This window comes from Sus scrofa, chromosome 12 (assembly GCF_000003025.6).
Source record: "Sus scrofa isolate TJ Tabasco breed Duroc chromosome 12, Sscrofa11.1, whole genome shotgun sequence".
NCBI lineage: Eukaryota > Metazoa > Chordata > Mammalia > Artiodactyla > Suidae > Sus > Sus scrofa.
The window spans coordinates 47,903,391-49,047,772 of NC_010454.4; the positions used below are offsets into that span (position 1 = coordinate 47,903,391).

The following is a 1,144,382-nucleotide window of genomic DNA, read 5'->3' on the forward strand; positions in this document are numbered from 1 at the left end:
AGCTGGACAAATTTGGATTTAACATGCAACAAAGTTTTAATAGCTCAGTTAGGGAGATTTCTATTTAATTTTCTTGTTAACTCAAGATTAATTTAGCCACGAGATTCTTTTGGTTTCAACTCTTGGCATTTAAGAATCATTCTTAAGTGTCTGAATCCATTCTTTTGCTCTAAGCTCATTCTACTGAATACATTTGGTTTGCTTTTTCATAGCAGAGGATCTTAAAACACTTTAAGGCTTTGTAGGTCAAAAAGTCAGTGCTGGAGTTCCCGTTGTGGCGCAGTGGTTAACGAATCCAACTAGAAACCATGAGGTTGTGGGTTCGATCCCTGCCCTTGCTCAGTGGGTTAACGATCCGGCATTGCCGTGAGCTGTGGTGTAGGCTGCAGACTTGGCTCAGATCCTGCGTTGCTGGGGGTCTGGCGTAGGCTGGCAGCTACAGCTCCGATTCGACCCCTAGCCTGGGAACCTCCATATGCCGCGGGAGCAGCCCAAGAAATGGCAAAAAGACAAAAAAAAAAAAAAAAAAAAAAAGTCAGTGCTGTGATGTTCCCTAGTGGCCTGGCAATTGAGGGATCCAGCATTGTTGCTGTTGTGGCAGGGGTTTGATTCCTGGCCTGGGAAATTTCACATGCTCCAGGCACGGCCATAAAAAAAAAAAATTAGTGCCAAGAGATCTTCCCGCAGCAAAGCTTCTACAATCCAGCACTGCATCATAAATCAGGAGCCAAGAAAAGTGACTCAAAGTAACCACACTCATAAAAGACTGATGCTATTATTTGCATAGCAGTTTATTAATTTTTTTGATAACGATAGAGTTCTGAGATCATAAAATATCCCCCATCCAGGAAAGCCCTTCCCTTATGCCAAGAGACGAAGAATTCATCAGCCAGTAGCTCGGCTGGCACGGAGTCTGGAGGACCCCTTCACTGGGCCATGATGAAATCTGACAGAGCACTGCCATGGCGACCAACTCAATATACCAATTATAGCATCTGCCAACCTCTGCATTTTTTTTTCTGAGGCACACCTGTGGCCTATGGGGGTTCCTGGGCTAGGGGTCTCATCAAACTCAGCCACAGCAATGCTGGAACCGAGCCACAACTGTGATCTGCACTGACCGAGGCCAGGGATCCAATCCACAGCCTAACAGACACGATGTCGGGTTCTTAATCCACCAAGGCACCACTGAAACACCAACCTCCCCAACCTCTGCATTTTTCCAAGCTCTCAAGTGACCGCACGTTGATTCCTATCGTCTATATCTGGTCCGGTTGGTGTGGTGTCCATTTGCGCAAATATAATCACAGTCCAGCCCTGCCTTCCTGAGGTTTCCCTGGGGCACCGTGATGAAAAGCTGGATGTGATCACAAATTCTTCAGGCGTCCACTCATGTCCTACCCTACAGGTAGCTAATCATTTCCTGTATGGGGTTTACTAGTTAACCTGTGGAAAGAGCCGTATTTTCCTAATGGTCAAGTTCTTGGAGACCCTCCATAGTTACTACCACACTTTCCCAAGAGAGGAACTCACTGGGGAACTCACTTGAATTCATGGCAGTGGCAAAAGAAAAGGTCTAGGGCTTGCAATGAATCAACCCTGACATCAACACATAACCTCAGAACAGATTCCTCCCATGGGTTTGTCACATTGCTTTTTCTGTTTTTCTTTTCTGTTCTGCTGTTTTGTTTTGTTTTGTTTGTTTTGCTTTTTTTAGGGCGGCACTCTCAGCCTATGGAGGTTCCCAGGCTAGGGGTCAAATCGGAGATACAGCTGCCAGTCTACACCACAGCCACCGCAACACAGGATCCTAGCCGCGTCTGCGACCTACACCACAGCTCATGGCAACACCAGATCCTTAACCCACTGAGCGAGGCCAGGGATCGAACCCGCCACCCCATGGTTCCTAGTTGGATTCGTTTCTGCTGCGCCACAAGGGGACCTCCTCACATTGCTGCTTCTTTGAAAATTCCAGACAGTGTTCTTATTCCTCAAGGCATTTGGTTAAAACAGCAAATTGAGGTTTGGAGATACCATGACTATTAAGGACAGAATTCTGCCTGGTTTCTCTATCTTAACTTCTAGACCTTTGCATCTCTGGTTTTAGTCTGATTACATTTAAACCCGCTGCTCTTATTATTCTGCCTGTGTTTACTTCCACCTGTCACAGGTTTCCCTTGGTCTCTGCCGTTTTTCCGCCTCTGCACCTTGGTTCTCTGACGGGTCTGTCTCACATCCCTTTCCTGTCTCTAGACGGCTTTTCCTCTCCCCATCTCTGCGTTCCCTCCTTTTCCTTGTACTTCCTTTTGGATGTTTAGTTCCTTGTACTGCCCCCCCCCTTTTTTTCTCCCTGTGATTCTCTTCAGTCCTTTTGCTTATTCTGTGTGGATTCACATTGCCGATCCATTCTTACTTCTCACCGTCCTACCAGTCTCTGCCTCTCAGTTCCTGTCAGCCCCTGTCTCTGCATTTTGCACTGAGGCTGTTTGTCCTTTGTCTTTCTGTCTCCAGCTCAACATACTGCCTGCTTTTCCTGTCTATGAATCTCTCCATGGACTGCCTCCTCCACCTTCTGCTCCCCTGCTTCTCAGCTCCCCTGACTAATCCCCCTCGTCTCATTTCCCCTCTCTCTCTCCACTCATCTATCAGCCACTATCCCCTCTGTCTCTCCAGAGCCGGGTGGTTTCCCTGGTCACTCACTCTCCCCGTTTCACTGTCCAGACTATCTGTACCTGCCACCTCCGAGGTCCCTTCCTGCCAGCCTTTATTTCTCTTTGCTGATGACCATTTAACCCATTCTGTGATTCTGGATCTTCTCAGCATCTATAAAAAGCTTTCCTGATATTTCTCCCAAGGATTCTGTCTTGCCCTCCCTCTCTCTCTCTTCTACACAACAACAAACCTTTTTCTTTCTATCTCTCCTTCAATCTGTCTGTGTCTGTTTCTATCATCCCCTTTGTCTTTCTCCAGCTCAGCTTTTTGACAAGACGCTTTCAGCTTCCTGTCTCTTGCTTTTGGCTCCTGTATCTTTTCTGTGGATGATTAAAGGTTATCTATTTCTGTCCATTGTTTAGTAGAATCTGCTTACACGTCCCATAACCTGGACACTCTGCCTGAAGAAGAGAGTGGTCTTGGGGAACAAGAAAAAAAAAATGCACCAGAAGCAGCAGGGGAGAAAGTAGAGCTTGCAGATGAATCCCAGAAGAGAGTCAGATATTCCTTAATTCCTCCGCAGCCAAATGGAAGCCTTCCCTCATCCGCATCTGCCTCTGCCCTCATTCCTGCAGAAAAGCCTACATTGGGCACCCAGAATGGGTGGTTGAGTTCCTGCTGTGGCTCTGGACACCCCACAGTCCTGAGAAGACAGACCCAGCCCCGTGCTGATTCCTCTGTCTCTGCATTTTCTTTGAAAAGGTCCGAAGGCACTAAAAAAACTTAAAAGGAAGATGCTGGATGCATCAGGATGAGGGTTAATTACAAGCAGAATAGGGCGGCTCTGAGAACCGGAAGTATCACCAGCAATTGTTGTGGTCCAGTAGCTTCTGTCTCTTGGCAACTGATAGGTCCATCCCCACCGGCTACACATAGCACCTATATGCCCTCCTCCCACTACCATAATTTGGTCATAGGTGAGGTCTCTCTTCTCTCTGATCCCAACCCTTCCACACCAGATCTCTCTGATCCTCCTAGGACCTCACCTGCCATGATGCATTGCGTGCTAAAGCAAAGGGTTTCTGTTCCCACTGGCAGTTTCCCAACTTCATGCCTCCTGCCACATTTTTCTGGTAGCACAGGCTGTAGTTAGTTTGCTGGGAAGGGTGGTCATCTGAAGATGGGATTCAGTGAACAAAACCCCAGGTTCCCACCCATTCGTGAATATTAGCATTTCTTCTCAAATCCTAGGAATGGAGGAGGGGTTGAGTTAGGGGGCAGAGAAATGGAGATACTGAAAATCCAGTCCAGTCCTCACCCCTGGGGGACTGTGCATTGAAGAACACCTTCTCCTCATCCTGGTCTCACGTCTCCCAGACCTGGCAGAGAAAGAGCCCGAGGCTCCTCTTCAGTCTTTCAGGCTGCGAGTGGAACCACCCCTGGTGACAAGCTCACCATCACAGCATGTCCTGGAGCCCCTGGTTTCCTTTTGCCCAGGGATGGATGGGCGGGGCCGAGACCGCAGGACGTCACTGACCAAAATGCGGACACCCAGTGTGATGCTCATGGCACCCACGGTGACCAGTCCAGTTCCACCAAGAATGACCAGAGCAAGAGGCACCTGATGGTGTTGCCGGATCAGCCACAGACTCATCCACCCCAGTGGCACCAGACGGAAGAGGGCCAAGGTAGCCAAGGTGGCCCAGCTGGTCAGGCTGAAGGCCAGGGATGGAGCCTGGCGAGAAAGCAGCAGCAGCTTTCGTAAGTGCAGGCAGGTGGAGTTCAGCTCCAGGAGCAGAGACACCACAGAGAAACCCACATAGTGACCAGACAGAATGGCGGTGCTGAGGCAGCTCACTACCTGGGGAGTCAAGGTCTGAGGTCAGAGGACCTTCCCTGACCTACCACCCGTCACATCCCAATACCCCAGTCCTTAAGAAGAGCTCCCAAGCATTTTGCGGTACCCCCCACTCCAAACCCAACCTTTACGCTCACTCTTACGTTAGGGGCCTGCATGGCCTTGAAACAACCCTTCCTGGAACTGAAGCAGTTTGGCCTTGAGGCTGTCTCCCTGGAGCTGCAGTATCTGCACAGAACCCCCCTAATTTCCATTCCTGTGCCTTCCCACCCCATCCCCACGCCCTGTACTGGGGCTCCACCTTCTCAGAAGAGTTCCACGTTCAGTGTGTCTGCCATCCACAGGGCATCTGTGGGAATCGGGTCTCCTTAGGCAGTGCTCGGACTCCCAGCTGTGGCCAGCAGTCAGTCCCCTTCCCCCAACTCAGCCCAAGGGTTGGCAGGGGTCAGAGACTCTCTGGGAAGCCACAGGACAGAAAGCGGATGAGAGAATGGGACCCCCAAGGCTGGGCATGCCTCCTCTCCTGTCTTGCCTCCCCCAAGTCTCACCACCAAATGGTGACAGAGGAGTTCCCAGGCCTGGCCCAAGGTCTGGTTCCACAGCATGTCAGCTCCATCCGCCAGGAAATAACCTGTGAGTGGGGGAGGAGAGGGGGTGTTAGGCTTCCCCCAAGCCAGAGTGCAGGCTGGAGAGGAATCTCCCTCCCTTCCTTCTCCCAGCTCAGCAAAGCAGCCAGAAACATTTAACCTCTTCGAGGGAAGAGAAGGGGAAGGAGACCTGGAATTACTGTTGGAAAGTTGTCCCCCACCCCAAACTGATCCAGCCTTTGCTGCGGACTCACCCACAGACACAGCTACCAGTACCAGGGCCCAGGGCGGGTGGCCATGAATCGGGTCGGCCGCCATCTGAGGGTACAGCGACAGCCTGGAGGAGACGGGGGAGCCATGGTCAGCGTCTGTGCAGACTCAGATCCCATTCTCCCGCTGTGGACGGCGCCCCACCGCCCACCCATCCCCCTCTCAGCCTCAGTTCTGAAGGTCTCATATTGATTCTAAAGGTGCCTCCGGGTCTTCTAATCTCAGCCTTCCCCCTCTCTCCCGCACCCCCAACACCATGCTTCCCAAACCCCTAAGCCCGCACCCGAGCAGCGCCCCTGCACCCGTAAGCAGGCTGTGCACCAGGGAGACACAGATGTTCCGCCACTTCCAACGGTCCTGGGCAGCAGATCCCGGCGTGGGCAGCAGCTGCAGCCCCCAGTGCAGCCCCCGGAAGGCGGCGAAGGAGGCGCCGGTCACGAGGAGTCCAAAGGGCGCCATGGCCTGGCGGGCGGGTTAGGTCCGGATCTGTTTCTAGGGCGCCGGAGTTCTTAGCCCCGACCCGACGATCCCAACGCCCCCCGCGGGGCCTGTGAGCCGGCTTCCAGGCTTCCAGGCGAGGCTGGGTCCCTGAGCTTCCCCGCCGCCGGGCCTTCAGAATCGGCTTTAACTTCTCCGAGGTTCGTCCACGCCCCCAAGCCTGGGCTGGGCGGTGATTGGAGCAGCGGTGGGGCCACCGCCCCTGGAGCCGAAGCAACCGATCGCGTCCCGCCCTAGCAGGGGACAGCGGGTTAGGGGGCTCTCAGGGCCCGGCCAGGCAGCCGAGCTCAGGGGGGCATTCCGGGATGTCGATCTGGGACTTTCTCAACCGACGTGTCCCCAAACGCCTCGCAAATCCAGAAATGGGTCGCTAATCTCACTTTACACACCTAGAGACCCAGGCCCGTTACCTTTCACCTCCTTCCCCTGCTCTAACCTCACCTGCTGGTCCTCCTGCTCCCCCCACTCTCGCAGCCCTGAAGTTAGAGGCTAGAGCAAACCCACTCACACTTGCTTAAATCTCACCATCGCTCTGCCCCGCACCCCACCCTCCTCTCAGTTGCGCGGGTGGGGGGCACCTCGCTTCCTCGGAGCCACCCCTTCCAGGGTGTCCAGACCCAGCAACTCTAGGACTCCAGGAGTTCTGCGCCCTTCCACAGTACCTCTCAGAGGGATCAACAGCTCCTACTCTGGCGAAGCGACCCACCGGGGACTCCTCCCCTCATCTCTTTTGGGGGCCCTGAGGAGAAGACTTACTGTTAGCAGGAGGAGCAAGACGGAACCACGCAGCTCTGAGTCTAAAACACACCCCTCCCCCAGGGTCTGGTACCTCTTAGAGGGATGAGAGAGTATCTCTTCCAATCTAAGGGGGCAAGGAGAGGTCACACAGGGTCACCTCAAGATTGAGACAGAATCAGAGAGAAAAACAAAGACCCATCTTGCCTTCAATAATGGGACTCTTAGGATCCTAGAAACTTTCAGCCTCGGGGGTGAGGTGGGGCTGCTCGCCTGAAGTGAGAGGTTTTCACTCTTTTCCTTGTCTTACTCCGCTCCCTAGCTCTTTAGGTGGCCAACTGTCACCAATTCAGAGAGCTGGTTCCCGTACAGGAGAGGGTGGAGTTCGGCTGCCCAAAGAATGAAATTCGTAAACCAAGAGGTGCGCCCCCAAACTTCCCCGACAATCCCCTTCTGCCACCAAAAGTCCATTAAGTGTATAAGGCCGGGGGCCTCCCTTCATTCTTCCACACCCACATCTCCAAAAGTTTTAAAAATCACGCTGATTCTTTTAATCTGTATTTATTATAGGAAAGCCACACACAATTAATGTTGAAAATTTGGCAATTACAGAAAAGCCAGAGAGTAAAATTACAATCACTTTATTCCACCATCCAAAGAGAACCACTATTAGTAACAATTTGGAGTATGTCCTCGGTCTTTTAACTCTTTTACACATTCAGGGGTACACTCATATTAAAAAAAAAAAGAAACTGAAATCACGTAATACACCTTTCCATTTTCCAAAGAGCACTTTTCTTTGATTCAAGCTGCATCTGCAAGCTGCACCACAGCTCATGTCAACACTGGATCCTTAACCCAGTAGCGAGGCCAGGGAAACTGAAATCACGTAATACACCTTTTCATTTTCCAAAGAGCACTTTTCTTTGATTCAAGCTGCATCTGCAAGCTGCACCACAGCTCATGTCAACACTGGATCCTTAACCCAGTAGCAAGGCCAGGGATTGAACCTGCATCCTCATGGTTGCTAGTCAGATTTCTTTCTGTTGAGCCACGACGGGAACTCCTCAAAGAGCATTTTTCTTTCCAGTCAAATGTTCTTCTACGTGATTTTAATGGCTGCGTGGTACTCCATCTGGATGGATATACAATTACTTAAGCAACCCTCTCTTGCCAATTTTCATTACAGTGGAAAAGAAACAAATTCCCAGTCAGAGTTGCTTCCCATTTTTCTCTACTGCAATGAAGGGAAGAATATCTTATAACTAACCTGTAATTATTTTCATGGTATAAATTCCCAAATATAGAATTACTAGGTCAGAGGCCATGGAAACTTTTAGGATGTTTGATACATATTACCAAACTGCCATCCGTAAGGCTGTACCAATTTGTACACCCATATGCAATGTATGGGAGTGTTATTTTAACTGGGTCTTAAACTTTTTCTGACATAGTTTTGCTATGGGAAAAATGCTTTCAGCTTTATCGGCCATTCTTTAATTACTAACAAAGCACACTTTTTTTCCTTTTTTTTTTTTTTTTTTTGGCTTTTTAGGGCCTCACATGCGGCATTCCATGGTTTTATCTGTTTGAATTTCTTTTAAGAATCTTCTGTGTATGTCCTTTCATAGCTGGCTCCTGATCCTTGAGGGTGCTGATATAAAAATTACAGGGTGGGGGAGAGGTGGAAGCAGGAGGACGAAGCCGAGGATGCTTTAATAGGGCCCCACGTCTCTGGGGGGAGGCAGAAAGACCGGAGAGAAATGGAGAATGAAGGAGATGGCTGGCCGCTTGTCCTCGATGGAGACTGGCTGTCCTCCCTCCTGGGGTGCTCTTTGGGGACCCTTTCTGCAGGGTGCTCAGACAGAGCCCTGTGCGCTCCGGGCCTGGTCCTGGTCTTCTGCCTGTCTCTGTGTTCCCAGGCTGCAACTCCTCACTTCTGCTCCATCATGAGTGAGGATGGCAGAGCCACATACATACTCAAGGCGGGAGGGAGACACTGTGGCCAGCGAAGCAAGGAGGGGAAGATAGGATGGACGCAATGTCCAGGGACAGAGCAACCTTTGTTGCAGCCTATGAGTAGACTCAGTCTGCTCCACACCACCCCCTCTACCACAATCCCACACACACATCCAGCTTAGGCCGAAGACGGGTGGCTTCAATGATCTACTCTCCCCAAATCTGTTTCTCATAAATGGAGACTAGGACCCAGCTCCCTGCCCAACTCCAAACAGAACAAACAGCTTCCTATAACCCCTGTACCTGGGCTCCTTCAGCCAGGGAGACTGGGCCCAGGCTGAACCACACCAGAGTGGGATTAGATCGTGAGCTGAGAGTGGCAGGTTTATACTGCCTGATGCCCCAAAGGGATCCCATCCCATAACCCAGCCCTTCTGGTTGTTGAGGGGTGGTGGGGGTGAGGGTGCAGAATTCCCTGCCTGCACAGGCCCAGCCTGAGTCTCGAACACTACCCTGGAAAGTAAAGTGGGGGAAGAGAGCAGCAGCAGCTGGAACCACCCCCCCAGGGGCTGCAGTCTGGCTTTGGGATGCAGGGGAAGCCCGAGCCACCTCTGCATGGTGGGAGGTCAATGTGGAGACTGAGCTCCCAGCAGCACCTCACATTAGTCTAACTCTAGTCCCTCCCCTCAACCTCCTCCCCGAGCTCCTGGTCATCGGTGTGGGCAGGGCAATAGCTTATGTGAAAAGCTGTTTCGTTCTCGCCCTCGGTGGGAGGAGAGTCCAAGCTCTGAGTCTGCACAAGTGGGCTTCTGATTCCCTCATGCTTTACGCCCCCTCAACCAGATGACTCACCATCTCACAGGTGGAGAAACCGAGACAGGAGGCTCTGAGGGGCCCCCTGAGAGGTGAGTATCCCTGAATCTAGAGCCTGCGCCAGACTTAGGCAATACAGGGGGAAATGAGGGCAGGGGGGTGACTACTCAGTCGGAGTCTCAGTATAACCTTCTCCCTGAAGAGGGAACGGACTTTGGAGCTCACCTGGAAAGGCCAGCAGGAAAGAGTGGGGGACAAGGAAGGAAGGGTCAGGAAAGACATCAGGATAAAGGGGTGGGCGGGGTTTTCTCCGCTCCACTTCTCATTGTCGCACGAGGACCAACTAACCTTGGGCACACAGAGCCATCATTCTCCACTGCATCCAGGGTCTCTACTCTGAAATTTCCTCTCTGGCCAGGTCAATGTGAGCGAAACTCCTCAACTGAATAGGGTTCCCTTTCCCGAAAGGGATCATGACTTTTGCTGTTCAGACCGTCCCAGCCCCAGTTCTGTCACCTTCCAGATGAAGAGGAAAGCAGCTCCATCTCCTCTTCCTCCTCGAAGCCAGGGGCAGAGGGCAACAGTTCTTCAACTGGCAGCTTTAGCTGGGTCAGGACATAAAGCTTGCCACTGAAGAACTACTGCGGCTCAGCCAGGAGAGGATATGTGAGGTACAGCTTCCTAAAGGGAAAGGAAGGAAAAATTGGAAAGACCTGACCAGGGCCATGTCACAGGGACACTGTCCCACTAGCCATCAAAGTCCAGCCCCAGCAGATGTTCAATCTTCTAATGAGAGCTCTTGACTCTGACCTGGGCCTTCAGTGAGAGAAAAGAGGTAGCTCTAAACCTACTTCCTTGCTTCTCTTTCCAGAACTGCAGGCTGTAGAAAGCTCAACCTCTTGCCCCGGCTACCTATAGGGGACGCAAGCCTCCTCAGCCCTCAGAGAAGGCAGGACCTGGGAGCCTGGACACACCCCACCCAGTATGGGCCCCAGGTATTAGGTGAGCATGTGGACCTAGGTCCAGAAATGTGAGTTCAGGGATCAGCCGAACTGACTTGGTCCCAGGAAGAGGAGTTTTGGGGGTCTCTGGGGAAAAGTGAGCAAAAGAAGAAGTCTAGAGTTTGGAAGAAGGTCAGCAGAGACTCCTAGGACTGAGGAGAGGATGGGGGACCAGAGGCTGGAGGGGAGGGAGGTATGGGCAGGGTGGCTGGGCAGCTTCCCCAGGACTCTCAAATGCCAGGCATTCCGCTTGCGCATTCCGGGTACATCTGGTATGAATTCCAGGCTGTCTGCCGGCCCCTCCATGTCTGAACTTTGTTCCAAGTTCCAAGCCCCGCCCCCACAGTTTCAACGCATGAATCAGCAGGAAAAGCCGGGCCCTGCAGCATGGCCCAGGGAGGGGGCTGGGGGCGTGGCAGGCTAAAGGGCTGTGAGTTGGGGAGGGTGGGTCTCTGCTGACCCTCAGTCCAAGGTCATGGCCCATGCCAGTGTCAGGGGCCAAGGCAGTCTCATCTTGAGATTTCTATACTCAGAGGGTAAGAAAGATTAGGATGGGAGGTTTTCAAATTACAAAACCCTCTTGGGAGGCATGAACTTTGTGGTATCTTCCTTCTCCCAGGTGACCAGGCCAACTCCTTCCCACTCCTCTCTGAGCAGGCTCTGCTCAGCCCATAGCATTCAGCTGCTGCTGAAGAGTCTGTGCCAAGCAGGTGCCCTTGGCTGCAGGGCGGGGTGGGCCCAGGGCACTGACCCTCTGACCAGCTGCTCCATCAACCCTTTGGCACTCTGACAGCTCCTAGCCCAGTCTGACAGCCAGGATGACAGGCCAAATGAGTTGGAGGCTGGAACTAGGGCCGGAGGGAGGTGGGGGTGATAGCCTAGCCAGAGGCCACGGGGAGGGGCCAAGAGTTGGCCGAGAGGTGGGGAGAGAGGGAGCCCAGTGATGACTAACCCAGGCGCCCCACCCAGCCAGCCGGCTTCCCAGGCAGTCAGGGCCAGGCCTGGGCTAGGGGCCCCACAACCGGACAGGCTGGGGGGAGGTGCAGAGGTGACCTTCTCTCAGCCCAAGACAGCCAGTTAGGCTGGGGAGGGGGGGTTAGAGTTTCCAGGCTCTCCTCCTGCCTGCTTCCCCCACCAACCCGCGGTGAAACCCTAACCTTTGGGTTGCATAAGGCCCCCGCACCGCCGCCCCCTACTCCCCTCCCCTCCCCCCTTACATAACATCCCCTGGAGGGAACGAGAGGAGGGGCCGGCCCGCCCAGAGACCCCTTCCCTGCCAGGGCGCTCAACTGGCCCTGACCCAATGAGTGCCGGTCAGAGGCAAAGCACCTCCCCGCTACCCGCCCCGTCCAAATCCTCTCAAGCTGGGAGGCCGGCTCTCATATCCTCGGACGAGAGGGCTCCGAGGTTAGCCACCCCCAGCCCTCTAGCCCCTCGTCCTCCTCCCAGCTACTCCACAAAACCTTCTGCAACGACTACTGTTCTGGACTCCTTCCTTAAACCTCCTGACACACTATTCCAACCGGTACAGGCCCCACTCCCCCAGAGCTCCCCAGCCCCCGCCACCCCCTCTCTCCTCTCCCGGAAGGGCAGGGTGTGGCCGTCAGGACCCTACTTTCCCCCATTACCCCGTTAGCACGGTTCCCTCCTGTGCGTCCGGGACCCCAGCTCACACCCACCTGGTGCTGGGTGGAGGGGGTGCTGAGAGCAGGGGAGCGAATCAGTGCGTCCGATCCCCACGGCCGGCGGCGCTGTCTCTTCCCAGCGCCCAGCACACACCGGCTCCAGTCTCCGATCAGCTGGCGGCGTCGTGACGCACAAGCTGCGATCGCACCGCCCAGGGCCAATCACCGCCCACTGCTGGGCAGCGTGACCACACCCACTCGGGGGCGCCTGCACTTCCCCTCGTTCCCGCCTCCCCTGCCGTTTTAGCACTGATTGGCATGGAGGCCACCCCCTTGCCTAGCGGAGTTGCGCTAAGCCACGCCCACAGACTGGCAAGCTGGCCAATAGGTGAAAAGGTGTGGCTCAGTCCTCCTCCTAGGCTGCTCGCTTAGAGGAGCACTACGTCAAACCCGACTCCCGAAGAGCAGAAGGAAGTAAAGGCGTGTGTGTTTGCAGTGCATACTGGTCAATGTAGTTCTCGGTCTGACGCTTCGCTCCCAGAATCCAGCGCGCTCTGTGAGTTGGCATTTTTAAACTCAACTCGGAATCCATCCCGGCGAAGTCCTTAAAGGGCACAGCCCCTCCTTTTTGGAGCCGTGAGTGATCCTTTTAGACAGCCTCTCAAAACGGATTCGCTGACCTCTTGCGGGAAGCGACAGCTCTCAAAGGAAAGGTGGAGCAGGAGAGTTAGCAGGAGTGAGCCGAACTGAAGGTGGAAATCAGCCCCATGGCAGCCAGGCTCTTCCTTTGGGATACAAATTCCTGTGGGCGTTTGGGGGGAGGGAGGACTGCCCACCTCGCCTGGCCCCAGCTTTCAGGGGAGAGGTCTAGTACACCCCTCCTGGAGGGCGCTTCTGAGGAGACTTCTTGTAGAAGATGTCTCGCCCCAGTCGCAGAGACAGGGCCTCTCAAGCAGCAGCTTCCTAACGAAGGATTCAGAGCACAGGGTTCACCTGAGGGTCGAAGTTAGATTTGTGGTCAGGGGACAGGCCGGGGCAAAGTGCAACTGGCCAGCAATCCCATCCCCTGCCTAACACCCCCATTCTGTCCCGCCCTCTAGAAGCTTTTCCCTGACTCAGGCCTACTTAAGGAAGAGATTTCAAAGGTGGAGACCAATGAGGAGGCAGCTCCTTTCCCAGAGGCCAATCAGAGCATAGAGGGGCGGGAGATAGGGGAAAAAAAAAAAAACCCACCAAAAAAAAAAAAAAAAAGGAAAGGAAAGGAACCCAATGACTTGGCAAAAGCTGCGGAACCACTGATTTAAAGGGGCAAGTCTGAGACCCACCCCACCTCATCACTCGCGCCTCTCCACCACCACCACCAAAAAGGAACGTGTGGACAGGGATACAAGACTTTTCTGTAAGCTCCCAATGGAGGATGACAACAAGGGCTCTGCCACGGGACCGCTATGGTTCCTAGGAGCTCCAGAATTCTGAACCTGTGTTCAGAACATTGTGCCTTTAAGGAAACTTCCTGCCTTCCACCCCAGTAACAGCTGATTGTTGGAAAGTCTGACCTCCGGGGACGAATCAGCTGTTACCACATCCTCCTCCAGTTCTGCCCTCCTCTATCCCCTTATCCCCACCCCCTCATGGGGTGAGGGAAGAAAAGAGATGGAACCCCAAATATGGAGGACCTGCTTGTACGTTCTTCCCTCTTCCCTCTCCAAGACTGTCTTCCTCCTCCGCCCTCTCCTTCCTCCCTCCCCCAAGCTGCTGGTTAGTTCTTCAGAGGCTCTGAGCTTGGAAGGAGAGGTATTTCCTGTCAGCAAAGTCAGCTCAGACCCGTCCTCCCCAGTCTCATAGGGAGGCCACTACTGGGGAGGCCCAGAATGGTGGCTGGCGGGGTATGTAGGTGCTCCAGGAAGAGGTACTGGGGAAGGTTCAGTGAAGCTGAGGACCAAGCCTAGAGATGAATGGTTATGGAAACAAGCCTCCTCAGGGTCAAGCTGTCTCCTCCTCCCTGCTCCATTTCCTCTCCAGACAGGGTTTTGCTACGGGATCCTCCTGGCTTTACCTGTTACTCCACTTCTAACTCCTTAGACACGGCCTGGCCCTGCTCCATTTTTAACACTTTCACCCCTTCATTGCAAAGGTGTTAATGTGTAGCTGCCCAAGGGCTGCAGGTGGCACGCAATGGCCCCAGGGATCAGGGGCTTTGGCTGGGAAGTCCTGCCCGAAGACCCAGGTCAATATTTTGCCCCAGCCTGGAGCTGGGAGTCAGGGTCACTCCAGGACAAGCTTAGTGTGAAGTCCCAGGACTGAATTGGCAAGGTTGGGAGAAGCTGAGCAGGGTCTTGGCCAAGCCTGGAAGAAAGAAATCTCACCAGCTGGCCCTGTTCTCCACTATCCTTAGCATAGAAGCCCCATTCCCTTTTCACCCCTTGGAGGAGGCCCTTTCCCATCTCGTTCTAACTTTTCATGCCCCCACCCTCCCTCCCTATAGGGCAAAAGCACAGGCTTCAAGTCCAGGATTTCTCAGTCACAGCACTATTGACATTGGGACTGGATAGTTTCTTGCGGAAGCTGTCCTGTACATAGCAGCTTTTTTGCCAGCATCCCCAGCCAAATTAGATGCTATCAGCACACACACACACACACACCTTACTTATGACAATCAAAACTGTCTGCAGACATTACCAAATGTCCCCTGGAGGCCAAAAGCGCCCCCAGTTGAGAATCATTGAGTTAGACAAACTTGTATTCAAATGCAAGCTCTTACCAGATGTGAGGTTTTTGATTTTTTTTTTTAGGGCCACATCTGTGACATATGAAAGTTCCTAGGCTAGGCGTCAAATCTGAGCTGCAGCTGGGGCCACAGCCACAGCAACCCCAGATTTGGGCCCCATCTGCAACCTACACTGCAGCTTGCAGCAGTGCTGGATCCTTAACCCACCGAGCGAGGCCTGGGATCGAATCCACATCCTCATGGATACTAGTTGGGTTCTTAACCTGCTAAGTCACAATGGGAACTCCCTTACTAGCTCTGAGTTTGATGAAGATGCTTAACATCTTTAAGCCTCATTTTTTTCATTTACAAAATAGAATGTAGGAGTTCCCGTTGTGGCACAGCAAAAACAAATCTGACTAGGAACCAAGAGGTTGTGAGTTCAATCCCTGGCCTTGATCAATGGGTGAAGGATTAGGCATTGCCATGACCTGTGGTGTAGGTCGCAGACGCGGCTCGGATCTGGCATTGCTGTGGCTCTGGTGTAGGCTGGCAGCTGTAGCTCTGACTAGACCACTAGCCCGGGAACCTCCATGTGCCATGGGTGCGGCCCTAAAAAGACAAAAAAAAATTTTTTTTAAAAGACCCCCCAAAAATATAGAATGTATAATAAGTGCATGGCTTATTGTAGGGATTTAAAAAGGAATATGTTTGGAGTTCCCTGGTGGCCTAGTAGTTAAGGATTCAGCATTATCCCTGCTGTGGCTCAGGTCACTGCTTTGGTCAGGTTTGATTCCAGGCTGGGGAACTTCTGCATGCCATGGGCATTGCCATAAATAAATAAATAGAAGTATGTTTGCTTTTTTTTTTTTTTTTTAGGGCCGAACTTGCTGCTTATGGAAGTACTTAACCCGCTGATCAAGGCCAGGGATTGAACCCACAACCTCATGGTTACTAGTCATATTCTTTTCCACTGGGCCACAAGGGGAACTCCAAAAGAAGTATGTTTGAAAACACTTACTACAATACCTGGCCCACAGTTGGTGCACTAATGTTTAGCCACATCTGCGACCTACACCACAGCTTATGGCAACACCAGATCCTTAACCCACTGAGCGAGACCCGGGATCAACCCCCTGTCTGGATACTAGGAGGATTCGTTTCCTCTGCAGCAGGAGGGAATTCCAGCCTCCTTCACTTTTCTTCCAGATCAGCAGCAAGAGCTAACATTCAACACAGGCTGACTGCTGGGGCTCTGCAGCCTCGCTCCCTGACCATCCAAGCCATGAACTCCAAGAAACTCAATACTGAGATTGGCAAAGGGGAGTGGCTAATTTGGTACCAGATTCCCCAAAACCTAAGGGTAGTGGGTTGGGATTCAGGAAGCATTTGAGAATAGAGCTGCACAGAGCATTCTATTGCAAGATGCAGCTTGGAAATTACCTGCTTAATTCTGTTGCTTGTTAAAAATTCAGATTCCAGGGTCTCAATCAGAAGTACATCATACATTTGGAAAACCATGGTTTTAGGGCTCAGATTGAGGAAGGTGTCAGTGCCTCAGAAATCTTAGTACACCAGTGCCCAGTATTGCCAGGACATCCCTATTTAAGAGAAGGAAAGAACTGTCTTGAGAGGTAAGGTTAATTACACTCAAGGTCATTGTTGCATTGCAAGCCAGAACCACTAGAGGGCAGGGCACACACAAACTTGAAGAAAAAGTAATGCCTGCTTGGTCTAGCTAGGTAAACTGAGACCAGAGCAAAGACTACAAGGACCCAATTTTATTGGTACTAAGAGGCAGGCCGTACCACCTGTCCAAATTATCCATCCTCTGGTCTCTGGTTCTCAGACCAATGTCGGGAATACAAGATTGTCAAGGGACACCTCATTTCCCAGGTGAAAAAATAGTAGTGCATGGCCAAGGAGTATGAAGAACATTGCTTATAGAGTGAGATGGGCCTGAGTTTGAATCATGGCTCTACGACTTCTTAGCTATGTGACCTTGGGCAAGTTACCTAAGGTAGTCAGCTTCTTCATCCTAAAATGGATATAAAACTATCTTCAGGAGTTCCCGTCGTGCTGCAGCAGAAATGAATCCGACTAGGAACCATGCAGTTGCAGGTTTGATCCCTGGCCTCGCTCAGTGGGTTGAGGATCTGGTGTTGCTGTGGCTGTGGTATAGGCCAGCAGTTGTAGCTCTGATCAGACCCCTAGCCTGGGAACCTCTATATGCCATGGATGAGGTCCTAAAAAACAAACAACCCAAAAAACTCTTCTTAAAAAGGGCTGAGGGGAGTTCCCTGGTGGCTCAGTAGGTTAAGGATCCAGCATTGTCAGCTCTGTGGTTTGGGTCAGTGCTGTGGTTTGGGTCACTGCTATAGCGCAGATTTGATCCCTGGTCCAGGATCTTCTGCATGCCTTGGGTGTGGCTTAAAAAAAAAAGTGTTGCAGGAGTTCCCATCGAGGTGCAGTGGTTAATGAATTCGACTAGGAACCATGAGGTTGCGGGTTCGGTCCCTGGCCCTGCTCAGTGGGTTAAGGATCTGGCGTTGCCGTGAGCTGTGGTGTAGGTCGCAGATGCAGCTCGGATCGCGCGTTGCTGTGGCTCTGGCATAGGCCGGTGGCTACAGCTCCGATTCGACTCCTAGCCTGGGAACCTCCATATGACGCAGGAGCAGCCCTAGAAACGGCAAAAAGACAGAAAAAAAAAAAAAAGTGTTGCAGTAAGAATTAAACAAATCAAAGTATGCAAAGTGCTTGGTGAGATGCCTGATTCCTAATCAGTTCTCATAAATGGTGGTTTTAAGTTATTACTGCCCAAGATCATGTGACCAAGCAGGGGCTCTGGTTGCCCTTTCAAGAAAGAAAATACGATGGCATCGGATCATGGCTGAGCCATTCCTGTTTCCTCTCCAATTAGGACTTTAGTTTTTCTTAAGTACCTTTATGGAACTCCCACATCTCCACACCAGACTCCCTGTGTGAGGTAAACTCTCCTTCCAGGAGTGGGACTCAAAAAAACAGAGAGTGGGTTCTGGGAAGACAATGGCCTATCCTGCAAATGAATCATAACTGAGACCCTGAAAGAACTCCTGTAGCTTTGGTGCCAGCTCTCTGGTTTCTGCTCTCTGTCCTGTGCTGCACCCTCCTCCCAGCCACCGTGGCATCTGCAAGGCCCTGACCACAGCAGGCAGGCTCTGTGGCACAGCAGAGGCAGATCTTCAACAGGAAGTCTTGGGGGAACATTTCCTCCCAAGAACTCCAGGCCTTTGAGCCTGGGCTACTTCTCTCCCCCAGACTGCCCTGAAGCACACACACAAAAGGCCTCCCGGGACAGACCGTCTGTGCTCCAGATTCTAAGTCTCCATTCTGCCAAATGGATGAGCCTCTTTGGAGGTTCTTGGTTTTCACCTGTGAAACATAATAATAACCATCCTTCCTACCTCACTGAGTGTCCTGAGGGCCAAGTGGAGTGTTACTGACGAAATATTTTGGAAAATTAACGCTCTTTCTTTTGGAAGGCAGCATGGAGGCAGTGAAGGGACTCGATGTCAAAAGTCCCAACTCCCGCTTCGGTGTCTTAGCTGTAAAACCAGAGCGAGGTGGTGGCGGTGGTGGCGGGGATATTCAGCCGGTTAAAGGCTGTGATCTCTAGACAAAACCTCCTTAGTCCGCGACCCGGTGCCAGGAGGAGGACGAGCAGGGAGGGGAAAGCTTTTGGGCCGCTCAGTGTCCCCCTCCCTTGCCGCTTTCAGCCCAGGAGGAAGCGAAGTCGCCACCAGACCAAGCAAAAGCGCTGAGCCGAGGCGGGGCGAGCGGTGGTGCGAGCGAGAGGCGGGGTCCCCCCCAGCTTAGTCGAGCCACGTGCGGTTGTTTCCGTGTCGGGGCGATCACGTGAGCAGCATCAGCTGACCCGTCACGGTGGCGCCCCGCGCTGGCGCCCTGCAGCCCCCGCCCCGCCGCGCCGGGAGCGCCAGACCCTACGGAGGGGTAAGAGCGCCCCCGCCCCCCTCTGTCCCCGGCCCACCCCCGCTGCCTCCCCCCCAGCCCCTGTCCCTCGCCCATCCTCACCTACCCGCCCGGCCTGCCACCCCGGAAGCTGTGGCGAGGAGGGCCTTGGCCAGGCTCAGCCCCGCGCTGCCCCCAGGCGGCCAAGAGGGGATGGCCCTGGGGAACAGGGGGCGGGAAGTCGCTCTTACCACCGAAGCCGAGGGCTGGTCACCGGCCCTGAGCCCCGACATGGAGGAACTGCTCCGGAGCGTGGAGAGGGACCTGAACATCGATGCCCGGCAACTGGCTCCAGCCCCAGGGGGCACCCACGTGGTGGCCCTAGTGCCCGCGCGCTGGCTGGCCAGCCTCCGCGAGCGCCGGCTGCCCCTGGGACCCTGTCCCCGCGCAGAAGGCCTGGGCGAAGCGGAAGTGAGGACTCTTCTGCAGCGCTCCGTGCAGAGGCTGCCCCCCGGCTGGACCCGAGTGGAGGTGCATGGGCTGCGGAAACGGAGGCTCTCCTACCCGCTGGGCGGCCTGCCTTTTGAGGAGGGGTCCTGCAGCCCAGAGACCCTCACTCGCTTCATGCAGGATGTGGCTGCCCAGAATTATCGCAACCTGTGGCGCCACGCATATCACACTTATGGGCAGCCCTATAGTCATATTCCTGCCCCCTCAGCTGTCCCTGCCCTGGACTCAGTACGACAAGCTCTGCAGAGGGTCTATGGTTGCCCCTTCCTGCCAGTGGGTGAAACTACCCAATGCCCATCATATGCCAGAGATGGCTCCTGTCCCCCACGGGGCTGTCCGGCCTCTCCCAGTCTTCTGAGAGCTGAGGCTCTGCTGGAGTCCCCAGGGATGCTCTACGTGGTGCACCCTTATGTGCAGTTCTCCCTGCATGATGTGGTCACCTTCAGCCCTGCCAAGCTGACCAACAGCCAAGCCAAGGTGCTCTTCATTCTCTTCCGTGTACTGAGGGCCATGGATGCTTGTCATCGCCAGGGACTGTCCTGCGGGCCCCTGTCTTTGCACCACATCGCTGTGGATGAGAAGCTCTGCAGTGAGCTCCGGCTGGACCTGCGTGCTTATGAGAGGCCCAAGGAGGATGAAAATGAGGAGAGCCCTGCGGCAAGGAACGGGGTGGGCGCGGAGCCTGGAGAGGAGGGAGGACGGGGACCTGGGTGTCCCACCTGCCAGGAGGAACTTAGGGGCCTTGTGCTAGACTGGGTGCACGGCCGCATCAGCAACTTCCACTACCTCATGCAGCTGAATCGGTTGGCAGGTCGGCGGCAGGGGGATCCCAATTACCACCCAGTGCTGCCCTGGGTGGTGGACTTCACCACGCCCCACGGGCGCTTCAGAGACCTGCGCAAGTCTAAGTTCCGCCTCAACAAGGGGGATAAGCAGCTGGACTTCACGTATGAGATGACGCGGCAGGCGTTTGTGGCCGGCGGGGCGGGCGGCGGGGAGCCCCCTCACGTTCCTCACCACATCTCCGACGTGCTCTCGGACATCACGTACTACGTGTACAAGGCTCGGCGCACACCCCGGTCGGTGCTCTGTGGACATGTGCGGGCGCAGTGGGAGCCCCATGAATATCCTGCCAGCATGGAGCGGATGCAGAGCTGGACCCCGGATGAGTGCATCCCCGAGTTCTACACCGATCCCTCCATCTTCTGCTCCATCCACCCCGACATGCCTGACCTGGACGTGCCAGCCTGGTGCAGCTCCAGCCAGGAGTTCGTGGCTGCCCACCGGGCGCTGCTGGAGAGCCGAGAGGTGTCCCAGGACCTGCACCACTGGATCGACCTCACCTTTGGCTACAAGCTGCAGGGCAAGGAAGCCGTGAAGGAAAAGAACGTGTGTCTGCACCTGGTGGACGCCCACACGCACCTGACCAACTACGGCGTGGTACAGCTCTTCGATCAGCCCCACCCCCAGCGCCTGGCCGGGGCCCCTGCCCTGGCCCCTGAACCTCCACTCATCCCCAGGCTGTTGTTCCAGACCATCCAGGAGAGCACAGGCCGGGAGGACCTCCCCGGACAGCTTGCGAATGGAATGGGCAGGCCAGTCTTGGAGGCCACTCCCTGTGAGGCTGGCTGGGCCCGGGACAGGCCCGCGGTGGGGGAGGATGACTTGGAGCAGGCCACAGAAGCTCTGGATTCCATCGCCCTCGCTGGGAAAGCAGGTGACCAGCTGGGCCCCTCTTCCAGCCCGTCCTCCTCCTCCAGTCAAGCCCCCGCCGGCCTCCTGTCTTTCTCAGGGGCATCAGCCTCTCGACCAGGCCGCAGGAACAAAGCTGCTGGGGCAGACCCTGGGGAGGGTGAGGAGGGCAGGGTTTTTCTTCCAGAGGGCTTCAATCCTGTGCAGGCTCTGGAAGAGCTGGAGAAACTAGGCAACTTCCTGACCAAGGGCCTAGGGGGCCGCTTGGAGGTGCCAGAGCAGCCCCAGGTCCGGCCCACGGCGCAGCTGCGGGACCTCTTTCATCGGGATATGCAGGCGCTGGGTGTCCTGTTGGCTGAGATGGTGTTTGCCACCAGGGTCCGGACACTGCAGCCAGACGCGCCTTTGTGGGTACGCTTCAAGGCGGTTCGAGGGCTCTGCAGGCGCTATCTCAAGGAGGTCCCTGTGTCTCTGCAGCCCGTGCTGGACACGCTCCTGCAGCTGAGTGGCCCTGAAAGCCCCGTGGTTGCAGGGAGGGGCAGGCTGGACCCGCTGTTTGAGTACAGGCCCATCTCCCAGGGATTGCCCCCACCGTGCCCGGCCCAGCTCCTCAGCCCCTTGAGCTCCGTGGTTCCCTTCCCTCCGTACTTCCCGGCGCTGCACAAGTTCATCCTCCTGTACCAGGCAAAGCGCGTGGAGGATGAGGCCCAGGGGCGGGAACTGGTCTTTGCTCTGTGGCAGCAACTGGGTGCCGTTCTGAGTGACATCACCCCCGAGGGCCTGGAGATCCTGCTGCCTTTCGTGCTGTCACTCATGTCTGAGGAGCACACGGCCGTGTATACGGCCTGGTACCTATTTGAACCTGTTGCCAAGGCCCTAGGCCCCAAAAATGCTAATAAGTACCTACTGAAGCCTCTCATTGGTGCCTACGAGAGCCCCTGCCGGCTCCATGGCCGCTTCTACCTGTACACCGACTGCTTCGTGGCCCAGCTGATCGTGCGGCTGGGCCTGCAGGCCTTTCTGGTCCACCTGCTGCCCCACATCCTGCAGGTGCTGGCTGGTGTGGAGGCCTCCCAGGAGGAAAGCAAGGGGCTGGTGGGGGCTGCTGAGGATGAGGAGAGCGGGCTCCCGGGGGCCGGGCCCAGTTCCTGCGCCTTTGGGGAGGAGATGCAGATGGATGGGGAGCCCACTGCCTCCTCGGGCCTGGGGCTCCCGGACTACACGTCTGGTGTCAGCTTCCATGACCAGGCCGACCTCCCTGAGACAGAGGACTTCCAGGCCGGGCTCTACGTGGCTGAGTCTCCTCAGCCCCAGGAGGCCGAGGCTGTGAGCCTGGGCCGGCTGAGCGACAAGAGCAGCACCAGTGAGACGTCCCTGGGTGAGGAGCGGGTGGCCGACGAAGGCGGCGCCCCAGTGGACAAGAGCAGCCTCAGGTCAGGCGACAGCAGCCAGGACTTGAAGCAAAGCGAGGGCTCCGAGGAGGAAGAGGAGGAGGAGGATGGCTGTGTGGTTTTGGAGGAGGGGGAGGAGGAGCAAGACGAGGTCCCCGAGGCGTCTGAGCTCACGCTCTCGGACACGGTGCTGTCCATGGATACGGTTGTGGCCGGTGGCGGCGGGGCCGACGACGGGGAGGAAGAAGAGGAGCCACTGACGGAGCAATCGGAGGGCAAAGAACAGAAGATCCTTCTTGGTGAGTCCTCAGGCCTGGAGGCCTTGGTCAGACGGTTATCATCTGCTGGGGCCCTGCCCCGCGCCAGGCAGTGGATTGAACGGATCCACACGCAGCAGAGACGGGGCCTGCCCTCCTGGAGCTCGCCTCCAGCGGAGGAGATGCCACATCGTGGGCAGTCTGCCGGAAGTGCAGGTTACTGCAGTGCTCTGGAGAGCGTGGCCGGGTACCGCGAGGGAATGAGTTTGAGTCTCATTTTCAGGGGTTAGAGAAAGCTTCCTTTAAAGAAAGAACCTTCCTCAACCTTCCAGTTGAGGTTCAATGCGGGGGAGGTAGCTGGGCGAAACTGGCGGGGTCCGCGGTGGGAAGCGCATGCATTCCAGGCAGAGGGAACAGCATGTGCGAGGCTCTGAGGCTGTTGACGTTCCATTAAAGAATTGGCGAAAGACCAGTGTAGTTAGGCTGAGAGCGCGAAGAGAAGAGGAGGGGCACAGGCCAGAGGGGAGGTAGCCAGGATCTCTCTGAGGAGCTGGGGGAGATTCACAGAAAGGACAACCTCCCTGCAAGTCATGCCCGAGGAGAGGAGCCCGGAGCAGGCTGATTCCCACAGGCCACCTCCGCCGCTGTTGGAGGGAGGGCTGTGGTGTGGGGCGACCAGGCTCCCTGGCAGGGTTGGAGCCAGCGTTGGCCGGGCGGGGTGCCTGGGGCTGGGGTGGGGAGCAGCGAGCTGCGTATCTGACGAGCTCAGGGCCTGCTCCTGCCCTGCAGATACAGCCTGCAAGATGGTCCGCTGGCTGTCCGCCAAGCTTGGTCCAACAGTGGCCTCTCGCCATGTGGCCCGGAACCTGCTCCGCCTGCTGACGTCGTGTTATGTTGGTGAGGCCGGGGATGGGGCTTCCTCCAGCCGTTTGCCCGTTTTCAGCCCCCTGTAGTGGATCCTTCCCGCTCTCATCTCAGGCCACCTCCCGGCCAGGTCCTGGGTCGCAGTCTGTAAGCCCCTTCCTTCCTCCGGTAGGGCTCAGGGCAGACCCTCGGCCAGAGTGAGCAGCAGCGGCTGGCGCCGTCCCCGGAAGGCCCACATCCCTGCTGCTCCCTGCTAGCTACTCAGGGCTGCTGGTCCTTCCTTGGCAGGGCCCACCCGGCAGCAGTTCACGGCGAGCAATGGCGAGAGCCCCCCGCTGAGTGCTGGCAACATCTACCAGAAGAGACCCGTCCTGGGGGATATAGTGTCGGGACCCGTGCTCAGCTGCCTCCTCCACGTCGCCCACCTGTACGGGGAGCCCGTCCTCACCTACCAGTACCTGCCCTACATCAGCTACCTGGTCCGTCACCATTTGGCAGCTGGGGTCTGGGAGGCTGAGGAGCCTGAGGGCCGAGGCAGGACCTCCAAGGGGTCCACGGGCCAACCTGGCCCTCATGTGCTCTGTGATCCTAGGTGGCCCCGGGCAGCACCTCAGGCCCCAGTCGACTGAACAGCCGCAAGGAGGCGGGGCTGCTGGCCGCGGTAACACTGACCCAGAGGATCATCGTGTACCTGTCAGATACGACGCTCATGGACATCCTGCCCCGGATCAGCCACGAGGTCCTGCTGCCCGTGCTCAGCTTCCTCACGTCCCTCGTCACGGGGTAAGCCCGCCCCACCCCGCCGGGGAGCAGTCCACTGAGGGGGCTACCGGGGTGGGGGCATCAGGAGTCCTGGTTCCCACCCCAGCTGGGTGACGCCGAGCCCAGCCCCACGTTTCTGTGCCGCGGTCCCTCACCTGGTTTGGACCCTTTTTTTTGTTTTTTTGTTTCTTTTTTTTTGGCACATGGTTTTCCTCGATCAGGAATCAGATCCGGGCCGCAGTTGCGACCTAAGTTGTGGCGATGCCGATCCTTAACCCACTATGCTGGTCGGGGGATTGAACCTGCGTCCCAGCACTCCCAAGATGCCACCAATCCTGTTGTGCCACAGCGGGAACTCCTGGACCAGTTGGTTTTATAGCTCCTTTCATTTACAGCTTCTTTTTTTTTTTTTTTTTTTTTTTTTGCATTCTCCTGAGCCACTCCTGCGGCATATGGAGGTTCCCAAGCTTAGGGGTCTAATAGGAGCTGTAGCCACCGGCCTACACCAGAACCACAGCAACACGGAATCCGAGCCGCATCCGCAACCCACACCACAGCTCACGGCAACGCCAGATCCTTAACCCACTGAGCAAGGCCAGGGATCGAACCTGCAACTTCATGGTTCCTAGTCGGATTCGTTAACCACTGTGCCACGATGGGAACTCCTCATTGATAGCTTTTGATAGATTCTGGGAGGCTGCCAGAGTTGAGGGCTCTGGAGCTTACAGTCAGGGGGTCTGGAGCTTTTAAGTTCTGTTTCCAGGTTCCCAAGCGGAGCCCAGGCCCGGACTGTCCTGTGTGTGAAAACCATCAGCCTCATCGCCCTCATCTGCCTGCGCATCGGCCAGGAAATGGTCCAGCAGCACCTGAGTGAGCCTGTGGCCACCTTCTTTCAAGTCTTCTCTCGTCTGCATGATCTTCAGCACCAGGTGGGCAGACCTACCTGGCTGGGGGAGTTGGGGGGCTGGCCAGGGGCTGTGGCCTCAGCTGACTCCCTGGGCTTCCTGCCCGCAGGATTGGAAGCTGGAGTCCATGGGCCGCAGTGAGGGCCAGCTGCCGGAGGTGGCCTTCTCTGACGGGCAGCTGCGGCTGGTGGACCCCACCGTGCTGGACGAGCTGCAGAAGGTGTTCACCTTGGAGATGGCATACACAATCTACGTGCCCTTCTCCTGCCTGTTGGGTACTGCCCCATCACGTTCCCTCACAGCCTCTGCGGCCCCATGCTTCCCCTGCCCCCAGAGTCAATAGTGGCTGTTAAGCAGTTTTCTGGGTCAGAGCACAGGGGTTTCGCCTTAGATCCCTGAGTTCCCAGGTGACACTTACAGGGACTGATCATTAGCCAGCAAGGAGGCACAGGTGGCCTAGCCTGTCCCTGGGAGGGCACGGGAGTCAGGCTGATGTCCTGACGTCTTTTGAGAGGAATGGTCAGCCCACTGTTGACGCAGCTTCCTGTACAAACCAGGCCCCCCGTGCGGACTGTCTGTATGTGTCTCCCTGAATCAGGTGAACAGCCCTGGTCAGAAATGTCATTTTCCCTCCACTGCAATCTAAGCTGTGGGAGGGAGAACACAACCTGTCTTTTTAGGGCTGCACCTGCGGCATATGGAGGTTCCCAGGCTAGGGGTCAAATGGGAGCTGCAGCTGCTGGTCTACGCCAGAGCCACAGCAACGCTAGATCCAAGCCACGTCTGTGACCTACACCACAGCTCACGGCAACACCGGATCCTTAACCTACTGAGTGGGGCCGGGGATCGAACACACATCCTCATGGATCCTAGTCAGATTCTTTACCGCTGAGCCATGACAGGAACTCCCTTGTTCACCATTCTGATTCTGATGTCCATCGAGTCCCTCAGCACATATGGAAGGTGCTCACGTGTGCACAGTGAAGGAATGAATCCACATTTTCCCTGGGGAGGAAACCGAGGCTCAGAGATGAAGAGCTACTTGCTTAGAGTTGCACAGCCAGGGCCTGGCCTGTCTTCTGTGCTTCCCAAGCCCTTGGGTGGGTGGTGGCAGTGACTTGCCATCTCCCCTAACCTCAGGCCCTCTCCCGCTCCCATCCAGGTGACATCATCCGGAAAATCATCCCCAATCACGAGCTGGTGGGGCAGCTGGCAGGGCTGTACCTGGAGAGCATCAGCCCAAGCAGTCGCAGCCCTGCCAGCCTGGAGCCCACTGCGCCCAGCACCAGCCCTGAGTGGGACCCCCAGGGAGGGAGCTGCCCCCAGGATGACGGCCACTCAGGGACCTTTGGGAGTGTCCTGGTCGGGAACCGAATCCAGATCCCCGGCGACTCCCAGCCTGAGAGCCCTGGCCCGCTGGGCCCCATCTCCGGGGTGGGTGGTGGGGGCGTCGGCAGCCTGAGCGAGGACAACGCGCTGAAGCGGGAGCTGCCGCGGAGCGCCCACGGGCTGAGCGGGAACTGGCTGGCCTACTGGCAGTACGAGATTGGCGTCAGCCAGCAGGATGCCCACTTCCGCTTCCACCAGATCCGCCTGCAGAGCTTCCCGGGCCACTCAGGGGCCATCAAGTGCGTGGTGCCCCTGAGCAGCGAGGACTTTTTCCTTAGTGGCAGCAAAGATCGCACTGTGCGCCTCTGGCCGCTCTACAACTCCGGGGATGGCACCCGGGAGACAGCCCCGCGCCTCGTCTACACCCAGCACCGCAAGAGCGTCTTCTTCGTGGGCCAGCTCGAGGCCCCGCAGTGTGTGGTGAGCTGTGACGGGGCTGTGCACATCTGGGACCCCTTCACAGGTGAGCGGGCCCAGGTGAGGCCTGTTCTGTTGCTGCCATCCTATACTCCACCCAGGCTGGCGGGGTCGGGGTGTAATGGTATGTGGTGTGGGGGTGACCCAGTGAGGTCACAGAGAGGAGCAGTCAGAACTTAGACTCGATCATACCTGAGTTTGAATCAGCTCTGCCATTTTGCTGCCGGAAGCATCAGTTTTCCCGTCTGTAAAATGGGAATCAGAACAACTGCTTTAGAAGATAGCGCATAGGCGATTGGCTTATCAGATAGCACGTAGTACCTGTGTGGTAAGCAGTCGCTCGCTTGTTTTTGGTCATCCTCGGAGGGAGAAGGAAGGTTAAAAAGCCGATGGAGATACACATGTAATGACATCACTTCGTCACACGGCGGAAATGATCACAGAATTCCGAATCCACTGTACTTCAATAAAACTTTAAAAAATGGAGAAAAAAAGCAGGGAGTTGGGGGCTGAGGTAGCACTGAGGTAGACAGGAAGGTAGCTTTTGGTCAGGGGCTGCTGTGAGAAGAGGGGAGCCTGGCTTGGCTGTGGGAGCAGGAAGGCGGGAGGGTCAAGAAACACCTTAAGCGTTTATGGAGCTCTCCCGGGACGCGGGAGGCAGCAGTGGGGGAGGTGGGAGGGACAGGAGGAGGCAGGGCTCGCCATCAGTTGCTGGGACCCCAGACCCACCTGCGCCTTTCCTTCCTAGGGAAGACCCTTCGCACGGTGGAGCCGTCGGACAGCCGGGTGCCCCTGACTGCCGTGGCTGTCATGCCCGCCCCCTACACCAGCATCACCATGGCCAGCTCTGACTCGACCCTGCGCTTTGTGGACTGCAGGAAGCCTGGCCTGCAGGTCAGGAGCGGCCGGGTCCCTGAGCCCTGGCACGGGTGCCGGGCAGGAAGGAGAAACCCCAAAGAGAGGAGGCCAGGGTGGTTTCTCTTGGGAGACAGATCCCCACAGCAGCAAACCCTGGGGGCTGGGACTCTGGCCTGGGATGCAGGGAGCCCTCCCCTCGAGGGGAGACGAGAAGACTCAGGCCTTCCGGCTGTGGGTTGAAGGGGAACTGGGCCTTGGGGTGCCGAGGGGTGGAGCGGGCGGTGGCACCTCAGCTGTCTTCCTCTGCCCGCAGCATGAGTTCCGCCTGAGCGGCGGGCTGAACCCTGGTCTGGTTCGCTCCCTGGCTGTCAGCCCCAGCGGCCGGAGTGTCGTGGCCGGCTTCTCCTCGGGCTTCATGGTGCTCCTGGACACCCGTACAGGCCTGGTTCTGCGGGGCTGGCCTGCCCATGAAGGAGACATCCTGCAGATCAAGGTGACAGCCCAGGTCCCCTTCCCCTCCTCGCTGCTTCGGGCCCACCCAGGACAGGCTCAAGCTGACCTCCCTGTCCCTGCCCAAGGACTGATGGGCAGGGCGGGTCAGGAGCCATGGGGGTGGGGTGCCAGGAAGCAGGCCCCCCCCGCCCCGGTCCGGGGGCGGGAACCAGGGAGCGGAGCTGACCCTGCTGCTTCCTGGAGATGCTCTAATGAGTAACCCTTGTCCATATTTGCCTTGTTTGGAGGATCAGGGGTCGGGCCCTGTCCGTGACCCAGTTCAGGTTAAATAAAGCTCAGCTGGGAGGCTGTTTACTGCCTCCAGACCACTGAGCAGAGTCCGTGCCCCCTGCCGGGCTGTCCTGGGGAAGGCCGGAGCGGATCAAGTTTGGGAATCCTGCCCCCACCTCCACCCCTGCCCCAGTTTTGGTCCCAGACCTCGGGGAACAGCTCACAGAGGGACAGGAGGGGAGGAACAGGCTACCTGTGGGAGGATCTTCCCAGGCACCTGGGACTCCCTCCCCGTCCTCAGTGGCAGCCAGGGGACATGCACGGCCCACTGCTGGGGGCAGGCCGCCTCTGGCTTCCTCCAGGGCCCCTCAGGGGACCCTGGCTTCTGGGTGCTTCTAAATTCTGATTTTCCAAGAAAACATCAGGAAGTCTCTGGGGTCGGCCTGGGTGTTAATCTTGGCTCTGCCACTTATTGGCTCTGTGACCTTGTATGATTACTTGACTCTTCTGAGCCTTAGTTTTGGCCTCTGCAAAATGGAAACAATGACAGCATCTGTCTTAGAGAGATGTTAGGAAGAGGAACTGTAGTAAGACGTTTAACGTGTCTGACATTATACCTGACTGCCCAAATTGTAATGATGACTAGGCCGATGACTCTTAAATACATTCATATTAACGAACATTAATGTAACGTGGGAGGGGGGCAGCCTGTCCCCAGCTCAGGACGCCCTGTCTTCCTGGGGGACCGTGTGGGAGGGAACAGGAAGCCCCTGGGCACCACTGAGGCTCTCCTCTCCCCGGGCAGGCGGTGGAGGGCAGCCTCCTGGTCAGCTCCTCCTCCGACCATTCCTTGACCGTCTGGAAGGAGCTGGAGCCGAAGCCCACGCATCACTACAAGTCCGCCTCTGATCCCATCCACACCTTCGACTTGTATGGCAGCGAGGTGGTGACGGGCACCGTGGCCAACAAGATCGGCGTCTGCTCCTTGCTTGAGCCGCCTTCCCAGGCCACCACCAAGCTCAGCTCCGAGAACTTCCGCGGCACGCTCACCAGCCTGGCCTTGCTGCCCACCAAACGCCACCTCCTGCTGGGCTCAGACAACGGGGTCATCCGCCTCCTGGCGTAGCCAAGGCGGGAGCTGGCCCGGTGGAGGAGGGCGCACGACCTCGGGGAGTCCATCCCCTCGCCCTTGTCTCCCCAGCAGCTCCTCCGGGCAAGCCTTAGGCCCACGTGGCCTGCCAGTTAGGGTGGCGTGGGGAGGTCTGGGCTCCTGAACCCCCAGAGCCACCAAGGCTGCCAGAACGGATCATGCCCCTAGCTTGGGGCGATGTTGCTCCGGGCCAGCAGGAAGCAGGAGGGAGATCTGGGGGAAAGCATCGCTGCCCCCACTTCTCCCCAGCTCTGCCCTCATTTTCCATATGGGGACAGGACGCTCCGGGAAGGGGACAGGAGACCCCCTGCCTGGCCAGTCCCCAGCCACGGTCCCCCCTTGCCGGGCTCGCTGTGCCCCTATGCCGTGAGGACAGGGAAGCCACCCCAGTCCAGGACACTGATGGTGCTTGGACTCCAGCCTCTAAGGAGGACTGGCCGTGGTCCAGGAGTTAAGGGGCTTGGGCTGGGGTGTAAGTGTCCCCCCAGCCAGTCCCTGCCCAGTGTGGGACCATGAGGGGACGTGGGCAAGACCAAAGGCGGGAAGATGCACAGGGCCAGGGGGTGCCTGCCCACCCGTCACCACAGTGTTTGTGCCTTGAGCTGATGAGGCAGCCTCTGGGGTCCAGAATCCCTGGGGGAGCGGGTCCAACACCCTGAAAGAAGGAGCAAGAAGAGTCATCTCTGCACCTCAGGTCTCCCTCCGCCAGGGGACAGGAAGACCCGGGCACTCAGAGATGATGTCTGAGGCCGGGCCCCTGCTGCCTTCTCGCTATTTGCAATAGATGTAAATATGATCAATAAACCTTTGGAAGAGCCAGGGAGCGGGGCGAGGCTTTTCTTGATGGCGGGGTTGGGGTGGGGAGAAGTTGAGACCCTGCAGCTTCCAGGACAGCGAGGGAGGGGAAAGTAGGGCCCGAGCTGGGGAGACAGCCTGATTGCTGCTCCTCAGGTGGTGCAGGGTTCAGGGCTTCTGGTTCGCGCAGCCCAGGCCAGTTTCCAGAACCCTCACCCTTGGGAAGGGTAAGGAGGCATTGCTCTGATGAGGTGGGGTCCTGGGAGGTTGGGTGCTTCTCTTCCCACCCAGGCAGAAGGCAGCCAACCAGGATCCTGGGCCTGGGGAGGGGGGGAATGGGCGCCCTATCCTGGGTTCCCTGCCGAGTGAGTCTCTTGAAGCTTCTCCTTCCCTCCTCTGGTGGCGTGGGGGGTGGGGTGGGGGGCAGGGGTGTGGGAGAGGAAAGGGGGAAAGGAAAGGACCTTGGAAGTAGGAAGCTGAATGTCACTCTGAGCCTAGCTGTGTGTCCGTGGGCAGGTCACACATCTCCGAGCCTGACCAAAGCGCGGATAACCTCCCACTTCATGGGGTCACCGGCAGGCCCCCGTGCTTCCTGCTCTGCCCTCCACCTGAGGACAGCCTCCTCGACTGTCTCCTGAACCCCCTTTCTCACGGCTCAGGTGGGACCCAGATCCACAGGGGTTCCAGGTGACCCAGTATTAGATGCCTTGGTGGGAAAGGGGCTTCTGGCCCCAGCACCAATGTTTAACCGGATGTGCAGGTCAATGTTTACCAGAAGAGAAAGCACTCGGAACTGGGTTGGCTGAGAGCAAAGGTCCTGGTGGGAGGGGAGGGCTCGGCTGGGCGGCTGGAGCCCGGGCAGAGCGTGGGGAGCACCCAAGTGGGGCCAGAGGGACATCGTGTGCAGCAGCGAGGAGCCCGCAGAGGTACAGGGGTGGGAAGGCTCGGCCTGGAGCTGCCCACCTGCCGAGGGGGTCTGGGCTGAGTTTATTCAGGGGGGCCTGTCACTTCCCAGCCTCCTGGGGAGAGGAGGAGCCAAGGTGGGGGTTCTGGTGGGGGGAGTCTCTCTGGGACGTGAAAATCTGAGGCCTTTTCTTGCCAGGAAGATTCAAAAGCCTGGGTTGGAGATCAGGGCCCCCGGCCCAGGGATCACTGTGTGGGCTGGGCTGGGGGGAGAGGATGCTCCAGAACAGGCCCGGAGCTGGGTGTGGGGTGGGCGTGTGTGAGACCTGCTCTGAGGCCAGACAGAGACCTGCCCATCCCCACCCGCCAGCCTGGCTTCCCGGAGCCAGCCTGGGGCAGAGTTGGGGGGCGAGGCCCATGTTTTCCCTTAAGTCCAAAGGTGGCTCTGGCCAGTCATTCATTGGGCTCTGCTGTTGGGTCAACAAGGCCAGTCTCTGGCCCAGCCCACCACCCCTGCTGAGAGCACCGTCTCGTCCACCCCTGTGGGCAAGACCAGACTCACCAGAAAAGGTGGGCTGATGGGCAGCTGGTTGGATAGGAGCTCCACGGAGGGAGCCCCAGTACAGAGGAGGCTTCGGGCCAGGCCTCCCGGAAGAGAAGCCTTGAACTAGGCTGACTGTACCCACTACTGAGTGCCAGGCCATGCGGTCAGGGCTCACAAAGACTGATGATGTTGGTTCCTGTAAGACATGTGGCTGGAGGCAGGGACTTTCGCCACCATTTACCAGATAAGGCAGAGCCCAGAGGGGTTGAGGAAGACGTCCTTGGTCCTCTGCCAAGAGGCACAGCCTGGATTCAAACCCAGGTCTGTGGGAGTTCCCGTCGTGGCTCAGCAGAAGCGGAATCCAACTAGTATGCACAAGGATGCGGCTTCGATCCCTGGCCTCGATCAGTGGGTTGGGGATCCCGCGTAGCTGTGGCTGTGGCTGTGGCCGACAGCTGTAGCTCGGATTAGGCCCCTAGCCTGGGAAATTCCATTTGCCGAGGGTACAGCTCTAAAAAAAAAAAGCAAAACAACAACAAAACACCCCGGTCTGACTCATGACACCAAGCCTTGAAGGATGACTTTCTGGTTTGGGTGGTGTTTTCCCCTATCAACCAAAACATTTTCAGTGGATGAAATATGAAAAACCAGGAAGTGCAAAGGGGAAAAAGCAGTTCTGGGGGAGGGGTTCCAGGCAATTCACCTCGGAGCGGAGAATCTCTGCTTGTGCCCCGGTCGTGTGCGCAGCAGCTGCCGCTGTTCCCTCCGTGCACGTGTGCGTGGGATGCCCAGTGGGTGGGGGCGTGGCATGAACAGAGGCTTCCTGTCCTGCTCAGGAACATGGCACTGCTCTCGGGGCTCCTGGTGCTCAGCTTGTTCTGCCTGCACGTGGTGAGCCTGGGCCGAGGTCTGGGGGAGGCAGGGAGGCGGCTGGGGAAGAGGCCAGGGGTCTGGGGGAAAGGGGAGGGGGTGTGGGGAGGAGAGAGGGCTTGGCTCGAGGGGGGTCCCCCTCCTTTCCTCATCCCCTTCTCCACAGCTCCCTCCTGTGAGCGCCATGGACCCCTTGGGCCTGCAGGTACTGGGGGTGAGAGGTGTGATGGGGGAAGGCCCAAGGGGCCTCGCCTGTGGCTTGTGCGGGGTGGGGCGAGTCCTGTGCGTTGCTCTTCATCCGCTCCCTCCTTTCTTCAGCTGATGATCGGGCAGGGCCAGGAGAAGCTGTCCCCTCTTTCCCTCCTCGAGTTGGACAACCAGGTACAAGCAGGTGGGGCTGGGGAAGAGTGGGGGGGCCTGGGGGAGGAGGGCCGATCGTCAAGGGCCAGGAACCGGGTGAGGGGTGTGGCGCTGAGGCCTGAGCGAGGGGTGGGAGCGACCAGGGAAGGGGACCTAGTGCCTAGAATGCCACTGCCCCTGCGACTCTCCCTCTTGAGTCTGGACTGGGACGAGGCCCTGCTCTTCCTGGCACAGGGGGTTTGGGGGAGATCAATGCAAAACCCGGGTCAGCCCCTTGACTCCACTGACCCCCAACCTGTCCCTGCAGGAGCATGGTGGCCACACTGCCCTGAACGAGGCCCCAGGAGAATGCAAGGGGACCCCAACCCCGGAGCAGACCCGCAGGTTGGCCCAGGCCATGATGGCCTTCACCAGGGACCTCTTCTCCCTGGTGGCCCGAAGCTCCACCAGGCCCAACCTCGTCCTGTCGCCTCTGAGTGTGGCCCTGGCACTGTCTCACCTGGCACTAGGTACTGTGGCAGCACCTGTCCAAACCAGCAGGGCCGGGAGCCAGGGGAACTCGCTACCCCAGAGTGTACTAGGGGGCACTTCCTCCATCAGGGTCACGTGGATATTTGGTAAAAATGCAGACCCCGGTTTCTGAATCAGGGCCCTGGGGCTGGGGGCTGGGATGAGCTTCTGGTGATTTTATGCAAGAGCTTGCTAGCCCCAGTGTGTCCTTTGGGCTGGAGGGTTTCCCTGTGGGACACTGACATCCAGAGAGGGAAGGTAACGAGATGCGCTTGCCCAGATGGGCGGCAGCAGAGATGGAGGTAAAACTCGGGGGTCCTGGCCCTCCAACCTGTTCAGGATTTGGGAGGAGAAAGTGTGGTCTCATGAGTCAGCTCACCGTAGATATTCTAGAGAGGCTGGAGAGGGCAGAGGGGATGGGAGGGAACCCCCAGCCTGAGCCACAGCTGCCGTGTGCCCTCCAGGTGCTCAGAACCAAACGCTGCAGAGGCTGCAGCAGGTGCTGCATGCAGACTCAGGGCCCTGCCTCCCCTACCTGCTCAGCCGCCTCTGCCAGGATCTGGGCCCTGGGGCTTTCCGACTGGCTGCCAGAATGTACCTGCAGAAAGGTAGGTGCTGGGGGCAGGACGTTCCCGTGGTGCTCCGGGGTGGGCAGGGGTGAGGGAGCCAGGCATGACCTCGGGCAGCCGGTCACAGCACTGGTGGCTCTGGAGCCCAAGTCCTGGCAACAGCCTGTGGGCCCTTCTGTGTAGGATTTCCCATCAAAGAAGACTTCCTGGAACAATCAGAAGAGCTCTTTGGTGCAAAGCCCATGAGCCTGACCGGAAGGAAGGGGGATGACCTGGCGAACATCAACCAGTGGGTGAAGGAGGCCACGGAGGGCAAGATTGAGGATTTCCTCTCAGACCTGCCGGAGGACACAGTGCTGCTTCTCCTCAATGCCATCCATTTCCAGGGTGCGCCCCTCCCCTTCTGGGATTCTGCCCGCAGCCCTCACCCCTGCCCAGGAGACGGAGCTGGGCCGCGCCCGTCTTGCTCTGAAGGGCCTTGCAGCCCTTCTTCCCCAGGGCTGGGCCGGGCCGGGGGCCGAGGGGCGGGAAGGAGACAGGGAACCGTGTGGTGCAGAGGCCGTCCAGGAACTGGATGGGGCTGCTGTTGAGGGAGTTCCCTAAGAGGAATCTGAGTCTAAAAAGATCCAGGGGGAGGTTCCTGGGAGCAGGGGAGGGCAGGGGAGAATGCAAGCCCAGGTTCTGCAATCGCTCCAGGGACGAGACCTCAGATAAGCTGGGCATCAACCAGTGCAGCACCTTCTGGAGTCTCAGCCTCCACCCTTCATCCCTTGAATGGGTTCTGGGTGGGGTGGGGAAGAGGCCGGTGGCGTAGACACTACCTTGGTCTCAGTCTATATAGACCCTCCCCTCTGCTGGATGCAGGCTTCTGGAGGAGCAAGTTCGACCCGAATCTCACCCAGAGGGACACTTTCCACCTGGACGAGCAGTTCACGGTGCCGGTGGACATGATGCAAGCCCGCATGTACCCGCTGCGCTGGTTCCTGCTGGAGCAGCCCGAGATCCAGGTCACCCTTGACTGCCCAGGCTGGGCCTGGGTGCTGGGAGGTGGGGAAGGGAGTGAGCAGCTGTGGAGCTGGCCCAGGGGCCAGGGGTGTGCCCTACCTTCCTTGCAGGCATGTTGCTGGGGCAGGTGGCTCTGAAAGGTCTCGCCGGGGAGACTGAGGCTCCAGACTCCTTGAGGTTCATTCCTTGGGCATTTGCTGTGTGTCAGATACCGTTGCACTTCAGGTTTGATGGAGTACGAGGAAGGCCAGATCTCTGCTCTTGGGAGGGAAGACACGCAGTGCACGAGCAAACAGATCAACAGGAGAATTTCAGATAGCGGGGGGTGAGGAGTGAAAGTGATCTCTTGGTGACCAGGAAAGGTGTCATAGCCAGTGTGGTCAGGGAGCGTTCTTTGAGGAAGGGGCACTGAGTTGAGACCCAGATGATCTTTGGTCATGGGGGGTTTATTACAAGGACCCATGGGTTGTGGGGCAGCACAGGGCCTCAGCACCTGGAAGCCTGGGAGACACGAGAGCTCACACCGTGCTCCTCAGAAAGAAGGATCTGATTGAGTTGGATGTGTCCACAATGTGCTGGAACATTCTGATTAGAAAGAGTGCTGCACCAAGCGATCTCGGTGTAGCTTCCCTTGCTTTTAGCCTGAACACGGTCCCCTCGGCTTGAGTGCTGGTCCCCGGGCCAGTCGGCGGTGGCTGAGAGGGCAGCGCTGGTTAGTTTCACAAGGCCAATGTGGCGTTCCTGTTGTGGCACAGCGGAAATGAACCCAAGTGGTATCCATGAAGATGTGGCTTTGATCCCTGGCCTCGCTCAGTGGGTGGGTTAAGGATCCAGTGCTGCCGTGAGCTGTGGTGTAGGTCACAGATGTGGCTCCAATCCTGCATTGCTGTGGCTGTGGTGTAGGTTGGCAGCTGCAGCTCTGATTTGACCTCTAGCCTGGGAGCTTCCATATGCTGTGGGTGCAGCCGTAAAATAAATAAATAAATAAATAAATAAATAAATAAATAAATAAATAAAAAGGCCAGCGTGTCACGGACCGCAGCCACTTCTGCAGTCCTGAGGGGGCTGTGGGCGAGGCAGGCTGTGTGCCCATGTCTCTCCAGGTGCCCCTGACTGCTCCTTCCCACCAGCCTGCATGTTGCCCCTACTTCCCTCACCCTTTTGTCTCCATCCTTTGCTCTCGATGGCTTCCCTCCTCCCCGTGCCTTCTGCGGGCCAGCCCTCCCACTGCAGGGGTCCTGCCGCCTGGGTGCTCTACCTGGAGCCCAAGGAGTCAGAGCCGCCAGGACCCACTGAGCCCAGGGGTGTTCATACTTCTTTAGCTACAGAAACCCTGCTGACATGAAATTTTACCCCTGGTCGCAGTATAAATTCACAGCCAGGCAAAGTCGCTGTCGGAGGAGAGGAGTGGAGAGAGTACCCCCCTGGGTGGCGGTTCCTCCGCTGTGCACAGTCCATCGCACACAGGGAGGAAGTGAGAGGCGACACTCAGGGACGCCTCACCCAAGTCCGGGGCTAGCGGTAGCAGATGAGGAAGAGAAAACCACTATTTATCGAGTGAGCGCTGCCTATGTGCAGACGCCCTGGAAGAAGCTTTAAAAGCCTATCTCTTTCCGTCACGTGTCAGCAGCCTGCAGTGTCGACGGGTAGCGTTACTCCACGGGTGAGGAAGTGGAGGCTCAGGGAGGAGCCCCCACACCTGAAAAGGATGGACTGTCTCCTAAGGGATGCTGGCCCAGCCCCCACCTAGGACTGGGCGCCTTCTGTCCTCATGCTGTCTCCTTCCCTTGTCTGTCTGTAGGTGGCTTATTTCCCCTTTAAGAACAACATGAGCTTCGTGGTCATGGTGCCCATCCACTTCGAGTGGAACGTGTCCCAGGTGCTGGCCAACCTGAGCTGGGACATCCTGCACCAGCCCTTGCTGCGGGAGAGGCCCACCAAGGTCCAGCTGCCTAAGCTGCATCTGAAATACCAGCTGGACCTGGTGGCCACTCTCAGCCAGCTGGGTAAGGAAGTTGGGCACGGGACAGCCCCCCAGCTCAGTCTGGGCAGGGTGGGTGAGGGGGAAGCCCCCAGCCGGCAGGTCTGCGGCAGAGCTAGCCTTGAGTCCTGCCCCCCCGCCACACTTCCAGCTTAGGAGGTGAGAGGGTTTGATAGGCATCCTTGGACCTGTGTCCTGGGTGGTGGTGGGGGGTAGGGCAGAGAACAAGGACCTGCTCTGCCTTTGCAAAGACTGCGCATTGCAAAAAATCCTGGGTGGAGAGTCTGGCTGGCATGTGAGCCTTGGTGGCTCTTCTGCAAGAGGCACTGGACTAGGCACAGGGAGCCCAGCACGTAGAAAGAGCTCAGGCCCATGGAACAGGCAGCTGAGGAATCATGTGCTCACGATTCAGTGTAAGCGGTAAGACTGATTAGAGGGCTTCTCTCTAATTCACCCAGGAGAACAATGAAAAGGTACCTGTGGAAGCTTTGGGCCAGGGGATCAGGGAAGGCTTCCTGGAGGAAGTGACCTTTAAGCCGGTTAAATAGGAGTTAACCAGCAATCTGTGGGTTCAAGGCGTTCCCTGGCAGGGATGCCAGACACCCTCCCAGGCAGGTCCAGGTAACCTGTGGGCAGAAGGCAGCTCTGACCAGCCATCTCCCGCTCCGGGCAGGCCTGCAGGGGCTGTTCCAGGCCCCGGATCTGCGTGGGATCTCGGACGAGAGCCTGGTGGTGTCCAGCGTACAGCATCAGTCCACGCTGGAGCTCAGTGAGGCCGGCGTGGAGGCGGCCGCGGCAACCAGCACGGCCATGTCCCGCATGTCCCTCTCCTTCAGCGTGAACCGTCCCTTCCTCTTCTTCATCCTTGAGGACACCACGAGCCTGCCCCTCTTCGTGGGCAGTGTGAGGAACCCCAACCCTGGTGCACAGCCAGAGCGCAAGGAGCAGCAAGATTCCCCTGACAGCAGGTACCCCTTCTGGAACCAGAAAGCCTTCCCCCGTGGAGACAAGCCCTTCTACCCGGACTTGAAACTCGCGCCCCCCTCTGAGGAGGAGGATTACCCCCAACCTAGCGGCCCCAAGTGAGGGGCTGTGGCCGCGAGCATCCTGAGTCCCTGCTTGGACCAGCCTCTCAACTCGTGTGACTCTTTCCAAACAGCTTTGTGGGATTAGGGGCAGGGCCTGGGTGGACAGCCTGGGAGAGAGTGGAGGGGAGCCGTCCTCTCCTCTCCTTTTTGGGGGAGTCTGGGGTGGGGTGGTGCCAGGGAACCCTGAGCTTGATCCTGCATCCTCTCTTCCAAAGGGGCTCAGAGGATGTCCTAATTTGGGGTTTGGGTGGAGGGGCAGCTATGGTTCCTTTTGTGGGGAAGGTAGGTATGCCATTCCCTCAATTGGCTGCGACGCCTGCGTGTGTTTACCAGAGAGGGAGGGACCAGCTGGGGAGAGCAGAGATAGGCCCAGGGGCAGCCCGGGGTGCCCAGCACTGCCGGGGGGTGGGGGGTGGTCAGCCAATGTGGATGGAGGTTGAGCACCCCCTACGGCTGCCCCTGCCCTGAGCTGCCTCAGGCCCACCAGGCTCCAGCCGGCCCTGTCACCTCAGTCTCCCTGCTGGTCCTTGGAGGTACCAACACTGCCAGAACTCCCCTTCCTTCCTTTCCCCGCTGCCCCTCTGCCCGGGGGGTGTCTCAGGGACTGAGGGGGTGGGGGGGACATGAGTTCCCAAAGGCTCTTTTGTAAAGTTTTTGTAGTGATTTTTATGCCACCTGAATAAAGAATGAATGGGCCTGTCTGCTTTGATGTCGCTGTTCTGGGCGCCGCGGGAGCAGGGGGCGGGGAGATGGTGGGGAGGAGGCCACCGAGCAGACGCACCGCGCCAGGGCTGGGCCTCTGTGCCACGTTTGGTCTCTGGCCCTTCGCCAGCCCTTCTCCACTGTGTAGTCCCCTCTGACCTGGGAAGCCCTCTCCAGGGCCACCCCCTCGCCAGCCTGGCTTTGTTCTCCGCCTGTTTCTTTGTGGGCTTTAGGCAGCCGGCAACACAGGCGGCTCAGAATAGCGCCAGCCGCCTGGTTTGGGAGAAGAACTGGCAATTAGGGAGCTTGAGGGGTTTCTAATTACATGCCTCCGGCCGGGGGGGTGCAAACTGCCGGGAGCACCTGGCTCCAGCTGGACATTGTCAGCGCCTGAGGATTTGGGAGAAGCAACTGGGGACACAGGGCTGGGGGCAGCATGGGTGTGTCCCTGTGGGCGGGCCCTTGTCTGTGAGCACAGGGCGCCCGTGCAGCGGCAGACACCCGCGCCCCGGGGTGCAATGATTAAGAGCGTGTGCCTGGGATGGGATCGCGCTTCTTACAAACCAGCAGTGTGGGGAGGTGAGAAATATGTCCACAAGTGCAGTACCTGGTGTGTCAGGGGGTAATGAGGGCCCTGGTGATGGAGGGCTCCCTGGAGGTGACGCTGGAACAGAGACTAGAAGGAAGTGAGGGCGGCACCATGAGGACATCTTGGGAGGGGCTCCTGAGCAGAGGAGCCGGAGCTGCTGGCAAAGTTCAGGATGAGCAGGAGATCCGAGGGGCTGGAGGCGGGGGAGGGGCAGGAAGGAGTCAGAGGAACTGAAGCCAGACCACCAAGGCCTTTAGGGTCACGGCGGAGACTGACATTATCTTAGGAGAGGTAAGAGCTCACTGGAAAGCTAAATCAGCAAGCCCCGCAGCTTAATTTTACCTCCTGAGTTTTCCTCAGCTCTCTCCTCCTCTCCATTTGGGCCCCAGCAGTTTGGATCTAGTCTTCGTTCCCCAGGATCACTGCTGTCACCTCCCAGGCTCTCCCTGCTGCTGGTCTGGCTGCCTTAACTGCATCCTCTGCCCTGTAAATACTTATCAAGGGCCTCCTGGGTGCCAGGAACGCCCCAGGCTCTGAGGCGGCAGCAACGAGCAAGCCGACTAGATCCTACCCCCAGGGCCTCCATCTGGCGGCAGAGCGGTCTACAGGATAGGCAGGGTAACAATGGGGTTGATGTACAGTGTGCCAAGGACACGAGTCCTCACTGTACCTAAGCGTGACGAATTTTTTTTCGTGAACCAAGAAGCCCCGTGCAACCAGCACCCAGATCATGAGGCAGTACTCACTCCCCCGACTTCCGGTAACAGGCTAGTTTTTCCCAGCTTTGACCTTTAACTAAAGGAGTCAGCCCGTGCTCTCCTGTGCCTGGCTTCTTTGATGCAGCCTCCTGTGTGAGGGATTCATCTGTGTCGCCGGGGATGGCAATTATTCACTCCCTGTGGAAGGCTTTAATTGAGAGGCGCCACGGTCTGAGGTAAGCCCTGAAGGCTCATGTGGCTGCTTGTGTGGAGGACAGGCTTAGAGGGACAAACGCGGGAAGAGGGAGGATGGTTGGTTAGCAGGCAAGAGACGTAGGTGGCCTGGCCCAGGATGCGGGCGGTACAGATGGAGGGAAGTGGGCCAATTTCAGGAGTATCTGGGAGGCGGGCGTTACGGAATGGGCGCTTAGATGGCATGGGAGGTGAGGGGACACTCGAGGGTGCTGGGGTTCTCCATTCAAACCCCTGCGTCTCTGTCTTGAGAAAATGGGTTCTACTGAGATGGGAAGCCATGTGAGAGACAGATTTTAGGATTGATTGGAGAGATTTCCATTTTGAACATGTTATGACCGAAATGCCACACTAACATAGGGTGACCATATGTCCCAGTCCTCCCGGGACAGTTTGAGTTATGTCTGTGGTTCCAGCGTAATTCACAGCACCCACTTTTGTGCTTTAGAAGCGTTGGGATGATAAGTTCTATGCTCCTCTTACCTGCTGGGGCGTCCTTGCGACCGTGTCACATTTGCTGTCTTGGTCAAGACTGGAAGCGTACATTTGGGAGCACACAGATGCATTTAAAGTCGCGGAACTGTCGGAAATCACCTAAGAGGAGATGAAGAAGGAAACAGAATAAAAGGAGTTCTAGGATCAAGCCAGCAAGGAAGATGGAAACGATGCATCTTGTGAGGTGGGAGAAAAATGGGAAGGTGTGGCACGTCGGGGTTTCAAGGAGGAGGAACAGTTTGGCAGAGATGTCCATTTGGCCGTCAAGGTAGAGGTCACCTGGGAACTTGGCCACAGCAGTTTCTAAGGAGAGGTGGGCACAGGAGCAAGTTTGAGGTCGAGGTGGGAAAGGCACTAAGACAATGCAGATGCAAGAGTTAACAGCTCTTGCCCACATGGAGCCAAGTCCTTGAAGGGCACTTGTGGGGAGTGGGACACACCACTTTCACACTAATTGGAGGAAAGAGAAACCTTCTTTAAGTTACTATAAAATAATTAGGACATACAAAAAGGTATCATAAATCACACTGTCCAGCTTAAAAAATACTCAGTATAGGAGTTCCTGTCGTGGCGCAGTGGTTAACAAATCTGACTAGGAACCATGAGGTTGCGGGTTCGATCCCTGGCCTTGCTCAGTGGGTTAAGGATCCAGTGTTGTCGTGAGCTGTGGTGTAGGTTGCAGACTCGGCTTGGATCCCGCGTTGCTGTGGCTGTGGTGTAGGCTGGTGGCTACAGCTCCAATTAGGCCCCTAGCCTGGGAACCTCCATATGCTGCCGGAGTGGCCCTAGAAAAAGGCAAAAAGACAAAAAAAACCCAAAACAATATAGTGACAGTCCTGCATTCCCTTTCCCTGCCCCCTAAAACTATCATCCTGCATTAGTTTTTTTTTTTTTTTATGATTTTCATGCATTTTGGGGGGGGTATGCAGAAGCTCCCTGGTCAGGGATTGAACTTGCACCACAGCAACAACCTGAGCCACAGCAGTGACAACACAGATCCTTAACCTGATGCACTACCAGGGAACTCCTTCATGCATTTCTTTTACCATATGAGTTTGTATCCCTGAGTAGTATATGGTATCATTCTCTGTGTGTGTGTGTGTGTGTGTGTTTTGGCTTGCCCACAGCATGTGGAAGTTCCCCAGCCAGGGACTGAACTAGTGCCACATCATTCTGCGGGGCATAAGCCTTCCATAAATGTGTCATCCTGCAACTTGTATCATTCCACATTGTGAGAGGAATCTGTGGTGGTGTAAGTGGTTTCCCTTCAGCATTTCTCACGGATGCAGGCTTTGCTTTTTCATCCTTTATCTAGACTCCTGTTGATGGACATGCAGTGTTCTTTTTTTTCCCACTACACAGTGCTGCTGTAACATTCTTTTTAGTTTTTATTTTTATTTATTTTTTGATTTTTAGGGCTGCACCTGTGGCATATGAAGTTTCCCAGGCTAGGGGATCGAATCAGAGCTACAGCTGCTGGCCTACACCACAGCCATAGCAACGCCCAATCTGAGCCGATTCTGCAACTTATTCCACAGCTCATGGCAACACTGGATCCTTAACCCACTGAGCAAGGCCAGGGATTGAACCTGCATCTTGGTGGATACCAGTTGGGTGCATTTCCTCTGAGCCACACTGGGAACTCCTGTTAACATTCTTGTTACATCCTTGTGCACATATGCAGAGTTTTTTCAGTTCACACACTTAAAAGTGGAATTGCTGAGCTGTGGGTTTGGGTTTTGCCACTTTCACTGCCAGGGCCACCACATACCATTATACACAATTTTGCCTTTTGTTGCCAGATGGTTCTTCAAAGGGGTTGTATCAATTTATGTTCTCAGCAGCGGGAGGGGAGGCCTAAGAGATCCTGGTTGTCCACCCGTTCACCAACACTTGGTATTATCAGATGTTTCGATTTTGCCCATCAGATGAGTGCGAATTAAATTATGGTTTTAATTTGCATTCCCCTGATTACCAGTGAAAAACATCTTTTCTTAAGTTTATTGGCCACTCAGGAGTCTTCATCTGTGACTTACCTGGGCCTATTTTTCTGTTGAATTTTTTTATTTATTTTTTATTGATTTGTAGGTCTTTCTATATTACAGCTAGTAATCTTTTTTGTCAGTTATCTGTGTTACAAATATTTTCTCTTAGTGTGACGCTTGTCTCAATTTTGTTTTTATGGTATCTGTTCATGAAAACAAGTTTTTAATTTTAGTGCCAAATGTATTGACGTTTTATAATTTGTGCTTCTTTTGGGATCTTGTCTAAAAAAAATAATCTCTCCTATTCAGAGATCACAGAGGAATCCATCTATACATTTTTCTAAAAACAATTTTTCTTGTGGGATATATATGTTTGTGTTTGCTTTTTATGCCATTACGATTATCTCTGAAAAGATACATCTGGAAAAGATTAACATCGGCTGTCTCCAGGGGCTGTGAGCAGGCGATTGGAGATCAGAGCAAGGAAGACTTTCACTGTGTATCTTTAGTTGCTTTTGAACTTTGGACCATGGGAACAAAATAGCTATTCAAAAATAAGTGAAGAGGAAGCTGCTGCTGTGGCACAGCAGAAACGAATCCGACTAGGATCCATGAGGATTTGGGTTCGATTCCTGGCCCCGCTCAGTGGGTTAAGGATCTGGCATTGCTGTGAGCTGTGGTGTAGGTCACAGATGTGGCTCAGATTTGGCGTTGCTGTGGCTGTGGCTGTGGCCAGCAGCCACAGCTCTGATTTGACCCCTAGCCTGGAAACTTTCATATGCCACAGGTGAGGCCCTAAAAAAAAAAAAAAAAGACAGCTTAGATTCATATATTCCAGCTGTGCTGCCATGATATCGTATAGAGAAGTGCTGGCCAATAGAAACGATGCAAACTGCATATGTAATTTTTTTTTTTTTTTTTGTCTTTTGCTATTTCTTTGGGCCGCTCCCTCGGCATATGGAGGTTCCCAGGCTAGGGGTCGAATCGGAGCTGTAGCCACCGGCCTACGCCAGAGCCACAGCAACGCTGGATCCGAGCCGCGTCTGCAACCTACACCACAGCTCACGGCAACGCCGGATCATTAACCCACTGAGCAAGGGCAGGGACCGAACCCGCAACCTCATGGTTCCTAGTCGGATTCGTTAACCACTGCGCCACGACGGGAACTCCTGCATATGTAATTTAAGATTGTCTAGCAGCCACATTAAAAGAGAAACAGGTAAAATTAATTATTATTAGTAGTATTATTTTGCCTTTTAGGGCCACGTGTGTGGCATATGGAGGATCCCGGGCTAGGGGTCAAATCGGGGCTACAGCTGCCGGCCACAGTCACAGCCACAGCCACAGCCACGCCAGATCCGAGCCATGTCTGCAACCTACACCACAGCTCATGGCAACGCCAGATCCTTAACCCATTGAGCGAGGCCAGGGATCAAACCTGCAACCTCATGGTTCCTAATCGGATTTGTTTCCCCTGCGCCACGAAGGGAACTCTGGTAAAATTAATTTTAATAATAGATATATGTAGCCCAATATATATAATCAGAGTCAAAATTATTGAGATAGTTTACATTATTTTTCATACTAAATATTCAAAATCTGGTGTGTGTTTCATATTTACAGCAGATCACAACTTTGGCCACATTTCAAGTGCTCTGTGGCCGCATGCGGCTGGTGGCTATTGTACTGGATGGCGTGGCTGTAGAGAAAGCAATCTCAGAAGGTGCCGTGTTATGCTGGAAGGATCTGCTCTGGTTTCAGCCTCTGTTATTAGCCAGTGAGCTTCTGGAGGGGGGACTCTGAGTCTTAATCATCTATGGACTCCTTCTCCATGTACCTAGTGGGTGATCTGAGTGGGGTCCTCAATTTTTGGTTGAAGGCATTGAACTCGATTGATACACTCTTCCTCCTGTAAAGCTGAACCTGGCTCACCGGAACGTTCTACCCAAGGGCCCTAGCTCTGCACCCTGGAGCCTCACATGACATCCCTCCTTCTCTGAATGACCTCTGGGCTTCTGACCAGGACTCACATGTGCCTAGAAAAGGTTCTAGTACATTCTCCAATTATCTCCCATGTCAGTGTTTTGGCCTCATGACTGCACTGTAAGTTCTTAAACGCCACCAGGTGAGCAGGGCCCGGGTGTGCCCCTCCCAGGTGACCTCTGCGGTGCCGAGGTCAGTGCCGGGCACACGCTTGGCCTCCTCTCAAGGCGCATGCATACGGTACAGCTCCTTGCTTCCTTCCTCTGGTCAGTCACTTTCCCCCCCCCCGCCCTTTCTGATCTTCAGAAGTCAGAGCATTTCAGGGCTGAAGAAGCACACAGACATCCTAGTTCCACCCCTCATTTTTCAGCCCAAGAAAGGGAGGAGCCATGAGTGATGTCTTGTCCCCATCCCCAGGAATGGTGCCAAGGACCGGGAAAAACTCAAGAGCCCCAGTTCTGGGCCAGCCTCTTCTCTGCTCCAGCCTCCTCCTGGGCCTCCCCCTGTCAGACTCTTCCTTGGTCCCCGCTCCCAACCAGGCTGGCCAGGCTGCCCGCTCCGGTGGGAAGGCCAGGCCCCAAAGCTCGGTCTGGTGGAGCAGCTGGGTGTGTGTGGGGGGCTGTCTGGGGAGCTGTGCTGGAAGGGCAGTAGCGGGTTAAAGTTAACATGGGACCATGATGCAATCACAGACTCCAAATTGAGTGCAGGTCGCTTTAAGAAAGGAGTAGCTGTAATCTGAAGCCTGCTGGACGCTGGATTAGGAGGCAGCAGAAAAAGCCCTGGTGCTCGCAGGAGCCCCTCAGTGCACGGACCTAGGCTGGGCGTGGAGCTGCAGCGCACCCACAGGTAAAGCAGCTCCCTGCCTGCTCTGTGTGTCATGGCAAGACGGGAGGCTCCCCTGGGCTGGTGGAACGGGGGTGAGGCAGGGGTGCTCCAGGGAACAGAAAAGAGGGGTGCAAGGGAAGGGAGGTGGGGAGACAGTGGTTCTTGCAGTTTATGATCCATGGTGAGTAGGTGAGGGCAGAGGGAGTTGGGGGCCAGAAGGCCTGAACCCCACTGCACCACTAGGAGAAGAGGCTGGAAAGACTCTTGAATGAAGCAGGTGGGAAACAGCGGAGAGGGGCGGTGGTGGGGAAGAAGCAGAGAGCGTGGCTGCTGGTCCGGTCTGAGCAGCACCTCAGGGGGGCTCTGGGCGCCCTGAGGGGAGGAGGCTGTAGGAAGCTGGGGCTGCCAGGGAGGGAGCTCAGCTTGGGCTCAGCTCTCTGCTGCCTTTTCAGAATCAACTGGTGCTGATTTCAAAGGTAACTTCCTGTGGCCTGTGGGGAGCCCTCCCGGAAGGCTGGGGTGGAGGACAGCTGGGTCCTTCTAGCCAGTGCCCACCCTCTCTCTCTGGCCAAATTAGCTGCCAGTAAACGCTGGGAGACCAATGGGGTTTTGGCCTTGTGCAAACAATGACCGCTATTTAGCCCAGCTAGTGTATGGGATTTGGGGGCTCAGCTGCCAGTGCTGGAGAGGATGGCTGCCCGCACCCTTGGTGTCCCCTGGGGCAAGCCAGCAAACCACAGCAAGGAGTGGGACTGGGCCAAAGAAAAGCTTCAGGCTTCCCAGAAACCCCATCATTGTCTGGTCCATGCTGGTCCACCAGGAGCTCAGGCCCTAGGCCGGTGCGGGGCAGGGTGGGAGAAGAGAAGTGGGCCAGGGAATTCGGCTCCGAAGGCTGGTCCTTCTGGGGTGTAGGGAGGTGAACCTCGCCCACGCCCTGGCCTGACTCATTTAGGGTCCAAGGCTTCAGGAAAACAGTTGCCTGGGGACTGGCGGAGTCCTGACAGTGTGGGCCTAGAGGGGACCCCTCAGAATTCCTCCCAGAGCCAGGGGAGAGGGCAGCGCCTTTCCCGGCACTGCCCATGAGGTCCACTGCCATGTGGCTTGAAGGCTGTGTGGTTCTGGGAGGAGGGGGAGGGATGGTGTTTGTCTCACAACCGGGTTTAATCTGAAACACATGTACTGGCTCAAGTTTATCCTCCGGCTTGAGGGCAAGATCACAAAATCCCAGTTCCTGTGTCTTCTGATTCAGGCCATGTGGCAGAGAGGCGGCCCTGAGCTTGAACCAACGGGGAGGATATCTCCCTCCTCTCCGTGCCCTCCCCCACCTGGCAGGACAGGAGTCTGGCTCAGACACTGCCCTTTGGACAGGATGGCATTGCCCTGGCATCCCTGTGCCCTGGCTAGGTGATGGCTGCCTGGACCGGCCCATGGAACAGTCACCTTGGACAGGGCACTCAGTGTGCTCAGAGTGCCCCCCGCCCCAGACCCTCACTCTCCCCCGTCACTGCCCTTGCAGGGGGCTTTGCATTAGCTCTCCACTTCCCTCATCCCCGGACTGGAGATGGAGGATTCAGAGAAATGCCATTTAATACCAGGAATGCGGAGGCTGGTTCTGGGCCAGCGGAGGACCCATGTGCCTTTTCCCGCCAGGGTCCCTCATCTCACCTTCAATTCTCAGCCCACCTACATAGTGACAGCAATCACATGACCTGAGGTTTGGGCTCAGACTCTGCAGGGACTCACACAGGGAAGGTCCCACCTTCACCTGCATTTGAACTTGGTTTCCTTAAACCCTGTGCCAGGATGCCAACTCCCCACATCCTCCCTCCCACCTCAATGCCCTACCCCGGCCTGAGGGACTGGAGCCAAGAGCTTTTCCTCTAGCCTCGCCGCCCATGCCTCTCGCTGAATTTCCAGTCTCCACGAAACCAGACTGCCGAGGCTCCCGCCAGCTCTGGGCGGGGCTGGCCAGGGAGAGAGAGAGCAGCTGTGAGCCTGGAGGGCCTTAAGGTCTCTATCCTACACTGCAGAAAGCTTTCCCTCTTTCTCCGTGGCCGCACGGAAGAGCAGCTGGCTGAGAACAGGGGGGTGGGTGGAACTCCCTGGGAGACAGGAACTTAGACAGAAAGCTGGGCTGGTGCCTACTGGCCGTCCAGCCTTAAGCGAGCAAACTCAGAGCAAACTTCTGTTGCCGTTCATGCTCTACAATGTTGTCCAGTGGATTATCAGACCGAATTTTAAGGACTTGGGCCAAAAATCACATACTGTACTCTTAACTCTCCTATTTGCTCTGAGAAGTCAGAAAAGATGGGGTGTGTGTGTGTGTGTGTGTACGGGTATGTGAAAGGATAATGAAAGAGCTTGAGACCCTTGGCCTGGTGTTTGGGTGTGTGCACGTGTGTATGTGTGCTGCAGGGGAGCTGAGTGGCAGTGAAGACAGATTATAAGTTCTCGACTTGGCAATATGGACGGAGAGAGGACAAGGACGAGCCAGAAGTCCTGTTTGCTGCCACTTTGTCCCACTCTCTAACCAGAAGGCCTCTCAGAAGGTCTTATCTGTGAAGCCCCAGCTGCCTTCATCCTTTCCCACCCTGACATCCTGACCCCAGGGGGTGAGCTCATAGAGACAATGACTGCAAGAAGGCGAGGGAGGGGGGACCCTGGACCCCAAGTTCCCTTCCCCCCCTTATGGTCCAGGGGTCAGAAGAGGCCACTGCTTGGGAGATGAAGGGACCTGGGTGGTCTTACTAAGAAGTGGGACTATTTAACCCAAAGGAAAGAATTCTTTGGAGCGTAAGAGCTATTTCCATGCGGACATCAGGAAGGGGACCTGGCTTCCCAGGGTAGAAGGGGGGCCCTGGGATTCCAGGAGTAACATTTTGGCTCAGGGATCACCGGAGAGCTTACTCTGGCACCGCCAAGTGCGATTAAGGCATCATCTAATTTAACCCTCATTACAGTAGATAAGAACTATTTGATTTCCATTTTACAGGAGATGACATTTTGATTTAGAGCTATCAAGACAGAGAATTGAGATTTTAGTCCAGGCTGACTGACCCTTGACCCAGCACTTCTAGCTGTGTAAGAGCGTTTGACACAGAACTGCCGAGAAGGGACGAGTCCCTGATGAGGCCATAGGTTCCAGGGCAGGGGAACTCAAGGAGAGAGTCTGAGAACATTGTGGGCTGCAGGGGCTGGACCTCCATTCTCTGTATTCTGTGATTCTACATCTGAGTAGGTTCTGACCTTGTGCTGTTACTAGACACTGCCCCCAATCCTGCATGAAGAGCTGGTCAGGTGCCCGCATCTGCGTGTGCATCTGTGCTGGACCATGCCCACATGGAGGAGCCTGCTGCTGGGTCTTCACGGGCCTGGGGTGTTAGGCTCAAAGGTAGGCCTCCTGGCCCAGACAATGGACGAAAGCAGGAGCTCACGGTAGGGCTGTGGACTGTGAGGCAGGGCTTGGGGTGGGGAGGAGGTGAGAGGGAGGGACCGGCGAGCTGAGAGTCCACTTCCAGCCTGGGGAGGCTGGAGGAAGGTGCCTCGTCCTGCCAAGGCCCTGCTCCCTGTCCAGGGTGGCCGGCAGGTGGTGCAGGGTTGGTGAGTGAGGGAAGCAGCCTGCTTTCTCATGCTTTCTTGCAGGCCCCGGGATGCAGGCCCTCGTGCTACTCCTCTGGACTGGAGCCCTCCTCGGGTCTGGCAGCTGCCAGAACGCTGGCCCGGAGGAGGTCAGTGGTGGGGGGGTGGGAGGGTGGGGGTGAGCGTGGAAGCTCAGCAGCCCCTCCTCAGCAGGCAGCATGGGAGACAGGACAGCACCCAAGGTGCAGATGGGGCGTCGTTTGTTTTTCCATTAGCAAAACAGAAAGTGTCTCACCCCACCTTTCAGAGCACAGAGTGGGAATGAAAATAAGCCCCAAGGAGGGGAAAGGCAAAAGTGCTCTAACAAGCCCAGGGCTGCCCCTCCAGTGAAGATCGCTTCTCACTACCATGCATTACTTGTGGGTCTCACTGGGGGGGGGGGGGTAGCTATTTGTCCCCCTCCTGGCCAGGGTGCAGCAGAGATGTAAGAGGGTGGAAAGGCCTCTTTCCTGTCCAGAGAGGGCAGTCGGGTTGCAAAGGCAGATGTTGAGACACCTAGGCGATGTGACAGTGTATGTGTGTGTCGGGGGGGTGACTGTCACATGAGGGGCCGGGGCAGGTGGGGTACGCTGGCTGGAGCTCTGGACTTTGAGTTCTGAGTTTGAATTCTGGCTCAGTCTCTCACTAGCTTTGTTACTGCAGACAAGTCACTGTTACCCGAATCTGTTTTCTTATCTATAAAATGGGATTAAAAATAACTATCCTTATAGGACCACTGTGGACAGTGACTTATAGCTTATGTACTGAACATGGACTCTGTAGGTGCTGGGGATGAGTGGAAATAGAAAAGACTCAGATCTGGCCTTCAAGGAACTCAGTCTTTTGATATATTAGTCTTTTGGGGTATTAACCACATTACCTAGTATGAAATGAAGTAACTCCAACGAAAAGAACTAGCCCAGAGCCTACACATGGCAGGTAGTTAATACGTGAGAGGTAGTTGACTCTGAAAAAATGGTCAGAAAAGCAAAAGTGCCTTCAGATTAGGGCCAATGGGGAAAGTCTATGGTGGAGGAAGTGGTATCTGATCAGAGCCGTGAAAGACCAGGAGGGTTTGACAGGAGGGTTCATGGAGCAATAAAGGAGGAGAGCGGACGGACAGGCTGTTTTGTCTGAGAACACAGTTTCTTGGGCAGGAAGACACTTTTATTTTATTTTTTTTTAATGTGTCACAGGCCTGAGGCTTGCAGGTCACTGGTGTTGAAGGCTGCTCAGCTAGTCTTCCTGGGCTGCCTCTCCCCAGCAGCCCTATGTCAGCAGGAAGCACAGACTTGTGAGGCTAAACATAGCATCCTCAGGCAGGACGGCCCTCGGGGCCCGGAAGAAGAGTCCCACACACAGCGATGAGACACTGGTCCTTGTACCCAAACGCAGGGCTCCCCGGCCCCTGACACGGTGGGGGCGCCAGTGGAGGAGGAGGATCCCTTCTTCAAGGTCCCTGTGAACAAGCTGGCGGCGGCCGTCTCCAACTTTGGTTACGACCTGTACCGAGTGAGATCCAGCGAGAGCCCCACCGCCAACGTGCTCCTGTCTCCCCTCAGCGTGGCCACGGCGCTCTCTGCCCTGTCTCTGGGTGAGTTCCCCGATGCAGAAAGCCCTGGGTCCTAGCCTTCTGGCCTCTGCACCTCTCTGCCTCTAAGCCCTGGAGGGTGAGGAGGGGCTGGCCCCGGGTGGCTGCTTGTTGACATTCCTTAAAGGAGCCTCTACTACGAGCCTCGAGGTGCGGGTGGCTTCTGGGATATAAGGGCCCACAAGCAGGCATGGTCTCCGCCCTCCTCGGGTCGCCCAGGGGAAACTGCAGGATGGTCTGAGAAGTGCTGTGGCGGGAGAAGCACGGGGACTTGTACCTGTCACTCCCTCCCGTGTGGCTCGCTCAGCCAGATGCCCTGAGCCTCCTGCAGGGAAATCTATTTTTCTTCCATTGCCTCAGATTCCTTCCCATCTAGAAGGTCTCCAGTACCAGCAGACACAAGGACAGGGTACAGTGTCCCTGCCCCACGTTGGGCCTGGCCTGATCTGGGCCCCGGCGGGCGGTTCTGTAGGCTCATATGCTCGTCCCTCTGGCAGGAGCCGAACAGCGGACAGAATCCAGCCTCCACCGGGCTCTCTACTATGACCTGATCAGCAACCCGGACCTCCACGGCACCTACAAGGAGCTCCTTGCTGCCGTCACTGCCCCCCAGAAGAACCTCAAGAGTGCTTCCCGGATCATCTTTGAGAAGAGTGAGCCGCCCTGCTGGCCCAGGCTGCCTGAGGCTGCCTGTGGCTCAGGGCTGCACGCAGGGGTTTTCTTTTAAACACCACGGCACGTCTGCCCGGGCCGGGCCTGGCGCTGGTGGCAGGAAGGCGCCTGTAGGCCCAAAGTGCATCGGAAAGAGGAAGTGGGCTGAGGGAGCCAGTGGGAGGGCCGGGGGAGGGCAGTAACGTGAGGAGAAACAGCAATGAGTGAAATCTGCCGTCCCCCATCCGGTGCCCAGGGAGGCTGGCAGGGCATCCCAGCGTGTCCCGGGAAGATGCCAGGCAGGAAGCTGGGGCCTGCTGAGGGTCAGCCCGAACCTAAGCCCACAGGCGCTAACCTCTGCTTGATCTCTTTCCAGAGCTGCGGATAAAAGCCAGCTTTGTTGCACCCCTGGAAAAGTCATACGGGACCAGGCCCAGAATTCTGACCGGCAACTCCCGCTTGGACCTTCAGGAGGTTAACAACTGGGTGCAGGCTCAGACGAAAGGGAAAGTCGCCAGGTCCACGCGGGAACTGCCCGGCGAAATCAGCATCCTCCTTCTTGGTGTGGCTTACTTCAAGGGTGAGGGCTTCACTTCGCTTTTGGCCCAGCGTGGCCGGTGGGTGTCTGATGGGGCCAGGCAAGAGGGCCAGTCAAGGAAGGCAGGGGAGGACCCAGGAGGGGCTCCTGCCTGAGTGAGGGCTGCCTGCTTGTCCTCGAACCCAAGCAAACACTGGGTGAGCGCCTGCAAAGGGAGAGACTGTGGCCCAAGACTGGCAGTGGGGAGGGCACTCCCGCTCTAGTGTCTGTGCGGGCTGGCTACTGGTAGGGAGGAGTCTGGCTGGAGTCAGACAAGGGTCCAGGCCCGGCTCTGCCTGCACTGGCTGGAGAGTCCTGCGCAAGTGTCACAGCCTTCCTGGGCCTGTTTTCTCGTCTCTAATGCGGGGACAACACGCTGGCTTCAGGGGCATCTTTCCGTGTTTCTCCTGTCTTCACATGGACCCTGACGCTGTGTCTAGGACAGGGCAGGCATGCGAGAAACCGCTCTTCGTTCTCGAGCAGCATACTCCTCGGCTAGTCTCTGGGCCCCCTGCGAGGCCGGCCCTATTCAGACAGGCCTGGTGTGGGATTCTGGGCAACCTCCCCTTAAAATGGTTTATAACCATCAGGCAGTGCTGAGAATGGACCCCTAAACTCCTAGAGAAAAGCTCCCCCTGAACCACTGATCTCCAGGAAGTGAAAGAAGCTGTTACCAACCAGAGTCAAAGGCCACATTAAATTGTCAGCTGGCCATGTGAGCGCTGGCAAGTCACTTTTCCTCTCTGGGCTTCCGTGCTTTTCCAGCGGTGAGAGCCTGATGACGCGACATGGAGGGCCCTTCCAGCTCTGGCCTCCCTGCGGTCTGTCTCCGGACACGTCCGTGCAGAAGCAGACGCCAGTTTTCCCTTCTCCCAGGCTAGCCCAGGCCCTGGATAAACTCGGCAGTCAAATCAATAACATCAAGCTGTTTCCTTCTGAGTTTCCTTCTGCTTCCAACCCTAGAAATAGTGTGGTCCTGACTGCACACTGAGCTACCCCTATTCCCCGGGGTGTGAGGGCCTCTATGGTTCTTTCAGCCAGGGAATTGTCAACAGCATGCTTTGGCCTCAGGGCGGTTCCAATGGCTTTCTGGTCTCCCGGGGCTCAGGGCACTCCACTTGTTTCATTCCAGGGCAGTGGGTAACCAAGTTTGACTCCAGGAAGACGTCGCTGGAGGATTTCCACTTGGATGAGGAGAGAACCGTGAAGGTGCCCATGATGTCAGACCCTAAGGCCGTTTTACGCTACGGCTTGGATTCTGATCTCAACTGCAAGGTCTGTGGGGGCAGCGTGAGTGGTGGGTGGGGGGACAGGCAGGACAGTGCAGTGGAAATGGAATGACCTGTGAGATCGGACAGGCTTCTACATTTTGCCCGCTGTGTGACTTTCATCGAGTTAATAGCATCTCTGAGCCTTTCTTCTCCTTTTTGGCCACCCTGTGGCATATGAAGTTCCCGGGCCAGGGGTCAGATCCGAGCTGTAGTGGCGACCTAGGCCTCAGCTATGGCGATGCTGGATCCTTAGCCCAATGTGCCAGGCTAGGGAATGAACCTGTCCTAGCTCTCCCAAGACACCACTGAGCCTGTTGTGCCACAGTGGGAATGCCTCTGAGCCTTTCTTCTTAAAATGAAAGGGTATAGCTATTGAAACTTACATTCTCACTCAGGGTTTGTTGTAAGGGTTAATAAGGTAATGTGAAATGAGCCCCCAAGATTGAGCACTCAAATACCGCTGTTTTCTTGTCTTTTCTTTCCTTCTTTTTCTTTTTTTTGGGGGGGCAGGCGAGTGGATCTTGTATATTTAGAATTCAACACCAAAACAGTCACAGACGCCGTACTGTGGGCATTCTAAGTCTTTTACATAAACCTGACTTTTGAAAATTCTAAGTCAGTCATTATTTTTATTTATTTATTTATTTATTTACTTGTTTTTTGTCTTTTTAGGGCTGCACCCAGGGCATATGGAGGTTCCCAGGCTAGGGGTCTAATCGGAGCTGTAGCTGCCAGCCTACACCACAGCCACAGACACGCCAGATCTGAGCCGCATCTGCGACCTACACCACAGCTCACGGCAATGCTGGATCCTTAACCCACTGTGCGAGGCCAGGGATCGAACCCACAACCTCATGGTTCCTAGTCGGATTTGTTTCCGCTGTGCCACGACTGGAACTCCTATTACTTTTTTAAAAATGAGAGTTGCAACATTTATTTCAGATTCTTCCTTTTTTTTTTTTTTTAATTTTTTGCCACACCTGAGGCATGGGATCAAACCTGTGCCACATAGCAGCAACTGGAGCCACAGAGGTGCAAACACAGGCACCTTAACCCTCCAGGCCATCAGAGAACTCCCTAAGTCAGTCGTTCTTAGCCTGAAGCACTGGAGAGAAACGCCATGTTTCTGTAAATGATTCAGGGGCTGCTGGGACTCCGAAGCCATTTGTCCCATGGATTGAAGAACCTCTGCTCAAAGGACCATTGTATTGCTGCTTCTATGTTGCAGTGCCTAATGCCCCCATTTCTAGTCCAGGGCTCTGTACTTAAGAGATAATCAGTAACTGCTGGCAGACAAACTTTGGGAGAAAACAGACCTGGATTCAATTCTAGCTCTAGAACCACAGGAGAAAATTCTTTCCGCAGATACCCTCAGTTGGTATCAGGCTGATTTTGAAGAAACCTTAGTAGACATCTTGCTGCGGGAAAGCAATAGCTTAGAGGGACAAGTGTTGTTCGGATGAGGGGCTGGGAGGCGTGGCGGGGCCTGGTCACAGGAGAGGAGAAGGCGGCTCAGGGTGTGTGTCTATCCCTAGGCTCCTGGGCTCCAACGTACTAACCCATGTGCTTCCTTCCTGTGGCTGCAGATCGCCCAGCTGCCCTTGACCGGAAGCATGAGTATCATCTTCTTCCTGCCTCTGAAAGTGACCCAGAACCTGACCATGATAGAAGAGAGCCTCACCTCTGAGTTCATTCACGACATAGACCGAGAACTGAAGACGGTTCAAGCGGTCCTGACCGTCCCCAAGCTGAAACTGAGTTACGAAGGCGAACTCACGAAGTCTGTGCAGGAACTGAGTAAGTCTGCAAGTTCTCTTTGCTCTTGGGGTGGCTGGGGTGGTGGCTTTGGACCTTCGACCTTGCTGAGCAGAAGTCGAGGGCTCCATGGCCCTGTAGGAAGGCCAGGGATTCCTTAATTCTAACAGTGCTGGCGGGCAAGACTGAACTGCCTCCCTTATCACACTCATTCCTCAGCCCTGAGCACACTCCCTGTAACAGGAACTCAGAGCAGCAGCGCCTCTCAAGATAGGTCTCTTGACCTGATTTCTAATCTTAACCCCACCTGCCATGTGCTCTTGGGCAAGTCTCTTAACCCTTAACCAGCCCAGAGCTACATACCTCCCAGAAGGACAAAAGAAGTGTTCCCCTCCCAGCTTGCGTGCCTTCTTGAGAATCAGGATTTAAGGATCAGGACAGTATTCTTCCTTGGAGTGCTGACGAGGCCAGGTTTCTCTAACGGAAGGAAATCTCTCTCAATCTCTGCAGAGCTGCAATCCTTGTTTGATTCACCAGACTTTAGCAAGATCACGGGCAAACCTATCAAACTTACTCAAGTGGAACATCGCATTGGCTTTGAGTGGAACGAGGATGGGGGAAGCGCCACCTCCAGCCCAGGGCCCCGCCTCACCTTCCCCCTGGACTATCACCTTAACCAGCCTTTCATCTTTGTACTGAGGGACACAGACACAGGAGCCCTTCTCTTCATAGGCAAGATTCTGGACCCCAGGAGCACTTAATGCTCTAGTTTAATGTTCAAATATCCCAGAAGAAGAAAACTCTAGACAGATGGCAGATTATATATTACACGAAAGCTGCACATATGTTTCAATGTATACTTTGCAATAAAAGTGCTTTATCCTTAACTTTCATTACCCTGTTTCTCCTATTTTGAGATATGTTAAGTTTACTATGAGGCTAAATAACCCTTTAGGAATTTGGTCTATCTAAACCCTGCAGAAAGTTACCATGTGAGATAAGAATTTTAGTTATCTGCACTGCATAATATCAGGACTGATTCTCTGCTCTGTGGGTGTTTTCATATTAGGACCACTAATCCCCCTGGGAAGGGATTTCCTGTCCTCACAATCAGTGACACACGCTCCTAAATGCACTGGACTTTAGCTTTTAATGAAAAAGCACAGATATCCCTCAGTCAAGCTAGTGTCACCTGACAACACAGGAGAACATGTGGACAGATAAGGGAAGAAATCTGTAACTTTAGGAAATAATTCTTTGTTTTATAGATTTTTTTTTTTTTTTGGTGTTTTTTTAGGGCTGCACCTGCAGCATATGGAAGTTGCCAGGCTAGGGGTCGAATCAGAGCTACAGCCGCCGGCCTGCACCACAGCAACCCCAGGATCTGAGCCACATCTGTGACCTACACCACAGCCCATGGCAATGCCAGATCCTTAACCCACTGAGCGAGGCCAGGGAGCGAACCCAAGTCCTTGTGGATACTAATCAGGTTCGTTACTGCTGAGCCATGTAACGAACACCATAGGAACACAGACACAGGAGCCCTTAGGGCACCATAGGGCATTTAAAGAAAGCTCTCAAGTTCCCATAAAATGAGGACTGACACGTAAAATTAACTATAATCTTCTTAAGGATGTGGGGCTATTTTACAAAGAACAACGGAGCCTTTTTCAGGAACATAAAACACGCCAAGTGTTTGGAACAGGATAACTAAGGAACTGGCCATGGGACTGAATTCTTCTTCTTGACTTAGCTCTGCCAAAACATCTTGCTGGCCACTGCCCTTGCCACAGGGAGTTAGTAGAAAAGCATAAATGAGCTTCCGCCTGCCCTTCATTCAAATGTTTGAGTGCGAACCGTGTTCTAAACACGCAGCTTCCTGAAAGGCTACTGCCAGGCACCTTCCGGGCTGTTCGGTTCCTGATTGTCATGCCGCGGCAACCACCGGGCACTTCTTGGGCATGGCTAGGGTGGCGAGCTCTCAAAGCAGTGTGGATCCGATATTTTTCCCCACTACCTCATCTGAACGACTTGGGCCCCCGTGGTGAGAGGGCAACCAGGGTTCAGACCCAGAATCTCCCAGCTTTCTGACCGGGATGGGGTCTAGACTATGACTCTACTTCCAGGTAGACAACGGCTATCATTCCTACTTTTTGTCACTTAACATTGAAACCACAGCAACAATGCCCATACCCTCAGCATCTCCTGAAGTTATCTTTTTTTTTTTTTTTTGGCCCCCCTTCTCAGTACTTATGCAATCTGTATTTCTTTCGTCTGCTTGGGGAGGTCGGGAAGAAAAAAAGCAATCTCTTTTCGGGCTTGCTAATAAACAGAACTCAGGAAGGATGCGTGATAACGTTCTCACCACAACCTTGACTTTATTAGTGTTTGGTCAGTGAGTCTGCTGAAGGTATAGAAGGACAGCCAAATAATAAGGACTGGGAGACTGGTAGCAAACAAATTTAGCGTTGCCGTCCTAGGAAGAAATTGCTGACAATGCAATGGCCCCGTATTTATTTCTCTGTTCACAATTTATACTCCGCCGGTTTTAACAGAGGATTTGAGGAAGCTAGAGACCGTAAATGAACCTGTGTCTCCAGAGGTAAGGAGCCGCGCTCATGCCTTGCTTTATAATTATTTTTCAATTACAGAACAACTACTCAGAGTCTGAGTTCCCACTGGCGTGGTACAAACATTTCATTACTACGAGAAACCGTAGGAATGTCCCAGGGAAGCAAACTACCATCATTTAGTGAGGTGGCATCCAGCCAACACCCCAGGCGAACATCCAGATGCCTGCAGATCAGCTAAAATGCTTTTAAAGGGCTTAGGCTCTCCAGATACCCGTTTGAAGTCTTTTCTGGGAACTGGGAGTTTTTACTGGCGGGCAGTTAACTATTTCAAGAAACATTCATCGGCACAGGTGAGCATCGCTCCAACGGCAACACTTCTCCGGTCCTCCCCTCCCCTCGTGCACTGGGCGCGTGACTGCGGGCAAGTCCTCTATTTCCTGGCAACGGCTCAGCAGCAACAGACCCTCTTTAACTCATCCCACATGTGGTCCTTTCCCGTGGGTCAAGGTCCCCTCGGGAGCCTATTCACTGGGTCCCATGGGGATGGGCAGCAAGTCCATTAAACAGGATTTCATCTTTTGGAGCTCCTGGATCTCATCATTCCAAGGGCCATAGTGCACCAACAGAACCTTTTCTGCTCTTTGGATTGTGTTCAGAGCTTCGGGGATTGCCAACCTGAACCAAAGGAGGTAAGAGGAGTGAATCCATGCGTTCAATCAGGCAAACATGAATTGAGGGCCTATTCACACCCTGCGAAGAACGCAAAGTAGATCGCTTTTGTCTTCAAGGATCTTACGATCTAGAAGGGCAGATGAGACACAAACACATTGCAAGGCAGAGCTGGAGAAGAAACGTTATGAAAAAAAAAAGTATAAAGATGCCAGGATACTGAGAAACAAACAACTCTCAAGCACTCATCTGGTATTTACCCCAAGGTTCACTCAAGAGTCCTCATCTCAGACTCACCAAGTCCGCCTATGGCCTCGCTCGGCAGCCCCGTTCTCTCCCCTGACCACATGGACTGCCTCTATGTCTTGGGTATCAGCTCCACGCACCACTCAGAACCCTAGGATGGAGCTTCAAACACTTTATCACACCAATGGCAGCTTCGTCAAGGCTGGACGTATTCCATCTAGAAAGCCTGGCATGAGGGTCTCCTGATGATCCCAGTTACAAAAGAGGATGTGCCATCAACTCACCAACCCTACCGTTCTTTCCTTTCAACCTTTAAAGCAGGGTTTAGGGTTTTTCTTTTCTTTCCTTTTTTTTAGGGGCACACCTATGGCATATGGAGGTTCCCAAGCTAGAGGTCCAAGCAGAGCTGTAGTCGCTGGCCTACACCACAGCCACAGCCACACCACATCAGTGCCTCGTCTACGACCTACACCACAGCTCATGGCAACGCCGGATCCTTAACCCACTGAGTGAGGCCAGGGATCAAACCTGTGTCCTTGTGGTTACTAGTCAGATTCGTTACCATTGAGCCACGACGGGAACTTCTAAAGCAGAGTTTTTCGACCTTGACACTATTGATATCTGGGGCTGGAGAATTCTTAGCTGGGGGGAAGGGAGGCACTGGCTCGTGCATTGCAGGATGTTTAGCAGCATCTCTGGCAGCTACCCTGAGTTGTGACAATCAAAAATGTCTCCGGCCATCGCCAGATGTCCTCTGGGGAGCAAAAGGACTCCTGGTTGATTACAGCTGCTTTAGAAGAAAGAGGACCAGGGAGAAGGACGAGGCCCTGGAGTTGAGGGTGCTGAGACTGGGCAGAGCGCCAAGGGAGGGAGGTGTGAGTGAGTGTGTAGAACTGAAAAGAACTGAGGTGATGGCGGGGGGCGGGGCTGCTGGGCAAGTTCTCCCCGGAAACTCCCCTCAGAGCTAAGAGCTTCCCCGGGTCTCTCGGGAGGCAGTTCTAAAGCTCCAAGTTTGTCAGCAGAACAGAAAGAAGGGATCCCTCCTAAAGGGAAAATACGGCCATTTCGACTTGCTTAACAGCACCATAGGGAAAAAGGGATACTCAGAAGAGCCTGCTATGAGAACAGCATGTGGCCTGGTGAAGTGCTGGGGAAGCAACACAAAGACTCACCCATTGAAGAAGATTTGGGCCAGTTTGAAGAGCTCATGGCCCATCTCAACACTGGACGGCCCGTGGCGAACCTCAACTACCCGAAGACTCTTCTGTAGGTGGCTCGCTGACTTCTTCCAGTCCCCTGCAGAGAAGGGAAAATCTAGTTCCAGAAGAAGTACCATGGTCAACCGTGGATGAACACTTCCAGGATACGGCGAGCAAAATGGAAGTGAAGAGCAGTCTCGGTTGAAAGACTAAGAGAGAACCAACCAGACAAGGCCAAGGTCATGACCAAACACACAAGGTGGGCTCGTTCCTGGGGGGCGGAAGGTGAAGACACACGCCATACCTAAGGCAGCATAGGCCTGGGCCAGGTCATCCGCGATTTCTCCCACCACACTGTGTTCTGCTGACAGGAAGCTCTCAGCATCGTGTTGGCACCCCAACAACAGCTGAATGGCTCGTTCTATCAATTCAAAGGAAAGCAGCCTCATTACAGACACAAACCCCGTCTTAGAAATCAGACTTAAATTCGCCACGGGCTGGGCTGACTGCGGAAACCCCACACTGTCTCCTTGGGTTGTGATCAACTTCTGACGTTTGCTCCAATAAAGCTGTTCTCTTAAGTTTTCTCTTTCAATAGAAAAAAGTGCTGGTTGTCTGAAGTGGAATGAATAGGTCCCTTTTATGGTCATTATTTGTCTTGACTCAGAAATCTAAGCTGAAGGGCAACTTTCATAAAGCGGGGTAAATAACTTCCGACAACGTCAAGCTCTAGGGCCGAGTTTTTTGGGGTAATGAGGGCGCCACGACCCCCTTTCTGGAAAGAGCAGGAAACTTAGACCCACTGGGCATACACCCCACTGCGCTTCAGAAGAGAGATGAGCCTCTGCCGAGGGCAGAACAGTCCCTCCGGGAAATTAGTTCATGAGGCCCTGGAACCAAAATAAATGACACTGAACTTCTGGATACACACAAAGATCAAGGATGTCAGAAACTACCTGTTAGTCTTTAACTAATTCTCCAATGCCTCAGAGAACAACAGCTTCAGTCAGCTGGCCCTTTTTCAAGGACACCAGGCAAACGGAGCTGGGAAGGGCCTACATAGCCATCTTGTGGCTGGCCTGGGGATAATTAAATTCAAATTGTCCGGGAGTATCCTTGAGTTCAAGGTGAGCTCAGAATGAATGAAAGGGAAGGGGCTGGAGGTCCAAGGCAGGGAGCCAGTCTCACCTGCTTTACAGTTTCGGAGAAGCTTCCGGGCCAGCCCCACCTGCTGCTGAAGGTCTTGCAGCCGAGAGTCTAGGTGATGCCTACGGACCGATGCCGGACAAGATGTGCTGCCACAGCTCAGAACATCATCTCCCTGTGGAAGTCAGTTTGGTCTTTATTCCTGTACCAGAGTCAGCGCGTGACACTGCGTGTGCTTACATTATAAGATGGCTCCAGAGCGTCTGGCCCTATCGGGGAAAGAGACTCCTGCAGTAATCCACCCACCAAGCGTGGCCTGAATTTGGTTTTGATGGCAGCAATTCTAAGGCAGCAAATTAAGCTGGTACAAAGATCAAGGATGTCAGAGACGACCTGCTAGTCTTCTACTAACTCCCTGATGCCTAAAAGAACCACCGCTTCCGTCAGCTGGCCCTTTCCATCTGAGAGCCCCCCTCTTATTTCTCTTCGGGGCTGGGTCTTTGGATGACACACCCACTTCTAGATTTATGAAAAAGTCACAAACAAACCAACAGGAAGGTACAGGGTGAAGCTTCCCCATATTTGACCTTGGGCTTGTGACTTGAGCTTCCCAACACAACCAGCTCTACGTTCCATGTACGGTTCCCCTAAGTGGAAAACGGTTTGCTGTTTTTCAGATGCCAGACTCTGTGGCCTCATTTGGCGACAGCAAGCTGATCGCTCCTGAGGGTCCTTTCCCTCCCTGCTGAAGGCAGTGCCTGGGAGCTGAGGGGGAAGCATGTGGCTCCGATCTGGCCCCTCCCTCTGGCCCACACGGCTGGAGGGAGACTCAGTGACTCTGATTTTCCTCCAGCCACAGATACTGGGTTGATGTAATACAAGAAGATTTTGTCCAGGCCTCTTTAGAGGAGCGTATGTTTCTATCCTCTGAACGGGGAGGTGCTGCGGCTGCAGCTGTGGGCAGCCAGCTGGCCACCACAAGAGGGAAGTCTGTCTCAGTTTGTGCTAAGAGAGAAAAGGGAGCTGAGGGAGGCAGGAAGAAAAACTGCGTCCTGGGTCATGCTGCATTTGCAATGCTCCCATCCTGGGATCTTTTAGTGATTTACTTGAGCAAATAAATTCCCAGACTCGGAGTTCCCGTCGTGGCACAGTGGTTAACGAATCCGACTAGGAACCATGAGGTTGCGGGTTCGGTCCCTGCCCTTGCTCAGGGGGTTAACGATCCGGCGTTGCCGTGAGCTGTGGTGTAGGTTGCAGCTCGGATCCCGCGTTGCTGTGGCTCTGGCATAGGCCGGTGGCTACAGCTCCGATTCAACCCCTAGCCTGGGAACCTCCATATGCCGCGGGAGCGGCCCAAGAAATAGCAAAAAAAAATCCCAGACTCCCCCCATCTCAAGACGAGTGTGGGTGGGATTTTCTGCTCTGTGCAAGAGAAAGATCACTAAGTCCAACCTTTCCCTGGGTTCCTGCAGGCGGGTAATCCAGGTGTGGGGAAGGTGGGCGAAAGGCAAGAGAGAGTGCTGCTCTCGGCACCTCTGAGTCCCAGTGGCTTCCTGCTAAACATTCAAGGCCCTCAGGCTGAAAAACTGACCTCCAGGGAAAGCAAAGAGCAGGGAAGGGAGGGAGAGATTCACCTGCAGGAGAGCTCTGCAACGGTGACAGCAGAAGGCTTCCCTCCTCGGTTCCAACGCCGAGGGTCTCTGCTTCTCTCGTTCGCAAGGCGGGCAGTTGCAGTCAAAGAAATACTGAGACCTCAGCTTCTGGTGCCTCTCAGCAACACCCATCCTACTCTCGTGAGGCCCTGCAGAGAGACCACGGTTGGCCAATATCTAAAGCAAGAGAGCATCAAGCGCTGCTTAAAACACTTCAGCTTAGGAGTTCCCACTGTGGCACAATGGGATGGGTGGCGTCTCTGCAGCACCAGGACGCAGGTTCGATGCCTGGCACAGTGGGTTCAAGGACCTGGCTTTGCCGAAACTGTGACTCAGATCTTCTTCCTGGCCGGGGAACTCCAAGACCTGATCTCTGTCCAGGGAACTCCATATGCCAAGGGAATGTCCAGAAAAGAAAAGCAGAAACAAGGAGTTTCCGTTATGGTGCAGTGGTTAACAAATCCGACTAGGAACCATGAGGTTGTAGGTTCGATCCCTGGCCTTGCTCAGTGGGTTAAGGATCTGGCGTTGCCGTGAGCTGTGGTGTAGGTCGCAGACGAGGCTCAAATCCCGAGTTACTGTGGCTCTGGCGTAGGCCCATGGCTACAGCTCCGATTGGACCCCTAGCCTGGGAACCTCCATAAGCAGCGGGAGTGGCCCTAGAAAAGGCAAAAAAAAAAAAAAAAAAGAAAAGCAGAAACAAAAACTTCAGCTTAGTGGAGGGCCTGGTCAATTATTTATCATGTTACAGGTTATCTTTAACTCAAACATTTGTGGAAGTAGATCTAGAAACAGGCTTCCACGCTGTGGGGACAGGGAGAAAAAGAAGCCAAGAGGCTGCTCCTGGCCCATTTTGAGAATAGGACGTTTATGGGAACTGAGCAGTGAGAGGCACGGTCGTATAGACGAGGCCTAGTGAGGAGGCCTCTATCCCCTCACCCTCCCAAGTAGGTCCTGCCTCTGCCAGGAAACAGACACTGGACAGGTGAGGGCACCTGCCCAGGGGCTTGCTCAGGTGACGTCCCCCCTGGCCTTTCGTGCTGGAGAAGAGGGCACAGGCGTGAGGACGGAGGGCTCACCATAGCAGTGGAGAACCTCTTGCCCCTTCCGAATGGGCTGTGATGCCCGCACGGTGGCGACGGTGCTGATGAAGGACACGCTGGCGTTGGGGCTGCAGGAATGGTTCAGGAGGCTGACGACGGGGAAGAGGCCGGTGGCAAGGCGTACCTGCCTGTGCTCAGTAATGAGGCTCCCTTTAGATCCTGAAAGCGTGAGAGGAAAAAGGCAAAAATGTGTCAGGACGTTAGTCTCGGCCTCCCCCTCCGTTTCTCAGAAGAGGAGCTGGGCACTCGCGCCTGAGGCCCGGCTGAGTCACAGCTCCACAGCCGGATCGGATACAAATCAGATGGAACATGACTCAGAGCAAACTCTGGTCGGCAGGAAGCACAGCGGATGAGGACATGAAAAGTCCACCAGAATCTTGGAACCTAACCACTGTGTCTCAATAACACAGAAAAACCCAAAGATTAGAATTTGTAGAAAATAATAAAAAAGGAATTATCAGCAGGGCATCTTCGAGAGAGACAGTTTCATAATGTTCATGAGGACGTGGACACCGAAGCACTTGCTGAGGTCACTTCGCAGAGACACTTACAGTCCCAGCGCTTTTGTTTAACTGGCCTTTGGTTGGTTAATTGAGCAAGCAGCCTATTTAGTATCCTAAACGGAACAGGCTTATTATATATTTTTAAAAATAAATATTTCTTTGGCTCACTTCTTCATGCTGCTGTTTGTCCCAACTTGATGGGAAATCAGTCAGCAGGAGTTCTCACTGAAAAAACTTTCTGGACCCGTTCTAATTCAAGACAGTCTCATGTCCCAAACAATCTCCTCCTTGAAACACAATTAAACCAGCGATTTGGAGTTCCTGTTGTGGCTCAGCAGTAACAAACCTGGCTAGTACCCATGAGGATGCCGGTTTGATCCCTGGCCCGATCAGTGGGTTAAGGATCTGGCGTCGCTGTGAGCTGTGGTGTAGGTTGCAGACGTGGCTTGTGGCTGTGGCTATGGTGTAGGCCGGAGGCTACGGTTCTGATTCGACCCCTAGCCTGGGAACCTTCATATGCTGTGGGTGCGGCCCCACCCCCACCCCTCAGCAATTTTAAGTATATGATTGAAAATTAGGAAAGAAGAAAAAGTTCTCTAAGTAGTGAGGCGATTTCTGCACCAAGGCTCAGGCACTTATATTCATAAGTGAATGTGAATTCGCGGTAGTCTCCGGCAGGCCCACCTGCTCTTATTTTAGCCACAGCGCTACCTGGCGTGGTTAGTCAGCTTCTCAGCTCACAGACACAGAGCAATGAAAGGCAGGTATTCTGACGATGGCGAAGGAGATGGTGACAGACTGGAGGAGGAGGCAGAAAACTTACACAAGATCAACAACCTAAAGGCAAACAAAAACACCAGCACCACTCAAGTTGATTACAACTTGACATTTCACTTAACCAGAGATTCCTGGGCTTGAGCGAGTACTTGCACAGGTTTTTGTAACAACCGTACAAATCTCAGGAGGATGCACGGTATAGATAACCTTGGGCTTGCAGAAAGCCTTAAACTGTGGTCAGTAGCCTTGGTATAAGCATGAGGAGATCATATTTCCAACAAAGCTGGTGGGGAGTTCCCGTCATGGCGTGGTGGATATGAATCCGACTAGGAACCATGTGGTTTCGAGTTCGATCCCTGACCTCGCTCAGTGGGTTAAGGATCTGGCATTGCTGTGAGCTGTGGTGTAGGTCGCAGACGCGGCTCAGATCCTGTGTTGCTGTAGCTGTGGCGTAGGATGGCAGCTGTAGCTCCGGTTAGACCCCTAGCCTGGGAACCTCCATGTGCCACCAGTGCAGCCCTAAAAAGCAAAACAAACAAACAAAACAAAACTAGTTGACGAGTGAAAGATCCTGGTACTTAGAGGGAAACTCAGTTTTCTGGAAAATTAATAAGTCATCAGATAATTGCAGTGTCACTGTATATGCGAGGCATCTCAACATACCAATCACCAAATAATGTGATTGATGAAATCACATTATGAATTTCATCAAGTCATAGATGAAATGAATAAAGACAAAACGAACCATCATGGGAAAATGTTTTAGAAAGGAAAACATTAACTATAGGAAAAATACTGTCTCCTTGCAGACAATTTTATTACCTGCTGCTGCGGAGGACAAGAATAGGACAAGTAAATACAATTTGCAGGGAATCCAAATGACTCCATTTTAGTCGACAATTCCACACACTGTATGGAAATCTTTCATTAGAGCTTCTCCTGAATGCTTAACTGACTTTAGTGTCCCCTCCTCTCTCCCCCCTGGTCCAATGCCTTCCTTCTGGTGCTCATGCTAATGAGCGGTGGAAATGCTAAAAGGTAAGGAGGCAGCAGGAAGGAGCATAGGGCGCAAACAGTTTGTAGTCTGGATAATCAGCCTCTGCATAATTACAATTTGACTTGCATTCCCAACTACTGATAACTGGCAATCTCTATTGGAACAGCTGCTAAAATTTTCTCAGAAAAAAAAAAAAAGATCACAATGTGGTGAGTAATGTCAGCTTCGTGGATTATTTATGGATTATCCTCTCACAGAAGTAGGTCCAGGAACTGAGTGGGGGTGAGTATTTATGTCAGAGTTGAATGTCTCCTAATTATTTCTAAAAAAATAAGTATTGATTAAAAAATTATTCAATATTTTGCATTAGTCATCCATTAGCTGAGATCATAGAAAGTGAGAGTGTGTAGGTGCCTTATCAACTGAATTTAATATGTAACATTTTGTGCATAAAACAAAACAACAAAAAAAGAGGGACTGATTATTTTACCAAAAGTTCATCTTGCTAGTTTTTTTTTTTTTTTTTTGCTTTTTAAGGCCACACCTGCAGCATATGGAAGTTCCCAGGCTAGGGGTCGAATCGGAGCTATAGTTGCCGGCCTACACCACAGCCACAGCACCTCGGGATCCCTGACCCACTGAGCAAGGCCAGGGCTTGAACCTGCATCCTCGTGGATACCAGCCTGATTCATTTCTTTCTTTCTTTTTTTTTTTTTTTTTTGTCTTTTTGCCATTTTTTTGGGCCGCTCTCGCGGCATATGGAAGTTCCCAGGCTAGGGGTTGAATCGGAGCTGTAGCCACGGGCCTACACCACAGCCACAGCAACGCGGGATCTGAGCCGCGTCTTCGACCTACACCACAGCTCACGACAACACCGGATCATTAACCCACTGAGCAAGGGCAGGGATCGAACCCACAACCTCACCGTTCCTAGTCGGATTCATTAACCACTGCGCCACGACGGGAACTCCCCAGCCTGATTCATTTCGGCCATACCACATGGAAACGCCTCTTGTTAATATTGTTAGTATGTTTTAAATGAGATTCAAGTAAAGAAAAAAGATTCATTCATAATACTTCCAGAATATACCTATTTTAGTAGATGCTTTACTAAACAAGAGATTTTTATATAAATCAAGTAATCAAAGATCCAGCGTGAAGGGAAATTCCTCAGTTGCTGCAAAGTGAAAGCAAAGGGCAGTGAACTGATCTGAATCTGAGTAGAACCTCGTTAAGCCTTGTTACAACATGAATCCAGATACACCATGAATATGCCACTCTGCCTGGGGTAGAGCCACATATGCTAAGGTCTAAGAATATCATCCGTGGCCAGTTCTCTCCCTTAAAATAAGTACCAAAGAGAGGTTTCTGAGGAACTTTGATTAAACAGGATTCATGCAAATAACATACATTTTCATAGGTTTTTGTCAAGGTCTATCCAAGTTAACACTTTAATCCTTCTTCTGTGCTACTAATGAAACAGCTGCTAATGAAATTCAATGAGAACACTAAATCGGGAGGTGTTGCAACCCCAAAGAAATAATAAAAAGGGATAAAACAAGATTAGAAATTTAGCAGACTGAACAAAATTAGATTGAATTCAAAAATGAAAGTGAACATTGCTGGTGGGTGTTCAATTGGTACGACTTTCCTGGAGGGCAATTTTGCAATATGTATTAAGTGTTTTAAAAATGTTCATGTAAAAAAAATACTCAAGAGTTCTCATTATGGCTCAGTGGTAATGAACCTGACTAGTATTCATGAGGATGCGGGTTCGATCCCTGGCCTTGCTCAGTGGGTTAAGGATCCGGCATTGCCATGAGCTGCAGTGTAGGTCACAGACACGGCTCAGATCCCTGAGTTGCTGTGGCTTGGTGTAGGCCAGCAGCTGTAGCTCTGATTCAGCACCTAGCCTGGGAGCTTTCATAGGCCAACAATGTGGCCCTAAAAAGACAAAAAACAAACAAAAAACCAAAACCCCCAAACTCATAGCATTTGAATTACTTTTTGGGGGGCCATGCCTGTGGCATGTGGAATTTCTCAGGCCAGGACTGAACCCATTTCATAGCAGCAAACCCAGTCGCTTCAGGGGCAATGCTGGATCCATAACCTGCTGTGCCAAAAGAAAATTTCTGAGCTATTTTTATTATTTAAAAAAACTAATTACAAAATAAATACAGGGTAGAAAAAATTAAACTGGAAATTATACAGAAAATAAGTCACTTATAATTCTGTCAGTCAGGGATCAGGTTCGTTACTGCTGAGCCACAATGGGAACTCCATATTTCGATGATTTTTAAGGGAATTTACATAAGTTGTACAATCATTACCACAATCCAGTTTTAGAACATTTTCATCACTATGCATGTTCTTTAATTTTTTTTTCTTTGCTTTTTAGGGCCGCACTTGTGGCATATGGAGGTTCCCAGGATAGGGGTCGAATACTCCTCGACTTCGACTTCGTTTCCGACGCGCCACGACGGGAATTCCCACTACGCGAGTTCTTTAAAATTGATTTTAAGAGTCGCGTGGAAGAAGTTCCTGTTGTGGAGCAGTGGTTAACGAACCTGACTAGGAACCATGAGGTTGTGGGTTTGATCCCTGGCCTCACTCAGGGGGTTAAGGATTCAGCATTGCCCTGAGCTGTGGTGTAGGTCGCAGACACAGCTCGGATCCCGAGTTGCTGTGGCTCCGGCGGAGGCTGGCAGCTACAGCTCTGATTGGACCCCTAGCCTGGGAACCTCCATATGCCATGGGTGCAGCCCTAAAAGGACAAAAAAAAAAAAAAAAAAAATTGCATAGTTGCTAGAGATTTTCCCTCATTTTGTCGCTCATATTTTAATTTTTGTTTATGGGGTTTTTGGGGTGGGAAGTGTTAAAACAACAGTTATTTCATTTGTGTACAATGCTGTGTGCCAGCAACTTTGCTTGAGCTCAGCTGAACATTTTTTCTGCTAGTCTGGCCTGGGCTCACTCACGGGATCTGTCAGCTACTATGATTGCAACCATTTGGTGTGTGGTCTTTTGTTCTCAGGGAGGTTAGTCCAGGCTTGTTCGCAGGCCACAGCACCATTTTAAAAAGGTGACAGTGGAAGGTGCAAGGTCTCTTCAGGCTTTCACTCCTAAGTCACATAACATCGCTTCTCCAGCATTCCACTGCTGAAAGCAAGGCTCAGGGCTGGCCCAGATTCAGGGGCCCGGGAAACAGACCCCACTTCCTGATGGGAGAAAAAGCGATGTCAAGGTGCAAAGGGGCAGATGTGGAGATGAAAGAACTGCTGTGGTCACTTCTGCAAATAATCTTCCCTAGAGGCCAGGAGGTTCACCTGGTCCTCCCCTCCGTATGAGAGCGTGTGGAACCACAGAGGTTCAGCAAGCGGACCAAGTTCATACCGAGAGTTAGTGGTGAGCGTGAGTGGAGCAGGAGGTCAGTCCAATATTTCATTCCTTCGGGCATCCCTTTCACCTCACCTACATTATCTTCTCTACTGATGATAGTGTTCTTGAAATTTGGTCTTTAAGTTAAATCTGGCTGTCTTCTAATTACCTACATTTGGTATCCTAGGCTTTAGAAAGCTTTTCTTACAAGCTTAAGACTACGTACACGTTCGTTTATCTTTTTCTAGATACTTTATAGTTTTATTATTATTATTATCATCATCATTATTATTTTGCTTTTTAGGGCCACACTCACAGCACATGGAGGTTCCCAGGCTAGGGGTTGAATTGGAGCCACAGCTGCTGGCCTACACCACAGCCACAGCAAAGTCAGATCCGAGCCTTTTTTGCGACCTACACCACAGCTCATGGCAATGCCGGATCCTTAACCCACTGAGCAATGCCAAGGATCGAACCCGAGTCCTCATGGATACTAGTCAGATTCGTTACCACTGAGCCACAACCGGGAACTCCTAAATATTTAACTTTTTTTTTTTGCCTTTTTTTTTTTTTTTTTTTTTGCTATTTCTTTGGGCCGCTTCTGCGGCATATGGAGGTTCCCAGGCTAGGGGTCGCCAGGGATTGAACCTGCAACCTCATGGTTCCTAGTCGGATTCGTTAACCACTGCGCCACGACGAGAACTCCCCTAAATATTTAACTTTTTAATGAGAATAAAGAATCTGATACTTCTGGGGGCTATCACATCAGTACCATACCATTTTTAATTATTGTAGCTTAATGCTAATATGAAATCTGATAGTACCAAGCCCCGCTTTAAAACTCAAACACTTATTCTGGAGTTCCCGTCGTGGCTCAGTGGTTAACGAATCCGACTAGGAAGCATGAGGTTGCAGGTTCAATCCCTGGCCTTGCTCAGTGGGTTAAGGATCCCGTGTTGCCGTGAGCTGTGGTGTAGGTTGCAGATGCGGCTCAGATCCTGTGTTGCTGTGCCTCTGGTGTAGGCCGGTGGCTACAGCTCCGATTCAACCTCTAGCCTGGGAACCTCCATATGCCGTGGGAGCGGCCCAAGCAAAGGCAAAAAGACAAAACAAACAAACACCCCAAAAACTTATTCTTACACACTTATTCAAGATGAACTTTAGCATCGCTGTTAATTTTAAGAAAAATCCAATTGTGATTTTGTTAGAAATGGCATTAGACTGATTCAGTTAATGTGCAGAAACTGTCATTTTTACAGTTTTCAATCTTTCAAGAATACGGCATGTCTCTGTATTTATCCATGTTTCTGTATTTAGCCTTCTTTAATATCCTCCAAATTAAAATATCCTTGCATTTCTGGAAAAAATCCTACTTGGTTATATATTATTGTCCCTTTTAATAAACTGCTGGATGTAATAGAGCACTGACTTTCCCCCCCAGGGTTTCTACATCTATATTCACAAGTGAGGCTGGTCTATAGCTTTTATTCCGGGCTTTGCAAAATGAGTGGGAAAGGCTGCCAGGTTCCCCCTTGCCTTGGAGCAGTTTATATTTATAAAAACAGCCTGTTCATGGAAAGATATTTTTTCCTTTTCTTTATTTTTTAAAATTTTGGCTAAATATATTCCTTAAAAGTTTTGGCTAACTCATATGGAAAAGACTGGGTCTGGTTTGTTTTTATGGAAATGTTTTAATAACTTTTTCAATTTCTTCCAATTGCTGGATTTTTGAGGTATTTTCCTCCCTCTGGAATTTTTTTTTTTTTTCTTTTTAGGGCCACACCTGCAGTATATGGAAATTCCCAGGCTAAGGGTTGAATAGGAGTTGCAGCCGCCAGCCAACGCCACAGCCACAGCAACACCAGATCCAGGTCACATGGGGCAGCTTGTCAGGGCACTGGATCCTTGACCCACTGAGGGAGGCCAGGGATGGAACCAGCAGCCTCACAGAGACAATGTCAGTTAAGGACAACATCCTTAACTCGCTGAGCCACAATGGGAATTCCTCCCCCGGATTTCTTAGATCTGCCAAATCTTTATCTCTATCAGGACTCTGGGAACTGTAGCCTGTGGGCCAAATCCTGCCTGCTGCCCCTTTCTGTACATATATGCTCTAAGAATGGTTTTCACATTTTTAATTGGTTGACAAAAAAATGGAAAGAATTATAAAATATTCAAATTTCAGTGTCCATAATCAAGTTTTATTGAAGCCCAGCCAGGCGCATTCATTTGTATACCGTCTGCGGCTGCTTTCAGGTTACAAAGGCAGTTGAGTAGCTGCAAAAGAGACCATATGACCTGCAAAGGCCCAAATATTTACTATTTGGCCCTTTACAAAAAAAAAGTTGGCCAAACGCTGGTCTATAGGACACAAGCTTTGATGGACATAGCCCTGTGTCCCCTACCTTAAATTATGTTATCTTGGTTTCCACATACTTATTTTTTAATATATTTGCTCAAAGTCAGAGTGGTATATTAAAGTTTCTTACATCTATGGAGTTTTTGCCAGTTTCTTCTTGTAAACTTAACCACTTTCGTTTTATAGACAGAATCTCTATGTTGCTGAGAGCTGAGGTTGATGATCTATTTCAGGACAGTCTCCTTTACAAAAATAAAATGCCTTGTTTTACTAGATTTCTTACCTTGAGTTCTACCGTTTCACATTAATATTAATAACCTGATTTGCTTGTGATTCCTGACATGTCTTGCCCAAACACTCTATGTTAAGCGTCACCTTTGTAAACAGAATATGGTTGGATTTTAATTTTTCTTTCTTTTTTTTTTTTTTTTTGGCTTTTGTTGTTGTTGTTGTTGCTATCTCTTGGGCCGCTCCCACGGCATATGGAGGTTCCCAGGCTAGGGGTTGAATCGGAGCTGTAGCCACCAGCCTACGCCAGAGCCACAGCAACTCGGGATCCGAGCCGCGTCTGCAACCTACACCACAGCTCACGGCAACGCCGGATCGTTAACCCACTGAGCAAGGGCAGGGACCGAACCCGCGACCTCATGGTTCCTAGTCGGATTCGTTAACCACTGCGCCACGACGGGAACGCCTCTTTTTTTTTTTTTTAAGGGCTACACCTGTGGCATATGGAAGTTCCCAGGCTAGGGGTCCAACTGGAGCTACAGCTGCCGGCCTACACCACAGCAATGCCAGATCTGAGCTGCATCTGTGACCTACACCATGGCTCACGGCAACACTGGATTCTTAACCCACTGAGGGAGGCCAGGGATCAAACCTGCATCCTCATGGATACTAATCAGGCTCATTATCACTGAACCACAACAGGAACTTCCAGATTTTAATCTTTTTGACCCATTCTGGAAGATTCATTTAATGGAGTTTAGCTTATTTACACTATTATAGACTCATTTTTATCATTTTCTTATCTTTTTCTCTGCAAACTTTTTTTTTTTTTAATTTATGGCTACACCTGTATCATACGGAAGTTGCTGGGCCAGGGACTGAGTCCAAGCTGCAGCTGCAACCTATACCACAGAGGCAGCAATGCTAGATCCTTAACCCACTGCACCACAGCAGTAACTCCTGCAAATTTTTCTTTTTCTTTCTTTCTTTTTTTTTTTTTGTGTGTCTTTTTGTCTTTTCTAGGAGGCTCCCAGGCTAGGGGTCTAATCAGAGCTGTTGCTGCTGGCCTACGCCAGAGCCACAGCAATGCAGGATCTGAGCTGCATCTGTGACCTACACCACAGCTCACGGCAATGCCGGATCCTTAACCCACTGAGCAAGGCCAGGGTTCGAACCCACAACCTCATGGTTCCTAGTTGGATTCGTTAACCACTGCGCCATGATGTGAACTCCTGCAAACTTTTCTTAAAAATGGTTTTTCTCTAGACTGAAGGGAAAGGTATGGAACACATTTAAACTTTAATAGAATAATGTTACCACTGTGTAAGTATTTTTAATTTTAAAAATATAGAAAAGTTCAAAGGAATTCTCTTTGTGGCTCAGCAGTTAACGAACCCGACTGAGATCTATAAGGATGTGGGTTCAATCCCTGGCCTCACTCAGTGGGTAAGGATCTGGCGTTGCTGTGGCTGTGATGTAGGACCCCTAGCCTGGGAACTTCCATATGCCACGGGTGCCTCCCTAAAAAGCAAAAAAAAAAAAAAAAAAAAAAAAAAAAGTTCAAAGAAGAAAGTACCAATCACCCATATTTCCAACTTCAGACTTCATTACTGTTACTTAAGATTTTGGTTTTTTTTTCAAGGTTTCCGTTGTGGCTCAGTGGGTTCAGAACCTGACATAGTGTCTGTTGAGGATGTGGGTTTGATCCCTGGTCTTACTTAGTGGGTTAAGGATCTGGTGTTGCCGAAAGCTGTGGTACAGGTTGCAGATATGCCTCAGATTCTGTGTTGCTGAGGCTGTGGTGTAGGCCAGGAACTTCCATATGCCTCAGGTGTGGCCCTAAAAAGAAAAAAAAAAAGATACTGGTATTTTTTTGTTCAGAGTGGCACTACTTACAACAGCCAAGACATGGAAGCAAACTAAGTGTCCATCAATAGACTAATAGATAAAGAAGATGTAGTACTGGAGTTCCCTGGTGGCCTAGCAGGTTAAGGATCTGGCATTATCACTGCTGTGGCAGGCGTTCAATCTCTAGCCCAGGGACTTTTGCACGCTGTGGGTGCAGCAAAAAAAAAAAAAAAAAAAAAAAAAAAAAAAAAAAAGGTGTGGTATATATGTATACAATAAAATATTACTTGTTGTAAAAAAAGAATGAAATATGAGGAGTTCCCAAGATGGCTCCGTGGTTTAAGAACCCAACTAGTATTCATGAAGATATGGGTTTGGTCCCTGCCCTTGCTCAGTAGGATCCCAAGTTACCGTGAGCTGTGTTGTAGGTCACAGATGCAGTTTGGATTTGGCGTTGCTGTGGCTGTGGTGTAGGCCAGCAGCTGCAGCTCCAATCTGATCCCTAGCTTGGGAACTCCCATATGCCTCAGGTTTGGCCCTATGGAAAAAAAAAAAAAAAAAAGAATGAAATAATGGCATTTGCAGCAACATGGATAAACCCAGAGATTATTATATTGAATGAAGTCAGAACAAATTGAATATACATCACTTAGACATGGAACCTAAAAACTAGTACAGGAGTTCCCATTGTGGTGCAGCGGAAATGAATCTGACTAGAAACCATGAGGTTGTAGGTTCGGTCCCTGGCCTCACTCAGTGGGTTAAGGAGCTGGTGTTGTCGTGAGCTGTGGTGTAGGTCACAGATGCGGCTTGGATCTGATGTTTGCTGTGGCTGTGGTGTAGGCCAGCAGCAGTAGCTCCAATTGGACCCCTAGCCTGGGAACCTCTATATGCCACATGTGCGGCTCCAAAAAGCAATAGAATAAAATTAAATAAAAACTAGTACAAATGAACGTGTTTACAAAACAGAAACAGACTCACAGACATAGAAAACAAACCTGTGGTTACCAAAGAGGGAGGGATAAGTTGGGAGTAGGAGATTAACAGAGGCACACTACCGTACATAAGACAGATAAGCAGCAAGGATTTACTGCATCGCCCAGGGAACTATGCTCGACACCTTGTAATAAACTGTATGTAAAAGAGTAATATATATATGTCCAAGTCACTGTGCTGTGTACCTGAAACTAATGCAATATTATAAATCAACTATACTTTAATAAAAAATAAAGAAAGATTTTTGGTATTTTTACTTCTAGTGTTATTTTTTTCTATGTCTATACTTAAAACATCATATAAGGAAGAATAAACCATGCATCGAATATTAGAAACTCAAAGACGAAGACAGAGGGGTTCCCGTTGTGGCTCATCATAAATGAACCCAACTAGTATCCATGAGGACACAGGTTCAATCCTTGGCCTCGAGCACTGGGTTAAGGATCTGGTGTTGCCGAGAGCTGTGGTGCAGGTCACAGATGCAGCTTGGATCCCGCGTTGCTGTGGCTGTGGTTGTGTCTGGCAGCTACAGCTCTGATGCCACCCCTAGCCCGGGAACTTCCATATACTGTGGGTGCGGCCCTAAAAAGAAAAAAAAAAAAAAAATGAAGACAGTCCTCTTCCCATCACTCCAGGTAGCAAATATTATGCTACGAACCTATTTCTCTAATCCTCTTGAGCCATAGAAAATACAGGTATTCCTAGGTATATATATTCTTCCTATCCAAAAATTCACTCTTAACAGCTTGTGAAAAATTTTACAGAGAACTCACCATACAAATGAAAAACTGGCTGTAATGCAATGTCATGCAAAGGAGCAAAAGCCTTTCGGCTAAGATTTTCTCACTGTAAGGAGGAGGCCGATAGAGGAAAGTGGATACAGAACAGTTTCGTTCCTCCCTATGGCTGTTATCCTGCCTCAGGGATTCAGCCGGACTGGAGTTAGTGGTCACTACTATTGTTTACCAGACAATAGTTGCCATAGTTTTTGGAACTCCTGACATTTATATCTCTTTTGTATGTTCTCCTAAGTATTTAAGAGGCAAGACATAAGCGTTGGTAGCTTTTCCACCATATAATCTGGAAGCTCCATATAGTATTTCTATATTCAGAAAAACAAAATGAAAACAGTATTTTTTTAAATGCCAGTGAACATACCCAAGGGAAAACATAATTCTGGAAAAACACTCAATGGATATATTTTAGAAGGTAGCAATGACTCAAAGCAGCAAAAGGGAGAGAGAGAAAAAAAGGTTAACCTGCACTGTGAGTTTGTTGTACTGTGGGATGTGGCCAGTGCTAATTTTGCTGGTCCATGTGCTTCAGGATGGGGAAGAGAGTCCTGCCCCAAGACACCTCTACTGAAATACCTATAGCACTATATACCCTGGCAGCCGAATTAAAATTAAAGATAAAAATATACAACAGAAGGTTGACAGGATTCTAGATTACCCCATGCGAGACAATCAATAGAGCTAAGCATGTACAGTTTAGTGAAGCCACATTTAATACTAATCTGCCCACAAAACCTAGGTGTAGGTACTACCCGATTCTTCCCCTCCACAAAATTAATTAGTGAAGCCACATTTAATACTAGTCTGCCCACAAAACCTAGGTGTAGGTACTACCCAATTCTCCCCCTCAAAACTGAAAAAAGTATAGTGAACTGATTGAACTGACACACATTATCTGCTAAAATAGAGACCACACAACAGAAATACTTGGAAACAGTTTCCTTTCTTATAATAGTATCTGTTGTCAGTAGAGTCTTATTAGAGATGGCACTCAGAGATGGTGAACCTAAAAAGCAAAAAAATTAGTATATATATATATTTTTTTTTTTGGTCTTTTTGCTATTTCTTGGGCTGCTCCCGTGGCATATGGAGGTTCCCAGGCTAGGGGTCGAATCGGAGCTGAAGCTGCCGGCCTACGCCAGAGCCACAGCAACATGGGATCCGAGCCGCATCTGTGACCTACACCACAGCTCACGGCAACGCCCGATCGTTAACCCACTGAGCAAGGGCAGGGATTGAACCCGCAACCTCATGGCTCCTAGTCGGATTCGTTAACCACTGCACCACGACGGGAACTCCAGTAGGATTTTTATCTTTAAAGTATTTTTACAAATGCATCACCTTCACAACTCTGTAAAAGTAGGTAGAATTAAGGTACTCATTTTACAGGTGAGAAAACCAGGGCAGAGTGGGATCAAGTAATTTAAGGTCATCTAACTTCTCAGCATAATCATGATAAGACAGCTGGTATTTCCCATTAGGCCACTGTTTTTTTTGTTTTTTTTTTTTTTTTGTCTTTTTAGGGCTGCACCCGCAACATATGGAGGTTCCCAGGCTAGGAGTCCAATTGGAGCTGTAGCCACCAGCCTACGCCACAGCCACAGCCACAGCCACAGCCACAGCAACTCGGGATCCGAGCCTCCTCTGTGACCTACACCACAGCTCACAGCAACGTCGGATCCTTAACCCACTGAGCGAGGTCAGGGATCAAACGTGCATCCTCATGGATGCTAGTTGGGTTCGTTAACTGCTGAGCCACGATGGGAACTCCAGGCCACTGTTTTCCTTTACAGTTCTTTCCTCCTAAAAACTTTAGCTACGTCAAGAATAATTATTTTAAGGCAGAAAAAAAGAGTTTTCCCCTTACCTGTCTGCTGAATGGCCGTGATTGCCTGAGCATTACACTGCAGCTGTAACATGTGTCTCAGCATGGCCACTCCCCAAATATTCCACTCGGGATACAACACAGGGGCCTCGGCTGCTTCCAGCTTCGATGACTTCAGACCTGCTGTGAAGGGCTGTGAACCGGCTGCTTGGAGCTGCCTGCCCAGTGCAGAAACACTTAGTGCACAGAGGAATTTGTGCTCTGGACTATGGTTTTCAGTATGGGGTAAAAGGTGGAAGACAGCGTTATAATTATTTTCATACTTTCCATCGATACCACATCCAGGAACTGAGGTCTCAACTGTTTTGCCTCTTTGCTCTCTCTCTCCTCCCAGGTCATAACTGAGTGCTTGTGCCAGATTCTTGCCTTCAGGGGAAGAGACGTCTCTGTTACACGTCTCACCACAAAGCGTCATTCTGACTTTGCCAACATCCTCAAATCTAGCTAAAAGTGTAGACCTCAGGGCAACATGGCAAAAGACACCCAGGGTGAGAAGCAGCCCCCCAAGAGAACACTCCACACTGTGGTAGAGGTCCCAGGCCTGCTGCAGACACTCTTGGCTGCAATACTTGGCATAGCTGCACCCATCACAGGGAACTGTGGCCAATGTGGGCTTCAAACACCGGTGACAGTAAAGGTCCCCATTGGTAACTCTGGTGTCCCACTTGCTCTCCAGGCCTTCGTGTCGTGGTGGCATTTCTCCTGGGTTAAGGACACTCACAAAAGCATCCTCTTTCACCAGAAGCTCGCCTGGGAGGATATCTTTTGTGGCGACCAGAGAGCGGCCTTTTAAAGGGTCCACGCGTAAGCTGACGGACGATGAGGCACCGCGCACGTGCACGTTCTCTTCCCTCAGCTCCATATCCTCCAAGGCCTTGGTGAGAAGGGCTGGGAAGGTTTCCGTGAGAGTCTCCTTTTCTTGTACCTTCCTTTTCAGACGACAGAGGGTTCTCTGCAGAATCTGAAATTGGGAAGCTGCTAGGGTTGGTGTGGCAGCAAAGTTACTCTCAAGGTCACTGATGGTCTGGCTCGCCTCCTGTAGTCTCCCCAGGGTCACCAGACACTCTGCCTTACGCAGCAGCATCTTGGGTTGAAGATTTTCTGGATATCCATGCGACTGCGCCCTGACGATGTCTTTAAGGCATGTCTGAAAACAGAAAGGAAATCCCCAAGTGACCCTTGGTCCCTAGTCTACAACGTCCACTTGAAAGTTTCAACAAAGATCGACAGTAAGTGAAGGGTAATTTTTTTCCATTTTTTAAATTTTACTGACGTATAGTTGACTAGTAAGGTTGTGATCATTTCTGCTGTACAACAAAGTGATTCAGTCAGACGTGTACACACATCTATTCTCTTTCCATTCGGGTATATCCATTTTGGAATTCTCCAAGAATTTAAATTAAACCCCAGAGTAAAGAATTTTTTGAGTAATCGTAAGTTCACATTTAGGCCCTTTGGACTAAGAGAAAAGAGTAAGAATCTTAACTCTAAGAGAGTTCCCGTTGTGGCTCAGTGGGTTACGAACCTGACTAGTATCCATGAGGATGCGTGTTTGATCCCTGGCCTCGCTCAGTGGGTTAAGGATCTGGCATTGCTGTGGCTGTGGTGTAGGCCACAGCTGCAGCTCCAATTTGACCCTTAGCCCAGGATCTTCCATATGCTGCAGGTGTATAAAGAAAACAAAAAAGAAAAAATAATAAAATTAAAAAAAAAGAATCTTTTTAACATTTTTTTTGCTTTTTTTTAAGGGCCGCATTCACGGCATATGGAATTTCCCAGGCTAGGGGTCAAATCGGAGCTATAGCTGCCAGCCTATACCACAGCCACAGCAAGGCGGGATCCAAGCTGTGTCTGTGACCTACACTGCAGCTCAGGGCAACCCTGGATCCCTGACCCACGGATCGAACCTGCATCCTCATGGATCCTAGTCGGATTCGTTACTGCTGAGCCATGACACAAACTCCCTGTTATGCTTCTTCTTTCTGTAAGACTTGTCCTTAGACCTCAATTCAGGGATGAGGAGAAAGCCACTCATCTAAAGCCTACCCCCTCATAGGCAGTTCCACTTTCCCGTTCAAATGCATATCGAGAATGAGAAGTAACACTGCAGGGGTATTCCTGAATATGCTCATCCGCTTCGTTAAAAAAAGAAACGCAAACAAGTAAACAGTCTGCAAACACTTGAAACCTGAAGTATTATTAGCAACATATCTCACAGCTGATCTTGACCCTGAGCACGGCTGACCCGCTGGATAGAGTCCACGGCTCAGTGGAACGTGGATGCTCTCTTGTCAACCCACAGAGTCACCTGGGGCGGGGGAAATGAATCAGGAGAAAGAACAAGTTGGGGAGGATATCAACTTGCTTCCCATTCAGCCAGCTGCAGCGGGGCCCCATTTCAGTGCTCTAAGGCCAACAACACAGGGGTGAAGGTCCCGTCCCCAAGGGAACCCTGCAGAGCCTCTCCAATCACACCAGGCATCCTGATACTCACTTCATACTGACCCAGGTGGAAGAGGGCTGCAGAGCGGTTGGCATAACACAGCGAAATGTCCTCAGTGCTGGGCCTTGAATGGGCTACTCCCTGCCGAACAAACGAACAGGTTAAAGGTATACATGGAAACAAGCATCTTCAGAGCTTTTTTTTTTTTTTTTTTTCTAATAGGGGCTCTGCTACTAAAGACTGTATGCAGTTGGGAAAGTTATGGATCTCTTTGTCCTTCACCTGCTTCATTTTTTTTTTTTTTTTTTTTTTTTTTTGTCTTTTTGCCATTTCTTGGGCTGCTCCCGCGGCATATGGAGTTTCCCAGGCTAGGGGTCGAATCGGAGCTGTAGCTGCCAGCCTATGCCAGAGCCATAGCAACTCGGGATCCGAGCCGCGTCTGCAACCTACACCACAGCTCACGGCAACGCCGGATTGTTAACCCACTGAGCAAGGGCAGGGATCGAACCTGCAACCTCATGGTCCCTAGTCGGATTCGTTAACCACTGCGCCACGACGGGAACTCCTGCTTCATTTTTAACTACCTTAGAGCTGAACTATGATGATCAAGTGAGGAAATAAATGTGCAAAGCACTCTGGAGACAAACTTCAGACACGGCTTCAGCCGCAAACAATACTAAAGGAAAATGAAAATCAAGGAGCATAGCCCTGCATATAACAAATTCACAAAACACGAAAGAAACACTGATGGTATGAGGGAAACAGTTAATTTGTATATAGATAGTCAAATGCATGAAAATGAAAGCAGAAAAGGGTACTTTTCCCCGGCATCAAATTGGTAAGGATTAATAATAATCCTAAAGGTGGCATCCCAAATCACTGGAGGAAAGACAGGGATTATTCAATAAAAGTATTGTGACAAATAGCCACTAAGGAAAAATAAAGTTGGTTATTGATATACGATAAACCCTTCATTAGGATAAATTCCAAATAGATTAAAATTTTAATGTGAAAAAAGAAACTATAAGAGGAGTTCCCGTTGTGGTGCAATGGTTAATGAATCCAACTAAGAACAATGAGGTTGCAGGTTCGAACCCTGGCCTCGCTCAGTGGGTTAAGGATCTGGCGTTGCTGTGAGCTGTGGTGTAGGTTGCAGACGCGGCTCCGATCCCACATTGCTGTGGCTGTGGCGTTAGGCCAGAGGCTACAGCTCCCATTCATTCGACCCCTAGCTTGGGAACCTCCATATGCCGCGGGAGCGGCTCAAGAAAAGGCAAAAAGACCAAAAAAAAAAAAAAAAAAAAAAAAAAAAAAGGAATTATAAGAGCACCAGAAGAAACTACAGGAATACTCTAATGTGATACTGGAGTGAGAAATACCTCTGTAATTATGATATGAAACCCAGAAGTCATGAAAGGTTAATAAATTTGACCACATAATAAAAAATTTCTTCGCAGCAAAACCCAACAAAAGTAACATCAAAGACAAATATTGAACTGGAAAAAATATTTGCAACTCCTATTACAGGCAAAGGGGTCATTTCTTTACTTTATGGACAGTTCCTGCAGATCAATAAGCAGACAACCAGTAACTCGTTAGGAAAATAAGCAAATGATATGAACAATTCTAGTGGGAAATATAAATGGCTCTTAAACAAATAAAAAAATGCTGAACCTCATTCATAATCAGCAAGTTACAAATTAAATTTTTTTTTTTTTTTGCTTCTTAGGGTCGCACCCACAGCATATGGAGGTTCCCAGACCAAGGGTCGAATCAGAGCTGTAGCCGCCGGCCTACACCACAGCCACAGAAACTCAGGATCTGAGCCGCATCTGGGACCCACACCACAGCTCACGGCAACACCAGATCCTTAACCCACTGAGTGAGACCAGGGATCGAACTCACAACCTCATGGTTCCTAGTCGGAGTCGTTAACCACTGAGCCACATGGGAACTGGGAACACCCGCCGAGAAAAGTAAACTCGATAGCAGATTGGGCTAGCGTAGGAGTGGGATAATGGGCATTCTCATACATTGCTAGTGGGAGTGTAAACTGGTCTCATGATTATGCAGGCAATTGAGCAATACACCTATCTCTTAATATATATATATGTTTATCTCCACTGACCCAGCAATTCCTCTTTTAGGAATTTATCCCACAAATAGAATCTTTCTACTACAGATATACGGAAAATAACATATTTGCAAAGTTTCTTATCACACAACTGTTTGAAATAGCAAAAGATGGGGAACAAATATTGATCTAGAGGATACTAATTATTATTTCCATATAATGGAACATAAATGGAAAAAGTGCAGTGCTGAACAATGTGTATGGAACGTTATTTATGTAAAAAAGTGTGTGTTTGTGTGTGTGTGTGCAGGAGTGGGAGATTATTCGTATTTATTTATATATGCCGAAGTACCTCTGGAAAGATACCTCTAACAATGATAGCGAGGTGGCTGGGGAACAGAGGAAGCTGACTGCACTGTATATTCTTGCACCTTTTTTTTTCTTTCTTTCTATGGCCACACCCATGGCACATGGACGTTCCCAGGCTAGGGACTGAATGGGAGTTTCGGCTGCTGGCCTTGTCACAGCCACAGGAATGCCAATCTGAGCCGTGTCTGCAACCTACAACACAGCTCAAGGCACTGCTGGATCCTTAACTCACTGAGCAGAGCCAGGGGATTGAACCCATACCTTCATGGATTCAGGTTCATTACCACTGAGCCACAATGGGAACTCCCCTCCAGCACCTTTTAAATTCTAGTTATGCAAACACATTTCTTATTCAAAAATAAATAGCTACAATGATGATGATAATGATAACACTGTAACAACCAGTATTACTTAGGATATAGCGGAATGAACATTCCCATACTCTGCTAGAAGGGATACAACTAGTTTTTTTCCTGGAGAACATTCAGCATCCAGTGCCAAAGGCTTTAAAACACATTCAATTGACCCGGCAATTGCCCTTCAAGGAATTTATCCTCAGGAAATAATCAGGTGTGTACAAATATTTACATAGAAAGATGCTCCTTGCAGCTTTATGATACTCAACAATCTGCCAGCATTAGGAGATGCTAAATCAAGCACAGTTCTCTGCAATGGAGCGCTAAGCCAGCCGTAAAAAATCATGTTCTAGTGGAAAATTTAATAACATGAGAAAATAGTCACAATAAATTGTCGAGGGGGAAAAAAGCAGGTTACAAAACAGTAAGTACAGCATTATCGCAATTTTGTAAAAGAACAACATATTTTCAGAGGAAAAAGCGGCTGGCTGGATGTAAGCAAAAATGTTAACAGTGCTTATCCGTGGTTATAGGATTTTTTTTCTCACTTTTTATGCGTCTCTATATTTTCCAAGTAAACATATATTACATTTACAATCAGACAAAAAAAAACACAACAAGTATTATTTTTAAAAAGAAAGAAAACAGCAGCTCTATAAAAAACTGCAAAGTACCATAATCACCAAAATACAAGCTTCATGGAATAGCAAGGCTCATCTGCCTCCACATTCTGAGCAAACCTTAATTTTTTGCCTGATATAGGTTATTTTACTTATTTTCCTTGAACAACGTCCCCTGTGATCACAATTATGATGCACATGCATAAAGCTGAAGAGATTAGCTCTGAAAAAGAAGCATTAAGCCATTTATCAGTGATCACTACAGCTAATGGATTTTAATTCTGCAGCAATCACTGATGCTTACATTATTCAGCTAAGCACTTTGTTGTAGCATTACAAAGCAGGACTTTGATCAATTTTAGAAGCTGCTGTGGTAGGTCTTACAGTTTTTAGAAAACGAATTCCAAACTTTAAGCATCATCCGCTAAAGATGCAGAGTAGGGGTACACTCTTCAAAGTCACACTCGTTCTTTTTTTTTTTTTTTTTTTTTTTTTTTTTGTCTTTTTGCTATTTCTTGGGCCGCTCCCGAGGCATATGGAGGTTCCCAGGCTAGGGGTCGAATCAAAGCTGTAGCTGCCAGCCTACGCCAGAGCCACAGCAATGCAGGATCCAAGCCGCGTCTGCAACCTACACCACAGCTCACGGCAACGCCGGATCCTTAACCCACTGAGCAAGGGCAGGGATCAAACCTGCAACCTCATGGTTCCTAGTCGGATTCGTTAACCACTGCGCCACGATGGGAACTCCCCTGGTTCTTTTTTAAAAAAAATTTTTATTATAGTTGATTTACAATGTTCCTCAATTCCTGCTGTATAGCAAAGTGACCCCCACACTCATCCTTTTAGTATATAAGGTTCACTGACGGTGCAGGGGGTCCATATATTCTTGCTTTTTTTTTTTTTTTTTGGCTGTATGGTAGCATGCAGAAGTTCCCTGGCTAGGGATTGAACCTATGCCACAGCAGTGACAAAGCTGGATCCTTAACCCACTGAGCCACCAGGGAATTCCTATGTTCTTGCTTTAAATCCATATTTATCTCTTAAAAAATTATGGAAGGAAGTCTCTTAGGGATTTTGTTCCAGTTCCTACTCTAAAAGCAAGACAGAAGGTTGTTAAAAACCACTATTCCTCCTCAAAACCTAGCTTACTGACGGTTAGTGTAATCATTTTTTCTTTTTTGTGTCTTTTTAGTGCCACACCCATGGTATGTGGAAGTTCCCAGGCTAGGGGTAGAATCATTGCTGCGGCTGCTGGCCCACGCCACAGCCATAGCAATGCCGGATCCGAGCCGTGTCCATGATCAATGCTGCAACTTGTGGCAACGCCAGATCTTTAACCCACCAAGCAAGACCAGGGATCAAACCTTCTCCTCATGGATACCAGCTGGTTTCATTAACACTGAGCCACAATGGGAACTCCAAGTTTTCTTTCTTAAATCCAACCCAAAATTAACAGACAAGGCTACCAGTAGCTACACAATAACTCTCTTTTGAAGAGATATGCATTGTTAAATTGTTGAGTGTCCCTCCTGCTGAGCTGGGGGTGTCTTACCTTGGAGTAGAGTAGTGTGGCTCCCATATAATCCTTCTCATGGAATTTTTTGTTTCCTTCTTCTCTGTAGAAAAGGGGAGCACCTGGGTCTTTTCCTACAAGGTAACCTCCAGAAAGCCTTTTTAAAAACATCTCATCCTCAGGCCTTCATGAAGAAAGAAAGAACAACAACAAAAAGCACAAATTTATATCAAGGAAAACGCCGAACCACTGCATGTGCAACAGGAGTGAGCGCCTTCAAAACACTGGGACACAAGAGGTCATGTGACCGGCAGAATACCTTGTGGCCTCAGAGATACAGGGTCTAGAATTTCTATTTAGGGAAATAGAATGTAATTTTTAAAATGATCGATCTCACAATTACTGGCCAATAAACCATTTCTTGGATAATGCATGATACAGAAGTGTGGATGTGGAGAAGGACATAATAATGGAGTCCTTGCACCAAGGCAAACTCTCCATCTAAACTCTGCTGAAAATACCTGAGGGAATGGCTGACAGAGGAGAGGGGGAAAGCGAGGGAAGAAGGGGGGGGAGGAAGAGAGAGGGAAGAGGAGGGAGAAGAGGACCAAAGAATGAATGAAAGTAAAGGAAGTAAAATGTTAACATTTGTGGAATCTGAAAGGGTATTGAACAGCAATTCTTTTTTTTTTTTTTTTTTTTTTTGTCTTTTTGCCTTTTCTAGGGCCACTCCCACGGCATATGGAGGTTCCCAGGCTAGGGGTTGAATCGGAGCTGTAGCCACCAGCCTACGCCAGAGCCACAGCAACGCGGGATCTGAGCCGCGTCTGCAACCTACTCCACAGCTCACGGCAACACCGGATCCTTAACCCACTGAGCAAGGCCAGGGATTGAACCCGCAACCTCATGGTTCCTAGTCAGATTCGTTAACCACTGCGCCACGACGGGAACTCCTGAACAGCAATTCTTTATCTTATTTTTACAAGTAAATCTGAAATTATTTCAACCTGCAAGTTTTTCAAGATAGGTATATGAATTCTCTAGTATATAAATAAACATACACATATAAATACATAAACATACACACACAGGCAACAGAGAATACATCTTTTTTCTAATACGGTGAAACAGTATAAAATAACCTAGACTACGCTCTTTGACTATACAATGTAGTGATGCAAATATGAATAACATGGAAACTAAAAACTTTCTTATAGCAGCTCTTGGGTCAAAGGGGAAATCACAGTCAAAACTTCAGAATGTTTAGAAAAGTGGTTTTCAAATTTTTGCTTACGAAGACCCACAATAAGAAATACCTTTCACATTGTGATTCAGTATGATGTATCTGTGTGTGTATATATGGAAATTTCACAAAACATTATTTATCTTTAGGTTATATCAAATATGATTTATTAACATTTAAACACAATATAGAAAAATCTCAAATAACGAAAAGAAAAATAAGGAGGGAAGTTCCTATCATAGCTCGGTGTAACAAGCCCGACTAGTATCCATGAGGATGCGGGTTTGATCCCTGGCCTTGCTCAGTGGGTTAAGGATCTGGCATTGCTATGAGCTGTGATGTAGGTTGCAAACTCTGCTCAGATCCTGTGTTGCTGTGGCTGTGGTGTAGGCTGGCAGCTACAGCTCCTATTCAATTCCTGGCCTGGCCCTAAAAAAAAAAAAAGGAGGATTTCTCTTGCCGTGCAGTGGTTAAGGATCAGGTGTTGTCACTGCAGCGGCTTGTGTCACTGCTGTGGCATGGGTTTAATCCCTGGCCTGGGAACTTCCACATGCCACAGACATGTCCAAAAAGAAAAAAGAAAAAAAAAAAAAAAAAAAGAGATTTTATTTCAATCAGAAGGTATGCTTGCATATTCTAAATTTATTCCAGTCCAGAAAATATGAGGATAATACCCCATGAATATCTGGTGCACCAGAGAGCCTATTCTTTGTTTGTTTTTGGGCTGCTTTAAATTAGGTTAAACCTGAAAATCCTATTCAAACAAAAAAGCAGTGGTAAACAGTAATAATAGCAAAACTCTTCTTGCCTAATGACAGATTATTTTTTAATCTTAATCCAAAACGATGATAAACTCAATGTTTTTGTAATTGTTCTTCAGTGTAATTAAGAACTAAGCTGCAATAATTCATTCTTCCGGCACCAAGTTTAACTCAGTAATTAATTCAAACTTTTGAAAAGCAAATAGATGTTTCAAGTTGTTTTTTAAATATTTCATATTTTCTTCTAGAATGTTATGACAAAAAATTTGAGGAAGTGAGATGGAAAAATTTTCTATGTAGTTTTCTTTTTTTCCCAGCCACATCTGTGGCATACAGAAGTTCCTGGGCCAGGGATCCAATTTGAGCTGCAGCTGTGGCCTATACCACAGGTATGGCAATGCCAGATCCTTAACCCACTGCACTGGGCCAGGGACTGAACTCATGCTGGCGGAGACAATGCTGGATGATTAACTCACTGCGCCACAGCAGGAAGTCCCTAATTAATTTTTTTACTATGGTAAAATATTTTAAAAATTGTCATTTTAAACCATTTTAAGTATATAGTTCAGTGGCATTAAGCACACTTCACAATGGTGTGCAACTGTCACCACCACCCATTTCCAGAACTTTTTCACCATCCAAAACTAGAACTCTGCATTCTTTTTCTTTTTCTTTTTTTCTTTTTAGTTCCACACCCACGCCATATGGGGTTTGGAGGTTCCCAGACTAGGGGTTGAACTGGAGCTACAGCTGCCAGCCTATGGCCTACAGCACAGCCACATCAATACAGGATCTGAGCCATGTCTTCAACCTACATCACAGCTCACGACAATGCCAGGTCCTTAACCCACTGACGAGGCCAGGGAATGAAACTGCAACCTCATGGTTCCTAGTCGGATTGCTTCTGCTGTGCCACGATGGGAACTTCGAACTCTGCATTCTTTAAACAGTAACTCTCCATTCCTCCCTTTCCCCAACCCCAGGTAACCACTATTTTACTTTGTGTCTATGAATTTTTCTATTCTAGGTACTTCATATAAGCGGAATCACAAAGTATTTGTCCTTTATGTCTGGCTTATTTCACTTGGCATAATGTTTTTCAAGACTCGTTCATGTAATGTGTACTAGAATTTCATTCCTTTCTTTCTTTCTTTTTTTTTTTTTTTTGGCTGCACCCATGGCATGTAAAAGTTTGCAGGCCAGGGATCAAACAGCAGCAACCAGAGTCACTGCAGTGACATCACTGGGTCCTTAACCCAGTGTGCCACAAGGGAACTCTTCGTTCCTTTTTATAGCTGCATGTATACACCACAGTTTGTTTATCTTTCATCTATTAATGGACATTTGGGCTGTCTTCAGGCTTAGCTATTGTGAATAATACTGCTCCAAACATTGGTGTGCAAACATCTGTTCAAGTCTCATTTTCAATTCTTTTGGGTATAAACCCAGAAGTAGAGTTGTTGGATTATACAGTGGTTCCATTCTTAATTTTCTGAGGAACTGCCATTCTGTTTTCTTTCTTTCTTTTTTTTTTTTTTTTTTTTGGCTTTTTGTCTTTTAGGGCTGTACCCACAGCATATGGAAGTTCCCAGGCTAAGGGTCAAATCAGAGCTGTAGCCGATGGCCTATACCAGAGCCACAGCAACTCGGGGCTCTGAGCCTCGTCTTCAACCTACACCACAGCTCACAGCAATGCCAGATCCTTAACCCGCTGAGCGGGGCCAGGGGTCGAACTGGAGTCCCAGTGGATGCTAGTCGAGTTCGTTAACCACTGAGCCACGACGGGAACTCCACCATTCTGTTTTCCACAGTGGCTGTATCATTTTACATTCCCACCAACAGTGCACGAGTTGCTATTTTCTGACTGTTAGGTTTTTCCAATAGAAAGATAATTTTCCCTTTGTTACAAGTAATATTAATTAGCAATCTATGGGGCCATATTTTGAGACCATGTGATTAACCTGTTTCCCAGTTGTCTTTCTTACATGATTTGAGCATCCATTAACGATCATTGCCAGAAACATTTATGACACTGGGGGGTGACAAAATGGCGATTTTCTAATTCTATCATTATTTCTAAACTTATTATAATCTTCTGTAAAGACAAATGTTTCCCCCTTTCTTTTACTTATTTCTGTATTTATATGCGTATCATCATGGACTTAAAAAATTTCATTGTGGAGTTCCTGTTGTGGCGCAGCAGAAATGTATCCAACGAGTATTTATGAGATGTGGATTCGATCCCTGGCCTCACTCAGTGGGTTGAGGATCTGGCGTTGCCCTGAGCTGTTGTGGAGGTCACAGGCTTGGCTCAGATCCCAAGTTGCTGTGGCTGTGGCATGGGCAGATGTAGCTCCGATTTGACGCCTTAGCCTGGGAACCTCCATAATGCCATGGGTGTGGCCCTAAAAAGACAAAAACAAAAAAGAAAAAAAGTTTCACACCACTACCATCATTATACTTTTTGATGCCAAAATTGGCCTAAGTTTGGCCAGTCTTCAGACTGGCTCCTATGTTTTTTTACATAAATCCATTAGTCTTTCAGCATTTCCTTCATTTCTGGCAAAACAAAGTATTCTAGTTGAATCAGTAAAAAGCAAAACAAACAGTAAGGCAGTGAGTGTGGATAATGAGTCTGCTAAGGATTCCCTAGGATGCTGTAGATTATCAATGGGGGGGGGTTGCTTCATCTGTCTTAGAAGGTCTTCAATATTTTTTATTTTTTTAATTTTTGCTGTCTTTTTGTCTTTTTAGGGCCGCTTCTGTGGCATATGGAGGTTCCCAGGCTAGGGGTCTAATAGGAGCTGTAGCCGTCGGCCTACGCCAGAGCCACAGCAACGCAGGATCTGAGCTGCATCTGCAACCTACACCACAGCTCATGGCAACTCTGGATCCTTAACTCACTGAGCAAGGACAGGGATCAAACCCTCAACCTCATGGTTCCAAGTTGGATTCGTTAACTACTGAGCCACAACGGGAACCCCAGAAGGTCTTCAATATTGATGAAAGGCATCTAACTTGGGAAAACATTCCTCTAGGACTGTAAATGGCAAAAAAGAAAAATGTGTGCCTGGCTTTAAGCTTTAAAGGCCCAATTCACATTTTTATTTAATGGACATGCATCCAGAGATTAGAAGTTTAAATCTTTTTTGGTTATTTTATTTATTTTTGTTGCCCTGAGTGGGCCAGGGATCAGATTCAAGCCGCAGTTGTGACCTATGCCACAGCTGTGGTAACTATGGATCCTTAATCAAATGTGCTGGGCCAGGGATCAAACCTGTGTCTTGGTGCTCCAGACAGAGATGCCACTGATCGTGTTCTGCCACAGTGGGAACTCCTTTTTGGTCATTTTAGATTATGACTAAACAGTTTCACAAAAAGCTCTTCAGAACTAACTTAGCAGTTTCACAAACAGCTCTTCAGAACTAACTTGTTACACAGAGGGACGGGAATGAAGTAGTGAGAGATACACAAGACAAATAAAAATAGAGGCAATTATTAACTCCAGGGAAAATAAGAGTTGTAGAAGAATGGACATGTAGGAGTTCCCGTCATGGCACAGTGGTTAATGAATCAGACTAGGAACCATGAAGTTGTGGGTTTGATCCCCGGCCTTGCTCAGTGGGTTAAGGATCCGGCATTGCTGTGAGCTGTGGTGTTGGTTGCAGATCCCGCGTTGCTGTGGCTCTGGTGTAGGCCGGTGGCTACAGCTCTGATTAGACCCCTAGCCTGGGAACCTCCATATGCCATGGGAGCAGCCCTAGAAAAGGCAAAAAGACAAAAAAAAAAAAAAAAAAAAAAAAAAAAAAAAGAATGGAAGTGTAATTCAAAGCATATTTACATAGACATAGTAATATATACATCGAAATCTGGTTTAACCAGTATCATATTCTATTGGTTATAGATTATAAATTATAATATAGTTTTGACAATAGAATGAGGGAACAACAAAGTATTATACGTGTGAGTTGAGGGTAAGAGAGCTAGATTTGACATCTAAAATTAAAAATTCAGGAGCTCCCTTCGTGGCTCAGTGGTAACAAACCCGACTAGGATCCATGAGGAGGCGGGTTCGATCCCTCGCCTGGCTCAGTGGATTAGGATCTGGCATTGCCTTGAGCTGTGGTGTAGGTCGAAGATGCAGCTCGAATCCTATGTTGCTGTGGCAGTGGTGTAGCTCCAATGTGACCCCTAGCCTGGAAGCTTTCATATGCCGTGGGTGCAGTCCTAAGGAGCAAAAAAAAAATTAAAAAAAAATTAATTAAAATAAAAATTAAAAAAATAGCAGTACTAGCATACTGTTTAGTAATTTGAAATTAAATGCTAGAAGAAACAGTTAAAATAATTTAACGTAACCGTCTCTGGAGGACAGAAGTAGGGAAGAGTAAGACAGCGTTGTTTTTCTCTGAAACACTCTGAAACACTATATGCATATTACTCTGATTAAAAATTAAACTAAAAAAGAAAATACTAATAAGGTACCGGGTCTGGAGTTCCTGTTGTGGCTCAGTGGTTAACAAATCTGACTAGCATCCATGAGGACACAGGTTGATCCCTGGCCTTGTTCAGCGGGTTAAGTATCTGGCGTGGCCATGAGCTGTGGTGTAGGTCACAGATGCGGCTTGGATCCTGCGTTGCTGTGGTGTAGGCCAGAAGCTACAGTTCTGATTGGACCCATAGCCTGGGAACGTCCATATGCCATGGATACGGCCCTAAAAATCAAGAAAAAAGTAAAATAAAATAAGGTACCAGGTCTACATAATTTTACAGGATTTTTCTACCAGTTTTTTTTTTTTTTTTTTTTTTTGCCATGCCTGCAGCATGCAAAAGTTCCCAGGCCAGGGACCAAACCCATGCCATAGCACTGACAATGCCAGATCCTTTAACCACTAGGCCACCAAGGAACTCCTCTACCAGTTTTAAAGAATCAAATAATTCCTACATTACATAAACTATCTCAGAACATAGACAAAGATGGGAAGCTCTCCAATTCACACTGTGGGGCTATCATAACCCTGACACCAAGAATTGACAAATAGAACACAGAAAAAAAAAAAACCATGCAGGGTAGTACCATTTATGAACACAGGTATAAAAATCCTAAAAATAACATCAACAAACTGAATCTAGCTGTGTGTTAAAAGAAAGACAAATAATAACCAGAGTTTATCTCCAAAGCAGTTCAACTTTGGTAAATGTACTGACGTAAATCCTGCATTAACAGGTTAAAGGAGAAAAAGAAAATGATCATTCCTCCCAAAATACATAAAAAAAAAAAAAACCGATAAACTTAAACACTTATTTATGAAAGAATATACGGCAATTTCCTTAAACTGGGAAAGGGTAATACTATAAACCTAGTGCAGTGTCCTAAACGGCTGCTACTATTCAGCACTGCACTAGAGGTCTAACTAATGGTATAATTAAAAAGTAGAAGAAGAGGTATAAATATGGAAAGGAGGAATACTGTCTGCAGATATACTTACTAAAAATTCTAAGTGGACTGGCATAAAAATGATGAAATAATGTGAAAGTACAGTTATGTGGCCTATTATAAGATGATTCCTGTATTAACATACCAATCACCAGACAGAGAATGTAATTGAGGGGAAAAGTCTTATTCACAAGAATAACAAAAATCCTAACAAGTAAGGATAAATCTAAGAGGAAATGTGCAAGACCTATATAAAGAAAATGATAAAACTTTACTTAAGGACATAAAAGAAGCCCTGAACAAGGGGTAAGACATACCCTTAACTTAGATGAGGAAATTTAAAATTGTAAAGATGTCAAGTCTCCCTAAATGAATCTATAAATCCAACACAATCCCAATCAAAAACCCAACGACACTTTTTTTTTTTTTTTTTTTTTGTCTTTTTGTCTTTTCTAGGGCCGCTCCCACGGCATATGGAGGTTCCCTGGCTAGGGGTCTAATCGGAGCTGTAGCTGCTGGCCTACACCAGAGCCACAGCAACGCGGGATCTGCGACCTACACCACAGCTCACGGCAATGCTGGATCCTTAACCCGCTGACCAAGGCCAGGGATCGAACCCTCAACCTCATGGTTCCTAGTCTGATTCGTTAACCACTGCGCCATGACAGGAACTCCCCGACACTTTTTTTTAATCGAACTTGACAGTCAGTTCTAAAGTTCACATGGGGGAGAATAGCCAAAGATATTCTTGAAAAAGAATAATGACTCTGTGTGTATATGTGTGTGAACTTGGCTTAACAGATAGCAAAGCCACATTTGTACCAGATGTCCCTGCTTTCAAGTGCTCCTTCTCACTACATCTGGTAATTAAATCTCAGGGGGAAACCATTCTTTGTGGCTGAAGTAGGATCGACCCCAATTCCACAACAGGATTGGGTATGTGATATGGGCCTAGCCAGCGAGAGGAACCCACACCTTTGGTTGAATGGTATGCATATGCACGCGATCAAAGTTAGGCTGAACAGAGTCCAACCTAGACTTTTTCTGCCGAAACTTTTGGGAAAGGTGGCCTCTTTTCTTGTGGTTACTAAGCTATCAGGCTGTGCTCACAGCTACCAACAGTTATAACGCCTACCAGGTGGAGAGGGTCTGTCTGACAGACGAGGAGATAAAGAGTCTGATGAGAGCATCTGAGCTCCTGGATACAACCCTGCCTGAAAACAGATCTGCCTTTGCATATTCTCGTTTCATAGCCTATAGATAACCTAATTAGAGCTGGGTTACTGTCACCTAAAACTGAAAGAATTCTGATACTATAAAGTCACAGTAATTAAAACTCTTTGGTTTTGAACAAAAATTTATGGATAAGCGGGAATTTAATTCATAATAAATATGGTATTCTGAAGCACTGGGGAAAGGATGGACTATTCAATAAATGATGTGGGAAATTATCTGGAGAAAAACATAATATTCCCTCACATCATACACAAGAATAAATTCCAGGTGGATTAGAGGGCTAAAACACAAAACTACAAAACATAGGAGAAAATAAGGAATATTTTTATAATTCTGGTGAAGCATAGACTACCCTAAGACATATAACCCATGACAACTATGGCTGTATAAAAGTTAAAACACATGCACACAATCTATATACAGTAGGAGACACCATAAGTAAAATAAGAAAATGATAGACTATGAGAAAAATTAGTAACACACAGAGCAAAGAATTATATAGCCAGATTTATTTATTTATGCATGTATATATGTATGTATGTATTTTTTGTCTTTTGTCTTTTTAGGGCCTCACCCTCAGCATATGGAGGTTCCCAGGCTAGGGGTCTAATTGGAGCTGTAGCTGCCACAGCAACACCAGATCTGAGCCGTGTCTGTGACCTACACCACAGCTCATGGCAATGCCAGATCCTTAACCCACTGAGCAAGGGATCGAACCTGCAACCTCATAGTTCCTAGTCTGATTCGTTTCTGCCACGCCACAATGGGAACTCCTACACAGCCAGATTTATGAAGACCTCTCATAAATTCAAAAGAAAAAGACACCTACTTGAGAAATGGGCAAAGGACACGAATAATTCATAGAATAAATATAAATGGGTTGTAACATCAGAAACGGTGTTTTACTTCACTAGTAATCAGAAAAATGCAAATTAAAACAAGATTGTTTTGTCCTTATAGTTCCCAAAATTAAAGACTGTTGCTTTCTAATGTTTTTTTTTTTTTTTTTTTTTTTTTGTATTATTTTCCCACTGTACAGCAAGGGGGTCAGGTCATCCTTAGATGTATACATTGCAGTTACAATTTTTTCCCCCACCCTTTCTTCTCTTGTGACATGAGTATCTAGACATAGTTCTCAATGCTATTCAGCAGGATCTCCTTATAAATCTATTCTAGGTTGTGTCTGATAAGCCCAAGCTCCCGATCCCTCCCACTCCCTCCCCCTCCCATCAGGCAGCCACAAGTCTCTTCTCCAAGTCCATGATTTTCTTTTCTGAGGAGATGTTCATTTGTGCTGGATATTAGATTCCAGTTATAAGTGATATCATATGGTATTTGTCTTTGTCTTTCTGGCTCATTTCACTCAGTATGAGATTCTCTAGTTCCATCCATGTTGCTGCAAATGGCATTATGTCATCCTTTTTTATGGCTGAGTAGTATTCCATTGTGTATATATACCACATCTTCCGAATCCAATCATCTGTCGATGGACATTTGGATTGTTTCCAGCTTTCTAATGTTAATGAGGATATGTTTATGTTAAACTGGCAAAGCCTTTTTGGAAAACAATTTGGCAGTGTTTTTATTTTTTTTAATTATTATTTTTAAATTTTATGGCTGCACCCATGGCATATGGAAGTTCCTGGACCAGGGACTGAATATGAGCGACAGTTGTGACCTATGCCACACCTATGGCAATACTGGATCTTTTATCCCACGGCGCTGGGCTGGCGATCAAACCAGCATCTCTGCAGCAACCTGAGCCACTGCAGTGGGATTCCTAACCCATTTTCCCATGGCAGGAACGCCAATATTTTTATTTATTTATTTATTTATTTACTGTGGCATACGGAGTTCCCAGGCCAGGGAATTGTATTTATTGTATTTATCTACAAATGTATGAGAATACATAAAAAAGAACTAGAAGGCTCTAATAACTTGTAATTATCTGTGCGAAAGAGAGTGAGAAGGCTGAAGGGGAAACTTTCATGTTTTAATTTATTAAATAGTGTGTTAATCCTTTGAGATGAGAATGTATTTGTATCTTACTAACATTTATAACAAAGAAAAACAACAAGCCAAAGGGGAAAAAAAAAAAGTTTAACCCTAATTGTGCCTAGTATCTGAACCAGCAAAGCTCAATGCCAAATTTGTTATTTCATTCAATCAAAATCTAAGGGCCTCTATGTGCCAGACACCATAATAGTTGTTGGCACAAGGATAAATATGAAAACCTTGAACTTGAAAAGTGTGTGTTTATGTGTACATATAATACTCACGTGTCATACTGAGTACAACCATGTGCCAGTCACTGAACTAAGAGCTTTACCAAACTGTCATTCAATCAATATTTATTGATTACCCATTTTTGGGGGTTTTTTTGGAGGTGCCCATGGCACACAGAAGTTTCTGGGCCAGGAACCCACACCATAGCAGTGACCTGAGCCAGATCTTTTAACCTGCTGCACCAGCAAGGAACTCCATGATTACCTGCTTTTGTTTGTTTGTTTGTTTTGTCTTTTCTTTTTCAGCTGTACCCGTGCCATATGAAAGTTCCTGGGCCAGGAATCAAATTCAAATCCGAAGGCACAGCTGCGACCTATGCTGCAGATGTGGCAACACTGGATCCTTAACTGCTGTGCTGGGCTGGGAATCGAACTGGCAACACCACAGAGACAAGCTGGATCATTAGCCCACTGTGCCACAATGGAACACTTCAGTATCTGTTTTGTTTTTTTTTTTTTGACATTACACTACTCTTGTCTGCAGAAAGACAAACAAATACAGACATGGCCCTTGCCTTCATGGCGTTCATAGTCTAGTAATAAAGCAGACATTAATCAAATGATTACACAAATATAAAAAGGAAAGGTATGCAGAGCTGTTAATGCAAAAAAAAAAAAAAAGATTCCGCTAGGACTCAGGGAAGGCTTTCCCAAGGAAGATATGGCTCATCCTTCAGAATGAGCAGAAGTTAATTAGTTCTCAGGGCATGGGTAGTGTGCATACGAAGAGCATTTCAGGCAAAAGAAATACCCCAAGAAAAGGCCACATGACAAGCAGCAAGCAGCATAACTGTACCAAGAACTAAAAGAAGGCTAATGTCTGAAAGGGGAGTGTGGTGGAAGAGAAGGCCAGAGACAGGCAATGGTCAGACTGCAACGTCTTACTGCCAATATTAAGAATTATAGGAATTCCCTTCGTGGCTCAGCGGTTAACGAACCTGACTAGGATCCATGAGGATGCTGGTTTGATCCCTGAACTTGCTCAGTGGGTTAAGGATCTGGTGTTGCCGTGAGTTGTGGTGTAGGCTGGCAGCTACAGTTCCGACTGGACCCCTAGCCTGGGAACCTCCACATGTGGTGGTTGCAGCCCAAAAAAAAAAAAAGGAGAATTTTAGTCTTTATCGTAAGAGCAAAAGAAACTTCTGAAAGGTTTTAAGTGAGAGCAATATAATCTGATTTGCGTTTTGAAAGATGATTCCTGCTGTGATATAAAAAATAGTTTGGAGGGAGGCAAGGATGGATACGGGAAACAGGAAGCTACTGTAATGGTCCAGCTACCACATGAATCTGGATTAGGGAGATACAGGGAGTGTATTAGTCTTTTGCTGCTACTGTAACAAATTACCACAAAATCAGTGGCTTAAAACAAACAAAAATCTAGTTCCCGTCGTGGTGCAGTGGTTAACGAATCCGACTAGGAACCATGAGGTTGCAGGTTCGGTCCCTGCCCTTGCTCAGTGAGTTAATGATCCGGCGTTGCCATAAGCTGTGGTGTAGGTTGCAGACGCGGCTCGGATCCCGAGTTGCTGTGGCTCTGGCCTAGGCCGGTGGCTATAGCTCCGATTCAACCCCTACCCTGGGAACCTCCATATGCCGCGGGAGCGGCCCAAGAAATAGCAAAAAGACAAAAAACAAAACAAACAAACAAACAAAAAAAAACACAAAAATCTATCATCTTACAGTTTTGAAGGGCAGAAGTCTGGCATGGGTCTCAATGGGCTAAAATCAAGGTGTTGGTAGGGATGAATTGTTTTCTGGAGGCTCCTGGGGAGAATCTATTTCCTTGCCTTTCCCAGTTTCTAGAGGCTGCCTATATTCCTTGGCTTGTGTCTCCCTTTCTCTGTCTTGAAAGCCAGTAATGTTTCATTCCTGACCATTCTTTCATAGTCACATTGATAGGGATGGAGTAGGCACAGGTGGTTGTAGAAGTCCCACGAGGGGATCACAGATAAAGAGGGAAACCTCGGGGATGTCGGGAGACCACTATAAATTCAACAAAGCCATTATAAAGGAGACCACTATAAATTCAACAAAGCCATCAGAACAAGGCAGGCTTGCTTAACTAGTGGAGGTGTGAGAATTGCCTCAGGTGATTGGGTGGGGATGGGATGAGGCCTACATTCAGATTCGGACCAAGGGCAAGAGTGTGAAGACTGCCCTTCAGCTGATTTGAATACACACCTTACCGGATACTAAGGAGGAGTTACTATTCCCAGAAAGGAAGAGGCAGGCCTTTCCAACTCCCACGCCTGTTGGACGGTAAAACCGTGGCCCACCAGGTCCTTAGGGCAGAGGTTCCTTGCTTGTCTGCCTGCATCTCTCCTAGCATCCTATCTTAAGAAATCTGTTTCTTGCCTATCACTGTTTCTCGCTGAATTTCTGCTGCACGGAGGCATAAAGAACCTGAACCTCAGTGAGTCCAGACACAGGGTAATTCTAATTTAAAACCATGGGTTCAAGTTCCAATCTGGGTTCTGGCTGGGTTCAGGCCGTTAGTGCTGTCAGCTTCAACATCTCCTTCTGACTCCTCTCTTCTGTCTCCTTTTTTTTTTTTTTTTTGTCTTTTTGCTATTTCTTTGGGCCACTCCCTCGGCATATGGAGGTTCCCAGGCTAGGGGTCCAATCGGAGCTGTAGCCACCGGCCTACGCTAGAGCCACAGCAACTCGGGATCTGAGCCGAGTCTGCAACCTACACCACAGCTCACGGCAACGCCGGATGGTTAACCCACTGAGCAGGGGCAGGGATCGAACCCACAACCTCATGGTTCCTAGTCGGATTCTTTAACCGCTGCGCTACGATGGGAACTCCTGTCTTTTTTTTCTACACCCCCCCCCCCCATTTTTCTGGCTGAGCCTGCAGCACGTGGAAGTGCCCAGGCCAGGGATTGAACCCAAACACTAGCATCGACAACGCCAATACCAACCTGCTGAGCCACAAGGGAACTCCATCCTTTTTTTCTACTTTTAAGGACACTTGTGATTAATCTGGGGTCACCTGGATAATCCAGGCTACTCTCCCTATCTTAAATTGGCTTATTACCTGCAACCTTAATTTCCCTGTTACCTCATGTTACCTAACATATCCACAAATCTGAAGATTAGGACGTAGCCATGTTTGGGGTATATTTTTCTATCTGTCACATGGGGAAATGCAGGAGTCTGACCTTGACTTGATTATCCATTTCTGTTTTTTTTCTATAGTTATCTTGGAGATTACAAAATGAATCCCAATTCACAATCTATCTTCAGGGAGTATTTTCACCATTTCACAAACACAAGAACCTTACAACAATTTAACTCCATTTACCTATCTTGCCCTTTGAACTACCGTCTTTCTTCTAAATTTTTTTTTCTTTTTCTTTTTATGGCCACAACTGCAGCATTTGGAAGTTCCCAGGCTAGGGATGGAACTGTAGCTATAGCTGCCGGCCTACACCACAGCCACACTGGATCCCAGCTGCATCTGTAACCTACGCCACAGCGTGCAGCAATGCCAGATCCTTAACCCACTGAGGGGAGGCCAGGGATCAAACTCAAATCCTCATGGACACTATGTTAGGTTCTAAACCTACTAAGCCACAACAGGAACGCCTTACTTCTAAACATTTTAAACCCCATAAGACATGATTAATATCATTGTTTCAAACAATTAATTTAAAAATATTGACCCACATATGTACATTTTCTGGTATTTTTCATTCCTTCCTGCAATTACATTCTTTCATTTGGGATGATTTTTCTTTAACCTGAAGAACTTACTTCAGGATTTCTTACAGCTCTGATGTGCTCAGATTTTATTTTTGTCTGAGGATACCTTTATTTTTGTATACCGCTAGGCCACCAGGGAACTCCCCAAAAGGGCTCTTTATTTCCTTCCATCTTGCTCTTCCTAAAGTCTACCCTCAACACCATGGTCAAAGCAATTCTTTAAAACAGTAATCAGCAGGAGTTCCCATAGTGGTGCAGCAGAAACAAATCTGACTAGAAACCATGAGGTTGTGGGTTTGACCCCTGGCACAACTCAGTGGGTTAAGGATCCAGGTTGCTGTGAGCTGTGGTGTAGGCAGCAGACTTGGCTCATATCTGGTGTTGCTGTGGTGTAGGCTGGCAGCTGTAGCTCTGATTGGACCCCTAGCCTGGGAACTTCCACATACGGCCCTAAAAAGCAAAAAAGAAAAAACCAAAAAACCCTCAGTAATCAGCAAACTTTCCACAGAAAGCCCAAGAGTAAATATTTAGCCTATGTGAGCCAAGAGGTAAAGTTGAGGCTATTACGTAGGTACTTAACAAAAAAAAGATGCCTGTGAAAACGTCTTATTGGAATTCCTACTGTGGCTCGGTGGGTTAACAATCTGACTGCAGCAGCTCAGGTTGCTGTGGAGGTGCAGGCTTGATCCCTGGCCAAGTGCAGTGAGTTAAAGGATCTGGTGTCGCCGAAGCTGCAGCTCATATTCAGTCCCTGGCCCGGGAACTTCCATATGCCATGGGTGTGGCCATAAAAAGAGAAGAGAAAAAAAAAAAAAAAAAAAAAAAACCAAACCCACTTTTACTGACAACATTCAAAATATAGTAATAACAATTGAGCATAATTTTTTTGTGCTAATGAGAAAAATGAATTTTCAAAAAATGGATATAGTTTTGCTTAATTGGAGTTCAAAGCCAATGTTTCCTATCATCAAATCTACTGCAAATGCTTATCTGTAAAAACCATTCTTAGCTGATGGCCACACAAAACAGGCAATGGGTGGATTTACCCAGGAGGTTGCTGTTTGCTGACACCTGCTTTAAGATACCATCAGATCACATCACTCTAATCTCAAAACCCTATAAATTAATTTTCTGTTGATGTGTAACAATGACCACAAATCCAGCAGGTTGAAACACTATCCATTTATTAGCCCCACAGTTCTGTAGATCAGAAGTCTAGGTGGGCCTGCCTGGGCTCTCTGCTTAGGGTCTCTGACACGGAGGATCTGGGAAAGAATCTGCACCTAAACTCATTCAGGATGTTGGCAGAAGGCAGTTCCTTGCAATTGAAGGTCTGAGGTCTCTGTTTCCTTGCTGACTGTCAGCCAGGAAGCACTCTCAGCTTCTAGCGGCTGCCGGCATCCCTTGTCATGTGTCACGTGGCTCCATCTTCAAAGTCAGCCAAAGTGCATTCAAATCTCACGCTTTTGAATCTCTCTGATTTCCCTTTCTGCTACCAGCTGGGAAAAACTCTACGCTTTTAAAGGTCTCTATGCTTTTAAAGGTTACGCCCACCCAGTAATCCTATCCCAAAGTCAGCTGGCTTGGAACCTGCATTACAGAAGTCAAATCCCGCCCCAGCAGTGCTTAGGTTAATGTTAGGTTAAATAACCAGGGAACAAGAATGCTGGGGGGCATCTTTAGAATTCTGCCTACCAGACCCCGCAATAACTTCCCACTCAGAGTAAAAAGATAAGGCGCTAAAAAAGGGTCAACTGTGATCTGTGCCACCTGCTTCTCCCCAGTTCCCAGGCACGTCCCATCGCTTCTCTGATGTTATTTCCTACTACTTTTCCTGTGGCTTACGCTGTTCATCCACCACTAGCTGTTCATCCAACCTGCTGTTATTTAAACATGCCAAACACTCCCCTCATCTAGCATCTCTGCCCAGAACACTCTTCTCTCGGATATCTACTTTAACTCCGCTATCTCCAAGATTTTGCTCCACTTTCACCCTCTCCATGAGGCCTGACTATTTAATACTACAACCTGACATATGGATGGCCAGTAGGCACATGAAAAAAATGCTCAACATCGGAGTTCCCGTCGTGGCGCAGTGGTTAACGAATCCGACTAGGAACCATGAAGCTGCGGGTTCAATCCCTGGCCTTGCTCAGTGGGTTAAGGATCCAGCGTTTGCCATGAGCTGTGGTGTAGGTCACAGATGCGGCTTGGATCTGGCGTGGCTGTGGCTGTGGCATAGGCTGGCAGCTACAGCTCTGATTTGACCCCTAGCCTGGGAACCTCCATATGCCTCGGGAGCGGCCCTAGAAAAGGCAAAAAGCCAAAAAAAAAAAAAAAAAAAGCTCAACATCACTAATTATTAGAGACATGCAACTCAACACTACAATGAGGTACCACCTCACACCAGTCAGAACAGCCAAATGCTGGAGAAGGTGTGGAGAAAAGGGAACCCTCCTTCACTGTTGGAACGTAAATTGGTACAACCATTATGGAAAACAGTATGGAGGTTTCTCAGAAAACTAAATATAGAACTACCATATGATCCAGTAATCCCACTTCTGGGCATATAACCAGACAAAACTACAATTCAAAAAGATACATGCGCCCCTATGTGCATAGCAGCACTACTCACAATAGCCAAGACATAAAAGCAACCTAAATGTCCATCAACAGATAATGGATTAAGAAGATGTGGAACTGGGAGTTCCCGTTGTGGCACAGTGGTTAACGAATCCGACTAGGAACCATGAGGTTGCGGGTTCGGTCCCTGCCCTTGCTCAGTGGGTTAACAGTCCGGCGTTGCCGTGAGCTGTGGTGTAGGTTGCAGACATGGCTCAGATCCCGTGTTGCTGTGGCTCTGGTGTAGGCCAGTGGCTACAGCTCCGATTCGACCCCTAGCCTGGGAAATTCCATATGCCATAAGAAAGAACAAAATAATGCAATCTGCATGAACATGGATGCAACTACAGAGTCTCATCCTAAGTGAAGTCAGAAAGAGAAAGACAAACACCACATATCACCTACATGTGTTATCTGAAATAGGGTGTTGGGAGTTCCTGTCGTGGCACAGTGGTTAACGAATCCAACTAAGAACCACGAGGTTTCGGGTTCGATCCCTGGCCTTGCTCAGTGGGTTAAGGATCCGGCACTGCCGTGACGTGTGGTGCAGGTTGCAGGCGTGGCTCAGATCCCACGTTGCTGTGGCTCTGGTGTAGGCTGGCGGCTGTAGCTCTGATTAGACCCCTAGCCTGGGAACCTCCATATGCCCTGGGTGTGGCCCTAAAAAGTTGAAAAAAAAATAAAAAGGTGCAAATGAACCAATCTACAAAACAGAAACAGACTCATGAACATACAGAACAGACTTGTGGTTGCCAAGGAGGGGGCAGGAGGGGGATGGACTGGGAGTTTGGAGTTAGATGAAACCTATTACATTTAGAATAAGCAATGAGATCCTACTGTATACCACAGGGAACTATATCCAGTCTCTTGGGATAGACCACGATGGAAGATAATATAAGAAAGGGAATGTATATACATGTATGACTGGGTTACTTCGCTATACAGCAGAAATTGGCACAACATTGTAAATCAACTATGCTTTAATACAAAACTTTTAAAAGTAAAAAAAAGAATATATTACTCTATCAAGAAGACCCATAATTGGTAAAATAATAAATCATGAGAATATACAAAAAAATACAACCTGCACTCTTGCTCCTAGCTCTATTTTCCCCCACCCTGTTCAGTTTTTCCTTTTTTGTCTATTGTACTTATCACCTTTAATACGATATATACTTATGTTTATTGTCTGTCCCTCCTTGCTAGAATTAAGCTCTTCGAAAGTAAGGGCCTTTATCTATTTTCTTTTTAGCAATGTACTTTTTGTTTACTAAGTACCTAGGACAGTGGCTGGCACAAAATAAGTGTTCAGTAAAAATTCACTGAAGTTTTGGGAAGCTCCTGTTTCAGGTTTTTTGTTTTTTTTTTTTTTTTTTTTTAATATATACACATATGTACTAGGTTGTAATGTAAAACATATTCCTTACTGAAAGTGCGATCACGAGGTTTTGAAAACTGGGTGTTCCCATTGTGGCTCAGCAGGTTAAGAACCCAACATAGTGTCCATAAGGATGTGGGTTTGATCCCTGGCCTCTCGCTAGGTTAAGGATCTGGCATTGCCACAAGCTGCAGTGTAGGTCGCAGATGTGGCTTGGATCTGGCAGCTGCAGCTCTGATTTGACCTCTAGCCTGGGAATTTCCATGTGCCACAGATGCAGCCCTAAAAAGACAAAAAATGAAATAAAAAATTTAAAAAAGGTGTTTGAAAACTACTGTGGTTCGACTATATGGCCTCTAAGATTCTTTCCACACATGGGCACTTATGAATTCTATGTGCAGTTGTAATTCTCCACTATATCCTTTGAGATATGGCACAGTTGAAAGCCTAGAGAGGACAGCAAGGCACTGATTACTGAAATAGTATTGACACTGAAAAACCTAAATAGCATCCCTATCTGTTCTATACTAGAAGATTAGAAAAAAAAAAAAAAAAAAAACTGTGGAAATAGCACAAACTGTTGAATGCCCCAAAATATAAAAATCTGAACTTAATCCTTCCATCAAAAAGAGATATAACTTGAGAGCAAATGACAAAAGAGAACATTTTCCAGATCAAAATTTCCCTGGTTAAGGCTTCCATTTACTTACTGAAGAAGCAAAGATGAGTGGAGAAAGATATCGCTCAGGGCCTCTGCTGTAGAAATTGTGACCTGAATGGACTTGGGGAGCAAAGACCACTTCTGAAGTATGTATGATTTCCACTCATCCACCGGCAGATCCATGCTACTTAAGATCTATAAACTAAACAAGAAAATAAGAAACTCAGGTTTCTACAAATGTACAACTCTAGAAAATCAAGATTCCATTCAAGTAAGTGTGAAGCTACAAAATCAATTCTTGTGGTCTTTCCCTATCGTTGTTTACATGCCAAGAAAGGATCTATAGACTCTTGAACCAATTCACTCCACATTCCTTCATTCAAAAATGTTTATCGAAAGCTGACTCTGGGAGCTCTCGTCACGGCTCAGTGGTAACGAACCTGACTAGTATCCATGAGGATGCAGGTTCGATCCCTGGCCTTATTCAGTGGATTAAGGATCCAGTGTTGCTGTGGCTGTGGTGTAGGCTGGCGCTACAGCTCTGATTTGACCCCTGGCCTGGGAACGTCCATATGCCTCTGGTGCAGCTGTGAAGAAGAAAAAAAAAAAAAGGTCCTGGGTAAAGTGAGAAAAAAAATCTGCCATGTCTCAGTTTTCTGACTTGACCATCAAGGGTAGATGGAGGTCTAAGAGGTCAGGGATGGTGACTACTACGATTAATCATTGTATAACCATCGCCTAGCCTGATGCCTGGAACAAAGTCAGCTTTCTTTTTCTTTTCTTTTTGTTTTGTAGGGCTGCGCCTGAGGCACATGGAAGTTTCCAGGTTAAGGCTCCAACTGGAGCTGTAACTGCTGGCCTACACCACAGCCACAGCAACGGAGTCTGCAACCTACACTGCAGCTGAGTGGGCCAGGGATCAAACCCCTTTCCTCATGGATACTAGTTGGGTCGTTACCACTGAGCCATCACGGGAACTCCTCCCCAGCAGCTATTAAGTTAGCAAATAACTTATCTTTTACACAGTTCGGTTTTTCCTTTTCAGTCTCCAGGTCACTCATTTAGTTCAAGCCCTCACCATTTCCTGCCTGGCATTCTTTCCAGAGTGTCATAACCAATCTCCATGCCCTTAGAACGCCCATTCCCCATTCCAAATTCAACCCATCGTCCACAATGAGACAGATAACAGTCCTCCACCTTAAATGCATCAAAACTTTCTTAGGAGACCCCAGTATAAACCCTTCATTACCTGACGCTAGGCTTCCTTCATAATGCTCAAGTCTCACTTCCTCTGTACCCTACTGTCCTAGCTACTCAAAGCTGCCCCCAGCTTATCACGCTGTTCATCTCGCTAATTTTTGCCAAGGCTATATTTATTCTTCCAGGAGCATCCCTAACCACACTTGAAGTCCACCTGGCAAGTTTCCACACACCCTTCAAAACCCAGTTCAAATGGTGCCTCCTTTGGGAAGCTCTCCCTGATTTTCCCACCTGTGCTAGCAGCCTACTCTGTCTCTCCTGGGGCTCAAACCACTCTACCTTGAGGTAGGGCTACTCACAGCAGAAAGTTCCTCGAAAGACTGCGCTCTCCTCTGAGGATAGGGACCAGGTCTTATTTACCCGGAGAAACCTCCACTGTGCCAAGCCCAGGGTCTGGCGCCTGCGGGAGCTGAGCGGGAGCTGAGCGCTGGGTTGCTGAAGGAGTCAGGTCATTGCTTTAACTACTAACAGCAGAGGTATTTGGGAAGAGCGCTACCACTGCCCTGGGCTACCAGTCTTTGTCCGCCGGGTAAGGGCCGTGTGGGGTACGCTTCCGAGAGCCCACTGGGAAAGCTCCTGAAACGCGTCTCTCTCGCGCCTTTCGCTCGCTACTCCTGCGTCACGCTTCGCGCGCCCGGAGGCTCCGCGGCCCGCGCCAAGGCCCCACCATCCAGCGACTAGGCCCGGGACCCGGGCTCTGGTGGGTCACGTGGGCTGCCCGCCGCGCCTCAGCCAATGCGGTGGCTGCTCGGCCCTTAGACCCGCCCCCGTGCCGTGCGCATGTTAGGAGGCGGAAGCAGTGCTAGCAGCAACTCAGGCCAATCGCTTTGGAGCGCGCGGGGCCGGGAGTGAAGCCAGGGCTGCGGGAGAACCGGAGCGCGGGAGTTGGCGTGGCGGAACCATGGTGGGCCACCTGAGCGAGGGGGCCATTGCGGTGAGAAGATGCTGGCGGGCCGGGGTGGCTGTGGGCCCTGGGGCTGTGCGGGGTAGAGAAGCGGGAGAGAACCCGGGAGGAGGAGGTAGCGGGGGGCCGGGGAGGAACCGCCGGGGGACCCCCAGTAATCATCACGCTGCAAAGGATTTTCTCCATCGTCGTCTTTTAAACACGCTCATATGTTTCCTGCTTAAGGAAGCAAAACAAAATAAACTCTTGATTTTCACCCATCTCCTCCCTGGCCACTCTGTCTCCTCCCCTCCCCCTATCCGCAGCCAAACTTTTCCAGAGTTGTCTGTTTTCAGTTATTTCATTTCCTTGCCTTCCATTAACTCTTTAACGGACGCCTGTCTCTCCTTTGATCACTATAGAAGTAACCCTGGCTGAAGTTAGCAGTGCCTCCAGGACGTTAAATGCAACAGACAATTTTGAGATTTTAATTTACTCAGGGTTCTCAGCAGCGTTTGTCCACTGAGGGTTGCTTTCTTCTGGTAATACCTTCTTTTGGTTTCTGTGGTTCAGCTTGGCTGGTCTTTCCCTGTCTTATTTCTAGGTCTCAGTAAATTTTGTTGACTTAAGGCTCTGCACAAGGCCCTCTTCTCCCAAGACAATCCAATTACTTTCTGTGTGTCAATTGTTCACAGATTTCTTTGTCCGGAGCCCCCTTTACTCTGAAAGACAAGCCTCTATAATCTGCCTTTGTACCCAATATCGCAAAAACATTTTAAATTCTACTGTGCCAAAGCGAATCCATTATCTCTCTAAATTTGGACCTCTACTGTTTGTTGTCTGAGTGAATGGAACCACTATTCACTAAATTATTTGAGCCAGAAATTGTGGAGTCATTCTTCTGGCAAACTCCATCACCCTGGATGTGCCATCTCTCTCCACACACAAAGTTTGGTGTGTTTTACCTCCATATATATCTGTGTGTGTGTGTGTGTGTGTGTCTGTGTGTTTCTGTCTGTCTTTTTAGGGCTGCACCTGCAGCACATGGAAGTTCCCAGGCTAGGGGTTGCCCCTACCACAGCCACAGCAGTGCAGGATCTGAGCCACGTCTGTGACCTACACCACAGCTAACAGCAACATTGGAGCCTTAACTCACTGAGTGGGGCCGGGGATGGAACCTGAGTCCTTATGGATACTAGTCAGGTTCATTACCACTGAGCTACAATGGGAACTCTGCTCCATGTGTATCTCTTAAATCCATCTACTTTTCTCCATCCACACTGGAACCGTTGTTTCTGGCCTGGCCTGCTCACTTCTCCCCAGCATAACTCTCCATTCCTACCTGTTCTTTCCTACTTTCCAGAGGTTTTTTTTTTGTTTTTTTTTAATTAAAAAATTTTTGTAAAAATTTAAATTCCTGGTATATTTCATACTCTTGCTTTCCACAGGGCCTTTGAACATTTTTTAACCAGTATCTACTGTCTGGGTGGTTCTTCATTCTCCTCTTGCTGGCTAACGTGATCTTCAAGTCTTGGCTCAGTTACTTTCTCAGTGAATCCCTCTTTTTTTTTTTTCTCTCTCTTTTTGCTTTTCCCCGCACCCGTGGCATATGGAGGTTCCCATGCTAGGGGTTCCATGGGAGCTGCAGCCGCCAGCCTATACCATAGCTACAGCAATGCAGGATCCTTAACCCACTGAGCAAGGCCAGGGATTGAACCCGCAACTTCATGGTTCCTAGTCGGATTCATTTCTGCCACGGCATGATGGGAACTCCTTTGGGGTTTTTTTTTTGGCTGTACTGGCAGCATATGGAAGTTCCCAGGCCAAACCAGAGCCACAGTAGTGACAACACCAAATCCTTAACCACTAGGCCACCAGGGAACTCCAAGGAAGAGTATTTTAAGAGCCCTTTTAGGCTTCTCTTTTGATCTTTGTGATACTGTAATATAATAAGAAACATTTGGTCTTTGTCCAGTTTCTGGTACACAGAACTCCTAAAACCCTTGGAATTTCCTGAGTGTTGGGGTAGGAGGAACTTAAGCCCCTTTCAGCCATACCTGAGTTTACCTTAATGAGGTAACTCTTGGTGAACCCCAGGATAGCTTCAGGATGGTGACTGATTGCCAGGAGAACCAACTATGTGATTGAAGGGTTGGAACTTTTTGTTCTACTCCTCATCCCACGGGAGAAAGGCTGGAGATTGAGCCAGCCACCCTTGGCCAGTGTTTCAATCAATCACGCCTACGAAATGGGACCTTCAGAATAATCCCTCAACAGCAAAGTTCAAAGAGCTTCCAGGTTGTTGGACACATCTACCTGCTGGGGGGTGACACACCCTAAACTCCACAGGGACGGGGTCTTCTATCTTGTACCTGTGTATTATTGGTAATGAGTGTGTCTGTCATTTGGAAAATATTGGTTCGTTGCCTTATACAGATCTTCCAGATAGTGACCTGTTTAATTATATCACAAAAATTTGTGCTTATTAACCTCATTACGGATTTGCTCAGAAAAGTCTGTTGGTGTTGGGAAGTTGGTGAATACAAGTTTTCAAAGTCCTGCTTTTCATTAGAAAACTGTTTGTTCGTCAGTCACAAGTATGGTTAATTGTCCCAGTTTGTTTTATTTTTGAGAAAATACCTACTAAATTCTCAAGGCTGAATGACCATATGTTATCACTTGCCCTTTCAAGTAAAAAATGATGTTCCATGAAAAAAAAGGGGGGGGCCAGTTCCACATGCAACTCGAACGTTTGCTCAAGTGCCTTACCTCGTGGCCAGAGCCACACTTAAGTATGCAGCAGAAGTATTTTTTGCATGCTTTCCGCATTGTTAAAGAAAATATTTTAAAAAATTTGTTTTCAAGGATTAAGATAGATTTATTTATTTATTTATTTATTTAGGCCACGCCCATGGCATGTGGCACTTCCCAGGCCCAGGATCAAACCCACACCATAGCAGCGACCCATGCCCCTGCAGTGACAATGCTGGATCCTTTAAGGCACTGCACCACAATAAAACTCCTCAAGGAGTAAGATTTAACATGATAAATAATTTTACTTCGTCATCAAGCTTCATTTTTTTTCATTGAACCGCACCTTCCAGTGCATTCAGGGCAGTGAGCAATAATACAGTGACTACTAATATAGTAACTCTGCTCGGGCACCAGTAGTTTTACCTCCCACTGCTTTGCACCATCCGTGCAAATGTCAACACAGCTGTCCCAGGATGAAGCAGGAGTTTTGAAAGTAATTCAACCCTTTGACTAGTTCAGCATAATCTGTTTGTTGTCAAGCATTCCCATGAAAGAAGGAAAATCTTACCAGATGACCAGTTGGTGCTGTTACCAGATGAATACAAGCAAAGCAGCAAGTCCAGCCACATCTATAGATGCATCCATGTGTAAGACAAAAGAATTTTTCAGGAGAGATAGTAGCTCAAGCACGATGTAGCTTGTTCTTTAATTCAGCAAGCTGCTGTATCATTAGAAAGTAGCACTGCTGTGATTTCTTTTACTGATTTTTTTCATCCAGTAGACAGTCATCAGTGGTAACAATATAAAGTTTTATTAGGAGTTCCCGTTGTGGCGCAGCAGAAACGAACCCGACTAGGAACCATGAGGTGGGTTCGATCCCTGGCCTTGCTCAGTGGGTTAAGGATCTGCCATTGCCATGAGCTGTGGTGTAGGTCACAGACGCGGCTCGGATCTGGCGTTGCTGTGGCTGTGGCGTAGGCAGGCGACTATAGCTCTGATTGGACCCCTAGCCTGGGAACCTCCATAGGTGGCCCTAAAAAGACCAAAAAAATAAATAAAGTTTTATTACTCTTTCAACCAATTTTTCTTTGTATTGAATGAATGAGAGTGACAAGGGCAAAATCTTGTTTATCATAATGAAAATAGTTCTGAGTTTACGTACCTCTGAGAAGGTCTTGGGACCCCAGAGTGCAGTTTGAGAATGGCCTCAAGGTTGTAGCATACACCTCTAACTTATGTCCACCTTCAAATAATTTGGTGATTTTTGACTAGATACTGGACATTACGAGTAATACGTTACTCGGTGCCTAAATGATGTGTATAAAGAACATGAGTTGTTCTGGCAGGCGGTTAGCTGACTTGCAGATCACCTCATCCCTTTGAGACTGTAGTGGGCCTAGAGTAGCTTTTGCTTTGGGGCTGGTTTATTCCCGTTTCTAAATCATGGCCTTTCTGGGATTTCTACTGAATGCACCGGGTGTTGACTGAGTTCTCTCCACTCTGTCTAATTGGAACTCGAACGCATCGTACCCTGGGTGAGCTCCAGTAATTTTTCGGCTTTAGCTGGCCCGTGGCGCCTCTTTCTGTGTATGCATAACTTAGAATTCAGGGAGAAACTCAAGGTAGCCCCTGCGTAGGTTATTGAAGCTCTTTCTTTGTGTAGCTGCCTCCTGTTGGGTACTCTGCATTCAGAAAATCCAGCTACCTCACCTCCCTGAACCCTGACCAGTGCTCAGCAGAACTGCCATGTTTTTCTTGGATTCTGCTACTTGCGCTGTGGTCCAAAAGTGCCTCAGAGCAGAACCCCAGGGTGATTGTAGGACTCGCCTCATTTGTTCTTTCAGGGATCACCGTCTTCTTCTACCTGTTGAAAACAAAGGAGGTCTCTTTGTTTTTGTCCAGTTTTTAGTTTATGGTTGCAAAAACTAGTCTGGTCCCACTTACCTCAACATGGGCAAAAGCAGAGGTCAGATCGCCAGCTAGCTATTTTTTCTGTTGATTACCTTTAAATGATGGCTTTTAAAAAAACAAACCTGATCAATAGTTTTGTCTTTTTTTTTAGAAATTATTTTTATAATTGCTAATAGAGTCGTGGGATTTAAAATTTAAAAAGTATAGAAGAGTACAAGGTCTGCCTCTCTCACACTTCCTTCACTCAGTTCCTGTCACAAAAGGCAGCCAGTGTTACATAAACTTTTCTTTTTTTTTTTTCCCTCGGCCTGTGCTTGTGGAATGTGGAAGTTCCTGGATCAAGGATCAGACCTACGCCACAGCAGCAACCCGGGCAGCTGCAGAGACAATGTCAGATCCTTAACTCACTGCGCCGCAAGAGAACTCCTTTTAAGGCTGCATAATGTTCTGTTTTAAAGATTTGCATATTTATTTGTATAGTTCCCTATTAATGGGCACTATAGGGAAATAAATGAAAATATGAATATGAATAATGGGTCCTTATCTGATGCCAGTATTTTAGATGTGCTAAGTGTATCCTTGTTGGAAAGTATGTGTCCCACTTTTAGGATTTTATGATGTCAAATGTTTATCATGCTTTGAGTACGTATCTCACAAGAATCTGTTTTGACTTTTTCAGGCCATAATGCAACAGGGAGATACATCCATAAAACCCATCCTCCAAGTCATTGTGAGTACCTACGTATTTTTCACATCAAACTTTTCTATTTCGGTCTTTTTAGGGCCACACCTGGGGCATATGAAAGTTCCTAGGCTAAGGGTCGAACTGGAGCTGCAGCCAACAGCCTATGCCACAGCCACAGCAACTCAGGATCCAAGCTGCATCTGTGACTTACACCACAGCTCACGGCAACGCCGGATTCGTAACCCACTGAGTGAGGCCAGGGACTGAACCTGCATCCTCATGGATACTAGTTGGGTTCATTACTGCTGAGCCGCAGTGGGAACTCCCACATCAAATGTTTTTCAAACTTGTATATAACTATAAATGACATTTGAGAGAGGTCATACAGATCTGTCCACTTTGGGAAATTCTCTCCATCATCACAAAAACATCCAGTCCATGTTGTAAACTCAGAGAGGACCCAGACTTTCTTTTTAATGTTAGTTAGCCAGAGTTTGACCTTTGGAGGTTCAGACTGGAGGGCTTTGCCTGTTGTTTCCACCACCGATGGGTGCTGTGGGGCTCCCCATCATTTCTACTGCCTCCTTGGGTGTCCTTCTGCCCTGGGGTTTCTCTGGCTCAAGTCTGCCTTACATGCAACCTCCGGAGAGATCCACCCACAAGGAACTCGTCTGCTTAAAATTGTTCATTTATGCTGTCATTCATTTAAGGAGCTCTCAAATTTTAGTGAGAATTTGAAAAATCAGTAGAAGCAGAATCCAGGATCATACTTGCAGGTTCCGAGTCAGCAGGGCCGATGGTCTGTCTCCCTGTTATTCCCCAAGTCACTGCCAGTCATCTGAAGGCTCTGTTTTCATATTTCATCTCCTTCAGGAAGCTGCCTCTGATTTCCTTCAAGTTAGGCTATGTGTCTTGGCTCTGCCTGTGTAGCATTATTAGGTACACAGCTCTGCCTCCCTAGAGCACTGCGATTACAAGCCTCTTCAGGGCAAGTGTTTCCCCCCCCCATTCTGTATTTTTGGCGTGTTCCCTCCACGTTCCTTGCATACATTATGTGCCTTGTGTGTTTTTTAAAAATTGATTTTCAGTCAGATTTGTGTCAGGGGAGAGAGAATACAACAATATTGGCAACTTATTCTCGTCTCTGCTGCGTTTAACAGTGTTCTTGGAGAAGAGGTTGGTGGGAGAATCATCACGTCCAATTTTCTTTCCCTTGGATTTAGGTGTCAAGAGAATGGGCAAGCAGTTCAGTTTTTGTTGCGCTAATGGCAAACCCACTCTCCTGCCGCTTAGGTTTACTCGTCCCTGGGGACTGGGCAGGCAGCCTGGCTAATGCGTGTTTTCTCTCCTAGAACATCCGTCCCATTACCACAGGGAACAATCCACCCCGTTATCGACTGCTTATGAGTGATGGATTGAATACGCTGTCCTGTACGTATAATGCGTAAATCTGGGAATTTGTATGTAAATAATATAAGCACACCCAACACTTAGATTGCCGTAATTAGAGCATTCCAGAAGTCTGCACTTGCTTGGCTCTGCCTTCACACAGGCAGAATTGCGGCTGGCAGAGAGCGTTCGAGCAATAGACTGGGTCCAGTGGAAAGCTGCCACTTGGCTTAATTAATTTTCTCTAACTGGTGCTCTGTGTTTTCTTTGATTAATTTCCCTCAGGACGATATTGACATTTAGTGAATATGATGGGTTAGCTGTCCTATACTTGTCTTTCTGGGGTTTTATTTGTATGTTGGAAGCTTTACAGGGAGAAAGAAAATTTGCAGAATATATGCTTGCTCTCTCTAGTCACAAGGTGAAGAACCTAGAAAAAAGATGAGGCTTCGTCATGCAACCTGAATGCTGGAAAAGGTGATTTGGGGCACTTTAGGAAATAACTGAATTTCAGAGTAGTAGCAGATGTTTAATGCGCAGGAAATGGATGCCCTTTTTCATGTGCAGAATCTGGGGGTTTAATTTCAGGAACATGTTTCAGGCATTGTTTTTCTTTGCTGGTACAGGTGTCACCAGCTTTTGTCACAACGGAAATGTTTTCGCGACTAAAGTAATCTCTGTGCTTTGCAGCTTTCATGTTGGCGACACAGCTGAATCCTCTTGTTGAGGAAGAACGATTGTCTAGCAACTGTATTTGCCAGATTAACCGATTTATTGTGAACACCTTGAAAGATGGAAGGTATGTGGTAGGTTTTTTTCCTGCCGCGTTGTTAAAATGGGGACCAATTTGTGAACAGAGAGGTTCATTCAATGCCCAAATTCGATTAGGAATCAAAAAGGCAGTGGTGGGCTTTAGCTAAGAATTTTTAGCTATTGAATTAGGAACTCAGGCTACCAACAACCAGGCACGCCTCAAGAGGAAAGAAATGGAACCAACCTGGGCAGAAAACTAAAGCCGAATGCGGAACTCTTATTTCTAGTCTCTTCAGCAGCACTGGTTTTAGATTCTCTCTTAAAGTACCTTTTGATAAAAAGAGGTCACTTATTAGAGCAAAAAGAGATAATGATGTAACACTGCCCCTTTTTTGCAGTCCTGAATCTTTCATAGCAAAGGCTTTCTTCGGCCAGTAGAGAGTATGCTGAGTACCTACAAGAGGCTACATGTTAGAGATACAGGGGTGACGAGAACTGTTAATCACACCTGAGCAGCCACTGCTGAAATATGACATTCTTTGTTGGGGAGAGGCTTTACTTTTCACTTTTTCCCCTCGAGCTTTTGATTGAGTTATGAAACACAACCCAAACAGGTGAGCAGCCAGTGCGGCCAGCACGCCCATCTTCATGAGGGTATCGATGTATGTTACGTTAGATGTACATTCACTTTTTCTGCTTGTATTTGTTTGATGTATCATTGTTCTTTTGAAACTTTTAACCTCGCTGTTGTTCATCTTGGATGTTTTTTATAAACAGCGTTGAGTTTTAGAACTCCATCTGAGATTTAGTGGGTGAGTTTATTCTGCTTTATTTATTACGGATCTCCCCCACCCCACCCCCCGCCCCAATTTTTTGGTCTTGCCATAGTCTCGCTATACTTTCATTGTCTTTTCCTCCTTTGATTGATTGCATTGCCTTAATTCTTTTTTCCTCTACTCTTTTAAAAGTTGCATGTTCTATGTGTTTTCTTTGTGATTACTCTCAACATTTAAAAAAAAAAAATCCATATTGGAATTAACAAAATTACAAAAATAGTATTTTTACCATCCTCCCAAATAAAGCAAAGGCCTTAACAGGGTCTGTGCTCAGTATTTTCCTTCAGTTTTGTTTTTACTCCCCCCAATTAGCACCTTCTCTTATATAGTCTGTGCTCATTTAGATTTACTCATTGTTTATTCGCTCACTTTTGCCTCTTTGATCACCGGCCTTCCTTTTCAGTTCATTTTCTTTCACGTGAGTTCCAGTTTCTGCTTATGTGGTGGATACCTTTGCTCTTCATAGATGTCTTCGGTTTGCTCTCTTTTCTAGTGTATGCGCTGGATTAATTTAAGATTGTCCAACATATTGTATTGTTCGGTTTTTAGCTTCCTCTGTTCTGTTCCTTGGGTTTTTATTTATTTATTTATTTATTTTGTCTTTTTGTCTTTTTTTGTTGTTGTTGTTGCTGCTATTTCTTGGGCCGCTCCCTCGGCATATGGAGGTTCCCAGGCTAGGGGTTGAATCGGAGCTGTAGCCACCAGCCTACGCCAGAGCCACAGCAACGCGGGATCTGAGCCGCGTCTGCAACCTACACCACAGCTCACTGCGACGCCGGATCCTTAACCCACTGAGCAAGGGCAGGGACTGAACCCGCAACCTCATGGTTCCTAGTCGGATTCGTTAACCACTGCGCCACGACGGGAACTCCCTGTTCCTTGGGTTTTTATAGTTTAAGGATTAGATGTGTAATGATACTGCTTTTCTTCTCTTTTTTCCTTAATGTCTCAAGCTCCCTTTTCTTCTCAATCTCATTTCATTTCATCTTTTGACTTTTATTGAATTCTTAGTCTTATTTGGCAAGCTGTGATTGGGACGTATTCCCTTTCTTGGCTAATGCTTTCTTCTAGATTGGATTCTTAATTGTCTCTGCCTTTTATTTTTATACACTGTGGTGTGCTGGCATTGTTGCTGCGTCATTTCTTTTTATCGTGTTCTTGTTTAATGTGGGCAGTTCCAGCTAGACTTCATATTTGCTCTGACATCGTCTAGGCTGGGTATGTCTCCTTGCCAACCTCCCCACTTGGGACCTGTTATCTTCCACTCCAGGATGCCTTGGAGAGCTCAAGTGGTGCTTTCTATCCTCTTTTCTGTCCTCTAGGGCATGGTTATGGGAGAGGAAAGCTTTGCTGGAGTTGAGTGCAGAAACTCGGGCCCCTTTCTCTCTAGTCATGGGTGGAATTCCCCTCTCGTAGGCTTTGCCTTCTTCCACCACCTCTGCACGCTGATGTGCTGTGTTCCTTCCTACCCCTGCTGAGAACCTGCCTGTGAACAACCAGGTTTCTTCCAAATAGGGCTTTAGCCATCATCCTTGGATCTTTAATGTTTTAGACGTTTTCTTGGGCTGCACCCAAGGCATGTGGACGTTCTCGGGCTAGAGATTGAACTTGCCTCGCCGCGGGGGGGGGACGTCCTCATCCTTGGACGTTTATCTTTACATGCTCATGCTATTACTTCTGCAGAGCAGATTACTAGAGTTAGAATTGTAGGGGTCAGACAAACTCTGTGGTGAAAGTTTGATGAGGAACTAGTTATTTATAGGGTTAAAGTCCCTCCCCGCAGCATAATGAATTCATTGTAAGAGGAAAAGCAGCAAGCTCCCAGTGGAGAAAGCTGACAGACAGGACCTTATCCAGTGATTGACATTGACCTGACCAGCAGTGGAACAAAGAGACACTGAACAGTTGGTTAGGAGTTCCCACTGTGGCCCGGCAGGATCGGCGGCATCTCCGTAGCACCAGGTTGCAGGCTTGATCCCTGGCTGGGCACAGCGGCCTAAAGGATCCAGCGTTGCCGCAGCTGTGACATAGATCACAGGTTCGGCTCAGACCTGATCCCTGGCCTGGGAACTCCATATGCCACGGGGCAGCCAAAAATGGGGGGGGAAAACATCCATTAAGGAATAACAACAGGAAAATTTCATCAAGAAGAAAGACCTGACTGCAGACTGAAAGGATGTACCCCACGTACCAGAAAAGGGAAAAGCAAAACAACTGACACTGAGTCATAGCCTGGTTAAGTTATTGAATTCGAAACCTCAGAATTCTTCCATCCAATCCACAGAGTCCATTCAGGTTTCATAAATTGTCTTATGTCCTTAATAGCAGTAGGATCCAGTCCAGGATCACTTGTTATATTAATTATCATATCTCTTTAGACTCCTTCAATCTAGAGGGATTCTTTTACTTTCCTGCTTGCAATTTGAAAATCAGTTATTTTATAGAATGCTCCTCAATTTGCCAGAGGCTTCCTCCTGATTGGAAACAGATTACGCATCTTTGGCAAGAGTGTAACAGTAGTGAAGCTGTGTGCTTCTCATTGGTGTAGGTCCTGCCGTCTAGCTTCAGATTATCACCAACACCCAGTCTTATTGTATCGCTACCCCTTCCACATTTACCCTCCTCTATAATTTTTTAAAATTATAGTTGATTTACAGTGTTCTGCTAATTTTTTACACCTAAAATATCAAGTATCCTATTACTGTTCCACATTTAACTATTTGTGTGTGAGTGTGTGTGTGTGTGTAAATAATTTCTCTGTATCAGGATCCAAAGTAGAGTTCCCAGTGAAGTAGGTTGATAGTTCTTTTAAGTCTCTATAAATCTGGGTTCCTCCTCCATGTCTTTTTTCCTCCGTTAGTGTTTATTTGTTGAAGACACACGGTCTTTGTCCTTGATCCTTTTGCACAATTTCCCACAGTCTGGATTTTGTTGATTGTATCTTTATAAAGTTGTAATGTGTCTTTGTCATCTCTGTTTTCTGTACGTTGATGTTGGTGTGTTCTTTGACTGTCCTGCTGGATTCATCTTGCTAATATTTTATTTAGGATGTATGTAATGTTACAAAATAAAATTAATTAATTATTTTTTTAGGGTCGCATCCGTGGCATATAAAATTAATTTTTTTTAGTGTATTTTTTCTTAGGCTTTGGTATTAGGGTGATGCTAAATGATTGATAAGCCTTCCATTTTTCTGTGGTCTGGAGTAATTTGGATAATTTTGAAAGGTAGTTAAATACCCATCACTAAATATCTATCAGAAGAGTTTTTCTAGGGAATCTGTATCCGTGGACCCATTGCTGCCTAAAACACTGGAGGCTACTTGCCATCACGGAAAGTGCAGTCTAATAGGGGAAATAAATAAATAACAAGTGTAGGACTGAAATATAAAGTGTATGTGAATAAATGAACAATGCACACAGAATTAACCTAAATATTAATCATTATTTGTTAACATAAACTTGCGAGGTGGTCTGAAGGAAAGAAATGGCAGTTGTAGAAAGGAGCATATTGGAAAACTGATCTCAACCAAAGTTTAAGGAAGTGTCTCTTGAGGACGTGATGCTTGAAATGTGTATCCGATGAGGCCGAGCGAGAGACCCTCGCGGTCAGAGGGTGGCTTGCACAGAGGCCGCTGGGCAGGAGGGGGCGGAAGGTACACCAGGAGCTGAATGGAAACCCTGGACGGAGCTCGGGGCCGAGGCGGGGTTGAGCTGGAGAGGTTAGCGAGGCCAGACCTCACGGAGCCTCGGAGGCCATCTGAAAAGGTTTTTTCCTTTTGGCCGAAGGTCCTTGGAACGTTATGGAGAGGTTTTATTCGGAATTAAAGGTGCAAAGAACCAGAAGTTCTTAGACAATTGCAGTCACATTCTAAAAGTAGCTATAACCATATTGGTTTTCACTGGGAAAAGGCAATTGTTTAGATAAGTATATGTTTCTGAAAAACAGATCATTTCTTGTTAGGCGACATCTTCTCATGTTTAATAATCGAAATTCTTACCATGTCATTTGCTCCTTGAAGATACAGTGTGTAGTGAGGACACCGCATTCTAATTAAGGTGCTAGATGGGAAATGAACACCCTGCAATCATAAAAGGCCTCGGTAATGATGCGGTGAGAGATGAAGGGAAGTATTTCTGTAGGAATTGATACCATGTATTTCTCAAGTTATTCGGTAAGGAAGAGCAGTTGACAAAGGGAAATAGGTTTATCACTGGGAGTATTGGGGGAAAGCTTTTTAAGTAGCTTGTCATTGGAAGGGCTTCTGCATTTATTTTTCTCCATCATGCTTCTACTTCTTTGCCTTTGTAGGAGAGTAGTTATTTTAATGGATTTAGAAGTTTTGAAATCAGCCGAAGCGGTTGGAGTAAAGATCGGCAATCCAGTGCCTTATAACGAAGGTAAAATGTTTTTTAAAAATTGTTACACTCAGTTGACTACCTCTTTATAGATTTGGGATTTTATCTCTTGGATATCGTTTGATTGGTTAATCTTCCTAAAACTGGTGAGTTGGGGCAGGGGGCGGTGGGGGGGGCGCGCTAGGAACCAGGTTGATGTTTTAGGTTTTTCTTTCCACGCTGAAGAAATGATAGAAGGACCCTGTAAAGGAAAAACCTCCCTCTTTGTTCCTCTGCACACATAGCAGTCACACTTCTGGCTCCTCCGTGACCAGATATGTGGAGTTTTGTCCCTGTGCAAAGCCGTGCTCGAGTTCTCTGTGGACACCCACTGGGTGTCCTGCAATTCAGTTTGGTGCTGGCACTCGCTGCCTGGAGTTAGCATCAGATCCAACGGGGTGAGAGCGCAAGACCTCCTGCACCCCCTCCATCCCGCCCCTTCAGATGCCAGTCGAAAGTCCAGGTTGTGGTCTGAGTGGCCAACTGGCTATGAATCATAGGTTCCTACAAGTTCTTCCTCCGGTCCTATTAGGTTAACTTGCTGGTGTGGCTCACAGAACTCAGAGAAACAGGTTACTTACCGGAATACCGGTTTATTACAAAGGCTGTAACTCAGGAACGGCGAGATAGAAGGGCAGGCATGGGGCATGGTGTGGGGAAGGGGTGCAGCTTCCATGCCCTCAGGGTGTGCGATCTTCCCAGCACCTCCTTGTGTTCACCAGCAGAAGCTCCCCAAACCCCACCCTTTGGGGGTTTATGGAGGCTTCCTTACTTAGGCATGATTCATCAAATCACCGGCCATTGGCAATTAGTTCAACCTCCAGCCCTTCTAGCGGTTTTCTTTTTAATGTTTTAGTCTTTAATGTCTGGATCCCAAAAGAGCGGGAAAAGTGAAGTGGGGAGAAGGGTGCCAGCCCTTTAAATCCCTGAAGAGCACTTCAGCAGAGGGCGAGGGGCTTGCAGCCATGGAGGAAGTGCCACAGCAGTGGTCACTGCCTCTTTGCACCTCTGTGATCAAAAGCAGCATTCAGAGCACAAGCCCCCCAATATTTCCTTTCTGCCCACCTCAGTTCTAAAACTGCAGGCTGCTCTAGGAACAGAGCCACTGCTGCCTGCCACAAGGCTGAGGGTGAGGAATGGGTGGTGGTACTGTGCCAAGGGCTGGCATTGGTGGACATTTGCCAACCAAGCCTTCCGCTGGAAGTTGCAAGCCTTTTAGAGACTCCTGAATTTCAAAGCAGTTCTAACAGGATTCTGCCAGTGCAGCTGCTGTCTGGGTTGGGAGACAGATTCCCATGCCTCCTACTCTGCTGTCTTCCCAGAATCCTTTCAACAGTGATTATCTCTTGATAATAGTTTTTTATTTTCTTGTGAAAGTATATAGAGAAGCCCAATGGCATCAGAAAAACTTACTTTAAACAAGAGAGACAGTGATAGCTCTGGGAAAAATAAAAGCAAAGAATCATCCCATCACTGACTTAAGGCTCGTCTGCCCCCATCAAGTCAAAGAAAGGGAAATTAGAGCCTCACCGTTCACCAAAATAAATTCCAGATTTGTCTAAAAAGTTCAAAAAAACAAAACCATCAAGAATAGTAAAAATAGGAGTTCCCGTCATGGCTCAACAATGGTTAACAAACCCGACTAGCATTCATGAGGACGCAGGTTCAATCCTCGGCCTAGCTCAGGGGGTTAAGGATTCGGCGTTGCCATGAGTTGTGGTGTAGGTTGCAGATGTGGCTCAGCTCCCACGCGTTGCCGTGGCTGTGGCGTAGGCCGGCGGCTACAGCTCCAGTGGGACCCCTAGCCCCGGGAACCTCCATGTGCCGCGGGTGCGGCCCTAAAAAGACAAAAGACCAAAAAAAAAAAAGATGTAGCGATATTTTCATTTACGTACTTGGAGATCTTCCTCATGTTTACTTTTGCAGTGGTATGGAGAGTTCTGTTGTGTGGCTGTTCCATAATTTAACCAGCCCTTTACCGATGGGCACTTTGGGGTTTCCGTGCTGCAACAGATAGCTTCATACATATGCAGGTATATGGGCAGAAGGGGTTTGATTGCCAGAGGTGAGATCGTTGGATCCATGGATAAATGCCTTTGTGGTCGGTGGATATGCTTGGATTCCCTCCATGGGATAGTATCATTTTGCATTCCCACCAGCCATATGTGAAAACACTGGTTGCTTCATAGCTATGGCAACAGAGTATTTTTTAGGGCCTTGGCATATGGAAGTTCCGAGGCTATGGATCGACTCGGAGCTGTAGCTGCTAGCCACAGCCACAGCACTGCAGAATCTGAGCTGCGTCTGCAACCCACACTGCAGCTCACGGCAATGTCAGATCCTTAAGCCACTGAGCTAGGCCAGCAATCAAACCTGCATCCTCAAGGATACTGGTTGGGTTCATTTCCACTGAGCCAACCCAGGAACTCCCAGAAGTATGTTGTTAATCTTAGGATCGTTTTAAACAATCTGATGAGTGAAAATTCACATCTTGATGTAGTGTCTAATTTGTATTCTGAGCAAGACCAGCGTCCTTTTAAGTGTTTAAGGGCTTTTTTATTCTCTGAGAACTGTTGTGTTGTCCATTTTTCTTTTGGGTTATTTGTCTTTTTCTTCTCAATTTTTAAAGGTTCTTTAAAAAGTAGAGGAATTAGTCCTTTGTCTCTGATATGAGTTACAAAGTCTTTCTGACTTTGGCTTTTTTGTTGTTGTACAGCAGTTCTCTTTTGTTTCTCTGGAGTTGAATTTTCCTTTTTTTTGATGACTTTGGGGGTTTTGAGCCATAGTTAGAAAGGTCTTCCTCACCGTAAAGTTATAAAGGCATTCACCCATGTTTTATTCCAGCACGTGCCCTGTTTCATTGTTTGCATTTGAATCATCTATGCTGCTTCTGTCTTATGGTTACGGTGTCTTGATCCGTGGTGTTTGGGCCTTCACTTTCCCATAATTTGCAATGTGTGGGTTTTCTCTTTGCCCCAGTTTCACTAAAGAGGCAATCCCTGTGTGTGCTGTTTGTTTGTGGGATGGGTATTCATTCATTTTATTTCTCTGTACGATTTTTGGGAGAAATGGGAAAGTTTGGGCTTCGGTCATCCCCATGCTTCTTCCAGAAATGGAAACCTTCTAGATGTTTCGTTTTACCTACACCACATGTAATAATTTGTTGCTTTAAATTGGAGAGGAGCCTATTCAGGTAGAGTTCCAAAATAGTAATTTGGAGCATCCCATTTGCTTTGCACGAGTGAACCTTTGTTAAAATGAGCACGTTGGTCAACTTATTCTCAGCTCTTAGGAAGGAGAGCCAGGTCAAAGCCACACTTAGCATTTCTGTGAAACCTCCTGAGACAGGAGGGGTGAGAGGGAGACGATGGCGCCCAGCTTTATCACCTTTGGCCAAGTTTCTTATGCTTTTTATGTTGTATTTAATTGAATGATTGCTTTGGACATGTTGCCTTTCAGGGGCAAAAGTATTTGAGATCAAGAAAAAGATGAAAGGGTTGACAGGCGGTTACCACTTGGGGTCAGAACTATGGCAAACACTCCTCTGTCTCAATATCCGCTTCCACTGGCTCTTCCCTTTCTTCGGAGTCTGTTGAAAGGCAAAGGGATGAGAGGAGGTTTTGGCTGTTCAGGGTTATTTGCTATTGAATTTCATTGTAACTGGATCAATAACACATTGTTCCTCGGGCCATCATGAAAATAGCTCTGTTACAGTGATTACTCGACTACTGCCTTATGGGTGTATTTCCCAGAAATGGTTTCCTCTTGTCTGTTGGAAAGCAAGGAAACTGTTAGTAGTGGGTAGAGAACTAAAGTTAGGTTTGTATCCTCCTAGCACATCACCCAGACCTGAACGTAAGTGACCAGTAAAATTAACTCACTCGACGCAGCCTATAAACTGGCAGAGGAATTGCAAAATGTGCATTCAAATTGTCTCTTGGTACTCATACCATATCGAGTAAAGATACTTACAGAATTTTCAAAATGTGAGAAATAACATTTCAAACACAGTTCATGTTTCACACAAAATTAGATTGGATGGCTTTAAATTTCCCTTATTTGCCGTTATATATATACTTTAATCAGTACGTACCTACACTATTTCTTTTTTGTGGCCCCACCATGGCATGTGGAAGTCCCCAGCGCAGGGACTAAATCCAAGCTGCAGCTACAACCTCATGTTCTGTGTACTCCGTAGCCTGTTGGCCAATTTTTCTCAGCTGGTGGCTCACTTACCATTATAATGATAATAAAAATGATAGCTGTGGATGCAAGTAACTTGAGGGGCTAAAGTCCGCTTTTAAATACCCTCTATCCCACCTGGGTCACAGATAAGCAAGATCCTGTGACCATGTCCTGTTTAGCAAGGTACTTGGAGAAACAGGCATGTTAACAAGGAAAGGGACCTTATTTTATTTATTTATTTATTTTTTTGTTTTTGGCTGCGGCGTGCAGCAGCTTGGTGTGGGATCTCTGTCCCCAGACCAGGGATTGAATCCTGGCTGCAGTGGAGGAAGTTCTAAGCTCTAGAGCACCAGGGAAGCTCCCAGGAGGGGACTTCAGAGTAGACATGTTTGAGGGGGCAGGAGAGAGGGGGAGGGACTGGGAGGGGCGGGAGCAGAGATTTGTGTATATTTTTGTCTCCGTCTTTGAATGTTTAAATCTCAGTTCTTTTGAATAAAATTTCATGAAACAGGTAAAAATTCAGATTAATTTTTTTTCCCCAAACACTTGGCCCCAGTATTTACCGAGCAACTCATCTTTTCCCTACTGATTTAAAAAAAGGTTAACGGTGGGCTTTTGGAAAGTTCCTTAGACACAGTGTGTCATAAGACACATTGGCAGAGAAGAACAGTTCTCCTGTGCAGTGTCTTACGACGCTGAAAATTCAGAGGTAGTGGAAGAGCTAAAAAGTAAACACAAACATTCATTGTCAATAATCTTGGCTCTTCTTTCTTTCTCTCTCTTTCCTTCTTTCTTTTCTGTCTCTTTAGGTCCACACCCATGGCATATGGAGGTTCCCAGGCTAGGGGTCGAATCTATACCACAGCTCCCGGCAACCCCAGATCCTTAACCCACTGAGCGAGGCCAGGGATCACACCTGCATCCTCATGGATACTAATCGGGTTCATTACTGCTGAGCCACGACAGGAACTCCTTGGCTCTTTTTTCTGTGTAAAGAAGGCCTCTCACTTTTTCTCTCTGTAGGAAGAACTAAGGAATAAACAGTGCTGTTTAACCCTTTTAATTTGGTGCTGAATTTATTTTACTCCAGTGGCAGAGTTAATGTTCCTTTGGTTGTACCGGTTAAGGGTAATGTTAGCAGAAGGAAAGGAAATCAGCGTGTCACGGGCCCCTTTGGGTTAGGGCCCTGGGAGACCCAGCAGGAGTAAACCCCAGGATGGAAGAAGTGGAGGCAGGCAGGGAGCTTCTCCAGCGTGCTCTCCAAGTCCATTCTCTGGGCTCCAGGGGAGGTTTCGAGCTGCGCTTTGTGTACCACAGGCACTCTTGGTGAGCAGCCCCGATTAGGCTGGCTTTCTGCTTCCTGTGCCAATCACAAAGGCACCATCAAATTCCATAAATCTATTATTTAAAAAAAAAAAAATTAAGTGTGTCTTTACAGTTTTTTTAAACATTCTTCAGCTTCATAAACATTTGTCGAAAGGGTCAGGGGCAAATAAATGCTCTGATTGTGCGGCCTTTCTTATTTTCTGCTTGAGAGACACGTTCGGTTCTCCTCCTTTCCTTTTAATCTTCCCGTCTCCCCGCCACACCTGCTTCTGAACTCCATTCTCATCTCTCCTGCTGTGACAGTTCACTCGCACTTCACGGTACCCAAGGCGCTTTCAACTCTTATTTTCCACCCACTGTCAGTTGCAAAATAAGGTTGCTTTGTTTGGGAGGGGAAGGGTGGAATCCTTTCTGAATGTCTCCTTTTCCTTTGAAGCAGGAGCACTTCAGAGACAATTGAACTGCTTTTAGATTTTTGTTACCACCCAGCTTTCTCCTCTGGTAGATCCTGCCGCGAACACAGCCCCGTGGATAACATCGATTTGTTGCTATGGAAATAGTGGTAATGTCACAGATTCGGCCCAGTGACTTGACTTCAGGTTCACGCAGGAGAAACGGGCAAGGCTTTAGGGGAGACCCTCATTAAAACCCAAAGCTATCAATTATAAGCAGGCATAAGGGAAAGGGAGCTGGCCTTTTAGGGAATGAAAACAAAAGTGAACCCCTGGCACATGCGCCGCGTGCAGTTGAGCGCCCCAGCGTGAATTCTATGAATTCTGACCTGCTCAAGTCTTTGACACAATCACTGATTTGTACGTCCTCAGAGTATTTCTTCGACTTAAGTTTAAATCTTTTGACCCAAATTAGTGGCACTAAAATGGTCTCTCTCCTCTTGATCATCAGGACACGGACAGCAGCCAGTTGTTCCTCCTCCCGTCTCAGCAGCCAGCCCACCAACCAGCAACCCCCAGCAACAGAACGGGAGCTCGGGAGTGGGTAAGGCTGCCGCACGAGGACGCGTGCCCATTACGTGTGGCAGGCGTTTGAATGTTGCTTTGAAATCTAATCTGGTATTAAAGGGAGTTTTCCAAATGCCATTCATGACAGTTGCTTCTTGCAAAGAATAATTCTAATTCTCATCGCAAAGCGCGTGATTGAAAAAAATGGCTGGTCTTTTCATGATACTTAATATGCTTTTTTTTTTTTTTTTTTTAAATCAGAATGATACACTGTTCTCTGTTACTAGTGTATCTGGTACTTTCTCACTCACATCCTCTAGACTCTGTGAATTTACATACCTTTTTAATTCTCCCCTTTTAACTCTCTAGGACCCGCTTATTAAATCTGGCTCGTCTCTTCTGAGTTTTGTATTTGGAGCTCTTGGGGGTATTTATCTTAGCTTGAAGACAGCATCATTTATGTTGGTCCTAGGTCCTGCTTCTCAGTCTCACAGATGAGAAATAGTTTCTTCCTCCTTAACTTTCTCTCCAGCAGGTGCTGAGAGGCTGTGATGGCATCCTTTGGTTTATTTTCCGGCCGTTGCTTTAGGGTCCTCTTCCTGTGGGATGCCACCAGTGAGAATTATGATCTCTAAAATTTGGTTGGAATTTTTATTTTTAGAGTTCCTTCTTCTGTCACAGCTTTACATACACCCCTCTCTCCCCTCCCCTCCGCTATTAATTTCTGTGTACTCAAACTATGTACTGTTGAAGCGGGGGTGGGGTGGAATGGATTATCTAAAATAGTAGATATTCTAAAAGTCACTTCTTGGGAGGAAATACAAATAGTATGTTATTCTCCCCACTACCACCCCCGTCCCTGATTTGTATTTCCACTGGTCTGTCTTTGGCTTATATTGAGATTTATTTTAAAAATTAGTGTTCCCTAAACACATAACTGGGTGGTGAAAGAAAAAGGACCAGAAGGAGTTCCTGTTGTGGCTCAGCGGGTTAAGAACCCAGCTAGTATCCATGAGGTTGAGGGTTCAATCCCTGGCCTCGCTCAGTGGGTTAGGGATCTGGTGTTGCCACAAGCTGTGGTGTAGGTGGCAGACGCAGCTCGGATCCCATATAACTGTGGCTGTGGTGTAGGCTGGCAGCAGCAGCTCCAGTTCAAACCCTAGTCTGGGAACTTCCATATGCCACAGATGCAGCCTGAAAAAAGAAGAAAGAAAAGGAACTGGAAGTAAGTTGAGGAGAAGCTGCCAGCATGAAAACTGGATGTGTGTGTGTGTGTGTGTGTGTTACATAATTGTATATTGTGTACTAGATATAGATACGCACATACATAGGTGTTCAAGAGAGTATGTGTGCTTCCTTGCGTCATCTTGAGGTAGTTGTTACTGTTGTGAGTGTAGACATTGCTTGATGCCCCAGTTTGAAGAGAAAATTTTAAGATCTGGGGCAGTCTGTGTATATTTTTTACTAAGTGCTACAAATACCTAGAAGAGTGTGGTACGTGCTGCGAAAACGCAATAAATAAATGCTGAATAATAGTAGATTTACATTTCTAGCCAGATGCCGTTCTGAAGAAATGTTTTGTTATAGAAGATATGAAAAATCATTGGACTAAATCATCTTTTCCGAATTTGGAGGTGGAAGCCTCGGAAACAGCATGCACGTAGGGGACGTCGTCTGCTCCCAGGCTTTACGTGATTACCTGTTCTTCCCGAGTGCCAGGCAGCTGCTTAGGCTTAGATAAAGGAGGCAAGAAGGGGCCACGGCAGCCAGCCACCTACTTGTCATGAACGGAAAACTGATTCTTGCTCTTTGCTCCCAACTAAACCCATCCCATAGACTGCATTCTAGACCTTCTGTTCTTGTCAGACCAGTTGAGAACTGGGAATTTTCTAGGGATGTTGGGAGGCGACATATTTGTGATGGATGTCCTTCACCTCAGGCGGCTCATCCACTGTGTCCGTTAATTCCTAGGCTTTCCTTTAGCTTTTTCTCTTAGGCAACTAGTGACTTGTCAGATTTACCAGTCAGGAGGGTCGATTTTTTTCTCTGAACCCATCACCTTGCCTGTTGCCACAGGGGCAGCTGGAAGAGGGTTGAGCTCCCAAAACAGCAGTGTCTGGATTCCTTACTGTTGTTATCGTGACCTTAGGGCCTCAGTCAGCAGTAGAGTCGCGAACATCTGTGTGCCCAGCCTTCATTCTGGATCTGTCTCCAGCCTCCTGTTTCAGTCTGTTTGATCTCCAGATCCCTTGATTATGTATTTACTTATTTAAAAAAAAAATATATATATATATATATATATATGTATAGTCTTTTTAGGGCCACGCCCATGACATATGGAGGTTCCCAGGCTAGGGGTCGAATTGGAGCTACAGTTGCCAGCCTACACCAGAGCCACAGCCACGCAGGATCCAAGCCACGTCTGTGACTACACCACAGCTCACGGCAATGCCTGATCCTTAACCCACTAAGGGAGGCCAGGAATCGAATCTGCGTCCTCGTGGATACTAGCCAGAGTCATTTCCGCTGAGCCAGAACGGACACTCTCTCTTGATTATTTAAAAGGAAAAGGCTTGGAGTTTCCTGGTAGCTCAGCAGGTTAAGGTTCCTGTGTTGTCTTTGCTGTGGTGTGGGTTCGATCCCTGGCCCAGGAACTTTTGCATGCCTTGGGTGTGGCCAAAAAAAACTGTAATAAAATAAAAGGAAAAACTGCCTCTCATTTTGTATGATGTCACCAGTGACACCTCAGTAATTGAGAGTTATTAGGAAACTTACTATAAAATTTCAATAGAATAATGATTGTTCCTCTTTGTGTTTGTTTTTAAAGGTTCCACTGTATCTAAGGCTTATGGTGCCTCAAAGATATTTGGAAAAGCTGGAGCTACCAGTGTAGTGAACAGCTCTGGGGGAACACAGGCCAAAGTGGTCCCCATTGCCAGCCTCACCCCTTACCAGTCCAAGTGAGTTATTTCATGGAATAAGTTTAGAAGGTACTTACAAAAGAGTATATAGTAAGTTATTATGGGCTCTTGAATTACTTTTGTGTGAACTTCAGGGTTGCCACACATAGAATAGGTTTCCTCTTTTTTTTCCAAATGGGAAGAAATTACAAATTGTGGCAACCATGATTTCTCTTATAATAAAGAACAGCAGAAAGAGCAGTCTGGGGAGTTCCCGTCATGGCTCAGTGGTAATGAACCCAACTAGTATCCATGAGGAAACAGGTTCAATCCCTGGCTTTGCTCAGTGGGTTAAGGATCTGGTGTTGCTGTGAGCTGTGGTGTAGGTCGCAGACTCAGCTCGGATCCCAAGTTGCTGTGGCTGTGGCGTAGGCCGGTAGCAGCAGCTGCAATTGGACCCCTAGCCTGGGAACTTCCATGTGCTGTGGGTGCAGCCCGAAAAAGACAACCCCCCCCCAAAAAAAGAGCAATCTGCCATAGCCCATGGAGTTTCATTCATTTTAAAAAAGAATTTGAGGAGTTCCCATCGTGGCGCAGTGGTTAACGAATCTGACTAGGCACCATGAGGTTGCGGGTTCTGTCCCTGCCCTTGCTCTGTGGGTTGACCATCCGGCGTTGCCGTGAGCTGTGGTGTAAGTTGTAGATGCGGCTCGGATCCCGCGTTGCTGTGGCTCTGGCGTAGGCCGGTGGCTACAGCTGCAATTTGACCCCTGTCCTGGGAACCTCCATATGCCTCGAGAGTGGCCCGAGAAATGGCAAAAAGACAAAAATAAATAAAATAAAAAAAATAAAAAAGAATTTGAAATTTAAAAGATTTAATGCTTGAAGAATCAGTTGATAGTCTCATGAGTAAAAATAAATATTCTAAATCTGAAGGTATTTTATTTTCTCATCGTATAAACAGGTGACTTGTAGTCTTAAAAGTATTACTGGGGTGTAGGTGGCTAAAAGAATCTGTACTATTTGTATCAATATTTCTTTTATATGACTTCTTACCATTAAACATTAATTTTTGCACTTTAAATTTAGGGAGTACTCTTTTCAGAATTCTTTCAGCTATGTTTTTATTTATTCTTCAATGCTTGGTAAGATCGGGGTAACCTGCTCCCCTGTGAGATAATGAGTGAGGTGCCTCGTGTCCTCAGTGCCTCTGCTCAGGATGGACGCCGGGTCCGGGTGTCAGAGCTCGTGCCTCCTTTTTTAGGGGCCTCTGTCTGAGGCCCTGTTGCTTGCGGGTGTTTTCTGCTGGTGGCTGAACCAACACCGTGTTCCACACCCTTGTATTTACTCAGTGTGTCGGAAACGAGGCAGAAGCCCGACATCAGGTGTATCAGTTCCCATAATCGAAAGCGGTGGCAAAATATAATTGCTGGTATGACTGCCTTTTCTCGCTTAGAACCTTTTATCAAGGGGATATTGTTGCCTTGGTGATGCTTTTTGGAGAAGGGAGAGCGTTTATAAATTTACTTATTTGACAGGAGAATGAGTCAGTGTTAAATCACCTTGCATGTTTTACTCTTTGCTTATTCTATAAACTGTCAAACCTGGATGTCATCGTGGGGTTTTAATTAGCTGCGTTAAAATACAGCTTCCACTGGAGAGTGGAATATGCATAAAGGAAGAAGGGCTACCGGAAGATGGTGGGGAACCTTTCAGATCTTTCGCAAGTGAGACTCCGAACACTAATATTGTCTACTTGGTTTTCAGGTGGACCATTTGTGCTCGTGTTACCAACAAAAGTCAGATCCGTACCTGGAGCAATTCCCGAGGGGAAGGGAAGCTTTTCTCTATAGAACTAGTTGATGAAAGCGTGAGTATTTGTCGCATGGGAAAGAGGATTTGACTCTGTGAGAAACAGAAGGCTCATCTCTGTGCAGGCCTGTGAGGTGGGAAACCACAGTAGGCCAAGAGGAAACGTGATGCTTCTTGTTAGTTTTCCTCTCTCGCAGTCTTTTGATGCTGCCTGGGGGCAGAGGGTTAAAGTCCTAAATAAAATCCTTGGTCTCAAACGAAAGCATTTATAAAAGCAGAAGGTAGTTTTCCAAATGTAAGTAGCCTCATGGGCAGTAGAAAGCAGAGACAGTCTGACTCGCTGGCAGGCTTAGTTGAAACCCTAGGAGGTGTTGTCTGCTTAAGAGCCAAGTGGGGTGTTGGGCCGCAGCAGCGTGATAAGTGATTGGTTTTGTGGGGATGGATTCTGGCTCTGCAGACTCTTAGCTGCTTTACCTAAAACCAAACCGTGATGAAAAAAAGAAAATCCAAGGTGTAGAATCTTGACAAAGTCTTGTCATGCTATTTCCCTGTCCATTAGTTTTATCTATAATTCCTAATATATATTTCATGCAGTCTTTTCAAAACTGCTGCAAATTGCTGCATATTTCAAACTGCAATATCCTATTGGTTCAGACCTCCAAGAGGGCCAAAAAAAAAAAAGTTTATTTTCATTTTTGAAAGACAGGATGACATCCCAAATGTATTGACTGTGATGGCAGAATCAGTGTCAGTACTTAATTTTTTTTTTCTTTCTTTTTTCTTTTTGACTAAATTATTGATCTAATCTGTCTGTCAGTTGGCTAAAAATCCCGACGTTTATTTAAGTTTCTTCTCCATCTGTGGCATTTTGACTGATGGGAAAGTAAAAGTGAAAATCAAATCAAAAGCAACTTGAAAATACGACTTGTTTTAGCATTTCTGGCAACGGCTCTTGACTATGAAGTAATTCCTCGCTTAGTGCAAACTTGAAGGAAGCCCGTGAATCACTTTGCTTCAGCACGCCTCCCTGGGGCCTTCAGCCCGTCACTCCACGTTCAAAATCGTTTTATGTTTGTGGTCAGAGTGTTAAACTCACAATCGGGTTGGCTGGTTTTGGTTTTTTGTTTTTCCCGTTGCAGGTTTCAGACTCGCGGTTAATGAAGCTCAGGCACAGAATCGGCTAGTTAAGCTTAGGTTGTTTTTCACTGGGGTGAATAACTCGAATATCTGACTATAAAATGTGTGCTTCTGGGGTGACTGTGCTGCTGCTTTAAAGACGTCATAGGGAGGCCGAGGCATCCAGTTTTTCGCTGGTAAACTGGAACTGCCCAAGGCTCACCGCCCTCTCTTGCTCCTGCAGGGCGAAATCAGAGCCACTGCGTTCAACGAGCAAGTGGACAAGTTCTTTCCCCTTATTGACGTGAACAAGGTACCGGCGCGTCGGGTCCAGAACGGAGCCGGTTGGGTGGCGGGGCCGGGGCGAGGGGAGTCCGGTCCATTGGCGAGCTGCCTGAGGGTCCCGGGTTTTTATTTCTGATTTGATGGACGATGGTGGCTTGGCCTCTTGCAGGTCTATTACTTCTCTAAAGGCACCCTGAAGATTGCCAACAAACAATTTACGGCTGTCAAAAACGACTACGAGATGACCTTCAGTAATGAGACTTCTGTCATGCCCTGTGAGGACGGCCATCATTTACCCACAGTTCAGTTTGATTTCACAGGGATCGCCGACCTGGAGAACAAGTCGAAAGACTCCCTCGTAGGTAAGTCTGGGCCTGAGAAGCGAAGGTGGCGGCGCGGGCGCAGGGTGGGACTTGCGGGCCTGTTCTTCACCCTCTGGTCCCGCCAGAGGGGGAGGCTTGACAGTGTCTTGCTGAAACGTCGTGCCTGTGTTTTAGACATAATTGGGATCTGCAAGAACTACGAAGATGTCACCAAAATCACAGTGAAGTCTACCAACCGAGAAGTTTCCAAGAGAAATATCTATTTGATGGACATGTCGGGGAAGGTGGTGAATGCGACTCTGTGGGGAGAAGACGTAAGTACTGCCTTGGAGCTCCGGGGCCGTGCGGAAAGGTGGAGACACACGAGCCCCAGGAGCTGTGGGGCTTTGGCCGTGTCAGCCGGTGTAGACCCTCCCTAGTGAAGGATCGGGCTGTCTGGGGAGTGTCTGAAACATTTATTTGATTTACTTGTGTGAGATGTGCTCTGATTTATGGAATTTGCATTGTGGCTCAGTGGGTTAAGAACCTGACATAGCGTCTGTGAGGACGTGGGTTCAATCCCTGGCCTCAAATAGGTTGAAGATGGGGCTAGGATCCCACATGGCTGTGGCTGTGGTGTAGGCCGCCAGCTGCAGCTCCAATTCGACCCCTAGCTTGGGAACTTCCATATGCCCCAGGCGCGGCCCTAAAAAGGAAAAAGAGAGAAGAGATTTGCTCTGATTTGGGTTTTACATACTGAAATGCTCTTTTCCCCAACTTTAGGCGAGATTCGCCGTATCTCTGAGCAGATGCTAGGTTACCTAGCGTAGACTGCGTGAATCATGCGTTGCACTTGCTCTTCCGGGGCCCTCCTCTTGTTTCCTTTTGTTCTTCCTGCCAGTGACACTTGTTTGTGTTTGTTGCTCTGCAGGCTGATAAATTTGATGGTTCTAGGCAGCCCGTGATGGCTATCAAAGGAGCCAGAGTCTCTGATTTTGGTGGACGGAGCCTCTCCATACTGTCTTCCAGCACAGTCATTGTGAATCCTGACATCCCAGAGGCCTATAAGCTTCGTGGATGGTAGGTTTTATGGGGCTAAACGCAGGGGTTACTTGAGCCTGCGCTTGGAGAAGGGCCGGTCCTCTTGGTTCCCACGGTCAGTATGTGAGCCGTCTGCTGAGCAGAGGGCCTCGGTACTAAGTGGAGCTGTTCCCGTGTTTCTGGGAGGCGTCAGGCCTTCTGAGAGGATGGCGTTAAAGCCCCTATACTGACACACCTGTAATCCCGTGACGAACCTGGAGAATCGCAGGGAGCAATGAGAATGGGAGCGCCGCCCGCCAACCTGGATCCTGCCGAAGCAGATAAGGCCAGGCAGGCAGGAGCAGTTGTGTGCCAGAGCTCTGTGAGCAGAAGGCCTCCCTCTTTCCAGGGTTCAAAGCTACGGGCTTCTGTGTTGGGGGGTGGGGAGAAAGTGCTGTCTTGCTGCGTGTGGTCTCTGGTGCCGGTCGCACCTTCTAGTGTGTATTCACTGGACCTTGATGCAGCGCGGCGGGCACAATGGGCTTTTGTTGCCGTAATGCTGTTCACAAAGCACTCGGGGAATGAGGAGCGCCTACTAAAATCTCCTCGCTCTGTCTTGCTTCTTCGGGTGTTAAAAGGAGCCCTTCAAACTGAAACATGGAATGCGAGCCCTGGCGTGTTCTGGGAAAGCCCTTGAACTAGCTTGAGCTTAAATCATTTGTGTAGCTGCCGTCAGTGGGGCAGTGTGTGTTGTTTCCATCCATGTCTTAGGGTTTGAGTGACTAAAGAGACACATGCTCCCCACTTTTGCTTGGGTCTAATGGGAACCAGCAGCACTAGTATTTGAACAGTCTCATGAAACATCTGCTGGAGTGATCATGTCACTTAAGCCAGCCTCAGAAATGCGGTCCACATGGATCTGTGTTGAATTATCCTGGTAGCTGGCATTGCGTTCGGAGGCGGGGCCCATTAATTAAATCTGACCAGAAGCAACCACTGCTTTGTTTGTCCTTGGTGCCTGATTTTCCTTCGGGCTCAGGGGCTCGACCCAAGGTTAATCGCCTGCCCACATGAAGGTCTTCTTCCCTCGCTCGTCGGCAACTGCGACCCCGGTCAATGGAGAGCGACATGGCTGTCCCCAGAGTAGAACCACGTGGCATGGATCAGAGAGAAGCTTCAGTGAACACGCTCCACCTGGGCGCGGACTGGAGGCGTTTGGATCTCGGTGGTAGCCGGGCCGCGCTTTTCCTGAGAGCAGAGCTCCGTCTCTCCCTGCTCTGTTGACTCCTGATGAGCTGTCTTTGGTGGCAAATGTCTCCTTGGAGTTTTCGAAACCATCAGCGTGTGTAACCGGTCGTGGTGAAACAGATTTATGGACCTTGCCGTCCTCTGTGACGGATGGAGCCGCTCCCCGGACAGAACAAGAAGGCAGTTGTCTGCGGCTCAGGGCAGCGTCCTCGCTGTCCCGTGGTCTCTTTTTAAGCAGCCTGTTCTGTGTGTGGTTAGCTTCCAGTTATCCTCCTGGGTGACACTGGCATGTTTTTAATCTCAGACGGAGTCTTCCCTGCGCAAGGATGTTTCTGAGACCACTTCCTCTCGGGCCCCCCCTTCCTTCACCTCAGCTGAGACATGATCAAGACATGTAAACAATTTTAATAAGAATTTCAATTAATTTTAGCTTTAATATTGGCATAAGTAAAATCTCACTAAGAAGGTAAATCGGTGAGGCAACAGATAAATATCCTCTATTACTCTGAGTTATATAATCCTTTGAAATTCTGTCTGGCTCAAAAGATCTTTCACCGTGGGAACATGTCTCGCTACCCTGTTAAAAATGTCAGCTTCCCCTTTCTATCCTGATACATTTCAGGGGTGATAAGAATGCAGCTGTTGACCAAGAATGAGCGTCAGCAGCCCAAAGAACGATACCAGAGCTCTCCATCACTGGTTTTTTGTTGTTGACTTTTCCAGGTTGCGGTTTTTTAGACCCTGGGCCCTCTGGCCAGGGTTGATATGCAAGGCTTATTCAAGAAGAGGTTCTGTGGTCTTTGGCACTGTCTTTCTTGACCACTGGGGGGCATCAAAGCAGTTGAGATAAAAAGAGGTCATTCCCTTTCTTCAGCAGACTTAAGGTACAAGGAGGAAGATACCAACTTCAGCCCACGTGGCTGGCTGTGACCTAGAGAAACGGGGCGGGTTGTGGACAGCCTGCATCTGGCACCCAGAAACAAGTATCATATTCAGTACGTGTAAGTGCCTGTTACTCTCTATTTATTTTTCAGGTTTGACTCAGAAGGACAAGCCTTAGATGGCGTTTCCATCTCTGATCTGAAGAGTGGAGGCATAGGAGGGAGCAACACCAACTGGAAAACTTTATATGAGGTTAAATCGGAGAACCTGGGCCAAGGTGACAAGGTACCTGCATCCCTAACTTTCTTCACGAAAGCACGTAAAGTGTGCAAGAGGATGGGTCCTTAAAGCTGATTTTGGGTACCAGCTGGTAGTCCTTCACTCAGAGCCTCTGCATCTTACCTGGAGCTCTGACCAGAGCGTGGCTGTGATGGTTGAGGGTGGCGGCCAGAGTGAGGGAGCCGTGCCCTCCAGGAGGAGTACGTTTCTGCATCTCTTAGGTAGGTTGGGGCAGAGAGGTCGGTTAAGAGCTCTGACTTAGGAAGTTCCCTAAGTTGTGGCTCAGCGGTAATGAACCCAGCTATTATCCATGAGGATGTGGGTTCGATCTATGGCCTCACTCAGTGGGTAGAGCATCCGCGTTGCCATGAGCTATGGTGTAGGTCACAGGCGTGGCTTGGATCCTACGTGGCTGTGGCTGTGGTGTAGGCCGGCAGCTACAGCTCTGATTCAGCCTCTAGCCTGGGAACCTCCATATGCTGTAGGTGCGGCCCTAAAAAAAGCAAAAAAAATAAATAAATAAATAAAAAGCTCTGACTTAGAGGGTTGTGTAGTTTTTAGAGATATCTTAATGAAACAGCAGTAACCAAGTTGCGTATTATAATATGAACTGCCTTCCTGTCTGTATTCTTTTCTGTGATGGTTCCTGCAAATTGAAATGCCCACTTACCAAGACGGTGGTTTTTTGAGGTTAGCATCAGACACTGGGGCGGTTCACGTGTACTCTTCCTGGCCATAGAATATTAACCTCTCCTGGGCTGAGCGTTGCCTATATTCTCAGACAAGAATTGGCTCTGGAAAAAAAAAAAAAAAAAAAAGAATTGGCTCTGGCATTGGACTTCGTTGCAGACTTCCCTTTCAATGTTTGTATTTAATGACCCACCTCCCATCTTGATCTAAACCTGTAATCTGTCAGCAGTTAAATATTTAAATCACTTATTTCTCCTTTATGCTCCCAAACCAGTAATACCTGCTTCATTATTTTCATATTATACAATATAGTTTTTATTCCTTATTGTCTCATTTCGCTGTACTCTCTTATCCATCGTTGTCACTGACTGCAACTTATGCTGCTATTAAACAGCCTCCTGAGAATCAAACACAGGATATCTTTTAGGGTTCTGTTGTCAACCAATTTCTCTCTCAGATCTAAAGGTAGATAATTAATATGTAATAAGAGATTAGGCCTAGAGAGTACTTATTTGCACCCAAACTTTGAAGTCACATTTTGAATCTGTACCTTCCATGACCTAGAAATACAGAAAAACCCATCAGGCATTCTCCTAAGAGACTCCCCTTCTCTAGAGTCTTTTTCTTTTCTTTTCTTTTCTTTCTTTATGAACCCACAGCATGTGGAAATTCCTGGGCCAGGGATTGAACCCTCATTGCAGCAATGATCACACCGGCTCCTTAGCCCACTGGGCCACCAGGGAACTCCTAGAGTCTTTGAGACTGAGGCTTTCTTTGTCCAAGCTCTTTAAACGTGCACCTTATTGTTTGGCCTCTTTTGGTCTGAAACATCAGGAAGACCCAGGGGCTGCTGACCTGGCCCTGAACTCAGAGTGCACCCAGACGAACTGCTCAAAAAGTATTCATCCCATATCCTTTCCGTGAGAGTTCGAAAGCAAAGCACATAGCAGCAGCAGAAAGCCCACGCCTGTGACTTAGTCCATGCTGCATTTACCTATCAGTGACGCCACCACTTTGGAGCCACTTGGTCACTTTTTTTGCATTCTTCCTACCGAATTCGATGGCTTGGGCCATGTTCACAAACAAGCCCACGTGCCACATCCCCCTGTTGTGAACGAAAGTGTGTTGAAACCCAGCAGCCCGTCTCATCTCCATACTTTCTGGTGACAGTCTCGCATCACAGCAGCAGAGTGAGTAGCTGCAACAGAGACGGTGACCACATGGCTTGTAAAGCCTACAAATAGTTACCGTCTGGCTTTTTACAGAGTACGTTTGCTGACCTCTGGCAAAACAGAGGTAAAGGTGAATCTGGGCCCTAGGAATCCCTGCCATTGTTTTTAATGTGGGAGGAATGTGGTTGAACAGAGTTATGTTAGATTTTCCTGCGCTGCTCTGTATTTCCTGGTTCTACTACCTTTGGAAGGTCAGGGGAACAGGAGGGACTTCTCTGGAAGTCCTTGTCTTTCATATGGTCAGTTTCAGCTTTCATTAATTAATTTAGGGTAATCTAGAATACACTCTTTCATCGCAAGGGAACATGCTTTGCAACTTGGTTTATTACTTGTGGAGTCAGCACAAGCGATTTGCTGATTTGCATTGTTCCCGGTAATGACGTTGTGACGGTGAGTTTGGAGACGTGAACACCGATGTGTGAGGCGCGCAGGCCTGTGCCCGGCTCTCACGGCCCTCTTCTCTCTTGAAGCCCGACTATTTCAGTGCTGTGGCCACCGTGGTGTATCTTCGCAAAGAGAACTGTATGTACCAGGCCTGCCCAACGCAGGACTGCAACAAGAAGGTGATCGATCAGCAGAATGGGTTGTACCGCTGCGAGAAGTGTGACAGCGAATTCCCCAACTTCAAGTACCGCATGATCCTGTCGGTAAGTAGATCAGGTCGATGGGGACCCCTGGGGTCTTTCCTGTGTCCCTCCCGACTGCCAGGCACCAAAAGGGGCACCTGCAAAAACAAGATCAGCGAGTTTGCAGGTGAGGAAGCTCGAGGGCTCATTATTGTTCTGTGAATACAGAGGGAGGGGCCTTTCACTCCACTGCAGAGCAGTCCCCGTTCTCCTGCTAAAAGCTTTTTTTCATACTTGAAAGTTGCATTTAGCTGCCTGGCTGGTTTCAGCCTGCTGTGCGTGTGCATACGCGTCTTCCTCCGCTTAGAGTCGAGTCACGTCCACAAAACCCTCCGAGGTTGAAAATGCACTTAGAGCACCTTACCCACTGGACCTCATAGCTGAGCCCCGCCTCCCTGCAACGTGCTCAGAACACTTAGGCTAGCCTGCGGCGGGGCAGAGCCATCTAACACAAAGCCTGTTTTTAAATAAAGTGTCCAATAGCTCATGCAGTGTATCGTGTACTGTGCCGAGAGGGAGAAACAGAATGGTTGTAAGTGTGTAAGTGAGCAACCCCCCCACCCAGTGTCGTGAGAGAGTAGCATCCAGCACGCCCCCAAGCCGGAGAGGAGATCGGAATTCAAAGTGTGGTTCCTACCGAATGTGCATCGCTTTCACACCATCGCGAAGCTGAAAGATCTTCTTCAGCTGGGGACGGGCACTGGTGGATACTTGCCTGCTAACTGTTATAAAGATACATTTTTATAAAGCCCAGCATACGATACATTCCCTTATAAATGTGTGTGCTTTTAACCTTTTCTTGTTACCTAATTTTTCATCATAACTTTGTGCGTGTGGCCATGCGTGTGGCGTGTGAAAGTTCCCAGGCCAGGGATCAGATCAACCTCGAGCCACCGCAGTGACAATGCTGAGTCCTTAACTGCTACAACCACCAGGAAACTCCTTATCATAACTTTTGATATTAAAGTTCCATATATACACAAAGTGAATATGTTGGGAATTGAAAAAAATGATGCATTTTTTTAAAAAAAACTTTGGCGTTCCCTGGAGGGGCTAGCAGGTTAAGGATCTGGCATTGTCACTGCTGTGGCATGGGTTTGATCCTGGCTCAGGAAATTCTGCATGCCGTGGGCATAGCCAAAAAAAAAGCCTTTGTTCTCTATGTTCTCTAATTCTCTTTTTTTTTTTTTTTTTTCTTTTCTTTCTCTCTTTTTTTTTTACTGCTACACCTGAGGCATGTGGAAGTTCCCAGGCTAGGGGTCAAGTTGGAGCCACAGCTGAAACCTACCCCACAGCCACAGCAACACCAGATCCTTAACCCACAGAGCAAGGCCAGGGATCAAACTTGCATCCTCAGAGAGACAATGTCAGGTCCTTAACCTGCTGAGCTATAGTGGGAACTCCTATTCGCTATTTCTCCTGAGCCTTTTACTTTAGGAAAATGGATTCTTTGTGATCCACTTTCTTTTTGACGCTCCCCTATTTAATTTTACATTAAAATTACATTAACAGATTGCTCACTTCTGTTGCTGTGTAAGTTTGGTGGCTAGATGGCTCTTAGTTCAGGCTTTCAAATTGTCTGGGATCCTTAGCAGTGACTGAGAGCTGTGTTGCGGAGCACCTCCCGGTGCCTGAAAGATGTACGGTGTAAAATGCAGGTTCTTTCAAAACCTTTGGCCAAAGGCCATTGCAGCTGGAGGGGCATTAAGTCCATGGTGCTCGGATTCTGCATCTCAAGGAGGTTGGCCAAGCTGTGTCTCCACTGAGATCTGAAGTCACACATCCACGTCACATCGTGTTTCTGCCTGTGATCCAGACTGTATTACGTGTTAAACTCTTCTCTCGGGTACTTTCCACATTCTTTGGAAAGAATATAGCATAGCATATATAGTAGAAATGGCTTTTTTCCCTAGAAATTATTTTACTGAGTAGAAACAATCGCCCAGTCTCCTTAGGTTGTCTTCCTTTTATTATTTCTCTGCTGAAATAATGCAGAGTTTGTTTTTTAGGTAAATATTGCCGATTTTCAAGAGAATCAATGGGTCACATGTTTCCAGGAGTCTGCAGAAGCCATCCTTGGGCAAAGCACTGCTTATCTTGGGGAGCTAAAGGAGAAGGTGGGCCATGTCTTTGATCATTCTTGTAAGAGTTCCCATTGCTGGAACACCTGTTTTGTTTTTTCTCTTTAATGTTTTTTGGTTTGTTGCTTTCGAGTGTTGTATAATTTCTCACTGATGATTGAGAGCTCGTCCGATTCTCATTGTTCATCTTGGATGTGCTAACCATGAAGTTATGACGTAATATATATATATAATGCTTTAAAAGCAGCACTTTCCAAGTATAAACCACTTTTCTCTCCTGTTGCTGTTAGCACGCCAAGAGGTGTTATGCCTGCAGTCATTTGAGATCTGGGAGGTGTCTTCTGAAATAACCCGCAATACAGATGGGCCCTTTTAATGTAATGAACACCTTCCTGAAAAGCTGAGTCAAATCCTGGTTTAAGTTCACGTATAGGCTCTGTGCTATTTCAAGTCCTCAGATGTAATTCTTAATGAATGGACTTTCTTTCATAAGGTAACTTTGTCTATTTCATTTTTATAAATTAGTATTTTCACATATTAGTTTTAGTTCATTCAGGGAATAGATTGCTAATTATCCTAACCATAGGAAAGATGTTTTTTCAGATAAACTGTGCAGAGACCAATAAATTAGCGTCTATCTATAGATTCCCCCCCAGTTCCTCCAAATCAGAGTACTTATAAAAATCACTAAGAGAAAAGGATTTATCATTTGTTTTGATGTGTGTGTGTTTTCATTCCTTTCTCCTGTTTTATTTGCCTCTTTTTTTTTTTTTTTTTTTTCCCTATTTTGGGGCCACACCCGAGGCATAGAAAAGTTCCCAGGCTAGGGGTTGAATCAGAGCTACAGCTGCCAGCCTACACCACAGCCACACCACCACCAGATCCAAGCCGTGTCTGCGACCTATACCCCAGCTCACGGCAACGCTGGATCCTTAACCCACTGAGCGAGGCCAGGCATCGAACCTGTATCCTCATGGGTCCTGGTTGGGTTCGTTACCGCTGTGCCGCAGCAGGAACTCCCTCTATGTCTTTTTGAAATTGTCCGCGAGCTCTGAAAATAATCCCAACAAGTCCTTTTACAGAAATAACTGGAATTGACTTGAAAGTATGATGGTATCTTTTATCTGTTTTGCCTGCTCCTCTATTTTCATATCAGATTTTAAGGCTCGAGGCAGCCTTTCAGGATTTTTTATGAGCTTATTACATTTGACTAGTTTTACTGCCGGTGAATGAGGACGTATAGAAACTCTTCCCTCAGGAACTGTGATATTCTTGGAGTGTGCGCTCCGCGCTCTGACTAAGCCTGAAAGAATGATAGCAGCTGGTATGACTTTCTGACGGTTTAACACATTGTTTTATTTACATACCCGAAAGCCTAAGGACTGTGTGTGTGTGTGAAGTAACCTTTATACAAAAGAGTTCTCTCTGTAACAGAGCTATTTTCATGTTCCACGTGGCTCGCAGAGATAATACTTGACGGATATGCACTATTAATTTTATATATAAGTTCTTGTACATTTACTTTATGCCTATTTATATAAAATGCTTTCTCTAATCCCTCTCTGTTTTCCAGACTTGTTCAGGGGGTGGGGAGTAACTCAGTAAATGTTGTTACAGTTGTACAACTTTTTTTTTTTTAATGCAAAAGCTTAATCAAACAGTATTGGAGGGGTGAGCGGAAGAGGGCGCGAGGACTTTGGTGTTTAAACTTTCCCTAAAACCTTCCCACGTTTCCCGTCTTCCCCACTTGCCCACCAAATCAGAGCTGTAAAGACGGAGGCTGAAATAACGTCTGCGACCACTGGAACGTTTTTCTGAGTGTTTTAATCTGCGATGAAGATGCTGAGCCTCAGCTCCATCCCATGACAGACTTTGAAAGTTCAGAAACATGTTTCCTGAGAGTGTCGCCCTTTTTTCTTCCCTTGCAGTAAAACAGCAGTTTGAAGCATTTTTTCGGTATAAGTTGAGCGGCTTTAACACCTTCACACTGTTGTGCAACCACCACCCTCGTCCTCCTCTAGAACTTTCCCTCCTCCTCCGCCGGAACTGTATTCCCATTAAATACCAGCTCTCCACTGCCCCTGGCGACCATCTTTCTACTTTCTCTCACTATGAATTTGACTTCTCTAGGTAGAGGATTTTATGTGTGTTTTTTTTTGGTCTTTTCTAGGGCCGCTCCCGAAGCATATGGAGGTTCCCGGGCTAGGGGTCCAATTGGATCTGTAGCTGCCGGCCTACACCCACAGCCACAGCAACACCAGATCCGTACTGGGTCTGTGACCTACACCACAGCAACGCCGGATCCTTAACCCACGGAGCGAGGCCAGGGATCGAACCTGCAACCTCACAGTTCCTAGTCGGATTCGTTTCCGCCGCGCCATGGCGGGGAACTCCGGATTTTGATTTTTAGTAAAACTCTACCTAAACAGTTTTGCGTGATGAAATGTTGCCTCTAGGTTAGTCATTCCTAAGCAAGTTCAAACCCCGGGGGCGGGGGGGGATCATTTTCTCAGAAGATTTTCCTCCAGGTCTTTTCAAACATCTTACAGGTATTTTCAGGTGGCCTGGTAGTTTCCATGCCTACAGCTTTACATTTGTTTTTGCAGAACGAGCAAGCCTTTGAGGAAGTTTTCCAGAACGCCAACTTCCGGTCTTTCACCTTCAGGATCAGAGTCAAACTGGAGACCTACAACGTGAGTCACCTCGCCCGCGGGACCCGAGGGTCAGCAGCGGGAAGCCGCCGCTCGGGACCCTCAGCACCGACAGGGCGGGAGCTGTCAGGGCATTGCTTGCGGGGTCCCGGCCCCGGCGCTCAGAACCCCGCGTCGGTTCCTCGTGGAATCTTCCCGCCACAGAGGTGCCATGATCGTCCCCGTTTTCAGATGAGGAAACAGCCTTCAGGAAGCCTGAAGGGCTTGTCTAGTGTCACGCGCCTGGGGAAACGTGCTGTGTGGCCTCTTCCGTTCAAACTTGGAGGTTTTTGGTTTGGGTCCTGACAAAATGGACACCAGTCTTCCACAAGTCAGTATGTGGGAGTTCCCATCGTGGCTCAGTGATAACGAACCCAACTAGGATCCATGAGGACCCGGGTTCCATCCCTGGCCTCGCTCAGCGGGTTAAGGATCCGGCGTTGCTGTCAGTGGTGTAGGCCGCAGCTGCAGCTCCGAACCTCCCTATGCCGCAGGCTCGGCTCTAAAAAAAAAAATAAAGTCAAGATGTGAAACGAAGACCACATGTAGTTAAAACCACCTTGAGGCATTCCTTAAGTTGCTCTGAACGTCATGTGGTTGTAAAGTCGTGGGGAAAAGCCTTTCTGGAAGACTTGCTCCCGTCAGACCCTGTTCTGCACATTTCCTTTACTCACCTGAGCTCGCTTGATGGGGGGTGTCGTGACCCTGTAGGTGGGAACTGCTGTTACCCCGTTTTACCGGTGAGAAAGCGCAGGCATACAGGGAATAGATAACTTGCCTGAATTCACATGCTGGCAAGTGGCAGACCGGGTCACGGCGCCCAGGCAGTCCAGCCTCAGGGCTTTGCCCTCAACCGTGTGTAGGGGTGAGACCGTGTTCAGCACTCAGGCAGCACGCTGGGGCGTGCGAGCCCCCGAGCCAGCCTCACCCCCTTCTGCCTCGAGGCACCTTCCAACCTAGTGAACGGGCGAGGAGGGAGGATTTGGAAAATGTTCTCTGCTTGTTTCAGCATTTGCTCCTCCTGTTTTCTTGTCCTTACTACCTCCTGATAGATAGGCTTGGTTTTGTGAGCATTAAATGAGACAAGGACTCAGATGTCAGTGGCATGACGTCCGAGTGGGATGGGATCAGAACAAGCAAGGGTCACGAGGGCCCTGCGTGGTGCGGACAGGGAAGGTGAGGGCAGCCTCTCGGGGGCTGAGACGGGCCCAGGGTGGGTCTCCCTCGTGTCCCCACACCCGCTTTCAGAGCCAGCTGAGTGGCTTAGGAAGGCTCTGTCTTCTCTGGGCTCCTGTTTCTCCTGCGTAAAGAAACTAGATTGATGTAAACCAGCTATAATGGAAAAAAATAAAAAATTATATAAAAGAAAAAAAAAACTAGATTGAACTTGATGAGCCCTCTGAGGTCATCGAACTTGGAGACTAGGCTTCTGAGTGTTTGGGAGCAGGAGGAAAGGGGGGAAGGGGCCTGTGTCGACGGGAGACCTCTGTCCCCTCCCCCCCGCCCCCGAGCTCCCACCACCGTCGTGCCTTTATTGGAATGACTGGACTCTGAATCGTGTCTCGGATTTCTCTCTCTGGCTCTCCGTCCACAAACTGCTTTTCTCTTTTCAAAGGATGAGTCTCGAATTAAGGGCACTGTGATGGACGTGAAGCCCGTGGACTACAAAGAATATGGCAGAAGGCTGATCATGAGCATCCGCAAAAACGCAGCCATGTGAGACGCGACAGAAGCGTGAAGACACAGAGCTGAAGCAGCTCGATACCCCCGATCCCGCGTGGCAGGTCCCCGTTGGCTGCACGGACCTGAGAGCCTCTGTGGTGGACTCGGCCGTCGCCTCTCTTGTGCACAGCCGGAAGCCACTGGCAGCCAAGGGAAATTCGCTCGGTGGTGTGCGGTGTCAACCGTGTCAGACCCCGGGGTCGGCCGGCGGGTCGTGTAGTAACAGTCACTCCTTCTGTCTTCAGGCTTTTGTCAGTTTTATTAAGATTTCATTATCTTCAACGAGGAATTATGTCACGAGTAATTGACCCTGAATCTGCAGGCAGTGAAATAAATTATGTAAGTAGCGTTTCCGCTTCTCCCGTGGTGACACGCTCACAACGTGGGTCCCTTCTCGGGAGGGAGAGCCGAGACGTGGCCGTGCGGAGGATCCTGGGACTTCCAGTGAGGGTGTCTTCCTAGAATTCAAAGGCTCTCTTTCTAGAGGTGCCACATAGTCGTTAATGCTTGGAATGGCAACGGGGTAGAATTATTAATCAAAGTCGTATCTTTTATATCTGAAGAAGATCCTTCCTTCAGGGTTTAATAGGCTGAGTCAGATGGGTCTGATATTAATCAAAATCGTCTCCTCTGAGGAAGGCTGATGAGCATTGACTTGCATCCCCAAGGGACATCCAGACAACTACAAAGCATTGCTTTCGTTTTCCCTGCCATTAATATTGCATTTTGGTTGGTGGATTCACGCCTCTCCTACCTGTATGTATTTCTTGCATGTGGATGTTTCTTTTCTTGATTAGAGCCATGTTAAATAGTAGGGATTAGGAAGGGAGAAGCCCTCTGTTCCCTTGCTTTGTTTAATAATAAACAGTATATTCTCTGCTCCCGAATCCTCCTTTCTTTGAATGCAAAGGGTTCTTATAACTGGAAAGCAATTAATTAGCCTTCATAATAAATGTTCACTTGGGGGAGATGTGAACTCACTACAAACTCGAAGATGAGTCCAAAGCATGGCGATCCTTCTTCCTAATGTTTGCAACCCTGAAATGCATCTTTAAAAGAATGAAAACACCCCAAACAAAAAGCCATTGTGCCCGGGAATGCTGATGATCTGGCACTTTGGGATTTTATTGATGTTTACACAGCCGTCTTAATACCAACCAGGCTTTGAAATGTGAACAGACAGTGAGCTGGTGAGAAAACAGTAATTATGCTATGGGGCCTTTCAGTCAGCCGGAGCGTGCTTGCTCTGGGTCGTCCTAATCATATTAATTATCTCCGGTTGCTGCAGCCCACCGCTCGCGTGTGCCGCACACCTCTCTCCAAGCAGCCGGGCGGCGTCTCGGTCGGCCTGCGGCGCCAGGACCTGGTTTTCAAGGTGGGCACGTGCGGCACGTGGAGGCCCCTGGTGGAGCCGAGGAGTGTGGACGTCCTGTCGTGTCGCCCTTAGCCGTCCTCCTCCAGGAGGAACCAGCTGGCCCTGGGCAGGCGGACTCCCCGTCCTCGGGACACAGAGCGCCTTTTTTCAGGCCCGCTCATTGTCTGGGGACCTTCCCGCCTCAGAAGACGGTCACCGGGCTGCTCTGGATTCTCTGGCCGAAGCCTCAAGGATTTTTGCAGAAGCTCTTTTCTGTCTGACCTTGCTTGTAAAGCGCTGACTAGAAAATTATAGTCTTCAGCACTATGGTAGATTGACAAATTGTGGGTTGGACATGGTAATCTAGCTCTCAGTCTGGTAACCAGTCTTTTATATCCACTGCTCCCAGCATTCCCTCGTCTCCCCAGTACGGCTGCCCCCCTGCCAAGAGCCCTGACCGGTGGTGCCACCCCGACGCGTCCCCAGAACCTTGTACCGGCCAGCGCGCATTCCCAGTGACCACGCGCTGAAACCAGCACATCTACGCGGATGTGATTAGAAAGCCACGAGGGACGTTCCGAGATAGGGCGCCCCCCCCCCGGAGGGAGGATGTTTAGCAGCTTTCCCTGCTCAAAACCAGATCGCCGGTAGAAGAGCATCAGAAATTGGCTCCACTGTTATGCTTTTAAGAGATTTAGGTCCCTGAGGATTGCCTAAATAGATTCTGGCCCACGGTTCTTCGAATTCTCAGGGAGATACTTTACCCCGAAAGGCCGTGCATGTTCTATTTCTCATCTTTCACGTAGAGATCAATGTTTTATTTTGCGTGCATCATGACATCAGCATTAGGCAATTAGGAAAAAATCTTATCATTTCGCCTTTATTTTAAATGGTTCTTGGATTCCCTCCAGTCTCATTGTGAAGGAGGTGGGGGGGCAGGGGGAGGGCATAATCTGATTTCTGTCCATATTTTCGGTGTTTTATGCTTTCCATTAAAGCCTTGCTAATCTCTTGTGTGCTGGTTCTGACTTTCTGAACTGCAGGGTCAAAAACTTCCCCCTCCCCCGCTTTTTTTCCGAGTGGCCCATCTTCAAAAAGTATAAATAATATTGATCGTGGTGTTTAATACACTAATGAAACCCGTGGCTATTGACTACATAATTAATATACTGTCTAAAAGTGAAGTTTGGAAGCCCAGCCTATAAAGGTTTATATATTGACTTGTGTTTCTTTGGCAATATGCCTCCTAAGGTTTCATTTATAGAAAATGAAACTGGTTGTTCGGTCTCCCTTCCCTGTCGCTTGTTAGAAAGCCGCTACTCCCCCCGGTCAATGGATTGTTTCCTTCTCTCAAAGGGAGGATTTCTCCCCTCATGCCCCCCTCCCACCCCCCTTTTCGTGTGTATGTGTTTGTGGTTCAGTTTGGTTTGGTTGGACACGCCCATGGCATGCAGAAGTTCCCAGGCCAGGGATTGAACCTGTGCCACAGCCGTGACAGTGGATCCTTAATCTACTAGGCCACCAGGGAACTCCTGCCCTTCTCCCCTTTTTATGTGGTTTGTGAGCTCTTAATATTATAATCCACTCTGCTGGTAGAGTTCTGGCTTTTAGAAACACTTGGGAATAATCTTTTTTTCTTCAAAAAAAGAGACTAGATGTTTAATTTGCATTGGTCAGAAAAAAACCTTAACTGGGTATGCTTCATGTTTTATTGTTAAGCAGTTAAGTGTTATCCGTGTTGGGAGTTTCTGTTGTTGTTCAGGACGTTAGGAACTCAGCGTTGTCTCTGAGGATGCAGGTTCGATCCCTAGCCTCACGTGGTGGGTTAAGGATCCAGCATTACCATAGACTGCAGTGTAGGTTGCAAATGTGGCCAGATCTGCGTTTCCAGGGCTGCGGCACAGGCCTGCAGCTGCTGCTGCAATTCGACCCTTAGCCTGGGAACTTCATATGCTATAGGTGCGGCCATTAAAAAAAAAAAGAAAAGTATTGTTGATATCAAGAAAGGGAAAAGAACAGGTCCCATTTGGACCACCGGTTATTTCTTCACATAAGTAGTCCATGTGCATTGTAGAAAAATAACCTGTCGATGAGGAAAAGCAAAATTGTGCTTAATCCCACCCATCAGCAATAACTGCTTATATAGCTGACTATTCTCTAAGCTTGCGTATGTATAAAGAGAGTTTCGACTTAAAAATGGGGTTACACCATGCATCCTCTTCTGTAACCCTCTGCGCCAGCACTACAGGATGGACATCTTTCCTCCTTCCAATAAAAATAGAATTGCATAATTTTTTTTTTTTTTTTTAGATCCCCATATACTTTCTAATTGTACAAGCTCAGCTTTCGGCCAGCAGGAACATTATCCATTGTTGTGCTGTGAAAATGTTTGCCTTCTATTCTTGTTCCGTACGTTTCTCTGACTGTTCTTTCTTTGTCTTAGTGCAGTGATAGAGCCTCTGACCCTGTATGCCGTCTCGGGCTGGCCGGGGATTTGAGCAGCCTCAAGGGTGCTCTGGAGCAAAAGCAGGTAGACACCTGGGGAGGGAGAGGGGCAAGGGAGGCCCAGAGCCACCGGGGGCGGGGAGGGGGCGGTCATCCTACCTTCCCCATGGACGAGTGTGGCTGGGAAGAGGCCTGAATCCTCTTGGCTTCTGCTGGAAATGCTCTCTTGAGAACACATCAGACTTGCTTTATAAATCAACCTGATTCTGGAGTTCCCTGATGGCCTGGCAACTTCTGCATGCCGTGGGCATGGCCAAAACAAAATCAACCTGATTCTTATCTAAAACTATTAATGAGTGATTGTTAAAATATATACATTTTTGGCTGCAGCATGTGGACGTTCCTGGCATTGAACCCGTGCCACAGCAGCAACCCAAGCCAGATCCTGAACCCACTGCACCACAAGAGAACTATTAAAATCTTTTGTGTTTGCGTTTGCAATGATGGTTTTAAGTTGTTGAGAGAAGTATGTGGCTTAGCACCTGCCCTCATTGATCCACTGTTCCACCCTCTCTCTAGGTGACTTTAAATCAAGATACCCTGGGAATTCTCTTTTGGCGCCAGTGGGTTAAGGATGCTGCACTGTCTCTGAGGCAGCTCGGGTCGCTGCTGCGGTGCAAGTTCAATCCCTTGCCCTGCACATTGAGTTAAAGATCTGGCATTGCTGCAGCTGTGGTGTAGGTCTTCAACTGTAGCTCAATTCAATCCCTGGCTTGGGAGCTTCCATATGCAGCAAGTGCAGGAAAAAAACAACAACAACAACAACCAAGATACCGTGTCCCTGGGAACTACAGGCTACTAGGAGCAAAGCTTGGGACTAAGGAGTAACACCACAACTCAAATTAAAATTCAGTAAATGGAAAAAAAATTCAGTAAGTTGAGAGATCACTGGAGACGAGTCATCAGAAAAGATTTCCTAAAGGATTGGATGATTTGAGGTTCACACACATTGTAGCCATCATTTGGGTCAGGGGCCATCCGATCTGCATGGAAAACTCAGGCAGCCCCTCTACCAGCCTTTCCTTCCACATTCACCACTGGCAGATGAAGCTGTGATGAGTCCGGTACCAAGGATACTGGGTTCTTGTAGTGTTTGACCATGGGTGGGGTAGGAGGCCTTGTTTTATCTATTGCCAGACTCTTGCATCGGGCTTGTCATAAGACTTTGTGACTCAACATTGAATTTGTGGGCGTACTTGAGACTGAACCCACCACCTGGCCATTTTTACAGCCTTCCAGCTTTGCCAGGCTCCTGATGGCTGTCACCTGGCATCCCCTACTCCTTAGATGTTGATCAATCTCAAAACGTACACTTTTCGAGAAAACAGAATTTCTTTTTTGGCCTTGAATGTGGACCACGTGAAAAACCATCCCACCTGCTTCGTGAGAAATATTTAGATCCCATTCAAAAGTGATGGTGTAAACTTTTCATAATTGTGAGCTATTCTTATTAAAAAAAAAAAAATCGTACCTGCTCCCTAGGGTATTACCCAGTTGGTAATTGGAAGTTTGTGCTGTCATTAAAAATGACAGCTTCCTCAGATAACATTCTTGGTGCTTATAAAATGCAGATAACTCAGCCTATATTTAACTTGTGTGTGGTGCAGCTTCCTCTCCACGGTTAGGTAACCAGGGGCTGGTGTCCCGGCAAGGCAGGGGGTGGGGGTGCAGTCACTGCAGGGAGCGGCAGCTTTGTGCCTCACATGCCCTCCCCCGAAACGGAGTCAGAACAACCAGGACTTTTTAAAAATAAGCTCCGATTGGGCTCTCATCTCTCCCCTCACAGTTGACACCGCTGTTCATGTTGAAGTTTATTTATATCTTCAGTCAGCCATGGTACAGAGGTCATTCCTATTGGCCTCAAATTTTAGAGGCTTATGTTTGCCTCGGAAAGCTGATCTCCCCAGCACTTAGGCTTGGAATGCAAAGCTGGTCTTTGCAGAAGCTTGTCTGCCTCCGCAGCATCCCCCACTCCCACCACCACCGCTAGCACCACCACCAATTTCCTTCTCCACCATTTATTTAAAATTTCAATAGCTTTCGAAGGTGCATCCCTGTAAATGAGCTCTCCTCTAACGGGCTCTCTCCAGGCAGCAAACCTTCCATAAAGGAACCACTAATTAAGCAGCAAACGGTTTGTCTTGCTTAGCCACGTTCCATGACTCTAGCAGTCAATTTAGGCAATGGCAACATCCTTCTTTATGGCCATGATTTTAATAATATTCTTTTGTCTTTCCACCAGCGGTTAGGGTGTGTGAGAGTGTATGTGTGTGTGTGCACGCCTGTCTTCCTCTCCATCTTGAAGCGGAAGATTTGTTTCCATGGACTTTTGTGTTTATGAAAATCCTTATTAAAGTTACTCTTGAAGGATCAAACCCACGCCAAGCCTTCCTGGCTGGAGAGTGGGGCTGTGGGAGAGCAGATCGATCTGCAGTGGAGGCACGCACAGGCTTTCAGGGAAGATGCCTGTCAGTCAAATGGCTCTCTTGTTGTGAGAGGCACGAACAGCTCTCTCGCCTTCTCCATCTGAGGGAGAATTGAAGGTGTTAGCAGGCTTACCCCGGCAGCATCCCTCCCCGGGCAGATGTGCACACCTCCGCCAAGCTGCACATGCCTCCTAATAGAACCTTTAGCTCCTGGAGCCAAGTCTTATTGTGCGTGTGTGTGTGTGTGTTATTAAAGTGCGGGAGGCTAGGAAGAAGCAGAGCCCTCTTAATTAGAGAGCGACATTCTTGCATAGTAGTGGTGTTCCGTTCGTGGCATAATTGTCACAGCAAATTACCAGTTAGGTTAAATATTGAGCTGGTAGTTCTCGGAGCTTCAATTATTTGCTCCACCCCGTCCTCCCCACCCGCCCCTCCCCTCCCCTCTCCTTCACCTGCGATCCTGCACTTCTAACTTGATCTTCTGCCAAGTGGTAGCTTTTAAGTGAGGCTTAGAGAAGATACACTTTACAGCGGGAGCAATAAATCTGGCTTTGGGCAAGTTAGAGGATGCCAGGAACATCTGAACGAGGGGTGCAATTTTTTTCTGGGCGTGTGGGGGTAGGCTGGGTCGTCTTTCCCGACTTCTAACTCCAGCTATAAAACTGCTGGGTCAGTCGGTGTATCTCCCGTGGCTGTCTCCTGATGTGAAAACCCTACTGGAGATGCCACAAGAAATGCAAAGGAAATATAAGGCTCGGTTCCTTCTCTCTAAATTTCAGTCTGAGAGGGGGAAAGCCCCCCCCCCCGCCAATATGGAAGAATGCTTTTTCTAAACAAGCAAACAGCAGATTGAGTGTGTTGGTGTGGGAAAGGAGCCGATGGAGAGGAGGGAAGAGACTGGTGGAGGCAGTCCCAAAAGGTGTGAGTTGTTGTAAGGGCGAGAAAAATGGATTGGCAGGGAGAAAAAAGGGGTCTGCTTCCAGCTGAAGGAAGTGGAGCAGGAGAGAAAGGAAAGCAGGTGCAGGTGATACCAAGGAAATCAGCTTGGTTCAAGGGGTAGATCTTTGCAGAGAAATCCTAAGTGAGAACATCAGGAGAGCAGCCTGGACCTTGATTTTTCTTGGAGCTTAATACTTAAGCCCCTTGGAATGCAGGTCCCAGGGAGGATCCTTTGTCTTTAATTGACCAATTATCCGTTGCTCCTGGAGCTGAGGTTCTGGCCAGCCAGGTACCCGGGAAGATTGCTCCAGTGCAGCCTCTCTGCTTAGCCAACTAAATAGCTGAAGAAATCCTGCGGGGGATGTTATTGGAGTCTTGTACACTCAATTCCTCACAAGCTTCATGCTGGGCGGCTCATTTTCTTTGGACAAAGATAGACTGGCTCCCTCTCTTGTTGATGGAATGAAAATTCTCTCTTGCATTATGGCTCATGTGATAGCTTTGGTGGCGGGGCTGTGGGGATAATGAAGAGTCTCTTAATGGCCCTAGTTAAACCCGGTAATATCACTCTATCAACCTTCAGCTGGTGGTGGGACTCTAACCCAGTTTCGCATTTCTTAACGTCTGCAACCCACCCCTGGGTTTGAGCTGCTTCTAAGCGCTAAGAAGACTTTGACCATCACTGCTCTGTTTCGTGGAGCATATTTATAAAGCGGTGCTCATTTCCCGACTCTAGAATTGTGCCTCCTCTTCCCATTCCAGCTCCTCAGCTGAGATCAGTCTCCTTGAATAAACTGGGGAAGTCAAAGTTATTTCAGCCACAGCATCACCCTTCTCAGTCTCTGAGCTACTGGCCTGCTGGTTTAGTGCCCCCAAAGGAAGAGAACTCATTTTATTCTGGAAAACGGGGAACTGAATTTGCTTCAGGACCTGCCTGGGTCTAATGAGCCCAGTCTGTTAGCAAGGTTTGCCCCCGTGTGGGAGGTGCATTTTGAGGTGCATGTGCGCGCATGCCCTTGGCTAGAGTAACCTGTGCCCAGCAATGGCTGCTGCTCCCTGGGGAGGGAGGGGGCACGTGCAGTCCTGTTCTCAAGAGGGCTGGTGGAGGAGGCCACCTTACAACCCTTTGGCCTTCGTGAAAATGTCCAATATTCACCCCCCAAACGGTGGGTCGTCGAGGCAACTTTCTGATGCCCCAGAGTGAACCCGGAAATGGGTCCTCGTGCAGAAGCAGGGGAGGGGGATGGGAAGGGAGCCTGGGAAAGGCTTCGGTGGGGAGAGAGGTCATCTTAACCTAAATTAAATAATGGAAATGACAATTATGAACAGCTCTGAGAGCAATGACTCGGCAGCCAGAACTACCTGACCATGACAAATGGCTCTCCTGGGGAAGCGGGCGCCGCCTCCTTTCCTGGATGTGGGGGGAAGGGGTCTCTCCACCAACCAGGGCGGGAGGCAGGGCCCGGGCTGCCTGATTTAGCCTGGAACTTAAAATCGCTGGAGCAGTTTATAGAAACACCAGAATGAGCTGTGGCACACAATCAGCAGGCAGGATCCAGAGATGATGGCATGAATGTTTCAAATGTGCTCAGGGTAATTAGTTTTGAATTACCATGTGCATATTTTAAACATTTAAATGATCATCCCAGGTTTTCGAAAACAGTTTCACACGGCTTCATGTCGCTCCCCCTCCCGGCGCGGCCTCCCCGCGGAAAAGCAGAAGGCGCTGGGCTCGAGAAGGAGCCAGGTGGATGGGGCCGAGCGGTTCCGCGGCTTCCGCGGAGGGGGAGAAGCGGCGGGAGCCGCGCTAAACCCTCGGATCAAGGCGGATTAGGCCGCAGCGCCGGGTCCTGGCGCGGCCGGCTCGCCCAGGACTTCCCTTCCTTCAAGCCAGCGTCGTCTGTGCCAGTTTTTCAAAACGATTTGTTCAGCTTTTAAGTTTTCCATTGTGCATGAAAATGCAATTCCATGTGGGTAGCTTTTTTTTCTTTTTCTTTTTCTTTTTCCATTTTATTTTATGAAGACCTGGACAGCTGGGAAACTTGAAGGTTGATTAGCCAGGTAGGAATGACATGTGGGGTTTTACACCGGCGACCATGTCCACCAGTCAGCTTCCAGCAACTGCAGTGCCTCCATATTTGGGCCGGGATGCAAATAGCAGTTTCTAAAACCCCTAACTCGGTCAACAGTGGAAAGGGCGAACAACCCCCCACCCCCAGCCTCTTTTCTCCTATAGGTAGTGCTAAAGGAGGTGCACCCCTGTCTTACTGAGGACATTTCTAGGTCTTTCTGCTTGGGGGGGGGCAGGGAATGAATAAAGTCCGGTCTCTAACTTTATAAAGGATCTGAATTTAGAGCAGTGGCTTAGAAAGCAGCCCTCCATCCCTTCCTCCCTGTTACACGCTCTTCCTCCAGCAGGGGGAGCTGGGAGAATTAAAAACTATGAGCCAGTGTCTAGGACCTTTTGAGTGGGAGCTATCTATGCTGAGATCCTGATTGAATGAAAATTGTTCATTATGCAAACTGTGTGGTTCGATCCACAGAGGCGGCCCCCAGGCACAAACCCCAAGTCGTTGCTTTTTCTCTCTCCAGATTAAAACATATGAATTGCTTTGATGTAATCTTATAACAAAGCCTAATAGAAATTTTATTTCTACTGAAGTTGCCTGTCATTTCTTATTGCCCCCCTTCTTCTGTCCTATTAATACCCTTACAGTCAGGGATATGCAGCTGAGCTTAGACTGTATTCGAGGATGGGAACAGTGTCTCTTCCTTGGCGATGGCCAGGGTTATTTGAATACACTGCTTGTGATATATTTAATATCTTGTTTGCCCCCCCCACCGCTATTTATCATCTTAATGGAATGCTACAGAATATCACATTATGCAATGTGTTTAAATTGATAAATTATATTAGAAAAATATTGGATCGGATTTTTAATGGTAAGTGGGTTTTTGCAGAAATATTTTCTCATTAGGAGATCAGTGCTTGCAGGGCAGACATTGTAAGGATTTGGGAATAAGCTATATTTATGACCTATTTGGCTAATTAAAATTAAAGCATAATTTTAGCGTGAAGTTCCTGCAAGACTTTGCAGAGAGGGTGGAGGAAGAAACTTGCCCAAATCCAGTTACTTTTAAATGTCAGTTGCCATAACAACTTCACATGAGCCATATTTTTACTTGAAAATTCCTTTTAGGATTCGGTTGCTATAATAATTTGCCTCAGCTCTTTTTAGGAGGCATATTTTCCTCTTTTCCTTTTGTGATCATTTCAAGGCTTTCAATACTGTAACAAAAATGACCATGTAAATAGCTTAAGTCTTCCTTCTAGAGGAGCAGAGTGCCCCCCCCAAAAAAATAGAAGTGTGGGCTGTGGGGGGGTCTTCTGCGGGGAGAGCTCTCCCAGGCCACTGGGGAAGAAGGCTAGATTCTGCAGGTTCATTGCTGCAGGAGCTGGTGTCCTTGTGGGTGGGAATCGTTTAGCCAACAGAATTTTCTGAAGCGAGCCTCTTTGGCTTTTCTGTGTCCTGAGGGTTTTGCACAAGGCAGAGACTGGTCTGACCCTCGGAAGGGAGCAGGGGTCCGCTCATGTATTTTGGAGGCCCATCGGCTGCCGCCAACTTGTCGTTCAGAGGAACTCCTGGCATTTGATGACTGAGTGAGGCAATCCCCAAAGTATTGACTTAGAAGCAGAGTGGCAGCAAAGTAAAGTTCATTGCCCTTTCTTTCGCTGTGTAGCTGTTAACCTTAATTCATTAGACCATGTGACCTCCGAGAAGCTCTTGCATCTAAGATCTCTTCTGGCCACAGGCACACCAGAGGGGACAAGTGGCTGCCAGTCTTCCAGATCTCTCTGGGGCCGACACTGTCATTGCTGAGGGCAAGCTCGGGGTCCCAAGGAAAAGGTTTTGCAAGTAGGAAGAATATTTAATTTTACTTTTTGGTTTTTTTTTTTGTTTTGGCTTTTTAGGGCCACACCTGCAGTATATGGAGGTTCCCAGGTTAGGGGTCTCATCAGAGCTACAGCTGCCGGCCTACACCACAGCCACAGCCACGCCAGATCCGAGCTGCGTCCACGGCCTACACCACAGCTCATGGCAAGGCTGGATCCTTAAACCACTGAGTGAAGCCAGGGATCGAACCTGAAACCTCATGGTTCCTAGTCGGATTCGTTTCCATTGAGCCACAACGGGAACTCCAAGAATATTTAATTTCAAAAGACTTATGGTCCCATCTCTTTGAAGGCGCTCGGCTGTTCCTGCTCCCTTCCTGTGTCCCCTCCTGGGTGGAAGCTGCAGTTGTCTCTGAAATGACCACAGCATGGCCTTAGTGACCACAGCCCCTCTTCCTGGGTCTTTCCCGTGGTCCTTCCTCCCTCCCCCATCTTTTCTCTTCCCATCCCAGCTCTTCGGTGGGATCTGAATTATCATTACCTTTCCTGGGACTCGGAGGCTTGCAAAGGGACAGTGGGACTCCTGCAAGGAGGAGAGTAAAGAAAAGAGGGGACCTGGTGGCTATCCTGGCCGTCCCCCTCGGGACTCCACATTGGGAAGCCCATTTTGCCTGCCGCCTGGTGTCCTTACCTTGCAGTGATGGTGGTGCCTGTCCCCACCCCCCGCCTCCTAGGGTGGCAGTGAGCATCAAACGCAAGGATTTATGAGAACGAGAAAGCATAAAACCCTCTATAAATGTGCCAGGGATAATAAGTATTATATTTTCTCCTCTGGGTGAACCAGACGTTGGAAGCACAGAGCTTATGCTCTAGAAAAATCAACCAGGCTGGAAACAGAAGCTGCTCTTTCCAGACCTAGGCGGTGTGCCTCCGAAAGAGACTTTGGTGAAGGTCTGCATCTGCTTGGGGATGTTCAACATTTTGATTGTTCTGTACACGTTCGCTGAAATGCAATAGTTGACATTTCTCAAGCACCGAGTGTGCTTTTTTGTTTTTTTTCAAGCCGAGTGTGAACTGAACTATATCTTCAGAGAAATGTACATAAAACATGATGGCTTGGTTTCCATGTAAAGCTGGAGCTTCTGCTTCCTCCTCATCCTCCTTTGAGGACTTTCAAAGGGTGTTTTCCCAAAAGCTATAGTCTCACGGAACCTGTGAGTGTGATTTTATTTGGCAAGAAGGTCTTTGCAGATGCTCTTATGTTAAGGACTTCCAGATGAGGTCATCCTCAATCAGGGTGGACCCGAACTCCAACGCCCATTGTCCTTAGAAGAGAAGGATTGAGGACACACCGAGGAGGTGACACGAAGACAGAAGCAGAGATTGGAGTCGTGCTTCAAGCCAAGGACATCGAGGATTGCTGGCAGCGACCAGAATCTAAGAGGCGTGGAACAGCTTGTCTCTCAGAGCCTCCAGGAGGAAACAGCCCTATCGACCTCTTGTTTTCAGATGTCTGGCCTCCAGACCTGGAGAGAATAAATTTCTGTTGTTTTTTGCCACCGTGTGTGTGTGGGCATTTCAGCAGCCCTGGGAAACTACAGCTGCTGCCTCCATCCTGGATTCTGTCATGCTTTTTTTGGTTTGTTTTTGTTTTTGCTTTTTAGGGCCTCACCCACGGCATATGGAGGTTCCCAGGTTAGGGGTCGAATCGGAGCTACAGCTGCTGACCTACGCCACAGCCACAGCAATGCAGGATCCAAGCCACGTCTATGACCAACACCACAGTTCATGGCAATGCTGGATCCTTAACCCACTGCTCGAGGCCAGGGATCGAACCCCCAACCTCTTGGTTCCTAGTCGGATTCATTTCTGCTGAACCACGATGCGAACTCCCCTGTCATGCTCTTCTTGCTGGGCAATGAGGGGCATGGGCACACTCAAGTGTCCATCACATTCCATGAACAACTGGCTCCCTCCCTCCTGGGGCTGTTCTGCTTGGCTCCTCGGCTCAGGACTCACCCTCCTCTATCTGCTCCCCTCCACCTCAGGTACAACTGTGTTGTACCCTTAGTGGCCGATGCTTGATTGCTTGATGACATCTGAGCCACAGCAGGGAGGAACACAGGGCCACCAGCACAAGGCCCAGGCCCCATGCAAAAAAAAGGCACATCGCCGACGGAAAGAACATTTTTGAAAATCACCTAAAAAAAAAAAAAATAAGGCAGCAAGCATGCAATAAACAGCTTCCAGCCCTCGTCCGCCAGCCATAAATTTAATCTGTTTGGACCTGGACACAGCTGTTTTCCTCTCCTTTCTTCAGCATCTTATTCTGAATTGGCAGCGGCCAAGTGCCCATTGTCACTGGCAGTGAGTTTTCATGTGGAAAGACACTTTAATGAGAGAGTTGGCACCACCTCCTGCACCTCGGTGGGTATGGTTCCCTCGGCAAAGTTTGTAGTTAACGAGTGTGGGGTTTTGATCTCGAAAGCACTAGGGAGATAAGCTGGAAGGGCCGGCAATGACATTCCTTTGGAGACAGACAGGCGCCAGCGCTGTTTTCCAGGAGCTGCAGATCAGCCTGCTCGGGGTCTGGAAGCAGACCCCGCAGCGGGGGGTGGGAACGGCCGGTTATTTCATCCCACTCACCGCCGCGCCCACCCTCATCCCCAGCACCTCCTGGGACAACACACGAAATCTCTGGGTTCACTTCTTGGGGCTGTGATGGCCCCTCCTGCTTCCCAGAAAGACGGCTTTCTTCCCGGTGCAGCCCAGCATTAGCATGGAAATAGAGACATCATTCTTGAGGGGACCTCTCTTGACATCTTCCTCGCACGTCGGAGCTGGGGAATCAGTCCCTGGGCTGTGCTCTGAGCAGAGAGGATGCATTTATCCTGTCTCCTGGCAGGTGGGACCCACGGAGCCTTTGCATTGGACCCTGTCGCCACAGAATGTCAAACATCCTGCCATCCCGGATTCTCCAAGCCCGGCTTGGATTATCTCAGGAGCAGCGGCCTTGCTCATTCCCGGGACTAATAGGAACCTTTCAAAGCTTTTGCTCTCTTTCTTTCTTCTCCTTTTTTTTCCCCTTTGAATATTCTTTTCTGTCGGTGTGAAAGCACCAAGCCCTGAGCGCTGCTGAGAATGAAAGGCGTTGTCAAACATGAAAAAGGAAAGGACCACTCGACTGTTACCCCAAACGCCACGGCTGAAGGTGCATGATGACTGCCCCTCACAGGGTGTCCGTGCCAGCCAGACTGCCACCCGTCTGCAGCCCGGGGTGGTAACAATGAACTGGAGCCCCAGGGTGCATTTGAAACGACACAGCATTTAAACCGCATCCATCATGGAGTTTGCGGCTCAGAAGGTTAAGGACCCACCATAATTCTGTGAGGATATGGGTTCAGTCCCTGCCCTCCCTTGGCACGTTAAGGATCCCCTGTTGCTGCAGATCCTGCTCAGACCCTGCGTTGCTATGGCTGTGGTGTAGGCCTGCAGCTCCAGCTCCAATTCAAGCCTTAGCCTGGGAACTTCCATATGCAACTGGTGTGGCTGTAAAAAGAAAATACATAAATAAATAAATACCACATCCGTCTACCTTCCAGGCACCTCTGCTTGGCCTTTTTTTTTTTTTTTTTTTTTTTTTGGCTGTACTCCCGAGGCATGTGTTCTGGAGCCAAGGTTCCAACCTGTGTCACAGAAGTGACCCTGAGCCACTGCAGCGACAATGCCAGATCCTTAAGCTGCTGCACCCCAAGAGAACTTCCTTGGCTTCTTTTTTTGTTTTGTTTTGTTTTGTTTTGTTTTATTGACGTATCGTGGATTTACAATGTTGTGATAATTTCTGCTGCACCACAAAGGGATTCAGCTACACGCATATCCAAATTTATGTCAGATTCCTTTCCTAGGTAACCCTTGGCTTCTTACTTAGCACTTGACTTCCGAGGAAGCCTCTTTTGCTGGTAGAATCCATTTCCTCATCCTGGTGTGGACATGTGCTGACCTCACGTGTACAGCGGGGGCGGTGGGTTCTGTGGCCCTGGCTCATGATCTGGGGGGGGAGGTTGTGACCTGTGAGGCCAGAGAGAGAGAGGCTGGGAGAGAGGAGATCCCTCGGGCAGAAAGGCAGCTTGTCTTTAGTGGAGTCCTCAGGGGGAGCCGCGGGAGGGGCGGTGGCGGCGGGAAGTGTACATATGATCATTGCCTCTTTCCCGGGAAGTAAATAAATCAGCCCGATGGAGATGCGCGAGCGGGCTGGAGACGCTGTGGACTTACACAGCCTCCTGAACCGGGCCTCTTCGGAGTGCTCCTGACATTGATTCATTCCGCCTTCCCCAGCCCACCGAGGGCGGGAGGTGGAGAGAATTATTATCCCTTCTCTCAACCCAGAGACTGCGAGAGGTTAAGAGGCAGTAAGTTGGGAGTCAAGGCAGCAGCCCCAGCAGCCCAGCCAGCGCTTCCTTCACTAGATCATGCTCCACTTAGAAGCAAGTAATTGTCAGGTAACCTATTTTTCGGGGGCTAATTTCAGCATATGAGGGCTTTGTCTCCTCTGTATATTTCTTTTGGCCTGAAAAATGCATGAGCTTATAGAGCAGGAAAGAAGGACTTGAATCCTGTGCCCCGGCTCATCTGGGGGCCCAAAGTCCAAGGCGGGGAGAGCAGAGGGATGGGACCCCCCCCAGCACCCCCCCAGTGTAGCCTCTTCTGCACGTGGAAGGGGAGAGGCATCCATAGGAGTCATGAGCTTAGGGCCTTGGGTTTCCTGAAAATGTGGCTCCAAAATGGTTTTCTCATTAAGAATCTGTCGACCAAGTGTCTTGAGGGAGGGCTCAGCCCGGGAGGAGTCAGAGGCTTCTGTGTGGCTTTTCTCACAGCTGAGGCAGCGGAGCAGCAGCTGAGTTTGCAAATAGGTGGTAAGGGCATCAGCCTTTGTCAGCCCCGGCCTGGAGTTCAACCCTGCCTGTGGGATGGAAAAGCCAGGCAGTGAGGAAGGGATGCGACTCAGAGTCTGGAGTGGGCGCCTGTTGGAATAATTTTCCCCGGACTGTTTGGTGCTCTCTTCACCCTAAACCCAGCAGCTCGCCCCGCGCGCCTGAGAATGGAGATGAGAGCAGGCTCACTGCCAGGGGAGCTCTGTCATGTGTGTTACCAAGCAGCAGGTGAGCAGAGGAAACTGCCTTCTCTGTCCCCAAAGGCCAATTTCCTCCTGCACCAGCCAGGGTGCCCGGGCTCCACCGAGTCCCACATGTCAGGATGGCCGCGGCTGGTGTCTCACCTGTGGCACCTGCCCAGGCATCTCCTCCGCCCTGTGCCTGTCCACGATGAGGGGAGGAAGCTGCAGGAAGCGCCGGCCCTGTCTACTTCTCCTGAAGCCGCAGGGCCCTGACTGATCCCAGCTATATCGGGCAGGCCCTGCAGGGTCGTAATGGTGTATGTTTAGCACATTGCAGGTAGTGGCCACCGTTATAGCTGCCTGACGCAGCCTCGATCCCCCCCTAGCCCCCGCTTTTTCCATCCCTCCCCTTCATTCTCTCCCTTCTTCTGCTCCCCACCCCCCCTTCTCTGCCTCTTTTTTTCTCACTCAGCCTCTGCTGAATTCTGCATTGACATCAGCACTTCCAAAAACAACAAAGAAAGTAGGTCACTGGCAGTTCCGGGTCGGTGCTGGGCCCTGGTGCCAGCTGAGTTAGGGGGTGCAGCCCATCTCAAGGAGAGCAGAGGGACACCCCGAACTCTGTACTCACCACCACCTTGCACGTAGAGCTCGGTTCCCCACCCTCACCCCCGAGTCTTGGGGGAAGAGTCGGTCCAGGGTTGCACACTGGCTTGTGGACAAAGCCAGGGTTCCTGCACTGAGAGCAGCACCCCATATACTTGCTCTGGTAGAGTGTCGGGGTTCAGGGACCTGGGCTGCACGCACCTGGTCTTGTGAGTGCAGGGACGCAGCCTGCAAATACACATGTTTATTCACACGCATGTGCACACAGGCCCATCAGCTCTGCCTCCTCTGCCCTGTTCCTCGGGGGCTTCACACATTCTATTTCCTCTGCTCTCTGTGGTCATGGAACTCCCAGTTCTACTTGAAAGATTACCCAACACGCTAATTGGGACTCCTGCTATGATTAAAAAGAAATTTCAGATTAGAGCCACCATACCATAGAGCTCAGGAAGAAAACAGCTCTTTATAAACCCAGCAGGAGCAGACTTTAGGACTTTAGGGTTGGTTTTGTTTTTTTTTTTTTTGGTTTTTTTTTTTTCCTTTTTTTCTTCTAACTTTGAAAAAAATTGCTAGTGTTTTGCCCATGACAAGTCAAGTACAAATAGCCATGAGGTAGGGCCCACACCACAAAGAGAGGGGCTCTTGTGAGGAGGTAAAGTTATAGCTCCTCCAAACCCCGCCTCTTTTTTTTTTTTTTTTTTCCATTTTAGAGCCACACCCGCAGTATATGGAGGTTCCCAGGCTAGGGGTTGAATCAGAGCTACAACTGCCAGCCTACACCACAGCCACAGCAACAAAGGATCCGAGCCACGTCTGCGACCTACACCATAGCTCTCGGCAACGCCGGATCCTTAACTCACCAAGGGAGGTCAGGAATCGAACCCGCAACCTCACGGTTCCTAGTCGGACTTGTTTCTGCTGGGCTACAACAGGAACTCCATCCCCCGCCTCTTTTTAATATAACAGCCCTAATGGAGTTCTCTCTGTGAGCTGAATCCCGCCTCAGCCGGCACCTCAGGCTTCCTGACTTGGGCAATGCCTCCATCCATTCCGGGTCAGCCTTTGCCGAAGATCAAGCTTTTATGAGCAGCTGAGGGTGAAGAGCACATTTCAATCAAGCTTCCTGCAGCGATTAGCCCTGGAGGTCCCCAGAGATGGCTGGGGGCAGATTTAAGCTGTGGTCAGTGACCGGCCGGCACAGTGATAAGGGCAGGGCTTCTGAAAGATTTTCCTTGCAGGGCTGAGCAGGTGCACACGGTACCAGGTCCCCTGGGCACCTTACCTTTTCAAGCAGCTCCTCTTGTTTCAGGAGGGAAAAAAATCCTCCCCACTCCTTTCTACCCCGACCGTCAGCCCCAAGCCTCCAGCCCCCTGTTACGATTTTTAAAATTTAATGTTGAGCCCAAACCCTCCTCAAAGGGAACCCTTTGACTCTATGTAAATAAAGTGTCTTCTTAATATCAGCTTCATTAAAAGACCCAAGAAAAGAACATCGATGTTTGCTGATGGAAGAGTATAATTGTCTTTAAGGGTAATTGGCTAATTATTGCAGATAATTGTCGGCAAATAAAAGAGAAGCAGGTAATAAGGAGGAAGGAGGCTGCCTGACGGGGCTGGCGCAGGTAAGCAGACCCCTCGGCCTGCGTGGGGTGGGGTTGAGGCAGGAGAACGTGAACCAAGGACTGCACTGCCCGAATCTCCAAAACCACCATCCCCAGAGTTTCAAAATTCCCCAGAGCAGGAAAATGCCAGAAAGAATTTGGCGGGCCTCCCTGGGGTGGCCAACTAGAAATACTGAGACACAACAGCTCCCATGTCCAGATGCCATCAGCTCCTAAGAGGAGGGTCCTTTCGGGATACCCCCTCCCTCTCCCAACCACAACCAGGGACTCAATTTCAAAACAAAGCATTATCTTTAGATTGAATAAAGTTGGCTTAATGAAAAGCTCACTACATTAATGTTTCACTGCAGATCAGCAAAATCGCAATCGCAAGCTCTTCTTGTCTTCAAGCTGGCGTTTGGAAATCCCTCTTCCTGGGGAGCAGTTGCTGCAGATTTTGGAACGAAGAGGAAGCAGAGAACCTGGGTTTAAAAGGCTGTTGTTGCCAGAATTCCCACAGTGATGCAGTGGGTTAAGAATCTGGCTATAGCAGCTCCGGTTGCTGTGGAGGCGTGGGTTCAATCCCAGCGGGGGCCGCGGGTTAAGGATCTGGATTTGCCGCAGCTGTGGCATAGGTCTCAGCTGCAGCTCAGATTCAATCCCTGGCCCAGGAACTTGTATATGCGGCGGGCGGTTGCCATAGTCTTCTGGTAGTCTCTCAATCCTTTCTCCTTTCCTGCCCCCCACTGCATTTTCCTTGTGTGAGGCAGACGATTCAGTCACAAAGCCAAAGCCAGATTAGTCAAGAATGACTATTCCCACCACCACCTGGGCGGCAAGGGTGTCATCCTGAAGGCAGAGCGCCACCTATGGGTCAGGGTGGGGACTGCAGCACCCTGAAGGTTTAATTAGCCAGTCTAGACCAGCAATACTTTCTTTCCTTTTCTTTTTCTTTTCTTTTCTTTTCTTTTTTTTTTTTTTTTTTTTTTTGTATTTTTACGGCCACACCCGTGCCATATGGGAGTCTAATCAGAGCTATAGCTGCCGGCCTACGCCATAGCCACAGCAACATCATAGCCAAGCGGCGTCTGCGACCTACACCACGGCTCACAGCACCACCAGATCCTTAACCCACTGAATGAGGCCGGGAATCGAACCCTCAACCTCATGGTTCCCAGTCAGATTCGTTTCCGCTGTGCCACGACGGGAACTCCAAATTTTCTGACTTTTGATTGATTCTACTTCTTATTCGCCTTCGCCTTCTCCTCCTTCTCCCCCCGCCCCCCTTCTTCTTTTTTCACTATCCCTTGGCACATGGAGTTCCTGGGCCAGGGATCGAACCAGAGCTGGAGTTGCAACCGACTTCACAGCTGTGGCACCACCGGATGCTTAACCCACTGGACTGGGCTGGGGATAGACTTTGCGTTCCTGTTGCTACAGAGACACTGTAGATCTCTTTGCACCACAGTGGGAACTCCTGCAAATCAAGTCTTCTGAGCGTAAAATTCCTGGGGGTGGGAAAGAAGCGTTGGCCCCCAGGGTGTCCCACTCTTAGCCACAGGTCTTGTTGGATGGGAGCCCTCCACTCCAGGAAACTGAGGCCTGTGCTGGTGAAGAGCCGGATCTTGGGCTCAAAAGCATGGGTTTGAGTAACCAGGAGGCCCATTTCTCTTCGTGTATAAAATCTCCTCAGAGGGGACATTTCCCAGTTTACTGTGAGGTCATGTCTGCGAGGAGACTTTTAAAACCTGAAATGCTACCCAAATCTAAGTTGCTTTTTCATATTTACTCGTCACTGGTCTGAGGAGAAACATTCCGAAGAAGACAGGGCCATGGCCTGGCTGGAGTCTCAGGGGCTGCAGCGGGTCAACGACCCTGAGAGAGGAAGCCGTCTCTGAGCGAGAAGGCCAAGGGGGAGTGGGCCAGAGCAGGCTGCTTCTAGGCGGCCGTGGCTGCTGAGGAGCCGAGGCCAGTGAGAGCCCAGCATAGGGTCAGTGGGGGAGGAGAGAGCGTTCCTTAGGCAGGGAGGGACGGCTGCCCCTGGCGGCATCCCTGCGAGGCTGGGGCTGGGTGGGGGTCATTGGTCTGGTCTGCAGGGTCGGCGAGGGGAAGTGGAAGGGCCGCGGCAGGATAGGTCCAGGATTGGGGCGGCTTGGAGCCGTGGATTTCACAGCAGAGCGCCCACAGTATCTTCCAGCCAGAATACCTGGGCTCTGCCATGTCTGCCTGTGGGCATCAAGCTGAGAGCCAAGTGGGGGTGCTCTGAGTCTCCTTCCCGATGAACTTGGGTGACAGCCGGCAGAGACACAGGCGGGAGGTGAGGCTGCGGTGGTGTCTGGAAAGGAAGCTGGTGTGGAAATTCAGAAGAGCCTGTACCTTAGACTTGGAAAGTGCCAGACACTCAGTGGCACTTTAAATGCCACAGATAAAACAGTGAGAGACTCACCGGGTGGCAGGTGAGACCAGGGGCCAGAGACCGTGGAGCCTCTGCAATAAAAGTCCTTGGAGCCACCGGAATAAAGGCGACCTCAGTGACCACGAGCATGGGGGGACAATGCCTGTGTCCCCGCTAGGGCAAAGAGGCACCCGCCCACAGGCCCAAGGGCATGCGTCCAGGGCGATCAAGGGCCCCTGGAGCCTCCACAGCACTGGGAATTGTCAGAGTCCTTCAGGGTCAAAGCTCAGTGGGAAAATGCTGCTGCCCAGGGTTCAGACCAGATTCTGCCCCTCATCACACACCTGCCAGTGTCCCTGAAGGCTGGTCACCCGCGTGTGGGGAGGGTGCGACTCGCCCCCCCCCCCACTCTCCCTGGGCAGTGCCTTCGTGACAGACCCCTCTGCCCTGCTCCAGACTGTCCCCTTTGTAATCAGATAAAAGTAACTCTTCTCGGCCAGAAGGTGAATTCCTCATGGATGGGCATTGGCCTGTCCAGGGCCACGCATATGGTGGGCAATCAAACTGGTGGACTGGGAGTTCCCTTGTGGCTCAGTGGAGATGAATCTGACTAGTATCCATGAGGATGCAGGTTGGACCCCTGGCCTTGCTCAGTGGGTTAAGGATCCGGCGTTGCTGTGAGCTGTGGTGTAAGTTGCAGATGAGGCTTGGATCTGGCACGGCTGTGGCTGTGGCTGTGGCGTAAGCCAGCAGCTACAGCTCCGATTGAACCCCTAGCCTGGGAACCTCCATATGGCATGGGTGTGGCCCTAAAAAGACAAAAAAAAAAAAAAAAAAAAAAAGAAGGACCACACTGGGTTGTATAAGGGACAGTGATAGGACACAGTGCCTGAGAGATGTGTGTGTGAGTGCAAAATGATTTTCTCCATGTCGTGGCTGTCTGTCTGCATCACGCCCTGCCGCTGGCTCTTTGGCTCCCCGACTACCCAGTAGGGTTGTACTTTCTCCAAAGGACGTTGTGTGTGTGCGCTCTTTGGCATCTCGCTCAGACTGCACCAGCCCATGCCTGACCCCAGCTGCCACATGGTTCCCTCTGTGGCTTTGTCCTGCCTCTGTGCACCCTCATTCCTGAGAAAGTCTGATCTGGTGCTTATCCCTCGCCTCTCTCTCTGGCTGGAGCACTGAGTGGCCGCCTGGTTGCTGCCCATCTCCAGTGAGCTGTCCCTCGGAGGACATCCTTGTCTTGCCCATGACTGGCCCTGAAGCTGGAGGGCTGGGTGCTATGGAGCCAGTTGCCTCGGAGGTCCCCCACCCTGGTCAGGTCCTCAGCATTTGTGTTTTCTTCTTCTTTAGAGTCTGTCTCCTGGGAAATGGTACTTACAGAGATTGACGAGTTTAATACACCTTTTGCGTCTTCCCTTTTCTGAGAGGGAGCAGCAGATGCTGTGGCTGGCAGGGGCTCCCCAAGATGCCAGGGTGAAGGAGGTGGGGGTGGCATGGAGCCTCAGCCAATTTGGAAAGTCCCGTGACTCAAGCCGGTTTTGCAGCAGCAGTGTCAAATCCTGCCGTTTGGGCCTGCCATGAGTGTGCAGGCTGCCACCCAGGAATCGGTGGCACAAGAGACACAGCCTTCCCCACCCTCCTGGTGCTTAGCAATGAGCAGCTCTAATGCGAAATAAGAGCTGAACGGAGAGAGATGGAGGCAGGCCACATTCATTCAGGCTGGCAGTGGATCGTGGAGGAGCCCGACCCACTTCTCTTGGAGGCACGGGGCCTTGTGGACTGGCTCCCCGAAATCCCACTTAAATTAGCCACTGCTGCCTGCACAAGGGTTCCCTTTATCTGCCCCCCCCCCCCCCCGTTGTTCTCGGAGCCACATGGCCTGTCAACAGGGCCTCGAAGCTACTCTCTTTCTCCCCTGGGACATCCTCAGTTCCTTCACCCAGGGGACCTTTTTTTTTTTTTTTTCGGTCTTTTTAGGGCCATACCCTCGGCATATGGAGGTTCCCAGTCTAGGGGCTGAATCAGGCTGCAGCTTCCGGCTTACACCACAGCCATAGCAATGCAGGATTGGAGCCTCAGCTGTGAGCTACACCACAGCTCAGGGCAAGGCTGGATCCTTAACTCACTAAGCAAAGCCAGGGATTAAACTCCCATCCTCATGGATACTAGCTAGGTTCTTAATCCACTGAGCTGCAACAGGAACTCCCGGTGGCCCTCTTAAAAGAGAAAGGCAGGGGAGCTCCTGCTGTGTGGCGCAACAGGAGCGTCAGCGTCTTGGGTGTGCTGGGACGCGGGTTCGATCCCCAGCCTGGCACAGTGGGTGGAGGACCCAGTGTTGCTGCAGCTGTGGCTTAGGTCTTGACAGCTGCTAGGATCTGATCCCCGGCCCAGGAACTCCATATGCCGCCAGGAGGCCAAAAATGATTTAAAAAAAAAAGAGAGAGAGAGGTAGGGACAGTCTGATGGAGAGAACACAGGTAGTCATGTTCCATGCTTAGCCTCCCTTTCTTCTTGGCTTTTTGGTTGTTATTATTAGCCAACAATAGATGTTTACGTATATTTTTTTCAGAGCTTGTATTTATTAACAGCCTGTAAAGGGGGAGACCAGGAGATTTATACTGAAAGCACAGTGAGTTAAAAGGGACAATTAGAGGAGCCGAAAGAGATATCGAGTAGAGAGTTGTTAAGAATATTTTAATGCACAAAAGTTCTTGAGATATTTTCCAAGTAGACAGAAGGTAAAAGAAAATTGGCTCATTACAAGCGAGTGGTGGGGGTTTGGTGACCTGGGATGGAGTCATAGCTGATGGGCTAACCCCCTGCTTAGGCCAGAGAGCCAGGCTGGGAGGAGGTGAACTAGAAGGCGGCCACGGCCAGGTCGGGAGGCTGTACAGTAAATGTTGGCCGGGACCCCATCCAAAGCCCCAGCTCAGCCAAAGTAGCTACCCAAAGAAAAGCTGGCATCCTCCAGGTCAATATTGAGTAGGGCCCTGAGGATTGAGGTCCCAGAGGCGGAGTCCAGCCAGGGGCTGGTGGGGACAGCCTGGGTGTCAAAAATACAAGGGAGGATTTGCTGGGTGCTGCTGGCACCCTGGGGCTCCCAGCAGGCTCCAGGGAGCCCCTCCCAGCAAATCTGTTCTCTCTGACCCCAGGCCCTGCAGCTTGTCCTCCAAAAAGTCTTCCTGGCTTCCCCCCGGCCCCCTCAAACCTGCCAACGGGCCTTCTGGAGCCCCCATTTGCCATGGTGGCAGAGTGCTGAATGATTACTTAGGTGACGAGCAAACACTTGCTAAATGGGATTCTCGGCTCTCTGGTAACGAACAGCCCCAGCAGGAGAGAAAAAAGATGTAGTCTGGGGGAGTCCCAGGGATCCCTGAAGGTCTGCCAGAGTGGGCACATGTGGTGGCGCCCGAGGGCGTGTCCGGGCAGCCCCTTGGAAGCAAGGAGAGGGATCAATGGTTGAGCCCTTCACGAATGAGAAAAGCCCGAGTGCGGGAGACAAAACGGCTACGGGATGTGTTCTGAGCTTGGAAGCAGCAGGTGTCTGGGAACGGGACTCTGGCCCAGGCAGATTTCCAGGGAGCGCTCCAGCTTGCTGGCCAGGCACCAGGGAAGGATCTGGCTGAGCAGAACAGGCAAGTTTCAGTGATGAAATCCACTGTTGAGGAACAGGGGCGAGCACGCCATGAAGGGGTGGGGGTGCGGGGGCGGGGGAGACCACGTGCTTGGAGACGGGCTGGGGGATTGGGGTGGCGCTCACACCTCCACTTCTAGAGTCCAAGTTCCTGAGTGGGATCCCTGCGCCTGCCCGTAGCCAGGCTCGCCTCCTGCTCCTCCGCAAACAGCATGCCCCATCCCCAGCGCACAGTTGTTTGCAGAGACCCCAAGCGTGGTGATATTGCAGGTCTCCAGCCCCCTGCCTGGAATACTTCCCACACTCTTCTCTGGCTGCCTCTGAGACCCATCCAGAGTGTCACCTTCTCCTGGAAGCCCTCCCCGACTGCCCCGCTCACCCCAGCAGTTTCTCATTGGATGGGGGCGCCGTGTGCCAACAGGGACACCAATCCCACCCTGGTTTTTACCAATCCCATACTTGTTGCCACATCTAGGCTCTGAGTTCCTTTTGGGAGAACCACCTCTTCTCACTTTTAGGTCCCCAGAGCCTGGGGCAATGGCTGGCACATGTACACCCTTGCTCAGCCCTTGTAAAGTGAAGGGTGGGGAGCCAGCCAAGCTCTAGGATCTGGGGAGGAACTTGAGGAGAGAGATTCTGAGACCACTTGTGGCCACCCAGCCCCTCCCAAAGGCCCCCAAAGTGGAGGGCCGTGTGGCTGGAGGTGAGAGAGGAAGATGGGGAGACGGTTCCCCCTCACCCCTACCCCCAGCCCTGGGGCCTAGAGAAAGTGCGGAAAGAGATGGCCGAGGGGCCGGCCCCAGGCAGGGATGGCCTCAGCCTCTGGGAGGAGACAAGGGCTCCTCAAGCGGGAACCCACGCCTCCCTGCCCTGAACCATCTGGGACGGACACTGGGTCTGGTGAATCGAGAGGCCGTGGCTTAGCCCCTGACCAGTCAACTTGCTCTGATGTTTCCGACAAGGGTGTCATCTCGCCTGCGTGGCATGTGCGCTGCTGAGTGACCAGTGATGTCACCCACAATAGAGCTGCTTTTATTCCCTCTGCCTCTTAGAGGAGCAAGCTGCTAAAAATACACCTGACGTCCTGGGCCCCTCTGCCTTGCCTCCAATAACAGTCGGCAACCAGAGACTGTGCTGCGCTTGACAGAAGTGGATCATTTATAAAACATTAGCATTTCTTGTACTGACATTTCACTTCCATATTATAGGACTTACTAAGTCTTTTTAAAAAAAAATTTAATAAAGCGCTTGGACTCTTGATTTTCCCATGGAGGGCTGTGCTGTCTAAAGTTGGAAATGAAATCAACAACATAACAACATCCTCGGGTCTAAGGGACAGCTAGGCCTTGGCACGGGCCTGGGTAAGAGCAGGCAGACCAGCGGGGAGCCAACACAGGCCAAAGGCGATTTGTTCTGCTTTCACCAGACTCCCTTTAGTGCACATCTCCAGGCTCGCACGGAAGTGGATTTGTCCAGGCCTGAAAACGCAGCCTCCTTTCTATCTGGAGAGCTCGCGCCTTTCTCTGAAGCCACGGGGCAGGTGCAGCCTCCAGACCGCATCCACGTCCACGGTTGCATGGGTCAGTCCCTGGCTTCCTGGAATCCCCTCTGGGCCCCTAGGAACTGGCAGTTCCCTTCCAGCTTCCCCCAAGCCCCCTTAAGGATCAACAGCTTAGCTGCTGCTGGAGAAGCTTTTGGGAACAGGTCCTGGATGATCCAGGGCCAGCCTGCTCCGGGGACAACCACAGAGAGGGTTGGTGCTGTCCCAGTGCAGCCAGAACGTGGGAAGTGAGTCATGTTCTGTGCTGGTGAGGGACGATCCACGGAACAGAGAGAGAGAGAGAGAGTGAGTGTGTGTGTGTGTGTGTGTGTGTGTATGCACTCACATCCCAGTGAGTCAGCGTGCCCCTGCCCCAAACAGCTCCTCCCTTCAACAAATGTGCTTGTGTTCTCAGAGCTGCACCCGGCCAGGCTCACACACCCACTGCAAAAGCCCCAGCTCTGCCACTCCTTCAGCAATCTGGGGTTAGGAAATGAGAAACAGGGTTCTTATCCAAGAGAATTTTTTTATTATTATTTTTCTCTCTTAATTGGATTCAATATTTCTTGCTCCTCACACACATCCTCTCTGGTGGGGCATTTGGATTTGGGCGAAGCCAAAAAAAGATTGTGTCCGCCCAGACCCCAGCCAGCAGCATGGCTGACCTTGACCTGAGCCCCTTTCCTCTGTCTGAACTTGCCGCTCCATTCCCTGCACGGCCCCGCTCCTGACCCCTGAGTCTGGGCATCTCCCCCGACCTCTGCCCATCCCTGGCATCTTCAGAGGGTTCAGGAAGGGCGGGGCCTCCGTAATGCAGAAGTGCCTGAGATGGTTCTTGAAATGCCCTCTTTGTCCCCCTTCTGCTAAGGCCACCTGATGCTTTCCCTCCTGCTACCCGCCACAGGACCCTTGCTGGGATGCCCATCAAAGAGCCTCAAGGAAAAATTCAGCAGCTGAGCCAAGCTGGAGGCCTGGGCTCAGGCCCAGAGCCTCCCTGGCCCTTCCAGACCGTTGCTGGCAAAACACGAGGCTGACAACACTGCCCAGCTTGTTGGACTAACACTGTGGATGCTGCCTCGCCCACCGGCCTCAGAAACCCAAAGTCCCTTCCTTCCCCTTTTCCATCCAGCCCTTCCCTAGGGCCTGACTCCCTGATGGCCAAGAAGCTGCTTCTTGCTTCTCACCCTGATGCCAACAGCTACTATATTGGGGGCGATTGAGTGCTCCAGGGCAGCAGACGGGATTGTGTTGCATATAAAAACATGGTGATGCTCTAAATATCTAAGAATATTGGTCCCCTGAAGTGATTCTTGCTGCCTCCCCTTCTCCCTGACCCTCCCCCACTGTCCCTTCGCCCCAGGCCCTGGCAAGATCAGGTTACGTGGGAACTACTGTTGCCACGTTGGGATTCTAGACAACAATCCTAGGATTCCTTTCCTGCTAGAAATCACCAATACAATCCTTAGTTCAGCAGATATAGGTTTCTGTATAGTTTATAAACATGATAAGACATACAGTTTGGTAAGGGAGTAGGGCGAGGGCCTGTGCATTTGTGTGTGTGTGTGTGTATATATATATATATATATGTAGAGAGTGTGTAGATATATAAGTGGACGTAGTTATAAAACTGCACCTCCTGTGAGAACCTCATTGCACAAGATGAAGCTCTAAATTTCAGCCTCTGATGATCTTTCCTTTGGTAAGTGGTTCTTGGAGCCCAGCAGGTGGGCCTGGGTCTTCCAGGCTTGCCTGAGACATCAGGAGTGAGAGGCGTTACCCTCAAGGAAGGGGCTGAAGGTGGCACGTGGTTGGATTTAGGGCAGGGTGACTCAGTGGCCTCAGGCACGAGCCAAAAATGCCACCTGCTCATGTGCTCCCAGATAGCTGGTGTCGGACCAGCCTCTTGGGTGCATCTTGGCTGTTCTTCTCTGAGTCCTGCATCCTTGGGGGATGGCGGGGCCCTTCAGACCTCTCCAAATGACCAGGATTCCACAGAGCCCAGCTCCCGTGGGGGCACGGTCCCGTTGTTGCCAATGCAGGATTCACTTTGCAGCTTTAACTGCCGTGCTGGGTGGATGCGGTCCGTGGGTGCTCGGCGGGGCGCTGGCTGGGACAGCTGGGTGAGATGCGCCAATCCCCTCCCCCTTGGGGCTGTACACTTTGTATTTATAATCCAGCAGCCAGGAGCCCAGACGGCAGCTGAAACCTCTAGCAGCCTTTGCCTGAAACCCAGCAGAACCTCCACTTGTAAAAAAAGAAAAGAAATCCTGTTCCTTGGTGGACGTGTGGCAGTGCTGGGTGCTGGTGTCCAGCGCCCTCAGCGGAGAGTGACCACCAGCCCCAGGATCCAGGCCAGGAGGGAGGCCCGCAGGGAACTGCCTGAGGAAGCTTGCTGCACCCCGCTGGGGGCACGGATGGGGGTCCTGCGGGCACACTTGCCCTTCCTCTTGGGCCGTGCCGTGGGCATGATGTCAAAGCTGAACTTGTGCTGGTAGTCAGGGGCGTAGTCCTGCAGCTCATGGGCCTGCTTCCCGGTGCCCGCCTTGGAGACCTGGTTGCGATTCCTGTGGCTGGTGCAGTTCTTGCCCGGCTTCTTGTAGCCCGACCGGGAGCCGGGCAGATGGCCATGCGGGTGGCCCTTGTCCCTGGCAGGGCCGTGGGGTGGGTGGTGCTCCTTGCGGGAGGCCCTGTCGGTGGTGGTGAGCGTGTGTGACTTGATCTGGTGTGGGGACACCGGCCCCGTGCAGTTCCGGAAGTCCTCGGCCCTCAGCAGCTTCAGGTCCTGGCCGTGCAGAGACGCGGGGGACACACAGGGGACAGCGGAGCTGGAGCCACGGAACCTCTGCAGCCATTCCCACAGGGAGCGCGCCCTGCAGCCACAGTCCCAGGCGTTCCCGTTGAGGCGGAGGAACTCCAGGGCTGCCAGCGGTGCCAGGCAGTCTCCCTGCAGCTCGGAGAGACTGTTGTTGAAGAGGAAGAGGGTGGTCAGCCTGCGGAGGTCGTGGAAAGCCTTGTGGTGGACCCACTGCAGCTGGTTCTCGTGCAGCAGCAGCCGGTCCAGGTTCACCAGGCCGCGGAAGGTGTCCTGGCCCAGGCTCCACAGCTTGTTGCCGTGGAGAAACAGGTGGCTGAGGTTGACCAGGTCCACAAAGATGTCATCCTGGAGGTACTCGATGTGGTTGTCCTGCAGGTAGAGGTACTGCAGACTGTGCAGGCCGCTAAAGATGCCCGCTGGCAGGGCGCTGAGCCCACACTTATAGAGGTAGAGGGCGTGGAGCTTTACCAGGCCCTGGAAGGTCTCGGGCGCCAGCGTCCGCAGCTGCCGGTTGTCGCCGAGGTCCAGCTCCTCCAGGTGCACGAAGCCCTGGAAGGTGTTGGGGTCGATGAAGGTGAGGTTGTTGGAGTAGATCCACAGAGTGACCATGGCAGGGCTGAAGTGGCCCTGCTGGAGGAGGGCGATGCGGTTGTTCTGCAGGAAGATGCGCTCGCTGTCCTCCGGGATGCCCTCGGGGATGGCGGCGAAGTTGTGCGCCTGGCAGCTGACCGTCATGGGAGAGGGGTAGCACACGCAGTCCCGTGGGCAGCCGCTGCCCAGGGGCAGCTCCCCGGCCAGCAGCAGCAGCAGCAGTTCCACACAGCACCCTGGCGGGGGGAGAGAGAGAGAGCACAGCCAGGTCAGGGGCTGCCGGGCAGCGGGGAGACGCTCAGGGTGCCGGGCGGGATGGGCTTGTGACCCTCCTTAGCCGAGGGGCTCTGTCCCCGCCTTTGCTGCGCTCTGCGGTCCGAGGTGGTAGCCTCCTGAGGGCCTGGCTTCTGATGGCGCCCCACGCTCTTGTGCCCCACCTCTACTGGGGTTCCATCCCCAGCGTGGGCTGTGAGGTTCTGATCCCCCACCTTCATCCTACCTACTTCCTTAGCTCCACCCCCTGAAACCCCAGCCCCGCCCCTACCTGCTGAGCCCCACCCCCTCAGGCTCTGCCTTTTCCCCCTGGGAGCGGAGGTCACAGCTACAGACACAGTCGCCAGCCTCTAGTTACTGTCCCAGCTCTGCCACTTACTTGCCCTTATCTGCATGCACAGATAGTGGTGCAGGCTCTTGTTTCAACAGAGTAAATATCTCATATGGAGTTCTGAGCAATCTTTTTAAATTATTCCCAATAACAAGCAAAGCATGCATGAGGCCAAAGTTTATCTTGAAAGATGTCTCATTTACATTGCCTGCGTCCCCAAATACGCAATATGCGACACTACACCCCCTCTGCCTCCGTTTCCTCATTTCTTTTTTCTCTTCTTTTTTTTTAGGGCCAGGTGGAAGTTCCCAGGCTATGGGTCAAATCCGAGCTATGGCTGCTGGGCTATGCCACAGTCACGCTGGATCCCAGCGATATCTGCAACCCACACTACAGTTCATGCACCATCCTTTAACCCACTGAGCGGGCGCAGGGATCAAACCCACGACTTCATGGATGCTAGTCGGGTTTGTTTCCACTGAGCCACAAAGGAAACTCCAATTTCCTCATTTCTTAATAGCAATAGTTGTCCCTTACAGAAGACGTATGTATGTGTGTGAAGGACCGGGGAGGGGGCACCAGGGCTGATGGTTCCGGGGTCCAAGGAGCAGCCAGAGTGAGGCTTCCCCCAACTGGGGTCCATCTTTTGGCCCCTCCCCTCTCCCCGCCTTGCTGGAGATTCCAGCCCGTGGCTGCAAATCAGGCTTCGCCTCGTGACTGTCCGGAGCATTTCCTCTGTAGCTTCCCTCTAATTGGGCATTAATTAGGCATTCGTTAATGGATCCTTAAAATAATTTATTTTCGGATGTGTCCAGCCTGTGGTCGGATAATAGCCCCGCGCTCATTATCGGAGCAGCCTCATTATGGACGATCATCATTACCTGCCTTTTTCCAGGGTCACAGCTGCCCCGGGCAGCCTGGCAGGCGCGCCAGGGTTGGGGGGACAGGCTCCAGGCCTGGAGACCCCCACCCTGCAGGACCAGGCAGCCATCCCACCCGGGCTGGCCTCCTGCTCCTGCGCCTCCGGCTTGGCCAGCAGGCCTCTGGGGAGAGCGGGGGCCTGAGGCAGCTCCGCCGATCCTTCCTGCTGCCAGCTGCGCCAGAGCGCAGGAACGAGAGAACCAGCCCTTCCAGCCACTCTTGGGCTGGCCACAACCCCAGCCGCCTGCCCAGGCTCAGGTGGGCCTCGCCACCCCTGCCATCCCCTCTTTCCTCCCAGGAATGGCATTGTAAATAAGTGACAGCACCCAGCTGTTGGGAGTTATGGGCTCCCAGAGAGTGGCAGCTGCTTCCCATCCCGCTGTAATCACCCGGCTTCCACCAAACGTTTCCAACACATAAAAATCATCACACATAATTTGTTTTTTGCATAATTGTGTTCAGTTGCGATTTTCAGAGCAATTATGACCTCGGTGGTGGTGGTGGTGGTGGTGACAGTGCAGCTGTGAGGACCCTTCTGGGAGGGGCCGTGCTCTGCAGCCCTGGCCCTGCCTTCAGTTTGCAGGCCAAGCCTCTGGTAGGGGTCTCCTCGGCCTCATTTCCCCTCATTTCCCCAGAGTAATGGGAACAGGAAGTGATGGTTAAGCCAGCGCTCCCCACGTGGAGTCTGACCTCCAACCGGCCACTGCCCAGGAGGGCCCCAGCCCCACAGGGGGTGACGGGAAGGGTGAGGCTTGAGCCTCCAGCCCCCGGGGGGGTTGGGAGGAGGGCCCTTTTATAGAGCCCGCCACTCCCTCAGCACTGCGCTTCACCCAGGCCCAGGCTGCCCCAGGGAGGTAGCCCCACTCTGCCACTCTGAGGGAGCCCAGGGTGCCCACCAGCTCAAGGGCGTTCAGAGCGCTCAGTGTGCTGAAGGGGCCAGGGTCATGGCCATGAGGCTGTGCTGGTGGGAACCGCAGGGCCACAGCAGAACCCCCCACCCGCTGGGGTCCTGCAGGGATGGGGCATCCCTGCCCTTTAGTCAGGCAGGGAGAGCAGCTCGAGGTGGGAGCTGGAGGGGCTGGAGCAGGCTCAGCGCTAATACTGCCGACATTTGTGCAGCTTCTGGAGTTTACAAAGCTCTTCTGCTTGCACTTCCCTGATCCTCAGAACTACTCTGTGTGCTGGGGGGTGGGGGAGGTTTCCTGCCCCCTGACCTGGGCTGGGGCAGACAGGCCATCTGCCTGCTGCTGTGGCTCTGCCTCTTTAAGGACCCAGGAGGGGATTCTCTGACATGGTCTCCAGAGAAGGCAGGGGGTGTTCCACAAAGAACCATACCCCTTCCTCAGGCAGGGGTCCCCAGGGGATGTTGGGGTACGGGGGAAAACCAGGTGAAGACCACAGTTCGGATAAAAGAGCCAACTGTACAAAAATCTAGGTGTGGGCTTAGCAGCTGGCATGTGAACACACTTGGCAGGTGGGGGGGGTCAGATAAAAGGGAGGGACCTGGGGCAGGAGCCACCGTGCTGTTCCCCTGGGAGGGGTCCAGGAGGAGGCAGGGACCCCGGGTGACGCTGAGAGCTGCTCTCCATCCTTCAGAACCATCCAGATCCCAGGGGACCCTGGCCAGGGAAGCTGCCCTTGTAATTACCCCTGCCCCTCCCACTGGCATTGGGGTGTCTCAGGTGAGTCTGCTGCACCCTGGAAGCTGGTCTCATTTCCAGGGCCCTGGACCAGCTCTCCCAGCCAACCCCAGCTGCCTCTGGCACCCCTACCCCTGCCAGCGGGGGGGTGCCCTGGCCATGGATCATCACCTTGCTGGTTTCCTCTCATGGAGGCTGGCACTGTGTCACCAAGGCTCTTCCTGTGCCCCCGGTGCCCCTTCTGTGTGGCCCATGGGAGCCCCGACCCTCTGATGGCTGATTCATGTACTAACAGTGACTTTTGCATTTTAAGACTGCGAATTAAGTGCTCCTGGGGCAGGGGGACCAGTGCGAGTTTGCCCAAGTCTCAGGGTTTTCCTGGGACACAGGAAACTTTCAGGGCTAAAACCTGAAAGTCCCAAACAAACAAGGACATCAGTCACCCTACCTGCTGGTGACTGGGCCCTGGCGACCCTCACCCCCAATCTCTGGCCACAGGTGGGGAGGGGATAAACAGGCAGGTGTGAAGAATGAGTGTTTTCCAGACACCCTCCCACACCTGAGCCCTGTGCCTGCAGCCCGGGGCCAGGACAGAGCCTGCGTGTGTGCATGTGTACATGTGTGCACGTAGATCCATGTGCATCTGTGGGTATGTGTGCTTATCTATGTATGTGTACCTGGCTACATGCACGTGTGTGCGGGTACACGCATATGCATATGTAAGCACACGTTTGTGTCTGAGACCATCGAGGAGCTGGCTGCCCAGCCCTTTCATCCTGAGCATCTGGACTCCAGCCTGAGAGGGGGCAGGGCCCTCCTCCAAGGAGAGGCACACCGCCTGTGACATCCCCGTCTTATCTCAGTGTTCACTCTGGCTTTGCCTATAGCTCCCGCTCTCCTGACACGCTGAATTATGTACCCACTTCAAGCCCCTCCAGCGCACCAGGATCACTCTGAGCTGGGAAGTGGGCGGCTTCTTATTGGAATAACCTTTCAGCTTTCATCTGCTGCAGCTGGTCCCCCGAGCAGGCCTGGCCAGGAATGCCGTGCTAATTGGGCTGCCAAGCTCTCAGGGGGCCTTGTTGGAGCAACCTTGGGCTCCCCTACCCTCCGCCTACCCGTGTCTACCAACTCCTCGCTGCAGGAGTCCCTGCATGGGCAGGGCAGGTGGGGCAACTTTGGAGGCTGGCACAGGCAGCTCTGTGCCCATGTACTGCCTGGGTCTGACACCAGCCCAAGTGGCAGCACATTTCAGCTGGACAAGCTTGGGCAGGTCACTAAACCCCCACGGCCTCAGTTTCTTAGTGTGGAAACTGGGAGTCAGAGCATCTGCCTTCTTGGGTGTTGGCAGCACTCAGTGAGGCTGTGCCCCCAGAACGGCTACCAGGGTGGGCTGCAGGCGAGGCGGTCCCAAGGCTGGTGATTACGTTACAGCTATTGCATCAAAGAGGGGTGTTGACCATGCCCTCACAGGATCCTGGCGTTCACCCCACCATCCTGGCGCTCCCAGACCCCAGAGGCCTGGCAGAAGGAGCTGAATGTTCTGATGTCAAATCAAGGTTCAACCCCAAGTTCAAGTTTGTGGAGCAAGAAGGGAGGCAGGGAGGCCTGGGGATGTCATCCATGAGTGATACGGGGGGTCCAGAGGAGGTAGGGGCCATGGAGACAGAGGGAAGTGGACAGATTGAGAAAATCTGGGAAGTAGAATCGACAGGACTCGTAGAGGGGCCAGAGTGAGGGAGAGGGGCGGGTACCGAGGAAGTGGGTACAGTAGGGGGAGGAGCCTAGGAAAACAGGCATCGGGGGCCAACAAAAGCTCTGTTTTAGGACATGCAAAGTCCTGAACCTTAAAGGGGTGAATAGTTGGAAGCTGGATCTACCAAACTGGAGCCCAGAGTTAAGACGGACACGTGGGAAGCCTTGACCGAGAGATGGTACTTAGATCCATGGAATGGATGAGGTCATCTCTGAGAGTCAAGAAAGAAGACAGAGGATTGAGGCCTCTGGCAACACAGCAAGTCTGAGGGCAAAAAAAGAAGAAACAACGGGCAGCGAGGTCAAGGGAAAGCCAGGAACTGTGGTGTGACCAAAGCCAAGAGTCTCTCCAGAAGGAAGGTGGAATCAGCTGCAATGAGGGTGGCTGACAGTTTACCTGAGGATGGAGGAGTGTCCAGTTGATTTTGGCAATGTGAAGGTAATTGGTGATGCTGGAAAGTTCTTTTTTTATTTGAAAAAAATTTTTAAAAGGGCCACACTCGCAGCTTATGGAAGTTCCCAGGGTAGGGGCCAAGTTGGAGCTGTTAGCTGCCAGCCTACAGCACAGCCACAGCCACGCAGGATCCGAGCCACATCTTTGACCTACACCGCAGCTCACGGCAACGCCGGATCCTTAACCTACCAAACAAGGCCAGGGATTGAACCTGCAACCTCATGGTTCCTAGTCAGATTCGTTTCCCCTGTGCCACAACGGGAACTCCCAGAAAGTTCATTTCTGGTAGAAAGTTGGGGGCAGAGGTGTGCTGGAGTGGGATAAAGGGTGAATGCAAACAATTCCATTTAGAATAGATAAGCGACGAGGTCCTGCTGTACAGCACAGGGAAACTATGCCCAGTCTCCTGGGATAGACCGGATGCAAGATAATATAAGAAAAGGAATGTGTATACATATATATACGTATGTATGTATGACTGGGTCACTTTGCTGTACAGCAGAAATTAGCACAATATTGTAAATCAATTATATTTTAATTTAAAAAAATTTTTTAAAGTGAAAAGCTGAGGCTCTGCTCATCCTCTGCCCACAGTATTGCCAGGTCTCGTGGCAGAGGGGGCAGAGGACATGGCCAACGACTGGCTTTCGTTTCCAGGGACACACGTCACTCCTGCTCATGCTCCACTGGTCAAAGTCACCCACAGGACCCAGCCTGTCATTGTGGGGACGGGGAAGAATACTCCCGGGGGACCCAGGGAGCAGCATTTGTGAGCACCCAGAGGTCACTCATTAGGGAAGCTTGGCTGGGAAGGGAGCAGAGAGACTGGGCAGGACCCAGAGGGGCGTGGGGTTCAGGGAGCTTGTTTGTTTTTTCAGATGGAAGAAAGTAGAGCCTGTTCGCATGCTCGTGGGTATGATCCAGGAGGAGAGAGAGAGAGAAAAGAAAATTGATGCCTTAGGAGTCAGGGAGCCAAAGACACCAAGACCCAGCGCTCCAAAGGAGCTGCCAACACGGAGAAGACGGCAGGTTAGGCTCCGAGGCTTCTGTTTTCCTCCAGGAAGTAAGTGGGCTCATCAGCTGAGAGCAAAGGTAGGGAAGAAGGTGGGAGTTTGAGGCGGAGGAAGACAATGACGCAGGCCCCTCTGTGTGGTGGGAAATCAAGCCACCCCCGTCACGTGAGAGGTTTGCTGGGGACGAGGAAACAGAAAGTGTTTGCAAACCTTGGTTCCCATGTCCACGGTCCCAGCCTCTGCCCAAGCGAGTTCCCCTGACCACTCGCTGGAAGGTTGGGGCTCTCTGGCTCCTGCAATGCAGCCCTCCCGTGTCACTCCTGCCGACAGCGCATGAGCTCAGCCAATACTCACTCCCTCCTGTCCTCTGACCAGGCCTTGCGCTGGGAGGGCTCTGGGGACGAAAGACCCAGTTCCTGGCCTCCACAAGCTGACAGTCCTCCCCAGAGGCCTCCAGGACAGTATGCTGTGGACACGTGTCACTCTTTTTGGCCACCCAGACACTAAACCCTCTTCCTGTACTCGGGGGGATCTCCCAGTTTATGTAAACGAGCCCTTCCCTCCTCCTGGAAGCTGAGCCGGTCAAGCCCCCACTTTCCCAGCCTCCCTTGCTGCTCAGGCAAGGCCCAGGGCCTGGGCTCTGTCACTCAACACACCTACCCCAGATTCTGAACTAGGACTTACTGAGGCAGATAAGCTAGGAGCCGAGCAGGATCCATGCTTGCTAGGATAGCAGCAGGGTCAGTGGCCGTGACAGGAACATTTAGAGGTGCCTGCTGGGAGTGTCTTTGCCTTCAGCTGGGTCATTGTTCCTGCCTGTGGAGCCCCCACCCCTCTGGAAGATTCCGTGAAAGACCCAATATCCTTTATTATTTATTTATCTGACCATGCCTGCGGCATTGGGCCAGGGATGGAACCTGAGACAGAGCAGAAACCTGAGCCACAGCAATGACAATACCAAATCCTTAACTGCTAGGCCACCAGGAAACTCTCCCCATATACTTTAAATAAATCTGCCTTTTATGGAAGTTAGTCAATCCAGGTGTCTCTTACTTGAAAATAAGAATGCTCACAGATGTAGGGTCCCTCCAGCTGATCACGGCTCCCAAGCACATCTACGGTCTGGCCCTAAGCCCCCAATTCCCCATCCCTGAGTCACTCCCCTCTCTCCTGTGGGAGAAGCACCCTAAGTTCCCTGGGGTGAGGGAGAACCCCTCCCTCACTGCAGGTGATTCGGGAGGCAGGGCTATCAACCAGTGGCCAGGCTCACCCTCAGGAATTTGAACCTGCACCTGACACAGAGCAACTCTGCTGTTTAACCTTGGAGGGGACGTCTCACCTCCCTGCCGGTGGGGCCCACGTCTGGCCAGCCATCCGCAGAGGCCAGCCTCTGCCCCCAATCCAGAGAGCTTTAGCCCAGGTAGCACTCAGCCCTGGCCTCCCAGTATCCCCAAGCCCTATTTCCTCCCACAAGTTTTTTCTTTAAAGTCACTCTCCATCATTTGTTTTAATGTTTAAAATAATACTTGCCAACTGTGGAAAATATGAAAAGCATAGAACTAAAAAGAAAGGAAAAATCAACCCAATCCCATTACCCTTGACAACCATCAATGTGCCTTGCTATACCTTCTTCTGAGACTTTCTTCATTTAGGTAGGGATATAGAAAATTTAAATAAAAATTTTATTTAAAGCAATAAAATTGGGATCATGCTATAAATGCAGCGCTGTATCCTGCATTTTCTGCTTAACTTATTCATTCATTCAGCAGCTCTCCACGTGCCGCCATCTGTGAAGCTCTGCTCCAAGGCAGCCACGGGGAGCCCAGCAGGCAGAGTGACCCCACCCTCCAGGAGAATACAGTCTGATGGGGAAACAGACACTCATCAAATGGCCACATCCAGGAGTTCCCGCTGTGGCACAATGGGATCGGCAGCACCTCTGCAGTGCTGGGAAGGAGGTTTGATTCCCGGCCCCTCGGAGTGGGTTAAGGATCCAGTGTTGCCATAGCTGCATCGTAGGTCGCAACTGGGGCTTGGATCTGATCCTTAGCCCAGGAACTCCATAGGGGGCAGGGAGGCCAAAGAAGAAAGAGAAAAAAAAAAGGTCATACGATATATATATAATCACACCCTATAAGGAGGAGTATAGGAAAAGAGATCTAGGTACAGCTGGGAGAACTGAGAGGGTTCCACTGGTCGGGGGGTGGGAGGGCCGGGAGTTCCGAAGGTCAAGAGGGACTCCACCAGGGTGGGTGGAGAGTCCAGGCAGAGGGAACAGCATGTGCTGAGGGCCTGAGGCCAGAGGCAGCATACAGTTAAGTAACAAAAAAGCAGTGGGGTAACAGGTGTGCAAAATATCCTACTGTGTGGACAGACCATAATTTTTTTTTAATCTGTGAAATTTAGATAGTTTCTCATTTTTCACTATTATAAATAATCATGGAGGGGCTCCCGCTGTGGCCCAATGGGATTAGCAGTGTTTTGAGAACACTGGACACAGGTTCAATCCCCAGCCCGGCACAGTGGGTTAAGGATCTGGTGCTGCCACAGCTGCCACTTAGGTCTTGACTGTGGTTTGGATCTGATCACTGTCCTGGGAGCTCCATAGCCCTTGGGGCAGCCAAAAAAATGGAAAAAAAAATTATGGCAAACCTGGTACTATCACTTTCCTCCTGGGAGATTCTCGGGGACTCAGGTGAGGGGAAATTTACTGTACACCTGTCAGGAGCTTCCGATTTATGACTGTGTGAGTGTACCTATAGATTCTTTTCAGAGTCAGTTAAATTTAAGTACTGTTGGAAGGAACATCTTTATGTATTACGCTTTCTCCAAACTTCTCATTCTTTCCCTAAATCAGAGGCTCCTTGTCAAAGTCCTCCTGACAGGATGACAAGTCACCTTCCAGAAAGGTGAGCCCTCAGAGCCTTAAGTTCAGCACCCAGAAGATCACCAACCATGGGGGCTTGCAGAGACCCCACCCTTTCCCTTGTTTGCCTTCCCAACTAGGCTGTGAGCTACTCAGGAGACAAGAACCTCACATGAAAAGGTTTCTGGGGGGGTGGGGTGGGGAAAGCAAAGGACATCATCATGGGAGTTCCCTTTGTGGCGCAGCAGAAACGAATCTGACCATGAGGACGCAGGTTCAATCCCTGGCCCTGCTGAGTGGGTTAAGGATCCTGCATTGCCCTGAGCTGTGGCGTAGGCCGGCAGCTGCATCTCCAATTGGACCCCTAGCCTGGGAACCTCCCTATGCTGTAGATGTGGCCCTCAAAAGACAAAAAAAAAAAAGTACATTATCATGTATTGAATCCCTCCTATGGGACACACATCCCGTCCTGGGGGCAACCACATACAATCGTTGACTATTCCCCCCAAATTACTGCAAAGGTATGCAGACCCCTACTTTACAACTGAGAAAAATAAGGCTCAACAAAGCAGTGATTTACCCAACATAGTGGAGCCAGGGTTCAGACAAGATGGATCCAGGTCCAACCTCCAATGAGGTTCCCCTCGGGAACCCTCTTCCCCCGACAAAGGCAGCTCCCCACCTCCCATGAACTATGTCCTTGTTCCCTAGACAAAAACGTCACTCTTCCCCCCCCTGCCCTCCACCCATCTTCATTACATATTTCCTCTCCTTGTGCTTCACACTCATGAAGCTGGGGAAGCGGACAAGGCAGATGGGGAAGGAAGTGGAAATTCTGTATAATACTGTCTTCCGTATCACAAAACTTGTCTTAAGTGCCAGCCCTGGGGATTTGCTGGAGTTGGTGCAACAGAGGTGGGGCTGAAGGTCAGATTAAATTGGACTGGTAACCCCAGGGGGATGCTTGCAAGGGGTAACTACAGAAAGCATTTCCGGCAGGAACTCGGGCAGGCAGCAGGCAGCAGGCAGCAGACCCGGCTGGCCGGCCAGGTCAAACCTGCTTAGCGGGGCTTAGTGGTGACAGGCCTGGGTTCACACGTCCTCCCCTGGAAACCTGAAATCTTGCCTTTTTCCCCCAATAATGAGTTGGCATAAAAATGGATCCTGAATAAAACTGTCTGCAGTTTTCAAATTTCAAACTGCATTAGTCAAAATATATCAAATTTCCATGTACCGACTTACCACCTGCTCAAAATCTGATCCTTTTTCAGCTGGAATATATTGAAATATGAATCACCTCCCAAGAGAAAAGGGGAGAAGAAGCAGAGGGAAGGCCCTCTCAAAGTGTCCAGTGGACGAACTGGAATCCTATGTTTCTTGGGCTCCCCGGCCTCCCCCAGCCTCCTTGCCTCCCCAGCCTCCCTACAACCATGGCTCCCTCATGGCCCACGCGCCTCAGCCACTTCTCCTTGATACCTGATTTCTAGCTCAAACCCCTATGCTCCAGGCAGTCTCTGCTACACAGTGCAGGACCTGCTCATTTCAAGCCCTCCAACCTTTATATAAGCACCTACTATGTGCTGAATGCTTAGACTCAAGGGAGGCTGACCTCTAAGTACACCACTAAATCCATAGGGACTCCTTTGTCCTCATCTACTCATCCTCTTAGCACTGGACAGGGGTGGCCCTCCCTTCTGGAAACACTTCCTTCCCTTCAGAAATAGGGCTCTGCTGTTTTTCTCTCCAGCCTTGCTGGCTGCTATTGGTCAGCGCTGCTCGGGGCTTTTCCCGGCTTGGTCTCTACATAGCCTCGTTCTCCAGGCACAGCCCTGGGACCATCTTCTTCCATAACAACAACTATCCTCAGGGGAGCTCACCCGGATCCAGGTTTTATTTTTATTTATTTCTTTTATGGTTGCACCCACAGCATATGGAACTTCCTGGGCCAGTTGCAAACTTTGCTGCATCAGTGGCAACGCTGGACCCTTTAACCTACTGCGCCAGGCCAGGGATCAAACCCAAGCCTCTGCAGAGCTACTGCAGTTGGATTCTTCTTTTGTGTATTTTTTTTTTTTTTTTTTAAGGCTGCTCCCTAGGCATATGGAGGTTCCCAGGTAGGGGTCAGATCAGAGCTGTAGCCACTGGCCTATGCTGCAGCCACAGCCACACAGGATCTGAGCAGTATCTGCAAACTACACCACAGCTCAGAGCAATGCCGGATCCTTAACCCACTGAGCAAGGCCAGGGATCGAACCTGCATCCTCATGGAGGCTAGTCAGATTCGTTTCCGCTGAGCCAGGGTGGGAACTCCTGCAGGTGGATTATTAACACACTGTGCCACAGCGGGAACTCCCAGGCCCAGGTTTTAAATGCCACCTCCAGGAGTTCCTGCTGTGGCACAATAGGATTGGCAGTGCCTCTGGAGCACTAGGATGCAGGTTCAATCCCTGGCCCAGACAGGGTTAAGGATCCAGCATTGCTGCAGCTGAGGCTTGGATCTGATCCCTGGCCTGGGAACTCTGTATGCCGCTGGGCAGCCAAAAAAGAAAAGAAAAGAAAAAAGAAATGCCACCTCCACAGGGATGAAGATCAGACCTATGTCTCAGTCCTGAACTCCAGACCAGCCCACCCAAGGGTGCACCTGACACTGCCATGTGGTGTCTAATAAGCTGCTCCAACGCCGCGTGCTGGAGGGTGTTCCCCACGCAGGCTTCCGCATCTCAGTCAACGCCAGCTCCACACTTTTAGTTGCTCAAGTCAACAGCCTTCTGCCTTCCTCCCTTTCTCTCACTTTCTTGACCTTTAACCCCTCAAGTCCTGCTGAAATTACCTTCAAAATAAATCCTAAATCTACCGGCATTACTCCATCCCTAACACCCGCACCCTGTCCCAGGCCATCATCGTCTCTCCCTTGGATCCCCTGAAGTGGCCTCCCCATCTGGTCTCTCTGCTTTTATTTCAGACCCCATACCACCCCCCACGGCCCACACCCCAGCCACAAGGATGGTCAAAAGCGGTAAGTGCTATCACGTTCCTTTCCTGCTTGAAACCTTCCAGTGACTTCCCCATTGCACCAGAACAAAATGCCAACTTCTTACCGCCCCCCAGCATCCTCATGACCAGCCCCCATCCCCTCTCCAGCCCTCTCCTCTGCCAGTTCCCCCACACCGGCCTTTCTGTTCCCAGACCACAGCAAGATCATTCTTGCTTTGGCTGTTTGGTTTGATTTTATGGGACAATACACATAACGTAAGATTTTCTTTCTTTCTTTCTTTCTTTCTTTCTTTCTTTCTTTCTTTCTTTCTTTCTTTCTTTCTTTCTTTCTCTTTCTTTCTTTCTTTCTTTCTTTCTTTCTTTCTTTCTCTCTCTCTTTCTTTCCTTCCTCTTTTATTTTTTTAGGGCCACACCTGAGGCATATGGAGGTTCCCAGGCTAGGGGTCTAATCAGATCAACAGCTGCTGGCCTACGCCAGAGCCACAGCAATGCCAGGTCTGAGCCATGTCTGCAACCTACACCACAGCAACACCAGATCCTAAACCCACTGAGTGAGGCCAGGGATCAAACCCGCAACCTCATGGTTCCTAGTCAGATTCCTTTCCACTGCACCACGACGGAACTCCCATTTGAACCATCTTAAGGTGAACAATCCAGTGGCATTTAGTACCTTCAAAATATTGTGCAACCATCACTCCTATCTAGTTCTAGAATATTTTCATCATCCCAAAGGGAAACCCCATACCCATTAGCAGTCACACCCATTCTGCCTCCCCCCACCCAGCCTCTGGCAACCATTAATCTGCTATCTGTCCCTGTGGACTGGCCTATCCTGGATGTTTCATACAAATGGAAGGATACAATATGTTTGCCTTCGAGTTTAATGCTGGCTATTCCTGCATGAACCACTCTGCCACAGGCCCTTGTGGGACCACCTCCTTCTCAGCATTCAGGCCTCGGCTCCAGCATCGCCTCCTTGCCTAAAGCAGAGCCCCCACCCTAGTCACTCTCGATTGTGGAATTACGCTGCTCTATTTCCCTCTTAGCACTCAACACTCTTGTTTCATTATTTGTTTACATGTGGGTTGTCTTTGCCTTTGTCAGCTTGTTCCCGGTGATGTCCCAACTCCCAGGACAGTGGCAGGCACCAGGGAGGCACTCACCAATGCTTTGTGGGTTGGGTTAACAAGTGCACCATCAGCAGGGTGATGGAGCCTCAAAGATGCTATAGAGTCAAGGATGAGGGTGGCAGCCCGCGGCGTTGGTGGGGAGTGGAGAGGTTCCAGGGAGAAGGTAGCCTCAAAGTGGGCGTAGAAACTTCCTTGGCTTTGGAGGGGAAAGGGGGGGTGCATTCAAGTGGAAGGGGAGGCATGGTCAAAGGCCTGGTGGCGGGAGACAGCATGTCCCATTTGGCATCCTGTGACATCTTCTCTGGTTTACGATTTGTTCCCTAACTATTCCTCTAGCCTCCCCCAGTGAGGCGACACAATATATGTCTGGGAGCTGGGCTTGACACAAGATGCAGTGTACCGAGAGGAGAGAAAGGATGGAGTCTTTTTCCTATTTCTTTTTTGGCCGCCCTGCGGTACATGGAGTTCCCAGGCCAGGGATCAGATCTAAGCCGCAGGTGCGACCTATGCCGGGATCCTTAACCCACTGTGCCTGGGAATCAAACCTGCATCCCAGGACTCTCAAGACGCCACTGATCCCCTTGCACCACAGCGGGAACTCCTGGAGTCCTTTTCCTTCGTTTCTTCTCTCCCCACCCTGGTCCTAGCATGTGCTGGACACCCGTACAGACGCAGACAGAAACAGACTGGCTTCACGTTTTCTGAGTCATCCTAAGCCACCTTTCAGAGACCTGGGAAGGTGGGAGGGGATGATAATGTGCATTACAGACGCCTGTCAACTGCGCTTTGAGGATGGCAGCTCCCAGGAGGAAGGCAGAGCTTGGATGGACTGGGGCCCCCTCAGGGCCCTCCCTGTCCTTATCTTTCTGGGCTGAGCCAATGCCCCCTCTGGGCGCTGACTGTCTGTGAGCCCTGCGTCCTTCATTTCTCCTGATCGAATCAGGCTTGGCTGACCTGGGCCCTGTGGCTCTGGGAGTCCAGCTGAGCTCCCAGAAGGAGAAGCCCTTCCCCAAAGCCAGGAGGCGCAGGAGGACAAATTCAATTGTGTGCAAGGCAGGAGCCATTAACCTGTCTGTGGACTGCAGTGCCCACCCCACTGCCCCCACCAGCCGGGCCTGTCCAAGCTGCCTCTGCCAGATCCCAGCCTCCTGCCCTCGACCCCGAAGGCCCCCCACTGCCCCTGGGCTGTGCCCAGCCTCCTCTGTCCCTTGGTGCCTCAGAGCTCCCATCATCCCATCAGAGGAGATTTTTGAACTAAGAAGAAAAACCAATCCATATGGAACTCACCCCCTTCTCAGAGGCAAACTTGTGTCTTGGTCCTTCCAGCCGCTCAAATTTCTGGGTGAAATTTGCCCTTAGATGTCCTTACAGGGAAGAGACCCTGGAAGCAGGCTGGGGCCATTTGGGCTGAGAATTCTGAGGCCTCAAATACCTAGATTGTGGTCCAGAGCTGTGTAGCCACTACCCACATGTTGCTACCAAACCCTTGAAATGTGCCTGTTTCAGAGACTTAGTACGCAAAAGGATGCTTGCTATACTGATTACATGGTGAAACAGTAATATCTTTAAGATAATGAGTTAAAACACTTTAAAATGAATTTCACCTGTTGCTTTTTACTTTTTAATGCGACTGCAAGAAATTTTCTTTTTTTTCCTAGGGCCGCATCCATGGCACATGGAAGTTCCCAGGCTCGGGTTCAAATCGGAGCTGCAGCTGCCAGCCTATGCCACAGCCACAACAATGCAAGATCTGAGCTGCATCTGAGACCTACACCACTGCTTGTGGCAACGCTGGATCCTTAACCCACTAAGCAAGGCCAGGGATCAAACCCACATCCTCATGGATACTAGTCGGGTTCCTAACCCACTGAGCCACAGTAGGAACTCCAAGAAACTTTAAACTACGTGTAGCCCACACTTCTACTGGACAGAATCAGCCTCGAGTGATGGGCACAGGCTCCATGTGGGCACATCTCCTGGACTCCACAGACTCTTGCCTTCTGGGGAGGGAAGCAATAGGAAGAGGGCCAGAGCAGGGCCATTGAGAAGGTGCTGCTGCTTGAAGGAAACCAGTCCTGACACCTGCCCTAAATTAGCAGGTGGAAGACCAATGACTCCTCCAGAAAAGGATGTGCCTAGAAGAGTCTTGGAGATGCCCCCTGGGTGTGGCCTGGGGCAGAAAGCAGGGGAAGGGCTTTGCTGTCATCCACTCCTTCCTCCAGCAGAGGTTGGGCCTCTGCCTGGTATCATGTAGATGCAACTGCAGGCAGGACAGACCCAGTGGCTGTGTTAGGGTGGCCCAGGCTCTCATAGGGCATCAGGCCCACAGAGAGCTCCCTGTAGCCAGGGGTGGGGGTGGCGGTCGTAGCAAGGGTGTACCCAGGAACAGGAGGCAGCTGTGAGTAGAGAGCAAAGAGAGCCCTCTGGAAAGTTGGCGAAGCCAATCCCCGCCTGGAATGTTGTGGACCCGGGAAAGTGAAGAGGAGACTAGGAAAGAGAGAGAGAGGAAGGAGAAATAAAGGAAGATGGAAGAAAGGAGTGAGGAGAGAGAAAGCAAAGGAAGCAAGGTGCCTCCAGGGTGCATGGGCTCTGGTGCCAAGAACCAGAGTTTCCACCAGGAGAAGGGCCTGGGCCATTGGTGAAGGGAGGCCTGGACTGGGGCTGAAGAAGCTGATTGGAGTTTGCTGCTGGGGAGAGGGGGTGTAGCCCAGGGTGAAACCCTCACTGCAATGGGGAGGCGTGGGTAGCACCATCTGGGGACAAGCCAGAGCCTGATGGAGAAGCGGGAGCTGGAGGGGGACTGCTGGGCAGACGGGGCCACAACAGTCTCACTGTTGTCTTCTCCGATGCGGATGCTCCGCAGGAGCCCTCTGCAGGGATCCCAGCCCATTTCCATGGAGGAGGAGGGTGGGCTGGGAGCACTCTGAGGGGGTCTGGCTGACCCTCAAGGGGTGGAAGGATCAGCTCAGGGCAGAGCTGGCCTGCGGCCTCTCCCAGTTGGCTCTGCTGGTGAAGAGCCCGGGCCCTTGTCTGCCCAGCCCCGGGCCATGGCAGGCCCTCCCGGCCTCAGCCCCGCCAGCCACACGCCCAGCCCACTCTCCAGAATGCCTGGCTCCTTTGCCCCAGGATTCTCCACCCTCGGCTGGACTCGGTCTCTCCAGTGGCCACTTGCCACAGTAGGGGACATGGCCTCCATCCCTGCCCCCACCCCACCCCCCAGAAGGGATGACTTGCTTGCTTCCCTGCTTCAAAGCCCAGAGCACCCTTTCAGGCTCTCGGCTAAAGCTCCCGCTTCTGGCTCCGGCTCGGCCCGCTGGTTCGTGCAGCCGGGATGAGGGACAAATCAGGAGCACCTCCGGAGCTAATGAATGATCCGAGCCTCCGGCTCAGGTCAGCAGCCCCTCACCAGCCTCCTCGGCGCTCTGTGATGGCTCATTATTCCAGTATTCCCAGGAGACAGACGGAATTTTCCCCAACATCGCCTAATTACATTCCGGCTCTACATGATACAGTGACATGTGTGCCAGCGCGCACCGTTCCCGGTAAGCCTCAGACGAGCGCATTCCCGCAGAGGGCGCGGACGGCAGGTTTTAATCTTGAGGGGAGCGCTGAGAGCTGTTACCTGGGGAGGCTCCGGGATAAGACCCCCCCTTCTCCTCTCAAGAGCAAGCCCCTCCCTGGGTGACTGAGAGAACCAGCTCTGAGGCCACAGAAGCGCAGACAGAAGCGACTTCAAAGGGAGGACAGCTGCAGGGAGGGAAGGTGTGTTTGCCGAGGGCCTGCCACGGAGGACAGGAGACGGTTCTGATGGCACGTCTCAGGAGCATTGCAGCTTCTCTACTCGGGGCTCTCCTGGTCTTGAGCCCCTCTGGGGGCCAAGGGGCGCTTCCCAGCCTGCTCCCAGCCTGGGAGAGTCCCTGGAACCGAGAGGGTAGGCTCTGTCTTCGGGGGCCCTGTCTGTGTGGCCCCAAGCCCTGGGGTTGCCCAGACCCAGTAACAGAGCCAAAGGACACCTTCCCCTCCATCCAGCCCCTACGCCATCACCCAGGGGTGTAAAGTGGACCCGCAGGTTCCCAGCTCACAGTCTTAGCTGATCCCAGCACTGCAGCTGCCCCAGCGTCACTCCACGTGGCCTTCCCAGCTTCCTCTTCCTCTTCCCTCCCCGCAGTGGCCGTTCCAAACCTTCCCCTCCATCCCTACTGTCGGCCTCCACACCTGACGCTCACCTGCTCAGCATCCTCCCGCATCTCCCGCATCAGGCCCCCTGCCAGACACTGGCTCTGGCCCCTCACTGGCTCAGCTCTCCTCACCCCAAGGTTTCAATTCAAATGCCTACAGGGGCCCAAAGAGAAACACAAACATTGAGATGGGAGACAGGATGAGTGGGTGGCAACCTGGAAGCCAGGCCCATCGGACAGGCCCGGGCTCTAGCCCCTGCTGCCCAGTGGGAAGGGGGGCCTTTAGGTGATCCCGGCTTTTGATTTTTCCAGAGGTTGGAAGTCAGGATAGGTACATGCAATTGTTTGGCAGCCAATTCAACCCAAAGCAATGCTGCGTGGGCCAAGGCAACCCCACCTGCTGCCTGAATTTGCCCGAGGCCATGGTTTCTGACAGCTGCCTCCCTGTCTGGGGTGCCCCCTCTCTCCGAGTATTCAGTTCCCCGCCCCCACTATTGACGGCTCCCTCTCTGCCTATAGACCCTCTCAAGTCTCTCCCATTGAACAACAAACCCTGCCAAACCCAATCGCCCTGCAGCAACCGCCTCTCCTCGTCAGAGTCAAACCGCTTGAAAGGTCTGTCTCCCGCGCAGTAGGCCCACTTCCTCTCCCCCTTTCCTCTCTTCTCTCCCCCCCTTTCTCTCTCTCCCCCTCTTTTTCCCTCTCTCCCCCTCTTTCTCTCTCTCCTCCCTCTTTCTCTCTCTCTCCCCTTCTTTCTCTCTCTCTCCCCCTCTTTTTCTCTCTCTCTCTCCCTTCCAGCCCCTGCACCTGGCATCCTGCCCACTTCTCATGCACCAGTTCCCTGCTTAGGCCCAAACCCAGTGGCTTCCCTGCTCTGGCCTCCAACTGTCCCTGGGGGCAAAGTGCCCCTTGAAATCTCCTCCCCTGAGGTCTGGGACACAGCTCTCTCTGGGGTCAACTCCAATTCAGGTCTACTCTGGACATTCTTTCTCTCTGTCACAGGCACCCCTTCCTCTTCCCCATCCACCTGCAGACCTTGGGGGGGGCCACCGGGGCCCAGGCAAATGCATTCTCCTCCCAGCTTGCTCTGAGCTCCAAATCGAATGGCCAATGGCTCCAGGCACACCTCCTGGGATGGCCAGATGCCCCCTACTCAGCCCTCCCCAGACGAACACCGCCTCCTCCACACCTTCTCAGGGGCCACCTTGGTCTGCAAAAACCCTGCATTCTCTCTGCCCTTGAGTCCCATTCACCAAGTCCTGCAGCCTCCACCTCAGAAACTCCCTCCCAACCAAGTGAAAGGATGAAAATGCAGCCTAACCCTCCAAGACCCCAAGAAGGTAGTAAAGAGCCCTAACTCCAGCTTCCTAAAAAGCCCTAGATGCCCCGAATTCCAGACCCTGCCAGTAAATAGGTAGAAGGTCACACTTCTTGCGGTTCCAGGGCCTGCTATCCTGGCCTAAGTAAGATAACAGGAAATGAGTTGACTAATCACTTATCTGGATTCTGTAAAACTGACTGGCACCATAGAAGAATTGATTACACATTAAAAGCCCTAGTGACCTATCTCAACTGCAATCTGTCACTCTGCCCAGGAGCCCACGCAAATGCGGACCTCCGGAACTGTAGAAAAAATGATTGGTCCAAGGAGCGCGGGCTCTCGATGTTTTAAAATGATTGGTCCACGGAGCGCGGGCTCTCGATGTTTTAAAATGATTGGTCCACGGAGCGCGGGCTCTCGATGTTTTAAAATGATTGGTCCACGGAGCGCGGGCTCTCGATGTTTTAAAATGATTGGTCCACGGAGCGCGGGCTCTCGATGTTTTAAAATGATTGGTTTGCGGAGTTCCTGTCGTGGCGCAGTGGTTAACGAATCCGACTAGGAACCATGAGGTTGCGGGTTCGGTCCCTGCCCTTGCTCAGTGGGTTGGGGATCCGGCGTTGCCGTGAGCTGTGGTGTAGGTTGCAGACGCGGCTTGGATCCCGCGTTGCTGTGGCTCTGGCGTAGGCCGGTGGCCACAGCTCCGATTCAACCCCTAGCCTGGGAACCTCCATATGCCTCGGGAGTGGCCCAAGAAATAGCAACAACAACAACAATAACAACAACAACAAAAGACAAAAAAAAAAAAAAAAAAAAAGATTGGTTTGCGAAGCGCGGGCTTTGTTGTGAACCCCATAAAAGCTGTCCCGATTCCGCACTCGCCGCCGCAGTCCTCTACCCCTGCGTGGCGTGCGACTGTGGGCCCCAGCGCGCTTGGAATAAAAATCCTCTTGCTGTTTGCATCAAGACCGCTTCTCATGAGTGATTTGGGGTGTCGCCTCTTCCGAGTCCGGATGAGGGGGATTTTCCTTCTACTGGCCTTTCACAAGCAGCTGCCTCCTTCCTAATCTCCTGCCTTCGCCCTTTCTCTCCTCCAGCTTCTCCATCTGACTCTCTCACCCTCAATGGCTGGGACCCTTCTTTGCCCAGTGTCGATGGTCCAAAGCCAACATTCACCTCCCATCACCCCAAGCCCAACCACAGCTGCCTGCCCCAGTGTCTCATCCATTTAGATGCCTTGGGTTATGTTGTCCCCTCTGCTCGGGGTTGTCCCTCCTGCCCTCATCTGCAGGTGACTTCTCATCTGTTCTTCAAACTTGGCACAAGCTAAGGGGGATTTGGGCTCCAACCCCTGCTTCGGGCTCCCCTATCATGTGCTCTGTTAATTCCACCTGGCCTCCTCCTCCTCAGTCAGCAGGTAGGACTCTATTGTTATGTAAGAGACTGAATATACAAACAGGCAAAGCCAAACCCCAGAGCAAAAGAGAACTCTGACCCCCAGGCTACAGTAACCAGCCCTGGAAAACATCCCATCACCTACAGTAACCAGCTCAAGAAGCCCACCTGCAAGTCAGACTTGTGGGAAATCAGACTCCAGCTCTAGCAAACAGTCCAGGAAGCCAAGCAGTGTCCCCTGTGACAATCAGCCCCAAATGGCCAGAACTTGGTTAGCTTCCCTGATTTTTGCCTCCACTTGCAACTTAGGGCCAAGCAGAGAAAATCAAACACACTCCCTCATCAATCAGAGAGGGTGTCCTATGTCTAATAAGCCTGCCCTCAGCTTCCCCAGGCCCATCAGGGCACAGCTGAAGCCTACCCTCTTTTCCACCATAAAATTTCGACGTCTCTGCCTGCCTCTGTCTCTCTGCCAAAACCCAAATGATGGTGGTTGGCTCCCTTTGGAGTAGCAAGCTCTGAATAAACTGCCTTTACATGTTCTCATTCAGTTGGTCCATATGTGTGATATTTCCACATGTATAATAAACAACTCCAAACTTGAGCCCTCACAACAAAACCCTTTCTTTCTTTCCTTCTTTCTTTCTTTTTCTTTTTTAGGGCCACACCTGTGGCATATGGAAGTTCCCAGGCTAGGGGTCAAATCAGAGCTACAGCTGCCGACCTATCCCACAGCTCATGGCAAAGGCGGATCCCTGACCGACTGAGTGAGACCAGGGATAGACGCCACATCCTCATGGATACTAGTCAGGTTTGTTTCTGCTGCACCAGGGAACTCCCACAACAAAACTATTTCTTTCATGACTTTGTGGCTCCATGGGCTGGATGGGCTCATGGGATCGTTCTTCTGTCCTTCTCACTCGGCATTTCTCATGTGCTTGAAGACAGATGGCGGAGGCTGCTGGGGTCATCTGGGCACTGAACTAAGATGCTGGGACACCAGAGTACCCCTCTCCCTCTCCTTATGGTCTCGGGGCATCTCCTCTAAGTGCAGTCACTGCCTGTGATCTCCCTAAAAGGGTAGCCAGGCTTCTTACATGGTGGCTCAGATCTCCCCAGATCCTCCTTAGGCTTAGGAAAGTGAGGCTGCTGGCCTTCTTAAAGAGTGTGGGGGTGTTCCCATCATGGCTCAGCAGTAATGAACCTGACTAGGATCCATGAGGATGCAGGTTCGATCCCTGGCCTTACACAGTAGGTTAAGGATCCAGCGTTGCCCTGAGCTGTGGTGTAGGTCACAGACACAGCTCAGATCCAGCATTGCTGTGGCTGTGGCATAGGCTGGCAGCTATAGCTCTGATTCGACCCCTAGCCTGGGAACTTCCATATGCCATGGGTATGCCCCCCCCCAAAAAAATAATAAGAGTGTGGGACTGGAACTGGCATAGCCTCACTTCCTCTGCATCACACTGGTTAAATCAAGCTGCACAGCGGGAGTTTCCACTGTGGCTCACCACTAACAAATCTGACTTGTGTCCATGAGGACACCAGTTCGATCTCTGGCCCTGCTCAATGGGTTGAGGATCTGGCATTGCTGTGAGCTGCGGTGTAAGTCATAGACGTGGCTTGGATCTGACATTGTTGTGGCTGTGGCTGTGGCTGGCAGCTGCAGCTCCAATTCAAGCCTTAGCCTGGGAACTCCCATATGCTGCAGGTGCGGCCCTGAAAAGCAAAAAACAAAACAAAACAAAACACAGCTGCCCAGCAGTCCGATTCCATGTGGGAAGGAACCCTCCTGGGACATGGTAGCAGGAGGCATGGGGGCCACTTTGGAAACTGGCTGCCACACATCTTCCTTTTCATCGACATTGTTCCTGTCTCTGGGCCTTGCTCGGCATCTAGCAGGGGTTTGACTGAGTCAGGGCTCAGCAAGACTTGAAGGCCAGATATGAGTGGATGGAGGGATGGTGCGTCCAGCAGAGGAAGAGAAAAGCTCCAACACGGGCAGCCCTGCCCCCAGGCCCACACCACCATTTGTCATTCACATAAACACTGCTCTTGGCTGCTTGGCACGCCGCTATTTTTAAACCTCTCAAGCAGTGAGTGGTGCTTAACATTTTTTGAATCAGGGACCCCTTAGGGAATCTCATGAAAGCTGTAGGAGACCCTCTCCTTAGAGAAGCGTGCCTCTGAAAAATCACTCACAATTCTGGGGCATGTTAATGAGAGCTGCCCTTTGCTGAAAGCTTTACCGCGTGCCGGTGACGGTGTGTGGGGCAGCGTGTCCTTATCTGGACTTATTACCCTCAACATACTGCAAGGTAAATACTACCATTTAGCTCCATTTTATGGATGAGAAAGCTGAGGCTCAAAAAGGTTAAGGAGTGACTAGAAAGTGGTAATGGGACTCACAGCAGAAAAGTCTGATGCCGAAGCCCAGACATTCCCAACCACTGCACCATACAGCTTCAGGAGGTTTAGGGATGCTCTTAACCCCAGGGGAAGAATTCTTTCCCTAAGGAGTTCCCGTTGTGGCTCAGTGGGTTAAGGACCCCACTAGTATCCGCAAGAAAGCAGGTTCGATCCCTGGCCTCGCTCAGTGGGTTAAGGACCAGGCCTTGCCACGAGCTGTGGTGTAGGTCACAGATGAGGCTTGGATCTGGCGTGGCCGTGGCTGTGGTGTAGGCCAGCAGCTGGAGCTCCGATTGGACCCCTAGCCTGGGAACCTCCATATGCCGCAGGTGTGGCCCTAGAAAGAAAAAAAAAAAAAAAAGAATTGCTTCTCTAGGGCTCCCAAAGTCCTACTTCGTCCTCTAAGTACCCTGTGTGGTTTTAAGACTGAATACGCCAGACCCCTCCCATACTCCCCGACTCTGGATTTCTGGCTACTCCCAGGCCACACCTATTGCTGCCCGGCGTGGCACTCCTGACGCTGACCCGGCCTCCCCTGAAATGTCCTTTGTACCCTCTGTCCTTTCTCCAAGATCAAGACTCCTTCTCCCTGGAGCTTCCCCTGACAGTCTGCCCCGGACTAGTGCCTGCTTGTCCCTCTCCCACTTGGGGCTCCCATCATTTCCTGAGTAAGTGCTAGTTTCCCATCTTGGCTGTGAGCCCCAGGAGAGCAGGGACCTGTCCTCGGTGTCTTTCTCACCTTCCTAGACAGACACTCACATAAACACTAACAGTCCTCTGACTCCTCCCAGGCCCATTTCCTCCGCTCTCCTTTTGATTCCTGGATCCTCAACCCCAAAGACTGGATGAGATTCCAGACGGGACCAGGTCAGAGCGGGGCTGCCTGGAAATGGACGCGTCTCCTGTGTGCAGAGAAACAGCTACTGAAATACAGTTTGCCAACCCAGCTGAGGGTCCACCCTGACCTGGCTGCTCCAGCAGGAATAGCTGAGGTCTTCTGTTTCTTTCTTTTAAGTTCTCAGGGGACACCAAGTTGCATGAAATCTGTGGCTGCTTTGTTTCCCTCTAACAGTAAACAAAGACTAAAAAGGATGTGCCTTATTGGTCTGATGGAGAGCTTCTGTGGGAGCCAGCAGGACAGAAGAAACACCAGCTTCTCGAGTGCCATGAGCTTCTGCTCCCCTGGGGCCCTCCACCCAAACCAGGCCACTGGTCAGCAATCCCAGCTTGTGGACGGGAAGCTGAGAGCAGGGTGCAAGCCTGCCATAGGCCCAGGAACAGAGAGGACTCACCAGTCCCGTACCCGCCCCCCCCACCTTTTCTGTCCCTGAGGGCTAAGGTCACGGGGTTGAGGCCTTGGGTTGAGCACTTTGCACCCACTACAACCACACAAGCAAACGGCCGAATAATAAAATTCATTTGACAGGCAAGGGAACCCCACCTCTGAGAGGGAAACGACTTGCTCAGAACCACTGTATCCATTGGATGTCATTAGGGTTTTGGTTGTTGTTTTCTTTTCACGGCTGCAACTGAGGCATATGGAAATTCCCTGGGTCGCATTGGCGCTGTGGCTGCCAGTCTACACCACAGCCACTGGCCTACGCCACAGCCACAGCAACTCCAGACCTGAGCCGCGTCTGTGACCTACGCCACAGCTCAGAGCAACACCAGATCCTTAACCCACTGAGCGAGGCCAGGGATAGAACCTGCATCCTCAAGGATGCCTGTTGGGTTCTTAACCTGCTGAGCCACAGTGGGGACTCCAGATATCATTAGGCATTTTGAGGACAGTGTAAGAAAGGGACAACTAACAAAGGTGTGGGTAGGGCCTTGGAAATCCTCAGGGATGACAAGTAATAGGCAAGGGGACACCAGTGTCACCACCCCTAGGCTTGAAGAGGGGTGGGAAGAGGTTCTGGAAATCAGAACCTGGAATGGAGAAGCTGTGTGGGAAGGGCCCCTTGACAAGAGCTGAGACACTCGCTCAGGGAGGGAGCCGGCTTGTAGGCAGGGGAGTCAACACCAGAAAGGACTCTCCTCCTGCCCCTAGTCACCTGCCAGTGCCTCCTGTCAGCTGGGCAGGGGGCCACAGCTGTGGACACACACAGGTCAGACTCCGGGCAGGGGGTAGGGTGGGGGGTGTGCCACCAGCACCTTCATCTTCTGGAAAGTGGCAGAGCCTGCACTCCAACCCAGTTTGCCTGCCCCTGGTCAAGCACTTAACCCTTCACCTGCCACATTTCCATGGGGTGGAAGCCAAAGAGGTCCAGAGGGGTTGATGCACAAGCCTGGGGTCCAACATTGCCCTGGGTGTTGGCACTCTCGTCAACTCAACCCCAAGCACGTGCGGTCTCACCCCCAACTGGCTCCCACATGGTTCTGAGCCTAAAGTGGACCTTCTAGTTCTTTGAGGTTTGAGGGAGTCCCCCGCAGAGGGGAGCTGTAGTTCTCCAATTAACATACACGCCACTTATTAGTCTCTTGGCCTGAAAGTCCCCAAACACCCACACAGAAATGGGGTGTCTCCCACAGCACCTGGCTTTCAGCTTGGGGTAGAGACAGGGTTTCAGCAAAGATGTGGGCTGAGACTCTGTAGTTCAGAGCGTCCGCAGACAGCGCAGCCCCCTTGCGGGGTGGGATTGGGCTGCATCCCTGTGACAGGAGGCTTGGGGCGAGCTAACACCACATCATCTCACCGAGCCCTGCTTCATTTGCAGATTTATTAAATCGAGAGCCAATTCTGACACAGTTTCTTTCAAGCCGTTCTACCTTGCAGGTGTGCGAAATTTATTTGAGATAAAACCATTCCAGAGAGAGCACAATCTTCAAAGCCCACCTCTGAGACCAGAAAGAAATAAAAAACAGTAGCCCATACAAATGTGCAATTAAGTTTCCAAATACTTGGGAGCTGAGAGAAACACCATCCCTGCGGAGAGTACATTTTTGAGGCAATTTGCTTGAACTCTATTCAGCACTCACTCAGAATGCTTTTTAAAAATAACATATGATTTTCTTCCCTCTCCAAAGGCTCCCTTGTTCTTTCTCTTCCAGGTAAGAATGAGCCAGCTCTGGAGTGAGAAATGCAGTTGCTCCTTTTGATAGGGGATGATGGACTATGTTGTAAGGAAAGCAGATAAGAAAGCCAAGCAAGGATCCCTGGCCATGGAGAAGGACTCTTGCTGAGGTGGGGGGTGGGGGTAGGGAGGGCCAGAGGCTAGGGGTTGGCCCTGGGGGTCTTCACCTACCAATAGGCCACAGTTTCAGAGATTAGAGTCAGCTTGGAGGAGGTGTCTATCCGCAGCCTAGACTGGGCTTGACAAATGCCCACTTTCCCCAGGTAGAGATCTGATCCCTGGTGCGAGAGAGAAGGCATAGTTCTGCTGTAAGGTTTGCAAAAATTAGATTCTTCTTTCTACATGAGGTTGAGTGAGCTACAAAGAGGGGGAAGATGGAATCAGTGCTGCCAAGGGAGACAGGACTTCCGTACCATTAAATATTTTTGAGAATGTTAAAAAAAAAAAAAAAAAATCCCGGTCCTATGCCACTTGGCAACAGCATGACTCTGGACAGGTGGCTTGGCCTCCCGAGCCTCAGTTCCCTGAGCTGTAAAATGAGACACTTCATAGAGCTGTTGGGTGAATGTGCAGTTTAACTGTAAGGGCACCTCGTAGGTTATATTCCCTGGGGCCAGGCAAAAACCATGGCAGCTGAGACTCAAATCATTGATCGATCCTGAAAAGGACCACCACCCAGTCACAAGGGCCAGGAGCCAGATGTGTCATCATGCAGAGACATCACGGGCTATGGATAAAAGTCCAGCTTTTGGACGGGGCTCAGCTTTGAATCTTAGTTCATAATTTAGTGTCTGTTTGTCCCTTGGCCGAAGCCCTTAGCTGCCCTGAACCTCAGTTTCCCCATCGGTGAAATGGGAACATTAATATTACATGATCAAATGAGCTAATCCATGTAAGGTGTTAGCTAGCGCCTGGCACAGAGTAAGTACTTAATAAGCAGTTGTTTGTTATCATTATGGCTCTCCCAGATCAGACTTTATGTGCTAAAATTTAATAACATTTTGTTTCTTTGTGTTTATTTCTGCAGTTACTTTCTATTTATGGCAAGTGATACTGAGTCTCCATTTACAGAGGTGTTATCAAGTTTCCTTTCTGAATACATTTATTTAAGCTAAAGTGGGTCAATATACAGAAGGAAAAAGAAATCCAAAAGAAAAAAGAAAAAAATAGTGCAGGTGGCCCACAGATGGGTGAGATGTTGGGAAGGTGCGAGGCAGAAACTGAAGTTTGGGAAACACCCAGATAATAAATTGTGTAAAGCCAGAAGCAGATCCAAGCTGTGACCCACACCCACCTCAAGGCCATCTCAAGGTTGTTCAGAGGCCAGCGACCTTGGAGCCTGCTCTTCTCTGCCTCCGGGTCCTCCCTGGATCAACCATTTTGTCTCATGCGGAAGTCCCCAACTCCCCTGGGGGTAACCTTCCCCAAATGAGCGCGCTGTGAAGAGCCCCCAAGGCCCCTTGCCTGCCTGCCTCCCCGAGGGCCCTGGGGCCCTAGAGTGAACCATGGCTCCAGGATCTTGGGCCAAGTCCGCCCGAGACCGCTGGGCTGGGGCCTGGGGGCCGGAGGCTGGAAACTGGGAGGGTGGGGTGTGCGCGCCCTTTGAGGAGGTAAATTGAGTGCCATCTTTCTACAACTTCTAAGGAGAGACTTGGAGCAGCCAGAAAAATAAAAACACCATCCTGGCTCTCGCCGCCGCTGAGGTGTTACAACTCAGTCCTAGTTGCCTGGCAACGGTGCAGGTATGTGATTGGGCGAGCGGCGCTCCCAGGGAGCCAACCAGCGCCCGTCGGGCCGGCCCAGGTGGGAGCCGGTGGCGGCGCAGGCCAGCAGCCGCAACCGCATCCCGCATCCGCTCGCGCCTGACGCCACCCTCCTCCCGCCCCTCCGACTGTCCCCTCCGAGAGAGAGAGGAACCTCCATGGCCTCTGGGGGGGGGGGGGGGAAGGGGTCCGAGGTTTGGGCGGCTGCCAGGCCCTGGCAGCCGTGCTCAGGACTCCACTGATGCCTCTAGCCCAGGTTGGGTCACCAGCTTAGGAATCAGTGGTCAAGAGCCGTAACCCGCTGCAAGCCGGCCTCCCACCCAACTCTGTCCCAAACCCCACATTTCACAACAACCCAAGAATGCGAATGGGTGGAACCTCCCATTCTGGGATCTAGGCTTTCCTTTGGCACATAAATACACTCTGTCTGTCCCCAGAGAAGATGTTAAGGGAGCAGAAGCCTTTAGAGGAGGGATTTCGTGACTCCTGCGGTAGCTACTGGGGGAAGCATCCAGGTGGGTTCTGTGCAGCTGACCTCCCAGCACCCAGAGCCAGCAGGAATAGTGGCTAAAAGGGCTGGCTCAAAGTAGCCCTCCATTTGAATTCCTGCTGATGATTAACTGGCTGTGTAACCCTGAGCAATTCATGTAACCTCTCAGTGTGCTCATCTGTAAAATGGGGGGAAAAGCAGGACTCACTTTACGGGGCTGCTGTGAAGATTAAGTAATACCCACAGAACATTTAGCATGCTGCTTGGCAAATTCTTAGTCCTCAATCTCAGAAAAATAAATAGTTCCATTAGGGCCTGGAAGCTGCTGTGCCGCCAGGCATAAGTCACAGATTTGCTGGAGGAGGCTCCCACTAGAGCACATGATGTTCCAACGCCCCCTTCCAGTAGCCCATGCAGGTGGCCTCTCAGAGGTGGGTCCCTCTGATGGATGGTGGGCTTCCATCCATCACTTCCCACGTGGTGGCCTCTACCAGCCAGCAGCCCTGCATCTCCTGCCTCCTGGCTCCATTAACAACTCTCCTAAAGAAATACTGAGTGAGGGGGCAGGTGGGGGAGGCAGTCCAGGTGTCTGCCTGCCTCACGCCACCCCCTCCCGGCCCTCCCTCTAAGTAGCATTCTCCATGGGGTCCTCCTCAGCCTGCACTAAGGACTCACATTCCCAGGGCAGGTGTTGCTCATGAGCAATTCAGCAGGGCTGGGCACTCCCCCTCCACACACACACACACCACCATCAGGAAAGAGAAAAGGGAAGCAGGCCAGCTGACTGCAGCCCTTCGCCAGGCACCAGGCAGGTAGCCCTTCTCCGTGGAGAGAGCGTCTCCTCTGCCCCTTTCTTCCAGCCTCTCCCCTTCATTGCTGTCCACACACCCCAGGTGGGCAGGCAGGCAGGCAGGCAGGCCAAGTGTGGATGCACTCACGTGCTCCTGCGGGGGGAGTGTGAGGAGAGGGAACTCTCTGTGACTGAGGCAAACCCCATCTAGCCTTGGGGAAGGGGGCGCGTGCTCCTGGGAAACCTTTCTGAACCCCAGGGGCTGAAGACCCAGACTTGGTCCACACTCCCCAGCCTCCAAATCCCTACACTCCAAATCTACTTGGCTCAGATGTGTTTTCTTAAAAAGATTAATTCCATCCCAGCCCAGGCAGCCTTTGACATTGATGTTTACGTGGGGTTTTTTAAGAGCTTCTGCTTTTCAGCCAACATATTAACATGTTAACAGTTGTGCTGGACTCTGTTTTGGTGTCTGGGCTTTTTCTCCTGTTTCTTTCGAGTTTTCTGTACTTTTCAAGTTTTCCACAGATGGCATGTATTACTTTCACAGCAAAAAATAAAAAATAAAAATAAACAAAAACAAAAGAGTAATTAGTGAGCTGGCTCAGCAACCTGTTTAAATCCTTATCGGAAGGGTACCAGGTTTTCCCAAAGGGACCAGAAGCAGCCCCTGGGAGTTCCCATTGTGGCTCAGCAGTAATGAAACTGACTGGCATCCATGAGGATGTGGGTTTGATCCCTGGCTTTGCTCAGTGGGTTAAGGATCTGGCATGGCAGTGAGCTGTGGTGTAGGTCGAAGATGAGGCTTGGAATCTGGCATTGCTGTGGCTGTGGTGCTGTGGTGTAGGCCGGCAGCTGCAGCTCTGATTCATCCCTCCCCTAGCCTGGGAACTTCCATAGGCCACAGGTGTGGTCCTAAAAAAAAAAAAAAAAAAAAAAAAAAAAAAAAAAAAAAAAAAAAAAAAGCAACTCCTGTTTCTGGATCCGTGCGGCTTCCTGGAGCCACATTGAGCAGGAAAGGCAGGGAGACACTGGTGGGACAAAGTGCCCCAAATGAGCCTCTTGTGACCCTCTAGAGAGTGGCTATGTTTTTTTTTTTTTTTTTTTGTCTTTTGTCTTTTTGTTGTTGTTGTTGCTATTTCTTGGGCCGCTTCCTCGGCATATGGAGGTTCCCAGGCTAGGGGCTGAATCGGAGCTGTAGCCACCGGCCTATGCCAGAGCCACAGCAATGCGGGATCCGAGCCGCGTCTGCAACCTACACCACAGCTCACGGCAACGCCGGATCGTTAACCCACTGAGCAAGGGCAGGGACCGAACCCGCAACCTCATGGTTCCTAGTCGGATTCGTTAACCACTGCGCCACGACGGGAACTCCCCAAGAGTGGCTATGTTTATAGTGGGCAGCAAGTACCCCACTTGTTGGGAGTCACCTGCCCAGGGTACCAGCTAGAAACTTCCCTCTTAGGAGGCCTAGAAATGAAAATCCTGCTATTTCCTCTTTTCTCAGCTCTGCCTTTCCAAAGACATTAGGAAAATGGGCTGGAGGGGTGGGGCAGGGAGAAGGGTTGTCCCTCCGTCATCCCTGCAGCTGCCTCATCTGCCCATCCTGACCCAGCCCCGCACAAGTCACTGTCCCCTTCCAGCCTGATCTGCTCCAGTGGCATGCTGCTGACACTGCCCAAGCACTGCCCTGGGAGATCTGTCCATGTCTCGGCCTTGACCAGTCTTCTCCCAGGAAGCTCTACGACCCAGCAGAAAAGGAAACTTGCCAGGATGCTAGAGATAAAAAGGTGTAAACTCCAAGGGGTAAGAGATAGCTCTTCTAAACTAAGAATGGTAAGTGAGAATTTACAGCCACTGACCCCCAGGCCTGCCCTGTGCTCATGTGAAATCCCTAACCTTCTCAACACTCTGGCAAGGCAGGTGTTATTATCCATTTTTCAGATGACAAACTGGAAGCTCAAAAATGCTCAGAGACCTCCACAACCCCCACAAGTACAAAGCGGCCAAGCAAGAGCCAAATTCAAGTCCTCTGTGGCCAGCCTCTTGCTCGAGACAACATCTTTCTCACCATCATCTCCTCAGTGTGATGCAAATACTAGGCGAATCCATACGGGGAAGATGGAGGGAGCCCACAGCTTCTAGGTCCCCAACCCTCCATCTTTCAATGGACCTGTCCCAAACCTGGGCCTGGACAAAGAGTCGCACTCTGCTCAACTCAACAGAAACTATGGGAAGAAGCAGTGCCCCAAACACCCAGATCCCTCCTGGGATGCCCTGCGCAGGAGTGGATGGCCGGGACAGCCTATATCTCCAGCCTGCCGGGTAATCCTGGAGGTGGCGGGAGAGAGGCCTCACAACGCGCTGAGCTGGGGGAGAGAGGAAGGCGATGGCTCAGCAGGCAGCAAAGGAAAAAACAAGGGTGCAGCAATGACAGGTGGGTCACTGTTTATCCATCAACTGGGTCTCCACTTGCTGGGAGCTCCTTGAGGGCAGGCTGGGCTTTTCACAGATCCGTCTCAAGCTCCCAGCAGAGCAGCATCCAGAAAACTGGGCAAATGTCTCTGGGAGCTCCCGACTGGTACATGTAAGCTGGTTTTCTAGGGGAGGAACAGCAAGCAAGAACCAGGCTAGGATGAGACGGGCTGACAGGGGCTTTGAGGCCAAGGAACCACCCTCCCCCACCACCAGATCACACTCGGATTAAGATCACGATCAAGGCTGTGTATCCATCAGATGCAGGCGGGAGGGGTGGGCAGTACCCCTACCTTCACCCCCATATAGTCATGATGTCACAGAGCCCGGGAAAGTCCTTCATCTTTTTGTACAGAGAGACCTTTTGAGAATCTGATGAAAGCTCTGGAGGTACTAAAATGCACCCACAACAGAACACTGTAAACCAACTATAATGGAAAAAATAAAAAGCATTTTTAAAAAATGGAATGTAGGGGGGGTATGGCCCCTGAGGCCCACTGGTTGGCCCTATGGGAGTCGGGGAGGTCCAGATAGAGGCCCCTGCAGTGGAGGCAGCACGATGTGATAAGGACAATGGTGACCGACAGGAGACTGGGTTCCATCCCACTTCTAAGTCTTTTCACTTCCCCAAACCTCTACTGGACTTTGCATTAGGTGTTCTCTAAATTCCTTCAAACTCTAGAATTCTGATTATTTCTGTGACTTTCATCTTCTGGAGGACTGAGCACTGCCCCAGGCCTTCAGGGAAGGAAAAAAAAAAAACCAACCCCCCCATTCCACATATGTTGCTCATTTAATTCTCTCCATTACCTATATTCTTGCTCATTTTTTTTTTTTTTTTTATTTTTTTCTTGTCTTTTTGCCTTTTCTAGGGCTGCTCCCATGGCATATGGAGGTTCCCAGGCTAGGGGTCGAATCAGAGCTACAGCTGCTGGCCTACGCCACAGCCATAGCAATGCAGGATCCAAGCTGCGTCTGTGACCTACACCACAGCTCACGGCAACGCCAGATCCTTAACCCACTGAGCGAGGCCAGGGATTGAACCCACATCCTCAAGTTTCCTAGTCGGATTCGTTAACCACTGAGCCACGACGGGAACTCCTCTTGCTCATTTTAAATTAAGAAACCCCTCTGTCAGGACTTGTGGCTGCCTGATGGGAGGGGGAGGGAGTGGGAGGGGTCGGGAGCTTGGGCTTATCAGACACAACTTAGAATAGATTTACAAGGAGATCCTGCTAAATAGCATTGAGAACTTTGTCTAGATACTCATGTTGCAACAGAACAAAGGGTGGGGGAAAAATGTAATTGTAATATATACATGTAAGGATAACCTGACCCCCTTGCTGTACAGTGGGAAAATAAAAAAAAATTATAAAAAAAAAAAAAAAGAAACCCCTCTGTCAGGATAAAGGGTAAAGGAATGCCCCAAAGGTGATGGTAGGGGGTGGGGCTCAGATCTGAACCTGGATCTGATGGACCACACAAGCCTGTGCCTTTGCCATGGCTGTACTGATGCCCTCGGCGCCCTCCTTCTTCTCACACTCACTGTCAACTTGGCTTTGAAATATGGGTCTTTCCCTCCACCTCTTGCCCCACCTTGGCCTCTAGCTACCTGCTTCCCACTCTCTGTTCCTGGGGTCTGCTCGCCACCTGGCAGATGGCAAATGAGGGCCATTTTCACCCCTTCCCCATCCAGCTAGATCGAATCCGCCTGAGTCTGACCCCTCCTGGGGCCACTGCTTCATTGGGGGCCAATTAATGGTCATGGTTGATTTCTGGACGCTCAGGCACAGGGCTGCATCACCCAGGTTTGCTTCCCAGCTTAAAAGCCCAGATTAATCGCCCTGGGCTGGTTCTGTCACACACAGGGATATATTTTCCTCTTGGAATTTACAAGTAGTTCCATCTGAGAAATAAACAGCCAGAGATAAAAATTACATTGTCACAGTGCAGGTGTGATAGATGTAGGAAGCAAGCCGTCGTCGTGGTCGCGGCAGAGGTGTTCTGCCGACAGAATCCACCAAATGAGACCCGGAGGAGCCCCAGGGAAGGGGAATGAGATGCTGATGGGATCTCAGCTGAATGGGAAGCGTGGAATCTCTGCAATTTACATTCCATCACTCTAAATCATAGGGTTCCATGCCGGCCTCCCAGAGCAGAGGTGAGAGTTTGATTGACAGGAGACCTCCTCAGGCCACCCGCCTCTCAGCTGCAGCTCCAGGAACCGGCCGCCTGGGCAATAGAATAAGCCCCTGCTGAGAAGCCAGCAGGGAGACACTTGGCTTCATCTTGGCCACGGTGTCTCCACCAAGACACCATCTACCTGTCTTGTCTCTACTGCTACCAGCTGAGGGGAGCTAAGCCCGCCTGTGAAGAAAGCCACTTTGGAGAACACCATAGGAAGATCAGGCTGGACCTGTGATGAGAATAATAATAACTGGGGAGGTCCTTTGTGGTGCAGTGGGTCAAGGATCTAGCATCATCACTGCTGCGGCTTGGGTCATTGCTATGGCTAGGGTTTGATCCCTGACCTCGTAATTTCCACACGCCATGGGCACAGTCAAAAATAAAAAAAGACTAATAATAACTAACACTGGAGTTCCCACTGTGGCACAAAGGGATCAGTGGTGTCTTGGGAGCACCGGGATGCACGTTCGATCCCCGGCCTGGAACAGTGGGTTAAGGGTCTGGAATTGCTGCAGCTGCAACATAGGTGGAAGCTATGGTTTAGATCTGATCCCTGGCCCAGAAACTCCACATGCTGAGGGGCAGCCCAAAAAGAAAAGAAGAACAAACAAACAAACAAAAACTAGCAATTACTAAGCACCACCTGCTTGGCCCTCTGTGAAGGACCCAACAAAGATTATCTCACATTAATCCTCATGACAACCCTACAAAGGGGTACTATTATTCCCACTTTACAGAGGACAAACTGAGGCTTGAAGAGGTTAGGGGAACTTGCCCAAGGTCCCTGGAATGGATTAAACCATGGCCCCAAAATATATGTCCATGTCCAAATCCCTGGAACTTATAAGTGTGACTTTATTTGGAAAAAGAGTCTTTGCAGATGTAATTAAGGATCTTGAGATGAGATCATGCTGGATTACCCAGATGGGCCCTAAATTTAACGACAAATGTCCTTATAAGACAGAAGAGGAGACGACAGGGAAGAGAGAAGCCTCGTGAAGGCAGAGACAGAGATCGGAGTAGCCACGAGCCATGCCAGCCACTGCTGGGAGCTGGCAAGGAACAGAGTGTCCCCTGGAGCCTTGGGATGGAGCATGGTCCTGCCAACACCTTCATTTCAGATTTCTGGCCTCCAGAACTGTGAGAATAAATTTCTGCTCTTTTAAGCCACTCAACTTGTAGCCATTTATTACGACAGCCCTAGGAAAAGAGGGCCCCAGCTAATAAATGACAGAGCCAGGATTCAAATCTGGCAGGCAGACCCCAGACTCAGGGCTGCCCACCAGGCGATGCCTGGATGCCAATCCTGGCTCCATTGCAATTGAGCTGTGTGACCTTGAGAAAGTCACTAAGCCTCAGCCTACTCACCTGCAAAATGAGGAGGTTGCACAAGACAAGTGGGGTGCCTCGGGGGCTGCCATGGTGACAAGAGGGACAAATGGGGTTCTGAGTACACGGTCAGGTGCAAAAAAGAAAAGAGCCTTAGCAAACTGCCTGTAGACGACAACTTGTGTGGGTTTTGGGCCACCCACGATATGCTCCCCTCCTTCTGGACACCGCACCCTGGTTTTCCTTTGGGAAAACTCATCCTCCTCAACTCCCCCCGCCCCCCCACCACATGCTTTGATGGAGCAGATCCCAGCCCCATCTTTGGGGGGAATTGTACCCAACCAGCATATACACCTAGGTCTCAGTGACTGGTTCAGGGCCAAATCCAGGCTGATGACATCAGGCCCAGAAAAATGAGCTCTCTTTGGAGTCGGGGGGAGGTGGGGAGGGCGGTATGGGGCATGAACTTGGAGCTGCTGGGCCTTCTGAGCATGATGCCGAGATAAGAGAAGCCACGCCAAGAAGATGAGAAGAAACCAAGTCCTGGCGACCCTGGGTGATCAAGTTACACCCGAAGATGACTCAGTTTTATGAGCCTGTGAGAGTCTTTTTTTGTTCCAACAGTTTGGGGTTCTGTCACTTCTATCCAGAGGGTCCCAACCCTCAAGTCACCAGTCACCACCATTTCTGAGGGTCCTTCTAGCTCTGAAGCAGTGTGATTGCACGGCCAGAAAATCCACAGTGTGTGCCTCTGCCTGCAATGCATATGCTATCCCCCTTCAGACACGCCCGCCCACTTTCCACGCAGCATCTATGACAGAAGACTATTATGCCTCCATAGCTTGACACTTTCCTCTGGAGGCTGCTGGTCCATTGTGGATCCAGGCCAAGCCTCACCAAACTCTTCCTGGAAGCCTCTGAATCTAACCCCTTTTTTTGTTTGTTTTTTTGGCCATGCCTGCAGTGTGTGGAAGTTCCGAGGCCAGGGATCGAACCCTTGTCACAGCAGTGACCCGAACCACTGCAGTGAGACACCAGATCCTTAACCTGTTGCCTCTGAGCCGCATGGGAACTCCTGAGTCTAATTCCTTGATGCATCAGAACATAGTCCCCCCAAACCTCCTCTTCATGGTTCCATCTGGAGTTCCAACTTCACCCAGTTTTTCGGCATCTTCACAGCCTCACAGTCTGCAACTAGTCCACGGGTATTTGCTGAGTGCTAACATGTGCCGGGCACAGGTCAGAGCTGGGGATACAATGTCAGTGAGTGGACGTCTTCCCTGTCCTCATGCAGCAAACCGTTCAGAGACGTGCATGACTGACCACAACCCTAAAAAATTCATCGGCAGCCATTCAGCTTCTAGACACCACCCTAGTCCTAGGAGCCACTCTTCTCCAGGGCCCTGTAATGTTTCCCACCTCCTCTTCCACTCTTCACCCCCAAGTCTCTTCCCTGCATGGCCGTCAAGGTGACCTCCCTAAATACGAATCTTCTAAAAATGTAAACCAGGAGTTCCCGTTGTGGCTCAGAGGCAACGAACCAGACTAGTATCCATGAGGACTCGGGTTCGATCCCTGGCCTCGGTTAGTGAGTTAAGGATCTGGTGCTGCCATGAGAAGCCATGTATATCGCAGACGCAGCTCGGATATGACATGGCTGTAGCTGTGTCATAGGCTGGCAGCTGTAGCTCCAATTCGAACCCTAGCCTGGGAACCTCTATATGCCATGGGTGCAGCTCTAAAAAGAAAAAATATTTGTAAACCAGTTCGCTGTATGGCTCTCCAGCACACTGAGGATAAAATTCAGTGACCAGGAGTTCCCATCGTGGTGCAGTGGTTAACGAATCCGACTAGGAACCATGAGGTTGCGGGTTCGATCCCTGCCCTTGCTCAGTGGGTTAACGATCTGGCGTTGCCGTGAGCTGTGCGTTGCCGTGAGCCGTGGTGTATGTCGCAGACATGGCTTCGATCCTACGTTGCTGTGGCTCTGGTGTAGGCTGGCAGCTACAGCTCCGATTAGACCCCTAGGCTGGGAATCTCCCATATGCCATGGGAGCGGCCCAAGAAATGGCAAAAAGACAAAAAAAAAAAAAAAAAAAAAAAAAAAAAAAATTCAGTGACCTCAGGAGTTCCCTGGTAACTCAGTGGGTTAAGGACCCAATGTTGTCACTGCTGTGGGTTTGGGTCACTGCTGTGGCACAGGTTCGATCCCTGGCCCAAAAACTTCCACATGCCATGGGAAGGGCCCCTCCCAAAAAATTAAATCACCTTCCATGGCCCGCCCACAAGGTCCTGTGCCATCTGACCACTCTGCCACCCCCTATCCCTGTGCCCCCACCCACAGGGGCTATCTTTCTCTTTCTTGCACACTCCTTCTCAGGGACTTTGTATTGGTTTTTCCTTCATCCCAACCCCTCTCTTGCCCCAGCATCCACGTACCCGCTCTGTCATCCATCTAGGTCTTTGGTCAATGTCAATTCCTCCAGAGGCTTCCATGAGTTTTATCCCACACTGCCACCTCCCACTTTCTGTGCTGTCACTTCCCCAGTCCTCATCAGCCCTGGCATGGCTTTCACATCCCTGGACCTCCTGGAGGGTGAGCTCCATGACAGTCAGGCTGTGCCTGTCTCACCCACTACTATGTCCTCAGCACCAGGTGCGTGGCACCTCGCTGGTGTCATTACATGTCTGTTCAATGAATGAATGAATGAGTGAGTGCTGGATGCTGTCGGCGTCTATAACTGGGGTACCTGCTGTTGTCTGGGGGGCTCAGACTACTTCCCGAGCAAGTGCGATCCGAGCTGAGCTCTAAAGGAAGAAGAGGGGTGGGGGGAGCAACACTGCAGGCAGCATAATCTGCTTGCGGGAGGACCCTGACCAGGAGGGAGATGGGCACATGTGGGGAGCAGGATTCAGTCAGCATGAGGGACAAGTTGCATGAGAGGGCCGAGGTATAGGCAGGGGGCCAGCTTATGTGAGGCCCTGAAAGCCCCATAAAAATCGAGGCCTCTATTCACAGAGCTGTGGGAAACCACTGAGGGGTTTTAAACAAAGTGATATGATCAGATCATTTCCACCCCGATATCATCTGCCTGCAGTGTGGAGCCTGGAAACAAGAGAAGCTAGAACACCAATCAGGAGACTACTGCAATGGTCCGAGCATGGGATGTGAGCCCCTGGTTTAAGATGGCAGAAGCAGGGGAAATGGAGAGAAGGGGATACATTTAAGCAGTGGGGACGGGCTGGATTGGCGGAAGATGACAAGGGAGCGGATGACTCAGTGGGTGCTCAGCAGACGGCAAAGCAGGTCCCTCAGCGTCCTAGATTTGGACACTTCTATTCATGTGGCCAAAGATTATAGATGCTTATTTTTTTGGAAGGCACATCAAACTTTCTGACTCACTGCGCTTGCAGGCAAACGCTTCCTCATCAGAATAACCCTTATGGGGACAAGAAATCTCTACTGCAAGCGAGGGGGAGCCCGCGGCAAGCTGCTGGATCACAGCCTGGAGAGAGGGGCTGAGTCTAGGGAACAGCTGGAGCGGACTTCATTTCAACAAAGCAAAAGTGGTCCTGGGTAGGGGATACACATTCTCTCCTTCCTCGAGGCCAGTGAAGTTTTGAGACAAGAAAAAAGAAATAGTAGGAGAAATGTCATCATACTACAGTACCCACGTCTCTATTTCTAGAGACCTCCGTGACCACCCCCGACACACACACACCCTCGTGTTCTACTGGACTGCCAGTGACTGTGGGCGCTTTCAGAGACCAGAGAAGGAATCAACCTTGATGGTAGCTCCAGAAACTGGTATCTGGAAGAGATACATGGAACACAGGGCAAGTCTGAGCAAGAATGTGCTCCCTAAGCAGAAATCAAGTGGCCATGAAAAGGTGTTCTCTGGCTTTCTCTACTTTTTAACAACTGTGCCCCACTAAAAATGATCGTTGTGGGTTGCACACCATTGTGTATGTACTTAATGTTACAAAGCAGCACACTTTATTATTATTTTTTTAAGGGCCGCACCCGCGAAATATGGAGGGTCCCAGGCTAGGGAGTGAATTGGAGCTACAGCTGCTGGCCTAAACCACAGCCACAGCAACGCCAGATCTGAACTGCTTCTTCAACCTACACCATAGCTCATGGCAACGCCGGATCCTTAACCCACTAAGAGAGGCCAGGGATCAAACCCATAAGCTCATGGTTCCTAGTCGGATTCGTTAACCACTGCGCCACGAGAACTCCGGCACGCTTTAAAAATGGTTAAAATGCAGGTTCACTCCCTGGCCTGGGAATTTCCACATGCCATGGGTGTGGCCAAAATAACAATAATAATAATAACAGTCAAAATGGCACATTTTATGTTATGTATACCATAAAATAAATAATAAAAAAGAAACCTTAAAGTCCACTGAAACAACCAACTCTTGGCCCTTTCATTTCTCCTACAAACACCTGCTAAATGGTTGTCACCCCACCTAAGTTTGAACATGTACAGCAACAGGGGATTCACTGCCACAGTCACAGAGAACTCCACCTTTTCTACCTCTATGACAACGTTCTTGACAAAAATCAAACCAGCTGACACTTAAAAAAAAAAGTCCTCATGGAGTTTTAGGGCCCACGACCCATGCTCCTTACAGTCAGAATCTTTTGAGAGCTGGACGTTCTCATTGATCACACCGTTGTTGTGTCCTGTATCCTCGTCTGTCTGAGTTGTGTGTCCAGGAGACAAAATGGTGCACACGTGACCTCCAGGCACATGGGAGCAAGTGTTCGGACTGCATGCAGGGAAAGAATCCCTCTCTGCACTTGGAGCCACCCTGTGTGGGATTTGGATGGCTGACCTTGGCCAATTAGTGCCTTGCTCAGTGTAACCAACCAAGTCACAGATTCAATTCAATTCAGCAAACATTTATCGAGCATCTCAGAGCCAGCTGATGTCTCTCTGTTCTGTAAGTGCACTGAAGCTCAACCTTCTCTCTAGATTAGTTATTTGTATTTCAAGGCAAAAACGTAGGTTTTAAGTACCTATGAGAGGTGGTAGTGGATGCCCTGGGGAGGGGTGGGCATGGGCTTGGGGCTGAGAGAGAGGAGCTGAGAAATGGCCTGTGAGTCAGGCGGCAGGACCTGGCTGCAGACAGGGAAGAAAAAGTAGCCTGAGAAGTCAGATAAAGCCTGGGGATTTGTTTTTTTGTAAACCCTCCCCCCCAACACTTCCTTTTTAATCGAAAAGATAATACAGGTACATAGCACCAAAATTTTTTTTCAAAAGACACAAAAAGGAATACAATGAAAAATAAGTCTTCTTTCCTTTCCCAGACCTCCAGTCCCCAGCATCTTTCTTCAGAGGCATCCCACTGTTAACAGTTTCTTTTGTGTTTTTCCAGCAAATTTCTATCTCATACCCGCATATCTTTCTTTTTAAGATCCAAATGGTAGTGCAATACTTTACCACTGCTTTTTTCACTTAGCAATGCATCTTGGCATCCATCCCACATCAGCGCTACAGAGTCACCCATTCCTTGGAGCACAGAATCCCATTGTGTGGGGCTATTGTAATCTACCCAATCGATCCCCTACTGATGGACATTTAGGTTGTCTCCCATTTCCGCTGTTACAAGCAATGATAACATACGCGTTCCTTTATGTGCCTCTCTGCCCACAGGTGCAAGGGGATCAGTAATAAATTCCTGGAAGTGGAATTGCTATATTTAGGTGGATGTGATTGACAGGGGCTGAGAAGTCCAGTTGGAGCTGTGTCTCCAGGAGAGGAGATGGCATGCACTGGCCTCCACCACCTGCCCTCCCTCCCAGTACACATGGGCCCCCAGGTCCCTCACTGACCCGTGGCCACAGCAGAAGAAGGGTTCGGACTGCATGTAGGGAAAGAGCTCCTGTCTGGATGCAGAGGAGCCAACTTGTGTGGTTGAGGACCCAGTTCAGAGCTAAGACGATACAGAGCCCCTTCCTCGGGGCTAGGAATATGCAGAGGGATCAAAGCTCCAAGGCGAGGCATCAGCACAATGCCAGGCACGCAAGGAGCCCTCCATCAGCACGAGCTGTCATAGGTATAACAAGAAGAATGAGGAAGAGGAGACGACAATGACCAGAGGGAGCCCTGTCTTGCTAGTGGTCGAGAAAGCTCCCAGAATCAGTCTATCCCAGGATCCAGTTGATTCCAAGGCAGCAAACTGGGAGACTGCTCAGTGTTTGCAGCTGGGCAAGAGCCGATACAGGCAGTTTCCACTTATCACTGCTTGGCCTCTGGAACGCCCTGGCCTTTGCCCATGCCTAATAAACACCATACTCCACGCCGTGCCATTGTCACCCACGCATCCCCTGACGCCTGCTGACGACATCTGCCACCGCACATAGTCAGCATTTCGGCCTGGCACGTGACTCCTTTATGACCTGCTTTCCTTTTTAAGGGAGAATGCAGCCCAAATGGTATCACCGTGACGTAAGGAGACTAAATCTGTGTGTTATTCGGGAAAGGAGGGGGAGGTACACTAGAACTGACAAAGGAATTAGCCTTGAGTTTGGGGCCAATCAGACCTGGGTTGAAACCCTGACCCTGATGCTTACAAGCTCCGTGGCCTCCGGACGTCAATTTAACTTCCTTGAGCCTTCGTTTCCTCACCTGTGAAATGGGCTAAGGGCTCGTTCTAATAGGATTACTGTGAGGAGTAAGCAAGCTAATGGATTATTTATGAATTATTTATAGACCGGCCTTATTCCAAAAATGATTTCAGGCAGCTGAGATAATGTATGTAAAGTGTCTGGCACATGGAGTGGCTCCAGAAAGCATCAAGTCCCTTCCCCTGCCCTTCTTCAAAGTGGTCCCCCAGACGCCCCCACAACTCCTCCCCACCCCCACCCCCCACCCCCGCTCCATTTTAAGGTACTGCCATCACTTGAAGCACTTCTGGATATTTCTTGTGAGAAAAGTGGCTCAATTCCCGAGTCCCATCTTGTTTTCCACCTAAAAAAAATATGTAGTCCCAACAACAAAACAAACCCCATTCTGCAAATTTCTCATCCATTTATTCATCATACACAGCTTCAAATTACCCTTGGCCTTTCCCAAAAAATTGAACCCACCCTCCGTGGCCAAGGACTCACCACCTCCGAGGCTACTAAGAGGAAAATGCTGTGTGATCTGAAGCAAGTTCCCAAGAACCACTGTGTGCCAACACAGCAGAACTGCGGAACAAGGGCAAAACCAGCCCAGCCCCCAGCCCCACCCCTACGACTCCTGCGACCCGGTCCATTCCTGGGACCACTTGTAGCAAAGTCCACCTTACTGCTCCCTGGCCCCACTTGTGAATCAGTTTTCTGTGCGGTCTCTGGGGACTTCGTGCGGGGATGGAATTCACTGACGATGCTGGGTCTGAAGATAAGCCTTGAGAGGAAAGGATACGGGAGCGAGAGCCTGAGAGGATGGAGCAGCCTTCCTTCCATCTTTTATGGGGAAACGGAGAAAGGAGCCAGGGATTCTAGGTCGGAGACAGGATGCCACAGGAGACAGAGAGCAGGGTCCCCCCTGTGCCCCTGTCCTCTTTGTTTCAATGCACCCACCAACACTCCCAGCCAGAGACCCGCTTGGCCCCTCCTGAGACAAAACAAACACTGCCTGAAGTCTGCATTTCCTCAGCCTTGTCCCCAGATGTCCTCAGGCCAAAAAATGCCAAGGGGCCCACTCCATCCTCTCCCTGCCAACCAGTCAGTTTGTTCCCCTTAAATGCACGATTCTGAAGATGCCCGTCTCTACTAAGCTGTGAAAAGACTGTAGGCAGTGAAGCCCAGTGGAAAGACCCTAGCCTCCAAGAGTCAGCCAGGCCCGGGTTCAAGTCTCTCAGACAGCACAAGCAGGCCGGCTGCATCCCGCCTCATCACAGGCTCAGTGCCCCCTCCACCTCCCCAAGGAATCTATCTATATGAGTGTTACGGCCACCTCCCTGCCTAATGGGATCCCACGTCTTTTATCTGAAGGGTGTGGCTCTCCTGCTCTCACAGAAAGCCTCTGACTCTGTCCTGAGCCCACAGTGACAGAACTCAGCCCACTGGGTCTGTGCATCTCTGAAAGGAGGGCGGGGGAGGGGAGCCTCCACAAGCAGGAAGGCCTAGAACGGGCCCTGTGAGGATGAGACCTTGATCCTCCCTCTAGCTCCTCCTTGGAGGCAGAGTCTGTATCCGAATCAGCCCTCTTCAATGGCTTGCTGCAGTATCTACAGCGTTAAAGATAAGCAAGTCCTTATCCTCTTGCTAATTGATTCAAATCGATTGACTTTAAAGTGGGCCTAGCGTGCAACTGGTAAGAGACGGCCTGTATGCCAAGCAACTCAGGCACTTAACTAGCTGTCGTTCAAGCAACTGAACAAGGCACATTAACCCAAATTTTTCAGAACACCTTCTCCTGATAGGCTGCAGAGCCAGGGTTTCCCCCACTGGGCTGAAACACTTGCTGGCTCAACAGGCCTGCTTAAAGGCACCGGATCCTGGAGCTCCTCGGTGGCTCACTGGGTTAAGGATCTGGCATTGTCACTGATGCGGCTTTGGTTACAGCTGTGCCTTGGGTTTGATCCCTGGCCCAGGAAACCTCCACATGCAGTGGCATGGCCAAAAAAACCAAAACCAAAACCAAAAAAACATCAGATCCTATTAGGCAGGTGGTGATAACGCTAGTGTAGATTCCTTGGGAGGGAGCACCGAGCCTGTGTTGAGAGTCCCTGGGCCCCCACTGCCCTGGCTCAGGCTGCCGGGCAGGAGATGGGGCTGCATCCCAAGTGTTGGCAGTGGAGGAGGAGGGTGATTTTCCTGGCACTCTCGTGATCTGGCTCCCATTTGCCTTTTGATCTGTTTGTTTGCTCGGCCTTTTCCCAGGAAAGCTTGGGTCTGTCTCACTGAACCCATCTCGGAGGTTAGGTCACCGCTGCTTTCCAAGTGGGAGCTGATGTTTAGTCTTTTATTGTTGCCAGTGTCTGAAACGGTCTGGAAACCGGTAAAGACACCAGACACCAGGAGATGGCCTAGAAATCTTGGCAGCTCTCCCCACCTCCCCTTACCCTCTCTGTGCCCCTCTGCGGAGAGCTAGCTGTTGGTCAGGAGTGTCTCTCAGCCTGCCAGTGGAGGCCAGCCACCCCTAACTTTCCTCAGCTCTATTTATAAACCTTTGCTGAGCTCCTTCGGAGCCCCCTCCTCAGGGTTTGAGCCTCTCTGCTTTCCCTTATCGGCCTTGCTTTTCACAAGCACTTAAATTCATGAGAAAAGGGAAAAAGTGAAATCAGATAGAAATGCAGGTCTGTTTGCTGTTTTCTCCAATGAAATGGTTCTGGGTAAACAGCAGACGCCTTTGATGAAATCCCAGCAGGCTTAAACAATAAAGCTGGTTACAAACTCAATCTGGCGGAGATATCAGATCTGAAATTGTTTCAAAAAACATGTCAACATTTTCTAATGCTCCTTAAAAAACTTCCTGGGCTGCCCTCTGTGGAGTCTGGGTCGAGGAGATAGGATAGGGGCAACTCGGGGACTTGGCCTCTGCACAGGCTCCATGGGATTTGGCCAGCCAGGAGGCCGGGAACTGGCTGCTCCAGCTGCCAGTGGCCCTGCCAGCTGCCCAAGCCTAAACGGCCACTTCCCAGTCCTTGCCCAAACCAGACAGGGCACCAGCCCCTCTCCTGCACACTGCCCGCCCCTCCCCAGTCTGGCCTCCCAGCCTTCCACCCTTAACTCCCTACCTTCTATTCTCCATACTGCAGCCAGTGGAAGCTTTTAAAAATGTAAATCAGATCATGCCGTTCCTTTGCTTAAAACCTCTAATGCCTTTGCGCTGCACTTAGAATAAAATCCAAACTCCTCCCGTGGCCTACAAAAAACCCTATGGGATCTGCCACTGCCTGCTTCTCCCCCACTCACCACACTCCAGCCTTCCCGCTTCTTCCCAGTGCTAGAAAACGCCAGTCTCTGTCCTACCTCTGGGCCTTTGCACGTGCTGTAAACTGCCTGGGACGCTTTTGCCCTCACCCATCATCACCCATCAGCTCCCTGACCACTGCAGCTAGAGCTGGTCCTCTCCCAGCCAAGCACAATATCACATGGCAGTTTATTCTCTACATTCAATTCAACCACTATCAAGAGTTCCCATTGTTACTCAGAGGAAATGAATCTGACCAGGATCTATGAGGATGCAGGTTCGATCCCTGGCCTTGCCCTGTGGGTTAAAGGATCCAGCACTGCCAGGAGCTGTGGTGTAGGTCGAAGACCTGGGTCGGATCTGGTGTTGCTGTGACTGTGGTGTAGGCCAGCAGCTACAGCTCTGATTCAGCCCCTAGCCTGGGACCCTCCATATGCTGCAGATGCAGCCTTAAAAAGCCACCCCCCCAAAAAAAATTCAGCTACTATCTGAAATCACCTTAGGTATTTACTTATTAACTGTTTCCTCCTTTGGAATGTAATCTCTCTGCAGGCCCCTGACTTGTGTGTCCCTTACTGGCAGCCTATGACTAGCCCATAGTAGATGCTGAATAATTAACTGCTGCATGAATGAATGAGCAGCAGGGATGTCATCACCCCTCTAGATATCCTCCAGGGCAATGCCCACAAAGCCCTGGAGCACAGCATCTTAGAAATATCTCACCAGCCTCTCTCAACTGGCCACCCTGCCTGTCCCTGCCCCACCCAGGCCTCACCCACGGTCCCTACAAGGCTTTGGGCCACCAGGCCTTGGTGGAGACTGGCAGAAGGACCTCAGGCCCCAGCGGGATTGCGCTGTTCCCCTCCTCTCACTGTCCCCTCCCCTGGTCTGTTTCCCTCCTCTTCCCACCCCTCATCCCCCAGTGAAGGGACAGGGGCGAGGCCGAAGGTTCCTCCCTGACCTTCTTGGACAAGCTCAGGCTCCGGTCAGCTCGGGCCGCCTGGGTCTAGGGTCACGGAGGAGGCTCAGGCCCCCCACCCCCACCCCCACCCAACAGACCGCGATCGATCCCTGCCGCTCAGGCCTCATTACCTAAGATACAGACGGGGCTGGCAGAGGAGCCAGACGGCTACGGAGGGGGTGGGGAGGCCTCCTCGGCTCCTTGGCCCGGATTAAATATTTACTATGTTGTGTTTGGCCTTTGGGGGAGGGGTGGGAGGGCTGTCGCATCGATCCGGAGCTGCTGGCGAGGCGGGGCCCGCCCGGGGCCCACGCGCCCCCATCTCGAACCTCCCCCAGCGGGCGGGACCGAGTACCCATGCCCGACCCCTCCCGGGGCGGGGATGCTGCCGCTGGGCCCAGCTGACAGATCTGGGTTACCACGCTGCTGTTGCCGCGGGAGCCGCAGGCCGCCCTGGAAACGCTTCCCACCCCTCGGGCGCCTAGGCCGGCGGGCCGGGAGGAGCCCTGCGCTTGGGAACCCGCTCCCTCGAACGCGTCGGTCTGGCCGGCAGACCCGGGAGCCCGACCCGGCTCAACGCGACCCCAACCCCGATCGGCCTCTGCCCGAGCGCCCGAGCTGCTCTAAACCGCATCTCTAGTCCGCCCTGGTCTGATTCCTGACCCGGCACCTTCTCGCCCTTGCGCAGAAGTGAAATCGAGGCAGAAGACGCCCAGATGGATAGATGGACACCCAGGACGGCCCCCCCAAAGCCCCGGCGCTTCCTCACCGGGCTCACCCAGCATCTGGTCGCACTTTCCTACTATTCTACCCAAGGCGGCCAGGTGCCAGTGCCCTGGCACACTCTGCCCACCTGCCAGGTGGGCTTCCAAGAGGGAGAGAGGGTAGTCTGGGCCCCAGGGGGACCGAGACCAGCTCTGGGAGTGCTCTAGAACCTGCTGGATGGGCGGGCCTGCCAAGCCCCTCTGCAGCCAGGGAGCACCCTGGAGACGCTTTACACGCCACACGCACAACTCCTAGTCGTGCATTTACTGTTCCACACCTGTACAGGTGCTGGCGGGGGCAGAGTGCTGGATCGACAGGGCCCCCATGAAGTCTACAGTCTGGTGTACACTCGATTAGAGCTGCCATCCCTTTCCACCTCTCTACTGCAGTGTTCACCATGACACACACTCACACACACACACACACACACACACACACACCCCCCAGGTGACCACTCCCCAACAATCCTGTTACAATGTCCACAGACCCACCCTAAAGGGCTGCTCACAATCACATTCTACACGTGCAATGACACACACACCCCGCCCTCATCTCGACATAGATATGTATGCACAGGCCCACAAACACACAGTGACTAAGGAGTGGCTGCCTCATCCCTGTCATGTATATATGTGTCCCACTAACAGACACATGCAGCTGCCCCATCCTTATGCATGCATGAACATATGCTAGCACACACAGTCACACACAAAGAACACCCATCCCCACCTCCATACGTGTTGGAGTGCACACCCACAGAGCTGACTGTCCCCTCGTCCCATCCCTGTACAAACATGCACTGAAGTGACCACTGCCACCCCACCCCATGCATGTGTCCCCTACACACACACACATACACACACACACACACAGGCACACACAGGCACACACGCATGCGCACTGACTACAGGCAGCTGGGGAAGAGCTGCAGCCTCCAGCCCTGCTCCTATTTAAAGAGAAGCCTTGCTGGAAAAGGAACAAAAGCAAAGCCAGCTATAAATAGCCACCTCCCTCCCTGCTTTTCCTGCCCTCCGGCCTCTCAGCCTTGCCTCTCCTCTCCGGCCTCAGGCCCAGAGCAGCCAGGGCCAGACCGTCCCCAGGGGAGGGTGGTGGGGCCCTAGAGGCCCAGTGGCCAAGCACGGAGCACTGGGGCAGACCAGGGGCTCTGGGCCTGGGTGCGGGCAAGGGCAGGCAGCCCACCACCTGCAGCCAGCCCTGTGTGCATGTGCCCAGCACAGAGGGAGGGAGGCCCACTTGGGCCAGGCAGGGCTGCTGCCTCAGCAGAAATGCAAAGGCTGGCAGCTGCAGGGGGAGGAAGGAGGGTCTGCCAAACAGCAGCCACAGTTGCCCCTGCCCAGGTGCTCCCTCTCCAGCCTGGCCAGGCCCTTCCTGGGTTGATTCCTGGCTTGGTTCCTGGGCCCAGAGACAGGGATATTGGGTGCCCTGTCAGAAGGCACATAGGGTGGAGGAAAGGGTGGCAAGACCAGAGTTGGGGGAGGGGATCCAAGTCCTACTTTGAGTTCCAGCTCCATCAGCTACTGATCCACCAGCCTCAGGCAAGGCTCCTAACCGCACCACTCAGCCTCGGTTTCAACGCCCTCTTCCTGGGGTGCTGGGAATGCTGCCTGGCAGGCCCTTGGGAGCTGTGGAAAGCCATGGGGTGGGGGAGATTACAGACTTCTCTCTGTGTCTAAGAAGAACTGGATTAAAATAGAAATTAATTTTATTTTGTATTTATCATGGCTAGGCTCTGGACCATCTTTATTTGATTCTGTGGGAGGTAGGTACTATTTCTATTCCCATTTTATAGATGGAGAAACTGAGGTTCCGAGGCTGGCTCTAGGGTCACACAGACCCTTAAAGCACAAAGCCAGGTTGCAAAGCCAGGCTAGAACTGAGACCAAAGTCCTCCTTCCCTTGTCTTGTACTGTGCAAACTGGGGGACCTGGTTCTCAGGTTAGTCCTTCCTCAGGGACCACTGGAGGCCCAGGCTGGGCTGGGCTGGCTGGGCCACCTCTCCCAGGTGGGCCTGGGACTGGAACTGAATGGGGCCCAGGGAGGCCCTCTGCTCCTGCGGGTCTGCTCCAGCAGGGTCGGGCTGCATCAGCCCACCTCCCACCCACCCCTGTCCCTAGCTCCCCTGAGGGGCCTTTCTCCTCTAACCCTGGGGGAGAGGGAGGGAGAGGATGGGGAGAGCTCAGGCAGACCTACTTTCAAGGCTTTAATCCTTTTTGCTTAAAGGATTTTTTTTTTTTTTTGCTTGGGGAAGACTTGGTCTGATCAGAGGAGAGACACAGGGAGCTGACAAGCTGCGGAGGATGGGGGGGGTGAGGAGAAAGAAATACATATTTATTACCCTCAATTATTAAAAAATAGATAGTACCAGATCTTAGGTCCTGGCAGACACTGCAGCGGCATTTGTGTAAGGACTATTTTCTTTCCCTTTTCTTTCTCTCCCTCTCTAGCTCTCTTTTTGGTTAATTCTGTTGAAATTGTAATGTTTGTAATGTGGCTAGCTTGTTAGTAAAAACACCCTGGCCAGTTTCCAGCGGGTTGGGCAAGGTAAACTGGGCCTGCCACCAAGGAGCCTGTACCCCAGGTACCAGGAGGAGCCAGATCTCATCTCAGGGTTGGAGAGGGCGTGGGCGGGAAGGGTGTGTGACCCCCTTTTGGGCAGCATCGCGGGGCCCGGGCAGGCATGTAGCCCCAGCTGTTTCTCTCCCCGCTGTTCTCTCGGGACAAGCCCTCCACTGATAACAGCTTCCACCCCCTTCTCGTGCTGCTGCTCTTTTCAAGGGAGTGGAGGAGAGAGAAAAATCGATTCCTGCTTCCTCTGTGAGGGAGGTGACAGCTCTTGCCCCAGGCTTCTGAGGGCTTCGCCCAGGGGCACTGCCAGCTCCCCAGACACACCCTTCTTGCCCTAAGACTGTAACAGCCTGTTGAAAAGGGGGCAAGTCACCAGCTTGGTGCAAAGACACCAGGGCATCCTGCAGGATGCTGAGGCCCGTGGGGCCTGATCCCCCAGGCAGTATACACCCCCAGCCTCTTCTTTTGGGGATCCTACAACAGGACAATAAGCAATCTTCGGCAAAAACAAAAAAAGAGGGCTCTCGAATGAGGCAAAAGACCCAGAAGCGAAGCCACTGAGAAGCAGCCTGTGGCATTCATTTTGCTACTTGAAACCCCCACAGAGCCTGGCACAGGATACAGGGCTGTTGGGTAACAGATCAGGATGCTGAAGACAGAAGAGCGGCAACCTCTCACCGAGGCCTCGCTACCCACCGGGAGGGCACTTTACGGGCACTTTACACCTACTTTGGTCACAAATTCACCGAAGCCCAAGAGGCAAGTGGTACTAGCTCCACTTTTCAGATGAAGAAACTGAGGCCCAAAGGATGAACAGCATCTGCCCAGTCAGGCAGCTGGTAACTGGCCGAACAGGGCCCTGATTGCCATCTGTCTGGCTCCATAGCCTTTGCTCTCACCCACTCAGCTCGACACAGAGGCAGCCGGGAAACCCGAGCAGACCAAGAAGATGCTTGAAAAGAGTCAGGCAAAGGGCAGTGTCTGTTTCTCAGGCCAAGAGACAGGGGCACTGGGCTGGGGCTGGGTTTTCCTTTCTGATCAAGGATACGGTTTTAGAGGGAAGGAAGCAGCCGCTGGGTAGAAGTCTGGGCTGTGGGCTGGCGGTTGGTGGATAATGCACCAGTTTTCTGGAGAGGCTTTCAACCTTCTTCTTCCTTTCCAATGAAAAGCACTTGAGGATGCCTTCCAAACCCCCCCTGCACAGGCTTATGGGACATCTCCTGACTGTGGGCAGAGGGGGCAGGGGGTTCAGGGCAGAGCCAGTGCCCCCCAAACAAAGTGGGCCCCTCCCCTGAAGGTGACCCATTCTTGCTGGTCCTGAGACTCCTCCCTCTAGGCGGGGCTGGCCTGTGTCAGTCTGTCCGCTAACGTGGACTCAGCCCTCGACACAGAGAAGCAAACCTTCAAAGGGCAGTCAGGCCTGGCCCACAAGGATGACACAGGAGGTTACGACGACTGCTACTAATACCGAAGCTGCATGGGTTGAGCTCCTATTCGGCGTCGCAGTAAAGCGCCAAGAACGTCATCAGCACCATCTCATTTAAGCCTCACAACCCTACCAAACAGATACTCTATTTTTTTTTTTTTCTTCTCTTTGTTGGCTACCCTGCAGCATATGGAGCTCCCAGGCCAGGGATTGGATCTGAGCTGTAGTTGCGACCAACCCTGCAGGTGCAGCCATGCCAGATCCTGTGCCAGGCCGGGGATTGAACCTGTACCCTGGCACTGCAGAGATGCTGCCAATCCTGTTGTGCCACGGCGGGAACTCCAAGATGGGTACTCTTATTGGCCCCATTTTACAGATGGAGTAAGTCAAGTTCAGAGAAGTAAGGTCATGCCCAAGACTTGAACCTGGGTCTGGCCAGATCCCCACTTGGGAGGTAAAGGGCTCGGCCGCTGACTCCTGGAATGAGATCTCCCTCCCTACCAGCTTCTCTCCTCTTGGGGGAGAAACGCTCCACCGAGCAAGGACAGCCACTAGCACAGCCAGAAAAGCCACCAGTGAGGGCCCACTGGAGCAGAGGTACAGGGAGGGGTGGGGGATGGGGGTCCTGGACAGATAAGGAGCATATTCCCAAAGGTAAGCCAGCAAGTGTGCTTCAGCCTTTCTGCCCAGTGCTGTGTGATGTTAGCTAAGCCACCATGGCACTCTGGGCTTCGATTTCCTCACCTGAGTTATAAGGTCCCTTCTAGCACCAGAGAGCCTCCAAATCTGTCGAAATCACACAAATCCCCTGGTCCAGATCGAAAGCCAAGGAGGGACATGATCTTCGTTTGTTTGTTTTTAGGGCCGCACCTGCAGCATATGGATGTTCCCAGGCTAGGGGTTGAATCAGAGCTGTAGCTGTCAGTCTACACCGCAGCCACAGCCATGCCAGATCTGAGCCGCGTCTGTGACCTACACCACAGTTCATGGCAATGTCGGATCCTTAACCCACTGAGCAAGGCCAGGGATCAAACTCGCAACCTCATGGTTCCTAGACGGATTCATTTCCACTGCACCACGACGGGACCTCCAGGAGGGGCGTGCTCTTCTTCCTCGTACTCCACCCTCTGGAGATTTTGGTGCCACAAGCCACCCCGGCTCCAAGGAAAACTAATGCCTCTGTATGTCTCCCTGCTCTGGTATGCCCACAGCCCCGTTCACTGGAGACCTAGGCCGTGTCCATGACCCCAACACACACACCCCCACACACACCCACACACCCACCCCTCTCCCTCTCCAAATAGCCACAAGGTTTTGGGTTTGGCTGGCTGTTTGGGGGTAGTGCCAAGCCTGCCTACCTAAGGGGCAACACTGAACTCCCGCGACGGTTTCCATCCACTCAGCTCCTTGTGAAGGCCGTGACCTCTCACCCTTCTCTCCCTCTCCTACCCAGAAGCCCACACATGGGCCAAGGTGTACACACACGTGTGGGCTGCAGCATGGTCTCTAACAGCAAAAAACAGGAAACAGCCTCGGCGCAGAACCCAGAGGGCTGGCCTTTCAGCAGCCATGAAAACAGGCTTAGAATGACCAACGTAGGGAGTTCCCTGGTGGTCTAATGGTTAGGACTCAGTGCTTTCACCACTGCGGCCCAAGTTTGATCCCTGATCTGGAAACTGAGATCCTATACCACAGCCAGGAAATAAATAAAAATTAGAATGACCAACCCAGGAAGGCATTTGAGACCTACTGTAATTTATCAAGGGGGGGGGGCACAAGGAAAGATGCACCAAACGCCCTGGGAGGGATGGGCGTTCCCACTCTTCGGCTGTGGGATTAGAGTGATTTTCTTTTTGCCAATCTGTGGTTTTCCAAAATTATCTGTCCATGTGTATGCATTATTTGAGAAGTTCAAAATTTTCACTCCAAGGAGAAAAGGCTGATGTATATATGAGGCAGCGGGTAAAAAAAAAAAACAAGACCTTTCGCAGGACTCAGGTCTGTGTTTCATGCTTTGGAGAAAAGGCAAGGGCTTATGGGAACTGACCTTTGCCCTTATGCCCAGGCTGTAGCCTGGACCACATTAACAGCCAAGGAGAAGAGTCTGACCCCAATGGGAATGGAGATTCCCAAGACCCACCACCATAGCTGTTATTCGGTCTGTGTTTGGGCTCCCCCTGCCCCTTGACCAAGTGGCTGGTGGACTTGGGGCTGACCCCAAGCTCTGGTCCTCTCCAAAGGAACTTGAAACGATTCCATGGGCTCAGAACGCCTGCCCCACTCAGAGCTCCAGTCCCCCAGGCAGCCAGGTATTGTATCAAGCATACTCCTGCCTCCAGGCCTTGGCCATTGCTGTTCCCTCTGTCTAGAAAACGCTTCCCTGGTAGCTGCAAAGAGCCCTCCTTGACTTCCCTTAGGCCTCTGTTCAAATGTTACCTTATCAGAAAGACTTCCCAGCCTCTCTTTCTAAAATAACAGCTCCGGAGTTCCCACTGTGGGGCAACAAGATCGGCGGTGTCTCTGCAGCGCCAGGACGCAGGTTGGATCCCTGGCCCAGCACAGTGGGTTAAAGGATCCAGCGTTGCTGCAGGCAGCTGCGGCATAGGTCGTAACTGTGACTCGGATCTGATCCCTGGCCCGGGAACTCCATGTGCCTTGGGGCAGCCAAAAAAAATACAAAACAAAACAACAGCTCTCTGGTCACCTTCTGTTCCTTAATGAACTCTGTTAATTTTCTGCTAAGCACCTACCAGCCCTCGACAAAACAGAGCTGGAATACACAATAGCATTGTCTAACCTCCTCTCTGGAACGTAAGCTCTGTAAGAACAGAGGACTAGGGTTTTGTTCATTGCTGCATCCTCGGTGCCAGGCCAGCCAAAGGCAGGCACTCAACTGCTGTTCAGTGTTTGTCAGTGGAGAGAGCCCTCCCCAGGACCTCTAAAAGGCGGCCAGCTCATCTCCTCCGTGGATAGATAATCCCCAGGTGATCGAGATCTAGACATGGTCTGACGTGGGAAAACACAGCTGGCTCAAATGGGGTTTTCCTTCTGGGAAATAAAGCTGAGAACCCCAAGTATGTGGGGCAATTCGAGGTGGGAAGAGAGGGTGAAAGACTGTCTTGAGGAGTAAGCAGCGGAAACGAATCCAACTGGGAACCATAAGGTTGCAGGTTTGATTCCTGGCCTCGCTCAGTGGGTTAAGGATCCAGCGTTGTCATGAGCTGTGGTGTAGGCTGCAGACGAGGCTCGGATCCTGCGTTGCTGTGGCTGTGACTGTGGCCAGGAGCTATAGCTCCGATTTAACCCCTAGCCTGGGAACCTTCATATCCACGGGTGCAGCCCTAAAAAGAAAAAAAAAGAAAAAAAAAAAGAGTAAGCAGCCCTAGGTGGCCATATGGAGCCTTGTGCAAGGTGAAAAGTCATGGGTGCAGAGAGTGGGGCAGGAGAAAGAGCAGCTGGCGGGGATGGAAGGAGAGGCCATGAGAGGGCCACAGAGTGGCTGCCACTTCCTAGAGCTGCCTCTCCTCCCCTGGAGGCTTCTGGAGCCCAGGTCATGCATCTCTTTGCAATAATCCCCCATTTCCAATGGGCCACCTTGAGTCGCTGAGATCACATCTCTTTATCAAAGGCAGAAATACCAGCCCACCAGGGGCAGTGGGCCAATCACAGGAAGGTGATAACCATTGCTACTTGACAGCAGCCCCGGGAGAGAGCGCAGAACAGGCAGAGTTTTCTCATCCCAGGTACCACCTGAGCTCAGCTTCGCCTGGCAATTTTGTCTCCTCAGGTTCAGTCCAGCCTCGTTTAAACATTTCAGATCTCTGAAGCCCAGAATGTCCACGAGAGGTTTTTCATTTGCCACAGAATCAATAGTGCAAATTTTGTTCCATAAAAAAATCTGCCAAGTACAACCGTAAACTTTCCTGAGTGCTGTCTCTTTCCCAACACAAATCCTGCCCTGCTGGCCGTCCCCTGCCGCCCCACTGGCCACTCTTTCTGCACCTGTTAGTGTCCTCTGCTAACGGAGGAACAGAGCTGGGGTGGGGTGAGGCAGCAGCCCGGGGCCCTAGATGAGCTCTCCAGCCCCTCTGAGCCTCAGTGTTCTCATCTGTAACTTGGGGCTAAGACAACTTGCTGTTTCTGCTCTTAACAAGGTGTGTTCAGGGAAAACAATGAGATGCTTTTCTCCATCCCCCTCACTAAAAAACAAAGAACGAAAAATAAAACCTGTTCCCTCCTGCTTCCTGATAGGAAGTTTTTTTTTTTTTCCTTCAAGCCCTAGGTTACTGTGTTTTTGTTTGTTTGTTTGGTTGGTTGGTTTTTTTTTTGCTATTTCTTGGGCCGCTCCTGCGGCATATGGAGGTTCCCAGGCTAGGGGTCCAATTGGAGCTGTAGCCACCGGCCTACACCAGAGCCACAGCAACTCGGGATCCGAGCCGCGTCTGCAACCTACACCACAGCTCACGGCAGCGCCGGATTGTTAACCCACTGAGCAAGGGCAGGGACCAAACCCGCAACCTCATGGTTCCTAGTCGGATTCGTTAACCACTGCGCCACGACGACGGGAACTCCCCCTAGGTTATTGTGATGTAATTTTTTTTTATAGTTTTGGAGGTTTGGGTAAAATTAGGTTTGGGTACTAAGTGCCTTGTGTTCTAGCTTATATGGACAGTCATTCAATCAACCTTTCCAGTCAACTCGTAAAGACATGACACTAGTTACTGATTCAATACTATTTACACAATGTCACACTGGAGCTGCATTTTATTTTGTGAAGGATGCTGTTATTAGTCAGGTCTTGGTAGGAAAAGCAGAGCACTGTCCAACTGAGTAATTTATGAGTACATAATAAAGATGAGAAGAGTGGGTAAGGAAACCCTAAGAGATAATGGGTTTTATAGCCCTCTCCCCCCAGGGCCGAGTTAGGGGAGGGAGCTCTTGCGAGTTCAGCACATACCAGACTGACTTCCAACAGCCAGAAGCTGCAGGCCTTTGCCCAAGGGCCTTCTCTGGCAAGTGAAACTGTCTTTGCTCCTTCCAGGGGAACAATGCTCGGCCAGTGAGGGATGGGAGCTGTGTATAAATACCCCAGCTCCCTCCCCTTGGGGTGAGACAATGTTGAGGTGCATGGTCTAGACTGCATCTGAAGTTTCCCAGTGGGATGAAGTTCTTGGTGGCCCACGACAACGTGCCTCTTACTGGCTTCTCCCCTTCTCTGTCTCATTCCCTGCTTGCCTCCTGGCGTGTCTTAGGATCCCTCCCAAATAAAGACTTTCATCTGGGGAGTTCCCGGGTGGCTCAGGGGGTAGTGGGGGCGGGGGTGGAGGGAGTCACAAGAAAATAGTACTATGACCAGAAGTACAGGGTGTTGTGGGACATCAAGGACCACTCCCCTGGAAGCTTCCCCAGAGGAAGTGATGGACTCAGCTGAGTCCTGAAGGATGAGCATGACGGGGAAGAGGACAGCAGCGGGTTCTAGGCGGCAGCAGCTGCTTGTGGAAATCCCTAGAGCACAGTTCAGCGGAGGTTTTGAAAAAGTTCCTTAGACCCAGACTTCAAAGTTCAAGGTGGGGAGTGGGGTGAGGGGAGGGTGAGGCTGCAGGTGGGGCAAGGGAGGAGGACTTGACAGCCAAGCTGTCAAGGCAAAGGAATCACTGAGGGTTTTGAAACAAGGGAGACAGGAGCTGGTGCGGCCTTGTAGAATCTGGTTGCCGTGTGAAGGCTGGATTGGGTGACGACCAGAGGAGCAGGGAGGCTGCTGTGGTCGGGAGAAGTGGGTGGCCTGGCCTAGGCTGGAGGCAGGGAGCAGGCTGGAAGGATGCCGAGGGAGAATGGGGAGGGTGGGGAGAGGGGGTCATCCGCGGGTCCAGTTCTTGGGCTGAGGGTACCTGGGAGGAGGGTGGTGCCAGATGCAGAAAGGAGTTTGCTGGAGCTCAGGAGAGAAGGCAGAGAGCATCGTTTCACACATGCCGGGTGTGAGGGGCCTGCGTGGCTGCCAGCGGAGACATCTGGGGGGTGAGCAGGAGGGAGGGCTCATCTGGGCTGGAGATGGGACGCAGGGGCCCAGTAAATGGGCGCTGCAGTTGCGGACGAGTTGACACCCCCAGAGGGGAGCTGACGGCCCCAGAGGGAGGGCCCAGGGCAATGGCCCAGGAGGCACCGCATGTGAAGGATGGCAGGAGGTGGTGAAGCTGGCAATGAAGGTTGAGAAGGAGCAGGCGCAGGAGGAAGAGAAAGACCAGGGGAGCTGGCATCAGGCAAACCGTGGCCGACAGAGTCCAAGGCCACCAGGTCAGGTGAGACAAAGGAAATGGCTGGGTCAGTGTGAAGCCAGAGCCATGACAGTGGAGTTCTGGCCGCATGTCTCCTCTTTGAGAGGTGAGAGAGAGGTGAGAGCAGAGCGACTTGAGTGTAGACAGCACCTTCCAGAGAGCTAAGGAGTCATGAAGGGTCCAAACCCCACTGCACAAGAGCGAGCTCAAACCCAGGCCTGAGGACAATGCAGCCCTCTTCGAACACAGCCCGTGACCTTTCTGCCTGCGCTGCTTGCTGGGCGAGGGGGGGGCCACAGGGACCTCCCCAGCCTCCAAACTAGGGGGTGGCTGTGAGGTCAGGGGAAGAGGCCCCTGGGCCAGCTCTGCTCGGAGCCACCTGCACTATCTGCTTAATATTCTGGGCTCATGACACCGGATATCATTTGTAGAAACTCTTCTACTGCGGAAAAACATTGCCAAACCATCAATCTAATCATGTTACAGATGAGGAAACGGAGGCCCGGTGGGCAAGGTCCTAGCAAGTCAGCCACAGGGATGGAACCAAACCCAGCCCCGAACTCCAATGCTGGGGTCATTTCCACAGCCCCAGAACCCCAGGGAGAAAAAGGCTGTGGTTAGGCCAAAGCCATGGTGGCACAGGGCTGCTGCCACAGGTAGAGCCTGGTGGCCAGTAAAGACAGAGACAGCGGACGAGTGAACACCTCGCTGTGTGTTGCAGGGGCCGAGAAGGTGGCCGGCATGCTGGCCAGGGGGCTGCCAGTGCAGAAGCACAGCCCTTGCCCCACACCCGGCCTGCCCATGCTGTCCCCACACTGGCCACTGAGTGACCTACGCATGCCTGCCTTTCCCGAAGCCCTTCACACCACTTGCTCCTTGCTCCCCCCAGCCTGCTCAGACGAGCCCATGAATAGAACATTAAAGGTAAAACCTTCTAAAAGAAAAAGCAGCTCCCTGGTAGGAGTCGCCCCACGAAATGTCAAATGCAGAGCAAGGCTTCCTGCCTTGTGTGCTTCTCACTAATGGAGGCAGCTTAGCCTCCATATCCCCGTCATCCAATCGCCCTCTAAATAAATCATCATGTAAGAAGAAGGCCAATTTTCCCCCTAGGGCCTCATGAATCTCTCTCTATAAGCATCTGTAAAAGCCCCCTCTTCTATGCATTGCCTCAGGTGCCAGGACAGAGAGATGGTAAACTCTGCTAGGACAATTTTAGAGACTCGAGCAAACTCTCACACCACCTCTGTGGGCTGAGAGTTGGGAACTTGGCTTTTCTCTTGACTTGGGAAGGTATTTTTTGCTCCATTTCCTGCAAATCCACAGGACCAACAGTGCCACTTGCCCTCTAGAATCAGCCCAGGGAGCTACCAAGAGGCCTCAGCTCTCAGGGCTGTAGTGATTTGTCCCCTGGCAGACATGTGATGTGTCATGCCCCACCCCACCCCCCGGAGGCAGCTGAGCCACATACTGGCTTGAGTTTGTTCCCGGCATGTGGCAGGCATGGTGCTGGCCCACCCACTCCTGAGGCCCCCACTGAGTGGCTCACCAGCCGCTGTGGTGCCAACGCCACACTAGTGGCCCCCCCGGGTGGGGGGATGCTGACCTAGACGCCAGGGCCGCAGGCATTCAGGATGCTCGGCCCTGTGACATCAGCCCCCTGGCGCTCCAGGAGCCTGTTGCACACTCACCAGGTGTGTTTCTGCACACACAAACACACACATAGTATTGTGCCAGCACGGAGGCCTCCAGAGCGCCTCTTATGAATCACATAGCAGGGGCTGTTTGCAGTTTGGGATCCCAACTTCACCGACTGACTAGACAGTGATCACAGGCTCAGAAGCACTGAGCAAATTCATTAGATCTGACATCCCGCCCTGCCGGCGTGGAGGGGAGCTAATTGCTCGGAGGTGGGTATCTGCACCCTGAGACCCAGACCAGCTAGGCTCTCTGCCTTACTTGTCTTTTTCTTTTCCAAACTATCGGAAAAACCAGCCTCTCAAGTCCTCAACCATGGCTGGAAGGGGGCAGGAGAAATGCTTTGTGAAGGACAGCTCTGATTTCTGCAGTTCCCACCCCGCTACCAGGCTGGGCCGGGCCGTGGGAACAGCCCCCCAGGAGTGAAGGAATACTCCAGAGGAGAAGGCCAGGTGCAGGCAGAGGGACCTCCCCGGGGCAGCCTGCCCACTGCCCCCACCTGGGGCTGTTGTTCCCCAGTCACCGACCAGTCTAAGGGGTGGCTGTGCTAGTCAGTCCACCAGGCCAGCCTGGAAGGGGAGCCAGGGGGAGCAACCTATGTGCAGAGCCCAGTCCCTGCATAAACCATGGCCCTGCTTTTCTCAAGGGCATGAAAGCAGGCAGGGCAGTGCTGGTCCATTGTCCCATTTCTGCCTGCAGTGAAGAAACCAGAGCAGGAGACAGTAGGGGAGGGGTGTGTCTCCCCAGACAGAAAGGAGGGTGAAAATGCACCCATGAGAGAGGGGTTCAGGGTCTCAGAGCCCCAAGTCCCAGCCAGAGATGTTCCCAGGGGAACACCAGGAGGGGAGTGCGTGGGAACTAGCAGGGAACTCTGCAATGAGACGCAAGTGATTCAGCAGTGCCCAGCACCTCCCCAAACAAATGCCACAAAAATCAAGGCAGATGGGCATGTGAGACAGTGGAGCTTAGAGGTTAAGGGAACGAGGACAAGAGCCTGGTGGCGGTCAGACCTGGGATTGCATTCTGACTCAATGTGCCAACTGGATGACCCAGAGCAAGGGGCTTCCTTCGTCTGTGCCTCAGTTTCCTTATCTATATAACAGGGACAAGCACAGACCGATCTCGAAGGGTGGTTGTGGAGACTGCATGAGATGAGGCATGGAGTACGCTTAGCCTTGGAGCAGGCTAATTATAAGCAGCTATTGTCAGCATGGGGATGGGGATTGGCATAATCGGATTCAAGGTGGGTTGTGATGAACAGTCCATCCCCTGCTGCCAGTTTCCAGCTCGCCTCCAGACCTCCTCCCAGCAGGCTCAGCCATGCAGGCTCTGAGACCCGCAGGGGCCTCCCCGTGATGGACTCCAGGTCAGCCATGTCTCCTCTCCCCCATTCAATGACATCCCAGGAGGTCCCTGCTCCTGGGTCCCCTCACCTTGGAACCAATGTCTCCCTAGGTCATCTCCCAAGCCTTGAGGAAGCCCTCACTCTGGGGTGCCTGCCTCACTCCCCTCTCGGATTCACTTCTACCCAGGGTGGCCTGGCCAGCGCCCCCACCCCGTCCCCCATCCCTGGAGGAAAGGGCTGCTTCCGGCACTTTGCACGGAGGTCCTGCCTTCTGTCGTCCCTGGAGGCTCTGTTCCCGTTTCACCAGCTATTTTGCTTCCTTGGCCATCTGTTCCCTCCCTGTCATCTCCTCTCTGCTTTAACCTTAACCACTACTTCGCTGCAGATGGTACCAAACAGATCCGTTCTTGACATCCTTTGCGACGCCTGCCCCCTCCTTCTCATCTCCAGCCAGTGAACTTCTGCTCTGTCCTTTCTCAGGCCCTGACTCCAAAGCCTGGCATTGGGATTCACCACCTCCAAGCCCCCCGCCTTGGTCCCATCTGCTGTCAACTTTGCCACAGGTCAGGGGGCACACCTACCCTTTCCCGCTTGCCTTTTCCTTTCCCGAATGAGACTGCCGCTTTTCAAACTTGGCCAGGAACCTCTCTAGGTGTCAGATTCACTGTTTGCTCTAGTTATCCACCTGATCTCCATAAACAGAACCATTTAACCTTCCGGCGGGGGGGGGTCACGGTTGGCCACCTGCCTCTGAGACCAGAAACTCAGATTCATTTCTGCAGGAGAAGAACCAGTGTGTCCAAGTTGGGAGTTTGGGTCCTGAACAGTTTCTCTGCAGAAAATGGACCTGGAGGAGTTTCCGTCGTGGTGCAGCAGAAACGAATCCGACTAGGAATCATGAGGTTGAGGGTTCGATCCCTGGCCTCACTCAGTGGGTTAAAGATCTGGCGTTGCCATGAGCTGTGGTGTAGGTCCCAGATGTGGCTGGGGTCCTGCGATGGCTGTGGCCGTGGTGTAGGCTGGCAGCTATAGCTCTGATTAGACCCCTAGCCTGGGAACCTCCATATGCCTCAGGTGCGGCCCTAAAAAAAAAAAGAAAAGAAAAGAAAAGAAATGGACCTGGGAATTGCTGTGAGGAGTTGGCCCATGTTGGCACGACAGGAACCAAACTGAAACACATTTTCTACATTGTCTGAGCTCACAAAAGGGGAGCATTGCACTGCTTTCCTTGCTTTTTATCTGGCTACTGGTGAGAAAATGCGTGCATGCGCTTTATTTAGCAACTCTGCCTCTACTCTCTGTTGAGCTGACCTGGTGCTCCCCTAAAATTCCTCCTCTTGCCTTCTCTTTGCCGACAGAAGGACCAGGAGCTTGGAGGAACGCAGCAGCCCGGAAGCTCCCGATTAAGGGAGCTGTCTTGGTGTCTTTGGTTTCACCAGGCTGCTGCGTTCTTTGAATGGAACAGAATTGGGCTGGGAGACTGAACTTCCACTTCTGCATCTGGATTTGGGCTAAAAAGCCTCATATCTCAACCTTCTAGGCAGGACTTTTGTAGGTCCCCTCTACACTTCCTCTAACAGAAAGAAGGGTGTCTTGGCTGTCCATGGAACTCTCCCCCTTTCCCCTCTCCACTGGGGACAAGGAGGGTCATGTCACCAGTAACTCCAAGAGCAATCTGCTCATACCTGGCCACATGGGGACTCTGATCCAGACTTTGAAACCTCCGGAAACATCTGGCAACCCTGTGGTCCCCTTCTCCCCCTACCTTCTCTTCTTCCCACAAAGGAGACCCAATCCAGCCAACAGGCTGGCCCATCTGGCTATGGAAACCAAAAGAACAAAATACATCTTATTGGGTTGCAGGCCTTAATCTAGCTCTTGCTGAATTATTAAGGGATGGCATTAACTTATAAATGAGTGTGTTTGACTGATTTTGTGGTTGATGTACAGATAAATTCTAATGAAAGACAGCTATAAGATTTTGAATTATTAATTAGACTGCCACTTAACAAAGCCTATTTGGCACTCTATTTCCTTGCTTAACAAGACAAAAACTTTAAGGAAAGGTTCTGTATTTGCCCAGAGGCTGTTGATTTGCATTCTGTTTTTATAGCTCTAAAAAACGAAAACCATAGAACCTGACCTTAAGCAGGTCACTTCTGGCAAAGCAAAACCCCCAGCAGGCTGCCCTTCCTTCCTGGATGGTGCTGGGTGGCTCAGGGCTTCGCTTGCCCTGCCTGCTTCTCATCTCTGACCAGAGATTTGCTTTTTATATCTCTAGTGCTGCTAGGGTAGGCCAGGAGATGGAAAAGCCAGCGGGGCCGCTGCTGAAGCCTTCAGCTACCCAGCGCTGTCAGCAGCAAGATCTACTGAGGTCTCCGGGCTGTTCTGGTTCACAGAGGTGGGGCTGTGGCCAGTAGAGTCTGTTCATTATAAGATGCAAGGCAGCGCCCACCCCCAGTCCCTGAACTGTCCTGCCTGGGGACAGCACCCTGTTAACTGTAATAGGACAACCAGAAATCAGAGCAATGACCCTGGTGGTCTAATGCCTATGCTTGCCTTCTTCCTCCTCTGGGGCTTCTTTGCAGGAAGGGGAGGGCTCGTGGTCCCCCCTCCCCCCAGGATCCAAGGGGGGCTGCTCTTTCTTCACCTTTCAAACCTTTTTCCAAATCATAATTAAACTGTGAAACTCCCTCAGGGCCAGGACCTCATGCAGGGTTCTGATCTGATAGGCAGGAAAACTGCAACAGCTCTCTGAACCCATCCTATAACATTTTGCTGGCAGCCTTTGGAAACAATTTGAGAAGCAGAAACTTCAATGGCCACCTCTCTTGGCACTAGCCTCAGGCATATCTTTTTCTCTGGGCACACCTAGAATCCACACAGAGAATCGAAGTATCCTGTGCATGTGTGTGTGTGTGTGCAAAAGAGACCAGTCCTGGGGACCAGGATCAAGGGCCGCGGTAGAAAATTGCCCAGGAAAGGACCAAAATAAAAGTCCTTTGCCCACACAATGTCCCAGCAGCAGGCTCCAGGCCACCGGAGCCAAGCCTAGCCCAGCAAGGGGCTTCTCTGCTCTGCTTCCCTCAGGCCAATCCGGGTGGAAACCTCTTTATTGGTAGAACCTCTGCTGCCAACCAAGCACTGCAAGAAGGGAAAAAGAGCCCAAGTGGCAAACACACGTGACTGCCAAGCCTCCCGTGGCCACCTCTTGGGCAGGGTAAGGAACCTTCCCCTGGGAAGCGGCCCCCAGAATGCACTGGGCTCATCCCAAGCTGGGCCTCTGGCTAGCCAGGATGGGAGAAGAAGGCTCCTGGAGGCTGCTCAAGTCTCCCTGGGCACTTACACCATATAAATAAAGTGCGTGGGCTGCTTCGTGGCTCATTTTTAACTGTAAACTGCCAAAAGACAAAAGACCAAAAGGGAAAGGAGATGTCAGTTCCTCTCTATTATCTCCATCACAGACCGGCAGCCCAGACATGGCGGCCTTTAAAACTGCCTGGGAGGCCTTCCCCACTGGGGCAAGTCTGCACACTGCAGGCCCCAGCTGCCCAGCCCTGGGCCTGTGCTGAGCTCTGTAAAAGAGCACGCTCTCTATGCAGAGACACTCCGGCCAGCACTGCCAGTTGCTGAAAGGACTCATAGCCCCTATCTGCTGGGAAAAGAAACTGGTATGTATCGGTAGAGTGGTTTCTCCAGCGAGCGAGCCAGTGAGCGGCATACTTTCCCCACCCCACAGTGAAAGGCAGCCCCCAGTCGCCCCCCTGCACAGCATCGGCCCACGTGGAGGGCACAAGTCACACACAAGTTTTGGACTATTGACAGAGTGGGGCAACAAAAGCTCCACACCTGAGCTAGCCAGGACTACCACACAGTTTTTACTGCTTCCAGCGCAGGCATGGTTTCTTCACCCACCTGTCCGACCTGCTTATGGGGTCTCTCTCATCACCCCCACATCTGCTCCTCTCCGCCCATCTCCGGGCTTCGCTTCAAGCTCCACCACCTCCCCCTGCCCGCTTTCTCCTTCCCCATCCTACTGTGAGGTCAGAATCCTGTGCTTACGACACCTCGGTCTGTTGCCATGGAAACAGGGGCGGATTAAGGCTGGAGCTCGGAGCGCAGGGATCAGGCCCCTCAGCTACCTGAGCTCCCGCCTCAGCCGGCTCCCGCAGGGCTCGTGCAGCCAGCCGCAGGCGCCCTGGCTAGTCAGCCTCCCCGCCCGGGCCAGGGACAGGGTGAGGGGTAGGGGGTCCCGACCGTGTGCCGCAACCCTCCCGGACCTGGGAGGGGAGAGAGGTAGACGCAGAGGCCGGGGAGCAGGTGGCGGGGCCTGCGGGCTCACGCGTGGTCACCTGCCCTCCCGGAGCCCTGGGGGCAGTTCCCCGCGCGGCAGCCACGTGGGGGCGCGGCGGGACTTCCCCAGCGCCCGCGCCAACTTTGCAGCGCTCTGCTATGAGGCCGGCAGCCCGAGGGTCGTAGTGAGGGGGTCCCCGGACGAGCTCTCCTCAGGTTGAACCCCGAACCGGCCGCGCACGCTGCCGGCATGGCCTCCGCTTTCACCGCCCTCGGCTTCAGGCAGAAGGAAAGTTTGAGGGACCGGACATCAGGCGCTAGCCACCAACCCTTGGCCTCTGGGTGACCAGAGCCCGTCTCTGGGGACCACCAAAACTGGGCTGCAGGGAAGACGCTCGCGTCCGGGCCTCACCTGGGAGGCCAGGACGCTCAGTGAGGGAGCGACCGGCCTGCGCGGTGCTGACCGCCGGCTGCACCCGAGCGCGGCTTGGACGCGGCCCTACCAAAGCGGCAGAAGCTGGCGGAGTGTGCCTGCGCAGGGGATGAAGCCTGCAAGTGCAAAACTTTATACTGGCAAAGCTAAGGTCCCAGGAGACCGGCGCCCCTTCCATCACCAGCAGTTCACTATGGTCTCGAAATGACCTCGCCGAGCCAAGATCCCTAGGCCTGGCCGCCTGATCCAGGAAACAAATCCCGTGTCTCGCTACCGGCCCCCGTCGGGGGCTGAGGCTCAGCAGCATTCCTTCGGCGGGTGCGTCCCCGCAAAGCCCGCCAGCCTGCCAGAGGCTGCTTCCCCGGCCAGAAGCCTCGGCGCCGGGCAGCTCTCGGGCGGCTCCCGGGCTCTCGGCTCTGCCTCGTGCGCACCCAACTCCAACTTGCCCCTGCGGCTCCAACTCACCTTTGCGAAGCATGTTGGCCGCGGGGCCGCCACTCCGAGGTGGGCCTAGGCACGCTCCCTCACGGGGTCCGGATTCAAATCCTTGGGCGCCGGCTGCAGCTAATCCGAGCGCGTCGAGGCGGGGGCAAGCCTGGGATCCACTTGTGCCCCGCAGCCCGGCCCCGCAGGGGCATGGTGAGCCCGAGCCCCGCGCCGAGGGCACAGGCACCCACCAGCAACCGCGGCACTCCCCGGCAGCCCCGGGGCGAGCTGCTTGCTCCGCGGAGCCGGCGGCCTTCTTCTGCAGCCCCGAGCACTTTGGAGGCGATTTTGAGGGGGGACGCCGCCCCCTGGCCGCCAGACCGCGGCCCCCTCCTCTCCGCCCCCTCGGGCCGCCGCCGCCGCGGCTGCTGCAAAAGGGCGCTCGCACGCACCGCCGAGCTCCAGGGAAAGCGCCCAGCGCGCGTTTGCAGGACCGAGAGATCCGCGGAGCGGGGCGCCTCCCTTCCTCCCCCCGGCTTCCCCCACCTCTCCTCCTCCCTCCCTCCCCCGCTCGCTAGCTCCCTCCCTCTCTCTCTCCGCTCCCCGCCCCCGCTCACGGAGCGCCTCCCATACAAAATTTATGAAAGTGCTCTCAGCTCGCGGTGCTGAGCGCCGTCCTATTCCCAGGGCAGCGGCGCTCAGCCGCGCGGCGCCGCCTCCCAAGGTGTTTTCGCTGCGCCCGCCCCCGGGGACGATCCTCCGCCCGCGTCCGTCCAAGTATCTGCCCCAGTCCCCGGGCCGGTCGTCGGGCCTTTTGAAAGCCCCTCTCGGGCAGCGTGGGCTTCCCGGAGCTCGCACCCGCAGCCCCACCCTCTCCCGCTCGCCCTTCGCGGCTGGAGGTCATCGAGAGAGGCGGCTGGAAGCGTTCGCTCTGCCCACCCGCTGGGATGCGAGGACCGCCGCCCAGAGCCCCCATTGCAAATCCGCACCCCTGCCCATCGCCTCTCTGGCCGGCTCCGTTTCCTCCTCGGAGGCTCGACGGCTCCTCCTTACCCAGGACCACCCTGGCTGACCCAGCTGCTTGGCATCCCGAGCCCCAGGACGCTGTTCTTTTATGGGGAAGGTGTAGTGTACTACCCGACTGGTCTAGACCTCGCAGCAAGCACTGGAGAGGCCCAGTTGCATATCCTAGAGAGGACTGGTGTGGGTCTAAGGCGGCCCATCTCTGCCTAGGGGGCCTCTGACGTCCCTCAGTCCACACAGACCTTTCCCCCCCCCACCCCAAAGTCCTGCGGAGCGGGGGCAGGCGGGGGTGGGGGGAGGCGGTTCGTGGAAAATGGAAGAGGCACCGCCTAGAAAGCAAGTCCCGGCAGGGGACCAGTTGAGCACAGCTCTGAGAAGGTTCGGGCCAAATGAGTCCTGGGTGGAGGCCGGCACCCCCTGCTGGCCGGGAATAAGAGGGGTTCTGGAAGGGGAAAAGAGTGGGCTAAGTCACCCATTCAAGGCACATTTTTTGAGGGTCTTTCAATGTGGGGCACTACTATTCCCGAGGAGTCAGCCACTGAAAGAGGTGAGGTCCCTACCTTTGTGGAGTTTAGAGTTAATAGGGACCAAGAGAGCTAAGTCCAGGTGAAATGGTGCTTGGAATAAAAAAAGCCAGGTATTGTTCTGGAACTGATATGAGGGAATCCAGGAATGCCAGGAAGAAAGAGTCATGTGACTCCTTCGAGAAAATTTTTTGGAGAAAAACTTGGCATGATAGGAAGGTCAAAAAAAAAAAAAAAAAAGGCCAATATCATTATCATTCATTCATTCCATCATCCATGCATTCAACCACACTGAGGCTTCGGCTTTGAGCTGACTACATAGGCTTGGACTTCCAGAACCTTATGATGCAGCAGAGAAAGAAAACCCCGCAAGCTATCTTCAAAAGTGATAGGAAGAGGTACACAGTATGGGAGGGGACTCTGCTAGCTGTGTAAAGGGATGAAAGACCACCCAGGAAGGCTTCACAGAAGAGGTGCCTTGAGGGCGGAGTTCGTGAGGCTGAAATGGGGAAAGGCCATTCCTGGCCAGAGAGAACGTTCAAGTGCTTGAGGGTGAAAAAGTAACCTTGTTCTGAAGATTAAGATTGGTCCATCTCGGGGTGAGAACAGAAGTGGAGGAGGCATTTTTTCAACCTCTACCAACTGCAGGGCTGGACTGAGCCACCCTTTCTGAGCTCTGCCAGGAAGACACTAGCTGAACTCGATGAGAGCTGCAGAGGCCCTCCACCAGTAAACCCATGCCAGGGAGGTTGAACACCTTGCCCAATGTCACACAGCAGATCAGTGCAAAGTGTGGGCCCGAATCAGGGTATGTTAATCCTCCTTCCACCTCCTCAAGCCGCCTCCCCATGACCCCCTGCCCCACAGTCTCCACTATCTTAGGCAAAGTTGGATGGGGCTGGGCGTGAGTGCGAGAAGCAGAGTTATTTCAGGCCTCAGGAGGGCTGGGTGCTGTTTTGGAGTCCAGCCAGGGGGTGGGGGTGACTGGAGGCGGGTGTTGTAGTGTAATGTGGGGGTGCACTGTGCTCGCCTTCTTGTCAGGCAGTAATTACTCAGACTGCTGAGTAACTCCGGCAGGGAGACCCCCACAGACAGATGGAGGTGTTCTTGGCAACCCCCATGTCCTGCACTGCAAGGTCTTGAGGGCACATGCTTATTTCCTAATGGGGGTCAGGGCAACTCATTCAGAACAGAGGCTGTGGGGCAATGTTATGAGGATGGGGGCCTTCTATCATTAACAGGCTCCACCTCTGCCTAGGGAAAGGCCCTAAGGGGTTCGGGGCCTGCTAAGGAGAAGCCGCTACTCTGCTGGAGCCAATCTTTCCCTCTTGGAACACACAGCTGCAGCCAGAGCGACAACTGTCCACAGGCTGGGCCTTAGGGTCCTGAATGGGGAGAGACTCGACTCAGATTGTTCCTGGAATTGAGATCCTGCACCCTGGTCCAGAGAACCTGGAGGAAATGGGAAAGTCCAGGCTGGACTCTTGTCAAGGTGACAGGGTGTTCCTTGGACCCATGTTGGCTACATTCCTGTCCAAAGCTGTGATTGTCCTAAGAGCATCAGTTGGTGGTCTGAGAGGCAGAGCACTGACCCCTTCTGGTCCTCCCCTTGGCTGCTCATTCCCAGCCTGCTCAGCCAGCCCTCCTCTCTGGGCAGCCTCCCAGGCAGGGCCTGTCCCTGGCTGCTTGTTTTTCACTTCTCCCTGCACCTTAATTAGGAGTTTCCAAGCAGGGAGGGCCTCCAGGGGAGCCTGAGGCCAGAGAGCTGCCTTAAAGGGCCAGATGTGCTCACACAGAGCAGAGAAAAAGATGGTGTGCCAGAGGGCTGGGTGGGCAAACAGCCCTGGGGGAACCTTGCTCTAGGGGGCAGACCTTGCTGCAAGCCAGTCCTGCAGGTACCCTGCTCCTCCAAAGGCCAAGTCTGTCTCGCTGGCTGTTCTGACTTCTCTTTGGGATCCCAGGAGCTCAGGCCCCTGATCAGGAGAAAGGCTACCAAGGCCTGAGAGGCAGCCTAGGCAGGGCAAACACTGGCCAGAATCTGGAAGGTTTAGGCAGTTGAGACCTTGGACTTCTGAACCCTCCCGGGAAAGCACCCTCAGGCCGGGGCGGGGGGTCTTACCCTGGTAGCAGTTTTTCACACGTGAACCTTTCACTCTGTGGGTTCTAAGGTGTAAGGAGCACCCCGGCGCTCCGGAAATCGGCACCAAGCTTCAACTTGGAACTGGCCCGGTGGCCGGTGAGTTCTGTCCTGTCCAGTCAGTGGGGTCCTCAGAGGCTGGGAATGCGCCCCTACCCACCGCCACCAGGGCCCATAACCGAGGAGACACGGAGGAGAGCTGAAGGAAGACCTGGTGGTATCCCCATTCACAAGACTCTGTCCGCAGAACTGGGCCAAAAAGTTGGCAAATAGAGGGGCACCATTCCGGGAGAGCCAGTTTCGGGCTGCCGGGAAGGAAGGGGAGGTGGGACAGAGTCGCCGAGAGCACGCAACAGCGGTGGTCGGGGACCACTAGGGGCTCCGGAGAGTCACGACCTTCGGAGCTGAGGCAGGGGCCCACTCTAGCCACGCCCCTATCTTTCTCCTTCACGGTCCCCGCCTCCCAAATCCCCGCCCGTCGCTGGCCGATCGGCGATCGATCGCGCTTGTCTGCGCTCTCAGCGTTCTTCTAGTGCTGTCTTTCTGGTCCCAACGTGGGCCAGGTGATGATGGCGGCGCTAGTTGCGGCCGAGGCCACAGAGCCCCGCGGCCGAAACGGCCCGGGCAGAGGTGGGTACTACACGGGTGCGGCCTCTGGACCTCGCATCTTGGCATAGGGTCCCCAAGTCAGGGACAGGACCAGCCCCCTTTAACGGCAGCGGCGCCTTTCTGCGCCAGACTCAGAAGGCCTCGCGGTCACTTCCTTCGGGCTGCTGTCGCTGGAGCCCAGGGGGACCGGCCCTTCTTTTGTAGCCGTAAGGCATGGTCAGGAGCAGCCCCTCCTAGGAGCTCGTAGTCCTCAAGCCGTAAACGCTGCCTCCCTGCCTTGGCGGGCAGACAGACGCTTGTAGACTCACGGATAGGACGGACCTGACAGGGAGGGAGGGAGCCAGGCATTCCCCTAGCGTGCCCTCGGAGAATGCTTCAGGGAAGAGGCGCAAGGTTTCATTCACCCGACCCTTGCAGCTGGCCTGTGCTAGGTGTATGGACTTGACTGCAGCCCTACCCTCAGGGATCTCTCGCAGTCTACGGAAGAATACTAACGTAAGCAGAAGGTTACAGCCAAGTGATAAAGGAGGAGGCGCCTACTGGCCCTTGGGACGAATTGAGCTGCTAGAATTAGCAGCTCCCACACCCCAGCAACACAAGGGACTTGAGCCTGTCAGAGGAGCTTCTGTGAGGGGCAGGAGTAGAGACACCGGCCCTTTGAGACAACTGAACAAAAATCATAGCAGTGGTAACCTTTAAATCTGGACTTAGAGTTCTAGCCTGCCATTCTAGTTCTCCACTGAACCATCACTACCACCACCCTTGCACCCACCCACCCCAGCCCCGGGCTGAAGTGTCAGGTCTGGCAGAATCCCTGGCAGAAGTTTAGGCATATAGTGCAGGCTCAATAAATAATTCGCTGAGGAGTTCCGTCGTGGTGCAGTGGTTAACGAATCCGACTAGGAACCATGAGGTTGCGGGTTCGAGCCCTGCCCTTGTTCAGTGGGTTAAGGATCCGGCGTTGCCGTGAGCTGTGGTGTAGTTCGAAGACAGGGCTTGGAGCCCGCGTTGCTGTGGCTGTGGCGTAGGACGGCGGCTGTAGTTCCGATTAGACCTCTAGCCTGGGAACCTCTATATGCCGCGGTTGCGGCCCTAGAAAAGGCAAAAAGACAAAATAAATAAATAAATAATAATAATAATAATAATAATTCGCTGAATAAATTCATTTCTCGCCTTGTCACATTCTAGAGCTGTCTGGTGCCTAAAGAGAGAACTGGGGATTGGGCTAAACTGAATTATGGGTAGTAGGATGCTGATTGAGGGCTGCAGCCTTGCTAAAGGTCTACAGTGTTTTTTTCTTTAATCAACGGATTGTCATTGTTTGGGTACCTGCATTTGTTCCCACTAGACTACTAGCCACTAATGGGCTGTCCTTTCCTGTTTGCCCATAGTTCTGACTAGCGTATATTCTCTCCATCTTTACTGGGGTGGGAGGTGGAGTAGAACCTTGGGACTTGGGGACTTATGTCAGTTAATTGTATAGTGTTTACTTCCCTTTTAAATGAGAGGGAACTATGTCTAGTCACTTAGGATGGAGCATGAGAATGTGAGAAAATAGAATGTGTACATGTATGTGTACATGTAACTGGGTCACCATGCTGTACAGTAGAAAAAAAAATTGTAAAAAAAAAGTGGAAGTATAAAAAGTTTTTTTTTGTCTTTTTGTCTGACTGACTGAGCTGTTGCATCACCATCCAAGTTTAAGGCCCAGATCCCCGATGTCAAAGGGACTGGTCAGGCCTTCTTTCCCACTGAGATTTCATCCTGAAGTTGGAAAGACAGGCATGCACCCATGCCATACAGAGGTTCCCAGGCTAGTGGTCCAATTGGAGCTGTAGCCGCCAACCTACGCCACAGCCACAGCAATTTGGGATCCGAGCCGCGTCTGCAACCTACACCACAGCTCACAGCAACACCGGATCCTTAACCCACTGAGCAAGGCCAGGGATCGAACTCGCAACCTCCTGGTTCTTAGTCAGATTCGTTAACCACTGAGCCACAATGGGAAGTCCTAAATAGTTAATAAATATATTAGAAAGCAAATAAATAAATAAATGAGAGGGAATTAAGCAGTGTAGACATGGTCAATTGGACTCAAGTCAGGAAGGCAGCCTTTTTTTTTTCCTTTTTTTGGCTGCCCCATGGCACATGAAGTTCCTGAGCCAGGGATCAAATCTGAGCTGCAGTTGCAACCTATGCTGCAGCTCCATGTGCAGCAACACTGTATCCTTTAACCTACTGTGTCAGGCCTGGCATCAAACCTGCATCCTTGGCACTGCATAGACAACGCCAATCGCATTGCACCACAGCGGAAACTCCAGGAAAGCAGACTTTTAAGTTAGTACTTGTAATAGTTTGCTGATAGATCTCATATCCAGGATCTCAGAACTTCAAGGCATTCTCAGGGGCCAGGGCAAAGGGACATTTTCACAGACTGGTTGGGCTAGCTGGGCTCTTGGGTTTTCCTCAGGATTGCTCTTTATCAAGGAGCAGTTGTATGGACTTTTCTTCCTGTTTGTCCTTCAGTTGAGTCAGCTCTACTCTCCTGAGGTAAGGGATGAGGCACACCCCATTCATGGACTTGAGTCCTTAATTCCCAATAATCTCATAATAGGGAAATTAGTTATGTAGATTTCCTCCTTCATGGGTTGCCTTTCCAACTTCAGGATGAACTCAGTGGGGAAGAAGCGTGACCAGTCAATCCCTTTGACATCTGGGATCTGGGCCTTAAACTTGGGTGGTGATATAACAGCTCAGTCAGATCTGGCTGTGGTTTAGGCCAGGCGCTGACTCAGGCCTTGCATTCATCCTAGGTCGAGCCCCTCGGAGCCGCCTGGCCAATCAGATCCCTTCCGAGATCCTGAACAACCCCCAGCTGCAGGCAGCCATCCAAGTCCTGCCTTCCAACTATAACTTTGAGATTCCCAAGACCATCTGGAGGATCCAGCAGGCCCAGGCCAAGAAAGGTGAGCCCTAAGCTTTGAGCTGGGTTTGTGGGCGGGGTGGGGGGAGGCCCAGCCAGGGGCAGCATCCCCATCCCTCTGCTCTCATATCTCTGCTCTGTCTTGCAGTGGCCTTACAAATGCCTGAAGGCCTCCTCCTCTTCGCCTGTACCATTGTGGATATCTTGGAAGGTGAGGCTTGGGCCTGAACCAAGACCTTCCCCACGTCCAGTACAGCTCTGCCCGTTGGCATCATTTTTTCCTGCTGAACCTCCGCCTTGCCATGTCCCTTCCCAAGGGACACACATCAAGGGAAAAACCCAAACTAAACTAGCCTGCTGGGATCCCTGCTTGCCTCTATAATATGCCCTCCACCAAAAAAAAAAAAAAAAAAATTGGGAGGATTGAGTCAATTCTAGTATCTTCCAAGTTGGGCCCAGAGCAGGTGGCGGGGCCTGAGGAAAAAGCTCAGAGTTGACCCTGGAGTGGGCTGGGTGGTCCGCTTGGGGTCTGGCTGGGGGAAACTTTTTCTCTGGCACATTTGGGGGAGGAGGGCAAGGAAGGACTTGGCAGAGGGAGAAGCACATAAGAGATGGTATTCAGTTCCTCTACCTCCCTCGTTGAAGTTTCTTCAATACAATGAGCCATCCTTGGGAGGGGGGTGAGTGCGCAGCCATCTGGAACCAGCACAGGCCTGGGAGGGAGGGCGAAGGAAGAAAGGGGAGGTCATCTCGTGATGGGAACCTCCCACTTCCCTGCTGCTGCCCTACCCCCACCCCCTCCTCAGCCCGCTGCCACAGACTCACTTCCCTGCTCCCACCCTCTTGCCCCTTGGGGATGCTCTCTGGGGCTCGGGCCAATTTGCATACATTTTAATCTATAAAAAATTAAGTGCTCTGGCTGACTCAGACGCCTGGGCTGCATTCTAAGGAGGTGAATAATCTGCTTCTGTGCACAGCCTGATTTGGGGATGGGGTGAGGGGACTGCCTGGCAGCAGCTCAGCTTTCCTGCCGCACCCCCAGGAGAGGAATGGGGAGGACCCCCCCCAGTCACTGAGCCAGACTCTATGCCCCAGGAGTGGGTCTCAGGGAAGAGCTGGTCCTCTGGCCCCATTCCTGTGGTGAGTTCAGGGGGTGTGGGGTCTTCCCACCCACTCCCATCCCCCAGTGATTCAGGCCTGGCAGCAGATCCCATGGCAATGTGCTGGCCAGAGCCCACTCTTCCTGATGCATGAGGCGTGTGGGTGAGCCATGTGCTGTGGGGGAGCTGTTCATGGGTCCTCCCCATCCTGGTCACAGAGGGCCCTGACTAAGGGTGGGGAGGTAGCAGGGGGTCTGGGCGACAGGGAGGCTGTGAGTGTCCACGCGTGCATGCCCGCACACTGCAGAACTAGGGCGGGAGCGGGGGCCTTTGCCTGTGTGTGTCTGTGTGCTCATTGCTCTGGGTGGCATGAGTCAGGGCATCGGCCATCGGTGTTTGACCCGTATATGCCAGGCTGAGGGTTGGGGGTCCTTCTTGCACTCTGAGCCTGGGCAGAGGGAACAGGGTGCTGCAGAGACCGTCCTTATACAGCTACAGTTCCAGGAGCGACTGCCAGGCCTGGGGGAGGTAGCAGCTGGGCCACTCCTACTCTGTTGGCAGAAGTGGCAGCTGCCAACCCAAGGAATTGGGAGAGCTAGGGAGAGTGGAGCTGGGCCCTGAGATCCCTCCACACAGTTAGGTCTCCCTGCCACCTCAGTCCTTGTGTCACTGTCCTATTATTCCCACCCCCACAGGTTCACAGAAGCCGAAGTGATGGTGATGGGTGATGTGACCTACGGGGCTTGCTGTGTGGATGACTTTACCGCAAGGGCCCTGGGAGCTGACTTCCTGGTGCACTATGGCCACAGCTGCCTGGGTAGGGTGGGCCCGGACACCAGGGGCTGGCAGGGCTTGGCAGGGAGGCAGGACTGGACCATAATCTCCATCACAGCGCCTTGTCCTACTTGCAGACACGAGGTCTCTTCTGGTTTCTGGGATGGCCTTGGCCTTCCTGCTCTGCAGGTGGATCTTTCCTTTGGATCTGGTTGCCTTGGAAACCATGCCGCTGTCCCAGATGCTAGTGTTTGACAGGCTGCTGTAGAGCAGGCTGGGTACCCAGCCAAGTGACAGAAAAGAAGCTTCAAAGGGACCTATGACCTCCACCCCCACCCCCAATCTCCCCTAACCCCTCCTTCCACCCTCAGGCTGAAGCAAGCTACTGGTCCTGGCTGCTCAGAGACCTGGGCTGCCCCTCCTGCCTTCCCAAACAGCATCTCCTGAACTCTTTCCTCCTCCCAGTTCCCATGGACACCTCCACCCAAGACTTCCGGGTGCTGTACGTCTTTGTGGACATCCGGATAGACACCACGCACCTACTGGACTCTATCCGCCTCACCTTTCCCCCAGCCAGTGCCCTTGCTCTGGTCAGCACCATTCAGTTTGTGTCCACCTTGCAGGTGAGTGGACAGATAGCAACCAGGTTCTTCCTGGATCCCAGGTCAAGTGCTCCCGGCCGGTCTTCTGGACTTGGCTCTCCCTCCTCATCCACTTCCCTTTCCTCATTATCCCTACAGGCGGTTGCCCAAGAGCTGAAAGCTGAGTATCGTGTGAGTGTCCCACAGTGCAAGCCCCTGTCCCCTGGGGAGATTCTGGGCTGCACATCCCCCCGCCTACCCAAGGAGGTGGAGGCTGTTGTGTAAGTGAAAAATGGGGGACCAATCGTAGAGACATAGGAGGTATCCCCTTAGAGGGGCCTGAAGTTCCTCATCCAGAAAAGGAAACCCAGTGTGAAGCTTCTTAGCCATTTGCTCAAGGTCACCCTGCACAATAGGGACCACATAGGGTTTCAGGGTTCCTGTATCCCTCTCCAGTGCTCTGTCCAACATCTAGAAGGCTATGCCCAGGGTGGGGCGGGAATCCGGGCTGTTGGGGGGAATGAGGGTGGGTTAGACATGGTGGGAATATAATTGGAGAAGATGGATGGGCACGCCCAGGCTGCAGCCCCATTAATTTAGCATCCGGACAGCTAACAAGCAGGAGCAGCGTGTCTCCTGCCGCCTAATTATTTTAGGTAATGGAAATGCTTAATGTTGTGTGAATGCAGCCAGCCTCAGAGCCGACAGCTCCCCCGGCTGAGACTGGGGAGGGGAGCCCCATTCCCCGCTAATGGCAGGGAAGGAGGGAGGGCCACTCCCCTGACTCAGCCCCACCTCCGAGCCTGCGGATGTTGGTCCCACAGGCCTTGCTGCATCCACACAGGACACCCCGTGCCCCTAGACAGGCTCACCTGAGAGCCCTCCCCAGCCCAGACTGGCAGCTCTGCTCCCTGTGGGGCATTCCCCCGTGCCTGTGCCTGCATAACTCTTGAGCTCATCGATGCCTACCCTTGGGGGCTTTTAAGTGTGTGTTGGAGGGAGGGACACCTTGAGTGTTGGCCATTCATCAAAGATCAGAGTGGTCTGCAAGAGAGAAGGAGCTGCTATGCAGATTGATTGTCTTTTATGCTCTGGCCCCTCCGGGGTCTGGGAAGGTCCAGTTAGGGATTACGTCTCCCAGGGCCTGTTTAGTACAGCTGGTGGTTAAGCCTATGGTCAAGTCCCAGATAGACGGCTTAACAGCTGTGTGACTTTGGGCAAATTTCTTTTTTTTTTCTTTTTGCCTTTTCTAGGACCGCTCCTGTGGCATATTTAGGTTCCCAGGCTAGGGGTCTCATTGGAGCTATAACCACCGACCTTCGCTACAGCCACTGCAGCGAGGGATCCAAGCCACTTCTGCGATCTCCACCACAGCTCATGGCAACGCCAGATCCTTAACCCACTGAGCAAGGCCAGGGATCGAACCCGCAACCTCCTGGTTCCTAGTCAGATTCGTTAACCACCAAGCCACGATGGGAATTCCTGGGCAAATTTCTTAACACCCCTGAACCTCACTTGTATCTTTTGTGAAAAGGGGATACGATGGGTTGCTTGGAGGATTACCTGATAGGACTGAGTGAAACACCTACATGTCAGGTGTTTAGCCCAGGCTGGGGACACAGAAGGCACAGGCCCAGTAAACAGTGGCTATTATTACAACTCAGTAACCAGACCCAAGAGCTTGTTGGGGCAGAGAGTAGCCAGTGTGTACCCTGAAAGCTCATTTACGGCTAGATGACACCCTCAACACTACTTCCCACATTATATTGAGCCAGGTGAGGGAGGATCTGTCCCCCCACCTCCAAGTTAGGATCTCTAGAGCCTTTCTGTGGCCTTGGCTGTCCCGTTACTCTTCTCTCAGAAGGTTGGAGTGGGAGGGGCACAGTCCCTAGATTCTCTGTCACGTAACAGAAGGGCCTTAAAGGTCTAATTCAAGCTCTTTATTTTACTCGTGAGAAAACCTAGGCCTGGGGTGGGGGTTGGGGGGCGGTGAGAATGATGACTCGTCCCAGTTCACATTCAGCAGCACAGCCAGCTGAGAATTCAGTCCTCCGGTGCCCCACCCCACACTGACTGCCCCCTTTCTACCCCCTGCAGGTACCTCGGAGACGGCCGCTTCCATCTGGAATCTGTCATGATTGCCAACCCCAGTGTCCCTGCTTATCGGTATGGGCTAAGCTGGGCTGACCAGCTGGGAAGGGCGTGGGATTTCCTGCCACTGAGGCCCTCAGTCAGCTGAAACTTGCTCATTCCTTGGCTGCTTTATAGCCCTTAGCCCTAAGGATCTGAGGCACTTGGGTCCCATATCTGAGTATCAGACCCAGGGCTGCCGCTGCACAGCACCTGCCCATCCTCTGGATTCACACAGAGATCCCAGAACCTCTCCCAGTCTTTTTTTTTTTTTTTTCCCTTCGTTGTTATGGCCGCACCTGTGGCAGACAAGGGGTCGAATTGGAGCTGCAGCTGCCAGCCTACACCACAGCCACAGCAACACCAGATCTGAGCTTCACCTAGCAACGCTGGATTCTTAACCCACTGAGCAAGGCCAGGGATCAGACCCACATCCTCACAGACACTATGTCAAGTTCCTAACCTACTGAGCCACAGTGGGAACTCCCCCCTCTCCCACTCTTGCCTGCTCCAGCTGTGGGCCTGATCTTCCCAATGACAGTCCTGCTCTTGCTTCTGTTCCTAATTGTCTGCATAGAGCCTAAAGGGCCAAGAGACCAAGGGGCCGACTCAGGGAGCTGTGTGAGTGGCTGTCACTGTGACCCTGACAGCTTCTTCTTTTCCAGATATGACCCATACAGCAAAATCCTGTCCAGAGAGCACTATGACCACCAGCGCATGCAGGCCAACCGCCAAGAAGCCATAGCCACTGCCCGCTCAGCTAAATCCTGGGGCCTTATCCTGGGCACTTTGGGCCGCCAGGGCAGTCCCAAGATTCTGGAGGTCAGAGGACTCGGGATGGCCTCTCGAGGAGGAAACTAACTGGAAACCCAGTTGGGAAAATCAGTAGGCTGAGGGATTTAGCCTTGGCTGCTTGATCATGAGGACCCCAGCTTTCCTGCCTCTCCCAACAGCACCTGGAATCTCGACTTCGGGCCTTGGGATTTCCCTTCGTGAGGCTGCTGCTCTCTGAGATCTTCCCCAGCAAACTTAGCCTTCTTCCTGAGGTGGATGTGTACGTTTCCCCACCTTACCTATCTAGCTGTATGACTCTGGGTGAAGAAGCTTAGAATCTGGGTCCTGCCCAGCACCTACAGAAGGCTGGAGTTGGGGGGATTGCTTCCGTGGTCATGAAAGAGCACTCGTCCAGCAGGGGCTGCCTTTGGCTATGGGTCATGCCTACTTTGTCTGGCTTGGGAGCTCACAGGCAATGGCAGCATCAGTCACAAGATGAGTCTCTGAGGGGTGGTTAGCACCTGCACTCTTCAGGTGGAATCACTGGAGTTTGATTCTGGGGATACTATTACAAATAAACTGCCCAAGCCCTTCCTTTAGAAAGCTCATGGTCAGTGGAGGAAGCAGAAGAAAGCAAGCAACACTGTTGTGTGGGTTTTTTTTTGTTTGTTTGTTTTGTTTTTTTTTTTTTAAGTCTTTTTAGGGCTGTATCTGCGACATATGGAAGTCCCCAGGCTAGGGATGGAATTGGAGCTGTAGCTGCTGGCCTAATCACAGCCACAGCAGCATGGGATCCACGCAGCATCTGCAGCTCAGGGCGATGCCAGATCGTTAATCTACTGAGGCCAGACCAGGAATCGAACCTGAGTCCTCATGCAGTTGGGTTCGTTAACCACTGAGCCATGAAAGGAACTCTAAACAGCAGGGACAGTCTTTTCTTTAGAATTAATGTTAAGCATTCACTGGATGTTTTGGGGATACAGTCATGTTCTTGAGCATGCTGCCCGGGAAAGGGGTGTCCCCCCTCTGTGGATCTGACCTGATTTCCCTTCCCAGGTGGGTGCAGGTGGCATGTCCACGCCTCTCCATTGACTGGGGCACAGCTTTCCCCAAGCCGCTGCTCACACCCTATGAGGTAACTTTAAGTTTTGAAAATCCCTGGGAGAGGGTGGACTTTGTACTTGGTTCTGTCGAGGGAGGGAGGGATCCCAGTGGGGTGGGGTGGGTGGGCAGCACTTGGTTACAGCTGAGCCACTTCCTAGCTGTATGGTAAGGCCCTTCCCCTCTCTGAACCTTACGTTTCCTTTCTGTGCTATGGGGATAATACGGCCTTGCAAGTCCACCCTAAAGATTGAATTAAATAATCCTGCATAGAAAGATGTTGGCAAATGTTACTGTCCCGTTTTCCTCTCCAAGGCGGCAGTGGCCCTGAGGGACATTTCCTGGCAGCAACCCTACCCCATGGACTTCTACGCTGGCAGCTCCTTGGGGCCATGGACGGTGAACCACGGGCGGGAGCGGCCACTCCAAGCCGCGGGCCGGCTGGCGCTGGAAGAGGTAGGAAGGGATCCCACGCAGGGCGGAGAGGCCTGGGCGTGGCCAGGCATTGACCGCCTCCCTGGAGACGTGAGGCGAAGCCGCCACCCTGCGGCCGCTACGGAAAATGCACCGCAGCGGGCTGGGGGACGGCTCACCAGCGGGACCCTGACCAAAGTCTACGACCTCAGGTGCAGGAGGGGTCCGCGCGCCCCTCTCCAGCCGGGGCTTGCGATGCTTGCAGCTGCAGGGACGAGAAGGTGGCGCCGCTCGCTCCCTGAGACGCTCCTTGGCCCCAGGTACCCACCCCAGCTCTGGCCGCGCCACACCCTCTTCCCGGTTGCCATGCCAACAACCTCTCCCTCTGAGGCCCACCTCCTGGGTGGTGCAGGCGTTGGGTCCCGCCCTTCGTGTTCGACTTCCGCTCGGGGAAAGGCCGTTTCCGGCCCCTCTGGCGCCTGCCGCGCATTATGGCCGCGCGGTCGCCTTTGCGGGTCCTGTGCTTGGCGGGCTTCCGGCAGAGCGAGCGGGGCTTCCGCGAGAAGACCGGAGCGTTGCGGAAAGCGCTGCGGGGCCGCGCCGAGCTCGTGTGCCTCAGCGGCCCGCACCCGGTCTTGGACACAGCGAGCTCCGAGGGCGCCGGGCTAGACGCCGGTGAGCAGGTCCCCGCCCGGAAATGCGTCCCGAGTCATCTCTGTCTTGCCTTGTCCCTGTAAAACCTGTCCGCATACCGCCACCCTGTCCCTCCCCTCCTCAGTCCTGCCCCATTCCCACTTCTCTTTGCCCACCTCTCGCATTCCAGCGCCTCCTCACACTCCAGCCTGGCCCTCCCAGTGTGACCTCTGTCTCCCCTCCGGCTCAGTCAGCTCCCCGCCTCATTATCTCCAGACTTTTTTCTCTACCTGAGCCGCCTCTCTTTCCCTCTCATTCCCAAACCCTCCCTCACTCCCTTCCTCATATCTTTCCCCAGGATTCCCCCCCTGCCCTAACTCTGTTCTCTCCCCTTTAGGGCCCTGCCCTGCGGAGGAGCAGCCTCGAGGTTGGTGGTTTTCAGAACAGGAGGCTGACGTTTTCTCAGCTCTGGAAGAGCCCACCGTGTGCCGAGGTCTGGAGGAAGCCCTGGGAACGGTGGCACAGGCACTGAAGAAACTGGGGCCTTTTGATGGGATCCTTGGTTTCAGCCAGGGGGCCGCGCTAGCAGCCCTTGTGTGTGCTCTTGGACAAGCTGGAGATCCCCGCTTCCCTTTGCCCCGGTTTATCATCCTGGTGTCTGGCTTCTGTCCCCGGGGTCTTGGCCTCAAGGAACCCATCCTGCAGGGCCCCTTGTCATTGCCTTCGCTCCATGTTTTTGGGGACACCGACCGCGTCATCCCCTCTCAGGAGAGCATGCAGCTGTGTAGCCGGTTCGCTGGAGCTATCACCCTCACCCACTCGGGGGGCCACTTCATTCCAGCCGCAGCACCTCAGCGCCAGGCCTACCTCAAGTTCTTGGACCAGTTCTCAGAGTAAAGATCAACAAAACCTTTGGCTCTGCATACCCTCTCCACCCCCACCCCCAGTGGGGACACATGACCTTGGTGCAGCCTTTATCATCTCTGCCCTCCCCCACTGTCCCCTACCTGGGGCCTCCACTGCTGTTAGTGCTCCTCACCATCACTAATCAAGAGACAAGTATCAAATTATACAAGTCCAGCTCTGCACTCGAGAAGGGGCTTAGGAGACCCTAATGGACTTTGACCTCAGCATCTGATATTCAAACATGAAAAAGGTCAGTGGAGCCCTGGATGAGTAGAGGGTGGCCCAGGAAAGGCAGAGACTGGCAAGCACTGTGACTGCCACACAATAAAGTGGTGATTGGATTTTGAGCATCTTTTTTCCTGATACAGGAAAGCCTGTTTTATTTTTTTTAAGTCTGGGAGTTCCCTGGTGGTGCAACAGTTTAAGGATCCAGTTTTGTCACTGTTGGGGCTCAGGTCATTACTGTGGTGCAGGTTTGATCCTGGGCCCAGGAACTTCCGAGAGCCACACAGGAGCAGCCAAAAAAAATTCTTAAAAATTCTAAAAGTCTGGATTCCTGGCCATCCATACAGCCTCCAAGGCAGCACCACGCAGGGTGGTGTTTCAGGTTACGAAGCTCCAGGACAAGCTCGTGTGCACATAGACACTTAAGACATTTTTAGTGGAATTCCAAGCTGAAGGAAAGGAGGCCTTGGGGATGAGGCAGGGAAGAAGGTACATCTGCGAAGCTTGGGGAAGAAATCACCTGGCAGAGCTCTGCCTGAGCCACACTCAGTTTAGGCTTTCTCAGTTCTCATCGCAAAGAGGTGTGTGTTGGCCTGTCAAACCCTGGCTTCCTGTGTCCCCTCCTTTCTCTACCATAAGTGTCTTTGCCCCTCTCAACACTGAGCTTGAAGGGTAGGATGGTGCCCAACCTTGGATGGAAGCCAGACGGCACAGAAGCGACCTTTTCCCAAACTTGACCCCATTCGCAGAGTTCCTGAGATTGATGCTACCCTGTAGTGATCACAGCCAAGGCCTAAGCAGCCCACGTGGTCTGAAAGTGCTCTTCTCTGTTCCTAGACATCCTAGAGACTACTCACTTTCACTATTTCCTCCACTATCAAAGCCTCCATCCCCACTCTGCCTCTGCAGACTCACCAGTTTGTTCCTTTTCTGGAACACTGCAACAGGCCCTGTCTGGCCCTCAAGAGGCATGGCTGCCCTCAAGGAGTTTAGTAATTGAGCAGGAAATTGGATTAGGGGATACAGCATAAATATTCTAGCCCATCCTGAGACAACCAAACTAATAGCCTTAAATTACCTGAAATTCTGAATTCTTCACTACAGATAGCAGCTGTTTAAAAAAAAAAAAAAAATTGGAGTTACCTGCCCAGACAGACCCAGTTCCTCAGTTTGGGGCTGTTACAGCAGAAAGTGGGGGTGGGAGGAAAGTTCTCCCTTGCTCCAGTCTGCCCCAGCCTTGCTCTTGGTGTTTTAAAGGAGTCTCTTCCTTGGCAAAAGGAGGAGACTCTGAAATGGACTGAATTACCGCTACAGACCTGTTGGATTTGGCCCATGGCATTTTAGAAAAAATTGGGTCTATGATATTTAAAAATCTGGGAATTTCACACAAAAATTTGGATTCCTGGCTTCTCTGGAAATAGTTTGTAATGGAATGCACTGAGTGGGTCTCAGTTAAGGGCTCACATGCCCTCCTGCCAGTGGCAGCCTTCCCCCTTGAGCAAGGCCCCAGGAGGTGAAAGTGACACAACCTGCACCACCACAGTTGCTATTTGGAATTACTGGGAGGAGTAAAGGAGAGAGGGAAAGACATTTGGGGAATGAAGTTTGAGGCAGGGTTTAAAGTTAGAAGGGTGCAGGTGAAGACCAGAGCAGTGTCTGATGGAACAGAGTGAGGAGGTGAGAATTCTGCAGAGAATCAAAATGTCAGAACTGGAAGGAAACATGTGGTCCACTGGGTTCCCAGCAAGTGAGACATGTCGCCTCCCATCAAGCCCTCCAGGAGCAATGGGGAATCTTGAGGGGCTTATCCCCCTACTCTACACACAGATCCCATGGACCATTTGCTACACGATCATGTTAAAACTTGGATTCCTGGGAGTTCCCTCAGTGACAGCAGGTTAAGGATCTGGCACTGTCACTGCAGTGGCCCACGTTGCTGCTCTGGTGCTGGTTTGATCCCTGGCCCAGGAACTTGCACATTCTGTGGGCTCAGCAAAAAAAAAAAAGAAAGGAAAAAAGCCCCACAAAACTTGGATTCCTGGGGCCAACTCCAGACCTACTGAGTGCATTTCTTATGGCTGCTCCAGTGGTATACTGAAGTTCCCTGTCAGGATCGAACCCTCACCCCCAGGGCTACCCAAGCCATTGCAGTTGGGTTCTTAGCCTTCTGTGTCACAGCAGGAACTCCAGGAATCTGCATTTTGACAATCTCTGGTTATTCTCATGCATTAAATACTTGAAAACCACTGCTGTAGAGAGTAGTTGCAAGTCTCTGGTAAAGTGTGATTCTCATATACTCCACTAAGGAGGGAACAGGCTCTCCACTTAAGAACCATTGGTCTAACATGTTCAGCTAAGGAGATTAAGTTCTGGAGAATAGGAAAAGGAAGACCATTTATTGAGTGCTAACTATGCCAGACGTGCTAAGCAGAAGCTTTAAAGTTACCTAGTTTAATCTCACAACTTCTTGAGGTAGATACTATTATTAATCTAATTCTACAACTGAGCAAACAGGAACAGAGAGGCTAAGTAACTTACCCAAAGTTGAATTCAGATCCAAGAACTCAAAATTCTGGACCCTTACTAGACATGGTTTTCTCTGCTGCTTCATAGAAGATGAGCAGAGGGCCACCATTCATTACCGCTGAACTACTTGTCCTGGGTGGGCCTCACTTTTCTAATCCATAAAATAGGTTAGCAGTGTGATGCCCTAAATGATTCCCAAGATATTGAAAAAGTCTTAACGTTGTACAGTCAGTCCTCTGCCCCCTGACCCCCACGACAACCTTCTCCAGATGGGTTCAAACTGCCAAACACTTTGTCACTTCTTTTCAAAACATCCCTACCATTTCTCTTTTCTACCTCTCACTCCACCTTAGTTCCTAAAGCTCCTCGGAGAGAGAATCCCTTAGCAAAGAACCCTCAACAGCCCCAGTTCCTGAGCTTCTGCTCAGAGAGATGTGCCCCCTTCTCCTGTTTCCATTCTTTTTTTTTTTTTTTTTTTTTTTTTTTTGTCTTTTTGCTATTTCTTGGGCCGCTCTCGCGGCATATGGAGGTTCCCAGGCTAGGGGTCCAATCGGAGCTGTAGCCACCGGCCTACGCCAGAGCCACAGCAACGCGGGATCCGAGCCGCGTCTGCAACCTACACCACAGCTCACGGCAACGCCGGATCGTTAACCCACTGAGCAAGGACAGGGACCGAACCCGCAACCTCATGGTTCCTAGTCGGATTCGTTAACCACTGCGCCACAACGGGAACTCCTCCTGTTTCCATTCTAAGTGCCCAGAGCTGGGGTCTCCCCAGTACCACCCTCCACCCCCTTACTAGGACATAGTAGCCTAAGAGAATACGTAAGAACAAAATAGCATTCTGCAGTTTTCAAAGGTTTTTACTTACATGATCTTATCTCATCTTCACAACAGGCCTGCTGAAAAGAAGGGATTCTCGTCTCATTTTACAGAAGGCTCAGAGACAACATGGCCTCCTAATAACCAGCTGATGATGAAGCCAGGTTGGACCTCTGCTTCGCAGGGCAGTACTCCCACCTTCACAGACTACAGTCCGCCCACAGATGTCCACTGGATTCCAGAATCAAGTGCATTTTAATCTAAGACCTCGGTGTCCTTGGGTAGGAGAAAGACAATGTGGGCGTTGATCAGCTGGGAAACCAGCAACAACTGCTTTAGAAGTAGTTCTGAGAAGGAGGGCGTATGGGAAGTAAAGAAAAATTGGATTAAATGGGTGGCAGGGCTGGGTGGTATTAACAATTCCCAACACTGTCCAGGGACCTAATATCCAGTAGTCAGCCCCTGCAGTGGGTAATGATGGTGACAGGTGACAGAGAACGTTTTTGAAGAAGTCATTGCTTATTCTTCACAGGAACAACAGGACTTCAGCCTCTCTGATATTTACTCTTTCTCTTAGGGCTAATTTGAGACACTGTGTCTAACTGGAATTCAGTACCTAGAAATAGATTGAGATGAGGACCGTGATAGTTCAGACAGTGGTTTAGGGACAGATTAACTTTACAATCCCATTGACTTCCTGAGGGTTGGGGACCCTTCTTATCCTTCAAGCCTCAGAGGGAGAAAGAGAGGGAAGAGGAGTGAGAGGAGGCTGTGCTTCCATCAGGAAATGGGTTCAAGGGTTACCCTCTGCCTACTCAGCTAGGGGTTCCTGGAAGAATAAGGTCCCGGCGCATTTAGGTAAACTCCACCGTCTACCCTCTTCGGTCCCCAGGAAGCAAACATTTTCCCAGGTCCCAGCAGCCTCCCTCCCACGAGGATATAAAAAGAACCCAAATCCCAGGACTACCCCTTCTCTCGCCATCCCTTGGCTGCAGTACCTCGGCTGGGAGGACCGGACGGTCACTGAGGCGGACAGGCAGGCATTCTCTGCAGACTGTTCTTGCTTCTTTGCTTCAGTGGACGCCCGGCAGTCAGACCCGGGAGTAGACCGCCTCCCTGCACCGAACCTCCCGCCACCCCCGCAGGCACATCGGCTCTCGACTCGCCGCCTCCGCTTCCTCCTGCTAGGCATCTCCCCCATCCCGGGCTGGCGGCGTGCTGCGCGGCGCGGCGCGTGGGCGTGCTGCGGGGCGACCATGGCTGTAGACTGTTACCTCCGGTTCCCACAGTAACAATCGAAAGCCACGGTTGCCCTGGAGACGCGGGGGCGGGGCGCGCGCTGCTGACGGCACCAGGGCGGCAGCTCTAGTCAGGCTGACGTCAGGACCGCGGGGTGGGGGTGGGGGTGGGGGGCGGCGGCGCGGGCAGGGGGCTGCGTGCTCGGCAGGGACTGGGCGCTGGCTCCTGGGGCTGTGCGATGTGCCTGTGGGCAGCCCGCCCCTCAGCAGCCCCTGGGGACAGGGGACGGGATGGCCCATTGTAGGTGCCGGCCTTGGATCAGCACCGCGGACAGCGGCGGCGCGGGTAGCAAGCGCGGGGCTGAGGGACCCTGGGGGACTGATGGGCCGGGGGCGCGGCTGGTGGCCGGGTCCGCGGTCCTGGGGCGGGGCCAGGCGTCGGTGGCCGTGACTGGAGACTGTTACTGAGGGCGGCCCGGGCAGTAAGCAGTCTAGAGCCAAGGTGCCGGCGCGCTGCCCGGGCGTGGTGGCTCCATCTCCCGCAGCTGGGGGCACCACTGCTCTTCCTCCCCCGCGTTTCCAGGCCTCTTTCCGCCCCAGAGCTCGCGGACAGGCACGCGGCTCTTGACGTCAAAACCCTGTGACGTCAAGGATGTCCCTGTGGAGAGGCACTTCCGGCGGCGGCGGGGGTGGGTGGATGGAGGTCGATGGGGGTGGGGCGGGGCTGTCCGGCCAAGACCCCGCCCCCGCCTGGTCCTGAGAGGACAGCTCCTAGCGCACAGAGGCGGGAAGTCGGGGGCGCAGAGGGACCAGCCCGACGGGGCGCGGCGGGGGCGCCCACGCTGAATGAGGGGAAGGGGGTCGGGAGAGAGCTGTGGCCGGGCAGGGGGCAGGTGGGCGTCTGTTCTTCGCCGGCGCCCTAGCTCAGCAGACCCGGGCCAGCGAGGCTGAGTCACCGCGCTGCGGGGTGGGGAGGAGGGGGCGCGTCTCCTGGAGCGCCAGCACCTTCGTCCCACTTTCCTGGGAGGATGGCGCAGGAGCTCCCAGGAAAAGCCGCGGGGTCTCTGAGGTCCGTCCTCTGTTCGATGCTCCTCCGAAGTGGCTGCGTCTCCATCTGGGCTCAGGCAGGTGCTGCTCAGGGTTCTGTGTACGCCTCTGGCTCTGGCTCCAGCAGCTGCTAAGGGACCCACGTCCCCTCCACCTTGTCCCCAACCCCACCCGTAGGGGCCCTCCAACCTTCAGCCTGCCGGTCTCCTCCTTGCCCTCCAGTCTATGTCCGTGCATCGGTCCATCTGTCGCCCGTCGGTCGATCAGTCCCACTTACCTGTCGGCTGTGTTGCGCCCGCGCCCGCTCGCCTCCCGCAGCCAGGCTGGCGCGGCGGCTTTTATAGGCGCGCGTAGTACTCGTGCGGCGGCTCATTCATGCGGCCGCGGCTCCTACACACTGACGCGTTGCCGACGTCAGCAGGGAATTTAGGAAACGGGAAGAGGGGCTATTTATAGTGGCGAGGCGGGGGGGTGGGGGTGGGGACCGAGGCGACGGTGAGCTGGGAGGGAGAGGAGGGAGCGCGGAAGCAGGAACCGGGTGGGGGAGCCCGCGCCCCCCGTAGCGGTCTATAAGGGGTTAACTTTCCGGAACTGCGGGCTGGGGGCCGGCGGGGGAACTCTGCGGGGAGGGGGGATTGTTTATTCGCTCTGGGACACTTGAGGGCGCAACCCCACCCCCGCCTGGCCTTCCAAGGTCCTCATCCAGTAGCCCCTATTCCCACTCCTCAGTTCCTGGACTCGACGGCCCTGTGACGTCACAAGATAACCCTCAGCGGCCTTATACGCCGCAAGCCCACTGCGGAGTGGTCATCGGGGAGGGGGGAGCAAGAGAGGAAACTGGACCTTCAGAGGGGCCTAGGGCAGCATTTAGTTCCTCAAAGTCGGGGACATGAGGAAGAGGAGCCCATGGGTCTGGAAGACTGTAGAAGGAGGCTGAACCTGGAAGGAAAGGCCCAGTGTGGGTCCAGGTACCAGAAAGGATCTGGAGACCCAAGGGAAGGCAGAAAAGTTGAGAGGGTGGCTTGGACTCCCCAGAAAAGAGCAAGCGGGTCCTCTGTGGGGGATTTGGGGAAAAGGTGGCAGGAGAAAGGGGAGACTGGAAGAGGAAGCCTCAGCAGGTGGAGGAGAGGAAAGCTGGTCCACAGGGCCAGTCTCAGAGCCTGGCGTGCAGCAAACTGCGTTTAGGATCCATTTGTGGACTGATAGACAGTGGCAGAACTCATATGGGGGTGATAATGAGCAAGGAGACCAAGGGCTCAGCAGCTTAGCAGAGAAGAGTCTCCAGGGGGTACCAGGGCAGAGACCACTTGCCGGAGGAGTTCCTGAAGGTTAGAGTTCCCGTCGTGGCTCAGCAGTTAACGAACACGACTAGCATCCATGAGGACTCAGGTTCAATCCCTGGCCTTGCTCAGTGGGTTAAGGATCATGCGTTGCTGTGAGCTGTGGTGTAGGCTGCAAACACGGCTTGGGTACTGAGTTTCTGTGACTGTGGTGTAGGCCAGCAGTTACAGTTGTGATTTGACCCTTAGCTTGGGAACCTCCATATGCCACGGGTGAGACCCTAAAAAGACCAAAAAAAAAAAAAAAAAAGTTCCCAGAGGTCAGAATTGGCAGCAAGAGCCCATGCCGTGGGGGGGGCGGGCATCGTTCTGGACAAGAGCCAGGGAAAAGAATGATCCTGGCCCAGCCTAGCTCCATCAATTGAGCAATTGAAGAAAGTTTTAAACGGGGAAGGGGAGTGCGTTCAGAGAAAGGAGCTAGATCAGGGTGGGGGGTGGGTGGGAAGGGTCCAACACCAGGCCAGGGCAGTGGCAATAGGGAGGGAAGGAAAGGTCAAGAAGTGTGAAGTCCACAGGAGGGCAGCTAGGCTGGGGCAGTTCTGATGTAAAGACAGCTTGAGGGGAGGGGCTGGGGCAGTGAATTAACCCGGGGAATAGGAATCTGGGAACTGTTGAAGAAAATAGCTTTGGGCACAGGGGACCCTGGGGTGGGGCCTCAGTGGACAGACTCCACTAAACAAGAGAGGGGGTTGAGTGGACCCTCGCAGGGCTAGGATCTGGCCCCATCAGGGAGATAAAAGATTACAGCAGAAATGGGATCAAAGAGGTCCTGCATACCCTTTGGGGTCTAGCCTCCTAGAATTCCATTTTTCACTTCCATCCTTTGTCCAGCTGCTTCTCTTCTCCAGTAATGCCTTCCTGCTGGGGAGAGAACTTCTATTCATCCACAGAAGCCCAGATCTAAGAGCACTTCTCAGGCACCTTCCTGCCTCCCAGCAGTTCTCCATACACTTTCCACCTCAGTGCATAGCACATCCCTCCGGCAAAATGTCTAGGTCCGGAGTTCCCATTGTGGCTCATCCGAAACGAATTTGACTAGTATCCTTGAGGACGCAGGTTCCATCCCTGGCCTCACTCAGTGGGTTAAGGATCTGGTGTTGCTGTGAGCTGTGGTGTAGGCTGGCAGCTACCGCTCCAGTTGGAACCCTAGCCTGGGAAGCTCCGTATGCCGCGGGTGGGGCCCTAAAAAGACAAAAAAAAAAAAGAGAGAGATGTCGAGGTCCATCTCCCGTAGAAGCTGACAGCTCCGGAGCCCATTTTCATTCCTGGAAACTCATACTTCCTTAGGACCCCGGAGCAGGGTTGTGGGGGAGTCGGAGCAGAGGACTGGGATAAGATAGACCCAGAACAAGGAGTGGAAACAGGGTGAGGGCAGACTCAGGAAGCAGTGGGGGTCAAAATAACCTTTGGGGACCAGGAGCCGCCGCCTGGTCCCAAGGCCATGTAGTTGCCTGTATAGGAAAGGGAGCCTCTGGGGGGCGCCCGAGACCTTGGTGTCTGTCTGGGACTGCGAGCGACCGCGCGGGCGGCTCTTCAATGAATGACTCAGCCACTACCTCTGGCGGGGGCGTGGGGGCGGAGGGCAGCGCGGGGGTGCGGCGAGCGCCGTCCCCACCGCCCAGCGGTCCTGCACGGTTGCTAAGCTCTCCAAGGCCTCGGAGAGACGCGATCTGGGCGAACCTCATCGGTTACTATGGTAACTCTGCGCCCCATCTTCTCGTGCGCCGCGGCTGAGGGAGGCACAGCCAATCAAAAGCTGCAGGCTTTCTCGGAACCCACTCCCACCCTCCACGTGTGGGCGGGGGTCAGGAGGTGCGGGGAGGAGGCGGAGCGTGGGTTGAGGAGATCCACTCAGCCACGCAGGCGTTGGCTTCAGGCCTGGCGTGATGGCGGGGCGGCGCGGTACACTTCCGGAGTAGCTGTGCCACTGCCCGCTCACCAGTGCAGGGGTCCCCTCCCTCCTAGAAGGGGCGTCACCTGCAGGAAATGGGCCTTCACTTGGGGGTGCAGGACCCTGCGGGGGATCCTGGGCTCCAGGCCCTGCTGTAAGACCGTTGCGCGTACCTCAAAAATGGCTCGCACAGGGTATCTGGGAGCTTAGGTCTCTTCTGCGGGACCACCCAAGAGGCTCTGTCCAGCCGTTCCCCTGTCACACATCCTGGGGTCCCTCCAGAGATATGCAAGTTCAGCGTGCACTGTTTGGGTACCACTTCTGCCCAGGTCACAGAGGGCTCTACATGGCAGCCCCCTGAGTATGCCAGAAAGCCGGGACTTCGTAAGGGGGCAGGTGTGTATGCAAACATGAGCGCCTTCGAGTGTCAATGCCTAGAGAGGATCTGGGTGCAGATGGGTTTATTCTGTGCATACCATACCCACAGGGTTGAGTGAGGGAGGGTGTGTTGAGGGGGTGGGTGGGTACAAACGGACAGTCCCACCCAGGAATATCTAGGGGGTACCCTACTATCTTGTCTATCTTTTTCTTCCTTAGGATTTTCGGAACCTCTCTTACACCATCTACTTTCACCAGAGTCTCCTCCTTGTGGGCAAGACTTCTCTGAATTGGGGCAATTTGAGAATTTAGAAATATGTACATGGGATCATTCAGCTCAAAATCCCGAGGCTTGTGGGGCTCGCAGGTCCGAGGCTTGGGTCTCCAGATGGGCACATCTGGGAGGCTGAACCTGCGAACAGCCCCCCCCGCCCCCGCCTCCGCCAGCCCTGCATCTGCGATCCTCCAGCCCAGGTGCGCAGGAGGGAGGTCGCGGCTGTGCCGCGCCAAGTCTCGCCGCGAGGTGGCGCCATAGCTGCAGCGGCGCCTGCCGGCCCGGGCCGCTCCAGATAAGAGTGTGCGGAAAGAGCAGCGGGGCTGAGACGCGACCAGGACGCGGGGAGGACGGACCAGCAGGACAGACCGACCGGGGGCCCGGAGGGCGGAGGGCAGCGCAGCGCAGCCACGTCCCCCCTGGATCCGCCGGCAGCCGGGCCCGGGGCTTCCGACATGCCCCCCAGGTGGGTCCTCGGGCTGGGGACCGGGAGGGACAGGGGACCCGGACACGCCCGGTCCTCGCGCGCTGGCCGCCTCGGGCGCATCCTCCGGCGCGGGCGCCCCAACGCGGCTGGCGTTCAGGGCTCCGGGTGTCGCTCCTAGAGAACTCAGGACCGCCGGGACGCTACTCTGCGCCGGGTTCATGGCGGGGTCAGCGGCCCGGGCCCGGCTCTGCCCGCACATGGGTTGCAGAGGCGAGGGGAAGGGAAGGGGAGCTGGCGGGCGGGGCTGGCAGGGGCGCTGCCCTGGCACAGCGCGGCGCCTGGCAGCGGGGCGGGTGGGGCGCCGGCAAGGAGCTGCCACCGCCGCCGGGAGGGAAGCCCGGCTGGGCTGCGGCCTCAGGTAACGGGCCGCGAGGCCCTGCGGGCCAGGCGGGGAGAAGGGTCGGGCGGGCAGCGGACGGCCGGGGAGTTCTGGGCTCGGTTCAGGCCCGGCAGCGCCTGGCTCTGCCGAAATTGGGGGCCGAGAGGAAAAGCTGCGACCGAGGCACGGGGCCTGGCGCGCTCCTCCCGGCCAGCCCGAAGTTGGGAAACTTTTCCCCAAGTTTGGGGCGGCGGAGTTCCCGTGGAGAAGGGGCCGAGGGGAGCTGCGGAGGGAGGCGCCGGGCCGGCGAATGCAGAGAGGAGGCCGAGGCCAGGGCCGGGACGCGGGTGGGGCGCAGCCAGGGTCAGGGCCGCAGCCGGCTGTGCGCCGTGCCCGCCCGGGGCGCTGCCCCCTCCCTCCCCTGGGAGCTGCGTGGCTCCCCCCTCCCCCCACCTGCTTCCTGCCTCAGCCTCCTGCCCCGATATAACGCCCTCCCCGCGCCGGGCCGGCCTTCGTGCTCTGCCCGCCACGGCAGCCGCTGCCTCCGCTCCCCGCGCGCCGGCCGCCGCCCGGGGCCCAACGGAGAGGGCCTGACAGCCCCCGGCCAGGGCGGCGCCACGACGGGCACCGCGCTCCCCTCCTACGGACCACTTCCCCAACTGGGGCAACTTCTCCCGAGGCGGGAGGCGCTTTTTTACGCGGCTCCCTTATATCCCACTTGGGCAAACTTCTCGGCCTTGAATGACTTTTCCTGAAGCGGACATTTTCCTCAAATCGGGTAACTGTTTCCCAAAGGGTGACTTCGCACCAACAGCTTTCTCCTCAGAAGCCCCCAGAACCCAGGCCGTGCGCCTGGCGGCATCCGGGCCCGGGGGCGCAGGCCAGCCTGGCCTCTTCTCCACCAGCCAGTCTCGACTCCTTCTCCTGGTCCGGGCCGGCCGGCCCAGGCTCCCACTCCCAGAGGCCGCGGATCCTCCGCCAGCGCCCAGGCCGCGGTGCTCGATGCCCCTGCCCAGCTGAGGGGAAGGGGAAGTGGAGGGGAGAAGCGCCGGGCTGGGTGCAGGCGGCGAGGGCTGGCTGCGGCTCTGACCCGGCCGGTGTGTGTCCCTGCAGGAGATTGTGCTGGGCAGACGATGCTGGACACGATGGAGGCTCCCGGCCACTCGAGGCAGCTGCTGCTGCAGCTCAACAACCAGCGCACCAAGGGCTTCTTGTGCGACGTGATCATCGTGGTGCAGAACGCCCTCTTCCGCGCGCACAAGAATGTGCTGGCGGCCAGCAGCGCCTACCTCAAGTCCCTGGTGGTGCATGACAACCTGCTCAACCTGGATCATGACATGGTGAGCCCGGCCGTGTTCCGCCTGGTGCTGGACTTCATCTACACCGGCCGTCTGGCTGACGGCGCAGAGGCCGCGGCGGCGGCGGCGGTGGCTCCGGGGGCCGAGCCGAGCCTGGGCGCCGTGCTGGCCGCCGCCAGCTACCTGCAAATCCCCGACCTCGTGGCGCTGTGCAAGAAGCGCCTCAAGCGCCACGGCAAGTACTGCCACCTGCGGGGCGGCGGCGGCGGCGGCGGCGGCTACGCGCCCTACGGGAGGCCGGGCCGGGGCCTGCGGGCCGCCACGCCCGTCATCCAGACCTGCTACTCGTCCCCGGCCGGGCCTCCGCCGCCGCCCACCGCCGAGCCGCCGTCGGGCCCCGAGGCCGCGGTGAACACGCACTGCGCCGAGCTGTACGCCTCGGGCCCCGGCCCGGCCGCCGCGCTGTGCGCCCCCGAGCGCCGCTGCTCCCCGCTCTGTGGCCTGGACCTGTCCAAGAAAAGCCCGCCGGGCTCCGCGCCCCCCGAGCGGCCGCCGGGCGAGCGCGAACTGCCCCCGCGCCCAGACAGCCCTCCCAGCGCCGGCCCCGCAGCCTACAAGGAGCCGCCGCTCGCCCTTCCACCGCTGCCGCCGCTGCCCTTCCAGAAGCTGGAGGAGGCCGGACCGCCTCCGGACCCGTTCCGCGGCAGTGGCAGCCCGGGACCCGAGCCCCCCGGCCGCCCCGACGGGCCCAGCCTCCTCTATCGCTGGATGAAGCACGAGCCAGGCCTGGGCAGCTACGGCGACGACCTGGGCCGCGAGCGCGGCTCCCCCAGCGAGCGTTGCGAGGAGCGCGGCGGGGACCCGGCCGCCTCGCCCGGGGGGCCCCCGCTCGGCCTGGCGCCGCCGCCGCGTTACCCCGGCAGCCTGGACGGGCCTGGCGCAGGCGGCGACGGCGACGACTACAAGAGCAGCAGCGAGGAGACGGGCAGCAGCGAGGACCCGAGCCCGCCCGCGGGCCACCTCGAGGGCTACCCGTGCCCGCACCTGGCCTACGGCGAGCCCGAGAGCTTCGGTGACAACCTGTACGTGTGCATCCCTTGCGGAAAGGGCTTCCCCAGCTCGGAGCAGCTGAACGCGCACGTGGAGGCGCACGTGGAGGAGGAGGAGGCGGCGCTGTACGGCAGGGCCGAAGCGGCCGAGGTGGCTGCGGGGGCCGCCGGCCTCGGGCCCCCTTTTGGAGGCAGTGGGGACAAAGTCGCGGGGGCTCCGGGGGGCTTGGGTGAGCTGCTGCGGCCGTACCGCTGCGCGTCGTGCGACAAAAGCTACAAAGACCCGGCCACGCTACGGCAGCACGAGAAGACGCACTGGCTGACCCGGCCCTATCCGTGCACCATCTGCGGGAAGAAGTTCACGCAGCGCGGGACCATGACGCGCCACATGCGCAGCCACCTGGGCCTCAAGCCCTTCGCGTGCGACGCGTGCGGCATGCGCTTCACGCGTCAGTACCGCCTCACCGAGCACATGCGCATCCACTCCGGCGAGAAGCCCTACGAATGCCAGGTGTGCGGTGGCAAGTTCGCCCAGCAACGCAACCTCATCAGCCACATGAAAATGCACGCCGTGGGTGGCGCGGCGGGAGCGGCCGGGGCGCTGGCGGGCCTGGGGGCGCTCCCCGGCGTCCCCGGCCCCGACGGCAAGGGCAAGCTCGACTTCCCCGAGGGCGTCTTTGCGGTGGCGCGCCTCACGGCTGAACAGCTGAGCCTGAAGCAGCAGGACAAGGCGGCCGCGGCCGAGCTGCTGGCCCAGACCACGCACTTCCTGCACGACCCGAAGGTGGCGCTCGAGAGCCTCTACCCGCTCGCCAAGTTCACAGCGGAGCTGGGCCTCAGCCCCGACAAGGCGGCGGAGGTACTGAGCCAGGGCGCGCACCTGGCCGCCGGCCCCGACGGCCGGACCATCGACCGTTTCTCCCCCACCTAGAGCGCCTCTCGTCCGCCCGCCTTGTCGCCGCCGCCGCCGCCGCCGCCGCGCGGCCCGGGTCCGCGCCCCCAGGGAGCGGCGGCGGCGGCCACCAGCAGGCAGGCAGGCAGGCAGGCAGGCAGGCAGGCACCCCGCGCCCGGACGACTCTCGTAGCAGCGGCAGCGTCGCCGCAGGGGCGACGGCCACACCTCGCTGCGGCCTCACCTGGCCTCACTGCTTTGTGCCTTAGCCCGGGGTGGGGGTGGGGGGAAACCCCGGGACGGGGGTGGGATGGGGGACGGGAGATTTATATTTTTGATATCAGCTTTGACCAAAGGAGACCCCTGGCCCTTCTCCGCCTCTTCCTGTGGTTCGTTGGCCCCCTCCCTCGGCTCCGTGCTGCTCTTGGGGGGAGGGGTGTCACTGTTGGGGCGCTCCCAGCCCTACCTCCGGCCCTTGCGACTACACCCATTCTCACTGTGAATCTCCCTGCTGGGGTCGGAGCGTCGGGCAGAGCTGGGGAGCGGGGAGGGGACTGAGCCGGCCGGAGGGCCCCCCCGCCCCCGCCCCCCGCCCGCCCCGGGACTGATAATGTGAAGTTCCTCATTTTGCACAAGTGGCACTAGCCCCAGGGCCAACCCTTCCCTCCCTCTGGAGTCAGAGGGCTGAGGCGGCCCTGGCCTACCCAGTCTCCCACCACTCTCGCGGTGGTCCCTCCTCCCTTCCCTGGGGCCCCGGACCATATTTATTGCATGCGCCCCGGGTGGCCCCCCACCCCGAGCCCAGGCTGGGCTGGGCTGGAACGTGGTCTCTTTAGCTCCCTCCTCCTCGTTTGTATTATTTCCTACCTTGTACACAGGCTCTTCCAGAGCCGCTTCCATTTTCTATACTCGAACCAAACAGCAATAAAGCAGTAACCAAGGACCCCGGACCTAGCAGCTCTCTTCGCCCTGCACAAGGAGCTGGGGAAGAGGGGGGCGGCGGCACTGGGATGGGTGCAGGGGCCAGAAGCAGCGCTCTCATACAGGTGGGGAGGCTCGGACCTTCCCTCCCCAGTCCCAGAGACAGATCAGCAAGAGGTCAGGCATGTTCATAACTAAAAATTTATTAAGGAAACAAGAGCAGTGCTGCCAATGGGACAGAAAAGAGATGGGGTTCCCCCCCCCGCCCCGCGCTCCGCCCGACCCGGTCATCAGCCCTCATCCAGGGGAGAGGATCTCAAAGGAGAAGCTGGGAAGCCTGTATCCCAAAGAGCCCCCAGTCTTCTGAGGCCCTGGGGGACTTACACTCCCCCCAAGTCAGTCACTGGCCTCGGCTCTCCTGCACAGTTCCCCCTCCTTCTGGCGTAATCTTGGGCTTCAGGGAGAGCACAGCCTTGCTTCCAGCCTCTGCATGGACAGAGAGGAGGCTCTGGGGCAGTCCCCCACTGGTCCCATCGAAATTTACTCTGGGCTCCTCCTCCAAACGCTAACCTCCCCGAAGTTCCCCTCATCCCTGTCCCTGGGTCGAGAGAACGCATTCCCAGTAGGAAGGAGGCTTTGAACACAGGTGCCAGCTAAGGAGGCAACCCCCAAAACTCCAAGGCCAAAGGGCCCCTCCCTGTGTCCGGTCGTCCTAGGGCAAAGCTAGAAACGGTGCAAACTCCAGGCTAAGCGATGCTCTTCCCAGGCACTGGCCCACTCCACCCTCAGGCTGGACTGGACCAGCCTGAAGGTTTCTCAGAGCACAGAGGCCTGGGGAAGATGGTCAAGGGCAGGGAGGCTTTACTAGGCTCCTGCCACAGGTCTCGCAGGAGGAGGACTGAGAGAGAGAAGCCCCATGGAAAGGAACTGAGGGGCCTGGAGGCTGAGGGGTCAAGGAGAAAGGAGGCCGAGGGGGATGGATGACTGAGGAGGGAGAGCGGGAGGGCGAATCGAGAAGAGTCTGAGGACGGTTTGCGAAGGGGGAACGAGAGCAAAAGGAAGGCCGGTGAGGGGAAAGGGAGCAGGGAAAGGCCACCCAGGAAGCATGGGCTTGAGAGCAGATGTCCCCGCCCTGCAGACCCAGGACCCACTGAGGGGAACACAAGAAGCTAAGTACAATGGGCCCAGACTGGCGAGGGCAGGGAGAGGAGCAGCAGGAAGCAGGATGGGTGTGTGGGCTGGGGGTGAGGTGGGTAGGAGACGTGGGGGCCGAGGGCTGCGGTTTAGGACATGGTGTTCAGAACCCAGCTGGGGTCTCGGGGGGAAATCCAGGCCTCAGGGGGAGAGACACACCCTGGGCACTACTTTTAGGGCAAGAGCAAAACCTGCTCGACACCCCCAGGACAGGGGTTCTGAAGAAGATGAGAGGGACCCATGACTTCGCCTGCATCCGATGGGAACCCTACCCCCTGCCCCACCTCCAGCTGAGAAAGCGGCCGAGTCCCGGGCTAGGAAGGCCTTCCCTCAGCCCCGGACCTGGACAGGGGGAGGGAGAGAGGCCGAGCATGGGCGGCTTCCCGGCTCACCTGCCTGCGGTTACTGCAGCTAGCCACCTCCCTGCTAAATCCGGCAGCCCAGGAGGGTCCCGGCAGCTTCCGCCCGACCCTTGGGAGGGGCTCTGTGAGGAGCAGCTCCCCCACAGCACGGCCACGGCGTGGGTTGGAAGAGGATGGTTTATTGTCTGGGTGGATTGGTGGCTCAGGCACGTGGGCATCTTCTGTGCTACACTGGGCGCCTGGTGGCCTCTCAGGAATGGTTCCGTAGGGGCGGGCCCCACTGCAGCCCCCTCAGCCCACCTGGGCCCACGTGAGGAAGGCCGGGATGTCCCGCACAGGCACATTCCTGGTCAGCGCTTTCACACGCAGGTTCCGGTCATCGGTCAACAGCACCACCTCCCGCAGCAGCCGGATTGGCTCCTCTGTTGGCAGAGAGAGCAGAGGGACTTCACCGAGGGCAGAGGCAGCGGCCCTGGCGCCCTCTGCCCTCCTGGAGGGAAAGCGGTCCTGGGGCCTCGAGGCCAGCCATTTTCTGGCCCTGCCGCAGGTCCTTTCCCTCGGCCCCGCCATGGCCGGCCTTCTGCTCTGGGCCCCCGCCTCCAGCACAGGCCCCTGCCGCCTCACGCCCTGAGAGCCGTCCGACCCCCCCAGCCTCTGCGGACCCCTCTCCTCAGGACTCGGAGCCGAGGGAGGCGCAGCAGCCCTCCTGACCGCATGGCCAGTCCCGGACTCACAATGCTCTTCTCCTGCCCCCGCCCCCGCCCCCGCGGCCAGCAGGTCGACGCCTTAGGTATTCAGAGGTAGAAGATTCAAGACACAGTGTATCCAGGCGCCCAGGGTGTGAGGAGAGGCATCAGCACAGGGAGCTCTGAGGAGAGGGCGAGGGTCCTGGCAGAGCCCAGCCAAGGCGGCTCTGACGCTAGCGCCCAAAGATGCCCTGGATTGCATAAAAGTAACCCAGGTCTCTGGTAAAAATTAGCTCCAAAGTTCAGAAAAAGGAAAGGCAAAGTCGCATCATCCTCCCTGGCCTCTCCCTCACGTAGTCGCTCTGTGTTGTCGCCCAGGGTGGGGCCGTGTATGTTTCCACATCTCCTTATGCGCATTTACAGGTTTATATACTTGTTATATAAGCTTTTCCCCGCTATACCATTACAATCATGCTGGCTGTACGTCATTCGAAATTTAAAGATCTTTCTTTCTCTATGAGCACAAACAGATAGCCTTCGTTCTATTTAGATGACTTTTTTTTTAGCAGGATGTCTTTCCCCACCTCTTTCCCCCTGATTCTCGAACCTTTTAATAAGGTATTGGGGAGAATTTAAAAACTGGGGCCAAATATGCACACAAGCGACATCCCCACCCCCTGCCAGGCCCCTTGGGTGGCACGTCCGCGCCTCAGTCCCAGGTTGGGTGTTTCCTGACAGAGGCCCAGCAGCCAGTGGGGCACAGGAAATGTCCTGCGGGGCTTACTGACCGCGGCTGGGGGGGCTGGGGGGGCTGGGGGGGTTGCAAACGTCCATGTCAGACCTGAGCAGCTTCAGGCTGGCCAGCTCCAGGCGATGAAGCTGAGAACTGGAGGAGTTCAGAGGAAGAGGGAGAGGCTTGCGGGGTCGAGGTGGTGAGAGAAGGGCCGAGGCGGAAGGAGGGTGTGGTGGGAGGTGCGGGGCGAGGGCGGCGGGCAGAGGAGATGCTCTGAGAGCGCTCGGCCGCCCCGTGGGGTGGGGGGTGCTGTGCGGACCGTGTGGGCTCCCACTGGCCGCCGGAGTCTCTGCAGCCCCACTGATCCTACCCTGGGACTCAGACCAGCCGAGTCCCAGGCCTTAGGTCAGCCAACCAAGGCCCGGCACTGCTGGCAGGGGTCTGCAGGGGTTTCTGTGGATACTTGGAGACATTTTTAACAATAAACATCCTCTGTTTTGACACTGGTAACTTCACTTTGTTAGAAACCAGAGACTGTCATCTTGTCAGGCCCCATCCGCCATAATCCACATGATTTTAAAATTCAACATCGTTTACACATAAACATTTGGTGATGGTTTCTCTGTGAATCTGACAAGTTAATCTGCTAAGAATTCACACTGACAAATGGGGTTTGATTACACCAGCCGTTGCTGATGTAATTCTGATAGGGGCGGTCCCCAGGATGGCAATGGGTTCCCGTAGGCTGTTTGGGGTGAAGTGGGGGTGGGGTGGGTGGGGAGACGCGTAAGGCCAAAGCCAAAATGTGTCTCTGCTAAGAAAGAACAGCTCTGGGTCTGGGTGGGGCCACGGCAGTATCTGAACCATACTTCCCAACAAGGCCTCCTGCAATCCTGCCTCCTCCTCCTCCTCAGAAGGTGCCCCTCTAGGAAGCGGCCTGGGAGCAGAGCCCAACCTCCTCGGCTGCGCTCAGCCGGGACTCCCTTTTACCACTCGGATGCTCCGGAGGGCCAGTACATGCAAGCCATGTGGGCTCACGACAGCCTCAGGTACAGAGACTTGGGCAGCAGTGAGGGGCTGCACGGAAGTGGGGGGGCGGAGGGCTGGGCCGAAGACAATCCCCAGGCCAACCTGGAAGCCAGGGCTAGGGAGATGAGCAGAGACAGGAGACGGGCGACAACAAGGAAGAGCAAATGCCAAGAGGCTCCATATCCATAGACAGAGGCCAAATGGTGGGAATTATCAGCTCTGCCGATGACGCTGAGCTAGGAGGTCCTAGGAGTTCCTTCCCAAAGAAGCAGCGTCAGCATCCTGGGAGCCAGGGGCAGAAAACACCCAAGCCTGGCTGCTTCTGAGGGGCCGAGGGGCTGCCTCTGAGGAGAGACAGTTCTGGGTTGAGGGTGAGGTGCTCGAGCACCTGGAAGAGAGCCTCTGGCCCCAACATGGGATTCTGCTCATCAAGAGGGTCTTGAAACCTGGGCCGAGGGCTCAGGTTGCAAGCTCTCACCTGCTTCCAAAGTGCTAGGTCACACAATCAGAGTCAGGAAGGCAAGGCCCGCTGCTAGCTGGGGAGGGGCTTCCACTCTAGTCCTGATACAGGGCAAACATTCACAGATGAACCGAGGGGGTGAGCATGGCCAAGAACGGGGAGGTGGGCCCCAGAGACCACTGGGGACTGTCCTCAGGGCGGCAGAGGGCTGGGCTCAGGAGACGATGGCCAGAATAAGCTACACTGAATCATAAAGACATTCTTGCTGTCAGAGAGCTCACTGAGGACCCAAGAAAGGAAATGGATGCACGCGGAGTGGGAAAGCTCGCTGCCCAGAGCCCAGCTTCCTGGGCTAGGCCCATCCCTGGTTGGCTGAGGGTCCGCCTGGGGCTGGGGGAGCTGTGACAGGGAGGTCTGCCTTCCAGGAGGGAGGAAACGGGGCTGGCCTCGGGCTTGTTACAGGGCCGGATTCTTGATTCCTTAAGCTTCCCAGGCCAGAGTCAGTGGAAGGAAACTCCCCAGGGCTGAGGACACCAGGTCGGGGTGGGGAGGGGAACGGATGGTCCCGGGGCAGAGGCGAAGCTGTACCTTTGTTGGTGGGCATGAAGTCCTTAGCCTTGTCTTTGCAGTAGTGGAGGCAGCAGGAGAGGATCAAGTCATCGTTGTTACCCTGGAGGAAGACAGGACAGGTGCCACTGGGCAGGAGGGGGCGCTGTGGCAGGAGGCACTGGTATATTCTGCCTCTGGGGTCCTGGGGAAGGCCGCATCCCAGTGTCCCTCCCATTCATGCCCTGGCCCTGCTTGGCCAGGTTCAACTGTGCCAAGGGTGATCTGAGACCCTCATGGGTCTCAGTGGTGGCTACCGCCTCGGCTCTCAAGTTACTGGCCTTCCTTTAGCCCCTCCCTCCCGGAGACCCTGTTCTGAGGGCTGGCTACAGGTGCTCCCTCTTTGCTGTGGGTCTCACCAGCTGGCCAGTGATGTCTTCACTGCGGAAGGCGATGGATTCAAGTTCATTGCCACGGCTGGTCAAGGCCCGCAGGCAAGAGTCCCGGCTCTCAAATCGCCGCTCGAGGAACTCAATGGACTTCCGGGCCTTTTCCTGTACCACACGGGCATAGCCCCCAGCGCGGTGGTCTGTCTCCTGCCCCTTGGCCAGGCCGTCCAGCTCATTGATCACTGACAAGACACAGTCCCACAAGGAATCCGCCTTAGCAATCATGGCTTCGTCACCTCAGCCTCGCCTTCCCAGCCAGCCCCTCCCCGGACCACAGAGGCCATCCTGCCCCACGGGAGTCTTCCAGGGAGACTGAGGGACCTCGGGGGGCAAGAAGTGTCCCAGACTTTGCACGGCATCCTATCCTCTTTCTGCTTCTTCCCCTGGGCCTCGTCCCCCTCCTGGGAGGAACTTAGAGGGATTTTTCTGGAGCTGCTGTGTTCAGAGGAAGACACCTGGCCCCTCTCAGCTACAGGACCAAATTGAGAGGGTCCCTCCGGACAGGCAAGGGTATGTAGCGGCTAGCGGGAAGGAGGCACTCTCCCTCATCCGCGAGGGCCCCCAACCACAGCGGTCCAGGAGAGGCGCCGTTCTAGGCCTGACCCCGGCAGATGCAGAAGCTCACCAGGTGGGGAGCAGCGGTTGCAGCCTCACTTGCAAGGATCCTGCTAGTCCCCTAAACCATACCCTTGGCACATCCACCTCCTCTGATGCTGCACGTGTGTGTGTGTGTCTGCCTGCCTATGTGTCTGGGACACGGCTTCATTTTCTGGTGAAGATTCTTTCCAAAATTCCAGCCAAAAGCCTGAGGTCAAGTGGGAAATATGCACTCCTTGGGGGCTCCGGGAGAGTTTGGGGTCTGAGGCCTCTCCTCGGTGCAGTGATTCATGGCTCACAGAGTCGGCATGAGCATGCTGTTCCATGGTGAGCCTGGCACTCACTGTCTGGGTATTCAGAGACACTTTCTGGAAAGGGCCCTTGTGGGAACACACACACACACACACACACACACACACACACACACACACACACACACACACACACAAAACCATGCTTTCAGCAACCTGAGGCTGCACTATCCACGCAATGTATGGCTGAGGCTGGGGAGTAGTGGTGGATGGGTGTATGGCACAGCAAACAGAACATCAAACATGAAAAACTGGTATTCTATCCCAAAATCTGCTTTCCTGCTTCCAAACTAAACAGGCTTCAAAGGGGAAGCTTGTTTGTGCTTCTGCACCAGGCGGGGCTTCTTGGTGCTGGGGTCAGGCCTAAGGAGCACGGAGCAGGTTAAAGAGCAGAAGAACCAAGCAGGGAAGGCTGTCAGCTTAACCCTTAATGCTCTAGGCACGGGGCAGGAGTCCACCGAGGGCTCCTCACTCAGCAGGAGGCCCTGCTACAGGCCCTGAGAGTCAGGTCCTGCCCAGCTGAGGACGGTTCGAAGAGGCTGGCCTGGATGCCGTGACAGGCCTGGCATCTCCCAGCCCCTGGGGGTTGGTCTATTTATTCAGCAGGGTCTTCTCCTCTGGGTTTGCTCACATTGCTCCCTCCCCACTGAATCTGGCCTTCCCCCCTCAACCATAAGCTCTTCAAGTCAAGAGCTGCAGCTCTGCCTTTCACTGGGTCCCTTGGGAACGAGGAGATCGAGCACACAGCAAGGGCACAATCAGTGCTGGGGACCAAGAACTGTGCCGGCCTGGGTGGCGTGTGAGGTTCCTCTCAAGACTTAGGGGGCTCCTGAGATGTCAGCAACCTCTCTGCTGTACCATTTCCTCACCATCTAGCATTAAGGGACCAATCCACTTTCTTTCCCCTGAGAATCTCCGGGTAGGCGAGCACAGGGAGAGCTGCCCAACCCCGGGAGCCGGAAAGGGCAGAGGGAGAGCGGCCACCACCCGACAGTCTCACTCTGCCTTGGGGAGACAGGCTGCTCTACTTCTGAAGAACAGAAAGCCTTCCCTTGGGTCTCAGGGCCTGGGTTTAGGAGGTTCTGGCCAGGCCACATGGGGAGGGGGAAGGAAGACAGGGAGGGCGGAGGCGGGCCGAGGGCTGCTTCAGTGCCAACATTCTCAGGTGGTGCTAACGTGTTTCCCACAACCCCCCAGGGCTCTATAGCCTCTGCAGGGCGGATGTTTCCTGCCCTTTGTTTCCACCCTCATCTGGCACTAAGACACTGGGGACTGGGAGGGAAGGCCCAGTGGAACATCTTGGCATGGATGTCAGAGGTGGCTTGGCAGGCAGACTGCCAGTCTGGCAGCTTTTCCAGAGGACAGGGTTCCCAAATGTGCTCCAAGTGGCTGCTGAGAACGGGAAGTGGAAAAGCCTGGGCTTCCAATCACCTCCTCGACCCTCTCCCTCCACAGGACAGCTCTTGGCAATATTAGCTCTATCAGTTATCTCCTGAGACTGACCCACCACAGGGCTCCAAGAACCAGGGGTGCCTTACACAGTCCCCTGGGCTCTTCTGGCCTGAGGGGGGGAAGCAAGCTAGCTGGGTCCCGAGATGCTGACCCTGTACCAGCACCAATGACCAGACAGTGGTAAGGGCCCAAGTGGCAGCAATCCACAGGCATGAGCCAAGGGCTTGCTCTGGAGGGTTTCCATCGGCCTTAGGGTGACACTGGCCAGAAGAATGCTACCTCGAACCAACAGAATGATCATGAAAAGCTACAAGACAATCAGACCAAAGGCATCTAACCACTTCAAAATCCTCCCAGCCTCCCTGCCAGACCACCCAGCAGCACTGCCGTTATCTGCCAGGGCTGAGTGTTTACCAATAACGGGAACCAGCTTTGCTGTTTTACTGCAAGCTTTATAAGGATAAAAACAAGGGCTGGGCTCATGCAGCCTCTGGTTGCTGGGACACAGGAGTCCATTTGCTCAAGCAGTTTAAGCCATGGATCAGCCATAATAATTTGAACTGCTTTGATTATTAAACAATTTTCCTTGCCCCACGCATTCCCTACTTCCCTGCAAATCCTGTCTTACACACACAGCGGGGTTCTGCTGGCCTGGCCCCCGGGCTGTGGGGCACGTGTGCAGAAGGGGCTGCTGCGCACGTGCAGGGCTGCTTGGGCCTGACTCACCGATGAGGGGCACCACCAGGATGTACTTCCTGCTCTCCAGCAGCCGGGCCAGGCTGGCCAGGTGGTCAATGAAGCCGTTGGTGTCTGGCACAAGGAACAACGGTCTGATCTCGAGCTCCATCTGCCTCATCTGACTCTGGTCCTCCAGGACAGCCTACAGGGACACAGAATGGTGAGTGAGCCAGTGAGTGAGCAGGCAAGCGGTGGGCGCGCCAGCGCCCTGACTCCGCGGTGTGTCAGCATCCTGCCGCGGCTGCCGAACCTCTTCCCCCTCCAGAGGGGCAGCCGGGACAGGCCCAAGGGCTGGGCGAAGCCCTGCAACAAAAATCAACACTAACCAAAAGGCTCGGGGGAACGGGGTGTGACCACAACCCTGCGTGGGACTGAGAAAGGACCCTGATGGTAGTAAAAACAACGGGTCTCTGAATCTAAGACCTCAGGCTAAAAATCGACAAAGGAGAGTTAGGTTCCCTGGGTACGAAAGCAGCTAAACATGTTATCTACACAGCAAATATGGGGGCACTTGTCAATCCAGACACTTTATACACATACATATAACCCAAATGGAATCCGTTATTTCAACTTACTTCACGGTGTAGCTGAAGGAAACAAACAAAGAGAGGATAAAGAGAAGAAAGAAAGATAGAAAGGAAACAAACTCCGAGTCCATACAAAAGAAGTGACCCTGACACCTGATCATCAACACCAAAGTGCCCCCCGTAAGTCCCCTTCGGTGGCCGAGTCCATCCACATGGTGCGATGGATTAGACCCAATGCACAGATCTGCAAAGGAACCACCCAGACTGGTGAGAGTCGCCACCATCCCCTCGAGCAGCACGGGGTCCCCTAAGCAGCGGCCTTCTGGGTTCTATCCCTGCTCCTCTGCCATGATCTACAATCTACATACTCTTATTTACCTGGTGTTTTTCTTTAAATTAACTTAAGTCAATTTACTTCTGTGGAACAGCAAATAATATCTGCGGCATCAGGCGTCTGACAGCCTAGGCCTGTGTTAACCAGCGCAAGATGAATTTCCACAGCAAAGTCTGCGGGTCCCCCATGCAGCACTAAAAACCCGCCTCACATAGCAGCTCTGGTGTCCTGGGCACCCCACCTCAGAAGGCACACGGCCTAGTGCTTGTTAGTCTTATGGATGCTCTCGTCTTTCAGGGAAGCTCCATGTCCATCTGGGAAAGCCCGAATCTCTGACAGGGCCTGGTGTGGCCGCGGCCCTCTCAGACAGGCCGTGGGTACGTCTGTCACTAGAGAACATGGCTACTCTTGTGCTGCTTCCTCTGCTGGGGACCATGGCCAAGAAGCAAACTGACTCGTGGGCATCTGCCCAGACAGCGTGCTCCCTGTACACAGAGCCTAAGAGGCTGGGCAAGCAGGTCCCAGCCCTGTCCTGCCCTCTCCTGGCTTCCTGCCACACATCAGCTTGCAGGGACACAGACGCCAGCACAGAGGAGGGAGCAGATGTGCGTGCCAACTGAGGTGGGTCCCACAGGCTGGGCCCTGGCCACTAACAGTCAGTGAGGAAGGTGCTCAGGTTTCACTGGCAATGACAGTAAAACTGAAAGGGCATGCCTTTGAAAGCTGGGGGTGGCTCCTCTGTGACCTGCTGGGGACCTCTCCCTATGAGTAAGTCGTTGCTGCCACTGCCACCGCAGCTGGTGGAAGGCACACGACGCTGGCAGGCACGAGAAACGCGGCTGAGGGGCTCAGGGGCCTAAAGTCTCCCCGCTGTTCCCACCTCCTCAGGGGAAAGCACCGCTGCCGTGGCCACGCTCCCAGGGGAGGGGGTCACTGGTCCTTCCAGGGGGCTGCCAGCTAGAAGGTGACACATGTTCCACTGAACTCAGCTTGGGTATTTTCTAAAAACTGACTTTGAATTGAGATGTAGTGACACTGAACCCTGGGACGGCGTGGGCATCTGAGCACAGGAAACAGCCCCACTCAGGGCAGTGGGCCCTCCGTTGCTCCTCAGCACGCCCATCGCTCATCTCCCAGGTCTTAAGGTTCTCCAGCCAGCCCTTCCGCTGCCAGGCACGGGTTTTTATTTTTTTTTGTTTTTCGTCTTTTTAGGGCCGCACCCGCGGCATATGGAGGTTCCCAAGCTAGGGGTCGAATCGGACTGAGTGAGGCCAGGGATCAAACCTGCAACCTCACGGTTTCTGGTCGGATTCGTTAACCACTGAGCCATGATGGGAACTCCAGGGACGTTTTGCTCAGCATCAGAGGCCCCCCCAAACCTCTTTCTGGGGAGGAGGGGCAGGACGGGCACTGTCGCCAGCCGGGGAGCTTGGGGGGGCACCGGCCCACAAAGACCTCCTTTGCATCTCAGTTTCCTGCCTCCAGGAATGACCCTCCAGCGCTGAGGCCAGGTCTGAGCAAGCGGAACTGGCTGCCCCTTTCACCCTGTGGGAAGAGTGAGCTCCTAAGACCTACAGTACTTTCCTTCCGTAAATGCTGGCAGTGGGCAGGAGGGTCTTTGGGCCACGTGGCCAAGGGAGGCTGGGGGCTGCGCCTACTTGGGTGTTCTGACGACAGGACGGAAGAAAAATCTAGGTGCAAGGTTCAGGGAGGCACTAACGGTCTGAGTCCTCTGAGTTGTGGCTCAGGGCCAGGAAGGTGAACAGAGGCCACGGCCTCTTAGGGAGGTGGCAGCCTTGTTGGTTCTCCAGGGGTGGGTGGGGTCAAGCTGGATGAGGGTGGTCAGAGCTGTGCTGCCACCATCCGGTCCCAGGGACACCCGCAGACAACTTCCCTTAACCTGGCTCTGCCCAGTGAGTCACCACACAACTGCTTCCTGTTCCCCACATGCCCTCCGGGAGTCTCAGGAGATTAAATGAGGTTGTTCCCCCTTCTCTTGGGGTACCGGTAGGCCTCTGGGGGGGGTCACCCCTGGCTCATGAGACGGGCCCAGTCCCCTTAAAAGGATGGCAGACGAGGAAGGACTGGGCGTCCGCAGGCCCTTGTCTGTGGGTGTCTGTGTTTCCGGCCCTCTCTGAGTGGTGCTGTGTGTGTGTGTGTGCGCGTGTGTGTGTGTTTAGCACTTGCCCTCCCAACTTTTCCAGATTTTACCCGTCAGATTCCTGGCAGCTGTGCACGGCGCCTGTGCCGGCCGTCACGTCCCACTCTGATCTCTGGGTCGCACGGTGAGAGAAGGACACAGGATGCGCAGGGAGTGAAAAAGTGATGTCGGCGGGGAGAGTGCCAAGTCCCCCTCGCAGCCATGGGACGCTTGGGGAGAAGGGGAAGCATGCTGCTGTGGAGTTCAGAGGCCGGTAGTGAGATTTATTTTTGTTTGTATGAGCAAAAGGCTGCAGAAGCCTCTGGTGGGGGTGAGGGGGGGGGCGCAACTGGAATGCTGTGATTCAGACGGACTGGCCCTGGCCTGGAGTCCAGTGTGCTGACCCGGAAGGAGAGCTCCATTGGAACCCTTCTCACTGCAGCTAAGGCTGGGCCACAGTGGTCCTTGGACAGTGAGCTGGGAGTCCTAGGAGAGGACGGACGCGTTGCGTCAGACCAGTGGCAATAAGGACCATAACGTCACTGAGTGTGGAAGAGGAGAAGACGACCTTAATCCTGCTTCTGCACGGCGCCAGGTCACCCGCTTCCTCTCAAGTCTGGAGGCTTCCTTGAGCAAGCTGGTGGGGAACTGGGAGAGAGACTCCGCAGTAACATCTGACGAGGATGCTAACAGGCCTGGGTCCCCAGGAAGGGCTCTTTCGCAGAGCAAGTTCCTTCCTGCAGATGGCGGGGATGATGTGGGGATGCTGACCCTTTTGGAAATTGAGACACTGAGAATTACAAACGAAGGTAATGCAATTAGCTCACACAGGAGTGGGGCAACTTATGAAGAACTTGGATCCCAAAACAGAGCCAGGTCAAAAGAAGGCCTTCTAAGGTCTTCCTTCTGCTTAAGGCACCACAGGAGTAGCTGCTTCCTTCCCTCTGCGGGGTGAGGGAGTCATTTATCCACAGGCCTCTCCGGCCAGAGCAATGTCTGAGCCAGAAACGAGAAGTCTGGGAACAGCAAATTTCCACACTCACCTTGCATGTCAAAGCATCTAGCCAGGTGCCCGATACACATATTAGAAACTTAACAAATGTCAGTGTCCTTTCTTCCTGCCCGGCTCCATTTTTCATCTATATTTCCAAGAGGGTAAACGTCTAGGGAAAGCACCAGGGAACAGAGCTGGAGATGGACAGGGGTGAGGCACAGACTGTTGGTTTATATCACAAGACTCACGGTATTCTTTTTTTTTGCTTTTTAAGGTCACACTCTTGGCATATGGAGGTGCCCAGGCTAGGGGTTGAATCGGAGCTACAGCTGTTGGCTTACACCACAGCCACAGCCACACCAGATCCAAGCTGTGTCTGTGACCTACACCACAGCTCACGGCAATGTCATATCCTTAACCCACTGATCGAGGCCAGGGATCAAACCCGCAACCTCATGGTTCCTAGTCAGATTCCTTTCCGTTGTGACACAACGGGACGGCAACTCCTGACTCATGGTATTCTTGGTGTCTATCTCTCTCTCTCTCTTTTTTTTTTCCTTTAGCTATGTGGAGGTATTTTTATTTTTTTGCTTTCTAGGGCCACACCCACAGCATATGGAAGTTCCCAGGCTAGGGGTCTAATCAGAGCTACGGCTGCTGGCCTACACCACAGCCACAGGAACACACGATCCGAGCCACGTCTGCGACCTACACCACAGCTCACAGCAACGCCAGATCCCATACCCACTGGGTGAGGCCAGGGATCGAGCCCCTGGATCCTCATGGATACTGGCCAGATTTGTTTCCACTGAGCCATGTCAGGACCCCCTCCCCTTTTTTTAATGGCTGCACCCTTGGCATATGGGGCCAGGGATTGAATGTGAGCCACAACGGGAACTCCCTGTGGAGGCATTTTTAAAAAAACAAAACAAAAAATGGGAAAACGGAAATGAAATATATAATAGGAATAGTTGGTGAGATAATCAACAGTGCAGGCAGGCATTCCTTCTTGAGCAGCAGCAGAAACCAAAGGTGCAGAGTCTGCATTTGCTGTAGAAAGCAGGCAGAAGCACTGGTTTCTATTAGCATCTTCATTTGGGGCGAGTTTTTGCTTAGGATCCCTTCTCTGGATATCTAGGGTCAGTGCCACAGAAGTTAACATACACCTGCTGCCTTTTTTCAAGGTTATAATTACGATGACGTGCCTGCTACTCCTAACTGCCCTTTCCTGATGGAGAGGGAGTGGCAGGGCTAAGCGTGCACTCCTGCGCTTGCTCCAGGCAGCAGCCTAAGGACGGTCCAGCCAAAAGCCTGACTCTTCTGCTGGAGGACAGGACCGTGTGGGTGCTGCTGGAGTCGGGGAGGTGAGAGTGGCTGCAGCAAGCTCTGGAATGGGCTTGAGTGGGGAGGGCGGCTGCCCGGCTCCTCAGGCTGATGTGCTTTCCTGCCCTGGCGTGAACGTGCCCCTGGCCTGGTAGTGCACTGGCTCCCACCCTGTCTCCGACAGCTAGGAGCCAGGGCTGAGTGTCTGCCTTCCGCTAGATTCCATACAGGTGTGGGGGGCTCTGTACATGCCCCATTGTTCCACAGCCTCCCCCCCGCCCCCAGCTGGGTGGCAGTGTGAATGGGCTGCAGCTATATTTAGACTGAAACTCCTGGGGCCACCACAAAGGAGTGACTGCATCTTCAGGAGGGTGGGTGGGCGGGAAGGGGACAGAGGAGTGAAGCTATTTTCAGAACACATGTCATTGCTGGCTACAGAGCAAGACTGTGGCCATAATGCCGAGGGAAACAATAGCTGTGGCCAGAGGAAGAGCCTGTTATGTTTCAGGTGGGATGTTTGCAACTGCTCAGGAAACCTGACCCCGCCCGACAGCAGCACAAATCACAGCAAAGCCTCGTGGAGGCAGAGAGGAGGCGGGGGATTCACAGGGCTAGGGCCAGTGTGAGGTGCCAAGGGGCCACGCCCCAAGCCCGGAGGAGGATTTTCAGTGACTGCTTTGCCCTGAGGGCCTCGTTCAGAATGAAACACTCTGACCAATTTCCCAGACAAACCATGTGTCCTGCTCTGGTCTCTGGACACCTCCCAAGAACAGCAGTGGGAATGAAAAGAACTTGGGTGGAAAGAAGCAAGGTGGGCACAACCAGCGCAAGATGAAGAGCTGTCTCAGGCCACAGGCAAAGCCTTGGCTGAGTCGGAGAGGGTGGCCTCACAGCCCTGGGTGGGCGGACTTGGCCCCCAGCATCCAGGGGCCTGCCTGGGCGCCGAGGCTCCAGCTGCACAGGCCCTGAGAGCTGCCCACACCCCTTTTCTGACCTCCAGTCGGCCCCACTCACCAGCCTCTGTGCAACGCCGGAAGCAGGGAGGCCAGGCCTCACCTCCCCCAGCCCCACAGATGAGCTTCGGCCCAGGGGTCTAGGTGGGAGCAGGGAAGTGGGGGTGTGGCTCCAGCCCCAGAACGCAGTTGGACTTTACAGCCAGCATGGGGGCCAGGAGACTTTTTTCAAGCCCATCTTCGTATCCCCTTCCCCAAACACGTGTGGTTCCTGTTTTGCTGCATCTGTAAAAGGCACTGGGAGCTGGGGACTTGCCTTACACCTCTCGGTTAACACCCCTGGAGACTGATGGAGTTCAGAGCAGTGTAATTTACAGCCCATCTCTCCGATCTTAATTCACCCGATGCTCCTCTCTTCCTTATTGTATTAGTGTGACCCAGGTACCTGCCAACAATAATGGCCTCTCCAGTGCAGAGCCTCTCCCCCACTCCCAGGACAATTTATACCTTTTCCTTGGGATTTTCCCCCCTTAAATTAAACAAAAAGAGGAAAAATAAGAAAAGGTTAACATGGGTTTGGAGCGCTGCAGCCCCGTGGTTCTGGGCAGGGAGCCAATGGCCCGAGGGCACACACATGTGTGCGCTCTCCCAGAAGGGCCTTCACCGGCCCTGTTTTACAGCCACCTCGGCACAGACTCCAGGGTTCACGCATATGGCCAGACAGATGTGTCTGGCTTACGTTCAAGGCTGGAAAATGAAGAATTATGGAAGTGAAGGGCCCCGGGCATTAAAGGCGGGGGGGAGGGAAGGGGGGGAATTTTTTCTCTGCTGAGAAATCCTCCTGTGGCTGTGAGGCTGGAGGAAGAAGGCTGACAGGAGGCAGGGCCGCCAGCAGCGGTGCATGTGGGGCCTGTTCTTAAAGGGGCCACAGCACCCCGGGCCCGGGCCGGCCCCCAGCAGGCCCTCGGTGCCTGGGCCTGAGCAGCCACGGGCACCGGAAATCAAGTCTCATGGGAGACCTTCTATTTGTCAGGGATTGCTTGTCACTGGAGCAACAAGGCAAGGCCGTGCCCCTGAGGCATGTGCTCTCACAGCAGCCTGCACCACCCGTCCGTGACAAGGCTTGCTTATCAACCACTGGCTTCTCCACTCCACTGGACGCTCGGGACGGGACGGCCATGGTTCGCCCCGGTGTCCTCTCACCACCAGCACAGGAGGTGCTCATCACAAACCGACTACACTGAGTGGAGGACGTGGGACCTGACTCCAAGGAGTTCACAGTCAAGCCGGGGGAACACGTCCAGAAATAAGTGTAACTTGAGACGTGATCTATGTTTCACAAATGAAGTATAAATCAGTGCCATAGGAACACTGAGCAGGGAGAGGAACTCCTCCTTGGGGGGAATCAGGGAAGGCTTCACTGGGGAGATGGGGTTTCATCTGGGGATTGAAGGAAGAATAGAATTTCAACAGGTAACAGGAAATGTGGAGCACAAGGAGGTGAGGGAACAGCATGAACAAAGACGCGAGAGTGGGAAAGGGCAGAGCACTGCGGACAGAGAGCGGAGGGAGGGTTAGTGCCATCCAGGCCGGAGGGCTGCAGTGTCTGGACAGCCACTGCTTTATGTGCACAGCCTTTCTTTCTTTCTTGTTTTTTTAGGGTCGCACCTGCGTCATATGGAGGTTCCCAGGCTAGGGGTCCAATCGAAGCTGCAGCTGCTGGCCTACGCCACAGCCACAGCCATACCAGATCTGAGCCATGTCTGCGACCAACACCACAGTCCATGGCAACACGGGATCCTTAACCCACTGAGCAAGGCCAGGGATCGAACCCTCGTCCTCACAGATACCAGCTGGATTCATTACTGCTGAACCACGAGGGGAACTCCTGTGCTGTCTTTCTGAGGCAGGTGCTGATAGCACTTTTGTCTTAGAGATGAGGAGAGAGGAAATTAACAGTAATAGTGTCACACAACTAGTAACGGTTCATGGGGGATGGAAGGAGTGTACGGAAACGTGGACCTGGAAGAGATGAGAAAGCCTTAGATGGCACGAGAAGGACTATGACTTTATTTTATGAGCCAAGCAAAGGCACAGATGACTCCTGAGCAGGGGAATGGCTCTTTTGGAAAGAGAATGATGACACCACATAAGATGCATTGGAGGCAGTGAGCCTGGCAATGCAGAGCATGTGCCACACAATCCCGGGAGCTGCTGTCCAGACTAAAGGTAACTAGGAGTCCCTGGACATGGGCAATGCGGGGCCTTGCTGGCTACGACCCAGTCAGCGCCTGGACTAGAGGAGCGGTAGTGGCAATGGGAATGGAGGGGAGGGAGGGGCATAAATGAGTGAACAGACAGGATCTGATAAGAAATGAGACGTGAGGGTAAAAGCCAGGGAGGAACTTAAGACGAGGCTCTCACTGCTACCATCTATTAACCTGCTAAAGTAAGATATCTGCTGAGGGCTAACTCTGTGTGCTGAACGGAGAAGACAAAAGCAGTAGCAAGAATGGTGGTGAGGAGACCCAGGATGGTGGCATGACCCGCAGACAGAGACGCAGGTCCTCACATGCGGTTGTGAGGACAGAGGGAGGCGGCTTCGGGCTCCAAAGCTACAGGGAAGTCAACTGTGATGGGACTTGACAAAGACAAGTACTTGGTGACTTCTGATGCAACTGTCCCCATAACTGTTGGGCGGAGAGTCAAGAAATGGAGATGGCTGCATGGACAGAACTTCCAGAACACTGATGGTGAGGAAAAAAAGGAGCGATAGGACACGCAGAAAGACAGCTTGAGGACAAAGCTTTGAGGGCCACGGAGGGTGGAGGAGGCAGCCGTTCCCACGATGGCGATGCTGGTAGAGTATTACACATGTGCTTCCAGCCGGCAGGCCTAAGGGCTGCCCAAAGGACGGCGATCCCAACTGCAGCCACTCCCCTCCCAGGGCAGCGCTCTGTCTGATGGGCACTGGGCCGCTGTCAGGCCACACCAGCCCCTGAATCAGCACAAGCGTGGGCCTTGCACTGTGCTGGGTGCTACACGTGCACCTGTGCCTGTGGGCCTCACAGCCATTCAAAGAGGGAGGTGCTGTCACCACTTTCATTTTGCAGGTGAGGAAACAGGCTCGGAGAAGTTAAACAATGGGCCCAAAGTCTCAGAGCGAGTAAGTGGGGGCGCCCAGGCTGACCTGGTTGGCCCAAGCACATGCACCACACTGTATACCGAAGGCCAGAGGTGGTCACAGAGAGGGCTGAAAACAGTCCCGAAGAGGACTGATGCGCCCTCCGGTCTGCAGCTAGTCCTAAAGCGGGAGGCATGATGGGCTCTTCCCTGCCTGCCCTGAGCCCTGCGTAAGAGGAGGCGAGCAAGAGTCAGACCTGGGAGAGCCATAAAGAAAGCCTGCTGGAAAGAAGGCATGGGTCCACCAGGGGGCCGGTGGTGCAGGAATCTTTGTGTGGACATGGAATGACTTCTCCCTGGAAAGGTTTAGTGTCCTGTCCGGAGGGGCTTGGCCATCAGGCTGGGAATCCAGACAAGCAGACTGTGGCCGTGACCCCGTCTCCGCCTGAGAATAGGTGTTCTCAACAGAGAATCCAGGGCTTCTCCAGGAGAGTCTGGACAAAGTTCAGGGGAACTCTGAAACCCCTGCAATTACGTGAAAGGTTGTGTGTGTGAGTGTGTGTGTGTGGTGTGTGTTCACAGATCATCACTGGGGGAGAAGCTTTCAGCAGATTATCTGAGGAGAACCTGGCCCTGCCTTGGAGCCCAGGAGGGAGACTCCAGGCACCAAACCAGAACTTAGTGGTGGAGGAAGAAAACGGGAACCAGACAGGACACCATGAGACTCCCCCTGAGGGGGTCCTGCTCATCCCTACTCCCCGCTCCCACCTCCTCCTGCCCTGGACAGACCACCGCCCACACGGCAACCGCGCTCCCCAGGCGGGCCCCACCTGGATCTTCTCCTGGCGACGCTGCTGCTCCGCTATCTTCCTGGCTAGAGCCAGCTTCTTGGCCCGAAGCTCCCTGATGTCATCCTCACCCCCGCTGCCTTCAGCCTCTGAATCTTCCTCAAAGTCTTCAATCACCACGTCCTCCTCCTTTGGTGGTGGCACAGGCCAGGGGAGAGAAGGGACTGTGAGCCTAGGGTACTGGCCAGACCCATCCTTCCGTCCCTCTCCTGTCCCAGTCCAGGCTCATTTGGCCCCAGAGGTGTGTGCTTCCCTCCACTGGGCAGCAGCAGGTGGAGAGACGCTGCCACACCTTTCTCCCAGGCAACCGCTCCCCTTCCCACTGCAGGGCCCTCTTCTCACAGACTCACGTCATGTCCACTGCCAGGCCTGTACTCACAGCCCTTCCCTCTGTGCACAGAACCCCAATACAAACTTTGGGCCCATTTTTATTTTGAAATCACCAAAGGGGAAAACAACAGAGAAAGTTAAACCACCCAATTTAAGCCTAATTCATGTTAATGATCTGAGAGGAATCCATGCTGGCTGACAGCTGGGAGTCAGACGCGGCGCTTCCCTGCCCCGGCTTGGCTCAGAGAGCGGATGTTGCAGCTCAGGAAACCTTGCCCTGGTCTCTTTTACAGACTGTAGCCTGGTGGTGTGGGGGCTGGGGGCCCCGTGATCAGAATTCACATGACATGTCCTTGCTCAGCTGCCCTCTGGGGGCTTGGAGAGACTGGGAGATGGCTGGCTAGCTTAAGGAGTCTCCTGCCAGGCTGGTGGGGCCTTCCCTAGGGATGGCACCTCCCTGCTTGCAGCCTCAGCTCTTAGAAGCCATGACTCCCCGGGTGGTCCCAGGCTCCATTTCTCACTCTTTCACTTTTGGCCTTGGTCAGGAGAGAACATGCAGCTGCCCCAGAGAGCTTCCTTTGAGGAACAGGGTCAACATGGGTAATGGGGTGATTTAATGGGAGAAGATTCCTGGGTCTGGATGACACTGGATAATAATAATGACCATGATTATGACAAAAACAGAGACCATTTACTGAGCGCTTATTATAAGGCCAGGTACTGGGCTAAGAGCTTCTACGTATTAACTCATTTAATATTCCTAACAGCCTGTGAATAGATGCTATCATCATCCTTCTCTTATAAATGAACAGAAGTTCCCTGGCAGCCTAGCGGTTAAGGATCTGGTGGTGTCACTGCTTGTGGCACAGGTTCTATCCCTGGCCGGGGAATTTCTTTTCTTTCTTTTTTTTTTTTTTTTTTTTTGCTTTTTAGGGCCAAACCTGTGGCACATGGAAGCTCTAAGGCTAGGGGTTAAATCAGAGTTGCAGCTGCCAGCCTACGCCACAGCCATAGCCATGCCAGATTCAAGCTGTGTCTGCGACCTACACCACAACACTGGATCCTTAACCTACTGAGTGAGGCTAGGGATTGAACCCACATCCTCATGGATATTAGTTGCGTTACTGCTAAGCCGCAATGGGAACTCCTGGCCTGGGAATTTCTGCATGTCGCAGGTGTGGCCAAAAAAAACAAAGTAAAACTGAGGTCTAAAGAGTTAAACAATTCGCTCAAGGTCACAAAGCCAGTAAGCAGCAGAGCAGGGATTCAAACCTTAGTGAGTCTGATTGCAAGGTCTGTGCTCCTAACATGAACACCAAGCAGCGCAGGTGGGGCCTGTGCAGCTCAGACTCAGACCCAGACTCGGCAGCTCAGCTTCGCCCGGCCTCCCACAGGCCCACAGGGATCCTGTTCAGTATGGACTGCCACGTCCTTCCTCTGTCCATCTCGCTGATATTCCAATGGACTCTCTTGGCTCAGAGTGGTCAGCAGAGTGTGTGAGTGGGTAGGTGATGCTGTGTCTTGGGAGCAAAATTTAGGGGTGGGAGGACAGGTGATTTGGCAGGACTCTGTTCTGCTCATGAAGAATGATGTCTGAAAGACCCTCCCCCCTCCGCTTCCTCTCCCAATCAGCTTAAGTGACTCAGCCTTGCAGTTTGGGGAGAGAGGAGACCTCAGGATGGGGCCAGAACTGCCATCATCCTAAGAGGCCTCAGGGGTCGGGGTGTTGTCCACTGTCACCACTCATCTGACGACCTGCAGGCTCCAAGGTCACAGGGCCCACCTCCAGAGGGGCCCAGGCCATGGGAAGGAAGAAGATTGCACATTCACTTCCTGTTCATGGGGTTAACCTGGACTGGAATGAGTGGAGCAGGGTCCCTGGCTGGTCTGTGGGGGACACTGCCCCTATCTGCTCTGATCAGGGAGACACAGTTATCATGGGACTTGGACTGAGCTGACTGAGGTCAGAGGAGGGTCAGCGAGGCTTGTCTGAGGTTGGCTCAGCTCTCACAGTGAACGAGGAAGTGCAGGGTTATGAAATTACACAGAGCAGGGTAAGCAGGGTTTCCCAGGGGCCACTAACATAAAGGAACCCAGGAGGCTCGTGGGAAAAGGAAGAAGTGGGCAGCATGGCGTGGGTCACAACCTTTGCCTGGTCAGTAAGCCTTAGAAGGAGGGCGAGAGCGTGGCCCAGCTAAGACCTGGGACGGAGAGCTGCTCTGCTCCTTGTGAGAGGGGCCGAGGACATTTCCTCCAGCAGTCCTAGAGCGCCACCTCGCCCACCTCTACTGGCTGCCTCGGTCTGAACGCGTGCCTCTGACAACTGACCGGGGCGCTACCCTGCTCACGCTTGCCTTCACGGTGCCCAGGGCTTGGGTGGCACTGCTCTGTCCCGCCTGAAGCCTGGACACTCTGACGGCTTTAGCAACCCCACTGTCTCCTCCCATTCTGACAGCTCATTCTTTCCCGTTACTCCCTGCCCAGGTTGCATCTGGAGTCTGGAATCATGGGCTCAGCTTTATCCCTGGAACCACCTCTATCCTGGAAGCTGAGCCTTGTGTCATCAGGGGTGGGGTGGGGTTTGGGTTCTCCAGCTATTCTGATGAAGCCTGGCCAAGACTTTGCTGCTCTGAAGACTCTGCAGCAAAGGTGGCCATTCTATCACCGCTTCAGATCACAAACGACAGCTTCCAGCTGACAGCTGGCTTCCCCGGCCTGTTGCTGATTTCATCCCACACCCCACCCTGCTCCACCAGGCGCTGGAGACTGCTGTGGGCCAAATGACTGGGTTGGCCTACGGGTGACCTGGCCTCTGGCTAGAATCGCTTCCGTCCCTTAAGTCCCACGTTCCTTCCCACCTAAGTTCCCTCTGTCTTTAACTGTGGGGCAAAAAGAAGGAAAGAGTCGACCATCAGGCAAAGTGCACACACCCAGATGCACAGCAGGGCAGCTGGCAGCAGCAGCAAATGCACTCATGCACCGACACCGTCCACACTCACATTTCCTCAGAACCCACAGACAGCAGGAGAGCTGGCAGTGGTGCTCAACTTAAACTGACACACAAACCCAGCACTCTAAGAACCACAGTAACAGTCACCCCCAGAGATACATGCGGGCATGGCAAGGCACCGCCAGGGAGTTTGGCAGGGGTGGGCACCCAGGCTGGCGGGTGTGCGCACACCCATACATGCACTCTGGACTGAAGCAAGCGCTACAGGAACAACCAAGGGCAAACAAACAAGAGGAGAATTCCTTAATCACATCAGGATGTGCAGGAGGGAGGGAGCAGGGAGGGAGGGTAGGCCGGGTGGGGGGGTGATTTTCCACACGGGGCCAGCAATGTCAGCTCTTCCTGTACGTGTGCTGGAGGCTGCAGTCAGGCCTGTGCTGCACTGAGCTCCACACATCCATAAACTTGATCCTCAGCCTGAACCCTAACACTCCCCCCCACTCCCTTTCCTAAGCCTCCAGAGCTGCACATTATTAAACTCTTTCTTTCCCTCCCTTCTCCTCCAATGTAACATTAAAAAGAAGCATCTGGAACTCGTAGCAGAGTGAGATGGAGGCACTGGGGTGGGACTGGCAGGAGGGGGCACCAGCAGAGTGCACTCCTGAGAAGCTGGCTGGTCACGTCAACATGGCCCCCGCTCTGAGTGGTTATAAATAACCAGGGGCAGACGCTGAAGCCTGGGCAGAGCAGGGTGGTGGGGGCCAGGGGGCCTTCCCTCAGCCACAGCGGGCTCTTCCCGCATCGTACCTCATCTTCCAGTTGTTTTCCCTCTTGGCTTCCCATTTCCTTTCCCATGGTGTCTGGGACGGGTGCCACTGACACATATTTTCCACCCTTGAATGCCAGCAGAGGCTCTTCTTGTCCACAAAGGGCTTCCAGAAAATACTTCAGTACTGTGACCCTTTTGCAGTCGGCTGCAATAACCTACAGGGCGAGAGGGAGAGAAGAAAAACAGCATTTTCTGAAAGGGAAGATGAGAGACAATGTTTGTTGGCCAAGGGGCACATGAGAAACGCGTCAACTGAGCAAGGGAGGTGGAGAGAGTGGGTGGGAGCCCATGTGTGAGACGAGTCGAGGGCCGAGACCTCCTGAAGGAAGAGTCACCACCATCTCCCCTTAGGTCACCTCTGGGGTAGCAGACAACCCAGGACCAACGACACGGGTCCTCCAGGATTTGCCTTTCTCTTCCTGAAGTCCTAATAAAGAGTAAATTAAATTCTTCTAAGTTGGTACGGAACTGATAGAAGGAAGGACGGAGCACAAAACGGTGGCTTTCACAGAACACGGCTTTTTGTTTTGTTTTGTTTTGTTGTCTTTTTAGGGCCACACCTGCAGCATATGGAGGTTCCCAGGCTAGGGGTTGAATCGGAGCTGCAGCTGCCAGCCTACGCCACAGCCACAGCCACGCCAGATCCAAGCCATGTCTACAACCTACACCACAGCTCACGGCAACGCCGGATCCTTAACCCACTGAGCGAGGCCAGGGATCAAACCTGTGTCCTCATGGATACCAGTCAGGTTTGTTACTGCTAAGCCACAACAGGAACTTCCGAACCCGGCTTTCTAGTACCCCTCACTGCCACTCTCCGTTCTGCTCTCAGCTCCCCTCTCGCCAGACTCACAAAAGGAGAACTTTCAGCCTGAGTGCAAAATGAATGATGAGGGCTTTCTTGGCTGTTTCATTTCAGCCAGATCATTTCGGGTTTCCCCTGACAGGTTCCTGCCCCACCTAAGAGCTTCTCATGCTCAAGAGACTGGGGTCCAGCAGGAAGCTGTTGTCAGAAGGGAGACAGGCAAAGCAGGGGGTGTTTCGCCAAGCTCTCCTCCTCTCGAGGTTCAGGCCATCCTGCTCCCACGAGGCCACATCAGCATGTAAGCCAGTGCTGTCGGAGAAGCTGTGGCCGATTTAACTGAAATGAAATTCCATGCCTCGAGCAATCATCGAATTCGTGTCTCAGATGAAGTTCCCTAGTCACCCTGTCTGGGTCCTTCTCCTGCAAGACCACACATGCATGCCCTCACCTGCAAACCCACCTGCTTTGCACCTTCTCATGCCCTCCTCTTCATCCCTGGCCTCTGGGGTCCCCTGGCTCAGCAAGGGAGAAAAGGGGCCCTGTTTGATCAGAGGCACCCAAGTGGTAAAGTCCACTCGAATAGGGAAACACCTCAGTGGCCAGATATGCCACAGGGTGGCGGCCCCTCCATGACCAGCGGCTCTAACCCCCGCTCAGAGCCCATGTTTCCCAGCCTGTGACGGGACGTGACTTCCCTGGCTGCACCTCACAGTGAAGTCACTAATCCCGGAGACGTGCTCTGACTGCTTGCGTGTTGTTTTATCTCGTCCTCGCCTGGATGAGAACTCCATTGGTGGCAGAGACTACACCTCGCACCTCTCCTACTTCCCTGGCAAGGCGTGCTACGGACAAGCAGGACTCTCAGGAGGCTCACGGTAAGGACTGACAGGAGCAGGGAAGCTGGCTGGGTACCACGGGGAGCAGATGAGGCAGGCGTGACCCAAAATCCTCCAGGAGACCATGGAAATGAACAGCACTGTGGCAGCGGGCTGGCCAGGGAACATGCAGCACACGACAGCCAACCACGTGCTCCCCGACTCCATCCTCTGCCACCCGTTGAGCCATCCTGCCACCCTCCCTGCCTGGGAGGCTCGAATCGCTGGCTGAGTACCTCGACCACCTGGGCGGCGGATCTAACAGGTGCTCAGCTACCTAGAAAAGGCTTAGGAAAGGACAGCTGTCTTGAGCTTGGGGTACCCAGTCCTGGGCCTACCTCCTTGAAGGAGGAAAGCAGCTCTTTTTAGGCCAGGCAGGTAACCATGGGCTCCATCGCGTGCATTCAAACATGTGATGAGGAAGGCTAGAAATACAGAAGCAGGGGCTAAAAGGCATTAAAGAACAGAGCTGAAATGAGTAATAGCCTGGCAGGCAGCACGCACAGTGGCCTCCCTGCATCCCCAGCCTCTCACTTGCAGAGGAAACTTCTGCATTTCCACAAGACTGCCAGTTTCCTCTCTGTGGTCTAATTTTAACCACCTTGTCGTTACAGTGTGTGTCAGCCACCTGACCCCACTATGACCTCTGACCTTACGCCCCAGCTACTGCTTGCACTATGGATAATTATGTAATGGGTCCAGGACTTTTCCTTTTCGGAGTGAGTCTGCTGTCGCTGAAAGGAGGGGAGGGGCGGTTAGGGGTTAGAGGAGGAGAGAGAAACACCTGATAGTGGTCCTCGGCATCACCTGGATGCTTAGAGGTAGGCTAGCACCCCTGCTGAGTACGGCGGAACCCCACCCAGAAGAGGAGAGCGCGCCCAGGGAGTGTGTGCGGACAGGCAGGCCGGAGAGCTCCCCCTGTCAGGTCATGGGCTGGATGGTAGGCTGAATGGCTCAGGAAGAAAGTGTGGTTCCTGGCCAAGAGGGAGAAAGGCCACATGTGTGGACGTGGGACTCCTGGAGATGGGGGTTTCCAGGGCACAGCGGGACCCAGGGATGCAGACATCCTGAGCCTGCCTGCGGTACATCCTTAGTGGTCTAGGAGAAACAGCCCTCTACATGGACACTCCTAAACAAAAAGGAGTGCTACCACCACCACCCCCACCCCGTCCCCCATTCTAGTTTTCGCCCAGTTTAGAAGGAACTGGTTTCCTGGGGATTTTGTCTGCTGTGGCCGTTTCCCTTGCCTTCCTCCCCTAGGGCAAGGGAACTCCTGGATGATTCTCAAAAGAGCTTTGATCCAGTGGGGTTGCTGGGCTGGTACTAAGAGGCCTGAAAAGAATTCTACCTGTTTGGAGAGAGAAAAGTCACCCAGGGTTTTGGAAGAGTATCCTCTCCTTTGTGATACAACTAGCGGGGAGGACAGCCAAGGGTGTAGAGTCTCCTTGGCTTTCAAAGTGCACTGGGGGTGTGAGGGACAGGCTTGAGCTACTGAGGCGGTAGGGAACTGAGAGGCATCAAGTCTAGGGCTTGTCCAGGGGCAGAGAGAAACCTTCAGCCTCCAGCCTGGTGGCCGGTGTGCTGAAGCATTCTGCTTTCAGGTGGGAGGAAATCTAGCCCCATGGGGTAGATTTCTCCTAAACAAAGAATCCAGCACTTGAGCTGGTGGTGGTGGGGAGTTTAAATATGTTAAGAAGGGACATCACCACAGAGGAAGCCACCCACAGAGAGCCGATTCCGAGATGATCTTGGGCCAAGGAGGGCTTTCTGGTAGGAGAGGGGTTAAAGCTAAGGCTCCCTACTTGGAGAGGAGGAGTCCAGATGAAGTCTATGACATAATCCCCACAAGAGCTCTGTTCATGAGTACATTTTTCCATTCTATATCAATGAAAAACAGAGAATGTAAGTGGTATGTACATTGTAGCTCTGGGCAAACTTTAGACTCTCTAGAGGAGAAAGAGCTGGGCAGGAGAGGCCTCCTTCCCAGGCTGTTAACAGGTGGGGCTGGAGGGGGCCTAGAGATGAGTAGAAGGTTGCTGGCCAGGGAACACCCTGGGGCACATGAGACTGGCACCTTCTCAGGGGCAGGCATGGTCCTTCTCGAGGGACTCACTGCGCAGGGGATCACCAGGAGCTCCAAAGTTAACGGATGGAATGTCTCACACAAACCAGTCAGAAAACTGGAAAGAAAACTGGGGCTCTGGGTCAGGGAAGAGGCGAAAGAAAGGCACCCAGAGAAAGCCCCTTTGCCTTCCCCTGAAGACCATCTGAGGCAGCGCGCCCCATCAGTGGGAACTGAAACCTCTAGCCTCAGGGTTCCAGCTATCACCCGGATCAGGTCCACACGCAAAGAACCAAGCAGAAAGGAAAACTGAAAGTGAGATGTGGCAAGGCGATACGGCAGCCCGTCCTGTCCCAGGCTCAGTTCCTTAGAGAGAGAACGCGAGCCTGCACAGGGTAAGTGGAAGTGGAGCTCGGCGGAAGGTTAGGTCTTGAGGAAAGCAGGAAGAAACCTCAAGGGCCAGAGAGAAGAGGAAGGCAGGCTGGGCTACCTGCCTGGGGTATCTTAGGTGGGGTGGAGGATAAGCCAAGAGTGGTGCACTCTGAAAACTGGCAACTGTCTGTAGCCACTTGGCAGGGGACCAGCCCAGCCCGGGCAGAGATGCCTGGGCAGGAACAGAAAAGGAGATCTAAGCTGTCTTATGCGGTGGAGGGCCAGAGAGAGAAAAGGAACTGAGCACCACACGCCACGGACGGATGTAAAGTTGTAAGACTTAACACGAGCCACAGGGAAGGGAGAAAACCGCGGATCCAGCCAGGGCCCAGGAGGAGGGGTCGCGTGCTGGCCCAGCGCTCTGGATCCAAGTCCAGGGACAAGGGACTCCTCTGTCTTTACTGCATCCCTGTTTTCTCCAACAGGCCTCCTGGAAGGCTCGAGCATCACAGTGGCTGGTTAGATTTTGCAAAATTTCTTTTTCTGAACCTTTGGTTTGGGGGAGTCAGAGTTTAAATGTGCACTATCAGCCAGTTCTACTCTTTCTGGTCTTAAAAAGTCCTGCTTGCTACTGCTCCTCTGGTTACAGAGAAAAATCACATGGGTTTTCCCCTACAAACTCAAGTTTACAGGTTGTTTTTCTTGTTTCTCTAAATGGAGCCAATTATTCTCACATTTGTTGAAACCTTCAATCAAACTTTATAGCTTGTTAATTTTACAGAATGTCCTTAGAGCAAATAAGATGCAGACAGAAAAGTGAAGTCTTACAGATTATTAAGAAACCTTAGCATAGCCTACAAATCCACTACCAAGGCTGGTAAAATACAGGATGCTTGGCTGGCTTCTGAGGTCAATTAGCAATGGGTTAATTATCATCTTTAACGAGCCAAGTCTACAGGACTGGCTATAAGAAACTGAATTCAGACTTGAGTGTATTCCCAAACTAGGAACCTCTAGTTATATGCAGTCCCTCACAGGAGACTGAAGGGTGGGCAGGACAATTCCATCGTGGTCAAGGGTGGGTCAGCCTGCGAAGAGGTCTGCCAATGTGAGTTCATACACAGGGAATCCTCTGGAGCAGGAGGACAGTGGAAACGGTTTATTCACATTCCTAAGGGGAGGGGTTTCCAGGCAGGAGGAAGCTGGCCATGAGGATGCACAATCACTCTGAAGGCAGAGGCAGTAGCTCAGGAGCGAGAGACGGACATCCCCAGCCTAGCTGAATCAGAACAGACTGTGACTGAACTGGGAGAGGGCTCACGGGTCAGTGGGGAGAGAAAGGACGAACCTGGCAGGCGCCAAATGACAAAGTGGACAAGGCGAAAGGCATGGGTCCTTGTGCCAGATGCAGATCCTGACAAACCCCGGGCATCCAGTCCAAAGGCATCCACTCAGTCAGGGGGTGACTCACCCCCATCCCTGCAGCAGCAGGACCTCATTCCTGCACAAGACAGCTAAGCACAGGCCTCTCCCTCAGTCACTTTTCTTTTTTGTCTTTTCTGTGCCTGCGGCATATGAAGTTCCCCAGCCAGATATCGAATCCAAGCCACAGCTGCAACCTACGCCACAGCTGTGGCAATGCCGGATCCTTAACCTACTGTGCCAGGCTGGGGATCGCACCCATGCTGCCTCAGAGACCATGCTGGATACTTAACTGGCTGCACCACAGAGGGAACTCCCCTCAGTCACTTTTGATCCCCTGGTCCAGACCCAGCCACCCCTAGCCCCACAGTTGGTCTGTGCTAGTTGAGGGGTCAATGGGTCACAAGACAAAACGCTAACATCATCAGCCACCCCACCCCACAGCAGCCACATCATCCCACATGGCTGGTCCCAACAGCTGTTTTCTTAGTGGAGGCAGCGTGAGCCATTACCAACCAGCTGGCAAGGCAGATGCCTGTTCAGAGTGGATGGCAGCCTGCGAGCTCCCCCATACCTCTCCCTACCCCTGGTGTGTGTACACGTGTGTGTAGGTGTGTGAGTGCACACAGGCCTTAAATTTCCCAGAGAAGTGTGGGAACTGGCAAATGGTTAGGGGGGAAGATTTGCTGGTGGCAGGGGTGGAAGAGAGGCTACTCCCTTAGTTTTACTGAAGATTCCAAAGGGTAGGGGTACCTGGCTACTGCGAGGGAGATTATGTTCACACGGGAGGAGAGTCAGGAGAACACAGGTGTGGAACATACACTGGTGGGGAGAAGGTACAGAAGGAAAAACAGGTCCATTCTGGAAAGAGGCAGGGAGAGGCAATAATAGGGAGTTGGGTCAAGGGCCTGGCCTTCATAGTCAGAGAGACCTAAGTTCAGGTTTTAGCTGCCAGTTCCTAGCTGTGTGTCCCTAGACAAGTTACTTAACGTCTCTGAGCCTCAGCTCAAGTTGTTTAAAAGAGATAATGCATATCAAATATTTAGCAAGGTGCCTGAACCCAGAAAGTGCTCAGTAAATGAGTGACTGTTATGTTTTTTCCTCTCTGCTGCTGCCTCATTCTGCTCAGAGGCAGGAAAGGTACTCTGCCTGACACCACTAAGACTCGTGGAAGCCAGACTCAGAGGTAAGGAAGGAAGTGTGGGGCTGGCATGCAGCCTGGGGCTGAGGGGAGAGGCCCTGGAATGCTCACCTGGCTGTGGAAGCTGCTGAAATAGTTTATTCTGAGCTAAGGTGTTGGAGCCAGGCTGTTGGGCAAACCACATGGTAGAGAATGGGCCCGGCCTCTCCGCAGCTGCCCCTCTTCCTATTCCCTAAAGATTCCTGGACCACAGGCACACACGCACTCTACAGGACTCCGGAGGGGCGGGCCCCTAGGGCCTGGGCTTTAGCACATGCACGGCACTAACGCACACATCAGAAATAAGATCCCGTGACCACCACCACTCCCTAGCCGGTCTGGCCCCGCCACACTGGCGTGTGGGTGGTGGCTCTGCGTTTGTTAATGGTATCCTCTGTAAATGAGACCAGCTGGATCCTCGCTCTGGCTCTTTCAATACCAGAGAAATGATGACAAAATCCCCCCTGTGGCATTTTCTACCCACCTGAATTCCTGAGCTGGGACATTCTAAAGAAAGTCAGAGAGGAGTCTGGGCTCTCCCGGGAAGAAGACAGCTGGCCCTTCTTGAGCTGTTCCCTCACGGAAAGAAACTATCTTTTTCTGGAGCTCTGAGCTCCGGCTGTACGAGCAAGGTGCATTCTCAACAGTGAGCGAGTCGCACAGTGCAAGCTATAGGCAGCGGGAGCTCGGGCTGCAGTCCAATCCGCTTCCCCGACAGCGTGCTCTGGGAGCAGCCGCCCGCACTGGCAGGGGCTGGGGCGGATACTGGCACTGCCAACACAAGCCTTTCAGGTCTGGCTGGCTTCAGCTGGTCTGAAACCTGGAGCACAGGCGCTGGGGCCCTCACTTACTGAACCAGCAGGGGAGGCTACGAGCTCAGCCCCTGGGGAGGAAAGGCCTGAGTCCGTCTCAGGCTGCAAATATCCACACACAGTCTGTTTCTACACTGCTGGTTAGCTGTGGGCTGGGAGCAGCGTATCTCACGCTCTGGTTGCTCTGAGCCACTTTCCTACTTGCCTTCCAGACAGCCAGGATCAGCGCTCCTTGGGTCGTGCATAGGCTCCTTCACCCAATTTGTTCCTGGTCTTGTTTACTTTATGTGTGGGTGGAAGAATGCTGAGACCTGCCGTGTTCCATGCGTCCAGTCAATATCCAATTCAACACACACTGAACTAAGTGCCTAGTGTGTGCACTAGGCCATTCCAGACCCTCAAAATGTGGTAGGGGGGATGGGGCATATGCCGAACAGGTGCATCAAAGACTCCTCATTTCAAGAGAGAAATAGGCACCCCCCCATTACCTACAGTACTCAGGAGGGCAGAATTCTCCTCCCTCTAGGGAGAGGAAAAGGTAGCCCAGGGAGAAGAGCTCTTTGTAGCGATGGGGGCACTGCTCCTTTATCTCTTTCAGGCAGATGCGTCCTGAGGAAGTCGGATGGAGCATCCTCGGGCTCAGCCTTGCCACCGGATAAAGTCCCAGTCTCGGCGCTCTCCGTGGTCCGTGCACGCCCTCCCCACAGCACATCCCCTCTCCCTTCTCCCTCCCCACTGCACATCACCCCCCCAAGCACACCCCTCTCCCTTCTCCCCCCACCACTGCACATCACCCCCCCCCCAACTGTACATCACCTCTCTCATCTCGCCGTTAGTCCCTAAGCCCCAACTCCAGGCCCAGGCAACCGTGTTCAACATTCCCCTGTGTGCCATTTGCCCCCTTGGTACTTCTGAGACTTTACAGATTATCCCCTGAACCTACAGGGCCTTCACCTTTATGCAATTAATTCATATCCTTGCCTTCCTTTAAGTTTGATAAAAAATCAAGATGTCTTTGTCCAGCCCACCGGCCCACAGGAGAGAACAAGGCAGACGCAGCCCTTGACGTCACAAGACGTTGGGGCCACAAGGGATTCCACAGCAGCCCGACACCAACTCCTTCCCCACCCACGCCTGGCCCTTCAGCTCCTACAGGCTAGGCCTCCTCCGTCAACACCTCCCTACTCAGAGGCCGTGAGTGAGGCACCCATCACTCAGAGCCACCCTAAACCTCTGCTACGACATCACCCAGTGACCAAGCCTTTCGGAATAGGTTGTAGGGAGAGGATTCAAGACCCTGGGGAAGCTTTTAAAATCGTCATCACGTCATGTTTAAGAAACACGTAATTCTTATTATCACCTACTTAACATCTTTTTCCCTATTAAGTTCCAGGCCTGACCATGAGGTACGAGAGGTCGTTCCTGTCATGAATCTACAAGGGGGGGGGGGTCCCTGCCTAACTAGGAACTCATTCCACTTCTGGACTTTTCTAATTGGTAGAAATGTTTATCCCTTTTAAGCCCAAATATGCCTCCTAGTGCTTCTAATTCTGTTCTCTGGGGTCACAAAAACTCACTCTCTTACCCGACTGGCCTTAAATTTTTTGAAGTCTGCTGTGTTATACCTTCTCTAGGCTAAACAGTCCCACTTCCTTCCACTGTGCCTCATTTCAAGGTCTCCTCAACATCCTGCTTATTCCTTCCACGAAGACTTTCACTGAGACGGATGTGGCTCCTGGAGAGCGTGCCCACGTGTGATCTGGCGGCAGAGAACAGAGCACACAGCTCTCCCTCACTCGGCCCTGGACACCTCGACCCTGCGAAGAGGCCGAGACGGCGCGGGTTTTATTCTTCACCACTTGGCCCTCATGACATGTTGTGAGCTTTTATCAACAGATTCCCCAAGGAGTTTTCGCACATGTGGCTACTTGCTACCTCCCCCCACTGCGTGCAAACCCTCCACTGTTCCTCCCATGACGCCCCTTCGCTGAGGCCTCCTCGCGCTATAAAACCCTATTGTTTAGTACTGTGCTGCATGTTACGTGTCGTGCGCAGCTGAGTTTTTCCTGATCAAGTAGGATTTTACATGTATTCATATTTGATTTCAGGTAATTATTTACTCCTCATTGTAGCCTATCAAGTTCTCTTTGAGTCCTTAACCTGTCATTTGAGAACGGATTCCCTCTCAAGTTCATGACATCCATAAATTTAATCTGTTTTGATCTGTTTATGCTTTGCAGTATCTTTCTCCCATTAAGCGGTCCTGTTTCCTCTCCTAAGTAAGACTCTTGAGGACAGGCACTGTAATTTGTACATGTGTGTGTGTGTTTATTTAAAGAAAAATGTATCCGCAGCACCTAATATACACTATGGGTGGTTGGACGATGTGGATGACTGACCACACGTGGCTGATGGCAGCCTCAGGACCTGAGGACAATTCCAGAGGACATCGTGATCACGGAGGGGGCTGCCAGCCGCTCTGTACACTGAGCATCAGGCTCCTTGTATTGTCCAACACCAACACCCTGGACCCTTGGAGATGCCTTTTCTGCTTTGGGTGGTGTTCTCCAGGGAGGTTTGGGCTCAGTAAGGGATGGTGCTCTCTTTTGAACAGGCTGCCTACAGAGTTTCTAGTTTGAAATAAGAGACCACTAAAAGCCAAGCTCTGGGCATGTCCTGCCTTGTCTTAACTGCAGGCTGTTGCCCCAGGGCAAAGCACAACATACCTCGGCAAGACGCGAGACTTACTCTCTTTCAAGCACTGATGGCTGGAGACAAGGACAGGCTTTGCTAACTAAAGTTAACTAGCTAAAGTTTATTTATAGTTTGGTAAGGTGTAAGTAAGGCAAATGCTTAGCACATATAAGTTCAAAAATAGGAGTTCCCCTTTCTTTATCTCTGGGCACTAAAAAACATTGATCAGTTGATTGATTGACTGACTGTCTTTTGAGGGCCACACCCATGGCATATGGCTAGGGGTCAAATCGGAACTACAGCTGCCTGCCTATGCCATAGCCACAGCAACGCTAAATCTGGGCCATGTCTGTGACCTACACCACAGCTCATGGCAATGTCAGATCCTTAACCCACTGAGCAGGGCCAGGGATCAAACCCACATCGTTATGGATACTAGTCAGATTCATTACCAGTGAGCCACAATGGGACCTTCAAGAGGCATTTCAAAATCCATGTGCATCAGAATCACACAGTGAGCTTGTTAAAAAAGCAGATTCCTGGACTCCACTCTGGACCAAATAAATTCGTATTTCTGGGGATAGGGCCTTGGAATGTGTACTTTAAACAAGTGTTCCGAGTACCTGTGAACACTGAAGCTGGAGAATCACTGCCCTTTTCAGGCTGTGCCTACAGCGTGTGGAAGTTCCTGGGTCAGGGATGCAACCCGCACCACAGTTGTGACCCAAGCCATGGCACTGACAATGCTGGATCCTTAGCCCACTGCCACCACCTGGGAACTCTGAGAATCACTGGTTTAAAGGCTAGAAGACTAAGGGAAGGTGGTCACCAGTTTAGTTCACTCTTCAAATGCAACTCTATTTTAGCTAAGATACAGAAAAAAAAAAATGTTACATTTTTCATAGCTATTGGGAATCTGAAAATCCTCAGCACCCTATGAAGCAGTTACTATAACCTTCAGATAATGATAGAGATTTAAAAAAAAACCAACACTTGAGTAACTTCAATGAGATCTGAAGCCAGATGCAATGACGTCCTAGCCAATGTTCTTGCCACTCCACCAGAATCGCTTTCTGCAAGGGCACCCCTGGAGCTTCTGAGGCACAACCACAAAGCCCGCTGCGCGCTTCACTACCCTCCGCTGTCAAGGCTGACACTGCGTGAACAGCTGCTCCATGCCAGGCTGTGCCCAAAAGCTTTCATGCACCACCTCATCTGCTCCCTGCGACAGCCCCGCCAGGTAGGTGCTGTCATTATCTCAATGTTACAGATGAGGAAATCAAGGCACAGAGAAGCTAAGTAACTTGCTCGAGGTTGGGGAGCTGGTGGGCAGAGGGGCTGTAACGTGCCCCTGCTCTTAATCAGCATCCCAACTGTCCCCAGCTCTCAACGGGTCCCGAGCATCGACCTGTGCTTTGGGCAGAGACTCTCGCAAGCTCCACAGCAAGAAAGAGCTCATCGTGAACTCGAAGGGGCAGTCTTCTGCTGCTGCCCTTGTGAAGACGGAGCTCCTCCTGGGCTTGTCGCCCTTCTCTGGGGAAGCTGACATGCTCCAGGTCTGGGAAAGCAGCGTCTGGGGGAACCCTTACTTCCGGCTCTCCTGTGTGATCTGGGGCAAGTTACCGAACCTGTTTGCAAAGTGCAGAGGATTCTGAAGGTCTCTTTCCGTTTTCACAGGTTTCTAGGACTCTGGGCAGTCATCTTGGAAAGGAGGAGAGGAAAGACGGTGCTGCCACTGACCTTGATGCGGAGCTCAGCTCTGTCGTGGAGACAGTGCCAAGAGCTGGGCTGGGCCATTTTTTGAAGGAAGGGTTGATGATGCAGAGTCCGAACTAACAGTGAGAGCCTGGGGCTAATGCCTGATGGAAAAAGGTGGTATAGGTTCTGCTCATGCGATAAGCGGCTCGGGAAGACTTGGAGGGTTTTATGGAATCATTAGCACAGAGCTCCCCTCTGGCCACAGAGCAGAGGAAGGAACAGCAGACCAGTTTATAAAGCTCCAGAGCGGAAAATTTCTGTTGGTGTCCAAACTAAGTTTTTTGGCTTTCTGTGAGGTTTGGAAAGACTTATACTGATGTTTTAATCACCTGTTTAGTGTTCTGAAGACTCTTGTCAGCGGCCTCACTGAGCCTGCTCCAGCAGGCAGTGGGAGCTGCTGGCTCAGACACTGTGCTCTTTCTGGGAGCCGTTTCTTTCCCATGGCCGCCCCTGACACCCTGCAGCTCCCTCCACGCCACTTGGAGGGTACGAGGCAAACCTGTGTGCCCTGTAGGAGGCTGAGGACACACTTTCTGGATAATTGCTCACAAGATCCGAAGCCAGGAAATGTTGCTTAGGAAAAGCGAAGGTGCAGACAGGTAAGGAGCAGTTTCTGGAGATCAGTCGGCCAGCAAGGCCTCTGGGGCGGCCCAGAGGAAGCAGGCTTGCCTTCTAGGAGAACCACCACCCAGACATTCCAAAGCCCTTGGGAACTGATCATGAAAGAAGTCCTCATGAGTGAAAAAGAAAACTGAACAAACTCAGGGCACGGCGCGTTCTAGAAACAAAAACTCATGAGCTTGCAAGAAGCTCATTAAGGAGCTTCAGGGTAGTGGCAAGTAGAACAAGTCAGTAATTCTTCTGCAGTTTTCATGGGTCACAGCTTCTCAGTGGCTGAAATATCCCATTTTACCGGGAAAGCTGCGGTGGAGATGAAGCGGTGGCTGAATGTTGCTAGGCATTAGGCTATTTCATCTCATTATCACAGTAATCCTGGGAGATAGAAAGAGGAAGAAGAAACTGAAGCCCAAAGGAAACACACATGCAGTAAGTGGTGAGGCTGGGATTTGAACCCACATTTGTCTTACACTGAAGCCTGTGCTCAGTCCATTATACTACAGAGCCTCTTAGGAAGTAATGGCACTCTTGGAGAAAGGATCCTCCAGGACCTTCTTCAAGTCCTGCCCCCTCCTCCGGGCTCAGCAGCCCAAAGGCTCACCTCCAGGACAAAATAAAACAGTTCTGAAGAACACATTTAGATGCACACAAACCAAATGGGTGCTTGGCTAAGCTACAGGCAAGAACAGAGACAGTGAAATGAAAAACTTCTCAGAATATCTACCCTAAAAGGAGTCTATCGTCCACATCCAGTTTACTTCATCTCCCTGGACACAGCAGGGCAAGACCTCAGCTGCTCAGCCGATGCACTGAATGAACATGGGAAACCAGTCACCACCGGATGCCAAGTTAAGGCTACGCGTGAGTGGCCCCAGAAAGTTCTCTGCACTACAGTCTTGGACCCTGGATGGACTGTAAAGAGAAAGGGCTATCAAGGAGCACGGGGACGAGACAAAAGAAATCAAAGCTCTCTCCTTCCACCTGGCACCCAAAGGCTCCCCAGATCCATCAGTCTGAGAAACGTTTACTAAGCAGGCAACAGGGGGTGTTGTTCCTCTGGCAGCACTGGATCTTGGAGCAGCATGTGAAGGCAGAGAAGAGAAAGGACAACAGTTTCCTTCTCAGCAGAAAGACCAGGCTGAGGGAGGAGAAGCTCATTTCTGACTGAGTTCTCAGGGCGTACTTCCCGGCCCCAGAATGTTTTTTTCTTTCTCTTCTGCTCTTTCCTGGGGAAGCTATTACAACTGTCTGCTCTCTCCAGCTGAGAGTTAACCTCCGTGTCTGGTCAGACCGCTCCACACATGCTGCTGCTCCCTGCCCTGCTATGCCCACGTTCAAGAAGATAAGCCTCCAACGTGGCTCTTCGGGGAGGAAGGAAGGGGGTCTCTCAAGGGACCTCTGCTCACTGAGGGAAGAGGGACTCGGACGCAGCAGCCCACCCGCCCTCCCTCAGTGACCTCAGGGGAGTCTACACAGGCTGCCGGTGAGAGGGGCGAGGGAGGGGGCAGGCAGCGAGAGAGCGAGAGAGGGAGACCATGACCAGAGAGGTCTTAAGTCCCACAGGAGTTAACTGTGAGGACAAGGAAAAGGCCGTCTGCCTTGTCACCGGGCCAAGATTAACCAGACCCATCCAATTATGACAGAGGGAAGGCGGGTGCAGGATCAAGACGAGGGGCAGAAGCCTGCAGACCACTGCATACGGGGAAACATCGGAGAAAAGTGTTCCAAAGCTGATGACAAGGCAGACAGGGAACTTACATGTCCTTGCTGACAGGAAAGAAAGAGTGACACTCTGGGTCTTCTCTCATCTGCGGGATTTCTAACAGGCGTCTGAGGTTCACCCTCTTCCCAAGGATGTGCTGACAGCTGGGAACACTGCCCTTCGGGTCAGGCAGAGCAGGGATCTAGCCCTCTCCAGGAGCTCACAAAGAGGTTTAGTAAGGACTCAAACCACGGTCCAAAACACAAATGGGACTGCCATTTCCTGCTGGGTTTCCACGCTGTAAAAAGTGGGGGAGAAATGCCAACTACAAAGCGCTCGGTCTCCTGTGGAAAATGGAGTCCGCCGTGTATCCGGCTCCAGGTTCTGACTTGTAAATCTAAGTGAGAACTAGTTGCTAGCTGCTGGAGGATTATAGTGTTAAAGAGACATTCCACCACCCCACCTGCCAGCCTTTCTGCTCCCTGTCTGTGGACTTCTAGGGAGCTGACGACAAAGCTGTCTTGGGCCTCCGTAGGAAGGGCAGCCTCGGGCTTTGGCAGCTCCTTCTGGACCCCAGTTCACTGTCCTGTGTTCTTAAACAGCTTTGATGGAACAAGCCATCTGTGAGGGTTATTTAGCTTGGAACTGGAAGAGGGTGAGGATGTGGAAAAAATAAACTGAGCAGCCAAAGGATGGGGCCAGAGAGAGAGAAGGCAGGTGGCATGTTCATGGGACTATGTGCCAGGGCTGAGAGGAGGGTGGGATTACAGAAAGGAACGGTGCCGAAAGGAGGCCGGCCTGGGAAGTGCTGGAATGCCCAGGACAGTGTGATTTTATTTCCCAAGTGGTGTTTTGCTGTTCTCCTTCAAGAGCTCACAAACCCTCACCTGTGGGAGTCTGTTACAGGAGACTCCTAGGATAACAGAACTGTAAGCACACCTGTTTCACCTTCTGAAAAACTACCTGAATCCTAATTTCTTGCTGGGCTTCGTCTTAGTCTAAAAGGTTAATCTAACAGTTTTTTGGACATCCAAAGCTACAGACGATGGCAAAAGCCGGATCCTTAACCCACTGAGCGAGGCCAAAGATTGAACCCGCAACCTCATGGTTCCTAGTCGGATTCGTTAACCACTGAGCCACAACGGGAACTCCAAAACTTCAGGGTATTCTGGGAAGATATATGGGAATCTGATGCAGGACTGGATTGTAACTAGCTGTTTCTTTGGAGTCTTCTTAATCGTCCCCTCTACTGAGAGAGACTTCTATTTTTAAAATCCAGGCATTTCCACTTACTGTATCGCATTAACCTGACTGAAATCTTAGGAAGGGACTACTCTCATTCCCATTTCATACAGGAATAAATAAGTTATGATTTTCTTACGATTAACTTATGACGGAATTTTCTTATGATCAGAACAGAGCAGAACGAAGACTATGACTTGTAACTAGATTTTTTTTTTTTTTTTTTTTTTTAACGGCTGCTCCTGTGGCATAGGGAAGTTTTCCGGCTAGGAGTCAAACTAGAGCTGCAGCTGCAGCCTATGCCACAGCCACAGCAATGCCGGATCCGAGCTGCATCTGCGACCTAGGCCACAGCTTGTAGCAAGGCTGGATCCTTAACCCACTGAGTGAGGCTTGGGATGGAACTCATCCTCACAGAGACAACGTTGTGTCTTTAACCTGCTGAGCCACAACAGGAACTCCCGTAACTAGGTTTTTAACCAGATTTTTTCTGCAGGTCACTGTGGCAACATGGCGTCAGCATTAACGGTATCTAATCTGATCCACTCCTGATCGCCATGTCTATGTGCCACATCCTCACAGGATTTGAAAGAGACCAAAAAGCTGCTGCCATATTTCTGATTCTCTATTAAAATTTTCCAAGTCATTAGACTAAGAACAGGCTTAAAGACAGCAATTGTGAATTCCGTTTACTTCTGTAGCACACACACAGAAAGACATACAAATAACTGTCAACTACTTAGTACAGTCTCAGTGCTTGACACTGATAAGACAAAGACAAAACTTTTACCAGCCTGTGTTAGGGAAGCCCACACACAGCTCAAACACTTTGACAGTGACAACGGAGATGAAACTGAATCCTGTCACTGAATTCGGTTATTTAGACTAAAGCCACTCTTGCTGCTGACAAAGTAGAGAAAAAGTACAATGAGAGCATCTCTTCTAGGAGGCACCAAAGATATGGTGGCGCCTGGGCTTCAACTACCAGGCCAAACCAAATCTGCTCAGTAGCATGTCATTTAGACACGAGGCACGTGGTAAAAACATACAAACCAACAGTACAAAAGGCTGAATTTTAAAAACAATTCTTCTCACCTTTGGTTTCTATAGCCTGTTTCCCAGCCCAATTGCAGTTTCTGGTGTGGCCTACAGAAATATTTATACATATACTGTCATATATGATTAACTATGGACTTATTTTTATTTATTTAATTTTTGCCTTTTTAGGGCTGCGCCCTTGGCATATGGAGGTTCTCAGTCTAGGGGTGAAATCACAGCTGCAGCTGTGGGCCTTCACCACAGCCAGAGCAACATAGGATCTGAGCCCCATATGCGACCTACACCACAGCTCACAGCAATGCTGGATCCTTAACCCACCAAGTGAGGCCAGGGATCGAACCCACGTCCTCATGAATACTAGTCACGCTCATTACCTCTGAGCCACAGTGGGAACTCCTGGACTTATATCTTTTATAGATATATTTATATAAATGGTGATACACACTGCCATTAAAAAAAAACTCATAAGCACATCTTAGAGATCATCAACATTATTTGTGGGAGTTCCTGTTGAGGCTCAGTGGTAACAAACCCAGCTAGTATCCATGAAGATGCAGGTTCAATCCCTGGCCTCCCTAAGTGGGTTAAGGACCTGGCATTGCCGTGAGTTACGGTGTAGGTCGCAGACGCAGCTTGGATCTGGCATTGCTGTAGCTGTGGCATAGGCTGGCAGCTATAGCTCCAATTCGACTCCTATATGAGCCTGGGAACCTCTATATGCCATGGGGACGGCCCTAAAAAAAAAAGATGCTTCTATCAACATCGTTTGTGAAGTTCACTTCATACCAAATGCTAAAGATCATCAACAGTAGGGTTTTGGAACAGACCCAGAAAACTGAGCATGTTTACTGCAACAGAATTTCTGTGCTGGGATAACTGAAAGACCCAGCAAAGGCAGCGAAGAAAAGCAGACATAACAACTGTTCATCAGTCAAGTTCATCGGTCACCATCGGGTCCAATAGGCCTGGGAGTGGTCAGCAACAACAGAACCCTCAATCGGGCAGGGTCAGAAGTGACAGTAGGCCGGGCAACAGGTGCTGCGTTTACGTATGGAAAGAGAATGTGGGGAGTTGCCGTTGTGGCGCAGTGGTTAACAAATCCGACTAGGAACCATGAGGCTGTGGTTTCGATCCCTGGCCTTGCTCAGTGGGTTAAGGATCCCGCGTTGCTGTGAGCTGAGGTGTAGGTGGCAGATGCAGCTCAGATCCTGCGTTGCTGTGGCTGTGGTGTAGGCCGGCAGCTACAGCTCCAATTGGACCCCTAGCCTGGGAACTTCCATAGGCCACGGGAGTGGCCCTAGAAAAGGCAAAAAGACAGAAAAAAAAAAAGAGAGAATGCGGGGGGGGGGCACGGTCTTCAGGGCTAGCCTGGTGTGACCCTCCTTTGATTGGCAAAGCAAAAAAGCTATCTTTTTCTTTATCACCCCCCTCCCCAAAAAAAACCCACAAAGAATGTGAGGAGTTCCTGTCGTGGCTCAGCTGAAACAAATCTGACTAGGAACCATGAGGTTGCAGGTTCGATCCCTGGCCTTGCTCAGTGGGTTAAGGATCTGGCATTGCCGTGAGCTGTGGTGTAGGTTGCAGATGTGGTTCGGATCTGATGTGGCTGTGGCTGTGGCGTAGGCTGGCAGCTGTAGCCCCGATTTGACCCCTAGCCTGGGAACCTCCATTTGCCACACGTGCGGCCCTGAAAATAGAAAAAAAAAAAAAAGTGATTTGGAGTAGATAAGCAATGAGATCTTGCTGTAGAGCACAGGGAACTATATCTAGTCAGTTATGATGGAACATGATGGAGGATAATGGGAGAAAAAGAATGCGTACATATGTGTGACTGGGTCACTCTGCTGTAGGGTAGAAATTGGCAGGACACTGTAAGCCAACTATAAGGGAAAAAAAATCATTTTAAAAACATTTTAAAAAAAAGAATGTGAAAAGTACATGTATCTGTTCTGGTCTGCATGCTGCCCTGAAAGGTCTCCTATGCCCCAGCGATCAACATCAGGAAGGTCTTCAACAAAAGCCAAAACCGAACCCTCAATATCTCTTTTTTTTTTTTTGGCTGTGCCCACAGCATGTGGAAGTTCCCAGGTCATGGATCAAACCTGAGCCACAGCAGAGATAAGGCGGAGTCCTTAATCACTAGGACCACTAGGGAACTCCCCAACACGACAACACAGTTTAATGTGAAAAGTAAATTGTGCTAATTCCATCTCTGCATATAATCCAAGTGTTACGGCAAGAGACGCCCTGTGCATCTGAAGGCCTAGGCACCGTCTGCAAGTGCCCGTCTCCCTATCAGGAACCATATGCAGATACTGAAGAACAGCAAGGTATTTGAGGTGTTCCAGGCTGAGGTTCTGCCGTGTGACAGTGCCCTATCCCAGGGGGCAGCAATAACTCTCCGCTCCTTAGACTGTACTTCCTAAAACACTCTTAAAGTATTCTACTGAATTCATTCAGTAAATATTTATTAAGCACCTGCTATGCACAGTAAGGCTTATTTAAGACATAAGGGATACAGCAGTCAATAAAATGTTCCTGCTGTCATGATCCTTAACATCCTTGTGAGGCTAAGAAACAGGCCAATGAATACAGAACAAGTAGTGAGAAGTACTAGGAAAAAAATTAAAGCATGGTAAGAGGGACAGAGAATAACAGCATAGGGGAGAGTATTGCTATTTAATCTAAGATGGACAGAAAAGGCTTCCTGGATAAAGTGCTGATTGATCAGATGTAAAGGAGTGAGCCAGGAAGCAGAGAGGCCTTACCTTCTGGGTACCTCCTTGGGTAGGTAACCAGAGTGCCAGGAAACCCATTCTCGCCTAATAAGGGCTTGCCAGCTGCTCAGGGGCACAGGCTCCTCTAGCCCAGGCGGGTGAGAGGAAAGGCCTTTGAGAGTGCCTGTAGCTTGCACGCCTTCCATGCAATTTCTGGATAGTTTCCATCACAGATGAGAGTTTTATGTTGAATTTTAAGTTGACCACAAATATTTAACTTCCCTGGACCACAAATGCAGTATCTTCTCTGTGGTTTAGCTGGCACCAAGTACATATTTATGAATCTCTATATGTCTGCCTGTTATTTAAATTTTTTACAGAAGTGCCAAGGTCTTTAGCTGTGATTTATCCCCCTTCCATTCCATATAAGTGGGTCTGAACCCTGATCAGGCCTAATTCTTAGAGAAAGGAGATATCTTTACAATTGAAGGATCTTCCTAGTTAAATTTCCTATTACTGCTTTCCTCTTCAAAAAATATTACTGGATGGTCTGTTCCAGGTTCTTGTATCTGAATTACAGTGTAAAAGCTTTAAAAGTTCTGTATTTTTGCCACAGGAGAATAAAGAATAAAACTAAGGAATAAAGAAGAAAATCTACATACTTTAGCTACACTAAAAAGCAGAACAAACGAAAGAAGCCAGGTGTAAAGAGCCCCAAACTTCTGAATGTGTACTCTTATTTACTTACTAATTCCTGAGAATTATAAGCAGCACTAGAGTTACAAAGAATATAGGAAACAGTTCCTGTTACCCAGCTGGGTTTTCAACAAGCTGGCTTGAGAAAGGGCTCTGGCTCTGCAAGAGCACACAATTCTGGGTCATCTAGAATCCCAGGGTCAATTTCTCTTGCCGAGCTGGCAAGAAAGCCAGCTGGCATTTTTATCACATGAAGGCATATAAGCAGATCATCTGAAACTCATGAGTTTCAAAACAATCCCTCCTTCCTCATTCTGGGAATCTGTCATTGTCTTCACCTTCCTCGGCACAGCTTTCTGGGCCTTTGGGCTACCATTCTATGCCTATTCAGGCTGGGCGGGGTGGGGAGATACTACGCTGCAGAGTTGAGACTCAACACCGAAGAACCAATGCTCACCTTAATAAAATGAATGATGGCTTTCAAAGTATTCAACTTGGAAGGCTCGAAACTCATTTAAAAAAATACCATTAAAAAATTAACAAAACAGGAGTTCCCATCATGGCTCAGTGATCAATGAACCCGACTAGTAACCATGAGGTTGCGGGTTCGATCCCTGGCCTCGCTCAGTGGGTTAGGGATCCGGCGTTGCCGTGAGCTATGGTGTAGGTTGCAGACATAGCTCGGATCCCGAGTTGCTGTGGCTCTGGCGTAGGCCGACGGCTACAGCTCTGATTAGACCCCTAGCCTGGGAACCTCCATATGCCGAGGGTGCGGCCCTAGAAAAGACAAAACAACAACAACAAAAAACAAAAAACGAAATCTAGCACTGATTTGTAATTAGACTGGCTCAAGTACCTGTTTCTAGCTACTTTGTCCACCCTTCCAGTTTTCCACTGAAATGACTGAAAAAAAAAAAGAAAAAGAAAAAGAAAAAAAAAAGAAAGCAAGCATATATCAGTACTAGGCAACCACATACCAGAAACTATGAGGAATTTTCTGCAAGACAAACTGCAGATGGGACTGGAATGAGGAAAAGAACAACTGATGTTCAACCCTTTGCCTGCTTGATAAGTACATGGAGGAGACTTCAGCAGCTGTTACGCGTGGCACTCTTCTCTTGGAGCAACTAGGCCAAGTGTCGAGGCGGGTTCTGCTGGCACACTTAGAAGGGCACACGGGGATCCCACCAGGGTAGAAGAAACTTAGCCCTGGCTGGCTAACAATTGGTGTGGGTGGCCACATGAGGCAGGAGAAAGACAAAGCTGATGCTGGCTGCTGCTGCTTTTTTTTTTTTCCTGTTTTTGGCTGCCCCGATGCATATGGAGTTCCCAAGGACCAGGGATCAGATCTGAGCTGCAACTGTGGCCCACAGTGCCGAAGCTGCAGCAACATCGGATCCTTTAACCTACTGTGCTGGGTCAGGGATGGAACCTGCTGCAGAGATGTCACCGATCCTGTTGCACCACAGGGGGAATTCCTGAGTCTGGCTTCTTAAAGAGGCAAGAACCCCAGAATGAGAATGCTAAGTTGGTCTACTACAGCAAACAGAGGGTTCAGCTCCTTGCTGTGACTTTCTGTCTTTTTTTTTTTGTTGTTGTTGTTGTTGTTGCTATTTCTTGGGCCGCTCCCGCGGCATATGGAGGTTCCCAGGCTAGGGGTTGAATCGGAGCTGTAGCCACCGGCCTACGCCAGAGCCACAGCAACGCGGGATCCGAGCCGCGTCTGCAACCTACACCACAGCTCACGGCAACGCCAGATCGTTAACCCACTGAGCAAGGGCAGGGACCGAACCCGCAACCTCATGGTTCCTAGTCGGATTCATTAACCACTGCGCCACGACGGGAACTCCTGCTGTGACTTTCTCTAGCTCTGGTTTCCTTTCCCTCTCTCTCTCTCTTTTTTTTTTTTTGGTCTTTTTAGGGCCACACCCGCGGCATATGGAGGTTCCCAGGCTAGGGGTTGATTTGGAGCTGTAGCTGCTGGCCTATACCACAGCCACAGCAACATGGGACCCAAGCCACATCTGCAACCTACACCACAGCTCACGGCAACGCCAGATCGTTAACCCACTGAGCAAGGGCAGGGACCGAACCCGCAACCTCATGGTTCCTAGTCGGATTCATTAACCACTGCGCCACGACGGGAACTCCTGCTGTGACTTTCTCTAGCTCTGGTTTCCTTTCCCTCTCTCTCTCTCTCTTTTTTTTTTTTTTTTTTTTTTTTTTGGTCTTTTTAGGGCCACACCCGCGGCATATGGAGGTTCCCAGGCTAGGGGTTGATTTGGAGCTGTAGCTGCTGGCCTATACCACAGCCACAGCAACATGGGACCCAAGCCACATCTGCAACCTACACCACAGCTCACGGCAATGCCGGTTCCTTGACCCACTGAGCAAGGCCAGGGATCGAACCTGCGTCCTCATGGATGCTAGTCAGATTCATTTCTGCTGCACCACAATGGGAACTCCTCTGGTTTCCTTTCTACATTCTTCTAGGAGTGTTTAACACCAGCAGTGTAAACCATATGTTCCTCTTTTCCTTTTATCTGCACCTCAAAAACTTAAAAGACATCCATCTGAGATCTCAGTATGAACAAGGATAAGCTGTGAAAAAAAACGATGGAAAAAAAATCACCTAACTTACAAAAAGGTATTAAATTGAACAGAAAGATACCAACCTAAGGAATAAGTAAATAGCTCCCTAGAACAATCCCTGTGAAAACTTTGGAAACGTTTAATACGAAAGAGTAATGGCATAAGGACAGATAAACACATCATTGGAGTAGAACAGAAAGTCTAGAAATAGACCCAAACACATATAATCACTTGACTTATGAGAGGGTACCACTGCAGGTCAGAGAGGAAAACTGATCTTTTAATAAATGGTGCTCAATCAATGGGATATTTGTATGGAAAAAAATTAACCTTGCCTCTACCCCATGCCATAAACAAAAATTAATTTGAAATGGACTACAGACCTAAACGAGGAAGGTAAAATAATACAACTTCTGGAAGAAAAAAACAGAAGAATATCTTCATGGTCTTAGAGTAGACAAACAGTTCTTTTAAAAAAAAACTTTACTGGAGTATAGTTGACTTACAAAGTTGTATTAGTTTCAGGTGTAAAGTACAAACAGTTCTTAAACAGGACACAAAAAGCACTAACCAGGGAGTACCCTTGTGGCACAGTGGGTTAAGGATCTGGTGTTGTCACTGCAGTGGCTTGGGTTGCTGCTATGGCACAAGTTCAATCCCTGTCCCCAGAAACCTCCCCATGCCATGGGCATAGTCAAAAAAAGGGGAAAGTACTGAGCTTAAACTTAAAAGTAGTGCATGTTATTTTACGAAGGTTAAACCTCAGTAAAAAAAAGTAAAAAACAGGAGTTCCTGTCATGACGCAGTGGTTAAGGAATCCGACTAGGAACCATGAGGTTGCGGGTTCGGTCCCTGCCCTTGCTCAGTGGGTTAAGGATCCGGCGTTGTCATGAGCTATGGTGCAGGTCGCAGACGCAGCTCAGATCCTGCGTTGCTGTGGCTCTGGCGTTGGCCGGCAGCTACAGCTCTGATTCAACCCCTAGCCTGGGAACCTCCATGTGCCCCGGGAAGTGGCCCTAGAAAAGGCAAAAAGACAAAAAAAAAAAAAAAAAAAAAAAAAAGTAAAAAACAGAAACACAGAACAAATCACATAGTAAATTGCATTTCAATCTAAATTAGGTAGTTATATGAGAAAATGATCAGGAAAAACTTCAGGTAAGGCTGTAAGCAGCAGTTAAATATAGTAACAGAAAACCAAATTAGTGAAACGGATGACTTGGCTGAGCCTCTTCTATAACAGAGAAGAAAAAATAGAGATTAAAATAATGACAGCGGCTGTGTGATGGGGTGGGTAAAGACATGGAGATAGAATCCTAATCTTTAAAAGCTATTTCAGAAGGTTAAGACTGATAGAAGAAGAGCAAAGAACAAAATGAGAAAGGAGGGAGGGAAACAAGGAAAAGGAAACTTTCCTGAGTCAGAGAGATTTAAAGCCTAAATAGTCGAAGGATATGCTAAGAAACTTAGTAATGAAAAACCAACACCTTCATTTCAGATGGAAAAAGAAAATAACTGGGCTTGGGGTTGCTTTTTTAATAAAAAAAACAAATCTGAGGCTTCATTTGTATTCAACAGGAAAGAATGCTGTGATCAATTAGTAATGCCTGTTTTGGGCACAGAATGAAAGCACACCTATCAGACATTTGCCATCCTTGACCCATACATACTGTTTCAGTCTTTAATTTCCAAAGATAAGGAGAAAAAAATAATCCTGTAAGTATTAAAACAAACAGACAAACACCAACCAAAAAAATCCCCCATACAAATCTGATTGGCTTCAGGCTTTTCTGCCCCCAAACTGCCCCAATGCATGTAGAAGAGGAAAAGGAAGACAATCCCAGATAAACTAAGGTTTAGAAAGTTAAACATCTTTCTTTCAGAAAAAAAAAAAAAACTACTTAAATATGTATCCCAGCAAAACAAGATATTAATAGAAAATATTGAGAGTACTGTTAGTTTGATGTTTATTTATGATTGCACCCACAGCATACGGAAGTTCCTGGGGGTCAAGGATTGAATTCAAGCCGCAGCAACTGTTATATATTAAAAGACCCTTAAAAGACGTATCGACCAAACACAAAGTATGGAACTTGCTTAGATTTTAATTCTGACAAATCCACTCTGAAATGATATTTTTGAGATAATCTAGAGAATTTGAAAATGGATTATCTGATATCAGCCAATTATTAATTTTGTTTTTTTTTTTTTGGAGAAGGTTTTTTTTTTTTTTTTTTTTTTTTTTTTATTTTCCCACTGTACAGCAAGGGGGTCAGGTCATCCTTAGATGTATACATTGCAGTTACAGTTTCTTCCCCCAAAATTATTAATTTTGATAGGCATAATAATGTTATGGAAGTCATGCTAGGGAAAAAAGCTTTACAAGTTAGAGATATTTACTGAAGTATTTTCAGTTATGATGAATGGAATTTGATTTAAAACCTCCAAGAACAAAAATCTGGCAGGGGGACAAGGAGAATTATTGAAAAAAGAATATTGGCAAAATGCTGATAACTGCTTAAGCTACAGTGATTCATGACACTATTCTCTTTACTTTTCTCGTATGTTTGAAAATTTCAACAGAAAAAAGTAAAAACCAAAAGACCAAGAATAGCAACAAACAAAACCCAGGAACATAAGTAGATAAATTATATTAAAAAACAAACGGCATAAAGCAAAAAGAGTAAAAGCTATTTAAGGCTATATAAGTAATGTTAATAGGATCCTCAAACAGTGCAGATGTCAGGAAGCACTCTTCAGAGAAGATACACAGGGTATATAGCGGTTAAGCTGGACCTACATTGTGGGTCTGAATTCCTGGAAATTTGACCTTCGTTAAAAAGCTTAATCTGGAGTTCCCGTCGTGGCACAGTGGTTAACGAATCCGACTAGGAACCATGAGGTTGCGGGTTTGGTCCCTGCCCTTGCTCAGTGGGTTAACGATCTGGCGTTGCCGTGAGCTGTGGTGTAGGTTGCAGATGCGGCTCGGATCCCGCGTTGCTGTGGCTCTGGCGTAGGCCGGTGGCTACAGCTCCGATTAGACCCCTAGCCTGGGAACCTCCATATGCCTCGGGAGCGGCCCAAGAAATAGCAACAACAACAACAACAAAAAAAGACAAAAAGACAAAAAAAAAAAAAAAAGCTTCATCTTTTGGTCTCATTTTTCTTCATCTATAAAATGGGGATAATGACAGTACCTACCCCTGGTAGGGTTGTTGGGAAGATTAAACATTGTCACACTGTAAGGCTTTAATAAATGGCTACTATTATCTAAAATCTCATTGATACCTTTAAACACTAGGAGATGGAAGAGTGGTAAGAGGAGGAAGAAGGAAGTCCTACATTTAAGCATGGGGAGGTGGCACAGAAACTGTTAGTTGTCTCCCATTATCCGCTCTCCTTCTCTTCCTTTGTAATAGAACTCTTGATTTTTAGTTGTGCATATGGTCTACATAGAATAAAAATATTTTCCAGTCTACACTGCAGCTAGGTTTGGCCATGTGACTCAGTTCTGGCCAACAGAATACAGGCAGAAACGTGCATGAACTCCAAGGAAAGGCCCTTAAAGAGAGTGGCGGCTATTAAAATTTTTTAAAAATTGTATTCCTCCTTTAACTGTTTCTGCTTCCCACAGGCTTCATGCAGATGAAATGGCTGGCATTCCAAAAGCCATCCTGGACTTTGAAGGGTCCTTGGAAATGAAACCACATAAAGTAAAGCAACAAAAAAGAAGGAACCTCAGTCCATTACACCATGGAGTGCCAAACCGAAAACCTCTGGGCTTTGTCCATGTGAGAGGGTTATCTCTCTCTCTCTCTTTTATTGAGTCACTGTTATTTTGGTATTTTCTGTGTTGTGCCGCTGAACATAATCCTAACTAAAATGACAGACAGTTACATCCCATTTAATTCTTCTACTTGATAAGTACAAAAAATGATTTAAAGTATTTATTTTAAAAATGAAAGGTAAACAAGTGGAATTAAAATGCCGAGAGTACAGAGATGGTAGATGTACAACACTGTGAAATTCCTAAACACCACTGAATTGTTCACTTTATTTTTTTAACATAATGATTTTTATTTTTTTCCAAATGATCAATTTTTATGTTATATGCATTTCACTTCAAATTAACTTTTAAAAAATATCCCAGGAGTTCCTGTCGTCACTCAGTGGAAACAAATCTCTCTAGTAACCATAAGGATGTGAGTTTGATCCCCAGCCTTGCTCAGTGGGTTGGGAATTCAGCATTGCCGTGAGCTGTGGTGTAAGTCACAGATGTGGCTTGGATCCCGAGTTGCTGTGGCTGTAGTGTAGGCCAGCAGCAGTAGCTCTGATTTGACCCCTAACCTGGGAATTTCCATATGCCACAGGTGTGGCCCTAAAAAGCAAAAACAAAAAAACAACAAAACCAAAAAGACAAAAAAAAATCTCAGTAGAAATTAATAGCAAAAGTTTCTGTTTTTTCTCTTTTTTTTTGTCTTTTCTATGGCCAGACCAGCGGCACATGAAGGTTCCCAGGCTAGGGGTCGAAGCGGAGTTGTAGCTGCCGGCCTATGCTAGAGCCACAGCAACACGGGATCTGAGCCATGTCTGTGACCTACATACACCACAGCTCACGGCAACACTGGATCCTTAACCAACTGAGCGAGGCCAGGGATCAAACCCGCAACCTCATGGTTCCTAGCTGGATTTGTTAACCACTGTGCCACAAGGGGAACTCCATAGCAAAAGTTTTAAGAAATCCAAATTTAAAAACAAAACTCTCACAATAACTTCAGAATCAAAGAGAAAAAAACCAAACAACCAAAGGGTACGTAGTTTAGAACAGTATACATCTACATGAATTAGAATGCAGCCAAAGGATTAGTAATTGCATATGTAACACAATAAAGAGTAAACTGATAAAAAAGAAATGACCACAGAAGGTTCAACACAAGTAGAACAAGTATAAGAAAAGGAAGAAAATAGAGACAAAAATAAAAATTAATGAAGGTTAAAAAGATTAAAAATTAGAAGACAATAAATATAAGAGCTAGTTTTTGGAAACTAAAAAATGTGTACTGCTAACAAATTTAAGAAAAACCAGAGAACATAGAAATAAAATTATAAACGGAAAGCACAATGAAATCCTGCTGTGTAGCACTGGGAACTATGTCTAGTCACTTAAGATGGTATATGATAATGAGAGAAAAAAGAATGTATACGTGTATGTGTAACTGGGTCACCATGCTATACAGTAGAAAACTGACAGAACACTGTAAACCAGCTATAATGGAAAAAAATAAAAATCATTAGATAGAAATGGAAAGCCGAGGAGTTCCAGACTAGGAACCATGAGGTTGTGGGTTCGATCCCTGGCCTTGCTCAGTGGGTTAAGGATCGGGCATTGCCGTGAGCTGTGTAGGCTGCAGACACGGCTCAGATCCCTCGTTGCTGTGGCTCTGGCGTAGGCTGGTGGCTACGGCTCCGATTCGGCCCCTAGCCTGGGAACCTCCATATGCCGTGGGAACGGTCCAAGAAATGGCAAAAAGACCAAAAAAAAAAAAAAAAAAGAAAAAAAAAGAAATGGAAAGCCGATATAATAAGATATCCTTAATTTTTAACTAGTGAAGAGATTTTTAAAAATGTGAAGATTTTAGAAAAATGGGAGATCTTCTAGATAACAAAATTGACACAAGAGGGGATGAAAATGTTTCATGTCCTGAATGTGATATATACAACACAGTATATTTTTTGTCAAAATTCATCCACTGAACACTTAAAATTGGTGATTTACTATATGTATTTTGATTACATGTTAATAATCCTGCCTAAAAATTTGACATAGCTAATAAAACCTTAAAAAATACATAATAAAGGAAAAAAAAAAAAAAAGAGGTGTCAAAGGTTTTCTTTCCAAAACTACTACAGGCAGAGATGCCTTTACAGGTAAGTTCCTTCAGGTCATTTTCCTACTCAGCCAATAAATATTTATTAATGGTACCGTCCTCAGTACTGGTGAGTAATACAGTAAATAAAACCAAAGTTTTCACTTGTTTTTGTTGTGGGGGACAATAAATAGGCAAAGCAAAAACAAAACAAAAACCCACTGCCAGGTAGGCCATGGTAAGTGTTAAGAAGAGAAATAAAGTCCAGGAAGGGGACAGTGAGTGCCTGGGCAGACTGTTCATTTCTATAGACTACTGGTGACAAACTTTCTGAGAAGGCTGGCTTCTGAACAGGAATCTGAAGGACGTCAGAAAGTCAGCTATGCAGTGGGGAAACAGTGAATGCTGCAGAACAGAAGTGCAAAGGCCCAGAGGCAGGAGTTGCTTGGCACGACCAAAGAGTGTACAGGCCAGTTCGGCCAGTGAAGAATAAGTGAGGAGGAGAGTGACAGGAGATGAGGTCAGAAAGGAAGTAAGCCTCGGCAAGGCCATGATATTTTTTCTGAGTGAGAGAGGAAATCTCTGGAGGGGCTTGGAGCAGTGGTGCTAACTAATCCAACTTACATCTTAAAAGATCTCTCTGGCTGATGTGTTGAGACTAGAATGAAGAGGAGCAAAGACCAGAACGAGCCAACATCAATAGTCTAAGCATTTTTGGACTAGGGTGGTGCTAGTAGAAATGGTTAAATGGCTGGATTCTGAATATCTTTCAAAGGTAGAGTGAAAGGACAGCTGAGAGGCTGAAGGTAAGAGTATGAGAGAGAAAGTCAAGAATGATTCTTTCTTTTGACTGCACCCACAGCATGCGGAAGTTCCTGGGCCAGGGACTGAACCTGTGCCACAGCTGTAACCAGGGCCACAAAGTGACAATGCTGGATCTTTAACCCTCTGAGCCAAGAGGAAACTCCAAGAATGACTCTTTAAGGACTGCACACTATACACTTGCCAGGCCACAGAAAAAGAAAAAACAGAAAAGAGAGGCCAGGCTCACCATGGGAGTGGATGTAAATACCCTAAGTAACATAAGAGCAAATCAAATGCAGCCGACCATTAAAGTGTAACCTAAATAGGGTTCATCAAATTAAAGAAAGAAATAAGTGATTATTTTATTTTTATTTACTTATTATTATTATTATTATTATTTGCTTTTTAGGGTCGCACCTGCGGAATATGGAGGTTCCCAGGCTAGGGGTCAAATCGGAGCTATAGCTGCCAGTCTACACCACCGCCACAGCAGCACAGGATCCAACCTGCATCTGCGACCTACACCACAGCTCACAGCAATGCCGGTTCCTTAACCCACTGAGTGAGGCCAGGGATCGAACCCACAACCTCATGGTTCCTAGTCAGATTCATTTCCTCTGCACCGCAATGGGAACTCCAATAAGTGATTATTTTAATAGTTGGTGAAAAGGCACCTGTTAAAACTTCAGCATACAATTTTTTTCCAAGTAGAGATTCAATAAATAAAATTAGAAAGACGGTTCCTTAATATTCTAACTACTGTATTTTTTTTTTTACTATGTCTTTTAAAACATAGAAGCACTATGCAAATACTTAAAACAGCTTTTCCCAAGTACTATTTAGAAAATGCAATGGAAAAAAATCCCATTAGTCATCACAAGGAAATTGATGAAAACCTGTGGGACATAAAAGGACTGATATCCACAGAATACTTACTCTGTTCTAATAAGAAAACTTCTAACAGTGTCAAATTTTCTTCAAATTTTTTTTTTTTTTTTTAGGGCTGCACCTTGGCTCATGGAGGTTCCCAGGCTAGGGGTCAAATCAGAGCTGCAGTTGCTGGCCTACACCACAGCCATAGCAAAGCCAGATCTAAGCCACATCTGTGACCTACACTGCCACAGCTCATGGCAACACCAGATCCTTAATCCACTGAGCAAGGCCAGGGATCAAACCTGTGTCCTCACAGATACTAATCAGATTTTGTTTCCACTGAGCCACAGCAAGAACACCTCAAATTTTTAAAGCGAATGCAATTCCAATCAAAATAACATAAGAAGTGCTCATTTTTGGCAGCACATACACTAAAATTGGAATGTTAGAGAGAACATTGGCAAAGCCCCTGCACAAGGATGACATGCAAATTTGTGATGTGTTCCATATTTCTTATTGTATATGTGAAAGTTGCTAAGAGAGTAAATCTTAAAAAACTCTCATCACAAGAAATCTGTAACTTTGTATGGTGATAGATATTAATGAGACTTGTGATCATGTCACAGTATATACACATATCTCATCATTATGTTGTACTACTGAAACTAATGTTATATGTTAATTATATTTCAATTTTTAAAATACCATGAGGATTTGGGGGATGGATACTGGTGGAGTGGGAATTAAATTTATTCTGAAGTTTGCACAAAGCATAAAGTAGGTGGGAAAAGCCAAAAGTATACTGCAATAAAATATATAAAGGAATATGTGTAAATTCACATCACAAGTGTTAAAACACATTACAAAGCTACAATAATTAAAATAACTTTATGTTTTAAGAACAGACAAACAGAGCCCAACTAGTATCCATGAGGATGCGGGTTCAACCCCTTGCCTTGCTCAGTGGGTTAAGGATCCAGTGTAGCCATGAGCTGCAGTGTAGGTTGAAGATGCCGCTTGGATCCCGCATGGTTGTGGCTGTGGTGTAGACCGGCAACTCTAGCTCCAATTTGACCCCTAGCATGGAAACTTCCATTTGCCACAGGTGTGGCCCTAAAAAAAAAAAAAAAAAGATTCACTGTCATTAAGGATATTCAAAAAAATGTGAAATGGATTCCAGAAAACAAAGGTCCCTAAAGTGGTAGAAAGAGAACTAATATACACGTATATAAATTTCTAAGTTAGCCAGTGCAGGGGTTCTGCTTCCAGTATGACTAAGTTTCTACAGGATCAAATTTCCTGTGAATAACAATGATAAACCCAGGACAAAATTACAAAAACAAATACCTGAAGGCACTAGAGAATGAACCAAAGCAGGCAGATTTGCTAGAAGTATTGACATTCAGAAAAAGGAGCTGGGACAGTTGGCGGTATCATACAACACAGCTAAAACTCTGCAGAAAAATCCAGTCTTTAATAGGCTGAAGAAACAAAGGACAAAGCTTAGAACAATCACAGCTGCTAGAAAGCAAGAGAGGAAATCCTATAAAGGGGGTAAGCTCAAGAGAGGAAGCCCCATATTCTGTATATACACAATGTATACAATACTCATACTTCTGCCTGACTTCTTTTTTTTTTTTTTTTTTGGTCTTTTTACCATTTCTTGGCCCACTCCTGCGGCATATGGAGGTTCCCAGGCTAGAGGTCGAATCAGAGCCATAGCCACCGGCCTACGCTAGAGCCACAGCAATGCAGGATCCGAGCCGCGTCTGCAACTTACACCACAGCTCACAGCAACACCAGATCCTTAACCCACTGAGCAAGGACAGGTATCGAACTTGCAACCTCATAGTTCCTAGTCAGATTCATTAACCACTAAGCCACGACGGGAACTCCCTGCCTGACTTCTGAATCACACACATGTAGATTAAATGCGAAGAACAACCCCACCCCCGCCACCGAAAAAAAAAAGAGAAAAAGACAAATGGAATGGATGTTTGACCTACTACAGTTTAAGTCCAACCAACTGAACTGCCTGATACACTAAAGCATCAACCCTCTGGAGGAATAAAACAAAATCCACATGACATTCACAATTCCAGGATAAAATACAAAATTACTCAATATAAGAAGAAACAGGAAAACATGACCTATTCTTTTTTAAAAATCTCAATTGTTTTATTGAAGTATAGTTTATGTGTAATATTATATTAGTGGCTATACTAATATCAGAAAAATTGATTTCAAGGCAAAGTATTATCAGAGATGAAACAGGGCCATTTCACAATGATAAAACAGTTATCTTTTTTTTTTTTTTTTTTATCTTTTTAGGGCTGCACCTGTGGCATATGGAGGTTCCGAGGCTAGGCGTCAACATAGAGCTGTAGCCGCTGGCCTACACCACAGCCACAGCAACGCCAGATCCAAGCCACATCTGTGACCTACACCACAGCTCATGGCAATGCTGGATCCTTAACCCACTGAGCGAGGCCAGGGATAGAACCTGTGTCCTCATGGATACTAGTCAGATTGGTTTCTGCCGAGCCATGACGGGAGCTCCCTTTTAAAATGGCTAATTCATCAGGAAGGTATAACAATCACAAGGGTGTATGTGTCTGGTAACAGAGCTCCAAAATACAGGAAACAAAAATTGACATAATTAAAGGGAAGAATAGGAAAATCCAAAATCATATTTGGAGGTTTGTTTGTTTTTTTTTCTTTTTCTTTTTAGGGCTAACCCCTTGACATAGGGAGGTTCCTAGGCTAGGGGTCAAGTTGGAGCTGTAGCCACTAGCCTACACCACAGCCACAGAAATGCCAGATCTGAGTCGTATCTGTGAGCTACACCACAGCTCATGGCAATGCCAGATCCTTAACCCACTGAGCGAGGCCAGGGATCGAACCTACATCCTCATGGAGGCTAGTCAGATTCCTTTCCACTGAGCTGCTATGGGAACTCCTCATATTTGGAGATTTTCACACTCCCCTCTCAGAAATTAATAGAACACCTAGACAAAATATTAGTAAAGATAGGGAATATCTTAACACTACCAACCACTTTGACCTAATTGATATTTATAAAATGCTATGCCCAACATACAGAATACATTCTTTTCATTGTACATACAATATGTTCTTCAAGGTAGGTGTGTGCTAAGCCACAAAACATGTCTCAATAAATTTAAAAGGACTGAAATAATGCTGAGGATGCTTTCTGATCACCATGTAATTAAATTAGCAATCAGTAACAATAAGATATCCAGGAAAACCCTAAATATTTGGAAATTAAACCACACACTTTTTTTTTTTTTTTTTTTTTTTTTTGGTCTTTTTGCCATTTCTTGGGCCGCTCCCAAGGCATATGGAGGTTCCCAGGCTAGGGGTCCAATCGGAGCTGTAGCTGCCAGCCTACGCCAGAGCCACAGCAACGAGGGATCTGAGCCGTGTCTGCAACCTACACCACAGCTCACGGCAACGCCAGATCGTTAACCCACTGAGCAAGGGCAGGGACCGAACCCGCAACCTCATGGTTCCTAGTCGGATTCGTTAACCACTGCGCCACAATGGGAACTCCAAACCACACACTTTTAAATAATCCATATGTCACTACGTACAGAAGCTGTTTATATCAAAATGATAGTAAGACATTACAATTATGAGCCATTTTATGCTAATGAGTTCAACCACGTAGGTTTAACACCAATATTATAGAACTCTTTTAAAAATGAAGGAGGGGAAAAAAAAAAAAAAAAGGAGTTTCCGTTGTGGCACAGTGGTTAATGAATCCTACTAGGAACCATGAGGTTGCGGGTTCGATCCCTGCCCTTGCTCAGTGGGTTAACGGATCTGGCATTGCCGTGAGCTGTGGTGTAGGTCGCAGATGAAGCTCGGATCCTGTGTTGCTGTGGCTCTGGTGTAGGCTGGTGGCTACAACTCCGATTAGACCCCTAGCCTGGGAACCTCCATATGCTGCGGGAGCGGCCCAAGAAATGGCAAAAAAAAAGCCAAAAAAAAAAAAAAAATGGAGAGGAATTCCCATCATGGCTCAGTGGTAACAAACCTGACTAGTATCCATGAAGACCCAGATTCAATCCCTGGCCTTGCTCAGTGGGTTAAAGGATCTGGCGTTGCCATGAGCTGTCGTGTAGGTCACAGTCGGATTCATTTCTGCTGAGCCATGATGTGAACTCCCAACAAACTTTGATTCATTGCTGGCAGGATGTAAACTGGTACATCTACGATGAAGGCAGTTGGGCAGTTTCTTACAGAGCTAAACACAGTCTTATTATATAATCTAGCAACTGTAGTTCTTGATATTTTCCTAAATGAGTTGAAAAACTTTTGTCCACACAAAAATGTTTGTAGTGACTTTATTCATAACTGCCCAAACCTGGATGTTCAAGAGGGGAATGGATAAACAAGTTGTGGTACATCCATACAATGAAATATTATTCAAGAATATAAAGAGGAGTTCCTGCCGTGGCTCGGCGGAAACAAATCCAACTAGGAACCATGAGGTTGTGGGTTCGATCCCTGACCTTACTCAGTGGGTTAAGGATCTGGCCTTGCTGTGAGCTGTGGTGTAGGTCGCAGATGCGGCTCGGGTCCCATGCTGCTGTGGCTGTGGCGTAGGCAGATGGCCGTAGCTCCAACTGGAGCCCTAGCCTGGCAACTTCCATATGCCGTGGGTGCAGCCCTAAAAAGGGGGGGGGAAGGAAAAAAGAATAAAAAGAAATGATGAGTTAATAAGGCACAGAAACAACCTTAAATGTATATCGGTAAGTGAAAGAAGCCAATCTGAAAAGGCTACATATATATGATTCCAAAGGTTGTATGATTCCAACTATATGACATTCTGAAAAAGGCAAAACTAAAGAGACGGTAATACAAGATTAGTGGTTGCCAGGGGCTAGAGAAGACAGAGGGAGGGAGGAGGGATGAACATGTGGAGCACAGGGCATGTTTAGGGCAGTGAAATTATTCCGCAGGATACTACAGGGGTGGATACATGTCACTACATACGTGTCAAAACCCACAAAATGTGTGACACAAAGCTTGAACCCTAATGTAATCTATGGACTTCAGTTCATGATAATGAATCAGTATTTGCTCATCAGTTGTAACAAATGAGCTACAATAATAGGAAATGTTAACAGCAGAATCTGCTGTTGGGGGATGGCAGGGGAGAAAGTGTGTGTGACGGGTTTTCAAGCACTCATAAATAGCCATGAAAGAAAAACATGATAAATTAGATTTCATCAAAATTAAAAACTTCTGTTCAGCAAGACCCTGTTAAGAAAATAAACAGGCAAGCCACGGACTGAGTGAAAACATTCACAAAACATATATATCTGACAAAGTACTTGTATCCAGAATACATAAAGAAATCTTATACCTCCGTAACAAGAAAACAAACAATTCAGAGAAAATGGGCAAAAGATCTAAAACACACACTTCACAAAGAAGATACACTGATGATCAATAAGCACATGAAAAAGTATATAAATTTCACATTAGTCATCAAGGAAATGCAAATTAAAAAACAAAATAATATACCACTCCCCTCCCTGAAATGAGGATGTGGAGCAACTGGAACTCGTACACACTGTTGGAGTGTAATACGGTGATATCACCTTTGGAAAAAGGTCTAGAGTCTCCAATAAAAAGCAAACACCTACCCTATGACTCAGTAAGTCCAACACAGGCAGTGACCCAAGAGAAACACATGTCCACAAGATCCGTGTACGACTATTCACGGCAACTTTATTCCTTATAGCACCAAACTGGAAATAGCCATCAATCCATCAGAGAATGGAAAAACTGTGAGGTAGTCATAAAATGGAATACTACTCAGCAACAAAAGGGGAAAAACTGCTGATGAACGTGACAACGTGGAAGAATCTCAAAAACTTTATGCTAAATGAAAAAAGCCTGACTCAGAGAATATATGCTATGATTCCATTTCTATGAAGTTCTGAAAAAGGCATATCTCATCTACGGTGGAAAAAAAAAATCAGGACAGAGACTGACTCTTGAGTAAAGCTGAAGATAAGGGAAAATAATAATAAGATTCTATACATCTATTCTGGCTGTACCTGCAGCATGCAGAAGTTCCCGTGCCAGGGATAGAACCAGAGCCACAGCAGTCACAACGCCAAATCCTTAACTGCTAGGCCACCAGAGAACTCTAAGATTCTATATTTTGATAGGTTTTAGGTTACAAAGGTACATGCATTTGCCAAACCAAGCAAAGGTACACTTAGTATTTGTCCACAACACTGTATGTAAGGTTTAACTCAAAAGAAAAACACATAAACAAATGCATGCTGATAGACTGAGGAAAAAATGTACTAATGATGTAGATCAAAAAGAAACTGATGGTGGGTGGAGAGACGGATGGACAGATACATGACAAAGCAAGTACAAAGCAAGTAAGAGGAGGATGACAGAATCTAGATCCTGAGGATAAGTGAGCTCCTTATCAAATTCTTTCAGTTTGCAGTATAATAATGTTGGCAATCAGTTAAATCACTAGAAAATAAAGACAATGTACATGTGAACGCAGTGGACATGGCTGTTTGGATTAAAAAAGGAACATCTGTCTTTATTCTTGCTGCCTTCATAAATGGCTGTCTTGTTAGCTATTAAGGAAGACGGGGTAAGTGTCAGAATGCTGGTTTTGCCACCTAAAGAAGTCTTTGGCTGCTTGTGTCATAACATTGGCTCATATAAATCCTCGATTTGAAAGGCTAGAAATGCTGAAACGCAGAGGCAGTTTCAATAGCCAGAAGGCAGGGCTGGGAACTGATAGATATAAATTTGGCTCTGGCACCACGTGGGGAGGGGGCGAGGGCTAAGCCAGCTCAGAAGTGGCCAGTCACAGGGAACCTCTCCAGCTCCAGCACTTCTCTGTCTGGACGTCAGCCCCACATACTGGCTTCAAACCTCAAGAAACTCAAAGATCTCACCAGTGGGATCAGCCAGAGCAGCTGAAACACGTCCCTGTAAACAATAAATGTTTATCTGGGCAGATAACCTGGCAGATAGCCGCGTCCTGATCTCAGGCAACTTGAAACCCCACAACGGGAGGCTGAGCACAGAGGGGCCCTTTGCCTTTGCCACACGGATAGGAAGGCAGAGATGGAAGGTGGTCCTGGCTTCTACTACAAGAGGCAGCAGGAAGCCACTCTGTAAGTGCCAGCTTCTTTCCTGGGCGATGGCCAGTTTCCCTTAAACACAGAGGGTGGGGACAGAAAGTCAAGTCAACCAACACTAAACAATGCCACCGCATGAAGCTGGCTGTTACACCACAGCCCTGAAGGTATGAGGAGCTCTGGCGTGTTGGCTGCTGCCACAGGAACCACATTGGCTAAGGGCTTCCCCGGGCCTGGGTGGGAGGCTCGTCACTGACTCTGGCCACACACACAGGCTCATTCGCCACCTCGGTCAGTGGCAAACAGCTGCTGAGAAGGGAGGGGCAAACCCAGGGGTGCTGTGCTCTGCACGGCAAAATATGCCACTTAGGAGACTCCAGACAAGGCTCCTAATAGCCGCATGGCTTAAACCCCATGAAAGTACCTGGAGAAAGGGTTGTACAGAGAAAGAAGCAGCTGGAAGAAAGGAATGGAGGTGTGCTGATGACACAGATTCCTTTCAGTGACAACTGCCTCTGCAAAAAACTTTACTACTAGTTCTGAAAACCCCACTCCCTAATCGAGGGACTAAATCTTGGCACTGGTCATTCCCCCCATCTATATGCCTCTGCCCACACTGCTCTTGGGAGGGGAGAGGACATGGAAGTGGAACCCACATTCTGTCTAATGGGCAAGTTCAGCTCTCGTTCAGCAGACCATGGCTGAGTTCTCTTCCAGGGAAGAGAGATAGTTTAACAAAGATTCTTTGCTCTGAAATAGTACCAAGTTAAGGCCAGCAGAACAATAAGGGTGTGGATCTGGGATGGAGCCTAACAGAGGCGTGTAGGAGTGTGTGTATGTGTGTGTGTTCATCTTTTTTTTTTTTCTTCCGGGGGGCAGGAGGAGGATGCCAATCCATTCTTTAGATTTCATTCGCACTTATAGCTGCTTTATAATCATTTCCTGAAAACACTGTAGGAAGAGAGTGGTATTTGCTCACCCCACCCTCCATCTAACACTGCCCTGGCAATCCAACTATGTGCTTTAAACTGAGAAGAGGCCAGCTTTTTGCCTTTGGCAGCACTGAAGGCCAGACATTACCAGCACTCCTGTGAGCAGCTCAGGGCTCCACCCAAAGAAGACTGCACACACTGAAATCCAAGAGGAATATCTTTCCAGCACAACAACCCAGGAGAGAAAGAGGAGAGCTGAGGAAGCTGGGTGGGACAGTTGGGACACTTCTAAGTTCTGACACCAGAACACCCAAGTGGTTAGCACAGGAATTCTGGTAGAGCAGCAATAGATCAACTATGGAGGGGGAAAACCCAAATGCTCTAAGAAAGCAGTTATCTGTATACAGGGAGAAGGATGAGAATGAGGGTGTGGTGTAGGCTAGAGGGCAGTAAGGTAGAGAAAGCATATTGAGAACTGGGTAGCTGCTGAGAGAGTCCAATTCTGACTGGTTAAGGGATGTTCCAGCCTCCTTTCAGAAAAGGCTGATGCAGAGTGGTCAAGGGCAGGCCTGGGCATACAGGTTCCATTTCTGGGCTCGCAGCTGACTGGAGGGCTCCTTAGCAGGAGAGTCATAATAAAGTGTTTATACAAAGACACCACAAACCTACTGCTCCTGGCTGTTCAAGGCCAAAGGCATCTTCTTCCTAAAGTGCTCTGTTTGGTAGCCTCTGGGTTCTGAGACTCCCAATTTTATTTATTGAGTTTTCCTGTTTACTCGAGAAGGTCTGAGATCTCCCTAGGGAGTTTCAGAGAGATGCGAAGGAGGGGAGCAGGGAGGCCATTAGGAACCGTACCAAGGACACAGCTCTTCTGTATCCTAACATTACTTCTGACCTGGCAGGAAAGAGAGACTGGTCATGGAAAGAGAGTTTCCTCATTTGTTTAATTAAATAACTAATTAATTCTAGTATTCATCCTGATGTGCAGGGATCTCTTAGACCCTCGACCCTCAAGGAAAATGAAACTGGAGGTCCAACAATTACTGGCACCTGAAGGCACTTTTTGTTGTTGTTGTTCCCATGAGAATAGCATCAGAGTGATGAACAAGATACAAATGTTTTTATAACACTGTAAATCAACTACACTTGAATTAAACTTTCTAAAAGATAGAAATTTTTAAAAATCATCACCATTTTCATTTAGAAGGGAAATTTAAAATTCTTGACCTATTTTGGATACCATAGTCTCCATTTATATGAAAATAGGAAGGGGCAGAAGGAGTTTCCCTTCTGCCAGAGACAGAATCTGTCTTTTGTTGTTGTCTTTTTTTTTTTTTTTTTTTTTTTTTTTTAAAGCAATGGGTTCTCTCTGGTTCTGGAGCAAATTAGACACTTCCAAAAATGAGAGAGAGAAGGAGACTGATGCTGTATGACTTGAGGCCATCTCCTATCTCTGAGAGACAGAGAGCCGGACAGAAATATCACCTAGAGGGACCTACACCCTCCTGTAGGCAGGCTTCTCTAACTATGTTTTTCCTATGTGCAGTCACCCTGGGTCCAAAGATGATTCGGGTACTACAAGGCCTCTGCAGGTATCACCACTGCCCAATGTTTTAGAAAGGAAAGAAAATCTGAGAATGATTCTCTAGGGCTATGCTGTCTGATACCATAGCCATTAGCCACATGTGGCTATTTCAAGTAAAATTTAAATTACCTAAAATTAAATATAATTAAAAGCTTAGTCCCAATAAATAGAAAGGCATCCTATGTTCATGGGTTGGAAGACTTAATATTGTTAAGATGATAGTATTACCCAAAGTGATCTTCAGATTCAATGCAATCCCCATCAAAATCCCAAGGGCTTTTTTTTTTTGCCGAAACAGAAAAACAGGTCCTAAAATTCACATGGAATCTGAAAAAACTCCACATAGCCAAAACCATTTTGAAAAAGAACAAAAACTGGAGGACTCACATTTCCCAATTTCAAAACTTACTAGAAAGCTATAGTAATCAAATCAGTGCAGTTCTGGCATAAGGATACAGAGCTAAGAGGAACAGAATACAGAGCCCAGAGATAAACCTTCCTATACACTGTCAATCGACTTTGGACAAGGGTGCCAAGACCATTTGGTGGGGGAAGGAGAGTCCTCAACAAGTGTGTTGGTGAAGCTGGATATTCCCGTGCAAAAGAATGAAGCTGGAGCCTTATTTTATGCCACATTAAAAAACTGAGTCAAAATCAATCAAAGACCTAAATCTAAGAGCTAAAACTAGAAAATTCTTAGAGGAAAACACAAAGGGAAATCTTCACAACACTGAATTTGGCAATGATTTCTTGGATCTGACATCAAATATACAGGTAAGAATAAATAATAAAATGGACTTATCAAAATTAAAAACATTCATATACCAAATGACACTATCAAGAAAGTGAAAAGACAACCCACTGAATAGGAGGAAGTATCTGCAAGTCGTATATCTGCTAAGGGATTGATATCCAGAATATATGAAGAACCCCTACGACTCAACAACAAAAACAATCTGATTCAAAAATGGGCGAATGATGAAAAAGACATTTCTCCAAAGAAGAGAGTCAAATGGTACAAGCACATAAACAGATTCTCAACATCATTAGTCATTAGGAAAATGCAAACCCAAACCACAATGATAAAGTACCTCACACCCACTAGTATGGCTATTATCAAGAAAACCAGAAAAAAAAAAAAAAGTTTTGGTGAGGATGCAGAGAAACTGGAACCCTTGCACATTGCTGGTGGGAAGGTAAAACAGTGCAGCCGCTGTGGAAAATAGTTCGGTGGTTCCTCAAAAAGTTAAACATAGAATTACCATGTAATTCAGCACTTAGAGCTAGGTATATACCCAAGGAATTGAAAGCAGGGAGTCAAGCAGATACTTCTATACCAGGAGTCCCCCACAACGTTCACAGCAGCACTATCCACACCAGCCAAAAGACGGAAGTGCCCCATTAGTGTCCATCAACAGATGAAGGAAGAAATGAAATGTGTATACACACATCAGCACATCCTTCAGCCATAAAAGGGAACTAATAAGCTCTGACACAGACTACAACATGGATGCACCTTGAAAACATTATGCCCAGTGAAATAAGCCAGACACAAAAGGACAAAGAGTATATGATTCCACCTATGTGAGGTTCCTCAAGTATGCAAATTCATAGAGACAGAAGGTAGAAGAGCGGTTCCAGGGGCTGAGGGGAGGCAGGATTGAGGAATTTTTATTTAATGGATACAGAGTTTGTTTGGAGTGATGAAAAAGTTCTGGAAATGATAATAGTGATGACTGCAGAACACTGCGAATGTTTAAAATGGTAAGTTTTACATCACAGATATTTTACCACAATTTACAAAATTTAAAAAGCAACCACCTCCTTAGGGGCACCAGCCACCTCACAGGTACTAATAGCTACATGTGTCTCGTGGCTACATACTGGACAGAAGAGAACATTTTCATCACTGCAGAAAGTCCTATTAAACAGAATCGCTCAAGAGCTATATTAAAGACCCTTCAATCCTGTTTCCAGTAGAACCATCCTAAATGTTGCCGTCTGGATGCCTTATTCCTTATTCCATGTAACACTAGCCTGCCTACTTGTTATTCTGATAGCCTAACGACTATAAACCCCTTTAAGAACGTAAATTTGAAAGTTTACAGTATTATTTCATAAGTGTTATTTCATTTAATAGTCAAAATTTTAGAAATGTATTAATGTACATCCCCAACTAACAGGTCAAAACAGTAAGGCCACATGTGTAGAGATTAGGATCAGTTATCAAGACAGCTCTAGTTAGCACAAGGGAGAGAATTCAGCCTCCCCTTATGGCCATTTTTTTTTTTTTAGGGCCGCACCTGTAGCATATGGAAGTTCTCAAGCTAGGAGCTGAATCAGAGCTGCAGCTGCTGGCCTAAGCCACAGCCAATGCAACACCAGATCCAAGCCTCGTCTGTGACCTACACCATAGCTCATAGCAATGCTGGATCCTTAACCCACTGAGGCCAGATTCCAACCTGAATACTCATGGATACTAGTTGGGTTCACCTCCACTGAGACACAACAGGAACTCCCTATGGCTACTTTTTCTTGTGTGTGTGTCTTTTTTGGGTTTTTTTTTGGGGGGGGCCGCATCCGAGGCATATGGAGGTTCCCAGGCTAGGGAGTCTAATTGGAGCTGAAGCCACTCGCCGATGCCACAGTCAGATACGAGCCACGTCTGCAACCTACACCACAGCTCATGGCAACACCAGATCCTTAACCCACTGAGCAAGGCCAGGGATCGAACCTGCAACCTCATGGTTCCTAGTCGGATTCGTTTCTGCTGCACCATGACAGGAACTCCCTTATGGCCACTTTAAGGGAGGTAAAATTGTAGCTTGAAGTAGTTATGCGACTGACTAAATCTCCCACAATTAGTCTCTTATCAAATTGTCGCATTTTATTTCCTTCATGGTATTTAACACAAGCTGAATTTATTTCACTTATTTATTTCTTCACTTTTTTACTGCCTGTCTCCCTCTAACTAGGACATTAGGTCCATGAGGTATGAGACTGTGTCTCTCTCACTCACCACAGAATCCCTAGAACCGCAAATAGTACCTGGCAAAGAGTGCTCAGTAAATACCTAATGTCAAGTCTACCAGAGGAAGTTAAGGGGAGATGTCTGACCCTGCAGAGAAGTCCAGGCTACAAACTGACCAGGTGTTTCTAGCACCCATCTCTGTAGGGTGTCTGAGGGGAAGAGACATGAAATGATAGATGAGGGGTACTCTCAGAGCCACAGCTAGAACTAGAACACAGGAGCTGGGGGAGTGGGAATGAAGAAAAAAAATCCACAATATATTTGGAAACAAAATTTCCTTTTTTTTTTTTTTTTTGGCTTTTTAGGGCCGCACCCATGGCATGTGGAGGTTCCCAGGCTAGGGGTCAAAGCGGAGCTGCAGCTGCCGGCCTACATCACAGCCACAGCAATGCCAGATCCAAGCCACGTCTATGACACCAGATCCTTAACCCACAGAGAGGGGCCAGGGATTGAACCCACATCCTCATTGATACTAGTTGGGTTTGTTATCACTGAGCCACAGTGGGAACTCCTGGAAACAAAAATTTCTATTAAGATACACTTTGAACCTCTGGATTCTCTACAGACACCTAATTAATTACCTACGACAACCTTCTGCAAGTTCCAACATGAGTTCAGGAATATTAACTTTCTAAAAACCTAAAGCTTGTCACAATCTCTTCTCTCAGCCTCAGGTCTGGGAGAACAGGCAGACAGGGAACAGGAAATGGAAAGTAAGGGATATACTATTGTTTTCACAGTTTATGAACAATCCCGAGGAGGAGAACGGCTGGAAGGGCTCTTTCCGTCAACCATAAAGAAAGCCATCATCTACCCTTTGGCACCTGCAGGACTTTCCCAAGAGGCCATGTACAGTAGCAGTGGCTCAGAGGATGGGCTCTGGGGCTAGACTACCTGGGTTTGAATTTCGATTCTGCTATTTACTATCTGTGTAACCTTGGGCAAGGCACCTAATGGTGCTGTACCTCAGAGGCGCTAAATATAAAATAGAGGCTAATAACAGTACCTACCACAAAGGGTTGTTATGAGGATCGCATGTTTTAATACATGTAAAGCTCTTAGAATAATAACTAAGTCATAGCAAGTCCTCAATAAATGGTAGCTTTTATTGTAATTATTCATCTGGGAGAGAAAGTGCTTATGTTTAATTCTTTGGAAAAACTGCTAGCCCTGGAGGCCTGGATGACTAAATCATTAGCTAATGAAACAGAGACAACATGAAACAGTAGGAAAGCACTAGACCAAAAATTAAACTGCTGCTGCAGCAGAGATTGCCAGTGACCTCCCAATACTCTGTTTCTCCTCCTCTTCTTTAGTAAAAGAACTTTGATTTTTGGCAGGTCTCGACCCGATGAGGTGACTATATTTCCAGCTTTCTCTGCAGCTAGGATAGCCATGTGACTGAGCTTAAGTAGAAGTTTTATGTAAAACCTCAAAGAATTCTCTTTAAAAAAGTGTGAGGGGGCCAGAGTTCCCGTTGTGGCACAGCAGAAACATATCTGACTTGTATCCATGAGGATGCAGGTTTGATCACTGGCCTTGCTCAGTGAGTTGGGGATCCGGCATTGCCGTGAGCTGTGGTATAGGTTGCAGATGCGGCTTGGATCACGAGTTGCTGTGGCTGTGCTGTAGGCCAAAAGCTGTAGCTCCGATTCAACCCCTAGCCTGGGAACTTCCATATGTCATGGGTGCAACCCTAAAAAGAAAAAAAAAAAAAAGTTGTGAGGGGCCCATTCTGTCCTCTTCCTCCAGCAGCCGTGCTGGGATGGGGGTCACATCCTGGGATGCTGCGGTAGTGAGCTGAAAGAGGCCCTGGCGTCTGCCAACTTGGTGGAGGCCCCACATTAGCCTTTGGACTGCTTATTTCTGGACTCTGATCTGAGAGAATAAAACCTTACGTATTTATGCCTCTGAAGTGGGGGTTCATGTTCACTCAAACTTAACATTTAATGATATAATTGGGTTCTGGACCATTATTATTATATGATCTCAAATAAATTAGTCTCTTTAAATCTTTGTTTTCTCACCTGTAAAATGTGAGTAACACCTCATATAGAGTTGTTGTGAGAATCAAATGAAATAACACTGCATAACAGCACTACACGTAGACAAGATGCTGATTTTTTCTTTTCTTTTTTGCTTTTGAGGGCTGCCCCTGCAGCATATAGAAGTTCCCAGGCTAGGGGTTGAATCAGAGCTGCAGCTGCCAGCCTACACCACAGCCACAGCAACACCAGATCCAAGCTGTGTCTGCGACCTACACCACAGCTCACGGTAACGCCAGATCCTTAATCCACTGAGCAGAGCCAGGGATCGAACCCGCATTCTCATAGATACTAGTCGGGTTCATAACCTATTGAGCTACAATGGGAACTCCAATTTTTTTTTTTTGGCTGCATCCGTGGCATGTCAAAGTTCCTGGGCCAGGGACTGAACCCACTATAGCAGTGACCCAAGTCACAGCAGTGACAATGTGGGATCCTTAACTCACTGTACCACCAGGGAATTCCACATTCTGAATTTTGTTTTGTTTGCTTTTTAGGGCCACACTCAAGGCATATGGAAGTTCCCAGGCTAGGGGTTCCAATCGGAGCTTCAACTGCCGGCCTACACCACAGCCACAGCAACGTCAGATCCTTAACCCACTGAGCAGGGCCAGGATTGAACCTGCGTCCTCATGGATGCTAGTTGTGTTTGTTTCTGCCGAGCCACAATGGGAACTCCTTTTTTTTTCACCCCTGAGTTTTGAATCATGCTGTTTTACTGCTAAATTATCTTGATAGGACTCTCATAATTTCCCACTCTTTGGAGTCCACTATCTCTGACCCTGATTCATTCCTAATTAGATGGCTTTTGCTCTTCAAATCCCAATGTCTCCCTCTCTACAGCCTTCCCGTCATTACTCCCAACCTTAATAATCAAGTCTTTTTTTTTTTTTGTTTTGTTTTGTTTTTACTTTACCACAAAAGCAAAGCTGTTCAATAGAACTTCAGCAATGATGGAAATTTTCTATACCTACTCCTGACAATATGATAGCCATTAGTCACATGTGGCTATTAACCACTTCAAATATGGCTAGTATGACTGAAGAATGGAATTTTAAACTTTATTTAATTTTTATTAGTTTTAATTAACATAGATACTCATGGCTAGTGGCTACTGTTATGGAGTGAACTTTAGGAAAAAGAAGCAAATTGTACATCATTTCCTCATTTCTATGTGATCTATCCCACTTCTTCTCAATACCTATGCTAAAATGCTTTCTCTTAGCCTGCTCTTGATATGGACCCTAAATCCTCGGGGAGCATCCATTTCCCCATTTGGGATTGGGTTGATTATCTTTTTTCCAGAGAAACAGACAGATTTGTTCAACACACACACACACACACACACACACACACACACACACACACACACAGTCCTGAGTGAGACAAACATTCTGAGGGCAAAGCTTTACTAAATACACCAGAATAACTAGATCCACTGAATCCATATACACACACAAAAAGCTTCAAAAATGATTAATTCCAACGCCCCCAAAAAGCCGCATCCCTTTTTTTTGGCTTTTTAGTGCTTTTTTTAGGGCCACACCTGTGGCATATGCAGATTCCAAGCTAGGGGTTGAATCATAGCTACACTACAGCTGCCAGCCTACACCACAGCTCACAGCAATGGATCCTTAACCCACTGAGCAAGGCCAGGGACAAACCCTCATCCTGATGGATACTAGTAGGGTTTGTTACCTCTGAGCCACAACGGGAACTCCTGGCTTTGTAGTCTAAAGACATCTGAAGTTCAATTATCCTTCCTGATAAGTCCTTAGGTAGCTAATCTAAGTCTAGCATATTCTTTTTTTTTTTTTTTTCTTGGTTTTTAGGGCTGCACCTATGGTATACAGGTTCCCAGGCTAGGGGTCGAAGCAGAGCTACAGCTGCCAGCCACAGCAAGGCCAGATCCGAGCTCCGTCTGCGACCTAACACCACAACTCACAACAATGCCAGATATTCAACCCACTGAGTGAGGCCAGGGATCAAACACACATCCTCATGGATACTAGTCAAGCTCATTACCACTGAGCCACAATGGGAACTTCCTAGTATGTTCTTTTAATTAAATAAAAATAGGAGGAGAAAGAGGCAAGTTCTGCACCTAAGAGAAGATCAAACTAAAAGAAATGGCCTGAAGCAAGGTTACTGACCATGAAGGGCATGGTACAGCAAATAAAGCTGTCAAAATAAGTCATCTGTCAACTTGAAGAATTAGTATCTTCAAGTGGGGATGGGAGGGATGGGAGGTTGGTTAAAATAACACTGCAGGTGATTTAACTCCTAATGAAGGACCCATCCGTCTGGCGATGCTAATCCAACCTCACAGACAGGTGATCAACAATTTACTGGCCTGCTCCATCTGTGTCGACAACCCTAACAGTTCTGACTATAAATCTACGTATTTCTGCTGAGGACTGAACAACATCTCTGAGGTTTCTGCCATTAGGCAGGACAGAGAAAAAACTCTAGAAGAAGAGGGTACCAAACAAATGTTTTTCTAGCTCGAAAGACACACGTTAGAACAAAACCCCTGACCCTGATGACCCCTCCAGGCTGCTACTCAGGTGCTCGTGTTTTAGATGTGAACAGAAGTGTAATTCCTTCAAAAACTCCTTGATGTGAATCCAAGAAATGATGTGACAGTACTTGCTGCAGATTTTCCTTAGAGGCAAACCAGTATGACCTTTTTCAAATGCAAATTGGCCTGCTCATTACAGCTGTCAGGTTTCTTGAGGAGTTTAAAAGAAAAGGCAAAACTCCTCCCTAACTGATATGAGGAGCCCGGCTGACCCTGATTACGTAAGAAGGAGGGACAGAGGACACCTGGAGAATGACCCCAGTGAGCAGAAGCCTCCATGGGACTGGCCTGGGAGAACTTGATGGGAAACGGAAATCTCTGGCTCTGCAGATTCCTGCTTGAGTTGAGCCACCTTAACTGTGGCAGCAACTTCCTCTTATGTTGGCTCAGGTATTCACATCTTAGTACAGAATCCAGAAGTCCCCCAGTCCTCCAAGTCAGACCTCCCTTGTCTCTAGGGCAGGAGGGCCCGTAAACCTTGTCACCCAGCTGTGCCCCACTGGCTCTTACTCACAAAGGAAAGTATTTATCAAGCCCTTGTGAGGTCTGCAGCCCCACACTAGACAGACACCTGGGGATGTGTAGCACAGAGAGGATTCAAGGAGTTACAGTCTCATGTTTAGTGTGTAGCCTTTTTTTTTTTTTTTTTCTTTTTTTTTTTTTTGTCTTTTTAGGGCCATACCTGCAGCATATGGAAGTTCCCAGGCTAGGGGTCAAATCAGAGCTGCAGCTGCCAGCCACAGCCACAGCCATGCCAGATCCAAGCCAAACCTGTGACCTATACCATAGCTCACAGCAACGGCTGATCCTTAACCCACTGAGCGAGGTCAGGGATCAAACCCACATCCTCACAGATACTAGTCAGGTTTGTCACTACTGAGCCACCACGGGAACTCCCTAGTATGTAGTCTTAAAGGCAGATGCAGGCAGAAAGGGGTGAGAGATGTCCCAGGAGAACCAAGTCCAAACTCAGAAAATACCTCTGGTCTTTCTAAGGGACTGTTATATCACAACATTGAAATACTATTTCACAGGAGATGGGGGGGGACTCTGGAATTTCAGAAATGAGAGAAAAAATGTGGGATAAAGGCAGGTAGTAATTGGGATTAGTGAAAAATGAGAGTGGAAGCTTTAGATTCAAATAGAAAGGCCAGGAAAAAGAGGCCTGGAAATTCAAACATGCCTAGATTAAGGAGCCTGTCCCCATCTACAGGAAGTTTATCTCTAACATCTAAATAGTCATGTTTTAAAATCAACAAGTTTGCTGGTTTTCAGCTGCCATTGACCGGAACCCCCAGTGGCTCTGGCCCACAGTGTAGACAGACTGTGCCCAGCCGGACTAGATGAAGACATGCAGCCGGAAGTCAGCCAGCCAGCCCGCCCAACCCCTCCCAGCTTCGGGAGGAGTTTAAGCAAAATGCTACCCAGCTACGTGAGCAGTAGACAAGATGGTTTGAGGCTAGCAGCACAGGGCTCTACCGAGGACCTGGCATCCCAATCAGCAGATTCAGAGAGTAAGTGGTCCCAGGACCCAAGGGGACTCCAGGAATGAGAATAGAAACCTACCAGCAAGTTCAGCAGAACCTTTGGTCCCTTCCTGTCCACTGCAGTTGCATATGCACGTTCACAGTCACATATTTTTAAATTTTGATATAATTATCTCCTAGAAATTACTGTATGTAGCCTCTTGGGATCTAAAGCAATTAAGTGAAGATAAATTTCTTTCATGGAGCAAGCTGTCAAAGGATGAAGCAATTTCATTCCCCATTTGAAGTGGAAGCTTTGGGTCATGCATGGTTTATTTGAAACAATGCCATCACCTAAAGCTGCTGATCTTATCTCTAACTCCGTTCTCTATTTCAAACTGCTGGAGATATGTAGCGTGGCACTGCCTGAAGTTATGACATCTGGCTCAAGGCCAGCAACAGAACAAGCCAGCTCCTCTTCTAGGTTGTAAGTTTAAGAGGACAAAAATCATATTAAAGCAAGATAACTTTATAGGTGAAGTCTGTTAAACCCTAAAAGGGGGAGATGTTCCCAGGGCATTGGGTGTGACTACAGAAGCACCCTAACAGTGGGGAAATAATTGAAGAGCAGGCAGGAACGCCCCCCAAAGGGGGTCGGTTGAAATACATGCCAAGGAACCAGATTTTTCTCTTCTGGGAGACACCAAACCAAACAATGGGGTCTAGAACGTGAAATAGCCTAAGAGACGGAAAGCATCGAATTCAGTCCAGGGTTCTAATTACAGCACTACTACACTATGTGTGAGATTTAGGGGAAAGTTCTCATTAACTCTTATTCTTCTGAACTGCAGCTGGCAGGTTTTTTTTTTTTTAACTTTATTTTTAAAAAATTCTTCACAATCATGTTATTTATTTTATAATGTGCTATATGGGTAATAGTATTCAAACTTTTTTGTTTTAAGCCACTGAAACTTTCTTCAGGTAGAATCACTGCAGGTCAGACCATGTCCGAACACTGCTTTTAATAGAAACCTTAAGAATCAGAACTTGTTAGTGCATTAGAATCACCAGAAGAGCTTATTAAGATAGATTTGCTGGGCTCCACCCGCAAAGTTTCTGATTCATAGGTCTGGAGTAGGGCCTAATATGTTCGCAGGTAAATCTCATGCTTCTGGTACAAGAACCACAATTTGAGAACCAATGGTATAGAGGAATCTGGCCAGGAGAATGGTACAGACTTGGAGTTTCTAATGTAGTAGTCCCTAGCTACATGTGGATATTTCAATTTACTTGAAATTAAAATTTCTGTTTCTCGGAGTTCCTGTCGTGGCTCAGTGGTTAATGAACCCGACTATCATCCATGAGGACGTGGGTTCGATCCCTGGCCTTGCTCAGTGGGTTAAGGATCTGGTGTTGCAGGTAACAGATGTGGCTCAAATCCCGCACTGCTATGGCTGTGGTGTAGGCCGGTGGCTACAGCTCTGATTTGACCTCTAGCCTGGTAACCTCCGTATGCCGCCAGTGCAGCCCTAAGACAAAAAGGCGAGAATAAAAATAAAAATAAAATTTCTGTTTCTCAGTTGCACCAGCCACATTTCTAGAACTCGGAAGTCATATGTGCCTAGTGGCTACCATACAGGATGGTGTAGAGATAGAACACTTCCATCATCAAGAGTTCTAGTTGACAGTGCTGGTCAATGTTTAATCTAGAGAAAAAAATTTAAAGAGAATTTCAAGTATATTAAGATGTGTCAGATATTGGGGGGAAAAAAGACTCTAAGAGAATCTCTTTAAAACCAGTAAAGAGAATTACAGAGAGGCAGACTGTGTTCAGTTTGAGAAAGAACGTTTTAACAGTGACTGTCTCATGACAGAGTAAACTCCGGGAAGTATCTGAAGCAGAAGCTATGAGGACACTGGGAGACTATTTCTTAATTAAGGAGAAGACTGAACATGATGTCTTCTCAGAGGCCTCCCAATTCCCTGATTCTTTTTTTTTTTTTTTTTTTCCCTTTCCTTTTTTTTTTAAGGGCCACACCTGTGGCATATGAAAGTTCCTGGGCTAGAGGCTGAATTGGAGCTACAGCTGAGGTCTACACCAGAATCACAGCAAACCAGATCCGAGCTGCATCTCTGATGTAGGCCACAGCTTGTGGCAATACTGGATCCTTAACCCACTGAGCGAGGCCAGGGATGGAACCTGCACTCTCCTGGACACTAGTTGGGTTCGTCTCCCCCATGATTCTCTTGTAATCTATCTGATCCAATTTTATAATTACTATCATGGCAAACCATCTCTTCTTACATCTGGGATAGTTTTCTAAAGTATGTACTTCAGGTAGAAGGAACTTCCTTTATAAGGGTGTTTTGGTGGGAAAATTTCCCAGTTTTTACTGTTTAAAAACGTTTTTGCAATACCAAAGTACAAGTAACAAAAGAAAAAATAAACTGAATTTCATCAAAATTAAAAATTTCAAAAAAGTGGAAAGACAACCAACTCATAGAATGGGAGAAATTATCTGATAATGGATTTTTATCCAGAATATAAAAAGAATTCCTACAATTCAATAAAAGACAAATAATTCAGAAAAAAAAAAAAGGAAAAAAAAAGAGAAATAATTCAACTTAAAAAACAGGCAAACTGGGAGTTCCCGTCATGGTGCAGCAGAAACGAATCCAACTAGTATCCATGAGGATACAGGTTGGATCCCTGGCCTCACCCAGTGGGTCGGGGATCCAGCATTGTTGTGAGCTGTGGTGAAGGTTGCAGACGTGGTTTGGATCCCATGTTGCTGTTGTTGTGTGGCTGTGGTGTAGGCCGGCAGCTGTAGTTCCGATTCAGCCCCTAGCCTGGGAACTTCCATCTGCTGCGGGTGAGGCCCTAAAAAGCAAAAAAAAAAAAAAAAAAAAAAAAAAAAGTAGGCAAACTATTTGAATACACATTTCTCCACTTTTATAAAATCTTTAAAAGAACTTTCACACGGAGTTCCTGTCGTGGTGCAATGGTTAATGAATCCGACTGGGAACCATGAGGTTGCGGGTTTGATCCCTGGCCTTGCTCAGTGGGTTAAGGATCCAGCGTTGCTGTGAGCTGTGGTGTGGGTTGCAGATGTGGCTTGGATCCCGAGTTGCTGTAGCTCTGGCATAGGCCAGTGGCTACAGCTCCGATTAGACCCCTAGCCTGGGAACCTCCATATGCCATGGGTGTGGCTCAAGAAAAGGCAGAAAGAAAAAAAAAGTACTTTCACAGACTGCTCTTTTATTCTCATAATAGCTTTTTGAGTTGGACAGGGCAGCTGTAGGTTTCCTAGTTTTAGTGCAAAAGAGACAGACACCCAGAGAGGCTAACAAATTGTCCCAGGCAATACTATTAGCCTATAGCAGAGTCAGGATCAGAGCCCACATGTGACATTTTCTTTTATTCCACCCTGCCTTCCTTTGCCTCAGAGGGCAAAAGTTAATGCTCAGGCTTCCTAAGGCCAATCAACTGAGAAAGTAAAAATTTTATTTTATGTATTTATTTATTTATTTATAAATCTTTTTTTTTTTTTTTTTTTTTTGTCTTTTTGCTATTTCTTTGGGCTGCTCCCACGGCATATGGAGATTCCCAGGCTAGGGGTCGAATCGGAGCTGTAGTTGCTGGCCTACACCAGAGCCACAGCAACGCTGGATCCGAGCCGCGTCTGCAACCCACATTACAGCTCACGGCAACGCCAGATCGTTAACCCACTGAGAAAGGCCAGGGACTGAACCCGCAACCTCATGGTTCTTAGTCAGATTCGTTAACCACTGCGCCACGACGGGAACTCCAAAAAAAATTTTATTTTTTAAACGCACACAATAAATAAGCACATGAAAAGATGGTCAACATAATTAGTCATTAGGAAAACCAAATCAAAACCACAGAGTTATCACATCATACCCATCAGGAAGGCTATTTTCAAACAAACAGAAAATAACAAGTGCCAAAGATATGGACAAGTTAGAACCCTTGTGCTCGTGGAAATATATATAAAAAAAAATAGTACAGGTATTGTGGAAAGTGGTATGGCAATTCCTCAAAAAATGAAAAAGAAGATCCAGCAATTCCATTTCTGGCTATAAAGCCAAAAGAAACGAAAGGATGGACCTGAATAGATATTTGCATACCCAAATTCACAGCAACATTATTCACAACAGCCAAAATGTGGACGCGACCCACGTGTCCATCCATGGATGAACAGATAAACACGTAGTGTATATAAACCATGGAATATTACTCTGCCTTAAAAAGGAAGGAGATTTTGACATGTACAATAGCAGGATGAACCGTGAAGATGTTATGCTAAGTAAAATAAGCCAGTCACAAAAGGACAAATAGTGTTATGATTCCACCTACACGAGGTTGGGAGAGGAGTCCAATTCTGAGACAGAAAGTAAAACAGTAGTTGCCTGGGGCTGCAGGGAGGGAGCAAATGGGGAGTTACTGTTTAATATACAGAGCTTCACTTGAGGAGGATGAAAAATCCTGGAGATGGATGATGGTTATAAAAACAATGTGACTGTATCAAAGCTAAGAACTGTACACTTCAAAAATGGTAAATTCTGTATTGTGTCTATTTTAACAATTACGATTTAAAACACCAAAAGGAGTCTGTTTCAAAGAGTAAGGCTTTAATTAGAAGAAAACCACCTTTCCTAGCTCCTCACCCTCTTGAAAGGTCAGGTATAGGGATTTTCCAGCTTCTGGTATTGATGACATAAGGAAGGACAGTTTAAAGCTCCCACTGAAACTAAAAGCTGCCCTGCGACCCTGGCACCTTCAGAGCAGAAGGCAACCTAGGCAGGCCTGTAGTTACTCCTTGACTACATGGTCTGATTCTCAAGGCAAAAAACCATCCTCAGCTTTGTCTGTGTGGGATTCTGAGTCAAAGGAACAACAAAGCATTCCTTCAGTTGTCTGCTTATGGGCTGGGCCTCCAGGAAACAGAGTTGACTCTTAGTCCTAGAAGGCTAAAAACTTGCCTTATATCAAAATGTAAGCCAGGGGCAAAGCACTGATTCCAAAGTTTAGTTCTATGTCCACAGGACTTTAATGTTCCCACAGGGAGGATCCTGCTTCTGTACTGTCATCCTGAAAGGCAGAACTGCGTGTTCTTTAATGTTCAGTTTAGCCTGAAGGCTGGAAAGAATACAGACTGGATTCTGGGGAAAATGTCTTCTGGGGCCAAATGCATCCATACTCATGAGGATCAAGGCCCCACTATCAATGCACTGGACAGACGGCTTCCACTGTGTTCATCAAGACGAATGTGTCCCCACCTAATCAGGGGCAGAGCTAACCTCTCAGAGGGTTATGCTTCCTTGATTCTTAGATGCTATGGAAGTGATCAGGCCCAACTCTGATGGCCACCTAGAGATGTTTTTTATATTGTACTTGCTCTTCCCAGAGTTAGACAGAAGGCAGATCACTGTAGATCTCTGTCCATATGAAGGGTATGTAGCGCTAAAGCAATAAGGCGTGTCTTTAAAAATCACAAATGACTATCACAGTAAGCAGGGTACTTAGTAGTTGCACTTTATACTGAGGCAATGAAATAACTCTTTCCCCCAACTCTCAAGCGAAGATCTCACTTGAGTGTGGGTGAGGTGGTTTTTTTTTTTTTTTTTAATATCCATAACCCAGCTGTGACACTTCCTTCCACCTCTACCTGTACATCTGTTTCCTACAGAGTGCTGCTGCCTCAAGTGAGATGCGTGAGGCTTCTGTAGATGCTAGGGAACAAGATGGAACAAAAATGCTTCACACCTGGCTCCCAAATTACAGGCACGCTGGATTGGGGCCAACATAAGCTGGCACAGCACCAGCTGAAATGGACATCAATTAAGGAGCCTGTCATCTTTCAAGACTGCAGGGTCTTTTTTCACTCCACGATCCGCATTGCTCCACAAACCAGCCGCGGCACCACTGGTAGAGTTTTCCAGATGGGATCATTTCCCTTAGATTCCATACTTGCAGATTTATTGCAGAACTTGTTTTTAACCCCTCCCTTTGTTTTTAAAGCCTGAACTATTACTCCAAATCACAGTTTTATCTTTAATTGAATTTATTTGTCCTTAGGAAAGTGGGATATTTGTACCTACATGAACAGGAAAAGTTTTAAGCTTGGCTAAAAGATGCTTTGTTTACAAAAAGGTATTCAAATAACTGAGATTAGTAAAGGGTCAGAAATTCTTCTCTGTACACATCACTCCTACTGGGGTCAGAAGCCAGAGAGCCTTGACCAGACTCATCATCCTGGAGAAATGGGCTGACCTCTAGGACTAAAGCAAGCCTCCTCTGACCATCACATGCAGTGTTAAGTGATCCATGTCATGTGCAGAGAGAAAAATTCTGCTAGTATCTGGCCAGTGGCAAATACTGTTTGAGAAAAACACATTAAGAGTGTCAGCAATTAAAAAGCGACAAGATTCCACACAGTACCTTTTCCTGACTTTTCTCTAAAGGGGCAGAACATATTTTCTCCCCTGTACCTAACTGGGCTGCCCTGTGGAAGGAATTCCATGCAACATGAAAGAGTCCCATGATAAATAAATATCTCATCCACATTTAATGTATATTCCAAGAACTGAATTCCATTGCCTTAGGGGGCTGCCTGTTGCTGCCAATTTGCTTCTCATGGCAGAACCCTGAGTGGCAGGGCCCTGACTAGGCGCTGCCGATGCTTGTTTGGAAAAGAGTCCAGCTGGAGATGAAAGAAGCTCTTCAAAGTGGGTGACTCCTTGGAGGCTATCACTTTAGGGCTTGGGAATGATTACTTATCAAAAACTACTTCAGTCTGGAATATACTCTGGCACGAGAAGCTGGCCTGCCCTCTCGGGTATTCCACTGGTGTTTGCGGAGCTGGAGAGGCCTCAGTAGGTTGGGAGTGATGGCAGGAACTGAAGAGCCCCACTGAAGGTAAGAGTCCAGACTCCATATCATAGGTGGGGACAGGAGAGAGAGAGAGACGGAATTAAGAAAGCTTCAGACATCTGTCTGCACGGCTCAGTCCTGGCGCACTCCCTCCCCCTTCTTGTATTTTAAATAAACAGCTTCAAAAGGGGTGGTCTTCACATCTTTCTGCTGACTAAGGTCTCAATTTCTTTACTTTCTTCTACCAAGAGAGCCCGAAACCTCTAGCTCTCAGCATTTAATCAGTCAAACCTTAGTCTCTGAAGTAAAAAGACAAGCCACAGACTGAGAGAAAATATGTGCCACACACACATATACATACCTGACAAAGGACTTGCAATCAGATTATATAAAGACCTTACCAAGATTCAGTAAGAAAACAGCAATCCAATTTAAAAAGAGATGTGAAGACATTTTACTAAGCACATGAAAAGATGCTCAACATCATTAGCCATCAGAAAAACACAAATGAAAATTGCAATGGGATACCTGTTGGAATGACTTAAAAATAAACAAAACCACAGTACCAGGTGCTGGGAGAATGTGTGGATCTGGAGGAACTGGAATTCTTACATGTTGCTGGTGGAATGCAAAATGGCAAAGCCACTTTGGCAAACAGTTTGATAACTTCTAACAAAGTTAAACCTACACTTACTAAATGACCCATCCCTTCATTCATTCCTGGTATTTACTCAAGAGAAATGAACACTCAAGTCCACATAAAAACTTACATATGAATGTTTGCAGTAGTTCTATCTATAATCACCAAAAGCTGCAAACAATCCAAATATCATCAGCTGATAAACGGATAAACAGATTATGGAATATCCACACAATGGGATTCTACTCTGCAACAACGACAAAAATGAATTACTGATACAGGCAACAACATGGATGAATCTCAAATGCATTATGCTATGTGACTGAAGCCAAACTCAAGAAGCTAATTTATATATATATATATATATACATATATACATATGTATATATATATATATATTTTGTCTTTTTGCCTTTTCTAGGGCCGCTCCCTTGGCATAAGAGGTCCACTCGGAGCTATAGCCACCGGCCTACGCCAGAGCCACAGCAACTCGGGATCCAAGTCTCATCTGCAACCTACACCACGGTCACGGCAACGCTGGATCCTTAACCCACTGAGCAAGGCCAGGGATCGAACCTGCAACCCCATGGTTCCTAGTCGGATTCGTTAACCACTGAGCCACGACGGGAACTCCTGCTATATATTTTTTAATATGACATTCTGGAAAAGAGAAAGTCTCAGGGACAGAAAACAGATCAGAGGCTGCCAGGCCCTGGGAACTGGGGGAGGGGTGATGAAAATGCTCTGTATGTTAATTGTGGTGGTAGCTTCATGACTGTATCTATGTCAAAACTGTGTAACAAAGAGTGGATTTTAATGTATGTAAATAAGCAAACAAATCTTGGTGTCTAGAGAAAGGACTTGAGACCAACCACTTCATTCTCTGAGTGGGGCTAGCTGGAGTGTGACAGGGCTGACACAGAGCTCACTTTCACCCTGAAATTGGAGGCAACATTAAAAGAGATCTATATTTCTGTTGGAAGAAAAGGAACTTTATAATACCCTTTGCCCCCAAACTTTTCACTGTTACAGAGACAACACAGTCTTCCACATGCTGATAAAAAGATACCCAGTCCCAACTTGGTTTTCCTCCTCCCCTTTCATTTCCTGTTTCATTTGGGCAGAGGTCTCTGTTTCTACAAAGGGCAAAGTAGATACAAGTTTAAAAATCGTAGGGAAAAACCAGAGACTTAAGCTACTGGAGGCCTCATGGCCTGAATGGGTTAATGAGCAAAGAATCTAAGAAAAATAAATCCCAAAACGTTATTTTCTAAAATAGTAAACAAACACCTACCAAGGTCTAATTACAAGTATTCTCCAAGAAGTCTTTGTCATGCTGTCAGTGTTGAAGTCAAAAACCTTAAAAGTATAGCTATAAGTTTCTTTTAATATGACTATGATCTAATAATGAAATTATGGGCACCTCCAAAGCTGCAATATTTTGAAAGAAAGATTATACCTCTTATAATGTGGTCATAGGACCACAGGGAGCATGACGGTCAAGTGGATAGAGGTGTGTGTTACAGCAGTACCTGGAGAGCTGTGAAAGCAGTTAGTGTGAAGAAGAGAATATATTCCCACTTTCATTTTAGTAGCTTATCTTCACACCTCTGCTTCGCAGCTTAATCCTTCTAGTACATCTTGGGTGCTTCAGGCGAGAGGAAGGAAATGGTACTTGGAAACAATAACTAAGCTAGAAACTCGTAGCTCCCACCTTCGAAGAGCACAGGCGTGTAAGCATATGCACACATACAAATGCAGAGAAAGGGCTTTTTCATTTAAATGGAGGAAGCTGCCATGTCTACCTCCATAAGCAAAAATATTAATCATCCACCGTCTGGTTTTAATCCACACGCTCCTGATCCTGCATCTGAATGTATTGTTATCAGGGGAAGAAGCATTTCTGCTCAATCTTATTCACCAGCCAAAACCCTGCAAATGTGAAAACCACATTGGTGAGGTGCCTTCTTGGGGACCCAGACAACTCTGAGCTGCCGCTTTTTTATTGTTTTCTTTCCTTTTTTTTTTTTTTAAATGATGAACAAATGTGAATTTCAGAGGGTCTGGAGGAGAAAAAAAGAAACAGCTCAACTTACAGGTCCCTCATACCTTGGAGTGACACTACCCTCCGGGAAATTAGCACTTTCTCTTCTGTATTTCCCAAAGGGCATCCAGCCACACCACCTGATTGACAGAAGCCTGTCAGAGGTACCCAGGTGCATCCCATACGAGTATTTGCAAATGCACCGGCAAGCCCAAACAGCAAGCCTTTGCCTCTGGTCTCCATTCTTCTGGTTTGTGCTCTGCTAGCAGTAAAGCAGGGACTAAAAAGGTGTCTATATGAGTCTAAGCATGCTTCTCCCACTGTCTGTGCTGGAGACCCTTCCCTCTCCCCAGGCTCACCTAAAAAGGGTCTTCAAGCCAAGACATGGGCTTGAGTGCCTTCAAAGCCATTAGTCACCACCCTTAGAGTCTCACTCCAAACTGCGAATGGGGCCACCCGTGACACAAAAACTCTGGCAAGATCAGGGACTAGCAAGAGCAGAAGAAACCACAATACGCCCGAGACTCCCAGGAGAACAATGACTAGTGCTGGTAGGGAACAGACTGACAGAGCAGACAGACTCTAAGCAGGCCTTGCTCTGTTTTCGATGCAACACAAATGTTTTCCATTAGAAGTTCCCTGCCCCACAAACACTCATACATGCGGCTATGAAATCCACATACTTAACTTCTGCTTTTCTGGCACTCTGACCCAACCACCTCTCCTGTTCTCTGGAATAGAGCAAAGCTAAGAGTGAGGAAATTTCAGTACCTCCAGGACAAAGGTCAGAGGGGAAGAGAATCAGAATCAGGAGCATGCTCACTAAGTACCATCTAACATGAGTGGTGACTGAGCGGGCTAAAGGGAAGAAGGGAGAAAACAAGGCCAAGAGACAAACAAATCCTGTATAACTTTGGCTCTTATTGGTTGGCTCCTATGCTTTCAGCTTAAAGTTTGGCTTGATGTTCTAGTAAAGTCTGCAGCTGATCATCATCAAGAGGTGTCAGTCGCCATTAAAAGCAGAGCAGGCAAAAACCTCAGAAAACTCATTATAAAGTCTGCAAAATTCTAATACTAAGAAATCAGGGAATGCTGGCTGATCAGTAACCCATATTTCAAGCGCTCAGAACTGGCTGAGTATTGCAATCGAGAGAAGGAGCTGAACTAGAAATCCTTAAACCAGCAGCCACCATCCTCCCAGCATCTGCAGAACCAGGTCCAGATTCACTTCTAATCATAGTCACAGAGTAGGGACATGGAGATGTCTGGCTAATTAATCTCGTCCCTAAAAGAAAAAAAAAACAGAAGAAGAAGAAAAAAAAAACACCCACAAATAAAAATTTGAGGGAATAAAATAAAAAGAACATTGTAAAGAAGGGAAAAAGTAAGTTTTTAAAAAGGCATGTAAGAAACAAAAGGAAATCCCCTATTCAGGCAGCTCTGGAGTTCCCTAATTGCACAAGAGCAAAGGACACCCCCCCATTGTGGATGCCTTGTTAAGCAATTGCTCAACCTACATCCATTGTGCAATTCCAACTTTCCAAAGCTTCTGCTGCACACATGAAAACCATGTTTTATTTTTCTCTTCTTCACTTTAGAGGGGGCTGTGTCCATGAGCAAAAAAAAAAAAAAAAAAAAAAAAAAAAAGTCAACACACTATTGCTAGATAAGCATTTGCTACAAATGAGGTTTTACATTTATTTCATCCAGTTATTCCTGAGTTTAGTGGTAGTTAAAAACATTTGTTGTTTTTTCCTGAGGCAGCTAAATATTCATTTTTTACATCACTGATAATAATATCACAAAAAACTGTCCACAAAAACATCAAACCCTTAAAGCCTTTGTTCCAAACAACTGTAATTCTGGAGTATTTGGAGCAGTTAAAAGTGAGGGTTCCTACTTTACAGCCCAAGTTCCATTAAAGGCCCAGTAGATCACACTGTATCTTGTTAACCACAAACCTTTCTTTTTAGAGACATCAAATTAAACAATTAACAGTAATAGGTGTGTACCAAGATGAGGCAAGCATAACAAGAAAATCCATAGGTCACGTGGGAAAAGACAAGAGAGATATGACTCTATAAAAATTTTAAGGTGTACACTGTAAAAAATATAAACTAGATTTAAAAAAACAAGTTACAGACCAGGGGAAAATATCTGCAACATATAAAACTATCTATAGTATATTAAGAATTCCTACATATCAATAAGGATAATAAGAAACACAAAATGAGCAAGGCCATAAATATACGTATATGTATAAGTCAGAGAGGAAGAAATATAAACATACAATAAATATACAGAAGGATCCTTTATTACACTAGTAAAAATGGCAAGTTAGATACTTTTTTTAACATAGAAGATTAGCAGAAACTGAAAACACGGTAATAAACAGTATTAGTGAGAGTATGAGGAAACAGACACTTCCATACTGTTAATGGGAGTGTAAACTGATATGACCATTTTGGAGGGGAATCTGGCAGTATTTGTCAAAATACTGAACATGTATATTTTTTGACAAAGCAATTCTACTTGTGAGAATCTACAGTCCTATAAGGATACAGAGATTTAAATACAAGGAACTGCATTTCAGCACTGTTTGCAGTAACAAATATTGGACATAACTAAGTATCATTTAAAAGACATGTGGATAATTACACCTAGGAGTTCCTACTGTGGCTCAGTGGTTAGGAACCTGACTAATATCCATGAGGATGTGGGTTCGATCCCTGGCCTTGCTCAGTGAGTTAAGAATTAGGTGTTGCTGTGAGCTGTGGTGTAGGTTGCAGATGTGGCTCTGATCCTGTGTGGCTGTGGCTGTGGTGTAGGCCAACAGCTGCAGCTCTGATTCAACCCCTAGCTTGGGAACTTCCATATGCCACAAGTGCAGCCCTAAAAAAAGAAATTAAAAAAAAAAAAAAACCATAAATTACATCAATACAATGAAACATGACGCAACCTGAAGATTTATATGTACTTATTTAGAAATAGTTCCAAGGTATATTAAGCAAAAAAAGAAAAAGAAATAATGTATACATGGCATGTCTTTGAATTTTATTAGAAAAATTAATACTCTGTCACTAACCTGTTAATAGCAATTATCTTTGGGAGGGAGGGACTTGTATTCTAATTTTCTATAGTTCTATATTATTTTGTTATTATTACAGAGAGCACGGGTTACTTCTGCAATTAAAAAGTAAAGTTAGGAGTTCCTGCTATGGCACAGTGCATTAAGAATCTGACTGCAGAACATACAAAACTAATCTATTATGAGAATAAACAGGTAAGTGATTGCCTGGGGTGGGAAGTGGACTGGGGAGATTAACTGCAAAGAGGCATTTGGTAATATTCTGGGGAGATGAAAGTATTCTATGTCTTGATTGGCGTGGTCCTTACACAGGTACATACATACATGAGTGCATTCAAATGTATAATTTCATTGTATGTAAGTTATATGACAGTAAGTTGATTACTAAAAGTGAATGTATTAAATTTTTTCAAAAAAATTATTTTTTCAGATATCTACAATTATGAAATTAAAATATATTATTTTACACACATGAGGGATATTTGTAAAGATTAAAAAGGATGGGATAATGAGTTCTGAGATAGAAGTTTATGTCAATAGTTAAGAGTTTTCTCTAAGTTATCATCTATCTTCCCCTTACCAATTTTAATTTTATTTTTCATTCTGGCCCATGTTTCTTAAGTCTTGAGCCAAAAACCCTTTGGGTGTACGCATACATGTAGATAGGTAGGCATGCTTATTACACCGCTGACTTCGGGTTTCTGTGCATCAGTTATCCCCATCAACCCATTCCAAGAGTCACTGTTTATCTACAGGCAATCCTGCCTGCCAAGCTGGAAGTCCAGGGCATTATCCCGATCTTCTGGTCCTTGGAGGCTGTACTACCACTGCTCTCAGACGTTATTGCCCTTGAGTACACTCCCAAAACAATGCAGATCATCCAGTGCATATATTCAGTGCCTCTTAGAGCACTCTCAAGGGTCTGTTCTCTCCCCATAGACTCATATTTTAGACACTCAGGTATCTTTGGACTCAGAATATTCAAAGATCCGAAGATTATTCAATCCAGAGAGAAAGCAGCAAGTAAACCGATAAAATCTTAAAGGACTGAAGTAAATGGAAGTGGTAATTAGTAATTCCACAAATTCATAAACAATTAGTAAAGAGGTGAGCGAGAGAGTACAAAAAAGGAAAGTGAAGGCAACAATGAGTAGACAGAAACATACAATACAAAGGATCAGTGCCAAAGGGCCACTGGTGAAATGAATCATTAGACAAAGTGGCCCATCAAAGTATTTATTGCACCTAAATTGAGAAGAGGTTAAAAAAAAAAAAAAGAGAGAGAGAGACAACGTTGAATTTATAATATTTTTAGATATAAACCAGAGGACTTTCCAAAACACTGTATAACTTTTACTAAGTTTATACCCTTTATCAAGGGATCCTTTGATTAAACAGGCAAAAGAGAGATGGAAATAAATATAGTTCATAGTATATTTCTAAATATCTGGCTGGAAAGAATTTTTCCTTAGATATCTATGGGTTGATAGGAAAATGCAAGAAGGAAAAACTAATTTAAAGGGTGAAGACAAACAAAAGATCTTATCTGGCACGGTGTGACAAAGGAATATAAATGTTCTGACTGCCTAAAAAACAGAGCTCTCTCCCTCCCAAGTCTCCAAAAGTTCTTATCTCTTTCAATATAAAAATGAAACACTTCTTACACAAGGGTAATCAAAGAAAGTTCAAAAGTTATTCATAAAAAGCTTTTACAAATCATTGAGGAAAAAAAATGAATGAGCATTCTAATGGTAAAAAGGGCAAAGACCATGAGGTAATTTATAAAATATAATACTAATACATATAATCAATAAGCATAATACTTAAAAAAGGCAACCCTACCAGTAACCAAAGAATGAAAATCAAACAATGAGATGCCATTTTTGCCTATCTTCCGCAAAGTTACAAAAAATTAAACAGCTAGAAAAGTTATCATATTTTGCAACTGAAACAGCTACAAACCTTTTTTGGAGGGTATTTTGCTGTTATCCATCAAAAGTAAAAAATTCTGCATGCTCACTTTAACCTAGAAATTCCACTCAAAAATTTACCTTATGGAGTGCCCGTCGTGGCTCAGTGGTTAATGAATCATGAGGTTGTGGGTTTGATCCCTGGCCTTGCTCAGTGGGTTAAGGATCCGGCGTTGCTGAGAGCTGTGGTGGAGGTTGCAGCCGCGGCTCGGATCCTGCATGGCTATGGCTCTGGCGTAGGCTGGTGGCTATGGCTCCAATTTGACCCCTAGCCTGGGAAACTCCATATGTTGCGGGAGCAGCCCAAGAAATGGCAAAAAGACAAAAAGACAAAAAAAAAAAAAAAAATTACCTTAGGAACTGATAAAATATACACGTAAAGATTTCTGTATCAGGTTGCTTGAGATGGCATCATTTATAAAAGTGAAAAATCACTAAGTTTCTAAAATGTCTAATGATTGAGGACTAAAATACTATGGTATGTCCATCCATACATGTTAATACAATGTAGCCATTAAAATTCACATTATAAGTGAATAGGAAAACATATTCAGGATATATTTATTGCCAAGTGAACAAGGTAAATTATGATTCAGTAGATACAGTTTTATTCTATTTCTGTTAAAAAGCAAAAAACTTCACATTTATCTGTGTCCATCCATCTATCCAACCAGGAGAGAAGAGAGAGGGATCGAGGAATTTTTTATTTTCCTTATTGCTAATACTGACTTTCTAGTATTTCTTAAAACAAACATCTATTTTGTAATACAAAGAAAATTTATTTTTATAATTAAAAAGCATATATTTCTGAGTTAAATAACTATTTCCAATATTCCAAATGAAGTGCTCAAACTGAAACACAGATATATTCCCCACGCCCCATGATGCCTCCTTTGTCTACTGTGAACACGGTAATGGCTGCGGCATCTAGAATAGTGCCTGACGCACACAGCAGACAGTCAATAGCTATTAAATGGGGAGATGCCATCCATCTGCCGTAAACCATAAAGAATTACTGCCAGATGGATAGAAGATAGCTGGAAACGGCTCATTAAGAGCCAACTCATAGCTTCCCTTCTTAAGAAAGCAACTTTTTTTTTTTTTTTTTGGCTGCACCTAAGGAATGCAAAGTTCCCAGGCAAGGGCTAGAACCCATGCCACAGCAGTGACCCAAGCCATGGCAGTGACAGTGTTGGACTCTTAACTCACTGAGCCACCAGGGAACTTCAGAAAGCAACTTTTAAAAAAAATTCATTTTGCGTGATGTTAGTATATAGCTATGGAATTGATTTTTGTGTGCTGACTTTGTATGCAGCAACTTTGCTAAATGCATATATTAATTTTAATAATTTATCCTTATTTTCTAAACATGTATCACATTATTTACAAATATAGGGGTTTTTTCCTTCCCAATTGTTTGATTAGTATTTTCTTTTTCTTATTGTAATGGCTAGAACCTGCAATATAAGCTGAATGACACTGGTAATTACTCACCCATGTCTTATTCTATTTCTTGACATGCTTGTTTGTTATAGAGTTGCTCACTTTGTGATGAGCCTTTTAGTTTTATGTATTTCTATATGTTAAAAAGAAAAGAAAGCAGCAAGAAAAGTAAACAATGAAGAGCCTGGCAAAATTCTCCAGTTTGGAAGGGTCAGTTAGTTTCTTATTGCTGCTGTAACAAAATACCACAAATTTAATAACCTAAAACAATACAATTTCTTATCTTACAGTTTGGGAGATCAGAAGTCCTATAATCAAGGTGTTGACAAGGCTGTGTTCTTTCTGGAGGCTCTATGGGAAAATCTGTTGCCTTGTCTTTTTTGTTTCTATCTTCTTTTTTTACAGCCACACCTGCCACACAAGCAGCAATATGGAAGATCCCAGGCTAGGGGTTGAACTGGAGCTGCAGCTGCCAGCCTATACCACAGCTACGGCAACACCAGATCTGAGCCGAATCTGCAAACTACACCACAGCTTGTGGCAATGCCAGATCCTCAACACACTGAGCAAGGCCAGGGATCAAACCCACATCCTCAGGGACACTATGCCCTGCTGAGCTACAACGGGAACTCTGCCTTTGCTATTTTCTAGTACCTAGAGGCCACCTGCATTCCTTGGCTCATCGTCTCTTCCTCCACCTTCAAGGCCAGCAGCATTCCACTTCCAAATCTCTTTCTCTCTCTGCCCCGCACCCCCTCCCCCCTTTCTCTCCCTCCCCCCACCCCCCGTGACTTTTGGTTCCATCATCAGATCCCCCTTTTCTGACCCTGACATTCCTGCCTCCTTAGAAGAACCTCTGTGATTATGTTGAACCACCTGGATAATCCAGGGTCATCTTCCTATCTCAAAATCCTTGACCTAAACACATCTAAAAAGGACCTTTTGCCTTGTAAGGTAAAACATATTGAACAGATTTGGGGAAGTAAGACATGGACCGTCTTTGGGGGAGGGCATTCTCCTGCCCAGCACGAAGTGCAAGGGCACAGGGGCAGATGCAGAACAACACCTGGAAGACTTTTCACTGCTACAAATCAGTTCCATTCACAATCAGCAGTTCAGAGAGGCCCGAGTGAACATTAACGGGAGGTGACCAGAGTGTGGAATTTCTTCCTGACATGGTAGGACACGGCTCTAGGAAAAGGAGATCAGAAATTGCTGTATCGGAGTTCCCGTCGTGGCGCAGTGGTTAACGAATCCGACTAGGAACCATGAGGTTGCGGGTTCGGTCCCTGCCCTTGCTCAGTGGGTTAACGATCCGGCGTTGCCGTGAGCTGTGGTGTAGGTTGCAGACGCTGCTCGGATCCCACGTTGCTGTGGCTCTGGCGTAGGCCGGTGGCTACAACTCCGATTCAACCCCTAGCCTGGGAACCTCCATATGCCACGGGAGCGGCCCAAGAAATAGCAACAACAACAACAAAAAGACAAAAAAAAAAAAAAAAAAAAGAAATTGCTGTATCATTTATGCGAAACAGAGGATACCAGCTCTGGTACAGGAGCTCCACTATACACGGCACAGAAAATGTAGAAAATAAATTCATTTATTGAGTACACATATCACCTGGTCTTCTCACTCACTTCAGGGTGGTGACGTGGTAATACAAACTTTTATCAATCAGTTTTAGACTTGAGAACAGGATTCTAAATAATATTTGTAGACAAAGAAGGCATCCGGTTAGAAGCTTTTGTGGAGTAAGTATCTGAGTAAACCTATCTTTGTTCAAAGATATACAAATGGCCAGAATCAGATTGCAGAAATGGAAGTTGGGGCATATGAAGAGTCTACAACATAAAAAGGGGAACGCAGCATGCAAAGAGACAGAGAAATAAAGAATATTTGTGGGTAAAATGTTAGCTGAAGAAGAGAGTATCTGCTTTACTCTTAAAACTGAATTTTTTTTTTTTTTTTTTCCTGGCTGCACCTGCGGCGTGTAGAGGTTCCCGGGCCAGGGATAGAACCTGTGCCCAGCAGTGAAAATGCCAGATCCTTAACCTGCTGAGCCACTGAATTTTAAACCACAGATTTTGTGAGGTACACTAAAAAATGAATGATAAAAACAGATAAAAGAGATGTGGACAAAAGGAAGGCAAAAATACAAACGTTACAGGATAAGATAGGGAAATAATTCAATAGCAGACTTAAAAACTGAATGTTTAGAAGCAATAAAGTGTAGAATCAGCACTACAAAAATCTAAATCAATTACAGAGAGGAAAAACTTGAGAAGCACTCTGAGAATGCAGAGGCAAAGCAAAAAAGGTTTGAAATGACAGAAAGATATGCAGAGGAAAGAGAATGGAGATCTAACATACATTATTAGAAAAGAAATTACTAAAGAAAAGAATAAAACAAATGCAACATTAGAAATCGAGGACATAAGAGATGAAAACTTTTCTGGTTCAGAGACAGAACTGCATCTGCGTATTTATAAAAAGCTCATTACATGTAATATACCATGAAAAATTACAGAGCCCAACATCTAAACAAATCCCCATACAAACTGAAACTCAAGATTTAAAAAGTTGTGAGTTACTTATGCTGTATGGAAAAAAGTTTACCTACAAAGGAAGGAAAATCAGACTTTTCTCCAATTTTTCCTAGCCATTAATGCAATGGAGTAATGGCTATTGTTCTGAAGGGGAAAAAAAGTGGATCTAAGCTAAGTTGCCATTCAATGCAAAGGCAAAATAAGAACGCTTTCAAAACACAAGTGTTCAAAAAAATAGTTGTGAAGAATGTCCTTGATATATTGTTTAATGACAAGAACAAAGTAAGGAAGAGAATGTATATCACACTATCATTTTGATCATATATGTACATATGTTTATAAATGTTTAAATGGGCACAAAAAGGATCTAAAAAGATAAACATCAAATTGTTAATAGTGGTTATTCCTAGAGGATGACTTTTGACTATATTTTTTATGAACTGTTTTGATGATTTTGCATGAGTGTGTATTACTACTGTATTTTACAAAATATCACCTTAATTTTTAAAAAGCCTCCAGGTTATCTTTGTTGAAAAAAATTCCAAAATGTTGCATCTGAGTAAAAGATGAATCAAAATAACATAAGAATGGGAGAGCCAAAGACTAGAAGGACTGAAAACTGAGCACTGAAAACACTTAATGTAAAATTAATTCTAAATAATTATTGCAAATTTAGAAACAAAATGCAACTATGTGAAAAAAAAACATATTTTAAGCAATCCTAATTTCCACATCTCCAGTACAGAATAGTTAGTTGTTGTTGTTTCTTTCATTCCTGATATTGGTACTTTAAGACTAGATTACGTATGTTCTTCAAAAATGTAGCCACTGGTATTTTCCAGACAATTAAACAACAAAGGCAACATTCCCCCCAAACTATGTACGTATGTATGTATGTATATATACGTGTGTATAAAAACAAGGATATTTTAAAAACATAAAACAAAGCATACACAGTATGGTCCCCATTTTATGAAGGAAAAGACTAAGGAGACATATAAGCACGGGGCGGAGGGGGGGGGAGACTAAAAGGACATATACTAAACCATTAACACTGGTTGATTTTAGGTAGTAGTTTGTAGGTGGTTTTTATTTTCTTGTGCTTTCCTATGTTTTCTATTTGAAATATGTTCTGGTAATTATGAGTGCAACAAACAACACACCAAAAATGTCACTTAACAAATACATTAACAGTGCAGTACTTTTAAAGGTTGGACAATTTAAACCTCATCTGTACATTTTCCTAATGACAAAGTTTCCCTGGGATCCTACATCCAGACAGAAACCCACAGTGACTATAAGAATGAATGGGGTGTGACTGCGAGACTTATAATATCACCGTATAGGAGTTCCCACTGTGGCTCAGTGGTAACAAACCTGACTAGTATCCATGAGGATGCAGGTTCAATCTTTGGCTCCCACTCAGTGGGTTAAGGATCTGGTGTTGCTGTGAGCTGTGGTGTTGCCATGAGCTGTGGCGTAGGTTGCAGATGTGGCTCAGATCCCGCATTGCTGTGGCTGTGGTGTAGGCTGGCAGCTGCAGCTCCAACTAGACCTCTAGCCTGAGAACTTACATATGCCCCAAGTGCAACACTAAAAAAAAGGAAAAGAAAAAAAGGAGTTCCCGTCATGGCGCAGTGGAAACTAATCCAACTAGGAACCATGAGGTTGCGGGTTTGATCCCTGGCCTCGGCTCAGCAGGTTAAGGATCCAGCGTTGCCATGAGCTGTGGTGTAGGTCACAGACACAGCTCGGATCTGGCATTGCTGTGACTGTGGGGTAGGCTGGCAGCAACAGCTCCAATTGGACCCCTTACCTGGAAACCTCCATATGCCACAGGTGCAGGGCCCTAAAAAAAGACAAAAAGACACACTCACACAAATAAATAAACAAATAAAATATTCAATCTTATCAAAAAAATATAATAAGACTTATTATTTATTCCCTAATCAAGCCAAAGAGTGGCTCTGGTATTAGCTTGCTGGAAAGTTCTTCACTTAAGTTCTTGCTAAGACAATATGGGCAGGAAGACAAAGAATACAGGTTAATCTACCTGGGGATGCTAGAATGACAATCGCTTACATCTATGACACAAATGTTCTGGTTCTCAAAACATCATGGTTAATATGGCTGCAGCCAAGAAAAAACAGGGCCTGTCACTAAGTAAGTTCTGGCTTAGTGTCACCTATAGCTATATAGTCACATGCATATATTTTGAAGATGATAATCAAGCTTTTTTAATGCTAATGCCTAACATGAACTCAACATCTTTCTCCTAAAAGTTTCCTTTTTATCACTTCTATCTGCCTACAGGGTTACTGAAATTTCAATGAGGAATACATGTTAAGAGCTTACAGTGCCTGAAACATGATTAAACATGCGAAATCTTAAAACTTTTATTATTATTATGGTTTGAATACTTTTTCAATCACTTATGCTTATGCACTATAATGCAGCAAAAAGAACATAGTGTTTTATTTGTTCTTTTAAAACATGTTCTTATGGAAAATTTCATCATATACAAAAATCAGAATACTATAATAAACTCCATGTACCCATTATTCTAATTTGATAATGATCAATATTTGATCTTTTTTTCTCCCATCTACACTAGCTAACCTTCTGCAGATTATTTGGAAGCAAATCCTAGATATCCAATCATCACAACATGATGCTCTGAAGTCACAGAGACAAGGATTATAATCCTATACTTCCTCACTTAGCTACATGACCTTGAGTAAGCTACTTAACCTCTGAATTTAGGTGACTAGCAGTCACTCAATGAATCAAAGATCACTTTCTCCTAGTTGGTTCTAATTTTCAGCATCTGTGATATTTCTCTCTAAATGTCACCAGATCCACTCTATTGCTTTCACCCTAATCTGTACTCTTTATCTTACTTTTGGATAATCCCAACCTGTCTTCTCATCTTTTGCTTATCCCACACCTGGGTTTTCTACTATGGTTTGTTTCTTTTAGGCAGAATACTAGTCCTATAAGATGTTCAGTAAATCAAAAAGATCAAGGGTGATGCAAGTTTGGGAAAGATTGGAAAGGCTATCCTTCTCACAAAGTATAGCAGATCAAGAGGTCTTGCAGTAGTTGCCTATGCCAGAGCCACAGCAATGCCAGATCCAAGCCACATCTGCGACCTACACCACAGCTCACGGCAATGCCGGATCCTTAACCCACTGAGCGAGGCCAGGGATCAAACTCATATCCTCATGGTTCCTAGTTGGATTTGTTTCTGCTGTGCCACCACGGGAACTCCTCAAATTAGCAATTAAGAACCTTCAAAACTAGAGTTCTGCAGTATATGCCTGGGAAATACAATGACAGGTTAGCACCAAATCAGTGTTCCTTAAGCAATGTCTTCATTGGGAAACTACCAGCGCAACAAAATTTCAACAGTTTCTCCTTAACTATTGGTTCAAATTAACTTAGGTTGCCTCTTAACATCTTTGCATATGCCATAAACTGTCTTCCAAACCAGGAGGGTAGCTGCCTTGTATGTCTGGCTCTCTCATGCAGTGTAATATCGGTGTGCTCAGCCAACGTCTGTTGAGTGAGCACCCAGACCGGACCAAACATGTGACTAATCGTGACTAGCAGTGAAACTGCTCACGTGGTTACTACAAAGTCCTTGAGGTACTTTACATTTCTTAGGAGTGAACATTAGAAGCTGTAGAAAATGTCTATCTCCTTCAGATATCTAAAGGGTCAAGAGTTCCTAAAGAGTCCCTCTGACACGTCCATTCCAATCTTCGAGGTCAGCCATGGAGATGTGTCCCAAGTGAGTTTATCATCATTCTTCACTCCTCTCTTGAGCCTCAGCTGCCTCTTTCACAAAATAAAGGTACTAATATCTACCTGGCGGGCATACTGTGAGGACTCAATGAAACACTGGACAGAAGTACCTACTCCAGGGACTGACACATCCTAGATATTCAAGAGATATTATATTTTCCTGCCGTGGAGAATAAAGCAGAGTAAAAGCAAAAGGAAGGCATGTAACATCTTATACAGGGTAGCCAGGGAAGGCCTCTCCAACAAGGTGGCATTCAGAAGGGAGGGGAAGTGCCACACAACTATCTGGGGACAGTTTAGGAGGAAAGCAAGTGCAAAGAGCCTGAGGCTTGAATGTGTGGCCTGTCTGAGGAAGAGCAAGGATGCCAATGTGACTAAAGAATACTGGGCACAAGGAAAGTAGCAGGAGCTGGGTCAGACTGTCAACACAGAAGTGACATGATCTTCTTGGTGGTTTAAAGAGATCACTCCAGTTGCTGTGCTGAAAAAAGACCGGAGAGTAGGAGGAGGAAAGAACCAGAGAAAAGACATTTCATTGACTTGAGCTAGGATGCAGTGGTAAGAAAGGGTTGCATCTGCATTTATTTTGAAAGAAAGAAGACTTGGGTTGCTGACAGATTAGATAGGGAGGTGTGAGTAGAAGAGAAGAGCCAAGAATAGCCCCGAGAATTTTTTTTTTCTTCTTTTTTTGGCTGCACCTGCAGCATATGGAAGTTCCCAGGCCAGGGAACTTCAGATAATCCGAGCCACTGCTGCAATCTACACCACAGCTGTAGCAATGCTAGGTCCTTAACCCACTGCACCACAGAGGGAATTCCAACCCTAAGAATTCTTTTTTTTTTTTTTCTTTCTTGGTCTTTTTGCTATTTCTTTGGGCTGCTCCCACGGCATATGGAGGTTCCCAGGCTAGGGGGCGAATAGGAGCCGCAACCCCCGGCCTACACCAGAGCCACAGCAACGCGGGATCCGAGCCGCGTCTGCGACCTACACCACAGCTCACAGCAACACCAGATCGTTAACCCACTGAGCAAGGGCAGGGACCGAACCCACAACCTCATGGTTCCTAGTCGGATTCGTTAACCACTGCGCCACGACGGGAACTCCCCAACCCTAAGAATTCTGACACGAATAACCCCAAAGTTAAAGTTACCATTTAACAGATGGGAAGACTGAAGAAAAACCAGGTTTGGGGGAGAGAAATTCAGGATCTGGAGCTGCTGTGTTGGACACACCTATTTCACAGTCCTTGAGGTAGAGACCTACCTTAGTCTCAGTGAGCTGCAACTGCCCGGGGCAGCCTATGATTCACACACAACCACAGGCTGAGGGCACGGACCTCTGACTTTGTATCTTTCTCTGATCAGGTCGTACACTTATCATATATTGTTTCATACTGCAAACGGTATCATACACATGTATCATATGCTCATACTAGAGCTGAGAGAGGTGAGAAGATAGGGCTTACCAAGTGTGAAACTGATTAGGTCTCCTTCCTTGCTTTGCACTGAGAGACAGCTAACCCAACAGCCAGTTCCCAAAAGCACCCTTCAGAATCAAGACCACCCTATGCTCACAGAAGAACAGTCCATGCTCGCACTCCCCCAGCCCAAGCCACGGTTGCCCAGTTTGTCAGCTCCTCAAAGCCTAGACTTCGTTAGCTGTCCTCAGCCTCACATACTACAACTCCCCATTGTTATTCCCTCCTGAGACTAAAAAAGTAGGATTTCATTCCACCTTTTCACTGGAAAAGCACAAAACGAATATTCCTCTTGAGAGAGAGAGGTTTTCACATTCCCAAGATGAGCCATTAAATGTGTCCAAAGAGTATGGGTTTTTGATATGTCAATGTCTAGAACATTTTACCTAACTACAGAGATTTAACCAAAGGGAATATATATATAAAAATTCTGCTATAAGAAGTCACTTCTCTGTTTATATAAGTTCAAAAACTCAGGCAGGAGTACCCTGGTGGCTCAGTGGTTAAGGATCTGGTGTTGTCACTGTTGTAGCTCTAATTACTGCTGTGGTGCGGGCTCGATCCCTGGCCTGGGAACTTCCACATGCTGTGGGCGCGTGGTTCAATAAAGCAAAGACTGGCTAAAGAAAGCTTAGTATAGCAGAGAATACCAAGTGATCACCGAAAATGATTCCATGTAAGAAAACATTAAAAGATATTAAATGAAAAAGCTGATTATAAATAGCATGTATAATATGACCCCCAGTTGTGTTAACAAAAAAAAGTGCTGTGTGTATATACTATTAGTTAAAAATTAGCAAAAACAGCAGTTGTGGTACCACTGGGTAGAGGGACCATGGATACTTTTCTTCTTTTTACTTCTCTCCAGTGAACATATATATATATTCTTTTCTCACTAAGAAAAAGCCAAAAAAATTTCATATTCAATATAAAATCTCTCATATTTGCAGTTTATGTTTGGAATTTGGTTTTAACTGACTTATAAAAAATCTACCCCATCTCTCTCTCTACATTTCATATGGCTCAAAACACTTCCTTGTGGAAGCAACCTGTGGACTCTCCTTGGAAGGCTCCCCTCTAGGGGATGTGACGCCAACAACTTTGCAGAGAGGTCAGTCGCCGACTTCTGCTCGGCACAAGGGACCTGCTCCCGGGGGTCTGTGGGTGCAGCTTCCCCAGCCCAGCAACCACCACACAGGAATGTGAAGCAGAAGGGACTGCCCTACGCTCCACACCTGGCCACAGACCCAACTGTTAGGCAGAGACTCAGAGTTTCACAGTCCCCACCAGGGCAACAGGCAATGGGCTTTGTTTTCTATAAACAGACAGACAAGGAAAAAGTTCAGGTTAAAACACAGTCCTCGGAGGAAGAAAAATAGAAACCAGGCAGCGGGGAATGCTTCATATTCCTAAAAGCTTTTTTTGTAAGTTAACACATGGTGTCTGCTTCTCTCTAGTCACCTATTTATCACTCTCCTCCTCAGAGAAGGGAAAAAGCCCTGGCTGTTTTCCTAGTGCGGAGTTTTGTGGCTGGGGGGAAGGCGGAGAGGGGGGAGGAAGGAGGGTGCTTTAAGCATGATGCAAACCATTTGGAGCTGAGTGAGAGCACTGCCAACACAAGCTGCACTATTTAAACAAGTGAGGAAATGATCGTATATACAACATGCCAGCGAGCGCACACACACACCAAAGGAAGTTGAGAGGGCTTTTTTTTTTTTTTTTTTTCAGGACACAGAGCTGGATGTCAGCGGCTAAAAGGTCGATATTTTCCCTTAACACCCTTCTCAATGACTTAATCATGTTCCGTTTGCACAGAAAACTTCCCAAGAATAAAAAAGTCTGGAGAATAAAGAGGAGGGGTGAATGGGGAGGGATGTTTGGCCTGGGCCTGACCTTATCCGAGGTTTTCTCCACGTAGCAGGGGTCCTGAGGGGCAGCCAGCAAGGGGACAAAGCCCGAGAGAAGCCGATCCTCTTCCAGGATAAGGAGGGTGAGGTCATCGTCCGGGTCCTTGTACAGTGGCACCTCAGACTGATTCACTGCAGTCAGTATGTTACAGAAATCAGCCAGCATTGACCACACATCCACAGCAACCCTGTGAGACATAAGGTAAGAAAAGAGCAGCTCTAAAGAGGGACCAGTTACAGTATTCTAAGCACTTGTGGCAGGGAGGTACTTGTGGCAAATGTTGTCTATGGCTGGCATCTGCCAGGAAATCTAACCCAGAAAGCTAGGATACAAAATTGTGCACTCATGGCAGTAATCTGGTGGGTGTGTGTCCATCTATGCGAAGTTGAAATTGATTAGGGGAGTTTTTAATCCTAACCAGAAAGGAAAAAGAATTTAGAGAATCAGTTGCCTAATGCAGGTCCTGTCACCTTTCCAGACAGTGTGCCTGAGACACTTACTCAAACAGTCAAGACAACCAGTGCCTGGGGCGGCTCCCAGAACTCCCCAACTCCTGTCCAGCCAAGTATATGCCACACAGACAGCAACACAGTGCCAATCTCCCTGCCTTCCTCATGGTCAGAGGGGCTGGTCACATCCCACAGACTCATATGGCTATTACCCCCCGCCCCCCGACCCTAGTCCCCTACAATGTTTAGAACTCTCCTCCTAGGAGTTCCCCTTGTGGCTCAGCAGTAATGAACCTGACTAGTATCCACGGAGACGTGGGTTCGATCCCTGGCTTCGCTCAGTGGGTTAAGGATCTGGCATTGCTGTGAGCTGTGGTGTAGGTCACAGACCATGGCTCAGATCTGGCGTTGCTATGGCTGTGGTGTAGGCCGGCAGCTGCAGCTCCAATTCGACCCCTAGCCTGGGAACTTCCATATGCTGCAGGTGTGGCCCTAAAGGGGGGGGGGGATCTCCTCCTATATACAAGTAGGAAAACAAACACACACCCGACAAACACCTCATATCTGGCCTGCCAAGATCCTCCCAGGAGGGTGAAGCTTCCCGGGCATTTCAGCAGATGAACCAGTACCAGGGCCACCTTGGTCATCCTCATCCCACTCCCGCTTCTGTCACGCACTTCTGGAAGGTCAGATATAGGGACTGTCCCAGTTTTAGCACTGAAAGCCCCATGTCACAAGAAACCTCTCAGTCCTGGGCAAACTGGGATGGCTGGTCATCCCTAACTGCATTATCACCAGGTCCTGGTTGAACCTGAGCAGAAATCTTGAAAATGCAAGGTCTGGATCTCCCCACTTCAAACTCCAGGCAGAATCATTTGTTACCACCATTTGTCCAAAAAAAACAAAAAAACAAAAAACAACTGTGGTTCAGATCCCTGCTTTGGTGGGTGCTAATAAGGATCCTTAGAGCTTTCTTTTTTGTCTGCAGAGGACATAGCTCAAGTAGCCAAACTGTGGTCAGATCCAGGGCCTGCCAAGTCTATAGGCCCCAGGCTGTACAAGACTTGGCTTTCTTTTCCAGAAGACTACCTAACCAGCGAGTCTGAAACAAGCAATGCTCTATGGATGCTAAGTTGCACTCTAAAAGGAGGGAACTGCATAAAATAACAAAGAAAAACTTTACAATTAGGCGCAAGAGATGGAGCGGCAAGAAGCAAAGTGAGCTGTAAGAGCGAGCTACATCCTGGAATCTTCCCAGAGGAGTTACTGCGCATGAGCCAAATCTGCCAGGGAGGGGCCTCGGACCTGAGCAATTCGTTTCTCCTGGAGACCGGGAGCCTTTGGGAGACAGCAGAAAAGAGGACATTCAAGGGACATGGCACAGAAGGTGATGCCGGGGGAGAACGTGGAGTAGAGGTGTGGGGACTCCCCGACTGGCTCCAGGTGGAAGGAGCCTGCACTGGTTTATTTACTGTAATAACTGCACTAGGAAAAGGCAATGAAATGAAACATCTTGTTTTCAAGAGTGTCCTGGGAACTGGGCGGAACACAGCTCCATTAATCACACAACGGCACATAATCAACACACGTGTACTGCACAAGGAGCTCGCCTCGCAGGCTTTGCCCAGGAAAAGGAACATGTTTGGGAAGAATCACCGGAGGGACGAGAGCTTTCTAAAGCCTCTCTCTGCACAGACACCGACAACCAGACTCATTCACAAAGCTCCATCTTTTGGCTCGGCTGAGTTTGGCTGTCAGAAATGTTTAAATATGGAAAAAAATAAACAGTTGCAACACGTTTCAGTGCAGAGATCTGCCTGAGCCCCTTTGTGATGTAATGGGAAACGCGGCATTCAGGCTACCAGCTGTAGAATAAACAGAACTTCGAGGGTTAAAAGGAACTGAACTTTCCACGACCCCATCTGCAGAGAAGAAAATAATAAGAGGAATGATGCACTGCCCCACAGCTCTGATAGTTTATCCTCCGGTCCCGGCTGCAGAGACAAGCACCGGATGTGATAGGGCTGCTCAGGGCCGCCTCCGAGGTTAGCGCTGCCCATGGGAGACGCACAGGGAGGCTCTTCCAGCTCCCCGCTTCCTCCCCCAGTGCCCTGCTGGCCACTTGAGCCCACTGCCTGAGTCTGATCCCACAGTGCTGGTGAGCTCTGGCCAAGAGGCACTGCTCGGCTGCAGAGCAGCAATTTGGAAAATAAACAGGAAAGACGACAGTGAGAAGGAAGAAGGTGAAAAGTCTCCCAGCTGAATTCTTGGCTTGGGGGCCTTGGTTGGTGCCGTGCAGGTCAAGGCTGCTTCAGGACATAGCCGGGGGTGGGGAGGGTGGGCAGCAGCATCTTCAGCAAGGGAGAGGCGGCAGAAAATTACCCACGGCTGCCACAGTGGGAGGCCCCACATCCCTCTCTCATCCTCCCACCCCTACCATCTTGGATCCAAGACGAAGAAATATGTGGTACCATGTGGTTCTCATTACCATGCTCCCCTGTCCCCTAAGGCTCAGATAAACCAAAACTGACTCCTCCCAGAGACTGCTGGCCACCACTAGGGACCCCTGCCCACATCTGCCTCTTGCCCATTACCACCCACCTTGTGCCAAAACCTTAAGACTCACTGCAAAAATGAAGTGGATGAGAGCTCCTGCCCTAGTTTTGATTTGTAAGACACCAGCTTGATGCCAAAAGACATAGGAAGTGTCCCCAAGTTCCCAACTCAGAAAGGTGAAGTGGCCCAAAGGCCCAGCTAGACTGAGCAGAACTGAAGGAATACACCTTCCCGCAGTGTATTCCTGCAGGAAGTGCCCCGATGAAAGCTCATTTCTGCTCTGATCCCTTCAGACTGGTTTTGTCCTGAGTGGCTACTCTCTTCTGGTGTCTCAGTGGGACTTCACACCTCACCATCAGCTATCTCCTCCCTCGCTAAGCACCATACGGACACAAACACAACTGACTAGGCACCCAGAGGCCATACGGTGACTCCTCAAGGGAGTGGGAAAAGGGGAGTATCAGGAAACTAACACCAAAAGGAAGAAGTACTCTGAAGAACGAGGTGAGATGTCTGAGCTCAAAAGTTAAGATATCTGCAAAAGGATGAGGTAATTCCTGGAACCTGAGCGACATCACCTCAGCTTACCCCAGTCAGGCCCCTGGGCTGAGAGGTCAGTTCCGTGGGTGAACACAGGGTTTCCTGTCTGAGTAGAAGGGGAAAAGTTAGCTTTTTCCTGCTCCAGTTCCTTATCCCAGCGAGGACTGCCTTCCAACCTTCACCCCACTGCAAGCCCTCCGACTCTAAAGATTCAAGTTGGTCTGGGCCAAGGAGCCCAAAGTCAAATTCTGGGGGCTACGAGGAACTTTAACTGTAGCTCCCACTCTTTTAGAAATGCTTGGGAAAAGACTCCCCAAAAGCGTTTTCAGACACTCTCAAGCCCTCTTTGGTTCTAAATGAACCCTCTAGAATGCTATGGGCTCGGGCAAGTCCCTCTGGCTTGTTCTGGTCCCAACACATATTTGGGGGAAGCTCCCAGAGCCCAAAAAAACCTACTAAAAGTTAGGGTGCATTCTTCACCAAGCAGACACAAGGCAGCCAGAGCATATGAAACTGCATCCAATGAGTCTGTTTGTGGCTCTCAGAATTGTGGCAAAGGAGCCTCTCAGGCAGCTGTGACGCGACTAGTGAGCAGGAGATCAGCAGTTGCAGGGTGACCCAGTGGCCCAACCCTATGGAACACACCACACACCAGGAAAGCAGACCTCTGCTGGAGTCTGAACGCCAGATCCTAGCTTGGGATGGACCAGCAGTGGCTAGTTAGAGGTATGCGCTCAGGACCAAGGCCCACTCACTTCCCCACAGACATGCATTCCCTTACTCCACCAGGAAGGGAAAAAAATAAGAGTTAATTTACTTTTTATTGCCTCAGAATTCCAAGGTTTAATGTAGCTGTCAGTTTGAGTGCAGTGCAGCTGCCGGCCGATACAATGCAGCCCAGGCCAGCCCAGGTGACTAGGGAAACACATTTCACAGAAATGAACCAACACACACTCTTGGCTGCTTATTTGCGGGGGTATACTGACTTGGGGAATCAGATTAACCCTTCAGGCTATGGTTAGTCCTGCAAACAGCATTAGAAAAGCAGCTTCAGTTCAAGGAACTGAGAAAGCCCTGATCTCAGATGAACCAGAGGGGTTCTGTGTTTCTACAGTTTTGCAGTGTCCTCCAACAAGACGTTACTGAATGACAGCATGCTCAGAAAGATTAAGGTGTGAATTATGTGAGGCAAGTTACACCACAATAATCGATCTCCTTCCTAGAACTCAGAAAGAAAGGCAGATCTGCCAGCTTTATAGGCAAGAGGTCAGGTATGAACTTTTCTGCAAACTCCATCCGGGCAGGATCAAGAGGGGGAGACGGAATGGAGAAGTGGAGGCCCGACCAGGGCTCAGGCCATCCTTCTGTCTAAGGAGTCTAAGTCTAAGGAGGATTGGGCCCTCACACACCCCTTCAAATTTTTACTGGGGGAACAGGCTGACTGGTGATTAATATCAAGTACAATGACCCCATGTTACAAGCCTGCAGGGGCCTGTGGAGGTGGCCATTTCCTGTGTAATACCAGCTTGTTTAAACACTAACATTCAAACTCCACAGCTGCAGAACAAACCCGGAAAGAGTTCAGTGAGAAGAAGCCCTGCATTGTGTTTTGGAGCTATGGAAGATCAGAGAAGTAGTACAGATGGGAAATGAGTTGGTTCTTGGGTTCCTGGGGTGAGGATCTCTGGAAATACAGCTAAGATGGCACAGAAACCAGGCACAAGGAACCTGAAAAAGAGAGAGTCCATGGACTAGAGACACAAAAGGGGAAGACAAAAGGCCACAGAAGAGAAATGCTCTGAAGATATGTAATGTCCTCTTTGGAAACTCGTCTGCCTATGGGCCATCATATTCTAGCCCACAACCCTCCACATGGGGTTCCAAGGCAAACACATAAGACCAATGCAGCCCTAGAGGACGTTCCACCCAACTGCTGAAAACTGCAGGAAGTGAGCAGATAATAGCAGAAATGGACCTGAATCCAAGAAGTCTGGGAGAGTCAAAAGACCAGTACCCGGGCTTGAAATAGCTTAGGAAGCCCCTCGGAAAGCCAAGATGTCATGCCAACTCTGTTTTCAGTAGGCTGAGGATCTGGTTCCGGCATCAGGGCTGGGCAGCTCAACAGGATGGGGTGGAGACGGGTGGGGGTGGGGGGAGATCTGTGCCACACTCTCTGAGATTTAGAAACTACAGTGTATTTTCCAGATGCCACCATGATATAAACAGGAGATAAAGTTATCAGGGATCACTGTTCTAGGAGTTAAGACATGGGTAGCAAGATACCATCCTCCAAGGAGAATAGCTGTTTATTAGGTAACCACTAAAAAATACGAGACTCCGTTAAAGAAGATCCTTTCTGCCTTTCTAATTAACACGAACGAGTCAACTTGGGCCCTTGGAAGAGTGCCCAACTTAAACTAAGTCTGCCCAATAGGGCAAAATCAGTCTGAGGCTCAGTCACCTACACCACTCCAAGAACATAAACTTCATGTTCTAAGCAGTGCAGCTGGAGCCCTATGGCCAACAACAGGTCACGGTAACCTCATTCCAGGATTTCTCAAGTACCTCTTCTGTGCCTCCCTGAACCGCTCTCTAGGTCAGTGCCTTATTTGACTTCAGTTCTCCCAAGCTGCATTCAGATGTATGGCCTGGGTCGCATCACCATGGTGTGTTAAACCCATCAGTACTGTGTGTTTGGGAAAGAGCAGCCCCCAGGGGACCTCGACATCTCCACGGCATGAGTGGAGCCCTTGGCGGCCTCCCTGGTGCGGATTCTCACGGTTCCTGCCTCTCTAAATTTTTAGCTGTAACCACTCCAACACGTCTTCTTAGTTTAGCACACACTGGACCCAAATAACCTCAGCCCAGAGCTGGAAAGTACTCTCCCTGGGGTCAGCGGCTGTACCCTGCTGGGGTCAGACTGGAGCCTTAGGCCAACACCCCTTCCTCTCACAAGAAGTCCTGGGGGAGGAGTGGGGAGGGGGCAGAAGCTCCTGCCGTGGGAGAGATCACGTGTGCCCCACACTCAGCACTTGGAGGAAGAGGAACCCCCTGGTGCCAGGCTATAGTGCTGACGCCCCAACCCGGAGCCAAGGAGACTGGGTGGGGAGCCAGGGTAGCAAAGGGGCTTCCCACAGTCACCACCACTTCCTTCAGGGAAGTGCTGATGGACTATTACTTAGTGACCTCCTAAAATGCCCTTCTGGGAAGACGTATTAAGCGTCCTTGAAGGGGTGCCGATTAGACTTGGGATTAGTTCTTATTTCAGAGCTGCCCTCTGAGGGTGAGCGAAGGAGCTGTTTTTTAGCTCAGGAATTTCTATCTCGTCTGCAGGGTCAACACATGTAGGCTCCCTGCGGAAATTAGCTTACTGCATACTCCCTACATATCCCCATGTCTCTCTATGTGACAGCACCTCAGAGGGCTCCCTACAAACCTTTTCCAGCATGCTCTGTAGACTATACAAGACAAGCCATGGAAAGGCAGCAAGTCCAGGAATTTTTGGAGGGTTTTTCTTTTTTTTTTTTTTTTTTTTTTCTTTTTAAATCAGTACTCCAATCCAACAGTGTGATAAATGCATCCGAGCTACAATTAGGAAGATATATAGCATCAGAATGCGAAGGTCTGGGCAGCCTGGTGAAACGCGGGCTCTCCAGAGCCCCAGCTATGTTTCCCATTATGTAACCCTGGTCATGGGCAGACAGCCAGACTCCAAATGAAAAAGAGACTCTGGCTTGGCACTGGTTCTATTTTCCTATCCTCATTCGGGGTCAGCGCAGTGTCATACAGCTGCAGAGAAAGCTCTGGGGATTAAACCTGGGAAAGCCTCCAAGACCAGGACCTGGGTTCAAGTACCAGCTGAAAGCAATAAACCAACTGCCACAGCTGGGCTAGGTTTGGATGTTCTCAAAGTCCCCTGACTCTTTCACTTACTGAGAACTAGAGATCAAGATGAGGGAAGATTTGGCTTCAGCAGAGACTATGAAATGAGGTAGGTTGTCCCACTGCCCTGGCCTCGCCAAAGGTCTTGGGATGCAAGGGGGCTACGCTTAGGCTCGTGGAGGCCCGCTGCTCTGCTCTTCTCCACCACCTGACACTCACAGCCTGCCTCATGCTCACTGGTAACACAGGGAGGAGCTGCCCCTCCCCTCTAACGAGGCCTCGCCCAGAAACTGTGCTCCCCGCTCCTCCCCCACCCCAAGGAGATGGCCCCTCCGAACACTGTGGTCTGTTCTAAATCGACCAAAGCACTCTACACTGTCTTTTACAGTGGCTCAAGGCAACTTTCCACACCCTGCTACAATCCTCTGGACCAAAAATTTCCTGGGATGTAAAGCCATCCTATTACAGCTCTTAGCAGATACAAATGGGAAGTCAAGTAACTTGGGTGCTGATCCCAGCAGACATACCTACTAAGTGCCACTGTGTGGGAAGGCACAAATGGCCCTGAAATCCTGCCCTGGACACTCTGCAGTGTCACTGATGTTCTGTTGTCATCATTCTAAGTAGTCCATGTGTGCCTAAGTGGCTACTGCCAAAAAAAAAAAAGTAAATTTAACCAGAAAGAAGAAGAGGAATACAGGCAAAAGGAGAGGACCAAGGAGACGAATGAGGTGCTCTGGAATTCCCCCGGGGAAAGTGGAAGATGCTCTGAAATGACTCTAACTGTACAAGCAAAGACAGTAACATAATGAAAGACCGGGAAGGAAGGGAGGAAGATTAAATAAGGATCCAAATATATGAAGGCGACAATTTGGGAGTGGGATTTCTGGAGGAGAAGCAAACTGAAGTGTAGGTTATCTGGTCACCTTATCTTAGGATCGATGAGGATGTGTCTTTGTAGAGAGCACACGCAGGCAAAGACCACTGAAAACATACACAGGAGCGGCGTTAAGTGGAAGCCGTTTCCTTCCTCCTCTCTCGAGAGCGTTCCTAAACCCTCCAAAATGAAGAGCACCACAAGGACCTTAAGAGTGTCAGAGGGATTACTGTTCTGACATCTATGGAACTCTCTGGAGTATGCTATGCCCTATAGTCTTAAAAGCCTCCGCACTATGGAAGATCAGTGGGTGTAAGATGCCACTCTGCAACCCACAGAACCACCATACCTTGCCACTCTCTCAACCGGGTGAGTATTCACTCCGTGCGTGTCAGGCAGTTATGAGAGGGACTGGAAAGAAGGGAGGTAAATTCTGATTCCACTTTTCCAGTGCTCGGAAGGCCATGAGGTGGAATGACCTTCAGGGGTGGTCAGGCCAGGTATGCGCGGTCCCAAAGTGGCACCAGCCCTCAAACCACCACGCCTCGTGGTCGCCCCGGGATAGCAAAGCCTCTCCTTTATGCTTAAACTTGCATTCCAGAGACAACCAGTCATTGATCCCAACTGCAAAGACAGACAGTGTAGAGGGGACTCTTCTCCACCCCCGACTTTCTAGCCTAGACTGGACCGTCAAAAAGCAAGTTACAGCTACAGGAACCCGTTTACTAGGAGCTCAGATCCCATCTATTATGTGGTCAGATTTGCCTTCCCTGTGAAGAAAAGTCTGAAAAGACTAAGCAAATGTGATTCAAATGTCCCACCCCCGTGCCTCTCTGCAGCCTTGGAGGTGAAGCCCAGCTGGGGATGGCTGTAGCACAGAGCACGTGCCCAGCTGCAGATTGAGCCCTTGCCCAAAGATGGGCAGCAGCTCGCATGAGCCGGCAACGGGCCATTTGCTGCAGCATCCAAAGAGAAAACAGACTCAGCACCTCAAGCAAATGAGGCCCAGCACTTCCTGTGTGAGCTTTCCATTTCCTCAGCCAAACAAAAGCCAAAGGGAACGGGAGAGGGAGGAGGGATGAAGTGAGACAGGTCGCAAAAGAGAGTTAACAGGCCTCAGGGCCAGGAGGTGGGTAAACTGGGGCTGAGTGGACCGTACCTGAGGGACCTTCGGTTGGGGTGGGGGCGACCCAGGGAAAGCCCAAGCTCCAGGGACGAGTGGTCTGCCTCCTCGGCCCCCAGAGGAAGGGAGGAACACTCTGTGGCCCTGCACATGCTCAGAAGCAGTGGCTTCAGATACTTGGAGAGCAGAGACCTTCCTTGTCAGTTTCTTTCCAAACTGCCTCGTCGGCATTGCAGATTAATGGCCTGAAAAGTTTGAGGCTGTACATGTTAACTCTTTGGGGAACACTGCTGGGAAACAGCTGCCCCTAGCCAGCAGATCAGTTTGTTCCTTTGTGTGGCCACAGCTGCCCAGCTCAGGGCTCAACTCTGGTTCACGAGGCCTCAGCTTGGAGTGCATTTTGGAAACCTCGAAAGGTTCACAGGAAAGATGCAGCAACTCCTTTGGTACTGTATCAGCCACATGGTTAGAGAGCTAAGCTGGGGTGGGGGCTGCAGGGGAGGGAAGCCTTAATGGTCCAGGGCTTCTTGGGGTGAGGAGCAAGGAAGACATGTGAGGATCTAGAGTCCACACACAAAGGTCTGCTGGCCAGAATCTCCACTGAAGCCTTCCCTCTCTGGGTCACCCATGAGTCCAGGAGACTTACATGGGTGGCCCCAGTCCAGAGACACAGCCCTCCCCACTCCCTAGAAATGCCACTGGCAGCATCCTAGATAGCCCTCCTCCATCCTCCCATACCTTCCCCTCCCAGAGAAGAGCCCTGGAGAAGAATGACGAGATGCTGGGTATGGATGCTTGCTTGTTCCTAAACACACATGCACACACCCAACACCGAGCCTGAAGGAACTCTGGGCACACTCCACCTGCCAGAGACCACAGCACAGAGGATGGGAGAGAGAGAGGTGGAGGAAAGGGAGAAAGGGAGGTAAGAGAGAGAAAGAGATAGGAAGAGAGAGTAAGGGAGAGGGAGAGAGAGATGGAGAGTCAACAGAGACAAGTGCCTACATGCACTACATTAAGACACTCTTGTGCAAACACACACACACTCACAGCAACACTAACACACAGAAGAATGGTACACATGGGAATATGGACATAGATCAGGAGCCAGCAAACTTTTTCTGTAATCAGATAGACAGTAAGTATTTTTGGCTCTGTAGACCATACGCTCTCTGTCACAACTTCTCAGTTCTGTTGTTGCAGTGTGAAAGCAGCCACAGACAGAGTGTAAACAAACAAGCATGGCTGTGTTCTACCATAACTTTATGGACACTGAAATGGGGCTTTCATATACTTTTCACAAGTCATGAAATCCTAGCTTTTGATTTTCTTTTTCAACCATTTAAAAATGTAAACCATTCTTAGCTCATGGGCCATAGCTTGCTGACCCCTGATACAGACAAACATGAACAGCAGAGACAGACAAATAGAGGCAAACAAAGAGGCAGGCAGGTGGATACAGGCAGACACACACATACAGACCTCGGTCCCTGGCCCCTGACAGAGAGACCTCGACTGACACACACAGTCACAGACAAACATGACACGGGCCCAGGAGGGCCAGGGCACAGGCACTGAGGAACATATACACACACTCCCACAGGACACAGCCTCACACAGAGAGGCATGAACAGAACCAAACCACACATGGACTGACATGGACCCAGAATCAGATGCAGTTATGGATGTGGACAGAAAGACACAGAGATAAGACACACATTGAAACAGATTGCTCATGGGGACACATGAACCCTGCAAAGAGAGCCACACACAAGGTTAGGCAGAGATGCAGACAAAGATACGGAAACAGCAAATGGACACATGTGGACACATATATGTACAAAGACATGGAAAGGCATGCGAAAGACCCTTCAATAACAAATCCCCACACACATACACACTACACACAGACCCCCACACCCAAACAACCAGACACACAGACAACCAGACCCAGACCCAGAGCTATAATTCACACACAGATACAAACATAAGAAACAGCCTTACACAGTACACAGCATGAATGCACCATGCCACTGACTGTGCACTGAATGGTTAAGATGGCAAACTGGGAGTTCTTGTTGTGGCTCAGCGGAAACGAATCCAACTAGTATCCATGAGGATGCAGGTTCAATGCCTGGCCTTGCTCAGTGGGTCAGGGGTCTGGGTTGCTGTTAGCTCTGCTGTAGGTCGCAGACTCGGCTCCTATGTTGCTGTGGCTGTGTAATAGGCCAGCAGCTGCAGCTCCAATTCAACCCCTGACCTAGGCACTTCCATATGCCGCAGGTGTGACCCTAAAAAACTTTCTCATTTATATATTTTATCACAACTTTTTAAAAAGAGAAAGGAGTTCCCGTCATGGCTCCACAGAAACGAATATGACTGGTATCCACGAGGATGCAGGTTTAATCCCTGGCCTCGCTCAGTGGGTTAAGAAGCTGTGGTATAGGTCGTAGACACAGCTTGGATCCCGTGTTGCTGTGGCTGTGGTGTAGGCCAGCGGCTACAGCTCCGATTCGACCCCTAGGCTGGGAACCTCCATATGTCGTGGGTGCAGCCCTAAAAAGACAAAAAGATAAAAATAAATAAATAAATAAAGAGAGAAAAAGGTCACATGAACACAGAGAGATCTACACAGACACGCCCAGCAGGCACACATACTCTGGAGACCAACACACTCCATGCCGACCCATGGAGACATGGAGACAGGGCAGGGTGTGCTGTGGGGACAGGGACAGAGTGGGACAGAGAGGTGTATGCTCTCACCCCTCCCTACACACTACAGTGTCGTGAGAGGAAGGCAAGGAGACAGACTGCGCAGGACAGCAGCAAAGCCGTGAGAGAGTGCCTGAGAGATGCAGCACAGAGATAAACTAAAAGGGAGACAGACAACGTCTCAACCACTGGCTGACACCACCCAGACTCAGGAGGCAGCTGCAGAGACAGGGAGTGTGAACAATGAGAACAGTGAGTATGTGGTGCGAATTAGCAAGAGCAAAGACAAGAACAAAACAAAGCAAGCTATGGAGTGAGTGAGAGTGAGTGAGAGAGAGAGAGAGAGAGAGAGAGACACTGAGAGAGGAGGAGGAACAGGCTGGGGAACCAGCAAAAGCAGCCTAACACATCAGTGGACGAGGAAGGCATTCAGGGAGGGGAAAACCCAAGATCAAATGAAGCGGGAAGACAGAGACCAGAGGGCTGGGAAGGTGGGGGTGGGGGAGGACCAGAAGGGGAGCCAGGGGAACATGGGGGAGCCGAGGCTGACTCACTGTGAGGGCAGATCCAGGGAGGTGGGCGGAGGATTCCAGGTGTCTGGGTAGCCGAGCATCCAGTCTGACCAGACTTTCACACTGGGGAGCAACTCCTTCAGGTCTGGGACGAAGGACGACACCTTGATGTCATCTTGGTCCTCCTCATTCTCAGGAGAGCACAGCTGAGCTGCAGAGGCAAAGGGTGAGAACTGGGCCTACGTCTGCTGTGGCCCCTGAGTGAGGTCGGGGGCGCTGGGACGGCAGCAAGCTCTTAGGGAAGGGAGACCAAGTCCACAGGAAAGCTGGGCCCGGAAGCGAAGGCCAAGTGCCAGCACCTAAGTGGATTCTGAAAAGCAGGACAAAGAGAGAACCAGTGCACTGGGTCTGCCCTGCAGCCAGCTGTCTCTGCTCCACCTGGGGCCTGGCTGAGGTCACTACTCTGGCTGCCAGCACCTGTCCCCGCCCCCACTTCCAGCTTTCCCTCAGCTGTCCTGAGATGGCACCAAGATTCCTGCCAAAACTTTACAACCTGAATTTGATCGTGAGGAGATACCAGAAAAACCTAAAAATTGCGCAAAATAAATGGCCCATACACTTAAAAAATGTCAAGATCATGAAGGACAGAGGAAGCCGAGAAACGATTCCAGACTGAAGGGAACTCGAGAGACATGACATGATCCTAGAGGGGATCCTAGACTGGAAAGAAACTTTTTTTTAGGACAGTTGGTACAAACTCAGTAAGGTCTGTAGCTTCAATAATAGTACTCTATCAATGTTGGCTTCCTGATTTTGATACCAGTACTGTTATGTACAAGAATGTCCTTGTGACTAGGAAATATACAGCCAAGTATTTGGGAGGAAAGGGTTGCCATGTCTGCAACTTACAACAAATGGTTCAGAAGAAATATAAGAATAAGCATTAAGTGTGTGTGTGTGTGTGTGTGTGTGTGTGTGTGTGTGTGGAAAGAGAGAGAACTTAAGGCAAACATGGTAAAATATTAACAACGAGGGAATCTTGGTGAAGGGTATGTAAGAGTTTTTAGTATTATACTTGCAAGTTTTCTGTAAATTTGAAATTGTTTCAAAATAAAGTTACCCCTACCCTCCCTCCAACACAGCCCCAGAAGCTGGAGGGCATTCATAAAAAGTTGTGGCAGGAGAACAACAGAGGGGCCTGACTACTCATCAAAACCAATGCAAGAGCTGAAAGAAAGGTGCATCCTTCAGCCCTACCTTGTGTGACTCGGCCATCAGGCTTGGAATTCTAAGGAAGGCCTTAAAGGCTATGGAGGAGTTCCCGTCGTGGCGCAGTGGTTAAGGAATCCGACTAGGAACCATGACGTTTCGGGTTCCATCCCTGACCTTGCCCAGTGGGTTAAGGATCCGGCATTGCCGTGAGCTGTGGTGTAGGCTGCAGATGCGGCTCGGATCCCGCGTTGCTGTGGCTCTGGCGTAGGCGGGCAGCTACAGCTCCGACTGGACCCCTAGCCTGGGAACCTCCATATGCCGCGGGAGCGGCCCAAAGAAATAGCAAGACAAAAAAAAAAAAAAAAAAATTAAAGGCTATGGAGACATGGTTCAACCCACGGGCTAAAAAGAACCCTTGCTCTGGTCCAGGCAGTCTCCTGAGATGGCTGGTCCACAGTAGGTATAGCCCCTACAAGGTACCAGACCACGAGGGACATTTGAAGAGAGGGAGCATCCAAACATCAACTGTGAACACTGGCAGAAACAAACTCACTTTTCTCTTTTGTTTTTGTCTTTAAGCTGCAGGAACACGCAGCAGTTCAGAGGTAGAGTGAAAATCCTAACTACTAAAGGAGAAGAGAGAGGGCAGAGTTCCCCACAGAGGAAAGGGGGCCACAGAGGCGGTGGGACCAGGTAGCTGGGCAAAAGGAAGAGGGGATGTTGGGAAGAGGAAGCGCAGGGCAGGGGGAAGCCACGGAGAAAGCAGCGTGGCATTCTGAGCTCATCTGGCCGGGACCCAGGAGCTGGCAAGCCCTCCGGTTAGTCAGGGGGCCCCTCATCTGCTTACCTTTGGCCGACTCCTTAAGTAAGCAGGTGCAGCGCCGCACCAGGAGAGAAAACATGGCCAGGCCCAGGGCTGCGGCTTGTTCCTGGATCACAGAGCGGCACTCCTCCGAGAAGCAGTCTGAGGAGAGGCAAAGGCAACGCCATCAGCACCCCGGTGGCCAAGGGCTCCTCCTCCCCACCCGACTAGGCTTCGTCCCTGAGCTCCTCTTCCTCAGCTAAGGCTGGGTGTTGTGAAATTCCCTCTCTTGAAGGGCAGCTGAAGGGCTAAGTAATGTAATGCACGTGAAGTACTTACCTGTTGCCTGGCCTGTGGGTGAGAACCCAATCAGGGTATTATAGGGCTCGCCTGTGTAAACTGGGTAATCCCATCACTTCCCCAGGACCAGCGACCTCAAGACAAGCTGTTTGAGTCAGAGCTGCATGCTCTCTCCCTTTAGTTGCCTCTGTAGCCATAGGAACAAGCAGTCTCTCTAATGTACAGAGGGAATACCACCACCAAGATCAGAAAAATACAAATTCTGACTTTATCTTCTTGAATTTGGGTCCTTTTTTTTTTTTTTTTTGGTCTTTTGTCTTTTGGGGGCCGCATCTGCGGCATATAGAGGTTCCCAGGCTAAGGATCCAATCAGAGCTACAGCTGCCTGTCTACACCTCAGCCACAGCGACACCAGATCCGAGCCAAGTCTGCAACCTACACCACAGCTCACGCAACGCCAGATCCTTAACCCACTGAGCGAGGCCAGGGATCAAGCCCGTGTCCTCATGGATGCTAGTCGGGTTCGCTAACCACTGAGCCACGACGGAAACTCCTGGTTCCATTCTTCCCTCTGTCTCTCCTCAGAGAACACACATGACACTTACAAATCACCTATTTTCACTGAATGCATTAACTTTACACAGGACAGTTCATGGCACATAATAAGCACTTAATCAGAGTTAGCTTTAATTTTCACAAATTCTTTCCCCCAGGGCTAAAAAATAAATCCGTCTTCCAATACTAGCACCCTCTCCCCCTCGCCGTCTCAGACGGCCAACTTCCTCTGGCTGCAGGTCAGGGAAAGGAGCCACCTTGGTGGCAGCCAGGGCTATTCCTTAGAGGGAGCCACAAACACACCCTCCAGCCACCGCCTGTACTGGCTCCTTCAGTGGCTCCCCCGAGAGCTACTTCACCCAGACTTGAGAGGAACAGGTAACAGACAGAAGGCAGCCGTCCAGCCTGCAGCCTCAGAGGAGACGACAGCCTATACACACAGGAGATGGAATCAGGGGCCAGGCTTGCTTGCTCTGGCAGCAGCTGATCTGTTAACTCCCTCTGTAATACAGGAGAACTCTCAGAATCTCCAAGTGTTAAAAGGATAATTAGCCACATGTTTGATCTCTGTCCCTGCCTGCATTTTGACCTCAATAGCCGAGAGGGAGCCCTCCCGCTTCTCTCCTCACTGACACTAGTCTTTTTGATAGGACCTAACTGAAGTCCTGACTTCGGGAGATGCTACACAACCACAGTTATTCCTAACCTCCTTGGCCTCGGAATCAAACATGACTGGAGTCTGCAAAGCCAGCCCCAAACCACTTTAGAAAGCCCTGGGAGTGAGAAGGAAAGGCTGCTGCTCAGAAGGTCCCAACATATGAATAGCATCGATGTGGCAAATCTTCTATTGTGGCTTTTCCGCCAGCCTTCCAGATGCCCAGTGGTCCCAAACGCCACCCTCTAACTTTCCAATTCAAACGTGGCAGCAGTAAGGAAGTGGTAACAATCCATGTGATTAGAATAGATCACCACTCTCATTCTTCTGGTGAGGCCCTTAACGTCTGCTAGAGAGACAGAAAACAAGCCTTCAAGAACCAAGCGGATGGAGGATGGAGCAGGGAAGGGGAAGGTGTGTAAGTCAACCTGAGGGAAGTTGCCAGCTTCTCTCCTCCACCCTCCCTATAGGCAACGGCGCTGTCTGTACCACCCCGGCTCGGCCTAGGCCCCTGCCAGGCACTGCCAGCATCCTGCCTGTAATCGGCAACAAAGCCCAGAATGGGAGAGTGGGTCCAGAAGAGAGGAAGTTAGGACAGGATGAGTGGAAGCCAGAGCCTGGTAGCTGACACAGTGAGTACACACTAGTGTCCCCCTATCAACTGAGCGTCTCAGGCAGAAGTTACCTGTACAGAGAAGGCCCTCAGAAGGGATAGGGAGGGACGGGAATCTTAGCTCCAAGGGCTGCCAGGAGCCCAGGACTACAAGAAGACACTCTCATTAGCCTGGATAAGGACAAGATGGGCCAAAGGGAGAAGACTTTCACCAAGACGCCTCTATTTTTATGATAAATGGCAACCTCAGGTTAGACTCTGGGTTTAGGGCTCAAGGGGGAGAATGACCTGCTTAAAAAAAATGACACTGAAGATTCTGGGGAGTCTAGGCTGGCATCTTTTCAAAGCTTCCTACAAGAAGGTCTAGAGACCAGGTCGGGTAGCAACAACTGCAGCCTCTCTGCTGCATCTGGAAAGGCTCAACTACCTCTCAGAGCAGCAGCTAAAAGGCAGCGTCATGACTGCGCTGCTCTTGGCCATGGTCAAGTCACCTCAACCCTTCAGCCTCCCCGCCCCGTTCCCCCTCCTTCTCCCTAGGAAGGACCTGGCAGCACTCCCTGCTGTGTTCTGGTCTGGCCGATGGTACAAACCAGTAAGCTGCTCCACTCTGATCAAGCAGGTGGCAGTATCAAAGCTAGAGTGAGAATGCCTGGGTCTCAGTCAGCTCTCTAGCCCCTTCATGTAGAGAACCTTCTGGAAGGCAGGCCCTCCTCCAAGGCTCAGCGGTACCACAAGAACATACTGAACATCTACAGACCCTGAGCTAAAGAACAAAGGTACAAATAAAACAGGGGCCTTGCAATCTTGGGACCTTTCAAATGGGTTAAAAAAAAAAAAAAAAAGACAATTACTGTAGTTCCCGCTGTGGCGCAACGGGATCAGGAGAATCTCTGTAGTGCCAGGACACAGGTTCAATTCCCGGCCCGGCACAGTAGGTTAGAGGATCCAGCTGTGGCACAGGTCGTAACTGTAGCTTAGATATGACCACTGGTCCAGGAACTCCATATGCCACGGGGTAGCCAAAAAAAAAGGCAGTTATTTACCCTCAAGTAATAATGGCAGCTCAGACCCAGGGCCGCCTCCAGTGAGAAAGACATCTCACTTCAGGAAATGCCCTTCGCCTCACTTAGGCTTGTCCAAGGATGCCAGTCCCTGAGAAGTACCCGCTCGTATACAAGAAAGCAGGGAAAATAGCATCCAGATTCCCAGGTCTACCCACTTTGGGGCTAGGCCTAGGAAACCAGCCCCAGACTTACAAATGCCCATATATATCCCTAGAATTGGGCTGGACCAGGCCAACAAGTGATGTGGGGTGGGGAAAGGAAAAAGCATTGTTTGCCTTGGTATTTGCCTGGGTTCCTCTGGCTTTGTGTCAGGTAGCAGGAGCCTGACATGAGCTGAGGAACTCATTAACATTGTGAAACAGCCTTTCCCCTTCTTTCCAAAAGCAGGCTCGTTCAAGAGTGTAGGGGGATGGTTCTGGCGAAGGAAGTCAGATGAAAATATTTCTTACCAAGAGAGTTGCCGGAGGTCTGAACTTAGCTCTGCCCCTTCCCACATGCTCTCAGGTGGGCAGGTGACCACAGCTCCCACTATTCCTCTGCCCAAATATCTGCTCAAGCAGAAATACTCTTCTGGCTCCTAGGTAACAGGGAGACTTTCTCATTTTTCTGAGAACATATTCATGGAAAACATAAACCAACTGTCGTCAAAGTTGTATGAAATCAGGAAATGGAGCGGCCGGGAGAAGGCTGCCATGTGGCCGGATGTTATGTATTTCTAATTAGTGCTATACATCTTTCAACAGCAAGTGTCCTTCTGCTGGGAAACACAACACACTGCCCTTGTTATTGTAACTGTCAGAGAAGTGCTTAAACAGATAATCTCCAGGAAAAGTGATAAACACGTCCCCTCTCCCACCAGTGTGTGCGCGACGGTGCTGCCAAAGCAAAGCTGTGCTTGACGGCTCCAGGATGGCAGAGTGTCCTCCTGCAGGAAACGGGAGTGAGGCAGGAGGGGGGAGAGGGAAGAGGAGGGGAGGAGGGGCAGGCCCACCTGCCCGGACCCACTGAGCCCAGCCGAGAGACAGGGGTTCAGAACCACCACTTCTGATCAACTTCTGGGTCCGTGAGAAATCTGGAGGAAACCAAATCAGCAGGGATGAGGTTCGGCTGGTCACAGAAAAATCTGGCAGCAGTGGAACAAGCATAGCTCCCCTGGTGTACAGAGCCAGCTTCCTGGCAAGGGGATGAAAAGAGTAATGAAGGGAAGACACAGGATGGATGACACGTAAGTCTGATACCCTGACAGCCACAGAAGGCATTCAGAGGGCACTGCGGTCCACTAGCCACTCCACCAGAGGGAACCAACTATTTGCACAGCTCCTTAATTAACAGCGGGATAAAAACGTAGGCAACACCACTTATTGGCTGATTCTGCCCTCAGCAGCAACTCCCGGAGAGAGGAAGTGAATGGTCAGTCACCTCCAAACTAACACCACCTGGAGGCGATTTGTTGGCTCTTATCTTTCAGACATGAGGCTGCTTTTCTCATGAGTCAGTCAGCAGTCAGACACAGGGCTGGCACAGTTCCTGAGCAGCCCACCAAAATCTCCTTGTCTACAGGAAGTGGGCAGTGAGAGCATCTTTCGACGGCTGCTGTTGGGGCCACAGAGTTCCCTGTGGCAGTTGCTGGCAGAAAGGGAGCTGGAAGAGTCAGTCATTGTACAGGAACCAGACAAAAATCTCACAGCAAAAGCAGAGATGTCCACGCCATCAGGGCATCATTTTATTCCCTGAGGAGCAGAATGAATGAGTCAGAAAAAACAGGCACTAATGCACCAAGCAAATTATTTCCACACAGCAGCACAACAACAGGCTGGCTGGGTGGAAGGCAATCCATAGCCCCAAACAAGGAACATCCGAGACAAGACAGAGGAAAGGTAATGTCTCCTCCCTAAGAGCCCCTACAGTCCTGCCTGCTACTCCTTCTGCGTTTTCCAGGATTAGAAAATTCTGACTTCTTTTAGCGGGTAGATATCTGGGCAAAGGAAATCCCAACCTCCTAAAAAAGAGTGACCTCTCCCATTAATTCCAAGGTTGTTTCTTTAGCCCAACTGTGGAGGATAGAAAGGAAAACAGGATATTGTCCGTGAGAAGAAGATCTTCTAATGGGGAAGACAGGAAGCATACACAGACACCCAATTAACTATAATTCAAGACAATGTACTACTACATGCCATGAGGAAGATGGAAATAAGATGCTTTCCTCTCACCAGAAGGAAGGAAAATCATTCCCAGCTAGTTTGTATCAGAGAAGGTTTCATGGAAGAGGGCGCTTCTGAGCAGGGCTGCAAGAGATGAACCAAGACGGAACCGACAGGATGAAGGAGGAACCGAGTGTGCTAAAGAAGCACGAAGGTAGGGACACACCAGGCAGGTACCCGGACTACGAGCACTGTCCTTGGCATGTCCTGTGACAGGGACCACAAAGCACAGGGCCCATGACAACACAGTAAGGAACAGGCAGTGAGGAGGGCAGTTGCTCAGGTTGCTAAGTGAGGCAGAGGTGGCTACTTTATGAAGATTAATCTAGTTGAAGCATTTAGGACAGATTAGCAGAGCTGGAAAAAAGTAACAGGGAAGGAAACTGGTTGGGTAGCTAAGGGGACGTGAACTTGTTTGGATTAAGAGGAACTATAGGAAGAGCATTTCATAAACTTTATAATGCCAAAGAAATGGAAGGTCTTTCTTATAAGAAAGTGGGAGAGGGAACGGAAAGGAGCACACAGATATGAGAAACGCTGCAGAAGGAAAACGAAGAGATGAGCAGGTGGAGATGAAGCGGGGAGGGGAGGGCTCTCGCTGATAATCTCAGCAGGTTCCAGAGGATCCTGAGACCTTCAAGAGGGTGACACCCACCAAATGAGATCCAGGAAAGGGGCAGAATGTGGGACTGCAGAACACCTGGAGGGGGGAGGTATGCGTCAGGGAGTCCCCAGGCTCCCACCCACTTGGCTCTGGGCCAGTCCTGTCTTTCCAGAACAAAGACACTTCAGGGGGTCAGAAATACTTGAGGAAGACCTTGCAGAAGGAAGCCTGGGAAGTCTGAACTGGCTCTCCCTGTGGAAGCCATTAGATATTCAGCACTTCATTTGTTTCCAATTCTTGTATGAGTGCAGCTCCAGGCTGTGGGGTGAGAGGCTCCTCTCTGACGTAATCAGGAAGCAGCTGCAAAATTAAGGAATCCCTCATGACATCATAAAAAGGGTCGATGGTTTACTGGGGAAAGTATAAAAATTAATTACATATTCCCACATGACTCCCTTCCCCTAAATCTGTACACACCCCCTCCCACCCCCACACATTCTCTCATCAGCAACATCCAGAAGCCACCTCGCTGAACAGGTACAAAAGGGCAAACAAAACCCAGGAAGAGAAAGCTCTCTGATGCGCCCACTGTCTGCCCCACACATTTGGAACTGAGTACGTGATGCCAACTGCTGGAATTTTTATACATGTAGCATGTTTCCCCAACAAAATTCTAAGCCTCTTGAGGACAAGAGCTATGTCAAGATTTCACATCCATGAAAATTAGCACCAGGAAGGGGTTCAAGAAAACATCTGCTGCTCCCAACAGCAGGTACACTTGTCTCTCCATCTGTGGGTCATAAATGACAATTTTACTGTGGCCAGAAATAATAACTAAGATATGGTGAGACCTGTGTTAGGCACAGAGCATTTGTGTGTGTGTGTGTGTGTGTGTGTGTGTGTGTGTGCGCGCGCGTGCGCGCACTCTCAGAGCTTTACAACAGATTGCACGGGAGGTATTATTCTCTCTTCCTGGCATTTGAGGAAATCAGCTCAGAGAAGTTAAATGACTTGCCCAAGGTCACAAAGCCAGGAAGTGTCAAAGCTGGGATGTGAATCCAAGTCTGTCTGCTCTTGTACCTACACTGTTCCCATACTTGTTTTTCAGATGCCTGTGATTCAAGTTTCAAACTCCAACTCTTCCTCTCTCCTTTGCTATGAACATAAAAACCTCAGACTACTCCACTGTTCTGCACAAAAAGCTCTGAGATAAGTTTGTAAAAAATGAAATTAAAAACACAATACCATTTACAATACTCCCAAAGAAAACTAAATACTTAGGTATAAATCTAACAAAATACATATAGGATCTCCAGGCTGAAATTTACAAAACGCTGATGAAAGAAATCAAAGATGACCTAAATAAGTGGAGAGACTTAACCATGTGCATGGATTGGAAGAATCACTATCCTAGAGATGTCAATTCTCCCCACATAGATTTATAAGTTTAAAAATTTACCATCAGAAGCTAAGCAAAGTTTTCTGCACACAAAGACAAGCTTACTCTAAAGTTTACATGGAAAGGCAAACAACCTAGAACAGCTAAAGCAATTTTGTAGAAGAACAAAGTGAGCAGAATCATTCTTCCTGATGTTAAGTCAAACAAAGAAGGAGAGCCTTTTCAACAAATAGTTGCTCGAGCAATTAGATAGCTACAAGCAAAAACACAAACAAACAAACATAAACCTTGACCTAAATCTCACAGCTTATGCAAAAAGTAACTGAAAATGGGTCAAAGACTTACATGTAAAACACAAGACTATAAAACTTTCAGAGAAAAATAGAAGAAAATCTTTAGGACCTAGGAGTAAGTGAAGAGTTCTTGATCTTGATGCCAAAAACACAATCTATAAAAGGAAATAGATATGCGAGACCTTATAAAAATTAAAATACCTCTGTAAGAGGATGGAAAAAGCAAATTACGGACTGAGAAAATATATTTGCAAACTACACATCTTACAAAGGACTAGTATCTAGACTCTATAAAGAACTCTCAAAAACTCATCGGTAAGAAAGCAAACAAATTCAATCAGAAAATGGGCAAAAGACATGAACAGACATTTTACCAAAAAGGATATAAAGGTAAAATATAAGCACATGAAAAGATATTCATACCGTTAGCCATTAGAGAAATGAAAGTTAAAAACTACAATGAGTTATCACTAAACATCTCTCAGAATGGCGAAAATGAAAAATAGTAACACCACCAAAAAGCTGGTGAGAGTGCAGAGAAATTGAATCATATACACATACTTCATTGGAATGTAAAATGGTACAGCCACTCTGGAGAATAGTCTGGAAGTTCCTTCTAAAACTAAAAATGCACTTATGATAAGACCCAGCAATTATATTCTTGGGCACTTATTCCAGAGAAATGAAAACTTACGTCTGCACAAAAACCTGTACGCAAATGTTCACAGCAGCTTCATTCATAATGACTTAAAACTGGAAACGACCCAAATGTTCCTCACTGGGCGTGTGATTAAACAAATCATGGGACATCCATACTATGGGCTACTACTCAGTCTTAAAGAGAAAAGAACTACTGATACATGCGATAACTTGGAGAGATAATCAGGGAATTACACTGAATCAAAAAAGCCAATTTCAAAAGATTACAGGCTATCTGTTCCCATTTATGTAATATTCTTGAAATAACGAAATTATATAGAGGTGGAAAACAAGGGTCATGATTTGGGAATAGAAGGGGGCAGGGATAGTTCTTAAAAGGTAGTATGAAGGAGCTTTGTAGTGATGGAACAATCCTGCATCTTGATTGTGGAAGTAGTTACATGAAACTCCTAAAACTCTCTAAAACTCCCTAAAACTCTACAGTTTATCATTAAAACTGTATACAACTACACACACACACAAGAACATAAGTGCATGTATAACTGGCGAAATCTGAATAAGGTCTGTAGATAGCACTCATGTCAATTTCATGGTGTTGATACTTTGATACTAAAGTTGCATAAGATGCTAACATTAGGGAAGAAGGGATGAAAGGTACACAGGACCTTCTGTACATATTTTTTTATAACGTCCTGTGAATCTATGAGTATTTCAAAATGGAAAATTTAAAACAACTAAACAAATAAAAGCAAGCCAACAAGTAAAACCCAAAAAGATCTCACACAGGATTCCAGAAACGTTTCTCTTTTACATAGAAAAGGGCTATTTGGGGGACAGTTTCTCAATTAGTTGAGAACACCTTACACGGATGCTACAGCCCCTTATTCTCATCATGTGCTGCCTTGCCTGAGCTGCTGGAGATGCCCAGTTGTGTGGTTCCTTATCTGGATAGAGCGAGAAACTGCCAGGGCAACGAAAAGGAAAATGAGAAAAAAAGGGAAAGTTCACTGAAGACAGAACTTCTGTCTAAAGTATAAGGAGTAAAGCAAGAGAACTTCATCCTCAAGGCTGTTACTCATCAGATCAGTAAAATCCATGTCAAATAGCACAGAGTGAAGGTGATGAGAAAGTGAAGAAAGATGACAAGAAGAATTGCAGAAGCTAAGTGAGCTGTTTAAACATGTTCTTGCTGCTCAAAAAATAAGTAAAGGTATAAATCTCAAACAAATGGTATGTGCATTCTTCAAACAAGGGCAGTCAGGGGAAAAAAAGCTGTTTAACACATAAGCCCTAGCACTGTTTTCTTCATAATTGAAAGTGCTTATGCATTTTCAGTGCTGCAATGCTTTGGACTGTCAATCACAGGATATTAAGAAGATTGTTTTTTAATTGGCAGATTAGCTACAATACTATGTTAAACTGCTCCTTTGCCAATAAATCTGGAAAGATCAACTTAAAAAAACAGACTTCTTCAAAATTTTTAAAAATACACGCTTGCTCGCTCTCTCTCTCTCTTTTTTTTTTTTTAAATGGTCACATCCAAGGCATATGGAAGTTCTCAGACCAGGGAATGAATCAGAGCCGTGGCTGCAACCTGCCACAACACTGGCTCCTTTAACCCACTGCACCAGGCTGGGGATCAAACCTGCACCTCCTCAGCAAACAGAACCTCTACAGTCGGATTCTTAACCCCCTGCACCACACCAGCAGGAACCCCACAGTTGCTCTTTTAGAAAACTGTTAAAATATAGTTGATTTACAACGTTGTGCCAGTGTGCTTGGTTTTGTTTTGTTTTGCTTTTTAGGGCTGCAGCTGCGGCATATGGAGGTTCCCAGGCTAGGGGTCTGATTGGAGCTACAGCTGCTGGCCTATGCCACAACCACAGCAACATCAGATCCAAGCCTTGCCTGCAGCCTATACCACAGCTCACGGCAACGCTGGATCCTTAACCCACTGAGAAAGGCCAGGGATTGAACCCGCATCCCCATGGATACTAGTCGGGTTTGTTACTGCTGAGCTACAATGGAACTTCCATTTATGTCATATTTTAGATTTCATGTATAAATTATATCATATGGTATTTGCCTTTCTCTTTCTGACTTATTTCACTTAGTATGATATTCTCCAGGTCCATTCACGTTGCTACAAATGGTATTATTTCATTCCTTTTTATGGCTGAGCAGTATTCCATTGTATATATTTACCACACCTTTATCCATTCATCTGTGGATGGACATTTAGGTTGTTTCCATGTCTTGGCTATTGTGAATAGGGGTGCACGTATCTTTTTGAATTATAGTTTTTTCCAGATATATGCACAGGAGTGGGACTGCAGGATCATATGGCAACTTTATTTTTAGTTTTCTGAGGAACTTCCATACTATTTTCCATAATAGTTGCACAAATTTGCATTCCCACCAACATACACTATCTAATTTGATATTCAGAAAAATACTGCAAACTGACATTGATATCCCCACTTTACAGACAAGAAAACTAAGCCTCAGAGAGGATAAGTTAACTTTCTTTATCAAGCTCACTCAGCTGATAAATGGCTGAGGAGAGAATTCAAACCTCTGATCTGGTTGATTGCAAAGCTCTTTATGGCATTATAACATAACCACTACCTTCTGAAGGTGAGAAAATGATACCCGAAGGTGCTAGGCTCTCTCCAGAGGGCAGCTTGGCTTTCTTCCTTCTCTATACGGAGCTTGAGGGCTAAGAAATGTCCTGTGGGGTCTATCAATACATCTTGGCAAGATAGACAGTAAAACTATTTCTACTCTCTACAAGGAAAAATGAAAACACTTCTAAATGAGTGCCTAGCTTTTTCCAGGAAACACTCAAGGCAATTTTAGAAATGGTAAACCTATAGATTTCCTGGAAAAATTAAATCAATCCACAAATCAAAATATACTCCGGCGATCTCCACCTCTGTTGCTCTCTGCATTGGTATTTTTGCCACTTATAATTTCCTGCCTGAAGCTCCCGTTATGGCTCAGTGGTAACAAACCCAACTAGTATCCATGAGGATGCAGGGTTGATCCCTGGCCTCACTCAGTGAGTTAAGGAGCTGGCATTACCATGAGCTGTGGTGTAGGTCACAGATGCGGCTCAGATCCTGCATTGCTGTGGCTGTGGCATTTGCTGGTGGCTGCAGCTCCAATTTGACCCCTAGCCTGGGAACTTCCATATGCCACAGGTGTGGCCCTAAAAACCAAAAAACTAAAATAAAATAAGAATCTCCTGCCTGATTCCAGGGTTATTCAAATACATGTCCCCCCTTGGGCAAGGAGAGATGTTTCCAGCAGAGTGGCATGCTGGCACCAGCCAAGCCCCTCAGGAATGGGGTGGCAGATGAGCGCCTGCCATTCCAGCATCTCACTTGGAGGAGTTATAAGCAGATCCTGTAGGACCGAGTGTCTGCCTCTACATTGCTTGCCAGAGGTTTTGGGAGGCTTGTCTCTTTCCCAACATTTGAGGGGAGCAAAGGAGAAATAGATAGTGGCAGCTTACTAATTACACCAGGCAGGTAAATCTCTGTGGAATTCCATTAGGAGATCTGGGGTGTCTTGTGTCCGAAGTTATTTAAGGTTGTGGAGGAGAAGAGCAGTGAAGGAGGCTTCCTAAGACACATGACCATTGGCCCACCTAGAAGGAAGCTTTTGCTGTAACAGTGAGAAGGACTTAATACAGCTACATTTCCTTCTGACAGAGCAGGCAGGGATCTGATTCAAACAGCCTGAAACTCACCTTTTTTGGTATGATGCTTCAGGAACACTTTCGACCCAAATTAAAGTTGGTGAGAGATAATGCTTGCAGACATCCTTATTCAGAGAAAGCTCCTTTGATATGGCAGGCAGAGAGGCAGAGAGGTGCCTGACTTTCATTTTAATAGATTAAATCAATTTCTTTATGTTTTAAGGCTTCCTGAAGGAATTTTAAGAGTTTAACAGGAGTTCCCACTGTGGCTCAGCGGTAACAAACCTGACTTGTATCCAAGAGGACTCAAGTTTGATCCCTGGCATCACTCAGTGGGTTATGGACCTGGTGTTGCTGTGAGATGTGCTGTCAGTCTCAGATGCATCTTGGATCCGGCGTTGCTATGGCTGTGGAGTAGGCCAGCAGCTGCAGCTCCAATTTGACCCCTAGCCTGGGAACTTCCATATGCCGCGACTGCAGCCCTTAAAAAAGCAAAAAGAAAGAAAAGAGAGAAACATCCGACAATTTGCAAACAAAGCCAAAAATAAAACAATTCTGAGACAGGGCAGAGAGGTACCCAGGATAGGAAGGATCTCTTGGATGCCTGAAAAGATTTCTAGAATGCAAAGATTACACCATCAGACAAATCTTGAGGAGTCAGTACTGGAAAATGAGGTCAATGATTAAACATAATTCCTGGGTGGCTTTCTCTTAAATATCCAGATCTTCACATTCATCCTGCTTGGTTCCAGCAATTCACCCTAAAGATTTCCTCAAAGCTTTACAATCCAAGATCAATGCTCAAACGAGATCAATTAGGTAATGATTTCATCCAACTCCAACCACTGCGGAACATGTATTTCTAAAGTAGAAAAGAGATCAGGAGTTCCCACTGCGGCTCAGCAGTTTAATGACCCGATGCTGTCTCTGTGAGGATGTGGGTTCGCTGCCTGGCCTCACTCAGTGGGTTAAGGATCAGGCATTGCCACAAGCTGCAATGTAGGTCACAGGTGCAGCTTGGATCCAGTGTTGCTATGGCTGTGGCGCAGGCCAGAAGCTGCAGCTCTGATTCAACCCCTATCCCAGGAACTTCCATATGCCACAGGAGCAGCCATAAAAAGAACAAAAAAAAAAAAAAAAAAAAAAAAAAGAAAGAAAGAAAAATTAATAGAATAGATAACTAAAGCAATTATGCAATTAGCACTTAATGAAGGTGACTAGAAACCCACTGAGGTATCAGCTAGCCCCTCACTTGGAAGCTCTAGAAAGGAGATCCCCTTCAGTATTTGTATTCAGTTGGCTGATTGGTTAGTTCATCGACAATACTAACTGAAATCTACATATATTGTTTTAAACTGGATTTACATTTTTTGTTTATATTTATTCTTTTATACCTCATTCCACAAAAGATTTGTGACCACTTAGGGCAAATTCAGCTATAATGAAGTAATATTAAAGTAGATGTAGGAGTTCCCGTCGTAGCTCAGTGGTTAACGAATCTGACTAGGAACCATGAGGTTGCGGGTTCGATCCCTGGCCTTGCTCAGTGGGTTAAGGATCCAGCGTTGCCGTGAGCTGTGGTGTAGGTCGCAGACACAGCTCGGATCCCGAGTTGCTGTGGCTGTGGCGTAGGCTGGTGGCTACAGCTCCGATCCTATCCCTGGCCTGGGAACCTCCATATGCCACGGGAGCGGCCCTAGAAATGGCAAAAAGACAAAAAATAAAATAAAATAAAGTAGATGTAGAAAATCAGGACCAAGAAGAGGGAAAACACAAACATGTCAGTCATGTAGGTTAACGGTCTTCTATGAATGAACTAAAATTTTCCTGGCAATCAAAGGAGAAAAGAAAACACCAACAATTGTATCGTTGTCATTATTGGAAAGAAATAAGTATATCAGTTCCTCAGGAAAAACAAGTCTTTTCTCAGCGCTGAGTTCTAAAATAATTTTCTTAACATGGACTCTATGCAAGGGATACTGTGTCAGAAAAATGAACAATAATCTTGAACAGGCTTTATAACACATGGCCTTATAGCACATACTGTTAAAAGATATCCAAGAAATATCGCCCTGAAGATATCTGTATGGTGAGACAAAATATTTATGTATCATAATCTAAGACTGTTTTTCTAAAAACATAGATATAGGAATACTTTATATATTGATAGATTTATAATGCTGTTAAGAAACTCTTCAATAAAATAATGTTAAATTAGGAGATGGTAATTCTTATTTCAAAGGATTCATGAAGGGTTTCTTTAAGCAGAAAGATCCCCAGTGTCTAACATATTTGCCCAATATTCAGTCTATGACAGAGGGACCAAGGGTCAGAGAAACTCACATGCAAGAGCCAGAAGCAGTTGATGATGAAAGGCTAAAGTATCCTAAAATCTTGAGGAATCTTAGATAAAGGATAACATGACATATGCTATAAAGGAGTCTTATTTTAAGAAGACCACATGACATATTAAAACATATATGCTATTAAATATATATATATAAACACAGATGTATGGATATGAAAGGGACATAGTCTAAACTGTAAAATTCAATTTATGTACATTTTTGGGATATTTCTAAAACAAAAAGTACAACAGCACGCTATAAAGCAAAGAGATTTAAAAGCTAAATTTATATGTGAACACTAGTACAGAGAACAAAGCTCCATGATTCTGGGATTAGCACCCCCTGCCAAACAGACAGTCTTTAAGCACCAGCTCAACTTCATTTTCTTGGTGAGATTTCCTCCATTTGGAGGACAGAACTGACCTGCTTCTGCCTAGTTCAAAAAGACCTAACAGATTTATCTGTAGAGCACTGTCTTGCCTCTGACAAAGGGCCCACACCAAGACTTCCCTCGTGGCTCAGTGGCTTGAGGGTCCGGCATTGTCACTGCTATGGTATGGGTTCAATCCCTGGCTGCATGCCATGAATGCAGGAAAGGGGGAAAAAAAAAAAAAAAAAAAGGAGGGGCCCACAGCAAAAGGCAGTGAGTGACAACAGCCAGGAAGAAATGAAATAGCAAACCTGGCTCTGTGGTCTCGAATGGCTCTTCTCCTACCCTCACTCTTCGAAGCCCACCTTTTTCCTTTCCATTATCTTAGACCTTCTTCCAGGACCCAACATAATTAAACCTGTACCGTGCTGCCTGATAGGCCTTCTTTCTCTGGACTCTTAAGTATTTCCATCCATAACATGTACTACGTAGGTGGCTCAAAGTCACTCTAGAGTAGGAGTTACAATTTATCAAGCTTCCCCCACTAGGCTGGGAATCCCATGAGGGCAAGGTCTACAGTGCAGACTCCCAAGCACTTACCTGGTCATCAGAGACAGCTGTTCTGAGCAGCACCTCACTAAGTGCTGCATCAATTCCTTTCCTTCCACACAGTCTGCATTTACTAAGCAGCTACTACATGGAAGGCCCTACGCTAGGCATTCTGCTTTCAAAGTTAAATCAGACATGAACTAGACCCTCGAGGAGCTGAAATCTAATAGGATTCCCATAGTTAACTAAAAATCAAGAGAAAGGGAAAACTATCTTAAGAGATTACGGTGTGAAATGACACGAATGAGGAAATTTACTATTACAGAGTTTAGAAAGGAAAACCTGTAAATGGCCTAAGTGTCCATGAGTGAAGGACTGCTTAAATAACTTATGGGACATAGATACAAAAAAATAGACAGCCATTTAAAAGGGTGAGATAGCCGTTTATAAAAATGTGAGTATACAAAAATGATATGACCAAAGCTACTATTTACCGAACCTTTACTATCTGCCAGGAAGAAGGGCGGGGCAGAGGGGCAAGCAATATGCAAAAGGAAACAGAAGTGCAAAAAAGGCTTTCTTACTTCCAGTCCCTTCTATAAGCCTAGCTATATCCTTGTCCTCATGTCCCTTGCAACGTATTTCCTTTCTTGTTTAAGCTACCTTAAAATGGTTCTTGTTATTTTTAGACACTCCTAACATACAGGGTAAAAAAGAATAAAAAATGGGGTTGGTATTTGTCAAAACTCATCAAACTGAACACTTAAAATCTGTGCATTATTGTTTTATGTAAATTATACCTCAACTTAAAAACAGAAACAGGAGTTCCCATCGTGGCTCAGCAGAAATGAATCTGACTAGCATACACGAGGACACAGGTTCGATCCCTGACCTCACTCAGTGGGTTAAGGATCCAGTGCTGCCATGAGCTGTGGTGCAGGTCACAGATGTGGCTCGGATCTGGCATTGCTGTGGCTGTGGTGTAAGTAGGCAGCTGCAGCTCCAATTAGACCCCTAGTCTGGGAACCTCCACATGCTGCAGGTATGGCCCTAAAAAGACAAAAAAAAAAAAAAAAAAAAAAAAAATTAAAAAATTAAAAAAAAAACAAAACCCCACAAACAGTGAGGTTGAGACAGTCTGAATATATGGAGGACACCGACACCAGTAAGAGAAATACTGTACACAGGAGGAACAGTTCCAGTGGGGCAGGGGCTGATCTGCTGCACCACCCAGATCCCCTCTGGGACTAACACGCTCATTCTTCCAGCTGCTGGGAATGCTGGCAGCAGATCTCAGCTGATCCTGCTCCCAGACTTACTCTCAGATGAAGAAAAGCATTTCCCCAACGTCACTCCCCTTCCCAGGAGTAATTCACATTCACCGACTTGGAGATGAAGGGCAGGTGAGGGTATTAAAGATTCAGCCCCTTTGGCCCCATATGGGCCTACTCTAAAGGGTCAGCCCCTTTAAGCTGCTCCAGGGCTCCTTAGAGGCCTGGCTGCGGCCTCTGTTACATCTGCAGTGCTGTTCAACTTCTCCCTTGCCCCATCCTGCTTCGGTCACACACCCTCAGGCACTGATCCTCAGAGCACTCCCCAGTCAAGGTCCTGGTGCTACACATCTCCATCACGAGAGCTCGCTTCCTGGGGAAACGGACTTGCAATGTGTGAGAAACGGGATGAATCGGCTTTGAATAACCTCGAAATTCCAGGTGAAAATGCCCAAGACGACATCAGAAATGTGGGCTAGAGCTCATGAAAAAGACGTGGGCAGGCAAGAGATTTGGGAGAGATCCAGAGAGAGGCGACAGTTAAAACCACAGGATTCTCTGATACACCAGCGAGGAGAGGCTGAAGAGAGGAAGGCCGAGGTAACAGGTCAGCGTGTGTCGAAGGGTGTGGAGAAAGGGAGGAGCCGAGACACAGGAGGAGAAGGGAAGAACAGAGGGAGAGAATATGGAGTTCTGCTCACTGAGAGCATTTCTGGACAGTGTCCCGTCAACAAACGCAGATGCTACCAGAAAAGCTAAGAAGAAACCCGACAAATGCTTAACAAACCCCTGTTAATTAAATTGAGTAGGACACGTGCCCTGCAGGATGTTCAGCGTTTGCGGGGTTGTCTTCAGCAGCTTCTGTCCTATAGTGACAGGCACGGAATCATCTGGGTGCCCTGCACTGGATCCACAGTTAGCCTGGTAAGCAAAGAGAAGTTGACATGGCCTCGTACATGAACCTAAGTGCGCCAAGACAGAGTTCAGCTCCATGAGCAACTTGGAAGAAACTTCCTTCTGAAAGGTGTCTTTCAAGAGCATTCCCAGGGATCTTCTGAACAAACAGCTGGAATCCTTGAGAAGGATCGCAGCCCGCATGGACCAAACTCAAACTTCAGTCAAACCCACAGACATTTAAACAGACAGGACTGGAGGGGACAGGGCCACAGCACAGTCGGCAGAAGGAGGGAGGACGGTAACATCACTTACAGGTATTAGCGACATCCTCAATGCTTTGATTACAAAGAAAGGAACTCTTCTTAGCCACAGCCCCCTGAGGTAAATGGCATACCACCGCAACAGGTGTTAGGTGACCTCCAGTCCTAGACCGGAGTAAACAGAATTTAACTTCTGCTCCTGTCCCCAGTGCAGCTATGCGACATTCTCAATGACTCACTGACTTTCCCTGTTCTCCTCTGGGTGTGGCTGGGGGATCCCCACATCTGCGTCTCTTGCCCCGACTCCTCCTGCCCAACCTGCAATCAAAGGCCAAGGCACGAGGCATCATGACGCCCAAGAGCTGGTATGCCTGTATTTCCCGTGGAGATCTGAAAACCTGTTGGAGTTCCAAAACGCAGCACCAATTTCAGATCTGATCAGCCTCTCTGAAAGTCACAGTTACCATACAGCTGAATAAAATATTTTTTCATAAATTTAACGCCAGCGTGTCTGTGTTTGGAAATTCTGAAAATACATGTTGTATGGTTTACTGCACTGGAAAAGGTGCCAACAGAGATTCAAAGGAAGGGAAGTGTATAACTGTTTCCTTTCAAATGCATTTTCCAATGGGATCCATTCAGGGAAAAGGCTGGAACTAACTAAAACATTATTAAAAACTGTTATGGAAAGAGACAGGGAGATGGAAAAAGAGAGACCCAAAAAAGTGAAATATATAACCAAGAGTGAGACAGACATACAAGGAAAAAGAAAGGGACTCTGGGCAGAGAGACAGGTTGGACAGGGAGGTGGGGTGAGATGGAGTTTTGTCTGGCAGTTGCTGTTCGTGGTCTCATACTGCAGAGATCAATCGATCCGGGCTGCAGTGCTGCTGGCCCAGTGGCACAAGACAAACCACAGGGTTGGCTTCGAGTTCGGCACTTGCGAACTGCTGACCTTCAGTTTTCAAACCAAAAATATTCTTTGGGAAACGGTAATACCAGGTTCAGCCCAACCAGCCAAGCAAAAACAAGGACTACTAACCTGAAGTAACACCCGATTCAGTTACATCAGGCACCAGCCCTTCACAGGCATCAACCGGGAAGTCTGAAGACCTGAAACCACACCCCACCAAAAACTAACTCCAGGTTCTGACTCAACCAGCGAGGCAATGATAACCAGAAATGCTAAAACAAGTGACATGGTGTTTCAAAGCTGGCTTTACCAGGACCTACTCCAGGAGGAAGGCCAGTCCTCGCTCACAGAGCCAGAGATATGGCAATTCTTTCTGAGGTCACATGTGCATGACTCCAGTGGAATCTGCATGCAATGCTTGGGGCAGGGTTTGGCAATGACTTACAAGCCATTACATTTCTAGACGAAGAATCAACAGTTTGTAGTGAGTTAGGTTTTTTTGTTGTTGTTTTCTTGTCTTTTTCCAAATCCATCTAAGCAAGGGTAATGCTAAGATCTCTCTCCCAAATGGGGATACTTGTGAGCATGAGCGGGTGTGCCCTTAGGAACTCATACATAGGGACTATCCCTGGGCAAATCAGGACGTACTGTCACCCTAGCCTAAGCCATAGCAGTTTTTCTTCTCCCTGGGTCAGTGTTATACAATTTCAGCTCAGAAGAAACTTTTTAAAAAGCCAGGACTACTCCTGATGAGTGCCAAAGCACTTTCTTTTCGAGCTCCTCCAAAGGAGAGGTAAACAAATCAATTAAGTTAACTGCAAAAACTAACAAGAAAGATTGGGCTGACAATCAGGATTCTGGAGAAGCTAAAAATTCCAGGCAGCAGCTTCAGGGGAAAAGGGAAATGTGCCACAGACGGAGCTGTTGAGGCTGATCCACCAGGCCTCTCGGTGCTGGGCCCTGATGCCTCAGCCAGCTTCAAACAGCGAGTGGAGGGCGGGCAGACCTTGGTGCGAGTTTGCTGAGTTCCAGGCCATCATTCTTGAGGGTGTAATAACCATGGGCTGTAGCACACATGTTGAGGGATGAGGGAAAAAAATAAACAGAGAGACAAAAGAATGAGGATGCACTGCCAATTTCAATTGTGCAGCTTTTATTTTTAAATGCTTATCAAGCTGAGAGAGAGCAGAGTTCTTGGAAAACAAGGTTTCCTTTTTTCCAATGCCAGCGTAAAACACCCTCAAGGACGGGCACCGCACAGACTGTAACAACAAGGAACGTGGCTCTGCATCCTCCCAGCAGCACAGGCCGCCATGGGTCCCACGCTGCTCTGATTTCGGCTCAGCTGAGAACTCAAAATAACAGGCCCGTTGCCTCTGGTAAAAACTGCTCTTTTTAAATTTTTTATTAATCTCCAAACTGGCTGTGTTAGAATTACAGCCCATTACCTACCAACTCTCTTCACTAATAAAATAAATTTGTAAAAGGCCTAATTACTACTTTTACTGAAGTACACTACCTGGGGATCAAGTACAGGAAGCCGAGGGCTCAACCAGTTGTCAGCTGGGGCGGGGCCTCAGGGGAGGACTGGAGTCGCCAGAGAAGAGGGTATGAGGGCCACAGGCGAGCCTCAGAGCCCATGCCCCAAAAGAAACAAAAGGGCACGAACCCTGTTTGCGTTCTGAACCAGCACTGCCAGGACCCGGGCCATCATGGCATTTGGGGAGGCCTGTCACGGGTTACACAGGCCTGTGCTGCCCACGCCCCAGCTCAGCAGAAAAAGAGAACTGCAGTCCAAGACAGATGGATCCTGGCTGGACTCTCAGCGGAGAGCCTGGAGAGTCTGACCAGTAAGGGAACAAACCACCATCCTTCCCACCTAACCCTCTCTATCCTCCCACCCCCACTGAGGCCCCCAAAGCAGAAAAATACACAAAACAACAACAACAAATGCGGGCAATTGCACAAGAGCTGTACCGTGAAGGCGAGGCCGACTGCAACAACTTCTGGGCTGTGCCCTGCACCTCATCCCAGAACACTGATTACAAAGCTGGAAACGTTCCTCACCCGCTGAGCCAATCAGCCCCTCATCCAGGGCTGGTGCTGAGAAGGCTGACTAGAAACCAGCAGTCAACGCTGACACACTCATTTATAACAAAAGGTGTGTATTCAACGAACTAGTCCAACCGCAGACAAAAAAGTAAAGACAAAACATGACTGTCATTCTTAACTGTCCACGAAGAGCCCTCCTAGACATTTCCTGCGCATCTCTGGGACTTGGGTAAGCAGTATTTCTCCTCCAGAGAACCCTAAAAATCAACTGCTGCCAAAGAATCTCTTTTTTTTTAAAGCATTCTGATAAGAACAGAACCACGGCAGGTGAGTTAAGCCTGTGACGGACACACCTTTTGGGGAAGGCCAGACTGGAACCTGGCCTTTCACTGAGGTGGAGGGTCTGTGGCGACACTCTGCACGTCACATGACTGACCCTGAAGGACTGAGGAATGATCTCAATGGGAAAAACCCAGCAGCAAGTGTTGTGATACCAAAGCCACAGCTCCATGGGCCCCTGGAGCCTCTCAAACGAAGCTGCCAGCCAGGGAGCTAACACTAGCTTTGGATAAAATGCAGCTCTGGTAGAGTAATTAATTTTTTTCTTAACTGGGATTACATTAATTTTCAAGGACTAATGGAGTCCAGCTGTAATGGGAAGAGCGGCTGCCGATGCACAAAGGCACTTGTGCGTACAACATTATAAACACACACACACACACACACACACACACACAGACCTATAAAAAGGATCCACTATAACAGGATATTTTTAGTTTCTACAATGCTGCACTAAAAATACAGCTCCGGCTGATACATCATGGCAGAACTATTCTCTCTCTGTCCCTTCAGGAACAGTTTAAAACATTTATTTTTGTTTCCTTTTTGCGATGGTCAGAGTAGAGAGAGAAAATAGCAACTCATTGATAAGAGGAAACGAGAGAGACATGAAAAATTGAAAACTACCTAAAAACTCATGGAGAGGTTTATTTTATTAGTTCTTAATAAATATCTTGCAGATTTCCTCAGGAAATACACCAGATCACATGTAAAATAGTTTGATACTGATGTCAACTGCATCAACATATGAAGTCTATTAGGGTGAAGCCACAGCAGGGTGATCAGCGTGCTGAAAAACTCCACAGTACTTGGAGGGGGGGGGGATCTCACGGCCTTCCAAATTCTTCGAGAGGTAAAAAAGTCAGCCAAGACGCAGAGAGAGAGAAAGAGAGAAAAAAAAGATCCCACATCCTGCTTTCAGCTGCCAGCAATGTGAAGTGCCCAGAGATTAATTCTACGTCTGGCCTGGAAATGTGACTTTAAAGCATGAGGGAGGGGAGTTGAGGGGGTTGGGGGGATGAGGAGGAAAGAGGAAAGAGAAGGGCAGGCTAACTGAGGCTGGCAGCAGGCCACCAACCCCCTCCCAAAGCCATGTTTCAATGTAGACAGAAGTAAACCCCAACAGACAGCAGCGCCTCAGCCTGCCAGGGCCTTACACCAGCTGCGGTGCATCTCGCTCTGCACTCAGCCCCAAGTGCAGATGTTCCTACAGCATCACTTCCGCTCGACGTTCTTTTAAAGAAATAACACACATATGTGCAGGCATTCCCACCGATTCCCAACAGGACTCTCCTGGCCTGTAAGGGCCTCAGAGCAAGGGGGAAACAGATAGCAGGTACCATGATGGCTGAAGAGCTGCTCTGTCTCCCTTGGAAAGGAACATCAGCCATGGGCTGAAGAGCATTAGTTAGTTAACAAGAATGGCTTTATAAATTTGGCTTTTCCTAATGTCTTCAGAGGGAGAGGCCCCTAGAGTTTGGAGCTAAGAGAAAAAGGGGAGAAGTGTGTCCAAGATTTTACTCCCGGTTTCTCCAAGCAGTCTACTGTGGCATTACCATCTCAAAGTGAGGGTTGGGTGGCTTTATCACCATGGAGTTTGCATAAGGTTGTCCTAAAAGAATGTTTTAAAAACATAATAACATTTTACCAGGCACAATTACTTGGCTGCAAGAAAAAGCTTTAAAAAAAAAAAAAAAAAAAAACTGAGTCAATTTCTTACAGGCCTAAACTCATTTTATACAATCCCAACATTGATAAGTCAATCAATCAATCATTACTGATTAAGTACCTAATTTTGAAGTCAGCCTTGAACATTGTTAGTGATTTCATAAAATACCATGTTGTCTTCTCTTGCTCTCATGGAGTACATATTCTAGTTGAGGGATCTATGTATTTTACGAAGCTAAAATAACCACATTTTTGGGAGTTCCCATCATGGCGCAGCAGAAACGAATCCTACTAGGAACCATGAGGTTGCAGGTTTGATCCCTGGCATTGCTCAGTGGGTTAAGGATCTGGTGTTGCTGTGAGCTGTGGTGTAGGTTGTAGATGTGGCTTGTATCTGGCATTGCTGTGGCTGTGGCATAGGCCGGCAGCTACAGCTCCGATTAGACCCCTAGCCTGGGAACCTCCATATGCTGTGGGTGCGGCCCTAAAAAGACAAAAATAAAATAAAATAACCACATTTTTTTAGAATAGCTGAATATTCTCTAGTTGGCTTATTAGGTTATCGGTTCTTCTGGAATGAAAGAAGAGAGAACAATCACAATGTCAAAAAAAAAAAAAAAAAAAAAAGGAAGAAAGAAAGAAAAACAAAACAATAAACGCTTAAAACCAAAGGTGCTTTGTCTGAATTTCAGGTTCAAGAGAGGAAACAGAATCTCCCCTTAAGGGAAGGAGAGAAATACTGGCAATCGGCAGTGAACATATAATGAGAAGATTTAATTCAAAAAATATTTATTAAATGTCTTCTGTGTACAAGGCACTAGACACAGAAACATTTAGAAGCGGATTATTAATCTGCATGATACAGCAAGTAACACAATCAGAACTAGTTTCACCTAACTTCAACTTTTTTGTCATTACAATTTCTAAAAGTATGCATCTTAATACAAAAATATTGTTATCATTACAGAAAAAAAATACACAGAAAACAAAAAAAGAAAATTAAGAACACCTATAATTCTGCCATCCTCGAGAATCATGATTAAGTTTTGATGTATATCCATCAGTTTTTTCCCCTGAATGTTTCTATAACATGTATTATTTTACAAAAAGGTGATCAAGTGCAAAGTTCATACTCATGAGACTATATGGCCTTCGGAGAAAGGAGAGATCACATTTTTGGTAGCCAACCCCACCCCTAAGAGTCAGTCACCCAGAAAACAGAAACGCGATGGTCTGACTCCCCATACTTGGCAGCATACATCTGTTCCATCCCTATAACTCTCTCTGAGTTCCTTAAAGCAAAGACTTTCAAAGATATTTCATTCTCCTCTACCCTACGTCTGCACATCCTGAGCCCTAGACAGTCAGGTGCACTGACTCACTCAGCAGAGATGCTGCTCTGACTACACCTTCCACTGTGCTTCCAAAGCCAAGACTAGCCAGTGAAAAGGGCCATCAGAGATGACAGGCAACATCTGTATCCAAATGTCTCTAGCTAAGTCTGGTCCCATGCGCTGGTGGCTTGTGGGCCTTCACTGACCCAGCCTGAACCCCGTGCAATTCAACAGATGGTTTTACTCTAAGAGTTTTTACTCCAAAATAAAGATGGTACTCTCTTAGTACTTGTGCTACACACCCACGGATGCATTCATTAGAGAAAAGCAGGACAGTCACAAAAGGCAACCACATTCTTCCCTCCCTGAAATGACAAGACAACACACTAGTCACCTACACACCCACGCTAACTCTCCTAGTCTGAGCCATTCCCAGCTGGCAAGTAGTCATCTGAGGTGAGGTGAGATGAGGTGGAAGGTCTGACTCTGACAATGCAGTCCCTGATGACTCCAACTTTATCGCACTCCAAATAATGCGTAAAAACATGCTGATCTTCTGGTTGGGAACTTTTGTATCTGATGCAAAAGATCTACTCTCACAACATGTCATATTATTTAATTAAGCACATACGGTTCCTCACATCTCTTACCAACTGAATGAAATTACAAATGCAGCTAGAATTCCCTCCACCTGATGGAAATAAAAATATATTTCCAGAGTTAGTTAAAAACTTCTCCAATGGAAAGATCTTCTTAAGCTTAAGAGCAATAAAATAAATCATAAAGGAAAGAGAATGACATTTGAAACTATATAAAAATTTACAGCTTTGTACATTAAAAACCCATAAACATAGTTAAAAATCAAATACAAATTTTAAAAAATCACCAGTGAATACAGAAAGGACTTGCTATAGTTGCTATGTATAAAGCTCAAATAAATTGATATGAAAAATATTAGGCTGGAATAGAAAAATGAGCAGAGAACAAGACCACACAGGACTATACTTGGTTAATAAAACAAAGGAAGGAGTTCCTGCTGTGGCATAATGGGTTAAGAGTCTGATTGCAGTGGCTCAGGTCACTGCAGAGGCACCGATTCCATCCCTGACCAGTGGGTTAAAGGATCCAGTGTTGCCGCAACTTTGGTGTAGGTCACAGCTGGGGCTTGAATTCACTCCCTGGCCCACGAACTCCATATGCCATGGGGCAACCAAAAAAGAAGGGGGAAAAAAACTAAAAAAAAAGAGGAAAAACGAAGTCCCCACTGTGGCTCAGCGGTAACAATCCTGACTCGTATCCCGCCCAAATAGTATCCATGAGGATGCGGGTTCGATCCCTGGCCTCACTTAGTGGGTTAAGGATCCAGTGTTGCCGTGAGCTGTGGTGTAGGTCAGACACAGCTGGGATCCCACATTGATGTGGCTGTGGTGTAGGTCAGCAGCTTTAGCTCCAATTCGACCCCTAGCTTGGGAACTTCCATATGCTGCAGGTGCGGGCCTAAAAAGCAAAAAAAAGAGGGGAGGTGGTGGGGGAAGGATTAAAAAAAAAAAAGAAAAAGAAATTAAACTGAAAAGATGATAGGCTAGAAGGCAGTTTGGCAGTTTCCTACAAAACTAAATACAGCCTTACCACATTATCTAGCAGTCAAAATTCTTGGTATTTACTCAAATGAGTTGAAAATTTATGCCTACACAAAAACCTGCACACAGATGTTTACAGCTGCTTTAATTCATAACTGCCAAAATTTAGAAGTAACCCAGATATCCCTCGCTAGGTTAATGGATAAATCAACTGTGGTATATTCAGACAATGGAATACCACTCAGTGCTAAATAAATGAGAAATTCTGTGGCACAGCAAGTTAAGGATCCAGCATTGTCACTACAGTGGCTTGGATTACTGCTGTTGCACAGGTTCCAATTCCCTGGACTAGGAACTTCCACATGCCATGGATGCAACCAATCAATTAATTAAAATTTAAACAAAAATTGGGGGGAGAGCCTTTTAAGTGCTGCACCCTCAGCATATGGAGGTTCCCAGGCTAGGGGTCAAATCAGAGCTGTACGCTAGCCTACGTCAGAGCCACAGCAACGCCAGATCCGAGCCTCTTCTGGGATCTACACCACAGTTCATGACAATGCCGGATCCTTAAACCACTGAGCAAGGCCAGGGATTGAACCTGTGTCCTCATGGACACCAGTCAGATTCATCTCCACTGAGCCTCGACGGGAACTCCTAAAACTTTAAAATTTTACAATGACCTAGCAAGCCATGAAAAGGCCTGGAAGAACCTTAAATGCATATGACTAAGTGAAAGAAGCCAATCTGAGAAAGGTTTACATACTGTATGATTCTAACTCTGACATTCTGGAAAAGGCAAAACTATGGAGACAGTAAACAATGGTTGCCAGGGATCAGTAGGAGGTGGGGAGGAATGACCAGGCAGGGCACAGAGGTTTAGGGCATGTGCGATACTATAACAGTACAAACAAGCATTTGTCAACACCCACAGAACATTCAACACCAAGAGTGAACCCTGAGGGAAATTACGGACCCTAGGTGATAATGATGATTTGATTCATCATTTGTGACAAATGAATCACTCTCATTCTGGATGTTGGTAGTGGGGCAGGTTGTATATGTTTGGGGGCAGGAGATAACACGGGAACACTCTGAACTTTCAGCTCAATTTTGCTATGAATCTAAAACTTCTCCAAAAAAAAAAATAAGTCTATTTAAAAAAAAAAAAATAAAGATAGGAGTTCCCACTGTGGCACAGCAGGTTAGGAATCTGACTGCAGCAGCTCAGGTTTCTGCGGAGGCATAGATTCAACCCCAGCCCAGTGCAGTGGATTAAAGGATACAGTGTTGCTGCAGCTGTGGCACAGGTCACAACTGTGGCTTGGATTCAGTCCCTGGCGGGGGAAACTTCCATATGCTGCGAGTGCAGCCACTGAAAAAATAAATATATAAATAAATAAAAGATAGGTTTTCCTCTATCATTTATTCAACATATTTATGAGCCAAGAACTATAAAACATTAACAATGCTCAGTGCGAGCAGAGGTGATCGCTGGGCATTCTCAAACACTGCTGCTTAAGAGTATAAGCTGGCACAGCTTCTTAAGAAAGCAATCCAATAAAAAAAAAAAGCAATCCAGCATCATGTATCAAAAGCGTTAAAAGACTCCAAACCTTTTAACCCCAGAAGTTAGCTGCCAAAAATATATTCCAATAAAACAACATGAAAAGCAGACAGTAGTTTAATGCTACAAAGTTGTTAATTACAGAATTATTTATAATAATACAAAAGTGGAAAAAATGTGCAAAAATAGGGTAAGGATTACATGAACGTTAACATATTTACATGAGGACATTATTCACCCATTAAACATGTTTACAAAGGATTTTATAACTGAATACTTATAATAAATGAAAACAGTAGAATCAAACATTTTATATTCAGTGTACATTCAACTGTGTAAAAAAATTAGCCTTACATATATGTGAATACACACATACATACAGAAAGGAACAGCACTGCTGGGCAGTTGGTTTGCTGGTGGTTTCCACCTTTTTTCTTTTCTTTTTTCACTTTTTAGGGCCATACCTGCGGTATATGGAAGTTCCCAGGCTAGGGGTCGAATTGGAGCCACAGCTGCCAGCCTACATCACAGCCACAACAACACCAGATCCCAGCCGCATTTGTGACCTGCACCCAGCTCGTGGAAACACCAGATCCCCAACCCACTGAGCAAGGCCAGGGATCAAACACACATCCTCATGGATATTAGTCAGATTTGTTTCCACTGTGCCATGATGGGAACTCCTCCACCTTTTTTCTTTTATTCTTTGTTTTTCTTAGTACTCAGCAAAATCCAAAAGGTTAAATCTTTTTTAAAAAATTATTTAACTTACCTAAAATAGGATAGGGTTGCTCCAGCAAAGTAAGAGTGAAAATACAGTAAATGGGGAGTTCCTGTTGTGGCTTAGCAGTAACGAGCCCAACTAGTATCCATGAAGATGCAGGGTTGATCCCTGGCCTCGCTCAGTGGATTAAGGAGCTGGAATTGCTCACGTAGGCCAGCAGCTGCAGCTCTGATTCGAGCCCTAGCCTGGAAACTTCCATTTGCTGCAGGTGCGGCCTTTAAAAAGAAAAGAAAATACGGTAAATCAGTAGAGAAGGAGAAATAAAAGAATATTTATGAGCAGCAAGAAAGAACAGAAAATAAATAAAGGTTTAGAGGAAGAAAAATAATAGAACTCATGCTGAATTCAAAGAAATTTTGCTTTCTGGAGCCCTGAAGACATTGACTCCGGTACTAACAATAAATATTGGGAGTTCCCTCTGTGGCTCAGTGGTTAAGGAACACCATTAGGATCCATGAGGACGTGTGCTCGATCCCTGGCCTCACTCAGTGGGTTAAGGATCCCACGTTGCTGTGGCTGTGATGTAGGCCAGCAGCTGTAGCTTTGATTCAACCTGTAGCCTGGGAGCTTTCATATGCCTCTGGTGCAGCCCTAAAAAGCAAAAAAAAAAAAAAAAAAAAAAAAAAAAAAAGTAAATAACAAGGCCCATTTAATATATTTTAGTTTAATGCAGAATATAAAACATGAATTTGGACATTACATTTTTAGAAATGTCGCCTTAACAAAAAAACAAGGAAAGACAGTAAGATTACAAGCAATGGCTCAAATAGCAGATGCCTCCTGGCCTTGCCACTCAACTTTCAGTGTCTAGTCTGACTTGCTGACAAACTTTATTCTTGACTTGAACTCAAAACCTATTTATTGGGAACTTACAGCACACTAAGCACTGTTCCAGATGCTCACAATACATCAGTGACTAAAACAGATCCAGGATCCCTGTCTTCAGGGAGCTTACAATTTTGCAGAAGAGTAGGAAAGGAAAACAAATCATAAAGATATGAAAAAAAAGTTATCTAGTATTTAGAATATGAATGTTATGAAAAAGTAAAGTAGAGCAGGATAGGGCAGATGAGGAGAACAGGGTGGGTAGGTCCCTGGTGGTTCAGCAGATTAAGGATCCAGTGCTATCACTGCTGTGGCTTAGGTCATTGTGGCGCAGGTTTATTCCTGGCCTGGGAAAACTCCACAGGCTGTACCTTGTTAGTAAGACAGCCTAGGCCATACAGAGGTAGCATTTAAGCAAAGACTTTTAAGAGATAAGATACATGACATGCAGATAGCTGGAGGAAGAGCAAGTAGAGCAAACTGTTAATGGCAAAGGCCCAGAGGGTGGGAGAATCTCTGGCTTATCACAGGACCTGCAAGAAGACTAGAGTGGCAGTTCCCATTGTGGCTCAGCAGTAACAAACACAACTAGTATCCAAGAGGAGGCAAGTTTGATCCCTGGCCATGCTCAGTGGGTTATGGTTCTGTAAGTTGCAGATATAGCTTATATCTGGAGTTGCTATGGCTATGGTGTAGGCCGGCAGCTGTAGCTCCAATTCAACTCCTAGCCTGGGAGCTTCCATATGCTGCAGGTGCAGCCCTAAAAAGTACAAAAAAAAAAAAAAAAAAAAAGGCCAGAGTAAGCCAGGGGGAATGAATGAGACCAGAGAGAGCAGGGAGGGAGTTGGGGAGGAGGGGGGAGTTCCACACAGGAAGGCCCTGTAAAGACTATGGCTTTTGCTCTGAGAGAAATGGGAAGCCAGTGGAGAATTCTAAAGATGGGGATATGATCTAATGTTCTATTTATTTATTTAATTTTTTAAGACTGAAGGTGGGGTATATGGAGGTTCCCAGGCTAGGGGTTGACCCTGAGCTATAGCTGCTGGTCTACACCACAACCACAGCAACTCCAGATCTGAGCTGCCTCTGCAAACCACACCATAGCTCATGGCAACACCAGATCCTTAACACATTGAGTGGGGCCAGGGATTGAACCTACATCCTCATGGATACCAGTCGGGTTCATTTCCACTGAGCCGCAACAGGAACCCCTGGTCTGATGTTTTTAAAAGAATCAGTGCTATATAGATAGCAGACATTGTGTGTGTGTGTGCGTGTGTGTGCGTGTGTGTGTGCGTGTGTGTGTGTGTGTGTGTGTGTGTGTGTGGTGTGTGTGTGTGTTTGGGGTAGGGGGAGATGGGGGAACAAGAAAGACCAAACTTAGGAGTTTCAAATCTTTCTGGATTATCTCTCTCTTCATATTTAAAAAGTTTTGTTCCCAAGGGAGTATCAGGCCATGTTTGCAAAGAGGATTTTCTTTTCCAGGTTGAAATCTTGAAGACTGTGTCAGTGGGCTACAATTGTGTCCTTAGCAGGCACCTCAAAATAATCATTACCAAACATCTCTCTCTGCTCATTGCCCTGACATGAGTTCTGGGCATCACCCTCTCTCAGGGGAGAGGTGAAAAGAGGTTAAGCAGAACAAGCAGTGATAACAGGATGACGTCACAGGTGTGCCTTGGAGAAGCCCCCAGTGAGTTCAGCTCATAGCCACTCCACGGTGATTTACTCTACCCTGCCAACGCCAGCTGGAGGAGGGATGAAGAAAGCTGACACAGCCTTAAGCCCTGGGCAGGCATAAGCTCTCTCTCCCTCCAGTCGCCTGCCAGCCCCTCCCATCTTTCAACCGCTGATCCTTTGCTTCAGAAGCCAAAGTGTGAACAGCACGTGTCTGGATTTCAGAAACCTGCCCAGCAGTTGGAAATTCCCTGCAGCGTGTCAATTGCTGCATCTGCTGTTGGCACTTGGGGCAAGGGATCACATGGGCATTTTCTGAAATAAGCTTCAAGATGGGCGTCTTACATCTGAAGAGGGGACTAGAAAAGCCAGAAACCTCCAATTACAGTAAATAAATTCCTAAATATATGACAATCTGCCTTCTAAAAGGAAACTGAGACATTCAAGCCAACCAAACAGCTCTAAGAACAGCAGTAGTCAAGAACAAAAGCACAGAGCACCCTGACTAATGGAAAGGATTTTATGGGCCAACAGAGTTTACCAGCTCTACAGTGTAATGTGGCTGAAACTAGAGAGCACTCTTTTCCAGCTCTCTAGCTCATACCCTTTGGCAATAAGTGGCTTCTATCATTTCAGCCGTAGGCCTCCCCCACCCCTTTACCTTTCTTCACCACCCAATTAGTCCTCTAAGTACTCTATACCTTGAGTATCTTTTTGAAAAATTGGAAAATATGAGCCCAATAACACCAGTTACTATAAAACTAGGCTATAGGAGCCCAAAAAAGGAGCTGCTCTTTGTTTTCTTTTTTTTTTTTTTTTTTTTTTTTTTTTTTTTTTTTTTTTGCTTTTTAGGGCCACACTTGCAGTATATGGGAAATTCCCAGGCTATGGGTCAAATCGGAGCTAAAGCTGCCAGCCTACACCTTAGCCACAGCAACACAGGATCCTTAACCCACTGGGCGAGGCCAGGGATCAAACCCGCATCCTCAGGGATAATTAGTCAACTTCGTTTCACCAGAATGGGAACTCCAGGAGCTGTTCTTTGAAAGCAGCTATCAGTAGTTAACAAACCCGACTAGTATCCATAAGGTTGCAGGTTTGACCTGTGGCCTCGCTCAGTGGGTTAAGGATCTGGTGTTGCTGTGAGCTGTGCTGTAGGTCACAGACGCAGCTCAGATCCCTCGTTGCTATGGCGCAGGCCGGTGGCTGTAGCTCTAATTGGACCCCTAGCCTGGGAACCTCCATGTGCAGCAGGTGCAGCCCTAAAAGACAAAAAAAGAAAAAAGAAAAAGAAAGAGCAGCCTACAATGACCTTGTCACCCTAGATACCCCAGTCATACAGCTGCCTCAGTCACACTGCTCACAGGCAGAGGCAAAAAAAAAAAAAGGGCTGATGAATCTGATGCTTAAAAGAAAAGAGGAGTTCCCTGGTGGCTCAGCAGATTAAGGATCCAGCACTGTCACTGCCATAGCCCAGGTCACTGCTGTGGCTGGGATTCAATCCCTGGCCTGGGAATTTCCACATGTCACAGGCATGGCCAAAAACACAAAACAAACAAAAACAAAGAAAAAAGGAATCACAGCATTTCCTCTAGTAACACAGCAGGCAGACTAGGTACCTAGGTCTACTCTCCCAATGAGACAACTAATTATCCTGGAAAAAGCAGTTTAAATATCTTTTTAGAAAACAGCGATGAGAGTAAATTAAAAAGTTCCCTCCGTGGCACAGAGGGTTAAGAATCCGTGCAGTGGCTCTGATCACTGCAGAGGTGCAGGTTCACTTCCCTGCCCAGCACAGTGGGTTAAAGGACCTGGCGTTGCTGCAGCTACAGCTGCAGCTCAGGAGGGTCACAGTTGTGGCTCATATTCAATACCTGATCCGGGAACTTCCATATATGCAGGTGTGGTCAAAAAAAGGAAAAGAAAAAGAAAAAACCCTCAGCCCCCTTGATAAGACAGTTAGAAAGCTGACTACATCAAACCCTTGGGGGCTGACTAGAGGAGAAAAAGATTGTAGGGCAAGTATGGACTATACACCAGCCCACACAGGGGTGTGCAGCCTCAATTCACATTACCTGAGTGGTCTGAAAACCCTCAGCAAACAGATCTTTTAACTTAGAGTGATTACTTTAGACTCACCATACCAGGCTATAGACAAAAAGAAACTCAAACCCTTTCCCCATTTTAATCCCAGTTCTCCAAGAACTGCCACTAATGAAATCCCACTGAAAATAAGCAGATTACGGGAAAAAAAAAAAAATTTAAGTTGCACAGGAGGCAAGGTACATGTGAAACAACCATTAAAACAAGAGATTAGCAGAAACTCCCCTAGAAGGACCCCTTGATCTTTGAAATAACCATGTTTAATATGTTAAAATAAAAGGAGATCCCATGGTGGTTTAGCAGTAACGAAACCTGAAACCCGACTAGTATCCATGAGGCCTCGGGTTCTATCCCTGGCCTCACTCAGTGGGTTAAGGATCTGGCATTGTAGTCAGCAGTGGTGTAGGTTGCAGACACGGCTTGGATCTGGAGTTGCTGTGGCTGTGGTGTAGGCTGGCGGCTACAGCTCCGATTCAACCCCTAGCCTGGGAACTTTCATATGCTGCGAGTGCAGCCCTGAAAAGACAAAATAATTAATTAATTAATTAAAATAAAAGACACGCTCACAAAAACGTCCAAGGAAACAAGAAACTATTTTGGGGGGGGGAGGAAGATACCTGGAAATAAAAATGTATAACTGAAATTTAAAAACCCAGCTAGGCATATGTAGCAGATTAGACATACTAAGAAAAGATTCAGTGACAGAGTTAAGGAAATTATGTGGAATATAGCACTAAAAACAAAAAAAAGAGAGAGAGAAAAATGAAAGAGACGTTTGAGAGACATTAAAGACAGGGTTAGGTCTAATGTATGTCTAATGCATGTCTAATCAGAGTCACAAGAAGAGGAGAGAAAGCATGAATAAATGCAATATTTAAAAAAGAATGCTAAGAATTTTCTAAAACTGCTGAAATCACCTCACAGATACATGAAGCCCAACAAATTCCTAGCAGGAAAATTTTGAAAATAAATACTATCCCAGACAAATCATGAAAACTCTAGAACGTCAAAGAGTTAAAAGAAAAAAAAAGAAAAAAAAAAGACCTAGGAAGCACCCAAAGAGAAAAGATAGATTACTTTTAAAAGAGAAATGATTAGATTGATGGCTGACTTTTAATCAGTAACAGCACAGAGACAGTAAAATACCTTCAGTGGGCTGCAGAAAAAGAACTGTTAACCCAAAGTTCTATTACCAGTGACTATAGATCTTTTAGGAATAGGGAAAATAGACTTTTTCAGACAGATAAAAATTGAAAGTTTGTCATCCAAAGAACATCACTAAATAAATTCTAAAAAAATATACTTCAGGGAGAAAGAAAATGATCCCAGGTAGAGGATCTGAAATGCAAAAATGAAAAGAAAATGCTAAATATATAGGTGAATCTAAACAAATATTTATCATCAAAACAATAATAATGAAAACAAAAATGAAAACAATAACAATTCGTCTTGCAGGGTTTAAAAGAAAAAAATAATTAAAAGAGCCAACAACAGCAACATATAAACTGGGAAGATAAAAATGTGAAGAGAATGGACAGAATTTAATAATACAGGATCTGTATTATTTAAAAGGAGAGTGAAAACACTGAATAACTTTTGACTTTTGGCAAGGTAAATATGCATGCTTTAATTCTGAGAGTAACCACTAAAAGAAAAGGAAACTAGTGAGGAAAAGAACAGGGGGGGAAAAGTCAAAAAAAAAAAAAAAAAAAAAAAAAAAGAGAGAGAGAGAGAGAAAAAAAACAGAATAGGCAGGAGAATGGGAAAGCACTGAGAGAAGATATTTGCAAAATATATCTAATAAGGGGCTTACAGTCAGATTATATAAAGAACCCTTAAAACTTTTTCAATAATAAAAACAATTTGATTTTAAAAATAGGAAAAAAGATTTAAACAGGAGTTCCTGCTGTGGCACAGCGAGTTAAGGACCCAGCACTATCTCTGTGGAGTTCAGGTTCGATCTCCCACCCAGGGCAGTGGGTTAAAGGATCTGGCCTTGTCGCTGCTGTGGCACGGGTCACAGTTCTGGCTCCCTGGGCAGGGGGAACTTCCATATGCCTCAGGTGCGGCTGTTAAAAAAAAAAATTAAATAAAATTAAAAATGGGAATAAAGATTTAAATAGACAGTTACAAATAAGATATATAAATGTCAGATAAGCACATGAAAAGTCACTCATCATCCCTGGTCATTAGGGAAACACAAATTAAAACCAAAATGAAGAACTCCCTTGTGGCGCAGAGAGTTAAGAATCCAGCATTGTGACTGCAGCAGCTTGGGGTTTGATCCTTGGCCCAGGAACTTCCACATGCATGCTGTGGGTGCGGCCAAAACAAAAAACAAAAACAAAAAAACACCAAGATGAAATAACACTGTACATCCACTAATGTAGTTACAGTTTAAAAAAAGACTGACAATACCTAATGTTGGCAAGGATGCAAACAAACTGGAACTCACTCACACTGTTGGAAAGATCATAAAATGGTTCAAACACTTTGGAAACAGTTTAACAGGTTTTTTTTGGTCTTTTCTAGGGCCGCATCCCTGGCATATGGAGGTTCCCAGGCTCAGGGTCTAATAGGAGCTGTAGCTGCTGGCCTACGCCACAGCCACAACAACACCAGATCTGAGCTGTGTCTGCAACCTACACCACAGCTCACGGCAATGCCAGATCCTTAATCCACTGAGCGAGGCCAGGGGTCGAACCCACAACCTCATGGTTCCTAGTTGGATTTGTTAACCACTGAGCCACAATGGGAACTCTCAGTTTAGCAGTTTCTTATAAAGTTAAGCATATACTTAGAGACCCTGGAAATCCACTCCTAGCTATTTACCCAAAAGAGATGAAAACCTATATTCACAAAAAGACATTCATAGCAGTTTTATTCATGATAACCCCAAACAGGACACAACCCAAATGTTCATCAACAGGTACCTAAATGAATAAAACTGCAGTATATCCTAAGAGAGAATACTATTCAGTAACACAAAGGAATGAAACACTGATACATAAAACAACATGAATAAATCTCAGAAACATTACACTGAGCAAAAGAAGGCAGACACAGAAGAGCACACAAGCTATGATTCCATTTACATGAAGCTCTAGAAAAGACATATCCCAAGTATGGTGACAGAAAATGGGTTAGTGGTTTCCTGGAGCCCGGGGTAGGGATGGAAATCACGCGGGACAGGCACAGAGAGAACTTCTGGGGAGGATGGCAAAGTTCTGCATCTTGACTGTGATGACCGCTAGTGACCTGGGTATACAAACTGGTCAAACTCACTGAAATAAAGTGACACTGAATCGGGCACATTTTAGTGTATGTAAACTTTACCCCCCCAAAAAAATAGGATGGTAAAAACAAATAAAATTTTTAAAATAAAACTAATTTTAAAAAAGAGGATGGTATTACATAACTATCAATGCACTCAATGCTCATAATTAGCCCCAAAGAGCAAACAACGCAAATGTCCATCAACAGAAGAATGGACAAATGGTAATAAATAAATAAAATGTAGCGGTACCAATGAAAAATGAATGAACAGCAACTGCACATATCAACATGGACAGATTCACAAACATCACCCAGAACAAAATAAGCCAGAGGGAAAAACGTATTAGTAACCTGATTAGCGTGCTTCCATCTACATGCAAGCAAAATCAAACTACGTTCTGTTCAGGGGTGTATACTTAGATGATACCACTATAAGCCAAGGAATTACTTCCATGAGTCATGATGAAGATTCCTGCACCAGCAAGAGGGCGCTACCGTGGGAATGAAACACAGGGAACCTCTGAGGTACCGACAATATTCTCTTTCTTAACTTAGGTGATGGCTGTATGTGTATTTACTTTATTGTTCTTTCAAATATTGTATACTCTCATACTCTTTTCACTATGAATGATATATCCTTCTCTTCCCCACCTGGCCCCTAAAGGCAAAAAAAAGAATCACAGTCTCATTTAAGAATGGCATGTGAAAAACCTCTTTTTTAAAAGCAAGGGGAAAGGAACTTATATTCAATATTCTGTGACAAATCATAATGGAAAAGAACATGAAAAGGAGTACACACACACATACACATACAACTGAGTCACTCTGCTGTACAGCAAACATAACATTGTAAACCAACTCTATTTCATTCCTTTTTTTTTTTTTTTTAATGGCTGCACCTGCAGCATACGGGAGTTTCCAGACCAGGAATTTAATCTGAGCAGCAACTGCAACCCAAGCTACAGCTGTGGCAACACCGAATCCTTTAACTCATGGTGCCAGGCCGGGGATCCAACCCGTGCCTCCGCAGTGACCTGAGCCACTGCAGTCCTATTCTTAACCCACTGTAGCACACTGGGAACTCCTCAATTATATTTCAATAGTTTCAATATTTCAATATATTTTTTAAAGCAAGAGGGATACTAGAAAATATAGTGAAAATAAGAAACAATGTTCCTAAAAAGCATTTTTTTTTTTTTAAAGAAACACTACATATTCCAAAGCAAGAGAAAGACTAAACATTTCTTTTACCAACTGGTCTCGAAAAATGCTTTCCATTGTGAGAGGGAGATTTCCCCCTCACCTACCACAATAGAAAATAGGAATCCCAGACAACCCCAATTTGCTCAAACCACCTCATTCTGCCAGCTTTTTACCTGAGGCCTCACAGCACCTCAAGCAACTTGGAAGAATTCTAACTCCCTCACTTCTACTTCTATTCCTCTTCCAGTCTCACATCAGATTCAAAAACCACCTTCTGCATCAAAACAGCAGCTGCTCAGATGGGGGGTGGAGGTGCAGGGAGGCAGGGTGGGAAGGATTGCCTGCTTTGTTTAGCTGGCTCCAATTAAGTCCAGAAAAATGTCTGTGTGCCTTCTAACGCAGAAGGCTGGACCCTTTAGACCTGGATACAATTTACCTGCTGTGCTGCCTTGATTAAGTCACTCAACCTTTCTGATTTGTTTCCCATGATCTACACAACAGGACACAAAATATATGTCCCACCTGTCTCAGAGGGCTGATGGGGGAAATCAAATGAGACTATATATATATATGTAGCAACTATAAAATGTCACCAGGTTATCGCAGTGTTGTTCTGTTGTTGCCATTATTGGTTAGAGTTAGTTGGTTAGAGTCCAAAGTACAACTTACTCCCCCCAAACTCCTAGCCCCAGAACACACATGCTTTCCCCTGGGCATTCAACAAGAGTACATATCTGGCTGGCGCCCCCCTATAAAATTGAGAATTTTACTCCTCAGGAAAAGTTTTTAAAGAGAGCTCAGAAAAAGATGGCTGAGCGCCCTGCTGCCAACATCCCCCCCAGTGATGTCTCCCTTTCAGAGTAAGTCCATCCTGGAGGGGGGAAAAAAATAAAATAAAATCGAGAAGCTATAAAATGGCAACAGAGATGAGGTTTCTAACCCCCACAGAGGACCAGGCAATGATGGAATACTGCTCTTCTGCTCTCCGGGCCAAAGAGCCACGGACACCAAACCACACTGTCACCTTGGGGCAAAACCACAGCTCATTTCCTCAATCGCCATGGTAAGAGGCTTAACTTTATTGATAGGAGTGAATTTTCTCATTTCTTTAGCCTTTCACAACCGCTCCTCCTCCCTCAGCCCAAAGCAACAGATTCATTCTGAAAACAAGGACCCTGGAATTCAGAGTAGGGAAGACAGGAAGGTCTCTAGACAAACGCACTTTCTGAACTTCTCCTTTTCCAGGGAATTCTGAGGGCAGGCACCTGTGCTAAGCAACCTGCTGAGATGGAGAGATGGCGCAGCTGAGCGCTGCATCCTCCTCTAGGCCTTCTAAAAGCCTGGCCTCTTCTGACCTCTGAATCTATTTCTCACACAATTTGTTGGCCAGGCTGGCCGTTTTCTTTGTCAATTTGCTCTAAACCGAGCAGTCTTAACAACGAAGGTCAGGCAGTGCTGACACCTATAGAAATCTACCCTCGAATCCTGGAGGGGAAAGAATCCGAGGGCTTCTACCCCCAGAGAGAGAGAGACAAGGAGGCATGAGAGGGACAGTTTACGCCGCTAAACTCAAGCCTAACCCTTTATGAAAGGTGGATTTCCTGTACAACTGTTCTGACAAGCAGAGGATTAGGCACTTCATACATTCTGCTCGGGTAAGAGACTCAGACAGAAGTGAACTGCCACAGAGGAGCAAAGTGCTTTACTAGAGGTTTCTAAGGTGATCGCATGCTGGAGACAAATTTTGGTTGTGATTCGAACTTCTCAACGAGAGTCAATCTGCAAATACAACAATGACATGAAGATGTGTGGCTCCCATCTCGGGCATTCCACACGTCGGGGTTAAGCTCTGTGGGTCCCATACAGACAGCTACGATCCACTACTCCCCTGGAGGCACGCATGTGGCGCTCCCTCCCGCTTCCTCCTGCAACTCGGAATTACCAACAAACCAAAAGAGCAAGCATAAATGATCATGAAAGGAATGCCGGCCTAGCTCTACCTCAATCCCAGCCCCTAAACATTCCCCAAGAACAGGGAGCACCAAAGGCACACACAAGCGGTGTCTCTTGGGTGCCCTCTTGCTGCCATCAGGGCTCTTCGGCGAGGCTGAAATGGAGGTCTACTCTATGAACTGGTAAAGAGGAAAAAGAGGGGGCCAGGGCACAGAAAAGGGAAGTTATTCCAGTGGTGGCCAATGAATAACATCCAATGATTTATAGGAAGTATAATCCAATAATGCAGTAAAATAAAACAGTGTGTGCCTGAGATGGTTTTGATTCCAGGAATTATAAAACATATTTTTTAAAAAGAGAGCGAGCGAGAGAGCGCGCGAGAGGGGAAGAGAAAGAGGGAGGGGAAGAAAAGGCCAGATTGGAGCAAATTGGGCACAGATGGGGGATGCAGTGGGGTTTCAGTGATGCCCTACCACAAATGTTGCTTCAATTACTCCTCTTCGAGAAACTAGAGTTTTATTTCCTTAAATTACAGAATTTTTAAAAAATTAAAATTCTTGGAGTGCTTGTGGTTTAGATCAACCATTCCCCTTCCAGCATCATGTCAGCCAATCAGACGGCTACTGAAGTGTTAAATGCTGAGGCACGTGGAGAAGGCCCCGCTTCTCCCTTCAGGAATGCCGCAGAGAGATTACCAACTGTGACATCACCCTGGGAACCACCTATCCCAGCAACACCCGTCCCTCGCCAAAGGGCAGTTCTGGACACGGGCCAGGAAGGGAACACTCTGTTCAGGGACCGCTGGCCTGTCCAGAACCGTGGTCTCCCTCGTCCATGCATGTAATGAACACTTACCAAGTGCCTAATCAATACCAGGCACTCTGCTGAGGGCCGCAAACATGCCCCGGATTTATCTGTCTCCAGCCTCTCCCGTGAAGAGTATTAGATTCTAGCCTCTCCACAGTCCCACTGAAGCCGGCTTTTGCATAGGCCCCACTTGACAGGAGGAGACAAAGATCTCCCCACCAGTCACCCTGAACTTGTGAGTTTTAAGATCACGGCTGAGACCTGAAAGTTTGGTTTGTTAAATCATGTGGCAAAACAACGTATTTTCCCCGTCAAAGGGGGGACGAATCTGACCTCACGATCTCTGCCTCCTGGAGTTCCGGGGGGAACTGCCACCTAGAGAAAGGGAAAGAGGCCTTCCTTTCACCACCATCTGAGCTCTCCCCTCCCTGTGGCCTGGTAAGGTGCCTGAAGCTTTTAAACAGTTCTATGTCTCTCTTGACCTCCCAGGAAAGCGCATCTGAAAAGTAATCACATGGAAGTGTTCGTATCGTTTCTATCCCTGGGCTCCTGGTATTGTGAAAAGAGGACTCATACCAGGGTAGCACTGAACACACACAAAGAGAAGTGAGAGGCATCGGCAAAGGACATACATCCTTTTTAGAAAGGACGTCCCTGCTGCTCTCCTTAAGTACCGCATCTACAGGGAAGGCCAGGCACAGACTGAGAGGATCCTGACTGCCTTGGGGGCCACAGATCACCTCTGCTTCAGGCTGGAATGTTCCTTTTCCAGAGTCTAGGAACTGGCACAGGCAAACACCCACCCAGAAGGACACATCCAAGGAGGAATGGAAAGAAAAATGATGGCCCAGATGTTCCGTAACTTGCAGTGGCTGCCAAATCGCCACAGACCCAAGCACCTGGGAGGGCCAGGCAGCAGCAGGCCCCTGCTTCCCGGTCTCAGACAGCCAGGGTCCCGCGGCTGGGTGGCAACTCTGACAGCAAGCAGACTGGCCTGGAGAGAAGCCTTTAGAAGGGCACCGGCCAACGGGACTTGGGGGCTGAACACTCAGGGCTGATTTATCACTTCCTTACTCATAAAAATGTGATTCAAACTGCTGCTGATTAGTGAAGGATTTAAATCTTTACCCTCTCCCCCAACCCCCTTCCCTCTCCACCCCCGGCACAGATGCTGCTGCTCAGCCACAACACCCCCTTCTTGCCACTGTCCGTGCAAGCACAGCACAGGGGCCCAGAGAAGATGACTCATGTGCTGGGAAATGGAAAAGTGCATCTTCCCACCAACCAGCCCCGCTGAGTGCTCTGCTCACCCCTCTCCCAATGGCAGCCCACACAGTGGGGTCTGGACGGCCGCCTCAGCTGCACACCGGGTACTTGGCAGCACGTCCACAGAGCTCTCTGTCCTAGTTGAGTGTTATATCCTGTGGCCCCGGCTGTTTTTTCCTGAAACACCCTTGGAGCTTCTGACCACCTCACTCATACTCCTCTTGGCCCCCACTGCCTGGTGGAGGTGAGCATCAGGACAAAGCCAGTGGGAGTGGTAGGGTCTCAAGCCCAGGCTGTGACATGTCCTTCTTGGAGGGCAGGTCCTCATTATGAGCAACCATAGAAAAGAATCCTACAAAAAGAGCTCTGGCCTCAAAGGGGGAACCACCTACTTCCTTCTCTCTCTGTTCTCACCATCTCACCTTCCTTTCACCCATATTTTCTTAAACTTTAGCTTACAACAGCTCCAAGAAAAGGACTCACTGGTGGCCCATGAAAAGGCCCACATACTCCTTTTCACGCAGCAGAAGCTGCTGACAACAGACGCTCCCCAGGCAAGAGCCACGGAGCCTTTACAGTCACACCTCCCGGTCACTTGATGCGGGAACAGCACCTTGGCAGAGGCTGCAGCTCTGCGACGGCAGCTCCCTGCACTCTGTGTTGCTGTTAGAGGGAGGCGGGAAGAGGAGCAGAAGGGCCCCGAGTCCTGTGAGCTTCCCACCTGGTAGCCCAAACCAGCGGAGTAACGAGGAGGGGACCAATGTCCCACACGTCCCAAACTTTTATTTCCTCCCTCCTGGAAACCAGCACTGCCCCTCGGGACTGTATGCTTCCTCAGCAGTGCTCCGGGGAATACTTAGCAGACTTCAAAATGGCACCTAAGCCTCTGCATCTGATCTTCTGTTGGGAATTCTAAACGCTGCAGCAGGCAGCATGAGAGGAGAAAACCCTCTACGACTCGGAGGTGATTGAAAAACCCAGGCAAACGAGCAGAGGCCCTTGAAGATTCCCAGGAGGAGCCAAGTTTCAAGGCGAAGTTTGGCATCCCCACCCATCAGGGGAGAACACCCCTCTGCAGCAGGCTGAAGCATCACCCTAAATACAAATGGGAGAGGAAATAAACCAACATCAGAGCGAGCGAAATCACTAAGAAAACGTGCGATGAGAGAACCAGCAACACGCTCTCCAGAGACACTGCGTCTGTTTACAACAGTCTCCACAGGGCAATTCCCACTGCTTGGCATTTCAGATAATAACCTTCCAGCCCTGAGACCAGATCCTTTCTGTCAATGCTCTGAAACTGTTCTTTGGCAACACAGACCAAATCTCCTCTGCAAACACACACACAAAATAATGTCACCTCCATGCTACAAATTTCCATCAAGTCAAACCACATCATCCTTACCTCAGTGGGGTGGAGGGAAGGCACGGGTAGGGAAGGGATCCGGTAACATCTTTCAACTGTGACCTGGTCATCAGGGCATTTTAAAATCTTGCCAATCAGCCCCTCCCCCACCCCCCGCCCCTGTCAAAAAACTCCAGTGTTCAGGAAAGTATTTCAGAATGCACACCATTACATTAGCCGAATTCTGGGCCTGGTGATTTTTCTGCTTCCAGATTTGAGTCACCAAAGCTCATCAATTCTCTGTTCTTACTCCCTGGCAGACTCCCACAAGGGATATCCCATAGGGAGCTAGACTTTTCCATATTGAACAAACAGGGTACATGAGTCCAGAAACAGCTATTCCCAATCCCTGCCAAGCGTATGGTCTCTGCAATGAAACATTTCAGCAATGCCTCCCCCCGCCCCCCCAGGAGAGGCTCTGGGTCTGCAGCCTCTCAGAGGCCTTGCTGCTGCCTTTAGCAAGGCCAGATGTGCAACAGCATCTCCGGGTTTGCAAATTAAGCTCTATACCCATGATTCTCTCCTTCCATCCCACCCAAGCACTAGAGAGTCACACACATTTCAGAGAGTTAAGTTAAAGATCGGAGAGGCAATGGAGGGAAAGGGTGTGTGTGTCTGCTGTGTGTGTGTTGGGGGGACTGTGTGGTGGCATGGCAGCACAGGAAAGAAGCTAGATTAATCCTCTATGTCCAGATAAAGACGCTCGACCTTACCTTTCAACTGGGAGTTGTGTACAGCGAACATGTTGATGGTCATGAGCTGCAGCAGGCGGGTGCTGCCGAGGGGAGAGGGGCTGTGCTGCAGCAACGCCTGGAACTCCTTGAGGACCTTCACAGCCACCGCAGGGAATGTCTCCATCCTACAAATACAGCCAGCCCGTCAGTGAGGCACAGCCCCAAGAGCCCTTGGTGTACACACACACACACACACACACATACACACACACACACACTCTCTCTCTCTCTCTCTCTCTCTCATTCATATTCTCTCTCTCTGGGGAGAGCAGACAGCTAACACCTAGGACATTTCTTTGCCTCTCTCACAAACCTCACTGGTACCCTAAGGTTGTGAACAAATTTAAGAGAAAGGAGTGTTCGGGGTCTGGAGATGGAAACAACTCACTTTTTGGATAAATCACTATGAGTTATTATGCTCTGGCATGCTATTTCCTAACCTCTGGCAATAACTGGACTCAAGTTGAAATCAAAGTTCTCTGAAACAATCAGTTTTTCTCAATAGCGAAAAAATTTCCTTTAAGCTCTAAGATCAGCAGAGTCCCCCAAATCTTTGGTAGGAAAAGCTTATTTTGCGCAGAGGTTTGTGAATCTACAGAGTCTTCACTCAAAGCTTTACTTCAGAAAACCGGACGCAGCTCGGCTGTCATCTACTTAGGGACTATCTCACTAGCTGCTCCACCTAAGGATCCCGAATCTGCCCTAGAAGAATCCGTTGACCCAGGGCCCCAGTGATCTGTTTCGGTCTTTCCTGTGTTGCTATCCTCCTCCCTCGCACAAGCCTCAGCTCATCAGGGTCTGTATGTTTTCAGGCCAGTGGAAATATAATGCCCTGGCCAACTGCCACTCCCAATACAGGAAGAGCCTGTAATGCAGGGAGGTAGAAATCCAGCCAGTGACCTAGGGCTCCTAAAGAGAGGTCATTCAAACTGCTGCTTGCCAAATGTGGCCACTGGATCCCAAACAGTGGTGCATGCCTGGAGCTCCTCTGGCAGGAGGAATAAACCACAGCTGAAGTCCTCAGAAATAAAGAGCAAATTCAAACTTGGTGCTAGAGAGAGAAACCAGGCACATGGGCCTTAGGGCCATGCGGAGCAATTCGCGGTCAGCAGAGTATCTTCTACCCATCCTCCAACCCAGCCCCCCCCCCCCCAAACAAACTGCTTGTGGTACACTGTGGGGTAGGGTGAGGAAGAGCCCCAGTCTGAATTAATAAATAGCTTCTGGAAAGCCACAGGGAAGGGAATCCTTCTCAAAAGATACAAAACAGTTTCAGGTCCCTGAGAAAGGTGCTTCCACTTTTACCTGAACCTTGGCCTTCTTCCCTCCCTGCTTTAGAAAACCCCAGAGCTCTCTGGCATCCTGGCCATCTTTGTTCCTTGCCCTGGGATGGCAACTCCTATGACTGACCTCCTAGTACCCAGAAATCATGCCACAGTTATGGGTCAATTACAGTTTATATTGCAGTGCCCTTCTCTGCTGAGCTGTCCTCATTTTCATTGGCACAAGACATACCAGGCATTCGCTTTTCCCACCTCCCCCCACATGCCATTTCAAGTGCCCCACTGCCCAACAACAACACAACCAGAAACACACTCTTCACCCCTCCCCAAAAAAGTTTCAGAACCATTAAAACTCATGGTCGGTTTGGAATGGCAGAGAGTGATATGTTTGGGGCTGGATTGGATCCATTTTTCCCCCGGGCTGTAACAAAGGTTTCATTTTAAATTCTGACACTGTGCAGCACTCTTTCTGGTCGGAGGTGGGAAGGGGGGCTAGCACTTCTCATTACGAGGATAGCAGAGTTCACTCTGCTTGAAAAGCAGCCACTTCGGGCAAGTTTCAGAGCCATGTGTCTCCGTGTTGAAAGGCAGGAGAGAGCCAGCACAGAACGACATGACAGAAGCGTCACGTGGGACACTCTTGCTTCGAGGCTGTTGTCTGAGGAAGCCTCTTCCCTGGGATGGGAATTGAAACAGATCCATTAACACTCCCTAGGTCAGACTGAAGTCTCAAACGAGCACCAGGCCAAATGTCCATATCCTCTTTTTTTTTTTGAAAGTTTAAAAAAAACCTTCACCTTTCGACTGGTTCAACATGATTAAAACAAAAGAAAAAAAAATCAAATGCATAAGGATATAAGTTAACTTCAATCTTGAGATCTGAGGGAAGATGGAGTTCTCACACAGAAATCAGCTTTGTTAGGCAACAACTGAAGGACGCACAGATAAAGGCTTCTCCCTCGGAGCTCAGGAACAGGGTTTCTGGTGCCCAATTTCATAACTAAAATGATGTCTGAGTTTGGCCTCGAATTACCTGTAAGTAGTTTTATTTCTTCCTCTTCACCCCGTTTTGCAGAGCAAAAATTATACTAAAACTGAGATAATGACAGTATATAATTGGTTTAGGAAGAAAGCCCACAAAATAAAATTATGGTTTTTACGAATATATATATATATATACACATATACATATGTGTGTGTGTGTGTGTATATATATATAGTGGATATATATGTATGTATGTAAATGCAGTAAAAAGGTCTGGAAGACCATATAACCTGCTGTCTACCGTTATCTCTTTGGAGGGCACAGGGATTGGGAGAGAGTTTAAAGAAATTTTAGAGAAGAATGTTATACTTTTACAAGGAGATTTTATATATCACTTATGTAGTAACCGTAAGAGTTTTAGCCAAGAAACAGCAGCAACAGTAGCAGAAGAGGAGGGAAAGCACCAAAAAATGGCAATTTATAACAGCAAAAAACTGGACACAGTCTAAGTGCCCAACAGCATATGATTAAGATGGCACATCCATACAACTGAATTCTATTTTTTAAAAGCTGCATTAGATTTTCTTTATGTGAAGGAAAGCTCAACATATATTAAATGAAGACAGTTTTACAGTGTTGAATGTGATCTTTTATACACATTTGTAAAAAATAAAAGAATGTATGTGCATGATACATAGAAAAAAAAGATAAAAATATATACCAAATGTTTGCAGTGGAGAGTAATCTCTGGATAGTGAGAATATGGCTAATTTTTTATTTCTTCTTTTTTTGCTAGGTTTTCTAAATATTACACAGTAAGATTTCCCCTATAGTGAATACGTCTGGCTTTTGTATATAAAACATTTGTAATTTTAAAAATAAATAGAGATAAACATTATATTTTTAATAATTCAAAGTCCAAAAATAAATCTATGAGTCTTTGAATTCCAAGAGATCTTGAAGCAAACAGCATGACTAGACAAGCAAGTAAAAACTAAAGTGGTAACTTCAACCTTGAATGGGAAGCAGAATTATTCTATTCGTCACAAATCAAGTCTGCAGGATGTCGGACCTCTCCGTGGAGCGTGAGCTCTGTTTCTCCCCAGGAAAGCCGGGGTCTGTCAGGAGCCACTCGGCATCCCTGAGCGGTTCCTCTTTCTGAGCCCGAGAGGATTCTGCCCCTATCCTTTAAAACTGCAGAAGATATGATCATTTTCAGAATATGTGTTTCACTGGCTTAAGTGACTGCTTTCTGAAGTGTTCTCTTTAGAGACACCTTGTCTCATTTGAATGGCAGTTTCAAGAAACCAATCTTTCAGACAACACTGGGACCTAGACCCGAGAGTGACTCAGACAGTGACTAACGGGGCAGGACCCAACCTCTCGGATGCTGGGGGACGCAGCTGGGCTAGACAACATTCTCTGCAGAAAAGAATCAGGATCCCTAACTTTTGCTTCTTAATTTCAAAAAACTGAACAAGACAGGAGCGAATCAGTAGCAAAAAAACAAAACAAAACTAAGCCGTGTGACAGGGTAACGAGTGAGAGAGAAAAAAAATCATAGTGCTACAGAACTTAAGGACTAAAACAGACCTTGAGATCATCTATTTAAACTACTGATAAGGAAAACGGAGTCCACAGAGGCTTTGACTTTGTTCGCTCTCGAGGTCTTATAACTAGCTGACAGAGAAAAACTCTTTTTGGCACCTGATTGCATCTAATGCTCTGACCCTCTTTTTCGCTGGCTGCTGGGAGGCAGAGGAGTCTAGTGTTGCACATAGTAGGCCCTCAAGCATACACTGATGCAACTGGGAACATGGGGCACAGAGAAGACGACGCCTAGGAGAGCCCCTCGGGGGCTTTTCTCAGCAGGCAGGCGGGACAGTGGATGTGTCTTCAGCTGCTCCCCATTACAATCTCCTCACTCTTAATTCGTTTTCAACGCCTCCCACATTTCACATCTTCTTGGTAATTAGGCAGCCGTCCATGTTGTTGTGTGTGGCTTGGGCTCATTGCTTTTCTAGTCTTACAGACTTCTATATTTTTTTTTTTCCAATAGAAACATTATTGCTGTGTCTGCCTTCCAGAATAAATACGGGGCTCAATTCTTTATTTGCCTCCAGGAGAGCAGAGGAGGAATACTCACGGAGGGGCTGGAGTGCCTAGAATTTACATACGTTTTCCTCATGTAAACAACTACTACAACTCACTGCCCATGAAGGTGGAATGAGACTGGCCTCATCTTTGCCAACGGAATGTGTTATATGCAGGAATGGAAGAGATCTTGAAAAATAATCTGGACCACAGGAAACTACCTCTGACAAATGAGATAATCTATTCATTTTTAAAGACTTCCAGAGAAGACAATTCCCGAACATCTTCCCTCGGTGAAATTTTCTTACACCTAACACAAACCTCTCCAGCTGCAACATAAGCCAATTTTTCTCTTGGTGTTGTCCCACAGAAATCAAATCTATCTGGTTATGATTCTTTCATATTTAAACATACTTAGAGTACCCCTCACAGCTGTCTCTAAGTAAACTTTTTCTTACCTTAATTTTTTAAGATTAATTTTTTCTCTCAGAAATAATTTTCTAGCTTTTTAATCATTGTGTTTTTTCTCTTCAAACTTCCTCCAAAATATATTTATTTAAACACGAGAATTTTAAAGGGGGGGGAATAAGGAACTAACTAATGCTTAAACTGATTTAAATATATATATATATATATATATATAAAAAATATTCCTACATTCCGGACCACGATTTATAACTTTTTTAGTCCCCAAAGTCTCAAACAGAGCTAGGGCAGTGGTTCTCAACCAGGAACAATTCTGCCCCACAGGCTATGTCTGGAAATGTCTGGAGACAGCTTGAATTGTCATAACTGGGCCAAGGGGAAGGGACGCTACTGGCATGTGGTGGGTAGAAGCCTGGGTTGCTATGAAACATCCTCCATGGGAGAGTCCCCTACAACAGAGAATTATCAGGGTCAAAATATCAACAATACAGAGGTTGAGTAAACATGGTATATAAAAATTTAAAGAACAGGAGTTCCCGTCGTGGCTCAGTGGTTAACGAATCTGACTAGGAACCATGAGGTTGCGGGTTTGATCCCTGCCCTTGCTCAGTGGGTTAAGGATCTGGTGTTGCCGTGAGCTGTGGTGTAGGATGCAGATGCAGCTCAGATCCCAAGTTGATGTGGCTCTGGCGTAGGCTGGCAGCTACAGCTCCGATTTGACCCCTAGCCTGGGAACCTCCATATGCCGCAGGAGCGGCCCAAGAAATGGCAAAAAGACCAAAAAAAAAAAAAAAAAAAAAAAAAAAAAAAAAAAAAAAAAAAATTAAAGAACAAACATATATGCCAAAAAAAAGGAAAAAAAGATAGAAAATACTTACTAGAAAGATAGTAAGGAAAAGAAAGATTTTTAATTAATTTATTTATTTATTTTTGTCTTTTTGCCATTTCTTGGGCCGCTCCTGCGGCATATGGAGGTTCCCAGGCTAGGGGTCGAATCGGAGCTGTAGCTGCCAGCCTACGTCAGAGCCACAGCAACGTGGGATCTGAGCCGCGTCTGCCACCTACACCACAGCTCACGGCAACCCCGGATCGTTAACCCACTGAGCAAGAGCAGGGATCGAACCCGCAACCTCGTGGTTCCTAGTCAGATTCGTTAACCACTGCACCACAACAGGAACTCCGAAAAGAAGGATTTTTAAAATGAGAATTAAGAAAAAAGGACAAATAAGGAACCACAGCGCCTATTTTAAGTGCAACACAACAGCATTCCTGCTACGTGCTCGTTTATGAAGTGATACTGATATTCCCTTACCCACCCTGCAACCGCCGCTTTGCATTACTCACGTGTGACTGGCCTGGGTCTACTAAAAGCTATTAGATCCTTCTCTCCAGTCTCCCCTAGTCAACTCATCTCTTGTAGTGATTCACTCACTGCTACAACAAACATTCTCTGCGCACCTACTACACGCCAAGGACTAGGGAGATAAGAGCGTTCAGCAAAAACGCCCGCCAGAGGAGGGCTAACTTGGGGGTAGGGGGAGGCCAGAGGGGTGCTACTGCTACTGATGCACCTAGTTTACTTTCCTGGGTAAATTACTCCACATTTATTTTTGCTAATAGAGATGCATCTACTGGCACTATGCCAAGTTTCCCAAGTCATTTCAAAATCAAGACTATGGTCATCCCGGTCACTCTTGCCCAGGCTGATGACAAATGACTACGTAACAGGCATACTTTCTAGTTCACCATCCACAAACAGCGTTTTTTCAAGCAGGACAAAGCCTTTCAGTTCTCCCACTGAGGAAACCTTCTAGCGCATTACAGATAAACTTACACGGTTATGACAGAAACTGAAACAGTGCCAACCACTGGGGGATCTATAATTCAAAACAAATCACCTCAAAGGTACCTCACAATAAAAGCTCCAACTCAGAAGATATTAAAATGCACAGAAGACCTGAGGGCATCGTCACCCACTCCTCTCCTGGACTAACGAGGCTCCCAGCACAGGGGCGCTGGCTTTAGGCAGTGAGGACAAACTCTGATCCACCAAAGGAATACTCAAAACTTGATCTCTTTCCAGGGACTCGACAGCTCAAGTAACAAGGTCTCACACTCACACTCACACACACACCCACACCCACACCACCTTCCCTGAGATTTATATGGAAATCCATGGTGGATAGTGAGACCACAGAAAAGTCTTGGCATTTACTGAGAGCAGCAACATGGTGTAGGAAACAGAGCCTAAGAGGAAAGGGTATATGGTTCAGAAGGAAGAGAAAACGCTGGAGGAAGAAAGTGTGTTGCTCTTCTCTTTAAGGGAAAATTAGAGGACAGAATTTTCCCCCAAGGAGGACCCCTGGCAGCTGCACCCAGGGACTAAGCATGACTTCCTCGAGGAGCTCACTAGGGGCTGGGCCGGAAGGCAGAGGAAAGAGAAACCCTGAGGGATTGGGGTGGGGGTTGGGGGAAGACTGTGGTTAAAGGGGGTTTTTTCGTGAAGGTAGAGAAAGAAGAGCCAGCAGGCTGGAGAGTAATCGTTCCCAAATGTCACGAGCACAGTAGGAGAGTGAGGGAAGGGAAGAGGAGAGAAGGTGGAGGCCCCTAAGAATTCACACCCTGTGCCCTCAGTTACAAACACAGTCTAGTTGCTAACAATATTAAATTCCAAAATGACTTGTAATGTAGGAAAATAAAATAAACATCCTGCACACTTACCCAATCCGGGTAAACAGCTTCCCATGGGCATGGAGAAAACTGAGGATGAACCTTTTGTTCAGCTGCATGGGAAAAAGAGAAAGGAGAAAACAATTAAACTTTCCCCAGTTTCCTGTTACTGAACAGAGTCCCTAGTGACACAATAACCTGGCCAGGGTCTAAGGGGTGGGCACTGGGGATGGGAACCAAATGAACATGCCCAAACTCTCACACAGACCCAGGGCCCATGCCCAACAGCTGTTGCTCAGCTGAGCCAAAATGACAGCAGGCTCAGCGAGTGAACAGCACCCTCTGCTGGCAGTGGTGACTGCGTGCAGGGAGCGAAGCAATGAACCCAACTAGGCTGGGTAGAAAGGGAGATGCCAGGCACTCTCTGCCATCTAGGAGGTGGCCCCATAATGATGGAAATAAAACACTGACAAGAACAGGACAGAGATGATAATGATCTTGGATAAGTCCCTAATCTTACTTATGAGCTGTTTCTCTACCTTCTCCAAAACTAAAACTCCCTTTTGGTTACCAAGGGGGAGGAAACCCACCGCTAACTAGCTCATCAAATTGTACTTCTCCAGCTTTTAAACTAAAGTTCAAATCTTTCTCTCTCTCTTTTTTTTTTCCCCCTTTTAGAAAAGCTGAACGCTGGGTTTTTATGTTAAATTCTCTGGGTTTTAAATGTTGGCTACTAATGAAAAAAATTTAAACATTAAGCAAGCCAAAAACACACATTTGCCAGCCACATCTGGCTCACATCAATGAGCTACCAAATTTGCAATCTCAGTTCAAGGTTCTAGAAAATCTATTTCTATCACAACTTAGGGAAGATATTCCTCTGAGCAAAACAAGGCAGGGGAAAAAAATGTCAACTCCCAAGAGTGGAAATAATCTAAAGACCAAACCCTGTCATCTTCCCTGGTCTCCTGGAAGCAATATGCTCTGTAGCCAGACAGGAAGAGGGATCAAGAATCCTGATCTCCAGGGAGTGGTTAGGGCAAGGAACAGTCCAGCACCCTGGATGCCTTCCCCAGGAGGAAAAAACTCTTCCGGCTTATACTCTTGCAAAACAGAACACCAACCAAATTGTGGCAGTTTCACTAATTTCATATGAAGTCGGGTGTGGAGAAAGGCGGGCATCTCATCTCACCAATGCCTCGGACCACTAACCATACAATCTTCAGTCTTTACTTTTGCTTAAACGAATTACATTGAATCAGCAATACTAGATCAAACATTGGTTTCTGTGGCTCGTAAGCTCAGGATACTTCACGGAAGGTAACCTGTCTCTACAGTGAGATGAGTCAAGGGGGTGGACGACGCTGGGTTCCATGAACAGAAGGGAAAGGTGAGGAACTGATGCAAAGTAAACGGCTGATGGTTCCACCACGTCAGTGGCAAGGCCTGGGCTAGAAGGGAAAGGAAGGTGGTTTGAAAAACTTACCCCTCGAACTTCTGCCACGTCCCTGTCGTGGGGTCTCAGGCAACTGATCTAACCTCCCTAAGTTTTTCTTTCCACCCAATGGAGTTAAGAGAACCTATATGTTAAGGTAGTGGTGCATGAGATAAGGCAAGTAAAAGCACAGGCTTGGCATGCTGTAAACACTCAACTGTCAGCCGAACATTCTCTCCCAATGAGTGGTAAAATATTAACTAGAGAATCCAGATGAAGGATATACGGAGTTCTTCATATTATTCTTACAACTTTTCCACGGGGAGGAAATTATTTTAAATAAAAAAGTAAAAAAAAAAAATTCCCTCTCTATTTTTAACTCAATTGTCCCTCTTTCCAGCTGTCAATCATAAACAGGTTAACTCATGCATAACTAAGAGGAATTTCACACATACAGAGTACTTTGGTAGAAACAGAATGATACTAACCCATCTCATTCAAGCCAATTATCATCCCCGAAGCTGCAAGGGAGTTCAGAAATTTAAACAACCTTGGAGTTCCCGTTGTGGTGAAGAGGAAACAGTCCTACTAGGAACCATGAGGTTGTGGGCTCGATCCCTGGCCTTGCTCAGTAGGTTAAGGATCTGGCATCTGTGAGCTGTGGTATAGGTCACAGGTGCAGCTCCGATTAGATCTCTAGCCTGGGAACAGCCACATGTCGCAGGTAGGGCCCTAAAAGGACAAAACGACAGAAAGAAAGAAGAGAAAAGAAAAGAAAGAAATTTAAACAACTTAAACTACTAAATGGCAGAGTTAGAACTTGAACCCAGGTCTTCTGATTCCAAAACAGTTCTCCTCCCCTTAAACTGCCATCTATCTCAGTAAGAGAACTGGTGAGCTTGCTTATTCATGCAGGGCTGATGAGGGCAGAAGAACAATTTAAAAAGCAGTTCGGTTTTACTTTTAAGTTTCCCTTACTGATTAGTAGGAAACATACTGTGTGACCCACAATGACTGCTGGAATAAAATCAGTGCACCAAGAGATTTCTTCATATTGTGGCTCTAGCTATACTTCCCAAAGACCTTTCCCTTAGGGTAGCAGAGGAAGCCTACTTAATCACCTGACTTCACACCTGCCATGATCATAATTTAACTATATCTAATAGAAAGTGGACTTCAATGCATTGTTTTTCAACTAGTGATAGTGAAGGGAATCTTAGGGAACTTTTTCAAACTATACACACATTCTCTCTGACCTTGGTTAATGAGAACCACTGCTTTATTTTTAGTCTGAAAGTACCTGTTACCCTAAATATAGCTTCTCTTTATTTGTCACCAACAACATTTCGAGTAGGAAAGGAGCTAAAATGCAGATGCCTTCTAGAGAGAGGTAAAGGCATGTTATATTGAGGAAGCAGATTTGTTATAGATTGATCAAAATGGGACTAAGCACCATCACATCTAATAACATGAAGTCAGCAAGCGCTGAGGCAGAAATTTTGCAAAACTTAACTGATACCAAGTCTACAGCAAGGAATATCTTAGTCTGAGCTTTCTCGCTCTCTAATATGCCACCATGGACCGGCTTTCATGTTTGGAACGTGTTTATTCTTAACAACATACTCAATGGTCTCACTCAAGAGAGAGCTATTACTCCTTGAATGGTGAGACTGTCTGCCTCCAGGTCTTCCTCACGCAATTACATACTGTTCACCAGAAGCTAACAAAGCTTCTTGGGTGTAGCCCTGAGAGACAGTGTTAGAATTATGAAAGGCTCTTTGGTTCCAGTTCAAAACCAATTCACTATGGACTCCTGAGCATTTCGTATCATCTAAAAGCAACGACCTAAAGAGAGACTAATGGCAGTAGTTGGATGGGCAGATCCCTGGACACTCACAATACTGTCTGTCCTGCCTTCAACTATGGGATTATGAGTAAAAAGCTTTGGGTTGTTCCTCAACTGTAAAATGGAATTTCCACCACGATGGTACCTAACTCGGAGCTCAAAGGACAGTAGAAAGCTTTCTGAAGAGTAAAGGTCTTATGCAAGCCCTGGTTATCATCACTCAGAAGTGCCTAAGTGGTCTGTGAACTGTGGAGCAAGAAAGGAGAAAGAAGCTGCTCAGAGGCAGCAGGACATCACCACAGGAGAGGACTCTGAAACATGCCCAAGTTTAATTCCTAATAGTTGTTCTTGCTTCTAAACAGGTGTATGGGGAGTTCCCGTCGTGGCGCAGTGGTTAACGAATCCGACTAGGAACCATGAGGTTGCGGGTTCGGTCCCTGCCCTTGCTCAGTGGGTTAACGATCTGGCGTTGCCCTGAGCTGTGGTGTAGGTTGCAGACGCGGCTCAGATCCCGCGTTGCTGTGGCTCTGGCGTAGGCCGGTGGCTACAGCTCCAATTCGACCCCTAGCCTGGGAACCTCCATATGCCGCGGGAGCGGCCCAAGAAATAGCAAAAAGACAATAAATAAATAAATAAATAAAATAAAAATAAACAGGTGTATGGAAAACCGAATTTCTGAAAAGTGAATCATTTGAAGGACAGCAGGAGTACTCAGTATTTAGAAGAATTCCAACATGCATCTTTAAAGTGTTTGGGGGAGCATAAATTATCGTTCTCTAACTTATTTATCTGAAATGAGTCTACTTTTATATACCAAGTACTGAAAAAAAAAACTTTGTTGGAGTTCTTCATGACTCAGCAGGTTAAAGATCTGGCATTGTCACTGCAGCAGCTCGGGTTCGATCCCTGGCCCAGGAACTTCCGCATGCTGCTTACAGCCAAACCAAAACCAAAACCAAAACAAACAAACAGAAAAACCCCTTTGTTGTGTTTTATTTTATTTGTTCTATGGCCGTATCCACAGCATATGGAAGTTCCTGGGCCAGGGACTGAATCCGATCCACAGCTGCAGCAACACTAGAGCCTTTAACTCACTGTGCTGGGCTGAGGGTAGAACCCACAACTCCACAGTGACCCAAGCAGCTGCAGTCGGATTCTTAACCCGATGTGCCACAGCAGGAACTCCTTTGCTGTGTTTTTAAAAGGCGGCTCTATCCTCTTAGATATGAGGCAACTAGGCGAAGATCAAATTTCAGTGGTACCTGCTGCTAGTAAATGCCCAGGACTCAGAGCCTGCCATCAAAGCCCATTTACCAGCTCCCTGAAGCACGGAGATCACAGGGTGGAAGAGAATGTGTGCACAGAGGTGAAGCTGCCCACTTTCACCCTTATGCTCCCTGCCAGGCACAATCAAGAGCAAACCAACAGGACAGGGCCCGAAAAGCCAAAGAACTTGTAGTCCAAGAACAAAAGGTAACATACCAACTTGCCAACTCCCCATTTATGCTCCAAAACCTAAGACAAGGCCTACTGGCCATGAAGGTGCCAGGAGGCAATCTGTTTCCCTTACTGTCCCTATCCCTCAGCCAGAAAGTCTGCAACAGGGAGATCTCGAGAGATAACAGAGAAAGTGGGGAAGGAGGGCGTGGCGCACAAAATGTGGAAACCTATCAGTAAGTCAGTAGTGTAACAATCATTTAGTCAGGATAAAAATTATTCAGTATTCCTCTCTCCAGGATATAGATAAAGAAAGAAACAGAGGCAAGTCAAGCAGCAAGACTCAAATGCTTTACAGGGAGACAGAGCAAACCACAAAATCAATCCTCAAATCCCATACTTGGACCAAAAAGCCAGGCTGAGCGTGAGATGGATGGAGCGGGTATGGTGATTACGCCTCACCTTCCGTTTCTTCGCCCCTGAACTGTTCTGGGCAGGATGACAGCTCAATTAGCTCTAATTAAGCCCAAGTTCCATGTAGAGACGTCCTACTTAGACGGCTGGATCTGAGCCATGTGAATTCAAGTGTAAAACATGCCTCTTAAACCCTTGAAACAACAACCATTGAAACAACTGCTCTCACTCTCACACTGCAGCTTAGTGCTGCCTCAACAAAGTCTTACATTAAAGCAATTTACTTGCTATTACTTCATTATCTCTCCCACTTAAAGCCAGCAGACCAGAGGGAAGTCACGCTAAATGTCAAATCGGCAGTCAGCTCCAGAAAACACCGCCAGCAAGCAGAGGGACAGCCGAGCTTAGAGTACCTGGCTGTCTCTCAGAAGGGAAACTGGCACTAAGTCTAAAGAAAAGAACCACCAATGTGTGACTATTCTGCATTTATTGCTCATTTGTTTACTGGGGAGAAGGATGAATAGAAAATAGTATGAACAAAGACCACTGACCTGGTTTCAAGACCTGGGTTAAAAGTTTGGTTATGCCATTTATTTGCTATTTAACTATCAACCAGTCATGTCAACGTCCTAAGTCTGCTTCTTCAACTATAAAATGAGAAGGTTGAGAGATCAGTATCAACGATTCCATAACCCTGAGTGTGTGCCCATTTCAAGAAGAGCTCCTACAGGATCAGAATCCCCAGGGGCAGGGGATGTGGACTGTGTATCAGCATTTTTAAAATGTCTCCAAGTAATTCTGAAAGAGCCAGATTGGGAAAACAGCTAGATCCTGGATTGGCAAATTATGGCCCAAAGGTCAAGTCCAGCCTGCCACCTGTTTTTCAGTACAGCCCATGGGCTAAGGATGGTTTTTGGTAGGGTTTTTTGCTTTTTTCCTTTTTTTTTTTTTCCTTTTTTTTTTTAGGGCTATACCTGCAGCACATGGAAGTTCCCAGGCTAGGGGTCCAATCAGAGCTGCAGCTGCCGGCCTACACAACAGCCATGGCAACACCAGATCCGAGCCTCATCTGCTGACCTACACCACAGCTCACAGCAACACCGGATCCTTAACCCACTGAGCGCAGTCAGGGATCAAACTCACGTCCTAATGGATACTAGGAGGATTCATTTCCACTGAGCTGCAATGGGAACTCCAGTTTTTGTATTTTTTAATGATTGAAAAAAAATCAAAAGAATGTTTCATGACACATGAAAATTATATAAAATTTAAACGTCAGTGTCCACAATAAAATTCTACTGAAACACAGCCACACTTAGTTTCATATTGTCTGGGGCTGCTTTCCCCTTACAAAAGCAGAGCTAGGTAGCTGCATCAGAGAGGGTATGGCCCAAAAGCCTAAAATATTTACTCTCTGGACTTTTACAGAAAAAGTTTGCTGATTCCTGGACTCATCAAATGTCTACCTGCACAACACTTGAGGGTTACCACACACATACTGGAAATAGCAATGCTTCTCATGGGCTGTTTAAAAGAAGCTCCACCTCCCAGGATGTTCTGACACCTGCTCTCCCTCCTACCACCTCAGGGGAATCACCAAATCCACAATGTTCCTTCCAATTCTAAAAGCCCACAAATGTACATTTCTAACTAAATTTAACCTTTTTTTGTCAGCTTCTGAGCAAACACCATCCTATTCTATGATAGCACAAAATACACCAGATGCCAAGACTGCTGTTAAAGCTTTTGAACTCAAATGCCCTAAAGGCTATAGAGAAATATAAGTGGGGCTTTCCAGGTTTTCATCTTCGAAGCCACTATGGGGCTAAGTGACTGGGTGGAAACACAACACACCCAAACCCAATAAAGATTTCGCTTAGGCCACAGGGCCCCAGGACATTTCCCAAAATATCCTAATCTAGGGAAAGTGCCAGATTAAGGTTTATGAATCCCTGTGCTGTGTGGTCTGACAACCCATAACTCAGAAGTGCCACCCGCTTAGCATCTCAAGGTACACAGTGAAAGAAAGAAAGTTCAGCCAAAGGGCAACACTGTTGCTCTGACTGGGTTACTTTCTGAATGACTCTTCTTTCTGACTCACCTCTCTCAGAGCCTGGGAACTCTCATGCCCATCCACCCCAAAAAAGGGGGAGCTGGGAGACCCTTGCACTGTACAAAGTAGGAGAGAAGAAGAAAGGGTTGGAGTTCCCACTTGGTGATCAAGTAGGCAACCAGAAGACAGTTTTCCAAAGGCACATACATAAGCTCAAACCATCTTTTAAATGAATGGGCCAACAGAAGATTAGGGATGGTGAGGTGCTTCTCACACTGTACCCACCCATTCATCTACTCTTTCGACAAAAACTGACTTGCCATCTTCTAGGCGCATGACACTGCGTGAACTATGAACAAGGCACCCTGCTCTGTGGGTGACACAATCATAAAGTATAAGATGCTGTGTATTTCCACAGGAGGAGCATCAGAGAGCTCGGAGGAAGAGACCCTTGAGTTCAGTAAATTAATCAGTAGGTTCTAGAGGGGGTAAAGAGTCATGCCCATGTGTCATAAGAAATGGGACCGCTTGTTTGTTGGTCCCAAGAGTGGAACGTGGTAGAGCGGCGTGGCCAGGTGAGAGATTCTGCAAGAGGGAGGCTAGAAAAGTAGGCTGGGCAACGTTTTGGAAGTCCTTGTTAAAAGGTTTGATCTTGGAGTTCCCATCGTGGCTCAGCAGAAACGAATCTGACTGGTATTCATGAGGATGCAGGTTCAATCCCTGGCTATGCTCTCTGGGTTAGGGATCTGGCATTGCCGTGAGCTGTGGTGTAGGCCGGTGGCTATAGCTCCAGGTCCACCCCTAGCCTGAGAACCTCCATATGCCTCGGGTTCAACCCTAAAAAGAGACAAAAAAAAAGTTTGATCTTAATCAAAGCCATTTAAGGGTTGTGAGCAAGGAAGTGATATGAGCAAACCTCATATTTTATTTTGGCCATGCCCATGGCATGCAGGAGTTCCTGGACCAGGGATCGAACCCTCACAACAGCAGTAACCGGAACCACAGCAATGACAATGACAGATCCTTAACCCACTGAGTTACCAGGGAACTCCAAACTTCCATTTTTAAAAGGGTCAAAAATGACTACTGTTCAGAAATGTTAGAGTGTTTTTCTTTGGTGGCCATGGGGTGGGAATGGGATGAGCAGCATCAAACATTTGGAGTCCAAGAGACCAGTTAAGAAGTTGCTGCAATTACCCAATAGCAATGGAGACAGAGAAGAGAGAGAAGACAAAGAAAATGATGATTCCACACTCAGACGATCATGATCCCTGTCCCCAGCTGCCAGTGGTTCAGGTCCTAATAACTCAATTTACACAGACAGCAATGGCTCAGAACCAAGTAGAATTCTTTACTGAAACAAAGTGAAACGAGGATCTCACTTTTAGAGATAATTTGGATATTCTTACTGTATTTCCTTCCAATAATATTTTAAATGACCTGGCATGGTGTTCGGTACTTAATACATATTCAACAAATGACTGGTAAAGAACCTATTAAAATATATCAATTTGAGGCATTCTCTTGTGGCACAGCAAGTTAAGGATCCAGTGTTGTCACTATAGTGGCTTGGGTCACTCCTGTGGCACAAGTTCGATCCCTAGCCCAGGAACTTCCATATGTCACAGGCAGGGGCAAGAAAAAGAAATTATACACACACACACACACACACACACAACACACACATATATATATACACACACATATTATGTATTATATATATATTAGATTTGATAGTGATAAAATAGATTATCACACAGAATACACAGAAAAACTCATAAGAAAAATGGTGCAGTACTAACATTAATACTGGGGAGAAACAACATACTCATCACTACCTAGGAGAATTTAAATATCTTTCAGGAAGGTAATTAAGCAAAACCCAAAGATATTCAAAGGAAAACAGAGTTCTTTCTATCAGGATTTAAGGATTCTGATCCTGAATAATAGTGATTCCCTCTGCTACATTCCAGCCCAAGAGACTAGACAAGAAGAGGCCATAGCTAGTGCCAGAACAAAAACCAAAGTCTTGGAGTTCCCTGGTGGTTCAGTGGGTTAAAGATCTGGCATCATCACTGCTATGGCTCAGGTCACTGCTGTGGTGCAGGTTCAATCCCTAGCCTGGGAACTTCTGTGTGCCACAGGCAAGCCCTCCCCCTGCCCCAAAAAAGGAGGTTTGCTCCTATCACTTCTTTGCCCAAAACCCTTCAGTGTCTTTGATTAAGATCAAACTCTTGGAGTTCCCGTCGTGGCGCAGTGGTTAACAAATCCGACTAGGAACCATGAGGTTGCGGGTTCGATCCCTGCCCTTGATCAGTGGGTTAACGATCCGGCGTTGCCGTGAGCTGTGGTGTAGGTTGCAGACGCAGCTCGGATCCCGAGTTGCTGTGGCTCTGGTGTAGGCCGGTGGCTACAGCTTCGATTGGACCCCTAGCCTTGGAATCTCCATATGCCGCAGGAGCCGCCCAAGACCAAGAAACAGCAAAAAGACCAAAAAAAAAAAAAAAAAAAAAAAAAAAGATCAAACTCTTTAACAAGGACATCTGTGTATTTTGTTCACCACGGCCAGCAGGCTCATAGAAGGTAACCTATAAATATTCAGGGAACAAAAAGCTTTTCGAGTCTGATCTCTGGCTGCTCCTCCTGCCTCCACTCTTGCTGACAGAACCTATCCTCAGCAACAATTATTTGTGGTGCCCCAAACTCACTGTGTTCTTCCTGCTGCTATGTCCAACCTCTGCCTAATGCCTTCTCATGCACTCCTTTCTATATCTAATAATAAAGCCATACTTTCCCTTGTTTAAACATCTCTTCTAAGCTGAGCCTAACACCTTATCCTCCAGGCTCAGAGATTATTTCACACACCTTTGCGATACCGGGTAGCACAGCAGATCTTAATTATATACATACATGTCTGTCTTTAGACCAGCTCTGTCCATAGAGGGTTCTCATGAAAATGGAAACGTTCTTTAGCTTCAGTGACCAATACAACCGCCATTAGCCACAGGTGGGTAATGTGACTGACAACTGAATTTTAAATTTTATTTCATTTTAATTAAATAGCCACATATAGTGAGTGGCTACCATACTGGGCAGCACAGCTCTACAATGATGTCCTTTAGGGAATGATTTGTTTCTATATCCTAGGACACAGAAATTATCAACAGTGGTGCATAGCTGGTTGAAGACATGGATGAATGCTAGAGCGCCACTGCCACCCAGCCTTTAACAACTCTGGCCATATGGCAGGAGCAGAAGACACACTCTGAAGCACAAACAAGGACTGGAAGAACCTATTCTACTCTTCTGCCCAGCTATCTAATCCACACAGTGTGGGAGTGTGGCCTAACACCTGATTCTAACTATTGGACTATACCTTTCAGAAGCTTAGAGGCAGCCTCCAACAAAGGACAGACTGAATTTACACAGTTGGCTCTGTGCTTCAGGAGTTAAAAGTAGCCCCCAGGAGTTCCCATCGTGGCACAGTGGTTAATGAATCCGCTAGGAAACATGAGGTTGTGGGTTTGGTCCCTGGCCTTGCTCAATGGGTTAAGGATCCGGTGTCTCCGTGAGCTGTGGTATAGGTCGCAGACGCGGCTCGGATCCCGCGTTGCTGTGGCTCAGGTGTAGGCCAGCGGCTACAGCTCCGATTCGACCCCTAGCCTGAGAACCTCCATATGCCAAGCGAGCGGCCCAAGAAAATGGCAAAAAGACAAAAAAAAAAAAAAAAAAAAAGTAACCCCCAGGTTACTCACACACAATTCAAACATTAAGAACTCAAGTTTTCCCAGCTAAAGAAACAAGTGGGTCATATTCAGCTAACTTAACAGCAGTGAAAATGTCTCCCACACCTTCTCTGTGTAAAGCATGTTTCAAAGCACCTTATAACTATTAGCTCACTTAACCTTACGACAATCTTGTGAGAAAACTGAGCAGAGACTCGTTAAATGACTGACCCAAGTCTGGTTCCAGAGTCTCAGCTCTTAATCTTTCCCTTTTTTTTTTTTTTTTTTTGGTCTTTTTAGGGCCACACCCACCACATATGAGGGTTCCCAGGCTAGGGGTCGAATCGGAGCTGTAGCTGCTGGCCTACGCCAGAGACACAGCAACATGGGATCCGAGCTGCGTCTGCAACCTACATCACACCTCACGGCAATGCCAGATCCTTAACCCACTGAGCAAGGCCAGGGATCGAACCCGCATCCTCATGGATCTTAGTCAGATTTGTTTCCGCTGAGCCATGACAGGAACTCCCTTAATCTTTCACCTGTAAAAAAAGACTTTTCCAGCAAAACCAAAAACGACACTGAGGGTGTTTATCAAGGCCAAAAGCTAAAGCAACTCAAGCATAAACCCATCAATGGGTCTAGCCATCATTCACTGAGAGACCACTAGGTCAGTCCAACTGAGAAGTCCTGCAGATTTAGGGAAGCAAATGTTTCCAGTCCAGATCATATCATGCAAGTTGGTAGAAATACTTAACAACTGCACCCTAGGATAATACCAGCCAGAAGAGAGAAAAGTGAATAAGACCTTCTTCCTCCATTATCAGTGAAATAGCAGGTAAAAAAAAACAAACAAAAAACTAATAAAATTAAAACTCTAACATTTTTCTAAATAAATCCCCCCCCCTTTTTTTTGTCTTTTTAGGGCCTCACCCGCAGCATATGGAGGTTCCCAGGCTGGGGGTTGAATCAGAGCTGTAGCTGCCGGCCTACAGCAGAGCCACAGCCAATATGGGATCCGAGCCACGTCTGCAACCTACACCACAGCTCACAACAATGCCAAAACCTTAACCCACTGAGCAAGGCCAGGGAAGGCCAGAGAAGAACCATTTGAAGCCATGACAGGAACTCCAATAAATCCATCTTAGAGAGAAAATAGTTCTTCAAGAGTCAAAGAGGAGTTCCCATTGTGGCGCAACAGAAACTAATGCAACTAGGAACCATGAGGTTGTGGGTTTGATCCCTGGCCTCACTCAATGGGTTAAAGATCCAGCATTACTGTGAGCTGTGGTGTAGGTTGTAGACGCGGCTCAGATCTGGCGTGGCTGTGGCTGTGGCATAGGCCAGCAGCTACAGCTCCGATTAGACCCCTAGCCTGGGATCCTCCATATGCTGTGGGTGCAGCCCTAAAAAGACAAAAAAAAAGAGTCAAAGAATGTATGTGCAGGAGTTCTCTTGTAGCACAACAGATTAAAGATCTGGCATTGGCATTGTAGCAGCTCAGGTTGCTGCTTGTGGCTTGGGTTTGATCCCTGGCCCGCAAATTTCCACATACCACAGATGTGGCCAAAAAAAAAAATACATGTGCGTTCACACTCTATCATCAAGGGACATGTGCATAGTCCAAAAAAAAAATCTGATAAAATAGTCTCCTGCCTACCCACCTACGACAATACAGGGAAAACCCTGAATCTCTCAAGAAAGGGAGGAGTAAGAACTAATCTGAGAACCCAGAGGAGAAGGAAGCTTCAGTATAAGAAAAATGTGGTCACAAAGAAGGTTTCACAAACCACTCTACTGTGGGCACCAAAAAACAAATAACCAGCATGACAGGGAGCTCTGACAACCTCGTGCGAGCTTCAGATTTAAGCAAGGCACCAAATAAGGGAAGGATTCTGGCGCATCAACTCCAAGGAAAAGTGTTTCAAGTTAAAAATGGTTATTCAGGTTTGGATGTGAACTTCTGTATCTGTTCTTTATCAACAGAAGCACCTCTACCTCACTGGCAGCTAGCAGTAGAAAGGGAAGAAAATGGTTGGAATAAAAATGGGTTACACATAGACAACAACATGAGCTGACACAGCCTAGCATTTACCTGGACACCAAAGACAAGGCTATAAACATGGCAACACAGAACTCGTGAGATCCCACATCCCAGCTGGCCCAAGCATCTCCAGGAACAGACAGGCCATGTTGTCACTTTTCCCCCAACAGCTAGATAGTTCAACATGAAGGCCGAAAACCACAGCACCTTGGTGAAAGACTCAGTTTCACTGTGACTGGAGGAAGGCCTGCTTCCATCTAGTTTTTTTGTCAGTCATGTCCTCTCTGTGCTGGTTTCCGGACCCAAAATATCTAGTTGAAAGGCAGAGCAAAACACCTTCAGGGAGTTCCCGTTGAGGCGCTGCGGAAATGAATCCGACTAGTATCCGTGAGGACTCAGGTTCCATCCCTGGCCTTGCTCGGTGGGTCGGGGATGATCCTGCGTTGCTGTGAGCTGTGGTGTAGGTCACAGACTTGGCTTGGATCCCATGTTGCTGTGGCTGGGGTGTAGGCTGGCAGCTGTAGCTCCATTTCAACACCCAGCCTAGGAACTCCATGTGCTGTGAGTGTGGCACTAAAGACCAAAAAATAATAACAATAATAAAACAAAACAAAACAAAAACACACCTTCAAAAAAACCACCTTCAAATTTCTGATCCTGGATCCAATTCTTCTCTTCATTCTCCTTATCTTCTCTCAACAATGAAAATCAATCCAAGGCACACCAGAAAGCTCACACCAGGTGACCACTAACTTCTTCCTAACTCACTGACAGTGCTTTACCCCGTCACTGTTGCTATTAAATGCACAGAGAAAATGTGAGCTTATAGAGTTAAAAGAAAACAAAAATGACAAGTCAAAAATAATTACTCTGAGTGATACCGTATGCTTACTTTGTGACAATTTAACAGTCTGTATGGCTTTGATATATGCACTTTCCTGTATGTATATTATGCTATAGTAAGTTTTCCTTAAATTTCCTTTTCTGTTGTTCCACAAAAAGCCTTTATTTCATGTCAATACCCTCCGCCCCATACATCCTAACCCCCATCAGGATTCTAACCATAATGTGGTAGAAATGAAGGTGACTGTGCTAATAAATAAAAGTCTGGGGCTCCATCTAGACGCTGAAAGCTATACTGTTGTTAAACACTGATCTGACAGATCTAATTTACGGATGCAGAAACAAAGAGACTGAGAAATGTGTTCAAGAGTTTCCATCGTGGCGCAGCAGAAATGAATCCGACTAGGAACCATGAGGTTGTGGGTTTGATCCCTGGCCTTGTTCAGTGGATCAAGGATCCGGCATTGCCATGAGCTGTGGTGTAGGTAGCAGATGCAGCTTGGATCTGGCGTTGCTATGGCTCTGGTGTAGGCTGGTGGCTATAGCTCTGATTTGACCCCTAGCCTAGGAACCTCCATATGCCGTGGGTGCAGCCCTAAAAAGGACAAAAGAAGAAAAAAAGAAATGTGTTCACAGAAATAAAAAGAAATTTTGGAAGAGGATCTAGAAGATCAGACTCTCAGTCTGCATTAGCCACAAGGGATAGCTTCTCAGAAGGCACTGAGGGCACCTGTGAGAGCTTTATCCAACCTTTTGATACATGTTACTTCAAAGTATTTTATAGGTCATACTGTTTTACAGATCTGCCCAGAAGTCTATAAGAAAATAGGCCAAAGAAATTCCTCAAAGAGAATGTCAATTTACACACAGTCTGCTTTACAGATTAAGGCCTAGCATCTTGAAGATTTGTGGCACAAGTCAGCTCAAAAATCTCATTTCATTAGCTAGAACAAGATTTCAGTATTTTTACCATGAAAGAAACACCCCAGAAAAATTCAAATCCGTAAAGGTATTACTCCAATTCCTCTTTCCCATGTACTTCAGTAGCTGTAGTCCTACTGTGCGTGTGAAGAGCAAGAAGAGAACTTACTGCCAGTGGTTACACCACATAGCGTAACTCATTCCCAAGCCAAGAAGGGCTTGGCTCAGAGAGCTTCCCAGAATGATGGAAGGCATGACTGTAGGATGACTCAACCTTCGTTAATGCATAAAATAAAGCAGAGAAGAACCATTTGAAGGATCCACTTCTAAGCTTGGGCCAAGTCAAAAGCCCAGAAGTATCCACTTTGTGAGGAATCTTCAGTTCCAGCTGACTGATTAGACAGCATCAGTGTGGACGTTTGTACCAAGGCCCAAGGTGTTCTAATGACAGACTCTTGGCTAGGAATCTCAGAAGCAACTACTCATAGTTTTTAACCACTCCATGTTTTTATCCATGTTGTTCCTTCTGCCAGAAAAGTCTGCTACTCACATCTCCCTAAAGAACTTCTTCACCCTTCGAAATTAAGGACAGATCACCTCTCTAGGTAGAGCTTTCCCTGTTCATCATGAGTCAATTTCGTTCTCACTGCATTACCTCTACACAGTGTACATCTTTCCATTATTACACTTGCAATATTTTACTACAAGTATTTGTTTACATAGCCTTTTTTGTTTTGCTTTTGCTTTTTAGAGCCACATCCGCTGGCATATGGAGGTTCCCAGGCTAAGGGTCTAATCGGAGCTACAGTTGCCAGCCTACTCCAGAGCCACAGCAACATGGGATCCAAGCCACATCTGCGATCTATACCACAGCTCACAGCAACGCCGGATCCTTAACCAATGAGCGAGGCCAGGGATCAAACACGCAGCCTCATGGTTCCTAGTTGGATTCATCTCCCCTGTGCCACGACAGGAACTCCTACAAAGCCATTTTTCTTTTCACACAGTATCTCTGAAGGAAGGACCAATATCATTTACTATTCTAGGTACAATGGCTGGAATAATAATATATAATGGTACTCACTAAATATTTACAGGGACAAGAAAACCCCCATCCCCCTCAGAAATGACGAAGTGACCTGAAAAAGAGGTTTCATAACTAAATAAGCAAGAGAAAAAAATCCATATAAAACTGTAAAGCCAGTTATTTAAGGCAACATAAAAAGGTATATACTGCATTGCAAGATGAAACAAAAACAAGAAAGAGTAGCCTAAGAGAAAGAAAATTAGAGGTCAGGATTTGTAAGGACATGACACATGACACAAAATGCATGCCAGGAAATCCTTCACACATATAAAGCCAGTTACAAGTTCAGCTATAAATTCTAGAACAATTATAATAGAGAATTATTCTGATAAAAAAATTCATAAATGTGCATGAGGTTAAAAAAAAAAAAAACAGGAGTTCCCGTCGTGGCACAGTGGTTAACGAATCTGACTAGGAACCATGAGGTTGCAGGTTTGATCCCTGCCCGTGCTCAGTGGGTTAACGATCCGGCGTTGCTGTGAGCTATGGTGTAGGTTGCAGACACGGCTCAGATCCTGCGTTGCTGTGGCTCTGGCGTAGGCTGGCGGCTACAGCTCCAATGAGACCCCTAGCCTGGGAACCTCCATATGTCGAAGGAGTGGCCCAAGAAATGGCAAAAAGACAAAAAAAAACCCAAAAAAACCCACAAAGCAAACTACCTCTAATCCCCAAAGCAGAAATTCTTCCCAGGTTTCCACAAAGAAGACACCATGTAATGTGAATAGCAATGATTCCCCGGGCCTCTTTATTATTTGTCTTAATATAGACTGATGACCTTACACCGATGTACAATTCAGTCAAAGAAATACTATAAGAGACCAATATGTCATCCAGGTACACATTCTAGGCATGAATGACATGGAAAAAACAAGAGGAGAGATGCCTAGTGATTCCCAGGGCAGATAATCAATACCTTTTGAATAGATGGATATACAGAAGATAAACAACTAGGAAAAAAAAAAAAAATCACTGAAGTTCTTTTTTTCTTTCTTTTCATTTTATGGCCACACCCACAGCATATGGAAGTTCCCAGGCCAGGACTGAATCCAAGCTGGAGCTGCCACCTACACCGCAGCTGTAGCAATGCCAGATGCGTTAACTCACTGTGCCAGCTGGGGATCAAACCAGCACAGCCACAGAGGCAACGCCGGATGTTAACCCACCATGCCAAAGCAGGAACTCCTGAAGCTCTTAATAATAACTGTGTGCGGTAAATACCTTTTACAGGGACTCGCACACCAGAAAGCATCTCGATAGTATTTTAAGTTCCTTCTTGTCTAGGGAGTCTATATACGCATACTTGGGAAAATGCAGCTGAGCAGTAACTTCAATATTAAATATTTATGAGTAAAGTAAAAGGCTTCCAAGAGGGGAAAAACCCGAGTTTCCCCCTGGAGCCAAACAAAGAGTCTGCCGACTGGGGTAAGATCATGAGCCAAGAAGACAAGTATTTCACATTCTCTACCTCAGCCCAAACATCACACCCAAGACAGTGAAAACAGAGCAGAGAGGGATTGCAAATAATAAGACTACAGATACGTCTCTCCATGAGCATGGTCGGAAATTTTTTAAAAACATAGGAGACTGGTGAGAAAGGCAACGTGGGGAAAACAAAGAAGCCGGTGCAGTCTCTTACCCCACACAACAGGCAGTATGTTACCACACAGAGTGAGCTGCTCCCACAGTAACATCACCTCACTACTCTATTCCTTCCTACAGCAGCTGCAGGTTGAACGTGGGTCCAGTGTAAGGTCTCATTCTGATCTGGAAGGCTCTTCACAGACTAGGAGCTGGATCCTAAGGGACGATTTATAGTACGCCCGCACATACATTCCAGTTGGCTCCGACTCAGCAGCTGATTGCTCCCTTGTCTAACTTGGTAAGGAGCCAAAGGAGGACTTTTCTCAGTCAACTCTCCCAGGCTGGAAAATTCTCTAACCCCAGAGTGCTGGCTTAAGTCTGGATATCAGGTTATTCAGGAGATGCCAAAACTACGTCTTTACATTGGCTTTGAACAAGTCTCTTAAGTACACCACACGGATTCCCACAGATCTCAAAATCATCTGGACATGAAGGCCAAAGATGGCCACTCTTCCTCTCCCATAGAGAGGAACATGCTTTTCAAAGCTTGGCCAACATCAAAACAAACTTTGCATAAATCATACATCAACCTCATCAGTTCTTGAAGGGTGAACAAGCAACGAACACACTCATTCTATGGCCTCCTTACAACCTTTTCTATTCTACACTGAAAATTCTCCCCAGTCCACCAGTGATTTGAATTCTCTCTCATAGTGATTGATCTCTACGCCATGAAGGGCCTGTTTCTCTGAGAAGAAATGAAGGAAGAAAACCTAATAAGGTGTTTCTTGTTTTTAATTTCAGTAGGCTCTAAGATCAGTGGTTCTCAATCCAAACAATTCCTCCCCTCCTAGGAAGTACTTGGGCATGTATGTGTGGGGGCCAACTATTGGTATCTAGTGGATGAAGTGAGCCCCCAAAAAGGCAGTAACACCTTCATTAACAATCAATATCCTAAAGGAAGAACCTTTGGATTAACTGCCTTCACTCTCCCAGCTTCAAGAGCAGTGGTGGGTCAACTTCTTCTGTAAAGGGTCAGGCAGTAAACAGTTTAGGCCTTGTGGACCACATACATCTCTCTGTCACATACTGTTCTTTTGAAGCAACTCCTTACATAAGAATGTAATAAACAGTTCTTAGCTCACAGGCCACTGGCAGTCTCATATCCACCCTGTTCTACAGCATAATCTGACTTATAACAGTCTGTTTATATTGAGAGATGCTGATTAAAATAAAATGCAATGCAGTGTTATAAACCATTCCAATAATGAACATTACAATTTTATGTCTTTTTTTGGGGGTGGGGGCCCACACCCACAGCATATGGAAGTTCCCAGGCTAGGGGTCAAATCGAAGCTACAGCTGCCGGCCTACACCACAGCCACAGCAACGCCAGATCCCCGACCCACTAAGCAAGGCCAGGGATCAAACCCAAGTCCTCATAGATACTAGTCGGGTTCATCACCTCTGAGCCAAGATAGGAACTCCTGAATATTACAATTTTAAAGAATGCAACAAGAGCTTCAGAATTTGGTCTTGAAACCCAAGAACTGGGGCATGTATTTACATGATTTCAAATCAATTAAACAGCTCTCACATCTCCTCTTCTTCCCTGTGCATTTCAGGAGTAAGTTTTCTTCTGAATGTTCATGTTCAAACATGTTATTGAAAAGAGCACAGGCACTGCCTTCCCCCTTCTCTTCAGGATATATAACTTCCTATTCACTATGCGTGCCACTCAGAAAGTCTCTTTAAAATTACTACTGTTAACATTTTTTGAAATGTCTAAACCAAACCAAGGCCTGGAAAATCTGACTGGTATCTGGGTCCTGACTTTCCGGATGGTAACTAAAGGTCACGTGGGGTGGAAAGTGGCCTGTGGGTAACACAGAATATACACATGCACGCGAACAGGATATGTTGGTAATCCGGTTTCCTGAGACCTGGTGAGTTGTGAGAGTTCTCATCAACACCCTTGGGGAAGATGAAAAACCTGAAGCTGGGAAACACTGGATTCTAAGAAAGTGTCCAGCCTTACAATAAGATTTCTGCCTGAAGCAGAAGGGCAGGTATCCCTCCTCTTCCTCCTTGTCTAAAAACATAAACAAAACAAACACACAAGATAATGAAGCGAGGATCTATCTGACGGAGTTTCTTCACCATGTGGAAGCCGGTGTTTGCAGCATGGCTTATGTCACGTCTCAAGCCCAGAAAGACGAAGAGTGTGGTTTTGGTGTCTAACCAGCCTCAACTGCACCCTGGCACTCTGTTTCTCTCCCCTCCACCACCCCCCACAAGAGAACTTTGCTCTGCTAGAGGAAAGAAACCAACCTCACATCTTGAAACGAAACGGCTAGGATAAAAATAAAGCCCTGAAGTGGTTTGGTGACCGAGGTCATACGGGGCGTTAAGGGTTTGCAGGTAGGGCCAATGTACTTTGAGAAACTTCCACTCGCTGCCAACCACAAAGAGACAAAGTCAGACATCAGCCCAAGAGTCCAGCAGTGATCCAGGCAGGTGGCCCAGTCCTCGCCTGTTAGGGGCTGTTCCTCACAGCAAGCTCACAGTATCAATAGCTCAAAGATCCAGTCCTGGATCTGACTCTGAGAGTAATCTCACCAAGCTGTTTCTTATGGCCTAGAAAAAGAGAACCAATGTGTAGCCTCTTCCTGTAAAAAGAGGCTTGTAAGAACTCCGGTCACCACATGTTGCCACTTCTTAGTTCATAGAGGAATTTTCAAATAGCTGCCAGGGTGGAAGAGCATGACATGAGGTACAAAAGTAAAAGGCTATATATATCAATGACATGAAGTTAATATAATGCCCATAGCAACCCTGAAAAACTACATGATACCCACTGTACGGATATGAAATCTTTGTATTCATGAGGCCAAAATATTAAGCTAACTTTCTCTGTTATGATGATATAATTATGGGGGCAATAAAATAACTGAGTTACCATGCACAAAACATTTACCTACTGGCACAAGGACTCAATTCTACTCTATCATTGTAAATTAACTCGCTGCTTACACTACCCAGAGGAAATCAGGCTGAGAGCTATTTTGAGCTTCTAAGGGGCACTAGCTGGAATTGCCAACTTGAAGGATCATGACATAAGTCTAAGAATTGGAACTCACTCTAATACAAGGCAAGGCGTCTTGCCTAAGCAAGCAGGCTTTCTAAAGCCATGCTCTCATTTATAGTTGTGTTCATGGGCAGGGGGTGGGGGGGAGTGAGGGGAAGGTGGAGGCATTAGACATGTACCACCTACACATCGCAACGTTCCTCAGCAAGGTGGTGGTGGCAGCAGCAGCAACAGTAGCTCCGGTGCATAAACTATGCAAGGGGCATTGAAAAGCAAAACAAAGGATGGGTCTGAAGAAAATGCCACCTGCATACCACACTTTAAAAAAGTCTTTAAGCAAATGTAACAAGTTGAGCATGTGAAAGCTCTGTGCTACAGGCCACCTGACCTGGGTTTTCCACAGTGAAGCTGAGCTCCTTTGCTGGCCAATGCTTGCTTTGCTGGATCCTTAATTAAAAGCAAGAAAAAAACATATTCATTTACTATCCAGCCTTGTAGAGCCATGTACTCAGGGTCAGAAAAAAAGTCATCACTCTCAACTTACCATAGAGCCTTGAAGAAAAAAACCCCACCATGGGAATATGGGTATAAGAAATTCAGGCAAGGGAGCATGCAAAATTCCAGGCAGATGATTCCTAAACCTCAGCACACAAGGTTCTCACTCTGCCGGAGACCAGATAACTACTAAAAAGCCCGGGGACGGGGAAAATTACATGAGACCAAAGAAAGCTTATTTTAAACCCATTGGTTTGGTGGCATTCAGACTTTACTAAAACACAGGCTGAAGCTTTTCAGTTCACACGCTTAGGCAGTATAACTTCTCGCTTTTCACCAAACTTGGCTGCAACAGGATGCTGAGGAAAGAAGCTGGCCCAGGCGCTCAGTAGGCAGGCCTCAATTCCCAGAGGTACAAATTTCATTAGGAAACAGAAGTAATACCTTCAGACTCTTTAGGCTCATTACTGGACAAGAGACAAAGCGTGAGCCAGCCACGTAGCAGGACATACCTGCTAACTGGTTTCTGGGTCAACACCAATGACAATGTCACATGAATCCCAGTAAAACACCTGTGGCCCAATGACTGAGACCTGTGCCCAAAGTTAGGCCTGTTTGAGTGGACTTACCAATCTTAAACTGAATCTCTGAGAAACAAGTACCTCTTAAAAATCCGAATTACAATAACATATTTTGGTGGCACTTTTAAAGCACGGATTACAAAATCAAATGTCTACAAAAATGTAGGCAAGGTAGATGATACAGGTGAGCAACAGGAGAGGCAGTGGCAAACTACCAGAGAGTAGCTACCACTCGGCTCTGGCAAACTGTTGCCAGACCTTAATTTTTTTGAGAATTAGCTGGCAACTAGCTATAACTTTAAAACAAAACAAACAAAAATCCACTATTTATACCACCTGAACCATCTGGTTAGTGAGACAATGAGACACCTCCTAATACAATCAATGCAAAGCGAGGCACACATACCACCTACAAAGTACTCTCATCAAAAAGGCCAAACCGGAACCTAACCACGTTTCTGAGTTACCTCTCATATAGAGGAATAGGTTAAATGACACCACAAGGAAAGAAACAGGCAAATCCAGAATGTAAGAATTCCACAGGACAACTGAACTGCTTTTTAACAAGCTAGTGACATGAAGAAAAATTTTTAAAGGGAAGGCAGAGCTGGTCTTGATTAAAAAAGATTTAGGAGACAAACACAACATGCAGATCTTGATGTGAACAAACCAACTATAAAAAGACATTTGTTAGAAAATCTGGGAAATGAAGTTATAGATCAGATGCTGAATGATGCCAAGGACAGGCTTGATAATGCACTACGGAATGTAAGAAAATGTCCATTATTTCTTAAAAAGCATGGATGGAACTGAAACGTGGGGTGCAGTGATGTGGTATCTAGGATTTAAAATACTTCAGTGGGGGTTGGTGAGGGAGAAAAAGCTGAAACAATTGTGGAAAATATGGGGACAAGTATGGGGGTTGACTATGTTATTTTCACTTATGTGTGTTTGAAATTTTTCATAATTAAATAAAACTCTTCATATCAAATGAAAGGTCTGCATTTAGACAGCAGGCTGTCAGTCTGTGAATTATCAAGCCTCGTCATTCACTTTGGTTAGAAAGTGAAAAATGCAAAATCAAACCCAACAGCTTTAAAGATCATTATAACAAAAATGTAAGTGTGTCAACCACCACCATCACCACCACCATCTGAGACGTTACAATATGCCACTCATTGCTCTTGACATGCATTATCTCATTTAGTCTATTGTTATTACCATCTTACAAATGAGGAAATCGAAGCTTGGCCAGATTAAGGAACATGCCCCAAGGTTCACGGCTGTTAACTGATTGAAAACTAGGACTTGAACTTAGGACTTCCCAAAACCCACTATCTGTCTCTGACATATAGGATTCTGGACTAAATTAATGAAAACTATCAAGCTGCCAAGCTGCCAACCTTTAGAGAGAGAAATGGACTGGCCGGCAATCACTCCATGGAAGGATCTCCCACCTCCCAAGTCCAACAGTAGTATGGAAAAAAAAAAAAAAAAAAAAAAAGGCGAATAACAGTGTGTAATGACATGCCACTAATAAATAATCTATAATATATAATACATATTAACACAATTGTATATATAAATTATGTACAGTAACACAATTGTATATATAAACACCAATGATATATTACTCCACTCAAAAATCTTTAATAAAATTTTTTTTTCCTTTTTTTTTAGGGCCACACCCACGGCATATGGAGTCTCCCTGGCTAGGGGTCGAATTGGAGCTATAGCCACTGGCCTACAGCACAGCCACAGCAACACCAGATCTAAGCCACACCTGAGACCTACACCACAGCTCACAGCAATGCCAAATCCTTAACCCACTGAGAGAGGCCAGAGATTGACCCTACATCCTCATGAATACTAGTCAGATTCATTTCCGTTGAGCCACGAAGGGAACTCCATAATTAAAATACACACACACACACACACACACACACACACACACACACACACACACACACACACACCTTAACCCACTGAGCAAGAACCTGCAACCAGGAGTTCCTCTCGTGGCGCAGTGGAAATGAATCCAACTAGGAACCATGACATTGCGGGTTTGATCCCTGGCCTTGCTCAGTAGGTTAAGGATCTGGCGTCGCTGTGAGCTGTGGTGTAGGTCACAGACGTGGCTCAGATCTGGCATTGCTGTGGCTCTGGCATAGGCCGGCAGCTACAGCTCTGCTTAGACCCCTAACCTGGCAACCTCCACACGCCACAGATGCAGCCCTAAAAAGACAAAAGACCAAAAAAAAAAAAAAAGAACCCGCAACCTCATAGTTCCTAGATGGATTTGTCTCCTCTGTGCCATGAAGGGAACGCCCATAATTAAAATATTTTAAAAGGCCATCACTCCTCTACCGGGTTTCTTTTCTTTTTTTTTTTAATCTTATTACAGTTGATTTATAATGTTCTACTGGCTCTTTCAACTTCTACCCCCAACCCACCTAAAAACCAACCTCAGCATTACTGCCTAGAAACTTCTCCAACAAGAATCCAGCTTTCCAAATAAGATCATAAACTTTCTATGCCTGGGGGCCTCAAATTAATCCCTCATGCCACAATTTATCACTAGCTCAAGAAATGGATCCTTTCAGATTCAATCTTTCAAAAACAATAATCAGACCTATTAGATGTCTAACCTTTCTTGAACTTACTCTCCCTTATTCATGTGGCTTGAGAAGTTTCTCTTTACGCATGAGAGAGAGAGGACATTATGGTGTCACTCTAATTGTGCTACTTTGATAAAGAGCAAGATATGGATAACTGTGTTGACCTAAAAAATTAGAATACCACTTTTCCAGATTCTGAGTTAAAAATGAGCCATGGATTTTTTTTCTCTTCTGATTCCCCAGGATAATGGGCATTTGACATTTCCAATCTAAATGTTGTGCCCTATGAAAATACTCAGGAAGAACATACTCTAAGATGTTAATAGTGGTTACCTCTAGGTGCTAAAACATTGTTTATTGGCATTTTCAAACTTTTTACAATAACCATGTACTGGCTTTGAAAATTTTTTAAAGCAATAAAAATATGAAAATGAAAAGAAAAAAGCTTTGCCCTTCTTAATCAAAGCCACTGGCCTCCAACCACCAGGACACAAAGAGACACTTTAAGTTGAGAATGCCTAAAGAACTGTTTAAGAGTGGTCCTCAAATTTTAATCAGCAAACTGTGGAGCAAAAAATTCAGTCAACTTTCACCCTACCAAATTTAATGAATGGAACAGTATTGCTTTTGTTGACTTAACAATGCAGACACAGCAAGTAAAAATGAGGAATTCCAGGAACAAATTGTTATTTTTAGAATCCAAGGTATATTATACAGAGCCAGCCTACTGACCACACCAAAACGTGGTTCCTGGAGTTCTCCTGCGATACAGGAGGTCAACAAGGATCTGGCATTGTCATTGCAGCAGCATGGTTCACTGCTATGGGACAGCTTCAATCCCCGCCCCAGGAACTTCTACATGCCTTGGGCATGCCCCCCCCCCCCCCCCCCCGCCAAATAAACTGGTTCCTGAGGAAGGTTCAGTCTCTCGACCACTTCAACTTTCCCACATCATCACAGATTTACACACCCTATACACCCTCTACGGTGTCACATCTCCCCTGTTTTTGCTCATGCTGCTCCTTCTACTTGAAACACTCTCTTCTCACTCTCCCTAGTTAACTTTTCCAGGAAGTCTTCTGAATTCTCCCTTTTCCCACCAAAACCCATGCCTCTGCCAGGACTGGACCAAGTGCCCTTCTCTGTGCTTCCGTGGCACCCAACCCATACTTCCCTCACAACACTTAATGCAACACGGTCGGTCCTCATTATCTGCAGATTTTGTATTTGCGAATTCACCTACTCACTAAAATGTATTAGTAACATTAAAATCAATACTCACAATGCTTTCACAGTCATTTGTGAACAGATACAGAGGGGCAAAAAATTTGAGTCTCCTGACAAGCACATTTCCAGCTGAGACCAAACAAGCTGATTCTTTGTCTTCTTGTTCAAGCTCTCATACCTTAGACAAGTGCCTTTTCTGTGGCCTACTTAATGCCACATTTTCCACACTATTGTGTGCTGATTAAAGGTCCCTGGAGTTCCCTGGTGGCCTACTGGTTGAGGATTCAGCATTGTCACTGCTGTGGCTTGAGTTCAATCCCTGGCCTGGGAACTTCTGCATGCCACAGGCATGGCCAAAATCAAAAAACAAAACAAACAAAAATAGGTCCCCACGAGCAGTGCTGAAATGCTGTCATCTAGTGCTCCTAAATACAAGAAGGCTGTGAGGTGCCTTAAGGAGAATAGACATGCATTAGGTAGGTTGCTTAGGCATAAGTTATATAGTGCTGCTGGCCATGAGTTCAATGTTAATGAATCAATAATATATTAAATAAAGGGTCTTTAAACAGAAATATACCTAAAATAAGGTTATGTGCTGATCAGCTGATGAAAATGTTGTAACTAGGGGTTCACAGGAACCTAAGCCTGTATCTATCTCCCTTAGGAGCAATGGTTTAGTACTTGCTAATTCGGTGTCTGTGGTGATTGCAAACAACGAGTACTGAAACATTCTCTTTATGTAGCCATTCCTTCCACTAGCCCTGAGGCTGGTAAACTATGCCCACAGGCCAAAGAGAGCCTGCCATCTTTCTCTGTAAATACAGTTTTACAGAAATGTAGACATGCTCATTCATCTACATATTATCTATGGCTACTTCAGCACCACATCAGCAAAGGTGAGTAGTTGTAACAGAGACCATACAGCCCGCAAGCCTAAAGTATTTACTATCTGGCCTTTTACAAAAAAAGCTTGCTGACCCATGCACTGGACTCCAAGCTCTTTGAAATAACAATGTCATATTCATCCTTACAATCTTAGCACATCGCTGGCACAACAGGACAGGTAGACCAAACTTTGGTCTGGTTAAGCACTGGACCCAGAACACAGCCTTCTGCTCTGAAAACTCAGGGGAAACTGCATTAAAATCCAGACCTGAACAAAACCTTAAAAAAAAAAGATACTATGCAAAGAAATTAAATAATGGAATGTGACTGAAGGAAGAGAAGGAAAAGGAAAAATTTCAGGGCAAACATCATTTGGTAGGTGAAATAAAATATGAGAGATTCGAATAAGGAAAGCCCCTTACTCACAGCTACTGAGGTCCAGTTTAGTCTGACCTCCAAAACATATTAGAGGAGCCAAAGAGAAGGAAGGTTTGGCAAGAGCTTAGCTAAATATACCATGACATTTCACCTGACTAAAGACATATTTTCTACACATAGCACCAAGCATGTTGTAGGTACAATAATCACAATGGGTTGAGGAAAATGCTGGGAATGGCAAGCCAAACCATGCCAGAACAGGAGAACTGACTAAAGTTTGAGAGACAAATGTCTATCAATGGCTCCCATTATTATTTGCTCATTCTTCCCCAGCAGACAGACACGTCTGTCTGTCCGCATTCAAGATGTCGATAACAGAGCAATCATGCCTGAGAAAATCCTCAGCAGTTCTATCAGAGACCCTCACCTTTCCGTGTGAAGATTATTTCTGATGCCATAACTTCTTCATATCCTTATACTAACTCACTATTAGCAACAACTTGTTTGCTAAGCAGTAGCCTTTTCTGATTTCCAAAGGGAGCTGAGGCATAGGAGAAGGCACATCTACTAAATAAAGAATGCTTAGAACCCTGGTGACAGTGAACTTGAGTGGTCTAGCTAGCAAGGAGAGAGTCTAAATGTGAGGCTCAACAGTTTCAGAGAATGCCACTTACAGCTGAGGTTGGCAGTCCCTCTCCAGGTTGCATGTTCAACCCAAACCACATCTCAAGGCTGAAAACCAACAACCCACAAGTTAACCTCCTGCAGTCACTCAGAGAGCCAAAGCCCATGTTTGGCAGAGAGAACAAACTAGTTTAGTCTTTATGTATCATTACTAACAATCACCTGAAGCCAAATTTTCTGTTTCTTATTCATGGATGCGAGTTTTAGCAGTTAAGCTAGAAACTCTCTAGTCGTCAAGGGAGCAATTCCTATCAAGGCTAGTCCCCGCAAAACAACAAGTGAAATGAACAAGCAAGTGAAACAGAGCAAATATTTAAATTACACAGACAAGTTAATGACACAAATATTTATAATGAAATATCATGCAACCATACAAAGAACATATTAAGAAAAGATATTCTTAGACAACTAGAAACACAGTCAGTTTTGCTTTCAGGATTCTTCTGAAAATGTGAATCTGTTCCATCATGATCAACATATTAGGGAACAATTTAAGCATAACACATATCTTTATTTTGTTCAGGAGAAACAACAGGTGAACACAGAAAACTCAACCCCACTGAACCAAGCTCACAGAAATACACCAAACACACACTCATACCCCCAAACATTCACCAGCTACTACAGTGGATGCCTCTCCCCGTCCAGTGTTACACCTGCTGTCCAACTTCAAATAACCCTCCTTCCATCACTTCACAGTAACTCACAAGCAGCAATCCTTCCAAAGCCTACTTCTACAAGCAAACTTCATCCCTTATTAAGACTATTTACACACTTAATAAATGAATGTATAAAACTGTACAACTGTTTCATTAGGTTCATCTCTCTCTTTTTTTTTTTAAATATGTCACCAAGGAAGTTTTTGAGTATTGTGCTCCTAACCCTTTTTTCCCCCATAAGATCTGTGGTTTCTATTGTGCAATTTTGCATAGCACAGTGATTTTTAGGCATGCAGCATGTGTTAGCGTTATACAGCAGAAGTGACTGTATGGCCAATGGATAATTCAAAAAAGCAAACTGTATATTAGCATATAAAGCATAATTCGATTTTTGTTAAAAAACATATTTCATGTATCTGCAGGTGTATGTGTTTACATACACACTTACAAATGTTTAGAAAAAGGTCTAGAAAAACCTCCATCAAATAGTTAATAGCAGTGTTTCTAAAGGCAAAAATACAAATGACTCTCCCTTTAAATTAAGTACATTTTTGTTTCAGATACAATTAATTGGTTACTTCAGCAATTTTTTTAAAAATCCCTTTAAAAAACAAATAAAAACAGGAGTTCCCGTCATGGCTCAGTGGTAACAAACCCGACTAGTAACCATGAGGACGTGAGTTCGATCCGTGGGGCTCAGTGGGTTAAGAATCCAGCGTTGCCGTGAGCTTTGGTGTAGGGCGCAGACACGGCTCGGATCTGGCGTTGCTGTGGCTGTAGTGTAGGCTGGCAGCTACAGCTCTGATTCGACCTCTAGCCTGGGAACTTCCATATGCCACAGGTGCGGTCCTAAGAAGATAAAAATAAAAAATAAAAACAATAATAAAAAGAAAAAAATTCTTTAAATAAACAAATCTGTTCCAACAGAAGTGTTGAAAAGAGTGATCATTACGCAATCTGATTATGTCATCCCCTGCTTATCGAAATTTCTCAATATTTATGAAGGATCTGGCCCCTCCTATTTTCTCCAGCTTCATCCCTCACTTTTCCTCCCTTCCTTTATATGTTCAACTAGGACTTATTTAGAGAATCTTCTATATGCAGGTACTGGGGATAAGGCAGTGAGAAGCCAGATATAGACCCTACTTTCATAGGGCCTTGAATCTAGCAAGAGATTTTAACCAACAAGAAAAATGTACCTAAAATTACTTAGTTAGAAATATGACATTACTAAGGGCAAACAGCTGGGCTCAGCCATCAGGAAATGCCTCCCTGGAAAAGGGAAGTGATATTTAGGCTGAGAATTTAAGGATAAGTAAGACAGAGGTTGATGAAGAGAGAAGAGCACTGCAGGCAAAAAGAATGTACAACAGCCAAGGGCCAGAAGAGAGCCTGTCCCTTCAAAGAAGAAGCCACTATGGCCACAGAATAACAACAAACTGGGGAAGAGAGGTGTAAGATAAGGTCAGAAGCAGCAGGAACCAAATCTTGCAGGGCCCAGTAAACTACTTTAAGGATTCTGGACCTGATTCTAAGACCAAAGAGAAACAACAGAAAATTTTCAAGAAGGGAAGTGACTCGATCAGAAATGCATCATTGGAAGCTCATCTGGGTTACTGTCGAAAAAGAAAGGTCCAAAGGAGGATCAGGAATAAATGTGGAAAGGCTATTAGGAACGTCTTCCAATAGTCTGTGGACTACTGAAATAATGAGAGCTTGGACTAGGATGGTGGTAGGAGAAAGAGGAAAGTAGATGATTCAAATTATGTGTAGGAGGTAGGCTAATGGCTCTTGGTACTGAGTGGATGTGGGGCTACAGGAAAGGAAGAGGTAGATGATGACCCAGATCTCTTGCAAGAGCACTGCTCGTATCCTAGACTCCGACCATACTGAACAACTTGCAGTTCCCTAAGCCTTCACGCCTCCAAGTGGAAACACCCTCATACCACCCTTCAGCTGCAAGTACCTCCCTAACCATGCGTTTATGTCTCTCATGCTTGTCCTCATCACAGCCCTTGGCACACTGCATTATAATATAATGTAATCATATATTTATGTTTCTGTTTTCCCCACATGACTGAGTGTTCCCTAAGGTTAAAATGATTTTTGGTTGTTTCAATGCCTAATAACTCAAATGTCTGTGAATAAATCCCCACTTCTCATCAATTCTATGTTCCTGTTCCAGGGAGCAGAGAAAGTAAAGCTGACTTGCTGGGGCCTGCTGTATGAAAGAAAAGGATATGGGAAGACGACTTGGGGCTAAGAAAGCAGGTAAAAAAGGCAGTGTGGTTTCTTGGCTGGATAAACAGAGACTATGAAACTGCAGGCTTCTTCCTCAAGTGCTGGTAATATAGAACTAAAAGCCCAAATCCAAAGATGTAAAGGGAAGTAATTACCCAAGGATGATGTATAGGCTGAAAATATATAAACAGCTTCACCAATAGTTTAGAAACCAAATCACCACATTTTACTCTGCCCACATCTGGAATTATTTGAAGTTTTTACTGAAAACATATTCATATGTTATTTATATAAATAAAAATAATAAAATATAATAGATCCATTGTTCAGCTCAGGGAAGGCTGAAAATGCCTTCTCCGAGATGCACATAAAAATAAAAACATGGAGTTCCCGTTGTGGCGCAGGGTTAACAAATCCGACTATGAACCATGAGGTTGCAGGTTCGATCCCTGCCCTTTCTCAGTGGGTTAAGGATCCAGCGTTGCTGTGAGCTGTGGTGTAGGTTGCAGACGCAGCTCGGATCCAGCGTGGCTGTGGCTCTGGTGTAGGCCGGTGGCTACAGCTCCGATTAGACCCCTAGCTTGGGAACCTCCATATGCTGAGGGAGGGGCCCAAGAAATGGCAAAAAGACAAAAAAAATAAATAAATAAAAACATGTATTGGGGAAATAACAATAAAAAAATGGGTCACCATGCTGTACAGTACAAAAAAAAATTGTATTGGGGAAATAACAATTAAAAAAAAAAAAAGAATAAAAACACATGCCATATGATCCAGCAATCTTACTCCTGGACATATATGCAGACAAAACTCTAATTACAAAAGATACCTGCACCCCAATGTTCACAGCAGCACTATTTACAATAGTCAAGACATGGAAGCAACCTAAGTGTCCACCAACAGATGAATGGATAAAGAAGATGTAGTACATATATACAATGGAATACTATTCGGCCATAAAAAAGAATGAAATAACACCATTTGTAGCAAATGGATGGACCTAGAGATTATCATACTAACTGAAGTAAGACAGAAAAACAAAGACAAATACCATATCATATCACTTATATATGGAATCTAAAATATGACAAAATGGGGAGCTCCCACGGTGGCACAGAGGAAACAAATCTGACTAGTATCCAAGAGGATACAGGTTCAATCCTTGGCCTCAATCAGTGGGTTAAGGAGCTGGCACTGCCATGAGCTGTGATGTAGGTCACAGATGCAACTCGGATCTGCCATTGCTGTGGCTATGGCATAGACTAGCAACTACAGTTCCGATTTGACCCCTAGCCTAGGAACTTCCATATGCCATGGGTGTGACCCTAAAAAGCAAAAATCAATCAATAAATGAAAATACAAAGTTACAAGCATATTACTTAAAAAGTACATAAAACACCTAATGGAAGAGAGAGATCTATAACTTTTATGAGGGATACTCCCTAAACTTGATGCCAAGGCCAAAGAAGGCCATAAAATGCTTTCTCGAATTGTCATTGTTGCTTTCATTTTAGAGATACAGTAGAGCTAATTCAATAGAACTATTTATCTCTTATTCCAATAGGCTTCCAGTTTGGGATGGTAATAACCAAGCTAGAAGAGGCAGGAATGAGGGATTCTCATAGCAGCAATCCCTCTGAAGCACCTTGATGTACTGGGGCCCCATGTACAATATGGTACATAGCGAGCTGGAAGATTCAATTATAAGCAAGGACTGCTTTCCACGCTATCCAGAAAACAGTTAAAGATTAAGGATATAGGAAGATAAATGGAAATTTTAAGTTAAACCCCAAAGGACAAGTCCTCTTACCCCACCATTCTTGACTCATTCTTAGCAGACAACCATGCCTCCAACTTCAAAGAGAAAAGAGTAAACATCAAAAAGACCCTCCCTCATCATCTTCCTACTATACCCACAAACTTACCTTCATCCCCAATTATCTGTTCCTCCTTTCCTTCAAGTACAAGAAAGTTCACCAACAGTTTAGAAACCACAGCATTTTACTCTGCCCACATCTGTAATTATTTGAAGTTTTCACTAAAAACATATTTTTATGTTTCTTCTTTCAGACCTATCTCCTCACTGTGCTCTAGATCCTATTGCTTTCTCGTCCTCTGCAAAGACGTCTCCCTGACATCGATCTCCTTTCTTTCTTAGATCTTGAACCTCCTCACTATTATGTTTTTTCCTCAAGTAGCTGAATCAACGCTCTCTCATGACTCCATTACTATCTACAATGGGATGACTTCAAGAATTTTCATCTCTGGCCAAGTTCACTCTCCTCAGCTTCAGACACCTGCTAGCCTCTAAACAGCTCCATGTCAATGTCCTACAGAAATTCCAGTGCGTCCAAAACCAAACATCATCTTTCTCCTAAAACCAACCCCACCTAATTATTCCCTACATCAAGGAAGAGACGATCATCTACCTAGTTTCAAACCAGAAACCTAGGTGCCACTTTTGATCCCTCAGTTCCCCAGGTCCAATCAAGTCCTCTGGAGTCTACCTCATTAATATACTTCATATCCCTTCACTTCTCCCCATCTCCAAAGTCATTTCCTGGCTCATGTCCTTTTCATATCTCACTTAGATTACCATAGCACCCTCCTACTCTTATTTCTAGTCTTCCTCTTCTCCAAAACTTTTCACAAAGCAGCCAGAGTTATATTTCTTTTCTTTTTCTTTCTTTTTTTTTTTTTTTTTGGTCTTTTTTAAGGCCGTACCCATGGCATATGTAAGATCCCAGGCTAGGGGTCGAATTGGAGCTGCAGCTGCCAGTCTATACCACAGCCACAGCATCTCGAGATCTGAGCCACGTCTATGACTTACACTGCAGCTCACGGCAACACCGCATCCTTAACCCACTGAGTGGGGCCAGGAATCAAACCTGTGTCCTCATGGATACCAGTCAGGTTTGTTAATACTCAGCCACGACAGGAAGCCCTAGAGTTATATTTCTAAAACACGTATCTGACATTTCCCTATTTAAAGCACCCAATAGCTCCCTACTACCTTCAAGCTAAAGGTCAAATTAGTTATTGCACGACTCTTCAAGGTCTGGTGCTGGCTCACCTCACCACCCTTTCTCTATAAATTTTACTCTCAAGGCACAATGAACTTGCCGTTTGTAGTTTTCCAACTACAGCGCCCTCTCCCTAGCTTCAAAAATCCCACCCAGAATCCTAAGCATCATATTGGTGACTATGAACTCAAAGCAGCAAAAAATTCTTATCCAATACTAAGTTAATCTTCATTCAGAAAAGTTACTTTTACTAAATTCTACAGTGCCACATAGTGGTAAGAGAGGAAAGCGCATAGCGAAGATAAAGGAAGCGAAGGTGGAGGAGGAGATGGAGAACTTCGGGGAGCATGAAGTGATCGGCCTCGCCCGAGATTAATGGGAAATGTCTGAGCAGTGCTTCATGGCTGCACGTACAGGGGCATTCACGTTTACTTGGCTAGTCTTGCTCATTACATCACCCTCAGGAACTTACATCACTGGGGCTCAGGCTGCCCAGCCCATTCTCCTGCTCAGAATCCTTCCCAGACTCAGTGCCCTGGGAGGACCGGGGACGGGATGGATGAATCCAGATCTCCAGGCGAGTGGTGTCATCTCCAACATGCCGGAAAGTAGATTTCTTTCCTTTCCGCCATTGGTCAGGGCTCAGTTCCAATTCTTCATGTTGCTTCTTCTCCATCTGTTCTGCCTGTACAGAATACACACATAAAAGCTTAAACTCTCCTGAGATTCATCCAATAAAGAGAAGTGCTCCTCTCACCTAAGTTTGTCACCCAAGGACTATAAAAAGTAAAGACTTTGCCATAGCTCCAGAGTAGCAGAGTATCATCTGTTTTGTCCATAAAAGTTATTAATTCTATAAACCAGATGCTGTGGAACATGTACACCCAAGGGCCCTGGACAGCTCTCCTAAAGAAGAGCTGCTTCTGCACAGGGACTGACTCACTCCATCAGCACAGCCTGATGGGACCCCTCGAGGACGTGAATAGTCACTCCCTTAGAGACACTAAGAGAAACACATTCTTCTAGGAAGGAATGATTCTGCTTGCACCCCCACTCACCTTTCGTTTGGTCTCTTCAAACAAGCTCATGAGACTCTCCTTGGCAGTCAGGATAGGGTTGCTGGCAGCTAAACTGCGCATATAGTAATAGACAGCATCAAGCTTCCTCCTCTGCAAAAGAGGTCAGAGACACTGAGTCACCAGTTCTCCTCCCGACTCCAGCCTGAGTCAGCTGACCCAGGAAACCCTACCTTCCCTCTCAACCCGTGTCCCAAGCTGTGAGGAATTCCAACAAGAAAATGAGAAAGCTGTCCGTGGGAGAAGCCATGGCAATCACACCAGAGCTCTCTTCCTGCCAGTACTACATCCTACAAGACTTAGAGCCAAGTGCTCAGAAGAAAGAGAAAAGAATAAAAAGCCTCACAAAATATGAAGCCAATCATGTTTTTCAAGAAAGAAAATGTTCAATACATATTAATTATTCTTTATTTTTATTTTTTTGGCCACGTCTTGGGCATGTGGAAATTCCTGGGCCAGAGATCAAAACCATGCCATGGCAGTGACGATGCCAGATCCTTAACCCACTGTGCCACAAGAGAACTCCCACTAATTATTTTTTAAAATTATAAATAACGATGGCAATACCATAGTTTAAGCATAACTGTGAGGCAAATGATAAGCACTTCACAGATATTATCTCTAACCTAAGAAAACCACTCCATAGGGATTATTATTCCGATTTTTATGAGGAAACAGGAGCTCGAGGGGACCATTATGGAACTTGAGTCTCAGAGCCCAATCCCAGATAAGTCTAAACGTAGGGCTGCCAAGCTCCTAAATTTATGTTTTCACAACATAGTAACTCTACTGAGAAAAGAAAACAAACTACTATCCAATGCATTCAGCAAATAAATACTTCAAGTCCCTTTTCAACCAATTAATAAATAAAAAAGAGGGTCAGAAAAAAAGGCAAAACACTGAAATAAAGGGGGTAAGAATATCAAAAAGCCTTTCCATCTTTCTATCATACACATCTTTACCTTTTTCTCTGTCTCACAATGCACCTAGACTACTAGCTTCTCTCTCTCTCTCCAGCATCTACTCACTCTTTAAAATTCTCACCTTGCATTCATCCAGCATGCTTAAAGGCGCACATCCTAAGATCAACTGCCTGAGTCTGAATTTGGTCCTGCCATTTCTTAGGTATAACCCTGAGAAAGTCAACCTAGAAAGGTTTCCTTACTTGTAAAAAGAAGTTATTTCCCAACCTATATGGCTCTTGAAAAGATTACAATTCATATAATACATACAGTTTAACAAAATATCTGGTACATAGATTGTCAGTTAAGTGGAAGCTACCTTTAAAACTATTTCAATTATGCCACTCACTTGATTTTACACTGCTTTTTTGTGTGTTTTCTTTTTAATTTTATGGTCATACCTGTGGCAAATGGAAGCTCCCAAATGAGGGATTGAATCCAAGCCACAGCTGCAGCTGCGGCAATGCCAGACCTTTAACCTACTGTGCCAGGCCAGGGATCAAACCCACACCTCCTCAGTGACCTGAGCAGTAGGATTCTCAACCCACGTGCCACAGCAGAAATGCCTACACTGAACTTTATCAGTTCTACAATGATTTTTTTCACATTTTAACATCTCTGAAATCAAGATACAACTCACGACCAGTATCTTTTTTTCTTTTCTTTTTTTTTGGGGGGGGGCACACCCTCAGCATATGGAAGTTCCCAGGCTGGGAGTCAAATCAGAGTTGCAGCCACCGGCCTACACCACAGCCACAGTGATGCTCGATCCCAGCCACTCGTGGGAACTACACCATGGCTCATTGCAACGCCAGATCCTTAACCCACTAAGCGAGGCCAGGGATCAAACCTGCATCCTCATGGATACTAGTCAGGTTCTTAACCCTCTGAGCCACAATGGGAAATTCCAAAAACACAAAAAAATTTTTAATACAAAAATAAAAATAAAAATGGGGTCTAGGAATTCCCATCATGGCTCAGTGTAAATAAATCTGACTAGCATCCATGAGGATATAGGTTCGATCCCTGGCCTTGCTCAGTGGGTTAAGGATCTGGCGTTGCTGTGAGCTGTGATTTAGGTCTCAGACACAGCTCTCGGATCTGGCGAGGCTGTGGCTGTGGTGTAGGCTGGGAGCTACAGCTCCAATTGGACCCCTAGCCTGGGAATCTCCATATGTGGCAGGTGTGGCCCTTAAAAGGCGGGGGGGTCTAAACAGACACCTAACCAAAAGATACACAGACTGTAAAAAAACATATGAAAAGATGCTCTACATCATATGTCATTAAGGAATTGCAAGTTAAAACTGCACACCTATTAGAATGAGCAGAATCCAGAACACTGACAACACCGAAGGCTGATGAGTAGGCAGAGCAATAGGAACTCTCATCCACTGCTGGTAGGAATACAAAATCGTACAGCTACTTCAGAAGACACTTTGGCAGTTTCTTCCAAAACTATATATAGAAGCAACACACTCCTAAGTATCTACCCAAATGAGCTGAAAACTTATGTCCACACAAATGTGCATACAAATGTTTATAGCATTTTTATTAATAATAGTCAAAACTTGGAAACAACCAGGATGTCCTTCAACAGGAGAATGAATAAACTGCGGTACATTCGAATATACAATGGAGTGTTACTCAACAATAAAAGTACAGAAGAAATTGACACAACATTGTAAATCAACTACAACAGAAAAAATAAAAACCTTAAGAGAAGACAATAAAAGAAAAGAGCTGTTGGAGTTCTTGCGGCACAGTGAGCTAAGGATCCAACATTGTTGCTTGCCTGGGTCACTGCTGTAGCTTGGGTTCAATCCCTGGCCCAGGAACTTCCACATGACATGGGCACGGCCAAAAAATAGAAAAGAAAAGAACTATCAAGCCACAAAAATAACCCTAAATGCCAAGTGAAAGAAGCTACACATTGTATGGTTCTGACTGTATGACATTCTGGAAAAGGCAAAACTAGAGACAGTAAAAATATCAATGACTCCAGAGTTTCAAGGAAAGGAAGAGGGATGAAGAGATAGAGGGTAGAGCACAGGGCATTTTTAGAGCAGTGAAAACATTTGGTATGATAGACACATGTCATTATACATTTGTTAAAAACCACAGAGTGTACAACAGTAAATGTGAACCCTAACGGAAACTACAGCCTTTAATTATAACGTCTGTATTCCGGCCCATCAATTGCTAACAAATGTACTATACTAATTCAAAATGTTAGTAACGGGGAAAACTGAGAATTGAGGACATGTATGGGAAATCTCTGTACTTTCTGCTCAATTTTTCTGTAAACTAAAACTAACCCCCAAAAAAGAAAAAAATACCACAGGAAAAAAACAAAGTCCCCAAGTAGGGAGGAGGGAATCCACAATAAGATATCACTTCATATTCACTAGGTTGGTCACAATATTAAAAAAAAGAAGAAAAAAGAAAAGAAAGAAAGAAAGGAAGAAAGAAAACAAATGCTGGTGAGAACATGAAGAAACTAGAACTCTCCTACACTGCTGGTGGGAATGTGAAAATGGTACAGTCGCTATGAAAAACAGTTTGGCAGTTCCTGAAAAAGTTAAAACAGAGTTACCACACGATCCAGCAATTCCACTCCTAGGTACAGACACCAAAGAAGTGAAAACAGATATTCAAACAAATACTTGAACAAAAGCACTACTCACAACAGCTAAAAAGTAGAAAAAACCAAAACATCCATCAACTGATGAATGAATAAATAAAACATGGTGTATCCATACAACGGAATATTATCAGTCATGAAAATGAAGTACTAATACATGCTACAACATGGACGAACCTCAAAAATTTTATGCTAAATAAAAGGTCACATATTGCACAATTCCATTTATATGAAACATCCAGAAAAGGTGAATCCAAAGACAGAAAACAGACCAGTGGTTGCAAGGGGATACAGGGAGGGAGGAATAGGGAGTAATTGGTATGGGGTTTCCTTTTAGGGTGATGAAAAATGTCTTGGAAATAAAGTGATGGTTACACAATACTGTTAATGTACTAAGTGCCACTGAACCATACAAATAATTAATGGTTAATTTTATGTAACACGAATTTTACCACAATAATTTTTTTAAAAAGCTATTGAGGGGGCAGCTGTAGTTCCGATTCTACCCCTAGCCTGAGAACCTCCAAATGCCACAGGCATGGCCCTAAAAAGGACAAAAGACAAAGAAAAAAAATTTAATTTAAAAATTAAAAAAAAAAGCCACTGGGGGAAAATTTATTTAAATATATTTTCTAATTAACAAGAAAGATAACAATTTGTTCGATGATTATAAATTAAAAAAAAAAACTGGAAAAGGAGAGAAGAGAAAAAAGAAAAAACAGAAGATGGATAATAAACGGGAGAGAAAAATAAAGCCACAAAAACGGGTAATAAAAAAAAAAAAAAATCTCAGAGTTCCCATTGTGGCTCATGAGGTTTTGGGTTCAATTCCTGGCCTTGCTCAGTGGGTTAAGGATCCAGCATTACCGTGAGCTGCGGTGTAGGTCGCAGACGAGGCTCAAATCCCACATTGCTGTGGCTCTGGCGTAGGCCGGTGGCTACAGCTCCAACTGGACCCCTCGCCTGGGAACCTCCATATGCTGTGGGAGCGGCCCAAAGAAATAGCAAAAAGACAAAAAAAGAAAAACCAACACATCACAAAGAGAACAGGACAAACAAAGGCAAAAAGCATAGAGAGAGAGATTCAACAGATTCTGAAGAAAGTGTGTTTGTAGGAATTCCCATGATGGCTCAGTGGTTAACAAACCCGACCAGTATCCATGAGGACGCAGGGTGGATCCCTGGCCTTTCTCAGTGGGTTGCTGTGAGCTGTGGTGTAGGGTGGCAGCTATGGTTCCAATTCAACCCCTAGCCTGGGAACCTCTATATGCCGCAGATACAGCCCTAAAAAGACCCTCCAAAAAAATAGAAAGTGTATTTGTAAACCACATTATTTGATCAATTTCAATCCATAATTAAGAATTTGTCTAAATCTTTGCAGAGAGCATTGCTGTGGCTATGGCATAGGCTGGCAGCAACAGCTCCAATTAGACCCCTAGCCTGAAAACCTCCATATGCCACAGGTGGGGCCCTAAAAAGCAAAAAAAAAGAAAAAAAAAAAGATTATTAATTTTTTGCAAAGAAGAAAAAAATATTAATTCAAACATTGCTTATTCAGACAATGAACCTGACAGCATTAAGAAACTCTCTCTGGGAGTTCCCACTGTGGTGCAGTGGAAATGAATCTGACTAGTATCCAATGAGAATACAGGTTCAATCCCTGGCCTTGCTCAGTGGGTTGCGATCCAGTGCTGCCATGAGCTGTGGTGTACATAGCAGATTCGGCTCGGATCCAATGTTGCTGTGGCTGTGGCACAGTCCTACAGCTATAGCTCCGATTTAACCCCAAGCCTGGGAACTTCCACATACTGAGGGTGCAGCCCTTTTAAAAAAAAAAAAGGAAACTCTCCCTTCTAGTGACCATGTTGGCTGCTTCTTATACTTAAACTTTTGGTCACTACCATTAGCCCCTTGAAGTCAGCTTCCTTAGTAAAGGCTCCATCTGGTATTCCCGTTGTAGCTCAGCAGTAACAAACCAGACTAGTGTCCAGGAGGATGCAGGTTTGATCCCTGGCCTTGCTCAGTGGGTTAAGGATCTAGTGTTGTGGTGAGCTGTGGTATAGCTTGCAAATTCAGCTTAGATACTGTGTTGCTGTGGCTGCAGTCTAGGCTGGCAGCTGTAGCTCCGGATTTGACCCCTAGCCTGGGAACTTCCATATGCCATGGGTGCAGCCCTAAATAAATAAATAAATAGACAAACAAATAAATAAAGGCTCCATCAGCTCCCAAAGCTCAATGTTAGAGCCACATTTAGAGAACTTTGGTAAGATCTAGAGAGGTACAATTTGGCACTTACTGTGCTTCTGCTTAGACGACTCCAAGTGAAAAGCTAAGATGAATAAGGGGATGATCTGGGGAAAGGAAGGAAGGATGTACTTAGGGCTAGTTGAAGACTTTAAAGGGGAGAGCCTTAAAGTAAAGGGAGCCTTCTCATTTTCCTTCTAGAAACGAGTATCCTAGTTCAACCTAGGGAAGGGAAATAAGGCAGAATCAGAGCAGAAGCCTAGATCAAAAACAGAGTGATGTTTGATGCAACGAGAGATTATCACACTAAATGAAGTGAGAAAGAATAAGACAAATACCACATGATGTCACTTATATGTGAAATCTAAAATAAGGCACAAATGAACCTATCTACAAAACAGAAACAGACTCACAGACACAGAGATTAGACTTGTGGTTGCCAAGGGGTTTGGAGGAGGAGTGGGATGGACGGGGAGTTTCGGGTTAGCAGATGCAAACTATTATATTTAGAATGGATAAGCAATGAGGTCCTACTGTACAGCACAGGGAACTATATCCAGTCTCTTGGGATAGACCATGATGGAAGAGAATATTAAAAAAAGAATGTACCTATATGTAAAACTGAGTCACTATGCTGTACAGGTAAAATTGGCACAACATTATAAATCAACTATACTTTAAAAATTAAAAAAAAAATTTTCTTTAATGGCAGCACCTGCAGCATATGGAAGTCCCCAGGCCAGGGACTGAATCCAAGCCACAGCTGTGACCTATGCCACAGCTGCAGCAACACCAGATCCTTCAACCCACTGCACCAGGCTGGGGGTAGCCTCTGCAGTGACGCAAGCCACTGCAGTTGGATTCTTAATCCACTGTGCCACAGCAGAAACTCCAAAACAAACCTTTTTTTTAATAATAAAAAAACAGAAAAATAAAACAAACAAAAAACCCTAAGAGTGATGTTTGGCCAGCGTATAATCAATTCCCTAGGAACTTAAATGCAGTGAAAGCAGACTCAACTGAAGCGAGGGATCCCTGACAACTTACCTCCGAAAGTAACAGTAACAAAATGAGTTCCCCTCGTGGCACAGTGGAAACAAATCCAACTAGGAACCATGAGGATTCAGGTTCGATCCCTGGCCCCGCTCAGTAGGCTAAGGATCTGGCATTGCCGTGAGCTGTGGTGTAGGTCGAAGACGCGGCTCAGATCTGGCATTGCTGTGGCTGTGGCATACTCTGGCAGCTATAGCTCCAATTCGACACCTAGCCTGGGAACCTCCATATGCTGCAAGGGCGGCCTTAAAAAGGAAAAAAAAAAAAAAAGGAGTTTGAGGCTATACTTTGGATTACAGGGTCCAGATGAAATCTAGCTCCAGGAGCTGATGCTATCAAAATCCATACTTCTAACATACTGCCTGCAAAATACTTCCCTATCCAAAATTTCTTACCGTATACACTGCCAGCAGAGCCAACTGGTTATAGGGGCGCCCATTCTTGGGAGCAATGTGCTGGGCCTTCAGGTACCAACTGGAATAAAAAACAGTCCAAAAAATCTTAGTTCTGCATCTACACTTTCACCCGACAGCTCTTACTACTTAAGCTAGAGTGTTAGATGTAACCCTCACGTGGTAAAGCACAACTACGGAGACCAACAGAGGCACCTGTAGGACATACATGTAGAAGGAAGCTCAAGTGGCTCGTTACTCTTTTTTTGGCCCCATCTGGGGCACGTGGAAGCTCCCAGGCCAGGAATCAAATCCAAGCCACAAGTGACACCTGTGCCACAGCTGCAGCAATATCAGATCCTTAACTGCTGCACCACATGGGAACTTCTGCCCAACTTAGCTTAAAGCCACACAGGGAAGAGGAGCAATGAACAAGAGACAACAGTACCTTCGTGCTTTCCCATAGTTTGCGGTGTCATTGGCTTGCTCCCGATACCTAGCGATATCTCCCTGGCAAATCATACATCGCTGGGCACTGATCAGGGCATATTTTACCTTCAGGAGAAATGATCAATTAGTAGCATATACACAAGAAACTCTAACTTCAATCTCAAAGGACATAGATGGAGTCAGCATTAATAAGGAACCTGGAGTCTTCAACAAAGTAAAAAGTTTTTACTCTAACCTTGACTAGCAAAAAGCAAACAAAAAACAAACCAAAACAAACAAAAAAACTCATCAATGTGATGCAAAATTTACTGAGAAAGAGTGGCAAAAGGAAGAGGAGGTCATTCTTATTTCCAGTCCTAGTCAAGTGGAAAACATTCTCTCTTCATATAGCTGTGCGATTTCAACTAAGGCTTTGGGACTCAGTTTCTTTTTTTTTTTTTTTTTTTTTTTTTTGTCTTTTTGCCTTTTTCTAGGGCTGCTCCCTCAGCATATGGAGTTTCCCAGGCTAGGTATCACAGCCAGAGCAACTCAGGATCCTTAACCCACTGAGAAAGGTCAGGGATCAAACCCGCAACCTCATGGTTCCTAGTGGGATTCGTTAACCACTGAGCCACAACGGGAACTCCCAGAAACTCGGTTTCTTTGTTAGAATATAAAAATACTTAGTTCATAGCGAAACTGGAAGGAATAAGTGTAAAAAATACCTTACAAATAATATATAGGAGTTCCCGCTATGGCACAAAGGGATCAGTGGCATCTCTGCAGCAATGGGACGCAGGTTCAATCCCTGGCCCTGCACAGTGGGTTAAGGATCTGGCATTACTGCAGCTGCAGCATACGTCGCAACTGCAGCTCGGATCTGATCCCTGACCCAGGAACTCCATATGCCAAGGGGCAGACAAAAAAGAAAAAAAAAGTGATACATATGTATGTGCGTGTATATAATATTATATACATATATAATATATATATATAAACAACGGCTTACCCTGTTCTTTTCCTGCCATCATCTTTCCCTCCTCAAACTGTTAATACCATGCACTGTTACTCCACTGCTTCCTCTTTGCAAGACAATAATAATTCCCTAAAACAGTAAGCTACCCTTTACCAAACACCTAAAACATGCCAGGACTGAGTAACACTACATATATGTTTTCTCACTGATGGGACTGGCATCTATCACTCAACAAGAAAACAAGGAGTTCCCGATGTGGCTCAGCAGTATCGAACCCAGCTAGAATCTATGAGGATTCGGGTTTGATCCCTGGCCTTGCTCAGTAGATTAAGGATCTGGTGTTGCCAATGAGCTGCAGTGCAGGTCACAGATGTGGTTTGGATCCTGCATTGCTGTGGCTGTGGTGTAGGCCAGCAGCTGTAGCTCCGATTAGACTGCTAGCCTGGGAACTTCCATATGCTACAAGTGCGGCCCTGAAAAGCAAAAAAAAAAAAGTGCGCCTCAGCAAATTATACATCACTATCAGTCATACACCTTCAGAATCCTGACTACTCTACACATTCTGTCTATGGACAATGGACAGACACCAAGAATCCTTGGTATTTAACTGATAAAAGCACCAAGGAAACTGGTGTGTTTCCATTACTGCAGCCACTTTGCCATCTCAATGAGGGTAAGTAAAAAACAAACAAAAAACAAATTCGGCCAAAGCCTCTCACCGTCCTCCACATAAAGTCCTAGAAGACGCAGCCTCTGCTCACCTTTCCAGCACCACTTCCCCTCTCATTCTCTGTGCCTCCATCAGACTAGGCTTTCCTCAGTTCCCCCAACGCATGGTGCTTCTCCCACTTCGGGACCTTCACATATTCCGCTTCCTTCCCCTAGAGAGTCGTAGTTCTCACATCTTCACATACACGTTTTACCTGGCTGACATCTCGGGTCTTCAGCCTCAGCTTAGCTATGACTTCCTCAGACCTCTCTGATCCTCGAAACCCTTTAGAGAACAGCCGCACAACATCCTTTGCAGAAGTCACTGCACCTGCAATTACTAATCCAACATCTTGACTCATCCTTAAACTCTAAACCAGGAGAACTGAGACCGTGGCGTTCTTGTTCCACACTGAATTACCTGTGCCTGGAGTGGCTCCTGGCATTCAGGAGGGACTCAACAGATACCTGTTGATGAGTAACAGAGCTTGTGCACAGCGATTCATTAGAAGGAACAGAAAGGCAAGAGGAAGCCTCTGTTCCACAAAGCACACTGCTCTCTCTAATGAATATTTAACCTCTTCTCTCCCCTAGTCCTTTCCTCTCAACATATAAATAATACACTAAAGTCTCTCTAAGCTTAAAAACAAACTTCTCTTAACACTGTCTTTTAACTTCTATCTTCCTTCCTTGCCTTCACAGCCAAGATTCTTAAAAAAGCAGTCTAAATTACCCTCTCATTGTATCTGCTGCCCCAATTCTCATTCACTACAATCTGGTTTCCATCTTTTCCAAATAAAATAACTTGTGATAAGGTCATCCAACCCAAGAGATATTTTTTAGCAATCTTTTTCTTTTTTCTTTTTTGTCTTTTTTCTTTTTCTAGGGCCGATTCCATAGCATATGAAGGTTCCCAGGCTAGGGGTCTAATTGGAGCTATAACCGCTGGTCCAGGCCAGCGCCACAGCAACTCGGGATCCGAGCTGCGTCTGCGACCTACACCACAGCTTACAGCAACCCTGGATCCTTAACCCACCGAGCAAGGCCAGGGATCAAACCCGAAACCTCATGGTCCTAGTCAGATTCATTAACCACTGAGCCACGAAGGGAACTCCAATTTTTTAGTAATCTTAACATTTGAGGATTTTTTAGCGCTTGACACTTTTACCCACCACCACCTTAAAATATGACCCTCTGCTCTCTGGCTAGCCTTCCCAGTTTCTCAACTTTTACTTCAACCATCACCTACACATGGATGACTTCTGAATCTATATCACCAGCCCAGTTCTTTCACCTGAGCTCCAGACAGACCAGCACATTCATGTGTTCGTTTTCCAGCTCCTCCACCTAAGCTTACCCAAAACTGAACTAACATCTTCCTGCCCAGCTACTCTCCTAGGGCACAGGATGGGAGACTACTGGGATGCTCCACACCTCCAGTCGCATCATTCACACACAACCTGCCAGCAATTCAATTCTACTTCCCTTGTATCTTTCCGGTCTGTCTCCTCTTCTCCACCTCCCCCATCTCCACTCTTTCCCAAACTCATCCATTTACCACAGTGACTGGTTCTAAGAACAAATCTATGCTATCCATTTCCTGAAAATCAATCAGTGGCTTCTCACTGCTTTCAGGAAAAAGTCCAAACTCTTCAGCATGGCATATAAGAGTTTATGGCCCACCCCTTCTGACCTCATTAGCTTTACCTCCTCCAACAGCCCAACCCACATTACAGCCATCGGCACGCTGTACACTTTCCTAACAAGTTGTGGTTCTCTCACTGGATCAAAACTGCCCCTTCCACTCTAAGTCATGTTTCAAAATTCAACCTCACAGTTTCTAAGAAGGCTTCCTTGACCCTAGACTTAGGAATTAGTCTAAATCAGATCTAATTCCTTCTATTCCCCTTCAACACTCTATATATGCCACCATTACAGTACTTATACTGTTGTAATTGTTGGTTTAAGAGGTCTGTTCCCCACAGGACTGTATCTTTCATTCTTGTATCCTCAACATCCAGCACAAGGCCTAGCATATAACTAACATCAAATAAATGGATGAATAAATTTATGATAAAGAAGCTAACTTACTGTCTTCCGTAATGGCTTGCTGCGAATGGCAAGACCATCCATGTAGTCCTCCAGCTTGAACTTGTAAGTAACCTGCAGCTTCTGAAGCAAACTATCAAAGAAGTCGCTACCCTATAAAGAGAAAAAGTAAGGATCAGCTAAGTCAACCTGTTCGGATCCAATCTACCCATCAGAAACTGAGGCAAGTGACCCTTTCACAGTTCTGCTAATACTCAGTCACCTGACATAAACGGAGGCAAAGGCATTCCCACCGTGGTGCCTTAGGTTAAAGGATCTGGTGTTGCCCCCCCTGCAGGGTAGGTTGCAGCAGCAGCTCGGATTCAATCCCTGGCCAGGAAGTTCCATATGCCTCAGGTGCAGCCATTTAAAAAGAGGGGGCATATATAGTATTTAGTGGCCAACAGTAAGCACAAGACAATTTGACAGCATAAGCTTTTCCATGGTTTTAAAGGTCTGAACACATACATACACACACACACACACTCCTGCATTCATAAAGCTTCTGCGCTTAAAACTCAGTAAGTTATAGTCTTAAGGACGCAAAAGAGGTAGTGTAAGCCTAAACCCAAGAAAAAAGCCTACAAAATAAAATAAAATTTTAAAAAAGAAAAAAGCATACAGTTTTCAGTCATTTTCTATTATACAGTATTTCGAGTGGTAAAAAGCCATCTAAAGGATGCTGAAGCCTTTATCCTGAGGACACAAAGATGATGGTTTACCTCATCCAAGAGCTCCAAAAGTCTGTTCCGAATCTGTTCTGGGTTCTCAACATTCGGATCCTTGAGAAGCTGCCTGAACTTCTCAATCACCTGATAGAAAGCATTCTTCCACAGGATCTGATCCACATTCTGATGATCAGAGAACTCAATATCTAATAGAATACAGCGCTCATATAGCTGCAGCAGTTCAACTCTGGAATAAAATACATGCAACTTCTAGCTCCAAATAAACTACAGGAGAGCCTAGACCCAAGATCTAAGGTTCCTACAAATAACACCTTCCTTGGCAGGAAATCCAAAATGCCACCAGGTATAGTACTCAGTCTAGTCTCCATTCTGCAGAGCAGAATATCATTCTAGAGACAGTTATGTCTAGGAAAATAGTTTTTCCCCATATGCCTCCACCTAAATTTAACAGCCAAAGTAAAATCTTCACCACAAGTTACATGTTGTTCATTTCTTGGCACTTCGGAAAGTCTTTCCTTTTCCATATCCAGATTTTATGCGCTCTTAAAAAAATTTTTTTTTTCCTTAAGGAAAAAGTGGGAAGCAGAAAATAATTTCTGGGACTAGAAACAAAATTTTCTGCTTTTCTTTTTCCAACTCCCCCTCCCTTACAAAGATCGATGTGAAAGGGAGATAACACCCAGCAGCTCACCTGATAGGTCTCTAGCTTCCTCGGCCATCGGAGCCTGATCCCACCTCCAACTTACCCCCTTTTCCCTCTGGCCAGGATGGGACACACCATACCTGAGCTGAGCCATCTTCTCCAGGCCCTCCGGACTGATGCGGTCCCTGGAAAGCAGGTTGCTGAGCTGCAGTTCCTGGTTGTCAGCTACACGGAGAAGCCTATGTAGTTCCTGCTGCTGCATGTTCCTCATGTGCTGCTCCATCTCCTCAGGACTCAGGGTGCTGGCAGGGAGGGGGCTACAAACATACTGTCCTGTTGGAGTCGGGTAGCCTGGGTAGTAAGGCGCTGGGTACACACCATTTGTAGGGCCCACCGGGTACTGCAGAGGGCTATAGCCTGTGTAAGGATACTGGGAAGCAGGGCCTGGTGTCCGCGGGTAATAATAGGGGTTGTCAGAGTTTTGAAACTTATAGTAAGATGCTTGGGCCTGGCGTGAGTCACCCCAAGAGGTAGGGCTGACCTCATCATCAGTGTCCAAGAAATGTAACTGAGGCGTCTGGCTCTTTAGAGCAGGTTTCTGATCAGGATTGTTTGGGTCCCACAATCGTCGAGTGGTGCCTCCTCGGCCCCAACTCCGAGATCCCTTACTACCAGATCCAAATAAAAGCCGAGGTCCCAAAGGTGTAGACTCTGGAGAACCGGCTGAATTGACAGACAGGGTGGTGTGGGCAGGCAGAATCAGAATGCCACGGCCACGACCCCGAAGTTCTTGTCTCAGGTTTTTGGATTCCTGCTTCTCAGTGCCTTTGCCCCCACTGCTCGAGCCTTTGTCTGGCTTTATCCTATCCACATCCTCCCTGGCTGACCTCACCGTGGGAGAATCTCTGTTCATGGTTTCTGCGTCAAAAGTAACTCGAAGAGTGCCTCGATTTTCTTTACCATTGCTTTTCTGCTCCCCTTCTCCACGGCCAGACCAGCTTCTGTCTAAATGTTTCTTCCTTTCTGAGCTTCTCCGGGGCCCATCAGGCTCATCAATTCTGTCCTCATCTAAGGAGTCAGTTGAGGACATAGATACTTGCTTCTTCAGTCGTGGCCTCTCCTTGGTCCGATCCTGGCGGCGGCGGCGACTTCCATTATCAGTCAGGCCAGCCCCCTCGCCGCTATTGTTGCTACCGGCTGAGCTGGTACTGCAAGTGCGATAGCGGTTCCTTCGTTTGTCTGAGCGGGAATAGCGCTTGGCAGAACCTGGCTTCCCCTGAGCCAGGTCATCGTTCACCTTCTTCACACCCTCCCCTTTTTCAATCCGCTTTCCTTTTTCTCCCTGTGCAGCCCGTCCTCTGTCACCACTTAGGCTCTTTCCTGCCTCCTCTTTGTCTGGTTTACTCACAACCTCCTCTTTCACACTCCCCCTATACTCATCTTCCTCTACTCTCAGCTGTTCCACCTGGTTGAGGATTTCTTCCTCGTCTACCCGGCTACTAGTCGATTCTTTGGTAACAGTCTGCAAACGCCTTCCAGGCTGATAGATCTGCATGTCAGGTTTCTTTGTTCTTTTGATAATTCTAAGACTTCGATCCTCTTGTCCAACAGTCCTGGGCAAGAACTCCTGTACCCGAATATTTTCAGCATCTACAGGACCATTTTGCTGTTGGTTGTCTTTGTAGACATCTTTAATAAGCTGTGTACTGTCTCCAACAGTAGAAGAATCTCTGTCATTAACAGTTTCATCCTTGAGTTCGTCACTCCCAGAGGGTTCCTTGATTTTAGGTCTATTCCTTAGTCGGGAAAGTCCAGGCTTATAGATTTCCAGGTCTGGGCGCCTGTTATCTTTGCGCTGCCTGGGCTCCTTCATGTTTTCTGTGATGTTGGAGAGAGTGTTGAGGGGAGGAAAAGGTAGAATAGAGGGGAAGAAGAGGGGGAAAAATGTTATTCTAGTTAAAGTAACAGAAAAGTCAAGCAAGAATTGAAATGTTAATACTGATGGACAAGGAAGGAAATTTCTGCAGAAACAGAAAATGTACTAGGTTTACAATATTTGTTCAGCAATTGGCAAAGCTAAGACCTTAACTGTGTTGGAACTAACTCCACCTGAGGTAGGGAAACAAGAGAAAAATAAAAACATATTCTCTTGTGTTACTCAAATCATATTCAGATACACAAGACCCCAAACTCCCTCATCACTATCAGAATAGAAGATCTCTAAGCAGTTTGCATTGGACTGTTCTCTGCTATAGAGCCCTTTGCTCCATCTTGGTCTTTTCTTTTTCTGCCTCTAACATTTTTCCAGGATGGCTGAGTCCTTCTAACATATTAATGGGGTGGGGATGCATATAACAATCCACAGCTCTGGACATCTCTGGAGAAAAAAATCTGAAACTCCAGTCACTGAACTTGGCCAGGACAATCCTCTTCTTTAGGATTTCTAATACCCACTCCCATACCTCCTGTAGAAACAAACAGGAAGCAGTTCTTTTCACATTCTTCAACTCCACTCATGCTCACCAACTCTCTAACTACAGCCAGCAAGGTCATTCCAAGAAAACACTGTTCAGACTATCATCATTAGAATACTGAGATTAACTGCTACTATGATGATGGAATATGAGAAGGAAAAAAATTCCATAAGGGAGTTTTCCCTGGAGAATGATGGAAGTATTGTGACATGCTCTCAAAATACCAAGGACTGGGGGCATTCAAGAATAAGAGTACAGGACTTTAGACACCACTCTCCAGGCTCCAGGAACTTACAGAATGCCAGATAAGCAAGTATCTACTTTTTGTATCTGTTACCTTTCTCTGTTGAGGGGACAGTCTACAAGAAATAGCCACTAAACTGTTGGGTGGGGAACTTAACCGGAATTAGCGAGATTACAGCGGACTCAAAATGGAATGTTATAGAAAAACCTAGTATTGTTCTATAAACACCAGTGCAAACAAGTTCATAAAGGGATCACATGCTCCAGCATTTACGCCCATGAGGGTAACACATCTGGAACAGAAAAAAAATCCAAAACTCTGAAATTTAAGATACTGCTTCAGTATTTGCATAAGTTCAAAGGACTGCTTCATCCAGTATGAATAATAAAGGTAAAGCAGTCTAAGTCCAGAATAGCTCATGCTCAGCAGCCTTAGTAATAACTTAAGGGAAGGGGGAGACTGGGGAGAAGAGCCACTACGTCTTTCCAGAGCTGAGGGAGAAAACAACCTGAATAATCCAATTCAGATGACCAATGAAAACCAATTTCACAGACTTCTGCCACAAGCCGGCAGAAGCATATCTACCAGGCTACTAACTCCACTACCGAACCAAGGAGAGATGAGACACTAATATCTTCCTTGGAGCTTTCGTGGTGTTGATGCAGACGTCTAACTTGCACGCTGAACATTCTCTTTGCCCCCACACATGCCAAGGCCACACCAGCGTAGAGTCAGCTCTCTGAGGTGCTGGACCCCTCCCGTGCCGCAGCCTTCAGACGCCTGCCTTGAGGGGAAAAAGTTCAGCAAGGAAGTCCCAAGCTGTTAAACCTTTCTCCTCGACGTCGCCAGCTCCTTCTCTCCAACGCTAAAGGGCAGGCCTGGGGAAGATTCCTCGGGGAACCATAGTCCCCCGAGGGCCGCCACCAGACCCCGGCCCCACTCCTTTCCGCGTCCCCTGACGGCTGCGAATCCGCGGGCTGCTGTGAGAGGGCTGGGGCAACGGAGAACAGTCACCTTCGCCGAGAGAAAGGGGCGGAGGCAGAAATTCGGGCTGGGCTCTCCCGGAGGGGCCGAAGCTGGCAGAGCCCGACCCCACACCGGCTCTCCGGCAGGTAGAGCGGGGAGGGACCGCCCTCGGCCCCCGCCCCCACTGTTGGGGGAAGGGGCGGGGGCTCCGGAGCACCGCGAACTGAGCGGGGAGGAGGAGAGGGAGGCGGGGCGGGCAGGCCCGGCCCAGGAGCTGGGCGGTGCGACTCACCTCTGCTCCCGGCCTGCGGAGCCAGAGTAGCCAGGATCCCTCGCAGCTCCGACGCGGAGATCCGGACACGCTCCAACCCCTCCGCCATCTTCGCGGGGGCTGCTACAGCTGCAGCTACTCCACCAGCGCCGCGCGCAGCCAGGAAACCACGACGGACGGGCGGCGCGCGCGCTCACCCACCTCCCACCCTTTTCCCCGCCCCCTCCCGCTCTCCTCCCCAAACGACGGTGGCCGCACAGGGAGGAAAAAGCGGCGGTCGCACGTTCGGTCGCTCCAGCGGGGGAGAGCCAGGCGGCGAGCCGGGGCTGGGCAGGCAGGCGCCGCGCGTGCGCAGAGGTGTGGCCGGGGAAGGTGCGCTGAGGCGATTTGGAGGCGCAGCGCCCGGGAGTTGAGGTGAGGTCGGGCTGAGCCGAGCCAGGCGAGGTGAGGCGGGCGTTCGCGGCGATGGTTGCTTTTGCTGCCGTGGTGGCTTTCGAGGATGCGGGTGCTGGTCTGGGGCTCGGGTTGACGGAGTCACTCCTTTCTGCCTTTTCCAGGCGCCTTAGGCCAGGGTCTCCCTCCGCAGGCCCTGACTAGTGCCCCAGGCTTTTACGTGGGGACCTTGAAGATCTCATAGGGCAGTTAGTATTATGTCCATTTTATTAATAAAGACGAGGAAACCGAATCGCAGAGAACGGTGGCAAATTGCCCAGGATGACACAATCGATAACCACCAGAGGTTCAGTCTTTTCCGTTATGGAAGTCTGCATTCCAAGCTTCCTGATTTTTTTTTTTTTTAATACAGTATAGCTGGCTCTTGCTGAGGGAAGGGTTGTGTGGAAATAAATCAGGAGGTGTTATGAGTCGATTTAGAAATTTCTATATCACTATGGGTTCTTGAAAATTCTCCTTGACTTTCCCAGATCTCAGATTGATTTTTTTCCCCCTCTTTAAAATGTAACCGGATGTGAAGACTTATACTTTACCTGTTTGTTCATGAGCTCCTGTTCAGAACTGTGGTGAAACTCTCTTCTCCTGCAAGGTGTTTCTGTACCTCTTGTTCCTTCCCTATCCCACACAGTCCCCTCTACACTAGCAAAGAAGTTACCAGTTATTCCTTAGACTTGGCCTAAAAGATTTAAACAATCTCTGACAACTCATTCAGTTCCTAAGCCGTGGCAGATGCTTCACCTCCACAAAATTACACAGTTGGAGAAAGTCATTAGATTTCAAAAGAAGGGAGTGACTTGAATGGTCAGAGCAAATGACAATCATTAAAACAGATACAAGAGAAATGAGAAAAAAATGCTCAAACCTAATTCGTTTTCATGGTGAAATTGGAAAAGACATTGCATCAGTTTTTCTCTAAAGAAGGAAAAATAATCTGAACAAAACTTTCATAGGAAAAACACACTTGCCAGATTAATGCAGTAGTGTCAGTGAACTGCAAATGGAATTTCCCAGAAGTTAGGCCAACTCAAGAAAATTTACCAGAGGCGTTCCCGTCATGGCTCAGTGGTTAACGAACCTGACTAGTATCCATGAGGACATAGGTTCCATCCCTGGCCTTGCTCAGTGGGTTAAGGATCTGGCATTGCCATGAGCTGTGGTGTAGGTTGTAAACGTGGTTCAGATCCTGCGTGGCCCTCAAAAGACAAAAGACAAAAAAAAAAAAAAAGGCTATGAGAGATAAAGATAGGAGATAGGAAGAATGGATCCAGAAAACTAAATCAAATATGAGTTCCGGAGGTGATAACAGAACTAAGGAGGTAAAATAATCAAAGAAATAATAGAATGGAGTTCCCTTGTGGTGCAGCAGATTAAGGACCCATGTTGTCACTGCAATGGCTTGGGTCACTGCTGTGGCATGGGTTCAGTCCCTGGCCTGGGAACTTTCACATGCCATGGGCATGGCCAAAAAAACAAAGGAAATAATACATAAAGGAGGTCCCGTTGTAGCTCAGTGGAAACAAATCTGACTAGTATCCATGAGAATGCAGGTTCGATCCCTGGCCTTGCTCAGTGGGTTAAGGATCCGGTGTTGCCATGAGCTGTGGTGTATGTCGCAGACGCGGTTCCAGTCCTGCATTGCTGTGGTGAAGGCCGGCAGTTGCAGCTCCAATTCAGCCCCTAGTCTGGGAGGCTCCATATGCTGAAAGTTCAGCCCTAAAAAGCAAAGGAAAAAAAAAAAAAAAAAAAGAATGAAATAATAGAAAAAATTTTTCAGGAGTTCCCATAGTGGCTCAGCCGGTTAGGCGTCCGACTAGTATCCATGAGGATGCAGGTTCAATTCCTGACCTCGATCAGTAGGTTAAGGATCCGGCATTGCTGTGAGCTGTGGTGTAGGTCACAGACACAGCTTGTATCCTGAGTTTCTGTGGCTGTGGTGTAAACTGGTAACTGCAGCTCCAGTTCAACCCCTAGCCTGGGAACTTCATTTGCCATTGGTGCAGTCCTAAATTGAAGAAAAAAAAGTACTAAATTGATAGAATATTTGAATTTAAGACTTAAATTCAACCCTCAGTTTTAAAGGGTTCATGAAATACCAAGTCAAAATAAAAGACAACCATATTTAGACCTGTACCACAATGAAGGCTGAGTTTAAAGAATTAAAATATGTGCCAATATACTCAAAATATATTGTTAATCTTTTTTTTAAAGACTGTTGCAGAATAAAATATAAGGTATGGTTTTGTCTGAGGGCAGCAAAAACATTTTTTGCAGCATATATACATCAAAAAAAGTTAAATGGTTTTCTTTGGGAAGAGAGTAGATTTAACAGTTAATGTTTTAAACTCTTACTGTGGGGATTTGTTTACATATTATGTGGGTAATCCAAAAAACAACAAAGTAAATGTGGATAATTGAAGAGGGGGGAATTCAGTGTCTAAGAACAGATATTGTTCAGGTCACGTTTGCACAAAGTAGTAAAATTAAAAATGAATAACTACAAATTAAAAAATTCTAGCACTTGGAAATTATTTTTAAAAATCAAATTTAAAATAACTCAGGGGGAGCTACCATTGTGGCCCTGTGCTTTAAGAACCTGACCGGTATCCATGAGGATGCAGGTTTGATCCCTAGCATGGGTCAGTGGGTTAAGGCTCCAGCACTGCCACAAGCATGACATAGGTTGCAGCTACAGCTCAGATCTGGTGTTGCTATGGCTGTGCCGTAGGCTGGCAGCTGAAGCTCCAATTAGACCCCTAGCCGGGGAACTTCTGTATGCTGCAGTTACGGGCCTAAAAATAAAAATAAAATAACTCAGGGGGGCAGTTCCCACCATGGCGCAGTGGGTTAAGAATCCAGTTGTAGCAGCTTGGGTCACTGCAGAGGTTTGGGTTCAATCCCCAGCTGGCGCATTGGGTTAAAGGTTCTTGTATTGCCAAAGCTGTGACCCAGATTCAGCCCCTGCCTGGGAACTTCCATGTGCCTCAGGTGCAGCTGCAAAAGAAAATAAATACATAACTCATGGGTGAAAGAAGTAAATAAAATTAAGATTGGAGTTCCCATCATGGCTCAGTGGTTAACAAATCCTACTAGTATCCATGAGGACGCAGGTTCAATCCTTGGCCTCGCTCAGTAGGTTAAGGATCTGGCATTGCCGTGAGCTGTGGTATAGGTCACAGATATGGCTCGGATCCCCTGTTGCTGTGGCTCCAGTGTAGGCCGGCTCCAATTGGACCCCTAGGCTGGGAACTTCCATATGCCTTAGGTGCAGCCCTAAAAAGACTAAATAAATAAATAAGACTGGACCTGCTGTGGCACAGTGGGTTAAGGATCCAGTGTCACTGCATCGGTAGCATAGGTCACAGATGCAGCTTGGATTCAGTCTCTGGCCTGGGAATTTCCACATGCTGCAGGTGCAGCCAAAAAAAAGCAAAAAAAAAGATTGTGGATTCTTCAGAAATTAAGATTAATGAAAATATTGCATAACAAAACCTATGATATATTATTAAATTGATAGGAAAATATGTAGCCTTAAGTGCTTTTACTATAAATTTTAAGAAAATGAAAATTAAGGAGTTCCCATTGTGGCTCAGCAGTTTAAGAACCTGACTGGTGTCCATAAGGATGCAGATTGGACCCCTGGCCTTGCTCAGTGGTTTAAGGATTTGGCATTGCTGCAATCTGTGGCGTAGGTTATGGATGCAGCTCAGATTCCCTGTTGCTGTGCCTCCGGTATAGGTAGGCAGCTGCAGCTGTGATTCGACCCCTAGCCTGGGAACTTCCATATGCTGCAGGTGTGGCCCTGAAAAGAAAAAGAAAAAAAAAAAAAAAAAAGCTAAGTATTCAAGGGTAGAAAAAGGAAATAAAAAATAAAAGAAAAATAGGGGAAGAAATAAAGATAAAATCAGAAATTAATAAGGGAAAAAGAACAGCACTTGAGGTTCCCTTGAGGCCCAGCAGGTTAATGATCCAGCATTATTACTGCTGTGGCTTTGGTTACAGCTGTGGCTCCGGTTCAGTCTCTGGCCTGGGAACTTCTGCATGACCCGGGCATAGCCAAAAAAAAAAAAAAAAAAAAAAGCAGCATTTGATAAACCAAAGGAGTCATTCTTCAGAAATAGACAGAAGTTAAGAACCATGAAGATGTGGGTTCGATCCCTGGCCTCATTCAGTGGGTTAGGGATCTGGCATTGCCCTAAGCTGTGGTGTAGGTCGCAGAGTTGAATCCTGAGTTGCTGTCACTATGGCACAGGCAACAGCTGCAGCTGCAATTGGACCCCTAGCCTGGGCACTTCATATGCCAAAGGTGCAGCCCTGGGGAAAAGAAAAAGAAAACAAATAAGTAGACATTGCCATTGCACTGCGGTGCAAGGGGATCAGCAGCGTCTCTGGAGCCCTGGGACACAGGTTCAATCCCCAGCTGGGCACAGTGGATTAAGGATCCGGCATTGCTGCAGCTCTGGCATAAGTCGCAACTGGGTTCAGATCTGATCCTTGTCCTGGGAACTCCACATACTTTGGGGTGGCCAAAAAAAAAAAAAGAAAAGAAAAAAAATAGGAGCTCCCACTGTGGCACACGCAACAGGATTGGCAGCGTCTTGGGAGCACTGGGACACAGGTTCAGTCGCTGGCCCAGGAACTCCATATGCCATGGGGCGGCCAAAAATGAGAGCAAATAAGTAAACATTAAAATAGATACATTTCTGGCAAAAAAAAAGAAAAACTTTTAATTCAAAAGTCATCCTATCAGATGCCTCACAGATAATACAAGCTTAGCTCATCAAATCTCTCATTTTCCCCTAAAGTATTTGTTTCATTGCCAGCCTTATATCTCAATAAATTATACCACTATCTATGTTGAAACCCATGAGTTATCCTGGACACCTCCCTCTCCCTCACTCCCCGCATTCAATCCAATATGAGGATATGTCTCTTCTACCTCAGTAGTGGACATGTATGGAATGCATCACCTCAGCATTTTCCCCTTGCTTTTTTCTTGGAAACTGCCCATCACTCTCACTCAGAAGAAGTACTTTCTTGTTTTCTTTTTCTATTTCCTTTTCTCTTCTTTCCTCTTACTCCCTTCCTTTGCTCCTATTTTTCCCTCCGGTCCAGAGATTTGAGGCAGTCATACTGTTTGGTTTACATCATCAACAAGGTCTTTCTCATTTTATCTTTTTTTTCCCCTCATTCCAATTCCCCCTCATGTTCCTTTCCATCTCCTTAGGTAGCCACCTTAATGTGTTGATATATGTCCTTGGATGTATGTGTATCTTTGAATAATGTATGGTATTACTATGTGTATGTATGTGATTTAAATGTACATATTCAATATTGTATTATAGAAATCATTGTTCCTTTTTTATGTTTCTGTAAATACTTCTGTCTTAAATGACCTCACACCCTTGGCCACTGGTCCTAGGTCAAGATAGGCCCAAACCACATAGTCCCTACCTGTATTTTTTTTTTAATTGTAACTAAGAAAAAAAGAAAATCCCTCTCCAGTGTGGAAGACTTAAAATGTAAAACACAGGAGCCGGTTACAGCCATGTGTCCTGCCATGTGGAACCAGCTGGTCTGCAGTCAAAAAGAATGAAGCCAACATGCAGAAAGCAGCAGAGATGAGAAACAGAAAGTCCCGGAAAAACTCCAACTCCTGGTTGCAGTTGTTCCTGATGCTCCATATTCATACTCTTCCCATGGTTCAACTCTTCCTTGGATTCCATGAGCCAATAAATCTCATCACCCCCATCATTTGCCTAAGCTGGTTCAAATTAGGGTTCTATCACCTGCACCCAAGAGGCCTCACTAATTATAATCTCTAAAATATATCTGTGTGTGTGTGTGTTTTAATTGTGGTAAAATACACCTAACAGGAAATACTCCTTCATGACCATTCTTAAGTGTACAATTCAGTAGTGTTCAGTACATTGACATTGTTGTACAACCAATCTCTGTAACTCTTCATCTTTCAAAACTGAAACTATATCCATTAAACAACTTCCCATCCCCCCCTTCCCCACAGCTTCTTACAACCACTGTTCTTTCTATTAATTTGACTACTCCAGGTGCTTCACATAAGTATAACCATACAGTACTTGTCTTTTTGTGACTAGCTTATTTCAATTAACAGAATATCCCATAGATTCATCCATATTATAGCACATGTCAGAATTTCCTTTTTTTAAGGCTGAATAATATTTCATTGTATGTATATACCACATTTTGTTTATCCATTCATCTGTCAATGGATATTTTGGTGGCTTCCACCTTTTAGCTATTTTGAATAATGCTGCTGTGAACAGTACAAATATGTCTTTGAGACCCTCATTGAATTCTTTTGGGTATACCCTGAAGTGGAATTGCTGGATCATATGGTAATTCTGATTAATTTTTCGAGGAACTACCATACTGTTTTCCACAGCAGTTGTACCATTTTACCTTTCTACCAACAGTGCGTAAAGACTCCAGTTTTACCACATCCTGCCAACACCTGTTATATTCTAGTTTTCTGGTTTTAGTTTTTGTTTTTTTACAGATGTACCTGTGACGTAAGGACATTCCCAGGCTAGGGGTTGAATCAGAGCTGCAGCTGAATCCTGTACCACAGCCATAGCCACACTGGATCTGAGCTGCATCTGCAACTTATGCCACAGCTTGAGGCAATCACTGGATCCTTACTGAGCGAGGCCAGGTATGAAACCTGCATTATCATGAAGACTATGTTAGGTCCTCAACCTGCTGAGCCACAATGGAAACTCCCAGTTTTTTGGGTTTTGTTTTTGTTGTTTTTTTTTTTTTAGTAGCCATCCAAAGAGGTATAAAGTCTATCTCATTGTGGTTTTGATTTGCGATTTTTATTGTCTTTTTAGGGCCACACCTGAAGCATATTAAAGTTCCCAAGCTAGGGGTCAAATCAGAGCTGCAGCAATGCCAGATCCAAGCCTTGTCTGTGACATACATCACAGCTCATGGCAACGCTGGATCCTTAACCCACTGAGTGAAGCCAGGGATTGAACCCAGGTCTTATGGATACTAGTCAGGTTCATTACCGCTGAGCCACAATGGGAACACCTGCATTTCTCTGATGATTAGTGATGCTGAGCATCTTTTCATGTGCTTGTTGGCCCTTTGTATATCTTTTTTGGAGAAATGTCTATTCAAGTCCTTCACCCGTTTTTCAGTTTGTTTTCCCAAAATGTATCTTGAATAATTTTTTTTCTACCTCCACTTTCACCATTCAAGCCCCTGTTGTCTTTCATGTGGACAACTGTTAATACTTCTTAATTGGATTCCCTAATTCCACTCTTAATGGCATTCTAGTGCTCTGAAGAAAAAACCCATGAGTCATGGTCTCTTATGATCTAGATTCTGCCAACTTCACTCTATTTCTTATCACATTTCCCACATTTCTTAACCCACTATGCCACAGCAGGAACTCCAGCTCCATGTTTTAAGGGGAACTAGGATAAAAGTTGCCATTTACCGACATCGGGAAGACTGGAAGTAGAACAGTACTGAGTAAGATCAGGACTTTGGTTTTAGACATAGTGATTTTGAGATGCCTATTGAGACACTCAGATGGGGAGTTCCCATTGTAGCTCAGTGGAAACAAAACTGGCTGGTATCCATGAAGACCTGGGTTCAGTCCCTGGCCTCAGTCAGTGGATTAAGTATCTGGCATTGCCACGAGCTATGGTGTAGGCCAGCAACTGCAGCTCCAATTTGACCCCTAGCCTGGGAACTTCCATATGCCAGGGGTGCGGCCCCCCCAAAAAAAAATAATAATCTAGCAAAGTATCTTATTACATGATAAATATACAAAGATTATTACCTTTCATATACACCATCAGTAAGCAGTTTGAAAATCTAATGTCTTATTTCAAAAGCAACACAAATACGTTGTATTTAAGCATAAGTTTAATCAGATCTGTACAGTCCAGAAATAAATTATGATTATTCAGAAGCCTAAAACAAAAAGACTATTAAATTAAAACACCCATGTTAATGGATGGGAAGACTCAATGTTTTAATTTTTTTATTTTTTACTTTTTTATTTTTTGCTTTTTAGGGCCCCACCCATGCATATAGAGGTTCCCAGGCTAGGGGTCAAATTGGAGCCACAGCTGCCAGCCTACACTACAGCTCACTGCAACGTCAGATCTTTAACCCACTGAGCAAGGCCAGGGATTTAACCCACAACCTTCCGGTTCCTAGTCAGATTTGTTTCCACTGTGCCACAATGGGAATGCCAAGACTCAATATTTTTAAATGTCAGTTGTGCCCCCAATTCATTTGTACATTGTACAGTGCAATTTCTGGCAAACTTGGTAAAGTATTCCTAAAGTTCATTTGAAAGAATTGGTGTTTGAGAAAAGCCAATAAATTTTAGGAAGAGTAATCAGGGAATAACATTAATACAGTGAACAACTGGAAAAGAATTGGTAGTCTGATTAATGGAACAAAATACAAAATCCAGAAAAGCCCCATGCATTAATAGAAATTTAACTTTTTTTTTTTTTTTTTGGACACACCTGCAGCATGCAGGAAGTCCTCCATCCAGGGATCAAACCTACACCCCAGCAGAAACCCAGGCCACTACAGCGACAACACCAGATCCCAAATCTACTGCATCACAAAGGAATTCCAGAAATTTAATTTCTTTTTTAATGGCTGTATCCATGGCATATGGAAGTTCCCAGGCCAGGGAGTGAATCTAAGCCACAAATGTGACCTACACCTGCAGCTGTGGCAACACGGGATCCTTTAACCCACTGTGCCCATCTGGGGACTGAACCTTCACCTCAGCACTGACCTAAGTCGCTGCAGTCGGATTCTTAACCCATTGCATCACAACAAGAACACCTAATTTTTTTATAAAGGTATTTCAGAGGAAAAAGATGATTCAGTCTGTAAATGGTGTGTTAAAAGTTCACAAAAGAGGTCTTCCCATCATTCCTCAGTAGAAACAAATCTGACTAGCATCCATGAGGATGCAGGTTCGATCCCTGGCCTCACTCAGTGGGTTAAGGATCCAGCATTGCAATGAGAGGTGGTGTAAGTCACAGACATGTCTTGGATCTGGCATTGTGGCTGTGGCGAAGTCTGGCAACTACAGCTCCGATTCAACCCCTAGCCTGGGAACCTCCACATGCCATGGATGTGGGCCAGCCCTAAAAATACACACACGCACAAAAAGATTCACAAAACAGAAAAACTCCTAGAAGAAAATAAAAGCTAAACTTTTTCTGACATAAATCATACCAATGTTTTCTTAGGTCAGTCTTCCAAGACATTAAATAAAAGTAAAAATAAATTAATGGGACCTGATCAAACTTATAAGCTTTTGCCCAGCAAAGGAAACCATAAACGAAATGAAAAGACAACCTACAGACTCAGAAAAAATATTTGCAAATGATGAGACTGACAAGAGCTTAATTTCCAAAATGTCTAAACAGCTCATACAATTCAGCAACAAAACAAACAACCCCATCAAAAACTGGGCAGAAGACCTAAATAGGCATTTGTCCAAAGAAGATATACACATGGCAAATAGGCACATGAAAAGATGTTCACCGTCACTAATTATTAGAGAAATGCAAATCAGAACTACAAGGAGGTACCGTTTCCCACCAGTCAGAACGGCCGTCGTTAAAAGAGTCTACAAATATCAAATGCTGAACAGAGTATGGATAAAAGTGAACCTTCCTACATTGTCAGTGTGAATGTAAATTAGTGCAGCAAAGGAGAACAGTATGGAGGTTGCCCACAAAACTGAAAATAGGAATTTCCCATTGTGGTGCAACAGAAACGAATCTAACTAGCATCCATGAGGATGCAGGTTTGATCCCTGGTTCAGTGGGTTAAGGATCCAGCATTGCTGTCAGCTGTGGTGTAGGTCACAGATGCAGCTCAGATCCCATGTTATTGTGGCTGTGGCATAGGCCAGCGGCTACTGCTCCAATGTGACCCCGGGCCTGAGAACTTCCATATGTTTCAGTTGTGGCCCTAAAAAGAAAAAAAAAAAAAAAAAAAAAAAGCACCAAACGCTAAAAATAGAGTTGCCACGTAATCCAGCAATTCCACTCCTGGGCATATACTGAGAGAAAACTCTAAATTTGAAAAGATACATGTTCATAGCACTATTTGCAATAGCCAAGACAAACTAAATGGCCATTGACAGATGAATGAATAAAGACGAGGTGTATATATAGATATATATATATATGCAATGGAGCATTACTCAGCCATAAAAAATTAAATAATGCCATTTGCAGCAATATGGATGGACCTAGGGGCTATCATACTAAGAGAAGTAAGTTAGAAAGAGGAAGACTAATACCATATGATATCACATGTAGAATCTAAAATATGCCACAGGAAGGAGTTCCCACTGTGGCCCAAGGGGGAGTTGGTGGCATCTCTGCAGTACTAGAACGTAGGTTCAATCCCAACCTCAGCAGGGTGGGTTAGAAGATCCTGAGTTGCCACAGCTGTGGCGCAGGTTACCACTGTGGCTGGGATCTGCTCCCTGGTCCAGGAAGTCCATAAGTGGCAGGCCAGCCAAAAAAAAGACAAAATGAAATATGCCACAGGGAATTTCCACTGTGGCGCAAGGGGATCGTCGGCATATCTGTAGCACTAGTTCCTTCTCCAGCCCGGCACAGTGGGTTAAGGATCCAACATTAACGCAGCTCTGGCATAGGTCACAACGTTCGGCTCACATCTGATACCTGGCCGGGGAACTCCATATGCCCACAGGGAGGCCCGAAAATAAAAAATAAAATAATGAAATGCAAAGTAACATAAAATAGGAATTCCCATTATGGCTCAGCAGTAACAAACCCAACTAGCATCCATGAGGACTCGGGTTTGATCCCTGGCCTCACTCGGGGTTAAGGATCCCACATTGCCCGTGAGCTCGGTGTAAGTTGCAAACGCGGCTTGGATCTGATATCGCTGTGGCTGAGGTGTAGGCCAGCAGCTACAGCTCTGATTTGACCCCTGGTCTGAGAATTTCCATATGCTGTGGGTGCGGCCCTAAAAAGACAAATAAAGAAAGAAAGAAAAGAAAATATGCCACAGGATTTCCCTTGTGGCTCAGTGGGTTAAGGCTCTTGCGTTGTCACTGCAGCAGTTCAGGTCTCTGCTGTGGGGCAGGTTTGATCCTTGGCCCAGGAACTTCTATACTCCAGGAGCAGCCCAAAAAAAAGACAAAAATGAATTTATTTATGAAACAGAGACAGACTCACAGACAAAGAAAACAACTTGTGGTTGCCAAGAGGGAGGTGGGGTAGGGGAGGGATGGATTGGGAGTCTGAGAACTAGCAGATGCAAACTATTATTTATAGAATGTGTAAACAATAAGGTCCTACTGTATAACACACAGAATTATATTCAATACGCCACAGCCACAGCACTGTGGGATCTGAGCCACATCTGCGACCTACACTCCAGCTCATGGTTTAAAGTTCTTGCATTGTCACTGCAACAGTTCAGGTCTCTGCTGTGGGGCAGGTTTGATCCTTGGCCCAGGAACTTTTATACTCCAGGTGCAGCCAAAAAAAAAAAAAAAAGACAAAAATGAACTTATCTATATAACAGAGACAGACTCACAGCCATAGAGAACAATTTGTGGTTGCCAGATCCTTAACCTACTGAGCAGGGCCAAGAATCAAACCCGCATCCTCATGGATACTAGTCAGATTTGTTTCCACTGAGCCGCAATGGGAACTCTTTTTTTTTTTTTAAGATTTGTTTTTTTCTTTGGAGTAGTTTAAGTTTCACAGCAAAATCGATGGGAAAGTACAGAAATTTACTGTATAGTCCCTGACCTTATGCAAGCACAGCCTCCCCCATTATCAACATCCCCAACCAGAGTGGTACATTTGTTACAGTTCAACCTATATTGACACATTTATTTCCACCAAAGTCCACAGTTTACATTATGGTTCATTCTTGGTGGTTTATATTCCATGGGTCTGCATTATGCATTTTCAAAAGTCTTTTCATTAAATACATTACCTAGGCTCGCTTTGACCCCTTTCTAATTCCTAGGTTTCAAACCATGTGTGCTCAGTACTGCATATCCCTTGCTGATGTTGAAAAAGCGCACGTCAACATTCGAGATTTTATCCACCTCACACCAGTGCTAACAAGCTCCATTTTGAATCAAGTAACAGGGCGCAATCTTTTCTTCAAATGTGAACTCTTCCAGAAAACTGGATCTTTTAAGGTAACAGTCCATTTTGATGGTGTCATGTTTCTTTTCAAACCACATCTCATATAAATTTATTTGATCCTTCTGGTCACCCAGTGAGGCAGGTAGAATTAATAAGTATCTTTTTATAGCTGAAGAAAGGGTTGTAGAAATTTTCCTTTGCTCGAGCTCTGGTTACCTAGCATCATGGTGTTGATGAGAGACACTTTTACACAATCTCAAAATTCCTTATTATTAAGGTGATCATATAATTTGCTGTCCAAAGGACATATCTGAGAATCAAAGGGGAACTGCTTTTTGACCATTCCCCAGGGGACGGAGAAGTTCCTGGGCCAGGAATTGAAATCACAGCTGTAACCAGAACCATTGATAGATCCTTAATCCACTAAGCCACAAGAGAACCCCAAAAGCGGGAACCTCTAATGATTAAACAGACAAAGGACATCAACCTGGACATATGGGATCAACTTGTATATAGCCAAGTTTAATCATTCGTTGTTTTCAACCTGCTATTCGTTTACACCTTATGAATATAAAACATCTAAATCTAGTCAAACCCTTATATAACAAGATTTTTCTACAAAATGTGTCAGTGCTTTTCATGCATAAGATAGATTTCTGTGGAGTTCCTGCTGTGGTGCAGCGAGTTAAAAAATCCAGCATTGTCTCTCTGCAGCAGCTCAGGTTGCTGCTTAAGTGCGGTTCCATCCCCAGCCCAGTGCAAGGTACAGCATTGCCACAGCTATGGCACAGGTGGAACCTGAGGCTTGGATTCAATCCCTGGCCCAGGAATTTCCATATGCTGTGGGTGCCTCCCACCAAAAAAAAAGATTTCCGTGTGCTGATTGTTACCAGAATTTTGTGACCATTATTTGAACTTTAAGATCCATTAATGGAGTTTCCTGGTGGCCTGGTGGTTAAGTATATGGTGTTACCACTACTGTGGCTCTGGTTTGATCCCCAGCCCAAACTTTCACATGCCATGGGCAGGGGAAAAAAAAAAAAATCCATTCAGATATAAATCTAAAAGCTTCATTTTGCATTGTGCCTGGCAGGTACTCGTGTCCATTAAATTGTACTATTTAGGATCTCAGGAATTTAGTTTTCCACACCCATTAACTGAGAATTTTTTTTTCTTTTGTCTTTTTAGAGCTACACCCGAAGCATATGTAGGTTTCCAGGCTAGGGGTCTAATCTGAGCTGTTGCTGCCAGCCTACACCACAGCCACAGCAACGCCAGATCCAAGCCACATCTTTGGCCTCCACCACAACTCATGGCAACGCTGGATCCTTAACCCACTGAGCAAGGCCAGGGATCAAACCGGCAACCTCATGGTTCCTAGTCGGATTCGTTTCTACTGCGCCACATTGGGAACTCTGAGAATTTTTATTTTAATCAAAACAAAAACCTTTCCATTCTCTTTTGCCTTTTGCATCTGCCATGGTTTGTTCTTTATTCATCGCACATCAATTTCGTGTTTTCACTAACTATACTAGGTGTATGTACAGTAGGCCTTGCCCTTTATCCATATTTGCAGAGGAAGGCAAGTAAGTTGTGAAGGTTTTTTTTGTTGTGGTTGTTGGTTTTTTAATGGCTGCACCCACCAAGTTCCCAGGCCAGGGGTTGAATCCAAGTTGCAGCTGTAATCTATGCCACAGCTGCACAGCTGCAGCAACACCAGATCCTTTAACCCACTGTGCCAGGCTGGGGATCAAACTCCTCTGCATCAACCCAAGCCACTGCAGTTGGATTTTTTTTTCCCCCTTAGGTCTTTTTGTCTTTTCTAGGGCCGCACCCATGGCCTATAGAGGTTCCCAGGCCAGGGGTCCAGTCGGAGCTGTAGCCTCTGGCTTGCACCACAGCTCACAGCAACTCTGGATCCTTAACCCACTGAGTGAGGCCAGGGATTGGACCTACAACCTCATGGATGCTAGTTGGGTTCATTAACTGCTGAGCCACGACGGGAACTCCTGCAGTTGGATTCTTAACCCACTGGGCCACATCAGGAACTCTGAAAAGTATCTTAAGAGAGATACAAAGGCCATGGAAGGGAATGAAGTACCCAATTTTGCCTGGGAAAGTAAGCAAGTTGAACCAGGTGATGTTTGATCCAAGTTTTAGAGTATGAGTACTTTTAGCCAGATCAGGGTGTGGGTGGGAAAGAACACCAGGGAGAGGTGTCAGCATGCAGAGGGAGGGATACAGGGTGTGTGCTAACCTCACGGGAAGGAAACTAGAAGCAATTTAGGATGGGTCCAACAGTGACAGAGTGTCAGATGTGTTTAGAAAGGCTGCAACTTGAGTTCCCACCGTGGGACAGCAGGTTAAGGATCTGGCATTGTCTCTGGTGGTGTGAGGGTTCATCCCTTGGCCTGTTCAGGGAGTGAAGCATCCAGGGTTGCTGCAGCTGTGGCGCAGGTCACAGCTGTGGCTCGGATTTGACCCCTGGCCTGTGAACTTCCATAGGATGCAGGTGCAGCCATTTAAATAATAATAATAAAAAAAAGGCTGCAAATTCTAAGAACTTGTACTTCAAAAAATAGGCAAAAAAGGTTAACATTTGTTTTTAAAAGATCACTTTCATAATCTAGTGTAACTATTAGATGAGAAAGATCCTTGAGGCAAGATCAGCTGAGGTTTGGTAACGTCAAGTTGAGAAACGAGGCCTCACCAGGTAGTGGCAAGGAAGAGGAACACGAGTTATTAGGAGGAAGAATCCTAAGATTTAGTGACGGACTGGATGTGCAGTGTTGGAAGAGTTAAATCAGATATATTAATTCACCTTTCCTGTTTTCCAGATTCGTGGTGCCCTTAATGCAGTCAGAGGCTTGATTTCTGCCACTTCAGAAGAGAAGCCCAAAGCAGTTGTTACTCACAGCAGTGGAAACCACGGCCAGGCGCTCTCCTATGCTGCCAGATTGGAAGGTACTTGATTAATTTCTCAGGGTAAAGGACAGGATCATCAGAGACGCGGGAAAGTATCCTTAACTTTCAGTGAGATTAGTGATAGCCGTGGGAAGTCAATTTCCAAGTCCCTGATTACAAGCAAACTTAACAGAAGTTTCTACCCTAAGTTCTCTTGACTTCTACTAACTGAACGTGTTTCTCCCTCCCAGGGATTCCGGCTTATATTGTAGTGCCCCAAACAGCTCCCAACTGTAAAAAATTGGCAATACAAGCCTACGGAGCCTCTATAGTGTACAGTGGAAACAGTGATGAGGTAAGGAAGTGAGCCAGTGCTCTTAAGCTCCTCCGCCTGAACAGCTTTCACTGTCAAATGAAACTCTGCTTCTTACCTGCTGGCTGTGGCTGGTCTCATTTGTTTCCTCTTCTGCTCTAAATGAGGGCACATCTGCTTTCTCTACCCACGCTCCCTTAGATGAACTCACGTCTTACTTTAAAATACATACATGCTAACTCCAGCCCTGACCTTTGCTCTTAACCCAGACTTGTACATTACCACTTTTTTTTCTTTTTCTTTTTAGGGCCGCACCCGGGGTATATGGAAGCACAGTGGGGTAAAGGATGCTGCTGCGTAGGTAGGAGCTGCAGCTCAGATTCAATCCCTTGCCTGGGAACTTTCCTATACCACCGGTGCAGCCATTAAAAAAAGAAAAAAAAAAAAAGTTATCTTTAGGGAGTTCCTGTTGTGGCTGAGTAGTTAACGAACCTGACTAACATCCATGAGGACGCAGGTTCAATCCCTGGCCTTGCTCAGTGGGTTAAGGATCCAGTGTTGCCGTGGGCTGTGGTGTAGGTCACACCACGGTTTGGATCCTGACTAGCTGTGGCTGTGGCCGGCACATATAGCTCCAATTCAACCCCTAGCCTGGGAACCTCCATATAACATGGGTGGGGCCCTAAAAAGACAAAAGACCGGGGTGGGGGGGGGGAGGAAGTCATCTTTAACTCTTATACCCCACATCCAAATCTTTGTCCTACTTTCAAAACATCCCCATAATCCAACTACGTCTAACAGCCTCAACCACCACCACCCACCCTTAAACCAGTATCAGTCCCCACCTGGTTCAGTAGCCACCTAACTGGTCTGTTTCCACGCTTGCTTGCCCCACTAATCTTGTTCCCCAAAGAGCAACTGGAGCTATCCATTTAGTAAACCTGAGCTTGCCTTTTGTCAACCCCAAATCCTCCAGTTGCTTCCCACTTCAAAGTGGAAACCAAAGTCCTTGTAATCATCTATGGCCTAAATGAACTGGCCCATTATTCTCCTGATCTCATCGACACTCAACACCAACCACACTAACTTAGCAGTTTCTCAGAAAGCCAAGCACTCCTACTCTTTGGTCTTTGGCCTTGCTATTACTCTCTCCCTGGAATACTCTGGAGGTACACAGGACTTGTTCAAATCTATTAAAATTTTACCAGAGGCCCTTCCTGAGCACCCTATATAAAATAATTTTATTTTCCTCTGAAGCATTTAGACATACTATATATTTACTTATAGCCCACCCCTCCCCACCATATTAGCATATAATCCCATCGGAATATGAGTGCAGGGACTGTTCTGTTCAGTTATATCCCTAGTACCGGAACAGTCTGGTGACTAAATTTAACTTGTTGGGAATGCTATTAAATACATATAAAGCTAAATTGATGTACTCTTTCAGTCCAGAGAAAATGTTGCAAAAAGAATTGTGGAAGAGACAGAAGGGACCATGGTACATCCCAATCAGGAGCCTGCAGTGATAGCTGGGCAGGGGACAATTGCCATGGAAGTGCTGAACCAGGTAAAAGCTTACCTCTTGTTTAGCTACTGGTAATGCTAAACAGTGGGTTTAAGGCTGTAGAACCAATTATTTTATATGCACACATAAAATTGGTTATTAATAGACTTATTTATATTCTTTTCACTAAAGCTCCCCTTGGTAGATGCACTGGTGGTACCGGTAGGAGGAGGAGGAATGGCTGCTGGAATAGCAATTACAGTGAAGGTGAGAAAACAGCTTCTGGAGGACTTCCCACTTCAGGCATAGAAGTTTATTTTAGATCATAGTACATTGTGAGTATCTGCCCAACATTCCCTCCAAATTGCCATTCCTTCTCATCATCCCTTGGCACTTGAGTCAGAAGCCCCTTCTCTGCATCACCACTCCTTCCTTAATGAAAACTTTACAGCATAAAAGCAGTTACAGTGAGTGGCAATCTCACAGTCCTTTCTTTGAATTCCATCTCATCAACCTACAATCCAAGTTGGGTTATTCTTTTCCCAAGTCACCAGCAGAACCAGCTGTGTTCTAGGCAACACATGGTGGAATCCAATTTAAAGTGCTCAAAGACCCGGTTTCCATTACATCAATTAAAAGACTCTTTGGCAGAAATGTGTTAATCATCGTACTGCCTACTTTTTACTTCAAGCATGCAGGCAAAATGCTTTGGCCAGTTGTAAGGTATCTAATATTCCTCTTCCTAGGCTCTGAGACCTAATGTGAAGGTATATGCTGCTGAACCCTTGAATGCAGATGACTGCTACCAGTCCAAACTGAGAGGAGAACTGACCCCCAATCCTCAACCTCCAGACACAATAGCAGATGGGGTCAAATCCAGCATTGGCCTAAACACCTGGCCTATCATAAGGGACCTTGTGGATGATGTCTTCACTGTCACAGAGGATGAAATTAAGGTGAGGCTCCAAGAGGTAAAGAAATAACAAAAGAATGGAGCAACTTATGCAAAAACCCTTCCCTTTGTAAGTAGCAACTCACCCACTGGGGACTTGACTAGGTGGTTTCATGAATGTGGGAGGGTGCCCTAGATGTATCAAGATAACAGAAGTGTAGTTTGAATGGGGGGGGGGGGGAAAGCAAGCAAGCCCTGCCCGTTTCACTGGCAAGCACAAACATACAGCAATAAGAAAATTCAGACTGGGCATATATTCTCATCTGGCCTTTAACTTAAAAGGCCAACCAACTAGGCTCTTTCCCCGGCTATCATTTTACTAATTCTTACTCCCTTCCATATTAACAGTATGCAACCCAGCTGGTGTGGGAGAGGATGAAACTGCTTATTGAACCTACAGCTGGTGTTGGAGTGGCTGCTGTGCTGTCTCAGCATTTTCAAACAGTTTCCGCAGAAGTAAAGAACATTTGCATTGTGCTCAGTGGTGGAAATGTAGACTTAACCTCCCTAGCTTGGATGAGGCAGGCTGAAAAGCCAGCTCCTTAACATTCTGTTTAATATGTGCAAAAGGACAAAAAGGGATTCAATGTCTAGAACAGACACCTGGAAATTCTGTCTCCTGGTCACTGTCAACTTCCTAATCTTCCCCTCTTAAACACCTGTCAAACTCCTGATGTAGAATGACATTTCAGTAAGATTTAATAGTTTTCAGACTAAGTAGGGATAGAAAAACATCGATACTTAACTGAGACACCTTGTTAAGGCTAAGAAAGTCTTCTGCAAAGAGGAGTAGAGACCCCTAAGCCTATGCAGAAAACAAACTGTCCAGTCACAACCTACGGGCTCCCACCCCCAGAGTGCTAACTGGCAGCAACAAGACAGAAGCCCACAGAATCCATTATTCCATGTCCTCTTCAGGTACTGTTGAAGAGATCTCATTTTTCACCCAAGGTACTGGATCCGGTACATATGGATCATAAGTCCATTTGGGGAAAACTCGTTTATAGAGGTTCATCAGTACTGTGTCCTGAGATTTTAGCTTCCCATCAAAACTGCACTTCATGTGGCCATGAGTACCTAGAAAGAAAACAGAGCTAGTTGGTCAAATTGAAACAGAACAATTTTAAAGCAGTGGCCTTTTAACCCAATCATCATTTAGTAGCACTGGGGAAATCTAAACAAGATCCCAAATCCCACATTCTCTTACCTAAAGGCTCCTTGATGTATCCCCTACGTCCCCACTTTGTTCTCAGTTCCACTGGTTTAAACCACAGCACATCCTCTTAGAATGAAACACACACAGAAGACCAAGATGAAACATTTACCCACAAAATTAAACCCAACCTCACCCCACAGAGGCAGCTAGACCCCGTCCTTCACACCTACCTCTGCTGAAGAACATGTAACGCACCACGGCCATCTTAGTAAAAATTTTAAAAGGATGACCACTCAGAACAACTCTCTTGATGACCATTCTGTCTGGATCCACTGACAATAGATGGCCTGTGGCAATGAGACTGTGCATTCCTAAGGGGCAAAGGCAGAGGGGCAGGAAGTCTATTAAGTCAAAGCCTTCATTCAGCGTCCAGTCTATTTAAAGACCTATGCAAGATCTTTGAAAAATCTTTTTTTTTTTTCCCGTTAATGGCTATACTCACAGCATATGGAAGTTCCTAGGCCAGGGACTAAATCCGAGTTGCAGCTACTGTGCCAGGTTGGGTATGGAACCCATGCCTCCTCAGCAACCAAAGCTGCTGAAGTCAGATTCTTAACCTACTGTGCCACAGCAGGAATCCCCTTTTTCCTTTCCTTCCTTCTTTCTTTTTTAAAAAATTCAGGACATCTTAAAGAAGGGATATACTATGCTGCCCTCCTGGGTCCATGGCAAAGATGACTACGTGACATGCCTGCTGAGCCTGTCCTCAGAACCTAGCCTAAATATAGCAGCCTCTACCAATTAGCCAAGGTTTGCAAACAAGATAAAACCTTATTTGTCATCCCTGCCTCAGACCCACTCTGAGGCTGAGATTCAGACATTTTGAAAACAACCATTACCTTGCTCCCAAATGTAAATAAAGCAGTTTAAACTTATTAAGACTTGCAGGCCTATTTATCTCTGTGAACTCAACTTACCATTGCTGTTCTGTTTGAAAAGCAGCACAGATGCAGGAGGAAAGGTGATTGGGGCATATACTGTCACCACCAGGGCCATGTCAGCAGTCAAGAATCTCTGAAATTTATGTTTATCCGCTGCCATAATAGAGGTTAAAAAATAAAAACCAAAAAGTAATTTGAGAAACAATAGATAATCCAGAGGCCTATTATGACTGCAACTCTTAAACCTAAGGCAACTAGTGTTTCTTTATCCTACAAGTTTTCCAAATATCTTCTGGCCTCAATACAACCGAAAGATACAACTCAATCCTATCAGAGTGATTTTTCAACTGGAGGCAGAATCTTGGAGCTTGAACAAAAGTTTTTCAGGTGACTCTGATACCCATCACTTCTACCTCATTTGAGAATCAGTGCTTTACAGCAAAGCACCCCACTAACTCAACAGCTCTTAGTCTTGAGCAAGGACTGGCATACATTTCTATGAAGTGTCAGATAGTAATTATTTCAGGCTTTGTTCCAACTATTCAACTCTGTCATTGTAGCACAAAAAAGCACAGACAATACATTTTTAAAAATTAAATTTAAAAATACAACTGGGGAGTTCCCGTCGTGGCGCAGTGGTTAACGAACCCGACTAGGAACCATGAGGTTGCGGGTTCGATCCCTACCCTTGCTCAGTGGGTTAACGATCCGGCGTTGCCGTGAGCTGTGGTGTAGGTTGCAGATGCGGCTCGGATCCCGCGTGGCTGTGGCTCTGGCGTAGGCCAGCGGCTACAGCTCTGATTCGACCCCTAGCCTGGGAACCTCCATATGCCGCGGGAGCGGCCCAAGAAATGGCAAAAAGACAAAAAATAAAAAAATATGTATACATCTAAGGATAACCTGACCCCTTTGCTGTACAGTGGGAAAATAAAAAAATAAAATAAAAATTAAAAAAATAAATAAAAAAATAAAATAAAATAAAAATACAACTGTGTTCTAACAAATCTTTAACCTCTGATGATAAGGATGTCTACATCTTATTTTTACCTTCAATGAAAACCACTCCGTTTTTAATACTAAAATTATAGGGCAATAAAATTTTTTTGTTTGTTTTTTTAGGGCCACACCCATGGCACATGGAGGTTCCCAGGCTAGGGATTGAATCCGAGCTGTAGCTGCTGGCCTACACCACAGCTCCTGGCAATGGCAGATCCTTATTAACCCACTGAATGAAGCCAGGGATTAAACCTGCATCCTCGGAGTTCCCGTTGTGGCGCAGTGGTTAACGAATCCAACTAGGAACCATGAGGTTTCGGGTTTGATCCCGCCCTTGCTTAGTGGGTTGGGGATCTGGCATTGCCGTGAGCTGTGGTGTGGGTCGCAGATGCGGCTAGGATCCTGTGTTGCTGTGGCTCTGGCATAGGCCGGTGGCTACAGCTCTGATTCGACCCCTAGCCTGGGAGCCTCCATACGCTGCCGGGAGTGGCCCAAGAAATGGCAAAAAGACAAACTATCCTCATGGATACAGGTCAGATTTGTTTCCGCTGAGCCATGAAAGGAACACTGCAATAAAAAATTTTTTAAGGCAAAGTGAAATTAATCCCTCTTTTTTTGTTTTCCCCCTTTTTATAGCCACACCTGTGGCACATGGAAGTTCCCGGGCTAGGGGCTGAATTGGAGCTGCAGCTGCAAGGCCTACGCCATAGCCATAGCCAAACCAGATCCCAGCCACATCTGCTACTTGTGGCAATGCTGGATCCTTAACCCACTGAAGCCTGCATCTTCACAGAAACAATGTTAAGGTTCTTAACCCACTGAGCAACAGGAAGTTCTAATCCCTCATTTAGACAGCATGGCAGGTGAGAAAAGAAATCATCTAAGAGCTCCTGCTGTGGCGCAGTGGGTTGGAATCCAAATCTTTAATCTCTGATGATAAAGATGTCTACATCTTATTTTTACAAGCAGCTTGTATTGTTGCAGAGGCTCGGGTTCCATCCCTGGTCTAGTGAAATTTTTTCTTTTTTGTTTTTTAGGGCTGCATCCATGGCATATGGAAGTTCCCAGGCTACAGGCAGAATCAGAATCACAGCTGCCAGCCTATACCACAGCCACAACAACTCGGGATCCGAGCTGCACCTGCAACCTACACCACAACTCATGGCAACGCCAGATCCTTAAGCCACTGTGCAAGGCCAGGGATCAAACCCATGTCCGCATGTTTACTAGTCGGCTTCCTTACTGCTGAGCCATGATGGAACTTCACCATAAAATTTTTTTCAAAAATCAATTACCCAGAGCATCCATTAATACTGTCTTCATCATCTTCCTCTGGCCACTGCCGAGAGTGTACAGGAAATGTTCAGAAACCCTGCAGTTAGTACAAACATGTTCCTGCTCCTAATGTGTAAGATTACAAGCTCAAGCTTTTTTTTTTTTTCATAAAAGTGTCCCCGGTCATCACTCTCCAAACTCTCACACAGTTTCAACATCTCAGAAGCCACACGCCTCTGCTTTGCTCAATCGTCGCTACCCTTAGCCTTCACCCATACTGCCACCGGCACATTGGATGCCAAGGGTTCCATGACACACCATTTCTAGAAAGCCGCCGACTCCTATTCAAAACCTACTCCCAAACAGATACTCATGGCAGAGAAGCCTCAGAACCACACAGAGGTTGCATCACTGGGATGCTTCAGACAGGTTCAGACATTTAAATGGAAACATCATTGGCTCTTAAACCAGAGTACTCAAAATAACTCTAACCCAGAGTCAGAGAGTTTGAAATGATATGTTGTGCATCCCCTCCACCCCCCAAGCCATAGTCCCTTAAAAGACAGTAAGATGGACAAGAACTCAGAAACTTCCCCACTGCTTACCTGCAGTGTGCTGAGAGAATAAAGGTGAGGCTCGGAAGCGCCTGAATCCACAGTGGAAGATCAGCTCCTCTTTAGCTTTTATGGGTTCGGTGTTGCCAGGGTGACGGCTTACCACCATATTAAGTACTGACATCTGGGGACCAAGTAGAAAAACAGAACTTCATGTCAGGAATAGAATAGTCTAACCTGAAAGAAGGCAAACCAAACCAGCAGATTAGATTTACTCTAAAACCCAACAATACTAATTTACAGCGGATTGTAGATGATGAGACAGGTTCATCTTTTACCAAGAACTGGCATTCAAACTGAAAATAGGCTGGTTTTCAGAGCTTTCATGTACCTGCTATGCTGGCTGACCTTCCCATGTTGAAAGTGCAAGAGTTCAACATCTGCCACAAAATCAGTACCACAAGTTACCCACCACACACTTCAAAACTACACTCATTCAAGACCCTTTCTTGCCTCAAGCCTTACACTGAACAAGGCCAGAGCTCTCACATACATGACTACTGGACACCAAGAGAAAAGACATCCGCACCTTGGCATAAACCGTTTTTTTTTATGGCTGCCAAACCTTGATTAAAACCTGATCTGACAACATACTTAGAGAAGTCTCAGAACCACACAGATCACATCACTGAGATGCGTCAGACAGGTTCAGACATGTTGGGTAAAGCCATCATCGACTTCTCTGTTATCTTCAGACTCTTTCTCATAAAGGCAGACTTTTTGCATCCCAATAAGCAAAATGTCAGTCATGTAAAATTTTAGACTGCCAGACAAAACTGGCTGGAAAGTGTTATAATTCCCCATTTCCCACGAGACACTAACTCACTTTCTGTTCATGAGGTAGTAAAGAAAACGCAATCAAGGGTGCTCCTCGCTTGAAGTGTTCAACCACTGACACAGGAACTTCAGAGACATGAAGCGTGACATACCAGCCCACCTGCCAGAAGAAAGCAGAAAACAATCATGCAGTTACCCTTAAGGTCTCAACGATGATGAAACATTTCTCCAAATACGTTAAAAGTCTCTTAAGACTACCACAAAGCCAGTCCTCATCCTTCCACATTAATTGCCTTTCACACGTTTCAACTACCCAGATTATGCTTTTTCAGTTAACAACTCTGATATCTCTTCGTTCCCAACATCACTCTTAGCAGTGACGCAGGAGTTCCTCTAATTATGCTATGGGCAGCACAAAGCTGATTAAGGTACTCGCATTAATAGAAGGAAAAAAGGAAGGAAAAAAAGGAAATTATAGGGATGAACAAAGGAAAGCAGCCACCTCAGCTCCTTCAACCTCTTTTTCTTCGATCTCTTTAAAGATGCGTCTCCTAGTATTAAGAAAGTTCTGAAACTGAAAGATGCGAGCATAATCTGGAGGAAGGTTTTCCTTAGGATCCCATGGAGATGTCCGGAAGCTCTTGAGACCTCTGTATTTCTGAAACCTAGGATGTAGAATAGAAAACATTTTAAAGAAACTAATAGTCAAATTTACACGATGCTACTTAACCCTTTCAACCCACTCATCTCTTAAAATGGTGCAATGGAAAAAAAAAAAGGAGTTCCGTCGTGGCTCAGTAGTAACAAACCAGACTAATATCCATAAGGATAGGAATTCAATCCCTGGCCTCACTCAGTGGGTCAGGGATCCAGGGTTGCTGTGAGCTGCAGTGTAGGTCAAAGACCCAGCTCAGATCCTGTGTTGCTGTGGCTATGGCGTAGGCCAGCAGTTATAGCTCCAATTCAAACCCTACCCTGGGAATTTCCATATGCTGCATCTATGGCCCTAAAAAGCAAAAATAAATAAATATATAAAACGGTGCAATGGATTGGTGGTATCACTGCAACACCAGGTTGCAGGTTCAAACCTCAGCCTAGTACAGCAGGTTAGGGATCCAGCGTTATCTCTGCAACAGCATGGGTTCCATCCCTGGCCTGGTGCAGTGGCTTAAGGATTCAGTGGTGCTGCCCCTACAGCTTGGATTCAATCCCTGGCTCTGGAATTTCCATATGCTGAGGGTGCAGCCTAAATAAATAACTGTGGCTTAAATAACTATGGTTTAAGAAGAAAAAAAAAAATTTTTTTAAAGAAAAAAAAAAATAAAATGGCTAAGGCTCTAGCTTAAAAGAAGTCACTATCTCTCAAAGTAACCTAACAGCCTAAGTCAGGACCACCCCCTAAAACAGCTTGTAACAAGTATTTCAGAACCAAACCCCAATGGCTTCCTGGTGCCTATCAGGGGAGTGGCTGTTTACTCTGACTAACAAGGTCCTTGATAAAAGCCTTACCTCTCTAATATCCAACATAAACTCTGGGGCTTTAGTCACTCATTGTTGGATCAGACAGGAACATCTCCATCTTCACTCGTTCATTCTCCCTCTTCTACCCAAACTTCTCCAAATTTTCAAGTGCTACATACTTTAATCTTAGCTCTAAAGGAAACGTTCGCTAATTAACCGTAATATTTCTCCTGCGTTAAAGTACTGTAACATTATCAGTTTGTACTACAGTCTGGCATGTGAATATGTATTAGGGTTTCCTGTGTGTCTCACCTTCCCCTATAGTGTTAGCCCTTCAGGAGCAAGAATAATGTGTTTTTCTTCTTTTACACACACTGACATAGTTCTGAGGCACGTTAAGTTTTAAATAAAAACATACTGATTTCAGACTTGTTGACTGACCGAATTCTAGCAGCCACATCACGTGGGGTATCTACTTCATCTGGAAACATCTCTTCCAGTCTTTCTTGTTTATACTTCTCCAGCATTTTTTCCTCAACCTCTTCATCCACTTTCTCATCATAGAGATCATCACGCTCAGACTCTCCCACAGTCATCGTTTCACATTCCTCCTCCTCTTCTTTTTCACTACCCTCATCCTGTAGAATGAAGGATTTCAAGTTCAGAGGAAACCCACTTCTCTACCTTAAAGGCCATTAAGCTAAAGATAATTTTACTGGATACCCAGTCCAAACCAACAGCAATTCTCGTAGAGACTAAGTTATAAAATGAAGTCTCGTTCCTGGCAACTACAAAGTCATTCCTCAGAAACTGACCACACATACACCTTAAGGTCAGGACTGCACCTGGCCTTGCATTTGCGGCTGTACAGAAGTTGCCCAAGGGCCCATGTCCTTACCTGAGAGTCTTCTTCCATAAAATCCTCATGTTCTATATCATCATACTCATCTCCTTCCCCACCACTTTCGCCATCCTCATCCAAAATCCATTCAGCCTGATAAGCGGATGTTCCTTTGGGAACCTTTTTTACCACCTTGGAACTTTCCTTCAGTAAGTCTGTAAAAGCCCAAATGAGTCAAGTAAGTTATGGGCCTCCTTCCCTTTATTACTCTGGGTATTCTCACATAGGTAAGATACTAAATATTGCTAGGAACTCTGGCAGGCACTATGAGTAGAACAGACTACTTCCAAATTTAGTTCAGCTGCCTCAGAACTAGTAATACCTGCACAGCCAAATAAGTCTTAAAATTAATCAGAAGTTGTTAATCTCTTCATTAGAAAACAGTAACAAGTAACTTTGAGAAACTGGAGTAAAACTGTGTCCAGTGTTTGCTTTGTGCAAACATCCAGCCTTTGGAGGTGAGAGAAGACAGATCCTGAAATATTTCCTCATCCCACTCTACCATATAGGGTCCTCACTGTGAGCAGCTGGATAAAACCCACGATTCTAGGCCCAGTGAATCTCAAAGTCTGCCAATACCAACCCTGTGCCTCACTCAGCTCCTCCTCCGTGGGCCAGGTCTGTTCACCCTCCATTGGATCTGGGATAACTTCTGTTAGCAAAGATTCTTGTTTATCAGGGTCTGCCTTCATTAGGACCTTAAGGTCTTCTTCCATATCAGCTACAGCATCTGCAGCACAAATCTGAAAACAAACAGATGATGGTCAAACACTAGCCCAAAATCTACTAAATCTAACATTATGATCAGAAAGATCTAGAAATAACAAAGACCTCAAATAGAAGAACAGAAAGCCAAACCTTGTCAAAAATTTTCAAGTTTCATGTTAACCTCTATTCATTAGACTACTCTTCCATCTCTTTTCAACTAATAAATCATACTCACCCTTCTCAATAACTGGCTCAGATTTGATCTCTTCCGTGAGGCCTGCCATTCTACTGTCTCATCTTCCACTACAGGTGTATACCTCAACCACACTTTCGCAATCTTTACTTCATAGGTGTTTGCCATTTTTTTCTGACCCAATTAAACTGGCTAAGGAAGGAGACTACAGCCTGGGTGTATCTTCTACAAACTCAGAGCCCACTGCTATCTATGCAAGGCATCTACAAAGTGCTGGATAAGTATGCGATACGTCAACCTGTTTGTAGTTGACCGTTGCCTTCTTCTGAACTAGGATTTACCTCCAGGGACTAGTGTAGTTGTGCAGGTGTGCAAACACATTGCCTTCTTTGAAGTTAGTTTCCACCCTGTGTCAACTTATAAATTTACAATATGCAGTCTTTTAAGAAAACAATCTTGGAATTCCTGTTGTAGTTCAGCATTAATGAATCCAACTAAGATCCATGAGGACACACATTCGATCCCTGGCCCCACTCAGTGGGTTAAGGATCCAGGGTTGCTGTGAGATGTGCTGTAGGTCAAAGATAGGGCTCGGATCTGATGTTGCTGTGGTGTAGGCTGACAGCTGCAGCAGCTCCAATTTGACCCCTAGCCTGGGAACTTCCATATGCCATGGATGTGGTCCTAAAAAGAAGGTGGGGGGTGGGGGGGTAGGCATGGGGAAGAATACCAATCTTACCTCCATTGCCATGTCTGGGTCCTTCGGAGACTTGATAACTCTAGGATTTAAAGGGAAAGGGTCCATAGGGGCGTCTATCTGTTGCATCTGGAAATCACCATGTCCAATAATATGCAGCAAGCTATTTACATTCAGAGCCTGTCCACGAACATAGCCTGAGATTTTCAAGGTGCCCACCAAGTTATTCTCTTCACTAGGCACAAAGTCAGCAGCATGAGCAAATAGGTAAGCTCGCCGATCTCGAAAGGCAAGATGCCGTTGCTTCTGGTTGGCCAACTGCCTGAGCAGCATCCCTGCTTCCTGCTGAGTATCTAACAGGAGGAGTTTGTCATCAGGAAAGCGTTTCTCCACTGCTTTACTTAACTTCTTTCTGGCATCTGTTTGTTTCTTTGGCGGGAGGCCAGAAACTCCCTGGACGGCCAATGCTGTGAGTGAAAGAAAAAGGGCTTTGTGACCTGTTGCTTCACTATATCAAAATCCCCCCTTCAGTTCACAAACATGCCAACTTATGAGCCATAGATAACTGAGTAACCCCACACTCAGCTACCCTAAAAAATTTTCACAGTAAAACCAAACTTCCTATTCTTCTTCCTCTAGGCAAAGGGCAGTCCAGAAATAAAAAAGCAACTTGATTTAGATTAAAAAAAAAACAACAACAACAAAACAAAACCTGCAAATAATGGACCAAATTTAGGCCATACATGTACAACACACAATCAGCTGAATACAACCTCCCAATTGTATCAAGCATCAGGCAAATGAAAGGTGCACAATAAGTGTTAATTAACTTCCTTCTTTGCCCTCCAATATTTTCAACTCACTTACTATAAGTTGGAAGGCCCTGAGCAAAGAGGCAGGAAAGGCAGTAATCCCCGGTGCTATCCCAGCCTTCCAGTGGATCAAGGAGGAACAGGATGGTATCAGCCACTTTAGCCATGTCTAACACAGTATGCAGGTCCCCTATAAAAAGAAGACAAAAATCGGTAAGAAATAGAAATTGACAACAGTACATTATACAAAAAAAATAGTACCAATGATACTCATAACAATACAAAATATTGTTGTATACTCTAACCTGGCCTTGCAGATGTGAAAAACCACCGATGTTTCAAGCGGGGACATAACAGCATAAAACTATGAGTGCTTCCCCATTCTTTCAAGTGTACTGTTCCAGTGTCCCTATCCTGAAGCAGGCGAAAGGCCTCTGGCAGGGAAACCCTGCTGTGCAGGGGCACCACCAGTACCTGATGAGGAGGGCCATCCTTGCTGCCAAGCTGTCTCTTTTCTGCCAAAACCTGAGGACAGAAAGGATCAAGAGAACATCTCTATGTTCCAGTATTGCATTTCCAACAATGGATGTCCACCCCTACCCTCCAACCAGTATCTCTTGTAAAACGTATCATGTATGCCAAGGGGGTGGGCAGGAACTAAAAACAAAGCAAAGAAAGCTCTAGCATGAGTCTGGGCCTGCATGCCTGACATGTGCTGTAGGGTTACTCTCCATCCCCCGCCCATTCCCAGGGTCACATTTTCTAGTTTTTTAGACATTATCCGCTCAGAAAGGTTGTGAAGCCACACTACTCCCCAATCCCCACTCCTCTCACCGCCTCCTTTTTCTGCTTTCGGAGCTGGCTGGCGCGATGCCTCTGGTCTACTCTGCTAAGATCTTTTCTCACCTTCTTGCTTAGAGTTTTCAGAGCTAGACGACCTAGAAGGATATTAGAAAGGACTCTTGGGCAAAGGTACTAGCAGAAGACCGGCTTCAGGCCGGAGATAGGAGGTAAATTCTGGGCATGGAGAGAAGTAGTTAATGTCGACCAAACAGCCCTTCTTCCTTCAACCCTATCTTCTCACCCTTGCCGTCCCGCTGCGCGGATCCACGACCACGATGCCGCCCGCCTTTGTGAGCTTTATTCTGCTGCTTGAGCGGGCCGGAGCGATGGGCCGCCATGCTGCCGCTCACATGTACCAAGTCAGCACTACTTCCGGAACAGGCCGAACGCTTCCGGCCCCCTCAGTGGGGGCGTGTCCTCCCCTGGCGGGGTGGGGCGCCACGCGTACTCTCGCGAGGATCTCTGCTACCCGGTAGTGAGAGCTTTGAGCTAGCGTCTCCGCAAAACCTGCACGTAAAGTTTCCCCTGTGGTAGTTTGCTGTTGGGTGCTTCAAAACGGCGGGTGTAGAGTCAAGGTTTGGGCTCTCGGTCTCCCTTGTATTTTCATTTTTTGCGCTGTTCTCTTAGGAAGATTCTCCATTCGTGCGTTAGAAGGCAAAGCCCCTCCTCTCAGCTTCGTTTAAGCCGCTCCTCAGTTTGCTGCAGCAGGTGTCCTTTATTACTTTAAGCAACGTTGCCTCGCCCTCCATTCCCAGGTGGGGCTGTTTAAATCTACAAGGCAAATGGTGTGGACGGCGCAGGTCTCACCTCCACAGGCTCCGTAAAAGCTCCTGTTCGTCTCGGTTACCCCAACCCGCACCCCCGCCTCCAACGTAGCTGCAAGAAGGGACAGGTGGGACGTGGCGACCCCTCGGGGGTAGGACGGCTGATTTTGATTCTCGTGCCCTCAGGGCTGACGAGCCTCTACAGGTTGGGGCGGCCGCGCTCCCGCTCATCTCCCCACAGGCTTTGCAGCTGAGGGCGCCCGGCTGGCAGGAGGGTTTGAAGAAACGCTAGCATTCCGCGGACTTTCTCCCAGCCATGGGACTAATGTCTTCCCCGTGGCCAGACTCGAGGCGCTGGGGGCCCCAGCCCTTCCCGTCGGGAAAACGAGCGGGTAGGAATCAGGGACATCTAGCTGGATGGGGGCTAGCTTCGGAGCGAAGGACTCTGCCCTCAGTCGCGGGGTCCCGGGCGCGCCCCGCCTCCTCGCCCCGCGCTGTGCTAGGCCAGCTGCTGGCCCTCACAATGCGGGTTCGCGCCCTCGGGGCTGGAGCAGCGCGCGTTGCCATGACAGCGGCTGGCGTGGCGCGCGCCCCGGCCTGCCGCCCGCAGGCGCGCACAGCCTCCCCCCGCCCGACCCCTCCCCCCCGCGTGGCTGAGCGCACCCCCCCACCCCGCCCCCGGCTGTGGGAAGGGGCCGGGCCAGCCTCCTGACGTCTGTGTGGGGCTCGGAAGATGGCTGCGGAGCCCAGCACCGGGCAGTGGCTGCGGCTGCAGCAGCGGGCGGGGAGCGCGGCGGGCGGGGGCTCCTCCTGGTGCGTGGGGCGCTGAGCTGAGAGGCGCGGAGGCGGCGAGGGCGCGTGAGGGGCTTCGGGGGCCGCCGGGCACCTCCTCCCAGTCAGCCGCCGCACGATGGGCAGCGCGGAGGACGCAGTCAAAGAGAAACTGCTGTGGAACGTGAAAAAGGAGGTAAAGTCAGGGCACCGACCCCCGGGTGCTCGCGTCCTTGCCCCCGCGGCCCGGGGGACTGACAGATCGGCGCCCATCTCCGGACGCTGGCCTCGGGCGGGGGCGGGGTCCTGGACTGGGGTCTCACGCACCACTCCGGGTCAGCGGGCAGCTCCCCTCGGTCCCCGGAGCTAGGCAGGCGCTCCTAGGCTTGTTTGCTCTGAGATCCCGCAGCTCCCCGCCCTGTGGCAACCGGCAGTGCTGGGAGAGCGAGACCGAGGTCGGGGGAGGGGTGCCGGCGATTTCTGGAGAACCTGAGGTGCCCATTCATTATCCGCGCCGAGTGGGGAGGGGGCGGGGCCCCGCGCGGGCCTCCACGGCGCTAAACTGGTGACTTGGGGGCTTAGCTCGGGTTTACCCTACACCCCATCTGGTTATTTTTCTGAGTCGCGACTGCAGGAAGGTTCGCCCGCACACCTTCACTGCTTCTCACTCCACGCCCACCTCCATACCCAGAGGCTAGGGGGTTTATTGAGTATGGTTAAAACTCAGGATTTTTTCCTCTTTTGAGGAGCCCCCTCGCCCTGTCAGAAAGAGAAAAAGCCTCTCTCTGTACTGTACTAATGTCCTTTACTTTGACCCTGCCCTAAAGCCCATTTCAATTTCATGGGGGAGGGGGAGATGTGCCCATGTGAATGACTCACCCACATCTGAGAGCTAGAGAGCTCAAACCTACAGAGTGGATTAGGAATGGATTAGGCCTCTGGATGGAGCCTTACACTCCTCCCACCTACCTCTCTGCCAGATGTGTAAACTCCACGAAAGCAGGAAACCCATCTTTTTTTGTCCAGAATTGTATCTATGCCCGGCATATTTTCTTTTTGGTAAATAAGTCTATTGATACTGGAGACTGCAAAGTCTGATAGGAATGCATAAACTTTGGAATAGCCTAGACCTACCTCTTTGTTACCTTAAATAAGTTACTTAACCTTTGAGTCTCATTTTCTTCATCTAAAATAGGAATGGTGGAGTTCCTGCTGCGGCACAGTGTGTTAAGAACCTGACTAATATCCATGAGGATGTGGGTTCAATCTCTGGCATTGATCAGTGTATTAAGGATCCAGGGCTGCCGCAAACTAGCACAAATCGAAGATGCAACTCAAATCCCACCTTGCTGTGGTGTAGGCCAGCAGCTGAAGCTCTGATTTGACCCCTAGCCCAGGAACTTCCATATGCTACAGGTGTGGCTGTAAAAAGACCAAAAAAAAAAAAAAAAAGGAATAGTGATATTTACTTCATACATCTTGGTTCCTTTACCTTTTCTTAGAGTTTCAGGACGGGAAAAGACTCTAGTTTATTATAAAATCCTAAAAAGCTCTAGATGGTTCTGCATTAGGGCTACTGTGCCTAACATTTGTTTCCTTTTGGCAAAGAGGTAGTTGAAACCATCACCTTTCCAACTTATTGTGGGAAACTTCATTGTGCTTTTGCTGCAGAGTGGCCATAAAGGGGGGGGGGGTTAAGGCCAGGAGTACATCAGCTAGCATTTAAGCCCCAAATTTGGTCTCCCCGAGGAAAAGAGAAATCTCAAGTCTCAGTGATTATCCTCAGGAAACTAGTGAGTGACAGAGACTTATATGAACAGTATAAAAAGAACAAAAAATGAAGCCATACCCAATCTATGGGCAGATGGGCTAGGATTGTTAGTGTGTTTTGAATTTGAGGAGGTTAGTCAGGAATGATGGGAAAGATTTTGGGGGAGATGGTATTTAGAAAGCTATCTGTACTACTTCAGGAATTTTTTTTTTTTTTTTCTTTTTAGGGCCACATCTGTGGTATATGGAAGTTCCCAGGCTAGGAGCCAAATTGGAGCTGTAGTTGCTGGCCTATACCACAGCCACAGCAACGAAGAATCTCAGATGTGTCTCTGACTTATATCACAGCTCACAGCAATGCCAGATCCTTAACTCACTGTGAGGCCAGGGATCGAATCCGTATCCTCATGGCTCCTAGTTGGGTTGTTACCACTGAGCCATGATGGGAACTCCTCAAGAATGATTCTTAAGCAAATGTGAGAAATGTCCAGAATATGCCACAGCCATGTATATTACCTGACAAATGTTGACCACTCTGAACTGTTAGTTCCCTTCCCTTTTCAGCACTTGATTTTGAGAGAAACATATTCTCTTCTTCCACAAGTAGAGACAGTGGGGGTAATTGTAGGCAAGGCTGGCTTTTCACAAAGGATTGGTAGTATAATTTTAGGGGCATCTGTTAGGTCCTCCTAATCCAAAAATCTGCCCCAACAGCCTGCTTCAGATGCCTATGGGTCTTTGAGCTGTGTCATTGTGCTCTGTTTAATGCAAACACCTCTTGGGAAGTAATCTAGGAAGCTTTTAACAATTTAGAGTTGCAGGATCGATCTGATCCCGCTTTACCTAACTGCTAACCATGAGTGCTTTCCAGCAGGGAGGAGATTCCAGATCCATTCTTCCTCCTCCTCAGGTTTTAGACGCTCTACCACCCTCCAAACTGCACAGTCCACAGTGAGGGCCTTGGGAGAAAGGGTGCATCAGGACACAGGACACTGTCCAAAGAGTGGCAAAAAGACTAGCTCTGCCCAGAGCTTAATTGATCTGTAAGATTTTATACTGGGATTAAATTAAGCCATCCCTCTGATCATCAGTATTAGTATTTGTCTCCTGGCAGGATCCCCCAGGGCATCAAAAACTGCTAAGTACAGATGAGCCTCTGATCCCTATTCTCCACAGCAGGGCACTTCCCCTGGGTTGGAATATCTGCGCTGATTGGCTGGTGGGTTTGTGGCATCTTTTTTCCTGGCTGCCTTTCCAGTATGCATAGAACTATTTGTACTGAAGAAACAGCTCAGAGGAGATTCAGGTCCCTCCCATTGCTATCATCTACTCTACAAGTGTCTGAACCCAGATCAGGAATGCAGAATCAAGCTATTTACTTGCTCACAGGCCTCCAATCGATCAATCAGTCAATAACAATGCTGCCCATTTATCCACAGGTGAAGCAAATCATGGAAGAAGCTGTCACCAGGAAGTTTGTGCATGAAGATAGCAGCCACATCCTTGCTCTGTGTGGTGAGTGAGTGACTGGGGGATGATAGGACAGGGGTTTAAAAACTGAGGACACTGTCCTGGGGCCAGGGAAGGATGAGTCCTCAAGGTTTAGTAGATCGCAAGTCACTATCACCTCAGAAGCTTATGGACTCACCTTGGGTCCCATCCCAACCTACTGAATCAGGATCTCCAGGGCTAAAGAATCTATATATGTCCAGTTCTCAGAGACAGTAGTGCTTACATTTTAGCATGCATTGGAATCACCTGTCAGCCTCGTTTAAACGGATTCCTGGGTCCTAACCCTGGAGTTTCTGATTCTAGTGTGTCTGGGGTGAGCCTACGAATTTGCATTTCTAACAAGTTCACAGATGATCCTGATGCTGCTGCTGGTACAGAGCCACACTTTGAGGGCCATTGTCCTAGGTAGTTGGGTTTGGGAACTACTCCTCTGGTTTATTCTTACGTTAACTTTGGGGAAGGGTCTGTATGCTTTCTATGCCACATCTATTTTCTGATTAATCCCACGTGTGTTTCCCCAGCCTCCCAACCCTCCAAGCACTTGATTGGATGCAAAACAACATGAGTGTAGAGTAGGAAGGATAGCAAAAGCCTTCCCTTCTTAGAAGGAAGAAAGTCGGTAATAAACCAACACTTCCTCCTCAGTGTGAATACTTTTGCCTTTGTAGGAGCAAGCCTGTGCCGACACACAACTGAGTTTTCTTGGACTTCTAGGAATTTGGCCTTCCATTTGCCATCTTTATGTTGTTTTCCTCAGCCTCTGAGATTGGTGTTTGTGGAAGGGAGGTTGTCCATCTCTGAGGGGAAGGAATGAAAAGAGCAGATAAGGAAAAGAACCCTTTTGACAGTAGTGTGGTGAGGCCGATAGAGCTGCCCTTCCCATCAGTCCAGCAGCAAACTCTGTAGGGGAAGGTCCCCCAGGTGTCTCCAGGTTAGGGGAACAGCAGTGACCGAGTCTCTGTTTACATTCTGTGGGCAGGCAGACAGAAAACGAATGCACTCATAAGTATATCTTGCAATAACAGGTATGGTAACACCTATGAAGAAAAGCAGAGAAAGGTGGGAAGAGGTGGCCTGTGAACAGAGCCTAAGTGACAGGATTCAGACAAATCCTGGTGTTCTGCTTACTTCGCAAGTTGCCTTGGACAAGTTTTTTAATTTTTGTCTGTTAGTTTCTGCCTTAGTTTTGCTTAGTTTGCTCCTGTAAAAATGGGGTGGGAGCCCCACCTCAAGGAATTTGGAGGGGAATTGGGATGATGTAGGTGAACATTCCTAGCATTGTGAGAGCTCAGAAAAATGTCTTTCCTTCTCCTTTGGATGTTAAGGCTGAAGTTAGGTTTGCAAGATTCGAGGTCCTACTATGTCATTTTGGGTAAGTTTCCCTGGTTCTTTGAGATGATATAACAATTCACAGGTTTGCAGAAGCAGTCTGATGCCACCTTTTTCTCAGGCAGAACCCTTGCTAGGGGAAAAAGCATGCTAGTCTCCCAATAAGTAACTTTGAAGAGGACTAGGACCCTACTTCTTTGCACCTGTGCTGTGTTGCCCTGATGTCGGCCACTGTCTGTCATCAGAAGGACTCTGCTCGTGGCCCAGTTAGGCATGCCATGGTGCTAAGCTTCATCTAAAGCACACACAGCAAACACGCAAAACAATAAAATATCAGGAACAGATTGTGCATGGGCGCCACATGTGGGTGGCTATAGGGGAATGGGGGACAAGAGGCAGGAAAAAAGCTGTGGGCGTCCCACCATCAGGCCCATTAGGGTGAGAAGAAACTAATGCTCTCCTCTCATCAGTCCCATGGCCTGCAGGAAACAGTAGGGCTTTCACATTTGCCTCTTGCCTAGGAGCCCATGGCTCTTTCCAGCAGGCAGGAATATCACCTCCAAAAGGAGTGATTCTGCTACTTTTAGCCCATTTCAGTTGCAAAAATAGAATGAGGGTCTGTGAAATAGACCCAAGTCTCCAGGGTTCTAAGATAAGCCGAGGAGCACTCTTCTGCTGGATTTCAAGAGGCACCTTAGGTCAAAGTGCAAAGTGAAATGCCCAAAGGATTGGATGAGAAAGGTCCTCATGAGTGGCTGGGCAGGTGTGGGACAGCAGGCAGTGGTGGGGATGGGGTGAGCTAGGTAGCACTTGTCAGGTTTGAAGGCGGCAGCCACGACACGCTTTTGCAGGAATGCCGGCCCGGACTTTCTATGTCCTTTGTTTTAAGAGAAGCCAGAAGTCTGGGTTTTTATATGAAATGTCCCAATTTTTAAATGCTGATAACTAGTTCCCATTAAAAAAAAATTGTGTGGGCTAAACAGAAGGCATCTGCAATCCTCTGCCAGTTTGCTGCCTCTGCCTTGGGCTTAGTGCACAGTCACTGAAAGGAACGTTAGCAGGAAGGCTGCCAACAGCATAAAGCTAGTCAGGTTGGGGCCTCAGAGACCCACAGGAAAAGGCATCCTTATACTTAAAGATAGTGTTCAGTGGTGAGGTGATTCCAACTTGGGCTCAGAATAAGTTTCGTTTAAGCACTGATTATCAACTTTTTTTCTGGAGTTCCCGTCGTGGCTCAGTGGTTAAAGAGTCTGACTAGGGGAGTTGCCGTCGTGGCGCAGTGATTAACGAATCCGACTGGGAACCACAAGGTTGCGGGTTCGGTCCCTAGCCTTGCTCAGTGGGTTGGGGATTTGGCGTTGCCGTGAGCTGTGGTGTAGGTTGCAGACACAGCTTGGATCCCACGTTGCTGTGGCTCTGGCGTGGGCCAGTGGCTACAGCTCCCATTAGACCCCTAGCCTGGGAACCTCCATATGCCGCAGGAGAGGCCCAAGAAATGGCAGAAAGACAAAAAAAAAGAATCTGACTAGGAACCATGAGGTTTCGGGTTTGATCCCTGGCCTTGCTCAGTGAGTTAAGGATCCGGCATTGCCGTGAGTTGTAGTGTAGGTTGCAGACGAAGCTCGGGTCTGGTGTAGCTGTGGCTCTGGCATAGGCCGGCGACTACAGCTCTGATTCGAACCCTAGCCTGGGAACCTCCATATGCCACGGGAGCAGCCCAAGAAATGGCAAAAAGACCAAAAAACAAAAAAAAAACAAAAAAAAAATTTTTCCTGTCTGCATTCACAGTTGAATCAGAATCAGGGATTTGTGGGGAGAGGCAGAGAGAATAGGTATGTATGTAATGATGGAGAACTCTACCCTTCTGGCTTTTTGGAGATTCTGATATGCCAAGTTCCTTCACTCCCTGGAAAAATGTTCAGAGGTACATTTTTGGTCTGAATTGGATCCAGTCTTACCCTTACAGTTATCCTAGCCATGTCCAGAATTCAGCTTTGTTCTGGGGGAAATGGGAGTGCAGAGAAAAAGGGAGCAGAGGGAAGGCTGTGGAGACTGAATTAACTGTGGAGTGAGTGACTCCTTTCCCTAGTGCTTTGAGGAGTGCTGAGATCCTGGGCCCCTCCTCTGGCCCCACTGTTCTTAGCAAAGGAGGGTTAGAGGGTGAGAGGGCAGGGCTTGAGCAAGATGAGCTTCCCTGAGCTTCCTTAGAAAGCAGACATTTGGGAGTTCCCGTCGTGGCTCAGTGGAAACGCATCTGACTAGCATCCATGAGCACGTAGGTTCGATCCCTGGCCTTGCTCAATGGGATCCGACACTGCTGTGAGCTTCGGTATAGGTCAAAGATGCAGCTCGGATTTCTCATTGCCGTGGCTGTGGCGTAGGCCAACAGCTATAACTCCAATTCGACCCCTAGCCTGGGAACCTCCATGTACTGTGAGTGTGGCCCTAAAAGGACAATAAAAAAAAAAAAAAAAAAAGGACATTTGAACCAGGAACATCATCTTCCTGGAGAGCTTTAGAAATGGACGTGAAGAATCCCCAGGTTAAGGCCTGAACCTGGGCAGGACCAGACCCCGGTTCCTTTTACCCACAGGGTGGAGTGAGACTGCCAGGACTGGCAAGAAACATGTATTTGCTGTGAATTTACTGTGATCATTCCTAAACCTGTCTGTCTGGAAGCCGGTCAGGTCCCTGCAGGTAGACACCTTGTGAGGAGGTTTTGCCAGCAAACCTGGCTGGCAGTGTTCTCTGTGTGCTGTTCTCCTACCACAGAATGTGGCCACAGTGCAACTCTGAGGCACCCCAGAGGCGAAAGGATCAGGACGCACGTGACTGCACCCTCCCACTGGAGAATAGGCCCAAGCCACACAATGGGAGAATGTTCTTTGATATCTACTATCTTAAAAAGTCATGTCAAGTTTGCATTTTTCCCTATGAGGTCTTTGAAACTGAATGTAAAAACTTACCTGATGAATGAAATCAGTGCTTCTCGTTTCCCTGTGGCTTGTTGAACCCCCAGGTGCAGGCTGCTTTCTCCTGCTACCCCCTACCCCCAGAGGGCCAGGTATTTTTAACTTTTGTTTGTGGGCCACTCAAGGTCAGGGTTAAACAGCAGATGGTCCTGAGTTTCACCTTTGAACTTTGCATTTGTAATAGTAATACACATGCTCACAGAAGGCACCTTTAACTCTTCCGGTCAAGGGGTCTGGGCTAATTTAGGCCTAAACCCATGAGCTCTAGGACAGCCCTGTTTCTCTGGGTTTGCCCTCCCTTCTGGCTCAGGTCTGGGAGTGTTTGCCTCCATTGCGTCTCTGCTCCATTCTGATTGGGCACTGAGGTTGGATTTTAACCTCTGGTGGGTAGAAGGGGTTTAGGAGGCCCCACGTAGAGGTTCCTTGCCTGGCAGAGCAGGTTCTTAAATATCTCCTTCCCTGACCGCAGGCATGAGGGGCGGGGCCCCGGCCAGGCCAGCCCTGCCCCTCAGTCCCCGGGTTCCCCGCCCTCTCCACACAGATCAGCCCACCTGATGGTTGCCTCTGGCTGACGTTGAGCTGTAATGGGAGACGGGGGTGGAGTCTGTGGAGCTGGGAACAACACCAGGGCTTTATTAACCGGCTTCCTGTTGCTAAGCAGCTTTCATTAGCCAGGAAGGTCGACGGTAGAAAGATCCTCTGGGAATCAGCAAGGGGATGCTAATGAGCTGGGAGAGAAGCAGGTGCTGTGGCAGGAGGATGCATCCCACCTGGGATACTGCAGCCCAGGGTTATTTCAGTACCTTCTGAGATTCAGAGGGCAGGCAGTTTTTAGTCTGGCTCTTTTCAGTGAAAGGGATTCCTTCTTCTTCCCACCTGCACTGAATGAACAGCTCATTCTCAGCATATATGGCTTCTGCCTTCCATCCAAAAATGATCCAGTAGAAGGAGGGCCCTCTGGGGCACTGGCTCCCCACGCCCTGTCTTGGGGGCATGGATGAGTGCATGTGGTGATGGTCTGTAGCTGGGGCTTTGCAGTTGGACAGGCCTGGGTTTACAGACTGACCATGTGACCAAGTGTGTGGCCATGGCCACTTATTCAGCAACTCTGAATCTACCCCAGAGGGTTGATGTGAGGATTAAAAGAGTGATGTGGGTAAAGCATACAGCATGGAGCCAGGTATGCACTAAGTGCTCAATAAATACCATCATCACTACCTGTGACATTCTACTTTGGTCTTGAAACTGATCTTACAACTCTCCCCATAAAGGCTCCTAGAACCTTCTCCAGTATTCCATCTGAGAATCCATGTTTCCAGGAGTTTGGAGCATCTGGATAATCAGAGAAATACGAACTCTAGGAACCAATTAGGGAATTTGAAAATATTAAAATATTATTGGAGTTCCCGTCGTGGCTCAGCGGAAACATTATCTGACTAGCATCTGTGAGGATGCAGGTTCAATCCCTGGCCTCACTCAATGGGTTAAGGATCTGGCATTGCTGTAAGCTGTGGTATAGGTCACAGAAGTAGCTCAGATCCCATGTTGCTGTGTCTGTGTTAGGCTGGCAGCTACAGTTCTCATTCCACCCCTAGCCTGGGAACCTCTGTATACCACAGGTGCAGCCCTAAAAAGAAAAATAATAATAAATTATTATTAATTTTGTAGGTGTGATAAAGGTAGTAGGTACGTGTCTTTAAAATAGTCATCTTTGGATTTCCCATCGTGGCTCAGCGGTAATGAACCTGACTAGTATCCATGAGGATGTAGATCCCTGGCCTTGCTCAGTGGGTTAAGGATCCAATGTTGCCATGAGTTGTGGTGTGAGTTGCAGACACGCTTGGATCCCGTGTGGCTGTAGCCGTGGTGTAGGCCAGCAGCTATAGCTCTGATTTGACCCCTAGCCTAGGAACTTCCATATGCTGAGGGAGTGACCCTTAAAAAATCATCTTTTAGAGATTCATATGAAAACATGGACAAAAATACATAATATCTAGGAGTTCTAGTTGTGGCTCAGCAGGTTAAGAACCTGACATAGTGTCTGAGGATGCTGGTTTGATCCCTCGCTTCTTTCAGTGCGTTAAGGATCCAGCGTTGCCACAAGCTGCAGCGTAGGTCACAGATACGTCTCGGAACCGGCGTGGCTGTGGTATAGGCTGACAGCTGCAGCTCCAATTCAGCCCCTAGGCCGGGGTCTTCCATATGCATATATATAGAAAAAATATATATTTATATAATGTCTGAAATTTGCTTCAAAATAATCTAGGGATAAGGGGAAAGTGTTTGGAGGTGTTATAACTAAAACAAAATTGGTCATATCTTGATCATTGCTTAAGTTGGGTGGTAGGTACATGAGGTTTGTTATATTGTCCTCTTTACTTTTGTATATGTTTGGAATTTTCCATAATAAGATGGTTTTTTAAAAAAAGAGGAAGAGGAGGAGTTCCCATCGTGGCTCAGTGGTTAACGAATCCAACTAGGAACCATGAGGTTGTGGGTTCGATCCCTGACCTTGCTCAGTGGGCTAAGGATCTGGCATTGCCGTGAGCTGTGGTGTGGCTCACAGACGCGGCTCGGATCCTGCATTGCTGTGGTTCTGGTGTAGGCTGGCGGCAACAGCTCGGATTAGACCCCTAGCCTGGGAACCTCCATATGCCGCAGGAGAGACCCTAGATAAGGCAAAAAGACAAAAAAAAAAAAAAAAAACGGAAGAAGAGAAGGAGAGAATGGTTGGATAAAGAGGTAGAGATAGCAAGTCTACCCAACTTTTTTTTTTTAATAGGAAATATTTTTATTTCGAAAGGTATGTATGGAAGGCGTCCTTAAACCTTAAACAGGATTGTGGACATGTTAGCCTGTAGAACAAATAACCGTGCAAATCTGCCCTGCCCTCTGGGGTTGGAACTGGATGTTGGACACCGGAGAGAGGGGGTCTGAAGTCATGTAAATATGGAATACTTTTTTTTTTTTTTTTTTTGGTGGCCATGCCCGTGGCATGCAGAAGTTCCAAGGCTAGGGATCGAATCTCTGCCACAGCAGTGACATGCCCGATCCTTAACCCGCTAGGCCACCAAGGAACTCCAACATAGAATACTTTATAGGAGTAGATGAGCATTAAATACTAGTGTCTGAACCTTCATAACTTAATTTGTCTTGTAGACTGATCAAGTTGTGTTCATCCAACATGTAGAAACAGTCCCACCCCTGAGGTGGCTCAGCCTCTATCCCCAAGTCAGTGTACAGACATCCATTACTGGTGGGGGTTTTACAGCCTAGAACCTGTGCCCAGGCAAAGTGGGAGAAGAGAAGGACAGCAGATGTTTCTGAAGGGTCCTCCCTGACCCTGGTCCTCCCTGATCCTGGACCTCCAGCTGGAGTCAGGAAGAACCTGCTGTTGCTGAGGCTGCTGCTTCCCCTTCCCATCCTTGGGTTTTATTTTATTTTATTTTATTTTGGCTGCCCATGGCATAGAGTTCCTGGACCAGGGATCAAATCTGAGCTGCAGTTGTGACTTAAATTGCAGCGGTGGCAATACTGGATCCTTAACCCACTGTGCCAGGCTGGAATCGAACCTGCATCCCAGCACTCCCAAGATGCTGCCGATCCTATCGCACCACAGTGGGAACTCCCCATCCTTGGTATTTTAAACCAAAGACAGAGTCCAGGTAGGGGACCTGGGTAGTTTTAGAGAGTGAACACAGAGGAGAAGGATACCAACCCGGCCTTATCTCTCCTTCCCTGGCCAGACCAGCCATCATCTGAGCAGTTGCCAGACACTAGGATGGTCGTGGCCAGTCATGGTGAAATTCCTAAAAGAAGATAAAGAATAGAAATTCAAGGAGTTCCTGTCATGGCGCAGTGGAAACGAATCTGACTAGGAATGATGAGGTTGCGGGTTCGATCCGTGGCCTTGCTTGGTGGGTTAAGGATCTGGCATTGCCATGAGCTGTGGCGTAGGTCACAGATGCAGCTTGGATCCTGAGTTGCTGTGTAATAGACTGGCAGCTGTAGTGCCAATGCGACCCCTAGCCTGTGGACCTCCCTATGCCTCGGGTAAAGCCCTAAAAAGCAAAATAAATAATAAATAAATAAATAGAAACTGTGAGGGAGCTTCTACAAGGAAAGCCCCACAAAGGCCTGAGCCCTCATGGCTGATCATAACCGCTGTGGCAGGCTACAAAGGCTGGTTTTGTAAGAAAAACAAGAGTGTTTGCAACTCCCCTATCCCAACAGAAAAGTTTTATGTGATCTCTCTCCCCTAAGTCACTGACTGGGGGAGATCCTTCACCTTGACAGAATCACAGACATACCTATCTGGAGGAAGATGGGGGTAGCTCCAGTGATTATGGCTCATGCCCACCCTCCATTCCCAGTCCTGCCCTCTTGGGCTGCCAGGAGGACCCTCCGTGGAATCAGCCATGAGAGACCTTTCTCTCGCCCTTAAGGCCTTGGGGAGGCAACCCAGCCGACCTGTCTGAGCAGTTATCACATCTAGCTTTGTGGCGAATACACAACATTCTTGAGAAATTTTACATAAAGGGAAGCAGCTAAATGGTTTAATACCTAAATGGGGAAGTAGGGCAAAGGAAGGTAGCAGTGCTGGTGTGTGTGTTTTTGTTGTTTTGTTTTGTTTTTTGGCTATGCCAATGGCATGTGAAAGTTCCCAGGCCTGGGATTGAACCCTTAACCACAGCAGAGCAGTGACCTGAGCCACTGCAGTGATGCCAGATGCTTAACCTACTGTGCCAAAAGGGAACTTCAATGGTGGTGTTTGGGGGTGTTTTTGTTTTTAGTAATATCATTTAATTTCCATTCAAGGGAATTTTAACTTGAAAAATTTTTTTTATTATACTTACACTGTTCTGTCAGATTCTACTGTACGGCAAAGTGAACCAGTCATACACCCTTCTTCTTATATTATCTTTCGTTATGTTCTTTCACAAGTGATTGGATATAGCTCTCTGTGCTAGATAGCAGCACCTCATTGCTTATCCATTCTAAATGTAATAGTTTGCATCCATTAACCCCAAACTCCCAGTCCCTCCCCCTTGGCAACCACAAGTCTGCTCTCCATGTCTGTGAGTCTGTTTTTGCTCTGTAGATAGGTTCATCTGTGCCATATTTTAGGTTCTACGTATAAGTGATAGCATATGGTATTTGTCTTTCTCTTTCGGACTTAGTATGAGAATCTCTAGTTCCATCCATGTTGCTGCAAGTGGCATTATTTTGTTGTGTGTGTAAAGGAGAAAAAGTAGCTTTATTGCTTTGCCAGGCAAAGGGGGGCCACAACAGGCTAATGCCTTAAAGACTGTGACCTATTTTGTTCCTTTTTTTTGTTTGTTTGTTTGTTTTAGGGCCAAACCCACGGCATATGGAGGTTCCCAGGCTAGGGGTCCAGTCGGAGCTGTAGCCACTGGCCTACACCAGAGCCACAGCAACGCAGGATCCAAGCCACATCTGCAACCTATACCACAGCTCACAGCAACCCCGGATCCTTAACCCACTGAGCAAGGCCAGGGATTGAACCTGCAACCTCATGGTTCCTAGTCGGGTTCGGTAACTACTGCGCCACTACAGGAACTCCCTATTTTGTTCCTTTTTGTGGCTGAATAGTATTCAATGGTGTATATGTAGCACATCTTTCTTTTTTTAAACCTTAATTTCTTTTTTAATTACTCGATGAATTTTATTACATTTATAGTTGTACAGTGATCAACACAACCCAATTTTACAGTATTTCCATCCCAAACCCCGAGCCTATCCTCCCATCTCCCAACCTGTCTCCTTTGGAAACCATAAGTTTTTCAAAGTCTGTGAGTCAGTATCTGTTCTGTAAAGAAGTTCATTGTGTCCTTTTTTTAGATTCCACATGTAAGGGATAGCATATGATGTTGGTGTCTCACTGTCTAACTTCAGTTAGCATGATAACTTCTAGGTCTATCTGTGGTGCTGCAAATGCCGTTATTTCTTTCCTTTTAATGGCTGAGTAATATTCCATTGTGTATATGTACCACATCTTTATCCACTCCTCTGTCAAAGGACATTTAGGTTATTTCCATGTATTTCCATGTCTTGGCTATTGTATATAGTGCTGCATGTACCTTGGAGTACAGTATCTTTTTTTTTTTTTTTTTTTTTTTTTGGTCTTTTTGCTATTTCTTGGGCCGCTCCCGCAGCATATGGAGATTCCCAGGCTAGGGGTCCAATCGGAGCTGTAGCCACCGGCCTACGCCAGAGCCACAGCAACGCGAGATCCGAGCCGCGTCTGCAACCTACACCACAGCTCACGGCAACGCCGGATCGTTAACCCACTGAGCAAGGGCAGGGACCGAACCCACAACCTCATGGTTCCTAGTCGGATTCGTTAACCACTGCGCCACGACGGGAACTCCCAGTATCTTTTTGAGTTGTGGTTTTCTCTGGATAGGTGCCCAGAAGTGGGATTGCTGGATCAAATGGTAATTCTATTTTTAGTTTCCTGAGGAATCCCATACTGTTTTCCACAGCGGTTGAACCAATTTACATTCCCACCAACGGTGTAATAGGGTTCCCTTTTCTCCATACCCTCTCCAGCATTTATTGTAGACTTTTTGATGATGGCCATTCTGGCTGGTGTAAGGTGTTACACCATAGTGGTTTTGATTCGCATTTCTCTAATAATTAGTAACATGGAGCATCTCTTTGGGTTTTTTTTGGGTTTTTTTGTTTGTTTGTTTTTTAGGGCCACACCCATGGCTTATGGAGGTTCCCAGGCTAGGGGTCGAATCGGAGCTGTAGCTGCCACCCTACACCACAGCCACAGCAACATGGGATTCAAGCTGCGTCTGCAACCTGCATCACAGCTTGCAGCAACACCAGATCCTTAACCCCCTGAGCAAGGCCCAGGTTTGAACCTGCGTCTCCATGGATGCTAGTCAGATTCATTTCCACTGAGCCACGAGGGGAACTCCAGTGTGGAACATCTTTTCATGTGTTTTTGGCCATTTGTATGTCTTCTTTGGAGAATTGTCTGTTTAGATCTTCTGCCCATTTTTTGATGGGGTCTTTTATTTTTTTGGTATTGAGCTACAGGGGGTATTTATAAATTTTGGAGATTAATCCCTTGTCAGTTGATTGATTTGTGAAGATTTTCTTCCATTCTGTGGGTTGTCTTTTCGTTTTGTTTGTAGAGTTACCTTTGCTGTGCAGAAACTTCTAAGTTTAATTAAGTCCCATTTATTTATTGTAGTTTTTATTGTCATTACTCTAGGATGGGGATCTGAGAAGATACTGCTATGATTTATGTCAGAGAGTGTTTGGCCTATACCTTCCTTTAGGAGTTTTATAGTATCTGGTCTTATATCTAGGTCTTTAATCCATTTCGAGTTTATTTTTGTGTATTCTGTTAGGAAGTGTTCTAATTACATTCTTTTATGTGTGGCCGTCCAGTTTTCCCAGCACCACTTTTTTTTTTTTTTTTTTTTTTTTTTTTGTCTTTTTGCTATTTCTTGGGCCACTCCCACAGCATACGGAGGTTCCCAGGCTAGGGGTCCAATCGGAGCTGTAGCCACTGGCCTAGGCCAGAGCCACAGCAACATGGGATCCGAGCCACGTCTGCAACCTACACCACAGCTCACAGCAACACCGGATCATCAACCCACTGAGCAAGGGCAGGGACCAAACCCACAACCTCATGGTTCCCAGTCAGATTCGTTAACCACTGCGCCACGATGGGAACTCCAGCACCACTTATTGAAGGAATTGTCTTTTCTCCATTTAGTATATTCTTGCCTCCTTTGTCATAGATTAGTTGATTGTAGGTGCGTGGGTTTAATTTTGGGCTTTCTATCCTGTTCCACTGATCTATATGTCTGTCTTTATGCCAGTACCATATCGTTTTGATAACTGTAGCTTTGTAGTATAGTCTAAAGTCAGGGAGCCTGATTCCTCCAGCTCCATTTTTCTTTCTCAGGATGTCTTTGGCTATTCTGGGTCTTTTGTGCTTCCAAACAAACTTTTAAGATATTTCATTCTAGTTCTGTGAAAAATGTCCTTAGTAATTTGATAGGGATTGCATTGAATCTGTAAATTGCCTTGGGTAGTAGAGTCATGTTGATAATATGACTATACTTCCAATCCAAGAGCATGGTATGTCTTTCCATCTATTTGTGTCATCTTTGATTTCTTTCATCAGTGTCTTATAGTTTTCAGAGTACAGGTTTTTTGTCTCTTTAGGTAGTTTTTTTCCTAAGTATTTTATTCTTTTTGATGTGATGGTAAATGGGATTGTTTCCCTAATTTCTCTTTCTGATCTTTCATTGTTAGTATATAGAAATGCTGTTGATTTCTACGTATTAATTTTGTATCCTTCAACTTTGCCAGATTCATTGATGAGCTCTGACAGTTTTCTCGTAACATCTTTAGGATTTTCTAAGTATAGTATGTCATCTGCAAACAGTGATAGTTTTACTTCTTCCTTCCCAATTTGGATTCCTTTTATTTCTTTTTCTTCTCTGATTGCCGTGGCTAGGAGTTCCAAAACTATGTTGAAGAGTAGTGGCGAGCGCAGACATCCTTGTCTTGTTTCTGATTTCAGTGTTAATTCTTTCAGCTTTTCACCATTGAGAATGATGTTTGCTGTGGGTTTGTCATATATGGCCTTTATTATGTTGAGGTAGGTTCCTTCTATGCCCACTTTCTGAAGAGTTTTTATCAGAAATGGGTGTTGGATTTTGTCAAAGGCCTTTTCTTCGTCTATTGAGAGGATCTTTAGGTTTTTATTTTTCAGTTTGTTAATGTGGTGTATCACACTGATGGATTTGCAGATATTGAAGAACACTTACATCCCTGGGATAAATCCCACGTGATCATGATGTACAATCCTTTTAATGTATTGTTGGATTTGGTTTGCTAGTATTTTGTTGAGGATTTTTGTATCTATGTTCATCAGTGAAATTGGCCCATAGTTTTCTTTTTTTGTGGTATCTTTGTTGGTTTTGATATCCGGGTGATGGTGGCCTCATAGAATGAATTTGGGAGTGTTCCTCTGTAATTTTTTGGAATAGTTTCAGAAGGATAGGTGTTAGCTCTTCTCTAAATGTTTGATAGAATTCGCCTGTGAAGCCATCTAGTCCTGGACTTTGGTTTGTATAAAGTTTTTTAATCACAGTTTCAATTTCAGTACTTGTGATTGGTCCGTTCATCTTTTCTATTTCATCTTGGTTTAGTCTTGGAAGATTGTACTTTTCTAAGAATGTGTCCATTTCTTCTAGGTTTTCCATTTTATTGGCATATAGTTGCATATAGTAGTCTCTTATGATCCTTTGTATTTCTGTGATGTCTGTTACTTCTCCATTTCTAATTTTGTTTTGAGTCCTCTCTCTTTTTGTCTTAATAAGTGTGGCTAAGGGTTTATCAATTTTGTTGATCTTTTCAAAGAACCAGCTTTTCATTTCATTGACTTATCTATGGTTTTCTTTGTTTCTATTTCATTGATTTCTGCTCTGATCTTTATGATTTCTTTCCTTCTGCTAAGTTTAGGTCTTGTCTGTTCTCTCTCTAGCTGCTTTAGATGTAAAGTTAGCTTGTTTATTTGAGCTTTTCTTGTTTCCTGAGGTGGGCTTGTATTGCTATAAACTTCCCTCTTAGAATGGCTTTTGCTGCATCCCATAGGTTTTGGAGTGTCATTTCTTTGTTGTCATTTGCTTCTAGGTATTTTTTAATTTCCTCTTTGATTTCTTCGGTGATCCATTGGTTGTTTAGTAGTATGTTGTTTAGTCTCCACATATTTGTGTTTTTTGCAGTTTTTTTCTTGTTGATTTCCAGTCATATAACATTGTGGTCGGAAAAGATGCTTCATATGATTTCAATTTTCTTTTTTCTTTTTCTTTTTTAGTCTCTTTTCCATTTCTACTCCAGCTTTCTTTTGATTCCCGTTTGCATGGGATGTTTTCTTCCATCCTCTCACTTTGAATTTGTATGTGTCTGTAGAGGTGAAGTGGGTCTCTTGGAGACATATATATGGGTCTTGTTTTTGTATCCATTCAGCCAGTCTATGTCTTTTGGTTGGGGCATTTGGTCCATTTACATTTAAGATAATTATTGATGTGTATGTCCTTATTGCCATTTTATTAACTGTTTTGGATTTGTTTTTGTTGCTCTTTTTTCTTCCCTTCTCTTCTTCTCGCCTTTTGTGGTTTGATGACTGTCTTTAGTGTTGTATTTGAATTGCTTTTTCTGAGTTGTGTGTATATCTGTTGTAGACTTTTCATTTGCAGTTACCCTGAAGTTTTGATATAGGAGTCTATATATATTTGAGATTGTCTTAAGTTGTTGGTCTCTTAATTGCAGGTGCATCACCAGTGTCCTGCATTTGTACCCTCCTCACGATTTCTGATTTTGGTAGCGTATTTGTGCATGGATGATTTCCTGCCTTTACTGGTGATCCTTGTCATTTGTAGTATTTTTATTTCTTTCTTTTTTTTTTTTTTTTTTTTTTTTTTTTTTTGTCTTTTCTAGGGCTGCACCCATGGCATATGGAGGTTCCCAGCCTAAGGGTCTAATCAGAGCTATAGCCACCAGCCTATGCCATAGCCACAGCAACGTGGGATCTGAGCTGCATCTGCGACCTACACCACAGCTCACGGCAACGCCAGATCCTCAACCCACTGGGCGAGGCCAGGGATCAAACCCGCAACCTCATGGTTCCTAGTCAGATTCGTAAACCACTGAGCCATGATGGGAACTCCTAGTATTTTTGTTTGTGGCCTTTTCTTTTCGGCCTAGAGAAGTTCCTTTATCATTTGTTGTAAAGCTGGTTTAGTGTTGATGAATTCTCTTGGCTTTTGCTTATCTGTAAAGCTTTCGATTTCTCCTTCAAATCTGAGTGAAGGCTGTGTTGGGTAAAGTAATCTTGGTTGGAGGTTTTTTTTCCTTTCATCACTTGAAGCATATTATGCCATCCCCTTCTGGCCTGCAGATTTTCTGCTGAAAAAGCTGCCGATAACCTTATCAGGGTTCCCTTGTATGTCATTTGTTTCTCTTCCTTAGCTACTTTCAATATTTTCTCTTTAATTTTGGTTTGATTAATGTGTATCTCAGGGTATTCCTCCTTAGGTTTATTTTATATGGTACTTGTGCTTCCCTGGATTTGACTGAGTGGTTCCTTTCCCATGCTAGGGAAATTTTTAGCTATTATCTCTTCGAATATTTTTTCTGTCTGTTTCTCTCTCTTCTCCTCCTGGCACCCCTATAATATGGATGTTGGTGCATTTAACATTGTCCCAGAGTTCTGTTAGACTGTCTTCATTTCTTTTCAATCTTTTCTCTCTTCGGTTCCGTATCAGTGATTTTCACTAGTCTGTCGTCTACCTTGCTTATTCGTTCTTCTGCCTCCTGTGTTCTGCTCTTGGCTGCTTCTGATGATTTTTTTTTTTTTCTAGTTTGTCTTTGGTCTTTTTAGGGCCACACCCATGGCATATGGAGGTTCCCAGGATAGGGGTCGAATTGGAGCTACAGCTGCTGGCCTACATCACAGCTCACAGCAATGCCGGATCCTTAACCCACTGAGCAAGGCCAGGTATCGAACCTGCAACCTCACTGTTCCTAGTTGGATTCATTTTCCACTGCACCATGACGGGAACTCCCTAATGATTTTTTATTTCAGTTACTGTATTTTGCATCTCTGCTTGCTTAAGTTTTAAATCTTGTATTTCTTTGCTCAGTGTTTGCTGTACATTATCAATCTTTGCCTCCAATTTATTTCCAGTGTCTTGCATAATCTTCAGCATCATCAGTCTAAAGTCTTTTTCCTGGAGGCTTATAATCTCCAGATCACTTAGCTGTTTTTCTGTTTTTTTTTGTTTTTTTTTTTTTCTGCTTTCTTATCTGAGTTATAGTTCTCTGCCTTTTCATTTTCATAGATTTTTGGTATGGTCTCCTTTTTGCAGACAATGGAGTTGTAGCCTCTGTTATTTCTGATGTCTGCCCCCCTTGTGGCTGAAGTTGGTATAGGAGCTTGCTGTAGGCTTCCTGATGGGAGGGACTGGTGCCTGCCCACTGGTAGGTGGGACTGATGTACCACATCTTCTTAATCCATTCTTCTGTCAGTGGACAGTTAGGTTGTTTCCATGTCTTCATTATTGTGAGTGGTGCTGCAATGAACATAGGGGTGCATGCATTTTTTTGAATGAGTTTTGCAGATATATGCCCAGGAATGGGATTGGTAGTGTTTTGTTTTTTGGTGTGGTTTTTTTTTTTTTTTTTTTTTTTTTTTTTGCTTTTTATGGTCGCACCTGTGGCATATGGAAGTTCCCAGGCTAGGGATCAAATTGGAGCTGCAGCTGCTGGCCTACACCACAGTAACACAGGATCTGAGCCACATCTGCAACCCACACCATAGCTCATGGCAATGTGGGGTCCCTAACCCACTGAGTGAGGCCGGGGATGGATTGTGCATCTTTACAGATACTCATTGGGTTCGTTACCACTGAGCCACAACGGGAATTCCTGGATCATATAGTGGGTGGTTCTTTTTTTTTTTTTTTTTTTTTTTTTGGTCTTTTTGCCATTTCTTGGGCCGCTCCTGTGGCATATGGAGGTTCCCAGGCTAGGGGTCCAATCGGAGCTGTAGCCACCAGCCTACGCCAGAGCCACAGCAACGGGGGATCCAAGCCACGTCTATAACCTACACCACAGCTCACGGCAATGCTGGATCCTTTAACCCACTGAGCAAGGCTAGGGACTGAACCCGCAACCTCATGGTTCTTAGTCGGATTCGTTAACCACTGCACCACGACGGGAACTCCATATAGTGGTTCTATATTCAGTTTTCTGAGGAACCTCCATACTGTTTTCTGTAGTGGTTGTACCAATTTATTTTCCCACCTACAGTGAAGAAGAGCTCCCTTTTCTCCACACCCTCTCCAGCTTTTGTTATTTGTAGTCTTATTAATAATGGCCATTCTCACTGGTGTGAGATGGTATCTCATTGTAGTTTTGATTTGCATTTCTCTAACAATTAGTGATACTGAGCATTGTTTCACATGTCTGTTGGTTGTCCATATGTCTTCATGTGTTTTTTTTAATTGGAGAAATTTATATGTTTATATGAAAGTGGGTGGTATCTAATAGGGAAAATTAAAGATACAGGAAAGAGAAAGGTTGTTTGCTGGAGTGATATCCTTGAGGTGAAAAGGGCTGGGATCCGGCACACAGGTTGAAGGGGTGGCCTTAGAGGGGAGCACAGCCAAACTGTTGGTAGGTACCAGAGGGAGGGCGGGGATGGGCACAGAGTGCAGGGAAGAAGGGCACTAATGCTCTTGGATCACCTTCCGTGTTCTGGATGCTGGGAGGAACCTTGTGCACCTCTGTAGATGCTGTTGCTTTCAGTCCCTGAACATCCATCAAGGCAGGACCTGTTCCTTCCTTCCTCGCAACTGAAGCTCAGAGAAACTTAGTGGTTTGCACAAAGTCAAATAGCTAGTAAGGAACCAGGGTTTGAACCCACTTTCTGGCTAAAGGATGGGTCCACTTTTTGAGCAGTGGAGCCTGGAGGTAGAGGCCATTGAGGAACTGGCCCTCATGGAAACATAGCTCAGGTCACCAGTGGACTTACGGTGTCCAGAGATACTGTGGGAGACAGTGGGTCCCTTGCTGAGCTGGGCAAGACTGGGCAAGGCTGCAAACTCTGCCCTGCATCCCTGGTGGGCAGGAAAGATGGATCTGTGTGGTATGAATTTCATTTCCCTCACCTGCTTGGTTCAGGAATTTCAGGGCAGTGCTTTCTCCTCGCAATGAAAATCTGCCTGGGAGAGTTGCTTTCTTGTTTTAGGGCCTTGAAAAAGGCTGAATGTTGTCCCCCTGCTTCCCCTACAATGCTGAAGTAAACAGTAAAAGCATCATCAGAGCAGGCTGAGGGAAGATGTACCCTAGTTACCATAGAAATGCTCCTTCTGCATGGAGGCAGTCATTATGTATCCCTGGGGAGAAATAGTGGACCAGGGAAGTGGGGAGGAGAGGGAATGATGCCTGGCCACACCTCTTTCACTACAGGTGAAACATTGACTTCCTCCATTGGCAGTTAGAGGAAGTTCCATTCTATAAAGAGGCTGTCCATCCTACCCATTCCTTTATCTCCAGGGAGGCTGCTCCTCTCCTGGAAATCTTCATTCCACCATCCAAGCCATTTAAAAATTCTGTTCTGGAGTTCCCGTCGTGGCGCAGTGGTTAACAAATCCGACTAGGAACCATGAGGTGGCGGGTTCGGTCCCTGCCGTTACTCAGTGGGTTAACGATCTGGCGTTGCTGTGAGCTGTGGTGTAGGTTGCAGACGCAGCTGGAATCCCGCATTGCTGTGGCTCTGGCGTAGGCCGGAGGCTACAGCTTCAATTCGACCCCTAGCCTGGGAACTTCCATATGCCGTGGGAGCGGCCCTAGAAATGACAAAAAGACAAAAAAAAAAAAAAAAAAATTCTGCTCTGGGAGTTCCCACTGTGCTGAAATGGGTTAAGAATCCAACTGAGTGGCTCAGCTCACTGCAGAGGCATGGGTTTGATTCCCAGCCTGGAGCAGTGGGTTAAAGGATCTGGCATTGCCACAGCTGCGGTGGGAGGTCATAGCTGTAGCTTGGATTTGGTCCCTGTGGTGGGTGTGCCATTAAAAAGAAAAAAAGAAAGAAAAGAAAAAAATTCTGCTCTGAGGAGTGTCCCCCCAAAACTCCAGGACCAAACCAGCCACCTGTGGCTAACTGCTTCACCTAGCACTTTCCTCACTTGGAAACTGAACTCCCCTGTTGCACAGATGGCAGCTGGCAGAGGTGGGGAGCAGGGAACGCTTGTCATACCTGCCTCTCCTATTATCCACCCCTCTTGGCTCAGAGTCTTGGCCCCAGCCTTCAGGTCAGGCTGTGCTAACTCTGTATGCTGTGTCCCTCTATCTTAGCCAATTGACCTAATTCTCTGAAGGCCATTCAGTGGGTCCCCCCTTGACCAGGCTGGGCTTGTCTAGGCCTCTTGGCTGCTTAGCACAGTTTAAACATGGATATGCATCTGAGGGTGGAGTTGTTTCTGAGGCTCTCTCAGCTGATTGTGGATCCTTCTCAACCACTGCTGTTTCCTGAGCAACCATAGCTTTAGTCCATTCACCTAAGCTTGTCCTAGCATGCTGAATCATCTCTCTGGTTCCCATGGCTACCCTGAGCTGAGCTCAGATGCTCCTGTGGGGGTGGGGAACCAAGCTGATCTTCAGACCTTATTTACTGATGGAGCCAGTGAAGGGGTGGGTACCCATGGATAGACCCAGTCTTTCTAGGTTCTTGAGTTTCAAGTCACCTCCAGGTTGGAGAGAATCTCTGGCACCCTCTCATGATGGAATTTGGTATCTGGGTTGGATGGTCACCTACTTCATTATTATAATTATTATTTTGAAATGGTAATATATTAATGTAGCTCAAAAATCGAAACTATACAAAAGGTACACTCCTTTCCCTGCCCGCCATTCACCCACTTACCCTCCACCTGTCAGTTCCTACACTGGTTACCATTACCACGTTTGCTTCTCTGCACACCTCCAGATTTTTTTATCCTACTTTAAAAAGAAATTATATTCTTTATTTACCCTGCCCTTTTTGTAATGAAAAAGGTATCATGCAGACACATACTGGTGTGTCTTTTGCTTTTGGAGACTTTTCCATTCTGACTTCTCATTCCTTTTCGGAGTGGCATAATATTATACGGTATGAATATACCATGTTTCTGTCCCCCTATTGATGGCCAACAGGATAGTTTCCCATCTTTTGCCGTTATAACTAAGCTTGCAATTATATCTGTAGACTCGATTCTTAGAAGAGGCGTTCCTAGTCAGAGGTTATTTGCAATGTTGATAGATAGTGCCACATTGCCACCAGAGGGGGTCTTACCAATCAGGCCACCCTCCAGCAAGGTCAGAGAACATTTAGTAACTTCCCAAGTCCCTTCTGTCTCTGCCTACTGATGTTTCTTTTCCCTGTTCTACCCTGGACTCCTTGGAATGGTTAAATCAATAGGTAAGGAGTTTGTGGGAGGAACCCTATAGGATTCCATGAGCACTTGTGGTCTTCAGTCCATTTAGCATTTGTCAAGCCCCATATCTTATTAGACTTTAGGGGTATGTCAGAGACTGGCGAGGAGAGTCCCAGGTCATTCCAGGCTATAGTTCCCAGCTTTTCCCCAGGAAGATGGTGCCAGACCTTGTCGGGGAAGGGAGATGCCCACAGCAAGGTGCTAGAGTTAAAATTAGTTCCACTCCTGCCCACTCAGAGTTGCAGTTCCCTGCGCCTTGCTGTCAGTGGGATAGAATAAAAGTTGAGAGGGTACCCTGGGCATGGCTCCAGAGCCCCCAAAAGACCAAAGTGAGGAGTGAGAGGATCGGGCTCTGCTCATGGCTGTTTCTGTTTCAGTTCATTCGCCCAAACATTTACACCCCAACCAGTGACCATAGTATTGACTTGTATCAATTAATAGGTGGTTTTTCTTATATGAAATGAGCCAGATGACATCAGGGCTGTCTCTCCTCTCTCCCAGGGAATGCAGAGCAGCTTTGAGCAGTGCTGGGACCCACTGGAACAGGGTCTCCTGACCCTGTCCATATCATGGCTGAGGGACCAGGGCCCTGACTGCTGAGTTAAGAGGGAGATGGGTTTGGCTGACTTGGTTCTTTGGCTGTGATGGGCGTCTCCTGCCAGGGCCCTCCACCCTGGCGGTGGGGTGTTAGTGGCGGTCTGGACTTCAGTCTGGAGAAGAGAAGAGTCACTGGCCTCTGTGTGGCCTTATCCCTAGGGAAGGGTGCTTGATGGTCTGTGAGAGTCCCTGGGGAGCTGGGCATTATTTATTGCTGATGGCTGTGCAACTGCAGGTCTGAGTGTGGTGTTTACACTCAGAACTGAAGTAGGGAGAATGGGGAGGGGCCAGGGGGATCTTTATAGTTGTATCTCTTGAGTGTTGATCAGTGTAATTGTTTGCTTCTGCCCCACCAAAAAGTTTTACAGCATGGTTTTAAAATATTCTGGGGTCAGACACCTCTTTTAGAAACTGAAAGCCAAGGATCCTTTTTATCCAGAAGAAAAAAAGCACTCAACTAAGCATATGGGAGCAAACTGAGTCTGTGTGTGATTTTTTTTTTTTTTTGGGTGGGGGGTGCTCTGGAAGGTCCAGAAGCCCATCCACAAACCCTCTTAGGGTAGTAGTTCTCAATTATTATTATTTTTGGCTGTGTCTGCTTCATGTCTGCAGCTTGTGTTTCTGGGCCAGGATCAAACCCGAGCCACAGCCGTGACAATGCCAAATCCTTAACCCACTGCACCATTAGAGATCTCCAGTTCTCAATTATTAGTAGTGTTATTATTATATTATTTTCTTGCCTACACTCTGCACACAGTAACATTTTTCATTCCACGAGCTCATTCTCTGTGGGGCCAGCCCTGTGGGAATGGGGAAGGACTAGAGTAGTTTGAGCAGCAACTGGCCAAGGAGCCTGTAGAACTGGGTTAAGAATGCCTGGCATACAGGGTCATTTACTCTGCTTAGAAAGCAGAGAGTTGAGAGGGATTTCTTCCTCCCTAGACATTGCCTGGCACCTTGCCTGGTTTTCAGAGAAGGAATTGAGGGACCATGGAGTGACCGGAGGTTCCAGGCGTGCTGGGGCTTTTGTCCATCTTCCGTACTTACAGTAATTGCTACAGAGTGCCTCTGCTCACCCCAGAGAACCCCAGTGCCTGTGCTCAGAGGCTGCCTGGCAGGGAGGGTGAGGCCAAGCTGCTGCCTGCCATCCCCGCATCCCCAGGCTCCCTAGCCTGGCTGCGCATGCAGTCACCTAGGGAAAGTAGGAAGGCTAATGACTCATTATCCCAGCAATTAGTCACATCACCGAGGCACATGATTCCCTGCAGGATTGGTGCCACCTGCTGCCACTCTGGCCCTGTTCAGTGCTGCTTTCTCCTGCTCCGATGGGGAGGGCCACCCCAGGAAGTGGTCACCACCTTCCTCCAGGTGTGGACTTGTAGCTGCAGCAGCCCCAAGACAGACAAAAGGGTCACTCGCTTGTACACCCCAGGGACACACAGGATCTCCAGGGCCAAGGGACACCCATGGAGGGGAGTATGTGGACACTTAAACAAAGATTCCCCCACACTCCCTGTACACCTGATCCCTGCGGATATACCTGTCAGCGTACACTTGTGCTCACAGGTGCATGAACACACCATGAAGGAAAGGCTGTGCCTTGTGAAATAAAGTCCTTTGAGGACTGAACAGTCCTTCCTTGTTCCCTGCTTCCCCTGGCATGCTGTCACCAAGCTGGCCTCCACGTTGGCCCCAGGGACTCTCCTAACTCTTGATGAAGTGCAAGAGAGAGCCAAACAAAGCTCTTTTATAGGACAGCAGTGATTGTCTGTAACAATGAAGGCAGAAATCAGGTGAGAGCCTCTGTTTTCGGTGATTATTTCCTAACTCTAGGTTTCATATTCTTTATTTTTTATTTTTTTTTTAGGGCCACACCCATGGCATATGGAGGTTCCCAGGCTAGGGGTGGAATTGGAGCTATAGCTGCTGGCCTACACGACAACCACAGCAACGCCAGATCCGAGCCACGTCTGTGACCTACACCACAGCTCATGGCAACGCCGGATCCTTAACCCACTGAGCAAGGCCAGGAATCAAACCTGCATCCTCATGGTTCCTAGTCGGATTCGTTTCCGCCGCGCCACACTGGGAACTCCCAAGGTTTCATATTCTAACAACGCTAGTCACGGTAAACATGATCTGGCCTCAGTTCCCCTATTTCTACAAGAATGATACCTCCACCCACCTCTGGGGCAATCCATGATCCTCTCTTCACAAAGAGCTGAGGAGACATGGATTAAGTGCTTCCTGCATGAGGATTTTATGTACTTCATCTCATGTAACATTTCACACCAATCCTGAAGAGCCTTCCCCATTTCACAAATGATAAGACTGAGGACATCAAGCCACTTACCCACATTTCCTAGAAGTAGCAAGTGGCACCACACCTTAGACCTTGTTCTGATCCCTGGCTTCCAGCACAATCCCTGTAAAAAAAGTGGCTGTGAAGTGAGAGGAGACCCCTGGGCCCCCACCCCCAACACACCTAGAGGAGGTGAAAGGAGATGGGCCAGTGTTTGGGGCCCTGGGTCCTAGTCCCAGCTCTGCCGCTATGTAACTGCAAATCAGATGCCTTCCCCTTTCTGGGCCTTTCCTTACTTACCTGTAAAACAGTCAGCTTGGCCTCCATAATTCCCAAACCCCTCCTTCCCCCACACATACACACTAGTGTTTTTGGAGCCTGTGTGCTCAGGGCAGCTCTCCACCCTCCCCAACCAGGCCCTGCCTTCCTGAAGGGTCTGTGGCAGGCAGGATCCAGGCCGAGAGAGGATGCCTAGCCCCTAAAAACATGAATGAATGAAGGGAAGCCCTCTCTGCATGGGAAATAGAAATCTCTCACTCTCAGCTGCAGAGCTCATCAATAATTCAGGGCCACTGTCAGGTCTGATCTCTGCAGTGGCTTCATCAATATTTCAGCTCCTTCTCCAGAGCCTTGTTCCTTAGCAACCACATCATCCATGCTCTCCAGGAGGGTTGCTGGGCAGTATGCTCCCTGCGTCTTCTGTCCTTTAGGTGCTGTGCATGCTTGCCCTCATGGGCAGGGGGTCAAGGTGCCCACGCCAACTGGTACTGGCAGCTTTGGCCTTCAGAGCCCCAGGCAGTGCTGTATACAGGAGACATGTACATAGCAGGCAAGGGGGAGGAGACAAGGATGGTGTGGCCTGTTAGAGCCTCACAGGTCCACTCTGGGCAGGAGCAGGGGGACAGGGAGGAGCATCTTGGAAGGAGGTTAGGGTATATCATCCTGGCTGGCCTAAGCCTGAACCCCACCACCCAGTCCTAGCACGGGCTTGCCCTTGCCTCTCTGCTCTCCATAGGTTTGAGAAGGGAGTGTTTCTCACTGCCCTCCTCTTGCCCAGGTTCAGTTACTGGTTCCCTTTGTTGCCCAGGTGCGGTGGAGGCTTGCCTCCTACATCAGCTGAGGCGCCGTGCCGCCGGCTTCCTGCGCAGTGACAAGATGGCAGCCCTGTTCACCAAGGTGGGGAAGACGTGCCCAGTGGCTGGGGAGATTTGCCGCAAGGTGCAAGAGCTGCAGCAGCAAGTAGAGGGCAGGTAAGTCCTGGGCCAGCCTCCTCCACGCCTTCCTTCTACTCTTTCCATTTACTGTTTCTTGCAGAGCCCCTTAGGTAAGGGACCAGCCTGAGGGTGGGGGTTGACCCTTCCAGGCATAAGGCCCTGGTCCCCCCACCTCCAATCCCCCACCCAATAGCAGTCCTCTGGGTTCTCTTTTTTTTTTTGCTTTTTAGGGCCACACTCGTGGCATATGAAAATTCCCAGGCTAGGGATCGAATCAGAGCTGCAGCCGCAGCTGCCAGCCGACGCCACAGCTATAGCAACTTGGGATCTGAGCTGCGTCTACAATACCACAGCTCATGGCAATGCCAGATCCCCAACCCAATGAGTGAGGCCAGGGGTCAAAGCCGCATCCTCATGGATACTAGTCAGATTCGTTTCTGCTTTGCCACAATAGGAACTCCCTGGGTTCTCCTCTTATGGCACCAAACTCTGCTCCTCATGCCACCAATCTGGGGCTTGACCCCCGAAGCCCTCATACTCCTGGCCCACACTCTCTTTGCAGGAAACCCTTGGCAGGCAACCAGGAGGCCCTGAGGAGACAGGGCTCTGCCAGTGGGAAGGCCCCAGCCCTCAGCTTGCAGGCCTTGAAGCACATTTGGGTACGCACAGCGCTCATCGAGAAGGTGCTGGACAGGGTCGTGCAGTACCTGGTGGAGAACTGCAGGTGACTGCCCCTCCTTGGACCCACCCCTCCAGTGCCTTACCGCCCACTCTATTGTATAGTAGCATGTGCTGTCCCCCCCATAGCGCCTCAAAAGCATTAACCACATCAGACACCCCACAGAGCTCAGTCTTTGTGGACTCATTTCTTCTTGGTGACCGACATGAACTTGGTCCCTGTGAAGGATGTATTTCCTTGGTGAGCTCGATGGCTCTGGAAAGAGTCCTGGAGCCCTGGCAGTCACCCTGTCTCTCTCTCCCCTGGCAGCAAGTACTACGAGAAGGAGGCATTACTGGCAGACCCTGTGTTTGGCCCCATCTTAGCCTCTCTTCTAGGTGAGCCTGGGAGCAGAGAGGTCTATGTGGGGCAAGTGGGGACTCTGGGGCAGGTGCCAAGGAGGCAATCCCCGAGCTGGCTGTTCCTGTCTCCACAGTGGGACCCTGTGCCTTGGAGTATACCAAGCTCAAAACTGCTGATCACTACTGGACTGACCCCTCTGCTGATGAGCTGGTCCAGAGGCACCGTATCCGGGGTCCCCCAAATCGCCATGACTCCCCTGTGAAGCGCCCAGCCCTGGGAGTAGGTATCCCTCTTTCCACCCCTATGCTCATCCAGGACATGCCCCTGGGCCTGTGGGGAGGGGCAGCTGGCCTCTGTGCTCCTGGCAGACAGAGACTGGATCCTGGAGATGCCCAGGGTAGTGGCCACCACAGGAGACTGGCACTTCCATCAATGCCACAACGATTGTCCATGGGTGAGAGCAAACGGTGCAGGAAGGACCCCTGAGGCCAGCTAGAGAGGGTCTGCATGGAGGCCTAGGGTTCTCAGCCCCCACAGCTGACTTCCCAGGGCTGGGGCCTGAGCGATGACTTTGTGCACAGATCCGGAAGCGACACTCAAGTGGCAGCGCATCGGAGGACAGGCTAGCTGCCTGTGCCCGTGAGTACGTGGAGTCCCTGCACCAGAACTCGAGGACACGGCTGCTCTATGGCAAGAACAATGTGCTCGTGCAGCCGGTAAGAGGGCCTAATGCCCACCCCTCTCCCTCTTCCAAAGGCGCCAGGACCTCCAGCCACATTTATCCCTTTCCTCAGGGCCTTGACCAGAGAGGAGGAGGAGAAGGGCCCCGCCCTCACGTCACTGTTTCATACACCTCATGCCCAGCCTTAAGCTGCCAGGAGCCAAGAGCAGCATCTGCTCTGGCCAACTGAGAACCAGGCAGTCTGGGGGAAGGAGTGGCAGCCAGCAGACAGGGTGAATGCCCAGATTGGGTGTGGCTGGCCAGACACACCTGGCACCCAGGAGGCTGACAGGATGGCTCCAGTGGTTCCAGGCTAGCCAAGGAGAGGAAATGCCCACATCTGCATGTGGCATGTGCTGCCCTCTACTTCTTTCCTGCCCCCAGACCCAGCAATTGCCCTGGCCTGGCCTCCTTTGCACCCGCCTGGAGCTCCTTTTCTATAGGCCATGCCCTGGATCCTTTCAGGCCCTCATTTCTCGTCTTCTGGTGTGTTTCCTCCCTGTAGAAGGAAGACATGGAGGCTGTCCCTGGCTACCTCTCCCTGCACCAGTCTGCAGAGAGCCTAACTCTGAAGTGGACCCCCAACCAGCTCATGAATGGGACTCTGGGGGACTCTGAGCTGGAAAAGAGGTAGCGGCTTCGGGACTCCCTTTCAGGAGCTGGGGAAGGGAGTGGGGGCTTGTTCCTGGGCAGGGGAGTGGAAAGACCAGGGGTCCGCTCCAGGAGGCAGGCCTCACTCCTTATCTGATGCCAAGAACTGCAAGGAGAGGCTGCCTGGAGAGGTCCCCAAGCTCCCCAAAACCAACTCAGGCCTGAGCCTGGAGAGGTTTACCTGAGCCAAGCTCTAGGCAGCTGAGACTGCAGGCTCTGTGCCATGGGGACCACAAGGGGCCTAGAGTGACATGGCTGGTCAAGGTCACTTCTCAGCGACGGTCATCCTATCTTCAGGGTAGTCTCATGGGTGTCAGGGATGGGATATGAGCAAGGCAGGATGGCAGGTCTTGGGACACAGTGACATTGAACTGGTTCCCTTGCAGCGTTTACTGGGACTACGCCCTGGTTGTGCCCTTCAGTCAGATCGTCTGCATCCACTGCCACCAGCAAAGTGAGCCTCCCTTGTCCTGGGCACAGGGATGAGGGGGAAGAGGCTGCACTGGGCACGGACTTTCTGTCCTCCTCCCGCCGTCCTCACTCTCCTATCCAGCCTCACTGGCCCACGTTCATCCCCCAGAGAGCGGTGGCACACTCGTGCTGGTGAGCCAGGATGGCATCCAGAGGCCGCCGCTGCACTTCCCTCAGGGGGGCCACCTGCTGTCCTTTTTGTCCTGCCTGGAAAATGGGCTTCTGCCTCGAGGACAGCTGGAGCCCCCACTCTGGACCCAGCAGGGGAAGGTACCTTAGGGCTTGGGAGGCTCTGGTTGAAGGGGTGACTGAGGTGGGTTCTCCACCCGCCTCTTGTCCTTTCCCCACTTGGAGTTCTTAGGAGCAGCTTGGGGGTACCTGGATCGGACCCTCCCCTGGACAAGGCTGACCACCCACCCCTCCCTCCACAGGGGAAGGTGTTCCCCAAGCTACGCAAGCGCAGCAGCATGCGGTCCATGGACGTGGAGGAGATGGGCACGGGGCGGGCCACTGACTACGTGTTTCGGATCATTTACCCTGGTCACCGACACGAGCACAGTGAGTGTCCCAAACTTCATATGTGGAAGAGAGAAAGGCTCAGGAGGTGGGGCGGGGGGTGCTGTGTCACCCGGTGGGCGTGGGGGTGGGGGTGGTAGGCAGGGTCCATCACCCAGGCCGGGTTAACATGAGCGGTTCATCACTCAGCCTCTCACCGGACCTTTCCCCCCACAAGTCCCTCTGAGAAGTGGCCTGTTGTCCACCAAACTCTCCTCCCCTCTCCTTGTGATCCCAGACTCTTGGTTCGGCCGATCCAGTTGTCTCTATACAATATTCTCTTGACCATCCTTTCATGCCCTGCTGCTAGGAAAAAAATGTGGCCATACAAGTAGAAGGCAGAAAACTCCCTGTTTCTCTTCAGCCTGCCACCTAACCTCCACAGAGCAGCCGGGTGCGGGACCAGTGCTTCTTCATAGGTGGTGTCAATTGTTCACAGGCTCTGCTAGAGTCAGAATCCTCCCCCAGCCAGCTACCCCTGAAGGGAGCATCAGTGAGAGTGGGAGGGGACCTCTGGAGAGGGTGAAATTTGGAGCTGCGGGAGGATTCTGGGGGCTGGGGGTTGAAAGGTGGTTTGGCCCTTGTAGGTCCTGCCCACCAACACCTCTGGGCCCAGGGGGCGCTGTCCATAGGCATCTACAAACACCCAAGCTCCCTTTCTGGTCAGAGCACTTGCTGCTGCGCTAGGTTTCTCCAGGCCAGACTTGTTGATCTTGGGGATAAGTTCAGAGAAATTGCCAGCCAGACTCCACCTGCTCCTGAAATTTGCTAAATTGTGCCAATAAGTTGTTGACAAGTTGTCTCTGTATCAGTGGACAGTTGCTTAGACTGAAAACACACGGCCGTGGCACAAATTCCTGAGAGGCTTGGATGGCACGAGATGTTGCCCCCTGCCACCCCCACCTCCACTCCCAAGTGTGTCTGATGAGGAGACGCAGCTTTGGCCAGAATGTGTTTGCAGACCTGGCACTTAATCTCAGGCTCTTGCTCGGTTCAGATTATACAGCTTTCCACTTGTCCTCTTCAAGCTTTGGCATTTCCCAGTTCTTGTCATTTCACTTCAAGGAGCCAAAACCCAGTGGGACGACTCAGGCTCCTTGAGGGCAGCTCCGGGAAGCCCTTGGAAGGTTGGACCTAAAGTCTGAAAAGGGGGGTTGGGGGTAACCTTCAGATGTGGTTCAGCATGGTCATGACACGGGCCGAAGAATGATTGGGACCCATCTGCCAGCAGTCACGCCCCGCCTCGGCCAGGGCTGGGGAGTCCCTGTCTTTCACTACCCTGGTCCCCCATCAGTTCTCTCTCTTCTGTTCTTTCTGTGGAGGGCATCCTCCAGAAAGTGGAGCTCTGTAGCTGCTGCCGTGCCCTCACTTTCTCCCATACTTTCCCCAATAACTCATCAAAAGACTCTCAGGCGCCCCCTTCCCAGCTTCCATGCCCTGCAGGCTCAAGGTGACCCAGACTCCGTTCTCCTCCCTGTCGCCTCCTGCCTGGGACTGGGGTCCTCATGCCTCTGCGTCTCTGCTGTTCTTTTTGAGCAGTCACTATTAACTACCACCACCTAGCGGCCAGCCGCGCGGCCTCGGTGGACGATGATGAGGAAGAGGAGGATAAACTACACGCGATGCTCTCAATGATCTGCTCGCGGAACCTCACAGCTCCCAATCCGATGAAAGGTTTTTATCCCTCCCCCCTCCCTGACCCACCCCATCCTCCCGCCCCAACCCCCCTGGGCCCACCTGCCACCCACCGCAGGGGCTCAAATGGCAGTGTTGGCATTATGGGACTTGCACCCAGGAGGCAGATCAGGGCGGGTGGAAGGAGGTGCTGGCCAGAGGGGATAGTACAAAATGCAGGTGGCTCTGGTCTCCAGACTGAATGTGTGAGGAGAGGGAAGAGGTTCACTGGTAGGAAGGTCGATGATTTTGTTCTCTCCTGGAGGAATGGCTTCTGAGCACTGTTCCTACTCCAGGGGGTTATGCTAGCAACCTGGAGACAGTGTCTTTCTTTCCATCCTGCTAACTGGAAGATGGGCTCTGTGCCTCTGACTCCTGCTATAATGGAAATAGGACAGGAGTGTCCGGCCCCTCTGGGGCAGGGGCAGGGGCTGGACAGCTCATGTGGGTCAGGTGAGGGGTTGGGGCCACCATGGAAAGAGACCCAGGCTCACTTGACCCAGCAGGCACTGCCTGGCACATCAGTATGAAATCTAGAGATGTCTGTGCCAGGGATACAAGACAGGAGTGTTCTACCCTCATAGACCTGAGTCCATGATTTCAAAGGCCCCCCCATCGGAAATGACAGGACAGTGCCCACAGCGTCTCTCTTTACCACCCCTCATTGTAATGCAGAGCTAGACGGTGGTGAGGGATGGGCCAGGAAGGGGACCAGCGAGGGCTTGGCCGAGATGCTCAGGGAAGAGTGGTTCTGAAGGGCTGAGGCCACCTCTCTTGGAGTTTAGGGGAAGCTCCCCATCTCCACCATACCCATGCCAAGTTTAACTTTTCTCCCCTTTCCCTACCCCTCCCAGGGTGTCTAGGAACATGTGACGCCCTCCTTAAGTGTCCACAGAATTCTACCGAAGAGCCCAGCTCCTTAACTCAGCCATCGAAGTCCACAGGCTAGAACACACCTAGCACATCCTTGGCACAACCTGCTAGCTGCCCCCTTACCCACCACGTGCCTGCCCTCCCTCCCAGCCCTTCCAGTGGTACCTGCAGGCCAGCCAGTGGGAACGGGGGAGCCTCACTTCTCACATTTATTGCTTGTGGTTGGCCTGCCCCACCTGGTTCCTTGCAAACCTGGACTTGGGGCTGATGCTTGTTTCCAGTTTAGCTGACTTTGAACAGTGTGTGGAGGCCAAAGGGAGCCCATCTCACCCCACAAATTATAGTCAGGCTGGAGCCTGAGGGAGGGGTCCCAGCAGACCCCTTATTTGGTAGACTCGGCAATAGGAAGCGATCCCCAGCTGCCCTTAGAGTGGGCAGGGGCAGAGAAGCCTATAGGTCCAGAGGCCTCAGGCTTGTCTGGGCATCTTGGGAAACTCAAGGGTCAGACCAACCTAGTGTCCAGCCCCTAGGACCCCAACACTTGGGAAAGGGGAGGAGGTAGGAGAGCAGAATCAGCAGGTGGTTGGGGAGATGGTGTGGGAGCCCCGCCTCCACTCCAGTCCATAATGACAACACTGTGGAGTCCGTTCTGCTAGCCGTTGCTTTCCAGGCCTGCAACATGCTTGACTTGTGCATGTGAATCAAGTGGCGGGTGTCCAGACCCTCCTTCCCTTCCCTTCCCCCTCCCTCCTTTTCCTGCTGCCTCCCCACAGAGCAGAGATGCTGTTCACTCTAATTCTGCTCCAGGCCAGGCACCTTTCACTCGGAGTCTTAGGGGCTGTGGGGTTCAACTACCCTGATTGTTTTGCTTCAGACTTTCCTCATGCTCAGAGGAGAGAGTCAAAGTCAAAGCTGGCCCAGCCGACCCCCCCACCCCAACCCCCATCCAGCCTGCTGCCCCTCGCCCAGTCATTCCAGAGCTCCAGCTGTCTGCACTGGGTTAATTCAGAGATGCAGTATTCAATGCTGGCTGGTTCAGCTCCTTCCTGGAGAATTAAGGTGAAGAGCATTGACCCAGGAGACTTGCCTTGGTTGGGACCTGCTTTCTGGGCATGAGCTCGTTTCCCTGGTTGCCCACCCCTTGCCCCTGGCACCGCCCTCCCCAGTGCCCCGCCTGCTGCCTGCTGCCTACCTGGCTGGGCCCGCTCCCCTTACCCTGTGCTTCTCCCATGACCGGCCTCTCCTGCTTGCTGCAGGGGCCTGCGCTGGGTGCCTGCCCCCTCCCACCTGCATTTGTCTCCTCCCTCTTCTTCCCAGAGTCTCAGGCATGGCTTGCAACCCCTCACTCCCAGAGCCGCAGCCCCGCCACACCAAGTATATTCCCTTAATTTGCCTCCTGGTGGAGCTGAAGGGCCAGATATCTTTATGAATCCCAGCCAGGGGTCTGGGAAGAGAGCCCCAGGGCCAAGACAGGGCAGCCCCTGAGGGGACTGGAGGGGGCTCAGCTCAGCCCCCCCCCCCCGCAAGGCATACCCAGAGCTGGAGTCTGGCTTCTACAAAAACCAAGCCTAGCTTTGCTCCATTCTCATAGCAGGCCAGGGCCCAGGCCAAAAAAAACTACTGCTTGAAAGAAAGCTTTTTACACACTCACAGCTCTGTCTCCCCTTGTCTTCTTCACTCTGCTCTGCCCTCTCCCTCCTGGCGTCATCTCCTAGTGCTTTCACTTCCTGCTCTCACTCTGCTTCCTCTTTTGGCTCACTGAACCTGCCCGAGTCCCCCAGGAGCAGTGCCCTGCCCCGCATGGGCCCTTGAAGCTCTCTCTTGAGGGTCTTGAGTTCTCATTCAGACCAGCTGGGCCAGCTGAGGAGGCTCCGTCTGTTGTGGTGTAAACATGTCCAAGGAGCTGTCTTCTGAGGCTGCACCTGGCACATTCTTCTGGGTGGTGGAACTCTGTGCCCAGCTACCACCCTTATCCCCACGGTGGCCTGGCAGCCCTGACAACTGCCCTTCTTGCCAGCTCTCCTGTGTGTTTGCAGCACCCCACCATGCTGAGTGCAGTCAGGTTAGGTGAGGATGGACAACTCAAAAAGAACCCACGTGAGCTGGCAGCAGGAGCGCCTGGCCTGGGCAGGGAGTACTACTCCTTAGCCACTGGCCACCAGGTCCAGAACCCTCAGAGGGGCGAGGTCTGTGGACCAGGACTGGTGGCTCAGGGGTCCTTCAGAGGCTTTGATCAGTGGAGACTCCTGGCATGGGAAGGTCTAGTTTGCCCAGGAGGACCACGCTGAATCCTGGAAGGCCACGCCAACTGGCAGCATTTCAGAGAGCTCAGGGTTTTCTTGTTCCTTTTCCTTTTTCTCTTGCCTCTAGAAAAGCAGGAGTCTATATTCCATTGCTTATAGGAAGATGGAGAGAACAGACATAATCATCGACTCAGCCAAAGTGTCTTAGGCTCAGAAAGACGAGGTGCAGGCTGGGAGGTGTCAGGCACTCTCTCTACCACTTCCATCTCTGGGCTCTGGACCTGGACCAGGCAGGCATCACCCCTTTGGTTTTCCACCAATGGGTGACTTCATGCTGCAGCTCTGGGCACAGAGGTGGGCATCCTGTAGGGTACTTGAGGGAGGAGACCTGTCAGGCCCTGACCGTGGCCTCCTTCCTGCCCTCAGATGCCGGTGACATGATCGAGATGCAGGGCTTTGGGCCCAGCCTGCCAGCCTGGCACTTGGAGCCCCTGTGCAACCAGGGCTCCTCCTGCCTTTCCTGCTCCACCAGCAGCTCTCCATACGCAACCCCCAGCCACTGCAGCTGTGTCCCCGACCGGTGAGTGGGCGTGTGTCTGTCTGTCCTTTGGGGCCATGTCACTTTCTGACAGGGTGTCTCCAGTTGGACACATTTGGGTTTGAATTTCACTTTTGCTACCCATGTGACTTGGGCAAGTTGCTGAGTCTCTATGAGCCTTTACATTTCTGAGCCTCAGTTTCCTCATCTGTAAAATGGGAATAATACTTCCTGCTTCGTAAGGTACTTGTGAGGACTAAATGAACCCAGGTGAGTGCCCAGAGCTCTGCTTGGTGCAGAGCAGGTGCTCAGTACCTGGAGCTCCCCTTCCCAAGGTGGATGTGGATCCTGCCATCAGGCTGACATCTGAGGACACTCAGCAGGTATCTGGGCATCTGCCACATGCCAGGAATGGTGTGTGAATGGCATTTGTGTGAGGGTCATGTGCTCATACAGTGCTTTGGCCAGCTGCTCTTTTCTTTTCATTTTTATTTTTTATTTTTTGCTTTTTAGGGCTGCACCTTGGCATATGGAGGATCCCAGGCTAGGGGTCAAATCAGAGCTACAACTGCCAGCCTACGCCACAGCCACAGCAATGCCAGATCCTTAACCCACTGAATGAGGCCAGGGATTGAACCTGCAACCCCATGGTTACTAGTTGGATTTGTTTCCATTACGCCACAACGGGAAATCCCCCAGCTGCTCTTTAACCTGCTGCTCCTGATGATGCTCAGACGATTCTATTTTTACATGAGGAAACCAAGCAAGATTCACTAACATGAAATTAGCTGCCCAAGGTCCCCTTGGGTGGTTGGGGGTCAGGCTGCCCGCCCCCCCCCCAGCAGCTCTACAGGGGGTGGCTGGTGGGGACAGGGAGCCCTTGATGTGCTGCTGGGCTGTAGGCTCCTGCACCACCCAGGTACCTCACCTGCACCCTGAGCCACAGCGTCCTTCCCTCTCACCCTCCTCCCCCTGAGGAGCAGCCTCTGAGACTGGCTGATCCCACAGGTTGCCCCTCAGGCTGCTGTGTGAGAGCATGAAGAGGCAGATCGTGTCCCGGGCCTTCTATGGCTGTGAGTGTAGGGTGGGGTGGGACCACAAGGGGTGGGGGCAGGGGGAAACACTGGGTCACAGGGTCACGGCCTCCTGGCTCCCCTCGCTCCCCCCCCACAGGGCTGGCATACTGCCGCCACCTGTCCACGGTGCGGACCCACCTGTCAGCGCTGGTACATCACAACATCATCCCGCCCGCCCGGCCCCCAGGGGCCTCAGGGGGCCTCACCAAGGATGTTTGGAGCAAGTATCAAAAGGACGAAAAGGTGCACCCTCTGGGGTGCCAGGGCCCGAGGATGGGTCGAGGGCCTGGGGGACAGCAGTGAGAGCAGACCACCTTCCTCTGGGAGTAGCTTTCAGAGACCAAATGGGTGTCTGGTAGAACGTGGTACAGGTTGGAGGTGACAGGCCAGGACTGATGGCCTTGGAGGGCCCGGGTCACGGTAGGGTCTCAGACAACTAGGTTTCCATGAGGAGGGGACTGGACGGGGAGTCCATTCTACTTCTGCATTAGTCCACAGCCTTGGGCACATCTCTGTGGCTCTGGGCTCCTTGTTGCCGTGGAAGGAAGCAGGGTTGAAGGTTTCATCTCTAGTCTGGGGGCAGGGAGGGTGTGGCAGCCCTGGAGCTGGGTTTGCCTGGGCTTCGCAGGGTGACAGCACACATCCCTGTGCCAGCCCCAACTCTCCAGAGGATGGGGTCGCCCAGCTGGGCTGCAGTGACCGCAGGGGCTGCATAGTCTTTACTCCCTGGGTCCCTCAGAACTACAAGGAACTGGAGCTGCTGCGGCAAGTTTACTATGGAGGCGTGGAGCATGAGATTCGCAAGGACGTCTGGCCCTTTCTGCTTGGCCACTACAAGTTTGGCATGAGCAAGAAGGAGATGGAGCAGGTGAGGGGAGCCTGTTCCTTTGGGGCAGGGAGATGGGGAGCCAGGCCACAGGAACCCAGGGAGGGGCCCTTGGAAACCTCAGTCCCTTCCAGCTAGAAACAGGGCAGAGGAAGATGTTAGCAGAGAGGCCCTACTGTTCTCACCCCTAGGCCTGACCCTCGTCTCCAGCTGTCCCAGGAGGACAGTGCAGAGGAGGACCTGGTGGACCCTCCCACCATGGTCACACTGTGGTCTGAGCACAGGTGGACACAGTGGTGGCAGCGAGGTACCAGCAGGTGTTGGCGGAGTGGAAGGCCTGCGAGGTGGTGGTGAGGCAGCGGGAGCGGGAGGCTCACCCAGCCACACTCACCAAGTTCTCCTCGGGCAGCAGCATTGACAGCCATGTTCAGCGCCTCGTCCACCGAGATTCCACCATCAGCAATGACGTGAGCCCAACGGGACCTGGGGGCTGGGGACGGGGCCACCAGCACTGCAGGCCTGCCTGCTCGTGCTCACTGGCAGTGGAGCCCTGGAGAAGGACTTAATATGTCTGTACCTCGTTTTCTTCCACTGAAAAATGGCATGAGGGTCCCCTGCTGCCCACTTCTTTGGGTGTTGCAGGAATAAAATGACATGGTGCACTTCTGTTCTGTTTTAATGGACTAGCAGAGGATGGTGGATATGTGGGGAATTAAAGAGGGACCTCGAGGACTAGGAATGGGCCTCCCTGGGTTCTAGTCCCAGGTTCACTCGTGGCAGGATGAGTCCCTTCTTTTCCTGTCTCTGGGCCTCAGTGCCCTCTCTTAGCTCTACTTAACTCTAATGGTAAGGCTTCCCTGAGAGCTGTTGGCTGGAGACCAGGGGAGCACGTAGAGCAGTCCCGTTGTGTCTCTTGGCAAGATCCCCCTTCCCACTGGTGTTTCCATCACGTTACAGTGTTGACTCTGCAGAGCCAGTTCAGAGGCTGTGTTCAAAGGCATCACTCCTGCCTTTTAGGTGAACATTGAGTCCCCAGCTGTGGCCGCTGGGCCCAATCAAAGCTGTTAAGTTTCTGTTTTCAGGACATACTTTTTTTTTTTTTTTTTTAGTTTTTGTCTTTTTAAGGCTGCACCTGCGGAATATGGAGGTTCCCAGGCTAGGGGTCTAATCAGAGCTGTAGCTGCCAGCCTACACCACAGCTCACGGCAACGCTGGATCCTTAACCCACTGAGTGAGGCCAGGGATCAAACCTGCAACCTCATGGTTCCTAATCAGATTCATTGCTGCTGTGCCACAATGGGAACTCCTGTGTTATTTTTTTTTCTTTTTATTGCCTATTTAGATAGTATTTATTCTTGTTCCTTAACACCTTACTAATATTAGCAGAAAACTCAAATTGGAACAAGACTTAAAGAAACATAACTACCAAAGCATACTCTCCTTTCCATGGGCTGTGTCCTTAATCTCCTGTTTGGGAACATACTTTCTTTCTCCCTGGTTTTGGGTTTTGTAAACACTTGAACCCGTCCCAGTGCCCCAACTACTTAGCTTGTGGACACAAGTAGCCTTTCTCGCTGGCACTATTATGAGGCTCTGGATTGCCTCAGAATCATGGTCTTACCGAATACTAACAGCACTTCATGTTTCTTGCTGGAAGTGAAAATGCTTTTTTAGCATCCCTTCCCTACATAGTCCAAATAGAAAAACAAAACCGTCTATATATGTCTCTTCTTTTCCCTGTGGTAGTGTGGACTATGTCTAATGAGTAAAATATGTTTCTTTTCACTTCTCACCTCTCCTCAGCCTGTCTGCAGCTAATATAACAGATTAGGTACTTGCTAGAGAGGTTTCCTGCCTTGTTTTACTGAACATTCAGTACTGAAAATAAGAACTTACTTTTCCTGACACCTCCAGCCTGCTGTGCCCCTAGGCGGCCCCAGAGGCCACACCAAGACACTATGGAAGCTCTTCTGACCCGAGACAGCCTCATGACTTCTGTTTGTAGAGTGACCCTTAATCCCACTGACCATCGAGTGTCCAGGTCTCTGGTTTCCCCTCTTCCCTGCAGCAGCCGCAGAAGCACTTACACTTTTTCTCACAGTGTGAGACCAGGTGGGGCTGGAGGCCTTGGGGTGGGAGTGGGGGTGTGAGGAGAATTTCCACCCCTCTCAGTTCCGACCCTGGCAGGAGATGCAGAGCTGAGGGACGGTGTGAGCCCCTCCCCCCCAAATCTATTCCCTCCCACCAGGTGTTCGTCTCTGTGGATGACCTGGAGCCCCCAAGGCCCCCAGGCCCAGAAGATCCCAGACCAGAGCCCGAGCAGGGGGCAGGGGCTGGGCCCACGGGCACCGCCATGGTGGAGCAGCAGTCAGTGGAGTTCGACTCTCCAGACTCAGGACTGCCTTCCTCCCGCAATTACTCTGTGGCCTCGGGCATCCAGTCAAGCATAGATGAGGGACAGGGCCTGGGCTTTGAGGAGGAGGACGGCAGCCTGGAGGAAGGCTCTGACGGCCCGGTCCCTGCAGCCCAGGTGTTCTCCGAGCCCCAAGATCCCAGCCGGGAGAAGGCCTCGCGGGCTGGGGAGCTGGAGGCAGGGGAGGAGCTTGCAGCTGTGTGCGCTGCCGCCTACACTGTATGTGGACGTTCCCGGGCACTGCTCTAGCAGCCCCAGGGGCTGGGGACAGGGACTGGTGGGCTGGGGGTGGAGGAGCCCTGACTGTCCTGGAAGGGGCCACTGAGCCCATCTCTCAGCATCCCCAGAGAACTGTTCTGAGTCCCTTGGTTCCTTGCCTTTGCTGCTTGCCTTTATTTCGGCATCATCTCCAGCCCCCCGTTCACCTAAGGGCCCTCCACTCTTCCAGATAGAATTACTGGACACCGTGGCCTTAAATCTGCACCGCATAGACAAGGATGTGCAGCGATGTGACCGCAACTACTGGTACTTCACACCCCCCAACCTCGAGAGGCTCAGAGACATCATGTGCAGGTGCTACTAGAGGGCTGGGCTTGGTGGGAGGTGGGGACCCTGCTCTGTGAAAGGTTAGGCCTGGCAGCGCCCTGCTCCCCTGCTCTGCCCGACTCAGACTCAGCTCCCGTGGTCCACCGTGTCCCCCACCCCACCTCTCATCATTTTCAAGGTCTCTCGGAGCCCAGCTTCAGCCATGTGTCTCTGGGAAGCCTTAGCCGATGCCCCACCCCAGGTGTTGACAACCTGTCCGGTCTTTATTCCTGAGCCCCAGAGGGCAGCTGTGGGTCATTCACCGTTGTACTCCAGTGCTTCGGGGTTGCAGGAAGGCTGAGCTCTGGGTGGCAGGCTGCTCCGGGGCCATCTGCCCAGGAGTCCCTGAGGGGAGGGGGCATGGTGCCCAGCCATAGTGACCCTCTCCAGCATTTCAGCTACGTGTGGGAGCACTTGGACGTGGGCTATGTACAGGGAATGTGTGACCTGCTGGCGCCTCTCCTGGTCATCCTCGACAATGGTGAGGAGGTGGGGGAGTGGTCCCTGAACGGTGTTGGAATGGGGCTGACCCAAGCTGGAGAGAGGAAACAGAAATGAGACCACATGGTCTGCGTGGGTGGGGATGTCAGGCAGCCCTGTCTGCTGTGGAGTGAGGCCTTGGGGGGTCTCCTGCCCTGCCGGCCTCATGCCCACCTCCCCACAGACCAGCTGGCCTACAGCTGTTTCAGCCACCTCATGAAGAGGATGAGCCAGAACTTCCCCAATGGGGGCGCCATGGATGCCCACTTTGCCAACATGCGCTCCCTCATCCAGGTGAGATCGGCAGCAGCCAGGGGCACTTGACTGGGCATCACTGGGCTTTCTCAGTATCCATAGGGAGGCTGGGGAGCACTCTCAGAATTATTTACATCTAAGCTTAATTTCTGTCATTTAAAAAAAAAAATCACTTTCAACTTTACAAACCAAGGAGTGTCAGTGTGTGAATGCTTATGCTCGTAAAAGTTCTGGCGAGTAGTGTGGTTATGACAAAATCACCCAGAAAATGGCATCATTCCAAGGAGTACATCCCAGAGAGACAGCTGAGGCCACGGCATGCAGCCTCCACCCCAGGAGACAGGACGGGCTGGAGCAGTTGCCAGAGAGCCTGGGAGGCACAGAGGAGGGGCTTTGGGGGGGTGGCAGGCGGCCAGGAGAGGCAGCACCAATTCAGTCTGGCTCCCTCTTCTCCACTCACACCAGATCCTGGACTCAGAGCTGTTTGAACTGATGCATCAGAATGGAGACTATACCCATTTCTACTTCTGTTACCGCTGGTTCCTGCTGGATTTTAAGAGAGGTGAGAGGTGGGCTGGGGTCACAGGCAGTGAGCCATTTCTCTTCCCCAGAGTCAGTGGTTCTCCACCCACACTGCACTTTAGAATCCCCTGGGGAGCCCTGGGCCCCGCCCAGCCCGACTCACTGTGGTGGTTTTATCAGCTCCTCGGTGAATCAGTCCACAGTGAAAATCACCCAAAGGCAGTGGTTTGCAGAACTGTTTTCAAACCACATCTTCCCAAGCACCGAGGCTTACAAAAGCAGAGCTGCTCTCGTGTGTAGAGGCCAGTGTGTGGGAACTACCAAGGAGGAGGGTTGGCCCAGAACTGTTCCCTGGGACCTGTGGTGCAGAGAATCCTAGGACTCTGGCCCCTGGAGCTCTGTCCCAGGGGAAGGCTCCCTCCAGAGCCCCATGGGCAGGCAGGCCCAGCCTCGGCTCCTTGCTGTTCCCAGAGCTGCCCTACGAGGACGTGTTTGCTGTGTGGGAGGTGATCTGGGCGGCCCGGCACATCTCTTCGGAGCACTTTGTCCTGTTCATCGCCCTGGCCCTGGTGGAGGCCTACCGCGAGATCATCCGCGACAACAACATGGACTTCACCGACATCATCAAGTTCTTCAACGGTAGGAGCTGCTCCGCTGTGCTGGCTGCCCCAGCAGGAGTGTGGGGCCTCTGCTCCTGGCCTGCACTGGGAAGGAGGGGCTTTCAGGGACATCAGCCCCTCTCTCCCTTAAGCCAGTGTCACGAGTCCAGGTGGAAGTGGGCGGGTGGGCGGCCCCAGAGCTCCTGCTCCAGCATCCCCTCAGATACCCGTGTTTTCCCCAGAGCGGGCTGAGCATCACGATGCCCAGGAGATACTGCGGATCGCCCGGGACCTCGTCCACAAGGTGCAGATGCTCATAGAGAACAAGTGAGGGCTCTGTGGCCAGGAAGCAACAGCCCGCCAGAGCCTGGCCTCCGGGCCCCGCAGGGGAGGTGTAGGGGCGGCACAGCCAAGATTGCCCCTCACCCCCAGCCAACCCCACCTGCCCAACTGTGTTCTTAACAAAGTGCTTGTGAGCCTGGGATCCGACTCCGGGCAGTGCTGGCCCTGCAGGGTGAGTCAGGGGCCAGGATGGGAGGGGGGGTCATCCTTAGGGAGTGGCCACCTTAGGGGACACTTATTCTGCTCCCCTCAAACACTTGGGGCTAGCCCCCTGCCACCGGCAGTCTCAGCCCGGACAGCTCCCTGTGGCCTTTCCTGGGGCCCTGTAGAGTTGGGAGGCCTGACCGGGGTGGGTCAAGGGGACTCTGTGCTGTATCTCTTCTGAGTGTCCCCCCACAGGCCCAGGGCAGGTGCATGCATCAGCCTGTTGGGGCAGCCAAAATGGCTGCCAGCTCGGGTGTGGGTCCTGGGTGCACGAGACGTGGGCTGTGTCCTAGACCCTCCCGAGACTGTGGGGAAAGCCTGACAACACGGGCCCTGGGTGGGAGCCCCCCACTTCAGCAGCACTACCACTGCCTTGGGCCACTTGAGGCGACCCCATGCATTCCCCCAGCCTGTACAGTACCACCCACATGTATCTGTACAGTCTCACCCTCACCACCCTGCTCTTGCTTTGTGCATCAGACGCATCCCTAGAAACCACATGTAAAAGATGCTTTGCCAGCTGAATTACCTGGAATGTAGTGGGAGCACTTGCTTTCCCGGGGTATCCCTGGTCATCTCTTCAGGGAGGCAGTCCTATCTGGGCCTTCTCTCAGGGACGGGCTCCAGAGCTTGGGGCAGCCCATTGCCTACCCCAGGCATCTGCCGAGTCTCTGAGGTGGAGGGGAGGGGTTGGATCTCCCCAGCTTGTCCCTGGTGAGAAGCAAGGCTAGGTTTTCTTCCACATGCTTCAGAATGCCGAGGATGCTAGGGACCCAGAAACCCCCTTGGAGGAGCCTTGTGGAGGTGCTAGGCCCAGTCACTCTGCTTGCTCTGTCACCCCCTCTTGCCATCCTGTCAACACGTGCTGGAAGGGCCTTACTCTGGGGCCAGGAGGCAGTCACTAAGGTATGGAGACATCCTGCGTTTGAGAAACATGAGAGAGGGCTCAGCAGCTTCTCTGCATCGAGCACAGTCCCCCCAGCCCCGCCCCGCCCCAGGCACTGCACGGCCTGTTTGGGGGCCAGTCGCCTCATTGCTCACCTATTGTCCACGAGTCCTTGGCCTCCACCAAGCATGGTGGCTGTTGTGCGCCTGCCTTAGTGACTCAGCGGTTTTGTGAGGAGCAGAGCGTGTATGTTTTTTGGCTCGAAAACTATACTCTTCAGTGTAACAGACCAATAAACACAGAATTTGGCAATGCTTGAGCCTCTGGGGGCTGTTTGTGGGCCAGAACTGGACTCTGTGTATTGGGGAATTCTGTAAGCTCCCTACAATTGAATGGTAAAGAGGACTAGCCACACAAGACAGGATGGTGGAAAAAAAAGAACCAAAGTTTCCAGGCGAGTGGGACCTTGGCTGTGGACTGGTTGAGGGTGACAGCCAGACCGCAAATACTCAGAGAGCCCTGCAAGGACCTTGCCCCAGAGCCAGCAGTCCTAGCTCAGACTGACCAGTGGCCTCTCCAGCCTCTGGACATGTGTAGGTCCCTGCCCCTTTCCCAGCTTTCCTGTCCTGAACAGCTAGTGACAAGATGGAGCTTGACTAGGAATCTGGAAGACCTCTCGGCCTCTCTAACCAGTGGGGCAGGCCCCTGCCCACTGAGCACTGAGATGCTTGCTTCAGGCCGCGGTCGGGGTAGTGTCAGGAGGGATCAAGCTCACTGAGGCATGGAAAGACCTGGACTAAAATAGCAGGTTCCCACCTGCCTTCTCCCACCTCAGAGGACCACTGCCCCATCATTCTAGTTGCAGGTAGAGGGTCCAGTCACCAGCAGGTGGTCTGGTGTAGCTTTCTAGGCATTAGGGCCTGTTGTCAACCCACTAAGAGCTGCCCAAGCGAGGAAACCAGTTGACATCAGAAACCCTGGGGCCAGGGGACCTTTAGGCCTCTCAAGGGAACCCTTCCCCATCCCCTAGCTGATCCTGTAGCCTGCAGCAATCATAATTCCCTCTGCTGTAACATCCACTCAAGATAAAAACTTCCCCAAGATAGGTACAGAGGGAACACAACATAATAAAAGCTATCTATGACAGACCCACAGCCAAAAAACCTAATATTCAACAGGGAAAAGCTGAAAGCCTTCCTGCTAAAATCTGGCCAAGACAAGGATGCCCACTCTCACCAATTCCATTCCAATAGTAAGTTCAAGCTATAGCAATCAGAGAAGAAAAAAAGTTATCCGGATTGGAAAGAAAGAAGTAAAACTGTCATTACATGCAGATGACGTTACTATATATATATATATATATATATATATATATATATATATATAAAACCCTAAAGACCATACAAAAACTACTAAAACTGAAATCAGCAACGTAGCAGGATGCAAGATTAACATATAGAAATCTGTTGCATTTCTTTTTGCTCACGATGAAATAGCAGAAAAGGAAAGTAAAACAATCCCTTTTAAAAGGGATTTTAAAATCCCTTTTAAAATTTCATCCAAAAAACTCTTAGGAATAAACCTGACCAGAGGTGAAAGTCTTACACACTGAGAACTATAAAACACTGATAAAGGAAACTGAAGATGATTTGGAAAAATGGAAAGATAGCCCAATGCTCTTAGATTGGAAGAATTAATATCATTCAAACAGCTACACTACCCAAAGTAATTACAGACTTAATGTGATTGCTGTCAATTTACCCCATGACATTTTTTACAGAACTAGAATAATCCTAAAATTTACATGGAAGCCATGAAAGACCCAGAACTGCCAAAACACTCCTGAATAAAAAGAACAAAGCTGGAGACATAACCCAGACTTTAGACAATACTAAAAAGCTGCAGTAATCAAAACATGGTATTAGCACAAAAACAGACATGGATCAATGGGACAGAACAGAAAGCCCAGAAATGAACCCACACACCTACAGTCAATTAATCTTCAACCAAGGAGGCAAGAATATACAATAGAGAAAGTCTCTTCAGAAACTGGTATTGGGAGGTTCCTGTCATGGTGCAGCAGAAATGGATCCAACTAGGAACCATGAGGTTGCAGGTTTGATCCCTGGCCTCACTCAGTGGATTAAGTAAGGTTCCGGTGTTGCCGTGAGCTGTGGTGTAGTTCACAGACATGGCTCGGATCCCACGTTGTTGTGGCTCTGGCATAGGCCGGTGGCTACAGCTCCCATTAGATAGACCCCTAGCCTGAGAACCTCCATATGCCGCAGGTATGGCCCTAAAAGGACAAAAGACAAAAAAAAAAAAAAAAAAAGTGGTGTTGGAAGAGGTGAGTAGTTGCATGTAAATCAGTGAAGTTAGAGCATAACCATCAAACCATACACAAAAACTCAAAATGGCTTAAAGACAAATATAAAACATGAAACCATAAAATCTCTTAGAAGAGAACAAAGGCAAAATATACTTTAACAATACAAATGTTTTGTTAGGGCAGTCTCCCAAGGCAATAGATACAAAAGCAAAAAATAAGTGGGACCTAATCAAATTTACAAGCTTTTGTATAGCAAAGCACACCATAAACGAAATAACAGGGAGTTCCCGTCGTGGCGCAGTGGTTAACGAATCCGACTAGGAACCATGAGGTTGCGGGTTCGGTCCCTGCCCTTGCTCAGTGGGTTAACGATCCGGCGTTGCCGTGAGCTGTGGTGTAGGTTGCAGACGTGGCTCGGATCCGGCGTTGCTGTGGCTCTGGCGTAGGCCGGTGGCTACAGCTGCGATTCAACCCCTAGCCTGGGAACCTCCATATGCCGCGGGAGCGGCCCAAGGAATAGCAACAACAACAAAAAATAAATAAAAAAATTAAAAAAAAAATGAAAAAACAACCTACAGACTGGGAGAAAGTATTTGCAAATGATGCGACTGACAAGGACCTAATTTCCAAAACATACAGTTCATACCAAAAAACCCAAACAACACAATCAAAAAGTATGCGGAAGACCTAAAGAGACATTTCTCTAAAGAAGATTTAGGGAAGTTCCCGTTGTGGCACAGTGGGAAACAAATCCGACTAGGAAAGGTGGCGGGTTTGATCCCTGGCCTCCCTCAGTGGGTTAAGGATCCGGCATTGCCGTGAGCTGTGGTGTAGGTCGCAGATGCGGCTCGGGTCTGGCGTGGCTGTGGCACAGGCCGGCCCACAGCTGTAGCTCCAATTAGACCCCTAGCCTGGGAACCTCCGCATGCCGTGAGTGTGGCCCTAAAAAGCACACACACAAAAAGAAGACATACAGACGGCCAACTGACACATGAAAAGATGTTCATCCTCGCTAATTAGAGAAATGCAAACCAACCACAATGAGCTATCACCTCACATCAGAATGGCCATCATTAAAAAGTCTACAAATAGGAGTTCCTGTGGTGGCTCAGTGATAACAAACCTGACTAGTATCCATGAGGACGCGGGTTTGATCCCTGGCCTCGCTCAGTGGGTTGAGGATCTGGTGTTGCCATGAGCTGCAGTGTAAGTCGCAGATGCAGCTTGGATCTGGCGTTGCTGAGGCTGTACTGTAGGCTAGCAGCTGCAGCTCCAATTCAGTTCCCTGCCTGGGAAGTGCCACATGCTGTGGGTATGAGTGCAGCCCTAAAAAAACAAAACAAAAAAAAAAGTTTACAAATAGCAAATTCTGGAGAGGATATGGTGAAAAGGGAGCCCTGCTACACTGTTGGTGGGAATGTAAATTTGTGTAGCCACTATGAAAAACAATATAGAGGAGTTCCCGTTGTGGCGCAGTGGTTAATGAATCCAACTAGGAACCATGAGGTTGCAGGTCTGATCCCTGGCCTTGCTCAGTGGATTAACGATCCGGCATTGCCGTGAGCTGAGGTGTAGGTCACAGACGCGGCTCGGATCCCGCGTTGCTGTGGTTCTGGAGCAGGCCGGCGGCTACAGCTCCGATTCGACCCCCAGCCTCGGAACCCAGGCCCAAGAAAAGGCAAAAAGACAAACCCCAAAACAATATAGAGTTTCAGTCTCCTTTAAAAAAAACAAAAAATTAAAAACTGAGTTGCCATATTACCCAGCACTCCCACTCCTGGGCTTTTTTTTTTTTTTTGTCTTTTTCTAAGGCCGCACCTGCAGCCTATGGAGGTTCCCAGGCTAGGGGTCTAATCAGAGCTGTAGCTGCTGGCCGATGCCAGAGCCACAGCAATGAGGGATCCAAGCCACATCTGTGACCCATACCACAGCTCATGGCAACACCAGATCCTTAACCCACTGAGAGAGGCCAGGGGTTGAACCCACAACCTCATGGTTCCTAGCTGGATTCATTAACCACTGAACCACGACAGGAACTCCCCACTCCTGGGCTCTTATTCAAAAAGCTACATGCACCCCAATGTTCCTAGCAATTCATAGCACTATTTACAATAGCTAAGACATGGAAACAAACTAAATGACAGATGAATGAAGAAGACATGGTACACATATACAATGGAATACTGTGCAGTTATAAACATATTTACAAAACAGAAACAGATTCACAGACACAGAAAACAAACTCATGGCTACCAATGGGGAAGAGTGAGGGAGGGATAAATTAGATAAATCCTGTATCTGGGATTAGCAGATACAAACTTCTATATATAAAATAGATAAACAATAAGGTCTTACTGTATAGCATAGAGAACTTACATTCAATATCCTGTAACCATAATGGAAAATAATATGAGAAAGTATATATATCTGAATCACCTGCCGTACATCAGAAAATAACACATTGTAAATAAACTCTACTTAAGCTTTTAAAAAAGGGAGTTCCCATCGTGGCGCAGCAGAAACAAATCCGACTAGGAACCATGAGATTGTGGGTTTGATCCCTGGCCTCGATCAGTGGGTTAAGGATCCGGAGTTGCTGTGAGCTGTGGTGTAGGTCACAGACGCAACTCGGATCTGGCATTGCTGTGGCTGTGGTGTAGGCCGGCAGCTGCAGCTCCGATTTGACCCCTAGCCTGGGAACCTCCATATGCTACGGGTGCAGCCCTAAAAAGACAAATAAATAAAGAAAAAATTAATAAAAAAAAATTCTCTCTGCTGTGACTCTTCCTGAAAGTTCACCAAAGGCCCCTGGTTAAACTAGCCTGGAAGTGGCTGGTTGTGCACACGTTCCCACCCCTTCTCTGCTCCACCCAGAAGTGCTGGCACTTCCAGGACCTTGGCTGGGCTTCTAGGGCCAAAAGGAATCCCACAGCCAAAATGCTGGGTCTGCCAAGGGCTGTATGTGGATGGTAGCAGGAAGAACCAGTAGGATGCTATAAGCACCATCTCAGGGAACCCCCCAACCCACGAAGTAAACCTTCCTCTTTTAAAAAAAGAGCAGGAATATTCCTCAGGTGTTTTGTTTTCTATGACCCAGACCACAGGCCCCTCTTGCAGGTTCTAGCGGAGTCAGGGGTAGGACTATCTTTTGCGTGCAGGGAGGGGAGTTTCTGTCCACCCTTAAGATGTGGTGGTAGCCCTTAGGCAATACCAAGTCACCACTGCCAGGGGCGTTCTTCCTCTGAATCCAGGACTGCACACACTGAGGCAATGTTAACCCTAACCGCCTTCTCCAAATTGGAAGGAAACGCTTGCTTCCTGGAGCCACCAGCAGAGGGAGCCAGAAGCTCACAGATGAAAGGAGCTGGCACCACTGCGGGTCCTGGGGAGGAGCACTGAGCAAGGTCTTCCGAGGAACCTGGAGGCATTGAAGGCCAAGACTCCCTTCTCTGGGGATGACAAACCCCACCCCACCCCCAGGAAGAGAAGCGGAGTCAGTTTCCCTGGCTACAGCTGGGAGTGGGGCTGGTGTCTGGGAGTTAGAGAAGCATCCAGGCTGGTCTAGAGCTCAGCCCAGCTAACTGCCAGACCTCACTCCCTCACCTCCCCACCTATCCGCCTGCTAAGTGGCTGGTTTCCCCTAAACTGGGGAGAAAAGAGGTCACTATAGGGACAAAGGCCTTCCAGGCCCAGTTTACTAGACCAGAGTTCTTTGACCCCTGACCCCTAACTTCTTCCTCTTCTTGTTCCTTCCCCCGAAAGGACAGCCTTATGGACTCCTCAGACAACCTAACTACAACCCCAGAAAGGTCTCCCCTCTCAGGGAACTCCTGGCCCTTCTGTACACAGATCTTGCAGCTTTCCCACTGGAACTTTCTGGAGTTCAGGATGCTCAACTCCAGGGCAAGGTGGCATGTGCCTGGGGACAGCTCTGCACCAGCTGAGATGGGACGGCAGCTCCACAGGGTCCCAGGCTGGCCCTGTGACCTTAACAAGTCACTCACCCACCTTGAACCTGTTTTCTTATCTGCTAGGTCTTGGTCTATTTACTTCACCAAGCTGTTAAAAGACGAAACAAGATAGCGTTTATAAAAATCGTTTGAGGAAGTATAAAGTATTGCGTAAGTGTGAGGAAACCCAGAACCGCAGTTCTCAGAGCTCAGAGGGCTGAGCCTTGGGATCAGAATGGGAAGATCCCTCCTCTTTTCTCTAAAAGCAGCCATCCTGAAAGCTGCCTGAAGACCGTGCCCCCAACTCCCCAACAGGGAGAGGATACCGCTGCTTCTTGCTGGAGGGTCTTTCCCTAAAAGTCTCTCCTCCTCTTGCAACAAAATGACCCAGATGCTGCAGATGGCAGCTCCATCTCGGGTTTCAGTGCAGGTTTATTTCAATTTTATATTTTATTCCAGGCAAGTGCTTATTACATGGAGAGTATTCATGTCTCAATACCTAAAGTCTTGGAGCATGAACAGCCACTAGAATACAGTTCAATAGTAAAAATACAATATGTACAAAATTAGGGTTTTTGTAGTTTTGTTTTTTTTTTTTCCCACACAGCAGATGTATCCAAACACATAAAAATCTCTACAGTCTGGGGTCACTACGATTTATATTTCAGGAAACGGAGACACAGTGACCGAGTCCTCACTGTAAACAAGGGCCACCTCTTTGGGGGAGCGGGGGTGGGACCCTGGGATGGGGGGAGAAGCAGCTGTTCCTGGAGAGAGCAGGGGGTATGGTGACCCCCTAATTCCCCTTCAGGAATCCCCTGCCCTTCTTTGGCCCCCCAAGGAACCAACCTCCCCCTCTCCCCGAGGTAAAGACTCCCAGCCAGTGAGCCACTCTGAACATCCAAAAGTAAAACACGCATGAGAGGTAAGATGTGTGTGTGTGTGTGTGTCTGTGTGTGCGCACACGCACGTCCCCCAGGCTGGAAGGGCTAGGGAGGGGAGGGGCAGGCGGTCCCACAGGGCGAGGACAGATGTGGTCCTGACAGCTCTCAGAGGGGAGATGCCCAAGGAAGGGCTGGGCGGGCTGCCCTCTCGGGCACACAGCATCACAGCGTTCACAAATGACAACAAAAACAACAGCAACAACACCCTTTGTCACCAATCTGGACATAGTCATTCGGCACTAGATTCTGAGGTCCCCACTGCTGCAGTGGGGGCGGGGAGGGGCAGGGGCAGCGGGCGGATGAGGTATCTGTGCAGGCCCGAGGGGTGACTGGCTAACAGGACAGTTTCAACTCTGGAACGGACTCAGGTCGCAAGGTGAGCAGAGCCGAGAGGAGGGTGGGCTTGCCAGTGCTTCTTTGTTCCGGGGGCCAAGCCTGCCCTGTCTCCCTCTGCTCTTTCCAACATAACATAACCACACTGGCAAGAGGGAAACCAGCCTGCCCCACGACGGGGCGGTAGTGGCGGTGGCTGCAGCGCAGGAAGGTGGCAAGCTTGTGAGGTGAGAACTGCACCGCGGGGGGCGTACAGGACCCCCTCCTAGAAACCATGAAGGTGTCCATTGGCCTTCCCTTTCCCCACATGGGGAAACAAGAGAACAGTCCCCAGGACCAAGCAGGAACTGAAAGGGAGTTCGTAGGCGGCTCCTCTATTCAAGACCTTCGCCAGCTGCCTCCGTGTCCCACAGGACCCCTCCCGCCCCCAGCCCCCAGCCAGTCCATGCAAACTTCACAGGTAGGAACACTGGCCTCCCTCTCCACACACACTCTGAAAGGCTGTCGGTGAGTGTGTGCCCAGGTGGGGAGCCGAGTGTGCACGTGTGTGATTGAGTCTGACTGACACAAGGCCACTTGTAATAAATACCCACATAAAAAGAGAAGCCAAAGCCGTGTGCCGAGGCAGAAGCAGGAAAAGCAGCATCCCCTACACACAGGGCCCCTCGCTCCTCCCCACTCCAAGCTCAGCCCTGCCCCGGGCCCAGCTAAGGACCTTCTTCACAGGAAGGCGGTGGCACGGAGCAGCCTCCACCAGGGAGAGCACACTCAGCACAGCACAGTCCACTGGACAAAGGAGGGAGGGTGTTTGGGGAAAAGGTGCTGGAGTCGGACAAGCCGGGGCAGAAGCAGCAGTTCCTCCAGGTCTGGCCCTGCTCCCTCCCCACAGGCCCCCAGGGCCAAGCCCCCCACTGATTTTACCATCCTGATTACCTCAACAGGGGGGGGCTTCAGGTTCCTGGAACCCAGACCAGACGCGGGTCGCCTCCCAGCAGCAGGAGGCATCCAGGTGTACTCAGCCCTCCAGGGAGCGCACAGCACTGAGCAGAGGCCAGGCCTCCTCTCTACCTTCTGGAAGCCAAGAAGCAAGTCCAGGGATGGGGACAGGGTCCGGAGCACCCTCCTCTCAGTCCAGACTCCCCCGCTGGAGGTCGTGGGGGGTGGGGGGCACGGGGAGACAGCCAGGCCCCTCCTCCTTCCCCACCCCGCCCTCCTGAAATCAGGAGCCCAGCAGCAAGGGCGGGCTGGGGGGAACAGGAAGCTTGGCAAGGGCTTACTGTTGACACAGAATCCTCTTAACTAGTTTGTCGTAATGAGTCACGGTGACGGCACCTAGGATGGAGAACCCCAGGCTGGGGCACCCACACAAGCCATATCCTAGGATTTGTCACCTGTTCTCAGAGCAGGGGCCCTCTTAGTCCCTGGCTTTCCAGCCAAGTTGCTTCAGTTCTGCTTCCCCCCATTTCCCTCCAGAAGCCTGGGAAAAGAAGGCTGAGGCTCGGGAGGGGAGGGCCCAGGCCCTCAGCCACCTCACCAGACAGAGCAATAGCAGCAGCAGCAGCACAGGAAGGCGGCAAGGCAGGGGAAGCGGGAGAACACGACGTCCACATCGCACCGGGTTCAGGGGACGGGTGGGAGGCAGGAACGCACTGGAGCTGGCACCAGGCCAGACAGGCGGCACGTTCACCAGAGCGGCTCTCATCACTCTGTCAAGTCCTAGTGCAGCGGGGTCACCCCTGCCCTGTGCCCAGCTCCCCCCCGCCCCGGGTGGGGGGGGCCCTCCCTCCCTTGGCTCAGAGTCTCTGCACCCCCTTCCCCTAGGAGGCCTGGGGTGGCTATGGGTGGGGCGGGCCTGGGCCTGGCTGGAATGTGTGGAGCTGGTGGGTGGGAGAGTGGGGAGCTGGTCTCCCTCCCTGCCCCCACTGGGGGCCTCTAAGTGGCCTCATCCTCAAGCCAGCTTGAGCGTGCTGACCGGGAAGGAGGGCATGGTGACCATGGTCACAGGGTTGAGCACGGTCTGTCCCACCAGCTGGGGGTGGTGCACCACCTGAGCCCCCACGGCTGGCTTAGCCATGACAGTGGCCGGGGGCCCCAGCCCGGCCGTGCCATTCACTTGCTGGTGTGAGAGGGTGTGGGCGATGTGGCTCACCGCCACAGGCTGGCTCACCGCCACGGGCTGCGGGTACAAGGGGAGCTGGGAGCCAAGGTGGGCCACGTGGTTCAGGGTGGCAGGGTGCACGGTGATGTGGCCAATGGGGGGTGTGGCGGGTGCCAGCTGCACAGCGGGGCTGGGGGCCGAGGGGGCAATGTGGGCGATGTGCTTGCCACCCGGCCCCTGCAGAACATGGTTCACAGTCTGGATGACTGAGGCGTGGGTGGTGGCGGTATGGGCGATGACCGTGGAGCCTCCCCCAGCCGCGGCCACCAGATGGGCTGGAGCGGGCACCAGCGTCTGGGCTGGGGCAGCTGGTGGGGGAGGAGGGGCCGGCAGAGGTGTCTTCTGCTGTGGCGGCGGCTGCTGCCCAGGGAGGTGGGCAGGAGACAGGGCCACAGGCTGGGAGTGGGGGTGTGAGTGGGAAGGCAGAGGCGTGGGGGCCGTGCTGGGCGGTGGCTTCGGCAGCTCCGGGTGGGGGCGATGGCTCAGCTTAGGCGGGCCCAGGCCGGCCTGGTCCTCCTCCATATCCTCGTCTATGTTGTCCTCACCCTCTGTGGGGGGACAGGGCAACAGGGACAGGTCAGAAAGGCTCGGGAGCGGGACCCTGGAGAAGCAGAGGCCCCGAGGGGTCTGGGACTACTACAGGGCTGGACGAGGGCAACGTGGAGCGGGGGGCGGGCAGGGCTCACCGGAAGCGGTGGAGGTGGAGGCCTGGTCGTCCTCGGGCTGGCCCGTCTGCCGGAGCACGCGGTCGATCTCCAGCACGTCCATCCACTGGCTCAGCTCATGCTTGAGCTCCGCCAGCCGCTGCTGCATGGCTATCTTCTCCCGGGCCAGCCGCTCCATCTCATGCTCGTATTCCTTCTCCTTCCTCTTCAGGGACTGGAGAACAGGGCAAGGAACAGCAAGACACCCTGAGCAGCTGGGACCCCCAAGATCTCCCTCAGCCACCCTCACCTCCAGATCACTGGCCCCCAGGGGCGCGTAGGCAACGAGGAAGGGCCCAGGAGGACAGGGGCTGTTGGAGACCACACCCGCCTCCCAGTCCACGGCTCTGCCCTGGGAAGCCCAGCATCCGAGGGCTGCAGACGCCCAGGCGGGTGCAGATCCAGGTCAGTCCCCACCCCCACCCCTGCTTCAACTCTGTCCTGAGGGGCTTCGCTGCCTCTTGCTGCCCCCACCCCTCCTTCCTGGCCGCATCTCTCTCCCTTCTGCAGAGAAGGGCAGAAAGGGTAACAGACGTCTCAAGTGGTGCTTGAGCCTCCACCACCACTGACACCATCCTGTCACTCACTGATGCCACAGCCACACACCTTGAAACCCAGTCCCCAAAGATTCCCAAATAAACCTGCCTTCCTCTCCCCATCATCATTCGCGAGAGTCAACTTCGGTGCCCTTGGAGGATGCCCGCGACCCCCATCTCATCTCCTCGACCTTCTCCGGAACAGCTGCGGGCTGTGCGCCTCATCGCGACCGCCTCGGCGCCTCCCCACACGGCTGTTCCCCGCTGCCCTCCCGACTCCCCAGGCTGCCGAGCTCCCCGCAGCCCTAGGACAGGCCCCTCCTTCCACACCTGGACCCGAGCTGCCCCTGCCAATGAGAAACAGCTCTTTGGGGAGACAGCATCACTGCCTCGGCCTGAGCACCCTTGGAGAGGCCCCAGCCTTTACCACAGGTTCCAGGTGGCTCCTCGTCCATGATGCTGAGGCCGCCCACTGCACGAAGAATGCCAGGGGGAGCTCCCCCGTCCACGGTGCCATCCCCCCTCCATTCCTCCAGGGTCACAGGCAACCTGGTGCCTCTCGGGTTGACCCTCCCACAGGTGCTGGATGCCCTGCTGCTCAGACTGTGGCAACACTCCTGTCAGAAGGGTCTTCAGTTTCCCTTCACACAATGCTTACAGGCAACTCTGAAGGATCAGCCCTTGTCCTGCTTCTCAGCTCCATTCCTCTCTCCGTCCTCTGTGACTCCCTGGCACTTTATTACCAACTCATCTCAAACCTCACAGGCTTCCCTGTTGCCGGCTTCTCCTTGGCCTGGGCATGTCATGACCTCTGGTTCCACCAGACAACATGGACCATCCTGCTCGCTGCCCCCTGAGTCTTGTTATCTGACCTGCTCGGGAGCGTCTAGCTCCCCAGGCTTGCCCGCTGGCTCAGAGTCACATCGTCCCTGCCTCCACCGTCTCCCCGGTCCAGCGCCATCCCACGGCCTCCCAGGACGTCCTCCAGCCCTTCCTGGCACCGGCACCACACCCCTGAGTATTTAATGAGACTTGTCAGGTAGTACTTCATCAGAAACTAGTTCATATGAGCCCTCAATTATTTCATGTTTTGTTTTGTTCTCCTTCCTTCCTTTGGCTTTCCTTCCCTCCATCCCTCTGTCTTTTTGGGGACACACCCGTGGCATATGGAAGTTCCCAGGCTAGGGGTTGAATCAAAGCTGCCGCTGCCGGCCTTCACCACAGCCACAGCCACGTGGGATCCAACCCAAGTCTGCAACCAACGCCATTAGCGCACAGCAACACCGAATCCTTAACCCACTGAGTGAGGCCAGGGAATCAAACCCAAATCCTCATGGATTCTACTGGGGTTTGTTACCACTGAGCCACAGTGGGAACTCCTCATGTTTTATTTTCCCATCTCAACACATCCTGTTCCTGTCCCAACCTCTGAGTGACGGCAAGGGCTGTTCAATGGTTAGCTTACGTCCCTCAATCCCACGTGCGACATCTTAGCCCCAGTGGAAGGGTCTGTGAGGAGCTGAGGGTGTTAGTTCCCCCCCCACCCTGTCTGTCCCCTTCGTCGCAGGAGAATCACAGTCACTCATTAGACTTGAGTTTTCCCTGATTCCATTTCCTTCAGGAAGTTTTACGACAGTTTTTCCTGGCTGTTCACCTGCCCTCCTGGGCACAGCAGTGTCTTCAACTCCACACACCAACTAGGCCCAACGTCCCCATGCTCCCTCCTGCGGCCCCAAACTCCATGCATTCCTGACCTCACCAGTCAGAGATGCCTCAAACCATGAAAGCCTGTGGCATGTAACCCAGACATAGCCATGGTCTATACCGACTTGAAACTCAATAGCTTTGTCCCCCTCCCCCTTTTTCTGTCTTCTTAGGGCTGAATCTACAGCATATGGAGGTTCCCAGGCTAGGGGTCAAACCCGAGCTGTAGCTACTGACCTATACCACAGCCACAGCAATGCCAGATCTTTAACCCTCTGAGCGAGTCCAAGGATCGAACCCACGTCCTCGTGGATACTAGTCAGGTTCGTTAACCGCTGAGCCACGATGGGAACTCCAGCTTTACCCTTTTCACACTTGTTGCTAGCCCCAGGCCACACACAGCCCCCTCTAACATCATGGCTTTGCCATTAACCTGCCTCTCCCCGTATTTCTGCCAGAAAGATCCCCATTTGCAAGGGCACGCATACAGCCTCATGCACGTGCACACACGCACACACGCACACACACACATCTAGTTTCTCACTTGGCTCTAGCTTAAAAGGCCAGTGCTAGACATGCCATCAGATGGGGACCCATCAATGATGGGGCCTGGGGAGTTGCCGTTGCGGCTCACTGGTAACAAACCTGGTATCCATGAGGATGCCGGTTCAATCTTTGGCCTTGGATCTCAGGTTGCCATGAGCTGTGGTGTAGCTGGCAGCTGCAGCTCCAATTACAATTAGACCCCTAGCCCGGGAACTTCCATATGCTGCAGGTGTGGCCCTAAAAAGCATTTAAAAAAAAAAAAAAAAAAAAAGACAGGGCCTGGGGTGAGTTAGCCCTCACTCAAACTTGGATGCTGGGGGCTGGAAGCACCTGTCCTAAACTCTACCTGCTAACAGAGAGGGTAAGACTTCTCGCTCAGGGAGAGAGAGTGTCAGGGGACCAAACCCCCACTTCTGATCTAGCCCAGTTCTCGGCAGCCCTAGAACCCCCTGGAAAGTTTTTCCAGGATCTAACTTTTGTCCTCATTGCTTCAATTGAAACCTATTTCCTTTCTAAGACTACCTGGATGCATGGTTTGGTATGTGCCTACTCTTCTTCCTGTTTCTGTCCATTTCACTGAGCCTTTCTTCAAATCCTTTACCAGCTCCAAGCCACTCTGGGTCTGGCTGCAGGCTACAGCCTTCCCACAGCTTCCCACTTCAACACACAACCAAAGCCCTCAGTCTCCAAACCCTACATAGAGGCCTCGCCAATATTCCCTTCCAATTCCCACCTAGTGCCTGCTGCCCCCATCCCTGCACAGCAGCCATCCTGACCATCTTTAACCTCAAAAAGTGCATCCTGGTTCTTCTCTTGTGGTGCAGCAGGTTAAGGAGCCAGAGTTGTCACTGTAATGGGTTGAGGTGCTGCTAGGATGTGGGTTTGATCCCTGGCCCAGGAACCTCCACATGCTCAAAAAAAGCATCCCAGAGTTCCCATTGTGGCTAAGCAGGTTAAGGACCAAACGTTGTTCTGTGAGGATGTGGGTTTGATCCCTGGCCACGTTCAGTGGGTTAAGGATCCCACATTGCTACAAGCTGTGGTGGAGGCTCAGATCCGGTGTTGCCATGGCTACGGCATAGGCCACAGCTGCAGCAATTTTACCCCTGGCTCAGGAACTTCTATATGCTACAGGTGTGGCTGTAAAAAGAAAAAACGGGGGAGGGGGAAAAAAAAAAGCATCCTGCTCCCTTCTCCTGGAGAAATTCTGGCCTGTGCTGGGTTCTCTGCCCCCCCACCCCCACCCCGCACTTGTCTCAGTCACCCTGGCCTTCAGGTCCCAGCTCAAATGCCCCTTCCTCAGCAGCAACTTCCCTAACTCCCCAGAACCCTCTTACCCCTGTTCCTATCACATCTTTATGGCAGAGTCCTGTTTGTTTTACAATCTGTTGTAAGACCAAACCTAAAGACAGAAATCTATACTTTTTCCTTTGCTCCCTGCTTCATCCTCCCAACCAACTGTCCAAATGTATCTGAATGAATAAGTAAATGAGTGAGACTGAGGATTTATAGCAAGCCATAAGTTTCCCAGCATTTCTGCTTCCACTGCCAGCCCCAGAATCTCTCATGGACATTCTGGGTCCACCTCGTTTCCCACTTGGCCCAGGCCTATATCCCGAGTGCGCTGTTTCTGAATCTCTATTTCTGATTCACTTTCAAATCCACACATCTGGCAAGCAATGCTTCCTGCCTTAGGTATAGGAAGAACTGCGCCACTCCATCCTTCCTACTTCTCAATAGTGCCTATTAAGTTGATATTTAGAGAACCAATCCTCCTCAAATCCTCATGACGAAGATACTATTACTTTTTCCCACTTAGCATCACCGTAGTACCTTTGAAGAACCTAATATATTCCTCTGATATTCACAGAAAATGTCACAGCATTTAGACAAGGATTTGCTTCGAGGCCACATGACTTCTTATGACTGAAGAACCAGCAACTTACTTCTTATGACTGAAGAACCAGCAACTTACACCCAAGCCTAACTTCTGCAAAAACATACCAGAAAAAAGCCTCCCAAGACCCTCTGAAACCGTAGACCAAGCCCTTCTCTCGGGCGCCAGCGAAGCCCCGCCCCCCACGGAGCACGCGCGCACCCACGCGGACCCGGCTTTGCTGCGTCACTCCCTGCCGGCCGCACCCGCTTTCCGCGCGCGGAGTCCCGCCCCCTGCCCCGCTCCGCCAATCTGCACCGCTCAGCCCCGCCCCTCCCGTGCCGGGAAGCGGCCAGGAGGCGCGCCAGCCCCGCCCCATCGTCCGGAGGGCGGGCGGAAGGGCGCGTGTTCGCGGGAGGCGGAGAGGGAGCCGCTGGCGGGGAGCCGTCGCGAGACAGCGCCTCTGCGCGCCCACACGTCAGGCTCTGGTTACCTCAGGGCTCTGACCCCGCAGTCGAGGCCGGGGGAGGGGTAGCCCATCCGGCCGGTGACGCCGCCCAACCCCCAGGCTTCTCAAGACAGCGCCATCTCTAACACCCGGAGTGCGCCCCCGCCCCGCGCAGCCCCAAGTCCCGCCCACTACCCAACGGCTCCGATGCAGCTCGGTCTCCGCGGCAGCCGAGCGTGGCTGCTCGCCCCACCCCCACAGTCTCCTTCCCGGCACGCGGAACCCTCAGTCGGTTTCCAGGGAAACCAGAACTCGGGCCGTCATAGCAACGGTCTTATCTGGCGGGCGCTCCCCCCGCCCCATACTGCAGAGAGGAGCCAGTGCCCAAAGGCAGGGTACACACGGCTAGGAGGACCCCTTGAAAAGGGGAGGAAAACGTAATTTTGTAGGTTCGGTGACCCCAGGATCGCTGAGGTCCAGGTTTAGCCTGAGGCCCAGGTTTAGCCCCCCAAATCAGGTGGTGGCGCCTTCGTGCGCTCCCTGGAAGGATCCTGATCCTTCTGGGCTAAGTTGGGGGGGCGGGGTCCAGGGCGCCGCCGGGTGGAAGCAGCCACGCCCAGCCCCCTCCCCCCACTCCCCCGAGTGACAGACTCTCAGGCCGAATTCAGTTCCTGCCCAGGCGCTGCGGGCGGGGTGGAGGCGCCAGCCGCCCCACGCCCTTCCCACCCGCGCCGGCACTAATGTGCGGCAGGCGGTTAGGCGGGGCCGGGGACTCGGCTGACACTGAGCCGCGGGGGCTGTGCTGATGGCGGGGCTCCGCGGGGCCGCCCGGCGCGGGAGGGGAGCCGAGCGCAGCCACCGCGCTCCCCCGCCCCTCCCGGGCGGGGAGCCCCGCTGACGTCAGCCGGGCCATGTGCTCGGCGCCCGCGTGGAGGCGGGCGGGGGAGCCAGCGAGGGAGCGAGGGCGGGGCCGCGGCGCAGCGGGCGGGGCGGGGAGGAAGCCGGCGCGGCGGCGGGCGCCCGCCCTGCTCTGGCCCTTGCTTCCCTCCCCCATACCTGGATGTACCGCAGGGCAGTCCGCAAAACGCTCAGATTCGACGTCTTCTTGTCGTCCACGTTGGGGATGTTGCGTTTCAGGGTCTCAAAGCATTCTTTCAGATGGGCCCTCCTGGGGAGAGGGAGTAGCGCAGGTCAGCCAGCGCCAGGGGGCCCGGGGCAGGAGGGAAGGCCCAAGGAGAGCTTGGGAACCAAGGATGGAACTGTCCCGGTAACTGGCGGGACGGGCCCAGAGTCACAAGTGCAGGCACACACACCTGTTCTTCTCCAATTTGTTGTGGACTTCTCTGGTTCCGATCCTGAAACCCAGACAGACAGAAGGCTCAGGGAGGAGGGTCCAGTTAGGTGGCCTTCCCTCCCGCTACTCCTCACCCCCCAAATGCCACATTTTTTGTTCCCAACAGTCTCTAGAAAAGCAGAAATGGGAGTTTTTCCACCCCGTGTCCTGATGTGCACTCCTCCTCTTCGAGGGCATCTGTAGGCTCATAATTAACAAACCCTTTACCTCTTCCCTCTATCCCACCCATCCACCGGGAATTTGGAGAAATAGCCAGTGGACCCCAGCCCTCACCCAAGAGGCCCATAATCCAATACCCAATCCAAGGGCCTGGAAATGCCATTAGCTCCACCCCTGCAGGAGTGGGGGCAGTGGTGGTCAAAGAACACAGAAGCCTGAGAACACAGGGCCATGGGCGTTCCTCACTCCCCAAGGTGGATTGCAGCCACAGCACAGTGAGAACACATCCAGGTATAGGAGGGCGCTTCTGGGCTTCTGGGTTGAGGAGGTAGGGCATGCGTGGCTTTCACAGGCTAGCTCCAGTGGGTATTTTCTCATGTACACACAGCCCAGGGGGTGAGCAGTTCTGTCCCACCATCCCCCACTCTGCCACACCTCACTCACCCCCCAGGCCTCTTCTTCTGTTCGCTGGATTTGACTTCTTCAGCTGGTGCCAGCTTCAGGGTCCCCAGAGTGGGTTGGGGTGGCTGCTGGGGGGCCAGCTGCGGCTGGACTCCGGGGTGTGGTGCTATGGTCAGGATGGGTGTGGGGAGGGGCTGCAAAGGCTTGGGGCTGCCAGTGGGCGGAACGGTGGTCTTGGAGTCCTGCAGTAGGGGAGCAGGAGTGGGCACCTGTGGCCTGGTGGGAAGGGGGGCAGACTCCTTAATGCTGAGTCCGGGGTTGCTAACCAGGGCTGGCTGGCGAGGCGCCAAAGGCAGAGGCTGGGCTGTGGGGGGGAGTGGTGGGGGTGGGGGCAGAGGCTGAGGGGAGTTGGTCACTACTGGAATAGGAATGACAGTCAGTGGGGTGGGAGTGGCCAGTGGTGGTGGAGGTGCTGGAGGGGGTGCTGGGGGCGACAGAGGCAGGGGTGGTGCCTCGATGCGGGTTTCCTCCACAGGCAGGGCATGAGCCAGCCTAGCCAGGCTGCTGGCCTTCTTCTGCTCCTGCTCCAGCTCCCGCTCCAAGCGAAGCCGCTCCTGTTCCTCTACGCAGAGAAAACAAGGGGTGTCTCAGCAGGGGCCCAGCCTCACCTATCCTCCAATTGTAACCCATCCTCTGACCCTGTCCCAGGTAGCGCCCAGTGACACCGCAAATACACATCCACACCCAGCCAGGCACTGGGCTGAGCACTGGGGACACAGCAGTGCTCAAATAAAACAGTCTCTTGGTCCTCACTGCTGGGAGCTCACAGCCTGGGCGGGGTGGGTGGGGGGTAATAAATAACAAGGGATGACACTCGAGGCTCGGGAGGAGAGGGGCTGTGGAAAGCAGAGCCGAAGCTGTCAGCGAGGGTGCTGGAGACGGGGTGGCCTGCAGGTTGAAGGGTTAAGCAGGTGATGCGCAGCAAGGCCGAGGGGAGGGAGTGATGGATGAAGCAGGTAGAGGTCAGTCCACAAATGACCTCAGAGGCTACCACGGGAGTATAAAAGGGACGAACAAACCCTAGTTTCTGGGGAAGTACCTTCTGGAAGGGAGGCAGTATCTTCATCTCACAGATGAGATAAATTAGCTCAAAGAGGCAAAATGATTGCTGGGGAGGGGGTCACACTGCGAGTCACAGTCAGGTCTCCTGATACCTGGTGGATGCCCTGTACCTGCTGTGCCAGTACGAGCTCACTGGGTGTCTATATTCATGTACACACATCCCCCACACACCCTTGGATCTTACAAGAGCCCCATGTCGCAGGCGGGGCAGGGACATCTTCAGCTCACACATGAGCAAGCTAGGCCCAGGACGTGGGACTCCCAGGCTAGGTCCCAAGCCTGTCTCCTCAGGGTCCATACCCAAAACGCACCTGGTCCTTCTCTGCTATTTATTGTGTAGAATTCATTCCCCACCACCACCAGCAGCAGCAAAAAATAGAAAGGTAAGAGGCAGGCGGAAAGGAAAGCCAGGATTTTTAACGGGGTTTGAACAGGGCACCAAGCTCCGGCAACCTTGTGTGGCTCCGTTCAGCATCTCTGCTCAAAGCTCCACCAGAAGATGAGGGCTGCTCAGCGGTGAGCTGAGAACAGGGCAAGGGGAGAGGCCGCTCCAGATGGATCCAGAGGCCCCTCTCATCCCCACCCTGCCCGTCTTCTCCCAGGCCCCACCATTCTGGTTCCCTGGCTACAGGCCAGGCCGGGGTCCTGGGGAGCGGCTGCAGCCCCCAAGCCAGGGAGCAGGCTGGTCAACCAGCCCTCCTTCCTGCCAGGGATCCACCACACAGCTGACTGACAGAGCTGACAGCACGGGGCTGACACGCCCCACATGCACGACCCTCAAGGGGTGAGCCTGGGGGGCAAGGCTGGCTAAGGGCCCCCTAGGGAGGAGGGCACCAACTTTCCAAGGGTCTTTGGGCTCAGGGGCCCCCAACACCTTGAGGCCTTGGGGCCCTTTGGCCAATCAACAACTTCAGTGTGAGCCAGGCCTGCTCAGAGGCCCTCCCTCCCGCAGAGAGGAGGCAAAGGAGGAAGCGGGCGGGCGGGGGGTGCGTTCCGAGAGGGGAAGCACTCAGTGGTTTCCCAGCAGCCAGCCTTCGTTCAGAGGCTGGAGTCAGCACGGCCTCCTCCGTGTCTCCCCTGGCCCTTGGGAAGGGAAGCTGCCAGGCCGGTGCAGGCCTGCTTCTATGAGCTGGCGGCAGCCCTGGCTTACGTTCCAGTTCCAGAGAAAACCAGCTCTCCAAGCTCCTGCTTCTCACAGACCACAGTGGGAAAGAAGCCTGCTGCGTGCCAGTCAAGGAGCCCTCTCAGGCCCAGCCTGGGCCACTCTGCTCCCCAACCCCATCCCCAAGACAAGGTCCTGGAGCTCAGGGCCCAACACAGCACCGCTTCCATTCCTTTGAGCCACCTGAACTTTCATGAGTCTTGGGGCAAGTGTGCCATTCTACCGTAAGCAGGGGGACAGACAGGGCCCCAAGTCCCAAGGCCAGGTGCCCTGGGCCAGAAGGAAGCCAAACCTCATTGAAAGGCAACTCCACGCTCACCCAGGAGATGGCAACCTTCTTCCCACCTACCCTCTCTCTTCCAGAACCAGGCAGGTGTGCCTCACTGGTGCCAGGAAGGACCCAGGTGAATGGCCGAGCTAGGTCACACCTGGATCAGCATGAAAACGCTTAACTGGTTGTAAAGAGTAGAAGGCGCCGCAGGCCAGATCCAGCCCACCAGAGCCTCCCGCCTCCTCGTGACCTGCTCTGACTCATTCTCCACCCAGCACTGGCCCTTTCCCTGTACACTGACAGGGGAGAGGGACACAGGGCGGAAGGAGCAAACTGGTTTTCAGCAACATGGGTTTAGGCTCTTTATTTATTAATTTTTGTCTTTTTAAGACCGGCAGCAACATGGGTTTAGACTCTTTATTTTTGTATTTGTAGGGCTGCACTGGCGGCATAGGAGGTTCCCAGGCTAGGGGTTACATCGGAGCTGTAGCTGCGGGCCTACACCACTCTATAGCCACAGCAACACAGAACCTGAGCCACATCTTGGACCTACACCACAGCTCACAGAAACACCAGATCCTTAACCCACTGAGCAAAGCCTGGGATCGAATCCGCGTCCTCATGGATACTAGTCAGGTTCCTTACCCCTGAGCCACAATGGGAACCCCCAGACTCTTTAAAATAATGCTCTGCTGCACCTTTCCACCACCTTCCATGGGCTCTGTCCGGAGTGTGCCCCCAGTTAATTCAGCAGACCCTTCTGGGTGATCCAGGGGCCAAGACTCCATCCCACAATGGAGAGTATGGACACTGAGCTTCCCCCCAAGCCACTGTGGCCCAGGGGCTCAGCAGGCACAGAGCTGGGGTCAGAGGAGTCTATACCAGGTGGCTCCCAACGTTCAGGAGAGTTCTCCCCTTCTACATGCTAACAGGGATCTTGGTGCACGAGGCAGACCCAAGGTGTGATTAGCTCAGGTAGAAGGGGGTCACATTCGAGCCACCTCCGTGCCTGCTAGAGGTGACCAGGCCCTCCCGCTGGCCACCAGGATGGCCTTGCCCTTTCCTCTCCCCTCTTGCACATACAGCGCACATGCACACACATCCACGGGCTCATCATGTGAGCACCTGGCTGGTCTAGGTCAGGAAACTGTTGCTTGAGGCTTGAGGACGGGAGGATCCCTGTTCAGGGCTGTGCATGGGGTACACACTCCCAGAAAGCAGTGCTGGTCCACAGGCTCACCAGCACCCCTTTCTCTCCCATTCTTCCCACCCAAGTTATAGGACAGAACCTCAAGGAGGAGAAAAAAAATGAATTCCGGAGATTAAGCTGCTGCAGCCAGGTCTACTATCTGTAGCATGACTTTCTGGAAAAAATCTGGCTTTCCAGCATCCATCCATCCATCCCCTCAGACCTCCTGCCCCACCACCAAGAAGCCTCAACTTAGGGAATTCCCTTGTGGCACATTAAGTATCAAGCAGCACTGTCACTCAGATCAGCTCCCTGCCCTCTGTTCTCAACACAGGGATGAGGGGGGAGCAGGGCTCTAACCCGTCTTGGGAGAGAGCCATTCTCAGGTTCAAGTGTTGCACACGTCATCCCTGGGGTTCCTACTGTCAGTCTGGACAGACTTATCCGGGAAAGGGTGGTAGACTTGACAGTGAGGGCCGCCTTCCCTCCCCTCGCAGGGCCAACTAGCCTGAGGCTAAAGTGAAGGTGAAAGTGAGTTTCCCTTGGGGCAACAGTAGGCTCAGTACTGCTGCCTCTAGCACAGGGGGCAGTTCCCAGTGGGGACACAATAGGCACTTCTGAATTGCATTGTGTTGATGGTGGCAGCAGATGACTCAGTCTCTCCAAATCTGTGCAGGCTCCTCCCCGTGCCACTGCTCCTGCAAGCAGAATGTTCTCACCACCTGCACTGTCCACCAACTGACCCTGCTCTGGACCCCAAAGACAAGGGGGAAGGAGGGGCGCATGAGCTGATGCCCCGGCCCATCAGTTCGAAAACCTAAGCATTCTCGCTCTCACGTATCTCGAGTGACTCCTGACCTTGAAAGGCTGGTCTACCCGACCAGGCCCTCAGACCCGTCCCTCCCCCGCCCCTGGTTCGCGGCCACTCCCCCGCCCGCCGCGACGGCGGTACACACTGCAGGCGCGCGCCTGCGCGCACACAACACACACTACTACCTCCTGCATGACTCATCATTGAAGCAACAATAGGCAGAGAGAAAGGAAAGGAGGGCGACGCACTCTCTCCACCACAACCAACCCGGCCGAAGGGCGGGGGTAAGGGTTGGAGGAAACAACAGCCCCCGGATACTGCACACACACCCGGATCCAGGGTTGCGGCCCTCGCAGCAGTCCGGAAAACCGAGGTCTTTCCTCAGTCCCTACTTCTGTAGCACCTGGGGACCACCAACAGAGCGCGTGGGGAGAGGGGGCATCTGAAATCTCCAGCTCGGCCCTGTCGAGAGAGCGCCAAAGTTTGCCGGTTCTCAGCCTGGCTTATTCCACACTGGTCAGCGGTGCTGACCGGGTCCTGATAAGAATGTCTGGAGGGGTCAGTGGGAGTATGTAAGCTCTATATATCCCAACGCTTGGCTATTCTGAGGATTTCCCTCGCCCCAGGACCAAAAATTGGAGGTTGGGGTGAGAACCTACAGGTGAGCTCAGCTCCTCCCTCGTAGGGCAGACTCTCCCGGGGAGATGCCCGGGGGCCAGAGCCCGGGCCCAACCCGGCGGAAGGCCCCTAGCCAGCCCCGCCCAGGCTCCGCCCCCGGCCGAGCGCGAGGCAGCAGGGAGGGGCAGGGCCGCGCAGTCCCCAGCGGGAGTGTCCCCGGTGCACGTGGTCGGGGGCGGGCCCTGTCCACGTCACCACCCGGTGTAACCAACGGGCTTAGAACGCAGGCACACGCAACATTCCAGCCGAGAGCGGGTTTAGAAGGCGCAGACACGCCACATTCCACACCGGCTAAAGTGGGGCGCAGCAAGGGGGGCCCCGGGTCTGCCCCCGGCGACCTTCGGGCCGTTTCACCGATGCACTAATCAGCCCGGCTCTCACCCAAACCCCTGACGCGCGACCCAGCCCAGTTGTGGGAGGCGGGGTCAGGCGGGGCTGGCCAGGATCATAAGACACGCGATGTCATTTTCATTCTGCAAAGGCCGCCTCCGCCCCAAGCGGCGAGTAAGATCTGCCAGGAGCGCCCCCCGCACCCACCCCACAAGACTAGGGAAGCCGGGGAGCTGCTTCGCGTAGAGTAATTCCACCCCCCACTCCGTTACACACACGCCCACTCGTGTGCACTAGACACTCACCCGTGTAAACGTCCGTTCATCCGCTCTCATCGAGGCTCGCATCACACATCCCCTGTGCACACACGCACACGCCCGCGGGTCTGCCACCCCCACGCAACACCATTCTTCACCCCACCCCCCGGCTCGCACATCCTCAGCCCTACCGAGGGCGCTGCTGGCCCACGCGAAAGGAGCCCCTCACGAAAGGTGCACAAGTGGTGGTAGGCAGCTGGGGTGGCGCCCACAGGAGCCGGGTCCCCCGCTGCATGTTAACGAATTCATTAATTAATTTCACTGCCCACAACACTCTTCCTCCGGTGCCGGTTCTTCCGCGGAGCCTTGCAATGCCCGGCTTCGCGAGCCGCCTGGGAGAGGGTTCCGCCCGCGGTTTCGGGTGGGCTCGGGTACCAGGGTCGCTCGCCTCCCCTTCCCCGCTGCCCTAGGGGCCCAGCCCGGCCGCTCACCACGTGCTCTCTGTTGTTGCTGCGCTTGCCATTCCAGGAAGCGGGCCGCCTCCAGTAGCGTCTCTATGCTCATCGCGCCGAGAGCTGCCGGGGGCGCGCCGGGGCCGAGACTGCGGCCCGCGAGTCGAGCACAGGTCAGGCTGGCGGGCAGGCAGGAGGGAGGGATCACCTCCGGGGGGCGACAGGGCTGGGCGGCGCAGCGCACTCCGCAGGGAAGAACGGGGAAGCACAGGGAGAAAAACCAATGTCTCCCCAAATATTTGCAAAATGTAATTTGCAAATTTAAATATATTGATGCAAAAAAAATAAGGCGGCACTGCCTCACTCCTTCCCCTCCCACTCTTCCTCCCTTCCAATGCCTCCCGCCCCGCGGCCCCCAGGAGTCCCGCCGACAAGAAAAGGCTTTGCAACAAGATGGCGAGGAGGCACCGACACACACAACAAGGGAAGGAGCCGCGCTGCCCCCGGCCGCCGCCCCCGCTACTACACCGGGGCCGCAGCCAAAGCCCGGACCGGAGCCCCCGCCCGCAGGGCCGCGGCTTCTCACGAAGGGAGGGGCGTGGTCCCGGGCAGGCTGGCCCCGCCCACTCAAGACGGCGAGCGCACACGTGGCCTGGGTGGGGTGGGAGAAGCTCCAGCCGGGTTCGCGCCCTGCATTTCCGCTTTCCCGCCTCCCCCCGCCCCGATTGCAAGCCACAAGTTTAGCAAGGGCTGCATGTTTGTGTCATTCACAACTAAAATTATCCTGCTGGAGGGAAGGAAGGGTGGAAAACTCAAGACTCGAGTTAGTTCAAATAAGGATATTCCAGGTCAAGGAAACCTTAGGCTGGTAGAGACTGGCCCGAACCCTGGGTCCACACGTGACCTAATTCCCGCAACCACCAGGCTGTCGCAATTCCCCCGGGATCCGCCCCTGGGCGGAGCTGACGGCAGGAGGCTGCCAGAGAACTGGCAGAGGGAGCGGAGTGGCGATCCTGTTCCGCGTTTTGTCTCCGTTCCTCCCCCCGCAGTGCGTTCGCATCCTATTAGGCGACGTCACCGGGCCGCGGGCCAATGGGCGGGCAGGACAACACGGCATGGAGCAGCTCCACATGGACACCCCGCGCCGCCAGCCTTCTGTTTAAAGGGCCAGTGTCTAGCAGGGTCACATTCGCGGGTGCGGATGGGGACGCTGTGTGAAGGGTGGGACTCCGAAAGGGAAATTGTGCAGTTGTGACCTGATCTACTCTTTACTTTTCACTATCCTCCCTCCAAAACAAAGTGTCTCCCTTTCCTTCCTATAAACTCTTGCCTTTGTCCACGCGCCTCTGAGGCGGGCGGAAACTCCAAATGTGCCACCCCAGAAGTCGCCCTTTGCTCTGGGGCCGGACCGAGGGCAAATTAGGCTAGGTGTCCAAAGCCCAGACCGAGGGGGCGTGGCGCAAATCGGGAACAACAACGTGGAGGGCGGAAGCTCGGCCCTCCCAGTGGCTGGGCAACCAAGGCGGGAGCGGGGGCGGGGCCACCCGCCCGGCCACTATCGCTCTCGCGGGCGGGGTAAGACCCCTGGCCTGGCGCTTCCTCTGGCGGCTTCTTGCGGTAGAGTTTGGAGGCGTTTGGGGTACAAACAGAATTTGGTCCGTTTACCCAAATTCTTAAACTTTGCAGATAAGGAAACTGAAGACCAGAAAGGATTTTTCTGCGGTCACTCAATATTCCAGTTGCTCCTTTCCCCATTGGAGCATTTATACCTGACCCCATGGATGATGACTCTTTTGAAGGCAGTTCTGGGGCAAGGCCCACAACTAGAAAAAAAAGTCATGGAGGAGTATCAAACTGCTCACACGGAAAGGGGGGGATCTGACCACTTAACGTATTGTGATGGCGGGGGCACCAAAAATCTTCACCTGAAACCCTGCCGCGCTGTTTCTTTGGTGGAGGCAACACAAACCCCATTGGTACAGTTGGCAGTGACAGGCACAGGCTGAAGGCATAGTTGGAGCACCTTGGAGCAGGTCCAGCTCTGCTGTCCCAATGCCCACAGGCCTCAGGCACCTGGGTCTTGGCCCCCAGATTCCTTTCTTTGCTAATCAGTTCTAATAAAGTAGGACAGTGGCAGTTGGGCTCAGGATCTTGTGGCCTAGATGTTACAATCATATGAAGCCAGAAAGCAAACCTTTGTGAGGTTGGCTGAGTGGCAGATCATCCTGTCAATCCATCCCATGCCATCCCCACTGTGCCCTTAGAGGCTTACTTTCCTTTTGAGGCGGACTAGCTAGAGGAGAGCTAGACACATGGAAAGCTGATGTAAATGATGCTTGCTGGCTTTGTGCCTTTCCTTAGAGGGCATAATGCATCCCAGGGAAAGAAAATCTGCAGATTCTGGAAATCAAGAACCAAGTGAATGGGAGGAAGAGGGTTGTTTGCCAGTACCAGGCTACAGAGGGCTCTTATCTTTGCACACTTAATGCCCCAACATCTGCAGTAGAACACGGAGAGGCCATTACCCACAAATGACTGGGTGACATAGGCTTTGTTTATGATGAAGCTGGAAAGCAACAGGGGACCAGAGCATAAGAGCGAAGTTTTTCTCTTTTCTGCAGGATGAATGCTCTTTTCCTCAGATGGCTAAATCTGTTGCTGGTCCTGCCACTGCTTCCTTTAAGGTGTCTGCCACCTGTTACCAGTGTGGTTAGGCCTGGCCCACTACATAACCAAAGAAAATGGAAAGTTAAAAGGCACCTTAAAAAATATATATGTATTTATGGGGTTCCCGTCGTGGAGCAGTGGAAACGAATCCGCCTAGAAACCATGAGGTTGAGGGTTTAATCCGTGGCCTTGCTCAGTGGGTTAAGGATCTGGCATCGCCATGAGCTGTGGTGTAGGTCGAAGATGCAGCTCGGATCCTGCATTGCTGTGGCTGTGGCGTAGGCCGGCAGCTATAGCTCTGATTAGACTCCTAGCCTGGGAACCTCCATATGCTGGAGGTGCAGCCCTAAAAAGCAAAAATTTTTTTGTTTTAAAAATATTTTTTAAATATATGGCAATAAACAGTCTAATACATATATAACAGTAACATCAAATAATGTTGTTGATCAAGTTCTTTTTTTCTTTTTGTCTTTTCTAGGGCCGCTCCTGCGGCACATGGAGATTCCCAGGCTAGGGGTCAAATCGGGGCTGCAGCTGCTGGCCTATGCCAGACCCACAGCAACGCGGAATCCGAGCCGCGTCTGTCACCTACACCACAGCTCACGGCAACGCCGGATCCTTAACCCACTGAGCAAGGACAGGGATCGAACCCGCAACCTCATGGTTCCTAGTCGGATTCGTTAACCACTGCGCCATGACAGGAACTCCCAAGTTCTAATTTAATTAGGGGTCAGCCCTCTACGAGTCTGTCCATTGGCCCAGGATGCTCAGAGGGAGCTACCTCCAGCCATATCCTTCTGCATTCCTAAAGTGGTCATGGCACTTATATAGCCCTCAAGTCTCTTCTAGAGGGTGAAGTCCAAGTTTTCTGATTTGTCTGGGACCAGCTCTGTCGCACCACAGAGGCACCCCTCTGAAAAGTAGTGTTCTGAAGACAGCTTTTCCGTAAGGGTGGGGAAGCAGGAGATAAAAGTGGGGTGAACACAGACTCCACATGCCAATCTCTCCCTTGTCCCCAATAGCCCATCTGCTCCAGAGCTTAGTGGAGATGCTCGCTATTTAAAACAAACTGCCTTCCTGGCTTCACATGATCATCTGTTTATTTGGGTCATGTGGGGACAGCAGCCAGGGGATGTTAGGCAAAAGCAACGGTTTGAAAGGAGGCTTTTCCTGTAGGCTGTTGTTGCCTACAGGAGCCTGAAAGTGGCCAAAGAGCTCCTCATCAATCAAGGTTACTCCTGTTGGGGAATGGACAGTGGGGGCGGGAGAAACCTGTAAGGTGGCAAGGGGGGAGGATAAAGGAGAGGAACGAGTAGGAGGGCTGTTTCACAATGTAGCTAGCTTACTGTTCTAAAGTGGTGGGACTCAGGCAGAACCTGCAGTTGTTGTATTCATTCAAGGAGTCTTTTTTTTTTTTTTTTTGTCTTTTTGCTATTTCTTTGGGCCGCTCCCTCGGCATATGGAGGTTCCCAGGCTAGGGGTCGAATCGGAGCTGTAGCCACTGGCCTACGCCAGAGCCACAGCAACGCGGGATCCGAGCCATGTCTGCAACCTATACCACAGCTCACGGCAACGCCGGATCCTTAACCCACTGAGCAAGGGCAGGGACCGAACCCGCAAACTCATGGTTCCTAGTCGGATTTGTTAACCACTGCGCCACGACGGGAACTCCCAGGGAGTCTTTTTGATGTTTCAGCCTAAAGTCAGCATGTTTGAGGAAGAGTCCAAAGCCCAGCCATTTCCAAACAGTTATTCCTGATGTTTCTTTATGGCTTCTAGTGACTAGTACCTCTGGGGTAGGAAGAAAACTGGCCCATCTGTCAGTGTGTGTGTAATTCTCATGAGAGGATTTCTATTTCCATTCTCCCTCTTCAACTCTCTAGCACCCCAGTGTCCAGTTCAACCCCCTCAATTTTTTAATAGGCTGAGCTCGTAGCATTCCCTAATGAGACTCTTTCCCAGTCACTTCACCAAAGCTCTACATATTATACACAACTCTAAGAGCTATATGAGGATCAATTCCCTGATCCCACAAAGCAGAAGTGGGGTGTGAAAGGGGTGTGAAGCCAAAGTACAGGTATACTAGATCCCAGATGCCCTAACCCTTTAGGCCTGACTTCTCAAGTTTTTCAAGTAGTTGTAAGGAGCTTTTCACCTATTCTAGCCAAAACGAGACCAAAGGGAGAAAGTCAGCTGTGAGATGAAAAGACAAGCACATTCAGGGACACACTATACAACATTCATTTCACAAATATTTATTGTGTCCTAACCTGTGCCAGGCACTGGGCTAGCTAGCCTTGCAGCCAAAGCCAGGGGGCTTGTGGTAAGCCAGCGTGAGGTAAAAGGTCACAGAACTGAACTCAGCTCCACAGCACCATCTGGAAAAGGCTAAGCGTCGCGCTCTCCCCCTACGCAGGAGGAAGCATAACATTGCAGGACCACACGAAGGCCCATAAGGGAACTCACTTTAGAAAGTCAGGGTCCCAGATAATTGTATTTTTCTCATAAGGGAATTAAATGGATTTCAGGCTGGGTTAGCAAACTGAACCTAATTCCTGACAAGCCCGTGTGAATGATGAGCAGGACTCCGAATTACATTGCTAGAGGCGTACAGGGCATGCCTTCAATCATCAGTAAAGGGGGGTTCCTGGAGCCAGAAGTTTTCACTGAAGTCTTTACCCACCTTCCTCTACTCCTGGTGAGCTGTCAAAGGGCCTCTCCAGAACCTAAGAAACAGATACAGTTGAGTTCAGCCTTCCATTCACCTCCTTTTTCCTCCTCATTGCCTGATACAATGTCACAGCTGGAAGAGTTACAATCACCTGGACCAGTCTCCCAAGAGGCATTTTATCCAACATCATAAAGCTGGGAGACAGGCTTCTCCTTTGTGTGGGATAGTCCAGACTGGAGAAGAGGGCCCAGAGTCCTTGAAAACCTCATAGAAATGGCTGATGATGAGGAACTGGCTGAAGACAGAAATAATCATTAACTTTGCTTAGTGGTGCCCAATAAACAAGCTCAGTAGACGAGTGAGAAGGCAAGGGAACAAGAATCAAACTTAGGATCCAGGGACTCAGATGACCTCAGAGGACACTGTACTGCCTCAGGCCACTCTAAGGAATGAACAGCTTCTAACTGGGCCTGGGTAGACGGCCATTCCTCACTGGCACTCATGTCTGGCCTGAAAAGGTGACTGGGGGAAAGGGGGCAGATTTTTATCCAGGCAACCGCCCTGGGTGTGGACACTGAGTAATAAGGAAAGAAATGCAGTTCAGAAGCAAAAAGGGAGGAGCCACACACTCTGAGCTTTTCTGAGAAACCAAAGCGGCTAGCAAACTATGCAGCTAAAAAGATGACTGGGGAAGGAGAAAGCTGATCAAAGTGGAAGCTCAAGGAAAAGGATGAGGACTTCGGGTTACGCCTTTGAAGGAAAAAAAGAGGCGGCTTTATGAGAGTAAGTTAATTCAGGTCATGGGAGTGAGACTGAGCAAAGTTATTAGTACAGAGAGGTGGAGCCTAACAATGTGAGTCAAAAGCCAGCTGGATAGGTGGGGGTGGGGGAAGTCCATGACAGGGTAGGCCCCTCCCACGGCAGAGGGGCTGGACCAAGGTCTAGAGTCACAGCCAATTCCAGTTCACACCTAAAAGCAAGACTGCAGATCACATCTTTAAAACCCAAGAGATCAGCTACCTGTGTCAGTCAATGATGCCTTCTCAGAAGAGTAGGTGAGGCCCAGAGCAACGGCCTCTTACTGGCTGTACTGCCTCGATCCGGGGCTCAGCTCCATGCTTGCAACCAGATTTCACACCAAGGGACTGGGGCCTGGCAGGAGAATCTATACTGGGCAGTGCTGGGGACCCTCTTAGGACTCTCCAGGAGCCACATTCCAGCCAGTGCCTCTTCTCCCACTTCTAGGCTGGGGGCTGCGATAGTACGCACCCCTGTCCCCCAGCCCCCAGCTCGCCTGATGCTCTATTGCTGTCACAGACACTGCAGATGGCACTGCTAGGGCTCACCAGTCCTCTCTCTAGAGTTACTCCATGATAACTCCGAAACATTCACTAAACACAGTTAGGCCCTTAAGACTTACACTATACACCAACATAAATTCAAGTGTTAAATGTAAAAATGAATGCCAAAAACAGCCAAACATTCTTCTGCTCCAAGGGTGGTGAAAGAGTTTCCACACATAAAGGCAAACAAAGAAAACATATAGGAACAGTTTGACAGACTTGATTACATAAACCCTCTAAAAGCTCCTTGACTGTAAAAACAAAACAAAATCACCATAAACAAAAGGAAAAAGTAAATAACAAAATGGAGGGAAATATTGGCAAGATGTGCCCTTGTGATTTCAATAGCAAAAACAACACTTGGAGAGAAAAATGAACATTGACTGAATTTAATTTAAAATTCATAAAATATATGAATATTTATAACATAAACATATGTATGAAAATGACTGACCTCGCCAGTTTTGTAATAAAATCAAAAGAATGAAAATATTCCTGCTGCTCAGTCAGTAAGGATTTTTAAAACTACCCTTCCAGTGCTATCGAGGGTGTGGTAAAAACAGGCACTTGTGGGAATGTAAAGCAGCACAACTTTTTCACAAGCAAATTGGCCAATATATACAAAAAAGCCTTTAAAAGAGTTACTATCTTGGAGTTCCCGTTGTGGCTCAGTGGGTTAAGAATCTGAGTAGTGTCCATGAGGATGTGGTTCGATCCCTGGACTTGATCAGGTTAAGGATCTGGTGTTGCCGTGGCTGTGACGAAGACCCAAGGCTGCAGCTCTGATTCAACCTTTAGCCTGGGAACCTCCATATGCCACAGGTGAGGCCCGAAAAAGGAAAAAAAAAAAAAAGTCATTATCTCTTCTGCTTCAGTTATATATATACACATGTATATATGTATATATTTTTTTATATATATATTTTTTTTATTTTTATTTTTTCCCCTGTTTTGGCTATCTCACGGCATATGTTTTGGCTGGCCCATGGCATAGCCTTCCTGGGCCAAGGATCAGATCCTAGCCACAGTTGTAACCTATGCTGCAGCTGTGGCAACGCTGGATCCTTATCTACTGTGCCAGGCCGGGGACTGAACTTGTGTTCCTGCGCTCCAGAGATGCTGCTGATCCCGTTGCACCACAGTGGGAACTCCTGCTTCAGTAAATCTTATACAAATTTTTACCCTAAAGCAGTAAGAACACACATAAAGATGTCTGTACGAAGATATTGCTAAAGCATTATTTACAAAAGGAAAAATCAGAAAACCTACATTTCCAACGAGGAACAATCGTTTTTGTGAAATGATACTCACCATGCAGCATGTGAAAAAGAAAGGGCTGTTAATAAACCAAAATACTGACAGTGGTTGTCTTTGGGCAGTGTAATTACTGGTAATTTTTATTTTCACAAGCTTTCTGACACACAGATTAATTTTATAGCCAGAAAAAGGTTATCACAACATATTGCTAAATGAAAATGATTATCAAACAGAAACACAGAACACGATCCCGCATTTGTTGTTTAAAAATATACGTGCATATAAAAATACTAAGATATATAACAAAATATAAAATAACTCCATTTGAGTAGTGGAATTGTAAAGTTTTATTCATTATTTTCTAAATTCATTATAATAAAAACATCACTTTTGTAAAATAAAATTATGTTAAGGGGGGGAAAGTGCTGTGCTTTGTTAGGCAGGGCCGCCTATCTCCTGACGGCAACTAACGTGACCTGTTACTGTAGGTCTACTTCTCATCCTAGTCTTTCTTCCTGTTTCTTCACCTCTTGCTCCCAAACCCATCTAAATCTGCACTTTCTGCTGCTTAGCTCTGAACTGCCCCAGAAACGGTTCAGGCCACCGTCATGGTCCAGGTGAGAGACATGGAATGGCACAAGGCGGCGGTACTACAGATGGAGAGGCTGGGCCGGACTGGGGGGATCTTTCTAAGATGGAAGACTTTAGAACCTGGTGGTGAAGGAGAGGGAGAAGCAGAGATTTCTCATCTCAAGAGCTGGGTGGGTGGTGGCCAAGACTATAGGAGAGAAGCAAGTACAGACAAGTTGAGTGTGACACAGCTGCAGTCCTGGGGGGCGGCGGGGGGGGGTGTCCGATGGGTGGTTAGGTACATGGATTTTGAAAGTTCAGGGAAGGTCTAGATTGGGGCATGCTGAGTGTAGGAGTGAGCAGTACGGAAGTCCCGGAGTGGAGCAGGGCAGCCGTGAGTGGGAGAAAAGGGCAAACAAGGTCTGTGGATAGAATCTTTGGGATTCGCCCTTTAAGAAGTGAGGGGGCCTCTTAAAAAAGAAGGGTAGGCAGCAACCAGGCTTCAGTAGCTGAAATAAACAAGTTAGGAAAGTGGAGACAGCAAATATTTAGACAGTTCTAACACTTGGTGGTAGAAGAGGTCACAAACTGATGGTCTACCAGGTTTCTATAAAATACTGAATTCCTTGTCAGGATTTACAATTAAATAAATTTCTCAAGGTTCCCATTGTGGTGCAGTGGAAACGAATCCAACCAGCATCCATGAGCTGTGGTGTAGGTCACAGATGCGGCTTGGATCCCACGTTGATGTGGTTGTGGAATAGCCGGCAGCCATAGCTCCGATTTGATCCCTAGCCTGGGAACTTCCACATGCTATGGGTGCAGGCCTAGAAAGCAAACAACAACAAAAAACCCCAAAAAACTCATACATCTGGATTTCTGGCTTCCCTCAAAAAATCAGAAGACTCAGGGAGTTCCCTGGTGGTCCAGTGGTTAGGATTTGGCCCCTTTACCACTAAGGCCTGGGTTTAATCCCTGGTCTGGGAACTGAAATCCCACAACGAGTGGCTGCATGCTGAGGCCAAAAAAACCCCCAGAAGACCTATCAACACTGGGCAGCTATTTCTCCATGGCAATAACAAGCAGGAATTGAATAAAAAGCTGCCTCCTTTTAGTTGGAGCATGAGTTCTAGCCCTTCTTGCTCTCGGTGTAGAAGATGAGGAAATATTTCCCTTTGTGAATGAAAACCCTCCTTAGTGCTCATCTATTGTTCACTGAGATACAGGCCAGAGTTTGGTCCATAAGCCCCCATATTTGGACCTGAAGGCAGGAATCCTGGGACAAACATATCTGAATTAGGGATCCTGACAGGACTGGGAATCCTCTTATCCAGGAAGAGATGTCAAGCTTCTAGAATTACAAATTGACGGGAGCAGGCCCTGCCTCACCCACTGTCCCAGGCTCAAGAGTACACTCTGGGCAGCCTTCTCTTTTAGAGCAGCAGCAGCAAAAGTGTTCCCTGAGAGTGGGCTGGCCACTGGACCCAGTCAAGCCTCCCCAGCTGGGAATTTCCTGGTTCTAGCTCTTAGACCCTGGGCCACACGCCCTGAATGGGTCCACCAGATGGCAGGCAGCCTTTCCTTTCCTACAGATGTACCCAGTCCATTCCCCAACCTGAGGAAAATGATTTGCTATTCTTCTGACTCTTGTTACCTTATCCAGCAAGCTCAGAAAGTACATCAGTTTCACATTCTCTAAGTGAAATATCTGGTGCTGCTTATTAAAAAAAAAAAAAAAAAAAAAAAAAAACGAAAAAAAACACCCGTCTTCCATTATTATACAATTATGTATCATCAGAGGTATTATCTAATTATGTTATTTTACATTGATTCTGATCCAACACGTGCTTGCACTAGACATTTTATTTTGTGGTTTCACTATCTACTTAATTATCTGTATGACTGCCAAATACAAAATTCTATAAAGATTTGGTAGCATAAGTTGAGAACTAATTATAAGCAATTTCACTTATTAAATCTTGTTCATTGATCATAGGCTAGAAAATAGTATTACCTTCAAGTGCTCAACTGTGAAGTTGGGTAGAAGGTACTTTTTCTCTCTTCCCTGTGTCATATAATTGAAAGCTCCTTCCCTAGAGAGGGGTCAAATGAGCCCAGGAGTGCATTTCTACTCTAAGGAGCACTTGTTATAAATCTTGAGATCTGGTATGAGATCCCAATTCTGATCTGAGTTCAATTCTCCCCTCTGAGACTTAGCTCTGTGAACAACCTTAGGGAAAGTCACTTAAGCTCTCTGAGCTTCCGCTTCTTCAAGCAACCACACAGGGACCCCACCCCTCTCTGCAGGATTACTAAGTGAGACAGTTTATGAAGAGGACAGCCAAGCAATATTGGTGTCCCTCCAGTATATGGCAGCTTGGATCTTGCCCTTGGTCAGAGAGCGGCAGTCTACATCTGCAGCTACGCACTTGAAATCTTGGCCTTTTCACTTGAGTTGCTTGGTAGACTTTCGGACCAAAAATTGAAAACTCTAGGGAAACTAAGAGGAGATGAGCAAGTTGAAAAGCCTACTCTTTATTGACGGACTTTTCGAGGTGCTTTAGTGTTTCTCTCACTTAACTGCTGTGACCATGCTGGGAAGCAAGAATTCTTCATCTTTTGTAATGAGAAAGCCAAGTCTTAATGAGACTGACTTACCCTGGAAGTGGAAGTGGAATGTAGACCCAGGCCTGATGGACTGTCAAGTCTGTGCTCGTCTGTGTTTGCCATTCGCGTAGGGTGACTGGAAAAGCATCTGGGAGTTATACATCCCCTGTCCTCTTGTGAGCATCACATACAAGCCAATTCTGCCAAGTGCACCTGCACTCTCTGGGCCGCTCCTCCTAATCTCGGTTCTCTGGCTCATAATAAGCACCATGGAGTTCCCATCGTGGCTCATCAGTTAACAAACCTGACTAGTATCCGAGAGGATGTGGGTTCGATCCCTGGCCTCACTCATTGCGTTAAAGATCCACCGTTGCTGTGAGCTGTGGTGTAGGTCGCAGACATGACTTGGATCCTGTGTTGCTGTGGCTGTGGTGTAGGCTGCAAGTTACAGCTCTGATTGGACCCCTAGCCTGGGAACCTCCATATGCCTCGAGTGCGACCCTAAAAAGACAGAAAGACAGGAAGAGAAAGAAAGAAAGAAAGACAGAAAGAAAAACAGAAAGACAAAAAGACGACAGAAAGAAAGACAGACAGAAAGACAGAAAGAAAGAAAGAAAGAAAGAAAGAAAGAAAGAAAGAAAGAAAGAAAGAAAAAGAAAAAAAAGCCCCGTGATCCTCCACTTCCCTGAAGAGAGCCTGGAGTCCCTGGCGTTTCTGCTTTTGGGCTGAGAGAGCCAGAGAGGCTACACCTCAAAGGGCATTCGGAGGTGCAAGGCCTTTACTCAGTCACAACAGAGTCCCCTGGAGTAAAAGCAAAGCCTCCAAAAGGCAGTATTAGCTGTTCCAAAAGGGAGCATTAGCTGTTCCAACCAGCAATTAAAAAAAATAAACCGCTGTTTTAGTCATTTGGGTGAGTCACAGCAGAGGATCTGAGTGTCTTTACAGAGCAGAGCAGGAACTCTCTGGTCTGGTGTGTGAGGCCCTCCACGCATGGGGTGAACCCCGTGCAGAGCTTTCTAATACTGTGCTGGCAGGAGCAACAAGAGCCTGGTACTTGAGAGCTTTAGAAGGTTCAGGACCATCAGCGCCCTGCTCCAGGAGGCGGAGGCCAATTCATTCTCACTAGCAAGCCTCTTCTGGGTTTTACTGGGGTTAGTGCCCATTCAGCAAACTGATTCTCCAGAGCGGCAACTTCTCCAAAAAAGATCTGGTCACATTCCTTTCCTAGGGGCTCCTTCTGCTGGGCGTTGAGATCATCCTTCTCCCAGAGGGCGCCTTAATTTTCCTTCTTTTTCCTAATGTTCAGATCTGTTAGATGGCTATCTAGAACATCCGATCCTGAGCCACAAAAGTAAGGGCAGGTGCAGCTTCTCCTTGAGACGCCAGGGTTAGTGACAGACATGTTCCACAGAGAAAACCCCTTGTGCGAAGGAGACCCAGCCAACTTACATAAAATACCCCACACAGAACCAACTCTGCCAACCTTTTATGTAAACAACACATCACCTGCATGCTGCTCAGCTGGCTAGATACAAAACAAGAATTAAAAGACAAAAGAGGAGTTCCCGTCGTGGCGCAGTGGTTAATGAATCCGACTAGGAACCATGAGGTTGCGGGTTCGGTCCCTGCCCTTGCTCAGTGGGTTAACGATCCGGCGTTGCCGTGAGCTGTGGTGTAGGTTGCAGACTCGGCTCGGATCTCGCGTTGCTGTGGCTCTGGCGTAGGCCGGTGGCTACAGCTCTGATTGGACCCCTAGCCTGGGAACCTCCATATGCCGCGGGAGCGGCCCAAAGAAATAGCAACAACAACAACAAAAAAAAAAAGACAAAAAAAAAAAAAGACAAAAGAACACTGAAAGCAGTTTCTTTCTTAGGATTTTCTATATTACTCTTCCAGCAGCATAAGGTTTCTGAAAAGTTACTATTTAAAAATCACAAAACATACACCTCCAGCACCCTCATTAACTGGAGACCCATAAAAAGTTGATCCGAAGGGCTGACCCAACCTGGATATAATTCTGACGTGGTAGGACAGATAGAAAGAAAAGAAAAAGCATTATTTGGGATCATAAAGAAACATAAAAAGGTTGAAAAACTGCCCAGACGACAGTGTGGTGGGATTTTCCTTCTTTCTTTTATCTTTCAGTTTTTTACATGGAAATGGACTTGCTTACATAAAAATATTTATCTGAGTAGCAACTGGGTTTTTGAAGAAAATACCAAGGATGAAATTTTATCCATGCCCATAGAGAAGAGAAAGGACCAAAGACGCCCCCGTGTGGCTAAAGAGGAAAATATCTCTGTTTAAGTAAAAATGAGGGGCTACTCCGATAATATGAGGCCTCTAATTTTCCACGGGGCTTTGCATCTTTTTCCACATCATGCTGTTATTACTTGTCAGAGCTCAGAAGCTGGTGTGCTCACATGGTAAGCTTTGACATCTATCAAGAGAAGAGAGATTTCATGTTTTTAAACATATATACTAAAGCTTTAAGTAATCCACATGCACCCTTAAGATTAGCTGAAACTCCACCAAGCCCTGCTAGGGCAAGCAGCCACACTCTGGTGTGTGAATAGCTGGGCAAAGACGTGGGGTGAAGGTACCAAACTGCTGGAAGCAAAGCAGGTTCCCAAGAACAAAAGCAGCTTTAGTCCCCTTTTTAGAAAACAAGTTCAGCTTCTGTTCCCACTTTATAATCTTCTGATTATCAAGAAACCAGAAGCCAATGCCAGGGACCAGAACAGAAGTTAAGGTATTATCACAAAGACTGGATTCCATTCCAATCCATCAACATCAACTTGACCTCCAGACACTTAAGGCAGGTGTCACTCAACATTATGATACATGGGTCAATAACCTAGTTCTTTTCTTTAAAAAATTATTTCCCCCCATATCAGAGGTGTAGACCACCACATATCACACGATCATAAAGTATATGCATAACCGAAAGAACTTTTAGATGTCTTTTGAAAATGTTTCAATGTTCTCTCATTAGACAGAAATAAAGGGAAATGACAACAAATGCAAAAAAGGCACTCACAGCTCTAGCAGCAGAAGCTTCTGTTGTCACACACTTCTTCAATTCTAAGAGCATTAACTTATTAACACCTATAAAACGTCCTCCACGACACCAAGACTTTAACCTGGGGCAGTGAACACATGTAGACACAAGACGCATCTTTAGTGCCTCCAGGTCCACAGAGGATTCTCTGGGAATAAGTGCTAGACTTACACAAGGCTAATACTGTGCCTGAAACACCTTTTGAACAGTCAAGGAGTGTAAACACATACCCCTGTAACAACAAGACATCAAATGAGAAAAAGCACAATGTAAAAATGAATACACAGAGCATGAAAATAATCAAAGCTGAACCCATACACTCACACACCCCATCTATATAGAGATTAAAGACTAGAAGGAAACACTGAAATACCAATAGAGGTTATGCTTCAGAAGGCTGAGATTGGGGGTGATGTTGAAGCTGTTCTTTCATCTTTCTAAATCTTTAACGAGCATGCACTATCCTCTTATAATTAAACAAATGAGCAAACAATAAATACTTAGTGACCACTTATTGAGTAAACAGTTGTCACCTAACGCAATTATCCTGGGTCCAGCATCTAATTTCAATGTCAGGAGGGCTAAGTGGAGCAGGAGAGTGCGGGTGGCACAGGAGATGACGGGGCCACAGGAATCCAAGGCCTTGCACTGAATCTGAGCTCTGTGGGATCCTGGGTGTTGGTTTCCTTATTCTATCAAAGGAAGAGGATGGACTAGCACAGTGGTTCCTAATCTTCAGTGGGCAACTAACCCTTCTCTCTCAGCTGGGGACCCTTCTCTCCAGAAAACAAACAAACAAACAAACATGTCCGCAGAGCTTTTGGAAATAATCCAGGAGGCTATGGATTCTCCGGGGCCCATGGACCATGTTAAGAACACTGATTGACCAATATGGTCCCTTCTGCAGCTCTGTCTCTGCAGCTCTGCCTCTGCTGCCACAGGAAAGTGTAATATCGTTCTATTTTCATTTCATGTATCTTTGCTGAGGGACTGGTCTAGCTGCTGCCGAAGTATGCCGAGGTCATCAGTTTTCTGCCCCGACCAACAGCCACCTTTCAAAAGCGTGGCTGAACTACTGGGCACAGTCTTCTTTTGAAGATAGCAAAAAGCTCTGGCACGTTACTCAAAAATTCCAGGCTAACTAGAACCGTAGACTGCTGGTATAAAATCAAACCATGCAAGTCAAGCACAGCAGAAGGTAACTGGGACACCAAGAGAATGGAAAAAGATTCCTTTTCCAGAAGCCTTCCTCGATCAGCCCTGACACTGCAATTAGAAACATGTTTTATGAACACAGTTACCTCGGCCTCAGAATTCTCCAATGGTAATAGGTAAACACAGAGGGGATTAGGCAGAACCCCAAAACTGCCTTTGATCAGCCACACCTTACCTGCCAACAGACAAGACTTTCTTAAGTAACTTACAGCATAGACCTATCACACTCCATTTCTACTTGTGTCTATCATCAATCACTCACCTATTCAAAGCCAAGAAAATACCTTCTTCCCCCAGCCCCAGGTTTCAAACAGGACTGACAGTTTTCAAATTGGAATGCTCTTACGTTAGTTCCACTTCAAATGATGAAACAAATTAAGAAAAATCACACGCCAGTGAAACTGCCACAAAACAGTACTTTAAACAGGTTGGAGGTAGGGGGTATGGCTTCATTCTGCTGTATCTCAGTCACATCTGGCAGTTCCGCCAACCTAATTATGTTTTCTGAAATAAGCAACAGCAAAAGACAGGAGTCAGGAATGTGCCGATATTTTAGGCACTACCCTGACGGGCCCTTCTTCCTGGCATTACTGAGCTTTCTCTCCCTCACTCTCCTACCACCTACCATTAGGCCAGTTCCTTTCTCAGGACTGACACAGGGGTCATCAAAGTCTTCTGTCTTGAAGGTGACTTTAGAAGAGGTTGCAGGGCTATCTGCCCAGGACCGTCTCCATCAGGGGATGGCTGAGAAAGCCACCCCTCCTCAAGAAGCAACCATGGTGACAGAGAGGGCGCAATGGTCTACACAGCTGACTTGGCTCAGACTTCAAAAATAATCCTGTTGGCCTCAGAAAACCAGTCTAAAGCTAAGGTGATCAGCTTTAGTCAAGTTTAAATCTCTTATGAGTTTACTGATGGCTTTCTGTTGATGCTGGAAGCCACAATTCTTCCTTAGAACACCATATTAAAATGCCCTGTAACTTAAAACAAACAAACAAAAAAGCAGGGGATGTTTAAATATGGATTAATTTGTTTCTTTGTTTTTAATTATTATTATTGGGGGGAGGGCAGTGCCCAAGGCATATGGAAGTTCCCAGGCCAGGGATCAAACCCACACCACAGAAGCAACTCAAGCTGCTGCAGTGACAACGCCGGATCCTTAACGCACTGCACCACAAGAAAATTCTAATTTGTTCCTGTTTTTAAAGATAATTCCACATAACACTTCCAGTGGGCCAATGGTGGAATTCCTCTTGTCCCTCCCCCCCCCCCCACCCAAGGCCACACTCCAAAGCAAGCAGCTTTTATAGAACTTTCCAAACTGTTTAAGAAGTTTAGAGTTAACTACCAACTAGCCTGAAAATTTGGTTACGTATATAGGTACAAAGCTGGTTCATCAAATCCCTGTTCTGGCCCTCAACCCAATGCATTTCAACTAAGGCATCATCTACCTCTTTCTTAATGTTTATCAAACACTTGAACAGGTAACGTCCAGCCACTCCTTGGAGATGGTTCCCTTTTTCAGACACCGGGTTGCTGAACTGCTCAGAAGCCTCTTGGTCCGGGGCTCCATTGCTGGAGACTTTACAACTCTCCAAAACCTCCACTTCTCCCTTTTCCTCACTCCTTTCGTCCTCCACGGGTTCTGGGTTTTCCTCCTGGGAAAGCAAGTCCTGGTTTGGGCCATGGCCCTCCACAGTGGGAGACTCGCCTTCCTGCAGAGCAGGCTCACACAGGGCACTCTCCTGGGGGCCCTGGACCAAATCTTGGTCACTGCCGGGCTCTTTAGGGGGGGACTTTTTCTCTTCCAAGGCTTGGATGACGTTCTTGGGAGCTCGGGGAACTTCTCTCAACTGTCTTATTCGGTCTCTTTTCTTCCTCCTTAAATGAATCCAGGAGTTTTCTATGGCTGTCAGGAAAAGGCTAACTTCCTCCTTTCCACAGGGAACTCGTTTATGCTGGACCTATTTGAAGGAAAAACAGAATTTTATAGGAAATCACCTTTCTCCACTGAAAACTCCTTTAAGAAAAGAAAAAAAGAGATTATCATAAGCACTCCTTCAGTGTGCTTTTTAATCAGGTACCTTCAGATCGGTGAGAATTTTTTCAATCCATGTTGTCACAACTACTATGCCTTCTGTTGTCTCCGAGCCCAGAGATGATGCTTTGAGGGATAATTCTTTCATCACAGACTCTAATACTACAAATGTAATGGGCTTCCTTGGCTTCTCCAATTTTCTGCGTTTACTTGGTGGTGACTGAAAGAAAAAAAAAGGCATGGGAGAAGAGGGGAAGGTTATACAAATAATTAAATCTCATGTATTATAACGAATTCAGCCAGGGAAATTTCCATGACCTCTGCTACCAATCGCAGAGCACTAAAAACACAAAGGACTTTGCACGTTTATTTTTAATACTTAAAAACAACCCTGCAAAATGGGTTTATCATCTCATCTTACAGAAGGGAAAACGAAGATACAGAGAGGCAATTTAGCCAAGGTCACACAGGAGTATGTGCCAAGTCAGGATTGAATCCAAAACCCAGGTTCCTTCTGCCCCACCAGGCTGCCTGTGTTCTGGATATCAGTACGTAACTTCCCCAGTTACTAAATGTCCTTAATCCCTATTGAGCTCCAAACAGGCCTGTGCAATTATTTCTCTCATGGCAACTCAAGGACCCAAAGGGCACTGTGTTTTTTTCTATAAAGAACTGCATGGCTTAAAATTACCAACTTGTAGCCTGAGTTTATACTTGCCAAGACTTGAAAGAAAGCAGCCAGTGAGCCATAGCTTGTGAGGTCACATGCTGGGAATGACCAGAACCATCAGGATTGCACAGAAGGAAGAAGACTGCTGAATCCTAGCCAGCATTAGGGCCAAGCCAGTCTCTAGTCAAGTACTGCCTCTCAGTGGGGAGAGTGGACACCAGTACCAATGAGAACAGTGGATTTAAAGCTGGTTCCGTAACTCAAGATTGTCTTTCAATTTCAAGCTTGGAAGGTAAGTTACACTCTACCCACTAGAGGGACTCAAGTTCCATTTTAAAAACTAAATGACACTCATCTAGAGTTTATTTCTTTAAAGTAAAAACTTGCTAATTTTTTATGACTCTTAGCTAAGACCAAATATACCACAGACACTTTAAGAGACAGACTTGTAGACAAATTTTATCAAAAGTTAAAAAAAAAAAAAGTTAAGGTCAGAGTCAAAAATTAAGGTCTAATTCTAAGGTCAGAGTAAAAATGAACAGGATTATAAGGAGAAATGTTCAAAAAGAGAAAACATCCAGTCAGCTTTGATGATCTCTTCCTGAAAAAGACATCTCAGAGCTCCCACTCTGGCACAATGGATTGGCAGCATCTCTGGAGTGCTGGGATGCAGGTTCAATCCCCAGCCCAGCACAGTGGGTTAAGGATCCAGTGTTGCCATAGCTACAGGGTAGGTTGTAACTGCAGTTTGGATCTCATCCCCGGCCCAGGAACTTCATACTCCATGGGGCGGCCAAAAAAGAAAGGAAAAAAAAAACCTCTGAGGAGTTCCCGTCATGGCTCAGCGGTTAACAAACCCAACCAGTATCTATGAGGACTGGGGTTCTATCTCTGGCCTCGCTCAGTGGGTTTAGGATCCAGTGTTGCCGTGAGCTGTGGTGTAGGTCGCTGACGTGGCTTGGATCTGGCGAGGCTGTGGCTGTGGTGTAGGCCAGCAGCTATAGCTCTGATTCGACCTCTAGCCTGGGAGCCTCCATATGCCGCGAGTGTGGCCTTAAAAAAAAAAAAAAAAAAAAAAAAAAAAAGTTTGATAATTGTGCTGCTGCAACTCTAATACTACCTGGAAACAGTGACAGAGAACATGCAGAAAACACACAGAAAGGTCCAATTACTGGGTGAGGCTTTATAGGAACTAACTGGGAACCCCCTACCCCAACACATACATAGCAAAATAGCCAGTTAATTCTATGCTAGAAAACTTTTAGGGAGTTCCCATCATGGCTCAGTGGAAACAAATCTGACTAGTATCCATGAGTATGCAGGTTTGATCCCTGGCCTCGCTCAGTGGGTTAAGGATCTGGCATTGCCGTGAGCTGTGGTGTAGGTCACAGATGAAGCTCGGATCTGGCATTGCCGTGGCTGTGGTGCAGGCTGGCAGCTACAGCTTAGATTTGACCCTTAGCCTGGGAACTTCCATATGTCGCAGGTGCAGCCCTAAAAAGACAAAAAGACAAAAAGGGAAACTTTTAGATGGTATTTCTTAGAAACAATTTATATTTTCTCTTTATACCAGATATTAACTAATTAAAAATGGAAATTAAAGAAGAGAAAACAGGAGTTCCCATCATGGTACAGTGGTTAACGAATCCGATCAGGAACCATGAGGTTGCGGGTTCGATCCCTGGCCTTGCTCAGTGGGTTAAGGATCTGGCGTTGCCGTGAGCCTCGGTGTAGGTTGCAGACGCGGCTCGGTGGCTACAGCTCTGATCAGACCCCTAGCTGGGAATCTCCATATGCCACAGGAGTGGCCCTAGAAAAGGCAAAAAGACAAAAAAAAAAAAAAAAAAAAAGAATAGAAAACAAGCTTAGAAGAAAAGGACTGAAAACAAAGGGTGTGTATCTGAGTAAGAAACCTACTCCCAAGAAATGGATAGTGGACGCTAAGCCTGAGTCTGAAAACCTGTTCAATTAATGTTTCAGACAAGATGAGACAAAATTACATTGACATTAAGACAGCAGTATAGTTATTAATCACCCAGCATAAGAGACACGATTTCTTCCGTTACTGAGAGCCTAACACTTTGCACTAAGAAGCTTAAGATATGATTATTAAGTTGGGGCCGGGTTGAGGGGAGATGGTGGTGTGTGGGAGGATGGGGGACAAGAATCAGACTCCCCTTTCCACTGCTGACATTCAAGGCTGTTACCATGGAAAGGTCAGCATCACTGGGCCATTCCTGACAGCACCCCAAAAGTCATCTAAAATAAGGCTAAAAGCATAGAGCCTCATCTCTCTTCTGACAGAGGTGGTCATCACTTGTGCTCACAAATTCCAATCAGCAAAGTGAATACATTGCTGTGTTTCTCATTTCTTGCAATATTCTTCTCTATCCCTGAAAAAGCTTAGAACTGGATTTCCCTTGTGGTGCAGCAGGTGAAGGGTCTGGCGTTGTTACTCAGTGTCTCAGGACACTACTATGGTGTGGGTTCATCTCTGGCCCACTTGCCATGGGTGTAGCCAAAAAACAGAACAAAAAAACCACCCAAAAAACCACAGAAACCATTAAAGAAAGAAAGAAAGAAACAGAGAGAGAAAGAAAGAAAGAAAGAAAGAAAGAAAGAAAGAAAGAGCGAGCCTAGAATCAATGACCAACCCAATACTCACATAAATACCTCTAAATACTATTTCCCACTAAAATAAACCAGAGGTCCTTGGAAAAATAGCTGAGAAATACTGAAAGTGTAAACCCATGAGTTGATAATACTCTAAAAACAAAACTTAAACCACTGTCTTTGGTCACTTGTAGGAGATGTTCATTTTTTTTTTTTTTTAATGGCTGCATCCATGGCATATGGAAGTTCCCGCGCCAGGGACTGAATCTGAGCTGCAGCTGCAAGCTACACTGGATCTTTAACCCACTGTGCCAGATGGGGGATCAAATCTGCGCCTCTGCAACAACTGAGCCACTGCAGTCAGGTTGTTAACCCACTGTGCCACAGCGGGAACTCCACTCGTTATTCTTAAAAATGAAAAGTAAAGCAAAATAACCAAGCATCTTTCTACATTTACCCCACGTACTGTACCTCAACATGACCAAATAATTGATAAGGGGTAGTTTCTCTTATAGGTACCTCAGCTATAAATGAAGAAGGAAGAACAGAATTAGAATGTCAATATTCTGCAGCTGGAAATGAATTAATGGATCCAGACAATGCTCATCAGTGACTGCTCACACTGCAAGAAGACAACAGCAAACGTGTGCCTCCTGATGGAAATCCCAAGCGTACCAACACCACTCAGAAAGTAGCCTTGTCCCACCACCCCCGAATCAAGCTGATTACGCCTCTAGCGCTAAGTGCCAGCTTACAAGAAAGACAGGGTCCAAGGAACATGTTAATACCACGGAGATGCACTCAGACAAATCCAGATGTTAAAAACTCTGATAAACATCCCAGTTTCTTCAACAAATAAATTGTGAGGGAGGGTGTGAGCGAAGGGGGATAAAGGGGCGGTGGGGCCATCAGAGTAAAAGCAATTTAAAGGACATAACAATCAACCGCACTGCAGAAAACTTAGTAAGAGTCTATTCCGACAAACTTTAAAATATTTGAGACAGTAGGAGAAATTTGGTCAACGACCCAGCCAACATGAAGGAATTATTAATTACTGTGGTCATGTTTTCTTTTTCAAAAAAGAATCCGCACCTTTTACAGACTGATATGAACATGGTTATGGATGAAATAACGCACTGTCTGAGATCTGCTTCAGAATCATGCAGCGGGAGAGAGAATGTGGAGTAAAGATGAAACAAGAATGGGCACGAGATGTCAACAGCTGGAGTGGGTGACGGATAGGTAAATAGTAGGTATCTTCTTAGCTGTCAATTGACTCAATACTAAAATTATTTAACTTCGAAAGATAAAAACAAACATATATGTTATGGAATAGAACACAAAATTCAAGTGGATTAAAAAAAAAAAAAAAAAGAGGAAGATTTCACAGGTACAGGTGCTTCCTGGAAACTTCTTTATTGTCACCTTAATGACCAGGGATTTCTCAGAAAATGTTCCCTGTTTCCACAGCTTGCAGAAGTGGAAAAGTCTGAGAATCACTGTTCCACATTATTTATTCCTTCATTTTTATTTAGTTAATACTTATTATTTGAGTACAGACATTATACTAGGTTGATGCCCAATGAAAGATACAAGAACGGGAGTGAAAACACAGTAACACAGCAGCAGGAGCCTAATATCAACTTAGGAAGAGTGAGGGCAAGCTTCACAGGCGGCAACATCCGGACTGTGCCCGACAGAAGAGGAGTCTGATGGTCAGAGAGGAATCTTCTGGAGAGGGATCAGAGAGCAGTAACTCAACATTACAGGGGCATCAAATACAGGGGTGTGTGAAAAGAAATTTTGGGAAATGATAATATAATAAATAGATTTTACTGAGCACTTACTACACACCAAGCACTATGTTAAGTACACTTAATCCTCAAACCGTATGTGGCAGGTGCTATTCTATTATTACCTCCGTTGTTTTTTCTTTTTCTTTTTTTTGCTCTTTATGGCTACACATGCAGCATATGGAAGTTTCCAGACTAGGGGTCAAATCCGAGCTGCACCTACAGGCCTACACCACAGCCACAGCAACACAGGATCTGAGCCGTGTCTGGGACCTACATCACAGTTCAGGGCAGTGCCAGATCCTTTAACCCCTTGAGCGGGGCCAGGGATTGAACCTGCATCCTCATGGATACTAGTCAGGTTCATTACCACTGAGCTACAACGAGAACCCCACCCCCATTTTTATTTTAAAAAATTCTTTTATTTAATAAAAAAATTTTTTGGCCACGCCCACATCTCACAAAGTTCCCAGGCCAAGGACTGAATCTGAGCCACAGCAGTGACAATGCTGAACCCCTAACTGCTAGGCCACCAGGGACCTCCTCCCCCAATTTAGACATAAGGAAACTGAAGCTTAGAGAAGTTAAGTAACATGCTCAACATAAAGCTAGACAGGGCCGGCTCACAATAGGTGTATTCTATATATCATCCAACAGTTTTGGTGAGATTCACCATGCTACAGTTAAGCAAAATACCAGTATTAGCTATGTCACAAGGAAGTTCATGCACAATAGCTCCGGTTGGACCCCTAGCCTGGGAACATCCATGTGCCACGGGTGTGGTCCTAAAAAACAAACAAACACTGGGCACCAACTCTGAATCAGACACGGACCATTACTCCTCCATGAAGGCCTCTCAGACTAATCCATCCTTAATCATTTCCTTTTCTTTCCTTTTTTTTAACTTTATGGCTGAACCCGCAGCATATGGAAGTTCCTGGGCCAGGGACTGAATCTGAGCCACAGCTGCGACTGCACTGCATCTGCAACAACTCTGGATCCTTAACTCACTGCAATGGGCTGGGGATTGAACCTGAGCCTCCGCAGGAACCCAAGCCACTGGAGTTAGATACTTAACCCACTGTGCCAAGGTGGAAACTCCAACTATTTCCTTTTCTGAATTTCCTAACCCCCCACCATCTGGTCCCTTTCAGTACTTACTCATATAAAATTTTGTATTAATACCTCACATGTTTCTCTCTCTCATAAAATTAATCATCATAAATGAAAGAAAATGGTAACTTATTTATTTATTTCTTTTTTGGGTCACACCTATGGCATATAGAAGTTCCCAGGCCAGGGACTGAATCCAAGCTGCAGCTGTGACCTATGACACAGTTGTGGCAATGCTGGAACCTTAACCCATGTACTGCAGTGGGAACTCCCAATATCTTATTTCTTTGGTATCACTACAATGAACATCACACTTAATAAGAAGAGTAACTATGAGTGAATTGACTGACAAGCAATTAATTTCCAAAATTTACAAATAACTTCTGCAGCTCCATACCGAAAAAACAAAACAACCCCAACAAAAAATGGGCAGAAGACCTAAACAGACAGTTCTCCAAAGAAGACATACAGATGGCCAAAAAACACATGAAAAGATGTTCATCACTCATTATTAGAGAAATGCAAATCAAAACCACTCTGAGGTACCACCTTACACCAGCCAGAATAGCCATCATCCAAAAGTCTACAAACAATAGGTGCTGGAGAGGGTGTGGAGAAAAAGGAACACTAGTACACTGTTGGTGGGATTGTAGATTGGTGCAACCACTGTGGAAAACAGTATGGAGATTCCTCAGAAAACTAAACATAGAACTACCATTTGATCCAGCAATCCCACTCCTGGGCACCTACCCAGAGAAAACCATGACTCGCAGACACAGGTACTCCGATGTTCAGTGCAGCACTATTTACAATAGCAAGACATGGAAACAACCTAAATGTCCATGACAGAGGAGTGGATCAAGAAGATGTGGTAATATATACACAATGGAATATTACTCAGCCATTAAAAAGAATGAAATACCAGCATTCTTAGCAACATGGATGGACCTAGAAACTATTATGCTAAGTGAAGTCAGCCATACAATGAGACACCAACATCAAATGCTTTCACTGACATGTGGAATCTGAAAAAAGGACAGACTGAACTTCTTTGCAGAACAGATGCTGACTCATAGACACTGAAAAACTTATGGTCTCTGGAGGAGACAGTTTGGGGGGTGGGGGGGATATGCTTGGGCTGTGGGATGGAAATCCTGTGAAATCAGATTGTTATGATCATTATACAACTGCAGATGTGATAAATTCATTTGAGTAATAATAATAATAATAATAATAAAAGAGTTAACTATGAGTAGGGTTCTTCATTAGTTTTGCCCAACAGTTCAGCTTCCTAATCATCACATCTTTTTTAGAGTATAATATATAATCTAGTATGGAATTGGTTTTCTTTCTTTCTTTTTTTTCCCCTGTTTTTTAGGGCCTAACCTGCAGCTTATGGAAGTTCCCAGGCTAGGGGTTGAATCGGATCTACAGCTGCCACAGCCACAGCAACACAGGATCCAAGCCTTGCCTGTGACTCCACCACAGCTCATGGCAATGCCAGATCCCTGACCCACTGAGCAAGGCCAGGGATTGAATCTGCATCCTCATGGATACTAGTCGGATTTGTTTCCACTAAACCACAACCAGAACTCCATTACTGGTTTTCTAACCATGTCTTAACAGTAGAATCCTTTCAACAAATAAAACCAATATATAATGTTGATAAAAGTAGATCAGCTCTGGTTAAAATTAGAGCAAGCCCTGAAGTAGCAGCCTGACACCTGCCCCCAACTGTCATCCCCTGCGCACCTACATGGAACCCCTCTTCCATCTAGAACTACTTTGAGAACCTGTGGAACAGTAAGTAGCAAACTGTCAGAAGACCCCCCCTCCCACCTCTGACACTAACAAGGCTACCTTATTAAACTGAACCCTTCCCTCCATCTGTTCTCCAAAACACCATCTGGTTATTAGTTCCTAGACAGGAAAGACCCAGGCTTAAAGGAAATGTCTTAAAACACAGGGGGGTCATTTTTAAAAATCAGAGTTCCTAGGCAATGCTCAGACCAAGAGTGTACAATTTACTAGAGCCACATTATTTTCCCTTTTTCTTTTAACAAGTGTCACACTTCTGAAAAGCGAAGCTAAAATAATGCCTCAAGCAATTAGAGGAGAAGCTGGGACAAAGAGGTATTCTAAGTGGCTTGTTAAAATTCTGTAAAGACCATTCCTTACAATATGCTTCCTTATATTTGTCATCAGTCAGAAATGACGGCACAAAATTCTATCAACACAAGACTCGCCTTTTTGTTGTTAAAACAAATCCAGACAAGAGCAATGGGCTTAGTGTGGGCACTTGAATCAGCAGTGAATTAGAATTTTTCAGCCTTCAGCACCAAAAGAAACAAGTCAGTAGGCCTGAGATAAGTGAAAACAGAAGTTGCCATAGTAACGTGCACATTTACCCTAAAAAGGTGGGGGTGAGGGTGGGGGGTGGGGTGGGGAAGTAGGTCAATATTTCTGCTTAACTAGCTCTAGTCCTTGGCTTCCTCTCCTCCTCTAAAGTGGCAACCTCCTCCCTCTCCACTGAGGAGGAAAATGAGGTGACCATTTCATAAGGCACGGAGTGGAGAGAGGTCCAGGGAGAGGGAAGGAGAACCAAGAGGACACCCACTGAAAACCTCCCAAGTGCCCTGGGACTACCTACCCTGGGGAAAGCAGTTGCTGATCTAGGGCACCAGTGCTAAGAAACTATTGCTGGGTTACCACAAATCAGGAACTGCCATTTTCCCTGTGCAGTTTAAGAGCACCTAATGGGACACTTGGGAATGCATTATTAACAGCTCTGGGTTGGGGGCAGTGGTGGGGAAGGATGAGTACTCTGGCGTGGGAGAAACCCAAGGCCCCTAGCAAGAGACATTCTTTGACGGCTGAAACTGTCAACAGGGGGCTCGAGGATGGCCTCAAAGACAGGAAGGGAGGAAGGAAGGCTTAGAAGATCCCTTTCAAAGCAAGCTGATTTTGCCACCACAAAAACATAGTGCTCTTTGATGCTCTGGTGCGAAACAGCTACTGATCCAAGAGGGTAAGGGCGACGCCGGTCCCTGAGATGGCCTGCAGAGTGCCGGAGCTCCTCATCGGCTCTTCCACCTGAGGCCCGACAAGTGGGGGAAGCAGGTTAAAGGGAAAGCACTTGAAAACAGGTGCAGTTCCAACTTCCCGCAGCTGTGTGTCTGCACAGGAAGAAGCGAGGGCATTAGTAGCAATTTTAACCATTTGCTGGGAAAGCCCTGGTATTCTGGAAGATGACAGGATAATCCCTAAGGGAGGTCAAAAAGGCAGAACCATCTTTCCAACCAGTGAATATTTCCAACACTAGCCTCTACACATCCTACTGCATGGCACAGAGGGGAGACTAGGCATCCATCAGACAGGCCAAAATTGACTGGGAAACTTTTTCGATCCAGTTGTAGAGGACAAGAAGGAAAGGCTCAGTTTCAAATTTGAACTCATGTACTCAGAAACATCTGCAAACCGCCACCTTGTTCTTCTGCACACGTCTCTAGTACTCTGCCCTGTGACTGAAGGGCAAGGGGCTCAGAGACACGGCACCATTTAAGAGAGAGTCTTGAGACCAAGAGTGGCCAAGACCTTGGAAGAGGAGAACAAGCCTATGGCATGGACACAGAATCAGAGATGGCAAGGACCAGTTACTAGGCCTCCGTGAACACAGTGAGCAACATGTGTATAAATGTAAGGTGGACAGCTCCAGGCAACACTAACTCAATCATTCTTCCAAGGGAAATGTGAAAACAGACATGCTATTCTATTACCGCCTCTTAACACAGTCCAGGAAAACTATTCAGTCTAACCAGTTCAGAAACATTTTTCCTTTGAAGCACGGAGGACAAAGATAAATTTATGGAACAAATCATTTTGTAAACTGTTCTATCACAGAGGAATGTTCAAGCTTGAGCATATGCGAAGTAGACAAAATAGAATAACAAACTATTACCCAACTTCAAAACTGATCAATATTCCAGCACTAATCTTAAAGCCAAGATAGAACCCTTCACTGGAATGATTCCTAAGTTTTACACATCAAAAGCCCGCAACCCCCAATGGCAATTTCTTGATCCACCAGGAAACGCAGGAGACAGCTTCTACTCTAGGAAAACAGCAGTGATAAAAGAGAATAAACAGACTTCAATTCCTGAGGAATGCCCAACAGAATGATCACATTCACAGTGATTCTACAGGTTTATACAGTACCTGAATTTTTAATTCCTAAAAGACGCATGTCCAATTCATTTCTTCTGCTGAGTAAGAGTCACTGAGGTGCACAAACCCACAGAGAAAGAAAGCCTCTGTGGTCATCACAGTCCGCCTTCCAGGACTGTGTCTTGTTTATAACCACTTTCCATTCTGACATAAGCATTTGGGGCAAACTTCAGGGAAGCAGAACAGCACAGATTCAGTTCACTTATGACCGACTAAAACCCACCATATGCTCGAATTCAGAGAAGCAGAAGGAAGGTCTCTACTTACTGGTACTGTTACATCATCATAAAAACTCCAAGCCAAAGCCCACCTCATTGTCCGACCTTGACAGAATTCAGTGTAGGTAACTTTAGGAACCTGAAACCAACAAACACAGCATCTCATCATTCTATTAATTCTACTAATACGGTTCTGGCTGCTACCTCACGTTAAATGATATGTTGGTTATTTTCTTTATCAGTTAACAAACACTACCATCCAAAAATAGTTATGCACAGCTGCCTAATCATCAATGAATAAATTACTTCTCAACAAAGTTGTGGTTTTTTTTTCCTTCCAGAAAACAGAATTTATCACTCTGGCTTGAGAATCCAATATATTAAAGACCCAAAACACAACCTTTCAGAGAACCACTGGTAAAATGATTCAAATGCTCTTTTGTTTTCTTTTTTTTAGGAAAGAGAGTCTCCAAAGCCTGACTAGACTCAGCTATGTAGTCTCCCCTCTGCCTACCAGATTTTAGGAAATAGAATTGCTTTGTAGTTGTTACCATTTTTTTTTTTTTTGGTTACAACCCTGGCATGTGGAAGTTCCTGGGCCAAGGATGGAACCTGTGCCACAGCTGCAGCAACCCTGGATCCTTAACATGCTGCACCAATGGGAACTTCCTAGAGCTGTTACAATTTTTATTATTATTTTTGTCTTTTGTCCTTTTAGGGCCATACCCGCACCATACGGAGGTTCCCAAGCTAGGGGTTGAATTGGAGCTGTAGCTGCTGGCCTACACCACAGCCATAGCAACACTGGATCCTTAACCCACTGAGCAAGGCCAGGGATCGAACCCGTGTCCTCATGGATACTAGTCAGGTTCATTAACCACTGAGCCATTATGGGAACTCCTAGCTGTTATAATTAACAAAGAAAAGGTATTGTGAGAAAAACAGGACGAATAGAATGTCAGAGAGAAACCCAAAGTCAGAAACTTAGGTCCACCACTGATCCACCTGACCCCTTTCTCTGAAAAGTCATGCTGTTCCTGCTTACTGGTGCCAAAATACCATGAACTGGGAGGGGTGTCAGGTAAATACATATTTGTCACCTGCTTTTCAAAACAAAAGCAAGGGGCTGAACTTACAGGGACTGTACCGTACTGGGAAGCACACTGGACTGAGGGTTATTCTGGTTCCAGCTGTTCTTTGACTACGAGACATGCAACCTGGAACAAGCTCCTAACTCCAGTTTCAGCAGTTATAATGGAATCAGATGTGGAGGCAGGGGTAGGTGGACCCCAGGTTTTATTTCTGGTTTCTCTCTGACATTGTATTTATCCTGTTTTCCCTATCTTTTCTTTCTTTCTTTTTTTTTTTTCTTGGCTTTGCCTGTGGCATGCAGAAGTTCTCAGGCCAGGGACTGAACCCATGCTACAGCAGTGACAAGGCCAAATCCTTCATGAGGCCACCAGGGAACTCCCACCATCTTCTCTAAATTGGTCAAAGAAGGCCTTTTAAAATAATTTATAAAAAGTCTCCCTTTAGTTCTCAAATTACAAAATTTAAAAAATAAACAAGCCAAAATAAAACAAACAGAAATTTAGTGTTTCTAGATATAAAGAAAAAGTCTATACTCCAAGTACCATCGAAAGTGAATACATCGAAGTAGTAACGGCAAAGCATTACCCCTTGTATGCGAAGTTCTTCCTTCAGAGGAGCCAAGCTGCATTTCTTTCCCAGCATACAGCTATACCATCTAGGAGGGAAAAAACAGACAAGTCAAAATGGTTACATTTTAAAACTGAGCATTACTCAAATGAACAAGATGAGCAGAATAGCAAACAAATATTGAGTTAAGTTACAATAACAAGAATTGTACATGATGCATTGAGACAAAGAACAAATCTAGAAAAGGAAAACAAGCCCCAAAGCTAAAACTTAACAAAAAACCACTTGGTCTCTCCAATGATTTTATGACTCTATGTATGTGGAAAGAGAAAGAGAGAGAGGTCTCACTGTGACGCTCTGGGACAGAAATTAGTTAAAAAATAACAATAAAAACATGCGTGTATTCCCCCTACACCATATAAGAGAAACTGTAAAATCTAGCAGGGACCTCTATTTTGAAGATGCCCTCACCTGCAAAAATTTAAGAATATATACTGCATTAAAGTTTCAACAAAACATGAAGTCAATTTCCTCCAGTGCAAATACAAATCCAGAAGCGGAACTGTGAAGACGGAGTGAAATGGTTAAAAGGTAAAAGGATAGAATTTACTTCTGATTATTCTAAAAAGTTTGTAAAGTATAAACTTCTAATTTGTACAGGACTTCTGCTTCAGCTTATGAAGGATTAAAGAGTATGGGAACTGCTCTTCTACCACAAACCACCAGAAAACTGGACACAATATAAAGAACAATTTTTCAGATACTGGACAGCTGCAATGAAGATCTATGATTTGAGAGAGAAAAACAAGGTGAGCTCTACAACTGCCAGAAGGAAATTTCCAAGCTGCAATCCAGGGAAAGGAACTCAAACAGAGCTCCCAAACCTTGCTGAACAGCTGAGACAGAGACTGGAGTTCAGACAAGCTGAGGCAGTAAGGATTTGAAGGGCAAAATACAAGAGAGGAAGAAGCTGCATAGGGAAAGAATTCTGGGCATCTGTAGAGGAATTCCTTGGAATATATTTCAGACAATGATCTGCATGTGTGGGGTGGAACACTGTGAGAGTAGGGAAAGAACTCTCAGAAAGCAGTAAGTAAGCTTAACAATTCCTGGATTCCAGACAGCCGGGGTGAGTTTGTGGCTCTACTAGCGAAAGCAGAAAGCCTTTGTAAATAAAAGGAGCATCCAACAGAGCCTTGGAAAGACACTGCTTTGTAAATGTGGCTGGAGGCTGTCTTACATCTACCCTAATAAAAGCTTAAAAGACATGAAAGGATCAAACTGATCACAAGTAATTTAAATAAGCATCAAAACAAAGTCCAACACTCTTTAAAGGAATACATTGAAATACAGCACCCACAAACATAAGACATGCAAATGTCCAGCATCCAGCCAAAAATTATTAGACATTAAAAATGACTTACAACTAGGATAAAAATTTAATCATTAGAAATAGACCAAGAGGAGTTCCCGTCGTGGCTCAGTGGTAAAGAATCTGCCTACTATCCATGAGGACACAGGTTCGATCCCTGGCCTTGCTCAGTGGGTTAAGGATCCAGCATTGCAGTGAGCTGTGGGTCACTCTGTAGGTCACAGAGAGGCTCGGATCCCTCATTGCTATTGCTGTGGTGTAGGCCAGTAGCTACAGCTCCGAGGAGATCGTAGCCTGGGAACTTCCACATGCTGTGGGTGTGGCCCTTAAAAAAAATAAATAGGAGTTCCTGTCGTGGCGCAGTGGTTAACGAATCCGACTAGGAACCATGAGGTTGCGGGTTCGGTCCCTGCCCTTGCTCAGTGGGTTAACGATCCGGCGTTGCCGTGAGCTGTGGTGTAGGTTGCAGACGCGGCTCGGATCCCGCATTGCTGTGGCTCTGGCGTAGGCCGGTGGCTACAGCTCCGATTCAACCCCTAGCCTGGGAACCTCCATATGCCACGGGAGCAGCCCAAGAAATAGCAACAACAACAACAAAAAGACAAAAGACAAAAAAAAATAAATAAATAAATAAACAAGTTAATAAAGAAACAGACCAAGAAATGAGAGAGATGATGGAATTAGCAGATGAGGACAATATGCTCCATAAGAAAACATGAACATAATGAGGAGCAAGAGGGAAGACATAAAAACTAACCAAATGGAACTTCTAGACATGAAAATTACAGTATCTAAAGTTAAAAAATTCACTGGATGGGATTAACAGCAATTAGATTCTGCAAAAGAAAAAATGTGTGAACTTGGGAGTTCTCATCATGGCTCAGCAGAAAGGTATCTAATTAGTATCCACGAGGACACAGGTTCGATCCCTGGCCTCACTCAGTGGGTTAAGATCTGGCATTGCCATTGCTGTGGCTATGGTGTAGGCTAGCAGCTGCAGCTTCAATTCGACCCCTAGTATGGGAACCTCCATATGCCGCACAAGACAAAAAAAAAAAGAAAAAAGAAAAAAGAAAAAAATGTGTGAACTTGAAGACACAGCCAAAGAAACTATCTGAAAGACAGCACACAGGGGAAAAGAAAAAGACCAGAAAACAAAACAAAAAATCCACAGCACCGGTGACCCATAGGACAGTATCAAGCAGTGCACACAACTGGAGTTTCAGAAAAGGGGCAAAAGGGGGACAAAAAAAATACTTGGAAAAAGAGGTTAAGAAAAAAAAGTTCAAAACTGATAAAAACTATAAACAGGAAGTTCAATGAATTCCACAAAGAAGAAACATAAAGAAAACCATGAAGTTCCTGCTGTGGTACACTGGGTCATGAATCCGATGATGGCAGCAGCTCAGGTCACTGCAGAGGAAGAATGTGATCCCAAGCCCAGTGCAGTGAGTTAAAACTTCTGGAGTTGTTGCACCTGCAGCTGTGGCTTGGGCTCAATCCTTGGCCCAGGAGTTTCCATATGCTGCGGATGCGGCCATTAAAAAAAAAAAGATAAAGTAACTTTCAAATAAATAAAAACTAAAACGTATCAGCACCAGTACTACAAGGAATGCTAAAGAAAGTTCAGGCAGAACTCCAGCCAAAAAACAGCAGAAAAAAAAAAATCCTCAAAGAGGTCAGAAAAAGATATACATTACCTATAAATAAGAATTACATCCAACTTGTCTTAGGAAACTATGCAAGCAAGAAGAGAGTGGAGTGAAATATTTATTTCAGACAGAGCTGACTTCAGACCAAGGAACGTGATCAGGAGTAAAGAGGGCGTTACACAATGTTTAAAGGGGACAGTCCTCCCAGGATACATACTAATCCTTAATGTGTTTGTACCTAACGAGAGAACATCAAACTACACGAGGCAAAAACTGATAGAGCTGCAAGGAAAAATGAATGGATCCTCTATTAGGGTTGGAAACTTCAACAACTCTCTATTAGAATGGACAGACCCAGCCAGCAGAAAATCAGTAAAGACATAGCTGAACTCATTAACACCATCAATCAACTAGATATAATTGACATCTATAAACTATTCATCAAACAAGAGCAGAATACACATTCCTCTTAAGCTCACAAGGAATATTCATGAAGACAGACCATATTCTGGGCCATAAAACATAGCTTAACAAATTTTAAGGAATAAAAATCATATAATATCTGCTCTTGGACGAATTAAACTTAAAATCAATAACAAAGATTTTTGGAAAATCCTCAAATATTTCAAAATTAAACAATACATTTCTCTTTCTCTCTGTCTGTCTTTTTTTAGGGCCACACCCTCAGCATATGGAAGCCAACCCCAAAGGCAGGATCCATGAAAGAATTGCTAATCTGGACTTCATTAAGCTCTGTGAAAGATATGGTCACAGAATGAAATGATAAATCATAGACTGGGCGAAAATATAGCACATATATCTGACAAAGGATTATTACCTGAAATATTCAAAGAACTCTTATAACTCAACAATATGAAACCAGACAACTTCTTTTTTTTTTTTTTTTTTTTTTTTTTTTGGTCTTTTTGTCTTCTCTAGGGCTGCTCCTGTGGCAAATGGAGTTCCCAGGCTAGGGGTTCAGTCAGAGCTGTAGTCACCGGCCTACGCCAGAGCTACAGCAACGCGGGATCCGAGCCGCATCTGTGACCTACACCACCTACACCACAGCTCACAGCAACTCCAGATCGTTGACCCACTGAGCAACGCCAGGGATCGAACCCGCAACCTCAAGGTTCCTAGTCGGATTCGTTAACCACTGCACCAAGACAGGAACTCCTGACAACTTCTTGATTTAAAAATGCACTAAAGATCTTTAATAAGATATCCACAAATAAGACATAAAGATGGCAAACAGGCATGTGAAAAGATGCTCCAAATTTTATGTAGTCAAGGAAATGCAAATTAAAATGAGATACCATTACACACTTCTCAGAATAGCAAAGTCCAGAACACTCACAATACCAAATGTTGGTGAGGATGTTGAGTAATAGAAACTTAAAAACAGTCTAGCCGCTTTGGAAGAATCTGGCAGTTTTCCAAACACAACCATCCCATATGATCCAGCAATTGTGCTCCTTAGTATCTACCTAAAGGAGCTGAAAACTTTATGTCACACAAAAATATTCACTCATGTCTACAGCAGCTTTATTCATAACTGCCAAAACGTGGAACCAACCAAATGCCCTTCAGGAGGTGAATGGATAGATACACTGGTACATTCGGACAAGGTAATATTACTCAGCACTAAAAAGAAATGAGCTGTTAGACCATGAAAAGACATGGAGGAAACTTTAAATATATATTACTAAATGAAAGAAGCCAATCCGAAAATGCTACATGGCGTATGTTTCCAACTATATAGCATTCTGGAAAAGACAAAACTATAGAGATGGCAAAAAGACCAGTGATTGGTGGGGAAGGGGTGGACAGGTAGAACACAGAGGATGTTTAAAGGAATGGAAATATTACAAATGGTATTACAATGGTGGATACATGTAAATATACATGTATCCAAAGTCACAGAAAATACATTAGGATGAATTCCAATGTAGATGATGGACTCTGGGTGATAATGAAATTTTTGTTTGTTTGTGCTTTTAAAATTACTACTATTGAAGGTGATTTACAATGTTCTGTCAATGTACAGCAAGTTGACCCAGTTATACTATATACATACACATTCATTTTCTCACATTATCTTCCATCATGTTCCATCACAAGTGACTAGTTTCCTGTGCTATACAGCAGAACGATAATGAAGTGCTGATGTAGGCTCATCTTTTTTTCACTTTTGATGGCCCCACCCGTGGCATATGGAAGTTCCCTGGTTAAGGGTCAAATTGGAGCTGTAGCCGTCGGCCTACACCACAGCCGCAGCAATGCCATATCTAAGCTACACCTGCAACCTACACCACAGCTCATGGCAATGCAGTGAGGCACTGAGCAAGGTTAGGGATCAAACCTGAATTCTCATGGATACTAGTCAGCTTCCTTACTGCTGAGCCGCAAAGGGAACTCCTGGGCTCATTGATTTTAACAAATGTCCCACTACAGTGAGGAGTAATGATAACAGGGGAGGTTACACTTGTGTATGTGGGAAATCTCTGTAACTTCCCTTCAAATTTTGCTGTGAATCTTAAACTACTCTAAGAAATAAAGTCTATCACGAGAGAGAGAGATACAGGAATGACCAACAAGCATATGCAAAGATGCTCCACATCACTGGTCATCAGGGAAATGTGACTTAAAACCAGAACGAGGGGTTCCCTCAAGGCTCAGTGGTTAAGGATCTAGCGGTGTCTCTGCAAAATTTCGCATGAGATTTATCACTACATAACCATTAGCATTCATGGCATAGAATGGATAATTTTTAAAGGAATGACACTGGCATCAGCTGGAACTCTCACACATTGTGGTAAGAATGCAGTATAGTTCAGCCACTTGAAAACAGCCTGGCAACTTGACTCAGGAATCCTACTCTCAGGTATTTACTCAAGATAGAGGAAAACCAAGGAGTTCCTGTTGTGGCTCAGTGGAAATAAATCTGACTAGGATCCATGAAGACGTGAGTTCAATCCCTGGCCTCGCTCAGTGGGTTAGGGATCTGGTGTTGCCGTGAGCTGTGGTACAGACTGTAAATGCGGCTCGGATTTGGCGTTGCTGTGGTGTAGGCCAGTGGCTACAGCTCCGATTTGATCCCTAGCCTGGGAGCCTCCATGTGCCACGGGTGCAGCCTTAAAACGACAAAAAAAAAAAAAAAAAAAAAAAAAAGAGGAAAACTGGAATCCAAACAAATGTATGCAAAGGTTCATAGAGTGCTACCCATACTAGTCGAAGCCTGGAAATGATCCAGATCTGCATGAATGAGTGAATGGATTAATAAATTGTGCTGTATTCACATAATGGCATACTACTTAGTAATAAAAAGGGAGAGGCCGCTGATATAATGCATGGATAAGCTATATAAAAGAAGCCTGTTTTGAGTGGAAGTCAGGGCCTTTAGTGGGGTTTCCTCAGGGCAGGCAAGGCAGGGCTGGGGAGCAGTTTGGGATCTGCTACTGTGTGAATAGCCTCAGTGGGCTATGGGCTGTGGGTTATGGAGTGGTCTCCAGTTGCCGGGCATCCAGCCCTGGGATGCTTGAGGGAGAGGAAGATGGCCTCCTGGGCTGAAAGGGCAAACAGAGGGGGAAGGATTCTGGGCTGGTGAGTCTGCATAGCCAAGGCTGCTGGAGCCGGGTCCTTTGCCATCTCTAAGAATCAGGGAGCCCAGGGAAGGGCAGGCTTCCTCCCAGCCAGAGAGGATTTCTTAACTGTCAAAACATCGTAATATACAGAAAACTAAATATATTTACAATACAAAGAAAAACTACATTCTGTGTGATTCCATTTATTTGAAAATCTAGACAGGCAAAACTATTGCTATAGAAAAAATGAGTGGTCACTAAAGGCTGGGATATGAACAGACTGCAAAGGGCCACTAGGGATCCTTTTATCATGACGAAAATGTTTTAAATCCTGAGTTCTAGGAGTTCCTGTCATGGAGCAGCGGAAATGAATCCGACTAGGAACCATGAAGTTTCGGGTTCAATCCTTGGCCTTGCTCAGTGGGTTAAGGATCTGGCATTGCCGTGAGCTGTGGTGTAGGTCACAGACGCAGCTTGGATCCTGTGTTGCTGTGGCTGTGGTGTAGGCCGGCGGCGACAGCTCCGATTAGAGCCCTAACCTGGAAACCTCCATTTGCCACAGGTGTGGCCCTAAAAAGACAAAAAGATGAGAAAAAATTCTTGGAGTTCCTACTGTGGCACAGTGGGTTAATAATCTTGCCACAGGGGATTAAGTCACTGCAGAGGTGCAGGTCTGATCTCTGGCCCAGAGCAGAGGGTTACAAAGGATCTGGTGTTGCTGCAACTGTGGCTAAGATCCAATCTGGGAACTTCCATATGCCACGGGTGCAGGCATTAAAAAAAATTCTCTATCTTGATTGTGGTAGTGGTGGTAACATACAAATTTGTCAAAGCACATCACATTGTACACTTAAATTGGAGAATGTACTATATGCAAGTTATACCTCAATAAAACTGATTTAAATATACAAATTTCTAAATACGTTGTATCTCAATCTTCAAATATATATAAAGAATAGTTCACAATAATGTTTTTTGCATATTTCATAGCTTAATTACACTAGCAATACATATTCTGTGTCTTTTTTTAAACCAAGTATCAAAATTACTCATATGTCATTTGAAATTCATCTAACTGCACATTATCTTTAAAGAGAATTTTCAGATTAGGGGTATATGCATTCAACATTTGTTTATATGCAAAACATTTACTACGTCTTTTTTTTTTTTTTTGTCTTTTTTAGGGCCGCAGACACAGCATATGGAGGGTCCCAGGCTAGGGGTCTAACCGGAGCTAGAGACGCCGGCCTACGCCACAGCCACTGCAACACCAGATCCAAGTCACATTTTCGACCTACACCACAGCTCACGGCAATATCGGATCTTTAACCCACGGAGCAAGGCCAGGGATTGAACCTGCGACTTCATGGCTCCTAGTCGGATTTGCTTCCGCTGCGCCACGACGGGAACTCTGCAAAATATTTATTATGAAGGTGAATTTTATTTTATTTTTATTTTAAATGATATTTATTTATTTATTTTGGCTACATCCAGGGCATGTGGAAATTCCTGGGCCAGGGATTGAGCCCATGCTAGAGCAGCAACCCAAGCCGCTGCATTGACAACACCAGATCCTTGATTCACTGTGCCGTAAAAGAACTCCTGAATGTGAGTTTTATTTTTTATTTTTTGAAAGAGGATAATAGGAGTTCCTGTTGTGGCTCAGCGGTAACGAACAACTAGCGTCCATGAGGAGGTGGGTTCGATCCCTGGCCTTGCTCAGTGGGTTAAGAATCCGTCATTACTGTGGCTGTCTGTAGTGTAGGCCAACAGCTGCAGCGCTGGTTTGACTCCTGGCCTGGGAACTTCTATGTGCCTCAGGTGAGGCCCTAAAAAAGACCAAAAAAAAAAAAAGAAAGAGGATAATAATTTTTTATGGTCTAAGAAGGTAGTTGATGTGATAGAGAATGCATTCTTCTCTTTTTTTTTCTTTTTGATTTTTTCATTATTCAAAAAAAGGCTTCATTTAAAAAAATACTTATAGATGAAATAAATTCACTTGAGTAATAAAAAAATACTTAAAGTTGTGTTAATTTCAGGTGTATATCTGAAGGTGAACTTTAAAGTGACTAAAACTAAGTGACTCTAAGACGCTCTGAAATCACACACTAAGTTAAATCTGTAAAAAAACTGCCATTTTTATAAGCTGGAAACTATTGAAGACCACCAATTTCATACGGTTCAACCTAGTATTAACATTAATATTAAATGGAAATCCCATTAATTGTAAATGCATGACAAATACTATTACACTGCTTTAGAAGTAGTGTGCATTAATCAGTATTTTCTTTGTTTTTAATGTTTTGGGGTTCAATAACAGGCGACAATCTCTATTTTTGTTTATCAATACTTTTTCCACTTTAAAAACACAAATAATTGTTCTACCCAAACATTTTACTTTAAACAAAGCTGGGTAAATTTACTTAGAGCAAAATCTATTTCATTTGGTAGCCTTACAAAGTTTGGAAGAAAAATAATAAGCTCCCTTTAAGAAGGCAGTGTGTAAATGGAGAAGTCATTAAAAGCCTTTGGTATGTTAGGAAGAAGATGAAGGAAGAAAAGAAATTAAGAGCAATTAGGGCTCACACAGTAACAGCATAAAATAGGTTAATTAACATCTTTCCTTTAAAATTAGCATTCCTGAACAGATTAGATTAGAGTCACCAGAAGCCAAGAAAAGATCCAGAACAGAGACAAAAGAATGATGCTATAAATTTCCTCAGGAGATGAAGGGAAGTAAATATTTAGAAAACCAAGGCTTGTAACAATTACATATGTCATTGGTACTTAAAATAGCCACAGCAGAGTTCATATTTCTTTTAACCTTTACTGTAAGTTGAATACTGTATCATGAATCTTTTAAAAATTTAATCTTATCAATACACCTACTATTTTCTGCAAGTTACATTTCTTAGCGAAAAAACAGAAGTAATTGGGTGTATTAAAAATTCTGTTTGTTTCACTTAAAAAAAAAAAAAAAATGCCTACCCATTAGATCCTGGCTACTCTCCACAGACATCTTGTGACAACTAATCAAAATGCAAGTAGGAAAAAAAAAAATGAAAAGGAAGATCTAGTTACCCAAGAGACTTTGAGCCCATTATACTATTTTAATGATGAAAGTAGCACTCCACTCATTACAGCACTTAGTAGTAATTCCTTAGAGACAGCAGGTTTCAAGAAAAATTATTTTTAAATTATTTCAAATGCACAGGAATTGCGAGATTAGTACAAACGATTCCAGTGTACTCTTCAACCAGAGGCACTGCACTTCCCCCATCTGCTTGCTCTGTGTGTGTTTTTTTCCTACATCATCTGAGAGTTAGCTACAGACATCATCATGCCCCTTTACCCTTAAATATTGTGGCATGTACATTTTAAAAACAAGGACATTCTCTTATAAATGAGGACATTCTCAATGATCAAGCTGAGAAAATTTAGCACTCATACCACACTGTTATCTGGGATACAGTCCATACTCAAATTCCACCAATTATCCCAATAATGTCCTTCACGTCAATTTTCTCCCCTGGTGCAAGATCCAATCTAGGATCATGTATCTCATTTACGTGTCAAGTCTCTTTAGTCTCTTTCAATCTGGAACAGTTTTATGGTCTTTTTTTACTTTCATGACCTTAATATTTCTGAAGAACCGTCTTAACAAAATCCCTCAAGTTACGCTGAAATTTCCTCACAAATTCAGGTTAAACATTTGGGGCATGAAGAGCACGCAAGTGCTATCTGTCCTTCTCGGTGACTCACATCAGGAGAGGATTACCTGGTCAAGGTGGTATCCTCCAGTCTCTCCACTATAAAGTTACCAAAGTTCTCTTTGTAATTGGGAACATATTTTGAAACTATGAAAATATTCTGTTCCTCTTCAAAATTTCCATTGCTGATTCCTCCATCAATCATTACTATAACAACTGCAAAATGGTGATATTTCTAAATTTATTATTCTTTCTACATGTATTAGTTGGCATTCTAGTTTAACAAATGGCTTTTCCTCTATCCCTCTTATATATTTCATTCGCTTATTTTATCCAATGGGTTATAATCCATTACTGTCATTATTCATTCTAAACTTATATTGTTCTATATTTGGCTTGGGCTGGCTCCTATGTTCTTTTAACATTTAATACCATAAAAGGTATTATCTCAATCTTACAGACAAGGAAAACGAAGAGGCTTACGCTTTTATAAAGGCAAGTCAAAATTTGTAGTAGAACTGGACAATTTTTTAGCTGGAGAATTAACTAAAAGCTCAGTTATGAAACTTACAGTTGTTGCTTGCAACTAGCACTTACAGCAGCCCATAACTATGTCACCATCTAAGCTTAAAAAAAAAAACCAAATAGCAGAGTTCCCATTGTGGCTCAACTGGTAATGAACCCAACTAGAATCCACGATGAGGCAGATTCAATCTCTGGCCTTGATCAGTGGTTAAGGATCTGGCGTTGCTGTGGGCTGTGGTGTAGGCAGCAGCTGCAGCTCTGATTCAACCCCTCACCTGGGAACTTCCACATGACGTAGGTGTGGCCATAAAAAAGAAAAAAAAAAAAAAAAAAAATTATAAAAAGGCCCAGACTGTCAAAATTTATCACCCATCACCAGATATGTGGGTTTTACCCAGACCCAAGAATTTTCCAAGATCTAGCAGGGGGTATTGAATGGAAAGAAAAAGCAAAAAGGGGAGTTCCCGTCGTGGCGCAGTGGTTAACAAATCCAACTAGGAACCATGAGGTTGCGGGTTTGATCCCTGCCCTTGCTCAGTGGGTTAACAATCTGGCGTTGCCGTGAGCTATGGTGTAGGTTGCAGATGCAGCTCGGATCCCGAGTTGCTGTGGCTCTAGAGTAGGCCTGCGGCTACAGCTCCGATTAGACCCCTAGCCTGGGAACCTCCACATGCCGAGGGAACAGCCCCAGAAATGGCAAAAAAAAAAAAAAAAAAAAAAAAAAAGGCAAAAAGAAGGAGTGAAACCAGTATTCAATTGGAACTTTGTAACTCTGGTTCCCGGAAAAATCATAAAATCATTGCCATAAAGAGCATCAGCTGTAGACCTAATAACGAATGACAAGAGTAGAATCCAGACCATGAGGAGTTTTATAAAGTCTGCTAATTTATTTAGAAGGTTAGATGAGTGAGTCTCTAAAAGAGAAAATGCTATTAAATAATAAGCTCAAACCTGACCCCCTTGCTGTACAGTGGGGAAAAATAAATAAATAAATAAATAAATAAATAAATAATAAGCTCAAGTCACAGGCTCAAAAAGTAAAAGGTAAAGATGACAAGCACTTGCAAATCTTCACCAACGACAGAAAGTCTAATAATATCATATGTCGATTAATCTTCAACAATAAAGAAAAGAAAAGGCTGTGAACTTAGAAGTCGAACTGCAGGCTGGGCTACAGAGGCTGCATGGGATGGTGGAAAGCGCGTAAGACCAGAATTAGGAGATCCGGGTCCCAAATTTCTAACCTGTACAACTACGAGGTTGGATAACTTTCTCTCCCAAGGGCCTTCTGGCTGCAAAATTCCTTCAGATACAAAACCACAGTTGCTGCTGAGTGTGACTTAGGCGAGGCACGAATCATAAGGAGGTGAGGCATCTAGAGTGCCATCACTGAGGTCAGGCCAACGACTTTAACTTATTTCACTCCATAATGTTACAAATTTGACTTCATTTCTGCACTTCAGGAACAAGAAGAGGGATAAGGAGCAGGTAAGTAGGGTTTAAATACTTATTTTTAATCCCTTATTTTCCAGAGCTCCAAAATGCGCCATTTCCATAGTATCCTAAAATTTGAGAGTGACATAGTGGGGTAAACATTATGCAACTATAAAAATATGCAGGAGGACATGAACTGTTAATATATACAAATGAAAGTTACCTGAGTACGAGGTAAAACTGTAAACAGTATTTGCGTGCAATACTCTCTCAAAAAACACTGCTCTATTTGCTTTTCAGTGAGAATCGCTTCATTCTTCCTCTCTTCCTTGTATCTTCCCTCGCAACCTGCCTGAGTTCTAACAGAGCAGACAAGACGGCTGAACTCTTTCCTTAAATGAACTGTACAGGGCAACTTTTCCCATATGTGACGCCAACATCGAAATGGCTGACTCACCAGAGACAGGATGGGCTCCAGCAACTGACCCTTCCTGGCAAACATTCACCTCTTACTCAATTTGAGGGCTGCCACGGAGCCAGGTACAGGGGACCTGGAACATCCTGACCAATTTCTCTCTCTTAGAAGAGTATTCCTTTAAAGTATAGCTCAAATGGAACTTTGGAAATAACAGAAATTGACTGATTAAAAGCCTCCTAAAAAACAACCTTCCCCATTTTCCTGGATGATTCCAGTTCCTTCAAAAGCTGACCAATAATGAAATGGCCACATGGCCTTGGTTACCTCTTGCATGAGTTTCAGTGCTCTGTTACTTTCAGTTTATTTTACTTACTGAGACTCTTCTCAATGCTCAGTATAACTTAAGTCTCTTTTTTTCTTTATACTCTAATGTATCTTTGAAGAAATCAATTTAAGGTAAGAATTTATTAACATTTGGCTTAAATATTATGTAAATTTTGAGGAGTGGACGATCCAATAATCTAGCTGCTTTCCATAAATATTTAAATAAACTAACATTGAACAAATTAGGATATTTGATTTTAGAATTGGCCTTTTAATTCTTTTTTTGCTTTTTATCTTTTTAAGGCTGTACCCACGGCATATGGAGGTTCCGGGGCTAGGGGTCGAATCAGAGCTGTAGCCGCTGGCCTACCCCACAGCCACAGCAACGCCAGATCCAAGTCGCATCTGTGACCTACACCACAGCTCACGGCAACGTTGGATCCTTAACCCACTGAGCAAGACCAGGGATCAAACCGGCAACCTCAGGGCTCCTAGTGGGATTCGTTTCCACTGCACTATAATGGGAACTTGGGCCTTTTAATAAAATAAGTAACTTTAAACTCCTATAAATTCAAGATAAAATTTTCCCTACTTAGCAACTCTAGTTCTGGGTATTCATCCAAAAGAATGGAAAGAAGTGTCTTTAGAAATATTTGTACATCCCTCAGAGTTCCTGTCATGGCACCGTGGAAACAAATCCGACTAGTAACCATGAGGTTGGGGGTCTGATCCCTGGCCTCATGCAGTGGGTTAAGGATCTGGCATTGCTGTGGTGTAGGCCAGTAGCCGTAGCTCCAATTAGACCTCTAGCCTAGGAACCTCCATATACCGTGGGTACGGCCCTAAAAAGCAAAAAAAAAAAAAAAAAAAAAAAGAAAAAGAAGAAGTATTTGTGCATCCTGTTCATAGCAACATCAACCATGACTGCCAAAAGGTGGAAGTAACCCAGTGTCCATCAGCAGAAGAATGGATAAATACAACATACTATATAAATACAACAGAATGTTAATATTATTCAGCCCTAAAAAGAAAGAAAACCCTAAAACATGCAATAATATGAATGAATATTGAGGACATGATGTTAAGTGAACAAGTCAGTCACAAAGGACAAATACGATTCTGTTTGTGTAAGGTAATTAGAACAGTAAATTCGGAGACAGAAAGTAGAATGGTGGTTGCTGGGGTTATGGGAAGAGAGGGAGTTCGGAGTGGTTGTTTAACGGGAATATAGTTTTAGTTTTACAGGAAGAAAGAGTTCTGGAGATCAGCTGCACAACAACATGAATGTACTTATTAATACTAATGAATTGCACACTTTTTCAATTTGTTTTGGCTGTGCCCACAGCATGCAGAAGTTTCTGGGCCTGGGATAGAACCCGCACCACAGCAGTGACAACACCAAATCCTTAACTGCTAGGCCACCAAGGAATTCTGAACCATCCACTTTATTTTATTTTATTTTATTTTTTTTTGTCTTTTTGCCATTTCTTGGGCTGCTCCAGCGACATATGGAGGTTCCCAGGCTACGGGTTGAATTGGAGCTGTAGCCACTGGCCTACACCAGAGCCACAGCAACGCGGGATCCAAGCCGAGTCTGCGACCTACACCACAGCTCACGGCAATGCCAGATCGTTAACCCACTGAGCAAGGGCAGGGATTGAACCCGCAACCTCATGGTTCCTAGTCGGATTCATTAACCACTGCGCCACGACGGGAACTCCTGAACCATACACTTTAAATTAAGATGGGGAATTCCCAGGTGGCTCAGCAGGTTAAGGATCCAGAGCTGTCACTGCTATGGTGAGGGTTCGATCCCAGGCCCGGGAACTTCCACATGCATGGGCACCATACCAACCCCGACAAATGGTTAAGACAGTAAATTTTATGTTACGTGTATTTTACCACAATTTTTAAAAAATCCTCTCTATGCTACAAACCTAACTCCTAGGTTGAAAGCCCTTTTAGTTTTGAACTCACAGTATCCATCATTTCTACATCACTTGGGAGGGTGAGAAGTCAAATGAGACAAATAGCTCTGAGTACTCGTGCTGCTTAATGAAAGGTGTGTTGTCTGAAATAATTAGCCTTTAAAAAGGAATAGCCTTAACTCTCCTCTGGAATTGGTCAGTGATCTCAGTTTCCCTTAATTAAGTTCTTGACAGCTCAGCGTCCTCACATCTGTCATTGTTTGGGAGACTGACTCCAAGAACATAAATTGCTTCAAGGACTAGGCAGCAAATTTATTCTGGTTCATGGGACAGATCTGAACCCATCTGTTTCCTAATCAAAAGCCATATTTGAATAGTTTTGTTCCATCATATTACCACACAAATGGGAGCAATACAATCATATGGTATTTTCCTCCTTTCTATCCATGTAGCACAGATGATTACAGGAAACACAAATCAATTAAAGGGATGAGACCTGAATAGACATGTTTCCAAGGAAGATATACAGATGGCCAACAAGCAGATGAAAAAATGCTCAACACCACTGATTATTAGAGAAATGCAAATCAAAACTACCACAAGATACCACATCACACCAGGCAGAATGGCCATCATTAAGAAGTCCACAAATAACAAATGCTGGAGGGGGTGTGGAGAAAAGGGAACCCTCCTGCACTGTTGGTGGGAATGTAAGCTGCCACAGCCACTATGGAGAACAGTATGGAGGTACCTTAGAAGTCTATACATAGAACTGCCATATGACCCAGCAATCCCACTCTTGGGCAGATATCCGGACAAAACTCTACTTAAAAGAGACACGTGCACCCGCATGTTCATTGCAGCTCTATTCACAATAGCCAAGACATGGAAACAACCCAAATGTCCATCGACAGATGATTGGAAGATGTGATATATATACACAATGGAATACCACTCAGCCATAAAAAAGAACAAAATAATGCCATTTGCAGCAACATGGATGGAATTAGAGACTCATACTAAATGAAGTAAGTCAGAAAGAGAAAGACAAATTCCATATGATACCACTTATATCTGGAATCTAATATACAGCACAAAGGACCCTTTCCACAGAAAAGAAAATCATGGACTTGGAGAATAGATTTGCGGTTGCCAAGGGGGAGGGAGAGGGTGTGGGGTGGATTGGGAGCTTGGGGTTAATGGATGCAAACTACTGCCTTTGGAATGGACTGGCAATGAGATCCTGCTGTGTAGCACTGGGAACTATGTCTAGTCACTTATGATGGAGCATGATAAATGTATTGGGGAAATAACAATTAAAAAATAATAATAAATGAATAAAAAATTAAAGGCATGAGAGCATCCTCATAAACAGGGTCTTTGCAGACTGTAGGATCTACGACATTTTTGGTTTTTATCTCTTTATTCTTCAGACCACTGTGATTTCATTTTCTGTAAGTGACATGCTTTCTTTCTGAATTACAGGGGGAAAATACTCTCATGTTGTAATAACCAACTTACCTTAATCTTTTTTTAAGTTGTAAACTGTCGTGGATGATCCTTTTAACAAACTCCAATTCACCTCCTTCTGCCATGATCTCGGTGATACCTCCTGTATTTACAGAACTAGGTGGGGGTCGTCGCGGATTTCGAGAGTTTACTCCCTGAACAACAACAACAAAAAACCCTGGTGAAAAATCTTTACACCTTATGACCAGGTTTTTCACTGTAATCTAGCTCTAAGTAAAAACGCTTAGACCTAATTTCAGTTCCCAAGTATTAGGCTAGGTTTAGGATTTAAAAATCATAGAACCACTGCATTTGAAACAATTTTATTCATGCAAATATTCCTTCCCTGAGTCTTTACCTTCCATCATTGTGATTAAACATTAATATTTTACTTTTTTATGTAGCTAATTCTGTCGCTTCTTGTTTTTCAAAATGGCTGTACTTATGGCATATGGAAGTTCTTGGGCCCGGGACTGAATCTGAGCCACAGCTGTGACCTACACCACAGCTGCGACAGTATGAGATCCTTTAACTCACTACACCAGGCTGGGCTCAAACCTTCACCTCTGCAGCAATCCAAGCCGCTATAGCCAGATTTTTAACCCAATACGCCACGACAGGAACTCCTGTCACTTCTTTATGTTTTGTCTTGATAGCACACACAGTAAATATTCCACAGAAAGATTAGATAAATATTTACTATCTTTTCTTCTAGTACTTCATGGTTTCACTTTTATTTATTTATTTTTGGGCCACACTTGCAGCATGCAGAAGTTCTTAGGCAAGGGACTGAACCATGCCACAGCAGTGACCCAAGCTGCTGCAGTGACGGACGGCGTAGCTGGATCCTTAACCTGCTGATCCACAAGAGAACTCCTATGGTTTCACTTTTAAAATTTAAGTATTTAATCCACTCTTATCTCACACTATAGTTTAAAAAAAAAGAAAAACTTAAATAGATCAAATATTTAAATACAAAAAGTTGAGAGTTCCTGTTGTGGCTCAGTGGTTAACGAACCCAACTAATATCCATGAGGATGTGGGTTTGATCCCTGGCATCACTCAGTGGGTTAAGGATCTGGCATTGCCGTGAGCTGTGATGCTGGTCACAGATGAGGCTCAGATCCTGCGTTGCTGTGGCTGTGGTGTAGGCTGGCAGCTGCAGCTCTGATTCAAGCCCTAGCCTGGGAACCTCCATATGCCATGGGTGCGGCCCTAAAAAAAGACAAAAGACAAAATAAATAAATAAATAAATAAAACAAGCTAGGGAGTTGGTGATGTGGCTCAATGGGTTAAGGACCCAACACTGTCTCTGTGAGGATGCAGGTTCGATCCCTGGCCTTGCTCAGCGGGTTAAGGATCCCACTTGCATTGCTGAAACTGTGGCATAGGTCAAAAATGTGGCTCGGATTCAGTGTTGCCATGGCTGTGGCTTAGGACTCACCTGTGGCTCTGATTCGAACCCTAGCCTGGGAACTTCCGTATGCTGCAGGTATAGTCATAAAAGAAAAAAAACTATGTATGTGTGTGTGGGTGTATGTATATATATGAAGCTGAAACTAAAACTCTTAGAAGAAAACATAGGAATAAGTCTTCATTACCTTGCATTAGGCAATGGCTTCTTAGATATGACACCAAAAGTATAAGCAACAAAATAAAAAACATTCTGGCAGTTCCTTAACAATTAAACAGAGAGTTACCATATGACCCAGTAATTCCACTCCTAGGTATATACCTAAGAGAAATGAAAACACTTCCACACAAACATAATGCTCACAGCAGCATTGTTCATAATAACCAAAGAGTGAATAAAACCCAAATGTCCATCAACTAATGAAGGGATCAGTAAAATGTGGTATTTCCATAGAATGGAATATTATTTGTCAATGAAATGAAATGAAGTACTGGGAGTTCCTGATGTGGCTCAGTTGGTAACAAACCTGGTATACATGAGGATGTGGGTTCAATCCCTGCCCTCACTCAGTGGGTTAAGGATCAGGCATCCGTGAGCTACCGCATAGGTCACAGACGCGGCTTGGATCTGGCGTTGCCGTGGCTGTGGTGTAGGCTGGCAGCTATAGCTCCGATTAGATCCCTAGCCCAGGAACTTCCATTATGCTGCAGGTGCAGCCCTAAAAACCAAAAAACAAATAAGCAAACAAACAAAAAACAAAAAAAGCACTGTACATGCTACAATATGGATGAAGCATGAAAACATATCATGCTCAGTGAAAGAAGTCAGCTGCAAAAGACCAGATACTATATGACTCCATTTTCATGAAATGTCCAAAACAGGCAAATCCACAGAAACAGAAAGTAGACTCACTGTTGCCTAACACTTAGGGGGCTGTAGGGAAACCAAGAGTAACTGCTAAGCCATGTGGGGTTTTTTTTGGGGGGGGGAGTGGGTGATGAATATGCTCTAAAATTGATTGTGGTGATGGCTGCACAACTCTGTGACCATACTAAAACTGATTAGATTCTACCCATTAGGTGGGTGAATTAATATGTAAATTGTATCTCAATAAAGCTTCTATAAAAAGATAGTTAGGGGCGGGATAAATTAGGAGGTTGGAATTAACATATATGACACTACTACATATAAAATAGATAAGTAACAAGGACCTACTGTATAGCACAGGGAAATACACTCAACATTCTGTAATAACCTTTATGGGAAAAGAATCTGAAAAAGAATGGGTATATGTATAACTGATTCACTTTACTGTACACCTGAGACTAACACATTTTAAGTCAACTATCCTCCAATAAAGTTTTTTAAAAAAGATATTTAGTTCTGGGGTTAGCTATAGTCTTATTTCTTCATCTGGATGCTGGTTCTATGGGAACATTCACTTTGGAAAATCCAGTTTACATTCATGGCATATGTACTTCTAATGTATCTTTCTCTCTCTCAACATATACATATATATGTTGTATCTCAATATTGTTTTAAAAAATATACTATAGGAAGTGGCTATTCTAGTTCTTATACTTTATCTGCATCAGAGACTAAAATTTAGATTTCTTAAATCCTGCTTCACTTCATATTCCAATCTAGAAAGGTTTAGTATTGCTAACAAATTTCCGTCCACTTTCCACCTACCAAAAATTTAATCTACCTGGAAATTTTTTTTTGAGTGGGTACACCCTCGGCACATGGAAGTTACTGGGTCAGGGAATGGAACCCGTGCCACAGGTTGCAACCTGTGCCACAGCTATGACAAAGCCAGCTCCTTGACCTGCTGCACTACATGGGAACTTTTTGTAATATATTTTGTTTTTAAGTATGTAAATAAATAGTACTTTAGGGTGTCTGAGTGATACTAAAAACACCTTAATCTCTCAAAGTTTAAAATATACACAATTCATTTCCTTCTGATTAATATTACTCACTTTCTATTAATTTTTCTCTGGATAAAGAAAAACTTAGGTTTAAATCAATAATTTTGTTTTGTCTTTTAGGGCCGCACCCGTGGCATATGGAGGTTGCAGGCTAGGCGTCCTATTGGAGCTGTGGCCGCTGGCCTACACCCGAGGCACAGCAATGTGGAATCTCAGCCGTGTCTGCGTCCTACACCACAGCTCACGGCAACGCCAGATCCTTAACCCACTGAGAGAGGCCAGGGAATGAACCTGCATCCTCATGGATGCTAGTTGGGTTCGTTAACCACTAAGCCTCGACAGGAACCCCTTTTAAAAAAATTATTATTGTTATTTTGATTTTTAATAGCTTAGTTGTTTTTAGCCAATATATCTTTTTCCATGAGTAAATATATTTTTCATTTTAAGTTAGAAAGACAAAACCAGACATCTTTTTCCTATCAAATGATAGGTGGCAATAAAAGCAGTGACCTCCTCCTTAAGCCCAGAAGCCCAATGCAACTGTAACCTAAGTTGGTAGACTCAGAAGAAATTCAAATGTTCAATGGTTTGGGGAACTCTCTCCTTACCCTGCCCCTCTGCCACAAGTAAACCAGCCTGAGAACAAAAACAACCCAGGACCAAATCAGAGCCAAAGGGAACCTGAAAAACAGAGCCTCGGCCTTAATGTTATGATGAACTCCTTGGTCAAACTGTTCCTGAAGTCCATGCTATTGCTAGATTCCTCAGATACATAAACCAATAAAATTTCTTTGTTGTTACGTCAATCTGAATTGGGTTTTCAGGTGTTTGATACCAGAAGCATCCTAACTGATTGAGCTTCCAAAATAAAAGTTGTTCTTGGGAGTTCCCGTAGTGGCGCAGAGGAAACAAATCTGACTAGGAATCATGAGGTTGCGGGTTCAATCCCTGGCCTCGATCAGTGGGTTGAGGATCCGGCCTTGCCATGAGCTGTGGTGTAGGTCGCAGATGCGGCTCAGATCTGGCATTGCTGTGGCTGTGGTGTAGGCCAGCAGCTGTAGCTCCGGTTCGACCCCTAGCCTGGGAACTTCCATATGCCGTGGGTGCGGCCCTAAAAAGACAAAAGACAAAAAAAAAAAAAGTTGTTCTTATCCTTGCAAACAAAGGAAACTTAGATAAACATTCAACTACTTTAAAGCAGAAGATACTTTACCTTGGCTTCCAACTGATTGGCAAAAAAGGGAGGGTTGCACATGCAGAAGTCATAGATTATCTCAGATTCTTCTTTAAGTGCATCCATCAGGAGTGTCTTCTGTGGTACCTTTACCACTAGGAGAAAAGAAGTAGAGACTGTTAACTACTGTTAATACTGAAGTAGTTTTCAAATGTGTTCACAAATTCTTTGACACTAGTCCCTTTAAGAGGTGAAGTTTGGGAGTTCCCTATGGCTCAGTGGTTAACAAACCCTACTAGTATCCATGAGGACTCGGGTTTGATCCCTGGCCTCGATCCGTGGGTTAAGGATGTGGCTTTGCCATGAGGTAGTGTAGATCACAGACATGGCTTGGATCCCGAGTTGCTATGGCTGTGGCATAGGCCGATGGCTGCAGCTCCAACTCAACACCTAGCCTAGGAAACTCCATGTGCTGTGGGTGTCGCCCTAAAGAGCCACAAAAAAAGAGGTGAAGTTTGATTTTCCTATCCTTGAATAAGGCTTCACTCAGTGACTCGCTTTTATTAAAGAGAATATGATGGAAGTGACATAATATCACTCCTGAGGTGAGGTCATAAAAAAGCAACATGGCATTCTCCTTGCCCCGTCTCTTGAATTATGTGTTCTGGGAGAAGCCAGGTGATATGCTCTAAGAACGCCCAAGAAGCCCTGAGGAGAGGTCCACAGGGGAATGAACTAAAGCTTCCTGCCAGTAGCCATGGTAAGTGAGCCATCTTGGAAGCAAATCTCTATCCCCAATCTTTCAGACTGCAACCTCATGAAAGACTCTGGACCAAAACCACCCAGCTAGGCCATGGCATATTTTAACCCACAGGAACTACGAGATAATAAATGTTTATTGTTTAAAGCTCAGAGTTCCCGTTGTGGCTCAGTGGTTAACGAATCTGACTAGGAACATGACGTCACACGTTCGATCCCTGGCCTCGCTCAGTGGGTTAAGGATCCGGTGTTGCCGTGAGCTGTGGTGTAGGTAGCAGACGTGGCTCAGATCAAGCATTGCTGTGGTTCTGGTGTAGGCTGGCGGCTACAGCTCTGATTAGACCCCTAGCCTGGGAACCTTCGTATGCCAAGGGTGCAGCCCTAGAAAAGACAAAAAGACCAAACAAAACAAAACAAAACAAAACAAAACAAAAAAAACACCTGCCCGATTTTGGAGTAATTTGTAATACGGGAATGGATAACTAAAAAACCCTTTAATAATGAATTAGTACCTCCCCTTACAATGATATGTTTAACTTAGTAAGAAAAGGCTAAGGTCTCTTTAACGTCAAAAAAGCCCTTTATATATACAATAAGCACAAAAATAAAAAGTAACTAAGCACTAAGGAGATTTGACTATTTGTAGCACAGTTCCATATAGCACTGAAATAAAAGATAATATACTTTAGTCAGTAGCAGGATTTCCTTCTTTTTAAAATCTTGGTGACTAGGTTACTTTACGTCCAGTTGGTTCTCATTATTAGTGGTAGTTGTGTTCTATAAAGTCACCACCACAATGAATTAGTGACTACTGAACCACTGGCTAACAGAAATACAGGGTTAGGTTAACTTTGAGCCTCTGGTCACATTTTCAGCAACTGAGCAATATATATCCTTATGTTACATATTTCTTTTTAAAGAACCTTATCTAATATACATCACTGATGCATCAACATTGAACTCATGGCCAAAAGTATTACAATGTGTCTGAATGGAACTTACCTGACACATTATTTTCTCTGTAAGGCACATTACAGCCTTCCAGTACTTAGGAACACTCAAAAGCACTCAAGCACTATGGTTAGGGCCATTGTAAACAGCAAAATTACCAAGAAAAAGTAAGAAACTTTAAAGAAAAAAAAAAGTGGTACTAAATAGACTAGGAAAAGGACACATGTTTACAGCATGAGAGCTGAAACAAGAGAGCAGGACATTGCTTGTTCACTTTCAGCCAGAAACACGCATGCTGGGTGACTCAAATTTTTTGCCACTTTGTACATGTCTGTGAATGACAACGAAAGTACCACCAGTATAGATTTGGGGGCTAAAAATAGCCCCAAGTAGGCAAACTTTATCAAGTAGGTAAATCCATAAACACAGAATCCACAAATTATAAGGAGTGACTGTGTCTACTGCTGTTTTTTTTTTTTTTTTTTTTTTTTTTTAGTTAATTCTGATAACAAAGCCGCAACCCAATTACAATGTACCAGATTTTTAAAAATTATCAAAGTGTGTATGTTAAAGCAAAAGATAATGAGATGTGTTAAAATAGAAACACGGTGAGTTCTTGTGTGGTGCAGCAGAAACGAATCTGACTAGGAACCATGGGGTTTCGGGTTTGATCCCTGGCCTTGCTCAGTGGGTTAAGGATCTGGCATTGCTATGAGCTGTGGTGTAGGTCGCAGATGCGGTTCGGATCACGCGTTGCTGTGGCTCTGGGATAGGCCAGCAGCTGTAGCTCTGATTAGACCCCTAGCCTGGGAATCCCCATATGTCGCATGTACGGCCCTAAAAAGCAAACAAACAAATAAGAAAAGATACACAGGTTAATAAACAAAGCTTGAAAGAGATATTTATTCTGCAGAGCTAACCTTTTATAAGATCAGATAAGTTATTCTGTTCCACATTCTTCTTTGCATAGTTGAAGCACATGTCATCTACTTCTGTTGCAAGGAAATACCAGCCGTTTAAGGTTGTTCCGAGTAAAGGATAGATGCAGGATGCCCCAGTACCTAGTAAAATAAGAATTCAAAACATACTGCACACACTTGAGGGTGAGGTGAGAACAATAAGCAAAACCACCATTCCTCTCTTCTTAGAATTCTTACGGCCTTAACAGCTTAAATTGTAAGCTGGTACTGATCATACACAGAATGTGGCTACCAGCTTCCATAGTCATTTCATGCATCTTAGTCTTACTTCATAATTAGATTCGAATTTCCTAGAATAGAAACTTTGCTGTCCTCTTTGTATGCTGTATGTAAAAGTATGCATAACTGGCTAGCGATTAAGGAATACGTGACTAACTGAAAATTATCAAAGCAATTTAATTTACTTTACAAAAAGTCTTCATTTTATATCTCACAAAATTTGATTTTCTTGAAAGATATCAGTGTCATCTGTTAAAACAGCACAGTAATATCTTAAAATAGATCAATGTATAGATCTCATCCTACAAAGGCAGAAAAAAATACATACAGTATAAAATTGTTATGCTTTTAAGCCACTCAATTCCCCACATATTTATCTGCTGTTACTTGAAGGAAACAAGAAGTAAAAACAAAAAAACAAAACAAGACAAAAAAACAAAAAATAAAACCTCCTAAAAAACTAAAGAAAGAGTTTATTTTTTAGATGTGGATACATCTGATCCAGATTCAAAACATCAATTACTGGCTTGCCCTACCAGTTTCAAGGCAGATATTCAGAGGCAGATCCTCCAGGCAAAAATCTACGGCAATTAGGGTTTGGTCCTAAACTTCCATAGAGAAGCTCTAACCACAGACTGGACTATATGCTACCCACAGACAGAACTGCATTTACAACCACTGGCTGATCTTCACCAGCATGATCCTAAAGAGCATATGTGAAGAACAGCCAGTGTTTTTCTCCGAGGCCCCAAAGGAGTCAGCCCATTCCAGCCATTCCAGGCCTGCTTTCCACTGACCACATTTTGCTGCCAGTCTAGCCCGCTAAGGATTTGGCAGGAAGAGCTAGAGGCCAGTGACACTCCCAACCCAGAAGAAAGCCAGGCTCATCTCCCTGTTTCCTCATTAAGCATTCTGAACAGGCAAGTAAAAGACATGACAACAACTGACGGCCAGAACATTTAAGCTCTTTGACAGTCACAGTGATTGTGACACTTCCTATCATGTTTACCTAATAGCATCCTGGCCCTGACAGTCCTGGGCATCATCGCCTTGGGGATGTGGGAGGTGGAGAGGGAATTATTTAGGCCCTGCTGGCCATTCTGGCAAGCCAGTCATTCAGAATAAACAAATTAAGGACATTTAAGCAGCACCTTCAGTTCTGTAGGGGAAAAAAATATATACCAGATCCCAGGCCCTCGATTCTCACACAACTGTCTCTCTCTTCTTCATACCTCAATTTCATTTAAAAAAGAAAAAAAAAAAAAAAAAAAGAATACTTTCCTTCAGCTGTCTGAAGATCAGGTGCCACCAGGGTAACACACACAGGTAAAAGACTTGTCCTCCACCAAAAATCAAGTTTCTCAATTCTTAAGATCAAAAGACCTGCATTCTAACATTCGAATCCCCTCAGAAAGCTGAGTGACATTTTTAAGTGGGTAATAATCCTTATAATGATAAATAAAAATGGAAAGTGTATAATCATAGAATTAGAGCAAACTGATGGTGTCTGGGGGAAGAATTTATATAAAACCCTAATTAGAGTGAATTGTGATTTTAGCAACATTGCCCCTTGTGAAGAGCTAAAATCCATTAACCTCCTATATCCCCAAGCGCTATTTTAGAAGGTTTGGGGCATAATTAAAATAAATTAGTACCAAATAGGTTCTTTTATTTTTTTTGGTCTTTTTGCCATTTTCTTGGGCAGATCCCAAGACATATGGAGGTTCCCAGGCTAGGGGTCGAATCAGAGCTGTAGCCATCAGCCTACACCAGAGCCACAGCAATGCAGGATCCAAGTCACGTCTGCAACCTACACCACAGCTCATGGCAACGCTGGATCCTTAACCCACTGAGCAAGGCCAGGGATCGAACCCAAAACCTCCTGGTTCCTACTCGGATTTGTTAACCAATGAGCCATGACGGGAACTACCCAAATAGGTTCTTAAGCTTTTTTATAACCCATCGGCCAATCTGCTATCAACATAAAAGAAGAGAAACTTGTATTAAACTCCATCATTACATAGTGCTTAGTTCACACAGGGTGCCAGAATTTTGAATGTTGAAAGACTGATGATTCCATCCATCAACAAGAATGACGATTCTTCCATCAACCTTCAACAAATTGGAGTTCTTGCTGTGGTGCAGCAGAAATGAATCCAACTAGTAACCATGAGGTTGCAGGTTCGATCCCTGGCCTTGCTGTGAGCTGTGGTGTAGCGTCTGCGGCTCAGATCTCGAGTTGCTGTGGCTGTGGTGTAGGCCGGCAGCTGTAGCTCCAATTAGACCCCCAGCCTGGAAACCTCCATATGCCATGGGTGCGGCCCTAAAAAGCAAAAAATATAAAAATAAATAAATAAAAAGGTTAAAGACTGAGCTTTAGGGATTCTTAATATTTAATGGCCAGATGCAGGAAAGTAAGCCTCAAAAGGAGAGAAGAATCACTAGAAACGAAAAAAGAAAAGCAGAAGAGTTTGGTGTCAGGGAAGCCAATGGAGGAGAGTGCATAAAGGAGAAAGGAGAGGTCAGTAGAGGCTGCTGAGGTCAGGTAGGATGAGGATTGAAAATGCAAAATGTCAAAGTTGAACATCTACTACTTAGAAACTGGGCTTCTTATTAACTATGCTATATTTAGAAATAGAGTCCATAGAGTTGTTAATTCAATTCTTCATTCTTTCTATAAAGGACTAAAATTAAAATATTTTAAACCCTATCAAATGAAAACACTGGCTATAAAAAAACATACAATGTGTTTACAATTGCAAAACATTCGCTGGTGTCATTTGCTTCTATTTATCTACCTCTCTCCCAAATGAACCAAACTGGACAGTTTTCTCCACCGTAAAAGTTTACACTGAAGACATCTTTAACTTGGAGTTCCCGTCGTGGCTCAGTGGTTAGCGAATCCGACTAGGAACCATGAGGTTGCAGGTTCGACCCCTGGCCTCGCTCAGTGGGTTAAGGATCTGGCGTTGCTGTGCGCCGTGGTGTAGGTCGCAGACGTGACTCGGATCTGGTGTTGCTGCGGCTCTGGCATAGGACGGTAGCCACAGATCCAATTGGACCTCTAGCCTGGGAACCTCCATATGCCTCGGGTACGGCTCTAGAAAAGACAAAATAAGACGTCTTTAACTCGAGGCCTTTTTTCTTTCCTTTAATTTTGCATTAAATACTCTCTATGAATAATCGTCTAAGAGATTCCTAAAAATACTCAGGCCCACATGATCTTTTATTAAATGGCCATCACCACAAAATCTCAATAAGGAGACTACTATACTAACATTAAATAATTCAGAGCAAAAATAATGCCCAAGAGACACATACGTCAACATGGTAATCTGGAAAGCTAAGAAAAGAAGAGCCTCACTTTCCTTCTGGACTTTTTTCCCCCCTTGCCCCCTATTTGGTGCTGATGATCCCTTCTCAAGAGAAACGGATAACAGAAAAAGCCCAGGTATACCAAATGACAATAATATCTGTAGCCAGCTTCGTTCGTAAAACAAATACCCAGAAGTTTTCAAAGACTATGCAAAGACCTTGCAAAATTTATGAAACTTATGTTTAGCCAAAAAAGAACTTAAAACCACATACCTATGTCAATTCCTCTTCGGAGAGTACTTTTGTCAGAGTCGTGATGACCAATCAGATCTTCTACCCAATGAATATAGTTGAGTCTCAAGGGAACTGTGGGAATTAGTCTCTCCAATGGAATATCAATGGAAAGTCCAAAATCTTCCCTTAGGAGAGTACAAGTCAGAGCTCTGACTGCTTCAGGGTCTTTAAAATTCAGACTGAGAAGTGGAGAAAAAGAGGTAAAACTGATTAGTAAGAACAGCTATGCTGTACAAGTTCTATAGCAGCCATGTAGCACCAAAATCCATCTGAATTTCCTAGGAGAGCACATATAAACAGTTATGTAGAGCATTCAGCACTGTGGCACATACACACGGTTTTAACAGTCACAGTGTATCACAGGCAGTAAAAATTTCCAACCTAAAATATTACATTTTCATACATGGAGCACAGAGGACAAAAGAGCTCCATTCCAATTCCTGCCTCATTGTCTCCTTAGTCAGGTGATTTTAGACAAGTTATTTAGCCTCTATGACAGACACTGTTTCCTCAGCTGTAAAATGGGGCTAATAATACCTATGTATAAAGCTGCTGTGACATAAAGTGTGAAAAGTGATAGCATAATTCCTACTACATATTAACTTGTACAACTGCTGGTTATTTTTACTGTTATCAATTAACATGATTTGACGGCAGCACTCTTTGAAAATCATACTTAGAGTGAAAAGAAAGCAGTTATAAATGTTTAATAATGAAAACAGGGTAAGAGGCTTAAATGTAACAAATATCAGATATGAAATTGTAAATGTGACTATTTTTAGCAGGTTTCCGAAGTAATAATTTATATACTATAAATTCACCTCTAAGTACATGATCCAGTGGTTTTTGGTATATTCACAGAGTTGTGCAATCACCACTATAATCTGATTGCAGAATACTTCCATTACCCCAAAAGAGAAGCCCCATGTCCATCTGTAAGACATTCCTCATTCCCACCCTCAGCTCTAGGCAACCACCGATGTATTTCTGTCTCTACAGATTTGCCTTTTATGAACATTTCATACATATGAATCATATTATATGTGGTCTTTGTGTCTGCATTCTTTTTTTTTTTTTTTTGTCTTTTTAGGGCCGCACGTGCCACATATGGAGGTTCCCAGGCTAGGGGTCAAATAGGAACTATAGCCAGCAGCCACAGCCACAACCTACACCATCACTCACAGCAATGCTGGATCCTTTAACCCACTGAGGAAGGCCAGGGATTGAACCCACATCCTCATGGATACTAGCTGGGTTCATTACTGCTGAGCCACAATGGGAACTCCTGTGTCTGGATTCTTTCACTTAGCACAATGTTTGTGAGGTCCATCCCTGGTATAACACGCATCAGTACTTCACGCTTTTTTATGGCCAAATTATACACCACTGTAATGATAGCCACACTGTGGTTTATTTACTGCATGAATAACCACATTTGTGGTTTGTTTACCCCTTTACCACTTGATGGACATTTGGACTGTTTCTACTTTTGTCTACTGTGAACAATTCCGCTATAAATATTCACATACCAGTCTTCACATGCAATGTGTTTTCATTTCTCTTGAGTAAATAATGTAGGAATGTATGAAATATTTATGTTTAACTTTTAAGGAACTTGTGTCAATATAACTATTTTGATGTTAAAATGCTGCTAAACTGAATATCTTAAAAAGAAAATTAACAGACCTTATATTTTATAAATGGGGCAACAACAAGGGAGAGCAAAATGCCAACCACATGAGACTAAACTACAAAAGGTAAGAAGAGCTTGAAACTGTCTGCTCAGAATTCTGCCCTAAAGTTATCTGTTGAGAGCTGACTCTCCTAAAGCAACTTCTGATCTGACCTATCTTCCTCTCTGTTCCCTTCTTGGTCAACAAATGACCAATCATTTTGAAAAATTCAATGCCCAGATGCCCCAGTACCAAGATGGAAGAGCATGCTATTCGTTTCATTACCAAGGAAACTTCAGGGAGGTACCATGGACCTAAGCTCGTCCATTACCCGTAGCAAAAATGTTCTAGTACGGGAGTTCAGACCTGGACTATCTAATCTTGGCTCTGCAAGCAACTAGCCATGGACTTACAAGTCACTTTCTTTTTATTTTTTCATTTACTTTTGGGAGGTAAAGGGGAAAAAGATAGCTTTACTGCTTTGCCAGGCAAAGAGGACCACAGCAGGCTAATGCCTTAAAGACTGTCCCCCCAAAGTCACGTTAATTCTTAGGTCTCAGTTTCTTCATCTGTAAAATCAAGGGATTAGATACAATAATTTAAGGGTCCTTCCAGGTCAACTTTCACAGCTCTAAGAATACTAAGAACTGGTAAAATGGCAGACACTTAACTATTGGTAGAGCAAATAACAGAGACACGGGGAGTTCCCGTCATGGCACAGCAGAAACGAATCTGACTAGGAACCATGAGGTTGCGGGTTTGATCCCTGGCCTGACTCAGTGGGTTAGTGATCCCGCATTGCAGTGAGCTGTGGTATAGGTCAAAGAAGTGGCTTGGATCTAGCGTTGCTGTGGCTGTGGCGTAGGCTGGCGGCTCCAGCTCCAATTAGACCCATAGCCTGGGAACCTCCATATGTTGCGGGTGTGGCCCTAAAAAGCAAAAAAAAAAAAAAACAAAAACAAAAAACAACAACTAGAGACATGGAACAATCCATGGAAACAGTTAATGAAGGCAGAAAGAATAACCAGGAGTTCCCGTCGTGGCGCAGTGGTTAACGAATCCGACTAGGAACCATGAGGTTGCGGGTTCGGTCCCTGTCCTTGCTCAGTGGGTTAACGATCTGGCGTTGCCGTGAGCTGTGGTGTAGGTTGCAGACGTGGCTCGGATCCCGCGTTGCTGTGGCTCTGGTGTAGGCCAGCGACTACAGCTCCGATTCAACCCCTAGCCTGGGAACCTCCATATGCCGCGGGAGCGGCCCAAGAAATAACAACAACAACAACAAAAAAGACAAAAAAAAAAAAAAAAAAAAAAAAAAAGAAAGAATAACCAAATAGTAAACATTTTCATTATCTTCCAGTCTGATCCCATAACAAATTCTTATTCTTCTGCTACCTGATATCGACCATACTTATATAAATTTTGAACACTATAAAATATTGAACACATATTAAGGAATACATAATTGATGGTTGTTAGATGATATGACCCACTTAAAAAAAAACTGCTTAGAAAATACAACATTAATAGTAAAAAAAATTGTGAAAAGAGTGATGATGGGTGGGATTAGATTTCAGGAATATAGATTTGGTTTTTGTCCATTCAAAAATTGCACTCTATACTTGAATACAACTTTTTCTCGGGACTTCTGAGAATGCCTCCAGGCACTAATTTATAGGGAAAAAAATGGAAGAGATTAAGAATGAAACTTTGATATAATCTACAGCAAACAGGACATCTATAGTGGAATCTCAAAAGATACAATAAAAGCCTGGAAGCAATGACTCCACTGTAATGAGCATACTCAGATCTTGGTTTCCAAATGCCACTCTTCACCAAAAAGGAATTGGAGTTTCTTGGATATATGACTGTTCCAGGTCTAGAGTAGGAAAAGTACAAGATGAGCCTGGAACTTTCTGTTGTGTCAGAAAATATAACAACCTCCAAGAAATGTAAGAAAAAGTCAAAAGGATACTGACCACCTTGAACAGGCTTCCACTGGCCAAATCTGGGACAATCTGAATGAAAAATGCTAGCAAAGGATCACAGTCTAAGGAATAAAAGATGACATGAGTCTATACTTACATAAATGGATAAATAAATGAGATGGAAAGAACAGCTCTTACAGAACAACAATTAACAAATGCAGAAGTGGAGTTCCTGTTGCGGCTCAGTGGTTAACAAACCAGGTAATATCCATGAGGATGCAGATTTGATCCCTGGCCTTGCTCAGTGGGTTAAGGATCTGATGTTGCTGTGAGCTGTGGTTTAGTTCAAAGAATTGGCTCAGATCCCAAGTTGCTGTGGTTCTGGCGTAGGCCAGCAGCTACAGCTCAGACTGGACCCCTAGCCTAGGAACCTCCATATGCCACGGGTTCAGACCTAGAAAAGGCAAAAAGACAAAAAAAAAAAAAATGTGGCTAGAATCCTTGGCCTTGCTCAGTAGGTTAAGGACCTGCCATTGCACCGAGCTGTGGTGTAGGCTGCAGATGTGGCTCGGATCTGGCATTGCTGAGGCTGTGGCACAGGCTGGTGGCTGAGGCTCTGATTTGACCCCTAGACTGGGAACTTCCATATGCTGTGAGTGCAGTCCTAAAAAGAAAAATAAATAAATAAAGAGTGAAGTTTACAGTATGTGAACTGTATCTCAATAAACAAATAAAATGAAAATGAATAAGATGTTAAAAAAAGATGAAACATTTTTGTTCCTGAATAAAAGAACCAAAGGAGTAGAACAGAGAAATATTTAAAGACAAGATTCAAGATAATTTTCCAAAATCAAAAGACTCACTGTGTCCCTAGAAAAGCCAATATAGAATTAGCGATACCAATACATAGCCTAGAAAAGTTATTAGACTTCAAAGATTAAAAGAAAAAAATCCAGAGTTCCCATCGTGGCGCAGTGGTTTACGAATCTGACTAGAAACCATGAGGTTGCAGGTTCGATCCCTGCCCTTGCTCAGTGGGTTAAGGATCTGGCGTTGCTGTGAGCTGTGGTGTAGGTGGCAGACGCGGCTTGGATCCTGCATTGCTGTGGCTCTAGGACAGGCTGGCAGCTACAGCTCCGATTCGACCCCTAGCCTGGAAACCTCCATATGCCGCAGAAGCAGCCCAAAGAAATGGCAAAAAGACAAAAAAAAAAAAAGAAAGAAAGAAAAAAATCCTTTAGACAGCTAGGTAAAAAAATTAAATCACGTGTTGGGGGGAGGTAAGGCAGCAGACTTCCACACGGCACTATTTAATAGCAGAAGATAAAAGAACACTCACTATAAGGCCCTTAGGGGAAAAAAGTGTTACTTAACCATTTTACACTGAGCCAAATTATACTTCCAGTATAATGACAATAGTTTTGTTTTGTTTTGTTTTGGCCGCACTTGCAGCATGTAGAAGTTCTGGGGCCAGGGACCAAACCCACGCTACAGCAGCTACTTGAGCTACAGCAGTGACAACGCCAGGGACCAAACCCACACTACAGCAGCTACTTGAGCTACAGCAGTGACAACGCTAGAGCCTTAACACACTGAGCCACCAGGAAACTCCTAGGTAACCATTTTGAGCATACAAGAATTCAAGGAACACAACTCCTATGATTCCTTATGAAAAAATTCCTGAGAAAAAATTCAACCAATCAACAGATAAATGAAGAAACTGGCAAAAGGACTAGCATGAGCACTGAAGCTATTTTTAACCAGAGAACAAAATTAAAACACCTGTGTATTGTGGCTATATAATACAACGTAAGTTTGTAAACCATGACAATGTAGACATAACTAAAATTAAGGAGGGAAAACAGGAAAGGAAGAGGTACTTAAGTATATAATTTCCACAGCTTTTATACATGGAATCAAAAGATTTCATCTAAAGCTGACACAAATATACATTTAGGAAGGTATACACTAGAAAAAGTAAGAGAAATAATCAAATAAAAATCAAGTGGTAAAGGAAAGGGAAGTGAAAACCAGATCGCACAGTGTAAAGAAAAAAAAGAATCAAAACAAAGTACAACGTAAAGTTTCTGTTGTGGTGCAGTGGAAATGAATCTGACTAGTATCCATGAGGATGCAGGTTCGATCCGTGGCCTCGATCAGCGGGTTAAGGGATCCAGTGTGGCTATGGCACAGGCCAGCAGCTGGAGCTCCAATTTGACTCCTAGCCTGGGAACCTCCATATGCCATGGTGTGGCCCAAAAAGACCAAAAAAAAATTTCTGAGAAGCAGGAAAAGCATTAAATGAAATGAAGAAGCTAATGCACTGCAACAGTCAAAAACACAAAATGCTAGAACAAAGTCAAGAGGACAGAACTTCAAAAGTGACTGATTTTACTTTGAGGTAGGGATGTGTGATCTTTTAAAGACAAGTTTCTATAAAACAGTGAAAGAGGAAGTTTATTACATAAATATATGCTGGCAACAAAAGTCTCATTAAAATACATTAAGCCTATTTAAAGGGATAGTAAATCTATTCCTAGACTTCGGAGGTAGATATATATGTTAATTATCATTTGTGGGGGCTGATAAAGGAGAGTTAATAAATAGTCAAGCAACCATGAACACAGTGCTGCTTCACTAAATAGCATAGCAATTGCCTCAATCGATTTTCACATTTTAAAAAAAAAGGCTAGCACTGTCTTTGTACTTCTTCCTCAATTAAACGCAGTACAAACTCAGTTTCAACAAGATAAACAATACAGCAATAAAAAGGCATTAAAAATATAAAAACTTTATTTTTAATTCTAACAAGAATACTGTACTCCTCTGAAATCAGTCAAGGGTTTGAAAAAGATGGGCCAACTCCACCTCCTTCAATGACAGCAATGACAGTCAATTTTTACACATGGAAAGGAGTTCACATCTGAGTACCACACTAAAGCATTCAAATAAGTTCACATTCTTTATTCCATAATGGTAGCCCAATCTATTACTAAGCTTCCCTGCTAGACACTCAAAACAAATATAACCCACTCTGACACTTATGTTCAAAGCCCTAACCTGAAATGTAAAATATCAAAGGAACTTACTAATAACCTAGATACCTTATAAAATAAACAACGAACAGTACTACCTAAGAGCAGTATCTACTGACAGAACTGTTAGCCAAACATTTCTGAATGTTATTTTGCAGACATTTTGAATAAAATTGTGAACATTAGGAACTGCATACTCAAATATTTACAAGGTGCTACTCAAAATGCCAGTCCCTGACAAGATATGGTGCCAGAATGTACATCAAGGAGTTCCCGTCGTGGCTTAGTGGTTAACGAATCCAACTAGGAACCATGAGGCTGTGGGTTCAATCCCTGGCCTCACTCAGTGGGTTAAGGATCCGGCATTGCCATGAGCTGTGGTGTAGGTTGCAGACTCAGCTCAGATCCTGCAGTGCTGTGGCTGTGGTGTTAGCTCTGATTTGACCCCTAGCCTGGGAACCTCCATATGCCAAGGGTGCGGCCCTAAAAAAAAAAAAAAAAAGTGTTTCACCCTTAAGAGTGCCCTTGTGGCGTAGCAGGTTAACAATTTGTCGTTGTCACTGCAGCAGCTTGGGTCAATGCTATTAGAGTGAGGTTTCAGTCTCTGGTCTGGGAACTTCCACATGCTGCAGGCAGGGCAAAAAAAAAAAAAAAAAGCTTGACTCTCTTTGAGCACTACTTTGCTCAAGTGAGTTATATAGACTAGGTTAGAATTTTTAAGAGGTGATTGTTGGCATTCATTCCTTTATTCAATCAACAGATTTAACATGTCAGCTATGTACCAGGCATTGTGCAAAATGCTAGAGATATTGCAGTAGGCAAATACGGACATAATCTCTCCCTTCATGAAGCTGATAGTCTGGTAGAAGGTAAGTGTTCATTCAAGAATCATTCAAACACATGTAAAATTTTCACTGTGATGAATGCTATAAAAGACAGGTACAAGGTGCTAGGAAACTTATACAATAAGTGGAACTGCCTCAGGCAGGTCACAGAAGGATTCCCTGAGGACTGAAAGAAGAATAAAAGTTAACTAAGGAAAGAACTGAGTGAAGGGAAATACGGCATTCTAGGGTCCTAGATAAAGAGAAGAGCTAGTACAGAGACCCTGACACTGGAGAGAACTTACTGGGCATTCCAGGTAATGAGACAGCCACTGTTTCCAAAATGCAGAAGGCAAGGTAAGCATGCACTGTTTAAAATGAGGCTGGAGGGGAGTTCCCGTCGTGGCTCAGTGGTTAAGGAATCCAACTAGGAACCATGAGGTTGCGGGTTCAATCCCTGGCCTTGCTCAGTGGGTTAAGGATTGCGGTAAACTGTGGTGTAGGTCACAGACGTGGCTTGGATCCCGTGTGGCTGTGGCTGTGGTGTAGGCTGGCAGCTGCAGCTTCATTTCAACCCCTAGCCTGGGAACTTCCATATGCCACAGGTGTGGCCCTAAACAAAAAGGAAAAAAAAAAGCAAAAAAAAGCAGCAGCAGCAGCTAGTTGACAGATTAAATATTTAAGGAAAAGAATACTGAACCGTGTATGGTTCTTGAGATGGGGGAGGTATGGGATCCAAAGTACAGATAGTGTATTTAATCGCACGAGAATATAACAACAACGACAATAATAGGTTGTCAGACAGAACCAAAAGCCGAATCTATGGTATTTTGTTGTATTTTCCACCAACTCATGCCTACCCACGACTGAGTTTAAGACTTTTTTTTTTTAACTTTAACACCCCCATGGTCAAATAAGCCATGAGATACTAATATCATATAAAAATAAAGATCCTGTAACAGTTTTAAATGAGCATTACTATTAACCCTTTATTAGCCAAAGAACCCAAAATCTTACTGGCAAAGTAAGAAACTACCTTCATCAATCAAGTTGATCTCTTAATTGCAAACTCCTATGCTGGCTAAAGAGCAAAGGACAAAGAACAAAAATTTAGTCATCTAAACATTTCTTTAAGTATTCCAATTTTTCTAGCAAAGCCCAGTAACGTACCTTAAATTTGGTGAAACTTACAAAAAACAACCCACAAATATGAGTAAAAGTATATACGTACATTATAATCACATTCTTATAAAAGTAAAACAAAAACAATTTTTCTTATACACGAACATGCATAAAAATCAATCTGGAAGGGTCAGAACCACCTCTGGATGTGGAAATGGGTGGGTGGATGAGTAGAGGGTGGAGACTTTCCTTCTCATATTTTTGTATTATCTGAATACATTTTACATATCACTTTCCTAACACAAGTAAGTATTTTGTAACTACGTGAAAAATGCCATGTGTCAAGTAGGAGCAAAAAAAAGTCCTTGGTACCCGTATCGAAACTACACCCACAAATATTACTATATATGGATAAGGACAGGGCTTAGAAAGGAACACAAAGTAATGTGATCTCTGGGGTGGAAGAACGGTGACCTTTTTTCTTTTATGTATGCAACATTACTACTGTAAATGTAGGTAAGAAGGATATATTTCTATAATTTTCCCATTAAGGCCTCTATAAACATAACAAAAAAATTCCTCTCTCAAGGAAAACAGAGCTCTGGTTCCAGATTACTTGTTTTCCATGAAAAGGGGCCAATTCTTTTGGAGACCAAACCAGGATTATTTCCCACGGTGACGGCAATCACCGAAAGATACTACTGTATCTTGAGCATTAATTACATAGCTTCATGAACAGTCAAGAGAATCAGCATTATAATTAATGTTTTCTTAGTGCCTTCAAATGGAGTTGCAGTTTATGTAAATAATTCTCATTACTTAAAAAAAATTTTAAGTGTATTTACTTTGATGGAACAGAGCATACAATTTATTAATAAGGAACTATATCCTAATCACCCAAAATCATAAGACATCAAGCAGAAGCTAGTCTAATTGAAGAAAATAAACTGAAAAAAATCAATGAAGACTTGATTCTTAAGACTTTGTTAGCAAAACAAGTGTTTATTTTCTTCTAAGAAAATACAGACACTAATCTGAGGGTTGGAAACCTTTTTGTAGGACAAGAGTGAAGTCATCCGACTTCACTAGTTAAATATCTAGGTCACTTTAGTATCTTGGGACATTCAAAATTCCTGAACACAGGCAAGATCTTTCTTCATTCCCATTTCTGAGAGCACAGGGAGGCTCAGGGACTAAAATTAGCTCTCACATGGAAATGAGCAATTTATTCCATCAGTCTTTGTTGTTTGTTTAACACATCCAGCTTGATAAAACAGAATAGTCTATTGTCCACAGGCTCATGTCTGGTTTCCCCTGGATGACTCTTGCTCTGCTACTGATGAATACAGTATTACCATGATAGATGGTGTTTGGAAAGATACATTCCAAAATAAAGTAACAATCATTCTAACACTGTAGAAGCTGAACCTTATGTAACAAAGGCTGAAGCCTTCCAACTTACTCCAAAATTGGTTTCTATTTATCAGAGCTTTACTGAGGTGCTAAAAATGGTAGAGTCATAAACTATGAAACAGACCTTCAACTCTGGGTCCTGGTTTAAAAACAAATCAGCTAGGTGTCATCCTCTATTCAAACTCAACCGACAGGCTCAAGTAAATTGCAGGATGTTCCTAGGGGGCTTGTTACTGTGAAAAGGCACAACTAAAATCTAATTGAAATGGTCAGATATAATTAGAATAAAGCAGTGATGCATATAGGGAAGAAAAAAAGATACCACACTAGCAATCCTTGGCATCTTACCAAGTATACCAGTCTTAATAACAAGAATACCTACTCTTTACTAAGTGTCTACAACATGTCAGTCACTTTGCATGCATTATTCCTAACCTTTACGACGATCATCCAAAGTGTGTCCTTCTTAAAATTTTTTATTTTATTAGAGTACAGTTAATTTACAGTGCTGTGTCAACTTCCGCAGCACAGCAATGACCCAGTCATGTATACATACATATATTCTTTTTCTCATACTATCTTCCATCATGTTCTATCTCAAGAGATTGGGTATAGTTCCCTGTGCTGTACAGTAGGACCTCACTGCTTACCCATTCTAAATGTAATAGTTTGCAACCACCAACCCCAAACTCCCTGTCCATCCCACTTCCTCCCCTCCCCCCACCTTTGCAACCACAGGACTGTTCTCTAAGTCTGTGAGTCTGCTTCTGTTTTGTAGCTAGCATGTTCTTTTATCCCTCCTTTTTAGACAGGGAAATTCAGTCTCAATGAAGCTAAAAAAGGAATTCTCTTGTAGTGCAGCAAGTTAAGGATCTGACATCACTGCAGCAGCTTGGGTCACTGCAGTGTCACTGGTTTGATCCCTGGTCCAGGAGACTTTCCTTTGCCTCGGACAAAAAATAAAAACAGAAATAAAATAGAAAGCCACTATAAAGTATGTTCTATTGATGAATACAATCATCAACAACTCTCATCTAAGTAAGCAAGAAGGGGAATAATGTGTAGGAGCAGGCAGGTCTTTTTCACTTAAAAAAAAGTATATTTCTTCTCTTCTACCTCTATCATGGATCCCTTCTAACACAGTGTATCACCAATTATGGATAGCTTATATTTCTCCCATCTTTAAAGAAATAAGATGATTCTCCTCAAGCTTCCCTCACCTTTCCATTCCTTCACAAATTTTTTCTTTGCAAAAAATTTTAAAATTACCTTGCCTGTCACAAAACAACCACTATGAACAACTAGTTCATAACTTTCATCCTTTTTCTTTTCTTTTTATGGCCACACCTGTGGCATATGGAAGTTCCCAGGCTAGGGGTCAAATCAGAGCTGTGACAGATCTGAGCAACATCGGTGACCTATGCCACAGCTTGTGGCAATGCCAGATTCTTAACCCACTGAGTGAGGCCAGGGATTGAACCCACATCCTCATGGAGACTATAATGGGTCCTTAACCCAATGAGTCACAATGAAAATTCCAGTCCTTTTCTAAGCACAGCATATCAGCACAGATATTTTGGTTTCAGTTTAAACCAAAATGATCATGTTACATCTGCAACATCCATTCTATAGGCAAGGTGGTATTGCACAGCATGGAACTAAACTTCAAGAACCTACATTTTGGAAGTTCTTGCTGTGGCATAGGAGGTTAAGAATCTGGCATTACTCTGTGGTGGCACAGGTTCAATCTCCAGCCAGGCAGAGTGGGTTAAGGATCAGGTGTTGCCACATTTGTGGTGTAGGTCCCAGCTGTGGCTCAAATTCAATCCCTTGTCTGGGAATTTCCATATGCTATGGGTGTGGCTGAAAAAGAAAAAAGAAAAAAAGAACTTACACTTTGGACATTTAAATTACTTTCAATTTTCCTTATTAAAAATAGCCTTGGGGAGTTCCCGTCGTGGCGCAGTGGTTAATGAATCCGACTAGGAACCATGAGGTTGCGGGTTCGGTCCCTGCCCCTGCTAACGATGGGGTGGGCTAACGATCCGGTGTTGCCGTGAGCTGTGGTGTAGGTTGCAGACGCGGCTCGGATCCCGCGTTGCTGTGGCTCTGGCGTAGGCCGGTGGCTACAGCTCCGATTCAACCCCTAGCCTAGGAATCTCCATATGCCGCGGGAGCGGCCCAAGAAATAACAACAACAACAACAATAACAACAACAACAAAAGACAAAAAAAAAAAAAAAAAAAAGCCTTGGGATAAACATCCTCAAACACACATTAAGTACGCTTTTTAGCACATTCAAAGCTATAATTCTACCAGTATTTTATCACTATGCCCACTTGACTACGTTTGTGCCATTGATGATTATTGTATGTTTTACATTTGCTCATTTGGTCCATTTATCTGTCTTTTGTAAATTGCCTGTTTTTATCCTTAACCTTACCTATTGAGGTATTTTTCCTTTCTCTTATTGTCTTCTAAAGAGTTCTTTATATTAGGGGAGATAATTCTTTGCTATATGCTGTAAATATATTTGCTGTGTTGTGATTTTTCACTTTTACTATTTCCTGATATGTAAAAGTTTTACTTTCTTATGTAGTTGGATCCATCCATCTTTTTTTTTTTTTTTTTTATGAATTCTACCCTTGGAGTATACCTAGAAAGACCATTTCTACACCCAAAGTTACAGAGTTCAACTATACTTTTCTCTATTACTTAAAATATATATATATATTGAAATCATTAAAAATCACCAGGAATTTATTTTGCATAACATATAGGAAAGGGAATGAAATGCACCTTCCCCACAGCTGTTCAAATTGCATTTATTAAAAATCACTATTGAACAACAACAAAAAAACCACTACTGTTTGCTTCCCCCCTTAACCTGAAATGCCTTTATTTCTACATGACAGTCTTTACATGGTAGGGTGGTATTTTACTTAGGAGTCAGCTTCCCAGGTAAGCATATAAAGTGATAATACAGTATTGTCAAAATAATACGGCACAATCTCTTTGATCATGCATAACCCTGTGAGAATCACATTATGAGAAACACAGGAGACAAGACTAATTAAGAAAGGAACAGTCACTCTGCCCACTCTATACTCCCTCTGGGTAGAATGCAGGCTGGAATCACCCTATTCAACTTGCACATACTGTTTAGACTTGAATGCCACTTTGCCAGACAACTAATGGCCCATTCTTGTGGCAATACTACATCAATTTTTAAAAATTATTTTATTTTATTTTATTTGCTTTTTAGGGCCGCACTAGCGACCTACGGAGGTTCCCAGGCTAAGGGTTGAATTGGAGCTGTAACTGCTGGCCTACAACACAGCCACAGCAACGTGAGATCCAAGCTGCATCTTCAACCTACACCACAGCTCACCGAAATGCCAGATTCTTTTTTTTTTTTTTGTCTTTTTGCTATTTCTTGGGCCGCTCCCTCGGCATATGGAGGTTCCCAGGCTAGGGGTCCAATCGAAGCTATAGCCACCGGCCTACGCCAGAGCCAAGCAACGCAGGATCCGAGCCGCGTCTGCAACCTACACCACAGCTCACGGCAATGCCGGATCGTTAACCCACTGAGCAAGGGCAGGGACCGAACCCGCAACCTCATGGTTCCTAGTCGGATTCGTTAACCACTGCGCCATGACGGGAACTCCCGAAACGCCAGATTCTTAACCCACTGAGCAAGGCCAGGGATCGAACCCGCAACCTCATGGCTCCTAGTCAGAGTCATTAACCACTGCACCATGAAGGGAACTCCAACGAAGAGCATTTTTATGTAATTGTATTCCAAGCATTCATGGATCCTCTGAAGTCCCTAAGGCCATTGTTCTGTTTATTTCTGTCTACTTGGTTGGAAACAAAGAACAATGTCCCTGAATTATAGCAAACACTTTTTAAAAGATATTTCTTAAGTTTTTCAAAATTCTGTCTTTTTAAAAAATCTTCATTGAAACATTTATCAATATAAACTAGTCTTTTTCTAACTTGAGGCGCTTTTTTTGCCTTCTATTTTACTTTTTTTTTTTGTCTTTTTGTATTTTTAGGGCTGCACCCACGGCATATGGAGGTTCCCAGGCCAGAGGTCTAATCGGAGCTGTAGCTACCGATCTACATCACAGCCACAGCAACGCCAGATCTGAGCCACGTCTGTGACCTACACCAGAGCTCACGGCAACGGTGGATCTTTAACCCGCTGAGAGAGGCCAGGAATTAAACCCGCAACCTCATGGTTTCCACTGGGCCACAATGGGAACTCCTATTTTTCTTCTTTTTAATTAGAGGGAACTGTTATTTGTCTAGTATATTTTTGCCCATCCTTTTCTCTCTCTCTTTTTTTTTTTTGATCATTTTTGGCACCCTGCGGCATATGGAGCTTCTGGGCCAGGGATCAGATGGGAGCCACGGTCGAGACCTAAGCCACAGCTTAAGCAACGCCAGATCCCTAACCCACTGTGCCAGGCCAGGGATCAAACCTGTGCTCCCAAAGCTCCCAAGATACCGCTGGTCCCACTGTGCCACTGCGGGAGCTCTCCTTTATTTTTGTATTTATCTGCAGTTTTGTTTTAGGATGCCATCTATAAATGGCATTAGTTAGATTTTATAGAAGAATTATTGTCATGCAGTCAACAAATACTTATTGAATGTCTACTTCTTGTCAGATACCCTTAAGCCATTAAGGTATGTTGTGATAATGGATTTCTTTGGTCTACTATGAGTGATTTTTTTAAAAATATAAATCTTAAGCCATCTTAAAAATCCTAACCGTCTTAAAAATCTTCCTCTGGTTCCTCAAAGTCTGGACAATCAAGTCCATCCTAATTTGCATGCTATGAAAGGCTCTTTGTGACCTGTTCTTTGATTTCCTTTTAGTCTCATCTCCTAGTATTCCCTAAACTGTTATCCTAGATCCATTTCAGCCCCATCTACATGCAGATCTGCAGACTCACCAGGCCTTTCACAAAGTTCTGTTCTCTATACTTGGAACTCCTTCCCCCCCCTTTTATTCGTCATTCAGTATTCAGTTCAAAGACCCAAGGCCCTCACCTAACACTGCCTCCAAATCACCACTGTGTCCTTCTTTCCAGACTTCCTTTTTTATTTTTTCTGGGGGGGGGGCGGGGTTGGGAGTACACCTGCAACATGCATATGTTCCTGGGCCAGAGATCAAACCTATGCCACAGCACTGACAACACTGGATCCTCAATCCACTGAGCCACCAGGGAACTCCTGAGACTTCCAATATTACCTCCCCAAAACCAGCTCATTCCTCCTTATTCCTTACTTCAGTAAATGGCAGCAACACCTACTCTCTGGCTAAGTTATTATTCCAAGTATCACTATGTGACTCATACTTCACTTCTACCATGTCCTGCAAATTCATCCAGGGATCACTACCCCTCCTGCCTCTATCTAGTCCGGCCACCAATATGCCTAATCTGGATTAGTCAAACCATTTCCTACTTACTCATCTATATTTCCAGCCTTAATTCCTCCTGCAATTCATCTTCTACAATGCTCCTAGAATCCGTCTAAACACTACTCTGTATTTGTTACTCCTCTGCTTTAAAATTTCTGGGGACAAGAATGGGTAACTCTGCAGACACGAGAACTCTCCAAACACGTCCTTAAGATAGATTCCAAACTCCTTTCAGGGCCTTACAAAGTACTGCAAGCATCATCCTCCCCAGCCTCATCTCCTGTCACCTGTCCACCATATCCCAGGCACGCTCAACTTCTCCAGTTGGGCTCTTTGCACACACTACTCCCTCTGTCAGTAACACTCTTCTTTTTACTTGGTTGACTCAGACTTACTCTTCAGAACACAATTAAGACATGATTTCTGCTTCAAATCATTCTCTAAATCCCAAAGGTGGGGTCAGGGCTCCCTCCTGTGTGATTCTACTGTATACTCCACAGGTTCTACCACACTGAAAGACCACCTGCTCGTTCAGTTGTCCACTTGTGGGGACCAGTGTGTTAACTCTGAATATGGCAATGACTAAGTCTTTCTTGTTTATTATGGCGTTCCTAGAACTTAGCACAAAATGGTTAGTCAACATATATTTGTTAAGTAATTAAGTCCAAAAATAAATATAAAGAGGAAACAATAGTCAAACAGTACTTGCTCTAAAGCTACCAGGATAAATAAGCATCCACATACATAAGTATGAAATAAAGATTTAAGAACAATGGTAGGGATGATCTAAACAAAGAGAAATACCAATTCAGTATCTCTGGGGTCATCGCCAAAGTAAGGTGACAAAGATGAATCTTTAGAGTATGCAAAGAAAATCAGAACTCTTACTTAAATATGTGTGTGTGTGTGTGTGTGTGTGTGTGTGTGTGTGTGTGTGTGTGTGTGTGTATAGAGAGAGAGAGAGAGAAGGAGGGAGAGAGAAAGACACAGAGTTCTCTTGAGGCTTCGTGGGTTAAGGATCGGTGTTGTCACTGCAGTGGCTCAGGTCTCTGCTGTGGCACAGGTTTGATCCCTGGTGGTCACGGAATGCAAAAGTGCCCACACCAGGGATCGAACCCGTGCCACAGCAGTGACATGTGTCAGATCCTTAACCTGCTGAGCAGCAGGGAACTCCTAAATATCCTTTTAATTTCTAGTTTGAAGTATGTTTTCTAATGTGCTTAATATAATAACATGGTAATACAAGCATTTATATGTGGAGCTGTGCTCAACTTTTTACTGAGTGGAATAAACAATAAAGCTTGGAAATCACACTTCTAGGGCATTTGATCTCTTTGGGAATCTGGTGAAAACCAAGGATTATCTTTCAGAGGAAAAAAAAAAAAGATTGTAAATAAATAAACAAATCTTAAGTTTTATATGATTTCTAAAGGTCTCTTGGCCCCCAGGTTAAGCCCCTAGGGCCTCCATTTCTACAAGAAGTCTGCAGGAAGAAGGATAAGGTCAGCAAAATGCCTCAATCCTATGGCCCTATTATTACTGATCTTTCCACTTCTCCGCAAATCCTGTTCTCTCCTCCCCACAGGTGACTCACCACATTTTCTCCAGGCTTAAAACTTATAATTCCCCCTGGAACTTGCACAGAGTTTAGGAATGCAGTCAAAGATTTCCTTCTCAAGGGTAAAACACAAATATCAGTTATTCTCATACCATTATCATAATCTTTGCCACTACCTGAAGCACTCAAACTATTTCATACCATTCTTTTCTTTTCTCATGGGGGGTCGGAGGGCACACCCATGGCATGTGGAAGTTTCCAGGCCAGGGATCAAATGGGAGCTGGAGCTGTGACCTACGCCACAGCTGCAGCAACACCAGATCCTTAACCCACTGCTCTGGGCTGGGGATCAAACCTGCACCTCTACAGAGACAAGGTGGATCATTAACCCACTGAGCCACAGCACTAACTCCTAAAATAAAGACTTTAGACTCCCACTAGTCACCAAGTTTTAGAGCACAATCCTAAGGTTTCTGCAGTTACTCTGAGATCTCTATTGGGTAAGCAATAATTTGGACATTAAGAGGGTCTTTCTTTCTTTCACTCAGAAGGAAACAAAAGCATTTGGTCCAATCTCATTCTATAGATTAAAAAGCCAAAACCCAGGGAGATTTAAGTTATTTACCCAAGGTCAGATGAGAAGTTTAAGGAAATGTCTAGAATTAGTATTAAGGTCTATATCAATCCAGGACAACTCTAACTACACTGTGTCCATTCAGATTACACTAGAACAATACTGTATCAACAACTTCATCTGTTACCTACCTCACTCTTCCATTCAGATTTATCTGAACATGCTGCTTAAAATCTGGATATTTGGATGCCAGATATGCAAAGTCAGGAGGTTTGTCCTTGTATCTATTTCTTGCATGCATTGATTTACTCAGAGCCATCTTTAAAAAGAAAAAAAAGGGGGGGGGGACATTGGCATATTTAGTTAAAAAAAAAATCAACAGTTAAAACTATGGTTGCCAAAACAAGTTATAGCCAATACATTTTTGCCAACCAAGTGATAAAGAAGTTATATTTTTTAAGTGTACAAAACAAATAAGCACATGAAAAGATGCTCAAAATCATTAGTCATTAGGAAAACGCAAATCAAACGCACAATATCACTTCACTTCGTACCTATTAGACTACTATTAAAAAAGAAAAAGAAAAAAGAAAATAGCAAGTGTTGGTGAGGATGTGAAGAAACTGGAGTGCTCAGGCATTGCACGTAGGAATGAAGATGGTATAACTGCTGTGGAAAAGTTTAGTGGTTCTTTAAAAAGTTAAACATTACCATGTAATCCTGCAATTCCACTCCTAGGTACGGATTCAAAAGAACTGAAAGCAGAGATTCAAACAGATACTTGCAATGTTCACAGCAGCATTACTCAACATCAAAAGGCAGAGCAAACCTAAGTGTCCATAAGCAGATAAATAAACAAAATGTGGGATAAACATACAACGGATTATTATTCAGTCCTAAAAAGGAATGAAATTCTGACACATGCTACAACACGTATGAACCTTAAAAACATTTTGCTAAGAGAAATAAGCCACACACAAAAGGAAAAATACTTTATTATTCCAATTATATGAGGTGCCAACAATAGGCAAATTCATACAGAGAGTAAAACAGAGGTTATCAGGGTTTGAGAGAAGGGTGGAATGATGAACTATTATTTTTTTTTTATTTAATTTTTATTTTTAGGGCTGCACCTGTGGCATATGTAAGTTCCCAGGCTAGGGGTCAAACTGGAGCTGCAGCTGCAACTACCCACAGCCACAACAACGCAGGATCTGAACTTCATCTGAGACCTACACTGCAGCTGGCGGCAATACCGAATCCTTAAGGTATTGAGCAATCCCTGAGCAAGGCCAGGGATCAAACTCACATCCTCATGGATACTAATTCATTTTTAACCAGCTGAGCCACAACAGGAACTCCCGTAATGAACTATTTCTAATTACATGTTTTCTGTTTAGGATGATGAAAAACTTCTAGAAATGGACGGGAGTGATGACTACACAACACTGTGAATATTCTGAAAGCCACTGAATGGTACACTTGAAAGTGGTTAAAATGGTAAATTTTATGTCACGTGTATTTTAACAGAACTTTTTACTTATTTTTACTTTTTAAAAAGTGTGTATTTGATTTAAAATGTCATATTAGCTTTAGGTTTACAGCAAAATGAATCAGTATATATATGTGCATCTATTCTTTTTTTCCCATATAGACTATTACAGAACACTGAGTAGACCTGCCTGTGCTATGCAGTAGATCCCTGTTAGTTACCTTTCTTTTATATAGAAGTGTGCATCTGGCAACCCCACCCTCCCATTTTAACTCTCCCTGCCTCAATTTCCCCTTTGGCAACCCTAAATTTGACCTCAAAATGTTTGAGTCTATTTCTGTCCTACAAACAAGTTCTTTTGTATCATTTTTTAATTAGATTCCACATGTAAGTGATATCATATGATATTTGTCTTTCTCTGCCTGTCTTACTATTAAATAATTCCTAGGTCCATCCATGTTGGTGCAAATGGCACTATTTCCTTCTTTTTGTGGCTGAATAATATTCCATTCTATATATGCACCACATCCCTTTTATCCAATCCTCTGTTGATGGACATTTTAGTTGTTTCCATGGCTTGGCTATTGTAAATAGTACTGCAATGAACACAGGGGTATGTGCATATTTTCAAGTTATGCTTTTCTCTGGATATATGCCCAGAGTGGGATTGCTGGGCCAATTGGTAGTTCTACATTTAGTTTTCTGAGGAACCTCCATACTGTTCTCCGTAGTGGTTATACCAATTTACATTCCCACCAACAGTGGGAATTGTGTAGAAAGGCACAATTCTTTAATATGTATACAACATATGATGAATCTTTTTTTTAAAACCAAGGAAGAATTGGAAATTATTCCTTTAAAGGCATCAAAGTGGCAGAAGGCAGTATAATCTACAGCCCAGAATATTACAGTCAGAGGTTAGTTTTTACAGTGGTTTTGCATGGATTAACTACTTGCTAGTGTACCATAAAGTCACTCAAGTTTCAAAATACCATCTTTTACTTCAACTTCTTTTATAAATTTCAGCCTTATCATTTCTAGGCAGCTAAAACCAAATGAAAAGAAACACAGTAATTGTTTTCTTCAAGCATACACAGAAGAGGAGTTCCCGTCGTGGCGCAGTGGTTAACGAATCTGACTAGGAACCATGAGGTTGCGGGTTCGGTCCCTGGCCTTGCTTGGTGGGTTAAGGATCCGGCGTTGCCATGAGCTGTGGTGTAGGTCGTAGACACAGCTTGGATCTGGCATTGCTGTGGCTCTGGCGTAGGCCAGTGGCTACAGCTCCGATTAGACCCCTAGCCTGGGAACCTCCATATGCCGTGGGAACGGCCCAAAGAAATAGCAAAAAGACAAAAAAAAAAAAAAAAAAAAAAAAACCACAGAAGAAAAAAGTTAAAGCATTTACAGCAAAAATAAAAACCAGAAGAAAAGCCACTGCAGGGGATGAATAAATCTCTAAGCAGCTGGTAATTAAAAAAATACCTTAGTGTTATCTCTGGGATGGCAGGTAATTTTTCTTTTCTTCTTTATATCATTCTGCATTTTCCACTTTTTTCATAATGCACATTCATCTAAATGGTACCATGTAAGTCAAAATCCTAAGAGTCACCTGATAGTTCTCTATCTCGCTTATATTCCAAGAAATCAATAGCCATGCAGATTTTATTTGCTAGACACCTCTCAAATCCATCTATTTTTCCCTATGTCCACCAAGAGCAGCCCAGTACAAGTTGCCCAAGACTGCTACAACAGTCTCTTAATTGGTCTCCCTGAATCCACAGGTATTCTCTCCATTCCTTTTTCCAACTTGCTGAGGTCATTTCTTTTCTTCTTTCTTTCTTTCTCTCCATCCTTCCTTCTCTCTCTTTTTCTTTCTTTGCTTTTTAGGGCCACATTCTGGGTATATGGAAGTTCAAATCAGAGCTGCAGCTGCCAACCTAAACCACAGCCACAGTAACACCAGATCCAAGCCATGTCTGTGACCTACACCACAGCTCACGGCAATGACAGGTCGTTAACCCACTAAGCAGGGCCAGGGATTGAACCCTCATCCTCATGGATAACAGTCAGGTTCATTACCACTGAGCCACAAAGGGAACTCCTCAGGGGTCATTTCTAAACACAGAACTGTGTCCTCCTCCCATGCTCACTTGCTCAAAACTTTACTCATAAGAGAGGAAAAATATATATATATATATTTCTTCAGCATACATTTAAGACTCAGCCTGGTGTGGCCTTACCTGTTTAAGTCACACCCCTTGCCTTCTTTCCCCTCCTCTCTGGCAATAGGGTCTGTACACAGGAAAGGTCTTTATTCCTTTTGCCTATATTGTTCTTTCCTCCCCCTCTTCACTTGATGCAATTTCTACTCATCTTTACTACTTCACTTCAAGCATCTCTTCAGGAAGGTCTTTCCTTCCCTTATCTCTCCACTTCAGCCATATCCTCTATTATCAAGTCTCTAAGCGGTAAGCATCTTTCCTTTGCAGGCCTTGTTAGAGATGTTACTTTACATAGTAATAGATCTGCTAACACTCTATTTCAGTTCTATTTCATTCTGTTTCAGAAGGTTTTTGACAGTGTTCTACAGTGGAAATTTAACAATCATTTTCAAAAAAGAAATGTCTTCATTGTCATCATCCCAGATGTTCCAAAGCATGCCCACATGTCCAAAATTAAATAATTTCTACCCACCCCAAACTTGTCCTCTTCTAATCCTTATTTTGCTGAATGACATCACTATCTTCCTAGTGACACACAAGCATTTACAGCAAAAATAAAAACCATTCCAAACACACCATGTCCTGAATATTCTCTACCTTCCAACTACCTACCTCCCCATTCCAAACACACCATGTCCTGAATATTCTCAACCTTCCAACTATTTCTTGACCCTATTCATTTGTCACCCTTCACAACTCCATGTCTCTAGACCAGGGATAATCATCATCTTTTTCTTGGATGACTATAAGTGCCTCTAACTGATGTCTCTGTAACCATTCTTGCCCCAGTAATTCACTTCATCTAGGCAACAACCCCCGCCCCCCCAACCCCAATCCAATGCAAATCTGAACATCCCTTGGTAAATCCCTTCAGGCTGATAAATTCCAAAATAATTAACAAGGCACAGAGAATCTATTCCTCCGACCTCATTCATTGCCACTTTCTCCTCTCTGTTCACTGTCCCACATACATACACTCTGAACACGTGGCCAAATTACAGTTAGGAGAGATTCATTTCCTTTATTACTCAACCCTTCTGGTCAGAAGAGAAACAGAATAAGTCAATAAAGTTACTTCTTTGCTAACTAGCTCCCAATACAGGCAATGGGTTTTAGCTAAATCTATCCCATTCCTCAGAGTTTAGGTGAGTGTCGGCTCTTACCTGGCATCAGCACGGTCATTCCCCACTTCTAACTTAATCTACTCTTCCTGGTTCATTCTGCTGTAGCCACAGTGGCCTCCTTGTTTCTCTATCAAGTCTGGCACACTCCCACCTCAGGGCTTTTGCATTTGCTGTTTGGTCTGCATGGACTGCTTTCTCCAGAAATACAATCATACAAGGTACCCTCACTTTGTCTTTGATCAAATGTCACCTTTTCACTGACACCTTTCCTGAGTACCTCCATTTAAATGAGCAACAAGTGAACTCATTCTTTGTCTCAGTAGCTTCAGTCTTCTATATACAGAACTTACCCATTTGACATTCCTTACGTTTTACTTATTTTATCTGCCCTGCCAGTAAACTTCATGAGGGAAAATATTTTGTTTATCTTATTCACTGCAATGTCCCTAAAGTAGGGCCTGGAGAGCAGGCACACAATAAGTGCTGACTGGAAGCACGAAGAACTCTTTACACCGTTCAGGTCACTGAAACCACTGAAACAGCACTCTCATTTTTGATAAGCAGTCCCCATCTTGAGTTTCCAAAAGACTCAGCCCTAGGGCTGAGCTTTTTCTTTTGGGTTACCCGTGTCAGTCCGGAAAGTCAAACTTAGTAGAACTTCATTGAAGCTAGCGCTTCGACTTTCTTTCATCTTTCCCATCTCCAAAGTTGTTTCCTTGGTTTCTCCTAACCCTTAACAATCCTCTTCAACTACCACTTGTTTTACTACATAACCCTGTAAAAGAATCTAAATTCCGCTTTCAAAACTTGGAAGACCTTATGCAAAGATCCCTACCACATGAATCCTAATCTCCTTTTTCTCTCGTCTCCTTTCCCTCATAAATCCGACTTTTCCCATTAGTTCCGCCCCTGTCAGTTCTCCAACTCTTCCACTCCTTCCACGCCTTCATTTTACCCAGACTGCCTTCCCGCCTCAGTTTCGAATCTCTCTAAACCTCCTCAGACGAAGGGGGTCTTTTCTACTTGAAAGCTAGTCGCCATTCTATTTGCCAACTCCTCCCATCCACCCCACCACACACCTACCCCACCACACACACCCACGTGTGCACGCACACACACAAACCATCCCGTCTCTCCCTGGACCCCCGAAACAGGACCTCATAGGCCCAGAATCCGAGAATGAGAAACGTGGGTGATCCACAGGCTAAATGAATTCGCAACCCGCGCGAGGCACATTAAGTCACTCACCTCTGATGTCAAAGCTCCTGCCAGACGACTAGTTTGGTGTGGGCCTCTACAAACCCAGACTCTTAAGCCACGCGCAGCACGAAGATCCTAGAAACGCAGATGTTACGCTCCCAGCGCGCCGCCATCTTGGGCCTCCATCCAGCTTCATGATTGGATGAGCCATTCTCGCGCGACCTGTAGCAGATGCTGAAGAAAGAAGAAACTGTCGCGAGAGTTGGTGGCTCAGTATATCAGAAGAAGGGGGCGTGGCATCGAGCGGAGTCCTTCGGGTAAGGACACCTGAGCTTAAATATCTAGGGACCTTGTTTTCTAAAAAAGATTTAAAAAATATATGAGCCTTCTAGGCCCCACGCCAGACTTACTAAATCACTTCTCTGGGGTTGGGCAGGGAATGTAAGGATGGCTGCGCGGGGGTGAGAGGGTGCTTTTGGTCTAGACGGGGGCAATTACCGTTTGTTCTGCAACAGGTCTCTCTCCTTGGGCGATGTCTTGTTCAATCATCACAGATAAACCTGTGAGATAGGATAATCTTATTTACAGAGGAAGAACCGGGGAGCAGAAAAATGAAGTTATTTGTTCAAGATCCTATATTCAGATGACATCAAATCCACGATCTTTGTATTCCTCGCCTACCTCTTGAGCTGGAAGCTCTGTTAAATGCTTTTGTTTTTCTTTTCAACGCGTTTATACTAGTTTTTACGTTCTGCTAAGTAGAGTGAGCATTACCTCCCCAATTTACAATTGAGATAAAAAGGTAAATGACTTTCACAAGGCATACAGCTAGTAACAAAACAAGGGCTAAAGTCTGAATCTCTGAACCCCTACCTACTACTTCTTTCCAATAAAAAGCTTGCCTAGATCCTAGTAATTAATGTGAAAGCATCAGGCAAACATTGCCATACAATTGAGAGGTTAGGGCTAGAAAATTCAGCTTTAGGAAGAACTGAGTGTGCCCATTGTCACCCGAAGAGAAGTGAGGAAGGGTTTTAATTGTCTGTTCTGTAGCAACCTCCCCCCCACTCCCAAATGTGTAGGTTAAAACAACCACCATATTATTTGCTCACTGTGAAGTCTGGGCTGTAATTAGCTTGGCCATTTTTCTTCTGGCCTTGCCGTAGGTGGTAGCATCAGAGATGGGCTGGTTTGGTGGGAATGAATGGGCCTCTCTTCCTGTAGTCTCAAATTCTCTCTTTCCATGTGACCTTTCTACATAATCTCTCCAGCAGAGTAACCAGATTTCTTACATGTTGGCTCAGGACTCCCCAAAAGGCAAACTTGGAAGCTGCTAGAACTTCTTCTTTTTTTTTTTTTTTTTTGTCTTTTTGCCATTTCTTGGGCCGCTCCCACGGCAGATGGAGGTTCCCAGGCTAGGGGTCGAATCGGAGCTGTAGCTGCCAGCCTACACCACAGCCACAACAACTCGGGATCTGAGCCGCGTCTGCGACCTACTCCACAGCTCACGGCAACACCGGATCGTTAACCCACTGAGCAAGGTCAGGGATTGAACCTGCAACCTCATGGTTCCTAGTCGGATTCGTTAACCACTGCGCCACGACGGGAACTCCTTTTTTTTTTTTTTTGCTAGAACTTCTTAAGGCTTTGCCTCAGGGCTGTTGCTTTCATCCTATTCTGTTAGTTAAAGCAAGTCAAAGGGCCAGCCTAGATTCATGAGTAAGGAACTATGCCAGGGTACCTTCCAGAAAGCATGGTTCACTAGAGCAGCAATGTAACAGATGTTAGAGAAAGTTTTATGTTGTATTTTATTTTTGCTTTTTAGGACCATACTCATAGCATATGGAGGTTCCCAGGGTCCAATCCGAGCTACAGCTGCCAGCCTACGCCAACACCACAGCAACTTGGGATCCGAGCCACATCTGCGACCTATACCACAGCTCGTGGCTGGATCCTTAACCCTCTGAGTGAGGCCAAGGATTGAACCCGCAACCTCATGGTTCATAGTTGGATTCGTTTCTGCTGCACCACGATGGGAACTCCAGAGTTTTATGCTTTAATTAGTAATGACTTTTTATAGTATTTAGGGCTTCCTTCTGGAGAGATGAAAAAGACCAAACGGGCTTGGAGTTATGGCTAGTAGGGTTGAAAGTGGATTGTATGTAAGTTGCTCGTAAATTTCTCTATTAGGTCAAAACTGAGCTCCCAACTCCTCTGGGTCAAACAGAAAGACTGTAGTTCTGTAGCCAGGGAATTTAGGCTTTAATCCTGCTGCTACTACTTACTAACCCTTTGATTATGGGCAGTTTACTTAAACTATTCAAGCCTTGGTTTGCTCAATATTGCAAAATAGGATAGAAATCTCATAGAATTGTTGTGAGAAGTAAATTGCATAATGGATATAAAACACTTGGCATAGTTGCTGGCACATAGCAAGTTATTATTATTATTATTATTCCTCATGACTTCTCTGGTCAGTTTCCATTTTTAGAAAATTATTTCAAAAAATAAAATTACTGCATTATAGAAAATTTGTAAGAAATTGAAATAATATAAGAAAGTATGAAAAAAAAAGCAAAAATTATCTAAACTCTCACCCCTGGGAGTTCCCGTCGTGGCGCAGTGGTTAACGAATCCGACTAGGAACCATGAGGTTGCGGGTTCGGTCCCTGCCCTTGCTCAGTGGGTTAACGATCCGGCGTTGCCGTGAGCTGTGGTGTAGGTTGCAGACGCGGCTCGGATCCCGCGTTGCTGTGGCTCTGGCGTAGGCCAGTGGCTACAGCTCCGATTCGACCCCTAGCCTGGGAACCTCCATATGCTGCGGGAGCGGCCCAAAGAAATACCAAAAAAAAAAAGACAAAAAAAAAAAAAAAAAAACTCTCACCCCTCTAGAGTCAATCATCATCAAGTTTTGGTAACCTTATTTCTAGACATCTATATATTCATGAGGATATATAACTAAATAATTTTTATAGTAATCGTATTTTATATACTATATTATATATAGATATATGATATATAATCTTGGAGGTTCTCCTACTTCAGTTAATATAGTTGTGTACTATCCTTTGTAATGAGTGCATAGTATTCCATTGCATAGATGTGCCACAAATTTTTAAAACTAATTTCTCCCTGCATGGACATATGTTGGCCTCCTCCTAAAACTGTGGTATAATGATAAATACATTGGCTTAAAAATTTTTTTTAGGTAAAATGAAAATTGTCTAGAGACTTTACAAACTAGACTATTAACAAGTTCCCATTGTGGTTCAGCAGTAACAAACCCTACTAGTATCCATGAGAATTCGGGTTTGATCCCTGGCCTTGCTCAGTTGGTTAAGGATCCAGTGTCGCCATGAGCTGTGATGTAGGTTGCAGACACAGCTCAGATCTCACGTTGCTGTGGCTGTGGCGTAGGCTGGCAGCTGCAGCTCCAATTCAACCCCTAACCTGGGAACTTCCATGTACCACAAGTGCAGCCCCAAAAAGCAAAAATGAAAAAAACAAACAAACAAACAAACTAGAGTATTACGGTATTCAATATCTTCCTCTTAGGACTTTTCTCTCTGATGTACCATCAGATCCTCAAGGGTTCAATCTGGTAGGAAAAGTCTGTCCAGCTTCCACACTCAGCAGGGACAGTATAGGTGTCCAGTTATTCAGTTACAACCTTTGTTTCTTGCTGCTTCTTTGTAAATGAAAATCAATACTGCACATTCAGCAGGTAATGCTAATTCTGAAATGTTGCGTAGCTAGTACCAGAGCTGCTTTCAGCATCAGTCACCTATTGTGTTGATTTCAACTCTTAAGGGCTTGGACTCCCACTTTACTAAAGTTAATTATTTCAAAGACCATGTTGCTCTTCCCTGCCCCGCCAGCCAGTCAACATCCACAGGCCTCTCTAACTTCATGTCTCAGGAATTGCATATCAGTTCCTTCTAGTCCAGAAGATCCTGGCCTCTTTATGTAAATTTATCCGGCTCCTGCTTAAGGACCAATATATCAGAGATCTAATGGGTACCTCAATTAAGTCACAGAAGCTACACTCTAATTGTAGCATGATGACTGTTTCTCCGCCTACATTTATATACCTGAGAGCTACCAGTGATGTTTACACGTCAGACACCATATTTTTCATTATTATAAATAATGCTGAATTCTTTCATGAACGCGAAGAGTAAATTTCAAAATTTAAAAGCTGATGGAAGAACTGGATCTGAACGTACATCTGATTACTTTTCCTCCTGTTCCAAGACCCGCAAAACAGAAGACATTAATTTAAAAAATAAAAAAATAGGAGTTCCCACTGTGTCACGGGAGTTTACAGTCTAGCTTGTCTGTGTGGCAGTGTGGGTTTGATTCCCAGCCTGGTGCAGTGGGTTAAGGATGTGGTGTTGCCGCAGCTGTTGCATAGGTTGCAAAAGCAGCTCAGCTTCAAGCCCTGGCCCAGGAACTTCCATGTGCCACAGATGTGTCTGACAAAGCAATATAAATAAATAAATAAAAATAAATTTTTAAAAAATTCCAAATAGGACAGAAAACCCAGAAATAGTGCCATTGACAGTCTAGAAAAGTTGAATATATTCTGAAAAAATAGAAAATAAATAGGAATAACAACTAAAATGCCAAAAGGTTTTCACATGGAAATGCAGATGATTTTGAAATTTCTCTGAAACACAAAATGTGCAAGAATAGCTAGTAATAATGTTTTCTCCTTGGAAGAAAGTTAAAATACACTATATGTAAAATAAATCCATTTCAAATGATATAATAATTATTAAAAACGTAAAATCAGCTATAGAACGGTTAGAAGAATACAGGAGAATGCTTTTGTAAGCTTAGGGACGGCCTTAGAAAGACAAAACTCAAAACCGTAAGGGAAATGATTGCTAAATTTGATTGTAAAAATTTTAAAACTTCAATATAATAAAAGATGCTAGCAGTTCTCGCTGTGGCGCAACGGGATTGGCAGTGTCTTGCACTGCGTTGCAGTTTCTATCTCTGACCCGGAACAATGGGTTAAGGATCCGGTGTTGCTTTAGCTGCAGCTTAGGTCGTGACTGCGGCTCAGATCTGATCCCTGCCCTGGGAACTCCATATGCCAGGGAGTGGCCAAAAAAAAAAAAAAAAGAAAGAAAGGTTCAATAATACACAACAAACAGGGAGAAACTATTTGCAATGAATATAGGAAAGTATTAAAATCCAGGGTATATTCTCAAACAGTGACAAATCATTAAGAAAGTAATCCATTGTTAAAATGAGCAATGGAGGAGTTCCCCAGTGGCTCAGTGGGTTCAGGATCCAGCATTAGGTACTGCTGTAGCTCTGGTTACTGCTAAGACATGGGTTCTGTCCATGGCCTGAGAACTCCTGCATGCCACGGCATAGTAAAAAAAAAAAAAAAAAAAAAAAAAGCAGTAAATATGAAGGAAATTCATGCATGAACATATAATGATCAATGAACATATATGAAAAAATGCTCAAATGCATTCAAAAACACCCAAAGGTACAGTAAAATAATATATCATTTTAATACATCAGATTAATAAAAATATTAATAATATCCAATAATGGCAAAGGTTAGTGTGTTGGTTAGCTTTTGCTGTACAGCAAACCACCCCTAAAACTTAGTGGTTTTAAACAACAGGCATTAATTATTACAGTTCTATGCATCAGCTGGACAGTTATTCTGGTCTGGACTGGTTGAGCTGATGTCTGCAGTTTGCTGGAGGTTATGCTGAGACCTGGATGGTCTAGCATGACCTGACTCATGCGCCTGGCAGTTGGCAGACTGGTTGTTTTTGGGTAAGGGTCAACAAAGAACTGCAGGTGGGTCAAATCTGGTCCCACCTACTTATTTATATATTGTTTTTTGGCTGCTTTAGAAATACAACAGCAGGAGTTCCCGTCGTGGCGCAGTGGTTAACGAATCCGACTAGGAACCATGAGGTTGAGGGTTCGGTCCCTGCCCTTGCTCAGTGGGTTAACGATCCGGCGTTGCCGTGAGCTGTGGTGTAGGTTGCAGACACGGCTCGGATCCTGCGTTGCTGTGGCTCTGGCGTAGGCCGGTGGCTACAGCTCCGATTGGACCCCTAGCCTGGGAACCTCCATATGCCGTGGGAGCGGCCCAAGAAATAGCAAAAAGACAAAAAAACAAAACAAAAAAAAAAAAACAACAGCAGCGTTGATTATCTGCAAGAGAGACCACAAATCTGAAAATGCATACTAGGAGTTCTCTGGTGGCTCAGCAAGTTAAGGCTCTGGTGTTGTCACTGCTTTGGCTCTGCTTACTGCTCTGGCCATGTGTTCCATCCATAACCTAGGGACTTGCAGCCAATAATAATAATATATGGACCTTTACAGAGAAAGTTTGCCAACCCTGGATCTAGGGAACCTAATTTGGAGTATTTATCTCTACTTCACATTGTTTTTCACCCTCCAGTAGGATAGACTGGGTTTATTCACATGGCAGCAACATTAAAAGAGTCTGAAAAAGTAAGCTACAATAGCTCTTAAGGCCTAGGGCAAATGCGAGGAGTGGGGAAATAGACTTCACCTCTGGGTGAGAGGAACAGCAAAACAAATTGCCTTTTTGCAAGGTTGTTTGGCAGTGTATATTAAAATCCCAAATGTACAATCTTAGAATATTTGTGAGGAGTTCCCTTGTGGCTCAGTGAGTTAAGGATCTGGCATTGTCACTGCCGAAGCTCAAATCACTGCTGTGTCCCTGATCCAGGAACTTCCACATGCCACACATGCAGCCAACAACAAACAACAAAACAGAAGAAGAAAGAGAGAAAGGAGGGAAGGGCGGAAAGAAGGAAGGGACAAAGGAAGGAAGGAAGGAAAAGAATGTGAAAGGAAGACGCTGATAATAGTGATTGCTTCTGGAGTGAAGAACTGATGCTTGGGAAATAGGAGTAGGAAGGAGGCTTGTTTTCAATATGATTGATTTTGTAACTTTTGAATCTTGTACCAAGGGTATATTGAAATATAAATAAATGTGTACATATGCTTCTAACCAGCAATTCCATTTTTAAGTTATGTTCCAGAGAAATACATATTTACAGTGAGGTCGAGAGCTGTATAAAGATGTTCATTGTTACATTGTTTATAAAATAGAAAAAAATTGGGAGTTCCCATCGTGGCGCAGTGGTTAACGAATCCGACTAGGAACCATGAGGTTGCGAGTTCGATCCCTGCCCTTGCTCAGTGGGTTAACAATCCAGCGTTGCCGTGAGCTGTGGTGTAGGTTGCAGACGTGGCTCGGATCCCACGTTGCTGTGACTCTGGCATAGGCTGGTGGCTACAGCTCTGATTCGGCCCCTAGCCTGGGAACCTCCATATGCCGCAGGAGCGGCCCAAGAAATGGCAAAAAGACAAAAAAAAAAGAAAAAGAAAAAAATTGGAACAATGTAAATGCCACTCAGTAGACAAATGAATAGTTTTATGGTACAAGTGAATTAAGAAATGCTATGTAGCTGTTAAAAATAAATAAATCTCAGAGGTCCCGCCATGGCACTGTGGGCTAAGAACCTGACTGCAGCAGCTCAGGTTGCTGCAGAGGTGTGGGTTCAATCGCCAGCCTGAGAACTTCCAAATGCTGTGGGTGTGGACATTAAATAAAAAATCTACTGACATGGAAAATATCCAAGATACAGAATAAGGTAAAAGGAAGTTGAGAAGAAGTAGTTTTGGTTTGAATCCCTATGTAAAGTAAAAATAAAACACATATTTCAATATATAAACATATAAATGGAACCATAGGAAGAGATCTGAAGGGAAAACCCTAAACTGATAATAGTGCTTTCCCTGGGGAAACTGAATTGGAATATTAGAGGTGGGGCATGAGTTTTTAATTTTTTTTGCATTAAGTGTTTTACAATGATAATGAATTTGTACATATTTGTATAATTTTAAAACAGATTTTAATAAAGATAAAATGGGGAGTTCCTTTTGTGGCTAGCTGTAACAAACCCAACTAGTATCCATGAGTATGCGGGTTCGATCCCTGGCCTTGCTCAGTGGGTTAAGGATCCGGCATTGCCGTAAGCTGTAGTGTAGTTCACAGACACAGCTCAGATCCTATGTTGCTGTGGCTGTGGTGTAGGCTGGAAGCTGCAGCTCCAATTCAACCCGTAGCCTAGGAACTTGCATATGCCGTAAGCGCAGCCCTAAAAAAAATAAAATGGAAAGAAGACAAAGTCACGTTTGTCGAAAAATCACCTTCTGAAAACTCATGCAAGAAAAGACAGTTTGGAGGAGAAGTAAAGTTGGTTAATATGATATAAAAGAGATTTAGAAGTTATATCTGGAAGCTCCACCTCTGTTTAGCAGGTGTTCCAGAAGGTAAGAACAGAAAAAATAAAAGAGTAATAGAAGAAAATGTCTTAAAGCTGAGAAAAATACAAGCCTTCAAATTGAAAGAGTTTACTGTGTACCCAAATGAATGAATTTTAAAAGGTCACACCACAGAGTTCCTGCTGTGGCACAGTAGGTTAAGAATCCAACTGCAGCAGCTCCAGCTGCAAATATAGCTTCTTTGATTATGTTTAAGCATAAGTATTTTATTTTGATGCTATTGTAAATGGAGTTGTTTTCTAAATTTCTTTTTTTGGATTATTCATTGGTTTTGTTTGTTTGTTTTAAGGATTGTTCATTGTTAGTAAGCTTTGTTGTTTTTCTTTTTAGGGCCACACCCACGGCATATGGAGGTTCCCAAGTTAGGGATGGAATCGGAGCTGTAGATGCCAGCCTACACTAGAGCCACAGCAATGCCGGATCTGAACCGCATCTTCAACCTACACCACAGCTCACAGCAACGCCAGATCCTTAACCCACTGAGTGAGGTCAGGGATTGAACCAGTGTCCTCATGGATGCTAGTTAGATTCGTTTCCACTGAGCCGTGATGCGAACTCCATTAGTGTGTATTTTTGCAACTGATTTTTGGAATTCCCATTGTGGCTCCCATTATGGTTCAATCCCTGGCCTCGTTCAGAGGGTTAAGGATCCATTATTGCTGCAAGCTCCGGCAAGGTCGAAGATGCGGCTCAGATCCTGTGTTGCTGTGGCTGTGGTGTAGGCCGGTAGCTGCAGCTCTGATTGGACCCCTACCTTGAGAACTTCCATAAGCCGCAGGTGTGCCCCTAAAAAAAGAAATACAACTGATTTTTAAAATTTAATTATTTTTATATTGGAGTATAGTTGATTTACAATGTTGTGTTAGTTTCAGGTGTACAGCAAAGTAAACCCATTATACATATGCATATATCCATTGTTTTTCAGATTCTTTTCCCATATGGGTTATTACAGAATATTGAGGACAGTTCCCTGTTCTATACAGTAAGTCCTTGTTGATTATCTATTTTATATAGAGTAGTGTGTATATGTTAATCCCCAGCTCCTAATTTATCCCCCCCCAACACATTTCCCATTTTGGTAACCATAAGTTTGTTTTCAAAGTCTGTGAGTCTGTTTATGTTTTGTAAATAAGTTCACTTGTATCTTTTTTTTTTAGATTCCACATATAAGTAATATCATATGGTATTTGTCTTCCTCTAACTCACTTCACTCAGTATTATAATCTCTGTAATCTCATTTGTTGCTGCAAATGGCATTATTTCGTTATTTTTTATGGCTAAGTAGTATTCCATTGTATATATGCACCATATCTTCTTTATCCATTCCTCTGTTGATGGACATTTAGATTGCTTCCATGTCTTGACTATTGTAAACTGTGCTGCAATGAAAAATGCAACTGATTTTTGTGGGATAATTTTGAACTCTGTAACTTTGCTAAATTTTTTAGTTCTAACAGTTTTTTAGTTTTCATTTTTATATTTGGCTGCACCCAAGGCATGAGGAAGTTCCTAGGCCAGGAATCAAATCTATGCCACAGCAGTGACCCTAGCCATGGCAGTCACAACACTAGATCCTTAACCCAATGAACCCCACAGGAACTCCAGTTTTTCTTGCCTAATTATTCTGGCCAGGACTTCCAGTACTAAGAAGTGGCAAAAGCAGAGTTCCCGTCGTGGCTCAGTGGTTAACGAACCACCATTTAGGAACCATGACGTTGCGGGTTCGATCCCTGGCTTTGCTCAGTGGGTCGGGAATCCGCGTTGCTGTGAGCTGTGGTGTAGGTTGCAGACGCAGCTAGGATCCCCAGTTGCTGTGGCTCTGGTGTAGGCTGGTGGCTACAGCTCTGTTTAGACCCCTAGCCTGGGAACCTCCATATGCCACAGGAGTGGCCCTAGAAAAGGCAAAAAGACAAACAAAAAAAAAAAAAAAAAGGAAAGTAAAAAGAAAAAGAAGTGGCAAAAGCAAGGATCTTTGTCTTGTTACTAATCTTAAAGGAAAAGCTTTTGGTCTTTTACTATTGAAGATGATATTAGCTATGGGTTTTTCATGCATAGCCTTTATTATGTTGAGGTATTTGCTTCTATTCCTAGAATGTTGAGTGTTTTTATCCATAAAATGTGCTATGTCTTGTCAAATACTTTTTCTGTATCAATTGAAATGATCGTGTGTTTTTTTCCCTTCATTCTGTTAATGTGAAGTATTGATCGATTTTTGTATGTTAAATCATCTGTGCACCCAAGAGTGGATCCACTTGGTCATGGTGTATAATCCTTTCAATATGCTGCTGACGGGGTTCCCGTCGTGGCGCAGTGGTTAACGAATCTGACTAGGAACCATGAGGTTGTGGGTTCGGTCCCTGCCCTTGCTCAGTGGGTTAACGATCCGGCGTTGCCGTGAGCTGTGGTGCAGGTCACAGACGCGGCTCAGATCCCGAGTTGCTGTGGCTCTGGCGTAGGCTGGCGGCTACAGCTCCAATTCGACCCCTAGCCTGGGAACCTCCACATGCCTTGGGAGCGGCCCAAAGAAATAGCAAAAAGACAAAAAAAAAAAAAAGCTGCTGAATTTAGTTTGTTAGGTTTTTTTTTTTTTTTTTTTTTTTTTGGTCATGCCTGTGGAAGTTCCCAGGCCAGGGACTGAACCTCAGCCACAGCTGGAACCAGAGCCACAGCAGTGACAATGCTGGATCCTTAACCAGGAGCCACCAGGGAACTCCATTTTGCTAGTATTTTGTTGGAGAATTTTAAATCAATGTTCATAAGAGAGCTATAATTTCTTTTACTGTAATGTCTTTGGTTTTGGTATTAGGGTAATACTGACCTCATAGAATGAATTTGAAAATAGTCCCTCCCTATTTGGAAGAGTTTGAAATTATAATGTATTTTTTTTTTGGCGGCACACACAGCATGTGGAAGTTCCCAGGCCAGGAACTGAACCTGCACCACAGCAGGAACCCAAGTCGCTGTAGGGACAACCCTGGATCATTAACCCGCTGCATCACAAGGGAACTCCCAGTTTTTTGGAAGAGTTTGAAGAGGATTGGTATTAATTCTTCTTTAGATATTCATGATTGCTATTATTATTAATCTATCTGGAATCTAGTGCGGTATGGATCTTTTGCAAATGGCTAGCTGGATGTTTGAATACCATAAAAAATTTTGTGTGTGGTTAAAAACATTTAGCATAAAATTTACCATCTTAACGATTTTAAGTGTGCAGCTGAGTAACGTTAACATTGAGTATTGTTGTGAAACAGACCTCTGTAACTTTTCTTTTTTTTTTTTTTTGTCTTTTTAGCTATTTCTTGGGCCGCTCCCACGGCATATGGAGGTTCCCAGGCTAGGGGTCAAATCGGAGCTGCAGCCACCGGCCCACGACAGAGCCACAGCAACTCGGGATCCGAGCCGTGTCTGCAACCTACACCACAGCTCACGGCAACACCGGATCGTTAACCCACTGAGCAAGGGCAGGGATCGAACCTGCAACCTCATGGTTCCTAGTCAGATTCGTTAACCACTGCGCCACGACAGGAACTCCAACTTTTCAACCTGTAAAACAAAAACCCTATATCCGTTAAGCAACAATTCTCCTTTTCCCCTCCTCTAGGCTGGTAACCACCCATCTACTTTTTGTTTCTATGAATTTGACTATTTAAAATAGCTTATGTAGGAGTTCCCTCTGTGGTACAGTGGGTTAAGGATCTGGTTTTGCCACAGCTATGGCTTAGGACATAGCTGCTACTCATATTTAATCCTTGGCCTAGGAGAAAATAGCTTTTATAATTGGAGTCATACCCCATATCTTTTTGTGACTCAAATTCATTTACAATATGTCATTTGAATACAGTTTTGTTACTTTATTATTATTATTATTATTATTTGGCCATACCCACAGCATGTGGAAATTCCTGGGCCGGGATTGAACCCACACTGTGGTTCAGGTCACAACTGCACTTTCAACCTGCACCACAGCTGCAGCAACACCAGATCCTTAACCTGCTGCACCTCAAGGGAACTTCGCATTTGATATACAGTTTTTAACTCATTGATTTTAATTGTCCTCTTGGACAATTTGTAGTTCCCACATATGTTTGGGCTAATTTCTAGACTTGTCTCATTGATCTGTCTGCCTATTTCTACGCATGTACACATTTGTCTTCATTATTGTAGCTTTCTGTTGCCTGCTGTTCTCACATGTTTATGCTTCCAAATAAACTCCAGAAGTATTTTATTAAGTGTTCTACAAAAATCCTTTTGGGATTTTTTTTATTGTTACTGCATTAAATAAATAGATCAATTTTGAGAGGATTGGCATCACTACAAGATTGACTCTTCCGTTTACATTTAATAAGACTTCACTCTAGCACACAAGAAATTCACAAGAGTCCCGCTTTTCTTTTCCTCCCATCTTTACCCACCCTCCCACTGAACGGACTAGGACCCGGTCCCTGAACACACTATACATTCTTCTGTCCCTCTTCTTTGCTCAGGCTGGTGTTTCTTCCTGAAATGTCCTTCTCTCCTTCCCACAATTTCTGCTGGTCCATATCCTACATGTATTTTATATCCCATCGCAAAATGCCTCTTTACCCTGATTCCTCCAGCCAGATGTGACTTCTCCCTCCTTTTAAACTCCATAGCACTTGGTTTGCCACTTTATTAAGTACTTGCCTCAATTTGTCCGGTTATAGCTCTTTCTGTGCTTTTCTTATTGGTCCATAATTAACAATTTTGTGTTAGAGCCACAGGTCTCAACTAGGAGTGCACATCAGAATCCAGGGAAAGTTTTTTTTTTTTTTTTTTGCTTTTTAGTGCTGCACTCACATATGGAAGTTCCTAGGCTAGGGGTTGAATCAGAGCAAGGGCTGCTGCCCTATACCACAACCACAGTAACACAGGATCTGAGCTGTGTCTTCGACCTACACCACAGCTCACGGCAACGCCAGATCCTTAACCCACTGAGCCAGGCCAGGGATTGAATCCGCATCCTCATGGATACTAGTTGGATTCATTTCCGCTGTGCCACAATGGGAAATCCCAGGGAAAGCTTTTTTTTAAATCCACATGTTTTGGTCTCACTCTAGGAAATTCTGACCTCAGGTAGGACTCTGACATGGGTATATTGCATGCGTATTCTTTTTTTTTTTTTCTTTTGCCATACCCACAGTATGGGGATGTTCCCTGTGCCAGTGACAATGCTGGATCCTTAACCCACTGTACCATAAGGGAACTTCCTTACATAGGTATTCCTAAAAATCTCCACAGGTATCCTGTGAGCCTATGGTTGAGAATCACTGTTTTCAGGTAAACCTCATAAACTCCTAAATATCTTATATGTATGTATATACTGCCAATGTCTTGAGTGTGGGCTTCCTGAGTAGAAAACCTATCTATGTCTCGGGAGTTCCTGTCATGGCGCAGTGGTTAACGAATCCGACTAGGAACCATGAGGTTGTGGTTTCAATCCCTGGCCTTGCTCAGTGGGTTAACGATCTGGCGTTCCCCTGAGCTATGGTGTAGGTTGCCGATGCGGCTGGGATCCCACATTGCTCTATGGCTCTGGCGTAGGCCGGTGGCTACAGCTCCGATTCAACCCCTAGCCTGGGAACCTCCATATGCCACAGGAGCGGCCCTAGAAAAGGCAAAAAGACAAAAAGACAAAAAAAAAAAAAAAAAAAAAAGAAAAAGAAAACCTATGTCTCATTCATTGGCCTGCTCTTTTCTCCAAGTACACCTGCATTGAATCAAACTTGGACTAGTATCAAATGACAACATTGCTTTCCATATTTCAATACCTTTACCAACACTCTACCTGCTAATGACCATAATCATCAGCCCAGGACCCTCGCTTTGCACCCTACAGCCCTGAATACTGCAGTGGGCAAAAGGAAAAGCAGGAGAAATGCCTCTGTAGCTACAAGCCTAGTGCAGGAGCTGCAGGAAGGCTGGCCTCAGAAAGCAGGCGTGCCTGGGCTCTACATAACATCCAGCTGGGTTACTCCTCTGAACCTCAGTTTCCTCACCTGTAAAATGAGAACAAGAGCATTAGCCGCATCTCCTTCCCAAGGACAGGGTGAGGCTGGGAAGAGGGAAGAGCAATGAGTGTCCTCTGACATTGTGCACCCAGACGCATGTGTAAGGGACTGTGATGGCTGACTGTTAGTACTTCCGAGTCAGGGCTGCCCCACAGCATCCCACCTCTGCTTCTAGAATCCCAGGGGTGCGCTCTGGGTCCCAAGAAAGGCAGTTCAATCATACAATCATTCATTGTGTATTCAGCCACCATCCACTGAGAGGCTACCATGTGCCAGGCACTGGAACTATGGAGATAAAAACCCAGCCCTACTCTCAGGACCAGAGGTCTCTGCTGGAGCCCAGGGGTGGGACCCAGTTGGGATCCTGTGTCCACTGTTTAAGACGAAATAAAAGCAGCTTTGAAAACAATCTCAGACTAGTGGAGGAGATAAGTGAGTAACCCGAGCCCTGTGAACAGGGAGGGTTAGCGTGGAGCCCAGAGTATGGGCTATAAAGGAAGGGGGCACAGCACTGTCAAGGGCGATTTCTTGAGAGGCGGGTGGGAGGCCAGGCGGATTCCGACGGCCCTTGGGTTCGCGAGACCCCCTATCCCACTTCCGCGTTCCTTCAGGTCCCCGCTTCCTCTGACCCCCCAGATTCCGGCACATTTCGCTCGCGCCCCCCACCCCCACTCCGTGCCCTCACATCTCCCGATTCTCGGCTCCTGGTCCTTTCGGTCCCCGCGTCCCCAGGGCCCTTCAGCACGGGCCTTCCCCGCTAGTTCTCCCGGGCCTCCGCCCGCCCCCGCCGCAGGGCGGGTGCCAAGGCGGCTGAGGCCGCAGGAGCAGGCAGAGCGGTCGGCGCGGTCCTCGGACCGCTGCCCCCGCGTCTCCGCCCCGCGCCTGCCTCCTCCCTGCGGCTGGGGGGAGGGGCGGCCTGCCACCCGAGTTCCCAGGATCTGCAGGGCATCGGCGCAGGGAGGTGTAGGCTGGATGGGAAGGGTTACCAGCTCACACGCGCAAGGGTTTTAGAACCTGCCACCGAGTGGGCGTTCCGTAAAGATGAGCTAATATTGCTTTTCCCTGAAATCCTCTTCTGCCTTCTCAGCTTCGTTAGGTTAATTCATCCCCTCACTCGGGGAGCTGGAGGGGCATTCCCAAACGTCCTGGTTCAGGGGGTTGTCCAATATTAATATTAAACAGCTGATCTAAGTTTTATTATGGGCCAGGTCCTGTCCCTGGCGCTTCAGAGACGTTCTCTCTCTTCTAATCTTCACCACCGCCAGGTAAGATAGGGACTGTTATTGCCCCCATCAGTGATGAGGAAACAAAGATTAAGAATTCTGCGGAAGGTCTTGCACACCTATGTCCTGCTGGGCCTGCCCTCACAAGTGTCCTGGATTGATCTCCAGTTTCTAGAATCTGTGGCTTCCGCTTTTTTTTTTTTTTTTTAAATTAAAGTGTAGTTGATTTACCATATTGGCTTAGTTTCAGGTGTATAGCAAAGTGATTTGATTTCATTTTATTCAGATTATTTTCCATTATAGGTTATTACAAGATAGTGAATATAGTTCCCTGTGTTATACAATACATCCTTGTTACTAATCTGTTTTTATATAGTGTGTATCTGTTAATCTCATTGTGCTAATTTATCCCTAATTTATCCTTCCTTCCTCCCTTTCCTCTTTGGTAACCACCAGTTTGCTTTCAAAGTCTGTGAGTCTGTTTCTGTTTTGAAAAGAGATTCATTTATCTAAAAAGATTCATACTTTTTAGATTCCACATGTAATATTTGTCTTTCTCCGTCTGACTTAATTCACTTAGTGTGATATTCTCTAGGTCCATCCATGATGCTGCAAATGGCAGTTTTCGTGGCTGAGTCATATTTCACATCTTCTTTATCCATTCATTTATTGATGGACATCTAGGTTGCTTCTGGGTCTTGGTTACTGAAAGTAGTGCTGCTGTGAATATTGGGGTACATGCTTCTCTTCAAATTAGCGTTTTTTTACAAAGAGGCCGACAACTTTATTTTTTATATTTATTTACTTATTTATTTTTTGTCTTTTTGTCTTTATAGGGCCGCACCTGCGGCTTATGGAGGTTCCCAGGCTAGGAGTCTAATCGGCGCTGTTGGTGCCGGCCTACACCACAGCCACAGCAACATCAGATCCGAGCCGCATCTGTGACCTACACCACAGCTCACGGCAATGCTGGATCCTTAACCCAGTGAGCAAGGCCAGGGATTGAACCCGCAACCTCATGGTTCCCAGTTGGATTCATTTCCGCTACGCCACAAAGGGAAATTCTCAAATTAGCGTTTTTATCTTTTCCGGATATTTGCATGGCTTCCTCTTTAATGTTGCACATCCTCAATTTGCTAAAATACATCCTTCAGGAGTATTCAAAGATTGAGTGTGCATAGGAAATTAAATAATGGAGCGCTTGTGTGGAGTTCATCTCCGTTGTACCATCACACATGCTAGGCTGTTTAGGACAGATATACAGATCATTTTTCCTTATTATTTTACAAGCAAAATTTCATGGTCTCTAATATCCAGTACCTCTGGTAGGAGCCCAAATGTCACTCTGTTTCTTGATGCTTTATCTTTGACTTGTTTTTTCCTTTTATCTTTTACTTTTCTTTCTTTCTTTTTTTTTTTTCTTTTTTTTGTCTTTTGTCCTTTTAATGCCACACCAGTGGCATATGGAGGTTATATGGAGGTTCCCAGGCTAGGTGTCGAATCCGAGCTGTAGTTGCCGGCCTACGCCACAGCCACAGCAACGCCAGATCCTTAACCCACTGAGCAAGGCCAAGAATCAAATCCACAACCTCATGGTTCCTAGTTGGATTTGTTTTCTGTGTGCCATGATGGGAACTCCTTTGCCGTTTATGTCTTTTGAAGTTCTTAGGATTATCTCTTTGTTCTTGGTGTTCTGAATTATGGTGCCAAATATCTTCATCATTGCTTTTGTTTGTCGTGCTAGCCCTTTGGTGATCTCTTTCAATCTGGAAGACTTAAGGCCCTTCAGATCTGGGAAAATTTTCCTGCGGTATTTCCTTCGATAATTTTTTTTTTTTTTTTTGGTCTTTTTGCTATTTCTTTGGGCCGCTTCCGTGGCATATGGAGGTTCCCAGGCTAGGGGTCTAATCGGAGCTGTAGCCGCTGGCCTACGCCACAGCCATAGCTACAGCCACACGAGAACCGAGCCGCGTCTGCAACCTACACCACAGCTCACAGGCAACGCCGGATCGTTAACCCACTGAACCCACTGAACAAGGGCAGGGACCGAACCTGCAACCTCATGGTTCCTAGTCGGATTCGTTAACCACTGCGCCACGACGGGAACTCCCCTTCGATAATTTAAAGACATTTTGTAATCAAGGCTGGTAGAATAATCTAAACCAGCTCCTTTATAAGTATTCAGCAAACACTTCCGGCTGTTTCTGTGTTTTGTGTTTTATTGCTTTTTCTGATCCTAAAGATAATGCTCACTTATATGGAAAGTAAAACTGGACACTGTATTTAACACACTTTTTAAAGATTCCCTGAAAGTGTGGGAGTTCCTTCATGGCTCAGTGGTAACAAACCCAACTAGTATCCATAAGAACACAGGTCTGATCCCTGGCCTCACTCAGTAGGTTAAGGATCTGGTGTTGCTGTGAGCTGAGCTGTGGTGTAGGTCACAGATGTGGCCTGGATCTGGCATTGATGTGGCTGTGGCGTAGGCTGGGGGCTGCAGCTCGGATTCAATTTCTAGCCTGGGAGCTTCCATGTGCTGCAGGTGCAGCCCTGAAAAGAACAACAACAACAACAAAAAATCCATGAAAGTAGAGATGCAACAGTGAAGACATAAATTCACTTTTAATGGTTGTATATCATTCCATTGGAAAGATACACCATAATGGATTTGACCAGGCCTCTACCAGCAGGCGGCCATTTTTAGTTTCTCTTTATGATAAACGATGGTGGGGTGTACATCTGGTACACACAGATGCTGCAAGTTAAGTGGTCTTATCCCTTCTACTGTTACAGTGGAAGTAGGGATTCATCTCATTCTTTCTGGAGGAGCTGTTGGCAGAGTGTCTTGCCTGGAGATGACCTTGGCTTGACCTCCCTGATGGCAGTGCTTAGAGCAGCAGCTCTCAAACTTCAAGGTGCATGTGGATCACCTGGGGAACTTGTTAAACAACAGGTTCCTGAGCTGCACACCAGAGAGTCTGGTTCCCTATGAGGATGCATCTGAGAATCTGCATCTTTAACAAGCGCCTCAGCTGATTTTGTTGTAAAGAGCTGTTGGACCACACTTAGAGAAATGCTGACTTAGAGAGTGGAGGAGGAAGTGGAGGGAAGTAAATAGTGCTTACCTGAGAAACAGGAGAGGTTGTGAGGGACAGATAGGGAAGGAAGTTAATTAGGCATCTTCAGTCACTGCAGGGGACCAAGCTATAGTGTACTTTGGGTTAGGACAGAACTAACAAATCTACTTGCTAGCCTTCATTTTCCAAAAAGATCCAATGATTCTGATGGTCACATACACAGACCTCAAGACCCTTAGTCTGGAGTTCCCATCGTGGCGCAGCAGAAACGAATCCAACTAGGAACCATGAGGTTGTGGGTTCGATCCCTGGCCTCGTTCAGTGGGTTAAGGATCTGGCATTGCCGTGAGCTGTGGTGTAGATCACAGATGTGGCTCGAATTCTGTATTGCTGTGGCTCTGGCATAGGCCGGTGGCTACGGCTCCGATTATACCCCTAGCCTGGGAGTCACCATATGCCGAGGGAGCGGCCCTAGAAAAGGCAAAACAACAATAACAAAAAGACCCTTAGTCTATCCCTAAACTGGAATTTCCTCCCTTGTGCTCAATGTTATTCAGTTAGGGATACAGGGATACGCAGAAACATCTTAGCACATTCAACGGGGCATTAAAAAGACCGGAGGCCTGGGCTGGAAAATGTAGGAACTTCTCCTGGGTCACCAGCAGAGATAACTGAGATTAGGGATGCTATTGGAAAGTGAGAGAACACCCACAAGTCTTGATGAGGATGTAGCACAGCAAGAGCTCTAATGAGTAGAATGTAAATTGGTCCAACCACTTGGAAAAACAATTTGACCCAATAATTCCACTCCAGGGTATATACTCCAGAGAAAGTCATATACTGGGGCTCTAGGAAACATCCAAGATGTTCTTAGCAGCATTTTCAAAACAAAAAAACTGGAAAGAATCCAAATACTCTTGGATTAAAAAAATGGATAAATTAATTGTGGTATATTCACCCAATGGAACACCATGCATACTACAAATGAATGAACTGTGCACACATCAGCATGAGTGAATCTTAGAAACATAGTGAAAAAAGTAATCATAGAAAAAAATACGTTTGTTTTTTTTTTGTTTTTTTTTTTTCATTTTGCCTTTTCTAGGGCCGCTCCTGCGGCATATGGAGGTTCCCAGGCTAGGGGTCCAATCGGAGCTGTAGCTGCTGGCCTACGCCAGAGCTGCAGCAACACGGATCCGAGCTGTGTCTTCGACCTACACCACAGCTCACGGCAACGCCAGATCCTTAACCCACTGAGCAAGGCCAGGGATCGAACCCGCAACCCCATGGTTCCAAGTTGGATTTGTTAACCACTGCACCACTATGGGAACTCCTTGAAATTCTTTTAAATTGAAAAACAAGCAAAACTAAACAGTTCATTTTTGGGGGATTTATGTGTGGGAAAATATAAAGAAAAGCAAAAGATTGTGGGACAAATTCAGAATAGTGTTCACCTCTGGGTAAGGTGGAAAACACATTGGTAGCATTTGAGTGGTTTTTTTTTTTTTTTTGGTCTTTTTAGGGCCACACCCACAGCATATGGAGGTTCCCAGGCTAGGGGTCAAATCAGAGCTGTAGCCCTTGGCCTACACCACAACCACAGCAATGCAGGATCTGAGCTGCATCTGCAGCCTATACCACAGCTCAAAGCAACTCAGGATCCTTAACCCACTGAGCAAGGCCAGGGATCTAACGTGTGTCCTCATGGATGCTGGTCAGATTCGTTTCCGATGAGCCAGGAAGGAACTCAGGTAGTATTCAAGTTCTTAAATTAGGTGGTGAGTTCACAGATATTTGTCTTATTATTATGCACATGACTACATTTACATATTCTTTGGGCTCTATCAAATATTTCAAAATTTAAAAAATTAAGAGAAAAGAAAGATGAAATCCCCTAGCCACTCCTGGGTTGTCTCGAGGCTATTTAATCCTGGATACCCCATCTTTCCTCTAGCAGGTACTGTAGACCAGGAAGTAAGATGTCAGGCCTGGAGTTCCCGTTGTGCCGCAGTGGTTAACGAATCTGACTAGGAACCATGAGGTTGCGGGTTCGGTCCCTGCCCTTGCTCAGTGGGTTAATGAGCCGTGAGCTGTGGTGTAGGTTGCAGACGCGGCTCGGATCCCGCGTTGCTGTGGCTCTGGTGTAGGCCGGTGGCTACAGCTCCGATTCGACCCCTAGCCTGGGAACCTCCATATGCCGCGGGAGTGGCCCAAGAAATAGCAAAAAGACCAAAAAAAAAAAAAAAAAAAAAGTCAGGCCTAAAAGACCAAGGGAAGCTTGTAAAAATCTACCTCCATCTCACCATTCAGAGATTGGGGCAAGCCCCTGTTCTGCCCCTTCCCCGTTTGTTTCTCATAGCCTGTACCTGTCATTAAGTAATGGCTTCTTTTAACCCAGCCAAACTGATCACATATTTAACTAATGGCATTTTCCTCTGCTGACAGCAGGACGACATGTGGGACATTGCTTTCTGAATAAGCAAACCATCCTAGCACCTACTTTTTTTTTTTTTGTTAATCCTAATGCATCCCTAGCACCCACTCTATTCTGTCTGCCAGGGTCTCCAGGGTTCCTTTCACCAGCTTGGTGAGGAGCTTCTTATGCTCCCTTCCTCATGCTCTGTGAGCTCAGCAGCAGGCCTGGAGCTCTCCTGAGCCTTCACTATCCACCATATTTCCTAATTCAAAGACCACCCGACCTTTGGAAGAGAGCAGAGCTCCTGAGGTGAGCTTTTGCATTGACCGATGCAGTTGAATGGGTTAGGATTCAAAATAGGTGAGTTTCTCCTACCTGACTGTATAGCTTAGGGTAGGCCCCTTGTCTTCACTGATCCTATTGGCCTGCCTGTGATACAAAGTATTTCTTTTGGGATGTTGATAATGTGTAAGGACCATTAAAAGATGGAAAGGTTGTTAAAGTTCATCTAGTTTCACTCACACGTCTTTTTTTTTTTGTCTTTTGTCCTTTTAGGGCCGCACCCACGGCATATGGTGGTTCCCAGACTAGGGGTCCAATCCGAGCTACAGCTGCCGGCCTGCACCACAGCCACAGCCATGCCGGGTCTGAGCCTCAGCTGTGACTTACACCACAGCTCAGGGCAATGCCGGATCCTTAACCCACTGAGTGAGGCCAGAGATCGAACCCTCAACCTCATGGTTCCTAGTCAGATTCATTTCCTCTGCGCCATGATGGGAACTCCTCACTTGTCTTAAAGATAGAAAAACTAAGGTAAGGATAGCAGGGGATCAAGGGGGAAAGAGACTTGGATGGACCAAATATTGAGCAGATAGGGGGCTGGAACCCAGTCCCCTGTCTCTCTACCACCTTGTGTCCCTGATGTTTGCTGAGGCACAGGGATGTGGGAGGAGGAACCTTCAGCCACTCAGCCCTGCCCTAGCTCCTTCCAAGGCCAAGAGAGTCAACCTTAAAAGTTGTGGCTTTTCAAACTGCTGACACTATCTGGGAGTGGGAAGAGCCTGCCTCACCTGTCAGCTGGTCCATTGCACAATCTGGCAAGCTGGGGCCTGAGACTCTTCTTCCCACACTAGGCTCAGCTGTAGAAAGGAAGGTCAGGATGGAGGGAATAATAAAGATGTTGGATACTACCCCCACCTTGCCTACATCCTGTGCTTTGGGTGCACTGGAGGTAGGAGAGGCCCAAGGAGAGGAGACAGGGACGGGAAAGCAAGATTCCACAGCAGCTAAAGGGGGCAGGGCTAGTCCTCCTCCTCACCCCTAAAGGGAGCTTCTATTCTGGCGGAGGGAACTTGTGGACAAGGTAGAAAGGAAGAGGAACAAGCTCCCTTTTATTATTTTATTTGATTTTATTTTATTATTTTTTTTTCCTGCTGCACCCTCAGCACATGGAAGGGATGGAATCTGAGCCGTAGCTGTGACCTAGACCACAGCTGTGGCAACACCAGATCTTTTAACCCACTGTACTGGGCCCAGGATCAAACCCGTGCCACCACAGAGACAACACTGGATCTGTCTCACCTCCTCCCCTTTTTCCTTTCCAAGGGAAAATTCTCAACGTATGCACCACAGTTTTTGGTTTGGTCTTGCTTTCGGTGCATAAGTTGAGAATTTTCCCTTGAAATGGAAAAAGGGGAGGAGGTGAGACAGAGAGCAGGGTTAGTCTGAGGCTGCCAGGGTAGACTCTAATAGGGGCAGCGGAGACTGGACGCAGTGCGAAGATGTCTGGGGTCCCAGTTCAGTCCCCTGACCTGTGAGGCAGCAAATAGAGAGACCAGGACATGCACAGGCTCTCCCAGCTCTGGCACCGTGCAGGCTGCCGTACTTCAGCCCCTGTCTGAATCATAACCACTCTTCAGGGATTACATCAGAGACCCCTGAGCAATCCAATTAGAGGTGGTTCTTTCTTTCTTTTAAAAATTATTCGGAGTTCCCAGCGTGGTGTAGTGGTTAATGAGCCTGATTAGGAACCATGAGGTTGCAGGTTCGATCCCTGGCCTTGCTCAGTGGGTTAAGGATCTGGCGTTGCCATGAGCTATGGTGTGGGTTGCAGACGCAACTCAGATCCCACGTTGCTGTGGCTGTGGTGTAGGCCGGTGGCTACAGCTTCAGTTGGAGGTTCTCTAGCCTGGAAACCTCCATATGCTGCGGGAACGGCCCTAGTAAAAGCAAAAAGACCAAAAAATAAATAAATAAATAATAAAAATTATTCAACTGTTACATATGAGACCACATGACTATAACTCTAAGGGGAGTTCTTTATTCTTTTAACGTTACAATATACACAGCAAGTACAGGCCAGATCTTACAATCTGAACATAAGTATTTAACCTTTTCCATGCCATTTGTGTTTACAATGCTCAGAAGTCATGTAATTGAAGCCATGCCTTATCAGTCACTAGCAAAATCCTTTATAGCTGCCACAAGCTTCAACTCCCAAACTCAGTTGTACAAGAAATAGATCTTGGTTTTTTTTGCAGGGGGCGGGGTAGGGGCTCCCATTCCCTTGGGTTATGTTTGGGGAAGGCTTTTGCTGGGGGTCCCATTAGGCCTTCTGGCATGGGTCCCCACAGGTCAGAGTGGCTCTGTCAACTGTTTCCATTCCAACCTCACCGCATGGGACTCTACCCCTGGATGCAGTAAGCAGCCGTGCCCTCCCTGAGGATCCAGCCCTTGTGCTCTCAGTCTTACACCCCTCCCTGCTCTTTCCTTCTTTCCTTCCACCAGCCTGAGGGAATACTGATGAATGATTATTAAAAATATTTTTAAAACAGTCTTATGATAGAGCAATGTATTTTTTAAAGCATATTAAATACTAAAATCTAGTGATGGATTTAATAACTTCATACTTTTGAGGTAGTGATATATGTAAACAATATTTCAATGTATAGTAGTAGTCATAATAGGATACAAAAATAGTCAATTTCTGCTCATGATAAAGGCACAGGTACTGTTGGTTTGTTTTTTTGTTTTGGGTTTTTTTTTTTTTTGGCTTTTTAAGGCCACACTTGTGGCATATAGAGGTTCCCAGGCTAGGTGTCTAATTGGAGCTACAGCTGCCGGCCTAGCGACAGCCACAGCCCTGCCAGTGTCTGTGAACTATACCACAGCTCACGGCAATACCAGATCCTTAACCCACTGAGCAAGGCCAGGGATCGAACCTGCAACCTCCTGGTTCCTACTTGGATTGGTTTCTGCTGCGCCACAACAGGAACTCCAGCACAGGTACTGTTAATACAACAGCAGTTCATTGCCTACACTCAAAATTGAAGGAAATGCTATTTTTCAGATACAAGTTAGTAAAAATAAAAACTTTTTTTTTTTTTTTCGCATCCAAGCTCAAGGATCCCAGGTAATAAGAAACCCTGATCAGAAGAAATTCGTCTCTTCTCAAAGCTTATTTCTTCAGTAGGAGCCACAAGCTCTCCCTGAGACTGGTAGCCCAAGGTCTGTTATCTGCTTGAGTAAAGGGGGAGAGAGTCCATGCACAGGTTAATATCTCAATAAAAATTTTTCTGTCTTACTTTCTTTGGGGTTTATTCACTCCTGGTTTACACTCAGTCCTAACATGCCTGATAGTCTCTTTTCTTAACTCACAGAAAAATAGAAGGAGCACGTTTGAAAAAGGGAAATGCAGCTGCTAAGAGAACACATTTTATAATAACTGAGGTGACTGCAAACAGCCTGAAATGTAGGGAGATTTTTTTCTTTTGTCTTTTTAGGGCTGCACCCAAGGCATATGGAGGTTCCCAGGGTAAGGGTCAAACCGGAGCTTTAGCTGCCAGCTTACACCACAGCCACAGCAATGGGAGATCTGAGCCGAGTCTGCGACCTACACCATAGCTCAAGGCAATGTCAGATCCTTAGCCCATTGAGTGAGGCCAGGGATCGAACCTGCATCCTCATGGAGGCTAGTCAGATTCGTTTCTGCTGAGCCACGATGGGAACTTAAACATTTTTTCCTTTTTTTAAAGGCAGGCAAGGAGTTCCTGTCGTGGCGCAGTGGGAATGAATCTGACTGGGAACCATGAGATTGTTGGTTCCATCCCTGGCCTTGCTCAGTGGGTTAAAGGATCCGGTGTTGCCATGAGCTGTGGTGTAAGTTGCAGATGCGGCTCGGATCTGGCGTTGCTGTGGTTCTGGCATAGGTTGGCAGCTGTAGCTTCGACTAGACTCCTAGCATGGGAACCTGCATATGCCGCAGGTGCGGCCCTAAAAAGAAAAAAAAAGAAGGCAAGCAAGGAGTTCCCACTGTGGCTCAGCAGGTTAGCAATCCAGTGTAGTCTCCTTGGAATGTTGGTTTAATCCCTGGCCTTGCTCAGTGGTTAAGGATCCAGCAGTTGCCCATAAACTGCTGCATAGGCCAACCACTGCAGCTCCGATTTGACCTCTAGCCCTGGAACTTACATGTGCCACAGAAGCAGCCATAAAAAGAAACAAAAGGTGAATGAGAATTCAAAAATCACAGCTTAGAAAGATTTAATTGGAAAAAAAAGATTTAGTTGGTATAGAAGCAAATAACTATATGGATTTTAATTTCCTTGATTGCTTCTCTGAGGTTACATATCTCCTATTCATCACTATGAATTTAATTCTTACATAGGTTTTTTTTTTTTTTCCTCTCAGATGCACTTGAGGCATATGAAAGTTCCTGGGCTACAATTTGAATCAGAGCTGCAGCTGCAGGTCTACACCATAACCATAGCAAAGGCCAGATCTAAGCCACATCTGCAACCTACACTGCAGTTGGCAAGGCCAGATCCTTAACCCACTGAGCAAGGCCAGGGATAGAACCTGCATCTTCACAGATACTAGTTGGATTCTTTTTTTTTTTTTTTTGTCTTTTGACTTTTTAGGGCCACATCCAAGGCACATGGAGGTTCCCAGGCTAGGGGTGGAATCAGAGGTGTAGCTGCTGGCCACAGCCACAGCCACAGCAATGCAGGATCCAAGCCACATTTGCGACCTGCACCACAGCTCACAGCAATGCCAGATCTTTAACCCACTGAGCGAGGTCAGGGATTAAACCTGTGTCCTCATGGATGCTAGTCGGGTTCGTTAACCACGAAGCCACGACAGGAACTCCCCTAGTTGGATTCTTAACTCACTGAGCCACAATGGGAACTCCTATACTTATCTTAATTTCTTCTTTCATTGTCTTTGGGTTTAATGTGTCTCTTTGACCTATAAATTATACAGAAATATATCAAAAATATTCCAAGTATACAGAGATTTTCTAGTTAACCTTTCTGTTGTTCATTTTTAGTTTAATTGCATGGTGGTAGGTGAAAATACTCTGTGATTTAAATACTTTAAAATTTGTTAAGACTCACAAATATTGTCACTATACTCAATTTTGGTAAATGTTGTTTCTGCTTAATATATGCTAACGTGTATTTGGCAATTGTTGAATGTTCTATGTATGTTAAGTTAATCAAGTTTATTGGTTGTTGAAATCTTTTATATATTTACTACTTTGGTTTGCTCGTTCTTTGTTTGATTTTGCTTTTTTAGGGCCGCACCCTGCGGCATATGGAGGTTCCCAGGCTAGGGGTCTAATCTGAGCTGCAGCTGCCGGCCTACACCACAGCCACAGCAACTCTCGGGATTCAAGCGGCATCTGTGACCTACACCACAGCCCACGGCAATGCCAGATCCTTAACCCACTGAGCGAGGCCAGGGATCGAACCCACAGCCTCATGGCTCCTAGTTGGATTCATTTCCTCTGTGCCACCACGGAACTCCAGTTTGCTTGTTCTTTAGTTACTAAGAGAGAGGTATTAAGACCTTCTGTTATGAATGTCAATTTGGCTACTTTCAATTTTATTATTATTTGCTTGCTCAATTTTGAGACTGTGTTACTGAAAACAGAGAAATTTAGAATTGTTACTTTATCCAGATTGTTGAATATTTTATTATTATAAAATGTCCTTATTTATCTCTAGTGATACTTTTTGTTTTAAAGTCTACTTTGTATGATATTAAGATAGCTACACCAGGTTTTTTGTTGTCATTGTTAGCATATGCGTGGTGAAGCCCTCTTCCTTTTTATAGGAAAATCAGTGCATCCTCACTAAAACTTTTCTGGTTTTGGTTTGATTATTGTTTATTGTTTTATTTCATTCTAATGAAAGTGAGATCCTATATCCTTGAGGATTTTTTTTTTCTTTTCTTTCTTTTTTTTGGGGGGTGGGGGAGCCATGCCTGCAGCATGCATAAGTTCCATGGCCAGGGACTGAATCCATGACACAGCAGTGACTTGAACCACTGGAGTGGCAACACAGGATCCTTAACCGGCTGAGCCACCTGGGAATTCCTCTCCTTGTGGTTTTGATTTTCATTTCTCTAATGATTATGATGTTGAGCATATTTTCATGAGCTTGTTAGTCGTTTGTGTACTTTATTTGGAAAGAGGTCTATTCGAATCCTTTGCCCATTTTTTAAACTGGATTGTGTGGGGTTCTTTTTTTTAAATTTATTTTTTCTTCAAATGGTTTTAATTTTTTCCATTACAGTTGGTTCACAGTGTTCTGTCAGTTTTCTACTGTACTTGTGTGGGGTTCTTTTTGTTGTTGAGCGCAAGGTGTATCTTTTTGGATTACTTTACATCCATCCTCTCTGCATCCTTAAGGTGTGCCTAGTTTAAGAAGCATGTGCTTTCTTTTTTTTAATTATTATTTTATTTGATTTCTTTTTGGCTTTTTTTTTTTTTAGGGTAGCATCCACGGCACATGGAGGTTCCCAGGCTAGGGGTCAAATCAGAGCTACAGCTGCTGGCCTGCGCCACAGCCACAGCAACATAGGATCCGAGCCGCATCTGTGACCTACACCACAGTTTACTGCAACTGCAACGAGGGATTCTTAATCCGCTGAGCGAGGCCGGGGATCAAACCCGAAACCTCACGGTTCCTAGTCAGATTGTTTCAGCTGTACCACAACGAGAACTCCCGCATATGCTTTCTTTTTAATCCAGTTTGAAAATCTTTTTCTTTTAATTGAAGTATTTAGTCTAATTGTAATTACTGATTGTTATCTATTGCTTCACAGCAAATTAACGCAACACTTAACAGCTTCAAGAACAATAAACACTCATTGTCTCACACAGTTTCTATAGGTCAGAAATGTGAGAGGAGCTGAGCTGGATGGTCCTGTTAAAAGGAGGTCTCAGGGGTATTTCATGACATTGAAAGTTCAAAGAATATAATGCGAGAAGCTGATCCGAACTTAGAAAGGGGTGTCGCAATTGGCCAAGTCATAGAAAAAGTGCTTGTTCTATATCATAAAATATGTGGGAAGGCAAGCACTGATAACTCTTAGGAGGAAATAAAACATTTTACTTTTCAATGTTTCTAATGTTTTAAATAAATGAATGTTAGACTTTTCTTTTTCACTTTCCTAAACACTTGTAAGGGACAGAAGAGAGTTTTTAATGTTTTGACCAAACTATTTAAAGGTCACAGAACAATCATCCTTTTTCTCATTGATTTTTCTTTTCCCTCACTGATCGTTAAGATTGCTATGCGTGGTTTCAGCTTGCACAGTCATTTTTATGGTCCTGCATTACCATGCAAAGCAAAGACTGCCTGTATTTATTTATTGTAGGGATTTGGCCTTACATAATCGTGGGAGCTGGTTAAGCAGTTTCTGGAAGGCTTTTGTCTTCATGTCTGATGCTGGAGCTTGAAGTCCACAGGGCAGGCAGTGGGGAAGGGAAAATGGCTCTCAAGTGGAGGAGGGCAGGAATAAGGAACCTGCAAACACGAGCTGATGCCCACAAGGACCACTGAAGCCCACGTTGGCTCTTGTTGCCACAAATGTTGATGGCGTGGGCGTTCTGCAGAAGCCAGGGCTCTCTGTACAGACCTCAACAGCCACACCTGCCTTAGGAGTTAGAGAGGCTGAAGGAAGATTCAGGGGAAGGTGAAGCAGATACGTGCATGGCTGCTGCCTCATGCCAGTGCGGTGAGGCAGCAGGTAACCTGCAACATGGCTAACCTCAAGTGGCCGCTGCTCCACCTGCGCCCTCCAAACCTCCCACAAGAGTCTCCTTGTGGCCCATGCTGACTGCAAACTATGTAAGGGGAATTCTGAGACATGTAATTCAGTCCAGCCAAGCTGATCAATCAAGATACAGCACATTAACTCTAGACCTTAATGGTTATGGACACAGGCCTGAAAATTAGACTTTCCAGATTGGAATCACAGCTCCTTTCTTTCAAGCTGTATGTCCAAGAGTTAAGTTACTTAGTCTTTCTATGCCTAGTTTCCTTGTCGATAAAATGAAGATACAGGAATTCGCTTGAGGTGCAGTGGGTTAGGTATCTGGCATTGTCTCTGTAGCAGCTTGGGTTGCTGCTAAGGCGTGGGTTCAATCCCTGGCCCGGGAATTTCCACATGCAGCGGGTGTGACAAAAAAAGTAAATAAAATAAAATAAAACAAAGATATAGTAGTAACGCTTAAAAACTTTGCGTGAGTAGTTCCCATTGTGGATCAGTGTTAATGACCAGAGTAGTATCCATGAGGACTCAAGTTCGATCCCTGGCCTCGATCAGTGGGTTAAGGATCCAGTGTTACTGTGAGCTGTGGTGTAGGTTGAAGAGGTGGCTTGGATCCCACGTTGCTGTGGCTGTGGCTGGCAGCAGCTCCGATTCGACAACCCCTAGCCTGGGAACTCCCATATGTGGGAACAGACCTAAAAGACAAAAAAATAAAAATAAAAAAAAAATAATAAAAATTGTGTGAGGTTTAAATGAGATAATATAGAGAAGCTCTTGTTTTTTTCTTTTTTCTTTTTTCTTTTTTTGTCTTTTTGTCCTTTTTAGGGCCACACCGCGGCATTTGGAGGTTCCCAGGCTAGGGGTCGAATCGGAGCTGTAGCCGCCGGCCTACACCAGAGCCACAGCAACGCCAGATCCAAGCCAAGTCTGCAACCTACGCCACAGCTCACAGCAGCACTGGATCCTTAACCCACTGAGTGAGGCCAGGGATGGAACCCGAAACCTCATAGTTCCTAGTCGGATTCATTTCCTCTGCGCCACAATGGAACTCCTAAATATTATTGATTAGATTTGTCCTACTGGAAATAGCAGTTATTACTTGGTGTGTGATCTTGGGCAAATCATTTCATTTTTTGGATGTTCAGGTTTTTTTTTTTTTTTTTCATTAGTAAAGTGGGGATAACTTCCTTGGCCTCTTTTAGAGGCTTCTATTGACGATCAAATGAAATAACCCATCTTAAGGTCTTACTCAAATGTGGACAGGGAGTTCCCATCATGGCTCAGTGGTTAGCGAGCCTGACTAGTATCCATGAGAATGCAGGTTCGATCCCTGGCCTCTCTCATTGGGTTAAGGATCTGGTGTTGCCATGAGCTGTGGTGTGAGTTGCAGACACAGCTCAGATCCGGCATTGCTGTGGCTGTGGTGTAGGCCAGCACCTGCAGCTCCAATTTGACTCCTAGTCTGGGAACCTCCATATGCTGTGAGTGCAGCCCTAAAAAAGACCAAAAAAAAAAGTAAAACTTTAAAGAAGAAAATGGTTGTCAAACTTTAGCAGGCATCAGAATCCCCTGGAGGGCTTGTTTGCATATACCTTCCTGGGCCCCACTCCCAGAAATGTGATTCAGTAGGTCTGGAGTAGGGCCAGAGAAGTTGCATTTCTAATAATCAGTGCTGAGACTGTTGATCTGAGGATCGCAATTTGAGAACCACTGACATAAAATTTAAACTATACGAGTTTCCCTGTATTTCTCATGAACACAGACTCCCATTCATCATGACCCGTCATTTCTTGGCTCCTTCTGGCCATGACATCACCCAGCATTTACTTCCCAGGCAAGAAGGAGACGACGCATGACCAACTCAGTCACTCAGTAGAACAGTTAAACAGGGCCTGAAAAATCCTTTTTATCTTCCTCCTCCTTTTCCCTCTTTAAAGCTCTAGCCCACGGAGCAAGCCAGGCTTAAGATAATACACACACATATGTATTTAAATATATGAATTTTATTATAAAGAAAAAGGGGCTGGAGTTTGTGTTGTGGCTCAGCGGGTGAAAAACCCGACATGGTGTCCATACTCAGTGGGTTAAGGACTGAGCATTGCTGCAAGCTGCAGTGTAGGTTGCAGATGTGGCTTGGATCTGGGTGTTGCTGTAGCTGCTGTGGTATGGGCTGGCAGCTGCAGCTCCTCTTGGACCCCTATATGCCAGGGAACTTCCATATGCCACAGGTGAGGACTTAAAAAGAAAAAAGACAAAAAGAAAGGGGTTGAGGGAGGAGAATTAAGAAAAAGTAGAAAGAAGAAAAAAATGACCCACAGCTTTCCAATCCAAAGACCACTGCTTAATGTTTTATGTATGTGCCTTTACTTCTCAAATTTGATTTCAACTCTGTGATGAGGTTTCTCTTTCAAACAACTGTTTTAATCAAAAGGGACATACATTTTTCTATGTCCTGCTTTTTCCCTTAATATTATATCATAAACATTTTTACATTATTGCATGGTATTTGTCAACATTAAATATGCTTGCATAACACTGCAACTCTTCCCCTTTTCCTGGATACTCCATGTTTTGCAGCTTTTCACTCTTGTAAAAGAAGCTTCAACTCTCCTCGTCGCATGACCTCAAATGCAGAAAAATATGACTTCTCTTATTTCCTGTAACTGAATTAAATTTCTTTCTTAAACCCTTGTCTCTAGAGCAAAAAACCATACCCAATAATCATAATCACTTCTAGGTGAACTCAGTCACAATCAGAATCTTTCTACTCTTTCTAGCTCTTCATCTCTCTGTTGCTGCGGGAGTGATGCAAATGTCACCAAGTAGCAAATGGAGAAACGACAACCTCTCTTCTCCTTTTTTTTTTTTCTTTTGATATGGCTGCATTTTCACCACATGGACGTTCCCGGTCCAGGGACTGAATCTGAGCCACAGTTGTGACCTATGTCACCACTGCAGCAATGCCAGATCCTTAACCCACTGCCCGGGGTTGGGGACTGAACCCACACTGCCTCAGAGACAATGCTGATCATTGTCCTACTGTGCCAGGGACTCCCAAGACAACCTCTTCTTGATCTTCATCGGCTTTGTTCCATGGTGGCCTCCTATTCCAGTATAGCAGGTGAGCCTTCCCTGCCTGGCTCACAGAAAGGGAGCAGTGGTGATGGCGTGTCAGTGGGAGTTGGGACAGCCCCCCCACATCCTGACAATCTGCTGCTGTGTAGCCACATCATGTCTTTCCGTGTGGCTCCTCCTAACCCAGCCAGGAGCACCCCCCTCCCTCCTCACCCGCACCCCCGCCGCCCCATCTCTCATCAGGAGTAGGGTGTAGGAGCTGGGAGAATCTATTCTGGTCTCAAGCCTGGACATGCAAAGCTGTCATTTCTACTCCTTAGTATCTGCACCATAGTGGTGGGAGATTTGCCTATAAGGCTTGTTTGTTGCCTGCCTCGGCCTTGCCTAGGAATCAATAAATGGGGTTGAACTTTAGGTGGGGCCAGGAGCACAGTTCTGCTGTTTTGTTTCTTTTTCAAACTCTCCACCTATCTTCTCTGTCTAATAAAGTTAAATTTTCTCTGGTGTGGAGGTGGGGAAGGTTGTTTTTGACTATAGTTTTGACATGTCTCTTCCTACATCTTTCAGTCTTACATTTAAGTTAAAAAGCTGACATTTTGTTGACTCACTCTTTCTTTCTTTTTCTTTCTTTCTTTTCTTTTCTTTCTTTCCTTCTTTCTCTCCCTCTCTCTTTCTTTGTCTTTTTAGGGCTGCACCAGCAACCTATGGAGATTCCCAGGCTAGGGGTCGAATCAGAGCTGTAGCCACTGGCCTATGCCACAGCCACAGCAATGCCAGATCTGAGCGATGTCTGTGACCTACACCACAGCTCACACCAATGCCAGATCCTTAACCCACTGAGCAAGGGATTGAACCTGCATCCTCATGGACACTAGTCAGATTCATTTCCTCTGAGCCACAACAGGAACTCCCTGACTCTTCTTTCCATGTGGCCTCAAGTCTTACAACTCCAGAGGGATGGTGGTCTTGGCCTAAAAGGGATTTCGAGAAAGGGAAAGAACACACCAGTTATCATCTCAAATTATCTTGCCTCATTGTAATGCTGCAAAAATACTTGGGCACATGTCACTGGGGACCTTTGGCGGACAGGGTGGGGCAGGTGTGTATGAGCCAAGGCCTGATGTCATCAAGGAAGACGAGAGGAGGTTTTGGGGCTGAGGGTAGAGTGGTATAAACAGGTGGAACAATGGTGGCACCGTCCAAGCCACAGGAGTAATGGTCTGCCCTTCCTCCCTCAGTGAGCAAAGATGGGAGGCATTCCCATTGTGGCTCCGCAGGTTAAGAACCCGACATTGTCTCTATAAGTATTTGGGTCTGATCCCTGGCTTCGCTCAGTGGGTTAAGAATCCATTGTTGCGGAGTTCCTGTCGTGGCTCAGAGGTTAACAAATCTGACTAGGAACCATGAGGTTGCGGGTTCGATCCCTGGTCTTGCTCGGTGGGTTAAGGATCCGGCGTTGCTGTGAGCTGTGGTGTAGGTCGAAGACTCAGCTCGGATCCTGTGTTGCTGTGGCTGTGGTGTAGGCCGGTGGCTACAGCTCCTATTGGACCCCTAGCCTGGGAACCTCCATATGCTGCGGGAGCGGCCCAAGAAATGGCAAAAAGACAAAACAAAACAAAACAAAAATCCATTGTTGCCACAAGCTGTGGAATTTGGTTGCACATGTGGCTTAGATCCTGCATTGTTGTGGCTGTGGCGTGAGCCAGCAGCTGCAGCTCCAATTTGACCCCTAGCCTTCCATATGCCCAGGGGTCAGCCATAAAAAGAAAAAAAAGAAAAAAAAAATGGGGAAAAGTCTTTAACATATTTAATTTTACCCTTTCCAGTCCACAGGGACAGGGACGATGCTCCAAAGCGACTGGTTTACTCAGACGGTCCCTGCTCCTACCCGGATCTGTCATTCACATATCTATCTATCTACCTAAACCCTTTACGTGTATGTGATTTAGATCTTTTCTTTTACTGCAGATGGAGGTTCCCAGGTTAGGGCTCGAATCAAAGTTACAGCTGCCAGGCTACCCCACAGCAACACCAGATCTGCACCACGTCTGCCGCCTACACCACAGCTCCTGGCAACGCCAGATCCCTAACCCACTGAGCGAGGCCAGGGATCGAACCTGAAACCTCATGGTTCCTAGTGGGATTTGTTTCTGCTGCGCCACAACAGGAACTCCTAGATATTTTCTCTAAACATTTTTCCCAGAAGTGGAATTACTGGGTCAAAGGATAAAACTTGTGTAATTCTGATGTTAAAGTAGCCATGGTCTTAATACGATAAAGTGCCAACGCTGTTAACTCAAAGGTGATCAAGTATCAGGACCCTGGGGGTAGAGAATAAATTGGCATGCTCTTTCGCAGGGGAATTTGACAACATGTCAATACGTACAGCACACGTCGACCTAGCGCCTCCACTTTGGGGCATTTATCTGAAGGAAATAATTGGACAGATATGCAAGGATGTATGTGCCAGGAGGTTCAGAGAAGCATGTGTTTAATAGTCGAAAAGAGACATGATTTAAATATCTAATGATAAAAGGTTGTTAAAAAATAGCACATCTGTATGATCAAACATCATGTAGTCATTAAAAATGATGACAAGAATCAGTATTGACTGAGAAGAAAAAATATGCATGATACAGTGCTTAGTGAAAAAATTCAGATGAGAAAAAAGCTTATACATAGTATTGGCCCTTAAAAAATTTTTTCTTTTTTTGGTCTTTTTGTCTTTTGAGGGCCGCACCTGCAGATTATGGAGGTTCCTGGGCTAGGGGTCTAGTTGGAGTTGTAGCCGCCAGCCTACACCACAACAGGACACTCCAGCCCTTTAAAAATTATACTGTGGGAGTTCCTGTTGTGACTCAGTGGTTAATGAATCCGACTACGAACCATGAGGTTGTGGGTTCCATCCCTGGCCTCGCTCAGTGGGTTAAGGATCCGGCGTTGCCATGAGCTGTGGTGTAGGTAGCAGATGCGGCTCGGATCTGATGTGGTTGTGGCTGTGGTGTAGGCCAGCAGCTACAGCTCCAATTAGACCCCTAGCTTGGGAACCTCCGTATGCCATGCTGGCACGGCCCTAAAAAGGACAAAAAGACAAAAAAAAAAAAAAATTACATTGTGTACATACATGTAAAATAAAAGACCAAAAGGAAATACACCAGCATATTAGTAGTGGTAATCACTAGGTGGTAGAATCATCCTCTTTTTCGGGTTATTTGGTTATTCTTTTCCATATTTTTTACTTTAAATTTCATTGCTTTTAAAATTAAGAGAGGAAGTTCCCTAATGGTCGGGACTCGGTATTTTTACTGCTGTGGCCCAGGTTCTGTCCCTAGTCTGAGAACTGAGATTCCGCATGGAGCTGCATGCCAAGGCTAAATAAATCAATCAATAAATGAATGAATAAATAAAAGAACCCTGGGGAAACAAACAATGGTAGGTAGCATATGTAATGAGGCTTCTTGAAATGTTATTTTATACATTTTAATCTGTTATTTACATAAAGATCTACCTGCACTGTAATAGACCTCTTGCACTTCATATTTCTTTTCACTTCACTCAGCTCAAACCCTGCTCTTCCTCTGCAGCTAAGTCCAGAATTCCCCACCCTTGTTCTTTCTCCCTCATTGCCTCTCCTTCCTCCCACAAGCGCCCATTCTCTTCTCACCAGGCTTCCTTCCTCCATGTTTTTTGTTCTGCGATTCCTTGCTCAGGTGGCTCAGCTTGGAAAATCACCAAGGACAGTTGCCCTTTACTGACCTTCACTGCAGCCAGCCTCAGAGGTCACAAGTCCCCTCTGGTGTGGGGCCTGACATAGACGAGGGTGCCAGCCAAAGTGGCACTTCTGGGACACCTAATGGATCAACCAAAGTTCACTGCCAAGTAGTCATGTGGGCTGGGCCATTAATGGGCCCTGATAAGCGGCTGGGGAAGTCTAGTCTTCAACCCTTGGACTCTAGCCATGGGAGGACTCAGCAGAACTCAAGGTCCTGCTCGTTTAGCTGGCTTTGGAACTCAGATGTGCCTGATCTGATCTTAAATCTGGACATTAGAAGTCCAGGCAGGGACAAACCACAGGGAAGACTCCCTTGAATGCAGGAGGCCATCAAACCTCTCAGGTGCAGCCCCTTCCCTCGCTGAGAGATTCACTCTCCCTTCTGATTTATTCCCAGTGAAACATTAGGGATAAATGCTGATTGATACCTTCTTGGTGACTTTGGATGGTGGTCTCATATAGGACCTCAGAACTGGAAAGGCCATTAGAAATCATTTGCTCCAAGCCTCTCCCTCTATAGAACAGAGAAGCTCAGTGACTTGCCAAGTGATAGCAATTTTATGATGCAGCAAATAGAAAAGTCCAGGTCTCCTGACTCCTAACTCAGAGCTCTTGCTTTACTGTATTACTGTTTGTCATCTTCACAAATGGGGTATTTCCAAAGCAAACTTTCATGCCTTTTGTTACCTTACACTCAAATCGACACTGACTCAATATGTGACTATAAGCCATCAAAACTAGAAAAATAAATGGGAATTCCCATCGTGGCTCAGTGGAAAATGAATCTGACTAGCATCCACGAGGACGCAGGTTCAATCCCTGGTCTCACTCAGTGGGTTAAGGATCTGGCGTTGCCAGGAGTTGTGGTGTGGGTCCCAGACTCAGCTTGAATCTGGTGTTGCTGTGGCTGTGGCGTAGGTCGATAGCTGAAGCTCTGATTCAACCCCTAGCCTGGGAACCTCCATATGCCGAGGTTGCTCCCTAAAAAGACAAAACGAACAAACAAAAAACTAGAAAATAAATGAATCCAACCTGTTCATTTAAAAATGAGAATCAGAGGCCCAAAGAGATGACCTAGGGTCCCTTAAGTGTGCAGGTTTGCAGCCAGTCCTTCATTCACAGCTGTTTCCATGTTACACTGCCTAGGCTCTCAGGCAGACATGGAAAGCAGGTTTGAATTCCTAGGTACCGTAGTCACCAGAACTTCTTAAACAGATAACTCTCCTCTCCCTCTTTCCTCCTTCTTTTAGTTTTGTGTTCTTGTGTTTAATTCCTGGAATTAATCCTCTTAATTTGTTGGTAGATATTGGTGCTGAAGAATGCAGATCCCAACTCAGGAAGAATGAAGTAAGAGGAAGTAAGGGAGTTCTCTTTGTGGCCCAGTGTTTTAGGAACCCGACTAGTAACCATGAGGATGCAGGTTCGATCCATGGCCTAGCTCGGTGGGTTAAGGATCCAGCATTGCTCCAAGCTGCAGTGTGGGTTACAGATGCAGCTCTGATCTATGTTGCCGTGGCTGTGGTATAGGCTGGCACCTGCAGCTCTGATTCGACCCCTAGCCCAGAAACTTCCATATGCTGCAGGTTTGGCCCTTAAAAGAAAAAAGAAAGAAAAGAAAAGAAAGGGGGGGGGAGTGAGAGGTAGAGCTAGAGTGTGTGTGTGTGTGTGTGTGTGTGTGTGTGTGTTGGGGGAAGGTTGGGCTGAGTCTAAAGGTATTATGTGGATAACATTTTCCAAATATTATTGAGATTGTGATCTAATGCTTTATTTAACTAAAGGGCAGAATATTTGCAATCAGGCTAGTCTTCCTTGTAGATACTTTGAAATTCTGAAAGATACCTGGGAATGATTTGCTCATTGATGTCACTCAGGCCAGACAATGGCTAAATTGTAGAGCAGAAAGTGACAATGAGTCCGTATTCTGCCCCCAGCTGCTAGGCTATTTAATATCTCAACAGTACAAGATAAATCGCTGTTCTTTCTCTTTCCGAAGTCTCCAGGGATATGATATCACATCCCTTTACATATTTTCTGAGGGATTACTTGCTGAGCAAGAGCTGAAGGACACTAGTCCCCCAGGGCTAGTCATGCAATCAGCCTCACCCAACCACATGGATTGCAAGTGGGAGAGGTGGTTCTCCAAAGGAAAATCGGGGACTATTATTAGAAGGGGTGGTGGGGGAGCTCCCTGGGGGTCTAGTGGTTAGGATTCATGTTTTTGGTCGCTTATCTGGGAACTGAGATCCCACATCAAGCTGGTGCACCCTGTGGCAAGAAAGAAAAAAAGAAGGGGACATGGTAGCAGGGAGGGCAAAAATAGGTAGCTCTGTTTATAGCAGAGACGACAATGATTTCCTAGAGGTGGCTTACTAGAATCTCTGTGCTGGATGCAGTTAATGGGCCCTCCGCATTTACTCCAGTGGTCCTTCCTCTACTGCAGAGGCTGAAAAGATAAAGCTATACTTACCTTTTAGGTTGCACCCAACTAGGATTCTGGGTACACAGTAGGTCCTGTCACTTACATGCATTTCTGTAAGATTTGAAAAATGGAACTGGGAGTTGCCACAAGCTGCGGTGTAGGTTGCAGATGCAGCTTGGATCCTGCATTGCTGTGTCTTTGGCATAGGCCAGTGGCTGCAGCTTTGATTCGACCCCTAGCCCGGGAACTTCCATATGCCTCGAGTGTGGCCCTAAAAAGGAAAAAAAAATAGAAGAAGAAAAAGAAAATGGAAGTGAGGTGTAGGTCATGCCATATTCTTATTGCTTTGGGCTGTTTGCTTCTGGCAAACAAAGCCATGAGATACCAAGGTCCAATCTTTAGGTTCAAGGATGTTGAGAGGAAATTGTGGAGGCAACAATGGCAAAATCCCACATTCCAGTGTCCAGGTGGCAACAGCCTGGTGATCCCAGCTTTCTGGTACCTGGATTGTAGCTGGAGAAGTACGTCCTAGAATTGACCCTTCTTGAGGGTGACAGGGGAATGGCTTCCCTTGAGCCTGCTCCTTCCACCCATCCAGATATTTGGTTATCGCTAATTTTTGTACTGAATCCACTCTGATTTAAACACTGTAAGTGATTGTGTTTCCTCACCTGATCTCTGATAGACCTGTGTGGCTTGAAGAATCACCTGTATTATTTGATTCTGATAATGACCTCTTCCCCTCTTGAGAATTACCGATGTAAAAGAATACTGACGTGGAGTTCCCACTGTGGCTTAGCAGAAACGAATATGCTAGTATCCACGAGGACACAGGTTCGATCCCTGGCCTTGCTCAGTGGGTTAAGAATCTGGCATTGCCATGAGGTTGCAGACTCGGTGCGGATCTGGCATGACTGTAGCATAGGGCAGTGGCTAGCTGCGATTTAAAGCCTAACCTGGGAACCTTCATATGCCACAGGTATGGCCCTTAAAAGACAAAAAAAAAAAAAAAAAAAAGAATAATGACATGGTTCATGATACAGTAAGAGATAAAAGGAAACTGCAGAGTTGTCATACTGTAGTCTGAGTCTGTGCTCTCTCTCTCTCTCTTTCATGTGCCTGAGTCTATAATCCAGATGTCTGCCTTGAGAGATTGCCACTACTTCCAGCCTTAGAGAGTCATGCATTCCCCATTATTCAAATACAATGACTCTAGCCTCTATACCCTCTCTATGCCACCATCCTCTGGTGACCACCCTCAAAAAAGCTCCTAGGATTTTTCAAGGGGCTCATCATTCTTCTGGGCACTTGCAAAATTCTGTCTTCATTCTGTTTTCTCTACCATCTGTATTCCTGGCCAGATCATCTCATTCCTTCATTTTACCAAAAATACTGTGTCACTGTCCTCAAACTCTGTATGCAGCAGATTTTTACCGAAGATGTGAGGCTCAGAATCACCACACTCTGCATTCTGGGCTACAGTTCCAAATCGAACATTACATATCAGTGTCCCAGATAGCGCCTTGCATTCTCCCTCCTTAAGACATTTCTTGATGCCCATGCATTTGCCACCTCCTCCAGGACCGCTCACTAGCCTACCCTGTGTCTTTATAAGAGGAGGATGCCTGCTCTGAGTGGGGCTGATGCAAAACATGCCCCCAAAGCACACGTGAGCACTAGAGATTTACGCTCCATCCTAACTGGGCAACTGCTACTCCATTCCAGCCATTTGTAGCATTGCAGGAATTCAAGCCAGGGTTGCCAGGCATTCAAAAAAAAAAAAAAAAAAAAAAAAAAAAGGCCAAAACCCTAGATTTTTACTTAGAAATCCTCAACTTCATTTGTTAGTAACTAACAAGCAAATCGAAGTATTTATTAGGTATTTACTGCATGTCAGGTACTTTCCTAAGTACCTTACTGGTATTAATTATTTGGTCTTTATAACAACTGCTTGGGTACTTACTATTATTATCTTCACTTTACAGAGGAGGAAACTGAAGCACAGCCATTAAGTTGTCCAAAGTCATACAGATAATAGGTGGCAGAGCAGGATTTGAACTCAAGCATCTGGCTCTAGACTACCCTCTTAATCATCACATATGCCAGGAACATGTATTACAAGTTTTTGATCTTTGTTAGAAACTGGTGCAATCCAGCAGTTTTCTGTGATGATGGAAATGTACTATTCTGTGCTGTCCAATAGGGTAGCCACTAGCCATATGTGTCTGCTGAGTACTTGAAATGTGGCCAGTGCAAATGAGGCATTGAATTTTTAATTTTATTAAATTTAAACAGCCTTGGGTGACTAGGGCCTACCGTATTGGACGATGTGGCTCTAAATTCTTTTCCTCTCTCAGATTGTCAGTTTTTTCAATGCCTTAATTATTTTTTTTCTTTCCAGCCGCACCCACAGCAAGTGGAAGTTCCCTGGGCCAGGGATTAAACCTGTGCAACATCAGCGACCCAAGCTGCTGAAGTGGCAATGCTGGATCCTTAACCCACTGTGCCACAAGAGAACTCCTCAGTGACTCAATTTTTTAAGTGTTAATTTTTCGACCTCTTAATCCCTACCACTTCCTCCTGGCAGAGCATTAAGTTGCTCTCTTTATTTTTTTTTTTTAAAACAGTTTCTCCCTTTCTTTTTTTTAACCATGCTCTGGTAGGGCCAGGAAAAGTGGCATGTTTGATATTCATAGATTCATGGGGTCTAACAAGCTGTTTTCCTCCGTGGAAGAATTATCACTCAGATGAGAATCATGCTACTCTCCCAGGGGTAGAAATGCAACAGTTGTGGGTTTTGTTTTTTTAGATAACACTTTCCCCTCCTTGATGTATATTGATAAATATAAAAAAGATTGGAAACATATATACCAAGATGTTAATGGTTATGGCTGGGTAGAAGAAGAATGTATTGTCATTTTCTTTCTTGTGCATTTAAAAAATGTTACTACGGCATTTTCTTTGTGGCGTAGCAGGTTAAGAACTCAATGAGTATCCATGAAGATGCAGGTTCGATCCCTGGCCTCCTTGCTCAGTGGGTGAAGGTTCTGGCATTGCTGCAAGCTTCGGCGTAGGCTGCAGCTCTAATTTGACCCCTAGCTTGGGAACTTCCATGTGCTGCAGGTGAGGCCCTAAAAAGAAACAGAAAAAGTTTCTACAATGAACAAGTAGGCCTTTTGAAGTCATTTAAAAATAGTTATAAAACTATTCTCTTTGGAATTCCCAGGAGATCAGCAAAGGAAAGCTTCAGGAAGGGAGCCTCAGAGAGGCTCAGAGAGCAACCAGTCTAGGTGGGAAGAGGGGCTGCAAGAAGTGGGAGGTCGGGGAGTGAAATTTAAAGTAATAATGATCAAGACATGAGGTACAGCTTTAACCAAGATTGGGTCTTTATTTTATTTTTTATTTTTTTATTTTTCGGCTGTGCCCACAGCATGCAAAATTCCAGGGCCGTAACAGTGACAATGACAGGTCCTTAACCCACTGAGCCACCGGGGAACTCCCCAAGACTGGGTTAAAAGACATTGAGAAGGGCATGGGAAAGGTGAAGTGAGAATTAAATCCTCCACATCCATAATAGGAAGCCCATGGGTGATAATCAGCAAATGAAATTTCCAGAAATACCGGTACAAACTTGTTATTAGATATAGGGGGGTAAATACTAGAAGAAACAGCTTAAAATTAGTTAAAAGTTGTTGAATCTGAGGAGCTATGAGTGTGGGAGTGGAGAGCTGCTGTTTTTCCATTAGGCCTTTTTCTTCTCTTTGACTTTTTGGATTTTTAGCTCTGTACCTATATGATTTTATCCAAGACAAAAATGTTAATGGCATTAAAAAAAATTCCCTTCAATGCCCAGAAAGCAGGTGTGACACTCCCTTGGCTTTCTCTCCTCCCAGTGATGTCAAGTGGATCCCTTTTCCTGCTCTCATCCTGGTTGGGCCACATTTTTGTCAGGCATGGTGACCAGGATGGGACACCTCGCCCATGCGGGCCGAATGACTAAGAGGGCGGGGAGGGCTCCCCCTCCGCCCCCATCCCTGCAGCTCTTCCTCGTCTTCATCTTGCCTCATCTTCCTCAGGCAGCCCCATGGCAAAGGCATTTTCCACAAAAAATAGAATGACCGAGGCAGCAGCGGGGCAGTCACCCTCAGGAGGAGCCCTAAGGCCAGAGGACAGCGCCAGGAGAGTAGGGAGGGAAAGAGCCCAGGGTGTGTTTCAGTCAATTAATTGCTTTGACCCTGCCTGTCCCACTGGGGCCCAGTGGTGAGCCAGCTGCAGCCGGAGGTAGAAGAGCTTCAGGAAGACAGACAGGACCTCGTGTTCCCTCCAGCTGTCTGCCGAAGAACCCAGGAACCAGGACCTGGCTCTTCTCCCCACCCCACTGGATGCAGACCATCTAAGGAAGACAGGACCGGCTGCCTGGGCAAAGTTATCCTCCCCTTCTTACTTCTCTACTTTCTTGCCTCTAGAAGCCCAGCAGCTCAGGAGTTCTCCTGGGAAACATTGCTGTGTGTGTGTGTGTGACAGAGAGAGAGACAGGGAGAGGGAGAGGGAGAGAATATTCATAACATAAAGTTTACCATTTTAATGTTTTTTTTTTTCTTTTTTATAGCCACGCTTGCAGCATATGGAAGTTCCCAGGCTAGGGATCAAATCGGAGCTGCAGCTGTTGGCTTACGGCACAGCCACGGCAACTTGGGATCATCCGAGCTGCATCTGTGACCTATGCTGCACCTTGCAGTAATGCTGGGTCCTTAACACACTGAGCAAGGCCAGGGATTGAACCTGCTTCCTCATGGATACTAGTCTGGTTCTTAACCTGCTATGCCACAACGGGAGCTCCCATTTTAATCATTTTTAAGTGTGCAGTTCCATGGCATAAAGTACATCCATAGCTTCGTGCCACTCTCATCACTGTCCAGCTTCAGAACTTCTTCATCTTCCCCAATTGAAACTGTCCCCATTAAGCATGAACTCCCTTCTCTACTCCCCCTGCCCCTGGCAACCATCATTCTACTTTCTGACTCTATGACTATGACTATTCTAGGAAGCTTATATTAGTGGAATCATACAATATTTGTCCTTTTATGACTGGCTTCTTTCATTTAGCATAATGTCCTCGATGTTTATCCATTTTGTAGCATATTACAGAATTTCCTTCCTTTTTAAGGTTGAATAATATTCCAATGTGCATATATACCACATTCAGTTTATCTGTCAACAAACCTTTGTGTTGCTTCTACCTTTTGGCTGTTGTGAATAGTGCTGCTATGAACACAGGTGTACAAATTTCTCTTCCAGTTCCACTTTCACTTTTTTTGAGCATATATCCAGGAGTGGAATTGCTGGATCATATGGTAATTCCATGTTTAATTTCTTGAGGAATTGCCATACCATTTTCCATAGCAGGTACCTCATGTTACACTCCTACCAGTGATAACTCAAGGGTCCAAATTTTTCCTCACCCATCCAACATGTGTTATTTCTGATTTTCTTTCTTTTGTTTATGAATAGCCATCCAGTGGATGGGAACTCTGATTTTTTGCCCCCTCTCCGCTCCTAGTCTTTCTCCATATGGCAGTGGTTTAGTTATAATGAAAGACTGTGTTGAATGAGGCTGAACTAGCCAGAGATGCTGAGGCTGCACTGGGGGATGCTGAGCTAGCCTGCAACCGGTAGGAAGGACGAGGGGAGATGGGATTTACTACTTGCAGCTTAGTCCTGAAACAGTCTTAAGGGGTAGTTAATGGCACTGACATCAGATCCAGAGCCTCGTTCAAGTCGTCCCTCTGCTTCTTCCCAGCCGTGTGACCTTGAGCAAACCATTAGCCTCTCTAAGTCACAGCTTCCCCCTCTAAACAAACAGAATTAACACAGAAACCTCCCTTCCAGGACAATTTTGAGGATTAGGTGACAATGTCCAGTATACACTCAATAAATGTTATCTATATTTTTATTATCTCTTGCCAAGAAGTATAATAGCTTTTAAGTCCATCCAGATGGCACCAAGGTCCCTGCTATGATCCGAAGGTTTGTGTCCCTTCAAAGTTCATATGTTAAATTCTAACCCCCAATGTGATGGTATTAGGAGTGGGGCCTTTGGGACATGACTGGGTCATGAGGGTGAATCTCTCATGAATGAAACTAGTGCTCTGATAAGAATACACTCCAGAGGTAGAGTTCCCTGGCGGCTCAGTGGGTTGGGGATCTGGCATTGTCACTGTTATGGCTCTAGTTACTGCTGCGGCATGGGTTTGACCCCTAGCCCAAGAACAGGTGCAGCCAAAACCAAACAAACAAAAAGACTCCAGAGAGATACCTCACCCCTTCCCACCATGTGAGGTATTTGGTGGCATGGGGGAGGGAGTCTGCTTCTTTTTTTTGGTCAAGGGCTTACCTTTTTCCCCTTTCCTCCTTTCCACTTGAGGGAATGTGGACGAAATGGCTGGAGCCCCAGCTACTGTTTTGGGCTATGAGATAACCTTGAGAATGAAAGCCACATGTAGTGGAACAACAAAATAAAAGAAGCCTGTGTCTTAGGCACCATAGAGCCCAGAATGTCAGAACATAAGAGAGAAATAAGCTTTGATTTTAAGTCACTGTTATTTGGAGATTTTCTGTGATTTACAGCTATAACAGGAAGATATATAGTTCCATAAGCATATGTAACATAGAATCTGACCCATACTGGGGACCTTCTTTGAGAAAGAGATGCTTGGACTGAATCAGCCAGGAAGAAAGTAGAATGGGAAATGTTTTCAAGCAGAGGGAAAAATCTCATGCAAAGGGTCCTGAAGTGGAGAGGAACTTGATACATTGAAAGAAAGAGAAGGGAGGTCAGGGTGGCTGGGATAGAAAAAGCAAGGAGGGAAGTGGCACAAATTGAGATCAGAAAGATGACCACATAGAACCTCATAAAGCCTATTAAGGCTTTTGGTCTTTATCCCCAGATTAATAGGGAGCCATTGAAGGGGTTTCAGTGAGGGGTTATAGGATTAAATTTGCTCTCCCATGGCTGGTATTTCATCTGCCTGGAACATAGTTTCCACCCCCCAACCCCAGAATATCCTTGAGGCTGGGACCAAACTTGTGGATAGATTTTGTTGTTGTTGCTGTTTTTACTATTTTATTCTTGTGGATAAATTTTGGTGCTTTTTCTTTTTCTTTTCTTTTTTTAAAACTATTTTACTGTTGTGGTAAAATGTATAACATAAAGTTGACCATTTTAGGAGTTCCTGTCATGGCTCAGTGGAAACGAATCTGACTAGCATCCATGAGGACTCAGATTCTATCCCTGGCCTTGCTCAGTGGGTTAAGCATCTGGGGTTGCTGTGAGCTGCAGTGTAGGTCACAGACAAGGCTCAGATCAGATCTGACCTTGCTGTGGCTGTGGTGTAGGCTGGCAGCTACAGCTCAGATTCTGCCCCTAGCCTGGGAACCTTCATATGCCACAGGTGTGGCCATCCCCCCCAAAAAAAAACAGCCATTTTAACTATTTTTAAGTGTATAATTTGGTAGCTTTAACTACTTTCAGAATGTTTTGCAACAATTACCAGTATGTAATTCCTTTTTTTTTTTTTTTTTTTTTTTGTGGATGAACTTTTGCTCTTAGTAATCATTTAACAACCAAGTGTTGGATTGCACTGCATCATTGCAGCCGTCATTGTGTGTAAATTCCTAGAAAGTGAGCTGTGTGTTGTGAGGAGGAGTTGACCATATCTGAGACAGCTGGGGGCCAGCTTGAGGAATGTCACACCCGGGCCAGCAGGTCCACCAGTCTGTCAGCTGTCACCAGACAGGCCCATAGAAGAAGAATTTATCCCCTGAACTGGGTAGAGACCAGAGTTAACTGATGTTTGATCTCTCCCAGGATCTTAGGAAAACATTCTGCCTTAGTTGATCTCCAGAGAGTGTCAGAAACACAGAGAACCAATTGTGACTGTGTTTATCAACCTGGAGCAAACAGTTCTCTCTCTATAAACAGTAGTGTGTCCAGGACACATGAAGCCCCAGGACAAACAAATGACATGTTCCTGGAGCATTTACCTGACTTATGAGAAATAATTTGCATGCTTTTATTTTACTTTTTTTCCCCTTTCTTTCTTTCTTGCCACATCTATGGCATATGGCTAGGGGTTGAATCAGAGCTGCAGCTTCTGGCCTGTGCCAACAGTCATAGCAACACAGGATCCAAGCTTCATCTGTGGCCTACGCACACAGCTTGTGGCAACGCTGGATCCTTAACCCACTGAGCGAGGCCAGGGATCGAACCCTCATCCTCGTGGATACTAGTCAGGTTCTTAACTCCCTGAGCGACAACGGGAACTCCATGCTTTTATTTTTAGACAAATGTTCATGTATCATGAGACAGAAAATAACTTATAATGAAGTTTAAGGATAAAATGGGAAGCTTTGAAGAAATCATACTTGCTGCTTTGGGCCTTACTCTCCAGCTTCAGATAATATTTGTCCCTTTCCCCTGCTGACAGTTGTATTTTGTATAGCACAGTGTTTATGAACAGACTCTCAAGCCGAACAGCCCAGAGTCAGACTCTCCTCTGACACTCGTTTAGCTCTGCATCTTGGGAAAAGTATATAACCTGGCTGAGTCTCTGTTTCCTCATCTATAAAACAGGAAGAATGATTGTACCTAACTCACAGTTATTTATATGTTTAATACTCATGCAATGGTTATACATAATGAGGATTCACTTTGAGTGTTATTGTTGCTATTAGTAGTAGTATCACTTGGAAATGATTCAGACCTTCGGCTTTTTGCAAGCTTTTAAACTGAGAGTGCAGTACTCTCTGCTGATTGTAAAATATTCAAACATTATAGAAGCAAATATAGGAAATCACGAAATACCCTGTTCCCCCTAAATTCCAGTGACTAGACCAGACGTAAACACAGATAACTATTAGACATATATTCCTCCTTCTGAGCATTTTAAAAAAATTCAACAATTATTTATTTATTTATTTGTCTTTTTGCCTTTTCTAGGGCCGCACCCACTGCATATGGAGGTTCCCAGGCTAGGGGTCGAATCAGAGCTATAGCTACCGGCCTAGGCCAGAGCCACCGCAACGCAGGATCTGAGCCACATCTGCGACCTACACCACAGCTCATGGCAACGCTGGATCCTTAACCCACTGAGCAAGGCCAGGGATCGAACCCACAACCTCATGGTTCCTAGGTGGATTCGTTAGCCACTGCGCCACGATGGGAACTCCAACAATCTTTTATTAAGCACCAAACATGTACTTTATACCATTGTTACCTTTTCAACCCCATTCTTCTTTTGTGCTTTAGGGCATCATGGCTGTGATGCTGATCGTGCCTTTGTCCAGGAACATGGGACAGGTGGAATCGCTGAGAATGAAAGGCAAAGACTGTTCCAGACCCAAAGCTGTAAGTAGCAGGTACCCTGCCCATAACCTTGGTCTAGGAAAGTCATCCCAACAAAGAATCTTTTATAGAGCATGTAGTCCGATGAGACTATAAGAGATGGGGGAGCCCCAAGAGCAATGGCCTTAGCGTGTTTCTTTGGTTCTGCCTGACTTCAGGCTTCCATCTTGATTTCATCATTGCATTTTCATGTGTGAAAGGAAGATGGTTGAAGGTTGATTGAAGCTACTAGTTCTTTAACTTCATTCCCCTCTTTCATCCCCTCCTCCTCCACTCATTGAGAAGGCAAAGTAGAGACGGTCTCAAGACTCTTCTCACCAGTCACTTCCTCCCAGCAGCCTTCCTATGTCTTTCACCCGGTGGGAATCATGGGGCCTCCCACGTACCTGCATAGTATCCTCTAAACTTTGTTGGGACTCCAACTGCACTGGATTGTGATGTCGATTTAATTGTCTACGTGCTTCACTATGTCATTCTTCCGAGGACAGAAGACAGTCCTATTTTCTCTTTATACATAGGTCCCAGCACAGAGCACATGATATTGACTAAATTAAAACACTGAATACCAGAAACAAACGACCAACCAAAACCCCATATCGAATAAGTGACAGGAGTGATCATATGTTTACAAAGATGGCTGTGATAATTTTTCCCACATTTATAACTGTGTCCCTTTGCAAAGTGATTTTGTAGCTCCCATCAAGGAGTGGGAGTTATTCCTTCACTCCTTGAATCTGGTCTTCGTCGATGAGACATTAGCAAATATGACGCAAGCAGAGACTTGAAAAGTGCTTGTGCGAAAGGGCTTACCCACTTTTGGCTGTGGTTGTCACCCTGAGACCAAGATTTGAACAAGCCTGAGCTAGCTGAATGAAGAGGCCATATGCAAGAGAGCTGAGGATGCCCACCAGCAGCCTGCCTCTGTCCTATTGGCCAAGTGCCAGATATGTGAGTGAGTCCATCAGAGACCTTTCAGTCCTAGTAAGACCTCAGTTGACTACAGATAGATGATTGACTCCAGGCAAGGCCAACCAAAGAACCATCCAGATGACACAATCCCAAGTTCCTGACCCACAGAATTATGAACAAACCAGTAAGTTTAGGAGTTCCCGTTATGGCTCAGTGGTTAATGAATCCAACCAAGATCTATGAGGATGTGGGTTCGATCCCTGTCCTCGCTCAGTGGGTTAAGGATCTGATGTTGCCACGAGCGCCATGTAGGTTGCAGAGGTGGCTCGGATCCCTTGTTGCTGTGGCTGTGGTGTAGGCCAGCAGTTACAGCTCCAGTTTGACCCCTAGCCTGGGGGGTTCCATATGCCTCAGGTGCGGACCTAAAAAGCAAAAAACAAAAAACAAAAAAAAAAAGCCAGTGAGTTTAGAGGTGGTTAATACTGCAGCCAGAGATGTTTGACATAGAAGCTACTTTATGAGTGACAGTCTCTTCATGCAATTTGTCTTCCTACTTAACTTTTAGCAACTATCTCTTGTTTTTGCCTGTCCAGACTGTATTCGCTTTCTTCTTATAGCAGTAATTAGATATTTTCAGTAGGAACAATTCTTAGAAATGAAAGTGCAGAGTTCCCATCATGGCTCAGCAGAAACCAACCTGACTAGTATCCATGAGGACACATGTTCCATCCCTGGCCTTGCTCAGTGGGTTAACGATCTGGTGTTGCCGTGAGCTGCAACATAGGTCGAAGACGAGGCTTGGATCTGGCATTGCTGTGTCTATGGCACAGCCAGTGGCTGCTGCTCCAATTTGACCCTTCGCCTGGGAACCTCCATATGCCGCGAGTACGGCCCTAAAAAGACAAAAACAAAACAAAACAAAAAAAGAAACGAAAATGCTGTATCAAAGAGCAGTCTACAGTATGATTTTCTTTCCAGCTAACATTCTTCCCTCTCCTGGGTCAATCATATAGTTTGAATTGGCTTTAACTTTATATATTAACTTTTACATAATATCTAAACAGAAAATATTGCAAAGTAAGGCTAAATGAATTTCCTAAAATGGAGAGAGAGCGCGGGAGGGGGAGAGGGCAGAGGAAAGAGAAAAAAATTGCTTGTTTAGAGAGTCCAACAACTAAATAATAGGAATTTCAGGAAATAAGAGAAGAGAGAAAAATAATTGAGAGGAAAGTATTAAAGCATTAGATAAGTTCCCAGAACTAAAAGATGAGTTTTCAGAGTTTTCTGGTGGCTCAGTAGGTTAAGGATCTAGCATTGTCACTGCTGTGGTGCAGGTTCGTCCCCTGACCTGGGAAATCATGTATGCCATAGGCACGGCCAAAAAATTAAATTAAGTTAAAAATAAATAGATAAAATGTGAGACAATTTTTTTTTAATTAAAATAAGTAAAGGTTGAGTTTTCAAATGGTAAGGACCTACCAATTGCCTGGTACTATTACTGGGGACAAACCCACACCCAAGCTAATCTTTATTAAATTTTAGAATGCTGAGGACAATGGAAATCTTAAAAGAAATAAAACAGGTAACACAAAAAAAGTCGATAATCAGAATGACCCTGAATTTATCACCATAAATATTGGCAGCTAGATGACAATAGATAAATGCCTTCAAAATTCTGAGGAAAAATTGATTTCTGGGAGTTCCATTGTGGCACAGTGGAAACGAATCTGACTAGGAACCATGAGGTTGTGGGTTCAATCCCTGGCCTCGCTCAGTGGGTTAAGGATCTGGCGTTGCTGTGCGCTGTGGTGTAGTTTGCAGATGCGGCTCTGATCTGGCGATGCTGTGGCTGTGGCGTATGCTGGCGGCTACAGCTCCTATTAGACCTCTAGCCTGGGAACCTCCATATGCCACGGGTGCAGCCCTGAAAATACAAAAAGGCAAAAAAAAAAATTGATTTCCAACCTAAATGTCTAGTCAAATCATAATTCAGATGTAAAAGGATAATAAATACATATTTGGATATGCATGTTTTCCAAAAATGTATCTCCCATGCAAGTCAATTTCTCAGCAAGCTCCAGGAAGATCGTCTGGACCACAGCAAGGATACCGTGGGCCATGTAACAGGGGCTCCAGCATGAAGTAGAGATCAAGGGTGACAAGTGAGGAAGGCCAGTTTTTCAGTGGATCTTAGGAGTGACTAATCTATTTTGGAGCAGGAGGATGGAAAGCTTCAGAGGCAACATCACCAAGACAGCTGTGTTTGACTCTGCTGAGAAGCAGTTTTAGAGTTATGCTGCAGATTCTGAGCATGTGATAGGTACATAGAAAACCAGCCAAGAGGACAAAGCAAGGTTGTTTTAATGTCAGGGAAAACAGAATTGTTAAACATTTAAACATGACATATTCCCGTATGACTCAGCTGTGAATGATATTACGTGGTTATAACAAATTAAGCACTGAGTATCAATTTTTAAAAATTGTAATGAAACTATATTGGGAGGGTGAGGAAAGATGTGTTTATAAGTCTACATCTGCTGTAACATAGAACAAAATCCTATTTCTATAGTAAGAAGTCAACTGATAATATCTAAAATAGGAACATTTTATTTTATTTTTATTATTTATTTATTTATTTATTTATTTTCTAGGGCCGAGCCTACAGCATATGGAGGTTCCCAGGCTAGGGGTCAAATCGGAGCTGTAGCTGCCAGCCTACACCAGAGCCACAGCAATGCAGGATCCGAGCCGTGTCTGTGAACCACACCACAGCTCACGGCAACATCGAATCCTTAACCCACTGAGCAAGGGCAGGGATCGAACCCACAACCTCATGGTTCCTAGTCGGCTTCATTAACCACTGCACCTCGACAGGAACTCCCCAAAATAGGAACATTTTAAAACGACAGAGTGAATATCCTGTTTAAAGATATGGAGAGAAATACCAGAAGGGAAGGAGTTCCCTGGTGGTTCAGAGAGTTAAGGATCTGGTGTCACTGCTGTGGCTCAGGTCACTGCTGTGGTGTGGGTTCAGTCCTCGGCCTGGGAGCTTCCACATGCTGGAGGGTGGGGCCAAAAAAATGCCAGAAGAAAAGAGCTAAAAAGATGCAAGTGATGGCTTATGGGGAGTGGGGTGTGGGTTCAGTCCCTGTGGCCCAGAAACTTCCACATGCCACTTGCAGGGCCAAAATACACTTTATGCACTTATATTTACTTTGAAAAGCCAAATCTCGGCGTTCCCTTTGTGGCTCAGTGGTTAATGAACCCGACTAGGATCCATGAGGATGTGGGTGCAGTCCCTGGCCTTGCTCAGTGGGTGGGTGATTCAGTGATTCAGTGTTTCCGTGAGCTGTGGTGTAGGTTGTAGACACGGCTTGGATCCCATGTGTTTCTGTGGCTGTGGCATAGGCCAGTGGCTGTAGCTCCGATTTGACCCCTAGCCTCGGAATTTCCATATGCTGCTGGTTTGGCCTGAAAAAGCAAAAAAAAAAAAAAAAGCCAACTTTCCCCAAATCTATAAGTTAAATGTAATTCTAGCCGAAATAACATCAGAATTTGGGGGGAAGAAATCGGACAAACTTACTGTCTTTGGAATAACTGAATTTATTTTGGAAACAGATCAACAAGAGGGGATTAGCTCAATCAGATTTTATGCTATAACATAATGCCATAGTCACAAAACCAGAATGGTGATGCTGTGGGAATAGATATATAAACCAGAGGAACAGAATAGACTTCAGAAATAGACTCATACTGGGAGTTCCCATTATGGCTCAGTAGTAATGAACCCGACTAGTATTCACAAGGATGTGAGTTTGATCCCTGGCCTCGCTCAAGGGGTTAAGGATTTGGCGTTGCTGCAAGCTGCAGTGTAGGTCTCAGACATGGCTCAGATCTGACGTTGCTGGGCTGTGGCATAGGCCAACAGCTTGCAGCTTCAATTCGAACTCTAGCCTGAGAACGTCCGTATGCCATGGGTACAGCCCTTAAAAAAAAAAAAGAAAGAAGTAGACTCATACAGAAAGAGTGTATAGATATATATCTGGGTCATTTTGCTGTACAGCAGAAATTGACAGAACGGTGTAAATCAACCATAATAAAAAATTCTTTTAATAATTTCTTTTAATAAATGGTGCACTAATAAGTTAAAAAAATACATCTTTGGGAATTTGCTATAAGATGAAGATGACACCACAAGTCAACATGGAAAGAACAAATTATTCAGGAGATGATGTCAGGGAAATAGTCTCATTTTTTGGAGAAAAAGTATGATTCCTATCACCTACTATACACTAATCTGCACTGTAGGGGGATTAAATACTTATACTTGAAAGAAGAAAGACCATGGGTGAAAAAATTAGGAAATAAACTAGAAAAATGGCAAAGGTCGTCAACAGGTAATTCACAGAAGGGAAAGTGCAAATGACTCACAAGCATAAGAAGAGATGTTCAAACTCACCGGTAGTCAATGAAATGCAAATTGAAGCAATGAGATATCATTTTCTACCTATCAGAGGGACAAAATGCAAGTTAGAAAACAGCAAGTGATTATGAGAATCAGAGAAATGATGATCCTTTTGTCATTATGGGAATGCAAACCGGTTGTTCTGAAAACAACAAGAACATCTGCAAACTGTTCCGGAAAGTAATCTGGCAGGACTGAGGACATCAAGGATGCAAAGACTGAACAACCAGCAATCCCCACCTGAGTACTCCTGAGCATTTTCCAGCCTGTAAGGATCCACGTCCAAGGATGTTCTCTGCAGCTCCATTGTGAAATGAGGCGTTGGGGACATCCGTGGTGCCATCACTTGTGGAATATTTGGGTGCATCCTTGTGTAATGCTTCTCAGAAGAAGGACCCATGAGCTCAATGTACATGCAGTAGCATGTGCTGGGTACAGAAACAAAAGAAACAGAAGAAGATCCTTACACCAGTACAATTACATAAATTTAAGATCTAGGCACAAGAGCAGCAGCATGTACTTTGTAAGAACACATACCTATCCAAGGGCATATTTCAAACATAACAGGGGGTGTTTCTGTGGGAGGGGAGGGACAATGTGTACAAAGGATAAGGGAGGGGTTAAAATAAGCAAAGGGCTCGACAGGGACCATATTCGATCTAAACTGAGGAGTTTGGAGTTCCCGTTGTGGCTCAGTGGGTTCAGAACATGACTGTTTTCCATGATGATACAGCGTCAATCCCTGGTCTCACTCAGTGGGTTATGGATCTGGCATTGCCACAAGCTGTGGCATAGTTTGCAGATACAGCCTGGATCCGGCATTGCTATGGCTGTGGCATAGGCTGGCAGCTGCAGTCCCTAGCCCAGGAACTTCCGTAAGCTACAGAAGTGCCCCCCTCCCCCCCCCAAAAAAAAAGAAAGAAAGAAAAAATAAATAAACTGAGGAATCTGATGAACTCAACTCAGCACGCAAGGTATCCCCAGCCCCCAACATTTTCAGCAAAAATCTCAGTGGAAAGTCTTGGGGACTTTACAACATAATTCTGAAGTTTTTCTTGGAGAATAAATACATAAGAAAAGATAAGAAAACTTTGAAAAAGAAGAGCATCTAGGGATGACTTGGCCTCCCAGGTAATAGAATGTATAAATAATGCAGCAGTCATTAGAACAGTATGTAACTGGCATAGGAATAGACGGAAGAATCAATAGAACAGAAAAGAATGGGGAGTTCCTGTCGTGGCGCAGTGGTTAATGAAGCCGACTAGGAACCATGAGGTTGTGGGTTCGATCCCTGCCCTTGCTCAGTGGGTTAACGATCCGGCGTTGCCATGAGCTGTGGTGTAGGTTGCAGACGCGGCTGGGATCCCACGTTGCTGTTGCTCTGGCGTAGGCAGGTGGCTACAGCTCCGATTCGACCCCTAGCCTGGGAACCTCCATATGCCGCAGGAGCGGCCCAAGAAATAGCATAAAGACAAATAAATAAATAAATAAATAAATAAATAAATAAATAAATGAAAAGAATGGGCAAAAGAGACCCAGGAACTTAGCAAACACTACTAGATGGTAAGAGTGGCATTTCAATCAGTGAGAGAAATGCTGGATTTTACAAATGACTAATGATTTTTGGAGGAAGTGAGATAATATACACAGCAACAATTAAGACCTCTGAAAGTAGATACACAGGGTTTGAATGCCAGTTTTGCCACTGATGAGCTGTGTAATTGCAGGCAAGATACTCAACCTCCCTAAGCCTCATTTCTCCTGTATTTAAAAATAAGGTAATAAAAGTGACTACCTCATATGACTATGAGGATTAAAAGAGATAATGGGTGCTAAAAAATAAAAACATGGTGCCTATCACACAAAACGTGCCTCATAAATGCTAGCTACTATTATTTCTACCCTATACCACACACCAAGTAATGCACAAACTGAAACCATAAACATTCCAGGAAGAAAATAAATGAACATTATTATAATCTTGGGGAGCCAAAGGACTTTCTAAATATGACCGTAAGGGTGGAACGCTTGAAGGAAAGGATAACAATTCTGACTACAAAACAAAACAAACAAACAGAAAAACTTCTTCCTGCCAAATCCCACCACAAAGTTAAAATACAAATGGCAAACTGGGGGAAACAGTTGCAAGCTATGTTAATAGACAAGTGGTTAATAGTCTTACTAACCAGCAAGGGAAAGATGGGTACTGCAATAGAAAAACACACTAAGAACATTAAAAATAAACAAGCAAAGAGAGATTACCAACACATAAATAGAAATGTTCGGTCTTCCTAATAAAAATGCAGATTAAAGTAGAATCTTGTTTGTCACATATCAAATTAGCATGATAAATTCTTATGATAATACTTACTTTTACTAACCAGGAAATATGAGGGACCAAAGCTGATTGGTCAAGGGGTGGACATTTTATCTCAAGGGAGCCAATCCACCAAGAGGGCAGCTATTTGTAGTTTATGCGGCCCAGTTGAAAAAGATGAGCTTGACCTAACACAGTCCTCTCCAAGGAAATAAACAAACAGAAGGAAGTTGTTAATCTCAGGGAGCCAATTGAATGGAAATGCCACGGAGCATCGAGAAGAAGGCAGCATGTCTGGGTGTGTGCAAGCCAGATGCGGGAAGAAATAAGACTGGGAGAAAGACATTTCTGAGGGAGCTGGAAGCTGAGCAGATGTGTCTCTAGCAGTAGATAAACCATCAGAGAAGGGTCACTGGTACCAAAATGATTGGCTCTTGCCCTTCCTTGAAGCTCCTGGCTCGTTTTTGCTTTTCTCCAATCTATTTTTATACTAAACTTTCACTTCTCTCCAGCGATTTCTTTTTCTTACAACCAAAGCAGCTCTGACTGGAACACAACACCAGTGAGACAGAGGCAAGATGGTTGCTTTCATACAAGTGGAGGCCAATGCAGACATCTTAAAGAGCAGAGCCAGTAAATCCATGTGTTGCTCTTGATCCTCAGGATAAAAATCACAGAAGTGGATGGACAATAACGTTTTTTAAATTAAGATGTAATTGAGGAGTTCCCGTCGTGGCGCAGTGGTTAACGAATCCGACTAGGAACCATGAGGTTGCGGGTTCGGTCCCTGCCCTTGCTCAGTGGGTTAACGATCCGGCGTTGCCATGAGCTGTGGTGTAGGTTGCAGACGCGGCTCAGATCCTGCGTTGCTGTGGCTCTGGCGTAGGCTGGTGGCTACAGCTCCGATTCAACCCCTAGCCTGGGAACCTCCATATGCCTCGGGAGTGGCCCAAGAAATAGCAACAACAACAACAGCAACAACAAAAAGACAAAAAAAAAAAAAAAAAGATATAATTGACACATGAGATTGTGTAAATTTAGGAAGTACAGTGTATTGATCGCATACATTTATTCTGCAATACGATTGCCATTGTTAGCTAACACCTCTATTGCATCACATAAGTATCGTTTCTTCTAGTGAGAGGAATAAAGATCTAGTCGCTCAGCAAGTTGAATGTCTATTTTTATTTATTTATTTATTCTTTTTTTTTTGCTTTTTAGGGCTGCACTCGAGGTATATGGAGGTTCCCAGGCTAGGGGTCGAATCGGAGCTACAGCTTCCAGCTTACACCACAGCCACAGCAAGGTGGGATCCAAGCCGAGTGTCTGTGACCTACACCACAGCTCACAGCAACACTAGATCTTTAACCCACTGAGCGAGGCCAGGGATTGAACCTGAAACCTCATGGTTCCCAGCTGGATTTGTTAACCACTGCGCCACTACAGGAACTCTGTAATTCCATTTTATATATATTTAAATCTTGGTTATTGTGAATAATGCTGCAGTAAACATGAGAGTCTATATATCTCTTCAATAACCTGTTTTCCTTTCCTTTGGATGTAAAGTACTAGTTTTAATTTTTTGAAACATAACACCTTATTGAGTTTTCACTCTGAGCACTAAATGCTTTGCTTCTATCATTTTATCCCTACAACAACCTGAGTAAAGCACCTGTTCAAATTTTTTTTACCATTTAAAAATTGGGTTGTTTTCATGCTATTGAGTGTGAGAGTTCTCTCTCTCTCTCTCTCTCTCTTTTTTTAAGCCATGCCCATGGCATGAAGAAGTTCCCAGGACAGGAATCAAACCAGCACCACAGCAGTGGCAATGCCAGATCCTTTAACCTGCTAGGCCACCATGGAACTCCAAGTGTGTGAGTTCTTTATATATTCTGGATACAAATCTTTTATCAGATGATTTGCAAATCTTTTCTTCCGGTTTGTGTCTTATCATTTCATTTTCTTAATAGTGTCTTGGAGTTCCCTTCATGGCTCAGTGGTTAATGAATCTGACTGGGAACCATGAGGTTGAGGGTTCGATCTCTGGCCTCCCTCAGTGGGTTAAGGATCTGGCGTTGCCATGAGCCGTGGTGTAGGTGGCAGACGCAGCTTGGATCTGGGGTTGCTGTGGCCCTGGTGTAGGCCGGCAGCAACAGCTCTGATTAGATCCCTAGCCTGGGAACCTCCATATGCCGTGGGTGTGGCCCTAAAAAGGACAAAAAGACCAAAAAAAGACAAAAACAAAACAAAACAGTGTCTCTTTAAGAGCAGAAGTTTTCCTTTTGATGAGTCTACTTTTTCAATTTTTTTCTTTCATGGTTCATGCTTTTTGTATTTATATCTATGAAGTTTTTACCTAATCTTAAATCACAAATATTTTCTCCTCCATTTTATCCCAGAAGGTTAGTAGTTTTAGGTTTACATTTGGATCTGTAATTCAAGTCCGTTTTTATATATAGTTCAAGCTACAGATCAAGGTTCTTTTTTTTGCATATTGATGTCCAGTTTTTCTTGCACCATTTGTTGAAACCACCTTGTTTTTAACTGCCATATTATGTTGTATATAATGGCTCTTTTCCTCATTTGTACCAAAGTCTGGTGAGGCCTGGGGTTACACATGACGCTATTATACTACTATTTTTTATAGTTAAAAGTTCATGTAACTCACTTGACCCACAATTGACCCCAAGAGGTAGGAATAAAAATCTTACTACTCCTATTTTACCGATGAAGAGATCCAGGGAAGCTAAGCATTTGGCCAAGATGACAAAGCTTTCCATGCTATTTTCAATACTTTATTGACCTTCAGTAAACACTAGCTGCCTTTTCCAAGATCCGAGTTATTCCCATAAATCTTTCCAGTACTTGGGAGCACTGGAAGCAAACGTCAATATTCACTGCTTAATTTTTAGTTTACTGGTCCTTGAAAACTAGAAAGGCTAAGAGATTTGGTACAACTGGGATCCAAGAGGATAGTCATTTGATCATGCAAACTTCACTGTATAAAAATGTAATTAGAAATATTTTTTAACTTTTTTTTTTTGTCTGTCTTCATGGCATGCAGAAGGTCCTGGGCCAGGGATCAAACCTGAGCCACAACAGTGACAACTGCTCAGTGTTAAGGCTGAATCCTTAACTAGGCCACCAGGGAACTCTAGAAATATTTTAAAAGGAATATTCTTGAGCTTCAACAAGAAAAGAAAAAAGAAAAAAACCCGTTCCTAAATAATTCAATATCACATAAATAAACGGATTTGGTTTATGTTTTCAGTCATTTCTCCAGCCCACTAGTTATTCACTTTTTCCTGGAAGCATACCCACGGCACCACGTCATGGGAGTGGGCCCTTAGGAGCCACTTGCTACCATGTGACTCTGCCTCCCTGGCCGTGGCTGTCTGCACCAGAGGGGGACAAGCCACCCTTATTGATGGTTAGATTATTTCTTTGGGAAATTTAGGATTGAACTGAAACATTCTGCAGTTGGCTGGAATTTTAACCTGTGAACTGGGAGCTATCTGGCAGCTATATTCTGCATGTCAAGTGGATCAGAGGAGAAAGAAAAGCAGATATACAGAGAGGAAAGGAATGAAGAAGGGAGGGAGAGGTGGGGGCTCAAGACTGCTTTATTCTTCCTGATTCTAGACCCTTTCAGTGGCCTCACTGCCTACCCGTCCTTTGGTGCTGTGAAAGTACCTCTATCATAAAAATTGCCCCTTTTTTCTTAAGCTAGCTCAAATACAACCAAAGAATCCTAAGTAGTACACTAGAGGTAAGCTGAGTTATCACCGAGTAGAAAGACATGACCTTGAATTGGTTTCTGGGGATTTAAAGAGAGTTGTTTGGGGAGTTCTCATCGTGGTGCAGCGGAAACAAATCCGACTAGGAACTATGAGGTTGAGGGTTTGATCCCTGGCCTCCCTCAGTGGGTTAAGGATCTGGCGTTGCCGTGAGCTGTGGTGTAGGTCACAGACTGGGCTTGGATCTGGCATTGCTGTGGCTGTGGCTGTGGCCGGCAGCAACAGCTCCAGTTGACCCCCTAACCTGGGAATCTCCATATGCCGTGGGCATGGCCCTAAGACAAAAGACAAAAAAGACCAAAAAAAAAAAAAAAAAAAAGAGTTGTTTGGGCAATGGGTGCTATGACCTAAAGACAAAAATTTTCTCCCTTTAATCCTTTTTTTTTTTTGTCTTTTTGCCATTTCTTGGGCCGCTCCTGCGGCACATGGCGGTTCACAGGCTAGGGGTTGAATCCGGGCTGTAGCCGCCGGCCTGTGCCAGAGCCACAGCAACTTGGGATCTGAGCCGGTCTGCGACCTACACCACAGCTCACGGCAACACCAGATCATTAACCCACTGAGCGAGGCCAGGGATCAAACCTGCACCCTCATGGTTCCTAGTCAGATTCGTTAACCTCTGCGCCACGACGGGAACTCCTCCCTTTTATTCTTTATAAAATAAATTGCATGCAAAGGATTAGGCCAGCTGAGCGAACAATCAGCTTGCACAAGAGGAGAGTATTAGCTAGGCTAAACTAGTATTACCTAGATTAAACTAGATTACCTAGATTAAACTATCATTTCTTTCTAGCTGGGAAGGAACAGGGAGGAAGAGCGAGGAAAGGAACTGGGGTAGAAGGGAAGGCAGTGGAGGAAGGAAAGAAAAGTCTGACGTGGTGTGGTGCCCAGAGCATTTTTGTACATTCACATTTGGAAACACCTCCACCTCTGGATGAAAAAAATGCCAGTTAACTGCCAAGTATTATTGTGTAAATTAGACACTCTCCTTGAAATTAGCCTTTTGATACATTTCCAGCCATTTCTCTGAAGCAGCCCCTGTGAAATTCTGACCCTTTACAAGCAGAATTAAATACTGGGGCCTGGAATTCTCTTTGCCCAGAGTCTCACTTTCTTTGCCATGTTCCTGCTTTTGCCATTAGCTGTGATGTACAGAATGAATGATGCACAGAGGCAGGTGAGACAATGGGGCTGATTCATGGTCTGGGAAAACAGGGAATTGTCACAGAGCAAACACTGGTCCTCCTTTTTACTGGGGACATTGCAGTGTTGAGCTGAAAGCAACTTGTTTGGATTCTTTCAACCACTGGATAAGCTTCTAAATGACAGGAGCCATGTGGGGTCCTCAGGGTCCCAAGGGGTGCTTAAAACAACGCTGAGACATGCTGGCAGAGCTTGTGTTCTTTGTAAACAAAAAGAGGTTATTCAAACAGCTGGTAATTTCATTAAGAAGCCTCATTTTCAGGTCCCAGAACAGGCATTTCTTTTTATGTCAGGATTATCTCTGAGCTTTATATTTGCATCCACTCCTCGTAGCTTAGCTGGGATCTCAGGTGCTAAGCTTACATTTGGATGGGTATTTTGGCTTGGGTTTCAAAGCAAATTTACCTTTACAGCAGATCAAATTTGACCAAGATCAATGTGATGAATAATACAGAACTATATATGCCTATATATATATATATATATATATACACATACACACATTTTTATTTGTATCATATTGTATATGTTTTGTCATCTTTTTCATTGAGCACTAAAACTTGAAATATTGTCAATACATTTTAATCTACAATATCACTTCTTCTTCTTTTTTTTTTTTTTTGTGTGTGTGTGTGTTTTTTTTAGGGTGCACCTTTGGCCTATGAAAGTTCCCAGGATAGGGATCAAATCAGAGCTGCAGCTGCTGGCCTATTCCACAGCCACAGCAATATCATATCGAAGCTGCGTTTGGACCTACACTACAGCTCTTGGCAACACTAGATCCTTAACCCACTGAGCAGGGCCAGATCGAACCTGAGTCCTCATGGATACTAGTCAGGTTCGTTAGCCCTGAGCCGCGATGGGAACTCCCTACAACATCGCTTCTAATGGATGTGTTGTGTGTGATTGTATGAATGAGTGATCCTCTGTTTGACTTCTCCCTTGTTGTTGGACATTTAGATTGTTTTCAGTTTTTCATAGCTATAAACCATGCATCAGTAAAAAATATTGTAGCTAAATCTTTGTACATTTCTTCACTTCCCTAGGGAAAGAAATCCCAGATTTTGATTGCTGCGTCAGAAGAGATGCGTATTTTTTATATTTTTTACTCATGCTGAGAAATTACCCTCCGGAGTACAATTTATACTTCCTCCAAGGCTGAAGTGCTTTCCTTCAGACACAACCAGCTCTCTAGGCTAAACTTTATTTAGTTAATTTTCTTGTTTTTTTCCCAGGTATGTGATCATATAATCTACAAATAATGACTTTTGGAGGGGATCTCATTTACCAGATGGGCGAACGTGGTAAGAATTATAATTATTTCCTTGTTTGTGAGAATACGAATAAATGGATGTTCTCTAACTCTCTGACTATAAATTATTTTAAAGGATAATTTGAGAGTATCTGTGAAAAAGTTTAAACTGTATATTCTTTGACCCAGCAATTTCAATTCTAAAAGACGATCCTTCACAAGTGAAGAAATATTTATGCATAGAGCTCTTCATTAAAGCATTTTTAATAGCAAAAAAGGTTAAAACAACTTAAAATTCCTCAGTAGGGAACAGTTAAATAAATTATTGTACATTTACATTCTGAAATACTGTGAAGCCATTAAAGAGAAGGTAAATCTGTAGCACCAAGCTAGAAATTGGTCCATGCTATTTTGTTGAGTTTAAAAAATATTTAGCTAATATATTATATATATGTGCTCGTATATTATGATCTCAGTTTTATTTTTCAAAATCCAACTGTGTACCTCAGATACGAAGAAAAGAGTCTATTGAAGGTGATTACCTCTGAGTAAGGGAATTGATAGAACAGTGAGAAATGTTTACTTTTTACCTTATATGTTGTTTCAATATTTTAATGAGCATTTATTCTTCTAAAAAAGAGGAAAAAATTTTTTTTGTCTTTTTAGGGCTATACCGATGGCACATGGAGGTTCCCAGGCTAGGGGTCTAATAGGAGCCATAGCAATGTCAGATCCCAGCCGCGTCTGTGACCTACACCACAGCTCACAGCAACGCCGGATCGTTAACCCACTGAGCAAGGGCAGGGACCGAACCCGCAACCTCATGGTTCCTAGTCAGATTCGTCAACCACTGTGCCACGACGGGAACTCCCTCGATTTTTATTAAAGGCTTTTTTTGTCATTCACTAGGATGATCATATAGTTTTTTTCCTTAGTTCAATTGCTGTGATAAATTATATTAATACATTTTCAAATGTCAAACAACCCTAACATCCCTAGAATAAATCATTCCTGGTCATGGTGTTATTATTTTAATACCCCTTTTAGATTTATAGATATATGATAATATTTTTATTGTGGTAAAAACATATAACAAAATTTGGGGGTGAACCATTTTTAAGTGTATAGTTCATAAGCGTTAAGCATATTCACATTGTTGTGAATGGATCTCCAGTTGACAGTGGCACAGCAGCAACCTGAGCCACTGCAGTGACATCACTGGGTACTTAATCCGTGGCCACAAGGGAACTCCTCAGTGCTATTTTTTACAAACTTACTTGCTACGGTGGTTATACAAACATCATTGATGGCTTTCCTTACTCTCACTTGCAGTTCTTTCAATTGCAGCTCGAATGAAAACGAATTTAAGGAAAAGTGGGTGGGGGTAAGGATTTAGTGGCTCACACTTCTAAACCTTAAAAAGGGAAAAGGTGGAGGTGGCCTCGGCATGACTGGACCCAGGGCGTAGGGCTCATCAAGTTCTTCCTTCTTCTCATTTCTTGTCTCCACCATTTTTCCTGTGTGAGTCTCGTTTTCTAATATTGGCGTTTGTCATGGACTGGAGCCACAGGCAGCTCTGGCCTCAGCAAAGAGAGCACAAGAATACCTTCTCCTTATAGCAAAATTCAGATAACGTAGATGCTCAAAAGTTAATAGTGTAAATGTCCTTTCCACAGCAGCTCAATTGCACAAATCCAGGGGGTACCATTTCACCATTGTATGGAAAAGACTATGCACTCCCCCGAGAAAACGTGTGTATTTGTATACCAAAGAGACCATTTTTGTCTGCACAAATAGTCCTCCAATTTTACCATCCTTATCAGATATGGTCTCCAGGGTTGTCGACCAAAGAATGACCATGTGTGTGACCTCAAGCGAGGCCAGTCAAAATCTTTCTCCCTGCAATTTGGATATTGGTTTGGAAAATGAAAACACCTCTTGGAGTGTGTTCATTCTAAGAGCAGTAATGTGAGGAGCCTACCGTTGGTTGATTCTCAACAGCTCCCTAGGGCTGCGTGATTTCTCTTCTTTCTGAGACCTGATTCTTCACATTTTCCTTAAGTCTCGGGGTGGGGGGGGTGGATCCCTAATTACTCAATAAACTCTTGCTGTTGTTTTCTTAAATTAGCCAATTCGTTTGCATTGCTTGCCAGCAAAGAACATTGACACACAAAACTATATGTATATATACAATATATTTTTTGGTTTTGTTTTGCCATAAACGGGATTATGCTATATGTATTGTTCTTCAACTTTATTTTTTTTTTCACTTAATTGAATGTCTTGGAGGTTTCTTCATGTCAAAATGTTTATTTATTTATTTATTTTTTGTTTTTTAGGGCCGCGTCCTCGGCTTATGGAGGTTCCCAGGCTAGGGGTCCAATCGGAGTTATAGCTGCCGGCCTACACCACAGCCACAACAACGCCAGATCCAAGCCTCATCTGCAACCTACACCACAGCTCACACCAGTGCCGGATCCTTAACCCACTCAACAAGGCCAGGGATCGAACCCACAACTTCATGGTTCCTAGTCAGATTCATTTCCACTATACCACCTGCGGAACTCCCTCAAAATATTTATTGATCTACCTCATTATTCTAGATCTTTTTCTTGGGGGGGGGTGTAAACTGGAGTCACTCTACACATATGGTTTTTACCTGCATTTTATTTATTTATTTATTTATCTTTTTGTCTATTAGGGCTGTACCCACGCATATGGAGGTTTCCAGGCTAGGGGTCCAATCAGAACTGTAGCCACTGGACTATGCCACAGCCACAGCCACAGCAACCTGGGATCCAAGCAGTGTCTTCGACCTCCACCCACAGCTTACAGCCATGCCGGATCCTTATCCCACTGAGCAAGGCCAGGGATGGAACCTGCGTCTTCATGGATGCTAGTCAGGCTTGCAAACTGCTGAGCAACAATGGGAACTCCCTGTTACCTGTGTTTTAAGTTTGAAAAACTATCTAAATCTTATTTCTATGCCCATATATGGACATATATTATGAGTTTTAATGGCTGACTACTATTCTATTGGCTGAATATAAATTAATCTATTTACCACTTCCTTAATGGTAGCTATTTGGGTTGTTTATAGTTTTTTTTTGATATTATATATTAAAAAAAGCAGAGTTCCTGTTGTGGTGCAGGGGAAATGAACCCGACTAGGAATCATGAGGTTTTGGGTTCGATCCCTGGCCTCACTCAGTGGGTTAAGGATCCAGCGTTGCCGTGAGCTGTGGTGTGGGTTGCAGATGCGGCTCAGATCTGGCGTTGCTGTGGCTCTGGCCCAGGCTGGCAGCTGCAGCTCCAATTAGACCCCTAGCCTGGGAACCTCCGCATGCACGGGTGTGGCCCTAAAAAGACGAAAAAAGACACACACAAAAAAGCGACAACAAACATCCATGAACACATTTGTCCTATTTTTCTGTAGGGTAAATGTTCAGAAATAGCCCTGCTCATTTACGTTTGTATACATTAAAATTTTAAGTGATTAATTTTTAATAAGTATATATGGCAAAAAGTTCAAACAAAAAAAATTTAGAATACCAAGAAGTTTATACTAGGAATGCAGCATTGGTTTAACATTAAAAAACAAATCAATGCAATTCACCTCACTAACAAAATAAGGGAGAAAATGTAGGCTTATCTAAATAGATGTTTTAAAAATCATTGATAGCATTTAAAACTATGTATTTATGATTTTGAAAAATCTCAGCAAATCAGAAATGGAAGGGAACTTTTCCAATCTGCTACAGAGCAGCTAAAACAAACCTCAGCTGACATTGTACTTAATGGTGAACCATTTTCCTCTAATAGTGGAAACAAGGCATAATGATTAGATAGAAGTAAAACTGTTATTATTTGCAGATGACATAATTGTGCATGTAGAAAACACTATGGAATCTACCCAAAGAAGCTCTATTAGAACTAATAAATGAATTAGCGAGAACAAAAAATGCAAGGTCATTATACACAAATCCATTGCATTTCTGTATACTTGCATTAAGCAATTGCAAAACAAAAATAGTATTTATAATAGCATCAAAACACATCATATGGAGGAAGAAATCTAATGAAATATGTAATTTCTTCTAACGGAAAACTACTGAGAGAAGTTAAAGAAGATGTACATAAATAGATATACACCATTTTTTATAGATTAGAAGCTAAAATTAAGATGTCAGTTCTTCTGGGGTTCCTGTCATGGCTCAGTGGTTAACGAATCCGACTAGGAACAATGAGGTTTTGAGTTCGATCCCTGGCCTTGCTCAGTGGGTTAACGATCCAGCGTTGCCGTGAGTTGTGGTATAGGTTGCAGACGTGGCTCGGATCCCACGTTGCTGTGGCTCTGGCATAGGCCAGTGGCTACAGCTCTGATTCAACCCCTAGCCTGGGAACCTCCATATGCTGCAGGAGTGGCCCAAGAAATTAAAAAAAAAAAAAAAAAAAAAGCACAAAAAACAAAAAACAAAACAAAACAAAAAGATGTCAGTTCTTCTAAGTTTTATGTATACATTTAATGCACTCCTAATCAAAATCCCAGCTAAGATTTATTTATTTATTTTGCTTTTTAGGGCTGCACCCATGGCATGTGGAATTTCCCAAGCTGCGGGCAGAATCGCAGCTACAGCTGCTGGCCTATGCCACAGCAACAGTAACAAGGGATACGAGCCCCATCTGTCACCTACACTATAGCTCACAGCAACACCAGATCCCCTACCCACTGAGCGAGGCCAGGGCTCAAACCTGCATCCTCATGGATACTAGTCAGATTTGTTTCTGTTGTACAACAATAGGAACTCCCAAGCTTTATTTATTTATTTATTTATTTATTTTTATTTATTTATTTTTTTTTTGTCTTTTCTAGGGCCGCTCCTGCAGCATATGGAGATTCCCAGGCTAGGGGTCTAATCGGAGTTGTAGCCACTGGCCTATACCACAGTCACAACAAAGAGGGATCCAAGCCGTGTCTGCAACCTACACCACAGCTCACAGCAATGCCAGATCCTTAACCCACTGAGCGAGGCTAGGGATCGAACCTGAAACCTCATGGTTCCTAATCGGATTCGTTAACCACTGCACCATAACAGGAACTCCCGAAAATCTTGATGAAGAAGAAAAGAAGTATTATTTGCAAAGAAAAAAAAATGACTCAATGAAAAGATAAAAACCTAAAACACTGGAGTTCCCATCATGGCTCAGCAGAAATGATCTGACTAGCATCCATGAGGACACAGGTTCTATTCGTGGCCTTGCTCAGTAGGTTAAGGATCCTGCATTGGTGTGAGTTGTGGTGTGAATCACAAACACAGCTTGGATCTTGTGTTGCTGTGGTTGTGACATAGGCTGGCAGCTCCAATTCAACTCCTAGCCAAGGAACCTCCATATGCCACGGGTATGGCCCTAAAAAGACCAAATAAAGAAAAGAAACCCTAAAACAACAATGATCACACAAGAAACTGAGATCCTTGTCAAAGAGCTACTCAGAAGAGTACTATGTACATGTGGCTTCCTGAAAAAAAAGTCTTTGTTTTTTTTGGCCATGCTTGTGGCATGTGGAACTTCCTAGGCCAGGGATTAAGCCCACATCAGAGCAGTGACCCAAGCCACTGCGGTGACAATGCTAGATCCTTAATCCAATGTGCCACGAAAGAACTCCAAAAAATTTTCTCTAACCTTTAAGGAATTGTTCATTCCTGTGCTACATTTAAAATTTTTCGGGAGTTTCAACTCTGGCTGCAGGTAGTTAAGAATCTGACTGCAGTAGCTCAGGTCACTGTGGGAGTGCAGGTTCAATCCCCAACCCAGTGCAATGGGTTAAGGATCCAGCATTGCTGCAGCTGTGGCTCTGATTCAGTCCCTGGCCCAGGAACTTCCGTGGGCTGTGGATGTGGCCATAAAAAAATAATAATAATAATAAAATTTCCAAAATAAGTGTTTCAAGTATAAATATGTATTAATTGGGTTGTCTATTGTTGGTTTGTAGAATTTATTAATATATATATGGATATTCATATATTAAAGTACAACCATATAACAGTTGTACTTTAAATGAACAGACCTTTTTTTATCTGTAGTGGTTGTGAGCTTAGGCACTATGGTTTGCCATTTCTCCAAATGTTTAGAAGAAGGCAATCTGAGAGAATGCACTGGACACACAGAAAGAGGCACTGACAAGAAGCTGAAGAGTGAATTCTGGAAAAATAAATTCACATTTATGGTTCTAGTGCTTCACTCCTACCTTTTCTGTCGTTGGTTGTGCGAGCCAATACGTTCCTTTTTTTCTCTTAGCTATTTTGTTTTTTGTTTTTGTCCTTTCTAGGGCCAAACCTGTGGCATATGGAAGTTCCCAGGCTAGGGGTCTAATCAGAGCTGTAGCTGTCAGCCTACACCACAGCTCACGGCAGCGCCAGATCCCCAACCCACTGAGTGAGGCCAGGGATCAAACCCGAAACCTCATGGTTCCTAGTCAGATTCGTTTCTACTGCACCACAGTGGGAATTCCTGCCTTAGCTATTTTGATTTGTATTTGTCTGCAACCAGAAGAGTTCTAATACAACAGTTATTTAAAATGATGCTACCTGGCCCCAGCTAACTCTTGACTACAGCCTTCAAGAGACCCCAAGCCAGAAATGCCCATCAACTTGCTTTTAAATTCCTGATTCTCAGAAACTATGAGAAAACAAGGTGGTTTTTTTTGTTTGTTTGTTTGTTTTTGTTTTTTTAAAATAACGTTGAGTCCTCCTGTGGCACAGAGATTTGGCATTGTCCTACTGTGGCTCAGGTTGCTGCTTTGGCAAGGGTTCAATCCCCGGCCCCGGGAACTTCTGCATGCTGCAACTGTAACTAAAAAAGTACAATAAAAGGTGTACAGGAAAATAGATACCAAGACAGAAAAAGTAGTTGCCTCTGTATGGGAGGATGTATTTTCATGTTGCTTATTCTTTTTTGTTGTTGTTAGTTTACTTGTTTGTTTCCTGATTATTTTGTAGTGAATGAAAGAGGATCTTTTTAAAGAAAAGAATGGTAATACTCAGTGTTTTAAAGGGGAGTGAAACCACTGACATTGCCTTTCTAAAAAGTGACTTACATGTGCATTAAGAGCCTTAATGAAATACATATCCTTTGACCTAGTAATCCTAATCTTCAGATTAGAATAAGATATTTCCTGTTTTAAGGAAGTAATTAGTCCAAGGCAACACATGTTTATATTCAAGATTTTTCATCATTCTATATTTTAATGAAATATTAGAAATATCCTTGGTGTTCCCATCGTGGCTAAAGAATCTGGTTAAAGAATCTGACTAGGAACCATGAGGTTGCAGGTTTGATCCCTGGCCTCGCTCAGTGGGTTAAGGATCCGGCATTGCTGTGAGCTGTGGTGTAGGTCGCAGACGAGGCTCGGATCCTGTGTTGCTGTGGCTCTGGTGTAAGCCAGTGGCTACAGCTCCGATTCGATCCCTAGCCTGGGAACTTCATATGCCGCAGGAGCGGCCCTAGAAAAGACAAAGACAAAAAAAAAAAAAGAAATAGCCTTAATGAATAATAAAGGAATAACTATAATTCCAATTCAGAGCGTTTGGGACTACAGTGACTTTGGAGTACTGCTGGCATTAGTGCCCAGGGACCAGGGTTGTAACACATCCTTCATAAAAAAAGGATATGTCCCAACTTCCATTTCTGGAAAAATGGAGTTTATGTACTTTTTCCTATCTTTCCTCCTAAGTGCAACAAAAAATCCTGAACATTGTGGGAGTTTCCATTGTGACTCAGCAGTAATGAACCTGACTAGTATCTATATGGTCACGAGTTCAATCCCTGGCCCTGCTCAGTCGATCGGGCATTGCAGTGAGCTTTGGTGTAGGTTGCAGATGAGTCTCGGATCTGGAACTGCTGTGGCTGTGGTGTAGGCTGGCAGCTGCAGCTCCAATTCGGCCCCTAGCCTGGAAACTTCCATATGCCATGGGTATGGCCCCCCATCCAAAAAAAAAAAAAAAAAAAAATCAGTTGCATTCTATTTACTAAGAAAATAACAATCAAAAATGGAAATTAAGAAAACAATTCCATTTACAATAGCATCAAAAAGAATAAAATACTTAGGAATAAAGAAGTTAAACAAGACTTAACTAACTGAATGGAGAGATAGCCACTGTTTATGGATTGGAAGATTTAACATTGTCAAGATGACAGGAGTTCCCATCGTGGCGCAGTGGTTAACGAATCCGACTAGGAACCATGAGGTTGTGGGTTCGGTCCCTGCCCTTGCTCAGTGGGTTAAGGGTCCGGCATTGCCATGAGCTGTGGTGTAGGTTGCAGACGAGGCTCAGATCTGGTGTTGCTGTGGCTGTGGTATAGGCCAGCAGCTGTAGCTCTGATTAGACCCCCTAGCCTACGTACCTCCATATGTTGTGGGTATGGCCCTAAAAACCAAAAAATTAAAAAAAATTTTTTTGAATTACAGTGCATATATAATCACTCAAAGAAACAAACAAACAAAAACTCCATGAAATACTTAGATGTAAATCTAACAAAATATATACAGAACATAGGTACTGAAACTACAAACATCTTATGCAAAAAAGACTTAAAGAGGAGAGTCATAATGGTGTTCATGAACTAGAAGATTCAATTTAGTAATGCTGTCTCTTCTTTTCAACTGATTAATGCAATTACTATTAAATCCCACCAAGTTTTCTGTAGGTATACATAAAAGTTTCCTACAATTTATATGGAAAGGCAGAGGAACTAAAAGAGCTAAAACAATTTTGAGAAAGTAGAATAAAATAGGGGCAGTCATTCTTTTCAATGCTATGGGTTTTATTTCAAGGCTGTGGTCACAGATGTGGCTTGGTGTTGCTGTGGCTGTGGCATAGGTCTACAGCTGCAGCTCTGATTTGACCCCTAGCCTGGGAACTTCCATATGCTGCAGGTGCAGCTGCAAAAGAAAAAAAAAAAAAGGATTGGACTGTATACTATTTGATTCCATTTATATAACCTTCTTAAATTGAAAATTAAGGAAAGTAGCTGCTGCTAAAAAAGGCAACATGGAGGATCCTCCTGTTGATGAAAATGTTTTGTGTCTTGATTGTATCAATGTCAATTTCCTAGCTGTGATATTGTACTACAGTTTTGCAAGATGTTATCCAATGGGGTAGGGGTTAGTGGTGTGCGGGGATCTCTCTATTATTTCTCTTAACCATATGTTGATCTACAATTATCTCAAAATAAAAAGTTTAATTAAAAGTTAAAAATAATAAGGGATTGTTTGGTCCAAAATGCCTTTGAGAAACACTAAAATAATGGGTTACTTAGCAACTATTACAAGATTGTGCTTTCGAAGACTATTTAATGACATGGGAAAATGTTGATTTTTAACCTCCAGTTAAAAACTATTAAGATTTAGGAGCTCTCAGAGTTCCCGTTGTGGCTCAGTGGAAAGGAACGTGACTAGTATCCATGAGGATGCAGGTTCAATCCCTGGGCTTGCTCAGTGAGTCAAGAATCCAGCGTTACTGTGAACTGTGGTGTAGGTTGCTGACATATCTTGGATTCTGTGTGGCTGTGGCTGTGGCTGTGGCTGTGACTGCGACTGTGGTGTAGGCCAGCGTCTATAGCTCTGATTTGACCCCTAGCCTGGGGACTTACACATGCAACAGGTGTGCCACCCCCAAAAAAGAGAGAAGAGAGAAAAAACTGTTAAGGTTCAGAACTGCATGTAAACTAAGATCCTGATTTTGTGAAAAATATTGACTTGTATATCTACAAACAAAAATTGAAGGGTACATATGATTTTTTTCATTGGGTTTATATCTGAATTATAGGGTTACTTGTGCTTTTTCATTTTCATGTTTTCTGAAATTTCCAAAATTTTTGCTGTGGCATAAGTCATAAGTAAATGAAATCTTGAAATAAAGGAAATAAACATGTACCTAGTGAGACAGAAAAGGCAGTCTCACAAATAAACGGGGGGGGGGTGGTGATGGTTTGGGAAGCAGCCTTTTGTCCTATACTATGTCCTGTCAGAGTATTTCCACTAACCTGTTTGCATTCCTAGAAGATGCATAAGTGCTTAAAACAAACCCAATTTTACAAAGAAAAAGTTTTGGAACAAAATTTTTTTTTTTTTTTTTGTCTTTTGTTGTTGTTGTTGTTGTTGTTGCTATTTCTTGGGCCGCTCCCGCGGCATACGGAGGTTCCCAGGCTAGGGGTTGAATCGGAGCTGTAGCCACCGGCCTACACCAGAGCCACAGCAACGCGGGATCAGAGCCGCGTCTGCAACCTACACCACAGCTCACGGCAACGCCGGATCGTTAACCCACTGAGCAAGGGCAGGGACCGAACCCGCAACCTCATGGTTCCTAGTCGGATTCGTTAACCACTGCGCCACGACGGGAACTCCTGGAACAAAATTTTACATACTTTCGTTTATTTATTTGGCTACACCAGGTGGCATGCAGAAGTTCCCGGGGCCAGAGATAGAACCTATGCCACAGCAGCAACTGGAGCAATAGCAGCAATAATGTCAGATCCTTAACCCACCAGGAAATTCCTACACACCTTTAAATAATACATGTATCAAAAGTGATTATAAGGAAAAGAATATTATTTCGTTTACCTAAGTACTGTACATTGTAGCCCAGGAGAGAATAGAAAATGCTTCCTACACAGCCATAATCTACTCACCCTTAAAAAGGATAGAGTTAGTAATCTAAATTTTTTTTAAATGAAGAAACTGATCTGGTGTGAGTCCCGAATGCTGTCAAAGATGCACAGTGAGATGACAGACATTTCCTGCTGTTGATGTGGAATGGCAGAGGGGGTGTAAGTTTGTGCCTGAAAACTCCCATTTCAAACAGGGAAGTTCTGTTTTTGCTTGTTGCTTTGTTTATATGCATATGGGCATTCTGTACAATATTTTGCTTGGAAAAATATGCTTTGGAGAAAAAGAAAGTATAAAAACCATGATTTAGGGTATGTCTTGACATAACTTAGCATTAGTGGTTTTTTCTGGACCATCATTTGGAGACCTGGAATCCAGTCCTTTCTCTGCACAGTCAATAGGGGAAGAAGGGACAGTAAAAATAGCAACTGAGAGGGGAAAAGAGGACACTATTGACCAGAGTTCTCTTTGAAAGATGAAGGTTAGTATGAGCAGCCCCATAGCAAACAGGATGGACCAACAATCAAGATGTTCAAAACTAGGAGTTCCCATCATGGCTCAGTGGTAATGAACCCGACTAGTATCCACGAGGCCTCACTCAGTGGGTTAAGGATCCAGCGTTGCTGTGGCTGTGTTGTAGGTGCACAGCTACAACTTCTGATTAAACCCCTATCCTGGGAACTTCCGTGTGCCCCCAGTGCAGCGCTAAAAAGACAAAAAAAAAAAAAAAAAAGGACCTTCAAAACCAGAGTTCTCTTGTGGTATAGTTGTTATGGATCCGATGTTGTCACTTCAGCAGCTTTACTGCCATGGCACTGGTTCCATCCCTGAACTTGGGAACTTCCACGTGCCACAGGCACTGCTTAAAAAAAATCCAAAACCTTCTGGTCCAGTTGATCTTTCTAGTCTTACAGCCTGCACATTTCCCCCTCTTCCTTCTCCAATCCTTCACCTATCTACCTCCTATCCCTCTCGCACATAAACATATACTCCTTTTCAGCTACACTGGAATCACTTCTTGTTTCCAGAACTTGCCTTCCACATTTGTAACTCCATTCCTTTGCTTAAACCACTCTTTCCACTTGGATCACCTTTCCTCCAGACCTCTACTGTCCAGTGTGATAGCCACCAGCTACATGGGCTACTAAGCACTCGAAATGTGATTAGTGTGGATTAAGATATGTGATAAGTGTAAAATACACACTGGATTTCAAAGAGTGTAAAGAAAAGGTAAAAATTAATTTCACCACTTTTAACTCTAAAATGTGGCTATCACGAAATTAAAAAAAATATATATGTAGGACATGTTACCTCAGCTTTTGTGAATCTTAGTATTTTAGTCAGAATTATACCAACTTCAGTAAATTTTTAGGACAAATGTGTTTATTAGAACAAACTCTTATTTAGTCAAATTAATTATTTGATCAGTTCTCTATTTTGCAAGATTAAAGCACTTCCAATTTTTCTATTCTCATTTTTGTATTAATGAAATTATTTTCATGGGGGAAAAGTTCTTTCCTCTAGTAATTTTACAAAGGACATTTGATTTACTTATCAGCATTTTCCTTTTAGTCTCTTTTTTGTTTCTACTGTGAGCATCCTTTTGTGGCCCCAGTTCTCACCACATGCAACTTTCCTAGTTGGAATTCGCAGGTAAAAATTTTACTCTGTGAAGTTCTAGCCATTGCTACTTAAATGCTATGCAAATCATTTCTACTAGTAATATTCATTTTAATTGGATAAATGACCAATTGTTTAAATTTTAAAATTTATCCAAGAGAAAATTGTGGGGCAATCACACATAATTCAGTATAGTTCTTTTGTCTAAGATTGCTTAACTTAAGATTGGTTGTCTGATTTCTCCATAACTTCTGATCACTCCATGTCTTTGGTGAGGCAAAAATCAATGGGTAGGGTCAAAATATCCTAAGGAATTATTGATATTCTTTTAGACATAGTAATGCTATTGTGATTATATTTTCAAAAATAGGTTTTTTTTTCTTTTAGAGACATATATTAAACTACTAGTGAGTAAAATAATGTGATATTTCGAATGAATGTGCTTCAATATATGAAGGGGCAAATGAGTGAGCGTATAAATGAAACAAGATAAGGGAGTTTCCATCGTGGTTCAGCAGAAACTAATCTGACTAGTATCCATGAGGATGCAGGTTTGATCCCTGGCCTCACTCAGTGGGTTAAGGATCTGGCTTTGCTGAGAGCTATGATATAGGTCGCAGACGTGACTTGGATCTGGTGTTGCTGTGGCTGTGGTGTAGGCTGGTAGCTGTAGCTCTGATTCAACCCCTAGCCTGGGAACCTCCATATGCTGTGGGTGCACCCCAGACAAAAGACCAAAAGGCAGCCTCAAAATGTGCTTTTTTTGGTTCTTACCTTTATTGACAGCTACTAAAATGAAGTCCAAACTCCCCACTATGTTCTCAAGGCCCTGCACTCTGATTCCTTACTGTCTCTCTGATTGTCTCTCCTGCTACTTTCCTCTCTGGGCTATTCAGGGAATAAAGTGTGAATGGTGTTCCCTGGACCAGTGCAGTTTTCAAGAAGCCCCCTTCCTAACCATCATTTCGTTCTCATTTGACTGGACTTTCTTTAGTTTCCTGGGACACAGCCATCATTTTCCTGATGCAGGGCCTTTGCACTTGTTCTTTACTCTAGAGTCCTTTGGCTACTCAAGTCTCAGCTCAAAAATCATTCATTCCTCAGTATGTCTTACCACCCTCACTCATGTGGTCCTACCTATTTTTCACCATTTCAATACTGCCTATTGCCTTTATGGCCTTGTCACCTTTTTTCTGTGTCTTTTACTGGAACATAAACTCTATGACCTCAAGGATTCTTTTTGTTTTGTTCATTGTGTAATGTTCAACACCCAGTACAGGGTCTGGTACATGGAAGGTACTCAGATATTTGTTGAACGAGTGAATGAATGAAAATTCTAGCCATTTTTAAAAGACTGATTTAAATCACTTCCTTCACAAAACCTTGACTCCTCTAGGTAAGAATTAATCTTTTACTCTACTAGGTGTACACACAGCCATAAAGAGGGTTGTTTTACTTTTTGCCTGGTCTATTGCAGTGACATCTAGAATGAATTTGATGGATTTTTTTTGGTATTGTTATTTATGTCAGCACTTTAAAGTTTTCAGATGACAAATGCTGCTTCTAAATATTTCTTCTTTCCAGGCTGAGAGTTTCACCTCCATTAAAAGTTTTTCATTTGTTTTTATGGCCTCCCTATGTTCATGACACATGAGGGTGTCATGATGCTGAGATGAAGAATGACTGGTTTAGTTGACCTTATCCTCACTGATAGGTCCATGTTTTGGGGAAATTCAGGTACACAAATTATTTAGCTAAAATCTCCTAGAGTGAGTCTTTTGTCACTTAGGTCATGGTTTTCTTTCAAAAGGGACATTGGTACACATAACCTATGCCTAAAAGCTAACTCCTCACCATTTCCTAACTGTTTTATATCAAGTATGCACCTACAGCAATGTATGTTTGCCTATAAATAGAGGACAGTTTCATTCTCAAAATATTTGTGTTCATTATAAACAGATTTTTGCTCTGGAGCTATTTTTAGAAGACATTTTGTCCTCTCCCCAATAGTAATATTTGCAGTGTTTCTTCTAGTCAGCTTATTTGCAGAATTGTTTAAACTAACACTAATTTTACTGCAGCAACTAAAACAAATGCTTCCATTTTTAAAATGTTCGCTGAAAAAATGAAGGTTTGCAATTCAAACGAATGAGGAGATTGTTAGATTGCAGTAAGTAAAATAGAAGTTTATACTTAATTTTTTTTATAAATATCATCCAAAATATTCATTATCGAATGTTTCCTGGATGGACATAGTCAGTTTTGTATAAGTCCTTATGAATTATGATTGATAGTACAGATGTCCCACTTCTCCATTCTCAAAGAGACAAGACTTTATGAAGACAGATATATCATTTTAGCAACTGAAAAGAAAGTGCACAGAACCAGAACACATGGCCCCATATCAAGGCACATAACACAACTCCCTGGATTATAACTTTTAAAAGACTTCAAACTTTTAAAGAAAAGTTATAATCCAGGGAGAAAATTTTTACACATTCTTCCCAAGGGAGTCTATTGTTTTTTGAAGGACTCTTATTGAGATACAGCCTGATCTCAAATTTAATTTATAATTAAATAATACAGATTTTAAAGTATTCTGAACACCTGCATGTATGAGCTCAAGGTTTATGCAGGTTAGAGTTACCTATTTGTATTAAATTGGTGTTTATCAATATGATTCTGATTTCTGGACAACTTTGTAGACTTTTAGAACATTCATTTAAGAAATAAAGAACTAGAGTTCCCATTGTGGCACAGCGGAAATGAATCCAAGAACCATGAGGTTGCAAGTTCGATCCCTGGCCTCCCTCAGTGGATTAAGGATCCTGTGTTGCCGTGAGCTGTGGTGGATGTCGCAGACGTGGCTCAGATCCCACATTGCTGTGGCCATGGTGTAAGCTGGCAGGTATAGCTCTGATTAGACCCCTAGCCTGGGGACCTCCATATGCCGTTAGTGGGACCCTAAAAAAAAAAAAAAGCAGAAAGACAAAAAAAAATGAAGAAATAAAGAACTGATATACTCAGATGATTAAATGTTAATAGTACGATGTGAGGCAATAATACTTTCACAGATAAAAACAAACCAAAAGTGGATTCTTAGAACAAGGGATATTAATTTATTTCCAAGTTTATTGACTGTTACTGGACATGGCACAGACCAAACTTCAGTGCATTTTTTGGTCCTTATCCAGCCAGAGAATCCCCAAACTGTAAACCTGCAAAAGACATTCCAGAGATCATTTGATTTACTTTCCTGCTTTCAAGAAGGCGAGAACCCAAACCCTCCAGGCAGTTCATTCATATTCTTCTTGAACAACTCCAGGATTAGAGACTTAACAACCTTTCTTGATAAAAGAAAACTTGTTTTAGCATCAAGCAACAGTAGTGGTTAAATGAATTGGGTGACTCTCCACTAAGGACATATATTGTACACACGCAGCATAGCCTCGCTAATTCTCACAAAAACCTTACAAGTTATTTATTAGGTCTATTTTATAGAGAAACTGAGGCCAGAAAGAGGCATTTAGCCAAGGTCACATTTCCTCTAAGAGGCTGATTCGGGATACACATACCCAAGTTATCTCTCTCATTAACCAAGTTCATCTCAAATGCAGTGTATGCGTTTACCTACATAAAGGAAAGCAATAAAATCAATAAACACAAGCCTAAACCTGTGTTTCAGGTAAGTTTCCTTGGACAGCACAGATTAATGACAAGATAATCACACTAGATAACTCTTAACTGAAAGAATATTCCATATTGAATGATTCAGAACCTCAAATCTGCTTCTTTTAAACGGAATGTCTCTATATGGAATACACTGACTATAAATCCCCAAGACTTGTCATCAGTATTTCAACCCGTAAATTAGCAAACACACACACACACACACACACGCCTTGTAGGAATAAAGTTCCAGGTCTTTCTTTGGGCATCAGTTTTGAGACTTCCAGAGTCGCAGAACTGTGTGCCTGCGTATGTGACTCAGGAAAACAATAGCTGAATCACATCTAAAAGCGAATCTTCCCAATTAAAAATCTATAATAAAAATGAAGGCAACAAGGCATTCCATCAGCCTTTTAACCTCAACAGCTCTTCTCCCCAAGCCAACTCAACCTACTCTCCTCTGCTTCCCGGCCCCCACGGAAGACCGGAGGTAGAAGGGGCGACAGCCTGGCCGGGGCTTCGCTTTCTGAAGCCTATCCGGGCCCGGAATCCAAGGGCGCCAGCTGGTCTCTGCTGTTGGCCGGGGGAAGTGGGGAGAGCGCAGTTCGCGGGCAGGAGCAGGGCGGGGAGGTGAAGAGAGCCGGAGTTCGTGAGGGGCCAGAACAGTCAAACAACGGTCTAGGAAAAGGGGACCGAGAACCTTTTCCCTGGTTAAAGAGGCGTGTGCAGCGCGAGAAGAAGCACCTAGTGCGCAAACTCTTCCGCCGATCCCCTCGGTACTTCCAAGCCACACCGGCAGCCCTCCCGCTAAGCGGAAGGCAGCGAGGCTCAGGGCCCGGCCCAGACTGGCGCATGCGCCGCAGCCCCTCCTCCGCTCCCGGCCCCCTCCCCTCCCTCTTCCCCGCGGGTCTGGGGCGGCGGCGGCGGCGGCAGCGGCAGCGGCGGCGCGGTGACGTCAGGGCGTTGGGGCAGCTCCTGTGACAGACGGAGCTGGAGCGGCGGGGCGGCGGCGGAGTCCGGCGGCAGAGATAGCGAGTGAGCGAGCGAACGAGCAGCGACTCCGGGGTCTAGGGAGCGAGAAGGAGAAGGAGGGGAGCGCTCGGGCGCGAGCGAGAGAAACCGCGAGCGCCGGGCTTGGGCTCGAGCCCCGGAACGGCTGAGGAGCCCGCCCGCTCCCCTCCCCTCCCCCTCCCCGGGACCGGGCCCAGCGCGCCATCCTCCCCCTCCCTCCTTCCCTCCCTCCCTCCTTCCTCCCTTCCCTCTCCCTCTCCCCCTCCCCCGCCGGTGGATGGGAGTGAAGGACGGAAGAGGCCCTGCGGAGGCGGCGGTGCAGCGCTCCGGTAAGGCAGCGAGAGTCTGCGCCCTTCCCTCTGTTTTTCCCACCGCGCTCGGGCAGCTGCGGGCCGAGCCCGGCGGCCTGACGATGTGGCTGCGCCGGTCCCCTCCCTCCCATTCTCCCCTCCCCCTGCCGCCGCCTCCTCCTTCTTCTTCTCTCCTCGCTCTCAAAATGGCGGCCGCGACGGCCGTTGAGTGAGAGACTCGGGAGGAGGGGGGACAGGCCCGGGAGGGCGCTGCCCTCGCTCCCCTCCTCCCTGGCCCGGGTTCCGGGGGTGCCAGGGCCTCCGCGGCTCCACCCGTGGCCCTCCGGGAAAGGGATCGCCCTCCTCCCTCGGTGACTTAGCAAGAAAAGTATTCTTGGGTAGAAAGGGCGTGGAGAGCAGGTCGCTCTATGATCTTGGGGAAAGGATTCGGCCCTTCTCTCCACCGGCGCGGAAGGCGAGCTCCGCAGTCCCCACCCCACCCGCGGTTGGCGCTAAGGAACCGGGCTCCGCTCGGAGCCGCCTCGGCACCCACAGGCCTTGAGGCGTTCTGTCCCCCACCTGTCCTTAGGATGGGGTTGACCCGAGAATGATGGCCCAGCCCATCCCTGGCCCCCCTGTGCGGTGGTCGAGCCTCCGCACCCATTAAGGAGGAGCGGCCCGACCCACCGAACCATCTGCAGCATCCACCCACCAAATCCGGCAGGATTTTCTGTTCTGCCACCGGCTCCTTAAACGGGAGTTGCCTTTTGACGTTGTAACCCTGAGCTTCGAGGCCCTCAGCCATTCTCCTTCATCTAATCTAATCTCTCCACTCATATAGGAAGCGCAGTGCCTTCCTTAGCCTCGCAGGTGAGAATATGCCTTTGAGGAGGTACCAGGGCAAATTTTAACTCTACCACTCTAAACAGAAGAGTGGAGAGGAAGAGGAGGTTTTTCAGTATCTGAGATAAGGGAGAGCAAGGTGCCTTGGTTTTATGTTATTCTGCTTTTCTTTGGTGACTTAGCAAGAAACTCCTTGGGAGGAGAGCAGGAGATTTTTCTTTTGGGCTTGAGGTTTGGGTCCAATTTATATCAATCCTTTGGTTACAAAATTGTGCTTTGGAAGCGAAGAACCAGATTTGTGATTCTCAATGGGCGATGTCATGCCAAGGTTTTCCCCCACCCCCCCACTTTGCTAAAGAGGCAATCGGAAGAGAATAAAGATATTACTGTTATTCTGACCTCTACTTTAACACACAATCTTTGAGGTTCGTAACGTTTTAAAGGCTAAACAAAAAAAATTGTGCTATTTTTGGTAATTCTATTTTTGTTGGGAGGTGGGTTGTTTTGTGTGAATTTCATTTTGAGGCTAGGGCGGAGGAGACAGTGCTTGGGCCTTCCATACCGGTAATGTCATCCCTCCGCTTCAGCCACAGTAGTATTTGCTTGAAAAATTTTTTTTCTCTCTTCTTTTTTGCTGCAGCAGGGCTTGATTGCTGCAGCTCCAGTCTTTTAATCAGGAAAATTTCCTGGTTGGGTATGTCGGTAGTGATATAATATTGGATATATTAAAAGCTTTTACTTAAAATTTTTTGATTGGGTTTAAGGCATTAGCTAGCTTAATCTCTCATGGGTATCTTTCAGGACACAGTTTTGCAAAATAATTGGCAGTTGCAAATTGCAGTTTTTATTAAAGCAGAAGAGTAATCTGTATTTAGGGTGATTTTTTTCTTTCATGTTCTATTATAAATGATCATTGTTTGGATTGTTCACAAGAAGAGGATCTCCTAAACAAATTTGTAGCTGTTGTTTTTATAAATCAGAAACTGGAACCCAGTTTTTCACAAATTATTTCTGTGTATATTGATTTTGATGGAACTAGCCCAATTTCAGTGCCTCTCCCCCACCTCCTTTTTTTTTTAAAATGGGCTAATATTTGTAGATGCTGTGAACAGCCATTGAGCCAGGGAGACTGGGTGGAGTAAGAGAGCTGAAGCTGTGAAATGCTAGATTGCCCTTTGATAGCATTTTTCTCTTGCTTATGTTTTGTAAGGTTATTTGATGCTAATTGGTGCTACAACAAAGGCATTTCTCTGTGGTAAATCTTAGAAATGTCATGTTTTTAGTTTCCACCTTTTTTGCAAGGTGGGTATTGAAAGATTGGGGTAAAAAGCAAATGTCCCTGCTCTGAAGCAGATACTTATTGTCTTTATATAGAGATGTATATATACATACACACCCTTCTTAATATTTTTTATTGTTTTAGTCAAATAATTGTAAATTAATGAATGCCAGAAATATTTGGCAAGAAACAGGAGTAGAAATATTCCAGAAACCTGATAATATTACGGATGTTTTCTTTTAATGTTAGTTTGCATTAAAACATTAAATTTGTGATTTTTAAATAATGAACATCAAAATGAGCAAGAAAGGATAAAATAATTTGTGTTAAATGCTCTTTATATAGACCCGTTCTCTTGTGTTGTCCCTTGGAAGAGACCTTTTACTAAGATACTACCATAAGAGAGAGTAGATCATTTTAAGCTCTTGTATCAGGCATTCTCAGGAGAATGTCAGATTCATGTAGTAAATATGATTTTGATGAGCCTTATAACTTTGTCAGAGTATGATATATTTTTAATTTTTTGTTATTTTTAATATGATTAGAAAGTAGAAGAGTTCATAAGGTGAGGAATGAGGTTAGTATGATAATTCACTGTCATGTGTCTGACATATCCCCATCCCATATAGTATTTGTAGCTATAAAAATTCACTAAGGGCTGTGATTTTTCAGTAATAATTAGTTGATTAGGAGTTTAAAAATAATTTGACTGAAGAGAGCTTTTAGTTCCAGTGTTTATCTGTGTGTGTTTCTGATATTTGCAGCAGAATCTTTTGCTTAATTTGGAGATTGATTTTTAAAATTCTTCATAATCCTATACTTAGGAAACTTAATGAGATTGAGGTAGATTAATTTTTTTTTAGTAGAATTACTTGGTGTCTTTTTTCCAGGTACGTTATTGCTCATATTTCAGTGTCCAAGAAAATAAGAGGACCTTAGTTTTTGTTTACCTCTGATACATATTATTCACAATTTTTGTCATCTTAATAGGTAAGCCGTAGAAACTATGGCAGTTGTCAGCATTGGCATGGAGATACCTTTAAAAAAACAAACCCAAAGCAAAATCTTAGGGCAATCAGTTAATTTTCCAATTCTTCCCATTGAGTTCTAAAACAGTGAGTCATTCACTCTTTTGCCAAAAGGACTTGAGGCTCAGTTGATTTTAAACCATGCCTGTCAAGTATGCTGTGGTCCTAAAAAAGAGTTTTTACTTGCCTATAAGTTTCTGTTGTGAAAATATTTCATTGGCAGGTTATATGTTTCCATGCACTTTGGAAAGGGAGAAGTAGTTAAGTTTAAATTCTTTGCCACTTTACAATACAACTTTGTTTTTTGTTTGTTTTACTTAAAAAGTTGCTCTATTTAAAATAATGGTGGAGTTCCCGTTGTGGCGCAGCAGAAACAAATCTGACTAGGAACCATAGGGTTGTGGGTTAGATCCCTGGCCTCGCTCAGTGGATTAAGGATCAGGCGTTGCTGTGAGCTGTGGTGTAGGTCGAAGACGTGGCTCGGATCTGGGGTTGCTGTGACTCTGGCATAGGCCGGTGGCAACAGCTCCGATTTGACCCCTAGTCTGGGAACCTCCATGTGCCGAGGGTGTGGCCCTATAGACAAAAGACAAAAAAAAATAATAATAAAATAAAACAAAACTAATGGTATATGACTTCTGAAAAGAAAAAGCAAATCTCTTTTAAAGCTTTAGATTTATCTAATTGCTGAAGGCCAAATGTTCCAGAAATCTGTATCTCAAGGTAAGATACAGAGAAATCTGTGTTTTGTGAAGAAAGATGTTGTATTATGTCTAATAGTAAGTAGCAGTGAAGCCTTTTTGAATTGTTTTAGCTTTGTTGCTGGTTTGATAGGATGTTTTGCCTAGTCATTTAAGTAGAACTTTATACCTTGCCATGGCAAATTATAAATGTTAATTGATATTTGTGAAATGCTTTATAGTCGTTGGATGTAGGTGTCATAAAGGCTTATAATTTTGATATATTCTTTAAAAGTTGGTGGCTTTTAGTTGAAACTTACCTAGTTGGGATTGATCTGTGCATTTGTCAAGGACACTTCTGGAAAAGTATCCTCTGAAGTTATTGTCATTTAACATTGTTGTAAATATCCCCTAGAACTTTGTAAAAATATAGAATGTGTATTTCATTTGTTTTGCCAAGCTTTTTTATATAGAATGGTATTTTTATGGATGAGAGAAATAAAATTCAGAGAATTTCTTTTTCCAAGGTCACATGTTAGATTAGTAGCTAGAATGAGGTAAATGTTGTAGTCACTGAACCACTTGGTTATTACCTTGCATGATGGAGTAAACATTCCATTTTCTTTGGACAAAATGGACTCTTTTTCATAAGTATTCTTACGTTAATTTCTTTTCTAAGGTGGTGAAAACTGGTGGCATTTATTGCCTGCATCATTTATTTATTAACATGTGCTGTTAACTATTTTGCTTGCGTAAGTCGTTTGAGTAGGGACTTCCAGAAAATGTCTAATACTGCTTTATAGTGGTATTAATAAGTAAATAAGTACCTGCTGCATGTATACAAGTAGTATTAATAAGTAAATATTAGTGTTTAACATTTAAATAAGTACAGAAAAGAAGTATTAATTAGTAAATACATACTTGCATTTGATGGGATTATGTGAAAAGAAATATTCTATTTTATGGTTCTTTGTAATGGCTATGGTTCTTTGTAATGACTGCTTGGGAATTAAGGTGAAGGAGAGAAAAATGTTCTTACTTTACAAGAAATTTTATGTTCTGGAATAGGATCACACTTCTAACATAGTTGTATCAGGGCCACAAAACTCTATAATCTATAAGTGAAATGCATTTGCATTTTGATTATCTGCTCCTTGAGCTCTTATGTGATGACAGGAATTATTGACAGTTAACTGAGGCTGTTAAGAAACTTTCCGAGAGACTGTCAGTGAAATTAAGAATTTGAGGAGTTCCCGTCGTGGCGCAGTGGTTAATGAATCTGACTGGGAACCATCAGGTTGCAGGTTCGATCCCTGGCCTCGCTCAGTGGATTAAGGATCCGGCGTTGCCGTGAGCTGTGGTGTAGGTCCAAGACGTGGCTTGGATCTGGGGTTGCTGTGGCTCTGGCATAGGCCGGTGGCAACAGCTCCGATTCGACCCCTAGCCTGGGAACCTCCATATGCCACGGGAGCAGCCCTAGAAAAGACACACACACACACACACACACACACACAAAAATCTGGGACATTTTTAGGGAGTTTAATTTTTGAAAGTTTATGTTATTAAGGATTTGCACATTGCTGAGCCACTTTTAATCTATGGCAGAGATAAAAGGGTATGTTTTATGATAATATTTTGTATGCATAAGGCATATATTTTATCTGTGTTTATCTTTTGTTCCATATATTTTTTTCCACACCTATGGCATGTGGAAGTTCTCTGGCCAGGGATTGAACCTGCACCACACAGTAACCTGAGCTACTGCAGTGACAACACTGGATACCTAACCTGCTGCGCTAGAAGGGAACGCCCATGTTTGTTTATATTTTATCAAAAATATGCTGACTGCAAAAGAAGGGAAGGTGAGGGTAGAGTTATTATTATTTTTTCTTTTTCCATTTTGGCCACCCTGAGGCATATGGAGTTTCTGGGCCAGGGATCAGATCCAGTCTGTAGTTGTGACCTAAGCTGCTGCAAAGCCGGGTCCTTAACACACTGTGCTGTGCTGGGATTGAACCTGCATCCCAGCACTCCCAGAATGCTGCTGATCCTGTTGCCTGGGAACTCCAATTGTATGGATTATTTGAGGGTTTTGTTAACATATTTCTTGTTCTTTCTTTCTTTCTTTTTTTGCTTTTTAGGGCCATACCCACGGCATATGGAAGTTCACAGGCTAGGGGTCAAATCAGAGCTACAGCTGCCAGTCTGCACCACAGCCACAGCAACATGGAATCTAAGCCACGTCTGCGATTTATACCACAGCTCACAGCAATGCTGGATCCTTAACCCACTGAGCAAGGCCAGGGATCGAACCCATGTCCTCATAATACTAGTTGGGTTTGTTATCACTGAGTCACAATGGGAACGCCTGATTAACTTATTTTTTAAGGATGAGGAAAAAGTGTATACATTTACCATAATCAGAGAGGATTCAATGAAGCTGTTGACTAAAACCAAAAATGAATAATTCAGATTCTAATCCTAACTCCACAATTTATCAACTGTGAGCCTCGAGCAGTAGCTTTGGTTTCTGTATCTATGGATAGATAATATTGACAGTATCTAACTTACAGGGTGGTTGCTATTATTGAGTATGATTGAATGATGAAAGGTCTGTAAACCCTTCAGTAGGTGTTTTTTTATTATTAGACATTTTTAAAGGAAGAATTAACAGGATTTAATCATACAAATAAGCAATTAATATATTAATATAGCTCTTCTAGTTTTAAGTGTATTTCTTAAGAATTAGTATTGGGGAGTCTTTCCTCTTTGATATCCATTAAATGTATCTGAACCTAGTGATGTCTTCAAAGTCTTCTGGTAGGCAAGAAGTGCTATGTAAATCAATGCCGAATGGAAAATTTTAGCTTTTCAATATAAAATTATATTACTAATAAGCACTTTATTTAAGCTGCAAAGCACATTTATTTTTCGTTTTTTGGCCACCCCAAGGCATATGGAGTTCCTAGGTCAGGGATCAGATCCGAGCTGCAGTTGTGACCTACGCCACAGCTGTGGCAACGCCATATCCTTTAACCCACTTTGCCGGGGATCATGGCTCACAATGGAACCTGCGTCCTGGTGCTGCAGAGAACCAGCAGTGCCACAGTAGGAAAATCTTTATTTTAACAAACAGAAAGGTTTTGTTTGTATTTTTCAATATTAATTTAAATGACCCCACATTTTGCTGCTTTTCCTTTTAAATTTTTTATTTTGGACTAATTTTAGATTTGTAGGTGAGTTGGAAAGATTGTGCAGAGAATTCTTGTATATCTACACCCTGCACCCATTTCCCCCTATTGTTAACGTCTTACGTTTCCTTAGTACATTTGTCAGTCTTGGTATTTACTATTAGCTAAATTCCAGGCTTTTTTTTGGATTTCACTGGTTTTCCCATTAATGGCCTCTTTCTGTTCCAGATTTAATCCCGGGTGCCACATCGTATTTGGTTGTCATGTCTCCCCAGTCTCCTCTGGTCTGTGATAGTTTCTCCGTCTTTCCTCATTATTCATAACCTTGACTGTCTTGAGTTCTGGTTATGTATCCTATAAAGTGTCCCCCAAAATGGGTTTGTCTGATTTTTTTTCATGATTATAGATGGATTATCAGTTTTTAGAAAAAATACCACAGAGATGAAATGCATTTCTCATCACATCATAGAATGTTGGAGGCAACATAATACCCACAAAACATCGTTGGTGATGCTAACCTTCTTCACTTGGTTGCTGTAGTGTTTGCCTTGTATTGAGTCAAGTTCCCATGTCCTGGGATGAGGAGGTGTCTGTTTATGTATGTTATCTGCAATTCTATAAGGCAGATTAGCCTCCTTTCTCTTATTTATTAAAATAGTTTACCTATTATTAATTTTAATAACCCCCGTTTTCCCCTACTTTTAAAAAAATAAGATATTTTAAGAATAATATGGACAATAAATATCAGAGAAAGCCTTTGAAGAAGATACATTTAAGTGAATTATATGTCTCTCCAGAAGTACTCTGAAGTTCAGTGTTGGGATTTTAGGAAAGAGCACCATGTTTTGGATCTTCTGGTCTGAGAAACGAAGCAAATAGGAAATCTTATTCATTGGTGCTGTGTTCTTATTTGAATCCTCCTTGTTCTTCCCGTTCCCTCAAAAAAACTTGTAAACACTGCAGCAGAAAACAAAATGTTTTTGACCGATTGGGACTCTTAATTTAAAAAGAGAACGGGTAAGGGAGTTCCTGTTGTGGCTCAGTGGGTTAGGGACCTGGTGTTGTCTCTGTAAGGAAGCACGTTCAGTTCCTGGTCTTGCTCAGTGGGTTAAGGATCTGGCATTGTTTCAAGCTGCAGCGTAGGTTGCAGATGAAGCTTGGATAGCTTGGATGCGGTGAGGCTGTGGCTGTGGCATAGGCCTCAGCTGCAGCTCCAGTTAAATCGGTTCTGAGAACTTTAGTATGGCTGTATAAACCAATCAATCAATTTAAAAAAAAGAAAAACCAACTTGTAGATCAGTGTCCTAAAAGATATTTATTTATTTATTTATTTATTTTTGTCTTTTTTGCTATTTCTTTGGGCCGCTCCCGCGGCATATGGAGGTTCCCCGGCTAGGGGTTGAATCGGAGCTGTAGCCACCGGCCTATGCCAGAGCCAGAGCCACAGCAACGCGGGATCCGAGCCACGTCTGCAACCTACACCATAGCTCACAGCAACGCCAGATCGTTAACCCACTGAGCAAGGGCAGGGACCGAACCCACAACCTCATGGTTCCTAGTCGGATTCGTTAACCACTGCGCCACGACAGGAACTCCAAAGATATTTATTTAATTAAGAAGAATTTATAATTTGAGAGCAAGATAATTCTTGAATTTCAGTTATTACATTCTTGGAGTTTTTATATCTTGCCCTTCCGTTTTATCCCTTGTGCAGAGAATCTCGTTGAGGGGGGGGGGCCTCTTACTTTTTTTTTTTTTTTTTTTTTTTGCTATTTCTTGGGCCGCTCCCGCGGCATATGGAGGTTCCCAGGCTAGGGGTCAAATCGGAGCTGTAGCCACTGGCCTACGCCAGAGCCACAGCAACACGGGATCCGAGCCGTGTCTGCAACCTACACCACAGCTCACGGCAACGCCGGATCGTTAACCCACTGAGCAAGGGCAGGGACCGAACCTGCAACCTCATGGTTCCTAGTCGGATTCCTTAACCACTGCGCCACGACGGGAACTCCCTTTTTTTTGTTTTTTTAATGGCCATACCTGCAGAGTATGAAATTCTCTGGCCAGGGATTGAATCCAAGTTGCCAGATCCTTTAACTTACTATAACAGGCCTGGGATCAAATCCATACCTCTGCAGCAACCCAAGCAGTTGCAGGCTACAGTCTCCAGTTGGATTCTTAATCCACTGAGACATAGTGGGAACTCGTGGATTTCTACTTTTTAAAAAAAATTATTCAACATCATTACATAATTTTGTTTCTCTTTTAAAGTCTCATCAATTTTTCTGTCCAGCAAACATGTAGTTATAGTCCAAGCACTGAGGATACAAATATGATTGTCAGCCCTTGCCAAAGGGCTGACTTTTAAAGTTTATAAACACATATTTAACATGCAAAGGTAGCATAACAGTGCTGTAATCAGAATATGTACTTGGTGAGATGAGGGCCCAAAGTTTTCAAGGAGGTTTTCACAAAGATGTTATTAAACATTTTTGAAGAAATCCTGTCACATTGTTTGGGGAGTAATTTGTACCTAGTCTTATAAATACCTTGGATGGTGAGAGGAGTTCCATGTAGTTCAGTTTGGCTGGAGTGGTAGGCGAGTACAAAGGAGCAAGTATATTACCCTGATCTGCACCTGCTGTAAAGGAGGTGGCACATGGACCATCTTCATTTCCAGGCTCCATGTTAGAATTATGTCATTAAAAACTCCATGGTGCGGAGCACCCGGCGTATCTATATTTTTCCTTTATTCTCCCCTCCTTCCTCCCTCCCTCCCTCCTTCCCTCCCTTCCTTCCGCTTAAAGCTTACTTACTGAATTTTCAATGAAATATTTATAAATGGACAAATATTCTAATTAACCAAGAGTCATTTTACAAAGGGAAAATAATAACAAAACTTCTAACCCACACTTTTCTCTGTTCAGTGCTTAAAAAGGAAATCACATAGGAGTTCCTGTTGTAGCTCAGTGGTAACAAACCTGACTATAGTATCCATGAGGATGCGGGTTCGATCCCTGGCCTTGCTTAGTGGGTTAGGTCCTGGCGTTGCTGTGAGCTGTGGTGTAGGTTGCAGATGCAGCTCAGATCCCACATTGCTGTGGCTGTGGCATAGGCTGGCGGATGGAGCTCCGATTCAGCCCCTAGCCTTGGAACTTGCATATGTCACAGTGCAGCCCTAAAAAGAAAAAAAGAAGAAAAAAAAAATACAGAGCCCATTTTTATTTGGGGGGAAATAGAATAGATTTGCAGTTATAACTGATTTAATCTAATGACAGAGTGAGCCGTGGCTTTTTTCTTTAATCAAAATATTATTATTGTTTGGGGCTTACTGGTAGGTACCACATTCAAAAGTACTTAGTTTCTGTCTTTAAGACATGCTGTGTCAGGAACCAGAGGGTTTTAGAGATAGAAATTAAATTGGGAAAAGATTTTATAGCATTTCACCATAATATCCTTGGTTACCTATGATCAGTTCACATTCAACAAAATATACCCCATGTAATTACAGTGCGTAATAATGTGGAATGAACTAGACTATAGAGAAAAAAATATTAACTATGGGGGAAAAGTTCTGTTTTGCTTCGTTTTGATCCCAGTAAAAGTTGCCCTCACATTAGAAAAGCTCTGAGCACACTGTAAATAAAAGTAGAAGAGAGAAAATATTGCAGCTCTCTCAATTGGAAAGACTGCATCTCTTTTCCTGGCATGACCTCTACAGGCACTAGGTAATTGGGGCATTTCTGGTTTTTTGGCTCCTAAGGTCTCAGCACTGCTGCCTGCATTTTCGGTAAGCTTCCTTGTGGATTGTTTTTGAGAACTACTGTTGTTGCCCTTGAGGTGCCAGGGGATGATTTTAAGTTATTAGATTTCCCTTTTGAAAAGGTAACTGCCAGGGGCAGGTAGGAGGGATGAACTAGGAGTTTGGGGTTAGTAGATGCAGACTATTAGGTACGGAAGGGATGAACAACAAGGTCGTACTGTATAGTACCGAGAACTATATATGTTCAGTATCCTGAGATAAGCCATAATGGAAAAGAATATTAAGAAAAGAATGTACCTGAGTTCCTGTTGTGGCTCAATGAGTTAAGAACCCGACACATATCTGAGGATTTGGATTTGATCCCCGGCCTTGCTCAGTGGGTTAAGGATCTGGCCATGAGCTGTGGTGTAGGTCGAAGATGCGGCTCAGATGTGGTGTTGCTGAGGTGTAGGCTGGCAGCTGCAGCTCGGATTTGACCCTTAACCTGGGAACTTCCATATTCCAGCAGGTGCTGCCCTAAAAAGAAATAAATTTTTTAAAAGAATGTATCAATTTTTTTAAAATACAGAGAGTTTAAAGAGAAAAAAAGGCAACTGTTTGCATTGTGGAAGATGTAACTGTTGAGTGGATGGAAGCAGACCTGTAGAGACTATTTAAAGTGGCTGTGCAGGGTGAAGGAATTGATTTTAGAGAGATTGAGTATGTGTAATTAGTAACCAATTTGATAAGTGAGAGAAACAAGCAATGTGGAAAGTGAGGAATTGAGGTGTTTTTTGTTTTTGTTTTAGTTTGGCTAGCTAATGTTGGGTGTGGGGGTTAGGAAGAAACAAGAAAGAGTTGAGCCAGAACCAAGGTTGGGGAAAGCTTTTTTGGTTATTGTTGTCTGTGTATATTTTAACAGGATAAAATTTAGGTGTGTCAGAGACTTGAGTTCTAAAATTTTGGGTGTTTTCATGTTTTCTATGTCTACCAGTATAATTAATAATAGAAAATTTTGTTTATTATTGCTTACTCACTTTATGTGGCATTAAAAATTCATTCTTTCATCAGAATGTATTCAGTGCATTCTGGTTATAAGAATTGTGCTGAGGTAGTAGAAAGTACTCCAGACAGGAAACAGTAGTAATACAATCATAAAGGTCACATAGTGGGGAGAGGAAAGGCATGCATTACAAGGTGCTCAGTGTTACTGAGTTTGAGCAAAGTGGGGCTTGATTAGAAATACGACTTGAAATTAGTCAAAGACCTTATAAACTGTGTTAAAGCATATGAACTTTAGGAAACAGGGAGGTAGCATAGTGTAGTGATTAAGGGCCTTGTTTGGAGCCCAGTTGCCCGTTTTCAATTCTGTCTTTTTCTTTTTTCTTTTTGTCTTTTAGGGCCAAACCTGTAGCATATGGAGGTTCCCAGCCTAGGGGTCTAATTGGAGCTGTAGCTGCTGGCCTACACCAGAGCCACCGCAACACGGGATCCGAGCCGTGTCTGTTACCTACACCACAGCTCACTGCAATGCCGGATCCTTAACCCACTGAGCGAGGCCAGGGATTGAATCTGCACCCTCATGGTTCCTTGTCGGATTCGTTAACCACTGAGCCACAATGGAACTCCCATTTGTATCCTTTTTTTAAAAAATTCACATGTAGATGATATATGACGTTTGTCTTTCACTGTCTAACTTGACTTAGTATGATAGTTCCTAGGTCCATCCATGTTGCTGCAAATGGCATTATTTCATTCTTTTTTATGGCTGAGTAATATTCATACTCTTTATCCATTACTTTGTTGTTGGATGTTTTGGTTGCTTCCATGTCTTGGCTTTTGTAAGCATTGCTTCAGTGAACATTTGAGTGGATGTATCTTTTTGAATTATGGTTTTTTCTGGGTAGATGCCCAGGAGTGGGATTGCTGGATTGTATGGTAGTTCTGTTTTCAGCTTTGGTTTGTTTGCTTGCTTGCTTTTTAGGACCATACCTGTGGCATATGGAGGTTTCCAGGCTAAGGGTTGAATCAGCTGCCAGCCTGTGCCACAGCTCACTGCAGTGCCAGATCCTTACTACTGAGCAAGGCTAGGTATCGAACCCACATCCTCATGGGTACTATTTGGGTTTATTACCACTGGGCGACAATGGGAACTCCCTATTTTAAGATTTTTGAGGAACCTTGATACTGTTTTCCATAGTGCTTGCACCAATGTACATTCCCACCAATGGTGTAAGAAGGTTCCACACCCTTTCCAGCATTTATTATTTGTAGACTAACTTTTTGATAATGGCCGTTCTGGCTAGTGTGAGGTGGTATCTCATTGTAGTTTTGATTTGCATTTCTCTAATAATTAGTGATGCTGAGTATCTTTGTATGTGTCTTTTGGCACATACAAAGTACACACACAGTATGTCTTCTTTGGAGAAATGTCTGTTTAGATCTAGTGCCCATTTTTTGATTGGGTTTTTTGTTTTTTGGTTTTGAGCTGCAGGAGGTGTTTGAATATTTTGGAGATTAATCCCTTGTCAGTTGCTTCATTTGCAAATATTTTCTCCCATTCTGTGGTCTTTTTTTGTTTATGGTTTCCTTTGCTATGTAAAAACTTTTAATTAGACCCCACTTGTTTATTTTTTGCTTTTATTGTCTTTAGGAGGTGGATCTGAGAAGATAGTACTGTGGTTTATGTGAGAGTGTTCAGCTTATATTTTCATCTAAGAGTTTTAAAACTATTCAGTCTGACATTTAGGCCTTTAATCCATTTTGAGTTTACTTTTGTTTATGGTGTTAGAGAATGTTCTAATTTCATTACTTTGCATATAGCAGTCCAGTTTTCCCAGCAACAGTTATTGAAGAGATTGTCTTTTCTCCATTGTATATTCTTGCCTCCTTTGTCATAATTGACCATGAATGCTTGGGTTTATTTCTGGGCTTTCTATTCTGTTCCATTGATCAGATTGTATTTTAAATATATAATTCTGGGGCTGAGTAGAAGACACATGTTAACTGGCCAAGATTAGATTTAGGAAGACCTGCTGAAATTAGTCCAGATGAGAGATGGTGGTGTGAACTGTAATGGCAGTGTTAAGGGTAGACAGAATAATTCAACAAATACAGAGGCCGTAAACGTGGCAGAGATCCAGGTAATCAATTGAATATAGAGGAAGAAAGAGGAGTTCTCTGGTGACATAGTGGTTAAAGAGCCAGCACTGGGAGTTCCTGTCGTGGCTCAGTGGTTAAGGAACCTGACTGGCATCCATGGGGACACACGTTTGAGGATCCGGCATTGCTCTAAGCTGTGGTGTGGGTTGCAGGCATGGCTCAGATCCTGTGTTGCCCTGGCTCTGGTGTAGGCCAGTGGCTATAGCCTCCATTGGACTCCTAGCCTGAGAACCTCCACATGCCATGGGTACGGCCCTAGAAAGACAAAAAGACAAAAAAAAAAACAGCCAGCATTGTCACTGCTGTGGCTCGAGTTTGATCCTTGATCCTAAAACTTCGGCAAGACATGGGCATGGCCAAAAAAAGAGTCAAGGTTGACTCCCATGTAAGATTATTTCGGTTTTTTTTTTTTTTTTTTTTTTTTTTTTTTTTCTGCACTTCTGGCATATGGTATGGAAGTTCCTGGGCCAGGGATCAAATCCACGCTGCACTGCGATGACTATGGCAATGCTGGATCCTTAACCCACTGTGCCAGGGTGAGGATCAAACCTATGCTGCCACAGAGATGACACCATATCCATAACCCATGGCGCCACAGCAGGAACTCTTATTTCTAACATTTTAGAAGCAATACTCTATTTTAAAAAGTACTTTGGACCTTAAATACCCTCTATGGTAGTGATATGTGAGGCTTTGTGGGTATATTATGTTGCTTCCATAAAAATGAGAATAAATGGCCTGAGGTAGTTTTTAATTTCTTTAAATTTATAGGCCTTTGCTGTTTTTCTCAGTAGATAGAAGTTTCTCTTTAAGATAACAAAATTATGTGAAAACTCTTAATTTAGCCCAAGTCCAAAGAGCCAGAAGGTTAAATAATGATTTTATTATGTTGTTTTTATTTATAACTTCGTTAAGATTTGCAGTTATGGAGTTCCCGTCGTGGCGCAGTGGTTAACGAATCCGACTAGGAACCATGAGGTTGCGGGTTCGATCCCTGCCCTTGCTCAGTGGGTTAACGATCTGGCATTGCCGTGAGCTGTGGTGTAGGTTGCAGACGCGGCTCGGATCCCAAGTTGTTGTGGCTCTGGTGTAGGCCGGTGGCTACAGCTCCGATTCAACCCCTAGCCTGGGAACCTCCATATGCCTCGGGAGCGGCCCAAGAAATAGCAACAATAACAACAACAACAAAAAAGACAAAAAAAAAAAAAAAAAAAAGATTTGCAGTTATAAAACTGTTAGCACTATAGAAATGCTGTAAAAATTTGAAGTGACTGCTGAATCATTAAAGAGGTGAAAATTTGTTAATTTGTTATTTCTATTATATCTAATTTTTTCATTGTTTATTCACATATGATAAAATTTGATGGTAGCAGAACACTTCATCACTTATTCATTCCTTGGATAATCTTAGCTCCCTTCTGTATTTCTATTATTTTTTAATTTTTATTTTTTGGCTGCATCTGTGGCATGTGGGCATTCTGGGGCCAGGGATTGAACCCACTCCACAGCAGTGACCCCAGCCACAGCAGTGACAACACCAGATTCTTAATAACCTGCTGAGCCAGAAGGAACTACAAATCTTTGTTGTTCGTGGACAGTTTGGAAGATACAGTTTCATGAGCATCATGATCAGATGTGTATTTAGATAGTTTTATGTTGGCAGTGAGGAATATGGATTGGAGTTTGAAAGTCACTTAGTAGGGTTTTTCAGGAAAGAATGACTAGTGCTTGAAGTAAGACAGCAGCAGTGAAGGTTGTTGACACGAGAGAGGTTTAGGATTGTGAATGAGTAGTGTATGATGAGGAAAGGGGTGCATTAGAAGACTTCTCAGATTTGTGGTTTGGGCGCTGGGTAGGATTGATAAAGTGATGTCATTAGCCGTCAACAGTAGAGAATAAGAGAAGGAATTATGTAGGATATTACATAAAGTGCCAGATTAATTTTCCTGAACCACAATTCTCAAGTCACTTTCATGCCAAAAACCCATTGCAGCTTTTTACCATATTTAGTCATCTTTGTATGTGAAAATGCAAAGGGCACATTGTCGGGAACGTGGTATTGAATAGATGTTAGTTTAATCCTAAATGGGCACTTAAAGACTTTTCTTTTGTGTCCTGGCTTACCTTTTTATTCTTTTCCTTATTGCCTGCCATGCATCCATTGATTCAGCCTTTCTGTTCCTTATAGTATTTTTACTCTTTACCACTCCCTCCCTTCTCTTCTCTTGTATCCTCTGACCTATATATACTTCAAATCTGCATTCAAGGTTCTCCTTTTCCAGGCAGCCTTCCTTAATTTTTTTTACCTGAAAGAAATTTTCTTTTTCTCCGAATTCATGATTTTACAATAGATACTTTTTCTCTTGTTAGTGTTTATATACAGTTTTATCTGATGTATCAAATGAGTTAATGTATTTATCAGTTCCCTGCACATAGTAAATATGCAGTAAATGTTGGTGGTTGTTAGTATGGTGATGTGAAGATGATGAAGATGAGTTGATATAATAGTAATAGGGCAGTCTGCCTCTATGTTCTGCCTTCTTGTGATGGCAAAACTGATTTGTTCTGTCTTGGACATTAAGAAAGCTGTGTCTCTTTTACATTGCTAATGTATGTAAAAGTGCAAAATCGTCATCCTCAAAGTGAAATTCTCTTGTACATCTTCATTCTAGAACTCGTTTTTTTTTGTCTTTTGTTTGTTTGTTTGTTTTTTGATTTTTAGAGCCATACCTGTGGCATATGGAAGTTCCAGGCCAGGGGTCTAATGGGAGCTGCAGCTGCCGGCCTACGCCACAGCCATAGCAACACCAGATCCAAGCCGTGTCTGCAACATACACCACAGCTCACGGTGATGCCAGATCCTTAACCCACAGAGTGAGGCCAGGATTGAACTCTCATCCTCATGGATACTAGCTCCTTATCCACTGAGCCACACAGAAACTCCCTAGAACTCTATTGAGGGAAGTAAAATGGTAGACAAACCCTTAACCAATTATCTCATTAAGCTTCACCATGGTTGTTTGAGGTAGGTGATAGTACGGGCTCCATTTATACATGGGCAGATAGTTTTAATGGGTTTGAAAATTTGCCCAGAGTTTCTTAGTTTGTAGGAGGGAGGCTAAGTTACTAGTTGAACCTCCACTATTTGACTTCAAAATTATTCACAGTAGGGCCTCAAAAATGTAAGATTTATTCCTTCAGTGCTTTCATTTGCATAGTCACCTTGCTCTATCAGAAGGCCTTATCAAAAAACCTATACTCAGAAGAGTGCTTTTTGTTTTTTCTTTTAAATTTTATTTTATATATTTACAAACTCTTTTACGTAGTTTATTTACTTTTATTATGGAATTTGTCAAACATGCAGGAGAAGTACCTGCAATAGTATAAAATGTCCACATAGCTACTACCTTAACTGACAGATACCATTTTTTCATATTTGCTCTAGAGTTTCATTTTTAAGAAATAAAGCATTTGATATCCTTTTTCCAATCCTATACCCTCTTCCCAGTGGTAAATTTCCTACTAAAGTTTGTATATATTTTTTTGTTATGTTTTTATACTTTTCGTATCTGTATCTGTGTCCATAAAAATGTTAGAGTTCTCTAATGGCCTAGCAGTTAAGGATCTGGCTTTGTTTTTGCTATGGTTTGGTTTGCTGCTGTGCTGCAGGTTTGATACCTGGCCTGGGAACTTCTGCATACCATGGCTGCAGCAAAAAAGCCCCACAAAACAACAAAATGTATTATAAATAATGCTTAGAATTTACATTAATATTATACTATATGCTACCCTACAACTTGCTTTTTTTCACCTAAGGAAATGTTTTCTAGATGTACTGATACATGTAGATCTAGTTTATTATGTTATATAATTTCTTATGTATGATTATACTATAATTTCTTCATACCTGCACTATAGAAATAGGGCTTTAGATTGCTTCCAGATTTTCGCTATTACAGAAAATACTGCAGTGAACAAGAGGAAGGGATCACAAATATTCTTTAGTAATTTTTATGCTTTGAATTGAATAAGTAGAATGAATAATATTGTTGACATTGATTTTAGACCATAAATTACTAAATTTTGTTCCTAATTTTGTTCCCCTTTCCTCAGTCTACTCAGCTGTTCAAAAACCTGTGTTTGGAGTTCTCGTCGTGGCTCAGTGGTTAATGAATCCGACTAGGAACCAGGAGGTTGCGGGTTCGGTCCCTGCCCTTGCTCAGTGGGTTAACGATCCGGCGTTGCCATGAGCTGTGGTGTAGGTTGCACACGTGGCTTGAATCCCACATTGCTGTGGCTCTGGCATAGGCCGGGTGGCTACAGCTCTGATTCAACCCCTAGCCTGGGAACCTCCATATGCCCTGGGAGCAGCCCTAGAAAAGGCAAAAAGACAGGGAAAAAAAAAACAAACCAAACCTGTGTTTAATTGTATTGAGTTTGTATTGTATTGGGTTGCACACTTGGTGGTCTGTATGACAAAGTAAGTGTAAATGTGTTTCTCTTGGCCTTGTATAGTTAAGAAAATTTTTTTAGTATTTTAAAATGAAGTATTTTTCATAAAGTCTCTATTTTTGAATTATCCTGAAAAATTAGATGCTCTGGCAACAATGGGGCCCACATTTTCCCATGGCAACAGTTGGCCCAAGCTGAGTCACAGCTGCCCTCCTTTAGATGGCCATCAGCTCTCCAGTGAAACAAGTTCCTACCCCTCAGTTACTGTTTATTATTGCTTTGCACTGTTTATAGTGGAAAAATATTTTCTATTGATGTTTCTATAAGAAATGGGAAATTATAGCTAGACAAGTGCAATATTCAAGAAAAGTAGAACAGCATATTTCTCTGGAAATGAAGAATAGTATAATATTAATATGCAAACAAAGTGAGTCTTAGATGAAAAGCTCACAATTTTGCCTACTTCGTTCACTTGTATTACATGCATTCTCTGTAGACACGAGTTTGTGATCTCTACCTTTTGTGCAAATAGCTGTGAGGGCTGCTGCATGGTACAGTTAGTTGAAGATCAAAAAGATATGAAGGTGGCTTGTAAATTAATGAAGTTCTGTGCTAATGCAAGATATTTACCTGTTCTTTTAGTTGTTAAATACATCCTTGTTCCAGAAAGGTTTTAAGCAGAGGGTTGAAAAACTGGTTTAATCTTTACAACTCTCCTACTTTTCAGCACTATATGTATTAACTACCTTGTTCAGAGGCTACAAATGCATGGTCTGGGATTTGGATCAAAAAATGTGTTTTGTCTGCTCAATATTTTTTTTAATTGGACTTATTTAAAAGAAGAAACAAAAAACAACAGTTCTACCACTGTTACCTTATTTCTAGTTGATTCTCATTTTTACCTGCCTAGTCTCTGTAAGTTTTCAATGTATAACATATTTAAGACAATTCATATAGATGCATATGCTACAAAATAACCACAGACTAAAAGCAAAGAGAAAGAAGGAACAAAAACAAAGGTTAAGGATAAAACAGAATCAGAATCTAGGCCAAAAAAGGTCTATCACAGTGGTCTTGCTGAAGGCAGAGAGAACAAATTTGACTCTGAGCTTTCTATGAGGTGACAGCTTATTTTCACCATAAACTTAAGATAAAATAAACCAGTTCAGAAAGGTAACTAACTCTTGGCACTATCAGACTGTAATTTCTCATAGGGGTCCTCATAAAGAGGGTTATGTGTAATTATCATTTTTCTCATCAACTCTAAGGTAGATGGATGTCTAGTATTTAACAACACTCAATGTGGGTGTTCCATACGTCAGATATAGACCGTTTATATGTAGGATTTAAGTATTTTTGTCAAAACCTAGTTTTATCCAAATAAAATTTGTGGGAGTGCTTATAGGTTAAGATTCTTCTTGGAAAACAATTTTGAATCTGCTACATTCCTGTCGTCTTGTTGGAAGGTTGACAGAGCAGTATTCTTCCAGAGTATCCAAAACTGGTTAAGTTACTAAGAAATAGATATAAAGAAAAAGGGGGCCAGTACACTATCCTGTTTTATGCTGCTGGAAATTAATTGCTTCAGCAGACCAGTCCCATGAAAATGGACTCTTGGTGGTTTTCAGCATAGATTAAATATAAGGAGGTATTGTTTTTATTTATGTCTGTAGTAGGTATGGTCTCTCCCCTTAAGAAACATACTAAAATGGCTCTGCCTGTTCTGTCTTTTCACAAGTGCTCAACTCCCCCAGCAAGACTTTTTTTTCTTCAGCCGTACTAGAACTATATACAGTTTTTTATCTTGTACCTTCACTGCTGTACCTGTTGTATTCAGAGTTGAAACCACTATTTTCTTACTGATGACTGCCCTTTATATTTCTCAGTTTGCCATGTGTAGCCTCAGCTTTTCAACAATACTGTATTTTCCAACTTTTAAAAAGTAATTTTTCATTTGGATATGTTGTTGCCATGTTATAGTCAGCAAATTATTTTCCCCTCCTCTAAAACCTGCCTCAAAAAACACCGGTCATTTCCATCTTTAGTCTTTCAGTTTATAAAGCTGACTCGGCCAGTCCTAACCTCATGTCATATATTTTATCACCTCCTTTTGTGTCCCCACCCTCCTACCTTGTTCTAACTGGACTGTGCATTCTCTTAGGGGTGGATTCCATTTTATTCACCTTTTTTTATCATAAAACCTCATATCAGAGAGTCTAGCAGAATAGTCAGTGAATGGATAAAAAGATTTGTATTTATAGCTCACATCTTCAACTATATTTTAAGTTTTTATTGGGACTATGTCAATATTGTTTTTACTTCACATGTAGCTTTCCATAGATGAGACATATAATTTATATGAACCACAGATAATGTGTTGTTTGGTTTGAATACTGGGTACCTGATAGAATAAATAAATTAGGAGTTCCTGTTGTGGCTTAGCAGGTTAAGGACCTGAGGTTGCCTCTGTGAGGATGCAGGTTCAGTCCTTGGCCTCGCTCAGTGGTTAAGGATCCAGGATTGCAGCAAGCTGCAGCATAGGTTGCAGGTGCTGCTTGGGATGTGTTGTTACTGCAGCTGTGGCATTAGGCCTGCAGCTGCAGCTCTGATTTGACCCCTGGCCCAGGAACTTACGTATGTTGCATGTATGGCTGTAAGAAGAAAATAAATAAACAGAATAATTGACACTGAGAATATAGTTATTTCTCAGTTATTTCCTTCAGTGGAGATAGACACTGGTGCAAATAGTAGTAAACTAGAAGTCAGTTCAGTTGAGAGACAGAGACAAAGCAGGTTTTCCAATTTGTTTGTCACAACATCTGCACAGTTGTTCTTGATTGCAAACAGGGCATCTACCTTTAGGACCAAGATCATATCCTTGAGAAAGCCATCTTTAAGACAAGAGCAAATAGTAGATGGGGTAAAATAACAAGAGTGATAATAATAATACACTTTTGCATAATTGCAGTTTGACTCTCACTGCTTCCATTCTAGTCTAGGCTTCTGTTATCTTTTACTTCTAGCCTTCTCTTGCTCTAATATCTCCCATAGTTTATCTCCAGGACAATTACCACGAAACACCAATTACAGAACATTACTCCCTTGCTTAAAAATTCCAGTGATTTCTAAATTGTCATCATTCCTTTGGGCTATCTGCATTAGTATTCACCATACCTTGTACTTAAAAAAAAACAAAAAGCAAAAAACAAACCACACGCACACAAAGAATAGTATGTCTTCTATTACTGTTTTAGGCTTGGAAGTATTAGTAAACTTTTTTATTCTGATTTTTAAGGCAGTGGATATGTTTTGACTTAGTTTTGATTTTTAAAAAAACAGAGGTTGTAGGTTCGATCTCTGGCCTTGCTCAGTGGGTTAAGGATCTGGTGTTGCCAGGAGCTGTGGTATAGGTCGAAGATGCGGCTTGGATCCTGCGTTGCTGTGGCTCTGGCATAGGCCAGCAGCTACAGCTCCGATTAGACCCCTAGCCTGGGGATCTCTATGTACTGCGGGTGCAGCCCTAGAAAAGACAACAGACAAAATAAAAAAACAGATATACAAGCTGTTGTATCTATATTTGTGAGGTTGTCGCTTGAAAATGTAGCTTTTGTAAGCAGAAACTAGAAGGCTGATAAGCATGTTAAAAGATCTTTAATTTTTAAAGTTATAATAAGAGTTGAGTCAGCCAGTTGATTTTCTATAGGATTTTTAAATTGATATACTTTCTCTGATGTATATTAATTAGTGTTAAATCTTTTTTAAAAATTACATCGAAACCAGCTCCAAACACCTGGCCTTTGAATGTATTTTATTGCCCATATTTCAAGAATTTGATTTTTTAGAATTGAAAAAAAAGGATGAAGGAGTTCCCATTGTGGTGTAGTGGAAATGAATCTGACTAGTATCCCTGGGATGCAGGTTCGATCCCTGGCCTTGCTCAGTGGGTCGGGGATCTGGTGTTGCTGTGAGCTGTGATATAGGTTGCAGATGAGGCTCGGATTCCATGTTGCTGTGGCTGTGGCATAGGCCACCAGCTGTAGCTCTGATCCGACCCCTAGCCTGGAAACTTCCATATGCCGTGGACGCAGCCCTAAAAAGCAAAAGAGGATGAAAATAAAGATTGGTATAGTATGAAGGACACGGTAAATTTTTATCTCAGTTTTTTTGTTTGTTTGTTTTTGGCTATGGCCATGGTATGTGAAAGTTCCCAGGACAGGGGTTGAACCCATGCCACAGCTGTAACCAGAGCCACAGCAGTGAAAATACTGGATCCTTAACCTGCTGAGCCACGAGGGAACTCCTCTCAATTTTACTGATTCCTATAGCAATCATTTAGAAATGCTCAATTTCTACTGTGTTAATTACCATGATATTTGGCAGAGATCTAACAGATATGTCAAGGTTGCAGCTTTGGAGGAGTGTTGTTGAGACAGCATCAAGGCAGGTAATTATGATGTAGGGTGAGAAGTATTAAATATATATGTACAAAGAACTCTGAAATCACAGAGAGGAGGGAGTTACTCTGCTTAAAAACTGTAAATAAGGAGTTCCCGTCGTGGCGCAGTGGTTAACGAATCCGACTAGGAACCATGAGGTTGTGGGTTCGGTCCCTGCCCTTGCTCAGTGGGTTAACGATCCGGCGTTGCTGTGAGCTGTGGTGTAGGTTGCAGACGCGGCTCGGATCCCGCGTTGCTGTGGCTCTGGTGTAGGCCGGTGGCTACAGCTCCGATTGGACCCCTAGCCTGGGAACCTCCATATGCCGCAGGAGCGGCCCAAGAAATAGCAAAAAGACAAAAAAAAAAAAAAAACTGTAAATAAATCCCTCAAGTTCTACTATTTATGTTAGCTGCTGAGAGCTTTGCCAGTGGTGTCTAAATACCATTGATAAGCATTAGGTCGAACCTGTGTAATTGCCATTATTGGCAGTTTTATATGGTTTAACCCTAATAGTCTTTTTTTTTTTTTTGTCTTTTTGCTATTTCCTGAGCCGCTCCCTCGGCTTTTGGAGGTTCCCAGGCTAGGGGTTGAATCAGAGCTGCAGCCACCGGCCTACGCCAGAGCCACAGCAACACTGGATCTGAGCTGTGTCTGCAGCCTACACCACAGCTCACGGCAACGCCGGATCCTTAACCCACTGAACAAGGGTAGGGACCGAGCCCGCAACCTCATGGTTCCTAGTCGGATTTGTTAACCACTGCACCACGACAGGAATTCCAACCCTAATAGTCTTTTAGTATGGCAAGTTAAACAAGGAAATAAAACATGGTTAATATCTTTCGCCAATACTGTTTGACAGTTATTAGATAATTCATATTTTATTAAAATAAAGCCCTGAGGGAGTTCCCTGGCGGCTCAGTGGGTTAAGGATCAGTGTGGTCACTACTGTGGCAAGGGTTTGATCTCTGGCCCTCAAACTTCCACATGCCCAGGATGTGACCCAAAAATTAAAAATAAAAAAAATAAAGCTTTGAATATTGAAGAAATGTGTCATTTTTGGAAAACATTTTTAAAAGCTCACTTGGTTTTTCTTTTTAAAAAGATAATACATGGAGTTCCTCCTGTGGAGCAATGGAATTGGAAGAGTCTCGGGAGCCCTGGGACTCCTGCAGGTTTGATCTGCAGCCTGGCACAGTGGGTTAAGGATCCATCATTGCTGCAGCTGTGGCTTGGGTTACAACTAAGGCTCAGATCTGATCCCTGGCCTAGAATGTCCATATGCCACAAGGCAGCCAAAAAAGAAAAAAGAAAAGATATTATGTGTGCGGTCATAAGTTATTTTATAATTGCTTATAATCAGGGAAATATAGGGTTGCCGAGGGGGAGGAAATGGGATGGACTGGGAATCTGGGGTTATTAGATGCAAACTATTGCTTTTGGAATGGATAAGCAATGAGATCCTGCTGTATAGCACTGGGAACTATATCTAGTCATGATGGAGGATAATGTGAGAAAAAAAATGTGTTATGTATGTGTGACTGGGTCACTGCTGCACAGTAGAAAATTGACATAACAGTGTAAACCAAATCCAATGAAAAAAATAAAAATCATTTTAAAAATTCAAGGAAATACAGTTTTGCTTCTTTCAAAGCTTGATTCCATACACATTTGTTGGGTGCCACATACTATGCCTGGCACTAGAGAGGCGAAGAAATTCAGTTCAGTGTTTGCCCCAAGGAGGTCAGTCTGGTGCTAGAGACAGCATGTATGTAGTTACAAAGAATATGGGAGGCAGCATAGGGGTAGAATCAGTGATTGTTCAAATTTATCTTAGGAGTTCCCGTCATGGCGCTGTAGAGATGAACCTGAGTAGGAACCATGAGGTTGCAGGTTCTATCCCTGGCCTCACTCAGTGGGATGAGGATCTGGCGTTGTTGTGAGCTGTGGTGTAGGTCACAGACATGGTTCAGATACCCCGTTCCTGTGGCTGTGGCATAGGCCAGCAACTGTAACTCCAATTCGACCTCTAGCCTGGGAACCTCCATATGCTTCAGGTGTGGCCCTAAAAAGCAAAAAAAAAAAAAAAAAAAAAAAAAAAAAAATTAACAGTGGAAACTTCACTAAAAAACTTTTACAGAAACCCAATATATACACAGATTTAAAAAAAGAGAATCCTGTCTACTTGGCTTCCTCTCTGTCCTCATTACTGTTGTTTGAAACCATTGGTTTGAAAGTCAGAGACAAATCTGGTTTGACTCCTGGCCCTGCCACTGTCTAGCTGTTTGACCTTGAATACATGTCACTAATGTTTTGGGGGTTTTTTGGCCTTGCCTGTGGCATGTGGAAGTTCCCAGGCCAGGGATCGAACCCACCACAGCAGCGACCCAAGCTGCTGCTGTGACACCATCAGATCCTTAACCCATTGCACCACGAGAGAACTCCCGTGCACTAATCTTAACGAATGTTTCCTCATCTGTTAAATAAGTATATTCATTTTTTAGCTGAGTGTTTGAGAAGTAAGCATTACAGGAAAAGAGCCTAGCATATAAAGTCATTCAGGAATATATGTATATGACACAGTGAGATTAAAGAAGAATGTACCTACCAACTGCCAGTGAGAATAGGCTAGCCAGAGGTGATGATGGGCTGCCTTCAGGCTGGATCTTGAAGGGGAGTGGAAAATTGTGAGGCATGGTGAGGGGCATGTACCCAGAATAAATACCTTTCTGCCTTATTACAACTCACTTGAGTTTTGTATAGCTTTTCCCTTATTCTTTGACTCACACTTTAGTGTTAGGCTGAGCTAATAAGCCATGGTGAGAGTCACTGACTTTCCTTGGCTAATTAAATTGACTGTGTAACTAAAGGAAAAAGTCCTCTAAACCTGGACTTGGAAGCTTTGTCTTGGTTATAATGTAATGATGCATTTATAGACAGGTCTTTCCTAACTGCAGTTGCATTAGTGTATTGAAGGTTAGGATCTCATGTCCTCCTCTGAAGTCTTAGTAGATCTTTGTAAATATTTAATTCAGTAGGCAGGTAAGGGTTTTGGGTTTTTTTGTTTTTGGCCTGAGATTCGGGTTAATGGGACTACTGCTGTGGATAAATTGCAGGTGGATATATTTACTTTGGATTTCTGAGAACGAGAACTAGAGAATTAGTTGTGAGAAAAGCTGATGAAACATAATTGGATACTTTTCCTACCTCAACACTGAATGATTTTTTCCTTTTTATAACAGATTTTAGGTAAAATATTTCAGTGTGGTAGGCTAACAAATGAAGGGGTGTTAAACAAAATAGAAGAGATGTAGAAATATCTTAGTTTCTTTCTATATCTCCTCCTGTGTGTCTCTGGGTGCATGTGTGTGTGTGTAAAATCAAATAGCACATAACTGTGTACCAGGCACTGTTCTAAGTACTTCACATGTATCAACTCATTTAATCTGCCTGACAACACTGTGGAAGAGATAATACTGTTATTAAAAGTAGCTGGGAGTTCCCTGGTGATCTAGGGGATTAAGGATCCAGCATTATCAGTACTGTGTTTCAGGTCACTGCTGTAGCATGGGTTTCATTCCTGGCCCAGGAATTTAAGCTTGCCGCATAAGTTAAGTAGCCTGTATCATCAGATAACTTCGTTTGTCTAGATGAGTGTGCTTGCAAACTATGGCTAACAAGTCAAGTCCTGCTTCATACTTGTTTTTGTGTAGCCTTTGAGCTAAGAATGATTTTTACAGGTGTTATTGGTTGGAAAGAAGCAAAATAACATTTTGTAAAAATTTTTATCCAATTTATTTTGTAAAATTTCTAAATTTAATTTTATAAATTAATAATTTATTTTAAAATTACATGAAATGCAAATCCCAGTTTCCATAAAGTTTTATTGGAATAGAGACGTATCTATTCCACACGTAATGTTTATTGTTGCTTTCTTGCTTCAGAAACCATAAGGTCAGCAAAACTTAAAATATTTACTGTCTGCCCCTTTATAAAAGTTTGCTGACCCCTGTTCTAGATACAAAGAAGAGGAGATATAATCAAGACAAAAAGCAACAAAGTAATATAGTTACAAAAGAATGTGTCTATTAGAACATACCAGGAAGAGTAGGACTAGATAGATGCATAATGAACAAGCCAGTGGTGTTTTCTTCTTGAAATATTTTTTAAAAATCTTCACTAACAGCTTAACTACAATGCATAGTGCTTAATTATTTCAGAATATTGGGTTTACCTCTTTTTCCTGTTGGTTTAAAATATCTCTTCAAGATATATCTGAAGGTCTTTATAAATATAGTATTCCTTTGAATTTGGTGACATTCGTTGCAGTTACCATTAAAAATCTGAGTACCTTGGCTTCCAGATTTGCTTTTTTTACCCTTGAAACCCAGATGACATTTTCTGACACTGATGATTTCTCAATTTCCGTTTGTAATTTTGCATTTGGTCCTTTGAACTAGATGTGGTTTGTAGTGTTGAGGGAATGGTTCTCTACTAAGTATGTGAATCAAAATCATCTGGGGAAATTTTTAAAATTTCAATGCCTCAGAATTTCTGAGATAAGGCCTAGCTATATATATATATATATATATATATACATATGTATATGTGTATATATACATATATATATATACATATGTATATGTGTATATATACATATATATATATATATTTTTTTTTCTTTTTGGTCTTTTGCCACTTCTAGGGCTGCTCCTGCAGCATATGGAGGTTCCCAGGCTAGGGGTCGAATTGGAGCTGTAGCTGCCAGCCTACGCCAGAGCCACAGCAACTCGGGATCCGAGCCGTGTCTGCAACCTACACCACAGCTCACAGCAACGCCGGATCCTTAACCCACTGAGCAAGGCCAGGGATCGAACCCTCAACCTCATGGTTCCTAGTCGAATTCGTTAACCACTGAGCCACGACGAGAACTCCATGGCCTAGCTATATTTTTAGGAAGTTCCTCAGGTAGTTCTAATGTACACACCTAGTTAAAATCCATAGTTACTTTTTTCAACTATTTTGGTAAATCCAATTTGAAAAATATGCATATGTGGCATTTATTGTTTTGTGTCCCAGAGGTGTTTTTTCCACCCTAAAGAATCATTGTCAAACTTTATGTAAACACAGAAGTTATCAGCATCAGTTTGGTGAATTTTTCTATTTTTTTCTTTTTTGGCCGCCCTGCAGCATATGGAGTTCCTAGGCCAGGGATCAGATCTAGCCACAGTTGTGACCTATGCCACAGCCGTGGCAACACCAGATCCTTAACCCACTGTGCCAGGCCAGTGATGGAACTTGCACCCCAGTGCTCCAAAGACAGTGTTGATCCCATTGCACTACAGCAGGAACTCCTCATTTTTTCTCTTGATGTCGCTCACATCTAATCAAGTTGAAATTTACACTAGGGAACAAGTAGTATAATTTGGTATTCTTCATTTTAATGAGATAATTATTTGCCATCATAGAATCCCAGTGAATCTGGAAATAATAAATTTAATAACGTAGAACACAGTTCATAGGTAACTCAATATTTTTAGGAGGAATAGCTTACATTCCAGAATCATTTTGTTTTGTCATTGTCTCTGTCAGGTTGTTTTAGAGACATACCAATAAATGGTAGATCTTTTCCTTTTGTTTTCATTTAAGTATATTTTGACACCAGAGTGAATTTAAGAGAAAAAAGTGACCTGCAAACCAGCATGTTTCTTTTTTCACATTCTACTTCACCATTCATAGGCATACACAGTTGTATCACACAGAAAATGGGTTTGAGGTAATAAGCAGGAGAAAGTGATACACAATAAAATCCAAGCAAGTCAGAATTCAGTTTCTTTGGAACCGTCAGGAATTCAGAATGGCCTCATGCCTTAAGTCAAGGAAGAGAAGGATTTTAATCAACAAAGAAGCAATCTTTGCACACCCGTCAACAGGTGAATACTGCTGGGATGAAGTTATATATAGCGTGTGTTTGATGGATGTGCTGTGAAAATGAGGCATCCTGATTAATGCCCATGAAGGGAAAGCCAAGAAGCTTTGAGGAAGACAGGCCAAGAAAAAAGAAACAAGGAAAGGAAAAAGAACAGCTGCAAGATCAGCAGTAATGAGATGGTGCTTGTAAGTTGCAATTGCAGTGAATATCAAAAACTTTTTTTTTAACTCTTTAGTAATGAGAGTGATGCAGAAACAGAAGCTAGGAGAGTTCTCAGTTATCTGTTTTGCACCTCAGTAGCCCTATTTCATGACATCTGTCTGAATTGTTTTAAGTGGGACCCAGTTTTTCACATTTGATAACCCTTGAAGGCATTGACTTGTCTGGAGGGTATCCAGGGAGTTAAAGTGGTATGAAGGATGAATAGTACTCATTTCCACTAAGAGTTTAGCAACAGGATAAGACTATAATAATAAAAGTGTTTATATTATTATAACAGAACCTGAGACTTGGGGGCATATTTAAAAGAAAAAAGTGACCCATAAATCAATCAGTTTCTGGAGGAAGGGGGAGAGGAAGAGAAAGGAGCATGAGAAAATTTAAGGAATTGGCTCATGTGATTTTTGAAGGTTGACAAGTCCAACATTCACAGGATAGGCTGGCTGGCTGGTGACCCAGGGAAGGGTTGATGTTGCAGCTCCAAGTCCAGAGGCAGTCTGCTGGCCTTAGACATCTCAGGAGGAGGTGTAAGTCCTTTCTCTTAAGGCCTTCAACAGATTGGATGAGGTCCACCCACATTATGGAGGGAAATCTGATTTTCTTAAATGTTAATCTCATCCCCAGAATACTATTTCTGCTTTCTTCACATTCATAATCTAAAGCTATAGAGCATCTATTTACAATACTTGCCTTTAATATTAAAAAGTTATGAGGAGTTCCCGTCGTGGTGCAGTGGTTAACGAATCCGACTAGGAACCATGAGGTTGCGGGTTCGATCCCTGCCCTTGCTCAGTGGGTTAACGATCCAGCGTTGCCGTGAGCTGTGGTGTAGGTTGCAGACGCGGCTCGGATCCCGTGTTGCTGTGGCTCTGGCGTAGGCTGGTGGCTACAGTTCCGATTCAACCCCTGGCGTGGGAATCTCCATATGCCGCGGGAGCGGCCCAAGAAATAGCAACAACAACAAACAACAACAAAAAAAAACGACAAAAGACAAAAAAAAAAAAAAAAGTTATGAGACTTAAGATTGGTAGGAGTAATTCCCAGTGGGAAAGTTGGTATCTTAATCATCAGCCCAAGGTTAATTGAAAAATGCAAAATATTAATGTAAATTTTGGATGAGTGACTTAAATCTTGCAAAATGAGTTATGGTAGTTAGCTATAACTAATAGAGTGAGGAAATGGTGTAGCTGTTGGAAGAATTTTACTATTTTAAAAATGGACTTTGCTTGAGCTTAGTCCATCCCTCAGTGATGAACCAACCTGGTTTTTTTTGCTCTTGTTTTTGTTATTGCTTGCCAGCAGCAGGTCCCAGTGAATCATGGGCCTCCAAGCTGAAGCAGAATAAAAGCCAGTAGAGTGAAGCCTAGGTATTTGATTAAAAAAGTTTTAGTGATCTAGCATTTTCAGATTGGGGGCAGGGTGGGAAAAATCCAACTTTTTCATATTAATTTTCACACAGAACTCAAGATACTGCAAGAACAATTCCTGTTTTAGTTAGTTTATTTTTACTCAGAAAAGAATCTCAGAACTCTGGAAGCTCAACTCTGTAGGTGTGCAAGTGAGGAAATCACAAAGATTGGTTTAAGGAAATGAAGTTACTCTTGGGGAGCACTTTGTTGTCCTGTGTAATCTTATAGAATTAAACTATAAATTAAAAATTTTTAATTTGGGTTTTTTTTTCCAAAATATTCAGTGCATTGATTTTATAGGTAAGTGTACCCTTTTTTTTTCCCCCTCATTATTGGACTTCATTGTGGTATAGCACTAATGGTATAGTTTTTTTTAAAATTATTTTTTTTATTACTCAAATGAATTTATCACATCTGCAGTTGTATAATGATCATAAGAATCCAATTTCATAGGCTTTCCATCCCATAACCCAAGCACATTCCCCCCACCCCCCCAAATTGTCTCCTCTGGAGACCATAAGTTTTTCAATGTCTGTGAGTCAGCATCTGTTCTACCAAGAAGTTCATTGTGTCCTTTTTTCAGATTCCACATGTCAGTGAAAGCATTTGATGTTGGTGTCTCATTGTATGGCTGACTTCACTTAGCGTGATAGTTTCTAGGTCCATCCATGTTGCTAAAAATGCTGGTATTTCGTTCTTTTTAATGGCTGAGTAATATTCCATTGTGTACATGTACCACATCTTCTTGATCCACTCCTCTGTCATGGACATTTAGGTTGTTTCCATGTCTTGGCTATTGCAAATAGTGCTGCACTGAACATTGGAGTACCTGTGTCTGCGAGTCGTGGTTTTCTCTGGGTACATGCCCATGAGTGGGATTGCTGGATCAAATGGTAGTTCTATGTTTAGTTTTCTGAGGAATCTCCATACTGTTTTCCATAGTGGTTGCACCAATCTACAATCCCACCAACAGTGTACTAGTGTTACTTTTTCTCCACACCCTCTCCAGCACTTACTGTTTGTAGACTTTGATGATGGCCATTCTGGCTGGTGTAAGGTGGTACCTCAGAGTGGTTTTGATTTGCATTTCTCTAATAATGAGTGATGAACATCTTTTCATGTGTTTTTTGGCCATCTGTATGTCTTCTTTGGAGAACTGTTTAGATCTTCTGCCCATTTTTTGTTGGGGTTGTTTTGGTTTTTTTTGGTATGGAGCTGCAGAAGTTATTTATAAATTTTGGAGATTAATCCCTTGTCGATGCATTTGCAAAGATTTTCTCCCATTCTGTGTGTTGTCTTTTCGTTTTGTTTAGGGTTTCTTTTGCTGTGCAGAAACTTTTAAGTTTGATTAGGTCCCATTTGTTTATTTTTGTTTTTATTGTCAATACTCTTAAGAGGTGGATCTGAGAAGATGTTGCTGTCGTTTATGTCAGAGAGTGTTTGGCCTATGTTTTCCTCTAAGAGTTTTATAGTATCTGGTCTTATATCTAGGTCTTTAATCCATTTGGAGTTTATTTCTGTGTATGGTGTTAGGGAATGTTCTAATTTATAGTTTTAAACATTGTTTTTACCTAGAATAGTAATCAGAGTTAAATGTTGAGAACTTAGAGAAACCTCTAACTTCATGTCTGATGCCATGATAAGGAGCATCACATCTGAGGAAATTGATGGAGAATTTGCAGGGACACCCAAAAAAATACCACTGTTTAAATGGATGAGAGATGGTCCTCCTTTTTATTAATTCTATACAGTGAGGACTGTGCAAGTCAAAACACATGTGTGTGTTCTTTTGGGATAGTTATACAGAAATCAGAATGATTTGGATGGTGCAATTAGGGATGGTGAGGGAAAGAGAAGACAGCACAAGTGAAAAACATTTCTTATCCAGCAGGCGGGACCATGTTTGGGGAGTTGACTACTTTAGTTTTTATTTCTCAAGAAGCACATAGTTTATTGGGAAACAAAAGATTTTATTTAACTCTTGAAAAACTTGTCTGAAAAGATCTGTTTGCCAGTAGCTTCTGCCTTGCCTCATTACTATATCTGGAAAATATTTGGATTATGGTTATGAGCTATATAATATGTGCTATTCAAAGAAGGTAGATAACCTGCTGAACTTCTTTAAATAAAGCATCATTGGAGTTCCCACTGTGGCACAGCAGGTTAAAGGTCTGGCTTTGTCTCTGCAGCAGCTCAGGTCACTTGTGAGGTGAGGGTTCAAACCCTGGCCCAGGAACTTCCTTTCTTAAACTTTTACTTCTACATCTAAAAATTGATAAATGATGATTTCCACTTTTTCTTTGGCTTTTTAGGGCCGCACCCTTGGCATATGGGGGTTCCCAGGCTAGGGGTTGAATTGGAGCTGTAGCTGCAGGCCTATGCCACAGCCACAGAAATATGGGATCCAAGCCGTGTCTATGACCTACACCACAGCTCACGGCAACACTGGATCCTTAACCCACTGAGTGAGGCCAGAGATTGAACCCGAAACCTAATGTTCCTAGTCAGATTCATTTCCATTGCACCACAAAAGGAACTCTCGATTTCCACTTTTTTATCAGTACACTCCTCTACTGTTGCCATAATTGGTTGTTTATGTTTTCCTTCACACATACCCTTTATTTCCTGTATTGTTTTCCCCTATTTCATAAACTCCGGTTAGCAAGGAACAGCGTACAAAATAGATTATTTAATGAAATAAAATTTTATAAAGGTTATTTTGGTAAGTGAAACCTATGTTAACACATTGACACTTAAAATGAGAGGAACTTAAATTGATAATTCATTGACCATTCTGACTTATAAGATTATTTTTTTAATGCTCTCTTAATTCCTTTCTGCTTTCTTTTTTACTTTTCACCTTTTTCTGTGGTGAGGTAAACATTGTTATCTAGGAGGGCTGCATTGGTGGAGCAGATGAGTGAATATAATATTAGAATATGGGAGTTCCCATCGTGGCTTAGTGCTTAACAAATCCAATTAGGAACCATGAGGTTTCGGGTTCGATCCCTGGCCTCACTCAGTGGGTTAAGGATCCAGCTTTGCCGTGAGCTGTGGTGTATGTAAGTCGCAGAGGTGGCTCGGATCCCACGTTGCTGTGGCTCTAGCATAGGCCGGCAGCTACAGCTCCAATTAGACCCCTAGCCTGGGAACCTCCATATGCCGTGGGTGTGGTCATAGGAAAAAAAAAAATTAGAATATGGAGGAGTTCCTGTCATGGCTCAGTGGTTAACGAACCCAACTAGTTTCCATGAGGATGTGGGTCTGATCTCTGACCTCGCTCAATGGGTTAAGGATCTGGCGTTGCTGTGAGTTGAGGTGTAGGTCATAGATGCGGCTGGGATCTGGTGCTGCTGTGGCGTAGGCCAACCGCTACAGCTCCAATTTGATCCCTAGCCGGGAAACCTCCATATGCCTCAGTGCGGCCCTAAAAAGATACACACACACACACACACAGTAGAATATGGAATCCCTAAGAATTGTGCATTTCAAAAAGCATACTGAAGAAGCCTCTTTCTAGTGCTTAGGCGAACCAGACCTGATCTCTAAGAACGTCTGGATATTAACATACAAATGAATAAACCACACTCCTTTTTTAAATTTGTTTGTATTACATACGTATAGCTTAGATTATTGAAGTACTGCCAAAATACATTTCAAAAATAAGTCTTTTCATTTATTATGTTGACTTTGGAAGGATTTGGGAACCCCCTTAACATATATATATAATATTTTGTTTATCTTCATAAAAGATGGGGAGAGATCTTGGCTTTCATCACATTCTCAAAGGAATCCAATGACCCCTCACCAGAAGATATAGAATTCTTCCACCAGGTGATATGAAAATATTGCCTGGTTTATTCGTACTGTTTATTATAAATATAGACTGCTTTTTGCTAAATAGCTCTAGGCTCTTTCTTTTGCTCCATTTGAGAAACGTTTATTTTTGTTATCAGATATTTTGCAACTACATGTTAAAATGTTAAGCTAAAAGGTAACTAGAAAGGTAAATCTGAGAAATACTTTGTATCATCTGTGTGTGTGTGTGTGTGTGTGTGTGTGTGTGTGTGTGTGTGTGTGTGTGTAGTAGGAAAGTTTAAGGGTAGGAAGTTAATAGAGGATGAAATAATCTGGGTTACAGGGGAACCTTAGATATTTTCTTCACAGAAAAGCTGCATGAATTACTCAGGCTTATAGAGTTGACAGGTTTGAACCACATCTTTCTTAACGCACATCTAGGGCTCATCACACCTGTTGTTTCTTTCTACTATTTCTCATCAGTATTTAGCGGTTGTAATAAAAAACATTATTAACCTATGGCAGTAAATAATAATAATAGTTACAAATTGAGAAGTCTTAAAATTAATCATCCCACTCTATGACTACAACTTTTTGAATGTTCTCCCAGGAGAAAGACCTGCTCTTTTGATCCCTCTATTTGCCTTTCCTGTGTTCACTTTTGACATAGTGTAATTTAGGCTCTTTTAGCCATTGTTTCAACTCTCATTATGTATTCATCACACATACCCTGAAAACCTCAACCCAACCTAGATCTCTAAATGTGTGACTTTTCTGTGTCTGCAGCCAGACCATATATACTTGCTAAAGAAAAACTTATCTTTTTTGATTGCTATGACCAAAAATTCATGGTCTCCACTCTTAAAAATGTCCTTCCTATACATCCTGTTCTGTTTCTTTGTCTTTGTTCTTCATAGCAGCTATTTCAAACCTCTTAATGCCTTCTTCCTTACTACCCCCACCCAGCAAATGACCTCACTTCCTATTTTCTTGAAATATAAAAAGTATTTGCGGGAGTTCCCTTCGTAGCTCAGTGGAAATGAATCCAACTAGGAACCATGAGGTTGCAGGTTCAATCCCTGGTCTCACTCAGTGGGTTAAGGATCCAGCATTGCCCTGAGCTGTGGTGTAGGTCACAGACAAGGCTCAGATCTGGCATTGCTGTGGCTCTGGTATGGGCTGGCAGCTGTACCTCTGATTAGACCACTAGCCTGGGAACCTCCGTATGCTGTGGGTGCGACCCTAAAAAGACCAAAAAAAATTTTTTTTGCATCTTTTTCTCCTTTCTTATATCTGGATCTCTCATTCCTTTTTTGTCCTCCTTCTATTCAGTATTGCCCTATTCTGATTTTTAAAAAGGACATTTTATTATGGAAAATATCAGGCTTATAAACAAAAGTAGAGACTAGTACCCATTCATATACCCATTATCCAGCTTCAACATTTTTCAACTCAGAGCTAATATTGTTTCACATATCTCACTCCATGCAGTTTACATATTTTTTGAAGCAAATCCCAGACATACTATTCCACTGATAAATTTTTCATTGTATATTTTAAAAAAGACTTTAAAAAAATAGCCACAGTACTGTATTACCCCTTGAAAATATTAATATCATCAGATATTAAATGTTCATATTTCCTTAAAAGTTGATTAGTTTGTTTTACAAATCATTGTTTATTTTTACAATTTAAGAAAATTTAGATCTGGAGTTTCCGCTGTGACCCAGTGGGTTAAGAATCCCACTGCAGCAGTTTGGTGCAGGTTTGATCCCTAGTCTGGCACAATGGGTCAAAGGAGCTGGCGTTATTGAAGCTGTAACTTTGATTCAAGCCCTGACCCAGGAGCTTTCATATGCAACAAGTGCAGCCCCCCCCCCTCCAAAAGAAAGCAAAATTAGATCTAAGTAAGGTCAATAAATTCCAGTTGGTTCTTATTATCACTTATCTCTTTTAAGCTTTAGATTTCCCTTTCCAGCTCTTTTTATTTTCTTGGAATTTATTTGAAGAAACTGGGTCATTTATTTAATTTGGTTTTTCTTTCTCTTTTTAGGACCATACCACTGCATGTGGACCTTCCCAGGCTGGTGGTCAAATCAGAGCTTCAGTGGGCAGCCTGTGCCACAGCCACAGCAACTTGGGATCCTAGCTGCATCTGTGAGCTACACCACAGCTCATGGCAACACAGGATCCTTAAGCCACTGAGTGGGGCCAGGGATCGAACCTGCATCTTCATGGGCACTATGGAGTTTGTTACTGCTGAGCCGCAATGGAAATTCCAGGGTCATTTATTTTATAGAGCTTTTCACAGTCTGGATTTTGCTGATTATATCCCTTTGGTGTCTTTAACATACTCTTCTGTGCTCTATACTTTTTGCAAATTGATGATCAGAGCAAGATACTTGATCAGATTCAGATTTGATTTTGTGGCAAGAATACTTTATGGGTGGTGTGGTGTTTTTCTGTCAAGAAATAGATGAGTCTGGTTTTTTTCTTTGTTTGCCTTTGGTTAATTAAGGGGCAAAAATGGTGATGTTAAAATTCTTCATTCCTTTCTTCATTTCTCTTGTGTCTTTTTTTCCCCTCCCCCATTAGCATTTAACCATCTTAGTTGAGAAAAACAACAACCCAGAAAAATTGCTTTACAACTTTTCCACCTATTTCTTCCTCCTGTCCTTCTTTCCTTCCTTCCTCCCTTCCTCTTATCCCCACCCCCCTTGCAGCATATGGAGGTTCCCAGGCTACGGGTCAAATCAGAGCTGCAGCTGCTGGCCTGCACCGTGGCCACGACAATGCCAGATCCTTAACCCACTGAGAGAGGCCAGGGATCGAACGTGCATCCTCATGGATACTAGGCTAGTTCTTAACCCACTGAGCCACAATGGGAACTCCATATTTCAAAGATATTTATTTATGGTACCATCTTTACTTCATCTTTTTTTTTTTTTTTAAATACACTCACACAATGCAGTATTAGCCAAAAAGAATGAAATAATGCCATTTGCAGCAACATGGATGGATCTGGGGGATTGTTAGACTAAGTGAAGTAAGAGAGAAAGACAAATACTATATGATATCACTGTATATGGAATTTAAAATAGAGACCAGGCGTTCCCTTGTGGTGCATCAGGTTAAGGATCTAGTGTTATCACTGTAGCAGCTCGAGTTGCTGCTGTGGTGCACGTTCAGTCCCTGGCCCAGGTACTCCCTCATGGCATGTGGCCTAAATAAATAAATAAATAAATAAAATGCAACACAAATCTACATATCTACAAAACAAAAACAGACTCACAGATATAGGAACAGACTTGTTGCTATGGGGAGGGAATGATTGGGAGCAGAGGCAAACTGTTATGTATAGGATGAATAAACAAGATCCTACTGTATAGCATAGGGAACTGTATTCAATATCCTGTGATAAACCATAATGGAAAAGAATATGGGAGTTTCCATGTGGCTTAGTGGGTTAAGAACCTAACAGTGTCTCTGAGGATGCAGGTTTGATCCCTAGCCTTACCCAGTGGGTTAATGATCTGGCATTGCTGCAAGCTATGGCTCGGATCCTAAGTTGGTGTGTCATAGGCCAGTTTAACCCCTAGCCCTGGAAACTTCCATATGCCACGCATTTGCCACAGGTGCGGCCCTAAAAAGAAAAGGGAAAAAAAGGAATATGTATGTATAACTGAGTTGCTTTATTATACAGCAGAAATTAATACAACATCGTAAATCAACTATGCTTCAATAAAGATTTTTTGAAAATTAATATATCTCTGGCTGTATTTACTAGCATTGCTCAATGGAGATGGCTCTCCATTGAAACCAGCAGCTGCCATTGGGAACATGTGACTGCCCACCTTTTGACTTAGGGCTCATATTTTTATTTTAATTATTATTTTTTTTTGTCTTTCTACTTTTCTAGGGCCGCATCCGTGGCATGTGGAGGTTCCCAGGTCAGGGATCTAAATCAGAGCTGTTGCCACTGGCCTATGCCAGAACCACAGCAACGTCAGATCCTTAACCCACTGAGAGAGGCCAGGGATTGAACCCACAACCTCATGGTTCCTAGTCGGATTTGCTAACCACTGAGCCACGACGGGAACTCCTAGGGCTCATACTTAAAACTAGTGTTTGCCCTCTTATTTTTCTTTCTTGATTAGCTTTTTCACTCTGTCCCCATGCCAGGCACTATTCCAGGCATGGCATGAAGAGGGTACTGGAAATGGTCTTTGACAGAGTAGTGGTTGCTGGAGGGGAAGGAGTAGGGTAGCAAAATGGGTAAAGGGGATTGACTATATGGTGATGGATGGAACCTAAACTTTTGGTGGTGAGCCCACTGTAGGGTAAACAGAAGTAGTAATACACATGAAACTGAAATAATGTTATAAACCAGTGTTACCTCAATAAAATAAGTCTAAAGTTTGAAAAAAGGGTACAAACTTGCAGTGATTAATTAAGAAGTCCTAGAAATCTAAGGCACAGTATAGTGAATATAGATAACAGTATTGTGTTATAATCACCAAGCTTGCTAAACAAAAGATTAGAAGTTAATTGTTCCACTTTTTAAAAAATTGTGTGACCTGATAGCTGTCACTACAAAGGCAATCAATCATAATATATAAATGTATCAAATATAATCAATCATAATATATAAATGTATCAAATATACCTTAAATTTATACAATGTTATATGTCAGATAAATTTCAATTTTAAAGGCTGATGCCTCATCCATTAGGCCACCAGGACTAATGATTATATTCCAGTTTAAAAGAAAAAGAAAGGGTCTTTGTTTGCTCTGTCCGTGATCTCTCTCTTGATAGGCGGTCCTACCTGCCCTTCATTAGAAGTTAATTTCATTCGGGGAGTTCCCATTGCTGTTCAATGGGTTACGAACCCAACTAGTATGTGGATTCTATACCTGGCCTTGCTCAGTGGATTAAGGATCCAGCTTTGCTGTGCGCTGTGATGTAGGTTGCAGACACAGCTTGGATCCCACGTTGCTGTCGCTGTGGTATAGGCCAGCACTTGAAGCTCTCAATTTGACCCCTAGCCTGGGAACTTCCATATGCTTCAGGTGCAGCCCTAAAAAGACAAAAAAATAAATAAAATTTAATTTCATTTGGAAGATGATTTTCAATTTCTTTGAAGGATCCTTTTCTTTTTTGCTTTTTTGCTTTTTAGGGACGCACCTGTGGCATATGGAGGTTACCAGGCCAGGGGTCGAATTGGAGCTGTAGCTGCTGGCCTACATCACAACTACAGCTCATAGCAACGCCAGATCCTTAACCCACTAAGCAAGGCTAGTGGATCCAACCTGCATCCTCATGGATGCTAGTCAGATTTGTTTGTTAACTGCTGAGCCATGGCGGGAACTCTGAAGGATCCTCGTCAGTTGAATTTTGTATACACAAATAATTTTGTATTTCAGTATTTTGCATTTTAAGGAAGACATCTCAGATACACAGTTGACCAGAACAGTGCTGGGCTAAGGGGCATCAAACATCTGCCTAAAATTTTACAGTTGGCTGGATTCTTGATATTCACAATTTCACGTTGTATAGTCCCATATTGACTGAAAGAAATTCGCACAAAAATGGACCGATGCAGTTCAAACTCATTTTGTTCAAGGACAAACGGTATTCCCAATTATGGTGGAAATTCTTTCTAGCTGTTTCTGTGCAATGTGATGAGACAAAATATACTTAAACTTCAGTAAAATAGGAGATTTGAAGAATAATTCTTTAAGAAACGGTTCTTGATTTTTCTTACTCTTATCTACATTTCCTCTCGTGAGTTGATCACAGTACTTTTTAGATATTGTATAGAAACTGGTTTTATAGTGTTACAGATATAAAGAAAGAGCTCTAAAATATTAAGTAATATTGTCCAAAAATCTAGGTTAGAGGATTGAATTACTGTGAGCACAGAAAGTATGTACTCCATTCAGTTTTTAATTTTTTTAAAACACATCCTTCTTAAGGACACAAAATAAATTGAACCAATGCTAAATTATTTATTGATTAAATATATTGGTTAAAGGGGCATGGGATTGCTAAATAGTTTGTTGACATAAATAATGTCAGCTATTTTAAGATTTACTGGTGACTGATAACTCAGTCTTAAAGGTTACTTTGGTTATGGTTGGAACCTTTGGCTGGTGGGCAATTTTGGGAAATACCTATTTTTTCAGATAATACTTCTTTTTGTAAATTAGAATATTTGGTATTTCATCAAGGGAAAATTCTCCAGAACCTATGTGGTAATATTTGAAATTTAAAATTGAGGGAGTTCTCATTGTGGCCCAGTGGGTACATACCTCACTAGTATCCATGAAGATGTGGGTTCGATCCCTGGCCTCGCTCAGTGGTTTAAGGATCCTGCATTGCTGTGAGCTGTGGTGTAGGTCACAGAAGTGGCTCAGATCCTCTGTGGCTGTGGCGTAAACCTGCAGCTGCAGCTCCAATTTGACCCCTACCCTCGGAACTTCCATATGCTGCAGGGATGGCCCTAAAAAGCAAAAAAAAAAAGTCAACAACAAAATTTTAAATTGATAAAAGTAGATATAGCAGGTGACATGGTTTTGAGTGGGTAAATTTTTAAGTAGTACTATCTTGGCTCAGTAAACTATTAAAGATAATTTAAGACACAAAAATGACTATATTTTGACATCAGTTTTTCACAGTATGTTAAAATATCTGATATTCATATTGGCATCACAATAAACCTCATCTCTTTTTTTTTTTTTTCGTCCACACCTGCAGCATGCAGAAGTTCAAAGGGCTAAGTATCAAACCTGTGCCACAACAGTGACAATGCTGGATTTCCAACCTGCTGAGCCACCAGGGAACTCCTAAACCTCATCTTTGAAAGTATATACTGCATATAATAATTTAGAAATAACTTAAATTCTGAGTGAAAAATAACCTTTCTCTCTCTTTCTCCTTAGGTGGAATGAACCTTACTTGTTGAATATCTCCTGGTTACTAGTTGGATTCACTTGTGAAAGAATCATTTTCCCCTGCGTTGAAGCCACTTAGTGGCATATTTAAGTATAAGTCCAGGCATCGCAAAGATTTTGATTTCCCAAAGGAGGGACATACCACTATATCGAATAAGCTTGACGTTACAGCCAAAATGGTGCTGTCCCAGAGACAACGAGATGAACTGTAAGTTTCTCTGTTTTTATGTTTTTTTTTTTTTTTTTTTTTTGTAAATCCTCTTATAAAAGGACCAAGTAGTAAATAAAAATATGGCTTTGGGAGATGTATTATTGTCATTATTATTATCTTTATTTTTGCTTTTAAGGGCCACACTTGTGGCATATGGAAGTTCCTAGTCTAGGAGTTGAATTGGAGCTGCAGCTTCAGGCTTATGCCACAGCTACAGCAATGCAGGATCTGAGCCACATCTGTGAGCTACACCACAGCTCACAGCAATACCAGATCCTTAATCTACTAAGCAGGGCCGGGAATCGAACCCTTGTCCTCTGGGATACTAGTTGGATTCCTAACTGCTGAACCGTAATGGGAACTCTGAGAGATGTATTCTAAATTAAAATTATTGCTATGAAAATTTAGATACTGGTTTGAGCTGTTTGGTCTGATTTTAAAACTGTCTTATTTTGACATAGTATTATTTGTCCTTGTTAATGTTATCGTGTATATGTTTAAAGCAGAACAAACAAGTCAGTTGAGGTAATTTTTTTTCCAGACCATCTGAGAATGAGTTGCATGCATGAAGGGTCTTTTCTCAAAGATAACTTCATTGTCCAGTTCCTAAGAATAACTGTGTTCTTACAGTTAGCAGTTTCAGTAAAATTTAACATTGTCACAATGCTTTTATTTAATCTACTTCAGTTTTGTTAATCAGCCCAATATTGTCCTTTATAGCATTTTTTTCTCTCTCTGATATACCATCCAGTCTGAGATCAGATACTATATTTAGTTGTCATGTCTCTTTAGTCTCACTTAACCTGAAACATTCCTCAACCTTTCTTTGTCTTTTATGATTCTGTTTTTGAATAGTCTTTAAAAAAATTGGGGGGTGGGGAGAGTTCCCACTGTGGCACAATGGGTTAAGAATCTGATTGGAGTGGTTCAGATGGCTGCAGAGGTAAGGGTTTGATCCCTGGCCTAGAGCAGTGGGTTAAAGGATACAGTGTTGCCACAACCGAGGCTCAGATTCAGTCCCTGGCCCAGGAACTTTCATGTGTTGCAGGTGGGCACGGCCATAAAAATTTTTTAATTATTTTTTAATTTTTTGGCTGTACTCATGGCATGTGGAAGGTTAAAAATGCACTACAGCAGCAACCTGAGCCATACCAGTGACAGTGTGGGGTCCTTAACCTGCTGAGCCACCAGGGAACTCAAAATTTTTTTAATTGAATGAAAGATTCTTTAAATTCTGTGGCTCTTTACAGTTTTCAAAACTTTCACACACATGATATCATATAATTCCATAATAACCCCTTTTCCCCCTCTACCCAAATGTTGACTCTCTTTACTGGTAACCAGCTGCTAGTTTGTTTTCTGTATCTGTGAGTGTGCTTTTTTTGTTTTATCTAATAGTTTGTTTTATTTCTTAGATTCCACATATAGGTGATATCAGACAGTATTGGTCTTTTCTATGTCTGACTTATTTCACTTAGCATAATGCCCTCTAAGTCCATCCATGTTCACATGCCAAATTTTCAGGTTTTTTTTTTTTTTTTTTTTTAATTAATGGCTGAGTAGTATTAATTAGTATTTTGTTTCTTTTGGATATATATCCAGGAGTGGAATTGCTGGGTCATATGGTAACTTTGTTTTTAGTTTTTTTTGAGAAACTCCATACCGTTTTCCATTGTGACTCACCAGTTTACATTCCCACCAACCAGTGTAGGAGGGTTCCCTTTTCTCCACATCCTCAACAACATTTGTTACATGAGTCTTTTTTTTTTTTTGGTCGTGTCTTTTTAGGGCCACACCCTTGGCATATGGAAGTTCCCAGGCTATGGGTCAAATTGGAGCTGTAGCTGCCAGCCTACATCACATCCACAGTAATGGTGGGTCCAAGCCATGTCTGTGACCTACACTGTAGCTCAACACTGCATCCCCAACCCACTGAATGAAGCTAGGGATCACACCTGCATCCTCATGGATACCAGTAGGGTTCATTATTGCTGAGCCACAACAGGAACTCCTTTTTTTTTTTTTTTTTTTTTGAAATATGAATGTTTCTCATTTTGTGTTTGTTTCCTCATGTTTATATCCAGTTTACGCATTCTTGGCCAGAATACTACATAAATCATTTTCTAGTCTTTTCAGGGGATATCATATCTAGAGACACATACTGTCCATCTGCCCCTCAATGATGATAGTTTTGATCCCTCAAGTTAAATGCCTCATGTCTCCACTATATAGTTACTGTTATTTCCTTTTCAACAAGTAAGTGATGAGGCACCTTAAGATCATTCCAACATTCTTCTTTCCCATCAGTATTTCTCCCCTACATTTTATTCCATTGATGGTTCTTGCCTAAAGAATTTTTTTTTTTTTTTTTTTAATCTTTCCTAGGGCTGCTTTCGCGGCATATGGAGGTTCCCAGGTGAGGGGTTGAAATGGAGCTATAGCCCCCAGCCTACACCAGAGCCACAGCAACTCGGGATCCGAGCAGCGTCTGCAACCTACACCACAGCTCATGGCAACACCGGATCCTTAACCCACTGAGCAAGGCCAGGGATCGAACCCACAACCTCATGGTTCCTAGTCGGATTTGTTAACCACTGAGCCATGATGGGAACTCCCGCCTAAAGAATTCTTTACTACAGTGGTTGCAAAGTGATGATTTTCTAACACCACTAGTCATTCTGTATTTATTAGTCAGCACTTAGCATTTTGCTGTAATCAGTAGACCTTTTTCTCCTTTATACATACTTGTCTTTTTATTTTGATACGAATTCACAGGTTCTTATATTTTCAGTCGTTTATCATTCATTACTTTTCTTACTGTTTTGGTATTTGAATCATCCCAGGTTGTTCCATAGGAGCCTCTTCAGTTGGCTCTTATATATACCCTTATTCTCTAGGATAACAAAATAGCCCATGCTTATTGTTTACCTATCCTGCTTTAATCCTAGAATCAGCTGTTGCACCAAAGCCATTGTTCCGCTAGTATATTCATTGCTACTGAGATGTCTTTGATTCTTGGCCCTTTAAGTAAACAGAACTAGGAAGTACATGTGTGTATAAACACATGCACAGACACCTGGCTCACATACTAAGTTTTCTCAATCTTGGCATAATTGTCATTTGGGGCCAAATAATTCTTTGCTATGGGGGCTGTCCTGTACACTCTTGATTGTTTAGCAACATCCCTAGTTTCTACCTACTTGATGCCACATCCAAAAATGTCTCCAGACTCTCCTCTGTGGGGGCTGTGATACTTCCAAAGTAGTTTCAGAGTTATTATGCTCATACCACTGGTTCAGAATTTGTAAGCAGTTCTCCCCCCATCTACCCTGTCTATCTACTACTGGAGACTGGGAGTATATCATCAAATACTGTGTTTGTAAATTATATGGATTTGTTTTGTTTTTTTCTCTCCCTCTTCATGTAGTCATATCATTCATTTGAAATACAGTTGGGTTCATCTCCTAGTTTTTAGGGTTTCTGTGTTTTGCATTCCACCCTCTTACCATCTTTCTGATTTTATTTAATATTTTAACTATGTAGAACATCATCTATACAAAAATACATACTCTTAAGTGTTATCTTCCTCTGAATCCTTTCTACTCAGTTACCCCTCCTTAACCCTCTACATAAGAACCAACCTCGAGTTCCCAGTGTGTGTTCGATCCCTGGCCTCGCTCAGTGGGTTAAGGATCCTGTGTTGCCATGAGCTGTGGTGTAGGTTGCAGACACGGCTTGGATCCTGAGTTGCTGTGGCTCTGGTGTAGGCTGGCGGCTACAGCTCCAGTTAGACCCCTAGCCTGGGAACCTCCATATGCCGCAGGTACGGCCGTAGGAAAGACAAAAACAAAAAGATGGGATATATATATGTGTGTGTATGTTTCCTTGTTTCTCCTTTCTTAGATAAAAGGTAGTATGTTGCGTGATTGTTATGTTTTGCACTTTGCTTTTTTTCACTTAATAGCATCTCCTGGGATTTCCCTTGTGGCTCAAGGGGTTAAGGATCTGGCATTTTCATTCAAGTGGCCTGGGTCACTCTGTGGCATGGGTTCAGTCCCTGACCTGGGAACTTCCACATGCTTCAAGTGTAGCCCGAAACAAACCAGTATCTCCTGAAACTCACTCCATGTCCATTCATAGAGATGCTCTTTTTTTTTTTTTTTTTTTTAATAACAGCTGAGTATATTCCACTGTGTATACACCATAGTTTAGTCAATAACACCCCTATTTGAATATCTAAGTAGTTTTCACTGTTTTGTAATTACAGATAATGTTGTGATGAGTAACTCTGCATATCTACTTTTATGTTATTGAAGGCATATCTGACTTAAGTCATTCTTCTTTCTAAGTCACTTCAGATCCTTTTCTTCTGGATGCCTTGTGTGAGGTGACTGCAAATCATGCTTATTACCTTCATAATCAGGATAAATATTTAAACATAATGGCTAAGAATAGAGCTTATAATAATAAAGCTGGAGTTCCCATCGTGGCGCAGTGGTTAACGAATCCGACTAGGAACCATGAGGTTGCGGGTTCGGTCCCTGCCCTTGCTCAGTGGGTTAACGATCCGGCATTGCCGTGAGCTGTGGTGTAGGTTGCAGACGCGGCTCGGATCCCGCGTTGCTGTGGCTCTGGCGTAGGCCGGTGGCTACAGCTCCGATTCGACCCCTAGCCTGGGAACCTCCATATGCCGCGGGAGCGGCCCAAGAAATAGCAAAAAAAGACAAAAAAAAAAAAAAAAAAAAAAAGCAAAAAGACAAAAATAATAATAATAAAGCTTTTTTGGGGGGGTAAAAATCAACTGAAGAGCGGAGAACCTAATTTCAGGTAGCTAAGTTTTTATGGAAGTTGAGATAAGAATTGACTTAAAGTGCTCATCATCAAGCAAAGAAAATATAAATATAAATTTGGGAGATGGATTTAGTTTTTAGTAAGGAAATAAAATGAAAGGTTTTCCTTTTTCTCCTGTTTTTGAAAATATGAACATATATTTACTGTGATATAAAATCACAAATGTTTATGTACCTTTTACAAGTAAGATAAATTTGGGTACCTCAATTCGCCTTTGTAGCATTTTGGCATTTCTAAAGGTTGGATAACAATTAGCCAGTAAAATTCTTTAAGATATTTTTGGAATAGAAATGAAATGAATTTTGACAAACTTGAAAATGATAATTTGTGGTTAAACTCACTGAATGTGTATTGCCTACCTTCTGTGGTCTTACTGTTTTTAATATTTTTTGTCACCTGTTCTGTGAATTTAGAAATAGTATCTGTTTTTAGTTCATTTAATACTACTTATACCTCTATTTCTTTATCAAATTTTATGCATTGATTTCTCCCCATGAAAGATAAAGGAAGGGAATTTCATTGTGGCTCAGTGGTTACAAACCTGATTAGTATTCATGAGGATGCAGGTTCAACCCCTGGCCTTGCTCAGTGAGTTAAGGATCTCACGTTGCCGTGAGCTATGATGTAGGTCATGGACATGGCTCAGATCTTGAATTTCTCTGGCTGTGGTGTAGGCTGGAAGCTGTAGCTCTGATTCAGCCCCTAGCCTGGAAACTTCCATATGCCACAGGTGTAGTCCTAAAAACAAAAAAACAAAAATAAAAGATGAAGTCTGTATTTTTAGGTTGTCCTGTATACATACTGTATTTGATTTGATGTTCACCCCTAATTCTTTTGTGCCACAACTTTCCCATTCTTGTATTTTTTAAACAGCTTTATTATTATTATTATTATTATTATTATCATTTGCTTTTTAGGGCTGCACCTGCCGCATATGAAAGTTCCCAAGCTAGGGGTTGAATTGAAGCTGAAACTGCCAGCGTATGCCACAGCCACAGCAACGCGGGATCCTTAAGCCACTGAGCGGGGCCAGGAATCAAACCTACATCCTCATGGATACTGGTTGGGTTCGTTACTGCTAAGCCACAGTGGTAACTCCTAAACAGCTTTATTGAAGTATGGTTGATAAACAAATAACTGTAGATATTTAATGTGTACAATTTGATGAGTTTGGGCCATTCTTATATTCTTGTTTTGATAAGAATAGTTTATCTTATCTACTCTCTGGGTAGATTTTGTCAATCTTGTACTTTTTTCAAAATGGGCTCATATATGGACCTCTGTGAGTTTTTGCATGCTAGAGAATAATTTTTTCTTGCTCCCAAAATGAATGAGAAGTAAAAGGTGAACAATTTTTAGATTATGCCTTTTCCCCCCTCAGTTATAAATATTAAGGAAAAATATTGCCATGTTTTAGACTGAAAAGAAAATTTCAAATTCCAAAAATGCAGAAATCACATAAACCTCATTAGCTGACAATAATGCAATAAATGTACAAATTAATTGCAAAAGGAGAGAAAAGAGAAATCTATCCATATGAACATTTAAAAGTATACTTCAAAGTAACTGGAATAAAGAGCTGAATGAAATTTAGGAAGTAAAGAAATTATTACTAGTGAGAGTACTCACAACAAAAACCTGGGATGTAGCCTACTACATAATGGCATATAAAAAATCAGATAGTCTTTAATGAATCTTTTTTTTTTTTTTTTTAAGGGCTGCACCCGTGGCATACAGAGGTTCCTAGACTAGGGGTCCAGTTAGAGCTACAGCTTCTGGCCTATGCCACAGCAACGTAGGATCTGAGCTGCATCTGCAACCTACACCACAGCCACAGCAACACAGGATCCTTAACCCACTGAGTGAGGCCAAGGATCGAACCCACAACCTCATGGTTCCTAGTCGGGTTCGTTTCCATTGCATCACAACAGGAACTCCCTAATGAATCTTTTTTAAAAAATAAAGACTAGAAATGAACATTCAAGAAAAAGAATAACAAATAAGCCTAAAGAAAGCAGAAGGAAGGAATTAATAATAAATAAAAACAGAAATTAATGAAATAGAAAATATAACCTGGTAACCTGTTTGGTAAAATTAAAAACTTGCTTTAAAAATAGACAAAACTGGGAGTTCCTGCTCTGGCACAATGGGATCTGTGGCATCTCTGTAGCCCCAGGATAGGGTTCAATCCCTGCCCTAGTACAGTGGGTTAAAGTTGCCATGTAGATTGCAACTGTAGCTAGGATCTGATCCCTGGCCTAGGAAAGTGCATGTGCCATGGGGTAGCCAATGGTGGGGGGGTAGACAAAACTAAAAGAGAAAAGATACAGATGAACAATATAGTAATGAAATAGGCAACATAAAATGAAGATTTTCAAAATTATGAGTGTTCTGTCCTATTAAATTTGAAAATCTGAATCAGCTGAGTGATTTTCTAGATGAATACATGTATGATAAAATTTGTTCAAAAGAAGTAGAAAATTTGAATTGATCATAAACTGTAGAGAAAATGGTAAATGGAGTTCAAGTGCAGATGATTTTATCTATCTATCTATCTATCTATCTATCTATCTATCTATCTCCTTTTTAGGGCCACATTCACAGCATATGGATGTTCCCAGTCTAGGGGTCCAGCCGGAGCTACAGCTGCCAGCCTACGCCAAAGCCACAGCAACGCAGGATCCAAGCCACATCTGAGCTATACACCACAGCTCACAGCAGTGCCAGATCCTTAACCCACCGAGCAATACCAGGGATAGAACCCGCAACCTCGTGGTTCCTAGTCAGATTTGTTTCCGCTGCACCACAGTGGCAACTCCTCTCTCTCTCTCTCTTTTTTTTTTTTTTTTAATTAAAACGAATTTTATTAGAGTATGGTTGATTTATAGTGTTGTGCCAATTTCTGCTGTAACGCAAAGTGATTCAGTCACACACATATGTACATTTCTTTTTTTAAAAATATTATCTTCCATAATGGTCTATCCCAAGCGACTAGATATAGTTCCTTGTACTATACAGTAGGACCTCATTGCTTATCGATTCTAAATGTAATAGTTTGTATCTACTAACCACAAACTCCCAGTCCAGTCCAGTCCCTCCCTTCTCTCCAAGTTCAGGTGATTTTCAAGCCTAGATTTTTTTATCAAGTTTTTGAGGACCAGTAACTTCCCAGATTATGTTGTTGCTTCCAGAACATAGAAAAAGGTGGAAAACTTAGGAGCTTATTTTTTTATTTAAAAATTTTTTTTGGCCACTCCCGTGGCATGCAGGAGTTCTCAGGCCAGGGATCAATTCCATGCCACAGCAGCAACCCAAGCCACCACAGTGATGCCAGATCCTTAACCCACTGCACCACAGGAGAACTCCCAGGAGCTCGTTTTATGAGGATAGAATAACCCTGATAGCAACACTAGGCAGAAGGAAAATAATGAAGAAAGAAATTCATTACACACTAATTTTTATATGAACTCAGACATAAAACACTAAATAATACAATAACCGAACCTTGTAGCATATGAAAGAAGTTAATCATGGGCAAGTATCCCAAGAACACAAAAGTTTTTCCAACATTTAGAAACCTGGGAGTTCCCGTCATGGCGCAGTGGTTAATGAATCCGACTAGGAACCATGAGGTTGCGGGTTCGGTCCCTGCCCTTGCTCAGTGGGTTAGCGATCCGGCATTGCCGTGAGCTGTGGTGTAGGTTGCAGACGTGGCTCGGATCCCGAGTTGCTGTGGCTCTGGCGTAGACCGGTGGCTGCAGCTCCGATTCGACCCCTAGCCTGGGAACCTCCATATGCTGCGGGAGCGGCCCAAAGAAATAGCAAAAAAAGACAAAAAAAAAAAAAAAAGAAAAGAAAAGAAACCTATTAGGGAGTTCCCGTCATGGCTCAGTGGTAACGAACCTGTGTAGTATCCATGAGGACGAGGGTTCAATACCTGGCCTTGCTCAGTGGGTCGGAGATCTGGTGTTGCTGTGAGCTGTGGTGTAGGTTGCAGATACAGCTTGGATCTGGCGATTCTATGGCTGTGGTGTAGGCCTAGCCTGGGAACGTCCATATGCTGTGGCTGTGGCCCTTAAAATCCAAAAAAAAAAAAAAAAAAGAAAGAAAGAAACCTGTTAATGTAATGATTATATTAATAAATAGAAAAAAAAATCATCAATTCAGAAAACACAGGAATAGTACTTTTTTTTAGCTGCACCTGTGTGGCATGTGGAATTTCCTTGAGCCAGGGATCAAACCTGCGCTTCTGCAGTGACAGTGCCAGATCCTTAGCCCACTGTGTCACAAGGGAACTCCCAGAAATAGTATTTTTAATGTTTCTTCCTGATTGTTAAAAATTTCTTAAGTTCCAGTTGTGGCACAGTGGTTAACGAATCCAACTAGGAACCATGAGGTTGCGGGTTCGATCCCTGGCCTTCCTCAGTGGGTTAAGGATCCGGTGTTGCCGTGAGCTGTGGTGTGGGTCGTAGACACAGCTTGGATCTCACGTTGCCATGGCTCTGGTGTAGGCCGGCAGCTACAGCTCCAATTCGACCCCTAACCTCCACATGCTGCAGAGTGGCCCCAGAAAAGGCAAAAAAAAAAAAAAAAAAAAAAAAAAAAAAAGACCAAAAAAAAATTTCTTAGAAAATAAGGTATAGGGTATTTTCTAAATCTGATTAAGGCTCTTTGCCAGAAATTTATGGCAAACATTAGAAAGATCAAATGCAGTTCTGTTAAAGTCTAGAACAATTCTGAGTTTTAGAAAGTTCCTGTCTTCCTGCTACTATTTAAACTTGGATTTGCGATTCTAATGAACGTAATAGGACAACAAAAAGAATTAGATATAACTATTGGAAAGGAAGAGACCAAATGTATTTGTAGTGATAGCATCTAAACAGTAAACCCAACAGAATTAACAGTAGATTGATTGGGTTTAATGTGGTAGCCAGAAACAAGATGGCCTTCAAAAAAATTTGTTTTTGCTGTTGGGTAATGTAAAAAAGATTGCTTTGCACTATTTCTAGTGAAAAAAATGTGAATAATGGGAAGGTGTCAGAACTTCCAAATTATTAATGAAATTAAATAGAATCCCAATAAAAATCCGAACAATTTTTCATGACCGGCTGGTTCTCAAATTCATCTGGAAGAGGAAAGTGGTTAAGAAAAAATTGTAAAGGATTAGTGAGAAAGTGACTAATTGTATCAAATATTCAAATGTTACTATAAAGGTAGTAAGTAAAATATTTGTGGATTGGGAAGTAAGTTAGGGGGACAGAGTTTAGAGACAGGCCCATTTGTCAATGGAAATTCAGCATATGATAAAGATGGCATTTCAGGGAGTTCCCGTCGTGGCGCAGTGGTTAAGGAATCCGACTAGGAACCATGAGGTTTCGGGTTCGGTCCCTGGCCTTGCTCAGTGGGTTAAGGATCCGGCGTTGCTGTGAGCTGTGGTGTAGGTTGCAGACGCGGCTCGGATCCCGAGTTGCTGTGGCTCTGGCGTAGGCTGGCGGCTACAGCTCCGATTCGACCCCTAGCCTGGGAACCTCCATATGCCGCGGGAGCGGCCCAAGAAATAGCAAAAAGCCAAAAAATAAAAATAAAAAATAAATAAATAAAAGAAAAAGATGGCATTTCACATCAGTAGAGAAAAGATGTACTGTTCAGCAAATAGTGTTTGTGCAGCAGATTGTACTAAATAAGATAACCTTGAATCCAGAAGGAGTAAAAGCCCAAAAGTTAATAAATACAAAATTACGGTGTACAAATGGTAGGAGAAAACATAGCCTTTTGGTAGGAAATGACTTCCTAAAGATACCAAATGTAGAAAACAAAAGAAAAAGTGGAAAATTTGACTATCAAATTATAAAGTTTTTCTAAGAAGGACCTAAAATAAAAGTTAAAATACTTGCTGGGGAAAATATTTGCAACACATGTAACAGAGGAATGACATCTAGAATATAGAAAGAAATCCTAAAAATTAATAAAAATGGTTACAGCTAGTAGGAAAATGAGAAAAAGACAATACTGAGGCCATTCACAAAAAAAAAATTTTAATTGGCCAGTAAACTTAGTATCCATAAACAAAACAGAATACAGCGTGGAGTTCCCGTCGTGGCCCAGTGGTTAACGACTCCGACTAGGAACCATGAGGTTGTGGGTTCAGTCCCTGCCCTTGCTCAGTGGGTTAACTATCCGGCGTTGCCATGAGCTGTGGTGTAGGTTGCAGGCGCGGCTCAGATCCCGCGTTGCTGTGGCTCTGGAGTAGGCTGGCGGCTACAGCTCCGATTAGACCCCTAGCCTGGGAACCTCCATATGCTGAGGGAGTGGCCCAAAGAAACAGCAAAAAGACAAAAAAAAAAAAAATACAGTGTTTTCTTTAAAACTGTTGTCCAAAATGAAAATAATGACAGCCTTGACTCTCAAGGGTGTATGGAAATGGGTTCTTTCAGACACCTGTGACAGGCATATACATTGTTATCATTTCTTTAAAGGTCAGTTTGACAGTGTCTTTCAAAATATGTGTGTTCTTTGATATGACAGTTTTCTTTATAAAGAGTCCCCCCCCCTTTTTTTAGCACATGTGCAAGTATTTCTGTAGGAATAGCTATGTAAAATTATGAATGTTTTGCCTTGTTTTTAGTGGTAAGAAGCTGATAATCTAAAATTAACCATCATTAGGAATATGTTAACTGCGTTATATCTATTCTATGGGGTGCTGTATAGCATTTTAAAAATGTGGTATATTTCTGTGTATCAATAGGTAAAGAACTCTCAGATGCATTGTTAAGTCAAATAGTCTGGTAGCTAAATAAGATGGTATGATACATTTATGTTAAACACCCACACACAGCTATGCATTTTGTTCATGCCTATATCTGTAAAGGCCTGAAAGGATATACACTATGCTGTTAACAGTGGTTGCCTCTGAAGAGAATGAAATTGGATAAAGAAGATTTGTGACAGGATTGTTTCAGTATTTTATAAGGCACATAGGTATTTTTGTCTGTGTAGTCAAAGTAAAATATTAATGGATTTTCTTTTGAACTGAGAAACTTTAGTTCCCTGGTGACCTAGTGGTTGAGAACTCAGCATTGTCATTGCTGTGGCTTGGGTTCAGTTCCTGGCTTGGGAACTTCATACACTGTAGGCACGGCCAAAAAGAAAGAAAGAATATTAATATTCTCTGGTATTATAGTTGCAGTGGAGCCTATTTCTCCTTGCTTTTCTGCCTAGGTAACCATAGTATTTTGTTCACTTGTCTTCCTATTCACCAAGCTAGATTTTGTTTGCTTTTTTTGGGGGGGTTTTGTTTTGTTTTGTTTTGTTTTTGGCTGCCCCCTTGGCATGTGGAAATTCCCAGGCCAGGGATGGAGCACCCTCAGCAGTTTCAACCTGCACCACAGTTGCAGCAACACTAAATCCTTAATCTGCTGCGCCACAAGGGAACTTCCTAGATATTCTTTATTTTAAGGATATTTTCTCTTATTATATTTGGTTATATTCTATTATGTCTTTTTGGATTCTTTTAATTTTGGTCTATTTTTAGTTTTATATTACCTTGGATATTTTTGAAGATAGCATTCATCTATAATTTTCTGTTGCTTCTAGGAGTTATTCTTCCTCTGTAAAGCATGCTTTCCTCTATTACTTGCTTTGCTACTTTTCCTTTTCTTTTAAGATAGCATTCATCTATAATTTTCTGTTGCTTCTAGGAGTTATTCTTCCTCTGTAAAGCATGCTTTCCTCTATTACTTGCTTTGCTACTTTTCCTTTTCTTTTAAAAAATTTGCATGGGTCCTATGTGGCATTTTACCTTCTTTCTTTGAGGACAGTTTTGTTTGTAGGGAAGAGTGATTGGGCTAGAATAGCTTGAAATGGAGTGTGCTGTCATCGAACACCTTTCTACCATATTATTACAGTCCTTTACCCTTGGGGCATATTTTACCTCTTAGCTTCTCAGGTCCTCCTCAGATGAGCTAACCTTCTTCAAATTATCTCAGTCCTTTTTTGGATAATTTCTTGTTTGTCTGTTAGCTAATTCTGGCTGGCACATGTAAAACTAATTCTCTTCACCCTTCTCCTAAATCCTGCTTTGCCTGTAGACAGCTTTACTGCCCTAAAAATCCCCTGTGCTTCACCTTTTGCCCATCCCTCCCTCTTTCCAAATCCCTGGTAACCACTGATCTTTTTGCACCCTGTACTTTTGCCATTTTCAGAAAGTTGTAATCACGTGGTATGTAGCCTCTTCAGAATAATTTCTTTCACTTAACAGCAAGCATTTAAGGTTCCTTCTTTCTTTTCACTTCCATAATATATTTTTAAGTTGTATTTTGCTTTAAAAAAAACTAATCTCTTTACTTTGAGGTGTTCAGGTTTCTCATGTACATGTATTTGAACATTGTATATATTTAGTATCCATTAGAAAGTGGTTCTCTCCTGATTTTTTTTTTTTTAAGTACAGATCTGTACTTCCCTGCACACTTGAAATTATACATGGAAATACACTATAGCTATGGCAGCATATATTCATAGAGTGGCATTAGATGCCATATAAGGCTCTGGCACATATACACATGTCATGGAGTGAACAATTGTAAAGACAGGTGTGAGCACAGTACCTTGCATCTTGGCAATATGCTGTTACAAATAGTTCTGTAGCTTAGTTTTGGGCACTTGAGGATCATTTAGAATCTATGTTAAGGAATGAGAGCAGTGTTTAGATTTTGTTAGTAATTCAGCTTTCAAACAGGTATTTCCCACTCTGTTTTAAATCCTCTGGCTCAGTTTAATTGAAGAATATTCTGAGATTGTAGCTTGAGCTGTTGAAATTCAGTTACTATTTGCATTACTTGACTGACCAGGGCTTAATTTCCAAAATATACAAACAGCTCATACAGCTCAACAGCAAAAACCCGAACAACCCAATTGAAAATTGGGCAGAAGACCTAATAGTTCTCCAGAGAAGAAATACAAATGGCCAGTAAGCACAGAAAAAAAGTATTCAGTATTCAGAGAAAAAGTCTTCAAGTAAGTACAACATTGTAAGTCAGTTATACTTTATATAAAAAAAAAAAAGTACAAATAACAAATGCTGGAGAAAAGGGAACTGTCCTACACTGTTGGGACTGTAAATTGGGTCAGCTACTGTGAAAAACAATATGAGAGTTTCTGTCATGGCTCAGCGCTAATGAACCTGACTAGTATCCATGAGGCTGTGGGTTTGATCCCTGGCCTCGCTCAGTGAGTTAAGGATCCAGTGTTGCCGCAAGCTGTGGTGTAGGTTGCAGACATAGCTTAGATCCCACATTGCTGTGGTATAGGCCAGCACCTATAGGTCTGATTCGACCCCTAGCCTGGGAACCTCCATATGCTGTGGGTGTGCCCCCCCCAAAATAAACAATCTGTAGGTTCGTCAGAAAACTAAGGATAGAGTTACCAGTGTGATCCAGCAATCCCACTCCTGGGTATATATCCAAACAAAACTATAATTCAAAAATATACATGTATCCCTGTGTTCATAGCAGCACTATTCACAGTAGCCAAGACATGGAAACAGCCTATCCATCAAAAGATGAATGAATGAAGAGGATGTACGTATATGCAATGGACTACTATTCAGCCATGAATTTAAAAAGTGAAATATGGTGTTCCCTTTATGGCACAGCGCAAATGAATTCGACTAGGAACCGTGAGGTTGCAGTTCCATCTCTGGTCTCACTCAGTGAGTTAAGGATCTGGAGTTGCCATGACCTGTGGTGTAGGTTGCAGGCGTGGTTCAGATCCTGTGTTGCTGTTGCTGTGGTGTAGGCCAGCAGCTGCAGCTCCAATTGGACCCCTAGCCTGGGAACCTCCATATGCCAAGGGGGTGGCCTTTAAAGGCAATAAAGGAAGGAAGAATACCATTTGCAGCGACATGGATGGAACTAGAAATTACCATACTAGGTGAAGTAAGTCAGAAAGAGAAAGACAAATACCATGTGGTGTCACTTATGTGTGGAATCTAAAATATGACACAAATGAACCTGTCTGCAAAACAGAAACAGACTTGTAGACTAGGAGAGCAGACTTGTGGCTGCCACGGGGGAAGGGCTTGGGAGAAGGATGGAGTGGGAGGTTGGGGTTAGCAGGTGTAAGCTAGTATACATGGAGGGGATAAATAACAAGGTCCTACTGTAGAGCACAGAGAACTGTATTCAGGGTCCTATGGTAAATCATAAGGAAAAGAGTATTTTTAAATGTATATGTTTCTGTATAATAAATCACTTTGCTATACAGCAGAAATTAACACAGTATCAACTATTCTTCAGTAAAATTTGGAAACAAAATACATGAATTGGATGTTGGAACCGAAATGAGGCCATAATTCTCTTTCAAATTTTTATTTTAAAAGGCTATATATTTTCATTGACTAGGGAAGTAAGTATATATTTAAACATAAATTTCTTTCCTTTTTTTTTTTTTTGTCTTTTGAGGGCCACACCCGCAGCATATGGAGGTTCCCAGGCTAGGGGTCTAATCGGAGCTGTAGCTATCGGTCTACACCACAGCCACAGCAATGTGGGATCCGAGCCACGTCTTCGACCTACACCAGAGCTCATGGCAATGGCAGATCCTTAACCCACTGAGCAAGGCCAGGGATCGAACCCTCAACCTCATGGTTCCTAGTCGGATTTATTAACCACTGCACCACGACAGGAACTCCAAGAGTTCTTCATTTTTATTCTTTAGAGCTTGGCTTACTATATGATACTCTTCCTTTATTTAGTTGTTATCCCATCTAATTTTCCTATATGCTTCTGATATATAAATTTTTTTTAAATTTCACTTACAGGAGTTCTGCTGTGGAGCAGTGGGTTAATGATCTAGTTTGTCTCTCTGGAGGCACAGTGGGATCTGGCAGCTGTGGCATAGGTCACAGATGCGGCTCAGATTCGATCCCTGGCCCAGGAACTTCCATGTGCTGCAGGGATGGCTGAAAAAGAAAAGAAAAAAAGTCACTTAGATTAAATTGCTTTTTCTGCCTTGCATGTTTTTCATAATCTGTTTCTGTCCTGTCTTTCAGCTATCTCTCATATCTTAATCTCATTTCCAATATTTATATCTGTTATTTAGATGGATCACTTTTGGAGCAATTTTATTTTATTTTATTTTTTTGTTTTTTTGGGGTTTTTTTGTTTTTTGTTTTTTGTTTTGAGATTTTTGTTGTTGTTGTTGTTGTTGTTGTTGCTATTTCTTGGGCTGCTCCCGCGGCATATGGAGGTTCCCAGGCTAGGGGTCGAATCGCAGCTGTAGCCACCGGCCTACGCCAGAGCCACAGCAACTCGGGATCCGAGCCGCGTCTGCAACCTACACCACAGCTCACGGCAACGCCGGATCGTTAACCCACTGAGCAAGGGCAGGGACCGAACCCGCAACCTCATGGTTCCTAGTCGGATTCGTTAACCACTGCGCCACGATGGGAACTACTTTTGGAGCAATTTTAAATAGTGATTATAAGGTTCCTTGTCCTTGACTTTAATGCATGTATTTCTAGTGTTTTACCATTAACTATAATATTTATTGATTGAAGGTTTGAAGTGCTTTTTTTTTTAAGTTAATGAAGACCTATCCATTGTTAAGGAGTGTTTTAAAGTCAAGAATGTTGAAGGATTTGATTGGGTATCCATTGAGATCTTCATCAAGTATCATTCTCATCCCCTTTCTCTCCCTCATTCCCCTGCCTATAATTTTCTTTTTCCTTTAATCCCTAGAACATCTTCATAAAAAAGATTCTTCCATTCAATCTCATTTCTCTTTTTTGAATTAGTTTTTACACCCTTTGGTAACTGGTTTTGCTACTCATCCCTTCCCCCATTCCTCTTCTTTTCTTTCCTCCCTTGTTTTATAGTGAAAATTCGCTTTACCTTTAGAAATGTAAATGTTTCAAACTTTTCAAGACATAGTAGTTATATTGGCTATCCTCTTTTTGTTCAGCCTGACTTTTCTGTATGGGTCTAAGTATGCAAAGTAATTTTTTACAGGAATATATTCTAAAGGGGTCTCACAGTTAAGTAAATACCTACAATTGCTATAGACATATTAAAGTTGGAGGAGAATGTAGAAAATGGGATTTTTTTTTACACTTTTAAAAAGTGTAATTGGGAGTTCCCGTCGTGGCGCAGTGGTTAACAAATCTGACTAGGAACCATGAGGTTGCGGGTTCGATCTCTGGCCTTGCTCAGTGGGTTAAGGATCCGGCATTGCCATGAGCTATGGTGTAGGTCGCAGATGTGGCTTGGATCCTGCTTTGTTGTGGCTGTGGCGTAGGCCGGTGGCTACAGCTCCGATTCCACCCTAAGCCTGGGAACCTCCATATGCTGTGGGTGCGGCCCTAGAAAAGTCAAAAAGACCAAAAAAAAAAAAGTATAATTGATGTACAATGGTGTGCTGTTTTCTGCTCTTCATAGAAAATGTTTTTATTTGTTAATTTTTATTCTTTTTTTTTTTTTTTTTTTTTTTTTTTTTTGCATCCATGGCAGAAGAGTGTGAGGGGTGTGTTTGGGTTGATAGTGTTGGGGTATTATGTATGACTGATACAGCTACAAAAATTATCCTGGAGTATATAAGAACAATGAAGAGAGTGTAGGAAGTCAACTAAAATACTTAAAATATAATCTTTGCATTTTAATAAACTTGGTATAGTTTAGAGAAACAAACAACCTCATTTACCTTACAGTTTTTCTTTTTGGCTAAGCCTGCAGCATGGGTATCAGGGTCAGGGATCAAACCTATGCCACAGCAGTGGCAATGTGGGGATCCTTAACTTGCTCTTCCACCAGGAAATTCCTCAGTTTGTTCTTTTGATTTTAACCATTTTCTGATTCTGCATGGGGTTACTGGTTTTGGCGTTACTGTTACACTTCTGTGTGTGAATGTATGAATTTTTCTTTTTTAATCTCCTAAAGTTTAGTAGATTTAACTTATATGTATGAAGTTTCTTTGAGAGATTATTATAAACTTTGCTTTGATGTCCACTTGTTTCTAACAAGATAAGTCTTCCATCCTTAGTAAAACTGATGAAATCAACTCTAGGTCAAGAATTGAAATTATTAGCAAACTCTAAATGCACCCTTTAGACTGTTAGAACTACAAGATTCTTCAGTCTGTTTACTCTTACTTTAAGCAATGGTGGTACATCTTTCCTGAGTTTGGTTCCACATTCGCTGGATCATATAGTTGACTTAGCTATTGAGTGGTGAGGGTAACGGGTGGTGGTACCAAAATTGTCTGGCCATGGGGACCTGGCTTATGTTTCTTGACTCTGTCAACACCACTGACCTGACATTGTGGTTAGATGTGTGACTAAGAAATCTAACTGGGAGTTCCCATCATGGCGCAGTGGTTAGCGAATCTGACTAGGAACAATGAGGTCTCAGTTTGATCCCTGGCCTCGATCAGTGGGTTAAGGATCCGGCGTTGCTGTGAGCTGTGGTGTAGGTCGCAGACTCGGCTTGGATCCTGCATTGCTGTGGCTGTGGCGTAGGCTGGCGGCTACAGCTCCGATTCGACCCTTAGCCTGGGAACCTCCATATGCCTCGAGTGCAGCCCTAAAAGGACAAAAAGGCAAAAAAAAAAAAAATATACACACACACGACTAAATTGTATCTGGTTGACTAGACTCTTCTGGGACTGGGTTGTGGACTTTGTACATTATCAGTGTAATGTACTATCCCTGATGGTCTCAAGACTCATTTACTTAAACTTCAGTTTTAATGTATTTGCTATATTTTTGTATGTCTGTTTTTTAAACTCATATGGAATACTGTTTATGGTGCTCATTTGAAGCCTTACTATGGAGTGGAATACTGAAGCTATTTTAAGTTCCAGAACTGCACTTGCTAAAGTCAGCAGTGACCTCTTAGTAGCCACATTGCTTGGACACTTTTTAGACTTACTCTACTTGACCTCTCAACTCCCTTCTCCACTGGCTTGGTGACATCTCTCTGAAATCTCTTAGTAGGCTCCTTCACTACATAATGACTGCTGGGTTTTTGTTTTGTTTTTGTTGTTGTTGTTTTGTTTTTTTGTCTGTAATGGCTTCTTAAACACTGATATTTGTCAAGGTTCCATTATTTACATTCTAAGTGTCCTTTTTCCTTCCCATTATATACCATCTTGCAGAGCATCTTTCACCACTTAACAGATTGCTACTACCTGTTTATGAATTTTCCCAAATCTTTCCTTACATCAGATCTGTCTCTTGAGCTTCTGGTTATATTCAGTTACCTCCTAATATATCATATATCTTTACTCAAATACCTTAAGCTCCTTCAAGTCAAAAGGTTTAAGACTGAACTAATTATATTCCTACCCCTTTTTTTCTTCCTCCTCTTCTCCTGTTTTCTTTCCTAAGTAAATGTTACTGTCATCTACTAGAAACTTGTGAATCAAATATTTTCTCCCATCTCCCACATCAAGTCAGTTACTAAAACAAAAGCCTAGTGATTAAAAGTGTGAGTCATTCTTGGTGTTTAGAATTTGTGTAGGGCTTCTTTTTAAAGCAGTATAAATCCACTTTTTAAACATTTATGAAGAAATACAATATATGGAAATACATGAAAATGTAACAACTCTAGTTGAAGGGAGGTGTAGCCTTCCATTTATTTAGCCAGTTTCTTCCCCACCTACTCAGTAAATGTTGATTGGAATCATTATCCTAAATTATTTCACTAGTTTTGTGACCTTGGATAAATCAGTCTGTCATTATATAATAATAATAATAAGAGGTAATATACTTTCTACCTTATTTATTCATTCATTTATTTATTTTTATGCACCCTTGGAATATGGAAGTTCCTGGGTCAGAGATTCACTGTGAGCCACAACTGCAACCTGCACTGCAGTTGCAGCAATGCCAGATCCTTTAATCCACTGCCTTGGGCCGGGGATCAGACTTGAGCCTCTACAGGGATATAAGCTGCTGCAGTTGGAGTCTTAACCCACTGTGGCACAGCAGGAACTCCTCTACCTAGTTTAACAGAATGGTTTTAGGATCAAAAAACAACACTGAATGTTGTTTTTTAAATTGGATTTAACAATTTGTAAAAAGTATAAATATAATATGCAACTATGCTTTTTATGTACAGGTGGAATTACCTGTATTTAATTAATTGGCTTTGCCACACAGCCTCTTTTTAAAATACAAATGTTGGGTTAAGCCACACAGAATTTGGAAATCTGGCAGAAGTTTTAAAAAATTAACATCTAGGAGTTCCTGTCGTGGCTCAGCGGTTAACGAATCCGACTAAGAACCATGAGGTTGCGGGTTAGATCCCTGGCCTTGCTCAGTGGGTTAAGGATCTGGTGTTGCTGTGAGCTGTGGTATAGATTGCACATGCGGCTCAGATCCCGAGTTGCTGTTGCTGTGGCTGTGGTATAGGCCGGCGGCTACAGCTCTGATTAGACCCCTAGCCTGGGAACTTCCATATGCTGCGGGAGCAGCCCAAGAAATCGCAAAAAGCCAAAAAAAAAAAAAAAAAAAAAAAAAAAGTTAACATCTAGTACACTTTCATAAAAGCTATATAAGCAAAATCAAAGAGCATCTACTGTTTAAGTCAGTTGTTTGAAAAGAAAACGTGGTAAAGGGATAGGAGTTCCCGTCGTGGTGCAGTGGTTAACGAATCCGACTAGGAACCATGAGGTTGCGGGTTCGGTCCCTGCCCTTGCTCAGTGGGTTAACGATCCGGCGTTGCCGTGAGCTGTGGTGTAGGTTGCAGACGCGGCTCGGATCTTGCGTTGCTGTGGCTCTGGCGTAGGCCGGTGGCTACAGCTCCGATTCGACCCCTAGCCTGGGAACCTCCATATGCCGCGGGAGCGGCCCAAGAAATAGCAACAACAACAAAAAAAGACAAAAGACCAAAAAAAAAAAAAAAAAACGTGGTAAAGGGATAGTATTCAGAACTAATGGTAGGAGTATAAGTTGTTTACAACTCCGGGGAGTAGTTTGACAGTAGCTATCAAAATGTGCTAGAAAAAAAATTTTTTTTTCTCGTCTTAGTCTGTTCTTAGACTGCCAAAACAAAATCCCTAAACTGGGTGGCTTATAAACAACAAAGATTTATGTCTCACAGTTTTAGAGGCTAGGAAATCTAAGATTGAGGCACTGGCAGATCAGTGTCTGGTTGGGGTTTGCTTCTTGGTTCATAGTCTTTTTTTATAAGGGCATTAACCCTTTTTGTGATCTCCTCCCAGACTTCACTTCTAAATACCATCACTATAGGGATTAGGTTTCAACATAAGAATTTGGAGGGGATACAAACATTAAAGTCTATAGCACCTTTTGACTTAAAATGTGAAGATATTTGAAAAGCTTTATGACTATTTATTTGCAAAATTATTTTAAATAGTGAAAAATCAGAAACTGTAAGTCTACCAATGGATGAATGCTTAAATAAAATTTGGTACATTGATATAATGGAATACTGTTTGAATATTAACAACTGTGATGTCATAAATGAATATTTATCGACAAGGAAAGATTTTTGCAGTGATTAGATGAAATAAGCAGATTGTTGCTTGATTAAAAGCATACATGGTGATGTGAATATATGGGCAGAGAACATGGTATGAGTAGACATAGTTTAGGCATTAGGGCTTGACCCTGGGGTAGGATTAGGGCTATGTAGGGACATGAAATATTTACAAATACTATATATGATTTTTTACCATTGACATTTTTCCTTTTATTTGCTTGAAGGAAATAAAGCTAAGATAAATAGATGCCTTTTAGTATCTTTGTTTCCCTTACTACTTGAGGTATCCTAACCAAAGGGTTATTTATTTTTGTTGAAGGTTTGTAATACAGGCTTTGGCAAAATAGTATTTGACGGAATATTTTGAGACAGCCATTGCCTTTGTATTTTGTATTATTTCAGAAGACCCAAGTAGAAGTACTTTGGAAATTAAAAAGATCTCAGAAAAGGACAGAAAGTATAGGCAGCACACAGACACAGACTCAAAATAATAGTAAGAATTTACCTTTCCTCAGTCCCTATGTTCTCAACTGTCATGTACGGACCTTGTCTTCCACTGGTTATTGTACTTTAATCTTCGATATGCTAATAATTGCCTAAAACATAAAATGTTTGGTCTCATTTTCTTTTGCCATTGTTTGTTTTGTTTTGTTTTGATTTTTGGCCATGCCTGCAGCATGCGTAAGTTCCCAGGCCAGGACGTGAGCCCATACCATAGCTGCAACCAGAGCCACAGCAGCGACAATGCCCGATCCTTAACCCACTGAGCCAAAAGGGAACTCCAGCTTGTTTTGTTTTCAAATGCCATTGAATTAAAACTTAATCCCACCCTCCAACACTGCATTAGGTAGGCAGTAGCAAGACATTTATACAAGGATAGTCATAATGTTGTAATAGTAATTGTAAAAGCATGTGTCTCTAATGGAATACATTTTTTTAAATGAAGCAGATTTCTATACATCTGATAAAGAATGCTTGCTAAGATTAAGTGAATTTATGCGATGTATATAAAATATTGTATGTAGTCTGTTATAAAAAAGTATTGATTATCTCTGGAAGATTATGCAGGGATATATACTCTTAGGTAGATTATCTCTGAAAGAATATACAAAACATTGGTAAAGTGGTTTCCTCAGATGAAATATTGGGGATCAGTGGTAGAAACCCCACTTTATTGTGTGCTTATATTTTTTTTAAGTCTGTGTATATGTTAACTTTGAAATTATTTAATTTAAAATGTTTTGAAAGCAATACTAAGAAAACAACTATTTCTATCACAGTGGAACTTAAGGCTTAAAAAAATTGAGAGACATTAGAATAGGTTGCCTTAGGATACAGGTAGCTGATATTCTCTTTGGAAGATTATAAAGAGAGCATGAATTTCATCTACTAATTTAGCTTCTCTAACCTTTGAGTTCTTATTTTAAATGAATGTCTCATTTTTGATAGTATACTAGGTTTAAAGCTTATGTCACTCTTTTTTTTCATCCACTCTCCTGGATTAAGTTGTCTCTAATATTAAAATATTTATTAATTACAATTTTATTTGAACAATTCTCCCTGCAAAACTAAATTTCCTTTGCTAGTCTTTTAGTGTCTGTTAGAATAAAAGTAGTAAGGGAAGGCTAAATATAAACTATAAACATGAACAAAATTCATCATTACTGTCACAGAGTGATAACTAATTAATAAGCCATATCTATAGAGTACCCACAGTTTGTAAAGTAAGGAACACATTAGAACCATAACTAAAAGCTCAAGAGTAATGTTATAATTTTGTGGATATACTATGACAGGGCTGAATGTTTTAGAGGCTGGGGGGGCATTGGTTCCTTTTCTTGTGAAATACTTGTATGATTTGGAAGGTAATAATTCTTAAAAGAATGTCTTAACATTTATGAGATTTAAAATAAAATATTTTCTGTTCAAAATAGAAATGAGAGTTTATTAAGAGTCATTTGAATTTGTTTTCTTCCAGAAATCGAGCTATAGCAGATTATCTTCGTTCAAATGGCTATGAAGAAGCATATTCAGTTTTTAAAAAGGAAGCTGAATTAGATATGGTATGTTTAAATTTTTTTTTTTGTCTTTTGTCTTTTTAGGGCCGTGCCCATGGCATATGGAGGTTTACAGGCTAGGGGTTGAATCGGAGCTACAGTTGCCAACCTGTACCACAGCCACAGCAATGCCAGATCTGAGCCGAGTCTGTGACCTATACCACATCTCATGGCAAGGCCGGATCCTTAACCCACTGAGCAAGGCCAGGGATCGAACCCACATTCTCATTGATACTAGTCAGGTTTATTAACCACTGAGTCCGACGGGAACTCCATTGTTTAACTTTTTAATAATTATTTCATGGTGTACTTAATAAGTGTATTTTACTCAATTATCAGTAGTTAATAGTCACCTCAGTTACTCAAAAATCTTGTCATTTGTAACTGTGGTTTATTTGGCACTAAACTCGGTATACAGTCAGATATTTTTAGTAATGTTTGGGCTTGTAGATGAATGGTCAGTATGGCTTGAACTGTTGTACTTGAACCATGTTTTTTTAAAGGTTCTCATTTTTTTCTCTAGAATGAAGAATTAGATAAGAAATATGCTGGTCTTTTGGAAAAAAAATGGACATCTGTTATTAGATTACAAAAGAAGGTAACTAAGTCTTTTTTCTTTTAAGTTAGTTGTATTCAGAGTATTATACAAACTTTGAAAGTATCAATAGAACATATTATTATTCTGTATTAATTAATATATTTAACCTTGAAAAGGCAAATAAAAATACATTTCTCTACATTAAAAAAATTTTTTTTTTTGATCTATTCAGATCATTGTTGATATATGCAAACTAACTTATGCATCCCAGGCTGGGTTGAACCTAACACAACCTCGACTTTAAGGATTTGATACTTAAGAGCCCATTTATACAGTTAAATTGGAAGAACATATGGAGTTGATATGATCCTGGGAAAAGAGCACTAAAATGTGCACTTAGATAAGACATTTTCATCTCTGAGCTTTTGTTTTTATTTATAAAGTGAAGGCAATAAGTAGTATTCTGGTCCTAAAATGTATACTTTGGGTAGGCAGAGTTAGAATAAATGACATTATACTGGGAGTTAATCTATTAAAAGCTCTCAGAAAAGTACCTAACATAGATGCTTATTAATATTAGCTTTTTTATTGTGAACATTGTGATTAGTATGTATAATGTAAACTGCGGTTTGGAAAGAATTTATTGAGAGTGGCAGACTTAGATGGAATCAAGATAGGTTCCCTACTTGTCCTTAATTCATATCCTGGTACCTTCCAAGTTTTTCTTTTGAGTTAAGTGGTCAAAACTCAATTCTATTAAGGCTTTCTCAGTTTTTAGTTTTGTCACACTACTAAAATTTTGGTGATATATAATACAGATCTCTTTCAATTAAATCTGACAAATGTTTTTTAAATTACTAAAATTTTATTCTGCATATATGGATGCAAAATAAAGGCAGTTTTTAAAACACCGAATATGCTATTTTTCAGAATCTATCTGTACGTAACTATGTGTTCTTTCTCAAGGTTATGGAATTAGAATCAAAACTAAATGAAGCGAAAGAAGAATTTACGTCGGGTGGACCTCTTGGTCAAAAACGAGACCCAAAAGAATGGATTCCCCGTCCACCAGAAAAATATGCATTGAGTGGTCATAGGAGTCCAGTTACTCGAGTCATTTTCCATCCTGTGTTCAGTGTTATGGTCTCTGCTTCAGAGGATGCTACAATTAAGGTAGTTTTTTTTTTAAAAAAAATTGGAAGACATACAATAGGATGATTGTTAGAAGCAAATTTAATGTTAATTGAGTGAAAGAAATCAAAAGATCCTGAAATGAGGACCTAAGCAGAGGGACAGGAGGGCCTTTTTGAAACTGTGATTGGTTCTTAACCTTAAAAGACAGAATTAGAATAAAATTTCATTGTAGCTCCTTAGAGACAAACTGCCAAACTAATTTACTGATGAATTTGAGAACAGTGAGTATCACTAATTAAGCATTGGACAATAAACAATAGGTCACCTAGTGCTTGAGTAATTTTTGTTCTTGGAGAATAAAAATATAAGTGTGTGTCTTACTTATAAGCAGAGATGTTAGATGAAAATACAGGATTATAAAACTAGTAATTCAAGGGATGAATATAATTCTGCAAAAGAATTCAATAGAGAAATTTAAATTGTACTTTCCAAACTTAAGTAGTTCTCCTCAGGGGTGTGGGAATGTAGAAGCTTTTCACTTTATAAGCTATGTATTTCTCTGATTTTTATATTTTTCACGATAAGCATATACATGTTTTTTTCTTTTTACAGCTGCACCTGTGGCATATGGAAGTTCCTGAGCCAGGGGTTGAATTGGAGCTGCATCTGGGGCTTACGTCACAGCTTAACGGCAATGCAGGATCCTTAACCCACTGAGCAAGGCCAGGGATCAAACCCATGTCCTCACAGAGACAACGTCCTTCATCCACTGAGCCACAATGGGAACTCCCATTTTAATATTTTTTAATCATAAAAAAGTTGTTTTTGTAATTCCCTTTGGTCCAGACATAATACATTGACAGTTGTATAAACCACCTACAGAAAGGTAAGTAAAATACAGTTTTAAAAATTTAGGTTTCTCTATTCTGAAGCTTATTTCAGATTAATTTCTAGATTTTAAGTTTTCATTTGTAGAGGTATAACTAAGAAAATGTTTGTGGGAATTCCCATTGTGGCTCAGCAGTTTAAGAATTCAGCTAGTATCCATGAGGATGCAGGTTAGATCCCTGGCCTCACTCAGTGGGTTAAGGATCTAGCATTGCCTCAAGCTACAGCATAGGTGGCAGATGGGGCTCGGGTCTAGCCTGGCTAGCTCCATTTCAACCCCTAGGCTGGGAACTTCCATATGCCACAAGTGCAGCCCTAAAAAGCAATAAAAAAAGAAAAGGAAAAAGAATTACAAATGAAAGTTTTAAAAGTTTTATCTATAATCATACAGCATATCTCAACAACTACTGAAAGTTCTCCCTTCCATTTAGTCTTTATGTAACGTTCACATATGGTTGTTTCATTAATGAAAACATTTCTATTTAGTTTTGTTTCCCTTTTTGATTAAACTTATTTTAGAAATATCTTTATTTCTAATGAATCACCATTATGTATGGAGACTTTATAGAGCACAAACTGTGTATCCAAGTTCTGACCCTACCACTTAATGATTTGATAATGAACAAATTAACTTTTTGTGCTTCTCTTTCTTCATCTGTAAAATAAAGATAATTAATATTTTGTCACAGGGCTTTAGGGAGGATTTAAATGAATTAATACATGAAAAGTGCTTTAAAGGGTGCTGGCCAAATACTGTAGGAGTACTCAGTATCAGCAGTGTCTCACCACCATTAACAAATCTTCCTTTGGATTTTTATTTCCAGTCATCTACTATCATAATTAGTGTTATTCTGTTCATTTGTGGGTTTTTTTGTTTGGTTCTTTTTTGTCTTTTTTTTTTAGGGCTGCACCCACGCATATATGGAGGTTTCCAAGCTAGGGGTCCAATCAGAGCTACGCCAGAGCCACAGCAACACAGGACCTGACTCACATCTGTGACCTACACCACAGCTCACAGCAACACTGGATCCTTAACCCGCTGAGCAAGGTTCCTAGTCAGATTCGTTAACCACTTAGCCGCGACAGGAACTCCATTCTGTTCATTTTGTATACAAGTCTTTTTCTTTCTTACTCTGTGGGATAAAAAGAAACCTGTTTCCATTCCAATTATTTCCTTTTTTTTTTTTTTTTTTTTTGCCTTTTCTAGGGCTGCTTCCTGCGGCATATGGAGGTTCCCAGGCTAGGGGTCTAATCAGAGCTGTAGCCGCGGGCCTAACGCCACAGCCACAGCAATGTGGGATCCAAGCCACCTCTGCAACCTACACTACTATGCTCATGGCAACGCCGGATCCTTAACCCACTGAGCAAGGCCAGGGATCGAACCTGCAACCTCATGGTTCCTAGTCAGATTCGTTAACCACTGTGCCACGACGGGAACTCCCATTCCAATTATTTTCTTTCTTTAATTGTGGTAAAGCTGGGTGATTTCTAAATGGTGATTGTGATAGAACTATTTTCCAAAAATTTCAGAGGAGCACACAAAGACAGAGTCTTTTGTAGTTTTGTGACTATCTTGGGTACTTGATGTGTTTAGGGTTCAAATTTCGCATTTGTTGGAAGGGGCATTAAAAATATCTATGTCAGGAGTTCCCGTCACGGCACATTAGTTAACGAATCCGACTAGGAACCATGAGATTGAGGGTTCGGTCCCTGCCCTTGCTCAGTGAGTTAACGATCGGGCGTTGCCATGAGCTGTGGTGTAGGTTGCAGACTAGACTCGGCTTGGATCTCGCGTTGCTCTGGCTCTGGCGTAGGCCAGTGGCTACATCTCCGATTCGACCCCTAGCCTGGGAACCTCCATATGTGGCGGCAGCGGCCCAAAAAAATAGCAAAAAAAGACAAAAAAAAAAATCTATGTCAGATTATTTTGCTTAAAACAAAGTAATATATACATAATGTATATAAGAATACAGTGTTTGGTGGATAGATGGAAAGGCCTCAAGCTAGCTAATGTTACAGTTATTGATTACAAAATTAAAATTTTATTATATTGAATAATTTATCTTGTGCATCTCAAATATAATGGGTTCCTTTTAGAGCCATTCATTTATATCATGAATATTTGAACTATAATTTAGGAAAAATGATAAAGGATGGATATTTGAAATAGTTCATGAGAGTATTTTTTTTTTCCTTTTCTCTTTTTGGCCACCCCACAGCATATACAGTTCCCAGGCCAGGAATCAGATCCTAGCTGCAGCTGCCACAACACCAGATCCTTTAACCCACTGTGCCAGGCTGGGGATTGAACGTGCGTCCTGGCACTGCAGAGACATTCCTGATCCCATTGCGCCATGATTACAATGATGTGTCATTTAAAATTTAAAAACAGGAGTTCCCGTCAGGGCTCAGCACAAATGAATCTGACTAATATCCATGAGGACACAGGTTTGATCCCTGGCCTTTCTCAGTGGGTTAAGGATCTGGCATTGCCATGAGCTGTGGTGTAGGTTGCAGACATGGCTTGGATCTGGCGTTGCTGTGGCTGTGGCCAGCAGCTACGGCTCTGATTCGACCCCTAGTCTGAGAACCTCCATATGCTGTGGGTGTGGCCCTAAAAAGACAAAATAAAATAAAATTTAAAAACATGATTTCTGATTGTCATTTATAACTAGTTCTTAAATGTTAAGAAAAATGAATAGCAAACAAAACTGAAAAATACATTCAACTGATAAAGCAGATGAAGGATTGCCAACTTAAATATAAAGAGTTCAAACAAATATGGAAAACAGTAACATCTTAATAGAAAAATGGACTCTATGACATGAACAGACAATTCATATAAGAAGAAAAACTGGCTAAGCAACAATAGCAGAGCTTTGGCCTCACTAATAATAAAAGAAATGCAAATTAAAATCACAATGTATGTCAGATACGCCAAGATATTTTACTTTTTAAATGAGAATTCTCAGTGGTGATAAGAATTTGAAGAAGTAGAGGAGTTCCCGTTGTGGCGCAGTGGTTAACGAATCCGACTAGGAACCATGAGGTTGCGGGTTGGGTCCCTGCCCTTGCTCAGTGGGTTAGCGATCCGGCGTTGCCGTGAGCTGTGGTGTAGGTTGCAGACGCGGCTCGGATCCCGTGTTGCTGTGGCTCTGGCGTAGGCCAGTGGCTACAGCTCCGATTGGACCCCTAGCCTGGGAACCTCCATATGCCGCGGGAGCGGCCCAAGAGATAGCAACAACAACAACAACAACAATAACAACAACAACAAAAAAAGACAAAAAAAAAAAGAATTTGATGAAGTAGGTGTTTTCATTACATTTGATATAATCTTAGGGGAGAACAGTTTAGCAGAATACATGAAGGGCTAAAAAAGTTTATATATTTTTTACTCTAAATGCTTTTTCACTGTTACTGTCTGACCTAAGTGTTGCAAAATGAAGACATATTTTTCAGTATTCAAAGGTTTTCACCATAATGTTTTCTATAATAAAAAATTTTTCCTGTTGTTAGAAAACAATAGAAATTCCTTTAAAAAGAATGTTTGCTAGGAGTTCCCGTCATGGCTTAGCAGAAGTGAATTTGACTAGCATTTATGAGGATGCAGGTTTGATCCCTAGCCTTGCTCAGTGGATTAAGGATCTGGCATTTCCGTGAGCTGTGGTGTAGATCGCAGATGCAGTTCGGATCTGGCATCGCTGTGGCTGTGGTGTAGGCCAGCGGCTACAGCTCTGATTCGACCGCTAGCCTGGGAATCTCCATATGCTGAGGGTGCGGCCCTAGAAAACAAAAAAAAGAATGTTTGCTAATAAGTTTTTAGTGGCATGGAAAAATCCTTATGCTAAGCAGAGGAACTGGGATAATGAAGTATACACAGTCATTACACTTTCACGGCACAGTCAGTTTATGATCTGGCTCATCTCTGGCGTTGTCGATTCAATTCGTGGCCCTGTGCAGTGGGTTCAGGATCTGGCGTGTTCACAGCTGTGAGGTAGGTCACAGATGTGGCCTGGACTCAATCCCTGGCCCAGGAACCTACATTGCTTTGGGTGCAGCTGAAAAAGGGAAAAAAATAATAAAAAATTTTAAAGGAGTGTGCAAAATGGAAAAACCATGTCATTGGTTAAGACAATGGATATTTTTCTTGCCTTTAAGTATGTTATAGAGTTTTTATCATGAGCACTTAACTGCTCTTATAGTCATACAAAACATAAATGTCAAGTAAAAAAAATTCTTGACATGCTCTGCTTACCATCTATGAAGAGACAGTTCATATTCTGGGTATATTTATTTTAGAGAAAATGCTTTAGTGTTATTTAATGAATGCATGGAAAGAAAGTTAACTGAAATGGAAGTGAATGTCAGGACCATATCATTTATTTTCAGTATATAAAGTATCTGAACTCCTGGTGTCAAAATTAAGCAATTAGATGTCAAAATGATATTACAAAAAAAAGAAAACTATAGACCAGTACCATACCATTCATGAATGCAAATGCAAAAAACTCTGAACAGGCTAGGAAGGGAGCTTCCTTAACCTGATAAAAGGTAAAGGTATCTGGAAAACCTGCAGTGGACATAATACTTAATGGTGGAAAATTATGCTTCCTCCCGAGATAAGGCACCAGAGTCAGGGTAACCAGTCTCAACCACTTAAATTCACTTTTGTACTACCGTGCCTAGCCAGTACAGTAAAGAAGAAATAAAAGGCATTCAGATTGGAAAGGAAGAAATGGAACTGTCTTATTTACAGACAACATGATCTTCTGTGTAGAAAATGCCAGATCTATTTTATTTATTTTTTATTACTCAAGAATTCATTACATTTATAGTTGTACAATGATCATCACAATCCAGCTTTATAATATTTTCATCCCACACCCCAGTGTATCCACCCCACCTCCCACCAAATCTATTTTTAAAAAGGTGCTAGAACCATGACTGAATTTAAGTCATAGGATACAAGGCCAATATATAAAAAATTGTTGGAGTTCCTGTGGTGGCTCAGGGGAAAAGAATCTTACTAGCATCCATGAGGACACAGGTTTGATTCCTGGCCTTGCTCAGTGGGTTAAGGATCTGGCATTGCCAGGGGCCTGTACTGTAGGTCACAGACGTGGCTTGGATCCCTCATTGCTCTTGCTGTGGTGTAGACCAGCAGCTACAGCTCCGATTCAGCCCCTAGCCTGGGAACCTCCATATGCCTCAGGTGAGGCCCTTAAAAAAACAAAAACAAAACAAAAAGGACAGAGGAAAAGAACTTGAAACATCAGAGGTCTATGAAAGAAGAAACCCATACCTAACAATTAGAGTGGCAACAAGAGAAGACACAACATTAACACTCAAAAATCAGTTATTTCTATACATTAGTAAAAAACAATCTGGAATTCCCGTCGTGGCGCAGCAGAAACAATCTGACTAGGAACCATGGGGTTGTGGGTTCAATCCCTGGCCTTGCTTAGTGGGTTAAGGATCCAGTTTTGCCGTGAGCTGTAACGTAGGTTGTAGATGTGGCTTGGATTCCGAGTTGCTGTGGCTGTGGTGTAACCGGCAACTGTAACACTGTTTCAACTTTTTTCAACCCACAGCACATGGAGATTCCTAGCCTGGGAATCTCCATGTGCTGTGAGTGTGGTCCTAAAAAAAAAAAGGACAAAAAAAAAGAACAACATGAAAAAAAAATCGGGAAAATAATTCCATTCCTAATAGCATCAAAAAGAATAACAGGAGTTCCCGTCGTGGCACAGTGGTTAACAAATCCGACTAGGAACCATGAGGTTGCGGGTTCGGTCCCTGCCCTTGCTCAGTGGGTTAAGGATCCGGTGTTGCCGTGAGCTGTGGTGTAGGTTGCAGACGCGGCTCGGATCCAGCGTTGCTATGGCTCTGGCGTAGGCTGGCGGCTACAGCTCCAATTAGACCCCTAGCCTGGGAACCTCCATATGCCGAGGGAGTGGCCCAAAGAAATAGTAAAAAGCCAAAAAAAAAAAAAAAAAAAGAATAACACAACTGGAGTTCCAGTTGTGGCTCAGCAGAAATGAATCCAACTACTATCCAAACCTTGTCTGCAACCTGTGCCACAGCTCATAGCAATGTGGAATCCTTAAGCCACTGAGCAAGGCCAGGGATCGAACCCGTGTCCTCATGGATACTAGTCAAGTTTGTTACCATTGAGCCACAATAGGAACTCCCCAGTTTGTTTTCCTTATGTGTTTTATGTAGTTGTAATCATATGTAATGTTCTTTCATATGTAATGTTACTGTATATGTGCTGTAAATTCTTTATAAAGCCATTTCCCTATTTGTAAGTTTTCAAAAAGCATCTTCCAGATTTCTATAAATTGGTTGAAATACAACCAGCACAGGTATATTTGAACTATGGGAAGAATGGAATGAGTCATTTGATTTTAGAGCATGTAGTTATTGTTAAAGATATAATTTCAGAAGTTCCTGCTGTGGTGTAGTGGGTTTAGGATCTGGTGTTGCCACAGCTGTTGCATAGGTTGAGAATACAGCTATAAATTAAAAAAAAAAAATTCAGACTAGCATTTGGCCTTCAGAATGGAAGTTTAGTATCTTGTTGAGATCTGCTTCTAAAAATACTTTTTTTGGTCTTTTTTAGGGCCACACTCAGGGCACATGGAAGTTCCTAGGCTCTGGATCGAACCCGACCTGAGCAGCAGCTGCTGGCCTTCACCACAGCCACAGCAATGCAGGATCCGAGCTGCGTCTGTGACATATACCACAACTCATGGCAATGCCAGATCCTAAACCCACTGAGTGAGGCCAGGGATCAAACCCACATCCTCATGGATGCTAGTCAGATTTGTTTCCGCTGCATCACAATGGGAACTTCTAATAATACTTATTTTTGATAGCTCATTATTTTTATTTTCTTAGAAAAATTATCTTTTAAAAATGCGACTGGGAGGTCCCTGGTGACCTAATGGTTAAGGATCCAGCATTGTCACTGCTGTGGCTCAGGTCACTGCCATGACACAAGTTCAGTCCCTGGCCTGGGAACTCTTCTGCATGTTGTGGGCAAAAAATAAAAAATGTGACTGTGGCTTAGTGTTTTTCATCAAAATGATAATATGTTTTTGGAATTCCTGCCGTGGCTCAGTGGTTAATGAATCCGACTAAGAACCATGAGGTTGCAGGTTCGATCCCTGGCCTGCTCAGTGGGTTAAGGATCCAGCGTTGCCTTGAGCTGTGGTGTAGGTCACAGACATGCTTCGGATCCCTAGTTGCTGTGGCTCTGGCGTAGGCTGGCAGCTACAGCTCTGATTAGTTCCCTAGCCTGGGAACCGCCATATGCCGCAGGAATGGCCCTAGAAAAGGCAAAAAGACTAAAAATAATAATAATTTTTTTGTTAATCTGCTATTTATGGATAGTTAAATCTTGTGAAGTCTTTCTTATCCTCTTAGATGTTTGAGCTCTGAGTGTCAGTAGAATTGAGTACTCCTTTATCATTCCCCTAATATCCTACATACAAATTTCTCTCATAGGCCCCTGACATTTTTTTTTTTTGTACTTATACTTTCTTTTTAACATGTATGTTGCCTGCTGTTAGACTGGGACAGAACTCTGTTTTGAGATGTTACATATCTTATTACTAGTGTGATTATATACATGGTAGATGCCTAATAAATGTGGTATTAGAGATCTATTTAATAATTGATTTCTTCTATAGGGAAAAGACCAATTTATACTTGAAGATGCTGTTTCTAAGACAGCCTTTGTTACTTGCTCAGCTAATTAGTAAAGTGCCAGACTGGCCTGCTGAGTGTAAATGTTAACCTAGAAAGGAATTTTCTAACCAGTTTTCTGTTCATTTGACAGGTGTGGGATTATGAGACTGGAGATTTTGAAAGAACTCTTAAGGGGCATACAGACTCTGTACAGGATATATCATTTGACCACAGTGGCAAGCTTCTGGCTTCATGTTCTGCAGATATGACCATTAAACTATGGGATTTTCAGGGCTTTGAATGCATCAGAACCATGCATGGTAAGGGTTTGACTTTAGTTCTAACATGGTATTCCAGAGAGAAGGGTAATGTTTTCTAACAGTATGTAAGTTCCCTACATTCTTTTTTTTTTTTTTAAGGGCTGCACCTGCAACCCAAACTAGGGGTCGAATTGGAGCTGTAATTGCCAGCCTACGCCACAGCCACAGCAGTGCCAGATCTGAGCCATGTCTACACCTTATACCACAACTCATGGCAATGCTGTATCCTTTTTTGAGTGTTTTTAGAGCTGCACCCACGGCATACAGAGGTTCCCGGGCTAGGGGTCTAATTGGCGCTGTAGCCACTGGCCTACACCAGAGCCACAGCAACACCAGATCTGATCCACATCTACGACCTCCACCACAGTTCATGGCAACGCCAGATCATTAAGCAAGGCCAGGGATCGAACTTGTGTCCTCATGATGTTAGTCAGATTCGTTTCCACTGGGTCATGACAGGAACTCAATTTTAATTGTCTATATCAGTGGAGGAGCATATGATATGGATAGTCCATGGATAATCCTGATAATTGGGAGTTGTTTCTGTTGTAAAGTTTTAAGCATCTCTTAATGGTTATGAAATATGTTTTCACAAATATTTTTGGGTGAGAAAAAAACTGCTAGGGCACCTCTCTGTCCTTAAGAGAAGATGAAATTATGGGGGGGTGGGCTGTTTGGGGGTTTTTTTTTTTGGCCGCTGTTGCTATTTTTCATTTTCCTCAGGAAACTGAAATTAGAGAATAGATATAATAAAAGCTGGAACCCGGATTCCCTTGCTCACATATACTAGTCTCATTGTTAAGTTGTTTTTCCAGGCCTTGTTATAGAGATTATTTTCTTTCTTTCTTTTTTTTTTTTTTTTTTTTTTTTATATTTTCCCACTGTACAGCAAGGGGATCAAGTTATCCTTACATGTATACATTTTTTCCCCACCCCTTGTTTTGTTGCAACATGAGTATCTAGACATAGTTCCCAATTTTTCTTTTCTTTTCTTTTTTTTTTCTTTTTCTTTTTTTTTTTTTTTGGAGACTATTTTCTGAAGCAGTTTGACTTTGTGGAAAAAGCACAGGGGGAGTTCCCGTTGTGGCTCAGAGGTTACACAACCCGACTAGTATCCATGAATTTGCAAGTTCCATCCCTGGCCTTGCTCACTGGGTTAAGGATCTTGAGCTGTGGTGTAGGTTGCAGACATGGCCCAGCTCTTGTGTGGCTGTGGCGTAGGCCAGCAGGTACAGCTCCGATTTGACCCCTAGCCTAGGAACCTCCATATGCTGAGGGTGTGGCCCTAAAAAGACAAAAAAAAAAAAGGAAGGGCTGGGGCTTTGGAAATAACATAACTGGGTACAGATTCCTACTTATGGGATTAGGAAATTTTAACCTCTTTAATCTGGAAGATGAATAATTTAAGTATTGAATTAAGAATTGAAATCAGGGGAGTTCCCTTTGTGGCGCAGCGGAAGTGAGTCTCACTTAGGAACCATGAGGTTTTGGGTTTTATCCTTGGCCTTGCTCAGTGGGTTGGAGATCTGGGGATCTGGTGTTGCCATGAGCTGTGGTGTCACAGACTCGGCTCGGATCTGGTGTTGCTGTGGTTCCGTCATGTGCTGGCAGCTACAGCTCGGATTCGATCCCTAGCCTGGGAACCTCCATGTGCTGCAGGTACGGCCCTGACAAGACAAAAGAAAAAGAAAGAATTGAAATCATAAGGTTGTTGTGAGGATAAAATGAGATCATATACTCCTGCCATCTGGTTTAGTACCTGGTACATAGAAGGTGCTCACTAAATAAGAATTTTTGTTGTTTCTTTAAAAACATGATGAAATAATGAATGTTTGGATTTTATATAAGGAACACATACTGTGTTAGAAATAAAAAAAATTTTTTTATTTTCCCACTGTAAAGCAAAGGGATCAAGTTATCCTTACGTTTATACATTTTTTTCCCCACCCTTTGTTCTGTTGCAACATGAGTATCTAGACATAGTAGAAATAAAAATTTTTAATAGATTATCCAGTAATGTTAGAATAAGCTATGTGATTACATAGAGGGTATAATTTGAAAGGCATGTTCCTCCACCCCCAATTAAATACATTAGGGAAGCTAACCAATTAAAGGAGTTTTATTGAATCCTTTTGTAAAATCTATTTGTTTCTTTAAGTAGCCTGTATCTTACTGTTCTAACTTAGAAAAGCTCTTTCCAACCATTGTGTAGTCTTTAAAATAATGTGATATTAATGAGGGTTCGCTGGGACTTTTTTTTTTTTTTTTTTTTGCAAAGGAATAGCTATTTAGCATTGTGAATAAAGCAGTTTTTTTACCCCTGTGAACATCAACAACAAAGTACTTTTCAACCACTATTTTATTTCATATATATATATCCCAGTATATGGAGTTCCAGGTCCAGGGATCATATCCCAGCTGCACTTGCAACCTGTGCCACAGCTGCAGCAGTGCTAGATCCTTAACCCACTGTGCTGGGCCAGGGATTGAACCTGCATCCTCAGCACTCCAAAGACACTGCTGATCCTGTTGCACTATAGCAGAAACTCCTTTTTTCTTTTTTTTTCCCTGTCTTTTCTAGGGCCGCACCCGCAGCATATGGAGGTTCCCAGGCTAGGGGTCTAATCAAAGCTGTAGCTGCCGGCCTATACAAGAGCCATAGCAACACCAGATCTGAGCCATGTCCACAACCTACACCACAGCTCACGGCAATGCCAGATCCTTGACCCACTGAGCAAGGACAGGGATCAAACCTTCAACTTCACAGTTCCTAGTTGAATTCGTTAACCATTGCACCACGACGGGAACTCCCCTTATTTTTTTTTAATCACTATTTTAAATGTAATGTGAAATTCTCATTTTTCTTACCCATTCTGTTTACCTTTGTAAACCTTATTTCTTATACCTTAGAATACTAACCATGGAAAATTTTGTGGTTTTCTAATCTTAAAAATATTCAGCATATTAATACATTCAAATGCTGGTTATTTTATTAAGTTACTAATTCCTTAAACTTTTTCTTATATAAAATCCATTGTACTTGAAGTTGCTGTGTTATTGAAATCCCATGGTACATTGGAGTTTTAATTGCTCTTGATGATACATTACTTAATATGTTACTGTGTTTTGTGTTTTAGGCCATGACCACAATGTTTCTTCAGTAGCCATCATGCCCAATGGAGATCATATAGTGTCTGCCTCAAGGGATAAAACTATAAAAATGTGGGAAGTGCAAACTGGGTAAGTAGATTTGCTTTAACAGGTATCAGCTTGAAGAGATAATATTAAACAACTCCTCCCAAATTATGTTCTTATTGTTCCCATAAATTTGTCTGTAACCCAGGATGATCACCATGATTGTTTCATATTTTAAAACTAAGTTTTGATTTCTAAATGTCTACCCAAAAGGAACAGAGAAATTATGAAAGAAACTCATGTCCTTGAGAGCCATTTTTTATGTAATGGCTTATTTTCTCTGTGGTCTTCTTTTAGGTGATCTCTCTGTGGGTTGAATTAAAATATAAATAACATTTGTGCAGGTATGCCCCTATTAGGCTTAATTTGGTTGTGCTTAGAATTACATGATTGTTATAATAAAACCTTATTTAACCTGCTGGTTTTGTCCAGATTAGTAAGAGCATGCCTTTTTCCCAACATGGCTAGAAATATTTTTGTTAGGTGTATTGTGTGTGCTTAAGTCAAGAGATTTTCTCTTTTTTTCCTTCTAGATTTTGATTTGGTTAGCTCCTTAATGATACTTCTGTCAGCTTATTTTAACTGATGTTTGACTTTCCAGCCTGTCCCCATCTTTTATTAACCGGGAATGTACCTGTATTCTGTTGACTTGCACATGATGGCATTCTTTCCATTCCGGTGCATATCTAGTTTTGTGTCGCTTCTGGGAAGGCTCCCAATGATTGCCATTTATGATGTAAATTATTACTTATTTTGACAGCTACTGTGTGAAGACATTCACAGGACACAGAGAGTGGGTACGTATGGTGCGGCCAAATCAGGATGGCACGCTGATAGCCAGCTGTTCCAATGACCAGACTGTGCGCGTATGGGTCGTAGCAACAAAGGAATGCAAGGCTGAGCTTCGAGAACATGAGCATGTGGTAGAATGCATTTCCTGGGCTCCAGAAAGCTCATATTCTTCCATCTCTGAAGCAACAGGATCTGAGGTACCATGTGATTTATATGTCATGATTTTGTTAGTGTTATCTCAGAATCTTAAATAATTTTCCTGATTCTCATTTTCATGCCATTAATATTTAAAAATCTCCAACCCAGAATTCTGAATCTTGAAACCCTTTATTCTTTCCATCTTGCAGATGTGTAAATATGTGTGTGTATATAGTCTCTTCAAGGCCACACCCACAGCATATGAAATTCCCAGGCTAGGGTTGAATGGAGCTACAGCTGCCGGCCTACACCACAGCCACAGAAATGTCAGATCTGAGCCGCGTCTTCGGCCTGCCCTGTAGTTCTCAGCATTGATGAATCCTTAACCCACTGAGCGAGGCCAGGGATCAAATCCATGTCCTCATGATACTAGTCAGGTTCGTTATTACTGAGCCATAGTGGGAACTCCAGAAATGTGTTTTTATGTGTGTGTGTATATATATAGATAGATAGATAGATATAGATATCTATATCTATCTATATATATGTAATTTTTTTTTTTTTTTTTTTTTTTTTTGGTCTTTTGTCCTTTTAGGGCCGAACCCACAGCATATGGAGGTTCCCAGGTTAGGGGTCTAATCAGAGCTGTAGTTGCTGGCCTATGCCACAGCCACAGTCACGCCAGATCTGAGCCGCATCTGCGACCTACACCGCAGCTCATGGCAATGGCAGATCCTTAACCCACTGAGCAAGGCCAGGGATCGAACCCACAACCTCATGGTTCCTAGTCAGATTCGTTTCTGCTGCACCACAACAGGACCTCCTGTTTTATATTTTTAAATCAGTGATTATTATTGCTGTCAGCTCATTCTTGATCCATGCTGGAATGGGGGTTCTCCTGAAGAGTAAAAGTGGTTTTGTAAATTTATCAGAAATGCCATTGTTGGAGCTCCAATCGTGGCTCAGCTGGAAATGAATCTGAACTAGCATCCATGAGGACGCAGGTTTGATCCCTGGCCTCGCTCAGTGCATTAAAGATCTGGCGTTACCGTGAGCTGTGATGTAGGTTACAGACATGGCTCTGATGTGGCATTGCTGTGGCTGTGGCGTTAGGCCAGTGGCTGTAGCTCCAGTTGGACCCCTGGCCTGGGAACCTCCATGGGCCGCGTGGGTGCAGCCCTAGAAACGACGGAGAAAAAAAAGAAATGCCACTGTTGTAAGAGTATGCCAATGCAAAATAAAACTTACGGGAGGTTAAAGTTATCTTTTAGAAAAATAGCTTTCCTTACTTTATAAATTTATGGTGAAATGCAATTCAGTATTTAAATACTGGTTTTAAATGAAGAAACCATTTTGGTGGCCTAGTGGTTAAGAATCCATTGTTGTCATTGCTGTGAAGTAGGCATGGCCCCAAAAAGAAAAGAAAGAATATTTCATATGGAGGCTTTTTTTTTTTTTTTTTTTTTTTTTTTTGCTATTATCAGATTAACTTTTGGGTTTTAAATCATTTTGTCGTAGTCCTTTACCACAAGCTTCTGATACACTTTAATACATCATGACATTTTAATAAATTAAGGAAAAACTCCACCCATTCTCACCCACACCCTATCCAGTTATATCTTGAAATGAAGCTTCTGGCTGGTTACATTTTCAGATTCTTTTTACTGCCACCTGGTGGTGGTTATTTACCTATGTTGTAAATTTCATTCTGGCTGGAAAGGCTAAATTAAAATTTTTTTAATTTTTTTCTTTTTAAGCCCCTACCTGCAGCATATGGAAGTTCCCAGGCCACGAGTCAAATTGGAGCTGCAGCACCAGGCCCGTGCCACAGCAACACCAGATCCAAGCTGCATCTGCAACTTACACTGGATACTGGATCCACTGAGGCCAGGGATCAAACCTGCATCCTCATGGATACTAGTCCAGTTCTTAACCCGCTGAGCCACAATGAGAACTCCAGTTTTTATTTTTTAAATAGCTTTAGAATTCTTGATTATAGAAGTCTTGAGCAGTAAACTTATTATCCATTGGTATGGTAGAAACCACTAGAAACCAAATTTTTTTTCTTATTCCTTTTCCGGCCACACTCACAGCATATGAAAGTTCCTCAGGCCTGGGGTCAAATCCAAGCTGCAGCTCTGACCTACGCCACAGCTGCAGCAACACTGGATCCTTAATCCACTGCACCAGGCTAGGGTTTGAGCCTCTTCTACCGCAGAGACAACACCAGATCCTTAACCTGTTGTGCCACAGCAGAAACTCCTGCAGAAACTGAATCCTAAGTGGAAGTTTTCTCTCTTTATATTATCTGGGTCCTTCCTGTGTAAATTATGTCAAAAAGATTTCTGTATTTCAATACTAGAGAAAAGTCCTGGATATCTAATGTATAACGTGATGTCTATAGGTAACAATACTGTATCACATAATTGAAATTTGCTTAGGGGGTAGATCTTTAGTCTTCTTATCACACACACAAGATATTATGTGAGGTGATTCTTATGTTAATTAGCTTGATTGTAGTAATCATTTTCCTGTGTATTTCAAAACATCAAGTTGTCTACCTTAATACATAAAATTTTGTTTTCTATAGACTAAAAAAAGCGGCAAGCCTGGGCCATTCTTACTGTCTGGATCCAGAGATAAGACTATTAAGATGTGGGACGTCAGTACTGGCATGTGCCTTATGACCCTTGTAAGTTTGCATTTTTACTGTGTTCATATCTTTTGGGGTCAGATGCCTTTTGATATCTTATTAAATAGTTTGAACTACTTCAGGTTTTAAAACAACTTTTTGTTTTGTTTTTTTGTCTTTTGTCCTTTTAGGGCCCGCACCCTTGGCATATGGAGGTTCCCAGGCTAGGGATCGATTCGGAGCTATAGCTGCCGGCCTGCACCACAGCCACAGCAGTGCCAGATCCGAGCCACGTCTGTGACCTACACCACAGCTCACAGCAAGGCCAGATCCTTAATCCACTGAGTGAGGCCAGGGATCAAACCCGAAACCTCATGGTTCCTCGTCAGATTCATTTCCGCTGCACCATGATGGGAACTCCAGGTTTTAAAATAATTTCTTTATAGCTTTTTGTGTTGCTTCCATTGTTACAGTGATGTGGAAGTCGTTGTTGTAGAATACTTACACAAAGGATCTACAAAGCAGTCAGTGCTAAGGGGGGGGTGGAATCCTAGCTGCTGCATCTCTAAAAATTATATATGTACTGTGGAGGGAAAATAGTATTATTACAGACTAATTCATTTCTTGAGGCTGTTTGCTTCTCTTTTTCATTATATCTAATCTTAATATGAATCCTTTTTATCTAGTACCTATTAATTCACGTTCTAGTTATTTGCTTTATTTTACCATTCTGAAATTAAAGGTGTTAGCTTTGTGTCTTGCAAATGTTTATTTCGTTTAGGAGCCTATTTCATCTAGATTTTGATATGAAGACATATAAATGATTCTAAAGGGTTGTAGACATTCTTGTTCTAAGGGAATCTGTTGCCATTAATCCAATAAGCAACTTTTTATAATTTAGTGTTAATGGTTTAGAGATCCTTTAGCTGTTCACTCTACCTTGAAGTGACTCTGTAGAATATGAGAGACACGTGGAATTATCTGCAAACTCTCCTCTTAGTGGCATTTTGAGCTCAGTTCACATACACTGTGTTGCTGTTAGAAAGCATGTGCTGGAGTTCCCGTCGTGACTCTGGTTAACGAATCCGACTAAGAACCATGCGGTTGCAGGTTCGATCCCTGCCCTTGCTCAGTGGGTTAACAATCCAGCGTTGCTGTGAGCTGTGGTGTAGGTCGTAGACGCGGCTCGGATCCTGCGTTGCTGTGGCTCTGGTGCAGGCTGGTGGCTACAGCTCCGATTTGACCCCTAGCCTGGGAACCTCCATATGCCATGGGAGCGGCCCAAGAAATGGCAAAAAGACAAAAAAAAAAAAAAAAAAAGAAAGAAAGAAAGAAAGCAAGCAAGCATGTGCTGCTCTCTTCTGTAACAATGTATGTTGCCATTAATTTTTTCTGGCTCCTGTTTTTCAACTGAAGGAGGCTTCTTTTTTTTGCAAGGGCAAAGGCAAAAGTATAAACCAAGGTAAAAGATGTATCACCTTGACTGTCTCTTTTTTTAAAACTATTAGCTCTAATGTAGGGGGTTCGTTTACAAAAGCTATAGTTATTTACATTGTAGAAAATTTGAGAAATAAAAACTTAAAAGAAGTAAAACTCACCCTCAAGTCACTTTACCATACCTAATAATACCTACAAAATATATTTTCACTGACTAGAGGTGTCCAGTAGAATTTACTGTGAGGTATTCTGTGTCTGCACTGTCTAGCATGGTATAGCCATAGGCAGCTATTGAGCTCTTGAAATGTAACTAGTGAGACTGAAGGACTCAATTTTTTATTGTATCGAAATAGCCACAAATGGAGTTCCTGCCTTGGCACACTGGATTAAGGATCTGGTGCTGTCTCTGTGTTGGCGCGAGTGAAGCCATAAAAGAAAAAATATGAATAGCCACACGTGACTAATGGCTATCCTGTTGGACTGTGCAGTTCTAAGCCTTTTTCTTAAATTACTAGATAGATGAATATGGTGGTGGTTTTTGTAATATATAAAACAGTATATTGTACATACTGCTTTGCAGCAGACTTTTAATTTATAGTAACACTTGCTCATGTCATTTGATAAACTGATTACATACGGTGCTTTGATGAACATCTTTTAAGTCATCTGGACAGTCTTAATTATTTCTTTGGATAAACTGTAAGAAGTAGAACTGCTGGGCAGGGGATAGAGCTAGATAAATGGAAGAATAACGATATGCAATAAATACACACATATCCTTCACCTAGAGTATTCTGTTGTTAACGTTTTCTTTAAGTTTCTAATCTATTTGTAGATTTTGCTGAACAATTTAGAAGTTGACCTGTAGACATCATGACATTTGACCCCACGTATTTTAACATATGTCTCCTAAAAACAAGGGTATTCTATGTAACCGTAATAAAACTGTCACACTAAAGAAACTTAACATTACCACACTACATATTCACATTTTCTCCACTTACCCCACAGTATCCTTTATAACTTCATTTTAGCCTCTGTCCAGGAGCCAGTCAAATATCGTATGTTGCATTTACTGGTCATGTCTTGTTACTTTTCTGTTTGCCTTAATCTAGAAGAATCCCCTAGACTTTCCTACCTTTGTCTTTTTTGGCATTGGCGTTTTCATTGCATGCAGTTTCAGTCCACTTTGAGTAGTGACTTACTATTTTGGTAAGTGCTATTTAAACTGTTTATCCCTTTATTAAGTTAAATACCTTTTTGTTTTTAAGGTGGGTCATGATAACTGGGTACGTGGAGTTCTGTTCCATTCTGGGGGGAAGTTTATTTTGAGTTGCGCTGATGACAAGACCCTGCGTGTGTGGGATTACAAGAACAAGCGATGCATGAAGACCCTCAATGCGCATGAACACTTTGTTACCTCCTTGGGTATGTACAAGTTACAAGGTTTCTGAGCAATTAGGTTTTGGAGGGCCAGAGCTCAGTTTTATGTAACATGTGGGCCTTTCCAGGTAAGAAATGAACGTGTACTTTCAGGGCAGAATAGAGAAGACAGGTTAAAAATTTTATGGCTTCCTACCTTTTCCTTAACTCTCTCTCTCCATCATCAGCCTTATAATAAAAAAAATTACTTTCTCCATTGCACAACATTGGTTTTTGGGAACTGGAGTTATGAAGAGTATGCTTACTGACCACTCTGATGGGTAATTTTTCTCCCCTACTAGTTTCTAAGTTTCTCAAGGGAAATCTTACTCAACTTTTTTCCTCTGGCAAGTATAAACTATCATGGATTGGAAACCCAGAGAATTGTATTTACATTTAGTGAACATCTTGAGTATCATCTAGACCTGTTCTAGAGTTTAAGATAGTGAATACAGTAAAATGTACCACACTAGAGTGTGATGAATCTAACGATGAACGTAAAGCCGCAGTAAAATAGGGCAGTGCTTAACCCTACAGGATCATCAGAAGGATTACACATGAATATAATGCTTTAAAACTAAGCCTGGAACACAGTAAGTGTTCAATAAATGGATACATTGAGGCTGTCCTTGTTAGAATTCAGTGTTTAATCAGCCTTCGCTGAGGTGAGGATAGTGGGAGAGGTTGTTTTTTTTTTTCCTTTAGGGTATTAATATAGGGTTTAATCATTAAGTGTCAGCTTCCCTGACCAAGTTGGTACGCTTGATCTACCTGCTAGATGTGTGGCTATATAGAGGGGAAAAATGGGTCTTTCTGGCGCTTGGACTTGCTTATTTTGTGGCTTATTAAAAATTGTGTCTGGGCTCAGTCTGATTTTTAAAATAAGCCTTTTCTTTTTCTTTCAGATTTCCATAAGACGGCACCATATGTGGTTACTGGCAGTGTAGATCAAACAGTAAAGGTGTGGGAGTGCCGTTGATTGAGTCTCATTTGGCCCCTCCTCCCTTTTTTCCTCTGGATGCACTCTGATGATACCATGGTTACCCCATTGAGCTCTGTTTAAATAAATATTGTCCTTTCATGTAAATTATTCTGGATGTAGATTGAGCTTATTAAATGTTACACACAAAGTATTCATGCATGGTGAATCCAAATTGTATACTGTAAATTTACATACGTTGTCTAGAAGTACCTTAGGGTTTAAAAACCTGGGCTGGCATTGGTCACACCAGGCCTAAGAAGGCAGAAGTTGAAATAAATTGAAATAGGGCACTAAACTGAATAGTTGACAGTGTCATTTTATGTTGGATTATTAATTCCTGTTTTCTTTCTGCTATCTGTTGGTGCCTGACTTGATGGCCTCATTTGGGGGAAAGTGGTGGTTATTAGGGCTTTTTCTGAAATGTGTATCTATGTAACATCACTTAAGTGTGCTTAATAAATCTTCTTTAAGGATGTTAGATAATAAGACTACAATTCAAAATCTTCTGAACCATCTATGTAATTAATGGGGATTACACATTGGAATTTTTGTCATGACACATTTGCCAAATCAATAGGATACATTTGTTTTGGCAGCCTATCAAGCAAAGGCTAGTGGTATATTTATGTAAGAAAATGACTGTAAATCTGAAATAAGAAAAATCTCAGCAGCTAATAGCAAATCATTTAGTTCATTTGGGTCTTAATGCTTTGTAAACAGGTTTTAAAAACACTGTAATACTCTAAGCTTCTATTTTCCACACTAGACACACTTCTAGTTGTATTCTCCATACTATTAGACTGTATAGTGATGTGACTTCCAAGTAGAGTTTAATCTTCCCATCGAGTGTGTCATGGTACAAATCACTATTGTTTTTGATGTTTTTTAGGGATGTGCAATGTGCATAACATAATGACAAAGAAATATTGAAAAGGTTATGTTTGCCCATTTTAAGGGAGTGGGAGAAATACAGCGGTTTGTTTTTCAACATGAATCTGATATCGATTTAAACTGTGTTTAACTTACAGGTTTATAAAAAGACAGGGTTTAATGGAGCGTGCATAAAAATGTACTGTGTTTTCACCTTTTGTTTATATATAAATGTTTATGAGTATATGGGCCTATCTAGAAGTGGATAAGTCTGTATATGTATATCACACACATACAACCTCCATGTCCTTGGGTCCTGGGTTTTTGAAGAAGTGCTAAAACATATAAATAGAATAAATCTTGCTGTGGAATACCATGCTTTAGAACAAATCCTTTTTGATCCTGACGCTTCTGAAAACTAGGTCTGACTCTGTGGGAATTTTTCCCAGCTAAAGAAAAATCACTTCCGTTATCCTCCATCTGCACCCCCAGTTTGGCTGTTGAGCATTTCACACATCCCTGATATCCTGTACATTGTGATCCAAAGTTACTACAAGTAGGTTTAAGAGAATTTTTATCTATGACTTTGGAAACAATATTCCATTGCAGATTATTAATAAATAATTTCATTGCTTAGCTAACCAACCTTTTTTTTTTAAGGAAGACATTTGAAAAGTTAACAGAACAATGAAATAACAAAGATAGTTTAACAGAGAAACTTATTCTGGATTGCATTTGTTCATTTGTGTAATATGTGAATTTTTTTTAATGTCCCTTTTAGTATTCAATGGAGATTTGGATCCTGAAAAAGACAAAGGGTTAGAGTTAATGTCCTGTAGATAACACACACAGAGACAGGCCATATATTTACTAGAAGCAGCTTTATGTCTAGTTTGTGTCTTTCGTTTTAATAATTCCTGAGAGATGTCTCTGGAAGGAAAAGTGTTTTGAAAACTAATGGCTATTTTTAAGGACAAAAATTACAACGTAAGCTAATTTCTTAAATACAGTAGAATAACTTTCAGGACAATGTTGCCTCACAACCCTGCTCACATCGAGAAGTCTTTTTGTTTCCCCTTAGCTGTTCTGACTGGATTTTTCTACAAAAGCTATGGAAGATATCTTTGTTCTTGTTTGCTGCTATTTCCTGTCCTATTTTAAAAAATATAAATACATAGAAATGGTGCATCTTAACATTTGTTTGTACATGTATAAATGTCTTGTATTTTAATTCATTTTTAGCATGTAGCAACACGAATTGTTTAAGGGTAAGCCACAACATCTAGAAATCACTCCCAGATACGAACAATAAAGGAAAAAATGGTACCGATGTAGGAGGAAACAAAGCCTCTGTCCACTGGGTTTTCCCTGCAGCCTACAGTGACTTTCACTGACAAACAAGGAGAAACTATCACTATAAACAAAGTCATCCTTGTTGGGAGATTGCCACAGCCTGCTGCTTAGTCGAGTTACCAGACATCCTCCATTTGCGAAGCAGCGAACGTTGAATCTCAGGGATGGTCCTCAACTGGATCCAAGTGTAACGAGCCCTGTTTGAATAATGAAGGGGGTGGGGAGAGCGATCCATCCACAATCCGGAAGCAGATTTGCAGAGGTTTCCTGCACTGTTGTTTTGACACTGCCCTGTTGATGCCCTTTCTTCCTGTTTCCTCGGTTTTCTCTGTCTGCTGTCTAACCCTGTGCCTTGCCTGGGATAAGTACAATGTTGAGGTAACTGGTTTGGATTGTAAGTAGAGGAATTTATTAATTGGTTTAGAGGTTCACTGCTGCTTTGTCACTTTCTCAATCAAACTGGCCACTTATTTAAGAAATAAAAAGCTGGTAGAATTGCATCCTCAGATGATGATTGACCTTCTGTGTGTGTGAAAACAGACATTCCAGTGCCACCCTGATACAACGTGCCCAAGAAGTCCTAGCTGCACTCTTGAAAGTGCGAGCCATGGAAACCGGCTTAGACATGGCTTGGAGAATAGTTGCTTTTTGACATGGCATCTTGCACTTTAGGAGACTGAGACCGTCCTGTTTTGTCCATGTGTGGTGTGACCAATGGTGTGCCCAGAGCACTGCTCTCAAACTCACTAGTGTTAGCACGTCGTCCGGGCTGTGGGCGCTCGCTGTAGTCTTCGGAAAGCTTTGGCTCTAGATCACCAAGCCCAGTCTCCTTAATGTCAGTGCCCTGCTCTCCTGTTTGCCTCTTTCTGTTTCTATGTGAACTTCCAGGTAATATCACTCATTTTAAATAGTTTTTTTTTTTTAATTTATTTAAAGAAAAACTATTTAGAAGTAAAGGACGTTTTATTTTGTTGACAGTGGTGGCTTGATAATCCTTAAGCAACTGAAGCTAAAATTGTTAAATTGAAGGAAAAGGCCCTTAAAATGGTTATTCTCTGTCCAGCTGTATATAAGTCCGATGTGTTACTAATCTAGATGATGCAAAGAAGAATCTCCTGGTAGAGACTCGACATGTACAAAATTGGTGGAAAAGGTTTTGGTTTTTTTCAGAGGGGCGGGGGGAGGGCAAGCTGGATTTACAAGTCACGACTGGACCGAACTGGCCTTTTTATCTTTCCACTGTATCATGTAAGTAGCTGCTTTCTTGTCCTGCCTACCCTTCAGGCATCCCTCAAGCTCACTCTGAAGATGGTAGAAACAAACATAATCTTCGAGTTCGAAGTTGATCCTGACACTGACATGAAGGCGAGCGTTGATTTCATAATGAACGTCACAGAGGTGGTGATTGGAGAAAACAGTTCCCCAGATTGTAAGAGTTAACTGAAGATATTGACACAATTTTAAAAAATCAGTAAAGGAATGTATATAATATTGCTCTTGTGTTTTACAGTAAGATTTGTTGCTCTCAGACTGTGTAAAACAAGATTTATTCATGTTTTCTGCATATTAAAAAATCTTATTGTACCAATTGGTAAACTATTAAATGCCTATAAAACTAGATGTGATTTTTTTTTTTTGGTCTTTTTATGCAAGATTTTAAATCTTTTCAATTGAGTTGCTAGGAAGCAAAGTTGTATTCAGCACCAGTCAGAGGGAGAGTTAAGATGCAAAGTGCTGGCAGGGCAGCAGGGGCTGGATGGAAAGCCTTTGTCTAGGGCAGAGCCAGCACTGCTTTCTGCTGCTTTCACCCTATTTGCACAGGGAGCCCACAGTGTGGCTACAGGGTCTCTTGCTCTACCTACTGGGTCAGGCAGTGCCAGACTGTTTGTTATGGCCCCCCACCTTCCTCTCCAGCAGCCCTTTTTGGCAGTGACTACAGCTGAGGTCAGGAATGACCTGTTCATGTCCCCCTTTCAAAGGTTTGGCCCTCATGTGGTGGTCAGGGCCCCAGGGAGACAGGACCCTGCCTCCTTTGTTCTCTTGATGAATGAGCCTTTTGATCTGCCTAGTGGTCTTGGATTCTTCAAGATTCTTAGTACTGTTTTAAAGTTGGATTGAAATGTACCAAGGAATCTGCACCCTTGCTCCAGAGGCCTCTTGGCTTTCTTTGAACTTTACCCATGGTGGCGATGTCCTGCCTTTGATCCCTCGACTGCTGTCCAGCTAGCATCCGTAGTGTCTTTAGGGCACCAATGAAGTCTCCAGCATTTTTCACATATAAAGGACAAGAATGATGTGGCTTTTACAACCCAGTTGTCATCCTGCCTCTTAGGAGAGGAGCTTCTCCACCCTGCCCCCAAATGGGAAGCTGAGCCAAGAGCACCCCAGTAAGGAGCTTGAAGTTTCCTGTATGTTGCAGCTTTTCCATTTCCTTACAAGACTTTTTTTTCCCCACTTTCCTCAAAGTGCAGGCAGCTGTTCAAAACCTGAGTAACTCACTCACTACTACATCACAGACATCAAGCTTCCTTCCAAAACACGGCTGCCTCTGTCCCTGGTGTATATAGTATGAGGCAGGACAGGAGTGTGGAAGACTTGGTGGAGAAATGGTGCTGGATCCTGAGTGTCCTGTTAGTAGTCTTTGCTGAAACTTGTCTTGCGTGTAGACTGATGATTCTCCACTGCTGACACACAAGAACCCTGACATGTGAATGCCTGTCAGCTGCCAACACTTCCCTTTATTCTCAACACATCTTCACCTCACAATATACTCCCTGCTGGTTGATATTAGCACAGTTTAACCTACCTTTAGTTTTGCAGGAAAAGACCTCATCCCATCGCTGAGCCCCTCACCGAGTTACACTGCACTGCCAACTCTACTGTGGCGTGGCCATTGGAAATGGGATAGAGGCTAGGAAAGGGTAAGAATTACATTGCCCACATTTGCAACTTAGGAAGGCTCCACAATCATTTGCTATGAAATGACTATTCTTCAGTATAATTGTGTCCTGAGTGGTCTGTATCTTTAGTGTCTGAGGGTTTTTTTTTTTTTTAATCAATAGATTTGCCTCTTTAATGGGGTTGTTTGCATTTGAAAAGGGCCACCTGTCCTTTGTAAGGTATCCTGACAATGCATGCCCTGTTTGATTGCTAGTGTAGTCAGGACAAAGAAATAAGTGGGCCCATCAGAATACCTTATTCTCAACTTCAAGATATACAGGAATTCCTCAATGAAGTCGTAACAGTTCTCTCAATATTCATATTTAACAATGTAAATGATGTGACCAACAAGGACTTAACTTCCAAAATACACAAACAGCTCATAATAACAAAATAAAGAACCCAATAAAAAAATGGGCAGGAAAACTACATAGACATTTATCCAACGAGAAAATGAAAAGATGCTCAACAAATGCAAGTTAAAACTACAATGAGGTAACACCTCACACCAATCAGGATGGCCATCATTAAAAAGTCTACAAATAATCAGTTCTGGAGAAAGTGTAGATAGAGAAAAGGGAACCTTCCCAACGCTGTTGATGGGAATGTAAATTGGTATAGCCACTATGGAAAATGTATTGCGGTTCCTTAAAAACTAAAAATAGAGTAGCCATAAAATCTAGCAATCCCACTCCTGGGCATATATTCAGAGAAAGCCATAGTTCAAAGATACACACACCCCAATGTTTCAATATTCATAGCAGCACCGTTTGTAACAGCCACGACATGGAAACAACCGAAATGTCCACCGACAGATGAATGGATAAAGACTGGATAAAGATGTAGAAAATACATACGAGGTACTACTAGCCATCAAAAGAATGAGTAACACTGTTTGCAGCAACATGGGTTGACCTAGAGATTATCATACGAAACCAAAGACTGATATCATATGTGGAATCTAAAACATGATACAAATGAACTTATTTTACAAAACAAAAACCAACTCACAGACAGGAGACAAATTTATGGTTACCAAAGGGGAAAGGGGGTGGGGAAGGGATAAACTGGGAGTTTGGGATTAGCAGATACAAACTACTAAATCTAAAAGAGATAAACAACAAGGTATGTAGCAGAGGGAACTATATACCCTGTAATAAACCATAATGGAAAACATGAAAAATTACATACACACACATACATACTAACTGAATCACTTTGCTGTCCACCTGAAATTAATACAACGCTAAATCAACTATACCTCAAAGATTTTTTTAAATTAAAAAAAGGGACAATGCCAGTTTGGAGAGGAGACAGATGATACAACCTGAAAGCTGGCAATAACAGTTCTTTTACACACACACACATATATATATATTTTTTTTTTTTGTCTTTTTTTGCTATTTCTTGGGCCGATCCCGGGGCATATGGAGGTTCCCAGGCTAGGGGTCGAATCGGAGTTGTAGCCGCCGGCCTACGCCAGAGCCACAGCAACGCGGGATCCGAGGCGCATCTGCAACCTACACCACAGCTCACGGCAACGCCAGATCCTTAACCCACTGAGCAAGGGCAGGGACCGAACCTGCAACCTCACGGTTCCTAGTCGGATTCATTAACCACCGGGCCACGACGGGAACTCCCACACATATTTTTTAAGTTGTAAAAGTAATATGCATGTTGAAAGAAATGCAAACATGGGAGAACAGTAGTTAGAGAGGAACATGAAAGACCAGGGTTGGAGGCTTGAAGAGACAGAGGGGAGTGTGGCTCACACAATCTTTTCACAGCTGCCCATCCACACAGACCATGGCCTAACACATGCTGGTCCTCATCTCACCCTTCCTGGATACCACTGTTCACTTCCTTTAAACAAATGAAATCTGTCAACTAAGAGGAGAAAGGGTGGATTTCACACCTGTGTCCTTTATAAGACAACTGTCCCTTGTCATCTGGGTTGTCAAAAGACATCTGACAGCACTAATACGCTTAAGGGATCAACCATGAAAAATGGGCCTCTCAGGTAACTGGTCGGTACAATCAATGGTAATTACCTTGATCCCTTCTCAGCTTTAAAAGATGAGGTCCCCATTTCTAGAAGTTCCATGAAACACGTGACCGGCACTCATGGGGATAAAGGCTACAGGAAGTCACGCCTGTTCAGGACACAACCGAGAGACTGTACGGATGAGGGCTGGGTGGGAGGGAGCACCCAATCGAGGCACAGGTGGAGATCTCTAGGTATCACTTAGAACCTTTAGGTCAGGGACCGTCTTTTTTTCCAGTTCGCTCAAGAAAACTAGCAAGTATTAGGGTTGGAATTTTTTTTTCTCTTCATGTCAGACACAAAAAAACTAAGTATTCAAAAAGGCATAAGACTGAGCAGCAGCTGCCAGCTGTATACACTAAGGGACAGGCCTCCTCCCCACAACCCTCCCACCTCACAGGCCCTGCCCCTCAAGCTCATCAGATCTCTGCACGGGCCTCCTGAGCTCTAAGACTACCCTGGGATGGCACCCGTCAGACACCCTCCATCCTAGCACTTCAAGTCTTCAGAGTGTGCAGAGCAATGGGCCACGGGCAGGTAGCCAGAGTTAGGTATTCAAGAGCCTATTAGGGCCAACATTGGCCCAGGGCCTGGGCCTTCACCTTGCAGCACCCCTCACTGCAGCCGGCACCACACAAAGCTCCGTATTATCTCAGCTTTTTTCTCTGTGACCAGCAACAGGTGACAATCATTTGTGTGCCAGTCCCACGGGTCTAGTGACTGGCCGACCGGTAAATCCTAGCCGGCTACCTGTGACTCCACCTGCTTTCCTCCCACTTACATGACAGTTATAAGGGTAACCTTGTATTTGACCTAATTTCACACTTTGCGCTTTAAACTTTTTTACTAGTACCATTGCTGGCACTTCTAGCACCCTCACAAGACTGGTATACAACACACAGGAGACTGGGGCAGCAGGTTTCAAAAACTCTCTTTATTCCAATGTGAAATGAAGACGTGATGGTTTAAAAACAAGAAAAAGTTCTTGATCAGCTGTGGGGATGCCTCGCTTGCTAGCTCACACCCACTCCCTTTGAAACACGGTGTTTGGACAGACCATACCCATAAGCAGCTCCCCGCAAAGCCACCAGGCAGATGCCCCAGCCCGGGGACAGCTCCCTCCAGCTCCCAAGGGTGGCCATCTCCCCCCACCCATCAGGGCTCAACAATAGGCACAGAGAAGCGGCACAGGCAGGCGGCGGAGGGGCAGCCGGGGCCCGTGGGGGCCACCCCCTTCTGCAGCACCCCCTCTGCCACCCTCAGAGCTCCTCTCTGTAGAAGGTGCTTGGAGACAAGGACCAGGTAGGGAGCTGGGTTCCACAAGTTAAGTGACAGTCACTCCTGTGGATCTGTAACTTCTCCCCCAGGACCCATGACTCAGCCCTGGTTCCCCTAGACGCCCCCACCCCCACTGTGCGTCAGGCAGCTGAGGTTCAATGGGGAGGATACATTCAGACTATACCCCTCCCCCAGGTTATCCCCAGCTGGGGTGCAGTAAGTTAGGGAGGCAGCACCTCCTGCTGGGGCCCAAGGGCAGAGAGGCTGGGGCTGGGCGCAGGGGAGTCCACCCCTTTCCCCACCCCAAGCACAGCCAGGCCAGGCCCAACCACAGTTAGTAATAAAGCCACTGAGGCTCTCACCCCCCACAAACTAAAGTGCACCTCAACCCTCCAGCCCTGCCACAGAGCTCTGGCTCCCTCTCCCAGGACACAGGAAAGCTCCCCTCTTTTTTGGCTTCAAACCTGGACTTTCAGCCAGGTCAGGCCCAGGGGCAGTGGCAGCAAAAGCAGCAGCCATAATGTCAAACATACAAATGACCTGAGAAATCTCATCTGCGCATCACCCACTCAGAACCGGCTCGGGGCTATGTACAGTTGGGAAGGACGGATCAGGACACTCGCGGCATGGACACACTCACACACACCTGCTTGAGGATGGGGGGCTCCAGGGGGCACCTGCCCCCCAGCTGGGAACTGATGCCCATACACTCCATTCACATGTCTTTGATTAGGCCTCTGCATCGTATATTCACTGAACCAGTGCAAGAACATCTTTCGGGGGGTCAGGCACACCAGGCCAGGGTCCCAGGAGGATGCTGAGGGTGGGGTTGGGGTTGGAAACGTGGAGGAAGAGGGACTTGCTTCCTCTCCCGATGTGCAGGGCGTGCTCCCTTCTCCTGGAGTCTGCATCACTGGGTAACGGGGCAGCTGACTGTCCGTCTGTCTCTCCCTTTCTACTCCTGCAAGCTCGGGGAAGAAGGGTCCTTGGCAGCCGGAGGCTGGGAAGCCGCATCCTCTGAGGCCCCCGCTGGCTCTGGCTCAGTGGCCATGGGCTCCTCAGCCTTATCCCTGTTCTTGATGGCCTCCTGGAGCTGGTGCCGCCGTGCCACCTCAGCTTTCAGATTCTCCAAGTCTTTTTGGCTGAGCAGAAGGATGGGGGCGAAGGGTGGCTATCAGAGTGGCCCTGGGCCCTCCGTCACCCTACTGGCTTTGCTTAAACTTAGGACAAGATCAGGCTCTGCGCTTGCTTCCTTCCCCAAAGCAGAGAGTGCTGAAAAACAACTCCACGCACTTGACAGCCTCCAGTTAAGGCCTGGCTCTCACTCAGCCTTCACGCCCAGTTCAAACCCGCCGCACTCTGGCCGCTCCTACAGCCAATTACACCCAGGAAACAGGTGCGGGTGCAACACAGTAGGTACACTGTGAAAGCGCTCGTGCTGAGCTGACCGAAGCCAAGCCCCACACAGGAGGACAGGAGTTGGGACTGAGGACCCCCTGAAGGCAGCACTGCTTCTGAGAGTCGCCCAGGGCCGCTCAGGGCCCGGCATGAAGGCACATCTCCACAGACACAGCAGGGGCCAGAGAAAGCACGGAGGCCCTGTTTACCTACCGACGCCAAACAATCCGAAATACCTACGTGCGTGGTTCGCTACAATCTCGCGCCCAAGGAAAAAAAAGGGGAAGCAAAGATTACAGATCTATGTCTGCCCAATTATGCACAAAGAATTCACAAAGACATCCTCAGCCCTCGGCCGAACTTCTCCGTTCTGAGCCATGTCAGTGCAGGATGTGTTTAAAAAACCCAGGAAACTAAAGGCCAGCTTTCAGGGGGGGCGGGATGCCTCACCTGAGAGGAATGAAGAGGATGCCGTTGATGACGTTCAGCTGTTCCAAGACGCTGGCCATGCTGGGGGCTGTGAACTGAGGGGAGCAGGAAGGGTGAGCCACCACGGGCAGAAGAAGGCTGGGCTGGGGCGCAGCCGGCCCGGCCGGGGTTGGGGGTGGGGGGCCTACCTTGAGGGGCGGGATGTTGGCGCTGGAGCCGTTGCGGTAGATTTCGTTCATGGTGCGCTGCAGGGCTACGGCCTGCTGGGTCAGGCACTTGAGGTACTCGGAGCTCTCCTTGGTCTTCTCGTGGTCCTCGCCCAGCTGCACGGGCGGGAGAGGTTAAAGAACCCCAGCGCCGTAGCCCCGCCCGCCGCCGCCGTAGCCCCGCCCGCCGCCGCCGTAGCCCCGCCCGCCGCCGCCGCCGCTGCCCACCTGCGTCTTGTAGATGGTGTAGCCTTCCTTCTCATGCTGCAGCGCTGAACGGAACTCGGCTTTGCTCTCATAGACCCGGGCGACGAGGTGGTGGCTGTAGGGAGGCACGGCGCGGGGGCGAGGGAGGGACGTGAGTGGGGAGCTGATGGGGGGCGGTGCGGACTACTCTAGACCCCACTCTGGAATCTCTCCGAGGGGAAGAAGGCGCAAGTCGCAGAGAAGAGATGCAAGTTGAGAGAAAGTTCCTCAGGAGTCAGGTGGAGAACAGAGCGCTGGATCCCATGCCCGCCCTCAATGCAAGTACTTCCTGGGACCCTGTGGCCCGGGGCCTCCCTGCCCCCAACCCAGCACAGCCTCACCTGAGGGCCACCTTGAGGGACTTGGGCCCGTGGTACTTGGTGCTGACGGCCAGCGCATTCTCCAGGAAGCGCAGCGATAGGTCATACTCCATCACTCCGTGCAGCACCAGCCCGATGTTGTTCTGGGGGCAGTCGGGAGGGCCCTGGTCAGCTCCCACTCCCCTGGGATGGAGCCTAGTCCCGCTGCCCCTCCCCAGCACTCACGTCCAGCAGCGCCATCTCAGGATGGTCCTCCCCGAACACGAGCAGTGTGAGGTAGCGGGCGCGGTACAGCAGGCTCAGGGCGGTGGACAGCTGGCTGCTGGCGAAGCAGTACAGGGCCAGGTGCATCTGCGGGGCGCAGACGCGTCAGGCCCCGCGGCCCCCAGGCCCCACCCACCTGGGCAGGCCCTACCCCCGGCGGTTACTCACGTATTCCTGGATGGTGCTGGGATGCTCGATGCCCAGCACCCGCTCACTCATCAGCACAGCCTTCTGTTGGTTACTGAGGGCCTGGGGGAGTTGGGGGCTGTCATTCCCGGTGGTAGTGCCCCTCCCTGAGTCTGCCTGCCCCATAAGCACTGGTCACAGCCCGGGGCATGTTAGCTCCTGGGCCAGGGATTGAACCTGAGCCACAGCTGTGACCTATGCCACAGCTGCCCCAACAGCAGATCCTTAACCCATTCCGCTGGGCTGAGGATTGAACCCATGCCGCAAAGGAGACAATGGCCAGAACTCCTCCGGCAGCAATTTTTTTTCTAGGGCCTCACCTGCAGCATATGGAAGTTCCCAGGCTAGGGGTTGAATGGGAACTACAGCTGCCGGCTACACCCATAGCAACGCGGGATCCAGGTCATGTTGGCAACCTACACCACAGCTCATGGCAACTTCAGACCCTTAACCCACTGAGCAATGCCAGGGATCAAACCCACATCCTCATGGATACTAGTCAGGTTCATTACCGCTGAGCCACAGCGGGAACTCCTTTAACTGCAATTTCTAGTTTTACTCTGTGCAAAGGCAGCGGGTAGTGGTCAAGTTCAGCTGCTGTGACCATGGAAGTCTATACCCCACGAAGACTGCTTCATGTTTTAAAGTACACATTATACACATACACACATACATAACAAATCTAAAATCATGCTAAAATTAAAAGCATTCATAATAAGAAAAGGCACACGCAGACAAAAGAAAACAAGAGACCTATGGCTGGAGGGGGCATTGGGCACATACAGTGCACCTGGCTCAGGAAACAGCCCCTTGAAGCCCCAGGGCCAACTACCAGGCCTCAGGATGGCTACTGGCAACAGCACGGACTCCCAGGAGCTTTGCACAGCACTTGCAAGGCACTGGGTATTCTAGTCAGAACTCAGGGAGGCCCTGCTATCACTCCCACTCTGTCCTTGGGTACGGCAGCTCTCCCCAGAACACAGCTCTCCAGTGGTGCGGACAGGCACGGGCACTGCCCCAAGTCTCCACCTGCTCCTCCGGAGGTTGGCAGCAGACCAGGCCTCTGGGATAACAGGGGCTCCGGTTTCGAGGCCTGGACTCCTACTTCCTGCTGCCCAGGAGGTGAAAACACACAGGCTCCTTCCCTCACCACCCCCCGTGCCAGGTCCAAGCGCCAGGTTCTGCTGGCAGCCCAGAGGGTGCACAAGGCCCACCTCGGCGTAGTCACCCATGATGTAGTGGAGGCGGGCGAGGAGGCGCAGGCAGGCGCAGATCTCCACGTGCATGGCTCCGTACACGTTGTTAAACAGGTTCAGCGCCTCGTTAATGAGCTCACAGCCCTCCTTCAGGAAGCCTGCAGGGCACCCGAGGGTGGAAGGTCAGGGCCAGCCCCAGGGGGGACCCTTCCCCTCCCCCTGGCAGCACCTGCCACGCACCCTGCTGCACTTTGGCCTGCCCGCTCTGGAAGAAGTGGAAGGCATCCGAGGCCTTCGGGTTGACGTGTTTGACCACAGGGAAGATGTTGAGCACGTCCTCCTCCGTGAACGCGGGTTTGTGACGGCTGTCGAAGCTGTACTCCTTCAGCAGGATCTGGGGACGCAGCCCAACACCCACAGGCATCCTCAGCCCAGGCACAAATGGCCAGACCACCCCCCACATGTCCCCCCCGGCCCTGGGGACCCTGCGGGACCCTGCATCGGGCCCACCTGGATTCCGGTTTTCAGGGAGATCTCCCGCAGCAGCGTGATCTTCTGCAGCCCGTAGATCTCCACGGCCTGGTCCACGGTCTCACTGGGGAGGAGGGGCAGGTGGGCCCAAGCAGCTCGGTGCCCGTCCACCCCTTCTCCACAGGCTCTCCACCCACACGAAGAGCCCCCTCCCAGTTCCCCTGCCCACTCCCCAAACAAGTGGTCCTCCACAGCTCACCCCTTCCCCCTCACCCCGTTCCCCTGCTGGACCAAACACCCCAGCACCCGCTCACGCACCACTCGAGGCTGAAGTCAAAGTAGTTCTTGGCCTCCTGGCAGATGTTCTTCCAAAGCTCCTGGGGGGTCATGACCGCCCAGGCTGTGTTATCCGCTGCCCCTGGGGGCCGGTTTCTCCTCCGCCTGTTCCTCTTCTTGGAGACCAGCTCGTCGGCAGGCAGGTGAGCCACAGGGTTGGGGTAGGAGCTCAGGAAGCAGTTTAGGAAGTGGCTGATGGCGGCCGAGAGCCCCGAGAGCTCGACCCCCTGTGAGGGAGGTTGGATCAATGTCACCCCCTGGGCTCCCCCGACATCCCCATGACCCGGGCTAGGGCAGGAGCAGCAGTACCTGTAAGTACGTCTTGAAGATGTGCTTGGCAGAGCGGGTGATGAGCTCCCCGATGCCAATTTTCTGCAAGGGTTCAGGGAGGGGAATCTGAGTCAGACCCCAGGCCTCCAGCCCAGCCCCACCAGCTCAGAGCCGCCCTGGGCACCACTCACATAGATGTGATCCAGCTGCTCCCGGGCTGGGCTCCGGAGCACCAGGTCCAGCACCTTGCCCAGGTAGCGCATGTTGATGCCACGCTGGCGCATCACCTCGGCCAGCGTGGCCCCATCCATGGGCAGCACCGCGTGGTCTGCACAGTCCTTCACCTGCGGGCCGCAGCAGGTCAGGCCCCCAGCCCCGGCCCTCTGCTTCCTCCCACCCTGGCCCTCTGCTTCCTCCCACCCCAGCTCTTCCTCAGGGAGCTCACGCGGCCCTGAGGCCCTGAGGGAAGAAGGGGCCTAAGACCCCAGCTCCCAGACAGGAAGAGGGAAGGAGAGAAAGCAGCAAGGACTCGAGACCTTGCCCCCGGTCTTCTGCAGAGGCCTCGTCAGCCCTGTACTGCTGGGCCTGCCCGGCGGGGAAGCGGGGCTGAGGAAGCTGCACAGGTGAGAGCCCAGTGCAGCAGCAGCACGGGCTCCCCTGGGAGCAATCGCAAAGGAACAAGTACCACTGCTTCACCTGGCGGCCGTGCCAAGCCTTGCAGGGGTCTGGGGCAGTTGGCACTGTGGGCTTGGCTCAAAGATCAGGGGACAAGCATGGCACCTGAGCTCAGGGCTGCCTCAGTAAGGAGCGAGCACCCGGTCATCCACAGGGCCTAGGTATAAAGCTGGTGGGGAGGGAAGATGACCCCACCCCTGTGTCAGCCACCCCATCACATAGGGACTTTTAGGACCAGACCCCAGCTGCCAGCCCACGAGGCAGGGAACGGAGCAGAACCCATTGCCTCCCTCGGCCCCTCTGTGCCAGCTGCCTCCTTCTGGGGATGAGAACTCCACCCTGCCTGCCCCGGGGGGGTCAACAGGCCTAAGTCACTCCTGCGAAGGATCCTTATCCTTCAGAGAGGCCCCAGCACCCATAACAGCACCCCTGAGCAGCCTCCCACCCTGCCCCTGCCCTCACCAAGCCGGGGATCTGGCAGGAGAGCAGAAAGGCAGCGGCATCTTTCAGCAGCTGCTTCTGGTCCCGAACTTCCTCCTGGCAGGACTCGGGGAAGCGAACCCCTGTGGGGGGGGGGGCAGAGGCATGAGCCAGGCAGGTGGGCAGACAGGCCAACCAACACTGGAGCCCTAGAGGTCCACTCACCTGGCGAGAAGATGTCAGGGTTGAAGCGGACGTCGAAGGCCGTGCTGCTGATGGAGCCCACTGCCTTGCACGCATTGCGGATCACCTCTCGGCTCCGAGGGTCTGCTGTGGAGACACAGCCCGCTGGGAGGCAGCCCCACTCTCCCACTGCTGGGGCAGTGGCCCGAGCCTCCCCTGGCCTGGGGCTCCCCCTACAGCCGCAGCAGCCCCACCTGTCCCATCATCCGAAGCGATGGTCTCCGCCAGCTCCTTCACCTTAGCCAGGCCACTGGCACTGCTGCCCTCTTCCTTGCTTCCCGCCTCGGGTGCTGGAGGGTCTTCAGGCTTGGACTCTGAGGAGGGGGGACTGCCGTTCTCCAGGGATGTGGGGTTCTCCGTCTTGCTGGCCTTCTGCTGCATCAGCTGCAGGGCCGCCAGCTTCATGAAGAGGAGGTACCTAGAGCACAGTGGATGGGGCAGAGCGGGGATGGGAGAGGAGGCTATCAAGCAGCTCTGCCAGCCAGCAGATCCCTGCTGGCTGTGGAGACCACAGCCAGGCCTCAGCTCCTGTCCCGCCGGGGTTAAGGGATGTTGGGCAGGGCACCCTGCTGGCCTGGGGCCCCGTCCTGCCCAGTGTGCAAGTGTCAGTGCATGTGTGCATCTGCCATCCCAGCAATTCTAGCAGAGGGCAGCAGGTCACAGCAAAAACAGAGATCTTCCCAGACAGCAAGAGCACAGCTAGGTGTTGGGGAGAGTGGCTCACCACAGAGCCCAGGGCTCCAAGACTGCCAGGAACCCCACTGGCACTTTGAAAGAAAGCTTTTCTTGTGGCAGTAGAAAGTTGATGGGTTGACTCCTGAGCACTAAACGACAGTGGCAGGGACACCCCCTGCCCTTCCTCCAGGCCCCTGGCATGAGGAGATTCAAAAATACCCCAGCTGATTGCCATGTGCTCCTTAAGGGAACAGCACTACTCTAGTTGAAAGGTAATGGTCTGACCATTTGCTAGGTTTTTTTTTGTTTGTTTTTTGTCTTTTTGCCATTTCTTGAGCCGCTCCTGCGGCATATGGAGGTTCCCAGGCAAAGGGTTGAATCGGAGCTGTAGCCACCAGCCTACGCCAGAGCCACAGCAATGAGGGATCCGAGCCGCGTCTGTGACCCACACCATAGCTCACAGCAACACCAGATCCTTAACCCACTGGGCGGGGCCAGGGATCGAACCCACAACCTCATGGTTCCTAGTCGGATTCGTTAACCACTGTACCACGATGGGAACTCCCATTTGCTAGTTTTTGATTCCTACAAAGCTCCTGGTTGTCTGTATGGAGGAGCCAGAAGTCACAGCGGGTGGCGCTGGGACCGAGAAGAGCGTGGCCACAGCTAGCTCCTCCTCACTTTTTTTTCCCCACCACACTTAAAGCGTAAGTAAGTTCCCAGGCCAGGGATGGAACCTAAGTCCCAGCAGTGACCCAAGCCACAGCAGTGACAACCCGGAGTCCTTAACCACCGGGGAACGCCACGCTCTTCACTTTTCAAAGCCTCTCCCGTCAAGGCTCAGCCCCTGGGCCACCGGGAAGGATGCAGCCACCCGCCCGCACTCCCCACCTGTGCTCCACGAAGGCGTCCACCAGCTCCTGGCGCAGGCAGCAGAGCTTGTGGCGGTGGGCGCGGGGGAAGCCGGCGCGGGTGCACTCCTCAGGCAACACCTCGCCGGGCACGGGCAGGAAGTTGAGGTCGGGGGGGAAGGTGCGCAGCAGGTCGAGGATGTAGTGGCGCCCGTCGTTGCCGATGATGCCCTTGCACTCCACGGAGGAGCAGAGCTCCACCTCCTCGTCCCGGTCGTTGAGCACCCGGTGCCTCAGGATCTTGAGGGGCCGGCTCGTGCGTTCCAAGAGCTCCAGGTACCTCGGGTGAGACACCACCGTCTTGCCAAAGTCAATGGAGCCGTAGATGACGCTCTGCTCCTGATCGCGCTCCAGGATGCCGGGGATGATGGACTGGGCCGTGACGCGGTAGCCGCGGTAATCCACCACCACCGTGCCCAGCGTGTACAGCCCCTCCACATCCACGGCGTTGTACGTGCGCACGCCGTTCAGGTCATTGGTGGGCGCCACGTAGGCCGCCACGTCCCCGCCGAAGTCCTTGTAGTGGTCGCGGACGTCGAAGCCCAGGCTGAAGAAGATGTTGTTCCAGATGAACATCTGCATCTTGGTCTCCTCGCTGGGGTTGATGGCCATCACGTTGCCGTCGATGACCGCCATGGCGCCCCGCGTGGCTGCCGCTGTGAAGTCGCTGTGCACCTGGGGGTCCGAGGGCGGGAGAGTGAGCGAGCCTCAGGGTTCATTCCCCCTGGCCAAGCTCACCCAGGGCTGCTGGGGCGAAGCAGGAGGCAGTTTCCTCACATTCGAAAAGCGAGAAACCCGCTTGGACACGTATAAGGTGTCGAAAGAGAGCAGAGGGTGGTGATTAACAGGGAGCATGAGGCCTGGGGTGCGGGGCGGGGGGGGTGTCTAGGATCCATCATCATAAAACAGTGACACGGAAGGAGCCAAATTATCTGTTATGCTTTGTTAAATATTCCCAATGTGCATAATTAATCAGGGTGCATTTTAAGTTCTAACTTTATTGTACAGTGCATTATTGAAAATACCAAGGAAATATGCTTTTGTTTTTAACAACATGTGAGTGGAAGTCACGCTAGTTGGCAATACTTGATTGTAAAAATCAGTAAAATAATTGTATTATGCGCACACACACACACACATAAAACAGTGACACAAAAGTATGGCATCCAGAAGATTACAAGAGGTAATACCCGCACGACACCTGGCCACCTCTAGCAAAATGAGCACCCGGGCCATTTAGATCTTATTTTCACCATTATCATCTCTAGGCAATAAAATTATGGAAGATTTTAAACTTTTTTTTTTTTTTTTTTTGGTCTTTTTGCCATTTCTTGGGCCGCTCCTGCGGCATATGGAGGTTCCCAGGCTAGGGGTGTAATTGGAGCTATAGCCGCTGGCCTACACCATGGCCACAGCAACACAGGATCCGAGCCGCATTCTGCGACCTACACCACAGCTCACGACAACGCCGGATCGTTAACCCGCTGAGTAAGGCCAGGGATCGAACCCACAACCTCATGGTTCCTATTCGGATTTGTTAACCACTGCGCCACAACGGGAACTCCCTAAACTTTTTTTTTTTTTTTTTGCTTTCACAGGGTGGCACCTGCAGCATAGGGAGGTTCCCGGGCTGGGGGTTGGATCGGGGCTATAGCTGCCAGCCTAGGCCACAGGCACAGCAACGCCGGATCCTTAACCCACTAAGCGATGCCAGGGATCAAACCCTCAACCTCATGATTCCTAGTCGGATTCGTTTCCGCTAGGCCACGACAGAACTCCTAAACTTAACTTTTTTTGAAAGCACTACATTTCCCTCATCTCTCTGTCTCAGGAAAAGCACTGACCTCACAGGAGTGCAGCGTGCCCAGGTGAGGGCCCCACGTGGGTGTGCTGGGAGGGAAGCTGGCAGGGGCCTTTGTTACTCAGCCCACCCTGGAGGAGAGTCCCCTGGTCCCCTGTTCAGCCCACGGACTCAGGCCAGCCAAAGGAGCTGCCAGGGGAGAGAAGGCTAGCAGAACGCCCTGCAGGGTTCCCTGATGGCCCATCCCTGCCTTCCGAGCAAGCACCTTGAATATGGCTCTTTCTCGCAGCAGCCGCTCCGGCAGGTTTTTCCGGGGCAGCTCCCGAGTCGTCTGCAGCTCCTCATTCCAGTCCCGGGTCTGCAGAGGGACGGGGAGGGAGACGCTGGCTCAGCCGGAGCCCCATAACCTGCTCAGAGCAGACCCTTCTCCTGCCTCCCCACAGCCAGGCCCACAGGCGCCCAGACCCAGCCCGGCCCCCACCAGGGGAGGGAAGGCAGAAACCCAGGGCAGGCACCTGTCCGGGAATGTGCTCCTCGTAGCCCAGCCGGGAGGTGTAGGCGTCCTCTGCTCGCACGCAATCCATGGCATGCTCCGCCTGGGGTGCCGTCCAGCTGTACACCTGGAACGGGGTGGCAATCCTCTCGAACGGGTGGCGCTGGACCCTGCGGCAGGTGGAGGGGAGATGGGGCAGCTGGGCCTCTCTCCAAGACCCCACTGGCTCTGGCATCTCCCCACCAAGGCCCTGTCCCCAGGGAGTCCAGGAGAAGCAAACGGGAGTCTGTCCCAGACGTGCTGTCCTGGGCAGGCTGACAGTTACCTAAAGGGAGGCTCTAGGGTGCTGGGGGCGCAACTTCTTAATGCAAAATTGCTGGTTCGTCCACCCCCTGCAGGATGTAAGACGAGGGACAGACAGGCCAAAGCCCTACCTTTTCTTCTGCAGGGCAGCAAAGTTTTTTTTGAAGGTCGGGCTGATCTGGTTGAGCAGCTCTACCAGGGAATGGCTGAGGAAGCGGGGGCTGGCAGGCTTGGGGTTGAAGTGGTATGCTGTGGACCTGAGGGGAGAGGGTGGTCACGGCACAGGGCGCCCCGAGCAGCTGCCCAGACCCGGAACGGGCTTGCACAGGCACTCACTGGTTCAGGTAAAAGCCCCGAGTGGACGCTGTGATGCTGACTTGCCGGTCCTCTGCCGTGATCACAAACAGGTACATGAGGTCCCCGTGCATCTTGCGGTTCCCCGGGGGTGGATTCCAACCGCTCATGGTGAGCACTTTGAGGCACTGCAGGGGCTGCAGGAATGGCCAAGCGTCAGCGGGCCAGGCCTCCTGGGGTGGCGATTCTCTGCCCCACCAGAGACCTGCTCCCTAGCTCTGCTCCGTGAGTCCCACCTTCCAATCACGGTTCTGGGGCTGCAGGGGACACAACGGCCGCTCCCGGCTCCCTGGAAGGATGTACTCAGGTGGCGTACAGTCGATGGGGTCCATCTCCAAGCCCTTCTTCCGCTTCCCGCTGTCTGAGGGACCCAAGGCTGGTCAGCACAGGGCCACCCATGGGCCAACCACCTCCCTGGCGAAAGCGGCCCTAATCTGGGCGCCTGCAGCTCTGCTTTCCTCCAGGTGGGAAGGCCTGCCCGGCCCTCTTCCCCCGCCCCAGCCCCGGGCCAACATGCTCCCGGCCCCTCTGCCCAGACTCCGGCCCCAACGCCTTGGGCACCTCCCAGGTCGCCATCGGTAAAGACGCTCAGGAAGGACAGGGAGTTGCAGTCAACCCCGTTGAAGGCATCGGACGGATCCAGGCTCTTGAGCAGGTCTCGAACGTGGCGCACGTGGATTCGGGCCTCTCGCACCGTGTATGGCTCTGACGGGAGAGGGAGGGACAGGGCGTTACCGGGGCACCAACCAAAGAGAAGTCAGCCACGGCCCTCCCTGAGGTGGTCTTCATTTTCACTTTTCAGGCTTTCAGCTACAAATGCCGCAATGAACCCTAAGCTGGAGTTCAGCTTTCAACACACATCTGCCTGGCGTTAGGCAGGGATCCTTGTTTGCCAAAAACCTTCTGCCAAAGAGCAAATGTCCCTCCCTGGAAGTGCACGCACAAGCCTCAGGGAGCCCAGAGAAGCCCCCTACTCTCTGTCTGAGTGTCATGGGTGGGCAGGCCAGTGGAGCTTCGGGGTCCCCGTGGACTCAGTCCTGTTCCTCACCCAGGGCAGCCCTCAGACTTACAGGACCCCAAACTATAACGCTGCTCCCCACCATGTGTTTTGTGCCATTTTTTTTTTTAATGGCTGCACCCGTGGCACATGGAAGTTCCCGGGCCAGGGACTGAATCTGACCCACAGCTGCGACCTATGCCACAGCTGCAGCAATGCCGGATCCTTTAACCCACGGTGCAGGGCCTGTTCTGTGAGTTGTAATGAGGGTGCTTCTGGGGAAGAGGGAGGTTCTTGTGATCAGGCAAGTCTGGGCACAGCTGAGTTACACTTTTCCCACATTTGCTCTTTGGCTGACACGCTTGGAACCGCTGAGCTACCTCCCGGCAGGTGACCCAAGTTCACAGGACCTTTTGTTTCACAAACAAATCAGCCTCACCAACACCAGCGGATGGCTCCACGCCGGCCTAACTTCCCTTTTGGAGAGGTGTGAAACCTGAGTTTCCTTAACAGATTGAACTTTTATCTCTATAAAATTTGAACAGGCTAATCTCAAGTGCTTGGTACTGGTTTTTTGTGTTTGTTTTGTTTTGTTTTAAATCACGACTCTGATATTTAACCCATGAAGCTGGAGGATGCACTTGTGACAGCTGAGATGCAGACCTGTGTCCAGTGCCACCTCAAGTTCGATATGCCCTGAGCCACCATATGCTCCTCTGTGACACAGATACCAAGACACCAGGGGGAGGGGGTGCGGGGAGTGCTGCCCGGCCCCGGCTCCTGGTGTGCCACCCCTCACCTTCAGGCCACCTGACTTCTAGACAAACCTTCCACCACGCGTAGCACCGAGCCCTCCTGCAGCCCCTCCACACTGCGCAGCTCTGAGAAGTGGTCCAACATGTTGCCGTCCAGGTGCAAGGAGAAGCAGGTGCGGTGACATGTGTCTTCACGGTCCATGAGCACCTGGTGGATCTCCTGCACCATTTCCTGGGGGGACACCTGCCAGGGAGAAGACCCTGGTGAAAACATACTGTTTTTCCCCAGTACCTGGATCCCTGAAATCAATGCCGCAAATACTGTTTCCCCATCTTTCGCTTTTCTTTTATCTTATTTTACTTTTTGGACATGCCCGTGGTATGTGGAAGTTCCCAGGCCAGGGATCAAAACCCTCGCCACAGCAGTGACAATGCCAGATCCTTAACCTCTAGTCCACCAGGGAACTCCTTGGCTTTTATTTATTTTTTGCTCTTTAGGGCCATACCTGAGGTGCACGTAAATTCCCAGGGTCAAAATGGAGCTACAGTTGCTGGCCTACGCCACAGCCACAGCAACGCTGGATTCAAGCTGCATCTGTGACCTACACCACAGTTCACAGCAACACCAGATCCTTAACCGACTGAGTGGGGCCAGGGATCAAACCCACATCCTCATGGATACTAGTCGGGTTCATTACTACTGAGCCACAATGGAAACTCCCTCCTTGGCTTTTATTTATTTATTTTTTGTCTTTTTAGGGCTGTACTTGGGGCATATGGAGGTTCCCAGGAGAGGGGTCAAATGGGAGCTGTAGCTGCCTGCCTATGCCACAGCCACAGCCACGTCAGATATGAGCTTCGTCTGCAACCTACACCACAGCTCACGGCAATGCATGACTGATAAAATCACAACGGATCCTTAACCTCACTGAGCAAGGCCAGGGATCAAACCTGTGTCTTCATGGATGCTAGTCAGGTTTGTTTCTGCTGAGCCACGGTGGGAACTTCAGCTTTTATTTTAAATTCTAGGTCCTGCCCATATAAACCATGCCCACCTGCAGCTGTGTGTGGGCTAGAAAGCAGGCACAGGGAATATACACAGGTGCAGGCCTAGACTATTCTTGCAGACCAAGAGCAAGCCCTGAACAGAGCAGCAGGAGGGATAAGAATAAGGGAAAGAAAATAGCAACCCTGCCTCCTCCCTTGCCCAGCGCCAAGGTCCCCAGGATAAATGCCTTCCTCCTTTCAGAAGGTGTGCTCTAAGGCTCAAACCTGTGGGTCCAGAAGACAAAAGGGGTCTCGCCTCCCCAGGCAGTTACTATTTTGCAAGACCTCTGGGTTGGCTCTGCTCTTGAAGACTGCCCTATAACCCTCTCCTCTAAGGCAGAGGGCAAAACCACAGCCAGTGAGGCAACTTACCCAAGGGCACAGAACAGAAGGCTGGGGAGCCCTGGGATCCCAACTACACCCAGTCCCTACCTAGAGCTCCCCAAACAGGGCTGGCAGTCCCAGCTGGGATCCACCGCCAGCCATGGGACAATGGCCTGGACCTGGACTCCCACATCCGCCAAGCCAGCTGAGTGACCTTGGAAGGCATAGGACCCTCCATTTCCTGCCTGCAACACAGGGAAGGCCAGACAGAGCAAGGACAAAGCGTGGCTTTCCAGCCTCGTCCTGACAGGCTAAGGCCCTGATCCACGGAACCCCTCCACCATCTCACCTGGAGGGAGAAGGGCTCAATCCCAGGAGCCAGGATCTTCACAGAAAAGCCTGTGTCCTGAATGACAATGACTTCTTGTCCAGTGGTCTCCTCTCCTGGCTCAGCCTCGTCCAATCCATTTTCCCGGGGTGGTTCGGGGGCCCCCGCTTCCTTCTTCAGGCCCTCAGGGCAGTCCCCGTTCAATAGCATGACTGATGGCAGCTCTGGGGGAACAAGAAGAGCTGAGTCAGGCCAGCCTCGTTGATGAGGTGGGCCTGCCTCCCATCCCTGTGTCCTCCAGAGATGCAGCCCTGCCCCAGACTCTGGTCCCACTGCACCCTGGGCACACAACTTCCCCTTGCTGGCCACTGCCTACTCCCCTCTACACCCAGCTCTCACTTCCCATTTGCTTCTCAGCCCACCAATCTGGCATTCATCTGGGCACACCACCCAGACCACTCTCCTGAGTCACCAAACACTACCCTGAGAGCCAAGGGTCTGCTTTGGCTTCTTGGTAGCAACATGCCCCCCCCCAAAACCCTGCTCACTTCCTCCTCTTCCCTGATGGAGACTGATACTCTTTTTTTCTTGGGGGGCGGCGGGGGCGGGGAATCGCACCTGCATCATGCAGAAGTTCCCAGGCTAAGGGAATTCCCATTGAACTAGCATCCATGAGGACACAGGTTCAATCCCTGGCCTTGCTCAGTGGGTTAAGGATCCGGTGTTGCCATGAGCTATGGTGTAGGTCGAAGACAAGGCTCAGATCTGGCGTTGCTGTGGCTGTGCTGCAGGCTGGCAGCTGTAGCTCCGATTTGATCCCTTGCCTGGGAACTTCCATATGCCTCAGGTGCGGCCCTAAAAGGGCCAAACAAAAAGTTCCCAGGCCAGGAACGAAGCCCCTGCCACAGCAGCAACCCGAGCTGTAGCCATAAGGGAACTCCTGGATGTCAATACTCATGTTCCTCCCTCTCCAGCTACACCTTCTCCCAGGAGGCCAACTGTGGGTGTCCCTGGGCCCCAGTCTCTCATCATTTTCATCTCACCCTCGCCCATGGCTTCAAATGACCACCCACCTCCCAGCACACGGGACCCATCCAGGCCTCACCAGCTTTTCAACATGCAGCCATCCCTTAGGCCTCACCAAAGCCTCATCCTTTCAGCATGGAATTTCTCTTCCTCCACAAAGGGGCCCCTGCTATGTGAGTGCCCCCCCCAACCCTATCTGCTCTCCCAACCTAATCTCAAAACTGGTCACGGGACCAGCCTCTGCAGCCACAGCCCTGCTGCAGGCCATTTCCCCTATTTCAAGATCACCACTTGCTGTACACCTGAAACTGACACAACACTGTAAATCAACTGCGCTTCAATTAAAAAAAAAAAAAATCAGAATATGCACTAAAGTCCTAACTGTTTATGTACATTTCTATCTATACCCATAGAAAGACTAAAAGACGCAAAAGATTTCACTAGCTGTCCTTGAATGATTATGTGTGATATAATTTTCTCCTTATTAAGTCTATACTTTTTAGGTATTTAAAATAAGCCTGTATTTTATGACACAACTGTAGAACTAGTGTTTATCAGAGTACGATTTAGAAAAAAAGTATCAGGAGCTTTTTGAGAAAAAAATAGCACTGAAACTGTAGGGAACAAATACTTAGAGCAACTTCATCAATTGCTCGTGTTTTATATTCACAGTCTGTAAGTAATTTTCATGGTATGACTATTTCCTTAAATGAGTAGCTAAAGGTGATCTAAAGACAACGGTTGTGCTTCTACAAACGAAACTCTGGTACCTAGAGATAACTTGTTTCCTAAATAAAGTGCTTTTCAAGTTGTTACTGTGACCATAGTACAAAGACAAAATGTTTCAATGAATCGTAACTCTGCAAAATTAATGGTTAGTATGATTAAATGAAAATCCATAGAATCAAATAAATATTAAAAAAAAAAAAAGTTCTCTTATGGCGCAGCGGGTTAAGGATCCAGTGTTGTCCTTGCTGCAGCTGGGGTCGCTGCTGTGGCTTGGCTTAATCTCTGATCTGGAAACTTCCACGTGCCGAGGGTGTGGTCCAAAAAAAAAAAAAAGAGTCTTACTCAGAAGCATCTAATACTCCCCACGGCTCACAAGATCTGAACGTCTTAGGTCAACACTCTCAGGCACCAGCCTGAAGTCCATCTCAGCTCCTGCCAGTCCTCCCCATCAAGGCGCAGCCACACCAAATTACTCAGAGCCTGAAAACAGGGCACACACCTTCCCTTCTGCCTGCGCTTTTGTTTATGCTGCCCACAGATACCATTCCATCAGGCAGACTCCTACTCATCCGTCATGGCCTCAGTGAAGTAAGTCTTCTACTTGGAAGCTTGACCAATGACCCTAAGAGCAGAATCACCACCTCCCCACGGTCCCCAGAGCATGTGTTCTGCTGCCCTCGGGGTGGCTGCTCACACCAGCAGCTCCCATCTCTCTCCTCCGGTCTTCTCCGCACTCAATAGAAAGGCACTGAATTAATGAGTTAGTTACTGTAAAAGCCCTGTGAACAGCACCTGACTCACATGCTGTGGGGAGAGAGAATGAGCAGGTGTCAAAACCTTCCATTTCTCCCCAGGCACGAAGGGAAACAAAGGAGCTCCTGGCCCTGGGGAGCAGAGGATATCCCCACCAGCAAAACACAGGCCTGCTTAGATGCCTACTTAGCCCACGAGGCCTTTCCAGCCAGGATCCACCTGGCAGCGAAACTAGCCTCATGCTTATCTGGGAGCTCCCGACAGGTCAGCTCACCCAGCTCTGGTCGGAATCCCAGCCCAGCCCCTCCAGACCCCACCTCCTCTTCCCTATCCAGCTGCAAGGAGTGGGGATGGGGCGCATCTCCCCAGAGGTGTGTGGGCTCTACCCAGATCCACCAGAAACACAGAGCAGGGGCCTCAGGAAAGGGGATAAGTCCAGATAAGCCTGGCACAGAAGTGCATGCCACAAGGGTGGGGAGAAGCCACTCTCTCTTCCCCGTGTCCCCTCAACTTAGTGATAAATAGAACTGCCGGGAGCTCAGATATAGTCCCCTCCTCCTTCCCCCACATAAGGACATCTGAGGCCCAAAGAAGTTTAGAGCCTTGCCCAAGGTCAAGAGTCATAATTTCCGATGGGAGAGCCCCCTACCTAGAGGATGCGCTGCCCTCACTCCTGCCAGCTGTGGACCTACAATGACGATCGTCACCCTACCCCCCAGAACTTCTCCAAACCTGAAGTTAAACCTCCAAGAACACACAAGGACCTTTCCTTCCAGTGAGCCCACAGGCCAGGCTGGGCAACCACAAGCCCCTGGGAAATGAGCGGCTGGCCCCAAAGGGAGAAGTTGGGCAATTATATGACGAAGCAGACAAGGACAGGAGCGGGGGAGTAGGGTGGTGGATGGTGAGCTTTCAATATGCACCCAAGGGAGTGGCAGACAATGAGGCGGTCTCCCCTCAGCTGCGTCCCTGAGTCCCTGAACAAGGCTTTGCCAACTGGGGACCCCTGTGGAGGTGTGGAGACCCAGCAGCAGGGGGCCTCCACCCAATATGGAATAGCAGCTTTCAGGTATGAGAGGCCACAAGTGGGAAGTCAGAGACCTGGACCCGGACAGGTGCCCTGGCCTCCCTGAGTCTGGGCAGGGACAGAGAGGAGGGGACCAGTGGCGCAAGCTCCCCCTCCCCCCGTCCCTAGCCCAGAAAGCCTGCCCAGAAGGCACCTCGGCACCAGATTCCTGCCCCAGGGTACCCAATCCTCTATCAGATTTCGAAGGAATATAGGGGGCTGCCACTCCCCTAGGACAGCCCGCTCTGCCCCTCCTCTCTCCTCCAAAGGACTGTGAAGGTCCCCCCTCAAGAGGCCAGCCACCTGGCTCACTCCCCCAACAGCCCACCTGGTGTGGTCGGTGGCTGCCCTCTCCTGGGTTCTGAAGTCATGGGACCTCCATGGCAGCGAAGCGGCCAGGTCTCCGGCTCAGGCCCAGCACTGCCTGTGCCCCTCGTTCCAGCCTCTGTCTCTACCCTTGCCCCCATGCAGCTGGTCGGCCCAGAGCTGGAGATCCAGCTGGCTTCGGGTTTCAGTGGGGCCAGGCCTGCTGGGGCGGCCCTGGGAAGGGCACACTCCCCCTGCCTTGCATCCTGCTCAAGGTCGGCCAGAAGGACGGTCGCCGGCCAGGAAGCTTCGGTGGCTCCAGGACCCCAGGTGGAAGTGCCACCAGTGCTCAGGCCCACCTTCCTGCATGCCTCCAAAAGGGGGTCACTGCTGGTGAAGCTGCTAGGGGGGCAGGAGGACTCAGCGTTTGGGGTACCTGGGCCCCTCAGGATTGAGGGGACAGGTCCCAGCAAGGGGGTCCTTTCCTCAGCCCCAACCCCACTAGGGGTGGGCAGGACCACTTCAGCCAGCTGCCGGCAACAGCTGGCGCAGACCCAGGCCCAGGCCATGAAGTGGCTACCCCCGGTCCACCAGCTGCACCGAGCACCCCGCCCGCCTACTGGGTCCAGTGGCTGGCCGGGGGCCTCTGGCTCGTGCTGCCCCCTGCAGGTGACCTGGCAGCCCTTCCCTTCCTGAGAGGCACTAGTTCTGGTGGGAGGGGGGATGGGTCCCCTGACTCCCAGAGGACAACTGCACCCGTGCCTCAGGCCTCCTGCTCCACCAAGAAGCTGGCAGGCTCTGGCTCCCCTTCCCAGCAGCCCCCGCGCTGCCAAGAGAAAACCAAGTCTCTCCCCTGGGGAAACAGAGCTGGCAGCAAGAGGCCAAAGGCCGTGCGTGCGGCTGTGGAGAAGAAACATGCCCAGCCTCGCCAGGGCGCCTTCCCAGGGCCTCTGACTTGTTGCCAGGGCCCAGGCAGAACTGCTCCGGCATCCATACTAACCAGGGCGGGGGCGGGGAGCCAGGCTTCCTCTAGGCAGCCCCACCTCCTGTCCAGCCCCGTCCCAGCAGCCCTGAAGGGCTGGCACCCAGCAGGCTCTCAACCCCCTGCAGCCCCCAAGCACAGGTTCTAGCCTGCGCACACTCAGCAGTGGTACCAAGGCCCAGAGCCCCTCTTCTCCCACTGGGCTCCCCAAACACACTCCCACCCTCTGGAGGCGAGGGTGGGGCAGATTTGCCTGGCAGTGGGGCAGATCTGCCTGGCAATGACCCCGGAGTAGCTGCTATAACCACGGGCATCCTGGTTACCACAAAGCCAACGTTCATCTAGGCCGAGCCCACAGCAGACCCCTCCGTCGGCTTGAAGAGACCCTCTCACTTGAGGAAACTGAGGCTCCAGAAAGTTAGTAAGCAAGCTGCCCAAGGTCACAGAGGCAAAAGGCAACCAAGCCAGGTCAAGAAAAAAACACATTCATCAGTTGCCCAAGCGCAGGGCTCTGAGTGCCACTCCCCAGGCTGAAGCACCCACCAGGTAAACAGCCCCCCCTTCCTCTACACCCCCAAGCCTCTACACCCCTGGGATGGCACCCCTTCTCTTACCCCAGGGGGCATCTCTGAGGAGCTGGGCTTCAGGGAGAGGGAAAGGAGAACCTCCACAGAACAAGGAAGGGGTCACCCCAACAGCATGGCATATGCCCCACCTCCCAGTCTTCACTGGATGAAGAGCCCTGCCTCATCCTGGGAGCAAAGGGACCCCACAGGCAGCAGAAAGGAGTCAGAGAGGAAACACAGGCAGCCCAGGTGCCTTGCACGTTCCCCAGCCTGGCATGCCTCACTCAGTAGACTGTGCCAGGGCCAGGCCCCGCCCCTACAAAACCTCAGCAGGTGAGGCTCCAGCAGGAAGTAAAGCCTCAGAAGGCATATCACCCCAGCTCAGAAACCTGGGGCTTCAAGGGAAAAGGGGGCAGAGGGGAGGAGGCATCCTAAAGAAGACCCCCAGAATGCAGCTGTCTGCCTCCTTCCCATCCCCACCAGGGGCCAGAAGCAGGTCTGCAGGGTTTGGGGAGGGTCCAGTGTTCCCTGAGCTGCTCTGCTCAGACCTTCCCAGGAGAGCTATGAGGGCTCTGTCCAGGAGCTCCCCGAAGCACGCAAGCTCCCCTCCAGTCTGCCGGCCCTCTCCCCCGCTGCTCTGGGCCTCAACTCCAAGGAGCCTGACCCTAGGCAGAAGGAACTCAACATACCACCATGAACTTGAAAAACCTGCCCGTTCTCTTAACCCCTAAATGCAGCTTTATCCCCAAAAAAGTAACTGATCCTATGTCTCCCCCGCCAAAAGCCTTGATCACCTCCTCCGAGGGACTAGAGATCGTCCGGAGCTAGGTTCTGAGGTCAAGAAGCCGGGCTGAGGGCCTCTGGGGATCTCCATTAAGTCCCCTCCTCCTTTTAACATGGTCTGTCGGCTCTGATGCAAGTCCTACCTCTGTACTAGGTTCCCAGAGACTTAGGGAGCCAATGCTCCACCTGCTAGTTAGTATGCTGCCAGTTTCCCCAAAATGAACAGCTGTATCCCCTCCTAACCCACACTGCCCCAGACAGAGCCCCTCAGAGAAATCCTCCAACACCCTCTGCCCCCTTCTTTAGCCGTTATGTTCTCGGTATATGATCCCAGCCAACATGCCTCGCCCAGCTCCGGGTGAGACAGGCCGGGGCAGCCTTGGCAGTCTGGCTGTGAGCTAGAAATCCAAATGCTAAATTGCTGTGTGACCTTGGGCAAGTCGCTTCATCTCTTCCAGTCTCTTTGCTAGAGGGGAAATCATCCTCTTATCTAGCCTGCACCACTGATTCAGAGTCTCATCTGGGTGAAGCCTGGCAGGCTGGAGTCATCCACATTTGTCATTCTGCCCAAAACCTTGGCCTTCTCTAGGCAATCAGCAAAACTGCCACAGGACCTATCCCCCACCACCAGTAACCCGGCTGTGATCAGCTAGAGGGTCTTAGAGCCCCCCTAACACTGTCCTGACTCACCCAAGCTGGGAAGGGACATGAAGACGACAAGCCCCTTTTGAGGAGAGATACAGGGAGTCGGAGGCAGGGGTATTTCTGCACTCCCACACTGTCACCCAGGGCAGAGAGGGACACAACCCAGCCCTGGGGCTCTGAGGAGGATTTGGAGATGACAACCCAGGGGCTGGGAAGGGGCTTCCAGTCTCAAGGCTGGAACCAGAGATGTGATGGAAGGAATAGAGAGAAGAGAGGAGCCTCAGGAGAAACGAAGAGGCAGGCCCCACCCGAGAAAAGCTGCAGCCACTCCCAAAGCCAATGCCACATACCCCCCATGGTGGAAAGCAGGGAGCTCAACTCCACGCTGCTGACCTTTGCCTTAAAAACAGCAACTCTGGGCTGACCCACTTTTCGCAATAAGGTGAGTTAATGATCAAGTTCTGGCACAAACACCACCTCCTGCCAAGGAGTTTGGCTTTGCCCCCACACACAGGCAGAACCCCCGCCCCCCGCGCCCCGGCCCCCGTCTTCCTACTAGGCAGACTCCTAACAGGACCGCGATCAGATCCTGCAGATCTGGGCTTAACGCCTTGTTTCGTCTGACAACGAATCACAGAAGCTCCCTTACTAAACACACACCCCAACTCCCGCTCTTCCCAAAGACCAAGCCTGAGAAGTCCCAAGCTGACTCTAACTGGCAAAGCTGCAGTCTTGTGCCCAGGGAATGTTTGCGATCCTGACGCGAAGTGGGTGCCTGACGGAGCAAGTTGTCAAGTGACCCCAGCGGGAAGAGTTCCCCATGCCCAGGCGCGGAGGGGGTGGGGCCGCCGAGTTGGTCCGCCTGCCTCGGCGGCGCACCCCGAAACCGCGTGTGCGCGCACGTGTCCCCGCGGTGAGTCGCGCGTATGCTCGCCGCCGCTGTTCTCCCCGGGACCCCACGTGCGAAGCCCGGGCCGCAGCCGGGGGCGACAGTGAAGGTGACCTTCAGGGCAGGGGCACCCGGTGCAGGGCCCGGCGAGATGCAACCCGGCCAGGCGCGGAAGGAAGGCGGCGGTCCCCGCGCAACGCCGGACCCACCCGCCAGCTCGGCCCAGTCCAGCCTCCCGCCCAGCTGCCCCCTGGCCCCAGCCCTGCTCACCAGCCGCGCCTGGCCGCCCCTTGCCACCGGCCTGCGAGCTGGGCTCCCGGGCGCTGTCGGCCGGGGCGGCCGCCGGTAACTCGTCCGTTTTGATGACCATGGCGGCGGGAGCGGGCGTCCGGCTTGGCTGTCCGCGCCGCCCGCCGCGCCACTAACCCAAGTGCCCTGCGCGCCGCTGCCGCTGCGGGAAGGACGGAGTCACCGGCCCACGTGGTGCGCGTGTGGCCTTTGACCCCACCGCCGCGCCTCTGTCCCGCCTTCGCGCCCGGCCCGGCCCACGGAGGCCGGCGAGGGCCGAAATACACCGCGCCTTGTTCGCCGTCTACCAACGCGGCGCCTTTCCCGAACGTCTTAAAGGGAACGTACCGTGGCCCGGGCAAGAGAGAGGCTTCGCTCCCCCTCGAGGGGCGGAGCTACAGAGAGACGTCCTTGCGGGTTGCCACCCGTCGGGCGGGCGCTTTGACCTTGGGTGGGGACTGCTTTAGGACTGTTCCTGCTTACCGACCCCTCCCCCAAGGGCTTCCTATTGCAAAGCTGCCAAATGACCACGCGGTCCCTAATCTGTGGTGTTCACGTTACCCTCAGCGCCCTTCTCTACAAGCTTGCCATTTCCCCCCAAAGGGGTGGGGCTAGGGTGCGTCTAGCTTCTTGAAGAGGGGGTGGAGGGTAGCCTAGTTTCTGGTCACTAGAGGCAGGGGTGGCAGGTGGTTAATAGGGATGGAGTGTCCGAGATGGACGAACAAACTTTGTCCTGAGCCACCACGGCCTCCTTTCTGCCAGCGGCCTCTACACCCCGCTCCAGACGAGTCCTCACTTCTTTCAGGCCGGTGCATTATCCCCACTTTAGAGTGGAGGCAGGGAAGACCAAGGTCACACAGAGAGCGAGGATTTAGCTGGGCCGGGCTAAGTCTACAGACTGGACACTGTACAGTAGTTCATGTTTTCACATGATTGTGGCCTGGTAGAGACTGAGAAGTGAAGTCAGCATGCTGACCAGGTGACATTTTACCAGGTTTTTTTTTTTTTTTGTCTTTTTCTAGTGTCGCACCCACAGCATATGGAGGTTCCCAGGCTAGGGCTCTAATTGGAGCTGTAGCCTCTGGCCTATGCCACAGCCACGCCAGATCCGAGCTGCATCTGTGACCTACACCACAGCTTACGGCAATGCCGGATCCTTAACCCGCTGAGCAAGGGCAGGGATTGAACCCACAACCTCATGGTTCCTAGTTGGATTCGTTAACCACTGCGCCATGATGGGAACTCCTTACCGGGTCTTGCCAGGGAGCTGAAGTTCTCTATGCTAAGGGAATAGGAGGGTCTTCCTTGCGCAGGCCCAGGAAGCCATGGGGAAGCATTTAAGGCATATTCCAGGAACTAGTAAGAATCGAGAAGCTGAAGCTGCAGAGGTGGCCTGAGGTAGGCTTAGGTTCTCATAAAAACTGCAAAAGAGGAATGCCCACCATGGCACAGAATCTCACCGCAGTGGCTCTGGCTGCTGTGGAGGCTTGGGCACCAATCCCTCTCGCTCAGCCCAGTGGGTTAAAGGATCTGGAGTTTCTGCAGCTGTGGTGTAGGGTGCAGCTGTAGCTCAGATTCAATCCCTGGTCTGGGGAACGTCCATATGCCCCAGGTGCAGCCGTTAAAACAAAAAAATTGCACAGGAAAGTGGACTTTGCCCTGGAGTACAGGTGATGGGACAGGGAGCCAGTGAAAAGCTTTAAGCATCTAAGCAGGAAGAAGAGAGGTGAGAAATGTTCTGGCAGGGACAGAGCTAAACCAGGGCTCGATGAGTTTGGACTATTGCACAAGAAGGCTAGAAATAAAAGCAAGACCTGACTACCCACCACATGGAGGGCGAGCAGTTAGGTGGTGCATGAACCTAACACAGCTGGACTGGAAATCTGCATTCTGCAACCTCCACTTTGTTTCTTTTTTGTAACCTTGAGCAAGTCACTTGACTTTCACGCCTCTGAATCTCAGGAGCTTTCTCTGTCAAATAAAAACACCCATCTGTCTAGCCTCTCACCTAGCGGTGGGGTGCAGATAGTAGTCATCAAAGCAGTGTAGATAGTGTAAAACACTGGGTGATTCACTCTTTCAAGGGAAGCTTGCAGGAACTTAGTGCTGCAGGAAGATCAGAGATGAAACACTTAGTCCCTGCCAGGAGAAGTTTCAATCTGGTGGATGAAGAGAGATACGCCCTGCCATCACATGTCTCAGGCTGCAGAATAAAAGCCTTTAAAGAAGGCAGCTCCGACTGAGCAGGGGAGGCAGTCAGGGAGGGCTTCTCAGAAGAGACTGCTCTGAAGCTTTGAAGGGTCAGAAGGATTTTAATGTACAAGTCAGAAGAATCATGGGGGAAAACACAGAATGAGAGACCCCGGGAATTTATTCACTCATTTATTTATTGGTACAGTCCAGGTCTTTTATTTTCTTTACATCTATCGTGCCATGAATTCATAGGGAATGGGTTCCAGCAGCTCAGGCTTCTTTCCATTGGTTCTCAGTGTATTTCTCTGGGTGGAGCAAGCGAGTGCTTTGGTTGAATCCAACTACCTTTCTTTTTGGCTTCCTTCTCTTCCTGATCATTTTCCTTCACATGTTTCAGGAAGCTATCTTAGAGTGCTTAATATGCTCAATATACACACTAAGTCTCTTTCCAAAAAACCTTGCTCTTAACTTGTTTGTTTACAGCAATGCCACAGTATGCTAGGGAACACTGTAGACTCTTCCGGTTTTGCCATGGCTAACATTTGTGGGGCCTTACTTTTTGAACAGTGCCTATTCCCATGATGTCTAAGATATCACCTTTCTTGGCATTTCCCGTCATGGCGAATCCAACCAGGCACCATGAGGTTTCGGGTTCGATCCCCAACCTCACTCAGTGGGTTAAGGATCCGACGTTGCCGTGAGCTGTGGTGTAGGTCACAGATGTGGCTCGGATCCTGCGTTGCTGTGGCTGTGGCGTCGGCCGGTGGCTATAGCTCCATTCGACCCCTAGCCTGGGAACCTCCATATGCCGAGGGAAGCAGCCCTAGAAAAGGCAAAAAGACAAAATAAATAAAATAAAACATCACCTTTCTTGTAGATTTCACATGTATGTTTCCATAGGAAAAATTCCCTGTGTTCTAAAAGGTCTAGAGAACATATAGCAGGTGCCACTCCTCTTTCCCTTTGTGTACATCATTTTGGTGAGTTACTAGATGATGGCCATTCTGGCCAAAAAGCCACTCAATTATTTTCTCATAAAACCCTTTTTTTTTTTTTTTTTCCTTTTATCTTTTCAGGGCCACACCCGAGGCATATGGAGGTTCCCAGGCTATGGGTCTAATCGGAGCTACAGCTGCTGGCCTACACCACAGCCACAACAACACCAGATCGAGTCTCATCCAAGGCCTACACCACAGCTCACGGCAACCCCAGATCCTTAACCCACCAAGCGAGGCCAGGAATCGAACCTGCGTCCTCGTGGATACTAGTCAGATTCGTTTCCCCTGAACCACGAAGGCAACTCCCAATATAGCTCAGTTTTAACACTGTAAGCAGCAAGCCTGGGGAAGGGAAGACAGATCCACACAAAAAGCATCACCCTCTGACCACTTTCTCTATTGTCGGGTGGTCCAATCACATATTAAGCAGACTATTTCTGGCTTTCAAGCTGTCCACCAATGTCTTTTCACCATTATCTTCACAACAACCGCTCCCATCACTTCCCCCAACTCTCTCCACTTATACATTGTTCTGTGGTTGAGGTGACCATAAGATTTATCATGCAAATCCGGACAATTTGAGAATGAAAGTCGGCCCTATTTTTTTCTAAAGTGGACGCTATTAATAATGACATTAGGACAATAGGCATAAACTGAGACTGTTTTGGCCAAACTGGGATGTCTGGTTCTCAGATGAGGAGTCCAGCTGCTAGATCAGGGGACTTCTCGAAGGTAAAGATCATATCCTACTTATCCGGGTATCCCCAGCATCTCCCCAGAGCCTGATGCGTACTAAGTGCTTAATGCACATTAACTGGTTGAATAAAGGCCCCAGGTGTTGGCAAGCCAAGCAGTCGCTGTCCTTCTCAGGCCCCCATGTGATTTCACCTTTTTTTTTTTTTTTTTTTTTTTTTGCTTTTTAGGGCTGAATATGCAGCATATGAAGGTTCCCAGGCTAGGGGTCGAATCAGAGCTGGAGCTGCCGGTCTACACCATAGCCACAGCAACACAGGATCCGAGCTGCGTCTGCAACCTATACCACAGCTCAGGACAACGCCAGATCCTTAACCCCCTGAGTGAGGCTAGGGATTGAACACACATCCTCATGGATCCTAGTCGGGTTCATTACCACTGAGCCACAAGGGGAACTCCTGATTAGTAAGGACACCGTTGACTGGTTTGTCCAGGGGCCCAGTGACTCAGCAGTTCCAGCGGCCGTAGAACCTGCTGTTTGGCTCCTGTGGATTCCTTCCCATTTCCTTAGCAGGCTCCTGTTACATAGTCCTCATCCTCAGGGCTGCCTGGGTGGCACTCCCCATCTTTATGGCCCGTAGGTAAAGAAGCTAAGTAAACACCAAGGGAGGTTTACAGAGGGGGGACCCAGCCTACATAATTAGCCTACTTAAAGCCTCCCACCTCCCTAATTATTGTTATGATGGATGCACCCACTGAGCTGGGCATTCCTATTTCCTTCCTCATTTTCAGAGTTCCCAAGGGGTTGGAGAGGCGAGTGAGCAGGAACACAGCTCCCCTGGATTGTAGGAAGGAGTTCCCTACCTCAGTGGCCTGACTCTAGGAACGCAAACCTGTGTGGGCAGAACTGCCAAGAGGGAAGGGGTAACAGCATGTAAGACTCCCTAGGACTTAGTATCTCTCTCTCTTTTTTCTTTTTTTTTTTTTGTATTTTCTAGGGCCGCACCCGCAGCACATGGAGTTTCCCAGGCTAAGGGTCGAATCAGAGCTGTGGCTGCCAAGCCTATGCCACAGCCACAGCAACGAGGGATCTGAGCTGCGTCTGCAACCTACACCACAGCTCATGGCAATGCCGGATCCTTAACCCACTGAGCAAGGCCAGGGATCGAACCCGCAACCTCATGGTTCTTAGTCAGATTTGTTAACCGCTGAGCCACGACGGGAACTCCAGGACTTAGTCTCTTGATCTGTAAAGTGAAGGGGTTGCAAAAATGATCTCAGAGTTATCTGGTGCTGACCTTGCACACCTCTGCTCCGCCCTGTGACTCTGGGCGGGGCTCAGCCAAGCACCCCTAGGGATCTCTGGGAGGACCCCAAAGCCAACCCCTCTCTCCCTTCCCTTCTCTCCTGTTACTGGAATTGAACATGGGACCCCAGAGTCCTGGGTAGATGTTTATCCAGGGCTGGGCCTTCCCTTCCCTAGCTGCCTGGGGAGATAAAAGGCCAGAGACAAGCAGACATCTGGACCTGGGCCTGTTACAAGTCTAGTCCCAGCTCATCGTGGGCCCAAGCCTGACTTCCAGAGACTGGGGCAAAGAACAGAGATCCGGGAGCCAGGGCCAGCCTATCTCCTCCATCTGGACACACTGGCTAGGAGTCAGTATGCAGGTTGGCCCTCCATATCTGTGAGTTCTTCATCTGCAGATTCAACCAACTACAGGAAAAAAAAAAAAAAAAAAATTCCAGAAATTCCCACTGTAATGCAGTGGGTTAATGATCTGGCTTGTCTCTGTGGAGGCGCCGGTTTGATCCACATTGCATTAAGTACAGAGGATCCAGTGTTGTTGCAGCTGTGGTGTAGGTCAATGTTTGGCTTGGCTTGGATCCCTGACCCAGAAATTTCGAGGCCTGGCACCTGGAAGTGGTCACTCCCTCCCTAGAGCTCTGCAAATATTTTATTCAAGGTACTTAGTTTTGGTTCACTTGTTGCTCCCCCATTGATTATTTGGTCTTGGACATCCTCAGGACCTGGGGTGTTAGCAAGGCACTAAAACCCAACTCCAAATGGCTTCTCAAAGTGTGTCACAGGAGGTTCCTAGTGGCTCACTGGGTTAAGGATCTGGCATTATCACTGCTGTGGCTTGGGTTACTGCTGTGGCTCGGGTTTGATCCCTGGCCCAGGAACTTCTGCATGCTGTGGGCACAGCCAAAAAATAAAAAATAAAATATGTCTGGACCTCTGAGATCCAACGTCCTAAAATTAAAAATAAATAAATAAATAGATAATACAATAAAAGTGCATCACGGATTGGAGGAGACTAAGGAAAAATACCCAAAGGTAGTGGGACCCTGGATAGGATCCTGGACAGGAAAAAAAACTCTAGTGGAAAACCTGCTGAAATTCAAATAAGGCCTGTGGTGTAGTTAATAGCCATGTACTAATTTTTTTTTGTTGGGGGGAGGTTGTCTTTTTAGGGCTTCACGTGCAGCATATGGAAGCTCCCAGCCTAGGGGTTGAATCGGAGCTGTAGCTGCTGACCTACACCACAGACACAGCAAGGCCAGATCTGAGCCACATCTTCGACCTACAGCAAGGTCATGGCAATGATGGATCCTTAACCCACTGAGCAAGGCTAGGGATCGAACCTTCGTCCTCATGGATGCTAGTCAGATTCATTTCCACTGAGCCATGACGGGAACTCCGCCATGTATTAAAGTTAATTTCTTTCTTTCTTTCTCCCTTTCTTCCTTCCTTCCTTCTTTCTTTCCTTTCTTTGTTTCTTTTTGCTTTTTAGGGCTGAACTTGTGGCCAATGGAAGTTCCCAGGCTGGGGGTCAATTCAGAGCTGCAGCTGCCTGCCTATGCCACAGCCACAACAACACAAGATCCAAGCCACATCTGTGACCTACACCACAGCTCATGGCAATGCCCTATCTTTAACCCACTGAACGGGGTCAGGAATCAAACCTGAATCCACCTGGATACTAGTCAGGTTACTTACCACTGAGTCACAACAGGAACACCCCTAATGTTAATTTCTTGGTTAGAATAATTGTACTATGATAAAGTAAAATGTTAACATTAGGAGAAGCTGAGTAAGAGACATACAGGAACTCTGTATTATTTCAACTTTTCTCCATGTCTAAATTTATTTTATTTTATTTTTCTCTTTTTTGTCTTTTTAGGGCTGCACCTGCAGCATATGGAAGTTCCTAGGCTAGGGGTCAAATTGGAGCTGTAGCTGTGGGCCTTCGCCACAGCCACAGCAACTCAGGATCTGAGCTGGGTCTGCGACCTACACCACAGCTCACGGCAACACCAGATCCTTAACCCACTGAGCAAAGCCAGGGATTGAACCTGCATCCTCATGTATACTTGTCAGGTTCGTTAACCACTGAGCCATGAGAGGAACTCCTCCAAGTATAAATTTAGTTTAAAATAAAAAGTACAGAGTTTCCTGGGGGCTCATCATGGCAATGATGGATCCTTAATCCACTGAGCAAGGCTAGAGATCAAACCTGCGTCCTCATGGATGCTAGTCAGATTCGTTTCCGCTGAGCCATGACGGGAACTGTTGTAGCTTTAGGTGCTGCTGTGGCATTGGTTTGATCCCCGGCCCCAGAATTTCCATATGTTGTGTGCATGGCAAAAAAAAAAAAAAAAAAAAAAGGATAAAAAGTAGGAAAAAAAACCCACACAAATTAATGATAATCATTTTAAAACACAAGTGGAGTAGGGGCTTATTGGTCTATATAACTGAAAAGGGCAAGGTTATATGGGTCGCAGGCATAGCTGGATCCAGACAGCTTAATTATCAGGAATTATCTCCGTCCTTTCTTGGGTTTGCTTCTTGTGCAGAGCTTCATACTCAGGTAGCTCTATTCCTCGTGGTGGCAAATGGCTTGCCAGATTTCCAGGCTGGTCTTCTGCCATTTTAGCCACCCAAGGATTTGTCCTTCCACAGTCCTTTTTGGTTCCCAGCTGTATCTCTAGCACCCAACATGGTGTGTTAAAGGAACGGTTCCAGTAAAAGTTCTGAGATGGATTCTCTTACGTTGGCGTTGCCTTGGTGTGGTCAGCCCCGCTCCCCCAACACTTGGACTGAGATGGGAGAAGGCTGTTGTCCCAAAGGAAGTGATGGGTCCTGCCGTCAGAAGAAAGGTTGCAGGTAAAACCTCTAGGTCCCCTGCACCCTTAGAACACAGAGCTGCTCCTTTTTCTCCTAGAGTTTAGGAATAAAAGCATAGACTCACACTAAAAATGTATAGACTTTTTTTTTTAATTTTGTTTTTTTGCAGCCACACCCGTGACATATGGAGGTTCCCAGGCTAGGCGTCCAATCAGAACTGTAGCCGCCAGCCTACACTAGAGCCACAGCGACACAGGATCCAAGCTGTGTCTTCGACTACACCACAGCTCACGGCAACTCGGGATCCTTAGCCCACTGAGCGAGGCCGGGGATCGAACCTGCAACCTCATGGTTCCTAGTCGGATTCATTTCTGCTGTGCCATCATGGAAACTCCCTAAAAATGTATAGGCTTGAAGGTATTGGGTGTGCAGAGCTCTCAAGCTACAGTCTTAGGTTTGCCCTCATTAGTGGAGAATGATAAGGGATTTTTTTCTGGGATGCTGGCTTCTTGCAGCTTCTTACAGCATCTCCAGGATGCTGGGCTTCTTGCAGCTGGATCAGACAGAAGTGGGTGTCAGGGAAGAAGAACCAGCATGGCCAGAGGTGCCCAGAACTTCTGGGCCAGAACAATGGGCAATTCCAATCTACCCCTGCCAACCCTAGCCAGGAGCCTCTGATTTAAGGTCTTGTTTGTTCACCTGAGTAGGGGTGGCGAGGAGAGGGACAGGGCTAGCCTGAGCATCAGGACATCTCAGATGACTGCCTCATGCCTTCTGTGGGGAATAGCTACTGGCAGTCCAGGGTCTCAGCTCCCACTCTCACCCAGCCCACTGGCTAACTCCCAAACCCTTCTCTCTCTCCTCTACTTCCTTTCCACAGACCTGTGGGAATGGAGCGGGGAGGGGAGGGAAGAGGAAGGGGTGGAGTGCCCACAGAGAAGAAGTCTGACTTGTGCGTTTTTCAGATATTTTATTAAGAATAAGGCATATGACAGTCACCCCTAAAGCACAGGGCTCTATTTCTGTGGGTGAGTGGATACACTCTGAAAAGCATTGGATTAAAAAGCGCAGCCAACAGAGAACTTGGAGCAGGATCCCTCTGCCGTGTCCATGGGGGTCCTGCCAGGGGGTTCTGAAGCCGTGCACGTCCCCACTCCAGGTTGGCACCTCAGGGAGACGGTGCTTCGAGATCCCGGCTCTCCACGACGAGGAGATGCTGCTCCATGCCCTCTGGGCCCCCCTCCTCTTCACAGGGGAGGCCTCTCGTCTGCTGCTTGTTTGGGGAAGGGCTACCCCATCTCAGCCCTGGACTGGTTCCCCAAACTGCAGGCCACTGTGGGTGCGATATGGGGGGCAGGGGTACAAAGCCTCATGCTGCATTGCCCACAGGTCCCTGGCTGGCTTCCAGAACAGGGAAGGGGCCCCCATCTGCAGCTCCTGGCTCCAGGTAGGGCCCCTGAGTGTCCATGTCAACAGGCCCCTCTCCCAATGGGGATTTGTGCCCTGGAGAAGAGGGGCACGATGAGAGGCAAGGGGAGGGAAGGAAACAATCCTTTCCCTTCTAGTTACCCAAACATTTCAGGGGCTCAAGGGAGGGGGTCTTTCCTTTGGCAGCGTGGGTCCCCCAGCATAGGAGAGGGGGAGAGCCAGACTGAGAAGTTTTTGGATCACTGAGGCCAAGGGCAGGTCACTGACTCCCAGTCCTATTCTGCTGTCTCAAGGGTTCTGTTCCAAACCCAGGGGCAGGGCGAGGAGGGAAGCCTCTTGTCCACTGTGTCCAGGACAGGGACGGGGAAGGGGGATTTGTTATCATTGGAACCCTGTATTTTCCTTGGCCCCGTCCCCAGCTTGCTGAGTGGAGGGGGGAAGGGTTGGTTGCTTTCTTTCCTTTCCCAGGCACCCTGACACCTCAGCTGAGAGTCAGCGAGTCAGCCGCCCCAGCACTCAGGGCCTTTCATCTGGGGCATCTCCAAGGCACCCCGCAAACAATTCAGCGCCATTATCTCTGATGGCTGGGAGAGGGACAGGAGGTGGGAGGTGTCGATGGGGTCAGATGGGGAGAGGCAGGCAGGCCACCGGAGGATCTGTGGGGTAGGGTGTGGGTGGAGGCCCCCCGCCAGACACCTTGGGTACCCAGGAGGGGAGGAGGAAGAGGGCTATTGCTATAGCACTGGGGGGAGGCCAGACGGGTGTAGCTATGGCTTTTACCGGGTGAGTGGGTGGGTAAAGGACTTCACCATCTCTGTAGAAGAACGGATGCAACAAAGTCACCCTGTTCACCCCAAAAGTATGGTTGTGGAAGATGAGAGTTTGGATGGGCGCCTCCAGAAAGACCCCCTTTCCCTCCTTCCAGTCCTCTGGGCCCCTTCAAGTGAGTGCAGCCAAGAGCAGAGAGAGGCCTCCTCACTCAGACACATTCTGAAAAGGGGAGCAACAGGTGGAGGGGTACAGTGGGGAGTCAGAGGGCAGAGGCACATCCACAGAGACTGGGGGTGTGCGTGTAAGAGGTGGGAGCAGGCAGAGCAAGGACCCTAGGCCATTGCTGGGGCCCAAGTTAGACCGGCAGCACTGTCTGTCCCTGGGGTGCCCCAGGAGTTCCCGTTGTGGCTCAGCGGGTTAAAAACCCTACGAGTATCCATGAGGATGTGGGTTCAATCCCTGGCCTCACTCAGTGGATTGGGAATCTGGTGTTACCACAGGCTGTAGCATAGGTCTTGGAGGCAGCTCAGATCTGCTGTTGCGGCTGTGGTGTACGCTGGCAGCTGCAGCTCCAATTCAACCCCTAGCCTGGGAACTTCCATATGTCACTGGCCCAGGCCTAAAAAGACAGGGGGAGGAGTTCCCGTCGTGGCTCAGGGCTTAATGAATCCGACTACGAACCATAAGGTTGCGGGTTCGATCCCTGGCCTTGCTTAGTGGGTTAAGGATCCGGCGTTGCCGTGAACTGTGGTGTAGGTTGCAGACGCGGCTCGGATCCTGCGTTGCTGTGGCTCTGGTGTAGGCCAGAGGCTACAGCTCCGATTCGACCCTTAGCCTGGGAACCTCCATATGCTGTGAAGCGGCCCTAGAAATGGCAAAAAGACCAAAAAAAAAAAAAGACAGGGAAAAAAAAAAAAAAAGAACAAAACCAAAGGTGCCCCAGTGGCGGACACCTAAACCAGGCCTGGTATTTCTCCGAGATCTCAGCAGTCCTGAGCTGGGAGGGACCCCGCATGTTTTTGTTTGTTTGTTTTCGGCCACACCCACAACCTGTGGAAGTTCCCCCCGCCAGGAATTCAACCGGAGGGCGGGGGGGCTGCAGTGCCAGTGCTGGATCCTTCACCTGCTGCACTACAAGGGAACTCCCAGGCCTGCATGTCTGTTGGGGGTGGGAGTAGGCTCACTGGTTTCCTGCTCCAATATATACAGTGAAAGAGGGTATAACTGGGGACCTTTCCCCGCCACTTCTTCATGGAGCCACGATGGGGAAAGGGTTTATTACCCCTAGAAACCTCCCGGATTCCTGGGTGACAAACTGAAGGCTTGGCCCCAGCCAGGTCAGGACCTGCCAGGACGGGATGCTTGGGAGTGAGGCAAAGGCCTCTCCCTGCCCCATGTCCTCCCTCAGCAGCCCCTGGAAGACCTCACAGGCACTTAGGACTTGATGCAAGACCAACAGAGGAGGATGGCATGAGAGGACAGGGTCCCAGGGGTTTGTCTTTCTAGGCTGGACTAGGGTGGGAGCAATGAGCCAGACTGGAGCTGCACTTCCTGCTTTTAGTTGGGGGCGGGGGGTGAGGGGGAAACACATTAGGCGGTGGGGCAGTATTTCCAGTTTGTCACTCCCCAACCTAAACAGAGGGTACTGAGTACCCCATCACTGTCGGGTCTGATAGGATTGGGGGCATTCCTGGAAAAGGCCAGGCTGGAGCCTCACCTGTGTTTCCACCGTGTGGTGCCTCACAACTAATCTCTAGCAAACTCTAGCCTCTGTCAATTGCTGCCGCTTCCAAGAAGCTGGGCCCTTCTTCCTGCCTCTGGGTGCAGCCAGCTCATTAGGAAGCTGGGCAAAAATAGCACCAATAAACAGGACTAGGAAAACCCCCAGGACAGCTTTCAGGTTCCCAGCTCCCTCCTGAAGGCAGTTTCTAACACCTCCATAAGCCTAACCAGGCAGCTCATCTCTGGCTGCACCTGGAGTCTAAACACCTAGGTCAGCGTTCTAGGGTAGAACTGAGCTGGAGACAGCCCTCGACCAGCATCTGCCATCAAACCCCTCCTGTAATCCTCTCTAAGGGACTAGGGGTGCTAACCTCGGGAAGTTCAAACTTTCATCTGTCCACTTTCCCCACCAGAGGCTCTGGAGGAGGCGTCTTCTAAAGTGTTTCGTGCTCACCTGTAAGGACCTGTCAGCAGGGTAGGGGAGAAGCGGCTTCCAAGGAAAAGGTCCAGCCTCTAGCCCCTAGCTCGAGCCTCGGAGGAGGCTCGGCGGGAAGGGTAGCCGTGCGGGGCTGGGGGAGGCCGCAGCGGGCAGCTGAAAGGCCTAAGGATGCTAAGGGTCAGGTCACTCTGCTTCCTTTCCGTATGCCAGCCAGGCCTTCCCCCTCCCGCCAAACGACAAACGATTGTCAGCTTTCCAGGGGCAGGGCGTGACCCCCGCGCCTTCCCCTCCCAGTGGCAGGGTGGGGACCAGATAAGGATCGGTACTATGAGACCTCTCCAGGAAAAAAAGGTGCATTCGTTGGGCCCTGCGGAGGACCTCCCTGGTGGAGGGGAAAGCTCGAAGCTTCGGCGACGTAAGGGGATACAAAAGGCGGGGGCGGCTGGAAGGGGCTGGGGAGCAGGGGCCGTCTTTGTCCGCTCCCTGGGGGTAGGGACCGGCTCCCTCGGCCCTAGGGACCCGCCTGTATGGCCCGAACTGCGTCCCTAGCCCGGGGCCGGGACCGCCTTCCCCCGGTTCCCGCTTCACCGGCCCCACGCCTACTCCGGGTCCGCGGGCGCCCTGGGCAGGCTAGGCGCGGCCAGCGGGCCAGCTTGGTCCGGGGGCTCCTGGGGAGGCGGCTGGCGCGGGCTGCGGCCGCTGGGCCGCGGGGGTCTCCGGGCGTAGAGGAAGAGCGCGGGGTCTGGCATGGCGTCGATGTCGTCCAGGGCGCCGGCCGCACGCTCCCAGGAGGCCCAGTCCCGGCCCGGGCCCTTGGCAGCGGCCTCGGTGGCAGGCGGGCGTCGGGCTCGCTGTGCGCGCCGGCGGACCCGGGGTTCCGCGGCGGCGGCAGCGCCGGGGCCCGGGCGCGGAGTCTGCAGTTTCTGGCGCGCCGCGTGCAGCTGGCAGGAGAGGTAGGCGGCCGCCTCGGTGTGCTTCTGCAGCTCGGTGCCCAGCACGGTGGCGCGGTGACTGCGGCGACGCAGCTCCTCCAGGAAGCGGCGCTCCTCGGCGCGCAGGCTGCAGCGCAACGCGGACACCAGCGCCTCGCGCTGCGCCACCTCGCGCCGCAGTTCCGCGTTGGCTGCCGCCCGCGCCGCCAGCTGCGACTCCAGGGCACGACACTTGCTCTCCAGCTCCTGGGATGCCAACTCTGGGAAGGCAAGAGGGATCGGAGAGTGAGGGTCCCTGCCTGACCGTTCCTGAACGGCTCACTGGCCCTCCAACGAAGCCTCCCACTTCCTCGACTACAAGTTCTGCCAAGCTTGCCCTCACTCCCCATGTGCCCGCTTCGCTGGCCCATTTGGGGCCCTTGTCCCCACCCTACCTTCTGCTTGGTCACTCCTCTAATTCTTCCGTGCACATCCTCCCGGACCATTTATTCACTCCACAGCTATTTGTTGAGTCGGGACCCGGGGTTGTGTTAGGCATTGCGGATATGGTGGATAATAAAGCATTCCTCAGGAAGCTCACAGCAAGCATAGAAGGTTGGTATGTGAACTAAAGTGCTGCCTGCCTGCCATATCAGTAAAGAAAGGATGTAGCATCACATTATGGCCTCCCCAAGGGTGAGCCTTGAGGGAACTCAGGATGCAAACAGAAAACCTGCTATCTGAACATCAGACTGAGGCCTCCCCACCCCAACCAAAGGCCCAGAGGCGCACCCTGAGGAAACTCAGGATGAGAAAACACAGGATACTGGCTCCAAATAGCTGAGATGCCTATCAGAATAATAATTTCAATAAGCCTAGACTTTGCATCTTCCCATACAAAGCGCTAAATTCATTAACTTGAGATGTCTGGCTTTATTTTTAATCTGCTGATGTTCCAACTACTTGGTCTTTCGTTGCAAAAAAGTCTTTTTTTTTTTTTTTTTTTTTGTCTTTTTAGGGCCGCACCAGTGGCATATGGAGGTTCACAGGCTAGGGGTCAAATCAGAGCTGTAGCTGCTGGATGTTAGTCGGGTTCGCTTCCGCTGAGCCTCGAGGGCAACTCCCTCATTTCAAAAATGTCTATATATCCTGGTTTCCCCCTCTGCCTCTTTGGGACAGTTTCTCAGATGCAGTGTCCCAAGCTTGAAGTCCTCACAATGTCCATGGAATAAAACATAACTCTCAACTTTTAGGTTATTTTTTTTCAGTCAACAGGTAAATAATCACAAAAGAATTTGAGGTTAGGAGTTCCTGTTGTGGCTCAGCGGGTTAAGAATCCAACTAGTATCCATGAGGATGTGGGTTCAATCACTGGCTTTGCTCAGTAGGTTAAGGATCCGGTGTTGCCACAAGCTGTGGTATAGGCTGCAGCTGCAGCTCAGATCCAGTGTTGCTGTGGCTGTGTTGTAGGCCAGCAGCTGCAGCTCAGATTCCACCCCTAGCCTGGGAAGTTACATGTGCCACAGGTGCAGCCCTAAAAAAAAAAAGGAATGTGAGGTTGCACTTGGGATGCTTGCTAATACTTGACCTAATCAGGGAAGGCTTCTCAGCAGAAGAGTGACTCGGGCTAGGATCCGACTGATGAATAGGAGTTGAGTGGTGAACAGAGAAGGAAGGGTGCTTTGGACAGAGGGTAGGACTTGTGCAAAAGCCCTGTGTCAGGAGAGACTTACAAGAACAGGGAACTGAAAAGGGAGTTCCTGTCGTGGCTCAGTGGTTAACGGACCCGACTAGTATCCATGAGGACACAGGTTTGATCCCTGGCCTCACTCAGTGGGTTAAGGATCTGGCAGCGTTGCCATGAGCTCTGGTGTAGGCTGCAGATATGGCTCAGATCTGGTGTGGCTGTGGCTGTGGCGTAGGCTGCAGCTATAGCTCCAATTTGATCCCTAGCCTGGGAACCTCCATATGCTGTGGGTGCAGCTCTAAAAAGACAAAAAGACAAACAACAACAACCACAAATAACAGGGAATTGAAAGAATGAAAGAACTGGCAGTACGGGCAGGAAAGGGGAGTCAGTGTGCCGCAAAATTTACCTTCTTCATAAAGGGAGCACTTACTATATTGTGCAATTTGTTTGGCCTTTCTGGAGGCATGTGAAACTTTCTGGGCCAGGGACTGAACCCGTACCACAGCCGTGAACATGCCAGATCCTTAACCAGTAGGTCACCAGGGATCTCCTGCATTTTTTTAAACTTTTTTTTTTTTTTTAGCTTTTATTTATTTTTGCTTTTTAGGGTTGCATCTGTAGCACATGGATGGTCCCCGACCCACCAAGGCCGGGGATTGAACCACATCCTCATGGACACTAGTTGGATTTGTTTCTGCTGCAGCACAATGAGAACACCTTTACCTGTTTTTTTTTTGTTTGTTTGTTTTTGCTTTTTAGGGCCACACACACAGCATATGGAAGTTCCCAGGCTTGGGGTTGAATTGGAGCTGCAGATGCCAGCCTACACCATACCACAGCCACAGCAAGGCCAGATCAGAGCCACGTCTGTGACCTACACCACAGCTCACGGCTACACCAGATCCTTAACCCACTGAGAGAGGCAGGGATCAAACCTGCATCCTCATGGCTAATACTTGGATTCATTTCCACTGAGCCAGGACGAGAACTCCCCCTTTTCCCTGTTTATTGTTTGCCTTGGCCCACTGCCTTGGGTTTTTTTTTGTTTTTGTTTTGTTTTGTCTTTTTAGGGCCGCACCCACGGCATATGGAGGTTCCCAAGCTAGGGGTCCAGTCGGAGCTGTAGCTGCCAGCCTACACTACAGCCACAGCAACGCTGGATCGTTAACCCACTGAGCGAGGCCAGGGATCAAACCCGCAACCTCATGTTTACTAGTCGGATTCGTTTCCGCTGCGCCACGACAGGAATGCCTGCCTTGGGTTTTAATCTTACATGCACATTGAAACCATGGAAGAGAGCTTTAAAATAGAGTTTCCTGGGCTACCAAAGACCAAGGGAATGAGACTGTCTGGGATGGGACCTGGGAATTGGTGCTTCTCAAATCTTCCCTGGTGATTCTAATGTACCCCCAGAGTTGGGGACCCCTATCTCCTGGATCCATGTCAGCAGGGACCGTATCCCAGGACTGGCACATATGAATGGGTGTGGGGACATGCTACCAGGTGACAAAGGGTAGATAAAAGGTGACACTGCAGGAAAAATGAAAATCAGGGGTTTTCATAGAAAAAAGATGACAAAGAAAGAGAGCTCTTAAGTCCACTGAGAGAGAGGATAAAAACAAGGACACTGAGGGAGTTCCCGTTGTTGCTCTATGGTAATGAACCTGACTAGTATCCATGAGGACATGGGTTCAATCCCTGACCTTGCTCAGTGGGTTAAGGATCTGGCCTTGTTGTGGCTGTGGTGTAGGCTGGCAGCTGCAGCTTTGATTTGACCCCTAGCCTGGGAACTTCTGTATGCCTCTGGTGTGGCCCTAAAAAAAAAGAAGACCAAAAAAAAAAAAGGGGTTGGGGGGGCACTAGGGCAGTGCCTTGAGCCCAGATGACCCCAAAAGGCCTTTCAGAGGAAGGACAGTAGTGGCCTAAAAGCTGCTATTGTCACAGAACTGTTTGCCAAGGCACGCAGCAAGCTTGATGTGGGATCTCAGATCTCAGACCAGGGACTGAACCCAGGCCGCAGCAGTGAAAGCACCAAGTCCTCGCTACTAGACCACCAGGGAACTCCCAGAACTGTTCTTGTCTGGTGTCTAAGATGCGTGCAACCTCTTCCTCCAAGCACCGAGGCACCAAGACGTTGCCCATGACTGCCACTTAAAGTGGACAAAATTAGTTTAGGCCCATTAAGATTTAGATCTTTATATGTGAATATGCAAAGCAATTTGTAGGGCTCCTAACATTTTACCTTAACCTTAAACTTCCAGCCTTCCCTGTGCCTAACTTTTGGTCAGGTAGCTGTTGATTTCTAAGCAGCATATTAATATGGCAGGGAGACCATTCTTTTTTTCATTTTGGTTTGGTTGTGTCTGTAGCATGTGGAAATTCTCAGGCCAGGAATCGAACCCACACCATAGTAGCTGCAACTTGTGCCACAGCTGCAGCAATGCTGATCCTTAACCCGCTGCTCCACAAGGGAACTTTCTGTTTTTTCTCTTAATGTCTTTTAGGACCACACCCATGGCATATGGAGGTTCCCAGGCTAGGGGTCGAATTGGAGCTGTAGGTGTTGGCCTACACCACAGCCACAGCACGCAGGATCCAGCTGCATCTTTGACCTACATCATAGCTCATGGCAACGCCAGATCCTAAACCCACTGAGTGAGGCCAGATGTCGAACCTGCATCCTCATGGACACTAGTCAGATTCATTTCCACTGAGCCATGATGCGAACTCCAGGAACTTTCATTTTAAATCAAGCATTTACCTAGTCCCCTCTCCCTGGCAGGTAATGTGTCTTGCACTGGGAGACAATGGGTAACACCCAGTCCTAGTTCTTTCTTTAGGGACATATGGTATATGGGCATATGGTATGGAAGCTCCCAGGCTAAGAGCGGAATCGGAGCTGCAGCTGCCAGCCTTTGCCACAGCTACAACTGCAACACTAGATCCAAGCTGCATTGACAACCTACACCACAGTCTGTGGCAAAGTGTATCGTTAACCCACTGAGATGGGCCAGGGATTGAACCCCCATCCTCATTGATACTAGTTGGGTTCTTAACCCGCTGAGCCACAATGGGAACTCCCCCAGTCCTAGTTCTCAAAGATCATATAATCTGGAGATTAAGATCTCAACAATGCAACCCACCCATTTAAAAAATATTAATTCAGGAGTTCCCATCGTGGTGCAGTGGTTAATGAATCCGACTAGGAGCCATGAAGTTGCGGGTTCGATCCCTGACCTTGCTCAGTGGGTTAACGATCCGGCGTTGCCGTGAGCTGTGGTGTAGGTTGCAGACGTGGCTTGGATCCCACATTGCTGTGGCTGTGGCGTGGGCTGGCAGCTACAGCTCCGATTAGACCTCTAGCCTGGGAATCTCCATATGCTGCGGGAGCGGCCCTAGAAAAGGCAAAAAGACATAAAAAAAAAAATTAATTCGGGCAAAGAACACCCAAATAACCAAATTTACTATCTCACCTATTTTTGAGTATACAGTAATGTCAACATACACACATTGTTGTGCAACAGATCTCTAGAACTTTTTCATCTTGCAAAACTGAAACCCTATACCCAATGAAATCCACCTCCCAACCCCATTCCCCATTTAATGAGGGAAGTAATAATCCATAAGAAATACTTTAATGGAATTGCTACAATGGCAAGAAATCATGCCTGTAGAATGATGAATTTGCTGATGTGCATGTGCCTCTTTTCTCTTCCTCTAGACTAAGTTCCTTGAAATCAAAGACCCTATATTGTCATTGCGTTGCATCTTGACACTCAGAGGGTGTGGACACTGACCGTGAGAATCACTTGTGCAAGGATGGGAAGGACTGGGGAGTGGGTCACAGAAAGGAATGAGGTCAGCCACCTGGACTTCCTGGACACCATCTCCTTCCTGCTTTCATTTTCCCATGTTGGACCAAGACAGGGATACAGGGTACTATGTATGGTGGTGCAGGTTGTTCACTGCACAAGATCACCCTGCTGAGTGGGAAAGTGGGGCTGACATCCTGCATTTGCTCAACAAGCTGAGGAGTGGCTGTCCCCAAGTCTAGAATGGGGATGGAGAAGGCTGGGTCCTATTAAACGGTGGGGAAAGGTGATCTGTTGGGCACTTCCCCCCCAAATGTCCTCTTACCTTGCTGGTGAGATTGGGCCTCTCTTATCTCCAGGTCATGGGTCAGTTCTGGGGGAGAGATAAGAAAAGGCAGTTGTGTGTATGTTAAAGAGAGAGGGAGGAAGAGAGAATTGTATGAAACCAGGGAATCTTAGCCTGGTAAATGTAGCAACAAGGATCCTTGGAAACCACCTAAAGCACCCCCCGCCCCCCATATCAATTTTACTGCAGCCCAGAGAGGGAGAGAGACAAGAGAGGTGTCAGAGACACAGCCTGAGCCTCACCTGCCTGATTCTAAGCCCAAAGATCTTCCCAGTGTAAGGTCTGTGATCTGGATTTTGGGGGTTAGTTTAATCCTTGTGGGACTGAGAAGCCTGGCTCGCTTTGCAGAGGTGATATACAAATATTTAACATGCCAACCAATCAGAGCCCGTCTGGAGGACCTCTGCCACCCAGGGTGCAGACCATTTGGTATTTAGGTGGTGGGTCTGGGAAGGACGGAGTGTCTTGTGCTGCTTGGGAGCACCAAAGGGGGATTCAGGGCAGTGGCTATTTATCCACAGGATGCTTGCATTTCATGTTTTCACAGCCAGTGCTGCTGTGCCTGTGCTCTTTTCCAGACATTAGCCCTGCCCTATCTAAGACCTGGTTGGGCCACATTCCACCGGCAGGGAGAGGGGCTTCAAGGAGGACAGCGCCACCTGGTGAAGCAAAGCCTGCATGGCTCTTGGCTTGGTGCTGAGCCGGTCGGGTGGGGCAGCCAAGGCCCACCAAGCACCCTTGCACAGGAACAGTTTCTCCTCTGTCTTCTGGATCCCCTACCTTAGAGCCCAGAAAGCCCCACCCCTCAGCCTGCTGGGTTAGATCAGTTTTCTACCCCAGTCCCCAAATTCCCTCCGGGGTGGGGAGAGGGTCAGGAGGGAGCCCAGGAGCCACAGCTGCCCATGACGGAGGGCACCTGCTCAGGAGCACCTGTTTGTACCTGCAGTTTGGTGTCCAAAGGGAGAAGGTGTGAACCTGGGAGTAGGTCCACTGATCTCTGGGTTCATTGCTCAGCAGGACCAACTTTGTGGGCCCTCTGCCTGCCCCTTCCAGGCTCTCCTGGAGTCGAGGGGCTTTGCTGGAGGTGCCTTCCCTGGAGAGGCCAACTGTTGCCAAGAGACAGAATCTGGAGCGCCTGGGCCTTTTGCTGTGACCGGAGCCTGAACCCCCTCCCTGGGGCCTCTGATGCCTCTACTCCCCAGGGCTTCCTGGGCCAACTTGGCCTCTCCTCCAAGGCCCTGCTATGCATCCCAATGGGCCCTGGGCTAGGTTGGGGGACGTAGCCCAAGGGACTTTGGCTCTGTCACTACCGCCTGTGGGTTTGTTTCTCCTCAGCCCTTAACCACAGGAATTGGTGGAGGAGGGGGGACAGAATCCCAGCTGGGCTCTCCCCCCCATCCATCAAATCCTCCTGCCCCTCTTCCAGCCAGAGTGCCCACAGTTTAGAGGACTACGCTGTGAGGTCAGATTTACTATGTGACCTCGAGCCAATGATGACACCTCTCAGAGCCTCAGTCTTCTCACCTCCAAAATGGGAACAAACTTGCACCTGCCTCACAAAGGGCTGTTGCTAAGATTAAATGAGAGAGAGAAATAAAGGGCTCAGTCTAGAGCTGAGTCAGCTTGTTTTTTTAGGGCCTCGCCAGCAGCACACTAAGTTCCCAGGCTAGGGGTTGAATCGGGGCTGCAGATGCCGACCTACACCACAGCCACAGCAACACGGGATTCAAGCCGTGTCTGCGACCTACACCACAGCTCACAGCAAGACAGGATCCTAACCCACTGAGCGAGGTCAGGGATCGAACCCGAGTCCTCATGGATGCTAGTTGGGTTCATTACCACTGAGCCACGACGGGAACTCCCGGGCTGAGTCGGCTTGTGTTACCATCCAAGCTACCTCCCCAGCCAGAACATACTCACCCACCTCTCAAGCCTCTTCTTTTTGAGTTGTCACCCCTTTTTTGGCAGGTTCTCCCCAAAGCCCTGCTCTTTGGTTCCTACACTTGCCTTCCCCCTCTCTTATCCCCTCCCCAGCCTCTGGATCCTTCCTTAATCTCTCTCTCTCTCTTTTTTTTTTTTTGGTGGCCATTTCTGAGGCATGTGATGTTCTGAGGCCAGGGATCAAACCCACACAGCAGTGACAATGCCAGATCCTTAATCTTCTAGGCCACCAGGAAACTCCCTTAATCTTTTTTTCTTTAAATTTTCTTTGTCCTGCTGCTTTTTCTCCTCACTTCCCTCACCCCTTGGAGGGAGGGCCTTATTCAGACATTTCAGCCCCAAATGTAGCTGCTCCAGGCCAGCCCAGAGTTATTTTTAATCTCCTTAATCAATAACCAAGAGGCTGACAGTCCACACCTGTCTGAGAAGGGGGCTGGGGCTGAGGGCCCTCTGTCACTGCCTGTCACACTTTCTTGGGCTCCTGGCCTGAGTCCTGAGTGGAAGAGGCCAGGTTTGCAGAGTGAGGGCAAAGCAAAAAGACGTTAGAGGAAGAGCTATGGGATCTTAGAGTTCATTCTTAATTCCCCTTTAATGTTAGAGCAATGACAAAGTGGCATCAGGCAGAGGTGAGTTGGTGGGGGCCATCCCTGACCCCTGGGCGGACCTCTGCTGCCAGCCAGGCATTGAGAGAGATGGAAGGGAGCCTGGCCTTGGAGGGTGGCAGCTGAACCTGTGTGCGGAGCTGGAGGCAGTTATGGGGCTGTGAGCCAAGACTGCTAGCTTCTCGTGACACAGCGTGAGAAGCCATGGCGGTCAATACAAACCCTCTGGGCCTTGGCTTCCCTCTGGGTAATGGGAGCCTTCCAGGAGCAGGGGGTGGAAATCTGAGCCTGCTGAGGAGCGAACGGGCAGCTCAAGTAGGAGTGTGGAGCGCTGGGTTCCAATCCCGGTGCTGACGAGAACGCTGTGACTCTCCCTCTCTGAGCCTCAGTTTACCTACTTGTACAAAGAAGAAGTGGGACTGTTCCGGTTGAGACACTGAGTGAATCCCCGGCTCTGAAGCCGGCACTTGGAGCCTTGGACTGGGTCAGCTGAGGCCTGAGGTCTGAGTGAAGGTCACCACATCCCTGGTGCCTCCCTCTGTCCTGCTTACAAACTCGGTTGGTTGCCAGGCCCCTTCCTTCAATCTGCCTCCCACTGGTCCTCCCCTTTCCGCCCCGCTGCATCTCTTTCTTGGACCTGTCACTGGTCTCCCTGCCTCCATCTCCCACCAATCCATCTGCCATACAATTACTGGATTGAGTTTCTTTTTTTTTTCATTTCTTTTTTTTTGGTCTTTTTAGGGCCGTACCCAGGGCAAATAGAAGTTCCCAGGCTAGGGGTCAAATCTGAGCTGCAACCGCCAGACGACACCAGAGCCACAGCAATGCAGGATCCAAGCCAAATCTGTGGCCTACACCACAGCTCACGGCAACACTGGATCCTTAACCCACTGAGCAAGGCCAGGGATCAAACCTGTGTGCTCATGGATCCTAGTCAGATTCGTTTCTACTGAGCCACAACGGGAACGCCTGGTTCAAGTTTCTTAATGTGGCACAATGCTGCTCAAAAACCTTCGGTGGCTCCCTACTACCCAGGAGGACAAACCAAACTTCTTAGCTGTCCTGATACTGGTCAAAGTCTTCCACAATCTGATTCCAACCATATTTCCCACTAGTTTTAAGCACAGTGTTATCCAGTCAAAGAGAACTTGTCATGAGCTTCTGGTTCCCTCCCTCGTCTGGGGAGAATGAAATGCCTGGTCTTCTCCATCAGCCAAGCTTCTGGGTCATGATCCTGCCCATGAACTCCTGTTGGTCCTCTTTATTTTTTGTGTATCTTTTTTTTTTTTTTTTTTTTTTTGGCTTTTAAGGGCTGCACCTGCAACATATGGAAGTTCCCAGGCTAGGGGTTGAATTGGAGCCACAGCTGCCTACGCCATAGTTTACAGCAGTGTGGGACTCTGAGCACTGAGCAAGGCCAGGGATGGAACCCGCATCCTCATGGATGCTAATCAGATTCGTTTCCACTGAGACACAATGGGACCTCCTTTTCTGTGTATCTTTAAAATCACCTGTTGGCATGTGTGTGTCTCCCCAGCTAGACGGAGGGCTTCTGAGGGCTTCTAAGGGCTGGATGGTGCTTGGTGAACATTTTGTATCTTACTTCCCCAAGACTCAGTTTCCTCACCAAGAAAAAGGGGTGACAAACACCTGCTTGGCAGGATTGGTGGTGGCTTAGAGAGTTCACACTGGATCCCCCATCAGGGACAGCGCTTATGATGATGACAGCTGCCCCTTCCCTCCCATCTTCCCTCTGGGCCTCACCTGAACAGCGTTTCTGCAGCCTCAGGATTTCCAGGTGCAGGTCTCGCAGCAGGGCCATCTGCTCTTTTTTCAGGAAGCTGATGTGGCGTTGCACGCTCTGGATCTGATGCTCCAGGGACACAGTATCCATGGCAACCCCGGCCTGGGCCCAACCTGGGGAGGATGACAAGGTGAACCCACATCTCAGGTCCCTTCAGTGGTCTCCTTCAATCTGGGGTCCAGTTTGTTGAACCAGGTAGACAATACTGCCACGGCAGTCACTTCCCCATATTTACGCACCACAGCTTCCTGAACAAGACGGTGTGCTGGCAGGAAACATAATCATTTCCATTTAATAGATGAAGAACCTGAGGCCTACAGGGAAATAGCTTCATGCCCTTGCCCCCATGTAAGTTTAGCCTCTTCTATTTCTCAGAGAGGAAAACAAAGGGAGCAACAAAGTCAGTGAAGAGAGACAGGGGAGTTCCCTTGTGGCTCAGTGCATTAAGGACCTGGCATTGTCTTGGCTGCAGCCCAGGTTGTTGCTGTGGTTCAGTCTCTGACCCAGGAATTCCTACATGCCATGGGTGTGGTAAAGAAAACAAAACAAAAACAAAACCTTAAGAGAAACAGAGATGTGGGTTCTAGCTTGCTGCTTAACCAGCTGTGTGACTTTGGGCAAGCCCTCTCCCTCTCTGAGTGCTTGGTTTGCTGCTCAGTAAAATGAGGGAGCTGTGGAAAGGCTGAATGCTGAGGTCTCTCCTGCGCAAGGGTGACCATCAAGTGGGAAGGCAGCATGAGGGTTAGAGAACAACCCTCCCCCAATTCAACTTCATGTCTCAGACTTAACCTCAGCCCAGGGTTATGGGCGATTTCAGGTCAGGGAGGAGGAAGATTTGATGAAAGTTTTGCAAATACTGACTCTGTAAGCTGAAGGCAGGTGGTGGAGACCCCTTTTCCAAGAGGAACAGGGGAGGGTGATATGGAGACCCAAGCAGTGGCTCCACGGCAGAAGCTTATGACACGGATGGGAGGGAGAGGCTTGCATCCCTGAATCCTAAGGATGCCCTGGCTTTTTTCAGTGCTCTCTCCTCTGATCCTACCCACTTCCCACCGAGTCTCTTCTGTGATGATCGACATCTTGGAAGAACACAGGCAAAAGGCAAACACAGAGAGTTCCCGTCGTGGCTCAGTGGTTAACGAATCCGACTAGGAACCATGAGGTTGCAGGTTCGATCCCTGCCTTTGCTCAGTGGGTTAGTGATCCGGCGTTGCCATGAGCTGTGGTGTAGGTTGCAGACGCGGCTCGGATCCCGCGTTGCTGTGGCTCTGGCGTAGGCTGGCGGCTACAGCTCTGATTCGACCCCTAGCCTGGGAACCGCCATATGCTGCAGGAGCAGCCTAAGAAAATGGCAAAAAGACAAAAAAAAAAAAAAAAGGCAAACACAGGAGGAGGGCAGTGGAGGCCAAGACCTCTGGAGTCTAGGACTCAAGAGCTCACGCCTTCTCTGCCAGGGACTTCCAAAGCTCGTGAAGAGCTTCCTCCACCTGCCCTAGGAACTCCCTGGCCAGTGGAGCGGGAAGCCAGCAAACAAACTGGTCTGTTCAGCAATGGTCCCCTTCCGAGGGGCTTTCAGGTAAGACTGTGCAAATCCAGATTTTCATTAGTAGGGTCATATTCAGCAGGTGCACCTAAGAACCTCACATTCATAGGTTCCTCTCTCAGGGCCCCCATTCCCTTGTACTTCCATGGCTTCCCAAGTCCAACCGAATGGGCTTGCCTTTCAGCAGGGGGTGGCCCTTTGGCCTGTGGGAATCACTGGGTACATTTGTACTGACCATCTGCTATGTTTAGGGAACTCTATGTACATTATCTTACTTTTGTCAACCACTCTTCAGTAGGTATTACCACCTCCATTGCACAAAGAAACAGACTCAGAGCCAAAGTGACTTGTGACAGTTCCCACGGTAAGTGGCAGCAGATCCAATTTTCCAACCAAGTCTTTTGAATCCAATGAAGTTTCCCAGTATTTACACTGAAAACAGTCCTGTTTTTTGTTTTTGTATTTTGGGGGTTTTTTGGGCTGTGCCCATGGCACGTGGAAGTTCCCAAGCCAGGGATGGAACCCACATCACAGTACTGACCTGAGGTGCTGCAGTGACAATCATGACAATCCTGGATCTCTAACCTGCTATGCCACAGGGGAAGTCAAAACGCTCCTAGGTTTGAATCCTAGGTCTTTCGGTTTCTTGCTGTGTGACTTTTTTTTTTTTTTTTTTTTTTTTTTTTTTTTTTTTTGCTTTTTAGGGGCGCACCCGCAGCATATGGAGGTTCCCAGGCTAGAGGTCTAATCAGAGTTAGAGCTGCCAGCCTATACCACAGCCACAGCAACATGGGATCTGAGCCACGTCTTTGACCTGCACCACAGCTCATGGCAACGCCAGATCCTTAACCACTGAGTGAGGCCGGGGATCAAACTCACATCCTCATGGACACTAGTTGGGTTCATTGACCGCAGAGCCACAAAGGGAACTCCCCTCCTGCTGTGTGACTTTGGGCAAGAACGTTAACCTCCGTGAACCTTGCTTCCCTCTGTAAAGCGAGGCTACTAATAGGAATAGTCCTAGGAGAGCTGTGAGGATTAAATGAGATCAGAAATTGTAGAGCATTTAGCACAGGACCTGGTTCAGTCAATGCTTCATTTCTTCCCCTCTTTGTTTAATGTGTGACTAGATGAATCCCTGCCCTGATTTGCTCATTTGCTCACCATTCATTCAATGATCTATTATTACCAACCACTGTACTCGGTACAGGGACACAGTGATGAGCAAAACAACATTCCCGCTCTCCGCTCCCGTGGAGCTCATGGGGGAGAGGAGAGAACCAAACAAAGACACTGATGCATCAATCAAACAAATAACACAAGTAAGTTTACAATGACGACCGGTAAGTGCCATGAAAGAAAACTGCAGGGTGATGTGAAAGAATAGAAGGTGGGGCTTGGGGTTCCCATGGTGGCACAGCAGCAGCAAATCCAACTAGGAACCATGAGGTTGTGGGTTCGATCCCTGGCCTCGCTCAGTGGGTTAATGATCTGGCATTGGCGTGAGTGGTGGTGTAGGCAGGCAGCTGTAGCTCCGATTAGACCCCTAGCCTGGGAACATCCATATGCCGCTAGTGAGGCTCTAAAAAGAAAAAAAAAAAGAACATGGGACTTATTTCAGACTTGGGGTCAGGGAAGGTCTCCTTGTGGAAATGAGTTTAGGCTGAGACCTTGGAGCGGACAAAATTCCAAGATGATCCCCCAGATTCCCAGCCCCTGATCTACACACTCTCCTATCTTATCTCCTCCCCTTGGGTGTGGGTGGGACTGGGACTGGGATAGATTCCACTCTTGTGATTAGGTTATATGACAAAGGTGAAGGATTTTACAGATGTAATTAAGATCTCTAATCAGCTGACTTTGAGTTCATCAAAAGGGCGATTATGCTGGGTAGGCCTGTCCAAAGGGCCCTTGCTGTAGAAAGAGATCTGAAGCCTGAGAGAAACTTGGCTGCTGGCCTAGAAGGGGTAAACTGCCATGCTGCGAGGGGAAGCCACAGGCAAGCCCCTAACAGAGACCTCTCATAGGGGAGCACGGTCCCTGATTGACAGCCAGCAAGGAAATGAGGAGTCCAGTCCTACAACGGCAAGGAAGCACATCCTCCCAACACCCTAAGGGATCTTGGAAGTGGATCTTTCCCTCATTGAGCCTTCAAGGGAGGATGCAGCCCTGCCATGACTTTATCCCGTGAGGCCCTGACTGGAGGATGCAAGTAAAATGGGCCAGACTTCTGATACTTGAAAACTATGAGATGATAACTTTATGCAGCCATGGAAAACTAATACAGGAGTTCCCGTCGTGGCGCAGTGGTTAACGAATCCGACTAGGAACCATGAGGTTGTGGGTTCGGTCCCTGACCTTGCTCAGTGGATTGATGATCCGGCGTTGCTGTGAGCTGTGGTGTAGGTTGCAGACGCGGCTCGGATCCCGCGTTGCTGTGGCTCTGGCATAGGCCGGTGGCTACAGCTCCGATTCGACCCCTAGCCTGGGAACCTCCATATGCCGTGGGAGCGGCCCAAGAAATAGCAAAAAGACAAAAAAAAAAAAAAAAAAAGAACTAATACAGTCTTGAAGGAGGGGCAGGAGTTAGTGAGAAAAATAAAGGGAAGAGCATCCCAAATAGGGGATAGCATCTAAGAAGGCCCAGAGGTAGAATAATCATGATAGCTTACATTTACTGAGTGCCTACGATGTGCCAAGCTTTATGCGAAGTCTTTTACGTGGACTGTTTGAGGAATGGAGACATGGCCATGGTTGATGAAGGCTGAGGTGAAAGGTACTGGGGGAGAGTTGTAGGAAGTTAGGTTAGCAAGTGAAAGACGTGTAAACTACATTCAGAATTTTGGATTCATACTAAATGAATCAGGAAGTTTTTAAAGGATTTTAAGCAGAAGATGGACATGATATGATTTGCATTTTTTTTTTTTTTTTTTTTTTGTCTCTTTAGGGCTGCACCCAAGACATATGGAGTTTCCTAGGCTAGGGGTCAAATCAGAGCTACGACACAGCCACAGCCACAGCCATGTCAGATCCAAGTCGTCTGCGACCTATGCCGCAGCTCATGGCAACACTGGATCCTTAACCCACTGATCGAGGCCAGAGATCGAACCTGCGTCCTCATGGATGCTAGTCAGATTTGTTTTTGCTGAGCCACGATGGGAACTCCATGATCTGCATTTTCAAAATATCACTGGCCGTTGTAGGGAAAGCAGATGAGAGGGGTCAGAGTGGATGTCAGCTGGGAAAATGTAGCAGGTGAGGGATGCCAGAGCCTGGACTAGATGATGGAGGTGGAGATGGAGACAAGTTCCAGGTGTATTTTGGGGGTAGAACTGGCGGGATGAGCTCATTTTGGGGAAAGGGAAGGCTTCCCAGTTTTCCACCTTGGGAAACTCAAGTATACAAGCACATTTGCTGGCTCTTTCCCCAAGGTTCCATCTTTCACATGCTTCTATAATCACTCCCTGCATGGTCTCATCCAGTCCCACTGCTGTAGCTGCTGTGTATAGGCGGACCCCCTAAACCAATTCTAACACCTCCATGTGGATGTCTGCTAGGCCCCTCAAACTTACAAGTCTCCATACTGAACTCTTACAATCCCCCCTACAAAGCTGATCTTGCCCAGTGTCTGCCATCTTGATAAAGGGCACTCAGCTGCTCAGGCCAAAAACTTAGTCACCATGTTTCCTTTCTTCATGCTCCATAGCCAACCTGTCTGCAAATCCTACTGTTTCTACCTTCAAAACAATCCTAGAGTACCCATCGGTGGTAATGAACCTGACTAGTATCCATGAGAACTTGGTTTTGATCCCTGGCCTTGCTCAGTGGGTTAAGGATCCAGCGTTGCCATGAGCTGTGGTGTAGGTGGCAGATTGGCTTGGGGCTTGGATCCAGCGTGGCTGTGGCTGTGGCATAGGCCCGCAGCTATAGCTCCAATTCAACCCCTAGCCTGGGACCTTCCATGTGTCATGGGCACCAACCTAAAAAAAGACAAAAAATTACCCCCCCAAACCTAAATCCAGTCAGTTCTATCTCCCTTGCTGTCACCTTAGTCTCAGCCACTGTCATTCCTCTCCTGTACCCCTAAAGTGCCTTTTCTTTAGCTGCTCACTTCCATGCTTTGTTTTGTGTTTTGTCCAGGACCAGGGATTGAACCTGAGCCACAAAAGTGACAATGCTGGATCCTTAACCCAGTGTACTACCTGGGAACTCCCTCACTTCCACTCCTGCCCCTCACTTTTCACGCAGCCCCAGAGTTCCTTTAGGGACTCTGATCACATCTCCCCACGCCCCATTCAAAACCTTCTCATCACACTTAAAACTAAATCCAAGGTTCTTACCAGACCCTACCCGATCAACCCTGCTGCCTAACCTCATCTCCCACTGTTGTGTTGCTGGCTCCACCCCAGCCCCTCCGGCCTCCTTGCTTTCTCTCTTTTTTTTTTTGGCGCCGCATCCACAGCACATGATCAAACCCGCGTCCTCATGGATACTAGTTGGGTTCGTTAACTGCTGAGCCACAAGGGGAACTTCCTCCTTGCTTTTTCTTGAACTTGCCAAGCACACTCCAGCCTCTGGGACTTCGTTGTGCTGTTCCCAGGCCAGGAATGTCCTTCTCCAGGATACCCTGAGGGCCCATCCCCTCCCCGTATTCGGGACTCTAGTCCAGGGCCCTTGTCTGATTACCTGATTTAAAACAGAACCCTTTGGGAGTTCCTATCATGGTTCAGTGTGTCAAGAACCTGACTAGTATCTATGAGGATGTGACGTGGGTTTGAGCCCTGGCTCCTCTCAGTGGTGAGCTGTGGTGTAGGTCGCAGACTTGGCTCCAATCCCATGCTGCTGTGGCTGTAGCCTGAAGCTGCAGCTCTGGTTCGACCCTTAGCGTGGGAACTTTCATACACTGTGGGTGCAGCCCTAAAAAAAAAAAAAAAAAAATAGAACCCCCTGTCACTCTCTACTCTCTGAATCTGAATTTTTTCTTCCCATGAACTTACTACCACAAGAATATATTACATCTTTGTTAGCTATTTCCCCTGCCAGAATGTGGGCAATACAAGATGATGGACTCTGTTTTGTTTCCTCCTGCTCCTCAGTACCTAGCACAGAATCTGGCAAATAGGAGCTACTTAGTAAACAGGTGTAGAAGGCAGGAGTGTGTGAATTTGCAGAGCTGGAGCAGACTGATGGAGAAGCAGATTTACAGAGAAGTTCCAGCCTGAGACATGTTAGATTTGACATGCTCAGGAGACCTCAAACAAGGAGAAAGAGGCGTTGCCCTCGTGGCACAGCAGAAATGAATCTGACCAGTATCCACGAGGATGTGGGGACGATCCCTGGCCTCGCTCAGCGGGTTGGGGAATCCATCGTTGCCATGAGCTGTGGTGTGGATCACAGACATGGCTCAGATCCCGTGCTGCTATTGCTGTGGCTGTGGTGTAGGCTGGCAGCTATAGCTCCAATTTGACCTCTAGCCTGGGAGCTTCCATAGGCTGCAGGTACAAAAAAACCAAAAACCAAAAACCAAACCCAAAACAAATGAAAACAAAAACAAAAACAACAAGGAGACAGAGATGTCAAGCAAGCAATCAGTACGCTGGTGCTGGTGCCTAACTTAGCAGAAACAGGTGAGCTCTTCTGTGCTACTGTATACCTGTGTTGGTATGTGGGTGCCTATGCATCTGTCCATATATCTGAGAATGTGTGCATGCCTCAAGGAGTGCACCTATGTGTGCATGTGTGTCTGTGGTGGGAGGAGGGGTGTTTCTTGCTTCTATACATCTGCTGTGCAGGCACCTGGAGGATGAAGGCATATGGGCCTATGCTAAGGATAAAGAGAGAAAAAGGTCTGTGCCCATCTGCTAAAATGCAAACGTTGGAGTTCCCGTTGTGGCTCAGCGGTTAACAAATCTGACTAGGAACCATGAGGTTGTGGGTTCGACCCCTGGCGTTGCTGTGAGCTGTGGTGTAGGTGGCAGACGCAGCTCGGATCCCGCGTTGCTGTGGCTCTGGCGTGGGCTGGCAGCTACAGCTCCGATTCGACCCCTAGCCTGGGAACCTCCATATGCCGCAGAAGCGGCCCAAGAAATGGCAAAAAAATAGAAAATAAAAAAATAAATAAAATGCAAACGTTTCTGAAGAGTAAAGGTCCCTTCCACATAGCCCTGCAGAACGGACCTTGGCCACAGTGAGAGGCTGAACCACCCAGCTGCTTCTGTGCTTTCCCAGAAGGACCTGAATACTTCCTTTCCACTAGGCAGGCTGTTCTTCTCAGGGCAGAAATTTGGGTCACAAACGATCTTGGCAAATATTCTTTCTTAGACGTTATTGTTTAGTTTGTTTGGGGGGGGGATGGAGTGAAGAAGGGGGAACCAGAGACCGCACAGATCTCTCTGTGTGGCTGGGGAATCATAGGCACTTCAGAAGGCCCAAGCCAGAAAAATGTCAGGATTTTGCAGAGCAATGCAGTGCTGGAAGCTCCAGGCTTCTGAAGATGCTCAGGCCTGAGGACCTGGTCCGGGCCAATGGCAGCCGATGAAGGGTTAGAGTTCTCAGCATGATCTTCTCCCCACACCCAGCCTGAGATGCCCAAACTCACGGATTAAAGTGCTTGGTGAGAAGGGTCCCTCACTTCTGTCCACTGTCCTGACCACCTCAGGGCCTGCATTGTTTCTGCTGCATACCTTCTCTTGGTGCTCCTAGTTCTTCTTTGAATTTTCTAGCTTGATTAAAAAAACAAACAAACAAAAAAAAAAAAACAGTTCATTGTAGGGAGTTCCCTGTGGTGTAGTGGGTTAAGGATCTGGTGCTGTCACTGCTGGGGCTTGGGTCCTGCTATGGCATGGGTTTGATCCCTGCCCGGGAACTTCCACATGCCACGGGAGTGGCCAAAAAGAAAAAAAAAAAAAAAAATCAAGGGAGTTTCCGTTGTGACTCAGTGGTAACAAACCCAACCAATATCTATGAAGATGTGCGTTCCATCGCTGGCCTTGCTCAGTGGGTTAAGGATCTAGTGTTGCCCTGAGCTGTGGTGTAGGTCGCAGATATGACTTAGATATGGCATTGCTGTGGCTGTGGTGTAGGCTGGCAGCTCCAGCTCCAATTCAACCCCTAGCCTGGGAACCTCCATATGCCACACATGCAGCCCTAAAAAGAAAAACAAAAATCAAGAATAAAAAAAGAAGTGATAATACAGGCTTTGCAATCTATAGACTTAATTCAAAGTACTCCTGACATGTTTCTCATTTGAAAATTACCAATATTTTTCCTTCTTGGGGAAGTTATTGGGAGAAACCCTCTGTGCTCAGGTCCCCAACCACTGACAAAGTGTCAGGGCCAGGAACCATCTGACCCTGGCATAATTCTTTTTTTTTTTTTTTTTTAGGTCACACCCACAGCCGATGGAGGTTCCCAGGCTAGGGGTCGAATCGGAGCTACAGCTGCTGGCCTACGCCAGAGCCACAGCAACATCAGATCAGAGCAGTGTCTATGACCTACACACCAGCTCACGGCAACACCAGATCCTTAACCCACTGAGTGAGGCCAGGGATTGAACCCGAGTTCTCCTGGATACTAGTCAGGTTCGTTACCGCTGAGCTACAGAGGGAGCTCCTCCTCACCTGTTCTTAGAGCTTGTTGGGCTGAAAGAACCACAGAAAATACAAACTTAGAGCATTCAGGGCTCAGAAGGGCCTTCAGAATCATCTCAATCAATGTTTTTCAAACTTTGCTTCATAAAGCCCCAGAGTCCTGCAGAGGAGTTTTAGATGTTTCTAAAAGAGTCGAGGGCAAGAGACAGGACTGGAAACTTTGCTGTGTTTATTCCTCTTTCATATGATGGCCTTATACATGCAGAGGCATTGGAGAAAGGACTTCACTAACCTCAAGTTTGAAAACCACGTATACAGTCCAATCTTTCCTTGGGTGGCTAACCCTCCCCTCCCCCTTTAAGTCTGCTCAATGGCCCTTGGTCTCTGCTTCCCCATCTTTCCCTCAGGCAGACACTGGGGCTGGGAGATGAACCAGAACTGAAGCCCCTGGCTTTCTGCTTACATGGAGTTTGCATTGCCTGCCACCCCCCAGCCCCTGACTGCTTCTCTTGTTCCAGTTTCTATTTCATTCTTGGTGCTTCTTTTCTTTTGAGGACTGAAAATATTTATTGAGTTAACAAATACCCTTGCACTGTTCTCAACACTCAAATACCCACAGCTCATTAAATTCTTTAAGTATGCCTTCTTATTTCAAGGATAACATTAAACTTCTGTTCACCATTCTTGTAGCCAGGGCAGGTATATTAGATAGGAGAGGCATGGTAACGAATGCATAAATAAATGAATTAGTATGTTCTTTATTTTCCCTGGTCATTATTCCTCTTCATTACCTGACTCTGGGGTAGGAGGGAGAGCAGGAACTCAAGAAGTCTCTCTCAGATATAGATGCACAGGTAATAATATTTATAATAACCATCAGTGCCCAGGTAATAATACTTATGGCTGGCACTATTTTTTTTTTCTTCTTTTTTGGCTTTTTAGGACCACACTCGCAGCATATGGTGATTCCCAGGCTAGGGGTCGAATTGGAGCTACAGCCATGGCAATGCGGGATCTGAGCCACGTCTGCAACCTACACCATAGCTCATGGCAATGCTGGATCCTTAATCCACTGATCGAGGCCAGGCACCGAACCCACAACCTCATGATTCCTATTCGGATTGTTTCTGCTACACCAGGACGGGAACTCCTGGCTGGCACTATTCTTAGCATTTTATTTATATTAACTCATTTATCTTTACAACAACTTGACACTGAAGGTTCTGTTAGTATATCTGCTCCATAAATAAGGAAGCTGAGGCTCAGAGAGGTTAAGTAGAATATATACAACTACAGTGGCTGGCAACTAGGAGCACCCCACTAGATGCTCACTCTGGCATTTTTTTTTTTTTTCCTGCACCTACGACATGTGGAAGTTCCCAGGCTAGGGATCGAACCTGTGCCACAGCAGAGACTGGAGCTGCTGCAGTGACAACACCAGATCCTTAATCTGCTGTGCCACAAGGGAACTCCTCTCTCTGGCATTTAAAGTCCTTCACAATCTAAAGACAGCCCACATTTGTAATCTGAACTTCTCTTTCAGAATCTACCTCTTGCTGCAAGCCATGGAATCTCCTTACTACCCCCACCCTCTCTCTGCTTCCCGAAACCTTCAAGGCCCTGCTCAAAGGCTACCTTTCCCATGTAGCCTTCCTTGGCCCACCACCCTGGGATGACTCCTGCCTTGGTGTTCCCTGGGCATTCTGCCTTATATCACACTTTGGGGTCTCTGTGTGTGTGTGTGTACACTGTGCATGCGAACCTGGCTTCTACTCTAAGCCATAAGCTTCCTGCGGGCAGGGCCTCACCAGGCCAAGTCAGGGCACATATTAAAAAATAATTACCCCCCCCCCCCCACTTCTCCAAGTCCTTGGCTCTCCTGGGACTTGCACTGGGAACAAAAAGTCAGCCCTTGATAAATGTCTGTGACTCTCTGCGAAGTGGGGTCACTTGGTCAGCTGTGGAGCCACAGTACTCTTGGGGTTTTGTGGTCCCCTCCACTCTAGGGCTCTTCCGCCCCCGATATCTCTAGACTATGGCTCCCCTCTCTCTCCTGAAGATCCCAGGAGCGCCAGCCTCAGCAGAGCTGAGGATGCAGGGACACGAGGAGTGGGATGTACCGGGGAAACTGGAGCCCCCCCCACCCCCTCTTCAGTCTGAACGTTCTGCCCTGATTATGCCTCGAATATGACTCCCAGAGAAGGCAGGGGGGGATGTGGAGACTAAGGAGGACGTGGAAGAGAGGTACCAGGGAGGACAGGGAAAGGCAATCAGAAAGAAAGCTGTGTGGTGGGAGGTGGCAGGAGGTGGTGGTGGCTCCATCTCGGGTCGCTCTGGACTCTTCGCCAGTACCAGGAAGGGCCCGAGTCTGGGCAGCGGAGGACAACTTCTGCCAGCAGCCCGCGGGTCCTGTCCGCCTCCCGCGCTGCGGTGCGCAGCCCCGCACCAGTCCTCCCGGGGGAGCTGGAGCCGGGGTCGCGCGGTTCCCCACCCGGGGCCACCCGGGTGCCCACCCCCCGCGCCCACCGGCCTCCTCACCTTCGGGACCTGAGGGGGCGACTGGCGAACGGGGCCCTGGGGCCGGGCCGGGCCGGGCAGCGGGAGGCTCTCTTCTTCCCCGCGCTAGCTGCGACCGGGGTTCCGCAGCGCCCGCCCAGGCTGTGGCGCCATCAGCTACTGCGAGGCTGCGGGGCGTCGGGCCGGGGCTCCGGGGGGCTCCCGGGCGCCGAGGGGGGGGGTCCGGGGCGGGCTCCAGGCGTAAACACCCAGCAACGTGACCGGAACTGGCGAACGAGCCGTAGGGGGGAGGGGGTGCGGGAGCGATAAGGGGGGAGGGGAGGGCCCTGGGACTGGCGGGGAGGGGCCGTAGGCGGGGCGGGGGGGAGGGGAGGTTGGCTGCGCGCAGCCGGGGGAGGGGGAATCCCGGGAGCCCCGGGAACCCCGAGAGCCAGGCCTAAGGACCCCGGCAGGCTGCCGAGCTCATGGAGCGGGCTTTGGCTGAAAGCTGGAAGGAGAACCCGCGGGCCAGTTTGCGAGCAAGGGCGCGGCGGGCGGATCAGCACCGCGGACAGCGCCCAGGCCGGCAGGCCGCGATCCGCTCCGCCCCTCTGCCCACCCTCTGGCGCAGAAACCAGAGACAGTGCCCCCCACTGGTCCAGGGAAGGGTTGGGGTTGGAGGGCGAGCTGACTAGGGGTCAGAAAATCCACCCCAAGCTGCCTCAGATCTCTCACTAGCTGTGTGACCTTGGGTGAGTCACATCACCTCTCTGGGTGGTGGTCCCAAGAGCCGAGAGAGATCCTTTCTAAAACCTAAAATCCAGAACATTGGGGTTGATCTGCTTTCACTACATATGGACGGCTTCTGGAGTCAGGCTTCTTGGCTTCTAATTCTGGGTGTGCCAGTACCTTCCTCCTCCCCAGGCCGGTCTCTTCATCTGTACAATGGGATGATGATGGCATAAGCAGTTCATAAGACTTTCGGGCTGTGAGGATTAAATGAATTAACACACGTAAAGTGCTTAAAAGGATGCTGAGTGATCATTAGCATTTGTGCTCCTGAGGGCAAGGGTCTGAGGCAGAAGGTAGATGGGCCCCTGGGCTGAGAACAGCTGGGACTTGTTAGGCCAGGTAAACTGGGCCTTGTTTCACTTCAAGGAAAAAGTTAATTGCAGGAGCTTGAGCTCTGCCGGAGTAGAAGGAGACGATGACCACTTGAGTCACTCCTGGGGTCAAGGAGACCTTCCCAATTACACATGCGCAGTAAGACTCCTAGGGGTCAGAAAGGGAGGGGGCGCCAGGCCATAAAAAGCCCTGATACTGTCCTGGCACCCTTTGCTCTGGAATCCATCTTTGCCAAAAGATGCTCATGCATATGGGGGGGGGGGTCCTGTGTCCAGTCAGGTGTGATTAAAACAAGATAATTGGCCAAAGGTAAACAAAGTCCCCAAGTCCCTGTCCTATGTAATCGATTTAAATCACCTCTCTGGAGTGCTCCTCCCTCAGGGGGACACGGGCATCTGCACTCCTCTTTAGGGTGTTATTACTTCTTTGCTTCTGACTTAAATTACTTCTCTGTGTGCTCTCCCACGTGTTGTACTGAGACTCTAACAATAAACTGTATACCTGTTTTCACCGTCTTTGCCTCCTCGACACATTCTTGCTTTCCACAGGGGGCAAGAATCAGGGCTCCTAGCCTCTAGTTGTTCTAGTGGCAGGATTCCTGGTTTTCAACTAGGCTGCCCAGGTTCAACTCCTGAGCAGAAAATGAAGGTCTCGCTCCATGCTATCACTCACTGCTGTCTAAAATCAGGTACAGGTGGCATTAAGTGAGTGCAGGTGGTTCAGAGCGATGGAAACCTCTGGGTAAGTGGTTTCCATTGCTGCTTTCAGAGACTGGAGGAAGGGTCTGAGTGGCTTGAGACTAAAGGGCTGGTCTGGCTTTTTCTGCACTGTTGCCAACCAAACACTCCCTTCCCTACACTCCTGGGCCAAATATCCAGAGAAATCTACCTTCGTCTCCAGAACTGGGAGACCTTTGCATGAGGGCCTCGGAGAAGGTTTCAACGACTCATTGGCTTAAAGCTCACCCTGCCTTTTCCCTATGGATTCCTTTGCTCTCCATCCTTCCCAGTCAACTTTTAAGCCTTAACTGGACTTGGGTGTCAGTGGATAAAAGCTTTAGCTGCTCTTGGCAGATTCTCAAAAATTTGAAGAAATGAGTCTTTCAAGTGGCTTTGAAGCTGATAGCGCTAATGGCCTGAACCTAGCCAGAACACAGATTGGGACTTAAACCCACATGCTGGGACTCGAACCCAGCCAAAAGCCAGATTAGGGCTTAAACCCACAGTTTTAAATTCGAGTTGCTCACCTTATGTCTGGACTCACAAAGGTTCAGGTTCTTTAAGCCTCCGTGCAGAAGGAATTCATTGAGAGACAAAATGATGGGCAAGAGACAGACTTATTAGGATAGGACTCTTGTAAGAGATGCAAGTGGGTAAGGAAGGAAGCTCCGCCCCGAGGATCCAATGGGCCAGTTTTCTCATCCAAGGGGCGTGGGGGTTGGAAAGGCCTGCCTCTTCCTTTCTAGGAGTTGTAGCTCCTCCTTAGTATCTGGTAAGGTGTGTATTCAAATCAGCTGAAGGGCGGTCTTCAAACACTTGCACTGGGTCTGAATCTGAATGCAGACCTCGTCCCATCCCCCACCCAATGACCTGAGGCAATTCTCAAACCTCCACTAGTTAAGCAAGCCTGCCATGATCTTCTGTAGGCTTTCTGGAACTTAGAGTGGTCCCCCAGCATCCCCCAGGTTTCCCTCTTTATCTGGGATTCCCCTATTGGGACTTCTACAACCACCTGTGCCTACCCTATCCCTATCCGTTCCACTCTGTGCTTGAAAATTTTTCCTTTTCAGACCACTTTCCATGATTTTGGGCAACTAGCTCCCCAATTATTTGATGATTTGGTGTAACTGGGGACCCCTTTTCCTTTATTTTTCCTTAACTTTGTTTTAGATTTGTCACCTGTAATGCTTTACATTTTGCCATCAATTACCACTTCCTTCAGCCAGTTCTTTCAAATATTGTGTTTTATTACAGAAGCCCTGGGATTACACATCAGGAAAGTTGGGAAATGCAGTACCAAAAATCTACCTATAATTCTGGGAGTTCTCGTTGTGGCAGAATGGAAACAAATCTGACTAGGAATCAAGAGGTTGTGGGTTCGATCCCTGGCCTCGCTCAGTGAGTTAAGGATCCAGCATTGCCGTGAGCTGTGGTGTAGGTCACAGATGGGGCTCGGCTCTGGCGTAGCTATGGCTGTGGTGTAGGCCGACAGCTGTAGCTTCGATTAGATCCCTAGCCTGGGATATGCTGCGAGTGCGGCCCTAAAAACAACAACAACAAACTACCTATAATTCTACTGCCCTGGTGTAACTATTATTTTTGTGAATTATCTTCTAGTATGTTCGTACTGATGATGGTTTACAAGGTCATCTTCATGGCACATCTGATTTCTTTCGACCACGTTATTTCATAGCTTTTTAAAAAAAAATTGGTTATATTTAAAGTTGTACAACCATCACCACAACCTAATTATCACAGCTTCCCCCCACCCCCCAACCCTGATGTTCCTGTGTAGTCTTTCTAGTGCTTACAGCCTCTTGAAGAGAATTGGGTTTTCTGGCTGGATGCTGTCTTTTATTCATTTTGTTTTGTTTTGTTTTGTTTTAGCTGTTTTAGGGCCACACTTGAAGCATATGGATGTTCCCAGGCTAGGGGTCAAATTGGAGCGACGGCTGCTGACCTACGCCACAGCAATGCAGGATCCAAGCTGTGTCTGCAACCCATACCATAGTTCATGGCAACACTGGATCCTTAACTCACGGAGTGAGGCCAGGGGTCAAACCTGTGTCCTCCTGAATACTAGCCAGATTTGTTACTGCTGAGCCATGATGGAAACTCTATTAAAGCCTTTTCTTTTTTTTTGTTTTTGTTTTTGCTTTTTTGCTTTTTAGGGCCATACCCACGGCATATGGAGGTTCCCAGGCTAGGGGTCTAATCAGAGCTACAGCTGCCGGCCTACACCACAGCCACAGCAACTCAGGATCCAAGCCAAGTCTGCAACCTACACCACAGCTCACGGCAACACTGGATCCTTAACCCACTGAGCAAGGCCAGGGATCGAACCTACAACCTCATGGTTCCTAGTCGGATTCGTTAACCACTGAGCCATGGTGGGAACTCCAAAGCCTTTTCTTAATAGCTGTATAATATCTCATCCAATGGACATGCTTCTTAACTACTCTGTTGGACACTTGTGTTGTCTTCAGTTTTATTTTATTGCAAACAGTGTTGCAATGGATGTTCTTCTACAAAGACTTCTTTTCACATTCTAATTATCTTTGTAGGATGGATTCCAAAAAGAGGAATCCCTTAGCCAAGAGACATGCACATTTGATGGCTTTGGCTCCTGTTGTCAAATTGCCAGGCACAAGAGTTGGACCCGCTCGTACTCCGACCTCAGTGATGACTGGGAGAGCTCACTTCCCTCCTCTGTACAAACTCTGCCTGAGATAACGAACAACGACGACCACAGCAAACTGCTCCAAGTTTGACAAGTAGAAAAATGCTATCATATTTAAATGTTTAAGTACTTAGTTTCCAATAATATTTGAGTTTTAATTTTAAATTTTTTTTTTTTGTCTTTTTGCCTTTTGAGGGGCCGCTCCTGCAGCATATGGAGGTTCCCAGGCTAGGGGTTAATCGGAGTTGTAGCCACAGGTCTACACCACAGCTCACGGCAACGCTGGATCCTTAACCCACTGAGCGAGGCCAGGGATTGAACTCGAAACCTCGTGGTTCCTAGTCGGATTCGTTAATCACTGAGCCACGATGGGAACTCAATTTTTAATTTTTATTTATTTATTTATTTTGTCTTTTTTAGAGCTGCACCTGAGGCATATGGAGGTTCCCAGGCTAGGGGTCTAATTGGAGCTATAGCTGCTGGCCTCCACCACAGCCACAGAAACACTGGATCTGAGCCGTGTCTGCGACCTCCACCACAGCTCACGGCAATGCTGGATCCCTAACCCACTGAGCAAGGCCAGGGGTCAAACCTGCGTCCTCATGGATCCTAGTCAGGTTTGTTAACCGCTGAGCCATGATGGGAACTGCAACATTTGAATTATTAAAATGTGTCTATTATCTATTTATATTTCTTTTGTGAATTGTTTGTTCATATTCACCTATTTCTCTATTAGAGTGTTTATCACTTATTCCTTTATAATAACAATAACAGCTTTTGACATTTAAAATTTGTACTGTAGTAAAATACACATAACATAGAGTTTGCTATCTTAACTTTTTGGTGGGGCCTTGCTGGTGGTATTCAGAAGTTCACAGGCCAGAAAGTGGGACGTCTGGCCTGTGAGTGGCTACTTGTCTGTTGAGCTCGGGGTGATGTTTGGAGCTCCTGTTGTGGTGCAGTGGAAACGAATCCGACTAGGAACCATGAGGTTGCAGGTTTGATCCCTGGCCTTGCTCAGTGGGTTAAGGATCCAGCGTTGCCGTGAGCTGTGGTTTAGGTCACAGACACGGCTCAGATCTGCCATGGCTATGGCTGTGGTGTAGGCTGGCGGCTACAGCTCCGATTAGACACCTAGCCTGGGAACCTCCATATGCTGTGCGTGTGGCTCTAGAAAAGACAAATAAAATAAAATAAAATGGGTGACCTTGAGAAGGGCAAGAAGGTCTTTGTTCAGAAGGGTGCCCAGTGCCACACTGTAGAAAAGGGAGGCAAGCACATGACGGGGCCAAACCTCCATGGTCTGTTTGGGCAGAAGACAGGTCAGGCTCCTGGATTCACTTACACAGATGCCAACAAGCACAAAGGCATCCCCTGGGGAGAGGAGACACTGCTGGAACACTTGGAGAATCCCAAGAAGTACATCTCTGAAACAAAAATGGTCCTCGCTGGCATTAAGACGGAGGGAGAAAGAGACGACTTGGTAGCTTGTCTCAAAAAAGCTACTCCTGAGTAAAAGTTGGCCACCGCCCTGTTCATTACAAGACCGACATGTGTCATGACTTTTATGTGTGTACCATATTTAAACTGATCTCATACACTGGACTTCAGAATTCGGAATGTTTCTGTTGGATGGTCCTGATTTAAATACGGTTGGTTGGTGGCTAAATGAATGCGGTCAGCTTTTTGAATTTTAGTAGTAATTCCAGCTGCACGAGTACTAGCGCTGCCTTCCTCTCCTACAGAGATGGTTAAACGTGAGTGCGGAGTGTTAAACTTTTCAGGAAAATGGTGCCTACCTTCTCAGAACCTATAGGAGACTGGTTTCACATTTAGATTTCTATAACTGGTTATATGATTATATTTAAATACTGAGATGATCCCTTTGCTATCTCATAGAACAGAGCAAGATTCACCTGTGTTTCAAGTTGTGTTCAACTAGCCTGGTAAGGCACGAGCTGAAGAGAAACTGACAGTGTCCCCTTTAGCTTTTTGATCTTAACTATGCCAATCTCATTAAAATGATCTGTATCTAAAAAAAAAAAAAAAAAAAAAAAAGCCGTTCCTAGGCCAGGGATCGAACACATGCCACAGCAGGGACCTGAGTCACAGCAGTGACAATATCGGATCATTAACGCACTGTGCCACCAGGGAACTCCTTAACTATTTTTAAGTGTACAATTCAATAGCATTCAGTACATTCATATTGTTGTGCTGCCATCAGCACTATCTATTTCTAGAATTCTTTTCATCTTTTAAAGCTGAAACACTGTGTCCAGTAAACACTCACTTCCCAGTCTTTTCTCCCCACCCCTAGACCTTGGCAACCCCATTCTAATGTGTGTCTCTAGGTACTGCATAGAAATGGAATTATACAGTATTGTTCTTTTGTGACATGCTCTTCACTTAGCATAATATCTTCAAGGTTCATCCATGTTGTAGCCCATGTCAGAATTCCCTTCCTTTTTAAGGCTGCATGATATTCCATATATCACATTTTACTTATCCATTAATCCATTCATGACTATTTGGGTTGCTTTCACTCCTTTGCTCTTGTGAATAATGCTATGAATAAAGATATACAAATACAGCCATATATGTATTTTTTTTCTTTTTTTTCTTTTTGAGGGCTGCACCCAATGCATATGGAGGTTCCCAGGCCAGGGGTCAAATCGGAGCTGCAGCTGCTGGCCTCTGTGGAATCCAAACCACATCTGTGACCTATACCACAGCTCATGGCAAAGCTGGATCTTGAACCCACTGATCGAGGTCAGGGATCAAACCCGCACACTCTTGGATGCTCCTTGGGTTTGTAACCACTGAGCCACAACAGGAACTCCTGATATATATATATATTTTTAAACCAATTTGGAATTTGCCTTATTTGGGGCGGGGGGGGGGGCTGCAGCACTTGCAGCATATGGAAGTTCCCAGGCTAGGGGTAACCCACGACATATGGAGGTTCCCAGGCTAGGGGTCTAATCGAAGCTACAGCTGCTGGCCTACACCACAGCCACAGCAACTTCAGATTAGAGCCAAATCTGCGAACTATACTACAGCTCACAGCAACACCAGATCCTTAACCCAATGAGCAAGGTCAGGGATGGAACCTGCAACCTCGTTGCTCCTAGTTGGATTCGTTTCCACCGCACCACATCGAGAACTCCTGACATTTGCCTTTTAATTTTGCTTATTGTGCTTTTGTGATGAACTAAGTTTAAATATTCCTATTTTAGTCAAATCCATTAATCTCTTCCTATATGGGCTCTGCTATTGATGCCTAGCTTAAAAAATCCATCGCCATTTTATTTATTTATTTATTTATTTATGTCTTTTTAGGGCTGCACCCCACTGCATACGGAGGTTCCCAGGCTAGGGGTCCAATCAGAGATGTAGCCACTGGCCTTTGTCAAAGCCACAGCAACGCTGGATCCAAGCAGCATCTGTGACCTACACCACAGCTCACAGCAACGCCGGATCCTTAACCCACTGGGTGAGGCCAGGGATTGAACCAGCCTCCTCATGGATACTAGTCAGGTTCGTTAACGGCTGAGCCACTACGGGAACTCCCGTATCAGGTTTTATTTAAGGCATTTAGCATGGTTTAATTACTTTTATGCATAACTTTTTGGCTAGGTAGAACAGGTGTCACAAGGGAGTAAGGCACAGAGGGATTAAGTGAATCCCCTCAAATCACTCAGCAAGTCAGGTTTCCATCACGACAGAATTCTGACTCCTCGCCCAGTGCTCCCAAAGGAAGCCGGTTATGCTGTGCCCCTGGGCAGGGAGTGCTGGGCGAAGGCAGTGAGGGGACAGGCTGCGGTCTAGCTGCAGCGGCAAGGGGCACGGTGACCCAGCCCCGGCCGGTTCTAGGGGCGGGGCCGACGGCCGGCCTTGAGGGGATGCGCGCGCCGGCCACACCGCCTGGGCTCCGGCCGAGTAGCCTCGCGCCCGCGCCGCGCCCCGCGTCGCCGAGCGCGCCCTCGGTACTGGCCTGCGGCAGCGGGAGCCACCTCCACCGTGCGACCCGCGGCGGGTAGAGAGCGGGAGGAAGGCATGGCGGGCCGCCGGGCACCGGGGGAGAAGCGCTGGCAGCTGGTGCGCTGGTGAGTGGGCACCGGGGGTGCGGGGCCTGGTGAGGGCGCGAACTCGCGCGCCCCGTGCGCCAAGGCCGGGCCGGGCGCGCCAAGGAGAGAGGGCGCTGGCTCTAAGTTTCTTCTAGAGCGGAGGCGGCGGGGCAGGGTTTAAGTAGCGGCTTGGGGCTACCTGGCCATCCCCATCGCGCGTCCCCAAGCCTGGTCTTCGCGGCTCTCCAGAGACATCAACCCTGGGACCTGGGACCCTGGACCCTGTCGCTAATGTCAGGCTTTGGAGGGACCCCCGGTCCTCCTTACAGACTCGTCGCAGGGTGTCCACACTTCCCTTACCCCTCACCCTAGATTTCTTTGTGCCGTGCGGCTCCCCTGCCTACATACTCCCATTTCTTTTGCTCCAGACTTGGCCTGGAGAGGGCACGACCTACAATTATCAACTCTCCTGTTCAAGGAGATGCCTCAGTCCGCCTACACTTGGACCTGCGGGGGTGGGCACTTTGGGGATGGGGGCTTTGAGGAGGGGGCCTAGTAGGTGAGGGAAGAGGTCCCCGTGTAGGTGCGCGGTTGCCTCTACTCCTACTGCAGTCCTCCGGAGGCTGGGAAATCAGAGCCTGCCAGTGTCAGGTTGCAAGACTGCAGGCTGAGAGGGTTTCAGACGCATCGCAGAGGAGTCATCTGGGTTGGGCCCACGTCCCCGGTGTCCGATTGTTCAGGGCTGCTTCATCCAGGGGCCTGACCTCTGCCTGCGGGACTTAGATTGCAGGGCAGCCTGCTCAGCCCTCCCCTGCCCTGGAAGGACTCTTAAGAAACAAAGTGGAATGTCTGGCTGGGACCCCTCCTCATCTCAAATCATCCCACCCACACCAGGGCCAGTGGCATCTCTGAAGTAGCATTCTGGGACACTTCTCACCAGGTACATTCTCTAGCCTGAATACGAATGACAGTAATATCACCAACAATAGTAACCCGGCTTCCAGAGCACTTCCTACTGGCCCCACCATAGACAGGCATTGATTCAGGTATTCTTTACAGTGATATTCAGAGGAAAGTGTTAGTATCCACTCATACAGATGAGGAAACTAAGGCTCAGAGAATGAAAGTAGTTAATTAAGGTCACCCAGCAAACAAATGACAGAGTCAGGGTTTGAACTCAGGACTTCCCCAGGGGCTTAATTCTTCCTCCATTCTGCTTCTTGTTTCCAGAACACAGGGCCTGGCTGCACACCCAAGCTCACATTGTCAAAAAGTCTTTGCTGAGTACCTGTCATGGCACAGTGGAAATGAATCTGACACAGGTTCGATCCCTGGCCTCGTTCAGTGGGTTAAGGATCCATCGTTGCTGTGAACTGTGGTGTAGGTCGCAGATGGGGGTCAAATCCTGTGTTGCTGTGGCTGTGGTGCAGCTACAGCTCCGATTCAACCCCTAGCCTGGGAACCTCCATATGCTGCTAGTGCGTCCCTAAAAAGACAGGAAAAAAAAAAAAGTCTCTGCAGGTCAGAGCAGGAGGGGGGGTTGATGAGTTTTCACCTGCTCAGCCCACCCCGCCCTTTGAGGACTCCGAGAATCAAAGTCCAAGCAATCAAAATTATTATTAAGTAGTGGAGTCACTCTTCAGATGAGACGCCAATACATAAATCAGGTAAAAGTAAAGTTAATCTGTTTGAAGAGCTGGTGGGGAGTGGGCAGTTATTTAGTGCCCTCTCCCCAGAAGGGAGAAATCACCACAGACCTCTCAGCTCAGGTTGCTCAGTTTGATTCCTTCCTTCACTTCATGGAGGAGGAAATAGAAAGATTTTTAAAGGAGCAGACTTGGATTCTTGCTCTGACTCTCTGCTCTAATACTGCCAGGCTAGGTTGGATCTTGGGTTAGACCTGACGATGCATGAATCATTGTTAGTACCTTAATTAGGTTCGGGGGTCACCTTTCACTCCTGGGTAAAAACGCATTGCTCTGAAAGGGTCCTGAAGATGTGACTTGAGTGGTCAGGCAGCTAGCTTGGCAGGGAGCACTCTTTTTTGTGTGTCTTTTTTTAGGACCCCACCCATGGCATATGGAGGTTCCCAGGCTAGGGGTCACATCAGAGCTGTAGCCTCTGGCCTACACCACAGCCATAGCAACACAGCATCCAAGCCGCATCTGCGACCTACACCACAGCTCACAAGGCAATGCGGGATCCTTAACCCACTGAGCAAGGCCAGGGATTGAACCTGTGTCCTCATGGATGCTATTCAGATTCATTTGCACTGAGCTACGATGGGAACGCCTGTCGTACTCTTTTTGTCCCTTTGCTTTCTTTCCTCTTTTCTGTTTTTATTCCCATATGGATGCAAGGTGGCTCCCAGCAGCTGCAGGCACCACTTTAGAGGGGCAACCCTCCTGGAAAGAAAGATTCTTTTTCTCAGTGGTTGCAGGCAAAGTTTCAGAATGTCATCTCATTGGCCTGTTTTGGATCACAAAGCCGTCCCTCAGCCAGTCACTATGGCCAGGGGGATGGACTACTCTGATTGGCCGGCCTGGGTCATGTGCCCACTCTGGGAGCTGGGGCGGGGTTAGCTCCACCCTGAACCACAAAATTTTGAGCCTGGGAGAGGGTGGTGAATATTCATTGTGCAGCGAAGACACCTTAGGTCTACTTACTCTTTTGGAACAGCTCTCCGGCTTTGGAGGCTCCTCCTCCAAATGCTCCATAAGGTACCAAAGAGTAAATTAGAATTTGGTTGGGTTCATCAGCTCAAGTTATGACATATGTGGTTTTTCAGCCTTCCTATTATGTCTGAGGGCCTGTGCTTGGCCTTACCCAGTGTCTGATGGTGGGGCCTCAGATCCGGGAGAAGGAACTGACAGAGGCTAGAGGCTAAGGCTGTGTGAGTACTTCAAGAGCAGTGCAGACGGCTCTGGCAACAATTTTTTTTTTTTTTTTTTTTTTTTTTTTTTTTTTTTTTTACTGACTGTAAGTTATTCCTTTATTTGGACCATAATTTCTTTGGCTAGCTTCTATTGATGACCTTGTAGTGAATTTTGACTATTTTGATCTCACAAGCATCGCTGCAGTGAACCAATACTCATGCAAACATGGGCAAAGATAATGGTTGGATGTATTCTCCAAAGTGACATTGCAGAGTAAATGCATGTGCACATTGTGAAAGATACTGCCAACTTGATCCCCAAAGAAATTAAACTGTTTTATAGTAACTCCAATGATGTGTGAGTTGCCACATTCCCCACAATTTTGCTCACACTGGGAATTAACAAACATTTATTTATTTATTTATGTCTTTTTAGGGCCATACCCGCAGCATATGGAGGTTCCCAGGCTAGGGGTCGAATTGGAGCTGCAGCTGCTAGCCTACACCACAGCCACAGCAATGCGGGATCTAAGCTGTGTCTGCCACCCATACCACAGCTCATGGCGACGCTGGATTCTTAACTCACTGAGCAAGGCCGGGAATTGAACCTTTGTCCTCATGGAAGCTAGTCAGATTTGTTTCCGCTGAGGCACGATGAGAACTCCCCTGGAATTAACAAACTTTTAAATCTTAGCCATGTCACTGGTAAAAAATGGTTCCTCGTTTTTTTAAAAACTTTTCAAAAATTGAAGGATAGTTGATTTACAATGTTGTGCCAATTTCTACTGTGCTGCAAAGGGACTCAGTCAGACATATATATACATTCTCTTTTAATATTCTTTTCCATCCTGGTCTGTCCTAGGAGATTGGACATAGTTCCCTGTGCTATATAGTAGGACCTTGTTATTTATGCACCTCGTTGTTTTAATTTTCATCTTATAAGAGAAGTTGATTTTTTTATGTTTATTGGCCATTTAGGGCCACACCCAGGGCATATGGAAGTTCCCAGGCTAGGGGTCAAATTGCAGCTACCGCCGCCGGACTACACTATAGCCACAGCAATGCGGGATCTGAGCCATGTCTGTGATCTATACCACAGCTCATGGCAATGCCGGATCCTCAACCCAGTGAGCGAGGCCAGGGATCGAACCCGTAACCTCATGGTCCCTAGTCGGATTTGTTTCCCCTGAGCCACGAGGGGAACTCCTTCATTTGTCCTTTTTTTCTCATTGCTTTGCTCATTATATATTGATCTGTAAACACTCTTTATTGTGGGAATTCGTCTTTTTAAATTTTTCACTAAATTTTATATTGTAGAACAGTTTCAGATTTACAGAAAAATTAATTAAGACGATAGGACAGAGAGTTCCCATAACCACCCCCCGACCCAGTTTCCCCTGTTATTACCATCTTACCTCAATACGGTTCATTTGCTACACTAAGGAACCAATATTGATATATTATTGTGTTATTATTGACTAAGGTCCATAGGTTATTTAGATTTTTTTTTTGGCCGCACCAGCAGCATGCGGAAGTGCCCAGTGTGGAGACCTGAGCCGCCACAGTTGGAGATTTTTTTTTTTCCTCCGAGGTATATGGAGCATGTGGGTCAGGGATCAGATCCTAGCCATAGTTTCGACCTACACCCCAGCTGCAGCAATGCCAGACCCTTAACCTGCTGTGCTGGGCTAGGGATCGAACCTGTGTCTCAGTGCTGCAGTGATGCTGCCAATTCTATTGTGTCACAGTGGGAACTCCTGCAGTTGGCTTCTTAACCCACTGCACCACAGCAGGAACTCCTCCTCTCAGCCTTAAGCAACCATGAATCTACTTTCTCTCTTTATGGATTTGCCTATTCTGGACATCATTTCGTACAAATGGAATCATATAATATGAGGTCCTTTGTGACTGGCTTCTTTCACTTAGCAAAATATTTTCAAGATTCAAGTTCAAATAGCTGCCTCACCTATCCTAGTGTTCAACTGAAAAAAACCTGTATAGTCCCCGACCCTTCTCTCTTTTGGTGATGGGTTGCATCCTCCTGGACGTGTCACCCACCCCTATAACTGGGGACCTCTTTCCAAGAGCAGCTCCTATCCTTCATTCCCTCTTCTCTCTCCTTTCAAAATGTCCCTGATTATGCCCAGGTCTTGATTCCTACTTTCCCAGGGATAAACTGAGAAGCTGGTTCTTGCTAGAATTTTAATGGCTGATTGTGCTCTATAAGATTGACCCTCTGGGAGTTCCCGTCATGGCTCAGCAGTTAATGAACCCGACTAGCATCCATGAGGATGCGGGTTAGATCTCTGGCCTCGCTCAGTGGGCTAAGGATCTGGCATTACTGTGAGCTGTGGTATAGGTCACAGACGCAGTTCAAATCCCATGTTCCTGTGGCTCTGGTGTAGGCCGGCAGTTACAGCTCCGATTCGACCCCTAGCCTTGGAACCTCCATATGCTGTGGGTGCAGCCCTAAAAAGACCAAAAAAAAAAAAAAAAAAAAAAAAAGATTGGCCCTCTGCAGTATTGAATCTCCTTGGGTGTGTACTGTTTAATAGAATTTCAGGTATAAAGCAGGTTAATAGGGAACATATGTGGGGATAAGTGCCTCTGTTTTTCCTTATAGTCGAGGAAGTCCAATGCAGCAAATATACTCAACTGAGTTAATAAATTGGAGCAATAATAATGAATGGGGATCATCTGAGTGAGAGCGTTCAATGGAAGAAACTTCCTAGGAACCTAGGGAGCTGATCACCGTGGCTGCTGTGACTTTTACAGCGAATGGGCCCAGTCGACTGGGGGCTGCGTAAGGGTGTTGCTGGGGTTTCAGAGCCGATCAGACACCGTCTTTGCACTCTAGCCGGGAGACAGACAGGCACATAAATAACTCAGGTACAGGCGCGCAGAGAGCAATATTGTGATCGAGGTTAAGCAAAACGTCCCTGGAACCTTGGAGCCACTTTGGAGGCTGGCGGGGGGGTGGGGGAGGTTGGGGACAGATGCTGTGGTTTGAGCAGGTGGGGCCAGGAGGGGCAGGACGCAGACGGAGGGAGGGCAGTGAGAGCAGCCGACAGGCTGAGCAAAGGCTCCGAGGTAAGAAACTAAGAAACGGCTGGGAATCTTTGGAGAAGGACAAACAGATTGGCAATGCAGGGGGTGTGTTTTGTGTGCATATGGGTGGGGGGTGGCGGAGTGGCATGAAAAATGGTGGGAAAGGCTGGAGGGAGCAAAGTGGGGAAGAACTGGGCCTTTCAGGTGAGCGGTTTGGAGGATATTGGATATGTGGGAAGTCCCTGGCCTTTCTGCGCAGGGGAGGAGCGGGCAAGATCTGTGCTGGAAAGCGGGGGCTGGTGCAGAGGAGGGAGAGGATGTGTGTGTGTGAGCAGAGGGGCCTGGATGCCAGGGGCTGAAGGTGCACGGAAGGGCTGCCTCTGTTGCTTCCTGTGTGTGTCGATGGGACAGGTTCACTTCTGGCCCCTAAGCCTCTTCTTCCTCATCTCTAAGATGGGATCAGCCAGTCCTAAGGGGTTTGAGGTGCAGCTTGGAGGAGAGAGTGCACAGAGTGGACTCTTCTGTCATTGGTGAAGCCGGTGAAGCCCGTGACTGGTGAGAACGGATGAGGACAGTGGGGAGGGAAGGCTGTAATGATGAGCAGGTGGCCAGAGCTTCACCCGAATTCTCATTTAAGCCTCTCAACAACCCTTCAGAGTGGGTGATCTTATGACTCCCATTTTACAGATGAGGCCTCCAGGACTCACAGTAGAAAATCACGCATCTGCAGCTGGGAAGTGGCATCCAGGTCAGGGTGCCTGCGAAGCAGGGAGGACTGTCCCTTCCACTTGCCTGGGGGGGGGGATGGGAGCAGGGGAGGGGAGGGGGGGCTGGAGCAAGGAGAGGGAAGTGGTGCTTGTGGTTGAGGCTGTTTGCATTCTGCACAGTGGCAGGGGTGGGTGGTGGGTGAGAAGAGGATTTGGGTGGGGGTGGCTCCTGACTGAGCCTACTCCTCCCTCAGCCTGGGGGTCTGTGTGTGTCCTGGTGGGGTCAAAAACAACGCTATTTGCCATCTCTCAGCCTGGGAGTGAGGAGGCATAACTCTCAGGGTGTGGCTCTGCCAGGATCTTTGGGCGAGTCCTCTGCCTCCTCTGGGCCTCGTCCTCATGTGTAAAATGAAGCTGTTGGGCCAGATGAGTGGCTTCTTGGGGGTTTCCTGGTTCTTATGACCTAAGGCTTCATGATCAGCAAAGTTCTCAAATGAAAAAAAAAATTTTTTTAAAAACATAGTATATATGTATTTTAAAACATAGTATATTCATGTGGTCCAAATTCCGGAAGCACTAAAGCAGTTAGTGCCCCCCAGCCTCTCAGTTCTCTTTGGAGGCAACTGGTGTTACCCGTTCCACCCTCAGAGATGGTAAGACCGTATCATTCGCCACTGAGTCCCGAGGAGCCCAGGGATGGGAAAGCATAGAAACTCATCCTTAGGAGTTCCCGTCGTGGTGCAGTGGTTAACGAATCCAACTAGGAACCATGAGTTGCGGGTTTGATCCCTGGCCTTGCTCAGTGGCTGAAGGATCCGGCGTTGCCGTGAGCTGTGGTATAGGTCGAAGGCTCAGCTCAGATCCTAAGTTGCTGTGGCTCTGGCGTAGGCCAGCAGCTCCAGCTCCGATTGGACCCCTAGCCCGGGAACCTCCATATGCTGTGGGAGCGGCCCAAGAAATGGCAGAAAAAAGAAAGAAACTCATTTTTAGAATAGGATGGGATTAATCAGGGTAGGCTTCCTGGAGGAGCCAAGTTTTTAGCCAGGCTTTATAGGACAGGAGTCATCCTGGGGCAGGAAGCAGATCAGAGAGGAAGGTCATGATGGTCACAATTTTCCCTCCCAAATGTGTCCTTGTCCAGCATGAATGGCTCTGCAGCCAGATGCCTGCATGAACCAGGAACTCAGGAACCACTTTGCTGCCTGTCTTCTAGGCACTCATGTCCGGTCCATCCCCAGGCCCAGCTGACACTACTTCCTTAGCTCACTGGAGTCCACCCATTTCTCTCCATCTCCACCACTATCCGCAGTACCAACCGACACTGTCCCACCTGGATCCCTGCAAGAACATCTAACCTGGCTGCCCACCCTTTTCCACCAGAACAATCTTCCTGAAATCCTCATCAGATCATATCAAAGAGAGTGAAGGGGGTGGAGCTCCTGTGTGGCTCAGTGGTTAACGAATCCGACTAGGAACCATGAGGTTGCAGGTTTGATCCCTGGTCTTGCTCAGTGGGTTAAGGATCCAGTGTTGCCGTGAGCTGTGGGTTAGTTCACAGATGCGGCTCGGATCTGATGTTGCTGTGTTTGTGGTATAGGCTGACAGTGGTAGCGCTGATTAGACTTCTAGCCTGGGAACCACCATATGCTGCGAGTGTGGCTCTAAAAAGCAAAAAAAAAAAAAAAAAAGAATCAGCATGTGGCATAGGCCACAACTGCAGTGCAGTTTTGATCCCTGGCTTGGAAAAAAAAAAAAAAAAAGGCACGTTGTTAAAGAGTCACACCCCTATCTCCCCCCTCCCCCAACCCAGGGAACTATTTTATTAGCTTTTGTGTCTCTAGAATGTCTACATGTACAGATAGGCAGTTAGGAATTCCTACTTTATTCTCTCTCTCTCTCTCTGCATTTTTTTTTTATTTATTTTCCCACTGTACAGCAAGGGGGTCAGGTTATCCTTACATGTATACATTACAATTACAGTTTTTCCCCCACCCTTTCTTCTGTTGCAACATGAGTATCTATTTTTTTTTCTTTTTTCTTTTTTTGGCTGTACCCATGGCATGTGGAAGTTCCCTGGGCAGGGATTGAACCTGTGCCACAGCAGTGACAACACCATATCCTTAACCTGCTGTGCTGCAAGGGAACGCCTCTCTCCCTCTTTTTATCTTTTTTGTTTTGTTTTGTTTTTTAGGGCCACACCCGCGGCATATGGAGCTTCCCAGGCTAGGGGTCGAATCAGAGCTGTAGCCATCAGCCTATGCCACAGCCACAGCAATTCCAGATTGAGCTGTGTCTGTGACCTACACCATAGCTCACAGCGACGCCTGATCCTTAACCCACTGGGCAAGGTCAGGGATCAAACCTGCATCCTCATGGATGCTAGTCAGATTCGTTTCTGCCGAGCCATGATGGGAACTCCTTCTCCCTCTTTTTAAATATAAAGTACACATACTGCTATTTTTACACTTGATTTTGTTTCCCTCTTAACAATATATCCTGGAGATCTTTGAACAATAGAACACAGAGGATGCCCTCAATTAAAACATTTTTTATGGCTACACACTGTTTTATTCTGTAGATGCATCATAATTTATTTAACCAGCCCTCTACTGGGCTGCTTGGGCCATTCCTTGTTTTTGGCCATTATAAATAGTGCCACAGACAACCTTGTCCCACATGCTAGAATCTGTAGAAAAATTCTCTGAATGGGGATCGCTGGGTTACAGGGGAATTGTTTGTATAATTCAGACAGGTGTTGTCAGGCTGTTCAGCAGACGGCTTGTACCAACTGACAAATCCCCTGGCAATGTATGAGAGGGTCTATTTATAAATATATGTGTGCATGTGTGTGTGTGTGTGTATACATATATATATATATACATATCTACATACATATGCATATATTTATATGTTTTTTAGGGCCACACCCATGGCATATGGAAGTTCCTGAAGCCAGGGGTCCAGCTGGAGCTGCAGTTGCTGGCCTATGCCACAGCCAAAGCAACACCAGATGCGAGCTGCATCTACCACCTACACCACAGCCTGTGGTAACATGGGATCCCCAACCCATTAAGCGAGGCCAGGGATTGAACCTGCATCCTCATGCGGTTCTTAACCTGCTGAGCTACAGTGGGAACTCCTATAATGATATACTTGTTTATGTGATTATTTGATGGCTTTTCTCCCCACAAAGCTTTAAACTCCAGGAGAGCAGGGATTGTCTCTTTTGCTTATTGTTGTCAGCACTCAGTAAATACTGAATTAATGAACAGATTTATGATTTACCAGGAGTAGGTGGCCTGAATGGGTGAGATACTTTTGTTTCCCTTGCCCAGTCCAGCCTCCCAGATCCTTTCTCTGGGATGATTGTCCATCCGGAGGGTGGCTGGGACCATGTGAATGACCCTTGAGGTTCTGAAAGATCTAATCCTGACGTCTGACTCATGACCCCTGCCCCGACTCCAGAGCAGCCTTTCTCCTGCTATGAACTCAACAAGTTCAATGTCTCAGTCCTTTAAGGGACTTGGAGAATAGAACCATGTCTGATGCTTGGATCCCCTGCCCAGCCTCTGCTTACATACCTCTGGTGACAGGGAACTCACTCCTTCCAAGTGGCTCCTTTCAACTTCAGACAACTAACTTTTTGAAAGTTTTCCCATCCATTGAGTTGAAACCTGCCCTTGTAGCTGTTTCTTCATCAGGGAATTTTAATTGTGGCTCTCTGAAAACAGGGCTTTCCAGCAGAATGGGGCGGGGGGGGATATTTGGGGACTGGTACCTCCATCTGTCATCTTCTATCACGGAGGGCCAACTCCCCAAAGGAGCCATGCAGAGCCCTGCCTGCGCACTTCCTCACTCCCTCCCATCTTACCCTCAGGTACGTGCAGGAAGGGCGGTTCCGAATTGAGGAGAGGACGCTGACAGCATTCCAGTGGCTCTACAGCCCGCAGCAGCACCGCATCCTCAGCCGCGCTGACCTTGAGTCTCCCTCCAGGTAAGGGGACCCCCTGCCCTTACTCTCCTTCTTCGGCTGGGCTCCAGGCCCTCCAGATGGTGCTTACACAGCCAGCCCCATTAAGGTCCATAAACTCGCAGTGGGGAACCACTGCCCTTAGGGGTGGAGAGGCCTTCTAGGGTCCTTGAAGAGTTTGTCAGCCTGGGTGCTTGTCAAGCAGAGAAGACACTGTAGGAGCTCAGGGCAGAGTCTAGAGCTGGAGAGGGAAGGTCCTGCTATTTTTTTTTTTTTTTTTTTTTTTTGCTTTTAGGGCCTTCACCCTTGGCATATGGAAGTTCCTAGGCTAGGGGTTGAATTGGAGCTACAGCTGCTGGGCTACACCGCAGGCTACAGCAATGTGGGATCCGAGCCGTTTCTATGACGTACACCACAGCTCATGGCAACTCAGATCCTTAACCCACTGAGTGAGGCCAGGGATTGAACCTGAAACCTCATAGTTCCTAATCAGATTCGTTTTTGCTGTGTCATGATGGGAAATCCAGGTCCTGCTATTTTGAGTCTCAGACTAAGAAGACTGAGAAATGAGGAAATGCATCATTTCCTCATTTATTTTGTGGACAGAGATTAAGCATGTTCTTTTGCTAACATTGTGCCAGATGTTACCCTTGAATGGCTGAGCAGGTTGCATTTTGGGGTGATAGGCCAGGCTGCTGAAGGGACTCAGAGGGTGGGCTGGCCACCCATTTTCCTTTTGCCTTGTTCCAGGTCAGGCCCTGGCATTACAGTGTCTTGTCTTAAGGAAGACAAGGGTCCTGCCTCCATGGCACACATTCTAGTGGGAGAGACAGACTATAGACATATAGATAAGAGAATTTCCAGAGATGATCAGAGTGCTGAATACACTAAAACAGGACATCAGAGAAAGAGTGAGCATTGAGAGTTCCCATTGTGGTGCAGCGGAAACAAATCCGACTAGGAACCATGAGGTCGTGGGTTTGATCCCTGGCCTCGCTCAGTGGGTTCAGGATCTGGCATTGTTGTGAGCTGTGGTGTAGCTTGCAGATGTGGCTTGGATCCCGCATTGCTGTGGCTGTGGTGTAGGCTGGCAGCTACAGCTCTGATTTGACCCCTAGCCCGGGAACCTCCATATGCCGCAATTGCCGTGGTGTATATATTAAAAAAAAAAAAAAAAAAAAAAGAGTGACCAGTGGGTGTGTGGGAACTTTGGAAGAAGTGGACGGGCCTCTCTGGGAAGGTGACTGTTTTTTGTTTTGTTTTTGTTTTGCTTTTAGGGCTGCACCTGTGGCATATGGAGGTTCCCAGGCTAGTAATCTGAGCTACAGCTGCCGGCCTATGCCACAGCCGCAGCAGCACAGAATCTGAGCCTTGTCTGCAACCTACACCACAGCTCACGGCCACGCAGGGTCCTGAACCCACTGAGCGAGGCCAGGGATCGAACCTGCAACCTCATGGTTCCTAGTCAGATTTGTTTCTGCTGCGCCACGATGGGAACTTTGGGAAGGTGACATTTGTTTGAACTGGGTCTTGAAGGACACAAGGGGGCAGGCATATGGAGAAGCTGCTGGCGAGGGGTGCTGAATAAGTGCTGGGGAGGAGGCACAGGAGATGGGAAGGCGAACAGCAGTTACAAGGCCCTACCTATGTTCTAGAAGCAGAAAGCCATTGTGGCCAGAGCAGAATGAGGCCATGGCAACAGCTGGGAGCGGTACAGATTTCCATGCAAGTAAAGGAAGGACTTTCTAGCATATAGAGTTGCTTGAGTACAGGGTGGGCTGCCCCCTGAGGGAGTGAGCTTCCCATTACTGAGGTGTGCAAGCTATGTTCGGAGGCCACCCTCTGTGGAGGTTATAGAGAAAGAGACTCAAGCTTCCTAGGGTACCTTTCCAGCCTTCAGCCCCTTCACGTTCAGGCACATCCTTGGTTTGGCCAAAGCTGGGAGCATGTCTGTTCAGTGAATGAATGAAAACTTGAGAGTGCCAGTTCCAAGGCTGGGCAGTTTCCTGGGCCCTGGCAGTCCTTGAGACCTCCCACTTCTAAGTTCACATAGTGCCGTACCTCGTCCCCTATCCCACCACAATCCCACCCAATCCCTATCCGCAAACCTACCCAACCCACTGGCGAGAGCCCAGTGTCTTCCTGAATACACCAGGAACCCGTGGACCTCTCCCCACCTCCATTCCTCATTGGCCCCATCTTCCAGAAACTTCTGTGGGCAGGCGGGCTGTCCCTTCCTCTGCTCCCCTGGGTCCCTTGGGCGCGCCTGCCCCGCCCCGCGCCTTTGTTCCCGAGGAGCCGCCTCGGGCAGTCCCCTGACAGCGGCAACACGAGCATCCCGCGGGCGCCCGCACGGGGACTCACGGTCCCGGCTCCTTCTCCTGCCCCGGGTACCCGCCCCTCCATCTCCCCTCGCTCTCTGGCGGCGGCACAGGGTGAGCCGGGTGGGCACCGCCAGGACCAGGGCACGGGCCAGGCGGCGTGGCGTTGCGGGGGTGCATCAACAGGGTCGGGCCTTAGCCCGGGATTGCCTTTCTGACGGCAAGTGAGAGGTGTCGGTGGCCGTGGGGAGCCCGCCAGGTGCGCCGGCGGCGGCGGCGAGCGAGCTGCGGGAGAGGGGCGCCGCTTTGTGCGGGGCGAGTGGCTGCCGGGGTGCGCGCGTGCGCGCCGCAGTGACGGTGCGCGCGGCGGGGCGGGCGGCCAGGGCGGCCCGCGGCGGCGGCGGCGGCGGCGGAGGAGGAGGGGGCTCGCGGCCGGATGGAGACTGGGGACGCCGCTGCTGCTGGCGCACCGGCCCGGAGAGCGGCCGCGGCTGACGGTTGCCACTGCGTCACAGTGAGGAGTGAGCCCCAGGCGCCGGTGTCACAGAAGGTCAGCAGGATGGGGCTGGGGGTAATCCCGTAGTCAGCCTGGTATCAGGACGTGAGTCCTGGGTGGGACTGAATGTGGGATTGGGGGGTACGTTGTGAGTGCAAATGCATGTGGTTGCAACGAGCCCATGTGGACCTGTGTGAGCCTGGTGCTCGACTCCATGGAGCGATTCAGCGTAATGGGCTGTGTTCCGGAGGTGGGGTGATTGTCCTCAGAAATTCACGCGGGTGGGGCATGGCGCACACACATCATGTCTGGGGTGGGTGTGTGTGCGTGAGTGAGATGTTGCTTAGACCGCGTCAGAGTCTCTGGCTAGAGAAGCTGACTGAGATGGAGGTGAGGTGGGGTGTTTACAGGTGGCAGTGAAAGGAAAAAGCCAGGACCCGCAGGAGAACCCGGTAGCTAGGCTGGGTCGGATGGTTTTTTTTTTTCCCCAAAGGGCAGAAACCCCACCCCATCCTCACTCCAACCTATGCCTGCTGCCGGGAGGGAAGCTAGGATTGTGGGGTGCTGTCTGAGAGGCCTTTTTTGGACCTTTGGGGCAGGGCCAGCCTTCAGCCTGATGCTCATTTCTGGAGGCCCTTCGTGGACGAGTGTGGGGGTGCCTGTACTGGGTGGAGGTCCAGGGTATGCTGGGTTCTGGACCTGGGAGCTGGTTGAGGGGAACATCCTTCTTTCTCCTCTTCTGTTTTCTATAGCTCCTCTACACCCTTCTTAACAAACCAAAGGGCATTTATATGCAAGTGGGGTTTGGGCTCTGAATGCCAGGATCTGCCTCTGTTGAGTGGTCCCCATCAGAGCAGACTGCCTGGGGAATAATAGGGTTGTCCCGGGCTGGGTGCCAGGGCTCTCTGGTTCTTTTCAGGCTTTGTGACCCTGTGACCGTCCCCTTAGTCCTTTAAGCCCTACGGGCCTCAGTTTCCCATGGAGAGGGGAGAAGGCACCCCCCTTCTTCCTGCTGCAGGGTGAGGATTAAGCAGAGGGCTCCAACGGCTGCCTGAGGCTGGGAGGCTGGGAGTGACTCAGGGCGTGTGAGGTCCCCAGCAGTAATTTTCCCCAGGAAAAGTCCCAGCACATCTCTGAGACTTGGGCAGGAGTTTGGGAAAGCTCTCCTCTCACCTCCAAGCAGGTGTGTTGGATTTTATGAGTCCAGGAGTGGGGCAGGTTGGGTGTCTGCTAAATCTGGCTGCTCAGGCTTCCAGAAGCGACTTCAGGTCCCCTGTCCTTTCTAAGATGTTGAAGAGTGGGGGTTGGGCAGGCTGTGGGGGGATTGGATAGGATGTGGGATGTGGAGTCACCCCATTTCTGGGCAGAGGCAGATGCTACAGTTGGGGAGGGCCAGGGCTAGGACTTCCACTTGGCCTGTTCAAGTCAATTTGACCCTCCTGCTGTGGTTCCCACCCCCTCTTCTCCCTCTTTCCCGTGACTCTGTCTGGGTCACGTGTGGCTGAGCCCCTGTGGTTCATAATGACTTGAACCAGCCTTGAGGGAAGGGGACCTTGGCATGGATGGTGGTGGCAGCAGCAGAGTGCAGTGGTCAAGCACGAAGGCTCTGTGGTCCCCAGACCTGGGTTAAATCCCAGCTCTACCACTTAATCGCCTTGTCTCCACCTGTGTTCTCCCAAAGCAGAACCCCAGAGGTTTCCTTGGGATGTGGCCTCTGGGAACAAGGGTGGGGGCAGGGGCTATCAAGGAGAGAAAAAAATTGTCGCAAGGAGGCATTCTTGGTAATGCTCCCACCGCTCTGTCCTGGGAGGTCCCCCAAGGAGCCTTGCAGTATGTGTTTCAGAATGGCCCTGTTGGGGAGAGAAACGGGCAAATGTTCTATTCTGTCCGTGGACGTTAACTCCCACGTGCTTCCAGGCATGGGTGTCCCACGCTGCAGCTTCAAAGAAGGTCCCACTGGGTCCTCCGTGAAGCATGGCCCCGTGGCACCACAAACCTGTTGCTCGAAGCCTGCAGGGAACCAGTTGTTGTAGAAGTGGCTGGAGGAAGAAGTGGGGTCAGGAGAGTTGGAAATACACACTGATGTGTCTGACACCGCATGACCTTGGGCAAATTGCCTGTCCTCTCTGCGCCTCAGTTTCCTTATCTGGGGGTTGTGGAAATTAAATAAGGTATTTACTAGATTTTTGAACGTGTCGATGGGTCCAGAGCGGGGGCCCCATGAATGGGGTGTTTCAGTGTATTTGGGAGACCAACACATTCATTTACTTAAGTGGAGGAGGAGGCTGGATTAGGTGACCTCGAAGGATCTCCTTCTTGGTCAGAGAATTTGGGGCTCAGGGGCCAGACACCTGACCTGGTCAGTTCCTCCTGGAGTTGTGGCCATATTTCCAGACTCTCTGAATGGTTCTGCTTCACAGTCTATGAAGTGGAGGCAACAGTGCCCTGCCCCTGAGCTGGCTGCTCAAATGTGCCTTTCCCTGGGTTCTGTCCCTTGGAGGACATGGGAGCCCGGTGGATGGGCAGAGGTGGGGAGGGGAGCAAGCAGCCAAGAAGCAGGTGCTTGAAGGAGGAGTCATGGGAGGGTGAATGCTGGCGTTTGGAGCTGGCAGATGGTCGTGGGCACTGGTCTGGGCCACAGTCAGTGGGGAGGACAGGGCAGGGGGTGTGGAGGAGGAGGGCGAGAGAAAACAGAGAACAGGAAGGGAGGGGAGAGCGGGTTTGCAGTGTGGACCAGAATGAAGGAGGACCCAGGGCTTGGGGCGAGTTGGGCAGCCTTGGTGCCCAGGGAGTGGGTGTATCTGGAGTGGCAGGGAGAGGCTGCGCCTGTGGGAGAGTGATGGGCTGGTGTGAGGGAAGGGACGGCACTGGTGGAGGATTAGTTGGGGATCCTTGGGCATAAACCAGGGCAGGCATCAGATCAGAGGACAGCACCTATAAGCCTCCTCCTTTTCCTTTTTCCCAGTGCATCTACCTGCCCCTCCTGGGCCACCACCCACTCTGGCAGGTGAGGTGCTGTCTGCAAACACTTGGGTCCCATCCAGTGTCACGACTGCAGAAGGCAAGGATGTGCCTCTGCCAAGACCTGTTGCCATGGTGACCCTTGTCTTCCCATCCTCTCCCACCTCTGAGCAACGTGCCCTCCCTGCGGGGAAGGTGTATAGTGGGGAAGATGTCTAGTTGCCTCTTGCTTGGGCAGGGGCAGCTCGGGCTGGCAACACGAAGGTCAGGGTGTCCATCCCTCTGCCTTCAGGCAAAGTCACACCCAGCCTAGGCTGGGCAAGTACAGCAGCTACTACCTTCACTGACAGTCATTTAAAGACTCCTCTGACCTCTGCAATTTGTAATGCCAGCCTGTCTATCTCCTTCTCCCCCTTTTTTTCCCTTTTTCAGCCGCACCGTGGCATATGGAAGTTCCTGGGCCAGGGATCGAATCCTAGCCACATCTATGACCTATGCTACAGCAACCCCAGATCATTAACCCACTGCACCCCAGTGGGAACTCCCAGCTCCTCCCCCCTTTTTTCCCACTTCCGTATATTTTATTTTTTTAATTTCATGATTTAAATTTTTTCCATTATAGTTGGTTTGCCGTGTTCTGTCCTCCCCCCCCCCTTTTTTTTTGTTGTTGTTGTTGTTGCTGTTATTGTTGCTATTTCTTGGGCCGCTCCTGCGGCATATGGAGGTTCCCAGGCTAGGGGTTGAATCGGAGCTGCAGCCACCGGCCTACGCCAGAGCCACAGCAACGCGGGATCCGAGCCGGGTCTGCAACCTACACCACAGCTCACGGCAACGCCGGATCATTAACCCACTGAGCAAGGGCAGGGACCGAACCCGCAACCTCATGGTTCCTAGTCGGATTCGTTAACCACTGCGCCACGACGGGAACTCCCTGTCCTCCCCCTTTAAAGAGCCAGATGACCACTCTCTTCTTGCTCACACTTCTTCCAATGGTTCAGTGCTTCTCTAGTGGGAAGTTCTACATCATGTCTGATCTCAGTCTGCCATGCTGCACTTTTTTTTTTTTTAAACTCTCTTTGCCACAACCTTTCACAGACTTCCAGATAAGTTATAAGGAGATTCTGCTTTACCTGCTCAAGATGCAAAGTGGCTTTTGGGGCTCCCAAGGCAGGTGGGACACCAAGGCAAGGATTGTGCTCTCAGGAACCTGGCCTGAGACTTGGCTTGGGTTCTGGACTTGTAGCTTGCTCTCAGGGCCAGCTGGTATCCCACCCGCTTCCCTAGTTCAGATCCAGGGCTGTCAGCCTCCTTCCTGGATCATGCTGGGTGTGCTGGCTGGGCCCTGCCAGGTCTGGGTTAGCAGATGGCCTCAAGCATGGGCACCTGGGGGACCCTGCCAGTAAGATGAATGGTAGTGAGCAAGAGCTGGATGGGCACAGAGAGGTACACCTGTTTGTGTATGCACATGTGTTCGTGGAGGGCGTATTGCTGGATCCATGTGTCTGCGCATTTCTGTGTGGTTACCTGTGGTCCTTTGATGTCTCTGTGGGCTTTCGTGTGTGCTCTGGCTTATCTGTGTTCTTTTCTCTGGGTATGTGTGTTGGCCACCCACCGAGCCCTCTTCAGGGTCCTTGAGGGTGTGCCGGTCTGATGGCAGGTGGTATTTTATCCAGCAGGATTTCCTGGCCCCCTGAGGTGCCTGGGTCTTCTGCCCTGCCCAGCTCTGCCCTCTCTCAGGATTCCTCCCTCTGCCTTAAGAACGTTGCTTCTCCTCCCCTGGCAGTGTGGGTGCCTGTGCTGTTTGGGTGGGGCCTGGGGAGCGACAACCAGTTCAATCTCCTGCCCCATCCTTCGAGCTCTGAGCCGAGGGTGACGGGTGGGTGAGCCCTGGGTGGAGGAGATGAGTCAGGATGGCTGCAGCGCGTGGGCGGAAGCCAGACTGTGTGTCAACATCTCCAGGGAGGTGCGTTCCCCCATCGTCCGTGACTTGGGCACCGGTGCAGCAGTGGGAGGGCTCCTTAACCCCCCCATATCCATAGTCTCTTCCCTCATAGCCATGCCTGGCCCAGTTTCTGATGGGAGAGCAGCATGCTGTCTGGAGCTCCAGGCATCCCACTGGCAGCCTTGGCCTCAGCATAATCATTTAAAGTTATGGAAAAAAAAAATTATGGCGCTCTTCCTGTGCCAGACCCTGGACTCACACGATACATGTATTAGCTCACTGGATCCTCAGAATAATCCTACGAGGTGGATTCTGAAAGCATCTCCGACTTGTGAGGAAGTAGAGGCTCAGAGAGGCTGGCTCACTTCCACAAGGTCATCCAGCTAAAAATTAGTGGAGCCCGGAGTCCTGTTTGCTCTTGACACTTGCTGCTGCTCCCTCCACTCTTCACAAAGTTGGATCCATCTCATCTTTACAGTTCCCCCTTCAGAGAGGCCGACTCGGATGATCTTGTCTAAATAGGGCTCCCCACCCCCTCAGTCTCCCCTTCCTATCACTCTATTGTAAATACTTGTGCAGCGTGGATTATCCCTCTCTCCTCCTCCACCTCCCCATTCCCTAGTTCCCCCAGCAGGGATTTGTCTGTCTTGGTCACTGAACTATCCTCAGCACTAGCAGAGCGCCTGACACACCGTAGGGATGTAACCGGCACGTGATGGATGGATGAAGGTAGGTCTGCCTGCAGACCCAAGCCCCCTACCCCTCCTCTACACCATCTCTCATGGCAGGGGCTGCCGCAGGGTGGCCAGGAGCACAGCTCTGGAGGCAGCTCGCTTGGTTCACTGTTCTGGTTATCTGATGCTGCACAATAAACCACCCAGCTTATGGCCTGAAACAGTGATGTTTATTTTGCTCAGGAATCTGCAGTTTGGGCGGGGCTTGTGGGGATTCTTGGATCTGCTCTGCCATTGTCTCCTGGGGTGGCTCAAAGTCTAGACGATGGAATTACCTGAAGATTCAATCGGTCATAGGTCTGGCGGCTCAAGAAAAGGCAAAAAGACAAAAAAAAAAAAAAAAAGGATCCACATGGATCCAAGAGGAGGGAACATATGCTCCGCTGCTTGAATGGAGGGATGTTAGTGTCACGTGGTGAGAAGCGCATGTGGGATGGGGGGTATATTGTGGGGTGGTGGGGCTTTGGAAAGTATAGTCTACCACAGACACTTTTTTTTTTTCCCGGCCACACCCACAGCATGCAGAAATTCCCAGGCCAGAGCCTGAACCTGCATCACAGCAGTGACAAGGCCGGATCCTTAACCATTAGGCCCCAGGGAAGTCCAGCTGTTATTCTTTATTTTTTTATTTTTTATTTTTTGTCTTTTTGCCATTTTCTTGGGCCACTCCTGCGGCATATGGAGGTTCCCAGGCTAGGGGTCGAATCGGAGCTGTCGCCACCAGCCTACGCCAGAGCCACAGCAACGCAGGATCCGAGCCGCGTCTGCGACCTACACCACAGCCCACGGCAACGCCGGATCCTTAACCCACTGAGCAAGGGCAGGGATCGAACCCGTAACCTCATGGTTCCTAGTCGGATTCGTTAACCACTTCGCCCCGACGGGAACTCCCAGCCGTTATTCTTTATAGATGAACAAAGTAAGGTGGAGGGAGTTTACGAGATTTCCGCACAGGTACATTTAACTTCAGAATAAGGGCTGGAACGCATGTATTCTGACAGCGGGTGGTTGTTGCTCATCTCCTGCCATGCGGAGAATTCCTCCAGCCCTCAATCGCTTTTGTCAGGGAGCAATATGGCTGCCATCCTAGAAACGCAAGCAAGGAGATGCCCCCTTTCCCTCCTTGCACTACTCAAACTAGCCCATAGAGGGCGCTGATGCCCGCCTTCTTGTCGGTCTGGCGCAGGAAGCTTCGGGTGAGGCTCTGCAGAGGTCCTGGGAGGGTTGGGCGTGACCAGCTGAATGGCGAAGAGTAAGAGCTGGCTTCGTGATCTCCTTTAGTGAGAATCGTCCTCAGAAAGGTCCCAGTGCCCAAGCTTTCCACACAGATAACTCCAGGGCCACCAAAGATAGTGGGAGTAGTGTAGTGGATTTCATTCCAATGTTTCTCACTGGCTTAGACTCATCTGGGGAGTTTGTTAAAGATACAGATTCCGGAGTTCCCGTTGTGGCTCAGTGGTTAACGAATCCGACTCGGAACCATGAGGTTGCGGGTTCGATCCCTGGCCTTGCTCAGTGGGTTAAGGATCCAGTGTTGCCGTGAGCTGTGGTGGAGGTTGCAGATGCGGCTTAGATCCCGTGCTGCTGTGGCTCTGGTGTAGGCTGGTGGCTACAGCTCCAATTAGACCCCTGGCCTGGGAATCTCCATATGCCGCGGGAGCGGCCCTAGAAAAGGCAAAAAGACAAAAGACAAAAAAGATGCAGATTCCTTGGCCCCACCCCAGAACAATGGGATCCAAATTTTAGCAGTCCCATTGCCCAACTGGTCTGTAGGTCTGTGCCAGGGATCACTCTGAAAGCTTAACACACATATATTAACTCATTTACCCCTTCCAATAGCACTGTGAGGCAGTTACTATTAGCATCCCCGTTTTATTTTATTAAAAATTATTTTTATTTTTTACTTTTAATCTTTTAAGGGCCACACCCACGGCATATGGAGTTTCCCAGGCTAGGGGTCAAGTCGGAGCTACAGCTGCCGGCCTACACCGCAGCCACAGCAACGTGGGATCTGAGCCGCATCTGGGATCTACAGCACAGCTCACGGCAACGCCAGATCCTTAACCCACTGAGGAAGGCTGGGGATCGAACCTGCGTCCTCATGATTACTAGTCGGGTTCCTTGGATACTACTTGGGTTCTTTGGATACTAGTCGGGTTTCAGTGAACAAGACAGAGCCATGATGGGAACTCCTGCAGTCAGATTCTTAACCCACTGCACTATGGCGTGAATTCCTAAAATGTCATTCTTTTTTATGGCTAAGTAGTATTCCATTGTGTGTGTGTGTGTGTGTGTGTGTGTGTGTGTGTGTGTGTGTACTACATCTTTATTCATCTGTTGATGGACACAGGCATTCCAATACTTTTTTTTTATTTTTATTTTTTTATGAGAGGAGGAGCCAATGTAATGGCTAGTCTTTATTGGAAAGAAGAAACTTTACAGCGCCCTTGAGTGAGTGAGTGCAGGGGCTCGGTGGGCCAGCTGGGGCAACAGCTTGTAATGGGCTCCACAGCTAGGACATCGCTGGGTCTCACCTTGGTGTACCCAGAACCAGATGACGGCCCTGTTGTCGTCTTCACAGATGCAGCCCACTATCTGCTTGTTGGGGATGGAGGGAGACTAAATGAGGGTCTTCCTTGGTACGTGAGGCTGCCTTTGGGGCAAGCATATTGTATGGGTCCCGTCCCTTGCGGGCGGCCGTCCTGACATCCCTCTCCAGCCCGTGTCAGTAGGAACGCCGCCTCCAAATGCCACAGAGCGCTCCACGGCGGCCAGTCCTCCAGCTCTGTGGAGTAGCCTTGAAGCCCTCATGCTCACTACAGATCAGGTCTTCCAATACTTTAAATCATCTCTGGATTGCATATAATACCTAATGCAGTGTAAATGGTATGTAAAGAGTTACCGGTCTGGCAAATTCAAGTTTTGGAATTTTCTGCAAAATTTTTTCCTGAATTTTTTCCATCTGGGGGTTGAACCTACAGATGTGGAACCCCTGGATACGATGGGCCCCCTGCATTTCTGCACCCTCTTTGTATTGGCTGAGACAAACTGTGCTGTTGAGAGATGTCTTTCTCTAGCCTAGGTCTTCTGGTGGTAATTTATGTCCTTCCTGGTGTTTTCTAGTTATGACAGCAATGAGCTGGAGACCCTCAAAAGTACAACTTGGCACCTATCTCTGATTTTTTCCCCTTGGGATTTCTAGGTCATGCATATTTAGAAAACCCTTTTTGGAGTTCTTTTGTGGTGCAGTGGGTTAAGGATCCAGTGTTGTCACTGTAGCGGCCTGGGTCACTGCTGTGGCTTGGGTTTGATCCCTGGCCCCAGAACCTCCATGTGCTGCAGGCGCCTTCCCCCCCCACCACCAGTAAAGAAATTAAAAAATTAAAACCCCTTTTTGGGGAGTTCCTGTTACAGTGCAGTGGAAATTAACCTGACTAGTATCCATGAGGATGCAGGTTTGCTCCCTGGCCTCGCTCAGTGGGTCTGGGATCTGGCATTGCCGTGAGCTGTGGTGTAGGTTGCAGATGAAGCTTGGATCTGGGATGGCTGTGGTTGTGGCATGGGCCAGCAGCTGTAGCTCCAATTTAACCTCTGGCCTGGGAACTTCCATATGGTTTTTGGTGTGGCCCCAAAAAGCAAGCAAGCAAACAAACAAAAAAACTTTTTTTTTTTTTTTTTGTCTTTTTGCTATTTCTTGGGCCGCTCCCGCGGCATATGGAGGTTCCCAGGCTAGGGGTCTAATCGGAGCTGTAGTCACCTGCCTACGCCAGAGCCACAGCAACGCAGGATCCGAGCCGCGTCTGCGACCTACACCACAGCTCACGGCAACGCCGGATCCTTAACCCACTGAGCAAGGGCAGGGACCGAACCCGCAACCTCATGGTTCCTAGTCGGATTTGTTAACCACTGCGCCACGACGGGAACTCCAAAAAACCTTTTTATTGAAGCATAATAATAATACATAGCTGCGCACAGGTTTTAAGTGTGCAGGTTGATGTATTTCCACAAACTCGACATTCCCGTGTGAAACCAACACCCAGATCCCCATAGCGGCTGTGATCTGCACTGTAGAAGTCCCTTGGCATGTGTGTAAGGATTCTGATGTGTACTGTCAGATTTCCTCCAGCAAAGTGGTATATTGATCTCCTTGGAGTTTTCTTTTCTTTTTTTTTCTTTTTTTTGGCTGCACTTGTGGCATGCGGAAGTTCCCTGGCCAGGGATCGAACCCACACTGAAGCAGTGATAACACCGAGTATTTAACTGTTAGGCCACCAGGGAACTCCATCCTTGGAGTTTTCTTACTTAAGATTGAAAGGTAAACTCTTTGCTTAAAAGCAGGGTGGATGGAAGACCCATGTGGAGTCAGACACTGAAAGAGAGAGACCTGGGTTCTCCCTTTTTAGGGCAAAACACACCTTCAGGGTAGAAGAGGTGATCTCAGGCCTGGGATCAGCAGCTAGTTCCAGCTCTAAATAGTTTAAGAAGGTTTTAAAGAAATGAGCTTTCGGGGAGTTCTCGTTGTGGCTCAGTGGTTAACAAATCTGACTAGGAACCATGAGGTTGCAGGTTCGATCCCTGGCCTTGCTCAGGGGCTTAACGATCCGGCGTTGCCGTGAGCTGTGGTGTAGGTGGCAGATGTGGCTCGGATCTGGTGTTGCTGTGGCTGTGGTGTAGGCCGGTGGCTACAGCTCCGATTAGACCCCTAGCCTGGGAACCTCCATATGCCGTGGGAGCGGCCCTAGAAAAGGCAAAAAGACAAAAAAAGAAATGAGCTTTTGTAGCTTCCTTCTTTCTGCTCTTCTTTTCTTTCTTTTTTCTTTTTTCTTTTTAGGGCCATGCTGTCAGTGTATGGAGGTTCCCAGGCTAGGGGTCCAATCGGAGCTACAGCTGCCAGCCTATACCACAGCCACAGCACTCAGCATCTGAGCTGCATCTGGGACCTACACCACAGCTCACGGCCACTCCAGATCCTTAACCCACTGAGTGAGGCCAGGGATTGAACCCGCAACCTCATGGTTCCTAATTGGATTCCTTTCCCCTACGCCACGATGGGAACTCCTTCCTGCTCTTCTTTATCTTCTTTCTTCTTCTTCACAACCCATCTTTTTTTTTTTTTAACACCTTTTCTTTAAATTATACCATGTTCTCAGTTAAAAAAAAAAAAAATCAAGCGGCACAGGAGGACATAAAGTGGAAAGTTTCTTCCCCTCAGATTTGCAGTTCCAAGCCCATTCTTCAGAGGTTACCAGTCTTGGACAATTGCTTCTGTTTTCTTCCAGAAACTCTCTAGGCATATATAAGAATTTACATATTTATTTAAACTAATAGGATCCTGTTATATGAGCTGTTCAGGGTGTCTTTTTTCTTTTTTTTTTTATGGCCGAACCTGTGACACACAGAGGTTCCCAGGCCAGGGGTCAAATCAGAGCCACAGCTGCCAGCCTACACCCCAGCCACCTCAATGTGGAATCCGAGCCATGTCTGCGACCTACACCCCAGCTCACAGCAACGCCAGATCCTTAACCCACTGAGTGAGGCCAGGGATCGAACCCGCAACCTCATGGATACTAGTTGGGTTCGTAACCTGCTGAGTGCCAGTGGGAACTCTCTGTGCACTTAAAATTTTGATTAATGTTGCCAAATATTTGTGCACTAATGGTGGGCTGCCTGTCTCCTTACATTCTCACATCATTATCAAGTTTTGTTTTTTTTTTTTTGTCTTTTTGCTATTTCTTTGGGCCGCTTCCTGTGGCATATGGAGGTTCCCAGGCTAGGGGTCTAATCGGAGCTGTTGCCACCAGCCTAGGCCAGAGCCACAGCAATGTGGGATCCGAGCCGCATCTGCAACCTACACCACAGCTCACGGCAACGCCGGATCGTTAACCCACTGAGCAAGGGCAGGGACCGAACCTGCAACCTCATGGTTCCTAGTCAGATTCGTTAACCACTGAGCCACGACGGGAACTCCAAGTTTTTTTTTTTTTTTTTTTTTTAACTCTTCCTATTTGGTGGGTAAAAATTATACCTTATTATTAGTTAAAAATAATTTAAAATCATGGTACATGATGTCGCTTCTTTGGCCCACAACCGTGAATTGCCAGGAGGTCTCTTGGTAGACTGGCGTTGCTGAACAAATCAGAGTAAATTGTGCAATCATTGCATGTTGGGGTCCTGCTCTTGGAACCGTTTTCATAAGCACTTCTCTTGCAATTTTTTGGGTCATCGTCTTGCTTTTCAGCACTTGTGCAATGGGAAATTCAGTCTGGCCCTTGAGACAGTGTGAGGGGGAAGTGATGAGGACTCTGTAAATCAAGATGCGGATGTTAGATGTCATTTTAGCTCCATCCCAAGGTGTGGGTTCCCAACTGAGGTGGGTCCGCTGGTTGTGAATGCCACGGCGCCCTGTTTTCCCGGAGATCCTAGTGTCCTTCTCTGCCCCTGTGCTTTGTCCTCCACGGGTCATAAAGGAAGCAGAGGCCAATCTAGCCTCCCCATTGAGGCAAGGTCAATGGAAGCCTCCAAAGACAGGTGACCCACTCCAGGTGATCCAGTGGTGGAACTGGGAGGAGAGCTGAACCCTATGGGGTGGGTACTGATGCCAGTTCACGCAGTCTGGACTGGGGGAGGACCTAGGCTGAATGATCTAGCGCCCGAGTCTCTCAGCATCTGTTTCCTGAGTTTCCTGTAACTGCCTCCTCCCCACGCCTGGGGAAGGAGCTTGTCTTGTCTTTCAGCTCCCATTGGCGGCTATGAGGACAGAGCTGCCCAAGTTGAGGAAACCACACTGACTGTTCCCTCCCTGCTACCCCCAAGGGTCTGCAGACACGATGGAGGGGTGCTGGCAGGGGCCTGGGCTGCCTCTCCTCCCCTGATCCCAAGCAGCTTTCTCGGCTCCACGTTCCTCTAGAGCCCAAAGAACTGATTGGGTTCCCTGGAGCGCTCTGTCCCAGGTTGGGGCTCTGGCTGGGTCTTACCCCCTCAGCTGGGCCAGAAACACCCACAGGCCTCCACCAGGGAAGTCAGGGCCTTGTGACGGGGTGACCCAAAGTGGGCCCTTCCTCTGTGGAAGGGCGAGGAGCAACCTCAGGAGAGAAGGAGCCCATCTGGCCACGTGTTGGGAGGACTTGGGCAGCTGCTCTTTCCTGCTTTGTCATTGCTCTTTCCTGGCTGCTGAGCTGGGCTTTGCTTTCAGGGCCTTAGTTTCCCTATCTGTAAAATGTGCCTTGAATCAGCTTAGCATTTCGGTAGGTTCCAGAGTCCTGGGGGCAGGTTTGATCTGATGCTACAGATCATTGTGCAGCACGACGACTGGGAACTTGGGCTCCGGAGGTAGAGCGAGCTCTGCCACCATCAGGCTGGATAAATTTCGTCATGTTCCTTAACCTCTCTGTGCCCCCCATGACCCCATCTGTAAAATGGGCCTAACGTTGTGCCGTCTCAGGGGCGGCTGTGAGATGGAAAGGTCAGCGCTGGCCCGTAGTCAGCTCCCAGATCCAGGTCCCCCTGTCCCTGTAATTTGTCCTCATTTCCACCCTGAGTGCCAGCGAGCTGAGTCAGCCCACGTCTGGGAGGAAGCCGGGCTGCTCTTGTTGGGGCAGGGGGCTGGGCCTGGCACACAGAATGCTTCTCTTTTTTTCTCTTGACTCACAGTCCTTCCCAGAGCGCCATGGGCCCTTTGCTGCCCACCACCACCCAGAAGAAGAACCGAGGGGTCAGAGCAAGGGTGACGGGAGGCTGAGCAGGACGGAGGGAGGGGGCGGAATCATTCTAGGTAACAACTACAACAGCTCCAGTAACGATGTGGAGGCCCTGTGCTGTTTTACATTCATCGATAATCTTGCAAAGTTGGTGGCGGCCCCCTCCTATTACGGAGGAGGAAACTGAAGCCTGGAGAGGTTAGGTGAGTTGCTGGAGGTCACACAGCTCTAAAGCTTGGAGCCTGAGCCCTGAGGATAGGAGAGTGGATGTGGCTCTGGAATGGCTCTTACCTCCCTCCAGAGCTTACGGGGTAAAATGAAAAGCCATCTGGGAACTTCCCTTCTTCCTCTCCTGGCCCCTCACTCTGGGGGGCAAGGAGGGCATGGATCTTTCCCCAAGTTCAAGGAAGTCCCAGGATACTGTGAGTTCTGTGCCCCTCCCTGGTGATGCCGCCAGGCCATTGCTGCTCTTTGGCCCGGTGTTTGAATCCCAGGACCCTGTGTCTTTTGTGGCTGCTGTGGAAGTGGCCAGAACCCCAGGTGGGAGAATCCAGCCTGGTCTTGACATGCTCCTCCCTGCCTGGTCCTTGGGCCACCCGTCTGACCTTCAGATGCTGGGGCCTGGGCCTGCGAACCCTTGGCCCAGGGGGCCTCCTACCTAGATGTTTACCTGGGCGTCTCTGCAGACTGTGAGGGCCTGCGTGAGAGCACCTCCCAGCTGTGTCTCCCTAGAATACGCCGAGGATGACTCACGCACACACGGTCCCCGTGTGTACAGATGAGAGCAGAGAAGATGGGAGGTCAGAAGCGCCCAAGCTGGCTGTGACCGAAACCCCCTCTCCTTCCCCACACAGAAGCAGGTCGGAGGTTAGGCTCCAACTATGGGCTTCCGGGGAACTCCCTCTAACTGATACAAAAGTAAGTGCTTTGCAAAAGGAATTTTGTTATTAGGAACCCACGTGATGGCCCGGCCAAGGCCATGAGCTGCGTCTGGCTTACCCTGGCGCTTTCTGCCCCTGAGAAGGTGTCACTTCTGCGAGGGAGCAGGCCCAGTGGTCGAGGGCTGTTTTCACCTTTCCTCTTTCACTCATCAAGCTCTTTATCTTTTTATCTTTTTATTTTTTTTAAGTTTTGTGGCCATGCCTGTGGCGTGTGGAAGTTTCTGGACCAGGGATTGAACCCACACCAAGCAGTGACCCAAGCTGCTGCAGTGCAATGCTGGATCCTTAACCACTAGACCAACAGGGAACTCCCAAGCTCTTTGTCTTAATTGGGACCTTCTCAGTGGAGAGTGAGAGAAATCCAACTTCTGTTGGCTTTAGGAATAAAGGGATTTTTTTTTTTTTTTTGTCTTCTTAGGGCTGCACCCACAGCATATGGAAGTTCCTAGGCTAGAGGTGAATCGGAGCTGTAGCTGCTGGCCTACACCACTGCCTCAGCGACACAGGATCTGAGCCATGTATACGACCTACACCACAGCTCACAGCAACACTGGATCCTTAACCCACTGAGTGAAGCCAGGGATTGAACCTGCATCCTCATGTGCCCTAGTCGGGTTCGTTACTGCTGAGCCACGATGGGAACTCCAGGAATAAGGGATCTCTTACCGGCTCTTACGTACCTAGAGGTTGATCTGGCTCCGATGATGTTGCAGGGAACCTGATCTTTCTCATGTTCCCCGTCTCTGTCATTTCTCTCTCCTGCTTCCCTCTGCTCTCTGCAGCCCCAGGCTTCCATCCTGTGGTTCAGCAACCCCAGGGGTGGGGGAAGCATTCTGGGAATGAGTCCTGTTGGTGCACGTGGGTCTCCTGCTCACTCCTGCACCAGCCACTGCAGCCAGCGGGGGAAGCCCCGCTTGGTCAGGCCTGGCCAGGTGCCCCCTCGCCCCCAGGAACAGATGGAGCACAGAGCTGGTTTGCTCGGAGGGAGGCCAAAAGGATGCAGGGTAGGCAGGCCCCAAGGTATCCACAGTACCTGTTGAGCATCTCCTGGCTGTGGGGTGGGCGCAGCGGGAGTGAGAGGTCTGAGTGTGGAGGGGATGTCGGGTGGGAAGCCAGTGGTCTATGCAACCCTAGAGGGTGAACCACACGGGCCTTCCTTTCCTGGTGAAGGTGGGCCTGAACCAGGGACTACCAGGCTCCTGCTGAGTGGCCAGTTGCCGTGGAGCAAAGACCCCACACCCGCCACACCCAGCCCTGAACTAGGCCAGGACCCTGTGCCACTCCCCTAGGGCGTGAGGCTGCTAAGGAAACAAAATAAAAGTGCCTGTGCCTTTTGTCCACGATCTGGGGATCTGACTCCCAGCTCCGGGGAAGGTGGGCCAGTGCGAAAGGCCAATGGTGGCCGCTTCTCCACTGTCTGCTGGGACTGGGGGCCTGGCACCCCATCTGTGACCCCTACCCTAGGTTGTGTAGTGTATGTGCCACACCTTTGTATGGGGCCTCTTTAGTGAGTGCCTCTTGTGTACCGGGCATGGTCAGCCCTCGTGCAGACAGAGGTCGGGACCAGCCTGTGGTTCTCGTGGGAAAGAGACGCACACACAGCTCAGCAGGAGCAAGACACATCTGTTTAGACGCTCAAGGGGTCTGAGCAGCACAGAGCTGGGCCTGGGTCTGTGCCTGTGTCTGCGAGGGCACTTTGTAAGCATGTGTGTGATTTGAGCGTGAGCTTAGATGTGTGCACGTGTATGTTGATGTGTGCATGTTTGTACAGGGAATTGTATGTGTATGAGGTATACACGCGGGTGTGTGTTAACATCTGCGTGAACCTGTGTGTGTGTGCACTGCCCCTGCACGTGTGTGCTCATGTGTACCTGTAGGTCCTGTACATACATATGTGCACGTGTGCGTGTGCCCCTGTGCCCACATGGGTGCATGTAGAGTTTTGTTCTCATGCACATGAGTTGGGGGGGGTGCTGGTTTATCTCGCACAAGATGAGCCATGATGGGGTGGGAAGGCCAAGGTCCCACCTCTGGCAGCCCCGGGGAGTTGCGTGGAGGCACCAGTCTGCGGGGCTCCGTGAGCCTTCCAGCCAGATCTCCCCCCCACCCCCTCCCCAGCCCCCAGGCACAATCGTGGGAATCCTCCGGCCTCCTTGAGTTCCGGAAAGCCCAGGCTGTGTGGGGCAGAGGTGCCACCTTGGGCTGTGGTGCAATCTGCTGGCCGAGCCCCTTCCGGAGCTGTGGGTTCCTCTGGGTGTGGGGAAGCTGCCCTCTGCGACCGCCCCTGCCTGTCTTGGTGCGTCCTGAGGGACAGGACACACCTCCCACCCCGCAGCCTCACCCACAGGAAGCCCGGTTGGGGGGCAGGCAAAGGGGGAGGTGCCATGCTAGGCGCCCCGCCCTACGCCTGTGGCCATCAACCCCGCTCCACCAAGGCTGCAGCCGTCGTGCCAACAGCCCCGGGGGAAATCTCTAGACGCGGGTCCTGAGGCCACAACCATGTTTGGCAGGAAGCGCAGCGTCTCCTTTGGGGGCTTCGGATGGTGGGTGACAGATGGGAGCCGGTGCAGGGGTGGGAGCGAGCCTGGCTGTGAAGCCTGGCGGAGCCTGTGGCCGCCGGTGCAGGGGGCTCGGAGGTTGTGCCTGAGACCTGGTTAGGGGCCGGGAGGGACCTTTCAGACGCCTGAGCGGGATGGAGGTGGGGGATCCTGAGGGGCATCCGACACCAAGCTTTCCTCACTGTCCCCTGGGTACAGTCTTCTAGGGAACCCAGAGGTCAGAGCCGGAGCCAGTATGAGTGCGACTTGCGCGTCCTGTGTTGCTGTGTATGTGTATGTGCATCTGGGATGATTGTGAACGTGTGGGTGTCTGAGGCTGTCTGTGTAGGCGTGCACGTCTGTGCAACCAGGTGTGAGTTGTGTGCCTGGCTGGGTGGGTATGCCTATGTGGGTGACCACGTTTGTGCCCTGCGTTTCTGAGCAGGTGCTGGTCTGCCCCTCGGGGCTTCGGTACCTGTGTGTGCTCTTGTTGGCGCGTGTGAGTTTTGCTCCTCTCACGTCGTGGCAGGGAGAGTCTGGGGCCTGCTGGGCCTTTGAATGGCCCCTTCTCCGCAGGCGTGAGCTGTGAGAGGAGGGGACAGACCAGTCTCCATCGGTTCCTCCCCGCCTCCCTCTACGGCCAATCCCGGCTCTTCCGGAGCCTGCGCTGCTGGGTCTGTGCTCCAGCTTCTTGTCTGACCTTCCGGGCCACTTTTTGCCACTACGCTCCTGTCTGGGGCAAGGAGGGGCCCTTGACTCCTCGTGGGGCCTGGGATGGGGGGGGGGAACTGAGGTCAAAGGCTTGTCTTTGGTGACCAGCTGCTTGCAGCTCCTCCTCAGCTGGGGAGCGGGATCTAGTGGTTTTCATTATCGGTTTCCTTTCAGCCTCTGGGCCTGGGCCATGGTCAAAGGAGAGGTTCCTATGGCTGGGGGGAGGGTGGCCTGGGCCGACCTGGTGTGGAAGCTGGGAGGCCAGCGAGGGGGTATAAGAGGTGAGGGAAATAGGGAGGGAGCACAGGGGCTGCAAGACAAGTGCTCGGGCCTCTGGCGTGTGACCTGCTCCCACGCGTGCGCAGATTTTTGATCTCTTTCCCCTTCTTTGAAAGCACTTTGCCAACCTTCCTTGGGCAGGAAGGGGTTATGGGTGCTCCATGTCTGGCAGATGGAGCAAGTGAAGATGAGATGATGCCAGCCCAGTGCCTGCTCGGGGGCCCTCCCCAATGCCCCGGTCAAGGGGCCGCTGTCCTGAGGGTGGGGTCCAGCCTTCTTCCAGGTCAGGGATGGGCATGTGAGACTGGCCTGGGCTTCTTGCAGGGCAGCCTTCAGGCGGTGAGTTGCTGTCCTCCGAGGTGCAGCTTTCTCTGGAAGGCATAGAGCAGGCAGAGGGCTTGTGCTTGGCTCCTTGTGTGTGTTCAGTAGATGCCTGTGGAATGATGAAGTGAGGTGTTTTCCCCATGACAGGCCTTTGGTTGGGGGCACATTGAGTGGAAGGCCTGGCAGGGCTTCCTGATGGGTGCTGGAGGGTTGAGGTGGGTATCACGTGGGTTTGGCTGTCAGCCAGGAGGGGATATTGCAGTTGATTGAAGGCTAAATTACAGGTTCCTGGAGCCTGGTCCACTCCAGACAGTGAAAAGAATCTTGGAGGTGGTATTTTCTTTCTTTTTTTTTTTTTAAGGGCCACACCTGCGGCATCCGGAGGTTCCCAGGCTAGGGATCGAACAGAGTTGTAGCCACAGGCCTACACCATAGCCACAGCAATGTCAGATCCGAGCCGCGTCTGCGACCTACGCCACAGCTCACAGCAACGCCAGATCCATAACCCACTGAGCGAGGCCAGGGATCCATAACCCACTGAGCGAGGCCAGGGATCGAACCCACTCACGGTTCCTAGTCGGATTCGTTTCCACTGCGCCACGAGGGGAACTCCAGGGGTGATATTTTCAAAGCTCCACTGGGTGCCAGGGTGGATGTCCACTAGCCTCAGGGTGGACAAGGTATGCGGGTGAATGGGGTGGAGTGGGGGCGGGACGAGAGAGAAGCTGGCAGGGAGAGCCTGGGGACCCTGGTTTCCTGAAAGGGAAAAAGCCCAATGTCACAGCGCTGCCCTATCTCCTCCATCTCAGCCCTGCCAGGCTGTACACCCCGCCCTTGGGGGCCACACCCCAGCGTGGGAACCCTGTTGACTGAATAGGTGTGGATGTGGGTGCCGGGACTGGGGCTGCCGTGACCCAGAGTATGACCCAGAGTGTCGGCAGTGGTGTGGTGGTCAGGGGAGCGGGTGCTGCGCCGTGAACCTGGGTTAAGGTGCTGCTACACCTCTGCTCTTTGAGCAACCTGGACAGGACACTTCCTCAGTTTCCCTGTGTGTGGGAATTTCTGCCTTAACCACAACATAGGAATGTGGTAAGAATTAAAAAAAAAAAAAAAAAAAAAGAAAAAAAAAAAAGGAGTTCCTTTCATGGTGCAGTGGTTAACATATCCGACAAGGAACCATGAGGTTGCAGGTTCAATCCCTGGCCTCGCTCAGTGGGTTAAGGATCCGGTGTTGCTGTGAGCTGTGGTGTAGGTCACAGACGTGGCTCGGATCCCGTGTTGCTGTGGCTCTGGTGTAGGCCGGTGGCTACAGCTCTGATTAAACCCCTAGCCTGGGAACCTCCACATGCCATGTGAGCGGCCCTAGAAAAGGCAAAAAGACAAAAGAAAAAAAAAAAAAGATTACCTGAGAAAATAGAAAATGTAAGGGCTTATGGTTAGGGGTTCCAGTTGGGGTGCTCCGGGATACAGGTGTCACAGCAGAATGCAGGGGCCTGCCTTGGGGGTCCACCTTCCTCCCATATGGTGGGTTGAATGGGGAAGGAGAAGGGTTTGCATTCCAGAGAGGGTTTGGAGCCATTGAGACCCCCAGGGAACTCATGGAAACCCCAAGGAAGGGCCCCCCCCATTCCCTGGGAGGCACGGTTGGGGAACGGGGGGGGACGAAGCTGGGAGGAGGGACCTGGACCAGGAGCCTCGGGTGTGGCTTGTTTTGTTATTGGGAACTGAGATCAGAGGATGCTGGGAGTTCACTCAGAGTGAAAAGATCCCACTGGCCCCCAGCTCAAGGGCTTGGTGCTAACTTGTGATTGTTGGGAGAGCTTCACATCCTCGTCGTCGTGTGACCCTAACACTGCTCCCCTCCCCTCGCTGGCCCTGGTAGTCGAGTGTGCGGGGAGCTTGTGGCAGGGCTGAGCTGCTGGACAGAGGTGGCTCTAAGAGCTTTGCAGGATTTCAGACATGCTGGAAGTGGTGGTGATTTTGGCAACATTGATGGTGATGGTGACACTGGTGTTTGTGACCCTAAACAAGAGGAGACACAGACGGTGGGACTCTCGCCTACCTTTCTGTCTCTGGGGAGAGCAAGGGGCCTGTTTTATGAGCCATAAGGGCTGGCATATGCCGAGGGTAAAAATAGAAGCCGAGCGGCACTGCCTTGTCTTGCAGCGAGGGTGGGTGCAGGCTGGGGTGGAGGAGCTGGCTGCCAGGATGGTCTGCTGCAAACGTGATCTTGCCTGCTCTGAGCTCCTGTGCCTGATAGAGCCTACCTCCCGTGCACCCTGGAGCCTGCTGTTAGCTTCTGTCCCAGGAGTGGCTTCTTCCTCCTTGGAGGGACCGGCAGCTCCCAGAGCAGAAAGGTCCCTGGTGCTGGAGGGGGTGGCATCTTTCTAAAGCAGAAGCCCAGGACGTATCCATGCATTGGCTGTCCAGCTGCCAGTGGCCCGTGAGGCTGCATTGCAGGGTCCTCTTGTGGAGTGTGGGTAATAGAGGGAAAGAAATACAAAGTTCTTAAGATCCCTGGGTCTGGAGTCAGATATCAGGATCCAGACTGGGCCAGTGATTTTCTTCTCCTGAGCCTGTGTCCGAATCTCCAAAGAGGGAGAATACCAGGACCTGTCTCATGGGGTTCTGAGTGGCTCCAGCCCTCCCAGAGCGCCCAGTCCTCCCTTCGTGGGCTGAAGGAGAACTTCCTCCTGAAAAAGTGTCGCCCCCCGGCAGGACCCTGTGGGGCTGGTGGTCTGGGCTGGCTTCGGGACCTGTCCCCAGCAGGGGCTAGGTGGGAGCCTTCAGCCCCCCGCACTGATGGAAGCCCTTGCTTTTCTCTCGGCAGGATCGACAAGACCATGCTGGCGAGCCTGAAGGTCAAGTAAGTAGCCACTTCCTGTTGTGTAAAGGTCACAGGTAACAGCTGACGGAGCTCTGCTGGGGGAGCTCCGGGTTGTGGGCTGTTGCATTTGCTAGGTACCCAGTTCAGGGGCTTCAAGGTTGAAGGAGGCTGGACTCGGCTCTTGATTTCTGAAGTGTGCGGGGAGCGGCAGATGTGGGGAAGGAAGCAGCAGGCACCAGCATGACGTGTGTATAGCGGTGCGACTTTCAGGTCCCAGCTCAGGGGTGTAAGAAAGATAGTTGTATTTCCCATCATTTTAAGTTTTATATGGCGCCTCGGTCCCATCAGGCTGTCTTTCTAAGATTCCTATCTACCTGGAAAATTGTGCCCCACAGTTCTAGGAGCTGACAAAGCACCTGTGTGTGTGTGTGTGTGGTCAGTTGGCCACTGAGTCATCTGTTACCAGACACCTGTCATCCTGATCAGCCTGGCCCTGGGGCTCTCTGAGAATTTTGGCACCAGATTCAGGGTCTGAGCATTGCCTGCCTCGGTTTACCATGTGTCTGCTCATCGGTCTGGGGAGCCTTGAGCAGGTGCCCTTCTGTCCTAGAACCTCCGATGGCTCTTCTCTCACCACCTCCATTCCTTTTCCCTTCCTGTTTCTGGTTAAACTATTTCATCTGCATCGGGATCCTCTTTCCCCCTTGAGACTTAACGAATGTCAGCTCGCATCTGCATCCCGCCCTTGGGCAGTGGGCGCTGACCAACAACCTTCTCCAACTGAGGGACTTGGAAAGGAGGGGCAGTTCTAGGAGGGAAACGCAGCATTGGTCTCTAGCTCAAAATATTATCCTGCCTTATGGGAATTAGCTTGTGCGTGAAAAATTCCTCTACTGAGTGTCCCCCTTCAGAGGCAGCCCTTCCTGCTTGTTGCTCCTGCCTCTCAGCTGAAAGGTTTTCCAGGATGGCCTCCCTCTATCGTGCCATTTAGTTGTCAGCACTGACCAGGCATCTTCTGGGTACAGGTCCCTGGACCGAGCACAGCCATGCTTGAGAGTTGGCACAGAAGGGGGTCAAAACAAGAAAGCTTCCCACTCTGGTTTGTTTTGCTAAGAAGGGTGAGGATGGGCAGTGACGGACAGCAAACTGTCCCTGCCTCCTTAGAACTTTTAGTCTCTCTGTGGAGTTGATGCCAGGGATGCAGTGGGAGCAGTCTTGGAAGACTTCCAGTAGGAGGTGGCTTCTAAAGCAGCTCTTAAAGATGGGGTGGGACAATGGGTGCACCCGTGGCTGTGCTGGTTGGCATGGGGTGTGCTTCAGCGCAGCCTGGCATTTAGGGCAAGACACTTTTGGGCAAGACACTTCACTTCTCTGGACTTCAGTTTCTGTATCCTTTGTCCAGTGGACACAACAACGTCTGGCCTTCCTAGAGCTTCCTGTCTGCATGTTGAATGAGATGCTAGACATGAAGCTGAGTTGCTAATGGGTGTAGAGTGGTAGGAGTTGGGGTTTTTGGTGCTATTTTGGATATCTAGTTCAATTGCACAAGGGTTTATTGAAGGCCTCTTTGCTTTAACAATAAAGATGATACCTGTCACCCAGAAGGAAATTAGTTATAAGGTGGAGTGAAGCATTGGGGGCATAGGCCAGTGTTGAGATTAGGACCCCAGTGGGGTCTCTGGGCCCCCAGGGGACCGTCTGAGGGCTCAGGCCTTGGGGAGGTAGTGTTAAGAGGGTTGTTTGGGATGGCTCGTAGGGCCATGTTCTTGCTTGTACTTGGTTAAAAGTCTTTGGATTGTAAGAAACAGAAGATGAAATTTATGTTAAAAATCCCGGGGGATATCAGGGAACCCGAGGGGAGGAGGTGAAGCATGAGCTCAGGAGGGTCGAACAGGAGTTGGAAACCCATCCCCATCAAAATCCCAGCAGGCTTCGTTGCCAAAATTGATAAATTGATCTTAAAATTCTCATGGAAATTCAAAGGATAATCTTGAAGAATAAAGTTGGAGGACTATACTTCTTGATTTAAAATTTGCTATCAAGGGAGGGTTATCAGGAGAGCTTGGTACTAGCATAGGACTGACTTATAAATCAATAGAATAGGAGTTCCCAGCGTGGCACAGCGGAAACGAATCTGATTAGGAACCATGAGGTTACAGGTTCCATCCCTGGCCTCACTCAGTGGGTTAAGGATCCAGCATTGCCGTGAGCTGTGGTGTAGGTTGCAGATGCAGCTCGGATCCCGCGTTGCTGTGGCTCTGGCTAGGCCGGCAGCTGTAGCTCCTATTGGACCCCTAGCCTGGGAACCTCCATGTGCTACGGGTGTGGCCCTAAAAAAAAAGACACAAGACAAAAAATAAATAAATACAATAAATAGATAAATAAATAATAAATAAATAAATGGAATAGAATTCGGAGTCTAGAAATAAACCCTGTCGTTTGTGGTCAATTGATTTTCAATGAGTGTCATGATGAGTCAATGGAGAAAAATAGAGTTTTAGCAAATGGTGCTGAACAATTGATTTCCACATGCAAGAGAATGAAATTGAATCCCTTTCTCACATATATACAAAAATTAACTCAAAGTGCACTCAAAGACCTAAATGCAAGAGCCAAAAATTATAAAACTCCTAGAAGAAAACAGAGATGAAAATCTTTGTGATCTCAAATAAGGCAGGGGTTTCTTCGATATGACATTGACAGGATAAGCAAGAACAACAAATTGATAACCTAAACTTTATCAAAATTAAAAACTGCTAGAATTCCTTGGTGGCCCAGCAGTTAAGAATTTAGCATTGTTGGTGCTGTAATGCAGGTTTGATCCCTGGCCTGGGAACTTCCACATGCCTTGGGTGTGGCCAAAAATAAAAATTTTAAAGCCCTTATGTTACAAAGGACATCAGAAAGAAAGTAAAAAGGAAACCCACAGAAGAGGAGAAAGTATTCTCAAATCACATATCTGACGAGGGACACATATCTAAAATATGTAAAGAATGCTATCAATTCACTAATATGAAGACAAAAACACGATTTTTTTTTTTTCCCACTGTACAGCAAGGGGGTCAGGTTATCCTTGCATGTATACATTACAATTACATTTTTCCCCCAGCCTTTCTTCTGTTGCAACATGAGTATCTAGACATAGTTCTCAATGCTATTCAGCAGGATCTCCTTGTAAATCTATTCTAGGTTGTGTCTGAGAAGCCCAAGCTCCCGATCCCTCCCACTCCCTCCCCCTCCCATCAGGCAGCCACAAGTCTCTTCTCCAAGTCCATGATTTTCTTTTCTGAGGAGATGTTCATTTGTGCTGGATATTAGATTCCAGTTATAAGTGATATCATATGGTATTTGCCTTTGTCTTTCTGGCTCATTTCACTCAGGATGAGAATCTCTAGTTCCATCCATGTTGCTGCAAATGGCATTATGTCATCCTTTTTTATGGCTGAGTAGTATTCCATTGTGTATATATACCACATCTTCTGAATCCAATCATCTGTCGATGGACATTTGGGTTGTTTCCATGTCCTGGCTATTGTGAATAGTGCTGCAATGAACATGCGGGTGCATGTGTCTCTCTTAAGTAGAGTTTTGTCCGGATAGATGCCCAAGAGTGGGATTGCGGGGTCATATGGAAGTTCTATGTATAGATTTCTAAGGTATCTCCAAACTGTTCTCCATAGTGGCTGTACCAGTTTACATTCCCACCACAGTGCAGGAGGGTTCCTTTTCTCCACAGCCCCTCCAGCACTTGTTATTTGTGGATTTATTAATGATGGCCATTCTGACTGGTGTGAGGTGGTATCTCATGGTAGTTTTGATTCGCATTTCTCTTATAATCAGCGATGTTGAGCATTTTTTCATGTGTTTGTTGGCCATCTGTATATCTTCTTTGGAGAAATGTCTATTCAGGTCTTTTGCCCATTTTTCCATTGATTGATTGGTTTTTTTTGCTGTTGAGTTGTATAAGTTGCTTATATATTCTAGAGATTAAGCCCTTGTCAGTTGCATCATTTGAAACTCTTTTCTCCCATTCTGTAAGTTGTCTTTTTGTTTTCTTTTGGGTTTCCTTTGCTGTGCAAAAGCTTTTCAGTTTGATGAGGTCCCATGGGTTTATTTTTGCTCTAATTTCTAGTGCTTTGGGAGACTGACCTGAGAAAATATTCATGATGTTGATGTCAGAGGGTGAAAAACACGATTTAAAAAATGAGCAGAGGGGAGTTCCTGTTGTGGCTCTGTGGGTTAAGATCCCGACATGGTGTCCATGAGGATGTGGGTTTGATCCCTGGCCTCTCTCAGTGGGTTAAGGATCTGGGATTGCTGTAAGCAGTGGTGTAGGTCATAGATGTGTCTTGGATCCCACATTGCTGTGGCCGGTGTGTAGGCTTGCAGCTGCAGCTCCGATTCGAGCTCTAGCCCCAGGAACTTCCATATGCCACAGGTGTGGCCATAAAAAGAAAAAAAAATGAGTAAAGGATCTGAATAGACATTTTTTCCAAAGAAGATATATAAATGGCCAATAAGGGAGTTCCCGTTGAGGCACAGCAGAAACAAGTCTGAATAGGAACCATGAGGTTGTGGCTTCAATCCCTGGCTATGCTCAGTGGGTTAAGGATCCGGCGTTGCTGTGAGCTGTGGTGTAGGTCGGCAGCTGTCGCTCTGATTCGACCCCTAGCCTGGGAACTTCCATATGCTGCAAGGGCGGCTCTAAAAAGCAAAGCAAAACAAAACAAAGCAAAAAACAGATAATCACAAGTGGTGATGAGGATGTAGTGAAATTGGAAGCCTTACACACTGCTGGTGGAATGTAATATGGTGCAGCTGCTTTGGAAAACAATTTGACAGTTTCTTCAGCATGTGAGGTTCCCAGGCTAGGGGGCCAACTGGAGCTGTAGCCGCCGGCCTACGCCAGAGCCATAGCAACACGGGATCCGAGCCGAGTCTGCGACCTACACCACAGCTCACAGCAACGCTGGATCCCTAACCCACTGAGCGAGGCCAGGGATCGAACCTGCAACCTCATGGTTCTTAGTCGGATTCGTTTCCACTGAGCCACAATGGGAACTCCCAATTTGGCAGTTTCTTAAAAGGCTAAACATAGAGTTACCATATGACCAGTAATTCCAATCATAATAAGTATATATTCAAGAGAAGTGTAAGCATGTGTCCATACAGAAACTGGCATGCGAATGTTCATAGTACATTATTAATAATAGCCCCAAATGGAAATAATGCGAATGTCCATCAACAGATGAATGGATAAATCAATGCAGCAAACCATACAATGGAATATTATTTACACCTAAAAAAGGGATGAAGTCCTGATTCATGCTACAGTGCAGATGAACCTTGAAAACATTATAAGTGAAAGTCAGACACGGAAAACCACATATTGTATGATTCCATTTATCTGAAACATCTAGAATAAGCAGATCAATAGAACCAGAAAATAGATGACTGGTTTCCGAGCCCTGGAGAGGTTGTTGGGAGAATAAAGGAGTGAATGCAGGAGTTCCCATCGTGGCGCAGCAGAAACGAATCCGACTAGGAACCATGAGGTTTCAGGTTTGATCCCTGGCCTCACTCAGTGGGTTACAGATCTGGCGTTGCCCTGAGCTGTGGTGTAGGTCACAGACATGGCTCGGATCCTTTTTCTTTTTTTTTGGTCTCGCTTGTGGCATGCAGAAATTCCCGGGGCAGAGATTGAACCTGGGCCATGGTAGCGCCCTGAGCCACAGCAGCGACCACGCTGGATCCTTAACCTGAGGCACCACCAGGGAACGTCCTGTGCTCAGTTGTCATCACACACTTACTCTGAGATTTCACAACAATCTCGAGAAGCAGCTACCACCCTTCTCAGCATTTTACAGAAGAGAGGGATGCTCGGGAAGGGCGTTTTGTCAAGGTCGTCAGTGAGGAGGCCATCCAGGTGGGATGTGAATCCTGATGCAAATGGAGAGTCTGGTGCTTTGGCCCCAGAATGCTCCTCTGCCTCCATAACCCTGGGGGAGGCCCAGGTTGAGAGAGGTCTGTGAAGGATGACCCTGAGAGGCAAGGGATGCAGGGGGCCTGAAGCCACACAGGAACACCAGAGAGGGGTGGCGGTGGCAGCACATGCAGGAGAAAGTGTTGGGAGGTGCAGGTTATAGTCCCACACTAACCAATGGGCAAATCGTTAACCTCTCCGAGCCTGTTTCCCTGTCCTTAAATGGGAGGGTTGGGCTGGTGTCCAGCCTGTTTTCTTCCAGCTTTGATGTTCTGGGAGTTTGCCCTTGTGCATTTTGTCTTTTCCTGTGTCTCTCAGGACCTTGATCATCATAGGTGCTTGCTGTTGAATAAGCGAATGCATGAATGAATGAATGAATGTGGGATAAGTCTGTGTCTGCAGTAGTTGAACCGTAGTCAGCTGGACGCCTGCAGAGGCGACGCCAGGTTGGCAGGGCCAGGTGTTTGCTCATGCAGGTCCTTGAAGCACATCCAGAGGGGAGGATCCTCAGATTCTTTCTCCGCTCTTTTTTTGGCGGCCCCTTGCCCTCCCTCTCAGAGACCCCTGCTTCTCTGCTAAAGAAAGAGGAGTGTGTGTATGTGTCTGCCGCACGGGCTGGTGAGCCATGCTCCAACCGTCTGAGATGACTGCTGTGCACAGACACACACCTGGGGTGGTTTGGTGCAGCCTGTCTCCACTGCTGGGGCCACAGCATCATGTACAGTCCTGATGACCGGGTGAGTCTAGAACCCACTACCCTGTAGGGAAAAGAATCCATCCTTTTATTTACTTATTTGTATTATGCATTTATATATTTATATGTATTATGTATTTATTTATTTATTTTGGTTTTTAGGGCTGCACCTGCAGCATATGGAGGTTCCTAGGCTAGGGAGTCAAATCAGAGCTGTAGCCGCCGGCCTAAGACACAGGCACAGCAACTCGGGATCTGAGCCACTTCTGTGACCTACCCCACAGCTCACAGCAATGTCAGATCCTTAACCCACTGAGCGAGGCCAGGGATTGAACCCACGTCTTCATGGATATGAGTCGGGTTCGTTACTGCTGAGCTATGATGGGAACCCTGTAATAGCTTTTTTTAACACATCAGTTGGCGGCCACTGATGAATTATCAGTTCATTTCCCCATCTTTGACCACTGGGTCTTTGTTTACTGTGTGTTACAGGAATCCTTGGGGCACCACAAAGATTTGCTAGAACCATCTGGGGCTGCCACAACTCAGTCAGCTTTTTTCCCCGCACACCTAAGGCATCTGAGTTGGCTGAGGTTGATAAGGACAGGGGGAGCTTGCTGTTTTGGTGGGTGAGAAGGTTGTATGCATTCAGCTTCCATTTACTGGGCATCCATATTCCAAGTCCAGTGCTAGGCCCTGGGTTGGTGGGAAAGCAAAGATGAAAAAGATACAATCTTGGTGTTCCCGTTGTGGCTCAGTGGTTAATGAATCCGACTAGGAACCATGAGGTTGTGGCTTCGATCCCTGGCCTTGCTGAGTGGGTCAGGGATCTGGCGTTGCCATGAGCTGTGGTTTAGGTCACAGACACGGCTCGGATCCGCGTTGCTGTGGCTCTGGTGTAGGCCGGCGGCTACAGCTCCGATTCGACCCCTAGCCTGGGAACCTCCATATGCCGCGGGAGCGGCCCTAGAAAATGGCAAAGACAGGAAAAAAAAAAAAAAGACACAATCTCTGCTCATGAAAGTGTGCAGTCCCGTAGGGAGATGGGCAGATGTTCCAGTTGCAATGGACTATGACAAGTGCTAACAGAGGTGTCCTCAGAGGGGATGGAGGAAGGCTTTCTGGAGACGTGGTGGTGCCTCGGCCATCTCCAAGGGGGGGCGAGGTCCGCCTGGATTGCAGGCAGCAGTGGCGCAAGGCAGCGAGGTGTGGATGGAGTGGGCTGGGGGGACCTGGGTGTGGTTATTACAGAAGCCAGATCACCAGGTGGGAATGTGGGGTCAGGCTGGGCCACGTCCAGGAGTGTGGGAGGGCTGTGTGGAGGGCTGGGCTTCCCTCTCTGGGTGACAGGGAGCCACGGAAAGGCTCTAAGGCAGGGGAGTAGTGTGGCCAGATTTGAGTCTGCAGGTCCCTCCGGCTGCTATCTGCTGACTCATTGGAGCTGTTGGAGGCCCGAACAGTGGGGCTGGGGAGCATAGACGGATTGGAGAGCTCTCCAGGAGGTGGATTCCCTAGCTTGGAGCTGGTATGATGTGGCAGGTGAAGGCCAGGGAGGGGTCAAGGTGAAGACTCAAGTTTCTGGGTGAGCCCTTGAGTGGATATTGGTCCTATGTCCAGAGATAGGGGGTTTGGGCAGCACAGGCTAGAGAGAGAGAGAGTAAGGCTCTGACTTCTGCTCCCTCCTCCCTCCCCTCTCCCATATGGCCGGCTTGGGCCTCAGCTTTTATACCTACCCTGTCCCCCTAGAAGGGCACAGAGGAGAGAAGCAGCATCTTGAGGGGTCCTGGAGCTGGTCTGCAGCCGGGGAAGCAGGCTGGGCAGCTCCCTCTCCCTGGCCTTGCATGCAGAGTGGGTGGTGGTCCTGTGCTCTGGCCCCTTCCCCCAGCTCCAGGTGTGTGGCAGGTGAGTGCCAGGTGAGCACAAGCTGTTGCTGCTGCTCTTGTAACCGGCAGCTGGCCATACCTGGTGTTCAGGGAACCCACTTCCAGACACGTTCCCGATGGAGCCAAGGGCAACGTCCCTCTTTCTGTCCCACGTATCAGCCCTGGTTCATTGATTTCTTTAGGCTGGTCCCCAAGCCTGAGAACAGTGCTGGCGTGTGTAGGTGTGTGTGGGCGTGTGTGCATGCTTGCCCGTGCAGGTGGACATGAGCTTTGAGGGCCCATGTGGGTGATTGTGTGGTGCCTTTTTTGGCTTTAGCGAGTTCCTATGGTAACCACGAACATGTCTGTTTTGGGATCCGGAGTCGTGGGGTGTGAGTGGCTACAGGGAGAAGCAAGGCGGGCGGGTGCTTTGCTGGTATTTGGGCTGTGGCCTGATTTCATTGCCAGGCACTGGGGAAGCACCTGGAGGTGCCATTTGCCAGGCAGCACGGTCTGCACACCCCAGGGACTCCTTGCTCCTGACCTTCACCTGGCCGGTCCTCACCATGCCCAGGAAGCCCTGGTGAGTTCCTGTTCTCATTTCCTGATGGACACGCAGCTCCCTGGGTCTCAAGCAGGTCTGGTGTATCTGGGGATGGGCAGCAGGAAGCTGGCTGGCAGCTCTGGCCAGTAGGTACTGGGCCTTGGGGCTCTTCTGACATGGGTGCGGGATGGTGGGCAGGAGAGGCTCTGCTTGTTCCTGGGGTCCATCGGGGTGTTTTCCATGTGTCTAGTGAGATGAATGGTGCTGGTTGAGCCTGTAGGACAGGCTTCCCTTGGGGAGCAAGGGCAGGGATACAGGGGAGCAAAATCCAGGTGGGGCAGCCTGTGGCCTGCCAGCTCAGGTCCAACTCTCCCTGGGGGGCCTCCTTGCCCCATTCAGCTCCCTGAAAGTTCTTGTGGATCCCTGGGGCCCTGGTCATGCCCTTGAGCTTCTTCAGAGGCCTGCTGACCTGGTCTGGATGCGGAGACCAAGGTTCCACGGGGAGGAGGCCAGAGGGCTCTGCTTGGCTCATGGGAGCTGGATTTGGCCAAGCTCCCATGGGCTTTGGGGAGAGGCTCTGACTCCCCAGGCTGTGCATCCTTTGTGCTCCTGTCCACACACTGTGGACCTTTGGGTGTGTTAGGACCCCTGCATCCCCTTGGAGAAGCTGATGGACAGGTTCCCAGGAAGGACTCAGGGGGTGTCTGGAGTTGGGGGCTGCTTGCTCCTTATTGCCTTTCTCCTGCTGGTTCCTCTGGGGCTGGGAGCTGGGAGTGGGGACAGGGGTGTCAGAAGGAGATGTCACTGGCCCCCTGGTTTGCGCTGGGAGGAACCAGCTGCTCCCCCCCTTAGGGGGTCCTGGGTGAGGCTATGTTGGGATGTGGGCTGGGTGGCAGGTATTGCTGGGGCTGGCTGGGGACTGAGGTCCTGGTGATGGGAAAGGAGAGAAAGGAAGTGGACGTTCTATGCTTTTTCCAGACCCTCTTGGCCTTCGCTCTCTGGAAGGCTGAGTCCAGAGCTTAATCCTCAGCACCTTTTCTTAGAAGCATTGGAAAAGGGAGAGAGAAGCCTTCAGGAAAGACCCCCTGATCTCTGGAGTCTTTGAATCTTAGGGCTTGAAATAAAAAAGTTAAATTAGCCCCTCTGTGAATCCTTTGGGCCCCTAAGACTAGTCTCCTGGCCTGAGCTTGGTTACCTCCAATGACAGGGAGCTCATTACCTTGTAAAAGATGCTTATTCTACTGCTTACAGCTCTGGTTGTTTAAAGCTATTATTTTCATCTGGAATCTCTGTAACTGCCACTGTTTGGTCCCTCATCTCCTAAACAAGGCTAATGTTTCTGCTTTCTCCGAGAGCCCCCTCAGACTTTGGAAGGCGGCTCCTTTTCCCTGCGCCTTCTCTTCCTCTGGTGGGTCATCCCTGGCCTCTTTGGCTGTGTTTGGGATTTCTCACTGCTTGGGCTGATCTTTGTTGGAAGTGTTCAGATTTTGTAGGCTTCATTCAAATCCTGGCCAGACTGGCCTGGGTAGCCTGGCATGTCCTGAAGGACGTGACGATGGACAGTGAGAGGTCATGGGCTTCAGCATCCTTATTTGCACATCAGTACACTGAGACCCCAAGTGGGGGTGCGCTGAACTTGAGATGGCTCAGCTCGAAGGTGGTGGGTGCAGGACCAGACGTGAGAGCTTGGCTCTTGGCCTCTCTGCAGAGCCTATCTCCCTTTCTGCTTCCTGATCCACTGTTCCACCTTCCCACTTTCTGATTTAGGATCTCGTCTCTTCTTTCTGAAGACAGACTGGGTGCCTGCAGGGCCAAATACAGGCATCGGGGGAAGGGGGGGTCTGGGGGCACCGGTGAGCACACAGCTCTGCCCTTCAGGAAGGCTGCCTGTCTCCTCAGATCTCCCACGTTACAGGAGAAGCTGGAAATCTGGAGTTTTAGGCAAAATCTTGACAACTTGCTCAAGAATTAAAAAAACAAAGCCATCTATGACCCATCCTGCAGGCCAGATTTACCCCCACCTGTGCGCTTCTTCTGTTCCAGGTGTGTCGGCTTTCCAGGTCCGAGTTCCCCTCTCCCTGTGGCTGACTCCGGGGTCCCTTCTCCCCACGCCACCCCTTCCCCGGTGCTCTCGGCTGCCTTCAGCTGCTGACTGGTCATTTCCTGCTCTGGCCCCAGACCAGACTCATTCTCAATTAACCTCTTCTCTCTTTCAAATCCTGTTCTTTGTCACTGGGTCGTGCAGCCCCTGAGTCAAGAGGGTTGGTCCTCTCCCGCCCTCCTCCTGGTCAGGCCGGTATCTCCTGCCCAGACAGAGACAAAGGCTGTCTAATTAACCTCCTCCTCGGGGCTCGGCCAGCTCTGACTAATTCATCATCCCCACGGCCATCTCTAACTGCGCCATGGAGGCCCGGAGCCGTGGCACCAATGATTGACCTTGTTCATGCTTGTCCCTGGGACCCTGGTAGGGGCTGGGCAGTCTTGGGTTGCATTTCCTCTTCCGTGACTTCTCTTCCTGGCATTAGCACCCCTAAATGTCCTTGGTCCACAGCAGATAGTCGGAGCCTTCCGTGCCCCCAACCAAAGCACTGGTTCCCAAGCTTTTCTGCACTTTGGTGTCACCTGAGAGGCTTAAAAAATATCCTCGGAGTTCCCGTTGTGGCGCAGCTGAAACACATCTGACTGGGAACCATGAGGTTGTGGGTTTGATCCCTGGCTTCACCCAGTGGGTGAAGGATCCAGCGTTGCCATGAGCTGTAGTGTAGGTTGCAGACGCGGCTCGGATCTGGCATTGCTGTGGCTGTGGTGTAGGCCGGCAGCTGTAGCTCCGATTAAACCCCTTAACCCTCCGTATGCCACAGGTGCAGCCCTAAAAAGAAAAAAAAAAAGAAAAAGAAAAAATATATTCTCATGCCCAGGTTGCACAATTCCAGACTTGGAAATCAGTGTCTGGGGTGGGATCCAGCACCAGGACTTTCTGAAGATCCCCGGGTGGTTTCAATGTGCAGCAAAATTTGCCTCCCCCTGCCCCGCATCCCGAGGAGCAAGTGAGTGTGATAATACTCAGTGGTTCAGGTGGGGCTGGGTGTGAAGGTGGGTTGCAGGTGGGCGAGTCTCTCTAGGCTAGGGTTTTTGCTCAGCATTTGCGGCTGAAAAACACTGTTGTGGGGGCCTCTCTGGTGCCCTGAAGGATGCTGAGCTGCATCTTTCACCTCTGGGTGTGAGATGCTAGCACCCTACCCCCTAGTAGTGACAATCCACAACGCCTCCAGGCATTACTGAGTTTCTGGGGCAGGGGTCTCGGTGCTCCTCCCCAACCCCACTGAGAAACGGCTCCCAGCCCAGCCAGGTCCACCTCTACAGCATTCCAAAAAGGAGCAGAGGAGAACGCTACCAGCCGGCGAATCCCATCTGAATGGTTCATTCGTGGGCTTTGGAGTCAGGCAGCTTATGACTCCATTTCGATTCCACTCACTGGGTGACCTTGGGCAAATTATTTAACTTCTCTGTGCCTCGGTACATTTCTAGGTTTTGTTTTTGTTTTTTCCCCCTCACCGCTGTCCCTCCTCCTGACCTTTAGATACAGCCAGATGCTGTGCCTTGCTGTTCTCTGTCGCTGTTCTGTGTGCTGCCCCTCCCATCCCCCTCCCCCGGGCGTGAAAGGCCTTTACTTCCTCCCCCTGCATCAGCACCATCCCCCAGCCTCCCAGGACCCGCTTAGATGCTGCTTCCTCCATGCACACTGCTTTCCCTTTGAGAACAAAATGCTCCCTTCCTTGTGCTCCTGGAGCAGCTGGAACCTCAAGGGTCACCTTTAGCTCCCTCTGCCCCACGGTGGTCCTGTGGTTTCTGACTGTGCCCCTCTCCCCTGGAGGGCTGAGGCTGTAGGAGCCCCTCGGGTGCCCCGCCCGGCTCTGTCGCTGTTTGTTGTCCAGGTGAGGCGGCCGACCCCTCCCTGCCTCGGGCTGAGCTGTGAACCGGGCACGTTACCGCATTGTCATCCTCCACCCTGGCCCCCGGCTCATTCTGAGAGGGTGGAGTGGGCGGAAATCCGTGCCTGGCAAGCCACAAAGCCACATAACTGAATTTTGGAGCCCTGCCCTGGGGTGTGTGTGACACCAGCCATTACCTCTTTTCTTGGTTGCCATGTCCCTGGCAGATGCCATCTGGAATTGAGGAGCTTTAAACCCCAGACTTTCCCAGGCCCCTTTCTGGGCCAAGGAGCAGCCCCTTCCCCACCCTGCCATACCCTATCCCACCCTGTCCCCCACTTCAATCTAGTGGACCCGTGGTTGTCAGTGGGCAGTGCAGACCCACCGTGGGGACTCTGCTTCCTCAGGCCTGGGTGGGGCTCAGAGAACCTGTTGTCAGCACCAGAGGTGGTGCTGCTGGTGCAGCTGGGTTTGCAGCTGTTTGGGAACTAGTGACATTTAAAGCTTGTTCCCCACAGTAAGAGTCAGTGGTTAGGTTCCTGTGCTCTGGGTGACCTTGGGTAAGTTACCCAACCTCTGCATGCCTCACTTTCTTCATCTGGGGCTAATAATAGTACCTCTGTGTAGGTCGTAACTGTGCTGAGGTTTAAAGGAGATAATTCAGGTGAAGCATGGGGCACAGTGCCTGCCACATGGTCAGCGCCTGGTAAATGCTATCTGCCTCAATATTTCTGATATCAGTAATAACAGTCCTGGGCTGTGTGGATACATGTAACCACGTGACACGCCCGCACGCATGCAGACATACCCCCGTGGGCAAACCCGAGCCCTGTGCCCCCAGACCCAAGCCTGCTGCTGAGGACAGACACGTGCAGGTGCAGTCACTGCAGACTCCGGCGTGGACACACCGTCCCTCGATAAGCATATCAGGAGGGCAGACGAGTGGGGACCCGAGCCCAGATGATCGGGGCTTTGATTTCATTCACACTCTGACCGTATTCCTGGAGTTAGCAGCACTGGGCTGAGCTCCGGGTGCTGAAGGGGCCCCTTGTTTCCGTAGCAACCATGATGCAGTGAAAGGAGGAGGAGGAGGCAAGAGATGGGAGAGGCCTGATCCAGCTGCCAGGGGCGTCCTACCTGCTATGGGCTCCACAGCCTCAGCCAAGCTGAGCCTCCCGTTTGGTTAGTCTTTTAGAACAACGACCCGGCAAACTGCGAAGGGCTCATGACCCGGAATTGACAGTTAATCTTTGGTTGCGTTTTCACAAAACCTCTTTTAAAAAATTGTGGTAAAGTATCTACAGAGGCATTAAGTACATTTATGTTGCACGACTCTCACCACTCTCCATTTCTAGAACTTTGTCATGGTCTCAAATGGAAACCGTGGGAGTTCCCGTCATGGCGCAATGGTTAACAAATCTGACTAGGAACCAGGAGGCCGCGGGTTCGGTCCCTGCCCTTGCTCAGTGGGTTAACAATCCGGCATCGCCGTGAGCTGTGGTGTAGGTTGCAGACGTGGCTCAGATCCCGCGTTGCTTGGCTCTGGCGTAGACTGGTGGCTACAGCTCCGATTCGACCCCTAGCCTGGGAACCTCCATATGCCATGGCAAGTGACCCTAGAAAAGGTGAAAAGACTAAATAAATAAATAAATAAAATTGAAACTCTGGCTCCACCAAACACTAACTCCTCATTCCCCACCTCTCTCCAGCCCCTCGCAACCACCATGCTGCTTTCTGTCTATGAATTTGACTGCACCCAGAGACCTCATACAAGTGAAATCATGCAGTCTTTGCCCTTATGTGACTGGCTATTTTACTTAGTATAATGTCCTCAGGGCTCCTCCGTGTCACAGCAAGTGTCAGAATTCCCTTCCTTTTGAAGGTCGCGTATTAGGCCTTTGTATATAAATACCACATTTTGTTCATTCAGTCATTTGTAGGTAAATCCCTGGGTTGCTTCCACCTTTTGGCTGTTGTGAATAATGCAGCTATGGGCATGGGTGTGCAAATATCCGAGTTCCTGCTTTCAGTTCTTTTGGGTTATACCCAGAAGTGAAATTGCTGGATCATGTGGTAACTCTATATTTAACTTTTGGAGCTTTTTTTTGTTTTAAAGAAAGAAATAAAATGTAAACCATCATAAAGTTAAGTTCCTTGGAAGCTCCCGTCGTGGCACAGTGGAAAATGAACCCCACTAGTATTCATGAGGACATGGGTTCGATCCCTGGACCTGCTCAGCAGGTTAAGCATCCGGCATTGCAGATGCAGCTCGGATCCTGTGTTGCTGTGGCTGTGGTGTAGACTGGCAGCTATAGCTGTGATTCGACCCCTAGCTGGGAACTACCACATGCCACAGGTGCGGTCCTAAAAGACAAACAAAAAAAGACAAACATCATAAAGTTAAGTTCCTGGGAGTTCCCTTGATGGCTCAGCGGTCAACGAACCCAACTAGGATCCATGAGGTTGTGAGTTCGAACCCTGGCCTCACTCAGTGGTTAAGGATCCAGCGTTGCTGTGAGTTGTGGTATGGGTCTCAGATGAAGCTTGGATCTGGCGTTGCTGTGGCTGTGGTTAGGCTGGCAGTTGTAGCTCCGATTCAGCCCCTAGCCTGGAAACTTCCATATGCCACAGGTGCAGCCCTAAAAAAAAAAAAAAAAGAAAAGTGAATTCTTGGAATCACTCCTTCTCAGCCCCATCACCTTGTCTCCTCCGTTTGTAGAGGTGGGCACTGTCAGGAGTTTGGTGTGTTTTTCTCAGTCAAGTTTTTTTTAATACTTTCAGATCCATAGGATAGATATCTAGAAGCACAATATCTTTTTTGCGTGTATTAAAAATTCACATGCATGATGTCCTTTTGAAGTTCTGTGTCACGAGGGTGTTCTGGCTTCAGACTGCTGGGGTTCAGGTCTTGGCTCTGCCCTTAACTGCTGCGAGTCCTCCGGCAGGTTACTTAATTTCTTGGTGTCTCAGGGTAGTCCCCTGTAAAATGGGAATAATGGTAAACCTTCTTGTAGGGTTCTTTTGGGGGTTATGTAAGCTGACATATGTCAAGTGCTTAGAACAGAGTAGGGACACAAGAGTCCCACTCAGTGTGTTAGTTGTCACCATTCTAACTTTGCCTTTGTGTCCTGCTGCCTGGATTTTGGAATCCATCCATGGGGCTAGAGAGAGGTCTAGCTCCTTCTTTTGAAGGCCAGGCAGTAGTAGTTTGCACAAACATCACATGTTTTGTTTCCTCCGCTGTTTCTCTCCTGTTGTTTCCATTGTCTGATACTATAAACAATGCCGCAGTGACTGTCCCCTCCCCTGACCTTCTGTGCATTCGTGTGGGAGGGCACACGGGGAGGGACCTGGAGGTGGGGCTGCTGGGTTGCAGCTCTACCACATGTCGCCTCAAGAGAGCTTTTACCATCAACGCTTCTAGCCAGGGTGTGTGAGAATTCTAAGGTCTTCCTCCTCCTGTCCTCACTGATGTTTAATTTCGCGTTGACTTGATGGACCACAGCAAGTTCTGTTTTGGTCTTTATTGTACAAACATTACTGTCACTCTGAATAAGTGAATGAAAGCTTTCATGAATGACCTCCCTGAGTCTCCCCCGTCAGGCCTGGACGGATGTGCTTCTGCCCACATTTTTTTCTCTGTTGCATCCAAGAATTTTCCCATATTGGGAGAGTCTTCTTTTCCCCCCTTTAAAAATAACTTTTTTCCTGATTGTAAAAATAGTATGTGCTCACTGCAGATTTAGAAAATACATGCAGGAATTCCCGTCATGGCTCGGTGGTTAACGAATCCGACTAGTATCCATGAGGATGCAGGTTTGATCCCTGACCTTGCTCAGTGGGTTAAGGATCCAGTATTGCCGTGAGCTGTGGTGTAGGTTGCAGATGTGGCTCAGGTCCTGCGGTGCTGTTGGCTGTGGTGTAGGCCAGTGGCTGCAGCTCCGATTCAACCGCTAGCCTGGGAACCTTCATATGCTGCAGGTGTGGTCTTGAGAAAGCAAAAAAAAAAAAAAAAAAAAAAAAAGGAAAGAAAAAAGGAAAATACATACAAATATTAAGATGAAAAAAAAAAAAATCCATGATCCACTGCCTAAAATGTTCTTTTTGATGTGTTTCTTCACAGTCTTTTTGTGCTTGTTAGCTTCTTTTTAAAACTTATCATATAATGACATTTTCAGCACCTTTAAATATTCTTTAAAAACATAATTAAAAATATTGCATACCAGGAGTTCCTTGGTGGCCTAGTGGGTTAAGGATCTAGTGTTGTCACTGCTATGGCTTGGGTTTGGTCCCTGGCCTGGGAATTTTTGCATGCTGTGGGCGGAGCCAAAAAAAAAATACTGCATGCTCTACTAGCATTTTGATGTTTTGTAGTTTATCTAACCACTGTTTTTAGATATTAAGATTCTTTTTAATTTTTAGCTATTAAATTTTTATTATTAAGTAATGTTGCAAAAACATCCTTGAATATAGATCTTCATGTGTATCTTTGATTATTTCCTTTGCCTGTCAATAAAGGTAAAATGTTTTCACATTTTCATTTTTAAATTTATTTGAGAAAATGTTTCTTAGTGACTCTTGCCTGTTTGTCTGTTGGGATGTTCATATTTTTCATGTTGATTCGTTAGTGCTTTCTTTAAAGTTGTTAATTCTGGGAGTTCCTGTTGTAGTTCAGTGGTAATGAACCTGACCAGTATCTGTGAAGACGAAGGTTTGATCCCTGGCCTCCCTCAGTGGGTTGAGGATCTGGCATGGCTGTGGCTGTGGTGTAGGCCAGCCATTGTAGCTCCCATTTGACCCCTAGCCTGGGAACGTCAATATCCCACATTTGCAGTCCTAAAAAGCAAAAAAAAAAAAAAAAAAAAAAGCAAAAAAAAAAAAGCTGTTAATTCTTTATCATTCATATTTTTATTTCCAAATAATCTTTCCCAGTTTGTCCTTTCTCCATAAATTTGACTCTGTTATTTCAAGAATTAGTTAGTGCAAAAGTTTTTAATTTTAAGATGGTAAAATCTGGAGTTCCCATCGTGGCTTAGGGGTTAAGAACCCGACTAGTATCCGTGAGGATGCGGGTTCGATTCCTTGCCTTGCTCAGTGGGTTAAGGATCTGCCATTGCCTCAAGTTGCGGCGTAGGTTGCAAATGCAGTTTGGATGTGGCATTGCTGTGGCAGTGGGGTAGGCTGGCAACTGCAGCTCTGATTTGACCCCTAACCTGGGAGCTTCCATATGCTGCAGGTACAACCATAAAAAGAAAGAAAAAAAAAAGATAGTAAAGTCTGTCAGTCTTTTCATTTGTGACTTTTTATTACTTTTATGCCTAGAAAAGTCCTTCTCCATCCAGAAAGTTGGTGGTTGCCTATGTGTTCTTTTCTTTTTTTAAATCAGTTTTATTTCCTTTTTACATTTGATTCTTTAATTCATTTGAAATTGAGTTTGGAGTAAGATGAGAGATGAGCTTACAGTTTCATTTTCTGCAAATAATCAGTCAAGTGTTCCAGCACTAGACTTTAGTTTTCCAGGTGCACCACTACAATCTAACATATCCAAAGTTATCTTTCTGGGTTTCTGTTTCATTCCGTAGACCTGTCTGTTGAATTCTGTGCAGGCTCAGAGATGAAAAAGAGCAAGGTTTGCTCAGGTAATTGGTGAGGCTGGGTGCTCAGAGGAGTGAGGGTTCAGGTTGAAAGGTAGGGGGCCTACTTGTGCTGGTGGGACTTGAAGGTCAGATTGTGTTTAGTTTATTGCACTATGCGGAGATGGTTGGAGGTTTTGAGTAGGGTTCTGGAGCGGGGGGTCACTGTGGCTGCTGGGGTAGACCCAGTGGGACCTGGTTGGATGTGACATGGACATGGACCAGCAACGGGTCAAGAGAGAGAAGCAGGTGGGTTCAGGTGTGACATGGAAGCAATATATGCTTATAGGATGCTCCAAGGTAGAATCTGAAAAAGGTAGATTGCCTGGAGTTGGCTTGGGCAGAAATGGGGGAGCCAAGGACTCTACCTTGGTATGGCATCCGAATGACCCAGATAATTGTTCTATTCATCAAGTATTTTCCAGGTTGTAAAAACTTAGATAGTGATGGTTTGATATAACGGTATGGAGGACTGATAATAATTTTTAGCAAACGTTGAGTGCTTGTTCTGTGCATCTGCCCTGTGTGAGATGTTCTTATGTGCATATCTTGACCCTCCCCCCATCCCTATGAGACATGTGCCCTGATTTCTATTGCACAGATGAGAAAAATTAGCCTTAAGGAGGTTGTCGCTTGCTTCAGGTCACACAACTGGCAATCTGGGAACTGAACCACGTTTATCGTGCGTCTGCAGTGAAAAGGCACGGAAGGCTCTGGGTAGCTCTCTGTGCACATGGGATCCAAGCTCTTCCAGAGTTGGGCTGCACAGCGTCCTGGACACATGGAGCCCTACCTGGGACCCACTTGCCGCTCCAGGGCCCTCTTGTCTTTGAGTGGCAGGCCTTCCCTGAGTGTGCTTTCTATTCATAGGCCCTAGAAGATGATCCTTCGGGGTAAGTTGGTTTTCTTCGGATTGGTCAGGACTCTTGGTGGAAATGGCCAGAACCCAGGTCTCACCAGACTACCTGAAGAGAGTGTTTTGGTTTTCAGAACTGGGAGGTCCAGAGAGTCAGTCTATCTGGCCTGAGGCATAGCTGGATTCTAGGGTTCAAAGAATCTTCCAGGCCAGTGCTGTCCAGCACGGTCATGTGTGGCAATTTAAATTTAAATTAATTAAAATGAAGTACAATTAAAAAGTCAGTTCCCTAGTTGCTCTAGCCACATTGCCAGTGGTCAGTAGTCACATGCGACTGGTGCTTTCTCTACTGGACAGCAGATACAGAACATCTCCAGCACAGAAAGTTCTGTTGGACAGCACTGGACAGACTCCCCTGGACAAACCCAGAGCTTCTACCTAGACTGTGACAGGTCACACGCTGCACAGAGATGTTCCCAGACCTGCAGGCCAGAAGGTGTCTGAGCTGCATAAACCCAGTGCCACTAGGTGGCGCCAAGAAGGCAGCCGTAAGCAGGCTCTTTGGCAGCTGGGAGCTCACACCTGGCTCCTGTCTCTTTGGGTCTGAGAACAGGTGAACTGGCTGACACTCAGTTCAGATGTAATAAGTTGTGGGCCCTGGCTCCTCCTGCATTCACACTCAGACCCCTTCCGCACATGAGTGCATGCATTCAGACCCAACCACACACACATCTGTCACTCAGGGTCACACTCTGAGAAACACAGCCCCCAAAAGGCATGAGTGTGATCAATGCCACATCTTGTTGTAACAGCAACAAAAATAGCACCTTCTCTGTTCTCTCATTCCTCTCCCCTGAAGTGGCTCCGGCTGTTCTCCCCATGTTATTTTTATTTTTAATTTTTTTGGCTGCATCCACAGCTTGAGGAAGTTCTGGGGGCCAGGGATCGAACCTGCACCACAGCTGTAACCAGAGCCAGCAGTGCAAAGCCGGATTCTTAATCCACTGAGCCATGAGGGAACTCCTGTTCTTCCCATTTTACTTTATTTTTTTAATTACTCAATGAATTTTATTACATTTATAGTTGTACAGTGATCATCACAACCCAATTTTATAGCATTTTCATCCCAAACCCCCAGCCCATCCCTCACCTCCCAGCCTGTCTCATTTGGAAACCATAGGTTTTTCAAAGTCTTTGAGTCAGTATCTGTTCTGCAAAGAAGTTTTTCATGTCCTTTTTTAGATTCCACATGTAAGAGATAGTGTATGATGTTGGTGTCTCACTGTCTAACTTCACTTATCATCATAGTTTCTAGGTCCATCCATGTTGCTGCAAATGCTGTTCTTACTTTCCTTTTAAAGGCTGAGTAATATTCCACTGTGTATATGTACCACATCTTCTTGATCCACTCCTCTGTTGATGGACATTTAGATTGTTCCCATGTCTTGGCTATTGTATAGAGTGCTGCGGTGAACATTGGGGTACATGTATCTTTTCAAGTCATGGTTTTCTCTGGATAGATGTCCAGGAGTGGGATTGCTGGATCAAATGGTAATTCTATTTTTAGTTTTCTAAGAAATCTCCATACTGTTTTCCACAGTGGTTGGACCAATTTACATCCCCACCAACAATGTAACAGGGTTCCCTTTTCTCCACACCCTCTCCAGCATTTATTGTTTGTAGACATTTTGACGATGGCCATTCTGGCTGGTGTAAGGTGGTACCTCAGAGTGTTGTTCTTCCCATTTTAAATAGAAGAGGAGGAGTTCCCGTTGTGGCTCAGTGGAAACGAACCCAGCTAGCATCCATGAGGACTCGGGTTCAGTCACTGGCCCTGCTCAGTGGGTTAAGGCTGTGGTGTAGGCCACAGATGCGGCTTGGATCCTGCATTGCTGTGGCTGTGGTGTAGACCGCAGCTGTAGCTCTGATTTGACCCCTATCCTGGGAACTTCCATATGCTGCAAATGAGTCCCTAAAGAACAAAAAAAAGAAAAAGAAAGAGGTTCATTGCAGCAGCGCTATTCACAATAGCTAAGACATGGAAACAACCTAAATGTCCATTGACAGATGAATGGATTAAAAAGATGTGGTACATATACACAATGGAATACTACTCAGCCATAAAAAGGAAAACATAATGCCATTTGCCACAACATGGATGGAACTAGAGACTCTTATACTAAGTGAAGTTAGTCAGAAAGAGAAAGACAAATACCATATGATACCACTTTTATCTGGAATCTAATATACAGCACAAATGAACCTTTGTAAAGAAAAGAAACTCATGGACTTGGAGAACAGACTTGTGGTTGCCAAGGGGGAGGGGGAGGGAATGGACTGGACTGGAAGTGTGGCGTGAATAGATAGAAACTATTGCCTTTGGAGTGGATAAGCAATGAGATCCTGCTGTATAGCACAGGGAACTATATATCTAGTCACTTGTGATGGAACATGATGGAAGATAATGTGATGAAAGGAATATATATTCATATGAGTGACTGGGTCACTTTGCTGTACAGTACAAGTTGACAACACTATAAATCAACTATAATGGAAAAAATGAAAATCATAAAAAACAAAACAAAAAAACAATTTAAGCAAGACGGATTTAGATAAAAACAAAATAGAAACAAATACTGTTATATTCTCACTGGAAATAAAATTAAATAGCATAGCCACTGAATATATTGATAGCTTACTTTTCAGCAGCAAAAGTAAGTGGACCAGCTAGGATATTTATTTCTAAAGAATTTACAGTGTTTTATAAGAAAAATTTAAAGAATGGCAGTATCATTAAATCAAAAAATATTTTTGAAGTCAGATTTATACCTACCAAGAAGGTTTCTATGATTGAAACTATAAATTACCAGTATGTTGACCTGACATATAATGGTATAGTTCAGTCGAAAATTATCCTCATCCTAAGTGTAATATATTTCAGTCTTCATAAAATAATGTAAGATTAAACATGCATTGGGGAGTTCCCATCGTGGCACAGTGGTTAATGAATCCGACTAGGAACCATGAGGTTGGGGTTCGATCCCTGGCCTTGCTCAGTGGTTTAAGGATGAGCTGTGGTGTAGGTTGCAGATGCAGCTTGGATCCCGCGTTGCTGTGGCTCTGGCGTAGGCTGGCGCCTGCAGCTCCCCTTTGACCCCTAGCCTGGGAACCTCCATATGCCCCGGGAGCGGCCCAAGAAATGGCAAAAGATAAAAAAACCCAAACCCAAAACAAAACAAAAAACATGCATTGGACGGCAACTATAGTTTTTAGAGCTTTCTGCCAATGTGAGAATAATATCATATTTTGGAAAAAAATAAGAAGAGGAATTCCCATTTTGGCTCAGTGGATTAAGAACCCGACATAGGGTCCATGAGGATGCAGGTTCAATCCCTGGCCTCGCTCAATGGGTTATGGATCTGGCATTGCTGTACGCTGAGGTATAGGCCGGCAGCTGCAGTTCTGACTTGACCTCTAGCCTGGGAACTTCCATATGCTGCAGGTGGAGCCATTAAAAAAAAAAAAAAGGAAAAAACCAAGGCTGGGGGAGGTTAAGCATTTGCCTGGTCATGTGGCTGGTACGAGACGCAGTGAGTTCTGATTGGGGTTGTCTGACGCCAAAGGCTCTGTCATTCTCTTCTCTCGATCGTACTTAATTTTGAGCATAGGCACAAAGGCAAACTCAGTGATCCCGCTCAGGCAGATTCAGGCGTGAAAGGGTAGAACTGGGTTCTGTGCTCACCCAGACACCCATCAGTGCTGCTGGTCCCCCGAGGCCCGAGAGGCTCACGGAGTGATGGGGGGAGTAAAGTGGGAGGGACGGCTGCTGCTTCCCAGCGTGCGAGGCACGGTGCATGGAAAGTCTCTTGGTGACATGTCAAGTGCTGTCAACGGGGGCGGTTGTACCTGGGTCCGGGGTATTTTGAGTGGTATGAGGCTGGAGGATGAAGGTGGGGCTGGCTTCCTAATACCTGACCTCTGCTACTTCCTCTGTTTACACTTGAGCCTAGGACCTCGGGGTGCACCTGGGGAAGCCCTATCAGCAGGGAGCTGGAGGCCCCCCCCCTTTTCCTTGGGACCCTGTTAGTTTCTGGTCACGTGGGCCTGGGCGAGCTGTGTTAGAGAAGACACATAAGACAGCTCTGTTTTGCATGGCTTGGTCTCCCCCGCTGGGGCCCTCGTTCCTCGGAGTGAGCTGGGACCCAGACTTTGTCAGGGGAGCCCCCGCAACATCTGCACGCCTGCCCCTCACATGGGGTAGGCTCGGGAATTTAAGTGTCTGAGACAGGAAGACCATGTGGATTCTAAGTTTAAAAAAACCATGTTTTGCCTGTATTTTTATCGGGTCTCCCACTCCCACGCGTAATGAACAGCACGTATGGAGCAGGTACGATCGTGTCTGCGTGGCGGGGGCTGAGCATCCAGAATGAGGTGGATGACTGCAGCTTTTCAACCAGCTGCACCCCACCTGCTCCCCTCCAGGTCAGCCATTCGGAGCTCTCAGCCCACACATGCCCTGAGCCAAGGCCCGAGGGGGCAGCCATCTCCCTGAATGGCTGTGTAATACATAAGGTAGCTGGAAAGAGTGCAAAACAGCAGAATGGAGAAGCAACGAAACTGAAGAGGAAGTAGTGTTTTGGCTAAAGAGTCTCTTGCCTGAGCAGAAGTAAGGAGGTTTGGCTACAGAAGAGAAAGAAGGGGTAGGTAGAGATGATTGTGGCTATTCTGAAAGGGACATCTGGAATTTTCTGTACAGCATCCAGGTTCACCTGGAAACATCATGCACCTCCTCTCCTCCCATTTTTATTTATTTTTTCTCTCCCTCTTTTTTTTTCTTTTTCTTTTTCTTTTTAGGGCCACACCCGAGGCATATGGAGGTTCCCAGGCTAAGGGTCGAGTTGGAGCTGGAGCTGCCGGTCTACGCCACAGCCACAGGCACAGGATCCAAGCTGCGTCTGTGACCTACACCACAGCTCACGGCAACACTAGATCTTTAACCCACTGAGCGAGGCCAGGGATGGAACCTGCAACCTCATGGTTCCTAGTCGGATTTGTTTCCGATGCGCCATGACGGGAACTCCAATTTGATGATTTTTATTTTTTCCATTAGAGTTGATTTACAGTGTTCTGTCAATTTCTCCTATACAGTAAAGTGACCCAGTCATACATATTCATGGTACTTTCTTTTTTTTTTTTTTACTTTATAAGTTCTTTTATTATTTTATTTTTATTTATTTATTTTTTTTTACTCATTACATTATGCTATATCTTGACATTATGACACACAAAAGAATTCCAGGTCTTAAGAATATGAGGCAATGCACTGTTCTGTCTGGTGCACAGATTATCAAGTTGGATGAAAATACTTCATGGTACTTTCTAATGAGCGAGACAGACAGGAACAGAATAAAGGATCCAGGTGGTTTCTGACAATGCCCAGACTTGTGAAGGCAACAGGGAGGGGTGCAGGGGGCTCCTTTAGGTGGGTGGTCAGGGGCAGCCTCTCCGTAGAAGTGACATGTGATTGGAGACCTGAGGAAAGAGAAGGAACCAGCCGTGAGGATATCTGGGGGAAGAGCATTCCAGGCGATGGGAGCAGCATGTACAAAGATCTTGAGGCTTGAAATGAGAAAGCAGGAGGGGCAGGGGGTTGGATGGAAAGCCGGCATCTCCAGGGGGTGTGCAAGGTGGGAACACAGACAGTTCTACCAGACACCAGCAGGTGGCGCTGCTTGCGGGGGACTGCTAACTCTTTGGCGGCCAGCAGAGTGGGCGGGTGAGCAGGTGCTTTGACTTCAGGTTTGTAAGTTGAAACATGGGGAGACTGACCAGGGCCAGCAGAGCAGGTGGTGATTTCCTGACTGTTCCGATCCCTCAGATGTGTGGTTTGCAGGGTTTCTTCGCTCATCTCTTTGGTGGCTGCTGGGTATCCGCGTCTTGCCCCTCTCCCTTCGCTTCTCGCTCTTGCTCTCTCATTCTCTGCTTCTCCTCTTTCTTTCGCTGAGCCCTGGTGCAACTGGTTCCTAGCTCAGAGATTATTCACTTGCTTTCCTGATTGGTAGCTCCGGTGGAAGGTGTGTGAGTTGGAAGAGACTGTTCATCACTTGTGTGCTGCCCCTCCTTCCTGGGGCTCCAGTTCTCCAGGGAAGGTCAGGGCTCGGGCACTGACCCCCATCAGAAGAGAATGTTGCTGGGGACCCCTCACTCCAGGACCCCTGGGGCCCGTCTCCCAGTGCTGGCCCTGCTCACCCCTGGCACCTCTGGCAAGCAGCCGCAGCCGTAGCCTCTTATCATCCCTGACAGTGGGAACCAGGGCTTGAGCCGAGACGGGAGATCTGGACAGCAAAATAGATGGCACAGGACAGCAGAGGATCGGTCACCGTAGGGACTGTTATAATGGGTCATTTCAGTTGGCCAAGATAAAGTGTCTCCTTTGCCCCCATTAGGACATGCTCTTTGAGTTATTTCTCGGCAGAGAACGAACTGGCTCCAAGCTGGAGTTGACCTCCTGGCTCCGCTCAGGGCTAAGGGTGTGGGGTGAGCGTAGTGGTTAAGAGCTTAGTGTTTTAACGTCTCCTGCTGGGTGGGAAGTCCAGCTCTGCATCTTACCGTGGGACCCCAGGTCAAATGCTTAACCTTTCTGTCTTTTGGCTGCTTCATCTGTAAAATGGGAGCACCAGGAGTAGCACCATATAGGTTGTCCTGAGGTCTGAGTCAACATGTGTGAAGTGCTTCCCACGGCACACGTGGGGAATGCAGTGAAATTGCTTGCTCGCCTAACTCTATCTTATTTACTAATAATTAAGGCTGTATTATTACTTACCCCGTGTTGTTAATTTATTGATGTTAATAAAATAACAGCAATGGAGTGGTGACATTATTAGTAAATATATAGAGCTTTCGGGTCGACCTAGAAAATAGGACCGAGACATTTGCTTCAAGCTCACCTCCCCATGCTCACCTTGGTACTTAACACACAAAAATCAAAAATCATTATCCATGTATGCAGGTCTGTGTATGCAGGTCTGTGTCTTTACTGGGAAGGTGATATCACCCACTGCTAAAGAAAACGTGAGGAGTTCCCGTCGTGGCGCAGTGGTTAACGAATCCAACTAGGAACCATGAGGTTGCGGGTTCGGTCCCTGCCCTTGCTCAGTGGGTTAAGGATCTGGCGTTGCTGTGAGCTGTGGTGTAGGTTGCAGACGCGGCTCGGATCCCGCGTTGCTGTGGCTCTGGCGTAGGCTGGCGGCTACAGCTCCGATTGGACCCCTAGCCTGGGAACCTCCATATGCTGCGAGTGCGGCCCAAGAAATGGCAAAAAGACAAAAAAGAAAAAGAAAAAAGAAAATATTTTCATAGGATAGGCATAGGATAGTAGTTTTCAAAGTGACGAGTTCCTGTTGTGGCTTAGTGGGTTAAGAACCCAACACAGACTCTGCCTTGAGGGTCCCTTGGGCCTAGTTTGGAGCACAAATGCATTTCCTTTGCTGATTAACTGAGAGGCCAGTTCTCACTGGTCTGGTCTGGGGAGTTGCCTGCCAATCTCAAACCCAAGATCAAATTCTCAGGTTCCCTGAAAGGCCAAGAACTGGGCAATTGGGTGGGAAGGGGGTGACCTTGGCGACAGTTTCTGTCACCTATACCCACATCCTTAGAAAGGAACCTCACAGGAGTTCCTGTCATGGCTCAGCAGTAATGAACCCAAATAGTATCCATGAAGGTGTGGGTTTGACCCCGGATCTCCCTCAGTGGCTTAAGGATCCGGTGTCGCCGTGAGCTGTGGTGTAGGTTGCAGATGAGGCTTGGATCCCGAATTACTGTGGCTGTGGTGAGGGCCAGCAGCTGCAGCTCTGGTTTGACCACTAGCCTGGGAACTTTCATGTGGTGCGGCCCTAAAAAGCAAAACAAACAAACAAACAAACAAAAAAAACAAAAAAAAAAAGAAAGGAGGAGCCTTAAGATAGTAAAGACCACCTCATCTAGGCCTCCGCCTTTAGTTCTTAACCATTTGTCTTCACTGTCCTGCCCCATCCACCTCAAACCTCATTCTGCATCTCATGGGTGTGCATAGAACTTGCAGCCCTCATTTTACAGCTGAGAAAACACTGCGGTTGTAAGAAGAAAGGGCGTATGGATACTGAGAGGACAGATCCGCTGCAGATTCTGCACTGGTTCTCCTGACCCTGGCCCAGTGCTCTTTGCACATGCATCTGCTGGGTCACGGTATGCACGCATGTGAATACATGTGCCTTCCCCACACATGTGCACATGTGTGTACATTTGAGGATGGGTATTGGCAAGGGTGTGGGGTTTTTTTTTCTTCACCTTTTTGTTTTGACGATGACCAACCTATGCAAAAATGAGAATAGCCCGATGAGAGTCTATATTCACCTAGATTCATCACTTATTAACATTGGCACAGGGAGTTCCCATTGGGGCTCAGCGGCTTAGGAACATGACTAGTATCCATGAGGATGTGGATTTGACCCCTGGCCTTGCTCAGTGGGTTAAGGATCTGGTGTTGCTGCAAGCCACAGTGCAGGTTTCAGATGTGGCTTGGATCCCATGTTCCTGTGGCTGTGGCACCTGCAGCTCTGATTCTGCCCCTAGCCTGGGAACTTCCATATGTCGCAGGTGCAGCTCTAAAAAGAAAAATTTGGAGCTCCTGTTGTTGCACAGCGGAAACCAATCCAACTAGTATCCATGAGGATGCGTGTTCAATCCTTGGTCTTTCTCAGTGGGTGGGGGATTCCGTGTTGCCGTGAGCTGTGGTATAGGTGGCAGATGCAGCTTGGATCCTGCGTGGCTGTGGCTGTGGCGTAGGCCAGTAGCTGTAGCTCCGATGAGACCCCTAGCCTGGGAACCTCCATATGCCTTGGGTGTGGCCCTAAAAAAATTGCGCAGTTATTCTCATTCTTTTTCTATATAATGAGAGTAAAATAGAAAGAGTTAAGTTGCAGACATCATGATACTTTGTATGCCAATATTTCAGCAGATGTCTTTCCCAAATAACATCATTTTCTGACATAACTACAATATTATTATCACATGTAAGAAAATGAATATTAATTTAGCAGTGTAACAATATGTTGTCCATATCCAAATATTTCCCAAGTTTAAATATGGATTGTATATTAAATTACATTATTGCCTTATTATTAATGGTCTCTCTTTGCACTTGGTTATCACATCTCTTTAATCCCTTTAAATGTGGCTTGCAAAGTTGTTTTGTGCAATGTCCCACATTTTTGGATTTGTCTGAATGTTCCTTTTTTTCTGATGTTTCCCTTGAATAGGCTTGATTTTACTGAAGGAAAATAAAATGAGTGACCCATATGCTGGCAGTGAGGAGGAAAGGAGAAATTCCAGTTTTATCTTCAGGGGCAGATTTAGGCCATCCTACCTTCTGCTTGAGTAGGGTCCAGAGGATTGTCCCAAAGCCTGTCACTCATGGGCTGGGTTGTACATCTGGGTCTGTTTGGTGTTTCCAGGGCCTCTTCCTGGAAAGTTCTCCCTTTGACTCACTTTGGGGGATGCTCCCCTTGGGTGAAGGAGTGATGTGGTTTTCTTACTTGTCTGAAGCTATTATTTTGCTCCTTCATGTGTTTCTTTGTCCATTGGATGGAGATCTCATATGTTAATCTGCTAGCTTACTAGTGACAGACATCTAACTCAAACTAGTTTAAGAAAAAAAAAAAAAATCTGTTTCCCAAAGGGATAACAGCTTCAGGAATGACTGGATCCAGGTGAGTCAGAAAATATCATTAATCTGCTTGTCCCTATCTCTTGGCTCTGCCTTCACTTCACTTATAGGCAACTCTCCTCTCATAAGATAGCTGCTGACTTTGGAAACCCCAGGGGTAGTAAGAAAAAATTAAGGTTTTCACTTGTTTGGACCTACTTGGTTTATATGTCCATCTCCAAAGTAGTCACTGTGGCTTGATGAGTAGAATACATGAATTGGCCAGGCCTTGACCAAGTACCTACCCACCCTGAGCTCCAGGGTGGGTAGGTTGAGAAAGGGGCAGCCCCATCTGAACCACAAAAACCAACAGTGGTGTCAGGGTACTCCCCAAGGGAAAATCAGGGCCTGGCAACCAGAAGAACAGCCCTGGTGTCTAAGCTGGCAGAAAAACCAACGCCACTGCACGGGTGACAGGCATGGTGAGCCTCTGATTGGTTGAGTTCCCTCCTAAGCCCCTGGGCTTGCCATCCTCTCCATTTTGTGGGAGTCAGCGACTGTAGAAGTCACTTGTGTCTGGGTCCCAGCTCTGCTTCTTTGGAGCTGTGTGATCCTGGTCAGAAGAGGTTACCTCTCTGGATCTCAGTTTACGCATCTAGCAAACAGGGATGATATTAATATTCCTTCCTTACAGAGCTGCGAGTATCCAGTGGAATAATAGGTGTGAACGTGCGTGCAACTGTAAAATGCTGCAGCAAGAGGGTGGTGTTTGTTAGCCCCCAAGGTGTTTCTCCTGCTTCAGGGTGAGCAGAGCCTGCCCTTGAAGATGCTCCCGGGACTGTTGGGATGGTGCCTACATCAGGCTGTGGACCCTCGCGATGGGTGGGGTGATTCCTCCACAGGTGACCATAGAATGGGGCGCAGCACTGTCCTGCAAGGGGACCATCTGAGCCCTTGTCGTTCTTTGAGCCCCAGATGAAGAAGGGATGATGGTGGAAGTAAATGGGCTGGAGGAGAAGGCTCCCCAAAATACTTTTCCTCCAACCCTGGAAGAATCAGAGCCGTGTCTGCGACCTACACCGCAATGCCGCATCCTGAACCCACTAAACGAGGGCAGAGATGGAACATGCAACCTCATGGTTACGAGTTGGATTCGTTTCTGCTGCGCCACAACAAGAACTCCAAGAATTTTTAACTTGTTTGCACCCCCTCCCTGTCACCCAGGTGTAGACCCTTAAGTCAGACTCAGCTTGTCCAGTGTTGGTCCTAGAGAGGTCCCCCCTCATTTAGAAACAGGAGACAGATACTAGTATCTTCCTCCATAGACTCGTCTAACAGCTGGGGGAGGGCAGGGACTTTCGGGTGCCCTGAAAGGGACTTTGGAGTTGGATCCACTGCTTTGAGGTCTCTCCTTGCCAGACTCACATGGCTGTGCCAACCTGGAGGGGGGCTTCCAACGTGGACCTCCTCTCAGTCACCCTGTCTGAGTGTTCGCCCCCGTGAGAGGGTGGAGGGTGGGTCTCCAAGCCTGGATCAGCGATGCGCTGCCCTCCCCTCCAGCCAATCTGGTTCCATGTCGCCAAAAACAAAACAAAACAAACCAAACACACACAAAAACCTGGGAGAGATTTTTCAGGGGCCAAGGAAGCTCCAACTCCAGGGCACATGCTGCCCCCGGTGGGACTTCCCTCCCTCCCTTCCTTTCTCTTGCTCCTCTCCATCCTCACTCCCAACAAGATTAATTGTGAGCGAGCGTGCCTTGGCTGTCATCTTGGCGGTGGAGGTGACAGTGACCTCTAAGACCTCTGCCCTCCCGGGGTGTACGGTGTACTGTAACAGACAGACCGAAACACGCAGCAAACAGACAAATGGATAAAAACCCCTCAAATCCCCTCCCGAAGCTAGAATACATTGTCACAGAGGAAACAAACCCGGGGCCAGATGCAGAGAAAACCAAAGGATGTGGTCTAGGTGAGGGGTCACGAAGGCCTGTTTGGGGAGAGGACCTTTGGGACAGGTCAACAGCGGACAAGGGTCATTTCCCCATTGGATCTTCGGGGGTTAGCCTGCTGGATGCCCCTTCTACACTCATTCCCACACATCCCACTGCCTCGCCAGCCCGATGGGTTGAGACTGTTTTACTCCAGGGTCTCTAAGAAGGGACCCCTGGGAGTTCCCGTGGTGGCACAGTGGTTAGCAAATCTGACTAGGAACCATGAGGTTTCCGGTTCGATCCCTGGCCTTGCTCCGTGGGTTAAGGATCCGGCATTGCCTTGAGCTGTGGTGTAGTTTGCAGACACGGCTCAGATCCCGCGTTGCTGTGGCTGCGGTGTAGGCTGATAGCTACAGCTCCGATTTGACCCCTAGCCTGGGAACCTCCATATGCCGCGGGTGCGGCCCTAGAAAAGGCAAAAAGACAAAAAAAAAAAAAAAAAAGACCCTCACGAAGGTCACTGCTGGCCTTGGCTGGAGACAGTCGTATGGCAAGTCTCACGTGTCCTCTGCGTGACAGGTTTGATGGATGGTGTTCACACACAGCTGGCTGCTGAGCCCAGCTGCCCATAACCTTGAAACTGCTCTAATGCATTCAGAAGAAGGAAATAATTGGGAACTTGGGTCCTTTCGTTATTAGCTATGACCCCAGCAGCCTTATGACTGTGAGTGAGGAGGGGGTGAGGCAGTAGAGAAAACTGATGGGAGCAAAGAGTTAGGAGCCTTGGGGTGAAAGGGAAACAGCTGGTGCAGTTTCTGAAGCTGCTTTGGGACTTGGAAGAGGAGCAGGATAGCAGGAACTAAATGGGGTTTTCTTAAGGATGGAGGGAGTTGCTCCTCAAAAGGGCTTAGAGTGCAACAGGGGTGATATAGGCTAGACAGCTGGGAGAACTTTCCTGGTGGGAAGGGCAGAAAGGCCCCAGAAAGGAATCCTGGTGAAAAGCTTGCAAATTGCAGACTCTGAACTGCTCAACCAGAGGCCTCAAGCTCCTGGCTGGGCAAAGCTCGGGGAATCTGTGTCTACAAGGAAGATAAACTTTGTGTTTGTCTTAAGGCTAAAACGACTTAAAGTCAGGGTGGGAAAGAGCAATTAACACATCAATGAGTTAGAGTCCAGAGTCCATTGTGGAGCAAAACTCCAATTCTGTTTAGATAAAAAGGCTTTGATTATTCCCGCCTGTAGGGGCAACTCCCCGTAGTCTCCGAGCCAGGGTTCTTCCGGGACCCAGAGAAGCAGGAGATTAATTTAGATAACAGGAAAAAAAAATAATTAGGATTTACTGGGAATCAGGTCAGTGGGGCTACAACCTATGACTTTTCTCCTTGACCTGGCTTGTGAATGATCTGCGGTCCACACAATGTGATATTTATGTTCTGCTTTCACACACACACACACACACACACACACACACACACACACACCCTACATTACTGTTGGGCTTCACCCCACAGGCCTGCAAGCCCTGTATTTGCCCAGCCTCGAGCGGGAAGAAAGAGCCCTGAGTCAGCGCCAGAGACATCCGTCGATGGTTGAATGGATGGGGGATCTTAATGTCTGAAACAAGGTCCTGGGGTGACACCCACTGTGTGAGGCAGATGGAGGGCAGGACACGGCAGCAGTCTTTGCTCCCGGAGAGGACAGGGAGGTTACCAGTTATAGGGGGAACTGTCATCAGGTTGGCTCATCGGTTACCAGGGAAACCCGCAGAGAGGGGCACCCCTCCACCCTTTGGTAGGCAAGTAGAGATGCTCTGATCGAAAGGTTAGAACGACCACTCGCTGGGGCCGAGGTCCTGTATGTAGGCTTACTGATCAGGAAGGTCAGTCCTATGAATAGGATGTAGGTGAGGCAGGTGCTGTCCAGTAGAGGATGTACAGAGAGCAAGAGAACGGTCATCTTGGGAGGCCTGACCATACACGCTTCGGGACGGGTAAGATCCCCATCCATGCAAACTACTGCCTTTGGAACGGCTGAGCAATGAGATCCCGCTGGGTCGCACTGGGAACTCTGTCTAGTCACTTAGGATGGAGCATGATAATGCGAGAAAAAAGAACGTGTCCATGTATGTGTAACTGGGTCCCCATGTTGTACAGGAGAAAAAAAAATTGTATGGGGGAAATAACAGTTAAAAAAAAAAGATCCCTATCCATTAGACCATCGATGTCTCTGATGTTGACTCGACTCTGGTCTCCCGGCTGGACAAGAACAGGGCTGGCAGGTCTGAGGGGTACAGCCCATCACACACACACCCCCATGGAGTGTGTCGGGAATGCACACGCATTGCACAGGCCATCTAAATCCTTGATCAGCTGCGGTGTCTGTGTGTCCCTGTGCAGTAAACACCCCCTCTCCGGCCGGTAAACAGGAGCACCCCGGTCTCTCCCAGGCAGGGCCTGTGCATACAGTAAGCATATACAAGTCAAAAGGGAAAAAGGAGAGCCAAATCGAGCCTCTAAAGTTAGAATCAGAAACCCCCTCAGGTGCTTGTCCTCAGGTGCATATGGAAGTTCCCAGGCTAGGGGTCCAATTGGAGCTGCAGCTGCCGGCCTACACCACAGCCACAGAAATATGACACACTGAGCTGTGTCGGTGACCTACACCGCAGCTCACGGCAACACTGGATCCTTAACCCACTGTGCGAGGCCAGGGATAGAACCCATATCCTCATGGGTACTAGTTGGCTTCTTAACCTGCTGAGCCACAATGAGAACTCCAGCTTGCCTTAATTTTTGTCAAACTGGGTTACAGGCATACTCATTTCATTGCACCTCACTTTCTTGCATTTCGCAGATATTGCATTTTGTTTTGTTTGGTGTTTACAAATTGAAGGTTTGTGGCAACCCTGTGTTGTCAGATGATGGTTAACGTTTTTTAGTAGTATTTTAATTTTTATTTATTTGTTTATTTTTATTATTATTATTTTTGTCTTTTTGTCTTTTCTAGGGCTGCTTCTGCAGCATATGGAGGTTCTCAGGCCAGGGGTCGAATCGGAGCTGTAGCCACCAGCCTATGCCAGAGCCACAGCAACGCGGGATCCGAGCCACGTCTGCAACCTACACCACAGCTCACGGGAACGCTGGATCTTTAACCCACTGAGCAAGGCCAGGGATCAAACCCACAACCTCATGGTTCCTAGTCGGATTCATTAACCACTGCGCCACGACAGGAACTCCTAGTGGTATTTTTAAATTAAAGCATGTGCATTCTTTTTTTAGACAGAGCGCTATTTCACACTTAATACACAGTCTAGTGTACATGTACCTGTTCTGGAAAACCAAAAATTTTATGTGACTTGCTTTCTGGCGGTAGTTGCTTTTTTGCAGTGGCCCGGAACCAGACCTACAATATCACCCAGGTATGCCTATGTTTGGTTTCCCAGGGCACAGTCCCTGTGAGCAAAGACTCAAAACAGCCCACTGAGAACGGCCACTTAAAGAGGTGCTTTTGCAGGCATGCTCATTTAATTAATGATAACATCCGTCGTTTTAACTTATTTATAAAACTAACATGTGGTCCTTATAAATTTATAAGTAGAAGTGAAATACCAAGACAACAATAAAAGTCATCATAATTCCAGAAATAAACACCATTAATGTTTTTTTCCTCACTGTGGACATTTTATCTATATTTTTTATTGTGGAAAATATGAAGCATACACCAAGTCAGAGGAACAGCGTAATGAAGGTCCCCCCCCCAATTATCCACATTCTGCCCTTTTTGTCTCATCTATACCTCTACACACGCCACACGCCCACTCTAATATTATTACTCGTATTATTAATTTCTTCTTTGAGGTAAGATTTATATATGTTGAAATGCACAAATCTTAATTATACATTTTGGACACATGGATCCCGCCATCCCATCCTGATAGAGAACCTTTCTATCTCTCCAGAAAATCCCCCACCCTCCGAGGCAATGACTGTTCTAATTTTTTTGCACCTCAGAGTGTCTAACTTTGTATAGATGGAATCATACAGTAAGCAGTTTTTGTATCTGGCTTTTTTTTTCCCCACTCTGTAACGTTTTGGAAATTCAGCCATGTTGTCGCATGCGTCAGGATTTTGTTCCTTTTTATTGCAGAGTGGTCTTCCACGGTGTGGCCAGATCACAGTTTGTTGATGGACTGTCTATTTTGAACAAAGCCACTTTGAACCTTTTCGTACATGTCTTGGTGTGTGGACCATGCATGTTCATTGCATCCTTGCAAGAACCCTAGCGGGATGGCACTGTTGTTACCCAGCGTTGTTTTACAGATGAAAAAACAGGCTCAGAGAGGTTAAATTTCTAGCCCAAGGCCACACAGGTAGTAAAAGATGAAAATAGGGTTCTAGCTCAGGTTTATCTGATGGCGAGAGCTTTTAGGTTTTTTTTTTTCCCCCTTATTGCAGTATCTTTGCATCACAGCTGACTGAGGTCAGGAAGTATAGGCACAAATGGGTCCTCCCCTCAGTGGCCTGTCGTTCATAACTGAGTTTCAGCTCAAGGACAGCAGGTGGTCTTGATGATAATGACTCTGAGTCACCAAGAAAAGATTCCATTAAACCTATATTTGAAGAGGACAAAAATACAGAAGACATTTTAGAGATAGTCGGAGCCAAGGTCCTTACAATAAAAGCAAGCAAGCAACAAAGGAAAGTTGTGCTACTCAAAGCTCTGTTGTCTAGAAATCTCTCTTAGGTGTAGTATGTCTTCTCCTGAGGAAAAAGACAGTGTTCCTGGGTATGCAGAAAAGGATATAAATAATGCATGTATAAGAAACCACTCTGGTCTTTGTAGAGACAAACAGAATAGGTTTTTGGAGAGTCTGCTGGTTCCTGCTTTGCAAGATGTTGCTAAGCAATGCTGCTAACATTATGGAAAGACAGCTTTCCTCCCCACTTTTCCACTCACCCCAGACAGCCTAGAGTTGAAAGTGTCCTCAGTGCCGGTGTGGGTTTGCGAACCAGTGAGGTGGGGACAGAACAGGGACGCTGGATGTGAGGGGACTGTGCTGCAGGCCACCCGCCTGCGGCCTCGTCTGCTCCCTCTTCTTTGGAGTGACCCCTGGGCAGCCTCCATGCAAAATCTACTTCTTCATGTTCGTCAGAGCTTCCACACATGGAGGAGTTCCCGTTGTGGCGCAGCAGAACCGAATCCGACTAGTATCCAGTAGGATGTGGGTTCGATCCCTGGCCTTGATCAGTGGATCGGGGATCTGGCGTTGCCGTGAGTTGTGGTGTAGGTTGAGGATGAGGCTCGGATCCCCGTTGTTGTGGCTGTGGTGGAGGCGGATGGCTACAGCTCCTGTTGGACCCCTAGCCTGGGAACCTCCATATGCCATGGGTGCGGCCCTAAAAAGCAAAAAAAAAAAAAAAAAAAAAAAAAAAAAGGTGAAATTTCACACATGGAAGAATCCTTTTGAATGTTTCTACTGTGGGAAATTATAGCCGTGCTGCTTAGAGTCGTGGATCCAAAATTCCGTAACTAAACCAAAAAGAAATATTTAAAATAACTTCAGTAACCCAAGAAATAGATGAAGAACTCCTTTCTTCTTTCTCTTACCCCCTTTTTGTAACTCCTGAACAGGAAGTCAGCAAATTCTGATTGACATCATGCGTCGCAGGCTCTGGGTACCAAATGATGTGCAGCGCAAGGACTGGATGCCTGCCACTGAGTGGGATCTGCGGGTTTCCTCGGGCATGGTTTCCTTTCCCTGGAGCTCGGAAATGCCATACAAGTCACCAGGATCTGTTTCCAAAATCGGAGCCAATTTCTTCGCAGATCCTCTGTGCCACATGATATGCGTGGCTCAGGGAGGTAGGCTGAGCTGTGTTCCTCAGTCTTGGCTCCCATGCCTGGGCTGGGCCTGGCCTGTTCTTGTCACTGAAGAACCCTGTTGTGGTGGGATGGACCCCTTTGGGGGCTGGCGGTGGCCTCTGGGAGGGGAGATTAGGAGCTGGGAGGAGAGTCAATAGGTTGGCAACGATCTCTCTTGCGCCTCGCTCTCTTTTCAAAATAGAAACGGCTTCCCTACCTCAGATGACCTTCCCAATCTTTCCCTCCCCTCCCCCCTGCCCTTCCCCCTCCTCTCCGCCTTCCTCCGCCGTCCCCCTTCCTCTTGCTCCTTTTAAGGTGCTTCCTCTTAAGGTGGTATCCTAGCGATGCAACTGTAACGTGGCCCGGCAGGGGGCGCTAACGTACGCTCCAAGGATGAATGTCAGTCGCCTCCCTACCAGCACAGGTGTGAGTGCAGAAGTAAAACATGAAGGGCATGCTTCTGAGGGATTTCTCCGAGCTGGTGTGTGAATGAGTGTGCCCCAAAAGGCATGATAGAGTGAGGTGCCGGCCTGTCCTTTGCAGGTCTGAAGTCGTATATGTATAACTCTTGCATTGCTCTGACGTTTGTGTGGTCCAGGAGGGTCGCTGGGGACACTGTCTCCTGCAGAAGGGGCGGAGCAAGACATCTGAAAGTAGCTAGTTTGGGTAAAAGGCCCCACCCCATGGCTCCCCAGCCCCTCTGGCCCCACACCTGCCCCAGCCTAGAAGAGGTGCATTCCTTTTGGAGAGTAGTGGAGGCGCTGGGAGTTGGAGGTGGGGTGGAACCGGGAGAGAGCGCTCGCTCTGGGCTCGCTCTCAGACCTGGGCGCTGGCAGCAGGGCTGAGTCCCGGTTTCACACGGATGTGTCTCCTGGAGTGGCTTCCCCGGGCACAGAAGGCCCTTTTCTTCACGATCAAGCATGCGTGTCTGTCTGCCTCACCCCCACTGGCCCATTAGGAAGGGGCTGTGCAGCTGTCTGCCCTGTGTTCATGATTAACTGCCTGCCCGCTCCTCACCCCCAGCTCCCACCCAGGCCCCCTCGGCCCCGGACTGGGGTAGAGACCCAGGCTGGCAGCTGCCTGGCACTTTGTTCTCAGGGACTGTGGGCTGGAAAAGGGGGAGAGCTGGAAGTGTCCAGCCTTCTTAATACACCTCCGAGCGCCCCATGGATGTGACCCTTGAAGACTTCTAAGTCACTTATTTGAAAACGTGTTCTCTTCCAAATGTTGTGATTTCTTCAAAGACGGTGTCTTCTTCTGGTGCAAGTGTACAGGTGTTAACCCAACACTTGTGTATTTTTCTCTTGTAACAGAAGTGCTTCAGGTGCTGAGCCTTTGCCAGGCAACCGTATTTGGTTAGAATTTCATAAATTTGTTTTTATGGGATGAATGACAGGTGACAATAGATTTTCATTTGGGGTGGTAATAATGTTTTTCTTTTGAAATTAATTAAGGAAAGAAGTGAGTGGATTTAATTAAAGCAAAATAATAAGTAAATAACCAAGTAGTATGGTGTAAGACACGAAAATTGTGAAGGTGGTACGTGGATGGCCTAATGTGGGGGAACAGTGGCTGGGTCACTCGCCCGTCACGGGATGGTTTTACGGTGTCATGTGTTTTAGCCCTGTTTGTTCTGAGCAAGGATGGTCTTACATTTCCGTAGCAGTTCTCGCACAAAGCTGGATGCATCCTAATTTTTTCACAAATATTGGTTCAATGGGCACGTCCAGCATAGATAGACGTGCATTCTCCCCCATGGATGGGTTTCCTTATGCGTTGGTGTTACCTGTGCGGGTGTAGGCAGAAGGAAGGACTCCCCCAGCCCCAGGAAACTTCTCTCTCTTAGGGCCCTAGGAATCAGAAACCAGGTTATGATCTCTTGGGGACAACCTTGTATTTCAGTCCCACTGGTGCTGGAAACATTGGGGTTTTAGAGGAGCTGAGAGGGCCTGGAACCCCAGAACAGCAAAGAATAACCTTACCTGCTAGGTGGAAAGAGTTTCCACTTTCTTCCCAATGCCCTGTTGCCCACAGATGCACTTGAGCTAAAATACCTCCCAGGCAGTGGGGCATGGGTGGAAGGCATCCCTCCCTCCCTGGGAGGGACTCAGGCCTTGTACTGAGATGTGCCCTGCCCCTGTGTTTGGATAAAATATACCCTATGCTGGCCTAGACCTACAGTCAGTGCCCCCAGCACCCTACCCACCTTGGAGAGGTTCTGTGTATGACAAAGGCGGGAGAAGCCCTGGGCTATGTGTGCTTGGGCTCTGCCCTCTTCCCCACTGAGGACACACTCGTTTCCCCAGTCTTTTTCCAGACTGATTCTCAGGTCACTTACTGGTGTGGTGTAGTGTATTCCTTGCTGCCAGCCTAGCTGCAATCCCAGGGGTGGGGCCTGGGGCACTCACTCTCTGGCTATAAATAGATGTCCATGGCTATATCTGTGATACCCCACCACCCAGGCAGACTCGGGGGGGCCAAGGCTCTTGCTAATGGATGCTTCATAAATAAACCAGGCACGTTTTGGCACCACCCTGGTGCTCCCTGCCCTCCTTCCAGTCCCATTGCCAGCCAAGAGCTGTGCCCATTGGAGAGGTGGGGTTAAGGCCTCAGGCCCTTGAGTTCATTCGCAGCCCCTTCCTCTCTCCAGCCAGGTCCCTTTTCCTGGCTGGCTTTTCTGTGCTTTCTTGAACACCAGACAGTAGAAAAAACAAGGCAAATTGCCTCAGGGACCTCTTTGGCCCCAACAGGGCTGTTTCCAAAGATGGACTAATTGGCTTGTTTTAATTCCCTCCAGCCCTCTGCCCGATTACCTTCCCTAGGGGGCTGGAGGGAGAAGCAAAGCCAGTAGTTAAGGACGGGGGCAGGGGGAGGTGGGGGTGGTGAGAGGGGCTAGGCTTCCTGGCAGCAGATGTAAGTCAATGAGTGGGGTTTAGGAGCACCCCGCGCCCTCCAGCCTGTAGTAGGAACCAGGCTAGGGCCCTTTTCCCACAGGCTGGCATGACCTTCCCTCTTTGAGTTCTGAACCGAGGAGGAAGCGTGCAAGCGGTGTGCAGGAGGAGGGGAAGAATGCACGTGGGGTGTGTGCGGCAGCCCGCGCTGGGGCCCCGGCTGCTGGTAGAGTAGGGTCTCCACCCGCCTCCGCCCTCCCCCCCCACCGCCCCCCGACACCGCGCCTCACGTCTCCCTGGCAACCTGGGACTCAGAAGTGCAGTGCAGGTGTCGCCGCCGGGAAATCGATCAGGGACCCTAGGTTGTGTCAAACTCCCAGGTCCGGGAAAACCATTGTTAGCGGAGGGGGCTGAAGCCAGCCTCTGTAGGCGCGGACTCTGTAGTGAATCCTTCCTCCACCCTCGCCCCACAATCCTTTCCCGAATTTGGGAAGAGGTGAGATGTAGCATCCGGTCGAGTCAAAACGTCAGGGAGCCCCGGCCGGGGAGGGCGGGCGCTGCGCACTTGGCGCGGGATGTCCTTCTAACCGCCCGGCAGCCTGGCCTCGGGCAGCGGAGGCCGCGGCGGTGCCCGCGCGCGGGGGCAGTTTCGCTTGGACTGAAGAAGCGCATTTCCTCTCGGTGCATGTTTTTCCTCCCTGTTTTAAAGACAGTGACAGCATCGGAGAAGTATCCCGGCGGGCCGGGCTGGGAAAGCGCGTCAGCCGCCTTTGCCCAGGGAGAGAGCCCGGGGCCCGGCCGGCGGGGGCGGGGGACAGGGAGCGCGGAGGAGGGGACCGAGGGGGAGAGGCGAGGGAGCGCTAGGGGCCTGGCCGCCCAGCGGGATGGGAAGGAGCCCGGGCGAGGGGTGGTGGGCGAACGCGGGCGCGTAGCCCCGAGAGCGCTAAACACTAGCGGTCCTCCTCCCTCCGCTGGCGGCTCGGCAGCCTGAACCGCCAGCAGCCGGGGCGCCCCGGGCCGGGGCCCGGGAGGCGGGGCTGGGGCGGGGTCCAGGGCGCGGGCGGTGCATTGGAGCCGGAGCCCCGGAGCCGCCCGTCCGCGCCGCGCCCGGAGCGAGCCTTGGAAATGCCCGCGCTGGGCAAGCGGCCGCCAGCCGCCCGGTGGGCCCCTAGGAGACGCTGAAGGTCGCAGGGAAGTGAGCGCCCAGTCACCTGACCCCCGGGGCGCACCTAGGCGGGGCGGGGCCCATGCGAGCCGAGCGGACGGGGGCCCGGGCGCCGGCGCAGGGGCCGGGAGCAGGCGGCGCAGAGCCGGACCGGCGGGGGCGCGCGGCGGGCGGGCGAGGGCGCGGCCGGGCACCGCCGGCAGCCTCGCCATGTCCCAGCCCGCGGGGAGGATGCATTGCCGAAAGGCGGGGATTCGCGCCGCCGTGGTGCTCATCGGACTCCTGCACAAATCTCGAAAACAGAGTAAAGAGAAAAGGTAAAGCGTGGCAGCGCCACCTCCCCCTTCTCACCGTTCTCGGGCTAAATTCTGTTTTCTTTAGGGTGGACTTTCCCACGAGGGCGTTTGGCTCAGAGCTGAATAGGAAAAAAGCCTCCACTCCGGGGGCCGTCCGGGGAGCGAGTTTGGAGCTTCGTCCGAGACACTAGCTGTTGTGAGAGAGCCCAGGCAGGGCATTGGTTGGGTCCGAGAGCGACTGGGAGGACCCTTCAGACTTCCTTCCCAACAGAGGGGCACCAAGTCCTTCACCCCCACTCCCGGCTTTTGCCTATCGCGGCGCCCTTCCCGGAGCCTGCAGCGTGGGTAGCATTGATCCGACCTGGGCGATAGTCCCTGGCGCAGGCCCAGGTGGCCCAGTGCGCCGGGGATGCCATTTGCTTCTCTGCAACTTGGCTGAGCCCTCGAGTGCCGGCCAGACCAGGGATCTGCTAGCTTTTGCGCACGGTGCCGGCAGGCAAGGAGCAAGTTTGGAGGGTGCCTACCATCCCTGCCCCTGCCTCCGTGCCTCTCTGTCTTTGGGTTTTTCTGTGTCAGGCTCTTCATCTTTTTAAGGTTTGCTCCTGGGGTGTTGAAAATCGTCCTCTCAGGTTATTTCAGACCTCACCTTTGGGGTGAGAGATGTAGGGTTTGGGGTGGGCAAAGGAGCTTTGGGGCCCGCTTCCTGGGCTCCAGCCCCTAGCTGCAGGCTTGATGTCCACAAGTCCCCAGGGAGCTGCCCACACAGGCTGGCACAGCCTCCTTCCTCTGCTAGGGTTCATGAACCTAAAGCTTCCCAGCAACTGGGAGTCATTAGAGTTGCCTGTCCACAGAGATGTTGTGGGAATTTGGGGCAGCCTCTCTTTGCCCTGCTGGGTCCTAATTCCCAGAGGGGTTCAGAGTGGTGAGTGCTGCATTCTGCATAACAAGGGCTCAAGTAAGGGTAGTGGAACCAGAGATGCCTGGGTGGTGACTGGTGGCCCCTGGCTTGCCCAGAAGCTGGGTGTGCCTGGGGGAAGTGGCAGGCAATGAACTGGCTGGCGTTAGTTGCACTTGTGCTGTGGTTGTCTCCCATCCCGTCTGTCCCCTTTCGTTAAGATAGTCTGATTTGATGTTTCCCATCGTGGAGGATGCTCCACCGGTGAAGTAACTGAAGGTGGTTAAGCATGAAATAACATTGAGTCACTTAGTGAGAAAGTCCTTCCCTTTTCAGTTCTCTGCTGATCCTTGTGATTTCTTTAGGGGGAAAGTTTCAGGTTGGTGCTAGTCTGGCTTTAACACCTTTTTAACACTTGCTAGTCTCCCTTTTATAACAAGGAGAACAGACCTTTGGCTCAGGGCCTTTAAATGGGAATGATGCCTGTCTATAATTTAGTTTACTTTTGTACTATTTAATTTTAGGATCCTATCCTAGTTATGGCCAGTGGGATTGATGTCCCCCCTTGCAGTGATGCTATAAAGCATCATTTTATTTTATTTTTTTATTTTTTTGTCTTTTTGCTATTTCTTTGGGCCACTCCCGCGGCATATGGAGGTTCCCAGGCTAGGGGTCAAATCGGAACTGTAGCCACTGGCCTATGCCAGGGCCACAGCATCTCGGGATCCGAGTCGCGTCTGCAACCTACACCACAGGTCACGGCCACGCCGGATCATTAACCCACTGAGCAAGGGCAGGGACCGAACCCGCAACCTCATGGTTCCTAGTCGGATTCGTTACCCACTGCGCCACGAGAGGAACTCTTATAAAGCATCATTTTAAATGAAATGTATTGGAGTTCCCGTCGTGGCGCAGTGGGTAATGAATCCGACTAGGAACCATGAGGTTGCAGGTTCGATCCCTGGCCTCGCTCAGTGGGTCAAGGATCTGGCGTGGCCGTGAGCTGTGGTGTAGGTCACAGACACGGCTCGGGATCCAGCATTGCTGTGGCTCTGGTGTAGGCCGGCAGCTGTAGCTCCCATTAGACCCCTAGCCGGGAAACCTCCATATGCCGAGGGAGCGGCCCAAGAAATAGCAAAAAGACAAAAAAATAAGTAAATTCATTAAATGTATTAAGTTGCAAGACCTAGTCTATTTAGTAGGAATAGTAGTAATAATACCAATGGTATAGAAAATGGCAGAAATCCTGGAGGTGATCTAGGAATGGCTGATGCTGGGCACACATTTGTCTAGCAGAAAAAGCTGCTAGCAGGACTCCAGAGCTCAAGACTCTAGGTCTGGGCCCCATTCTCCCCTGGACTTTGGTTTTCATCCATTCTCTGCCAGTGTTTTAGCTGGGCAGGGGGGATGAGCACGCCAACCCCCTAAAGTCAGAAGGATATGGGTGGGCTGTTCTGAGACAACCTGGACCTGTTTTGAGGGATGAGTAGTGAGATGTGCTCCATAGAAAGGCAGATGTATCAGACCTGCTCCTTTCTCTGAGTACAGAATGTGGAAGCATGGAAAAGGCCCTGCACAGGGGGCTAGAAGTTCTAGTCCTGGCTCCTCTGTTGACTGTGATATGATAGAGTCTGGATTTCATCTCTCTGATCCTTAGTTCCTGCATCCACACAAAGGATGCGTGTGGCTCAAGGGAGGTCATGTGGGTGAAGATGCATCTGAAAGTTAGGAAGGGCTTCATGGGGTTGGAGGGGTTTGATTAGAACTTCTCCCATTCTCCTCTCTCTGGACATGTGTCCTGAAAACCAAGGTAAGATGTCTGGTGGTAACAGCCCCACCGGTAGTCCAGACAAGCCATGTGTGGGCCAAGGAAGGCACCCATTGCAGGCACGGACCTGGGCAGAGATGGTCTGGGGATGGGAGGCTGCAGTGAGGCATAGGGGAGGACCTGCACAGGGGACAGGAAGGAATTGGCTGGGATGAGGATGCCCCAGGCTCCTGGTACTTGTCTTTCCTCCTGGATGCACTATGCTCTTTCCCTGCAATGCAGGCAAACAGTGATGACCCTCTCAGCCTCTGCCTTCGTCCCATTCTGCTGTTGCTCCTGCCATCCTCATGGCTTTGGCCATGGACTTAACCAACCAAGGAGAGACCGAGCTTGCTTTCATGTTGGTGCTAAATGACCTTCACTCCCCTTGCTGTTATCTGGAGTTTCTTTGTCTTTAAGCATCTGAAATCAGTGCTGTGCACATGACTGACCCTTGCTCAGCAGGCTGTGGCCGTAGGGGAGCCTGGAGCAGGCGGCAGCTGCCAGCCTCTCTTAAATACTTCCTGAACCCCATGCTGGGTGTTAAATTTGCTGAGTTCCTCCTCCCCACCCCCCTTCACAGGGTCATATCAGACTCAGGTCCCTTCCTCATCCTTCCCAGAAGGCTGGATTCACCCATCGATCTTGCCAGCACCTCTAATTGACAGGCTTGTGCAGATACCACTCCTGGCTCTTGGCCATAAGGGATATAAGGTCCTGTGTGGCTTGCAGTAATAGCCCAGTGGTCCTTGTCATCCTCTTGCCCTCCTCAGGCCACTTGGGAATGCTGTATGTGGGGTGCAGGTAGGGGTGCCCGGGAGAATGACAGTGACACAGGTAACCCATATGGGCCCAGAAGCAGGAGACTTCCAGGCACTCTTGGTGGGTCCCGAGAATTGTACTCTAAGCTCCAGGCTCAGTCTGTCTCCGAGAAATGGGAGCGGGGCTCCTCACTCTTGCCTTGACAGCTCTGTGGGGATTGTGGGACAACCTGGAGCTTCCTCTTTCTCATGATCTTCCAGGAATTTCATCACCTGCGATCCTACAGAAGCAGTGTTGTGTTTGAGAAGGGATTGAATGTGAGCAGGGTTCCAAGGAGGCACCAGAATGAAGCCATCCTTGGAGATGGCAGTTTTATTTTATTTATTTATTCTTTTTGTCTTTTTTTTGCCATTTCTTGGGCCGCTCCTGTGGCATATGGAGTTTCCCAGGCTAGGGGTCTAATCGGAGCTGTAGCCACCGGCCTACGCCAGAGCCACAGCAATGCTGGATCCCGAGCCGCGTCTGTGACCTACACCACAGCTCACGGCCACGCCGGATCCTTAACCCACTGAGCAAGGGCAGGGACCGAACCCGCAACCTCATGGTTCCTAGTCGGATGCGTTAACCACTGCGCCACGACGGGAACTCCAAGGAGATGGCAGTTTTGAAAACTCCAGTAATGCAGGGCTCTTTTAAACACTCTGATTTTCTGAACATACAGGTGTGGCAGCTCAGGGTCAGATTCAGAGCGCCCCTTCAATAGTAAAAGTGGGCGCTGAGCGGAGCGGTGCCCTCTGGGGGAAATAGGCACTTTTGATGGGAAGGACCGAGGCAGAGTTACCCAGTCAAACTATGTACCTCTGAAACGTGGATAAAGTCAGTAAGGCTTTGGGTGTGATGTTCGGAACTGGAGAGAGGTCAGTTAGCATAAATGAAAGAGAAATCCACATCTTCCAGGGGGTAGTTATTTTGGGACATAGTCCACTCTTGGGTTTATGACGAGGAAAATAAAAATGCACTCATCATTCAGCAAATTGTTAATGGTAGACTCTGGGGGCGGAATAATGAATCTGATCCTTCTCTTGTGGGGTATAATGTCTAGTGGGGTACTTCTGGATAGGTTATTAGGAAAAGCTCACCCCTAGTTGCTCCCCCCCACCCCACCCCCCGCCCCCACAGCATGGGGAAATTTCCTGGGCCAGAAATTGAACACGCGCCGCAGTTGCAACCTGCACCACAGGTGTGGCAACGCTGGATCCTTAACCTGCTGTGCTACATGGGAACTTCCATCCCCTGGCTTAAAAACAAAACAAAACACAACACATCTTTTTATTGCAGAAATTTTCTAGTGTACACAAAAGTGGAGAGAATAGTATAATACCGTTTTAGCCATTGTCAATTCATGGCCAATCTTGTTTCATTTATTTTTCAATCCACTCCCCCACAAGATTATTTTGAAGTAAATCCCAGACATTATATCATTTCATTCTTACATATTTCAATATGCATCTTTAAAATTAAAAAAAATTTATTAAAGTATAGTTGATTTACAGTGTTGTGCCAGTTTTCAATATGCACCTTAAAGAATTCTTGGAGTTCCCATTGTGGCACAGTGGAAACGTATCTGCCTAGGAACCAAGAGGTTGCGGGTTCGATCCCTGGCCTTGCTAAGTGGATTATGGATCTGGCGTTGCTGTGAGATGTGGTGCAGGTGGAAGACGTGGCTTGGATTCTGAGTTGCTGTGACTGTGGTGTAGGCTGACGGCTACAGCTCCGATTTGACCCCTAGCCTGGGAACCTCCATGTGCCTCGGGTGCAGCCCTAAAAAGCAAAAAAAAAAAAAAAAAAAAAAAAAAGAATTCTTCTCAAAAACTACCAATTGTCATACCTCCTAAGTAAACAATAATTTCTTCATATTGTATTCAGTGTTCAGATTTTTGTAATTGTCTCATAAAAATTTTTCAAAAGTTTTTTGAGTCAGGGTTAAAAAAAATCCAATGTGATTGGTGTTTATAAGTTTTCTCCTCCAACTTTTTCCCCCCTTACAATTTCTTTCTTTCTTTCTTTTTTTTTTTGCTACCCTGTGGCATATGGCGTTCCCAGGCCAGGGATCAGCTCCGAGCCTCAGTTGTGACCTCTGCTGCAGCTTTGGCAATGCCAGAGCCTTTAACCCACTGTGCTGGGCTGGGGATCGAACCTGCATCCTGGTGCTGCAGAGATGCCACATATCCTGTTGCATCACAGTGGAAATTCCTACAATTTCTTTATTAAAGAAACTGAGTTACTTGTCTTAGGGAATTTGCTACAGTTAGGATTTTGTGGATGGTGTCTCCTGGTGTCATTTGACGTGTTCTGCTGTCCCCTATGTTACTGTAAGTTAGTATTTAATTTTAGAGGCTCTGTCAATTTTTTTTTTTTTTTTTTTTTGGCAAGACTATGCCAGTGGAGGTTGTCCGGTTGTCTGCTTTTGTGATGTTAGCAGCCGCTGACTGATGTGGCTTTGAAGGCTGGTGTCATGGAGGATACTTGGGTTCTCACCTGGGAGAGCCGGTGACAGCCCTGCGAGCTGGCTGGATGAGGGGGTCTGAGCCTGAGGAGTGTCCGTGAGTCCTGACCTTAGAGTCTCAGAGACCCAGGGCTGGAAGGGGACACAAGGCAGGCGCTGATCTGCTCCCAGGCCTAGAACAGATGGCTGCTTGTTCTCTTCCTAGGAGTGGCTGGGTTCTGCCCTCTGTGGAAAGGCCTGTTACTCGCCCTTTCTTGTCTCATGTTTGACCTGGTTGGCTGTCCTCGCTTTAAAGAACAAATATCTCCCTTTACCCAGCTTCTCATTTGAACCTCACTGTGAGTCTGAGGAGCTCATGGACAGAATTTGAGGCATCAGTGAGTTTATTAGATTTCTTTTGAGCCACTCTTTCAATCTCCTCTTTGATCTCCTCGCTTCTTATCCCCCTTACTCATTCTGATGGTGGCCACAGTGGAGTCTTAAAAATTCAAGTAATATCAAGTCTGTCTACTGCAGAAAACTCTCCATAGGATTTCTTTTTCCTTTTTGGCCACAGAGTGCAGCAGCTTGATGTGGGGTCTCAGTTCTCAGACCAGGGATTGAACCTGGACTGCAGTAGTGAAAGTGCCAAATCCTAACCACCAGACCACCAGGGAACTCCCAGCCATAGGCTTTCCATTATACCTTAAATGAAATCTAAACTTGGAAGGTGGGCTGCCTGGTTTTATGAACTTAGCACTCTCTCCCTACTGCATGCAGAGGTTCCTGGCAGGGATCGAACCCATGCCACAGCAGCTACCTGAGTCACAGCAATAACAGTGCTGGACCTTAACACACTGAGCCACCAGGGAACTCCTGAACTTAACTGTCATCATGTTCTCCCACACCCACTGTGTCACTGTACTTTTGTTGCAGAGGCCTTCTTTCCATTTCTAGAACATGCCAGGCCCTTTACACATGCTTTTTATGGTGATTTCGTTGACTGTGGTTCCTCATTATAGGGCTCTCAACTCAAATATCATCTCCTCTGAAAGGACTCCAATGACGGCTACATCTAAGCAACTCACTGCAGTCATTATTACTCTACCCTGATTTATTTCCTTCCTGGCACTTACCATCAACTGACATCACCTAGTGTAGGTAATAAACAATTTATTTGCCATTCCCTCCCTTAGAAGGTGAACTGCCTGAGAGCAGGGACTTTGCCTTTTTCACATCTGGGTCCTCATTCCCTGGAATCAGAGCACTCAGTAAATATTTGCTGAATGAACAGATAGCTGCTCTGAGACTCACTGACTCCCCATTGCCTCTTTTTTTTTTTTTTTTTTTTTTTGTCTTTTTGCCTTTTTCTTGAGCCGCTCCCTTGGCACATGGAGGTTCCCAGGCTAGGGGTCCAATCAGAGCTGTAGCTGCCAAGCCTACGCCACAGCCACAGCAACGCTGGATCTGAGCTGCGTCTTTGACCCACACCGCAGCTCATGGCAACGCTGGATCCTTAACCCACTGAGCAAGGCCAGGGATCGAACCCGCAACCTCATGGTTCCTAGTCAGATTCATTAACCACTGCGCCATGATGGGAATGCCTCCCCATTGCCTCTTACCTGAGGTTCTCTTAATACTGCAGTGTCCTCTGACGCAGGCTTCAAGGTGCCCTTTTCTTGTCAGAGATTTTCTCCCCCCCTTTCTTCCCTTTCCTTCCTTCCTTCCTTTCCAGGAAGAGATTTTGGAGAGAAATGCACCCGATCACTTGCACACATGTACTTCCACTGTTATTCCTCTCCTTCCTGCCTGTGCGTGGTTTGGGGACCCATAGATGTGAGGGTCCGGGCTGAGTTCAGCCCATCCTGAAGCGGAGGCTGGGCGCCAGGGCTGTCCTGACTCCGGGTTCCTAGATTTCGGGTCCTGGGGATGCTGTCTGATAGGCAGAGGCGGGCTCCCTTCATTCATGCCAAAGAGGGGCCAGTGGGCGTCTGAATTAGTGAACAGTCGCCATTAGCGAATATGTATTTTTTTTTCCTAAATGCAGCTTTATCTCTTGGGAGCCCGCGTAGTGCACAGATGGCTGGTTACCAGGATGTTGCCAAATAGAGGGCTTGCCAGGCCTGCTTGGTGAAACCAGCGAAAATCACTTCTTTGCAAATGGGGGCTGCTGAAGGGCTCAGGAAGTTTCTCAGTCATTTTAAGCAGTCGAGGCCCTCCCTCGCCCCACACCTGCTCCACACACCGAGTTTATTTGCCTCCCGAGTCCATAAAAAGTAAAGGAGGTAGGCAAGACGATTTCAGGTGGACAAGTGCTTGTTCTTCTACTAGCTCTTTAAAAAAATGAATTCTGGCAAGTGATGCTGGTTTTCCATGGACAACAGTTACATAACATTTTTAAAAAGTAGATTTGTTTAAAGTAAAAAATTGCAAGTCAATTTAAAGAACGCGTTAAGAAAAGTAATAGGTGGTATGTGGATTTGGGAAAAATTGGGACGATGACGTGGAAATGCCTGTGGTTTAAGGAGCGCCGTTGGCAGGAAGGGGGCACATTTCTCCTGTGTTAGAGTGGACCCTTTGGCCCCAGGGTTTCTGGTTGTCGCTGACTGAATGATTGTAGCAAGCCTGCAACTTTTGAAGTTTACCGTCTGCAAGGCCCTGTGCTGAGGACTCACGTGCACGTTATCATCTTTGTTTTCCTGCGGAGGGACAGAGGCTCAGAGGTCGAGGAGCATGATAGGGGCCGCATCGGAAGTGGAGGAACAGAGATTTTTAACCTGTTTCTCTTGAGGTCCAGAGGCTGTGCTCTTAGATGCTATATTTTTCCGAACCTGGGATAAGCACTTACGAGGGGCCTGGCTTCTGAGAAGTGCGTACTCCATGCGGCTGCTGTTATTGCAAAAGTACTGAGTGGAACCTCCGCAGAGGAAATGCACAGCTCTTAAAGGTGCAGCTCAGTGAATTGCCGTGTATCCACCAGTGTAGACACTACCCACTTTCCAGCACCCAGCAGCCCCCCTCATCCACAGTCCAGTTAGAATTACTGTGGAGTCGGGTCTATTGCCTTGCAACTGGGTGGCGTGTGGGGTAGTTTTGACACCCTTGAAAAAGGGAATGCATGTCCTGCATTGGGATTTCTGAGTGGGGCGTCCCCGGTCAACCCTGGAGAGGGTGGTGTCAGACTCCACACTGGTTTCTGGGGGTGAGTGAGCCTGCTGTCAACCTTCCTGTCTCCTTCCAGACACACTCAGTGGGGACCCGGAGCCAACGCTGTGTTTATTCGCTGCCCTTGGAGCGAGGCTGGGTTGAAAAATTGTCACTCGCTTTTAAGCTTATCAGTTATGAACACGCTGTTTCATGAAGACTGAAGCTCCAGCCAAGTCCTTCCCGCAGCCCTGGTGGTGGGGGGGTGCTGACCCTGCGGGGCTATTTCTCCAAAGGCCGGAGGGAGCCAGCTGGTGGTTAGAGCCTCGCCCTCCCCTGGCCTTCCCCCGCTGCCCACGTTTCTGTTTCTTTGATGTAAAGCTCTTTTCCAACCCCACGTGAATGACCGTGGTAGAATCAGGGCGCTGTGCTGATACCTGTTGTCACATGCGCTTATTCTCAGGGCTGAAGCCACGCGTACCAGACCCCGGGCAAGGGGCAGCTCTTCCTTGATTTCAGGACAGACTCTTGCAAGGGTGCAGGCCGGACCCCTCTCGTTTTTCACTGTCATGTGCTATAATACCACGCTGTCCTGTCTGCAGAGAGCCGGGACAGCAGGACCGCTGGCCCCCGGGGGTTTGTAGTCTGAGGCAGAGGTTGGAAACTGGCCCTTGCAGACTCCTCAGATCTTCCCGAAGCTTCCCCTCCGTGCCAGACCCTGTTGCAGGCGCTGGGGAGGCAGCAGGGAACAGCAAGGAACCAAGCCCTGCCCATTTTCCAGGGGCTTGTTAGGCCCACATATGTTTTTTCCCTTTTAAGCTGATATTTTTAAATTGGAAGGTTCCATGTTACAAATGTGTATTTCAGCCTGCTCTTGAGAAATCAGAAGCTCTGGCAGCACTGGCTGGGCCTGCCTTCCCACATCGCATCCCTGCTGCCAGCTGCTGGCTCCAGGCAGGGCTGGTGTCCTCCTGCTCACCCCAGCGCCCACACCTGGCTGCACTTGTGTGGGAAGCAGGGGGCTCAGGGTTGGGGAGCTCTACGTGTACTTAACGGAATGTGGAGGCTGGGGGTCAGGTCCTAGCTCTGCATGCCTGTTGGGGCTGCTTGGTTTGGGGCAGGTGCATTGTGTTTGGAAGTGAGGGGTCCTGGCAGCCTGGCTGGGCTCCCTGCCGGAGCTGGGCTGCAGAGGGGCCACCATTAATTTGCTTGTAGATGTTCCTTCTCCCCAGTCCTTCCTAATTATCCTCCAATAAAATAACAGAAATTATGGGAGGTTGGGTTTTATGGAACAAAAACTCAGGAATCCCAGGAGAAGGGACAAGGATGGGGACTGGAATCGAGCTTCAGTCCGGGCATGGCACTGGGCTGGCACTTAAAACCTCACTAATTTCACTCTCTGCATAACCAGTCCTTGTCCTCTCCATTTTTGCATAGAGGAGAAAATGGAGATTCAAAAGGAGTGGCACATCCAGTGCCACTCAGCTTGTCCAGTGGAGCTGAGATTCAAACCCAGGTCTGTCTGATGCCAAGTGCCTTTCTCTCATTGCCTATTCCGTGGTGACCCTGGCTGAATTACTTGACCTTTCTGTCCTTGACTTTCCGTGTCTAGGAAGTAGACTGTGAGGCATACCAGGTGTATGCAAAGGCTTCAGATTATATAGAACCACGACGCCTCAGCACATTCTCGTTACTGTGTGTGGAAGGGACTAGATAGGTCTCTCGGGCAGCTGGGCTTCTTTTGAACACCAGCCCTTAGCTGAGGGGGAGGGGGCGATGGAGCCTTGGGTGGGGGAAGGGTCTGTCCTGTCAGGCTTCAGATAAGCTGAAAGGTTTCTTGGCTGCTGTCCTCACTAATTAGAACAGAAATTCCCATTCCTATGTGAGAACGGGAGGGTCTGGGCTGGAGCCCGGGTTACCTGTGCCATCTGTATTTTAATAGAACATGTATTTTAATAAGATATTTAATCCGAGATGCAAAGGCAGACACAGTGCATAAAGCAAGAGGTAACTGAAACAGGCTGTCTGAAAACTCTGTCTGCAAAGGTGCCAGAGAGGGCTTTTGAGTGTGTCACCAACAAAGGCCAGTTACTGATAGCCGAGACAGTCCCCCAAGGGCACAGGGACACGGAGCAGGACACAGGCTGTGCTGTAAGCGGTGGGAACAAGGCCACCTGGCTTCCACGTCTCAGGTCTTCTGACCTCTCCTTGCTTCTGGAAGGTGCTGCCACCCGCCTCTGCAGCATTTGCCCTTTCTTTCTCCTCCATAAATGCAAATGCAGGTGACAGTCCTGCTTCTGAGTGGGTTGGGTTCCAAACCTTCACTCGGGCTGTTCCAGTTCACTTCCATCGGTACACGTGGAGCCCCAGATGTGTACCAGGCCCTGGACGACAGGGTCTAGGAGCAGAATGAGACGCTCTTCTTGCCTCAGGCAGTCTGTACTCCAGAAGGAGAGACCGGGCATGCAGGGTGAACCCAAGACTGGAGATGCTGGGTGCTGGGGAAGATTCGGGGCCTGGCATCCTGGAGGCCACCTGAGGAAGGTTTCATGGAGGTGGGCCACGGAGGTGGGCTACGGAGCCTGGACAAGTCTTCTTCTTCTTCTTTTTTTTTTGGTTTTTTTAGGGCTGCACCTGCAGCATATGGAGGTTCCCAGGCTAGGGGTCCAGTCGGAGCTGTAGCCACCAGTCTATACCAGAGCCACAGCAACGCAGGATCCAAGCTGCGTCTGTGACCTACACCACAGCTCATGGCAACGCCGGATCCTTAACCCACGGAGCGAGGCCAGGGATCGAACCCGCAACCTCATGGTTCCTAGTCAGATTTGTTAACCACTGCGCCACGATGAGAACTCCTAGGCAATGCTTCTGAAGGGAGAGATGGAATGGGGAGGCACATTCAAGTTCGGTGGGATGTGTAAGTGGAGGAGTGGAAGTCAGCATGCAGTTGGATGGTGGTGTGGCTTTCACGTTGGGGAAGAGCAGGACATGAGGCTGTCCAGTCACCTGAGACCGCTTTGTTTTGGGTGCTGAATGTCAGGGAGAGAAGGGCAGCTTAGGCAATGGGAAGCTTCTCTGCTCTAGGCCTCCCCCCACACCCCTGTGGCAGTTTGGTACCCCAGGTAGCATAGAAAAGCAGAATCAGTCCATGTCACAGTTCCTGAAGGAATCTTTTGGTTGCAAATGACAGACCCCCATTCAAAATAAAAAAAAAAATATTGGTTTAGGTCACTGAAAGTTCAAGGGGGTACAGGTTCAGGAATGGCTGGATCCAGGGCTCCAGTGATGTCCTTGGACGCCAGTTTTCTTTCTCTTTCTCCAGGGTGTGTTTTCCTTTGAGTTGGCTTCATCCTCAGATAGGTTATCCACTAAGTTGGATGATGGCTGCTTTAGGCTTACATTCTGCCAGTTTAGCCACACCAATGGAAGAACACATCTATTTTCCAGTAATTTCAGCTGGAGTCCCAAGGATGACTCACACTGCATACAGTGGGCCATGTGCCCATCCTTAAACTTTGGCCAGAGGGATAGAATACATTGATTAGCCAAGCCTGGGTCTTGTGCCCACTCTTGGTTCCAGAGATGGAGTCGCTTAGGCTAAGACAATAGGAAGGGTGGGTCACTTAAGGAAATTTGGTGTGTTGCAATCAGAAGATCAGGGAATGGAAGCAGGCAGGAACAAAACCAATAGCTGTCCCTTCTCTTGGCACCAGTGTCTAGCTGATTTTGGTCTCGGTTCGGTCTTTGCTGGGGGCCGCAGCTGCTGGTCCTCTCTTAATGCAAGATGCCTCCTTCCACCTCTGCCGGGTAAGATGTTCACGCTTCTTCCCTGATGCAGCGTGGTGAATGCAGCCTTAGTAACCATGCTCCCTGGGCCACCTTTTGCCTGTGTTCATCCTGAACTTTGAGGCAGGGAGACGTGTGACTGCCCTAGACCTTGTCCTAGAGGACAGCCTGGCCTCCCTCAGGAGCAGCCTCAGCACTGGGGGTGGATTCTACTCTCAGTCTCCTTTTGCTGATGCATAGTGAGGCCCCGTTGCTCTTCAGCCCTGAAAGTCTGGATTCCTTGCATACAGATTGCCACGCCCTCCAGCCATGTAGCCGATAGGTGCCCTTGGTCTTGGCCAAGAGTGATCCAGCCCCCTGTTAGAGGCCCAGGTCCAACAGGTCTCAGGGGTATGAGACTTAGGGGCCCCTCGATAGCAAGGACGTGACTATAGAAGGGCAGAGGGGGTCGCTTGAAGCCTCATGGAAAAACCGAGGGAAGCAAGAGCATATGTGATCTTCAATGCATAGGATGTTCAAACTGGGGCCCTCAGTTTCCCTGTCTGTGAAATGGGACTAGGACTAATGAATGATCGTCACTTGTTCTTTAGTGGAATTATTCATGCAGACAAAAATCTTATTTGGCAATTCCATTCCTAGGCATATACCCAAAAGAATTGAAAGCAGGGACCTGAACAGTTATTTGCACACCTATGTTTATAGCAGCATTAGTCACAATAGCCAAAAGTGGAAGCAGCCTGTGTCCTTTAGCTGATGAATCTATAAACAAAATGTGATATATCTCTATCTCTACCTCTATCTATCGATCTATCGATCTATCCATCCATCCACCCATCCATGTATTCAGTCATGAAATAGAATGGGATTCTGATACAACATGGATGAGCCTTGAAAACATTATGCTAAGTGAGCTAAGCCAGACACAGAAGGACAGAAATTGTATCATTCCACTTATTTGAGGTACCTGGAATAGGTAAATTCACAGAGACAGAAAGTAGAATAGAGGTTACCAGGAGCGAGGCGGGTAGGGGGGGGAGCATTTTTGTCTCTTGGATACAGAGCTTCTGTGAAGAATTCTGGAAATAGTTCTGGAAACGGATAGTGGTGATGACTGTGCGTACTGCATGATGCACTTAAAAATGGCTAAAGTGGAAAGAGAAAAAAAGTCTCATTCAGGACCCTAAAATATAAAAGCAGATAAAAGAGAGTGTTTCCCTGGGTAGAGACGGGGTGGGCGGGTAGGGGGTGGCTCTAGTCCCATCTCTGTGAAAACTGAGATAGCTAGGAGCCAGAGTGCCTTGGGGACTCCAGGGAAGCGACAGCCCTTCCTTCCCTAATCCTCCGTTCTGAAGTTGGAGGTCCCCAAGGCCTTTGTCCTGCCCAAGCTTCACGCCCTACTGCTGGTCATGTGTTGCTGGGCAGGTCAGCCCAGGGGGCAGGCACTGGAGGGACTGGGCCACCCCGTGTAAGCTCACCTTGTAGCCCCAGTTTCCTTTTCCTGCACTCAACAACAGCTCGTGCATGGGCGTTTGCCAGGGCGTTAGGGGCACCCCCACCTCCACCCCCAGGCTGAGGGGACTGCCCATGGGAGGGGGTGACGGGGGCTCAGCATGGGCTCTAGGAGGAGCATGAAGCCTGGGCTCTGTGCTGATCTTGGGGCACAGACCAGAGCCGGTGGCCACATGATGTGGGCCTGGGGTTTGTGCCCATAACGTGACCACCTTTAGTGACCTGCCAGCTAGCCCGAAGCCGGGCATCAGCCACCCCAGGGTGCACTGACCATGCAGAGCCGTCATCTCTGTGGTCTCTGACCACTGCACATGCTCCGAACCTTCCTCTGAACACTCACTGGGCTGCTTCTTGCTGATCTGATTTTTTTAAAGAAATGTTTATTATATTTTTAAAATCCGTGTTCCTTGCAGAAAATTTGGAAAACACAGAAAAGTACAAAGACTAAAATAAAAATCATCTGTACTCCCAGATGGGGATTTGCAGAGATAACCACTGTTAACATTGAATATATTTTCTCTGGTCTTTTTTCCTATCCAAACACACAGCCTCCCACACAGTATATTTACATCTGCATCTACATCTGTTTCTCTGTATGATAACACAATTGGGATTATACTTTATACACACTGTATTAATTAGGACTCTTGAGGGCAAGTGACAGGTTGAATTAGCCAAACAAGATTGGGGGGATTTATTGGCTGGCATAACCCATCTGCAGAAATAGTCCAGCCTCAGGAACAGCTGGATCCAGGACTACGAGCCGTCTCTCTTCTTCCCTGTCTCTTGTGTCTCTGTCTCTCTTTGTGTTGGCTTTATTCTTTTAGGCCATCTCTCCCCATGATGTTGGAAGCACTGTTTCAGATCACCGTGAGTTTATATTTTAACCCCTTTTCCTTCAGAGAGGGAGAAATTGTTCCTTTGCACCAGCTCTGGTTAGACAAATCCCGAGGAGGAGTTCTGATTGGCCTGGATCATGTGCCCGTCTCTGCATCAGTCCCTGTGTGGTAGTGGTGGGTGGGGAACTGTGATGGCCCAGCCTGAGTCAGGGGCTCATTCCTGTGGCCCATGTGGGTAATGCGACTATGCGTCCTTTCCAGTGGGAGAGGACCAGACCCCTGAGGTAGGGGTGGGGAGTTTTATTACCAGAGGAAGGGATAAGAGTGAATTGGACAGGTAAAGCCCCAGGCAAAAGTGGCTTTGGCATTGGTTCTAGACATAAGGTCTAGCACAGTGTGTTGGGCGAGCATGTGGGCCCTATTCTTGTACCCATTTAATGGGAGATCAGGTGGTACCATCTCATGAGCAGCACAATTTGACAGCCCTTATTATTATGCATGCAGATCCCTTTGACCCGGGGGAACCACTTTTGGGGATTTATCCAGAATGTTTATTTCCATACATGTGGAAGGATGGAATATAGGATTGGTGCAATGCACTGTAATTTGAAATAGCAAAACATTGGAAAACAACCAAATGCCCATCAAAAGAGAACGGGTTACCTCAGTTATTTTGCATTCATGCCATGGGCTACTCTGTTCCTTAAAAAAGAATGGTGACACTTTTTATGTAAAGATAGAAAGTTCTCCCAAGATATTCCGAGTAAAGCAAGCAAGGTGCAAAATGGAATATACAATATATTACCTTTTGTGTAAAAACGGGAAATATAGGACCCCATCTTTGTGTTGTTTTGTATTTGCATAAAGATACTGCAGAAGGATGTGTAGAAACCATATCTTGGGCCACATGGGAACTAGGCAGATTGGGACAAAAATTAGAGGAGGCCTTTCACTGTATGCTTTCTAATAATTGTTGGCTTTTGAACTACACAGATGAATTACTCATTCAGAAATCAACAAGTCAGTGTCCTTTGGGGCTGATGAAAAAGTTCAGGAACTAGAACTTATGTGGTGCTGATGGTTAGAAAACATTGTGAATATACTTAAAGCCGCTAAATTGTATACTTTAAAACGGTCAGAATAGCAAAATTTTTTTTTTTTCTTGTTTTGTAGGACAATGGAGGTTCCCAGGCTAGGGGTCTAATTGGAGTTGTAGCCACCAGCCTACACCACAGCCACAGCAATGTGGGATCCGAGCCGCATCTGCGACCTACACCGCAGCTCATGGCAACGCCGGATCCTTAACCCACTGAGCAAGGCCAGGGGTCAAACCTGCATCCTTATGGATGCTAGTCAGATTTGTTTCCGCTGAGCCACGAGGGAACTCCCAGAATAGTAAATTTTATGTATGTTTTACCACAACTTAAAAAAAAAAAAAAAGTGGAATAAATAGAAAAAGCATGGCATGATGGTCCTGGAGTTAGACTGCCTGGGTTCAAATCCTGGCTTGGCCACTTCCTAGTTTTATGATTGGATAGATAAACTACTTAATTTCTTGGAGAATCAGTTGAGTCATTTGTAAAGGGCGGGTAATAAAAGACTGTAATCTGAGAATTGGATGAGCGGTAAAGGGTTTAGCTGGGGAACTGTAGGCTTCCCTGTGGGTCGGCTCTCCAGAAAGATGAGGATTTTAAGTCAGGCTTCCTCCTAGCCTGGACATTTGCATTTTAATGGAAACTCTTGAGGACTAAAAACCTTTGCGGCTCAAAGGGAGGAATGGTCGGAATTTCAGAAAAATTTATAGCTCCCTCCTGGGGAAAATGAGGTCTGGTCTTTTCCCGGGCAGAGTTAAACTTTTACCGTGTCCTTACCTGTGGCCCCAGGTGTTTGAGTTGGAAGCACAATGAATGGCTGGCGAATGGAAAGGGAAGGCGATGGGCAAGGAGAAGGGAGGAGTTCCTGTCGTGGCGCAGGGGTTCACGAACCCCACTTGCATCCCTGAGGATGTGGGTTTGACCCATGGCCTTGCTCAGTGGGTTAAAGATCTGGTGTTGCCGCGAGCTGTGGTCTAGGTCGCAGATGCGGCTCGGAACCCGAGTTGCTGTGGCTGTGGCGAAGGCCATTGGCTACAGCTGCAGTTTGACTCCTAGCCTGGGAACCTCCATAGGCCGTGGGTGTGGCCCTAAAAAAATAAAATAAAATGAGCTTCCAGGTGCTGCCCCGCTACAGACCCATGGATTCATCTTGGGATTGGCTGTCAGGTGTGCTTGGGCCTTTGAGAGACAGAACCTGGTGGGAATAATACGTTGGGGGGAATGATGAGGTCACTTTTGGACATGCAGAGTTTGAGGGGCTCTGAGATCCCAGAGGAGGTGTGCAGTTGGCCGTGGGGTCTGAGGCTTAGAGGCCTGAGCTGGTGGCAGAAATTGGAGGGTCATCACAGGACCGGCAAACCCAGCCCCTTATGGGTGAGCTGAGTGGGGACAGGAAGGGCAGGGCTGTGGGGAGCCCTCTTCTCTCTGGAAGACTCATTGCCAAGGGAAGGGCTTTGGTTAAGACACCCGACCTTGCTGGTTCAGTAGGCCCACGAAGAAAACAGCAGGAGCCTTTTCCCTGAAGGGGGCATCCAGCCTGAGGGCACAGGAGGGAAGCCAGACAACCCTGGTTCCCCAGGAGGTGGTGGGACATGCTCCAGTTTTGGTGCAGTGTCTCAGGAGGCCTGTCCTGGAGCATCTGGGTGAACCTGCTGCCTGGGGGTCCCATTAGGACTCAGGCGAACCTGGGTGCAGATCCCACCTTCCCCCTGGGTGGCTGGGAAACCCTGGGCAAGGCACATCCCCTCTGTGGGCTTTGGTTTTCTCATCTGTGGGACTGGGGTAGTTACAGTAGTAGCGGGGTAGTTACAGGGAGGTGGTGTGTATGGTACCATCTGAACCCAGAGACTGGTGCCGGCCAGAGCTCAGAAAGGTTATAATCATCTCCGGGGGTGGCGGCACAGTCAGGACGGAGGGACACCGGCCTTGCCTCCTCCCTCCCTGTCTGCTCCCTTGCGTGCTCTTGGCTTGGCTCCCCCTCCAAGCACTTCTCACGTTGAAAGGCCCTGTGTCCTCCTCAGTCCCTCCTCTGGGCTTGAACCTATTGTGGAGCTCATAGTCCAGCGGGAGAAGCTGGAGAGAATGGCCTTTGGGTGAGGGTCTGACTTGCTGGGCCCGTCAAGGGCCGAGGACTCTTCTGAAGCCCCCGGGCTTGGGGGAAAGCACTTCCTGTCTTTGGGTCACTGGGATGTCAGGTCGCTGCTGTTCCTTGATGGGTCACGCAGGGTTCTCAGAGCTTTCCTCCATTCTCGCCGCTTCTGTCTGGGTTCTGGGAGGACCTGGAAGGACCTGGCCCAGCCCTTTGTGTGGTCGCATTGATGGTCCTGCCACAGGCCCTGCTTTGGGTGCCGCGCACTTGCTGGGGCTTCTCCAGCTCTGTGGTCTTTGCGCTGATGAATCTCGGCAGTGATGGGGAAGGAAGTCTTCCATCTAAAAGCTTCCAGAAGCTTCCATTTTCTTTCTTCCCCCCTCTCCATGTTCTGCCATTCCTTCCTTTTCTCCCTCTTTTTTCTTCCTCTGCTCTGCTGCCCCTGTCCCCCTCCCCCAATCCCTGTTGTGTGCATTTGTTAAACATATTAAAAAAACCAACAACCCCTCCTTTGCGTATTCCATCTGCAGCTCAGAGCAGGATAAAGCTACGGCCTCCCTTGGGAGTTGGCTTTTGAGCTTCGGGCCTTAGTCAGCTCTGTTCCTGGGGCGATCGCTGACAGAGAGTCCCAGGTCCCTGCCATGTGGCCTGGGGCCTCATCAGCCAGGCCTCAGAGGCTCTGACCCAGATAGGCCCTTTCTCTCTACTGCGTGCTTTACCTTCTGGTCTGGAGAGGGACTCCGAAAGAACAGGCAGGGGACCGGGAGGCTTCAGGCAGCCTTTGAGTAACAGCAAAGCTGGGACAGGCTGCGGCAGGCACTCCTGGTCTTTGGGGACTGTGGGCTCCTTGGCAGACTTGACCTCTGCCCGCTGTCCTCTCCCACGGGAGAGCTGGGGCCACAGGGATGATCTGCAGGGGGTGAGGGGGGCACCTCCACCTGACGGATGCCTTGTGTTCCTGGTCTAAGTGGACACAGGCGAACCGTGCAATAGCAAAGGTGCTGCCCCAACTAGGACACCGTCGAGTCCTTTGCTCAGCCAGACGGGAATTTATCGTTCAGCACTGCTGACATGCAGGGTGCGAGGCCGGCTGTAAGGAGCTCAGGGTGTGGTCCCTGGAAGCCTGCCTGGAGTTTGCCCTGCGAGTGAGAACCATCCTTGCTCGGTGGGACCCTGATGGAGTAGGGAGAATAGGCAGTGATTTCTGTGCTTTGCTGTGGGAAGGCCCAGGTGGGAGAGCTCAGGGGGGGATGCAGCCACCCTTTTCTTCATTCTTTCTGTGGTTCGTTGACGCCACACACACACACACACACACACCCACACACACACACACCAGAACCCTCGGCCCACAGACCTTGAGTCATTCTTGAGTTTGAGTTCCAGTCTCTCCACCAACTCGCTTTAGCAAATCATTCAGGCTTCCCCAGGCCTCAGCTGACTCATCTGTATATAAGATGAAAACATCCCTCCTTGTCCGGATCATCTTCACCAAACTGTGCCTGGCAGAGAAGGCGATTGATAAACACCAACCGTGCAAATTGTTATCGGAAGGTAAGGTTTTAGTATTGACAGTTTTGAGGGCCCGCAATGTCCCAATACTGCTCTGGGCCCAGTGGCCAAGACTATCCCTGTCCTTCGAGCGCTCACAGCCTGGTCTGCAAGTAGACTCATTTCTTGGAAGATCTCCCTGGAAGGTTCTCATCATGCCTCCCTCATGGGGCACTGACCCGTCCTAGCCCTTAAGCTCTTCAGTTCATGTAACAGGTAGTTACCAAGGGCCCAGAGGAGCTGGGCCATGTGCAAGGAGCTGGTTGGAGGCCGGCAAAGGGCCTCTGGGTCCCCGCTGGGTCTTGGAGCTGTGCCCGGCTCCTCTGGCAGAAAGTGCTGCATCCTCTCCCCTTGCTTGCTCTTCCCGTCCCGTCACACACACTCAGTTTCAGCAGTGCCTTTTTATCAGATGATTTTCTGGCTGGCTCAGGAGTGGCCTCTTCTTTTCACTCTTTGGTCCGGCCACCTGGGTCAGGGAGTAGATCTGGGAAGGGCCAACAGGGATCCTGGGCTGGGAACCTTCCTTCTCAGTGGCCCCAGCTGCCTATCAAGGCTGACTTCATGCCTCCTGGGGAGAACAATGCCGTGTCCGTGGACAGACCCTTCCAGCATTATTGACGTTGATGCATCATCTTGTCACTTAAGTGACCAGGGCAGCTGGAAATGATTCAGCAGGAAGGCTGAAACAGCAGCCTTTTCTCAGCCCTGATTCCCTGTGGCAGGTGCTGGGTCTGCTCCCTGGGGCCTCGTGTGCTCTGGTTTTTGATGGGTCGCATCAGAAGAGCAGAAAGCAGATGTGGCAGGGCCCCTCCTTGCCTCCACCCCACTTCGTGCAATGCCTCTGGGTCCTCTGAATTTGTTCCCAATGAGTATCTATTAATATTTACACTGAAAATGTGAAAATCAGAAATAGAAGGATAGTTTCTCACTAGTGGTGTCCTTCGAAACAATCCAGAATAGATTGTATTGTTTTAAGGGATATTTTTGTAGCCATTTAAAAATGAAAAGTAACTTTCTCTTAAAAAATACTCATCCCAGGAGTTCCTGCTGTGGCCCAACGGGCTCGGCAGCATCTTGGGAGCAATGGGACGCAGCCTGGCACAAAGGATCTGGTGTTGCTGGAGCTGCACCTCGGATCTGATCCCTGGCCTAGGACCTCTATATGCTGCGGGGTGGCCAAAAAAGAAAAGAAAAGAAAACAAAACAAAACAAAATTCATCCCAGGCCCCTTTCCCAAGCAGCATTGCTTTTGCGCCCAGGTTGGTGTAGGAGGGAGCCTCAGGGCACTTGAACTACCCTTTTCCCAGCAGAGGATTTAAGTAATGATTCCGGTGCCCTAGGTGCCAGCTTTCAGAGACCAGGGCTGCAGGGCTGCAGGGGTGAGGAGTAGGATCGATGCTGGGGCCTCCAAAGTAGGTGTGCAAAGAGGGGAGCCATCCATAACTTGCCATGCAGGGTCCATTAGAATCCCAGCTTTGGTACTTAGTTGCTGTGAGACCTTCCATGAGTCACTTAACCTAAGTCTCAGTTTCTTCATCTGTAAAATGACAGAATACTTCTCCATCCACCCCCATAGGGTTGTTGATGAAATGAAACAGTGCACGTAAAGAGTTTTGCGTAATATTGAATGCATCTCAGCTGGGATTATGATGGGGATGAGGATGAAAGATGCTTCTGGGTCCATGTCCAGAGGAGCAATCCAAGGGCAGAAGCAGAATCCACTTCCCGGGGTGGAAATGCTGTAAAATTGGGTTGTGATGATCATCGTCAAACTATAAATGTAATACAATTCACTGAGTAATTAAAAAAAAAAGAGAGAAAAAAAAAAGAATCCACTTCCAGGGAATGACGTGAGCTTAGTAGCAGATCACACTGGGAGAGAATGGGTTAACTGCGCCTCAGACTCTTGAGCAGGGCATTGAGGTCAGTCAAAGCCACAACAGTGAACAGACCAGATTGTAGTGGAGACAGCAGCCTCATGCTGCTCCAGCTCAGCCCTCTAGCTCTGAAGGTCTGGGAGTGCCTCGTTACCTTATTCAGTTTTTGATTCATTCAACGCCAGCCATTATACTGGAGATGGGCATATGCCAGAGACAGTGAAGGGACCAGACAGGGGTAGCTCATCAGGCGTTCTGTTCTCACTGATTCAGGAGGTGGGCCTGACCTGGGAAGTAGGTCTCTGTTCATCACGTAGGCATCTTGGTTGTCCAGGAGGGCTCCAGGCTGCCAAACTCTTTTGCTGAATCTTCTGGTCTTAGAATACTCTAAGGAGCACATCAAGATTCCGGGATACCCCAGGAGGTTCTCGCAATGATCCTTCCTGTCCTAATGTCCATGAGAAAGAAGCCAATGCTGGGAGGAGGCAAGAGGTTGGATATTGCTAGGTTTGGTTTACCTCCTTGGGTTCTGTAGGCTGGTTTAGAGCATGTTGGGAAGATGAGATGTGGGCTGAGTCAGCTCTGTTTGGCTGCTTAGCCCCAGGCGGATCCCCCTTGCCCTGAACATTCATATCCCAGTGATGCAAGAATGAGGGTGGGTCATGTGCTGGTATTGGAAGACAGCTCCAAGCATTTGTCTCTCTAACGAGGCAAACTTTCAGATCTGGCATGGCATTATTACTTGAAAAGATCAGACACTCTTACCCTGAAATGCTATGTATGATCTGTCCCCAATGGGACTATCATTTAGTTTGAACTAATCATGAAAATCCTCAAGCTGGTGTCACCAAGTAACAACTTACTCAGAAGAGTCAAGAATTAAGAGGCTGATGCTTAGAGGGATGTCTTAGCTGGGAGGTTGGTCTGCTCTGTGATAGGGTGACTCTTAGTGCCAACAGACCCTTGTGGTGGTTTCTTAGCATGGATGGTTTAACACACCCCTGTGCTAGGCACCATGGAGGTAGAGTGGGGAGGAGGTTCTTCTTTGCTCGGTCTTACCAAGAATTCAGCCAAGATCTGGGGCTACTTAGTAAGAATGTATCCTTCCACCAGCACCATTTTTTGGGTTCAGTTCAATTGTCAGTGTTTACTTATTGTGACTGTGTAAATGTTATTTATTGCAGAGCCAAGCAGGGTGCTATGTTTCCCTTCTTGTGTAACTCTTTATTTTTCCTCGAGTTAGTGATCACCTTGTTTCTCCCATGAGTGTAGTTTTCTATGTCCCTATCTTAATTTTTCTATTTTACTATTTTTATTTATTCTACCATAAGTCCTTTACTTATTTATTCATTGGCCACACCCATGGCATGCAGAAATTCCCAGGCCAGGGATTGAACTCCAGCTACAGCAGTAATCTGAGTCACAGCAGTGACAATGCTGAATCTATAACTGCTAGGCCACCAGGGAACTCCCGTGGACTTTTCTTTCTTTTTTGTTTTGGTCTTCAGGGCTGCACCTGCAGCATATGGAGGTTCCCAGGCTAGGGGTTGAGTCAGAACTACAGCTGCTGGCCTACGCCACAGCCACAGCAACACCAGATCTGAACCATGTCTGCAACCTACACCACAGCTCACGGCAACACTGGATCCTTAACCCACTGACCGAGGCCAGGGATCAAACATGTGTCCTCATGGATACTAGTTGGGTTTTTTAACTGCTAAGCCATGATGGGAACTCCGACTTTTCCTTTTTAATAGTACCCTTGTGAGAAAGGGAGCAAGGTGATAAGTTTTGGGGGGCTCTTACATATTTCAGAATATCTTTATTCTCCTCTCACACTTGGTTGATAGTTTGCCTGGGTATAAAATATTAGGTTGAAAATAATTTTCCTTCAGAATTTTGAAGGTATTACATCATTGTTGATACTAGATTCTATAATTGCTATTGAAACGTCTGATGACATGCTGATTTACATTCCTTTGTATGTGGCGTGTGTATTTATATTTTCTTTCTGGAGTAGTTGAGGATTTTTCATTTACCCAGGCATCCTAAAATTTCCTGACAATATTTGAGGTGGATCCTTTGTCATTCACTGTGCTGGGTACTTGGTGGACCCAGAGACTCAGGCTTTTTTCCTTCTGTTCTGAGAACTGTCCTTGTATTGATTCTCTGATACTTCTCCGGCTAAGATGAAACAACCACCCTTTTATTATGCTCAAATGCTGTGGGTTAGGATTTCAGGAAAGGCACGTGGATGGTGGATGGCTTATCTCTGCTTTATGATACTTGAGACCTCGTCTTGCGAGGCTCAGATGGCTGGAGATGGTTGGGATGCTCAGCTGTGGCCATGTGTCCAGGGCCTTGGCTCTGGCTTGGTTCCTCGATTCTTCTTGTGGCATCTGCTGGGGCTGAAATGTCCAAGATGGTTTCTTCACTCGCATGGCCTGCCGTGTCTAGAACATCTGGGAACTGTCTGGGTGACTATCAATCTCTCCACGTGGCAGCCACAGCACAGCAATCTCGGGATAGCCAGACTTCTCGCATGCTGGCTAGCATTCCCTAGAGCAAATGTTCCTAGAGATGGAGGTGGAAACTTCAAGGTTCCTATGACTCAGCCTTGGAAGTTAAGGAATGTTACTTCTTTCCCATTCTGTCAGTCAGAACTGAGTCATGGGGCCAGACTGAAGGTGGCAGGAGGAGGGAGCAAGTGCATCCGTACCAAGAGGGATCCTCATCTGGAGGTCACCTTGGGAGATGAGCTGCCACAACTCCCCTCTCTCCTCTATTACCTCTTTCTGGAAATTTTATTGGTCAGATACTGAATCTTCTGATGTTTTTACCTTTTCTCTTTCATTTTCCATGTTTTCGTCTTTTTGTCCTACTTTTGGGGAGAATTCCTCAACTTCTTTATATCATATTTCTTGCAATCATATTTCTGTTTTCTAAGATCGCTTTCTTTCCTGATCATTCCATTTTTATAGCATTTTCTCCTTTTGTCATACATACAAAATCTTGTCTTATATCTGAGGCTATTCCTTTATAGTACACACACACACACACACACACACACACACACACACACACACACACACACACATTTTTGGCTGTGCCCGTGGCATGTGGAAGTTTTCGGGCCAGGGATCAAGCCTGCATCACAGTGACAATGCCAAATTCTCAACCTGCTGAACCACTAGGGAACTCGTAGAGTATATTTTGAAATTTCCATTGATTCCTTGCATTGTCTGTTTCAGGTTCCTTTTGTTGATCTTGATGTTTCTCATTTATGTTAGAGGCTTTCCTCAAATGTCTGGCCATCCTTAGCTGTCTCTCTGTACCCAAGAGTGAGGCACTGGAAGGGGGTTGGGACCCCTCTGTGCTTGGGCTGGCATTTCACTTGGGGGCTTCCAGGCAGGGTTTGGGTAGCAAGCTGCCCTTTGCATTGGAGGAAGCTGGATGTTGTCATTTCTCAGGCATGGTTTCATTTCTCAAGTGATAGTGGTTGGTGAGGTCATGTGGCGGGTGAGGAAGTGAAAGGTTGGGCCAGGCAGGGGTCTAAAGGATGAGTGTCTCAAGTATCAAACACTCTCCCAGGTCATCCATCCTTGGTCTTTCTTCCAGGCACCTGTAATCTCTTATAGGCTGAATTTTCCTCTTCCATTGCATTTGCTCTCATTAGTTTACAATTTTTTTCCTTTAAATTTTTTGTATTTTTAAGGGGCTTCAGAAGCAGCAGCATAAATGCACGTGATCAGTCTGATATGTTCATCATAAAATCTCAGCAGGCTTAAGACTCCATCTCTATCTCTACCTCCGTATCCATATTTGTGTCCATCTCGCCTAAGGAAAGTGAGAGAGAACTACTTACAAATTATGTTTTACTGTGAGACACATCCTCCATCCAAACCGAATCATGAACTAAGCACCTAAGTCCTTGCCATCCAGGTCCAGAAATACTCACAGGCTGGGAAAATGCTGATCTTCGGTGCCTTTGTGACGCCATGGCTTTACGATTTTGATTCGGAAGCTGTCTGGGGCCGTGACCTTGTAAGCTGGCCGCCTTTGCTTTGACCATGATTGAGCTCCCTCCGTTGAGGCCAGGCAGTGCCAAGCAGACGGCCGACCACGTGAGGGAAGCCGCTCACTCAGCAGTTTTCAAGTGATGCAGTGCGTTCGGGGCTGGATGACATACACACCTAAGTTACTGCCTCAGTGTTCCGGGAGTGGAGCCTCTCGGACGATGGGGTGACTTCCCCGCCATCGCCCCCTTGGCATTTACTGTTTCCTCGGCTTCCACACTGCACCTCATCGGGGCATGGTCCTCTCGCACAGCTTTCCTTCTCTGCCCTGCTGAGGGCTCCTGTTCCTTTTTGCCTCTTCAGCCCTACCTGTTCTCCCTGGGGGCCTCCTCTCTGCCCACGGCCTCAGCCTCCACCTCTGTTCTCCTTACATTTGTTTCTCCGGTCAGGCTGTGGTTCTTTTCTGCTCCTGCCTGGGAATCCCAGGGGCTCCTGAGTGGCAGCACGTCCAGAATGAATGCTTTATCATCTGCCTCTGCAAACGCCTCCTGTGTCTGTGTCATGATCGAAGCATCACTCATTCAGTTTTCTGAAACCCAAGTCTTTCCACACTTTTGCCCCCGCCCCCAACTCTCTCCTTTTCCTTCCATCGCCGAATGCTGTTAATGTTGCCTCTGAAATGCCTGAGAGAGCTGACACTTCCGTTTCATTTTTGTGGCCATAAGCAGAGCGGAGCCCCTCCCATGCCCTTCCTTCCTGTGCCCCTCCCCTTCCAGGCACTGGGTTCTCCTCTCTGCTGCCTGGAGACCCCCAGCAAAGCCCCGGAGGTCAGCCACCTGCCTTCCACAGCTGTGCTCCCCTTTGCCCACGAGACAGAGTTCAGATGGTTCAGTCTCTGTTTCCCAAACCACCTTCACGGCTTCTGTCATGTCTGTGTGACACCTCTATCCATTACTTCATAGTTTCCTTTAACTGGCTCCGTTTTCAAAACTTGAATGAATTCGTTTATGTCACTACCATGAAAGGAACGTCAGGCTGGCCTGCCACAAATAGAAGGTCGCTGTGAAAGATCAGTAACTGACTGTTGCAAAATAGAGCACCCCAGGTCTCAGGTGCTAGTAGGAGAGCAGGCCCCCCACTCTGGGAAAGTGTGATGGGGCTGCCCTTCCCGAGTGGGCCCCGGCTCTTCCCCCACATCTTCCAGGATGGCACAGTGGTCAGCATCATGGACTATGCAGCCGGACTGCCCGGGTCCAAACTCTGCTCAGCTACGTTCCTGCTGTGGGAACTTGGGCGAGAAACTTAAACTTTCTGAGTCTCAGTTTCCCCATCTGTAAAGTGGGCTTATTGATATTTGCTGCAAAGGACTGTTGTGAGTATGAAATGAGATAGGATATGCAGATCACTTCCAACAGTACCAAGTGCATCATAAGCCCCAAAGACTGATTGCTAGTTTTCTTTTCCTTTTGGAGGGCCTACTAAGTGCCAAGCATGTGTTTTCCTCTCTGGCCCCATAGTGCTCCTTGCTTTCACGCCTCTGTGCCTCTGTTCTGTGCCTTTCCCCTTCTTCTTTCTCTACCAGGCAGATGCTGAACTTTCCCTCCAGGTCTGAGGCTCAGCTCTCACCGCCTCGGTTACTCATCTCCCAAGGAGACCTGGCCCCCTTTGCCCTGTGTCCCCACGGCCCTTTATCCTGTATCTGTTCTAAGCCATAACCCACAGCGAACATTTGGCAAATGGGTCTTTCACATGTGCACGCTGTGCCTTCAGGATGATCGTTGCATTTGCACTCTCCCACCCGGATTGTCTTCTCAGAAGTAAATAATCCAGAGCACGCACCCGAAGACACGCAGCCCACCCTTGGTCCCCAAGAGTTCAAGCTCAAAGGACCCGGGAAGGTGCTGGCCAGTGTCCTCCCTTCAGATCCTGCCGTGCCGCTCCGGCCAGGCAGGGCTGGCTTTCTCATCGTGATGGAAAAGAGCCACAGGATTGGAGTCTTGGCAATCTGGGGGTTGAGGCCCAGCTCTCTGGTTTTTTGACTGTGGCCTTCAGGCCCACATGGAAGCCCTCCGAGTCTCCGCTTAGTCATGTGTGAACCCTTCGGCATCAGTCAGTTGTAAAGCTTGTCTGTTCTGTAAGGGCTTATTTTTCCAGGAGTGTGGAGGTTTGCCCGTGTGGGCGGGCTGGTCCGTCAACCTCGAGACGTAACGCAGGGGGGGCCTCTGTCAACCCCGGCCAGGGGCCACGCTGGCTCTCATGGCTGGTGTGCCCAGCTCCGTCCGGCTCCTCTTGGCACCTTCCCTTTCTCCTACCCCTGGCCCAGTGCAGGGATTCAGGGTCCTCAGGGAAGTGCAGGGCCATCTTCTCCCAAAACACCCAGAGAGAAGCCAGCATGTTCTTTGCAGCTGCAGGCACGGAGCATCACCCAGGCCTCCCCTCGGTCCCCTGCACAGGCCTCTGGCTGAGTCCCGGCTCATACAGCTCCTGTGTAGCCCTGGCCCCTGCTGTCAGCCCACCACTTATGGGGGACCTGTAGACCCCGGGATCCCCGCCCCTCCTCTCCCCTCACGTAGACCCTGGCCTTCATGCTCTCTAAACCTTTGTCCATAAACCAGCTGTGCTTCCTCAGGTTCTTTCACGCCCAGCGCTCATGCTGGGGTGACTGGGGAGCTGTGCCTTTTCTCAGGAGAAGGGGACAGAGGCTCTTGGTGGCATTTGGGCATCTCCCTCTGCCTCTCTAGGCCCCTGTGTCCTTGTCACTGTGACTAGGCTGTCAAGTGGCTTCTCTTGGTGTCTACCTTTGTGTCCATGAAATTAGGTGGGCCTGGTGGGGTGGGGGCTGCATTCCCTGGGGAATTTTGCATCTTCAGTGGTCCAGAATTGTGCTCTGAGTCTCCTGGGTCCTATTAGCGTGTACACAGGATGGATGTGTCACCAAAGTCAGCCCTGCCAGGTGCTGACAGGTGAGTAACACCTGCTCCTTCCCAAGGGGCCCTCCAAGGGGGGGATCAGAACGCAAGCTTTCTACCTTTTGGAGTCTCTCCTTCCTGAACCTGTGCCGCCTTCTCTCCCTCCACTCCCCGAACGCTCTGCTGCTGGGCTGGCGTCCTTCTCCCCTTCCACATGGGCCCTAGCACAGCACGGACCGTGACAGCCTCACCTCTGTGTCTGTGTCCTTGGGGCTTGGAATCAAGCCATGCGCACAAGCTCAGGACCTGGTGGCTCACACACAGCCACTGGACTCTCCTGTCTGAAGCATATGGGCATCCGGGTTCTCTGAGTTGAAGCTGTCCCTGCCTCCTCTCCGCCCTCTGGCTTTCTGCCTTGATGCCCCCTCTACCACGCCCACCCCCTCCAGCTCATCTGATGGCAGCCTTGGCAACCACAGTGATGGCCAGGCATTAGGGTTTTGCCCTGTACCACGCACTGTGCTAAATGCTTTATGGGTCTCATTCAGACCACCCAGTGAGGTGAGTATTATGATACCATTGTACAGATGAGGAAGTTGAGGTGCAGAGAGGTGAAATAACCAGACCAAGGTCACACAGCTCATCAGGGATTGTTCTGGAATTCAGTTCTAGGCCTGGGGAGTTCCCGTTGTGGCGCAGCAGAAACGAATCTGACTAGTATCTATGAGGATGCAGGTTTGATCCCTGGCCTCACTCAGCAGGTCGGGGATCTGACGTTGCGGTGAGCTGTGGTGTAGGTCGCAGATGCGGCTCAGATCCTGCATCACTGCTGCTGTGGTGTAGGCTGGCAGCTGTAGCTCCAATGTGACCCCTAGTCTGGCAACTGTGGGTGCAGCCCTAAAAAAAAAAGCAAAAAGAAAAAAAAATGGAATCATAGCATATGTGACCTTTTGTTTCTGGCTTCTGTCACTTAGCCTGTTTCTGAGGTTCATCCATGTTGTAGCTTGTGTCAGTACTTCACTCCTTTTTATGGCCAAATAATATTCCACTGTGTGGAAGGACCACGTTTCGATCATCCATCCATTGGTCAATGGACACTTGGGTTATTTCCACTTCTCATCTGTTGTGATGATGCGTCTCGTTCCTTTTGGTTTGGTTTTCCTGGGGAGCTCTTTGTAGCGGCCGGCTGTCTGCATTTGTCTAGCTTGGCTGCTTGGAACGCAAGCGAAAACAGGGCCGAGCATGGCAGGGTGGCAGGGGAGCTGGTGTTGTGGGAGATGCAGAGCAGGGGGCTGTGGAGGTCTGGGAGAAACTCTGTGCCAGAGGGAGGGCTTTAACCTGGCCCCAGAGCCACCCCCTAACACGGGGGATTTTGCCTGTTGTTCATTATTAACCGGTGGTTACGATCCTGACAATAGATCCCTGGGGCTAGAACAGGTGCTTATTCGAGATGCCAGAAATGTTTTTGAAGACATGTAAACAGCCCCGGACTCTTGCTTCTCTCTTTTCACTTGGAAGCCTGATCACCATTTTCTGAGTTATAAAAAGTTATCCATTTGTCTAGGACTGTGGGTCGCCTTGTGGGTTTGGGACCCCCATGCCCTCAGCGCTGCCTGTGAGCTGGCTTGATTGGAGAGGCAGCTTTCAACCTCTGTGCTGTGACACGTGTCAAGATCACTAGGGCTTATGGGAAAGTCATTACAAACACTAGTGAGGATACCGCTTCTGCTAATAACTTACCTCTTGCTAATAATTAGTTAGAGCAGATTCAAGGTTATCTCTTGATATGATCATGTTACTTTCACTGCTTGGTATATGGTATATGTGCTATGTTTACCTGAGAAAGGCCTGGAATTGCATGGAGCACCGTGTTCTCACTCTGTCTTATCTCCGCACCAGCTGGTGGCTATGCTGGGCCTGGCTGTCCTTGGGAGGGTGGCTCGCACGCAAATGTCATTGGTTGCGAAGGCTGGGGCAGGACGAGGTCGAGCCCCGCTGACCACAGCAGGGGTCATGAGGCTGAAGCAGGGATTTCATCCGTTTTGGTTTGGGTCCTCCAGTTACAAAACCAAGGCTAGAATGTGGGACTCGGGCGGTGTGTTTGTTTCCTAGGGCTGCTCTCACCATGTATCATAAACCAGGGAGCTTGAACAACAGGCACTTACCGTCTCGGTTCTGAGGGTTAAAAGTCCAAAATCAAGGTGTTAGGTGCTCCTTCTGAAGGATTCGGGCCAGAAGAATCCTTCTTTGCCTCCTGTAGCTTCTGGTGGTGGCCCGCAGTCCTTGGTGTTTCTTGGCATTCCAGCGGCATCACTCCAACCTCTGCCCTCGTTGTCCCGTGGCATTCTCCTTGTGTGTCTGTGTCTCCACGCAGCCCCCTTCTCCTGTTATAAGGACGTGTTGAATTAAGGGGTCACCCTAGTGACCTTGTCTTGACTTCAAAGACTCTTACTTCCCAACAAGGTCACAAGTAACAGAGTTTAGGACTTCAAAATATCTTTAAGGAGGTTCACAATTCAACCCATAACAGGCAGTTAGTTCTTAAATGGCTCCCAGGAGGAGGGAAGTCAAGAGCAGGATGGGTGCAGGAGTTCCTGTTGTGACTCAGGGGGTTATGAACCTTACTAGTATCCTTGAGGATGCGGGTTCAATCCCTGGCCTCGCTCAGTGGGTTAAGGATCTGGCATTGCTGTGAGCTGTGGCTGTGGCCAGCAGCTGCATCTCCGATTCAACCCTTAGCCTCAGAACTTCCATATGCCGCAGGTGTGGCCCTAAAAACAAAAACAAAAACAAAAAAGAGTAAGGTTGGTGCAGTGTGGCCCATCCCCTCCCATAAGAGCCACTCCAAGCCATCCGGCTGCCAAGGCAGGGTTGATTCTAAATCTGTAGCCAAGGGCCCGAGTGTGGGTTCTGATCTTTTTGAGGGCAGTGGTCATGGCTTCTGCACAGCTTGGTGTCCCCTCTGGAGTCTTGGACAGAGCCCTGGAGCCGGCAGGAGGCCGATGGTCACTGGTGCTCCTTCCTGTTCCAGCACCTTCCAGGCTTCAAGCATCATTTGGGAAATCCTTCTGGCAGAAAATACATCATGCTCCCACTTGATAGTCCTCACCACTCCCTGGAGACTGATCCAGAGAGAACATGTTGGCACAGGAGAGAGGGGCTCAGCCACAGAGAGTTGGGTATGGAGGCCCTTTGCCCGAGACTCAGGACCTCGATAATATCTCATCTGCCTCTGGTCCCCTGGAAGGGGACATCTTGCACCTTATGGAGAGAACTGGACAGTGTGATTATGTATGTGAGGCTTGTCTGACCTCTGATGGTAAAAGCCTGCTGGCATTGCCCTCTTCTAGGTTTGTGTTCTTGGAGAGCCAGGGCAGCTAGGGGTCAAGTGTGCCCAGAAACCATCTCGGGGAGTAAGCCAGAGGTCCTCCGCTAACCCCACAGCAGTGCTGCGGATTCTAGGTGGGGCTTGTCTCCCCTCTCCTCCCCGCATGGTTTTCCCTTCCAGGCTTCCAGCCCCCTCCCCCGGGGGAGCTGCCTCCTGTCTGTTCTCACCTCAGGGGCCCCTTCCTCCTTCACTTTCCCCCATGATGGCTCTTGGCACAGGTCCATTGAAGAGGAGCAGTGGCTGCTTGGAAAGGATTGAATGGTGGCTGGAGGGGGTGAGCTTGTCCCAGACCCAGCTCTGTTGAGTTCACAGCTGGGCTGGACCCCACATGGTGACGTCCAGCAGAAGGGGAGGCTGATGGCTCTGGCTGAGAGGTAGAGGAGCTGCATCCGTTCTTTTGTGTGTGAGCATGTGTGTGTGTGTGTGTGTGTGTGTGTGTGTGTGTGTGTGTGCCCAACAGTCACACGTGTTGAGTCCTGGCCCTTTGGTTCTTGTAGTTACAGTCTGGATCAGGTGTGAGGGGAACGCTGCTCTCCAGTCGTCAAGTGAGCCCGAGGTCCAGGAGGAAAGGAGGAGAGAGGCAGATGGGGGACTGGCATGACTGAGGTTAAGGGGTCACATAGACCCTCTGCTAAGTGCGGTGTTCACGCAGCCTCCTTACCTGGCTTCCTGGAGGGCAGGCTTCAGGGGCAGGCAGGGCTTGTGCCAGGGTAGATGGAGCCTGCCTGGGCTGAGGGGAACCAGGCCGGGGTGGTGTCTGGGCCCCAGGGCCAGGGTTTCCTCTGGAAAGATGGGGGGTTGGGCTCTGTAGGGAATGTGGCTTCTCTCACAAAGGGGACTTGGGGTTGGAGCTGTCATCACTGTTGGCAGGATGGAGCCGGGACAAAGTATGGAAGCATTCTCTCCAGGTGGCAGTGGTGGTCCTTTGGTCATTTAAGTGGGAGCAGGCGGGGGCCTGACTCTCTGGGCTGCTTCGAGGTGGGGCTCTGGAGGAGGAACAGTTCCAAAATTGGGGCCTTTGTGGCTCAGCCCAGTCTTCTTAGGCTCTTAATGCTGTTATGCTTGCCTCTCCCTCCTGTCCTATGATATAGCCGGGGCTCATCCAGGGCAGCAGAGTCCCTTGTCCCGGGACTCCCCCAGGTTCTGCCCAGCTGGCCCTGTTGCATAACCACCACTCCGAAGGCTTATCCACTGCAAACATTCTGCCCAGTGATCGCGCTGTAAACCAGCACTCCATGGTCACCAACAAGAGCCAGATGGAAAGTGGGGAGTGTGTGGACTTGTTGCAATCGTGTTGTCATGGTGACACAACTCCGTTTAGCTGCCTCTCCACAGTCCTAGCCCACATGGACTAAAATAAGTTTTACCTGCAGCTTGCACAGCAGGCAGCCCTGTCCTTCTAAAGTCAGCTGTCTGGCCAGGGCATGTTTGTGTGTGTGTGTGTGTGTGTGTGTGTGTGTGTGTGTGTGTGTTTAAGGACAGAGGGGCCCCCCGGGAGGATGAACTGAAAACATTTACCCCGCTCCCCTTCTCCCACCTGGTCCTGTATCTCTCTCTCTTTTGTGTGTCTTTTTATGGCCGCACCTGTGGCATATGGAAGTTCCTAGGCTGGGGGTTGAATCAGAGCTGTAGCTGCCAGCCTACACCACAGCCACAGCCATGCAGGGTTGGAGCTTCGACCTACACCACAGCTCATGGCAATGCTGGATCCTTAACCCAATGAGCGAGGCCAGGGATCGAACTGTGTCTTCATGGATGCTAGTCAGATACGTTTCCGCTGCGCCACGACGGGAACTCCCCTGTATCTCTTTAGATCCATGGTTCTCAGCCCTCAGCATGCATCACATTCACCTGGAGAGTTTTGTTTTTTTCTTTTTTGGCTGCCCTATGGCATAGGGAGTTGGAATTAGATCTGAGCCACATTCACCACCTAGGCTGCAGCTGCAGCAATGCTGGATCCTTAACCCACTGTGCTGGGCTGGGGATTGAACCCAAGTCCCAGCTCTTCCAAGACACAGCTGATCCTGTTGTGCCACAGCAGGAAATCCATAGATTGTTAAAATACAGATCCCTGGGAGTTCCTGTTGTGGCTCAGCAGGTTACGAACCCGAGTAGTATCCATGAGGATGCGGGTTCGATACTGGCCCTGCTCAGTGGATTAAGGATCCAGTGTTGCCGTGAGCTGTGGTGTAGGTCACAGATACAGCTTGGATCTAGCGTTGCTCTGGCTGTGGTGTAGGCCAGCAGCTGTGGCTCCAATTGGACCCCTAGCCTGGCAACTTCCATATGCTGCAAGTGGGGCCCAAAAAGCAAAAAAAAAAAAAAAAAAAAAAAAAAAAAAAAAAAAAAAAGAAAAGAAAAAAGGACAACCTCCCCTCCCACCACGGATTCCTGGGCCCCATCCCTGGAGAGTCTGGTGTGCCCCTGAGAACATGCATTTCTAACAAATGTCCAGGTGATGCTGCTGGTGCAGAGACCATACTGGGGGTAGCCCTGCCTTAGATTTTAGTGCATCCCAGTAAAGAAATGCACTGGCTCTACTTTCTGCAGTGTGTGTGAGACTGTCCTTAGGCTTAGCTGCTGTTGGAGGAGAGGGAAGGGCACGGGGAGGTCCCCACTCACCTCTTCTGTGTTCTGTGGCCTCTTCACAGGAAGCAGGAGCTGGCCAACAGCTCGGACGTGACCCTTCCGGACCGGCCGCTGTCCCCTCCTCTCACTGCGCCGCCCACCATGAAGGTAAGAGACCTGGGGTCGGTAAGAGGGGAGGAGGAGTGGGCGGGGAAAGTGCTGCTGCTTTGGCCACAGGCCCAGCTGCTTCTGTCCTCTGGGTCCGTGTCATGTCCCCACACCTCTGGAGGCAGCGTCCACTTGAGATTACCAGTGTGGGAAGACAGTGTGACTGTGAGATTCAGGGGTGTCAAGCGGCTGTGAGGAAATAGACTGCGGTCGAATGGGGGTGGGCAGGGTGCTTGGTGATTGGCGAGAGGTCTTGTGGAGCTGTAGGTTCTGGAACGAGGGGCCCAGGCGGGAGTAGGTGGGGACACTTAGAATGCAACTGGGTGCCTTAAGGGGCCACTGTCCAGAAGGGCTGCCTGGGGCTGGGGGTGGGGAAGGAGGGGTCCTGTGAGCTTGGAGCCTCCTGGAACTTGAATGGCACTTATATGCTGGTCTCCCTGCCTCTGACTGGCCCTCCTGTCACCCCAATCCCTGAGGGCGAGTTGCCTTGGCGGTTCTGGGGAGCCAGTCATTCTTTACCTGTTAGCACTTCATTCACAAGCCTCTTTCCTGGGCGACTACATCCCAGGACCCTAAGGGGCCAGCATCCTCCCCTAAGGGCCCCTGAGCTCTCCCCCTTTACCTATCGGTCCTTCTGCAGGGTGGCCGTATGCACCTGAACTGGCCTTCCGGGAGGAGTTAGGCACAGTCAGTATTCTTGCCTAGGCAGCAATGCACCTCCCTCCCTCACACTTTGCCAGGTGAGGACTAGCTCTGAAGAAGTCACCTGCCTCCTGAGTCATCGGAGGGGACAGCAAGGCCAGCCCCTATCTTTGTCTTGGGGCTCTGCTATGAGGTGCCTCAGGGAAATAATTAGGTGTCTCTTTCTTGCTGGCCCATGTTGCACCCCATCTACCCTGACCTAATCTCTTGCAAACGGATGCCTTCAAAGGATGCAGATAAAAGGCATCTTCCCATTATTATCCCATATTGAATACCCACCATGCACAGAGCTGTGTGGTTTGCAATGAGGGGGAATACATGGAATGGCAGCCAGAGCCTGTCCTGGTTGGATTAGGAATTCAGGAGTGGGTGGGGTGCAGGGCTGAGCTAAGACAGCCATCCGGTTGGGTATCCAGGGGCATTGAAAGCCAGACCACCGTCATCAGCCTAGTCACGGTGCTGGCATCTGAGCCAGGGGCTGGGGTGGCTTGCTTGCACAGGGTAATGCTGAGGCATATGGCCATTCTGGGTTTCAGCCCCTTGGTCTGCAGGGTTGGGTATGGAGCCTTGTCTCTGCTCATGGATGGCGGGAGTTTGCAGGGAGGACTCTGAAAGTCTCCCGGGAGGAGTCACTGAGTTCTCTTGGCAGGGTTTACTTATGTACTCAATTTATTCAACACACAGTATTTATTTGAATGTTGTATTAGTCAAGACTCTTGGTGGCAAGGGACTGAAATATAACTTATTTTGGTTTAGGCATAAAAGGAAATTTATTGCCTTCGTAATGGCAAGTGTAGACTCCAGGCATGGCTGCATCCATGAAATCTGTCTCTTGCCATTTCTTTTCCGTGTTTCATTCTTTGTCAAGCTCTAGCTTTGTGTCAGCAGATGGTAACAACAGCTTCTACTTGTTAAGGACCTCCATTGGAAAGAAGAGTATCTTTTTTCCCCCAGTAATTCTAATGCAAGTCCCAGGGAAGAAGCTCATTGGCCTGGTTTAGGTCACATGTCTATCTCTGAACCAATCATTGCAACCAGAGAGATGGAAGGCTCTGATTGGCCAGACCTGGATCACCACCTAGATGGTAAGGATGGAGGCAGGGGTAGCTCCTTAAGGAAAATTGAAGGTTGTTGCAATGAGAGGAGGAGGAAATGGATCCAGGGCAGGCCAGGCCAGTAGCTTTCTACTGCAAGGCTGACCATGTGCCAGGCCCTGTGCTGAGCACTGGGGACCTAGTAGTAACAGGGCAATATGATCTCTGTTCTCCTGGAGTTTTGTCATCTAGCGAGGGAGACAAAAATTGAAAAAACAATTGCAAGAATGGGGGATTGGGCATTTGCATTGTGGCTCAGGGGAAATGAATCTGACTAGTATCCGTGAGGACGCGGGTTTGATCCCTGGCCTTGCCCAGTGGGTTAAGGATCCGGCGTTGTTGTGAGCTGTGGTGTAGGTCGCAGACATGGCTTAGATCCTGTGTTGCTGTGGCTGTGGTGTCAGTCGGCAGCTACAGCTCCAATTGGACCCCTAGCCTGGGAACCTCCATATGCTATGAGTGTGGCCCTAAAAAGAGAAAAGGCCAAAAACAAAACAAACAAACAAACAAACTAAAAAGCACAGAGTAGCTCAGGGACAATGTAAGGTCTGGACGGGGGAATCTAACCTGATCTTGGAGAGAGAGGGTCAGGGAGGGTTTTGAGGAAGTGATACTTAGGTTAAACCCTGAGCATGGAGGAGGACTTCGTGAAGCAGAGGCGCAGTCAGGGAGGAGAGGGTTTTAGATGCTTGCTACTCCAAGCGAGGCCCAGAGACCAGCTGCACCTGCCTCATTTGGGAATTCCTTCGAGATGGAGACTCTCAGGCCTCCCTCCAGACCACTGAACGGAATCTGCATTTTACCAGCATTCCCTAGTGGTTCCCATGCATGTTATAGCTCAAGAAGCTCTGTAGGCGCTGTCCTCCATGAGGCAGGAGAGAGAAGGTTGCTCTGGGGAACCAGGATCGCTGGAGCACCCACAGTTAGGGACAAAGAGGCAGATCTTTGGAAATTTTGCTCAAGATTTTGGACTTGGTCCTAACTAAGGGCATTAACGTCATTGAAGGTTTTAGTCAGAAGTGTAAGAGGATGGGACTTTTGAAAAGTCACCTTGGGGAGTTCCCGTTGTGGCTCAGTGGTAATGAACCCAACTAGCATCCTTGAGGATGTCAGTTCGATCCCTGGCCTCGCTCAGTGGGTCGGGGAGCCATTGTTGCCGTGAGCTGTGGTGTAGGTCGCAGACGCAGCTTGGATCCAGCGTGGCTGTGGCTGTGGTGCAGGCTGGCAGCTACCGCTCTGATTTGCCCCCTAGCCTGGGAACTTCCATATCCTGTGAATGTGGCCCTAAAAATACAGGGGAAAAAAAAAAAAAAAGGCCCCCTGGCCTGTGGGGAGGATGTGTGGGAGGGAGGGGCGTGGGAATGGGGTGGGGTGGGGGCCGCTGCAGGAGTCCAGAGGGGAGAGGCTGGTGGCCTGACTCTGAGGGGCTTGTTAGGGTATTTGGAAGTGGTGAGATTTCCTAGGAGGTGGGTTGGTGAGATATGAGGATTTGGGGAGAGGTAGGAGGCAGGAATGGCCCCAGGATTGGAACAACTGGATAAATGTCACATTCTCTGGGAGGGAGTGGCCTGGGAGGAGGCCGAGGGCTGAGGTTCTAAGTGCTGAGTTGGACGTGCTTGAGGCCCAGTGTCAGTGAGTAGCTGGGTGTTCGGGGGGCCAGGCCTAGAAGGTTGGACTAGAGATAAAAATCTGGAGTCGGAATTCCCGTTGTGGCTCAGCGGTAATGAACCTGACTAGTATCCATGAGGATGAGGGTTCAATCCCTGGCCTCACTCAGTGGGTTAAGGATCCGGTGCTGCTGTGGCTGTCGTATAGGCCGGCAGCTGTAGCTCCAATTTGACTCCTAATATGCTGTGGGTGCGGCCTAAAAAGACAGAAAAAAAAAAAAAATCTGGACTCATTTTTGTAGCGACAGGAATTGAAGCTTGGGGTGGAGGGGTGGGTGGGGGTGGTGAACTCTCCAGGAAGAGGATGGAGTGAGAAGATGAGATGCCTCGAGTGGACTCCCCAGGTAAAGGCAGGTGTGGAGGAGGCAGGGGATGTGGTGAGAGGGATGGGCAGCAGCGTCAGCCTCTCTGAAGAGGCCAAATACCATTTGGAGCTCACAGTGGCCTCTGGGTTTAGTGGCCTGCTGGCTACTTAAAACCGCAATGCTCAGGAGTTCCCTTGTGGTGCAGAAGGTTAAGGGTCTTTCATGGCTCAGGTTGCTGCTGTGGCACATGTTTGAATCCCTGGTCTGGGAACTTCCACATGCCATGGGTGTGGCCAAAAAAACCCCCAGACCAAAAAACCCCTCAATGCTCATTATTTCCCGCAGCCTGCCAGCACAGAGGGAGGAGCTGCTTTGCAGCTATACTTGTAGAATCAAATGCCTGTCATCCAGTGTGTCCCTACACTGAATTTCCTGAGACCGGGACCCCTTCCTGTTCTGTGGGTCCCCCGTCTCGGTAGATGTTTACAGTGCGTCGACTATTCTGGAATCCAGGCTGGAGGAGTAGGCGCTTATCTTCCACTCCTCTGGTTGTGCTCGAATCTTCCATCCCAGCAGCCCCTCTTTCTCCAGGTGATACGTTTCTAAATTAAGCCTGAACACATGGATCCTTTAAGATGTGGACTGAAGCCCTCTCCCTCCTCATCCGTCACCCGTGGAGTCACCCGTGTAAGACCTGGGCTCCCACTGGCAGTGTGCTCTCCAGGGTGGGGTTAAGCCTCTGTTCGCTGTCCTTTCCAGACCTCCTCAGGTTATACTGCACACCGAAGTCTGAGACGCCAAGCGTGGAGGGAGGGAGCTCTCTCCAGGGTCAGTGGCCCGGGAGTGGCACCCGCCCCCACCCTCCCGGCATCTGCGCAGTGCAAGAGGGTCTCGCTCAGCTCCCTTCGCAGCGAAGGCTCGGGGTGGTGGGAGCAGGGAAACCCCTTTGGTATTGATGAGCTTGGGAGTCACAAAATGTCAGGGGTGGGGGATCATGAAGCTGGAGACCAGGGGGTGGGACATGTCTAGCCCCAGGTCCCCTCAAACTTAGCTCTGTTTCTCCTACAGTCAGAGAATAATTTCAGTTCTAAGTCCCAAACAATTTTTGATAAGATGCTCTCATTCTGGAATTCCCATTGTGGCGCAGTGGTTAACGAATCCGACCAGGAACCATGAGGTTGCGGGTTCCATCCCTGGTCTCGCTCTGTGGGTTAAGAATCCAACGTTGCCGTGAGCTGCGGTGTAGGTCGCAGACATGGCTCAGATCCCGTGTGGCTGTGGCTGTGGTGTAGGCCGGTGGATACAGTTCCGATTCAGCCCGTAGCCTGGGAACCTCCATATGCCGCGGGAGCGGCCCTAGAAAAGGCAAAAAGACAAAAAAAAAAAAAAAAAAAAAAGATGCTCTCATTCCATCCCCCACACCAGGGACAAGCAACTTCCTCTAGCTGCTTCTCTGGAAGGGACTGCCGGAGCAGAAGCTGGCCTCCAGCCTGAGAAGTGTCCCCCAGGCCCCTTCCGCCCCCTCCCACCAGCACGCCTGTTGCAATTTGTCCTTTACACCCCCTCCCCCAGCTCTGTGTGTCTGTGGTTTTCGAGGGGATTTTTTCCTTGCTAATATGAAACTGAGAAAAAGCCACCAAAGAGAGGCTGAGCAGATGGGCAGGACGAGAGCCCGGTTCCCAGCCAGAATTCAAACTGTGGATGGCACAGGGTGGGCTGGGAGAAAGATTTGGGGCTGTCTCCCTGGGAATGTGGTGGATGGCTTCCAGGCCCACATTTTTGATGATCTGGTTTTCATACCCAAATGGATCACACACACCAGGGAGGGCGGGTGTGTGTGCCCATCCGTGCCCCAGGCCCCGCAGGGTCAAACGAAGGCTGCAGTCCTCGTCCCTCAAAGAACCTGCTGTCTTCAGGGGGCCTCAACTGAGCAGAAGAAACCATATGGCTCAGCATGTGACCGGCTCAGTGTGTCATGTGGCTTCTCTGTGGGGGGAGAGGAGTGAGGATGGCTTCTTGGGGAGGCGGGTGCCAAGCCTGGGGGTTGGGGGACCCCCGGAACAAACATACAAACAACCTTTTGGGCTCGAAGGGGTTAGGCTTGACCCTCCTGAATCTTTCCCAGTGCACGGTTAAGTGCACGGGGCGTTCTGTTGAAGGTGATGATGCCAGGACGTGATGTGACCTGGATCTGAATTGTCACTCTTATCTCTGGAGCCCCACCAGGCCTGACTGGCCTGGTCAGCTGGGAGGTGACCCTTGCTCGACTTCTCCATCCCTCTTTGTGCAAATCAGAGGGCACCTCCCTGGAGACCTTCTTTCCCAAAGAGAACAAGGAGGCCTGGCGTGCCTGCTGTGGGGGGAGCAGGAAATCTTATTCCTGCTCCCCCCCCCCCGCCCCCCTGGTACTTGGCTCTCCATCACTCACTAATGCCCCCGCAGCCCTCAAGGTTATGCAGGTATGAAACCCCCAGATGCTGGGGAAGAAAGTGGCCCCAGAGGAGCCTTCTCTGTACCCCTTCATTGTCTTTGGGCAAAGCCATGCCAGGTTTCCACCTCCTGCCCTCCCAGGGCTACTGACTGCCCACCAGCTGCTCTTTCTCCTGGGGAGTGGGGAGTGGGGGCTGGGGGCTGGGGTTTCCTTCCCAGCTTGTGGCACGGCTGGGGCACGATGCCATCTCTTACTGTGCCCTGGTTCCTGTCCTCTGTCTTCTGAACCCACTGGGGAGAGAGACCACCCCTCCTCTGTCAGGGTTGAGGGAGGGGTTTCAGCCCCCGTCGGATGTACGAAGTTTGTATGGATGAGGCGAGCAGGTGTTTGTGGGAAGGTTGTTGGGACCCCTTTTGGGTGGGGGTGGGAAGGGCCCAAAGACGCCCACAAGGAGCTTTGGTTTCCCCTCTTCAAGAAAGTCTGGGGAGGGGGATGCCTGAGAGTTAGGACAAATATTCATTCCCCGCATGACCCCCGCTGCAGCAGGTACAGCTGGCTTTCCTGTTGGTGCTCCTGGCAAAGCTGCCTCTGGTCTCCACACAGACCCTCTTTATGTCACTGGTCCAGATGCCATCTCCTCAGGAACCACTTCCCAGGAGCCCTCTGATTTCGCACATGCCGACAGACAGGGGAGCCCAAGGCAGCGCGGCACAAGGGGGGCTTACCTGGGTCCGCATCTGTAGGGGGTGCCTTGGAGGCTCAGAGACGTGGAGAGGTCTGCGTGTGCACCACCTGTACGAACCCACCCCTCATGTGTGCGCATGTGTACATTGGCCTTGATTTTGTTCATTGTCTTAAGGCCAACTAGTCTACACTTCTTGCAAATCACTTAAAAATTTTTTTTTTCTTTGTAGGGCTGCACCTGCAGCATATGAATATTCCCAGGCTAGGGGTCGAATCGGAGCTCCAGTTGCCAGCCTATACCACAGCCGCAGCCATGCCAGATCCAAGCCGCACCTGTGACCTATACCGAAACTCACGGCCATGCCAGATCCTTAACCCACTGAGCAAGGCCAGGGATCGAACCCACATCCTCATGGATGCTAGCCAGGTTCATTACCACTGAGCCACGACAGGAACTCCCTTGCAAATCACTGTAGGTGGACCTGCATTAAAAAAAAAAACAGGAGTTCCCGTCGTGGCGCAGTGGTTAACGAATCCGACTAGGAACCATGAGGTTTCGGGTTCGGTCCCTGCCCTTGCTCAGTGGGTTAACGATCCGGCGTTGCCGTGAGCTGTGGTGTAGGTTGCAGACACGGCTCGGATCCCGCGTTGCTGTGGCTCTGGCGTAGGCCGGCGGCTACAGCTCCGATTAGACCCCTAGCCTGGGAATCTCCATATGCCGTGCGAGCGGCCCAAGAAATAGCAACAACAACAACAACAACAACAAAAAGACAAAAAAAAAAAAGACAAAAAAAACCAAAAAACAAAAAAACTTTGCTTACTTTGGAATGCATAAATCTTAACTGTATCGTTTTATTAATGGATACACCCTTGGGGCCCATGCTCTGATTCAGATATAGGACCTTTCTGTCTCCTCAGAATGTTCCACGGTACCCCTTCCTATCACCCTCTCTGGAAGCAACCAGTGTTCTGATTGTTTTTTCACTGTAAATTAGTTTTCCCTGTTCTAGAACTTAATTTAGAAGGAATCGCATTGTATGTATTTGTCTGCGTCCAGGGCAGCATAACTGTGAGCTGCTTCTGTGCTGTAGGGCATATCAGTAGTCTGTTCCTTTTTATCCCTATTGTACGAATCCAGAACAATTTGTTTTTCTCCGGTTGGGGGACATTTGGGGTGTTTCCCCGTTGGGGCTCTAATGAATAGCCAGAGGCTCTGAATCTTCTGATGTAAGTTTTGTTCTGGATACTTGTTTTCATGTCTCTTAGGTAAATGTCTAGAGGAAAACGGCTGGGTCAAAGGGAGGGGAATGTTTACCTTTATATGAAACCGCCAAACTTTGGCCAGATGGCTGTACCATTATCCGTCCCTGTTGGCAATATTATGAGAGCTCTGACTGCTTCGCATCCTTGTCAACATTTGCCATTGTCAGTCCATTTAATTTTAGCCCCTTGCGTGGGCCTGTAGGGAGGGGTATTTCATTGTGGTTTTAATTTGCGCTTGTCGGATGACTAATGACCTGGAGCATTTTCTCTCCTGCTTGTGGACCATCCTGGCAGGTCCTTTGCGCCCTCCTCCCTTTGTCTTCTGTGGGCCTTCTGTCTCGTTCTTTGTCTTAACAGGGCCCTTGATGAACAGAAGTTTTAATTTTGATGATGTCCAATTTCTGGATTTTTTTTCATTTTGTGTCTATAGCTTTCTGTATCCTACGCATTATTTGCTGACTCCACATCACAAAGATTTTCTGTCCTGGTTTCTTCTAGAAGCTTTCCAGTTTGAGCGTAGTTCTAAGATCCATCTCAAGGTCATTTAATTGTGGAGTGATAGAGGCATTGTTGGGCTGAACCCCACAGGCTGGCCAGCTCTGTCCTTGCTCAGCCTTAAGACGGAAGAAAGAGCCTAGAGGCAGTTACAGAGACCTCAAGGGTTTAATGGACAGGGGGCTCTTACAGGTCTGAAGCAAGGACCTGGAGTGCCATGCTGCTGTGTGCTGCAGACACGGCAGCAGACTTTGCTCCTGAAGGGGACAGGGAGGTGACCAGTTATGGGGGAATGGACTTGACATCAGATGGGCTCGCTGGTTACCAGGGAAACCAGCAGAGGAGCGTATCCCTCACTGCACCTTTGCCCCTTTAATAAGCTGGCGTGGTGGAGAGGTTCTGATCTAACGATTAGAACAGTCTCTAGCTGGTCGGGGGGCAAGTATGTAGACATTTACTGATTAGGCTCTGTGATTAAGAGCGAAAGCCTGTAAGGTGAGTAGGATGTAGGTGAGGCAGGACTGGTTGAGCAGGGAGATGTTCAGAGAGCCAGGGAACAGCCGTCTTTTTGCCTTTTTTTTTTTTTTTTTTTGTCTTTTTGCGATTTCTTGGGCCGCTCCCTCGGCATATGGAGGTTCCCAGGCTAGGGGTCTAATCGGAGCTGTAAGCTGCCAGCCTACGCCAGAGCCACAGCAATGTGGGATCCGAGCCGTGTCTGTGACCTACACCACAGCTCACGGCAATGCCGGATCGTTAACCCACTGAGCAAGGGCAGGGATCGAACCTGCAACCTCCCTAGTTGGATTCGTTAACCACTGCGCCACAATGGGAACTCGGAGAACAGCTGTCTTGAGTGGCCTGATCATATAGGTGTCTCGGCCCATTTATTCCCATGTGGATATCCTGTCACTGAAAAGACTTTGAGTTGCTTTGGTATCTTAGTCAAAAGTCCCCCGGCCGTATCCGTGCACCTATGCACGTGCACGGGTGTCTCTATAAGCCATGGTGTTTCTCTAGCTCAGGGATGGCAGATATGTGACATTTGGGCCATCACCCCAGCCTTCTGCCCCTACGGCAGATGTTAGCAATCCATCACGGCACTCTTGCCCATGAGTTGAGATGTGGTCTCAGAATCCTCTCCAACAAAGCCCTGCAGGCAGCTGCTGCCCGTCATTTGGAGCTGCCATGTGAGATGAATTGCCTCTGGCATCTCTGATCGAGGTTGGCGGACGAGGTTAAGGTCTTTGCTCAAGGTCTCACAGCTGCTGAGAGCGGAGCCAGGATTTGGACTCAGGTCCGTCTGTGTGGTTCCAAAGCCTGTGCTGTCCTGAGCATAGTCCCGACTGCTTTGCTTGAATCGCGTGCAGATGTTACTTCATCTCCCTGACCTCCAGTTTCTTCCTGTGTAGAATGGGGACAGTGGCCACCTGGAGGAGCAGGTGTGAGCAGTGATGAGGTTAAACCACCAGGCGGCTCGTGGGCTTCCTAACACATGGTAGGGGTTCGGCAAGGGGTTGTAAAAATAATGATGATATGATGGTGGTGGTGATGGTGACAGTGACAATGACAACGGCCACGACGATGATGATAACGACGTTGCTCTTGCCCTTGAGAAACGTACAGAGCGCTTCTCCCTGGGGAACTGGGAACCACGAGCCCGGGAGAGTCCCCTGCTGCTCCTGTGGAGCCTTCTGAGCTGGAGGCCCCCAGAGGGGAGTCCTAACGGCTCATTCCTAGAAATTGCTAATGGAGCCCAAGCTGCAGGCCTCGGCCTAGGCATCTGGGCCATGCGGGCCTTATTCCTTCTCTCTGTCTGGGGGGAATAGGCTAACTGGGCTTCCAGAATGGTCTTTCTGGGAACCCTCTTCCCCCTCCTGTGATTCTCCAGCCCCTCTCCCTCTCCTTCCAGTAGGTGTGTGATCGCCCCCACTAGGCCGGTGAGTCCATTTCCTTTGTCCGGGACTTAGATCCCTTCGAGGTTCTTTCTCAAAAAGGTGAGGCAGTGTGGAGCAGTAGTTACGAGCAGTTTCTGGATCCAGCCTGCTTGGCTTCAGGCTTTGCAGCTTCCCAGCTGTGTAACGTCTCGGAGCCTCAGTTCCCTCATGCGTAGGAATCTGAGAGATGCTGCCGCAGGTGGATGCGACGGGGATGAATTGAGATGATGGACGCTTAGCATTTAGCACAGAAGCGCGTGGTGTGGGCTGCAGACGTGTTGGTCACTATTATTCCTCCAGAGAAGAGCAATGCTCAGAGGGAAGGTCGGGAAGGAAGTACACCGATTTTTCTATTGTTGGTATAGAGTTTTCAGGACTCCTTGATTTCCAGCCCTGCCTGGTACCATGGCTGAGGTGCTTATCCATGTCCAATGAATAAAAATTGAAATCGCATTTTGTGTGACTGACCCCACCTGAGCCCTGTGTATTTTTTTTTTTTTTTTTTTTTTTTTTTTGTCTTTTTGTCTTTACTAGGGCTGTTCCCGCGGCATATGGAGTTTCCCAGGCTAGGGGTCGAATCGGAGCTGTAGCCACCGGCCTACACCAGGGCCACAGCAACATGGGATCCGAGTCTCGTCTGTGACCTACACCACAGCTCATGCCAGATCCTTAACCCACTGAGCAAGGCCAAGGATTGAACCTGCAACCTCATGGTTGCTAGTCGGATTCGTTAACTACTGTGCCACGACGGGAACTCCTATTTAGTTGATTTGTAAGTCAGTCCTATGCTAGTACCAAACTCTCCTGAGCCCTGGGTATTAAACTGAAAGCCTGCCTGATAAATGTGGATGGCAGGGTATTGGAAGAAAGGCCAAAACCACAGTTTCTGCCCAACAAACTCAGACAGACCTGGGGAAGGGGTCTTTCGGAGGGAGCATTCCTTTGGATCATGCTCCCAGCACTTGAAGTCAGGCTACCCTGAGTCAGTCGGGGTTCCATGGGGACAGGGAGAGAACCTGCAAGGCCAGTGTCCTCATGGAGGATTTGGGGATTGGACTGAACGGAGACTTGGAGAATTCAAGGCCGTGGAGAGTCCCAGGGTTGGCCTTGGAATGCATTTCATGATCTGTTTGTCCCCATCAGAAGGTTCCTTCCTTATTCTCTTTGCTTGCAGCTAATATTAAATGAGTCCATATTTCTAGGCGGATGCTGACCTCGTGCCCTGACAGAGTTCTTGTGTCAGGGCCTCTCCTTGATAATGTGGCATTGAACAAAAAAGCCCAGGATTGGAGAATTTTTATAAGACTTTTTTTGCCAGTACAGCAATAAACTCCCCAAATTCACAACCTATTTTAAATAAAATGATATATGCTCTTATGAAAAATGTAAGCAATGGTAAAGTGTAAAGAAAATAAAACAAAACAGAACCTTGATCAAGAAGGCTACCATCCAGACACACCCATCCTTACTGTTTTCTAAGTGTCCAGACATCTTGGCATCATGCACACAGACAGAAGCATAAATAAATGGGATCGCACTGTTTCTGCTCACTTGTAATAAAAAGAGTTAAATTCAATTTCTTTGCATTTAACCAGCGAAGAAAAAAACAGGTGGCTCAGAAGTTACTGGAGTTTAGATACATGTTTCTATAAGAGATAGTAACTCCTGTTAAGAGTCCTCTAAAAGTGAGGAAAAAAATTAAAAAAAAAAAAAAAGAAAAACCCCGCAAACCTTTGAGAGTGGAGACATTAATTTTTTAAAAAGCTAAATTATTTCAGCTTTGGAATTCTCTGGTGGCCTAGCAGGGTAAGGATCTAGCATTGTCACTGCAGTGGCTGGGGATTCGTTCCTTAGGCTGGGAACTTATGTATGCTGCAGGTGCAGCCAAAAATTTATTTCACGGAGTTTCCGTTGTGGCTCAGTGGGTTATGAACCCAACTAGTATCCATGAGGATGCAGGTTCAATCCCTGGCCCTGATCAATGGGTTAAGGACCCCATGTTGCCCTGAGCTGTGGTGTAGGTGCAGACACGGTTTGGATCCTGCGTGGCTGTGGCTGTGGTGTAGGCCAGCAGTTGCAGCTCTGATTCGACCCCTAGCCTGGGAACTTCCATATGCCACAGGTGCAGCCTTAAAAAGCCAAATAAATAAACAAATACATTTATTTCAGCTTTGTATGTAGTGTTTGGCTCTCTGCTTTGAAGTATGAGCACCAGGGGATTTTGGAGGCGAGGTGCTGTGGTCTGTGAACTTGGCCCTTGGACGGCGGGGGCATACTCCTTTCGAGGGGAACAGATACACCCTCAATAGCAGCCTGGGCCAACAGGGTCGTCGTCTCCAGGTACATGGAGAGATGGAAGAAACCTTCCAAGAGCCCCGGCTCAGCTCCACGTGGAAATCAAGCAGAGCCCCGTTGCGGGAGTGAATTGGATTTGCTGGCAAATGAAACGGCTGAGCTGATTTGATTTGGCAGCAGGACTGAGACGTTTCTGAAATGTCAGATGTTAATATGATGGCTGGTTGGCTCTAAATGGGAAGCCAGAAACGAGGGGTGGGTGGCTGGGTGGTGTCATCTGCTCTAGAAAGGGAAAAGAGGAGGGCCTGGGGACAGAGCACAGAGGAGGTGGGGTGGGCCTGGGAGAGGAGAGGGAAGGAAGAGAAGACGGTGGGAAAAGGCAGGAAGGGGTGAGGGAGCCGAGGTGAATGGCTTGGGTTTCAGTTCACTGAGGATCACTAGCTGGGAGGCCTGGAACCAGGCGGCCTTCAGATATGGTTTGTTTGGAGTTCTCGTTGCGGCTCAGTGGAAACGATTCTGCCTAGCATCCGTGAGGACCCAGGTTCGATCCATGAACTTGCCCAGTGGGTTAAGGATCAGGCGTTGCTGTGAGCTGTGGGTTAGGTCAGTGGCTACAGCTCCAATTTGACCCCTAGCCTGGGAACCTCTGTGTGTGGCACTAAACAGACTGAAAAAAAAGAAAATCGAAAAAGTGGTGCAGATATGCTTTGTTTGACCAACATGGATTTCAGTGCCCTTGGGAAGGATGTGCTTTCTCCTATTTTGCCTCATCCTCCCTGGCTCATAAAGACATCAGGTTTGGGACTTTTGCCAGATGCAAAGGAAGTCAGAAATCGGAAATGGGTCTTCCTGGGCTAAAATCAAGGTGTCCACAGGGCTGCATTCCTACCGGAGGCTCTGGGAGAGAATTTACTTCGTTGCCTTTTCCAAGTTCTAGAAGGCTACCTGCCTTCCTTGGCTCCTGACCCCATTGCTCTGTCTTCAGAGGCAGCAACATTGATTGGGCCAGGTGCTTCCCACACTGCCGTCTCTCTGATTCTCTCTCTTCTGCTTCCTTCTATTATAAGGACTCTTTTGATTATACTGAGCCCTGTGGGATAATCCAAGATCCTCCTCTTACCTCAGGGTCAGCTGATGAGCAACCTTAATTCCATCTGCACCTTAATTCCCCTTGTCTCCGTTAACCTCACAGGATTCTCAGGTTCTGAGGATTAAGGACAAAAGCATCTTTGAGAGGTGGGTAATATTCAGCTTATGATGAGCTCAGGCTACCTGCAAGGTTCTGTAGGAGAGACCACGTTATTAGACTCATCTTTAAAACGTGGGAGCTTCTCCCCCGCCACTGCCTGGCGAAAAGCCTAAAGGCCAATCATACGGTAGATCTTCCTTCTGTGGGATTCCACGATTCTTTGACTGATCCTTCGCCTGCCTGGTTTCATTGCTTTGTGAGCCCATGACTGGTTATGATGGCACATGTCCTCCCAGACCATGGGATTTGAAGGGCAGGCATGTCACGTGTCCCTAAGCTTTTCCACAGAAAAAGGAAGAACACAACACTCAGGTCCACAGTCTAGAGCTGAGATGTGACCTTGATTTTGTTACCTTCAGTCAGCAATTTCTTGATTCCCCATCCAGGTGGAAAGATAACCCCTCACGGAGGGAAAAAAAAAAAAGGCACATGCTAGCTTCCAGCCCTGATTTAGTACTGTCCACTCTTTCCTTCTAAAGTGGTGCCATTCCAAAAAGCACATAAGATGCTCAACATCCCTAATTATGAAAGAAATGCAAATCAAAACTACAGTGAGGTATCACTCCATTGGTCAGAATGGCCATTATCAAAAAGCCTATAAGGAGTTCCCGTCGTGGCGCAGTGGTTAACGAATCCGACTAGGAACCCTGAGGTTGCGGGTTCGGTCCCTGCCCTTGCTCAGTGGGTTAACGATCTGGCGTTGCCGTGAGCTGTGGTGTAGGTTGCAGACGCGGCTCGGATCCCACGTTGCTGTGGCTCTGGCGTAGGCCGGAGGCTACAGCTCCGATTCAACCCCTAGCCTGGGAACCTCCATATGCTGCGGGAGCGGCCCAAGATATAGCAGCAACAACAACAACAACAAAAAAGACAAAAAGACAAAAAAAAAAAAAAAAAGTCTATAAACAGGAAATGCTGGAGAGGGTGTGGAGTAAAAGGAACCTTCTGACACTGTTGGTGGGAACGTAAATTGGTACAACCACTATGGGAAACCGTATGGAGGTTCCTCAAAAAATTAAAACTAGCACTACCATGTGATTCAGCAATTCCGCTCTTGGGCAAGTATCTGGAGAAAACCATAATTTGAAAAGATACATGTACCTCAATGTTGCAGCACTGTTTGCAATAACCAAGACATGGAAACAACCTAAAAGTCCATCGGCAGGAATGGACAAAGAAGATGCGGTACATATACACAATGGAGTACTACTCAGCCATTAAAAAGAACAAAATCATGCCATTTGCAGCAACATGGATGGACCTAGGGATTATCACACTAAATGAAGTCAAGGAGTTCTCTGGGGGTCCAGTAGTTAAGGATACAGTGTTGTCACTGCCATGGCTTGGGTCCTTGCTGTGGCATGGGTTTGATTCCTGGTCAGGGAACTTCTACATGTTGTGGGTAGGGCCAAAAAGGAAAAAAAGACTTGCCAATACTAAGTGCAGTGAGTTAGACAGAGAAATACAAATATATTGTATCACTTATACGCGGAATCTTAAAAAATGATACAAATGAACTTCTTTACAAAACAGAAACACACTCATAGGCAGAGGAAACAAAGGTATGGTTACCACAGGGGGAAGGTGGTGGGGGGATGGATTGGGAGCTTGGGATCGGCATATACACACTGTTGCATACGGAATGGGTGGTCCACGGGGACCTGCTGTATACACAGGGAAATCTCCTCAATATCCTGTGACAACCTATATGGGAATGCATATGTGCATGTGTGGCTGAGTCACTTTGCTGTACAGCAGAAATTAACACAATGTTGCAAATCAACTATACACCAATAAAATTAAAGAAAAAAGAGAGATACCATTGCCTGCCTCCAATCACACAGGGTCCTCTTCCTCTCATCTGGGAAGATTCCTCTGAATCTCTCCTGCTGCAGTTTCAGCCTGGCTCTCAGTTTGGCTGGCAGGGAAACAGCACAGCTGGCTGCCAGGTCGATAATGACACGAGACCCTGGTGATCGGCTTCTAACAGATCCCTTTCTTACAGTGTCATTAGTTCTGTCCCAGGACCACCCTTCTTGCTGTCGGAGTGGACCATTTGTCATGGGTGTGGGGTCACCTGGGGGTGAGGGTGGGAAGGGGCGGGAGGCACTTCATTGTGCTGAGACGGGCTGTGCTTGGATAACCTTCCCCAGGTGACCTGCCTGGCATGGCAAGTCCCCCTCCTGGTCCCCCAGGTCAGATAGTGTTGCCTGGCTACCGTGTAGCCAGCGAGGCTTGGCAGGGAGAGTAAACAGGCACACATGTTTAAAATTCAGTATCCCTGGGAGGGTAAACACCCAGACAGGGCCTTCCAGTCCACTGATAATCTCTGATTCTCTTGCTCCATGAGTCTGTGTGTGTGTTTGGGCGGGGGGCGGATTGCTGCACCAAGACCCAGATGGCCTCTTCCGGGAACTGGCCATCAGCTGTTGTGAGGGGTAGGGAGGGGATGGGTGAGTTATAGCCTTGCCCCATGAGGACAGTCAGCCTGGTCACCTGGACAAGATTCCTGGGAGACCCTGGGGTGTCCTTAACTCCTCATCTGGACGGAGTGTTGTAGGCACAGGCCCTTGGGGATGGCTGCTCGGGATTCTGCCTGGGACTGCAGAGAGCGGGCTGTGGTGGCGCAGGCCCCTGCAGAAGGCGTGAACCACCCGGGGCATCCAGCACAGGAGATGAGTGGGGACCGAAACGGACCCTCTGCTGGCCAACGGGATATCCTCGGAGGGGCTGTCTTTTCCTAATTGGCCCAGAGGGGTACCCTTGTTCTCATTCACACTGAGGGACTTCGTAGGTGAGCCTTGGTCATGCTAAAGGGGACCTCATTGTGCTGGTTGAGTCCCAACCTGCAGGATGCTGCGCATCGTGCGGCTTGTTCCCAGGCAGCCCCCTTGCCTTCCGAGGGAGAGCAGGGGTCCCAGAAGCTGTGAGACCTGGGGAGGGTAGGCCGGCATCCTCTTAGCTGGAGGTTCCCAAGTGGCTGCTTGGGGCGTCTCCCAGCACCTAGCTGGGGAGACCCCGGGGTGGTGTCCTAGTGGGGTCATTCCTGGCAGGGATCACTTCACAGGAAGGGGTGGTCTACAGACAGGGTGCTTATTCTCCCTGAGTGTGGTTTGTACTTGTTCCTCTTCTGTTGCTTGGGCTTCTTACCCCCCACCCGCTATCCTGCAGCCTCCTTGCTTCTTTCTAAACCTTCTCACCCAAAGGCACAGCTTGGATGCCACCTCCTCCATGAAGCCTTCCCTGACTCCTCTAGCAGGAATTTGTATTGCTTTTGCTCTTTTGCCCAAGAACACTTTACACATGGAAGTACTAGTGAAATCCTTTCATCCACTTGGCAAGTATTTATTGATCACCTGCCAGGGATTAGGGACGGCTTCAGGGCCTGAGGATGCAGCAGTGAATGTGGCAGACACGACTCCTGCCTCCATGGGGCTCACTCTCCAGTGAGGGAGGTGGATGGTAGGTAAGAAAGTCATCAGACAGCAGCACCTTCTGCTCAGGGTCCTGAAGAGAGAAATAAACGTGGTGTCTGTGGTGTTTGGGGGGGGGCATCATTTCAAGGTGCTGTTTGAAAATATCGTGTCTGTGGGTCTGTGGGAGGAAGAAACGGCTTTGCCCAGGGGCTTAAGGAAGGCCTGGAGGGTGGTACCCACCTTCCGAGCCAGGCACCGGCACTGCTTCCCACTCGTCCACTGGATGCATGGATCCCTTTTAGTGGAAAAGGAATTGGCTCGCGGGAAACTGCAGCCTCTGACTTGGTCCTCCTTCACCTTATCTGCCTTCTTAGTTGTGTGTCTGCTTTTGAGGAGGGGACCACTGGGCAGGCATCCTGCAAACAGCAACAGACGATAACGGTTTATAGCAGGCGGGTGTGTCCAGCTGGCTAATGGTCTTCGGCTTGGGGACCCATAAACCTCTCAAGGACTAGGTGTGTGTGTGTGTGTGTGTGTGTGTTTGCATGAGTGAGTGGTTTTGTGTGTGTGTGTGTGGGTGAATGTGAATGTCTGGGTAACTTGTTGTACCATTGTGTGTTTGGGGGAGTCCGTTTGGGGGTGGGTGCTGCGGGACTCTGCTTTGGTGGGAACATCTTTGCCACCGAATGCCTCCCCAACCAGGGCAGCTGGGCCTGGGATGGGCAGCCCAATGGCCCTACCCCAAACCTCGGGAGGGCCTGCATTTGCCCTAGCACCCCATTCATCAGCCCCAGCTGGCAAAAGGGGAGGGGCAATCGTGTTATCCGACATATGGTTTATGGAGAAGAGGGCCGTTCGGTGTCACAGTCCCCCGAGTTGTGTATGTGTAATTAGGCTGTTGGAGCTGGGGACTGATGGCTAGAAGCACTCGGGACCAAAGCATTTATTTAGGTAATCATTAACTAGATGATGGGAAGGGAAAAGAACCTGCAATTTGCTAACCTCCCCTTCTTGCAGGTTAGTCTGAAACGAAACTCCCAGCAACCTTCCTTCATTGTCCTCTGGGGAGGGGCAGGCTGGGACCTTTTAGGGTCCCACTAGGGTTGACAGGGGGATGACTTGGGTGGTTTCTTTCAGGCATGTCCGGGAGCACAAGCCCCCAAAGTTGCCAGTTTCCCAAGGCTTCTTTTCTGATATTGCCTTTTGCTCAGCTAAGCACAAAACATGTATCGATTTATTCAGTTCTCAGCCTGGTGCGTCTGATGAGAATCACCTATGTGTTCGGCAAATGACTGGCTCCAGTGAGATCCCAGTAGCCTGTTGTCCTGGGTGCAGGCTGGTGTTAATAGGAAGAGCCTAGGCAATTGAGATTCTGGCTCAGATAATCTCTAAACCTTTTTTTTTTTTTTTTTTTTTTTTTTTTTTTGGGTCACTTACTAACAGTGCAGATGTGTGCTTGGGGGGCGGAGAGCTTTGTTTTTCTTCATCTTACAGTAGAAGTTGTGCAGCTGGAAACATCTCATAGGCAAGAGGGTGCTGGGAGCCGCAAACAGCTTGCTGCTAGGGAGAGGGCACACACTGGTCCCTCTGGGGTGACAGCTCAGCCTCAATGGAGGGAAAGGAAGAGCAGCCACCTGCACATCCCATAATGAGTGTGGAAACTGAGGCACAGAGGATGGGGGAGGCTCGTGGAGAAGGTGTGTTGGTATATGGTATATGTCTTGGTATATGGCGCTTCCTACTTAGGTAGAAATGTGTGCGGTTGCATCCTTGCCCTCACTCAGTCTTGCCTGAACCGCCGTAGGGGTGAGTTGGGTAGTGAGAATAAGATGAATCTTTATTTTGGAGATGGGTGAACTGAGCTCCTGTTGCAGCCACGTGACTGGCAGCCCAAGGCCACCTCCTGTGGTAGCTGGGTACATTCATGGGTCCTTGACATGATGCTAGACTTTGCCAGGAGGCAGGGACACTCCTGTGGGGTGGCGGGGATCTGGAGGGGGAGCCTTGGGCAGGAGACAGCTTCTGGGATCAGGGAAGGGGAGCAGGGTCTGCTGGTGGGTCCCCAGGTTCCACAATGACTCAGTGATGGGTTCCCTGTGAATGGGAAACCCAGGAGCCTCTGTTGCTTCTTTTCTCTCCCAGGCATATGTCAGGGCTGGAACTGGGGTGGGGAGGCTACTTGGTCCCAGGTCTTTAGTGTTTGATTCTTTTTTTTTTAGGGCTGCATGTGTGGCATGTGGAAGTTCCCAGACTAGGGGTTGAATCGGAGCTACAGCTGCTGGCCTATGCCACAGCTAGGCCAGATCTAAGCTGCATCTGTGACCTACACTGCAGCTTGCTGCAATACTAGATCCTTAGTCTATTGCGCAAAGCCAGGGATTGAACCTGCATCCTCGTGGATGCTAGTCGGATTCTTAACCCACTAAGCCACAATGTGAACCCTCCCCCCCTTTTAAAATTAAAGTATGCTTAATTTACAATATTGTGTTATTTTCAAGTGTACAGCGAAGTGATTTAATTATATCGTATATGTATATGTATTTATATTCATATTCTTTGGTTCTGAAAACTTACGTGGTGGAGGGAGAGGTGGCGACGTGGTGGCAGGGCTTCTGCTGCTCTTACTATAAACCCAGTGTCCAGATATGCTGGGCAGTGTCTACCCTCAAAGAGCCAGAGGGAAAGTGGGCAGGACTGGGAGGACCAGGGAGAAAGAGAGGGGAAGGACGGGTAGTAATATGAGGGGTGGGTATGTTGGAGGGACACTGGCTATGTGGGGACCTTGCCTGGGGAACAGGGGCCACCAAGGAGTGATGGAGAGAGGGACCCATGCTTCTGACCCCGGCCAGACAGACAGCCACCAGTGCCAGTTAGGAGAGACACAGCTGTGGAGCCCAGCCACTGCCTTTCGGGGGAATCGGGGCTGGGGGGGAAGCAGATGGTTTTCTGGGAGGCCAGCACTGCCTTTGGCCCCACCTTCTCCCCCTCAGCATTGCTTTATTTCCTATTCCTCAGGGCAGACACGAGCTGGGGAATCTGGGCCTCTTGCTTGGGCTGCAAGAATGGCCACCAGTGAGACCGAAGCCACACGAAACCTCTCATTTTCCTGCCGCCAAGCGTTTGTTGAGGCCATTGCCTCTCGCAGGGTGCCCAGCAAGCCTTCCTTCAAAAACCCAATGAGGTTCACAGGCTGTTTTTCCGGTCCCCCCGTGGGGAGGCTCAGACCTGAAGCTGAGCCCACCTCTGTGGGGGAAGACTACTGGACATTTCAGGCCGTAGACTGCATCAGAACCAGAAGCTCTGCCGACTGGCCCCCCAAAGCCTGGCTTGGAGGGTCTCCATGGTGTGGAGGCGGTGATTCCGTGACCAGCGCTGGGCTGGGATCTAGTGGTTCCAGGATAGGGACAACTTCGAAGGAGTAGTGCTGGTTATTTCCTAGAAGACAAGGCTGGATCGCTCCAAGGCAGCCACAGTCTTCCAGCGCCCCCCGGACACCCCTGGGGGTCTGCTGGCATTGCTCGTTCCTGCCAGTGGTGGCCATGGGCTCCTCTTCATCCTGTTGGCACTGTAGGTTGGTACAGTGTTGTGCAGCTTATAAAGGCTTTCCTTGTACTCTTCTGGTTCTTAGCAGCCACCCGAGAGAGAACTGTTTTGCCCACATCATGGCTGAGAAGCTGGGGTCTTAGAGAAAGGCAGCCAGCTGGTAAGACACCAGCTTGAGGCTTGGGATTTCAAGTTAGCATTCTTTCTGCTACCCCGAGAAATAATTACCGAGTACAAATAATTACTGAGTATCTCCTACTGTATTTCACCATTTCGAAGACACCCTCCTCCGCCCCCCTCCCCATTTAAATCTCCAAAATCAGGCTGCATGTCACTAGCAGTTGTACCATAGTTTGTAACCGGTGGTGTCTTTGTTTTGTTGGTGGCACATAAAATAATGTATAGCTTACAATGGATGTTACTTGAGATTTGATGAAATGGGGCGTGTGTATAGCTCTGGTGTATGTAGATGTGGCTTCTGCCTGCCAGGAGTTTTCAGTGTAGAGGCAAGATTAGACCATCCTAGCCATTCAGAGAAACAGAATATGTGTGCACCCAAGTCGAGGCATGTGCTCTGGGGATTCTGGCTGAGGGGTTTCAGAAAGACTTGGGGGGATGATGGGTGGGGATTTGAGCATCCTGGTTCTTGTGGACCAACCGGCTCGTCTGAACCATGTACCCAAGCCCTGGTAGCATGGTGGTTCAAAGCTTGGGTGCTGCGGGCTGACTGGGCTGCACATGACGTCAGCCTGTTGACCGAGTTATTTAACCCTCAGCCTCAGTGTCCACACCCGAGGCTGGGGATGCTAAGAGTGCCTGCCTTGCGGGGGGTTTGGGGGCGCGATAAAAAGATGCACATAATGTACTTAGTCAAGGGCCTGGCGCCTTTAGTGAGGGTTCAATTAACTGAACCTGTCACAAAATGAAGCCTATAAATTGGACAGATTTCGAGCTGTCCGGCTGACCAACATTTGTTGATCAACTGCTGTCCCTGTTAGGTGCCGGCACATTTGTCATCTCATTTCCTTGTCACCAGGAAGGTGGGGAGCATTATTCCAATTTTACAAATGAAGAGAATGGGGCCGAGGTCACAGCTGGCCAGAGGCCGGGCTGGGATCTGCATGCTGGTCTGTCTGAGTCCCAGTCCGGTGCTCTTTTCACTGAACCACAGCTGCTGGAGAAGAATTACAGGCAGGAAAGGAAACCCTGCCAATCCCAGGGGCCTTGCTGCAGGCAGGGTATCTTATAATCTCATTACTGCTACTGTTGGGCATTCTTCATAGTGGGTTTTCTGGTGTTTTAAGGAAGAGAGGCCTCATTCAGAGGCGTGGTGGCTAATGTGACAGAGGGGGACTTTGCCCAGACCTTAATCTCCCCTTCCCATCTCCCATGCCCCACCAGAATGGCTGTTGGTCTCTCTGGCCCCGGTTCCTTCTTTTGGGCTTGCCTGACCTCAGGGCTCACCCTCCTGGCCTGTGGGCTGCCCCCCCGCCCACCATGGAGAGACCGCCAGTATGTGGTCATGCCAACACCGTAGCTTGGGACCCTGCCAGGGGCTGTGGGCCTCCTCGCCTGGAGTCTCCTCCCTGCCCTGTGAGGTTAACACAAACACATTTATCTTCTCTCCCTTCCTCTCTCTTCTCTCCATTGTATCCCCTCTTTCACCTGGAACACATAGGCTGTGTGACCTTAAGCAGATCAATTGACATCTCTGAGCTGCATTTCCCACCTCCTCTCCAACTGGATCATCTTAAGGATCAAATGGGAGGTAGTAGGAATGAATCCTGAGTCTGGATCTTGACTCCTGCGCTACCACTGTGGGTCCTGGGATGTTGAACCTGATATTCTTGTACCTCTGTGGCCTTATCTGCAAAATGGGAATAGTAGCCTCTCTGCGAAGGTCCCTTCGTTACAGCATAGCCAGCGTCCACTCCTCTGTGCATCCATGCAGGCGTTGGCTCAGCCCCATGGCTGCTCCTCTTTTATTGGGTTCTAATTATTTATTTCTGTGATTGTCTTGGTCGCTAGATGGAAATCCGTTCCTTTATTCAGTCTTTCATTCAGCAAGTAATTATTGCGCACCTATATGCCAGGTGCTGAGCTTAATGGATGAAGTGGAGGAAACAGACAATTAAATGAGACATTACAATGCAGAGACATCAGTGATTCGAGAGGGCATGTGCAGGGTGCTATGGGAATACCACCTGGGGGAGGCAGGAAGGCTTCCTGGAGGAGGTGATCTCCAAGCGAAGACCTAAAGGACAAGCAGACATCAACCAAGTAACGGGGAGTGGGTAGGAGGAGAAGGACTGAGGGTGATTTTCCCAGGGTCCCCAGCCCTGAGCCAGTGCCTGGCCCAGAGCAGATCAGTAAGTTCGTTGCCTATCTCGTTCCTTCCTCGCCTCCTCTGAATGTGTTCCTGTGCAGCATCAGGGGGCTTGGACCACAACGCTTCCTGGGCCCTGGGGTGCTGTGGCCAAGGGGGTTGCCCAAGTAGCCTGGATGTGGCATGTCTTAGGGAGGCTGGCTGTAGGGTGGGGGCGGGGCGGGATCCGCTATTGACCCATTGGCCTTGAGCAGAAATGCAGATGAGCCAGAAGCAGGTGTGGGAGGGAGCAGGGTGGATGTTGAGGATGCAGGAGCCTTCCTGAAGTTTCCTTTCTCCAGGGGAAGGAGAGAAGGGCCCATGAGGGACAGCCTGCTCTGGTCCCTTTAGGGGCAGGGAAGCTGGCGAGCTTGACCACATCCCTTCTCCTGACATGGTTTTTTCTAGCAGAACTGTTTAAGAGCTGGAAGGGACATTGCCAGCCTTCTCTGCAGCCAGGGTTCCCTCTAGCACGTGATTCCTCCACATGTGTGAGATGGCCCAGTTCACATCCTAGGACTCTGCCCTCTTCCCCGACCTTCACTGTCACTTGAAGCCCCCAGGGATGGACCCATGCCAAGACCTTCTCTGACCTCAATTGAGCTGTGCCCTCCCCCAGTCCCTGGGGACACTGCCTGGCCTCTCGGATCTCCCATGGTTGCGGCTGGGGTTTCTGGAGCCGGAGCAAGCGCAGGATGGGGCTGGGCTGTGTGTCTGGCGGCAGGCTGGGCTGGAGGAGGGAGAGCAAAGATAAGATTGGCGTCCTGGGTGAGGCTGGGCAGGTGGTGGGGTAATTTTCACGCTGTGTTGGGGACCAGGGCATGAAGAGGACAGAGCTAGTGCTGGGAGAAAGGAATGAGGGCTTGTCGTGGTTGCCATTTTCTGAGGGTAATTGTGCCTTGCCCTCCCTGGACAGAATATGTATACACCACAGCTTATTCTACAACCACTGTGCAAAGTGGGTCAGATTTCTCCATTTTACAGATTTGAAAACTAAGGCCCAGAGGCTGAGTAACCAGCCCGCAGGGCTCAAAAGTAGCAAAGCCACGGGTTCAAATCTTGTCTGCTCTACCGTAATTTTTCCACAGCAGGCTGCCCTTTATTTTATTTTATTTTATTTTTTTAAGGGATTTAAAAATTCATTCCTTTGCTTTTGAGCCAGGACACTGCTTTTCTCCCAAAGCTGGAAAAGGACTGAGAGCTGTGGGTGGACATTGAGTGTGATGTGTTCATTAGTGTTAGAAGAGGCTCTGAGACCCAGGGGAGCCCTGGGCTGAGCTCCGGGGCCGGGGTTTCTCACTCTTGTTAATAGCACAGTGCTTGGCACCTCTGAGCCCTCGGCCTGTAGATACAGTACAGGTCTTCCCAAGCCATTTATTTTATTTATTTCTTATTTTTCTTAGGGGATAGCCACAGGATATGAGGCCTGCTCTCTCTTTTAAGGCACATTAAAAAAATGTTTTTAGGAGTTCCTGTTGTGGCTCAGCAGGTGAAGAACCTGACATAGTCTCCAGGAGGCTGCGGGTTTGATTCCTGGCCTCGCTCAATGGGCTAAGAATCCGGCGTTGCCGTGAGCTGTGGTATAGGTCACAGATGCGGCACAGATCTGGTGTTGCCCTGGCTGTGGCATAGGCCGGTAGCTGCAGCTCCCATTCGACTTCTGCCCCAGGAACCTCCACATGCTGTGAGTGTGGCCATAAGAAGAAAAAAGAAAAACTAAAAAAAAATTTTTTTTAAAACCACAGTAATACATGCAATGATTGAAAAATAAAACGGAGGCTGTTTTGTGAAAGAAAGCAGTTCACCAAGCCTCTGCCCCCTCCTACAAGCCACACCTGCAGAGGAACCACGTCTTACTCTTTAGGTGTTTTTTTAAACCTTTGAGTAGGAGGTTTGGGCTCTGTGATGGCCTCGCGGATGCCCTTAAAGATGCAGGCACCTGGAGTTCCCGTCATGGCTCAGTGGTTAACGATTCCGACTAGGAACCATGAGGTTGTGGGTTCTATCCCTGGCCTTGCTCAGTGGGTGAAGGATCCGGCGTTGCCGTGAGCTGTGGTGTAGGTCACAGGCATGGCTCGGATCTCGCGTTGCTGTGGCTCTGGCATAGGCCTGTGGCTACTGCTCTGATGGTACCCCTAGCCTGGGAACCTCCATATGCCACGGGAGTGGCTCAAGAAATGGCAAAAAAAGACCAAAAAAAAAAAAAAAAAAAAAGATGCAGGCGTCTGCTTGCTTTCTTTTACTTCATTTTAATTTTCCTTACCCGGAGAGCTGCTTACTTCGCAAATGGGAAAATTGAGGCCCCCCCCCAGCCATTTGGGCCCATCCTGAGTCCCACACCATCCTGTGGCCCCGTCTGCCTCCCATCACCCATAACAGGGCAGCAGCATTGAACACTCACCCAAGATAAGGATGGAAGGACAGGGGTGCTTGCTGGACCCTCACTTTCACATACCCCCACATGAGTCTCCTCTTACACATGCTGACATGGTGTGTCTCTCCTGGGAGGGACCCCTTGCCCTTACTGCATATGATGTGTGGTGGCGCCACCTGCCCTGGGTTCCCCAGAAAAACAGCACGGGCGAAGGAGAGGTCAAAGGGCAGGGTAAGTCAATGTGGAGTAACAGCTCCGGGCGGACACCCAAATCCTGCAGTTCCTTGTTTGATCTTCAGGAAGTTGTCCAACGTCAGCAGCAGCAGCAGCAGCAGCAGCTGGGGTGGTTGCAGCAGCTGGGGTGGTTGCAGCCCCAGCTACGGTGTTGCTCAGGCAGACACACAGAGCCCCCCGACGCGCAGGGGAAGGTGCTGGTGGAAGATGATGGATTTCTTAAAGACCCTTTTGGTAAGTGTACAAGGCTACCTGGAAATAAATGCCTTTCTACACAAGCTGCCCCAGGTGGCGGATCAGGGAGGAAGGAGCCAGAACCCCTCCTGCTGTCACCTGGCAGGGAGCCCCTGGTGGCTGCTGGCCTATGTGGGGTATGGAAGCCACCTGTCACTCAGGGGAAGGAGGAGTCAAGATCAAGGACAGAGGGGACTGTGTGTGCCGAGGGGGATGTGTGAGGGGGCGGACAGAGTCGGTGACCAAACCCTTCCTCCTTGGCCTGGAGATCTGAAGTGGCGGTCCTGGTATGGGACTGGGCAGCGCTCACCTCTGTGCTCTTCTGCCAAGGCTTCCTGATGCTGGGTGAGGGCCTGAGGGGACCCTGAGCTGACTGTGGGCTGTGCCAGTTGGGACGCCAGGGCGGGAGAGGGAGGGACTCTGTAGCTGGGCTTCCGCCTGGCCCCGGACACTTGGAACGGGCAGGCCAGCCCTGTGGGTCCAGCCCTCTCCCCTTTGTGCTGTGTGCCAGGATGGCCCTGGCAAGGGACTCTGTCCTGTCACAGAGCCTTGGAGCTGTGCAGTTAGTGTGACACCTGGGGTGGCATGTGCGACATTCCGGCTGGTCTGGGAGTCAAAGTCTTTTCCTGCCAAGTCAGACGGTCCCTAGAGGCTCTGTGGGCCCCTCTGTTTCAGCTCTGCCAGGCCCTTGTGCCCAGACTGGTGAACATGGGTTGTGACTGCTGGCCTTTTCTCATTCACGACCTGCCTGCTGCAGGCAGGGGGTGGGCTGTGTTCTTCCCTTCGCTTCCCTTCCTGGGCTCTAATTATCTTCCTTTCTCTAGGGTGGCTGAAGGTGACAGTTTAGGAATGAGCACGGGGCGGGGGGGTAACAGGACACTTGTTTAGGGTTTGGGCCAAGGAGTCCCCCCATCTTAGGCTGCGCCAGGGGTGGGGTGTGAGCCTGGCGACCCTCTTGCAAACAGAAATGGCCTGACCTCCCCCGACCCCGGACCTTGGCAGGGTGTGGAGTGGTACATTGGAGGGTTTAAGCCGGCGATGTCATCTGAATGGATTTTCAGGAGGACCGTGTGGCCGTTGTCCGGGGAGCTGCAGCACTGGTGTGGAGGCCCGGAGGCTGGGGAGGAGGCTGCATGGTCCTGGTGAAGGGCAGTGAGAGATGGCGGAGGTCAGGAGCTGCTGAGAAGTGCTGAGGCTTGGGATATGGATATGGATATTTTTAGACAGGGGGCTTACAGGTTGACAGCGAGTAGAGAATCAGGAAGAAATCAGTGATGACCCTGGGCGTTTTGTCCTGAGTGTCAGGCTGGGTGGGCAATGGGCAGACTGGCTAGGGTGGAGGCAAGTCTTCGAGGGAAAGAGTTAATGAGTGTGCTCTGGCCCCCGGTTAAGTCTGAGATGCTTATCAGACACACACGCGAGACACACACACTGAGTTGGCAAACCCAGATAGATCTGGACTTGAATCTGGCGAAGGGGGTTCACTTTGGGTAAGTGGCTCAATCCTTCAATCTCTCCTAGCCCTCTATCCCTCCCTCCCTGGGTACTTGTGGGACTTAACGGGTGGCATTTGGAATGTGCCTGATTCAGTAACCCCATGCCTGGCACGTCACTGTGGCCAGCAGAGTATACTTGGGACACTCCAAACTGCTCATATCTTCTCATTTTTCCACTCAGGACCATGTAACGGCTCCCTATGGTACGGAGCAGAGCTTGGAGGTTGGGTCTGGTGGACCGACTTAGCTCATAGATGAATTTTGTTTGGCCCACACGGAGACTTAAAAAAATTTGAATTGTTTATCAGTGTATAAAAATTGGGAGAGGTCATACACACATTTGGATTTCTGGCTTATCTGGGTAAGTTGAAAACTCTGATAACACTGAGCCTGCATCTCTGCTTTCAGCCTGGCAGAGATGGGCAGCAGCTGCCCCTTTTCAACAGAGCGAGCACTCTTCAGTTCACCGTTGTTTCACTCTCCAGCTCTTGTTGTTGTTGAGGGGAAATGTATATATCATACAATTAATCATTTAAGGTGACAGCCCAGTGGCGTTTCGTACATTCACAATGTTGTGCAACCGTTGCCTCTGTCTAGTTTTCCTGTTTCCATCACTCTCGGATAAAATCCCGTTAAGCTATTGCTCTCCATTCTCTCCCAACTCCAGTCCCTAGCAACCATTCATCTGCTTTCAGTCTCTGTGGATTGATTTCCCTATTCTGGATATTTCATAGAAATGCAATCTTATAACATGTGGCCTTTTGTATCTGGCATCTTCCACTTGTTTTTTTTGTTTGTTTTTGCTTTTTAGGGCTGCACCTGCAGCATATGGACGTCCCCAGGCTAAGGGTCGAATCGGAGCTGCAGCCGCTGGTCTACTAGGCCACAGCCACAGCAGTGCAGGATCTGAGCCACGTCTGCAACCTACATCACAACTCACAGAAACGCCAGATCCTTAATCTACTGAGCAAGGCCAGGGATTGAACCTGCGTCCTTATGGATACTAGTCGGGTTCGCCACCGCTGAGCCCCTTAGGAACTCTCCACATGGTATGTTTTGGAGGTTCATTCACATTGTAGCATGTGTCAGCACTTTTTTTTTTTTTTGGCTGAGTGATATTCCATTGCATGGATATACAATTTGTTTATCCCTCCCTCCCTCCCTCCATCCATATGCTGATGGACATTCTGGTTATTTCTACCTTTTGGAAAGCGTGAACAGTGATGCTCCTTCGTGTACAAGTGAATGACATTCGTGTTTGAGTACCCGTTTTCAGTTCTTTGGGCATCCTCCTAGGAGCGGAATTGCCGGGTCCTGTGGCACCTCTGGGTGTAACTTACTGAGGAGCTGCCAAATTGTTTCCCACAGCAGCTGCACCATTTTACAGTCCCACCAGCAACGTGTGAATGTTCTAATTTTTCAACATGCTTGCCCACACCTGCTATTTTCTATGTTTTGATTGTAGCCATCCTAGTGGGTGTGAAAGTGGTATCTCATTGTGGTTTTGATTTGCATTTCCCTGCAGCTAATGATGTGGAGCATCTTTTCATGTGCCTGCTGTTCATTTGCATATCTTCTTTGGAGAAACATCTATTCAAGTCCTTGGCCCAGATTTATTTTATTTTTTTAAAAATTTTATGGCTGCACCTGAGGCACATGGAAATTCCCAGGCCAGGGATTGAATCCAGGCCACAGCTGTGATCTATTCTGGGTCCTTTAACTCACTGTGCTGGGCTGGGGATCAAACCTGCACCTCCGAAGTGACCTGAACGGCTGCAGTTGAGTTCTTAACCCACTGTGCTGCGGCAGGAGCTCCTGCCCACTTCTTTTCCCATTGATTGGTCTTGGCATCCTTGTCAAACTTTAGCTGGCCGTAAATGCATGGATTTACCTCTGGACTCTAAAGTTTGTTCCATTGGTCTGTACGTATGTCCTGAAGCCAGTATCACACTGTTTTTTTTTTGTTTTTGTTTTTTATTTTTTTTTATTTTCCCACTGTACAGCAAGGGGTCAGGTCATCCTTAGATGTATACATTGCAGTTACAGTTTTTTCCCCCACCCTTTCTTCTGTTGCGACATGAGTATCTAGACATAGTTCTCAATGCTATTCAGCAGGATCTGCTTGTATATCTATTCTAGGTTGTGTCTGATAAGCCCAAGCTCCCGATCCCTCCCACTCCCTCCCCCTCCCATCAGGCAACCACAAGTCTCTTCTCCAAGTCCATGATTTTCTTTTCTGAGGAGATGTTCCTTTGTGCTGGATATTAGATTCCAGTTATAAGTGATATCATATGGTATTTGTCTTTGTCTTTCTGGCTCATTTCACTGTTTTGATCACAGCTTTGTAGTAGTTTGAAATTGGGAATTGTGAGTTCTTATCCAAGAATATTTTGGATATTCTGAGTTCCTTGAGTTTGTATGTCCACTTTAGGATCAGCTTTTCAATTCCTACAAAGAAATCCAGCTGGGATTTTGACGGGAATTGGATTGAATCTGTAGACCACTTTGGGTGGTCATTGCCATCTTAATACTAAATCTTTCAAGGTATAAACAGGGATGTCATACCATTTATTTAGGTCTTTAATTTCTTTCATCAGTGTTTTTTAGTTCTTTTTTTTTTTTTTTTTTGGCTGTACCCGTGGCCTGTGGACGTTCCTAGTCCAGGGATTGAACACTCGAGCCACAGCAGGGATCAGAGCCACTCCAGCGACAAAGCTGGATCCCTAACCCACTGTGCCACAAGAGAACACCAGTGTATTTTAGTTTTCAGTGTACACATCTTTTACCTGCTTGTGGAATCGTTGTAGATATTTTATTCTTTTTGGTGTTCTTGCAAATGGAATTGTTTTCTTAATTTTCATTTCAGATGGTTCATTGCCGGTGTATAGAAATACAAATGACTTGTGGGTGTTGATCTCATACTCTGCAATTCTCCTGACTACCTTTATTAGCCCTAGTAGTGTTTTTGTGGATTCTTTGGATTTTTGATATTGAATCATGTCATCTGCAAATAGAGGTAGTTTTATTTCTTCCCTTTCAATTTGGGTACCTTTCTTTCTCTTGCCTAATTGCTCTGGCTACAACTTTCAGTACACTGAATAGTAGTAGTGAAAGGGGACATCCTTGATTGCTTTTCTCTTCATTCTTTTGTGTTACGTGCCTGGTACTTGTAGTCATTTGCATTTTCAAATCCTCTCCTACAGATTTGAATATAAATCTGCCTAATTTTAAAGATGTCCTAGGAGTTCCCGTAGTGCGTGGCTCAGTGGTTAACGAATCCGACTAGGAACCATGAGGTTGCAGGTTCGATCCCTGGCTCAGTGGGTTAAGGATCCGGTGTTGCCGTGAGCTGTGGTGTAGGTTGCAGACGCGGCTCGGATCCCGCGTTGCTGTGGCTCTGGCATAGGCCGGTGGCTGCAGCTCCGATTGGACCCCTAGCCTGGGAACCTCCACGTGCCAAGGAAGTGGCCCAAGAAATGGCAAAAAGACAAAAAACAAAACAAAACAAAAAAACGAAGTCTGTCCTATAAAAACCCAGCTATCCTCCCACCCTTCCTCCCTGCCCCATCTCGGCTCTGGCCAGGTTGGTCCCTTTCACCCCATATTTGATGGTGATGAGGTGTTGACGATGAGGTGTTTGATGATACACCCCGCGTCAAACACGATTAATTCCAAAGGTCAGTAGTTCTCACAATGTGGTCCCTGGATCAGGAGTGGCAGTATCACCTGGGAACTTGTTAGAAATGTAGCTTCTCTCCGGGTGGGGCCGGGAACCTGTGTTTTAACAAGCCCTCCAGATGACTCCATTGCAGCACCATTGCCCTAGGTAACAGAGAACCTAGCAGCCTCCTGGCCCAGGTTGACATGGCTGCAGTCCCTCTGCAGGACTCCAGCAGCTGAGGAGCTGTCTTGAGTGTGAGCTGGTGGGAAAGGAGACCAGAGAAGGGGAGAAGTGGGGGCGGCTTGGTTGGAAAAGGGCCTGTGTCTGGATGCACCTTATTGGAGGCACCTGTTGACTGTCTAGGGCGAGGGGCACAGTCTGTGGCCAGAGAACAGACGGCACTCACTAGGGCATAAGTCACTCTATTTGGCCCTGACTGTAACTGCCTCAACGAGCCAGCCCTGGCCACTCCCAGGCCTAGGACTCAGTCTCCTTTGCCTACTTCATTCTCACTCTTACTGGGCATGGTATTCAGTCACTCATTTCAGCAAATGTCTCTTGAGCACCTACTCTGTGTCAGGCAGCTGTAAGTCCAGGGATACGGCAGTGAACAAAATAATCAGAGCCCTGGGGTTGAGGACCTTCTGCTCTAGTGAACCACCCTTTGCTCCAGCATTTTCTGCAGTTTTGGCAGCGAATTGTCCCTCAGCCTGCCATCCTGTGGAGGGGGGGCCTCTGAGCCAGCAGCAGAGCCAGGGTGGTGAAGCACGTGCTAAGTGCCGTGATTGGGCAGCCGTGGGACACATTGATCTGGCGTCCACTGGGGTATGTTCTCTGGGTTCCCAGCTCCCCGACCTTTCCAAAAACCTGTCTACAAAACTCTCCAGAAATATGATTCTTTTGTGGTGTCTTCTCCATGGAATGAGAAACTTGCTCAGACCCCTGCTTTCTTCCTCCCCCTGTGTGGTCCAGCCCACAGCTCCATCCCCTTTTCCCGGGACCCCTGTGGGGTGGAAAACATCCTATCCTCCATCCTTGTTTTGTTTTAACGTTTCTGGCTGCTGTTGACCTGCCTTTGGCTCCTCGTCCGCGTCCTGGGTGCAGGTGGGATGAGGAGACAGTTGCCGCTGTGCACGCAGTGAGGTCTGTGTTGGGTGCTGTGCCGGCTCTGCAGACAGGCTCACGTTGTCCCTCCACAGCCCAGAGCGTTTGGCACTGTATGAGCCCCCGTTCTAAGGGGCAGGTGCTCAGACAGTGTCGTCCTGTGTGTGAGCAGTGGGTGTGTAGAACCTCCTGGGCAGGGGGATAGGGAACCACCCAAACACTGCTTGCCTGCAGGAGGGAAGCAGAGGAGCCCAGAGCTAGGGCAGGACCCCCAGCAGGGATCCGGTGGGCAGCAGGTGGGTAGCAGTGGGTGTTTCTTTTCCAACGAGGGTCAGTGAGGAGGAGGAGGAGGAGAAGGGAGAGGGGCATGTGCTGGAACTCCAGGAACTCCAGACAGCACTGCAGCACGAGGACAGGTGGTGCCCGTCTACAGGGAAAGGCCATGCCCACAGGTAGAGCTGTGGTGGACCAGAGGGAGGCAGGCCAGGCTGCTTCTGCTCGCAGGAAGGGCGCAGGGTGCTGCGATGGGGCAGTGGCCCTCCTGTACTCGCCCGTGATGTATTCCTTCCATTGCTTCTGCTCCTTCTGCCTTGGAGCCTTCCCCCACAAGGCCTCGCTTTGTCCTTCTGAAGGAAGACCGGGTGGGTTTTATACTGGGAGGTGGGAGGAAGGGCTTGAACTGGAACCAAACCTTGGGGCCCAGCCTGTGGTTTCCTCGGCTGGGCGCTGGCCCTCCGTGATTATTTCATGGCCTACGTGATGGGCTGTTAAAGCAGAGCCCAGGGGGAAACGCTGGCCATGGCTCTGATTTGGGGGGGCCGTGGCTGTTGCTGATAATAAGTTAGACAGCTGGGCCGCTGCTATTGATGAGGAGGCCAAATGACATTTCTCGGTGAAAATCCAGCGCCCTGCTTCCCGACGGAGGGGGATCCCCTCCCAAAGGATGCCCTGGACAGGACTTTGTTGTGTCCGAAAGGACCCATGGGGCACTGCCAGTGAGTCAGTGAGCATTTATTGAGTGCCTGTTGTGTGCGTGAAGCAATCTCAGCGGGTGTGGACGAGGGTGGGACTGAATGGCTGGAGCTACTGTTCTAGGCTGGCCTGAGTCACTCTGCTTCTGGGTGGAAAAAAGACTTACTCTTTGCCAAGGCTGGAACTGTCCCATTGGAAAGTTCAACAAGTCACCATGAAGTGGGCCCAGGCCAGCTGAGGCCAAGTTGCCACTGGCCGCTTTCTGCTCCTGGATGCTGTCTACACAGCAGTTGTCCACCTAGTGGGTTACTCAGTGCTGAGGCTGAATCACAGCCCTTTCACCTCACCACCTGCATCAGCCCCAAGGCCGTGGAGCATCTTCATTCGGGAAATAGACCCGTTTTTTGTTTTCTTATTAGGGCTGCACCTGCAGCATATGGAAGTTCCCAGGCTAGGGGTCAAATTGGAGCCACAGCCACAGCAATGCCAGAACCTTAACCCACTGAGTGAGGCCAGGGGTAGAACCCAAATCCTCATGGATACTAAGTCAGGTTAGTTACCACTGAGCCAAAAAGGGAACTCCAGAAATAGACTCATTTTTAACAGTAATTGTCTCTGGAAAGACCAATGAAGTCAAGAAAAGCTAATTATCCTGAAAGTACTAGACCATCTCCCAGCAGGACAAAGCTTGTTTCCAAAGCGAGCTTTTCAATAGTGTAGGAATTTTTTTTTTTTTTTTGATTAAGGTATGGTTGATTTGCAATGTTGTTAGTTTGGGTGTGCCACAAAATGATTCAGTTATATATAGATACATACCTATTCTTTTTCAGATTCTTTTCCATGATAGTTTATTACAAGATATTGAATATTGGAGTTCCTGTTGTAGCTCAGAGGTTAACGAAACTGACTAGCGTCCATGAGGACGCAGGTTTGATCCCTGGCCTTCCTCAGTGGATTAAGGATCTGGTATTGCCATGAGCTGTGGTATAGGTTGAAGACGTGGCTTGGATCCTGCGTTGCTATGGCTGTGGCATAGGCCGGTGGCTGCAGCTCCAATTCGACCCCTAGCCTGGGAACCTCCATATGCTGTGAATGCAGTGCTAAAAAGCAAAAAAAAAAAAAAAAAAAAAAAAAAAAAAAAAAAAAGAAGATATTGAATATAGTTCCCTGTGCTGTGCAGTAGGTCCTTGTTGTTTATTTTATGTATCGTAGTATATCAGCTAATCATAATTTATCATGTATCCCTTCCCCTACTTTTCCCCTTGGTAACCATAAGTTTGTTTTCTATGTCTGTGAGTCTGTTTCTGTTTTGTAAGGAAGTTCAATTGTGTCATTTTTTCAGATTCCACATATAAATGATGTCATGATATTTGTCTGAGTAGTTTTTTAAAAACAGCTTTATTGAGGTGTAATTCACCTACCATAAAGCCACCCAACGGAAGTGTGCAGTTTAATGGTTTTTAGTATATTTATAGACTCGTGGAACCATCACCACAGTCAATTTTAGAACGTTTTCATCACCTCACAAAGAAACCTTATATCCTTTAGCTTATCATCCTGCAAATCTCCCATTTCTCTCAGCCCTAAGCAACCACAAATCTGCTTTCTGTCTCTACAGCTTTGCCTATTCTGGGCATTTTATATTAATGGGGTCATACACGTGTGGCCTTTGGTGCCTGGCTTCTTTCATGGAGCATAATATTTTTAAGGTTTATCCATGTTGTAGCTTGTGTCAGTACATCATTCTTTTTTTTTTTGTGGCTGCACCAGTGGTACGTGGACGTTTTCAGGCCAGGGATTGAACCCATGCCACAGCAAGTGACCCAAGCCCCTGCAGTGACAATGTCACATCCTTAACCTGCTGAGCCACCTGGGAACTCCCTCTTCTTTTTATTTTTATTTTTGTTATGAATGGCTGAATCCCATTCCATCGTATGGGTGTGCTCTAATTTGTTCATTCAAAAGTTGATGGACGGGGAGTTCCCATCATGGCTCAGTGGTTAACGAATCCAACTAGGAACCATGAGGTTGCGGGTTCGATCCCTGGCCTTGCTCAGTGGGTTAAGGATCTGGCGTTGCTGTGAGCTGTGGTGTAGGTTGCAGATGCGGCTCAGATTCCGCGTTGCTGTGGCTGTAGTGTAGGCCGGCAGCTGCAGCTCCATTTCGACCCCTAGCCTGGGAACCTCCATATGCCGTGGGAGCGGCCCTAGAAAAGGCAAAAAAAAAAAAAAAAAAAAAAAAAAGACAAAAAAAAAGTTGATGGACATTTGGGTTGTTTCTACTTTTGGGGTATTATGAATATTGCTGCTGTGAACATGGGTGTACAGGTTTTTGAGTGGATATATGTTTTCATCTCTCTTGGGGGTGTGTAGCTAGCCATGGAGTTGCTGGGTCAGGTGCTAATTCTGTGTTTAACTGTTTGAGAAACCGCCAAACTCTTTTCTGCAGTGGCTGCAGCATTTTACTTTTCCATTGGCAACATATGACAGTTCCAACTTCTCCACATTCTTGCCAACATTTATGATTTTTCTCTTAGGTTATAGCCATTCTAGTGGGTGTGCAGTGATCTCTCATTGTGGTTTTGATTTACATTTCCCAGTAATGACTAATGATGTGGAACAATTTTGCATGTGTTTATTGTTCGTTTGTGTATCTTCTGTGGAGAAATGTCTTAACTCAAATTCTTTGCTCATTTTAAAATTGAATTATTGGAGTTCCTGTCGTGGCTCAGCAGAAATGAAATCTGACTAGCACCCATGAGGATGCAGGTTCAATCCCTGGCCTTGCTCAGGGGGTTAAGGATCCAGTGTTGCCATGAGCTGTGGTGTAGGTCACAGATGAGGCTTGGATCCAGCGTTGCTGTGGCTGTAGTGTAGGCCGGCAGCTCCAGTTTGATCCCTAGCCTGGGAACCTCCATATGCCACGGGTGCGGCCCTAAAAAGACAAAAAAAATTTAAAAAAGGGAATTATTTATCTTTTTATTATTGAGTTTGAAAAATTCTTTGTATTTTGTAGATATGAGTCTTTTATCAGATATATGATTTGGAAATATTTCCTCCTGTTCTATGGTTTGTCTTTTCATGTTCTTGGTGTATCCATTGAAGCAGGAAAGTTTTAAATTTTGGTGAAGTCTTATTTATTGATTTTGTTTTTGTTTTTGTTGCTTATGATTTGAGTGTCATACCTAAGAATCCATTGCCAAATCCAAGAAACATTTACTTCTGTGTTTTTCTTCTAAGAGTTTTGGAGTTTTAGCTTTTACATTTAGGTAGTTGATCCATTTTCAGTTAATTTTTGTGTATTGTATGAGATTAAGGGTCCAGCCTCATTCTTTGCACGTGGCTATTTAGTTTTCGCAGCACATTTTGGCAAAGAGACCTTATTGAAGAGTCTTGGCAGTCTTTGTTAAAAATCAATTGCCATAAATAATATGGATTTATCTCTGAACTCTAAACTCTATTCCATGGATATATATCTACTTTTGTGTCATTACCACACTATCTTCATTACTTTTGCTTTGTCGTAAGTTTTGAAATTGGGAAGTGTGAGTCCTTTAACTTTGTTCTTTTTCAAGAATATTTTGGCTAAATTATTTGTTGATTGTATATAGAAATATAATTGATTTTTGTATATTGCTCTTGTATCTTGCAACCTTGCTTATTAACTCATTTATTAGTTCTAACAGTTTTTCTGTGACTTCCTAAGGATTTGCTATATACAAGATCATGTCATCTATAAATAGAAATAGCTTCACTTCCTCCTTTCCAATTTAGATGCCTTTTATATAGTTATTTTTGCCTAGTTGCTCTGGCTACAACATCCAGTACAATGTTAAATAGAAATGTTGAGAATGAATATCCTTGTCTTTTTCCTTATCCTGTTGGCACAGTGTCCAGTCTTTGATTATTAAGTGTGATATTAGCTGCGGGTTTCTTGTAGATGCCCTTTTCATGTTGAGGAACTTCCCTCCTATTCCTAGTTTGTTGAGACCTTTTTTTTTTTTTTTAAAAAGCTTTATTCATTTGGTTGGTTGTTTATTTATGGCTGTGTCTGCAGCATGTGGAAGTTCCTGGGCCAGGAATCAAACCCACGCCATAGCAGCTGCACAAGCCACTGCAGTAACAATGCTGGATCCTTAACCTGCTGCACCACAAGGGAACTTAGATTTTTTTTTTTTTTAATCAAGAAAGAGTTTTGGGTTTTTGTCAAATGCTTTCTTCATATCTATTGAGATGATAATTTTAAAAAATTCTAGTAAAAAAAAAAAAAGGAGTTCCCGTTGTGGCGCGGTGGTTAACGAATCCGACTAGGAACCATGAGGTTGCGGGTTCGGTCCCTGCCCTTGCTCAGTGGGTTAACGATCCGGCGTTGCCGTGAGCTGTGGTGTAGGTTGCAGACGCGGCTCGGATCCCGCATTGCTGTGGCTCTGGCGTAGGCCGGTGGCTATAGCTCTGATTGGACCCCTAGCCTGGGAACCTCCATATGCCGCGGGAGCGGCCCAAGAAATAGCAACAACAACAACAACAACAACAACAAAAGACAAAAAAAAAAAAAAAAAAAAAAAAAAATTCTAGTCATGTGGTATATGACATTAATTGATTTTTGGATGTAAAACCAACCTTGCATTCTTGGGATCAACTCTATCCAGTCATGTTGTGTAGTTCTTTTTATGTTGCTGGAATTAGTTTGCTGCCATTTTTTTTTTGAATTTTTGCATCCATTTTCATAAGCTATGTTGGTCTGCAATTTTCTCTTCTTGTGATGTTGTTGATTTTAGTGTCAGTGTAGTACTAGCCTCTTGGAATAAGTTGGGAAGCGTTCCTTCTTTTACTTTTGGATGAGTTTGCGAGGAATTAATAATACTTCTTCGGGGGGTAGAATGTACAGCTGAAGCCATCTGGACCTGGGCTTTTCTTTGTGGGTAGTTTTTTGACTACTAATTCAGTCTCTTTATTTATTATTATAGGTCTTTTTAGGTTTTCTGCTTCTTTCCAAGTCAGTACTGATAGTTTGTATATGGCTAGGCATTATCAATTTAAAGTTATCTAATGTATTGACACTCAGTTGTTCATGGTATTTGTATTTTATTCTACGTAGTTTTTCCTAACCACTTTCCTATAGATTGGCATTTAAGGTGTTTCCATTTTTTGCTTTTACAAACAATGCTGCAATGACGTTTTCTTGTATCCACCACTGTATTCATGTGTTAAGTGTGTTTCCAGTATCCCTTCTTAGAAGAGGAATTGTTGGGTCAGAGGACTGTGTATTAAAACGTTGATTGGGAGTTCCCGTCGTGGCGCAGTGGTTAACGAATCCGACTAGGAACCATGAGGTTGTGGGTTCGGTCCCTGCCCTTGCTCAGTGGGTTGACAATCTGGCGTTGCTGTGAGCTGTGGTGTAGGTTGCAGATGCGGCTCGGATCCCGCGTTGCTGTGGCTCTGGTGTAGGCCGGTGGCTACAGCTCCGATTGGACCCCTAGCCTGGGAACCTCCATATGCCGCGGGAGCGGCCCAAGAAATAGCAACAACAACAACAACAACAAGACAAAAGACAAAAAAAAAAAAAAAAAAAAAGTTGATTGTTTTACCCCCTTGTCTTCTTTCTGCTCTCATCTTTCTAGCCTCCCTGATACATGTGAGTTCTTTATATCTACTGTTTTTGGTGTCCTGGAGATTGGAGTTGGTACGAATACATAGAGCAAATGGAAAGGATAGGTTTGAGAGCTGGGTGTGTGGTGGCTACTTCTGGTCAAGGGTGCTTGCTGTGGGTGCCCCAAGCTAGTCCTCAACCCTGTACATTCACACATGGAGTTTCCAGACCCTGGAACCTGAACCACTAGGGGATTAGAGCCTTTGCCTCTGATGGGCCAGCTTTAACTTGGAAGAGGTCACATGGGGCAGGTTTCTGCAGGTGACTCCACAAGGTGACTCCTTTCCAGATGATTCTCTTCTGAGAATTCTGAGGGTGGCAGGAGCTGCAGGCAGTTCTGGCCCATTGATGCCTGCGGGGGTGGGGTGGGGGGTTGAATGTCCTCCCTCTGTACGAAGATGCAGCAGGGACATGCTCGGTCCTCCTTGTCACTGCTTGCTTTTGTCTCCCGTTCATCTGGGGGCTGTCTGTTATGGGTGCTCATTTACTCAGGGCTTGCCAGTGCCCAGACGTGGGCACTGATGTTACAACAAGAAAGTGTAGCTGTTTTCACCGAATAGGAAGTAGGGACACTTCTGGGGGAAATTCTGCATATGTTTTGTTAGGGTAGAGCTTGCAGCCCTTTCCATCCTGCTTCCTTTTTCTCCTTTTGGTGTTGGAGTTTACAAAGGTGGCATCAAAGTCGGTTAAAAGTTTGGACTTATGTAGTTTATGATTTTAAAAATAGCCTATCCAGGCCACTGGAGGCTGTAGTTCAATGGTTTTTAGGCTTTGCTCACAACTTCTCAGGTCCCCAAAGGTGCCTTGGGGACAGGGGTCAGGGACAGGCTGAGGTGGCACATTAGGGGCTCAAGCCCCCACGGTTGCCTTGGCCAGAGCAGCTCTGCTTTTCCTGGATTTGTGTACTTGAGTTCTAAGTGAGACTTTTGTGAGGAGACAGAAGGGTTATGTGTTGCCACAAAAGTTGGAAAACTATGAGTGTGGGACATCTTGGCCCCACTGCTGGGTTGGAAACATTCCAAACGTGAATCCCGCTGGGGGCTGAATCTCAGGGCCGGCCATCGCTTTGGAGACCTGGGCTTTTCCCAGGGGCCCTTCAGGCCCCTCCCTCTCGACAGAGACTGGGTAACTGTTCTCCCAGGGCCATGTGCCAGCCTGGGCATACTTTTTCCCTCTCCTGTTGTGTGGGGTGTTCTGGCTCTCCAGCCCTGCAAAAGCAAAATCAAATTATCTTCTCTCTTGATCCAAATGAATTTTGTCCCTGGGGAAGCCCTGGGCTGAGCTTTCAGACAGTGGTGGGAGGCTTTCTCAGCAGACCTCCTGGCTGACACCCCATCTTTCTCTCCCCGCCCTCTTTATGTCTTTCAGTCTGCAGAGTTCTTTGAGATGCTGGAGAAAATGCAGGTGAGCCTCCCCAGAGTCAAGGAGCCGAGCCCCGGGGAGGGGTGCGGCAGTGACCTCGAGGGACGCCCCACCGGGCAGAACGCCTGGGCAAAGTTTGGGGGCCTTGGAGAGAGGGCAAAGAAGAGACAACTCACAGTCCTCATGGCCTGGACCACCTGAGGCCATTTCCATGTTGGACAGCGCAGAGGAATCTGGGATGGCTCCTGCCTGAAGGATGGAGAGAAGAGAAATAGAACCTGGCAGCAGGGGTGTGGGTGGAGGGGTAGTTGGAGAGGGTCTGTTGTTCCTGGAATGGGTGGGAAAGAAAGCCCTTTCTTAGCAGAGTCATCTCAAGTCTGGAAGGCAGAGCAGTGGTGCGGGAGACAGACCTGAGTTCAAATCCTGCCTCTAACACTTGCTAGCACTAATTCCTTCCCTTTTCTAAGCCTCTTGCTCCTGTTATCTGTCTACTCACAGTACTCTTCTCACTCACACTGACACCAGACATGTGGCCGTCTTCCCACGCCAAAGAATTCTGCGACACCAGCCGAGGGCCCTACAATTTCACCCAGTTCTCACACTGTCTACCTGGAGATAGAGTCAGATACCGCAGTGGAGGGGCTCAGCCCCCCAAGACCTCCCTTCTCCCCTGACTTAGACATCAATGTCACGTCCAGTTGTCTCTATGCTTCTGACTCACCAGCTTTCAACTGGAGGTTCCCACGACCCCCTCCTCCGATTTGATTAATGTGCTATAGTGGCTTACAGAACTCAGGAACAGTTTGCTTACTAGATGATCAGTTTATTATAAAGAAGCTATAACTCAGGAGCAGCCAGATGGAAGAGCGGCTGAGGGCAAGGTATGTGGGAAGGGGGGGTGTCAGCTTCCATACCTTCTCTGGACACAGCATGTGTTCACCAGACCCTATTCTTTCGGTTTTCTGTGGAGGCTTCTGTACATAGGCACGATCGATTCAATCCCTAGCCATTGGTGATTGATTGACCTTCCATGGAGGTTGGGGTAGGGCTGAAAGTTCCAACCCTCTAGGGTTGGTTACCCTGGCAGCAAGCCCCCATCCTTAGGGGCTGTCCAAAAGCACCTCCTTAACATAAACTTACAAGTAACAAGACATTCCTCTCACCTTTATGGCTCTGGAGCAGTTTCAGGAACCAAGGACAAAAGGCCAAATGCTATAGAATAAAAGATGTTCCCATTGCTCTTATCTCCTAGGAAATTCCAAGGGTTTTAGAGCTCTGCCTCCAATTGCATGAAGACCAAACACATATTATAAATCACATTATCACAGCTTCTATAAATAAGAATGCAAATACCCACTCACCTAGTTGTTGGGATGAAATGAGAACTATGTAAATACTCGGTAGGCACTGCGCAAAAATGTGTTCAGTGTGGACTTGGGGATCGTTTATAATCACCTCTCACCCAAGCGGGCAGGGCTCCCCGGTAAGAACCGCTGCCCCAGGGAATATGGGGAGAGTTCCAGAAGGCCTAAAAGATACACGTGGAAAGAGTAGGAAGAAGATGCTGATAAGAGCCCACATGTTTCAAGCACTTCTCGGCTTAGAGGTTGACAGGTGTTATTTCTTCCCGACAAAGCCCACAGGAGGTCGTGATAGCGTTATTATCATCATCCCCACTTCACAGGCGAGAAAACTGAGGCGCAGAGCTGTTAAAGCACTCAAGAGATGTGGGCTCGTCAGCAGTTTCAGAGCCAGAAGGCTTAGCCGTTACATGACGGTGCTCTTTAAGCAGATGCCACAGGCTCCCGGAAGACTGACTCTGCAGTGCTGGTCTGGAGGCTGTAGGAGGAGAGGCAAATAGAGTGCTCACAGCTGTCCTGAGATGCAGCTGGAGCGCTGCGAGGGCCGCTGCCATCAGCAAGCGAGCAAGTGTGGTCCTCACTGGAAGGCCAAGCCTTCCTAAGGGGCGGGGGAGGGACCGTTTGAGGGAAAAATATTATTAGTGGTTGCGTCATTATCATGAGCAAGTTATTAAAGCCCCCCTCTGGGCCCAGCAGTGTGTGGACTACAAACTAATTTACATGCATTTAAGGAACTTCCAATCAAGTTGTGGCAATAGGGAGGGCGTGGCCTTGGCAGCGAGCCGTGGGGGGGGCAGTGTATACAGACGTACTGAGTTGATCAGAGGAAAGCTGGGATTTTCAACTCCAGCCGTGGAATCCGTGCACTCTGGCCAGCTCGACGTCTTTCTGGTTATTCCCACAACCTACGAGCCCCTCACCCCTAGCCAGTGCCCCTGGTCTCCTCAACAAAAGGCTTCTCTATGTGAGCACAGAATTCAGCCCCGCTTCATTGGACTCATCCTTCCTTTGTTTCGAGGCTGCTGGGCTGTCGTCCCAAGGCTGCTAGATTGGGAGCCTGTCAAGGGCAGGGGGCTGGTTTTTATGCTGCCTCTGGGTCTCCATGGCAGCAGATGACACCTGTGCATGGTGGGGCAGTTCCATCTCAGTCGAGACTGCTGGAGGCTGCAACCAGGCGTAGGCCTCTACCTTGCGCCAGTGGACCCCAGCCTTTGAGTGGCCACAGTTTCCAACTCCTCTGTGTGCATGGGACTCACGTGGAGGAGTGGCTGGTGTGAAGCAGGCTGCACTGCGTGGCTAGGCTCTCCCTGAGTGTGGGCGCTCTCTCTCAGGCTGTGGCGTGGAGACGGAGCCCCTCAACAGTGAAGGGTCCAGGGCGCTCTGAGAGTTGCGAAGATCTGAAACTAAGATCCAGGTCCAGACCTCCTGGACCCAGAGTCTAGGTATTTGAGAAAGGGTGCAATCCCATGAAGGAACGGGGGGCCAAGTGCACAAGCTTTGGATCCCTTTGGTCCTGGGTTCAAGTTCTAACCCTGACACTCTCCTGCTGAGTATCCTTGGTCAAGGCACTCTACCTCTCTGAGTCTCAATGTTTTCACAGCTGGGAGATGGGGGAGGAGGGCATAAGCATAAGACCTATTGCAAAGGATGACACACAGAGAGGCCCTGGTGCCAGGCGGTGGCTCTCTCATGGGGGAGGGCCTGGGAGGAGGTTTGCTCTCCTGCCCCGGGGCTATTCCCAGGTAGGGATGACTAATGCAGGGCAAATAAAACAAACTGACATCACCTTGCTCCCCATCCGCCCAGTTTACCTCCCTGGACAGGGTCTGCTGGCCACTCGGGCGGTTTTCTCCCTGCGTGGGGAAAGGAGCACCTGTCCAGCGGGAGGGGCCCTTCCCGGGAGGGACCCTCCCACATCCTCTTGAACAAGGCTGCAGGTGACTCAGCCCAGCCAAGTCTGGAGAAGCCCAAGTCTTAATCCACCAGTGGGCAGCAGTCCTGGGCTCCAGGGGCTGCAGGATAGGACCACACACTTGGAGACAGACTGACAATGTGCTGTCAATTAGGCCAGCGGCCTCCTGCCTGGGCCTTGGTTTCCCCGTTGGTAAGAAGATGCTGAGGGCTTCAAAGGAGACAACAGAGGGAGCGCTGTGGAAGGTCGAGACCCTGATGCGTATTCTTATGGTCAGGCGACGGCTGTTTCTGGACACTCTTCTCTCTAGAGGAGATCTGTTTTTCCCAGCGTGTCCCAGCATCTCACACCCTCGCTGGATTTATTCAGACAATCTTGGGAACACTGTGTCCCTCCGACCCCCTCAAAACCCAGTTAAGGAGTTCCCGTCGTGGTGCAGTGGTTAATGAATCCGACTAAGAACCATGAGGTTGTAGGTTCGATCCCTGGCCTTGCTCAGTGGGTTAAGGATCTGCCGTTGCTGGGAGCTGTGGTGTAGGTCGCAGACGTGGCTTGGATCCCACGTGGCTGTGGCTGTGGTGTAGGCCGGTGGCTACTGCTCTGATTCGACCCCTAGCCTGGGAACCTCCATATGCCGTGGGAGCGGCTCAAGAAATGGCAAAAAAAAGACAAAAAATCAAAAAACAAAACCCAGTTAGGTCAGGACGTGACTACGGACCCTCTGGACTAGGCTCGGTGCCCCAGAAGAAAGAGCATTTTGCAGCTACCTGCAGATGATCCCCTTTGATCCAGGCCCAGTCATGGTGCCTGACCCTTGCAGTGACACATCTGTGAGGTGGGAGGGGTGTTAGAATCCTCATTTTGCAGATGCAGCATTGGAGGCTGCAAGAGGCTCAACTTTCTTAAGGGTCACCAATAGTAAGACAGCAGCAGCATGAGGACCAGGCTGCCTGCCTGTCACCCGTGGGCCCTCCCACCAGGAAGGGATGGAGCTGGTGTGGTGGGAGGGCCAGCATGCTGGCACCGACACCCCTAGACATGGGTTCCCATCCTCGCCACTCACCTCCTGCCTCTGAGAGAGAGCGCCTGGGGAGATATTTAAGCCCCAGGATGAAAATGCTGCCTACCCATAGCTTTTACTGTATACCAACCACTCTTCCGAGGGCTTAACACATTCTCAACATTTAGCCTTCACAACCGTAGTAGGTACCGTTTTCATTCCCATTTTACAGATGGGACCACTGAGCTACAGAGAGGTTTTGTGACTTGCCCAAGGTCATCGGGCTGTAAGTGGCAGTGTTGGGATTTGAACCCTGGTGATTCGGCTTGAGTCTGTGCTCTTAACCCTGTAGCCTGCTGCCCTGCCTGAGGCTGCTGTGAAGACTGAGTGGGTAAGGGCCCCGCGCACGCCAGCTATTGCTGTTATTGTTACTAACCCTCGGCTAAGGCAGCTGCTCCTGAGAGACGCCTCTGGCCCGTCTTCTGTCACCTTTGCTTGTCCATGGATCCTCTTTTCCTTGTTTCTGCAGGGGATCAAGCTTGAAGAGCAGAAGCCGGGACCCCAGAAGAACAAGGTGGGCTGGGCGGGCAAGGTGGCAGCCAGGTGGTCCCGGCAGTCGGGGGCGGGTGAGAGAGGCAGGGGTTGCAGCCGGCATGCTGGGTCTGCTAGTGTATACTGTCTAACTCTGATCTTCACCACGAGCCACCGCACTGTGTTGATTGGCATACAGTGGGCAACAAGGGGAGCCCTAGCTTGACGCCTTTAGGGCAACTTCATGGGGGGCTAGGGTGGAGGCTCTCAGCTCAGCCTGGCTTCTCCGCACCTGCTTCTGCAAATGAACCATACTAAGCACGTAGGGATGTCAGGCTCTGTGCTCCAGGCTCCTGACCCATCAGCTCTCAGCTTCAGCTTCCGTTGCTGAGGCCCAGAGGTGCAGCTCATCCCTTGGAGGTCGGCCCCCTTGCCTGGAGGGGGCTGGGTGGGACCAGAGGTTATTCTCCCTTTACAGCATCCTAGGGTGAGAAGCTGGGTCACCAGGGGTGTGGAACTCAGCGCTGCGTGTGCTGCATCTTCAGCGGGCAGGGCTTGTACTCAGGTTTGGTCCGTTTGGGGAAGAACTCAAGCCAGATCTCAGAGCTGCCGCTAGGCTATTTTTCTGTCTGGTGTTCTTCCCGCCGATGCGTCCCGAGCCCTGGTGCCGCCTGCCAGGCCCCTTCGCCTACCTCTCCCCCATCTGGGAGAGGGGAATGGAAACAGATCAAACTTTGTGGGCGTTGCTGGGACTAATGGTGACACCGTCTGGTTTGTCTTGCAGGATGACTACATTCCATACCCCAGCATTGATGAGGTAGGAGCCCCCTGGCCGCACTGCAGCTCTGGGTCCTGTCTCTGGGGTGGGCTCCGGGGAGCTGTTGGTGATGCCGTTCAAGGTCCCCGCCCTGCCCCACGTGGGAGGGAACCCTGGGCTGGGACTTGAGGGCCTGAGGCCTCTTCCCTTCTTTCCCTTCGTGACCTCAGCCTTTCCATGTTTACATGCGGGGCACCCACCCAAGCTTTGCACCTCTGACGCCACAAGGTCGGTGAAGCTGGAGCTGTGGCAGGGCTTAGAGGAGGGGGCCGTGCTACTGCTTTCGGCCTCCCCTCCTTGGAGCCGTTCGGAGGTTGAGGGCCCCCACCCCTGGCACCCGTCCCCTCCTCCTGCAGAGCCAGGGCAGGCCGCAGTGCAAGACCCTCCCTCTGCCTCCAGGTTGTGGAGAAGGGAGGCCCGTACCCCCTGATCGTCCTGCCCCAGTTTGGGGGCTATTGGATTGAGGACCCCGAGAACGTGAGCACACCGACCTCACTGGGCAGCAGCATCTGCGAGGAGGAGGAAGAGGACAGTCTCAGCCCCAGCACGTTTGGCTACAAGCTCGAGTGCAAGGGTGAAGCCAGGGCCTACCGCAGGCACTTCCTGGGGAAGGTGAGGCCCACCGGAGGAGGGGGTGCCCCTGGGACCCCAGCGGTCCCCTCCAGTGCCCCCTTCTCTCTGTCTCTCCTCTTGCAAGTCCTGCCCCCTGTCCGTGCGGCCCGGCTCTGTCCTCGTCGGAGGGGTCTGGCTGGCTCTGCTCCTGGGCGGGGGGACAGAGGGTGTGCAGGAGTCAGGAAGGCTCTGGGTGTGAGGGGTCCTGGTGGGGATCACCTCCAGAATATATTCTGGGAGGTGATGGAATGGGTAGTGTTTGGGGGGCGGAGGAGGGTGGAAGGAAATATATGTTCTCACACCTTGGAAGTCTGTCAAAAGTGTGCAAATCTCTTGTGTCCTAATTCAAGCAAGTCCCCCCAGGAACTTGTACTGGATGATGTGCTGTGAGCCTCTGATGGCTTAAAAGTGACAAAGCCACATGTCTTTAAATACATTCTGCCCATCAGATGTGCCAGATTCTGGAAGTCCCGAGGGCAGATCCTGGGACTTTCCAGCCTAAGGCAGATTTTCAGTCTCAGGAACTACCTGATTAGAACCCTCCTGGGGAACGTGTTGCAATGCAGATTCCAGGGCCCCAGCCTGATACAGCAGGTCTGGGGTGGGCTCCCTGTGTCAGAGAGGGACCCGCTCTCCAAAGGACCTCCAGGCTCCCCTGGGGTGGAGGTGCCAGGGTGCTTCCTCGCTTCATTTCCACAAATGGTCTGAATTGGCCAGGGTTGCCCCTGGGAGCAAGGAAGTGGACTCAGTATCTTGTGGTGAAGCACTTGCACTTTGGTCAAGACAGATGTAGGTTGGAACCCTGGCTTTTTCACTTACTGGTTGTGTGACTCTGGACACAGTTTACCCATCTGTGAAAGGGGGCTGAGGATGTTTTCTCCTGCATACAGTTCTAGTTGGGATTAAAGGAGATAAGGGAGGAGTTCTCATCGTGGCGCAGTGGTTAACGAATCCGACTAGGAACCATGAGGTTGCGGGTTTGATCCCTGGCCTTGCTCAGTGGGTTGAGGATCCGGCATTGCCGTGAGCTGTGGTGTAGGTTGCAGACGCAACTCGGATCTGGCGTTGCTGTGGCTGTGGTGTAGGCTGGTGGCCACAGCTCTGATTAGACCCCTAGCCTGGGAACCTCCATGTGCCGTGAGAGCGGCCCTAGAAAAGGCAAAAAGATAAAAAACAAAAATAAAAACAAAAAACCCCAAAAAAGGAGATAAGGGCTGCCAGGCCCTTACCCCAGTGCCTGGCACATCCTTGGACGTGGCCGTTGGAATCGCTATGTGACCCTTCTCCTCCTTCCCCTCTGCCACCCCCTCCCCATCATCATCAGTAGCAGCCACAGCAGAGCATCCTTCTCTTCCTCAGGGATGGGGGGCTTCTCGCTCCTGGGGCAGGAGGTGATGTGAGGGGCCGTGTCCGGAGGGTCCCCTCCTCCCCGCTAACACCTGATTTCTGTTTCTAGGATCATCTAAACTTCTACTGCACCGGCAGCAGTCTGGGGAACTTGCTGCTGTCCATCAAGTGCGAGGAGGCCGAGGGCATTGAGTACCTTCGGATCATTCTCAGGTGGGGCCTCTGCTCTGTTGGAGGCCACGCCTCCAGTGGTGGCGGCCGGGACCCAGAAATACCAGTCTGACCAGTCTGGTCTGGGTGTACTGGGGAAAACCAGCCAGCTCCAATCTTGGGGCTGTGTCAAGTTGCCAGGCAGGGAGACCAGGTGTTTCTGCCAGCTGGCTGAGTGCAGGAGTCAGAGTGGTCTCTGGTCTCAAGGTCACCTAGACCATACGCCCCACCTGCCTCTCTTGGGGGGACTGTGACTCTGAGGAAGGGGGCTCATCCTCCAAACTGTCCTGGGAGAGAGGTTGCCAGAACCCAATCTACAGTGTGCATCCAGCCAGGGAAAATAGATCCCCAAGCATCTGTGTGTTTCCTGGGTTCCCTGAGATGGAATCATGGCCACAGCAGGAGCTCCGATGCACAGCTAAGCTGGGGCCTGCTCTCTGGATTTTGACCTCCTCAAGGACAGGGACTGTTACCGGTTTCTGTTTGCTTTGAATCACGTGTTTTGGAGAACCTGCTTTGTACCGGGAACTGTGAAGGGTACTGGGGGTGCCGTAATGAGAGCAACACAGAGGATTTTAATATGTAGCACAGGTATTATTTTACTGATATGCACTGGACGCTGTGGGAGCACAGAGTCTGCTTTATTCGTCTCTGTCCCTGGTGGGTCGATAAGCCAGGAAGACTAGTGCTGGTTCTTAGCTGTGTGCCGTGAACCTGTCAAGCACCCAGTCCATATTTGTGAATCTGATTGGAAGTCCTTGAAGATATTTGGAAGAGAGCAATAACTTTTTTTTTTTTTAATGCCCAAATTTTGAGATAAATATAGGAGGGAACAGGGACACACAGCCCTGCTATGGGAAAGATAGGAGGGGAGCTGGTACGAGGAAATTGTCAGCACCCATCCAATTTTGATTCACTTTGTATTAAGAAAGGAAGCGGTTTTCTTTCCTGAGGCTCCCCTGGCTAGAAATGATGTTTACAAGGCAAAGAAGAGTCCATTAAATCGCTAGACCCAATTTTCTGAGAGAGTAGTATCTGGATCCCCATCTCCTAATAGGATTTTGAGCTGGGTGAACCTTTGTAAAGAAAATTTCTTCCTTTCTTAATAAAAATCAGGTCCAGATGGGGTAGGATTCCTGAGTAAGATGACAATTGAACACAAGGATCTAACCCTCTTTTTCTAATCCTATATCCTGTCTGAAATGCTGCATCTGGACTGAAAATTAGAGAAGGATGCCGGGCACACAACACACTTTGATGATTTCAAAATAAAATCTGGAGTTCCTGTCGTGGCTTGGTGGTTAACAAATCCGACTAGGAACCATGAGGTTGCGGGTTCGCTCCCTGGCCTCGCTCAGTGGGTTAAGGATCTGGCGTTGCTGTGAGCTGTGGTGTAGGTTGCAGACTCGGCTTGGATCTGGTGTTGCTGTGGCTCTGGCGTGGGCTGGCGGCTACAGCTCCGATTAGACCCCTAGCCTGGGATCCTCCATATGCCGCGGGTGCAACCCTAGAAAAGACTAACTAACTAACTAACTAAATAAAATAAAAATAAAATCTATGGGGTTGTTAGGATTGTAATGTAGGTGATATTGAAACTTGAATCCCCAGGCCTCTTCCTTAGAAAGCACCATAGCATGGAAGTAAATGAAATTAGACATTTGGGGAGAATTCTGTACACAACTCTGGGGGAGCCCTGGAAGAGGCAGGGGTCCTTCCACTTGGAACCACTTTTGTTGTATTGGGTCAGAGCATTTGCAGTCAGTGCCCTGGGGAGCCCAGGGTAGGCTCAAATGTGGCTCTCCCAAATAGAAGTTCAGTGAGTAGTGTGACAGAGAAAGGCTAGGAAGTTGGATCATTGCATGGTGTACTCGGAGTGATGGTCAAATTGAAAGCCAGACGTAAAAAAGTTGGCCCCATGGCCTAGAAACTTTACCAGGCGGAAAGAAGAAATTAGGCAGAGGTGAAATTCCTCTGCGGGCAGGCACTCCTGTCCCAGCTTCTTACACATTCCCCATAGGCTTCTGGATTATTTAATTAGTGTCTTATAACGACCAGCTCTCCAACCTAAAATCCATGGAGAGTATTCTAATGGCCTTTGTGTGTGCCATGAGAGTAGCCAAGAAGAATCTATCCACAATCTGGAGATAAACAACAAGCCTGAGTAGATTTCTCCTTCTTCGGGTTTGGATATAAAAAAAACAAGGAGAAGGAGAACAAAACCATGGACAGTTGGGAGAAAGAAAAGATTTTCATCTAAAAAATCAGAGCCTAGCTTATAAAAGGTAGAGAAATAATTGCGCTTTGAAAAGGATTTATTACAGAAAGCCAAGGAACATTTAGACATCTCTTAACTTTGTCCTTTCAACAAAGTTCTAGAAAAAGGAAACTGAAAAGGAAAAAGATAAAATAAGGCCACAAAATTATATGAAAAATGTACTGTTGACGTTAAGAAAACGATAAATGACCAAGAGGAATTTTAAATGATATTAGGAACAGTAAAGAGTGGAATTTACATTGCAGAAAACCCGGTTAGTAATTTTGAGAAAAAGATTAAGACGCTCTCACATAATTCAAAGGAAAAGCCAACTCTAAAACAATAAACTAAATTATAGTGAATGTGGAGGATAGTGAGCAGGAATTGAACGTGGATAATAGATGTTCTTCAGTTGATTGAAGACTTAAATCTGCAGATCAAAATGACTCACCAAGTTTCAGACAACATCAATGAAAGAAAACTAGTAGCTGGACATATTTTGATGAAAACTGAATATTCCGTGGCTATGAAATCACTGGTAGAATGAAAGGACAACAAAGAAAACATGTATATGTAGAAAAAAATGGAAACAAAAGGAATTATCAGGAAATAAAAATGATATTGGAAGTAAGTCTGAGTACATAGATGACATATAATAAATATAAATGAGTTAAATACCAAAGAGTTTCAGTTTGAGTCATCCCTCCAAAGGAAAACAATCCTATAATAAAGAATAATGTAAAAGACTCGGAGTTCCCATCGTGGTGCAGTGGTTAATGAATCCGACTAGGAACCATGAGGTTGCGGGTTCGATCCCTGGCCTTGCTCAGTGGGTTAAGGATATGTCATGGCCATGAGCTGTGGTGTAGGTTGCAGACATGGCTCAGATCCTGCATTGCTGTGGCTCTGGCGAAGGCCGACAGCTACAGCTCCAATTGGACCCTAGCCTGGGAACCTCCATATGTGGAGGGTGCGGCCCTGGAAAAGGCAAAAAGACCAAAAAAAAAAAAAAAAAAAGCTAGGAAAAATAATATGAGTATATATGTATAACTGAATCATTTTGCTGTATACCTGAAATGAACATTACCATAAATCCACTATTCTTCAGTTAAAAAAAAGAAGACAAAAATGGCAACAATGAGAGATGGGGAGTTCCCATAATGGCGCAGCAGAAACAAATCCGACTAGGAACCATGAGGTTGCGGGTTCGCTCCCTGGCTTCACTCAGTGGATTGAGAATCTGGCATTGCCGTGAGCTGTGGTGTAGGTTGCAGAAGTGGCTCGGATCCCGCGTGGCTGTGGCTCTGGCGTAGGCCAGTGGCTACAGCTCTGATTCGACCCCTAAACCTGGGAACCTCCATATGCCGCGGGTGTGGCCTTAAAAAAGACAAAAAAAAACCCAAAAAACTAAAAACTAAAAAAAACCAAATGAAAGATGAATTTACTGCTGATGAAAGGTGCATAATGGTAAACTTTCAAAATGACTTAAAAGACATATCTTTAAGACCCTAAAAAGATAAAGAATGAGTAGTATCTATAAAAGGGATAATAAATTATGATACAATGAATAAATAGAAATGAATCAAGGATGGATGCACATGGGTATACGAAGAAAAATATTGGAATAATTGGAAGTAAATAGTCGTTGAAATTTAAAAAAAATCAATACATGAGATAAAATCTAGTCTTATATATTCAGGGTCAAAGAGTGAATCTGTGAATTGGAAGATGGTCTCGAGGAATTTATCCAGGACACAGTGAGATATAGTGATTAAGTACGTGTAAATGAAGATGAGATACTGTCTTTTACATTATTCTTTATTATAGGATTGTTTTCCTTTGTAAATGAAGATGAGATTTATCCATAATGGACTGAGAGGCCACAGGTGTGGCCTTAAAAAAAAAAAAAAAAAAAAGGCTTGGTGATGGTTGTACAACTGTAAATGTAATGAAATTCACTGAGTAATAAATAAATAAAGCTGATAGGAATATAAGAAGTAGACAAATTCTCAGTTATAGTGGGAGATTTCAGTAACATCTCTCAGGTACTGATGGACCAAGCAGGCAAAAAGTTTGAGGATATAGAAGATTTGAACCACACAGTTTACAAATTTGATCTTGTAACATACATTCCTGAACTCAACAACAACAAAAAATACATTCTTTTCGAACTCACATGGAACGTGAAAAAAAAAAAGTCCATGCAAATTTCAAATAATATCATATGGATTACGTCCCCTGAATATACAGAAATTAGATTAGCAATCAACAGTTAACATACTGAGGAATAAAACGCATATATTTGGAAAGCTGAAAAAAAAAGTAAGGAAGACTCTTTTAAATAACTCATGGGCTAAAGGGGAAATCACAAAAGAACCATCAAAATATTTAGGGCTAAATGACAATGTAAATACCACCTATCAATGTGTGCGATGTAGTTAAAGTGGGTACTTAGGGAGAGATGGACAGTTTTAAATGCATTTGTAAAAAAAGAAGAAATATTCAGTGTGTAGGCATGCAGGTCAGGAAGTTAGAAAAAGAATAATAGGAAAAAACGCAAAGAAAATGGAAGGAAAGAAAAAAGGCAATAACCCAGTGAGGGCGAAAGTAAAAATGAAAAGGAATAGAGGTAATAAAACCAAAAGCTATCTATTTGAAAAGATTAATGGACTAAACCCCCAGCAAGGCCTGATTACGGAAAACAGAGAAAAGATTCACACGGGTAATATTTTGGCCATGAAGGAGGGGACACAACTACAAATAAAGTCAAATCAACTTTATATCAAAGCATTTGGTGTATAATTTCATGGAAAAAACATAAATGAACAAGATTGGCTCAGTAAGTAGAAAACCTACATGTTCACCATTAAAGAACTGAACTGGTAGCCAAAGGTATCCTCCCCCCCCAAAACCAGCAGGCCCAGAGATTTCACAGATGAGTTTTAGCAACCCTTTAAGGAACAGAAAATCCCTGTGGTATACAGACCATTTCAAAGGATGAGAAGTTCCTCGGCAGTTTCATGAGGCTGGAATAACACCTCGATATCCCAAGCTGACAAGGGAAGTACAGGAAAACCAAATAGGCAAGTGTGGCTCTGTGAGCATAGATGTGAAACTCAAAATATCAACACATTAAATTCAGCAGGATGTGAGAAAAAGAAGCGATCATAAACAAGTGGGGGTTTACCCATGGAATGAAAAGATGGCTCCGCAGAAATGTAATCCACCAGGTTAACAGAATAAAAACGGTATGATTCTCTCAGCAGATGCAGGGAAGCATTCGGTCGAATTCAACACTTTCATAATGTGCTGAATGAATCAGGGGAACAGGCTAAATTTAGAGACCTATGGTGAATCCCTTTAGAAAGCAACTTTTCTCGCATTTGTATTTTGAGTAAGTCCAGATTGTCGAATATCAGTTTTTCTTTTCATGTGAGTTTAATTGCACATCAGACCCAAATATATTGCGAAACGGTGCCCTGTTCTTCGGAAGAACACAAAAAGCCCCCAGTAAACCAGAAAATAACGGGGAACTTGAAGGTGGCTGTTTGCATTTCCTGTATTTCAGTTGCAGTTAGCTGTACCATTTCTTGTGGGTTTCCCGAGGTAGGATTCCATTTTCTTATTTGCATGAGGTGCCCAATAGCTGGGTTGGGGGGACTGAGGCAGGGTCTGACCCAGGGGTGATATGACCTCAGCCACCTGCCTCCTTGACTTCATTTTTGTGGATGCCTGTTTCTCCTTCTCATCCGCTTGTGCAGGTCCAAAGTGAAGACTGTGCATGAGCGGATCCCCTTGGCTGGACTGAGCAAGTTGCCCAGTGTCCCTCAGATCGCAAAGGTAAAAGCTGACCCTGAGAGGAGGTGGTTTCTCTTTTAGGCCAGGCCTGGCCTCTGGGGTGGGCGGGGGGTGCAGGCCTGTCTTGGGTGAATGCTGCCCTTGGGGAGGGGACGGGCACTGTCCTCTTGGGCCCTTGCCTACATGGCTGGAGTGGAGGGGGCAGCTGTTGGAAAATGCCCCAATTCCCCTCCACCTTCCCCAACTCATCCTTGCTGCTGAGGCTGCTCAGGGAGCAGGATAATCCCTGGTCTCTGCCCCACGCTAGGCCAGGAGACAGGGGAAAGGGGAAGATGAGCCTGGATGTGGAGAGTGATACAGGACCTCAGAGGAGGAAGGAGGGGAGGGGGCTGGGGGGAGTTGGGTAGAGGGTTGGCAAGGCTTTTGATCCAGACGGAGGGCTCCCTCAGGTAAGGAGCCATCAGCTGGCGGAGGGGCCCACGTTCCTGCTCTGCGATCCCGGGAACTTGGGAACTGAGTCCGCAAAGTGGGGCTGGGAAGGATGGTCAGCCGGGTTGGGTCAGACCCACAACCTGGGAGCAGGAATGCCAGGCAGAACTGTGGCACCTACCTCCTGTGGCCTGACTTAGCAGGAAACCCCGGGAAGGTCCCTTGACTTTCCTGACCACACGTGAGTGAGCAGCAGAGCCAGGATGGACCCTAGGACCCCGACCCCACAAGCCTTGGGCTCCACGCTCTTTCTCTGGGTGGGCAGAGGAGCCCCAGTGTTCCCCACGGACGCGGCCCTGACCCGTGTGTTTCTTTCTCTCTGCTTAGGCGTTCTGTGATGATGCAGTAGGGCTGAAATTCAACCCTGTCCTGTACCCCAAGGTGAGCACCGCCTTTCCCGGCACCCCTGCCCTTACTCAGGGCTCCGCAACTTGGCATGGATTTGCGTGCCCATGGCTCTGGGGGCTGTGCTCTGCATCTTGGTGGGGTTTTGTGGGGTCTCTGTGATAAACCTCCATGTCCTCCCCCCCTTACCCACCCCTGTGTAAACTGGTTCGCTGCTGAAAACCCATCTTCAGTCATGCCTGGATCTCTGGCCCACTCGAATCAGTCCCCAGCTGTATGGCAGTGGCAGAGGGGTGGCAATTCTGCAGCTTCTCCATCTCACTCTGGTTGCGCCTCCCTGTGGCCAGTGCTGGGCTGGGGAGTGGTTCTACCTCTAGCTGAGAGGCTGTTGCAGATCCAACCCCTAGCCTGGGAACTTCCATATGCCATGGGTGTGGCCCTAGGGGAAAAAAAAAGAAAGAAAAAGAAAGAAAAGGCCAGACCTTGGCTCCCCGTTGCCAACATTACTGTAGGGCTGAGGCTTTACAAGCCCAGCTGGACCCTAGTTAATAAACTTGGCTGGCTCTCTATTAACACCTCCCTTAGGATTGGCCTGATCTTGACCTTGGTTCTGATGTGGGGGTGTGGGTGGGGAGAGAAGCAGTAATAACAGAATAAACTCACAAACCCACTCAAGAACAGTTACAATGCAAGAGGACTGAAATCAGCCACGGACGGACAGCGAATTGCTTTAAATTGGCCGCAGGCAGAGACCCAGGACACTGGCTGTACCAGCTGCTGCTTCGTGAGCCTGCAGGGTCTGGGGAGAGGCCGTGGGAGCCGGGCAGTGCTTCTGAGCGTCCACTGGGGGCCAGGCCGGGGCTGGCTGGGGCTGGTTCCGTTCATTCCCTGGGTGGCAGTTCTGACAGCCAGGCCCTGGGAGCTGAACTGTGTGGTGAAGAGAGGCCCCGTCCGGGCTGGGACACCAGAACTTCCTGGAATAAACACCTCAATCTCCTTTCTTTCTTTCTTTCTTTTTTTTTAATTACTCAAATGAATTGATCACATCTGTAGTTGTATAATGATCATAACAATCCAATTTCACAGGATTTCCATCCCATAACCCAATCAATCTTCGTGATTGGTCTTGACACATAGTTTCTCCCCATGTGGTGGCTGAGCGGATGGCAGGGTCTTCTCCTGCATGGAGAATGTTCCAGAGCCCGTCTCTTCTTAGACACCCTGCCCCCCCCCACCCCCGAGCACCTCCCAGTAATATGCTTCATGCAGTCCAACATTTTCTGTCCGAAAGCCCTCCCCTTTATAGTGAAAGCTGAACTAGTGAGGCTTAAACCAAACATCAAAACCCCGTCATAGAGGCTTAACTTAACTACATGTTTGGCAACTGGTGTTGTCAAGCCAGAGCCACTGAGAGGACCCAGGACTCTCATGTTTGCGTCATTCTCTCTATAGCTTGGAAAGCCTCAGGCTCTGGTCATCGTGGAAGAGCAGCTGTATTTTCACTTTTTCTAGATTGGGAGGACTGCTTCATCCGGCTGGGATAGTCATCTGGCTGAGATGTGTGTGTGTGTTTTCATAATTCACGGCATTTAGAACGTTCCTTGGAAGGTGACCAGGGCTCGGTGCCTCTTCCCTGGTAGAGCAGCTACTCTTGAGCCTTTGACTCATGCCAGGCGGGAGTGAGGGGGTCCCTTTGGGGTCACGCAGCGATGTTCTTCTGGGGGAGCTGAGAGCCGCACAGAGATGTGTCAGGGACAATCTGACATGGGCCACGTACTTGGGCCAACAAGTTGTGCCTGGTTTGTTCTTCCTGAAGCCTCACAGGTGGTCAGATCCCTCCTTTTGGTTGAAGAGACTATCCCAAAGCCCTGGAATTTTCTCTTTCCCAGCAAGCTGGTCCAGCTCTGATCTTTCTGGAGGGTCTGTGTAAACGATGGTGATAATAGCTGCTGTGTGCTCAGCACTTCACGCGCCTGATCTCCCTGAATCTTCAGAGCCACCCATCTGCATTTAACAGATGAGGAAACTGAGGCCCAGGGAAGCTAAGTGGCTCCCTCAAAGCCTCACAGGTAAAAGCAGTGGATTCAAAGTTAGACTTTAATGTTTCTGAGCAACTCGTTGACGCACAATAGAAAATCAGATAGAACCAGTGGTCAGCGTTTTTGGTTTGTTTTTTGTGTGTTGAATCAGGACAGGTTCCTCCTTAGAGACCACCTCTTATTTTAGGGAGAAGGGAGACTGAAGTCTGGGCAGGAGCGGTGCCCTGCTCAAAATCACCCTGCTGATTAGAGGTAGGATTGGAGCTAGCATCGTCCTCATGGACTGGTTTTGGTCCTGGCTTCACTTTTTACTCCCCAGATTAAACACAGCGGTAAAGTCAGTTCCCCCAGTCATGCTGGACCCCCTGGGTGCCCAGGCCTGGGCTGGCATATCTGGGTGCACATGGAACGGGTGATCCAGAGGCTTGGCTCCCAGTGAGGGGGAAGCCTGTGGGCTGGGAACTAGCTGAGACCTTTGGAGTTGGATCCTGACCAGGTACTTTTTTTTTTTAGGGCTGCCCTCCCGCCCCCCGTGGCATATGGAAGTTCCCAGCTAGGGATCAGTCAGAGCTACAGTTGCCAGCCTTCACCACAGCCACAGCAACGCAGGGTCCGAGCCGTGTCTGTGACCTACACTACAGCTCATGGCAACGCTGGATCCTTAACCCACTGAGCAGGGCCAGGGATCGAACTGGCAGCCTCATGGTTACTAGTCAGATTCGTTTCCGCTGTGCCACAACGGGAACTCCTGACCAGGTACTTTTGACGTCACCCTTTCTCTCCCTCCACGGGTGAGGTCTCCTCTTGGGGGGCGGGGGCACCGTTTCTGATGAAACGGACGCTTCCCCTTCTATCTGCCTCCTCCCTTGGCCTCCAGGTTAACAATCTGATTTTTTTGTTTTCTCCCCACATTTTCCAGGCCTCCCAAATGATTGTATCCTATGATGAGCATGACGTCAACAACACATTCAAGTTTGGGGTTATTTATCAAAAAGCCAGGCAGGTAAGCATCATGAATCCATACTGGTCACTGTATCCTGTGGTTTCTTGCTGGAAACTCTAGTTTTTCTTGTCCCTCAAGCACGGAAGCCTTGCATGGGCTTCTTCTTTTTTTTTTTTTTTTTTTTTTTTTTGTCTTTTTACTATTTCTTTGGGTTGCTCCCATGGCATATGGAGGTTCCCAGGCTAGGGGTCGAATCGGAGCTGTAGCTGCCAAGCCTACGCTAGGGCCACAGCAACGCAGGGTCTGAGCCGTGTCTGTGACCTACACCACAGCTCACGGCAACGCCGGATCCTTAACCCACTGAACAAGGGCAGGGACCGAACCCGCAACCTCATGGTTCCTAGTCAGATTCGTTAACCACTGCGCCACGACGGGAACTCCCCGCATGGGCTTCTTAAACCCTCTGCCTACAGTGATCACATTGACATGTGTGTTAGGCCGGTGGTGGCAGGATCTTCAAGGGGGGCTGCTCCTCGCAAGAAGGCCTGCACACCCTTCTGTTTACACCAGGGAAATGGGCAGACACGAGGACGGCTGTGTGCGTGTTTTTTTTTCTTCGAAGAGCCGGTTGTTAAAAATTTTATCAGCATGCACTTCTCACCTTCCTCTGTCTCTTGCAGCGCTTATGTGCTGCTTGGGAGTTAGTTGACCAGAATAGTGCTTCTCAAAATGTGTTTTTCGTGAGACACTAGCCTGGTGAGGTCCCCTGTGAACAAATAAGTTTCAGGGGGAAGTGGTCAATTGTGGGGGAATATTTTCAAGGTTCCAAGAGCCCCGAAGGTAGAGAACGCCTGATAACTTCAATGAACTTGGTGTTTCGCATACCTCTGTGACCACAAACTTCCCATCTTTCTTCCCATCAACATTTATTCACACCCTGAGGAACAGTCTGCTGAGCATACTGATATTTCCTTACCTGGGTTGTGTGAAAGGAGGTTCCCTACCCATTTCCTCTTGGTATCATCCAAGAGATGACTTTCTATAATTTTTTGGTTATGTGAATTAAGGAATGAATAAGAGTGTTGGCCCTGCTAATGGTAGGTCGATAGTATCTTTCAATATTATCTGTCATTCATCTTTTGTGTGTGTGTGTGTGTGTGTGTGTGTGTGTGTGTGTGTGAGATGGTGTCTTTCTTGGCTGGATGATAGCTGATTTGCTTGTCTAAAGATATTAGACCGCAAGAGGCACGTGTTCACTTAAAAGCACTCTAATTAATGAAGGCTTGAGGAGCTGAAAGAGCAACACAGATGCATCTTATAATTTAAGGGGATTATTCAGGTAACCGCTCCAATTATTTTCATATATTGCATTTTTATGTTGTATGGCTGTGATCACTTATTAAAATTCTTTGCTTGTGAAATTTGCCAAAGCAGATCTCATAAGGTGATTACATGCCAATGTTCCAGCAAAGTTATAATCACTGAACATTAACCAGCCACCTCTGAGAAGGAGTCCGTGTGTTGTTTAGGTACCTGACACTGCCAAGGCAAGGTGGGGGCGCAGATAAAAGTCTTTAAAAGAAAAACAACAACAACAAAACCCTCAAGATTGTTGTTTTGCAAACCTGCTTTAGAGGAAATTAATATGAACATTTGTTGCATGAAAGCCCTGTGCCCATCTTAGGATATAAATAAGCCCCATCTAACTCTATTTGTCGGGCACTCTGCTAAGTACTGTGGGGGATACAGTGATGACTAAGAACCCCTCCCTGAGTGCATGGTCAAGCTCAAGGCCAGTATAAAAATAAAGACAATGCTAATACCAGGCTGGGTGTAAATCCTGGAGAGAAGTGCACAACCCAGAGCCTGAGCTGGATTGTTTTCCCCGTAGGAGATGTAGGTTGCCTGCAAGCAGCTGTTCTTCCAAACTCTGGCTTCACAACCTGGGGCAAACAGCCTGCTAGGCTAGAACTGTGATGCTCTCATAGCATATGACAGATCAGGGATTGGGAAATCTTTTCTGTAAAGGGCCAGAGAGTACATATTTTAGGCTTCGCAGGCCGCATGGTTTGTGTTGCCCCTGTTCAACCCTGACTTTGTAGTGAAAAAGCAGCTGTAGATAATACTGAATGAATTGGCCTGTGTTCCAATAAAACTTTATTTATAAAAACAGGCTACGGGCCAGGCTTGGTCCCCACCCCCACCACGGCCATGGTTTGCTGACCCTGCTAGAGACGAGTGCCTCCAAACTTCAGACATTCACAAACCACATCGAAGGTCATATCATTCTACCCTTTCATGTTTTTATTGCACGAGTACCATTAACTACTTCACATTTGCTTTTAAAAGTTTTCTTTTAAAAAAAGAAAAACACGAGTTCTCTGGAGGCTCAGGGGGTTAAGGATCAGGCATTGCCCCTGCTGTGACTTGGATTGCTGCTGTGGCATGGGTTCGGTCCCTAGCCCAGGAACTTCTGCATGCCATAGCCATGGCCAAAAAAATAAAAAAAAAAAAAAAAAAAAAAAGAAAAGAAAGAAATATTAAAAGTTGAACTAAAAAAGTTTTATTTCGATAAAATAATGCCCTTTGTAGCAACATGGATGGACCTAGAGATGATCATTCTAAGTAAGTTGGAAAGAGAAAGACAAATACCATACGATGTCATATGTGGAATCTAAAATATGACACAGATGAACTTATCTATGAAACAGAAACAGATTCACACATAGAGAACAGACTCGTGGTTGCCAGGGACGGATTAGGAATTGGGATTAGCAGAGGCGAACTGTTATATATAGAACAGATAAACAACAAAGTCCTACTGTACACGACGTTGTAAACCAACTGCACTTGAATAAAAAAATTCAACTAAAACAAGCAAGGAAAAGTTAGCCAGATGTCGGAAAAAAATCCCGAACCTGGAGTCCTACTGTACAGCTCAGGGAACAATATTCAACATCCTGTGATAAACCGTAATGGAAAAGAAGATGAAAAAGAACGTATATTAGTATGTGTAACTGAGTCACTTTGCTGTATGGCAGAAATTAACATTGTAAATCAACATACTTAAATAAAATTAAAAAATGTTTTCTTTCATCCTAAACTCACTTTTTAGAAGACATTTTGTATCACTACTCTAATTGGAAAATCAGTATCACAGGTAATTCTAAAAAAAAATACTGGATGGAGTTCCTGTTGTGCCACAGTGGAAATGAATCCGACTAGGAACCATGAGGTTGTGGGTTCGATCCCTGGCCATGCTCAGTGGGTTAAGGATCTGGTGTTACCATGAGCTGTGGTGTAGGTCGCAGATGCGGCTCAGATCTGGCATTGCTATGGCTGTGGTGTAGGTCACAGATGAAGCTCAGATCCTGCGTTGCTGTGGCATAGGCCAGCGGCTACAGCTCCAATTGGAGCCCTAGCTGTGGGTGCGGCCATAGAAGAGATAAAATAAACAAACAAATAAATAAATAAATAAATAAATAAATAAAAAAAATAAAATAAAAAATAAATAAAATAAAAAGAAATACTGGAGTTCCTGTCGTGGCTCAGTGGAAACAAATCTGACTAGTATCCATGAGGGTGATGGTTCGATCCCTGGCCTCTCTCAGTGGGTTAAAGATCTGGCATTGCCGTGAGCTGTGGTGTAGGTCACAGATGCTGCTCAGATCCTGTGTTGCTGTGGCTGTGGTGTAGGCCGGCAGCTACAGCTCTGATTCTAGAACCCCTAGCCTGGGAACCTTCATATGCTGTGGGTGTGGCCCTAAAAGGACGTAATAATAATGATAAATGAAGAAAATAGTATAAAAAAGCAAAATAAAATTATTGAAACCTAGCTAGATTCTGTTGCCTAGTGAAGGCTTAGAACCTGCAGTCTCTTCTTTTTTCATATGAAGCAGGCATTAAGGAGATGTTAAAGAATCTCCTATTGGAAACTTTCTCCTTAAAGTGAATGCACAGACTGGGGCATCGTTGTGTCCTCTGCAGCTGTTCATTGCCATCTTTGGTTGTTTGCAGAACCTTCAGTTGTTTGCAGAGCCTACCACTGTGGGCAGACCTGTTGATTAGGTAGGGCCACTCCGTGTTTTAAGCCTGTTGTGATTGTAGAGCTTGCTGCTGTTTTCAGCTTTGCTTTCTATTTTTTAAAAAAAAAAATGATTAAACTTTAAATTTTTAGATATTTCTGGATCTACATGCAGTTGTAAGAAATAATACAGAGAGATATTGCGTACCCTTTCTTTACCTGGTTTCCCCCAAAGGTAATGTCTAATAAAATGATAGCCAGGGTGCTAATGGTGAAACAATCCACAAATCTTATTCAGATTTCCCCAATTTTACTCATACTCATTTGTGGTGTGTCTGTGTGTGTGCATTTCATTGTATATAATTTTATCACGTGTGTAGATTCTAGAGTCAAGATACAGAAGAATTCCACCACCAGGAGAATCCCGGTGTTTCCCATGGTTTTATAACCATGTTAATGTCCCTCCTGCCTTTATGCTCCCTTACCCACTTCCATCCCTAACCCCTGGCAACTGCTAATCTGTTCTCTAGTTTCTACAACTTTGTCATTTCAAAAACGTTATATAAAAGGAATCCTACAATATGTAACTTTTGGGTACTGGCTTTTTTCTACTGAGCAAGATTCTGGAGTGTATCAATGCTTCATTCCTTTTCATGGCTGAGTAGTGTTCCATGGTGTACATAGATGTACCACAGTCTGTTTAACCATTCACCCACTGACCATCAAACATCTAGGTTGTTTCCATTTTTTAGCTATTATAAATAAGGCTACTGTGAACATTGGCGTACAGGTTTTCGTTTGAGCAGAAGTTTTTGAATGCTTAGGAGTACGGTTGCCTGGTTGTGTGATGATTATATGTTTAGTTTTGTAAGAAGCTGCCAAGCAGTTTTCTAGCATGGTTGTTCCATTTTACGTTCCTGCCAGCAGTGTGTGAATGATCTGTTCTCTCAACATCCTTGCCAGCATTTGGTGCTGTTACTATTTTTCATTTTAGCTATTCTGATAGATGGATAGTGAGATCGCATTATGGTTTTAATTTGCAGTGTTCTAATGGCTAATGGTATTAAACATCTTTTCTTATTTGAACATCTTAATTACCATCTATATATCCTCTTTTTTTTTTTTCCTTTGGCCACTCCCATGGCATGCATAAATTCCCAGGCCAGGGATTAAATCCATGCCATAGCTGTGAATCAAGCCACAGCAGTGACAATGCTGGATCCTTAACCTGCTAGACCACCAGGGAACTCCCTGTGTATCCTCTTGAATGAAATGACTGTTCATGACTTTTTACCATTTTCTTTTTCTTTGCTTTTTCTTTTCTTTTTGGCTGCCCTGTGGCATATGGAGTTCTCAGGCCAGGGATCAGATCCAAGCTGCAGTTGTGACCTGTGCCTCAGCAGGGGCAATGCCAGATCCTTTAACCCACCTGCATGCTGATACTGCAGAGACACTGCTGATCCCATTGCACCACAGTGGGGACTCCTGACCATTTTCTAATTGGATTTTTTTCTTCACTGTTGAGTTTAAAATTTTTAAATAACAGCTTTATTGACATGCAATTCATATACCATACAATTCACAATGGTATGTTACCTATGTCTCAATAAAGTGTAAAATTCAGTGGTTTGTAATACATTCAGAGTTGTGCAACTATCACCATTATCTAACTCTAGAAATTTTTCATCACCCTCAAAAGAAACTCCATTCCCATTAGCAGTCAGACACTCCTCATCATCACCATATTCTGTTGTTCCTGTCAACCACAAATCTATTTCTTTCTCTATGGATTTTCCTGTTCTGGACATTTCATACAAAGGGATCATAATATGTGGCCTTTGATGTCTAGTGCTTTTACTTAGCATAATGTTTTCAAGGTTCATTCATGTCGTGGAATGAATCAGTACTTTATTCTTTTTAATGGCTGAATTATATTCCCTTGAATGGATATACCACATTTGTTTATCCATTTGATGGACATTTTGGTTGTTTCTACTCTGAGACTCTTGTGAATAATGCTGTTACTAATATTTGTGTAGAAGTTTTTTTTTTTTTGTATGAACTGTTGTTTTCATTTCTTTTGGGTATATTCTTAGGAGTGGAATTGCTGGGTTACATGGTAACTCTGTACTGAGGCTTTGGAGGAACTGCCAGACTATTTTCCAAAAGGATAGCACCATTTTACATTCCCACCAGCAACATATGAGGGTTTTGATTTTTTCACATCCTCATCAATACTTGTTGTTTCTTTTTGATTATTGTGTGAAGTGGTATCTCACTGTGGTTTTGATTACTATTGAATTTTGAGAGTTCGTTATATATTCCAGATACTAGTCCTTTTTCAGAAGTCCAGCAATTAATTATTCATTTTACACTTGGGTTTTGGTGTAAGTCTAAGCACTCTTTGCTTCAGCTTTTTTTTTTTTTTTTACTTGAGCAGCAGCTTCTGTTCAAATAGATAGTGCTCATTGACTGGCACCCCCAAATCCAACTCTGTTGAATGAGCCTTATTAGTCCTTGCTCCAGTGGAAGACAGAGCCACTGGATGGTGAATGTGATGGGGGATGGGAAGGGAGGAAGGGAACCAGGTATCTGGACAACCACATACCTTCCCTTGGCACCAAGAAGGTGCACTCCAGCCCCTGATCCTGTTTCTCTTTCAGACTCTAGAGGAGGAGCTCTTCGGGAACAATGAGGAGAGCCCAGCTTTCAAGGAGTTCTTGGATCTGCTGGGGGACACCATCACGCTTCAGGACTTTAAAGGGTGGGTTTTGGCCATTTGATAGCTCTAGCCCCATTGATGAAGCCTAGAGGGTGAGGGGCAACAGCTGAGTTTGGAGAGGGTGCACGTGGGAGTTAAACACACACACACACACAAGGAACATGAGATTACTTTTAAACAAATGATTGGTATCCATGGATTGCCTGCCTAAGGAATCATTGGTACAGGGGATAATCTGGAAAGGCAGCTGATCTGAAATGCATTGACTTTTGCCTTTAGGAAGCATGATGAAAATAGCTCCACCTCAGATTTGCCTTCCTAATTACAGGGGGCTCAGATCAAGAGTGAAATAAATCCGCTTTCCCTATCACTCACCTGAGAGGCATTCTGGAAAGAGGGTCCTGTGTCATTTTGGGAGAAATGACCCATTTTAGATAAAACGCAAAAAGAGTGGATAATTAAGAGTTGAGGCAAATACCGTAATCCCTGTGTCAGGAATCTATGCAATAGTCTCTGGTTCCCTAAGTGAAAGAATATCAGGGCTCTTGCTTGGAAAGCTCTGGCCCTTGATTCTCCTTGACAAAGGTGACACTTGGGGAGGGGCTTTGGACCTGGCCAACCTGTTCTCTGTTTTGTGCTGGGCACATGGCTGGGCCCTCAGAATCCCTACACGTGTGAGTGCACCTCGATCCCTGCCTGGCACGGAGTAGGCGTTCAATAATCACTTCCTCTGCTCCCTTCTCTCCTCCTCTTCCTTCTCCTTTTAATCTCCCCCTCTCCCTCCCCCTTCAAGGTCATTGCTACTATCTGGAGTCAGTCGCACATGGGTCAAAACCTCATCTCCACCATTTATTAGCTCGATGACTTTGAACAAGTGACTTCATCTCTGCAAGCCTCAGTTTCCTTGTCTGTAGAAAAGACGATAAAGATAGTACTAAGCCCACAAGCTTGTTGGAGAACTAAAATAGATAATGCACACGAAGCCCTGAAGCCAGTGCCATGCACAGAGGAAGCACTGGTTGTCGTCGTTATTATTCTTATTATATCACCTTCCGTTGGCTCTGAGATGCAGTCTTTATGAGATGTATCCTGATTTCAGAGATATTAAGTTGTGAAAAAATGTTACATCTTGCAATTGATGAAATAAAGTGTATTCAAGCCAGGGTGGACCCCAGAGATCAAGTGATCCTATCCCTTCATTTTCTAGAGAAAGGAAACTGAGCCTGGAGAGATTAAGTGATATGCCCAAGGTCACGTGCTGACTTGGTGGTGGAAGCTGGTCTAGAACCTGGTGCATCTGACTCCTGGCCTCATGTGCTTTCTGCCCTGTGGGGCTAAACACAGTTTCTGTATTTCTTGTACTATAGTGCTTGGACTTAGGGGAGGGACTGATGTCCAGGGTCTATTTTATTTGTTTTCTTTCTTTTCTTTTTTCTTTCTTTTTTTTTTTTTTTTTTTTTTTTTTGTCTTTTTGTCTTTTTAGGGCCACACCCATGGCATATGGAGGTTCCCAGGTCAGGCCAGGGTCGAATCAGAGCTGCAGCTGCCGGCCTACGCCAGAGCCACAGCAACGCCAGATCTGAGCTGCATCTGCAACCTACTCCAGAGCTCACAGGAACGTCGGATCCTTAACCCACTGAGTGAGGCCAGGGATTGAACCTGCAACCTCATCAGATTCCCTAGTCAGATTCATTTCCACTGTGCCATGATGGGAACTCCCTATTTTATTTAATTTTCTTTTTTTTTAATCATTTATTTGTTTATATATTTTTTCACTGTACAGCCTTGTGACCCAGTTACACATACACTTATTCGTTCTTTTTCCTCACGTTCCGTGTCCCATCATAAGTGACCAGACAGAGTTCCCCGTGCTACACAGCAGGATTTCCTTTTCTTAAAGGGACTTGCATCCTCCTCCCCTTACTAAAGAACGGGATCCACGTGTTAGCATCCCGGAAGCCCGCCCCGTCCCTTAGTATCTTCCTGCCTGTGAGGAGGTAACCTGAGAAGGGCCTTCCTTGGGCACCCCCACCCCCCAATCTGGGTGCTACCCCCAGTCCTCCCACATCAGGGACTGGCTGGGCAGGAGTCAAACATCTGTCCCCTCTTCTGGCTGACTCTGGATCCTCCCGTGGGGCTCGCCACCATCCAACAGGAGGGCCAGCTGCCCTGGCTCCAGGCTGAGGACGTGGACACAGCTTTGCAGAGAGCAAAGGCTTATGCCCAGCCTTGAGGGCCACTGGCATCTGGGACAGCATTTGTCTGGGATTGTGGACGGATGCCCTCTCTTCTCATGTGTGGAGGAGGGGCCACAGCCACAGCTGGGAATGGAGGGTCTGCCTTTGTCTTTTTTTTTTTTTTTTTTTTCTTTTTTTGTCTTTTTTGTTGTTGTTGCTATTTCTTGGGCCGCTCCCGCGGCATATGGAGGTTCCCAGGCTAGGGGTCGAATCGGAGCTGTAGCCACCGGCCTACGCCAGAACCACAGCAACGCGGGATCCAAGCCGCGTCTGCAACCTACACCACAGCTCACGGCAATGCCGGATCGTTAACCCACGGAGCAAGGGCAGGGACCGAACCCGCAACCTCATGGTTCCTAGTCGGATTCGTTAACCACTGCGCCACGACGGGAACTCCTGCCTTTGTCTTTTAAATAACTTATGCTTAGGACACCAAGGCTCATCTGCTCCGAAGGGCAGACCTACCTGTTTCGCTGCCTCAGAATCGCTCCGCTTTTAACTTTTCCATAACTTCTCATTCATTCTCCTGCCCCCGTGTCCTTAGGGAAGGTCGTACCAAATTGACTCCCTCCCCTTCTCTTTCTCCCCTTGGCACCTGCCTGTTTCCCTGACAGTTTCCGAGGCGGCCTGGACGTGACCCACGGACAGACGGGGGTGGAATCCGTGTACACGGTGTTTCGGGACAGGGAGATCATGTTTCACGTCTCCACAAAGCTGCCCTTCACCGAGGGAGATGCCCAGCAGGTAACAGGGTTCAGGATGGCGTTGGCTCCCCAGGGCGTGCCAGGCGAAAGCCTGCGTCTGGTCTGGTCTCCCTGAGCGACGGAGGCCCCTTTCCCCATTTTCGTCATCAAGAGGCCTGTCTGTTCATTGGCATTCCTCTTATCAAAACCCATCCTGTTGCATTATCTCACCAAGGCCGCAGGTCAGCAGCCTGTGCAGGAGCTGGGACGGGCTCCTGGTTATCCTACTGGGACCAGTGGGGAAGCTGCAGCTCCACGCCATTAAAAGACTGTTTCCCAGGTGATCAGAGCAGAGCCGGGAGCAAAGCCTGATCACATAGGGTGGTGGCAAAGAGTACATGATGGCGTCTGCAGATGGCAGCTTGATGCCAGTGTGGCCACGCAGGGGACCGAGATGCTGGGCAAGCCGGTTAACCTCGTGGCCTCATTTGCCTCCTCTGTAGAAGGGGGGATAACACCATGTAAGTCAGAGGGTTGTGGTGGGGCTCGTGTAACGTTCTGCATACAGGGCTTAGTATAATGCCTGGCCGGCAGCAGGCTTCCTACCTAATGGCTGTTCACTGTCCAGGCCATTCTTCCCAGCCTGGAGACCATAAAGCAGGTTATTGCATGAAACACTCCCTGCTCCTGCCCCTCATCCAGCTTTTCTGGTCATACAGCCTCACCTCTCCCCACATCTGCCCTGGGCAGGAATCCAGCCCTTTCCTTGACTGCAGAGCCCTGGATGAGACCTCTGCTCCCAGTGTATCCCTCTCCTTTGCTGCTTCCGACAGTCACATGTCCCCAGGGAGGATCTGGCTTTTTTTTTCCTCACTGAGCCCCGACACCAGCATCTGGTCTCTTGCTGCGGCCCCACCTGCCCCGTCCCATTCCTTGTACCTTTTCAGTCTCCAGGGAGGTAAGAAAGGCAGTTCAGTCTCCCCGCAAGCTCGGACCCGTTTGGGTCTGAGCAGGAAACCTGGGAGGGAGCACAGATGTAATATCGTAAACATAGCGCCTGGCGTCTTAGGAAAAAAGGAAATTGGCAAAGAAGACAGTGCTTTGGCTCAGAAATAACTACTGAATGTCCCAGAAACAAATAGCCGGATTCCTTGTGTAGCCAAAGTAGGTTTTCTCTTGGTGTTTTTTCCTCAAGTCTCTGCTCCCTCACGGCCCCTGAACCCCTTGCCGCAGCCTGAGGCTGAGGGCTGTGCTCTGCCTGGCTTGCTCTTAGCGTCACCTCTGTTAAGTGGGACATGCACAGAGCTTGGCTCTCAGCAACGGCTGAATACATAGTGATTTTCTCTCCCTAAGAAATGGATGATGTATGAGGAATAAGTGAGACAATTTGTAGAAGTGCCCAGCATGGGGCTTATTATACAGCAGGTGCTGAGTACGGAGAGGCTCAATGGGACACATAGAGCTTGCATGCCGTAGGTACTTAATAAAGGAACAACGTGTGGGTAAGCCCTTAGCCAGGACTTAGTGTATAGGAGGCTCTTGATATGTGTGAACAGTCCAGCATGGTTCCTGGCACACAGTAGGTGCTTTGTGTTGGAGATCATCTGTGACAGCACCTGGCAGAGCATGGGGTGCTGGATCGGGCTTGGATTTCTCTCTCCCCCGTGACCTCCGCCGAGCCAGGTTGCCCGTATTTCCTAAGCGTGGGTCTTCTCCCTTCTGGAATAGGATGATTTGCCCCCGTCCCAATGCGCATCCACACTTCCTCCCCTCCTGCCCCATCTCCTCTTCCAGGAAGCCCTCTCAGATTACCACTAGGCCTCTAATTTTTGCCCTCTTCTCTGTCCCTATAGCATCAGGCCCTTCGAGGGCAGTGGGATTTGCTGGCCGCTGCCTTAGGGTTAGTGTTCTCAGGTGGCTCCACCTGTGTCAATCCATCACCGGCTCTCCCAGGGCAAAAGTCAGCCCCCCCTTTTAACTCTTCTCCCCGAGTCCTGAGTCAGGGCTACCTCTGCAGGCCAGCCTCTTCCTGACAATTAGGCATCTTCCTCATTTTTTTCCTTTTTCGTGGCTTCTAAAGAGGGAAAGAAGAGGCTTCCCTGAGAGAGAGGTCTCAGGGTTCCAGGGTTTATGTGTAAAGATAGAATAATGAGGCATTTCCTGTATGGACCACTCTCTTTTCAGGATGTTCCTAACTGGCGTGTGACCGTGGAACCTTTTGTTTGTTTGTTTGTTTAGCTCCAGAGAAAGAGACACATTGGGAATGACATTGTGGCCGTCATCTTCCAAGAAGAAAACACGCCGTTTGTCCCAGACATGATTGCCTCCAACTTTTTACATGCCTACATCGTCGTGCAAGCTGAGAACGCGGGCACAGAGACCCCATCCTACAAGGTAGGAGGATGTGATGGGCCGGGCACGTCACCCCGCTTTATAGAATCCGCGATACCGAGGAACAGCAGGGCTCCGTGGCTCCTAGGCCATTCTCCAGAGTATGCTGGATGCGCCGTGACTTCTTGGGCTTTTGGGATTGAGGAGCTAGACTCTTGGAGAGCCACTTCTGAGGTCACCTCAACCGTCTCGTGGCCTCCAGGCTCCACCGCCTCTACGTCAGGGGTTGAGCAGCTGCTTGTGTTCCTGGTTGAAGTCGGGTAGCGCCGTCTGATAGAGGGAGGCAGAGGCAGGGGAGAGGAGAGGAGAGAAAGCAGACAGGGTTGTCAGCAAGGAGGGCGTAACAAAGGGAAGGAAGAAAAAGGAGAAACGTTCCTGGTAAGATGGCTGGAGAGCCTGGAGCCTGGGAGACCCCGGCCCCTGGGCGGGCCCCCCTGGGTTGGCCATGCTGGGTAAATGATCCGTCTTCATCGGGAGGCTCCCGGGGGGGTAGGGTTGTGAGCATCAGGGTCTAAGCCTCTTGATTCGCTAGTGGAGTTTCACCTTGACTCAGGACCCCCGGGCCCCGATGTAGACGAACCTCTCTGCCCTCACCCTGCCTCCTCCTGATGGCCGTGTCGTCACCCCTCGCCTTTGCTTCTCCAGGAGAAATAATCTCAGCCTCTCGGGCAGCAGTTTTTCTATTTCTCAGTGGCGTTGGGCGGGCATGGGACTCAAGCGAGAGGATAGACTGAGGAAAGGGTTTTAAGGTGGATGTTAAGTCTTTGAGCTCCTTTTCGATAAAGTGCAAAATGTGGAGTTTAAGTGCTTCTTTGTGTATCCTGGGGAGAGAGGCCGTCGCTCAGATGCTCAGATCCCTGCTCCCTGCTCCCCATGATATTAGGAACCCCTGTTGGAAGGGAGAGGGAAAAACAGCCTGGGAGAGGGAAACCATGAGGCCTGAAATAGTTTCTACATGATAGCTTAGGCCAGAGCTGCTTTCCTGGGTTCATGAGGCCATAGCCCTTCATGGCCATCTTTATAAAATATCCATTTAGCTTGAATTACTCTGGGAAAGAAAAATGCTGTTATATAATTCTTATATAATTATATAACAATTATATCTACACAATGACGTAGAATTGTTATATTGTACAATTGTTATATCAGTACAAACCCAAGTATATTAAGTACAAATATTTGCATTGGCTTTAGGAGTTCCCTGACGGCTTAGTGGTTAAGGATTTGGCATTGTCACTGCTGTGGCTCAGGATCGATCCCTGGCCCAGAAACTTTTGCATGCTGTGGGCACAGCCAAAAAAACACATTACATTGAACACTTTACTATGTGTCATTTGTTAAAAAACATTTTATATCAGCTTTAAAGCCAAATAGGAGGCCTCTAAAAACAAAAGGAGCCCACACTCTCTCCTGTTGAGCAGAACCAACTCCTTCATGTGCTCATGTTCACGCTTCTCTGTCATTAAGTTGAAGACGTCTTTTTTTTTTGTCTTTTTGCCATTTCTTGGGCCGCTCCCGCGGCATATGGAGGTTCCCAGGCTAGGGGTCGAATTGGAGCTGTAGCCACTGGCCTATGCCAGAGCCACAGCAATGCAGGATCTGAGCCACATCTGTGAGCTACACCACAGCTCACGGCAACGCCGGATCGTTAACCCACTGAGCAAGGGCAGGGACCGAACCCGCAACCTCATGGTTCCTAGTCAGGTTCGTTAACCACTGCACCACGACGGGAACTCCTGAAGACATCTTGATTTGGATATTTCCTTGAAGGCTTTGGCCGACATGGGCATTCACGTCAAACAGCTGCTTGATTCATTTGTTGGTGGCAGCAGGTGTACTCATTCAGTGCCTGCTGTGTGGGCAGGGGGAAGGGACATAGAAGCAGCTTCAGGGAAGGGACAGGAGAGGCTGTGAGTACAGGTCAGCCCCTCCACCAACTCTTTTCACAGCCGGTGGAGGCAGAAGGTTGTGGAGAAGGATCTGCAGAGTAAAGCTGTGTGATACGAGGGCTGCCAGGCCCTGCCAGGCAGTCATGTACGGCTGTGTGGCTTGTCTGCTGGGCCTCTGCTGGCAGGAGGAGGCCTCTTGTGGCCATTTAGTGTTGCTTTTGGTTTCCTCGTAGAAAATGGAGTTCTGCTAACCGGCTCTCCACTTTCCTAGGGCTTTAGCAGAGGAGGAAAATAGGAAAGAGGAAAATTAAGGATCCCCCAAAGCCCCATCCCACCTCCGGTGCTGAGGCTGGAAGTCTTTACTGAGTCTCCCCAGCCGGAGTCTCTGGTCCAGGGAAAGGCACTGTCCTCAGAGAGGTGGTGAGAAGCACAGCTCCCAGGGAGGAGAGTGGGGCTGTGCCTGGATGTGGGGCCTTGGGCTCCACCTGCCAGGCAAAACCTTGAAGCTGGAAGGTGAGACCTGGGAGTGGGGGCCAGGTGGGGGCACAGAGGGCAGGGAGGGAGATCAGCCTTCAGAGGCTCTGTCAATGCATGCCCTCTACAGCACCCCAGTGATGGGACCTGGTTAGATCCCCCAGGGAGTCCTGGCGACGTGAGACCTTAGCTGACCCCTGCAGGCTTAGCGGCTAAGGCAAAGGAGGGTGAGGTTTCCCTCGGGGCTGAGCAATGACCCAGGAGGCCCCCACTGGGAAGAGTGAACAACAGGAAAGAAGAGGAAGTCGGGGGCGGGAGGCCCGGGGCGGGGATGTGCAGAAAGGAGCCAACTGAGAAGCTCTAGAATCCTGGCTCTGCCTCTGACTGCTGTGTGACCTCGGGCCAGTTCCTTCCCTCTCTGGGCCTCTGTTTCCATCTGTGTGAAATGAGGAAGTTGGAGCAGGCAGCCTCTGAGCTTCCTCTAGCCCTGACACGTGTGGAGGGGAAGGAAGGGGAGTTGAGAAAGAGGGGTGTGTGTGTGGTGGATTAGGAAGTGGTTTGGGGAGCTCTGTAGTATTTCAGGCGTCTTTATTAGGTGCAAGTCAATAGGGAAAGTGAAAGGGCACCGAGGGACCACGGTTACCCCTCACCGGGTACTTGCTCTGTGCTGTGCACCTTGCCAGGCCCTTAAAAGCAGCCTTCTCGAATTCTCACAAGCCTCCGGCCAGGCAGGCCTCCTGTGGGCCCTTTTTATGGGGGAGCAAACTGAGACTGACAGCTTATGCTTCTTAAGGCCCAAGGCCACAGTCTGGAAACAGTGGTGCCAGAGTTCCGTCCAGGTCTAGCTGTGGTCTCATCACCCAGCCGTCGGAGCTGGTAGGAACATGGACCCACAAGCTTGGGTGTGCACGAACCAGCACCCTGGATGAGTGTGCAGACGGGAATTTCGTCCCCGTCCTGCTAGCCTTGAAGGAAATTCCAGCTGAGTCCCCGCAACCCTGTCTGAGCTTACATTGCCCCAGTGCCTTAAGCCCTCCAAGGACGTCGGGGATCTTGCTTGAAGCTGCCCAGGGGCCGGGCTACCCTCTGTGGAGCCACTTTCCCCACAGCTGCTCTGTCGTGTGAGCAATCGAGGGGTCCTCTAAGGCTTCCAGGCGAGGCTTGGACAGACCTGGGGATCTTATCACATCTGGAGTCGTCGGAGGCTTCCCGCATCCCGGGCGCATCCTTATTACTCACACACCCACGCCTCCTTCTGCTTTCCAGTCTCCAAGAGTCTCTTCCCCAGAGTCACCTGCAGTCTCTCTCCTTCTGAGCCCTGCCCCAGCCGCTTCTGGGAGGCCCTGGCTGGATTTAGAAAAGAGGAAGGTGGGGTTGTGTTCAGGCAGCTTCTGCTTTCAGCCCAGCACCCCAGTTCTCCCCAAGAGGAGGAAACCACAAAAGCCGGGGTATTTTTTCAGAAGCGGTCAGGAGCAGGAGCACATGGGGATAGAGAATGGCCATCAGACGAAGGATACTGTCCCCTGCCTTTCTGAATTGGCTGCTTCAGGGGGCTCATGGGGCCTGTCTGCTGGGAGATTTGGGTGCATTTAAGAGCCTATCTGGGAGTTCCCGTCCTGGCTCAGAAACAGATCTGACTAGCATCCATGAGGATGAAAGCTCGATCCCTGGCCTCACTCAGTGGGTTAAGGATCTGGTGTTGCCATGAGCTTTGGTGTAGGTCACAGACGCAATTCAGATCTGGCGTGGCTGTGGCTGTGGTGTAGGCCGGCGGCTATAGCTCCAATTCAACCCCTAGCCTGGGAACCTCCATATGCCATGCGCGCAGTCCTAAAAAGCCAAAAAAAAAAAAAAAAAAAAAAAAAAAAAAAGAGCATATCTGGAGCTACTTACCCAGTCAGCACAGACCACTCTAATGCAAGCCTGAGAAGGAGGGGGCGTCAGGTGGGAAGAGGGCAGAGCCAGGCCTGGCCTCTGGCCTTGTCCCCATCAGCAGCCTCTCAGCAGCCTTCCCCCTTCCACTACCCTGGCCCCAATTTTGGCTCTTTGGGTGGAATTCTTGACGTGTGCCATGGGTGCACAGTGGGTGGCCGAGGGGAACTATTTGGCAGCTGGAATCAGCCAAACACACATCCTTTCCTGACTCTGGGCACTGCAGTGTGGGCCATGCAGACAGCCTTGTGCTTGGGGAGAGAAAGTCATATTGACCAGCCCCCCTCCCGCTCTCCTCCCCTCCAGACCCTGGCAGGGCCTTTCCTTGGCCCCGCTCCAGCTCTGAGCTGCCTGTTCACCCCGTCTGGCAGACTTTCTGCGTCTGCCCTACTTCACAGGCCTGGGAGGCTGGCGGTGCTCCAGGGCTGGGCTCACGTCAGCAGCCACCCAGGGAAGGGTGAGAGCAGACTCTCCAGAGAGGCCTGCAGTCTCGTGGGCTGAGAGCAGGTGAAACCAGGACACCATGCAGAGAGGGGGGATGGAGGGACAGCGCCTGTCCTGAGCCTGGGAGACCCCCCCACAGAGCACCTTGGTGTCCCCCCAGCTCCCAATTCCCAGCCTGGGCCCTGGTGCTCTGTTAGTTCAAGCCTCACCCAGACTGACCAACCCTTTGTGTCTGAGACCAGGGCCCCCAAATACCACACAGACGCTCCTAGGAGTGTTTAACAGTTGCAGATTCTTGGCTCCACCCCAGAGCTGCTGATTCAGTAGGTTTGGGGTGGAGCCCATGCAATTGGTATTTATTTTTAAACCCTCGAAGTTATTCTGACGCGTGGCTGGGTCTGAGAGTCAGTACTGTGGGAAAGAATCCCAGAGAAGGGGCAGGTAGCCCTGGATTCTCTGTTCTCCTCTGGGGCTAACGTCCTGCGTGCCTTTGGGGTGATGACTCCATGGCTCTCAGCATCTGCCTTGGCACCAGGAATACAGGACTGATAATTCTCCCTGTGCCTTCTCGGTAGGATTAGCATCCCGGTGGAATGAGGTAATGACATAGCATCTCCTGGGCTCTTGCACTGCTTTGAAAGTAGGGTTCCAGGCTGCTCCTCAGCCCTGTCCAGTCATCTTGCCAAACTTGCTTCCGGCCTCCAGGAATGCAGATGAGGGCAGTGGATGGCCCCACGCTATCCAGCCCCACTTCTAGGAACAGGGCCTCAAGTGTGTGGGCTGTGGCTCAGGAGGCATTGCCTTTGAATTCTGGACGGGGAGGAGAGAGAAGGGGAGTAGACCTGCATGGGAAGGGGGCTCCCCAGAACCCGGGCTTGGGATGCTTGTCATCCTCAGCCTGGATCTGCTCCCTCCTGGCCCACACCAAGCCTCTGTTTTAGGTCGCTGTCACTGCACGGGAAGATGTGCCTGCCTTTGGCCCACCTCTGCCCAGCCCCCCTGTTTTCCAAAAGGTAAGAACCTCTCCTTTCTGCCTCTCTCATGTCTGAGACGGACTCTCGGTTTCTACAGCCCTGGGGCCGTGGTTGGAGGGGGACTGAATTGGGCTGGGAACTTCAGGAGAACCTTCTTCCCTTGGGGTGTTTCCCCCCGTCTCCTCGTGCTGCCAGCCTGGCCCAGCACAGGGCCTCTTGCCAGGGTGTTTGATACTGGGGTTGTCTTTCTGCTAAAGAAGGGTGTTTGGAGTGTCTGTTGCGCCTCAGTGGGTGATGATCTAAACTAGTATCCCTGAGGATGCGGGTTTGATCCCTGGCCTCACTCAGTGGGTTATGGATCCAGCATTGCTGTGAGCTATGGTGTAGGTTGCAGATGCAGCTCAGAGCCCGTGTAGCTGTTGCTGTGGCTGACAGCTGCAGCTCTAATTCAACATCTAACCTGGGAACTTGCATAGGTGCAAGTGGGGCCCTAAAATGCAAATAAATAAATAAATCAAAAAAGATTTTTATGCCATATTCCAGACCCAGGGCACAAACGGCCTCCAAGTCATGGAACTGCCACCCCGAGTGTGGAGGGGTTTATTTTCCAGCACCAGGGAAGCTGGTTTCCATGTTGGCACCTGAGCAGATAGGCTTGGGCTGGGCTAGAAAGGATGAAATGTCAGAAGGGGCCCTTTCAGGGGCTCTCCCCGGGTCCCCTGTTCTGCCTACCTCTTATCGTGGCTGAAGGCCTTTAGGCGACAGCTGAGAGCGGGGTCTGTTCTGTTCCAGGGCCCGGAGTTCAGGGAGTTTCTGCTCACCAAGCTCACCAACGCAGAGAACGCTTGCTGCAAGTCAGACAAGTTTGCCAAGCTGGAGGTGAGAGCACGGTTTCTGGTCTTGCTCTTGCCCTCCCCGCCAGCCTTTCTCGGGGGGCTGTTCTCGGGGGCTGTGTAAAGTGGGAAAGCACCATCTTTGCGCCTCGAAGCCTTTCTTCCTGTGGGAACGTCATCCAAACTTTAGGTCCCTTCAACCATTCGCTCATCATTTATTGAGCACCTACACTGTGCTGGGCTCTGTGCTGTTCCCTGGGCGAATGGGAAAAGTGAGACATGATTTCTGCCCTGGTAGGGCTCATAGGCTGATGGGAGACAGGTATGATGTAGTGCCCTGGACTCGGGTGGAAGCCAGCACAGAGGCTGCTTCTGTCTATGGGGAATGGAGGGTATGTTCGGGGAAGACGTCCTGGAAGAAGTGGCCCTTGAGCTGCTGAATCTGAATAGCTAAGGAATTTTCTTTTCCTGGGACGAGAGAGTGGGGAGGGTTATGCCAGGCCTGGGGAACAGCAAAGCGAAGGCCAGGCAGATTCAGAGCTTGATGTTGTGAGGGAGCTCCAGAGGGCTGGATGATTCCAAAGGATTGGATGAATCTTGCCTGAGAAGATTCACGGTGGGGATGGAATGGTGGGAGGCCCAGATGGAAACGCTAGGCGAGGGAGGTAGATCCAGAAAGGCTTTGAGCTAGAAGTGCTGAGGCCCTAATAAGGTGTAGGGGGAGGTGGGAGTGGGGCAGGTTGAAGGGGAGGAGGGCAGGAAGGGCGGCCAGTCAGAAGCTATTCCAGGAGCCTGGGAGAGACAATGACAGCTTGCTTATCCCGGGCACAGGACATGGTCGGAGTCCGGAAGACTTGGACTCCTGTGGATGGGACTGTGGGGTGGCTCTTGGGCCTTTGGCTTGGGCTCTTCGCTGACTTGGGAAAGTCTGGAGATGAGTTCAGTTTGGACTTGAGGTTTGGAGGTGCTGGTCCTGGTCTGCGTGAATGGCGCCCCCTGGAGGTTGTGTACAGCCTTGGACGCACCTCTGGATGGAGAGGAGCTGTGGGCTGTTGGGTACCTGGAGGTGGCGCTTGGGCAGATCTGGGATGGGAGTTATCAGGGCAGAGCCCTAGGAGGGTGTGGGTGCCTAGGAAGGGGGCAGAGGGAAGAGGGCAAAGGGCTGGGCACAGAGCTGCAGCATTTGGGAGTGTAGAGCCCAGCCTGGATGTGGCTCATTCCTGTCACCTGGGTGCGGTGTGCCAGAATAACAGCCCTTGGGCCATGCGTCTGCAGCCGCCCAGGGAGAGGGCATGCCTCTGCCGTGAGTGCCCGCTTCACAGCCCTCACCCTTTTCCCTTTCAGGACCGGACGAGGGCTGCCCTCCTGGACAACCTTCACGATGAACTCCATGCCCACACACAGGCCATGCTGGGACTGGGCCCCGAAGAGGACAAGTTTGAGAATGGGGGCCACGGGGGATTCCTGGAGTCTTTTAAGGTACAGGCACAAGAGTGGCTGGGGATTGCTAGGGTGGGGAGGGGGCGGGGTGGGGGGCATAAGAGAAGACAACAGGGCCAAGTCCACGTGATCCTGACTCCAGAGCCCAAGCGTCAGCCAGAGGTGGCAGGACCAGCAGGGACATTGCAGGTGGTTGCAGAGGGCAGGGGCGTCGGCAAGTGTGAGTGGTCAGAGCAGGCAACAGTGTTTTCCTTGTCTGAGCTGGATCATCTCCCGGCTCAGGAGTCTGCTAAGCAGGGGTAGGGGAAGCGTTAGCAGCAGGAGAGGGGCCCAGGCGAAGCAAGAACATTACTGCTTCTATCTGCTTCTTTCTGTGGTTGGGGAGCCGAGGGTGGGATGGCAGGAGCGAGGACACGAGCCTTAGGGGTCTTCAGCAGCCAGAGGGGGGACTGCAAGGATTGTTCCCCTCTGGCAGGGCTCTGGAGGATCTGGGCAGGGCTGGTGGATGGAGTTACAGGCACATCCTTGTGGACTTTGCAAAGGAAGGACTTTCTAACCAGAATGAGCTACTAAAATAAGTGGTGAGCTTCCTGTCCCTGGAAGTATTCAAAGGAGGCTCGAACAGACAGCTGGCATGGGATAAAGCTGTGCTGGCCCAGTGCTTGTTGGTTCACACAGCACATACATCTAGCCTCTGATTTGAGCCTGGCTGCAATCCTGTGCAGTTGGCAGAACTTGTGTCTTGTTATTTTGGCTCACACAGGAGGGGATGCGCTGAGAAAGGGCAAAGGGCTGCTCAAAACCTCATACCTGCAGTAGAGGTAGGGCCTTGTTTCCAACCCAGGTTTTTTGGGTTTTAGATCCGAGTTCTACTGGATTTCCCATTGCAGAAAGAGCTGTAAAGCTACCATTTTGGTGGCAGTGTGTGTGGGGTTAGGGTTAGACGCGGCTGTCTTAGAATCCCAGCTCTGCGTGATCCTGGGTATGGTCTTTCCAGCCTCTGAGCTACAGTTTTCTTATCAACAACCCAGGGATGATGAGTAGAACCTCGGCCGTGGCGTCAATGGGAGAACTCATTGAAATAACGCCCGGAAAATACACACAGCCTGGAATACAAGAAATGCTCAGCGGAAGTGTGAGCGGTTATAATTGTTTCATGGAAAAGGAAAGTTTAACACACATTATCCCATCGAAAGCCTCACGACTGCCCTCTGTGCCCTGTGAGGAAGGCTGTTATTATGGGCATAAGAATCTTGGTCTGATAATTCAGACTCAATTTTAATAATGATGGGTGTGATTTTACATGTGCGGAAACTAAGACTCCAAGAGACAAAGCAATTTGTCCAAGTCAGCCAGCAGCAGCCATGAGAGTTGAATCCAGGTCTGCTGGATTCCAAAGCCCCTGTTCTTTTTTTTTTTTTTTTTTTTTTTTTTTTAAATTTTTAAGTTATAGTTGATATACATTGTTCTGTCAATTTTTGCTGTACTGCGAAGTGACCCAGTCTTATGTATATAGACACACCTTCTCCTTCTCATATTATGTTTCATCATTTTCTATCACAAGTGATTCCAAAGCCCCTGCTCTTTACAGCTCTGTGACGCTGCCTCCTGGTTCCCGACTCGATTTCAACTCACCGTGCTAGCCCAGCCTGGGCAAGCCTGGGGTTAATCTCTCGCTGCCAGGCTGGACCGCAAGAGCAGGGCAGGGCTCTGCTGGCCCTGATCGGGGCCAGCTGCTGAGATTCCTCACAGGGGTGGGGGTAGTGGGCCAAGCACTTGCCTAGGCGGGTGGGAGATTCCTGGGGCTTCTGTTTTAGTCCTGATGGACAGTGGAGCCAGGATGAAATAGAAATGGGGAGATAGGAAGAAAGGGGAGCAAGGGAGAAGAGGTAAGAAGAGAGGGGAGGAAAGAGGGAACCAGGCCAGCTGGCCCAGCCATGCGAGGGGTGACTGTGAGACCCTGTAATTAGGAAAAACCTCTGTAGCGCCCCCCCACCCCAGTAAGCCTCTCACACGGCTCTTGCATCGTACAGTCAATATAATTTATGTCAGACTTGAGCTGCTGTTGACAAGCTAACTAATGTTGTATTTTACAGACATGTAATGAAGCATGTGTTGCTTTCAGTGTTGCAGCTTTCTTTCTGTATTTGGGAATTATTAATGATTATTATATATATTATGCTATTTTTTTTTTCAGGTTTCAAATATTTTTATGACCTGGAAAAGCTTGTAGGCTGTGTCCACGGTGCCCAGTGGACAAAAGGGCCTAGCAGCTATAGACAGGTTGCGGGTTTAGGGGAGAGTGGCCTGAGGCCCTTTGTCCAGGCCCCTCCCTTCAGCAGGACAATTGGTTGATTTGTCTTTGATTCCAAGGGGCCTGCCTGAAGGGCTTTCTGAGAGAGATGCGTCAGGACTTCATCCCTGCTTGTCTTTGATCCCATAATCCAGGGAATTCATCTTTTCAACCCTAAATCCTTCCAGCTGTAGGCTGAGATAGACCAGCTTCTGTGTTCTTGTTTCCCTGTGTGTCTCGAGGCAGCACTGCAGGCGAGGGAGGGGACGGTCACAGTTGGTCACACAGAGTAAGCCTTCAGAGCTCTGCCAGTTATGATCAGTTTTTGTGCAGCCCCCTGCTGGGAACCCAGGCTCTTTCGCCCTGTCCTTTCGTCGCTGCCCTCACGTCTCCCAAGCAGGGTGTAGACCAAGCACGGTAGCCTGGAGCCCAGCCACTGGGTGTTCTGATGTTTGGGCTGTGCCTATGGCCAGGCCTGTGGTCTGATGCAGCTCAGGAACTCATCTCTAGCTTTGATATTTCTTCTTGGGGTCCCTGGGGTGGAGCTGTGTGTCACTGGCAGTCCCCTGGAGTTCCTCACCCAGACCCCCATGGAAACCCTCTTGAAGGGAGTGGTATACGAAACGACTGCAGGACGAGAAGCTGAAAAATACTGATCTCTAGACTATTGTTCTCAAATGCCTTCTCAGCCACCGCCAACTGTCGATGAAGTTTTTATTGGTCCATGATGAAATGGAAGAGTGATGCTATGTGATGTATCCACTTGCTGTGTACCTAAAACATGTGTGAGCCACGTTTTAAAAACCCGGAGCTAGCCCTGACCTCTGCTGACCTCATCATGCAAAAGGGAGACGGAGGACCAGGGAGGAGAAGGCACAGTGGGCAGCAGGGAGTTGTCAAATGACTTTGTTCCAGCCTCCGAGGGACTGGGATAGTTGATGCCTTGGTTTGATCTGACCCCTAGTGGCAGGAGAGGAGCACCAGGCTGCAGAAATCTCCTCCAAGCCCTGTGCTCGTGGCTTGGAGCTCTGGTCTGTCTGCATGGAGATATGGAGGGATATTTCCTGTCCCACCAGGTTGCTGGAGGAAAGAAGACCCCATTCTGAACCTTAGGACTTTCGACTTGGAGCCATCTCAGCCGACCTTCAGTTAGCATCTTCCTCTCCAAGGGCTCCTGCCTCTGTTGCGTGCCTGGTGCCCACAGGCACATCCCCCTTAGTGCTCTTCCTTGTGCACTGTGTCCCTTAAGGCGAGTTTGTTAAATTGCAACACTTGCAAAACCCGTTTGTAAGCACAGAGGTTTGTTGGTGACCTGGAGGAGATGTGCTCCCTCCGTGACACTAGCTGGTGTGTCGAACCCCGGGCTGACATGAAACGACACAAGTGGGCCCCGAGAGAGGGCTGCTTTCTCCCCACAGGAGAACCCGTTTGAAGGTAAGCCTTGAGGTGACCTGAGGGCTGGGAAGCCCCGGTGACTGAGCACAGTGATGCCAGCAGAGGTGACTGGCTAGGAAGAAGCAGGTTGTGAGGAAAGGTAGGGACCTGTGGAACAGTCAGGTTCCAAGACTCCAAGGCGTAGAAATGGTAAGATTTCAGGTCGGTGCCTAGAATTCTTTTGCAGAGGTTAGGCTGTCCACAGCTGGATCTTGGAAGCAGTGAGCAGCCCGTCCCTGGGAAAATGCAGGCAGAGGGGTGATGCACGGTGGCCCAGATATGTAGGGGCTGAGTGGGAGCAGGTCCAGCTGGTCCCTGCAGAGCCGATGTCCACGCAGAGGCTTCACTTGCCTGTTCCCTCCTGCCTCTCTTTTCCCTTAGCCCTGGGCTCCGTTCTTGTCTTCGCCCTTGATCAGGTCTTCTGCTCGGCTTGAGAAGGTGGTGCGTCCAGCTCTGCGTTAGATTGAAATCTGGAAGACTTGAGTCCATGTCACTGGATGATTTTGTCCAAATCAAGCATCATTATTTATTTATTTATTTTTAGGCCACACCTGTGGCACATGGGCGTTTCCAGACTAGGAGTCGAATTGGACCCGAAGCTGCTGGACACGGCCACGGCCACGGCCACGCTGGATCTAAGCTGTGTCTCTGACCTCCTCTGTGGCTTGAGGCAACATTGGGTCCTTAACCTACTGAGCGAGGCCAGGGATCGAACCCGTGTCCTCAGGGATGCTAGTTGGTTTCGCTAACCGCTGAGCCATGATGGGAACTCCCAGGACCTTTTCTATCAGTGCCATCCTCTCTGCATTTCTGAGGGCAGGATTGAGTAAGTCCATGTCTATGGAACTCCGTAGACCAGATAGCATCTCACAGGGCTTATTACCCATTTCCAGCCCTTTCTGCAAAGAGACAGCAAGGAATACATCAGGACATACATGATAAATTGACATGTCACTATTGGTGATGATAGTGGTGGTGGACATGAAATGATGCTGAGATTCCAGGAGCACTTGACTCATTTAAGAAACCTTGATGCTTATCCAGGGACCTTTCCGAATCATGCCCCCAGCCTTTCTGCCCTCCGTTCTTTAAAGGGTCCATGACTTAATGATCTTTGCGTGATGAAATGAATAGAATGTGCTGGGTGTTTTAAATGTTGCAGAAAACTGTTGCTAGGCGACTCTGTGGTATAGTCGAGAAAGGGAGAGGCAGAGAGAGATGACGTTCCTTTTGGGGTGTCTTTGGCTCAGACGAGTGAGGCTAGGCGGCACCCAGAATATGAGGCTGGTAGGCTCTGTGTCTCATTCCAGGGTAATTTGTTTCTAGGGCAGTCATATTACAAACAGTCCTCCTTCCTGAATCAGCTTCCCTTGTCGGGAGAGAAAGGCAGGCAGAATGCAGTCCTTGCTGGGTCCTGAGCTTGCAGAATGCCTGACCTCAGGGAACGATCCAGGAGGAACCTGCTATTTGGGTTGGAGCAATATTTATGCTCTTTTCTTGGGACCACCATGCCACAGACCAGGCTCTTCCCTTGATGCTTCAAGAGAGGAAAGGAGATTAGTTCTTCCATATGAGAGCATCTGGAGGCTGGCACGTGGAGTGTGGACGCCGACACGTGTGTGTGCGAGTGTGGGAGTGAACCCAGTGAGGACGGAGCTGTGTCCACATGTTCGTCCTTCTGTGTCAGTTTTCCGACACACAGTAAGGAAAATCCATCAGCTCACCTAAAACAGGGCCCGAGGTGACTCGTGGTCATCCAGTTTCCTTCTCTCCCCTCTGCCTCTCCTGCTTGTCAGCTTTGTCCCTCAGGCTGACCCCTCACGCCTCCAAGGTGGTGGCTGTGGTTTCAGGGGCAGACAAGTCACATCTCTTTGGGGACCATTGAGGAAACCTCACTCCAAGCCAGCAGATGTCCCTCATGTTCCTTGGCCGGGGGGTGGGTGACTGACCACCTTAGATGGATCACGAGACTCTTTTCTCATGGGGGGAGAGGGGACATTGGAGCAACCGCTGCTCTGCCAGCAAGGGACATGGGCGGGGAGTGGCACCTGTATGTGAGTAACTGATAATGCTGTCATTTGTGTGGCTTTGCATGTGTGTCCGAGGCCCCAGGGGACAGCTAATGAAAGCAGAGGGCACACCCCTGAGGCCCTGGGGCCTTAGCATCGCTCTGCTTTTAGGAATGCGTCTTGTGCCCCCAGCGACTTGTATGCCCTTGGAGGTCAGGCCGTGTCTTTCACTTCTTTAATTCCCTTCCTATAATTCTCCCTGTTTCTGGCCCAGTGCTGGGCACACGGGAAGCACACAGTAAATGCCTATGACTAATGATGAGAGGAGCCATGTGTATGGGGTACTTCCGGTGCGCAGGGGCCTTTATATGTATTCTCACCACAGCCCCGCAGCGTAGGTCTCCTCCATCCCAGCTCACAGGTAAGTCTCAGAAAAGCCGAGGACCCTCCCAGGGGCACCAGCTCATGGCTGGTGGAGCAAGAGAGCCCAGATATAAATCCTGGCAGTTGGACCCTGGCACCCCAGGCCTGTGCCTGCTAAGCCGCATTACCACCTGACCGTGTTATTGAGTGACTGACTGATTAACGGGAAGTGATGGGAGGGTTTGGGGGTCCCTGGAGCAGAACTTCCCTTCCTAGATGCTCAGGTCATCTTTGAAGGCCTCCGGAGCCAGGGAGCATCATCCATGTGGTGGGCGGGATCCCCGGGGACCTCCCTCGTCAGGAAGCCCTCCCTCAGGTTGAGGTGAGAGCTGCCTCACTGGGACGGCTGCCCTTGGGTCCAGTTCCAGAGCACCAGAGGCCTGCGGGTCCGTCCCTGCCGAGGGCTCAGTGATCTTGCCTTTAGCTGTGCTTCTTGTCCCCGCATGCACTGTGACAAGCCCCCGATGGTCCTGGTTGTCCCCTCCTGCACACTTCTCTGTTTGCCCATGCGCCCTTTGCTCCTTGGCAGTGTGTGCCCCCGAGACCCTGGGCCCTGTCCAGTCTGAGCAGACATCTTCTCCTCCAGCAGCGGTGCTGGGCTGAGGGCTTGTCTTCACGGCCTCTTCAGCCCCTGCAAGCACGAGGGAAGGCTCAGCGCGCGGATTAGTAAGAGCTCCTGATGGTTCAGCAAGGAGAACATATTCCAGGTTGCACAGGTGCACTTTGGGATGACGGTGCAGGGATAGCCAGTGTGTGGATAGAGAAGCACACTTAGCTTTCTGCAAAAAAAGAGTCCCGTTGGGGTTGGGCACATGGCTGTCTTCAGTACCCACGTGATCCTGTGCGGAACACGTCACTCCCGTTTAACTGACGAGAAAGCTGTAGCTTACGAGGTGATGACTAGACCAGGGTCACCTAAGTTTGGTGAGCCGTCCAAGGCTCACTTTCCTCACCTGTAAAATGGGGATACTAGCCTTTGTCGCCCTTGCAGGGAGCTGGGACACTGACCCCTCAGACTCCGCCGGCTGGTGTCCTCTCTCGCCTCTGCCTGCAAAGAGCCACCACACCTAGAGCGTGGGATGGAATATATGACAGTTCTCTGCAAACTGCTGTGATTGTAGCGGGGGCCACTGAGGGTGTGGGTGTGCGTGACACTGCGTCCACGTGCCGAGGGCTGCGTCTGCAGACCACGTCAAGCAGGCAGGGTCGTCAGGAGGGACCAGACTCCACCGCTGAGGCTCCTGTTGCCTGCTCTCCCCACAGAGGGCCATCCGCGTGCGCAGCCACTCCATGGAGACCATGGTGAGCAGCCAGAAGAAGCAGCACAGCGGGGGCATTCCCGGCAGCCTCAGCGGGGGCATCTCCCACAACAGCATGGAGGTCACCAAGACTACCTTCTCGGTGAGAGCCCAGGGCCCTGGGGCAGCATGGGGGCCCCCAGGGAGGGTCCTTTGGGCCCCTCAGGCAAGTAGAGCAGGATGACAGAGGGAAACAGACTGTTTGGGGGGTGGGGGGCAGGCCCTGCCCTGTGAAATGCAGCCTCCATCCCAGGCAGAACCTGGGGTTGGCCCAGACCCCGGGCCCTCCCTTTGCCATCCTGTTCTCTGAGTTTCCTTGATCACTGGGCCGCCTCAGGGCCAAGCCTGCAAATGGCCTGGAGGTGAGTTTCTTGGCCCAGGGGCTGTGCGAGGAGCGTCCTTGCTTGGTTATCAACAATAACAGGAGTTCCTGTCCTGGCGCAGTGGTTAATGAATCTGACTAGAAGCCACGAGGTTGCAGGTTCAATCCCTGGCCTTGCTCAATGGGTTAAGGATCCGGCGTTGCCGTGAGCTATGGTGTAGGTTGCAGACACGGCTTGGATCCTGCATTGCTGTGGCTGTGGCATAGGCCGGCGGCTACAGCTCTGATTAGACCCTAGCCTGGGAACCTCCGTATGCCATGGGAGCAGCCCCAGAAAAGGCAAAAAGACAAACAAACAAACAAACAAACAAATAAACCCAATAATAGTAGCTGTCTTCCCGCCCCGCCCCCACTTGCTGTGGGCCAGGCTCTGAGCTAAGTCATTCTTGAACCTTGTCTGTCCCATGACAGGTGTCTAAACGTGGGTACGAATGTGTTAGTTCTCTGCCTCACATTTGAGGAAAAGGAGGCCCAGAGGGGTTAAGTAACTTACCACAGGTCACCCAGCTAAGCGGAAGAGCTGGGATTCGACTGCAGGTCTCTGATCCAGAATCTAAGCTCTCAGTCACTGTGTAGATGGTTCTCAGGGAAGGAGCCTGGCAGGTCTGTGGGTTTGGGTCTGTTCTGCTCACCCCAGGGGTTGGCCAGGGAGGGAACCAGTCAGTCCTCTTAAAAAGCATGTGACTCTGGAGTTCCCTTCATGGCTCAGTGGTTAACGAATCCGACTAGGAACCATGAGGTTGTGGGTTCAATCCCTGCCCTTGCTCAGTGGGTTAAGGATCCGGTGTTGCGTGAGCAGTGGTGTAGGTCGCAGACGCGGCTTGGATCCTGTGTTGCTGTGGCTGTGGTGTAGGCCAGCGGCTACAGCTCTGATTCAACCCCTAGCCTGCAACCCTCCATATGCCGTGGGAGCGGCCCAAGAAATGGCAAAAAGACAAAAAACAAATAAAAAAAGCAAAGTGACTCTGGATTTCTATTAGGCTTTTCTTTTCTTTTTTCTTTTCGTCATAGACCGTATCCAGCATGATACTAATGATCAGTATTATAAATGCTCATGCATAATTCATTGAATGTACTGAATATTTTCATAGCTCTTATCTAGTTCCTCCCGGAAGGTCTGTGAAGTGAACAGGGCAGGGCTCCATTCTGCAGATGGGGAGACTGAGGCCCAGAGAGTTTTGCCACCCACCCGAGGTTGCACAGCACGTGGATGGCAGAAACTGGGGCCTGGGTTAGAGGGCTGGTTGGCTCTGAAGATTGGCCATAGGCTCCCCTCTCCCCCTCTCAGTCTCCAACCTCTTCATGGTCGCCCCGGCATGTGGGGGAAGCAGAGGCACATTCTTGGGGGGCTCCCCCTGCCTGGGGCTGTGGGTGAACCTGCCTCTGCTGCTCTCAGTCTGTCTTATTTTTGAGATGCCAGCTTGGACCCATTTCTTTACGAGCAGTAGATGCAGAGGCGGGAGCCCTGGGCCCTTGTGCTCGTCTGCTGGTAATTTGCTCTCTGACCTTGACCGAATCTTCTCATTCCTCCGCTCCTCAGATTCCTCACTGGTAAAGCCAGAGGCTGGACCAGAGGCTCTCCCAGGGCTCTCAGCTTTGTATTTGTCTATCTGTGACCCCTTGAATCATCCTGTCCTTCTAAATATGCAGGGCTCTCCTTATGGTGGCCTTGACCCTGTGTTCCTCCAGGCATTCTGGTCCTTGGTAGATTATTTCCCGGGGCCACAAGGTTCGGGTTAAGAACACAGGAAAACAGGCTGCAGGTGGCATGAGTCTCAGGGTCCCAGCTTCTGTTGCTGGACCCCCCACCTTCCTGGCTTGCTTGCTGTCTTCTGGGATCTCCTCCAGACCAGCTGCGGGGTTGCAGGACCTCGTTGTAAATTGGAAAGCCGGGGAGAAGACGGGGTCTGGGAGGTCAGCACTCACTCTGGCACTTTTATCTGCAGCCTCCAGTGGCGGTGGCCACGGCGAAGAACCAGTCTCGGAGCCCCATCAAGCGGAGGTCGGGGCTCTTCCCTCGTCTGCACATGGGCTCTGAAGGCCAAGGGGACAGCAGGACACGATGGTAACGCTCCATGTGGGGTTTGCAGCTCTTGCCACTGCTGCAGCCGTCAGATGCCCACCTTGGGGAGGGCTCTGTGTAGATTCAGGAGATGGGTTCCTTCCGACCCTCGTCCCCACTCCTGGCACCTGCACGTCTCCTGTCACTCACTCAGCTCTTTATCCACTGAGGCAGATTTAACTTAGTCTCAGCACGGGACTCTCCAAAGTTAGCCTTGTCTCATTTGACCCAAACTAGAAACATCGCTTGGATTCTTTGCTTTCTTTGCCTCTTTTTTTTTTTCCCCAGTACTTAAGCAAATGTCCATGCTTATGGAACCTTCCCTGATTCTGCCAGGCAGAGTTCATCGAACCATCCTCTAGGCTTCTGGAATGTTCTTTCTTTTCTTTTAAAAAGCAGCTCTCATATTGCATTATACTTAACCTGTCCCTGCCAGTGATCGTTCCGACCCTTTCATTGCTGAGCCCGCTTGTCCTTTAGTTCTGCGAGCAGCATCTCCTGATGGCTGCCACCTGTTGGGCTCCGTGCTCCGACAAGAGCTACAGAAGATGCAACCCTGCCTTCCAGAAGCTTACAGTCTTGTGAGGGAAAGGGGGGCACTTTGGTTTTGACGTCCGGGTCTCTACGTTGTCTGTCAGCAGTCCCGAATGGTGGCACCGTCCCCTGAGCTTGGGCATGCAGGACCAGGGTCGGTTTATGGAGGGGCTGGAAAGCTCTGTTTGGAACCTACACATGTAGGTGGGTCCTTGTGGGGCCCCCAGGAGAGAAGGACAGAGCTGAGAGTGGTCAGAACTGCAGGTATTGAGCTTGGGAGAGAGGCCTTGACCGGAGGAGATGAGATGGGCATCTCTGGGGGTGGAGGTGGCGTTTCAAGAGGTGTTTAGGATGCCTGGGAGGAGTTCCCGTCATGGCACAGTGGTTAACGAATCCGACTAGGAACCATGAGGTTGCGGGTTCGGTCCCTGCGCTTGCTCAGTGGGTTAACGATCCGGCGTTGATGTGAGCTGTGGTGTAGGTCGCAGACACGGCTCGGATCCTGCATTGCTGTGGCTCTGGTGTAGGCTGGCAGCTGTAGCTCCCATTTGACCCCTAGCCTGGGAACCTCCATATGCCTTGGGAGCAGCCCAAGAAATGGCAAAAAAGACAAAAAAAAAAAAAAAAAAAAAAAAAAGAATGCCTGGGGAAGACCTGCATTTAAGGGCAAGTGGAGAGAGGAGAGCTGGTGAATAAGATTGGGAAGAAGATGAGAGAGGAAAGAGCCTGGCAGTGTGGGCTGGGGCGTAGATCTCAGACGCCAGGAGAGGGGACAGTCCAGGAGGGAGGGTCAGCTGTGGCAGGTGTGCAGGGACGTCTAGCTTCATGATCCAGACTCCTGCTTGGGCAGATCATTAGGAAGTCATTAGCAACCTCATTAAACGTGCATTGAAACACCTCTTGCCTCTGGGATGCTAGAATTAAAAAAAAAAAGACAGATAATAGCACTGTGTTGACAGGGATATGGAGAGTGTGCAGCTGATGGCAAAGTCAAATGATGCAGCTGCTTGGGAAAACAGTCTAGCAGTTCCCCAGAGGGTGCAACAGAGAATTATCAAAGGACCCAGCCATTCCCCTCCTAGATATGTGCTTAAGAGAAAGGACACATATGTCTACCTAAAAACTAGCACGTAGGTGGTCTTGGTGGTATGATTCATAACAGCCCCAGGTGGAGGCGGTCCAAACGTCCGTCACTCGATGACTGGACAAATACAATGTGGTATATCCAGAAAATGGAATCTTATTTTGCAAGAAAAAGGAGCGACGTACTGATACCTTTTAGAAACATATGAGCCTCAAAAACGCTATGCTGAGTAAAAGGAGCCATTCGCAAAAAGACCACACTGTACTGGGTGATTCCACTGCTGCGAAATGTCCACCCAGGCAAACCCAGAGGGGCAGAAAGTAGACCAGTGGCCCAGGCGGGGGTGAAGGTGGGGGTAGAATGGGCAGTGATTGTGAGGAGGTCCTAGAGTGTTTTTAGGGGGGAGGACTGAAATATTTTAACTTCACATTTTGGTGATGATTGCACAACCCTGTGAATATAGTAAAAACCGTTGAATCGCACACCTTAAAAATGGGTGAACTGCATGTGGATTTCAGCACAGCTGTTATAAAAATAGAAGTGCACCGCGGATGGGGCCATCATGCCCCCAGTAGCGGGCACAGGGCAAACAATGGGCATCAGTGGGTTTTGTTAAACTAGAGGAGGAAGAAACCCTGGAGCCCCAGGCTGTGAGTGGCCCCCTTATCCAGATGCCCCCTCCCAGCACCAGGGCCACTTCCACACCCGGATCCAGGGAGCCCATTTTACAGTCTTTGTGAAGTGGGTTCCCTGAGTTAGGCAGCAGGTGGCCCTGCCGGCACCCCGAGGACCCCACGTGCATTGGTTTTTTTCCCTGTCGAGTGGTGGATGTCCCAGGCCCCCTCCGTTCCCTCTGGGGCCTGTTGTGGACCTGGAGCTCTGCCAGGTGGGATGACCAGCTTGGGTGGGGGGTGGACTTGGGCTCGGGGGCATCAAGCCAGCACTCTTACATGGAAGCTCTTGACTCTCACCAGGAGCCTAGAGCAGCCCCTGATGGAGCAGAGCCTTCTGTTGTCTGCTGCAGTGTCTGGGGGCAGGGGCGGGCTCCAGTGGCAACGGAGGTCCTGGTGGCCGTGCTCTGGTAGGGGGGGCTCTGACCCCACCGGCGCCCATGGTGCTGAGAGCTGGTCAGGGCTCTTTCTCTGGCCTGCGGGTGGGGTGGGGATTGGGGTCTGGCCCCATGGCCTCACTCCTCTTCATCCTCATTTCCTCAGTGACAGTGCATCCAGCAACCCCAAGACCCCAGAGGGTGGACACTCTTCTCAAGAGATAAAATCTGAGACCTCATCTAACCCCAGCTCTCCGGAAATCTGCCCCAACAAGGAGAAGTAAGAGAGTGGGGGTGGGAGAGGGGCTGGCTTTAGCCACCTGCTGTATATGCACTCTGCTCCAGGCAAGCTGAGAGCCAGCAACTCTTGCCTTGGAACTCTCTGGAACAGAAAAGCCCACGGGCAAGGGCATGGGGTGGGGGGTGGGTCTGCTAGGCCTGACCTGCCCTCAGTCCCAGGGAGAGCCTGGGGAGGTGTCTCCATGTGTGACCAGGGCCTGCCTGACTTCCTGTTCTTACAGGCCCTTCATCAAGTTGAAAGAGAACGGCCGAGCCAACATCTCCCGCTCCTCCTCCAGCACCAGCAGCTTTAGCAGCACGGCGGGGGAGGGCGAGGCCATAGAGGAGTGTGACAGTGGGGTAGGTGTGGCCCTGTCTGACCCTGGGGAGCAGGGAGGGGCGCCCTGGGCCCAGCCAGATACCGCTCGCTCTTAAAATAGCTACTGTGGGCAGAGCCTGGTCTGCGGATAGAAGGGGAAGTGTGGCAGCAAGAGGGGGTCCAGTCAGCCGTCTCCACCCTCTGGGAGCAGTGGTGACCTAGGAGCTGCAGCAGGGGTCAGAGACCAGACTGAATGGTGTCCCTGCCATGGGGTCTCCAGCTGGAGGAGAGAGCCATCAGCCCTCCCTATGGGGCTGGGTGAGGGTTACTTGTGGGGGTGTAGGGCAGGAGGTTGGAGTCGGGTTGGAGGCAGCAGAGGCAAAGAGCAGGTGTTAAGTGGGGAGTGGGAGTCGGCGGCTGCCTTGGACCTGCCTGGGGGGGAGGGAGGGAGAGGAGGGGCCTGTGTCAGGCCTGCCGAGGTTGGGGCTGGCCTTGTTCACCCCGTCTCTCTCCCCAGAGCAGCCAGCCATCCACAACCTCACCCTTCAAGCAGGAGGTGTTTGTCTACAGCCCGTCCCCGAGCAGCGAGAGCCCCAGCCTGGGGGCATCCGCCACCCCCGTCATCATGAGCCGGAGTCCCACAGGTCAGTGGCGTCCTGTGGGTGGTATGCACAGGGTGGGCGACAGGGGGCAGGCTGTGGCTTGGCCTGTGTCCCAGGTGTACTGGCCTGTTTCCATTCCAGTCCCGCAGAGGTAGGGCATCTGTTTATCCCTCGTCAGAGGCCTGTGTTCTCATCCTCTCCTTATTCATGTGGCTGCTGAGGCTCAGAGAGTTCAGGGATGGGGTTGTGTGATTCCAAAGCTGAAGCTCTTTGCTCTGACATCTCACCCCTCCCTGTCACCAACCCAGAGCCCCTTTGTCACAACGACCACCCTGCAGTGTAAGGGGTGGGAAGAGTGTTACAGGTGGATGGAACAGCAGTGGCGCCTCCTGGGGGAATCCGGAGGCCACGTTCTGATTCAGTGCAGCTGGAGGGTGGGGAGGGGCTATGTGGAGGGGCTATGTGAAGGAGGAGACAGTGGTTAGAGCAACCGACTGGGGCCACCGCAGGACTCTGGTGAGGATTTTGCATTATCCTGCCAGCAGTGGAAGCCATTGGAGGGTCTTAAGTCTTGAGAGTTCTTAAGAAGAGAAGCGCCATCTAGAGGAGAGAGATGGCGGCTACAGCTGGCTGAGCAGAAAGGATTGATGGGGAGTCAGCGCAGGAGGGAGATCAGAGAGGGGTCACGGTGGGCAGTGAGGGGTGATGGAGCCATAGATCTGGGGGGTGTCTGGGGCGATGGGACAAGGACGTGGATTCAAGGATTGTCCGGGCCCAGTAGTGGGGCCTCAGGGAAGGCAAGGAGTCTGGCTTTTCAGGGTTCTGTGATCCCTAAAGTCGGGCAGAGAAGCGGGAAGGGTTGGAGCCTGAGGGGCATCCAAGCGGAGGTGTGTAGGCACCGCTGGGCCCTGGGGGTGCCTGGAAATCAGAGCTTTGGGCTCCCCTGCAAGGAGCACAGCTGAGTGTGTGCCAGGACTCTGGAGTCTGGGTCCAAACCCTGGATTTCCCCCTTACCAGGGATGTGCCATTGGGCAAGTTACTGAGTCTTTCTGTGCTTCCGTTTCCCCCAGTGAAAGAGGGTGGGAGCAGAATAGTTTCTTTTCTTTTTTTTTATCATTTATTTACATATATATTTTTTTTCTACTGCACAGCATGGGGACCCAGTTACACTTACATGTATACATTCTTTTTTCTCACATTACATGTTCCGATATAAGTGACTAGACAGAGTTCCCAGGGCGACACAGCAAGGATCCCATTGCTAATCCATCCCGAAGGCAACATTATGCATCTGTTTACCCCAAGCTCCCAGTCCACCCCACTGCCTCCCCTTCCCCCTTGGCAACCACACGTCTGTTCTCCAAGTCCATGGTTTTCTTTTCTGTGAAAAGGTTCCTTTGTGCCGTATATGAGATTCCAGATATAAGTGATATCGTATGGTATTTGTCTTTCTCTTTCTGACTGACTTTACTCGGGAGGAGAGTCTCTAGTTCTATTCATGTTGCTGCAAATGGCATGATTTTGTTCCTACCAGATATGGTTGGTTGTGTGAAGAGTAAATGAACTTACGGTTAGAAGAGAGTTGGAGCTGTTAACCGAAGTATTTGTTAAATAACAGGAATAGGACAGTAGTGTAGTCACTGGGTCTCACCTGGGGGCGATGTTGCCCCCCAGGGCACATTTGCCAGGTCCAAGAATTTTTTTTTTTTTTTTTTTTTGTCTTTTTGCCTATTCTAGGGCCACTTCCGTGGCATATGGAGGGTCCCAGGCTAGGGGTCTAATGGGAGCTGTAGCCGCCGGCCTACACCAGAGCCACAGCAACGCGGGATCTACAACCAACACCACAGCTCACAGCAATGCCGGATCCTTAACCCACTGAGCAAGGCCAGCGATCGAACCCGCAACCTCATGGTTCCTAGTCGGATTCGTTAACCCCTGCACCATGACAGGAACTCCAGGTCCAAGAATTTTTGATTTTGCTTGTGGAAGGGACGTGTGCTGCCGGCATCTAGCGGGCAGAGGTCAGGGAAGCTGCTAACCATTCCTACAGCGGACAGGGCAGCCCCTCCCACAAAGAGTTATCTGGCTTAAAATGTCAGCTGTGTTGAAGAACTCTATAAATCCCACAGAGCCAATTGATTCTCACAAAATGCTTCTATTGATATTTTCCCACCCTCTTTGTATCTGTAGAAAATGGAAGGTTTCAACTGGTGAACAAATGTAGTTCTGACATGAATGAGGATTGATAATATTTTGTCAGTGCTGGGAGCACCTGCTTTGTGGAATCAGATACTGGAAGAGGATTCTTTTACTTTTTGGGCTATTCGTGATGTAATGGCTATAGACAAACACATTTTCAAGTTTAATCTTATATTAATATTTTCCCCACTGATTTCTTTCTTTCTTTTTTTTTTTTTTTTGTATTTTTGGCATTTCTAGGGCCGCTTCTGCAGCATATGGAGGTTCCCAGGTTAGGGGTCTAATCGAAGCTGTAGTTGCCAGCCTACGCCAGAGCCACAGCAATGCAGGATCCGAGCCGCGTCTGCAACCTACACCACAGCTCACGGCAACGCCAGATCCTTAACCCACTAAGCAAGGCCAGGGATCGAACCCGCAACCTCATGGTTCCTAGTCGGATTCGTTAACCGCTGAGCCAGCACGGGAAGTCCTCCCCACTGATTTCTTAAGTATAGACAAGAAGACAGTAAATTAAGCTCTGACTCATAGCATTTGCTGATTTCTGTGATGCGAGTATTCCTGCCGTGGCCAATCTCAAGCATCTAGTGTGATGTGGAGTTGAGAACAAACTACCAGACAGATATAATAGATGTAAATAACCGAGGAGAATAGATAATAGTAAAATGTAGGGAAATAACTAGGAAGTGATGCGTTCTGAATATTTATTACCTTTGATGAAAATAATTTATTGAACTGTAAGCTTAAATAATTGGGGAAAAAAAAACAAAACCTGTTTAACAACCAGATACATTTCTAAAAATTTAAGAGCTGGCGCTCATGAACAAGTCAGCTAGAGTGCCTAGTGGAGAGGAGGCCCCCCCTTCTCCTGGCCTCCCTATCCAGCCCCCCAGCCCAACCTCTGTATCTCCACCTTTCTCTCAAGGGCATTCTTCTTTTTCCTAGAAGTCAAAAGCAGAAACTCCCCGAGGTCAAACCTGAAATTCCGCTTTGATAAGCTCACCCACGCCAGCTCCAGTGCGGTAAGGGTATAGGGGCTTGGGGGTAGCAGGGGGAGCTTCCCCCCCCCCCCACATTCCATCCTCCTCCAGAAGCCGGCTCTCCTTCCTGGGGGGAGAGGAAGAGGGCCCCTCACACTTCACATCTGGGGAACGCAAGTGCTGATCGGATCTGGGGGTGATGCTGCTCCCCACATGGTGCAGGCATCAGCCCGGGGGTCACCAGCCACCTTTGCAACACTTCCTGTGTTGGAACCACACCCATAGCGGGCTGGGAACTGTTGGCTTCTGGGGCCTCATGCCCCTTCCTGGGCTCCCTGGAGTGTTGAGCGCTGAACGTACAGAAGCTGCGATTACGTCTAGTTACTGAAAACTCTTGTATGGATTTTTCTTGAAACAGGGTCACTAATGGGAAAGAGGAGTCCTTCGCTTGTCAAAGGTGGGTCAAGGGTTGGTCCTGCTGCGGCCACGAGGGAAGGCGTGTCACTAAGGTCTGGGTACTGGTGGCCTGATAACCTGAAAGTGGCCTGAGAGGTGCTGATCTCTGGGGAGGGCCTGTCACCTCTTCCGCAGAGCCTCTGTGAAGGGGTCCAGGTCTGGGTGGGCAAGAGGGCAGACGGCCTTGGGTGCTGATGGGAAGGGTTGCTTGTTAGGACGGGGCCAGATTTGCTCATTCCAGCAGGTGGAGGGCAGCAGCCCAGAGCCTTCCTTCCTCAGTTGGCCTCCTGGCCTCCGCATTTTGGCAGCCTCTCCTTCTGTGTGTCTTTAGACACGTCCTCCCTGTGCATGCAGAGATGCCCTGATTCCCTAAATGATGTGCGAGACGAGTCCAAGGGGGACCCTGCGCCCAGCCTCGGCTGGGGGCGGGGGCGAGGTTTTCAGCAGAGCAGGCCATGGGTCCCGCTCTCCATCGCCAAGGCCGGGCCTCCTGCTGAGGAAGTTGCTAGAGACCCATCTGACCTCCCAGCCTCCCTGCCTTGGGGCTCCCAGGGGTATGAGTCACATGTGGAACCAAGGGGAGGGTCACAGCTGAGCCCCCATCATGTGACTCTCATGTATGAAAACGGGAATGTTGACACCCACTCCAACTCCCGTCATGTGCTCAAGGTGCCTTGTTCACCAAAGTAACGTTTAGGCCCAACTTCTCAGGCCGTAGAAGGTCTGAACCCTTGTATCTGGCAGCCTCCGGTCCCAAACGTGTTCAGTGTGCGATGGCTACGGGCGCGCCGTCTCCTCCCTGCATTACCTACTGACTGCTCATCCTCTCCACTCTCCTTGTCTTTTCCAGGGAAGCCCCGATTCTGTCTCGGAGAAGGCTCCTATTCCAGCAGTTTGGGGGTGCCGTCCACTACTCTGTCACAGGCCTGCTTCTCCACTGGCCACCTGCCCACCAGACCAGTGGTCTATCCCAGGGTCCCAGGCTGGCCACAGCCCATCCCCGCCAGCACTTCCCCATCTCCGGACCAGGCCTCATGCCTCCGGGCTCCCCCTGCTCCTGACCACCCGATGTGCTGTGTGTCTGGGTCACTTGTCATCATGTTTTGTCTGCAAGGGGATGAGTTGGGCAAGGGGGTACCTGGGGCCCGTCAGAGACCAGAGAGGCAGAGAGAATGGTGAGGCGGGCAGCAGAGGCCGACAGCAGGCACTGTGCCCTGGGGAGAGGCGACACCGTGTCCTGGACGTGGTAGGCAGGAGGCTGTGGCCACGGCAAAGGCATTTAGTGGTGGTAGAAGGGGCACCTTTCTAGGAGCCCCAGTTGGTTGCTGTTCTGGAAGGCGTCCTGATAAAAATTGGTCCTGCTGCTCCCACGTGTCCGGAGCTCCCAAATGTCTGTTTGCGTCTGTGCTGGGAGCTTCTTACCCATCTGCCGACCTCAGGCCCAGGCTGCCTCCATCCCTGTTGTCCGTGTGTCTCGAGCTGCGTGGCCAGTTGAAGCTGAGACCCAGCTGGGCATTAGGCTCTTCCTGGATGGCCTCATTTCCTGCAGGCCTATGTGGTGGCTCTGGGAGGCGCCACTGGTCTCTACCCTGTGAGCAGACACTTTTGCCGTGAAGAGGTGGGCACAGGAGTGGGAAGGAATTCAGGGAAAGGCAGCAGCTGGGACCAAGGGAAACCTCAGGGCTGAGGGCTGGGCTGGGATTCAGGTCTCTGCCGGTCGTGGAGGTTCTTGGGAGGCACAAGAGTTACTTCGGCCTCTGACTTAGGTGAGGGCCCTAGAGCTGAGGTGGGGCATGACTGGTCAGGTTGGTCAAGCTACGTGTGGGGAAGGAGCAGTTTCGATGCCTGGCCTCTGTAGGGGGCCCAGTGCTGCCTTGTGGGGCAGGGGGCTCTTTCTAGCTACCAAGCCCTTTGGGCCCTACCAGGGCTTGCTCCTCAGCCCCCACCCCAAATCTTCGTGTTCCCCTCTCCAGCCACAGGTCTGTAGACAGCTGTCACGTTGGTGGGATTCCTGCACCCTGGGCCCTAGCTGGGTGCCGTTCAGACACCACTTGTTGCCTATACCCTTAGCCAGAGCCACCTTGGCGGGGCTGAGCCAGCTCACACTCTGGGAAGCGGCCCCATCCTTCCTTCTCCCCCGTCTGAGTCTGCGGTGTGATAGGTCATTTCCGCTGCCTGGCAGTGGTGGGGTGTCAGGCAAGGCATCTTCCAAGGTAAACAAAGTCTGAAGAGCAGACCCTTGAGGTGCTACAGCTCCAAGTACATACGGGGCCTCAGTGACATGGGGCTGCCAGGCTGACACAGGCCGGGCTCCTGCTTTAATGAGCATGCGATAAAAATTTCCAACCAAATGCTTTATTCGCCTTGGGATCTGGGCCTATTCCCAAGGCAGGACATGTAAATGTTACTCTCGATTTTGACGGATGTGGCAGTTGCCCCATTGCTTTTACTGTTAGAGCAAAAACCTTGATCCTGCATCCCCAACGCACGTGGACTTTGTGGGACCCAGTTTGCAGCCTTGGGTGGACCTCTCCCCTCATACTTTCTGGAAAATATGGTTCCTTCAAGTACTAGCCTGGTAAGATTGATTCTAGTTAGCAGGTCAACCAATGTCTGTTTAGCTTTTATTAAAAATCCCTGTAGCAGCACCCGCTGCTGGAATGAGGCCCGCGGATTCTGGCAGCGTTCTGTTGGCTGGGTTTCTGAAGGAACTTGAAAGGTCAAAATGCATTTCTTTAAAAACTGTTCCAGGTTCTGGCTCGCGTCTCTGGGTAGCTGGTATTTACAGCTGCCTGGTGGTTGTGCTGTGCTGTGTTTGTCGTGGTTTAGGGGTCGTCTGGGGTTTTCAGGTTGTCCCCGTTCTGTGCTACTTGGGAACCTTCTATCTACCTTCCCCAATGCTCTGGCTGCTTGCCCTGCAACCCCCACACCCAGCGGCCAGGATGGCGAGGTGTGTGAGAGGCATAGGTGGCCCCCCCAGAAACTGACCTTAGAGTGGCCTCTACCCTCTGTTTGCTAATGGCGTGCTCCTGGCAGGATCTGAAATGTCTCTCCCTTGGGTTCTGCCTCATCACACCTAGAAAGTTCATCCTGTGGCTTCCAGAGTGTCCAGGACCAGCCCCCACCTCAGGTCCCAGGGCTAAAGGGGAGGCGGAGGACAGGGACAGGCCAGTTTCCCTCATCCCTCTGGACCACAAAACAGGCAGCCTGGGTCCAGGAGGCTGCTTCCTTCGCACCCCTTGTGCATCTGCTTTCCTCTAAAATGTCTTTCCTTTTATTGCCCCAGCTGGTCTTGGGGCTCAGCGGTTGCTCCAGCCTCACTGGTCCTTGCGACTAGGCTCATCCTGCGGTGCTCTTACTGGTTTTTGAGGCGTCCCCCAGGAGAAGTGTCTCTGGCTCTGGGACCTGCGTGACTCACAGAAGAAGCTCTACTTTTCAGGCTCTGTAGGGCACCCACATACCTCTGGTGACTTGATGCTTAAAAACAGATACAAAAAGAGCTCAAGAGAGAAGGTCTTAGCCAGCGTTTCTGTCTATGCTCATGAATGGAAATGGTGTTTCTGGAAAACTAGTCTATGGTTCAGCCTTGTCAGCTTCATCTCCACGTCCAAGCCTTCTGGGCCCCTTTTAGCATCGCATCCAACCGTTTCATCTTCCAGATGAGAAACTTCAGCTCCAGCAAAGGGAGAACAGCTTGCTCGAGGTTCGTAGTCAGCTAGTGGCAGAGCTGGGATGAGAACTCACGATCCAGAGGTCTGTTTTTGTCACCACCTGTGGGGGTGCTGCATTTCCTGGGGCCTTGAGTTTGGGAAGAGGCCAGGTAACTGGTGCCTTGACACTGGCTGGGAGGTGTCAGCCGCCTAGGTGCTGGTGGGCCTCTGTCTTGCTTCTTTTATCAGGAAAGATGCTCTCTGAGATGTTGTCCATGAGAGCCCTGGGGTCTGGGATGTAGCTGGGGGCAAAAAAAAGAGGGAAGGAACGAGCTTCCAGGAGACTGTTCCAGTGACATCCATTCTTCAGCCTTTGTCTGTAATGGGGGTGGAGGTCAGGCCAAAGAGGCAGTGAACCCGACCTCACTTTCCTTTATTTTTGCATTAAGAGGAAAAGCGATACAAGAAAGCTCTTTGTCCCTCACCCTTAAACAAAGGTGAAAACCTAGGCCTGATTGTTTAAGGTGCCAATCCAAACACTACCTTCATTCAATTCTCAGTCAACAGAGACAGGTCTGTTGTCGTGGGAGACTGGCCAGAGTTCAAGTAGATCTTATGGCTCTTGGTGGCCTGCAGGGACCCCATGGCTCCTGCCCCCTCCCCCTGGCCTCTAGGGACCCCTTTCTCAGAGGCAGGGTGAATCAGCAGTTTGCCAGGGCTGTCCCTGCAACCTTGGGGCCCGGCTGGGCATTCTGCTAGGCTCTGCTAGCTATTTTCCCACCAGCGCCTTGCCCGCCCCAATCCCACATCTCCCTCCTTTCAGCTGGGCCATGAGCCCCTTTGGGAGGAAGGAGGCAAGTCCCACGAAGGCTGAGGACAGTGAAGTCCTGCCTAGTGAGAGGCCGTGGGGGCAGCGGCCCCGTCCTATACATTGTCAGCCCCGGGGAGAGGATGTTTGGCTGGAAGGACTGGAATGTAGATGCCATCATTTCTGATTTTGTGACATTTCCGCTGGAAGGGTCCCATCCCCCCTTCCCACTCCTCAGCATGTGTGCCAGCTCTCCCCTGTCTCGGGCGTGGTCCTTCCGCACTGCAGCCCGGAGTGCTGCCGTTTAATTGTGACGAGATGCCTCTGTGTGCTAGAACCCCAGAAGTGTAGCTTGGAAACGATGACCTGTGTAATGATGACTTTTCTGTTTTTCCTCTTGGTGAGGAGGTGATTTGTAGACCCCTGACTGCCTAGGTCATGTAAATAGTGTACATTTAATTTATTGCTAGGGTAGCATATTGTATTTGTTAATGTATAAAACAAATTCTAAAGGTCGACAAATGTATATTTTGTTGCTTACATGTGTCTTTGCAGAAATTGACAATAAATAAGATATTTTGTGTCCGTCAGTGTTCAGTCGTCTTTGCTTCTGCGCCCTAGACCTGAGCATTGCCTTGCAGGTCACAAGAGGTTGAATACTGGCCGCCCATGGACTGTATCTGGCCTGTGGATGTGTTATCTTGACCTGAGAAGTGTTTTGTGTTTTTTAATTAGTGGCTGATGTTTAGAAACTTGACAGCAATTAAACTTTTTTTTTTTTTTAAACCTAGGAATTTCCCATGGAATCTGAAATTTCTGCTTCTCTTAAAAATCAGATGCTGGGGAGTTCCCGTCATGGCGCAGTGGTTAACAAATCCGACTAGAAACCATGAGGTTGTGGGTTCAGGTCCCTGGCCTTGCTCAGTGGGTTAACGATCCGGCGTTGCCGTAAGCTGTGATGTAGGTCACAGACACGGCTCGGATCCCGCGTTGCTGTGGCTGTGGCATAGGCCGGTGGCTGCAGCTCCAATTAGACCTGTAGCCTGGGAACCTCCATATGCCTCGGGAGCAGCCCAAGAAATGGCAAAAAGACCAAAAAAAAAAAAAAAAAAAAAAAAATCAGATGCTGGATCACTCCTTAGGCGTGGCTCTTTTGGTTAGAGCTCCCTAGAGGCCACCCCTTTGGTGGGACCTGAGTGTACCGTGGGCCCTACCTTCCTAAGTGTTTACACCTGGAGCATTTCACTCCTTTCTGTTATTTGCTTGGCCCTTGTAGACATGTGAGTTTGAGATCCGCTGCTATTCACTGAATCGTCCCTATCCTGCAATTTTTTCCTCTCTGCCCACTTTCTTTCCACATTCCCATTCACCTTTCAAGGATTCTTTCATGATGGAATGCTCGCTCTCCTATCCCTCTGTGACTCCCGAACGCCCACACTCTTATGCACATTTTGCTTTACAAAGTTTGGTGTAGATTTAGAAGTCATCTGTATTTCTCTTAAGAAATTTGAAAGCCAGGCACAGCCCTTACTTTCTAAGTCTTGGTTATGTGATCTTGGGCAAATGGCTTACCTGGATTTGGATTTTCTTTTAGGTAATAATAGGAAAAGTAATCCACATGCAAAGCATGAGGATAAAAGTGAATTCATAATTGGGAAAGAGCTTTGGGAAAAAAGGCCAAGTGTTATTCAAGCCCCCGAGTTTCAATAATTGTTATCGCCATAATAATAACCACTGGCATTTATTAAAGACTACCATGAGCAGTCTACATACAGTCCGTTCTTCTACAGCATGACATACTAATTTCTAAAAAAATCACCACTCTGCAAAATTGTGCAACCACAGGGCTTATGGGACAAAATAAGGCTGGGCACACAACCCTTAAGAACTTAGTGGCAAACAGAAATAAATGGAGAGGAACTCGGTGAACATTGTAGCATGGTTTTATATGCATTACGTGGTTAAGACATCTGTAAACACTACAATAAACGCAGTATTTTACTTTGAAACAGACTTGGAGTTTGATTGTGGAAGTGGGTGTTGGAAGGTTGTGGGTTATTGTGAAAAAGGAGAACGAGAGATTTTCTGAAATTGGATAGACAGTCCTACCAAGACGGTTGGGTGTGGCTCATAATACACATGGGGCGCCGAGGCAGCTGGCAGATGTTTGAGGTATGTGCATGTGTGTTTTGTGTGTTCCTTTGCAGCTTGATTCATCTGGGTGTGGTTTTTTGTGTGCACCTAGTACTCCTCATGCAAGAGTTGCATAATCAAATGTGCAATTTGCATGATGCTCAAAATTTCCCCTCACAAGCCGATTTGCATTGGACCAAATTCCTACTTTCAAAGTAAGTATTACAACAGAACTGACTGTATTATCTCATTTATTCAATCAAACAACCCATTAAAGTGTGTTCTTATTTTTCCCATTTCATTGAAAGGACCATCAAACTTCAACTTGAGGAGTACCCATCGTGGCTCAGTGGTTAATGAATCTGACAAGTATCCCTGAGGACACAGGTTCAATCCCTGGCCTTGCTCAGTGGGTTAAGGATCCAACCTTGCGTGAACTGTGGTATAGGTTGCAGATGGGCTTGGATCCTGCATTGCTGTGGCTGTGGTGTAGGCCACCAGCTACAGCTACGATTCGGCCCCTAGCCTGGGAACCTCCATATGCTGCGAATGTGGCCCTAAAAAGAGAAAGAAAGAAAGAAAGAAAGAAAGAAAGAAAGAAAGAAAGAAAGAAAGAAATTCAACTTGAAAAAAATATAGATGCAGATTTATATGGATGTGCTGATCTCAATATAAAGTTTCAGACTGTGGAGTTCTAGATGCATGGGGATATACCTGATAAAGTGCATTCAGCCCTCTGGTTTTCTGCCAGCTTGAAGCCTCTGTCTGGAACTGTCTGCAGCATCTGCGGCCGCTGTCATCATACCCACACTATGTGATGCCTCCTCAGAGCCCATGGCGTCAGGCTTCCTATTTCTCAGATTTACAGTCCACCTGTGGAGCCCGCCTGGCTGTAAGCAAAGTATTCTTTCATACGGGCACTCCATGCTTGTCTGCACCTCATGGTTTGGCTCCTTGCTGGGCTAAAGCTGGGAGATCGCTGATTCCAAGGGCCTTTGTGGCAGCAGACCGTTCCTGTCTGCGTGGGAAGTGTTGTAGGAGGTATGGACGACATTTAGCTGGGCTGGTTACCGTCCCTCCAGACCTTCCTTCGGCCTGTCTGTCCCAGGGCACTGCACGCTTACCTTTCATCCTGTGTTAGGTGTTTCCGCCACTAGATGGGGCACTCCTCCAGGTTAGAGACTCATGGTTCTGGAACCCTAGTTGTCCACCGCAGCATCCAGCAGCTGGCAGCAATCCCTGGACATCTCAGGGGATTTTATCCGCCTGCCACTTGGGGAAGGGCTTTCCTGAGAATCCTGCTCAGGTCATGCTCAGATTTTCCTTCAATCTCATTCTTCGAGGACCTGCTCTGTCTAGCGATGCTACCAGCAGTTCTTGGACCCACCCTTCTGTGCTCTCTGGGTAGCTGGCTCCAGTAATGATATTGCAGTTCAATTCCTGAACTTTGTTTTAATAACTGACAGTTACCGAAATCTCAGTTCAGTTCAGAATCAGTCCTGTTTGTTTCAAACTTCAATTCACATTCAATCCAGAGCCTTCCTACCATCCCTCTGGGTCAGGCTTGCCAAGTGGGTCCAGTGTCTTTGCTTGGGGTGTGGCAAGAACTCTCAAACTTGACCAAACTTTAGTCAGGCTCCTCTGAGCCCTCTTCAACTAGGAATCATTCTTGGCTTGTTTTGGCCAGCCCATCCTAGTTTTTTTTTTAATTTAATTTTATTTTTATTAGAGTCGTTGATTTACAGTGTTGTGTCAATTTCTGCTCTATGGCGTAGTGACCCAGTTATTGATACACACCACACACACACACATTCTTTCTCTCATGCTATCTTCTGTCACGCTCTGTCCAAGAGATTGGATATAGTTCCCTGTGCTGTACAGCAGGACTTCATTGCTTATCTATTCTAAATGGAATACTCTGCATCTCCCAACCGCAAACTCCTCATCCATCCCATTCCCTCTCTCCCCTCCCTTGGCAACCACAAGTCTGTTCTCTATGTCTGTGAGTCTGTTTCTGTTTTGTAGATAGGTTCATTTGTGCCATATTTGAGATTGCCCAGACGAGTTTTAGCAAACTGGCTATCAAGAATCTTCCCCACTCCAAACCCCCCACCCCAGCTTCATCCTTGATTGCCAGTCAAATGGCTCTTCCCTCACCCTGGATACCTAACCAAGGTCCCAACACTCTTTCTCCTCTTCATCTACCTTCTCCTTTTCCAGATCCTAGCAGTGACAGGTGGCCTTGGCGAGCAATGTTAAGGCAATCACCACATCTTGGGTCATTGGTGGATGTGTTTGGAGGACCCCCAGTCTTATAGGAATAGAGAAGGACAAGCCAAATGCTCTTTCTCTTTCTTGGAGCTAATCCCCCTCTTACACTGCCTGGGGAATGAGTGAGGCATTGGTTTTATTGCTGGTTCTAATGAAACGGTGCCTCTCCGCAAGCCTGAGGTGGCTCCGTGGCTGGCTCCAATGACTCCAAGAGTTCTCAATTTGAAATGTGGATTCAGTGGGTCACTGCTATGGCTCATGCAAACATCATTATGGATGCATAATGATCAGGGCATTCTATAATAAGAAGCACTAAGAAATAAGATGAAGTCACACATGAAGCAGAGAGAAAGAATTTGGTGAAAGAAGAAAAAATCAGATCCTGAGAATTGAAAATTAAATTAAAATGAAAATACAACTAGGCTTCTTTCTTCAAACCCAAACAAATTATCAGATGAGAGATGTGCCATGAGATTTTGAAACCCACTGGCAACCTTGTAACAAAACAGCTGCTGGAAAGGGCGGAAGATGGCATCCCTGGGTGACATGTTCCCTGTCACTCACGATGTTAGAGGCAAAGTAATCTCGTAACTACAGTAGGTAAACAAAAGGACGGGTTGATAAATTGACTTCTCCGAGGGGAATAATAACACGAAACAGTCCATATAAAAGAACTAGCAGAAATGAGTTGCCGCATAAATCACTCCACATGAAAGCATAGAATGAATGACTAGACAGACATAAGTGAGACTGTGTTATGGAAAAATGCAGACACTTTATGAGAAAGATCATAGAAAACATGCTCAAATGATTGGCTTGGATGGATTGTACTAATCACGTTTAAGACATTATATTAAAATATTTTTTTAAAAAAGATAAGACTAATGAGGAAGTCTTTACAACCTTGCTCTAACATTTCAATTGGTAGGTTTTTTCCCAAGAACTTATCCGAATAAGGAATCTGAGGAAAAGTCCAGGTAAAATGGACAACAAAGCCCAGTGAAATCCAGCTATGCCACTTTGCGTAATAGTGGATGTAATGGAAAGAATTTTAACTTTTTTAATACAGAAGTTTCTACTAAGGAAGAGCGTTTCCAAAAACTAGAAAGGATAAAGTTCCAGCAGACACAGACTACTGTAATCTATTATAAGGACTCAGCAATGATAAAATTATGATCTAAGATTTTAATTCACTGACTACTTCATGCTAGCCCATGTTGATTAGGATGTCTTTTGTTGCAGACCTTGAAGCCGGCACAAACTAGTTTAAACTGACAAAAAAGGAAGCATTTGTTAAAAAGAGCAAAAATCTATACAAAAAATTGATAAGCAACAGAATTCACTGTATAGAACAGTGACCTATATTCAATATCTAATGGAAAATAATCTGAAAAGATAACTGAGTCACTTTGCTGTATAGCTGAAACTAACAAAGTGTTATCAGTCAGCTACACTTCAATTAAAAAAATAAAATAAAATGAGAAAAAAAAGACAACAACCAAAGGACAGGGATACAGCGGGGCCACCAGAAGGACAGCAAACGTCATCAGGCCCCTTGACTATTTCTCACCTCCACTTTCCGCTTTCTGTTTCTCTGTGCTTCTCTGTATCTGTGTCTTTCTATTGGGTTGTCAGTCTCCATATGGATATGTGATGGATTTTTGTTTAGCTTTATGCTCTCCCTGAAGACCAGCTGGACTCATCTCAGCACCGTTTTCCCTTCAATGCTTAGACCAAGAAATGGATCTGGGTCCTTGAAATTTTTTCCAGCTGGTGCGATGTTCAGTTTTGTCAGTAGAGGGTGCAAGAGAGGCATTGCAGGAGGAAAGGAGTTTTTCTGGTTCTCAAGCGCAGACTCGACAGCGCCAAGCAAACACTTGGAGCACAGGCGCATGCGTCGGCTCCAAGTCTGGCTCCCGGCTTTGCTGGCAGCAATCCTGGCACCGGATGGCTGCGGGACACACAGCTTTTCTAGTGCCTGGAGCCTGTTGTGCTTGACGGCGTGCAGCGGCCAGCGGCCGCTGTCCCAGCAACCTCTTCTTGCACCTGCTGGTTCCTCCCTCAGGAGTTTCCCGTGAAACTGGCCCCCTTGTACATGGAGAGGAAGGAGATATGGAAGAAAGAGGCAAACCACTCCAGACTGGTAGGTGCAGGTTTAATAAGCAAGGGAACTTAGGAGGTTTATCTTGGGCTGCCGAGGGGCCAAGTAGATCTCCACCGCCGCCTGCCAGAATCTTAAAACCATATATAGAGGTTTAAAGTGGAGTCAGACGTGTATGTCCAGACGGCCTCCGCTACACGTTACTCTCCCAAAGCTGTGGACTTGAGGCAGCTTACAGCGCGGGAAAGGCAGGCGGGGTGCATGTTCCAAAGACAGGAGGGTGAGAAGCCTCTGATTTGCCAGGTTCAGCTCTCCGGTCAGCCGGTGGTCCTGTCTCCTCCTTGGCCTCCTCTAAAACCCTGCTGCCCCCAGTGCCTGGTGGTTTCTAGCATTGAAACAGTTGCCTGAAAATAAGAGGGTGCGTTTCCCGCAAGTTCCGCTGCTATGGAACCATGGCGTTTCCTTTGCTTTTTCCTTGGAGTGACTCAAGGCCAATAGCATCTAGGTCTAGTCCTGAGGGGAGCCTTTTCTTCAGGCACCAGATTTCAGCCCCAGGGGTAGTGGCTGCTCCTTACTTCTGCTCTTCCTCTGTTCTTCTGTGATTCTTCATACCCAGCAGCCAATTCCTCATTATTTCAGCCCCCTGTTATGGTTAATAATTCTTTTTATTCAGGCCACTCTGTGGTCTCTCTCCACACCACTATGGGGTGTCTCTTGTTATCAGACCCAGTCCGATGACCAGCTTTCTCATTTTCTCCGGTAAAAACCTTTTCATAGCACACAGGTCCCCATCATTCTCATTAAAGAGTCAGCCCCAGGCCAGAATTTCGTTCTCTGCAGCGTCCCATGAGGGAGAAATAGATTGACCTCAGAAGGTCAGGTGATAACCTCCTAGTCCAATCACCTACATCCAGGGGATTGGGGCCTGTGGCTGCCACAAATAAAAAGCAATTAAAGAATCATTGGGAACTGCACAGCTTCCAGCAGGTAGCAACTGCAGAACCCTGTTTATTAAAGACAAATGAGGAGTTCCTGTCGTGGCTCTACTGGTTAACGCCGACTAGGAAACATGAGGTTGTGGGTTCAATCCCTGACCTCACTCAGTGGGTTAAGGATCCGGCGTTGCCGTGAGCTGTGGTGTAGGTCGCAGACGGGGCTCGGATCCCATGTTGCTGTGGCTCTGGCGTAGGCCGTGGCTGCAGCTCCGATTTGGCCCCTAGCCTGGGAACCTCCATATGCCGTGCATCCGGCCCTGGAAAAGACCAAAAATAAATAAATAAATAAAATTGTATATATTTAAGGTATACAACTTGATGTTTTAATATATGTATATATTGTGAAATGATCACCTCGATCAAGCTAATTAACGTATTTGTGACCCCACACAGGAACCATTTCCTCCTCCTTCCCTTTTTCCCTTTTTTCTTCCTCCTCTCACTGCTCTTCCACCTCTTCCTTCTTCTTTCTCTCCTTCTCCTTCTTGGTGATAATACCGAAGAGCCACTCTTAGCAAATTTCAAATATGCAATACAGGAGAGATTCCATCGTGGCTCAGTGGTTAATGAATCCAACTAGGAAGCATGAGGTTGTGGCTTCGATCCCTGGCCACACTCAGTGGGTTAAGGATCCAGCGTTGCCATGAGCTGTGGTGTAGGTTGCAGATGCAGCTCAGATCCCGCGTTGCTGTGGCTCTGGCGTAGGCTGGCGGCTACAGCTCTGATTCGACCCCTAGCCTGGGAACCTCCATATGCTGCAGGAGCGGCCCAAGAAAATGGCAAAAAGACCAAAAAATTTTGTTTCAAGTCTGTTCACGTCTCATCATTATCAGATCACACTTATTCTCTTACATTCACTCCTTCTCCCTTCACAATAACTTATTGATTGCACCTCAATGACCAGCATTGGTAGAAGTCGAGTGAAGCATTAGGACAACTCTTGCCCTCAAGGTTTGCAAGCAAAGTGGCGATATAAAATCCCAAGTTGACATTCAGGTAGTGATTTTTAGACTTCAAAGTATGAAGTACGATGATCCTCACCTCTCTGCAGCAACAAGGCAGACAGTTTTCTTCCTTATGTAAATGTAAAATCCATGGCTCAGACATTCTCAGCTTGACTCTGCCCGTCAGCACGTAGTTGGGACAGGAACCCAACAATCTTGCTGCCACTTTGCCAGAGGGGAGTGTTGTGTATGAATTGATAATAGAATGTCTTCTAACTCATAAGGTTTATTTTTCGTGATTTATCTATTTTTTTTTTTGTCTGTTTTTTTTTTTTTTTTTTTTTTTTTTTTTAGTCCGCACACCCGCAGCATTTGGAGGTTCCCAGGCTAGGTGTTCAATCAGAGCTGTAGCTGCTCCTACACCACAGTCCTAGACCCAACCTGCCTCTGCGACCTACACCACAGCTCATGGACGTGCAGGATCTTAACCCACTGAGCGAGGCCAGGGATAGAACCTGCAACCTCATCATTCCTAGTCATATTTGTTTCCGCTGCACCATGATGGAATCCCTATTTTTCATGTTTTCAAGTTGTCTTGATGTTAGAGTTGATTTACCACATTGCGATAATCTGCTGTACAACAAAGTGATCCACTTATACATATACACACATCATTCCTTTTCAGGTTCGTTCCCCATATAGATTGTCCCAGAATATTGGGCAGAGTTCCCTGTGCTATGTAGCGGTCCCTGTTGGCCAGTCATTCCATACCCACAGTGTGCACATGCCAATCCCAAACCCCCAGTCCACCCGCCGCCCCACCCCACCTGTCCTTTGGTACAGTAAATTTGTCTTTAAAATCTGTGAGTCTGTTTCTGGTCTACAATAAGTTCATTTATCCTTTTAAGAGTCCACCTCTAAGTGATTTCCTGTGTGATGTCTCTTTCACTGACTAACTTCACTTAGTATATAAGTCTTAGGTCCATCCATCTTGTTGCCAATGCATGGTTCCACCTGTTTAATGGCTTAGAATATTTCCATTACATGGGTACCAATCTCTATCATTCCTCTCGTCAATGACTATTTGGGTTGCTTCCATCGCCAACTCTTGTAAATAGTGCTGCAGTGAACATAGGAGTGGATATGTCTTTTCCAATTATGGTTTTCTTGGATAGATGCTAAGGAGTGGGATTGCTGGATACATGCTAGTTCTATTTTCAGGTTTTGAGAAACTTTCCCAGTGTTTTTAACTAGTGGTTGTAACATTTACATTGCTTCGAATAGTGAAGGAGGGTTCCTTTTCTCCACACCTCTCTCCAGCATGTATTGTTTGTAGAATTTTTGAAGATGACCATCTGGTGGGTATAGGTGTACCTTATAGTAGTTTGATTTGCATTTCCTAACAATTAGTGATGTGAATATCTTTTCAGTGTTTGTTTGTTTGTTTGTTTTTTTGCCATCATATGAGTCTTTAGAGAAATGTTATTTAGGTCTTCTGCCTATTTAAAAAAAATTTTTTTTTGTATATTGTGCTGCATGAGTTGTTTGCATCCAATCACAGATTTCTGAGAAGGGGAATATGGCTGTAAATAATAAGGTGGCTCTTGGAGGGGGAGGACATTAGGGCTCGTATTGATGGTATCTAATTGGAACTGCAGTCTCTAATATGACCTCACATTGGTCATGAGGAGATTCTCTTGCTGAAGAGTTTCCCCAGGGCAGCCTTCATGTCTTTTCCTCAGACTGTAGATGAAAGGATTTACCATCGGGGGCACGGCAGTGTACATCACAGTTATCATTGCATCCTTTGGCTGTGACTCGTCGAGGCGGAGTACATGCCCATGACTGTCCCTAATACAGAGAAACAACTGTGAGGTGGGACCCACAGGTGGAAGGGCTTTGGCACACCCTGGTGAGTGGAACACGTAAGACCGTGGAAAAGAACCTGAACATAGGAGATGACGATGATAGTAATGGCACGGAGAAAAACACAGCCCCTAGTAATCATCTTCACTTGAAGTGGATGTCAGAACAGGCACGCTTGAGCAAGAGGAAGGTCACAGTAGAAGTGGCCACTTCCTTGTTTGCACAGAAGGACAGACGAGCGTGAGCAGAGTGTGGGGGACAGCATTGGCATTTCCATCACCCAAGACCCACAACTAAGAGGCACACAAGCCGTGGCTCATGAATGTTGTGTAATGAAGTGGCGGGTGATGGCCACGGCACGATCATATGCCATAGCAGCCAGGATGTAGCTATCTGTGTTCACAAGGCCAGCATGAAACATCTGTGTTAGGCATCCCCAAAGGAGATGGCTTTGGTACTAAGAGATGGTTGGCGAGAGCCTTTGGGATGGTTACAGAGGAGAAGAAGAGTCGACAAAGGAGAGGCTGACACGGAGAAAATACATGGGTTGTGAAGGCGAACGTCACAGTGAATGGCCAGGATGATGAGCAGTTTCCCATCAGTGTGATGGGGTAAATGAATAGGAGGAGGTGAAGAAGAGGTTTTCCTGTTCCTTCTGACTCACTCTCCAGGAGGATGAAATCCAGGTTGGAGGACTGGTTGCCTTCTCCATGGATCTTTGGCAGGAAGGGGAGAGGAATCCAGCATGAGTAGTGCAGTACTGTGTAGAATGATCTTCTTCAGCCACCATTTTTCATTCCTGTCGTTGCTGTGTCAATCCGGGTTTACTAAATCTGAGGTAGGCAATACATTTGGGCTAAAAAAATCCCTATAGGTCATGGGGAATAACAACAGTTAGCTCTAGACACTCTTTCTAAGAAGTGAACAATCTTGAATCGTAGGTGCCCATCCTACCCAACCCTAGCACCATCCCCCAACACCTAGGGTATAATTATTTTAATAGTTAAAGTCTATATTTGACACACTAGAACTTTGTTAGACCTTGACACAAAGTCATAAGTATGGGAAATATCAATGTATTATTCATTTATTGAAATACGGCAACGTCTACTCTCAAGGACCTTAGAAATTCACAGAGAAGCTTGAATCACATGCTAATCTTATTAAATATGAAAAGGAAAGGACAGTGTTGGAGTCTTTGAGAAAAACTCAGTGCAAGGATAGTTAGCAAGAGGAACACCCTGGACAATTAGAATTGTTCCACGGACAAAACTCAGAATGAACCCAGAGTCCAGAATGTTAACAGTTGTCCAGCCTGGTGTCAGAAGTTGCCAGTTATAGAGACCACTGAGGTTGGGTTATAGCAAAATGATAACAGTGAGTTTATGCTGGGTATCTCATTTTTTTGGTAAACAGTAATTTGATAGGTTTCTCCACATTCCCAACTCTGATATTATAATCATGTATTTTTCTCTTTGATCTCACTTATATTAGAAACAATATCTCTACAGTTTCTACCCAATTTCACTGTGGCTTCACTTACTGCCTAGTAGAATCTAAGGTCTATGTCTGTTGACTTGATCTCTTTTTCCTACATTTCCTCATTCGTCATCATGCAATATCTGACCAAACCTCACACCCTGCACATCCAATCTAAGTAGATTACAACCTTTTGTGAGGAGGAGAACGATATCTGTTTTATTTATTATCTCTTTGAGAGGGATTATTTTGGAATATTTTTCTATATGTTATATGTGGTATACACACACCACACAACACACACACCAGCACACACACACACACGTCAATTGTTCCTGATTTTTTTTTGGGGGGGGAGCTGTGACCTGTGGCATATGGAGGCTCCAGGCTAGGGGTTGAATCGGAGCTACAGCTGCTGGCCTTCACCACAAGCAACGAAGGTTTGAGCCACGTCTGTGAATTACACCACAGCTATAGCAATGCCAGATCCTTAACACTGAGCAAGGCAACGGATCAAACCTGCCACCTCATGGTTACTAGTTAGATTCATTTGTGGCTGCGAATGGGAACTCCCAGTTCTTGAATTATATTCAGGTTTATTTATGGTTTCCCACATGTAGATATCTATGGCACACTCAGTTTATTCTCACCTCTATATCTGACCTTATTGACTCAGTTTCAAGTAATTTGTATATAAATGACCTATTTATTGTTTCAGTGCTTTAATTTTGACTGCTGTTACTTTCTTTTTGCTTTTTGCTATTTCTTTGGCCGCTCCCGCGGCATATGGAGGTTCCCAGGCTAGGGGTCCAATCGGAGCTGTAGCCCCGCCTAAGCCAGAGCCACAGCAACGCGGGATCCGAGCCGCGTCTGAACCTCACCACAGCTCGGCAACGCGGATCGTCAACCCACAGAGCAAGGCCAGGGACAACCCGCAACCTCATGTGTTCCTAGTCGGATTCGTTAACCACTGCGCCACGACGGAACTCCTGCTGTTACTTTCTACATGAAATATTGTGATGCTTCTTCACAATAATGGTTCCTACTCTTTGATTATCTTGACTATATTATTTGTGCAGAGACTACTAGCTGCTCATGCAAATCATATTGTTCTTTTCCTGTGCACTCATCTAGACTCCATTGCCAACGTTCCATGCCCTGAGTGTGTCATGTGACTGAATCAGCCAATCATCCTTGTGTTCTGGTCCTCGGCCCTCTTTTCCAGGTCTTGTCAGCTGGAAGCAAAAGGCTTGGAGCTAATGGAATGGTGGGTCACGTGGTGGAATGAGCCTGTGTCCATGTTTTCCACATCCAGGACAGCCACCACACACTACGAAGACACACTGGGACTGTTACACACGGGAGAAATAACTTTTATTCTTTTTCAGGCATTATATATTTTTCCTCTATATTACCGTAGTCCAGGATTTTCTAAGGAATCACTAATTCTTGAGTAGAATTGACTCAAATGTAATTTTTCCACACCAATGTCTCCTGTAGTTTTCTTAGGAATTATATCAAGGCATTGGAAATGCAGGTAAATTATTTCCTTTCAAATTAATTTGTTTTTCATCTCTCCTAAATAAATTGGTTTTCTCTTTGACATGCCTTTCCTATATTGCCACAGAATCTAATATGGCGAAGTGAATTGTTCCATAAACTGGAGGGCTTAGAGACTCTGTTAGCTCATCTTGTAAGCAGTGAAAATTAAGAGAGTGCTCTTGGGAACATGGTCAACTAAGCTGACAAGACGGGCCACATTAGGCTAAAAACATAAACTTCTGAAGTTTGGCATTCCTGCTGTGGTACAGTGGGTTAAACTCTATTGCAGCGGCTTGGGTTACTGTGGAGGTGTGGGTTCGCTCCCTGGGTGGAACTTCCATATGCCATGGGTATGGCCATTAAAATTTTTTCTTAAGTAAAGGCAAAATAAAAAAATGCACGTGCCCAAACATAAGAAAGAATAGTGGAATACCTCGATATGAGATTTTAAAGCTGAAGATGTTGTTGCAAGAATGATGCTCTGGGGGCCCTTGATGTTCAAAAGAATAGTCAATGGATGGAGTCTGGGGTGATAATGGCCCTTTGTTCCTGAGATGTGGACACAGTCTGCATCAGTAGGGAGCTCGTCCTGAGTCCTCTCTAAAACACTCGAAGTGTTGCTTTATTTGTTAAAAGAACACTAGAAAATATTTTACCATAGAAGAAATGGATAGGAGTTCCCGTCGTGGCTCGGTGAAAACAAATCTGGCCATAATCATGAGGATGCAGGTTCGATCTCTGACCTCTCTCAGTGGGTTGAGGGTCTGGCATTGCCGTGAGCTAGTGTAGTCACAGAGGTGGCTTGGATCTGGCGTGGCTGTGGTATGCTGTGGCCAGCAGCTGTAGTCTGATTTGACTCCTAGCCTGGGAACCTCCATATGCCACAAGTGCAGCCTAAAAAGAAAAAAAAAAAAAAAAAAAAAAAGAATAGAAGAACAAAGTGGATAGAATTCACAGAGTTGTTTTCAAAGAAATTTCAAGAGACCTCTAGATAAACTAAAAGATTTAGGCCAGTTAGTTGAAGGAGTCAGTAGTTAAATACAATACTGTCTAATACTTAAGCAACAATAATTAGAAATTATAATTTAAAAAAAGGATCCCTGGGAGTTCCGGTCGTCGTGCAGTGGTTATCGAATCCGACTAGGAACCGTGGGTTGCTGGTTTGATCCCTGGCCTTGCTCAGTAGGTTAAGGATCCGCTTACCGTGAGCTGTGGTTTAGGTCACCAGATGCAGCTTGATCCTGTGTTGCTGTGCTGTGGTGCAGGCGGCAGCGCAGCTCAGATTAGACCCCTAGCCTGGGAACCTCCACGAGCCACAGCGCGGCTCTACAAAAGACCAAAAGAAATAAATAAAGAATCCCATTCGCAAGAGCAAGATAAATTTTAAGAATATGGAAATATTTTAAAAAAAAATCCAGGATTCCGTTGTGGGGCACGTTAATGGTAAGTCTCAATTTTCAGAGCTGGAAGAATCTTCCTCTGCTGCCCCCTTGGACCACGTCCTCCTGGGAGAGCACCATTTTAGAGAAGAAATACTCTCTCTGCTCCTATTTTCCCCAAACCTGTGGCCCAATGCCACATCACTGAACAATTTTCATGACTTCCTGGGAAACCAGAGGCATAAATGGAGCAAGAGAGCTGTGACAAGGATACCTAGGCACACGAAAATAAAAAAGGAAGATCACGTCTCCTCCTCCTTCAAAGTTCAATAACGTCTATGAGCCCATGTTTCCACCTCGTCCCATACTCACCTATTACCCAACCTAGGTATCTAGCCAGTCTTCTGCTAGTTCACAATTCCAGTTTACCTAGCTGTCTGTCTGTTATTTTATATCTCCTGTGTGCTGATATCTCCTGTCAGGTGAGGGGAATGCGTTGGGCATGAAGAGAACTGAGCTGAAATCCTCACGTGCCTCTTTCGATTGAAGCATGTGAAATATGTGACTTCACATTTTGGAGAGTTTATTTTCTCGTCTGGAAAAGAGGGTTACTATTGTCTGTTCTGCAGGGCTCTTTTGAACATTAAAGCGATCGTAATGAATGTGATGCAGTAAAAGCACGTGAAGTACACACATGCGTATTTGATATGTAATGAAATACCGACTTTCTCTGAAACTGTGTGGCATATTTGGAACTTCCTATCTAGTGCTCAGGACTTTCTTCCTTGTGTGGGCCATCGTTCCATTTTTTTCCGAAACAAGTGTTTGCCTGCCCACTCCACAGTGTTATGAGAGTACAGTAAAAACACACTGTGCTGTGTGCTTTGGTGGATAGAACACCGAGAGAGACGCATAGCTTGACTCACAGGGACGTCAAGTCAGTATTGCCAGGTTCCTCCCATCCCTTACCAGAATCCTCATTCTCCACTCTGGCCCCCTTTCTCGAAATTTAGTCATTCGACAGACGTTCTTGGATGATTTCATCTTCTCCCAAACTTTACTTATCACCTCCACTCTGATTCATGCTCTGTTAATTTTGCTGCCAAGTTTCATATCCTTATGGTTAAATACTCTCTTCCATGAGAGTGTACCACGGGAACTTTTAAAATCTGCCCAAGATGGAACTGCCCTTCGTAAATTACTCTCTTCTCCGTTATCATCAATAAAGGTGTCATTTATTATCATAAAAATTACTACATTCTATTGTTTGTACGTCCACATTCTTTTACACCAAATCTCTTTGTCTATATTTTCACTCACTCCCTCGCTAGATTTTTCTGATGTACCTAATTAAACTCCTGGTCTCACCAATCCCCTCTGTCTCTTACTGGTCTCTCTGTCCAATCCTTCATTAAAGAAAAACACGTGTTGTTGCTTCATAAAGAGCTCCTTATTTTTACCTATAGATATCTACCTGTGTGCCAACCTGTCATCACTATTTATCTATTCATAAGGGAAAATGTTGTAGGTTCCCATTGATCCACCACCCAACCTGAAAATTAGGACTTTGGGGATAATCCATATCAAATACATGCTACCCCATTTCCATCCCCTTGAGTCTTTCTTCTTCAATATCCTCTCGTCCTGAATCCTATGTTCATCTTTCTCTTGCTTTTTTTTTTTGTCGTGCTTTTTTTTTATCATACTTTTGTTGCATCTACTTCTGTTCCCCGACGTGTATTTTGTGGTTGTTTGTGGTTTTTTATAATCTTATGAAAAAGTTATCAATAATAATCTTTGAGAATTTACACATTTTCAGCTAATATTATTATGATAAGATCAACCAAATTGTAGCATAACTCTCTGGGACATTCAGGAAAATTAGCAAAAAAAAAAAAAAAAAAAAAAAAGAAGGATTTCTTTCCTGGGTGAAGTGACTGAACTCAATTAGGACATTCTACTGATAATACAAAAAGGGCTTCCAGGAGGACCCATGCCTACAACTACATCTGGGATATGTTTGTGTTTCCATGTCCAATAGGAAAGATTCCTAAAAATAACATCAACCAAAAAAAAAAATAGGCAGAATTGTTGAGCATCCAAAGCCCCTGAGGAATGACTGTTTGCATCATTTAGGTATGTGGGGACCAAGTAGAAGCATCTTGGCAGCTCCTCTCAGACATCTGAGCTTCAGATGTGTGGTCATCCCTCTTCTGAATTCCTAGGTTCTGGTAACACCACGTTTCCCTTTCGTTCCTCCAGTCCTAGTGAAAGTAACTTCTTTTTGCAGTTAAAAACGGTTCAGTTACAGCAGCATTCATCTTTTTTTTTTTTTTTTGGTCTTATTAGGGCTGAACTCATGGCATATGGAAGTTCCCAGGCTAGGGGTTCAACCTGGAGCTGGAGCTGCTGGCTTACACCACAGGGGTTGAATCTGTGTCCTCATGGATACTAGTCAAGTGTTACCACTGAGCCACAACAGGAACTCCATCGTTTATCTTTTATCTTCTAAGCCACTTTCAGTGTACACCTATGTATCTGTGTATCTTCGCTAAAATTTCTGTTTCCTGAATGGTTCCAAAATGACTTGTAACATACCGGGTGTGGGATGGGTGGGAAATGAAATCAAGTCTGTTCACGTCTCATCATTATCAGATCACACTTATTCTCTTACATTCACTCCTTCTCCCTTCACCAATACTTATTGATTGCACCTCAATGACCAGCATTGGTAGAAGTCGAGTGAAGCATTAGGACAACTCTTGCCCTCAAGGTTTGCAAGCAAAGTACCGGCGATATAAAAATCCCCCAAGTTGACATTCAGGTAGTGATTTATAGACTTCAAAGTATGAAGTACGATGATCCTCACCCTCTCTGACAGCAACAAGGCAGACAGTTTTCTTTCCATTATGTAAATGTAAAATCCATGGCTCAGACATTCTCAGCTTGACTCTGCCCGTCAGCAGCGTAGTTGGGACAGGAACCCAACAACTTTGCTGCCACTTTGCCAGAGGGAGAGTGTTGTGTATGAATTGATAATAGAATGTCTTCTAACTCATAAGGTTTATTTTTCGTGATTTATCTATTTTTTTTTTTTTGTCTGTTTTTTTTTTTTTTTTTTTTTTTTTTTTTACGTCCGCACACCCGCAGCATTTGGAGGTTCCCAGGCTAGGTGTCCAATCAGAGCTGTAGCTGCTGCCTACACCACAGTCCTAGACCCAACCTGCCTCTGCGACCTACACCACAGCTCATGGACGTGCAGGATCCTTAACCCACTGAGCGAGGCCAGGGATAGAACCTGCAACCTCATCATTCCTAGTCATATTTGTTTCCGCTGCACCATGATGGGAACTCCCTATTTTTCATGTTTTCAAGTTGTCTTGATGTAGAGTTGATTTACCACATTGCGATAATTTCTGCTGTACAACAAAGTGATCCACTTATACATATACCCACATCCATTCCTTTTCAGGTTCGTTCCCCATATAGATTGTCCCAGAATATTGGGCAGAGTTCCCTGTGCTATGTAGCAGGTCCCTGTTGGCCAGTCATTCCATACACCACAGTGTGCACATGCCAATCCCAAACCCCCAGTCCACCCGCCGCCCCCACCCCACCTGTCCCCTTTGGTAACAGTAAATTTGTCTTTAAAATCTGTGAGTCTGTTTCTGGTCTACAACTAAGTTCATTTATATCCTTTTTAAGAGTCCACCTCTAAGTGATTTCCTGTGATGATTCTCTTTCACTGACTAACTTCACTTAGTATGATAAGCTCTAGGTCCATCCATCTTGTTGCCAATGGCATGGTTCCACTCTGTTTAATGGCTAAGTAATATTCCATTACATGCGGGTACCACATCTCTATCCATTCCTCTCGTCAATGACTATTTGGGTTGCTTCCATGCCCCAACTCTTGTAAATAGTGCTGCAGTGAACATAGGAGTGGATATGTCTTTTCCAATTATGGTTTTCTCTGGATAGATGCTAAGGAGTGGGATTGCTGGATCACATGCTAGTTCTATTTTCAGGTTTTGAGAAACTTTCCCAGTGTTTTTAACTAGTGGTTGTACCAATTTACATTGCTGCAAATAGTGAAGGAGGGTTCCCTTTTCTCCACACTCTCTCCAGCATGTATTGTTTGTAGAATTTTTGAAGATGACCATTCTGGTGGTATAAGGTAGTACCTTATAGTAGTTTTGATTTGCATTTCTCTAACAATTAGTGATGCTGAATATCTTTTCATTTGTTTGTTTGTTTGTTTTTTTGCCATCCATATGAGTTCTTTAGAGAAATGTCTATTTAGGTCTTCTGCCTATTTAAAAAAAATTTTTTTTTGTATATTGTGCTGCATGAGTTGTTTGCATCCAATTCACAAGATTTCTGAGAAGGGGAATTTCATGGCTGTAAATAATAAGGTGGCTTCTTGGAGGGGGAGGACATTAGGGCTCGATATTGATGGTATCCTAATTGGAACCTGCAGTCTCTAATATGACCTCACATTGGTCATGAGGAGATTCTCTTGCTGAAGAGTTTCCCCAGGGCAGCCTTCATGTCTTGGTTCCTCAGACTGTAGATGAAAGGATTTACCATCGGGGTCACGGCAGTGTACATCACAGTTATCATTGCATCCTTTAGGCTGTGACTCGTCAGAGGGCGGTAGTACATGCCCATGACTGTCCCGTAATACAGAGAAACAACTGTGAGGTGGGACCCACAGGTGGAGAAGGCTTTGCGCACACCCTTGGTGGATGGAACACGTAAGACCGTGGAAAAGACCTGAACATAGGAGATGACGATGCATAGTAATGGCACGGAGAAAACACTAGCCCCCACGTACATCATCTTCACGTTGAAGTGGATGTCAGAACAGGACAGCTTGAGCAAAGAGGCAAGGTCACAGTAGAAGTTGGCCACTTCCTTGTTTGCACAGAAGGACAGACGAGCCGTGAGCAGAGTGTGGGGGACAGCATTGGCATTTCCCATCACCCAAGACCCAACAACTAAGAGGACACAAGCCCGTGGGCTCATGACTGTTGTGTAATGAAGTGGGCGGGTGATGGCCACGGCACGATCATATGCCATAGCAGCCAGGATGTAGCTATCTGTGTTCACCAAGGCCAGCATGAAATACATCTGTGTTAGGCATCCCCCAAAGGAGATGGCTTTGGTACCTAAGAGATGGTTGGCGAGAGCCTTTGGGATGGTTACAGAGGAGAAGAAGATGTCGACAAAGGAGAGGCTGACCAGGAGAAAATACATGGGGTTGTGAAGGCGAACGTCACAGTGAATGGCCAGGATGATGAGCAGGTTTCCCATCAGTGTGATGGGGTAAATGAATAGGAGGAGGGTGAAGAAGAGGTTTTCCTGTTCCTTCTGACCACTAACTCCCAGGAGGATGAAATCCAGGTTGGAGGACTGGTTGCCTTCTCCCATGGATCTTTGAGCAGGAAGGGGAGAGGAATCCAGCATGAGTAGTGCAGTACTGTGTAGAATGATCTTCTTCAGCCACCATTTTTCATTCCTGTCGTTGCTGTGTCAATCCGGGGTTTACTAAATCCTGAGGTAGGCAATACATTTGGGCTAAAAAAAATCCCTATAGGTCATGGGGAATAATCAACAGTTAGCTCTAGACACTCTTTCTAAGAAGTGAACAATCTTGAATCGTAGGTGCCCATCCTACCCAACCCTAGCACCATCCCCCAAACACCTAGGGTATAATTATTTTACAAATAGTTAAAGTCTATATTTGACACACTAGAAGCTTTGTTAGACCTTGACACAAAGTCATAAGTATGGGAAATACAATGTATTCATTCATTTATTGAAATACGGCAACGTCTACTCTCAAGGACCTTAGAACTTCACAGAGAAGCTTGAATCACATGCTAATCTTATTAAATATGAAAAGGAAAGGACAGTAGTTTGGAGTCTTTGAGAAAAACTCCAGTGCAAGGGATAGTTAGCACAAGGAACACCCTGGACAATTAGAATTGTTCCACGGACAAAACTCAGAATGAACCCAGAGTCCAGAATGTTAACAGTTGTCCAGCCTGGTGTCAGAAGATTGCCAGTTATAGAGACCACTGAGGTTGGGTTATAGCAAAATGATAACAGTGAGTTTACTTGCTGGGTATCTCATTTTTTAGGTAAACAGTCACATTTGATAGGTTTCATCCACATTCCCAACTCTGAAATATATATAATCATGATATTTTTCTCTTTGATCTCACCTTATATTAGAAACAATATCTCCTACAGTTTCTCACCCAATTTCACTGTGGCTTCACTTACTGCCTAGTAGAATCTAAGGTCTATGTCTGTTGACTTGATCTCTTTTTCCTACATTTCCTCATTCGTCATCATGCAAACATATCTGACCAAACCTCACACCCTGCACATCCAATCTAAGTAGATTACAACCTTTTGTGAGGAGGAGAACGATATCATGTTTATTTATTATCTCTTTGAGAGGGATTATTTTGGAATATTATTCCTTATATGTATATGTGGGTATACACACACACACACACACACACACACACGCACACACACACACACAGAGTCAATTGTTCCTGATTTTTTTTTGGGGGGGGGAGCTGTACCTGTGGCATATGGAGGCTCCCAGGCTAGGGGTTGAATCGGAGCTACAGCTGCTGGCCTATACCACAGCCATAGCAACGAAGGTTCTGAGCCACGTCTGTGAATTACACCACAGCTCATAGCAATGCCAGATCCTTAACCCACTGAGCAAGGCAACGGATCAAACCTGCCACCTCATGGTTACTAGTTAGATTCATTTGTGCTGCGAATGGGAACTCCCAGTTCTTGAATTATATTCAGGTTTATTTTATGGGTTTCCCACATGTAGGATACTCATAGGCACACTCAGTTTATTCTCACCTCTATATCTGACCTTATTGACTCAGTTTCAAGTAATTTGTATATAAATGACCTATTTATTGTTTCAGTGCTTTAATTTTGACTGCTGTTACTTTCTTTTTGTCTTTTTGCTATTTCTTTGGGCCGCTCCCGCGGCATATGGAGGTTCCCAGGCTAGGGGTCCAATCGGAGCTGTAGCCACCGGCCTACGCCAGAGCCACAGCAACGCGGGATCCGAGCCGCGTCTGCAACCTACACCACAGCTCAGGGCAACGCCGGATCGTCAACCCACAGAGCAAGCGCAGGGACCGAACCCGCAACCTCATGGTTCCTAGTCGGATTCGTTAACCACTGCGCCACGACGGGAACTCCCCTGCTGTTACTTTCTACATGAAATATTGTGATGCTTCCTTCACAATAATGGTTCCTACTCTTTGATCTATCTTGACTCATATTATTTGTGGCAGAGACTACTAGCTGCTCATGCAAATCCATATTGTTCTTTTCCTGTGCACTCATCTAGACTCCATTTGCCAACGTTCCATGCCCTGAGATGTTGTCATGTGACTGAATTCAGCCAATCCATCCTTGTGTTCTGGGCTTCCTCGGCCCTCTTTTCCAGGTCTTGTCAGCTGGAAGCAAAAGGCTTGGAAGCTAAATGGAATGGTGGGGTCACGTGGTGGAATGAGCCTGTGTCCCATGTTTTCCACATCCAGGACAGCCACCACACACTACGAAGACACACTGGGACTGTTACACACGGGAGAAATAAACTTTTATTCTTTTTCAGGCATTATATATTTTGTCCTCTATATTACCGTAGTCCAGGATTTTCTAAGGAATTCACTAATTCTTGAGTAGAATTGACTCAAAATGTAATTCATTCCACCACCAATGTCTCCTGTAGTTTCTTAGGAATTATATCCAAGGCATAGGAAATGCAGGTAAAATTATTTTCCTTCAAAATATAATTTAGTTTTTCATCTCTACACCTAAATAAATTTGGTTTTCTCTCTTGACATGCCTTTCCCTATATTGCCACAGAATCATAATATGGCAGAAGTGAGATTGTTCCATAAACCTGGAGGGCTTAGAGACTCTGGTTAGCTCATCTGGTAAGGCAGTGAAAATTAAGAGGAGTGCTCTTGGGAACATGGTCAACTAAGCTGACAAAGACGGGCCACATTATGGCTAAAATACATAAACATTCTGAAGTTTGGCATTCCTGCTGTGGTACAGTGGGTTAGAATCTCATTGCAGCGGCTTGGGTTACTGTGGAGGTGTGGGTTCGCTCCCTGGCCTGGGAACTTCCATATGCCATGGGTATGGCCATTAAAAATTTTTTTCTAAGTTTATAAAGGCAAAATAAAAAAATGCACGTGCCCAAACATCAAAGAAAGAAATGGGAATACCTCAATATGAGAAATTTTTAACAAGCTGAAAGAAATTGTTGTCAAGCAAAGCTGATGCTCTGGTGGCCCCTTGATGTTCACAACCAAGAATAAGGTCCTAATGGATGGAGTCTGGGGTGATAATGGCCCTTTGTTCCTGAGATGTGGACACAGATCTGCATCAAGTAGGGAGCTCGTCCTGAGTCCTCTGCCTAAAACACTCGAAGTGTTGCTTTATTTGTTAAAAGAACACTAGAAAATATTTTACCATAGAAGAAATGGATAGGAGTTCCCGTCGTGGCTCGGTGAAAACAAATCTGGCCATAATCCATGAGGATGCAGGTTCGATCTCTGACCTCTCTCAGTGGGTTGAGGGTCTGGCATTGCCGTGAGCTATGGTGTAGGTCACAGAGGTGGCTTGGATCTGGCGTGGCTGTGGCTATGGCTGTGGCCAGCAGCTGTAGGTCTGATTTGACTCCTAGCCTGGGAACCTCCATATGCCACAAGTGCAGCCCTAAAAAGACAAAAAAAAAAAAAAAAAAAAAAAAAGAATAGAAAGAACAAAGTGGATAGAATTCACAGAGTTGTTTTCAAAGAAATTTCAAGAGACCCTCTAGATAAACTAAAAGATTTAGGCCAGTTAGTTGAATAGGAGTCAGTATTAAATATCAATACTGTCTAATACTTAAGCAACAATAAATTAGAAATTATAATTTAAAAAAAGGATCCCTGGGAGTTCCGGTCGTCGTGCAGTGGTTATCGAATCCGACTAGGAACCGTGGGTTGCTTGCGGGTTTGATCCCTGGCCTTGCTCAGTAGGTTAAGGATCCGGCATTACCGTGAGCTGTGGTGTAGGTCACAGATGCAGCTCTGATCCTGTGTTGCTGTGCTGTGGTGCAGGCCGGCAGCAGCAGCTCAGATTAGACCCCTAGCCTGGGAACCTCCACGAGCCACAGGCGCGGCTCTAGAAAAGACCAAAAGAGAAATAAATAAAGAATCCCCATTCGCAAGAGCAAGATAAATTTTAAGAAATATGGAAATAATTCTTTTAAAAAAAATCCAGGAGTTCCCGTCGTGGCGCAGTGGTTAACGTTCCAACTAGGAACCATGAGGTTGCGGGTTCAGTCCTGCCCTTGCTCAGTGGGTTAATGATCCGGTGTTGCCGTGAGCTGTGGTGTAGGTTGCAGACGCGGCTTGGAACCTGTGTTGCTCTGGCTCTGGTGTAGGCTGGTGGCTACAGCTCTGATTCGACCCCTAGCCTGGGAACCACCATATGCCGTGGGAGCAGCCCAAGAAATGGCAAAAAGACAAAAAAAAAAAAAAAAAATTAAAAAAAAGTCCAGTCTGGTTGCAAAAATGACAAAATTTTACTGAACAAAAAATAAATACCTAAAACCAGGGAGATAATATTATAGAAACATCAATTCACCTACAATTATTTTATGAATTCAATGCAATGCTAGTCAAAATACCACATATTTCTTTAAAAGATGATACTCAGTACACTGATCCAAAACTTCATGTAGGAGAATAAAGAACCAAGAAGATAGTGTTAGGAATGAGAATAAGGAGGAGAGTGGAGTGGTCCTGGCATGGGGGCAAGCAAGTAGGTCTGTATAGCAGATTAGAGCGCTTAGAAACAGATCAAAGATTTATTAGAAATTCGTATACGACATGGATGGTTTAGTACTAGGCAGGAAAAGGATAGACTGTACGTTTGGTACAGAGTGCTAAGTCAGCTGGATTCCTCTATGTGAAAATACGGGAAAATAATTTTAAAGGATGAATTGTGAAGACCAAAGTTCAGAAAACTTAGATGGAGATTATGTTTATGGTACCAGGCTTCCTCCACACTCTTTATTGTCATGCAAACTGAATGAAATGTCCAGGAGACTTTGAATGGGATGGTGGAGTTACCCATTCAAAGTCTCATGGTGGAATGAGCTTGTGTCCTCAGGAGAACCATCATCCACCAAGGATACCTGCTGTTACAGAAGAAAGAAACAAAATTTACCCTATTTTACCCCTTACGCACTTATTTTTTCTTTTTTGTCTTTAAGGGCTGCACCCATGACACATGGAGGTTCCCAGGCTAAGGGACGACTCCAAGCTGTAGCTGCTGGCCTATGCCATAGCCATAGCCACAGTCACGTCAGATCCAAACCACATCTGCGTCCTACACCATAGCTCATGGCAGCTTTGGATCCGTAACCCACTGAGCAAGGCCAGGGACCGAACCTGCAACCTCATGGCTCCTAGTCGGATTTGTTTCTGCTGAGCGACGACGGGACCTCCTAAACCCTTGTGCACTTTGTCATTATTTGTTACTGTAGTCTGGACTATCCCAAGCAATTCACTAATTTTTCTAAAAAGACCTCTACTCGATAATTGATTCAGTGTGTAATATTCACTCACCAACTCTGAGTGTCTTTTATAGTACACATGGGAATTGTATGCTAGGCTCAGGGCAAGCAGATAAAATTATATTTCCCTCAAATATGATACACTTTTTCATCTCTGCACTTAGATGAGTTTGATTTTCTCTCTTGAATGACTTTCCCTATGTCCACGTGAAATCATAATCTCTCAGAGTTGAGAGGGTTCAGTAAAACCAGAGGGTTCAGAGACTATGGTTAGCTCATATGGTAATGAAATATTTTAGAGGAGGGGCTTCTGGCAACACGGCAGCCTTAGCTAATGCCACCAGGTCCCATTCCAATTAAAACACATAGAAATTACAAATAAATGTGATAAGTAATTAAAAATGCATACCTAAACCTTAAAGAAAGAAATGGGACTATGCAGGTATGAAAAACAAAAAGCACACTCAGAACAAGAGCTGTAAACCAGTGCTGATGCTGCGACGGACCCTTGGGGTTTCAAGTAGGAATTAGGTCCAAAGGCTGGGATCTGGGGTGTTAATGACCCATGGATAAAATGTGGCCACAAATCTGCATGAAGCAGGAAATTTGACTTGAATCCCACTGTAAAACAGTTAAAGCATGATCCTATTTATGAAAATAGCACCAAAAAATGGCCATGTAAGATTTGGAAAGGAAAGAACAAAATGGATAGAATTCATTGAAAATGAGATTGCTTTCAAAGAAAATCAAAGAGACTTTCTAGATAATTCAGAAGTTTGAGCATATACGTGTGATATAAATTGATATTTTAAAAATCCATAATGTTCCTATATCAAGCAAAAATAAATTGCTTTTTAAAAAAGACTCTCTATTCCCAGTGCCAGCAGACATTTAGAAATCTAGAAGTACCCCTAACAAACGAGGTCCAAGACTGACTTTAAATATTGTAAAATCATCATTTCACAATACATGTAACTCAAATCGTTATGCTGTATAGCTTAAACTTATGCAGTGCTGTAGGTCAACTGATATCAATAAAACTAGAAAAAATGACTAAATGTTACTGAATGGCAGAAAGAATACCTAGAAAATGTGGAGAACTCACTATTACAAAAATGTCAATTCTCCACCAGTCTATTAATCTATGAAATCATTGTGATCCTAAATAAAACACCAGTAGTTTTTCCCAAGCATGGAACCTAGTAAGCTTCGTAAAATTCGTATGGGAGCATAAAGAGACAAGAAGAGCTAAGACAATTTGAGGAAAAAGAAACATTGGAAAAAGAATCCAAGGTAGGAAGGGCCAGAGGAAGTCATTTGTATACTTAATAGTGCTGTTAAGGGGGAATGACTTCCTCTGGCCCTTCCTACCTTGGATTAGTACTGACACAGGAACTGACAAATACATCTATGTAACATTCTGGAGAGCCTACAAACAAAATTCTATTACAAACAGAAATTTGAAATATCAATGTAAATGCATTTCTATTTGGTAGAAATTGGTACATGACGTGGGTAGGCTTCGAAATAGCTAGGGCACGGTTGGACTGGCTGTTTGGGACTCTTAGACACCAAAACATAAGAATAATACAGAAACATTTCTAATAAATGTAAAAAGCAAAACTTCAGAAGCTTTAGAAGAAAAGTGTTTATAGTATCAGGATAGAATATGATTTTTTTAACCAGGCACAAAATTTACAACACAGAAGCAAAAATGTAAAATTTGGCAACTTGAAAGCATGTGTGTGAAACAGAGGGTAAAGAAAGGGGAGAGACAAATCGTGGATTGGAAGAAGTATGTGCTGCTCACATAATCACATAACAAAGGCTTAGTATTCAGAGTACAGAAGCTTCCTACACACTAATAAGGAAAGACGAAAAATCCAGGAGGAAATAATAGGAAGCAGGCTTGAATAGCCAAGTCACAGAAGAAGGAACCAGTATGAACAGTAACCAACAGAAGAGATGTTCAACCAAATTAAAACAAAATTCAGTTAAAAATCCTGTATACATGTATGTGTAACTGGGTCACCATGCTGTACAGTAGGGAAAAATAATGTATTGGGGAAATAAAAAAACCCTTTACCTCTGGAGCAGATATAAAGTCAGACAGTTGCAAATGTTAGGGAAGAAATGGAAATTTTTCTGTTACCATTAGGAGAACAGTTATCCCACATCTGGGTAAGCTGACAGTTCTTACATTCTACTTCGTGTTTGGCCCTAGAGGCCTCTAACACATGCATTCCAGAAGGATATATATTGTCATACAGAAAACTTAGAAACGAATAATCACTGTGGAGTTGTCTTATGATTGAATTCTGTACAACGATTAAAATGATTGTGAACATGGAATAATTTTTAAAAATCACAATGCGATGGAAAAATAGTTGCTATAAAACGTAAGGTGCATCACACAGTACAAGCACATTTTAGCATATAAAATAATGCATGTCTATGCGGTAAAAGTTTACATCCCGAATGGGAGTATATTACGCATTCTAGCATGGCTGTTGTCTCTGGGAGGATAGTGGGAAAAAGAAGATTTTGGATAGGCACCAGAAGAGTTTCAAGTGTATTATTTCTTAAGAAATGTGGAGCATATATTATCCTGTTAAATCTAGAGGAAGACTTCTTGGTACATTATTTTCTTTGTCTCTCTGACTTTTAACAACGTTAAAATAAAGAATTAAATTTAACATAAAGATTTCAAGGTCTGGAGATAACTGTGTACAGAACGTGGCAATGGGCCTGGGTGGGTCAAGTCCATTGTCACTAAAGGGAGGAGATAGAGTCTTGTGTGTAAATGGGTTGAGGAAAGAAACCGGCATTTACACTAGGAAGAGTGGTCCTTGGGCAATATATGATGCTGGGAGAGAAGAAAAATGCAATGGAGAAGAGATTCAGGCTAGAGGAAGAAAAACTTAGTGGATGCAAATAGGCTTTGTTTAAGCTACTTTAATTCACACTGTTTTTGCTCATATTATTTAAGTGTCCATGCTCCTCCCAGCTCACTCATTTTGTGTATAACTGCTCTTTGATCCAAGGGTCATCTCCAGCCTCTAAGCTCTGTCTTGCATTTCACGTTGTCAGCCCAGTTTGGGTTCTCTCCTCTCGCACCAGCAGGCATCCAAGGCATTGCAGGCTTCCAGCAAAACCTCAACCCTGAGAAAATCCGTCCATGTTTTAATTTCCCTCTTCCTGCACAGCCAGGGCACGGTGGAGGAATCATACAAATGTAGGCTAGAAGTTATGATGATCAATTCCTTTTGGTTCCTCAACACATTTTGACAAGCCTCACTCTCCCCCTTATCCATGGCAGTTCATCAAAATCTTTGCCATTCCCCTCAAATCCACCGTACCTCCCACACCAATACTCTCCAAGAAACCTAGGCGTCACATCCCTGTTCACTGAGAAACAAACCCACGAGAGAGAGAGAGAGAATCCTCCCTCAACATCTGCCCCAGGACATCCTTTCAATACACCTACTTCCATCCTGTTCTTTTCCTCCAAAACCTGAGAAGAGCAGTGTAGATGCATCTGTATATTCACGCCCTTATTTTCTTCCGTTTCCTCTGCGATAAAACTCCACCCCTCTTTCAGCTGTGGTATTTTCTGTCCCCACTTTCTACCTCAGCACCAGCGTTTCCATCATTAGCTAGTAAATATCGTAGATCTTTTGGTCATTCAATGAATGTTCCCCAATCTTTCAGCTCCTTCTGGTAATCGACACCTGTTAAATCTTATGAAATGATAAGAGAAGAATGCAAAAACATGTAGCACCAGAAAATGATATGAGGTTGGTGTAATACTTGCAGAAGTGAAGAAAGAGAACCAGAGAGGAGAGGTTTCTGAGCAGAGGGCCTCGAGGATAGGAAGTGTGAGATATAGGGCGTCATGATGAGGAGAGATGATTTCTCTAGAAACCCCGAAGAGAGAGGTGGGAAAAACCTATCCTTCCGAGAAGCGGAGCAGGAGGTGCATCAACATACATGCTAGAGACAGGATGAGAGCCTCGCGTTTACGGGAGAGAAGCCAGGGGTCCCAGGCTGTGCCGGCCACTAACACAGCCTTCCTGGGAAGTGCTGGTGCTCTTTGATATCCGTTGCAGGAGTTGAGACAGTTTTTCAGGGACACAAGTACAGAAAGCCACCCTATGGCATGAAGGGAGCAGACAAGGCCACAAAATGTCCTCTGAGTGTTTCCAGATTCCCTCCCTGATAGTTGAAGCCATCCGTGCTTAGACAATAAAATAACATCATTTTGTACAGGGGCCTGTTAGCATGCACCACTGACTGTGGAAGTGTAAGTTGGTTTGGTAGCTCCTCTCTAAGACAGTAGATTTGTGTAAACTTGTGTACACACTGAGACACACACAGACACACACACAGAGTTCAGGAATTAGGAAGAGCTCAGACCTGAGAAAGCCAAATCAGAAGTACCCCTTTCTGCTCCTATTTTCACGGACAAGAACCCGGATAACAACGTATCAGAAAAGAAGGGATTTTTTCTGTCTCTCTCTCATCTCTTCCCTGCCTTTTGACTTTCTGATCTTAGAACCTTGCTTTCTGGATTCAGGCCAAGCTGGAGTCCTAGTTTTGCCAGTCTCTGTGTGTGCTCTCGGGCGATTCAGTTCACCATTTTCCAGGTGATACCATGAGAATAATTCTACTTACCTCTTGGAAATTTTGTGAGGGTCAGAAAAGAGGATGCCTGTTGTGTTTGTTGCTGGCTATCTGTCTCTTGATGTGTCTGACATAGAGTCTGTTCCCCAACACATGCAGCTCCTACTGGGGAGTCCACGCAGATGCAGTCCAAAAGAGTCCTGGTTCTGTGGCCTTCATGCCTCTTCCATGAATGGGAAACTAAACAGCGTCTGATGTAGCATTTGTGAGCATGCCTTT

General features: G+C 47.8%; 21 protein-coding genes, 3 long non-coding RNA genes, 2 other non-coding genes and 2 pseudogenes across 112 annotated transcripts in view; 14 read left to right on the forward strand and 14 right to left on the reverse strand.

Moving 5' to 3' along the window:
* Positions 760-14,867, reverse strand: TLCD2 (TLC domain containing 2). 13 transcript variants are annotated; one of them, XM_021067581.1, is made up of 7 exons: positions 12,053-14,865; positions 9,721-10,053; positions 6,528-6,604; positions 5,651-6,098; positions 5,352-5,434; positions 5,059-5,141; positions 760-4,513 (listed from the first exon to the last, which is right to left on the reverse strand). In XM_021067581.1, the coding sequence occupies exons 4-7, from the start codon at positions 5,824-5,826 to the stop codon at positions 4,061-4,063; spliced, it is 795 nt and encodes a 264-aa protein (XP_020923240.1). In that variant the 5' UTR covers positions 5,827-6,098; positions 6,528-6,604; positions 9,721-10,053; positions 12,053-14,865; the 3' UTR covers positions 760-4,060. The 13 variants fall into 13 exon arrangements, 5 of the variants coding, with proteins under 5 accessions (XP_020923240.1, XP_020923243.1, XP_020923239.1 ...); XR_002337303.1 differs by adding an exon at positions 4,812-4,859 and having other exon boundaries at positions 4,422-4,513; positions 5,651-6,604; positions 12,053-14,863; XM_021067584.1 differs by having other exon boundaries at positions 760-4,387; positions 5,651-6,604; positions 12,053-14,867.
* WDR81 (WD repeat domain 81) lies at positions 18,428-30,392 on the forward strand. 3 transcript variants are annotated; one of them, XR_002337299.1, is made up of 10 exons: positions 18,430-22,545; positions 23,293-23,400; positions 23,656-23,846; positions 23,960-24,150; positions 24,893-25,058; positions 25,144-25,309; positions 26,197-26,900; positions 27,589-27,734; positions 28,012-28,191; positions 29,227-30,392. XR_002337299.1 is itself a non-coding variant. In XM_021067572.1 (10 exons), the coding sequence occupies exons 1-10, from the start codon at positions 18,867-18,869 to the stop codon at positions 29,545-29,547; spliced, it is 5,838 nt and encodes a 1,945-aa protein (XP_020923231.1). In that variant the 5' UTR covers positions 18,434-18,866; the 3' UTR covers positions 29,548-30,392. The 3 variants fall into 3 exon arrangements, 2 of the variants coding, with proteins under 2 accessions (XP_020923232.1, XP_020923231.1); XM_021067572.1 differs by having other exon boundaries at positions 18,434-22,545; positions 26,197-26,886; XM_021067573.1 differs by lacking the exon at positions 23,293-23,400 and having other exon boundaries at positions 18,428-22,545; positions 26,197-26,886.
* SERPINF2 (serpin family F member 2) lies at positions 31,161-38,893 on the forward strand. Its single transcript, XM_021067579.1, has 10 exons — positions 31,161-31,292; positions 32,650-32,704; positions 32,850-32,888; positions 33,002-33,064; positions 33,351-33,552; positions 34,018-34,161; positions 34,306-34,509; positions 34,987-35,129; positions 36,929-37,133; positions 37,782-38,893. The coding sequence occupies exons 2-10, from the start codon at positions 32,654-32,656 to the stop codon at positions 38,192-38,194; spliced, it is 1,464 nt and encodes a 487-aa protein (XP_020923238.1). The 5' UTR covers positions 31,161-31,292; positions 32,650-32,653; the 3' UTR covers positions 38,195-38,893.
* SMYD4 (SET and MYND domain containing 4) lies at positions 40,830-106,216 on the reverse strand. Of its 6 annotated transcripts, none has more exons than XM_021067577.1 (11): positions 105,804-106,216; positions 104,294-104,446; positions 84,956-85,100; positions 80,036-80,125; positions 77,524-78,688; positions 63,753-63,935; positions 62,656-62,822; positions 61,064-61,196; positions 60,180-60,296; positions 59,849-59,972; positions 40,830-41,031 (listed from the first exon to the last, which is right to left on the reverse strand). In XM_021067577.1, exons 2-11 carry the CDS (start codon positions 104,425-104,427, stop codon positions 41,028-41,030), a joined length of 2,262 nt encoding a protein of 753 aa, XP_020923236.1. In that variant the 5' UTR covers positions 104,428-104,446; positions 105,804-106,216; the 3' UTR covers positions 40,830-41,027. The 6 variants fall into 6 exon arrangements, 5 of the variants coding, with proteins under 5 accessions (XP_020923236.1, XP_020923235.1, XP_020923234.1 ...); XM_021067576.1 differs by lacking the exon at positions 40,830-41,031 and adding an exon at positions 56,484-58,560; XM_021067575.1 differs by lacking the exon at positions 40,830-41,031 and adding an exon at positions 56,484-58,601.
* On the forward strand, positions 45,614-56,081 carry SERPINF1 (serpin family F member 1). 3 transcript variants are annotated; one of them, XM_021066264.1, is made up of 8 exons: positions 45,614-45,746; positions 49,343-49,453; positions 50,739-50,937; positions 51,432-51,587; positions 51,962-52,165; positions 53,295-53,437; positions 55,020-55,230; positions 55,699-56,081. In XM_021066264.1, exons 2-8 carry the CDS (start codon positions 49,376-49,378, stop codon positions 55,947-55,949), a joined length of 1,242 nt encoding a protein of 413 aa, XP_020921923.1. In that variant the 5' UTR covers positions 45,614-45,746; positions 49,343-49,375; the 3' UTR covers positions 55,950-56,081.
* On the forward strand, positions 106,262-145,354 carry RPA1 (replication protein A1). Its single transcript, XM_003131822.4, has 17 exons — positions 106,262-106,438; positions 111,732-111,782; positions 113,090-113,168; positions 113,817-113,925; positions 119,027-119,115; positions 125,527-125,619; positions 128,410-128,542; positions 130,250-130,352; positions 131,655-131,723; positions 131,865-132,057; positions 132,193-132,332; positions 132,929-133,077; positions 135,300-135,432; positions 137,819-137,995; positions 139,984-140,091; positions 142,662-142,748; positions 144,361-145,354. Exons 1-17 carry the CDS (start codon positions 106,406-106,408, stop codon positions 144,463-144,465), a joined length of 1,851 nt encoding a protein of 616 aa, XP_003131870.1. The 5' UTR covers positions 106,262-106,405; the 3' UTR covers positions 144,466-145,354.
* On the reverse strand, positions 170,985-242,919 carry RTN4RL1 (reticulon 4 receptor like 1). 2 transcript variants are annotated; one of them, XM_021067605.1, is made up of 2 exons: positions 242,458-242,919; positions 170,985-174,120 (listed from the first exon to the last, which is right to left on the reverse strand). In XM_021067605.1, the coding sequence occupies exon 2, from the start codon at positions 174,026-174,028 to the stop codon at positions 172,796-172,798; it is 1,233 nt and encodes a 410-aa protein (XP_020923264.1). In that variant the 5' UTR covers positions 174,029-174,120; positions 242,458-242,919; the 3' UTR covers positions 170,985-172,795. The 2 variants fall into 2 exon arrangements, with proteins under 2 accessions (XP_020923264.1, XP_005669168.1); XM_005669111.3 differs by lacking the exon at positions 242,458-242,919 and adding an exon at positions 238,831-239,329.
* Positions 242,974-254,046, forward strand: DPH1 (diphthamide biosynthesis 1). 3 transcript variants are annotated; one of them, XM_021067606.1, is made up of 13 exons: positions 242,974-243,105; positions 245,898-246,050; positions 246,156-246,217; positions 247,801-247,924; positions 248,347-248,504; positions 248,622-248,743; positions 250,560-250,628; positions 251,258-251,414; positions 251,546-251,646; positions 252,423-252,501; positions 252,783-252,923; positions 253,094-253,201; positions 253,912-254,046. In XM_021067606.1, exons 1-12 carry the CDS (start codon positions 243,042-243,044, stop codon positions 253,181-253,183), a joined length of 1,320 nt encoding a protein of 439 aa, XP_020923265.1. In that variant the 5' UTR covers positions 242,974-243,041; the 3' UTR covers positions 253,184-253,201; positions 253,912-254,046. The 3 variants fall into 3 exon arrangements, with proteins under 3 accessions (XP_020923265.1, XP_020923267.1, XP_020923266.1); XM_021067607.1 differs by lacking the exon at positions 242,974-243,105 and having other exon boundaries at positions 245,978-246,050; positions 246,156-246,218; positions 247,803-247,924; XM_021067608.1 differs by lacking the exons at positions 242,974-243,105; positions 246,156-246,217 and having other exon boundaries at positions 245,929-246,050; positions 247,803-247,924.
* Positions 253,209-258,384, forward strand: OVCA2 (OVCA2, serine hydrolase domain containing). Of its 2 annotated transcripts, XR_002337309.1 has the most exons (3): positions 253,209-253,556; positions 253,912-254,670; positions 258,069-258,384. XR_002337309.1 is itself a non-coding variant. In XM_021067615.1 (2 exons), exons 1-2 carry the CDS (start codon positions 253,373-253,375, stop codon positions 254,409-254,411), a joined length of 684 nt encoding a protein of 227 aa, XP_020923274.1. In that variant the 5' UTR covers positions 253,209-253,372; the 3' UTR covers positions 254,412-255,031. The 2 variants fall into 2 exon arrangements, 1 of the variants encoding a protein (XP_020923274.1); XM_021067615.1 differs by lacking the exon at positions 258,069-258,384 and having other exon boundaries at positions 253,912-255,031.
* MIR132 (microRNA 132) lies at positions 259,235-259,312 on the reverse strand. Its single transcript, NR_128416.1, has one exon. It is a non-coding gene; the product is annotated as a microRNA 132 (primary transcript).
* On the reverse strand, positions 259,664-259,745 carry MIR212 (microRNA 212). The gene has a single exon (NR_128427.1). It is a non-coding gene; the product is annotated as a microRNA 212 (primary transcript).
* HIC1 (HIC ZBTB transcriptional repressor 1) lies at positions 264,471-269,150 on the forward strand. Of its 2 annotated transcripts, none has more exons than XM_005669112.3 (2): positions 264,471-264,627; positions 266,081-269,150. In XM_005669112.3, exon 2 carries the CDS (start codon positions 266,101-266,103, stop codon positions 268,243-268,245), a length of 2,145 nt encoding a protein of 714 aa, XP_005669169.2. In that variant the 5' UTR covers positions 264,471-264,627; positions 266,081-266,100; the 3' UTR covers positions 268,246-269,150. The 2 variants fall into 2 exon arrangements, with proteins under 2 accessions (XP_005669169.2, XP_003131872.2); XM_003131824.4 differs by lacking the exon at positions 264,471-264,627 and adding an exon at positions 264,641-265,745.
* On the reverse strand, positions 269,315-483,606 carry SMG6 (SMG6, nonsense mediated mRNA decay factor). 7 transcript variants are annotated; one of them, XM_021067586.1, is made up of 19 exons: positions 483,283-483,606; positions 479,447-481,184; positions 478,697-478,889; positions 477,978-478,088; positions 474,222-474,328; positions 473,777-473,855; positions 466,464-466,574; positions 465,878-466,090; positions 432,192-432,253; positions 424,662-424,807; positions 381,503-381,619; positions 379,486-379,654; positions 366,778-366,979; positions 292,014-292,190; positions 287,909-288,055; positions 277,673-277,826; positions 274,557-274,768; positions 274,180-274,261; positions 269,315-271,105 (listed from the first exon to the last, which is right to left on the reverse strand). In XM_021067586.1, exons 1-19 carry the CDS (start codon positions 483,368-483,370, stop codon positions 270,975-270,977), a joined length of 4,239 nt encoding a protein of 1,412 aa, XP_020923245.1. In that variant the 5' UTR covers positions 483,371-483,606; the 3' UTR covers positions 269,315-270,974. The 7 variants fall into 7 exon arrangements, with proteins under 7 accessions (XP_020923245.1, XP_020923246.1, XP_020923247.1 ...); XM_021067587.1 differs by lacking the exon at positions 483,283-483,606 and adding an exon at positions 483,039-483,276; XM_021067588.1 differs by lacking the exon at positions 483,283-483,606 and adding an exon at positions 482,853-483,168.
* LOC110256076 lies at positions 292,840-307,712 on the forward strand. Of its 4 annotated transcripts, XR_002337311.1 has the most exons (7): positions 292,841-296,172; positions 298,701-298,757; positions 300,162-300,247; positions 301,239-301,441; positions 303,322-303,497; positions 303,641-303,813; positions 303,935-307,712. It is a non-coding gene; the product is annotated as an uncharacterized LOC110256076 (long non-coding RNA). The 4 variants fall into 4 exon arrangements; XR_002337313.1 differs by lacking the exons at positions 303,322-303,497; positions 303,641-303,813; positions 303,935-307,712 and adding an exon at positions 300,951-300,969 and having other exon boundaries at positions 292,840-296,172; positions 301,239-301,791; XR_002337312.1 differs by lacking the exons at positions 303,322-303,497; positions 303,641-303,813; positions 303,935-307,712 and having other exon boundaries at positions 300,951-301,791.
* SRR (serine racemase) lies at positions 483,525-504,527 on the forward strand. 6 transcript variants are annotated; one of them, XM_021067611.1, is made up of 9 exons: positions 483,525-483,675; positions 490,250-490,405; positions 495,769-495,946; positions 498,731-498,857; positions 499,049-499,152; positions 500,561-500,680; positions 500,810-500,884; positions 501,364-501,573; positions 501,918-504,527. In XM_021067611.1, the coding sequence occupies exons 2-9, from the start codon at positions 490,359-490,361 to the stop codon at positions 502,113-502,115; spliced, it is 1,059 nt and encodes a 352-aa protein (XP_020923270.1). In that variant the 5' UTR covers positions 483,525-483,675; positions 490,250-490,358; the 3' UTR covers positions 502,116-504,527. The 6 variants fall into 6 exon arrangements, with proteins under 6 accessions (XP_020923270.1, XP_020923271.1, XP_020923272.1 ...); XM_021067610.1 differs by having other exon boundaries at positions 483,567-483,705; XM_021067612.1 differs by lacking the exon at positions 490,250-490,405 and having other exon boundaries at positions 483,527-483,675.
* TSR1 (TSR1, ribosome maturation factor) lies at positions 500,916-514,232 on the reverse strand. Of its 2 annotated transcripts, none has more exons than XM_021067603.1 (15): positions 513,185-514,232; positions 512,935-513,038; positions 512,406-512,625; positions 512,156-512,290; positions 511,331-511,755; positions 510,274-510,433; positions 509,688-509,845; positions 509,231-509,427; positions 507,831-507,993; positions 507,378-507,488; positions 506,543-506,675; positions 503,703-503,819; positions 502,956-503,096; positions 502,777-502,851; positions 500,916-502,646 (listed from the first exon to the last, which is right to left on the reverse strand). In XM_021067603.1, the coding sequence occupies exons 1-15, from the start codon at positions 513,279-513,281 to the stop codon at positions 502,468-502,470; spliced, it is 2,415 nt and encodes an 804-aa protein (XP_020923262.1). In that variant the 5' UTR covers positions 513,282-514,232; the 3' UTR covers positions 500,916-502,467. The 2 variants fall into 2 exon arrangements, with proteins under 2 accessions (XP_020923262.1, XP_020923263.1); XM_021067604.1 differs by having other exon boundaries at positions 512,575-512,625; positions 513,185-513,310.
* SGSM2 (small G protein signaling modulator 2) lies at positions 513,384-559,461 on the forward strand. Of its 10 annotated transcripts, XM_021067594.1 has the most exons (26): positions 513,392-513,518; positions 513,699-513,835; positions 513,913-514,099; positions 517,688-517,763; positions 542,085-542,247; positions 542,774-542,935; positions 543,200-543,267; positions 543,366-543,511; positions 543,814-543,948; positions 544,459-544,583; positions 544,991-545,058; positions 545,185-545,345; positions 545,507-545,633; positions 547,170-547,304; positions 550,847-551,000; positions 551,967-552,031; positions 552,132-552,277; positions 552,774-552,902; positions 553,145-553,327; positions 555,109-555,492; positions 555,722-555,846; positions 556,257-556,339; positions 556,523-556,632; positions 557,059-557,155; positions 557,587-557,754; positions 557,957-559,002. In XM_021067594.1, exons 4-26 carry the CDS (start codon positions 517,700-517,702, stop codon positions 558,043-558,045), a joined length of 3,087 nt encoding a protein of 1,028 aa, XP_020923253.1. In that variant the 5' UTR covers positions 513,392-513,518; positions 513,699-513,835; positions 513,913-514,099; positions 517,688-517,699; the 3' UTR covers positions 558,046-559,002. The 10 variants fall into 10 exon arrangements, with proteins under 10 accessions (XP_020923255.1, XP_020923259.1, XP_020923253.1 ...); XM_021067593.1 differs by having other exon boundaries at positions 513,401-513,518; positions 513,699-514,099; XM_021067595.1 differs by lacking the exon at positions 513,913-514,099 and having other exon boundaries at positions 513,401-513,518.
* Positions 565,840-583,347, reverse strand: MNT (MAX network transcriptional repressor). The gene is made up of 6 exons (XM_021067616.1): positions 582,901-583,347; positions 576,632-577,211; positions 575,988-576,029; positions 575,731-575,842; positions 569,547-569,739; positions 565,840-569,408 (listed from the first exon to the last, which is right to left on the reverse strand). The coding sequence occupies exons 1-6, from the start codon at positions 582,971-582,973 to the stop codon at positions 568,651-568,653; spliced, it is 1,758 nt and encodes a 585-aa protein (XP_020923275.1). The 5' UTR covers positions 582,974-583,347; the 3' UTR covers positions 565,840-568,650.
* METTL16 (methyltransferase like 16) lies at positions 587,864-663,863 on the reverse strand. Of its 6 annotated transcripts, none has more exons than XM_021067620.1 (12): positions 663,715-663,859; positions 658,340-658,457; positions 657,820-657,947; positions 640,053-640,252; positions 636,186-636,326; positions 633,595-633,710; positions 629,049-629,191; positions 612,599-612,668; positions 610,971-611,060; positions 600,337-600,510; positions 599,704-600,216; positions 587,864-588,254 (listed from the first exon to the last, which is right to left on the reverse strand). In XM_021067620.1, exons 2-12 carry the CDS (start codon positions 658,340-658,342, stop codon positions 588,204-588,206), a joined length of 1,629 nt encoding a protein of 542 aa, XP_020923279.1. In that variant the 5' UTR covers positions 658,343-658,457; positions 663,715-663,859; the 3' UTR covers positions 587,864-588,203. The 6 variants fall into 6 exon arrangements, with proteins under 6 accessions (XP_020923279.1, XP_020923280.1, XP_020923281.1 ...); XM_021067621.1 differs by lacking the exon at positions 587,864-588,254 and adding an exon at positions 596,031-598,756; XM_021067622.1 differs by lacking the exons at positions 587,864-588,254; positions 658,340-658,457 and adding an exon at positions 596,031-598,756 and having other exon boundaries at positions 663,715-663,863.
* PAFAH1B1 (platelet activating factor acetylhydrolase 1b regulatory subunit 1) lies at positions 663,939-832,446 on the forward strand. 4 transcript variants are annotated; one of them, XM_005657017.3, is made up of 14 exons: positions 663,939-663,983; positions 672,953-673,009; positions 711,407-711,505; positions 725,426-725,494; positions 783,809-784,028; positions 807,357-807,441; positions 807,959-808,033; positions 808,940-809,146; positions 817,839-818,007; positions 821,145-821,247; positions 821,963-822,191; positions 824,723-824,824; positions 827,473-827,629; positions 828,529-832,446. In XM_005657017.3, the coding sequence occupies exons 5-14, from the start codon at positions 783,997-783,999 to the stop codon at positions 828,600-828,602; spliced, it is 1,233 nt and encodes a 410-aa protein (XP_005657074.1). In that variant the 5' UTR covers positions 663,939-663,983; positions 672,953-673,009; positions 711,407-711,505; positions 725,426-725,494; positions 783,809-783,996; the 3' UTR covers positions 828,603-832,446.
* On the reverse strand, positions 836,727-860,106 carry CLUH (clustered mitochondria homolog). 5 transcript variants are annotated; one of them, XM_021067625.1, is made up of 26 exons: positions 859,754-860,106; positions 851,760-851,962; positions 850,112-850,283; positions 848,849-848,992; positions 848,524-848,648; positions 848,270-848,424; positions 848,065-848,190; positions 847,653-847,800; positions 847,403-847,495; positions 845,317-846,011; positions 843,945-844,168; positions 843,733-843,837; positions 843,550-843,650; positions 842,604-842,756; positions 842,452-842,514; positions 842,125-842,369; positions 841,846-841,930; positions 841,576-841,729; positions 841,354-841,493; positions 840,122-840,202; positions 839,915-840,040; positions 839,711-839,832; positions 839,352-839,445; positions 839,106-839,240; positions 838,939-839,012; positions 836,727-838,232 (listed from the first exon to the last, which is right to left on the reverse strand). In XM_021067625.1, exons 1-26 carry the CDS (start codon positions 859,851-859,853, stop codon positions 838,046-838,048), a joined length of 4,050 nt encoding a protein of 1,349 aa, XP_020923284.1. In that variant the 5' UTR covers positions 859,854-860,106; the 3' UTR covers positions 836,727-838,045. The 5 variants fall into 5 exon arrangements, with proteins under 5 accessions (XP_020923284.1, XP_020923285.1, XP_020923283.1 ...); XM_021067626.1 differs by having other exon boundaries at positions 843,733-843,834; positions 859,754-860,033; XM_021067624.1 differs by lacking the exon at positions 859,754-860,106 and adding an exon at positions 855,641-856,565.
* LOC100513176 lies at positions 862,195-862,943 on the reverse strand (annotated as a pseudogene).
* On the reverse strand, positions 870,181-897,003 carry LOC102165602 (coiled-coil domain-containing protein 92). Its single transcript, XM_013990005.2, has 5 exons — positions 896,969-897,003; positions 894,921-895,165; positions 883,211-883,363; positions 878,883-878,930; positions 870,181-873,336 (listed from the first exon to the last, which is right to left on the reverse strand). Exons 1-5 carry the CDS (start codon positions 897,001-897,003, stop codon positions 872,744-872,746), a joined length of 1,074 nt encoding a protein of 357 aa, XP_013845459.1. The 3' UTR covers positions 870,181-872,743.
* LOC106507972 lies at positions 900,601-901,007 on the forward strand (annotated as a pseudogene).
* Positions 903,444-1,114,727, forward strand: RAP1GAP2 (RAP1 GTPase activating protein 2). 25 transcript variants are annotated; one of them, XM_021067635.1, is made up of 26 exons: positions 903,444-903,508; positions 913,977-914,093; positions 937,843-937,878; positions 1,013,969-1,014,053; positions 1,054,586-1,054,621; positions 1,059,382-1,059,426; positions 1,060,168-1,060,200; positions 1,060,600-1,060,812; positions 1,062,269-1,062,372; positions 1,068,385-1,068,463; positions 1,069,238-1,069,291; positions 1,072,214-1,072,297; positions 1,078,925-1,079,025; positions 1,081,835-1,081,964; positions 1,084,142-1,084,297; positions 1,089,975-1,090,046; positions 1,090,800-1,090,886; positions 1,092,185-1,092,319; positions 1,099,703-1,099,840; positions 1,102,066-1,102,184; positions 1,105,014-1,105,127; positions 1,105,369-1,105,486; positions 1,105,963-1,106,089; positions 1,109,189-1,109,265; positions 1,109,642-1,109,680; positions 1,110,530-1,114,727. In XM_021067635.1, exons 1-25 carry the CDS (start codon positions 903,459-903,461, stop codon positions 1,109,648-1,109,650), a joined length of 2,319 nt encoding a protein of 772 aa, XP_020923294.1. In that variant the 5' UTR covers positions 903,444-903,458; the 3' UTR covers positions 1,109,651-1,109,680; positions 1,110,530-1,114,727. The 25 variants fall into 25 exon arrangements, 24 of the variants coding, with proteins under 24 accessions (XP_020923294.1, XP_020923311.1, XP_020923301.1 ...); XM_021067652.1 differs by lacking the exons at positions 903,444-903,508; positions 913,977-914,093 and adding an exon at positions 916,401-916,504; XM_021067642.1 differs by lacking the exons at positions 903,444-903,508; positions 913,977-914,093 and adding an exon at positions 916,741-916,940.
* Positions 1,008,787-1,014,023, reverse strand: LOC110256077. The gene is made up of 3 exons (XR_002337316.1): positions 1,013,940-1,014,023; positions 1,010,095-1,010,313; positions 1,008,787-1,008,826 (listed from the first exon to the last, which is right to left on the reverse strand). It is a non-coding gene; the product is annotated as an uncharacterized LOC110256077 (long non-coding RNA).
* Positions 1,116,844-1,144,382, forward strand: part of LOC110256084 — a 152,398-nt gene continuing 124,859 nt past the window's right edge. Inside the window, exon 1 of the long non-coding RNA XR_002337318.1 lies at positions 1,116,844-1,120,684. This is a non-coding gene — a long non-coding RNA (uncharacterized LOC110256084). The remainder of the gene's footprint in view (positions 1,120,685-1,144,382) is intronic.
* On the reverse strand, positions 1,133,119-1,134,280 carry LOC100737988 (olfactory receptor 1A1-like). The gene has a single exon (XM_021067662.1). It carries the CDS (start codon positions 1,134,278-1,134,280, stop codon positions 1,133,351-1,133,353), a length of 930 nt encoding a protein of 309 aa, XP_020923321.1. The 3' UTR covers positions 1,133,119-1,133,350.

Excerpts from the sequence above, each read along its gene's own strand:
- LOC100737988 (XM_021067662.1), bottom strand. The coding sequence starts at position 1,134,280 with ATGGGAGAAGGCAACCAGTCCTCCAACCTGGATTTCATCCTCCTGGGA.
- TSR1 (XM_021067603.1), bottom strand. The coding sequence starts at position 513,281 with ATGGCGGCCCATCGCTCCGGCCCGCTCAAGCAGCAGAATAAAGCTCAC. Across the intron at positions 512,291-512,405 it reads TTTCACATCTGCAAGGCCAG|GGGACCTGCATACTGTGTTA; the intron begins GTTAGAGTATAC and ends TTCTTTTTATAG. Across the intron at positions 510,434-511,330 it reads ACCCAGACATGGCAATGGAG|ATTTGTGCTGCAGATGCTGT; the intron begins GTAAGATTGGTA and ends GTTTGTTTTCAG.
- SRR (XM_021067611.1), top strand. The coding sequence starts at position 490,359 with ATGCCACAGCTTGAGGCAATCACTGGATCCTTACTGAGCGAGGCCAG. Across the intron at positions 499,153-500,560 it reads ACAGTGGAAACAGTGATGAG|TCCAGAGAAAATGTTGCAAA; the intron begins GTAAGGAAGTGA and ends GTACTCTTTCAG. Across the intron at positions 501,574-501,917 it reads TCACAGAGGATGAAATTAAG|TATGCAACCCAGCTGGTGTG; the intron begins GTGAGGCTCCAA and ends CCATATTAACAG.
- METTL16 (XM_021067618.1), bottom strand. Across the intron at positions 633,711-636,185 it reads CTTATCTGATCTTATAAAAG|TGGTAAAGGTACCACAGAAG; the intron begins GTTAGCTCTGCA and ends CTTTTCTCCTAG. Across the intron at positions 629,192-633,594 it reads CCAATCAGTTGGAAGCCAAG|GGAGTAAACTCTCGAAATCC; the intron begins GTAAAGTATCTT and ends GTTGTTGTTCAG.
- SMG6 (XM_021067586.1), bottom strand. The coding sequence starts at position 483,370 with ATGGCGGAGGGGTTGGAGCGTGTCCGGATCTCCGCGTCGGAGCTGCGA. Across the intron at positions 474,329-477,977 it reads GCAAGCCATTACGGAAGACA|GTAAAATATGCCCTGATCAG; the intron begins GTAAGTTAGCTT and ends TTTCTCCTGAAG. Across the intron at positions 366,980-379,485 it reads TCCCTGGATCTGCCCTCACA|GGTTGCTGTGGATGTGTGGT; the intron begins GTGAGTCAGCCT and ends TATGTCTCACAG.
- DPH1 (XM_021067606.1), top strand. The coding sequence starts at position 243,042 with ATGATGGCGGCGCTAGTTGCGGCCGAGGCCACAGAGCCCCGCGGCCGA. Across the intron at positions 248,744-250,559 it reads AAGGAGGTGGAGGCTGTTGT|GTACCTCGGAGACGGCCGCT; the intron begins GTAAGTGAAAAA and ends TACCCCCTGCAG. Across the intron at positions 251,415-251,545 it reads GCAGTCCCAAGATTCTGGAG|CACCTGGAATCTCGACTTCG; the intron begins GTCAGAGGACTC and ends CTCTCCCAACAG.
- WDR81 (XM_021067572.1), top strand. The coding sequence starts at position 18,867 with ATGGCCCTGGGGAACAGGGGGCGGGAAGTCGCTCTTACCACCGAAGCC. Across the intron at positions 22,546-23,292 it reads AGAACAGAAGATCCTTCTTG|ATACAGCCTGCAAGATGGTC; the intron begins GTGAGTCCTCAG and ends CCTGCCCTGCAG. Across the intron at positions 28,192-29,226 it reads GAGACATCCTGCAGATCAAG|GCGGTGGAGGGCAGCCTCCT; the intron begins GTGACAGCCCAG and ends CTCCCCGGGCAG.
- LOC102165602 (XM_013990005.2), bottom strand. The coding sequence starts at position 897,003 with ATGGAGAGCAAAGGAATCCATAGGGAAAAGGCAGG. Across the intron at positions 895,166-896,968 it reads ATCCATAGGGAAAAGGCAGG|TTCCGGTCACGTTGCTGGGT; the intron begins GTGAGCTTTAAG and ends CTCGTTCGCCAG. Across the intron at positions 873,337-878,882 it reads GGCCCAATCTCACCAGCAAG|AGTTGGCATCCCAGGAGCTG; the intron begins GTAAGAGGACAT and ends TTGCCTTCCCAG.
- TLCD2 (XM_021067581.1), bottom strand. The coding sequence starts at position 5,826 with ATGGCGCCCTTTGGACTCCTCGTGACCGGCGCCTCCTTCGCCGCCTTC. Across the intron at positions 5,435-5,650 it reads GGTGCAGGGGCGCTGCTCGG|GCTGTCGCTGTACCCTCAGA; the intron begins GTGCGGGCTTAG and ends CGTCTCCTCCAG. Across the intron at positions 5,142-5,351 it reads ACTGGTAGCTGTGTCTGTGG|GTTATTTCCTGGCGGATGGA; the intron begins GTGAGTCCGCAG and ends CCCCACTCACAG.
- RPA1 (XM_003131822.4), top strand. The coding sequence starts at position 106,406 with ATGGTGGGCCACCTGAGCGAGGGGGCCATTGCG. Across the intron at positions 128,543-130,249 it reads CTCACCCCTTACCAGTCCAA|GTGGACCATTTGTGCTCGTG; the intron begins GTGAGTTATTTC and ends CTTGGTTTTCAG. Across the intron at positions 132,333-132,928 it reads CGACTCTGTGGGGAGAAGAC|GCTGATAAATTTGATGGTTC; the intron begins GTAAGTACTGCC and ends GTTGCTCTGCAG.
- PAFAH1B1 (XM_005657017.3), top strand. The coding sequence starts at position 783,997 with ATGGTGCTGTCCCAGAGACAACGAGATGAACT. Across the intron at positions 809,147-817,838 it reads CAGAGGATGCTACAATTAAG|GTGTGGGATTATGAGACTGG; the intron begins GTAGTTTTTTTT and ends TTCATTTGACAG. Across the intron at positions 818,008-821,144 it reads ATGCATCAGAACCATGCATG|GCCATGACCACAATGTTTCT; the intron begins GTAAGGGTTTGA and ends TTTGTGTTTTAG.
- SERPINF1 (XM_021066264.1), top strand. The coding sequence starts at position 49,376 with ATGCAGGCCCTCGTGCTACTCCTCTGGACTGGAGCCCTCCTCGGGTCT. Across the intron at positions 50,938-51,431 it reads GCTCTCTGCCCTGTCTCTGG|GAGCCGAACAGCGGACAGAA; the intron begins GTGAGTTCCCCG and ends TCCCTCTGGCAG. Across the intron at positions 53,438-55,019 it reads ATTCTGATCTCAACTGCAAG|ATCGCCCAGCTGCCCTTGAC; the intron begins GTCTGTGGGGGC and ends CTGTGGCTGCAG.
- HIC1 (XM_003131824.4), top strand. The coding sequence starts at position 265,709 with ATGACTTTTCCTGAAGCGGACATTTTCCTCAAATCGG. Across the intron at positions 265,746-266,080 it reads GGACATTTTCCTCAAATCGG|GAGATTGTGCTGGGCAGACG; the intron begins GTAACTGTTTCC and ends GTGTCCCTGCAG.
- OVCA2 (XM_021067615.1), top strand. The coding sequence starts at position 253,373 with ATGGCCGCGCGGTCGCCTTTGCGGGTCCTGTGCTTGGCGGGCTTCCGG. Across the intron at positions 253,557-253,911 it reads GGGCGCCGGGCTAGACGCCG|GGCCCTGCCCTGCGGAGGAG; the intron begins GTGAGCAGGTCC and ends TCTCCCCTTTAG.
- RAP1GAP2 (XM_021067633.1), top strand. The coding sequence starts at position 1,039,955 with ATGAGTCTCCTCTTACACATGCTGACATGGTGTGTCTCTCCTGGGAGG. Across the intron at positions 1,062,373-1,068,384 it reads TACCTTCGGATCATTCTCAG|GTCCAAAGTGAAGACTGTGC; the intron begins GTGGGGCCTCTG and ends CCGCTTGTGCAG. Across the intron at positions 1,081,965-1,084,141 it reads CCGAGGGAGATGCCCAGCAG|CTCCAGAGAAAGAGACACAT; the intron begins GTAACAGGGTTC and ends TTGTTTGTTTAG.
- CLUH (XM_021067624.1), bottom strand. The coding sequence starts at position 856,535 with ATGTTTCTTCTCCACAGCCGCACGCACGGCCTTTGGCCTCTTGCTGCC. Across the intron at positions 851,963-855,640 it reads GCAGCCACCGACCACACCAG|AGCTGCCATCAGTCATGCTA; the intron begins GTGGGCTGTTGG and ends TTGTTCCCCCAG. Across the intron at positions 848,425-848,523 it reads CCCAGAACCGTGATTGGAAG|CCCCTGCAGTGCCTCAAAGT; the intron begins GTGGGACTCACG and ends CCATTCCTGCAG.
- SMYD4 (XM_021067574.1), bottom strand. The coding sequence starts at position 104,427 with ATGGATCTGCCGGTGGATGAGTGGAAATCATACATACTTCAGAAGTGG. Across the intron at positions 85,101-104,293 it reads CACTCATCTTTGCTTCTTCA|GCCTGAGGATGAGATGTTTT; the intron begins GTAAGTAAATGG and ends TTCTTCATGAAG. Across the intron at positions 59,973-60,179 it reads CCAGGCCTATGCTGCCTTAG|GGGACTGGAAGAAGTCAGCG; the intron begins GTATGGCGTGTG and ends CCTTCTCTGCAG.
- SERPINF2 (XM_021067579.1), top strand. The coding sequence starts at position 32,654 with ATGGCACTGCTCTCGGGGCTCCTGGTGCTCAGCTTGTTCTGCCTGCAC. Across the intron at positions 34,162-34,305 it reads CAGAATGTACCTGCAGAAAG|GATTTCCCATCAAAGAAGAC; the intron begins GTAGGTGCTGGG and ends CCTTCTGTGTAG. Across the intron at positions 35,130-36,928 it reads TGGAGCAGCCCGAGATCCAG|GTGGCTTATTTCCCCTTTAA; the intron begins GTCACCCTTGAC and ends GTCTGTCTGTAG.
- SGSM2 (XM_021067592.1), top strand. The coding sequence starts at position 514,618 with ATGGGCAGCGCGGAGGACGCAGTCAAAGAGAAACTGCTGTGGAACGTG. Across the intron at positions 545,634-547,169 it reads TGGTCACCGACACGAGCACA|TCACTATTAACTACCACCAC; the intron begins GTGAGTGTCCCA and ends CTTTTTGAGCAG. Across the intron at positions 551,001-551,966 it reads TGCAGCTGTGTCCCCGACCG|GTTGCCCCTCAGGCTGCTGT; the intron begins GTGAGTGGGCGT and ends CTGATCCCACAG.
- MNT (XM_021067616.1), bottom strand. The coding sequence starts at position 582,973 with ATGAGCATAGAGACGCTACTGGAGGCGGCCCGCTTCCTGGAATGGCAA. Across the intron at positions 576,030-576,631 it reads CAGAAGAAGAGGCCTGGGGG|GATCGGAACCAGAGAAGTCC; the intron begins GTGAGTGAGGTG and ends TCTGGGTTTCAG. Across the intron at positions 575,843-575,987 it reads AACAAATTGGAGAAGAACAG|GAGGGCCCATCTGAAAGAAT; the intron begins GTGTGTGTGCCT and ends CCCTCTCCCCAG.